This window comes from Homo sapiens, chromosome 8, assembly GCF_000001405.40.
Source record: "Homo sapiens chromosome 8, GRCh38.p14 Primary Assembly".
Taxonomy (NCBI): Eukaryota; Metazoa; Chordata; class Mammalia; order Primates; family Hominidae; genus Homo; species Homo sapiens.
In genome coordinates this window covers 51,138,259-52,087,141 of record NC_000008.11, presented here as the reverse complement: position 1 = coordinate 52,087,141, position 948,883 = coordinate 51,138,259, and the positions used below count along the sequence as shown (strand labels likewise).

Below are 948,883 nucleotides of genomic sequence, written 5' to 3'. Positions count from 1 at the left end.
GGGTTATAAAAAGGAAACAGAGATAAGAACCAGGAGGGTATGAGACTGAAAGAGGGAGGTGCAGACAGAACAAGCTGGGCGGGTTTGCAGATGGGTATAGGAGAGTGACATATTGGCTAACAGGGACAGACTTTGGGTGATGTCCATCTTCTTAAAATAGGATACAATTCTATTTACTCTCAAGGTTGATGTGAGGTAACTTTCATAAAGTGCTAAGCACATTCTCTGGGCAAATGGTAGAAATTTTTCGTCCTCAGTTTTTGTCAAAATGAAGAAAATAATGCATAGATGAGTAGTGGAGAAATGTCATATTCTACTTCTTTAATTAATACATGTTTCTTGTTCCTCCTGCCCTTGTACACTGAGGAAACAGATGTTCTGCATTATTAGGGATCTGAATTCTCCCAGGTAACCACTTCCTCCATCAGTCTCTCCTCACCTTTGTTAATGTCTTGGCTCTGAGTCAGAATCTTAGAGGTAACGTAGGTTCTCTTATCTCTAAAATAATTGATTGTGTAATTAAAAAGTGCTTGGCACATTGGCTGTTAACATTTTATTATTATTAGTGTCATTAGGAACTAAATCTGAGAAGTAAATTTCTGATCTACAACATCTAAAGCAAAAATATATTAATGAAGTTTTACTTAGGTCAGGAGAAACACATGGGCCAAGCAGAGATTTATTGATCTATCTTTTTTTATTGTAATCCAAATATTTTTGTGTATCTTCCTTCTGAAGCATTTTTCCCACAAGTAGTATATTCGTCGAGCTTTGCTACCACAACCTCATTTCTTTGGCAGGTTAGGTGACTTTGCAACAATATATTAAATTAGTAATAAATTAATTATGATGTATAGAGGTGATAAAAATATGTTAATGTGAGTAATATGTAATTTAAATCCCCAATTCAGAATTAGTCAATTAAATTCTTTAGTAAGCCATGTTTATATTATTTCATATTCTGAGTTTCCTTCAAGAATCAAGGTCACATAGTCCGGAGGAAATTGTTCTAGACTTTCTTTCAAATTTAAATACTTTCTGAGAACAAAATACTTCAAAAAATTGTACCCCAAAATACTACACACACACACACACACACACACACACACACACACACACACACACACACACAGAAAGAGAGTCATGATTACATAGATACTGGCATAGAGATCAATAGATGGTTGGGTGGGTGGGTGGATGGATGGATGGATGGACAGATGAATAGAGACATCAAGGTAGAAAGAACATTAAATTAAACTCAGTTGACACATATTCTAGCTTTCTACCTGCCTCTAACCTTGGTTGAGCCATTTATGTCCTCTAGCTCAATGTTCCACAATAATACAATAAGAAGTTGGATTAGATGATCTTTTAGGTATTTTTTCTTCAAAGGACATATTATTAAAATCCTCCTAGTGAAGCAATTTCAACTCCTGCAGTCATTTTGTCACCTCTCTATTGCTCCTTGTATCTCCCTCTGAGTCTCCTTTTTAACACAAGCACTGATAATAGAAGCTAATACTCTTAGAACAAAAGTCATCTGGTCAAGGCTGCAGTTTACAGTGGATGTTAGATCAAAGCAAAATTAAGAAGGTTAGAGTTTGCTTAAAAAACATGTTGGAACAAACAAAAGAAATTCTATGCCCATCAAGAGAATTGTTCGGGAACGAGTAATCTCATTTAATCGAATATTTCCACATTAATATAATTTTCTGTTTGGGGCTGAGTCACATGCAAGCTTATTTATGCATGAACAGATCAAATCAACATCTTTCTTCTAGATTTTACAGCCACTTCCCTAAGAGGACCTAAGGGAAAGGATTCTAGTGATGACAGATTATACTAGAATATCAAATTCACAGTAGAAAAAAATTACAATATGCGTTGAAATTCCTAAAAGGTGGGTACTTTCTAACTTTAGAATGGAGAACCATTAACACATGGTAAATTTCTTCTGATGTATACCATGAGTAAAAAATTTGTTTCGTGACATTATTTGTGGAAAGAAAAAGTAATATTTATGTTTTAATTCAACTATCACAAGCTTGGTTTTGAAATAAATGCTATAACTGGAAACCTTTGGTCAAAATTAATGACGTCCCAAATATTTCAGCTAAACTAAATATTGATTCTTTGAAAACAAACAAGGTGTTCATTATGTAGGAATAAGAGACTGAGGCTAGCCAAAGTTTTCTATCATCCATTTATCCTCTACTTTAAAAAGTATTAAACATTTAGATATGATTTACATTAGCTTCAGCCTTCTACTGGAGTTATCCAAGCCATCTGCTAGGGAGATTTCTTCTTTTTTTTTCAGAGGTTCAAACCAGTTCTGACCCCTACCTTCTTTTGAAGGGCAGATAGAGAGTTTAATGTGTAACCACAGGACAGTTTAAGGTCCCCAGCACCCCATATTACTTTTCCTGGGGTAACAGAGCTGATGAGCCATTGTGCACGGAATCATTCTGTATTTGAGGAAAGTTCAATAGGCTGGTCCCTCTTTTCATTTAATAAGAACGTTAAAAGTGCCACAAGAATTAAAAACAGTCATAGCTTGCTGCCTTCACAGGACTATTTCCATGAGGAAGGGACAGCAATCGTGCCTATAAAGAGTCTCTAGAAATGCTTGGTCATATACATTATACTGATATATATGTGTGTGTGCATGCGTGTATGTGTGTGTGTTTGAGACAAGGTCTTGCTCTGTTACCCAGGCTGGAGTACAGTTTCACAATCATAGCTCACTGCAGCCTCAAACTCCTCCATTCAAGCTATCTTCCCACCTCAGCTTCCTGGGTAGCTGGGACAACAAGCACATGCCAACACACTTGGCTATCTTTTCTTTTCTTTCTTTTCTCCTTTCTTTCTCTTTCTTTCTTTCTTTCCCCTCCCTCCCTTCTTTCCTTCTTTCCTTCCTTCCTTCCTTCATTCTTTCTCTTTCTCTCTCTTTTTCCTTTTTTCTTTTTTTTCTGTAGAGATGGGGTCTCACTATATTGCCCAAGCTGGTTTCAAAATCCTTGGCTCATGATCCTTCTGCCTTGGCCTCCCAAAGCACTGGGATTGCAGGCATGAGCCGCCATGCCCACTACTGGTGTTCTCAGTGGTAGAGATTATGAAGAAGAATTGGGACACATAAGAGAAGCTATTTTTACTCTGGACCAGAGTTTCTCTGCATTTCCCACCTGCAAATCTGTGAGCAGCCACAATTGTCTCTTTGTTGCTGTTGCTTTATCAGTTGGATGGGCAGTTGGAAGTCTCCAGAAGGAAGTTAGGTTTTTCTGTCCAGGATGGAGGCTGGTATAAGACTCTTCAGAGGCTGCACCCTGTCATGCTCCCTCTGCACACTCCAGACTGCCTGTATGGATGTAGCAGGTGCTCATTTAACTCCTTTATTTATGTCCTTGGGAGTGCTGGTGAAGGCACACTGTTGTCCTCCCTCATTAGCCAGCTCCTTGGCAATCCTATTTCAGAAGGGGCAGACACTTTGTGTGTCTTCCCCATCATCCCTCCCTACCAACTTCCCTGGAGACTATCTCAACATGTTCACCTGAGATGCATCATGTGTTAATGCAAAGTAAAGACACCTGTATAATAACATTTTTAAATAATCAAAAAAAAAATAGCAAGGTATCAGTGATGACTGTCCTTCACGGATCTCCGTGACTGAGGTCTATGAAGGAGACAGGAAGGCAATGGTTACAGCTGGGAAAAGACAAAGCCTTAGACTCCGGTGCACTGTTCTCTTTCAACTTCAGATGGTTATCATGGCATTTTAATTACTCTCCTATAATAATTTCCAACTGGGTTCCTGTCCCAGGGTTACTTATCCTCTCACTTTCATTCTCTTTCCCCAGGCATCTCCAGACAATTCATACGCGGGTTTACCAAAGCTTGAGCTAGTCTCAAATTTCCTCGTGAAGCGGGCCCAAGGCTGATAACAGCCATGACTGAAGGTCCCTTCTCCTGCCTTTATTCTTCCTTGCTGGGCCTAATCCTTAGCGCTTCTCAGTTCCTACCTGGTGTGAAATCCAAAAGAGGTTTTCTTCAAGTCGTTCATTAAACTTGGTGTGCTCAGTGCTTAAAGTGGGTGTTTAATTCTTCCTATTTTATGCTCATCTGCATACAACTTTTTAAAAATCAAAAGGTTATACTTTTAAATGTTAATGTATTAGATTTTACATTATTAATTAAAATGAACTATCTTTATTCATCAAATTAGCAATGATGGGGGTTTTGGAAAATAAGCTTTCTACTAGACTGCTGTCAGAAGCATTGATTGCTTCATTTCTGGAGGAAGATTTGGCAATATGTATCAAAAGCCTTAAACATGTTAGTACTGTTGACCTAGCAGTTTTATTTCTAAATATGAGACCTAATAAAACAAATATATGTTCAAAGATGCTCATAGAAGCCTTGTTTATAAGGAATATATAGAAATATGTTGTTAAGCAAGTGGATAGTTTAGTCATTTATGGCACATTTTTACGGTAGAATGCTATATGACCATTGAAAGGTGATGAAGAGTTAGTCTTCCTCAGTATCTGGGGATTGGTTCCAGGACACCTTCTTCCCCACCTCTCACTGTGGGTATCAAAAGCCAACAAAACTCAAGTCCCTGATATATAATGGCGTAGTATTTGCATATAACCTACACACATCCACCTGTATACTTCTGTTGTTATTATTTATTTATTTATTTATTTATTTATTTATTTTTGAGACAGGGTCTCCCTCTGTCACCCAGGCTGGAGTGCAGTGGCGTGATCACAGCTCACTGCAGACTTGACTTCCAGGGCTCAAGCGATTCTCCCACCTCAGCCTCCCCAGTAGGTGGGACCACAGGTGTGCACCACCATGCCCAGCTAATTTTTGTAGTATTAGTAGAGACGGGGTTTCACTGTATTGGCCAGGCTGGTCTCGGACTCCTGAGCTCAGGCAATCTTCCTGCCTTGGCCTTCCAAAGTGCTGGGATTACAGGCATGAGCCACTGCACCCGGCCCTCCTGTATACTTTAAATCATCTTTAGGTTATTTATATTACCTAATACAATATAAATGTTATCTAAATAGTACTTGTACTGTAATGTGTAGGGAATAATGACAAGAAAAACGTTTGTACATGTTCAGTACAGACGCAATTTTTTTTTGAATATTTTCAATCCTCAGTTGAATCTACAGATGTGGAACTCACAAATACGGAAGGCCAAATGCATATGCACTAATACAGAAAAAAGTCTTACATACTTTCAAGAAAAAAAGTAAGCTCCAGAACAATGTAAAATTGTACAAAATATTATCAGTGGTTATCTTGGGTTAATAAAATTATAGTTGAAATATTTTTAAATCTCCTTTTCATGTGAACTTTTAAATTTTATCACCATAAACTTATTATATCTTTCAAGATTAATTTTTTAAATTTTCATGTTGATTCAATTTTTTAAGATATTAACTTAATGTACCTACTTCTTAATAATATTGAGACAAATTATTAGAAAGGCAGATAAACATTTTTGTAAATGAAAAGAGAAGCCAATGAAGGCATGAATAATTGAAATCCACAGGTAGTTTAAAAATTTATCTTTGATCCTCTGTTTTTTACCAAATATGCAAATAAGATATACAGTTACTGAGTTTTGTTTCCGCAATTCCTGTGTTCCCTGAAAATTTTGAGGAAATATGTAATAATGAAAATTGTGGGATAATGGAGAGTGACTAGAGCAGGAAGAATCATATATAACCTGCAAATAATCAACCAGTTATGCATATATAGAGCTATTAATTTGCTCAAGTTTGATTATAAGCCCTTGATAATCACTATCCATATTGATCAAAAGAGATTGAGGGGGCCCAGGAATTCTGTGGGGGCTAATTACCAGAATAAGTTGTTAAGGAGTGAAGTGTAAACACTCATAGTATTTCTTATCAGAGTATTTTCCACATTGCATTTTTCTCATAATTACTGTATCAACCTCCTGTTAGGTTGTAAACTGTTAAGAGAAAGGACACATCTCTTCTCATGATTGTAATTTCTTTTCCCTTCATATGCCTGGTATGGCTACACTGGCAATATATTGCATGTCTTTAATGAATGGATAATGAACTCTTTGTTATTGATGCTCTTCTACCCGTAAAGCATATCTTGAACCTTCAGTTTCCACTGCTCCCTGCAGCCAAGTTGGGCCAGATTCCCTGCCCGCCACACCAGGGGAGACCTTGGGCAGGTTCCCTTCATCCTCTCACTCCCTCCTCCTCAGCCTCAGTGTCCTCATCCAACAGGAGCAATTTTACTTGTCACAGGGAACTGCTGTGAGATCAAGTAGCCACATGAGCACCTTGAAGGCAGCAACAGGGTCTTAACTCCCCTTGAAACCTTATGGACTAACTGCGGACCTCACCCCACTGGCCTCCATAAATGTTAGGTACTTTTCTCCCCTCCCCTTGGCTATGAGGTTCAACCAGAATGCTAGAGAGGCTTATTTGTAACAGAGAAGAGAAAACAAGTTGTTTTACCAGTGCTTAATTCAATTCCACACATTTCTGAGTCTCAGAATGTCTCAAATAGGAGAATTGGTCTGAAAATCTTCCCTCAGTAATTCTCCAAACTACCATTTGGCGCCTGAATAATTATTAACACCAATCTAATAATGGGAGGACAATCTATTTATAGATATTTTCCTGCAAGTGGTTGTGATGGTTTTAGTCCACTTTGTATTATTTGTTTTAAGAGTTTCATCCTTTTATGTCATCAAGCTGTTAAATTTTATAGTTGAAAACTTTCAATTCCAAAAAGGCAAATACTTTGGGACATTCTCCTCCTACCTTTTTTCATTATTCCAAGTGAATCAAAACTTTTCTTCAATAACGAAAAATCATATATTTATCCATAGATTTTGCATATGCTTCTGTTCCCTTATATATTAAGGTTTTCCCTCAATCCTTTTGCACTGTGCTTTTCAGGTAAGGAGCACAAACCCCAAATACAGTTCTTATGTAGAAACTCCTAAACGTGATACCCTACCAGGCTTTCCACTGAAACTCCTAGCAGTGCCTTCCACTCAATTGCTAACACTAAGTCCAAGGAATATCATAAACTCCTCCCCATTACTCATTTCACTTCTCTTCTTGGCTTCTAATTTTGACCACTATGTTCCATTCTATTCTAAGCAGTAAAAATTATCTTTATAGAGCATAAATCAGATCATTTCAACCCAAACTACTACTTAAAACCCTTCAAAATCTTCCCATTGCAGTTTGAAAAAAGTACATAAGTTGTATGATATTTTTTTTGTTTCTTTTTCCCATGGGCTGACTAAATACTATTTCTGTATCCTACCAGACACAGGAGCCAGGCATATAGAGGTCGAAGCATAACCTTTACTTGGGACAACACTGGGGAATGCAGCCTCTGAGTGTGGGCCTGTGAGCTGCTGGCACAGAGGCCTGGGCTAGACAGTGGTATTGCTGGACAACTGTGGGTCCCAGCACAGGAGAGGGCGAGTTCATCCTATGGTGGAGCACGAACCTGACACGTGCCCTCTGCAGGCAGGTGGATCCCCAACAAAGGGAGAACACAGAAGGGTTGCTCTGCCACTCTCCATGTCTCACCATCTGGTGAACTCACTGGTTTCTCTCAGACAGAAAGAAGCCAAGACCCTTCTCCTAATGGAAAGCCCTCTCCAGGGGGACATAGGACTCCTTCAACATTCACCACAGCTACAAGCCCCTCCACCATGGGGGTCCCTGCAGCTACTCCACCCCGCAGGACTCTTTCACTACACCTCAGCCACAATGGCCTCCTCCTAGTCCTCGACTCTGTTAAGTGCTTTTCTGCCTCCTCTCTTTGCATTTGTTCTTTTCTCTGCCTCCAAAGGGCACGTCCCAAGGCTGGATGCTTTTCATCCCTAAGGTCTCAGATCAAATGGCCTGGCCTCAGAAATGGCAAACAGAACACAAAATAAGATGGTAGAATCATGTCTAAATGCATCTGTAACCATTATTACTGGAAGGAGTTTTTTTTAATCCAGCAATATGGCGCCTATGTAAGACAGAAGTAAAGCAAAGAAGCTCAGAACGTTGAAAATAAAGAATTAGAAAAGGGTATGACTGGCAAACAAAAGATAGGGCAGAGATATTAATACCAAACAAAAGAGACTTTGAGGATAAAGCATTAAGACAGATGAAATGAGATGATAGGTAATAATTATAAGGAACAATTAAGCTAATAGATATAAGGAAATTATGAACTTGTATGCACCTTAAAAAGTGGCTCTGTGATTCCTGTTGATATAGCAAAACCTGATGGAATTTTAAGGGAAATTGCCAAAACGATCATCATGGTAGAAGACTTTACCACCAGGCTGTGCCACATTAGCTTTGAGGCCAGGCAGTGAGGCAAGCCTGAAGATGCCTCGCCAAGAGGGAAGACCAGAAGCTCCATAAGAAAATGGGGGCAGAAGAATACACAGAACTGTTGCCTTCGTAAATGGACAGGAGAAAGAGCTCCTAATAAAATGATGGATCTGCCTAAGGAGCTTCTTTCAGCTGCCTATAATAAAACCCTGGAGCAATAAAATAAGATAGAAAAAAGTTTTGTTTTCAAGCAGAATTTAGGGTAAATATAAAGAAAAACCACGACTGTAGGATTCCAACATAAAACTGTTTCTCATCCCATCTCTCATAACAAAAGATTCTCAGAGTGAATTAGTAATTTCCTCAGAATAAAGATCAAATCCAGGGCCTTCTCAGTAAAAGAGTTATCACAGGAACAAAAATATGTGAAACACTTTGTTAAGACTTCAGAAAGACTTAAGACATTATGGAACAATTCAGATAGACAGTGGGGCTTTTAAGAATCTTAATTCATCCCCTATCACTCTGATTTTGAGGTCCAAGTGGAAAGAGATCTGTCTTGAAGATATTTATGGGTACAGCTTTTATTGAATAAAGTGAATTTATAATTTGATACATAGAAAATGTATTAACTTTCTAAAGAAATTATACTATATTGAACTCAAAAGACCAGAGAGAGTTTCAAATGAAAAACGAATTTTAAATTGTGCAAGAAAGGGTTAACTCAGTAGACCCACGTTACTCAAACCCTGCACATTCTGAGGGAAAGTCTGTGTTCAGGACTAGTCTTTTGCTGATTCCTGGGATATGAGCTCTATGACCCTGGAATATGCTGCCTGATGAGTGTTTTGGTATGCCTGAGGTCTTGGGACATGCAGTAACAGTTTGACAATTAGTTTATACTGACAATGTGACTTACAGTGAATGCCTATTTTGCTGAGGGGAAAAGGATTCTGAGTGACTTCCCAACAAAAGCACTGGACACCAAGGTTCGGGGAGCTTCTCTGGTTGTCATACATCCTTGATGAGAGAATTAAGTACCTTCCACAGGAATGGGACACCTGGAAGCTTGCACCAGGTTACTCCTGGAAGTCACACCATTTGCATCTTTCCTTTGCTGATTTTAATCTATATCTTTTCACTGTAATCAACCATAAGTGTGTGAATAAAGCTTCCAAGACCAGTGTGTCTTTCTAGTAAATCATTGGGCCTGAGGTGGTCTTGGGAACCCCAACATACAGACTGTGAAAACCACTCAACTCCAAATAAAAGCCATTTCTCATAGGAAAAAAATTGCTTCTGAGGGTGGAACCAAGGGCCGTGAAGAAACACTCCCAGAGGGCAGAACTGGGACCTAGTCAAGGAATGAAAAATTTATGCCTTGCAGGATTTCAAAATTTCTATGAATCAGTGGCTACTGTGGGCCTTCTGTTTTCACCCTTTGTAAATAGGAATTTCTTTTTGGTTTTCCTGGCACAGCCTTACCTATGTGTGTTAGGGATATGGAAGACAACTTGAATTTTGATTTCATTAGAGAGCCCACTTCTGAAGAGCATCATCTGCACATGGACCTAAATTAGATAAGGAGACCCTGGACCTCAAGCCTGAGCCCTATGTCATAATAGAATGACATCTTTGGAAGGCATTCTAGAGAGTGAATATATAATGTATATGGTAGAAATGTGAATCATTAGGGGTCAGGATTATGGTAATTCATTAAATTAATACCTCCATTTACCCATACTTCTCATTATTCATGCCTATCCTTGAATCTAGGCTGAGCCTGTGACTTAATTTTTAAAATATGTCAGGAAAGATGTTGTGCCCATTCTGACTAATCTTGAGAAGTTCTGTAAGCTTCTACTTTTGCACTCTTGGGAGCCCTGAGCTTTCAAGCAAGAGGTCTGTCTAGGCTGCTGGAAAGATCATTTGAAGAAACCATGTAGTAACACCATGTAAACAGGATACCAGGGGAGGGGGAGAGGGGGAGAGACAGAGAGAGACTCCTGAGACTACAACAGTGAGAACCAAGGAACACAGCCAACAAAGAAATCCAAAAATCCTAGGCATAGGTATATCGTCCCCATTAAGCAGCCCCAACCAGCCCTCAGTTACTGAAGTCAACTTAGCTGAGAAGCCAGAAATGAGTGAAGTGAACATCTTGTACCTTCCAGTCTCAGAAGACATCACTTAGCGTGTGACGAACCATCCTGCTGAGCCTTCTCTGAATGCCTAACCTACAATGATTGTGGTGTTAAGCTACAAAGTTTTAAGTAGTTTGTTTTGCAGCAACAAATATAAAGTTTTAAGTTTGTTTTGCAGCAACAAATATATTCTAGTCAACTTTCTTCTAAGAGTCCACTCACTTTTTGTTTCACCAACCAGTTCTTTCTTCTTGTTCAGAGTTAATTATTAAATATTCATTCATTTAGTGGGTAGAAAGAGTATGGGATACTGAGTCTGAGGACCTGAGTCAGAGTCCAATTCTACCACATTGGCTCTGTGACTGAATCCCTTACCTTTAAGTTTTGTCTTCTCACATAGAAATGGGAATAATATTCCTCACTGCCTCATGATGATGATTAAGTGAAATGACAATAGTGAGATGTCTTTGAAACAACTAAGCTTATTCTTCCTTCCTTTTTCCCCATAACTGAGACTCTAATTTCTAGACATGGGAACTTCCTTCTCCTTGTGTGCCCACTGCAGGACCATGGGTGTGGTGACTGCATGGGGCCGGCTCAGTAGGTGTCTTGGTTACTATAAGATATTAGCTATGCCTGTCATAGAAGGAGAAGCCACAGCCATCCTAGGGACACATTCCATACTTATTTATACAAATATATATATATATATATATATATATATATATATATATATATATATATTTTAAAGTGACTATTTTGATAACCACTGAGATTATAGATCCTTTGAGCAGCTGCTTTTCCACTTGGCATTAGCATGAACTTTAAAATTAAACAAACATTGTTTCCTCGTGAATGAGAAAAAAATAAAATTAGACAAACAGACTTGAAATACTGGCTTTGTTGGTTACTCTGTGTATGATTTTGGATGTGACTTAACTTCTTTAAACTACCTCCTTTTTCCATAAAATGGAAATAGTATACACATCACATTTAGTATTATATTTTTGATGGTTGGATATAATATTTTGATATTTATCAAGTTATTTTTCCATTCTTCTTCAGCTTCGGCCACAATGCCATAAAAACAAAATAGGTCTAATAAAAATAATTATACTTAAGTACTGGCACTAGAATTTATATTTAAAGCTCCATCATAGAGAATTTTTTTGAAAATTTTACATAATTCTACAAAGAATGTACATATTTTCTATTCCATAAATAGACTTTCCATGGTGGTTGTTTTTAACTAATGTTAGAATAAATTTTTATTGTGTGAATTAACCAATAGATGGCCGAACTTCAGAGAAAACTGAGGTTCTGCTGTCTCATTGCAAAATACTATCTGCATAATCCAAAAGATAATTAACAAAGATACAAAAGCTCCAATTCGGAGTCTTTCATGCAAGCTCTGCTTAAATGTTGTGTTGTCCTCTTTCAGTCTAATCATAATTTGCAATTGTGCATAATTTCAATACAAAAATATTCTATTAAACATGAAAATATGATAATGTGATATAGTGCTAAGGGAGAAAATGCTTTGTAAAATACTAAAAAAGATACATAATTCATTTTAAAATAGATGGCTCTTAGCTTATGAAAATATATTTTCCAGGGAAAAATAAGGTTTTTAGGGTGTTATCTGGAAGGAGATGGAGAGGAAAAGAAAGCTGATTTTTGCAGCTTAATAAAATGATAGACTAGGAGAGAGAAATTGGGAATTATCGGAACAAAGAGAAAAGGCGAGGTGAAAAAGACCCCATAAGAGAGAGCTATCTAAGCTACATGCCTCCCTCCTGTTCTTATAACCACATTTGAACTCTCCTGCAAGGTCTGCAGACTCCTGAAGCACCTTGTCCTTTTGAATATTCTTTAATAGCTCCTCTTGGGTCTTGTGACCTCAGGTACTTTAACGGGCTATAAACCTAGGGCTTCGTTCTGATGTCTATTTGCATACTTTTGCAAATGTTCTACTTTTTTTTTTTGCAGAATCTGCCCTCAAATTCAAATCTACAAACAGCAGCTTGAGTAGGTTTTTGTAAATTAAAATAATTTTCAGGCACATTGGGACATTCACAGCCTATGTTCTGCTGGCACTCTTGGCAGGAGCCCAAGAGTAATTGTACACTACATTAATATTAAATACGCCCTTTGAAAATTTTTCCGAAGGTGGTGATGCAATTTCAGTAACTTTTTCTCCCCCTAGGCATTTATAAATACCAAATTGGTTTAGTAAAGAGGCACTATTAGGGGACTTCATCATAAATTCGCCTCTTAAAATAATCCTTCAATGTACTATGTGGAAATCCCCCAAACTGTGGTGTTGAAACAGATGGCACAATTGTGCTATTGAACATCAATGCCATCCATGGACTGTTAATTTCAATTATAAAATGTAAGTCACGGAGGGGTGGATTATGTCACTGGTGATGGTCACAGTATGTTTTCATAAGGTCACACATTTCTTGATGTTAAGTTACAAAGTGGGAGAGAGGTATCTTATGACACTTGTACCCAGACCACACCAGACATATAGAAGCTTAGTTTTTGGACATTCTTGGTTTGCCTCAAGATAGATGTAAAGTCTTTTCAGATAGGTCTCAAGAAGGAGGCTGATGAAACTGCAAATTTCCACCATCTTTCTTCTATTTGAGAGGCTCCTCTGAAGCAAGATGGCAGAATGAAATAATAAAATAATGGCACAATGAAGCCATAAGATAACATTTTGTTTTCTGAACTGAACAAAATAAATATTAACAAAGCTTTAAAATTATTAAAACCATACACTAAGGAAGTGGAATAACCTCATGAGAAAATCTTGAAATCAGTGAGAGAAAAATAAGTGATTATCTAGATGGTGTCCCAAGTAAGATTATAGTTGACGTATCAGAAATTATGGAGTCCAAGAAAATGCAGTATATACAGAATGGGATACTTTTCAGCCTTTAAAAATGAAGAAAATCCTGTCATTTGCAAAAACATGGATGAACCTGGAGAACACTGTGTTAAGTAAAATAACCCAGGCACAGAAAGACAAATACCGTATGATCTCACTTATATGTGGAATTTAAAAAAGGAATTCATGGAAGTACAGAGGAGAATGATGGTTAACTGGGGTCTGGGAAAAGAAAGTGTGTTTGGGGAGATGTTGGTTAAAGGATACAAAACTTTAGCTAGGATGAATCAGTGCAAGAGATCTATTGCACAACATAATGACTATAGTTAATAACAATGTATTTTATTCTTGAAAAATGCTAAGAGAGTAGATTTTAAGTGTTCTCACCATAAAAAGTGAGGTAATGCATGTGTCAGTTAGCTCAATTTACCCATTCCACAATGTATACATACTTTAAAACAACATTTTGTACACCATAAATATATACAATTTGTACTTGTCAGTTAAAAACTAAGTTAAAGAAAAGTAATGAAGGAGGTCAGAAGAAATGGAAAAAAACTATCAATGAAGAATCTTATATTCAGCAAAGTTATTCTATAGAAATGAAGGCAAAATATAGACACCCCTATGCAAACAAACACTAAGAGAATTTGTTGCTAGCGGACTTACCTTATAAGAAATACTAAAGAACTTTATTTAATATGAAAGCAAGTGATAATAATTATAATCCACATGGAAAAAATAAGAGCTAAAAATTAATCATTAAAGGTATTCATGTATTTACAAAAGACAGCATAAATGCGTATTTCTCTCCTTCCTTCTCCTAACTGGTTTAAAAATTAATGATAAAAAACAAAAATACATATAATTTTATTGTTGGACCTATAACATATAAAAATGCAATATATTTGCCAATAGCATTACAAAGGAGGTGAGTTGGAATAAAGCTATACTGGACTATGGAAAGGGCTTCAGATGGCAACTCAAAGCCACAGAGCAAATGAAGAGAACCTGCACTAATTTTAAAAAACAGGGTTAATATAACAAAGACTATAAATATTTACTTGCTTTTCTTTTCTCTCTCAGCTTCTTTAAAACACTTATAAGATTGTATAACATAATCATTTATAACAATATATTGTTGAGGACGGGCATGGTGGCTCATGCCTGTAATCCCAGCACTTTGGGAGGCCGAGGCGGGCGGATCACAAGATCAGGAGGAGTTCAAGGCCAGCCTGGACAACATGGTGAAATCCCGTCTCTACTAAAAGTACAAAAAGTAGCCGGGGGTGGTGGCACATGCCTGTAATCCCAGCAACTTGGGAGGCTGAGGGAGAAGAATCACTTGAACTCGGGAAGAGGAGGTGAACCGAGATTGTACCATTGCACTCCAGCCTGGGTGACAAAGCGAGATTCTGTCTCAAAATAATAAAAAAGTATTGTTGAATTTGTAACATTTATAGATGTAATATGTATAACAATGATGCCACAAAAAGTAAAAAAGAATAGAGCTTCATATAAGTAACATTTGTATATTTCATTGGAATTAAATTAAGACAAATCTGAAACTGATTTTCATAAGTTAAGGTGCATATTGTAAGCCCTAGAGCAACTACTAAGAAAACAACTTAAAAAATGGCAAAACTTTATTGAAGAAATAAAAATAGTACTTTAGAAAATATCCACTAAATGCAAACGAAAGCAAAAAAGGGGTAATAAGGGAACAGAAAAAACATGACACATTAACAAAAACAAAAAAGCAAAATGGCATGTAATCATTTAATGTTATTATTGATAGAGTTGGTTACAAATCCAATATATGGAATTCCAGTTCCATAAATTGGATGTTATAGTTAGATGTAAATCCAACTATAGCAATAATAACATTAAATGTTATCAAATTAAATAACCCAATCAAAAAGCAACTTGTCAGATAAGATTTAAGAAAAACGAGATAGAAATACATGCTGTCAACAGAAGACGTACTTTATATTCAAAGACAAAGAAAAACTAAGGCCGGGCGCGATGGCTCACGCCTGTAATCCCAGCACTTTGGGAGGCCGAGGCAGGCGGATCACGAGGTCAGGAGGTCGAGACCATCCTGGCTAACACGGTGAAACCCCGCCTCTACTAAAAATACAAAAAAAATTAGCCAGGTGCGGTGACAGGCGCCTGTAGTCCCAGCTACTCGGGAGGCTGAGGCAGGAGAATGGCGTGAACCCGGGAGGCAGAGCTTGCAGTGAGCAGAGAGAGCGTCACTGCAGTCCGGCCTGGGCGAAAGAGCGAGACTCTGTCTCAAAAAAAAAAAAAAAAAGAAAAGAAAGAAAGAAAGAAAAACTAAATCAGAAATGAAAGAGAAGACTTTATTTCCAGTCTTGGTAAAAGAAAAAGGATTATAAAGAAATAGTACAAGCAATTCTGTCAATAAATTAGAAAATTTAGGTGAAATGGACAAATTCCTAGAGAACACAAATTACTGAAACAGACTTAAGAAGGAATAGAAAATCTGAATAGGGAGAGTGAAGGAAGAGGGCGGATAGGAGACAGGGCTAACATGCAGCTCCCACTTGGACAGACAGAACATGTGGAGGCTCACACCATGAACTTTTGCTCCAAGAAACGCTGCAGGAACATATCAAGAAAACCAAAAGAATTCACAAATCCTTTAAAAGGAGTGGCCTGTCGCTGTAAATTCCATGAGACAGGTGAAAAACTGTGAGTTCCCAAAGTGTGAGGGGGGAAACCTACCTCTGAAAACACATCCCCACTGGAGAACCTGAAAATCCAGATCCCAGGAGAAGGATTTAACTTTACCTGGAGCTGAAACGGATTTAGGGAGCCATGCAAAACATAAAAGTAGAAGCAGCAGCAGGAAGAGCCTTGTAGGCACTCCCAGTATCCAGCCTGGGCCCAGGGAAGACAACCCTGACTATATCTCACAGGGGCCTTGGGGAAGGCAGCCAGTGGAATTAGGGAGGGGTCACAGGGTGAACGGGGTAAAAGAAGTTTCCAGCTGAATTTTGTAATAATTTTGACTGAGCACAAATTTCCTTGAGCAGAATCTGGGGATTGAATGGGAACTGTTGCAGATATGAGCACAGGAGCCACTGCTGGTATTGTGGGCAGATGAGGAGGGATGAGGCCTGAAAGCTGCACTTGCTTTCTCAGGAACGAAGCTTATGGCCTAGGGCAAGGTCTGAGTCCCATGCACTGGCTGCCTGGTTCTAAACTCGTCACTGCTGGCAGAGCACTGCAGGAGGAAGACCGGCCTCGCCAACTGCATGGGAGCTGAGTGGGGCCAATCACTACTGGCTTTCCCCCATTTCCCTGGCAAGCTAGATGGCACAGCAGAGGCAGCCATAATCCCCTCTGGAACATAACCTCATTGGCCTGAGAACAATCTTTCATCCCCCATAGTGGCTGTGGCAAGCCCTGCCCAAGGAGAGTCTGAGCTCGGACCTGCCTAACCCTGTTCCCACCTGATGGCTTTTCTTTACCCACCCTTGCAGCTGAACATAAAAGACATAAACCCTGGGGAACTTTATGGCCCTGCCCACTGCCTACCCTGGCCTTACTCATCCTGGCCAACTTAGGGCAAGCTTATATCTCCCTTCTACGACTGCAGCTGGTGCTCTCTTGAAAGTGCCACTTCCTGGCTGGAGGCCACCAACTCAGGCCGTTACAGCAAATCATGACAGAATAACTCTACTCCCAAGAAATAGGGTTAACAATAGCTAATTCCAATGCCTGCAACCAGAGGTCCTGAGCCTACCCATGTATCAACTTCACTACTAGAATACCCAGCATCTGAGAAAGCCAGCACACTAAACACATCTACAACCAATGACTGTCACACAGTCTACTTCACTCTCCTGCCACCTCCATCAAAGCAGGTGCTGGTACCCATGGCTGGAAGACCTGAAGACAGATAACATCACAGGACTCTTTGCAGACATTCCCCAGCACCAGCACAGGATAAGGTAGCCCCACTGGGTGGCTAGACCCAGAAGAGCAATAACAATCACTGCAGCTCTCAGGAAGCCCCATCCCTAGGAAAAGGGTGAGAGCACCACATCAAGGGATCACCCCATGGGACAAAAGAATCTGAACAGCAGCTTTTGAGTTCCAGATCTTTCCACTGAAATAGTCTACCAAAATGAGAAGGAACCAGAAAAGTAATTCTGGTAATACAACAAAAGAAGGTTCTATAACACCCCCAAAAAATCACATGAGCTCCCCAGCAATGAATCCAAACCAAGAAGAAACCTCTGAATTGCCAGAAACAATACAGGATATGAATGAAACAATACAGGATATGATATGAATGAAAAATTCTCTAGATAAATAGATAACATGAAAGAAAAAACAACCATAACTTCTTGAAATGAAAGCCACACTTAGAGAAATACAAAATGCACTGGAAAGTCTCATGAATAGAATCAAACAAGTATAATAAAGAAGTTCAGAGCTCAAAGACAAGGTTTTTGAATTAACCCAATCCAACGAAGACAAAGAAAAAAGAATTTTTTAAAAATGAGCAAAGCCTTCAAGAAATTTGGGATTATGTTAAATGGCCAAAACTAAGCATAATTGGTGTTCATGAGGAAGAAGAGAAATCTAAAAGTCTGGAAAACTTACTTGAGGATATAATTGGGGAAAACTTCCCTGTCCTTGCTAGAGATTTGTACATCCAAACACAAGAAGCTCAAAGAACACCTGGGAAATTCATTGCAAAAAGATTGTCACCTAGGCACACAGTTATCAGGTTAACTAAAGTCAAGACAAAGGAAAGAATTTTAGGAGCTGTGAGAGAAAAGTATCAGGTAACCTATAAAGGAAATTAGGGTCTGGGGTTCTATCTTTAGCCTCCTCAAACAAAATAATTGTCAGCTGAGAATTTTATATCCAGCAAAACTAAGCTTCATAAATGAAGGAAAGATAAAGTCTTTTTCAGACAAACAAATGCTGCAGAATTGGCCACTACCAAGCCAGCACTATAAGAAATGCTAAAAGGAGTTCCAAATCTTGAAACAAAACCTCAAAATACACCAAAATAAACCTCCTTAAGGCAAAATTCTCATAGGGTCTATAAAACAATAACAGGATTAAAAAAACACAAGGTATTAAGGCAACAACTAGCATGATGAATAGAATCATACCTCACATCTCAATACCAACACTGAATATAAATGGCCTAAATCCTCCATATAAAAGATACAGAATGGCAGAATGAATTGAAAAGTCCATCAACCAAGTATCTACTATCTTCAAGAGACTCACCTAACACATAAGGACTTACATAAACTTAAGGTAAAGGGGTGGAAAAAGATGTTCCATGTAAATATAAACTAAAAGCAAGCAGGAGTAGCTATTCTTATATCAGACAAAACAAATGTTAATGCAACAACAGTTTAAAAAGACAAAGAGAACATTATATAATGATAAAAGTCTTACTCCAACAGGAAAGTGTCATGATTCTAAATATATAGGGACCTAACACCAGAGCTCCCAAATTTATTAAATAATTACTAGCAGACCTAAGAAATGAGATAGACAGTAGCACAATAATAGTGGGAGACTTCAATACTCCACTGACAGCACTAGACAGGTCATCAAGACAGAAAGTCAACAAAGAAACAATGGACTTAAACTATACCCTAGAACAAATGGACTTATCAGATATTTACAGAACATTCTATCCAACAACATGCATTCTATTCATCAGCACATGGAACATTCCCTAAGATAGACCATATGATAGGCCACAAAACAAGTCTCAATAAATTTAAGAAAATCAAAATTGTATCAAGTACTCTCTCAGACCACAATGGAATAAAACTGGAAATTAACTAGAAAAGGCACTCTCGATACTATATAAATACATGTAAATTAAATAATCTGCTCTTGGATGATATTTGGGTCAACAATGAAATCAAGATAGAAATTTAAAAATTCTTTGAACTGAGTGATAACAATGACACAATTTATCACAACCTCTGGGATATAGCAAAAGCAGTGCTAAGAGGAAAGTTCATAGCATTAAATGCCTACATCAAAAAGTCTGAAAGAGCACAAATAGACAATTGAAGATCACATCTCAAGGAACTAGGGAAACAAGAACAAACCAAACCCAAACCCAGCCGAAGAAAAGAAATAACAAAGCTCAGAGCATAACTAAATTAAATTAAAACAAACAAACAAAAATAATACAAAAGATAAATGAAACAAAAAGCTGGGTTTTTGAAAAGATAAACAAAATTGATATACAATTAGTGAGATTAACCAAGAAAAGAAGAGAGAAGATCCAAATAAGCTCAAGTAGAAGTGAAATAGGAGATATTACAATTGATACCACAGAAATACAAAAGATCATTCAAGGCTACTATGAACACCTTTACACACACAAATGAGAAAATCTAGAGGAGATGAAAAAATTCCTGAAAATATACAACTTTCCTAAATTAAATCAGGAAGAAATATAAACTCCAAACAGACCAGTAACAAGTAGCAAGATAGAAATAGTAATACAAAAATTGCCAAAAAAAAAAAAAGTCCAGAACCAGATGGACTCACAGTTGAATTCTATCAGATATTCAAAGAATTGGTACCAATCTTACTGAAACTATTCCAAAAGATAGAGAAAGAGGAAATCCTCCCTAAAGCATCCTATGAAGCCAGTATCACCATAATACCAAAACCAGGAAAAAACATAACAAAAAAAGAAAACTACAGACCAATATCCCTGGTGAACATAGGTGCAAAAATCCTCAACAAAATACTAGCTAACTGTATCCAAGAAACAGCTAACTGTTTCATACCAGGGATGCAAGGATGGTTTAACATACACAAATCAATAAATGTGATACATCACATAGACAGAATTAAAAAGAAAAAACTTATGATCATCCCAACAAACATAGATAAAGCATTTGACAAAATCCAGTATTCCTTGATGATTAAAACCCTCAGGAAAATCTGCATAGAAGGAACATAACTCAAAGTAATAAAAGCCATCTATGCCACATCCACAGCCAACAGTATATTGAATGGGGAAAAGTTGAAAGCATTCCCCCTGAGAACTGGAACAAGACAAGGACGCCCACTCTCACCACTTCTCTTCAATGTAGTACTGGAAGTCCTAGCCAGAGCAATCAGACAAGAGAAAGAAATAAGGGGCATCCAAATCAGCAAAGAGGAAGTTAAACTATCGCTGTTGCTGATGACCTAGAAAACCTTAATGACTCATCCAAAAAGCTCCTAGATATGCCAAATGAATCCAGCAAAGTTTCAGGATACCAAATCAATATACAAAAGTCAGTAGCACTGCTATACACCAACAACAACCAAGTCAAGAAACAAATCAAGAACTCAATCCCATTTACAACAGCCAGAAAAAATAGTACTTAGGAATAAACCTAACTAAGGAGGTGAAAGATCTCTAAAAGAAAAACTCAAAACACTGCTGAAAGAAATCATAGAAGATAAATGAAACAAAAAATTGACACAAACAAATGGAAACACATCTCCTGCTCATGGATGGGTAGAATCAATATTGTGAAAATGACCATATTGCCAAAAGCAATATAAAGAATCTTGGTGGGACTGTAAACTAGTTCAACCATTGTGGAAGTCAGTGTGGCGATTCCTCAGGGATCTAGAACTAGAAATACCATTTGACCCAGCCATCCCATTACTGGATATATACCCAAAGGACTATAAATCATGCTGCTATAAAGACACATGCACATGTATGCTTATTGTGGCACTATTCACAATAGCAAAGACTTGGAATCAACCCAAATGTCCAACAATGATAGACTGGATTAAGAAAATGTGGCACATATACACCATGGAATACTATGCAGCCATAAAAAATGATGAGTTCATGTCCTTTGTAGGGACATGGATGAAACTGGAAACCATCATTCTCAGCAAACTATCGCAAGGACAAAAAACCGAACACCGCATGTTCTCACTCATAGGTGGGAATTGAACAATGACAACACATGGACACAGGAAGGGGAACATCACACTCCGGGGACTGTTGTGGGGTGGGCGGAGGGGGGAGGGATAGCATTAGGAGATATACCTAATGCTAAAGGATGAGTTAATGGGTGCAGCACACCAACATGGCACATATATACATATGTAACAAACCTGCACATTGTGCACATGTACCCTAAAACTTAAAGTATAATAATAATAAAATTTAAAAAAAAAGAATCAGTGCTATTCCCATCAAAGTACCATCATCATTCTTCACAGAACTAGAAAAAAAATCCTTAAATCCATATGGAACCAAAAAAGAGCCTCCATAGCCAAAGCAAGACTAAGCAAAAAGAACAAATCTGGAGGCATCACATTACCTGACTTCAAACTATACTACAAGGCTAGAGTTACCAAAACAGCATGGTACTGGTATAAAAATAGGCACATAGACAAATGGAACAGAATAGAGAACCAAAATAAAGTCAAATACTTACAGCCAACTGATCCTCAACAAAGCAAACAAAACATAAAGTGAAGAAAAGACACCCTATTCAACATAGTGGTGCTGTGATAATTGGCAAGCCACATGTATAAGATTGAAACTGGATCCTCACCTTTCACCTTATACAAAAACCAACTCAAGATGGATCAAAGACTTAAATCTAAGATCTGAAACCATAAAAATTTTAGAAGATAACATCAGAAAAACTCTGCTAGACATAGGCTTAGGCAAAGAGTTCATGACAAAGAACCCAAAAGCAACTGCAACAAAAACAAAAATAAGTAGATGTGACCTAATTAAACTAAAAAGCTTCTGCATAGCAAAAGAAATAATCAGCAGAGTAAACAAACAACCCACAGTGTAGGAGAAAATATTCACAAATTATGCATCTGACAAAAGACTAATGTCCAGAACCTACAAGAAACTCAAACAAGCCAGCAAAATAAAAAATAAAAAAATAATAATCCCATCAAAAAGTGGGCAAAAAATAGTTCTCAAAAGAAGATATACAAATGGCCAAGAAACATGAAAAAATGCTCAACATCACTAATGATCAGGGAAATACAAATCAAAACCACAATGTGATACCACCTTACTCCAGCAAGAATGGCCATAATTTAAAAATCAAAAGATAACAGATATTGGTATGGATGTGGTAAAAAGGAAGTATTTTTACACTGCAGGTGGGAATGCAAACTAGTACAACTGCTATGGAAAACATTATGGAGAGTCCCTAAAGTAGTAAAAGTACAGCAACCGTTTGAGTCAGCAATCCCACTACAGGTTATCTAAGAGAAAAAGAAGTCATTATATGAAAAAACACGGCATACACATGTTTATAGCAGCACAACTTGCAATTGCAAAAATATGGAACCAGCCTAAATGCCCATTAACCAATGAGTGGATAAACAAAATGTTATATATGTGTGTGTGTGTATATATATATATATAGTAGTATTCCATGGTGTGTGTGTGTGTATATATACATATATACGTATACGTATACACATATTTGTATATATGTATACGTATATATGTATACGTATACATATATATGTGTATACATATGCACACATACACACACACACACCATGGAATACTACTCAGTCATAAAAAGTAACAAAATAATGGCATTCACAGCAACCTGGATGGAGTTGGAGACCATTATTCTAAGTGAAGTAACTCAGGAATGGAAAACCAAACATTGTATGTTCTCACTTGTAAGTGGGGGCTAAAGCTATGAGGACGCAAAGGCATAAGAATTATACAATGAACTTTGGGGACTCGAAGGGAAGGGTGGGAGGGGGTTGAGGGATAAAAGGCTACACATTGGGTACAGTGTACACTGCTCTTGTGATGGGTGCACCAAAATCTCAGAAAGCAGCACTAAAGAACTGATCCATGTGACCAAAAACCACCGGTTCCCCAAAAACTATTGAACTAAAAAATTAATAAATAATAAAACATTTTTTAAAATTAACAAATTAGATGGGCATGGTGGTGCATGTCTATAGTCCCAGCTAGTTGGGAGACTGAGGTGGGAAGACAGCTTGAGCCCAGGAGGTCAAGTCTGTAGTGAGCCATGATTGTGTTACTGCACTACAGCCTGGGCAACAGAGCAAGACCCTGTCTCAAAGCAAACAAACAAACAAAAAATTAAAGTTCAAATAAAATAAAATAAAATAAAATCTGAATAGGCCTATCACAAATAAAGAGATTAAATTAGTAATCAAAAAATTACCCTCCGTGAAACACCTAGGCCAAGATGGTTTCACTAATAAATTCTAAAAATATTAGAGATGAATTAATACCAGTTCTTCATAAACAAATTCCCCTTCATAAAAAGAAGAGAAAACACTTCTCAACTAATTATATGAGACTAGTTATTAACCTGACACCAAAGCCAGCCAAAGATTTTTTAAACTACAAATATATGTTATGAATATACATGCAAAAATTCTCAACAAAATACTAGCAAGCTAAAACTTGAAACATGAAAAAATAAAAATTATACACTATGACCAAATTCGAATTTATACCAGTAATGCGAGGTTTAACATGTAAAAATTAATTGATGTAATATACTATATCAAGTGAATAATAAACAAAAACCACGTTGATCTCAATTAATGCAGAAAAAGCATTTGACAAAATTCAATGCCCTTGCATGAAAAAAACACTTAGCAAACTAAAAATAGAAGGAAATTTCTTTAACCTGACAAAGGAAATTTGTAAAAATCCCATAGCTAACATCATACTCAATATGAAAAACTGGTTACTTTCTCCTAAGGTCATAAATAAAAGAGGAATATCTGTTCCTACCATTTATATTCAGCATTATACTAGAGGATCTAGCCAGGGAAATTTGGCAAGGAAAAGAAATAAAAGGCACCAGATTGGAAGGGAAGACTTAATAGAATTTCTATTCACAGATAATATGACCTTGAAATTTTAAAAATCCAAGCTAATCTATTTTAAAATTATTAGAATGTATTCAGCAAAGTTGCAGGATATAAGACCAATATACAAAAATCAATGGTATTTCTAAATATTGATAACAATCTTTAAATATAATTATGAAAACAACTTTATATATAACATCAAAAAATGCTTAGCTTTAAATTTAGCAAAAGGAGTGTAAAACTTATGCTGCAAAAATTACAACTCCTTAGTAAAAGAAATTAAAGAATATCTAAATAAATGTAAAGCCATCCCATGTTCATACCCCCCAAACCAATCAATATATCCAATGCAATCCACATCAGAATACCAGCTGACCTTTTTGTATAAATTGACAAGTTTATCCTCAAATTCGTATGGAAACTCAAGTGGCTCAGAAGTGCCAAAACAATCTTGAAATAAAAAATTCAAGGACTTAGTATTCTTGACTTCACATCTTACTATAAAGCAACAATAGTCAAGACAAATTAATACTAGCATAAGTATAGACATATGATCAGTGGAATCAAATGGAAATAAACCCATGTATTTATGATCAATTGAGTTTCTACAAGAATGCCAAGACTATTCAATTAAAAAAGAATAATGCATTCAACAAATGGTCCTAGGACAACCAGATACCCACATGCAAAAAAAAAAAAAAGAAAAAGAAAAAATGAATTTGAATTCTTAACTTTATACTATATACAAAAATTAATTCAAAATGGATTAAAGACCTAAACTGAAACCTAAAGCTACAAAACTCTTAGAAGGAAACACAGGAATAAATATTCATGAGATTAAATTTGGCAATGGATTCTTAGATATGACACCAAAAGCACGAGCAAAAAAAGAAAAATAAAAAAATTGGACTTAAAATATAAATGTTTTGTGCATCTAAGGACACTATCAAGAAAGTAAAAAAGACAACCCACAAACTGAAAAAAATTGTAAATCATGTATCTGATAAAGAACTCATATCTAAAATATATAAAGAATACTTACAACACAATAATAAAAAGACAAATAACACACTAAGATACGGCCAAAGGTAAATTAGTACAGTCACTATGGAGAACAGTTGTGAGGCTCCTCGAAATACTAAAAATTGTATGTGTGTACCCAAAACAAAGGAAATTAGTATATCAAAGAGATATCTGCACTCCTATATTTGTTGCATCTCTGTTCACAATAGCTAGGATTTGGAAGCAACCTAAGTGTCCATCAACAGATGAATGGATAAAGAAAATGTGGTACATATACAAATGGAGTACTATTCAGCCATAAAAAAGAATGAGATACAATCATTTGCAACAACATGGATGGAACTGGAGATCATTATGTTAAGTGAAATAAGCCAGGCACAGAAAGACAAACATCACATATTCTCACTTATTTGTGGGATCTAACAATCAAAACAATTGAACTCATGGACATGGAGAGTAGAAGGATGGTTATCAGAGGCTGGGAAGGGTAGTGGGACTGTTGAGAGAAGGTGGGGATGGTGAATGGGTATAAAAAACATAGAATGAATAAGACCTACTGTTTGATAGCATGACAGGGTGACTATAGTCAATAAAAACTTAATTGTATATTTAAAAATAACTAAAAGAGTGTAATTGGATTGTTTATAACACAAAGAATAAATGAAATGCTTGAGGGAATGGATACCTCATTCTCCATGGTATGTTTATTATGCATTGCATGCATATATCAAAACATCTCATGTATCCCATAAATATATACACCTACTATGTACCCACAAAAATTTTTTTAAAAATTTTTAAAGAATGCCATCATGAAAAAATAGAAAAGATATGAGCAAAGGATATAAATAGACATTTCTCCAAAGAAGATATACAAATATCCAAAAAGTGCCTGCATGAGGTAAACACAGGTCAAAAACCGCAGTGAGATTTCATTTACCACCCAAAAGGATGTCTATAATTTTAAAAAATTGAAAATAACAAACATTGGTGGGCATTTGGAGACATTGGAACATTCACACATAGCTGGTGAGACTACAAAATTATTCAACCACTGTGAAAAAGTAGTTTGACATTTCCTCAAAAAGTTAAACACAGGATTTCCAGATTATCCAGGAATTCCACTCCTAGGTATATATCCAAATAATTGAAAACAGGTAATAAAATACATACTTGTAAAGGAACGTTAATACCAGCACCATTCACAAGAGCCAAAATATAAAATCAGCCCAATGTTCACCGACAGATGAATGGATGAACAAATTACACTATATACACACAATGAAATATTATTCAACCATAAAGAGGAATGAAGTACTGATACATGCTGCAATATGGATGAACCTTGAGAACATCAGGCTAAATGAAAGTAGTCTGCCACTAAAGACCACATATTGTGTGATTCCGTTTATGTGAAATAGCCATAGTAGGCAGAAGTAGATTGGCGGTCTCAGACTTTGAGCCATTGCCCATAGACTAGGTGAATCTCCCTAGCTATGCTCAGCGTGCAATAATACACAGCCCTCAACTAAATCCAAAGTGAAGAAGTGCAGGTCTCAGAGAAGGGATGGAATAATAAATCATCGACATGATGTAAAAGTAATGACAGGATGTCAAAAAACAGTTGCCTACTTTAAACATGGGTGGGGAATGGGGAAAGGAAACAATATTTAAAAAATCTAAGAAAGCATAGTAGGAAACCAGGTTGGTTATTTGTTTGAATAATTAGCCGTGCTTGACTGTACTGAACAAAATCATGTCAAAAGAGCATGGGCTTTGGAGACCTAATTCTTATTTCTGGGCATATTCCTCACTCTTCTAGAATCTTGAGCAAGTCACTTAATGTCTCTGTCCCTAGTTGTAAATCTGCAAAATGAAGTTAATGCCATGTACTTTGCAGAAATTGTCAAGGGGATTAAATGAGGTAATTTATTGAAAGAACCTGTATGACACTCAATCAATGATCACTATTTGTCCAGATTCCAGGGCAAAAATCACAAAAACATGTAGGTGAAATGCGAACTTTAGGTTGATTTGTTGTGAGGACAGAGGGAACACAGAAAATAAACAAGCAGGGACATAGGCATGAATGAGACCCACAGATGACTCCTGACATTGCATGAAATAAAAATAACCATGGTCACTTCTAAGATCTTACCCAACACTACTAGGCATGTTATGTCTGATAGTTCATTTAATTCCCCTAGCCATATGAAGTAGACAATATGATTAATCTCATGTTATAAATGAGGAAACCAAGGCTTAAAGTAGTTAAACAACTTGCCCAAAGTCATGCAACTAGGAGTAATAACATTAGCCAACTCTTAATAGTGCTCTCACTCTGTTGCCCAGGCTGGAGTGCAGTGGTGGGAACATGACTCACTGCTGTCTCGACTTCCTGGGCTCAAGTGATCCTCCTGCCTCAGCCTCCCTAGTACCTGGGACGATAGGCATGTGCCACCATGCCTGGCTAATTTTTTTTATTTCTTGCAGAGGTGAGAGTCTCACCATGTTGCCCCGGCTAGTCTCCAACTCCTGGGCTCAAGTGTTCATCCTGCCTCTGCCACCCGAAGTGCTGGGATTACAGGCATGAGCAACCATGCCTGACCTAAAGCACTTTGCATAAGCTCTTATAAGTCTGTATTATCCTCTCCTCTCTAGGATACAGTATGTGAAGATTTAGGTCAATTCCTATAGTGTCGTATTTCCTCAAATCTAAAGTGCATGATTTTTCACATTTTAACACTTCTGCAATTAGTACGTGCTTTACAAATAATATGGTTTTTTTGTTTGTTTGTTTTGTCTTTGAGACAGAGTCTCACTCTGTCACCAGGCTGGAGTGCAGTGGCACGATCTTGGCTTACTGCAACCTCCACCTCCCGGGTTCAAGTGATTCTCCTGCCTCAGCCTCCTGAGTAGCTGGGACTACAGGCATGCACCACCACGCCCGGCTACTTTTTTTATTTTTAGTAGAGACAGGTTTTCACCATGTTGGCCAGGTTTTCACCATGTTGACCAGGATCGTCTCAATCTCTTGACCTCGTGATCCACCCACCTCAGCCTCCCAAAGTGCTGGGATTACAGGTGTGAGCCACCACGCCCGGCCGATAATACGTATTTTTAATGAAATCATACTTTCTTTTTTTCTAAACCATTACTATTAAATCAGTGGTACTTTTGTAAACTTTCTGAATTTGGGCTGTATATCATACCAATGTATTATTCGTAGTTTTTACAATATAATAGTTCCTTGATAATTACTTGTGAAATAACAAATTTTCAATATTTTTGCATAGGTAGGTCAGGGCTTTAAATGTAGAGCTCCTTTACCCAAATGCTTCTTACACTCCTTATTTAATAAGCAGCTACTTTGCTTCCAACATTCTTTTATTTTCAACACTTAAAAAAATAATCTGCCTTCCCCAGTGACTGGTGATGGGTACCTCCTGACAGGGGCTTTTCTGCTTTTCCCACCCCGGTATCAAAGGAATCCTTCTTTTAAATCTCTAACAATCCCACATGAGCTTCCTGAAACACTATGATATTCCCAATCATCAAAAATCCATTTTCATCCCCTACTATGTGCTTTTCAATGCAAGAATCCATCCAAGTATCTTTTTTAAATGATGGCACAAACAGACTAAAAGCCAAGGTACATTATGCCAAAGCTAGTCCTGAGACCTGCGATGCCACAGCCCATGTACCCCTAGGACCCACCCTGCACAGAAGGGTGGAGCCAAGAGTTGTCAGAAGACTCACAAAAGAGGGAAATAAATAAATGCTGGGAACAGATCTTTTTTTCTTCATTTTTCTTATCATGAGATATTTCAGACATATCAAAAAGCACTGAGGCTAATATAACAAACACTCATGTACCATGAATCCAGTTTAAGAAATCAGACAATATGGACACGTTTTTGTCCGCTCATGTTTTAACATTCATTTCACTTTTTCAGTGGCCTTTTTTCTAATTACACAACAAGAAGTCTGAAATAACATGTGAGCAAGAATCAGAATCAGAAGTTCAGCTCACATCCTTTGGCCGAAATGCAGATTGGCTGAAATTTTTTTTCTACAGTTGCTATCAGCTACAATAGGTTTTTATTTTTACTTATTCAAAAGCAAGTAGACAAAACATCACACAAAAAAGACTGCTTTAATATCAATATATACAAAACCTTTTAAAAGTCTCTGACACTTGCAGATGAATGCACATTAAAGAAAGCTTTTAGAGCATCATTGTTAATCGCTTTTAAATTTTTTTAGGCTTTTTGTCATTGATTAGAGGTATTCAGATAATTAATGACGGTAACATCTGGTCGTTTTTATGAATGCATACAACACAAATGTGGACAATAGTCACTTCTTCTTTTTGAAAGTTTTCAGGCTTTTTGAATCAAGAAGTTCCCTGAAAGGATTGACAATGGCACGCAGACACGGATGTGTCAACTAGCGGCAGAGATCATGTTATTTTATAATCCAGGAACTTCCCAACATTCCACCAGGAAGAATGGATTTTGAAGTGTAGCTAGTTCCGATTGCAATCAAGTCTGGGAAGCTAGAATAATCATTCAAGCATATACTTAAAAGTCTTGTAAAATTATCTTTGTTAGAAGCAGTTGCGGAAGTCTGAGCAAGGCAAATTTACATTCCAATTTATGAATACTGGTTGGTTTTATATTGGAAAATATTTCACTAAGACCCTTAAAATCCTGACTTCATTGAATAGTGTTTTGCTTCAATAAGTCAGGTGCTGTCCTCCCAACTGTAAAATGGTTTCATTCCCTAATTTAATGGAATGTATATGTCATGTTTATTTTTAGAAGAATTTGGATTAATCATAGTGTATTTTTTAACTTTGGAATTGACTCAAAATTATAATCTATCTGTTATTATTCTCACAAAACATACCACTTGGTAGGAGATAAGGATTTGAAGATAGAGCTCACACATGTTCTCCTTGCTTTCTTGGAAAAAGGGAGATTGTGGGGCTAAATCAGGGTAAATGCTTCATTCCCTATTGTTCATTCAGACCAAAAGTGAAAAATGAAATGAATGTGTTACTGATTAGTTTTCTAGTATGCCATAACAATGTACCACAAACTGGGTGCCTTAAACAACAGAAATGTATTTTTTCACAATTTTGGAGACAGGAAGTTTAAGATCAAGATGTCATCAAGGTTGGTTTCTTTGAGGCCTCTCTCCTTGCCTCACAGGTGGCTGCCTTTCCCCAGATGTTGCAGGGGTGTCTCTCCATGTATGCACTTGTCTGGCATCTCTGTCTGTGTCCTAATCTCCTCTTTGTATAAAAACACCACCAGTCATATTGGATGAGGGTCCACCCTAATGACCTCAATGTACCTTAACTACCTCTTTAGAGACCCTGTCTCCAAATACAGCCACATTGTTAGGTACTGGGATTAGGATGTCAGCAGGTGGATATGAGGCACATGATTCAGTCCACACAGTTACATAGACGAAAACACTCCAGGAGCCCCAGCTTGAGCTCCAGGTGCTCACCACACTCTGCAAAGCCTGCCCTCTCACCAGCAGGAGCAAGGCTGGGCTCACACACGGTGCCACTTTCTGAAAGAAGCTCTTTGCTTTAATAAAATGAGATGATTTTTATACTCATTTTCAATTCTAATGAAATGTTCACTACTACAGCTGAGTCAAAGAATCTCCTAAGTATCTTCAGAAAGAAAAATAAATTTTTGGACATTCAGCTAAAGAGAAAATGTTCGCCTTAATTTCCTAAGACTAACAAGGTTAGGCTCCCACAGTCCTTCTGCATTTCTGGTGGCTCTGGCATCAGCTAACTACAGAAAAGCTGCTCTGCCCACAGCAAATAGGTCCAGTGATGCCGACAGGAGGAGAAATATTACGTTTCTCAGCTGCAAGTGTGATCAGCAAGGCACTGGGGCCCCTGACATCCAGGCTGTCTGTACTTCCCTCTCCAGGAACAAGCTGAGTCCTGCTCCAGGGGGGTGAGGTGCCAGGTGCCTGCCTTTTGCCCTGACAATGTTTTCTCCAGGAGTGCTCAAACTTAAGCTAAATACTTTCAATACAGGGTACCTTTGTATGCACGTAAGAAACACATTTTGCCATTTTTATTTTTATATACGCAAAATATGGAATTTTACACAGAAAGTATTTTTATAAATCACTTTATATTCTGGGCACCTAACATTTCTAATCGCTATGACTTGAGGACTTATTACCATAAAACCTTCATGGTTTCAGGATGCTTGAGTAATCCTTGGTCTTACAACCTCTGGAGTTCAGGGGTCAATTCTAGGTTCAGTGGAGAAGCCCCAGGACAGGACATTGCTCTTGGGAGCAATGCCCTATGGCCAGGGGAGCTATGAGGGCCATGGGATCCACAGGAGGAAAAAAAACCAAGGAGCCAAGCAGGCGAGGAACCACAGAGCTACTGGAGCTGCCTGGCCTCTGGCTGAAAGGAGAAAGTATTCAGGCTGAGCACCTTCTTGTGAGGCTCATGCTAGATTTCTCCAGCTCATCTGCTCACTTCATATTCACAAGCCTGGGAGGGATATATTAATTCCTCTCCTTCTTTTCTCTTCCCCTCCCTCTTTTCCTCCCTCCCTCCCTTCCTCCCTCCCTCCTTTCCTTCCTTTCTTCCTTCCTTCCTTCCTTCCCTCTTTTCCTTCCTTCCCTCCCTCCCTGCTTCCTTCCTCCCTCCCTTCCTTCCTTCCTTCTTTCCTTCTTTCCTTCTTGAACCTGAGGTTCAGGGCAGTTCCTTTCCTTTTGGCAAACAGGTTCCAAGTACCAAAACCCATGCTCTTTTGGTAGCACATGCCTTCAGTTGTGTGTAGGGGGGAAATGCATGGCCCTGATTGGCCATCAATGTGTGGCAACCTGATATGTGGCATCTTTTGTGAAATGTTTTCTCAATAGCTTCTTGGAGAAAGCTAATCCACAGGAAAGAAACCATGTAGGCTTTTCACATGTTTGAGGATATGATTTCAAACAAGTATGTTATATGAGTTATTTTTATAAGAACTAACGAGGCTCAGAAGACTGGTTTATGTGAAGGAGGTCTCTGAGTGCTTGAGTATTTGTGAGTGACGGAATAGAGGTGCTTCAGACCCGGTCAGCTGAGGACAGTGGGTTTCTTTGGCAATGAGCATGGCTGCTGATCATGGGGCCTCGGTCCCAGCCCTGCCCCTGCCTCCCATTGTGTATGTGGGGTTGGGTAAGTTGTTAACCCAAAGTGCCTCAGCTTTCTTGTCAGTAAAATGAATATAAAACTAGTAGATGCATATATAAACAAACTTTGGTACATCCAGAAAGTGGAATGTTATTCAGAGTTATAAAGACATTAGTTCTCAAGCCATGAAAAGACGTGGAAATCTTAAATGCATATTACTAAGTGAAGGAAGCCAACCTGAAAAGGCTACACAATGTATGATTCCAACTCTATGACATTCTGGAAAAAGGAAGAGTATAGAGACAGTAAAAGAATCACTGGTTGCCCACAGTTAGGGGAGAGGGAGGGATAAAAAAATGAGTATAAACTGAGAACCTATCTCATTAAGGCTGTCATGAAGACTATTGAGTTGCTCTTTGTGAACCACTGGAGCTGGCTGGAGCACAGGCAGTGTGGGGGGCTCTCACTACAGTGCTGCGATGACCTCTGCTATACTAACTGTCTAAAGAAGGTGAGCTGCCACATCCATGAACCCTGCAGAACTCTCCAGTGGGCCAGGGAATAAAGGAAGGCCTTCCTCCTAACCCCACGTGGCTGAGCTAGTCAGAGCCTAGATATTGTTTAAGGCAATGGCTCACAAACTTGAGTGCTATGGGCTGAATGTCTGTGGGCCCCTAACATTCCTATGTTGAAATCCTAACCCCCCGGTGTGATGGTATTTGGAGGTGGGACCTTTGAGAGGTAATTAGGTCATGAGGGTGGAGCCCTCATGAATGAAATTAGTGCCCTTATGAGAGGATTAAAAAGAGACATGAAAGAGATGACCTCTCTTTTTCTCTCTCTGCCAGGTGAAGACATAGTGAGAAGGTAGCTGTCTGCAAAGCAGGAAAACAACCCTTACCAGGAATCCAACTGGCCCCTACTTGGATCTTGGACGGCCCAGCCTTTAGGACTGTGAGGAATAGATTTCTGTTGTTTCAGCCACCTGGTCTATGGAGTTTTTGCTGAAGAAGCCTGAGCTAACGCATTGACTGAGCTTCAGCAGTTTAAACACAGATGCTGGCCCCACACCCAGAGTTACCAATTCAGCAGGTATAAGGTGGGACCCAATAATTTACATTCTAACAAGTTTTCAGGGGATGATGATGGTATTGGCCTGGGAACCACAGACCTAGAGTCACTGGTTTGCTGAAATGCCCGGTTCTTGGTTAAAGCTGTGTATAATGTCAAATCACCCAGGTAACCTTCCCTACATAGTGGGGAGGCAAGAGGATGGATGCTGCCAGCTGACCCAGAACTCCTTGACTGAATATCTTTTTCTGTGAGGTAGACTCTAAGAACATCTGGAAATATATAGGTCTAAAACAATGGAAATAAATAAAGCACTCGGTTTCAGCAAATTGCAAAGGGAGGGATCAAATGTTTCTTTAAAAAGTTAAACTTGTAAAAATTCATCTGATTATTTTAGAAGAGATCAAGGGAATGGCAGAGAAAATAGAATACTAGAGGGATATTACACTACTTTAGAAAATCACATGGCAGAAAGAAGCATCTATGTTGTTATTAAAGAATCACAGGATATCCATTGCCTGAGAAATGCGAAGTGAGGAGAGGAAGGGTGTGGAGGAGGAACACTGGCAGGGCTGATCCTCTACAGAAGCCGCAGGGCTCTGGCTTCCACAGCATCAGTTGTGTTTCTTCATCTGCCAACAGTGACTCTCCAGGGGAGAACTCCTGCAGGGGAGGCAGACAGCACAGTCCCTGCGACTCAACAGCCAGAGGCAGTGGTGGCAGCCACTGCAGCACTGACGAAGCTCAGGAGAAGGCGCAGGAGCTGTGGCATTAATCAGAGCCCTGTCCTCAGCTCAGTCCTGAAAGGTCAGGGCCACCAGAAAAAGGGGGCATTAGAAATAGAGGTTTGATTATGCTGGATGGGAAAGAAATACACCTCAACATATCAAGGGTCTACAGCAAGCCCACTACTGGGTATATACCCAGTGGAAAATAAATCATTCTACCAAAAACACGCATGCATCCGTACATTCATTGCAGCACTATTCACAATAGCAAAGACATGGAATCAAGCTAGGTGCCCATCAATGGTGGACTGAATAAAGAAAATGTGGTATATATACACCATGGAATACTATGCAGCCATAAAAAAGAATGAGATTTTTCTTTTTTATGAAATTCCTTTGCAGGAAAATGGATGCAGCTGGAGATCATTATCCTAAGCAAATTAACACAGGAACAGAAAAACAAATATCCCATGTTCTCATAAGTGGGGGCTAACCATTGGGTACACATGGAAATAAAGATGGCAACAATAGACACTGGGGACTACCAGGGTGGGGAGGGAAGGAAGGGGGCATGGGTTGAAAAACTGCCTATTGGGTACTATGTAACTATGTGATTGGACCAGTAGAAGCCCAAATCTCAGCATCATACAATACACCCGTGAAACAAACCTGCACATGTACACCCTCACTGAATCTAAAATTTTTTTAAAAACTAATTTAATTAAATGCAAAAATAAAAGTTAAAGAAATCTAGGGTCTACAGCTGTGAGCAGTGCAAATGTCTAAATTTTGCAAGAAAATTTTCAAAGCACTGAGGAGAAACAGCCTGCGGAGATGAGCTTTTACCCCAACTATGATGAGCCTGATGAATGAGTCCTGCCATTAAACCCAAGTCTATATAATGGTCTCGTGGCTGACATCAATTTTCTTTCTTCTGTCAGATGTCACCTTGTCTTTCCCCGGTTGGTCTCAGGTTGGTGCCAACCATGTGGTTCTAGATGATATTAACCGCTGGGTTCTTTGCTTGGGTTAACTGTGATACCAACAGTGATTTGCTTATGCATGTGTGTATTTGTGTGTGTGTCTGTGCCCGCGCGCGTGTGTGATGGAGTCTCGCTCTGTCGCCCAGGCTGGAGTGCAGTGGTGCGATCTCGGCTTACTGCAAGCTCCGCCTCCTGGGTTCATGCCGTTCTCCTGCCTCAGCCTCTGGAGTAGCTGGAACTACAGGCGCCCCTGCATCACGCCCGGCTAATTTTTTGTATTTTTAGTAGAGATGGGATTTCACCGTGTTAGCCAGGATGGTCTCGATCTCCTGACCTCATGATCCACCTGCCTTGGCCTCCCAAAATGCTGGGATTACAGGCGTGAGCCACCATACCACGTGTGTATTATATATGTACATGTATACATACATGAGCATATGTATGCATATAAATGTACATACCAAGGGCTGAAGAGTAGAATAGGAAGTGACTGCCAGCCTTGGGACAACAATGTTCTGGAGCAAAATGGGAATAATTAAACTGGTTCAACAGAGCAATGCTGCAGGCAAACCTGAATGTCAGGGCACCCACCTCAAATAAACTGGAGCACAGCTGATGAAGAAAACTGCTCATTTCCTGCATTTGGGGATGAACCACAGCCTGTTTAAGGAAACTAAGTGGCAGGGTGTGGTGGTACATTCCTGTGGCCCCAGCTACTCAGGAGGTTGAGGTGGGAGGATTGCTTGAGCCTAGGAGTTCGAGGCTGCAGTAAGCCATGATTGTGCCACTGTGCTCTGGTCTGGGTTACAGAGCAAGACCCTGTTTCAAAAAAAAAGTAAAAATTGTGGCCAGGTGTGGTGGCTCAAGCCTGTAATCCTAGCACTTTGGGAGGCCAAGGCAGACAGATTGCCTGAGGTCAAAAGTTTGAGACCAGCCTGGCTAACATGGTGAAACCCTGTCTCCACTAAAAATACAAAAATTAGCTGGGCGCGGTGGCAGGCGCCTGTAATTCCAGCTACTTGGGAGGCTGAAGCAGGAGAATCGCTTGAACCAGGGAGACAGAGGTTGCAGTGAGCTACGATCGCACCACTGTACTCCCGCCTGCGTGACAGAGTGAGACTCCATCTCAAAAAATAAATAAATAAAAATAAAAATAGAAAAACAGGCCCTCAGGAATGTTCACATGCCTTGGCTATTACTGTGGGAGGCTCCTGCTAGAGAAGCACACCTGGCCTCTGGCCACCGCCTCTGCCTGACACTTGCTATCCCCAAAGGAGGCGTGGCTTCCCAGTTGTCCCCAGAGAAGATGTGGCTCTTCAGATTGGTCAGTTCCAAGAGGGAACCGCGTCTGTATGCATAGCTGTCCTTTCTTCTGTGGCTAGCTGCTTGTCCTCAGGACCTGCAAGCTATGTTTGTTCTTCAGTCACCCTTCCCCTGCAGGGAGGCCTGTGGCTTGGGAGGTCAAGTCAACACAGATAGCAGGAAGTGGGCCTGGGGTTGCTGCAGAGCCCAGTCGTGTCCAGACCCCTCTGCACTCCCCACCTTAGACTCTTCAGGAATACAGTGAATATGACTTGGACCACCTGTCTGATTTCTGCATCTATTTTTCTGCTGCTCCCAGGCTTGGAGAAGGAACCAAAGTATGCAGGATTATAGCCACTAAAACCTCAATCATGGTAACAAGGGTTTTACTGGATAAGGCTAGGCTGGTTGAGACTTACAAACAGTGGTAGCTCCAGCTCTCTGGTTCCTGCCTGAAATTCTGCCTCTCCAGCTATCCCACCACTCAAATGCCTGGACGTGTGCTCCAGGGAGGCATGACATATGTCCCTTCACAGGATTTTTTAATCTCTGAGAATCAGTTGACAATTATGCTAGGTGGGGAGGTGAGGGAAAATAAATCCACTTCACTGTATACATAATTCTAAACTACAGTTCCAACTTCCTTCTTAATAGCCTCTTTAACTGCTACTAGTAACAATGACAAAGCCAGGCAACGTTAATTCCACTTTCTTTATGAATCTTTCCTTCCTTTTCCCAGTCACAAGTGCTTGTGTCCCTTCTATGAATTCTCAGAGCTCTTAATGCTTCTCTAGTGACATTTTCCATGTTCTGACACAGTGTAGTCATGGCTTATCTGCTACTGGACTCTAATCTGCCTGAGGGCAGGGGCGTCATCCTATTCATTCCTTGTCTTTAGGATGATGCCCTGCAAAGAGTACTTGAAGCAAGTGTGTTCCAGACTTTTACCTCCTGTCAAAGGCATTTAAAGAGCTTAGCGTTACAGCTTTGTACTGTCATCCTGTGGGGATTCATTCTTTACCACCCAGAAATTGTGAATTGCATTTCAGATGAAAGCTTTTGATTAAAACAGGCCTTGCTGGCAGAGGCACCTCATGTCACTGGCTGCAAAGTGGTGCCAGGATGTGAGAATGAGCCAGGTCTCACCCAGCTTTGGGATTTCAATAAACATCAATACTCATATGTTTAAAACTGAAGCAAAATCCCTCAAAAGATCTTAAACTGCATTGAAGTGGGGATGAAAGATACTGCTGATCTTAGAGTTGGCATGGCAAAGAGAACTTTGGAACTCTTTGATCAATGCTGAAATAGGCTATGAGTCTCACAATGGAAAATAATGACATAGGTTATGCAGTCAAGACCTTACTTTTATGGGTGAGGAAACTGAGACCCGGGGAGGATCAATGATGGGATCACAGCTGGTCACCTGTTGAGACCGGTCAGAACACTCACTCCCCTGGCTACAACTGAAGTTGGGCTGTGAGGGGCTAGGGATGTCACAGCGGGGAACTCAGAGTTCATTCAAGTCTGGCTGCTGAAAGCCATTAACAGGTTCTGAGCACAAGATACCATGGTCGGCATTTAGGAAGAACAGTCTGGAGGTCCATGCTAGGGGGAGGAGGGAAAGGCAGAGGACAGGGAGGGTTCTGCAGAGACCTGGGCCAGCAGGAGCCATGTGAGGACGTGATGACAATGCAGCCATACCAGGGGATATTTTGGATGGACCAGCAATGGCAGCATGCCATTGTATAGGAATAATTTCTCGATAAATTGCTTTCCAAATAAATTGTTGATTATTAACCCTTCACATGCTTTGTCACACTTATTTTCCAATGTCTCCTACCAGATGTTCCTTCTGAGAAAGACATAAGGAAATGGTGAAGTCAGAAATTTTGTCCACAGAAAGGAAGATGTATCCCCTTTCATCTGCCTCAGAGAAGGAAACAAAAAGCTATGATGCACAAAATGGAATGCACCCTTACTTTTGAATACCATGCGGCCATTAAAAGCCTGAGGTATCGTGTGTGCAGTGATGTGGCACATGCACGTTGTTCTGTGACTAATACAAGTCAGGGAACCATCATCATGGCATCACCTTAATGATTTCAAAACAAATCAGGCCATACCAGCATATTCATACCCCTGCTTTCATAAGTACACAGCCAAATACCTCATTGCTCAAGAGAGGAAAAGGGAGCATGCCCTCATTAGTCTATATCTATCCCCACTGTTCACATTTTTGCCAACAAGAGCGTATTTATGTAATTTTTTTAATTTTTACTTTAAGTTCTGGGATACATGTGCAGAATGTGCAGGTTTGTTACATAGGTATACGTGTGCCATGGTGGTTTGCTGCACCCATCAACCCATCATCCAGGTTTTAAGCCCCACATGCATTAGGTATTTGTCCTAATGCTCTCCTTCCCCTTGCTCCCCACCCCCTGACAGACCCTGGTGTATGATGTTCCCCTCTCTGTGTCAATGTATTTATGTAATATTTAAAAATACATTTAAAAACAGTTGCTGATGTTTGTATTGCCATCAGAAAAGAAATCTCTACCTGATTTTCTTAGCATGTGGAGAGGAGCAAAAACTAGAATGACAAAGCTTTGAGAGAATGTGGCTCTAAAAAGATGGAGCTGAGCTGGTCCAGAAGCCTGTAACTGGGTAGGTCCTGGGGGTTCCAGGAGGGTGAAGTATGCACCTGTCCCAGGAGCCTTCAGCTGTCAGCATGATGAGGTGGCATGCCATGGCCGGCCAGCTTTTGGAAGGCCACAGACATCCCTGAACCTGTGCTCTGGGGACAGCAATTCTACGTTGTGGGCTATAAGACTTTATTGTATAAGCTACCATAGAGTTTAAGAAAGTGTCTGTGTTTCTGTTTCCCTTCTTGATTTTCTATTATGAAAATCTTTCCTTTTTACTCAGTTGACCTTAGAAGATCAATTAAGATCAGCTTTCCATAGTAAGCAGATTTCTTCAACTCAGAGAGCAGCTAATATGACATTAAAATCTTTTGTCCATTCTCTTTTCTCTTCATTTTTTCTTTTTTTCTTTCTTCTTTTTTTTTCTTTTTTTTTTACTTATCAAGATGATTTGGGAGGCCAAGATGGCCGAATAGGAACAGCTCCGGTCTACATCTCCCAGAGTGAGCGACGCAGAAGACGGGTGATTTCTGCATTTCCAACTGAGGTACCGGGTTCATCTCAATGGGGAGTGCCTGACAGTAGGTGCAGAACGGTGGGTGCAGCGCACCATGCATGAGCCGAAGCAGGGTGAGGCATTGCCTCACCCAGGAAGTGCAAGGGGTCAGGGAATTCCCTTTCCTAGTCAAAGAAAGGGGTGACAGATGGCACCTGGAAAATCAGGTCACTCCCACCCTAATACTACGCTTTTCCAACAGGCTTAAAAAACGGCACACCAGGAGATTATATCCGCACCTGGCTTGGAGGGTCCTATGCCCATGGAGTCTCTCTCATCGCTAACACAGCAGTCCAAGATCAAACTGCAAAGTGGCAGCGAGGCTGGGGGAGGGGCGCCCACCATTGCTGAGTTAGTTGTTTGATTAGATAAACAAAGCAGCCAGAAGCTCAAACTGGGTGGAGCCCACCACAGCTCAAGGAGGCCTGCCTGCCTCTGTAGGCTCCACCTCTGGGGGCAGGGCACAGACAAACAAAAAGACAGCAGTAACCTCTGCAAACTTAAATGTCCCTCTCTGACAGCTTTGAAGAGAGCAGTGGTTCTCCCAGCACACAGCTGGAGATCTGAGAATGGGCAGACTGCCTCCTCAAGTGGGTCCCTGACCCCCGAGTAGCCTAACTGGGAGGCACCCCCCAGTAGGGGCGGACTGACACCTCACACGGCCAGGTACTCCTCTGAGACAAAACTTCCAGAGGAACGATCAGGCAGCAGCATTTGCGGGTCACCAATATACGCTGTTCTGCAGCCACCACTGCTGATACCCAGGCAAATAGGGTCTGGAGTGGACCTCTAGCAAACTCCAACAGACCTGCAGCTGAGGGTCCTGTCTGTTAAAAGGAAAACTAACAAACAGAAAGGACATCCACACCAAAAACCCATCTGTATGTCACCATCATCAAAGACCAAAGGTAGATAAAACCACAAAGATGGGAAAAAAACAGAGCAGAAAAACTGGAAACACTAAATATCAGAGTGCCTCTCCTCCTCAAAAGGAATGCACCTCCTCACCAGCAATGGAACAAAGCTAATGGAGAATGACTTTGACAAGCTGAGAGAAGAAGGCTTCAGACGATCAAACTACTCCGAGCCACATGAGGAAATTCGAACCAATGGCAAAGAAGTTAAAAGCTTTGAAAAAAAATTAGACGAATGGATAACTAGAATAACCAATGCAGAGAAGTCCTTAAAGGACCTGATGGAGCTGAAAACCAAGGCATGAGAGCTACGTGATGAATGCGCAAGACTCAGTAGCTGATTAGATCAACTGGAAGGAAGGGTATCAGTGATGGAAGACGAAATGAATGAAATGAAGCGAGAAGAGAAGTTTAGAGAAAAAGAATAAAAAGAAACGAGCAAAGCCTCCAAGAAATATGGGACTATGTGAAAAGACCGAATCTACATCTGATTGGTGTACCTGAAAGTGACGGGGAGAATGGAACCAAGTTGGAAAACACTCTGCAGGATATTATCCAGGAGAACTTCCCCAATCTAGCAAGGTAGGCCAACATTCAAATTCAGGAAATACAGAGAACGCCACAAAGATACTCCTCCAGAAGAGCAACTCCAAGACACACAATTGTCAGATTCACCAAAGTTGAAACGAAGCAAAAAATGTTAAGGGCAGCCAGAGGGAAAGCTCGGGTTACCCACAAAGGGAAGCCCATCAGACTAACAGCTGATCTCTCGGCAGAAACTCTATATGCCAGAAGAGAGTGGGGACCAATATTCAACATTCTTAAAGGAAATAATTTTCAACCCAGAATTTCGTATCCAGCCAAACTAAGCTTCATAAGTGAAGGAGAAATAAAATACTTTACAGACAAGCAAATGCTGAGAGATTTTGTCACCACCAGGCCTGCCCTACAAGAGCTCCTACAGGAAGCACTAAACATGGAAAGGAATGACCGGTACCAGCCACTGCAAAAACATGCCAAATTGTAAAGACCATTGAGGCTAGGAAGAAACTGCATCAACTAATGAGCAAAATAACCAGCTAACATCATAATGACAGGATCAAATTCACACATAACAATATTAACTTTAAATGTAAATGCTCCAATTAAAAGACATAGACTGGCAAATTGGATAAAGAGTCAAGACCCATCAGTGTGCTGTATTCAGGAGACCCATCTCACGTGCAGAGACACACATAGGCTCAAAATAAAGGGATCGAGGAAGATCTACCAAGCAAATAGGAAACAAAAAAAAGGCAGGCATTGCAATCCTAGTCTCTGATAAAACAGACTTTAAACCAACAAAGATCAAAAGAGACAAAGAAGGCCATTACATAATGGAAAAGGGATCAATTCAACAAGAAGAGCGAACTATCCTAAATATATATGCACCCAATACAGGAGCACCCAGATTCATAAAGCAAGTCCTTAGTGATGTGCAAAGAGATTTAGACTCCCACACAATAATAATGGGAGACTTTAACACCCCACTGTTAACATTAGACAGATCAATGAGACAGAAAGTTAACAAGGATATCCAGGAATTGAACTCAGCTCTGCAACAAGCAGACCTAATAGACATCTACAGAACTTTCCACCCCAAATCAACAGAATATACATTCTTTTCAGCACCACACCACACCTACTCCAAAATTGACCACATAGTTGGAAGTAAAGCACTCCTCAGCAAATGTAAAAGAACAGAAATTATAACAAACTGTCTCTCAGACCACAGTGCAATCAAACTAGAACTCACGATTAAGAAACTCACTCAAAACCGCTCTACTACATGGAAACTGAACAACCTGCTCCTGAATGACTACTGGGTAAATAATGAAATGAAGGCAGAAATAAACATGCTCTTTGAAACCAATGAGAACAAAGACACAACATACCAGAATCTCTGGGACACATTCAAAGCAGTGTGTAGAGGGAAATGTATAGCACTAAATGCCCACAAGAGAAAGCACAAAAGATCTAAAATTGACAACCTAACATCACAATTAAAAGAACTAGAGAAGCAAGAGCAAACACATTCAAAAGATAGCAGAAAGCAAGAAATAACTAAGATCAGAGAAGAACTGAAGGAAATAGAGACACAAAAAACCCTTCAAAAAATTAATGAATCCAGGAGCTGGTTTTTTGAAAAGATCAACAAAATTGATAGACTGCTAGCAAGACTAATAAAGAAGAAAAGAGAGAAGAATCAAATAGATGCAATAAAAAATGATAAAGGAGATATCACCACTGATCCCACAGAAATACAAACTACCATCAGAGAATACTATAAACACCTCTATGCAAATAAACTAGAAAATCTAGAAGAAATAGATAAATTCCTCGACACATACATCCTCCCAAGACTAAACCAGGAAGAAGTTGAATCTCTCAATAGACCAATAACAGGCTCTGAAATTGAGGCAATAATCAATAGCTTACCAACCAAAAAAAGTCCAGGACCAGATGGATTCACAGCCAAATTCTACCAGAGGTACAAAGAGGAGCTGGTACCATTCCTTCTGAAACTATTCCAATCAATAGAAAAAGAGGGAATCCTCCCTAACTCATTTTATGAGGCCAGCATCATCCTGATACCAAAGCCTGGCAGAGACACAACAAAAAAAGAGAATTTTAGACCAATATCCTTGATGAACATCGATGCAAAAATCCTCAATAAAATACTGGCAAACCAAATCCAGCAGCACATCAAAAAGCTTATCCACCATGATCAAGTGGGTTTCATCCCTGGGATGCAAGGCTGCTTCAATATGCGCAAATCAATAAATGTAATCCAGCATATAAACGGAACCAAAGACAAAAACTACATGATTATCTCAATAGATGCAGAAAAGGCCTTTAACAAAATTCAACAACCTTCATGCTAAAAACTCTCAATAAATTAGGTATTGATGGGACGTGTCTCAAAATAATAAGAGCTATCTATGACAAACCCACAGCCAATATCTTACTGAATGGGCAAAAACTGGAAGCATTCCCTTTGAAAACTGGTACAAGACAGGGATGCCCTCTCTCACCACTCCTATTCAACATAGTGTTGGAAGTTCTGGCCAGGGCAATCAGGCAGGAGAAGGAAATAAAGGGTATTCAATTAGGAAAAGAGGAAGTCAAATTGTCCCTGTTTGCAGATGACATGATTGTATGTATAGAAAACCCAATCCTCTCAGCCCAAAATCTCCTCAAGCTGATAAGCAAATTCAGCAAAGTCTCAGGATACAAAATCAATGTACAAAAATCACAAGCAGTCTTATACACCAATAACAGACAAACAGAGAGACAAATCATGAGTGAACTCCCATTCACAATTGTTTCAAAGAGAATAAAATACCTAGGAATCCAACTTACAAGGGATGTGAAGGACCTCTTCAGGGAGAACTGCAAACCACTGCTCAATGAAATAAAAGAGGATACAAACAAATGGAAGAACATTCCATGCTCATGGGTAGGAAGAATCAATATCGTCAAAATGACCATAATGCCCAAGGTAATTTATAGATTCAATGACATCCCCATCAAGCTACCAATGACTTTCTTTACAGAATTGGAAAAAAACTACTTTAAAGTTCATATGGAACCAAAAAATAGCCTGCATCGCCAAGTCAATCCTAAGCCAAAAGAACAAAGCTGGAGGCATCACCCTACCTGACTTCAAACTATACCACAAGGCTACAGTAACCAAAACAGCATGGTACTGGTAACAAAACAGAGACATAGACCAATGGAACAGAACAGAGCCCTCAGAAATAATGCCACATATCTATAACTATCTGATCCTTGACAAACCTGACAGAAACAAGTAATGGGGAAAGGATTCCCTATTTAATAAATGGTGCTGGGAAAACTGGCTCGCCATATGTAGAAAGCTGAAACTGAAACCCTTCCTTACACCTTATACAAAAATTAATTCAAGATGGATTAAAGACTTAAATGTTAGACCTAAAACCATAAAAACCCTAGAAGAAAACCTAGGCAATACCATTCAGGACATAGGCATGGGCAAGGACTTCATGTCTAAAACACAAAAAGCAATAGCAACAAAAGCCAAAATTGACAAATGGGATCTAATTAAACTAAAGAGCTTCTGCACAGCAAAAGAAACTACCATCAGAGTGAACAGGCAACCTACAGAATGGGAGAAAATTTTTGCAATCTACTCATCTGACAAAGGGCTAATATCCACAATCTACAATGAACTCAAACAAATTTACAAGAAAAAAACAAACAACCCGATCAAAAAGTGGGTGAAGGACATGAACAGACACTTCTCAAAAGAAGACATTTATGCAGCCAAAAAACACATGAAAAAATGCTCATCATCACTGGCCATCAGAGAAATGCAAATCAAAACCACAATGAGATACCATCTCACACCAGTTAGAATGGTGATCATTAAAAAGTCAGGAAACAGCAGATGCTGGAGAGGATGTGGAGACATAGGAACACTTTTACACTGTTGGTGGAACTGTAAACTAGTTCAACCACTGTAGAAGTCAGTGTGGCGATTCCTTAGGGATGTAGAACTAGAAATACCATTTGACCCAGCCATCCCATTACCGGGTATATACCCAAAGGATTATAAATCATGCTGCTCTAAAGACACATGTACACGTATGTTTATTGCGGCACTGTTCACAATAGCAAAGACTTGGAACCAACCTAAATGTCCAACAACAATAGACTGGATTAAGAAAATGTGGCACATATACACTATGGAATACTATGCAGCCATAAAAAGTGATGAGTTCATGTCCTTTGTAGGGACATGGATGAAACTGGAAACCATCATTCTCAGCAAACTATCGCAAGGACAAAAAACGGAACACTGCATGTTCTCACTCATAGGTGGGAATTGAACAATGAGAACACATGGACACAGGAAGGGGAACATCACACACCAGGGACTGTTGTGGGGTGGGGGGAGGGGGGAGGGATAGCATTAGGAGATATATCTAATGCTAAATGACGAGTTAATGGGTGCAGCACACCAACATGGCACATGTATACATATGTAACAAACCTGCACGTTGTGCACATGTACCCTAAAACTTAAAGTATAATAATAATAAAATTTTTTAAAAAAAGATCATTTGAGGTTTTCCTGGTCTAATTTATTTTAGTTTTGTTTGGAAAATTACTTTGGCTCCAAAAAAAAGTGATCCATAAGTTAAGTAATTGATTATTTTTAAGATTAATTGAGGATTGCCTAAGCAACTATAATTTTATTACAAATGTATTTTCCTTAAACTACAAAAAAAATCACCGACTTTCTTGAAGCTGGGGGAGCATTATTTATGTAGATTGAAACAAATGCTGAATGTGCTCCCTTTTAAAATGAGAAAATAACCTTCAGCTCCTCTAAAATGTAGAGTTTGGCATTTTACTAAATTTCATAGGGAGAAAATGTAATGAGTCAATAAACCCAATTTGGAGGCTGGTTATTGTCACATAAATTAATTTGCCTGCTAAATGATCATATTCACATCCACCTTTTTCCCCACCATCTGCCTCACAACAAAGTTGGCATTGTACTCCTTTGAGGACGGACTGTAAAAATGTCATTATTTAAAGGCTTATTATCCACCAAGTCATGTTAAATTCCAATTTCCTTGTGCTTGCAGGCTGACCAGGTAAACAACATAGTTTGGAATTTTCAAAAGAATTACATGTACCGGTGGTGTACCTTGAGGTATCTCTGCATTGGGCCTTTGTCCAAAGGCGAGGTGACTCCCATGACCTTGGACTCCTGCTGGCAGGCCACTCCCACTCAGTGCGACGCAGACACGTTTCCATGGCTCAGCTCTGACTTGCCTCTCCAAACACTTGTGATCTGTGAAATCTCTCCTGACTGTCACACTGAGTGATCCTATCCCATTTCTCTGCACAATCAGGCACCTGGCAGGCTTTGCCAAACAGAATGCTGGTTAGAGAGGGGTAAGCGGCTGCCAAATCCCCTCTCCAGCCAAGTCCTAAATGTGACCCCAATGGAATCCAAAGACCAAGATCATCCTGACCATGATCTTACCACAAGCCCTGTTTGACAGGGGAAGGGGAAATGTGTTCAACAGAAAAAACATGATAGCTATAAGAGAATAGCTTAATAGTTAAAGATTTTTAAAAGTCAGAAACTAAATTCAGAGTCACAATTAACAACCTTTAAAAAAAAATGCTATTGACAGGTAGTTTTGTGTGTGTTTTGTTTTTCCTTTTTCGTTTGTTCTCCCCCAGCAGTCTAGATGGCTTTATACACACTGATTCATTCTGCATTGGGTAACTCCTGCCATTTAGCCTCACTATATTAACATGCTATAAGCTTGTTAGATAACTCAGTTTGTTGGAAATATGTGAAGTGTAAATAATGACAATTACTCAAGAAATTATTGATAATTATATAACTTTTTTAAAAGTTACTAGGAATATAGTCCGGCCTCAGATTTTTATAAATATGTATTAATCCAACTGTAAGTTCTGAGGACTTACTCTATGTTAAATATGCAAAGACAAATACAATCTAAAGGGAGAAGTCTGTGCTCATTGAGGCTCCTTGTCTAGACTCTGGAAGGAAAATCAGACAAGTAAAAAATAATCGACTACAGTGTATGAAATAAGCAAGTGTCATATTAGGTCAATTAGAAGGGCAGACTGAGGTCATGGAAGGCTTCCCAGTGACAGGGCCAGGGGTCAGCACAGCCTAGCATGGATGTGACTGGGAAACATGCAAGAAATAGGGACAATTTCTATTCTCAAGGGTTTCAAATGTCATGAAAACGATTTTAGAATTTGTTTAGTTGGAAACCTTTGAAGAATTTTAAGCAGGAGTATCATCCCATTGGGTATGAGTTTTAGAAAATTCCTTTATTCCACCAGCATTGTAGCAAATGTGTTGAGGCGAGGGTGATATTTGAGGTGTGGCAACCAGACTGGAGGCTTTTATGGCTTAATCCAGGCAGGAGATTATGCAGGTGGGAACTGGGCAGTGACAGCGGGAATGAAAAGAAGGTGTGTGTTGAAGATGGGGGTAGGAGCCATCCATAGCAACTGGTGAAAACTACATGAATGGAGAGGGAAGGCAGATGTCACAGATGACTCTCAGATGACTGTAGAGGAAAATTCACCACAACAATAGAGTGAATTTCCATTTCCAATTCAAGTTGTGAAAATTAAAAGCAACGAGAGATATTAATGACCAATTTACTTAAAGGACAGACAGTTAACTTTGCAGATGAGAAGTAATGAGATCATGCTAAACCAACAGCATGGAGGTGAAGCAGAAGGAAAATGACAGAAATGAATCACCAAGTATTGTCTATTGCTCAACCATCTAGAGAAGGATTTGGGGAAAGTAGAACAAAAAGTGTCCAGAGAGAGAGGGAGATGTAGAGCAAGTGGGTTTGTGTTTTAATTTCTCGATTTGGGTTGGAAAGTAATGAAAAGGCAAATAAAACATTGGAACATGCTAAGTATGTCTCTCATGGATGGCAGTGGGAGGGATCTTAAGGTTATTAGGAAAAGAAGATTTTGACAAAAGCACAGAGGTCCAGGGCTACCCACCTGCATGTGAACCACCCAAGCACAGAGAGAGAAGCATTGGGTCTTAGAGGAAGGAAACCCCGAAAGCAGGCGAGGGTGCCAGCCCCCATCTGGAGCCCCAAGTTGTTTTTTCAGAGCTTGCCATGTGCAGTCCCTGAGTCAGTGAAGGGGTCCTGCCTCTGTAAAATATCTGTCACTCTTTGAGTTTCCTCTCCAAGATACTGAAACATCTGGTTCCTCTGAATGTTGGGACTCTAAAGAGGAAATGAGAACATTTTAAACAACGGAAGAATACCAAGGCAAGTTCCAAATGTTGAGAGTTCTAGGCTGACACAAAATTTGTCGGGTTAATTTAAGTTGTAAAAGCTAAATATTGTGGGCTGATTTCTGTCCTTTCAAAATGCATATGTTGAGGTCCTAACCTCCAGTACCTTGTAAGGGACTGTATTTCCAGATAGGGCCTTTAAAGAGGTGATTAAGTTAAAATGAGGTTATTAGGGTGGGCCCTAATCCAGTATGGCGGGTGTCCTTTTAAGAAGAGATTAGGGGGCCGGGCGAGGTGGCTCACGCCTGTAATCCCAGCACTTTGGGAGGCCGAGGCGGGCGGATCACGAGGTCAGGAGATCGAGACCATCCTGGCTAACACGGTGAAACCCCGTCTCTACTAAAAATACAAAAAATTAGCGGAGCATGGTGGCAGGCACATGTAGTCCCAGCTATTCGGAAGGCTGAGGCAGGAGAATGGCGTGAAACCGGGAAGCAGAGCTTGCAGTGAGCCGAGATATCGCCACTGCACTCCAGCCTGGGTAACAGAGAGAGACTCCATCTCAAAAAAAAAAAAAAAAAAAAAGAGATTAGGATACAGAGAGACACAGAGGGAAGCCCATTTGAAGACACAGGAAGATTACATCCTCTACAAGCCGAGGAGAGAGCCCTCAGGAGAACCAACCCTGCTGACACCTTGATCTCAGACTTCCAGCCTCTAGAACAGTGAGACAACAAATTTCTGTTGCTTAAGTCATCCAGTCTGTGCTACTTCGTTATGGTAGCCCTAGCAAACTAATTAACTAAACAAGTCATTCTCCAAGTATTTACCTTGAGATTTACTCATCTGAACTTGGTACGGTTATTCACTCCAAATTAGATAATTTCCACAAAGTCGTTTCAATTACAGTTATGTGTTGCTTAATGATAGCAATACCTTCTGAGAAACGCACTGTTAGGCAATTCCGACACTGCGAACATCATAAAGTACACTTACACAAACCCAGATGGTAGAGCCCACCCCACACCCAGGCTATATGGTACAGCCCATTGCTCCTAGGCGCAAACCTGTACAGCATGGACTGTACTGGATACTGCAGGCAATTGGAACACAACGGTATTTGTGTATCTAAACATATCTAAACCTAGAAAAAGTACAGTAAAAATATAGTATTAGACAGAATAGGACCATCATTACATATGCAGCCCACCATTGACTGAAATGTCGCTATGTGGCTCATGAATATAATACTGCATAGACTCAGCTTGAGGGATTCATTTCAAAAAAATTTAAACATCCGGGCCGGGCGCAGTGGCTCACGCCTGTAATCCCAGCACTTTGGGAGGCCGAGGCGGGAGGATCACGAGGTCAGGAGATCGAGACCATTCTGGCTAACACGGTGAAACCCAGTCTCTACTAAGAAACACAAAAAATTAGGCAGGCGTGGTGGCCGGCGCCTGTCCAACCAGATACTCGGGAGGCTGAGGCGGGAGGCTGAGGCAGGGCAGTGGCGTGAACCCGGGAGACGAAGCTTGCAGTGAGCCGAGATCACCCCACTGCACTCCAGCCTGGGCAAAAGAACGAGACTCAGTCTCAAAAAAAAAATAATAATAATTAAACATCCAATCATGCCTTCACTGTAGTAGGCTTCAAGAGGGTCCCTCGCAAATTTAATACAAAAGAAAGCCTGAAGTTCGTTCTACATTGTGTCTTTATGAAAATAATTTCAACCTTCCAAATATAGCTTGAGTATCTGGGGTACTATTAGAAATGAAAAAGTATTCTAGTAAGCAGAGGAACTACATTTACAAATTGTCATGTTTGTATTTTTTAAAATAACATCTATTGTAAAGGTACTTTGTGAATTAGTTACATGATTTCAGCCTACTTACCTGAACAAATGATTCCATTACTAACTCTAGCACCACATACCAATATTTAAAACTCTATCCTACACTTCATAAAAACATCATTTTTGGTCATTTGTATGTCATAAATGTTAGTGACAAGGGCAAAAATACATCTGAATTAATACCTATCTGGTCTTTATTTTATTTATATGTACTCTAAATTTTCAAGTTTAAAAAAGATTTTTAAAAATCAGCAAACTTTTCCAAAAATTAGCACTAAGTTCTACATTGGCTTCCTTTAAAAGTTTATTCTATTTTAAATGTATTGAAATAAAAGAATTTTTTTCCTCTAGAAAAGAGCTCTCAATGTCAAAACAACTTTTAGGAATGTTGACTCACTTTAAATTTTGGAACAAGTTTAATTATGACTACTTGAGTATAACATAGAAAATAAATTTTATTATTAAGAGCTTTTCTAGATCAAATCTTTTATGGCTCTGTAAGTTGCATGTCTGATTGTGATTTTTGAATTCCTGTAAGATGTATTGTTCTGCCCTTTTTCAGCTTTATTTTTATTTCAATTCATTTTGACTTATGAATTTTTATTCTCTCCTGCTTTTTCTATAGAGTGAAAAACTGCATATCTAACGTGTCCTTGAATATTACACTATTATTCAACAATAATAAAACACAAGTTTACTACAAACATGTTGGTGTGGAATCAGCTCAAGTCTATGAATGTCTGCATTTCCTTTTTCTTCCTGAAAATTGTGACGGATCTGAATGCTAGTCAAGGAAAAAAGCTTGCTATTGGAATAGGATTTGCATTCTTTCAATGAAGATGGAAGAAGTAAAAGCTAGTCAAATTTCAGGGATGTATTTATTGCTGACACACACTCATATACACACACCACACACAGTCACACACACACTACACACATATCACACACACGCCCTCACATATACCCCCCACACACAGAGGTCTTCAGTTTATCAGAAGCATGTTAGAAAGTTTGAAACAAACAGGTATTCATCTCAGGTCAGACGCCAGAAGATCTACAGTATATGCTCATTATTCAGATCTGTATAAACAAATCTGAATTGGTATTTAAATCGGATTCTGTTAACTCACTTTGATAATAGGATTAAATTGCAGAATACTATTTGCTCACCCAGAAGCAAGTACAATTCACCATTCACACTGTTCTAACTTGAAAAATATGTCATGTTTTCAGTACTCCATGGCTCTAAGTATTTCTTAAAGTCTGTGAAAATACCAGGTCTGCTATTCAACATAACAAGCATATTTTAACATATTGATTACATTGAAAAATCCGATGAAGAAGAACAACTTTGATTTTTAAGACTCCAGATATTATTCTGAAAAACTCAAAAAGTCATCACTGATAACCATCCCAATGCAGCATTTCTGTCTCTATCTTCTTATCACCACTTGTGATAAACATAAATATTTTTAATTAAGAAAACATTTTCTTAGCTTGCCCTCACAAAATTACTATGGACTCCTATATAGCAACCCCAGCAGATTTTTAAGGAAATAAACCAGCTGGGAAAGGCACTGTCCACTCTCTTGGCCTTGTCCAAGGAGACTTTTCAGATCAAATCCTGGTAGTTCAAAGGCTGTCATCTTTTACCTTAGGATGAACATATATGCAAAATCTCAAATACATTTTATAAATATGACAGTAGGCCCATGAAGATGAGGTGTCTCTCTCTCTCTCTCTTTTTTTTTTTTTTTTTTTTTTTGAGGTAAGGTCTTGCTCTGTTGCCCGGGCTGGAGTGCAGTGGTGCAATCCTAGATCACTGCAAAATTCTGGGCTCAAATGATCCTCCTGCCTCAGCCTCCCAAGTAGCTGGGACTACATGCACGTGCCCCCATGCTCTGCTATTTTTAATCATTTTTTCTTTTGTAGAGATGGGGTATCACTATGTTGCCCAGGCTGGTCTTGAACCCCTGGCTTCAAGTGATCCTCCCGCATTGGCCTACCATAGTGCTGGGATTACAGGTGTGAGCCACCATGCCTAGCTATTTCTATCTATAACTTCTCTATCTTCAGCCTTACAGTATCTGGTATGTAATGGATATTTAACGAACATTTGCTGAATGGACAAAAAGTCCCTAATACTAATATAATAACTCAATGACAAGAAAAGCTTCAGACAGAAGATGAACATTTCGTATTTATCTCATATTATGCTGAATTCTGCTTTGCAATGATGGGCAAAGCTCAATATATAGTGAACATATTGATTGACATTACCAGAGAGTACTCCTCATTACAGCTGGCAGTACACATTGCTCAGAAGGAGCAAAGAGATCCAGGCACAAAGATAAATGCAAACACATCAGCACAAAAGCCTGGGGATGGTGAAAGCATGCTTGAAGCATGACTTCATGGAGAAGGCACCAGCAGTGCCTGGCTTGTATGGCTGAAGACATGTTCCCAAGCACACCAGAGAATGCTGTGTGGAAGCATAACCCCCAGAACTGGACGTAGAAGAACTCTGGAAATGCACAATACAATTGGGTGCCAACGGGAGCCTGCAGATGGGCAGGGATATTTTGGAGTCAGAAAATCATACCTGTGCCTCCTGACAGCTGGGTCCCCTAAAGCAACTGGATCCTCTAAAAATTGAGCTCGCTTTCTTTCTTTCTGCGTATTGCACTTCTCATAGAACACTCTATTCCTTTCTCTAAAGATTGGCTGTAGGGTTGTTCTTATTGCTCCAGTTCCCTTTCTCTTTGTTGTTTCAGAGTAAAGAATCACATTCTTGTTATATGTTGGCTTTTATTCTACCAAAAGGCAACAAGAAATTTGGATAGTGGCGAGCATGGGACAAGTTTCAAAGGCTCAAGAAACCACCTGAAACTAACCGGCATGAGTCCCTCTGTGAGCTTGATGTTGTTCTAAGCACTAGCTGTGCATTACCATAGCAGAGAAGGACAATCATGATTCACCCTATTTTTAAAGTGAAGACACCAAATTTTACATAATAGTTAGTCCATTACCTGTGTTGTAACGTAGAAGAAAGCAGGCCTTATTTTCACAGCATTTTCTTTGACTTGCTTCTAAAACGTCTAGGGGTTTCTCTCCTATGAAACTATTTCTCCCTTGATTCCTGGAATTCATCAAGTCTACTCTCACAACCCCCTTTTGACATTCTCTGAATGTCTTATGCCCTCTCTGTCTGGAATAAAGGAAAGAGATGGCACTTACTGGGCATTGTACTAGTTGCTTCATATACATTATCTTATTTAGTTCTCACAGAAAACTTAGGAAGTATTTTCCCCAATGCTCTGAAGAAGAAAATGAGACTCAAAGAGATGAAATGATTTCCCGAGTCGTGGAGCTGGCACGTAGCCGTAGGGATTTGATCCCATGCACTTACATCCCTCTGTGCTGCCTGCCTTTCGGGCAAGTAGTGCATGATAAATGACGCTGCTCACAACAAAAGATTAGTGGAGGTGAAGAAGGCAAACAGCTTGTAGATTCAGAAAATGAAGTCAGTTGCACAGGGGCCAAAGTCTAGAAGTCTGGACTGAACAGGAAGAGAAAATAGGGCCCAGGTGTTTACACAGATGTCAGAGTCCCAGTTTCCGCTGGGCACAGAGCAGGAGACTTGCCAGATACGGGGGCTGAGCTAGGCGCATTTCACCTGTGTTGTGCCTGAAGTAAGTCGGCGGGAGCGCATGCCTCGCTTTGCTCTCATACCTGTCTTGCAGGTAATTTCAATGTGCCTCTTGCAGATGCAGCCTTCATCCTTTTTCCCTCAGCCCTGCACTGCCTCCAGGAGCTCCTGAGCCTGGGCAAGGCAACTGAGGGAGGAAGGAGAAGCTATGCTTTTATCCTGTGGCCCGCCCCAGCCTAGCCAGTGAGTCCCTCCACCTAGGCCCCAGCTCTGCTAATGCAGTGGCTGCAAACGACTTTCCTTTGCATTCTGGGCACAGCCCTGGTGGTTTCTTACACTCGGTCCACTCCTTGTATGTAGCCTTTTATTAAATCTTCCTAAAATGATCCTCATTAAAGAGTGGCTTCTTATCGCCACAGGTCCCCTGTCTGGTACACACATATAGTTACAAAACCAGTTCCAGGAATATTTTCATCATAGATTCTTAGGAAAGTATAGAAAATAATGGAAAATATAGAAATAGTATAGGGAAAGTATCAAAAAGAAATTATACTTTTCCTGAAAAGCATAATTTATCATACTTATTATCTAAAATTTATTTAAATACATCTATTAAAATTTTTATATTATGTATTTATTTAAAATTAATGTTTGAACCATTGCAGTGATACATTTCCATGCCATTAAAGTCTCATAGTCCGCCTCTGTCCTGCCCCTTCACCCCTCCTGGGCATCCTCCTCAGAGCCTGCCACATTCAATTCATTTAGCTGTTTCCTCAGCATTGACCTTCCTGTTTCCAGTTTTAGGTAGAAACTGTCTCAAATATGTTTGTTGATTTGTTTAGAGAGATTCTCCTGACACCAATGTGAAGGACAGGGATTTAGGTCCTGGTTGCCCCCACTTTTCTCCAGCCCTAAAACACAGTTCTGTAGAAAAGAGGGTGTGTTCCCTGACACCAAGCACGCAACAGAATAGAATAAGAGGCAGGTTCCAGAGAACAGGCCATGAGACACAGAAAAGAGGGAAGCGGGGCCCAGGTGGACAGCCGTGCAGCACAGCTTGGGAGCACCCAGTGCCAACGGGAGCCTGAGCATGAGGGATTCTAGGGAAGAAGGAAAATGGGACCTGATAAACTGCAGGAGATGTGGGCTCTGCAGAGGACCAGGTCCAAAGGCGTTCAGAGAGCACTGGTGGGAAATTAAAGAATTTATTCTATTGGGAGGAAAATAGAAGCAGATCACAGTTTCCTGATTAATACTGAGTGTAAACACTATTGACAATTTTTTTTTAACTCCAGAGCCAATCAGGGTATATAAACACATTTTCTTTTTTTGATTGTTTGTTTGTTTAATTATACTTTAAGTTTTAGGGTATGTGTGCACAACGTGCAGGTTTGTTACATACGTATACATGTGCTATGTTGGTGTGCTGTACCCATTAACTCGTCATTTAACATTAGGTATATCTCCTAATGCTATCCCTCCCCCCTCCCCCCACCCCACAACAGGCCCCAGTGTGTGATGTTCCCCTTCCTATGTCCACGTGTTCTCATTGTTCAATTCCCAAATATGAATGAGAACATGCGGTGTTTAGTTTTTTGTCCTTGCGATAGTTTGCTGAGAATGATGGTTTCCAATTTCATCCATGTCCTTACAAAGGACATGAACTCATCATTTTTTATGACTGCATAGTATTCCATGGTGTATATGTGCCACATTTTCTTAATCCAGTCTATCAGTGTTGGACATTTGGGTTGGTTCCAAGTCTTTGCTATTGTGAAGAGTGCCACAATAAACATATGTGTGCACGCGTCTTTATAGCAGAATGATTTATAATCCTTTGGGTATATACCCAGTAATGGGATGGCTGGGTCAAATGGTATTTCTAGCTCTAGATCCCTGAGGAATCGCCACACTGACTTCTACAATGGTTGAACTAGTTTACAGTCCCACCAACAGTGTAAAAGTGTTCCTATTTCTCCACATCCTCTCCAGCACCTGCTGTTTCCTGATTTTTTAATGATCGCCATTCTAACTGGTGTGAGATGGTATCTCACTGTGGTTTTGATTTGCGTTTCTCTGATGGCCAGTGATGATGAGCATTTTTTCATGTCTTTTGTCTGCATAAATGTCTTCTTGTGAGAAATGTCTGTTCATATCCTTTGCCCGCTTTTTGATGGGGTTGTTTGTTTTTTTCTTGTAAATTTGTTTGAGTTCATTGTAGATTGTGGATATTAGCCCTTTGTCAGATGAGTAGATTGCAAAAATTTTCTCCCATTCTGTAGGTTGCCTGTTCACTCTGATGGTAGTTTCTTTTGCTATGCAGAAGCTGTTAGTTTAATTAGATCCCATTTGTCAATTTTGGCTTTTGTTGCTATTGCTTTTTGTGTTTTAGACATGAAGTCCTTGCCCATGCCTATGTCCTGAATGGTATTGCCTAGGTTTTCTTCTAGGGTTTTTATGGTTTTAGGTCTAACGTTTAAGTCTTTAATCCATCTTGAATTAATTTTTGTATAAGGTGTAAGGAAGGGATCCAGTTTCAGCTTTCTACATATGGCTAGCCAGTTTTCCCAGCACCATTTATTAAATAGGGAATCCTTTCCCCATTTCTTGTTTTTGTCAGGTTTGTCAAAGATCAGATAGTTGTAGATATGTGGCATTATTTCTGAGGGCTCTGTTCTGTCCCATTGGTCTACATCTCTGTTTTGTTACCAGTACCATGCTGTTTTGGTTACTGTAGCCTTGTAGTATCATTTGAAGTCAGGTAGCGTGATGCCTCCAGCTTTGTTCTTTTGGCTTAGGATTGATTTGGCAACGTGGGCTATTTTTTGGTTCCATATGAACTTTAAAGTAGTTTTTTCCAATTCTGTGAAGAATTGGTAGCTTGATGGGGATGTCATTGAATCTATAAATTACCTTGGGCAGTATGGCCATTTTCACGATATTGATTCCTCCTACCCATGAGCATGGAATGTTCTTCCATTTGTTTGTATCCTCTTTTATTTCGTTGAGCAGTGGTTTGTAGTTCTCCTTGAAGAGGTCCTTCACATCCCTTGAAAGTTGGATTCCTAGGTATTTTATTCTCTTTGAAGCAATTGTGAATGGGGTTCACTCATGATTTGGCTCTCTGTTTGTCTCTTATTGGTGTATAGGAATGCTTGTGATTTTTGCACATTGATTTTGTATCCTGAGACTTTGCTGAAGTTGCTTAGCAGCTTAAGGAGATTTGGGGCTGAGACGATGGGTTTTCTAGATATACAATCATGTCATCTGCAAACAGGGACAGTTTGACTTCCTCTTTTCCTAATTGAATACCCTTTATTTCCTTCTCCTGCCTGATTTGCCCTGGCCAGAACTTCCAACACTATGTTGAATAAGACTGGTGGGAGAGGGCATCCCTGTCTTGTACCAGTTTTCAAAGGGAATGCTTCCAGTTTTTGCCCATTCAGTATGATATTGGCTGTGGGTTTGTCATAGATAGCTCTTATTATTTTGAGATATATCCCATCAATACCTAATTTATTGAGAGTTTTTAGCATGAAGGTTGTTGAATTTTGTTAAAGGCCTTTTCTGCATCTATTGAGATAATCATGTGGTTTTTGTCTTTGGTTCTGTTTATATGCTGGATTACGTTTATTGATTTGCGTATATTGAACCAGCCTTGCATCCCAGGGATGAAGCCCACTTAACCATGGTGGATAAGCTTTTTGATGTGCTGCTGGATTTGGTTTGCCAGTATTTTATTGAGGATTTTTGCATCGATGTTCATCAAGGATATTGGTCTAAAATAATCTTTTTTTTGCTGTGTCTCTGCCAGGCTTTGGTATCAGGATGATGCTGGCCTCATAAAATGAGTTAGGGAGGATTCCCACTTTTTCTATTGATTGGAATAGTTTCGGAAGGAGTGGTACCAGCTCTTCCTTTTACCTCGGGTAGAATTTGTCTGTGAATCCATCTGGTCCTGGACTTTTTTTGATTGATAAGCTATTAATTATTGCCTCAATTTCAGAGCCTGTTATTGGTCTATTGAGAGATTCAACTTCTTCCTGGTTTAGTCTTGGGAGGGTGTATGTGTCAAGGAATTTATCCATTTCTTCTAGATTTTCAATTTTATTTGCATAGAGTTCTTTATAGTATTCTCTGACGGTAGTTTATATTTCTGTGGGTTCGGTGGTGATATCCCCTTTATCATTTTTTATTGCATCTGTTTGATTCTTCTCTCTTTTCTTCTTTATGAGTCTTGCTAGCAGTCTATCAATTTTGTTGATCTTTTCAAAAAACCAGCTCCTGGATTCACTGATTTTTTGAAGGTTTTTTTGTGTCTCTATTTCCTTCAGCTCTGCTCTGATCTTAGTTATTTCTTGACTTCTGCTATCTTTTGAATGTGTTTTCTCTTGCTTCTCTAGTTCTTTTAATTGTGATGTTAGGGTGTCAATTTTAGATCTTTCGTGCTTTCTCTTGTGGACATTTAGTGCTACAAATTTCCCTCTACACACTGCTTTGAATGTGTCCCAGAGATTCTGGTATGTTGTGTCTTTGTTCTCATTGGTTTCAAAGAACATCTTTATTTCTGCCTTCATTTGGTTATGAACCCAGTAGTCATTCAGGAGCAGATTGTTCAGTTTCCATATAGTTGATTGGTTTTGAGTGAGTTTCTTAATCCTGATTTCTAGTTTGATTGCACTGTGGTCTGAGAGACAGTTTGTTATAATTTCTGTTCTTTTACATTTGCTGAGGAGTGCTTTACTTCCAACTATGTGGTCAATTTTGGAATAGGTGTGGTGTGGTGCTGAAAAGAATGTATATTCTGTTGACTTGGGGTGGAGAGTTCTGTAGATGTCTATTAGGTCCGCTTGGTGCAGAGCTGAGTTCAATTCCTGGATATCCTTGTTGATTTCTGTCTCGTTGATCTGTCTAATGTTGACAGAGGGCCTCTCCTCCTCCAAAGGAACGCAGCTCCTCACCAGCAATGGAACAAAGCTGGACAGGGAATGACTTTGACGAGTTGAGAGAAGAAGGCTTCAGACGATCAAACTACTCCAAGCTAAAGGAGGAAGTTTGAACCCATGGCAAAGAAGTTAAAAACCTTGGAAAAAGATTAGATGAATGGCTAACTAGAGTAACCAATGCAGAGAAGTCCTTAAAGGATCTGATGGAGCTGAAAACCACGGCACGAGAACTACATGGCGAATGCACAAGCCTCAATAGCCGATTTGATCAACTGGAAGAAAGGGTATCAGTGATGGAAGATCAAACGAGTGAAACGAAGCGAGAAGAGAAGTTTAGAGAATAAAGAATAAAAAGAAATGAACAAAGCCTCCAAGAAATACGGGACTATGTGAAGAGACCAAATCTACGTCTGATTGGTGTACCTGAAAGTGACGGGGAGAATGGAACCAAGTTGGAAAACACTCTGCAGGATATTATCCAGGAGAACTTCCCCAGTCTAGCAAGACAGGCCAACATTCAAATTCAGGAAATACAGAGAACGCCACAAAGATACTCCTTGAGAAGAGCAACTCCAAGACACATAATTGTCAGATTCACCAAAGTTGATATGAAGGAAAAAATGTTAAGGGCAGCCAGAGAGAAAGGTCGGGTTACCCACAAGGGAAGCCCATCAGACTAACAGGTGATCTCTCTGCAGAAACTCTGCAAGCCAGAAGAGAGTGGAGGCCAATATTCAACATTCTTAAAGAAAAGAATTTTCAACCCAGAATTTCATATCCAGCCAAACTGAGCTTCACAAGTGAAGGAGAAATAAAATCCTTTACAGACAAGCAAATGCTGAGAGATTTTGTCACCACCAGGCCTGCACTAAAAGAGCTCCTGAAGGAAGCACTAAACATGGAAAGGAACAACCAGTACCAGCCACTGCAAAAACATGCCAAATTGTAAAGACCATAGAGGCTAGGAACAGACTGCATCAACTAACGAGCAAAATAACCAGCTAACATCATAATGACAGGATCAAATTCACACATAACAATATTAACCTTAAATGTAAATGGGCTAAATGCTCCAGTTAAAAGGCACAGACTGGAAAATTGGATAAAGAGTCAAGACCCATCAGTGTGCTGTATTCAGGAGACCCATCTCACGTGCAAAGACACACATAAGCTCAAAATGAAGGGATGGAGAAAGATCTACCAAGGAAATAGAAAACAAAAAAAGGCAGGGGTTGCAATCCTAGTCTCTGATAAAACAGACTTTAAACCAACAAAGATCAAAAGAGACAAAGAAGGCCATTACATAATGGTAAAGAGATCAATTCAACAAGAAGAGCTAACTATCCTAAATATATATGCATCCATACATACAGGAGCACTCAGATTCATAAAGCAAGTCATTAAAGACCTACAAAGAGACTTAGACTCCCACGCAATAATAATGGGAGACTTTAACACATTTTCTTTTCTGTACAGTTTTATTCATTAAATCATTTATATTAGCTTGATTTTCTATGTCCCTATCATTAATTCTTCTTAAATTTCCCAGAAACTAGTGTCCTTCAGATTTTTTGTTATTCTTAAAAAAATTTTTTAAATTTATTTTTTCATATAGAGATGGGAGTCTCACTTTGTTGCCCAGACAAACTCCTGGACTCAAGGGATCCTCCCATCTCAGCCTCCCAAAGGGCTGGGATTACAGCTGTGAGCTACCGTGTCTCTCCATGTCCTTCAAATTTAAAAAAACAAACAAAAAAACCCTGCATTTTAAGAAATATTTTCTTCTTTTCCATTTTTTTCTCTTCTTTTAATGAAATTCTTAAAGAGACTTTAAAACTCACAGACTTTTAAAAAAATTATTATCTTTCCTCTCCTGTTTTTCTCTTTATACCTTTTTAATTGCTTCTGGAAGGCTTTCTCCACTCTATCTTCTGAATCTTCAACTGAGTTTTTCTTTCAGTTCTTATATATTTTTCAGAGTTCTTTGTTCTTCCCTTTTACTGCCCTTTTCTTACCTTTCTGATATGTTTTCTTGAATAAAATGTCATCTCTTATTTTTCCAGGGTCTTAAATGTAATTTTTATTGTTTTATTCTAACATATTTATCATTTTTCCCCATTGAGTTCCTTTTTTTTTTTCCTATTTTGGTTCATTCATTCTTTCTCCTTTTCTTCCTTCCTCTCCTTACCTCCTTTTTCTTTTTCTTTTTTTCTTTCTTTCTTAGTTTCTTTCTTCATTGGCTTTCCTCAAATGGCTACTGATTGTTGTCTATTATTTCATAATTAAGAATGAGACACTAGGCCAGGCACAATGGCTCATGCCTATAATCCTAGCCCTTCGGGGGGCTGAGGCAGATGGATCACTTGAAACAAGGAGTTAAAGACCAGCCTGGGCAACATGGGGAGACCCCATCACTACAAATAAATGCAAAAATTAGCCAGGCATAGTGACACATGCTTGTAGTCCCAACTACTCAGGAGGCTCAAGTGGGAGGATTGCTTGAGCCTGGAAGAGTTTGAGGCTATACCAAAATTGTGCCACTGCACTCCAGCCTGTGTGACAGAATAAGACCCTATCACAAAAAAAAAGAAAGAAAGAAAGAAAAAAGAAAACAAAAAACTTTTCTCATGGTTAAATTATTACTTTTCTTTTTCGTTTCATAGAATATTTTGCATTGAACTATTCTTCAAGATAGTGGAGGAAAAACATCCAGATAGGAAGCTGTGCTTAGTCAAAGTGTAGTACTCAATATTTTGGACATATAAGGACTCTGTTGAGCTGTCAGAAAGGAGAGCCAAAAGCTGGCAGTCTTAGTAAATAAAACGTTTGCATTTATATCTGTATTTGTTCATTCTTGAATTGCTATAAAGAAATACCTGAGACTGAGTAATTTATAAGAAAGGAAGTTTAACTGGTTCACAGTTCTTCAGGCCATACAGGAAGCATAGAGGCTTCTGCTCCTTGGAAAGCCTCAGTAAACTTCCAATGATGGTAGAAGGTAAAGGGGAAACATCTTACATGGCAAGAGCAGTAGTAAGCAAGAGAATGGGGAAGGGGAGATGCCACACACTTTAAACAACCAGATCTCAGGAGAACATACTCACTATTTCGAGAACAGTACCAAGTGGATGGTACTAAACCATTCATAAGAAATCCACCCCCATGATCCAGTCACCTCCTACCAGGTCCCACCTTCAACACTGGGGATTGCAATTTGACATGAGATTTGTGTGGAGACACAGATCCAAATCATATCATTCCACCCTGACCCCTCCCAAATCTCATGTCCTTCTCACATTGCCAAATACAATCATGTCTTCCTAATAATCCCCAAAGTCTGAATTCATTCCAGCATTAACTCAAATGCACAAAGTCCAAATCTCATCTCAGACAAGGCTAGTCCCTTCCACCTATGAGCCTACACAATCAAAAGCAAGTTAGTTACACACAAGATACAATGGAGGTACAAACATTGGGTAAATGCTCCCATTCCAAATGGGGAGAAATGCTCAAAACAAAGGGGCCACAGGTCCCATGCAAGTCTGAAACATGACCAAGCAGTCATTAAATCTTAAGACTCCAAAATCTCCTTTGACTTCATATATCACATCCAGAGATGAGCTCCCAAGGCCTTGGGCAGCTCTGCCCCCACAGCTGCTGTCACGTGCTGGTGTTGAGTGCCTGCAGCTTCTCCAAGGACATGGTGCAAGCTGTCAGTGGATCTACCATTGTGGGGTCTGGAGGACAGTGTCCCTCTTCTCACAGCTCCACTAGGCAGTGCCCCAGTGGGGATTATGTGTGGGGGCTCCAACCCCACATTTCCCTTCTACACTGCTCTAGCCGAGGTTCTCCATGAGAGGTCTGCCTCTGCAGCAGACTTCTGCCTGGACATCCAGGCTTTTCCATACATTCTCTGAAATCTAGGTGGAGGCTCCCAAACCTCAATTTTTGTCTTCTGTGCACCCACAGGCCCAACACCATGTGGAAGCTGCCATGGCTTGGGGCTTGCACCCTCTGAAGCAATGGCCCAAGCTGTACCTTGGCCTCTTTTAGCCAGTACTGGAGCTGAGTGGCTAGAACACAGGGCACCAAGTACCAAGGATGCACAGAGAAGTTGGGCCTTAGGCCTGGCCCACGAAACCATTTTTTCTTCCTAGGTCTCTGGGCCTGTGATGAGAGGGGCTGCTGCTAAGATCTCTGACATGCCCTAGAGAATTTTCTCCATTGTCTTGGCTAATAAGATTCGGCTCCTCATTACTTATGCAAATTTCAGCAGCTGGCTTGAATTTCTCCCCAGAAAATGAGTTTTTCTTTTCTACCATATGGTCAAGCTGCAAATTTTCCAAACTTTTATACTTTGTTTCCCTTTTAAACATAAGTTCCAATTTCAAACCATCTCTTTGTGAACACATTTAACTGTACACTTTCAGGAAAATCCAGGTCACTTCTTGAATGCTTTGCCGCTTAGAAATTTCTTCCACCACATACCCTAAATCATCTCTCTCAAGTTCAAAGTTCCATAGATCTCTAGGGAAGGGCAAAATGCCACCAGTCTTTTTGCTAAAGCATAGCAAAAGTGCCTTTGCTCCAGTTTCCAATAAGTTTCTCATCTCCATCTGAGACCACCTCAGTATGGACTTCATTGTCCATGTCACTATGAGCATTTTGGTCAAAACCATTCAATAAGTTCTAGGAAGTTCCAAACTTTCCCACATCTTCCTGTCTTCTTCTGAGCCCTCCAAACTGTTCCAGCCTCTGTCAGTTACCCAGTTCCAAAGTGGCTTCCACATTCTCAGGTATCTTATAGCAATGCCCTACTACCTTGGTACCAATTATCTGCATTAGTCCATTTTAACTTATAAAGAATACCTGAGACTGGGTAATTTAAAAAGAAAAGAGGCTTAGTTGACTCAGAGTTCCACATAGCTGGGAAGGCCTCAGGAAACTTACAATCATGGTGAAAGGCAAAGGGGAAGCAAGACATATCTTATATGGCAGCAGGAGAGAGAGAGAACAGGGGAAACTGACATTTTTAAATCATTAGATATTGTGAGAAATCCCTCACTATCATGAGAACAGCATGGGGGAGACTGCCCCTGTGATCCAGTCACTTCCCACCAGGTCCTTCCTGGATACATGGGGATTACAACTGGAGATGAGATTTGGGTGGAGACACAGAGCCAAACCACATCAGTGCTTGAAACACAGTCAGTACTTTATTCCATCATTTAAGAAAAGTGTGTCAGTTTCCTCCTGTGTGGCTGTCCTGTCCTGGGTTCTGGGGAATCACATCTACCTAAGGACAGAGGCCCTTCTCTCATGGGGCTCACAAGGGGATGGGGGTAGGGGAGGGGGAGGGCAAGCATGTCAGATGGGGCCTGTGAGAGGAATGGAGGAGGGAGGTCAAGGAAGGCCTCTCTCATGAGGTGCACCTCGTCCGAATTCAAAAGAAATAAGAACCAGCCAGGCATAGACCAGGAGAGAAGCAGATGAACTGCAAGCACCAAGGCCTTGAGGTGGGAATGTGCTTGGGATGCTCAGGAACCATGCAGACGCCGCAGTGGCAGAAATGGAGGCCTTGAACGGGAGGCTGGTGGAGAAGCCGTCCCGCAGCAGGCCAGCCCGGGGAGCTGGTAACCACAGTCAGCACTTTGGATTTTACTTCAAGTGAGCACAGGAAGCCTCTGGAAGGTTTTGGTGGACAGAAGAGTGTCATCTTTTTGGGGTCACTCAGGCTACAGATGAATATTAACCTAAAGGAAGGAGGGGACAAAATGGTTATTATAATTATTATTATACTATCACTATGACTGTACTATCATTAATGTTATAGTTATTATGACTAAAATGAAAAATTACATTTGGTGTAGAAATGAGTAGCTGGAATGGAAAGGCCTGAGCCAGTGCTTCTCTACCTAAGTGGACATCAGAATTCCCTGAAGGCCCTGCTCAAACACCTGCTCAAACATCTATTCAACCACTTGCTCAAGCACCTGCTCAGACACCTACTCAAATACTCAAACATGGATTCCTGGGCTCCGCTGTAGGGCTCTGCCTCAGCCTGTCTGGAGTGGAACCAGGAATGCAGGCCTCTAACAAGCTCCAAGAGGATAGCAGTGCTGCTTGTCCCTGTTCACACAGAGCAGCCTCGTCTAAATGACATTGATTCACACATTGTACTTTCTTAATATCAATCATAGAATGCCCTAGTGGAAAAAAAAAAGGCAAGAATGCCTGTTTGGCCAAAAGTAATCATAAGATGGTTGAAATGTGAGTAGTATAAGTAACTATTTGATTGGAGGCAAATAATAACTCCTGATGGATAAACATTGACTTACATTTTGTTAGTGTTTTGCACTTCAGAAAGAATTCATGATCTAATTGAATTCTTACAACTTAGGACAGATTAGATTTATTTGGCAGATAAGGAAAGGGTGTAGAATAGAAAACCAATCTCCTAAAGACACAAAGGTAATAAATGAGGAGCCTGGCCTTGGACCCCAATGCTCCTGTTGACATTAAGTGTGTTTTTCCACTATACATCGCTGCCCCTCAAGAAGGACGATGAGGACTGATGTTACTTTTTTTTTTTTTTTTTTGAGATGGAGTTTCACCCTGTCTCACAGGCTGCAGTGCAGTGGCATGATCTCAGCTCACTGCAATCTCTGCCTCCTGGGTTCAAGAGATTCTCCTGCCTCAGCCTCCCGAGTAGCTGGGATTACAGGCATGCACTACCACATCAGCTAATTTTTTATATTTTTGATAGAGACAGGGTTTTGACATGTTGGCCAAGCTGGTCTTGAATTCTTGACCTCAAGTGATCTGCCTGCCTCGGCCTCCCAAAGTGCTGGGATTGCAGGCGTAAGCCCCTGCAGCCAGCCTGATGTTACATTTTGACATAGAAAAAGGCCAACTGAAATTGTTGATTAGATACCATGATATTCTCCCTCAAAACTCTCTCAAAATATCTAAGTATACACTCTTTACTATGCATACTCATTAAACACAAAACAAAGCAATGGCCATCTGGAGATTGTTGCAAACCAAAGCAAAACAAGGAGCCATCACACCTGCTGGGCATTGTCAGCGTTCAGATATGTGGATTTCACACTTTTGGATAGAGTTGACTACTTCTTTGAAATACTCACTATGAACACAAAAATATCCTCATGGTAATTTTTTTGTAGGAACAGTTCGTGTTATAGGAAATGTTTGTTAAAAGAATAAATGTAAGCTAAATACCTTACGTTACAGAGTGCTTTGTGATTCGAAAAACACTTTCATTCCTTTTTTAAAAAATTTCCTGTCACAGCAAGCCTAGTAAAAAAAGAGTATCTAGTAGTTTTATGATCATCATTTTACAGATGAGAAAGCCGAGCTCTGGAGGGCTGGCAGCCCGCTCCCAGTCACTGGAGCCATCTGTTGTCAGACATTGATCATTCTACAGTAGATTGATTGGGTATAACTACTTGACATTGCATAACATAATGCTGGGATTAAAATATCTTTCCCTGTAAAATAAATTTTCCTGTATGTATTAGTTAGGATTCCCTGGTTATAAGTAACAGGAACCCACCCTTTGTAAGTGAAAAGGGATTTATTGTAAGGACCTCAAGTGGTTCCCAGAATTGAAGGGAAGCTGCAGAACTGGCCTTTGGGCAGACTGGAACGAAGGGCAGCTCTGGAGACCTGGGAAGCAGGAATGAGTAGACACCTTGACATCTGAGTGTGGTGTCCAAGATGGGTAGAGAGCATCTGGTTGGCCTAGATAGGTCACCATTGGTGGCAAGGGACAGGAAAGTACGCCTTGGTTTACAGTGCTGGCAAGACTGAGGCAGTGCAGGGGGTTAAATCCCTAATGCAAAATGAGGGTGCTATGACCAGAAGGAGGAACAAACACGGGGCTGGCAAAATGACATCTGTCCACTCTTCCTGCTTCACAGCCGTGGCTTACTCTTAGTGATGCTGAATGCAAAGTAGCTGAAGCTAATTTGTGCAATTTCCCCATGCACCTTACTCCTAACAAGAGGGAAAAATATGTGAATAAATGTAGAGTTGGGTAAAATCCCAAAGAACTTGAAATTTCCTAGCCAACAGAAATAACTGTTTTACAATTGTTGCTGTTTTCTTCTAGAGAATATAGCTATCAAAGCTGAATAGAACATTAGGAGCTCTGTAATTAATGGCCTGAATTAGGTTTGATTTTGTATTTAACCAAATTTCAAATGATTGAGGACCTGTGAGTTATAAATTCTGAGTTTAAAGGATAGAAGCCAGTTGTTTCATTCTGAAAATAATTTTCTACAAGTAAATCAAGGAAGTAGAATTTGGGTTTCTGGTTTGCCTACCTAATCAGAAGTCAAATTGAAAATACTTTATTATAAGATGACAAGATACAATTTTCTCTCCATGTTAACTATACCTCAAGTCCAGCTAGAGTTGATATTAATAGAGTATATCATATATATTTCAGTTGCATTCTCTGCCAATGCCTATAGTTAATCTCTGCTTACATATGCTATCATTCATTCAATAAATATTTGAGAGTTTACCTCATGCTAGACTCTATGCTAGGTACTGGATACAAAAATAGAAGGAAGAATAGAACCATAAAGATATCATAATCTGGACAGCATGTACGGATAACAAACAATACATCTATTGATTGCTTCATACATAATAGCACCCCAAGATAGACATTATTCTCTTTGCATAGAAAAGGTTGTATCTAAAGTCTTCAGAACTGCAGGTGGCAGTGCTGGAATTTAAATTCTGTGCTCCAAAGCTTGTGTTATTTTAATAAAAGACTTGGCTTTCTCAAAGGAGTTAGATTTGTACCAATTGCATATACTTTGAACAATGCTCTAAGAGTGGACACACAGCAATGGGGCCGCAGAAGAGTGCATGATTCTTTCTTCCTGGAGAGACAGTGACAATTGACTTAGGCCTTGAAGATTATGCCATGTTGTGCCAAGCAAAGAGGGGAAGAAAAGACATTGCATCTAGAAAAAACAATTTGCCAAAAAGAGCACAGAGACATAAAACACACAGTTTTCATGGAAGGACTAATTGCTACGTGGTAGGCTATATGCTGTAATGAGTACCTGAGGATGATGCTGAAAAGACAGGCCAGAGCAGGTTCATGAAGGTCATGAAAGACATCCAAATTAGTTTTGTATTCCTTGCATGCTAGCTTGGTTTTTAAGCAGAACATGGTCAGATTAGTGCTGTATAAGATATAAAGTATCACTGGCTATGTGGAAAATGGGTAGAAAGGGGAGATGCCAGAGTGAAGAGGAGCAGAGTGAGAATAGTACAAAGTCTTATTGAGATGGAAAGTCAAGAACAGATTGGAGATGCTGATTAGGTGGCGTACGTTTGATCAAAAGGGGCCTGAGGAAGGTGAGTGGGTGCTAAAGCCATCCATTCTTGGCCAGTCAGGAATATTGCCTAAGCAAGGAGCAAGTGCATATTCCAATGTTGCTTGCTCGATTTATTCTTGTACTCTCAAAATACTGACTGTGGCTGAATGTGGTCATTTGGCAGGAATTATAAACTGAAACTTTCATTTTCTCAATGTAAAAGATATAGATTATAAGCCTAGGGGCCAGAGAAAGAGAGGAGAGAGAGAGAGAGAGACAGAGAGAGAGAGAGAGGGAAATACATAGATATATATATATATATTAGAATTAGTTTTCTTTTAATTTGGAATATACATGAATACATTCTCAATATTGACAGTGAAAAATAATCAAGTACTAAATTCTATGTATTAGTAACACAATTATAATCAAAACAGTGGTTATCAAAAATAATGCACCTAATTTTACAACTCTGGTTTTTTTAATTCCAGTTTTACAACTTTGGCTTTTTAAATTCTAATTTTCTAAAAACTATGAGATATAATCTTACAGATGTAATTATATCTCATAGTTTTTAGAAAATATATACATTACAGAATGATATGTAGGTATCTAGGTACATATGTTTTTTCTTTTAGAACCATATCTAATTCAGAGAAAATATATTACAACCTAATATCTTACCCAAACTCTTAGGGTAGACATAACTAAGAAAGAGAATACGAAGGGAAGATGGAATTGTTTTCAACTGAGATCTTCCAGGACTGTTTGAGGGTAGAAAAAGAAGATTAAGAACAAAAGAAAGTAGATGCCAAGAATAAAAGGAAAGGGTGGCAAATATAAAAAACATGATTTGAAAAATATTTATTTAGGCATCCTCGCTTTCAGAACTATTTTCAAAGACATTTTTTTCACTTTGTAAAACACACTTTATAAAATTGTTCATAGTCTAGACATCCTAAATCCTAAGTAGCATTTCACAAGGAATGTGTCAATAGCAGAGGGAAAATAGACAACCTAAAATCACAAAGATGTGGTGAAAATATCATAGAAATATTTAAATAGCATCAACAGTGTTTAAATTAGATGGATATATCGCATCCATTTGACATCAAATAGAATCATTCCCTTCCCACTGCCTGTCAACAAAATCACAACATTAAGTCTGTTAATGTCTACGAAAATATCTAAGGCTATTTTTTTCTCATGGAAGTATGCTGACATCTGTGAAATCCAGGTGGTAGGTTCTTGTTACATTTTTCACTGTGTTTTTTGAACATTTTAAATATTTAATAATTAGATATTTAAATGATTGATAGTAAAAAGGAATATTTGTCGGTGCAGAATGATATGAAATTTTAAAGAAAGAAGTTATCTGAAGAGGATCTTCACATTGGTTTGTTCAAGCTTGGCATGACAGGCTCAGAGACGTTCTGTGATCAGGCAGCCTGGCACAAACCACATTTCTCTAAATGCTCATTTAATTCCAGAAAGGAGGACAAGCTTTATTACGCTTTGACACAACCTCTGAGATGTTTTTCTATGTGTTTGCTTGAGTGTGTATCACTGCATGTGCTGACCGATAAGCTTCAACTTTTATGAAAATAAAAGGATGACTAAGCAAAATACAAAGTTCTCCTTTACTTCTACAGTATAATATAATGTGCCTAGTATTTTCCTTCTTTTTTTACTGTTTAAACTAATGTAATTAAGTGCAGTGAAGATGTCAGAGAGACCCAAGTAAAATTTTTACAGATTTTTTTTAATATTCAAAACTTTGGTTGAATTTTTGATAAAAGATAAATAACAACTAATTTTATATTAGTTTATTAAATAAACTAATTAATGGTTTAATTATGAGGTATTATAGTGGAGTGTGCCACTGCACTCCGGCCTGGATAACAAAGCAAGACACTGCCTCAAAAAAAAAAAATCAAGGTTGTTATTTTTCAGGTCGTATTCTGCCATTTTCAGTAAGATATAATGCAAGACGCCTTGACAAAATCTGATCACCAGAAAGGAGTATTTGAAGCCACTTTATGAAAGATTAGTACATAACTTTAAGTCTTCCTAAATATATAAAAGTACCATATTGTAAAATAAATTCTCCACCTAGCATCTCAGGTGGTCCTGCTTAAACACAAGGCGAAAATGGTATTCTTCTGTTCAAATACTGACGTGGCTTCCTGGTTCCTCAGAATAGATGCCAAAGTTCTTGAAAAGATCAACATGCCGCTGACATCCTGGTGCTAGACTGGCTTTCACAGCTAAGCCTGGGTGTTCTATAGTGTTGAACACAAACTGTTTCACAGAACACAAAAATCAGACAAGGTCATTCTGTGGTCTTGACTGATTAAGACAACCATGATTGATCAAGACAACCATGATTGATCAAGACAATTTCCCTTTGTAAGAAATTCAGAGGTCGGGTGTGGTGGCTCACGCCTGTAATCCCAGGCACTCACTTTGGGAGGCAGAAGCGGGTGGATCACGAGGTCAGGAGATCAAGACCATCCTGGCTAACACAGTGAAACCCTGTGTCTACCAAAAATACAAAAAAAATTAACCAGGTGTTGTGGTGAGCAGCTATAGTCCCAGCTACTCAGGAGGCTGAGGCAGGAGAATGGCGTGAACCTGGGAGGTGGAGCTTTCAGTGACCCGAGATCACACCACTGCACTCCAGCCTGGGTGACAGAGCGAGACTCCATCTCAAAAAAAAAAAAAAAAAAAAAGAAAAGAAAAGAAAAGAAAAAGAAATTCAGAAAGTAAGTGACAAGCTCCAAGCTCCTGCAATCCATGAAACCTGACTCACCAAAGCTGGTAGGGAAATTTGAGACACCCACTCACTGGGGTCCCTGTCCCTAGTGCAGTGCCATATAATCAGAAAGAGACCTCTTAGCTCCTGGTTTCTCCCAAGTGGGGAAGGGGTTGTTTCCCATATCCAGCACCCCAAGTTTCCCAAGAGGGCTCCCCAGAATATCGACCACTGTCCTGCTATACTTGAAGTGACTCAGATAGGTCTACCACAGCTTACCATCCTGGAGGGGAGTGGAAACAGCAGCCCGGGCTGGCAACGACCATAGCTCCCCATCCCACTCCCCACAGAGTAGCTGAACAAAATTCATAGCTGCTTGCCTCTTCCTGGAAAGGTAAAGATTTGGTAGAGGCCCCCAGAATCTCTGCCCAGTCTGATTGATGGGGGTCATCTTCTGTATGAGCCCAGTCCATGAAGACCAGCAGAGGTGGCTGCTTTGTCTAACGGGCAGACATCAACACAAAGAGTATAAGAAAAACAAAACACAAATAAAGACAGCAGAGGAGGAAAAGAAATTCTCATCATCTCTAAGTATTAGGGAAATGCAAATCCAAACCACAATTAAGTGTCATCTCATTGACACCTGCCAGGACTGCTATTATCAAAAAACAAAGGACACCTGTTAGCAAGCATGTGGAAACTGCACACCGTGGGTAGGAATGCAAAATGGTGCAGCCACTGTGGAAAACAGTACGGAGGTTCTTCAAAAAATTAAAATGCGAACTACCATATGATCCAACCATCCCACTCCTAGGTATTCAAATGAATTGAAATCAGGATCTTGCAGAGATGTCTGCCCTCCCATACTCATTTGCAGCATTATTCACAACAGCCAAGAAGTGGAAACAATCTAAGTGTTGTTTAATCATCAGTGGATGAATGGATAAAGAAAATGTGGCATATCGGGCACAGTGGTGCATGCCTATAGTTCCAGCTATTCAGGAGGCTGAGGCAGGAGGACTGCTTAAGCCCAGGAGTCCAAGACCAGCCTGGGCAAAATAGCGAGACCGCATCTCTAAAAACAAAAAGGAAAAAAAAAGTACATACATAAACACACGTGTGTGTAATGAAATACTATTCAGCCTTTAAAAAGAAGAAAATTCTGCAATATGACACCATGAAAGACCTTGAGAATGTGATGGTAAGTGAAATAAGCCGGATATTTAAAGCCAAGTACTGCATGATTGCATTTATATGAGGTATCTAAAATAGTCAAATTCATAAAATTAAAGAATGAAATGGTGGTGACTAGGGCTTGGTAATGGGGAAATGCGGAATTATTAATCAACAGACATAAAGTTTCAGTTAAGCAAGGTGAATATGCTGTAGAGATCTGCTGTATAACACTGTACCTAGAGTCAACAATAATGTATTGTACACTTAAAATTCATTAAAAAATAGATCTCATGTTAAGTGTTCTTACCACAATAAAATGAAAAATTCTTGAGAAAACATTTTTCAAACCACAAAATGACCAAACATCTCCCTCTCCTGGCTAGTATAGGTAACTGCTGCTTCTTTATAAATCACAGCTTCAGCCTTGTTTCTCATCTTGTAAGAAAAGATTCAGCCATCCAACTGTAAAATTGCCCCTGCCTCCTGACAGTATTGATTCTTACCAAAGCCCCATTCCCTGAAACCCTCTTTCAAAATCACCTACTCCAAACCCAAATCCTATAATAGTTTCTTTTCAACACTCTCTTCCTGAGACATCCACGGTTTTCCATGGTGTTTGTTTTCTCTTGCTGCAACAAGCACGATCCACCTTCCTCAACCACAGTTGTGTTCCTGAGGGTCTTTGGTAGTTCTCCAATATGATGTAGCTTTTTGCCTTTTGCTATGAGTACAAAAACTGAAAAAAATAGACATAAAAAGAGGCTTTTGTGCTGAGATTTAACTTTTTTCCTAGCAACCAATACACAGCACTGGGTGGTTACCAGGCACCTTCTATCTTAATTAACATGTCTACAAAAATGTAGAGATCTGTCTTTTTTGTTCCAGATGCCTGCTTTGCAGGTATTTGGCTATCTATGGTTGCTTTTTGCTAGTATTCACATATCTATCAAAACACTAGGGTGAGGCTTATTATTACTGGTATAAATGTATTTTTCAAATTTTTCTTACTGATAATTTCAATTTTTGTGTGATTTATTGTTAGGTCTGATTTTTTTTCCTGCCTTATATGTGACTGATAATGAGCTTGGTTTGTTGTTGTTGTTGTTGTTGTTGTTGTTGTTGTTTGGAGACAGAGTCACTCTGTCGCCCAGACCTGGAGTGCAGTGGCGAGATCTCAGCTCACTGCAACCTCTGCCTCCTGGGTTCAGGCAATTCTCCTGCCTTAGCCTCTGGAGCAGCTGGGATTACAGGCACGCACCACCATGCTCAGCTAATTTTTTGTATTTTTAATTTTAATTAAAATTTAATAGAGACGGGGTTTCGCTATGTTGGCCAGGATGGTCTCGAACTCCTGGCCTCAAGTGATCCGCCTGCCTCGGCCTTCCAAAGTGCTGGGATTACAGGTGCGAGCCACTGCACCCGGCCACAAGCTTGTTTTAGGTGTTAGAGTGAGAACTCTACCATTTCTTATTTTTAGCTTGTGTTTTTATTGTTGCCATTATCTTCATGATTTCCTCACATGAATCTGTTTAGTCTCCTGTTCATTTTGTACTGTTGGTTTAATTAGTATCAGATAATGTAATCTGCAAATACATTTAACTAGGCTCAGCCAAACTATTGTAATAAACTATTACAATATGTGGAAAGCAAACAGAGAGAAGGTGATGCTCTTGATCCCAGGTATAGTGGATTCACACTGTTCTCTGGGAAGGCCTGGCAACTGTTCTTGAAAAGTGGCCACACAGGCCTCATTTTGACACAGAGTCAACCCAAACTGAACACTCTTCAAGTTCATTTGCCTTTCTAATACATGAATACATGCAAAAAAGTTCTAGTATTTTCCTCATGCACCCAAATCAAGCAGAATATTGCTTTTCATTATATCTTTAGTGAAGGGCTAATTTTTCTCCTGGACAGATACTTTTGTAAGAATACAATAAAAATAAATTACTAGGAAAGTGATTGTTTTAAACATACAAAATACAAATAAATTTTTGTTATTATGAGATGCATAAAATGTAAAACTACTCTGTTATGTCGTCGCTGCACGTGTTTCTGAATGCTCACTCTGATTTCCATTCTGATCTCATTGCAGGCCAAGAATCTGCCGGCCAGCACCAGCTCTGCACCTCCCTCTCAGGAGCTCGGCCGAGAACCCTAAAGGAGACGACTGGCTCCATGAAGGTAGGAATGGCAGCAATACCATTTCCCCCTGTGTATCCAATACCTGCCATGAAGTCTGGAATGGAGAGTGTCCTCAACAAATATTTGTCCAGCAAATGAATGAATATTAGCAGGAACAATATAAAAGGAGTACCATTCATTCATTTACATTTATTTAGCATTATTATGTATTAGACATTGGTGGAACTATTGGAGATAAAGCATTGAACACAATAGACTAAATCCCTGGTCTCATGTTGCTTGTTGGAATAGAGTATTCATTAACACTAAATGTTTATCCTAAATGTTAAAAATCAGGAATATGTATCAGGTAAATATCTTTAAAAAGTTCATACCCTTTGGTCTTATTAATTTAGGGAAAAAATTCTAAACATATAGAAATATATATATGTTATATAAATATATATACAGAAACATATACTATGTATACAGAAAACAATTTATGCTCAATAGTAAAAAGTCTAAAATCTGCCACCTAAAAATCTGGCAGGCTACAAAGGAATGTTTAAATACACGTTTAAAAGGTCCACTTGGTAAAGTATGATGCAACTGTTAAATTAGATTTCAATCATACTGAAATACTTGTGGATGAAATGGTATGTCTTGGGTTTGCTTCAAACCACTTCAGGAAGGAAGAAGGAAGAGGGTAAGTAAGTGAAGGTTTAGATGCATAGTGGCCTCTAGCCCAAACAGTGAACCTGTGCCTTTGCATTCTGACAGCAAATAACAGCATAGCAGATACTTACATGGTGCCCACCACATGCCTTGCACTGTGCTAAGTGCTGTAGTTATTTAATTTTAATCTCACAAAAGCATGTTGAGGTTGGTACTAATGTTAGCACCAATCTTCCGGGTAGGGAAATGAGGCACAGAGTGATGAAGTAACCAGCCCCAAATCACACACTTGCTGAGTGACAGAGAGAGGCTTCACACTGGGCCCTCGAGTACGTCCTGTAAACTTCCACACACTACAGGTGTAACTACAAAACCCATGCCAATGGATTTCCAGAAGAGACTTCGCTTCACCCCAAAGGTGAATAACAGCCTAATTCCTGTCAAAAGAGTACACAAGAGGAGGCTCTGAAATGACATCTTCATCTGCTTTTACCTTCCCATCAAATGTTTATTTCAAACCTCGCAAGGTCAACTGTTGTTCATGTCTCAAAATACTGGTACCTCCCAAATCCCTGTCGAGCAGTCTCTGCTGGAAAGAAGTGTCTACCAAGTCCTTGCCCTAGGAAAGGAACATAGCCCAGTGTTGATGACAATGAAAGTCTTTTCTCTTTGACGTTTAGCTTCATGGATTGTGACACATCCTTTTTCCATGTGCCACATTCACAGAAACGAAGGCGTCACTGTTAACAGAAGCATGCCATGTTCAAGAGTTTCAGGTGGCTTGGCTTGACCTAAGCATAGTTTATGATGCTTCACAGGTACTGATATGCTATGTGCTCTCATCTCCAGGCTTGTACATATGCTATTCCCTCTGCTAAGACCCTCTTCTCTGTCTTCACCTGGCTAATTGCTAACTCATCATTCAGGTCTCAGCTGAGATGCACTTCTTTTGATTCCCAAGTATCAGTCAAAAACTCCTTTAAATTACTCTGGGCTTTCCCTAACACACCTGGATTGTAGTCGCCTATTTACCTGTATCACCCCCAGGGTGTGTGCTCCAAGAGATCAGGAGCCATGTCAGAAATGTTCACCATTGTAATCTGAGCACTGGCACAGTTACTAGCCTGTAATATCCATCAAAAGACTGGATTAAAAAATGCTATAAGGGTATCTCATTATGAATAGGATCCAGCATATCATTGGTATTCAAATGCTGCTAATAGCACATACACTTTCGCAGCAGCAACGCCCAACAAGATGTTCTTGATGTTACGTAGTTTATTCCATTTATAGACTGGGTAAAAATGAAGTTTGGGAAAACTAAAGGATTTATGAATGAATGTTTGTTAAATGGGAAAGGTTAAAAGATAGCAGGCAAACCAAATTAGGTTGTCTAGCAATACGAGATTATTATGTATTTATACAAATCCATTTTAGGGAAGTATACGTATGTTACCTCAGAGTTACTCTAAGCACAGAGTTCATAGGAGAAAGTGATGGCAAGAGCTCAGATTTTGAGCACCCTTCTATTCATACCACACCAAAGACTTTCCATTTTTTTACAGCCAGTGGCAAAAGGCATTCTGCAGGCACTCAGTGATCAAGGGACAAGGAAGTAACTTCAGCAGATTCATGTTTTTGTGTGAGGAAATATCTGTACAGTGTGCAGGCAAACAAAGGCAGGGAGAACACCTTGGAAGCTCTTACAACAGTCTAGGAGAATTGATAAAGGCTGAATTAGGGCTGTTTCCTAAACTCGAATGATAACCTCGCATTTTTACTGTTTTTATATGTACAGTAAATATTAGTATCATTTTTTTTCTTTTCAGTGACTCGTTGTAAAAGGAAAACTTACATTCTTACTACCACCATAAGTGGCATGACAGTACTACTTGTCATAAACAGAAAGTAGAAAGAAAAAATAAACTCAGGAAAACAAAACCAAGCTCTTGAATCCTACCTCAGCCAGAGGCCAAATTAGAAAGGCTGCTAGGCTGCTAATCTCTCACACCACCAAGCTCCACTCCCTTGCTAGATGTTGGGGTCAGCCCAGTTAAAGAAAATGTTAAGTAATTTCAGGCAAACAGTATAAAAAATGAAAGATATGAAAGAGAAAAGTATACATATATATGGCAGAAATCACGGAAGTCACAGAAATGGCAGAAAAAAAAAGTTATTTTAAATAAATACATGGCAATGGTTAAGAATCTGTAAGACTATGGGCCCCAGATTCTTTGACTCAAACTTGATTTAGATCATAGTTGAAACTAAGAATCCTAAGTTTTTCACTAAGAAAACCTTGACAAATTCGTTTTAACAATACGAAATAGCAGCTTATCCATTACTTTGTGTTTAGAAAGAAAGACAAGAGCTGGGCCAGCAGCCGGAGCCTATAATCCAGGACTGACCATTTGAGGCTGCCAGGAATTTGAGGCTGCAGTGAGCTATGATCCTTCCAAGAAAAATATGAGGAAAATTACATCTCTAGTCACTCTATGTTTGTGTATCTCTTTCCTTCTGTCGGTTTCTTAACAACAACAAAAGACACTTTTCTATACAAATGGAAGGTTCACCTTAGTAATTCCAAGGATTTGTAACCTTAAGATTTTGAAACTATATTTTAAGCATATTGATTGTAGAAAACTGTTTGTTTCCTTAAAGTTCTAGACAATTTTTCTCATAGGAGATTGATTTTAGTCAACTGTCACATCATAGTGAACTACTAAGACCTCATAGATTTTATTACAATTAAGTAGGCTATTATTTATGAACAGGTCTTTTTTTTTTACTAAGTTAGAAACATCTAAAAGTATTCACTTCTCCTTGCACAAGGTACTATTTAAGTAAAATATGTAAGTACTTTTGACAACTTTGCTTTAATACATAATGAAAACAATCCTAGTTTTTCACAAACTAAAAGATAACACAATGGAAAGGAGAATACAATCTCAGTCATCTAAATCTAAAGTAATTCAATCTTGTGTTAGTCAGTTTCCGCTGCTGTAACATAAACTTATTTCTCACACTCCTGGAGGCTGGAAGTCCAAGATCAAGGCACCAGGAGATGCCAGGTCTGGTGAGGGCCTGTTTCCTGGTTCATAGGGGGCTGACTTTTTGCTGTGTCCTTACATGGTGGAGTGGGGAGGCAGCTCTTTGGGGTCTCTTTCACAAGGGTACCAACCCCATTCATGAGGGCTCCACCCTCATGACCCAATCACCTCCAAGGGCCCCAACTCCCAATACCCTCACAGCAGGGATTAGGTTTCAACATATGAATTTTTAGAGAACACAAATATTCAGACCATAGTAAACCCACTTTTCCTTCCTAACAAGTGAGTAAAAGTACACTGCAGGAGGGCCTGGATTTCAGTCAGTTGGAGAAGGGAGAAGTGCGTGCGCCCGTGCCCAGGCGTCCAGCAGAGGGCAGGGCAGCTGCATCTGAGCGCCGCTGGAGGGCAGGGCTGGAACAGGATGTGGCTGAGCCCCGAGCGGGGAAGAGCAGGTGCTGCTCCCCTGCAGAGGGGAAATCTCCTTCCTTACCATAAGCAGATAGGCAGTGCCTGGGGCTGTGCAATTGCAGGGTTTATACTTGCTAGAAAAGAGAACAGAATGTTGCTACAACGATGGAATTGAACCAATTATGGTGAATAGAACTCAAGTCAGTCTGGGGAATTGCTGGAATAATAAGCGAATGGCTAAAGGAGAGCTAAGTCCCTGTCAGTTTACTTGTAAAGAAAACTAAAATGAAGCTCAGCGCTTTCCTTACATGCAGGAAAGATGGGTCCAGGCCATGGCCCTTGCCCCTTAAGTCGTCCTAGGGTGTCCCCTCCACACCCTCCAGCTACGAGGGACTCACAATTCCTTTCCCAAGCTGCCCATGCGCATCCCCAGGGCCCTTTGCTCCTCTTCCTGGGCCTATGCCCCAGAGGCTGGGCTTGGCCCCCATTTGTATCCTTAGTCCGAGGAGGACTGGCCCAGCGGTAGCTTTTGAGAGTCACAGGCTGCAATGGTGCGGGAGGGAGCCGCGGCTAGCGGAAAGCGAGACCACCCGGTCCACCACCGCATCCTAGAGGGGCACTCAGAAAGGCCCAGAGCTGGAACGTCATGCCTGGACTCCCTCACTATTTGGAAAGGTATGAGGCTAGAACAGGCATTTTAAAACAGTTTTTAGCTTGACTTATACCTTCTAATTTGTACTATTGCCCCTTGACCTCACAAAAGTCATGGAAATCGTGACAGAATCTGTCTCGTAGGTTGGGTGTAATAATGAAAGTCTAAAAGGAGTTCAGAGAAGGGAAATATAAATAGTGAAAATGTGCCAGCAGGTCAGACCTACCCGGGAAGCAGGGCGTCTGAGATGAACAGCCCTAAAAGCAGAGCGCGGTCCGGAAACAGATGGAGCAGTTCAGCCTGTGCCACATGCACTTGCTGGCTAAGGCTGCCGGAAAAAAAGTATCAAGGACTGGGGGACTAAGCCAACAGATACTTATTTCTTCATAATTCTGGAGGCTAGAAGGTCAAAACCAAGGTGAGGGCAGGGGAGGTTTCTCTCGAAGCCTGTCTCTATGGCCGGTAAAGAGCATCTCCCCGTGTCCTCACACAGCCTTCCCTGTGTGTGTCTGTGTCCTAATCTCTTCCTCTGATAAGGACACCAGTCATACTGGATTATACTGGATTAGGTCCCACCCATAGGACCTCATCTGAACTTCATCCGTTCTTTGTTTTTCTTTTTTCTTTTTTTCTTTCTTTTTTTTTTTTTTTTTGAGATGGAGTCTCGCTCTGTCGCCCAGGCTGGAGTGCAGTGGTGCGATCTCGGCTCACTACAACCTCCACCTCCCAGGTTCAAGCTATTCTCCTGCCTCAGCCTCTGAGTAGTTGGGATTACAGGCGTGCACCACCACGCCCGGCTAATTTTTGTATTTTTAGTAGAGAGGGGGTTTCGCCATGTTGGCCAGGCTGGTCTCGAACTCCTGACCTCAGGTGATCTGCCTGCCTCGGCCTCCCAAAGTGCTGGGATTACAGGCGTGAGACACCAGCCTTGGCGTCATCAGACCTGGGCTCAAAAACGACTCTGCTTCTTACGAGCTGTACAATTTCAGGTGCTGTGGTGAACATGCACGATACACGTTTCTCATCTGTAACTTCGCTGCCCCGTGCAGTGGCTACTGACCGCAGGTGGTCATTGAGGCTTGAAATGTGGCTCTCCAAACAGAGGATCTATAACTGTAAAATTCACAAAAGATTTGAAGAACTTGGCACAAAAAGGAAGAATGTGAAATATCTCATTAACTATTTTTATGTTGATTACATTAGAAATAACATTTTGGATATATTGGGAAAATACTGAAATTAATTCTACCGGTTTATTTTACTTGTTAATGTGGTTACCTGAAAATGTAATAATACCACATATCCAGCTCACATTTTCTTTCTACTTAAGAGCACTGATCTAGAGCACGAGAGGGATGGCCATCTGTCCTGCGGCAGCCAGAACAGTCTAGAATGATGCCCAGTGCCCTTAAGAAATCACCCAGTTTCACACTTTTACTGGGTTTAAAAAAAAAAAAAAATTAAAGCAGTACTAATAGGTGCATTAAAAGAAGTTGGAATGGGTTTGTGGACCTGCACTCCATACTTCCTGCTCAGTCAGCTACTAGTGTGTGAGACACGTGTGACAACAGAGGCTAACTGAGGTATGCTTGGTTCTGCCAGCACCTGCCTCTCCCTGACCCTGGCCAGAAGCGGTAGTACTCACACCTCCCTTTTACAGACACCTGCAGGCACTTGCAAATTAAAGAAAATTGCGCTCAGAAACTGCTGTATTTACAAATAAGTGTGCATTCTGACAGCTGCAGCTTTTCTGTAGATTGAAACAGCACTGCAGCTGGTGTGGACACAACTGTGAATTATGTCTGCACCACAGCCAAATCCAAGTCTTTTCTATGTCACAGCTTTCTCGACTTAGTAAGATTCCTGTTTTTACCATGCCTCCGACAAAAATGTTTTGTATTATCATCCCCAAACACATTATCTTCTACTTGTCAGAATTTACCCTAGGCTAAGTGCTTCAAAATCTGTAGAGAATTTTCTCAACTAAAAGTTATTATGGTCCATAGACTGAAGTCAGGGGAAAGTACCAGTAATTTCAAGTTTATTAGCTCTAAATGCAACTTTGAAAAAGACTGCAGGCAATTTTATTTTTAAAAACTTAAAATAAAAGCTACATTAAAAAATAATTTCACCCAGGCCTGATGGCTCACACCTGTAATCCCAGCACTTTGGGAGGCCGAGCTTGGCAGATCACTTGAGGTCAGAAGTTCAAGACCAGCCTGGTCAACATGGTGAAACCCTGTCTCTACTAAAAATACAAAAATTAGCTGGCATAGTGGCACGTACTTGTAATCCCAGCTACTCGGAAGGCTGAGACAGGAGAATCGCTTGAACCGGGGAGGTAGAGAGGTTGCAGTGAGCTGAGATCACACCACTGCGCTCCAGCTTGGGCCACAGAGTGAAAAAAAAAGTTTCAGAAAAATACCAGTGCCATAGTGTTTTTTAAATGTCTAAAACATTAATTTAAACATTTGAATATATACCAAGAATAATGATTCTGCTTGTATTATTTTAATGATATCATCAATATAAGGTAGTTTTAAATATTTTAACATACATACATATGTACTATTTTTAGAATTCATATTTGAAGATAGTTGTTAATGTAATAGTTGTTAATGTAAAGTAATGTTATGAGCCCGTCCCTATAATAATACCAATTTGTTGGTTAATCAATTGGTATTTCAAAAATTATAAAATTTTTAGAATTTAGGGGCCCCTTTTCATTCTCAAAAGTGTCCCAGGTTAGGTGGTCTACCATATGGTTACCAAAGCCCAGGGACAATCATGCTGCCTGGACAAACCTCAGGGAGATCATCAACCCTCCAGGGCTGGATGGTGACTCCATGATGACATCATTAGGAACACTTTACATGCACAGCCTTCCGGCTGCATCAGTCCCCTTGTGGCTTCCCAGCCTCCTATGGCTTTTCCCCTCATTTCCACATGCTTCACCTTGAAATGCCTCTACAGTTAGTCTCAAAGTTATTATACCTTATTACTATGTTAAAGTAGTCAATAAGAACTGAATGGTTAGCATACAAAATCTCTCACTCAGTTTGTCTTTTCTGAACAGCAAATCTTCTTTTAGGGACTTCATAATATCATATGGGACCAAGGGAAGTGTCTTTTTCTTTGAAATCATTAAGTGATTTATAATGACAATTTATAATGAAATGACAAAATGTCTAATTTTTATCACCTAGCAACTGTACCTGTCAAGAGAATACTAATTAAATCAGGGCCCTAGTGGTGTAATTGTTAATCATTATCTAACTCACCAATATATGTTTAAGTGTTAAACAAAATACAAAGTTTAATTTGTTAGGTTATAATTATTTTAATTAGACTAATTTACTGTATTAATTATTAAAACATCATCAAATACCTAAGATGGCTTAAAGTGAATGTGTAAATGAAAAAGATGACAATGGTCTCAGAGAGGTTGAAACCAAACTTCTTTTATCATTTTGGGTGAGATTTATGTTTTCTAACAAGTGGTCCTTCCACATTATTTATTTAGACTTTATTGTTTAAAATATAAAATCAAGGCTAGTGAATCAGTAAAAATTTATTCTGCTTTAAACTCTAAAGAACATGGGGATCATGAATTCAGAGAAAAGACGCCAGTTTTCTTTAGCTCCTTTAGGGTTACTTTCTCAGCATGTGCCATGAAGCCACCGTGCACTTCAACAGCAGCTTCTCCCAGAAGAGAGCAGCACCCAGGCCAGCAGAGCGAGCGTGGCCTCAGCCACGTGGGCACAGAGCTTCCCCAACAGTTTGGGACTGGATCAGCAGTAGCCTGAAAAAGCTCCCCATTTCTAGAGATTTCTACAGCTGTATTCTTTCAGAAACTGCAACTATAGGAAGCTTGCTGCCGATAAAGCTCACTGCTGAGATTAAAACAGATTTTAATCAATCTGTGATCTGGATGATGGATTGTTTGAACTTTGAAAAAATTGTCTTGTCCTGCCTTGATGCTCACATAAAGTAACATAGTTTTTTGCTAGTTTATTTAGGTACCATAAACTTTGCCAGTGGAGTTGTTAGAGTGTGCTGAATCAATGAAGTGGTATGAATTGGTATGAATATATTATGTGTTATTATTCATTGCTGCATTATTTTTATGAGATGCACAGGAAGACTGTATCTTAGGCTTGAATCCTGGATCTGCTGCTCACAAACTGCATTACCTAAGGCAATGTATTTAATTTTTCTGGAATTCTGTATCAGGATTATGTTTGGTTATATAAAGGAAAATCCAAAATGGCAGTGACAAATAACATAGACATGTATTTCTATTACATATAAGCTCCACAGTTATCTGCCCTCCTGAGACTTTCCATCTTTCTGCCCTTTCACCCTTAAATCCTGAGTTCAGTGACTTCCATCTTTAAAATTACTTCATGGTCCAGTATGGCACCTGGAGCTCGAGCTACCACTTTCATAGTCCAGAAGGCAGGAAGAATAAAAAGGAGACAGTCAGAAGCCCAGTTAAGTTCCTTCAATAGACTCCCAGAAATCTCAAACAATACATTCACTTACATCTCAGTGAACAGAATGTGGTCACATGACCTCACCTAGCTAAATAAGAGAGGGTAGAGATTTAGGCTTTTAACTAGGTACATTGTCAGTTACAAATATAATCAGAATTATGCTGCTAAAGAAGAAGAAAATGGATGTTGGGCAGCAATCATCTCTAACACTGTATTTATATGTAAAATTGTATAAATAATGCCTACTGAATTGTTTTGAGAATGCAAATAGTATATGTGCAGCACCCAGTTTAGTACCTGACCAATGCCTATAATTATTATATTATATTTTGGAAAGCGACAGTGTCATTTAGTATGTACCACTTCAGGTAGATAGTTTTGATATACTGGGAGTCATTGCTACCATTGAATGTATACAACATTATTGATTTTGTATTCTTCCCCTACATATTTAATCCAAAGTTAATCGTGAGAAAACTATCAGACAAATCCAGAAACTGGGACATTCAATGAAAACCGTGGTCTGGACCTTTCAAAAAGTCTATGTCATAAAAAACAAAGGGAAGATGGGAGGAAGAGAGGGAGGGATGGAGGGAAAGAAAGAAAGGAAAAAAAAGAAAGGGAAAAGAAAAGCTGGTCTAGAGGAGACAGGGCAACCAATTATAAGAAGGGAAACTTTATTGAGTCCTGAATTTTAAAAAACAAAAAGAACTTTGAAGGATTTTCATGAACCATTGGATAACTTTGAATATGGACTGGATATTAAATATTATTGAATAAATACAAAATTTGGGGTAGATGGGAATAATAATGTAAAAGGAGAATAGGAGAGATGTATTTAGGCATAAATATCATGATGTCTGATATTTATTTTGAAATGATTCCAAAAAAGTATCTATTGTATAAATATATATACACATACACATATTTTATATACACATATATAAAATACAACAACATCAGCCACCAGGCAGTCCCTCCTTAGAAGCCAAGGTCCCAGCCCCACAGTGTCTACATCAGCATCAGCCAAAGGGCATCCTAGTCCCAGAGATCTGTGTCTCTGGGGTCCGTGGGTCTCCAAGCTTCTAAATTTCAAATATTCCAACTTCTTGTTCCACCAGCCCTAGGGATAGTATCTGCTTCCTGAGGTTGCTACCTCGGTGATGTCTGGGTTTTTGAGTTGTCTGTCCTTCAATACTTGGTTAGCAATTCTTTGTATTAAATTATCTGCTAAAATAACTTGTGTGGTTCTGTCTCTTGATTTGACTCTAAAGAAAATATAGAAATTTGTGCTGTAAGTGGTCCCAGTAAGTATACCCCAAAAAGGCATGGTTTGGATTGTGACTAGGGCCCAAGCATGGTGCTGACCTCCCTGCTGGGAGGAGGAGCTAGTCCTCCCAGGCCCATAGGAGCATCCTGATTAGGCATAACTAGTTACCTGTGCTTGAGAGTAATTAATGACCACAGGATCAAGTGGCTGCTGCCATTGGCATTTTGCAGGAATGAATTCTACAAAGACCATGATTTGGAATATCTTCCTCTAAGTGCCCTGGATTGCTCACAGAAAGAAAATGACTGGGCAGGACATGGCTGCACACCTGGAGTCCCAACTGCTCCAGAGGCTATGGTGGGTGGATCACTTGAGCCCAGGAGTTTGAGACTAGCCTGGGCAATATAGCAAGACCCCCTCTCAAAGATAAAAATATGGAAAAGAAAAGACGCACAACTCAGGTGTTTAAACCCTCAAAATCACAGAACAAAAAAAGCTTCTACAGAAGCCCTAAAAGTTTATTTTCCTGCTTTTGCTAAATCTGTCATTGGAATAAACACACTCAACAACCGGCAGAATACCCACATTGACCTTCTGACCCTTGGAGCAAGGTCCATTATGATAGGAAAGGCCTAGTGGAAGCCTTTGAAACATTCTCTATCAGGATAAGAAAACCAATGACAACACCTAATAACCCTCTCACAAAATTTCACTTCCCATTACTGAAACTTTGAGTTCTGCTAGTCTAGAGGTTTTGGTTCACATGTCAGAAATTCTTTCACCAGGGGCCTTTTGATAGCCCCATTGAACTGGAAGTAGAGAACACCATTTGGCCTTTTGGAATCCTCATGCTACTGAAGCAATAGGCAAAGAAGGAGGCTACTTCTCTGGTTATTCGATCCTGATTATCAAGAAGAAATTGGGTTTCTCCTACACCATAGGGGCAAAATGGATTAATGTCTGAAAGACAAGGGGCTTTTATGAGTGCTTCTTAGTATATCCATGCGCAGTTTAAAAATTTCCAGGAAAATTGTAGCAACAAAAACAACTACTACAAAAATGCAGAACCACTGATAATTCAAAAACTTTGGCAAAGAAGGTTTGGGTCGTTCTGTCAGGTAAAATATCACAATCAGTTCATTTCCTGTAAGAGGGCAAAGGAAACATACAGTAAGTAGTAGAAAAAGAAAGTCAGAGGACTAGAGCAGCATTAACTCATTTTCTCTTCTCCTTCCCTTTATTTTTTATTCAAAATCTGTGGTGATAGTTAGCATGATAGTTTTCTGCTTAGGTAACAGAATATTCACATAGGTTTGGGACTGAATTTGAATAGGATTAACAGTGTCTAGAAATACAGACTATAACTATTGGGACTTTGTGTGTCCTTGTTTGGAGGAGAGATTGGGAAAGTCGTTGTACTAAGGATAATTGCAGCTAATTAGGAAGATGTAGGGAATTGTTTTGGATATTGTATGAAAATCCAAAAATGTGTGGAAAGGAGTGTGCATTGACTATGTCAATTACCAATGTACTGTCAGCCTTGAACCCATCCTTCTAACTGTGCTAGGATCCTGCAGAGCACATTTATATTCTGGCCACTGGCTCCACGTCAGTTTTCAGCAACCTAAGCATGCAAGAGGGTGACCCACCGGGAGGTTGAAGGAAGAAGAACGGAGACACCACTTCCTGTTTCTTGCCTATCCTGCCTCTGCCTCCTCTTCCTGGCAGCCAGTAATGTTCCCTCACACTGGCTGTGGTAGTTTGTTTCAACAGCATTAGTGGACTTACAGGCCCAGCCTGTTCACGTGCCCTCAGACGGAGGCCTAACTCTGCAGAGGCCCTTCTCCAACTATCTAAGTTCTGTTGATTCAAACCACTTCCCTTTGTTCTCCTCAGCCCAAAAGGTAGTAGCTGCTTTCTGAAGTTGTTGCCACTATGAAAAATTAGTGTCCACCTCACCAGTTGTTCGTATTAGTTAACAGTTGTTACATAGATTCTCTCTCCTAAAGTAATGGTGTGGTTTCTACTTCCTAACAGTCCCCTGACTGATCCAGTGGGCAAAATAACTTTGGACTCTGGGGATCTGAACACAAAACCTGGGTGCATCACTTACTAGCTATATAACTTTGAGTCAATTCATCAATCTAAGCCTTAGTTTTCTCATCTGTAAAAATGAAATAATAGTATTGCCTAGGCTGGGCGTGGTGGCTCACACCTGTAATCCCAGCACTTTGGGAGGCCAAGGCGGGTGGATCACGAGGTCAGGAGATCGAGACAATCCTGGCTAACACGGTGAAACCCCGTCTCTACCAAAAATACAAAAAAGTAGCCGGACGCGGTGGCGGGCGCCTGTAGTCCCAGCTACTCAGGAGGCTAAGGCAGGAGAATGGCGTGAACCCAGGAGGTGGAGCTTGCAGTGAGCGGAGATCGCGCCACTGCACTCCAGCCTGGGCAACAGAGCGAGACTCCGTCTCAAAAAAAAAAAAAAATTGTATTGCCTAAAGCTGTAAGGATTGAGTAATAAAATTCAAGTAGAACAAGGTTATTAATGAAAGTCATAACTCAAATATAAAGAACTAAAACAATGTTTTTGTATTACAGAAGTTAACTTAGGCTGGGAACGGTGGCTCACACCTATAATCCCAGCACTTTGGGAGGCCGAGGCGGGCAGATCACCTGAAGTCAGGAGTTCAAGACAAGCCTGGCCAACATGGCAAAACCCCGTCTCTACTAAAAATACAAAAGTTGTCTGAGCATAGTGGTACACGCCTATTAATTCCAGCTGCTTGGGAGGCTGAGGCAGGAGAATTGCTTGAACCTGGGAGGCAGAGGTTGCAGTGAGCAAGGATTGTGCCACCGCACTCCAGCCTGGGTGATAGAACAAGACTCTGTCTCAAAAAAAAAAAAAGAAGTTAACTTAGCTCTGAAACACACATTTCTACTGATGGTGGAAATAATTTAATCTTGCCTGCCAATGTGATTGCTTCTGTTTAACCCCATCGCTCTCAAGTTAACTCCAGTTACAGTCCCTTCTCAGGGTTTCTCTCCTGTCTTTTTTCCTGGCCTCATTGGCTTTGAGATTCATAGGAAGCCTACCACCAGGTCAACATATTGCATCCTGTCCTCATGGTTTTCTCTGAGGCCTTTCATCCACTGTGTCTCTAGGTGTGTGATTCCAGCCTTGGTCCCTACTTCAGGGTTCATACCACACCAGTCTGTTCTGATGACTCTCAATGTATTGAGTCACCTTCTCCCTCCAGCCACCCCTCCACATGCTTGCACCACCCAACACCCTAAGTCAGACCCTTCCTCAGTCTTTGCTCTGTTCCCAAGGCCTCTGCATCCCACACCCAGAGCTTAGGGAGGTAAAAAAAAAAAGCTTGAGCCCATTGCCTCCCTGCCTCCAGCATCCCAGGGGCATCATCCTTTCACCCTGCTAGAAAGACACAAAAAATGTCCTCGAACGACCTCAAGGCACTGGCTTTGTAGAAAGAATGAGGTGAAAAGAAATGCAAAGGATTTACTTTTCACTACAAATTATTTTGTACACTTTTTGAATTTTCTACCATTCATGTATTTCCCGTGTTTTTTTGTTTGGTTGTTTTTTGTTTTTGAGAGATGGAGTCTCGCTCTGTCACCCAGGCTAGAGTGCAGTCGCGCGATCTCTGCTCACTGCAACCTCCGCCTCCCGGGTTTAAGCAATTCTCCCACCTCAGCCTCCCGAATAGCTGGATTACAGGCATCCACTATCATGCCTGGCTAATTTTTGTATTTTTGTAGAGACAGGGTTCCACCATGTTGGCCAGGCTGGTCTTAAACTGCTGAACTCAGGTGATCTGCCTGCCTCAGCCTCCCAAACTGTTGAGATTATAGGCATGAGCCACCATGCCTGGCCCCATGTTTTATTTTTTAAATGGCACAGAGATTATCTGGGCAGTGGGACTGTGAATAATTTTCTGCCTTCTTGTAATTTTTTCTACTAAAAATGAGTCCATGCTTGACTAACGGAGAGAGGGGTACACTGAAAACTTGCAACAGTGTTTGCAGATTCTAAAAGGTCTTGTGACTTGTCCTGTGACCCCCTTCTACAAGGACTCATTCCAACCACTTGCCCACTTGAGACCAAACGGCCTCAGCACCGTGAAGGAAAGGCACACAATTTGAGAGGAGCAGGGCAATTCTCTGCTCCAGTAATTGTGGATTTTAGTCACACAAAGAATATTGCAGGTTTATGCTAAATGAAGCTTGCTTCCAGTTTATTATATATTATTCTATGAAGCATTATTCATTATTCCACATTTGTGTGAAAGATGATGTCTTTAGTAGGCAAGAAGCAGAACGTGGCTAGGGAGTTTACCAAAAAGAATTGATCCAAAACCATGCTCACTGGTTATTATCCTCATTGGAGCAGGGACAGAAAAAGAACTGGTTATGTATTAGCAAAAATCAAATTGTGATTTAAAGGTATTAATTTAGTTAACCACATGTATGCATGTGATTAAAATGCAATATTGCTGTGATTATAATGCAATCAGCAAATTATTAAACTGCAATCAAAATGTAAACAAGTCCTGTGTGTCTGCCAGAAGTCTCCTCATCTCATTATTTTAACTCAATCTGTAAACTAGTTTATAGTAAATAGACTCTTTCATATTTCTCAGTTGTCACATTTCATTTTTTCTCTTAATTTGAAAACTGAAAAAAAAAATATCAGCGAGATATTGTTAAGGAATGTAATGTATCTTTCCAAATGTTATTTTAAAAGTTATACAAATCAGGGTTTATCCATATTACTATACTAAGTTTGATGTGCTAAAAGAAAAATAATTAATGTAAACACCTTGTTTATATATTTAAAACACAAAGATTAAGCAACATATTAATGACAATAAGCTTAACACTATTTTCACGATTTGTAGATTAGTTTACAAATTAATTTTTAAAAGATAGTAGTATGTGCTGAAGAAGACACTAGCTAAAAACAAAGATAGTTGTATATAAATGTGTTTTGTTCCCGCAATACTAGCACTGAATATGATTGCACTTTTAAAAATATTTTAATGCAGATAATTTTTAGATGTCAAAATTGGAGAAATGGTGTATTTTACTTAAATCCCATGTTAACCAAATCCCTAGTTCTCTATGTTCTGCCCACATTTAAAAAAAAAATACCTTGCTAGGCCGGGCACTGTGGCTCACGCCTGTAATCCCAGCACTTTGGGAGGCCGAGGCAAGCGGATCAAGAGGTCAGGAGATCAAGACCATCCTGGCTAACACAGTGAAACCCTGTCTCTACTAAAAATACAAAAAATTAGCCAGGCATGGTGGCAGACACCTGTAGTCCCAGCTACTCAGGAGGCTGAGGCAGGAGAATGGCATGAACCCGGGAGGCAGAGCTTGCAGTGAGCCAAGATCATGCCACTGCACTCCAGCCTGGGCGACAGAGTGAGACTCCGTCTCAAAAAAAAAAAAAAAAAATTAGCTGGATGTGGTGGCTCATGCCTGTAATCCAAAGTACTTGGGAGGCTGTGGCAGGAGAATCACCTGAACCCAGGTGGTGGAAGTTGCAATGAACCAAGACCGTGCCACTGTACTCCAGCCTGGGCAACAGAGTGACTCCATCTCAAAAAAATATAGATATAGATATAGATATAGATATAGATATAGATATAGAGATAGAGATAGAGATATAGAGATAGAGATATATATAGATATAGATATATAGATATAGATATAGATATCTTGCTGGTTTTCTGATCCTAAATTATACCAGAAGGAAATAAACACTCTCTAAAATATTTCACCCATCCTATCCTAGTACATGCCCTAAACGAAAACGTAAAATATTTTTCATCAATGGTATCCTAATTTCTATTTTAACTTACATTATACTGCCTATTGTTTAATATGAGCTTTTTTTTCCTCTTTTCCAGACTTCTTTGGAGTCCTGTCATCTAAGCTACAATAAAGCTTTGTTCTTCATTGGAAAAATCTTGCTGGAAAATCTGAATCTAGCTGTGGTGTTGTAATATAGGTGGGTTGGGCTGCCTTCAAAAGGTTGAGACACAAAGGGCTATTTCATTTAAGAAAAATAGAGTGTCTTGGAATCATTTCCTTAGACTAGGGTGGGTCCCAGTGGCAATTATGGTGGTGGAGCCTTTGCTTCCAGACAGCCTCGGTGAAAGCAGGCATTGTCTATGCCCATGACTGGAAGAGCTTAGAGGTACCTGAAAATTGGCATGGTTGTTAAATAAATCACAGTGTCTCTTCTCTTTACCTTTGCCTTTAAAATAATAATCCACCATGTTAAAAATGGTAAAGTACAACTTTTCTGATTCCATTCTTTAAGAACTCAGTTATATATAAAATCAATGGAAAAATAACATTATTCTATTTTTTCTTGTCTTTTTTAATACAAAAATTTTCATGAATCTATTTTTCCATGTCTGCCTTTTAATTTATAATATATTCTGTGGTTTACTTATTAATTCTATAATTGTTATATATTTGAGTTGTTAGTAGTTGTTGATATATTGTGCAACTATTTCATACAAATAATGTTGCTCTACCTTAAGAATAAGTAAATAAAATGAATTGTTGGCGCAATCTATAAAACCAAACATTAAAAAAACATATTAAAGAGATAACTCATTGAATTTTAAGAACATATTACATAAAACAATAATAATATGTGTGCCAGGCAATGTTCTAAGTGACTTACATATATTCACTTTTAATCCTTAGAACAGTCTCATAGAAGACTATTCTATGGGACTAAATGGGATAAAAATGGAAACTATTTTTTATCCCATTTTACAGATAAAACTGAAGCACAGAAAAATAAAGCAACTTGTCCAAGGTCACACAGATATTATGCAAAAGAGCTGATATTCTAACTCAGGCTCTCTGGTATCAGAGTACACCCTCTCAACCATTATACTACCTTGCCTCTGTAATGAGTATACAAATTGCGAAAGTTTTTCATACAAAGTGGGTCATTCTTCTTTATCATACAAATTGAATGAAGAGGCCAAGGGTAAAAGTACTCAGGGCACAAAATATTGCTCCAAAAATGTAATTTTCTGCAAGCCTGGCAGCTGAAGCTGCCTGCTGTAACTTGAAAACAGTTTCATCTAATGACTACCGAAACAACCTGTTACAATTCTAAGACTAGTTTTGCCCACTGCCATCGCTCACCAATCAGAACTTGCCAGCTCCTCAGAACCTGCCAGTGAAATTTCTCAAACAGCAATATGCAATATTTCTCCTTCCTATAAAACCTCTAACCTCTTTTTCCTTGGGACTCACTAAAGACCTTCCAGTCTGCGTGTATGCCCTGAACTGTGATTCTTTTCTCCCAAATAAAGCATTTTCATTTTAGGGATTTGTCTCTTTATTTTATTTGACTTTGACAAAATAAAGTGTCAAATAAACGATAAAGATTGGATTAAGATAGTAGACTGAGAACAGAGTCCAATTTCTTTCCAAACACAAATCCCTTAAAAATGACACAACACACAAGAAGAAGGAACTGAGGAAAGAAGGGAGAGAGGCAGAGAGGGAAGAAGGGAAGCACAGAGAGAGGCCGAAAGAAAAGAAGGAAGGATAGAAACAAGAAATCCACAACAGTGGTGGGAAACAGGGAATAGGTATGAATGGAAGAGAACTTTTGAGCAATTCCTGGACAGATTGAGGTGTGTAAAGGAAACCATAGTGCAAGCCACGGGGCAGAAGAAAAGATGAAAAGGTGCACACTACAGGGAACCTTAAGCCCCGAGGCGAGGCCAAGGGATCTGGGCCATGATAATGAGCACCTCCTGTGGAGCAGGTGGACCGGTTGCCCCCAGATCCACCCCCACAACACACACACAGAGACTACGGTAGCAATCAGCAGTGGGTCTCAACAAGTGCTTTCCAGCTGAAACATGCCATCAGAAGAAAGAGAACTACTGTCTCAGGAAGGTTTCTAATGGGGAGTAGATACCTGAGAGAGGGAACGTGTGTCTCAAGAACCTCTGGCCCTTCATGACAAGCATAAAAGAATAAAGAAAGGAACTTTCACCCAGAGTGGAAGTCCACAGCCAAGGTGAAGGCGGCTTTCCTTTGCTACCTTTGGGAACTTCAGTCCATCTGACTGCATCGTGCCCACTGGCCCTAAAGTAAAGCCTGCCGTGCACACAGCCTGCTCCTCTTACGGGTGGCACACGCCTCCACAGATCCTGCATGCATGCAGCTCTCACTCAAGCGAGAGACTTGCTGGAGAGAGAAAGGGACCTGTGATGAATTGCCGAGAAATCCTCATCAGCAATCTGTGGGGGAGGGCGGAGAACCACCAGACAGAGCAATTGATTCTGAAAAGTCTAAAATAATTCAGGAAACAGAAAATATTTTAGAACAAAATTAATTTGCTCTAAAAAAAAAAGCTTTCTTTTTTTAACTTTTTTTTCTTCAAGTTTCATTTTAAGTTCCAGGGTACACTTGCAGCATGTGCAGGATGTGCAGGATGTGCAGGTTTGTTACATACATAAATGTATGCCATGGTGGCTTGCTGCACAGATCAACCCATCACCTAGCTATTAAGCCCAGCATCCATTAGCTATTCTTCCTGATGCTCTCCCTCCCCCGGACCCCCAACAAGTCCCAGTGTCTGTTGTTCCTCCCCATGTGTCCACGTGTTCTCATCGTTCAGCTCCCACTTATAGGTGAGAACATGTGGTGTTTGGTTTTCTGTTCCTGCATTTGTTTGCTGAGAATAAGAGCTTCCAGCTCCATCCATGTCCCTGCAAAGAACAAGATCTTGTTCCTTTTTATGGCTTCATAGTATTCCGTGGTGTATATATACTGCATTTTCTTTATCTAGCCTATCATTGATGGACATTTGGGTTGATTCCATGTCTTTACTATTGTGAATAGTGCTGTAGTGAACATATGTGTGCATGTATCTTTATATTAGAATGATTTATATTCCTTTGGGTATATAGCCATAATGGGATTGCTGGGTCAAATGCTGCTTCTAGATCTTTGAGGAATTGCCACATGGTCTTCCACAATGGTTGAACTAATTTACACTCCCACCGACAGTGTAAAAGCATTACCTTTTCTTTGCAACCTCACCAACATCCGTTGATCCTTGACTTTTTAATAATAGTCATTATGATTAGCATGAGATTGTTTCTAATTGTAGTTTTGATTTGCACTTCTGTAATCATCAGTGATGTTGAGCTTGTTTTCATATGTTTGTTGGCTGCATTTATGTCTTCTTTTGTGAAATACCTGTTCATGTCCTTTCCCCACTTTTTAATGGGGTTGTATTTTTCTTTAAATTTGTTTAAGTTCCTTGTACACTCCAGATATTAGACCCTTGTCAGATGGATAGATGGCAAAAATTTCCTCCCATTCTGTAGATTGTCTGTTCACTCTGATGATAGTTCCTTTTGCTGTGCAGAAGCTCGTTAGTTCAATTAGAGCCCATTTGTCAATTTTTGCTTTTGTCACAATTGCTTTTGGTGTTTTTGTCATGAAATATTTGCCCATGCTTATGTCCTGAATGGTACTGCCGAGATTTTCTTCTAGGGTTTTTATAGTTTTAGGTTTTACATTAAGTCTTTAATCCACCTTGAGTTAAGTCTTTAATCCACCTTGAGTTAATTTTTATATGCGTATTGAAGGGGTCCAGTTTCAATTTCCTGCATATGGATAGCCAGTTCTCCCAGCACCATTTATTAAATAGGAATCCTTTCCCCCATTGTTCGTTTTTTCAGGTCAGGTTTGTCAAAGATCAGATGGTTGTAGATGTGCAGTCTTATTTCTGAGTTCTTTACTCTGTTCCATTGGTCTATGTGTCTTTTTTTGTACCAGTTCCATGCTATTTTGGTTACTGTAGCCTTGTAGTACAGTTTGAAGTTGGGCGGTAAGATGCCTCCCGCTTTGCTAAAAGAACAACTTTGCATAGAAAAAGGAACCAAAACAATAATTTAAAAGGTGATTGTAATTTAGGGTAATGGAATTATTCCATATCTTAATTGTGGTCATGGTTCCACGAGTCTATGCCTTTGTCAAAATTCATAGAACTATACCCTAAGAAGGGTAAATTTTATTCTGTGTAAGTTTCACTTAATAAACATGACTTTTTAAATGGTTTTAAATGCAACTGCAAAAATTTTTTTAAAATTAGAACAGCCATGCTTTAAAAAATAGACACGATTAAAGTAAATTAATAATCTAAAATACAGAGTCAAAAGACAAAGTCAAAACTTCTCCAAGAACATAAAAGAGAAAGACAAAGAGATGGACAATATTAGAAAACATTTTACAAGGCAGGAAAGATAAATCCACAAACTCTAACATGCTTTTAGCAGGAGTTCTAGAAGGATGAAACAAATGAAATAATAGAGGGAAAGAAATCAAGAATAATATTTCCCACACACAAGTCCTTTTTTTTTTTTTTTTTTTTTTGGTCTTGCTCTGTCCCCCAGGCTGCAGTGTAATGGTGGGATTACAGCTCACCACATCCTCACCACATCTTCAACTTCCCAGGTTCAAGTGATCTGCTTGCCTCAACCCCCTAAGTAGCTGAGGCTACAGGTATGCACACCACACTCAGCAAATTTTTTTGAATTTTAGTAGAGATGAGAACTTGCTATGTCACCCAGGCTAGTCTTGAACTCGTGGGCTCAAGCAATCCTCACATCTCAGCCTCCCAAAATGCTGGGGTTACAGGTGTGAGCCACCGCACTGGGCTGAAACATACATCTTTAAATTCAAATTGCTAATTGTATTGATCAATTTTGTGCTGCTATAAAGGAACACCTGAGGCTGGTAATTAATAAAGAGGTTTATTTGGCTCATGGCTCTGCAGGTTGGACAAGGAGCATGGCTTCAGCTTCTGCTTCTGGTGAGGGTTTCAGGAAGCTTCCACCCATGGCAGAAGGAGAAGGGGACCTGGCATGTCACATGGCAAGACAGAGGGGAAGGTGCCACGTTCTTTTAAACAACTAGCTCTCACATGAACTAATAGAGAGAGAATTCACTCCTTGCTGCAGGGACAGGACCAAGCCATTCAAGGGGGAATCTCCCCCCATGACTCAACCACCTTCCATTCAGCCCAACCTCCAATACTGGGCATCAAATTTCAACAAGAAATTTGGAGGGGAAAAACGTCCAAACTAATATCACTAATCAGATACCACTTGGGATAAGTAGTCCCAGACCAACACCTGTGCACATCCTGATAAAATAAAAGAACCCAAAGGACAAATAAAACTGTTAACAGCATTCAGATAGAAGCTGGGGGAATGAGAACCAAATTGGCAGCAGAATCCTTACTGCCCATTAAGTTGCTATTAAGCGATGAACATTATCTTCCAAGTCCTGAGGGAAATGGCAGTTTTCTCCACTGTGAAGATGCTCTTTTTCCCTTTCTGTGCCCCATTTGTTAGAAGCCAGCCTGCAGTCAAGGGGAGGAGAGTCAAGCTCCACCCCTGGAGGGAGAAGTATCAAATTCTGTATGGATCTATATTAAAAGTACCATAGTGAGGAGAAAATATTTTGGAAGCTGTGCAAACATACTGTTTCTCTTTAAAGTTTCATGCTCAGCCTTTTGCTCCTCCTCAAGTATATCTACCATGTCCCTGCTCCCAGGTGCCTGCCTGGGTGCTCTCCCCCAGAAGGGGAGCATGTGCTCGCCCCACTTCTTCCTGCCTGCACTCAGATGCCTCCTTTACAGCCCTGTCTTAACAGCACCTGCCACCCTTAATCCTTTGACCATCTTTCCTTTCTCTTGGTAGCATTAACTGAGCTCACATCACACAATTACCTACTGCTGAAAGCTCACCATCACACCCCGCCTCACTAGGAGCATAAGCTCCAGGAGACAGGGATTTGCCTCTGTCCTTCTCTCTTCTACAGAGGGCCTACAATAGAGCCTGTTTGCTAAATGAAAAATTGAAAATTAGGACTATTTGGAGTCAAATGATCCTAAGATCGTAATTTATACTCATGCTAACTAGTGTTTCTTGTCATTTTAAAGCCTTAGCCTATTATTCAGCCAACGTTGGAGTTCCTACTGCATGTGGTCAGTGGGTGGAGGGAGAAGGGAAAAGATAATGATAAATAAAACCTTGCCTGGACTCTTGTTTATTCTTGTGTATAAATGCACAGGTCTTCACAGTGTTGTAAGTGATGAAGGTGATCATTGGCAAACAGTCTAAATGCTATTGGAACAAAGGAGAAATAACTAGTAAGTCTACCTGCATGAATCAAGAATGATCTCTTGGGTACAGTTGCCAGTTTAGAATGAATTAGCCACTTAGAGAAGAGAGCAGAGGGTATTCTAAACAGAAGAGGAAACCAGTGAACAGTTGTAATCAGTCATGCAGTCTTGAGGACGCAGTGAACAATTGGTGCAATGGGAGCTAGCACCGGCTTACTGCACAACCTTTGCAGTCACGTGTGGCTTGGCTTTCAGAAGCACCCATGGTTGGCTGAATTTTCTGCTGTCGCTGGTTTAAAATTCTTAATAATTTTATCTCTGAACTTGTGCTTTGTCAGTGAGGTACAATGGGACAACGGAGCCTGTGCATGAGCACAGGAGATCAGGTCTGCTCCTTGTAGCCTCATTGATATATAGAGCCCACTGACGCCCCATGACAACAGAATTCCAGTGGACCCGGGCCACACTGGAGTTCAGAGAGATTCAAAGTGAGGACCAGGTGAGTGCCTAAAGTCTATCAGCCAGGCGCAGTGGCTCACGCCTGTAATCCCACACTTTCGGAGGCCGAGGAGGGCAGATTATTCAAGGTCAAGAGTTTGAGACCAGCATGGCCAACACAGTGAAACCCTGTCTCTACTAAATACAGAAAAATTAGCTGGGCATGGTGTCATGTCCCTGTAGTCCCAGCTACCCAGGAGGCTCAGGCAGAAGAATCCCTTGAACTCAGGAGGCACAGGTTGCAGTGAGCCATGATCACGCCACTGCACTCCAGCATGGGTGACAGCAAGACTCTGTCTCAAAAAAATAAAATAAAATAAAAATAAAGTCTATGGCAGACAGCCAAGAGAGGACAGGCTTTCCCTGCAAGCCAGAACTTGCCAGTAGAAGGCAGAAAGTGTGCTAAGAAATACGAACCACCAAGGAGTCCTCTCATACTCATTCCTGCTTACATTCTTCCCTACATTTGCTGAAGATAATGATGGGAAGAAAAGGGAAAAGGGGCAACACAAAGTACTTTTACCTTTCAGTTCTCTCTTACTTGTTGCTAAGCCAAAGGCAGAGAGCATTGGTAGAATGTGCACATATCAAGAACCAAAACAGAAAGTTACTTTGTGCAATGTGTCCTCCAAAAGACCACCAGAATTGCTAAACAGTAGAAAGGAGAGCTTTTTTGGTGCTATGAGTTTGCAAATCAGGAAAAGACAGTTTGTAGCAAGGATCGAAGGTGCTCTCTTTGAAGAGGGAAAGGGCAGCTTGGGTTTTATGCCCTGCAAGTCTGTGTTACATCATAGAGTCCTACGGATTCAGCATGTTGAGGGGGGAAAGCTAGACATACTTATTAGGGGAGCCAAGCACATATGCAATGGGTAAACATGTATGTAACGTACATCCCATGTTTACTTTGGAGTGGGGTTTTAGCATCAAAAAGAGGTGGGACCAGGTGCAGTTGCTCACACCTGTAATCCCAGCACTTTAGGAGGCCAAAGCGGGTGGATCACTTGAGGTCAGGAGTTTGAGGCCAGCGTGACCAATGTGGTGAAACCCTGTCTCTACTAAAAATACAAAAGAATTGCTGGGCATGGTGGCGGGTGCCTGTAAGCCCAGCTACTCGGGAGGCTGAGGCAGGAGAATCACTTGAACCCAAGAGGCAGAGGTTGCAGTGAGCCAAGATCCTGATACTGCACTCCAGCCTGGGTGACAGAGCAAGGCTCCATCTCAAAAACAGACAAACAAACGAGATGGAATTTGGTTCTTTACATCAAAAGGTGAACTACAAGACACAGGGACAGTTTGTGTGCACTTTCTATAAGCTGCTGAAACTAGCTTAAGGTCTGCAGTTGCTTGTCAGAAAAGAGTATTTGTAAGGTCAGTACTCTGTCCAGAGTTGCAGTGATCTGAGTTATAAATCAAAGTTAGGAGGAATGTGATAATTTGTGTAATAGCTCCTATTCTTAGCAAATTTAGCAAGACCGTGGTTTTTCTTGTAGCTGTAGAAATTTAGGGAGTTGCCATGCCAGCTGCCCTGAACCCTGGACCCATAGGTAACTTCCTTAACTTTAGAGTTCATCTTAGTTGATAATGGGGCATCTATTTTGGTCTCTCAGATCACAAGTATTTTCACTATTCTCTTAAAAATGAAATGCATAGACATGTACAAGTATAACTTGTGTAATTTCTGTGATAAGAGTTAAATGCTTTACACCTACATTTAAAAATGGCATTGCACAGTATAAAGATGAATGATAAACTTCATCTAATATTTAAAATTTTAAACCTTCTTTACTTAATACTAAACAACAAAATGAAAACCGAAACAAAAACCAGTTCAGAAATAGATGTTAGATGAAAAGAAAAAAACTTTATATTTTAGTACCTGTAATAACACTTTTTCATGCTTTTTGAACATGAGACCTGTGTTTTCATTTTGCACTGGGCCTTGTCAAGAGATAACCAAGCAGGAGGACACTAGTTCAAGTGGTAAGGACAGCGTTTAACCAGGAATAACTGTTGCAATAGGGAAAAGAGTCCAGAATGAACTGAACTCAACTCAGATTTGTGCAGAGGTGACTTTGTGCTATAAAAGGAGAATGAGGGAGTAGGAAGAGGGCCAGTGGGGGCTCAGTAGAGTCAGAGAAGTGAAAAAATACAAAAATCAGTCAGGGGCTGGTCCAAGTGCCTAGGCCATCCGGGTTTGCTAACTGGTGCTCATGGAAGACAGGGTCTTACCCTCCCACAGAGCCTAGAAGACGAGCAGGTTTTAGCTGGAACACACCGTGAATTGTTTTGGAAGCCTTGAGCTTTTCCAGGCAAAAACTTACCGGGTTTGGAGTCATCATTCCAGGGGCATGGCCTTGAGCTATTAGAAACTATGTGACTGTTTATTCAATCTCTTAGTGCAGAAGGTGAGCAAACTCATCTGTGCTGAGAGTCTACAGTTTTCAAGTTTTCACAGGCAAAGGTTGAGGTTGAGGCCTAGTCAAGAAAAGGGTTCAGAGGAGCCTGACTACAGTTTGGTCAAGAAGCGAGTCGTTGTCAGCCTAGAAAATTATGTAGGCTTTGTGGGGGTGCCTACTGTTCATGACAGAAATGACTGAGGTGTGATAGAAATGAGAAGGGCTTACATTCCAAAATGGAATTTTAATTCTAAATAAACATAATTTTGTAGTACGGACTTTCTCCAAAGGAACCACAGCATATAGTTAGTAAATTCCTTCTAAAAGTGATCCATAAATTTAGTAGAAACCTATCCTCATAGTATCTCAAAAGAATTTAGAAACCATTCCAAACCTTTATGTTAGGTAGGAGAAAACTAGGAACCTGAGAAGTTGACCAGTGGAAATTAAAGGGAAAAATTTGTGTCTGTTGATTTGACATCCAATCAATACAATAAGGTGGGTATTCACTTATCTCTCTTCTTCCTTCCCCTTACACCTAAAATATTTCATTGTCTCTCCCTCCATAAAATAGAAATGGCAGACATAAATCTTAGAATAAACAAAACCTTTACTCATGTATGAGTTTTTACAGATTTTAAGGCATTTTTCATATCAGTGTTTCATCTCATCCTCACACTATTTCAGAGAGTGTGAAGGGCAGACCGTACCATTTCTCTATGAGTTGGAAATTCTTAGGCCCAGAAAAGTGACCCGACCAGTGTCACTCACCAAATGCTGGATTGTCAGGGACAAGATGGTCTTCTGAGAACCAACCCCCATCCCCACCGCCAAATCCTCCTGAGCCCTCCTCTGAGCCTCATGTGAAAGTTCACTCTTGGAAACCTGCTATTCAACTGAGGCTGCTATTTTAAAAAATACCACAGACTTGGTAGGTTAAACAACAAATATTTATTTCTCAAAGTTCTGGAGGCAGGAAAGTCCAAGACCTAGGTGCTGGCCTATTTAGTTGCTGGCTCGGGCTCTCCTTCTGGTTTGCAGATGGCCACCTTCTCACTGTGTCCTCAGTCTCTTATATAAAGAAACTAATCCCATTCATAAGGGCTCCACCATCATGATCTAATTACCTCCCCAAATCCTCACCTCCAAATACTGTCACATTTGGTATTGAGCCAGCTTCAATATATGAATTTTGGAGAGACACAAATATTCCACCTATAGCAAAACCCTAGCAGCACATGAATGTGAGTTAAAAAGTAAGAAGTGTGCTATCCCTGAAGCTGTGTTCACATGCAGTGATAGAGAAAGGACAAACAACATTTGCTTTGGATGCCACCAAATTATAATGCCTTCCAGCTATGCATGTGATATGAAAGGTATCAACCATCTTTGGCTGAATATGTATATATATATATATTTTTTTAATATCTTAAACCTGATTCCTGACAACTTAAAAATAACACTTATTCCTTTCAGTTTCTGTATATTGATTCTTTAAAATATCAATTTAAATATCCTCCATAATATAGAAAATATGTTATTTTAATATTTACTTATATGTTTAAGACCACATATCTTACATAATGTCTGGCTCCAAATTAAGAGGATTTCCTCTAAATTCAGTGGTGGAGAAAATTAGCTTAATAAAAGTGATTTAGGATGAGATGAAAATGTTTTGGTTCTGTATTTCAAGAAAGCAAAGTAATGAGTCTCTAGGATCATTAAACTCTAAATTAAAAATTCCTCTGCTGAAACATTATTATTATTATTAAATAGTGAAAATATATTTAAAGCCAATAATATGCTATGTAAGTTTGGAAAAAACAACTCATTAAGGGAGTGTGAATGTCACTAAAATATTTAATGAGCCTATTCACTACTTAAGATGAGCCAGTTCATGATGAGTGGATGTGTTTGCTGAAATAGAGAAGCAATAGGGAATCTAACTTGTTGAATTTTAGAAATCCCTTGTATTACCTTATGGCTCCTATGGGACATCTTTCATTCATCCATACATTTATTCATTTCACAAAGAATCTGTTAAGAGTCAGATCAATAATATAAGGCATTTGCCACCCATCTGGCAGGAAAGGAAGGCACATGCGGATCCTGACCCTAGTGAGGTCAGTCCGGGCATAGTGCATGCAACCTTAAGTAATTTTGAAATGAGTTGAGCCCTTTCTTAGGTTCTCCCAGGACCAGACTCTGAAAAAAGGAGTAGGTAAGTCAATGATTTGGGAGTTGATTCCAAGAAACTCTACCGGTAGAGGGTGGAGAAATGAAACAGGAAGGGAAAGAAGCCACTAAGGTGTGTGATAACAAGCGGGTTCCCCTTGGGGCTCCTGGAGCTGAGTCTCATGAGGACACCAGATGCTGGCTCAGAAGTCAGGCCTACTGGCCCATAGTGACTGCTGGGGACATCGGGAGGGAAGGCACCAGCCATGCATCCCATGGACTTAAGACATGTTTCTCAAACTCTTTACATGAGCATAGAGACCCTAGGAATACTGCTTGCATTTCCCTCAGTCTTCCTAGAAAAAATAAATAAATAAATAAAATAAGGCTAGTTTTTCTACTTCTACTCCCTTCAGCTTTTAGTCTTGTCCCTTCCACTTCTGGTTTGGAAAAACATGACAGGATGAAAACACTCTTAAATGATCCATTTTGCCGCTAATCTTCTTTAACCCAATAATGGCTGCAGCAGAGGTACTAGGATGGTGTCATGGGAATGCAGCAAGGGAGTGGCAGCCTCTGCTTGGCGAGGAGGGGAAGGCTTCTGAAGAGGTGAGGCTTGAAGGGGTGAGGGGTCTGCAAGGTGCAGAGGCAGGTGCAGCTGGCCCTGGGTGAGGAAAGTATTTGAGGCCCCGGGGTGCACTCAGAAGGGTAAACTGCCCTTTGTGCCTGGAGCACAGGGTACCAGGGATACTAGAAAAGAGGCCTAGAGTTAGATAGGGCCAGATAGCATGCTGGAGGATTAGGGAGGGTGGTTGCCAAAAAGCATGCTTTCCTCTGAACTTGCTAATCATGCTGAATGCAAAGTCCCATAAAACCATATAATAGCAAGCTGGAGAGAAAGGAAGTTGTGGGTGGATAACATGGCTTAATCTTCATTTTCCATAATAGAAAGTAAAAAATCATGAGTAATAAAGACAAATTTTAAATGACAACAAGGACGGGCGTGGTGGCTTACGCCCGTAATCCCAGCACTTTGGGAGGCTAAGGAGGGTGGATCACCTGAGGTCAGGGGTTTGAGACCAGCCTGGCCAACATGGTGAAACCCCATGTCTACCAAAAATACAAAAATTAGCCAGGTGTGGCGGCAGGCACCTGTAATTCTAGCTACTCAGGAGGCTGAGGCAGGAGAATCGCTTGAACCTGGGAGGTGGAGGTTGCAGTGAGCCAAGATCGCACCATTGCACTCCAGCCTGGGCAACAGAGTGAGACTCCATCTCAAAAAAACAAAAAATGACAACAAAATATGATATTTAAAAGTAAGACCATTGGACATTGCTAAATAAGCTAAAAGTGATTGTAACTAGGAGCAAGATTTGGGATAGGGAGGTGAAGACAGGAAATTGATGAAGGACAATTTGACTTTTAAAACTATGTGAACGGCTCACACCTGTAATCCCAGGGCTTTGGGATGCTGAGGTAGGAGGATCACTTGAGGCCCAGGAGTTGGATATCAGCCTAGACAACACACTAAGATCTCATCTCTACTTAAAAAAAAAAAAAGAATTAGTCAAGCAAAGTGGCTCACACCTATAGTATCAGCTACATGGGAGGATGAGCCAGGAGGACTGCTTGAGCCCAGGAATTCGAAGCTGTAGTGAGAACTATATCATGCCACTCCACCACTCCACTCCAGCCTGGGTGACAGAGCGAGATCTGATCTCAAACAAAATAAACAAAAACTACAAATAAGTCAAAGTCATATAAAATATAGAGATAAATCTCTAAATTTAAAACATTTTATTTGGGAAGCAAGAATTGCAACTCGGGGCATACATACAGATGAGATGCTCTTCAGTGTGTCTGAAGAACAAAGAGAAGTTTGGGCATTTTACAAAAAGGAGCAATGTTACATATTGTTTTGAAAGAAAATTTATTGGCACTAGTAAAGTTTTGGCAAGCTGGCAAGCTCTGATTTGTGCATGACTGGTGGAGTTGCAACAAGTTATTTCAGTAGCTATTAGGTAAACCTGGTTTCAGGCTACAGTAGCCAGCTTTAATAGCCAGCTTGCAGTGGATTACAGTTTTGGAGCAATGTTTTGTGCCCTAAGTGCTTTCTCCCCCGGCTCTTGACTCTGTTTCAGTTGAGTGTGACAAGAATGACCCCATCTATATGACCAACTTTCAAATATACAAGCATGTGTGTTACTTCAAATAAAAGTAGAGATAATTACGTTACAACCTCACAGTTGAATACCTAAATTAATGTAGGTCATCAAAAAATGTTATTTACATGATGCTCTGCAAAGTGTGTCCTATTATCACCCATGCTTCCCTCTAAGAGAGCCATTGCATATTCTGACTGATTGGGAAAGCTCTGAAAAGTATTCTTGCTTCCTTGACATTTATTAGAGTTATGGTCAACAAATGATCATAGCTGTTTAGTGTGTTAAAAGTTTGCTTTGGCTGGGCACAGTGGCTCACACCTGTAATCCCAGCACTTTGGGAGGCCGAGCCGGGCGGATCACAAGGTCGGGAGTTCGAGACTAGCCTGACCAACATGGTGAAACCCCGTCTCTACTAAAAACACAAAAATTAGCCAGGTGTGATGGCACACCTGTAGTCCCAGCTACCCAAGAGGCTGAGACAGGAGAATCGCTTGAACCCGGGAGGCGGAGTTTGCAGTGAGCTGAGATTGCGCCACTGCACTCCAGCCTGGGTAACAGAGTGAGACTCCATGTCAAAAAAAAAAAAAAAAGTTTGCTCTGGCTGGGCACAGTGGCTCATACCTGTAATCCCAGCACTTTGGGAGGCCTAGGTGGGTGGATCACCTGAGGTCAGGAGTTCGAGACCAGCCTGGCCAACATGGTGAAACCACATCTCCACTAAAAATACAAAAAATTAGCTAAGCGTGGTGGCAGACACCTGTAATCCCAGCTACTCGGGAGGCTGAGGCAGGAGAATCGCTTGAACCCGGGAGGGCAGAGGTTGCAGGGAGCCGAGATTGCACCGTTGCACTCCAGCCTGGGTGACAGAGCGACACTGTCTCAGAAAAAAAAAAGGTTTGCTCTATTGTCTGCTTAAATAATTTCTATAAACACAGTCACTTTGAAAATCACTAAAGGCTGCATTAGGAGAACAAAATTAACAGTTCATCATTCCCTCCTTAGAACTCAGCAACCCCTTTGAAGTATTGAACTTTTTAATCTAATTGTAATTTGCAAGTTTGAATGCTAAGACCTTAAGGGAGAGAAGCCACTACCAGTGTACGCTTGGTTTTGGGTTTTCACAATGGAAAGAACTAAACATTAAAATGTTTTCTGAGAAAAAATATCAATAGCCAACCACTATTGTGTAAAACTAATTTTCTAATTAATTTTTTTGGCTTTTTTTGCCCATAGGTAAATGTTATTAACTCTTTACCTAGCCCTGCCTCCACTCCCACAACACAAACCTTGACTGTCGGGTGAGAAAAAACAACTGAGAGAGGCATTCTTATTTCTAACAGAAAGACAGAGCATTCTTTACTATTATTATATTAAATTTTTTGTTTCCATAGGTTTTTGGGGAGCAGGTGGTATTTGGTTACATAAGTAAGTTCTTTAGTGTGATTTGTGAGATTTTGGTGCACCGTCACCCGAGCAGTTTACACTGAGACAGAGCATTCTTACGCAGCTCAGCTCCATGGTTTTGTCAAGCACGTCTATGTGCTCATGTGGGTGAGGCTTTCATATAACATGCACATGTGTATGAGGCTTTCCTATAATGACTGGAAAAGGATTGGTGCTTTAAAGTCCTTTTGTAATGTCAAATACAAATAAAATAAATAATTTTCTTAAAAGGTTTCTATCTGTGACAGTGTATCTGTCACTGGACATCAGTCATTTGAAACGCAAAGATATCTGTTCATCTGGACTGTCATGAATAATAAATAATCCGTCAATAATTTGTTACATAGTGTTTATTACCTCAGATTTAGGATAACAATGACAGCCAGTTACCAAGGAGGATAGTTGCCTGAAGCTGGTTTTCTGTGGTGTTGGTGGATTTCTACCTTGTTATCGCCTCTCACCCAATCCGCTGGATAACTTTCGGTGCATATTTTCACAATGGCTGACCACAGTTAGTTAAAGCCACATTCTATGGCCATGAGATACCACAAAGCTAAGTGACCCATATAGAAACTAATGGAGTTTTACATTTCAACATTGACTACATTTGCTCTGTTAGCAAAACACATGAATTGTCTCATCTATGCTACTAGGTAAAAAGAAATAAGAATCATGTTACAAACTCTGGTAGATTAAGAACTTTAAGAACCCTGAGTAATACATTCTTCTGCTACTCTTCATTACTGCCACAAAGAGAAAATGAAAGAATGAACAAAAAGGAAGAGATTAAGTGACATTTTCTTTGCAATAATATTAATTAACAATTTTGGCAAGGAATGGACTTACCAACAACTTCACATAAATATTTGTATTGTAAGAGTTAAGTCTGTAACTCTTTTAGGATTACTGTAACCACCCAATGGGTTCACCTTGTCTGCTGCCTAGACAGAGCCAATTAATTTATCAAGACAAAGGACTTGCAACGGAGAAAAAGTAATTCACCCAGAGCCAGCTGTGTGGGAGACCAGAATTTTACTATTACTCAAATCAGTCTCCCGGAACATTCAGGGATCAGAGTTTTTAAAGAAAATTTGGCGGGTAGGAGCTTGGAAAGTGGGGAGTGCGGCCAGGTTGGAGGTGGAATCTTAGTGAGTTTTTCTTGCTGCTTTCTGTTCTGGGTGGGATGGCAGAACTGGTTGAGCCAGATTACTGGTCTAGATAGTGTCAGCTGATCCACTGAGTGCAGCTATGAGATATTGCATGAGATATTGCAAAATATCTCAAGAACTGATCTTAAGTTTTACAATAGTGATGTTATCACCAGGACCAGTTTGGGAAGGTTCAGACTCTTGGAGCCAGATGCTGAATGACCCCTAAACTGTCATTTCTAATCTTGTAGCTAATTTGTTAGTCCAGCAAAGGTAGACTGGTCCCCAGGCAAGAAGGGAGTCTTTTTGGGAAAGGGCTATTATCAGTTTTGCTTCAGAGTCAAACCATGAACTGAATTTCTTCCCAAAGTTGGTTTGGCCTACCCCCAAGAATGAACAAGGACAGTTTAAAGGTTAGAAGCAAGATGGAGTGGGTTAGGTCTGATTTCTTTCACTGTCATAATCTCCTCAGTTATAATTTTGCAAAGGCAGTTTCACTACTCCTTGGGCAGTGCTTTGAAATCCACTACAAAAATATTTTGGACTGGAAATTTTGTAAGTAAGAGTTACTCTTCACTTAATTTTTTTTGGTGTCAGTTGTCTTATTAAAAAAAATAGACAACTTTTTTGACACAAATGTGATCTAGAAGTATCACAACATGGTCCTATAATGCAAGGTTTATAAGATTAACAAATGACCTTATTTCCTTTAGGACAGGGGTCCCCAACCCCTGGGCCGTGGACTGGTACCGCTCTGTGGCCTGTTAGGAACCGGGCCACACAGCAGGGGGTGAGCGGCGGGCGAGCAACCAAAGCTTTAGTATTTACAACCACTACCCATCACTGGCATTACTGCCTGAGCTCTGCCTCCTGTCAGATCAGCAGTGGCATTGGATTCTCATAGGAATGGCCGGGCACGGTGGCTCACGCCTGTAATCCCAGCACTTTGAAAGGCCAAGGCGAGTGGATCACCTGAGGTCAGGAGTTCAAGACTAGCCTGCTCAACATGGAGAAACCCCGTCTCTACTAAAAATACAAAAAAAAAAGTTAGCTGGCCGTGGTGGCAGGCACCTGTAATCCCAGCTACTTAGGAGGCTGAGGCAGGAGAATCACTGGAACCCGGGAGGTGGAGGTTGCAGTAAGCCGAGATAGAGCCATTGCACTCCAGCCTGGGCAACAAGGGTGAAACTGCATCTCAAAAAAATAAGAAAAATAAAAAATAAATTAAAAAAAAGATTCTTATGGGAACACAAACCACACTATTGTGAACTGTGCATTCAAGGGATCTAGGTTGCATGTTCCTTATGAGAATCTAATGTCTTATGATCTGTCACTGTCTCCCATCACCCCCAGATGGGACCTTGTTGCAGGAAAACAAGCTCAGGGCTCCCACTTATTCTACATTATGATGAGTTGTATAATTATTTAATTATATATTGCAATGTAATAATAATAGAAATAAATTGCACAATTGCACTTGAGTCATCCCAACACCATCCCTCCCACCCTAGTTCATGGCAAAATTGTATTCCACAAAACCAATCCCTTGTGCCAAAAAGATTAGGGACCACTGCTTTAGGCAGTATCCCTAAAATTTGCGGCGTGTGTCACCAGGTGGCAGAGGTATACTGCTTCAAGTAATCTAGTACTGTAGTTTCTTGAGATCCAATTTTAATCAGGAATTTTCCAGAAATATGTAAATCCATATTTACCCCATGGTGCGTATGCTCATTGAAATGGCTAGACATAAGAGGCATGAAGAGCACATAAGGCACTCTTAAGAGCACATGCCTGGAAGGAGGTTTGTGTCTGTCTGTTCCCTGCTGTGCCCGGATCCTATGGATGATCTGACACTAATTAGCTGCTCAACAAACATTTGTGGAGTGGATGGAGAATGAATAGAAGGAGTCTTCCTGAAGTGGGTATAATTTGGTATTCTCAATAATCACAACTTTATCATTCTCAACAATAAATTACTATATTCTATTTACAGAACTTTTGCCTTGGAGTAAAATCTCTCAACAGACTTGTTTTATTCAATGAACATTCAGTCTGACCTGCGTTCCAGAGTCCCTCTGGGGAAATTTAATTGGCCATGTTTGGAATATTTACTCCTTCAAGGGTATCAATGTGGATTAAAGTAAAAATGTTAATTTGTATTTCCAGCAGTCTTCAATATATCAGGGAGAGGAGCAGATAGGAAAGGATAGGAATGGCTCTGCGGCAAGAATAATATTGTTACACTCAATAGGTGTTGAAATGAGCAGTTTCTAGTTTTCTTTGCCAGCATATGCTAAGTACTGACTGCACGTTTCCTTGTTATCCTGTTGCGTAGTCTCACCTTTCTTACCTTTAAAATGAGAACAATATTACCTGCCTCCTAGGGTCATTAGATCAATGAACTGCTACACGTAAACTGTCAAGCACAGTACTTAGCAACTCTCACCCAGCTGTAATCAACATTCTAGACTTGGACTATATAGACAATACACTGTAGGAGTGTCTTAGTCAATTTCAGCGCTGTGACAGAATATCTTAGACTGCATTGATGAATAAACAACAGAAATTGCTCATTGTTCTGGAGCCTGGGAAGTCTGAGATCAAGGCACCAGCAGATTTGGTGTCTGCTTCATAGATGGTGACTTCTTGCTGTGTCCTTACATGGCAGAAGTGGGCAAACTCCTTCTGGCCTCTTTTATGTGGGCACTAATCCCATCCCTGAGGGCTCTGCCCTCAGGACTTAATCACTTCCTCAAAGGCCCCACCTCTTACAACTATCACATTGGAGATTAAATTTCATCATACAACTTCGGGCGGGGAACACAAATACTCAAACCATAGCAGGGATGCTGAATAACTTTGCTCATATGACAATTCTAGTTAAGTGATGGAACTGGACTTTGACCCCAGATCCACCAATTTCAAAACCCATACCTTTTAAACTGTCCTGCAATACTAGCTCTTTTTGGGTTAAGAAAACCTTTGGCCGGGCGCGGTGGCTCGCCCCTATAATACCAGCAGTTTGGGAGGCCCAGGCGGGCGGATCACGAGGTTAGGAGATCGAGACCATCCTGGCTAAGACGGTGAAACCCCTTCTCTACGAAAAATACAAAAAAAAATTAGCCGGGCGTAGTGGCAGGGCGCCTATAGTCCTAGCTACTCGGGAGGCTGAGACGGGAGAATGGCGTGAACCCGGGAGGCGGAGCTTGCAGTGAGCTTAGATGGTTCCACTGCACTCCAGCCTGGGCAACAGAGCGAGACAACGTCCCAAAAAAAAAAAAGAAAGAAAGAAAACCCTTTATGACTTGTTTTCCCCATCAAAATATTACTCTTCCTTCTTCTTTTTACAGTTTCACCTGTTGTGTTCCTTTTGTAAATTTTCTCTGAGCGGTTCTTAACTTTTTTGAGTTTGCATATTCTTTGAATATCTGATAGAAGTCCTACCCCCGCAAAAAATGCCTAGACAAGAAAGTCAATCCCAAAAATCTTGCATAGAATGTGGTCAACAAAAGTCTATTCTAAATCCTGTTTTTCTAAATAGCTTGTGTCTTTAAAAATCACTTTTCAATGTTCAATTGGTACCTCAATAAGAAATATGTCAAACCCAGAACTACTTAATGTCTGTTTCAAATCTTAATTTTAATTTTTTTTTTTTTGAGACAGAGTCTCACTCTGTTGCCCAGGCTGGAGTGCAGTGGCATGATCTTGGCTCACTGCAACCTCCACCTCCTGATGCAAGCGATTCTCCTGCCTCTACCTCCATTTTCAAGTGATTCTCCTGCCTCGGCCTCCCAAGTAGGTGGGATTACAGACATATGCCACAATACCCAGCTAATTTTTTTTGTATTTTTAGTAGAAATGAGGTTTCGCCACATTGGCCAGGCTGGTCTCAAACTCCTGACCTCAAGTGATCCACCCATCTTAGCCTCCCAAAGTGCTGGGATTACAGGCGTGAACCACCATGCCCAGCCTAAATTTTAATTTTTTTAAGAACTCCAGCTTATAGAAAAATTGAAATACATAGCAAAGCAAAATGAGTTAGCAATTTACTTTTTTTCTAGGAATTAAAGATAACTACTACACAAAATTTAGTATGCCTTCTGAAATATAAGTTGAATCATGTTACACATATAATTTTACATACATTTTCAGGTAACATTATGTAAAAACATTTCTCAATTTTATGCATGAAAATAACTGCATTAAACTCCCTCAAATGTGAACATTTTCCAGTTTAAGTTATTTTTCATTTTTTTGACATAAATTTTTGAACATTTGATGTTACTCTTTGAATTAGTCACAGTATGAGATCACTGAATCTAATGTATGCTTTTTTAAAGGCTTGTTGGTACATTCTGACAAACCGTTTTCCTAAATAAAAAATTGCTTTTTATTTTCTGTAGGCAATTCATGCATGTGTAAATATATGCACAATTTTCATATTTACAAATTTCAATTTTTATGATTTTGTTAAATAACACCAGCCTAACAGCTTAAATCTTAGTTTCCATGTATGTGTAAGAAAGAATTTGACCTTGTCCTGAGAGATACTCTCTAAAACCTTGGAATTTTGGAATGATAGGAGCACCTTTTTTTTCATGTTCATCCTCCTGCAGACCAGAGCTAATGGTTCATGTTAGCAAGTCGACTCATGGTAGGTCCATTTGGCCATGTGATATCAGCCCAACCTTTGGTGGGAAGACCGAGTTCAACCACGGGGTAATCAATCAACAGTCAATCATGCCTACAAAATGAAGCCCCAATAAAAACTCTGGACATTGAAGCTAGGGATGCTTTTCTGGTTGGCAATACTGAGCATACTGTCATACGTCAATGCCAAGAGGGTAGCATGTCCTGGCGTCAATAGAAGCTTTGCATTTGGAACCTTTCCATAAATATCCAATATATGATAATATATCAGAATTAACCAGTTCCTACAGATGGACATATATGTACATATATGGTTCTTAGAATAGTTTTGAAACACAATAAAACTATTTATTTGTATTGTGATTTTCAGTTTTCAGTACTTTTACATCGCTTGTGTTATTCACCACTGAAGACACTCCTGAGGCTGACCTACCTCTGGTGGCAATCACTGTCCATTGCTTTTTCTAGAGCTCATTCCTCCTTCTTTGTCTGAATACTCAAAAAGTAGGTCAAATCAATTAGTGCCAGACAACGCTGTGGGATTGTCAACCTTCAACCCTCTCTGAGAATAAGAATAAGCTGAGGAGCTTAAAAATAATATTGCAGAGGCTTGGGTCCCACCCACAGAGATTCCAGTTCAATTTGCCTGAGGTACAGCCTCAGCATCAGTATTTTTAGAGTTCCTTAGGTGATTCTAAAGTACAGTCAGGAGCAAGAGTCAGGGTTCTCATGCATGATAAATTCGAGAATTAAAATCTGAGGCCTTAAGTGAAGTAAAATAAGTTAGCAGCTACTTTTTAAAAATAACCACACCTCATATATTTAAAATAATTACTTAATATTTAATGTAAATGTTTCAGTGATTAGATTAACTAAATAAGGTTTACCTATGTAACCCCTGGCACTTGTATGGAGCAAAGCTGATGTAAAAAGTAAGGCTGGGAGGCGGGGCATGGTGGCTCATGCCTGTAATCCCAGCACTTTTGGAGGCTGAGGTGGGAGGATAACTTGAGGCCAGGAGTTCAAGACTGGCCTGGCCAACATGGTGAAACCTTGTCTCTACTAAAAATACAAAACTTAGCCAGGTACAGTGGCATGCACCTGTAGTCTTAGCTACTTGGGGAGGCTGAGGCAGGAGAATCGCTTGAACCCAGGAAGCGGAGATTGCAGTGAGCTGAGATCACGGCACTGCACTCCGGCCTGGGTGACAGAGTGAGACTCTGTCTCAAAAAAAAAAAAAAAAAAAGAAAGAAAAGAAAAGAAAAGAAGGCTGGGAGAAACACTTCCAAATTGGTGGGATAAGGACCTCTGAAAATCTGTTCCTCCAAAAAGCAACGTGAACACTGTCAACATGGTCAGAATAAACATCTTCACAACTCTGAAAATTAGCCAAAGGCTCACAACAATCTGAGAAATATTTATTCAAGAGCATGGCAGAAACAGTGAGCTTCACGATGTTGTAAACAGCCTCTTCCACCCCTCTGCACCTATCCCCATGGCAGCCTTGAAAGGCAGCAGCCTGGCAGCTGTTCCTGCTATGAAAGTCAGCAGCCACCGGAAGGAGCAGGAAAATGACGGAGCTCCCGGCAAGCCTGATCCCAAGATACAGCTGGGGAAAGCAAGAGCCTGGCCACAAATATTAAAACGAAAATTCAGGGAATGAGATATCAATAGGAGACTTTGAATACGTCCAAGATATCATAGGAAAAATAAAGACCCACACATGTACAAGGCTGTGTACATAACCAGTAAAGACTTGAAAAGTCCCAAATCTCTCACCTGGAGGTGACCTTAAGGCCTTATGCAAACAGGAAGTCAAGGTTAAGGCAGAGTGGCAAACTTCCAGAGCATTGCAGATGTGCCCCACTATGTACTCAGAGCCCCTTGTAAGAGTGGGAGACATTGGCTCAAGGCCTTCAGGGAAGTTTCTGTCTAATCATTAACTGACCCCTAAGCTAATCAGGCACATACTTCAGAGGCTACACAGAACAAAGAATAGAGGCTTTACTTGTAAACTTTAAACAAACAAAGAGCAACATAAACAACAACAGACCCTGGGGATTGAGGGGAAACTGGTTTTAAGAGTTGCCACATTATAATAGTGTTTTCATTAATAGATTTCCTTTTGTAGAGCCATTTTAGGTTTAATAAAAAATTAAGCAGCTAGTGCAGAGTTCACACGGCTCCTCTGTTTCTTTCTTTTTTTTTTTTTTTTTTTCTTTTTTTTTTTGAGAGGGAGCTTCGCTCTGTTGCCCAGGCTGGAATACAATGTTGCGATCTCGGCTCACTGCAACCTCCGCCTCCCAGGTTCAAGCAATTCTCCTGCCTCAGCCTTCTGAGTAACTGGGACTACACCTGCCTGCCACCACACCCGGCTAATTTTTGTATTTTTAGTAGAGACAGGGTTTCACCATGTTGGCCAGGCTGATCTCAAACTCCTGAGCTCAAGTGATCCTCCTGCCTTGGCCTCCCAAAGTGCTGGGATTACAGGTGTGAACCACCACACCAGGCCAGCTCCCCTGTTCTTAACAATGAATTAGTGTGATATATATGTTATAATTGATGTGCCTATACTGATATATTATTATTAACTGAAGTCCATAGTTTACATTAGGGTTCATTCTTTTTTTATTTTTTATTTTATTTATTTTTTTGGTACAGGTCCTCCAGTCATTGCTCAGGCTGGTGTGCAGTGACATAATCATAGCTCACTGCAGCCTCAACCTCCTGGGTTCAAGCAATCCTCCTGCCTCGGCCTCCTGAATAGGTGGGACTACAGGTGTGTACACCACCACACCCAACTAACTTTTTCTTTTTCTTTCTAGGGATCAGGTCTCACTATGTTGCCCAGGCTGGTCTTGAACTCCTGGGCTCAAGCAATCCTCCCACCTCAGCCTCCCAGAAATTACAGGCATGAACCACCACGCCTGGCCCTTTTTTTTTTTTTTTTTTTTGACTCCTGGCAAGCTGGGAAAGGTTCACTCTTTATGTTTTATATTCTATCAGTCTAAAGACATGAATCCACCATTATAGTACCATATAGAATAGTTTTACTGCCCTAAAACTCCACTGTGCTCCACCTATTCATTCCTCATCCCCTCACCGTGAAGCACTGACAACCACTGATCTTTTTACTGCTTCTTTCTCTGCCCCTCCTCCAGCAATTTATTTGTCAACCCTCAAGGGGTCACAGCTCAGGTGGGGTCTGACCACTCTCTACTCCAACAAGGTCAAAATAAGGGTTCTCCCAATACTGAGAAAATGACCACACTGCCCAAAGCAACCTAGAGATTCAATGCAATTCCCATAAAAAATGACAACACTGTTTTTCACAGAATTAGAAAAAACAAACAATCCTAAATTTCATATGGAACCAAAAAAGTGACCAAATAGCCAAAGCAATCATAAGCAAAAAAGAACAAATCTTGAGGCATCACATTACCAGACTTCAAGTTATACTACAAGGCTATAGTGACCAAAACAGCATGGTACTGGTATACAAATAGGCACATAGACCAATGGAACAGAATAGAGAACCCAGAAATAAAGCCAAATACTTACAACCAACTGATCTTTAACAAAGCATGCAGAAACATAAATTGGGTATTTAATAAATGGTGCTGGGATAACTGGCAAGTCATATGTAGAAGAACAAAACTGGATCCTCATCTCTCACTTACAAAAATCAACTCAAAGTGGATCAAAGACTGAAATCGAAGTCCCAAAACCATAAAAATTGTAGAAGATAACATTGGAAAAACTCATAAAGACATCAGCATAGGCAAAGAATTCATGACTTAACACCCCAAAAGCAAATGCAACAAAAACAAAAATAAATAAATAGGATATGATTAAATTAAAAAGCTTCTGCACAACAAAATAAATAATCATCAGAGTAAACAGACAAACCATAGGATGGGAGAAAATATTTGCAAACTATGCATCTGACAAAGAACTAGTATCCAGAAGCTACAAGGAACTCAAACAAGTCGGCAAGAAAAAAGGCAAATAATCCCATCAAAAAAAAGGGAAATAACATGAACAAACATTTCTCAAAAGATACACAATCAGTGCCTCTACGGTGGCAATGTAAAAAAGAAGAAGAAGATATACAAATGGCCAAAAAACATCTGAAAAAAATGCTCAACATCACTAATCATCAGGGAAATGTAAAGTAAAACCACAATTAGATGCCAGCTTACCCCTGGGAGAATGGCCATTAGTAAAAAGTCAAAAAACAATAGATGTTGGTGTGGATGTGGTGTAAAGTGATCGTTTATACACTGCTTGTAGGAATGTAATTAGTACAACTTTATGGAAACAGTATGGAGATTCCTTAAAGAACTAAATGTAGTTCAACCATTTGATCCAGCAATGCCACCTTTGGGTCTCTACACAAAGGAAAAGAAGTCATTATATGAAAAAGATACAGGCACATATATGTTTCTTGCAGCCCAATTCACAATTGCAAAGATATGAAACCAACCTAAGTGCTCATCAACCAATGAGTGAATAAAGAAAATATGGTATATATGCACCATGGAATACCACTCAGCCATAAAAAGGAATGAAATAATGTCTTTTGCAGCAACTTGGATGGAGCTGAAAGTCACTATTCTAAGTGAAGAAACTCAGGAATGGAAAACCAAACACCGTATGTTCTCACTTACAAGTGGGAACTGAGCTATGAATATGCAAAGGCATACAGAGTGATATAATAAACTTTGTAGACTCAGAAGTGGAAGGGGGAAGGAAGGATGCAAGATAAAAAACTACATATTGGGTACATTGTACTCTATTCCAGTGACAGTGCACTAAAGCCTCAGAATTTAGCACTATATAATTCATCCATGTGACCAAAAGCCACTTGTACTCCAAAATACAGGGGGGCACAGGACACGGTGTTCCAGGTGTCCATGTAGCAGTCTGTTCACATGAGGATGCACTTCTCCTTGAAATTGAAATAAATGATAATAATAAAATAAAACAAGGGTTCTCTGCCCAGGACACGAAGATGACCTGGGCACACCAGGGGAGGAACCACCTACCCTCAGGCCTGAAGGAGGTGCCACTGGGCTGCCAGCACTTTAGGAAGGAACCAGACCCAAGCCACACTCACTGGCAGGGGGTAAGGGACAGGGGGCAGGGTGGGGGCCAGGAGCAACACAGTCCCATCTGTCCAGGCACGGTGCCATCCCCATAAGCAATGGGCAGTCAGTGCACACATGTTGGCCCCCACCTCATAATGCACATACATGGAAATAGAAATGGTGTGGGGCGGCCGGAGGGTGGCCCTCCGGCTAGTGTCATGTCTCCTGATCACATGTTGGCTTGTTCTCGCTGAAGCCAGGAGTTGTGGGCACAAGACACGGTGTTCCAGGTGTCCATGTAGCAGTCTATTCACATGAGGATGCACTTCTGCTTGAAATTGTCCTGGGAGGCCCCAACCCACCTTCCCAATGTGCTTCCAGAAGCACCTTTCTGCAGGTGCCATGCAATCTGCACCTTCACTTGCTCCACAACGAGCCCTGGGTCAAGCCTTCTGCTGCTTGAACCCCTGAAATCCAAGCAGAAGCTGCCCTCCATAGCTCTGCAAAGTCAACCAGACTGAGGCTGCCTGCGCCCACCTGATCTTTTTACTGTTTCCATACTTTTGCCTTTCCCAGAATGTTACATGGTTGGGGCCATACAGTATACAGTCTTCTCACACTGGCTTCTTTCACTGAGTAATATGGGTTTAAAGTTCTTCCATGTCTTTTCTTGGCTTAATGGCTCATTTTCTTTTTATTATTGAGTAATATGCCATTATATGGATGTACCATACTTTGTTTATCCATTTACCTAATGAAGGATATATTGTTTGATTCCAGTATTTTGCAATTATGAATATAAACATTTGTGTACAAGTTGTGTGAGTAGACATAAAGCTGTAAACAGTAGACACTGAGGACTCCAATGAGGAGGAAGGAGAGGGGAACAAGGGTTGAAAAACTACCTATTGGGTATTGTGTTCATGATTTGGGTGACAGGTTCAGTAGAAGCCCAAACCTCAGCATTACACAATATATCCATATAAAAATCCACATATATACCCCCTGAATCAAAAATTTTTTAAAAAAATGCCATGGAGGGGGGAGTAAATTATGAACATAAGTTTTAAACTCATTTGGGGAAATAGGAACATAATTGTTGAATTCCATGGTTAGATTACGTTTTGCTTTGTAAGAAACTACCAAACTGTCTGCCAAGGTGGCTGTACCATTTTGCATTCCCACTAGTGAAGAACGAGAGTTCCTGTTGCTCCACATTCTTGCAGTACTTGGTATGGTCAGATGTTTGGATTTTAGCAATTTTAGTATGTGTGTCATAATGTCACTATTGTTTTAATTTGCAATTCTCTAACGGCATATGATGTTGAGTATTGTTTTCTATGCTTATTTGCCATCTGTGTACATTCTTTGATGAGGTTTTCTGTTCAGATTTTTTTTTTGCCTATTTTTAAATTGAGTTGTTTCCTTCTTTATGGTCAAGCTTAAGGGTTCTTTGAGCTGGGCACGCTGGATCACTCCTGTAATCCCAACACTTTGGGAGGCTGAAACAGGTGGACCACTTGAGCCCAGAAATTAAAGACCAGCCTGGGCAACATAGTGAGACTCCATCTCTACAAAAACTACAAAAAAAAATTAGCTGTAGTCCCAGTTACTTGGAAGGATCACTTGAGCCCAGGAGGCAGAGGTTACACTGAACCAAGATTGTGCCACTGCACTCCAGGCTGGGCAACAGAGTGAGAACCTGTCTCAAAAAAAAGGTGGGGGTTTATTTGTATATTTTGGTTAAAAGTTCTTTATCAGATATGTGTTCCATAAACACTGTCACCCACTCTGAAGCTTGTCTTTTCATTCTTTTAACAGTATTTTTCACAAACCTGACATTTTAAATTTTAACGAAACCCAATTTATCAATTTTTTTCCTTCATGGATAGTGCTTTTGCTGTTGCATCTAGTAAGTCATCTCCCACCTAGATTTTCTCTATTATCTTCTAGAAGTTATGAAACTGTAAAGTTTCTATGGTTTACATTTAAATCCATGATCCATTTTGAGTTAATTTTTTGTGAAAGGTCTAAAGTTTGTATATAGATTTATTCATGTATTTTACATGAGACATCTAGTTGTTCCAGTGGTCTTTTTCTGGTTTTGGTATTAAGAAAATGCTACCTCATAGAATGAGTTCAGAAGTCCCTCTATTTCTATTTTCTGGAAGAGAATGTAAAGAATTGCTATTATTTCTCACTTAATTCTTTGGTAGAACTTACCAGTGAAACCATCTGGGCCTGAAGCTATCATTTTGGAAGCTTATTGGTTGTTTATTCAATTCCTATAATAAATAAGACTTAATAATATTACCTATTTTTCCCTGAATGAATTTTGTTAGATTATGCCTTTCAAAAAAATTTGTCCATTTCATCTCGGTTATCAAATTTGTGGCACAGACTTGTTTATAATATTCTTTTATTAGTCTTTTTTTTTTTTTGAGATGGAGTCTCACTCTGGCACCCACGATCTCAGCTCACTGCAGCCTCCACCTCCTAGGTTCAAGCAATTCTCCTGCCTCAGCCTCCCAAGTAGCTGGGACTACAGGTGCACACTGCCACGCCCAGCTAATTTTTTTTTATTATTATTTTTAGTAGAGACAGGGTTTGACCATGTTGGCCACGATGGTCTTGATCTCCTAACCTCACAATCCGCCCACCTTGGCCTCCAAAAGTGCTGGGATTACAGGCGTGAACCACTACACCTGACCCTCTTTTATTATTCTTTTAGTGTCCATGGTAACAGCAGTGATGGCTCCTCTTTCATTTCCTATATTAGAATTTTGTACTCTTTCTTTTTGTCTCTGTTAGCCTGGCTACAGTTTTATCAATTTCATTGATCTTCTCACAGAAACAGCTTTTGGTTTTGTTGATTTTCTCTATTGATTTTCTGCTTTCAATTTCATTGATTTATGCTAATTTTATTTATTTTCTTCTGCCTGCTTTAGGTTTGTATCCTTCCTCTTTCTCCAGTTTCCTATGGTAAAATTACGAATTTTTATCTTTCTTCTTTTTTACTGTATCTATTGAATGCTGTAAATTTCCCTGTAAACATTGTGTTTACTACATCCATAAAATTTTAATAAGCTGGATTATGATTTTATTTAGTTCAAAATACATTTTAATTTCTCTTGTGACTCTCCTTTGACCCATGTGTTATTTAGAATTGCATTATTTGGTCTCCAAATACTTAGAATTTTTCAGTTATATTTCTATTGTTGACTTCTAGTTTAATTCTATTATGATGTAAGAATATATGTTGTGTGATTTGTATTTGTTGAAATTTCTCAAGGTGTTTTATGACTTAGAATATGGTCTATCATCTCCATAGTCTATAGTAAGTGTTCCATGTGAAATTAAAAATAATGTGCATTCTGCTGTTGTTGAATGATGTGCTCTTTAAATGTCAGTCTGATCCAGTTTATTGATAGAAGTCTTCAGTTGAACTATATCTTTGCTGAATTTCTGCCTGCTTAATCTGTCAGTTACAATAGAGAGGTGTTGAAGTTTTCAAATATAATCATAGATTTTTCTATTTTTTCTTGCAGTTCTATTAGTTTTGATCCCATATATCTTGACACTTTGTAGTTAGGCACATACACATTAAAGATGTTATGTCTTCTTGGATAATTGATTCCTTTATCATTATGTAATTATGTCCTTTATTCTGGATAAATATCTACCCCAGCTTTCTTTTGTTTAGTGTTTGCACAACTAAACATCCATCCGTCCTTTTGCTTTTAATCTATCTGTGTCATGATAAAGTGAATTTTATGTAAGCAATATATAATTGAGACTTTTTTTACCCACTCCATCTGTCTCTATTTCTTAACTGGTATATTTAGACCATTCACATTTAAAGTGATCGATATAGTTCAGTTAATATCTACTCTATTTGTTACTGTTTTACATTTCTAGAATTTGTTCTTTTTTTTGGTCATGCCCTCTTTTTCTGCACTATATTTTACGTGTTCACTTTTCAACAAAAATTTTATGACATGTGCAAAGAAACAGGAAAGTATGGCCTGTGCATAGGAAAAAATGCAATTAATAGAAACTTTTTCCAAGGAAGCTCAGATACTGTACTTTATTGCTGATATAGTACTGATATAGCACTTTACTGCTAAAAGACTTTAAATCTGCTATTATAAATACATCAAAGAACTAAAGAATACAATTCCTCAAGAAATAATACATGACAATGTTGCCTTACGAGATGAAGCATACCAAAAAACAGAGAGAAATTGTAGAAATTAACCAAATAGAAATTCTGGAGTTGAGAAGTATAATAATTGAAAGAAAAAATTCACTGAAAAGACTCAGCAGCAGACCTGAATGGCAGAAGACTCATAAAAGTTGAAGATAATCCAAGGAGTTGAAGATAATCAAACTGAGGAAGACAAAGAATAAGAATGAAGAAAATAAAGAGAGCCTCAGAAACCTGTGTAACACCATCAAATATGCCAACATACATGTAACGGAGTTCCTTAGAAAGGGGAGGAAGAAGAAAGGGAGGCAAAAAGAATATTTAGAGAAATAAAGCTGAAATTTATGTTATTATTTTATTATTAAATTTTAGAGAAATCATGTAAAACATTTATCTAGACAACTAAGAAACTCTATAAACCCCAAATAGGATAAATTTAAATAAATTTACATTATAGTCAAACTGCACCATAGTCAAACTGCTAAAAGACAAAGACAAAAATAGAACCTTGAAAGCAGCAAGAGAAAAATGATACATTATATACAAGTGATTCTCAATGAGATTAACAGTTGATTTATCATCCAAAACTACAGAAGCCAGAAGACAGTGGGACGGCATATGTAAAAGTGCTGAAAGAGAACAACCGCCAACCAAAATTTCTGTATGCAGCAAGACTATTCTTCAAAATGTAGAAGAAATTAAGATACTCCCAGAAAAACAAAGGAAAATTTATCACCAGCAGCCCTGCTGTACGAGAAATACTAAAGGAAGCCCTTCAGGCTGAAATGAAGGACATTAGACAGTGATTCAAATCCACATGAAGAAATAAAGAGGGTTGATACAGATAGCCACACAGGCAAATATAAAAGACAATACACATATAACTGTTTTCTTCTCCAATCTGATTTAAAAGAAAATTGCATATAGCAATAATTTTTAAAATGTATTGATGAGCCTGTCATGTATAAGGTAATTTGAATGACAATCATAGCACAAAGGACATGGGGAAGGAAAGAGTGTTATTTTTGTGTGAAGTTTTTGTATACTACCGAAATTAAGATTTTTAAAATTAGGATGCTAGTTGTAATCTCTAGGGCACCACTGAGAAAATAACTCCAAAAAATATAGTAAAAGAAACAAGAAGTAAAATCTAAAGTAGTGAGTAAAATAGATAGTAAGAAGTCAATCAAGAAGTAGAAATTATAGTAAAATGATACAATAGGAAACACCTATCTAACAAACAAGAGAAACCAACAGGATGTAACAGGTGAGGAAATTACATAGCCAAATTCTAGAAGTAAATCTTACCTCACTGGTAATTATGTTAAATGTAAATTGATTAAACATTATAATAAAAAGGGAGAGACTGGCAAAATATGTTTTAAAAAAGAAAAAAATGCTCCAACTGTATGCTGTCTACAAGAGATACACTTGAGGATCAAAGACACAAATTGGTTGAAACTAAATCTAGAAAAAGATCTTGTAAGAGAATAGTAACCAAACTAAAGATGGAGTGGCTATATTAACATTACACAAAATGATCTTTAGACAAAAATTGTTTCTAGAAATAAAGGATATTTTTAATAATTAAAGAATCAATCAGGAAGAAATAATTATAGACAAGAAAGTAATTTAATAAGGAATAGGTAAATTAATATAGACAGAAAGGTTGCCAGAGGCTGGCAGGAGAAAATGGGCATGAAGTTTCTTTTGAGGTATTATAAAATGTCTAAAATTAGAATATACTGTTAATATGCTATGAATAGACTATATCTGTGAATATACTTAAAACTACTAAATTGTACATCTTAAAAGAGTAGATTTTGCAGCATATGAGTTACATCACAATAAAGTTGTTATTTAAAAAAAAGCAAAGACTGCTAGGATGTTGCTATAGTCTTATTATTAACTTTTAGGTAAATAAAGGAGTCTGGGATGGCATATGTCTAATGTTAGCTTCATTGTCCTCAATGATTCCAGTCTTAAACACTTTTGAAGATAAAATTAACTCCATTCACCTTTGGTAAATAATAGCTAATAGCCTAAATGATTGCCACATATTTCAGCTGTTGACTAGGAGTGAGAGAGCAAGACATGGAATACTTATACCTTCTGTAGAGAAAAGCATACTGAACCAGTGATTGAAAGACCAACTGTTTGCCTGGTATTACCTTACAATCTCCCTAAGTCACCTCTGACTGAGCAGTTGATTTTCTTCCCAGTCGTTTACTGGAGAAAAAGGAGGCTGAGGGTCCACTGGGATTCTGAGACACCTCCAGAGCTCACCATTCCTGGTGGGTGTTGCTCATGATTGAGATTGTGTCAACAGCATATTTTCAACTATGTGACAAATAACCAGATGCCAAATACTGCCCTATAAAAGCCACCACCTAAAGGAAGTAACATAGTTGGAAATTACTTAATGCAAATCTACTCTCTTATGTATTTCTAGATTTCTTGAATAAGTAGAAGTATAGAAATCTTAGACATGAATACACACATCTACATAATATGTCATATGCATGGGAGCATTCCTTATTTCTCTCTCCCACTGTCTCCACTGGGTTTAATACCAAAGTTGTTTAGCTATCATGTCATAAACCTGGCAGAGAAGTGAATTTATATTTGGAAAAAGGTCATGTGATAATGCTGTGTTATGGAAATATCTTCTATGTTACAAGAGTCGACTATGTACTAAATCCTATTTTGCAGTTGTAATGATTTAAGGAGCACTATTTTGGTGTCTCTCAGTTGTCCATGAAAATCAAGAATCCAAGTGGCTTCAAGGTTTCTATTAACATTTTATGAACACTAGTCATCCACTAAGATTTCAAATCATAGAGGAACCATTTGATACATTGGAAATAATTCTGTACTCACTAATAATTTTATAATAGAACTTTTTTACATTGTTGCATGTTTATAATCAAAGCAATGGTAAATCAAACTTTGTATACAAACTACTGTGTTTTAGGAAGTAGAATCCCTCACGAGGCAGATTTATCATCATTTAATCTGCAACTTAGCAAAAATTTACTGCAAAGAGCAACATTCCAGATCTAAAGTGTGTTTTTCTCTGGCTTTCATCATGCTCTGCCCAAATGCAACCCTTCATGAGCTCATGCAATCACCCTATCTCATGAGCTTATGCAACCTTCCCTAACTTTCTACTATGCTTTTGTTTCTTCACAGCATTATCCCTGTCTAAAACAAAATTACGATTTTGTTTAGTTTTGTGATCCTTTCCATCTCCACTACCAAACTTTATATGCAGACATTTTCTTGTTCACTAACACTGAAGAGAATGGCACCTGCACACAGTGAGCACACAGAACACTACTTGCTGACTGAATAAATAAAAGTTCACTTTAGGCTGTGAACACAAAAAGTAGTGACCTTTTCCTAGCTCCCCAGCTATAAGGAAATGTGAAAGTAAATGAATCGCAAGTTCTTCACCAGGGAGGAATTTGGTTTGACCTTCTGGCCTCAGGCAAACTTTTGTCCTCCCTCAGGGCTTGCTTGTGGACACCCCTGACTCTAGTCTAGAGGGTCCTGCTTATCAGGTTCAGGTAGTCTGAAACCCAGACACGTGACATGGACCGCAGAAAGTCTCAGATTCTAAGAAAAGACTTAATGCAAGTTGATTTGTTTAAGCTCAGAGAGGAACAGAAACAGACAGAGGTGCAATTGGCAACAGTTAATATTTGGGAAAAAGAGTGATAGCTTCTATCTAAATGCTTGTGTTATTTTAAACCTCTCTCACAATTGCACACTATTTTAATTTCTAGTGGTGAGTGACGCTTGCCTGGTACAATCCCATCTGCTTCCTTCTGCCTTCCAGAGCAGCTGCGTGTTGCTACAGGAAATTACAAACCGAGCTGAATGGTTTCACTTTAACTTCATGACCACAAAACTGAAATGGGCCCTTATTGCTGCCCAGGAATCCTACTGTGTTTCTTTAGTAATATAATGCTGCCATTTCCCCAGGCAACTGTTTCAAACTTTTTTTCTTTTCTAATCTTTTACCCATAGTTGTCGCATTGAGACTAGAAGCCATGAAATTAGGCACCTTTCTATCTTTCACCGCCAATCTGAACACCTAGCGCTGCCTTCCCCAACCCTTTCTCATTCAGTTACAGGAGAAGAAATGTTTTTCCTTGTTACAGGATGTATTATATCCTCTCACCCACCCCCAACATCCCCAGCCACCAAATTCATATGTTGAAATTCTTAACTCCCAGTAACTCAGAATGGGGCTGTATTTGGAGACAGGGTCTTTAAAGATGTAAAGTTAAAATGAGGTCATGAGGGTAGGCTCTACTCCAATGTGACTGGTGTCCTTACAAGAAGAGGAAATGTGGGCACAGACACACACAAAGGGGAGGCGATGTGAGGACCTGGGAGAAGACGCCACCTACAAGTTGAGGGATGAAGCCTGCACAGATGCTTCCCTCGCGGCCCTCAGAAAGAACCAACCCCACCAACGCCTTGATCTTGGACCTTCAGCCTCCAGAACCATGACACAGTTCTTTTTTGTTATCCCTGTTACCCAGTTTGGGTACCTGATTATGACAGCCCCAGCAAAACTAACACACTCCTAATACCCAGGGACAATCTCATTATCTGTAGTTTGGTACATCTCTCTACCTGTCTCCCCCAGACAGCGCCTTCTTCTGTCTACTCTCTCTTGAATCACCAGTCTCTTCCTGTCTCCAAGATTACTCCTTGCCAGTGTGGAAACCATCTCTTGATCCTTTGTCCAGGCACCACCGAAATGTCTTCTGTCTACACATACGCTGACTTGGCCTCCTTGGCTCACCTTTCCTCTGAGGAAATCCAGTCTCGTTCCAGCCTTGATCACACCACCCAGCCTTGCCAAGCTCATTGGCTTCCCTGTCACTCTGTGCAGGGAACTTCTCTGCCTTTATCTTGGGCAACCTTTCAGTAGCATCCAACACAGCTGCCCAGCCCCACTCCAGCAACACTCTCTCCCTCAGCTCCTGGGCTCTACCCTCTCTGGTTATTTCCTCCTACCTGGTTGATCCCCCTTAATCTTCTTTGCCAGCTTTCTTCAGGATTAGACCCTTGGTGCTCTTTTCTCTCTACACATTCCTCATAGGTGGTTTCTTCTTATCTTATGTCTTAAATATCAACTATGTCAGATGCCTCGTAAATTTATCATTTTAGCCCAGAACACTCCTCTGAAGTCCAGACTTACATGTTTGACTGCTTGCTTGACTTTTTTATTTAGATATCTCTGTAAACATTCAAATTGGAATGATTTTTTTCCCCTCTAAGCATACCCTTCTTCCCCAATCTTTCCCACCATCCTCCTAATATCTCAGGTCAAAGTCTAGTGATCTATCTTGATCCCTATCTTTTGTTACCCATTATATCCAACCAATCAGTAAATCCTGTCGATTTTCCCCTTAAAACATATCTGGAATCATCTACCACTCTCTCTCCCATTCACTGGTGTAGGTCACTTCTCATTATAGGGTTTGTAATAATGTCAACAACTTACTAACTGGTCTCCCCCTTACTCAAATCAGTTTTCACACAGAAACCAGAGTAAAATTCATAGTACCTAAACTAAAGCATGTGTTAATTCCCTCCTTCAAATCCTCAAGCAGCTTCTGGTTGTACATAAATTGAAACCCCAGCTCAGCTGGGCGTGGTGGCTCACATCTATAATACCAACACTTTGGGAAGCTGAGGCGGGTGGATCACCTGAGGTCAGGAGTTCCAGACCAGCCTGGCCAACATGGTGAAACCCCGTCTCTACTAAAAATACAAAAATTAGCCTGGCATGGTAGCACATGCCTGTAATCCCAGCTACTCAGGAGGCTGAAGCAGAAGAATCCCTTGAACCTGGGAAGCGAAGGTTGCAATGAGCTGAGATTGCGCCATTGCACTCCAGCCTGGGCGACAGAGCAAGACTCCATCTCACAAAAAAAAAAAAAAAAGAAAAAAGACAAAAAAAACCCCAGCTCACAGAACGCAATGCCAATGCCCACCTGGATGGCCTCTTTCCTGCCCTAGATGGGTTCCTTGGTCCCCTTCAGCACTCCATGGCCACTCTGCATACTGCCAGCTTCTTTGCTTCTGGCAGGGCTGGGTTTATATGTTGCCATCTAAGACAGGACTTCCCTGACTATCCTCCACAGCAGGTTTCCCTCTGTTTCTCTTTCCCAGTGCCCTGATCTCGTTTTTTTCTTCATTGCATGTGTCACCATTTTTATTTTATTCATTTTGTTTATGTCATTGTATTTTTCACCATCTCCTCCACCACACTGTAAGTTACACAGAGGTAGGGACCATGTTTATCCAGTTTATCGTTTTAACTCCAGCACCTGTCACAGAGTCTAGTGAGTAACAGATCAATAAACATTAAGTCACAAAGGGCACATATTATAGAAAATGCACAAACAACTGTACTCTCAGCTCTCAGTTATTCCTAACTACAAAAACAAACAAACAAACAAAAACTATGATTTTAGCCCCTAACCCTTGAAGCTTCAAATCTATAAAATGGTGACTCCAGTCACATCTTCAACACAGGCAGCACATCATTTACTATTTCCTGACTACAAGTGGGAGGTGTCACAGTGTACTAGGGTAAAACAAAGTAGCAGAAAAGGCAAAAATCACCAGATACTATTTTTTCAAGAATAATCAGCACCCTGGCCTGCATAAGATTAATGTTCCCTATAGCAGTATCACACTTTGTATGAAAGAAGAGGCCACTTGGCCCCAAAGGTATTATGTTAATGCCTAATATCATGAAAACATGATTCACTTAGTTCAAAGAGGTAGAGAAATCCTAGGTAAATCAGTTGATTTTCTGTGTGGCATCCTGTCTAATGAGATAAAATTCAAAGGTTAGCTTTACAGTGAAAGCAAATCTTAGATTTCAAGAAACACCTGTGTTAGTCCAGATCTTTTATTTTTTTATTTTATTTTATTTATTTTTGAAATGGAGTCTCAGTCTGTCTCCCAGGCTGGAGTGCAGTAGCGTGATCTCAGCTCACTGCAACCTCTGCCTCCCAGGTTCAAGTGATTCTCCTGCCTCAGCCTCCCAAGTAGCTGGAATTACAGGCATGCACCACCACGCCCAGCTAATTTTTTGTATTTTTAGTAGAGACGGGGTTTCACCATGTTGGCAAGGCTGGTTTTGAACTACTGACCTCAAGTGATCCACCTGCCTCGGCCTCCCAAAATGCTAGGATTACGGCACCAGCCACCATGCCTGGCCTTTTAAATTTATTTTATTTTATTTTATTTTTCGAAGATGAGCCAGACTCAAGGCTTCAGCTTTGAATGTTTATCTGAGAGGTGCACAGCCAGAATGGTGAGGTGAGGAAAAGACAAAGTGAAGCAAAGGAACATGAGACAATACACTGTGTGTTACAATACGCCACAGTCATCTGCAAATTACAGACAGCCTTTCAACCAGCCTATCCTCATGCAGGACTCTGGAGCAGTCCACAGCAGAATGAAAGGAGGGAGAGGTGTATTTGCCCAGCTCCTTCTGAGGTAGGAAGTGGGACTTGACTTTGGAGGCAGGGTTCAGACACAAGAACAGATTGAGAACTAGCCAAAAAAGGGAAAAGGTGAAGGCACTTCTTCTTAAGACACACCCACTGGTGTGCCATGTCAGTTTACCATTGCCATGGCACTCAGAAGTTACTGCCCCTTTCCCTGGCAAAGACCTGATGACCCAGAAATTACCACCCTTTTTCTAGAAATTTCTGCATAATTCTTCCCTTGGTTTGCATACAATTAAAAGTAGGTGTAAATATGCCTGCAGAACTGCCTCTGAGCTGTTACTCTGGGCACATTACCTATGGGGGAGCCCTGCTCTGCAAGGAGCAGTCCCTCTGCTACTGCTGTACACTGTTGCTTCAATAAAAGGTACCGTCTAACACCACTGGTTTGTCCTTGAATTTCTTCCTGGGTGAAGCTAAGAACCCTCCCAGGCTAAGCCCCAATCTGGGGGGATCACCTGTCCCCCATCACTTCTATGTTCCATTTCTCATTGTTCAAAGGTCACTCCTTTGAACAATGTAGGAGTTAGAGGACTAACTCCTACACTTGCGGATTTTGTCATCTGGCCTCACGGTGGCCAGGTGAGAAGCTAACACCCATATCACTTCATGTTCCGTCATCTGTTCTGAAAATGCAGAGGTGACTCAGCATGAGCAAGCCACCAGCTGAGAGACAAAGGAGATAGGGGTCAGGGGAATGCAGCAAGCCCATCTGCAATCTTAAATTGTCTCTCTAATTTCCTTAACTGGAGACAATCCCAGTTAAATTTTAGCACTTCCAGAATAAGTTACCTCCTTCTTTTAGGAAGTTCTAACTTATCTTCAGCCACAGTCTGACTCCCAATGACTGTGTTGTTATTACTACCACTTACAGTGTTTTTACGGAGCACCAGGCAATGGACCGAGCACGCTACAAATGTTATCTCATTTTTTTTTTACAATAACCCTATGAGGTTAGTATGAGTTTCCTTAGAACAAAGATGAAGAAATGAAGCTGAAAGAAATTGACTACCATGTCCAACCTCCCATAACTACTGAGGAGTGAGCTGGCATGTGAGTTTGAGCTGCTGGACTCCAGGTTCAGGCTTAACCACCTTGGTGGACTGACCCCTTCACAACCCATTCATCAGGATTGTTCCTCCCGGTGATACAAAACCTTAATCTCTCATCAAAGTATAATTCTTCAAGTACTAGAGGCTGCTGTCACACCCTAAGCCATGACTCCACTGTCCACTCTTTATTTGTATTTGTCTTGGTCAAGCCACATCAGTCCTATAAAGGTTCTTGGAGATCATCTCTTTATACAGCCATTTCCTAACTTGGAGTGCAAATGAGGAGACTATAAAAAGACCTCCTCCATTCTCCATTTTAATTTGATCTTTCTCCAAGTAACATCACACACACACACACACACACACACACACACACACACACACACTCTTAAATCTTTTCTCACAGCATCTGGTACTAGAATCTGATATGAAGGAATTTATAGCTGCACTCCACAGCTTGTTTTTCACATTTAGGAGTGTTTTTGTTTTCCAGCAGAATTATCAAGTGTTACTATATTAAATGTATTTACAGTGTTTCTATTTTGTTTCCAGAAAATTATAATTTCTCAAGGACTTTGTGAAAATTAATTGCCAAAGCCTGGAAAAAGAAAACTAAGTTGCCGGGCGCGGTGGCTCACGCCTGTAATCCCAGCACTTTGGGAGGCTGAGGCGGGTGGATCATGAGGTCAGGAGATTGAGACCATCCTGGCTAACAAGGTGAAACCCCGTCTCTACTAAAAATACAAAAAATTAGCCGGGCGCAGTGGCAGGCGCCTGTAGTCCCAGCTACTCGGGAGGCTGAGGCAGGAGAATGGCGTGAACCCGGGAAGCGGAGCTTGCAGTGAGCCGAGATTGCGCCACTGCAGTCCGCAGTCTGGCCTGGGTGACAGAGCGAGACTCCGTCTCAAAAAAAAAAAAAAGAAAACTAAGGCCAGGCGTGGTGGCTCATGACTGTAATACCAGCACTTTGGGAGGCTAAAGCAGGTGGATCACCTGGGGTCAGGAGTTCAAGACCAGCCTGACCAACATGGTGAAACCCCATCTCTACTAAAAATACAAAAAAAAAAAAAATTAGCCAGGTGTGGTGGTGCGCACCTGTAATCCCAGCTGCTTGGGAGGCTGAGGAAAGAGAATCGCTTGAACCCGGGAGGCCGAGATTGCAGAGAGGCGAGATCACACCATTGCACTCCAGCCTGGGGGACAGAGCAAAACTCCATCTCAAAAAAAAAAGAAAGAAAGAAAGAAAATTAATGCCAGAATAATATTTGCTACTCTGTAATCTTTATTTCAAAAGTTCTAAATTCTATATGGTCATAATCCTTATCAATCAAATCTCTAATAGTCACAGAATATTAAATCACTCGAAGTAGAGATTACATTTTAGAATAGAGAAGTACAGAGAATAGTTGGGATACAGATTTGTACAAACTTTGCTTTGGATCATAGCTTTGCAACTTTTACTAGCTGAACGATCTTGGGAAAATTACTTCAATTATTTAAGCCTTGTTTCTGGTAAATTAAGGGTAATGGTTTCTATCTTAGAGGATATAAGGAAGCTTGACATAGGATAACAATAGTTTCAGACTCATTTTTTTTTTTTTTTTTTTTTTTGAGACAGAGTCTCACTCTGTTGCCCATGCTGGAGTGCAGTGGTGTGATCTCGGCCCACTGCAACCTCTGCCTCCCGGGTTCAAGTAATTCTTCTGTCTCAGCCTCCTGAGTAGCTGGGATTACAGGTGTGTGCCACCACGCCTGGTGACTCATCTTTAATAGTCAATAAATGGTCTGAGTATTTTTGACAATGGCTATTCTTACCATAAATTCATAATGTGGAAGTAAACAAGCTTTGTAGTCTTCAAGATAACTGATTAATATCTTTGCTTTATCACATTCAACCCTCAAACACTTTCCACCATACTTAGTGGCTCTATGCAGTTTTTTTTTTCAGGCAAATTAATGTCAATATCTCAATATGGCTGCATATTCAAAGATGGGAATACAAGTACAAAGAGAATACCTTGCAATATATTAATATGTTAAAAAATACCCCACGATATATTAATTTTTTAAAAATTCTGAAATGAATACATTTGGGAAACAATGAATATGCTAGTCCCCTTGAAAATCCACATGTTCACTGGAATAATAAAGACTCAGAAAATCCTTAAAGAATCTGTTTAAATTTGTTTTAACCTATGTTTTCTGAAATTATTTGGTCACAATTTTTTTTTTCTTTTTTACAGAACATCTAGTACTAACTTGCTGAACTCTAGTGTTACAGAGAGCATGGTTTGGGAACACTTTATTAGAACATGTAAGATGATACTACTAAGGTACAAATCAGACAACTGCAAGCATGACCACAAGGGAGGAATTCTGGAAGAGTTGAGAATCATTATTTGGTGTGTGTTTCCCTGCTGTTAAGGAGCTCTGAGTTACAGAGTAATTACAAGGCAGTAGCACAGTTGCAGTTATCAAGGAAGTCATTTTCATTCAGATCATTGGTGTGAAGCGAAACAGCACATTTGTATATAAGGCAAAAAAAAAAAGTGTACATTTCTATTGACTCCGGCACTGTGAAAACAATCTGCTAATTTTGGTAGTGCCTATATTAGTATTGCTTTATTTTTACTAATATTGATTTAATTTGTGATTCTGTATTTCAAATACTGCATTCTCTTTTAGAAAGTAAGCAGTCACGCAGGGCAATTTTGTGAGTCTCCTAAAGACAGGTTCTGCTGGCCGGGCTCACGCCTGTAATCCCAGTACTTTGGGAGGCCAAGGCGGGTGGATCATCTGAGGTCAGCAGTTCGAGACCAGTCTGGCCAACATGGCAAAACCCCGTCTCTACTAAAAGTACAAAAATTAGCTGGGCATGATGGCGCAAGCCTGTAATTCCAGCTACTCAGGAGGCTGAGGTGGGAGAATCGCTTGAACCCGAGAAGGGGAGGTTGCAGTGAGCCAAGATTTCACCACTGCACCATTGCCTGGACGACAGAGCAAGACTCTGTCAAAAAAAAAAAGATGGGTTCTGCTTTGAGGCTGAGCAGTGAGGATGCGAGGGCAGGGCCCACACTTGCAGCCACAGACACTCAGCTTCAGCTCTGCTACTCGGCTTTGTTACTTGCAGGCTGTTGCAGCCTTCAGAGATCAGCGTCCTCTGCAAGCCTGGAGCAAGATTACTCAGGCAGCAGCGTTTTCTATGGCGCTAAATTCCATGTACACATAGGTATTGGTATCAACGTTAATGTGGTTAGAAAATGGGGAAGAAAGGTTTACAAATGTGTTTGAGCAAAAAATGTCATGGCCACAAACTTGGTGGGGATTCCTTTCCTCATTGCTGATGTTTGTAAGTGGGGATTGCTGCTCCAATCCCCCAAGGAGAACTCTAACTGAGGAACAAGTTAAGCCTTGGGCACTGCTTTCCACGTATGAATTGATTTCTGTGAGCAGGGAGAAGCCGGCGTTTGACTCTCATCTGCTCCCTGGTATCTACTGGTTATGATGCTTACCTGGACCTCGAGGCCTGGCTCTTTGCTGCCTGCTCTCATGGCTTCCTGCTTATCTCCTCTCCAAGGTGGTTTCATTGGGGAGGCTGGGACTCGTCTGCATGGTGGCAGGAGAAAGGGAGGGAAGCCTGCAGGCTGCGGTGAATAATTTTTGCTCAGAGGAGACATTATTAGAAACCTTATCTACTTGCCCCAAATCTAAGCCACATTCTCTAATCTAGCTCTGCCTCAATAAAGATATCTTTGATATCCTTGCCTCCTCCTCCCTCCCCAACTGTGAGGAGTGTGAATGGCCTTTCAGAGAGAAACCCGACAATCAAGAGCATCACTTATCATAAAAACCAAGTGACAAGGCTATAGAGAATACAGCAATCCATACCAAGGGATGGCAAGGAAGTGGAAAATATGGAAGCCTCACATACACTGGTGGGAATGCAAATGGTGCAGCTGCTTTGGAAAAGAGTTTGACAATTTCTTAAAATGTTAAACATGAACTTACCATACAACACAACAATTTCACTGCTAGGAATCCACCCAAGAAAAGTAAAAGCATATGTCCATACAAAGATATATATGTGAGAGCCAGGTGTGGTGGCTCATGCTCATAATCCCAGCACTCTGGGAGGCTGACACGGGTGGATCACTTGAGGTCAGGCGTTCGAGACCAGCCTGGCCAATATGGCGAAACCTCATCTCTACTAAAAATACAAAAATTAGCCGCGTGTGGTGGTGGCACAAGCCTGTAGTCCCAGCTACTCAGGAGGCTGAGGCAGGAGAATCACCTGAACCCGGGAGACAGAGGTAGCAGTGAGCAGAGATCATGCCACTGCACTCCAGCCTGGACAACAGAGTGAGACTCCGTCTCAAAAAATAAATAAATAAAAATAAATAAATAAATAAATAAAGATACATATGTGAAAGTTAATAGCATCCTTATTCATGATAGACCCAAACTGGAAACAATTTAAATGTGTACCAAGCGGTGAGTGCATTACAAAATGTCGTAGGCTGGGTGCAGTGGCTCACTCCTGTAATCCCAACACTTTGGGAGGACAAGGCAGGAAGGTTGCTTGAATCCAGGAGTTTGAGATCAGCCTAGGCAATGTAGTGAGACCCCATCTCTACAAAGAGGAAAAAAAAATAGCTAGGTGTGGTGGCAAGCCCCTGTAGTTGCAGCTACTCTAGAGGCTGAGGTGGGAGCTTGCGCTTGAGAGGTCAATTCTGCAGTGAGCCGTGATTGTGCCACTGCACTCCAGCATGGACAACAGAGTAAGATACCATCTTAAAAAAAAAAAAAAGAAAAAAAAAGTTGTGTACCCATACAATAGAATACTATCAAGCAACAGAAAGCAATGGACTACTGATAGATGCAAAAATATGGCTGAACTTCAAAAATATTAGGCTACCTGGAAGAAACCAATAAAAAAGCCTACATATTATATGTCACCATTGATATAAAATATTCAGAAAAGGCAAATTCTTGGAGCTGAAAAGCATATCAATGATGGCCAAAGGGTGAGAGTAGGGGTGGGAATTATCTTTTTGGGGAGATGGCAGTGTTCTAAAATTGGATTCTGGTGATAATTGCATAACTCTGTAATATTTACGAAAAATCATTGAATTGTACTTTTGCAGTGAGTGATGATTTTGCATGTCAGTTAAAATCTCAATAAAGGTGTTGAAAATTGACAAAGGCACATGATAGTTTCAAGATTGGGGTGCTTAATGTAATTATTGAAATGTAGGAATTTTATTTGAAAAAAATGTTTTCCACAATATTATAGTTCTTTGGGGGTGATTATTGCCCTCTGCCATATGTTAATAATCATGCTAGAAGGTGTGTACAACTGAAAAATCCGCTGCAGTAAAGACTTTCAGGTGGGCCACTACCCTATCTGAGAAGGCCCAGGTGTACTTGTTACCTTAGGACCTCTTTCAACAGCAATGCTTCTGGAAGGATTTTAAGTGTGGGTAAATATTGTTTAAGATTATCTTAATTTTAAAATTTATTTTAAATTTTATTTTATTTTTAATTTTAATTAAAAATTTTAAAGTTTTTGAGACAAGGTCTCACTCTTTCACCCAGACTAGAGCACAGTGGTGCAATCACAGCTCATGGCAGCCTTAACTGTCTGGGCTCAAGCCATCCTCCCACCTCAGCCTCTTAGTAGCTGGGACTACAGGCACTTGTCATGACAGCTGGCAACTCATTTAATTTTTATGTACAGACAGGGTCTCAATATGTTGTCCATGCTGGTCTCAAACTCCTGGACTCAAGTAATCCCCCTGTCTCTGCCTCCCAAAGTGCTGAGATTACAGGCATGAGCCACTGCATCTGGCCAGGATTCTCTTAATTTTGATAAGATCTTACAATTACTTAATATAGTCTCCATTACAGTGGGTTGTTTCTTGCTTTTCTCAGAGGCTGTATGTAAATTGTCACCTAATTCACATTGCTCTAACACCCCTGCTAATATTGGCTACACGAAATCTAACTGGAAATATTTCCTTAAAATAACAATTTTATATCCTACAATGCCTTCAAGAGTGGTGCATTACATTTTCCATGGCAGGTTTTTGTTTGTAAAACCAAGTAAATGTTTATAAAGCTATACAGATGGTCTGGTTCAGTGAACCATTAATTTATTAAATAATACCCTTAAAGTTTAAGAATCATGCCCAACAAACTTATTTTCTCTGTGAGGCTTACTGGTAGGTTTAGGAACATTAATAATGTCAGAATTATTTTAACATTCTATAGGCTGCAATAGTTAACTATTAATTAAATTAAATTAATTAAATTAAATTCCACAGTGCTATGAGATAAAAGATAGATAGATAGATAGATAGATAGATAGATAGATGATAGATGATAGATAGATAGATAATAGTTTGAATTAGACAGCCAGCACAAAATTTGGAAAGCAGTTATTTAGAGTTCAATGGTTATTTCTCTCATGCTCTGCGGCTGCAAGTTCAGACAGAAACCAGTATTGTAGTTCCTACAAGGAGTATGAAAACGGCCATCAGAATCAAGAGGTAGAACACTGATTTTTTTTATCAGCCGCTGATTATTATAGAACCAAACACCATGAAAAGAAAGATTCCATAATTTTTAAAACTATGTAGAAATGGGAGAGCAACATAGCCAAGTGAATCCTATAGCTCTGTACCTGGAGGAACTAGGAAAGTCTTAAAACTCTATCCCAGATGATCAGAAAAGTGAAAAATTATCCAGCAAGAACTTCCACTGTTAACCAATAATTGAGTTCCATAAAAACTCTGGTGAATTGAGGCAGAACAATGTGACTTTTAGCCGCTTTTTTTCCTATGATATTCCAAAAGATTAAAGACTATTTCCTATGTTGCTCAAGAAAATGACTTTACATACAGAATAACATTACCAGATCCATTTAGGATTTTTTTTATGGGATGTATTTATTTTTCCTCATGGCAAAATAAGGCCCAAGACTTAGAAATCTTCATAGCTGTTTTTTTCTTTCTTTTAAATTTTTAGTTGTGGTAAAATACATCTAACGTAAAATTTTCCATCTTAATCATTTCTAAATGTACAATGCCATAGTGTTAACTATGTTCATATTGTGGTGCAACCAATCTCCAGAGCTCTGTCATCATTTCCAAACTGAAACTCTGGACTCATTTCAACAGCTTCCCATTTTCCCTTCCCCCATCCCCTGGCAACCGCCATTCCAGCAGACACCTTGTATCTCTATGAATTTGACTACTCTGGGTACCTTATGTAAATGGAATCATACAATATTTGTCTTTTTGCTTCTGACTCATTTCACTTATCATACTGTCCTCAAGGTTCACTCATGTTATAGTACATGTCAGACTTTCAGTTTTTTTCAAGGCTGAATAATTTTCCATTGTTATGTATATACCGTATTTTGTTTATCTGTGCATCTGTCAATGGACATTGGATTGTTCCCAACTTCTGGCTACTGTGAATAATGCTATTATGAACACGGGTGTACAAAGGTCTCTTTGAGATACTAATTTGACTTCCTTTGGATATATATGCCCAGAAGTGGGACTGCTGGGTTACATGAGAATTCTATTTTTAATTTTTGGAGAAACTTTCATACCATTTTCCATAGTGGCTGTACCATTTTACCTTCTTGCCAACAGTGCACAAGTGTAACTGAAATAGGTTCATTGCCCCATGCACACAGCAAATAATAAGCTGAGACACCAGGTTGTAGCAAGGAAAGGGGTTTAATCATAGGGTCACTAAATGAGATGAGAAGAAACCTCAAATCTGTCTCCCTGAGGCATTTGGGGGTAGGGGTTTTTAAGAGTGTTGGAATGGGCTGCAATGTGGAGATCACTGATTGGTTGGAAGAGTAGAGGGTGAAGTCATGAGATAGGGAGATGAAGAAGCTGTATTCTCATATTGATCCCATTACTCTGTGGGAGTCTTCAAACTGGCTGCTGGAATTTGGGGTGTGAAAAACATCATAAGTGATCCTTAAACAAAAGCCTTATGATTCTAATGTCAGAGATCTTATCTATAGGAACAATGCAGATGTACATGGTCAGCATCCAGGGCTACATGACTTTTAACAACGAGTAAGTGGGCCCAAGTGCAGACTGATTAGTACTTAATTGGAACTATTTCTGTCCAGAACCCAGCATGCAATTCTTGTCAACACTGTGGGATGGTTTCACAAGGGTTCCAATTTCTCCACATCTTTGCCGACAGTTGCTATTTTCTGTTTTGTTTTACTTTTTTTTTATAGTAGCTACCCTAATGAAAGGAGGTGATTTAATTATGGTTTTAATTTGATTCGTGATACTGAACATTCTTTCGTATTATTGTTGGATTTTGAAGCTAATTTCAAGTTGCAAAAACATCACAAATCCAATTAGGGCAGATTATTTTGTCACTAGATCCCCATTAATCATGCTATTTGTCCAGTAGATTTCCTTTTCTTTGAAAGAATTTTCCAAAAATTATGGCTCAGAACATCTACATATCTGCAACACAGAGACATTTCAAAGTCTTATGCTTTTAACAAGAAACAATGTATTTTAACAAATACATTGAGAATCTCAATATCTATATCCTTTGAAAACAAGAATCTATTACAAATAAGCTTGGCCTAAGAGCTAGAGTTGGGAATGTCCCATTTTCACCCTGGGTTGGTGACTGCATTAGTTTGCTAGGGTTGCCATAACAAAGTAGTACAGATTGGGTGGCCTAAACAAGAAAAATGTATTTTCCAGTAATTCTGGGGGCTGGAAATCCAAGACGAAATGTCATTGGGTTGGTTTCTCTGAGACCTCTCTCCTCGGCCCTCTTCTCTCTGTGTCTTCAAATGATTTCTTCCTCTGTGAGTGTAAGTGGCCAAATTTCCTTTTCTTATAAGGGCATAAGTCAATTTGGATCAGGGTTCACAGTAATGATCTCATTTAACTTTAAGTACCTCTTTAAAACCCTTTCTCCAAACATAGTCCCATTCTGAGGCACAGGTGGTTAGGACTTCAACATATGCATTTCAGAGGACACAAGTGGTTCCAAAACAACAGATGGGGCAGATGAGGATGAGGTGATGGCAGTACTGCTGGTAGGAACCAGCTGAGGCCAGACTCCAATTCTAGCAGGGTAGAAGAGTGCATGACAAGGCGTGTTATAGAAAGTCATGATACACTTACACAGACTGAATCTCACTCCTTGAGGATGTGTTGAATCATGAGAATAGTAACCTTGAAACTGCCTTTGAAAAATTATGACAGTAAGATAAATTGGACATAATTGACTCCATCTTGCTTCTGCCCTCCCAGCTGTCCTTGTCATTCCTGGACGTAGACCAAGCCAACTTTGGCAGGAATCTAGTTTATAGTTTAACCTGAAATAAAGGATGATAATAGTCCCTCCCAAAAATAAACCCCTCCTTGCTCAGGGACTGAAAACCGCCTTTGTAAGATTAATGAAGGGCTACAAGATTAGAGTTGTGGGAAAGGCATGAACTCTGCTAAAATGTAGACATAGTAATCTCTTACTGCCCAGGAGTCATGTGGCCAGGGGTCACAAGCTTTGTGACTTCTCCAATTGCTCCTATAGATAACATCACTATTGTAGAACCTAAGATTGATTTTTTGATACGTTCTTCACACTGGCCCCACCTGGATTCATGATTCAGCTGGTCCTGTGGCCCCACCCAGAGGAAAACTCAGCACATCAGGACTGTTTTCCACACCCCTATGATTTCACCCCCTACCCATCAGCAACACCCATTCCCTAGCTCCCTGCCCACCAAATTGTCCACAAAAATCCTGACCTCCAAGCCTTTGGGGAGACTGATTTGAGTGATAACTCCAGTTTTCCCACGTGGCTGGCCTCACATCAAACTCTTTCTTTACTGCAACGCTGTGGTCTCTGTGGACTGATCTTATCTGTGCAGTGTGCGGAAAGAACCCACCAGTTGATTACAACCTAAGTTCTATTATTGTACCAAAAATAGGGGCTAAAAATGAGTTAATTAGGTTCAATGAAAAATCACAGCAGGCCAGGCATGGTGGCTCACACCTGTAATCCCAGTACTTTGGGGGGCCAGGCGGGCGGATCACTTGAGGTCAGTAGTTTGAGACCAGCCTGGCCAACATGGCAAAACCCTGTCTCTACTAAAAATACAAAAATTAGCCAGGCATGGTGGCACATGCCTATAATCCCAGCTACTCGGAAGGCTGAGGCAGGAGAATTGCTTGAACCCAGGGGGCAGAGGTTGCAATGAGCTGAGATGGCACCACTCTACTCCAGCCTGGGTGACAGAGTGAAACTCTGTATCAAACAAAACAAAACAAAACAAAACAAAACAAAACAAAACAAAAAAAAACACCCAGTAGCGAGTTTGGCATTCCCCTCTGCAGACTTGCTGCTGCTGCTGCTGCTTTTCTCGCGCCATAATTCTTGTCTCTCTCATCAGTCTCTCGACCAGAACAAGATTAGCAGCACGCTCAGTCCTGCACTCTGGAAGTCTTCCTGCCCTTGGAAGCTGCTTCTAAAGACACAGAGGGCCCAGTTTGTAGGGACTTTCAGCTGGATCATATGTGATACAGATGAGTTCTTCCGATCCTAGAGCTCCAACCTGCAGAACAGCCACATCTTCTTTCACAAGCATTCTGGTCTATGATTGGGAAAAAGGAGTCCGCAGCCTCTGTGTGCAGAATGGGGCTCACTGTAGGTAGCAGTGGCAGGTCTAGTAACACTTCTTCTCTGGCTGCTCCAGCACCATGGGAGTTTAGAGCTGGGAAGGAGAAAGCAGCAACACAAGAAAGAAGGTGGTAAGGAAGTGAGAGAAGGTGGGCGCCAGCCAGCTCCCGGGACGTCTCCAGGCCACACAAAGAGCTTCCTCGTCATGCCCTGGACACCATCATCTCTGGGATGCAGCTGCCTCCCCCAGTGGCCACACAGACAGTGCTCTCTGTGGACAGGCCATCCAGGGATGGGACAGTGGCTGGGGGGGTAGGGGGATGTGCTAGGAAAGACCAGCTTCACTAGGAGGCTTTTGTCTGGGTTGGAAATTAGAAAGTGGTCCACAAAATCAAGAGAAAGTGTAATTTCTTGACAAACACATTTTGAGGTATTTTTGCAAGTGACTTTGATCCTCTGGGACATGGAAGTGTTTAATTCCGAGAATCTGTGTTGACCTAAAAAAAAGAGAAACGGAGGCAAAATTAACAGAAATAGTTTATTTGGGCCAAGCTTGAGAACTGCAACCCAAGAGCATTATTCAAGTTGCCCCGAATATACACTCTGAGTAGCAGCAGTTACAAGTAGATTTTTAAAGGCAGAAAAGGGGGATAGGGAGTGGACTCATACGAAGTATTTGTCAGGAATTCACATTGGTTTACAGAAATGACATTAAATAGTGATTGGCTATACCTTGTTAAGCTACTGGGTATGGGTTATAGTGTCCAGTGAGGCATTATTAGGTTAATTGATAGCTACTTGTGGCAAGAGCGAGCAGGTTTTTATTTATTTATTTATTTATTTATTTTTATTTTTCGTAGAGACAGGGTTCTCACTTTGTTGCCCAGGCTGGTCTTGAACTCCTGGTCTCAAGTGATCCTCCTGTCCTGGCCTCCCAAAGTGTTGGGATTACAGGCACGAGCCACTGTGTCCACCCGCAAGCAATTTGAAGACATGAATATGTAGCTCAGTGGGGAAGTAGGACATGATTCCTGTCTCATTATGTCTCTCTGGGCCTGATTGTTTAAAAGGACTCATAGTCCTCAGATAAAAGTTCTTATCTTATCTTTTCTCACCTAGTATCATAGGGAGAGGGGGAATGAGAAGAAGTTTTAAATCTCTGGGCCTGATGGTTTAAAAGGACACATAGTCCTCAGATTTACACTCTGGGCCTGATTGTTTAAAAGGACTCATAGTCTTCAGACAAAAATTCTTATCTTTTTTTTTTTTTTTTTTTTTTGAGATGGAGTCTCACTCTGTTGCCCATGCTGGAGTGCAGTGGCACAATCTCGGCTCACTGCAAACTCCGCCTCCCAGGTTCAAGCGATTCTCCTGCCTCAGCCTCCCGAGTAGCTGGGACTACATGTGCCCGCCACCATGCCCGGCTAATTTTGTGTATTTTTCAGTGGAGACGGGGTTTCACCGTGTTAGCCAGGATGGTCTCCATCTCCTGACCTCATGATCTACCCACCTCAGCCTCCCAAAGTGCTGGGATTACAGGCGTGAGCCACTGCACCCGGCCACAAGTTCTTATCTTTTCTCACTTGGTATTATAGGAAGAAAGGGAATGAGGAGGGTTTCAAAAGCATGTCTATTTAAAAGCATGTCCTTTTAAAACCCCTTCTCATTCCCTCTCTCCCTGTGATACCAGGTGAGATTTAAAGGGACATGCTTGGCCAGGTGCAGTGGCTCATACCTGTAATCCTAGCACTTTGGGAGCCTGAGGTGGGTGGATCACTTGAGGTCAGGAGTTCGGGACCAGCCTGACCAACATGGCAAAACCTGTCTCTACTAAAGATACAAAAATTAGCTGGGCGTGGTGGTGCACGTCTGTAGTCCCAGCTACTTGGGAGGCTGAGGCAGGAGAATCACTTGAACCTGAGAGGCGGAGGTTGCAGTGAGCCAAGATTGCACCACTGCACTCCAGCCTGGGCGACAAAGCGAGATTCTCTCTCAAAAAAAAAAAAAAGACATGCTAATCAGAACCTCAGAACTGTGATCTTATAGTATGCATCACAATTGAGGGAGGGAGCTCTGAAACCCAGACCTGCTTTCAGTGGCATTTCCCCCACTTTAATCTCCAGGATTAGACACTGTCATAGGCTTTGGGCTGTCAATTTCCTTTTCTACTCAAGAGTTCCCTCAGATAACCTGCCTTCTGTCTTATCTTGTCAGGCCTTCACCCTCTCCAAGTTAGAAAGGGGTCTTTACAAGTTAGTAAATAGACTTTACATGTTAAGAGAAGGAAGATTTTTGTTTATAGCGGAGCCTTGACCAAAATCTCCTTTGAAGTAAGATTGAGATACAATGTTTTACCCCATGATGCTGATGCTACATCAAGTCAGCATTTTATTTATCCACTAACTTAACAACCATTGGTTGAGCTCCAAGAATTGCATGCACCACTCTAGATCCTGAATCTACACCAATAAATGAGAGTTCAGCTGCCTCCTTTTGTGCAGTTTATTTTCTTGTGTGGGGACAACAGTCAACTGACAAGTAAGCAAATAAAAAAATAATAATATTATTGAGCTAAAAGGAAGAACCTGAGGCAAAACTAATATAAGAGAGTTTATCTGGGCCAAGCTTGAGGGTTGTGTAATTACCAGATGAATTCTTCCTGCTTGCTGCATAGACAAAACCAATTCACTGAGACCATGCTATTGCAGGAAAGAAAGAGTAATTGACATGAGACTGCCACATGGGAGACAGAGCTATTACTCAAATCAGACACTCCAAGGACTCAGAGGCTAGGGTTTTTATGGACAATTTGGTGGGCAGGGACCTAGGGAATGGGTGGTGCTGATTGGTTGGGGAGGAAATCATAGAGATGTGGAAAATGGTCCTCTGGGTGGGCCCCAGGACCTGATGGGTCATGAGTCATCGTCCGGATACAGTCAGTTTGAAAAACATTTCAAAAAATCAATCTTAGCTTCCACAATCATGATGTTATTTATAAGAGCAATTGGGGAAGTCATGAATCCTGTGCCTTCTGCCACATGACTCTGGAGCAGTAAGAGATTATAGAAACGACACCTACATCTTAGCAGAGTTCAGGCCCCTCTCATAATCTTATTCTTGTGGACTTTCATTAGTTTTACAAATGCAGTTTAGTTTTGTGAAGAGCTATTATCATCTTTGTTTTAAGGTTGAACTAGAAACAAAATCCCTCCCAAAGTTAGCTTGGCCTCTACCTAGGAATTAACCGGGACAGCTAGGTGGTCAGAAGCAAGATGGAGTCAGCCCTGTTAGATTTCTGTCACTGTAGTAATCGTAATCTTTGCAAAGGTGGTTTCAGTTGCAATTCCATAGGTTGGAGTTGCCCTCAACATACATCCAGTTAGCAACAGTTACAAATAGGTTTTTAAAGTAAAAGAAAGAGGCAGTTCCTCAGTTGTTTAGCAAAAAATTACATTAAAATAACATAAGCTATTGATGGACTACATACTGTTCTTTGTATCACAAACTCCTGCAACATGAAGATACTGGGTGAGGCGGCTAGTCAGGAACTAAATGGCTTTAAACCACGGTGGGAGCAGGGTGGAATGACTGCAGGCCCTGCTCCTGTCTCTCTGCACCTGCATACTTCACATAGTGCAGACTGCGCTAAGCTATTTTTCTTTTCTCAACATCAACAATAAGTGCTATGAAGAGTGTCTTAAAGAGGGATATGACATGGATGTTACTCCGCATTGGGTGACTGGGGAAGCACTCTGTGAGGTGAGATTTGCGCAGATCCTGAATGACAGGAGGAAGCCCCAGGTGCAGAGGTCTGCCGGCAGAAACATGCCCGGAGTTTTCAAGGAGCAGAAACAATCAGCCCGTGTGGCTGGGAGGTCATGAGACCTGGTGGGCAGATCTAAGCAGTCCTGTGTGCTGCCTTGTTTTACCTAGGACCTCAAAGATTCGCAGTGAGTGGAGAGGGGACCAGGGACAATACAATTTCAGGAGCAGTAGGGGCCATGAAAGCAGAGAAGGAAGTGCCCAGGCAAGGCGTCCTACGAGGTGAGGCGCTGGTTGTTGGGGCTCAGAAGTTAATACCCCAACAATATGGCACATTGACATGCTGAACTGAAGAAGCCTCAAGGTCTTTCTCCCCGGCCCACCTCCTACCATTTCTCCCAAAGCACAGAAGGAAGTTAACATTTCTTTATCTGCCTAATAGCCAAACCCATTAAGGAGAACAGTTGTTTTAAATTCCCCTCCCTATAAGACCAAGAATGTAACCATGCCTGAACAGACCCACTCACAAGACAACATATAAATTAATCTCTATTCTCTGATCTATTTATTCTTCCTAGTAATCCCCTTAACAGAATTCCTCTTCTCTCCCTCCCACACCCTGTTTTGCCAGGATGGCAGACAAGCTTCTGAACCCCATTAGGAGGTGGGTGAGTACTCTGTGGTTCTCCTTGTGTGCATGTTAATAGATCTATATGCCTTTTCTCCAACATATCTGCCTTTTGCGAGTTCATTTTTTAGTGAATCTTCAGAGGGTGAAGGAGAAGTTTTTTCCTGTGGCCCATATATGGCCAAGCATCATGCCCTGTCAGGCATGCACAGCGCATCTGAGCGACTCGCAGCAATGGCTCAGGATGCCACACTCTGAGGAGATCCTCCGAGTATCCTACCCTGCAACGCTTCAACCCACCACTTCCCTCTGCCTTGGGGAACTTAGAGGTCAACTTATCACCATTTGTAGGCCCTAACCTGAGTTCTGCAATCGTAGAATGGCTTTTGTTGCTGGTTGACTTACATGATTCCTTCTCTTAGTCATTTTCATTTCTAGACAACATTCTCTTCATTATATGGATGGCCTTGCCTTTCCTCTCTCCTCTTCTTCCAGTTTTCTTCACTGAGTGTTATTTATTCCCAATAGACAATGTTGGAGTTTGTCTGAGGGTTATAGAAAGGGAAAAAGTGTCCCTTAAGAACATTCCTAAGGAAAAATATGTCTTCTGATTTCTTGAGCTTAGAATATGTTAAAAGTAGAAGAAAGGATCCTAACTGACGTGAACTTACATCATCAGGGTCAGTTTAGTTTAAAAAATATTGATTTAATTTCTAATTTGTACTAGCACTACATGTACAATGAGTTCGTAACTATAAATGAGGTGAGATTGAAAAAATATATATAGCCAGGCATGGTGGTGCACTCCTGTACTCCTGTATTCCTACCTACTTGAGAGGCTGAGGTGGGAGGATCCCTTGAACCCAGGAGTTCAAGCCTGCAATAAGATACGATAGCAGCATTGCACTCTAGCCTGGATGACAGAGTGAGACTCTGTCTCTAAAAGAAAAAAAAAAAATATATATATATATATACACACACACACATATGTGAGTGTATTTATACACACATATATACACATTAAATATATACAAATATATATATAAAGACGAATGAGTTTGGGGAAACATAATGAGTTTGGTTTTTTTCCAAGAGACAGCTGGATATATGAATCTGGAGCTTAGGGAAGACGTCAAGGGTGGAAATATAGATGTCGATATCCTCTTTAATTTCAGGTAATTATCTTAGGATCAATCTTCCTCTACAAATTAGAAAGGACATATACTCAGAAGCTAGTAGTTATAAGATTTCCACAGATTTCATTCTACTTCTGGCATGCTGCTGCACGCAAGCAACTAGGAACAGCACCAGGTATAAAATGCTTTATTGATCTGAGTGAGTCCAACTCATGACCACTCTTTCTCCACAGTATTTATCACGGTGGTTTTACTGACATCAGTGACTTGTTTTTTTCTAATATTGGCTCCTCCTCCTGTTTCTGTTATCTGTTTTGATTTGGTTTTGCCATCAACGTCTTTGGCTGGAGTCATCTGCAGGATATCTCTTACTATAGGAAGTGGTCAGACAGGTGGGACTGTGGCATTGCATCTCACAATGTGGAGTCTGCATGGAAATGCACAGGTGATGCCCTCTGGGCCTAACCAAAAGCAGAACTTGGTCATTTGTCTCCACCATCATATCCTGAACCTACAACTTGAGACAAGCAGCACAAAATCACAAAGGTCCTGTAAGCACCCAATGGGTTCCTCTTGCCTGCTGCCCAGATGCAGTCAGTTTATCAAGATGAGAATTGCAATAGAGAGTTTAATGCACAGAGAGTTGGATAGGTGAAAGACTGGACTTTACTCAAATCAGTCTGTTTTTTAAGTTATAAAGAACTAGGGTTTTTAAAGGATAATTTGGCAGGCAGGAGACTGAGAAACGAGGAATGCTGATTGATCGGGTTGGGAACGAAATCACAGGGATTCGAAACCATCTTCTTACACTGAGTCAGTTTGTGGGTGGGGGCCACACAACCAGTTGAGCCACTTTACTAGTCTGGGTGGTGCCAGTTGAGCTATCAGAATGCAGGGTTGGAAAAAATACCTCAAACACCAATCTGAGATTTTACAGTAGTGATGTTATCCATAGGAGCAATTGGGGAGGTTGGGAATCTTGGGGTCTTTGGCTCAAGGAGGGTTTGTTTTGTTGTTGTTGTTGTTGTTTTGTTTGTCCTGGAAAGGGCTATTAGTATCTTTGTTTCAAAGTAAAACTATAAGGTGAGTGTGGTGGCTCAGCATTTAGAGAGGCAGAGGAGGATGAATCATTTGAGGTCAGGAGTTTGAGACCAGCCTGGCCAACATAGTGAAACCCCATCTCTACAAAAAATACAAAAATTAGCCGAGCGTGGTGGTACACACCTGTAATCCCAGCTACTTTGGAGGCTGAGGTGGGAGAATCGCTTCAACCCGGGAGCCGGAGGCTGCAGAGAGGCAATATCACACCACTGCACTCCTGCCTGGGCGATAGAGTGAGACTCTCTCAGAAAAAAAAAAATAAAAAGTTAAACTATAAACTAAATTCCTTCCAAAGTTAGTTTGGCCTGTGCCCAGGAATGAATATGGGTAGGCTGGAGGTTAGAGGCAAGCAGATTCTTTACTGTGATAATGTTCTGATGTCAATTTTTTCTCACTGTCATAATTTTGCAAAGGCTGTTTCAGTCCTGCTGATACTAGGAAATATCTTGCCTTTAAGTTCTTTCAAAGAGATGTGACATTTTAAATCTGGTGATTGAAATGGAAAAGTGGAAAACAGAGGAATAAAATTTTAAACTACTCATATAATATACAAAAGTATTGTAATCCCATGGAAATATCTGAAAGTTTTACATTTGACTGATGTATACCATAATAATTGCACGTTAAATAAATAAACAAGCAAGCAAATAAACTTGAACACACAACCCAGATAAAAGCTGCAATGTTTCACATTCCCGCTCAAGGAGAAAATGAAAATGAAAGGTTAGGCTGTTATTTTAGTTGTTTTGGCAGCTCTCAGTGGCCAGAGTAGCCATATGGCATCAGGAGTCACGCAGAATATGGTTTTTCTCACCATTAAAGCATCTACCAGAAGAAAAGATTGAAGATCAAGGGTTGCTCACAGACAGGTGCTAACAGCTACAGGGACCTGTGAATGTGCTCGGACCTCTCATGTATGCAACACTTTGACCAGACTAGCTTCCTGGGCAGAAGCCCTTCTCACAATCTAAAGAAATCCTTTAAGAATAAATAGTGACAGCTTTCCAACACCCATTTAACTCTATGTAGCAAGAGAAGCTGATTGCATAGTTGTCAAGAATCTTAAAGAGAGAAAACTAGCAACACAGGAAGCTGGAGTTCTATTGTTTACTAATGGTGTGCAAACCCTGTGTTCTGAATGAGCTACCCATCAGCAAAACAGGAATAACAAACCGTAGTAATCCACTAACAGTGACCAGCTGTAAGATGAGTCAATACATTCAAAGTGCACCGACGTCTACAAACTTGAATCCAAACATGTCTTATCCTAAATTTACCATCATTTATTTACCATAATATGAAATGTTTAGTGTTGTAAGACAGTATTGGCGGACATTGAAAAGTAATCTAAGCAAGGGGAAATTACACTTCAAATATGGGCATCATAATGTTGAATATTAAATGCTTATTAATTAAAACTGAAAATTATTAGCAATAAAATTTTAATAACTTGTACAATAATACTGAGTAAAATTAATTTGCTAATAAAGTTAGAACACTAAGTGACCTTACATGAAAGAATGTAAAAAAGTTAGTTACAAAATATATTTATGGCACCACATAATATTTTAAATTAAAAAAATGAGTATGGGGAAAGAAAGAAATACAGAAGGTAAACTGAGTAATGACTCTGGATTGAATATGTTCTAAAAGTATAATCTGAACTACTTCAAGTCCTTGTATCCTCTGCAGATTAGATTCTCATGGTAAAGTGGGTTTCTTGGAATAGCCTTTTCAATGCTAAGAAGAAAAACATGAGTCCTAGTCCTATAATCTGTCTAAATAGAATGAAATGAGAGGTTAGAGATGAAAAAAATAAGGTCCAAAGAATCTGAGTGACTTTCTGGAGGTCACAAAGGGAACCATGCTGAGCAGGGACTTGAAAACAAATCTTCAGACAGGTGTCAGGTTAACCTTTGGTGGTGCCACACTTCCTATGATGAACTAAATCATTGCATCTCCTCTCTATTTGGAGAATGCCTGCTTTACAGAGGTAGGTTTCAACCTTCTCTTTAAGATGATAATTGGCTTTTTTTAATGCCCCAAGACAAGATGGGAGCCGCCTACAAGACTGCAAAAAAAGTCCTCACCAGGCACCAAATCCACCAGATTTTCCAGACTCCAGAAGTGTAAGAAAAGGAATTTCTGTTGCTTAAGCCACGTGGTCTACGACATTTTGTTATGGCTGTCCTAGCTAAGACAGCCACTTATAGAATGGGAGAAAATATTTGCAAATTATATATCTGATAAAGGATTAATGTTGAAAATTATATATATTTTAATACCCTAACAACTCAACAACAAAAAACAAAAAATCCAATTCAAAAATGGGCAAAGAATTTCAATAGATATTTTTCCAAAGAAGATATTCAAAAAACCAATGACCATACGAGAAAATGCTCACCATCACTAATCACTAGGGAAATACAAATCAAAACCACATTGAGATATTACTTTACACTCACTAAAAAAAATCTTTTATCAAAAGACTCAATAAAAATAACTAGTGTTGGTGATACCGGAGCTAGAAAGGAAATATTCAGGTAGTTAGTAAGGGTAAGAGAACCCCTGGTAAGGCTTCCCTTTTAACAAAAAGCAGCCCCCAAATCACATCGTTTCTAACAAACAGCAGCCTGAAAAATCAAGCTGCAGACATAAATAAGCAAGCTGGAAGCTTGCATAGGTAAATGCTGGCAGCTGCGCCAATAGAAAAGGGCTACCTGGGTGCCAGACATGTTCAGCGTGGAAGTTCCCACTTCCCTTTTCTTTGTGGCCACATGTGCACTAAAAAGACAGGCAATATGGTGCAGGCCAGATAGATACTCCATTTGCATAATAAAAGATTAGGGTGGGGCTGGGCCCTGGTGGCTCACGCCTGTAATCCCAGCCCTTTGGGAGATCGAGGCGGGCGGATCACTTGAGGTCAGGAGTTCGAGACCAGCCTGGCCAACATGGTGACACCCCATCTCTACTAAAAATACAAAATTAGCCAGGTGTGGTGGCATATGCCTGTAATCCCAGCTACTTAGGAGGCTGAAGCAGGAGAGTTGCTTGAACCCGGAAGACAGAGGTTGCAGTGAGTAGAGATCAGCCAGTTGCACTCCAGCCCAGGCAACAAGAATGAAACTCCGTCTCAAAAAAAAAAAAATTAAATTAAATTAATTAATTAATTAAAATAAATTTTAAAAAGATTAGAGTGGGATGGCCAGCTTCTTTGTGCACTATGCAAATGACACACAGGTCCAACCAATCCCTTGGGCCCTATGTAAATCAGACACGACCTTCTCAAGATTGTCTATAAAAACCCCTGCATTTTACCATGAAACCGGAAGACCCACTTGGGAACCCCTCTCTGCAGGAGAGAGAGATGTTCTCTTTTCTCTTTCACCTATTAAACCTCTGCTCTTAAACTCACTTCATGTGTCTGCATCCTTGATTTCTCTGGTGTGAGAAGATGAATCTTGGGTATTTACCCCAGACAGTTACACCACTTCATTGGCAAGGATGTGGATAAATAGGAACCCTTGTTCGTTGCTGGTAAGAATGTAAAATGGTACAGCTCAGAAAAAAACAGTATGGCAGTTCCCCCCAAAATTAAACATAGAATTGTTACAGGAAGGGGTCCCAATCCAGACCGCAAGAAAGGGTTTTTGGTCTCGTGCAAGAAAGAATTTATGGCGAGTCTGCAGTGCAAAGTGAAAACAAGTTTATTAAGAAAGTAGAGGAATAAAAGAATGGCTACTCCATAGACAGAGCAGTCCTGAGGGCTGCTGGTTGCCCATTTTTATGGTTTATTTCTTGATGATATGCTAAACAAGTGGTGGATTATTCATGCCTCCCCTTTTTAGACCATATAGGGTAACTTCCTGACATTGCCATGGCACCTGTAAAGTACCATGGTGCTGATGGGAGTCTACTAGTGAGGACGACCAGAGGTCACTCTTGTGGCCATCTTGGTTTTGGTGGGTCTTGGCTGGCTCCTTTACTGCAACTGTTTTATCAGCAAGGTCTTTATGACCTGTATTTTGTGCTGACCTCCTATCTCATCCTGTGACTTAGAATGCCTTAACTGTCTGGGAATGCAGCCCAGTAGGTTTCAGCCTCATTTTACCCAGCTCGTATTTAAGATGGAGTTGCTCTGGTTCACACACCTCTGACAGAATTACTAAAGGATCCATAAATTATACTTCTGAGTAAACACCCAAAAGAACTGAAAGCAGCAGGGTCTCAAACACATCTTTATATACCCATGTTCATAACAGTATTATTCACAGTAGCCAAAAGGTGGGAACAACCCAAATGTCCACCAATGGATGAACAGAAAATGTGTTATATACATACAATAAAAAACTGTTCAGCCTTAAGAAGGAATGAAAGTCTGACACATGCTACAACATAGATGAACCGTGAAGACATTACACTAATAAGTAAGACACAAAAGGACAAAGACTGTGTGATTCCACTTTTATGAAGTAACTAGAGTAGTCAAATTTAGAGGGACAGAAAACAATGTCAGTTAGCAAGGGCTGGGGAGAAGGAGGAATGGGGAGTTAATTGTTTAATGGATAAAAAGTTGCAGCACTGATGAAGAATGAAAATGAACTCTTACATAATATCAATTTATTAATAATGAAGGATAAAGATGAGTTCTAAAAATGTTTAACACCCACAATTATTTGAATAGAAGACTGCTTAATTTCTCAAAAACATTCATCTTTAACCTCTAAAACACCTCAGTCATTTCAAAACTGGCTTTCTGCCATATTATTACAGAAGAGGTAAATATCTCTTAGGATGGTTATGTCTAGATAGTTTTTCTGTTACAAAGGTCTCTCTTCTGCTTAAACCAAATCTCTTACAATGAAATTAAATCTCATTTCTCCATTTTTGATGTCTGGTGGATTTGTTGTATTTTATTTATTAAAGATTTCTTTTCCAAAATTAAAAAAAATATGGTAATTAAGCAATCTTTAGGAAAGCAATCACTTTACGCTACATTTCTATATAGCTTCATCTTCTTCACAGGGCAAGTCGCCAAACTGAATTCCTGAGATTGAAGCTTTTCCATCAGGAGCTTTGGTTGGATTGGCATCACAGTGGTTTGGGTAAATCCCCGTGATGTTACTGAAACAACGAGGATCATCTGCTGTGTGCCAACACTCTCACCCTGGTGGGGAGCTGGGTTTATTGGTTAAATTTAATTAAGCATAGGTTTAGATTTCTGTGACCAATCTGTTTATATTCAAGTATAATCAGCCTTCTTGATGTGCTATTTATTTAATCAATAAAGAATTCAGAATTGTAGAGTTATGAAATTTTAAAAATATATTTTTAAGCAGTTTTCCTTTCAGAACACTCAATCACAAAATATATCTAATAGATGCCATTAATCTCATTGTAACTAAAATAAATTTCTACAATGCAGTTTCCTTCTATTCAAATATTTGCATGATCTGGAAGCTAAAATAAATATTTAGTGGGAAGCCAGAGGACAACTGTTTTCTGCTCTTTTGTAGTTCCTTACTTTGCCGTATTTGTATTATGCTAAAATTTACAAAAGAAAAGTATCTCTTATAGGTAGTTATACATTTTGATTCATGAATGACAATATCATAAAGCATTATATATATATATTCAAGATATATGCAGGTTTATTATATGGATATATTGTACAATGGTGAGGTTTGGGTTTCTGGTATGCCTGTTGCTCAAATACTGAATATTGTAGCCATTAGGTGATATTTTAGCCCTCACCTCCCTATTCTCCCAGCTTTTGGAGTCCCCAGTGTTTGTTATTTTCCTCTGTATGTCTGTGTGTACCTAAAAAATATATATTTTAGCAAGGAGATAATTCTAGTTAGTACATGGGCTATCGGCATCTGTTTTTCTTAGTGTAAGTCTTTTTATTTTTTGCTGTCATTTATAATTTGAAAAAATGGCTTAAGAGCATAGACCTAACTGGACACATTTTGTGAAAAATAAGCTTATGGCTTTGATAGGTAGAATGGCATCCTTGCCTCCTGGCTTCAAATTCACACAGCATGCTGCATGGTGTTTGAGAGTTTGCCTGGAGCCTGAGATCTGAATGTGCCGAGACCAGCTCTGTCAGGGAGACCCTAACCCAGTGGCGCTAGAGGAATTAAAGACACACACACAGAAATATAGAGATGTGAAGTGGGAAATCAGGGGTCTCACAGCCTTCAGAGCTGAGAGCCCCAAACAGAGATTTACCCACATATTTATTAACAGCAAACTAGTCATTAGCATTGTTTCTATAGATATTAAATTAACTAAAAGTATCCCTTAAGGGAAACGAAGGGATGGGCCAAATTAATTGCAGCAGGAACACGCCCTTAAGACACAGATCGCTCAGGCTTTTGTTTGTGGCTTAAGACTGCCTTTAAGCGGTTTTCCGCCCTGGGCAGGCCAGGTGTTCCTTGCCCTCATTCCTGTAAACCCACAACCTTCCAGCTTGGGCGTTAGGGCCATTATGGACATGTTACAGTGTTGCAGAGATTTTATTTATGGCCAGTTTTGGGGCCAGTTTATGGCCGGATTTTGGGGGGCTTGCTCCCAACATGGATGAAACTTTCCACATTATGAAGAGACAGACACAGAGGCAGAGACACCAGGAGGGGTCAGGGTTGGCTGAGGGTTGTCACCTCTCAGCCTTGTCATTTTGGATGTCAGCTGTACTGCCTGGTGTTGTATCTTTAAAACAAGCCACAGATATTTTTATAACACTTGGGAAAGTTATATTGGCTAAAGGAGAAAAAAATTACAGAATTAACTGAGGTCTACTACAATTTAGTCATCCCTTCAGCCAGGCTCTAGACAAACCACTGGGGTTAACAGAATGCATAGTCAAGTTAGGGTAGCCCCTACCCATAGCTCTCCAGGGAACTCCAAATCTGTGATCCTGTGGTGCAAGACATCCTAGGCTCACCTGCCCTGAGTGGACCTCATCTCACATCCTCATGCTTCCCCAACCCACTGGTTCTGTGCCCTTCCTCAAACATACTAAGCACACTTCCTCCCCACCCCCAGGACTATTGCACTGCTGTTTCTGTGGCTAAAAGATTTACCCTCAGATAGTCTCACATCATCCAGGTCTCTGCTCAACTACCAGCTCTTCACTCAGACCTCCTGGCAACAGTCCTGTCCTTATCTGGAGACTTCTCATTCTAACACAGGTCATCTCTTGGCCTGCTTCATTTATCTCAATACTACTCACCTTTACTGGATAATCATCAATCTACTTGTTCACAGGTGTATTGTTTGTCCCCTCACTAGAATATAAACTCCATGAGGGCAGGGACTTTGTTTTGTTGATGCTGTGTTTCCATGAATTTATCACAGTGCCTGGAACATAGAGGATAACTGATATTCGTTTGGGGGGAATGAATAAATGAATGAAGATATAATTTCTGTGGGGAGACAGACATGCCATAAATTATTGCATGGAAGCACAGAGTTCAAGTCTTTCTAGGGAGGAGGTAAGAGGAAAGGCTTCTCAGACAAGTGACGTTTGTGAGGGATCTTGAAGATAAAGAGATTGGTGCTAGGCAGAAAAGGAGGAAAAGGCACCCCATTGCAGGAGGAAACCCCAAGTGCACAAAGACATGAAGTTAAAACACTGTTAGGGTCAAAGAAAGGTAGGAGGTTTGGTGAGCATGGGAACATAAAGTGAGGCTGCACTGTAAATGCTTCCTACGCTATGTGTCAGCAAGTGGAGAAACTATGACTGTCACAACGTCAGGCACCATATCCCTCATAGGAAGTCAGGGTCTTGGCATACTCAAGCTGGTTTATTTGAGGAGTATTAACAAGTTATCTGCAAAGGTGGGTCTGAGTTTAAAGATACCAAGAAGGAATAATGTCACCCCCTAGAGAGCCTTTGCCAGCCCTAGGCCTGAAGGAGCAAAGGAAGGAAGATCAGAACCCAGAGAGGACAACTAGAAGAAACACAGAGCACCCTCAGGACCTGGTGCAGAGCAGGCGCCAGGGGAGGTCCCTGCCACAACTTGCCTTCCCCCAGGCCCGTGCCATCTCTTGCTGCCTCCCATTGGTTGAACCAACCTGGAGGCCTAAGATAAGAGGTTTTTGCTGATGCAGTTCCCACCCTTCCTGGACCACAGAGCAGGACAGCAAGAAAATTCTGAGGGACAACAAGAAAATACCCAGCACTGGAGAATTCTCTTTAGTGGGAAGAATGCTTTAGCACCTTGAGATAGATGGTGAGACCCAAAAGTCATGTCCAGGCAGCTGAAAGCATTGCTAAAAGCCTCACATGCAACAGTGAGAGAAGCTTTGTTTTGCCCCAAAGAAGGAGATGAGGGAAGAATGTGGAGAGAGAAGAGAAAAGGGAGGGAGAGAACCACTGTGTCTAGCCTGTACACAGTGTAGCTCCTCCTCAAGAAAGAACCACAGGTGTTCAGTGACTCTGTATACCCCAAAGTAGACACATTGTGTGACCATATCACTGATTTATTTTCTTCTGGAAACTGATCAAGAAACTAGGTTTCCTTGGAACTAGGTTTCCTTGGAACTAGGTTTCCAAGGAATCAAAACAACTTGGTGGTACCCAAGGACAGCCTTTGCACAGAAGTGTGAAGGCAGAACAGGCCCTGAAATCCCTATAACTCTTTCAGGGCTATTGGTCTTCCACAGACTGTAAAGTTGCCAGGGTTTGCTCAGTTTTACATAGATCTTACAGTTCCAAACTATTATGGGTTATTTTTTGTTTATTTATTTATTTATTTTTTGAGACGGAGTTTCACCCTCGTTGCTCAGGCTGGAGTGCAACGGCGTAATCTTGGCTCACTATAACCTCCACCTCCCAGGTTCAAGCAATTCTCCTGCCTCAGCCTCCTCAGTAGCTGGGATTACAGGCATCCGTCACCACACCCAGCTAATTTTTTGTATTTTTAGTAGAGATGGGGTTTCACCATGTTGGCCAGGCTGGTCTCAAACTCCTGACCTCAGGTGATCCACCCACCTTGGCCTCCCAAAGTGCTGGGATTACAGGCGTGAGCCACCATGCCCGGCCGGGTTACTATTATTAAGAAGTTTGGGATTTTTTCTCCAAGTAATAGTCAAGATATAAAGGCCTTAACGTAGAGGGTGGTCACGGTGGTCATGCGAAAGTTGGGCTGGAGTTGGGAGAGACTGAGAACGGAGTGGTCACTTAAGAGGCTAAGGAAATAGCTCAGGCCAAAAAGACAATGCCCTCACCTATGATGAGGCCAGGGAGTTTACTCTTGAATCTTCTTGATGCACTGTTCCAAACTTAAGTCATAAATATCATCCTTAATAAAATCACTCAGAGCCTGTATGATTTCACTTAGCCTTAGTCCTGATGCTGTTTCATTTAACACCTGCCATTTGTTCAATTGCCGCTAATCACTTCCTGTGTGCATTTTCTGAGTTTCTTTCTCTCTATCTGTTTGTTTGTTTGTTTTAAATAGGGTAACAACTTCGCTTTTCTCTCCCTTGCAGTGTGACACTGTAGCTCCTCTACTCCTCACCTTCTGTTGGTTTTGTAAATTAATCATTTTAACCAGGGAATGCTGGTTTCACCTTCCAAGATATAAATCCTTCAAGGTTCTGTTATGTCATATTGGAAGACAGAAGACATTTTTTTTTTAACTAAATGGCATTCTTTTTCTTTAAGAGATAGTGAAGAAAACAAACACTGATTTTTCAGTGGTACGCTCCTTTTTATTTTCAACTAAGACTAGCAGGGTGCTGGGCCATAACATAGTAAACTTGAGCATTTTGAAAAGATCAGAGCTTTTGTAATACCAAAAACATAACCAAAATTCACTGTAGATAACCCCCACTGTCCCACATGCTTATCTAAAAAGGCGTGACTTAAAAGGAATGTCAAGATTTAAAATGCCATTGTCTTTGGTGTAGACAACTTCCTAGAATTCAACAGTTCTATTTCCTGTAATTTTCATCTTGGGGAAAACCATTAATTCTACGAGATGTGATATTTATTTATGGCTCTGTTTTTTAAAAATTGTCGGACATGAGCCATTTTCCAATACTTACATAAGGACAAAGTTACAAATTAAGCCTTGGGTAATATTCACCTGCAAATATTCTCATGTTTATCAACTCAAAAAAAAAAAAAACCCCACACACTTTCATGTACTAAATACATGCTATGGCTAAAAGAATACGTATTTTAATAGCAGGATCCATCTTGAATTTTTCCTTATTTTTGATAAACCTAGTTAAACCATTGTTGGACTTTCTTCCATGGTGTATTGCAGGCACACTAAACAAAATCCCAGGGTACAAAATTACACTCATTGCTTAGATGCTGGGCTCACACCTAGACAAATGGTATGTTTTTAAAAATACATGCACCAGAGTTGCTTGAATCTCTCAATTGCTTTTCAGCAGTTTATAAAACAGTAAAAGAATTAAAGACTCTAATGTGGTTTAATGTCAGGGATTAAATTAGAAATGCTAAATAAAGAAACCTGCTCTTATTCAAAGAACATGCATTTGCATGTAAGATTCCAGCATAACTGTTACTAAGTCTTTTATTTCCATCTCATCTAAAATGACAAAGAATGGAAAAGCTCAGGCAATTTGTCCAATTAAATTATAATATGGGAGAGACATGGTGGCTCATGCCTGTAATTCCATTTTGGGAGGCCAAGGTGGGATGATAGCTTGAGGTCAAGAGTTCGAGACCAGCCTAGGCAACATAGTGAGACCCATCTCTACTAAAAAAAATTTAAAAATTACCCAAGTGTAGTGGCACATGCCTGTAGTCCCAGCTATGCAAGAGGCTTAGGCAAGAGGATTACCTGAACCCGGGAGGTTGAGACTGTAGTAAGCTATGATCATGCCACTATACTCCAGCCTGGGAGACAAAGTCAGACTCTGTCACTAATAAATAAATAAATTAAATAAATAAATACATAAAATTACAATATATATTCAAAAGTTATAAGTTTGATTGAAATTTAATAAGGGTGACTTGTGTTTCTCAAAGTGCAATCCTCAGACTGATGAACAGGAGTGGGACATGACTTCTCCTTCATACATTTTTTATTTTTTTCTTCTCTTCACAAAACCCACACCACTACTTCATGGATGGTATACCCATTAACCCTGAGGCTTCTGTCACACAAAGCAAATAGCCATTCTTCTGTGCTCTCATAATGTTCAACCATTCCTTTTACTTAGAGAATTCCAGAAACTGACCTTAGGAGAGCTAAACATCAAACAAGGTTGCGAGTGTCCTTCCTTGGGAAGAAAAACTGAAAAATTGATTACTGCTTCGCTGCCCCCACCAGACCACCAGGTGGTTCATTACTCAAGAGAACCATCACAACCAGACATGCTGACCTGCATCCCCTACCCTTCACATGCTTTGCCCAGCCCAGCCTGCATACACTAGTCTTGAAATCAATTCCCATGTTTTGTCTAATTAAAAAAAAAAAAAATCCCTAATGGCGTTTCTTTGGGAGCTAGCCAGAGGATCTTTCTCACCGTTGCTGTCTCCCTTGCACTTGAGCATAAGCCCCATAATAAAAGTCTTATCTGGAAAATCTGCTTGGCCATGAGTTAATTTCCATTATATGGGTAGCCAAAGAGCCTGTGGTCTGTAACAAAGCTACCTCTATCAGAATTATCTGAGATGTGTATCAAAAATACCATTTCCTACATGTAGCAAGAAAGCCTTGGCCACTCTTGGATCCCACAGTTTGCGCTCTTGGCTCACTGCCATGTGGCCATGCTTCCTTCACCTCTGCAAAGCCGGCTTTGATAAACTGTCATAAGGAATATCTGGCACTGCTACTCCAGGCTCCAGATAAATGCCAACATGGGAACAGAACAAAAGCATAAGGTGATGATATGGTTTGGATTTGTGTCCACACCCAAATCTCATATTGAATTGTAATCCCCAATATTGGGGGAGGGATCTGGTTGGAGATGAATGGATCATGGGGTCAATTTACCCCCCTGCTGTTCTGGTGATAGTGAGTGAGTTCTCACTAGCTCTGGTTGTTTAAAAGTATGTAGGGCTTCCCCCTTTGCTCTCTCTCTCTCTCTCCTGCTGGCCATGTGAAGATGTCTTTGCTTCCCCTTCACTTTCTGCCATGATTGTAAGCTTCTTGAAGCATCCCCAGCCATGCTTCCTGTACAGCCTATGGAACTGTGAGCCAATTAACCCTCTTTTCTTTATAAATTATCCAGTCTCAGGTAGTTCTTTATAGCGGTGTGAGAATGGACTAATACAGATGTTCTTTTTGTTTTTACACCTTGTTCTAGCACTTCTGTATGCTTAAGATTTTGTTATATTTTTGTCACAAAGTGAAGTTCCCCCCTTAGTACCCCTAAATAAGAAAGGTAGAGTTGCAATTTAATGCTACTAACAGCTATAAAAGAAAGCAGCAGTTTCCCTTGGCCAGGGCAAAGCAGCCACTACAAAACTTGACCATGGTTTCACTTCACAAACTGATAAATGGCACTCCTTATGTGCCAGGCAGTGACCTGAGTGCTTTACAATCAACGTTGACTTATGGAATCTTCTAGATGAGCCTGTGAGGTAGGTACTATTGTTAGCCTCATGATAAATAAGGAAAGAACATTTTTGTAGTCACTTCTCTGTGAGGTTTGAGGCTCAAGTTCTTGGAACTTTGAAACATCAGCCAACAACAAAACACTACCAACAAAAAGTTTGCTCCAGTAGAAGATGTGAAGCAACTGATGCATAAAATATCTTGTTATTTTTAAATGTTACTCTGGGTGAAAAATAAAAAGACTATTAAAAAACTCTTCTGTCAGTGGTCCCTTGGAGCTCTGAAGTAAATTTAAAACATAATGATTGGAAAGGAGCCTCCTTTCACACTTGGAAAAGAAGTCCCCAAAACTCTGGGTGCTGTCTGAGACCTTGCAACTTCAAATTGCTGGGGGTGGAGCCCAGGACACTAGGGTGGAGGCTGTCACTCCCCACACTACTGGGACTTAGAGACTCAGAGCCAGCTCTTGGTCCTCTCTGCAAAGAATACGTAGGAAGTAGTTTAATTTTCAGTAAAAGAAGAAATGTTTTTCAACGTGGTCACCTGCAGAAACTACAGTCCACCTTTATAGTGGTAAAATATAATTACGGTCTTGAGAATTTCCCTAAAAGATTCTGCATGGGTTGAAATTTGGGCTTCAAATCAGCAAAGGGAGGATGGGACACAGCTTCTGTGAAAGTTCCTCTAAGGAGGATGCAGCTTCAAGTGAGTAACCTGTGATACCTTTTCATTCTGGATGGATAGAAGAGCTTATCTGAAAATAAAACCTAAATTTGTGTGGGAGTTTTTTTTAACTCCTTGCAATACCCGGATGGATGGATGGATGGATGGATGCATGGATGGATTGAGACAGTGTCTCCTTCTGTTGCCCAGGCTGGAGTACAGTGGCACAGTCAAGGCTCACTGTAACCTTGACCTCGCAGGCTATGGGGATTTATTGCGAAGCAAGAAGTAAGTAATCAAGAAAGGGGAGTAGGGAGTGCAACTGTACTCGAGAGAGAGTAGCACCCAATGGGGTTTGAGGCTTCTACTTCTTTAACCAAGGAATATTCACACCGATTCCTGGAAAAAGGTGAAGATTCCTTGGAACTGCGGTACCACCTATTTTTACCCCAAATATAGATGTTCCCAAAACTGTCATGGCACTGGTGGGTAATGGATTTAATGTTTTACTGAGCATATAATGAGGTCCTAGGTAAAACCTAGGTCAAATCCAGCACCATGTTGGGTCCAGTTGGTCTCAGTAAGCTTGGTCCACTCCCTGGTTTTCAGGTTTTCTCATCCCCTAGCTCATGCAGCCATTTCAACAGTTTTCTTTGGCTAGCCATGTGAAACTGCTGCCTAGAATTTTCTCCTGTGACCACCCTGTATTATTTCTGTCTCAACCTGAGGAGCTCTTCTGGTAGTCTTCATGTGGCTAAAGCTTAAGTTACAACTAGCTGGGTGTGATGGCTCATGCCTATAATCCCAGCACTTTGGGAGCCTGAGGCAGAAGGATCACTTGAGCCCAGAAGTTTGAGACCAGCCTGGGCAACATGGTGAGACACTGTCTCTATAAACACACACAAAAAAATTATTTTAAAAAAAGAATGAACTGTTAATGCACAGAATAAATCATGGGCTTTGGAATGAGAATTGGGATTAAATCCAAAATTAGGTGACCTTGAGCAACACCTGTAAGTTTCTATTCTGTTTCCCCAACTATAAATGGAAATACGATTATTCATTCTTTCATTCTGTAGGGACTAATGAAAACTTTCCTTTCAACCTCTGAAGGTTCACTGAAAATAAACTGACAAAGGCAGATTGATAGGAGAAATGGCATACCCATTGATTAGTGTGCAGGGAGCAGGAGAAATCACAGAGTGATTGCTGCATCACGCATAAAGTATACAGATGGTTATATACCTTTCTTCTTAGGGGAAAGGACGATGGAAAAGTGTAGATTATTTTAGGGAGTAGTAAATTAGTTTTAGGGGAATTCGATGGGCTTGAAAAACACTCAGTAACCTGGGACAAACTTTGTTTGGGCCCACAGGGCAGACAATGGTTTCTTGCTTCCTGTGATATGAGTTTGAAATAGGCCCAACTGTCTCATAGAAATGATATATATGGGTTTTTGAATAACACAGAAATGGACCCTCCATCTTAATATTTAAAACTTATATTTGTCTTAACTGTGTTCCTTCTTCAGGAAACTGACCCTCAGGCAAGGGACTAAAACTCGTCAGATCACCGCATCCAGACAATGAGATGCCAGACCTCGTATCCATCATAATTGCTTCCTTACTCCTCCCTAATTTCTGTTTTCCCTGCCTTCCCCTCTATATAAATGATAGATGCAGGAGGCAGATAAGGGAGGCTACCTGGAGAATCTCCAATCCATCCCACAAGTGTTCATATCAGATGCTTTTGTGCAGAGGGGGAACATGCCCAGGGCCTTGTCTGGACATGCCCACAATGGACTGGGGGCCTGCCTGCACACTGGGAGTATGGGGTGGAGCCACCAGGGATCAGCACCTTATGCAGTAGGGAGGAGCCTGGACTCCTCAGCTTGTATGTGTGGTGCCCTGATATTCAATCTGTGAGGTGGGAGCCTGCTGTCAGGACCCCCTTTTTATTCACTGAGAGCTTTCTTTTAATAAATTCTGCTCTCCTCACCTTTCAATGTTTCCACATGCCTAATTTTTCCTGGTTATGTAACAAGAACCAGGATGTTAGGTGAACTAAGGAGCAAAAAATCCTGCATCATAAACATCCCAATTTTGGTCAGTTGGAGAGACAGATTTGAGACTGACCTCCTGTTCTCCTCCACTGAGCACCCAATAAAGCCTTCTTCCCTGGCAATACTCATTGAGTCAGTGATTGGCATTCTGTACATGGAGCAGCAAGTCCTAGACAGAATCCCTGGTGTTTCAGTAAAAAGTTCAGTTAATGAAAACTCAGGGAAGAAATCAGAGATAATTGTTTTCTTCTTTGGTAGGTCTGGACTTTGGGCAGACAAGGGAACTTCAGAGAACAACTTTAGCCTGTGTTTTGGGAGAGACAGAGGATTGAGAGACTAGAGAGAGGGGAGAGTCAGAGAGACCTTGAGGCTCCTTCAGTTCAGCATATCAAACTACCATATCTTGGAGTATCAGTTTCTAAGCCCTAACATTTTGTTCAACAAATACTTATTTAAGACTTACTTTATTAGGGTAAAAAGCTAAGCTACTGATGACTAAACTCTGATTTTTTTTTTATCTTGCCCAAATTCCTATCTAAGGTGTCTAGGGAGTCATGCCCTACAAACCATAGATTCTCATCAGACAGGTTTTATTTAACCCTATATATTGTGACTTATTTTCCAAACCTGATTCTGGCATAACTGTAAATTAAAGAAAGTGGAAAGAAACATGAAAAGTGGCTCCACAGTCAAAGACATATTTATTTTGGAGAATAAACCTGAGAGGGGCTTCTGGCCGATTTTGGTCAGGAATGCTATCTCTTACAGACTAAGAGAATTTATTGGTTTTAGGGTGAGAGAGCTTATCACAAGCTTGGAATGTTTCCGTGTAGGGGAGAAGTTTATGGTGGGGTTGGAATGTCTCTGCTCAGAGGGGAGGTTATCTCGGGGCTGACATCTTTCCGGCAGGACGGGGGTTATCTTGGGGCTGACATCTCTCCAGCCGGAGGGGAGGTAATCTCGGGGCTGGCATGTCTCTGGTCGGGGACAGGTTTATCTTATGTTTGGAATGTTTCTGGTGATAAATGTCATTTGTGCTTTATGATCATGCTGACCTTAGCCATTAGGCTGACGCCCTTTGGATTTGGGCAGCTTTTGATCAAGCTGAACTTTAAAATGGTGGTGCTCATCCAAGATGGCGATGCTCCTGTTCTGTCAATAACATTATGAGACAAGGGAGAAAATAAAAATATTTTACCGGCAAAACATGTTTTTTGTCACATTTTGAAATAGCTCTGCAAGCCATCCTTTGTGGGGGAAAATTCGTATCTGTAAAGAATCCCTATTAACACAACTAGACATTTTCCTTCCAGGCCCCTCCAATTCTAAATAGATTAACTGAGAGTCTAGCACTCTTTAAAGGGTCTGAATAGGAAACATTTGTCATCTATTGTTTCTAAGGGGAGCCGCCATGAGACTTCAAAAGAACTTTGGTTTCCACAATCTTCTATCTTTGTAAGGTCAGCCAAGAGAAAGGACAAGAGAGAGAGACCCAAGTTCAGGCAAACCTTTATTCAACCTGCCGGCTGCTCCATTACAGACAGAGGAGGCAGCCCTGAGCTTAAAAAATGAGGGGTTTATACGGGGCAGAGAGACCCTGGGGTTGTTTGCTGGTTAATTCTGCCACAAACCGCCTTATGATGTTTATGATACATGGGGGTGTAGGTAAATTTTGCTTATGCTTCCCACGACCTCCCCCGTGTGGTCTGGATGGTTTGTAATTGGGATTTGCTCATCGCAGCAAGGTCTGATAAGTGGTCTGCTGGCTCCACCACGGTGCCTAAATAAGGGCTTAGAAATGTAAAAAGTCTTAGGGGAAGGGGAGGGGTAGCCCGGAGAAGTTTAGAGGGGGGTTGTTGGCAGTACCAAGAAGCACTTTCAGGGTGATTTGTCCCTAACAATCTTAATCTGAATGTTTGCTTTCTATTGATCCCAGGTCCTTAGACAAAAACTCAATCAACTGTCAACCAGAAATGTTTAAATTTACCTATAGCTTGGAAGCTCCGCCCCCTTCAAGTTGACCTGCCTTTCTGGAACAAACCAATGTATTCCTTAAATGTATTTGATTGATAGATTATGCTTCCCTAAAATTTGTAAAACCAACCTGCACCCCAAACACCTTGGGCACATGTTCTCAGGACCTCCTGAGGGCTGTGTCATGGGCCATGGTCACTCATATTTGGCTCAGAATAAATATCTTTAAATATTTTACAGAGTTTGACTTTTCGTTGACACTACCATTACAAAGCGCCTCAACAATACAAAGACTCAAACAAAAAACCTACTTCTTTTCACATTAACAGTTGCAAGCTGTAAGCTATCTTTTTGGTGGGGCAGCTCTACTTTTGGAAGCGATTCATATTCAGGAACCTCATTCTTTCCCTTAGGGCATTGGTGACATCTGCCTGGCTGAAGCTGGATCACTGGGAGAAAGGGAAGGAGACCCTGGAGAATGCAGACACTGTCGTAAGGCATAAGTCTCCAAGGGCACAGATCACCACTGCTCACATTTCATTCATGAACATTTAGTCATTTGGCCAAGCCACTACGCAGCTTGCTGGGAAACATAGCCTGGTTCTGTACCAGGAAGTAGATAGATAGATTTTGTCCCTTCTAACAATCTTCACTAAGCCACTCCCTACTGGTCACTGTTGGCTTTCAGGATACAGCACTGAGAGAGAAAAAGGAACAAAGTACCTGCTAGCACAGAACTCACATACTAGTGGGGTAAGACTCACAAACACACATATGGCATCACTGCACATAGCTAAAAGAGCTACGATGAAAACAAAAAGGGGACCTGGGATGGAGAGTGACTGGGGCTGGGACAAGAAGGAAAACTTCTCTGAGGAGCTGATGTTTCAGATGAGATAAAGAGAGAATAAAGGATAGTAAAATATAAACTGCATAGTATGTAACAGGTTGTATGTCTACCAGAATTCTAACTATTAAAATTCAGGCAAGCATATACACACACCCTTCTTAGATTATATAAAACCAAAATCAAGTATTTTATCCACTTTTTGTGGAAGAAAGACATTCTTAGAAATCAAATGGAAGCTATTAATAGAAATTGAAATCTGGAGCCATTAGAGGTGCAGAGACTGAGAACTGCTTTAAGCAAGCACTTGAGATTAATGCTATAGTTTCCTCCTAAGGGAGCATAGCATATTGCATTCTGCTGTCAAGATATGTGAAACAATTGTACCCAAGACTAGGTCAAAGGATGTTTGAGTAACAAAGTCCACCTTGTCCACTGACATAGAGTCCTTGCTTGGCCAAACTTTAGTCAGGCTTCTGAATCTTCTGCTAAGGCCCATCTCTGTGCTTTCTTATAAAATCCAGTTTTAGCAAAGTGCACTGCTTAGGTAGTTTAACAAGAAGCTCCTATTCTCAATACTGGATCATCCTCAATATCTTGATCAGGTTCCTCATCCCCACCAGCTGCCAGGTGATGCCTGATCACCCTGCCTGCCTTCAACAAGAATCCTGTAGGTCAGTTTAGCCAGAATTCCCCTTTCCCTTATGCTACCTCTTACTAATTTTCTATTCATTGACCCCAACCCTACTCCTTGGCTATCAACTCCCACTTGCCCATGATGTATTTGGAGTTAAACCCAATCTCTCTCCCCATTGCTATGCAAGACCTTGTTACAATGGTCCCTATACCTATTGAGATCGTCCTGAATACAGTCTTCTTTAACTGTACTTTAACAAGCGTCATTGAATAACTTTTTCTTTTCTTTTTCTTTTTTTTATAGAGACAGAGTCTCTCTCTGTCACCCAGGCTGGAGCGCAGTGGCGCAATCACAGCCCATTGCAGCCTCAAACTCCTGGGTTCAAGTGATCCTCCTGCCTCAGCCTCCTGAGTAGCTGGGACCATAGGTATGTGCCACCATGCCCAGCTAATTTTTAAAAAAATTTTTTGGCAAGACAGGGTTTCACTGTGTGGCCCAGGATGGTCTCTAACTCCTGGGTTCAAGCGATCCTCCAGCCTCAGACTCCCACAGTGTTGGGATTACAGGCATGAGCCACCATGTCCAGACAGAATTTTTTTCTTTAACAAGATTCAGCTACAAGTAAGCAGCAAGCATTTGGTGCAGATACACAGTAGGCAAAAACTGCACAGGGTTGATGGAACTCAAGCAACAAGAAAAGAGGGAAATATACAATAGATAAAGCTAGCTGGCTAAAGTTTTTATCAGTTTTAAATGAAGAAAGAGTGAAAGCTAATCTAAGAATACCATTTAAGCATATTAATATATGTTAGGCATAATTGTTGCATAAAATCATGCTACTTAAACTGCAAACTATGATTCTCATTCCATAGTAAGCTTTATCATTAAATCCTTTGTATTGTCTATATTCATAAAGTCCCAGGTTGAAGAACACTTATAATTTAATTATAATTATAATTTTATTATAAATAATAAAAATGACATCGACCTTGAGCACTTGCATAGATTGGAAGGTGGGCCAGGAAGAAGAGGTAAAGAGAAAGTGTGGAAGTGAATGTCATCCTTTTATAGAGTAGGGACTCACGAGACTGCCTATGCTCAATGGAATAGGAAATTTAGGCTTACGTAGATTTTTTTAAAGACAGAAGATATAGTCAAGGAAATAAAAAATAGGAGAGCAGCAATGAGTGTACTAAGTGAAGAATCTCTGCAACCGTCATTGCAAGAGGATGACAATGTCTGAAAATAAGTATTAAACAGCACTTAACATAATTTTGATTAAAGAAATGAGCACCACAACAAAATTAAAAAGGAATGATTAAAAGTGGGTTTCCCGGGGATAGGTGGGTCAAGGGTGAGGAAGGATGGGGTGAAGGAACTGTTGATTTTGTTACAAGTCCAGCAGCAATATATGATTTATATTAACCAGGACATACATGTTACTTTGTTCTAATTTAAAAATATAAATTTAAAAATTTTAATTGTTAATTTCCAGATATCATTACAAATAAATATGTGAATCAGGTGGAACCTCAGGTGAACTGTAAGCACTGTTGTGATGCTTAGAGTGCTTACAACTGGCAAACGATGATGACAATAGTTATCTCTGTGCTGCCTGTGCCCATGAGGCCTGCATCAGCATCCCCTAAGGCATATGTCACAAACTACAACTCCTGGGCCCAACTCAGAACTAAGACTCTGATTCTAAGAAAGAGAGAATGGTGAGAATTCACATTTTTAACACAAAAAGGCTCAAGTCTTCAAGTTGGAGAGTTAGGAGACTAAAGAGCATTTGAATAATATAGTCTATAAAAGTCTGAGCTCTCAAGGCCACCTCTGTGTGAAATACAATGATACCTCTTAAACCAACAAATGTTTTAAAATATAGCGGATAGAGTTAATGCCTGAATCCATATGCAGTAGAATGAATGTTTGCATCCCCCTAAACTTCCTATGTCACAATCCTACTTCCCAGTGTGATGATATTAGGAGGTGGGGTTTTGGAAGGTGATTAGGTCATCAGGTGGACCTCTCATGAATGAGGTTAGTGCCCTTATAAAAGAGACCCCAGAGAGCTCCTTTGTCCCTTCTACCATATGAGGACAAAATGAGAATCCAGCTCTCTATGAACTAGGAAGTGGGCCCTCACCAGTCGCCAAATCTACCAGTGCCTTGGTTTCAGACTTTGCAGTCTCTAGAACTGTGAGAAATAAATTTCTATTGATTTTAAGCCATGCAGTGTGTGGTATTCTGTCACAGCAGCCTGAACGGACTAAGACACTGTAGCTATTAGGTGTCTGACTGGATCCATAGCTACCAGAGCCCGTGGGTTGGCAGTGAAATGGGAAGCATGGACACTTGGGATGACATGGACAGTGACAGGGAGAAGTGACACATCCCTAATCTGCAAGGCCCAGAGAAGCTACAGCAGTTAAGGTCAAGACAGCAGAACAGAGCATGGCCCCAAGGCTGCAGCAGGTAGACACAGGAGGCACCCATCCCTGCACATTTCCAAGAGAAGGAATGCATTTGGAAATGAGGTAGCACCTCCACTTATTAAACTGGTAGGGTCTGAGACTAAGAACTATTTCTCTTACTGCAGTTATTTTTGTTCATATCTTTTGGTTATCCTTACTGGGGCTGCTGTTGCCTGAGAAAGAAAATGATGTTCCAAACAGAAAGCAAAAGATTGTGAGTGTTTGTTTCTCTTTAGACTAAGACCCAGAAACCATTTTTAATTGATGTACTTTTAGCAAGCACTTACTACACATAGTTTGTGGTTCACTTAACATCTCTTGACTATGGGTCTGACATTATGGTATGAAAGGTGAGTAAGAGAAAGGGTTTGCCCTCAAAGAGTCAATTCAGTTGAGAAGGCAAACAAATATGCAATTATAAAAGTGGTAAAGAGGTTGTATGTTTCTCCCTGGAAGAGTCAGTAAAGGTAGAATACCTTGCATTGAAACCTCAAAGACAGTAACAAATGCATAAGAGGACTCCACGGCAACAAGCTATTTGATATAACTAGAGGTATAGTGGCAATAAATTACAGTGGGGAAGGAGGCAGTGACATCAATGGTTCTTACCTAGGCTCCTCACTAGAGTCAGCCGAGGAAACTTTAAAGAAATAATCAGCGATCAGCAAAAATGGCAGAGTATACAGCTTCAAGCACCCTGTCCTCCACAGAAACAACACACAAATCATGCAGGAACTCTCAGAATTTGCTTTGCCAAAACACAAAAACAACACAAAAAATCAAGCAGAAACTCTCAGAATTAGCTTTGCCAGAAATGTGGGAAACAGAATCAAAGTGAACACTGTAAAGGAAAAGCCAACTTACATATTGCTGAATTCTCTTTACTATTACTTTGTTAAGAATGTCCGCATATTTATTCAAGAAAGATGTTGGTCTGTAGTTTTCTTTTTTTCTGATGTCTTTGGTTTTATTATTAGGGTAACATTTACCTCATAGAATGATTTACAATATGTTTCTTCCTCTTCTAATTTCTGGAAGAGATTATGTATAATTGGTGTTACATCTTTAAACCAATGTTTGGTTTGTATATCTTCTATTGGTTTTGAAGATCTCTGACTGACACAATGAACAAATTAAAACCAAAGTTAACAGAAGAAAAGAAATAATAAAAATTATAGCAACAATAAATGAAATTAGAAAACAAAATAATCAACAAAACCAAAAGTGGGTACTTTGAAAAGATCAACATAATTGACAAAGTTTTTGCATCTTCTTGCTTTTTTTTTTAAAAAAAAAAAATCAGTCTAGTTTAGCTGATATTTTTAAAAAGCAAGAAGACACAAAAACCTAAAATCAGAAATAAAATTGGTGACATTCCAATGAACTTACAGAAATAAAAAAAAGTATGAGATGATACTATGAACACTTGTACCCCAATAAATTAGATAACCTAGGTGAAGTGGACAATTTTCTAGAAATATGCAAATTACTCAAGAAGAAATTGACTCAAGAAGAAATAAAAAATTTTATTAAGCCCATAATAAGTAAAGTGATTGAATCAGTAATGAGAAATCTCCCAACAAAGAAAAGCCAAATAGTAAATAGCTTCATTGTTGAATTCTACCAAATGTTTAAAGAATTAACACCAACACTTCTCAAAGTCTTCCAAAAAAATAGAAGATAAGCAGACAATTCCTAACTTATTTTCTGAGGCTCATATTACACTGATATCAAAGCCAGGCAGGGAGACCACACTACATGAAATAAAACTACCAACAAATACTCCTTATAAATATAAATGTAAAAATCCTCAACAAAAAATTAGCAAACAAAATTCAGCAGCATATTATGAGAATACCTTCAGTTTTATAAAGAACACCTATAAAAACACCCTATAAATAACATATACTCATTTATGAAAGGCTATTAATTCCTCTTAAGATCAGAAACAAGGAAGGATATGCCCTCTAACCATGTGTAATCAAAATAGTGCTAGAAGTTTTAGGCAGCACAAAATGACATGAAAAGGAAATAAAGACATACAGATTGGAAAGAAAGAAATAAATTGTCTCTATTTGCAGATGACATGATAACTGACATAGAAAACCCTAAGAAATATGCTCATATAGACACAAAAAACTTCTAGAAATACTGAGTTTAGCAAGGTGGCAGGATACAGGATCAACATACAAACATCAATTGCATTTCTATATTCTAGCAATAAACATGTGGAAATTGAAATTAAAAATTCAGTACCACTTACAATTACTTAAGAAAGGTGAAATACTCAGATGTAAATCTAATAACATATGTACAGTACTTATATGGTGAAACCTATAAAACACAGACAAAAGAATCAATGATACTATAAACTGGGAGATATTCTGTGGCCATGAATGGGAAAACACAACATAGTATACCAATTCTTTCCAAATTGAGGTACAAATTTAACACAATTTCCAAGCTAAACCATCATATACCCCGTGACCTGCATGTAGACATCCAAATGGCCTGAAGTAACTGAAAATCCACAAAATAAGTGAAAATAGCCTTAACTGATGACATCCCACCATTGTGATTTGTTTCTGCCCCACCCTAAGTGATCAATGTACTTTGTAATCTCCCCCACCCTTAAGTAGGTTCTTTGTAATCTCTCCCACCCTTGAGAAGGTTCTTTGTAATTCTCCCCACCCTTGATAATGTACTTTGTGAGATCCATCCCCTGCCCACAAACATTGCTCCTAACTCCACCCCCTATCCCCAAACCTATAAGAACTAATGATAATCCCACCACCCTTTGCTGACTCTCTTTTCGGACTCAGCCCACCTGCACCCAGGTGAAATAGACAGCCTTGTTTCTCACACAAAGCCTGTTTGGTGGTCTCTTCACATGGATGCACATGACACTGTTAAAATCCTAGACTATTATTTCTGTAGATATAGATCATTCTAAAATTTATATATGGAAAGGCAAAATAATTAGAACAGCTAAAACAATTCTGAGAACAACAAAGTAGACAAAATCTCTATTAATTTTCAAAACTTTTAGCTAGAGTAACAAGGATTGGGTGGCACTGGTGTAGGGACAGATTCATAAATCAATGGAACACAATAAAGAACCCCAAAGTAACTCCACATATGGACTGCCACTGATTATTGACAAAATAATAGAAAACCAGCTAAAATAGCAACAGCTATGTAATAGAGGAAGAATAGTCTTTTCAATAAATGGTCCTGGGGCAAATAGATATTATAGGAAAAAAATGAAATCCAACCTAAACTTCAAATCCTATATAAAACATTAATTTAAAATGAATCATACAGATTTAAATATAAAACTCTAAAACTTTTAGAAGATAATAGAAAACTCCTGGGACTTCAAGTTTGGTGAATTCTTGGACGTGACCCCAAAATATCAATTCATAAAAGATAAAAATGATAAACTGAACTGCATCAAAATTAAAAACTTTTTTAGTCTATGAAAACCCCTGTTAAAAGATAAAAAGACAAGTACAGACACGGAAAAACTATTTGCAAACCACATATTTGACAAAGGATCTAGAACATATAAAGAACTCTTGCTGGGCGTGGTGGCTCATGCCTGCACTTTGGGAGGCTGAGTAGGGAGGACTGCTTGAGCCCAGGAGTTGGAGACCAGCCTGAGCAACATAGTGGGACCTCATCACTACAAAACAACAACAGAAAGTTAGTTGGACATGGGAGCGCATGCCTGTGGTTCCAGCTACTTGGGGAGGTTGAGGTGGGGAATTGCTGGGGCCCAGAAGGTCAAGATAGCAGTGAGCTGTGATTGCACCACTGCACTCCAGACTGGGCTATAGAGTGAGATCCTGTCTCAAAACAAACAAACCAACAAGCAAACAAACACTTTCCAAAAATGTAAATTTGGGAGGTATTAAATATATCAAAAAAGTTCAATTAGAAAATCAGAGAAAGACCCAAAATAACATTTCACTGAAGGGGATATACCAATGGCAACTAAGCACATGAAAAGATATTCAACATCCTTACTTATTAGAATAATTAATGTAAAAAGTAGTGAACTTAAGACTGGTAAAGCTGTGGAGAAGTTAGATCTCTTAGACGTTGCTGGTGAGAATGTCAAATGGTACGGCTATTCTGGAAAATATTTTTTTGCACATCCTTAAAAAACCTAAACATATGCTTACCATAGGACCCAGCAATTGCACTTCTGTGTATTTATCCCAGTGAAAGAAACACTGTCTGCAGAAAAACCTGTACACAAATGTTCATAGCAGCTTTATTTGTTATAGCCCAACATAGAAAAAAAACAGCCTAAGTGCACCTCAATAGGTAAATGGTTCAATTAACTCCGGTACATCCATACCAGGTGTATTAGTTCATTTTCTCAATGCTGTAAAGATACTACCTGAGACTGGGTCATTTATAAATAAAGGAGTTTTAATTGACACACAGTTTTGCAGGGAAGGAAAGGGAAGGAAGGGGGGAGGGGAAGTGGAACAGGAAGGGGAAGGGGAAGGGAATCACCTACCATTTGGTCCCTCCTCGGACACACGGGGATCACAATTTGAGATGAGATTTGGGTGGGGACACAGAGCCATATTCCCATATCATCAGGGATTCCCATATCACAGATTCCCATATCATCACAGATTCCCATATCATCAGGGAATACTGTTTAACAATAAAAGAGGTATTACTGATATATGCAACAGCTTCAATGAATCTAAATGGCAGTATTCTGAGTGAAAAGGAAAAGGCAATCTCAAGAGGTCATATACTGTGATTCTATTTTTAAACCATTCTTACCAAAAAAGAAATATAGAGATGGAAAACAGATTAGTAGTTCCCAAGGGTTAGGGATAGTGGTGGTGAGGAGTGGATATGATTATAAAGGGGTACTAGAAGGGACAGCTTTGTGGTGACAGAAGAGTTCTATCTTGATTATGGTGGCAATTACAGAAATCTACGTATGATAAAATTACAGAAAATTATATACATATTGCACCAATATCAAGTTGTTGGTTTTGATATTGTTCTGTAATTATGTAAGATATAGCTACTGGGAGAAATTGAATGATGGGTACATGGAAATTCTGTACTATCTTTACAACTTCCTGTGAGTATATAATTATTTAAAAATAAAAAGTAAAAGCAGAAAAAAAATTGAAATTTATTCAAATAGGCCAGGCGCGGTGGCTCACGCCTGTAATCCCAGCACTTTGGGAGGCCGAGGTGGGCGGATCACGAGGTCAGGAGATGGAGATCATCCTGGCTAACATGGTGAAACCCCATCTCTACCAAAAATACAAAAAAATTAGCCAGGCATGGTGGCGGGCACCTGTAGTCCCAGCTACTCAGGAGGCTGAGGCAGGAGAATGGCGTGAACCCGGGAGGCAGAGCTTGCAGTGAGCTGAGATTGTGCCACTGCACTCCAGCCTGGTCAACAGAGCAAGACTCCGTCTCAAAAAAAAAAAAAAAAGAAATTTATCAAATAAAAGAATGAGTATGAATTTTAAAGATAATAGAAATATGTTGAAGAAAAAAATTTTTAATAACAAGGAAATCAAAAGCAGTTTCTAAAAGAAAAAAAACAAAAATCTGTGAGAAAGCAAAATGAAAACATGGCATGATTTTAAGAAAATGGTAGGCTATAGGAAACGAATATCAATTTGAATATTTCTTCTAAAATGGTACATTGTTTCTGAAGAAAACAGTATTTACATAGCTCTAGTAATGAGGGAACTGGGCTGGGCACAGTAGTGGCTCACACCTGTAATTCCAACACTTTGGGAGTCCAGGGCAGGATTGCTTGAAGCCAGGAGTTAGAGACCAGCCCGAGCAACATAGTGAGACCCTGTCTCTACAAAATAATAATAATAATAATAATAAATTAGCTAGGTGTGGGGGCTTGTACCTGTAGTTCCAGTTACTCATGGAGGCAGAGGTAGAGGATGATTTGAGTCCAGGAGTTTGAGGGTGCAGTGAGCTATGATCGTGCCACTGCACTCCAGTCTGGGTGACAGAGCAAGATCTCATCTCTACAAAAAAAAAAAAAAAATTAACCTACATAGTAAGATGGCAGAGAGCTATGGCTGCAGAACAGAACATAATCATGATCAACTCTGATATACAAAAGCAAAAACACAGCTTATAAAAGTTGGGAGACGGAAAGACAGAATAGAGGTTGAAGGAGGCTCAAAGCAATACATTTCCATTTTTCTTTTTTTTTTTTTTTTTTTGAGATGGAGTCTTGCTCTGTCTCCCAAGTTGGAGTGCAGTGGAGCGATCTTGGCTCACTTTAACCTCCACCTCCCAGGTTCAAGTGGTTCTCGTGCCTCAGCCTCCTGAGTAGCTGAGGCTACAGGAAAACGCCACCATGCTCAGCTAATTTTTGTATTTTTAGTAGAGGTGGGGTTTCACCATATCGGTCAGGCTGGTCTTGAACTGCTGACCCCATGATCAGCCCACCGCAGCCTCCCAAAGTGCTGGGATTACAGGCATGAGCCACCATGCCTGGTCCATTTCTTCAGTTGCAGAGTAGGGACAATCTATCTTTGTAAATGGAACATGATACGATTTTGAGTTACAATGGTAAATGCCAAAGTTACAAAGGTAAAAAAGAAAAAAAAAACAAACAAAAAAACAAATGCGGATAAAACTGTATGGGGGCATTAAATCTAAATTCTCATAATATCCTAAAGTTGATAAAAATTAATGAACCAAGTTGGTAAATTAAGCAATAATGGCATAATCACCTTATTTAAAGAAGAAGTAATAGAGATATAGAAGTATAGGACTAAAAGCAGAAATAATTAAAACTTGTTGATTCCGGGGAGTGAATGTAAGGGTGGGGTGGATTCAAACAAGGGGCTATTGTATTTCATTTTAAGTCCCATTCTATATGCTTGAGATACTACAATGAAAAAAAAAGATGAATGTTTCCAATTCCTTTGTACAGCTCTATATCCATTTTTGACTGCTAAATATTTAAGCTTTGGAAGTAGGGTAAGCAGACTCCAGTTACCCATCTCTCATAATAAGGAATGTCTGCATGTTGTTGATCCTCTCTGACAGGGGTGAGCCATTGCCTCCTCTGTTTCCCCCAAATAAATACTCAATGATCTCTGACGTAGGCTTAAGTATTTCAAAAATTAAATTAAGTGTATCTAAGCACTGGAGGATCAGGACCTACGATTTTATTTAGCTTTTGTTTTCTTGTTGCATGTAAGGGGCATAAAACTGTACCATGTCAGACAAAAGGATGGTCTTTTATTCTCTGGTTGTAAAACATCTCCAAAATCCTCTAATATTACTCTTGCAATCTAGACCTTTTTTTTTCATGAACAGGCACCACACACTCCACCATTTCATATCCCAGTTTTGTTTATTTGGGAACATTTACTCTTGTGGATAACAGAATACCAGTCACAAGATCCTTCTTCTGTATTACAAATTCTGCCACTTTGTTTCAGAACTGGGTATCAGGATTCCTCCTCTGCCCAGGTTTCTGCTGTCCCCCCAAAAGAAAGACATGTAGCTGGGCATGGTGGTACACATCTGTGGTCCCAGCTACTCAGGAGGCTGAGGCAGGAGGATTGCTTGAGCCCAGGTGTTCAAGGTTGCAGTGGGCTGTGAATGCTCTACTTCACTCCAGCCTGAGCAACAGAGCAAGACCCTGTCTCAAAAAAGAAAAAAAAAAAAAGAAAAGAAAAAGAAAGACTTATAATCTTTCTTTGGATAGAGGAAAAAAGATGGTGGGCTCTTCAACCCCAGGTTGAGTACTCCATAAATATAATACTGTCTGTGGCAAGATTTCTTCAGAATTTCCTTGTCACTATGAATATTAATCTCCTTCTAAGTCCAGCTAGTCTGGTTTTACATGATTAACATGATTAATTAATTATAATTAATCCTGGCTTAAAAGAGGCACTCACCTCTTTAAGTCTGGTTTTCATTACAAAAAGCATTTGCTGGGTAGTATGAGATAAATGGTGCCACCATTCTAAAACAACATCTTTGGCTCCCCATACTTTTCTTAATAGTGAGGTAGAAAATACTGAAATCCTTTGATACAGCAATAAGATTTTGTTATGTTATTTTACTTTACCATACATAGATGGAAAGATTTTATACATGTATTTTCAGGCACTCTCAAGTGCATTTGAAGTTAAGGCCTTTGTCTTATATATGTCCTTGACTTCTTCCTAGCACCAAATACTACCCCAACACTCAATAACTATTTGGTGTAAGAGTTAGCTAGATTATTTTTTCTTTTGCTGCATCATAGCAGATGGCCAGTGACATCTAGTTGGGCAATAGTTTTCACATCTAGTGGGAAATACTTTTCACTGAGGAGTTTTCATATCATAGCTATGTTACAATTTCAAGCATGCTGAATTTCATAACAGAGTAAAAAAGCTTCATATTTTTTACTACTAATATCTTACGCAAGTCTTTCATAAGCCAATAAATGGTTAATTTTTACAAAAGATGCTAATAGACCATTAATGCAAATATATGTATTAGCTTATGGTTTTTATTCCTAGCTATTGTTTTTAATTTTTTTTAATAAAAAAAAAATTTTTTTTGGAGACAGGGTCTCACTCTGTTGCCCAGGCTGAAATGCAGTCATGTGAACATAGCTCACTGTAGCCTTGAACCTCTGGGCTCAAGCAATCATCCTGCCTCCACCTCCTGAGTAGCTGAGACTATATGCGTGTGCCACCACATCCAGCTAATTTTAAATTTTTAGTAGAGATAGGGTCTTGCTATGTTACCTAGGCTAGTCTCAAACTCCTGGCCTCAAGTGATCCTCCTGCCTCAGCCTCCCAATGTGCTGGGATTACAGGTGTGAGCCACCATGCCTGGCCCTGGCTACTGTTCAAGTTCAGGATTATCAAAGAAAAAATGTGCCAGACAAGTTAAACAGGCAAGGTAGACTTTATTCAAGACAACTGTAATAAGGGAGAGAGACTGAACTCAACTCTAGATACCTGGGGATTTATAGCCAGTGGGCAAGGTGAGGTGTTAGTGGATGAAAAATTACTAAGGGGAACTTGATTTATTGTTATGGTGTGAACGTCTGTGTCCTCCCTCCCCACCCAAATTCATTTGTTGAAGCCCTAATTCCCACTGTGGCTATATATGGAGTAAAGAAATAATTAAAATTAAAATTAAAGTTAAAATGAGGTAATAAGAATATGGCCCTGGTTCACTAGGATTAGTGTCCTTATGAGAAGAGACATACTCTCTCTCCCTGCTGGTGCACAGAAAAGAGGCCGTGTGAGAACACAGTGAGGAGGCAACCAACTGAACTCAAAAAGAGAGCTCTCACCAGAAACCATCCATGCTGGCAAACTGTCCTTGGCCTCCAGAACTGTGTAAAGATGTCTGTTGTTTAAGCCACCCAGTCTATGGTATTTTGCCATAAGGCAGCCTGAGCAGACTAATACAAGTACCAAGGGTGTGGGGATTCTCGCAAAATCAGGCCCAGCAGGTCAAACATGAAGCCTAGCCAAGAAGAGGGCTGAGAGTAGTGGGACAAAAGTTTGGTCAGGCAGGGTGCAGTGGCTCACGCCTATAAACCCAATTCTTTGGGAGACTGAGGCAGGAGGATCACTTAAAGCCAGGAGTTTGAGACCAGCCTGGGCAACAAAGTGAGACCCCCTATCTGTATATAAAAAAAAAAAAAATTAGCCAGGTTCAGTGGAGTATGCCCGTAGTCATAGCTACTCAGGAGACTGAGGTGGGAGGACCTCTTGAATCCAGAAGTATGAGGCTGCAGTGAGCTGACTGTACCACCACACTCCAGCCTGGGTGGCAAAGTGAGACCTTGTCCCAAAACACACACACACACACACACACATAAATAAAGTTTGGTCAGTCTTTTCTCTTGTTCAAGGAAAGAACAGACATTTTTCTTTCCTCTAAATAGTAAGTCCATTTCTAAGTTGGCTTCCTTTTGTTAATTAAGGAAAAGCTAAATTATTCTCTTGAGATTTGCAGTAAAGACATTTGTTAGATGGCAAGAGCATTTAATGAAGGGTATTCCTATGAAAATAAAAGAAAAACAAAAATTAATTGTTGGAGCAGACTATGAACCCAGCTGGTGATTCTATACTTCAGGTGTGAAGCACCTGTAGAAGATGGAATAAGGATGGCAGTGGCAATCCAACTGCCACTGCAAACCAGTTTCTGGTTTGCAGTTTGAACACTTTGGTGATGACGCAGACCTCAGGGAGGTTTTCGTGAGATTGTCACGATCATGGTTATTTCCTACAGCAGAGTGTGGCAGAGGCAGGAGTTCCAGTGAACTTCCTGAGTGGCCTCCACAGCAGTAGCTCTGGGCATGAAGGATGCCCTAACATGATCTTTTGTGATGATGAGCACTTGGAAATTTATCCTGCAGGATTTCTGCAGATCTAGGAGAAAAGGCTGGCTACAAGACAACCTAGAGTCCCAATAAGAATCTGGATAGGCAGGTTTTAGTTAAGTCAGGAAGGTAGAAGTAAATCAGAAACATTTGGAGAGTTGTAGCCAGATATTAAAGGAAACTAGAAGAATTGAAAATTTGATAAAGACTGACACTATGTGTGAAAGAGCAGAGTCCAGTACCATTTACAAGTAGGCAACAAAACTATGTAGGGTTACAAAGAGGTGAAAAATAGCTCAAAGTCAATGTACAGGACTAGAATCTGGTAACCCACAAGGGGGTGTTAATAGTTTTCTACTGAAACAAAGAACTTGTCTCTACAGTCAGAAACAGTTAATTTTCCCAAGATATATAATAGACTATTAATGCATGTACATGAATTAACTCACAGTTTTTGGCCGGGGGCAGTGGCTCACACCTGTAATCCCAGCACTCTGGGAGGCCAAGGCGAGTGGATCACCTGAGGTCAGGAGTTTGAGACCAGCCTGGCCAACATGGCGAAACCACGTCTCTACTAAACATACAAAAATTAGCTGGGCGTGGTGGTGGGGTTCTGAAATTCCAGCTACTCAGAAGGCTGAGGTAGGAGAATTGCTTGAACCCAGGAGGCAGAGGTTGCAGTGAGCCAAGATTGCGCCACTGCACTCCAGCTTGAGACTCTGTCCCAAAAATAAATAAATAAATAAATAAAAAACCTTACAGTTTTTTATTCCTGAGTATTATTTAAGTTAGGGGACTATAAAATGCACATATTTGTGAAGTATGCGTTTCTGTTTTACAACTTTTATTTTTTATTATTCCTGTTATCTAAAAGGATCTTGAATCATGTTTTGGATTTTGTTTTCTTCTTTGCTACTGCTCCTCTTGCTTACTGACAAAACTTTAAAAACTCTTATCTTGACCATAAGAACTGTTTTAAGTTAGTATCCTCAAAGACTTATCATTACCAAGATTGTGACTAAGGTAGTGGCAAAGGAACTTATCTGCCCATATAAGAATACATTTTTCGTTATTAAAATAAATAATCTCATTGGTATGTGGCTTCTTGTTTGAATATATAACACCGGGACTTTTCATACTCATATTCTGTTCTTCTTGGAAAATGGGAAAAGTACCTGTCCCCCTGCAGGCAGTGTGAGCCATATGAACGTGGACAGAAGTGATGTGTGCCATTTTCAGGCAGGATCACTTATTTGCTAGCATAAGACACTGCAAGAACTCTCTTTCCATCATAACAATAGAAAGCACATGTCAATATGATGGTGTTAGGAGTACTGAGCCAACTCATGGAGGACAGCTGCCCTGGAATACTGTCTGATATATAAACTTTTGCCATGATAGGCTACTGCAATTTTGTGTCATTTGTTAGAGCAGATAATCTAGCCTATCCAGACTGATACAGTTAAATGAGTTCTGTATTAGCAGTGTCCAGGTTTGGATGATAAATTATATATATCTCTCCATATAATTTATATAGATATACATATATATTATATATATAATATCTCTATATAAGATATACTGATATAATATATATAAATAATTTTAATATATAAATTATATAGACAGCTATATAACTAATTTTTTAATGACAAAAATTATAACTACATAATTTATATAAATATATTATAGATATATAAATTATATCTGTATGTATGATATATATTATATATACATTATAATTTTTATATATAAATTATACGCAGAGAGAGATATATATATATAATTTATCATCCAAACCTGGACACTTCTGAGAGTGACATGGAAAACCATTAGTCATTCCATCAGGATAACAGTCATAAACTGGGACTGACTTGAGCAAACCAGGCTGTGTGGTCGTCTGAAGTACGTGGCAAGCAAAAGTAGAGGTGTTGAGAACCCCTGACCACCAGACAGCTTTCCAAGAATATTTTCTCATGACATGTTGGAATGTCATTAAACAACCACAAGAGATTGTTTAAGTTTTAGATCATAAGGTAATATAGCCTAGTCAAAGAGGATAGCTCAGTTTAGAAAATCTGGTAAGCCAAGTATATTCTAATTATTTAAATTTTTAAAAATAATTAATAAATTATTTTTGACTTTGAGCTCATATTTTTTGAAACAAACGAGAAATTTTTCTTTGAGTTATACTCTCAGGTCTCCTATCTACAGGATGATTAAAATATTCTGGAATCTCACATATAGTCAAATCATTGAGGAGGCTCTGTGGGTCATAAGCCATTGGTTGTGAGAGGCTTGTTGTCCTAGCTGGGATGGACCCTTCAGTTCTGGAAGTTCTGCAGATTCGATTCTACATGTGGGGCATGAGGAAATGAGGCAAAGGTGGAAACCCCAAGTGGAAAACTCCTGCCTATGTGTAGCATGCATCCATTTCCCCTGAGGTTTTGCCACCTGCTATGATGCTGTTTGGTAAACAGATTTTGGCTTGTTTTACTGCTCAATGAATCCATATTCCTCTTTTCCATTTATAGTGTCGGGAGGAAATTAGGGTCATTGCTGTACAAGAAAAGTCTGCTTTTTGCCCTGCCAAAAACTTCATTACATCACCAAGGCAAGGAATCACACAATTGGCTATCTGCTAAAATACATTAGGGGAAAAGAAAAAGGTGTAAAATAAAAATACAGTTGCCCCTCGGTATCCATAGGGGGTTGGTTCCAGGACTTCCCACCCTTGGATACCAACATCTGGATGCTCAAATCCCTGATATAAAATACGGTAGTATTTGCATATAACCTATGCACATCCTCCCATATATGATAAATAATGTCTAGATTACTAATAATATCTAATATAATGTAAATGTTATATGAAGTCTTCCTTTCCTGTTTACCTTGTCTGGTGCTTTTGTTTTCTTTTTCTTTTTTGGGGGGGGGATGGAGTGTCACTCTGTCGCCCAGGCTGGAGTGCAGTGGCGCAATCTTGGCTCACTGCAAGCTCCGCCTCCCAGGTTCACGCCATTCTCCTGCCTCAGTCTCCCGAGTAGCTGGGACTACAGGTGCCCGCCACCACGCCCAGCTAATTTTTTGTATTTTTAGTAGAGACGGGGTTTCACCGTGTTAGCCAGGATGGTCTCGATCTCCTGACCTCGTGATCCGCCTGCCTCGGCCTACCAAAGTGCTGGGATTACAGGTGTGAGCCACCGTGCCCAGTCGTCTGGTGCTTTTTTTCTTTGATATTCCTGAACTTAAACAGTAGCTAGGGGCAGGCACGGTGGCTGACACTAGTAATCCTAGCACTTTGGGAGGCTGAGGCAGGAGGATCACTTGAGGCCAGGAGTTTGAGACCAGCCTGGGCAACATTATGAGACTTCCATCTCTACTAAGAATTTAAAAATTAGCTCCATGATGTGGCACATGCATGTAGTTCCAGCTGCTTAGGAGGCAGAGGCAGGAGGATTGCTTAAACCCAGGAGTTCAAGACTGCAGTGAGCTATGATCACATCACTGCATTCCAGCCTGGGCAACAGAGTGAGACTCTGTCTCCAAAAAATACAACAACAAAAAACGGTAGCTAGGAACAAAAACCATAAGCTAATTCATGCACTGGCATTAATGGTCTATTAACATATATTTTGTGAAAATTAACCATTTCTTGGTTTATTAAAGTCTTGCCTAAGATATAAGTATATAAAAAATATGACTGAAGCTTTTGTCTCTGGTAGGAAATTCAGCATGTATTGTTTAGGGAATAATGATCAAACAAAAGTCTACACATTTAGTACAGATGCAACCATCCATTTTTGGGGGGAATATTTTCCATCTGTGGTTGGTTGACTCTATGGTGTGGAACCCATGGATATGGAAGGCCAACTATATAAACTAATATGTCAGAGATGTATCTCATTTTCCAACCTTTTAATTAGAAACCAAGGGAAGCTAAGAACACAGAAAGTCCTCCTGCCTAAAACAATCTAGCTATAGCTTACTCCTGAGGCCTCAAATTCCTTATAAGTAATAGAACATCATTATTTAATTCCTTTGTAAAAATTGTAGATTGAGTTTTTAAGAACTGTTTAAATAAAAATATTCCTGGAGGGAAATAAAGCTGATTTCATATATTAAGTATCTTGTCATTAACTTTTTTTTTTTTATCACATGGTCTTTCTAACATGGTTCTAGCTGAGTCCTGTGTCCAGCAGGACACATTGCAGATTAGGAGAAGAAAGGTGGGGTCAAAGGACAGCACTGATGGAGAAGGCATGGATGACACCATAGAGGGGGCACCCGCACAGCTGCAGGCAGCCTGAGGGCACTGCTTACTGAGGTTACGGAAAAGAAAGGAGGGAGGATAGCTGCAATACATGCTGCTCATGTTACACACTGGTTTATAGCTAGTCCTGGCAGCAGGGGCAGTGGAAACAGTGTGATCCAACCACCTGTGTTTTTTAGACTACATTTATCACTTAGCCATGACCTTCAAGTTGGGCAACACTGAACACTTTTCCAGGGACTTTGGTGTGGATCACGCTCTGTAAATATCTCCTTGAAGGAACACAGAATTGAAATAACATTTTGAGGTATTTTTGCTGAAAAAAGAGTTCATTATCGAGGTTAGCTTTTGTTTTAGGATTTTTCATTTCAAAGTCTCTGTTCTGCCCTAATAATGAATTTGTTGTCACAGCTCCTATTTTTACTATTATTTTTAGCAAACTATTCTATTTAGTGGAATTAAAAAAAAAAAGATCAGTTGGTTCTAGTCAACTCTTCATAATTGCTCTGTTCATCAACCTAGAGCCAAGAAGAATCCATACATATGAATTATCATTTCAGTGCCTGGACTTACTACTGTGGTTCAGTATCTGACCAAGAAAGACAGGTTTACTGACCAAAGCCTTTTTCATCTTCATTTCAGAATTCAAATGTCATACTTAAAAACACACATACATACATATAATGTGCACACACACACACACATAAACACAGTAACTTCATTTACACTATGAATCACTAAAGCAGACTCTGAAATGGTTTCACCTAACTACAGTAATAGTTATATACAGCATAATTTTTAGTTCTAATACAAGGTACTTGCGTCAGCTACATTTACATAAAAGTGAACACTTAAGTTTTGGCTCCTTGCTGGCTGTTGCATCCAATCTAATGACCACCAAAATCTGGCTGCAGTCTATCTTTCTAGGCTTAGCTCCCATTATCCTTTTTGCATTCTATGTTCTAGCTAAATCAGATTAATCTCTGCTCTTTGAAAACAAATGATCTATGTAAGCGTTATTCTTTTATATTCCATGTTCCTAAAATAGCTATTCTCTTTATCTCCATAATTCAAAAATTCTATTCAAATTTCAAAGCTTGATTCAAATTTGACTTCTGCCATGGAACACTACTATGGAGCAAGAGTATTTTATTTGTACCCTTACTATTATGTCAAGGGTCACTTTCCTCCTTCTATTATTTGAATGTAAGTTTATTAAGACAGAAGCTATATCATATATTATTGCAATATCCTCAGCATCTATCATAGTGTCAGAAAATGTTTATTGAACTTTAATAGATTCTTTAAAAAATATTAAATTTTACATATACATTAAAAAGATGTTTATCCACAGTTTTGATGCACTTAAGTTTACAAGCAGAAGTTTTCCTTTTTCTCCACTCCATGATTCTGTTTTTTAAGAAGCAGAATTTTTAATAAAGGAAAGATATTTATATAGATTAAGCACCATATAAGAGTAATTTTAACTTGTGAGTTAAAGTCACTTTTTGTTTACTGTAGACAATAAATTATAAATGCTTATTTTTCTAAAAGAAATTCATTTTTTGATAACTTATATTTCCTTTTATTGGAAGATTATCCTAGCATTAAAATCTATGTAATTGAGGGATTATATGTGCAATTTAAAATAAAATTATGCTTTCCCAAAGTCATTTAATCCTATTAATTGTCAAGTGAATATTTCAGAAATTACTGACCTTTTTAATACTGAAAATGAAATCTGCCTGTGCAGACTACATCCAATTAGAAACTAACTCCTGGGCTCAAGTAATCCTCCCATCTCAGCTTCTGGAATAGCTGGGACTACAGGCATGCATCACCACACTCAGGTAATTTTTAAATTTTTTGCAGAGATGAGGTCTCACTATGTTGCTCAGGCTGATCTTGAAATCTTGCAACTTCTGAGCTCAAATGATTCTCCCACCTCTGCTTCCTATAGGGCTGGGACTATAGTCGTGAGCCACTGTGCCTGGCCAATGACAATTCTCTTTAAGAGAGAAAATACTTCTGTTTTTGCTTTTTTTTTTTTTGCAGGGGGAGGGGGATGGTGAGGTAGGGGAGGTGATGAATTTAACTGTACTGAAAATGGTACAAGGAAATCAAACTGCAGAAAAAAACAGTTCCACATTTAGTTACATTTTAGTTTTGGGTTTTCCCCAGACATTGCAGGCCAAATTAGAGTTAAGATGAGGAAATCCTTTCAGTCCTCACAGACCAGACTTGGCTTTATAAAACATAATCAAGTCCCACTATACAACCTAGGTGTTAGGAAGCAACTAGAGTTTTCAAGGTAGATCTGGGCAACACGCAGACACCTCCATTTCTGAGGCTGAAGGAAACATGCACCAGTGCTAACTGCCACGCATATGAAAAATGTGAACTCCTAGCACGGTGACAGTAGCTGTATGCTGAATACCATTTAATTTAATAAGCATTTGTTTGTTGAATACCTTATGCATTCAAATAACAGAGCACTTCTGATACAACAATGCTTCAGCCTACACAGTATTCTGAAAGGAGTCCCAAATAGCTCAATTTTACTTTGGGTATTTTCTGCTTAATAATAAAAGTGAAGCAACCTCGTATGAAGAATTAAGTTATTACAGTAAGTGTTATTGCTGTTGCCAGGACCAAACTTACTGTAACAATGTATCAAGAACTCTAGGAATAAACTGTGTGTGGGTTATCTAAATTTATCAAAGTCTAAATAAATCTCTAAATGATTCTAGATGATAATTTAAAATTTAAATTACTCATTCAACAAATGCAGAGTATCAGTGTTGTAGCAGCCACTGTATCAGGCCCTGCAGAGAAATAGTGAGCATACTGGGTATGTGCCCAACTTTCATGATTACAAATTAGTAGGAAGTCACACACAAGAAGTGAATTATAGCCAGACGTGGTGGCTCATGCCTGTAATCCCAACACTTTGGGAGGCCGAGGCGGGTGGATCACTTGAGATCGGAGTTTGAGGCCAGCCTAGCCAACAGGGGAAACCCCATCTCTACTAAAAATACAAAAATTAGCAGGGGGTGGTGGTGCGCTCCTGTGATCCTAGCTACTTGGGAGGCTGAGGCAGAACTGCTTGAAGCCGGGAGGTGGAGGTTGCAGTGAGCAGAGGTTGCCACTGCACTCCAGCCTGGGCAAAAGAGCAAAAGACTCTGTCGCCCCCACCCACAAATGAATTATATGTGTAAGGTATGGAGGCATAATCAGAAATTACGTGAAGGTAGAGATGGGGTGTGCCTACCACAGGAAAATTACAGGTGATAGAGTGCTTTACTTGCTGTTCAACTACTCACCCACAAGACTAGCATTTGGTGTTGTTTATTAAGAAGGTATTTACTAGCAGTCTTATTTAAAAAATGACCTGTGTTTAACTTTCCAGCCGCAGAAGAGAAAAAAGGTCTAGAACCCTGAAAAATTCCCATAGCAGAAGGAAGAAAGTAAAGGAAAATATGCTTTTAAAAAATGGAGAGAAAACAGGGGAAACGGCTGTAAGAGTTGTTTAATGATTTTAGCTATTTTCCTTAGATTACCATTTGTACTTTTTTTGTTTGTTTATGGTAAGATAGTTTTCATGTGCCAAAATTTCTGCTTGGACTAACAGAAAATTCATCCTGTAAGATTGTTATATGATCCCACAACGGTTAGGAGTGCCCTGGGTCCAGGCAGAAATCCAAAGATGGAGCTAATAATGTGACCCGCAGCTCTACTCCAGAATGCAGATGAATAGAGATTTTGAACAGTTCGGAGCTCAATGTCCACTGAATATGCACTCATACTTTAAACCTAAATAAAGTGAAGCCTTTGAGTTAAATGGCAGAGCGCCTCAGCAGCAATTTTGCTCGTTTTCAAGTTCTTATTTCGTGATTTGAAGCTTTTGACCTTGCTAGCATGTTCTTTCTGAACGCTTTTGCAGATGGTTGGTTATGGTGGGGAGTAGTAACCCTAGCATAAAGACGTTCTAATTCTAACTTACCTTAGGTAACCTATAAGGGTAGCTTACGCTCACTCTCATACTTGAAAATCAAAACCGAACAGAATTCACACGATGGAAGCAAATCATGCTACAACCTACTATTAGAGACTGAAGGGAAACGCACAAAGATTAATGAACAACAAAGAACACTTCAAAAAGTACAGTATTTGGAAAAGACATGCCTTTATGTACACTAAAACTAATTTAAAAAATTAAATGCAGTTTGCTAGGAGTCTTACAAGTATTAACAGCATGTTCACTGCTTAGGATCCTTAGTAGCAATATTTTCCCGGCTCGCCTGCCCCTATGCCTCATTTCCTCTTCTTTTTTTTTTTGAGATGGAGTTTCGCTCTTGCCGCCCAGGCCAGGTGCCATCTCAGCACTGCAACCTCCGACTCCCGGGTTCAAGCGATTCTCCTACCTCAGCCTCCCGAGTTGCTGGGACTACAGGCGCACGGCACCACACCCGGCTAATTTTTGTATTTTTAGTAGAGACGGGGTTTCACCATGTAGGCCAGGCTGGTCTCTAAGTCCTGACCTCAGGTGATCCGCCTGTCTCGGCCTCCCAAAGTGCTGGGATGACAGGCGTGAGCCACTCACCCGGCCCTCTTCTCGACTTTCTATCCCTCCTCCTCAACACCCTTTCCTTCTGGAAATGGGCTTTGGGGTGGTTAACCAAGCCCAGGGAAACTTGCGTGGCCCAGCATCTTCCGTCCGCTGCAGGAGGAGCACACGCCCCCGGCCCGGGTCAGCAAGACGCGAGAAAGCGGCCACGCCGGGCGTCCGGGAGCTGAGGCTGGAGGGCGCCTGGCAGGCAGGGCGGGGCCCAGGCGGCGGGAGTGCTTATGACCGGCGCTGGGGGGAACTTCTGGACGTCAAGGGGCCACTATAAAGCGGCACAGTCTTGAGCCTTCGCTCTTCACCTAAGTCAGTGAGCGCCCTTCGCAAAGCCTCTGTGGAGGTAACCATTGGGGGTTCGCCTCCAAATCCAGGAATGCACCTCAAAAATGCTCCTACACCGTAAGACCGTGTCCTTCAATGCAAAGGGGACTGTGCGGCGAGGCACCGACAAGCCGTAGCCCTGAGACCACTGAAAGCCTGCACCCCAGCGCCGGTGCGAGAACGTGGAGATGGCGGTGGGGAGGAGAGGTGGAGGCCATGCTCTCGCGTGATCTCCCCTACCGCCATCGTCTTCTGGCCTGTCAAGGCCTCGCGTTGTTTGGGCTTGGGGGCGGAGCGAGCCCTGAGGGGGGCGGGGCCAGATGGGGGCGTCTCCCGGCCTTGTTGACTTTGGCGTCCGCGGGGAGCTGCCCCTGTGCCCGTGGTTCTCTGCGCATGCCCGGACCCCGGCGGCTCCGGAGTCCGGGAGGCTCTGGCTGCTCCAGTCGCGGGTCCGGGCCCCGCCTCTCCACTCGGCGGTGGCGTCCGTGTTGTTATTGTGGTGGTAGCGGCGTCTGGCTGCTGCGGACCCCGCCGAGTCCTAGCGCCTGGCCTGCGCGCCGCTGCCCGCGCCACAGGTAACGCCGCCGCCAGTGGGGGCTCGGGGTCGTGGGGTGTGCGAGTCCCGCGTGCTAGGGCCGGGCGGGCGACTGGGATGCGCTTGGAGGCCAGAGGGCCAGGGGGACGGCAGCCGAAGAGTCGGGGGCAGGGGGACTTAAGGGCGGGCAGGTCGGGGGCCAGGAAACTGAGGCGCTGCGGGGCAGGTTGGGGGAAGGACGGGCCGGGGGCGGAGGACTTGGGAGGTCGGGGAGTCGAAAGGGGCCCAGCGAAGCCTGGAGGTCGGGAGCCGGGGTCCCTGGGGCCGGGGAGGTCGGGGGCCCGAGGGAGGCCGGGGCGCCGCGTCCTCGGCCCGTCCTCGGCTCGTCCTCGGCTCTGACCTGGGCTTGGGGACCAGAGTCCCGAGGCTGGCGTCTTGAGATGCCCGCGGGCCCCTTAGGGCCGTTTTGGATCCGCCCAGTGACTTCTGTTTTGGTTTTGGAGGCAGAGAATCCAGTCTACGTAGACTCGGGGAAGTCTCGGGGGCTGGGAGGGGACTGAGAGGTTATAGCAGGCGCCAAGGCCTCTTTTTGTGTTTTTGAGCGTCTACTACCGTTCCGGGGAAGTGCAGTGCCCGCGTTTTGCTTGGGGAATTTCAGACACCGGCATGGGGAGGACCCACGGGCAGAACCCGAGGGAGTAATTTTGCAAATCCAAGATTTTTTGGAACTTCTATAATTTTGTTTTCGTGTGTCCTCTTTTTAGAATCGAGAAACCAGAGATATATTTTTAACATTACAAATCAGAAGAATTTGCTACGGAGGAAAAAAGTATGCTTTTAGCAGTGTTTTTCCCCTATTTATTTTTTTAATTACAAAAGTACTGCTTGCTCCTTGAGAAAAACATGAAGCAGCCAAACAATGAGGAAACCTGCCCTCTCTCGCGCCCTTCCCCCCATATTTCTCCTTCTTACTACCCAGGGTAGCCAGTCTCCAAGTGTGGTGGGTAGTTATTCAGGATTTTTTTTTTCTGTGCATTTAATGAGTGTGCTTTAGAAACAAGATTGGGATCATATATAGTACAGTATATCGTTTTATTAGCCAACAATGCATCATGGATATTCCTCCATTTTATTACACACCTCATTATTTTAAAAAACATTATTACTATGTATTAGAGAATCCAATCTACGTAGGCTTGGGGAAGCCTTTTCTTCATTGTTAAACATGGTCGCCAAGTTTTCAATAATCAGTAGCTTTGAAAAGGGCTACAAGCCAATATTTTGAAACAATGTGGCAAAACTTTCAGAATGTCTGCGGCCAGACGACATTACTTTCGTATTAAGCAGATTAATATGTTTACGTATTGCTTAATGGTAGTTTACATGAGGCTAGATGACTCCATAAAACATAAAGTTGCTGAATTAGTTTACTTTTTGGTTTTTTTTATTTCATTTTTTTCTAAGTAAATTTTAATTCCATATGGTCAGTTGAACACTTGTAATTTCTTTAACATGAAGTAGCTAATATGTGAAGGAAAGGTAAGGTAGGAAAGATAGAAAGCTAGTGGCCCTAGCCTGAGACAAGAAAAAAAAAGCAACAGGGATTAAATATTTTGGTAAGTAAGCTATAGGGAGTAAACTGGAAGTGGAGGGGTGATACTACACTGCCTACTATTAAGTAAGACAGAAAGCTAGGAAATTCCCATTGCATACTGTATTTCTGTGTGCAGAAGAGCTGGAGGCTTTGTTGATTTAATCACTAGCTTGTATTTATTAAAAATGTACTGTGTTCATCTTGGTGCTAGCTTCCAGGGAAAGAACAACTGAGGAAGATAATCACGAACAACGTCTGGTTCTAAACATGCATAGCCTGAAATTTTAAGCCAAATTGTGTAGTATTTTATGATTTGGAAACTGTGCTCGAAAGGAATAAAAAAATCCATGACATTTTAGTTATTTTTGGTAATAATATGCTCATATATTTCTCATAACAACATAAATGACATTCTTCTCATTCTATAGAGTAATAAATAGAGGCTTTGAGTAAAAGAACTGCTCAAGATCCCATTGCTTTTTTTTTTTTTTTGTAATAGTGCGTGTTTATATTCAGGAGTGCTTAATCCAAGAACCTGTGTTTTCTGCTCTTGTTTTACCTCCTATGAACGAAAAATTGTTGCCCTTACGGTTTTTTCTGCTTTCTTTGAAATGTTCCTTACAGAATAACTACATGAATGTAATCACATGCATTTAAAATAGTCTAGAGAATATAGTGTGAAACTATAATGGTATTTTTTTAGATGAGGTTTCTGGTGGCATATTACTAAAATTTTAAACTCCTTGATCTTATGCTGTTAACCAAGAAGATGGGGATTTGTGTTACTTTAGACACTGCTGGGTGCCATGGTAAATTGGGATGTTATTGTAAATTGTAGCTCTCACAGCTGCGTATTGCTTACAAACTCGGAAGGATAGTCTCATATCAGTAAACATTTTTATGAACGTAGTTGAACTTTTTTGTAAATTAGTGTGCTGGAAAGAATACCAAGAGGGCCCTAAAAAAGTCTAAAAGGATTAAAATTTACTTATGTAATTATTGGTATTTTAAAATATTTGGTAGTCACTTAAAATGCATAATGACAGACAATAGGGTGTCATAATATGGTTTATTAATCTTTTTTCATTTTCCACTAGATGTGGCAACTACATAGTTGGAAGAAATGTGGCGGCCGGGGGCAGTGGCTCACGCCTGTAATCCTAGCACTTTGGGAGGCTGAGGCAGGTGGATCGCCTGAGGTCAGGAGTTCGAGTCCAGCCTGGCCAACATGGCAAAACCCCGTCTCTACTAAAAATACAAAAATTAGCCGAGCTTGGTGGTGGGCATCTGTAATCCCAGCTACTCGGGAGGCTGAGGCAGGAGAGTCGCTTGAACCTGCGAGTCAGAGGTTGCAGTGAGCCAAGATCGCTCCACTTCACTCCAGCCTGGTCAAAAGAGTGAGACTCTGTCTCAAAAAAAAAAAAAAAAAAAAAAAAAGAAATGGGACAAATACTAACATTAATAAAGTATGGTCAGTTGTAATCTGTATTTGAGAAGAAACCAAAAATACAGGAAAAGCTTTGACATTTTACTGGCAATTGTTAAGGATGATAATTGGATTCATACCTAAATGGCGTATCTGCCATTGATTATCTCTCGGTCAACGTAACATTGGATGTTGGATGTGAGTGGGTTTTATAATTAGGTGACACAGAAATATTTCAGCCCCCTAAAGACGTTTTTAGAATATGGTAAGATTTTTTCAGCTGTTGAAGTGGGGAAGGATTGTGAATCAAACACTATGTGTATGTGTATTCTCAAAAATTAATGAGAGGTATTGCTGATGGGAAGACATAGCATATTTTCCAGTTTAACCTGAAAATCCTTTTTGGAACATTATGCACGGGTAGCCAGAAATAACTCAACTTTATGTCTTGATACAAGACATGCATCAGGTATGATTTCTAGAGCTTAAAATATTCTTGGAGTTTAAAAACTAATTTGCATAAAACACTCTTCTGTGTTTTCTACTGAGCACTCTTCAGTAACTTGCAGGCTCTTAAAAACCTTTAATGATAATCATGTTATCAATTGATGAAGTCAGTTCAGTTTATAATCTAAAGTTATAATGAGCATTGAAAGAGCTGTAGAATGTGAAATGCTGTGAAGGTCTGTCTTGGTGACTTTCACAAACTGGCATCTCCAACTCTCCCTTCTTGGGGCCTTTGTTTGTTTTTCTCTCTCACTTCCTGAAGTATAGATAGATGTTGCCTGTAGGTGTTACCTTAGGTTTAGTTCTTTTCCTTTTTAGAGTTTGTTCTCTTCTTTGGCAATCCCACACAGATCCGTGGTTTCAACTGCTCATTCCCCTCACCCTCTTTGCTCAGGCTTCCACTTGTGTATCATCAGCCTTATTTTCATTCCCAAGCTTCAGATTTGCCAATGTTGTTCTCCCTGATCAACTTAGTAGCTGTCATTTTGTAATCTTGAATCAGTAGATTCAGAATTAAACTTTTTTTGCAAGCCTGATTCTTCTTGCTTGTTTATATTAATGACCTTTGCATTTTCTTAGTCATCTAGACTCAAAATCAAAAGGTCATCCTTGGTTCTTCTCTCTCTCCTTTTCTTAGAATTTTTTTTTTTTTTGTCATCTTACTGCATTGTGGTTCCTGATTTCTTCTATCTTTCTTCAGTTCTTCCAGCAGCCATATACACAGCAAGAGACATTAATCTCTAGGTTTGTCATTCATTGTGAATACTGCTTATTAATTGTCCTAAATGTAGTCCTGATCATGTTCCCTGCCTGATGACAAGCAAACAAAACAAACCCACTTGGGTGTTTATGTCAGTCAGTGTGCTGAATCCTTTGTTCTCATGTGGTCATTATAATTTATATTATCCCCATTCTACAGGTGAAGAAATTGGAACTTCATGATCTTGAAGGAGTTGTTAGTAGGTAGAAGAGCTCTGGGATTTGAATCCCAACCATGTCTTCTTCCAAGTCTGTGTTCTTGACCACTGTGCCTCTGCTGAGTGGCTCCTGATCCACTCTGGAAGAAAGCCCGAGTTCCTCAGTGTTGCCTTTCAAAACTGCATTATTTGACTTCAGTGCCCCTTTCAAAACTTATTTCTTGTTTTAGTTTAAAATATTAAGTTACATTCTTTCTGTCCCAGCAGCTGTTCCAAAAAGAATGTAAACTTCAGTTTTACTTTACTTTTTTGATTTCTTATGCATTTCCATTTCTTGGAATTTTTTTCTTTCTCCCATCTCTGCCTTTAGAAGTCTTCCATGTAAAAGTCTAGTTTATACAGCGTACACCGTATTTCCCTAGAGCCCCCACCTCCCAGTCTGTGTAGTACAGTAGTAAAATCTCCTGCACATTCATACAGCTGTTTAACCTGTGATGATACTTTGTACTCTAAATTTGTTTTGAGTACTCTAACAGTTGTAATTGGATTATATAAGATGCTTGAAGCACAAACTATGTCTTACTGTTCCTTGTGTCTTCCAGTGGGTGCTCAGGAAGTATGGGTAAATAAGTATGAAAATGATCACTGGTAAACTACCCCTTTCATTGGTATTTAAGCAGTATATTTGATTTTAGTTTCTCTCTCTCTGTCACACACACTAGCTTGTTTGAGTTTTTAATTGTGTGTGTCCACAACAGAACTAAATTTCTTGTTGTAGGCTATCATGAATTGTTTTCAGATTATAAGGTAATTATATTGTTTATTTAAGACAAATCAGTTTTGTCTTTCCATGTGCACATATCCTTTCTTGGTACTGTATATAAATTTTTAAAAAAATTAATGATTTAGTATTTGAATTATTTTCCATGCTGTTGAGTCAGACAAGTTTTCTAATGAGCTGCAATATTCTCATAAACTCTCTGATCTTACAGTTTCTTTAAGCTTGCATAGATGTGAAAGATGGAGTACAACTCTGTCTATACTTTAGTATTGTTTTCTTCCTTTTGGTGATATCAGGAAGCTCCAGCTGTACAATCAGCTGAAATGCCCTCACACAGATTATACATAATTCTTACATTGCTGAAGAGTTCATATGAAATTTCAGACTTTTTAAAAATAATCTATCGATGTTAATGGTTATCATGCAGAAGTTACAGTTTTTTCTTATATCTGCCATTGTGCCCTGTATTGTTTATAGTTTATCTAACTAATAAGTAATTAATTCTTGCTTTATAAAGTAAAAATATAATTCTGTTAAGAATTTTGAATGTAGGATATCTTGGTGATGGGAAGAGACGTTTTCTTTTTGGAATGTTAAAATGCATGCTTATAAAGGAATGAGACTGATTCTCAAACTAATCCATTTGTAGTCTACCTGCCCTTAGCTTTATAAAATATTAAAGTAATCATAAATACTTCTTTGAAGATACAAATTGTAAGTGAGCTTAAAATAATTCACTGACTTTAAAAATAGTTAATATATCACATGTTGCAAATTTTAAGTGATACAAAAAATATATAAACTGAAAATGTATCTTCCTCAGCCTCCCATTTTCCCCCCTGGGATGGGAAGTAGTCACTTACCTCTGGAATGATATAATGGAAACTATTTTTTTATTTGTATGTACAATGAAATATAAATAAATTTTCTTTCCACTTACATAAAGATGAGGTACACTGCTGTTTTTTTCACTTGGATTTTCACATAACCATATATCTCTATGAGGAGATAAAGAACCACTTCATTCTTAAAAAAACAATTTCAGCCTCAGAGTATATTATAGATAGCTACAGCTATAGATTGTATTTCAATTATAATTGATTTAACTATATTCCCTACTAATGAGCATTTAGTTTCTAACTATTACAACCGTTGTGACAACACTTTGAAGGAAGAAAAGTAAAAAGTAGGTGGTCTTTTCTTGTAGGGGAAAATAAAGTTTGAAAGCTGAAATGGGCTTTTTGGTTCCTTTTCTGACCTGATGATTAGTGTGTAAGTGAATGGAGAGAACTGTGGGGTTATGTGAAGACATTTGCTAGAAGCCATAGTTGACAATCGAGTTGGAAGAGTTGGGATGGTAGTGGTGATGGGTAGCAGCTGCCATGACCAATGGTCCACTCTGGGCAAGGGTCAGCCCTGCATGTGTTAGCAGTTCAGTGTTTAGAAATGATACGTGGTATCTGGAGTTTGGTGTCTGGATCTATGGCCTATGCTAGTATATTTAACGTAGGAAACCTATGCAGGGGATGAATTTAGATCCCTTTGTGTCATCTAGAAGGAAATGTTGTGGCTTACAATATTGTATGTGGTTATTAATCTTTTTATTGAAAAATTATTGTATATTCAGAAATAAGATTTAAATTACTAAATTAAATGGAGTTAAACAAGCAGGCCCCCATCATCTGTGTCTGCTCCTCATGGTTTGCTGGGGTAATGGTTTTTTAACAGTTTGGTATGAATGCTTTCAGACTTATGTATAAACAGAAACAATATATTCGTGCATATTAAAAATGTCAGTCAGAATTCTGTTGAATAACAAGTACATGGAATGAATGGTAAAAGTCAGAATCTTTAACAAGAGAAGAAGGTGGTGGTGGGATACCAGGTAATTATATAGTGAATGTTCTTTGATTCCTTTAGATCCAAGGGGGCTGTAAATACACACTGTTAATTGTGTAAACTGTACTACCTATTTAGCCTCTGTAGCTAGTTTATCAGGTTATTTCTACAGATCATTTAAGGTTTCTGAAGCTATATATATATATATACATATATATGTATATATATATTTTTTGTTTTTTTTTTTAACTAGTGGCATATAATTTACTGAATAATGATATATTCTCTTTATTTTCCAGGCATTCTATGCTAAATTTGGGATTTGAGTGTTTTTTTGTTTTCTTTTTTTTGAGACAGGGCCTCGCTGTGTCACCCAGCCTGGAGTGCAGTAGTGCGATCTCGGCTCACTGCATCCTCCACCTCCTGACCTCGAGCAATCCAACCTCAACCTCACCAGTAGCTGGGATTACAGGCATGTGCCACGATGCCCGGCTAATTGTTTTTTTCTTTCATTTTTTGTAGAGATAGGTGTCTCAGTATGTTGCCCAGGCTTGTCTCAAAGTCATGGGCTCAAGCCATCCTCCTGCCTTGTCCTCCCAAAGTGGATTAGAGGAGAAAGCTACCTTGCCCGGCCTCATGTCATTTATTTTTAGGGTGGTATGTGTATGCTGCCTAGGTTCATATGGTTTAGATTTATTTTTAACAGTGGTTCATTTGCACTGACCCATTTCTGAGCTCCTGCGATTCTCTTTGGTCAATTATACTTCCCTAGATATTGTGAACATAATAAGTAAAAGCTCATTTATTTGATTTTGCTTTTTTCCCTGTATAACAGCAGTAGAAATTTATTGTGGAAAGACTAGAAAATATGGATAAAGAAAAGGAGAAACAGGTTAACGGGGATGTTATCACCTGAGGCTCGTATGGTTTTTAATTCTGAGGGACCTCTGTGTTAATGAAAACACCACTAGAAATGTCCAGCTTTGTAAGTCCTTCTGCCATGTAATCCTGTGGCAGATGTATTTGGTGATAGAAGTATGGAAAATGTGAGTGCTTGCATTTTCTCTGACCTGGATGCATCTGTGCTAGGAAGTGGTGTTTTAAGTAACCAAGGTTGTGTTAAGGCCTTGACTTAATGTTATTAGGGGATTTCTACATTTATACTGCCAAGCACATGGGTGTTTAGCTGTTGGTTATGGGAGCCACAGGTGTGCTGGTGGATGGATCAGTCGGTGCTTCTCTGTCACTGCTACTGCGTAAGTAGTGCAGAGGTTTTGTTCTGATTATGTATCATTATATCTTTGTAGTCCATATTTAAAATACTGGGCCTTGAGTAGAAGGAACTATTTAGAAATGTCATAGCTCAAAAAGCAAATGCAAAACAGTCTTTGTTTTAGAAGGATGGTTTATCCCTGTTACTCCTGTAAGTCTCGGTATTCTAAATTTTCATGTTTTCATTGTAGTGTCTTGGCGGCTAGAGCGGATTTTAAATTTTCTGGTCAGTCTTCATACTCAACTGGATAAGAACAAATTTTGGAACATGCAAAGGCAGTCACTCTAATTTTAGTTTCAAGGAAAAGCCTAGCAGTGATATATACTGATTTACCAGGCATTGTAAATCCCATTGTGAAAGAATTATTTTAAATACATCTAAACCGTTTTTAATAGGCTTGACTTTTCCCTGTAAATAGAGTAATTTGAACCTTTATTCTTTTATGAACCAGAGAAATTAGAAATAGATGTAGGCATTTCTACAATGATCTATATAAATATCTGTGAATATAACCATTCATGCAGTTGATTTGGCTTTAAAGAAAAGGGAGGTAATCACCATGGACTTAAAGTAGTTTAATTACCTCATTATTTATGACAAAAAGGCTTTATATAAGCTTTTTTTTTTTTTTTTGTTAAGGACTTGTTCAGTTATCACTGTTTAGTTATCACTGGTTTTATTGTATCTAGGCAGCACAATAAAATTAATTCACTTCACACTAATATATATTTTTGTGTGTACACACACACACACACACACACACACACGTATATCCTTACATATGGCCATTTGTGGTGCACAGCTCAGGAGACACTATTAACATAGAATCTAATATAAATGACATTCCCTTTACTGCTTCAGGAAAACTGACACTTTATGTGGGAATAGTGCTTCCTGGCATTGTGTAGTCAGCATGAGACCCTGTTAAATTTGATACTTTCCACATTTTCACATTTTCGTATAACTTTGCATCTTGTCAAAGAGGTAGGAAAGTATTGTTATTCCCATTTTATAGATGCATGAACTAAGACTCAGAATGACTTCAGTTTCCTCAGTCTGCTTTATTTTCTATAAAATGATGATACCAGACTCAGCAATCAACAGTGTTGAGGGACACAGGGTTTGGTGTCAGATAGATCTAGAACTCAACCTCAGTTTTGCCTCCTACTAGCTGTAAAAGCTTAAGGAAGTTATTTAATCCCTTTCCTTCGTTTCCCATCCCTAAAAATAATGCTGTTACATGAAATTTTATGAAGACTTAAATGAGTTAATATACTTAAAACACCTCAAAGCTTTATGCTGTAAGTGCTCAATTAATGATAGTTGCATTAATAATCAGTAATAAAGGTTATATATTATTTTGTGAGTCGTATACTACTTTTCAGAGATTATGAGGTCAGTTAACACTTGATAGAAAGTGACGGACCTAACCTAGAAGCAATATCCGTTTTAAGTAGAGGCCAAACTTGGACTGATAACCTCATGCTCTCTTACCAATATTGTAGGCAGTGAGTGAGGAGTTAACAATAACAACAAAAGGCCTAGGAAAAGCAAGGAGAATGTGTCCTATATAGTCAGGGACAGACTTTGGAGTCACACTAGACCCACCATAGTTGTGTGTAAAATAAAGCAGATTTGAATCATCTAGTCACACAAAAAAGAAACGAGAAGTTACTGCAGTGAGAGAGCAAAGCAGTTCCAGATGGTGGAATGCTTTTACTGTGTGTGTTGGTCTCTGAGGTGCTCGTGACATACCATTATCATACTGTTCCTCATAATGACCCTCAGCCACTAAGAAATGGTTGAGTTATGCGGGATAATTTGCTAAGACTGTAGAACTAATACACTATATAAAGACTTTCATTACTTTGTTTTTAATCTTTGCAACTTAAAGGAGTATTTTTCAGTTACCAGTAACATTAATTTGTTTTACTCGGTGCTAGATAAAAATGACTAAATTTGAATGTGCACATTATTTCATTTGATTCTTAAAACTAAGTAGGTCATAGAAAGGTTAATGGCCAATGGTAAAATAAAGGCTATGAGTTCAGACTTTCATGCATATATTTGATTCTGGGTCTCTTTCTCATTGTTAACCCAAAGCTTATTTATAAAGGTCAGGGCCTGCTTGTTTGTTTTCATACCCTTTAGTGCCTTCTACTGTGGGAGCATTACGAAAATCAGGTCCTGCTCCTAAATGTCTTAATATTTTGTTATCTAGTGTATCTTCCCATTCATTTTTTTGTGATACACAAAAGTCATTTACCTGAAGGGGAATCTATTTTTAAAAGGATGCTCCCTCTTGAGGCCAACCTGGAATCCTCCTGCATTGAATTGACAATTTTGAATCTGCTACTATATCCTGTTGGATGTCAACAGCTAAGGAAAGGTATGGACCATCATATACAGGGTCTTACTCTATTGAACTGAACTTCTGTAAGCACTCAGAATGAATCTATATGGTAGCTTTCTACTACCCTAAAAGTAAGGTCAGGAGTTAGGAATGAACTCTAAACAGTTTTAAACTTGAAGTTTATATTTAGGCACAGTTTCTTCTAATAGAGTAAGATATTAGAAATTATGAAAACTTGGCCGGGCACGGTGGCTCATGCCTGTAATCCCAGCACTTTTGGAGGCCGAGGTGGGCGGATCACGAGGTCAAGAGATTGAGACCATCCTGGCCAACATGGTGAAACTCCGTCTCTACTAAAAATACAAAAAAATTAGCTGAGTGTGGTTGGCACGTGCCTGTAATCCCAGCTACTTGAGAGGCTGAGGCAGGAGAATCGCTTGAACCCGGGAGGCAGAGGTTGCAGTGAGCTGAGATCGTGCCACTGCACTCCAGCCTGGTGACAGAGCAAGACTCTGTCTCAAAAAAAAAAAAAAAGAAATTATGAAAACTTTTTTGTGAAACTGTTCTCAAATATTGGGACTGAGCGTACTCTTTTTTTTTTTTAATTTATTTTAAACGAGGAAAATGATTGCATGGCTTGATAATTACCATACCAAATGATTGATAGTTTTGTTTTTTTGCAGTTTCTAGTTGCTACTTAAAATTGAGTTTCAGGGTGTTCAGTTAGTTTATACATAGTTATTGCTTTAGTTAGAGGATTTTAGACTATCTTAAGAATATAACCTTGCGTTATTTACCTGTAAGAGAAAATAAATTCCAAGTCTGTCAAGTAATAATAAGCATATTTCTTCTGCTGATCCTTTCTGCCATATTGTTTCTTCACCTGTATGCTGGATGAGAAATGGGAGAAGGGATGGATTTGGGCTGCCGGTATACATTTTAAGATGGATTGTATCTGATTCTCTATGGAACAGCATTACCCTGAAGAGTAGGAGTCAAAGTTTGGGTAGTGTGCTAGGCAAATAGTAGCCCCCCAAAGAGGTCCATGTTCTAATCCCTGGAACCTGCGAATATGTGACCTTATATGGCAAAGGGGAATTAAGGTTGCAGATGAATTAAAGTTGCTAATCAGTTTAAGATAGGAAGATTATCCTGGATTATCCCGATAAGCCCAGTGTAATCATAAGGGTCCTTAAAAATGGAAGGAGGAGGCAGAGCGAGAGAACCAGAGAGACAGCAGAAAAGGAATCAGCGTCATGTTTCTTGCTTTGCAGATGGAAGAAAGAAAGGGCCATGAGGCAAGAGAGAAAAAAAAAAAGCAGATGGACACTAGACACTGATGCGAGGGAACAGATTTCTCCTAAAGAACCTTCAGAAAGGAACAGTCTCCCCAACACCTTGATCTTAACCCAGTGAGACTTGTATCATGAAGCCTGTGTCAGACTTCTGACCTCCAGAACTATCAGATAATAAACTTGTGTGGTTTTAAGCCATTAGGTTTATGCTAATTTGCTATGACAGTGATAGAAAACTAATACAGGTAAATATACTGTGGCCATTTGATTCCTTATGGAAATGATTTCTAAACAGCCTCTCCCCAACAAAAGATTAAGATGACATTTATAAAACTGATAAAACTAGTGCAGCTGTGTTTAAATGGGGGTGGCATTGAGTCCTGCCAGGTGAGATTTCTTCCCATTTTTGTAGAATCTTGGGGGCACCTGTGGATTTTTGGAGCTGCTTTCTTTATTGATAAAAGTTGTATACTGGGCAGATGAATCAAAATGGCATATAGGAATCCCATTGAAATTGGGATAACTACAGGTATGATCATCTTGAAGTTCATTGCAGTAATCTAGCAAAAATTGATAGGGGTATTGACAAAAGGGCTTTTCACTAAGGGGAATGGGAGTAATTAAAGAGTAGCTGGTCTGAAAGGTGAGGGGCTATAGTTTTAAATATTCTAAATTTGAAATGATAGAACTTTCCTCCCCAGTGAAATTAATCTAGAAACTTACTGAATGCACTGGAAAATTTCAGCTAAAGAGGATGATGATTTTGAATAAGTCGAACAGGGGAAAGGAAAAATAGCTGTTCTGAAGTCTCTTCGGCAATATGTTGGAGGAAGGGACGAAATTAACAGCTATTTAAATTGCAGAAAAGCAGACAGAAGTTGAGGTCCTTGTGGATTTGCTGCAAGGATTCTTACCAGTTTGGAGGAAAGAGCCTTGTGCTTTAAGAAACTGTACATAGTCTTTGTTCTTAGTAGGAAAGAATATCCTTGTGCATTCACTGTAAGTACACATTTAAAAATGCATTTCCAATGCTCACTAGTTGTTAAAGGAGAAATTATAGTAATGTCATTGGATAACACAAATTACAAAAAATTGCTATCTTTGAAAGTGTTTTTGTTTTTCCAAAACACATATAACCTTCTGACCCAGCACAAACAACGTATGCCCCTGTAGAGACATAAGGCTGTCTATCCGACAGTTACCACTCTTCTGTGGTGTTGAGTGTATTGCATTTTAATACAGTGGCAAAGTATGTGATTTATTTAGTGTCATTTACTGTTGCTTTATTGTAAAATTGTTTTTCTGCAGATAGCTCCTTTGTGAATTTGTATTTTTAGTCTGCCTACCTATGCCTACATGAAATTTAAGGAGTTTTTCAGTGGTTTTATTTTGTCATTTCCCATGTGTGTTAATAATCATGTAAGTTTATAGGAGAGAAGCAAGGGCACCAGAAAGAACATGTGCTTCAGTTAACAAGTTCTTTTCAAGCCGACTGCAGTAGATGAAGCCACTAAGGCATCCTCCTGTCTAAAAGTTTGTATGATATATTGTCCTAGGCAGGAACTTGAAGATGGCAGAATTGGTAACTGCCACCCTCAGTACTCTTAGTCAGGGCTGGCGTCTAACTTCCCCTCTCTGATCATTGTGACAGCTCTCTTAACACAGAAAATGTGGTGACAGGTGTTTAAAATTTTGCCAAGAAGCGAAGATATCCTCCCCGCCCCCCAATACTTAGAAGTTAAAGTTAAAAGGATGAGAGAATGTTTGTGGGATATAGTAATTTAAGTTAAATTGAGGAGGTTGTGGATGCTTTAGCCAAGTATCAGTATCTGTTGTATTTTAGTTAATTTTATTGCTCAACTGCTGTCTTTATTTCGGTGGCTTGTGTGTAGTCTTTCTGGTTTTCAGGATTATATAAATCTGGGTCCAGTCAGGAAAGAGAAATCATGCAGTAATTTGAGCAGAGAATGTTTAGTGTAAAGGATTATTTACTGTAACAGAACCAGTAGGAAGTACAGAGAGTGCTACAGGATATAGAAATAGATGTTAAGAAACAGCCACTACTTACAGAACTACAATTGAGCACCCAAAGAAGAGGCCCATCCCAGGCTGAGAACAGGTCTTGTTGGAGAGGGTACCTCAATGGCTTATTGGATGGCAGAGAAGTTGATGGAATTTGCCAGAAATCTATCCTCTAGGATACCATAGAAAGATGTTCATAGAGAGGCATTTTGCTAGAGGTTGTGTTCTACAAACTGTCCAAAAGAGAGTGCTGGGGAAAGCTGTCTATTGTCCTGCACTGCAGCATCCTCGTGCTGGGGAAGCCTGCCAAGCATTGCACCAGGCCGGGAAACAAAGTCCTTTCCCCTTGCAGTGTTTTCTCCAGTGCTGTCTGCTGAACATTACCTATCAGTTGGGATTGAGACAGTGGGTATTAAAAAGACTATTTCTTTGTGCCTAATCCCTGGTGGGATCAGGGCAGCATATTACTACACTAGGATTTTCTTGAAGAACATACTTGTTACTTTATTCCCTTTTGCCATTCAGAAACTTTTCTTTTAGGTAAAATGATGGTACATTCCTTTTGACTTAGAGGCCAATTCCTGCTTTTGTGTTTGATTGTTCCCAGTCAGCTGATAGTGGCTATTTCCTGCTTGCTTCCGGTATTCTCTCATACTGAAATATAAAAATGGAGCCATAGTCCTGGACCAAATATTTAGGCACTGCTTGTTTTTACCACACTGACTCAGATCAGTGGCTCTGTCTATAGCTTTAAGAGGTACACCTGGTTTATTTTAATAATATAAGGCTTTAACACTGTCTCAATCTCAACTGATAGGTAATGTTCAGCAGACAGCAACACACCCAAAGAAGGCATTTTATCTCAGAAAATGTCACATTTTGTAGCTTTTATTTTAGGATGTATTGAAAAGAAACTCAAGACACGGAGCCACAAATTCTTTCAGTATGCCCTTGAACAAGTAGTTTTGTCTGATGCATGACAGCGAACTAGATAATTTTATGATTTTCTTTATAATTATTTCTGTTGACCTGCTTTCACAAATATCAAAGTGCCTATTTTGTTTGGGTTTATTTGCACGGGAATATTTATGAACTATGTCTTTGTTTTTGTAAATGCAAATGGTTTTAAAGTTCTGGAATGAGGTTTTTAAATGTCAACAACATAATACGACTGATTTTTACTTGGCCTCATTTTGTTGCTTTTGTCACAGTAATTCAACTGCAGAGAATTCAGATGCCAAAAAAAAGCTCTTGTAACCTTATGCTAGCCTAGGTCTGTACATCAAGGGAATGATTTAGAAAATACACATACCTTGGTTGTTTTCAGTTTGACTTTCTGAACACGTTTTAAAAATATCGGGCATTTGTCAACCTTTTTGTACCTCCTTATACTTAATAATATTTATAAAACTGTTTACTCTTTTGTGAGATTTACTGTGGTTTAATATTGCATTAATAATTAAGAAGAAAATCTGTTGAATTTCTTTGCTCTCCCTGTGTTTTTGTGTGTGTCCCTCTATTATTATCTATATATGCATATATATACATTTTACTCTTAATAACAATCTCCCCACTTGCTAGCCTTAGGACACTGAAGTATCAACTCTTTCACCTTTAATGGGAACTGTGGCATCTGTACTACAGTCTTTGCTACTTAATTTAATTCAGGCCATGGAAAATTACAAGTTTAAATACTTTATAATCTGATGATAATACTTTTGGTTTCATAGGTTTTATTCCATCTAGCTATTATATTCCTTGTTGATTTGCTCTCATTTTGAACTCTGAAGCATTTACCTTACTTTTTTTGTCTGTTCTTTTTTTTTGAGACGGAATCTCGCTGTGTCGCCCAGGCTGGAGTCCAGTGGCGCGATCTCAGCTCACTGCAAGCTCTGCCTCCTGGGTTCACGCCATTCTCCCGCCTCAGCTTCCTGAGTAGCTGGGACTACAGGCGCCCACCACCACGCCTGGCTAATTTTTTTTTTTTTTTTGTATTTTTAGTAAAGACGGAGTTTCACCGTGTTAGCAAGCATGGTCTCTATCTCCTGACCTCGTGATCCGCCTGCCTCGGCCTCCCAAAGTGCTGGGATTATAGGTGTGAGCCACTGCGTCCGGCCGTTTTTTATTTCTTTTTTTTTTTTTTTAAGTATGCTATTCATAACTAAATTGTAAGCTTTTAAAGACTTGCGTTTTCTCTCCAATGAAATATAATACCCCAAACAGGCTATGTTAATGTCCAGTGGAGTGTATAATTTGTCAAGTACATAGATATATGTCTTCTGTTCTTTTCATGATCTTAAATAACTGAGAAACTACACTCAGTTACTCATTAGCAGGGATCTTGAATAATATCTTTGTTATAAGGCATTCAACTAAGTGTCAGAAGTAAACAAGTGACTAGCATATAGACCCTTACTTTGAAGAGGCCACAGTCAAGTGGGTGGGAAACAGGATAATCACTTTGTGGAGAGATGATACAGAGATACATAGGCGGGTGTTTGAGAGCTTTTGAAAGAAGGTACAGTTATGAATTGAATGTTCATGTCCCCCTAAAAGTCACGTGTTGAAACCCTGACCGCCCCCTACCCCATGCCCAGTGCAGCTGTACTTGAATACGGGGCTTCCGAGGAAGTAATTAAGATCATAATGGTGAGGCCCTGATCCAATAGCGTCATTTTAAAAAGTGACACCAGAGAGCTCCCTCATGCTTTTTTGTGTGTACAAAGAAGAGGTCATGTGAGAACACAGCAAGATGGTGACCATCGGCAAGCCAGGAAGAGAGGCCTAGAGGCCTTACCAGAAAGTGATTCTGTTGGCACTTTGATCTTGGACTTCTAGCTTGAGAAAATAAATTTGGGTTGTTTAAGGCACCCAGTCTATGGTACTTTGTTATGACGCCTGAAAAGACTAAGGCTTATAAGTGTTTTGGGGTTGGACTTAGAGATTTCTAAGAGGAGGGGGACTCATTAGTGGCATCTGAGTGAACAGGGAGAACTTTCTAGGTAGAGACTTAATGCATATGCAAAAACATGGATGCTTGAAGAAGTTTATTGTGGTTAAGGGAACTTCAGCAAAGGCTGTGGGAGGAGAGATGGCTGGAGGTGCCCCTGAAATAGTATTCAGGGCTCAGATTAGATAATGCACTTTTGAAATCGAAAAAAATGGAGCCCAGATATGAGCAAAGTTCTGTGGCTTTTGACTTACACCGAGGTTTTAAGCCCAGCTCTAAATTTTTTTCTTTGTAAAATGGGTATAATAAAACCTACCTTGAAGGTTTTTTTGAAGAATAATTAAAAGACAATTCTAAAACAGTTGGTTGAATGCCAGGCAACTACTAAGTGTAGTAATTATTAATTAAGTTGGACAAAATCAGATCTGTTGGGCTCCAAATGAAGGTTGAACTTACTACACTCTGCCTGTCTGTAGATGTAAATATAGATGCTATCATATTTGTAATATTCTTGTCTAATGGGATGGGATTAGGATGACAGTCTGGCAAATTGAGGCGTTTTGTCTTATGACCTGTTTTTCTGTGGAGGACGAAGAAGGACCCTTGTGGAGCCTAGTCTTGAGGGGTTGTTGGTTGTAGTAGTGGTAATGAATTTGCTGTGCAGGTGGGAGCCAGAGGTAAATAAACACAAGAGATATTGCTGGGCATTATTGAAAATCCAGTTAAGCTTGAAGAATATAAATGTTTAGTGGCACCACCAACACAGGCACTGGATTTCTTTCTTAAGTAACACTTCACAATATAAAACAGTCCATGGAGAAGAGAGATTATTGGCTTGTTCCATGATCAGAAGTTTGCAAGATGAGTGAAGCAGAAAGTTAGAATGAAGGATTGAGAGTAATGAAGACTCAGTAAGTGAAGCAGTGTTCGTGGGGTTGATTTGGGAAGAAGATGAGAGTAGGTGTTAGCCGGTTGTAGCCCATGGGCCAAACTTGGACTACTGTCTTTTTTTGTGTGGTCTGCAAACTAAGAATGGTGTTTACTTTCAAATGGTTGGAAGACTATTTTATGACATGAAAATGATATGACATTCCAATTTTAGTGTCCAGAAATAAAATTGTATTGGAACAAAGCCATACTCTTTAACTTTTAAGTTGTCTATAGCTACTTTTGCCTTACAACAGTGGTGTTCAGTAGTTGGGACAGAAACTATTGCCTGCAAATCCTAAAATGTTTATTAACTGGCCTTTTCAGAAAAAGTTTGCTGATCCTTGGGGTAGAGTACTAGTGACATTGACTGTAGTGGCAGACAACAAGCAAAGTAGACATAAAATCAGGTCAGAGAAAAAAGTAAGGATTCAGGTTGGACAATTGGGTGATATAAGTCCTCAGTTAAAGGTGTCATAGTTGTTCCTTTGGAGATTGAAAAGGTTGTTCATGTACGTTGAGGATGCCCCTGATTATGGTATGAGTTGGGGAGTAGAGAAGACTACAGTAGAGATGCTAGAGTTCCCAATAAAGGTGGAAGAGTTGATATTTCCTAAGGATAGGAAGTGGGGGATTATTATTAATATGTAAGAAAACATAGTAAGAGATGAAAATACAAAACATGTTTTCCTATACCTTTTTCAATAAGTTTTTTTTAAAAACATCATTATGAATCTTATAGGCCTAAAGTTGTCTTTCTAATTTTGCATTTTAATTGCCACTGAGGTTGGGCATAATTTCATATTTACTGGTGGTTTAGTAATTCTTCTGGCAAATACCTATTGTCTCCTCTGCCCCCCTCCCCTCTTTTTTTTTTCATTAAAAGGAGACAGGATCTTGCTGTGTTGCCCAGGCTGGAGTGCAGTGGTGCTATTGTAGCTCACTGTAACCTCAAACTCCTGGTCCCAAGGGATCCCCCTGCCTCAACCTCCTGAGTAGCTGGGACTTCAGGTACATGCCACCACTTTGCCTGGCTATTTTTTTTTTTAAACTTTTTTTTTTTGGTTAGAGATGATGGTCTCGCTATGTTGCCTAGGTTGATCTCTAACTCCTGGCCTCAAGCAATCCTCCAGCCTTGGCATTCCAAGGTTCTGGGATTATAGGCATGAGCCACTGCACCTGGCCTTTGCCCTTTTATTAAAAAAATTAAAAATGTTTCTTTGTAAATAATTCTTATAAATTTGGCTATCAACCCTTTGCCACATGTTGCAATTTTTTCCCCCAGTTTGGTTTTTGTATTTTGATGTTTTACTGTGTGCTTTGCCAGATAGAATACATCATTTTTATCATTTTTACGTTTTGCCTGTGGCTTTTTAATTTAGAATGTCTTCTCTACCTGAAATGAGATACATAGTTGTCTCACTTTTTTATTGGTTATTTTATTTTGCTTTGGTTGCTCAGAGGCAGGTGTTTTGTGACTGAGCTTTAATTGAGGAGAACCTGTTGACTTGTAAATTGTAAGTACTCAGTTTTCACATAGTTTCATTTTCCTATTAATCTTTGTTTTCCTTGACCTGATTTATATATGAATTCCTATAGCCCACCTCAGATTCTTAAATGATAGTTTGATGGGACAATCATGAACACGAATATACTGACTTTAGTTTTAATTTACCATTTTCTTTAAAGCTTTGTTGATTTGTTATAGTTTGTTCCTATGATTTGGTTTTGGCTCTTATAAGTTTCCTGTTACATTTCCAACTTTATTTTTTTTTAGTCATGCCACTTTTTTCTAACTTAAACTGAGAATAACAATATGACATTCATTCCTAAGGTGATTTTTCTTTTTTTTTTTTCCCCTCAAGTGACAGATCTAGGAGTGAGCTTTAGGACATATATACTGTGAAGGAATTATCTTTGCTGATTGCTCAGTTCTTGCTTTTTTTCTTTTTTCTTTTGAGACACAGGGTCTTGCTCTGTCTCCCAGGCCAGACTACAGTGGCATGACTACGGCCCACTGCAGCCTTGACCTCCCAGGCTCAAGCAATCTTCCCACCTCAGAGTTCCGAGTCGCTGGGATCACAGGTGCACATTACCACACCTGGCTAATATTTTAAATGTTTTATAGAAATAGGGTCTCACTGTTTTGCCAGGGCTGGTCTCGAACTCCTGGGCTCAAGCAGTCCTCACACCTTGACCTCCCAAAGTGCTGGGATTATAGGCATGAGCCTTACTCATAGTTTTAAAAGTCAAATTGTCTTTCATCTGTTTCCTGTCTGCACAAAATAGCCTTCTCTTCCATTAATCTGCATATTCCCTTAGGCTTTATTTGTTTTTGAGACAGGGTTTCACTCTATCATCCAGGCTGGAATATAGTGATGTGATCACAGCTTGCTGCAGCCTTCACCTCTTGGGCTCAAGGGATCATCCTACCTCCATTTCCTGAGTAGCTGGGACTATAGTCACGAGCCACCATGCCTGGCTAATTTTTTAAATTTTTTGTAGAGATGAGGGTCTCACTATGTTGCCCAGGCTGTTCTCAAACTCCTAGGCTCAAACAGTCCTCCTGCCTCAGCCTCCCAAAGTGCTGGGATTACAGGCATGAAGATCTTGCTTGCATTTTAACTCACAATTCATGTAGTTATATAACTTCATTTTGAAATAGTTTCAAACTTAAAGAAAAATTGTGAGAAATAGCACAAGGAACTTCTTCCTGTACACCAGGGGTGTCCAATCTTTTGGCTTCCCCAGGCCACATTGGAAAAAGATTGTCATGGGCCACACGTAAAATACACTAATGCTAAGGATAGCTGATGAGCTAAAAAAAAAAAAAAACCAAAAAAAAAATCTCATAATATTTTAAGAAAGTTTACGAATTTGTGTTTGGCTGCATTCAAAGCCATCCTGGGCTGCATGTGACCCATGGGCTGTGGGTTGGACAAGCTTGCTATACACCGTTTGCTTAGAGTCACAATGGCTTACATTTATGTATCTTTTTATTTTGATAGAATTTCAAGCTTGTAGAAGAACTGGCACAACAGTACAAGGAACTCCAGTATACCCTTTGCTTAGATTCATTAGTTGCTTGCATTTTGATGCATTTGCTTTATTACACACACACAGAGTTTTCTGCACCATTTGGAGTAGTTTGGAGTAGAATTTTTTTTTAACTTTAGTACATATTTTCCAAGAACAAGGATGTTTTCTTAGAGAAGCGCAGTATAGTTATTAAAATCAGGAACTTTAATAATGATACAATGCCATTTATATATAACCTGTATTCATATTCTGCCACTTGTTTTCAATAATGTGTCCTGTAGGTATCTTTTTCCCCCTTAGTTTATGATCTAGTCCAGGAATAATATCACTGATGTGATGAGTGTCCATCTCAGGGCATATATCAGTAGGTGCATTGGTTTGGCCTATGAAAAGTAAAGTAAAGTAAAGGTTCCTCTTCAAAGACTTTCCTCCCCATGTAATTAGGAATAAATAGTAACTTCTCTTAAAAGCAAAATTAATTCAAAGACCTGTACTAACATTCTGAAATATCTGCTAGCCGTAATAAAAAAATTAATGTACTTTATGTTCTTAGCTCCCACAATTTAGCCTAAATATTTGCCCTAGCATGCTTATACTGAATCCAAGCAAACATTGTCATAGCCGTTCCTCTTCTTTATTTAAAAGCGTTTTTACCTTTCTCAGCATCCTGCAAGTTACTTCCTCCTTCCTTTGTTCTCCTCTACCTTTGCCTCTTTTAAAAAGTTCTGAGTTACTATCCAATCAGGACAGATATAAAATGTAAGGTCCTGTTGCAGCCAGTGAAAACCGGACAGAGCAGTAAAGTGACCGCATCAGGTTATAAATGACCCTGTCTCCTTTGTTCGGTGTACTCTCATGGCAAAACTGCCGGCGAGTGTACGCTTTCTACAAAAAGTAAAAAAATGACCTTGCTAAAAAAATTAAATTTATATTCAAATACTAGTTCTTAACGGCACCAAGAAGCAAGCATTTCATACAGGCCCAATGTTGGTGAAGTTAGTTTTGACTACTTCAGATGGCATTCATTGGGTTTCTCCATTGTGAAGTTACTATTTTGTTCCTTTATTAATTGGTAATTTGTGGAGAGATACTTTGAGATTACGCAGATAATCCTGTTCCTCACCAAATTTTCACACACTGGTTTTAGCATCCATTGGTGTTTTTCTAACACCATTATTTCTTCTACATTTATTAGTTGCCATTCTACTGTGAGAGCTTTTCCTTCTCCCCCAACTTATTTGTTCATTCATCATTTAGGTATGGACTCTTTGATTCTCATTTTATTTTATGACTATTATCATCAATCTCTTGTTTAGATTCCCAAAATGTATTCAGTTTGGCCAACAGAGGACTCTTCAAGCTGGCTTCTTTATCTTTGACATCTCATTTTTTGAGGACTTCCATATTTTGTCTTAAGAAGGTGTTTCAGACTCATATTTTCCCTGCCTGAATTTTAGAGTCAGCCATTTTACCAAGGAACCCTAGTTTCTTTTCTTTGGCTAGGAGAACAGTATTTAGAAACCCAGCTCTGGGTGCTAGATTTTCTTATGGTTACTGGTGGGTTTCTTACATCTGCCTGTGTATTCTAGGCCTTCATAAGCAAGGAAAAATATGTATATGTGTGTATTTCTGCAGTTTTCTATTTTTTTTTGTGTGTGTGTTTATGTATATTTTAAAACTCAAACTGTTGACTTCCCACTGACTCCTCCATTTCCATCCATCATCATAGGATATAGTCTAGGCTATACCCAATCTTTCCATGCTTTGTTTTCCCTCAGAAACACCATGAAGCTGCTGAGATCTTGTTGAAAATTGGCACCTAAAATCAAAAGTATTTTATGCGTATTTAGTAACTGTACAAAAATCTCCCGGTTTTATCAACTTGACTAATGTTTCTTGAAATGGTAATATGTTTGTTTATGGAAGGATTAAGTAGTTTCTGTATTAAGTAATAGAAGCGACACCTATTGAGCATGTGGTAGGCATCAGGGACTATTGTAGACAGTTTATATATATTACATCAGTAATGATATAATAGTGATAACACACGCATGCGTGCACGCACATGCACACACACACACACAGACACACACACACACACACACAAACACATTTTTGAGATGGTCTTGCTCTGTTACCCATGTTGGAGTGCAGTGGTGCAGTCATAGCTCACTGCAGCCTTGAACTCCTGGGCACAAGTGATCCTTCTGTCTCGGCCTTCTAAGTAGCTGGGACTGCAGGTATGTGCCACCATGCCTGGCTGATTCTTAAATTTTTTTTGTAAAGATGAGGTCTCTCCATGTTGCCCACGTTGGTCTCAAACTCCAGTTGTCCTCCCTCCTTGGCTTCCCAGAGTGCTGAGATTATAGGCATGAGCCACTGGTCCAAACACCCACACTATATGATCCTTTACTTACGTGTAATTTTTATTTATGTTGAAAAGAGCACTTTCTGTTAGACTATGACTTATAATGAACATACAACTTGATATGAAATTATGATTTGATATACTAATATTCATTCTACAAATGATCCTTCTAAGGAGTAGCAAGTGAATTAAGTAACATTAAATTATATTCCTACTGATATAAATCCTATTGAATTGTGACCAGTAGAATTTTACATTTGTTGAGTGTCGTGACTTACCACCATAACCTGTGTGGATTTAGTCTAGATAATACTTACTAAATTGAATTATATAATATGTGTTTGGAGGTTGAAAATAATTCATGAAGTTTTTCTGTGAAGAGAGTGAATCCCTTAAGAATAAAAATAATAGGAAAACCTGACTTTGTTTTCTATAGTGCTTCACTTTTTGGTATTTTTTTCCTTAAAATGTTCTACAAGCTGTCATAAGTTTCTGTCATATTAGTTACTGTAAGTAACTGGAATATTGAAATAAAGAAATTCTTTTTAAAAGAAGCATTATGTTTACTTAGTTTTAAGAAATACAAGCAAATGAATACATTAGATCTTTTTGGCCTTGTATTCCTGTGTTCTAATATTTGAAGTAGGTTTTCTCTTTTCTGAGAATATATAACTTGCAACTAACTTGTGTCATCTTGAACAAGGCAACTGCTGAGGCTCAATTTCTTAATGAAATGGAGTGATCTGTTCTGCAGTTCTTACCTCATAAGAGAGCTCTTTAAGTTGAGTTTAGCTTCTGGAGTATGGTCCCTGAATCCTCATACTTATTATAGTTCCTGAGGCATAAACAAGTGATCAGTTTTTGTTTATTGAATGGGGAAAACATCACATGAAATCTTTTTGTATAAGACACTTAAAAATTTAAATATCCAAATGCTAGGTAATGCTGTTGAGTAATTTTTTATTGAAAGCATTTTAAAGAGCATTTGAGAGCACTTGTTGAATTTAAAATATGAAGTGTATTTTGAAATACACTGTTAATAAAGGTAATTTTACACTGTTTGGCTGCTATTTACAGTTTGAAGACCAATTAATATGAAATAATTCTTTATGATTTTAAAGGTCTTTAGTTTTATGAATTTATTATAACCAAGTTGAAAGTAATTTTTAAACAGTTTATTGAAAATACAGTAACCATTTAAGAGACTGGTTTTCTGGAGCAAAGACTATCTCTGGGACCTGAAACCATTCTTTGAAATTCTTTCCCTGGTGTGCCTGAGTCTTTCTTAACTTGGTGGTTCCATGTTGAAGGAGTTGTTAAATGCAGCCCCGGGGGCGGGGGATGGGTGGGGTGGTGGGGGAAGTTCTGAACTGTAGTTTAAAAAGCTTTCACAAACATTTTGGTTACTCAGTTTGGATGGTGTTCTTTAAGTGAGTTTTATTGACTCATGGAATCATTGATGACAGATTAATAATTTAAGGTTCAAGTCTGGCATTGCTATAGAGAAATACCTGAGCATTTGGCAGGCCAAGGTGGGCGGATCAGGAGGTGAGGAGATCAAGACCATCTTGGCCAACATGGTGAAACCCCATCTCTACTAAAATACAAAAAATTAGCCAGGCGTGGTGGTGCGTGCTACTTGGGAGGCTGAGGCAGGTGAATTGCTTGAACCCGGGAGGCGGAGCTTGCAGTGAGCTGAGATTGCGCCACTGCACTCCACCCTGGTGACAGAGCAAGAGTCTGTCTCAAAAAAAAAAAGAAAAAGAAAAAGAAAAAAAAAAGAAATACCTGAGCCTGGGTAATTTTTAAAGAAAATAGGCTTGTTTGGCTCATGGTTCTTCAGGCTTTACAGGAAGTGGGGTACTGACATCTGTTTGGCTTCTGGCGAGGCCCCAAGAAGCTTTTACTCATGCTGGAAGGTGACTCGGGAAGAAGCAGGTTACATGGCCAAAGCAGGAGCCAGAGAGCGTAGGGGGAGGTGCTGTATACTTTTAAAATACCGTATCGCAGGAGAACTCACTCCCTATCATGAGGACAGCACCAAGACAGGAGAGATCCACTTCCACGATCCAATCACTGCCTGCAATTGGGGATTACAGTTCAACATGGGATTTGGGATGTGACAATATTAAAACTATATCAGTAACCCTCCAAGCACTTTAGAGCCTATACCATTACTATGATTTGATGATGACAGTATATTTTCAAGAATTGATTAAACTTTCTCTGGTTCATTCAGAAAAGTAGGGATAGAATAATTTGCTCCAGTAAATGAAATTAAACTATAGTATCATTTTTTAAGTGTGCATTTCTCAGGGGTCTCAGACTTTTTTTGTTATGGTTTCTTCTTACAATATTTTTAGTAGTGCATAAGATTTATGAATAAGATTGAAATATCCCTTTATTGTATGGGAAATCCAGAACAAGTAATTTACTCTTTCTCAGTCTGTTTTTATTTTTATGGTGCAGGTAATACTTTGCATCCTGCCTCTATTCCTATGGTACTTAAGAAATTGTATGAAATGATGTTAAAGTGCTTTGAAAACTTATGGATAATACTTTAGCTATTTTGTTTTATATAGCTTTCACTTGTGTTCATCCGTAGATAAAATTAGCATTTTGGACTTTGGAAAGATGCCATTTTATAAGTCCAAAAACTTTGTAGTTAACCTGTGTATGTCTTTGTAAATAAGTAAATATGCTTAGATTTTTTGAAAGTTCTTAAAGGAATCATTGAGATAATTTGAATTAATGACTTTATTTTGCAGGTGAAAAAACCAAAGCCAGAAAAGATAATGACTTAAAATCATATAGTGTGACAAGGCCAGTTTTGCATTCCACAGTACATTAATATATGGAAAGAGTACATTTGATATGAGCTCATGTTTTGGTTTATGGTATATTCATGGAAGGGAACAGATACAGATCATCTGAAGCGATGAGTAGTCCCCAGTTGTGCATTTTTGCTTTGGAATATTCTTATATTCGAATATTGTTCTTTATAAATTCATAGCTTTTCAAATAAAATAAGCCCCACTATGAAATCCTGACCCAGGAGGAGCTGAAAATGTGTGTTGTTTTTTTCAATCATGCTTCCCTGTTGATCTTAGTACACATCCTAAGAACTATTGGCAGTTAATGAACATATTTTTGTTTATAGACTTTTCCTGAGTTAGAGGAGGTGAACAACTTGTTTTAAAGGTTTTTCTAGGCTGCAGTTCCCATAAGGATATATATTTTAAAAAGTGTTAAGGATGGTTAGTGTAGCACTTCTGTTTCTTGAAAAATCCAGATAATACTAAGCAGTAATCCTTAAATCTGAGGCCATTATTCCCTGAGGATTAATTTTGTTAGCTGAAAGATATGTGGATCTTTGCATGTAGAGGGTGTTGGTAATAGGCAGTTGTGTTTAGGGAGATACGTGTGGTAATATAGGTTTGAAAAAGTCTTGTGTTGAGTAAAAGGGAGAGGAGGAAAGGCTTTGGGGATCCATAAAGTCCTATAACTTTCAAAATAATAAAATTTCAGCTAGATGAACCTCATATCTTGTCCTTTAAAGTTTTATATATTACTTTATCACTTCAAATATTATACGCTAAAACTGTCATAGAACTACCATCTACTGTTTCTCTATCTTGGAGTTCACACTGTTTCCAAGCCAAGTGGAATATGAAAATTAAAAGGATGTGGAGGAAGTTGGAAGCTACATCTGTGAATATAGGCATCTTAAAACTCACCATGTATCAAAATGTGTAATGTGGATGTTTCCAAGAGAGCTTCTTTTTAAAAAATTATATGTAGTATTGAATTGGAGGGGTAGGGGAAGAAAGATAGTCAAGAGAATATAGAAGAAAACATATACTTCATGTACTTCGACTTTGCTGTAGCCGTTGGGAGCATTGAAATTTGACAGGACTTTCCAAAGTAGAAAACTATAACTTTCATGTGTTTTTACACTTAGTCAACAGTTGTTTCTTAGATGTTCGCTAAGACCATGCAACTGTGATAAATATATTAAATATAAGATGTTATTTTTCTCTTCAGTGAGTTTATAGTCTGGACAGAAAAGATAGGTGGAACCAAAGAAAACTTTACAAGACAATTTTTGCTAAATTATGTAACAAATGCTCTATTAGAGGAAAAAGTATTAGCCAGGGCAAAAGTTAGCTAGTGAGATGGAATTAAACCAAAGAGTTTTGGTATCTGACTGCTGTCTTAGCCCAGGTAAGCTCATCCTTCCTTCTGAGACTCCCTGTGAGCACGGAAGGGCAGCTACTCTTAATTTAAGCCCTTCAGCACAGTTGATGGCCCAGAGCATGGCAGAAGATAACTGTGTTGTCTTTTCTTCGCTTTAACTTCTCTCTTGCAGTCATCTTATGTGTGAATGTAAGTTTTCTTCCACAGACTTCTGTATGTACTGTCCTTGACTGTTTTTCTTTTAGACACCTCTCACTTCAGGATTTCCATTTCCACTCTCTTTAGTTCCTCTTTAAGGAGGTCAGTAGGCGATAGCTTTGCTAGATTTGAGAAGCAGTGTTTTTTTGTTTCCCCTTTCCAGTCTTCTGTGCTTAAAAATGAAAGTTTAGAATGTGCCCTTTCTGTCACAGAAATGAAAGAAAGTTGGTATTATTGGACCAGCTATATGTTAGAAACTTTATATTCAGTGTACTATTTAATCATCACAAATTTATGATGTAATTATTTTCATTTTATAGATAAAGAAACTGGAGATCCCCCATTAAGTAATTTGCCTGAGGCTGCACGACCAATAAATGACATCAGATGCTCACCCCGGCCCGCCCCCTGCTGCTTCATTCTTCCTTTGAAGCTGAGAGTACTAAAAGGAAAAAGAAAAAATGGGAGATTGTAGGAGACAGCTGAATTGAACATCTTTTCAGCTAAAAGTTAATGAAAAGTTTAGTTTTGAATTATGCGTCAGGAGCCTCTGAGCAAATTGTTCTGTGTCAGAGGGTTTCATAGCTTCACAGACAGGATTTGAGTTGTGTTTCAGTTATTCAAGGTCTGTGAGCTTCTCATATGATCTTGTGACTCTTCATAGAAGTATGGTAAAGAACTAGAGCACAGTGCTAGGTATATAGTAGGCACATAGGAAATTGCTGCTATATGTTATCACTACTTAAACAAAATTTAAGATTTGTATTCATCATTGAATATAGAGTAAAGTAGATGCTCTTTGCAGCTTTTGGCAAGTGAGTAGTGAACCTTAGTTTAGCCATTTATTTTCTTTAATAATTCTTTATTTATATTTCATCATATCTCTTTATCAGCCCCATCACTGAGAAGAATTTTTTCACTGTATAGTTGCCTCTGCACTTAAAGCAGGCTTGGTCCATGAATCCCATGACAAGAGCTTTGAGGACATGAGGAGCATTCTTTGTTCAAACATACTGTGTTTTCCTTTGGATCACTGGTGAGTAAGCTTCCCTCTAGAGCTGGGTGAGCTTAGTCCTCAGTTTTGCAGAGAAAGGAGCAGCAAGGAGCAGTTGACTGCTTCCCTCTGGGTGCTAGGAGGAAAGGAAAGTGAGTCAGCATTCATTTTGTTCTCCTCCCACCTTGCAACATCTGTCTGCCATTGGTCTGCTTCCTACCTCCTTTAACTTGTCAGTGCTTAATCCTCCAGAAGGCATCCTTAAACTGCCTAAGAGACACCATAATATTGTATGGGGCCTTTGACAGTTCTTTCCTAAATAGATTTAAGTCACAATTCTAAATTTTGGAATAATAGCAAGAAACGTTTGGAACACTTTGCAGATAGTTTCAGGTGTGTATATGTGAGTGTACCCTTTATTTTCTCTGCAGCCCTTACCTAACACACAGCAGAGAGAAAAATACCAAGGAATGAAATTGTGTTTTATGAGTAAACATGATGACTTCCTTCTCAAACAGACATAACTCTGTAACTGCTTAAGTTGTTGAACCTTTTATTCTGTTCTTACACTTGATCTTTTTCTATATTTACCTTTTTCGTCTTTCTCTCAAATTCCTTATTTTGGTTTTATTGTTCAGTGCAGGACTTGAACACTCCTAAAATTGTTTCTTCTTTGTGGAAAAGAAAATGGCAGGAGTGAGGCAGTAAAAATTGTGACTGAAGTAACAGAAATGCCAAGGCATGGACAGCAGCCATTACTAGATAACTAAAACTTGATTATATTGAATTATAGATTTGACCAATGCTGAAATAGCATGGAAATTAGAGCTCTGAGGGACCTTAGGAGCTGCAGAATATAGCCTTTTTATTTCACAGGTGAGGAAACGACATTTTGGGGATTTGGCCGGATCAATACAGCAAAGTTATCTGTGGAACCGTGGCTACACCTTGGTCTCTTGACTTGTATTTGACTTTTCCATGATTGAAATGAGATTATCTTAGAAGTAACAAATGGCAGACACTGATGACCTAATGCTACACTGGGTTTTTATTAGTGTTTATTTTACTTTCATAAAAAAAATTGTACATTTCAAGTTAGGATTATTATTGAATTATCACAGTATTCACTACAGACGTCGATTTACGAGCTTCTCAAGTGTACATCAATTATAATCAATTCTAATATTGATTATATTGATTATTCATAGTCTAACATTGGGGGAATTGGTTACATCCTGCTGTATCCATGTGGTAGAATATCATACTTCTGGATTTGGAAAGAATGTCTCATGGTATTAGGAAATGCTTATTAAGTGAAAGTCCTGAACAATATATACAGTATAATACCAGTCATATGTTTAAAAAAACGAAGTATATAGTTCCTTAAAAGTTAATAATGACAGTGGTTCTTTGAATGCTAGCATTATGAAAATTTTAATTTTACTTTATTTTCATGTTTTCTGCAAAGGCACATTATCATCAAATCAGTGAGTATAATAAAAAGGTAATTTATAATTCAGTTTCCACATTCAGCAATAATGTATGTGGTAAGAGCTGTATCTGTGAAACTCTTTGGTGTGGTTTAAGTTATTATTTATGTAATAATCTTCTCTTTCTGTATCTTTATTTTTCTGCCCTAGACTGTCTTATTAAATGTATTTTTATTCCTTAGGAAATTTTCCATATGGCTTTATTATACTTCATCTGTGCTCTCTCTATAACCCCTTTAATTTTACCTTTACTTGCCAATTTTGTTCAAATAATACTTGTAACACAGTTTGTAAAGATACCGCAAACCTTGATGCCAAAGCATAGCAGTCCCTGGCTTCACCTGTTTTCACCCCCAGCCTCACATTCCAGAAGGAACTTAACACATATAGCCATTTTGTAGGGTATTTAATGTACACATTGCTAACTAAGATGCTGCTTTTCCTTTTTATTCATTACTTTTGGACAGATTTACTTTCTGTCATCATAGATAAGGTTTTAGCTCCCATGCCCCTCTTTTCCTCTTCTCTCTCACTCAGTGTGGTTAAACGAGTATTAAAACTAAATAAGGAATTATGTTTATAGTATTTTGACTATGTAAACTGTGTCATTCTCCCACACCCCCCCACACCAAGTAATACAGTTCTCTTTATAGTTTTGGTTTTTCCTTAAAATCCTATTTAATCTTTAGCAAAGAATAATTGTATATTTATGGGGTGCGATGTGATGTTTCAATATATGTTTACAGTGTGGAATGATTAAATCAGGCCAGTTAAAAAATTTGCCTCTCAAAGCTATCATTTTGTATGGTGAAAACATCTACAATTTACAGTTTCAGCAATAATTGTTTCAGCAATCACAGATAACACAGTGCATTGTGATTTATTATAGTCACCATTCTGTAAAGATTACTAAAGCGTATTTCTCCTGTCTAGCAGAAACTTTATGCCCTTTGACCAGCATTTCTCCTTTCCCCCATCTACCCTCCTGCCCCAGCCTCTGGTAATCATCATTCTATGCTCTACTTTTGTAAGTTTAACCATTTTAGGTTCCACATGAGTGAGATCATGTAGTGTTTGTCTTTCCATGCCTGTCTTATGTCTTAGTATGTCTTATGACTTAGTGTAATGTCTTACAGGTTCATACATGTTATTGCAAATGACAGAATTACCCTTCTTTTAAAGGCTGAATAGTAATCCATTTATATATATATAAATGGATTTTATATGTATATAATGTAAGTCTATATTTATCTTTTTCTTCTTTCTCTCAAATTCCTATACACACACACACACACACACACACACACACACACACACACACACCATTTTCTTTACCCATTCCTCTGATGATGGACACCTAGCTTGCTTACATATCTTGGCTATTGTGAATAATGCTGCAGTGAACATGGGAATGCAGATATATCTTTGACATACTAATTTCAATCTTTTTGGATATAGACTCAGAAGTGGGATTACTGACTGGATCATAAGATAATGCTGATTTTAGTTTTCTGATTAGCCATACTGTTTTTCATAAAGCTGTATTAATTTTCATTTCCACCAACAGTTCACAAGGGTTCTCTTTTCTCTACAACCTTGCCAATACTTGTTATCTTTTGTCTTTTTGATGATAGCCATTCTGACAGGTGTAAAGTGATAACTCATTTTGGGTTTTAATTTGCATTTCTGCGATGACCATTTTTTCATATGTGTTGGCTGTTTATATGTCTTCTTTTGATAATTATTAGGTCTTTTGTTTGTTTTTTGATTGGCATATTTGTTTTCTTGCTATTCAGTTGAGTTCATTTTATATTTTGAATCTTAATCCCTTATCAGATGTATGGTTTGCAATCCCTTATCAGATGTATGGGTTGCAATCCTTTATCGGATGTATGGATGTATGGTTTGCAGTTTTTTTGTTTTGTTTTGTTTTTTCAATATATGTTATCACTTCACTTTACTGCTTGTAAACAATTAGTAAAGCTTTACTGTACAGAAGCTTTCTAGTTTGATACAGTCTCATTTGTTCATTTTTGCTTTTGTTGCCTGTGCTTTTGGGATCATATCCAAGAAATCTTTGCCCAGACTAATGTAATGGAGCATTTCCCCTATGTTTTCTTCTAATAGTTACACAGTTTCAGGTCTTATATTTAAATCTTTAATCTGTTTTGAGTTGATTTTTGTATATGTTGTGAGATAAGGATTCAATTTCATTCTTCTGCTTGTGGATATCCAGTTTTCCCAGCAGCACTTATTGAAGAGACTGTGCTTTCTTAATGGTGTGTTCTTGGTATCCTTGTTGAAAATTAATTGACCATAAATATGTGAAGTTTCTTTCTGGTCTCTCCATCTACTTTGATTGGTCATTGTGTCTGTTTTTATGTCAGTACCATGCTGCTTTGATTACTATAGCTTTGTAATAGATTTTGAAGTCAGATAATGTGAGGCCTCTAGTTTTCTTCTTTTTGCCTGTATGATTCCTCACAAATTTTAGGATTGTTTCCTATTTTTGTGAAAAATGTCATTGGAATTTTAATACAGATTATGTTGAATCTGTAAACCACTGTTGGTAGTACAGACATTTTAACTATTATTTCTGTGAGTCCATGAATATGGAATACCTTTCCATTTATTTGTGTTTTCTACATTTTTTTTCAATATTTAATAGTGTTTAGTATACAAATCTTTCACCTCCTGGGTTAAAGTTTACTTTTAGGTATTTTTTTTTTGATGTTGTTGTAAATGGGATTGATTTCTTAATTATTTTTTCAGATCATTTGTTGTTAGTGTAAAGAAATGCTACTGACTTTTATGTGTTGATTTTGTACCCTGCAACTTTACTGATTTGTTTAGCAGTTCTAATAGTTTTTTGGTGGGTCTTTACAATTTTCTGCATATAAGATTATGTTATCAGTTAACATAGGTATTTTCAATTTTTGCTTTCCTATTTAGATGCCCTTTATTTTTTTTTTCTTGTTTAATTGTTCCAGCTAGCATTTTGTTCTGTGTTGAATAGAAGTAGTTAAGAATAGAAATCCTTATTCCTGATCGTGGAAAACCTTTCAACTTTTCATCATTGAGTATGTTTGTTGTGGGATTTTCATAATAGCCTTTATTATGTTGAGGTATCTTCCCTCTGTGTCTAATTTATTGGGAGTTTTTATTATGAAAGGATATTGAATTTTTGTTAACGGCTTTTTCTGCATCTATTGAAATGATCATAGGGTTTTTGTCCTCATTCTGTTAATATGGTACATCCATCACATTATTGATTTGTGTATATTCAACAATCCTTGTATTCCAAGGATCAGTCTCACTTGGTGGTGAGTGATCCTTTCAATGTTCTGTTGAATTTGGTTTGCTAGTATTTTGTTAAGGATTTTTGCAGATATGTTCATCAGGGATATTAGCCTGTTCTTTTCTTTTCTTGTAGTGTCCTTATCTAGCTTCAGTATCAGAGCAATACTGGCCTCGTAAGTGGAGTTTGTAGGTATTCTCTTCACTTGATTTTTTGGAAGGATTTGAGAAGGAATTGGTATTAGTTCTTTAAATGTTTGGCGTAATTCCACCTTGAGGCATCTGGTGCTGAGCTTTTCTTTGATGGGAGATTTCTTAATTATTGATTCAGTCTTCTTGCTTGTTATTGGTTTGTTCAGATTTTCTGTTCCTTCTTGATTCAACTTGGGTAGGTTGTACATTTCCAGGAATTTATTCTAGGTTATCCAATTTGTTGGTGGATAATTGTTCATAGTCTCTTATGACCCTTTGTACTTCTGTGATATCTTCTGAGTTGTGGTATCTCCTCTTTCATTTCTGACTTTATTGTTAGAGCCTTCTTTTTTTCTTAGTTGCTAAAGGTTTTTTGATTTTGTTTATCTTTTTAAAGAACCAACGCTTAGTTTCACTGATCTTTTCTGTTTTCTTTCTGTTTTCTATTTTATCTATTTCTGTTCTGAATCTTATCTCATTCTTTCTGCTAATTGGGGTTTAACTGGTTCTTTTTTCTCTAGTTTCTTGAATTTATTTGAAATCTTTACTCTCTTTTGATACAGGCATTTATTGCTGTAAACTTCCCTTTTAGAACTGCTTTTGATGCATCTCATAAGTTATGGTATGTTATGTTTCCATTTTCATTTGTCTCAAGATATCTTTATTTTCTTTTTAAATTTCTTTGACCAATTGGTTTTTCAGGAGCATATTGTTTATTTCTGTGTGTTTGTGAACGTCCCAAAAGTCCTCCTGTTACTGGTTTCTGGTTTCATTCCATTACGAGTAGAAAAGATATTTGGTATCATTTCAGTCTTAAATTCATAGAGACTTATTTTGTAGACAAACATATAATATATCCTGGGGAATACTCATTTCAGTTGCTGTTGGATAGAATGTTCTATATGTCTTTTAGGTCCATTTGGTCTAAAGCGTTGTTCAAGTCCACTGTTTCTGTCTGGATGATATGTCCATTGTTGAACGTGGAGTTTGAATTCCTCTGCCATTATTGTATTTCAGTCGATCTCATCCTTCAGATCTATTAGTATTTGCTTTATATATTTAGGTGCTCCAATATTGACTGCATATATATTTAAAATTGTTCTGTTCTCTTAAACAGGACATAAAATAATGGCCTTCTTTGCTTCTTTGTCTCTTTTTGCAGTTTTTGACCTAAAGTCTATTTTGTCTGATGGAAGTATAGTCATCCGTGCTCTCTTTTGGTTATCATTTTTCATCACTTTATTCTCAGTCTGTGTGTGTCCTAAGGCTAAAGTGAGTCTTTTTCATAGGCGGCATATTGTTGGGTCTTGCCTTTCTAATCCATTCAGTCATTGTTTTTAAAAATCCATGCAGTCATTTGATTGGATAATTTTTTTTTTTTTTTTTGAGAGGGAATCTCACTGTCGCCCAGACTGGAGTGCAGTGGTGCAAACTCAGCTCACTGCAATCTCTGCCTCCCAAGTTCAAGCAGTTCTCCTGGCTCAGCTTCCCGAGTAGCTGGGACTACAGCTGTGTGCCACCACACCCAGCTAAATTTTTTTTTGTATTTTTAGTAGAGACAGGGTTTCACCATGTTGGCCAAGCTGGTCTTGAGCTCCTGACTTCAAGTGATCTGCCCGCCTCGACCTCCCAAAGTGTTGGGATTACAGGCGTGAGCCACCGCATCTGGCTAATCTTTGTATTTTTAATAGAGACAGGATTTCGCCATGCTGGCCAGGCTGGTCTTGAACTCCTGGCCTCAGGTGATCCACCCACCCACTTTGACTTCCCAAAGTGCTGGCATTACAGGCATGAGCCACTGCACCTGGCCTGGGTTATAGTAATTTTTAATGAGCTACAAATACACTCAGTACAGTGTTTGTCAGTAAATGGTGGTAGTTCTTATTTATTTCATTCTTCTTCTTGCCTTTTTCTCACCAAAAATGTGAGCTATGTGGTAAAGACCATATTTGATTGATTGTTTTGCTATGATAATTTTGAATTGAATGGAATTCAGAAGGACCTAAGGAGGGTCAGATCATTCTTCTTAAGCCCTAGAGCCCACTCAAAGGGAATAATTTTTTAGTAAATTGTGGCATTTACGGTACAGCAATTTGCCAAATATCTTTGTAGTCAGAATTATTCTTATGAAATCCTTAGGCAAATGCCACACTGGATACTGACAGAGACTATCTCCTAGTGTAATATAACCATTTTTTCTTTCACCTTAGGAAGAGATTCACTCTGAGTGCCAGATGTAAAAGTTGACTTGTGCTAAAGGCCATGTTATTAAAAAAAAAAAAAGTATTGAAATGCTACAATTGGACTCAGCAAGTTGAGATGCCACAGCTAAGACCTGTTGAAGGAATAGTGAATTGGCATCTCCTATTGCACTGCATTCTACAAAGTATATTCATTGAGGAGAAGGGTGCTGTAAGCCCTTGTACTTATATATTTTTGAGGACTGAAGGTGCTAGAGCCAGGCAACTTTTTATAAGTGAGTTTGAATGAATTAAATGTGAATTCACAGTATGTCCTCTACTCCAAAAGTTCTTAAGGCAATTGTAGGAAAGGACAAAGTGGACACAGACAAAGACAATATGATAGGCTGTGTTAGGGGAGCTGCCCTCGTGGTGCCAGGGGCCTGAGGACCCTGGGGATACTTGAGACCCTAATTGGTATACTTCTCTATGGTCAGGAGTTGGAGTACAGCCTTGCCAGAGTTAACTGTCATAACTCTTGTTACTGGCCATGGGTATTTCATTTCACACTTTCTCCTCTACTGATTTATTAATTCAGGAATTGATACATTAACTTACTAGCTATAGTTGAATAAAGCTTAAATTGTATATTCAGTATTATGTTTTGAAATTTTTTTAGTTTTCTCAAATTGCACTTACATTTGCATTCTGATGCTGAGTTTAATCTGTTAAAGAAGTTCAGTGTATGTGTGTGTGAGTGTGTGTGTGTGTGTATGTGTATAAAACATGTTCTAGTGCTTGGAATATTGAGGTTATTAATAAAATTTGTGGTTTCTGTCACAACAAGGTTTACTAAACAAAACAATCAGCACACAAGCGCATTAATAAACATGAGTGTGGGGTTTGTTTATTTTGCATTTTATGTTCAGTGTTTCGAGTAATATGTTATTCTGTGTGTTAACATTGTAAATTTATGTAGTGCATTTTTGAATTGTGGTTTTTAAGTTCAGAAATTTAAAATCAACTAATTTTTAAAATTAATCTATACTATACTGTACTATACTATACTATACTGTACTATAAAGAAGCCAGTGTGGCTCAGTGATTAAGAGCATGGAGGTCGGGCACGTGGCTTACGCCTGTTATCCCAGCACTTTGTGCGGCCCGGGCGGATGGATCTCTTGAGCTCAGGAGTTTGAGACTAGTTTGGGCAACATGGTGAAACCCTGTCTCTACAAAAAAATAAAAAAATTAGCTGAGCGTGGTGGCATGCACCTGTAATCCTAGCTGCTTGGGAGGCTGAGGTGGGAGGATTACTTGAGCCCAGGAGGGGATGAGCCAAGATCATACCACTGTACTCCAGCCTGGGTGACAGAGTGAGACCTTATCTTAAAAAAAAAAAAATTAAAAAAAAAACATGGTTTCTGACTCTAAAGACCTAAGACCAAGTCTTGACAGTGTCACTTTGCAGAGCAGCACTGTCCAGTATGGTAGCCACTAGCTACAAGTAGCTATTAAACACTTAAAATACAGGTAGGTTGACTAATGGAATTTTAAATTGTATTTAATTTTTATTAATTTAGATCTAGGTAGCCATGTGTGACTAGTGGCCACCATAATGGGCTTCACGGTACTAGGTGACTTACTTGACTTCTTTGTGTTCCAGTTTTCCCATCTGTACAGATGAGATCATATAAGTTACCTTTTGTGGTTACTATATGAATTAAATAAAATAATATAGTTAAGAAGGAGTTTAACACTATGCTGGAGCAGAATATTTCCATGAGAAATGGTAGTTAATTATAATGACATACATTTAATAAACAAGTTATTTTGCTTTTGAGCATTAATTTAAACCTGTTTATTTTTGTTCTTCCCTTCCAGGATTAATTTATTTTTGGAAATCAAGTGCAATATTGGAAGCCATTTCTACTAATTTTATTTCACTTTTAAATTTATGATTTGATTTGAATACTATCATGGGAGGAGCTGTGAGTGCTGGGGAAGATAATGATGACTTAATTGATAATTTAAAAGAAGCTCAGTATATTCGTACTGAAAGAGTGGAGCAAGCCTTCAGAGCGATTGATCGTGGAGATTACTATTTGGAAGGCTACAGAGACAATGCTTACAAAGACTTAGCCTGGAAGCATGGAAACATCCACTTGTCAGCACCTTGCATTTATTCTGAAGTTATGGAAGCATTGAAACTTCAACCAGGATTGTCTTTTCTTAACCTGGGAAGTGGAACCGGATATTTAAGTACAATGGTGGGCTTAATTTTAGGTAATTTTATTTTTGTAAAATTCTATTTTAAAAAATAAGCCATTTTGTATTATGGTTTATGATTTATAGGAGTTGTAACTTTGTGTACAGTATGTTTGAATGTGTATACACAGTGTAGGTATCTTCCTTACTTAGATGTGAAAACACAAAGTAGTAGTAATCTTTTTTCATTCCGAGTCCTTACCTCAACCTACAGTAGCTCTGGAAACTAACTGTTCTCTGTTAGTCATTGTCTGTACTTAAAGTCAAGCGCTGGTGGGCAGGAAACTCAGGAGTAATATTTAATCTATTTCAGATAGAGTGTTCTGTCTTCTGGCATATAAAGTTTGATGGTTATCTAAGAGCATTGTGCCAGGTTTTTGTTAAGAGAGACAGGAGAATGTGGGATATATAAGATGTGGCACTGTTAGGGTAAAGCAAGAGATTGGAGAAAAATAGAGAAGAAAGAAGTATATGTTCATTAAGCTTTCAGCATATTTAATGAGTGTTTGCTCTGCCAAGCATTGTTCCTGGCATGTGCATATGCCAATGATCAAAAGGGACTAAGATTTCTGCCCTCAAAGAGCTTACTGGGTGTTAAATGCTAGGTATTGTTTAAAGCAGTATGTGTGTATTAACTCATTCAGTGTTCCTAATACTCCTTTGAAGTACAGACAATTATTAATCCTTTTATATGGGCAAGTAAATGAAGGCACTGGGAGGTTAAATAACTTGCCTGAAAGTCACGTATCTAGGAAGTGACAACTGGATAACATGGAATATAGGTGGAAGACACATGGGTGGAGGAAAATCTGCTATAAGACATTATGTTGGATGGAGGATGACCAACCATGAAGTTTACCAAGCCATTTAGTTCAGCTGCCATATTCACTGGCCGCTACTGTGTGGCATACGTTAAAATAGAGCATTATTTAGGGGGGTGGGGTGTGAGAAGACAAAATCAACAGCCTTCATCTAGTCTGATAGGTACTATAGTTGAGGTATATCCCTAAGTTAATAAGGATGAGAATGTGGTGTAAAATTCATTCTAAAGTGATGGGGAATCATTGAAGAATTTTAAATAGAGAATGACATATCCTCTAGTAGGGTGACTCTATGTTCCAGTGTGTTGGGACAGTCCTACTTTATCTCTGTTATCCTAGTGTCAGTATTAATAATGTCCTTTCATTCCTTGAAGTGTCTGAGTTTGGACAATAAATTATGTGGTCACATTATGACTTTTAAGGTATAGTCAGGTCTGAAATTTCCTCCCTACACACTAGCTAATTCCTTACTCTATTAGTCATGGGACCTCCCATCTGTTTCATTTGAGTGTGGGGATGGAAGCCTTTCATTCCGCAACTGGGTTAGTTCTTAATGTATAAGAACTGTTCAAAAGTGATAGGAAATTATTAATTTTCATCGATAAAGAGAAATCTAGAAGCTTACATTTAAATTTGGCGCTCCTCCCTGTCCTGAGACAGGAATTTCTTAACAGGTTGGAACTTCCAGATATCTGTCACTTCTATCACCGGTTTCTTTGAAAAAGGAATCTCTAGGGTTTGAGACAGTCTGCAAAATCTAGAGGTGAGAGTAGGGAGAGTTGCTTCTTTAAAAAAAAAAAGAGGGGGGAATTGCTGTCCTTGAACATTTCTTAACCAGCTCTGGCAACTCTGGGCTGGAGTCCAAGCCTTATACCATGTTTGGCCAGCCTGAAAGTGCCTGTTTATTCTGTCTTACCCTTCTCTAGTATGTGCCAACTGGCTCGTGCTGAGGGAGGTCAATCTAGCCAAACTTGGGATGGGGGAGGTATGCATCATAATTTGCTATCTTGCCAGCAGTGAGGTTGCCTTCTTAGACTCATTACCTTAGTCCCAGGCTCCAAGAGATTAGATGTCTGTGGCCAGATGGCACTGTAGGCAGATGTCAAACTTATTGTATCATGAATGTCTTAATCACGACATGGGCAATGTGGGGAAAGAGACCATTGTGTAAATGATCTACAATGCACTAGATAGTTTCCTCCTGTTACAAAGCTGTAGGGAGTCATGGATCTTTAGTTACATATATGGCAGTGGCTCCTGGATACTATTCCAGGATTTATCTTTGTATGATCCTGCTAAGTTAAGACCAAGATATAGTTGTTCTCGTTTTGATTAGGAATATTCCTTTGGTGAGAAAGATAAAGAAGGAGAAGCAGAAACAACAGTCTGTAAAACTATGATTACAGCTAATAAGTCTTAAATTCACCAGGCTTCTGAGGAAGCTTTATCTTTACCCTGCTCTCTGTTTTTAGTTTGTGTTTTGTGTGTGTTTTATGTCATGGAGGGGAAGGTATACATCCATAAAAATCACTTAGAACTGGATCCAGAGGAGGATGCTCACATGCTCCCTGTGATTATTGAGTATAGTGAATCAAATTTGGCTCCACTGCTTCACAGCCACCTTATTAACAAAAGTTCTTTATTAAAAACAAAAAACTATAACACTATGGCTCAGCCATTTTTCTTTTCCACTCACAAGATAGGGATAACAGGTGCTCCCCCATAAACAGTGGGTCCTATGGGTACTACATATTTAGTAGTAAACTCTGGGGGAGTCCCGGCCAAAGCAGGGAGAGCGGGGTATCTGTGATTTGGTAACACAGCTAAGGAAGATACCCCTTGGGGAATTTCCACTTGACTCCAGAAACACAAATCCAGAAACAAATTCAGTGAGAGTGGGGCATCTGTGATTTGGTAACACAGTTAAAGAAGATACTCCTTGGGGAATTTCCACTTCACTCCAGAAACACAAATCCAGAAACACGAATTCAGTGAGAGTAAGTTAGGTTTTTCTTTTATTATTATTATTATTAATTTATTCATTTATTTTTAGGTAGGGTCTCACTCTCTTGCCTAGGCTGGAGCGTGGTGACACGGTCTTGGCTCACTGCAGCTTCGACCTACTGGGCTCAAGTGATTCTCCCGCCTCAGCTTCCTGAGTAGCTGGTAGTACCAACACGCGTGGTTAATTTTTGTATTGAGTTTTCTTCAGAAAATTTCTTAGGATTAAAGCACACTTTAGGGAATTATTCATAAATTTACTTTTATCGAAGAAAGTGGAGAATAGATCAACTCCTGAGATGTCTCATTGAGACATGTTTTTCAATTTCAAATTGAAGATAATTCATGTCCTGTTTGCTTCTCCTTAAATATTTTCCCTGAACTAAGGGTTTTCGTAAAGATCTAGTACTTAGTTGATTCTCCTCTCAGTACTGTCGTTTCATTCTCAGGGAATTCCTTTGAAAAACAGGATGCAAATAAAGCAGCCTCCCACGTCCTGTATTTTACCTCTGCTTTCCATAACTGAATGGAGTATCAGAACCACGAAGGCAAGTTATTCTGATAAACTCTTTGTGATTCAGGTAGGGATTCTGAATTCTGATCCTTTTTACTTAGGGATTCATTTTCATTTTCTTGTATAAACCATAATATAAAAATTCTAGGTATCTTATAAAACATATAATACACAGATTCATCCCACCTAATGACTTTCTCTTAGTCTCTTGCCTATTTCCCTAGTTAATAGGAGTGACTCTGGGGAGACTGCTAGTGCCATCCAGCACTGTGGATGCCACTACCTTGCTGCTACAACATTCATTCCTAAAGGTGAAATAATTGGTAAGCAGGAAACTTACTGCAGTTGCCATATTGTTTAGAAGCATTAGTTAAGCTATCTGCTGCCATGATGTTTGACCTCTACACTCTCTCTCTTTGTCATGGGACGTTAAATGGTCCTTATTCAGCTAACCTATATTGCCTTTGACCTCAGTGCTCGTGCTTTCTCTCTTTTGCCTGCATGCTTATGCATGTTCTCTCTTGCTCGCTCTGCCTCTAATGAGGTATGATTCACATACCATCAAGTTTACTCATTTAAGAGTACAATTCAGTGATTTTCAATCCAGTTTGAGGATACTGCCAATGTGCTAAAAAGATTATTCCCCATGCCTAGTTGCATCCCCTCCCAGTACTCAGCCAGTCCCTGACAACCAGTTACCTACTTTCTGTCTGTATAGATTTGTCCTTTCTGGACATTTCATATAAATGAAATCATAACAATATATGGTCTTCTGAATCCAGCTTCTTTCACTTAGCATTACATTTTCAGGGTTCATCCATGCTGTAGCATGTCTCAGTACTTTATTCCTTTTTATGGCTGAATGCTGTTTCATTGTATAGATATACACTACGTTTTGTTTATCCATTCACCAGTTAATGGACATTTGAGTTACTAGTTTTTGACCAAATGCATAATGCCATTATGAGCATTTAGGTACAAATCTTTGTGTGGATATACATTTTCATTTCTGTTAGGTAGATTCTTAAAGAGTAGAATTGCTGACCTGTATGGTAAATTTATGTTTTTAAGAGACCAACAAAGTGTTTTCCAGAGTGGCTGCACCATTTTCCATTCCCACCAACATTATATGAGGTTCTAGTTTATTCACATCCTCACTAATACTTGTTACTTCATTTTTTAAAAAGCCGTGTTAGTGGATATAAAGTAGTATTTCATTGTGGTTTTAATTTGCTCTTCCTTAATGACTAATGATAATGGAACAGCTATTCATGTGCTTATGGGCCATTAGTATATTTTTTTGGTGACATGACTAGTCAAATCTTTTCCTGTTTTTTAATTGAGTTGTTGATTGTTGAGTTGTTAGTATTCTTTATATATTTTGGATATAAGTCTTTATCACAAATATAATTTTCAAATGTTTTTTCATGCTCTTTTAAGTGCCTCTTAAAGAATGTTCTTTATTAGCTTACTTTAGGCCAAAAGATTAGGGAGATCCAGGGTGGTCAGTTCCCCCGTCCCTCAACTCTCATTCTTCTTGGTAAGATAAAACACATTCTGGGCCAGGCGCGGTGGCTCAGTCTGTAGTCCGAGCACTTTGGGAGGCCAAGGCGGGTGGATCACAAGGTCAGGAGATTGAGACCATCCTGGCTAACACGGTGAAACCCCATCTCTACTAATAATACACACACATCAAAAAATTAGCCAGGCATGGTGGCAGGCGCCTGTAGTTGCAGCTACTCGGGAGGCTGAGGGCAGGAGAATGGTGTGAACCCGGGAGGCGGAGCTTGCAGTGAGCCATGCCACTGCACTCCAGCCTGGGCGACAGGGCGAGACTCTGTCTCAAAAACAAAACAAAAAACACATTCTGCAGGTATCAAGGTTTCTGTATAAGATATACTCTGTTTTATGCATCAAACAGAACCTGAGTTTTTTCTCTATACTGTGTTACACTTTTTTTTTAAAAGGAATTTTTTGTTTGTTTGTTTGTTTTTGAGACAGAGTCTCACCCTGTTGCCCAGGCTGGAGTGCAGTGACACGATCGCAGCTCACTGCAGCCTGTGCCTCCCAGGTTCAGTTGATTCTCCTGCCTCAGCCTCCTGAGTAGCTAGAACTAAAGGTGCACGTCACCACGCTTGGCTAATTTTTTTTTTTTTTTGGTATTAAAGACGGGGTTTCGCCATGTTGGCCAGGCTGGTTTTGAACTCCTGACCTCAAGTGTTCTGCCCACTTTGGCCTCCCAAAGTGCTGGGATTACAGGTGTGAGCCACCATGCCTTGCTCTGTTTTTTTTTTTTTTTCTTTTTAGGAATTATAAATTATGTTTTTTTTTTGTTTGTTTTTTTTTTTTTTTGAGATGGAGTTTCACTCTTGTTGCCCAGGCTGGAGTGCAATGGCATGATCTCGGCTCACTGCAACCTCCGCCTTCCACGTTCAAGCTATTCTCCTGCCTCAGCCTCCCTAGTAGCTGGGATTACAGGCATGTGCCACCACGCCTGGCTAATTTTGTATTTTTAGTAGAGACAGAATTTCTCCATGTTGGTCAGGCTCGTCTCGAACTCCCGACTTCGGGTGATCCACCCTCCTTGGCCTCCCAAAGTGCTTGGATTACAGGCGTGAGCCACCACGCCTAGCCTTTTTTTTTTTTTTGAGACAAGTCTTGTTCTGTCAGAGCCCAGGCTGGAGTGCAGTGGTGCCATCTCCACTCACTGCAACCTCCGCCTCCCAGGTTCAAGCAATTCTCCTACCTCATCCTCCCAAGTAGCTGGGATTGCAGGCATGTGCCGCCATGCCCAGCTAATTTTTGTATTTTTAGTAGAGACGGGGTTTCACTGTGTTGGGCAAGATGGTCTCGATCTCCTTACCTTGTGATCTGCCCACCTCGGGCTCCCAAAGTGCTGGGATTACAGGCATAAACCACTGCGCCTGGCCCATCCATTCTTGATATGTGATTTATTTGGGGCTCTGTGAGCAAATCTGTTTTGAAAACAACCTTTTATTTTAGGCTAATCACATTTTATGAAATTCATGAAACTCTTAACTATTTGAACTATTATTTCTTAGTCCTAGTTAGGCTTCTGGGCATCTTTTTTCTGCTCTTGTTCTCTGTATGGAGTTGCCACCACTGTTCTATTTCTTAGATTTTTTTTTTCCCCCTCTCACTTACACTGGTTGTGGAGTAGAAGTCGTTACTGACAACCACCTCTTTTATTGCTGCTAACTCTGAAAATCAACATCCAGGTGATTTTGTGTTTATGGATAATATTACTGCTGATTACAGGGTAATAGTAAATAAAATAATAAATATTAGAAGTCAATACAGGTTTTACAGAGTTTTCATAGTAATTTCTTCTGGTTATATTTTTTCACACTATTCTTAGAAGTTAGGAAGAAATTTCTCCAGTGATGTGAAGTGGCTTAGGTGGTTCTCTGAGCATTTTGAGTTTTATCTTTGTGATTAACTGTTTCCCAACCAAGATTGTCTATGTAGCAAATACAGCCAATCCTTACTATTTGCAAATTTTGTCTCTTGAGAATTCACGTACTTACTAATACTTATTTGAACTGCCCAAATCAAAACTCACACTGCTTTTATGATCACTAACAAGCTTGCAGAGAGGAACAAAAAATTTGAGTTTCCTGCTTTGCATCTTCCTAGCTAAGGTGGGATAAAGTGAAGTTCTCTCTGCCTTGTCTCTGTGGTCATACAAAGATGACCAAAGGCATGTCACAAGCTCCCAGTCTGCACTGGGGCCTGTTGATGGCTTGAATCCCAATTCTGGCAACAGTTCGTGGGGTGGCTCAGGCAAGTCACTAACACTTAAGTTTATTTTCTCTTTTGTAAAATAAATAATATAGTCTCTACCAGGATGAGTTCTCAGGATTTAATATTATAATCTATTTAATATATTTATGTATGTACATATCTTCCTAAGGAGCAATAGTTCATCTTTTGCTAATTCAATGTTTGCTGTATGTTTTTTAGAACATAACTATTATACAGTAAATAATGACAATTGACTGCGTGTTACTTTGAGAAAAGTACTAAACCTTTCTGAATTTGTTTCCTTAAGTGTAAAATTTGTGAATCTCTATCTCCCTGTGTAGGAGCTGGCACCTACAGAATTGTCTTTGTTTTTCTATGACAAAGTCTTCCCTAGGCTGAGTTGGATATTGGACTGAATGCGTCAGGTTAGAGCCAGAGGTTGACTGGAGTTGGCAGGGCTGCTTGGTCTGCTGGAGTTCTTGGTCTCGTCTGGAACCTGCCTTCACATTCTCTCTGGGTTTGGCTCTTGCAGGGTCAGTCCATCTACCCTCCTACACCCTTGCCAAAAATTGTTTCCTTGGATTTCACATCTCTGTGTGTTACGTTTATAAATACTTTGTCCTTTTTTGGGAATGAACAACTTTGGCTTTATCCTGTAGTGAAGGGTGAATCTTTCGTCTTTCTTCAAGTAACATCCACATGCAAAGGATTCATAGATTTCTGCCTCCAAGGTCCGGCAGCTGAGCTCTGGACACTCTTGATCTTCCAAGCTGCACTCCAATCTGGGTTCTTAAACATGTGGTGCCTGCATCCTGTTTCTTCTCCAGTGTACAAAAGATTCCAGAAGTGAGGCCTGTCCCCAACAATTCTTTTCCTGCCCTCTTCCACACGTGACAAAAAGTTTAACAAATTCTCTTCTTTCTCCTCTGTTTCCTTTCTTAGTGAAGAGTACTTTTTTCTTCTAAATTACATAATGCAGAAACTTGAGTACCAGTCTCTCCTCTTTAATTTTATTTTCTGGAGTAGGTAACATAATCACAGGGCTGAAAATTCAAAAGTATCAAAAGGCATACTTTGAAATATTTTCCTTCTCTTCCTCTCCTATATTTTACCTCGTTGCCTCCCCACTTTGACGATAACTTTATAGAGCTCTGAGGACACTGTGATTTTTGCAAATACATACCGCTTTATAGGGATGATAGTTGGCTTGGAGTCAGAAGCAAATTTAGGAATAAAAGGAAAATGTTTGTTGAATTTTGACAGATTTCTATCAAGCAGCTAAAATTAATAAGAAATTAATTTTGAATGGAATGTACTTAATAACATTTACTTCTGTGGTATGCATCATTCCCTACCATCAGATAATATAGATTTAACATAATTTTTGGTCAGGCACTATTTTAAAAATCAAGACATGAAAAATATTTTTATGCTTTGTGGATATCATTTGTTTCAGTCTTCGTTGTGAACCTTTTAAATTTGAGACTGTAGCTACATTTGTGTACTTTATCATTCTTTAAAGAAGTATTATGTTAGACCCTGTGCCAGCTGCTGAGGATATGGAAGTGTTCAAGACACATCTCCTACCCTTGAAATTGTGCATGATGCTTCTGAACTAGCAATAAAAGTGTGGTGTTAATCTTATTGGCTGTTCTTCATTTAGTCTAGTAAATATTTATTGAGTATTTATGTGAATCTATCACCATGCTGGTCCCAAGTGTCTTCAAGTACTTCACAAATAGATGTGCAGTGGAATGAAAGAGCTGATGAAAATGTCTTCCAGGGAAAATGATTGCATTAAGAAAAATTTGAGGCTAGGGGTGGTGTCTCATGCCTGTAATCCCAGCACTTTGGGAGGCTGAGGCGGGCGGATCACCTGAGGTCAGGAGTTCGAGACCAGCCTGACCAACATGGAGAAACCCCGTGCCTACTAAAAATACCAGATTAGCCGGGCGTGGTGGCTCATGCCTGTAAGCTACTTGGGAGGCTGAGGCAGGAGAATCACTTGAACCCGGGAGGCGGAGGTTGTGGTGAGCCAAGGTCATGCCATTGCACTCCAGCCTGGGTAATAAGCGCAAAACTCCATCTCAAAAAAAAAAAAAAGAATTTGAGTCAAAATCTGAAGCTGTTTAAATTAGCTTTTGAAACTATTCTGTATTATATATACCTTATTCTCAGCTTATTGAATTTGCTTTGTTAGAAATTTAATCTCTATTTTAATATTCTATTGCGCACATTGAGGTATAGTCATAGGTTGTTCTTGACCTGTTAGTCTTGAATATTAGTACATTGTGTAGAAATATGTAAATGAACTAATCGTGACATCTGTTGTTGATATTTCGACATTTTAGAGATATGGTTTACTTAGGGCCTTGGTTCCATTCTCTGTAACTGTGAAACCAACACTTTGAGATCTTATGTAAACATATTTCTGAGATTCATGTATGATAAAAGAGAGTAGCATTTACATAGCCATTGACTGAGAGGAGCCTGAGGGACTAGAACTTGTTTCTGGCAAATTCCAGGACTTGTTTCATGATGCCTCCCCCAAAACTGGAGAGCAAATAACAAGGTCTGATCTTATTAGCTTCAGAGTGGTCAAGCTAACATGGCAAGACTCAGGACAAATTTGACAGTGTTTGATGTTTTTCCCCATGTGATATAGTTGAATGGGAGAAATAAATTAAATATATCTTAATAAGTGTTCGGAATATATTAGAACAGCTTCTCTTAGTTGTCTAGGTAATAATTACTTAGCCTTTCGCCGATTGCTTTCCTCCTTTTTCCTTTATTCACCTTTGGTCTGTTTTATTTTTGTGCATTATACCACAGGATATTTGTGAAAAGAAAGAGTGAAACCTATTCCTGTCGACTTTTTACCCTTTACTCTCCCTGAATACTTACAAAGTTGCTTATAAATCTTTATAAAGATACCTTATTTTATCTAACTAAAATTAGTAATAAAATATCATTGTAATTTATTGAAAGATCCTTTTATATTTATATTTTGATTCTCATTGACTTTATATTAGTTTCGTAGAAACCTAATGACTGATCCACCTACTCCCCCTTGTGGTGAATATTTAGTTTTAGCCAAAATACTTTTATTGGTAGCTGTTAACTCTTGATGTTACTTTACTATAATGAGAACAGAGATTTGGATAGTCTAAAACAGATTTTAAAAAATAATTCAGATGGGGCTTTATCATAATTAGGAGGGGTGGCTAGTACTGCTCAGCCCCAGTTGCATGTTAGGATTATCTGCAGACCCTGGGTCACGCCCTGAGAGATTCCATTTTATCTGTTTGTGGTAGGACCCAGGCATTTACAGTTTAAATCAAATTAAATTTAATCTACTTTTAAAAATTAAAAATTCCCAGGTTATTCTAGTAGGCAGTCAGGGTTGAGAACCCCTTATGTAGGTTATAATTATGCTTCTATAACTATTTCTGTATATGGGGGGAGAGCACATCATAATTTTTTAACAACAGTTTGTCGATTACATTATAGTGTGCAAAGTTTTACATAATTTAATGCTTTTTCCCAGGGACTACTATTATACAGTGGGAACCGGTCTTACAGTGACTGGTCTTAGATTATACAACAGTTAGGAGGAATTGGGATTGGAAGCCAAGACATCTGACCTTTAATCTACTATCTTTCTCACCACACCAGTATTTTGACCTCAGAGTCCTCAACTGAAATGATGGATCTTGAATTATTTCATCTTCAGAACTTTATGTATTGTGAAGTACTTTTTGCCTGTGGCTATGTTCTGTAAGTTAGCTTTACACAAAATACTAAAGGCACAGTGAACTTCATTCAAATGCAGTGTGGAACTCTCAGGTTTCCTTGGTCTGCCTCAGTCTTCTACTCATCAGCACCACACTGTCAAAATGTTGGACATTACAAGGGGCGAACATAGACATAAATAAAAAATATTGGTATTGCATAGACACTTGATGCCTAAACCTAATAATTATTAACTTTTATGTGCAAGCTTGGGTTCTTGACTAATTGGTAAATGATAAATGAACTAGATTAGATCCAATTATTAGAAAAGCACTCTTAAGAGTGCAATGAATGTGATTTGAAAACTTGAAAGCAGCCTAGATTTTACTATATTTGTTATTGTTATCAATGGGGGTTTGTCAACCTTAAAAATTATTTTTTATGTAAAGATACCTAGGAATTTCTAATAACTGTATTTGTTTTAATAAACTTTGACTTTGCTGTATGTTTCTATGTTCTCTTTAATATTTAGCTATTAAAGGTCAATATTTTCTTTTTTTAAAAAAAAAGTTACAAAAATTAAGCCCTTGTTTCATAGAAACATCTTTACATTGGCGAATACAAAATAACATTGGAATTCAGAGTCAAATTCATGCCTCAGTTGGCCTGTTAATATCATCATCTTTTGGATACCATTTCACTTTTTTCCATTGACAACTTGTACCTATTAGCTATATATTACTTGTTTATTTATTTGAACATTTATGTTTTTTTTAATCTTTCAGTAGCCCATTGTTTTTTAATTGAAAAAGTTATACACGCAAATGGTTAAAACAAATTTTATACAAGAGCATATAATGATAAAAATGTTTCCTTACCACCCTAGATCTCTTAGTCCCCTTTCTCAGAAGCAGCTATGTATGCTTTTTCAGTTTTCTGTTTTATTTTCCTGTTGTTCTATTTAATACAGATACCAAATGTGAGTTGTAATAATCAGCATTGCATTACATTTTTATACACTTAATGCATTCAAGGTGTATATCACATTCTAAATAAATGAGATATTGGTGACATTGCTATTTAAATTCTGCCTTTTATTAATGCATTTTTCTTTTTAATTTACTTTGAACATGTTAGTTACCATTCATATTGTTAAGTAGTGATCATTAAAGATGTGCCTCCATGTCATTGAAAATTAAACAGTTTCATCTATAAAAAATCATAAATGGTGTTTACAATTCAGTATTAATGCATAGCATATTTTGCATGTATATTTATATTGTTTGTCAAATTCTTTACATATTAATGAATTGTCTTTATCTTTCATTATTAAATATCTTGTGTCAAGGTAGTATGAAAAACAAGTTATGTTTAAAAAAATTAAGAAATTTTCTTTAAGCTTATTTGCAAAAGTTGACACTTTGCTTTTAGATAATAAGCAGAAAGCAGGAAAAATAAAACGAAAAAGAGACCAGTGGCGTCTTTAACTGAGAGCCTAGAACTTTGAAATTCAGATTCTTTCTGTTAATAATGCAGTTTGAACTATGGATTAGAAGCCTTGATTACAGATTCTTAACACCTTTGTTATTATATTTATATATTCTGTCTTATAGGAAACATGGAGTGCCAGCAGTATTGACCTTTTTAATTGATCTCGTATCTATGCAGCCCTGGTTTTTCTTTTTTCATAAAAATGTAACTAGATTTTTTTTCTCTCTCTCTCTTCTCTTTTTTTTCTCTTTAAAGACACGGTCTCACTCTGTTGCCCAGCCCGGATTGTAGTGGCAGGAACATAAGAGTCTTATAGGAAACATAAGAGTGCCAGCAATATTAACCTTTTCAATTGAACTCCTATCTATGCAGCCCTGGTTTTTCTTTTTTTATAAACATGTAACCAGATTTTTTTCTTTCTCTTTTTTCTTTCTTTCTTCTTTTAAAACAAACAAAACCACGGTCTCTCTCTGTTGCCCAGCCCAGAGTGCAATGGCAGCAACACAACTAACTCACTGCAGCTTCTACCTCCTGGTCTCAAGCAATCCTCCTGCCTCAGCCTCTCGAGTAGCTGGGATTACAGGCATGCACCACTAAGCCCGGCTACTTTTTTTTTAGTTTATTGTAGAGACGAAGCCTTGCCATGTTGCCCAGGCTGGTCTCGAAGTCCTAGGCTCAAGCAATCCTCCCACCTTGGCCTCCCAAAGTGCTGGGATTATAGGTGTGAGTCACCGTGCCTGGCCCTTGGTTCTTAATGGATAATGAAAATGTAAACATCTCATGTTTTATAGTCAATGGATCACCCTAAAAGGAAGAAAGGGAAATTAGGTTTATGTCATAGGATAGTATTTTTCTTACTATGTACATAATGTTAAGTAAGTGTAGTTTTATTTCATTTTTTTTTCTTTTTTTGAGACAGAGTCTTGCTCTGTCACCCATGCTGGAGTGCAATGGCAAGATCTTGGCTCAGTGCAACCTCCGTCTCCTGAGTTGAAGCAATTCTCAAGCCTCAGCCTCCCAAGAAACTGGGATTACAGGTGTGCACCACCACACCTGACTAATTTTTGTATTTTTAGTAGAGACAGGGTTTTGCCATGTTGGCCAGGATGGTCTCGAACTCCTGGGCTCAAGCCATCTGCCCGCCTTGGCCTCCCAAAGTGCTGGGATTACAGGCATGAGCTACCACATCCTGCCTGTATTTGAATTATTTTAAATGAGGTAAACTATTTGGTTTTTTAAAACATTTTATATGTTGACATCTATGGAAATTCAAATTCTCAGAATATTTACATTTAATATATTGAAAAGTCACTGTGCTTTTCTAAGTTTAATTTTTTGGCTGCTTTATTATTTTGAATATAAAAATTTTAGTTTTACTCAGTTTATCTGGAGTAATAGGAATTACAAGAAGTCATAAATGATTTTGGGCAGACGTTCCAGTTTTCAGTTGAAGGCTAAGAGTTCATAAGGAAGGAAACAAGCAAAAAGTTTGACATTGCTTTAACCAGGACAATTTATAAAATGTAAAAACATTGCAAAGGAAGTTAATTCTGTTGTGGTTTGATGAATCAAGCACCTTTTTATTTATTTTTCCTATTGGAACACATTTTTCAAGTAAAAGCAATGTTTTTATAAAAGTATAGTAGGGGAAGGCATTATCCTTATTGGATTTTGGGTTTAAGATTATATCTGAACATTTTGGTTAAATTTTTATAGTTTGGATATTTCCTAGATGGCAAACCATATTTTACATGTACTGTTTCAACATTCAAACATGACAATTTATGATTGTGATTTTTTGGTTAAAAGTACCTAATGGTCAGTAGAAACAATCCAAATATGCACTGTTGTTTTAGACATTTGGTAGAGGGCACATCCAGTTAAGTATTTCCTAAAGATACTGAAAATAAGACACCTTCCAGGACCAATGTCAAAGTGAAACAAAAATGTTGAGTGGAAAACCTGGTTGGCTGAATTTCAGAAGTTGAAAAGGGACTAACTGTAATTTGTGTGTTATATTCTCATGTGGGTCATGGGGCAGGTTAGTATGTATGTACAGTAGCCTTAGGAGACACTGAGTCCTCGTATTTTCAGGGTGAGGGAAAAGAGCCAGCCCAATAACATCTCTCGGGGCTGGGAAAACTCTCCTCTATTCATTCCCCTTTTCCTGGGAGGTAGTCCGTCCATGGGCATATGCAAAGAGAAAGCCTAAGTGAGAAGTGTAAAAGATGCTGGAGCATGAGAGTCAAGTCCAGCATGCTGCCCAATGGCCACATTCTGCTAGGCACTGGGAGCTCCAAAAGGCATGGAGTGGGGTGGGAATTTAGCCTCTACTGGCTGGGGGTAGCGATGCCCTGAGACATTCATGTAATATCTGTGTTAGCCCATGGTTTTAGGTATTTTGAATTACCAATTTTTTAGCAAATGATAAAATAATAGCAAGTAACTTAAACTTCACTTAGAAATACTATTCTTTTGGCAGTTTTGTCCTGCCAGATAAGCTACTCTCTTGGGAGAACTCTGTAGGTTTCAACCTTATCCCTGGTAGTAGTTTTTGATAGAAAACTCAGGCGAACTTTTTTTTTTCCCCTTTTTTTACATTAAAGCAATGTACGTGGATTTCCATTCAACTTTTAAGTCTGAGGCTAGGAAGTATTTGCATATTTCAAGCCATCTTTAAATACTCCTGTGATGTATAAATGAGCAGAACTTAAAAAAGAGCTCTGTAAGGGCATATTATTAATATTTTTTATAAAAATGCTGCTACGATTGCAGGTCCTTTTGGAATAAATCATGGGATTGAGCTTCATTCAGATGTGGTGGAATATGCCAAGGAAAAACTGGAGAGCTTCATCAAAAATAGTGATAGCTTTGATAAGTAAGTATTCATATCTATAGTTTTGGTTTAAAATCACTTAATAGATACATGCAACATGTCTATTCTTGAACACTATTATTGATCCTGACTGGCTCAATTGAATGCAGCAAAAATCAGTGCACCATAAAATGAGAAAAAGTTAAGATTATTCTGTGGTATAACTTTTACTATATGTAATTCTATAGTAAATTATAAATAATGTGATTTTTTGCTACTACAACTTTATTAGTAATGTTGAATTCATTAAACATTCAGCTATCTTTTCTGGAGATACAGTGTAATAATGCTGTGATTGCAATATTTGTCTGGAACTGGTTTTTTACCTTTTGGATAGTAATTTAGTAGTTCTGTCCTCTTCAGGACATGAGAGGTGGTACCAGTCAGTATACAAAGGACTTTAACATATTCAGCTACTTTGTAATATATCCAGAAGAAATGATCATAGAAATACATTGATATATCTTGTGATAGGATTGTTAATAAGAAATTGGTTTATAAAACCATTGTTTTGAACTCACAATATAACTCCTCTTAGAAGAAACATTGCACGGGCTTTGGTCCTTGGGCTGGCAGGAAAAGTCCATTTGGTGTGTAATCCTAAAATTCTGCATTGCTATAGAGCAAGAGCACTTACGCTGAAATCCATGAGCTCTTTGAAATTGTGTAAAATTTGGAGAGCTTTTACATCTCTCATTTCACTGTGTATCTGATTTTCAAAGAGAAAAAGTGTTAAAAAGGATAGAAAACACAAGCTTAGAACAGTCACTTTAAAGAACAAAGTTTTAGGCAAAAACACTGAGAATTTCAACTCGGCTTGTTGGGAGTTGGCCCTCATTTATATCCAGCCCTTGGCTATGACCATCAACAACTTGAGGGAGGGGGCTACATCAGAACTGAGGGCTTTTCTCTAGAAAGATCTAGATTGAAGGACACCACCAGAGAGAAGAAGCTAAAAAACCTTGTGAATATCTTCAGAGGAATGTTTATTTTCCCCCTCCTGCCTTTGCCCTTCCTCCCCTTCCTGCCTTTGGCCTTCCTCCCCTTCCTCTTGTACTTTTGTTTCATTCCCCTTTGCAATCCCAGTTTGTATTTATCGTCTGGCAAGTGGCATTTGATTGGTTGAAGAACAGAAACCTGATGTAATGGAGCAAAATCCTCAGTACTTAACAGTGAAGGCAAGGTCTTGTGTCTACCTAGGTGTGATTGTAACTGTTAAAAATTGCAGGCAGGCATGGGGCAGTTGGGAAATGCTCAGGTTTTTTTTTACTGTAGTTCAATGAATTTAAGCAAGCCACTTGAATTTTCTGCATTAATTTACTGAGCACCATCCTGTATCTTATTTATGCTTGTCTTTATAAACAACACGTAATGCACATTTTGATTCGTTTTTCAAGGCTTACTGTGTTGGTTCATATCCTAGTTCCAAGAAAAGCACGTTTGGCAGAAATAAAAGTTTTTACTCCAAATTATTTGATAAGAAATTTGGATTCAATTTTAGCATCTTTTTGTGTCTTTATTGTTTCTCTCTGTCTTAAGGATTATAGTGGCATGGTAAGTGCTTAAGATGCAGTCATGAATGTATTTTTATACAATTAGAACTATAGAATTTTGTTCATTTTATTTAATTGCTATTAAGTATTTGTTTTGATCTTGAAACTTCATGTACACAGAAGGGCTTTTTGAGTACATTTGAATTTAGAAAATATAAAAGTATTAGTGAAAGCAAATTTTTAAGGTCTATTTTAAGCTCTGTTATATGTTAGTTATTAATAGATTTCACCTATTAATACATGAAGACACAGATAATTCCATTTTGGGTCATTAATTGAGCAGAACAGACTCAAGGAAGACTCTTGAATCAGTGAAGCAACTCTGTGCAAGTGTCTGTGGAGCTCAAGCTTATTGCTGGCAAGAGGGTATAGTCCTGGGAAACAGGAAAATATGTTGTGATTTGAAGTGTTTCTATGTTGATGTAATTTAAATAATCACAACACAAATAAGTTTGAAGACCACTTATATAAGTATCTCAATTTTTAAAAATTCTCAAATTGTTTTTTTTTTTGTTATTGTAAAATACTCAAATTTCCCTGGCTTATGTTTCTTTAGTTTTATTTTCATTACTGTGTTACCCAGGTTTGTTATTCATAATATGATGAATCGTAAAATACAGTGATATGACTGGTATAAATGTTTCTCTGTAATTTTTAATGGCCTTGTTTTAGTTATTATATGTAGTTGTTTCTAAAGTGTTTGTTACAGCTTATTTTTGAAACAGATTCTTACATTCATGAACTAGTCTTGAAGAAGACAGTTCTGAAAATTTTATTATCCTAATCTTTTCAGTGTACTAAAACATTACTCTTATGTATTGCAGATTATAAAGTAGCTTATATACAAGGAGTAGTAGGTACTAGGGAAATGTTTCATTTTGCATAATGAAACATTTTGCATAATGAGTGGCTGGATTCAATGGTTTTTTTTTTTGTTCCTTTTGTACAGTTTGGTTTCAATGACAAATTATAAAAATGATATTGTTCTTACATGTGTTTTGATTATTTTCAGTTTGTCTTGATGTTTGTGGATAATAGTTAAACTTATTTTCAAGTTTAAAATATTTTACAAACTTGCTATGCAAAGTGGTTTTAAAAATCTCATTTCTAAGCAGTTTTATTTAATTATGTATGGTTCATCAAAATATATGTTAACAAAATATAAGATAACTGAGGAAAATTAATTGCCATTTGTATATTCCTTAGTACCAGATTATCGTTGATTATGTGTAATGGAGAGAGAATAAATAGCTGAAACCTAATATTCTTCCAGTTTTTTTTATGCTGCCGGTTTGGATCTTTTTTAATCAGTCCCCTTTTCAAAAGTATTACCATGTCATGATTTGAATTGCATTTTTAAAGTTTTCTTATATACATATATTTAAGATCATAGTAAACTCCCAAATACAGTAGAGGGGGTAAAATCCATATGCTAATCTGCATTAGAATATATAAAGTTAGATGACCTTTTTAAGAATACAAATATAGGCTGGGTGTGGTGGCTGACACTATAATCATAGCACTTTGGGAGGCCAAGGCGGGCAGATTGCTTGAGTCCAGGAGTTTGAGACCAGTCTGGGCAAAGATGGCAAAACCCTGTCTCTACAAAAAAAAAAAAAATTAGAAAAATTAGCTGGGTATGGTTCCACATACCTGTATTCCCAACTACTTGGGAGGCTGAGGTGGGAGGATGCAGAGGTTGCAGTAAGCCAAGATTGCACTATTGCACTCCAGCCTGAGCAACAGAGTGAGACCCTTTCTCCAAATAAAATACAAACATGTTTTTATGTTGTATAGAGCTTGATTCCTGTGTTTTGAAAGTAGTATTCTTTCTTTAAAAAAAAGTATTGTAAGTACTTTTAAACTTTGTATGTCTTAGTCTTATATCATCAAATGAAATAATGTGGAGAGTACATAGCACTAGATTTACTGTACTGGAGATGGGAGGGAAGGGGGAAGTTTCATGTCTGATGTATTCCGTTGATACATATGGTATTTTAAAATTCACTGAAATTCTCTTATAAAAATGATGTGATTTCAAGGGTCCTCTGAAACATTGGCAAGTTTTTCCCACAAATCCCAGTTAGTAAATCTTTTAGGCTTGCTAAGCTAGATGGTCTCTGTTGCCACCACCTGACTCTGCCTTTGCAGTATAAAACTGGATGCAAATGCCATGAAAATGAACGGGCTTGAGGGTGTTCCAGTAACATTTTATTTACAAAAACACTCTGTTTACGAGCTGTAGTCTGGACTTGGCCTACTGTCTGTAAACAGTTTGCTGACTCCTATTGTACTTTTATACATTCTCTCCTAAACATCCTGTTTTTAGCTAGACAAGTAAAGGCCTTTAGATATCTGGCTTTTGAGAGGAAAGGAGGATATTGGGAAAGTCAAATTATGAGTCAGTATTTGCTCATGTACAGTTAAAAAAATTATCTCCAGCTTTATTAGAAGAGTATGTTAAAGGAGCCTGAAGTATAAACTTTTTACCATGTAAATACTTTCAAAATGAATTATTAGTATAGCATTTATTTATAGCCACACATATGTAATGCATATACATGTATGTATTTGATTTGGCTCCCTGGAATGCATGCTTTGGAGAGGGCCATTTTCTCGTAAAGCATTAATTAGGCCAATAGATCCTATATTCGTCCCCTTTTAGGTGACTTATAGCTGTGACTTTGAAAGTATGACAGTGTCAGTAGCCAAATGAGTATAATGTAGTTTGAATCATTGGAGATTTTCATTCCATATGAATGGAAGACCATTGTCTCTGTATAGTTTGCCATATAAATGAGTCATGATATGAGTAATGAAAACAATAATGAGATGATAAAAAATAATAGCACCTAATATGCATTTGTCTGTTCATTAGTGTTAACCATTCTAAATGTTTTATCCACAGTTCTAGAGACAATATTAATTGGTGTTCACATTTCCCAGATGAGAAAACTGAGGGTTAGAAAAAGAGGCTGTAACCTGAGCCTGGGAGTCTTCTTACTTAGTTCTGTTTGGCTCTTATGATGTAAACGTTGATTTATTCTAATATTTCTTTCCAGCAAGTTACTGCCATCAATGAATTACAGCCTAGCAACTTGTATAGGAAAGTTTCCTAGATAGGAAAGTTGAAGGAGTACTTTTATTTTCATAATTTACTTTTTTCACATTAGAATTAAGGAATGCTGTTAATGCACTTAATTCACTATAGCATTTATATTAAAGAGCATACCTTGTTCATTAATGAGACTTGCCTATGGCATGAATTTTTATTGGGGTCAGGGATGGGTCGGGGAGGCAATTCATTACTCATATTTGGTTGAGGTATAAGTTTTATATGTAGAGTTAGACTTTTGTATTTTAGAAGATTTAGTTGACATGGTCATATCTACTATCCTAATTTTATTTTAAATTATGTGTTCATTTTTCACATATGATTTGCATTTGAAAATTAGATGCTTCTATATTCTGTCATCTTTTATTCACTTCATCTTTATGAGAATTACACTTATTTAAAGGAGTTTTCCTATATATAATTCATTATATATTCAATATTATTCCAAAATATTTCTCAAATATGTGAACATTTTGGTATTCTAATAATGTTTAGAAGTAGTTTTATAACAATTGTTAGAGATTGTAAATATACTTTAAAGTTATGACAGATATGTAAATACATTTTAAAATTATGACAGACATTCAGATGTTGAGACAGAAATCCTTGAAAATAGTTGTCAGGACTATCGGTTATATGTTTTAACCTCTGTTAGAAATGGCATGGGGAAAAATTTCATGGCTTCAAACACATTTTTAGGAGAAGAAATTGTTGAAATACAATTTCAGCAATAAAAGGCTCACCTTTATATGACTTACCTGTCACATTTCCTGTAAACTGTTTGGAGATTGTTTTTGTTACTATGAATTTCTCTGATGCTTTCTTTAATGAACAGTAACTGTATTTACTTGAAACACATTGCTTGGAATAATGCTTGAATTATTCTGAGATGACTTTGATTCATTTGAAATGGAAAACACTTGAAAATGTAAAGGTTTGTTTTTCAAAAAATTGTAATTAAATAGCTTAATTATTGATTGCAAGAGTCCTTGAATGGTATCAGTGTATCTGGAGATCAAGAGTTTAACATTTCCCTTGGTTTTCTTCACAATGGAAAAGTCTGAAGTTTTATTTTGTCTTAATAAAGCAGTCATGGCTCTTAAAACTCAAAATGTGTATTTTGACAAAGTATTTCAAGAAAAAGAAGTTTTTTGATTCATTTGGCAGGTTGTTTTGGATGAGGTGTGAGAACAAGGTAGGATTCTTTTCCACGTCCTTGAAATTTCTCTATTCCACTGGAATAATTGTCTAAAATTTCAATAACAGCATCCTGTGGCACGTGATAAACTAGGTGTGCAAATTGTCAGCCCCACTTCAACAGTGTATTGAAGGGGAATGTTGTTTTTTCTACTCTCAGTCAGCTCCTAGACCTAGACTATCCGTCTAAGAGGGAAGCTACAGGGCAAGGCTAGGTCACCCTGATCTCCTAGCAGCTTATCAAAAGAATTATATGGGCAAGTTGGCAAGGTCCCTGCTGTGAACGAAATCATCTGTCCATCTCAAGATGAAGATATTCCAACATGCACCTATAAAGAAAACCACTGCTAAGGTAAGTGATTAGAATCCTGGTGTTATTTTGGGCAAGTCTTCATGTTCTAAACCGAGATATCTGTGTGCTCTATATTTTTTTCATAAATGATTTTCAGGGTACATTTTATTAAGAGTATGTCAATTACTTTTCCTTATCTGCCTAAGAGAGTCTGAGAATATTCATTGGATTTTCAGGTTTAAATCAATAAATGATTATAAGCTTAGAATGAATGATTTTGTGGTTATTATACACATTTCAGGACTGTTGATTTTTTTTTCCTTCTGTATACATATAACATTTTTGGTAGTGTAATTTAGGAGTGTGGGTCATCTCTATCTTGGAAATTTTGTTTTGAACATTTTTTTTTTCAAAGAATAAAAATGATTGCTACTTTTTATTTTACTTACAAACATAAAATTTTAATGAACTCCTAAATCAAGTATAACAATTAGGGAAGGAACACGCCAACCATTCTTTTACGAGTAATTATAAACACATATTAAGTATCATTTTAGTAGACTTTTTGCCATTTTTTTCCTTCTCAGATTTCATTTATTGTGTCGTTGATATAAAAAGGTAGATTTCAGATTTTCTCTTTCACCATTTTTAACCTATGTGTGTAATTTTATAAATAGTGTAGTATTATTTTGTGATAAACTGAGAACTTTCGTTGAATTTATTGTTCAGTCTTAGAGATTATACAGAAATTGTATTTGTAGTTTAAAATATGTCCTTTACCTCTATAGGTTTATGGAAACTTAGGTAACATACAGTTTTCAGAAGATAGTCAAGGCCTAAGGAGGAAAAATGTTTATTTTTTTCTCTACTTTGGAAGAATCAATAGGAGTTGTAATTTACTGTGTTCGATAACATGGTAGCCACCATCTGTGTCTTGAATCAGTCATCTAGTTATTCACATATATAAATATATATATAAATATCAGTAAACATTTACCTGAATTCTTTTTTTTCTTTGAGACAGGGTCTTGCTGTGTCGCACAGGCTGGAGTGCAGTGGCCATGGTCATAGCTCACCGTAGTTTACAGCTTGTGGGCTCAAGCGATCTTCCCACCTTGGCCTTTGGAGTAGCTGGGACTATAGGCGCGTGCTACCGTGCCTAACTGATTTAAAAAAAAAATTTGTAGAGACAGGGTCTTGCCACATTACCCAGACTGGTCTAGAACTCCTGGGCTCAAGTGATCCTCCTGCCTTGGCCTCCGAAAATGCTGGGATTACAGGAGTGAAGAACCATACCTGGCCTACCTGAAAAATTGTAATCATAGACTTTTGGAAAAAATATTAACTGAAATTTTGGCCACTCTATAACCTGATTGGTATGAATTTGTTTACATGAAATGCTGTATAAAAGTAAGTTATGGGCCGGGTGTGGTGGCTCACGCCTGTAATTCTAGCATTTTGGGAGGCCCAGGCAGGTAGATTGCCGGAGTTCAGGAGTTCAGAACCAGCCTGGGCAACATCTCTACTAGTACAGCCCCATCTCTACTAAAATACAAAAAATTAGCTGATTGTGGTGGTCCACCTCTGTAGTCCCAGCTACTCGGGAGGCTGAGGCACAAGAATTGCTTGAACCCGAGAGGTGGAGGTTGCAGTGAGCTAAGATCGCACCACTGCACTCCAGCCTGGGCAACAAAGCAAGACCCCTTCTCAAAATAAAAATAAATAAATAGATAGATAAGTCATGATATTAGTATCAGAATACAAAACGTCTAAGATTCTTAACAGTGTGCCCAGTCAGAAAAACCTAAGTTCATATTATAAGTACTTTATTGGAAAGTTAATCCATAATCGCTTTACAGATTGAAAAAAAGTGAGAATATGCAGTTTGAGAGCTTTTTTCTTTAACTGATTGTGAAGTTCCATGTATTATGGCTAGAAAAGGTTAAGCCATATTTAAATAATAATCCTTAGGACACTAAAATTGGTAGTGTTACAGTTTTCTTTGTAGTGTGTTTGGCAGATGAGTTCTCTAATATGTTCTAGATTTTTTAGTGCTAACATTTAAAGATATCCTTTTTTGTCCAATTTTATTTATATCTTTCCATTTTTATTTTTAAATTTAGTAATAGTATATCCCTTTTTGAATATTGTCTTAAATTCAAGGAAACTTTCAAATTTGAGTATTCTGGTAAAGGAAATCAATTTAAACATGTTAAAGGAAAGTATGAAGACCCCTTTTGTGTTTGCTAGAAGTGGAGTTGCAATTACTAGAAATTTATTAATTTAGAGATTTGATTTTTCTCTGCAGTTATCCTTTGTATTAATAATTTCCCTTAGATAGAAGTAGTTATACTTGTTCTGCTTTACATTGGAGGGAAAAACATTCATGTTGTTTACTAGAATAATAAGGATGGTTGATTTGAGATCTTCAGAAAGGCCCCCCTGGCCCAAGAAAAACCTGTCATTTAGTTATAGGAGAGTTGATTATTCATTAGAGGTAAGAGTTTGTTTTGTTTTTCCTTTTTTGGCCTGTTGGGAAAAAACTGTATTCTGTAACATGAAGCTCCAGTTATTACAGTAACCAGTTTAACAAAACATAAACCATTGTATTACTACAGAGAAGTACCATAGGTGGCTGGTCACAGTGGCTCATGCCTGGAATCCCAGCATTTTGGGAGGCTGGAGTGGGAGGATCACTTGAGGCCAGGAGTACAAGACAAGCCTGGGCAACACAGCAAGACTCTGTGTCTGTATTTTAAAAATTAAAACAATTAGAAGAAGTACCATAAGCATATGCTTTTTCTGTAACTTTATTTCTAGAAAAGCTTCTCTTCTACTCCTGAGATTTTTAATTTGTCAAATTTGGGTTCATATTCAGCGTTGGTAGGTAGAAAAGTTAAAACATTTATGTTTCTTTTTTTTAATTTAGTTCATTTATTTAATAAATGTATTTTGAGGACTAATAGGTGATGGAGATACAATTAAATTCAGAAGAAATATTCAAAGACAGCAGGAAAATAAATTTTAAAAATGTTTCAAAGGGAAGATTGTGATAAGAAAGTATTAGAAGCAACTCTTTATTAAGTAAAAGGATAGTTATTTAGTATTTTCATTTTAGGTGACTTAAAAAGTATGTATATTTTAATATGCAAATATAAAGAATTAGATATTTTACATTGTTCTAAAAAGTCTCTGAAAACCCATGCGCATTACAGATGATCTAAACTTGAATTAGCCACATTTTAAGGGTTTACTTGTCACAGTGGTTGGTGGCTTTCATCTTGATAGTGCAGCTCTAGATTGTCCTGTCTCATCTTTCAGATCCCAGCTTGCCATTTCTCAGGGAGCCCTTCTCTGATCCCCATGCCTGTCAGTTTCCCTTTAAGAGCATTTATCACAGTTGTAATTTATATTTCAATTAGTAGGATTGTTCGATGTTTGTCTCTTCCATTAGATATAGACACGAGTGTCTCCCATTGTATTCTCAGTCATTGCACAAAGCTAGTGCTCAATAAATAGTATTTGACTGAAGGAAGTGTGCAATTAGTGGTATAAGGTAACTTGCCCAGTGTCACACATTTAATTTTAGAATCACACACTAAATTATTTCTAATTTATTTTGCTGTGATGAACATGTATAAAATACTACTAATTAATGAAAAGTGGTTTTAATTGTAAGTTGTCATTACCTGTAATGGTGATTTCCTTGGCAGTAGTTCTGTAAGCTACCACATATTTTTAACTAGTAGGAAGCTTTTAAAACTGTAAGCATATTTTTTAGTTGATTTAACATGTTTGATAAAGTGGTTTAATAATTCAAAAATTTTTAATTATTTAAATTCCCTAGTCACATTCATCCTGAAAATTATGAGGTTGAAATAAATTATTATAAAATTAAAGCATTTAAAATGAATTTCTGTAAAATTTTTAGATAGACCATACTGAAATAGTCCAACTTATTATTAAAGAATGCTTACTGTGAATTTGATAAGATGATTAAACCATGTGATCTACAGTATCTAATTACTTAAAAGCCAAAAATTATATTTTGGCCATATTTTAAACAATCCGAGATTATGGCATAGTTTTGAATATAAAAGAGAAATTAAATATGATTCTCTAACCTAGGTAAATTCACATTTTGTGTGTGCTGTGCAAGTAGAAAGGATGAGATGCTATTAAAGAATTGAGTAAGATTTCATTGCAAAGCTGATATTTCAACTATATCTTGAAGGGATATCAGGCATTTATTAAGGGTAGAAGGAGAGGGGAAGGATATTTTAAGTTAAGGGAACAGCACATACACAGATACAGGATTTCAAAACACTGTGTGATGGTTCCTGTAAGGAATTAGAAGCAAGTAATTCAGTCTGCCTGCAGAGTAGTACGTTCAGGCTGGGGCAGAGACAGGAAAGGAGTCTAGTAGAAAGACTTGATGGTAGACTCATAAAGATTCCCCCGTAGCACTCCTAGGAGCTTGAACTTATCCTGCGCATTAGAGAGCAGAGGGATGGAAGAGAGCCCTGAAAAATGTGATCAGTGAGGTGACAGTTATAGTAAAAGAAATAATGGGGCATGGACTGCCTTAGCGTGGGGGCATGAAGACAATAGTACAGGGACACCCTTGACCCTTCCCACCCCACCTTTTATACCCTTCCAACAAAAAGACAAGAAATGAAGGGCAGGGCATATATTTTGGTAAATTTTCTTCTTTAGGAAATAGATGTTTATAATGTGTATGTGTTTTAGTGACTCTGAATGGAAACTTATTGTGTAATAAGTCTATTAATTACTAAAGGACAGGGTATATTTTACAGAGTAAAAATGATTGTGATTCAAATCAGTGTTATTTTTAACTGCATGCTAAACCTTTTAATATGAATTATTTCATCCTCAAATAATAGTGTGCTTTTGCTCTATGATCATATTAACTTTATTCAACTTAAAAGTGAAAGGATACGAATTAATTTTAAAAAGATTACCTGTCTTATTAGTGCATTGGGGTTTTAATTACGTTTATATTAGAGCCTGTTTTCAGTTTTATCAAAATTTAAGAAATAAAGTAGAAGTCCAAATAGGATAGTTTGTAAAAGCATAACTCCGTGTACCATGAACCAACACTATTACCAGGAACAAGCAGCCCAGATAAAATACCTTTGAAATCATATCTCTTGTTGCTTAGGGAGATCATCGGGGCCAAAGCAGCAATATGAAAAAAATAGTATTAATTCTGGTCTTTGTCCCATTCAGTGATGTTCCTCAGCCAAAATTTATTAGAAACTCTTCCTAACCTTACTGGTTGCAGGGGTATGTGGTCAGGACACTCGTATCTTTTTTTGATAAAGCTCTCCCACTTTGACCTTCAGCAAAAATGTCAAACTGAGATGAATTCTACACAAACCCTTCTCATTTCTGCTGGCCCCTCACCTTTTTTGGAAAGGACAATGCAAAGTGAAGCCTTTTCTCATTTATTGATCCTTATGATTCTCATTGTTATGTTATTTTGGGGGGTGTCACAATATTGAGGTTGTGATGGACTTTTCATTATATTTACTTCTGAAGACCTAAGTGAGGTTTCAGTGTGGGCAAAAATGTTAATGTTTTGAAAACACATGTCCGTCCTATGTCATTGATAATATAACAATACATTTGATGAGTGCTAAACTTAATAAATATTATATTTAAATAAAGTTTATAATCATTTTATCCTTATAATTAATTTGGGTAACGTCATTATTTCAAAGGACTGGATTATGGTAAATTTTTTAGATCTAATGTTTTGCTTAATTGAATTAAAATGTTTGTTTTTCAATGCAGATTTGAGTTCTGTGAACCTGCATTTGTTGTTGGTAATTGCCTCCAGATAGCTTCTGACAGTCATCAGTATGATCGAATTTATTGTGGAGCTGGAGTGCAGAAAGACCATGAAAACTACATGAAAATATTACTAAAAGTTGGAGGCATATTAGTCATGCCTATAGAGGATCAGGTAACTTCCACTCTCCTTTTCTTTAGTGGCCTAGGAAGCAAGCAAATTTGTTTAAGGTTAAGAAATTTTATTCAGTGAAAGGTATATTGTAACTTTTAAAGAAAAAATTACTTTTCACCAGATTTATCTTATTTGTTTAGAAAAAACTTGAAACATCTTAATTATTTAAACAAAGGAGATAGAGAAAAGATCTCTCTACTATGACTGGAGGTAACTTGGGCTTTCAACTCAGCTCAGCTACTCCCTGTGCCTGGTGTTCAGCAAGCTGCTTCCTCCTTTGTTTTGCTTACCCAGAAGTTGAATGTGATGATCTCTACTAGTTGCTCAGTTTCCCATATTCTTCAGTTCTTTGGACATACTGAAAGGAAATCCTAGCCAGGCATGCTGGCTCACGCCTGTAATCTCAGCGCTTTGGGCGGCTGAGGCAGGCAGATCGCTTGAGCCCAGGAGTTCAAGATCAGTCTGGGCAACATGGCGAAACCCCGTCTCTACAAACAGATACAAAAATTATCCAGGCGTGGTGATGCACCTGTAGTCTCAGCTACTCAGAAGGCTGAGGTGGGAGGATCACTTGAGCCCGGGAGGTTGAGGCTGCAGTGTGCCATGATTGTGCCTCTGTATCCAGCCTGGGTGACAAAGTGAGACCCTGTCTCAGAAAAGAAAATAAATCCTGTTTGTGGTTTGATTTTGAACTACTTAACTTCATTAATAAAACAAGTGAACTAAAAAAATCTTCATTAGTACCGAATAGACTCATTTGAAAATATTCTGCAGCTATTTATGAGCATTATTAAATTTATTTTTTTAGCCTTGGTTTGGAATTATTAGGTATAATGAATAAAATACTAATTTACTCAGAAAATGGGTATACCTTTCAAAAGCAAATTACTTTAAAAAGTTAATAAAAACACATTTAAAAAATATCTCCAATATTCACGTTAACTGAAATCTGAAATGTTTACAATAACCTTGTAGTTGTATAGTAGAGGTAGAGTATCTAAGATGACTGAGACCTAGCATGATAGTTGTGGAGTTTATACATCTTGGGGTTCCCTTAACATCACCATGTGTCATTGGCAGCTCAGTGGATCTCACTATCACCATGTACTGTGCTCTGTAGCAAGTCATTTGTCAGATATTAAAAAGGCAGAGTATATAAATATTCATTTTTAAAAGTTCATGGAAATGTTATTAGAATGCTTCCAGGGCTTAAACTCCCAGTTAAACAATTTGTTTTTTATTTTGTTTTTCTTTAACGATACATTTTCAAATACGTAAAATATGACTTCCTCATCAATATTTTGTTAAACATTTACTCTATACTATTTTACAAACATCAGATGTAATAACGAGCTGCTTTTTGTGATAGAAGTTGAATATACTAATTAAACTTGAACAAGATGTGTATTGAGCTAATATTTTTTTCCCGTGACCAGTGATGGGCATTTGCTGAAATGATAAAACTCCTAGTCTCTTTGTAATTACATTTATTTGTGAAATATCAAGTTGGGGGTCGAATTAGAATCTATATTCCATTAATATCATGGAAGAGCATGAAGTCAACATGTAGTCAAAATATGGTCTTATTACTATAATGCCTTAACCAAATTACTGCACCTGTCTCAGACATGTATTTTGAAAGGCAATGGCATGTATAGATTGTAGTGCTTCTCCTAGACACTGTCAGACCACAGATCTAACATTGCAGACTCACTTGGCCATATTTGAGTATCCCATTTGCGTTAAAACATCTGTATTAACAGCAAATATTTCCATTCCTTTTATATCTTATAGTAAATATTTAAATGGAATTAATTTGGTCACATTTACATTTAAGTGATTGTGTAGCTCTAACTGGCAGTTGTTCCCTTAAAACAAAGTTTTGACTGTAAGGTGACCACATTGTTGGGATTAAGTTGTTCACTTTCTTTCTTTTTTTTCTCTAAATAGTTAACACAGATTATGCGAACTGGACAGAACACTTGGGAAAGTAAAAATATCCTTGCTGTTTCATTTGCTCCACTTGTGCAACCAAGTAAGAATGATAATGGCAAACCAGATTCTGTGGGACTCCGTAAGTAGCTCTTCATATTTTCTGATTGAATTATGACTTATGGTGTTTGGCTTTTATGCTTGGGATTTAAGACTATGTAATTATGAAGAATTAAATACTTATGCAGTAAGATATTTGGTGGATTTATTCAACTTTTTTTTTTTTTTTGGAGACAGTCTTGTTCTGTTGCCCAGGCTCGAGTGCAGTGGTGCCATGTCGGCTCACAGCAACGTCTGCCTCCTGGGTTCAAGCGATTCTTGTGCCTCAGACACCCAAGTAGGTGGGATTACAGGTGTGCACCGCCACGCCTGGCTAATTTTTGTATTTTTAGAAGAGACGCTGTTTCACCATGTTGGCCAGGCTGGCCTCAAACACCTGACCTCGAGTGATCCACCCATCTCAGCCTCCCAAAGTGCTGGGATTATAGGCGTGAGCCACCCGCACTGGGCCTCAATTTTTTTTTTTTTGGTAAAATAAAGCCCTCACCTTGTACCAGACACTGTTAGCTACCTTCATGGAAACATAAGAAGAAGGGGCAGGTCAAACCAAAACCAAATTTATTAATTATAGTTTGTGATGTGGTGGCAAGTTACTGGTTGTGGGAAGGGCATCTACTGTAGGTATGGTGGTAAGGAAGAACTTTCTGCCAAGGCAACATCTAAATTATGACCAGAGTGATATAAAAGAACTTGCCACATCAAGATTTAGTGGCAGCATTTTTTCATACAGAGAGACAATAAATACAAAAGGCTTTAGGCTGAAGAGAACTTTGGTCATTCCCAGATCAGGCATAAGGTCCAGAGTGGTGGAAGCTCATTGGCTGCCTGTGGAGGGTGGATTATCATAGGAAAAAAAGGCAGGCAGGCCAGTCAGGTGGCTTTTCTTACACCCACAGGAGAGTGGATGTTGGTGTGGATAGTGTTGTCTAAAGGCAGAAGAATAGCTGACTCGGGAGTGTGGGTAGAGGGAAAAGAAGAATTCATTTTCCCTTGAGGCTAGCTGAGTGCTGGCATTATTTACTGTTGCCAGGAAGACTGGAAGTGGCATAATTTGGAAATAGGCATAGAAAGGTCTGACATTTTCCTTTCACCGTGTTTGAGTTGTCTGTTACCATACAGACAAATGTCAGGTGGCACGAACCTGCTTCATGAGCAAGTTATAAATGGAGACCCCTCAACATGAACATGGCATTTTAGGCTAGGGTTAGATAGAAATGGATGAGATCATTTAGCGGAGAGTGGAGATAAAGAGGAGATATTGGAGTTGGACCTGAGGTCCACCAATTTAGCGATAAAATGGTGGAAAATGGATTAGCGAAGGAGGGGCCAACAAAGGTGGTGGGGGCAAACTAGGGTCAGGTCCCCAGGGTGTTGAAAACCAAGAAAGAAAAGTTTCAAGGAGGGAGTGATGAACCTAATGGGGCAAATGAGAGCTTGAAATGGAGAGGAGAGGTGGTATTAATTGGTTTGACTTAGATCATAGTTTTTTTAACCATGAGGTAAAATTCTTTACCAAAAAGGAACCTCTTGACTTAGTTTGCCTTTTAAATGAACTTATTGCATAGGAATTTGGGTTTATAGAAAGATACAATTTTTTTTTCAGTGTTCATTCTACTCTCTTTTGAGCTGCATGACTTTGGGACTTTTGGGTGTTTGTGAAAACTATATGGAGTAATATTTGTTTTGTTTTGTTTTTACGATGGAGTCTCATTCTGTCACCCAGGCCGTAATGCAGTGGCACGATCTCGGCTCACTGCAATCTCCACCTCCTGGGCTCAAGCAATTCTCCTGCCTCGGCCTCCTGAGTAGCTGGGATTACAGGCTCCCACCACCATGCTCGGCTAGTTTTTTATATTTAGTAGAGACCGGGTTTCACAACCCTTACATTAGGCAGACCCAACCACCCACCCAGTTTCAGGCACTGGCACCAGCCTGCCACCATGGGAGTCTACCTGTAAATACATGGTGAATAGAGCCTAGTCAATGTGTGTGACTCCCAGACTAAAGTAGGCACATCCCAGAGGAAAAGAGAAAGGAATGACAGCCAAACATGGCCAGCTGCTTTTTACACACCTGAAACATACAAGCCTAGCCGTTCCTCCACCCTTGGGAAGAATGTGTGCGATGATGCAGAGAGGCTTGCATGGCTCTGTGGTGAGTGTTGCTTGCTGAGAGTGTTAGTGGCATAAATGTTTCTTCAGCTTGACCTTGGGAGAGTGCTTTGTAAGCATTTTTCTCTAATGGGAGCCACCATCAAAGGAGATTTGTTGACCACTTTTTACAGATTGGTGAGAGTCATAGATCTGATTCTGTGCTCTTACTGTGATCTCATTTAGAAAGAAATTAAGCAGTCAGTTCTAAAAAATTTTCAACCTTTCGTAATTCAGAAAATGTTAGCAACCAGTTTTTTCAAATATACTTGTTAGTAACGTATACTTTCGCTACTTACAAAAAGGACTTTAATCCATATATAACAATCCATATAAAACAAGAAAATGAAAGGTAAAATAAGAATGATAAAAAACAAAGGATTATCATAAGGGAGACTGGAAACATGAGGTTACTGTGTTGAAATGTTTATTTAAACTTCCTGTCTAGTCAAAAACTGGTATCACTGGGTATTCTCTGGGACACAGAAAAGTACAGGACATCCATTTCTTTCTAGCACCAGAATCAGTGATTATCACTTGGCTGTGTATGCATTATATGATTATTTCCATGAAGTCTACTTTTTAGTAGACTACAGATGCTCCTTGACTTATGGTGGAACTATGGCCAGATAAACCCATTGTAAATCATAAATATTGTGAGTGGAAAATGGATTTAATGCTGGCAACACAGCAGATGGTCCCCAACTTAGGATGGTTCGACCTTACTTTGGTTGCAAAAGTGATACTTGTTTAGTAGAAACCAGAACCCCATCATGAGACATAAGGAGCTCCTCAGCTTGAGGTGGGGTTACATCCTGATAAACACATTGTAAAGTGGAAAAATCCTACATTGAACCATTATAAGTCAGGGACTATCTGTGTACTCTATATATTTATGCTATATTAGTACTATTTATTATAGTAGACTATACTGTAGTTACTGGTCCCTACTTCTTGCAACAATAGTAACAAAACTGTTTTCTCCTTCCTAGTTTTCAAACACTAGAATTATAGTTTATGATAATTTTGTTTAAATTATCCTAACTTGATGGGAAGTAATAAAAGGAAGTAATGAAAAAAATTTTCTGACACAGCTTGGCTTTGACCGTGACCCAACCATAAGTATCATACCTAGGAATGCTTATAGAATCCCTTGTTGATTTCTGTGCAGCAGCTGTTTATCTATTTTACTTTGTAACTGACACTGTTAAAATCTCAGAATTCTATCAGTAGTCATTCCATTTTTTTATCTGATAGTTTTCTTAGTTTATTTTAGAAGCATTTTGGTTATAAATATGGTTTTATAATAACATAATTCATTAATGACAGATAATATGCTGTGAATGCACAACTTGCATTTTGCCTCATTTTAAGAATTTCAACACAAATCTGAGTAGCTGGTAAGACTGCCATTGGTTGGATTGAATGACATTTGTAACTGTGAATGTAAAATAGGAATAAATTCAATAGAATAGGGTAAAATGGAGAGGAGCCTAAATTAAAAAAAATCCATTATACCTCTGAAATATTTACAGACTAAATGATATATCTGTAAATATTTCATCAAAATAATCTGGGGGTGGTGATGGGAAGAGTGATAATTGTTGAAGCTGAGTGCCCAGATATATGGGAGTTATTAAACCATTGACTCTTTTCTGTGTATACAGTCATCCCTCCTTTTTCTTGGGGGTATGTTCCATTACCCTCCAGGGGATGCCTGGGCCTGCAAATAGTACAAAATCCTGTATATATATTATGTGTTTTTATCTGATAACTGAGGCAGCTGCTAAGTTACTAACAGGTGGGTGGTATGTATGGTGAGGAAATGGTAGACAGAGGGGTGATTCACATCCCAGGCAGGATAGCATGCAATTATACTACACTACTCAGAACAGCTCACAATTTAAAACATATGAATTGCTTATTTCTCAATTTTTCCATTTAATATTTTCAGACCTTGGTTGACCATAGAAAGCGGAAACCGTGGAAAGTGAAACTGTGCATAAAGGGAGACTACTGTACTTGAAATTCTACAATAAGGAGAAAAGTCATCAGTAACCAACAGTAACTTATAAAAATAAGTCAGGAATTATGTGAATTTCTAAAAAATAAAAGCTTCATATAGTAATATTCAGAGCATGAAAATAGTTTTGAAAATTGATATTTGCCAAAATTTAATAGGATGTATGGAGAATAAGTTTTTGTGGGTGTGTAGAAGTAAGTTAAAATAGCTTTCTGTTGAGAGGACATTATTCCTTAATTGCAGGAAATTAAAATATGAAAGAACGCGACTCCAAAAATCCCAAAAATAATATATATATAAATTATTTGCCAAATGTATCTTGTAGTAATCAAGTTGCTCATATTAAACAACTTACTAAAGTGGAGTCATAATTTTTCATCTTGATTCACCACTAATTTTATTACATTTAAAAATCCTATTTCTTTCTGTGGTTTTTTTGTTTGGGGTTGAGGAGAAGACATTCTAAAAAGAAAGATGCATTGTTTAAAGTTCAGGGGCATAAGAGACTTCATAAATTTTGGGACTATATCACATTGAGCTATATGAAGTTGCTGTTTTTGAAGGTCATAAAAGACCCCCAAATCATTAGTTTTATATGGTTCAACGTAAATAAAATGCCGTTTTCAATCTTTGTTAACAAAAATGATTTCTGACTCCTAGGCTCCTATACAATCTACATACAGCCTACCTTTTGGGAAACAAATGGAGCCTAATGTGTGTGTTAGAGATAACCTGAACTGTAGTTTTGGAGTAAAAGTTTATTTTATTTTTTATTATATTTTAAGTTCTGGGGTACATGTGCAGAATGTGCAGTTTTGTTACATAGGTATACATGTGCCATGGTGGTTTGCTGCACCCATCAACCCATGACCTACATTAGGTATTTCTCCTAATGCTATCCCTCTCGTCCCCTAGCCCCCCATCCCTTGACAGGCCCTGGTGTGGTGATCTTCCCCTACCTGTGTCCATGTGTTCTCATTGTTCAACTCCCAGTTATGAGTGAGAACATGCAGTGTTTGGTTTTTGGTTCTTGTGATAGTTTGCTGAGAATGATGGTTTCCAGCTTCATCCATGTTCCTGCAAAGGACATGAACTCATCCTTTTTTTATGGCTGCATAGTATTCCATGGTATATATGTGCCACATTTTCTTTATCCAGCATATCATTGATGGACATTTTGGTTGGTTCCAAGTCTTTGCTCTTGTGAATAGTGCTGCAGTAAACATACATGTGCATGTGTCTTTATAGTAGAATGATTTATAATCCTTTGGGTATATACCCAGTAATGGGATTGCTGGGTCAAATGTTATTTCTAGTTCTAGATCCTTGAGGAATCGCCACACTGTCCTCCACAATGGTTGAACAATGGTTGAACTAATTTACACTCCCACCAACAGTGTAAAAGTGTTCCTATTTCTCCTCATCCTCTCGAGCATCTGTTGTTTCCTTTTTAATGATTGCATTCTAATTGGTGTGAAATGGCATTTCATTGTGGTTTTGATTTGCATTTCTTTAACGACCAGTGATGATGAGCATTTTCGTATGCTTGTTGGTTGCATAAATATCTTTTTTTTTTTTTTTTTTTTTTTTTTGAGACGGAGTCTCGCTCTGTCGCCCAGGCCGGACTGCGGACTGCAGTGGCGCAATCTCGGCTCACTGCAAGCTCCGCTTCCTGGGTTCACGCCATTCTCCTGCCTCAGCCTCCCGAGTAGCTGGGACTACAGGCGCCCGCCACCGCGCCCGGCTAATTTTTTGTATTTTTAGTAGAGACGGGGTTTCACCTTGTTAGCCAGGATGGTCTCGATCTCCTGACCTCATGATCCACCCGCCTCGGCCTCCCAAAGTGCTGGGATTACAGGCGTGAGCCACCGCGCCCGGCCATAAATATCTTATTTTGAGAAGTGTCTGTTCATATCCTTTGCCCACTTTTTGATGGGGTTGTTTTTTTCTTGTAAATTTAAGTTCTTTGTAGATTCTGCATGTTAGCCCTTTGTCAGATGGATAGATTGCAGAATTTTTCTCCCATTCTGTAGGTTGTCTGTTCACTCTGATGATAGTTTATTTTGCTGTGCAGAAGCTCTTTAGTTTAATTAGATACAATTTGTCAATTTTGGCTTTTGTTGCCATTGCTTTTGGTGTTTCAGACATGAAGTCTTTGCCCATGCCTGTGTCCTGAATGGTATTGCCTAGGTTTTCTTCTAGGATTTTTATGGTTTTATGTCTTAGATTTAAGTCTTTAATCCATCTTGAGTTGATTTTTGTGTAAGGTGTAAGGAAGGGGTGCAGTTTCAGTTTTCTGCATATGGCTAGCCAGTTTTCCCAACACCATTTATTAAATAGGGAATCTTTTCACCATTGCTTGTTTTTGTCAGGTTTGTCAAAGATAAGATGGTTGTAGATGTGTAGTGTTATTTCTGAGGTCTCTGTTCTCTTCCATTGGTCTGTATATCTGTTTTGGTACCATACCATGCTGCTTTGGTTACTGTAGTCTTGTGGTATAGTTTGAAGTCAGGTAGTGTGATGCCTCCAGCTTTGTTCTTTTTGTTTAAGATTGTCTTGGCTATGCAGGCTCTTTGGGTTCCATATGAAGTTTAAAGTAGTTTTTTCCAGTTCTCTGAAGAAAGTCAGTGGTAGCTTGATGGGGATAGCATTGAATCTATAAATTACTATGGACAGTATGGCCATTTTCATGATATTGATTCTTCCTATCCATGAACATGGAATGTTTTTCCATTTGTTTGTGCCCTCTCTTATTTCCTTGAACAGTGATTTGTTGTTCTCCTTGAAGAGGTCCTTCACATCCCTTGTAAGTTGTATTCCTAGGTATTTTATTCTCTTAGTAGCAATTGCGAATGGGAGTTCACTCATGATTTGGCTTTCTGTTTGTCTGTTATTGATGTATAGGAATGCTAGTGATTTTTGCACGTTGATTTTGTATCTGAGACTTTGCTAAAGTTGCTAATCAGCTTAAGGAGATTTTGGGCTGAGACGATGGGGTTTTCTAAATATACAATCATGTCATCTGCAAACAGAGACAATTTGACTTCCTCTCTTCCTATTTGACTATGCTTTATTTCTTTCTCTTGTCTGATTGCCTTGGCCAGAACTTCCAATACTATGTTGAATAGGAGTGGTGAGAGAGTACATCCTTGTCTTGTGCTGGTTTTCAAAGGGAATGCTTCCAGTTTTTGCCCATTCAGTATGATATTGGCTGTGGGTTTGTCATAAATAGCTCTTATTATTTTGAGATACGTTCCATCGATACCTAGTTTATTGAGATTTTTTAGCATGAAGGGGTGTGGAATTTTGTCAAAGGCCTTTTCTGCATCTGTTGAGATAGTCATATGGTTTTTTGTCATTGGTTCTATTTATGTGATGGATTACGTTTATTGATTTGCATATGTTGAATCATCCTTGCATCCCAGGGATGAAGCAGACTTGATTGTGGTGGATAAGCTTTTAGATGTGCTGCTGGATTCGGTTTGCCAGTATTTTATTGAGGATTTTTGCATCGATGTTCATCAGGGATATTGGCCTGAAATTTTCTTTTTTTGTTGTGTCTCTGCCAGGTTTTGGTATCAGGATGATGCTGGCCTCATAAAATGAGTTAGGGAGGATTCCTTCTTTTTCTATTTAAATTTAAAATAAGTTTTCCTAGCAGTCAGGATTAGTATTGTCTTATCTGTTAAATCCTAATCTCATAACTGGAGGCATTGGAAATGAGACCGTTAAGGAATAGACAATATGGAGGATGTTTAAATAATTAGGACTGAGACTTATCTAAAAGGTTTTGTGTCATTCAAAAGAACTTTTTTTTATTAATTGTTTGAGACAGGGTCTCACTCTATTGCCCAGGCTGGAGTGCAGTGGCATGACCATGGCTCAGTGCAGCCTCGACCTAGCCAGACTCAGATGATCCTCCCATCTCAGCCTACTGACTAGCTGGGAATACAGGCGTGTACCACCATGCCCGGCTAATTTTTCTCTTTTTTGTAGAGACAGGATTTCACCATGTTGCCCAGAGTGGTCTCAAGATCATGGGCTCAAGTGATCCACCTGCTTCAGCCTCTCAAAGTGCTGGGATTACAGGCTTGAGCCATTGTGCCTGGCCCAAAAGAACTTTTAAATGAAGCTCACATGAATGCTACTTTAGGAGTCCTGAGTGTTAGCAGCTACTGAAGTCAAGTCTGAATCTTTTTCCATGCTGGGTCCAGTTGGTCTTGATAAATTTCTGGTATTCCTCTGATGATTTAGGATTGAAAGATACATCGCTGGAATAGCACACAGTGTTGGCAAAGGAAGAACATAATTACAGTATTGGCAAAGGAAGAACATAATTACAGTGTTGACAGAGAATACCAGTAACAGAAAAATTCAAGAGCCAAGATCAGCGGAAAAGACTGATATAGTTTCTATTTCCTAGCTCCTTTATAATTTCTAAAACTTTAGGGTAGATTTATTCTTCACTCTGTCCCTTTACAGAGCCCTCTCAGGCTTAGTTCTGGGTGCTTTCTTCTACTCTTGGTCTTTGCATGTCACGATGGGCTGATGACATGAGATTAGCATCTCCAGCCCCGACCTTGCCCCTGAGCTCCAGAGTCATAATCTTATGGTGGCTTATGGTGGGAAAGGCAGCACACACTCTGCAGTCAAAACCTGCATTCAGTACGTAATCTCCTAGCATTCAGTTATTACTTGTAAAACATTGAAAATGGTGACGAGTATAACATTGTAGTTATTATTATCTCTGAAATCTCCACTTTGGATAAATGATAGACAATTCACATCTAACACAAAGTAAGTACACTTTAAAATTTTCTTCTCAACCTGTTCTCCCCTGTATCTTTGTCATGTCAGTCACTGATATCAGCATCTGCCCAGTTGCTCAGGCCAAAACCTTAGATGTTTTCCTTGATTATTTTTTTTTCCCTCCCTCATCCCCTACAGCCAATCCATTTCCATCCTATCTTCAAAATATATTATACCTGAAATTTGTCCATCTCTCCCATCTATACTGCCACCCTCCGTCAGAGTGTGTTCATATTTCTAGTGGATTACCAAAATATTCCAGCTGATCTCGTGCTCCCAACTTCATCTGCACTAGTCTTCCTTCGGCTCCTTGGACATGCTAAGCTCATTTACCTTTTAGGTTCCCTCTGCCCGCAAGATGTTTACATGGCTGTTATATCATCTAGATCTTAGCTAGGACAGGATCTTCTCAGGGAGACCTTTATGACCACCCAATAGAAAGCAACCAGGGCCAGGCACGGTGGCTCACGCCTGTAATCCCAGCACTTTGGGAGGCCAAGGTGGGCGGATCACGAGGTCAGGAGATTGAGACCATCCTGACTAACATGGTGAAACCCCATCTGTACTAAAAATACAAAAAATTACACTGGTGTGGTGGCACATGCCTGTAGTCCCAGCTACTTGGGAGGCTGAGGCAGGAGAATCGCTTGAACCCGGGAGGTGGAGGTTGCAGTAGCTGAGATCACGCCACTGCACTCCAGCCTGGTGACAGAGTGAAACTCCGTCTCAAAAAAAAAAAAAAACAAAACCAGAACCCCACTTTCTATCATATCATTGGCGTTTTGATTTTTTTCTTGTATTCCTTATTTTTCTTCTTTATAATTGATTTTTGTTTAGCAACTCCTCCCTGATTATGCAAGTTGCATAAGTGCAGGGAGTGCAGACTTGGTAGTCTAAATCATCCAGTGTGTCTGCATGGGTTCTTTAACAGTGCCTGGCAGATATAGGTTAATACTTACTTGATGATGAATGTTAAATAACTTAGTGAACAATTTTGGAAGATGGGCAGAGCAGATGGTTTTTGTGTATTTTTACATGTAGAGGGCCGGGCATGATGGTTTACACCTGTAACCCCAATATTTGGGGAGGCTGAGATGAGAGGATCACATGAGCTCAGGAGTTAAAGAGACCTGCCTAGGCAATATAGTGAGATCCCGTTTCAACAAATAATTTAAAAATTATCCAGGTGTGCTGGCGTGTGCTTATGTCCCAGCTACTTGGGAGGCTGAGGCAGGAGGATCACCTGAGCCTGGGTGGTTGAGGCTCCAGTAGGCCATGATTGTGCCATCACACTTCAGCCTGGGCTGTAGTGAGACCTTGTTTCAAAACAAACAAACAAAAACTTCATAGGGGATGGGATCTCACATCTGTTGTTATGAATAAGTAGTACTTTTCATATGATTTATACATCAAAAAGTATAAAAGATACACAGGATAGTCTCTCTCCTGGTCTTGTCTCCTAATTACTTCACAGTCATGTACCCTGTTTCCAAATTCTTATGCTTCCAGAGAACTTTTATGCATGTAAATGCCAACACACAGACACACACACATGCCCCTGTACATTTTAACTTCAGTGCCATCCATCGGTCCTTGGCATATAATGACTACTCCAAAACCTTTGTTAGATGAAAGGTAGAGTTTTCATATTTTCTGTATTTTCTAAAATATGCTAAGAAACACATTTTGTTCTATGAAAAAAATAAACAATAGATAATGTTTTATTGTTAATATTTTCTTTCTTGCGTTTTATGTTTGTTTTTAGCTCCCTGTGCTGTCAGGAATCTACAGGACTTGGCTCGTATTTACATTCGACGCACACTTAGAAATTTCATAAATGATGAGATGCAGGCCAAGGGGATTCCTCAAAGGGCTCCACCCAAAAGGAAAAGAAAGAGAGTTAAACAGAGAATTAACACTTACGTATTTGTGGGTAATCAGCTTATTCCTCAGCCTCTAGACAGTGAAGAGGATGAAAAAATGGAAGAGGATAACAAAGAAGAGGAGGAAAAAGATCACAATGAAGCAATGAAGCCAGAGGAGCCACCTCAAAATTTACTGAGAGAAAAAATCATGAAGCTGCCCCTCCCTGAATCTTTAAAAGCTTACTTGACATATTTTAGAGACAAATAACTTAGATCAAGAAGAAAAATGCCTACTGATAATTCCTTTAGTCTTGAAAATGTAGCATTTGTTAGGAGTTAAAAGAGAGAATTATTTCTTTCATCAGAGCAAATTATAGTGGAAAAAAAATCACTTGTTTCTGTCAGTAACACAAATGATGTATTCAGTGAATAAAAGAATCCCTTTTATAAAATCTATTTTTCTTTAAATCTTGGAAAAATGTTGTTTTAGCTCAGAGTGATTTCAAAGTGGAATGCAACAGTAGTCAAGACTTGTGTACTATAAATCCTTTTCTGATTCCTTACAGATTTGTAGTGATGAGGTTTAGATTTAATTTTATATATGGTTTAAATAATTGTTAAGCTTATATAACCTGATCTGAATTGCAGTTGTTTGCATTTCCTCTATGAAAACTTCATTTATCTAATAAGGAAGTCAAATGCTTTGTAGACTATTTACCTTACTTTTGTTGCAATCACTGTTGTTGGGTTGCTGTATATATATTCCGGGCAATATATGAGTGCAATAACAATACAAGATATTGAATAATTTAGCTTTAAAAAATCCCACAAATTTTATGAAATTTTACAGCCCTGCTACTTTTGCTTTTGAATCTCTTGCCAAAAGACATGGGTAAAATATCTGCCTCTCTCATAGAGATTTTAAGAGCACAGCAAGTGAATTATTAAAACAAAGTCTATACTTAATACAACTCTTTATATGGACCCTTTACATTTTCAGTATTTAAAAAAATGAGGTTATCTTAACTCTATAGAATTTTAAAAGTATATTTAGAATTGTTTTTTCTGTAGTTCACTGTATAAAGTATTTGGTTTTTTAAAAAAAGCAAAACCATTGTTATGTGTGACTCTTGATAGGACACAGAACGAGTGAATGAGCATGAGTGAGGCCACTTTCTTGGATGGCTGTAAGTAGCAGGGCCAGGGTAGACCTGGTCAGCGGATGCACTTTAGCAGATGGAACTTCTAGTTTATCTGAATATTTATCTTTGACAAGGTAGGGCTGAGCCTACATTTGCTTTTGATCTATCTAGTATAAGAAATATTCACAGAAATTGTATGTAGATACCCTTTGTTTTGAAAATGCTGTTCAGAATCATAGTGTAATCTTTGGGACCTATGCCATGTTCATTTCACTCCTTCCCATATTTTTTGTGTTTCTTTTGGTAAAACTATAATGGTTTTCATTTTTTACTTAATATCACACAGTTAAACTGTCCATATTTGAGCTTTATTTTAGCTTATCAGTGATAAAAAACAGGTAGTAACTGCCATTGTTTGTTTGTTTTCCTAATAAGGCCTGAAAACAGCCATTCCTTGTTAAGAAAGTGTACAATGTAACATATTTGCTAGAGTTACATGGATTATATATTTCTTAAAGGGAAAAATTTGAGAGTATCATGGACTACCACCAGCATTATTATTACAGTAGTTACTCAGATTTGGTTAAGGAAGCCCAAGCAATGTATAGTGAAAGGATTATTATCTCTCTGCTAAGATTCAGATATTGTTTCAGAAATCTCAGCTCCAGTAATTCCACAACATCTAAAAACAAATGTTTGTGATCATGTGTAAGCATGAAATTGTTCCAAGTAAGTGAGGATATTTTAGTTATGTGAAAGACAGTTTCATGGAAGGTATTTGTTTTATACCAGTGGCTGGGATGGTGGAATTGGGGTTATTTCTACAATTATTCTTAGACGATTACTAAACTGTTAAGAAATGCCCCATATCATTTTTGTATCTAGGAAAGAAAAAAATCAGTTTCATACTGTTGTCATCTGTCAGAAATGCTCATTTTATTTTGAATTAAATGTGGCTTTTGAAGTACCTAGTTACCTTGAATTCCTGGTGACCACATGTTTTTATCTGGAAAACCTGGAGAAAGTTATCTGTCCCATCTCCCCTGCTTGTTTTTTTTTTTTTTTTTGGTTGGAGCTGCTGTTTAGATGATGCTTTTACTATGCAGGAGAGAGTTTTTGTTAAGGATATATTTGAAGATTGGCTTTTCCATATTGTCCTTCATTCTTTGACCATGGCAAAGTGTACAGTAGATTTTCATGATCATTGCATATTTCTTGTCATTGAAATGTATCTTTTATGTTTTTAAATGCATTCATTTTACACTTGTGAGTTTATCATTGACTTTAAGAGGTAGAAATGAAAAATGAAAATTAAAGCTAAAGCCTTTTTATCTATTAATGCAGATATATTAGAATAAGAATATTTTGGGTTTGTGTTTATTTTTTAATGAATTTATGTTTACTTGATATGGAAAATTACGCTTTATAGGTGGAAAAGTAGCAAATAAAGATTAAGTAAAAGTAAGTGAAAATGATGGGGAATATAGTATTGGAATTTTATAGCTAGTTAAAACAGTAAGTATCATCTAATTTGGGTGTTTATTTTGCAGATGAGAAAACAGACCTAGAACCGTGGCATGTTTTGCCTGAAACATACAGTGAGTTAGAGACAGGGCCTAAGATAGCTTCTAGCATCAGATCAATCCCAAGAATCCATCAGCAACCTCAGACCAACCCAAGAAGATAATTTAAATCTATACTGCTTATTGGTCAATATATTTGGTTCTAGTATTAATAAAGAAAAATGTTATTAAAATAGCATACATAGTAGTAAAATAAAATACAAAAAGTGTGTTGATTTATAGCTGTTTGAGATGATAAAAGTGAAGCAAAGCCTGTTAAATCATTGGAAGACTTGGAAAATTATTTTAAATAAACAATTACATGTAATTAAGCATTTTTCTCCCATGGCCTGACTTTTATGTTTGTCTTCTTCTTTTTAAATTTAGGCAATCTCAGTACACCTATGGATATGCTCAATTATGGCATACAATTGTCTTTATTTGGACATCTCACTGTCTTTTGACTATTGCCACTTCTGAAGAGTATGGAAGTTTTTTAAAATTTATTTTTATAAAATAGGTAGGGAAATTTATAAAATATTCATGAAATATAAGAAATAATTTAGTGTACATGTAGGTACATGTGTGTGTACCCATTAGGTTCAACTAATAGCTTTACAGTCTCCTGTGTGCCCCTTCCCATCCACATCTTAATCCCTCCCTTCTCAGGAGGAGGGATTTTGTGTTTATCATAATCTGCCTTTTTGTTCTCAATCACCTGCCTGCATCTCTAAACAATGTATTTGGCTTCATATATGCTAGGATCCTACTGTACGCATTCAGCAGCTCTCTTTTTCACATTACCTTTCTGAGATTGCCCCATGTCGTATGTTGTTCTGTTACATTCACACTTCACAGTTTATTCTACTGTTGGTGGACATTTTTTGTTCCCTCGAATAGTTCAGTTGTGAACATTCTTTTATATGTCTTGTGACTACATGTGTGAGAGTCTGCTTAGGGTGTACATCTAGGAGTAGAATTACTGGGTCATAGGAAATCATTTCTATTCACTTTTACCTAGATGGTGCAAATTTGCTTCCCAAAATAGTTTAACAGTATGTTTCTTCTAGCAATGTCTAAATGTCCCAGTTATTCCACATCTTCACCTACACATGACAGACTTTTGCCTGTTTAGTAGTGTGACGTATCTTCTTAGGGGACTTTGTTACTTATAAAGGTTATTTATTAAGGGGGTTTTATCTTCAAGCGTTTCTTGGTTTTAGGATTCCTTTCTGCAAAGTGCTGTTCAAGTCTTCTGTACATTTTTTTATTGGGTAGTTTCTTTTAAAAAACTGTTTTGTGGGATTTCCTTTTGCAGTCTAGATATATTCCACTGTCAATTATATGTGTTGTAAGTATCTTTTCTCAGTTTATGGTTTCTTACTCTGTTTATGATGTTTTTTGATGAATTGACATTTTCAATTTTAATTGTCAGATTCATCTTCCTTCACCCTCAGTCTCAAGGTCATGGAAATATTAACCTATATTTTCTTACAGAAGGTCTGTGATTTTGCCTTTCACATTTAAATCTGCACAATAGCTGGAATTGATGTTTGTGTATGGTGAGAACTAATAGTCCAGTTTCTTTTTTTTACTTTATTGATCAACTGTTTGAGGACCATGTTTTGAAGTTTCTTTTTTCTTCTCTGATCTGCAGTGTTAACTTTATCGTAAGTTTTCATATATTTTTGCTATGTGTCTAGGCTTTCTTTTTTGTTTTATTAGTCAGTTTATATAACCCGTTGCCGACACTACACAATTTTATTTACTGGAGATTTACAATAATTCTTGATCTAGGAAGATAAATCCCTTCACTTTATATGCTAGGAGTTTCTTGAACCTGTAGACTGTAGACTTTAAATTTCAGAATTGGCTTCTCAGATTACATACATGCACACACACACACTCTTCTTTGGGAGTTCCTTGAGAATCACTTTGAATTTATAGATCAGTTTATGCAAGAATTAACATGTTTATGATAGGCAGTCCTCCAGTCCATGAATATGGTACTTCTCTTTTTTTTAGTTAGGACTTATTAAGTATGGTTTGGCTCTAAGATCTAATATCTTTTGTCAGATTTAGTTGCAGATATTTTATATTTTTCAATGATGTTGTAGTTTATTAAAATTGTATTTTATTCCTTTTATTGGTTTTTGTACATTGATTAAATCCAGTACTATCTCTTTTGATTCTTTTAGGTTTTCTGTATAGGAAATCATATATTTGAATAAATTTTAGACAGTTTTATTTTTTTTCTTCTGGGTTTTTTTATTTTACCAGATTTGCCAGCTGTGGCCTCCAGTGTAACTGAATAGTGATGAGCAAGAACAGCCTTATTTCTTTATTTTAATTTTTTAATTTTTCCATAGGTTATTGGGGAACAGGTGGTATTTGGTTACATGAGTAAGTTCTTCAGTGGTGCTTTGTGAGATTTTGGTGCACCCATCACCAGAGCAGTATACACTGCACCCTATTTGTAGTCTTATCCCTCACCCCCCTCCCGTTCTTCCCCCTACATCCCCAAAGTCCATTGTATTCTTATGCCTTTACAACCTCATAGCTTAGTTCCCACATATCAGTGAGAACATAGATGTTATCATGGTATTTGATTTTTCCATTTTTGAGTTACTTCCCTTAGAAGAATAATCTCCAATCTCATCCAGGTCGCTGCAAATGCTATTCATTCATTCCTTTTTATGGCTGAGTAGTATTCCATCATATATATATATATCTCACAGTTTCTTTACCGACTCGTTGATTGATGGGCATTTAGGTTGGTTCCATGATTTCGCAATTATGAATTGTGCTGCTATAAACATGCATGTGCAAGTATCTTTTTTGTATAACGACTACTTTTCCTCTGGGTAAATACCCAGTAGTGGGATTGCTGGATCAAATGGTAGTTCTACTTTTAGTTCTTTAAGGAATCTCCACACTCTTTTCCGTAGTGGTTGTACTAGTTTACGTTCCCACTAGCAGTGTAGAAGCGTTCCCTGATCACCGCATCCATGGCAATGTCTGCTGCTTTTTTATTATGGCCATTCTTGCAGGAGTAAGGTGGTATTGCATTGTGGTTATGATTTACATTTCCCTCATCATTAGTGGTGTTGAGCTTTTTTGTCACGTTTTCATGTTTGTTGGCCATTTGTACAACTTTTTTTTTTTGAGACAGAGTCTCGCTCTGTCGCCCAGGCTGGAGTGCAGTGGCGTGATCTCGGCTCACTGCAAACTCCACCTCCTGGGTTCACGCCATTCTCCTGCCTCAGCCTCCCAAGTAGCTGGGACTACAGGTGCCTGCCACCGCTCCTGGCTAATTTTTTTGTATTTGTACATCTTTTGAGAATTGTCTATTCATGTCCTTAGCCCACTTTTTGATGGGATTGTTTTTTTCTTACTGATTTAAGTTTGTTGGAGATTCTGGATATTAGTCATTTGTTAGACATACAGATTGTGAAGATTTTCTCCCACTCTGTGGGTTGTCTGTTTACTCTGCTGACTGTTCCTTTTGCCATGCAAAAGCTCTTTAGTTTAATTAAGTCCCAGCTATTTATCTTTGTTTTTATTGCATTTGCTTTGGGTTCTTGGTCATGAAATCCTTGCCTATGCCAATATCTAGAAGGGTTTTTCCGATGTTAACTTCTAGAATTTTTATAGTTTCAGGTCTTATATTTAAGTCCTTAATCCATCTTGAGTTGATTTTTGTATAAGATGAGAGATGAGGATCCAGTTTCATTCTCCTGTGTGTGGCTAGCTGATTATCCCAGCACCACTTGCTGAAAAGGGTGTCCTTTCCCCACTTTGTTTTTGTTTGCTTTGTCAAAGATCAGTTGTCTGTAAGTATTTGGGTTTATTTCTCTGAGTTCTCTATTCTATTCCATTGGTTTATGTGCCTATTTTTATACCAGTACCATGCTGTTTTGGTGACTGCAGCCTTATAGTATAGTTTGAAATCAGGTAGTGTGACATCTCCAGATATGTTCTTTTTGCTTAATTAGTCTTGCTTTGGCTATGTGGGCTCTTTTTTGGTTCCATATGAATTTTAGAATTGTTTTTTCTAATTCTGTGAAGAATGATGGTGGAGCCTTATTTCTTATTTTACTGCCTTTGTATGGTCATTTTTAAGTAAATAGCATGGTGTGTTTACAAAGAATGTTCTTCAGATGTTCATTGTAGTGTTCTGTTAATGCTAATTGAGTGAGTTAAAATTGTGTTCAAATTCAGTATAGCCTAAGCAAATTTGTGTGTGTACCCACATCATCTATCAACTGTGGAGAGAGACTTGGCAAAAACTCTCATTTTGATGGTAGAATGTCAGTTTTTTTCTTGTTAATTCTTTTGATTTTTGCTTTATTTCAGTGTGATAATATGTGGATTATGTCCATTTGGTGATTTGAACCTTTAACATCATGTAGGAGCACTCTTTATCTTTAGTAATATTCTTTGCTTCCAAGTCTATTTTGTCTGATACTCATTTAGCAGTTTTCTTTTGGTGAGTAGTCACCTAGTATATCTTTCTATTCTTATTGTCAACCTTTTTTGTATCCTTATGTTTTAGGTGTGTTTCTTATAAACAACATATAGCTGAGTTTCTTAAAAGTTACTCTGGCAGTCTTTGAATTTTACTTGAAGCATTGCATTCTTTTCATTTTCATTGTTACTATAGAGTGATATTTTGTGCTATATATCTATCAAGTTTTTTTCCTCCATTTTTTAGGATTGATTATTGTTTCGTTTTTTGTCCATTATTAGTTTGAAAGTTATATATTTATTTTTTCTGCTCTCAGTGATTACTCTCGACATTTTAATGCACTCACCTAACTTACAAACTTCTAAAGTTAGTTTCTTCCTACTTGATACAAGCCACTTTAGAATACTTCGATAAACTCTGGAGTCATTACCTCAAAATTATATGCTAGTCTATTGTGTTTGAACTATATAATTTTAAGCCCCTGTGGTACACCATAACTATTATTTATCTAACCAATGCTTAGTTTTACTCCCACTTACACTTGTTTTTTGCTCATTATTTCTTCTTCATTTTGGACCATCTCAATTTCCTTTTGCCTAAAGTACATCTTTTCAAATTATTTTAATGAAAGACTGTAGCTAACTCTTATTTTTTTCTGTCTGAAAATGTTTTATTTTGACTTTGTTCTTGAAAAAAAATGTCCATTTGTTATAGAATTTTAAATCAACACTTTAAAACACAAGAATTATGATTTCTTTGCATTCTGGCTTTCATTGTAGCTATTATGTCAACTGACAGCCATTCCTTTGAAGGTCATCTGTCTTTTACTTCTGTGTGCTTTAAAGATTTCATCTTGACATTGTTGATATTCTTGTCTTGGCACTGTTAATTTTCTGTAGTTTGATATAATGTGCCTGGGTATGAATTTCTTTTCATTTATTCTGCCTATTCTTGTAGCTGTGCGGGTTCATCTCTTTCATCAGTTCTAGAAATTCTTGGCTGTGTTTTTTCTTACAAATGTTGTCTCAACTTTATGTTTCTCAGCATTGAAATCTAGATTTCCTTAGATAATATCTTCTTATCACGAATCTTCTCTTTAGTTGCTTTAAATCTGCTGTTAAACCTTTACATTGAGTTTTAATGCTTGTTGTATTTTAGTTTATAGTTCTGTGTTTTCAAGTCTGCCTGTTTGTTTTTATGGTCTTCTACTCTTTATTAATATGTTCAACTCTGTAAACATACTGCCTAATTCTATTCTATGTTGGATTCCAGTATGTGAACGCTCAAAGTGGGCTCATGTTCATAAGGTTTGATTGCTAGCTTTCATAACACTGTTTCTGTTTCTTTTGTATTTTGTGGGTTTTGACTGAGCTTGTATTGTAAACTGTGGGAATTATTAGAGGCCCCAGGTTGTTTTTGCCAAGGAGCACTGCCAACTTATGACCTTTTTAAATGCTCCACCTAAAAGTTTTTTGTGCCATCCAAGTAGAGTGGCCCAAAAATCCATGTGAAGGCTACTTTGGAGATAGCACGCCTCCAGGAAGATTTGTTTGCTGCCTCCCCGTAGCAAGCTTTGAAATAGGTCATTTTACTTGTGTCTTCTGGGTTGTATAGGTAGGTGGGTGGGTGGAAGTGGAGGCAGGGGGCAGAATTATTTCTAGTTCATCCTTAAGATATGGCTGTGGCTTTATACAGGAGATTTTTGAAATAAGACTCTCTCATAAGAAAGGACTTTTCTTTTTCCTGTATCCCTGCTACTCCAATTCCTGCAGTTCTTTTCACAGGTTGAACAGTCTCAAGCTGCATCGGCCTTCATTGTTTACCCACCTTGCTGGCTTCTTATGTTCACTTCATTTTTTGGACTCTTGTATATGTCTTACTGATTTCCTCATTAATAGCACATTGATGCATTTATGCAATTTTAAAGGTATTTTAATAAATTAGCGCATTTAGTCGTTTTCAGCTGGAAAGTTGTCCTAAGTCACTATCCAAAAGGACTTCCTGAGCAGGGCCATGCCTTGCAGTTCTTAGTCCTGTACTGACAGTTGGTAATCAGTAGATTTTTTTTTCATTCAACATAAGTTTAGGTTTCTAAAGTGGAAAGTTTTTTGTATTTTTTTTTCTGTAAAAAAAATGCTTTATGGGCTGCGTGCGGTGGCTCACCCCTGTAATCCCAGCACTTTGGGAGGCCAGAGCGGGTAGATCACAAGGTCAGGAGATCGAGACCATCCTGGTCAACATGGTGAAACCCTGTCTCTACTAAAATACAAAAAATTAACCAGGTGTGGTGACAGGCACCTGTAATCCCAGCTACTCAGGAGGCTGAGGCAGGAGAATCGCTTGAACCTGGAAGGCAGAGGTTGCAGTGAGCCAAGATTGCGCCATTGCACTCTAGCCTGGCAACAGAGTGAGACTCCATCTCAAAAAAAAAAAAAAAAAAAGCTTTATGAATGCTAGATTTTTTTTTATAATTCGAACTGAAAACAAGGCACAAAAACTTGCAGAATTTTTTTCCTTCGACCTAATTATTATACACCCTTAGCTCAATGACTTTTAGAACCGCATGTCTTGCCTTTTTCTCCCTCCTGAACTTACATATTTCTGAGTCCCTACCCTTTTTAAGTCTACTTTATGAATGCAAGATATTTTTATATTTTTGTATTTTATATATTTTATATTATTTATATTTTTTGTATTTTATATTTTGAACTGCAAACAAGGCACAAACCTGCAGGTCTTGTCTATGTCCTCCAAATCACAGGCACTGCCAAGAGCATAGTGATTGTTGGGATTTAAAGGAATAAATTTCGTTTTTTGGCTTTATTGGTATACTTGGACAATAAAAGTCATGTGAACAATGTCAAATGTAAAGTTTAAAATAAATCATTCTTGTTCATGGAGATTAGTTTTGTTTTTTAGATCTTTTTACATTTTAATCTCCCCAAAATCACATATTTAGATATGAACATTTTGCCAAAAGAGGGCAGTATTCGCCTACAGTAGAATGTAAAGGGACTGAAACATTTCTGCAGAGACAAGGATGAACTTATTTTCCTCTTAAGATTGGTCTACTAGTCTGATCATCTGGGATTGACCATGCAAGTTTTAATTTGTTTTCTATTACTTTTATGGATTTAAAACATTTTTGTTTGAAAATGTTAGTCTTTAAAGATAAAGCCAAAAATCTGTTTAAAAATACCTGCTTACAGAATGACCAAAAAGTAGATGTTTTCATATTTATTAAGTTTTCAGACACGTCCTCAACGAGGTGCTGCTCACTTCAGGGAAAGATGGCCAGTTCAAACTGCTGATGAAAAGTCTGCAACCAGCAAGACCACTGCTGCCAGTGTGTCCTGAGGGAGCTTGCATCTGTTTGACTTTACATATACATACTTAGGTTTGTCCATCAGTTGTATCCTCTTGAAGGAGGTATGTGAGTTCATGGTTTTAAGCATATAAATTTAAACGTTAAAAGAAGAAATCAGAAGTAGCCCGTTTGAGTCTTACATGAGTGAAATGTGTTGGGTTTCAGCAGCAGAATATATAGAAGGAAATGAAACAATTTTTATTAAAGAGCATAGTTTGGAATAAAGAAAGAATATGTGCACCTAGATGAACGAATTAGAACTCTGCCTGCCCTTTAGGGTTTGGTAATGTTACCAGATAAAAAAGAAGAAAAGCTGTTCTGCATTGTTTCAATACATTCTTAATCAACTTGGGCTTCAAGAGGACAGCTGGAGGCTAAGAGGTCGGGTTTTTCATCAAATGCGCAGTGGAAGTAATTTTGGAAAAGTTTGTTTGCATTATGCTGCCTAAAACACGGTGTTTTAGAAAGAGGCTTTTGCATTGAAAAGCTTCTCGTCCTCGCCTCTGGGAGTCTAGTGCTTCCTAGAGCTGCTTGTGCCCTCAGCCCTGTAATGTGATATCCCTCCTCCTGGATTGGTCAGAGGGGTGTCCTTTCCCTGGGAGCTGCTTTCCACCACGGCTCCCAAACTTGGCTCAGTCCAGCAGCCACCATCACCACCACTGCGGTTGCTGCTGCAGCTGCAGCTGCTGCTCTCCCTCCGGCTGCTTCTTCGCGTGGCCAGCAGCGAATGGAGCGATGGAGCCCAGACTGTTCTGCTGGACCACTCTCTTTCTCCTGGCCGGGTGGTGCCTGCCAGGGTTGCCCTGCCCCAGCCGGTGCCTTTGCTTTAAGAGCACCGTCCGCTGCATGCACTTGATGCTGGACCACATTCCTCAGGTACCACAGCAGACCACAGTTCTGTAAGTTCACATAAATTCCCCAGAAACCCTCTTCCCCAATGCTTCATTGCTTCTCTGCTAGGACCTGTGTCCTTTTAATTTACGATTCCTAATGCTCTCCCTGCTTGTATACTTAGAAGAGGCTTTTCACTTTTCAAACAATTTCATGGTTCTGCTCTGTTAGACTAGAAAATGTAAGCAATGATGAGTTGACATAAATATATTTGTTTTGGATTCAGTTCTCTTCCAGCATCTTCCAGAACTTAGCATTGAGAATTCTCGTCTTCATTCTTCCTTCAATAATTTTCCTGCATACTTTCTCAATTTATTCCTATTCATCCTCTACTCCCAAGTCTTTGGGCCTCTTAATTGGTCAGCACGTGTCTGCCCCATTTGGAAGGAACTAATTTAACTTTAGAGTGTGGTTTCAATTGATTATGTGCTGACAAATTGTTAGGCTTTGTACTGTGTGTACCTCCTGGGAGGGTGAAGTCCTGAGCCCTCAGCACTTGAAGCACTGTCTGTCTCCAGAACAGACCCTCAAATGGTCCAGTAGAGTTCTTGAATGCTTAAAAGCCTTGTGGAGCAGCCGCTTAGACTAATCGGCATCTAGGAGGCATTACGGGATAGTAGGGCAAACCAGAATTTGGAAGTCAAACAGGTCTGAGTTCAAATCCTATCTTCTCATCTTTAATATTCAGATAATAAACCCAAACATTTAGATTTATTTAGATTAAATTAAGTCATAATTAGATAATTAGAAGGGCAAATCACCACAAAAGAAGAAAAGGATCTGTTTCTAGGGTCTATTTTTAAAGAAAGAAAAAGACGACAAATTCAAAAATTTAAGAAAAAATAAAAGAAGAAAAGGAAAAATGCTGAAAGATGCAGACTAAAGAGGTTTCCTGCTCTATAATAAATATTTTGTGGGTTGTGTCATGTTCATGGAAGACAAAACTGCTTGCAGTGTTTCAAGTCCATTCTTGGGCAGAGGGAAATAGCTTAAAATTCCTGGAATTTTGAGATATAAATGTTTAAGAGGATCATTGCCACACATTTGTCAGTCATAATCGTGAAATGAGGACTTGGTAATAAAAAGTCCAATTTGATGGTATTTACATAGAAAATGACATATTATCCATAGATTTTCATTTCTATAAAGCATTTCATTAATTTTATATGCATGCAGATATCAAAATACGTCTTACTGTAATAACTGAAAGGATTCTTGAACTTGGGAGCACTGCTTATTGCTATGTGGACAGCACAGTTCTGCAAGTGCCTTCAGACTCAGAACCAGCCATTTGTCCTTTTGTAATGACAGTTTTTTGGTAGATAGCAGCAAAGCCTTGGAGAAGGGGCTGCTTGTCTAATGAAGTATCTTGGAGCTACATGAGGTACAACTCGACCTAAATTTTGTTTCCTAGGTGTTTCAAAGAAGAGATTAGCTTGCATTAGACACACACCTCTAAATGTAATGAGCAGAACTGAAGTGATGTTGTCAGTGTTGTCATGCAGAGCCTTCCACTATGTTTAAAAATAAAGCTTAATGGTGGATTCTCAGGCCCTTGGCTAGATTCCTGTCTGGGAGTCTGGTGCCACCACTTACAAAATGTGTTGCCTTGGACAAATTCTTAACTTCTTGGTGTCACAGTTTCCTAATCTGTAAAAATGGAGATGCTAACAGTGTTTGATATGGTTTGGATCTGTGTCCCCACCCAAATCTCATGTTCAATTGTAACTCCCAATGTTGGAGGTGGGGTGCAGTGGGAGGTGATTGGATAGTGGGGGCGGATTCTCATGGTTTAACACCACCTCCCTTGGTGTTGTCATGGCGAGAGTGAGGTATCACAAGATCAGGTTGTTTAAAAGTATATAGCTCTTCTTGCGTCTCTCTTCCTCTTGCTCTGGCCATGTGAAGTTCTCACTCCCCCTTTGCCTTCTGCGATGATTGTAAGTTTCCTGAGGCCTCCCCAGAAGCCAAGCAAAAGTTGCTGTACTTCTTGTACAGCCTGCAGAACCATGAACCAATTAAACCTCTTTTCTTTGTAAATTACCCAGTTTCAGGTATTTCTTTATCACAGTGTGTGAAAACAGACTGATGCACTCTTCACCCTATTGGTTATCTTGAAGATTTAATGAATTAATGCATTTTAAGTACCTAGAAAATTGCTTAGCTCTAGTAAACACTATGGAAGTTTTCACTATTAGTATCATGTTTGCAATTCAGGACAGGAATTACAAACCTAAATATCTCTGGGAACCTGCCAGTAAACAATTTGAGGGAAGTGGGGTAGATGAAAGGCAGACTACTGTGTGATGAATAGCAACTAGCCTGAAGCTTGGAGTGTGTGGGGATGGTAATGAAGGCAGAGGCAGCTCTTGCTAATGGGGCAGCCAGTTACTTAGCTAATTGATGGCCTTTGGGGATTTGGGCCATAGTTTCAAGAAAATATGGAAGCCAAAAGTGACATTCCCTAGCTTTTCAATATTAGCAGCTAATTACATTTTTAGAAATGGAAAGGCAAAAATATACAAGCCCAACCATGCATATTTGTAGGTTGCTTTTTGCCTAGGACCTTCAGTTTGTGACTTCTAGTAGAGAAATGGTATAAAAGCTGAGAAGTATATGTAAAGCCTGTAAAAATTGCTCCTCTACTCCTCTGGGGCTAAAAATCCTTGATGTAGGATTGCATTTTATGTCAGCAATATCATGAAAGATGACAATAACAATTATGGGAAAAAGCCAATTAGTTTTTGAAAACTAAGGCAAATGGAAGCTGAATGAATTTCTCCCCAGCAGCAGAACCAATAGTTTTTGTTAAACCGCCCTTATGTATGTTTATTGTCATTATAACATGGAAATGATGTAAATAATATATTTAGCTCTGCAAATGGCCAACATGCTTAGTAAATGCTTATTAGTAGTAGTGTTAAAATTTCCTTAATTTTTTCCATTTTTACATGTTTTAAAATTTTAGCCTGAATGCAGAAAATATTTTCCTAAATCATAGATAAGAAAACTGTATTATTTTTAAGATTGGTTACAGTTGATCAGGGTTTTAAGTTTAGAAAAATGCAAAACTGTCCCTCCAAATTTTAATTTCATTCTGACTATAAAGATATTGTGTTTCTAAACTAATATCATTTACCAAAAAGCCTGCTGCCATTGAGAAAATCTCACTCTTTGTGCCGTGGATTTTAGTAAAACAAATCTTTCAGAATTAGAATTTGCAAACAAAAAAATGTCCAGTAATGAACACAGCATCTTTAGGGAGCCTGTTCAGTAATCAGAAGCAGTGTATGGTGAGTGTGATTTGACTCCATCCTATTCCAGGGTCATTAGGTTGTACTTTCCTAATTTCCTTAGTTACTGGTTAAGAAATGGACTCAGTGACTGCAAATTGAACATGCTCTAAAAACCACCTTGATTAGAAAAAGTTTTAAGCTTAGGGCTGTTTTAATGATCGAGGATTTTCCTAAAAGTCATAAATACAAAAGTATTTACAATGTGAAATTCTAAACATTTAATTTAAAGACATTTTCTTTATGTGGAAAGCTTTCTTTGCTGTCCAAATAATAGAAAACTTGAGGAACAAGATGGGGGTGGGGAAATGGAAAATGTCTTATGCTCAGTCATGAAAAAGTGTGTCCAGCTGATAAAAAATTTCACCTTGTTCAAGAAGAAAATAGAATTCCTTCAGCTCTTCCAATTTCCATTCATTTTATATATATATAATATATATATCATTTTGTATATATACATAAAATGATGTGTTATGGAATAATAGGGAGTAGCTGCAATCTGAGGCAGCAAACATAATTTTATAATTTAAATTATATATAAAGTTTTATATATAAAATTGTATAATTTAAAATATATATATGTATATATAAAATACAACTTAATAGGGCTTACTTTTACCTTTGTTACAAAATTTTTTGTAGCTTGTTTGTAACCGACATAACTTACTGGCTTTGAATGACCACTTGGCAGTAATGAACAGGCCTGAACTTTTTGGACCTTCCCCCACCTGGCATTGTTGAGGGGAAGCACAGTGGGACCCAGATGAAGTGTGTCAACATTCAAACTTCCCCCAGTGGTTGACTTGTTGGGGAGAGAAATGAAACTGAAAGTGGGCTGTCACTGACCTCCTGACTCAGGCCAGTGTGGTTCTGTGGAGAGGGGCTGGAAGAGGCTGTTCTGGAAGGAAGGGCAGGTGAGTGTGGATGGAGCCCAAGCAGGAGAATGGACATAGGGACAATGTGGAGGTGACAGCTTGAGGAGGTAGAGGAGTAAAGGCCAGCACCACTGGCTGGGGTATAATGTACCCTGGAGACTTGGGAGTCATCCTTCAAGAAACAAATGGACAGACAAATTGTTTTAGAAGGTCAGTGGAGCCAGGATATCCTACAACAGCCTGTACTTAGATGGTATATGCTGATTAAAGTATTAGAACAGTGTTCCCTACACTAAGTGCTGCCTTTCAACCCTACTGTAGATTCTATAAATGAAGTGAAGGGATGTGTTATGGAATAGTAGCTTTGTGGGGAGTAGCCGCAACCTGAGGCAGCAAAGCTGTGGTCCCTGTGCTAGTTGGAGAGCTACTGCACATGGGAAAAGTTGAATGACAGTACAAGTCTGGTGTTAGAAGGACCAATTCTGCTTCTGTATTTATGGAGTAAAAAGGGATGGTGAATGTCCTCGTTTGTCAACTAGATGGGCAACAAAGACAGTGAAATGAGTGAAAAAGAGGAGAAAAAAAATTGAATCATGGAGAGTGTGAAAGCAAAATAAATCTTGGGTCCCCAAAAATCACTAAGCTAAAGGGAAAGGTCAAGCTAGGAACTGCTTAGGGCCAACCTTCCTCCCGTTCTACTCAAAGTCACCCCTCTGCTCACTGAGATATATCTGTATCCGATTGCCTCCTTTGGAGAGGCTAATCAGAAACTCAAAAGAATGTAACCATTTGTTTCTTATCTATGTATGACCTAGAAGCCCCCTCCCCACTTCAAGTTGTCCTCCTTTGCTTCAAGTTGTCCCACCTTCCAGACCAAATCAATATTCATCTTACATAAACTGATTGATGTCTCATGTCTCCCTAAAATGTATAAAACCGAATTGTGCTCTATCATGTCATCAGGACCTCCTGAGGCTGTGTCATGGGAGTGTGTCCTCAACCTTGGCAAAATAAACTTTCTAAATTAACTGAGACCTGTCTTGGATATTTGAGGTTCATACATTGTTGAATTTTGTTGTGTTTTACATGGGCATTCTGGTAGAAGGGGTAGGGGCTCAGAAATATATAAGCTCAGGAGGGAGATAGAGGCAAAACATGCAGTTCTGAAAGTCATTGGGCTAACGGTGTACATTAATTAGGTTGAACAGAAGAAATGAGATTTCCCAGAGGGAAGAATGGGAAAAGGCCACATAGGCTAGAATTCTGGAATGCTCCACGGTCAAGTAAACACAAAGAAGAACAAAAGCCAGGACGGTCACCAGTGGTTGTGTAGGCTGTGTACTGCACAACTCCAAAGTGTGCTGGGAAATGTGCCCCCCTTGCAGCTGTGCAACACTGTGGTCCTGGAGGAAAAGGAGGGAAGAGACAGAGGAACACATCTACCGAAGACTCAGGAGGAGCCCAGAAGACAGTATCGTTTGTTCTTCAAGAGAGAGGATGGGGGCCACATCTGTCAGAGCTCGAGGTGGCAGAGTGCAAATTCCACCTCTAAGAAGTTGGAAGAGAGGGACAGGGTCAAGTGAATTTTGTTGTTTATGTTGGTCTGTTTGTTTTTATGAAGGACAGGGAGAGTTTTTTTGTGTGGTAGGCAAAGGGAATGAGAGTAGTGTGGGAAGAGGAAGGATGTGAGAGCTGAGAAATGGAAAGGTTTTCTACTGGACCTCGCAGTTTCCAAAGAGAGATACTCGCTGAGATATTGATATAAGCAAGTAACTGAGAGCTTCCTGTCTAGATCAACAGTCAGGACACAGACCTCCTTATCTGGGAGGCAGGGAACCCAGCAGGACAGATGGGAGGCCTCCAACCCACAGTGAGCCAAGGCCTCTGGAAGCCTCGTTGCTGCAGCACATGTTCTAACCCAGGTGCAGAATAGGTCTGACATTGATGCTTCTGGCCCCAAAGGGAGAGAGAAACATTAGGACAATTTTGAGGATACCTGGATGTTCAGCTACTACATTATTTTGTAAATGTATTCCTTTGCTTAGACATCTTTCACAAATAATGTTTATAAAGTTTTGTTTTATTCAGTGAAATGTTAACTTTACTCAAGTTGATGTAGGTTTAAGTTATGTAAATGTTTATCAAAAACAAATAGGTACCACTATAACTTAAACATCCTGGTGTGTTCTTTGTTAGCCTGTATATTCCATTCTGCCATGAAGTTCAATAAGCTACTTCACAGGATGCATGAAGGGGTATATCACACAGCCCTTGTTCTTGCTATTATGTAAAATTGGCCATGTCTGACCAAAATTCAAATCACAGACCCTTTTCAAATGCAATATAAAAGCATTCATATGTTCTGCCTTTTGTTTCAGGCAACAGAGTAGCCACAACAAATGACACAGCACAGTTTTATTGTCAAACTCTAGACCAGCGATGTCCAATCTTTTGGCATTCCTGGGCCACACTGGAAGAAGAATTGTCTTGGGCCACACATAAAATACACTAACACTAACAATAGCTGATAACCTGAAAAAAAATTCACAGAAAATCTCATAATGTTTCAAGAAAGTTTACGAATTTGCTTTGGGCCACATTCAAAGCCATCCTGGACCACATGTGACCTGCAGATTGTGGGTTGGACAAGCTTGCTCTAGACAATGAAGTGGAGAAACTCAGAGTTATGTTTAAAATCCATGTTGTTTTGCTGCTCCTTCTGATTAATTTACATAACTTTGTTGGTCTTCTCCAGTGATTCTTCATCGGAGTAGTAAAAACACCAAGAAACATTAACTGTGCAATTCTGACTGTTTTATGCATGCATTTTAAAATTAAAAAAAAAAAAACCTTGAACATGACTCCAGCTAAAAATACTTAAAAAAATTCCTGTCTACTAACTTCTTTAAAAAAAAAATCAGAACTAAAAGCCCTCATTTAACCACAAATGCTACAGAGTGCTAATGGTTACATATGCTATGAGAGACATGCATGATATTTTGTGCAAATGATTTCCAAGAGTAACAACACAGATCTTAAGATTCATGTACTCATGTCGCCTGGAGTGTGAGCCCCAGGAATAAGTAAAAGAGGCACCTGCCTACATGCATGGTTTGAGACAAACCTAGAGGTCCCCCAAAGGTAGATTTCCCAACAGCTTACCAGTTCAACTAATATCCCAATGAAAGATAGACATTTTATCTAACTAAATAGAATGACCTCAGCTTATTAAATTAGTGCCTACCAGTCCAGCCACAATACAATTAGAACATAAGTGGATTGTGTTTATGAAGGTGCAGCAGAAAGTCTAGAGAGGCAGGAACCCAAATGGGCTTTGTGCACACTGTTCTTTATCGGGAACCAGCCCCCAATATTTCAACATAGGTCCTTTCTATTTTCCCTAAGTGTCAGCCAGTCTGAGAAATAAAGAGAAAGAGTGCAAAGAGAGGAATTTTACAGCTGGGCCTCCGGGGGTGACATCACATATCAGTAGGTCCATGATGTCCGCCTGAGCCACAAAACCAGCAGGTTTTTATTAAGGACTTTAAAAGGGGAGGGGGTGTATGAACATGGAGTTGGTCACAAAGATCACAAGCTTTAAAGGGCAATAAAGATCACAAGGCAAAGGGCAAAATTAGAATTACTGATGAAGGTCTATGTTCAGCTGTGCACATACTGTCTTGATAAACATCTTAACAGAAAACAGGGTTCGAGAACAGAGAACTGGTCTGACCTCAAATTTACCAGGGCGGGATCTTTTCCCCACCCTAATAAGCCTGAGGGTACTGCAGGAGACCAGGGCGTATTTCAGTCCTTATCTCAACCACATAGGACAGACACTCCCAGAGCGGCTGTTTATAGACCTCCCCCCAGGAATGCAATTCTTTTCCTAGGGTCTTAATATTTAATATTCCTTGCTAGGAGAAGAATTTAGTGATATTTCTCCTACTTGCACGTCAATTTATAGGCTCTCTGCAAAAAGAAAAATATGGTTCTATTCTGCCCAACCCCGCAGGCAGTCAGACCTTTGGTTGTCTTCCCTTGTTCCCTAAAATCACTGCTATTCTGTTTGTTTCCAAGGTGCACTGATTTCATATTGTTCAAACACCCGTGTTTTACAATCAGATTTCATATTGTCAAACACATGTTCTATAATCAATTTGTACAATAGTGGTCCTGAGGTGATGTACATCCTCAGCTTACAAAGATAACAGGATTAAGAGAGTAAAGTAAGACAGGCATAAGAAATTATAAGAGTATTATTTTGGGGAACTGATAAATGTCCATGAAATCTTCACAATTTATGTTCAGAGATTGCAGTAAAGACAGGCATAAGAAATTATGAAAGTATTAATTTTGGGAACTGATATGTGTCCATATTAAAATGAAATCTTCACAATTTATGTTCCTCTGCCGTGGCTCCAGCTGGTCCCTCCGTTCAGGGTCCCTGACTTCCCACAACAGTTCTTCCTGCCAGGAATGCATCCTTGGCCATTTTCTCCACACTGAGTCTGCCTGTGCTTGTTCTGCAGAAGCAGCTCAGAGCTCACCTTGGGGAAGCCTTTCTTCTCCCTGTTACTCCCAGGCTGCGTGACACACCTTTCCTGTCTTATCTGAATCAGGGAATATACCACGTGGAATTAGCGTTATTAACTTGTCTTTCTGAGAGACTGAGTTCCTTCAGGGCAGAGAACAGAGAAGATAGACAATATAAAATATATTAACATAAAATATTTTACATACCAACATATTTTATGTTGGGATATTAACATAAAATATGTTGCATGCAGGAATGAGCCAATTGGCCCAGTGAAACTTGAGGGGTGCTGAAAATATTGCCCATTTGAAAGTTTGACATGGGGCAGGCCCTCCATTCTAAGAGTGCTGTGGACCACTCTGTGTTTAACAGGGAGTTGCCTGGACTGAAACGATTTTAGTTGTAAGCCTCACTTACTACCTCACCTGTGTTGATGACTACTTTTACAGAAAAGGCTTGTGGTATGTGCCTGTTCAAAGAGGAAAATAGATTCCAAAGACAAAAATTTCTAGGGAAAATCAGCTAAGGGAGAAAAGAGAATTAGAGGCTAAATATTCTGACAAGCAGATATGAGAAATATTTGAGTGCTGATGTGATGGTTAATCCTGTAATGCTGTGAGGGTTGGGCATGGGTAGGGAGAAACTTACAAAGATCTCCATCTCTCTAGTTGGCACCCTTGTTTTAAGCCAGATGTAGGTGCACAGTAAAATGGTTTGTTCTTCATACCTAGATCAGAATGCCTCCTTACCTGGAGCCGTTCCCTTCCTGGCTCACCTTGCCCTGTTATAGAGAGGCTGATTTTGCCATGGTCTATATTTTGGCCAACTCTAAAGACAAGTATAGTTGAAAAGCTGTTGCAGTGTTGAGAATTTATTTTTAAAATGTTCCAAGTTAGCTAAAAGCAGCCACCAAGTAGGGACTATAACTCTGTTTGCATGGGAATCCTAGACAGCTCTCATGGCACCAGCCCAAGACAACAATCAATTATTATATTTTTACACTTCCCAATGTTGGTTATAGTAATAATTATTTTATTTACTTGTACCTCACATTTTCTCAGGAAGATATCTTTTTTTAAAATTTAATTTAATTTTAAGTTCCAGGATACATGTGCAGGACTTGCAGGTTTGTTACATAAGTAAATGTGTGCTATAGTGACTCGCTGCACCTATCAACCCATCACCTAGGTATTAAACTCCACGTGCATTAGCTGTTTATCCTGATGCTCTCCCTCCCTGCCCTGCCCCCACAGGCTCCTGTGTGTGTTTTTCTCCTCCTTGTGTCCATGTGATCTCATTGTTCAGCTCCCACTTATAAGTGAGAAAAAGTGGTGTATGGTGTTCTGTTCCTGTATTAGTTTGCTAAGGATAATGGCTTCCAGCTCCATCCATGTCCCTGCAAAGGAAATTATCTTGTTCCTTTTTATGGCTGCATAGTATTCCATGGTGTATATGTACTACATTTTCTTTATCCAGTCTATCATTGATGGGGATTTGGGTTGATTCCATGTCTTAACTATTGTGAAGATATGTGTGCATGTATCTTTATAATAGAATGATTTATATTCCTTTGGGCATATACCCAGTAATGGGATTGCTGGGTCAAATGGTATTTCTGATTCTAGGTGATTTATATTCCTTTGGGTATATACCCAGTAATGGGATTGCTGGGTCAAATGGTATTTCTGGTTCTAGGTCTTTGAGGAATCACCACACTGTCTTCCACAATGGTTGAACTAATTTACATTCCCACCAACAGTGTAAAAAGGTTCCTGTTTCTCCACAGCCTTGCCAGCATCTGTTGTTTCTTGACTTTTTAATAATCACCACTCTGATTTGCATCAAATGGTATCTTATTGTGGTTTTGATTTGCATTTCTCTAATGATCAGTAATGTGCCTTTTTTCATATGTTTGTTGACTGCATAAATGTCTTCTTTTGAGAAGTGTCTGTTCATGTCCTTTGCCCAGGTTTTAATGGGGTTGTTTTGTTTCTTCCTTGTAAATTTGTTTAAGTTCCTTGCAGATTTTGGATATTAGGCTTTCTCAGATGAATAGATTGCAAAAATTTTTTCCCATTCTGTATGTTGTCTGTTCACTCTGATGATAGTTTCTTTTGCTTTGCAAAAGCTCTATAGTTTAATTAGATTCCGTTAGTCAATTCTTGCTTTTGTTGCAATTGCTTTTGATGTTTTCATCATGAAATCTTTGCCTGTGCCTATGTCCTGAATGGTATTGCCTAGGTTTCCTTCTAGGGTTTTTATGGTTCTGGGTTTTACATTTAAGTCTTTAATCCATCTTGAGTTAATTTTTGTATAAGGTATAATTTTTGTATAATGAGTCCAGTTTCAATTTTCTGCATATGGCTAGCCAGTTTACCCAGCACCTTTTAATAAATAGAGAATCCTTCCCCCATTGCTTGTTTTTGTCAGGTTTGTTGAAGATCAGCTGATTGTAGATGTGTGGTCTTATTTCTGAGATCTCTATTCTGTTCCATTGGTCTATGTGTCTGTTTTTGTATCAGTACCATGCTGTTTTGGTTACTGTAGCCTTGTTGTATTGTTTGACGTCAGGTAGCATGATGCCTCCAGGTTTGTTCTTTTTGCTTAGGATTGTCTTGGCTATACAGGCTCTTTTTTGGTTCCAAATGAATTTTAAAGTAGTTTTTTTTCTAACTCTGTGAAGAATGTCAGTGGTAGTTTAATGGGAATAGCATTGAATCTACAAATTACTTTGGGCAGTATGGCCATTTTCATGATATTAATTCTTCCTATCCATGAACATGGAATGTTTTTCCATTTGTTTGTGTCCTCTCTTATTTCCTAGAGCAGTGGCTTATAGTTCTTTTTGAAGAGGTCATTCACGTACCTTGTAAGTTGTATTCCTAGGTATTTTATTCTCTTTGTAGCAATTGTGAATGGGAGTTTATTCATGATTTGGCTCTCTGCTTGTCTGTTGTTGGTTTATAGGAATGCTTGTGATTTTTGCACATTGACTTTGTATCCTGAGACTTTGCCAAAGGGGCTTATCAGCTTAATAAGCTTTCAGGCTTAAACAATGGGGTTTTCTAGATATCGGATCATGTCATCTGCAAACAGAGACATTTTGACTTCCTCTTTTCCAGTTTGAATACCCTTTATTTCTTTTTCTTGCCTGATTTCCCTGGCCAGAAGGTCCAATACCATGTTGAATAGGAGTGGTGAGAGAGGACATCCTCGTCTTGTGCCAGTTTTCAAGGGGAATGCTTCTAGCTTTTGCCCATTCAGTGTGATATTTGCAGTGGGTTTGTCATAAATGGCTCTTATTATTTTGAGGTATGTTCTATCAATACCAAGTTTATTGAGAGTTTTTAACATGAATCAGTGTTGAATTTTATCAAAGGCCTTTTCTGTGTCTATTGAGATAATCATGTGGTTTTTATCTTTAGTTCTGCTTATGTGATGAATGACATTTACTAATTTGCATATGTTGACCAGCCTTGCATCCTGGGGATGATGCCAACTTGATCATGGTGGATAAGCTTTTAAATGTGCTGCTGGATTTGGTTTGCCAGTATTTTATTGAGGATTTTTGCATTGATACTCATCAAGGATATTGGCCTGAAGTTCTCTTTTTTTGTTGCATCTGTGCCGGGTTTTGGTATCAGGATGATTCTGGCTTCATAAAATGAGTTAGGTAGAAGTCCTTCCTTTTCAATTGTTTGGAATAGTTTCAGAAGAAATGGTACCAGCTCCTCTTTGTACCTCTGGTAGAATTCAGCTGTAAATCCATCTGGTCCTGGGCTTTTTTTTGTTGATAAGCTATGTATTTCTGCCTCAATTTCAGAACTCGTTATTGGTCTATTCAGGGATTTGACTTCTTCCTGGTTTAGTCTTGAAAGGGTGTATGTGTCTAGGAATTTAACCATTTTTTCTAGATTTTCTAGTTTATTTGCATAGAGGTGTTTATAGTATTCTCTGATGGTTGTTTGTATTTCTGTGGGGTCAGTGGTGATAACCCCTTTGTCATTTTTTATTGTGTCTATTTGATTTTTCTCTCTTTTCTTCTTTATTAGTCTAGCTAGTAGTCTATTTTATTAATTTTTTTTTCAAAACACCAGCTCGTGTATTCATTGATTTTTTTGAAGGTTTTTTTTTTTTTGGTTGTTGTTGTTGTGTGTGTCTCTATCTCCTTTCATTTCCACTCTGATCTTGGTTATTCCTTTCATTTCCACTCTGATCTTGGTTATTTTTTGTTTTCTGCTAGCTTTGGAGTTTGTTTTCTCTTAGTTCTCTGGTTCTTTTAATTGTGATGTTAAGGTGTCAATTTGAGATCTTTCTAGTTGTGGGGGTTCATTCAGGCTGGTGGGAAAAATATTAAAGATAGTTATAGTAATAGCCACAAACCTTCTTGGAAGGCCGAGAAATTTGCATAGCTTTAGTAAGGATTATAGCTGAAGGCAACCTGATCCTTACCTTAAGTAAATAGCTTAAAGTGAGTACAAAGGAATGTGGGGAGTTTACCTAATGAGCTTATTTACTCATGTGGTCTTAAGACCAACCTTTGATCATTTGCGGGTGCACGATGTCTCTCTCCAGGGTCGGGGTGACCAGGTTAATTACCCACAGGTGTGTTTAGTCATGACCTTTGTCAATTAATCTTTACTGAATAAATGTAAGTCTCACTGGCAAGTCGGGGCCACGGTTGCAAATAGTGGCCCAGACACTCAGCTGAACTGGCAAAGCAGAGTATCTGTGTGTCAGTGTACTTTATTCATCCATCATTGGGTCAGGGTCTGCAGGACAGACCCCCGCATCTAGCTTTTTGGGCATTTAGTGCTATAAATTTGCCTCTTAACACTGCTTTAGCTGTGTCCCAGAGATTGTGGTACATTGTCTCTGTGTTCCCATTGGCTTTAAAGAACTTCTTGATTTCTGCCTTAATTTCGTTATTTACCCAGGAGTCATTCAGGAGCAGGTTGTTCAATTTACATGTAGTTGTGTGGTTTTGAATGAGTTTCTTTATCTTGAGTTCTAATTTGATTGCACTGTATTCTGAGATACTGTTTGCTATGATTTCAGTTATTTTGCATTTGCTGTGGAGCGTTTTACTTCCAATTATGTGATTGATTTTAGAGTAAGTGCCATGTGGCACCAAGAAGAATGTATATTGTGTTGTTTTCTGGATGGAGAGTTCTGTAGATATCTATCATGTCCACTTGATCCAGAGCTGAGTTCAAGTCCTGAATATCCTAGTTAATTTTCTGTCTTGATGATCTGTCTAATATTGACAGTGTGGTGTTAAAGTCTCCCACTATTATTTTTTGGGAGTCTAAGTCCCTTTGTAGGTCTCTAAGAGCTTTTTTTATGAATCTGGGTGCTCCTGTATTTTGTGCATATACATTTAGGATAGTTATCTCTTCTTGTTGAATTGATCCCTTTACCATTATGTAATGCCCTTCTTTGTCTTTTTGGATCTTGGTTAGTGTAAAGTCTGTTTTGTCAGAAACTAGGATGCTTTTTCCTACTTTCCATTTTCTTAGTAAATTTTCCTCCATCCCTTTATTTGAAGCCTATCTGTGTCTGCACGAGATGAGTCTCTTGAATACAGTACACTGATGGGTCTTGACTTAATTCAGCTTGCCATTCTGTGTCTTTTAATTGGGACAATTAGTCCATTTACATTTAAGATTAATATTATTATGTATGAATTTGATCCTGTCATCATGATGTTGGCTGGTTATTTTGGAGACTTGTTGATGTAGTTGCTTCACAGTGTCATTGGTCTTTGTGCTTCAGTGTGTTTTTGCAGTGGCTGGTAACAGTTTTTCTTTTCCATATTTAGTACTTCCTTCAGGAGCTCTTGCAAGGCAGGCCTGGTGGTGATGAATTCCCTCAGAATTTGCATGTCTGAAAAGGATTTTATTTCTCCTTTGCTTATGAAGCTTAGTTTGGCAGATATGAAATTCTGGGTTGGAAATTCTTTTAAGAATGTTTAATATTGGCCACTAATCTCTTCTGGCTTGTAGGGTTTCTGCTGAGAGGTCTGCAGTTAGTTTGATGGGCTTCCCTTCATAGGGGACCTGGCCTTTCTCTCCAGGTGCCTTTAACATTTTTTCCTTCATTTTGACCTTGGAGAATCTGATGACTGTGTGTCTTGGTGTTGATCTTCTCATGGAGGATCTTACTGGGGTTCTCTGGATTTCCTGAATTTGAATGTTGGCCTGTCTTGTTAGGTTTGGTAAGTTCTCCTGAATGATATCCTGAAGTATGTTTTCCAACTTGGTTCTATTCTCCCCATCTCTTTCAAGTACCCCAATCGGTCATAGGTTCCGTCTTTTCACATAATCCCATAGTTCTCAGAGGTCTTGTTCATTCCTTTTCTTTTCTCTCTAATCTTGTCTGCCTGTCTTGCTTCAGCAAGATAGTCTTCAAGCTCTGAAATTCTTTCTTCTGCTTGGTCTATTCGGTTAATGATACTTGTGGTTGCATTGTGAAATTCTCATGTTGTGTTTTTCAGCTCCATCAGGTCATTTATGCTCCTCTCTAAACTGGTTATTCTGGTCAACAGCTCCTGTAACTTTTTTTTCCATCTTTTGTTGTTGTTGTTGTTGTTGTTGACAGAGTCTTGCTCTGTTGCCCAGGGTAGTGCAGTGGCATGATCTTGGCTCATTGCAGCCTCTGCCTCCCAGATTCAAGTGATTCTCATGCCTTAGCCTCCTGAGTAGCTGGGATTACAGACATGTGTCAGTCACCACGCCCAACTAATTTTTGTATTTTTAGTACAGACGGTGTTTCACTATGTTCGCCAGGCTGGTCTTGAACTCCTGACCTCTAGTGATCTGACCACCTTGGCCTCCCAAAGTGCTGGGATTACAGGCGTGAGTCCTTGTGCCCAGTTCCTATAATGTTTTATCATGGTTCTTAGCTGCTCTACATTGGGTTAGAACATGTTCCTTTAGTTCAGCAAAGTTCATTATTACCCACCTTCTGAAGCCTACTTCTGTTAATTCATCCATCTCAGTCTCTGCTCAGCGCTGTGCCCTTGCTGGAGAGGTGTTGTGATCATTTGGAGGAGAAGTGGTGCTCTGTCTTTTTGAATTACCAGCATTTTTTTGTTGATTCTTTCTCATCTTCATGAGTGATATTATCTGGTTTTGATCTTTGAGGCTGCTGACCTTTGTGGAGTTTTTGTGGGGGCTTTTTTGTTGATGCTGTTGTTGTTATTGTTGCTTTCTGTTTGTTTGCTTGTTTGTTGTTAACAGTCAGACCCCTCTTTCATAGGGCTGCTGTGGTTTCCTGGGGGTCCACTCCAGACCTGGGTCCCTCGTGCAAGTGTCATCAGTGGAGGTTACAGAACAGCAAAGATGGCTGCCGCTCCTTCCCCTGGGCTGTCTGTCCCAGAGGGGCACCAACCTGATGCCGGTGGGAACCCTCCTGTATAAGGTGTCTGGCAACCCCTGTTGTGGGGGGTCTCACCCAATCAGGAGGCATGGGATCTGGGACCTGCTTAACAAAGCACTCTAGCTGCCCCTTGGTGGATAGGGTGTGCTGTGCTGGGGGACATCCCATTTGTCCAGACTGCCTGGTTCTCAGAGCCCTCAGGGGTAAAGACTAAGTCTGCTGATTCATGGAGACCACGGCTGCCTCTCCCTACAGGAGCTCAGTCCCAGGAAGATCAGAGTGCTGTCCCTAAACCCAAGGCTGGAGTTGCGGAAACTCCAGCAGGGAGGCCCCGCCCAGTGAGGAGGGCTGGGTCAAGGTCTGGCCTGAAGAGGCTGTCTGGCCACAATGTACCACAGCCATTATCCTGTGCTGTGGGGAATTCCTCCTGGGTCCAAACCATCCAGTCTCCCCAGCACCAGCAGGGGGAAAAATGGCAGACTGGAGCTGCGGTGATGGCTGCCACCCCTGCCCTGGGAGTTCAGTTGTCTTAGGCAGCAGGCAGCTGCAGTGATGATGAACACCTCTCCTGCCGGGAATTCGGTAGTTTTAGGCAGTCTCCAGCTGAGTGGTTGCTGAGAATCTGCACAGCTCTATGCTTGGGACCCAAGGCCCTGGTGGTGTGGGCTCACGAGGATCCCCCGGTCACATAGATCAGTGGAAAAAGCGTGGTTTCCCAGACAGGGTAGCACTATCACTCATCACATCTCTTGGCTGGGGGTAGGAGCTCCCCTTGCCCTGTGTGGCTCCCAGGAGGGCTGTCACACTACTCTTCTTTTCCTTGCTGTCCGTGGGTCATGCCAACCACCTAGTCAGTCCCAGTGAGAGAACCTCGATACCTCAGTTGTGGTGCAGGATTCACTCGCCATTTTCATTCTTCTCAGTGGGCGCCTCTGACCGCAGCTGTTTTTAGTCAGCCATCTTGGCCCCTCAAGGAAGATTTCAAGTAGCTGATTGCTCTTCTTACTTAAGGCAGAAGGTAAAACTCAATGTTTTCCACCTACTTTTTCTAAATCATTTATTTTCTTTTTTTGTATAATTTCTGATTATATTTTTCTTTTAATATTTCTTTGAATTTTTTGAATGCAAAAGAAGGGTAACAGATTCTGTAAACAGAAAAGAATTTATTTTTTCTAAGTGGGACATCATCAGATTTACAATGTATTGCTAAATCTTACTCACCCGGGCATCTAGGTCCTTGTACTGAGAATAGAGCCTATACAAAAAAATCTAACTTTCAAGAACAGCCCCTATAATGATTAAGCATTGAAGGATTTTATATCCACTATTGAATTTTTCTTTGCCACTATCTGGTAAAGCAGGACAAGTACTAACCTCAACTGTCCAGAGAGAGTGGGAAGCTAACTCTACTAAGGGGGAGCTATATGAACACCTGACTTTTAGGGTTGCATGCACCGGCAGGGTTGATAAGTTATGCAAAACTACTTGTGTACCCTTCCATACTTTTCTCCGTCCAATGAATTTGACCAACGAGATGGAATTAAGGCAGCAGAAAGTCACCTGGATGACATGGTCACAGCTGCGTTGGGTTAACCCAATCCCTGGGTACTCTCTGACTGTTAGAGAATGGCTTTTCATTTCGTGACCTTCAAGCTCTGAGCCGTTGTTTGTTAAGGGTGCCTTCCTGAATGATTGCAGGTCACCTCTGTGTAGTTTGGAAGGCACTGTCACCCACAGTCCTGGCCAATTTGGACTACACAGTTGTGAATATGATCTGAGTCTCACAGAATAAAGCCCATGGAAGTCATGTGACCACATGATCTACCGGTCTTTCTCTGTGTAAGAAGACGTCTCTTAGCAAGCTTAGGCTTTGCCTGCAATGTATTTCTGGCTCACAGATCTAGTTGAGGGGCAAGAGAGCTCAGTATTTAGGACCCTGGATCCCAGAGCCTGACTGCCTGCACTTGAATTTTCCCTTCACAGTTTATGAGCTGTGTGTCTTTGGGCAAGTAGCTTCAATCCTTTGGTGTCAGTCTCCTCGCCTATAATTTTGTGCTTATTTACCATGTACCAGGAACTATTCGAATGTTAGCTGCACCTATTAGTACTAGTATTATTGTATCCATTAAAACCCAGAGGTGAAAATGGTAAATTCTAAAAGATTCTGGATCTCTTTTTAAAAAATAAGGCAGGGTACAAAGAAGTGTATTTACAAAGATTACAAAAATGATCAATTAGTGTCTCTTGAAGCCAAAAAGTTATTTTTGTTGAGGAAGCACTGGAAACACTCACACACACACACACACATATATATATATAAAAGAGTGGCAGCCCTCCTCAACGCTGTAGCAGGAGCAAGGGCTGCTGGCACCCGGGGCTGGGCCCATCCGGACCTCGCCCCCGCTGCCCTCCGCCGCCTCCAGGCCCTTCCCTCGCCCATCAGGGAGGACAGTGTCGCAGAGAGCTGCGACTCCGGCATGGGCCCACGTGTAGCCTAGGGAAGAAAGGGATCCTGGAATCTCTGTGCCTCATAGAAAAAATAATGCTGCCCTTAGTTGCTCCTGGATGCCAGAAGAGAAAATAAGAAAAGGTTTGCAACTCAGGACCTCGTCTTAGAAAACAGAAGGCTTTATCTTAGAAAGGTGGTAGAACCTTCCACCAAAGTATTAGCAAACCAGATAGGAATTTAAAGGCAAAATTTAGAGTAATTTAATGTTTCTTTGAATGTTCATTCTTTGGAGTCTGAGGCCAGCTGTACCTCACTTTGTGGTGGAGGAAATCCCACACTTGCCATTTGAATGCCTGTGTGGTTGACAAAGAATCGTCCTCCTCTTCCTTTTGAATGATATTTCATTTCATTCTCTTTCGAAATGGAGGTTTGTGCAAAAAAAAAAAAATCTATTAATGAAAATTAACATGAAAAAAATTGACTTGTTCCCAGGCCTGTGTCTAATTAATTTTGTTTTCTTTTCCCATACAGTCATACTGTGCTTTTTTCCCCTTTTAAAACATCACATTTAATTATCCTTGAATAACCTCATAGATTTTAATGCATTAGAGACATTTTTAAAAAACAAGCATTGGATTGTTCACTGTAAGTCTTGTTACATCTTAGATTGATGGCTTAAACTTCCAAGACTTGAAAAATAGTGAAAAAAATTTACTAGAAAAATATTTTGCATATATATTTAGGGCAATAATAATAAATACAATAATTCATTTTTTAAAAATGATTGAGTCTAAAGATAAGTAACACAAGTTCCCTTTAATTTCCTAATATTTGTTCTTCCTTCTAAACTCTAAGCTTCTTTGTGTGCTCTTTCCCCTGAAGGATACTCCTTGGGTGGATTTTATCTTCTAAAGATAAGCCTTTTGTCATTCAAGTCTGGTGTATGTTAGGAAAAAACAGACCAAGTGCAAGCAGAGTGCAAAATAGAAGATAATGGCTACAGTTTCTTTTGTGTTATTTATTGTGATGTGATTGTCATTTGCACAGGCATGATGTCATGGAAGGCCACCAGTCAGAATACCTGTTTTCTTCTGGCACTAAGAAGGTGTATGATCTTGGGCAAATCATTTAATCCCCAAGCCTCTGGGTTTTCCTTTTTTTCTCCCTCTATATAATGAAGACTATATCCAAGAGCTGCCCTGGCACTACTGAGTGCCCCTCATTGTTCATCCCTGAAGACTTGTGTCACGCCCGGTCTCACCTTTGTTCACCATCTGTGCTTGTTAATGCTTATCCTTCCTGGAAAAGAGAAAAATTGAATTTTACCTCTTTGGCAGGGCATTCTGAGGACAAATCTTTTCTAGAAATATTCTTATATATATCAATCAAGGATAAATCTCCAACTTGGATTGAACTCACCGTATGAGTAACATAAAAACACAGCAAAAAAAAAAAAAATGGGTACAATGAGGAGAGAAAACTATAGGCCACTCTTTGCAACACTGATGACTACTGAGAACCTGAAATTTGTCTTACAGAATAGGGAAAGTAGGAAAGTATTCAGTGAGGCTGCCCTAAAAAGGATGGGCAGATAGCACTATGTCCAAATAAATGGGGTATTAAAAAAAAGAAAAAGAAAAAGGAAAGGCACTAGTGGTGTGCATTCCCAGGGAGAAATCAGGAATATTAATTCTGTATCCACAGGACAGGGAGTACTGGGGTTCATTTGACTTGGCCCTTGTGGAGTAGTTGGTGCTCTGGAAGGCAGTTAGTGCGGAACTGAAGCATAGGGCACTGAGTCCTAAAGCCTTGGGAACCAGAGCTTGGAACACCTCTACTTGAGATCTGCAATGTGAGAATGAGGTTGTTTTTTCCAGAAAAGCTGAACCAAGGCCAAGAACACATCCCAGCACTGGGACCACGAGCTGTGGGACTGTGAGCACTCAACTTCACAGGTGGTCCTGAGCAGTAGTGAGAAAGGGAACCACTGGTTCGACTAACTCCCTATGGGGCAGGATTTTTGACATGTAGGGGAAAGAGGGAGCCCTGAGAGAGATTCCAGACTCCCTACTACAAAGATGTCTGAAGTCTAAGATTGTGAAGCAGCTTATACTAGTTACACTCCATAGGACTTAAAGTGCAAATACATCTTTATCTATGACATTTCTACTCCTGGTTTTTCATTTCATGTCCAAGCTGGAATGATTACTGTCTCTTCCACTCCAAAGGCTTTCCTTGAACAATTGAGTGGTGGCTTTTGCACCCCCACCACTTTCCCAACAGGGGACTTTCCTTTGGAGAATTCATCCTTGCCCCGTTCTCAGCCACTCATTCTGGGTGACAATGATTTCATTCCTAGCTCCAGAGGAGGAATATCTCCTGGTCCTCAAAATCATTAATGGTCCTCAAAATTATTAGCTAATTTACATACAGTCATTACAAAGATATTGCAGGTTTAGTCCCAGACAACTACAATTAAGCTAATATCGCATAAAAGTGAGTCACACAATTGTTTTTTGGTTTTGCAGGATATATAAAAGTTATGTTTACACTATATTGTAGCCTATTAAATGTGCAATAGCATTATGTCTAAAAAATGAACACAGCTTAATTTGAAAACACTTTATTGCTAAAACATGCTGATGATCATTGGAGCCTTCGCCAAGTTGTAAGCTTTTTTTCTGGTGGAGGGTCTTCCCTCACTGTTGATGGCTGCTGACTGATCAGGATGGTGGTTGCTGAAGGCTGGGGAAGCTGTGGAATTTTCTTAAAATAAGATGAGGAAGTTTCCTGCATTAATGGACTCTTCTTTTCACAAAAGATTTCTTTTTTGCATGTGAGGCTGTCTGATAGCATTTTACCTACAGTAGAACTATTAAAATTGGAGTAAATTCTCTCAATCCTTGCTACTGCCTTATCAACTAAGTTGATGTAATATTCTAAATGCTTTGTTGTCATTTTAAGTGTTCACAGTATCTTCACCAGCAGTTGACTCCATTTTAAGAAACTACTTTCTTTGCTCATCCATAAGAAGCAAGAACTCATTTGTTCAAGTTTGATTATGAGATTGCAGCAATTCAGTCATATCACAGGCTCCACTTCAAATTCTAGTTTTCTTGAGATTCTCTACCACATCTGAAGTTACTTCCTCCACTGAAGTCTTGAACCCCTCTAAGTCATCCCCGAGGGTTAAAATGCACTTCCAACAAACTCTTGTTAATGTTGATATTTTGACTTTCTCTCATGAATCACGAATGTTCTTAATGGCATTTAGAATGGTGAATCTTTTCCAGAAGGTTTTCAGTGTACTTTGTCTAGATCTATCAGAGGATTCACTATCTATGGCAGCTGTAGCCATAAGAAATGTATTTCATAAATAATAAGACTTGAAAGTCAAAATTACTTCTTGATCCAGGCTTGCTGAAGGAATAATGTGTTAGTAGGCATGAAAAACATCATTAATCTCCTTGTACATCTCCATCAGAGCTCTTGGGTGACCAGGTGCATTGTCAATGAGTGGTAATATTTTGAAAAGATTCTTTTTTTTTTTTTTTCTGGGAAGTAGGTTGCAGCAGTAGACTTAAAATATTCAGTAAACTCTGCTGTAAACAGATGTGCTGTCATCCAGGCTTTGTTGTTCCATTTCTAGGGCATAGGCTAAGTAGATTTAGCATCATTCTTAAAGGCTCTAGGATCTTAAGAAGGGTAAATAAAATTTGGTTTCAACTTAAATTCATCAACTGCATTAGCCCCTGATAGGAGAGTTCAGCCTGTCCTTCAAAGTTTTGAAGCCAGTCATTGACTTCTTTCTTGCTACAAAAGTCTTAGATGGCATTGTTTTCCAATAGCAGGCTGTTTCCTTTACATTGAAAATCTGTTGTTTAGTGTGGCCACTTTCATCAGTGATTTTAGCCAGGTCTTCTGGATAACTTGCTGCAGCTTCTAGATCAAAACTTGCTGCTTCACCTTGTACTTTTATGTTATGGAGATGCCTTCTTTCCTTAAACTTCATGAACAGCCTCCGCTAGCTTCAGTGTGTCACAGTTGCTGGCCCTCTTCTTCCCAGGGCACAGAAATGCTCTCAGCACCACATTGAAGAGGTGGGCATGGGGGTGGGGGTGAGGATGGGGGTCGGGGAGTGAGGAAGGGTTGTCATCAGTGATTCAAGAATATTTTTCCACACTTTGGGAGGCCAAGGCAGGCGGATCACTTGAGGTCAGGAGTTCAAGACCAGCCTGGCCAACATGGTGAAATCCTGTCTCCACTAAAAATGCAAAAATTACCTGGGGGTGGTGGCGGGCGCCTGTAGTCCCAGCTACTAGGGAGGCTAAGGCAGGAGAATCGCTGGAGCTCAGGAGGTGGAGGTTGCAGTGAGCTGAGACTGTGCTACTGCACTCCAGCCGGGGCAACAAGAGTGAAACTCCATCTCAAAAAAAAAAATTGTTTTCTTAAAAAAGAAAAAGAATGTTTTTCCTACCTCTTCAGTGCCTCTTTCAGTATATGAAGTTAAAACCAGGTAATGTGAGTGCTCAGCTGATTTTTGGTTCTTACAAAGGTGCTTTTTTCCTGTAGATAGTTGTTTAATTGGTGTCCTTGAAGCGGGGATGGTTGGTGGAGTCTTCTATTCTGCCATCTTGCTTCACCCCTCCTAGCTTCAAACTTTTCTTCTCTAGCCTCCTCATCTCTCTCAGTCTTCACAAAATTGAAGAGAGTGAGGGCTTTGCTCTGGTCTAAGGTACAGAGGCCTATCTTGGCTTTTGACATGCCTTCCTCACTAGTTTAATCATTTCTAGCTTTTGATTTAAAGTGACAGACTTGCCACTCTTCTTTTCCCTTGAACACTTACAGGCTGTGGGAGGGTTATTAGTTGGTCTAATTTCAATACTGTTCTTTCTCAGGGAATTGGGAGGCCCAAGGAGAGGGAGAGAGATGGGGGGAACAGCTGGTTGGAGCAGTCAGAACACACACAACATTTAAGTACACCATTTTGTGTGGCTGTGGTTCGTGGTCCCCCAAACAATTACAATGATAACACCAAAGATCACTGAACACAGACCACTATAACAGATATAATAATAATGAAAACATTTGAAATATTGGGAGAATTACCCAAATATGATACAGAAACACAAAGTGAGCACATGCTGTTGGGAAAATGTCACCAGTAGACTTGCTCCACTCAGGGTTGCCACAGACCTTCAGGTTGTAAGAAACACAGTATCTCTGAAGCACAGTAAAGCAAAGCACCGTAAGACAAAGTCTGCCTGTACATGTATTACTAATGTGCATTGTATGAATCATCGTAATAATAAAATGGCATTTGTTCCTTTGAAATATGCCTTGAATGTGCATGTCCTCAGGCATTATCTAATGAACCATGTTAATCATTTCATTCAAGTTTTTTTTTTTGGCAGGTACAAACAACCAGCATTGTATTTTTGGTAATAAAATCAAAACAGTGGATTCTGGAGTTAGAGTGAGGACAAGTTTTAGAAGAGTGTAAAGGACCACGATCAAGTGCATCCTAGAAACAGCTTGTTCCATCTAAAATGTTTAATTCCACTAAAGATCTTGATGGTAAGCCCAGGAGTTTCACTGAAGACCATTTGCCTAAGAGAAATATATAACCACTGATGCTTAAAATGTGTCTTGGTTGTTTGTTTACAATTTTATGATCATAGAAGCATTGCTTTCTGGGGCATTTACATTATTTCAATAAGCAAAACCTATATATGAATGTATTTTAATTTTAATAGAAATATAATTTTTCCTGCTAAAAAGAGGGGGGTTAAATGAGTGATTTTGTGTTTTCAGTTGCTTTGGGTATTAAAGTATTATTTTTTCTACACATATTATTCTATGCTATGAAATTTATAGCAACATTGTAAAGGGAAGCAAAGCAGAATAATTTTTTTTTTCTAACTGCAGGAAAAATTTCTGTGCCTCCTAATAAGTGCCTCTCTGATGAGCAAGCACACTCTTTACTGTGTGTTCAGGCATTCCTTTGTCTTTTATTACTAGAAGCATGTTGCACTTGTTTCCATGCGACGTTGATCCAATTAGGAGCAATGCTGAGATTGACTATAATGAGAGGAGTACATCAACTCAAATATCTGACTATTATATTTTCTATTTAATGTTTATGAACTGTCTAAAGGCCCTATGGTTACTCTGCTACTTACAAGGATTTCCCATTGCCTTTATGGCAGATATGAAAGAAACATATAAAGTTCATGAGCGAGATTCTGGTATGAGTGTATTATGCTGATTGATCTGCTTAAGAATTCGTAAAAACAATAGAAAAGCATAATTTGTCAAGGAGAAATAATTAGTTTTGACTGATAAAATATGCAGTTTGGTTCCTTGGTAGTTTTACAGGGATCTTTCACACATTAACAAATATAAAAGTGATGTCTTATTGAAATGTCTTTTCAAGAGTTGACAGAGAAAGTAAAATTATTTATCAAATATGTCCACCTCTTGCTAGAAAAAGAGAGGAGAGTCTTGTATAGTTCTTGGTCTCAAAAGACTTTACAGTTTGCTAAACTAAGAGTATGTTGAGCAGAGATTTCTGAGTAGTGTTATGCCATATCTATTCTATCAACATACACCTGCTAGTTCACATGTTTTTCAAATTGATTTTTTTTTGGGGGAAAGAAAATATTTAATCACAGTCTGTGTATCTTTCAGAAGACATGAACAATCATGACTTTGGAATTTTAAGAACTGAACCTCCAAATCTATCTAAAAACATAATTTTAGCCCTATTGACTTGAAATGTTTAGTTCCATTTTACCAATTTCTTTCCAGTGAGACTATTTCTAAGGCTCGCTAAACATATCAACAGTTTTGTGGGGATGCTGTGGTAGGAACTTGGCTATCTGGCTAATACGCCCCTTTCATTCAAAATTCCTGTTACACATGGAATTTCTCCCTGTTGCTTAGAGATCACCTTTCCCCCAAATTTAGATATGTGTATTTCAGCAATGGCTTTCCAGTAGTTTATCCATTGTTTGTTCCATATCAAAGGTAGTAGAGCATTATTTTTATACGGTTTAGTTATAATAATGCATGAGTAGAAAAAAACTGAAATTCAAAGTATCTTGTGTTATCTTTTTGGCTTCCATCTCCTATACTGCTGGGGTGAACTCTGCCAAGTTTTAAAGGGATGTGAACATTCCAGAAGGCCAATCAAAAGCATCTAGCTGGGATAAGTTATTCAATTTCCATTCTGTATTTCTTCCCTAAGGACAACTATTTGGAACCACTTTATTCTCTATTAGTGAAGGCATTACGTGTTATTCGACTCAGCAGCAGAAGGAGGTTTTCTGCAGTGTCCAGTAGTTGCAGGCACTTCGGGCTGTGCATACATCCTGGTGGACATAATAAAGCACTTCACTTGATGGTGTTTGGGTTGTGCACAGCTACGTGATGCCAGCTGGTTTCAAGGCACCAATTGCTTACAACTTAGCAATTTATCCTGTAGCAAAAGAAACTGGAATAATGTGGTCTCCAAGTAAAACGGCACTGATTTTTAACCCATCTTGACACTTTTTACCCAGGAGGAAGCTATTCTCATAATTATGCAATAATACATTTTAACTCAAATTTTATACAATTGTATGCATGTCTGGATATTGCCTATTGCCTAAGCCATTAGCTACTGTGGATGCATGAATGCTGTACACTTTTTGTAAGTCAATTTGCTTTATTAATATTAAAATCGCAGATTGTCATGTTTCTTAAATTGAATACAGAGGGAATGCTCAGTAAGGAAACAGTCTGACATATTCAGGACATTCATAAGCCACTAAAGTGAATTTTCTGCCTATAAGAGAAATTTTATGGGATAAGGTTATGTTAACCCCAGAAGATTGTTGTTAGATAACTTGGCTTCATGATAAGTACCATGACTTGGAGACGTTGGTTGGAAGCCATGCCTCATAGACTGAAATTCTTCCTTGTATTTAGCACGCCATAAAGGAGTGAGAATATGCTAGACAGATTATTCAGTGTAAGTCAATACATATGAGAAGAGATTAAGAAGCATCTGTAAGTATTCTTGTGTGGAACAATTTGTTCAACAAATATTTTATCAGTGACTACTATGTGCCCTGCACTGTAGCAATAATTAGGCAGAAGATGATGAATAAGTTATTTAAGGAGCTGATAGTCTATGGAGAATGAGAGTAAACACCTTCCAAAGGCTGTGATTAGTCCTGCCATAGGAGGGAACTGATAGGAGAAGCATTTATCCTGATATTTAAGGATTCAACACTTCTCTTTCTTGGTGGCTTTGAAACATGGTGGCTGATTCTTTGACCCTCTTTCCCTTGAGCTTGGAGCTAAGCCCTTCTCCTTGAACCTGGAGGTGCTGTGACTGCTTTAATCCACACAATAAGGGGGAAGCCCAAGGCATCTCTGAAGGCCAGGCAACACTGCTCTATTTGCTGGAACACTCACTCCTGGAGCAGTAGGCCCCTTGTAAGAGTCCAGCCCCCGGAGGCTGTGGGTGGGCACTCCTGGCAATGGTCCTGTGAGGTCAGTCTTTCCTTCTTATCATCTGAGCCCCTAGACACCAATGGGCAGAGAACAGCCACCCTACTGTGTTTTGTCCAAATTCCTGACCTACACTGTGGTTAACTGTGTAGCAGCAGGTCATTTGAACACATGTGGTGAGGAGGCCATAGCTAAGGATGAACTGGAAGTCACCATGAGGAGGATGGGGCGGTATTCTGGGCAGGAGCAGCCTTGGCCAAAGCTGGCGGTGAGAGTGCACATGTGCCTGTGTTCCAAGAGGGCTTTTGCTTTTCTTGCTCTGGATTGGATTATGACATCAGAGGATAATATCTGGAAATGGATATTGAATAGCAAGGATCAATGAGTTCGTGAGCTCATGTGAGCAGCAGATATCAGGCACCTCTTGCCAGGCTGGACCACCCTGTTTCTCCCCTGTGGTAACATATTTTCCTTGGCCTTTTCCTGTCTCTGGCAGGGTAGGAGCCCAGGAAACATGTTTTATGTGAATGCAGTTATGCCACTGAAGAGTTTCCACTAAAAGGAAGGTTATGAGTAGAAGAAAGTAAAAATCAGAAAAATTGTAAAGTGAATCAATATCAAGAGACCAAACCCTACAACTGGACGAAGAGCCACGGGAAAACTGAGGTGTTCCCAGAAAGCTGATGTATCTCCATGCATTGTGAAGTCCCAGCTGATGGTGACTTCGCAGCCCAAAGCCATTTGAATCAGCAGCTCTTTTATGATGGCTGCAAGTTTACTCATTCTTTAACACTTGCAAACAACATGGCAGAAAATAGCAAATCAAGGCCACATGCATGCATGTGCGCCAAGCATCTACACAAGGCACACAAAGTCAGAGAAATAAGAGGCTGCATGCTTCCTCTCCGCTTTTTCACTGTAGAAAACATTCGTCACAAAGGAAACAGCCTTCTGATTTATAGAGGTCTCCTTTCCACAATGCATGCCTATAATATAAATATTTTATTTAACCTATGTGCTGTAGACCCCTAAGTTTTTGTGACACCCAAAATTCATGTGTTAAAATCCTAACCCCAATGTGTTAGTATCGGCAGGTCCTCTGGGAAATGATTAGGTCATGAAGATGGAGGTCTCATTAGGTCATAAAGGTGGAACCCTCATGAATGGGGTTGGTGTTCTATGAAAGAGGCCCCAGAGGCCAGGTGCAGTGGTTCACACCTGTAATCCCAGCACCCTGGGAGGCCGAGGCAGGTGGATCACCTGAGGTCAGGAGTTCGAGACCAGCCTGGCCAACATGGCAAGACCCTGTCTCTACTAAAAATACAAAAATTAGCCAGGCATGGTTGTGCACACCTGTAATTCCAGCTACTCGGGAAGCTGAGGCAGGAGAATCCCTTGAACCTGGGAGACGGAGGTTGCAATGAGCTGAGATCGCGCCACAGCACTCCAGCCTGGGTGACAAGAGTGAAACTCCATCTCAAAAAAAAAAAAAAAAAAAAAAGAAAAGAAAAGAAAAAGAAAAAGAAAGAGGCCCCAGAGAGCTCCCTCAGCTATCCATTATTTGAAGACACTGTAAGATGCGTTTATAAGCTACTCAGCGTATGGTAGTAGTTTATTACAGCAGCCCAAACTGACTGAGAAACTCCCCATCCATGAGTTTTAAAGGTTTCTCATTGTAGGATAAACAAGTATGCGCACTGTCTCCTAGAACAGTGTTTCTTGACCTGGGGTTCTTGGAAACCCATATGGGAATTTACATATGTATTTTTGGGTGTCTGAGAATTTTCTTTGAGAAAATATATATTATTTCATTTTGGTGGCATTTTCAGCTATCTACATTAGTGTCCCTCAAACTTTATTGTGCATGCAAATCACTGGGTTATACAGCCTGTTTGGAATCAGCAGGTCCTAGGAGGGCCTGAGGCTCTGCACTTCTTTTTTTTTAAGACAGAGTTTCACTGTATTGCCTGGGCTGAAGTGCAGCAGCGTGATCCTGGCTCACTGCAACCTCTACCTCCTGAATTCAAGTGATTCTCCTGCCTCAGCCTCCTCAGTAGTTTGGGATTACAGACACCTGCCATCACGCCCAGCTAATTTTTGTATTTTTAGCAGATATGGGATTTCCCATGATGGCCAGGCTGGTCTTGAACTACTGACCTCAGGTGATCCACACACCTCAGCCTCCCAAAGTGCTGGGATTACAGGCATGAGCCACCACACCAGGCTGAGGCTCTGCGTTTCTAACAAGCTGTCTGGTGACTACAGTGTGAGTGTGGGAACAGTGCTTTGAAAAGCCAGGCTTGAGATGCCCCCTTACAGCCTGCAAGTGATGTCCCTGCCTGCCTTGTGTTTGTGTGTGATTATATTTGACCTAAGTTGTGCTGCTATCATTGTCACAGCTGAAAAGGGATGAAGACAGCCAACTATTATGTGGCAGCCTTCTGGTTACCAAGAACATGCACAATTGTCAGAGCGGAATCCATGAGATAGAATTTATGGGCACACATACTTGGTGGACCAGAACTGGGAGCTGCGTGCCATCAGCACTCCCTGTCTCTGCTCATCCTTTCTTTCTGCTGCCTGGGCCTAACTTCTCTGGGCACAGGCTTTCTCCAGGTAATGGGCCAGTTCTCAGTGTCAGCCCCATCCCCTCCTCTCTGTGCCCTGCATGACTGTACTGTGCCATCTCCACTGGGCCTGTTTTGATTCCTTTCCTCACTCTTACTGTCAGGGGTTCCCGACATCTGGGATTTTTGTGACAGGTTGTTTGGATTGGATGGCAGTTCTCACTCAGATACCCTGGAAACTCACATAGGTGCCCACAGGGACTTCGCCTCGCCGTCAGATCATGATATGTGTGGCCTTCCCTTGCACACAGCCTTGGCCTAGAGGACACTTGGAAACTGGTTGATGAGGTGCATAGGGGAGGAGGGCATGTTTTAATCACACAGAGCTTGTGTACTGATGGGAAGCTATCAACCTATAAACATAAAATGTTAATATCTATGCATAGTCTCACTACAGTATTATCTTTTCTACTCTACCCCCTTTTCATTAGTGGTCATTTATTTTAACATGTTTCTTTGTTTATGGTTATCAGTGGATATAGTGTTTCATAATCCTATGAGAGCCAGGTCAGGGTGATATCCCTGAAGTGGAAAAAAGTCAAGATCCAGTGAAAAGTCATCAGCAACATAAAAGTTCCTCCTAGATTGTCAGTTTTTAAATCTCAGAACTGTAAATAGCAAAATTCAGTGTGTTCTTTAGAAAGTAAAAGAGCATACTGTTGGAAAGGAAGAATACTCGCAAGAACTGAATCAGAAATAAAATATAGCTTCTGGCAGCAATTGGAATGCCAAAAAGAAGACATAGCAGTTATTTTAAGAATTATCATTATCTTTCATTTAAAAGTGAAAGCGTGGGAGGCTCCAAAGCAGAGAAGAACGAGCTGGATGTTAAGTCTAGCTGACTTGAGCTTGGATCATGGCTCTGCCACTTTCCAGTCCTGTCATTTTGGGCAACATGTGCAGTCTCTTGGAGCCTGTATCTTCTTCTGTAATAATAATAATATCTCACTGGAAAAGTTGTGAGTAGGAAATAAATAATGAGCATCACATCCCTCAAGAGCTCCTGATCCATAGTAACCACTCTATTAGCGAATTATGTCTTAAAAAATGTGTGTGGAGAGGAGTGATGAGGATATTACATAGGTTGAGTTAAGAAACATAGCCTGCCGTGTGGGAGACAGGAAAGAACTTCCCAGTAGTCACCCTCCAAAGTCACCGTCATGAATTTCATAGTAGTGAAAAATCTTTTGTGAAGGAATACAAGGTCTCACTGGTTTTGTTTATTTATTAATTTATTGATTTTTTTTTTGAGACAGATTCTTGCTCTGTCACCCAGGCTGGGGTGCAAGTGGCGCGATCTCGGCTCACTGCAAGCTCCACCTCCTGGGTTCACACCATTCTCCTGCCTCAGCTTCATTTTTAGTAGGGGTTTCATTGTGTTAGCCAGGATGGTCTCGATCTCCTGACCTTGTGATATACTCGCCTCTGCTTTCCAAAGTGCTGGGATCACAGGCGTGAGCCACCACACCCGGCCAATTGATAAGTATTTACTTCAGGTCTTGAGCTTGTGAGCATTTGCTAGTATCTATGGCTTTCATCCCTGGCTCTATATTTCTGTTCCTTTTGTATTTTCCAATACACACCAAAGAATAACTTTTTTGTTGTTGTTGTTTTGTTTTGTTTTTGAGATGGAGTTTTGCTCTTGTCTCCCAGGCTGGAGTGCAGTGCCACAATCTCGTCTCATTGCAACCTCCGCCTCCCGGGTTCATGCGATTCTCCTGCCTCAGCCTCTTGAGTAGCTGGGATTACAGGCGCCCACTACCACGCCTGGCTAATTTTTGTATTTTTAGTAGAGACAGGGTTTCGCCATGTTGGCCAGGGTGGTCTCAGACTCCTGACCTCAGGTGATCTGCCCATCTTGGCCTCCCAAAGTGCTGGGATTACAGGCAATGAGACACCTTGCCTGGCTGACACCAAAGAATAACTTATGACATCCAGTTGACTTCATGAAGGCTGTGTACTTGGTACTGACTAAATTTGTGTTAAAAATTCACTGAACCGAAACTTGAGAACTGAACATAAACTTGGAAAATAAGTGGACCACTTTCTGTGAATGGCTGATTTTGATATTTTATCTGGCAGTTGGTACCCAGTGGCAGCTATGGTTTCACTTTCTTGTTCTGATTTATTTTTGTGCAGTTTATGTTGATTAAGAATTCTTGCATTCCAAGTGTCATCCCAAGCACTTGGTGTGTATTGACACATTTAATTATCGCAGCCATCTTATAAGGTAGATAATAATGTTATTCCTACTTTGGGGATGTGGAAGCAGGCTTAGAGGCATTAAGCGACTTGCCACAGTCACCCTACTGGGTCAATGTTGGAAGATTGGAACTCGTATTCCCACCATGGGAGGAAGCAGTGATATTTAACAGGTTTTAGAGACTATCACCCATTTTGCATATATTAAATGGGCATGTGGCTGTAAGACATCATATAGGAAATGAGTAGCTAAAGCATTTTACTTTGTATACTTGCTTTGCTTTTACTTTAATATGAAAATATTGGAAGTTTGAATCTGGACTTTTGTAAACCCATAGTGACGTATCATAAGTTGCCAGCTGTAAGGTGTAGAGGGGCCATCTGTTGTGGACTGTCTATGTCTACATTTGTTCCTAGGCTAATAAACAGCATTAAAACCAGAACAAAACAGAAGGGAGAGAGTTAAAGAAAAAATTATTTAGGACTATTGTGATACATGTCAAGACCATTGCAGGAGGGGAAAGAGGTGGGGCTCTACTTTAAATACAGTCAGGACAGCTGGGGAATTACACCCAGCAAGCAGAATGAGGGAATCATTGGATGGAAAATGACTTAAGAGGGTACATCAAGGGTGGGAGGAATTCTTGCTAAAAAATACAACTTAACAGTATTCTTGCTACCACTGGACTAGCAGACCAAAAGCAAGGTGCCAGGTCAAGGCCTCATTGAGAAGAGGGGGTTAGAGGAGCCTGTATAAGGTTTAGTCAAGGATAGAGACTTTGTCAGGGTTATTGGGGGAAACCAGCCCCCGATAATTCAATGCTATTTCACGTAGGTTCTTTTCTATTTCTCTAAGTGTCGGCTGGCCTGAGAAATAAATGGAAAGAGTACAAAAGAGGGAAATTTTAAAGCTGGGTGTCCGGGGCAGACATCACATGTCGGCAGGTTCTGTGATGCCCCCCAACCCGCAAAACCAGCAAGTTTTTATTAGTGATTTTCAAAAGGGGAGGGAGTATACGAATAGGGTGTGGGTCACAGAGATCACATGCTTCACAAGGTGATAAAATATCACAAGGCAAATGGAGGCAGGGCGAGATCATAGGACCACAGGACTGGGGCAAAATTAAAATTGCTAATGAAGTTTTGGGCACGCATTGTCATTGATAACATCTTATCAGGAGACAGGGTTTGAGAGCAGACAACCAGTCTGACCAAAATTTATTAGGCGGGAATTTCTTCGTCCTAATAAGCCTGGGAGCGCTACAGGAGACCGGGGCTTATTTCGTTCCTTACACAACTGTAAAAGACAGCCGTTCCTAAAGTGGCCATTTTAGAGACCTCCCCTTGGGAACGCATTCTCTTTCTCAGGGATGTTCCTTGCTGAGAAAAAGAATTCAGCGATATTTCTCCTATTTGCTTTTGAAAGAAGAGAAATATGGCTCTGTTCCACCCTGCTCTCAGGCAGCCAGACCTCATAGTTATCTCCCTTGTTCCCTGAACATCGCTGTTATCCTGTTCTTTTTTCAAGGTGCCCAGCTTTCAAATTGTTTAAACAATTTGTGCAGTTAATGCAATCATCACAGGGTCCTGAGGTGATATTCATCCTCAGCTTATGAAGATGATGGGATTAAGAGATTAAAGTAAAGACAGGTATAGGAAATCACAAGAGTATTGATTGGGGAAGTGATAAATGTCCATGAAATCTTCACAATTTATGTTCAGAGATTGCAGTAAAGGCAGGCATAAGAAATTATAAAAGTATTAATTTGGGGAACTAATAAATGCCCATGAAATCTTCACAATTTATGTTCTTCTGCCATGGCTTCAGCTAGTCCCTCCGTTCAAGGTCCTTGACTTCCCGCAACACAGGGTGACACTGATGAACCCTGTAGAGAATCAGAGAAATGTATTCCATGTGGACTTGAAAATGTTACCCATTGGAATGGCAATATAACGAGCCATTTAAGTTGGTTTTGGTATTTTTGATTAATTTCATGATAAAGTTAATAAATATTAAGACAACTGATTTTCTGCTTATTCTCTACATAGCTTCTTCTCTTTGGGGAATGCAAAATTTCATTAGCTTTGTTTTCACTCTTAAACTACTGAGTCTTCTTATTTTAGTAATCAGATCAGCCTATAAATTTGTAATAATGGCCTTTGTGGGTGGATAGATAGTAATTAATAAGCAACCTACCTAAGTGAATAACAATTGTATAAATATATGTTCAATGTATTTAATGGGAGAACAAAACCCACTACATTATACTTAGGTACATATTTAATTTTAGAAGGAAATAAATCATTCTGTTACCATAGACTTTCAGAAACCTCTTGACTGTGTGAATTCTATGCAGAGTAAAATTTCACAATAACTTTAAAATGTATCATGTATCTGAGGATTGAAAATGTATTATGATATTAAATGTATTTTTCTTGACATTTTATGTAAACTTTATAAAACAACATAGGGGAATTATTTTTTATTTTTATTTTTATTATTGTTTTTGAGATGGAGTCTCCCTTTGTCTCCCAGGCTGGAGTGCAGTGGCGTGATCTCAGCTCACTGCAAGCTCTGCCTCCTGGGTTCACACCATTCTCCTGCCTCAGCCTCCCAAGTTGCTGGGACTACAGGCACCCACCACCATGCCTGGCTAATTTTTTGTATTTTTAGTAGAGACAGGGTTTCACTGTGTTACCCAGGATGGTCTCGATCTCCTGACTTCATGATCCACCCGCCTCAGCCTCCCAAAGTGCTAGGATTACAGGCATGAGCCACTGTGCTCAGCCCCCTAATTTACCTTTTTAAGCCTCTTTTGTGAACTTACATAGTCAGAAGGTTTACATGGTTAAATTAAACACCTACTCAATCTAAAGTTGTTAATATTTTAATCTTCCTAACCATGGACAATTTAGAAAAAGTAACACTGAGCATACTTCTCTGGAAAGCAATAAAGAATAGCCTTTAAAAATGATAGTTAGTAAAAAATATTTTATTAACTAGTGAGTACTATTGGAAGTTACATTCCTTTTAATTTTAGGAGGTGCAACATTATTGCTTTTAAGTGGGGAGAACTGTTTTGATATTCGCCTCAAACAGTAGCAGAAACAGAATGCAAATCACAGTTTAAACAGTCACTTAAAGTTTTGAATATTATAAAATGAAAGAATTCTGTTGTTTCAACTACCATTAAACAGTTAAAATTGCAGAATTTTACTTAAATGACTTTCTTCTAAATTAGACTGAATAAAAACATTCATTTCAAAGTGCTGAAATTACACTTACAATTAGTATTTAATGCTCATTTAAAATTCTATTCTACATATTAACTATCTTTTCATTATCTCAATTTACATGTCCCTAAGATTTTCTGAATCTTAATCCCCATAGCAGTGCTAATGTTTAAGCTAGTATTTCATGAAAGAAAGAAAGGCTACAAATCAGTTTTTTGTACATTACACATAAAGATTCAGTTCAGTGGAATAATCTTGAGGAATTAGTTGTGCAAATGGATTACTGCTGAAAATGGTAAATTGTATATGCTTAATTAAGGAAGGACTTTTCAATGTGAAAGTTTGAAAACATTGTTTCTTAGCAGAATGTTAAACTTAATAAATGTGAATAAAAGTAACTAGCATTGTAAAACTGTAGCAAAGTAATTTGACTTCATTTGACTTCTAAAGAGGAGTCCCAGTACAAAAATAAATCTGGGTTGCCCTTCTTGTTTCCTGAGATGGAAGCTTGGGAACAAATTCTAGAAGGTGGTCGTGGAATTCTAGAAGGTGTTTGGGCTATTGGTCTTCCTTTTTGGTGTCTAGTTCACCCTGAGTCTGTTTCTCTGCACTATGATGTCCCTCCCTGCTCATTAGTAGCATTATGCAGTGAGACTGTCTTACAGCCCCTTCTTCTCCCAGAGGGTCCACAGAAGCCTGTGTCTGTGTCCTGTGGCTGAGTGAAAGAATGGCTGTAATGTGATGCTTCCCACGTCATGCTCTAGAGGCAGAAGCTGTGGCTGGCTCCCTGCCTTACTAGCACTGACCTTGAATATGATTTTTTAAAAAAGAAGCGTGGGCAGGAGGGTAAGAAAACTACTTACCTCCTTGTTTGTCATGAGGATTAAATGATATATGTAAAGGCTAAGCATGGCGTTTGACATAGAGCAAATAGTCAAATGTTAGCTAGTGCTTTTGTTTTCAAATGTGTGGGTTTGCATATATCCATAGTTCATCCTATTATCATCCTGCTATTTCTGACCCTCTTTATTCCAAACTATTTTAGCCCTTTCTCTTCATATTCCAGGCTACATCTATCTTTGAAACTCTAGATCACAGTTGTGTTGCTATAAGTGTTGAAGTAGGTGTGTGTAATTTACCTGGAACCATAGCAGGCACATTAGTGTGCAGTGAATGCCTTGTGTAGTTGTCTTGCTTTTGCCTTTAATGGGGTCAGTGCCCCTCAATTTTCCAAGTTGGACCCTCCAAGACACTCCTGTGGCACTCCCTGTAGTTGGTTCCCTGGTCCTCTTGGTTCTATGGTGACTCTAACTTCATTAACTCTGCCCCTGACCTTTGCAGGACAGACCCATGCTACCTTGTCTCAGCCCCATGTCTTCAGCCTCTTCCTCCTTCCCACCTTCCACACAGACTTCATACAACCCTAGAGACACTGGGTCACCCCAGCCTGAAGGCAAAATAAGATCAGTCCCGAACTTAGGATCCTCAGCCTCCCCCTGCTCTGAACGAATTCCCCCAGAACCTTCCTGGAGTCCTCAGGGCTGACCTGGCCTGGTGGTTCCTGTGTCTCCCTGCTCTGCCCAGCTTGCTGATGACCACAGTAGCTGCTTGAGGTCTGCCTAGACGAGCTTAGGCCACCCTGGCTCCAGGCTCTCCCACCCACCCTCAAAATAGTTTATCAGAATCTTCTTCTGAAAAAATAAATTGGATCCTGAAAGTCCACAAGGTTCTCTGACACCACACGATTTCCCCAGAAAGCACAGGTATCCAGCCAGAAAAGAGAGAGTGGGGCATGCAAGGAGGTGTGACCCATCGGAGCAGCTGTATATGTGTGTGTGTGTGTGTGTGTGTGTGTATATAGAGAGAGAGAGAAAGAGAGAGACAGAGACAGAGAGAGAGAGAGAGAGACCCAGAGCCAGGCAGTGCTGCTGGTTCATCAAAGAGAGTGGGAAACAGGAGGAAGGTGAGACATGGTGTGCGGGGTGAGTAACCTACGAGGTGAGCAGGAGAGGGAGAGACACCAAGGGGTGGTGTGGGCATGGAGGAAGAGGGGGCCACAGTGGACCCTCCCAGCTGCTCCACTGGACCACACCTCCTCACATGACCCACTCTCTCTTTTCTGGCTGGATACTTTTGCTTTCTGGGGAATCGTGTTGTGTCAGAGAACCTCGCAGATATATATCAGTGCCACAGCTGGAGGAGAGGGAGGCAGAGGAACCACGTGTGTGGACCAGTAGCTGAGGTGTGGAATCAAGGGAGCACTTGCCACCCACAGGCAGCACCGCCTGGTCCAGAAACTTCATGCTTAGCTGCTTCCAGGTAGAAGAGCCCTGTCTCTTTCTCTCTGTCTCTCTGTCTCTTTCTGTCTGTCTCTCTTTCTGTTTCTCTGTTTCTCTCTTTTGTCTCTTTTTTATTGTTCTCTGACTTTCCCTGCTTCTGTCTTTCTTTTTCTTTTTCTCTCTGTCTCTGTCTCTATTCTGTGCTCAAGGACTACCCCAAAAGCAAGTGACATACTTGCAGGGTCGTCTTTCCTTACTTGCCCCCAAGGATAGGGGTCTTTGGCATCTGAAGGACTGCTGGTCAGGGAGCAGGGTCAGGAGCCATCCGTGACACACCAAAGGGCACTTTGCGTGTCACCGCGGGCCATGTGAGGATTACAGTGGGTAGACTGTGTCATTATTCATAATTTAAATGTTTATTTTTCCTCTAAATTATAAGCTTCTGGTGTAGATAGTAAAGTGTACTCTTTATAACTCTAATTCAATGTTTGCTGTAAATGAATGGATAAGTGTAATCTTTGTTTGCTGAAGTTTGTCATATAGGACTGCTGTGGATTGGCTTTGTTTGTTTTGAAACGTTCCCTTAACGTTCTCTGTGGTGTTGAGATTTATCAGGAGCACAGAATGTTTCTTGTGTCACTTGGTGAATTTGGCTGGACATATTTTTATTTTGGACATATTTTTGAAAATCAAACTGTAGGTCCATGATTTTAAAACACTCTTCAGTTTTGCTGTTGTTTTTGGCTTCCAGAGACAAGACTGATAGCAGCATGCTTTGGAATGTGTGTCATTGTCTTTAGGATTCCAAGATTCTGCCATCGCTGCTGCTGCCGTCCATGTGTCTGTGATGGCTGGTGGGAACAGCACTTTCCTTTTGTGGGAAGATGGTGTGGTGTGCAGTAGTGGTCACTGTTGGAGAGATGTTTATGTCTTGTACATGAAGAGCTGCTCTCCCTCTGATAGCTGCCTGCCAAGCGGCTCCATCCATCATTGAGAGCGGGCACCACACGGCTCACTGCCCCAAGGTATCCTGAAATATTTCTCCCAACTTTAACATGTTCATTCTCTCCACCTTAATTTGCTATGAAGACATCTATCTCACTGGTGATATAAGAGTGATTTTCCTGGTTTAGAACTATGGTGTACCTGTTTTGACTTTAAATTAGATGAGTAGTTGACATCTCAGATCCTGCCGAAGGCCTGTGCATTCTGATCAAGAGACAGGAGGAGACAGCAGGAGACATGGAAAGGATTATATAAAGACTGTTTCTTCCTGGACTCATGGACCAATGGGGAGAAAAGCTAGTTACATTCTGTAACAAGCAAAAAACCGGAGGAAAAAACTCCTTCAGAGCAGAAGTTTGGACACCTCCGTCCCCATGCTGAGCCCCTCCAGCTAAACCAGTGTTCTTGGAGCCCCGTTTTTGCTTTACTATTAGCTCCATGAAGGCCAAGACTGTCTTTTTCACTTTGATCATAGCTATTCAGTCATAGCTTGTTGAAAGAATGGTGTGTGTGGTTCTGTACAAAACCAGGCTCATTCTGCCTGTTGCACAGTAAGCCAATTGCTGACATGACAAGTTTGCAGTGGAGAAAAGATTTTATTCACAAGGCAGCTAAGTGAGGAGATGGGAGAACAGCTCTCAAATCTGTCTCCTTGGAGATGGTGTTTTAGGGACATTTATGGGATAGAGGAGCAAGGTGGTCTGAAGCATGGGGAAAGGTGATTGGGTATAAGGAAAAATGAGGTAATGAGTGATCTGTGCGAATGTAGTCAAGCGTCATAGCTCTTCATGGGATGCATGTTCACAAAATAGCATTACCATGATCTGAGGGTGGAGATTTTGGCCCTCTGACCTCAAAAAGTCACCCATTGGACATTCACTCAGGTCCAGTTGAAGGGTCAGTGGTCTCAGCTAGCTTGAACTGGACAAGAGCTGACTCCAAGTTCCTGGAAAACACCTTAAGCAAACATTTCCATGGTGACCTATGCATCAGAGATACCGTCTATAAGAAAGATGGTGGGAGTTTAGTTATATATTGTTTAGCTACATGACTTTTAGCTATATGGTTTTTAAAATCAACTAAAAGCAAGTGACTAAGAACAAGCAAGGCAGGTCAAGATTGGTGAGCCTAATCAGATTAGCTTTCAGTTTCAGTTCTAAGGCATGGTGGTTCTAAGTTTCTTTTAGTGTGAAATATCTATGATTACATGTCAAAACATGTATCACAGGAAAAAAGGGCATCATTGAAGAATGACAAATCAGAAACTGGGGCTAATAGTTGTGAAGGCAGCTTCAACTACCAAATATCATGAACCAGAATAAAGTCTACTCAGCCACAAATCCAGAAGTGGAAAACAAGCTAAAGGTTAATCCCATCATGAGTTGGAGTAAGAGTAGAGACAGGTGGCAGGAGCCCAGAGTTGGCAGAGATTTGAATTCTTCAAGCTTTTCCAATATTTGAGCAGCATTTTGGAGTAATGGTAACTACTGGACCAGTTTTATGAGAGTGGATGCAGGGCTGGCTGAGTCTTCATCTGATTCTGGGTCTCAACTACAAATTCTGAGGAGCAGTTAGCATATCTTCCCATATGAACTGCTGGGCACATAGTAAACCATTAATAAATGGTGGAATGACTTTGATATGACTCAAATAGAAAATGTGCAGTTCATTCCACAATTCCTCTGTCAGTGATGCACATTCTTTTTTGAGACGGAGTCTCGCTCTGTTGCCCAGGCTGGAGTGCAGTGGAGCAAACTCAGCTCGCTGCAAGCTCTGCCTCCCGGGTTCACGCCATTCTCCTGCCTCAGCCTCCTGAGTAGCTGGGACTACAGGTGCCAACCACCACTCCCAGCTAATTTTTTTCATTTTTTATTTTTAGTAGAGACGGGGTTTCACTGTGTTAGCCAGGATAGTCTCGATCTCCTGACCTCGTGATCCGCCCACCTTGGCCTCCCAAAGTGCTGGGATTACAGGCGTAAGCCACCATGCCTGGCCAATGTGCATTCTTATTCATTCTGTTTTGGCCTAATTTATAATACATAGAATGGTGGTTGTTGGACATACCACACTTCTGTGTTTTGTAGTTATAATGTGAGTGTGTGTGCACATATCTGCATATAAATGATTCAACCCAGCTTAGAGCTCACAAGTTCCTTTTCCTTTTTTTCTTTAAATTATTCATGGCTTGTTTTGAATGCTGAGAAAGCTGTTCTAGCCCTGTATTAATATAATTATCTGAAAATTTGGAACTTGATTGTTATTGACATCATGAGTTTTCTCATGAGTTATTTTTTCCCAGAAGTTTCACTCATATATAAACTTGAATATAATGAAGTTAACTTCCTATAATTTATTTACCCCTATTATAGCAGAAAGGTCACCAAATTTGACATAAAACTCTGTTCATATAAAGCCTTAATTATCAACTAGCTGTTTACCTTGAACAAGTCAGTTAAATTCTCTTGGCCAGAGGAAACACTTTTGGAATGGCAGAGCAAGGACTTTCAAAAATCCACTTCTCCACAAAAGCAAAAACAAAAAAAAAAAAACACTGATAAAATCTGACAAAATAAATTAAAAATAATCATAAGTCTGGAAATTAACTAAAGGTTTTCAACAGTTGAAGGAACATTTATACAAAGTGACTGAATCTCAGTAAGAATCGTGAGCTTTGTTCACTGCTTTGTGATGTTTTAACTTAGCTGATCCCCTTCATTTTCACCCCAGCTCCGCAGTACTCTTGAAAACCAACAGCTTCACAGCCATGGTAACTCTGAAAATCAGGAGCCTAGAAACCACTAAGAGGAAAGAACAGGTTTGGAGATCCTAAACAAAGAACAATGATTGTCATTATTTGTTCTATCTGGAAACTTTTTGGAAAATTCAGATTCACAAATGTCTTGACTTGACTTGACTCATAATTATCTCTGTAACGTGTTATCCTCAGGGCTTTGGTTGAAAACATCAGCAGCAATTGTTTAATATATCAAAGTTGCCCTGGCAGTGATACAAGTTAGGGCAAACAAGAGGACGGCCAAAAATCTTAAAAGGAAAATCTAGAAAACGAAACACCTGTAGCAGGCTTTTAAAACATGTTTATCTGACATATTCCAGGGGATCTAGAAGACCATGCAAATATGCAGTAAAGATTTGAAAAGAGTATCTGTAGGTGACCTTTGAGGCCCTGCAAAACAGGAAGTGAAGACTAAGGCATAGTAGTAAGCTTTCAGAGTGTTGAAGGCATGCCTCAGGACACATACATATACAGCCCCTGAACAAAGCATGGGAGACTGATTGGTTCAAGGTGTTTAAGGAAATCTCTGTCTAATAATTAGCTAACTAACAATTAGCTAACTGAGTAGAAACTTCAGTGGCCTCGCATGACAAAGAATACAGACTTTACAAAACTCACTCAAGAAAATCACTAATCAAGCAGCAAAAACATGAAAACTAGGAAGGGGTTCAGATTTTAAAAGTTGCCTTATTATATTATGTTAAATGTTCAGTTTTCACAGAGAAAGGAGGAGGGTAGAAGAAAGAGGGGGAGAGACAGAGAGAAAGGCAAAGAGGAACATATATAGGAAAGAGGAAAGTATAGCTCAAGCATAGGAAAAGTAATCAATAGAAACTATCCATAAGAAAACTCAGATGTTGGACTAACTAGATAAAGATTTTAAATCAGCTGTTATAAATATGTTCCAAGAACTAAAGGAAATTATATCTAAAGAATAGAAGGACAGACATAGGAATGATGTCTAACCAAATAGAAAACATCAATAGAGGTATAAATTATTTAAAAAGTGTGAAGAAAAATGAAGAGAATCTAAAAAGCTCCATGGGGTACCATCAAGGGCACCAACATACACATGATCATAGTTCTAAAAGGAGATGAGGGAGAGAAGGGGACGGAAAGAATATTTAAAGAAATAATTCCAGCAAATTCCAAAATTTGATGGAAAACAATTATACACATCAAACAAGTTCAATGAACTCCAAGTAGGATAAACTCAGCGATCCATCCCTAGAAAGACCATAATCAATCTGTTGAAGACATCTTTTTTTTTTAAAAAAAAGATGCATCACAAATAAAGTAATCCTCAATAAAACTAATAGCTGATTTCTCATTATAAACCATGGAGACTTCAGGCAGTGGGATGACATACTCAAAGCGTAGAAAGAAAATGACTGTCAAACAACAATTGCATATCCAGCAAAGTTATCCTCCAAAAGTGAAGGAAAATTAAGACATTCCCAGATAAACAGATATGGAGAGGATTAATCACTAGCAGACCTGCTCTATGAGATATGATAAAGTGAATTTTTTAGGCTGAAATAAAGGACCCTAACTAGTTCTTCAAATACATACAAAGAAAAAGCACTGCAAAGTATACTACATAGGTAAAAGTGTAAATTTATTTTTGCTAGTAACTTGTTTCTTCTGATTTAAAAGAAAACTGGATAAAATAATAATGACAAAATGCTGTTGATGGATTTTAAAAATACAGAGGTGAAATTTGCATGACAATAGTAATATAGAAGAGTGGGAAGGGAACAGAGCTGTAGAGCAAAATTTTTTCTATACTATTAAAACTAAGGTGGTATTAATGCAAACGAGTTGTTTAAAATGTTAACTGTAATCCCTAAGAAAACAGCTCCAAAAATATAGTAAAAGAATAAACAGCTCGGTGGCTCACGCCTGTCATCCCAGCACTTTGGGAGGCCAAGGCAGGTGGATCACGAGGTCAGGAGATTGAGACCAACATGCTGAAATCCCGTCTCTACTAAAAAATACAAAAAATTAGGCGGGCATGGTGGCGGGCGCCTGTAGTGCCAGCTACGTGGGAGGCTGAGGCAGGAGAATGGTGTGAACCCGGGAGGCGGAGCTTGCAGTGAGCTGAAATCGCACCACTGCACTCCAGCCTGGGGGATAGAGTGAGACTCCATCTCAAAAAAAAAAAAGAATAAACAGGGGAATTAAAATGCTACAGTAGAGAATTTTGATTTAACAAAGAAGTAGGCAGTAATGGAGAAATAGAGGAACAAAAAGATATAAATATAGAAAACAAAAAGTAAATGGAAGATGTAAATCCCACCTTATCTTTATTTATAATAATATTAATGAAATATGATACAAATTAATATAATTCCACCTTATTAATAGTTGTGTTAATTAGTAATACAAATGGATTAAACATTTAATTAAAAGGCAGAGATTGGCAGAATGCATTAAAAAGCATGAACCAACTATATTGTATTAATGAGACACACTTTGGCTTCAAAGACACAAATAAGTTGAAAGGAAAAGAATGAAATAGTGTTGTATTAGTCAGTTTTCATGCTGCTGATAAAGACATACCCGAGACTGGGTAATTTATAAACAAAAAGAGATTTAATGGACTCACAGTTCTGCGTGGCTGGGGAGGCCTCATAATCATGTCAGAAGGTGAAAAGCATGTCTTACATGGTGGCAGGCAAAGAGAATGAGATCCAAGCCAAAGGGATTTCACCTTATAAGACCATCAGATCTCATGAGACTTATTAACTACCACGAGAACAGTAAGGGGGAAACCGCCCCCATGGTTCAATTATCTCCCACTGGGTCCCTCCCACAACATGTGGGAATTATGGGAGCTACAATTCAAGATGAGATTTGGGTGAGACACAGCCAAACCATATCAACCGTGCAAGTAGTAACCAACAGAGAACTGTAGTGGCTGTAGTAATATCAGACAACATACAATTGAAGACAAATTTATGCTAGAGACAAAGGAGACTGTTTTAAAATAATGAAATGGTTAGTTCATCAGAAAGACACAATAATTATATATGCACTCAATAACAGAGCCCCAAAACACATGCAACAAAAACAGATTAAACTGAAGACAATTCAACAGTAATAGTTGGAAACTTCAATACTTCAATAATGGATAGAGTAACTAAGCAGAAGATCAAGTAAATAGAAAACTTGAACAACACCATAACGCAGCTAGACCTAACAGACATCTATGTAATGCACCATTCAGCTACAGCAGGGTACACATTTTTCTCAGTGCACATAAAACATGCTCTAGGATAGTTCATATGGTAGCCCATATAACAAGCCTCACTAAATTAAAAAGGACTGAAATAATACAAATGTAAAGTATGATCTCTAACTACCTGGAATAGAATTTGAAATCAATAATAGAAGGTAAATGGGGGAATTAACAATTATGTGGAAATTAAGCAAAACACATCTAAATAAACAATGATTCAGAGAAGAAATATTAATGGAAATTAGAAAATACTTTAAGATGAATGAAAGTAAAAACATAACAACACTTATAGGGTGGAGCTGCAGTCATGGCCAGAGAGATATTTGGAGTTGTAAATGCCCATATTAAAAAAAAAAGACATCAAATAAATAAACTTTCACTTAAAAAAAAAAAACTAGAAAAAGAAAGGCAAACTGAACCCAAAGCAAGCAGAATGAAAGAAATCATAAAGTTCAAAGCTGAAATAAATGAAGTAGAGACTAGAGAAAAATAGACAAAATCAACAAAACCAAAAAAGCTTGCTCTTTAAAAAGGTCAAAAAATTGACAAATCTTTAGCTAGACCAAAAAGGAGATAGAGAAAAGACTCAAATTACTACAAATTACTAGAGTCAGGAATAAAGAGAGGACATTATTTCTGAAATTATAGAAATAAAAGGGATTATAAGGCAATATGATGAACAAATTAGATAATCGAGATGAGATGAACAAATTCCTAGAAAGGCACAAACTACCAAAACAGACTTAAGAAGTATTAGAAAATCTGAGTGGATATATCTATAACAAGTAAAGGGATTAAATTAGTAATTTTAAAAATTCTCATAGCTATATCCCAGGTCCAGGTGACTTCGCTGAAGAATTCTACCATACATTTAAAGGATAATTAACAATTCTTCACAGATTTTTCCAAAAAATTGAAGAGGAGGAAATATGATTTGGCAATAAAAAGTAGTACGTATTAATTCATGCTACAACATGGATAATTTTTTTTGGAGGTCAATATACACAAAGCAATTTTATTTGTATGTACTTGTGGTGAACAATTAGAAAATTTCATTCATAATAGCATAAAAGTATAAAATATTCAGGAATAAATTTTTTTTTTCAGAGCAGGAATGGAAGTTTATTAAAAAGCTTTAGAGCGGGAACGAAAGAAAGGAAAGTACACTTGGAAGAGGCCCAAGTGGGCATCCTGGAGGTCAAGTGCGGCATTTGACCTTTGACTTAGGGTGCTATATGTTGGCATACTTCTGGGGTCCTGCGTCCCTTTTTCCTTGATTCTTCCCTTAGGGTGACCTGCCAGCATGTGCAGTGGCCTACTGACACCTGGGAGGTGAGCATGCACAGTGTGTTTACTGGAGTCTGGCGCTTGCTTGCCTGGGGCTTCGTCCCTTTTCCAGTTGAATGCCCCAGGAAGGTCATACTCCGCCATTTTGGTTCTTTTTTTTTTTTTTAATACTTTAAGTTCTAGGGTACATGTGCACAATGTGCAGGTTTCTTATATATATACATGCACGACAACATGGATGATATTTGAAAACATTTTTGCTAAGTGAAAGAAGCCAGTCACAAAACGCTGCATATTCTATGATATCATTTATATAAATATCTGGAATAGACAAATGACAGAGACAGAAAAGCAGGTTAGTGATTTTCTGGGGCTGGGTATAAGGGATAATGGGGGAATTACTGCTAATGGATATGGAGTTTCTTTATGGGGTGTTGGAAATATTCTAAACTTAGGTGGTGGTGATGGTTGTACAACTATGTCAATATGCTAGAAACCACTGAATTGTACATTTTAAATAGATAAATTTTATGCAAAGTATATCTCAAGAAAGCTGTTATACTTCTTTTTTCCCTTTGGCTTGTTTTCTCATTTGAAAGATGAGAGACTGGGGTTGATTATCTATATAGCTTCTGGTGATGAAAAGAGTCAAACTCTGTAAAATGATTTTAAGTGATTTATTCTGAGCCAAATATGAGTGACGATGGCCCGTGACACAGCCCTCGGGAGGTCCTGAGAACATGTGCCCAAGGTGGTCGGGGTACCTCTTTGTTTCATATATCTTAGGAAGACATGAGACATCAATCAAATACATTTAATAAATACATTGGTTTGGTTCAGAAAGGTGGGACAACTCAAAGTGGGAGCTTTCAGGCTATAGGTAAATTTAAATATTGTCTGGTTGACAATTAGTTGAGTTTGTCTAAAGACCTGGGATCAATAGAAAGGAATGTTCAGGTTAAAGATAAAGGATTGTGGAGACCATGTTTTATTGTGCAGAGGAAGCTCTCAGATAGCAGACTTCAGAGAGAGCAGCAGGTTGTGAACTGTTTCTTATTGGACTTAAAAGCTTGCCTGGCTCTTAGTTGATTATCTCCTGGATCTAGGAAGGAAGGAAGGAATACAAAGGGGGAAGGGGATTCTCTATAGAATGTGGATTTTTCCCACAAGAGACTTTGCAGGATAATTTCAAGGTATGGCAAGGAAATATATTTTGGGGTTAAATATTTTTTCCTTGTCTCATAATGTTATGCCAGAGGCAGATTGAAAAGTAAGTCACAATATGTATCTGGTGAGAATTTATGGTTTGTAGGGCATGACTCCCCAGGCCCCTTAGATAAGAATTTAGGCAAGATAAAAAAAATCAGAGCTCTAGTCCTCATTTCTTCCAGCTCATTTATTCAATGGATGTATGCCTTTGAAGTTATACAGAAATAAATCTTAAAAGCAGAGTCCTATTTACTCATTGTTTTATTCTCAGATATGCTTTACTTTTATTTCCCATGTTCTCTGTTAATCCTACACTCTAAGATTCTGTATCTTCCAGTTGCTCTGCAGAGTATAGAAACATTTCACAGCTTCCAAAAAATGCACACTTATTTAAAAATTAGTGTGTGGGCATGCAATACATTATGAGTGTTAGGTTTAAAAGAGAATTTTAATCTAGCAAGTGAAATGATTTAAATAAGGTGAAATTTTCTGTTATATTTATTTTTTTCACTAAGCATCTTTGGAATACCTTTTCTCAGACAACAAACTTTAGAGGCACTAAAGTAAGTGAAATATTTCAGATAAGGTAAGTACAGTCATCACAGGTGGAAGTACATTTTGAAAAAGAATACCAGAAAACCCTGGTTTAAATTTTAACTCTGACATGAGCAAATCTATTAAGAGCTTTAAATCTTAGCTTTTTGTTGTAAATATACGTTATATATGCATATTATACATGTTTGTATATGCATACATAAATACGGTGAGGCATAGCCTTAATATTTATCAGGGGTAATAATAAAATAATGGCTGACAGTTATTGAGCACTGGATATGAGCTAAGAAATTCATGAATACAGTCTCATTTAATCCTCAAAATAATCCCTTATAGCAGAAATTATTTCTCATCCCGTTTTACAGATGAGTAAAACCAAAGCCATCAGGTTAGCAAGTATCAGGAAGAGAGCTGTTAGCTTCTAGGAAATGTTCTTCATAATACATTCTCAGCAAATGCCATGGGATTTTGGAGAACCCTGCTGTTTGTAAATATCAAGTAATGCCTCTCATTCAGTTCAAGGAGATACTAAACAGTTTAAGTGATTTCAGGCCGGCCGCGGTGGCTCACGCCTGTAATCCTAGCACTTTGGGAGGCCGAGGCGGGCGGATCACGAGGTCAGCAGTTCGAGACCATCCTGGCTAACATGGTGAAACCCCGTCTCTACTAAAAATACAAAAAAAAAAAAAAAAAAAAATTAGCCGGGCGTTGTGGCGGGCGCCTGTCGAACCAGCTACTCCGGAGGCTGAGGCAGGAGAATGGCGTGAACCCGGGAGGCGGAGCTTGCAGTGAGCTGAGATCGCGCCACTGCACTCCAGCCTGGGCGACAGAGCGAGACTCCGTCTCAAAAAAAAAAAAAAAAAAAAAAAAAAAAAAAGTTTAAGTGATTTCCTTCAGGCTAACCATGAACCTGGCTGGGAACAGGGATTTCACCATGAACTAAAGCACACAAGTATTACTGTTATAAAGAGACAAAGGGAATTTCAAAGTTACTTTGGAATCCCAATGTGCACGCATGATTATGACTATGGGCACTCTTTGCTGGTACAAATAGTGGATGTTAAATGCTAAAGTTTTAAAATGCCACCAGTTCATATTATTTTAAAAACTGCTTTATAAATGATGTGCTATTCAAATAGAAGGTGATCTAAATCTCATTGCAATACATACATGGAGTTAGAAAGTTCAAGCACTTCATCAAACAGCAAAATTTGCATTTGAGTAAATGAGTAAGTCAGTGTACATGTTTGTCTCACACTCTGACAAATTTCCAAGGGAGGATTCATTTTATTTCTGTGCTCTGAATATTTATTTAGAACACAATGCTACTCATTGTAATTTCACAATAGCTTTTTTTTTTTTAATTAAGCCTAGTAAACCATACTACTTTGTGAGCTTTACTAACCTCACTAACTCTCTTATTCCTTCCTACTGGTCTAGCATCTTAGACTAAACACCAGCTAGAATGTGGAGTTAGGCAATCAAGTGTGAAACTTAACTTGTACTTGTGTAAGTATTAATATATACTTTTACTCTTTAAACTTGTTAAGAATGAGAGATTTCCAAATTAGTCTTGACAGACAATCAGTTTTTGATGGACTTCCGAGTTTTAACATATGAAAATACATTTTTGTTTATAAAATATAAATTCCAACAAGGGTAGCTTGGGTTCTGAGCTAATTATTAGGGAATTCGAGTTTCTTCCTTTACCTGGAGAAGAGTAGCCTCAGAACTGATAGAGAAGTTAGAGAGGGGCCTTAAGTGGACCCTCAAGAAACAGCACCTGAACTTTTGGGGCGGCTGAGGTCAGCAGGATTTACTGAGGACTGTTAGGTGCCCCGAGGGCATTGCCTTGGCCAATTCATCCTTGTAACAACCCTGTCACCAAGCAAGATATTTCACTGGGCAGGAAATGAAGACCCACGTTAAATTAAATGTTCAGACATCTGTCTAGGAAACTGGAGCAGGTGGGGAACTTGGCTCCTTTGACGTTCAGTCAAGTATAAGAACAATGTAATTTGTGTTCTTCTTGCTTATTGCTATTTAGTTTCTTGCAGCACAGCTCTTAAAGCATGACAAAGGAATGGTCATCTCTGGAAGTATTTTTAAATGGAGAACTAATCCATCAGTCATTCTTGCCTGAGGAGGATTCTCTGCTCTCCTACTCTCTCTCTCCCTCCAGTATTTAGGGCGTGCCTATTTTGTGCTGGTCAGAGTGCTTCATGGCCCTCCCTGTGGCTCTCACACTCAAATCGGGGACATAGATAATCAAGAGAAAATGATTAAATACAGAGTGCAAATTCTGAGACGTCCTATGCAGGAAGCGGAGTGCAGTGAGGGGGCACTGGTGGTGGGGGATGAACTTATTTAGAAACTTCATCAGGGCTGGCCTGCCAGAGAAGGTGGCATTTAAATTGACGCTTTCAGATAGAAGAGGCAGCCAAGCAGAGATGTGAATTCTAAGACAGGAATAAATTTGGACAGAGACTGAAAGAGGGCAGTGAGGTTGGCTAGAGCTTAGTGGCTGTGGGAGAGCATCACAAGACTGAGTAGATGAGGTACCTTCTTCAACCAATGCGGGGGCAAACAAAGAACCCCTGGGAGCCTCTGTACATCAGGTCCAGTACTCAGTGCTGGCACAGAGCACCCTGAAACCCTGACTCCTATTCTCATGGTCCATTCTATTCCAGCCCCAGGAAATGCTTCTCCCCATGTCTTGCTCTTTGTCCTCAAAACAAAAGGTGATACTGAGTTTCCAAATCTGCCAAGATTCATAGGTAGTAGCAGTGGCAACACTGGAGAGAGTCACTGCTTTGTTGCTCAGGGAGGATTAGAGCTGTGGAAATTTGTAGGTAAGAGAAAGCACAAGCACATTAACTGGCTGTATGAGTCCATTTTTACACTTCTGTAGAGACCTGCCTGAGACTGGGTGATTTATAAAGGAAAGAGGTTTAATTGACTCACAGTTCTGCATGACTGGGGAGGCCTCAGAAACTTACAGTCATGGCAGAAGGTGAAGGGAAGGCACCTTCTTCACAAGGTGGCAGGAAGGAGAATGCATCTGGGAGGAACTACCAAACGTTTATAAAACCATCAGATCTCGTGAAAACTCACTATCACAAGAACAGCATAAGGAAAACCACTACCATGATCCAATTATCTCCAGTACGTCTCGCCCTTGACACATGGGGATTATGGGGATTATAATTCAAGATGAGATTTGGGTGGGACACAAAGCTTAACCATATCACTTGTCAAATCCCTTCCCTCAGCTTGAAATAGCATTCTAATTGTTGCAAAGTATTTTTTCCATGTAGTGTTGAACATCTATTTCCTTGCATTTCTTTATGAACCAAATATGGTCGGGAATTACTCATACATTAGCATGGAATTTGTGATACTTGCACATGGTGGCTAAGGAATATTAGACAATTCATCTTATTATTAAATTCACAATATTCTTACATTCATATATATGTATGTTTAGCTATAATACGTGTGAGGTGGTGACTCCACTGGTGACTAGGAAGACCTTGAAAGTTTAATTACAAATAGCTTTACTTTTGTAAAAATATTTAATAAGATGTAATTAAATCTTCATAAGAAAAAGATTTTAGTTGAATTTCAATACATTTAATTTAAAATTTGACATTATTATTTACATTTGCCTTTAATTTTAAGGTAGTTTATATTATTAAAAAAACTTTTCAAAGTACATGAAAAATATGTTCAGTTTTTTATATTTAATTGGTATTTTCATGAGAATATATTCTAATTTTGTAGTCTTTGGATACAATTACATTTTTTAAATTTCTTTAGATCACTTAGAATAAGTTCATGTCAAGATGGGGCTAGAAATAGAAGACAAAAATAGAGCTCAGAAAAGGGGCGGAAGCAGCAGAAAAAAACCAAAGACATTCAGAGGCAATCTGCTTACATTTTTAAATTCCTGAAACAATGAAAGAAAGAGTAGGCTTCTGTCAAGCATGACCCATATAAAATTTGCAAAGAGTACAAAACACATTTTCCAGATTTAGTTACTGATCAAAGTAATAAAAACAAGCCAATTGGACATTGCAGATGATTTAGACTTTTGCTACTGGCCATAACAATGGAGATGAGCAAGAAAATTTTTCTCGTCATATCCCAGGTAATCAGGTCTGATAAACTCCATGAAAGTTTATATTTTTTACTAAGCAAAGGTTGAAATACTGATCAAAATCACAAGAATAAATCACAAAAGTGTTCCCATCTAATTCCCAGCTTAGAAGCAGCAAAGGCAGCTGGGCCAGCTGATAGACAAGGAACGCTGTCCTCCCAGAACCAGCCACGGGTGCAGATGATGGGCACTGCGGAGCCTGCTGTCTTACAGAAGCTGATCCTGGAGGGTGCCTTTCAATCCTCGATGTCAGGAGGTTTTCTTTTAGAAAACAATCTGATTCAGAATAATGACTGCAATTTTTCACTGGATGGAAAACAAGTCTAGAGGAATTGACCCTTATTTTAAGTTCAAAGATAGTATATCCTTGTTACTACTGTTACATGTTTTATAGCCAATCTTCAAGACCACCTCTGGGCAATGAAGTTATTTGTGATGGAAACACTTAGGTTCTTGATTAAGTGAATATTAAAAAAAAATCACTATCAGAGAAAAGTATACCTGATACAATGACTAGAACTGAAAAATTATGAACAAATAGCAAAACAATTAGTACTATTTGACAAAAAGAAGTAATCACCAATATAAAACTTTGGTATGATGTTCTAAACATACGAATATCCACTTTTTAGCCAAACATAATGATGCTTCTTTTGACACTGACTATCCAACATTTCTTGAGAAGAGTGGATAGTTTCTAAGTCTAGAAGACATGATTTTGGAATTTGAAGCTAGAATGTCTGAACATGTAGTACAGATTAAAAAAAAACAAATTAAAACTATCTAGAATGGCAAAATAAAAATGAAATTATCTTTTAATGCATAATGAAGTGAGAGAAAAAATTACAATAAAATAATTTTTAAAGTTTTTTTCTAAATTGAAAGATATTTCATGTGATACATCTAAAGTAACATAGCTGTAAAATATAAGGACATTAGAAAAAGGAAATGGAAATATTTGCATTACTATGAAGCTTCCTGTACAAATAATTCCAAAACTAATGTATATAGATACTATTTTCTCACCATTATATACTGAGATGTCTTAATCATAGGTTTTCTATGAAATATTTCAGCAAAGAAAAATTTGAAAAAATTTATAAGTATTGTGTGGGTTCAGGCATTTCTTTTTCTTTCTCTCTTTCTCTTTCTTTCCTTTTTTTTTTTTTTCTGTGATGGGGTCTCACTGTGTCACCCAGTCTGTAGTGCAATCATGCTATCTGGACTCACTGCAACTTCTGCCTGCTGAGCTGAAGCCATTCTCCCACCTCAGCCTCATGAGTAGCAGAGACTGCCGGCGCACCACCTTGCCCAGCTAATATTTGTATGTTTTGCAGAGATGGTATTTTGCCTTGTTGCCCAGGATGGTCTCGAACTCCTGACCTTAAGTGATCTGCCCACCTTGGCCTCCCAAAGTGCTGGGATGACAGGGGTGAGCCACTGCACCCGGTTGAATTCAGATTTTTTTTAAGAGATGGTGTAATTTATAATACATGTGATACTCATGTATATGATACATTTAAAAAATATTGTAGTTTTATCCTAGGATAATGATAATTTTATTTGCAACCTGTCCTTAGAATTTCTAATTCCATTGAAAGCAATAGCAAAAACCGCAATTACTTTTGCACCAACCTAATATATGGAAAATCTATTTTTTCTGAGTCTAAATATCGCCTAAAAATAATTTTATTGACAGTTGCTGCTGACTTAGCAGAGTGAAATTTCTCTATACTGAAATAAACTACAGTGACTCAAGAAAGATGCCCTAATTTTAGCATTACCCTCAACAGAAGAAAATTACATGGAAAATTTTGACTGTGAACACACAATTAGTGATTTTGTTAATAAAAAGGTAAAAGATAAATTTTATGAAATATATAGATGAACATTTATGAGTTATGTGTGTCTTGATTTTCTTATTCATCTACCATCACAGCACATCATAAGGACATCTCAAAACTGGGTAATAGGCCGAGCATGGCGGCTAATGCCTGAAACCCCAGCACTTTGGGAGGCCGAGGCAGGTGGGTCACCTGAGGTCAGGAGTTTGAGACCAGCCTGCAACATGGCAAAATCCATCTCTACTAAAAATACAAAAATTAGTCGAGTGTGGTGGTGGGCGCCTGTAATCCCAGCTACTCAGGAGGCTGAGGCAGGAGAATTGCTTGAACCCAGGAGGTGGGGATTGCAGTGAGCCAACATAGTGCCCCTGCACTCCAGCCTGGGCGACAACAGCGAGACTCTGTCTCAAAAAAAAAAAAACAAAACATTCTATTCCATCATCATAAATATATGACCATGACTCTACCATTTTAACATTTTATCATTATGAAGGTATGCTTCTCAAGATAGGAGAATAGAACATATTTTATTTACAGTTTAATTTACTAGATTTCACTGTTTAGATGGATGGGGCCCATTTGTCCTTTTGTTCAGACTCTAGAGATGTTAGAGGCCAGCCTGAATGGTGGAACTTTCATCATTCCCTGTGTTCTCTCTTGTATTCTCTAGTAACTTGTGCAGAGTAAGCATTTAATAACTGTTTGCAGTGCAGGGTGCCTAGGCTCACACCTGTAATCCCAGTCTCAGGCAGGAGGATCCCGTGAGGCCAGGAGTTTGAGGCCAGTATAGGCCACCTGGTGAGACCGCATCTCTAAAAAATATTTTTTTTTTAATGCTGAATGAACAAATATTGCCTTCTCCTACTTCTCTAAAAACTACTTGTTAAAAATGACCTGTCAGAAACGACTTGACTTTTGGCCGGGCGCAGTGGTTCATGCCTGTAATCCCAGCACTTTGGGAGGGCAAGATGGGCAGATCATGAGGTCAGGAGATCGAGACCATCCTACCTAACACGGTGAAACCGTATCTCTACTAAAAATACAAAAAATTAGCCGGGCATGGTGGCGGGCGCCTGTAGTCCCAGCTACTAGGGAGGCTGAGGCAGGAGAATGGAATGAACCCAGGAGGCGGAGCTTGCAGTGAGCTGAGATCGCGCCATTGGACTCCAGCCTGGGTGACAGAGCGAGACTCTGCCTCAAAAAAAAAAGAAATGACTTGACTTTCAAGGCCTGGATGAACTAGCTCATTCTCAGGGAAGCCTTTTTTATTACCTTCAGCCAGAAGCCATGGCTTTTCCCCTGCCCTTGGGCAGGCTTCTCATCGGGGCTGCCTCCAGTGGTGGGTTTCTTTTGTGTGCTCTCAGAACCACCCGCAATGGGATCAACAGCCCCTGGGGGCACATAAAACCACACTTCCCAGTGCTCACAGGATTTGGCACCTGGGTATTCATTACATTTTTTTTTCACTGACAATCTACATTTTTAAGAGATTAGTATGAATAAATTCCTATAGTAAAATCCTGTTCCCTCCACATATGTGAAGTAAGAACTGCTTTTATCTTGTTGCATCGGGCTTTGAAAGTCATTTTGTAGCCTTGTATTAAATACACACATAGCAAACACTGTACATTTTCTGAGACTGAGAATAGTTTTGACAAAACTTTCTGTATAAATCCTTGGCGCTTGTTATCAAAATAGCTAAGAGAAAAATGTAGAAATAAGCCTCAGGTCTCCAGTGGCTTGATAATCGAGATACATAATTTCAGGGCCAGAGGCATATTAATCGGTTGAGGTTAAGTGAGACTTTCATCAAATCAGACAAAGGAATGCCCACTGTGTGTAAGGAGCCAAGCTGCAGTCCAGCCAGGCTGTGGGTCAATATCTCTGAGCCTTGCTTATTTAATTGTACATCTGCTTTTGGAACCACCTTTGCCCTGTTTGCTGTAGATGATCAGCTTTCATCTGCTATAATTTCCTCATCAAGGTTTATTTCCCGTTATGTACTTGATTTTTCATTTTCCTTCCTTGTAAAGGAGTATTCCCAATATGACCTCAGCTGAATTTCTCTCTGTTCTTTTTATTCTGCTTGCTTCAGGCAAAAAAACCCAATGAACCTTTTAGTGTGCGATGCACAGATTAAAGTACTTCATTGAGTTCCTGTTTAAGGATGATCATGCGATACTATGGATCAGAATGAACACATAAAAAGATACTCTTCTTTTTTGATTAAAAGGCAATTCCAAATGAAATTATGTCAGTTTATGAGCACTTGAAATACATTCTCATCCTCCAACTGGTAGAAATGAGGGATTATTATAATTCTTGTGGCTCTCTACTCTTTCCTTCAGGACACTCTTTGTTAGGGATTCTGCCTGGTATTCGTCATTCATCTCCTACCTGGGAAATCATGTGACAGTAGCTTAAACAGGGAAATGAGTGATTCATATTCAAAAATACCTCTTTTTTTTGTCTTAAATAGCCAATAGCACATTATAGCTTTGGATAAATTGAAATGGACAATGGAAAGGGGAATTTGATTTCTCCGGAAACTATATTCCCTGTTAAATGTTACGCAATCAAGAGAAATCCATTTGTAGGATAAATCTGTGCTCTGAATAATAATTGTGCTATTCCATATTTACTGTTCCATTGTAAATGGCCAAATATTCACTGATGTGCAGGACGAATGGCACCGGCTGGAGGCAGCCGCATGTTGGCAGTCGCCACGAAGCCTTTCCCCAGGATTCTGGCAGACACCTTGGTCTTGATCTGAGACATCACAGCCACCCCATTTGTAGACATTTGTGCCCATGGGTATGCCCCATGGATGCTCATTCTCTGTGAGCAGACTTTATAATGTGGAAAGTATTCACAAGGAGCTGAGAGGTGACCACCAAATTAACTTCCATCTGCCATCAAAGTCAAGATTTTTCCTTCAATGCCAAACAGATTCCCTAGGGTATAACTTGATGCTTTCTTATATACAAATATCACTAAAGGCATGAACAGTAATTTTAAATAAGATGGGCATTAGGAAAATGAACAATGAGGACAGTACACCTTACTGTGCAGGTGGGGGCATACCCAAACCCACCCCACATCCTTTAGTCAGGAGATTGTAGGTGACAGAGGTTCATGATGCTGGCATACATGATCTGTATTAAATAGCCCTTCTGTGGCAGGCCAGGTCTCACTAACATAGGCCTCCATAGCAACTGTTTCAGCACTGACTGAGTGGTTAAATATTAAAAGCTGAGAGAGCCAGTGCCCTTATACAAAGGCTGGAATGTAACAAAAGCCCACCAAGAGTCTTGCATAGGCCTTTCGTGGGCCTTAAAGCATGAGAAGATAATGAAGGAATTCTTAACAGGACCCATTTAGGATTAAACAAGTTTTATTGGGGGTCTGAAGAAACTCCCCAGGCCTCTGCAAACAAGTTTATTAGGGGTCCAAAAGAGCTCCCCAAACCTCCGTGATTTAACAGGAGACGAGATAAGGGTAATCACCCCAGCACCTGGACCCACTGAATTTAAGTAAATTTACTGAGGCTCCAGAGGAAGGTCTTCAGGACTCAGAGCTTAGTTATAGATTAAAAGAAATTAATCACTTATTTGTTTAGATGAATGCATACTTACAGTTAGACAGAGAGTTTAGAACGTGTATAAGCCCTGGAAAACTTTGTAATTTTGAGTTGGTCTAGCGATAATTTCCAGGCCTTCTCCTTGTAACTGGTGGCAGAAATAAAAACTCTCTTCCTCCCCTGTTCATCTGCATCTTGTTATTGGGCCACAAGAAATAGCAGCCCAACCCTCAGTTTGTTCCGGGAACACTTCTATGCCTGAGTTGAAGTACAGAAGTATTTCTCTTAGCTGATAAAGAGGGGAAATTAGAAGGAAAGTACAATCCTACAAGAATTTACTTTTCTAAACCTTTATTTTCTTTTAGGATTATTGAGGACTGGGTAGAATTATGAGGAAGTCAGAAAGAAAAAGTATTAAAGCACACATCTGTTTCCCACCCCAGCCCCAGCTTCTTATAGTTTGTTCACTGTGGAATCTGGGCATGATCAGATGGCATGCTTGGAGGACTTAGTTTTTAATGAGACCAAATATTCTAATGCAAATTCCCTTTTTTCTGCTGAGACCTTTCGAATCTATGGTGACTTGGGGTCAGACAAAGTCATCTAATATCTGAAGTAATTGTGTGAAATATCAGAGAAAACATGAGCTCCAGCATGGTGTAAAATAAACACGCCAATTCATTTATTCATTTGTCATGGAGAAGTCATGGATTGGAAGTGGTGGTAAAATTTTAGAACAAAATAAAAGATACTTTGATAGGGACAAAGTGTGTAAAAGAATTACTCAAAAATTAAGATTTAATAGTATTTGATCTTAAAAACATGATCTTTAATAGTGATATATGTCAATAGAGTCTCATGTCATTGTAAATTATATTTTATCAGTAATTTTGAGCTTTCAGATAATTAAGATTAGAGCAGATCTGCTTACATATTTAGCCTTGTATGACTGAGCATTTTGTTACCCAGAACATGTTGATATGACCTATGATGAAGTCTTCCAATTTTTCTTGGCAAAATAAGAGCAATGATATTTCTTTTTTGAAAAATCTTTGCAATGTCTGAAAGCACTTTTCCTCTATAAAAATTAAAACTTTTCAAAAAAAAAATAACTGGCATTTTCTCTGGATAGACTTTGTATTTTTTTACCTGCCTCAGCAGAAAATTAAAAACTACCAAAGCATTTGTAACTTTTGTCCCTAGCTAGGGAAGAGTTCTTTGTCTAAACTGTCTGTTTACAACCATCCCCCCTTCTCCATGGGGGATACATGGCAAGGCCCCCAGTGGATGCCCGAAACCGCGGATAGTACTGAACCCTATATGTACTATTTCTTCCTATACGTACATACCTATGATAAAGTTCAATTTATAAACTAGGAACAGTAGATATTAACAATATCTGGCTTGAAGAAAAGGACTTTCAGGTAGGTTTGATAACTGGTAGGGTAGTAAATAAGAGACCATCATCTCCTGCCATCTGGAACTAAAGAAAGATTTACAAAGAGCCCTTGCTTAAAATGTTATCCTGGGTTTACACTGATTGTCAGATAATACAGTCATGCACCACATAATGACGTTTTGGTCAATGATGGACAGTGTATATGACAGTGGTCCCATACGATTATTATGCAGCTGAAAATTTCCTATCACTGTCATAGCTGTCTTACTGCCATAGAGCAATGCATTACGCAGGTGTCTGTGGTGATGTTGGTATAAATGAACCTACTCAGGAAGAACCTCAGACAGGTCCTTCAGAAGGTATCGAGAAGGAGGCATTGTTATCATAGAGATGACAGCTCCATGCGTGCTTTTGCCCCTGAGGACCTTCCAGTGGGATATGATGTGGAGGTGGAAGATAGTGATATTGATGATCCTGACCTTGTGCAGGCCTGGGATAATGTGTGTGTCTGTGTCTTAGTTTTTAACAAAAAAGTTTAAAAAGAAAAAAAAATTTAAAAAGCTTGTAAATAAGGATATAAAAATTTTTTTGTACAGCTGTACAATGTATTTGTGTTTTAAGCTAAGTGTTACACAAGGATAAAAATGTGGAAAAAAATAAAAACTTTCTAAAGTAAAAATGTTACATAAGCTAAGGTTAATTTTTGTTGAAGATAGAAAATTTTAAAAAATAAGTTTAGTGGACCGGGCCTGGTGGCTCACGCCTGTAATCTTAGCACTTTGGGAGGCCGAGGTTGGGAGGATCACAAGGTCAGAAGATCGAGACCATCCTGGCCAACATGGTGAAACCCCGTCTCTACTAAAAATACAAAAATTAGCTGGGCATGGTGGTACGTGCCTGTAATCCCAGCTACTCAGGAGGCTGAGGCAGGAGAATCGCTTGAACCAGGGAGTCGGAGGTTGCAGTGAGCCGAGATCATGCCACTGCACTCCAGCCTGGTAACAGAGTAAGACTCTGCCTCAAAAATAAATAAATAAATAAAATAAGTTTAGTGTAGCTGAAGTGTTCAGTGTTAATGAAGTCTACAGTAGCGTACAGTAATGTCCTAGGCCTTCACATTCACTCACCCCTCAATCACTGACTCACGCTGAGCAACTTCTATCCTGCAAGCTCCATTCAAAGTGAGTGCCCTATGCAGGCGGACCGTTTTTAATCTTTTATGCTGTATTTTTACTGTACCTTTTCTATGTTTAGATATGTTTAGATACACTATACTTACCAATATGTTTCAGTTTCCTACAGTATTCAGTGTGGTGACACACTGCACAGGTGTGAATGGGTATACCATATAGCCTAGGAGCATGGTAGGCTCTACCATCTAGCTTTGTGTAAGGACACTCTATGATGTGTGCACAACATTGAAATCTTCTAAGGACATATTTCTCAGAACATATCCTTGTCGTTAAGTGACCCATGACTCAGTATCTATTTAAATCTTAAACCTTCCGAGAGTGTCGTAGGATGTAGCTTAGAAGATTATTTTTATATAATCATCTGCAGACATTCCTTGAAGTAATTATACCTCCTTGTACTACATAATTAGTATCAATGAATAATTTAGAGCATGTAATTAATACTGATACCAAAATGTTTAAAATTATTTTTAAAAGAATTCATAACTATTCCTTTTAACTTGATTTTTTCAGGTTTTGGCTAAATTTATCCTATCATACTTACACTAGTTACGCCTTCAAATTCATAATGAACTCTAAGGAACTTGAAGGAGACAATAGGTAGTTTTAAATAAATTGAGTTTCTTAAATGAAATGCATTCTGCTTATTTTTAGTGTCCTAATTTTGAAAACAAACACTGCACTCTCCCAGTAGTTTTGCAGGTTGTTTCGGACTGTTGAGTATTTTAAGGCAGGTTGTTTTGGACTGATGAGTGTTTTCCCCAGGAACCAGGGGGAAAGACCCACGGCAGGAGGCTACTAAGGAAGGTAGGGGCTTCTGGACACTTGGGTGGGCCCAGGGGCTCGTGACCTCGTGTTGTTCTTTGTCCAGATCCTCATTTCCTTTTTAATTCTATGGTCACTTGTTCACAGTTTTTTAAAATAACTCCTGCTTCACCCCCATGCCCAAACAAACTTTCCAGCTGTTCTTGCTAATCCAGGACAGTGAACCTTGGCCCAGGCAGTGATGCTGTGCTCCAGCTGGGACCGGGTGTCCTGTCGGAATGCAGTGGCATCCAGGAGCGTGCCACCCCACCTGCCTTTCTGCCCACCCACAATGCAGGGTTTGAGCTGCTCACCGTCTGGAGCAATCCCAGCTCTCCCTCTAAGGGCCCATGTCAATGAACAGAAAGATGATAACTGAGGACAAAACCCTTTCCATCCCCACTTCTGAAAAACGCACTAAAAGAAAGAAATCGAACTTATTCAGTTCACCTTATTCATTTGGAGGCAATCTCAAAAAAGGAGGCAAACGTTAACTTGTTATTTAGAGAATCAATTACTGATGCAAACTGACCATGTGTGTGTAAGTCCCCGGTGTGTCTTATGATTTGTCACTTAGTAGCTTAGCGGCTGCTGTCATATGACTAGGAGGCTTTGAGTTAGAAGCCCTCTGACTGTGTCCTACACTACCAAACTATTCAAATGAGCTTGAGTAAATCACCTTGCTAATCATTCTCAATATATTAACTCATTTACCACTCACACTCAGATACTTATAGAGGTACTGTTATTGCTGCTATGTATACAAGAGGAAACTGCGACCCAGGGAGGATAACTAACCCTTTTCCATCCTGCCAGCTTGTGTGTGAAGGCTGAGATCAGACCCCAAGGCAGGCTGTTCTCTGAGAATGAGCTCTTTCCCTACTCCTGCTATTTTGGAATAAGGTGACTTTTATACACAAACAAATCTTTTATTGCTTCAATGACCAGGTTGAATTCATTAAAACTATGGCCCGGGAATTAACCCAAGTTTGATCCTATTTAGCTAAAAGACAGAGCTACTGTGACACCAGCTAATTGTACTTGAACTCGTGTCAAGGTGTAGCCTGGAAGTGTTTCTGGACAGCTGGAGCATTGCCCTAGCTCTGCCAGTCCCCTTATTTCCTGGTTCAATTGCTATCCAAAACCCAGCTCAAAAAAACGGCATCAACTTGGACCGCTCCTTGGCATTCCAGGGGAAAATGAGTTTCTTCTTAATCCTTGCTTGCATGCCACATTAAACATGCCACATGTTGTTTCTGTCTACATTGTGTTGTGGTTAGTTTGTAATTCTCCACTGTGAGTAAATGAGTAGATTAACTCATACTTCTCCCACCCTTCTACACTTTGAGTTCACTTAGAAATACTGGAGAGCAACTGAGTTCACCTGATGGTGGTGGCAAAGATGGCAAAGAGCAACGTAGAAGAATGAAATAACATTGACAATTAAAAAGAAAAGTGAAGGAGCACAGTGTTTGCCTGCAGCAGTGCATGGTGTGTGTGTCTGTGGTACCCATGTCCAGTGGAGAGGGTGGGCACCAGGAAGGAAGGTTGGATCAGGTCTTTGAGTCTCACAGGGAGAAGCCTGAATTTCATGCTATCGACAAACAAAACTCCATCATGAGTTTTTTTGTTTACAACAAAATATTTTCCATATTAGTCTGTAACTTTTTGTTTTTCTTAAAAATTTTTGATAGCTTTGTTAACTGTAAAAACAGCACATTTGGCTTGGCACAGTGGCTCACGCTTTAATCCCAGAACTTTGGGAGGCTGAGGTGGGAGGGTCCCTTGAGCCCAGGAGTTCAAGACCAGCCTGGCCAACAGGGCGAAACCCTGTCTCTACAAAAAAATACAAAAGTTAACTGGGTGTGGTGGCGTGCACCTGTAGTCCCAGCTACTTGGGAGGCTGAGGTGGGAGAATCACCTGAGCCAGTGAAGTCTAGGCTGCAGTGAACCGTGATCACACCACTGCACTCCAGCCTGGGCCACAGAGTGAGAGTTTGCCTCAAAAAACTAACAAACAACAAAAACATTTTCTTCAACCACAAGAAGCAACAAATAGACATTACTGGAGCTTACAAAGTAGATAATAAAAGTTCACCTATCCACCTCCTTAATACCACAGCCCCGAGATAAACGCTACATGTGTAACAAGCTTTTGAGGGGGACTTATCTGTTGCCCCAGAAATGGTAATCAAGACTCACCAATGCCAAAAATGGATGCTCAGTTTCCCCTCCTTATAAAGAAAGTTAATGATACCCTAATAGGACACAGACAAGACCCTTTTATAATTATCCATTACCTAACACCCTCTGCCTGTTCTAGATGAAGAGAGGACAGGGGAGAAAATCAACTGTTATCAGTGTCCTTTGGGCTTTCAAGGAGTTCCGTGGTTGGTGGCCACTCCCTCTTCTACTAGGGGTGGGACTGTTCTAGGGCAATGTCTTGGAGAGATTGAGAAGTCCTGCAAGAAGAGAAGACTGACACCTGATTCCTCAAATGAATACTTCTTTAATTGCAGGTGCATTTTGGCATTGTCCCTTGAGAAAGAATTCTTGAAGATGAGGGGTTTAACTAAATCTAGAGATGATGGCTACATCTCTGGAGCTTTCTGGAGATGGAAGTCTTGCTAATAGAAAGTCTTGCTAAAGATCTATGGAATTGTGTGTCTTAAAAAATAATGGTAGGGCTGGGCACGGTGGCTCACGCCTGTAATCCCAGCACTTTGGGAGGGTGAGGCAGAAGGATCACCTGAGGTCAGGAATTCAAGACCAGCCTGGTCAACATGGTGAAACCCTCTCTCTACTAAAAGTACAAAAATTAGCTGAGCGTGCTGTAATCCCAGCTACTCGGGAGGCTGAGGCAGGAGAATCACCTGAACCTGCGAGGCAGAGGTTGTAGTGAGCTGAGGTCGCACCACTGCACTCCAGTCTCACCACTGCACTCCAGCGACAGAGTGAGACTACATCTAAAAAAAAAAAAAAAAATGGTAGTGGTGGAGAATTCCTCTCATGTTGCCATGACTCTTGGAAGAGTGTGGAGGTTGACCTCAGGGTGCCTGTGCCTCTGCACCTGAAGGAGTAGGAAGGTTAGAGGACAGGATGGAGGCAAGGTAATGTTCCACCGTCACGGCCTGAAAGGAGACATGACTCTGGGAACAGGGTGGCCATTTGCCTTCTGGTTTAGATCAGGTAGCCTGAAAATGAATAAATCTGCTGCTTTAGTTCATACTTTCTTTTAATTAGCTTTTTATAAGAATATAAATTTGAAAATAATTTTGTATTTTAAAGACTTGCTAGAGAGATGGATAGGATTTTTAAGTGGAAGCAAGGTAGAGAGGCTGGACTAACAGAATCAGGGTTATTTTTGTTGTTATTTGTTTGTTGGATTGACTTTCTTCTATTTGTTTTGTATTATTTTTTCTTTGAGTAGGGTTTGAGGTTTTTTGAAAGCTAGAATCTTAATCTTGACATACCATTGAATTACTGATGAAAGGTCCTTTAAGATTTCATTCTATTGGATAGCAATTATCTAGAGCCGGTTTTATATTTAAGTTATCTTATAGGCACTTGGTATTTTCTCAAAGTAAGCAATAGATGACAAAATAACAAATAAGTGGGTTTCTCAACAATTTGTTGTATCATAAACATCCATCTTAAAATTAACTAACAGTATTATATCAGTAAATGTCATTACCATCCATATTTTAAAATTGATTTCTTTCTTTCTTCCTTCCTTTTCTTCCCTCCCTCCCTTTCTTTCTTTCTTTCTTTCTTTCTTTCTTTCTTTCTTTCTTTCTTTCTTTCTTTCTTTCTTTTTCTTTCTTTCCTTCCTTCCTTCCTTCCTTCTTTCCTTCCTTCTCTTTCTCTTTCCCTTTTCTTTCTCTTTCCTTCTTTCCTTCCTTCCTTTTCTTTCTGTCTGTCCTTCTTTCTCTTTCTTTCTCTCTCTTTCTCTTTTTCTCTCTTTTCTTTCTCTCCTTCCTTCTTTCTCTCTCTTTTCTTTTCTCTTTCTTTCTTTTCTTTTTCTCTTTTCTTTCTTTCTTTCCTTCCTTTTTTTTTTTTTTTTTTTTTGAGATGGAGTCTTGCTCAAGTACCCAGGCTAGAGTGCAGTGGTGCCATCTTGGCTCACTGCAAGCTCCACCTCCCAGGTTCATGCCATTCTCCTGCCTCAGCCTCCTGAGTAGCTGGGACTGCAGGCGCCTGCCACCACGCCCAGCTAATTTTTTTTTTTTTTTGTATTTTTAGTAGAGATGGGGTTTCACCATGTTAGCTAGGATGGTCTCGATCTCCTGACCTCGTGATCTATCCACCTCGGCCTCCCAAAGTGTTGGGGTTACAGGTGTGAGCCACCGTGCCCAGCCTTCCTTTCTTTTTTCTCTTTCTCTCTCTTTTCTTTCTCTCTTTCTCTCTTTCCTTCCTTTCTTCTTTCTTTCTTTCTCTTTCTTTCTTTCTTCCTTCTTTCCTTCCTTCCTTCCTTTCTTTCTCTTTTCTTTCTTTTCCTCTCTTTTCTTTCTTTCTCTTCTTCCCTTCCTTCCTTTCTTTTCTTTTTTCTTTCTCTCTTTCTCACCTTCCTTCCTTCTTTCCTTCCTTCCTCCCTCCCTTCTTCCTTCCTTTCTCTTTCTTCCTTTCTTTCTTTCTTTCTTTCTTTCTTTCCTTCCTTCCTTCCTTCCTTCCTTCCTTCCTTCCTTCCTTCCTTCCTTCCTTCCTTCCTTCCTTCCCTCTTCTTCTTTCTTTCTCTCTCTCTCCTTTCTCTCTCACCTTCCTTCCTTTCTTTTTTCTCTCTCTTTTTTCTTTCTCTCTTTCTCTCCTTCCTTCCTTCCTTCCTTCCTTCCTTCCTTTCTCTCTCAGCAGAGAGAGAGAGAGGTTCCAACATTTATTCCAGATCTTCCCAAATGACCAAGATAAACATCCTCAAACAAAATGAAAGTAGGGGCCGGGCACTGTGGCTCACACCTGTAATTCCAGCATTTTGGGAGGCCAAGGCTGGTGGATTGCTTGAGGTCGGGAGTTTGAGACCAGCCTGACCAAATGGTCAAACCATTTCTCTACTAAAAATACAAAAATTGCCCGGGCATGGTGGCTCATGCCTGTAATCCCAGCACTTTGGGAGGCTGAGGCAGGTGGATTACCTGAGGTCAGGAGTTCAAGACCAGCCTGGCCAACATGGCAAGACCCCAACTCTACTAAAAATACAAAAATTAGCTGGGTGTGGTGGCAGGCACCTCTAATCTCAGCTACTTGGGAGGCTGAGGCATGAGAATCGCTTGAACCCTGGAGGTAGAGGTTGCAGTGAGCCAAGATCGCATCACTGCACTACTGCAGCCTGGGGGACAGAGCAAGACTCTGTCTTTAAAAAAAAAAATTAGCCAGGCACGGTGGCAGGCACTTGTAATCCCAACTACTCAGGAGGCTGAGGCAGGAGAATAGCTTGAACCCGGGAGGCGGAGGTTACAGTGAGCCGAGATCATGCCGCTGCATTCCAGCCTGGATGACAGAGTGAGACCCTGTCTCAAAAAAACAAAAACAAAAGTAGGGATTATTAAAAGTGGAAGTTACCTCCTTCATTCCATCTTGGCTCTCACGTGGATTTCCAGGTAGTGTACTTTTAAAGGCAATTCTTTTGTTTCATTTAATGAGATGGCAAAATAATTTTAATTTCAAATGAAGAGAGAAGATCATTTTGGTGTCCCTTTGCCCTTCTGCAAATTGATAATGTTGCATGAATAGTTTACTGGAACTGAATGACTACCTATTGTTCCACTTATATTTCAGAGTTTATTAAATTTTAGGAAACTTTTGATTAAATTATAGATCACCAACAGGCTCCAATGATTCCAAAGCCTGTGCTCTTTCAGCATGCTGCATTTGATTGTCTTTACAGTATCTGCCAAGTGCTTCGGGCTTGGGTCACATTTCTTCTTATCAGGAAACATTCTCTTTCTATTTTCATGTGACAATCATGAAATGCCTACTGTGGCAAACAAAACAGTCACTGTCCATGAAATTTGTTATAGCTTATTTGTCTGGCTTCACTTCTGCCATCTTGTTCTCTGATATATATACATTTATATGTAAAATTTTTATATTGTTTATATATATAAAATGTTTATATATATAAACATTTTCTTCATTTGTTGATGTTTTGTCCCCCTTTTTGTCTAAATTTAAAAAACTGCTTGAGATAACTGTGGATTCCCATGAAGTTGTAAGAAATAATACAGAGAGATCTTGTATACCAGTCACTCGGTATCCCTTAATGGTAACTAACGTCCTACAAAACTATAGTGCAATATCACAGTGAGGAAATTAACACTGACATAATCCAGGGATATTATTCAGATTTTCTGTTTTTATGTGTACACTGTTCTCCCCCAACCACAGGAGTTTAGTTCTACTCAGCTTTACCACCTGAGTAGATGCGTGTGATCACTGCCACAGTCAAAATAACAGTTTCGTCACAAGGATTGACCCTGCCCCCCTTTTACAGTCCCTGTCATCCCTCCTCATATTTCCTAGCTCCTGGTAACCACTAATCTCTTCTTGTCTCTTTAATAATGTCATTTCAATAGTGCTGCATAGATGGACTCATGCAGTATGTAACATTTTAGATGGGCTTTTCACTCAGTGTCATTCCCTTGAGATCCAGCCAAGTTGTGGCATGCATCAGGAGCTCATTTCTTTCGCTGTTGCTGAGTAATATTCCATGGTATGGATGTAGCACAGGTTGTTTAACCCTTTGATTAAACACTGAAGCATATTTGGTTGTTTCCACATTTTGGGTGTTATGAATAAAAACGCTGTGATCTTTTATGTAAAGGTATTTTTGTGATAATTTGTTTTCATTTCTCTAGTACAAACGCCAAATAGAGTAATTGCTGGGTCAATGGTAAGTACACATTTAGTTTTATGAGAAACTGCCACATTATTTTCCAGAATTGTGATATTTTACATTCCCACCAGCGACGTGTGAGTAATCAGTTCACCCGCATCACTGACATGTGACCTTACTACAATCTTTTATTTTAATTATTCTGATGTCAAAATTATTTGAATAGATTTGTATGGCTCTATTTTGGGGTTCTCTATTTTGTTTCATTGACCTATATGTCTGCTTCTCCTCTAATACCACACTGTCTTGAAACTGTAGCTATGTAGTAATCCTTAACATTTCTTAGATTGATTCTTCTCGGTAAATTCTTCTTTTTCAAATTTTGCGAGTTGTCTTTTTTAGCTGTTTAGATCCTGTGTCTTTCCTTGTAAAACTTAGAATAAACTTGTCTGTCCTTTAAACTAACAAAGATAAAAAAGACAAAGAAGGACATTACATAATGGTAAAGGGGTCAATTCAACAAGAAGAATGAATAATCCTAAATATATATGCACCCAATATAGGAGCACCTAAAATCATTAGACAAGTTCTTAGAGACATACAAAGAGACTTAGACTTCTACACACTAATTGTATAGTATAAACACCTCTACGCAAATAAACTAGCAAATCTAGAAAAAATTGATAAATTACTGGACACATACACCATCCCAAGACTAAACCAGAAAGAAGTCCAATTCCTCAATAGGCCAATAGCAAGTTCTACAATTGAGGCAGTAATAAATAGCCTACCAACCAAAAAACAAACAAACACACAAACAAAAAACCAGGACCAGACAGATTTACAGTTAAATTCTACCAGCGTTTCAAAGAGAAGCTGGTACCATTCCTTCTGAAACTATTCGAAACAGCTGAAAAGGAGGAACTTCTGCCTAACTCATTTTATGAGGCTAGCATCAACCTGATACCAAAACCTGGAGGAGATACAACAAAAGAAGGAAACTTCAGGCCAGTATCTCAGATGAACATTGATGTGAAAATCTTCAGTAAAATACTGGCAAACCAAATCCAGCAGCACGTTAAAAAGCTTACCTACCGTGATCAAGTTAGCTTCATCACCGGGATGCAAGACTGGTTCAACATATGCAAATCAATAAATGTAATTCATCACATATCCATCTGACAAAGGTCTAATATCCATAATCTGCAAGGAATTTAAACAAAATTACAAGAAAAAAAAACAACCCCATTAAAAAGTGGGCAAAGGACGTGAATAGAAAAATTCTCAAAGGAAGACATTTATGCAGCCAACAAACATATGAAAAAAAGCAAATCACTGATCATTAGAGAAATGCAAATCTAAACCGCAATGAGATACCATCTCATGCCAGTCAGAGTGGCGATTATTAAAAAGTCAAGAAGCAACAGATGCTAGTGAGGCTGTAGAGGAATAGGAACTCTTTTACACTATTGGTGGGAATGTAAATTAGTTCAACCATTGTGGAAGACAGCATGCTGCTTTCTTAAGGATCTAAAACCAGAAATGCCATTTGACCCAGCAATATTATTACTGGGTATATACCCAAAGGAATATAAATCATTCTGTTATAAAGATACATGCACACTTATCTTCTTTGCAGCACTATTCACACTAGCAAGGACATGTAATCAATCCAATCACTATAACCAATCACATTAACACAGTAAAGAAAAAATTATATAATCATATCATTTTACTAGAAGAAGAACCTTGTTAAATTTTGATAGGAATTGCATTACACATCAGGATCGATTTGGGACGTAGTAACATCTTTATTATGTTGAGTTATTAAATCCACAAACATTATATGTCTTTCCATTTATTTAGATATTCATTAGTTTCTTTAATCAGCATTTTGTAATTTTAAGAATACAGATCCTATACACATGTTCTAAGTACTTCATTTTCTTTGGTGTGATTGTAAATGGTTTTGTGTTTCAGATTGTGAATTCTACAAGTTCATTGTTAGCATATAGAAATAAAATTGATTTTTTTTTTTTTTTGAGACAGAATCTCGCTCTTTTTCTCAGGCTGGAGTGCAGTGGTGCTATCTTGGCTCATTGCAAGCTCCACCTCCTGGGTTCACGCCATTCTCCTGCCTCAGCCTCCTGAGTAGCTGGGACTACAGGTGCCTGCCACCATGCCCAGCTAATTTTTTATTTTTTTTTAGTAGAAACGGGGCTTCACTGTGTTAGCCAGGATGGTCTCAATCTCCTGACCTTGTGATCCACCCGCCTCGGCCTCCCAAAGTGCTGGGATTACAGGCGTGAGATGAAATTGATTTTTGTGTATTTATCTTATATCCTGCAATCTTGCTGAAATCACCTGTTATTTCTAGGAGATTTTTAGTTGTTTTTAGTATATTCCTTTGTAATCTTTGTGATTTTCTCATGTACAAATTACAACAGTTTTATTTTTTCTTTCCAATTTTTATGCCTATTATTTCTTTTTCTTGCCTTATTGCACTGTCTAGAACTTCTGATACTTATCATGAATAAAAGCGGTGACACTCCTGTTTCTAATCTTAGGGGAAATCATTTTTTTGTTCTTGATCTTAGAAGAAATCTTTCAGTCTTTTACCACTGACCATTGTTTACTGTTGGACTTTTATAGATGCTCTTTATCAGGTTGACTTCTGCTCCATTTGTAGTTTTCTAAGTTTTTTTTTCTTTAATCATGAACAGATGTTGGATTTTGTCAAGTGCTTTTTCTGTGTAAAATGATAAGATTATATATTTTTTTCTTTACTGTGTTTACTGTGATTTGGTTATAGTGGTTGATTTTTTGAATGTTGAATTAGGCCTGTGCACTTGAAATAAATTTCAATTGGTCGTGGGAAATATATAATTCCTTTTATATTTGCTGGGTTTGATTTGATAATGTTTTGCCAATAACTCTTCTGCCTATGTTCATGAGAGATATTGGTGTGTAGTTTTCTTTTTTTTTGTACTATTTTCGACTAATTTTGTTGTCAGAGTAATACTGACATCAATGAGTAAGTGGAGATGTGTTCTCTAGTCTCCTATTTCTTGGAAGAGATTGTGTAATGTAGGTGTTATTCTTTAAAAAGTGTTGTTAGAATTCTCCAGTGAAACCATCTGGGACTGACTATTTCATTTTTGAGAATTTCTAAGTTACAAATTCAATTTATTTAATAGTTACAGGACTACTCAATTTGTTTATTTCATCCCAATTGAGTTTTGGTAGTTTGTGATTTTTTTGTTTAGGAAGTTTTCCTTTTTTTTTTACACTGTCAAGTTTATGAGCGTAAAGTTGTTTGTAGTATTCCCATAGAGTATCTTGTGTGTGTGTGTGTGCGTGTGTTTCCAGTTTAGCTAAGTTGCAATATAAAATTGTAAAGAGGAGGCCCTAGAAAGATTTAATCTGAGGAAGTGACATTTGAGGACAAATTTGAAGAGTAAAGAGGAATTACCAAGTGGGGAGAAAGTGGAATGTTCTTGGCAGAGGGAATGTTAGGTGCAAGAGTCACATACTGGATATGCATACTGGAAGGAGCACAGCACGTTTTGGGAGACAGAAGATGGTGGCTTTGGCTGAAGAGCAAAGGTGAGCTGAGCCTGGAGAGCAGGGCTGGCTATCAGGGGCAGAGTCTCATAAATCACTGTAAATTTCTACTTAAAACAAAACCCTGAAAACAATAGGAAAACACTGACAGATTTTAGGAGGAAGGTCAGTAAGACTTGCTTTTAAAAGCTCACTATATTTGTATTGTGGGTGGGATAAAAGGATGCAGAAAAGCCTGCTAGAAAGCCCTGTGGGGTCCAATTGGTGCACATTACTGACTTTGGTGTGTCTGTCCAATACTCAATGTGAACTCTGCTGCCAGCATCACAGTCCTTTGTTTGTGGTTCCAGTCATCTGCGTGACTAGAGGACAGAGCACATGAGAGATTGGAAAAGAGTGAGACTGAGAGGTGGGGCCCCTGGGTGGGCAGGTGGCCATACCATGTCAATCATTGGGGGCTTCACAAATCGACAGGGACAGGTATTCAGTGAGAGCGAATCTTAATCCCATCTACATATAGAAAGCATGCCAGCAGGAGCAATGAGTATTAATGGGGGCCAGTGAGAAGAGATGGGCAGAAAGGAGTGGTGGGGGGGGTCTGACAGTGAACTTTGCAGAAAGATAACTGCACTGAATGTGAACATCTTTCAGACATCAGCAGGGTGAACTGGAGGAGCAGGCAGGATGGAGAACTGTCTCAGAGGCAGAATGAATAAGTCTTGGCCATGAGTTGGTTATGCAGGTGAGAGGAGCAAAGACCATGAGGTCTTCCTGTCTAGTTGGGAGAGATACTCTTCATCAGGGTAGAAAGAGGAGAAAGGGGAGTGCTTGGCCCTGGCTGGGCCTGGAGCAGGGTGCTCATTCCTTTATTCATTGAAGAAATGCACATTAATGCCTGCTGGGTACCAGGCTGCACCTGAATGATAAGCCTAAGGGATTGAATTAGGTAGTCTTGGTCATTGCCCACATGAAAGTTAAAGTCTCATGCAGTGCTTCTTTTTGGGCATATAAGTTTGTCACATATGAAGTCGCAGAACAAAACAAAATGCAATAAAATCCGATGTCATTCTTACTGAAACTACTGTAAGTGTTTAGAGTAGAGGATACATGATGTTTCCATTAGCAGAAAAACAGAGTTTTATCTTTTATTTGCATTTCTTTTTCAAATGAGAGAAATGTGGTAAGGAGATAGTCATTTTGGTGGCCAAAATCAAGGTGTCTTTGGGCAGCTGGAAATTCAAACTGGAATCTTGAGGATATTGATGAATGAAGAGGTGCCAAATTTGTGGGAATGAAAAAACAATCCAGGGAGTACATTTTGAAAATTAGTTTGAAATTCTTTGTATTATGTGCCAGTTAATTTTTTAGAGTTGTTTTGGTATCTAAAGAACAACCGCTCTTATGGATAAAGAAATTCATTTTAGGTATTAAAAATGTCAACCTTAAAACTTTGTATATAGTTAACACTTGAAGAAGTGGAATTGCTTTCTTTCATTAGTTTTAAGACTCTTGCTTTCCAAAACATTTTCATTAAAATTAAGATTTCAGCAATGAATATTTGTTGAAATAAGGGATGAAGGAAATGATGAACTTATCATTTATTCTTTACAACTGCCCTTATGTACCACAAAGGTCTGTCTACCTAAGGGAAAAAACTGGGGCACAAAATATAATGTATAGAGTTGACCTTAGCCAAAGTGAGGATAGCTGCCAGGGACACACTTTCAGGTTGCCTTGGGGAATGCTTCCTTTGCCTTTGTTACAAGCAGGTTTTTAAAGACAAACAGGAACAAGGAGTGGGCTGATCCAAAGTTGTTTGACAGGCATTCTCATTGGTTTACAGAATAACACTGGTTAGTGATTGGCTGTACCCTGTTGAACCATAAGGTGTATGGCATTTTACAGCTACTTGGAGTCAGTTAGTCTGGAGCCTGCCTAGCAAGTGGCTTTAAGGGGTCATTATTTTAGTTAAAAGGGGAGTGAGATATGTCTGCTGTCACATTTTAAATGCCTCTCTGGGCCTGATAATTTAAAGAGGTTCACATTCCTCACATAAAAAATTTATTTTCTGTCTTAGGTCTATGATAAACATCAACTGGCATAGTGCACATTCACTCTATACAAATGTATATGACAATGCCATATTCTGTGCGACATAAATGTATGTTCCTCTCCTCAGAGCTGTTTCTTGCGAATGATAAATATTTTGAAATCCCCTCTCTTAATTTATTTAGACATAAAAATCACAGGAAAAATGTCAATGATGTTATCTTCTAAATGTCTAACTTTAAAAATTATGGCTCTCTCAAGGGTACAGGCCTCAATTAAAATGTCATTAACAATTCAACTTGGGAGTTTATTAGGTTTACGGTGTGGTGGTAGGCAGGTAGGGAGAAAGATAACATTTTCTGGGAGGAACCCCTAAATCTGTCCAGAAACAGTTATAGAACTTTTATCTCTTTTTAGGCTATTAAGTTGAAGAATTAATTATGATTAAAACAATTTTTAGGCCGGGCGCGGTGGCTCACGCCTGTAATCCCAGCACTTTGGGAGGCCGAGGCGGGCGGATCACGAGGTCAGGAGATCGAGACCATCCCGGCTAAAACGGTGAAACCCCGTCTCTACTAAAAATACAAAAAATTAGCCGGGCGTAGTGGCGGGCGCCTGTAGTCCCAGCTACTTGGGAGGCTGAGGCAGGAGAATGGCGTGAACCCGGGAGGCGGAGCTTGCAGTGAGCCGAGATCCCGCCACTGCACTCCAGCCTGGGCGACAGAGCGAGACTCCGTCTCAAAAAAAAAAAAAAAAAAAAAAAAAAAAAAAAAAAAAACAATTTTTAATTAATTAATTAATTTTATTTATTTATTTTTTTCTGAGACAGTCTTGCTCTCTTGCCCAGGCTGGGGTGCAGCGGCAGGATCTCGACTCACTGCAACCTCTGCCTTCAGGGTTCAAGTGATGCTCCTGCCTCAGCCTCCTGAGTAGCTGGGATTACAGGCACGCACCACCATGCCCAGCTAATTTTTGTCTTTTTTTTTAGTAGATACAGGGTCTCACCATGTTGACCAGGCTGATCTCAAACTCCTGACCTCAAGTGATCCACTCACCTCGACATCCCAAAGTGCTGGGATTACAGGCATGGGCCACTGCACCTGGCCACATTTTTAATTTATTTTTAAATGTACAAAAATTGTATATATTTATGGCATATAACATGATGTTTTAATATATGTTTACATTGTAGAATGACTAAATCAAGCCAATTAACATGCATTATCTCACATACTTATCTTTTTTGTGATGAGAACACTTAAAGTATACTCTCTTAGCAATTTTCAAGAATATATGTTGTTATTAACCATAGTCACCATGTTGTACAATTGATCTCCTGAACTTATTCTTCCTGTTTAACCAAAATTTTATATCCTTTGATCAACATCTCCCCAATCTCTCCAACCCTATTATGTTTATTTCAATTCAATGTTTTAAACCTGAGACTTCCAAGACCTTCACTGTATTTGCCTTTCATGCTCAGATTTCTGCAGTTCTAATTTTGCTATGTAATATTGCTTTGAGTCTCAGCAGCTGCATGCTTGACTTAACACTGTCTTTTAATTTTCCTTGGAGGTTTTAAAGAGCAGAGTAGAAAATATTGTCTTTACTTGATTTATTAGGTGTCAACATAGGAAATACCAGATGGTTTTGTCTGGTATTTCTGCCATGTATTTAGAAAAATACTTGTTTGAAATTGCTAGGCAAAATGCCTATTTTTATTGTCTATGTCTTTTATCTCTCTTGTATTAAGATGTTAAGATTGTCATATAAATATTATGTATTGATGTTGATGAGCTGTGAGTTCCTAAAGAGTTAGAGATTATTCACTCGTCAACTTAGACTCCCGTTTCAGAACCCAACTATCACAACCACATAATTTCCACCATTTTGAAAGGTCAAGTGGGACTTAAATAGACCAATTTATCTAAACCGTATGCCAAAAGGAATTTAGGGTGTTGAAAGAGTATTTTCTAATATGTCCTTTTTTACTTTAATTTCTTTGATTCTTATTCTCAGTGTATAATTTAAAAACTAGTTTGTTTGAATTCACTGTTAATCTCTACTCTTCCCTAACAAACTCTTTTTTGAAAATAAAAAATTTTGGAGCTTTAAGTCCTAAAATAATTATCCAAATAAGAAACGTAAAAAGGTGCTATGCTATTGATCTTTCAAAGCTCCGCATTATACTGATAGTGAGGTTTCATGTAATGACAGGAATTAACAGCCCTTTGCTGATAAGGTGAGAACATCATTCCTCAGCTTGAAAGATACACTCTAAGTCAATGATGTCTAGAGTTAACCATAAAACATCTATTCAAGATGTTTATTAACATAAAATGGAATATTCTTTTGCAGATATGTTACTCAAAATTCAAGCAAACCTTCTCATATCCCTTCTTTTGTTTTTTCCTTTATATGTAATATATATAAAATATATCATATATCATATATATCATATATATATAAATTATATATATATATATATATATTATTTGAGACAGAGTCTTGCTGTGTCACCCAGGCTGGAGTGCAGTGGCATGACCTTGGCTCACCGTAACCTCCACCTCCTGGGTTCAAGTGATTCTCCTGCCTCAGCCACCTGAGCAGCTGGGACTACAGGTGCCCGCCACTATGCCCAGCTAATTTTTGTATTTTTATTAGAGACAGGGTTTCGCCATGTTGGCCAGGCTGGTCTCAAACTCCTGACCTCAAGTGATCTGCCCACCTCAGCCTCCCAAAGTGCTGGGATTACAGGCGTCAGCTACCATACCTGGCCTGTTTTTTCCTTTATTTATATTCCTCCCTCACTTTGTTCTTCCCTCCTTCATGTTTCCTCCTTTTCTGAGAACAAATCACCAAGAAATGGCAAGAATATGCTTAGTTTTATAAGAAACTAAAACATAGGGTGTGCAAATCTTTTACTTTGTTCTACTTTTATAAAACCAAAATCCACCAAGTGAGAACACTTGAGTTACATTTTGGAAGCCCATAGCCTTAAACTGCTTCATAGAAATGAGGGAAGACGGAGGAAAATACGTTACTTATCTGTATTCTTCAGAATGCTAGTGAATATGTTTTACAGTCTCAAGTAAGGTCACTACAGGGTTTTCCTTTTCCTCTTAGATTTACTCTTGGATTTGGTTCTAAAGCAACTGTTTCTAGAAGTCATGCTCATCCACAGATAACTACTGAGCACCTACCATGTGACAGGCACTGTTGCCAGAACAAAGCAGACAAACAGAATTTAGACTCTTACTCAAGGTGACAAATTGCTCTAAAAATGGCCACAGGGCACCTGGGGTTTGTAGTGAACAGAAAAGAACAGATTGTTGAAACCCTCCTGGGATCCCATGTGATATGGTTTGGCTGTGTCCCCACCCAAATCTCATCTTGAATTGTAGCTCCCATAATTCCCACACATCATGGGAGGGACCTAGTGGGAGGTAATTAAATTATGGGGATGGGTCTTTCCCAAGCTGTTCTCATGGTAGTGGACAAGTCTCTTGAGATCTGATGATTTTATAAAGGGGAGTTTCCCTACACACGCTCTCTTGCCTGCTGCCATGTAAGATGTGTCTTTGCTTCTCCTTTGCCTTCTGCCATAATTGTGAGGCCTCCCCAGCTATGTGGAAATGTGAGTCCATTAAACCTCTTTCCTTTATAAATTACCCAGTCTCAGGTATGTCTTTATTAGCAGGGTGAGAACAGACTAATACAGTAAATTGGTACTGGTAGAGTGGGGCGCTGTTGTAAAGGTACCCGAAACTGTGGAAGCGACTTTGGAACTGGGTAACAGGCAGAGATTGGAACAGTTTGAGGGGCTCAGAAGAAGAGAGGAAGATGTAGGAAAGTTTGGAACTTCCTAGAGACTTGTTAAATGGCTTTGACCAAAATGCTGATAGTGATATGGAAAATAAAGTCCAGGCTGATGTGGTCTCAGATGGAGATGAGGAACTTGTTGGGAACTGGAATTAAGGTGACCGTTGCTATGTTTTAGCAAAGAGTCTGGTGGCATTTTGCCCTTGTCCTAGAGATTTGTGGAACTTTGAGCTAGAGAGAGATGATTTAGGGCATCTGGCAGAAGAAATTTCTAAGCAGCAAAGTGCTCTTGGGTCCTGTTAAAAGCATTTGGTTTTATGTATTCACAAAGATATGCTTTGGGATAGGAACTTAAGTTTAAAAGGGAAGTACAACATAAAAGTTTGGAAAATTTGGAGCCTGATGATGTGACACAAAAGAGAAACCCATTTTCTGAGGATAAATTCAAGCTGGCTGCAGAAATTTGCATAAGTAATGAGGAGTCCAGTGTTAATTGCCAAGACAATGGGGAAAATATCTTCAGAACATGTCTGAGGTCTCCACAGCAGCCCCTCCCATCACAGGCCTTGGAGGCCTAGAAGGAAAAAAAATGGTTCCGGGCCCCTTGCTGTGTGCAGTCTCAGGACTTGATGCCCTGTGTCCCAGCCATGGCTAAAAGGGGCCAAAGTAGAGCTCAGGTCATTGCTTCAGAGGGTGCAAGCCCCAAGCTTTGATGGCTTATACATGGTGTTGAGCATGTGAGTCCACAGAAGTTAAGAATTGAGGTTTGGGAACCCCTGCCTAGATTTCAGAGGATGTATGAAAATGCCTGGGTGTCCAGGCATAGGTGTGCTGCAGGGCAGAGCCCTAATGGAGAACCTCTGCTAGGACAGTGCAAAAGGGAATGTGGAATGGGAACCCCCACACAGAGTCCTAGTGGAGCTGTGAGAAGAGGGCCACCGTCCTCCGGACCCCAAAATGGTAGTTCCACGGATAGCTTGCACTATGTGCCTGGAAAAGCTGCAGACACTCAACGCCAGTTCCTGAAAGCAACCAGGAGGGGGCTGTACCCTGCAAAGCCACAGGGGTGGAGCTGCCTAAGACCATGGAAATCCACCTCTTGCATCAGTGTGACCTGGATGTGAGACATGGAGTCAATGGAGATCATTTTGCAGCTTTAAGATTTGACTACACCTTTGGATTTCAGACTTGCATGGGGTCTGTAACACCTTTGTTTTGGCCAATTTCTCCCATTTGGAATGGGTGTATTTATTCAATGCCTGTACCCCCATTGTATCTAGGAAGTAACTAACTTGCTTTTGATTTTACAGGCTCTTAGGTGGAAGGGACTTGTCTTGTCTTTGATGAAACTTTGGATTGTGGACTTTTGTATTAATGCTGACATGAATAAAGACTTTGGGAGACTGTTGGGAAGGCATGATTGGTTTTGAAATGTGAGAACATGAGATTTGGGAGGGGCCAGGGGCAGAATGATGTGGTTGGCTGTGTCCCCACCTAAATCTCATCTTGAATTGTAGCTCTCATAATTTCCACATGTCATGGGAGGGACTCAGTGGGAGGTAATTGAATCATGGGGGTGGGTCTTTCTTGTGCTGTTCTTGTGATAGTGAGTAAGTCTCATGAGATCTGATGGTATCATAAAGGGCAGTTCTGCATATGCTTTCTTGCCTTCCACCATGTAAAACTTGACTTTGCTTCTCTTTCACCTTCTGCCATGAATGTGAGGCCTCCCCAGCCATGTGGAACTGTGAGTCCATTAAACCTCTTTCCTTTAACAATTACCCAGTCTTGGGGTATGTTTTTATTAACAGCATGAGAACAGACTAATATACAATGTCAGTGTTTATTTGTACATAAATGTTTATTGATTGTTTACTTTTCTGCCTTCTTCCGTTAGAGAATTAGAGGGTTAGCCATTAGGGACAGAGATTTCATCTTAATCATCTCTACATCCATGGCATATAGACACATCAATGGTACATAGTAGACAATTGGTAAACTGTTCAGAGATTACTTGGGGGTTTTCTTCCTATCACTCCAAAATAAGGCTTATAGTTTGATGACACCCAGATTATGAAAATATAGCAATGATATATTCATAGAATGAGCTAGACATAAAAATTGGTTTTGAAATCTAAAATGTGTAATGAAGGAAAAAAATTCAGAAAAGGTTATTTGATTATGTTGACACTTTAAAGCAGACTTTATTATTTAGAGCAGTTTAGGTTCATGGCAAAATTGAGTGGACAGTACAGAGAGGGCCCATATGCCATCTTGCTCCTGTAAGCTACCCCCTGTCAATACCCTGAATGAGATGTTACAAGTGATGAACCTACATTGACACATATTTATTACTTAAAGTTCATAGTTATCACTTGGGTTCACTCTTGGTGTACACTCTAGGGGTTTTGACTGACGTGTAATGGCATATATTCACCATTATACTATCATACAGAATAGTTTCCCTGCCCTAAAAGTCCTCTGTGCTCCACCTATCCTTCCCCCTTCTCTTCTAACCATTGGCAAACATTGATCTTTTTATTGTCTTCATAGTTTTGCCTTTTCCTGAATGCCATAGTGTGTCACATAGCACATAGCCTTTTCAGATTGGCTTCTTTCACTTAGTAGTGTGCATTTGAGTTTCCTCCATGTCTTTTTATGGCTTGATAGCTCATTTCTGCTTAATAGTTCCTGGTGTGGATGTACTACAGTTTATCCATTCACCTGATGAAAGACATCTTATTTGCTCCCAAGTCTTGACAATGATGATTAAACCTTCTATAAACATCTGTGTGCAGGTTCTGTGTGAATTAAGATTTCCTCTATTTGAGTAAATGCCAAGGAGCACAGATGCTGGATTATATGGCAAGAGTATGCTTATTTTTGTAAGAAACTGCCAAACTTTCCCAAAGTGGCTCTACTGTTTTGCATTCCCACCAGCAACCAATAAGAGTCTCTGCTGCTCAGCATCCTCACCAGTATTTAGTGTTGTCAGTGTTTTGGATTTTGGCCATTCTAAATGATTGTGTAGTGGTATCTCATTGTTTTAATTTGTAACTTTCTAATGACTATGATATTAAGCGTATTTTCATATGCTTATTTCTCATCTGTATATCTTCTTTGGTGAGGTGTTAGTGGGGCTTTTACCCATTTTTTGTTTTCTTATTGTTGAGTTTTATTTTTAGGTATATTTTGGATAACTATCTTTTATCAGAAATATATTTTGCACATATTTTCTTTCAGTCTGTCACTTGTCTTTTCATTCTCTTGACAGTGTCTTTCACATAGCGTTTTTAATTTTAGTGAAGTCTAGTTTAAGTTATGTGTTACTTAACAATGGGGGTAGGTCCTGAGAAATGCATCATTAGGTGATTCTGTCATTGTGCTCTCAGGCTACAAACCTATACAGCATGTTACTGTACTGAGTACTGTAGGCAACTGGAATACAAGGGTAAGTATTTATGTATCTAAACATATGTAAAATAGAAAAGGTACAGAAAAATACCATATAAAAGGCAAAAACTGGTACACCTATGTAGGGCACATACCATGAATGGAGCTTGCAGGATGGAAGTTGCTCTGGGGGAAGTCAGTGAGTGAGTGGCGAGTAAATGTGAAGGCCTAGGACATTCCTGTACACCACTGTAGACTTTATAAACACTGTAGACTTAGGCTACACTAAATTTATAAAACATTTTTCTGTCTTCAATAATAATTAAACTAAGCCTACTATAAAGTTTTTCATTATAAACTTTAATTTTTTTAACTTTTTTGATTCTTTTATAATAACATTCAGCTTAAAACACAAACACATTTTACAGCTGTACAAACATATTTTCTCTCTTTATCTCCTTATTCTATACATTTTTTATTCTTAAATTTTTAAATTTTTTTTTCATTTAATACTTTTTGTTAAAAATGAAGACACAAACACACACATTCGCCTAGGCCTGCACAGGATCAGGATCATCAATATTACCATCTTCCACCTCCGTATCTTGTCCCAGTAGAACATCTTTGGGGCAGTAGCACCCATAGAGCTGTCATCTCCTATGATAGCAATACCTTCTTCTGGAACACATTTTGAAGGACCTGCCTGAGGCTAATTTACAGTTTACTCTGAAAAAATATATAAGCAGAAGGAGTAACTAAAATAATGATTAAAAGTATAATGAGTATATAAATCAGTCACATAGTCATTTATTATCATTATCAAGTATTATATACTATACATAACTGTATGTGCTAGACTTTTATAACACTGGCAGCACAGTAGGTGTGTTTACATCATCATAACCACAAACATGTGAGTAATGCATTACACAATGACCTTACTTTGGTGATGACATCACTAGACAATAGGAATTTGTCAGTTCCATTGTAATCCTATGGGACCACCAGTGCATATGTGGTCCATCACTGACTGAAACATCGTTATGTGGTGCATGACTGTATTTAATGTGTTAAGCAATAGAATACATATGTGAAATTTAAGAGAACAAAATTTTACTTTTAACTTTTCTTTTTTGTTTACTCTCTTAAAAGGAAAACTTTAGAGAAAATAAATTTAACAGAATCTATTTAAACAAAGAACAATTCATGAACTTGGGAGCAGTCAAAACCGGCAGAGCTCAGAGTGCTCTGCTAGAGTGAGCACTGAGCTTTCAGAGGCTGAACGTGGAAGCAAAGTTAAGACATTTCCTGATTGCCTACCATAGGTGTTTGCCTCATTTAGGCATAGCGTGATTGTAGATCCCTAGTTCCACAGCTAACCTGGTGCTTGACTGTTTGTGGTTGACTGAGTCTAGGTGTTTCTTCCTTTTTTTTCCTTTTTTTAGTCAGTTATAAAAAAATGCCCTCCAAGTCAAGTTTCAGTTTGCTTACATAGTGCTCTGGGTACAGAGGAAACCTTAGGCCAAGGGTCTCCTCTTATTTGCTTTAACAACTCTATATTCTCAAAGTAAATTTTTGGGTTTTGTATTCTTCTAAGTGATCCTGCAACAGTAGACAATTGTAAACACCAGCATTGCCATGAAGAGAAATGTTTTTATAGTATTTTGCATTATTGTTTAACTTCATTCGTTTTTGTTATGTTGGTTATGGCACAGATGTTTATGGACCCCCACTGTGTAGTAGTACTACGGAATCATTTTTATGTGCTTTTACTTTGATTTGAGTGTATGTAATTGTAAAATGATACTATAGATTAAAAGCAAAATTACAAAACAAAATGCCATGCTCTTTAGTACAATCAACATAAGGCATTTAGGGTCAGTGTTTGAAATTCCCATGCAAACTATCTTGTTCCTAGTCTGCACTTATTATAAATACTTGTTTTGTAGCATCTCAGGAACAATTTATTTCTTGAGGCAAAACATTTCTTCCAATTTGTATTATATTGGTGTCATCTTATAAGTACAAATGGAGTAGTTAGACTTTCATTCAAGATATGCTTCACACTCTTGGCCATGGAGGGAGGCCCGCCAAGGACCATGATTGTTCTGTCATTTATGAAGATGATAGAGCCTTTCTTGAACTGGAGGAAAAGGGTTGAAAGTCCTTACTAAAACTGTAAAGTATTGCCTGGGTCTAAGAATCTAGTAGTACTTTGAAACTTTATTCAGGTAGATTATTCCAAAATGGTGATAAATGAAATTAAACTTTTCAGTATAGTAGGTTATTTTTTTCAAATCCTAGATTTTTTTAAATAAGCTTTTAGTGGCTCAATGTAATGAAAATATTGAAAGGAGTCACACCAGATTCATTAGCTTTGTAAGTCACTGCAAGATTTATTTTAGGTGAAGCCTTGTGCTGCTTTAAGTATCATGTAACGTTGAACATTCTAGGAATCTGCTATCTTCTAACCTAGAATGTGAGTTAAAGAATAGTTCAGGTGAACGGCAAAGAATAGTGATGAATAAAAAGGCCTTATAGGCAAGTATGAAGACCTGTCTTCCTCATCTTCTGTGTGTTTGCATAGTCACGTCTATGTTTTTCTGGTCCCAGGCGGTTTCTGTGGGCACAAAGAGACGTAAGACAGGGAGGTAAGGGCAGCCATCATGGGCCTTTCAATGAATTCCATTTCTCTTGGGTTTACCAAGCCAAAGGTGAAGTGGGATGTAAGCAGGCTAGAGGATCCAGAAGTATGAGAGCTGGCATAGAGCCGGCGTGTTCATCCACTAGTTAAGGGACTTTGGGCCCATGGGTGCTGAGAGCTCTTCGCTCTACCTGGGGCGCCAGAGGTAATGGGACTCATTCCTGCTCCCATGGAGCTTGTTTTAGTGGGAGAAATGAACTATTCAAGAACTGATTTGAATAGATTGCAGTTAGAGCTGCAATAGAGATATACACACAGGGCATCAAAAAACGCTGCATTTCTTTCTGTAATGTTTAAGTCTCAGAATCAAGGACAGAATTTCAAGAGATTCAAGATGACATTGGACAAATCCTTTTTATTTTACAGTTAAAGCTGAAGTTCAGAGACTGAAGTGATTTTATCAAGGCTACATCAATAATTAACGACTGAACCAAAACATAGAGGCCAATGTTGTTGAAATGGTCAGTGGTCACACTTAAGCCTAATGAAGCAAAGTTTTTGAAAAATTAGGGCCCATAAAATCAGCTTACACATGTAAGATGACCTGTGTCTTACCTGTGTGTGAATACTTGCCTGTTGACCATTTACTATCTGTCCTTGCAGAACGCAAAACACCTTAAGGTGTCTTACTAAAGAGAACTGGGTTCTATCCCCAATCAAAATGTTCTTTAGTTGTTCCCACTGTCCCAGGACTTATAATTCATGCCTGGGAGTGCTTGGTAACACAGATTTCACAACCAGGCAGCTAATGCAACGAGGAGCTTCAAGGGCCTGAGGTGGGAGATGTTCTTCTCCTTCCATGGTGGAGGCCAGGACAACGCTCCCGGGAAGGAAAGAGAACACTCTGACCCTGAATGTGTTCTTATCATAGAAGCCTTCTATTCTGGAAGTGCTACTTTTATTTTGTAGCTAAAATGATCAAAGAAAATAAAATAAGTGGTGTTAGAAACACGTTTACAAAAATAAATAGAATTTTCAATCAGTTTACTCAGATTTCTTCAAGTACTACTACTAATAAAAACACATCTTTTATTTCTAATGCTCTTATTTCTTGCCAATGGGAAAGACAAAAACACCGACATGCCCACCCACTGTGGCAAATGTTGTATTATTTCTGTGATCGACGGACATGGTGCCATGGGAATGAGGATGGGGCTATTGATTGTCAACAAATATTTATGGAAGATCTGATACTTTCTAGACATTGTGGGTGCAGAAAACCCATAAAATGATCTTGTTCTCAGCACCTTATTACATGGTTGAATAGAAAAGACAGCAAATACCCAGAAATTAGTAATAAACACCCGGAGTTCGAACCTGCAGAGAGCCATAATGGTGCCACTGCACTCCAGCCTGGGTGACAGAGTGAGACCCCATCTCCAAAAAAGAAAAAGAAAAGAAAAAAAAATTAAGTGTCCAAGGACAATAGGTGGAGTCTGTGAGTTAGAGGAGTCTGGCTCCTGGATGAGGGGAGCAATTAGGGGGTAGTTCCTGGAGGAAGAGCTGGGCTGGGGTGAACTGAAACACACGTGAATTTTAGTGATTGCTGAGAAAGGCAATAGAGTTCATGGCACTCACAAGGACAGGGCAGGGGATCCTTAGACGATAAAAAGCATGGACAGGGAGCTGAGAGCTTTCAGACTATTTCAGGTCTCACATGGGCTAAGATGGCTTCTACAGGGCTGGGGCGACCCACACAAAGCCTGTTACTCATCTCTGCCTATGGTAGACTTTGCTAGTAGTGTCCATGGCATTTTATGGACTAAGGAGAACTATGTATGGTGGCACGCAGTGGCCTACTCTCGAAGGGCAGAAACACCCTCCACAGGTAAACACAACTTCAGGTTCTCTTGAGAATGCTCTTCTTCCTGAGATCTGATTTTTCCTTTTTTTTTCTGCGATGTCATGTGGTCATCAGCAGCTAATTTACATAACAGATATGTCTGTTGTCTCAGGCCTTGTTTGGAGACCTGAGACTGCAATGGAGAACCAAACAGATGGGGTCTCTGTTCTCCAGCAGCCCCGGGTGTGCTTCCCAATCTCCTCTGATGACATCTCTTACTCTGCCTGCTCTTAAAAGCAGCTGTTCCTTATAGGCCTGTCCTCTAGGATCCTTTCTCTACATACGCTCCCTTTGTGGCCTCTTCTACTTGGATGCCATCAATTAACAACCTTGCAGAGATTCCCCAAATAGCCATTGTAGCCCCAAACTCTCTCCTGAGCTCTGGCCAACAGTCTCCACCCGTCCTCCCAACCTGCTCCTGTCTTAGATGGGTCACTGCTCTGTGAGTAGCACCCCACCCCCACCCCTGGTCCGGCGATAGCCAAGAGAGGCCTGTTCCGCTCCATGCCTCCCTCTTTCCTTTTCTGCACCTTCCACTCCTATTCAATTCAACCCTCAAACTCCTCCATCTTATTTCCTCTTCTCCACCCCTGCCTTACAGTCGTCTTGTTCAGGTGCAGATCATCTCTCTCCTGGATTATTCCAAGTGGCTCCCACCAGACTCCCTGCTACCAGTTTTACTGTCCGCAATGCAGTCCTCTCATTGTCAACAAAAGTAAACTTTCTATAAAGGCAAGCCTGACCGCGCCCCCTCCCTGCCTAATGTTTTCAGTGGCTGTCGACTGCCCTTAGGAAACAGCCCCACCTCGCTCAGAGGAACTTTGTCGACCTGCTGGTGCTCCCGCAGCCCAGGGCCCACCTTCGGCAGGTGGCTCACTGCTGAATTGCTCCCGCCACATAGGGACCCTGAACTGCTGTCACAGTGGAGCCCTCCCAGGTCTCTGTGACTGAGGAAATGCACACAATGTGTTTCTCTCCTTGATGAACTTCTCTCCATTTGGGCCACAGCAGAGCCTTTCCTAACATTCTGGACTAGGGTAGTTGGGTTGGCTCAGGGCTTGCTTGAGGCTGATATCGCCCGTGCAGGACTGCCTGTCTAGTGTCTCTTTTACCTGATACGGCACGAGTTCTGGGAAGCCAGCATCTGAGTCTGGTTTCACTTTTGATTTTTCCTTTTCTCATCTGTAGCTGCAAGGCATAGATGAATTAGGAATAGTAAATTCGAGTCTGGATTTGAATCCAGGTCCATTTGACTCTCAATTTGTGTTTCCTTTACCACATTCCTGTTTTCTCTAAGTTAACTTCACACTAATTAGAAAAGTAAAGATTTTTTTTTTCTGAATACTATCCAGAAGGGAGACTAATTGTCCTTTATAGATTTTTCCCCCAGATGTTCTGCTTGTAGACTTTGGCTAATATAGCTCTATCTTGTGTCTTTTTCTTTTCTTTTCTTTTTTTATTGTGTGTGGGGCAGGTATATGCTATAGAAATGAATTCTTGAGGCCATTTTGCATCTCCACATACAGCACCTAATCTCAGCTGTTCTACCTGAGACCCCTTGAGTGCCAACCCTAGTGATACAGACTGGAGACAGGGAAATACTGGATAGAAAAAAGAAGTTCCCTGGCAAAGGCCCCACCCCCAAGCTTGGAAACCCATGGCCCTAAATGAGAACAGGCACTCCTATTTTTGCTCCCTAAAATAGAAAAAAAAATACTGCCTTTTGGTCTGCCATGTCCCCATCCTGTACTCATATAAACCCCAAACCCCAGGCTCCATGAGGGGACAAACAGAAGAGCAGAAGAATGGCAGAATAGTGCAACATAAAGAAGAGAAGGAGTGTCTGAATGCTGAGAGGAGTTTGGCTGGGGACAGTTGGAGACAAGATTGGCCACTGGGCAGCCAAACCCCAGGGGAAGATCGTCTTCCCACTCCATCCCCTTTCCAGCTCCCTATCCATCCCTCTGAGAGCCACCTCACCACTCAATAAAAACCCTGCATTCATCCCTGAGTCTGTGTGTGACCTGATTCTTCCTGGATGCTGAACAAGGACCCAGGTACCAAGAGGGCACTGAGTTGGTTAACATGTAAGCCATCTGCGAACTGCAAAGCTAGAAGAGTGCACTGTGACATGTGCCCACTTGGGCTTCAGGAGTCTCAGGCTACCACCCCTGGATGCCGCTGTGGGGTCAGAGCCCAGGAGCTCTGGCCCTGGCTCCTGCACCTGCTCGTCTGTGTGCTCCCCCTCCCATAGGGGTTGGAGTGCGCATAGTGGCCAAATAGATGAGCCACATCCCTGTCGCATGTCCTGCAAGGTGGATCAGGGAACTCTCCCATTTCACTAGTCCCTCTTGCTACCCCTTTTCCTCTCCAACAATTTGAAAGCAACAATCATGAACCAGGGAAAGCTCAGCCGACTGCAGGCACCAGTGTGCATTGGTGAGAAAGCAACTGCTTGCGGAAGGAAGAAGGTGGTCCGTAGAACAGCAGCAGCAGATTAGAAAAAACTACAGCTCTCCTTAAAGAAGTTAGGGGTAAACACTATCTCTGGTACTGAAGAGGTGAATATGTTTACAAACCAATGAACAGCAATCCACTTTAGCAACCCTAAAGGTCAGGTATCTCTGGGAACACTTTCACCATGACAGGCCATGCTGGGACAAAGCTGCTGAAAGAAATGCTACCAGCTGGTTTACCATTGTAAACCAGCTTGGTGCAGACTGACTAGTTTAAGGAGGCTGGCTGGAGCTCCACCAAACTATCTGTAGATGGAAAAGCAGCACTTGCTGCTGGAGAGGATGATGATGATGATAGTGAAGTTCCCGATCTTGTGGAGAATTTTGATGAGGCTTCCAAGAATGAGGCAAAGTGAATTGAGTCAACTTCTTTTTTTTTTTAATTTTATTATTATTATACTTTAAGTTTTAGGGTACATGTGCACAACGTGCAGGTTTGTTACATATGTATACATGTGCCATGTTGGTGTGCTGCACCCATTAACTCGTCATTTATCATTAGGTATAGAATTGAGTCAACTTCTAAAGAAAGTAGAAGTTGAAGAAGTTACTGGGAGCTGCTATTTTATATTATGACTGCTTTTCAAAATTGTTTATGGATCTCATAAAATCTAAATCTATAATATTTTTAAGCCCAAGTCCCTTGGATACTGCAGCTGTTTTTAGTTTTTGTTTATACACAATTCATTCTTTGCAGCTAATTAAGCTGAAAAAACCTGGGAATAAAGTTTGAAACAAAGATGAATAGAGTTCTTTGCCTAATTAAAAACAAAAGAAGTGAGTTCTTGAGTGTGAAGAGTGTTTTAGTTTTCGTGGTCTCTGCTCGTTTTCAGTGCCAGCCTCACTTTCATCCATGCTTGATTCTGGAGTGCTGGTGTGCCCTTTGAAGGTTGTCTGCAGGTTGAAGCTCAACCTGGAGCCAAAGCTCTGAGTCTTGGGGTTCAGCCAGGAGGCTCTGAGACTTGTTCACGGGCTCTGCAGCCTCTGAGACAGTGCTTCAGCTCCGTCCCTGTCACTATCTGGAAGAGCCACGGATATCCTGGGGCCGTGGTGGGACAGCTTTGGGAGGAAAATGAGATTTTCTTTGCATGCGATCGAGCGTCTGTGTCAGCCTGTGGAGTTCCCTCTGTTGTGCCTGGAAGTACTGAACACTTGCTCTTATCTTGCCTTCACCGGCCTAGGCAGGAGCCTGCACAGGGCCAGTGGGGAGCTGGCAGCAAGAGGGAAAAGCGCCGTGACCACTAGCCGACTGTGTGAATATGCTCTTTATTCTGCTGTAAAGGTGATGGTGTTGGTGTCCTAGATGCTTCACCAAAATATCCAGCTAGGAAGTGAGAAATATATCTAATTTTCAAGAGTTTATTAAATTAATCTGATAAACTTGAATTTAGGGATTATTCAAGTGAGACTTCATCTATATGCTGCTCAGAAAATACCCAAAATATTTACAGAATATCAGGATAGCACATTTCTTTTTAAAATTTTGGTTAATAAAAATAAAAATACTATGTATAAATTCTCAAAAAAGAACATACTTATTCACATGTGATTCATATAAATAACACCACAATTATGCCAATAAGTCTGATTTATAAATAGTATCTATTTACAAATAACAGCTGACAGTAAAGTAGGAAGTTGGGAAAATAAACATGAATGAAAACCCTTCCAAAAACATATTCAAAGTGTAATAAAAAATTACTGAGTATTAAACATAGCTTTAAAAAAACAATTCAGACATAAAGGATAATATGTCACATAAGTTGTTTTTTAAGAACAATTTGCTTCTGTATAAAACTTCCCCCAAACTTAGGAAGTCTGATTTTTTTTTTTTTAGGAGGGAATAATATATTTTATTGAAATAAAGAATTAAAATATTTTTATTATAAAAAAGAAAATACTGTATTTTCTTTTATTACTGAGGTTTCTTTGCATCCCTTTAAAATTTGCCCCTCAAATTAATGCCTCACTTACTTCACCCTAGTCCCGGCCCTGCTTCAGGCCTAGCTGAATCCAGAAGTTCAAATGATCACATCATGACTCAGTTCCTTTGGCTCTGCTTGTATTTGGTTTGGCTCTATGTTAGGCAGGTGCTTTCTACATGTGGCTTCTAATACTCACAGTCTTAGATGTAGAGAGGCTGTTTCTCTTCTAAGCGCACCGCTTACTGATCTTTGAAAAAATATTCTGCTTGAATCCATCTGAAACATATGATACTCTGGAAGAATTTTTGAATGATAGGGTACCCTCCAATCCAGGAAGATGTGGAGTTTCTGGATTAATCCTCGTTCCTTTCTTTTTGGAAACTCAATATTTTTTTAAAAAAATCATGTTTATAGTTTTTAAAATTCTCATTAGAAGGTAGAAATAGTTTTTTTTTTTTTTTTAAATTGATCATTCTTGGGTGTTTCTCGCAGAGGGGGATTTGGCAGGGTCATAGGACAATAGTGGAGGGAAAGTCAGCAGATAAACAAGTGAACAAAGGTCTCTGGTTTTCCTAGGCAGGGGACCCTGCGGCCTTCCGCAGTGTTTGTGTCCCTGGGTACTTGAGATTAGGGAGTGGTGATGACTCTTAAAGAGCATGCTGCCTTCAAGCATCTGTTTAACAAAGCACATCTTGCACCGCCCTTAATCCATTTAACCCTGAGTGGACACAGCACATGTTTTAGAGAGCACCAGGTTGGGGGTAAGGTCATAGATCAACAGCATCCCAAGGCAGAAGAATTTTTCTTAGTACAGAACAAAATGGAGTCTCCTATGTCTACTTCTTTCTACACAGACACAGCAACAATCTGATTTCTCTATCTTTTCCCCACATTTACCCCTTTTCTATTCGACAAAACAGCCATCATTCTCAATGAGCTGTTGGGTACACCTTCCAGACCGGGTGGCGGCAGGGCAGAGGGGCTCCTCACTTCCTAGAAGGGGCGGCCGGGCAGAGGCGCCCCTCACCTCCCAGACGGGGTGGCGGCCGGGCGGAGGTGCCCCCCGCCTCCCTCCCGGACGGGGCGGCTGGCCGATCGGGGGCTGCCCCCCGCCTCCCTCCCAGATGGGGTGGCTGGCCGGGTGGGGGCTGCCCCCCGCCTCCCTCCCGGACGGGGCGGCTGGCTGGGCGAGGGAGGAAGTCTGATTTTTAACACAAATGACTAGTTCAGGATCCTGGTGAATTGAAAATATCCACCTTTTAAAGTGTAAAATCAGTGGAGGAGCTCATGCAGATGATCAGCATGAGTGTACCCTAATACACCACAGAGGGGCCAAGAGGCAGTCCTCAGGGGGCATATGAGCTGTCACAGTGGAGACTGTGAAACAAGATACTTCAAGCAGATGTGTCCATCTTTGAGTTTTATAGCACAGGGAATGAGATGTCACAGCATACTTTTCAAAAGAATTCTATGAAAACTATAACTGAAGCAAATGTGACTAGTAAGCAATGAGAAGTGTGCCCCTTTAGGGCAATGTATGAAAATGCAGTTAGAGGCAAACTATGAAGTTCGAGCCACGGTTGGTATTTCTTGGTTCACTTTGGAAGCCTGCTATCTTTTTTGAGAAGAAAACCAAAAAGATGAATGCTGGAAAGTATATGCATGATTGAATTACAGATAACTTCTACTTTTTTTCACCTAACCTCCAGTACAGCCAAAGACATTGGCGCTCCCCATTCCTTGCCACTCACTAAAGGGTGGAGAGCTTCCCTGCTGGGTCCAGTGCTAAAGATGGAATTCCCCCACAATCTCCCAGCTCCTCCCCCTCAGTCCCTGGCCCCCACATGGAAGGTGGTCTCCCTCCTTCCAGACCCCTGAGGCTGCCTGTGGCTGTGGTGTTGGGGTCTGCTTGGGACAATCAATCCCAGGCCTTGCTTTCCTTCCTGTGTACTTGCCCATGCTCCTATTCCTTCCAACCAGGCCTGCCTCCTCAGGCAGCTGTGTCAAAAGCAAGACATTTAAGACAAGTGGTGACTGCTCTCTGCTTTCTCTTGATTAGAGAAGAATTTAGCACAAGTTGTAGTAATTAAAAAAAAAAATCTAGCTCATTTGCTCAAAGGACAACAGTTTAAAAGAAAACATATTCAGCATGACTCTCACTTTGCTTTTAGGTGACAATAAGGTTTTGGAAACCCCCCTTATAATTAGCCAGGGAGTGGCAGCTGACTCTGGTGGTGGCTTGCCCAGCATCCATTCTCGTTCCCTTTTGCCAACAGAATCCTGCAGGGTGACACTGCCTGACCACAAATACTCATCTTCTCTCCCTCTCCTGCTGCTGCAGAGGCCAGAAAGGTTGGGCCAATGAGGCCTATCCTGGCCCCACTCATGGGCACTATTTCCTTTTCCCTGAGCCCCTCCTCTGATTCCAGCTGCCCTGTGGTCTCTGGTCACACACAAGCACTGATTATGCAGGGACAACCTTGTAGCTTGTGCTTCCAGCCCAGGTCATGGCTTTCATTTTCTGCTGTGGGGCTTCTCAGATCCTGCAACATGGGAAGCCCACACTAGAGATGTGGGATGTTAGCATTCGTGGAGCACCTGTGACTGATGGGATGGCAGCAACAGACAGATGTGTCCCCTTTTATCTGCCAGGTCTAAGTTCTGAGAAGCATTTGGAAGACTCTGCAGTTCTTTTGCAAGACATCTATGGTGCTGGCCAACTGGATAATGTGTCCTTAGAATGGTTTTTCCCCCTTTCCAGCTTTCTTCATTCCTCACACCTGCTCCCTGAGATCACATTCCTATGTAAACTCCCTGCAGCTATGTCTTTATCTCAAGCTCTGTTTTCTGGGAAACTATAGTATTATAAGATGTCTGCAAGAGCAGGAATCCAGGGCATCTTTTTAAAAGGAAGAGACAGATAAAATTGGTAAGCCCCTTCTTTCTCATTCCCACTGGTAAAGACAAAAGTCATTTTGTCATGATGAGTGTGAAGGCCACATACTAAGGATAATAAAGCACAAACGTTGTCACTGTTGACACTGCTGAGCAACTACAGCCACCTAGACAACCTCCTCTGGTCTTGTATGGTGCAAATAGTTCATCTGTTTGGGTCTGATTAGGATTTTCTGTTATTTGCAGCCCAAATCATTCCTAACTGATAGAGTAGAAAACAACAACAAAAAAAGAGTTCTTGGATTTACAAATCTTAGGGTAGTGATTAGAATCTTGCCTTTTGAAAAATCTTGCATCTCTTCCCCTTGCTTGCTATGAAGGGCCCGAGGGAGCCTTCTCTGCTCTTCCTGACAATTACAGGAGCTAGGGGTGCAATCGTTTTCCACCTGCCTTTGGGGATGCCTGGTGTAGGTCCAGTGCTGCCAATGTTTTCTTCTTGTTCTTTTACTTTTCCATATTATTATTTACTTTCTGAAATATGAGTTAGATACACAAAAAGTAATATGGAGAAAATCATGGCACACGTTTGGAGCTCTTACACTATTATCCTTATGGATTCTAAAATGTCTTTTATCACTCACAGGGCCTTTTCCTCACTAAAGGTACATTTGGCTTTCATTGATTCAGCCTTGTTTCACAGCAAGAGTGCAGTAGTTTACAAAAACACATAGCATGAAGTGAATTAGTTAACTGCACCTCACTTCAACTAGCTTGACTGAAAGTTAGTCTCATTCCATGGAATCAGCAAGAGGGAAAGGGGAATTTATGTGTTGTGCACTTCAGCATTTGAATATATGATTGTTTTAGGATTTTTGTCTTTTTGAAGGTGTAGCAAGGCTGCCAGAAATGCAATGGCTCCAAGGTACAGCTGTCAAGAAATATCTACCGAAAGGGTATTGCTTCATTAAACATAGATCTTTCCTTTGTTCATTAGGATCTTGCCAGATGGGAATTCAATGTTTTGAAAGCAGGCACCCACATGGAATTTTGTTTCTGACATTGACGAATGACTGAATCTCTCCGTGGAGTTTTGTTATGGGGTGTCAGTGAATGTTAGCTGAGGGTGTGACTGTAACTTTTCATGATACAGAGATCTGTAGGTGTCAAGCCAGTCTATGGTTGAGCAATCATAGTACAGCATCCATATCTATAAATCAAAAGGGTAGAGGCAAACTTTTGAATTTAAATTTGCATATTGTAAGATTCTTCCAAGTGGACTGAATAGCATTTTTTTTTTTAAACTTCTGTTGAACTTTCAGGTAATGTCATTTACTGTGCCTGATGAGAAATACAGGCAGCACAGATAAAACCCTGGGTTGCTGATCAGAAGAACCAATAGCCAAAGCAATGAAGTTACTCCTGCCTTAGGTTACTGTACCTCCTGAGTCAGCTGACACCTGGTACCTCCGCACCATTAACTTGACAAGAAACCCCGCCCTATATTCATAAGGATCTTTGGAGGGTGAATAAATTATTTCTATTGTAGCATTTGCAGACCTCCTCATATGGCAGGTGCTTTGCTACGTGTTGCTCTTTTGTTACGTTCTGCCGCAGGAGGTCAGTGAGGTGCCTGTTTATGGAGTTGGAGAAGCTAAGAATCAGAGAAGTTAACACTTATCTCAGTCACTTAGCTAGTAAATGGCACAATTGACGTTCAAACCTAATGTGTCTGACTCAAAAGACATTTTTTTCATTCTTCTCTACTGCTTAGTGTAGTGATTAAAATCGTGTGTGGTGGAGTCAGTCAGAGTTCAAGTCCCTGCTTCGCTGATGACTAGCCATGTCTTTCTGCAACTAACTCAATCTCTCACCCTCTCTGTTTTGCCATTCAAAATCAGGTGTATCTTATCGTGGTTTTGATTTGCATTTCCCTGATGATCAGTGATGTTGAGCATCTTTTCATATTCTTCTTGGCCCTCTGTATGTCTTCTTTGGCGAAATGTCTATTCAAGTCCTTCACTTATTTTTGAATTGGGTTGTTTGTCTTTTGTTGTTGAGTTGTCAGAGTTTTAAAAAATACTTTGATATTAATCCCTTATCAGATATATACTACATTTAATATTTATCTTTTAAGAAGCAACAGAGGCCTTTTAAAGAGCTGAGGAAAATGGCAAAAAATATTGGCAACTAATGCTGCTCTCATGATATTCCCCATAGTGGAAACTCATGAAGGGTTTTCATTTGGCAACTGTAGAAGTTGGACATGCTCTCTTTATGGCACTTACAATTTATTCTTTGGTAGAAGGAAGAATATTAACAACTCAGTAATGTTTTCTCTGTTTCCTTGAAAAAAGACAATTGCAGCTTTTGAATTTGTAAGTTGAGTAGGAAAATAGAGGATAATACCAAAGCAAAAAGGTGTCTGAATGGAAAGGTATTTCATTTGTCCATTCAGGAGATTTGTTTTACTTTACAAAATGGTGCAATGGAACAAATACCTATGTTACCATTTTCCTTCCCCTCTTGTCATTTATTTTTCCTTTGGACTGTTATCCTCTCCTCTGAACTGTTCTCTGTGTGAAAATGTTATACCTTCTTGATTTTCAAATGCTTTCAGAATAGCAACAGGTAATGGGAGATCAATATTTAACAATCTCCATATTTAAACTTAAGCATTTTCCAGAATATTATAACCCCAAAATCTTTTTTTCCCATTGAGCCATTAAAAAAAGAAAATAAATTAAAAGCACAGAGAGCCTCCCAGAATGACTGAAGTGTCTGTTTGCTCTAGATGTACTTATATGGCCAACAGTATAGTGGTAATAGAATGCTATTCCTCAGTGCTATGAAATGAAGATGGTGGATAATAGCGCAGCAATATTACTAAAACAGAGAAATGATGTCTTGAATTCATTAAAGTGCAATCTAGCCAATGATAAGTCATCCTTCCATGTGGCAAAAGAGAGAATCTGGGTGCACAAAATATGGGCATATTTGTTAAGTCAAAAATATAAGGCCTAGAGGATAACATTCTACATAATGTGGCCAATGTATGCTATAATCATTAGGGATGACTTAATTTTACTTATTACAATATTCTAATCTTAGAAAGGAGTTGAACTCAATGTACTATCCATTTTGAAGAGCTTTAAAAAGCATTTCAGTGTGATAAAAATTACCGGCTCTTGTTATTTTGTAAAATTTTCTTCATTTGAAAACTCCAAAAAACAATTCATGGTTTTATTTATATGGATTTTGCAAACATAAATATGTAGGGAATTAAAGTGATAGGGAGGAAAGGTAAGATTGTGGGTTTTTTTGGTAGATCACTTTTATTACAATAAAACAAGTGACTATTTGCTTGGATCTAACATTATTATCTGTTGGGAATACATTTCAACCCTAATTGAGATTAAAGGCCTGCAACAGTAAATCAGATTTTGCTAATCAGCTCTTCTTATACTACAAACGATTCCTCAAAAAAATGGCAAGCAGTTTATTTCTTCATTGAATTTTTTTTCTACTTTGATTACAAAAGGATAAAGCTTGTTTGACTAACCAAGTCTTTTAGCATATTAATTTACACTTAATGAATTTTTTGTGGTGAAACAATTGGCCCTTAATATACATGGGCCTGTGGTTTTATCTTCAGATTACTTGAGAGAAACCGGCTCAACGAGGTGTGAGGACAACGTTGGCCAGCCTTGCCTATTCAACTGGGGTGGGTGACAGAAGGCTCTGTTTCTGGGTGATGGTTAAAGGTATTTCATTTCATTCTCAAGTGTCCTTGTTTGAATGCCAAGTTATATAATCATTCTACATTTAGCCAGCTGCTGCTTATGATAAGACTGCCTAGGAATTTAAAGTTCCTTTATTTAAAAAAGACAGGCATATCAAACCTGAGATAAGGAATGCCTTGTGGTGCTATCTATTTCAGGTGAAATTTTCTATGTGTTTAGCCTTAGGGCAGCTATGCCTTTGCATAGCAGCAAGCTGATATTATAAATACTTCCTAAAGCACAAGTTTATCTAACATGATTTTCTGAAGATTCAAATGTATGCTTGTTTTAAGTTAATGCTTTTCATATTAAGTCATTTAGAAATAGCCAGACATATTTAAACTCCAAATACTAGTTTAGCAGAATTTTTATTGACTCACATTTTTAGGAGAAAGATAAAAATAATCTTAAAATTAGCTCACGTTAGAGATTTAATTGTGATGAGTACCCTTTCAGCTCAGCCTTCCAGATTTTTTATTTCTATGGTTTATTGTTGCATAATGAGAAGTAATGTTTAGAATGAGTGCTCTGAGACTCTGCAAAATCATGAATAATTGAAAAAAGTCATATTTTTCTTACCCATTAATCATAAGGTATTAGAAGTATTTTCAAAACAGAAGTTTGAAAGGAATATTTTAACAGTTGCCAGGAATTCAATAAACCCAATTATACAGTTTCCTGAGCATTGTGTTTAATCTAGATTTGTCTGTAAAATGTGCCATAGATAGAATGTAGACTTTTTTTCTTATACTATAGAAGCTAAAGTCATTATATTTTCTTATACTGTAATAACTAAGGTTGTCTGTTTACATTAACTTTGATACATGTGATCAGTGTCCAAATACTTATTCAACAAATGTTAATTAAGTTAGTACTATGTCCCAGGCATGATTCTAGGTGCTTGGGATATGAGTGAGTTAAACAGAGAAAACCTACTGCCCTCATTGGGCTTACATTTTAGCAGAGAGAGAAAGAAAATACATTAGAAACACAATAAATAAACATATGCTATAGTATTTCAGATGGTAAGGAATTCTACATAAAAGAAAAAATGAAAGTAGAGTAAAGCCAGTCAGATGTGCCTAATGAAAATTAGCTGAAATCAGCCCAGTAGTACCATAGGTAGTTTTTTTTAGATAAACACAGAAATGGACCCTTTTGGTCTTAAAGGTTGAAACTTACATTTGTTTTATCTGAGTTCCCTCCTCAGGAAATGGCCTTCAGGCCTCTCAAAAAAGAAAAAAAAAATCAAAGAACTGAAACTTACCATGTTACCACACCCAGACAATGACATGCCAGAGGCCTCATTCCTCATAATTGCTTCCTTGTCTCTCTCCTAGTTCCTGGTTTCTTATACATTGTTGCATTTCTTCCCTGCTATTTAAACCCCTAGTTTTAGTCAATCAGGGAGATGGATTTGAGACTGAATTCCCATCTCCTTGGCTGCAGTACCAGAGTAAAACTTCTTCTTTGGCAATACTTGTTGTCTCAGTGATTGGCTTTCTGTGCTGCAAGCAGCAGGACCTAGAACAAACCCCTGGTGTTTCAGTAACAATAAATGCTGGATAAAAAGAAAAATGAGAATAAGGTAAGGACAGTCAGATATGCCTAATGAAAATTAGACAGCTACAAGTATTTTTTGTTGACACATTATAAAATAACTGTATACTGCATATATATACTTTTGGAAACAGTGGTCTAGGCCAGCATTTCCATTTGGAAATTGTAGAATACAAAGTTCCTTAACAAAACAAAGTCACTTAACAAAAGTAAGTTGACAAAAGTAATTGGAGAATAGAATACATGTAGTTTTTAGAACTCATAGCTCTCTGGTTCCCAACCATGTATTATTTCTTTTTCATAATTCTGGAGCTTCATGACAAACTCTCAACTGTATTAGATCTTTGTAATGTTTATAATTTGAAGACAAGCCATATGTATAACTGAAGCAAACAATCACAATACATTGATATGTTCAAGAGATAATTTCGGCTGGGTCCGGTGGCTCATGCCTGTAATCCCAACACTTAGGGAGGCCAAGGCAGGTGGATCACTTGAGGTCAGGAGTTTGAGACCAGCCTGACCAACATGGCAAAACCCTATCTCTACTGAAAATACAAAAATTAGCCAGGCATAGTGGTGTGTGCCTGTAATCCCAGCTACTTGAGAGGTTGAGGCAAGAGAATCCTTTGAATCTGAAAGGTGGTTGCAGTGAGCCAAGATTGCACCATTGCACTCCCGCCTGGGTGACAGAGCAAGACTCTATCTCAAAAATAAAATAAAAAAGATAATTTCAAAGTTTTAATTGCTAGTTTTCTATATTTAATACCATGATATCTGTAAACTGTGACAATTTAACTTCTTCATTTCTGATTTGGATATCTTTTATATATTTCTTTTTCTTACCTGATTTCTCTGGATTTTCAGTTCTACGTTGAACACATATGGTGAGAGTGGGCATTCTTATCTTGTTCTTGATGTTAGAGGAGAAGCTTTTCATTTTTCACCATGGAGTGTGAGGGCTGTGAGCTTGCCATACATGGCCTTTTTTGTGTTGAGGTCATGCCTTCTATATCTAATTTGTTGAGTTTTTATTATAAAAAGATGTTAAAATTTGTCAAATGCTTTTTCTGTATCTATTGGTATGACCATATGGTTTTTGCCCTTTGTGACAACATGGACGAACCTAGAAGACATTATGCTAAATGAAATAAGCCAGGCACAGAAAGACAAATACTTCATGAGCTCACTCCTATGGGGGATCTAAAATGGTCAGACTCATTCATAGTACCAGAGAGCAGAATGGCGGCTACCAAGGCCTAAGGGAGGTGGAGTATGTGAAGAGATTGGTCAAAGGATACAAAGTTTTCATTAGGAGAAATAAGTTCAGGAGATCTATTGTACAACATGGTGACTATAGTTGGTTGCATTGTATTGTATATTTGAAAATTGCTATAAAAGCACATTTTAAATGTCCTCACCCCCCAAAAAATTGATACATATGTGAAGTAATAGATTTGTTAGGTAGCCTGATATAGCTATTCCAGAATATATACATATATCAAAGCATCATGTAGTATACCATAAATATGTATAATTTTTCTTTGTCAGTTAAAATAGATTCTAAAAATTTAAAAAGAGACAATTTCATGTTCACTTGAATGGAAGGAGAAATCTATTTGCTTCTATAAAAGTGATACAATATAAAATCTAGAGCAAGACAGATTTTGTCTGGCTGCCCAGAATCAATTTTTGGTGGAGTCTCAGAGCCTACACTGGGAGTGGTGCAGTTAAAGGGATTAGCAGAGCAGACAAAAGGGAAAGCTGGGAAATAAGGACAGGAAATATTTTTATCTCTTTTTTCAAAGTTTAAATACCTTGATTGGCTCCTCTGGCTAAAAAGGCAATAGATGGTTATTATAAAAATGCTTATGGATAATATAAACATTATAATCAAAGTTGTCAAAACTCCTACTCCTCATTAACATTTAGAGTCTATCATTCTGGACTATTTGTGTGCATAGATATTTGCATATTGACTAAAATTTCACATAGATAATGTGCAAAACTTTGTGAATCAATTTTGTTTAATGATATTCTATGAACAATATTTTTGTTATACTATATTGTGAATATCATGTAAATGATGTTGGTACATACATATATACATATGTAGTTAAGTACATGGATATCCTTTTTACTTTAATGACTACATAAAATCTCACCATGTTCATGTACCATAATTAACTTATCCTTCATTTCTTTGTAGAAATTTAGTAATTTACTGATTATAAACAATACTGTGATGAGTTTGCATTCTTGTGCTCTTGTCTGGTCAGTTTCTTAGAATAAATTCTTAAAAATGGGATTTTGGGGGCCAGGCATGGTGGCTTACGCCTGTAATCCAGCACTTTGGGAGGCGGAGGTGGGTGGATCACGAGGTCAGGAAATTGAGAACATCCTGGCGAACACGGTGAAACCCTGTCTCTACTAAAAATAAAAAAAATTAGCCGGGCGTGGTGGCCGGCACCTGTAGTCCCAGCTACTTGGGAGGCTGAGGCGGGAGAATGGCGTGAACCCGGGAGGCGGAGCTTGCAGTGAGCCAAGATTGCACCATTGCACTCCAGCCTGGGCAACAGAGTGAGACTCCGTCTCAAAAAGAAAAAAAAAAAAGGGATTTGGGGTCAAAAGATGTTCAAAATTTATAATTACATTTTGCAAGTTTGACTTCCAACTGACATTAGTAATGAAATTTACTAATTCTTGCCAATACAATTAATCAAATTTGATCTCTTTAATTTGCATTTATTTGATTACAAATGAGGCTTACCACACTTCTACATTTATCTGCTAATTGACTCACTTCCTCTTCCTCAGCAGGGCTCCTTCTTCATCCCTTAGCAGTCTGCTCGTCTTCTGCTTAAACCCCAAAGGCTGGAATCCCCAAACATGTCATTTCAAATCCTCTTTTTCTCCTATTGCCCCCCTCCCTAATTATCTCATCTGGTCCCACATTTTAAATATTGACATGCTAGTAACTCCCAGATTTATAACTCCAGCTTTGACTTCTCTCCGAATTTCAGTGCCTACCTGAAACTTCAACACTTGAACTAACGTCCTATGGAACACAGGTTTAGCAATTAATTATTTTTCATCAATTTTGTTTGGTATAAATTGAACCTAAGGTCTCCTCTCAGTTCAACGTTTTGGTCTATCATGTTTTTGAGCATTCTTTCCCATAGATTCGGTTCTCTTCTTCAAGGATTCTAATTATTCCTACAAAGGGTCTCCATTATTTTTCTTCCGTATCTATGAGCTCTCTGATTTTTATATCTGTGTTCTTTTCCTTTGAATTTCAGCCTGTACTCCACATTGCTGATGTACTTCACTTCTCTGCAATGGCAATTCTATTCTTTACAATTTCCTACAATTTAAGTTCATAAGGGTTCTGTTTCTTTTACATTATTCTTCTCTCTGTGAACTCTCTTTTTATTTTAGTCTGCTTTCTTAGCTCCATTGTCTTTTCACCTCCATTGTGCAGAGCCTACAGTAGGTGCTTATGGAAGATAAAAAGATAAATGACTACAGACAGTGACTTCCTGGAGCCAGTTGTCTTGTTGACAGGCCAGATCCAGGGCCTCCCCTTCCTGCTCCAGGGTGACTCAGGTGCCCTTCTCTGTCATTCCAGGTGAATCACGATCAATGTGCTCATCATACTCTGACTTACCTGTTTTTCTCTCTTTCAACTTGGAATTTTGAGAGGACAAAAACTTTCTCTTACTCGACATATATTCTCAGGAGCTAGTACAGGAGACTGGCACAAAGTGGGCCTTTTAGAAATATTTATTGATTTAATGAATCAGTGCATGAGTAAATATCAAGAAGATTTTAATTTAGATGTGGTTCTTATGATGCAATTTATTTATTGACCTTTGCTACACAAAAGGTCAAGGACATCTGAATGAATAAAGAAAATATTATATATATATATTTGTATGTGCGTGTGTGCATGTATATATATGTATGCACGCGCACACACACACGTGGACTATTATTCAGCCTTAAAAGAAAAGGAAATCCTACCATTTGTGACAACATAAACTGACCTGAAAGATATTATGTTAAGTGAAATAAGCCAGTCACAGAAGGACAAACACTGCATGATTCCATTCATATGAAGAATCTAAAATAGTCAAATTCACAGAAGCAGAGAATAGAATGGTGGTTGCCAGGGGTTGTGGGGAGGAGGAAATGGGGATTTGTTGCTCAGTAGGTATGACATTTCAATTATTCAAGACAAATAAGTTCTAGAGATGTGTTTTGCAGAACAGTATCTGCGGTTAACAAAACAGAATTGTATACTTTAAAATGTTTTAAGATGATAGATCTCATGTTAAGTGCTCTTACCACAAACAAAACCAAACCAAACCAAACAAAAATGAAACCACACAAAAATACAAGAAAATTTGTGGAGGTGATGAGTATGTTTAGTACTACTTGGCTGTGGTATCATGAGTATAGGCATATGTCCAAACTCATCAAAATATATACATTAAGTGCATTTTAAATATGCAAATATCAACTATGTCTCAATAGAGCTTAAAAATTCCCCTGAAAGATTTAAAAAGGGACTCTATATTTGAAAGCATGCTTGTCTAAATGTGAATTTCCTCACATGATGAACTGCTTGTCATGTGTCTGCCTCTGTTTTTATTAAAGGATTATTTATTCCACTGGACAGAGAGAGAGCGAGCAAAACAAACCACTGAAAATATCAGAGATGCTCAGTTCTACTAGAAGTGAGCATGATCCAAAACAAATTATTAAAATAGCTTATTTCATAAATTTGTTTATGAGAACTGGGTTTAAATTTCAGGCTATCATAAGTAGTAAAACCGTCTATGTAGATTCAGTAATGGTGCAATTCTCTTTTGAATGCTACAGAGAGCAGAACTCATTGGAATCCAAGCATTTTTTTTCTGCTGAAAACCCAGAGACCCCTTCAGTGGGCAGTTATGTGGAGACCCTCCATACCTGAGAATTGAAGCTTCAAAGGTTGACGTCTGTTTGATAGGCTTTTTAAGAAATTCACTGAGTTGGGAAAATTACACTCTTAGCAAAGAGGAGCGTAAGAAACCTCATATTGAAGTTTGATTTGCCAATGGCATTTATTTCAAATGTTTGACAAATCTAAGCTTTTCTGAGGGAATCTTTGAAACTCAAATAGGTAAGATGTTAAAAATTAGTCTCTTTTATTTGTTTTTCTGGCGCTCAGCTTGTAAACTCAACTTTACTATTTCAATCCTGTTACTCCTTCATTTGCATAAGAAAATGATTACCATAAAAATAATTCAAATTATTATGGTAGTTAATGAAAATAAATATAACTATGTTAAAATAAGTAGTTGTTCTCTTCATGCTTTAGCTCTCACAAAATCTACTGTGGAAGCCTTTTCTGATGGCTCCAATTTGCATTGGGTGTTCCTCCTGTGTGAATTCCCTACTTCCTCCCTTGACACCAGTATTTTAACTATGCATTTACTCATTGATCTAAATAGACTGTGAAGTATTGGAGGTAAAGAGTCTTACCAATTTTTTTTTTTTGAGACGGAGTTTCGCTCTCATTATCACCCAGCCTGGAGTGCAGTGGCACGATCTCAGCTCACTGCAACCTCCACCTCTTCTACCTCCCAGGTTCAAGTAATTTTCATGCCTCAGTCTCCCGAGTAACTGGGATTACAGACACCCTCCACCAAGCCCACCTAATATTTGTATTTTTAGTAGAGAAGGGGTTTCACCATGTTGGTCAGGCTGGTCACGAACTCCTGACCTCAGGTGATCTGCCCATCTTGGCCTCCCAAAGTGCTGGGATTATAGGCATGAGCCACTGCACCCCGCCAAGTCTTAGCTATTTTCATCTTCGTGCCTTCTGTCAGTTTTGGAAAATTCTCAGCCATTATCTTTTAAATACTGCTTCTAACTTATTCTTTCCACTTTGTCTGGAAATGCAATTTAAATAAATGTAAATTATGAATATCTTTGTGCATGTAAGAATCTGCACACATGTGCATGCACGCGCGCGCGCGCGCGCGCGCACACACACACACACACACACACACAGTGTTTTCACCAGGAGGGTTTGTCTGAACTATTTGGTCTGTCTTTGCCAGAAGCTGAATGCTGTAGCTGACATTAAAGAAGGAAATCAATTGACTGAGAGAATAAACACGCTCACTCCTTTATTTTAAATGTACTACAAATCTAAGTAAAACAAGGAATTCCTAATCCAGAAAATATTATTTCTTACACACATTATCTCACCGCATTAATTTATCTTGTTTAAGTAATATGCGCTTTCTGATAGAGAAATTATCACCTTCTCTTTCTCCTACTCTTTCTCCTTCTTCTCCCTCAGAGTTAGCCAGTACAAGTACTGTTTAGATGACCATGAGCTTCCCATGAAGCTTATTGTCACTATGAACCATGTTATTGTCCCTGTAGCATTAGTCCTTAATTTAATTTCTTGGATGTTTTATTAGCAATATGCCAGACCAAGTAACCTAAGGAGCTCTTCCAGTACAAGACGTGTAGCAAGAGCTTTCCTTTAATTTTACAGTAGACATGAGAAAAAATGAGGGCTATTCTCAAATGTTAAGGTGAAGAGAGAGCCCGGACATAGAGAAGTGACTGAGTCCTGGGGCAGAGGTCTCCTAGAGGGTGGGTCACTTCCCTGGTGGCCCAGGGCCCCCTTCAGTTATGTGGAGACCCCCCATGCCTGAGAATCAAAGCTTCAGTCAAAGGATGATCCAGCGGGCAGTACAAATTCTTTCTGGTCTCAGTCTTATCACCAAGTGAAAAAACGGAAACCATTTATTTATTTTTTTTCTGAGAAATCCTAACCATAAGCCAGCCCACAGTGTTGGGGCATGAATTCACATTACTTGAATGGCTCCAGTATCCCTGAGAAGAGAATTTAGTATAAAGTGTTTATGTGTAGGTGCTGTTTACTAAGGTCCAATAAAGAAAATGTATATATATTACATACATCAGACTAATGATTAAGATCTAGAATATACACAGTCCTAGAAATCAATAAGAATGAAAAAAGAGTAGAAGGGAAACTACAATACAAAAGGCATTTTATGTAAGTGATCACATTCATGTCCAATAAACCACCAAAAAATGCTTAACCTCATTAGAAATCAGAGGTTGCAAGTTGGTTGCAACAGCAATAAGGTATATTTCACATCCTCCACATTGGCTAAAATTAAAGTTTGAGTACCCCAAGTGTGGTCATCCATGTGGAGCAATGAGAAGTGTTATACACTGCTGATGGGAGTCTGAACTGATACAAACACTCAGGGAAACAATTTGTTCTTAACTAGTAAAGTGGAATATATGCATAACTTAGGGCAGGTAATTTAATTTCCAGGTACATAACTTAGATACATTCTTGCACACAGACACTAGGAAATATGAACAAGACTACTAATGACATCTTTGTAACAGCAAGTAACTCTTAGCAACCCAAATATCTTCGAATAGTTGAATGCACAGACTATGGTATACTCACAAAATGAAATACTATACAGCAGTAAAAAATAAATGAACTGCTACTACACACATCCACATAAATGACTCCTGAAAACATCAGTTAAAAAAGCAATTTGCAAAATATATGCATATGATCCCACATTATATAGTGCTTAAAACATATAAAACTTAAATATATATTGTCTGTGGGTACACATTTATATGGTAAATTGAAAGAAAATCCAGGAAGGGACAAAGAGAAAAGTGTAGGTTAGTGATTGCATCTCTATGGGAGCATGAGACCAGAAAGGGGCACATACATGGGACTTCAATGTTCTTGGTAGTTCTCTATTTTATAGGCAATGCCATGAGTACATGCATATTTGTAGTACGTTGGTTTTGGGATTTGCCAAGTCGGAAAGACTTGTGATAATAGTTTTTTTCCCAACTAAAACACAGATAAAATAAAAATACTAACATAATTTTATACTGCTTTGCTCTGGAAAACATTAGAAGAAATAAAGGCAAACATTCTAAATTAATTGTCCAAGAAAAGATTTTGGCGTGAAAAACTATGCAACTCAAATTTACAAAAGGATTTTTAATCATGCTGCATTTAAATTGCTTATTCTTTAAAATGTATGAACACATTAAATTAAATAGAAAATCCTACAGGGATTGATTATGAGTGGACACAAGAAGTTACTCGCAGGACTAGGCAGTACTTGCTGGCCACAGTTTCTGATAGGGTGGCTCAGCGAGGCTGGGTCTGGATTCTAGTGTTTTTATCAAGCATACCAGATGCAGGTATTCTAGTGACCACATTTTGAGAAGCTTTGGGTTAAAGTTGACATTAATAGTTTGCAAGATGGCAAATAAAAGGTAGAGAAACAAAAACAAAAACAAATCAAATCCTGAGATTGTTGGCAAAGATACGATTGTACTGGTTTATATGAAAAATGCAATAAAATTAACAGACAAATTAATGATCAATTCCCCATAAATAACATGTAATTGTTGGGGAAATATTTTGAAATGTTTTCTTTGGCTGCATTCTGTGCACAGATGTTAATAAGAAATGCCACTATCTTTTTTTTTTTTGGTATGAAAAGAGCCTCAAATTGAAGAATCTGTGCTCTACTGTTAAATTACTCCTGTGTAGAATGAAAAATTTGATTAATGTATTCAATTTAAATTACTTAGATAGCACAGAAAATTAAAAGAAGTTCCCTGAAAACTAAAAGATTAATGGCAAAATGTCATGGGTTCAGCAGCTTTGCACACAGTATACCTGGTACTGTATGCACATTCAACATTAGCTGATTAATAAAGAGTTCAGATAGCATTAGTGAATGTAAAGTGTAGAAAAAGATTGTCACTGAAAAAGATTATTCTGAATATAGAGGAAACGTGATGATAAAAATGAGATAATGAAAAATGTGGAATCTACCCAAGTTTTCAGATTCCAGAATCCCTCTTTGTGGCCAAATAGATTATGTTGAAATAGAAAACAGACCCCGGAAGTTTTCTTTTGTTTCTGCGTTTCAATATATTTCTGGATTGATTGGATACATTTGACAACAACTGATCAAGTGGGGGCCATTGATGTACTTAGACCAAATTCTGATGCTCTAAGTACAGTTCTGGGAACATGATAACAATTCACATTGATTCTTGAAGTCGGTGATGTTATTTAATCTTCCTATCAGTGGAATGCCATAGGTACTGTTATTACATCCATGTGATAGATGGGGAGATTGAGGCACCCCGCTTAAGTACCTTGTCAATGTCCCACAGTTAATAAAAAGCAGGATCGAAATTCACACCCTAATAACTATGCTAGAATCTTTCGAACAGGATTGTTGGAAAAAGGGAGCGTGTTAGTTGATTCTGACCTGCAAGTTCTAGTGAAAACTGCAAGGTTTGTTCGCATGGCTATGTACTTGGATTTAAAATAAGTTTTTCCCTCTACCATATTGCCAGAGTTTATTACTGAAACCTTTACCTCTATTCTCATTCAATTCTTACCCTAAATTTCCCAGGGCTCTGATGTGGAAGAGTCACGTTTCCACTTCAGCTCTCAGTTCCAGCATTCCATCACTTACGGAAGTAGCAGAGTCGATGCCAACTAGCAAACAAGTCATTCTGAAGTCAGTCTAAAAGTCAGTCTTTCTTCATCCAGCTTACTATAGAAGACAAATGGATAAAATAACAGGGTGTGCCTCTGCAATATTTATCAGATACATTATGCAAATTGACCATTCTGTATTTGAAAAATTGGGAAAAAATAAAAACCAGAATAAGTTGTTTCAAAAGTGAGCCTGGATGGAAAACATTTATTTTTCTAGTATTGTAAACATATTTAAATAAGTAATTTTTAATTAATACAGTGTTTTCACTTTCAGTGTTGTAACAAAAAATAAGTTGATTAATGGCTGGGATGGGGCTCAGGCTTCAGGAGTTTAAAAATTCACTTGGGTGAATTTCATGGGCAGTCTGAGCTGAGAACCACTGGCTTCAAGATTTCCCATCCAAGAACCACTGGACTTGGTTCTAAACAAAGAGACTGCATTTCGAAAATGTCTGAAAAATCTTGTCCTTGCTTTTAAATCAAGATATAGTTGAGTATCTCAACTTCCCTTTATTGAAAAGCAATCAGACTGTCAGAGATAAAATTTGTTTTGCAAGAATTAGAAAAATTTATAATGGAAAAGAGAATTCTCACTAATGTAAATCAATTGTTTTGGTAATCGATTTAATTACAGCAATGTGGAATGCAGTGTGAAATATATGACTGCAGAGATGATGCTAATTGCTTTAATTAGCTACCAAGGCTCAAAACCAAGAGGATCACTTAGTATAGGCAAAGTAGAATGGAAGAACAGTTCTGTAATTTTTTGGCCTGAAAGCTAAGCCCTGGAATTTCTAACTCACCCTCCTCTATGGCAAGGAGAAAATGATTATAATTGAATAATGCATTAAATCTGTATTGAAGTGATAGTCACTGCAAATTATTCAAAACAATATCTGAAGACCTATTGAATTGAAAGAGAAGTATATAATGCAGGTTGGGTGAAGGAGGCCAGTGACTCACTGTTTGAAATTCGCCTGCATCCATCAGTTTTTATTTTCACCTGTAATATACATATAATATTATTGAAAAAATATGAAGGCAAAAATGGTAAATGCTAGCAACTGAATTGCTAATAATAATTCATACAATTTATCATCTAATGTAGAAACTGGTATCCTGAATGTACTTGTAATCATACAATTTTGAGAAAAAAAAGACAATGTTCAATGTTAGGAAGCTTTCTATAAGAAACCTGGATAGTATTGTATTAGAATTTCTCTCTGTGTGTATATGTGTGTGTATCTGTGTGTGCATCTCTGTGTCTGTATGTATATGTGTGTATATGAATTTGTGTATGTGTGTATGTGTCTGTATATGTGTGTATATTGTGTATGTATATGAGTATATTGTGTATGTATAGGAGTATATTGTGTATGTATATGAGTGTGTGTATATGTGTATATATTTGTGAGTGTATGTGTATATGTGTGTATGTGTGCATATGTGTGTATATGCATTTGTGTGTATGTGTTTATATGTGTGTATGTGTGTATATGTGTGTGCGTATGAGTATGTATAAGTGTATGTGTATTTATGTGTATATATGTCTATGTGTGTCTGTGTGTATGTGTATGCATGTGTGTGTTTATGTATGTTTATATGTGTGTATACATGTGCATATACTTGTGTGTGTATGTGTGTGCACATGTATTTGTGTCTGTATGTGTGTATATGTGTGTATATGGGTATATATGTAAATGTGTATGTATGTATGTTTGTGTATTTGTGTGTGTCTGTGTATATATGTTATGTTTATATGTGTGTATATATGTATATGTGTGTATGCATGTGTGTGTAGATATATGTGTGTATATATGTATGTGTGTGCATATGGGTGTGCATATGTTTGTGTGTGTGTATTTATATCTCTGTGTGTATGTGTCTATACATGTGCATATACTTGTGGGTGTATGTATGTGTGTGTATATGTGTGTATTTATTTTTGTATGTGTGTATACATGTGTACATGTGTATGTATGTATATATGTGTGTGTGTGTGTGTTTGAGTGTATATGTGTGGGTATGTATATGTGTCTGTATGCATCTGTGTATATGTGTGTGATGGTGTGTGTGTGTGTGTGTGTGTGTGTGTATGCAGGCATACCTTGTTTTATTGCACTTCACTTTATTGCATTTCACAGACGATTGCATTTTTTACAAGTTGAAGGTTTGTCACTACCCTGCCTCCAGCAAGTCTGTTGGCTCTGTTTTCTTAACAGCATGTGCTCACTTCCTGTCTCAGTCTCACAATTTGGTAATTCTCACAATATTTCAAACCTTTTCATTATTATCATATTTGTCATGGTGGTCTGTGGTCAGTGGTCTTTGATGCGGCTATTGTAGTTGTTTTAGGGTGCTACGAACCATGTCCATATAGGATGGTGAACTTAACTGACAAATGTCCTGTGTGTTCTTACTACTTGACCAGCTATTTGTTACCTAATTTGTTTCCCTCTTCTCAGGCCTTCCTATTCCTTAAGACATGATATTGAAATTAGGCCAATTAATAACCCTACAATGGCCCATAAGTGCTCAAGTGAAAGGAAGAGTTGCATGTCTCTCACCTTAAATTAAAAGCTAGAAATGATTATGCTTAGTGAGGAAGGCATGTGGAAAGCTGAGATAGGCTGAAAGCTAGGCCTCTTGTGCCGAACAGCCAAGTTGTGAATGCAAAGGAAAAGTTCTTGAAGGAAACTAAAAGTGCTACTCCAGTGAACACATGAATAAGCGAAACAGCCTTATTGCTAATATGAAGAAAGTTGCAGAAATCTGCATAGAAGAGCAAATCAGCCACAACATTCCCTTAAGCCAAAGCCTAACACAGAGTAAGGCCCACACCCTCTCTCTTCAATTCTATGAAGGCTGGGAGATTTGAGAAAGCTAGAGAAGAAAATTTGAAGCTAGTAGAGATTGGTTCATGAGGTTGAAGAGAAAAAGCCATCTCTATAACATAAAAGTGCAAGTGCTTAGCATCGAGTTATCCAGAAGATCCAGCTAAGATAATTGATGAAGGTGGTTCCAGATTTCTACTGGAAGAAAATACCATCTAGGACTTTCATAGATAGAGAGGAGAAGTCAATGCCTGCCTTCAAATCTTCGAAGGACAGATTGACTCTCTTGTTAGGGGCTAATGCAGTGGTGACTTTAAGTTGAAGCCACATCTCTTTTACCATTCTGAAGATCCTAGAGTCCTCAAGAATTATGTTAAATGTACTCTGCCTGTGCTCTAGAAGTGGAACAACAAAGCCTGGATGACAGCACATTTCTTTACCGCAAGGTTTAGTGAGTATTTAAAGCCCACTGCTGAGACCTACTGCCCAGAAAAAAAGATTCCTTTCAAAATATTACCACTCATTGATAAGCACCTGGTCACCCAAGAGCTCTGATGGAGATGTACAAGGAGATTAATGGTTTCATGCTTGCTAATACAATATTTGCTTTGCAGCATATGGATCAAGGAGTAATTTTGACTTTCAAGTCTTATAATTTCAGAAATACATTTCTTAAGTGTATAGCTGCCATAGACAATGATTCCTCTGAGGGACCTGGGAAAAGTAAATTGAAAGGTTTCTGGAAAGGATTTACCATTTTAGATAATGTTAAGAACAGGCGTGATCCATGAGAGAAGGTATAATAAAAATATCAACATTAACAGGAGTTTGGAAGAAGTCGATTCCAACTTTCATGGATGACTTTGAGGGCTTCAAGACTTCAGTGGAAGAAATAACTGCAGATGTGGTAAAAATAGCAAGAGAACTAAAATTAGAAGTGGAGCCTGAGGATGTGACTAAATTGCTGCAATCTCATGATCAAACATGAATGGATGAGGACTTGCTTCTTATGGATGAGCAAAAAAAGTGGCTTCTTTGAGATGGAATCTGCTGTCAGTGAAGATGCTGTGAACATTGTTGAAATGAAAACAAAGCAATTTAGAATATTACGTCAACTTAGTTGATAAGGCAGTAGCAAAGATTGAGAGAATTTACTCCAATTCTGAAGGAAGTTCTACTGTAGGTAAAATACTATCTGACAGCATTGCATGATACAGAGAAATTCTTCATGAAAGAGTCAATCAATGCACCAAACTTCATTATTGAATTATTTTGAGGAATCGTTACAGCTACCTAAGCTTTCAGCAACTACCACCCTGATCAGTCAGCAGCCATCAACACTGAGGCAAAACTCTCCACCAGCAAAATTTATTGTGAACTTGCTGAGGGCTCAGATGGTCATTAGCACGTTTTAGCAGTAAAGTATGTTTTACTTAAGTACTTTTTAAAGTCACAGTGCTATTGCACACTTAAAAGACCATAGTATAGTCTAAACGTAACATGTTTGTACAGGAAAACCAAAAAATTCATTTAACTCATTTTATTGTGATACTTGCTTTATTGAGTTGGCCTGGAATGGAACCCACAATATCTCCAAACTATGCTGTTATGAGAAAAACTTGGGACTGTAATGTCTCCCTTGAAACTAGGAAGGAGCCAAGAGACCAAAGAATGACTCAGACAAGTTCAGCTTGATGAATAGATGAGTTTATTAAGACTTACAGACAGGGCACTCCTGGATGGTGCAGGGATGCTCTAGGGACCTGCATCACCCCTGTCTCTAAGCTACTTTTAATCTAATTTTCTGGCTCTTTGCTTAATATGTGTGTGTGAAGACACTGTTTTCCTTGGTAGGTTCTCAGATACTCTCCAAGATGTTTGAGCTCTCAGGGACATCTACTCCTTGACTGGGAACTGTGGCCTTGGCTCACTGCCTGGCCTGCAGGGTTCAGGCATTGGACATACATCCTTAAGTAACCCTGTGGGGACCTGTCACACTATATATGCTTGTATTAAATATATGTAAGCCAATAAACCCAGTGAATCTTTTGAAAATAAAAATAATTACCTTTGCTATTTCCTTATTTAGTATATTTCTTCCCCTCACAACCCACCCCCACCCCGCAAAAACAGAGTCTTGCTCTGTCGCCCAGGCTGGAATGCAGTGGCACGATCTTGGCTCACTGCAACCTCTGCCTCCCAGGTTCAAGTGATTCTCCTACCTCAGCCTCCTAAGTAGCTGGAATTACAGGCGCCCGCCACCACGCTCGGCTAAGTTTTGTATTTTTAGTAGACATGGGGTTTCAACATGTTGGCCAGGCTGGTCTCGAACTCCTGACCTCAAGTGATCCTGCCACCTCGGCCTCCCAAAGTGTTGGGATTACAGGTGTGAGCCACTGTGCCTGGCCTATTTCTCCATGTTTAAGTGAAAATCTAAAAAGCTTTCTTCACCTATAACTTTCCTGAGAGATGCATCTATTAGTGTTTATTGGTTTCTGCTTTGAAACAGCAACAATATAATCAGCAAAGGCTGTTGCAGAGTAGAATGTGTGTGTGCACATGTGTGTGGACCTGTGTGTGTGTCAGGACCTGTGTGTGTGTGTGTGTGTGTGTGTGTGTGTGTGAAGACCTATGTGTGGGTGGGTATGTGTGTGGACCTGTGAAGACCTATGTGTGGGTGGGTATGTGTGTGGACCTGTGTGTGGATGTGTGTGAACCTGTGTGTGGATGTGTGTGGACCTGTGTGTGTGGATGTGTGTGGACCTGTGTGTGGATGTGTGTGGATGTGCGTATGCCTGTGAATGGATCTGTGTGTTTCCTGTCGGCACAGAGAAAGTCATGGGCCTTGAGTTGTGTCTAGCGGGGAGCAGGTTCCTACATCCTGCTCTGCCCAGAAGATCCTCCCAGTTGAATCAGTGTTTTAGTCAGCGAGGGCTGCCATAACAAAGACCACAGACTTGGTGGATTAAATGACCAAAATTTATTTCTCACCGTTCTGGAGGCTGGGAGTTTGAGATTAGGGTGCCAGCATAGTGAGAATCTTCTTGGCTTGCAGACGGCCGCCTTCTCTTTGTGTCCTCACATGGCAGAGCAAGAGATCTGGGCCTCTTCCTCTTCTTATAACGGCAATAGTTCCTTGGATCAGGGCTCCACCATTATGACTTCGATTAACCTTAATTACCTCCCTGAAGGCCCTGTCTCTAATGCAGTCAGATGGGGGTTTAGGGCTTCAACATAAGAATTTTAGGGGGACACAATTAAGTCCACAGCAGCCAGGGTCTCTTTGTTGCCTAAGATGAAACCAGTGCTATTTTCATTGCTGTATCAAGTGTACAAGGCCAAGAACTAAAGTAGATCAGGGTGAAATGAAATGCATGACATTTGTTTCAGACAATGTCAGGCCTGAATTTGTACCTTTGTGCAGTATTTTAGGAAATTGGGAGCTGAAATTTTATTCACCTCTAAATGTACTTCTTTGTGTCAGCCCTGTTCTGTTCCCCGAGGAAACTGCAAAAGCTGGTTGTCCAAACCACTAGCCTGTGAAGGATACTCAGTAATAGTCGAGGGAGCATGGAGTTAGAGATCAAATAACCTTCCAATTATCAGAGTCCCCAGGCACTCAGTTCTTGAAGCTTCTCAGCTCTCACATTCACTTGCTTTCAGAGTCATCTTAGCTTTTCTAGCAGAAGAAAGCTCATGTTTTCTTAAAATAACGAACAAGTTGAATCATTTAATGTGCAAGTGAGGGGAACCATACTGCCTCATACAAATGGCTGCCATTTTCACTTGGGGAGGGAACAGTTAATGAGCATGCTGGGGTGCCCTGTGCTATGGATTGTTGTCTCTGAGGTCTCACTCACCCAACGAATTTGTTAAATAATCATTATGACACCAAGACCAAAACATAATGACACCAAACACAAGAAGTATGCGTGCGTGCGTGTGTGCGTGTGTGTGTTGTAGCACTGGAATTTACTGCTCTGATCTGTCTCCCTGATATAATTGGTAATAATAATGATAAGATGGGAACCTAATATGTGCCAATTCTGTGCTAAGTGCTTTAATAGGTGATAACAGTTCATTCTTGCAAAAATCCTCTGCTGAAGGTAAACGTAACCCCTATTAAATGAGAAACTAAGCATGACTACTGATAGGAAATGATAATTCATTTATTTTCACCTTTTCTTTCATTCTTAAGCAAAAAACTATATTGATTAAGTGGGGTAGTGGGAAGTAAAGGGAACTATGATTAAATAAAAGTGCTGTTACAGTCAGAACAAACCACAGAAACACAGCAGGTACAGACAGCAGCACAGGTTCTGCTGACACAGCCTCTGAAGGTATCCAGCCCTTAGCATCCATCCTTTCATTTCTAATAAACATAGTTATGCACATGGCCTCACCTATTGGCCCAGCCTTCAGAGAGGCTCTGAACCCACTCAGATAGAATCACGATGTATGGTTTATTGGTTTCAACTTCTCTGTAGCCAGAAAAAGACAATAGAAGTCTCAGAGCTTAAACATTAACAATATACTTTAAATGCAATGTACCATAAAACATCATAAGATTTGGATGTATGTAGATTTCATAAAATTTTATTCTAGAAAGTACACTCAGATGGTCCTAATGTCTACCTTACAGCTCATTGTCTGTTTGTTTAACTTTAAATAAAGTTAAGTCTAATCTTGCCTTGTTATGTTACAAATGGAAAAGCTGGAGAATAGAGAGGTTAATGCTTTGTTTGAGATCACACAGCTTGCTAATAGAAAAGCCAGGGAAAAACCCCAGATGACTTTGCTTAGAATTCATTGCTCTTGCATGATTGACAATGCCTAGATACTAGAGATTAGTTTGGGAGTCACGTGGTTCTTTTAGTGTCAGACAATATACGAATCAAGATTTAAGGCATCAGCAGCTCTCTTTGATGAAGGGTTACTGTAAATGTGAGAACGTGGGCACCTAAGTTCCTGTTGGTCTATTTAACATATCTGCGAGGCTTGAATGTGAGTGATCCCTCAGTTGTGTCACAGAGTTATTAGTGAAACCCTTTTTTTTTTTGTTTGTTTGAGACGGAGTCTCGCTCTATTGCTCAGGCCGGAGGGCAGTAGCACCATCTTGGCTCAGTGCAACCTCCGCCTCCTGGATTCAAGTGATTCCCCAGCCTCAGCCTTCCAAGTGGCTGGGATTACAAGCACACACACCACCACCCCCAGCTAATTTTTGTATTTTGTTTAGCAGAAACAGGGTTTCACCATTTTGGCAAAGTTGGTCTCCAACTCCTGACCTCAAGTGATCCGCCCACCTCGGCCTCCCATGGTGAAGCATTTTTCCGCAGGATACTAGGCTAACACATGTTGCCTCCCATTGGTGGGTGGAAGGTGATAAGAAGAAAGTGGCTGTTTCCCCAAAAAGAGTGATGCTTTGGAATATTACTTGAAAAACAGAAGTGTGATTTGGTGACTTTGAATATATTATCATCTTCATTAAGATAAAATTGTGGTTTCTAGAGATTTCCTCAAAACAACATATGCTTTGATCACATACCTATCAACAATGAAAGATGTTTTGTGTCATTTATAGTCTATGTATTAAAAGCCTGAATCAAAGAGATAGTAGAGCTGGTTTCAAATTCCTTTTTGTTACTATTATTGTTGTTTTTGAGACAGGGTCTTGCTCTGTCACCCAGGGCGGAGTGCAGTGGCGTGAGCTTGGCTCACTGCAACTTCTGCCTCCCTTGCTCAATTGATCCTTTCACCTCAGCCTCCCAAGTAGCTGGGACCACAGGCGCACACCACCATGCCTGGCTAATTGTATTTTTAGAAGGGAGGGGGTTTTGCCATGTTGCCCAGGCTGGTCTCAAACTCCTGGGCTCAGTGATCTGCTCACTTCCGCCTCCCAGAGTGTTGGGATTACAGGTGTGAGCCATCGTGCCTGGCCATGTTTCAAATTTGAAAGATTGAACAGTTTATGTTGTGCAAGAAACTTAAACTCAGTCTGTGCTCATGTGTAAAATGAGGATAAATAATGTAGAGCATAAACCTAGTGTTTCTCATGAAATAAATACCTTGTATTGCTACTGATCCTAATGTAATGACAGCATACACTGGTAGCAGTGATTTAGAGCTTAGATACAAATCTTCAGTACATTCTTTACCACACTAAGCTTGCTTTGTGTTTTGAACAAATTGGACTGTTTACTCTTTTGTGCTGCCCTCCTGTACTAAAGGGAAAAGATTTTCTTATTGTCTGCAACTTTCATGGTATTTCTTTTTATGTTAGAATTGACTAAACAATTTCAGTTATTTTGAGTGTATTAGGATCACTGAGTAATATTCTTTGGACAGATAGAGGCTCTGATCTCTTTGAAGACATAGATTATGTTTAAGTCTGGAGGATCTGCCTGAAAATAAATTTCAAATTTTCCAGCAAGAATAATGATTGAAGCTATAAAATTGTGACTTCTGATGTGAGCCTAAATATAGATATAATCTGTAAAATGTATTTAACTATTGTATTTTGTGTAATTTTTGTGTTTCAATTTGGAACAGTTGAGACAGGAACTTACGTAACTCTGCTAGGGCATGTTTTCCATGGGGAAGATGAGAACTTTTACTTGTTTGTTAAAGCAAAGAGTATTTTCAGTGGGAGAAGTCACATTTTAGACTGTGGTGTACCACACCTAGTGAGCTATGGTTTAATCATAGTTAAGAAATTAGTCCATTTTGACTTGAAGCCTTAGAATTACGGTGTTGGCATGGGAAGATATGTCCATCTGGAAGCAGCTCCCCTTCCTGACTTCAATGACTTCTTCCTTGATTTTCTCTTGGGTTATTCTCCAGTGAAATTTGGCCCCCACCCATAACCTCTCATTTCTTTGACCTTTTGATTTATTTCTAAATTTTCAAAGACTTGTTTGAGGGGTTTTTGTAAAAAAGGCAAAGAAAATGTGTTATACTTTCATGGACTTTCCTCATGTAAAACTTAATTTTTCTGTTTCCTTTATTCCCCTTGAACTTACTACATTTACCACTCCAAATTCCCATGTGGATACTGACTAAAAAATATTTTAAATGATTTAATATTCAAATAATTTAATATTCAAATAATTTAATAGTTGTCTTTCTCTGGACTTCTTTTTGTGTTTCTTGGAAAGAGATTTTTGAGAACCAATGATAATTAGCAAATCTAATTGGTATTGGATATTGTTTTATGCTCATCAGTCAGATCCTTGTAGTTTTGTAATATAGCACACGTTGACAGAAAGAATTGAATAATAAAAAGTCTCAGACTCTGCTTTTAAGGCTAGTTGTCTTTTACAGGGTGGCCTAGGTAAAGAGGGGATGGAGAGGGATGGCTTATATTACAGACCTTAATCAGGGGCCCTTGCTGCTACTTGCAACAGCACGAGTCTACTTTTGCCTCAGATGCTTATGGTTGTATTGGTTCTACCTATGAACAATTCAAATTTAGGTTATAAATTCAATGGAGACCTGAATTAATAAGAGACTGCTTAGTTAGATCACCTAAGATGGTGGGGATTTGAAATGCAACCTTTGAAACTTCCTCTATGGATGTACAGAATCACACATTTGCCTTCCTCCCTCTGCTGGCCGGGGCTGAGGATAAGTGTTCTGAAAAATAACAAGATATGGTAAAAACGTTCATAAGGTAGTGCTTTTAGAAGTATGCATCATGGAAGAAAGAAAAGAAGGGAAGAAAGAGGGATTGTCTTGGCATTGTTTAGTGGTACTATTAATTAGTTGTGCCTTTGTCTTAATGACTTTTCATGACCTTCCTTAGAAGGTTTTGTTCAACTTTAAACTTTATTTTATATTTAGGTGTTTTTTTTTTCATTTTAAATTAACTTTCTTAAGTCAAACTTACTTGTAAATGTTTGTCTCTAGTTAATAGCCATGTTTTTTAGAAAAACAGTATAACGCCGCATGTCTACAACTATCTGATCTTTGACAAACCTGAAAAAAACAAGCAAAGGGGAAAAGATTCCCTATTTAATAAATGGTGCTGGGAAAACTGGCTAGCCATAGGCAGAAAGCTGAAAGTGGATCCCTTCCTTACACCTTATACAAAAATTAATTCAAGATGGATTAAAGACTTAAATGTTAGACCTAAAACCATAAAAACCCTAGAACAAAACCTAGGCATTACCATTCAGGACATAGGCATGGGCAAGGACTTCATGTCTAAAACACCAAAAGCAATGGCAACAAAAGCCAAAATTGACAAATGGGATCTAATTAAACTAAAGAGCTTCTGCACAGCAAAAGAAACTACCATCAGAGTGAACAGGCAACCTAAAAAATGGGAGAAAACTTTTGCAACCTGCTCATCTGACAAAGGGCTAATATCCAGAATCTACAATGAACTCAAACAAATTTACAAGAAAGAACAAACAACCCCATCAAAAAGTGGGCAAAGGATATGAACAGACACTTCTCAAAAGAAGACATTTATGCAGCCAAAAGACACATGAAAAAATGCTCATCATCACTGGCCATCAGAGAAATGCAAATCAAAACCACAATGAGATACCATCTCACAGCAGTTAGAATGGCGATCATTAAAAAGTCAGGAAACAACAGGTGCTAGAGAGGATGTGGAGAAATAGGAACACTTTTACACTGTGGGTGGGACTGTAAACTAGTTCAACCATTGTGGAAGTCAGTGTGGCGATTCCTCAGGGATCTAGAACTAGAAATACCATTTGACCCAGCCATCCCATTACTGGGTATATACCCAAAGGACTATAAATCATACTGCTATAACGACACATGGACACATATGTTTATTGCGGCAGTATTCACAATAGCAAAGACTTGGAACCAACCCAAATGTCCAACAATGATAGACTGGATTAAGAAAATGTGGCACATATACACCATGGAATACTATGCAGCCATAACAAATGATGAGTTCATGTCCTTTGTAGGGACATGGATGAAATTGGAAATCATCATTCTCAGTAAACTATCGCAAGGACAAAAAACCAAACACCACATGTTCTCACTCACAGATGGAATTGAACAATGAGAACACTTGGACACAGGAAGGGGAACATCACACTCTGGGGACTGTTGTAGGGTGTGGGGAAGGGGGAGGGATAGCATTAGGAGATATACCTAATGCTAAATGACAAGTTAATGGGTGCAGCACACCAACATGGCACATGTATACATATGTAACTAACCTGCACATTGTGCACATGTACCCTAAAACTTAAAGTATAATAATAATAACAACAAAAAAAGAAAAACAGTACTTTTTTCCACATATGAGATTAGCTCATCAGCCATTGACAATCCAAACGCAGTTGTGTTGGTTTGGTCTTTGCACGAAGGAAAATATAAAAAGCTCGGTTTTATTATCAGAGAGGTTAGGAGGACATGACTTTCTTTAGTATTTCTTTACTACTTCACAGAGTCTGATATAGTCTTTATTAGACTTTCTCCACTAGCTGTTTGGCAGGAAATTGAATATGCAGCCTGTGAACCTCGAGGAGACATCCCTGTGGCAGTGAACCTGTGCCGAAGGCTCGTATTTATCAGAGATGTTAAAAGCTAAATCTGTGCTAGTTGAGTGACGGCCCACACTGTGCCTCAGTGGAACGTCATTCTTCTCAGAATGGCTAAATCCTGTTTTCTTAGAACCATGCTCCTCTCTATGTTATTTCCTTATATTACCGGAATCAAAGTTGCTAGGACATAACTTTCCAGAAACTTCCCTGTTGTTTTGGTTTTCTCGTAAATATACTCATGGTCTGTCTTCTCTTCCTTCAGCATAGGGCGCACTGGGGTGGGAAATTAAGGGAGCAGTTACCTTATTAGGGAAAAAAAAAAGAGTCGGATAATAGCCTCTTAATATATCATTACTTGGGGCATCACCCATAAGACTAACTGGTACACATGTGGAAGAGATAACCAACCACTTCCCCAAGCAAAGTAAACTAATGAGTCAAAAGAGGATAGAAAGATTTGCCCTGCGTTGGTTTGATCAATAGAGAGGTTGTGAAATGCAGGTCATAAATATTTAAAGACGTTCTGCAGTAGATTTACATATTAATCCCCAAAATGAAGCAAAAAAAAAAAAAAATCTGGATGTCTGAGATGGCCCATAAGTTGGAGCTGAGTGCAGAGAGCTGAAAGAAATCATGAAGAAGCTGACAGCATGGTTGCTTGGGCAGATGATCCTCCTGCTGCAGAGCAGCTCCCACACTTCAATAGATGCCCAAGAAGACTCTGTGTGGCTTCATCCTTGACCTGTGGCTGGGCTCCAAGAGACTTGTGGGCTGGCAACCTGCTGTTTGAACAGATGGGCCCCATACAGGCAGCCCCAGGAGTGCGCCTGTTGGGTGATTCCCAGCCAGGAGTGTCTGAAAGGCCGATTCCCGATTCCTAATGGCGTGGCAAGGGAGACGTGCTGGGGCCCATCCAGCCAAGAGATGTCTGAACTTCCTCATTTACAGCAATGTAAAGCAAGGCCCTGAAACTTGGTGGGTTACGAGGATTTCTGCTCAAGGATAAAGATGGTGCTGTTCCTGGAGATCTAATCCACCTGGCTTTCTTGCAGTAATAATGAAGTTAGCTTTTGTAGTTAGATTATTCTTTTAAAAAATATGCATGCCCTCCTTTATTTTGGAAACATCTGTTCCCCTCAGGTTGATTTTCTGTCTTCAGATTGGCTAGTGCTTGATTTCTCCTTAAAGAGTAGTGACTGTACAGATATGGTTGTGGCACCATGCCATCAGGATGGGAACTGCAAGCATTAGAGGTTAGGATAGAGGGGCTAATAAAAATTAAATGTTACCATTGGATGTTGTTGCTGTCACCTGTGTCAGAAAACTCAGGATCACCCAAGATTCTGCCCTCTTCCTCCAACTGGCCGCAGTCCACAGGGTCACCAAATTGTGTTTGTTCAACTTTCTTATCATTGAACCCAGACCTGCCTCCATAAATTGTTAATGTGTTGCTTTGACCTCACTTTCTGTTCTGCAGTGTGTTCTGTGTGTGGTTCTTGTAAATTCCTCAGCCAACAGAATGCCCTTTCTAAAACACAAATCAGATTATTTTATTCTTTTTTTAAAAATTCTTAAATGAATACTAGATACTTGAAAGATAAGGTCACAGTCTCTTTGCCTGACTATGAGGCTGACATGCTTCTGACTCCGGTCTTCCTGCACCCATGCCACTGGCTCCCCTCCCCTCACCCAGTGGCATTGCCTCTGGTCATACTGATCTGCCGCAGTGGCTGTGTAGCAAGATTTGTCATATTAAGACATGTAAGGAAAAAATGTTTACTGATCACGATTTTTTCTTGCCAAAGGTAAATGATTTTCTCTTGCTCTAGGAAATCTATATTTTCTTGTAATCTACATTTCCTACTTCACTGAGCAGAAGAATATCATTGAGATCATTGGAATTGTATAGAAATTGAAATGTCAAAATCTGTGCTATTTTAAAAATGGCAACACATTCACAGCTTTCTAATCCTTCATGCTGGAAATATGCTGAGGGCTCTAAAGTGAAGTTATTCAGGCTATATTTGGCACATGGGCCATGGTTCACTCATTACATACAGCTTTGGTGACTGAGGCCTGACTTTCCCTCCACTCCCATGGAATGTCTTTGGCTTCTTCACTAGGACAGCTCCATTCTCATTATCACTCTTGTCATACTTTATTACAATAACTATTTTTAAAAATTATCAGTCTCCTGCATTGGACGATGAGTTCCATGAACACAAGAACTTCAATCTCTGGTGATTACACTTGGCCTGCCACACAGAAAGAACCCAATAAAACTGTTGGGTCAAGTGGAATCAGTCATGTGACTTTTCTAATTCCATTCAGTAGGTCTTTTGTGATCTTCTAATAATAAAATTATTTACATTCTCACATAGAAAACTTAGAAAAGAAGCAACACTCATTTTTACAAATTGGAAGTGGTTATAATTAACACTTTCTGCTAGGTTTACTTCTAGCTATATACCGTATATAATACAGTTGAGATAATGACTATAGACATAATTTTTAAACATTGTATCATCAACATTTTTACCATATCTTGTTATTTTTCATATTTCTAGAAATGCAATTGTTAGACTAAAGCATCTGACATATTGAGACTCCTAAAATATAATGACAAATTTCTTTAGAGAAGGGTGGTTGACAATTTCTGTTTTCATAGCAGGAGTGTTTGGTTTTGCTACATTCTTGCTACCGCTGACTATTTAACCTATATTAAGTAGAAACGTATATATTTTGTTTTGTAGTTACTACTTCCTAAGACTCTTTAATATTATTATTTAAACTTTTACCATGTCATATCACATCTTATCACAAGATGAGAAATTGTATTTGCATTCCTTTGGTTATTAATAAGAATGACAATTTTCTTAAGTCTAAAATTAATTTCTATTTATTTTACTGAAAAATGTCCCTTTATTAATCTTTATCAAAGTTTCTACTGGAGTTTTTGATGTTTTCCTTATTTATTTGTAAAAGGCAAAATAATAAGACTATTAACCCTTTCTAATTTATAATAGTCATTTCTTAGATTGTTTGCCTTTTGCTTTTTATTTTTTATTGTGAGGTATTACATTTTTAAAGTTATACATATCTTTTGAAGTAATCATTTGTCACTTGTTTCATTTTTTATGCCCACAAAATATTTCATCATTCAAATCTTATATTTTTACTATTTGATTTTTTTGAGTTAGATTTAACTTCTTATCTATTTGGAAAAGATTTTGATATTTCAGATGAGTTGAGGATTTAACTTTTTTCCATTAATTCTAGGTTAATTCTCATGCATATAAAGCAACACGATTATAAAAACTACTGTTGTCTCCAGGCATCCTGCTCAATGAGTGCTGCAAATACTGGTCTGGGAGCCTGCTAGTCAAGTAGGACTTATTAAATTAGAGACCTTGCCCCCCCGATTGGGGAACAGGAGGAGAACCACTAGCAATTACTGCTATTTTGCTGATTTCTATTTCATTGTATGAGGCAGTGGGGCAGCAGAGGCTTCCATGCTTCTGTTACTCCAAGTACCGGCTCATGGCCACTATGAATCATTCCAGGCTGGGAAGAAAGCATGGCTGTGGTTTCTTATATTACATTATCTCCAGGGACATGGACATGCCAAGCCATTGCTTTGGGCTGTTATCACATTACCAAGAGAGTTCTAGAGGACTGTTTAAAAACAACTTCATAGTGTACTTGGCTCGAAAGTGAATCTGTTTCCCAGACTGATCTCCTCCTCATCCCATTGGGAAGAAGAACTGAGGACAGAGATTACACATACTTCCCTATGGCTCATTAGAAAGAATGAGAATATTAGTGGCAGAGGATGTTAATCTTTAAGCATTCCATCTCAGAGTGTGGCAAGAGTATTTGAATTTACTCAATGGGAAGAACTTCTGAAATTTGAATATCTAAATCGATGCTAAAATATATCATGTTACTTATTACTTATACTCCTTATGTAATACTCATTAATTCATTAAATATTTGTTGCTGTGGGTACACCTTTAAAAATGTAATGGAAAACGTAACAGATAACACAAAAACATAACAATATGCCAATATTCTTGATAAATAATATAGCAATAAAAGTAAAAAATGGATTCAAGAAGTTGGGAGACAACATGTTCATTAGTGTGTATGAATAAGGGAGATGAGGTTCTGAGACTTCAAGAGGAAGGCAGATTTGATGAGTGCTTTGAAGCCAATTTTGTTTTAAACACCACAATGCCTATGTGTATATGTATGTATGTGTGTATGTAGGTAAACAAAGAAAGGGTTAAAATTGAAGAGGATAGAGAAGAATTCAGAGTGGAGAAAATGATATTAGCCCTGACCCAGAGAATAAGTGACAGCAGAGTTCCCAGAGAGGCTAAGTAGGCAGCGGTGAGACTAGGAGAGCCCAGCTATATGGGGCTAAATTAGTGGTTTTTGGGGAGATGGCTTTACTCGTGAGGGCTTTGCCAAATGTAGGGCTATGATTTTGGTTGCCATAGTAATTGGGGAACATGAACTGGCATTTGAAGAATGAAGGCATGGCCTGTTAGACAACCTGTATTATGTGGGGCAGACCTAATTTGTAAAGAACTTTCCCATGTCCTCAACTTTCAAAATTTCCCAGCAGACATTAATCTAGGTGAAAAACTGTGCATAATGATCTGAGCCCAGAACTCACCTGCATTCTACACGAGGTTTCTAGTAGAGTTGTCAGAGTGTGGTGATACCTATAATCAGAATAGGAAGGGAAGAGAATAAAAGCAGCACAGTGAGACACATTGGTTTGTGCCAATGACAAAAACAAACAGAAATTGTCTGAATTTGTTTTCTATTGCTGAGTAACACTGAGTGCCTGCCTACAATATCCATTTATTAGTTCCCAGTTTGCCAGTCAGCTGTCTGGGCATCCCATGGCTAGGTTCTTGCTCAGGGTCTCCCATAGCTGAGATTGTGTCAGCTTGGACTGCTGTCTCATCTGAGGCTGGGGTTCTTTGCAGGCCACGCAGGCTGTTGGCAAAATTAACTTCCTTGTAGTCATAGGGCTGAGGTCCTGTTTCCTGGCTGTCATCTGGGGACCATTCTTAGCTCTTCGTGACTGCCCACTGCTCTCTTCCATGTGGCTTTCTCCACAAAATGTCCATTTGCTCCTTCAAGACCAGCAAGAGAATGTCTGTTGCTTCCAATCACTGACTTTTCCTCTGACCTCTGGACCCAGATTTAAAGAGCTCATGTAATTAAGTCAGGCCCACCTGAATAAACTCCCATTTATTAAGTCAAAGTCAACTGATTAGTAACCTTAATCATATCTCCAAAATTCCTTTTGCATGTAACAGTATAATCACACAGTGACATCCCATAGGCTCTGCCCACACTGAATGGAAGAGAATTATACAAGCATATGCAGTGTGTAAAATGGAGTTGGGTTCTGGGCTTAGATCATTATGCACAGGTTTTCCACATCGATTAATGTCTGCTGGGAAATTTTGAAAGTTGAGGATATGGGAATCTTGGGGGCTATCCTGGAATTAATGCCTTTTACACTGTCTAGAAGCATCCAGACTACTTTGCGCTGGGACACATGTTCATGGTGACGATGGAATACTTAATCAGACCTGGTAAATCCTAGTCTTAACTTTTGCTTTGGCCTTGACAGTGGATCAGTTGCAAAGAGATTATGTGAGATCTGTGAACTGGACACAATGACTGCTCCTTTCCTGTTAGAAATCATTATAGATACTTTATAAGCATGTGGATGCATGTGCTAGCAGCCATAAAACCAAACGCAGCTTTGATTTACTGCCCTCTAGGTGGGAACACATAGCATAGATATTGGTGTCATATTGTAGTGATTCTGAACTGCTAATTTAAACTGGCCCATTTGTCAAGTGTAATTTTCTTTTATACATTATTTTATTCAATCTGGAGGTTTTGACATGTAAGTGGGTGGGAGGGAAAGGGGCAGAAAATCCATTTTGGAACACTTAAGGTAAGAACAATATATTCGAAGGGGAAGAGGAAAGTGAACCTTGAAATCTGATTGTGCTTTCTGCCTTCCTCCTTGCTACACTGGAGCTGTTTGCCTACACATCAGTCTCGCATGCCTTGGAATCTCTGCCTCTTTTCTTATAGTCCTGCTAAAACTCAGGACAGCCTGAAAGCATGTTCTATCAAGAGGCTTTTTTGTTCAGGGAATTTAGAGGAGCTTAGAGGAGAAGACAAGAAAAAACCACCTCTTAGGGGAGCTTCTTTGGTCCAGGATCTTACTTATGAACAAAATTTTAAGTGTAGAATACCACATTGCTAATTCCAGGGGCAATGTTGTACAGCAGATCTCTGGATCTCTTCCCTCTTGCATAATTGAGACTTTATGTCTGCTTCTTACTAATTCCCCATTCCCCTCTCCCCAATATTAGGTAAAGGATTATTTTCCAAAATATATAAGGAGATTCTATAACTCAGTAGCAAAAAGAAGCAAAAATCTGATTTTTAAAATAGGCTAAAGACTTGAATCATTTCTCCAAAGAAGACATACAAATAGCCAACAGGCAGATGAAAAATCGCTTAATGTCACTAATCATTAGGGAGATGCAAATCAAAGCCACAGTGAGGTATCGCCTCAATTGATACCAAATGAGGTATCAGTTGGGGTGAGGTGATACCTCACTGTGGCTTTGATGTGCATTTCTAATAGGCATATATATATATATATATATATATATATATATATATGAAAGACAATTGGTGTTAGTAAGGATGTGGAGAAATTGGAACCCTTGTACACTGTTGGTAGGAATGCAAAATGGTGCAGCCACCATGGAAAACAGTATGGAGATTCCTCAGAAAATTAAAAATATAACTACCATATGATCCAAAAATTCCACTTCTGAATATTTATCAAAAATGATTGAAATCAGGATCTCGAAGAGATATTAGCGCTCTGGTCGTTCCTTAATTGTAGGATTGGCAGCACCTGGGAACTTGTTAGAACTGGAAATTCCCAGCCTCCCACTCCAGCACTACTACTTCTTCAACCTCTAGGGTGGGGCCCAGCAATCCCTTCTTAACAAGCCCTTCGGGAAATGCTGATAACCTCTGGATTGAGAACCACTGCTTTAGTCAAATCATACAACTTTCTCTCTCTCTCGTATGGTCATATCTGTATCATTTGTTTCTCTACTTTGTCTCTGAGCTTCTTACTGAAAAAGCAATAAACAACATTATACACATTTCTAAGAAAACAGACTATTTGGGTTAACAAAGGCAAGCTTGACTGCAGCTGAAGAGGAGGTAGGTTAGGGGAGAATAAGTGGCATGAGGCTGTCGCAGATGTGCAGCCCAGTCATTCAGCAGCAAACAGATTAAGGACAGAGCTGTGTGTGAACAGAGGGCCCTGAATGCATACGTAGAGCTGCTCATTCTCCAGGCATGTGGACACCGTACCAATTACAAGGGCCCCTCACCCCCTTCAAAGAGTTCCTCAGCACTCGCAGGAGGAGATGAGGCAAAAGACATGCTGTAAGATTCTTGGTGTCATTGCCTATTCTCTTTTGGTTTTTAATATTTGAACAGTGCAATGGTAGACAGTAGCCCACAGTAGCAAACATATCCAGAAAATGCCAACTGTTTTGGCAGTCCTTTCAAATAAAAATTCCCTGGCTGGAATTTTTTTCTATAAAACTCTTTCTGAGCATGTAAGATCATATTTAAAATATTCCATGCAGATCATTTTATGGTCTTTGTAATGTTCAAGATATAATAGCTGTTTTTTTAAACCATAGCATTTATATAACATAATTTGCTAAAATTTTTTTAGCATTGGAATGTAAAAATCACTTTCCTCTTGCAGTTATCTCTGAATGGTATGATTCTACGTACTTTTCTGCTTTATAGCTTTTCATATTTTTAAATATTTTTACAATGAGCGTATACTAGTACATTATGAAATATATCTTAAATATGATCTTAGCCTATCTGCTGTCATTTGTATGATAGATTTATACAGATCTCATAATCAAGAATGTTGAGTGTACTCATGCCCAGTGGAAACATGGTGCCCACTGAGAGGTGGAGTCCCAGTGGGTGCTGTGTGCAGACCATGTGCTACAAATATGGCATCGCACATATGTGGAAAAAAATGCTTCAAAACTGCAGTAAAGCTATGGCTTCAATTTACAAGTTGGATTATTTTGAAAATGCTAGTGTTCTTTTCAATTAATGTCACAACCTCATAACAATATTGTTGTCCGTGGCCATATGCTGGACATTTCCTGAGACAGGGTGGGAGGAGAGGGCAGCAGGGCTTGGGACACATGCCAGGCCCTGGGTGACTCTGCAGCCCTGTTTACCCCCAGATCTGCAGCAGCATGTGGGCTGAGGGCCCCAGGGCCCTTGCCCAGGAAAGCCAGAGGATGCATGTAGACTCCTCTAGGGAACCTCAAGAATGAATACATACCAGGGAGCCAGATACCCATTTTTGATTCTGTGGGACCAGAAGTGGGAGAGAAAGTTCAGAGAGAAATGCACAAACAATTCCGGGATTGGTACTGATAGGCAAGGTGGGGGTGGAGTGTGGAAATAAGAGGTAAAACAACGATGAAGAGCAGTTCTCTTATGGGGACTTCCGTAGGGTGACTGGTGGCGTTAGGGGGCTGGGGTCTTGGGGATGGGAGGGTTTGTGTTTGGCCTATGAAATCTGAAGAAACCTCCTTCTTTCCTTGTTTTCCTGTGTTCTTACAAAGAGTTTGGTCCATTGAATGGGTCAGCTCCATGCATGCTCAGGTCCACTGAAAAAGGTGCACCAGTCCTGTATTGAATCGACAGTCTTAAGATCCCCTTCTGGCTCTGGGGGTGACAGTTAGCTCTCTCTTCTGCACGAAAAACCACATGTGTCTGGACGAAAACCACAACATGTCCCACTGACTTTTCTGGGCAAATCCCAAAACCCTGGTCTTCTAGGGTTCAGTTAGTTCTAGAAATGTGGTGTGAGGGGAAATTCCATACTAAAATAGCACCATCTCCTGCTGATTAACTGAACGTGTTCCACCTCATTAATTCCCTTAATCACATATCTTCACAACAGTCCTATGAGACAGAAACAATTTGACAAGAAAATTGAGGCACAGGGACGCTAAAAACCTGCCCAAGATCACACAGCGAGCGAGCAGTAGTCCTACATGGGAGACTCGCTGTCTGGCCACCCGGCTGCAGGGCACCCATGGTCACTGCTGTGGCCTCGCACCTCCGTGAGATGACAGGAAGGCACCAGAGATTTACTGGCGTTTTTTTCCCCACTCAATAAAAGTAAATTTGTGTTTGCCACTAGGACTTAGTTTCACTGAATAATACCAACAAAACATTGTTTTTGAAAATATGTATATATGTAATCAGTTTTTTTAAACACACATATACAAGATTAAATATATCAAGAAACAATTTTTTTCTCTGTAATACACCTTCATTTATAAAATTGTCACTGGAAGATGCCTGTGCACTATTAGATATAAACTTCATTGTCAAGGCACTCATGAAAACTCTGGAAAATTCAAGAAAGAGCCAAGCAAAGAGTATTACTCCTAGTTTTCTGTGTTTTGAAGACGACAACTCTATTTCACACCTCAAGAGCCTCTTCCCAAGCCACATGCACCCCACATCCAGGCACCACACAGACACCCGGCCTTTGGTGAAACCATTTCTGCCTACGCAGTGACTCTCCATTGTGGATAAGATGAGATCACAGTGCTAGGTCATCAGCATGAGCCTCAAGACTTGGATGCTCCATCATAAATTGGAAGGAAATAATCAGAGCTTATTGTAAATGAAGAGATCAAGTGAATATTTTCAAGCATAAATCAAATATAAGTGATAGGAATAGAAGTAGCCTGTGAACTTTACAGTGTCTCATTCACATACAAGTTTCAGGGAATAACTTAAAATTAAATGAAACAATTCTTTGTAGCTAATGAGCATGTGTCCCAGGAGAGAGTTATGAGTGCACAAACAGGGATAACTTTGGCCCTTTCATGAAGCATCCTGACTCTGGTGAAGTTGTTCTGATGGGATGCTTAGCTTCCTGAAGGCGATGCTTATTCATGAAATGAGCACTTATCAGGCCATTGTTCTGTGCAAGGTAAGGACATTCAACTACCAGGCTTTGAAGTTCTAACAAAGCATGCACAACACTACACCACATGCCAAAATGTCCCTCTGGAAGTCAAAGCATGAAGCCCACATGCAAAGCAAAATGTCTAGTCCCTGACTCCTCAGGAATGACCACATTAAATAAAAAGGATGCATGTAGATCCAAGGATGGGCATAAAGTCATACTACTACTAATAGTAGATATAAATTATTGAGCATGATGTGTCAGTCGCTTAATGTCAGCAATCTCTATATTCTCCACCCCTGATTTAGCAAATCCTACTCCTATTTACAAATGATATGTTAAGTAATTTGTTCAAGGTTGCACAAGACCTATGACTGACCTAGGGTGTTTTAGGTGATCTATATGTATCATAGTATCTCATGGAATCCCTATTTGTAGATGAGAAGACTGGGGCTTAAGGGGTTTATGCAAAGTACCTGATGTCATAATACTATAAGTGCGAGGCCTAGACTTCTGAGCAGGTTTCTCTGTCCAATATGTGTGTACTCTTTCCACTGTAACAGCCCATTTCCCAGGCTTCAAAATAAAGAGGATGCATTGTCTAGCCTAAAACAAATTTTCAACTAAAAGGAAGAAGGAATGCTTATAACTTTAGAATGGGAAAAGTGCCAGTTTTTTCCTCTGCATTACCTCGATCATAGGACTGCATCCACCTGATTTCTTGGGACTATTTGCTTATATGTTTTTTCTGCCAAACCAGATTCTTTGAAACCCTTGTCTTCAAAGATTTGTGTCTCACTCATCATTTCTCCAGAACTTAGAACAACGTCAGGCATGTGGTAGGTATGAAACAAATGCTGATAGATTGAGTTTGGTTTTATGTAGTCAAAACAATCCAGTTAAAATAAGTAGTAATTTTTTTTTATTATACTTTAAGTTTTAGGGTACATGTGCACAATGTGCAGGTTAGTTACATATGTATACATGTGCCATGCTGGTGTGCTGCACCCATTAACTCGTCATCTAGCATTAGGTATATATCCCAATGCTATCCCTCCCCCACCCCGCCACCCCACAACAGTCCCCAGAGTGTGATGTTCCCCTTCCTGTGTCCATGTGTTCTCATTGTTCAATTCCCACCTATGAGTGAGAATATGCGGTGTTTGGTTTTTTGTTCTTGCGATAGTTTACTGAGAATGATGATTTCCAATTTCATCCATGTCCCTACAAAGGACATGAACTCATCATTTTTTATGGCTGCATAGTATTCCATGGTGTATATGTGCCACATTTTCTTAATCCAGTCTATCATTGTTGGACATCTGGGTTGGTTCCAAGTCTTTGCTATTGTGAATAGTGCCGCAATAAAATCATTATCAGATTCCATTTTTTAATGTTAAATTCTACAGAGTACCTTCGGGACACACAAAAATAGGTGTGGACTAAATGTGTAAGTAACCCATTACAACATGACAAGCAGGTGCTATGCTTTAAGCGTTTCAGTGATCTCTACTGAAGAAACAAGTCTGAGAACTGATGATACTAAGGTACCCAAGAATGTAATTCTCCTTCAAGTTTGGTTCTTGAAGATCCACCATATGCCTCCTACTTCTCCTTATACTGAGGAGTGCCAGAGCTGCGTCAGGACAAATGCTTCAAGAATAATGTTTTATGCCACAATGGAGATCCAAAGATATCCTTCTTCATACACGATGTTCTGTGAGCAACATGCCTTCTCTTTACAAGAGGTTTTATGAGAAAATCTTTATGGCCCTTCTTAGTTATGTGATTTTAAGCCCTGCAAACTCTTTATTGTCACTCAGCACATACTCCAGGAACTCATCATAGCCTTTATGAGGAAGGAGGCCCTGTTCCTTCTAGCAGTATTAGCTGGAACCCAGCTATCCTTATGGTTTAGTGCAGCTACCAAATACTTGAGGAGTTAAACTGAAGGTTCTATATTTACTTTCATTATGGAATGATAAATAAATTAGTGTGCTTTTAGAAAAGTTATAAATTATCCAAAGATTTTATTTTGGGAAAAGATTTTATATGAAGTAGTATATGTCTATTTAGAAGAAACCACCATTCTACATTATGTTTTAGGCTATTTCCTAAGTAAAAGCCATTTGTTTTGGAAATGGTGACTTCAAAATAATTGTTATTTACTCATTTATTTTTAACTTTTTAACACCTAAGTCCATTAATTAATACAGGAGCTGTCAGTTCTATTGCATACCGGAAATATAGCACAAAATGATGTTTTATAAGCAAGGCTCTCAGATAACTCTGGATTGAGTCATTTTATGCACTGGAACTGGTCAGTCACTGTATGATCAAGCAAGTCTTTAGGTTTTAACTAGGTTATCACTCTAAATCCTCATCAAACATTTGAAACATTTATCTTCTCCTGAACGGAGTAGACGAATACATTTTTTTCTGTTGCTTTAAGCAGCAGAGAATAATGATTTGGCTGATTATAGGAAACGTATGTAATATATTACACAGATTATCTGTTTGTGTCAAAAAATAATCAGGAGATCATGTGATAATGACCAAGAGGTATGCAGGGTGATGCCAGGCTCTGAACAACAGAAAATTACTCAGCTATTTGGCAACAGAAATGCTTACTAAGTATTTTCCTCCACTTCACCAAAACAAATGGGAAAAGTAATTAGAAACAAAGCAGTAGGCTTTCATCTTCTAAATTAGAGCTTCAAGTAAACAATCCTGTTTGAATCCTGCAGCTACTGCAACTGGAACTGTTTTGGCTTAATGATTCAGTTAAGAGGATAAGCCTCTGTGCTCTCTGGTTCGTTTTTCTTCGTATCTTGACCCATTTCAGGAGCTGATTCCCACCTGGAATGCTACTCTTAGCCCTGAGGTGTTTATTCCTGGGTTGTCTGAAAAAATTTTTGACAGGGTTACTTATTGATCTTCTTCTTTTTCATTAATCAAAGAATGCTTATTACTTGGCCAAGGGATATATGACACTGAGCTTGATAATACATAGTGATGAGAAAAGAATATGAAAATGAACCTGTCCTAATTATTCAAAAAACTAATTGTGATAGAAGAGATGGAGGCATTTGGCAAGAGATACATTATTTCCACACGGTTTGGTAATTCTACACCAGGTAGGAGCAGCTAGACAGTTCTGGCACAGGGGCTGTTGGAGAACAGGATAGGGAGGACTGGTGGTCAAAGATGAGTCCGGCCAGGCATGGTGGCTCACGCCTGTAATCCCAGTATTTTGGGAGGCCAGGGCGGGCAGATCACTTGAGGTCACGAGTTCGAGACCAGCCTGGCCAACATGGTGAAACCCCATCTCTACTAAAAATACAAAAATTAGCCAGGCATGGTGGCATGTGCCTGTAATTCTAGCTACTTGGGAGGCTGAGGCAGGAGAATTGCTTGAACCTGGCAAGCAGAGGTTGTGGTGAGCCGAAATCATGCTACTGCACTCCAGCCTGGGTGACAGAGCAAGATTCCATCTCAAAAAAAAAAAGTGAATACATCCTGGGAGAACCACAGAGAAAATGGACACTCATCAGAGAGCAAATGGCCAGCATAGGTGAAGGCACCAAAGGGTTTAGAAGATGCAAGTGGAGCATTCTTAGGAGGTAAAGATAACAACATCAGTAATAGAGTCAACAACAATCTAAGTAATAAGGCACATTTACTGAGGACTTACCATCTATATCTGTTCTTCCATGTGATTATCTTAACCCTGTTATAAGGAGGAACAAAAGCTTAGAGCTGTTAGTAACTTGCTCCAAACAACACAGATTATTGAATGTTATGCAATGGATGACCAGATAAGAATTGTAAGAGATGTAATGGGTTATGAATCTATATACGTGACTTTTAGAAAGTCTGCTTTCTATATTGACTGAAGTGGAGCTCCGTTGCAGCAGGAAAATCATCGAAGGGTGTCTTTGTCTATCTGTGCTGCTATAACAGATTATGAGTCTGGGCAATTTTTTTTTTTTTTTTTTTGAGACGGAGCCTTGCTGTGTCGCCCAGGCTGGAGTGCAGTGGTGTGATCTCGGCTCACTGCAACCTCTGCCTCCCGGGTTTGAGTGATTCTCCTGCCTCAGCCTCCCGAGTAGCTGGGACTACAGGCACATGTCACTGCACCCAGCTAATTTTTGTATTTTTAGTAGAGACAGGGTTTCACCATATTGGTCAGGCTGGTCTTGAACTCCTGACCTTATGATCCGCCTGCCTCTGCCTCCCAAAGTGCTGGGATTACAGGTGTGAGCCACTGCATCTGGCCAAGCCTGGGCAATTTCTACAGGACAGAAATTTATGTCTCACAGTTCTGGAAGTCTGAGATCAAAGGGCTGGTAGGTTTGGTTGTCTGATGAGGGATGCTGTCTGATTCCAAGGTGGTGCCTTGTTGCTGTGTCTTCTGGAGGGAAGGAATGCTGTATCCTCAGGTTGCAGAAGGTGGAAAGCAAGTGAATCCAATGCTGCAGGAAGCCTCTTTTATAAGGGCCTTAATCTCATCCACAAAAGAGGAGCTTCTGTGGCCTAATCATGTCTTAAAGGCCCCACCTCTTAATACTATCGCATTGGCAACATCTGAATTTTGGAGGGGAGACATTCAGACCTCGAAAAGGGGAGCAACAGTGCTCCAAATGGAGAAATGACTAGGGTTTATAAGAGCAAGTGAGTTCCAAGGGTGTGGAACAGGTGCATTGAAGAAGTAGGAGAGTGCGTAGCAAATGATGGGCCACATAGAATAAATGGCAGGTAATAGCTCAGAGTTAGTTCTCAGTTTCCCAAGGACTCATGGACCATTTCTACTAGAGAAGGCCTTCCAGGTCATCGAATTAAGAAATCTAAGTCCAGGGGAAATAATGTAATTTGTCCACATCTAACAAAGGGTAGCAGAGTGTTAACTAAACACTTTGGAATGAGACAAATCTGGACCTGAAACTGGGCTTGGTTTATGCTTGGGCAAGTTAATATTCAGTTACATTTTATATAAAATAGGAGCGGCATGCCAGTCTAACATGGCAAAGTGTAAGAAGGCTGCACAGCGCCCATGGGGTAGTCACTTTTGCTGCCGTGATGGGTATGGCAGGACCAGGAGCCAAATCTCTGACGCTCAGGTCCATGCTCCTCAGCACAGCAAGCTGCCCCAATAGCCACACCAATGCCACTTGGAATTTCGGAGTAAACACTTTCATCCAGGCTAAACTCATGATATAACCCATTTCAGTGTGCTGCTTTCCCTAGAGAACTTATAACTCAATCATAGTCACTTATGTTAAGTGAACAATACAAAACTCCTGAGTCCAAGGTTATCTGAAGGAAGCAATCTGCAAGAAGTTTCTCTTTCCAAATTCATGACATCTAATTATTTCAGGCATTCTCCTTTATACTTGATTCAAGACAGTCAATTTGCCATTATTTCCTTTACGTTTCAGTTAACGAGTGCTGAGGGGTTCCAGCTCCCAGGGCTATTCAGCTGGAGTCATCGAATCCATCTCAGTACCAGTCAGCCTGAGTTTCATGTGTCACTGAGCAGATTCACAAAGCCTCAATGCAATCTTTTTGTCTTTTTAGGATATGCAATAGAGTGCCTTCTCAGCAATAGTTGGAGGAAGAGAGGCAATGACTTAAATCCTGTTCCTAGTACATAGGAAATAGAAGAAAAATGTATGTAATTCAGAGGCACTGAGTATTAAAGAGATGAAAAGGCATTTCTGAAATTAAATGGTTGAAAACCATCGAAAGCAAGAAAATACATGTAGGGCCCATACACTCAATGCAGCTTCAAGTTTTTAGTCTTATTGTTTTAACCAATGCATTTAAAAATAACTTCTTAAGTTCTTATTTAAGTCTTCAGGGATTTTTATTTTATTTGGCATCTGTGACCTGGTGGCATGCCTTAATTACATATGAAAAAAGTTATGCCCACATGAAAAACCTATAAAAGGCTAAACTTTTAAGTCTAAATTGCTGAAGGCCTGATGTTTTTCTGTTCATCATCTCCATATTTAACTAAACTATGTAGAGAGGCAGGGCTTTTGCATTCTTGGGTTTCTAATCTTGGTTTGCGCAGTTAAGGGATTATAGATTCTTTGCATTAAAAGGATTGAAAAAGTTAAAAACATCTGTTAATTGATTTTTCTTTATGCTATACCAGTTGGGTCATCATTTAGTCTTTATCAAAATGCCCATAGTCAAGGGCATTGCTTGCTTCTCAAGGTCATTCATTTTCCTGATTTAGAAACTTAAAATGTTTATTCAGCTGAAATCTGTCTCTCTACAGCTTCTGATCTTTCTTCTTATCTTTTTGGAGGAAGCCTATAAGTATATTTTTTATTGTAACTCATGTTGTTTGAACTTATAAAAGAAGCATTTGTTCATTGTGTAAAGTTTGGAAAATGTAACAGAGTAAAAAAGAAAATGAAATTCACCTATATTTCTACCCTGCAGCAAGAGTCACTATTATCATTTAGTATCTTTTCTTATAGGTTTTCCTATATGTGCTTATAAACACATTCAGCTGCAAAATTGTAATTGAACTCTGGCTTGATACGCTATTTTCAGAACTACATTTTATGTTGTGAACATTTCCCCACATCATTAAATATTGATGTACCATAATTTATCATTCTCTGTTTGTTGGTCACTTAGTTCAGTTAAACATACATGTGTAAAACTTGGAATTTCTATACTTTCTAATATTTGAAGAATGTGTGTGCGTATTTCCCAAGTGTTTTCAAAATTTAACACCCCTCAGATTTTTTTCAATCGTTTCTCCTCTAATATGATTTATCTGCATTGCACCATCTGAATCTATTTCTCCTGAATTTAATCCTGTTTTCTTGTAACTTTCACCCACAACCAAAGAATTTCACAGCAAATCAGGAATATATTTTCTTAAAATTGGTGAATTTTCTTCTATAGTCTGATAATACAGTATCCTATTTTCTTAGTTCTTTTCATTGACTAATACTGGCTAATACTAGCTTTCCACAGAACTAATTATTTTTAGTTTATAGAACCTCAGGGAATACCTAGTGTGTAGTCCTTAAAGGCACTAATTTATAATATAAATTAAGTCCCACAGTTATTTCTCCTCACCCTAGACTTATATGTTATTTGTATTGGAAAGAACATTTAATTCTTTTATATTTCTTTTATATTTAAAATGTGCCATGATTCCAACAACCACTTAGAGTATGACTGTAATAGGCAACATATGACCTTTCCCCAAGAGCTTCAGGTTATTTGTAATTTTGACATTTCCTTCTCTACTATTCTTCTTTTCATTAATACCATGTTGAGCCAGGCAGAAACGAAGCCATAGGATTCCAGCAGTCTTGTAGAAACCTCCTTCTAATGTGAAATTAATCCATTCATCCTGCAGCTATGGACCAACTTCTGACAACATTTCCACCTGGTCCTTGTGAGATAATTTACTTAAAGCCACTTCTATTATGTTTGCTGCATTAGTCAGTTTCCAAGACTCTGTTAAAGAATGATTTGAAGCCAGGCACGGTGGCTCATGCCTCTAATCCCAGCACTTTGGGAGGCTGAGGCTAGGCAGATCACTTGAGGTCAGGAGTTCGAGACCAGCCTGGCCAACATGGTGAAACCTGTCTGTATTAAAAATACAAAAATTAGCTGAGTGTGGTGGTGTGCACCTGTAATCCCAGCTACTTGGGAGGCTGAGGCACAAGAATCGCTTGAACCTGGGAGGCGAATTTTGTGGTGAGCTGAGATGGCAACACTGCACTCCAGCCTGGGTGACAAAGTGAGACTCTGTCTCAAAAAAATAAGAATGTTTTGACTTGCAATAGTTAATTTATTCTCGGTGAAACCATGCTAATTCTTGGTAATCATTATTTAAAATATGCGCTTATCAACCTTCTTCAAATAACTCAAATTTGTCTAATTCTGAAATGTTTATGACTACTATATACTGGTGAGTGTGAGATAGGGAGGAGACGGAGAGAAAGTGAGTGTGCAGTGTTCTGACACGTGATGAAGTCAGTGAGGATGGAGGTTCAGGGCAATTTGGGATAAAGGAGAGTGGTATGAAGGTCTGTAAGTGATCAAGTGTTTGGCAGAGCCTGCTGGGAGCTGGTCTGGGGCCACAGTCCTGGGGGAGCAGTCTGGAGAGACAGGGGCCTGGGGCTACTGAAGAACAGTTCCACTTAGTTTCTGGTTTTCCTTCCGGTTTACTGTAAGTAAACTCTGAAAATAAAATTAGTAGGTTATTTGAAAAATGATGGTGGTGGTAGAATGTTTAATTTTTTTCTACTCTGGAGAAAACTCAACCCTTTATTTTTTTAAATAGATTTTGTAAAAAGTGAAAAATTATAGAGGTCTCTGTTGCTGTTATTTCTGGAAGATCAGAAAAGGAGAAAACTTCCCAGGTTGAACTGTAGCTTCTAATTCCAAAGGAGGACACTATAAAATTTTTGTTTGGGGAAAATGAATTTCAAGTACCATGCACAACTGCTGTTTTTCTCTGTGCATGAATATGTGTATTTGTGTACCCACGAAAACATTGGTTCTTTCTAGTCACCAGCTTCAATTACAATTGAATGGAATTCTATCTGTCGATCTCTTCCAAATAAGGATATACAGCATAATTCATACTATTTCGAGTCAAGTCTTCCAAATAAGAATATACAGCAAAATTCATACTAGTTCAAGTCAAGTCACACAACAATTGTTTCTTGGCTAACAGAAATGACCTTTACAAAGATTTTGCATATTCTTTGAACCCAATACTTGGTTTAAAGTCTTATTTTTCTTAGTCTTGTTTCATTTTGAAGTTTCTTAAGATGTCTCAATAGAATATTGAGTCATGGCATTCTTCTTTATGCATGGCAATGAAAAGATATCGGTAAGAATTATTAAGCTAATACAGACTAATGGTGATTTTATAATTTTATACATAATTGTTAAATTTGCCAGGAGTGCCACTTAGTACAGAGCCAAATACAGTTCCTGTTTTCCTCACTGGGGGACACATTAGTTTCTAGATGTTAAAGAGAGTTGCCAGTGTCATGCAGTGGGTTAACAAATCTCATAGTAAAATCTAGTGATCTTTCTACTGCATCACATTTTATCAGCAATGAAAAATTTAAAAATGATAAATAAAAAATTGGAGATACAGTCATGTGCCACATAATGATGTTATGGTTAATGATGAGCCACATATGATGGTGGTCCCATAAGATTATAATATCATATTTTTATTATACCTTATCTATGTTTAGATACACAAATAGTTACCATTGTATTACAATTGCCTACAATATTCAGTACAATAATATGCTGTACACGTGTGTAGCCTAGGAACAATAGGGTACACCCTATACACTATATAGTTTGTGTGTGTAGTAGGCTCTACCATGTGTAGGTTTGTGTAAATGCACTCTATGATCTTTGCGCAAGGACAAAATCATCGAACAACATATTTCTATGAACGTATCCCCATCATTAAGTCAGGCATGATTGTATTCTCTTCATGTAATTCTTCCAACTGAAGCAAGAAATCTTTTGTGTGTGTGTGTGTGTGAGACGGAATTTCACTCTTGTTGCTCAGGCTGGAGTGCAAGCATGATCTTGGCTCACTGCAACCTCTGCCTCCTGGGTTCAAGCAATTCTCCTGCCTCAGCTGCCCGAGTAGCTGGGATTACAGGCATGCACCACCACAACCGGCTATATTTTTGTATTTTTAGTAGAGATGGGGTTTCACCATGTTGGCCAGGCTGGTCTAGAACTCTTGACCTCAAGTGATCTGCCCACCTTGGCCTCCCAAAGTACTGAGATTACAGGCATGAGCCACCGTGCTCAGCCTGAAGCAAGAAATGTTCATAATGGTATTACTTCATGGTTCACAATTTGTTGAATTAGTGAACATATGAAAAGATGGAGTATATTTATATTCTTAAGGTATTCATGGAGTTATTTTTTTAAATGTGTGTGAAAAAGTACAATTTTATAAATGGTTAAGAAATCCCATCCATTAGATTAGCGTGTCTTTGTTTTGGATTCCAGCGGTCAGGGAAGCTCAGCTAAATTTAATTCTGCCCAGCATGGACATTTTGCTTTTGATAGTCATTTTCTAATCCTTGGCTAATTAAATCAGGAATTCCATCTAACTTTTGGAGTGTGTGTTGTGTGTATGTGTATGCCCATATATGTGGTAAATTCCTGCCAATCTACAGCCCATATGAAACCCTGAAATTACCCCTCCAAAGTCTGACCAACCAACCATCTCTTAAGAGACTAAAGGATGCTTTAAATTACAAATTGGCTGGGAGGTTGGAAATGTTTCCAAAACCTAAGTAAGCAATTATAATTATTCCATCATTCCAGTCACACAATAAAACTGCTGACTAGAAACTACAATGAATTGTACAGTATTCCTTCACTCATTATAATACATTCTGAAAGTAGGTCATAACAGAAGTTTTTTCTTTTTAGTTACTAGAAGTAAATAATGTGCTCTAATGGAATATCACTTTAATCAAAGTCAGAAGACTTAAAGTCTAGTTCTCTTTTTGATCCTAGTTAATTCCGTGAACTTTCTACATTAAGTTTCCGCATTTAAAAAATCTGAATCAAAATACTTGATTAACAAAATTTCTTTCAGCATAATGTTGAAATAATTGTTTTTAGTTCACCTGAAAGAAAATAAGTTGACATTTTAATGTATTCATTCATTATTATTCATTAATTCATTGATTTATTTATCATAGAATATCTGAGTGACTTCAGTATGCAAGCTACTGTGTTATTTTTAATGATACTTATTTTAATTAATATTTATTTTCTCCAAAGAGCCTACATCCATCCATCCATGCACTTGTCCACCCATCCATCCATCTATCATTTGTCAACAAATGGTTATTGATCAGTTATTATATGCAAGAACATTTAAAAGTTTATGGACCTTCTGACTAGCTAATATTTCTATAAATTTCTGGAATAATTGACAAAAATATGTTAAAGTGTTTACCACACATGTCACCTAAAGGAAGAATAATTTTTTGAAAAGAAGATGATATTGTTTAATATACTATTGGAATTTTTAGTAATATTGATAATGATGCCAGAATTGTGTATGTAAATGGGATATGGAGAATATTCTGTGATATGAATTATGATTGGATCCTCTGAACTGAAATACAGCACCAGCAGTCATATACATTTGTACAGACATGTTGTAGACCCTGCTGAAACCATAGGTTAAGCAAAATCCTTCTCGTAAGAGTGCTTTTCTCCTTTTAGCCTTTTGTCTTATTACCATGGTCCTGTCAGAAATAAGCCTGGTGGCCAGGCATGGTGGCTCACTCTTGTAATCCCAGGACTTTGGGAGGCCGAGGCAGCTGGATCACTTGAGGTCAGGGGTTCGAGACCAGCCTGGCCAGCATGGTGAAACACCATCTCTACTAAAAATATAGAAATTAGCCAGGTGTGGTGGTGCTCGCCTGTAGTTCCAGCTACTCAGGAGGCTGAGGCAGGAGAATTGCTTGAACCCAGGAAGCAGAGGATGCAGTGAGCTGAGATAGCGCCACTGCATGCAGCCTGGGCAACAGAGTGAGACTCTGTCTCAAAAAAAAAAAAAAAAAGAGAGAGCGAGAAGGAAGCCTTGTATTATGGTAAAAACTTGTGGAAGAGGAAGAATAACATTCATCAAAATACCCAGCTGGTCGGCTCTTCTTTTAAGTGGCTACATTGGTGGTAAATTCTGGTGTTGGTACAAGAATTCCTCACCTGTGACATCAGAAATTGTGAGTCCGGTGCCTCCTCACCCGGTGTTCAGCTATGTTGCAGGCGAGTTCAGTGTCAGCTGACATTTCACACAGAATGATTTTCAGGCATGGAATGCAGATGGAAGCAGATTTGTGAAAACTCATTTCTGACCTTTAAAACAAAAGGTTTTTGCCATGGAATGAGCAAATGTGATGTAACCATATACTAGAGGCTAATTCTAAGCATGCCTCTAGTGCAAACAGATTTAGAAAAAGCAACCCCCTCCTTGTGCGTTTTTAGCAAGAAGAACTGAAGCTGTACTTCCAAACAGTTCTGCTGTGAATAGCCCTTAGCTCTTGTGGTCACATTCTTGGCACATTGATTTCTCTGGGTTGCTATCTAGTTCTATAGTGTAGTGAGGTTGTAGATATTTATGTATTTGGCATCCATAGCTCTTTGGATGAGAAGTTATTACTGATCTCACTGTAGGGAAAATTACAGCACAAAAATACTGTTGCAGTAAACCAGCCATGAAAAATATCAAATTGGTGAAGAAAAGAGGGCAACTATTTTTGCGTAAGTAGTAGATAAATACATTTTGTGCAGTTTTCACCACGTGTAAAGTTAGTAGTTTACATCACGTGTAAAACTAACATGGAGGGTTGAGAAAGAAAAGCACACTGTTTTTGGAAAAGGTAGATTTTGTTGGAACTGCAAGGAGTGTAAAACATTCATTAATTCATCTTTTTGTTGAATGAACACAGTGACTTGGGGCCATGCTCTGTGCGGCACAGAAGCTGTGGGCTGTCGGGGCACTTACAGAATAGTAGCCAAGGGAGGGGCTATCACACCCGGGGCATATTCAGGCTTTCTTATCAGATTCAAGGCTTTACGGAAGAGATCATGATTGAGCAGAATTTTTGAAGACAGATGGGTATTTTCTAGGATTGGATGGTGAGAAGGAATTCTAGAAAGAAATTGGGTGGGATGATGATGAGTATGACATGTCCTGCAGTGTGCTAGGGTGGGAAGCACTGGGCTGGGCTCATGCACAGGGTGTCAGAGGCAAGCCTAAGGGAGGGAAACAGAAAATCGGGGTGGGTCTCAGAACACACAGGCAGCTATGGTTAGCCTCTGCTGGTGATGGACAGCCATGCCTGGAAGGATTTTAAACTGGGAGAATTAAAATAAATTGACAGAAAAACCAACATAGTTTGCTTTCCTACAAAAATCCCCCACAGCTGCATGCAAGAGGGGCATATAGAGTGCAGGAGAATGGCCCATCAGGACAGTGATTATGCAGGCATGGGACTTGGGAGGTGCAGAGGACTTGGTAGCTGCATGGATGTGTAGGGTCAGAAAGAATGGGTGGCTCCTAGGACTCTGATTTTGTGTCTGGGCTGAGAATAGAAAAATAGTGAGAAGAGAAGCATTTTTTAAGACTTTGGGTAAAGTTGACAGGTATCTTTGGTACGCCCATTTATTAGAGAGGTCAAATGGGTAGATGAATATCAAGTATGAAGGGCATAGTCAATATCTAAGAGAAAGGGAAAGATTTGGTTTATGTGTATGTATATGGATATATGCATGTATATATGTATATGTATCTCCCTAAGTATAGACACACACTTATGCTTCCTCATGCATATACTTTCTGCTTACTTACTTATATATAGCTGCATGGAAACCAAACAGTGGATGGAATTGCTAAAGGAAGGTCAAGGGAAGAGGGAAGAGGGCTCATACAGAGGCAGGCAGAAGAACATGGTCTGGAAAAAGAGTCTGAGACAGACTGTTCAAAGAGAAAGGGGAAGATCAAGGATAGCTTAAAAAGGAAGGGAGCTAACATGATCAAATGCCACCGAAAGATCAAGTAAAATGATGACTCCAGTTCACTGACTATGCATCAAGAGTTCAGAGGTGACGTAGGCCAGGATGATTTGAACGAAGTGGTAAAGGAGGAGGTTAGCTTGCAGTGGGTTGAAGAAGAAATGCAACAAAATTGCTAAATATTTTTTCAGTTGTTATCATTGGTATCCAAATATCGGTGTAAGAGATAAAGCAAAAATGTTAAATAAGTCACTAAAATTTTGACAGAAAAATATAGTTTCCCAAAAGAACATCGCATAGTTGACAGTTCCAGACTATTGCAGAATACACTGTCTCTGTCAGCTTCCTCACATCATCACAGGAATGAAATGGTTGGTGTATGGAGATCTGATTTTTGTGGTGTACAGTACACATTTCCCAACACTCAGGCAGATCTGCACAGAACTGCAAGTGACAGTGACCAGCTTGGCTATCCTTGTAGAGGAATGTACATTCTGTTAACTGGATTTTTCTTTTCCTTAATTGATTTTGGATTGGAAGGAAAGAATACTTTGAATTTCGCCAATTATGAGCCATAAGTGATTCATTCACTAGCAATATTATTATTGCTATTATTTTGGTCCAATACTCTGTGTCAGTATTTATGCTTTATTTTGCATATAAGGAAGATAGTTAGACATTTCCCTGCTCTTCAAGAGCTCGCAGTTTGCCTGTGTTGGGTGGGAACAGAGACACTGTTAGGAGACAATGACAACATGGTGTTTAAAATGTTATAAAAGCAATATCTGTATTGATATTGGTCATGTCATGACTACAAGCACTTATTAGCCACTATTCTAAATGCTCTAGATAAATCCTCACATTTAGTACTGAGCATCATTATGCTTATTTTATAATGAGGAGTCCTGAGAGTGTGGGCCTGTCCAAGCTGCCAGGCTCAGGGGTGTCCAGGGAGACCCACCGCGGGTTCGCTTTCCTGGCTGAAGCCTGGACTCCCAACCACTGCGCTAACTGCCTCCATTGCAAAGGCCTTAGGGGAGCACAGGGGTTCCCAGAGCACAGTTGTCAGGGAATGTCTCTCTAAGGAAAGGAAGGGTAAATTTGAAATCCACATTCCAGTGTGGCAGCCAGTCCTGGCATTGGCAGCAAGAGGCACCCGAGCAGATGGTGCAGCTGGCAGGGCAGCTGCCACCATCTGTGCGTCTCCTGACCTCCTGTGCGGGTGCTCCCAGGAGATGTGGTGCCCTCGACTTCACCATGGATGTAGGAAGGAGAGAAGAAAGGCAAGGGCATTCCAGGAAGAGGAACCACATGTGCACCTGCATAGAGCTGGAAAACAGTATGACCAGGCTGTGATGAGCAGGTTCAGTGTGCCTGGGAGGGCTGGGGGAGGCCAGGGTGTGGAGATGGGTGACAGCCATGCAGACAGGCTCAGCTTCATCCACAGTGGGACCGCAGGGCACCTGGGAGCGCATCTCACTCCTGCCAAGTCCCAGGTCACTATATAAATGGTCAAGAACCAGGCTGGGAGGATGTGTCTGACTCCCCCAGAGTCAAGCAGCAGCTGAGCAGTAGGAGACAGGAAGGACTATCAAGGTAAATATAATGCCAGATAAAAATACAGCCAAGTCTGATCTCAGCGATACCATCATTTTCTGTCTTCATGCTGTGTTTATTGGCTCACGTGCAAATGGGCTGGTATTGTCTAGTGAGATCCAGTAATGCCAGTCTGTCTTCCCAGGCACACGGGCATTTGGAGGAGCCACATTTAACATGGAGTGTGGGGCACAGAAACAGTGGAAATCATTGCATAATATAACAATGATCCTAAAACTGTGAATTATGTTAATTCATTTGAAAAGTTAAATCTTATTACTTTTAAACTCACTTTCTCCAGAATGACAAAGTTAGCAATTCAAGAGGTTATGCTTTGGTTTTGTGTAAAAATTCACTTAGAGCTTCTTGTTTCCAAGTGAAAGACATTACTTTATATAACATGGTATATGATGACCTCCGAGTTAGACTTTGCAGTTGGAAGCTATTTTCACACGCCAATGAATGTGACCCAATGACGCTGTTCAGATGTAGCCTAGTCCTTCTCCCACTGCAACGTTCAGGACAGATCAAACCCCCTCATTTCTCTCTTTCTCGCTCTTTTTTTTTTTTTTTTTTGAGACAGAGTCTCGCTCTGTTGCCCAAGCTGAAGTGCAGTGGTGCAGTCTCCACTCACTGCAACCTCCGCTTCCCAGGTTCAAGTGATTCTCCTGCCTCAGCCTCCCAAGTAGCTGGGATCATGGGCGTGTGCCACCATGTCTGGCTAATGTTTATATTTTAGTAGAAACGGGGTTTCACTGTGTTGGCCAGGCTGGTCATGAACTCCTGATCTCAAGTGATCTGCCTGTCTCGGGCTTCCCAAAGTGCTGGGATTACAGCACCCACCGTGGCCCCCTCATCTCTCTTGATCAGCTCTCTGACCTGTAAGAGAGGGCTACCTTTTAGTGACACCTGCTGGTAGAACCAGGTATGTAGCAGATGAAGAAATCTGGAAGGGACTTTCTATCCAGGTTTTCTCAGTTTACTCTGGGTTCCCACATACAGGGATACCACCGTCAAAACCGCAATGTTCTCCTTACTTTCAGATGCTTTTAATGATCTGGAGAAGGTGGCCGCATACCCCTGTCAACGCTGACTTGCCTTGAACTGGTTAACACCTTCCATTAACTCGGTCAATGTCAGTTCATTAGAGGAAATAAAGGGTGTTTGTAAGCTGTAACCACATAATCCCTGAAAAAGAAGGGATTTAACGTGGAACACTAATTGCCCTGCCTGAGAAAAGTGGGAACTTGGTTTAGGATAATGAGGGGGAAATTGTACTAACAAGGAAATCAGGAGATGGGTTTTCCGGTGCAGCCTCGGGCCCTTGGTAGTCAGCCAATGGTGGGCCTGCTGGTCCATCACTGGGGTCTCAGCTTCCTCACAACACATTTAAGCGCAGGCAGGGCAATGGAGGCAGTGCCTGCTGTGTCAGCAGATACACTTGAGGGCCATTTCCCGGGTCCACTGGCTTTGCTTTGAGGGGAATCTGATGTTCTGGGTCTTAACTTCTTCAGTTCTAAAATCATCATGTTAACACCTGCCTTGAAACGGTGTGTGGAGCTTCAGCTGGGATGAGTATGTGAGTGCCTTCCTGTTCTCTCCACTTCCCTTTTGGCTTTCTCTTAGGTAAAGCCAAAGGCTGGGCCAATTCATTGGCAAGCCAGATTCATTTAAAAAAGATCAAGTCTTTCAAGTTTATAAAAGTAGTACTGGATGTTTATAAAAACTGGGATGTTGATGAAATGTGCACCCCTTAGTTTTTATGTTTATACATATGTGTGCTCCCTTGCTGCTGACCTATTTTAACTTCCCATGAGTGCCTGACAGCGCTCAACAGTAAGACTCATAAAGTACACTGTTTTTTTGGTATCTGAGGGGGATTGGTCCCTGGAACCCCCAGGATATCAAAATCCGTAGCTGTTCAAATTTCTGATGGAAAATGGTGTAGTATTTGCTTATAAACTATGTACATTCTCCCCCATACTTTCAATAATCTCTAGATTGCTTATAACTAATACAAGGTAAGTGCTGTGCAAATAGTTATGATTCTTTATTTTTTAAAATGTGTATTTTTATTGTTGTATTTTAAAATTATTTTTTATTTATTTTATTTTTTGAGATGGAGTCTCACTCTTTCACCCAGGCTAGAGTGCAGTGGCACAATCTCAGCTCACTCCACCTCCTGGGTTCAAGAGATTCTCCTGCCTCAGCCTCCCAAGTAGCTGGGACTACAGGGGCCTGCCACCATGCCCGGCTAATTTTTGTATTTTCAGTAGAGACTGGGTTTCACCATATTGGCCAGGCTGGTCTCGAACTCTTGACCTTGTGATCTGCCTGCCTCAGCCTCCCAAAGTGCTGGGATTATAGGTATGAGCCACCATGCCCGGCCATATTTTTATTTTTTGTTGCTTCTTCCAAATATTTTTGATCTGCAGTCCATTGAATCTGCAGACCCGAAAATAAGGAAGGCCAATTATAATTGATTTTCTGATCCCAGGGACTTTGTGAACAAGCACTTTAGCAGAGCAAGTCTCAGCTCTCCTTGGTCTAATTCATGAGCTTGAGAGGGAATTAAACTGATTTCTGGAAAATAGTGTAGATGTGGGATGGGAATTTCATTGAGGAGCAAAGTGAAGACGCTAGATAGAAGAACTTTTACAAAGTTGTTTGAGTGTCTTCTTTGAAGCCTTTATAGTATTCCTTTTTATGTATAAGTGCTGCTTTAGCCATTGTTGGAGATCTGTAGATAAGTATCAAACATGTACAAAAAAAAAAAAAAGAAAAGAAAGAAAAAATCACCCCACTGCCACCTGCCCCACACTAACTGCAGACAAGTTTCCCACAGGGAATGCCCTTCCTTTCTGGCTTTCCTCACACTGTGGTCTCCCTACAGATTTTGCCAGACCAACAGCTGCACACCAGGGAGCAGGCGATGTGCGTGTGTATAAGGAGAGGGAGATTTTAAGGAATTGGCTCACACAATTGTGGGGGCTGGCTGCTCTGATATCTTCAGGGCAGCCGGCAGGCTGGGGACCCAGGAAAGAGCTGATGTTGCAGATCAAGTCCAAGGCAGTCTGAGGACAGCTTCCCTCTTCCTCAGCGGACCTGGGGCTTTCCTCTTAAGGCCTTCAACTGACTGGATGAGGCCCAACTACGTTGTGGAGCGTGATCTGCTTTACTCAAAGCCCACTGATTTAAATATTAATAATATTGTAAAAAATACCTTCAGAGCAAAATCTAGACTGGTTTTTGGCCAAAAGCTGAGTTCCATGGGTGCTGTGACCTAGCCAAGTTGATCCCTAAAATTAACCACCACAGCAGGTTAATACTGGGCCAGCAATCAACAGCGGAAGATGGCCTCAAGCTCTGGCAGCTGGGAGGCAGGAAGTGCACTGGAGATTCGAGAAAATTCAGGAGCCTTCCTCAGCTGGGAACATGACTGGGAATCGGGCAAGATGGAGGGTGTCCTCCAGATGCTTGTCTCAAGCCTGGAAAATGTATTTCCAATTTCTACAATGACAGGGCTGTCAAATGAAATGATGAAGACGACTTGTTTTAGAGCAACAGGGAGAGGTGTGGAAAAATCTCCTTGATTCTTCCCCTGACTCCAAGGCCGGGCAGTGCGGCAGTGTCCCGACAGTGTCCCAGCACCGTCCTGAAATGCTGGATGGGGGGCGGTCGCAAAGGGCATCGCCTGAGGGAGGGGTTGTGGCGGGGAGCTGGAGCAGGGCTGATTGGAGTGACTGACGGCCTGGCTACAGGGAGTAGAGTCTGCCCTCACTCTGATGCCAAAAATGGGCTGCAGGGCAGGAGTGCACAGGAGTGCATGTTTCCCAATAAAATAACAGCCCAGCTTTTAGGAATCAGCTTCTCCCTCCTGCCCTTCATGGTAGCTCAGGGAGACAGGAACCTGTTTGCCTTTCTTTCTGCGGTGGCAGGCTTGTGCCATTCCAGTGACTTAATTGCATCCTTACCTTCAATAGGAATGCTTTTGGCCCAGGTACAGATCTGGTTGATCTTTTTCTCAGGAAGACAGGCTTTCTCCCAGAAAGAATATTTCTCGGATTTGAGACAAACAAGTACCACACGCAAACAGAAATCAGTCTGGTAAGACGGCACTCTCTGAATGTTTCAGCTCATTTGTTTTGCTCTCTGAGCATGAGATTCTTAGCTATGATAGCCAAGCATCTACTCACAACAAATCTGGAGACTGTGTTCAACCCAGGGATTACCAGGAGGCCCCACCTCACTGGATGAGCTATGTGGCCTGGGTATCCTCAGGAAGGGGCTCAAGTTCAGACTTGATTTTATGTCTTAACGACATTTTGCATTCAGTCTCAGCTACACATAGTATTTCAAAAGGATCACATTTATCTTACAACTTACACTGGACTGCACCATCTGTACTGCGCACACTATTTAATATCTTAAATTGTGGGCTGGGCGCGGTGGCTCATGCCTGTAATCTCAGCACTTTGGGAGGCCTAGGTGGGCGGATCACCTGAGATCAGGTGTTCCAGACCAGCCTGGCCAACATGGTGAAACCCTGTCTCTACTAAAAGTACAAACATTAGCCCGACATGGTGGTGGGCGCCTGCAATCCCAGCTACTCAGGGGGCTAAGGCAGGAGAATCGCTTGAACTCGGAGGTGGAGGTTGCAGTGAGCTAAGATCTCACCACTGCACTCCAGCCTGGGCGACAAGAGCAAGACTCCTTCTCAAAATAAATAAATAAATAAATAAATAAATAAATAAATAAATAAATAAATACTGCAATTTGTGAATTGGACAGTCATAGATAACTGTATTCTTTATATTAAATTTCTGTTTGTTTATTGTTAATGTAAAATTTGCCCTAAAATCCACTGGGAACTTCTGGATTTTAGACAAGGCCTGGGCTTTTCTATCACTCTGCTAGGTCTTTCTCTGCACATTTCTGCACATCCATGTGGTGTAACTCCATGTAACCCACTGAGAGGAGGCATAATGGGCTGTGAGGTGAGTCTGGTGTGCACTGTTAACTCGGGGACCAACTGACATGACTTGGAGCTATGATAGTTCGCGTGGAGCTAGTTCATGTTGCTCTCTGTCCATCCCTTTTCTTCATCCTCAATCTGCCACGGGGAGTCATTTTCATCTCTTTTTGGCAGCAGGAATTTCTGAATTGAGTTTGAGCTAGAAACTCACATCTTATTAGTTAAAAATGTTGATTCCGAATTGCTTCTGCAGAAGAGCATTAAACATTTCTTCCCCAGCTTCATCAGCTTGTGCTGGGGAGAGTAGAGGAGACAGACAGACACACTTGTCTAACCCTCCCAGCAAATTCCATGTGCCCAACTTTTATCTTGGTACAATGACTAGGATTGCTTCTGAACTGAGTTCCAAAGAACAATGAATGGGATGAAAATTGTGTTATACAAGGGTTGTTATTATCATAAATATTATTTCATCAATATTATTTATATTACAATGGGATGAAGGAGATATAATAACTTAATTTCCACTCTGTGTAAGGAGTAAAAATACAATGCTACATTTTAGGCTAAGGGAAGTTTTATATGAATGACAAATTTTATATAAATGAAATTGCTAGTGACCGATCTTGAGTGAAATATTTAGCATAGGCAAACATTTTTTCAAGTGTACAAGGAGACATGCATGCATATTTATTGCAATATTGTTAGTAAATAATGTTGCAAAAATTTGGAAACAACCAAAATGTCTGTCAGTAAAGGAATCTATAAAGGAACGGTGTGGTCTGTCTGCACTGTGGAGTACTGTGGAGAAGTTAGACAAAAATACCTAGTCCTTTATGTGTAGACAAGGAACAACATAGAAAATATGTAGTGGAAGGGAAAAGGGAAGTTTTAACAACCATATAACATGGGAAATGAATTGTATTTCTGGGTAAATGTACATACTTACACAGTATCATTATCCAAATTTGGTGGCCATTTGAATTTAAATAATCTAATTTTCAGAAATATACTTACCCTACGATAGGTAATACACTGTGCAAGGCCCTGTATGCAATCCTAAAGACCTGGGATTCAAATTAGGAAGGGGTATGTTTTCCTAGAATTTCAGCTTATAATGTACTTACCTATAAAAATTTATGTGCCAGAATGTACTAGCCAAAGAGGATCGAGTGCTAACATATTCATTTTGGTATATTTGAATGTGACTTATTGGAGTTTAAGTCGATCTCGAGAAAATCTTTGGGTGTCCAATCATACTTTTTTTTCTTTTTTTTTCCTTTTCTTTTCTTTTTTTTTTTTTTTTTCTTGAGACAGGGTCTTACTCTGTGGCCCAGGTTGGAGTGCAGTGGTGTGATCACGGCTCATTATAGCTTTTACCTCCTGGGCCCAAGCGATCTTCCCACCTCGACCTCCTGAGTAGCTACAACCACAGGTGTGTACCACCATGCCTGGCTAATTTTTGTATTTTTTGTAGAGATGGGTCTTGTCATGTTGCCCAGGCTGGTCTCGAACTCCTGTGCTCAAGGGTCCTCCTGCCTCAGCCTCCCAAAGTGCTGGGATTACAGGCATGAGCTACTGCACCCAGCCCAGCCCACACTCTGCTTCTCAGGAAGAGAGTGAGTCCCTGAGCATGCCTCACTGGTGAGAATAGGGTGTGGCCAAAGTCAGTGGGCAGAGTCTTACAGTCCACTGAGCCTGGGTACCCTGGAGACCTTTCTATGGCACCAGCTTACAAGCAAGACTGTCTTTATGGCAGAAGAGCTTATGTCTGCTTACTTGTGGAGAAAAACAAGAAGGGAATTCTGATAATAGATACATATAGCACCTTGGCTTTCAAATCAATCCAGTGATAAGTTTAAATCTATAATTTGGTGATGAGTTCAAGCATCTTTTCACATTATTTTCAGTTAAATTACCATTATATTGTATGTAGCTGAAAATAAATTTGCAATGGCATCATTTTGTACAACTGAAAATGTACCTACCCTATAATCTAGCAATCCCAATTCCAAATATTTAGCATAGGCAAACATTTTTCCAAGTGTACAAGGAGACATGCATGCATATTTATTGCAATATTGTTAGTAAATAATGTTGCAAAAATTTGGAAACGACCAAACTGTCTGTCAGTAAAGGAATCTATAAAGGAACGGTGTGGTCTGTCTGCACTGTGGAGTACTGTGGAGAAGTTAGACAAAAATACCTAGTCCTTTATGTGTAGACAAGGAACAACATAGAAAATATGTAGTGGAAGGGAAAAGGGAAGTTTTAACAACCATATAACATTTGATAGCTTTTTTGTAAATTTAAAAGCACAAAATATTTTAAATTTGCCTATATATTAGGTTTATTTTCATATATAGACAGTTGTTGACTTACAATGGTGCAACTTATGATTTTTGACTTTACCGTGTTGTGAAATGGTTACAATTTTGATGTAATGTACATTAGTGAGTAAATTGCATGAGATAGTCAACATTTATTATAAAATAAGGAGTGTGTTAGATAATTTTGCCCCACTGCAGGCTAATGCAAGTGTTCTGAGCGTGTTTAAGGTAGGCTAGGCTAAGCTATGATGTTGGTAGTTCAGTTGTATTAAATGCATTTTTGACTTACAATGTTTTCAACTTACAGTGGATTTATAAGGACATAACCCCGTCATAAGTCAAGGAGTATCTGCATGTGTTTACATTTCATCTTATATTTATCCACATATATAGAAATGTTATGTCTGAAGAGGAGCATCAAATACATGAGTGGTTACATCTGGAGTGGGAGGCAAAGCTAAAATTAAGATGGTGCTTAAAAGATGTTCATTTTATCTACAATGTGTTTTTATATATAATTTGTGTAGTAAACATACACACGTGAAATTATGAGTAGAAGCAACTATATCAAGGTATAAATATTAATAGTAGTTAATTCTGGATGTAGACAGTAAGGATTATTATTTTCTCATTTGTACTTTTCTGAATTTTTCAGAAATTTCAAAGCCGAAAATAAGGAAAATGGTTTATCTTTTTATATTTGCTTCCTTGTTGTATTGGAATCTCATTTTGGGAGAATTATTAGGATTATTGTTTAATGCAAGAGGAGAGCCCTTTCTATAACTGTTAATTTTTAGCTTCTGTTTTTAAGAGAAACCAGTGGTTTCCAGGGTATTCGGGTCTACATAACTTAATGTCTTATATGTTTATAGGGAGGATCTCATATAGCTTACAGTTTCTTTTACTGATATAGTCTAGACATACCAAACAGCAATGGATGGTGTATAAGCAGTGCATTCCATTTAGCAAGGAGGTATAGTCACTGAGTTATTTAATAATTTTAATTGAAAATAATAGCTCCTATAAAATTTTGCTCATTTTGGCAAAGTCTAGAGAAAGATGAAGTGATAGATGATAGATTTTAAGGTACTCTTATAAAGTTTTGTGAGTCAAGTATTCTAAGATAGAACAACTTTTTATGGTGGTGAAGAGTTTTGTTTTGAGAAATTAATTGAGGGGAAGTAAATAGTTTTTGTTTTCATTTTATTCTATTACTGCCATTCTAGCGCCCTATAAAATTTCCCTGATATACTTCTCCTTGGGCCTAACATTTCCAAGCAAATAACTTCATCTTTCTTCTATACTCCTTGCGTTAGAGAGAGAAATTCAGCTCAAATTAGTTTATCAAAATGACAGCATCTGGTGTCAGGGATCTGGAAAGTCAAGGAGTAAATTTGGTCTCAGGCAATCCTGGGTCCAGGGCTTTGTTTCTTTCATTTGCTATTTTGGCCCTATGTGTTTCTGCTGGGCCTTTATTCCTAGGCTGGCGCTTTCTTGAGTGGACAAGATGAGGTAGTGACCCTAGATGTTCATTTTCCTTAGAGCTCTGAACCCCAGAGAGAGAACATGACTTTTATTCAGCAGCCATGTCAATGCTTAAAAACAACTCCAGCTGGCCTGGCTTGGGTCATATGTTCCCCATGGAAGAAACAGTATGCCCGTGGAGATGCTGCCCCCAGTTAACCACCCTGTTCCGGGCAGGAAGAGGCCCCTGCTTGACGTCTTTACCATAATGACATGGAGTGGGGCGCCTCGTTCTCCAACTGAAAGAGGGGCTCTAGGCAGAGCAGTCCCTAAGTCTTCCAAGTGTGCATGGCATTTGTTTGATCCTCTGTTGTATCACAAACACTATGCACCCTAGTCCTGTAATAACTTGCTTGACATCCCCCCACTGAACTATCTGTGCTCAGTAGCAGGGACCCTATCTTGCTTATCTTTGCATCCCTATTACTTAACATGATAGGTGGCACATAGCTGACACGCAATTATTTACATGCTGAATAAAAAAGATGTGGACTCATGAAAGAGAATGTTGGTTGTGGAGTAACGTCTCTCTCAAACTAATTGTTCTGTTGATTTAATACTTTGTAGAAGGCCATTGTATTCCTGTACTGTGAAGAAAAATTAAGTAATTAATAATTTTTGCTAAATTCAAACAGTGGTGTTGAGTTGATATGTGACATCTAATATATCAATTATTTTCCAAACTAAATGTACTCAACTGACATATTGCCATGTATAGAATTTGTTTTACTGGCATACAAATAAAACCTAAAATAAATGGTGTAACTGTCTTTAACACTTTGCAGAGCTCTATAAATAGCCACATTTGTCTGGCATCCTGTGACAAGCATATGGCCCCAGAGATGCAAAATTTGCTATAAACAGTGCACCTCCCTAATGATTAGTGTATGATGTGCACTAGTTCTGTCTTAATTATATTTAGTCCTTTAGTACTGTATGTTTGATCATAAAAGGAGATTTAGCCTTCAAGCTTCTGGAAATAATGGCAGAATGCAGTCAACATATTATAATCGTTCTTCACCTTTTTATGTTCCCAGAGACTTGAGGTTTAACAGAATAAGAGAAATTCCAGGGAGCGCCTTCAAGAAACTCAAGAATTTGAACACACTGTGAGTACTTATTGCTTATCTGTAAGGTTCCTAAAATTATATGCTGGTTGGATGGCAATTTACCGTGAAAGTCATTCTGAGTGTCAAGAACAGCTAGTAGAAGAATGACACCTTGTAGATGTCTTATAACTGGGAAAATTCTGCTGCTTCTTTACACTGCCTATGTTTTTATAACCTTTTGAACATGGAAGAGATTCTTATTTATCCAATTTATTTGTATTCTATTGGTTTAGAAAAGCTTCATGAGAAGAAGAAATAGGGAGAAGGAGGGGTTAAGTAACTTGTCTATGAGTCCCATGGCAAGAAAGCAATAGAAATGAAATTAAAATTCACAACTTTCTAACTGCAAAGCCCATGCTCTACTCAGTATGCTACTAGGCCTTCTTATTTGTGATACTCTAAAACAAAGAATAGCTTTAGAATCATGTAGAGATGCTGTTTTATGATAGTCTTAAATGAAAACATATCATGTAGAGAAAAAAATGACAACTTTATGGCTAAGCACTGATAAATGTTTCCAAGTTTAAAGGCATTTATTTTATTCACTTAACAGTATCTATTATCTATTGTGGGCTACCAGTTGGCTGGTTTTGTATTTGGATCCGAATGCACATGCCCCTGCTATGATACAACTGATGGTCTGACATTGTGGGGCAGTCAGGTAGCCAACACCCAACTGTAATATGTCTGTAATAGAAAAAATTCCTATGTATAGTAAGTGCTATAAGGAGAAGAGACCTATGAGAGATGATGACTGGAGGTTCAATATATAAAATCTTCCTATGCTGCATTTAGATTAATCCACTGAGTGAACACACTGAAAGTTAAGAATCTTCAGTGAGGCTAGACCCATGTGGGCGTGTTTGTCTTCTTGTCATAATATTCTCATGATAGAGTTAGCAATTTTATCAACTTGGCTGAACTCACCATATTCAGGCCAAGCTAGCCCTTCTAACTTTAGAGTTGAGATCATAACTTTACACTTGTGCTTCTCCCATCTGGTTTCTTTCCAGTAACTGATGCCGGAACACACATATTTTTATCACAGTATCTCTGTTTGGGATGATGTAAGAACATAAGAAAGTAAGGACTGCAGGGTTTATTCTTTGTTTTACAATAAAGCAATGATTATCAAAGTGCAATGTACGAAAACATTTCCTGGAGTGCTTGTGGACATGCAAATTCCTAGCCCTCTTCCCCAGGGATCCTAATTTAGGACTTCTCAGGATGGGCCCAAAGATCTGCATTTGATTATTATTATTTTTTTCTTTGAGACAGAGCCTTGCTCTGTCGCCCAGGCTGGAATGCAGTGGCACAATCTCGGCTCACTGCAACCTGTGCCTCCCGGGTTCAAGCAATTCTCCTGCCTCAGCCTCCTGAGTTGCTGGGATTACAGGTGTCTGCCACCATGCCCGGCTAATTTTTGTATTTTTAGTAGAGACAGGGTTTTGCCATGTTGGCCAGGATGGTCTCAATCTCCTGACCTTGTGATCCATCCGCCTCGGCCTCCCAAAAAGTGTTGGGATTACAGGCATGAACCACCACGCCCAGGCTATTGAGTATCTTCTAATGAGTATTTCTGGGTGAAGCCTTTCACCACTGTCTACTGAAACATGTATATGATAGATAATCAAATATTTTATCCATTGATTAAATTGTGAATATGATAAAATGTTATAAAATATTTTCATTAGAGATAGTTGCCATTTAAAAAATTCAAGGAGTGTGACAAACTGATAAAATCTATTGGGGTTTGGCCACTTTTTGGAGTTACAGTACACAATTATTGATGAACACTAATTATTGATGAATAATCCACTTCTTCACTTGGCAGAAACCATGGATAATATTAATTTGTTTCTAAATATTTTTTATTAGAAAACCGTAATAAAATAGTAATTATGTTGTTAATTGCAAGCCTCATTTTATACTAGTTGCTTTATATACATTATCTATATTCCTTTCTTTCATGCTTTGTGGTAGGTGTTACTACGTTCATTTTACAGATGAGGAAATTGAGGTTCATGGCTGTAATGTAATTTACCCAAATTGAGGCAGATAGAAAAGAGCAGAGTCAGGGTTCCACAGAGTTTGATCTGTTAACTGCTGGACTATATGGTTTCTCATGATAGCATTCAGGAAAAGTACTTCCCTGGAATACAGATGGTAGATCATTTAAACAGTAAGTTGTGTGTACATGTGGTTGGTGTGTGTGTGTGTGTGTGTTTGTGTGTGTGTGTGTGTGTGTGAGAGAGAGAGAGAGAGACAGAGAGACAGACAGTAAGAGAGAGAGAGAGAGAGAGAGAGAGATTTCTGTCTAGAAAATGAGTTAAGCAATGAGACACTTACCACTCCTGAGACTTCAGAGGAATTTGTTAGTCCAGTTAAGTGAAGATCCAAAGGTCTTTACTAATTTATTGTAAAAGCAAAAGAAATAAGGACACATTTTTTAAAAAATAAAGTTAAATTTTTCATGAAGAATATTAAAAATTTTGACCATATGGCTCTTATATGAACACAGCATCACAAAATGAAATCAAGCATCTGGTGATTCTATTTCCTTGGGTTGCCTTTATAGTAAATTGCACAGAAACTCCAATGTTTTCTTACAATTTAAAAAAATGCCAACCACATTGCTTCTATATTGTAAAAGAGAGGGTTTTCTCAAAAACAGTTGGCATTTTTGTATTAAACAGAGCTTGCTAAGAGGTTTACTTAATAAAAAATCCGGAAATGTTATGTATTGCTGGAGCCTAAGAGCTAGAGGGTAAGATCAAGGATCTGTTATCAGACCCTGAATTTCACCCGCTGCAGCACAGCCAAGTGGTGCCTGGCAGAGCTCTGTGACTTGCCAGGGTGCCTCTGCCTTCCAGTTTCTGGATGACACTGATAAGAGTAATACATTTGGGAAACAGGCTCAAATTCAATTCTGGACAACACAGTCATGCTTATAAAAAAGATGATTGAGCCCTGGAGGAAGAGCAATGCTAATAAATGCCAAGGACAAAAGGTTAGACTATACCACAAAAATAAAATAAATGCATGCCACTATTTAAATAGCAACAACAGAAATACGAAGATCTGATTCTAGGGCTGATACTCCTCACTCATCTGCCTTCTGGAAGGAAGGCCTAATTGAAAAGCAAGATGAAAAGAACCTTGAGAAGAACGTCAAAAGGGAGGGGTTGGGGGGTATTTCTGGTCCTTCCAATTGTTTTGTGAAGTGTGGCAAGTTATTTAACTCCTTAAACCTTAAGTTTACTAACATTTCCTCTGACGTTTTATTTTGAAAATTTCAAAGCTACCCAAATCTCAAAAGAAGGGCATGATAATTGCTTTGTACATTTTACGTAAAATTCACTAGTTAACATTTTGCCACATTCACGTTTCTCTGTCTCCCCACACTCATCTATGTGTGTTTATTCTAATTTGGCCGAATCGCTTCCAAATTATATACTACGCTTTATTCCTAGGTAAGCTATATAGATACAGGTGCAGTTTGTAGAGTGTTTAACTAAATATCACATATAATTAGTTAATGTATGTATTAATATTATTGTTAAATGGCATTAAATTATATGTTCTATTTATTTCATGCTAGTAGATAAAATGCAATTGATTTTTGTATATTGATATTGTATCCAGTGACCTTACTAAATTAATCCTCACTAATTCTACTCATTTGCTTATATCCTTTGGATTTTTGTAATTACACAATCATGTCCTTTGGAAATAAACAGTTTTCCTTTCCAATCTGTATACAGTCTCAGGGGACAGCACGTGATATTAGCTGTAGCTTTTTTTGTAAAGCTTGTATTGAGAAGATAGTGGCATATGATGAACTAGTGATCGATTTGTGGCAAAACCACTGATAAGAGTTAGGTCATTTTGTCTTTGCTCTTACCAAATTCAAAACTAAATGCATCATTCTCACTTTTGCTGTTCAACAATCAACCTTATCACTAGTGGCTAATAGACTAATTTATCTCCACAAACTTGGCACTGCAGCATAAATTGCACTGAACTTCACCAACATGAGACCAAGTCTTCTGCCTATTGACCTGATCTGATCCTAGAGGTAGTTCTCCTAGGGCAATTTCCACAAGCAACAGGGCCTGAGCACTGAATACAGTGCTAGCTTATTGGAAAATGGTCATGGTAAGGCAATGTAAAAAAGACTCTGGCTGATCTCTTCCTAATAAATTTCTCTTCCTCATTATCCTACAAAACAAAATCACAACATCAGGAGAATAAAACCAAGTTAAGTGGTCTTGTCTATTTTTCAAACTTTTATACTCGATCATGGCAGAAACGTTTTGGGTGGCTATAGGGTGAGTGAGAAGAGTCAGGGCAGATCAAAGGAAACTTCCAATTAGTAAATAGTTGACTTTAAAATCTACTGGAAGACTTATTTTTTTTTAATCTATGCCTGTACATTGTTAAATTTTGAATATTACTCTTAATCTCTTGACTTTGTCTGTATATAATACTATTTTGCTGTATATAATAAAGGAGCATTTAAGATACAGTACTCCTATGGAATCAATTCAAAGGTGACTAACTGGAATTTTTTTTTTTTTTTTTTTTGAGACAAAGTCTCTCTCTGTTGTTGAGGCTGGAGTACGGTAGCAGATCTCAGCTCACTACAACCTCTGCCTCAGGGGTTTAAGTGATTCTCCTGCCTCAGCCTCCCAACTAGCTGGGATTACAGGCATGCACCAGCACACCTAGCCAATTTTTTGTATTTTTAGTAGAGATGAGGTTTTACCATGTTGGCCAGGCTGGTCTCAAACTCCTGACCTCAGGTGATCCACCCACCTCGGCCTCCCAAAGTGCTGAGATTACAGGCATGAGCCACCATGCCTGGCCTGGATTTTCACTGTCCAAAGAATGTTTCATCTGCAAAACAGATCAATAATGAGAATTTTTCTAAAGTCAATAAAATGTTTAATCAAAAATAAAAAGTAAAATAAAAACATAATTAAAAAGAAAGAAATAGCATTAATGTATGCACAATTAGCAATACTAAATATATTACAGACTCCCCCCCAACTAGAAATATAAAATTAAAAATTATAAGGGGATTTTCTCTTTATTGTAAACATGTTATGTGTGAAGTGTTGTGGTAGGTGCTTTACAATGACTAAATATGTGACCTTGAGTAAATTGTTTTACTCCTTGGATCACAGTTTCTTCACCTACAAAGCTAAGAGATTATGTCTTCTAGTATTAAACATTTACCCAATTTCCAAAAGAATAAAAGATTCAGCTCTAGACAAGATTTAAAAGGAAAATTGTTATAATTACAGGTTAAAAAACACAGTACGTTTAATGGGAAAGTTTCAAGTCTCATAACACGTGTGTTATTTGCCGACTTTCCTCTTTCAAGGTGAAAAGGCTGTTTTCAGATTCATGAGAAAATGACAATTAAACCAAGGCTGGGGTCTATGTCGGTGCTGCAACTACTGCCGTTTTTTTCCTCGAGCATGTCTTGTCTGAAGGGCTGAAGACACAGTTACCAGCCAAAGAGGTTTCTCTTTTCTTAAAGCATGTTGTTTGACACGGAAATTTTACTAGCTTTTCTTTAAAAATCCCTTAAAAATTAATGATGAAATGTTTGCACCCATATTAATTGTTTCATCCTCTTATTCATTGTTCTTCACTTGTGTGTCCTGTTAGTAGAAGAAAAAGGAAAGTATATAAATAGGAAATGTATGAGCACTAAATCAAATTTGGAATTTCTACCCATTTGTAATTTTTTATTATGTTGTTTAAATGTGATTTTTGACAAAGTTTTTAAGCATAGTAAAACATTTTAGTAAAAACACATGAAATCATTATAACAGCATAAGTATAAACATAATGATAGCTTTTAGAATCTTCTACCTGGGTGAGAGCTCAAGTTCTGACTTTCATTAGCTGTATGATGTTAGTTTCCATATCTATAAAAGAGGATAATCATAGCGCATATAATTAATGTAATGATTAAACAAAATAATACATGTAAAATATAGTGTAAGGAATGCAAAGAAGTTATATTAATTTTCTAGGGCTGCTTTAAAAAAAATCACCAAAGCCTTGGTGTCTTAAATGGAAAGAAATGGATTCTCTCACAATTCTAGAGACCAGAAGCCTGAAACGAAGGTGTGGGCAGGACTGCCTTCCCTCCAGAGGCTCTGGGAGAGAAACTTCTCCTTGCCTCTTTTAGCATCCAGGCCCTGCTGGCATCCTTTGGTGTTTCTTGCCTTGAGTCCACATCACTCCAATCTCTGCCTCTATCTCTCACTAAGAATTGCTTTCTATTCAGTGTCTGTAGAGTCTCTCTTTTACAGGGATAGTTGTGATTGGATTAAGGGCCCACTCTGAATAATCCCATTTCAAGATCCTTAATTTAATCACATCCCCGAAGATCCCTTTTCCTTATCAGATAAAATTTACAGATTCCAGGAATTACGACCTGATATTTTTGGGTGGCCATTATTCAGCCTACTACAGAAAGGTAAAAGTTTATTATCATTAGTTATGATTGGCGGTGGTAGTAATAGTCGTAATGAGAGTAATTATAGTAGTTGTACTGTAAGAGTGACATATATTTAGACACCCTACTTTTGAGTTGCAAAAAGAAGAATGATGCATGAAAAAGGCTATCCTTTATGTGACTTTGGAAACTAACACCATAAAAGCAAACGTTATATGAAGCCCAAGATGTCATACCATCTAAGAATCAAATATTCAATATTTTACAGTGCTTTTCTTGATATTAAAAAATAGGCAAAAAGTAAAAAGAAAGAAGCTAATATTGTTGAGTCCCTTCTCTGTGTCTAATTATAAATTCTAATAATAAATATTAAAAATAAAGTCAATATTATGGAGACACTATTGTAAGTGTTTTTCATTTACCTGTGATTTAATAAAGCCCATGAAGCACTATCATGATCCTTATATTATAGCTGAGGACACTGATGCACAGAGAAGTCAGTTAACTTTGTCAGTCTTGCAGAAAAATGCAGTGGTAGATCTTTCCTTGACACAGGCGCTCTGGCTACAAAGTTCATGCTCCTAGCCACTCCATAATACTGCCCCTCATATACTACCATCTCTTTGTGATTTGGGGAAATTTTAACTTCTGCATTGTAAAATGATGACTCATATTTTTCTACATAATGCAAATACAGAACCTGCTGTATTTTTCAAAAGGCTTGCACAGTGCTCAGTGGAATTGTTTAGTTTCTCTCTGCCTCGTTTTGGGGAACTCCCAGAACACATAGGTGAAGCTTCAGCAGCACAATTACCATCACTCACCTTCTCTGAGAAGTTCTCTTCACCTTCATTTCCCCCTTGGCCCAACTTCTTGTCATGTGTCGGTATTTTGATACTGGCCAGAAATAGAGAGAAATTTCTGGGGTGGATGCCAGGAAAATTTGGCTTATAAAAACTCTATGTTGCCGTTCTCTGATTGGCACATCCAAGATATTTCTTGGCTCTAAGGCGTGGGCTTTACTAATTGGGTCATGAAGTCTCCTTAGAGACTTCTTATCATTTGCCTTTGCCTCAATTTATGTTACTCAGAATTCACAGACCCTGTATAAGGGATGATACATCCTAGCTTCCAAAAAGAAAGCTCCAAAATGGTGAAAACACCCAAGAGCATACATTTCTCTTAAAAGTACGTTGTATCCTTTTTACAGTATATCTATGTGCTGAAGTACCAGTAGTAATAGACATTTGCACTCCCAGGCCATCGGCTCTCTCTCCACTCCTGCTGCACTGAATAAACCGTCCTGGCCCCTTTCTACAACCACCTGTGCCCTGGATCATTTCCTTTCTCTCCCAGGCAGTGGCAGATTCTTGCGGTTGTCCCCTATCTCTCCTAATCATTGGTTTGTCATTTTCTTTTGTACTTTTCACACAAACATACTGACATTTAATAATTTCTGTAACATGTCTTCCTTTGATCTGACACCTCTTTCCCTCTCTCTTGCTATCTCCCTATTTTCCTGCTCCCCTTAGGAGCAAGGCTCCTAGAAGTGTTGTCATTTCTCATTCTATCTGTGTGCTTTCCTCCCTTCCTCTCTTAAACCTACCCAGGTCAGTCTGGAGCACTACCACGCCACTGAAAGGTAACCGTTGGCTGCCATGGAAGTGCCCCATCTCGTGGGTATTCTTCAGTGCTTGTTTTGCTTGCCCAATCAGCAATATCTGACACAGGGGGTCAACTCCTCCTTTTTGAAATATTTTCCTTAATTGCACTTTGTGTTATCACTTGTATTAGCTGGCTACGGCTATCACAACAAAATGCCACAGACCAGGTGGCTTTAAAAACAGAAGTGTATTTTCTCACAGTCCTGGAGTATGGAAGTCCAAGATCATGGTGCCAGCAGGTCTGGTTTCTCCCGAGGCTTCTCTCCTTGGTGTGTAAATGTCATCTCTCCCTGCATCCTCACTGGCCTTTTCTCTGCACACAGATATCCTGCTGTCTCTTCCTCTCCTTATAAGGACACCAGTGTCACTGGATCAGGGCAGTGTCCTTAAGACTTCACTTAACATTAATTCCTTCTTGAGGGGCCCTACCTGCAAATTTAGTCACGTGAGGGGTTAGGGCATCAACATACCCATTTCGGGGAACACAGTTCATCCCATAACACAGTCCTTTCCTTGGTATCCTCCTAACTCATTGCTTGGCTCTTGTTTTCCTTTCCCTCTGTCTTTCCTCTTCTCAGTCTTTATGCTGCAATGCCTCACAGCTCAGCACGCAGCACTTTCCTTACACTCACCTTCAAGGTGAGCATGTCCAGCACCATGGTTTTCAACACTGGGCCCTCCACATTTATGTTTTCACTATGACTTTGAACTGCGATTTCACGTAACTGTCTGCACAACATCTGAGGCCTGTCAGCATCCCGAGCTCAGTATTTATAAAATCAAACTTTTGATTCATATATTTTACCAAATTTGCTCCTCCTGTAAATTTCTCCATTTCAGGCTGTGTTACTTTTATTCTATCAGGTGGCCTGTAATATTAAAGTCATTCTAATCTCTCTTTACCTCAAACCCTACATCTATCAGCAAATGCACTTCATTCTATCTTTAAATGTACTACAGATCTGATCTGTTCACCACCTCACTGCTATCAGCAGTCACTCTGGCTTCACTGCCTTTCACCTACAGCCAAAGCTAATTAAATGGTCTCCCTGTCTCTTTTTACCAGCTCCTCAAGCAGCCGTGTGATCCTCTAAATAGATGTTATATGATCTCAATCATCTGCTCAACACCATCCGTTGATGGTATGATGGTTAATTTTAAATTAATCAGGGCGCAGGATGCCCAGATATGTGATTAGACATGATTTCTGAGTGTGTCTGAGAGGGTGTTTCTGGAAGAGATAAGCATGAATTGGTGGCCTGAGGACAGCAGATGGCTGTCCCTAGTGTGGGTGGGTGCTATCCTATCCACTGAGGGCCTGCATAGAACAAAAAGTCAGAGGGAGGAGGAATTTGCACTCTGCCTGAATGCTGAGCTGGGACATCCATCTTTTGCCCATGGCTCTCCTGGCTCTCAGACTTCAAAACTGGAATCTGCACCAACAGCCGGCCAGCTCTCAGGCCTTCAGACTGTACCACGGGCTTTCCTGGGTCTTCAGCTTGCAGAGGGCAGATCATGGGACTTCTCGGCTTCCACAACCATGTGAGGCAATTCCTGTGTAAATCTTCTCTTTTATGTCTCCATGTATTTCCTATTGGTTCTGTTTCTCTGGAGAACCCTGACTGATTCAAAAGTCTTCTCTTCCACCTATGGATCCGTGTCCCCGCCATAACCTATGTGGCCGTCTACAATCAGCCTGGGGCCCTTTTCTGACGTGAGCTCCTAGACTCAGCCCCCTTCACGCTGCTGCTGCTACTATAGGCTTTTATTTTTTTAAAAATATAAATATCATCCCGGCGCGGTGACTCACACCTGTAATCCCAGCACTTTGGGAGGCCGAGGCGGGTGGATCATGAGGTCAGGAGATCGAGACCATCCTGGCTAACACGGTGAAACCCCATCTCTACTAAAAATACAAAAATAGCTGGGCGCGGTGGCAGGAGCTTGTAGTCCCAGCTACTTGGGAGGCTGAGGCAGGAGAATGGCGTGAACCTGGGAGGTGGAGCTTGCAATGAGCTGAGATAGTGCCACTGCACTCCAGCCTGGGCGACAGATCGAGACTCCGTCTCAAAACAAAAACAAAAACAAAAACAACCCATATATATATACACACACATATGTGTATATATATACACACACATGTGTATATATATACACATATGTGTGTGTATATATATACATATGTGTGTGTGTGTGTGTGTGTGTGTGTATATATATATATATATGTAAAAATGTGCCTTTGCTACAGGGTTTATATATTTGCCCTGATCTCCACCCAGACTATTAGAGACTGGCATAACTGTCTCCTTCACTTTTAGTTCTCTGATCAAATGTGATCTTTTTAAAATATTATAATTGTTTTATTTTACTTATTTAACTTTATTTATTTATTTATTTTTTTGAGATGGAGTCTCACGCTGTTGCCCAGGCTGGAGTTCAGTGGCATGATCTCGGCTCACTGTAAGCTCTGCCTCCCAGGTTCACGCCATTCTCCTGCCTCAGCCTCCCCAGTAGCTGGAACTACAGGTGCCTGCCACCATGCCCGGCTAATTTTTTGTATTTTTAGTAGAGATGGGGCTTCACCACGTTGGCCAGTGATGATGAGCATTTTTTCACGTGTCTGTTGGCTGCATAATTGTCTTCTTTTGAGAAGTGTCTGTTCATATCCTTCACCCATTTTTTGATGGGGTTGTTTTTTTCTTGTAAATTTGTTTGAGTTCTTTCTAGATTCTGGCTATTAGCCCCTTGTCAGATGAGTAGATTGCAAAAATTTTCTCCCATTCTGTAGGTTGCCTGTTCACTCTGACGGTAGTTTCTTTTGCTGTGCAGAAGCTCTTGAGTTTAATTAGATCCCACTTGTCAATTTTGGCTTTTGTTGCCATTGCTTTTGGTGTTTTAGACGTGAAGTCCTTGCCCATGCCTATGTCCTGAATGGTATTGCCTAGGTTTTGTTCTAGGGTTTTTATGGTTTTAGGTCTAACATTTAAGTCTTTAATCCATCTTGAATTAATTTTTGTATAAGGTGTAAGGAAGGGATCCAGTTTCAGCTTTCTACATATGGCAGGCCAGTTTTCCCAACACCATTTATTAAATAGGGAATCATTTCCCCATTGCTTGTTTTTGTCAGGTTTGTCAAAGATCAGATGGTTGTAGATGTGTGGTATTATTTCTGAGGGCTCTGTTCTGTTCCATTGGTCTATATCTCTGTTTTGGTACCAGTACCATGCTGTCTTGGTTACTGTAGCCTTGTGGTATAGTTTGAAGTCAGGTAGGGTGATGCCTCCAGCTTTGTTCTTTTTGCTTAGGATTGTCTTGGCAATGTGGGCTCTTTTTTGGTTCCATATGAACTTTAAAGTAGTTTTTTCCAATTCTATGAAGAAAGTCATTGGTAGCTTGATGGGGATGGCATTGTATCTATAAATTACCTTGGGCAGTATGGCCATTTTCACAATATTGATTCTTCCTACCCATGAGCATGGAATATTCTTCCATTTGTTTGTGTCCTCTTTTATTTCATTGAGCAGTGTTTTGTAGTTCTCCTTGAAGAGGTCCTTCACATCCCTTGTAAGTTGGATTCCTAGGTATTTTATTCTCTTTGAAGCAATTGTGAATGGGATTTCACTCATGATTTGGCTCTCTGTTTGCCTGTTATTGGTGTATAAGAATGCTTGTGATTTTTGCACGTTGATTTTGTATCCTGAGACTTTGCTGAAGTTGTTTATCAGCTTAAGGAGATTTTGGGCTGAGACAATGGGGTTTTCTAAATATACAGTCATGTCATCTGCAGACAGGGAAAATGTGACTCCCTCTTTTCCTAATTGAATACCCTTTATTTCCTTCTCCTGCCTGATTGCCCTGGCCAGAACTTCCAACGCTATGTTGAATAGGAGTGGTGAGTGAGGGCATCCCTGTCTTGTGCCAGTTTTCAAAGGGAATGCTTCCAGTTTTTGCCCATTCAGTGTGATATTGGCTGTGGGTTTGTCATAAATAACTCTTATTATTTTGAGATATGTCCAATCAATACCTAATTTGTTGACAGTTTTTAGCCTGAAGGGCTGTTGAATTTTGTCAAAGGCCTTATCTGCATCTATTGAGATAATCATGTAGTTTTTGTCTTTGGTTCTGTTTATATGCTGGATTATGTTTATTGATTTGCATTTTTTTATTTTATTTCACTTTATTTTATATTATTATACTTTAAGTTTTAGGGTACATGTGCACAATGTGTGGGTTAGTTACATATGTATACATGTGCCCATGCTGGTGTGCTGCACCCATTAACTCATCATTTAGCATTAGGTATATCTCCTAATGCTATCCCTCCCCCCTCCCTCCACCCCACAACAGTCCCCAGAGTATGATGTTCCCCTTCCTGTGTCCATGTGTTCTCATTGTTCAATTCCCACCTATGAGTGAGAATATGCGGTGTTTGGTTTTTTGTTCTTGTGATAGTTTACTGAGAATGATGGTTTCCAATTTCATCCATGTCCCTACAAAGGACATGAACTCATCCTTTTTTATGGCTGTATAGTATTCCATGGTGTATATGTGCCACATTTTCTTAATCCAGTCTATCATTGTTGGACATTTGGGTTGGTTCCAAGTCTTTGCTATTGTGAATAGAGCTGCAATAAACATACGTGTGCATGTGTCTTTATAGCAGCATGATTTATAGTCCTTTTGGTATATACCCAGTAATGGGATGGCTGGGTCAAATGGTATTTCTAGTTCTAGATCCCTGAGGAATCGCCACACTGACTTCCACAATGGTTGCACTAGTTTACAGTCCCACCAAGAGTGTAAAAGTGTTCCTATTTCTCCACATCCTCTCCAGCACCTGTTGTTTCCTGACTTTTTAATGATTGCCATTCTAACTGGTGTGAGATGGTATCTCATTGTGGTTTTGATTTGCATTTCTCTGATGGCCAGTGATGGTGAGCATTTTTTCATGTGTTTTTTGGCTGCATAAATGTCTTCTTTTGAGAAGTGTCTGTTCATGTCCTTCGCCCACTTTTTGATAGGGTTGTTTGTTTTTTTCTTGTAAATTTGTTTGAGTTCATTGTAGATTCTGGAATATTAGCCCTTTGTCAGATAAGTAGGTTGCAAAAATTTTCTCCCATTTTTTAGGTTGCCTGTTCACTCTGATGGTAGTTTCTTTTGCTGTGCAGAAGCTCTTGAGTTTAATTAGATCCCATTTGTCAATTTTGGCTTTTGTTGCCATTGCCTTTGGTGTTTTAGACATGAAGTCCTTGCCCATGCCTGTGTCCTGAATGGTAATGCCTAGGTTTTGTTCTAGGGTTTTTATGGTTTAGGTCTAACGTTTAAGTCTTTAATCCATCTTGAATTAATTTTTGTATAAGGTGTAAGGAAGGGATCCACTTTCAGCTTTCTACATATGGCTAGCCAGTTTTCCCAGCACCATTTATTAAATAGGGAATCCTTTCCCCATTGCTTGTTTTTCTCAGGTTTGTCAAAGATCAGATGGTTGTAGATATGTGGCGTTATTTCTGAGGGCTCTGTGCTGTTCCATTGATCTATATCTCTGTTTTGGTACCAGTACCATGCTGTTTGGGTTACTGTAGCCTTGTGGTATAGTTTGAAGTCAGGTAGCGTGATGCCTCCAGCTTTGTTCTTTTGGCTTAGGATTGACTTGGCGATGCGGGCTCTTTTTTGGTTCCATATGAACTTTAAAGTAGTTTTTTCCAATTCTGTGAAGAAAGTCATTGGTAGCTTGATGGGGATGGCATTGAATCTATAAATTACCTTGGGCAGTATGGCCATTGTCACAATATTGATTCTTCCTACCCATGAGCATGGAATGTTCTTCCGTTTCTTTGTATCCTCTTTAATTTCACTGAGCAGTGTTTTGTAGTTCTCCTTGAAGAGGTCATTCACGTCCCTTGTAAGGTGGATTCCTAGGTATTTTATTCTCTTTGAAGCAATTGTGAATGGGAGTTCACTCATGATTTGGCTCTCTGTTGGTCTGTTATTGGTGTGTAAGAATGCTTGTGATTTTTGTACATTGATTTTGTATCCTGAGATTTTGCTGAAGTTGCTTATCAGCTTAAGGAGAATTTGGGCTGAGACAATGGGGTTTTCTAGGTATACAATCATGTCATCTGCAAACAGGGACAATTTGACTTCCTCTTTTCCTAATTGAATACCCTTTATTTCCTTCTCCTGCCTAATTGCCCTGGCCAGAACTTCCAACACTATGTTGAATAGGAGTGGTGAGAGACGGCATCCCTGTCTTGTGCCAGTTTTCAAAGGGAATGCTTCCAGTTTTTGCCCATTCAGTGTGATATTGGCTGTGGGTTTGTCATAGATAGCTCTTATTATTTTGAGATATGTCCCATCAATACCTAATTTTTTGAGAGTTTTTAGCATGAAGGGTTGTTGAATTTTGTCAAAGGCCTTATCTGCATCTATTGAGATAATCATGTGGTTTTTGTCTTTGGTTCTGTTTCTATGCTGGATTACATGTATTGATTTGCATATATTGAACCAGCCTTCCATCCCAGGGATGAAGCCCACTTGATCATGGTGGATAAGCTTTTTGATGTGCTGCTGGATTCGGTTTGCCAGTATTTTATTGAGGATTTTTGCGTCAATGTTCATCAAGTATATTGGTCTAAAATTCTCTTTTTTGGTTGCGTCTCTTCCTGGCTTTGGTATCAGGATGATGCTGGCCTCATAAAATGAGTTAGGGAGGATTCCCACTTTTTCTATTGATTGGAATAGTTTCAGAAGGAATGGTACCAGTTCCTCCTTGTACCTCTGGTAGAATTCGGCTGTGAATCCATCTGGTCCTGGACTCTTTTTGGTTGGTAAGCTATTGATTATTGCCACAATTTCAGCTCCTGTTACTGGTCTATTCAGAGATTCAACTTCTTCCTGGTTTAGTCTTGGGAGGGTGTATGTGTCAAGGAATTTATCCATTTCTTCTAGATTTTCTAGTTTATTTGCATAGAGGTGTTTGTAGTATTCTCTGATGGTAATTTGTATTTCTGTGGGATCGGTGGTGATATCCCCTTTATCATTTTTTAATGCGTCTATTTGATTCTTCTCTCTTTTCTTCTTTATTAGTCTTGCTAGTGGTCTATCAATTTTGTTTATCTTTTCAAAAAACCAGCTCCTGGATTCGTTGATGTTTTTGAAGGGTTTTTTGTGTCTGTATCTCCTTCAGTTCTGCTCTGATCTTAGTTATTTCTTGCCTTCTGCTAGCTTTTGAATGTGTTTGCTCGTGCTTTTCTAGTTCTTTTAATTGTGATGTTAGGGTGTCAGTTTTAGATCTTTCTTGCTTTCTCTTGTGGGCATTTAGTGCTATAAATTTCCCTCTACACACTGCTTTAAATGTGTCCCAGAGATTCTGGTATGTTGTGTCTTTGTTCTCCTTGGTTTCAAAGAACATCTTTATTTCTGCCTTCATTTCGTTATGTACCCAGTAGTCATTCAGGAGCAGGTTGTTCAGTCTCCATGTAGTTGAGCGGTTTTGAGCGAGTTTCTTAATCCTGAGTTCTAGTTTGATTGTACTGTCGTCTGAGAGACAGTTTGTTGTAATTTCTGTTCTTTTACATTTGCTGAGGAGTGCTTTACTTCCAACTATGTGTTCAATTTTGGAATAATTGTGATGTGGTGCTGACATGAATGTATATTCTGTTGATTTGGGGTGGAGAGTTCTGTAGATGTCTATTAGGTCTGCTTGGTTCAGAGCTGAGTTCAATTCCTGGATATCCTTTTTAACTTTCTGTCTCGTTGATCTGTCTAATGTTGACAGTGGGGTGTTAAAGTCTCCCATTATTATTGTGTGGGAGTCTAAGTCTCTTTGTAGGTCTCTAAGTACTTGCTTCATGAATCTGGGTGCTCCTGTATTGGGTGCATATATATTTAGGATAGTTAGCTCTTCTTGTTGAATTGATCCCTTTACTGTTATGTAATGGCCTTCTTTGTCTCTTTTGATCTTTGTTGGTTTAAAGTCTGTTTTATCAGAGACTAGGATTGCAACCCCTGCCTTTTTTCGTTTTCTATTTGCTTGGTAGATCTTCCTCCATTCCTTTATTTTGAGCCTATGTGTGTCTCTGCACGTGAGATGGGTCTCCTGAATACAGCACACTGATGGGTCTTGACTCTTTATCCAATTTGCCAGTCTGTGTCTTTTAATTGGAGCATTTAGCCCATTTACATTGAAGGTTAATATTGTTATGTGTGAATTTGATCCTGTCATTATGATGTTAGCTGGTTATTTTGGTCGTTAGTTGATGCAGTTTCTTCCTAGCCTCGATGGTCTTTACAATTTGGCATGTTTTTGCAGTGGCTGGTACCGGTTGTTCCTTTCCATGTTTAGTGCTTCCTTCAGGAGCTCTTTTAGGGCAGGCCTGGTGGTGACAAAATCTCTCAGCATTTGTTTGTCTGTAAAGTATTTTATTTATCCTTCAGTTATGAAGCTAGTTTGGCTGGATATGAAATTCTGGGTTGAAAATTCTTTTCTTTAAGAATGTTGAATATTCGCCGCCAGTCTCTTCTGGCTTGTAGAGTTTCTGCTGACAGATCTGCCGTTAGTCTGATGGGCTTCCCCTTGTGGGTAACCCGACCTTTCTCTCTGGCTGCCCTTAACATTTTTTCCTTCATTTCAACTTTGGTGAATCTGACAATTATATGTCTTGGAGTTGCTCTTCTTGAGGAGTATCTTTGTGGCGTTCTCTGTATTTCCTGAATTTGAATGTTGGCCTGCCTTGCTATGTTGGGGAAGTTCTCCTGGATAATATCCTGAAGAGTGTTTTCTAACTTGGTTCCATTCTCCCTGTCACTTTCAGGTAGACCAATCAGATGTAGATTTGGTCTTTTCACATAGTCCCATATTTCTTGGAGGCTTTGTTCATTTCTTTTTACTCTTTTTTCTCTAAACTTCTCTTTTCACTTCATTTCATTCATTTGGTCTTCCATCACTGATACCCTTTCTTCCGGTTGATAGAATCGGCTACTGAAGCTTGTGCATTCATTATGTAGTTCTTGTGCAATGGTTTTCAGCTCCATCAGGTCATTTAAGGACTTCTCTACACTGTTTATTCTAGTTAGCCATTCGTCTAATCTTTTTTCAAGGTTTTTGGCTTCTTTGCGATGGGTTCGAACTTAGTCCTTTATCTCAGGTAAGTTTGATCGTCTGAAGCCTTCTTCTTTCAACTCGTCAAAGTCATTCTCTGTCCTGCTTTGTTCCATTGCTGGTGAGGAGCTGCGTTCATTTGTAGGGGGAGAGGCACTCTGATTTTTAGACTTTTCAGCTTTTCTGCTCTGTTTTTTTCCCCATCTTTGTGGTTTTATGGTTTTATCTACCTTTGGTCTTTGATGATGGTAACATACAGATGGGGTTTTGGTGTGGATGTCCTTTCTGTTTGTTAGTTTTCCTTCTAATAGTCAGGACCCTCAGCTGCAGGTCTGTTGGAGTTTCCTGGAGGTCCACTCCAGACCCTGTTTGCCTGGGAATTAGCAGTGGAGGCTGCAGAGCAGTGAATGTTGCTGAGCAGCAAATGTTGCTACCTGATCGTTCCTCTGGAAGCTTCATCTCAGAGGGGTACCCAGCCGTGTGAGGTGTCAGTCTGCCCCTACTGGGGGTTACCTCCCAGTTAGGCTACTCTGGGGTCAGGGACCCACTTGAGGAGGCAGTCTGTCCATTCTCAGATCTCACACTCCATGCTGGGAGAACCACTACTCAGGACAGGTTTTCTACTTCTGCAGAAAAAAAAAAAAAGTCATTGGAAATTTTATAAGGATTGTATTACATCTGTGTATCACTTTGGTAGTTGTAATCTCAACATCTTAAGCTTTCCAATTCATAAACATGAAATCCTTTTTCATTTATTTAGGTCTTCCTTATTCTTTTAGCAATGTTTGTAGTTTTTAATGTATAAATGTTTACTTTGATTAAATTTATTTCTAGACATTTTATTCTTTTTGATGATAAGTATAATTGTTTTCTTAATTTTCTTTTCAGATTATTTATTGCTTATGTACAGAACACAGCAGATTTTTGCATGTTGACTTTGTACCTGCAAGTGTGATAAATTGATTTATTATCTATAGTAGTTATTTTCTGAAATCTTTGAGATTTTCTAGATACACATTATGCCATCTGTGAATAGAGATAGTTTTACTTCTTATTTTCCAGTTTGGATGCCTGTATTTCTTTTTATTGCCTAACTGCTCTGGCTAGAACTTCCAATATAGCGTTAAATAGTAGTGATGAAAATAGGCATCTTTGTCATGTTCTTGATCTTAGGGGGAAGGTTTCTTTCACCATTAAGTATAATGTTATCTGGATTTTTAATAAATGTCCTTTATTATGTTCAGAAATTTCCTGCTATTACTTGTTTTTTGAGTATTCTTTGTTGATTATAAAAGGGTGTTGAATTTTGTCAAATACTTTTTACGTATCATTTGATAGGATTGTGTTTTCTCCTCCATCATTCCATTAATGTGGTGCATAACATTGGTTGACTTTCTTATGTTAAACTATCCTTGCATTCTTAGGTTAAATCTACTTGATCCTGGTGAATAATGTTTATGTTATGTTTTTTATTCAATTTTCCAGTATTTTGTTGAACAATTTTTGCATCACTATTACTAAAAGATATTGCTCTGTATTTTCTTCTCTTGTGGTGTCTTGTCTGTGTTTAGTAGCAGGCTAATACTAAACTCATAGAGTGAGTTAAGAAGCGTTCTTTCCTCTTCTATTTTTTTGGAAAATTTTGAGAAGAGGTGGTATTAATTCTTTAAATATTTGATAAAATTTACGAGTGAAACTATCTGGTCTTGAGGTTTTCTTTGTTGTGAGGTTTTTGATTATTGATTCAATCTCTTAAAAAGTACTTCGCCCCCCACTCAGATTTTCTGCTTTTTTTGAGACAGTTTTTGTAATTTGTCTATTTCTAATAATTTCTCTATTTTATTTAGGTTATCTAATTTGTTGGTGTACAATTTTAATAGTACTCTCATATTTTATTTATCTCTTTTAATAAAGTCAGTAGTATTGTCTTCACTTTTTATTTTTCTTGCTTTCATGGTTAGCCTAGCTAAAGTTTTTAAAATTGTATTGATCTTTTCAAAGAACCAACTTTTGGTTTCATTGACTCTATTTATTGTTTTTCTCTTCTCTGTTTCATTTATCTCCACTCTAATCTTAATTTTCTTCCTTCTGGTTGCTTTGCATTTAGCTTGCTTTTCTGTTTCTAACTCCTTCAGATGTAAAGTTAGGTTATCCATTTGAGATCTTCTACTTTTTGAAAATGTAGGCCTTTACAGTTATAAATTTCTCTCTCAGCACTGCTTTCACTGCATCCCGTAAGTTTTGGTATATAGTATTTTTGTTTTCGTTTGTCCTAAGTATTTTTAAATTTCCCTCATGATTTCTTCTCTGACCCACTTGTCATTTAAAGAGTGTGTTGTCATCTGACATCATACTGGATGGGCAAAAGCTGGAAGCATTCCCCTTAAAAACTAGAAGAAGACAGGATACCTACTCTCACCACCCCTATTCAACATAGTACTGAAAGTCCTATTCAGAGAAATCAGACTAGAGAAAGAAATAAAAGACTTCCAAATAGGAAAAGAAGAAGTCAAATTATCTGTCTTCACTGACAATATGATTCTGTACCTACAAAACCCTAAAGATTCCACCAAAAGGCTCCCAGAACTGATAAGTGACTTCAGTAAGGTTTCACAGTACAAAGTCAATGTACAGAAATCAATATCATTTCTATACACTAATAATGTTCAAACCGGGAGCCATATCAAGAGTGCAATCCCATTTTCAATAGCCACAAAAAAATAAAATATGTAGGAATACATCTAACCAAAGAGGTGAAAGAGCTCTATAAGGAAAAGTACAAAACACTGCTGAAAGAAATCATAGATGTCACAAACAAATGGAAAAACAGTCCATGCTCATGGATTGGAAGAATAAACATTATTAAAATGGCCACACTGCCCAAAGAATCTACAGATTCAGCACTGTTCCTATCAAACTACGGATGTCATTTTTCACAGAATTGTAAAAAACTATTCTAAAATTAATACGGAACCAAATGACAGCCAAATAGCCAAAGAAGTCTTAAGCAAAAAGAGCAAAGCCAGAGGCATCACATAACCCAACTTCAAACTATATTATGAGGCTATAGTAACCAAAACAGCATGGTACTGATTCAAAAACAGACATATAAACCAATGGAACAGAATAGAGAACCCAGAAAGAAAGCTTCACACCTACAGCCAACTGATCTTTGAAAAAGCCAACAACAAAAATAAACAATGGGGAAAAGACTCCCTATTCAATAAATGGTGCTGCGATAACTGGCTAGCCATATGCAGAAGAAGGATACTGGATCCCTACATTTCACTGTATAAAAAAATTAGCTCAAATTGCACTAAAGATACAGATATAAGATCACAAACTCTAAAAATCCTAGAAAACCTAGGAAATACCATTCTGGATGCTGGACTTGGGAAATAATTTATGACTAAGTCCTCAAAAGCAATTGCAACAAAAACAAAAATTGACAAGCAGGACCTGATTAAACTATAGAGCTCCTCCATAACAAAAGAAACTATCAACAGAATAAATAGGCTATAGGATAGAAGGAAATATTTACAAACTGTGCATCCAATAACAGTCTAGTATTCAGAATGTATAAGGAACTTAAACAATTAAAGAAGCCAAAAACACATAACCCCATCAAAAAGTGAACAAAGAACATGAACAGACACTTCTCAAAGAAAGACATACAAGCGGCCAACAAACATATGAAAAAATGCTCCACGTCACTAATCATCTGAGAAATGCAAATTGAAACCACAGTAAAACACTATTTCACACCTGTCAGAATGGCTATTCTTCTTCTTCTTTTTAGAGATGGGGTCTTGCTCTGTCACACAGGCTAGAATGCAGTGACATGACCATAGCTCACTGCAGATAATGGCTATTATTAAGAAGTTAAAAAACAACAGATGCTGGTAAGGCTGCAGAGAAAGGAGAACACATATATGCTGTTGGTGGGAATGTAAATTAGTTCAGTCTCTGTGGAAAGCAGGTTGGAGATTTCTCAAAGAACTTAAACTACCATTCGACCCAGCAATCTCATTGCAGGGTATATACCCAAAGGAAAAACAACTGTACTACCAAAAAGACACATGCATTCATATGTTCATTATAGCACTCTCACGATAACAAAGACAGAATCAACCTAGGTGCCTATCAACAGTGGATTGGATACAGAAAATGTGGTACACATACACCATGGACTACTATGCATCCACAAAAGAGAATGAAATCATGTCCTTTGCAGTAACGTGGATGCAGCTGGAGCTCATTATCCTAAGCACATTAATGCAGAAACAGAAAAACCAAATACCATGTGTTCTCACTTGTAAGTGTGAGCTAAACATTGGGTACATATGGACATAAATATGGGAACAAATTGACACGGGGGGTATTAGAATGGTGAGAGAGGGAAGGGTGCAAGGACTGAAAAGCTACATATTGTGTAATGCGATCACTATCTGTATGACAGGATCATTTATACTCCAAAACTCAGCATCACCCAGTATACCCATGTAACAAACCTACACATGTACCCCCTGAATCTAAAATAACAGAAAATCTAAAATTACAGAAAACAAAACAAAACAAAAAACAAAAGGGTATATAGTTTAATTGCCACATATTTATGAATTTTCCAGTTTTACTTCTGTTACTGATTTCTAAATTCATTCTATTTGGTTAGGGAAGATATTTTGTATTATTTCAATCTATTAAAGCTTATTAATACTTTGGACTTACTTATGGTTTGATATGTGGTCCATCTTAAACGTTCCATAAGTACTTGAAAAAATGTTTATTCTATAACTGCATCGTGGTGTAAATATTTTTATTTTTTAAATACTTTATTGATTGATTGATTGATTGAGATAGGGTCTCATTCTGTTGCCCAGGCAGTAATGCAATCATAGTTCACTGCAGCCTTGAACTCTTGGCTCACATGATCCTCCCACCTTAGCCTCCTGAGTAGCTGGGACTACAGGCATGTGCCACCATGCCTGGCTCATTTTTCTTTACATTTTGTAGAGACAAGATTTTGCCATGTTGACCAGGGTAGTCTTGAACTCCTGGGCTCAAGTGATCTGCCTGCCTCAGCTTCCCAAAGTGCTGGGATTACAGGCATGAGCCACCCCACCCTGCCTGTTGTGGTGTAAATAATATAGCCTGTTAGATGTAGTTGATTTACAGTGCTTTTCAAGTCCTCTATATTGTTATTTATCTTCTGTCTACATGTTCTATCCATTATTAAAAGTAGGGTATTGGAGTCTCCAACTATTACTGTAGAACTATCACTTTCTCTCTTCAGTGGTCCTTTTTTCTTCATATAATTTGGGGCCCTGTTGTTTGTTGTTTTGGAGTCATAGCCAAAAAAATTATTTGCATCATGTTTTAAAAGTCATTCTGCTGCTCTCTGCCTTTTGATTGGAGAACTCAATCTATTTATATTAAAAATAATTACTGGTAAGAAAGGACTTACTTCTGTCATTTTCCTGTTTTCTGTATGTTTTATACCTTTCCTGTTCTTCTTCTCCTCCATTACTACCTTCTTTTGCATTTAATTAATTTTTTATTTTACTATTTTGATTCTGATCCCATTTCCTTGAGAAATGAGACACGAGGTAATTGATATCAACTTAGCTTCAATAGCATAAACTCTGCCCTATACAATCTGTACCTCCACTGTTATGTTGTTACTATTACATATTACATCTTTATTATGGTGTGCCTGTGAACATAAATTTATAGCTATTATTTTATGTATTTACATTTTAGATCATATGGGAAATCAAAAGAAGACTTAAACCCTGAAATTTAATAATTGTGTCCTTTATAATTACCTATATAGTTATCTCTACTGGATATTTTCACTTCTCTGTATTGTTTAGAGCTGTTATTTAGTGTCCTTTCATGTCAGCTCAAAAGATTCCCTCTAAAATTTCTTGTAGGATAGGTCCACTAACAATAAAATCTCTTAGCTCTTGTTTATCTGGAAATGTCTTAATATCTTCATTTTTAAAAAGCTTTTATTTTAGGTTGAGGGGTACATGTGCAGCTTTGTAATACAGGTAAATTGCATGTCATGGGGGTTTGGTGTACAGATTATTTCATTACCCAGCTAATGAGCATCATACCCAATAGGTAGTTTCTCAATTTTTTTCCCTCCTCCCATTCCTCACCCTAAGTAGGCTCTGGTGTCTGTTGTTCTCTTCTTTGTGTCCATGTGTTCTCATTGTTTAGCTTCCACTTATAAGTAAGAACATGTGGTATTTGGTTTTCTGTTCCTGCATTAGTTTACTAAGGATAATGTCCTCCAACTCCATCCATATTGCTGTAAAGAACATGATCTCATTCTTTTTAATGGTTGCACGGTATTCCATGGTGTATATATACTACATTTTCTTTATCCAGTTTACCGTTGATGGCCTTTTAAGTTGATTCTGTGTCTTCGTTGTTATGAATAGTGCTGTGATGAACATAAGTATGCATGTGTCTTTATGACAGAACAATTTATATTTCTTTGGGTATATACCCAACAAAGAGGTTGGTAGGTCGAATGGTAATACTGCTTTAAGTTCTTTGAGAAATAGCCACACTGCTTTCCCCAATGGCTGAACTAATTTATGTTCTCACCAGCAGTGTATAAGCATTCCCTTTTCTCTACAACCTTGCCAGCATCTGTTATTTTTGACTCTTAGATAATAACTATTCTGACTGTTATGAGACAGTATCTCATTGTGGGTTTGATTTACATTTCTCTAATGATTAGTGATGTTGAGCATTTTTTCATATGCTTGTTGGCTGTGCGTATGACTTTTTTGAAAAGTGTTTATGTCCCTTGCCTACTTTTTAACGGGGTTGTTTGTGGTTTGCTTGGTGATTTCTTTACATTCCTTATAGATTCTGGATATTAGACCTTTGTTGGATGCATAGTTTGCAAATATTTTCTCCCGTTTTGTAGGCTGTCTGTTTACTCTGTTGATACTTTATTTTGCTGCGTAGAAGCTCTTTAGTTTAATTAGGTCACATTTGTCACTTTTTGTTTGTGTTGCAATTGCTTTTGGCATCTTTGTCATAAAATCTTTGCCAAGGCCTATGTCCAGAATCATATTTTCTAGGTTATCTTACAAGGTTTTTATAGTTTTACATGTTACATTTCAGTGTTCAATCCATCTTGAATTTATTTTTATATATGGTGTAAGGAAGGCATCCAGTTTTAATCTTCTGCATATGGCTAGCCAGTTATCCCAGCATTATTTATTGAATAGGAAGTAATTTCCCACTGCTTGTTTTTGTCAATTTTGTCTAAGATCAATTGATTGTAAGTGTGTGGCATTATTTTTGGACTCTATTCTTTTCCATTGGTCTATGTGTTTGTTTTTGTACCAGTACCATGTTGTTTTGATTACTATAGCCTTGTATTATAGTTTGAAGTTGGATAATGTAATGCCTCCAGTTTTATTCTTTTTGCTTCGGATTGCCTTGGCTATATGGGTTTTTTTTTGGTTCCATATTAATTGTAAAATAGATTTTTCTAATTCTTTGAAAAATGTCATTTGTAGTTTGCTACGAATAGCATTGAATCTGCAAATTGCTTTGGGCAGTATGCCATCTTATTATTCATTTTCGAGGGATACATTTGCTAGATATAAAAGACTTTTGTTGACAGTTTTAAAAATTTTCAGCACTTTAAAATGTCATTCTGTTTCCTTCATGTCTGCATGGTTTCTGATGATAAATCTGCTGTTAATCTTACTGTGGGTCGCTTGTACATGACAAGTTGCTTCTCTCTTAGTGCTTTAAACATGCTCTTGTTTTTGGCTATCAAAATGTGATAATAATTTGTCTCTCTGCGGATCTTTTGCATTTATCTTTCTTGGAACTCACTGAACTTCTTGGATGTTCAGATTCTTATCTTTTATCAAATTTGGAAAGGTTTTGTCTACTATTTCTTGAAGTATTCTTTATTTTCCTTTTTCTCTCTCTCTTTTCTTGGGATTTCTCATTTATGTGTATGTTAACATGCTTGATAGTGTCCCACAGTCTCTTAGGTTCTGTTCATTTTTCTTCATTCTTTTTACTTTCTGCTCCTCAGGCTGGATAATTTCAGTTGACCTATCTTCCAGAGTGCTGATTCTTTCTTTTGCCTTCTCAAATGTGCTGTTGAAACTGTCTAGTGAGTCTTTCATTTGGCTACTGTATTTTTCAGCTACAATATGTCTTTTTATATTTTTAATCTCCACTATGTCTGCTTCCTTTACATACTTTCTATTTCTCTATGGATATTCTCTATTTGTTCATACATTGTTCTCCAGTTTCCTTTATCTCTTTGCCGTGGTTTCTTTTGGCTTTTTTTAAAGCATATTTAAGACAGTTGATTTGAAAGTCTTTGTCTAGTTAGTCCAATGTTTGTGTTTGTTTCATCATGGACAATTTTCATTAGTGCCTTTTGCAAACTGGACAAACTTTCTTGCTTCTTTGCAAGGCTCATAGTTTCTGTTGCAACTTGGATATTTTGAATAGATAATATGGTGACTCTGGAAATCAGTTTTTTTCCCCTCTTCAAGATTTGTTTTTGTTTGCTATGGTCTGTAGCTGTTTGCTGTTAGTGACTTTTCTAAACTACTTTTTTGTAAAGTCTTCTTTTTGTTACATGTAGTCTCTGAAGACTGTTCTTTTTACTTGTGTCCAGCTAGAATTTTGGTAGAGATTTCCCTAATGCCAGGAATCAAAATGAAAAATAAAAACAAGAAAACAGAGGCCGGGTGTGGTGGCTCACGTCTGTAATCCCAGCACTTTGAGAGGCCAAGGTGGGTGGATCACAAGGTCAGGAGATCGAGATCCTCCTGCCTACATGGTGAAACCCCATCTCTACTAAAAATATAAAAATTAGCTGGGTGTGGTGGCATGCATCTATAGTCCCAGATACTCAGGAGGCTGAGGCAGGATAATTGCTTGAACCCAGGAGTTAGAGGTTGCAGTGAGCTGAGACAGCGCCACTGTACTCCAGCCTGGGTGACAGAGTGAGACTCTGTCTCCAAAAAAAAAAAAAAAAAAAAAAAGAAAAGAAAAGAAAACAGAGAGAGATGAAAAAGGAAAGAAAGAAAAGAAAGAAAGAAAGAAATAAAGAAGAAGAGAGAAGCCTCTCCCAAAGCTTGTAGATTGACTTGTGCCTGGGGACTCCTTCAGTGCTTAGCCAGACCATTTACAACTCTGTCTCAGTCTTTACTTTCTGTTTGTGTTAAACCAAGAGATCAGCCAAAAAATGCAAACAGGGTTTTCTTGGGTCTTTTCTGAGCCTGAGTTCAGTCCTGGATATGCTTGTGGCTTTCTAAATTTCCCAGTGTACACAGCAATTTTGAATATCCTAATTTTCCGAAGAAACCCTTTTCTCAACTTTCCTTCTAGGCTTTTGCTGCTCTGTTATTTGCCTACACTATAATCTTGTGCCCACATGTCCCTGAGTTGTTTTTTGGCTTTAGAATGGTTTTGAGGAATGGCTGCTGCTTTTCTTCCCTGAGTGAATTCTAAGTTCAGTGAAATGAAGACAAGCACCTTGTCTCAGTCTTTTAGGTAGGCCCCAGACAGGTTCGAATGGACAAATACTTTGAGAATTCTCTGAGAATGAATCTGCTTTGCTCCTTCCAGAACCAGGGCCCAGGACCCTGGACTGCTGATTTCAAGACTACCTTTGAACCCAGGATGGGGGTGGGGCAAGGGCAAGTAAAAACACCACAAAGCTTTCTTACAATTTATAAGCTGTCTTTTTCTTGATTCAGCCTTTGCTTTGTTGCTGTAAACCTTTGACTTTCCTAGAGTTCTGACGAAGTTGGTTTTGACAGTTACTGCTTGATATTTTAATGTTTCTCTGAGGACCCCTTGGAGCTACCTACTATTTTATGTTTGCTGACCTCACCTCGTCTCATGGTATTTTTTTTATTCTGACATTTTATCTTCTGTTTCTTGCCACTATAATGAAATATAATAAATATATTGTCTAGTAGTGCATAATTGATATTCAATGTGTATTCCTTAACCACATAGACATAATTGCCTAATGAAGGTTAAGATTTTTAAAATTTTCAGTAAATTGGATGATCATATACAAATAATTAAAAATAGCTGACTTCCTATTAAATCTCACCTGTTAATTTTTCCAAGTGTCTTGATTTTATCTTTTGGAGGCCCTGCTCTGAATTTTATCTCTTTAACTTGGTAACCACTAGTGACCTGCTAGTATTCAAATTTATCCAGAATCGCTGGAAGCAAAGTCACAGAGAAATTTAATTGTACTCCTAAAAGTACAGTTGGCTTGCTACTTTACACATGGTTCATGATTAATTTGTTTCAGGAAAATATACCATTTATAATTACCCAAATCAAAAATATCCAGTCAAATAAAGATATATGCTTTGTTGATGTTAAAAAAACTTATTAAATGTGCTCTTGTAAGTTTTTTAATCTCTATTGTGAGAAAATATGGATTCAATATAAGTATGACTGGGCAACCTCAAGAAAGCACAGCTAATGTGAGCAGACATCAAAGGCTGCTCAGTGGACAGGGCCTGGATGACAACAGCTTTGATTCTTTCTGCCATCACTCACCACTTACATTTTTATCACAAAAATTGCCTCTTTGGTTCATCATAACAAACTGGCTTGTATATGAAGTTATATTAATATTTTACTAGGTTTACTGATTTGGGTATTTAAATTAAATATTTGTCAAAATAGAAATTGCCTCTTTGGTTCACATTGACGAGCTGATTGGCTTTTGAAAGAGGTTGTATTTACACTTTTCTGGGTCTACTCTTGAATGGTTGCTGACATAACTAAGTTTACCTGTGCCAGGTGCTGTTAGGTAAAAACCGAGTGCAGCAAGCTTGGGTATTTGTTTGGAGGCTCCAAACAGGGCACATATCTGCTGCCTGGGAAAGCTGTGAGGATAGCAGAGGGAGTAGTTTAGTGTAGAGATAAAAAATTAGAGAAAGAAGGGGCCCTCTGCAAGTCAGCCAAACTGGGAATCTCACCACAATAAGTGACAGCTGTTGCCATTAGAGCACCCTCATTACCAAATGAGGTTTTAGAAGCATGGATTGAGATAGAGAATGGTTTTCTTTTCATAACCAAACTGTAGTTTTTATATCCATACATCAGATAGAATAAAAGCCACTAAGGTTGCACGGTTTATGTAGTTGTATAGATGAGTAGTCAGGTAGACATAGACAGGTAAGTAGGCAGATAGAAAACTATCAGAACAGTGGCAGGTGCATAGCAAGTATTATATGTGTTCATTCTCGTTATTATCTATGATAAAATAATTTTTGTTATTGCCTCCTCATTAATGCAGGTCATTTGATAGTGGTGATTAGCACATTTTTAGCATACCAATAAAATTAGGTTCTAAAATTACATTTTTTGTTGCATCTTTAGATTATTACTTTATGACAGACATTTGTATGTAAAAGAACTTATTTCTGGTATGGTACAATGAAATTCTAATTTGCTCATTATTTTGAGAAGGCTCAAAGACTGTAAGATAGTCGAAGGCAAACTTTAAATCTTCGCTTGGCTGTTAAGTAAGTCTGATTATGAAGAAGAGGAAAGAGAGAAAATGCCAGATCACAGAGTACTAAAAAAATCTGTTTTAAATAAATATTTTAAAGAGAGACAATTATTGGGCATTAGCCAGGAAATCATCATTTCAATGCTGATTTTAATTTCCCTCTATTTTTCAATTGTGTGACTATAACTTTCTACGTTGTTCTTTCCAACTTACCAACTTGATTTTTCCTTTAAGCAATTCCAGTCATGTGCTATCATGTTCTGATCAAAATTTTTACTTTTCTTCCTGCTATCCCTCCAGACCATGGCAAGAAATTTGAACCCTGATATTTTTCACAGTCTGAACAGATTTTTCTCTAAGAGAATGAAATTATCGTGTATTTTATTTTTTATACTGGTTTTCAATTTAAATGAATCTTAAAGAGTCTATGCAGTTGGTTGTAAAATGACTGAATTAGTCAGTGTGATTTGACTTGCTTGGGATTGAGGATTATTCTATTTACTAATATTTGCCTTTATAAATATTTGATGGTGGTGATGTTTAGAAGTCACAGGGGCGCTACGTAATTTGAGAGTAATATTTTAAAATCATACATCGCTTTTTTCTCTATTGAAGAAAGAGTCTTAGCTTGCTTTTGTCTTTAGCATCTTAAGGATGCTAACGAAGTTTCTGATAAAGTCATCATTTTCCCTGGGAGCAGATGTTGGGTGACTTATGCAAGAGCTTATGTGCAGTGACCTTTCACTCTGACTCCAAAGTAAATGCTCTCTCTATTGTGTAGCTACCTTTTCAGGTACCTTCAGTAACTTTTCAGGTTTTCATGGTCTGTATTTTATTATCTTTATATCCCCCAGGATTTAGGAATATGTCTTGAACATGGTAGGTAACTTTTCATAATAACTATAAAAAATTTTAAATTATTTAAAACTCATGATTTAGGTGTTAACTATTTAACATTTAGAATTACGTTATGTAAAATGTAAGTTTTATTAATAAGACATCTGCACAATAATAGATGGGTAATGATGACCATCAAATATACATAATTCCTTTATCTTCACTCATTGATTGCAGATTCATGTTTGATATGACACCTAAGCTCTGGCTTTCAGACTGGGAATCCTGAGACCTTGGCTATGTCACATTCCCTGGGCAGGGTTTGATTTTAATGATGTTGACTCCAGTCTGAAAAAGGAAGGACATATATATTATATATATAATATATAATATATATATCATCAGAAAGACATGTTAAGGTAGAATAGGCTCTAAACACTTTTATTTCTTTATTTTTAATGTTGGTAATTATATTTGTGATTATTTATAGTGAGTTATAGTTTGTTTTAGAAAATATTATTTCTAGTCAACAGAGCTATAACAGACTATGAGAACAAATGTAAATATTTCCTACAGTACAACATAAAATGACTGCAGTAAGAATACTATGATTAGTAGCAATGTGAAAAGGCTACATTCAAAGGTAATAGTACCAAAACAATTTTGGTAATAAGTACTTATCTCATGGTTAAACTAGAAAACAAAACAACACCTGACTTACTGTTGTATTTTCTCCCCACCTTGGGTTGGATGAATTACTCCTGGCAAGGCCTGGTCTGGTGCTGCATAGAGAGGTAAATACCACCGGTCTGTGGTCCTTTGGCTCCCCAGTATCTGGGGTCAGGTGGATCTTCAGAGTCACTTCTGGCTGACTTTATGCTCCGGGGGCAGATAGGATTCTGACAAGGAAGAAGGAGGTATTTTACCTGTGTGGATTTTTTTTTTTTTTTTTTTTTTTTGTAATTTGAGACAGGGTCTTGCCCTGTCACCCAGGCTGGAGTACAGTGGTATGATCACAGCTTGTTTCAGCCTTGACCTCCCAGACTCAAGTGATCCTCCCACCTCAGCTTCCCAAGTAGCTGGGACTACAGGAATACGCCACCACAGCAGGCTACTTTTTTAATTTTTGTAGAGATGGGGTCTCCCTCTGTTGACCAGGCTGGTCTCCAACTCCTGGCCTGAAGTGAGCCTTCCACCTTGGCCTCACAGAGTGCTGGGATTATAAGTGTGAGTCACCCACCATGCCTGGCTTGTGGATTCATCCTGATTGCTAGTTTCACACACTTTAAACAAACTTTATGGCATCCCTTTTTCAAAACAGCAAAAGAATGGAAATAACAGTGTGAGAAAGGGAGGAACACAACAGCTGGGCTGCGCTCTGCACACTCGGTCCTGCCGAGAGCACATGTGGAGCCAGAGGCGTGCCCACGGGTCTGCTGGGTGCTGTGGATGGTCCTCAGTGAAAGATAAAAAGCCCTCCAACACCTTCCCCACAATGGAGGAGGGCAGAGAATGCATAATTACATGCTAATATGATAATGTGCCAAATACACATGCATGCTCATGCACAGGCACACACATGTGCTTCTAGGTGGAGAGTGAAACAGCCTGGAGCAACAGAATAGGGAAGACTTAGCGACACTTACCACCACCTCTTCTAAGTGCTTTGCATACAGAATTCATGTGATCTTTTTAACAGTTCCTTGTGGTACTACTATTACCCACTGGAGAAACTGAGGCACTGCAAGGTTGGGTGAAACAAGGCTACCTTAGGGGTGGTGCCAACATCAGACCTAAACAAGCTGGGGCCCAGAGTGCTGCTCTCTGCCTCTGTTCCCTGCCCTGGGGAATCGCTTTCTCCAGCAGAGGCAGAGGCTTTTTGTCTTAGGGGCTGTAGCCAGAGAGAGGACAATGAAAGAGGCCCTTTGGGTAGTGCGGCTAGAAGATACAGGCTAACAAAAACTGAAAATTGAAATTTTAAACCAGGAAGTATGGAAACCTTTGTACTTCTTATTGAAGTAACAATAGAAGCTTTATACTGAGCAGAGCAGGTTTTGAACAGCTACCTATAAAGGGAAGGCAGCAGTTCCTTTTGTCTTTCCACTTAGATATGAATGTGAATCTGCTAAGCTGCTTAGCACCCCCGTTTGTTCCATGTTGGGGTGAGCTGGGCCCAGCAAGTGTGGCCCAGTGGGCAGGCAGGCAGAATGAGCGCAGGAGCTCCGGCCAGAGTGGGCCCAGGGTAGGTGCCTTCAGAGAACTGAGAGTTGGTTTAGTCTTTATCAATCATTAGAAATAAATTAGTACACTTAACTCCTTTGCAGAAGAAACTGAGCCCAGGTGAGCTATTTGTATTGATCACTTGGTAGGAGCACCAGCTTCCCTTACGTCCTTATCCAGAGCATTTTCTACCACCGCTTGTTCATCTGGTTGTTCGTGGCTATTATGTTATCACGCAGTCACTTTTTATTAGGTTTCTGCTTCTTAAATGTTAATACATCATAATAAAAATGTGTAAGGCATTGTTCTAGGTGATTTCTAATATTAATCCACATTGCTTAATTTATACATTGTTGCATTGCAGATTTTCAGGCATTTATATAACCCCAAACAACAAAGTATTCCTCTGTACTAATTTTCAATGGCAGCATAGCAAATTCCCACAAACACAGTGGCTTAAAGCAGTGCCCATTTATTAGCTCACAGTTCTGTGGGCTCAAAGTCTGGCAGCTTCAACTCTCATCATGGAGTCTGTGGCTGGGCCCTCACCCAGAGGCTCTGGGGAAACACCTACTCCAGGCTCACTCAGGCAGGGTTCAGTTCCTGGAATTGTGGATCTGAGATTCCTGCTTCCTTGCCGGCCAGTGGGTGAGGTTATTCTCAGCTACCAGAGGCCCCTCTTTGGTCCTGACAGGTGGCCCCTGCATCTTGGAAGCCAGCAAAGCCCCACTAAATCCTTTTTATGCTTTGAATCTGACTTCCCCTTCTGCCAGAACTACAGAAAACTCTACTTTTAAAGGGCTCCTGAGATTAAACCAGAACCACCCAGTTAATCAGTCAACTGATTAGTAAACTTAACTACATCTGCAAAATTGCTTTTTTTTTTTTTTTTTTTGAGACAGGGTCTCACTCTGTCACCCATGCTGGCCTGCAATGGCATGATCTTGGGTCACTGCAACTCAACCTCTGCCTCTTGGGCTCAAGTGATCCTGTCACCTCAGCCTCCTGAGTAGCAAAACTACAGGTGCAAGTCACCAGGCCTAGCTAATTTTTGTATTTTTTGTAGAGACAAGGTTTTGCCATATTGCCCAGGCTGGTCTCAAACTCCTGGGCTCAAGTGATCCGCCCACCTCAGCCTCTCAAAGTGTGGGGATTACAGGTGTGAGCCACCACACTCGGCCTGCAAAATTACTTTTATATATGTAAGTTATCATAGTCACAGGCATGATATCTCATTATATTCAAAGTCCCATTCTTGAGGAATAGATCCTGGGGTCTGGCATCTTAGAATCCCGTCTACCATATCCTCCAAAGTCTGAATTTCTGCTGCACTATATAACGCTTTTGCTGTACACACACACACACACACACACACACACACACACACACAGACACACACACACTCATTCTTTTGTAATGTTATTTTATATAAATGCATAATAGTTTTATCAACAATATTTTAATTATACCAACACATAACAGGCAATTATTTTAAGTGCTCTATAGTTTTAGAATACCAACTGTTGTTATCATTCTATTTATATTATACAGAATACATGTTTGTGTATTACTATTTAGCAATCAACCACTATTCTAGAATCTACAGATGGGTAGAAATTTTATGATGTGTAGATATGTGTAATATATCCTTATGCATGAGAGCAGAGAAAATTTGAGAATAATATTTATAAAATCCATTTGAATACAGATATACTTGATATATGCTCCTACCAATTTTTAAAGGGAGGAATTAGCAAGATAGAAAGTAGTTCATCTTTATTTCATAGTATATTAGTAATATTATGAAAAGTGTGACTCATGAATCAATCCATGACTAAGCTCTTAAAGGGCAAACAACATTGGTATTTAGCAATCTAATTCTCATATCTGTAGCAGCTTACAAAAATAACAATATATTGTCCTGAGGAAGTGCACAAAAGGAATTTATTCAGTTGTCAAAAGAAACTATTTTTGTAACAATAAAAGTATTTAAGGCCAGGCATGGTGGCCCACGCCTATAATCCTAGTACTTTGGGAGGCCAAGGCAGGTGGATTGCCTGAGCTCAGGAGTTCAGACCAGCCTGGGCAACACGAGGAAACCTCGTCTCTACTAAAGTACAAAAAAAAATTAGCCGGGCGTGGCAGCGTGCACCTGTAGTCCCAGCTACTTGAGAGGTTGAGACAGGAGAATTGCTTGAACCTGGGAGGCGGAGGTTGCAGTGAGCCGAGATCGTGCCACTGCACTCCAGCCTGGGTGACAGAGCGAGACTCTGTCTCAAAAAAAAAAAAAAGTGATTGAGTTGTAAGAAAGTCTCAGCTGGAAATATGCAAATGCCATGCTCACACAATGAAATTGGCTTTTATAATGCCTGGAATTCTGAGAAAACAGTAATAGGCAAGAAATTACGGGAAAATGTTGGCCATGTGTTAGCTAAAATCACTCTAGGAATAAACTACAGTGTTGTGTACAGCAGATTTGGAAACTTCTTTATTTTCCATCTCACATATTGAGATTTTTTTTGACCTCTTCAGGATTAGAGGCATTCGTGAAACCTTCAAAATATAGAAAATTACTTTGGGATATCTAAAAGATATGGCCATATATTTTATCTGGTCTTTGGCTATTATTCTCAATTCATTGACAAATTTTATCCAAATTTGTCTTTACAACACCTTCATTTTGTTCAAAACTATATTTTCAGGTGTTCTTTTAAAACTAGGTTTTCACAACAAAATTTTTGAGATATGAGGGCAAAATGGTGTGTTGCCTTTCCTTCCCCATCATAAGGGTGATGGCCGATACTCCAGTAACAAAAGACAGGCTAACAATAGAAAAGTAGAACGGATTTATTTAATCAAAGCTTTTTGAGATATGGGAGCCTTCAAAATGAAGGCCTCCAAATATAGAGAAACAGCCCATTTTTATGCCTAGGTTTGATGAAAAATGAGCAGCTGGGTGGAAATCTGATTGGATGAAAAGGGTATCATCTAATGCTAACAGACGGAGTGAGAAAACCCAGTGTATTAGTTTGTTCTTGCACTACTATAAAGAAATACCTGAGACTGGTCAATTTATAAAGAAAAGAGGTTTAATTGGCTCACGGTTCTGTAGGTTGTACAGGAAGCATGTCTGGGAAGCCCTCAGGAAACTTACAATCATGGTGGAAGGCTAAGGGGGAGAAGGCATGCCTTACATGGCTGGAGCAAGAGGAAGAGAAAGCGGGGAGGTGCCACAGACTTTTAAACAACTGGATCTCATGAGCTCTCACTCAGTATCATGAGAGGAGCACCGAAGGGGAAATCCACCCCCGTGATCTAATCACCTCCCACCAGGCCCCACCTCCAACATTGGGAATTAAAATTGGACATAAGATTTGGGTGGGAACACAGACCCAAATCATATTACCTGGCAAGGCCTGTCTGCTCAGATTCTTCTTGGCCTCTTCATGCAGCGTTCCTTTCTCCAGGGTGTGAGGCTAAACCCTTTCTGTAAAGGGGGTCATGTGATCTACCATTAAACAAAATAGGTCAGAGAATTTCTTTATGGCCAGCCCTTACACAGAAAGGCAGGGAAGGCTGGAGAAATATTTTTATGGTTTATTGCTGACTTTAGGGAAAGGGCCTTCTGGTTTCTACATCCACCTTGGGGAAGAAGAATTCTAGTTTCTATGTCCACCTTGGGGAAGAAGAATTCTAGTTATTATGGCTAGACTTGAGGGAGAATGAATGGTGAGAGACAGAAGAGCAGGTCAGAGAGAGACTTTGCTTCTGAGGCTAGTTTGGAGGCTATCACTTTGGGGTATCATTTTCTGAATCCTATGAGAGGTCTGATCTATGTTACAGGTCATACTCTCAGAACTGTGCTTTCAAGTCTAGAAATACTTCTTGAAATATAAAGAAATACTAAAGCATCTGCCTGCGTAAAAGAATGCTGGAGCTCAGGAGATTCACCATTCTTTTAATAAGAACCACCGACATTTTTTGAGTGCTCATGAAGATCCAGACTGGGCACCACTCAGAACAATTGTACAAGGGAAGGAAGGTGTTATTATGTTTCTCATTTTGCAGGCTAGGAGGGTGGACCTGGATCTGGGATTCAAACTTAAGTCTGCATGAGTGCAGAGCACAAAATGTCAGTCACTGTTCCTCACTGCTTCTCTTTAGGAATTATCAGTTCCCACAGGGAGTTTGATTTCAAGTTTATTCTTCTGCAAACCTGCTCCTCCCTGGGAGAGGCCCCAGGCACTGACTTTTATTGCGAGGCCTCCTATCAGGTTCCACACTCTCAGGCTGACTTCACCATGAGCTGAGAAAGGAGAGCTAAAACATGAACCATGCAGCAGGTAGCTGGAGACTACTGCACTTTCTCTTTAAAAGCAGATAAAGTTTACTGGAGGATTATTATAGCATTTCCATGATGCCTGGTTCCCAGTTGCAGCTGCATCCTGATTCTGCCCCTAGTCAATCCATCCAGCAAGTTTTTATTCAGTTTTTTCATTTACTATTAAGTATATTGAAGTCCAAGGAAAAGAACTTTCTCCTGAATGCCAACACCCGCTGATTTCCAGGTTGTAGGCCCTCGCCTTTCAGACTTTGCTTTGTTTGTATTTCCTATTTCTGTCCCATTCTCTGCTCTGGTAATCGCCAGTGTCTTTGCCCTTTAGCTTCAGTCCTGCTGTTGCCATCTGGAGGTCTGGGTGACTGGCAGCTTGTGTGGCGAGGTAGCGCCTGGGGGCCCAGAAGGCCATTTTTGTTGCACAATGACTCACCAGGGAGCTGCAACTTGGCAGTCAGAAAAGAAGCAGCGACTTTCAAAATGGTGGGATTTTCTTCAAAAGGCATTTTATAACCACTTGGAAATCCCCGTATTGGAGCAAGGCTGTCACGGAAGACCCCTCACAGTGTGTGCGTGTGCGCCTGCATGCATGTGTGTTTGTGTGTTTTCCATTACAGGCAGAAGGAAAAAGAAAAGGACAATTGTCAAAACCTCTTTCTTGGCTTTCTCTTCCCTTTCCATTGTCAGTGGGAGAAGTAGCTCTGCTGGGCATCTCTTAAACCAATATGTCATTTGTGTTTTTAAATTACTGTGCTTGTTTCACTTTTTTAATGCAAAATTAATGCATACTTGCTACAGACATTTTGTAAAAGACAAAAAAAATGGAATGTTAGCCATTAAACCTGAAAGAAAGTCCCAACACTCAGAGAGCACCAGCTTACTAATGTTTAGTAGATTTCCATGCAGTATTGACTGAGCCTGAAGTCATTATCTGTTCGAAGTCATATTTCTCTAAGCTTCCCAGCCTCTATGTGGCGCATGTGAAAACTCGATGGAAATCCAGCATTCTTTTTGGCATTTCTGTTTGCAGTGGCAGTGAAACAACCAAGACACTTATAGCATTTAACAGAAAAGCATCATACTTGAAGAATGCAATTCTAATTTGAAGTTAATTCAAACAATTGGCAGAGTGTTTGTATCCTTTATTTGCATTATTTTTTGCTATCTCCTATTAATCTCTGGAAATTGAAATGACCAAATAATATACAGTAACAAATGCTGTCTTTTAATGTCAACTAATTTTAAGAAATGGATCCATTAAAATTATACTGCTTTTAAATTTCATGTGCATTTATTTAATTTATAGAGATTGAGGAAGATTGAGATGCCATTTGGCCAAACTGACAAATTGGCGAATTGTGTTTTTCATTTCTTCCTCTCAAGCTTCGCCAGGACTCCCTGTTAACGGTCTATTCTCCCAATTCTTCTCAAACTCCCTTTTCCTCTTTTAGATATACATGTAAGTACAGTTGGCCCTCTGAATCTGCAGGTTCTGATTCTCAGAGTTCAACCAACCACAGATAGAAATATTTAAAAGAAAACAATAAAAAACAATTAAAATAATACTAATAAAAATACAATATAGAATAACAACTATTTACATAGCATTTACATTATATTATATTATAAGCAATCTAGAGATGATTTAAAGTACAGTCAATCACATCTGTGGGTTTCAAATTTGGATTCAACTGACCTCGGATTGAAAATATTTGGAAAAAAAATCCTACAAAGTTTCAAAAGAAAAAGTTGAATTTCACACCATGTGCCTCATTGAATCCATGGGAATGAAGTGATGTGTAGGCATTATTTTAGGTATTTAAGTAATCTAGAGATGATTTAAAGTATACAGGAGTACTGAAAGTATACACATGTAGGTTATATGCCAATACTACAATCATCTTACATAAGGAACTTGAGCATCCTTGAATTTTGGTGTCAGAGGAAGGTCCTTGAACCAATGCCTCACAGATACCCAGGGACCACTGTACATACACAGATATCTGTATAGCTATGGATACAAATGAGTGTGTGTGTGTGTTTCTGTGTATTTTTCCCTAGAAATACATTCTTCAGTTTAGTTTTTGGCCCAAAGAAAATCTCTTTCGAAGGTAAGTTGTAGGGAGTATGGCATCGTGGCTGATCCCAGAGTGGGCCTTGGTGTTCTCTCTCAGACAAACCTACACACATGGCTGTGTCCTCCCTTCTATCTGTGGCTGCTCTCATATGGATGCTTTAGAAAAGTACCAGAAACCATCTGTGCAGATTTTTCAAATGTAAGATTTCCTGCGTTTTTCAAAATACGAGACTGAAAATGAGCTGTCTGTTGGTCCCTGAATGTGTGCAGACATCTTCAGAGGCACAACCTAATGGCTCCTTAATTGCCCCAGGCTAGTCCATCTCAGGCATGGGCTCCACCCCACCTGCCAGATACTTTTGTATGTCAGTTGGAGTGGATCTTTGTGGTTTAGCATGTGGGGCCATTGCTCTGATAGAGAAAGGCAGTCACTGGGCAGAGCCAGTGGCTGGGTGGTGGAGGGCAGGTGACACTTGCATGGACAGTCTCATAGAGGCACCATGTTCAGGCTGCCGTGGTGATGGCCATTCTCTGCTGCCATGTTAATGCACTGTCATCATGCACTGATGGGCTACAACACTGAGGAGCAAGGAATGTATGCAGAGGGCTGATCTTAACATCATATTGGAAATTCTCATTTGTTAAATTGTATCTTTGACTTATTATGAATTGTAAATGTGTTATTTCAGTGAATTGTCATCATTGGTAAAATCTATCTTAAGGAGATTACCTTATAATGAATGCTTGAAACCTGCCAGTGATTGAAGCTTTGAAATTTCACTCACATTGAATAAATTAACTCTCAAACTAAATTCTTGTTTCTAGGTGCAATCCCTCATATAGATTTATGTAGGACTTTGTGACTCCATTTCCAGCCTTTTCCTCTCTTTTCCCCCCAGACTCTTTAAGTTTGAATTCTCTACTTTAACAATGCTAAAAAAATTAATTTTGCTTTGATTAATTCTGAAATATGTATTTCAAGAGAAAATATGGTGTAGTCTGACATCACAGAAATAAATATTTTTGTGCCCATAATACAGCTGGGCAAAAACCATTTACATAGATAATATTGTCTATTTTCTATTTCATATAATTTTCATAGAGAAACTGATGAAAAAAAAAACAAGTCAGCTTCTTAGGTTGACTGAGAAGTAGAAAAAAATTGTAAGGATTTTTTTTAAATGAGTAAATTCTCATGCATTTAAAAAATGCCAGTAAGAAGGAATAGGTTTGTGAGCTCAGACATGCTATTTTATGTTGTACTGCTAGTGGAAATTTGTGCCATTTACAACATAGAGATTAACTTGCACATTCTGAGTAGAAAACCACTGAGCATGTCTGATTGAAGTCACAGGAAAAGGTATGAAAATCTGCATTTGATTTTCTATGAACATAATATAATATTAAACTTTTTGAAGTTCAACTATAAAATGGAATTCGAAGCACATAATTAATAACCAAAATATCTGTTTTTATTCAAATTAACTGAAAATGAGATAGTTTTTTATTTGCTTATATACTTACTTCTATCATCTTGTACTTTTTAAGTTTCTATCTTGAGATTATTTCTCCTACTAAGAAGTTGAAGTATTTCCAGATCGTGTTGCCCTCTGAGGAGTCTTATATTTACTTCCTTTTTGGAAACATTTAAGTTTTTCTTAAATTCTTGTACTATGTCAGATACAGGCAGATGATCATTATTTTCATAAAACTTGTAGATAATAAAAATGTAAAAAAATCTAAAGTCGATTTTAAAAATCATCTGAGTGAATTTATAAGTTGATCTCTATAATACAGGGTTAAAAGAAAAACTTTAGACAAATTAAATTTAACAGAGTTTAACTGAGGAAGTAACAATTCGTGAATTGGTCATCTCTACTCCCAACCAGAATAGGTTCAGAGTGATTCAGGTGCTGCCACATGGCCAGAGTTTATGGGCGAAAAAGGGAAAATAAGGTATAGTAAATGTAAGTGAGGTAGAGAAACAGCCAGATTGGTTATAGCTTGGAGTTTGCCTTGTTTGAACAGTTGGCCACCTGCAATTGGCTGAGACTCAGCTGCGTGTTACAAGAGTAGGTTACAGTCTGTTTACACATACAGTTAGGTTACAGTTCACTATGTACGAAGAAACCTTTAGGCCAAACTTGAAATATGTAAGGAGACAGCTTTAGGCTAATCTTAATTTAACAACACTAATATGACTGAAATAATCGGTAGAGTAATGGAAGATAAATTATAAGAGAATGACTGGTGCTGACTGATCTGTTGCTCTTAGATTCTTAGATTCTATAATTCTGAAAGTTATTTTTCATATATCATTTCTTTAAAGGAATACATGAAAATAGCTGTTCACTTAGTCAATAGCGTACAAAATATGAAGATGGCACAACCATCAGGTGGGAGGGAGGCTAATGCGACAAGCAGTGCAGAATCACTTCCTGCTGCTTCAGCACACTTTCTTTCAGGCCCAGAAACCTAGGACAGAGAGACTGGGGCACCTAACAGTACATAAATAGAATAATTTGGATGATGGTTAGGTTGAGACAACATCAAAAGATAATAATGGCCTCCTAGTTCCTTGACTTTCACTTAAGCAATGCGTATTCAACCATGCTTGCTCCCTTGATGTAAGGATGAACAAGCAATAGAAGATGTGCCTCGTGGAGTTTGCATTTTAGAGGGTGAGGCTGTCATATAAAAAGTAAATATCATGATTAATCCTATGAAGAAAATGGAGAAAAATAGAGACAACCTGAGGAAGTGGCATTTTAGTTACAATATGTCAACGTCCATGAGAAGCAGTTGCTAAATTATTGTGGACAGCCAAGTTTTTCTCTTATTCGACTTCTTAGTAATTCTGGTAGTAATGATCACTCCATCCTTGAAATCATCTTTTTCTCTGCAAGCTTGTCTTCCCCCTCTGCCGCCCTGCCCCCCCCCCGCCCCCTTAAGCTGTGAGGTTTCCCCGGATCCTCTTTACCTAAAATCTCTGGGTGATCACGTGTACTTTCTTGTCTTCAGATACTGCCTGTACATCAAGTGACGCTCAAATTGATGTCTTTAGGCCTTATCTCAGTCCTGAGATCTGAATCAATGTGTTTACACTTTGCTGCCTGTAAAGCACCTCAAATATATTCTCTCCTAAACTGAACTCATGATCAACCCTGGCTTAACATCTTCACATCCCTCTGGCCATATATATACATATATATATATTTTTTTTGGTGAACAGTGACAGCATCCTCTGGTAATCCAGATCTGAAACCTGAGAATAACCTTTGACATTCACTTATGGCCCCATAGTCAATTGCTTATCAGCTGTGATCAATTTTCCATCGAATCCTTCTGATGCTTCCTCTCCCTATCTGCAGTCTTAGTTTAGGTCCTTGCGGCATCTGCCTTACATCGCAGCAGTAACCTCCCAAGTTAGGCGCCCTGTGTGCTGACAGGAAACAGATGACATACAGATTGGGCATTCTGAAGATAATTTAGTTAAGGGACTCTTACAAAGGTTCAGACATGGTGTAGAAAAACAAGGAAAAATGCAATATCCCATGTGTCTTAGTTTATTCAGGCTGTTATATAACAAAATATCATAGACTGAGTGGCTTATGAATAACAGAAATTTATTTCTCACAATTCTGGAGGCCACAAATCCTGCGTCAGGGCACCAGCATGGCCAGGGGCTGGCGAGGGCTCTTCCAGGAAGCAGGCTGCCAACTTCTCCCTGTGTCCTCCCATGGTGGAATTGGGGAGGGAGCTCTGTGGGGGTCTCTTTTATAAGGGCGCTAATCCCATTAAAGGGAGCTCCTCCCTCATGACCTGATCACCTCTCAAAGGTCCCACTTCCCAATACCATCACCTTAGGAGTTAGGATTTCAACACAGGTATTTGGGGGCAGTGGGGGGCACAAACGTTCAGACCATAGAACCATGCCTGGCAGACTTTACCACCCCTAAAGGGAAAAGGGGAAGAAGCAAACACCAGAGATGCAGAGAGAGTTGCGTGGAGAGAGATACTCAGCATGAACTGTGGGCTTTTCGATGGCGATTGTTAGCCCCCCACAAATCTGTAGGTAGGGATTAAATATCTCAATTTTACTCGCCTTTCTCCTCCTATATCTGCTGCTGCCCATTTCATGAAGCCAGCTGGAGGTCAGAGGACAAAGGAAGCAGGCCCTACAGAACAGGACAGGGTTGCTGGGAAAGAGAGGAGGAGTGGAGGCCGGGAGCAAAACCACCAATGTGCTCTTCAAAACTCCAGCCTCCTTTCCTCTACCTTCCTCTACCTCCCTCCAATTCAAACTAACAAAGGAACTCACTTTTATCCTGTTGCCAGGTCGATATTTGTCAATACCATTATTCCTTTGGTTAAAGGACTCTTGAGTCCCCAGTGCTTTCAAGAGAAGGGGAAGCATAGCAGAGTGACCCAGGTCTTTCCAGATCTGCCTGCATCTGCTCCTCTGGCTTCCTCCCTACCCCATAGCCCGCTCTGAGCTGCCCATCGCTGGTGCCCCGGGCCTTCCCTTCGGCATCCCGGCTGCTCCTGGCCTCGCTCCTCCTACTCCGCAGACAGTTCCCACCCTTCCTCCAAAGTGCCGTGCTCCTTCCTGGGAAAGTCTGGCCTTGCTCCTCTTACTTTGCAGGAAGTTCCCACCTCTCTTCCAGAAAGCCGTGCTCCCTCCTGGGAATCTCTGGACTCACCCCTCCCACTTGGCAGACAATTCCCACCCCTCCTCCAGAGTGCCGTGCTCCCTCCTGGGAAACTTCCTGCTTCTTTCATTCAAACCTTAGTTTGGGTGCATGACCTATCCCATAGTCCTTTTCACACAAAAATTTGTAAGACATTTGTCATTTCTTATTTCTCTGGTTCTTCCCTTGTTAGATTTTTGAGATTGTTGAAGGCAGAAGCTTTGTCACATAACTTTGAAAACAGTCAATTACACAAAAAAGTGTTTAATCACTATATTTAAACATTTATCATAAAATAGTTAAGACTCCTTAAAAGGTCTAAAACAATATAATAAACACTCGTGTAACTACCATCCCACTTAAAAAACTAACCAACAATAAATCCAGTTACATTCTTTTTTCATGATCGAAGTAACTGCTATGCTGAAATTGCTATTTTAAATTTCTAAATACTTATTTCTGTTTCTAATAAGGGTGTCATATATCCCTAAATAAAACATAGTTTTTTCATGTTTAACGTTTTTATTAAATATTACATGGCATGCTAATTAAAATAATAATAATATTTTGCTTGGATATACAAATAAAGCCAAGCAATCTGCCTCAATTACTAATCCCAAACTCAAGGTGATAGGAGAAATTCCAAGATGACCCCCTAATACCCATACAATGACCCTGCCCTGGAATGTGGACGGGGCCTCTGCATATGATGGGCATCACTCATGTCACTCATGTTGCTTAGACTCAGTGTTTGTGATTACTTACACTACTGCAAAGATGGAGAGATTTTTTTCATATTTAGTGAAGGTCTGTTAATTGACTTTGAGTCAATCAAAAGGGAGATCATCTTGTGTGGGCCTGGCCTAACCAGATGGGCTCTTTAAAAGAGGCTGGAAGAAGAAACAGAGTATGCCATGAGATGCCTATGGAGAAATGTGTCCAGCAGCAGCTGAGGGCTGCAGTTCTCCAGCTGCAAAGTCCTGAATTCTGACAACTTGAAAGAGTTTGGAAGAGGACCCTTACTCTAGATGGGAATTCAGCCTGGCCAACAATTTGATTTCAGCCTGGTGAGACGCTTAGCAGAGGATGCAACAGAGCCATGCCTGTACTCCTAAACCAATTGAGATAATAAAGGAGTATTGTTTACAGCAATTGAATTGGCGGTAATTTGTTATATAGCAATAGAAAATTAATAAATATACTCACCCTCCTCCCTAAAATAGTTTCTCTATTAAATTTCTTCCAGGAATATTTTGACATAAAGAGAGGGAAAGGTCTATCTATTAATACTGGTAGTCCTGAAGACTGAATACTAATAGAATTATAATAGCAAATGTATAGTTTTTAATTTCTAATATTTATATACTATTATAAATAAAACCTTCACACTAGTTTATTAAAAATGTGTTCTTTATAGCTCCAGAACTATGGATGGTGCTAATGATGCCTAAGGAACTTGAAACAATGTAATCTAATGTGGACTCCAAGCCCAGTTAGTCCCAAATGGCACAGGCTTCTTGTTGCTTAAAATGGGTGTCTCTTCTCACAAGGACCAACAGGTGTAATTTGTCTTTAGGGTAACCACCTAAAGGAACTTGACCTGTGGACAAATTCTTGTGCTCTCTTTTCTTTGACTTTAATTAAATGTGAATTATTATACCTATTCCTGGTTGCTAGAGCTGCGTGTTGAAAAAAAATGGAAAGATTATTGTATTAATAGAAGGCCAGTAACATGTGACCTTGCAACTTGATCTCCTTCAGCAAATGGTCACAAGCGAGTGAAAAACGGGGCTTTGCAAACATAGACAGTGGGACAGAGAACCCCCTGCTCCCAGAAATTGTCCAGGTGTGATCTGGTTATCTGGTTGTTAGCAGGTGATATCAGAAGCACTTCTCTACGTACATTTAAAATGTTGAGAGCTTCCCCAAATCCTGTGAAGAACGAGTGGAAACAAAAGGCATTTCAAGCAGTAAGCAGCCCTCCAGAATAATTTCTTCTGCTTTCACAACTCTCGCTGCTATTTTCCCTTTAACTCTTCCTGAGATTTCCCATTTCTTCCCATGTTATTCTTGTTCTTGGATTTATCCTTCCACCTGCATTTGTCCATCTATGTGTGTTTCACCTTTGTTTCCTATTTCCTACCAACTCTATTCATCTCTATCACCATGTTGACCCATTTTGGCTTAATTCACTTTAACTACCTGGTTCCCACTTCTGAATTTACCCTGTTAATCACACTACAATCACAGGACATCACCCCTCCCAACATGGAATTATGTGGCCCCAAAGGTCAAGAGCACAGGGGTCAAGGACCCCGGGATAGAGGACACTTCCTGATGTGTCCTCCCAAGGACAATCCCATATTTCCAGGTAGTCCATTACCACCTGCCCCCACTGGAGTCCTCATACTCTATAAATTACCACTTGAATTTTTTCTAGTTTTTTATTCTTATGTACAATATTTTAATCAACTGTGTGATATCAGTTGTTATTACTTTTTCTTTTTTACAGATGGGAAAAGTCAAACTCCAAAATAGTAAGTAATCAAGAAGATTTATTGAGAATTAGAACACATGACCTTGAGTTATTAAATACTGCTCCTTGCAGTGCATTGGAGTCTCTCTTTCAAGGTTGTCATTCATCCTTAGAGAACTGTAAATCCTTAAAGATGCCTTTGTGAGAACAAGGAGTTGCTAACAGTGAAATCTCTAGAATTTTCCACTTAATCCTGATAGAGTTGGGAGAGGACTGGGATAAGTGACTTGAAAGAGCACCTCGTCAATTTGAGTATTTTCATATTCAAGAGTTATACATAAAATTACATTCAGAGAAAACATATGCTTTTCCTTAGGCTTCACTCAATGCAATACTTTCTTTTTTTTTTTTTTTTTTTTTTTGAGACAGAGTCTTGCTCTGTCACCTAGGCTGGAGTGCAGTGGCGCAATCTCGGCTCACTGCAAGCTCCGCCTCCCGGGTTCACGCCATTCTCCTGCCTCAGCCTCCCGAGCAGCTGGGACTACAGGCACCCACCACCACGCCCGGCTAATTTTTTGTATTTTTAGTAAAGACGGGGTTTCACCGTGTTAGCCAGGATGGTCTGGATCTCCTGACCTCGTGATCTGCCCGCCTTGGCCTCCCAAAGTGCTGGGATTACAGGCGTGAGCCACCGCGCCCGGCCTGCAATACTTTCTCTTTACCTTTGTCCTATTAATGCTTTGTGGCTTTGTAATAAAAACGAAACCTGGAAGTCAATGAAAGAGTTGTCCTGAGATGAGCCTGATGACATCATGACTTTGGGCCCCTTTCTTTCTTCCTTCCTTCCTTTCTTTCTTTTTTTTTTTTTTTTTGACGGAGTCTCTCCCTGTCGCTGAGGCTGGAGTGCAGTGGTGCAATCTCGGCTCACTGCAAACTCCGCCTCCCGGGTTCACGCCATTCTCCTGCCTCAGCCTCTACAGTAGCTGGGATTACAGGCACCCGCCACCACGCCTGGCTAATTTTTTGTATTTTTAGTAGAGACGGGGTTTCACCATGTTAGCCAGGATGGTCTTGATCTCCTGACCTCATGATCTGCCCACCTCGGCCTCCCAAAGTGCTGGGATTACAGGCGTGAGCGACCGTGCCCGGCTTGCTTGCTTGCTTGCTTGCTTGCTTGCTTGCTTGCTTGCTTGCTTGCTTGCTTTCTTTCTTTCTTTCTTTCTTTCTTTCTTTCTTTCTTTCTTTCTTTCTTTCTTCCTTCCTTCCTCTCTCTCTTCCTTCCTTCCTTTCTTTCTCTTTATTTCTTTCTTCTTTCTCTCTCTTTCTTTCTTTCCTTCCTTCCTTCCCTCCCTCCCTCCCCACCTTCCTTCCTTCCTTCCTTCCTTCCTTCCTTCCTTCCTTCCTCTCTTCCTTTTTTTTGAGATGGAGTCTCACTCTGTTGCTCAAATTGGAGTGCAGTGGTGCCATCTCAGCTCACTGCAGCCTCTGCTTCCTGGGCTTAAGCAATTCTCTTGCCTCAGCCTCCCAAGTAGGTGGGACTACAGGCATGCACCACCGTGCCTGGCTAATTTTGTATTTTTAGTAGAGATGGGGTTTTGCCATGTTGGCCAGGCTTGTCTCGAACTCCTGACCTCAGGTGATCCACCCACCTCGGCCTCCCAAAGTGCTGGGATTACAGGCATGAGCCACTGTGCCCGGCCCCTCTCTGCTTTCTTACAGTGCCAAGCAGTATTGGTGGGTAGAGGAGGAGTGGGTTCCCAACAATTGCAGTTAGCAGCCCCAGCACTTATTGGCAGTGGGGGTAGAAAATTGGTTAAGGTATGATGACCACAACCAGCCCAAGAGCCAAAAATAACTGGGCTTCGTGCCTCCTTTGTTATGAACATCAGGGATTGAAGGCTCTGGAAGAAAGAAATGAGATCATAGTAATTACTTCTATTAGTGCCAATTAACTCTCAAAAGTGGCATGTGATGTTTGGCAGGTGGAGATCTGTGAGCTGCATATGGACAATCATCTGAAGGGTTTAGGAAAGTGCTTCTAACTGTGTCCCTCCCCATTTCCTATGTCCACTGCTATACAGATCAGTCTGTGGGATCATGGAGCCTGAGAATCAATAAATATTGGTTTCTAAAGTGTTCAGTTAAAGATGTGGATCAAGTAAATTATATTCCACAATATATTTAAGTACATTATTGTATCAGAAAAAAAATCCCAAACACATAAGTTTTACTTTGCATGAAGAGGTGATGGTGATGTGAGTTCTTCCTGGGTTATAGGGCATTTTTAGAGAGGAAAGATTTTGTAGGAGACTGTTGACAGTGAGCAAAAGAACTATGCTGTCCAATATGGTAACCACATGTATGAGCCACAGGTGGGTGCCTGTTGAGCACTTGATATGTAGTTAGTCCAAGTTGCTATGTGTTGTATGTGTGAAAGACATTCAGATTGCAAAGACATGTGAAAATAATAATATAAAATATCTTATTTATAATTTTTATATTGGTTATACATTAGAATGATAATCATTTCAATACATTGAATTAGATAAAGATATATCATAAAAATCAATTTTACCCAGTTGTTTTTACTTTTTTAAAATGTGGCTACTAGAAAATTAGAAATCACATATGTGACTTGCATTTGTGGCTCAGATTATATTTCAGTTGGGCAGCACAGTTCTAGATGTTAAAGGCTAGTTTGAACTTCTTTAAAACTCTGCTTTTAAAAGTTTGGTTAAAGAACTTTATAGTTAGAGTATTATTTCTACTTGTGGCAAATGCATATACCTAAAGGTTAATTGTATTTTGCCTTTTACAATGAGCTATACAAGAACCACAAACAGAAAGTGTCCTATGTTCTGCATTCCCAGGGGAACATGAAGGATCCACTGCTGGCGGGCACAAATAGACCCATTCCCTAAAAATATGCTACGATGAGAGATAAAATCATGTTTCATTAGTTTTGTTATCATAAAAGCCAAAACAGACAAAAAATTCAAAGTTAAATAACTTTTGAGATCTCTTTATGTCTAAAACTCTGTGATACTCCATGGCAATGTCACTTCAGCCTCTCATGGCACGTATATGAGTAATTTAACAACAGGAGATTTTCTTCGTTTGCTGAAAGTTAATCTTATCACAATTCACAATCTCATAGAATCTGGCATCTTTTCTTTTTTTAAAAAGAGATCTGTCTTAGTCTATTTTATGTTGCTATAACAAGATAATATATGAATAAAATAAATTAATTTCTTACAGTTATGGAGGCTGAGAAGTCCGAGTGCATGGCACTAGCATCTCGTGAGGGCTTTCTTGCTGCCTCGTAATGTGATAGGGGGCATTACATGGTGAGAGGGCAAGAGCAAGAGAATCAGACAGCTCATTTTTATAACAAAGCCACTCTGGAGATAATGAACCCACTCCTGTGATAGCAACATTCATTCATTCATGAGGGAGATAACAAACCCACACCTTTGATAGCAACATTAACTCATTCATGAGGGCAGGGCCCTCATTAATCCATTAATTTATTCATGAGAACAGAGGGATTAAGTTTCCAACACATGAACTTTTGGGGGACACATTCAAATCCAACAACATCTAACTATAATTTTTCTTTTATTCTACATTTAGGAAATCAAATGATTCATTATTAAACTCATACATTTAAGAGCCTCATCTTCGATCTTAGATTTTAAAATGTATTTAGCAAATTGATATTAAACATAGCCTTGTGATTTTCTTTTTAATAATGAATATTTATATTAATAATTTTAATAATGACTATATCTGTATGCATTTCATATTTTTGAATTCAGATTCTTTCTTTTTTTCTTTTAAAATTACATAAAGCATATGACCATAACCCACTGGCAACAAATAGTCATATCGCCAAACCTGGAAGAAAGACCAGGAAGCCTTGGAAAATAGTAACCAATCTGACCTCTTTTATATTTCAGCAATTCTTTAAAATTACTTTATCAAATTGATAGTTTCTCATCTTGACTCATTCAAAATTATTTAATCTTGAGACCTATATGTCCATATGAGAGAAAATTATTGCTTTTCACTTAGTATATGTCATTATATCTATCATAAATATGTCCTAGAATAATATTTATATTTTATATGGTACAAGGCAATAATATAAGAAAATACAAAATTACTAGCTGCTGATCGCGGGCAATTTATAAATATTGAGTAATTCTAAAACTTAGAAGATATTTACCAAAATTAACTTGGTATTTCTGAATAGTTTTGTTTCTTTTAGTTTTACTTGGGCAAATGTGTATTTTCTAACTTTTATATAATTGTCATGGATTACTTATGTGATACATGGTAGCATTATAGTTCTACTAAAATGGAAGTCATGTGATGATGTATATTCCTAATACTATACAAACTCTGACGAGATATTTGCTCTGTGTGTCAGAAGATGACACAATAGCAGTTGCATGTGTGTTTGGATGTATATAGAGATGTATTGTGTATCCAGATACAGGATGGTAAAAAGTCTTGAAATTAATAATGTCTGAAAATAACAGAAAGACCTAAAACTGTTTAGAAGCCTAAATTTATGGGCAAATGTTTAAGTATTTTTTTTATTATTATTATACTTTAAGTTTTAGGGTACATGTGCACAACGTGCAGGTTTGTTACATATATATACATGTGCCATGTTGGTGTGCTGCACCCATTAACTCGTCATTTAGCATTGGGTATATCTCCTAATGCTATCCCTCCCCACTCCCTCCACCCCACAACAGTTCCCAGTGTGTGATGTTCCCCTTCCTGTGTCCATGTGTTCTCATTGTTCAATTCCCACCTATGAGTGAGAACATGCAGTGTTTGGTTTTTTGTCCTTGCGATAGTTTGCTGAGAATGATGGTTTCCAGTTTCATCCATGTCCCTACAAAGGACATGAACTCATCATTTTTTATGGCTGCATAGTATTCCATGGTGTACATGTGCCACATTTTCTTAATCCAGTCTATTGTTGTTGGACATTTGGGTTGGTTCCAAGTCTTTGCTATTGTGAATAGTGCCACAATAAACATATGTGTGCATGTGTCTTTATAGCAGCATGATTTATAATCCTTTGGGTATATACCCAGTAATGGGATGGCTGGGTCAAATGGTATTTCTAGTATTAGTAATGGATTTTAGGAATTGAATAATTTAACAAACTAATTTTATTATAATTTTGGAGGAAGGTTTCTTAAAGCAATTATAATATGTTGACAGTATTATGAAAAATGTACTACTTCTTTGGTTTTGGTATAGATCCAAAAAAAAGCCATATCTTTAGTACTGCTTATGATAGTAATTACTTGTGGTAAGAGAAAGCATGAGCACAGTGACACTACTTTGTCACTGCCCTGTTTCCTGATTTAGCAACAGAGTTGCCTGGTAAATATTTTCTTTACAATTTTTTCTCTTCCAACCTGACTAGTCTGAAACTATCATAATTATTAAGGGCAAAACTCTAAAAGAATGTCCATTATCATCATTATTTCAAAGCTAATTTTAAAGACATATTATCTACTATTATTAGGTCTGGGATAGAAATAAATTATAATTATGGAAAAGAGAAAGTAAAAAATCATGGTCATTACAGGATATGCTTATATAGTGCAACCCACATTCACCTTAGAAATGGTTAAAAACAATAAGGAAATATAATAAGGAAGTATAGTAACAACTGATAAGAAAAAATCAATATCCTATATTCAAAAAGTCATCTGTTACAAAATATGATGAAAGAAAATATCCAACTTAGCAAACTGGAAGATATAAGAAGTATCAATAGACTCATTAAGAACTACATAGCACACACAAGGTGACTACTTCAAAAACATACTAAGATTAAAAAGATGGTTTAGATAAGCAGAAAAATGAATGATGTTGTTAGATAGGTAAAGTCGATATGGTAAAATTTGAATATTAGTCAAAATATGCAAAGGAAATTTTTGAAGCTTGACGGATGTTCCTAAAATTTACCCAGAAAAAAATCTTTAAAATTAATCATTAAAATAATAAAAAAGAGGGGTAGAAACTATCCTATATAAAGAGTAAAATATTAAAAAACAATGATATTGGAAATATTTCCATTGCAGTATGTCTAGAAAGGGAACCAGATACATGTTGGAGATTTGCATATAATTACATTAATATTGCATATCACAGGGGAAACTATAAATATATCAATCAATAGTAATGATAATATGTAAATAATTTGGAAAAAATATTAATTCAAGATGATTCAGAGATTAAAGCATTAAAATGAAACTACAAAGCTTAAGAAAAATATTGGGATTTTAATGTAATCTTAGATTCAGGAAAGCCTAAGTATGATACAAAATCCAAAGCCATAAAGAAAAAAAACAATAAATGTTATTATATAAAAATTTAAAACATCTGTATAATAAAAACAATAAAGAAAGCTAAAAGTAGAAATTACATAAACTTTGAAAAAATAATTGTAAAACATAAACAAACGTTTAATTTTTTGCTTACAAAGGGTTTTTAATAAGTTGATAAAGAAAAGATACAAAACAAAGTGAAAATATGAGACAAAGGATTTTTTAAGTTAATGTCCATCAAAAGAAACACATGGTTCTTAACATAAATTTTGAGAATAACTAGATCTTTCTTTCAAATAACATTTGTTTCAAATAACATTTGAATTTTGAAGTCTTAGAATTTGTCACTCCTATATTTAACATGTAAATCTGCTTTTTTTGAGAAATATGCATGAAGAAAAAAGTTACCAAATTCACTTAATAATAAATTTATGTGGACTAAGCAGATAAAAGAATTTCAGAGCTTGAAGACTGGTCTTTTGAATTAACATAATCTGATTTAAAAAAAAGGAAGAAAATGTTTAAATAAGCGAAGTCTTTAAGAAATATGGGATTATGTAAAGCAAAATAACCTATGAATTATTGGTATTCCTGAGAGAGAAGGAGAAAAAGCAAACAACATGGAAAATGTACTTGGAATAATTCAAGAAAACTTCCTTAATCTAGTTGGAGATGTAGACATCTAGATACAAAAAATCTAGAGCACACCTGTGAGATACTACACAAAACAAACATCACCAAGGCGTATAGTCACCAGACTGTCCAAAATCAATGCTCAAGAAAAAAAAAATCACATACAAAGGGAAGCCCATCAGGCTAACGGCCTTGCAAGTGAGGAGAGTTTGGGGGCCTATTTTCATCATTCTTAAAGAAAAGAGATTCCAACCAAGAATTTCATATCCCACCAAAATAAGCTTCATAAATGAAGGAGAAATAAAATCTTTTCCAGACAAGCAAGTGCTAAGGGAACTTGTCACCACTAGACCAGCCTTACATGAGATTCTTAATGAAGTTCTAAACATGGAAACAAAAGAATGATACCTACTACCATAAAACACATTTAAGTGCATAGCCTACAGACCCTACATTAAAAAAAAAACCCACAATAGAAACTACTACAAAGCAAATAGCTAACAACTTTGTAATAGGGTCAAACTCTTACATATGAATATTAACCTTGAATGTACACGTTCTAAATGCCCTACTTTAAAGGCACAGAGTGGCAAGTTGGATAAAAAAAGAAGACCCATCTATTTACTGTCTTCAAGAGATTCAACTCAGACATGATGACACCGATAGGCTCAAAGCAGAGGGTTAGTGAAAAATCTGCCATGCAAATGGAAAAAAAAGCAGGAGTTGCTATTCTTATATCAGATAAAACAGAGATTAAATCAACAACAGTAAAATGAAGACAAAGAAGGGCATTACATAATGACCAAGGGTTCACTTCAACAAGAAGACTTAACTATCCTAAATATATGCACACCCAACAATGGAGCACCCAGACTTATAAAAAAAGTATTTCTGGATCTGCAATGACTTAGACAGCCACACAGTAATATTCATGAACTTCAACACCCCAACGACAACATTGGACAGAGCATCAAGGCAGAAAATTAACAAAACAAAACTATAGACTTAAACACAACCCTTGGCCAGTTAAACCTAATAAACATTACGGAATACTCCATGGATCAACCACAGAATATATATTCTCTCACCTGCACATGGAGCATACTCCAAGATTGACCATATGCTTGGCCATAAAGCAAGTATCAATAAATTTTAAAAGAATCAAAATTATACCAAGATATAACTTTATTATATCTTGATATAAGATATAATATATTTATAAGATATAATTTATATAAGATGTAATTTATTATCTAAACTATATAATTTATATAAGATATAATTAATTATATAAATTATATAATTTATAGAAGATATAATTTATTATATAAATTATATAATTTATATAAGATGTAATTATCTAAACTATATAATTTATATAAGATGTAATTTATTATCTAAACTATATAATTTATATAAGATGTAATTTATTATCTAAACCATATAATTTATATAAGATATAATTTATTATCAAAACTATATAATTTATATAAGATGTAATTTATTATCTAAACTATATAATTTATATAAGATATAATTTATCATCTAAACTATATAATTTATATAAGATGTAATTTATCATATAAATTATATAATTTATATAAGATATAATTTATTATCTAACTATATAATTTATATAAGATATAATTTATTATCTAAACGATATAATTTATATAAGATATAATTTATTATCTAAACGATATAATTTATATAAGATATAATTTATTATCTAAATGATATAATTTATATAAGATATAATTTATTATCTAAACGATATAATTTATATAAGATATAATTTATTATCTAAACCATATAATTTATATAAGATATAATTTATTATCTAAACGATATAATTTATATAAGATATAATTTATTATCTAAACGATATAATTTATACAAGATATAATTTATTATCTAAACGATATAATTTATATAAGATATAATTTATTATCTAAACCATATAATTTATATAAGATATAATTTATTATCTAAACGATATAATTTATATGAGATATAATTTATTATCTAAACGATATAATTTATATGAGATATAATTTATTATCTAAACGATATAATTTATATAAGGTATAATTTATTATCTAAACGATATAATTTATATAAGGTATAATTTATTATCTAAACGATATAATTTATATGATATAATTTATTATCTAAACGATGTCATTTATATAAGGTATAATTTATTATCTAAACGATGTCATTTATATAAGGTATAATTTATTATCTAAACGATGTCATTTATATAAGGTATAATTTATTATCTAAACGATGTCATTTATATAAGGTATAATTTATTATCTAAACGATGTCATTTATATAAGGTATAATTTATTATCTAAACGATGTCATTTATATAAGGTATAATTTATTATCTAAACGATGTCATTTATATAAGGTATAATTTATTATCTAAACGATGTCATTTATATAAGGTATAATTTATTATCTAAACGATATCATTTATATAAGATATAATTTATTATATAAACGATATCATTTATATAAGATATAATTTATTATATAAATGACATCATTTATATAAGATATAATTTATTATATAAATGATATCATTTATATAAGATATAATTTATTATATAAATGATATCATTTATATAAGATAATTTATATAAGATATAATTTATTATATCTTGATATAAGAATAGCAACTCATACCCTTGGGCCACAGTGGAATAAAAATATATATCAATTTCATTTCTCAAAACCTCACCCTTACATGGAAATTAAACAACTTGTTTCTGAATGACTTTTGGGTAAACAATGAATCAGAAATCAAAAAATTATTGGAAATAAATAAAAACAGATACATAACATATCAAAACAAAAGCAATGTTAAGAGGAAAGTTGAGAGCAATAAATGCCTACCTCAAAAAATTAGGAAGATCTCAAATTAACAATCTGATATCACACCTGGAAAAATGAGAAAAACAAGAACAAACTAACCCTAGAACTAGCAGGAGAAAAGAAGTAAATAAAATCAAAGCAGAAATGAATAAAACTGAGACCCAAAATCCATACAAAGAATCAACAAAACCAAAAGTTGGTTGTTCAAAAAGGCAAACAAGATGGATAGACCACTAGCTAGATTAACAAAGAGAAAAAGAGAAGATCCAAATTAGCACAATGAGAAATAACAAAGGAGATATTACAACCAATCCTACAGATATACAAAAGATCCTCAGAGACTGTTATGAACACCTCTATATACACAAACTAGAAAATCTAGAGGAAATTGATAAATTCCTGTAAGCACACATCTCCCAAGATTGAATCAGGAAAAAATTGAAATACTGGATGGGCCAATATCAACTTCCAAAATTGAATCAGTAATAAAAACCTGTCAACCAAAATAAGCCTTGTACCAAATGGATTCACAGCCGAATGCTACCAGATGTACAGAAAAGAGTTGACATGAATTCTGCTCAAACCTATGTTAGAAAATCGAGGAGGCACCTTTCCATAACTCATTCTCTGAAGCCAGCATCACCTAGATACGCACATCTAGCAAAGATACAATAAAAAATGAAACTACAGGCCAATATCCCTGATGAACATAGATATAAAATTCCTCAACAAAATACTAGCAAACTGAATCCAGCAGCACATCAAAAAATTAGTTCACCATGATCACATATGCTTCATTTCTGGGATTCAAGATTGGTTCAGCATATGAAAATCAATAAATGTGAGAATGTGATTCACCACATAAGCAGAATTAAAAAAGAAAAACCATATGATAATCTTAATAAATGCAGAAAGAGCTTTTGATGAAATTCAACGTCCCTTCATAATGAAAACTCTCAAGAAACAAGGCATTAAAGGAATCTACTTCAAAATAATAAGCCATCTATGATAAGCCCACAGCCAACATCATACTGAACAGGCAAAAATTGGAAGCATTCCCTTTGAGAACTGGAATAAGACAAGGAAGCCAACACCCATCATTCCTATTCAAAATACTACTAAAAGTGCTAGCAAAAGCAATCAGGCAAGAAAAAGAAATAAAAGGCATCAAAATAGGAAAAAAAGTCAAACTACCTCTCTTTGTGGACAATATGATTTTATGCCTTAAAATTCTAAAAATTCCACCATAAACCTTCTGGAACTGATAACAAAGTTCAGGATACAAAATAAACATACAAAAAGTAGTAGTAGCATTTTTATACATAAATTACCTTCAAGCTGATAGCCAAATTAAGAGTGCAATCCTAGGCCAGACGCAGTGGCTCATGCCTGTAATCCCAGTACTTTGGGAGGCCAAGGCAGATGGATCACCTGAGGTTGGGAGTTTGAGACCATCCTGACCAACATGGAGAAATCCCTTCTCTGCTAGAAATACAAAATTAGCCAGGCATGGTGGCACATGCCTGTAATCCCAGCTACTCGGGAGGCTGAGGCAGGAGAATTGCTTGAACCCAGGAGGCGGAGGTTGCGGTGAGCTATGATCGCACCATTGTACTCCAGCCTGGGCAACAAGAGTGAAACTCCATCTCAAAAAAAAAAAAGAAAAAAAATGCAATCCTATTTACAGTAGACACATACACACACATAAACACACACACACACACACACAAATACTTAGAGATATATCTAACAAAGGAAGTGAAAGACCTCTACAAGGAAAACAAAACAAAAAAAACTGCTAAAAGAAATCACAGATGACACAAGCAAATGGAAAAATATTCCATGCTCATGGATTGGAAGAATCAATATCCGCTAAAATGGACATTCTGCTCAAAGTGACCTATAGATTCAATGCTATGCCTAGCAAAGTACCAGTGTAGTTTTTCACAGAATTGGAAAAAAACTATTCTAAAATTTATATGAAACCCTAAATACCTCCAAAAACCAAAGCAATCTTAAAAAAAGAACAAAGCCAGAGGCATCACATTACCCAACTTCAAACTATATTAGAAGGCCACAGTAACCAAGACAGCATTGTACTGGTACAAAAACAGACACATAGACCACTGGAACAGAATACAGAGACTTGAAATAGGGCCACACACCTACAATCATTTAATCTTTGATGAAGTCGACATAAACAAGCAATGGGGAAAAACTCCCTATTCAATAAATGGTGCTAGAATAGCTGGCTAGCCATATGTAGAAGAATGAAACTTGACCCCTACCTTTCACTGTGTACAAACATTAACTCAAGATGGATTAAATATTTGAATCTAAGACGTCAGACTCTAAGAATTCTAGAAGAAAACCTACGAAATACCATCTGGGCATGGGCATTGGGAGAACATTTTTGACTACGTCCTCAAAAGCAAATGCAAAGAAAACAAAAATCAACAAGTGGGCCCTAATAAAAATAAAGAGCTTCTGCACAGCAAAATAAACTAAAAACAGAGTAAACAGACAACCTACAGAATGGGAGAAAATATCTACAAACTGTGCATCCGATAAAGGTCTACTATCTAGGATCTTTAAGGAACTTAAACAATTGAACAAGCAAAAAACAAATAACCTCAATAAAAATGGGCAAAGGACATGAACAGAGACATCTGAAAAGAAGGCATACATGTGGCCAACAAATGTATGATAAAATGCTCATCATCACGAATCATCAGATGAAAGCAAATCAAAACCACAATAAGATACTACCTCTATAATAATAGTCAGAATGGCTATTATTAAAAAGTAAAAAACAGCAACAGCTGTGGTTGAGGCTGTGGAGAAAAGGGAATGCTTATACAGTGTTGATGGGAAAGTAAATTAGTTCAGCCACTGTGGAAAGCAGGTTGGAGATTGCTCAAAGAATTTAAAACAGAACTACCAGTTGACCCAGCAATCCTATTACTGGGTATATATCCAAAAGAAAACATATCGTTCTACCAAAAAGACACATATGCTCATATGTTAATCACAGCTCTCTACATAATAGCAAAATCATGGAATCAACACAGGTGTTCATCAGTGGTAGACTGGATAAGGAAAATGTGGTCCATATACACCATGGAATACTATGCAGCCATAAGAAGAATGAAATCATGTTCCTTGCAACAACATGGATGCATCTGGAAGTCATTATCCTAAGTGAATTAATGCATGAACCAAAAAAACAAATACTACAGGTTTTCACTTATAGGTGGGAGCTAAACACTGGATACTCGGACATAATGAGGGCAACAATAGACACTGGGGATTACTAGAGTGGAGAGGAAGGGAGGGTGGCAAGGGCTGGAAAACTATTTGGTACTATTCTCAGTACCGGGGTGATGGGATTATCCATACCCCAAACCTCAGAATCATGCAATATACCGAGGTAACATATCTGCACATGTGCCCCCTGAATCTAAAATAAAAGTTGGTAAAAATAATAAATTTATATTCTTTAAATCAGCCTGATGACTTCCTTTCCTTGCTCATTTTCCTCTTTTTTTTTCCTACAGTTTTGAACTGCAAATGATTTATGCGTTGTTTATGATCACATAAATATTTTTCTGTGGCTGTGACAGATTATCAAGGGTAGCTATAAGTGACTTTTGCCATGAATCTCTTGCTTGGTGACTATGCAAATCACTCCAGAATAATGGTTTATGCTCACTGAAAGTTTCATACTATGTTTACTTTGGTACGCACAGAAATGAAGTTCACAACCCTTTCATGTTAACAGTAGCAGAACCATATTTCTGGAGTATCCAAATGAAAATAAGCATAACCATAACAAGCAGGAACAGACCAACATGATTGCCCCTTACAAAAAATATATTATTTGCATTTAAATGTAGAGATAATGATTCACTTGTGGAGTAAATCTTGGCATTATCCTAGTAGAAATTTTATGTGAGGTGGGAGAGAGTTCTATTTTTCTTTATAAATTTTATTATTTTTATTTTTTATTTTACACTTTGATGAATTGATGACTATGCAAATAGCCTTAATCTTTTCTAGCAGTCATTTATTGGTTTTTAATAAAATATTTCCAACCACACAGTATACATTTCTATACTAGTAAATATGCAAGTGTATATGGGCATACTCTGGGTAAGGCTTTGTGTTTCAGCAAAAAACAGCTAATAAACTGGGCCATTGGTCCATATTGCTGGTTCCTCTTTTACCCCAAAAGTTTGATCATCAGTATATTCAGATATCCTGTTTTCAGAAATTGTTTTATTTTCTCAATAAAAACTGTAACATTTTTACATTTTCTTCTTGAGAGTTTTGCTTGCCTCTTTTTTGTTTTGTTTTGTTCGCTTCTTTTTTGTTTTGTTTTGTTCCTTTGGCATCATGGGCATCATGAGGATATAGGGTACAGCCACAAATTTCCCTATGCTTGTGCTGAGTTTTGATGAAATAATGTTAGGTATTGTTTTACGCCCTGAATTTTAGCAGACCCACTCATACATTTTGAATGCATTTTCTTTCTGAATAATAAAACAACATAACATAAATGACCGTTTCTATAACCACTTAACCAAAACATTACTTGGGTAAGGTTCCAACCATTAAAATTATAATAAAGATATTTTGATGGAAACCATAATGCTTTGAATAAAACTTGACAAGAAATATGTACTTGTGATTGGAAAATACATTCAACTGTGAACCATTTTAATGAGTTGATTTCTTGTCAGCAATAAAAAAATTCTCAAGAAAACAAGTTAAATTGTTTGATCTCATACTTTAGGTTATGCACATCATAATTTCAGTGTAATTTTTTTGAAATCTTATGTTTCATTTTTGTTAAAATTTAAATAACTCTAAAAGAATATGCAGAAACCTAGGCTTCAAGCACATTTAATATACTGAAGAAAGACTAATTATGGTATGTAATATCTTTTCCGTTTCTAATTGTGGCTTTGAAAGATAATTAACACTAATGCCCAAAGACACCTTTTGTATGAAATGAGTCAATTTCTCTCTCCTAGGCACCACCGTTGGAAGATTTAAGAAAATAGTCACTCAAATTGTTTTTTGTGATCTGTGATTAATATGAGGTTGAGACTATATACATGTGTCACATACCACACATACACATGCATCATAGCAGACATGCAAATTACATACACACATGCACATATGTATGTATACACACGTATAGTTTATTCTACATGCATTGGTGCATGTTGTATTTAATAGACTAAGGTGGACAGAATAGTCATTTCTTCAAGTAAATATATTTGCATGGTGGTGGTTTGGGAAACTAACAGAAGTGCATTAATTGATTTTGAACAATAGAATGGGAGAGTGCCTAAACAGCAAATTCTCCCAGGACAAGGTTTGTGTCTGGTATTAATTACACATTAACTAGTTATATTGCTTTCAGCCTGTTTAAAAATTCCTTGAACACATGGTGGACTATAAAGTTGAATGGCTCATTGACTGAAGCTTAGAATTATCCATGAAAATTGACATTATCTCTGTATGGCATCACCTCCAATGCAAGCTGTAGATTGGTTGTTCTGCCTCCCAATGGCCAGGACACCAGGCAGTCACAAATGGTGAGAAATGGCTCTGGTGCCATAGGTGAGGTGTCAGCCACTTCAGATGCTGTTTGGGGAATTTAACAGTGAGGCCTACAGTGAATCAGTTAGGAACAGATGAGCTTGGGGATCTCTAGGCTGCCTGTGAAATTGTGCATAATAACTGAAATAATCACCTGCTCCAGTGGCCAAAACACTTCTGTTTTCCTAATCATTCATACAAAAACCCCACAAAACAAATATTTTGTAATATGCTAAAAGTGAATCCTCCAGCATTGGACTTCGGCAGTAGATTTTTAAAAGCTTTGAGGGTTTTAGACATAGAATATTCAGGAACATGTGTGCCAATCTAATTAGCAGACTTTCCCTCTATATTTAGACATGCCATAATAATTTAAATTTGAAAGAAATTTTAAGTGTTTTTACTAGAAAAAAATTTATAATTTTCATTTGCCAGGGTGCTTTTACTGAAGCTTTCAAGGTTACTGCAAGTTGATTTTTCAGTAACTTGTTTTACGGTTCAAATTCGATTTATTTCTGCCACCTATTATTTTTCTCCCTGGATTTTTTAGAAATCGTTTTTGGACCACTGGATACTACTATAATAAGAGCCTCACTTCCTATGGTGTAATTGACTCTTGGTTTGACAGTTTAACAAATACACAATGAAAGTCTACTGTGTGTCAATATCTGTGATATTTATTTTTCCAAGGAAGATGCTTAAGCCTGAGTGTTCAATACTCTCCATCTGTTTAGGAATATGTTCCTTTGTTACCATGACTATGTTGATAATTTTCTTTTTAGATGGTATGCTTCAGGAGAACAAGAATTTTACCTCTGGGTTGCAGTGTTGTTTTAGGAGTGTTTTAGGGTAATTTAATGAATATAAATTATTTTAAAGTCTTTGTGACAAATTAATGTTTTATATCACTTTTTTGAATAGGGAATTAAAGTATAAATTTCCAAATTTAGTGAACCATGTCAGTAAATATTTTTCTGTTGTGTAAAGCACTATACTTAGCAGAACTATTTTAATGTTTGCAGAGTCTGTTTCTCATTTGGGAATTATTTGTTTGTTTTTGCTTTTTCAGTCTGCTGAACAACAACCACATCAGAAAGATTTCCAGAAATGCTTTTGAAGGACTTGAAAATTTGCTATATCTGTAAGTTATAAGAAAAAACAACAATGCCTTATGGTGTTGTTTGACTATTTTTGCCTTTTTTGTGTGTGTTTACTTTAAATTAAAATAATTCTTTACCTTCGTGAAAAGCAGTTTCAACCTTTATATAAAACTCACATATGAACATGTCTTAAGTGCAATAAATTATTGCTTTCAATAGATTGTGCATCTGAAAATATTCAAATATTTATGCACATTTCTCCTGCCACAAGTTCTAAATTGGAGAAAAATAAAAACAAAACAGTTTTCCAATATTTCACATTCAAATTTAATTACTCAGTAATTTAAAAAAATTCCATACACACAGAAAAGGGTTTTTTTGTTGTTGGCTAAAGGAGCTTTATGCCAACAGAGTATCTATCCAAGACCTTCCAAAGCCAGTGAACACATTACAGTTAGTTAGGAACTTTAATAAACTTGGGTAAGGACCAAATTTCTGAAAAATTAGGTCACAAATATGATCACTGACAATTGTCATGGTTTTTGTGTATTATTGGTAAATGGGAATAAAGATATTTTAAACAACTGCCTGTTTGACTCAGAAACATTGGTGTTTGGTAATTTGAATGTTGGGAGGTCATGATTGGATATGGTTATGTTGGAGGCTGAAGAAACAAACTACAAGGGCTTTTATCTCAGCTAGAGTGAGTGCTACAACTTTCTTTTTAAAAAAATGTTAAGGCAATAATGGGCCGGGCACGGTGGCTCACGCCTGTAATCCCAGCACTTTGGGGAGGCCCAGGCGGGCGGATCACGAGGTCAGGAGATGGAGACCATCCTGGTTAACACAGTGAAACCCCGTCTCTACAAAAATACAAAAAAATTAGCCAGGCATGGTGGTGGGCACCTGTAGTCCCAGCTACTCGGGAGGCTGAGGCAGGAGAATGGCGTGAACCCAGGAGGCGGAGCTTGCAGTGAGCCGAGATGGCGCCACTGCACTCCAGCCTGGCCAACAAAGTGAGACTCTGTCTCAAAAAAAAAAAATGCTAAGGCGATAATGAACATTTTTATACAAATATGTTCATCTGCAGATTAATTAAGCATACTGCTAAAAAGTTAATTATTCTCTTAAAGAGAAGACACCATTCCAATCTTTAGCTCTGACCAAATTTATACAACTGTAGTATCTCCCGAAACCACTGAAATTCCTGTTAAACCCAGGTCAAGAGCCTCAAAGCCTCCTGTGTTCAGCTGAGACACCTCAGCCTAACATAGAGGTCTCCCACAGCTCTGCTAATTACTGAGTCCTAAAGTTTCAGTTTCCTCTTAGTTTAGTCAATTCCATCTGCTCGCCTAACCTTTCATAACAAATCTAACATACCGTCTTAGTCAATTTTCTGCTGATGTAACAGAATACCACAGACTAGGTAATTAATTTTTTTAAAAAAAGTTTATTTGGCTCATCATTCTGGAGGCTGGGAAGTCCAAGATCAAGGGGTTGTATCCTAACATGATGGAAGGACAAATGAGCATACAGACATGGAGAAAAAGGGGGGTTGAAATCCCTCAATCACTAATCCACTCCCATGATAATGGCATTATGGCATTTATAAGGGCAGAGCCCTGATGACCTAATCACTTCTTAATAGTCCCTCCTCTTAATACCATCACAGTGACAATTAAATTTCTATATGAGTTTTAGAGGAAACAAACATTTAAACTGTAGCATTCTGCCTCTTCGCCTCACAAAACTCATGTCCTTCTTATATACAAAAATACATTTATTCCATCTCAGTGGCCCCAAAAATCTTGACTTATTTTAGCACAAACTCAAAAGTCCAAAGCCCAGAATCTCATCTGAATCTGGTATGGGTGAGACTCAAGGTGTGATTCATCCTGAGGCAAATTCCTCTCCAGCTGTAAGCTTGTGAAATAAAAAAAAACAAGATATCTACTTCCAAAATACGACAATGTTGCTGGCATGTGATAGACATTCCCATTACAAAAGGGAGAGATAGGCAAAAAGAAAGGAGCAAGAGGCCCTAAGTTAATCCAAAATCTAATAGGGAAAACAATGTTAAACCTTAGACTTCCACAATAATCATTTACTCCATTTGCCACCTTCTGGACATGGGGAATTTGGGTCTCCAAAGCCTCAGGTGGCCACGACCCCATGTCTTTGCTGGGCTCAGCCATGCTTCAGTTCTCTTGGGTTGGAGTCTCATGCCTATGACCTTCCCAGGCCGGAGTTTCCACTCTGGCTATAGGTGGCCCTGTAGCTCTGGGGTCTCAGTGGCAGCCCCAATCCCACGGATCCACTAGGCTTTGCCCTAGTGAGCACTCTCTGTGGAGGCTCTACCTGTGGCAGGTTTCTGCTTGGGTTCTCAGTTTATTTGGTACATCCTTTGAAATCTAGGTGAAGGGAGCCCTACTCCCACAGCTCTTGTATTCTGTGAGCCTGGAGACTTATACCATGTGGACACTGTCAAGGCTTACTGCATGCACACTGCAGGAACCCACTTAGGCTATAGGTGGGGTTGGCTGAGTCATGCACTGTGCTGGAACACAGGAAGCAGAGACCCAATGTGGCTCTGAGCAGCAAGTCCATGGAAGGTATCTTGAGCCCATTCCCTGAAACTATTCTGTTTTTCTAGAGCTCAGGGCCTGCGATGGGAAGGGGTAGCCTTGAAGGCCTCTGAAATGCCTTTGAAGTCTTTCTCCTGTTCACTTGATGAATAGCACCTGAATCACTATCTGTGATAACCTCTTTAGCAAATGGTCACTTGGGCACACCTGTAGTATTCTCTCTTTTACATGCTTTTTTACTCTTTACATGGCCAGCCTGCAAATTTTCCAAATCTTTCTGTTTTTTACCTTTTAATTATAAATTCCATCTTTAAGTTTTTTCCTCTAGCTTCTCAATGCATGTGGTTAGAAGTAGCCATGCAGCAACCTGAGTGCTCTGCTCTTTAGATATTTCTCGCATGAGACATCTTAGTTAATCACCCTTAAGTTCTTCATTCCATAAAGTCCTAGGACACCAACACAATTCAGCCAAGTTCTTTGCAACTGTGTAACAGGGTGACCTTTAATCCAGCTTCCAATAACTTGTTCTTCATTTCTGTCTGAGACCTCATGAGAATGGCTTTTACTGTCCATATTTCTATCAACATTCTGGCCATGACCGCTTAATATCTAAGACATTCCATACCTTTTCTACAGATTCTTCTTTCTTCTAAGCCCTTAACAGAATCACCTTTAACATTCTGTTCATGGCAATCTAGGGTTTTTCTAGCCTACTCCTCCAGACTCTTCTAGCCTTTACCCATTACCCAGTTCCAAAGCTACTTCTGCGTTGTTTGGTATCTGTTAGAACAACAGATCCACCTCTCAATACCAATTATCTGTCTTAGTTTTCTGCTACTGTGAGAGAACACTACAGACTGGGAAATTTATAAAGAAAAGTTTATTCGACTCATGGTTCTGGAGGCTGGGAGCTCCAAGACTGAGGGGCTGCATCTGGAGAGGGCCTTCTTGCTGTGTCACAACATAGTGGAAGAACAAACAAACACACAAGACAGAGAGAAAAAGGGCCAAACGTCTGTGATAACCAACTTACTCCTGTGATAATGGCATTAACCCATTCATGAGGGAAGAGTCCTCATGACCTAATCACCTCTTAAAGGTCTTATCTCTTATCATAGTTACACTGGAAATTAAATTTCAGTGAATTTTGGATGGAATATTAAAACCATAGCACTTGCCCAGGTGCATGCCATTCTTTATTTCCATATTTTACATATTACTAAGGATCCTTCAAACTTTGGGGGTGTGCAAAGCCTGCTCCTCATTAGTGAAGGAGCTTGACCTTCTCCCTGTGTTTCATCTCAATCCTGCTCTGTAGTTCTCTACTCATGGGCATGTCACGAGTAACTCCCTTAGAGTAAGACAAACAAATTAATAAAACAAAACAAGAACCTTTATGGCTTTTCAAATATCCATTTAGAAGGAATCTCATTACTAGCACTAATATTCAATGAGGAAATAAGTAAAATGACAGTTATTAGCAGGAAATTAATTTTGAATAAGACAGATGTTCAATGTTGCAGAGGCTTGGATCAATTACATACACAAGTGTATTCTCTGCTCTGAGTGAGAACAAAAAATCATTTCACACAACTTCTAATCAATGCTCTGGCCAATTAAAAACACTAGTTATTAAGTGAAAAAAGAGTCTGGGCTCTTGTAAGACATGTTATTTAAAAGGCAAGGATAACAGATGTGTGAAGCAGTACATGGTGAACACATTCATGTACCCACTGCAGTAAATTTTGCCATGTTTTCAATAACATTGCCAAGTAACCATTGCCTTTCAAACCAGGGAATTTTGTAGAGAAAGAGGGTTGTGAGTTAGAAGACCCATTCAATGCATACAGTATCTGCAAGTTCTTATATCTTTTCTTTGCTCTTTATACTTGATCCATTGCTCTTTTATTTCTTCAAATATGGTAAGCATTGCCTTTCTACTCTCTGACCCTGGGCATGTCCTGCTTATTGTTTGTTCCTTGGCTATTTTCCCTTTCTTGTCCCAGCTTTAATGTCATGTCCTCTAGCAATCACCTTAAGCCAACCAGTACTTCTCTTTTTCTCCCTAACATGGTACCCTGTGTATTTCATTTATTGCATATACCACAAAAGTTTATTTTTTCTCATCTATTTGTTAAATTATTTATTTTCTGATTTCCCCACTGGATTCTGTGAGGTCGGGTGGCCATGCTCTCCTTATTTATCACATAGGTCAGCATCTAGAATTAGTATCTAGAACACAGGAACTACTCATTAAATATTTGTTGAATAAATGTATGAACATAAGGTACTCAATAAATGCTTGATATTTGCTTAATTAAGACTCTCAGTTATGTTGAGTTAATCTTAAGAGAGGAATGATAACACTATTAAATGCCTCTGTTGTTTCAACAACATGTGTATTTATCAATTATTTATAGCGTGCATTTTCCCAAAGATTACAAGTATTTATATTACATAAGGTAGTTATAGTGCTTGTATATTCAGGAGGTTAATTTTCATTTGACTATACCACAGAATTGCAGTTTTACCCTGCCAAACACAAAGGATAGCATAGCTTTTCCTCTAAGACACAAGCATTTGTAAACTCATCTGAAATTCTAGTGAGTTTTGATCCAAAATGTATCTCTGATCCCCTTGGGCAAAAATAAATTGAAATGTCTTAAGACAAGTTGTGCTTTCAAATTAAAAAAATACAATTGTTTGAGAATATCTTTGGATATAGTGATTCATTTAATGTTAGCTGAATTTTAGAGCTAAGATTTCTTGAAGATCTAAGAGCAAAATTCTCCTTTTCTTTGGTTTAGCAGACACTTAAACTTTAGCTTCTTTTCTTTGATTTAGCAACCCTTAAGAATAGCATTTGCAATGTTCATTATTTTTAACCATTTGACTTAATCTAATGATAAACTCCAAAAATAAAGTTTATTTATTCAGAAACATCTTGACATCCAAATTATAATGATCTTGTTACTTACGGGCATTGATAATGATATCAAATCACTGTAATACAAAATGTGATAATAGTCATGTTACTTAAGGGCACTGATAATTTCACAAGTTTCAAATTACCCATGGGGCAAAAAACTGATGCATCTCTGTGCATGTTTACGATAAACTAGGCATCAATGCTAGCATTTAAAGAGGAAATTTATTCCATATTCAAATCTGTGATTCTGTTTCTGGCCATGGTTATCATTCTCTAAGTTTAGTATTTTCTCTGAATTATAGCTTCTTCCTACTAGCCCAGCTCTGAGCAGCTTTGTCCTTTTGAACTCCTATTACTAAATGCTGCTCTTTTTGCACAAACTCACCTACTTAGATTATTGGCTGAATGCGTCACTTGCAATTGTATCCTTAGCATTGGCATTTTCCATTTCTCTCCAGTTTCTTTGAATTTATTGGGAGTCTGCCCTATTTCTATTGTATCCTATAGATAAAAAGATTTTTTTTGAAATATTAGGCAAGTAAGTGCCATTGAAGAATGTGACCTTTAATAGTGTAAGCTTGAAGGACACAACTCTCACCAGGTCTGAAATCTCTCACTCACTGGGTTTTAATGACAATCTTAACAAAATGAGTGCAATTTCCTTGTGGTTTCTTGTCCACTCTCTCAGCTTTTGCTGTGAAACAAACCACTGCAGAATTTAGTGGCCTAAAACAATCAAGCATTTCTATCTCTCATGATTGTTCCATGGACTAATGAGTCAGTTCTTTTTGTCTAGGCTGGCTCAGATCTTCTGGTCTAGAATGACTTTTTTCACATAGCTGGCAATTTCTCAGTATTAGCTGGGATCCTTTTCTTTTCCATGTGGCTTCTCTTTCTCTAGCCAGCTAGATTGTGCTTGTTCACACAATGATCTTATCCCTAGCATAGTCAGGGATGAGTGCTTTCCACGCCTTGCTTCTGTCATGTTTGCTAGTGTTCCATTTGGCCAGTTAAGCCACATGACCAAGATGTGATTCAGCACTGGAGAAACAGGCTCCATATTTTGGTGGATGAAGCAGCTTAATCACCTTGCAAAGGGGTATGAATCAGGGATGGGAGGAATTTTTTGCCATTTCTGCACTCTGTCACATTCATATAGGTCTGGGGCTTCCAGGGGTTGAGGTACAGGTTGCAATCACAATCAAGCACATCCTGGGTTAGTATCCAGGATGGATTATGCAGTAGGAACTCAAAGAGAAAAGGGGCCATATCTATCTGGAGAGCCACAAGGGGTGGGTGGCAGGTTGGTCTTGATGGAAGGAGCAAGAAGGTTGTGAGAAAATTCAGCAAATAGTCTGGTATGTTTGTGTTATGGCAAGTATCTTTTAATGAATGGATGGAAGGGCCTGAATGGAGCATGATGAGAAATAAGGCTAGCAAGTTTGACAAGGACCGAATCATGGGGGAAGAGGGTTTGTGTGCCAAGCTTTCTGTCTCCGTGTAGTTAGCTCTTACTTACTTCTACTCACTCCAAACCAGCCTTCATTCCTACCACTCTACTAAAGGTTTTTTGATGAAGGCCACTCATGTTGTTAAACATATGGAACCATTCTGTGTTTAATTATGTTTCATGAGGCTTCATGGTCTCCTCCATTGACTGCTCACCCTCTAATCTCCTTGGTGTTAGTGACATTGCATGTTCCTGGTGTGCCATTTGCTGACCTGCCTGCTCAGACTCCTTCACCCTGAGTTCTTGCCCATGTGCTGTTCTCTTTTCCCACTTTACACCTCCCTGAGGTGGAACATATCTGCTTCCATGGTTTCAGTCATTATGTAGATGCTCCTGGCTCCCAAATCTTTATTTCTAGCCTGGATTGCTTTTATGTTTCCCAATCCATACACATGCAATTTCTAACTCAATATTTCCCTGATATGTCCCACAGGAGCTTCAAACTTAACGTGACTTAAATTTAACTCATTATCTTTCTCCCTTCAAACGCACTCCTTACTTTCCCCTTCAAATGTGCTTATTTTATGAAATGATGACAGACTCATACAGTCATCCAAACTAAATATCTGTGCATCATATTGGCCTTCTCACATTTTCTCTCCTGCTGTGTCTAGTTAGTTGTTAAGTCCTAAAGTTTCTAGGTTAACATTGCTCTATTCCCCTCCAATCTACCCGCATTGTGCTGCCTTACCTTCTATCTTCCATATCCATTACCCTTGCCGGTACAAAACTTTATTTCTTTGTCCAAATCTTTCCCTTTCTAAATCTCTGAAGGGCGACTAGTCATCTTTTCTAAAAAAAAGACTTGATTAGCCCACTCTTCTTAGGGTTCTTCAATGGCTCCCATTGTTTTTGGGATGAAGTAAAATCTCATTAACAGAACATATAAGATTCAACTTTATTTATATCTTCAGCCTTCATGACAATCACCTCCTCAAACTCTGAGTTCTAAAGTTCCTGGTATGTGGCATTTGATATCCTTCTGAATTGCCACCTTCACATACTCTCTTGGCAACTGTATTATGTTGGGATATTGTGTCTTCCTGAAAATACGTCCCGCTGCATGACTCTGATGATCACATAACAGATCACTTATTTTTACCTACTATGTTATTAGAGATGTACATTGTCAGTAATCTGTGCAACAAACCTGTAAGGTTTTATATATGGAATAGATGAACACAGCAATTAATTTTACCAAGAACACAAATATGAAAATACCAGGCCCTTCTAAGAAAAATTGTAGGAACAGAAGCAGAGCAGGCAGTCTGGGGTGGGAGTGAAGAGCAGTGACACCTCTCCTACCCTGCCTGGGAAAGTATTCCCTGCCTTACAGAGTGGGGTGGACTGGTCACTCAGCAGGTTTACCCACTTAGAGAAATAGCTGCATCAAATGATCATAACTCAATGAGAACAAGCATTAGCATCATCTAGCTCTGAATCCGTTTTCATCAAGCATCCTGATTGTCATCTTGTACAGATTTGCCATCAAGGAAAGAATATGCTGACTACCTGAGAAAAATAGCCCAATCTTCAAGGAAGTAACATATCTTATTAATTAATTGATTTATTGATTTTTTTATGACTTTGGATAGGGAAAATTAGTTTCCAAAAGAATAAAATATATTTAGATGCTCTGACTAAATTCATTTTGTAGGCCAAGTTGAGGAACCTCTGGAAGGTCCTCTTTGGGCGACTCATCCAGCCTTCCTATACGTCTATCTTTTCTCTCTGTACTGGCAACTATTTTCTCTTCGTGAAAATTAGGTAGCATTACTTTATAATCTTGACATATAATTACTTTGTCAGCATATTTTGATTAAGAAATTTTAGTTTTCATCCATGTGTTCATCCATCTGTCCATCCATCCAACAGTCTATCTATCTAATATCCATCTATCCATCTATTTATCTATTCATCCATCCAACAATAATGTAATAAACACCTACCATGGAAGTACTATACTAGGCTCTAGTTATGTCGTGGTGAGCAAAAAAGATTTGGCTCTGTCCTCATAAAATCTATGAACTGATATAGTAGAGGAACATTATTCATTTATTTTCTATCTTAATATTTTAATAGTAAGTTACTATGTCCTATGCATTTGGAGTCAAAATGTCCAGAATGAGATTCAGGAATTTTGAGGAGGGAAGAGGAGACATTACAACTAATACCACAGAAATGCAAAAGATAATGAAACTGCTATGAACAACTATACACCCCAAAATTTGATAACCTAGAAGAAAGAGATTTCTAGAAACATGCAACCTTTCAAGATTGATAAGGAAGCTTTTGCTTCCTTTCTCCATATGTGATGCTGGGTCCCCCTTTGCCTTCCACCACGATGGTCAGCTTCCTGTAGCCCTCACCAGAAGCCAAGCAGATGCTGGCGCCATGTTCCTCATACAACCTGCTGAACTGGGAGCCAAAATAAAACTCTCTTCTTTATAAATTACCCAGCCTCAGATATTCCTTTAAAGCGATGCCAATGGACTAACACAATCACCTAAAAAATATTTTGGCACCTTGTTCTTAGTACTTTTCAATTCACTCACAAAATTTACTTTGGTTCCCTGTGAGAAAAATATTTAAATAATTGAATATTATATACTGTGACAACCATATTTTTCAGATTTTAGTGCTAGATGGTATTTCCTTCCCCAGATGAAACACTACATTTATAAAATTCCTTCAATGTAACTATCCTATTCTGCAATTGATTATGTGTAGATCAGCCATCGTTTACCAGGATTTTTTTTTTGAGAGTGAAAGCTGGCACTGCTAACAATTATGCCAGTATAGAGTATAAACCTAGGCCGTCCCAAGCAAGTCAAGCATGTGGTCATTCTAGTTACATAAGACTAATTTCAAAAGACTGCTTTAACATAGGATAACTGTAGTGTCTTACTTTTGAGGAATTTAAAGCATATAATTTTATCATAATTGATGAAGTCATTTAAAAAAACATCATTTTACATTCTATCTGCTCAAATCATAAAATCAAGAGTAAGAGGGAGTAATAAGTGATAAATATCAGTGTTACTAAGCATCAGATAAGGTAATGTAGGATTTCTTATAAAGTATCATAACATTGTCCTTCAAAAGAACTCTATGACCCTGAATATAGACAAGTGTTTTTGTGTGCAACACTTTTTAAATAAAATTTACCTGTCAGAGCCTTTCAAAGTTGTTGCTGTTGCTGAAAAGATCTTTTTCTAGTCATGAGAATAACATACATTTACTGTATATCTTGATCGGCTCAGGATACCATAACAAAATACCATAGACTAGATGGCTCAACCAACAAACCCTGATTTTCTCCCAGTTCTGGAGTCTGGAAGCCTGATATCAGAGTGCTAGCATAGTCAAGTTCTAGTGAGTGCTTTCTTCCTTGCAGACAGCCACCCTCTTTCCTCAGTACATGTGCTTTGTAATAATCCTGTAGGATTAGCATCCCAACCCATGACCTCATTAACTCTATTTTATAAAAGTCCTATCTCCAAATATACTCACATTTGAGGTTAGAGCTTCAACATATGAATTTTGAGGTGATGCAATTCAGTCCATAGCTCCATAGGAAACTTAAAAGTATACTTCTTATATATACACATACATTTAAAAAATTATATCATTTTGTAGCCTGCTTTAAAAAAATCCTAATATATTCCCATGTGTTCCATGTAATTAAATTTTTCTGTGACAGGTAAAAAAAGATTGATGAGGGAGAAATAGAAAATCTGAACAGGCATATGAATAAGCAGATTGCATCAGTAATGAAACATCTCCCATCAAAAGCTGAGGACCTCATGGCTTCACTGCTGAATTCTACCAAACATTTCAAGGACTAATGCCAATCCTTCTCAAAATCTTTTGAAAGATTTAATATTAAGGAATACTTCCAAACTGCTTTTATGAGACCAGAATTGCTCTGAAATCAAAGCCAGGCAAGGATGCTACAAGAAAAGAAAATTGCAAGCCAGTATCCCTGATGAACACAGGTGTTTCAATTTGACTCAAACTCTTTGATACCTAATTTTATGCTTTCATGAATTTCTCACGAAGATAACTTATTTCATTTCTTTTTCTGGTGCATATGTTTTATTTTCTAATTTAATTTTTAATTTTTAAAATTTATTTATTTATTTATTTAGAGACAGGGTCTCACTCTGTCATCTAGGCTGGAGTGCAGTGGTGCGATCTCAGCTCACTGCACTGCAACCTCCGCCTCCCAGGTTCAAGCAATTCTTGTGCCTTAACCTCTTGAGTAGCTGGGATTACAGACACATGCCACCATGCCCAGCTAATTTTTTTGTATTTTTAGTAGAGATAGGGTTTTGCCATGTTGTCCATGCTGGTCTTGAACTCCTGAGCTCAGGCAATCTGCCCGTCTTGGCCTCCCAAGCATATGCTTTTATGAAGCTGTTTGGTAATACAAGGTCAACCTTACAGATGATTGGAATCAGTCATACTGTTACCCTAACCAGAATGATCCAAGGCTACAAGATTTCTTTTCCTCCAGACGTTTTTCTCACTCCTTCCTATTTCCTGATTTTTCTTTGATTTCAGGCTACTCAAGACCAGTTCTCCTAATCAGCCACCTTTCTGCCTGTTGCCTACTCACTAGGGTAAGGTCCATAGTGAGAGAATCCTTTTCAGGTTTGCGAAAAGAGAGGGAGAAATAGACTCAGCACTGTTTTGCATTGTATATTTGCTAATTATGCAAAAAAATATCTATGGAGTTTGCCTTCTATTATGCATCTATTTCATGAACAGCCAGCAGCTCACATCCTTTATGTAACTTTTCTAGATTTCCCCAACCAGAGTTATTTCTCACATGTGAGACGTTATTTCTTTTTCTCTCCCTCTGATTTCAATATTTGAGTTTGTCATATAGCTGTTGTATCCTTCTATTCTACAAAGTGATAAGCTACTTGGTATCAAGGAATTTTTTAGCTACTTTTGTCTTCCAGGCAATGGTATGCAGTCTCTGGTACTTACACATGTTAAATAAATTATTATGTACATCAACTGTATTTTTAATCTGTAGAATGGATGACTTTGGTGGAACATGATATTCAAAAGTCTAATGAACAGATGTGTGGAACAAATTGGTTTTGTATGATAAAATGGATTAAATTAATCTTAGTAGTTCCAGAGAATGGAATTTGGACTTAGATACAGTTACAGGGAAAATGATTTCAGTTAACTTATTCATTCATTTCAATCTACATTCATTCAACAGACATTTTTTAAATAAAATGTTTTATTCTGAGATAATTATAAATTCACATGCCACTGTAAGAAATAATACGCAGAGAGATAACATCTACTATTTATCCAGTTTCTACTGATGATAAATATAGCAAAAATATAATGGAATGTATGACCAGAATACTGGCATTGATACAGTCAAGATAAAGAACATTTCTATCACCCAAGGTCCCTCATGTTGCTCTTTTATAGCTGCATTCGCTTCCCTCTGCCCACACCTTCTTCAAATCCTGGCAACTACCAGTCAATTCTCCATTTCCACAGTTTTATTTAAAAATGTTATTTAAATGGAAACATAAAATATATAACCTTTTGTGATTGCCTTTTTTCTTTTTATTTATTTATTTATTTATTTAATTTTATTATTATTATACTTTAAGTTTTAGTGTACATGTGCACAATGTGCAGGTTTGTTACATATGTATACATGTGCCATGTTGGTGTGCTGCACCCATTAACTCGTCAACTGGAAACCATCATTCTCAGCAAACTATCACAAGGACAAAAAGCCTTTTTTCATCAGCATCATTCTCTGGAGAGTCATCCTGGTTTTTGCGTAATATCAATAGTTTATTACTTTTTATTGCTGAGTAATATTCCATGATATCAATATACCAGTTTGTTTAACCGTTCACCTATTGAAAGACATCTGAGTTATTTCCAGTTTCTGGCTATTAAGAATTAAAATCTTTATGGTGGTGATTAACATTGCTTCACACATAAATAAAAATTTACACAACTATTTTTGGGTGAATTTAAATTTTTTATTCTTTAGAATAAACATCCTGGAGTGTGATTGCTGGGTTACATGGTAATTGGATGTTTGGTTTTAAAGACACTGATAAATTGTTTTCCAGAGGAGCTGTACCATTTTATATTCTCACCAGTATGTGATCCAGTTTCTCTGTACCCCTGCCAACATTTTGCATTGTCACTATTTTTAATTTTAGCCGTTCAGATATGTGTATAGGAATATCTCATTGCAGTTCTAGTTTATACTTCTCTGATGGCTAATGATGTTGAACATCTGTCATGAACATTTACCATCTGTTTATCTTCTATTCATGTCTGCTCATGTCTTTTGCTTAACTTCTAATGAGATTGTGGGGTTTTGTACTGTTAAGTTTGGAGAGTTTATATATTCTGGAGATTAGTCCTTTATCAGATATGTACTTTTCAAATATTTTCTTCCAGTCTGTAACTTACTTTTAGTCTTCTTAACAGGGTCTTTTGAAGAGCAGGTGTTTTCATTTTGATGAAGTTCAATTTATCAAAGTTCTTTTCTATGGGTTACACCTTTGGTGTCAAGTCTCACAGTTCTTTTCCTGCCTATCCATCCAGAAGATTTTCTCCTAACTTTTTTTCTTAAAAGATTTATAGTTTACATATTTACATTTAATTCTGCAACCCACATAGAGTTAGTTTTTGTAAAAGGTGTGAGGCTTAGATCAAGGCTCGTGTTTTTGCCATGAATGTTCAGTTGCATCAGCACCTGTTGTTAAGATGCTTTCTTTCCTCCACTGAATTGCTTCTGCACCTTTGTCAAAAATAAGTTGGCTATATTTTGCAGGTCTATTTCTAGGCTCTCTATTTTATTACATTTACCTATATGCTTACCCCTTTGCCAAATAATCTTGATTACTATAGCTAAATAATACATCCTGAAGCCAGGTAGACAGTTTCCTTCCATTTTATTTTTTTTCAAAATTTTTAGTTAGTCTAGATTCTTTGCCTTTCCATTAAAACATAAAATAATTTTGTCTACATGTACAAAAGTCTTGCTTGAATTTTTATAGATTGTTTTAAATTTGTATGGCAGTTTGGGGCTAAATGACATATTTACTCTATGAAACTTTAAATTCATGAACAAGGTAAGTCTCCATTTATTTAGATCTGTTTAATTTTTTAAAATCAGTGTTTTATAGTTTTAAAATAAACATTATCTAAAGCTTTTGGTAGGTTTATACCTAGGTATTTTGTTTTCAAGTGACTGCAAAGAGTATTGCTTTTTAGTATAATTTCAGTGTTGACATTTTCATTGCCAGAAACTAGTAATGCAATTGATTTTCATATTCCCTTGTATACTGTGACCTTGCTGATCTCACTTTTTAAATTCTAAGATTATTTTGGGGAGTAGATTCTTTGAAATGTTTTACATACATAAGCATATTATCTGTAAACAGGAATATATTTTCTTTCTTTCCTTCTTTCTTTCTCTTTCTTTCTCTCTCTCTCACTCTTTCTTTCTTTCCTTCTTTCTTTCTTTCTTTTTCTTTCTTTCTTTCTCTTTTTCTTTCTTTTCTTTCTTTCCTTTCTTTCTTTCCTTCCTTCCTTCCTTCCTTCCTTCCTTCCTTCCTTCCTTCCTTCCTTCCTCTTTCTTTCTTTCTTTCTTTCTTTCTTTCTTTCTTTCTTTCTTTCTTTCTTTCTTTCTTTCTTTCTTTCTTTCTTTTCTTTCTTTTCTTTCTCTTTCTTTCTTATTTGTATGTTATTTTTCCCAATCTGTTTTCATTGCCTAGATCTTCCAATGGAGTGGTAAGAGCAGACATTCCTGCCTTGCTCCTGACCTTAGAGGGAAGGATTCAGTCTTAAACCATTACTGATAAGATTACCTGTAGGTTTTTTGTCAAACTCTTTACCAAGTGAAGGAAATTTCCCTACAGTTCTATTTTCCTGGAGCTTTGATCATGAATGGGCATAGAATTTAGTCAAAGGTTTTTTCCTTATTTATTGCTGTGACTATATAACTTCTTTTTTAGCCTGATTATATATATATATATATGTAGATAGATAGATTTTATATATATATATAAAATATATGTATTTGTAGTGATTTTTTCATATTGGTACTTGTGTTTTCTCTCTCTTGTTCTTTGTCAGTCTTGCCAGAGGTTTTTCAATTATATTGATCTTTTCAAAGTAATAAATAAAATCCACCCTCTCTATATACATATATACACAAATACATACATATATAAATGCATATATACACACATAAATATGTAGAGAGTGGATTTTATTCATTAATTTTTGAATATTGAACTACTTTTGTATTCCTGAAATACACTTCCCTATATTATGGAGTATAATTCTTAAATATATTGCTCAAATATATTGCTAATATTTTCTTGACAATTTGTGTATCCATATTCATGAGGGTTATTGATATGTTGTTTCCTTTTTTCTTACTATCTCTCAGGTTTTGGTATCGCATTAATACTAACTTTGTAAAGTGAATCGAGAAGTATTCTTTCTCTGTTATTTTTCTGGAAGAGATTGTGTAGATTTGGTATTAAATTTGTCATTAAATGTCTGATAAAATTCCTCAGTGACACAACATGAGCCTGGAGATTTCTTTTTCAAGAATGTTTAAGTTCTGAATTCAATTTTTTAAATAGTTATAGCACTATTCACATTATCTCTTTCACACTGAGTGAACTGATAGTTTGTGCTTTTTGAGGAAGTTGTCCATTTTTTCTAATTTGTCAAATATATATGTGTAGAATTGTTTGTTGTGTTCTGTTAGTATCCTTTTAATGTCTGCAGGATTTGTAGTGATTTTCTCATATTGGTATTTGTGTTTTCTCTCTTTTGTTCTTTGTCAGTCTTGGTAGAGGTTTTTCAATTTTATTAATTTTTTAAAATAATCAGCTTTTTTTTAGTTCTCTGATTTTCTGTTGTTTATCTGTTTTGAATTTCATTAAGTTTTGCTTATTTTTATTATTTTCTTCTTGCTTTGAGTTCATTTTGCTCTTGTATTCTATGTTTCTGAAGTGGTTGTTTTGATTATTAACTCAAAACTTTTGCTCTTTTATAATGTAAGCATGTCATATGATAGATTTTCCTTTCTATACTACCTTATCTATATCCCATTAATTTTTGATGTTGTATTTTCACTTTGATTTAGTCCGATTTTTTTTTAGCTCTTTTCAGATTTTCTGACTCAGGGATTGTTTGTAAGTACGTTGTTTGGTTTCCAAGTGTTTAGATATTCTCCTGTTATCTTTTTGCTATTGGTTTTTTGTGTGTGTTCAGGAAATATACTCTGTATGATTTCAATATTTTAAATTGTTGAGGATTCTTTATAGCTCAGGACATGATCTATCTTGATATGTATTCTCAGGGAACTCAAAAAGGATGTGAATTGAGTTTTTTTGTTTGTTTTTTTTTTTTTTTTGGAGCAGTGTTCTAATAATGTGAGTTAGACTGTGTTGTTTTATGAAGTTATTGAGTTCTTCTATTTCTTGGGTGATTTTCTGTTTAGGTCTTCCATCAATTGTTGAGAAAAGGGTATTAAAATCTTTAACTATAACTATGCATTTATCTGTTTCTCTCGTCAGTTCTATTTTTTGCTTCGCATGTTTTCTAGCTCTGTTTCTTGATGCATACATTTAAGATTTCTATGTCTTCTTGGTGGACTGACCTTTTTAAAATAATTATAAAATATTCTTCCCTAACTTTAGTCATTGTTTTTGTTTGGAAGCCTACTTTATCTGATATTAATAGAACCATTCCTGTTTTCTTTTGATTGATGTTTGCATGACCTAACTTTTTTCATACTTTTACTTTCATATCATTTTACTTGAACTCATTTTTCTTATAGACAGCATACAGCTAGTCATATTTTAAAATCTGTTTTGCCAATCTTTGTCTTTTTCTTTTTGAGAAGGAGTCACTCTGTCGCCCAGACTGGAGTGCAATGGTGTGATCTCTGCTCACTGCAACCTCCACCTTCCAGGTTCGACCAATTCTCCTACCTTAGCCTCCTGAGTAGCTGGGACTACAGGCGTGCACCACACCACCTGGCTAATTTTTGTATTTTTAATAGAGATGGGGTTTCACCATATTGGCCAAGCTGGTCTAGAACTCCTGACCTCAAGTGATCCACTCACTTTGGCCTCCCAATGTGCTGGGATTCAGGGGCAACCTTGTCTTTTAATCAGTGTGTTTAGACTATTTTTATTTAATGTAATTATTGATATATTGGGTTTAAGTTTCACATTTTAATTTTTTTTCTGTTTATTTTCTCCCTTTTCTGTGCTTTCTCTTTTTTCTACCTTCCTGTTGGTTACTTGTACATTTTTTAGAATTTTACTTTGATTTATCTGTTAGTGTTCTTATGTCTTTGTGCAGCTTTTTTAGTGGGTGCTCAGGTATTAAATACATATACATAATTTATCACATTCTCCTCAAGTATCATTCTATTTAAGTATAAAAATCTTTCCTCCTCTTAAGTCCCTTTACCCTCCCTGATTTATAATATAATTGTCTTAACTATTTTCTCTACATACATTGAGAATTACTTCAGAAAATGCTATTATTTTTTATTCAGTTATCAACCATAATTTAGGATGCTGAAGAGAAAAGGTAAAAGGTATTTATCCATGATTTTTACTCTATTATTCTTTCTTCTCGACGCCTCATATTTCCTTCTTGTATTATTTTCTTTCCTCTTAGAGAATTTCATTTAACCATTCCTTCAAAATAGCTCTGCTGTTGACAAATGCTCTTGATTTCCCCTCATCTGAGAATGTCTTGGTTTACCCTTTATTCCTGAAGAGTACTTTAGCTAGATATAGGATTCTGGGTTGACAAATCTTTCCTTTCACCACTGGAAAAATGTACCAATTCCTTTTGCGTCTGTGGTTTCTGATGAGAAATCTGCTGTCATACCTATGATTCTTTGAGCTCTCTTTCCTCTGTCACTGCTTTCGAGATTTTCTTTTTTTTTAGTTTTCTGATATTTGAATATGAAGTATCTTGATTTAGATTTCTTTGAGTTTACCCTGTTTAGGGCTCACTCAGCAACTTGAATCTGTAGATTTATTTCTTTGGCCAAAATTGGAAGTTTTCAGTCATTGTTTCTTTAAAGACTTTTTAGCCTCATCCTTTTTTTCTCCTCTCTTCCTAGGACTGTGTTGAAAAAAAAATACCAGATATTTTGTTATGGTCACACAAGTCCCTGAGACTCGGTGTATATTTTAATGTCTATGTTCTTCTCTCTGTGGTTCAGATTGAGTAATATCTACTGCTCTTCATCAAGTGCACTTATTTTTCTGTTGTCCTCTCCATCCTGCCACTGACCCATACATTGAGTTTTTTTTACTTCAGTAGATAAGTATTTTTCAGTTCTAAAGTTTCTGTTTGGGTGTTTTTTATATTTCCTATTTGTTTTTTAAGGCTGGTTTAAAAAAGTTATTTCCAGCTTGTTTGTGATTGTTTCCTGAGGCATTTTTATGATGTTCTTTAAAAATCTCTATTATATAATCCTAACGTCTCTGTCATCTTGCTGTTGTCATCTGTATTACTTTGCTAGGGCTGCCGTAAGAAAGTCCCGCAGGCTGGGTGGCTTACAATAGAAATGTAATTTTGGTCTCTTCTAAAGCCCCTTTCCTTGGCTGACAGAATGACTGTCTTCTCTCTTTGTCTTTACATAGTCTTTACTCTGTGTCTGTGTCCTAATCTCATTTTCTTCGAAATACTAAAGATGTTAATTTTATAAAATTAGAGCCCATCTATATGACCTTGTTTTACCTTAATTTCTTCTTTAAAGGTCTTATCTTCAAATACAGTCACATTCTGAGGTACTGGGGGTAAAGACTTTGACATTATATTTTTGGGTGGAGAGGAGATCCTGGATCTTATTTGAATTTTCTGTTTTAGCTGACTTCCTCCTACATTGCTGTCAAAGGAAGGAATGCTGCCTCGTTATTGTCAGGTGCAGGTAGGAGTCTAGGTTTCCCATGTGGCTTCCATTGATTCCCACATGGTGGTGAGATTCCTTGTTACTTCTAGTTGGAGTTGGGAGTGCGGGCTCTCCACTGATAATTTCTTTGCCAAGAGGGTATAAATGCTTTATTATTGCTCCCCATATGAACTGCACTGATACCATGTAGTGGGGGTGGCATCATCACTGCTTCATATTAGTTAAAATACTGACTATCCACTTGTTCTCCTCTGACACCTTTCCAGTGGGGAGCAGGAAGGACAGCTCTTTATTGCTGGTTTGGGTGGAGGTCAAGGCTTTCTATGTGGTCTGTACTGATACCAGAGCGGGTTTCATTATTATCACCATTTGGGAATGAAAATTCCAGCTCCTTACTTTACTTCTCTGACAACACAGCTATGGGGGTGTTGGGTGCCTCAATATAGCCTCACAAGTGTGAGGATCTAGGATCCCCAGTTGACTTTTAATGGCATGAGTGGGAGTGCAACCATAGTTTCTTCTGTAGTGTTTGGCTAGAATAGAGTTATTATTTTCTAAAAGTTTTCTGTCTTGCTAGACTTATTTCTTCCCTTATTTGTTTGGACTTTTTGTCATCTGTACTCATTGATATTTTCTAGGCTTTTGCTTGTTCATCTCTAAGTTTGAAATAAATAAGCAAAAAGAAAACCTAGAAAATTACCATTGTGTCATATCTTGGGCCCTGAAGTTCCCGGGAGATTTGCTTTCTACCTTTCAGAGGCCTTTTAGTTTGTCTTATATGTAATGTCCAAGATTTCTAGTTGTATTTAGTGGGATAAATATGATAAAGGCACTTCTGAGCATTTTTACTTTATGCGTGTGTGTGTGTTTTTAAAAAAAGAGAACTAGTTAATAATCACAGCTGTCCAATATGTGATAAAATTTTATTCCTTAAAATGTGTTAAGACATATATTACATAAAATGTGCCATTTTAATCATGTTAATATCATTAAGTACTAAGCAGTATCATAAAGTACATTCACCATATTGTGCAACCATCACCACTATCCATTTCTAGAATTTTTTCATCATCCCAAACAAAAACTATACTTATTAAATAATCCTCTATTCCTCCCACTCTCAGCCCCTTATAGCACCCATTCTACTTTCAGTCTCCATGAATTTTTCTTTTCTAGATACTTCATGAATAATTCAGTATTTTCACCTTCGTTTTGGTTTATTTCATTCAGGGTAATGTTCTTAAGATTCATCCATGTTGCAACAAGTATCAGAATTTCATTTCAAATGCCAAATAATATTCCTTTGTACAGATATACTATATTTTGCTTAAGTGTGGTATATCTGTTCAATGTTATTTCTATATTTTGGCTATTATGAATTATGCTGCTATGAATACTGCTTTGCATGTATCTGTTTGAGTAGCTGCTTTCAATTCTTCTGGTATATCACAGAAGTAGAATTCCAAAATTTATTTTCATGCAATTATTTATGCATTGATTACTTTTATTAATTTACATGCAAGTGCTGCTTAACTTATGATGGGGTTATGTCCTGATAAACCCATTATAAATTTAAAATGTTGTAAGTAGAAAGTGCATTTTTGATCTACACTGTTTTCAATTTACAATGGGTTTATCTGGTTGAAATCCCATTGTAAGTCAAAAGCATACTGACTGCATATGGCTATTGCACTGTCATAAAGGGAAACCATTGTAAATAAGGGATAATCTATAGTCATTCACTTATTCTACACATTTCTTGATCATTGTTTGTTTGCCAAACACCTTACTGATAGTAATTTTTAATATCTTACTTTTGTATACTGTCTTACAAAATATTTCTATAAGTGCCTCATTGAATTTTCAGATTAGTTTTATGATTTCATGTATTAATTCTCTAACTACACAAATAAGCTTAATATTCTGAGCATTCCATAACTGAGTCAAAACTCACATTTCTGTCCTATGATATTGAGCTTAACATGCTTTTGGTTAACAGCCTTGAGATTTTAAAGCAAAGTTTAAATTATCATTTGAGAAGAATGTTCTAAAAATGTGTTTTTTAGTTCAAAACTCCAGAAGCTTTGCCCTTAGAAGGAGTCTTATAGATTATGTATAATCCATTTTCTATAGTTTAAAAATCATTTTAGCTTAAGCCTTATTTTTACAGTTGGGCACAATCTCTCTCAAAATGACATCATCAGTGTAAATACATAGGTTGATGTGTAAATATTTAATGAAACATGTCAACATAAAATTCTTATCAAATTATTTATTTTCCATACATATCTGTTATGTAAATATATTTTTCTGGATTCTGTGAGGATGTTTCTCAGCTGATGACTGTATTCTTGGAGCTCACTGGCAATAATCTAATACCTTATTTCCAAAATGAATAAATGTCGAATCAAAAATGATGATTGAACTTCTTAGCTTTGATTGTTGTAGAACAAACATAAATTTGTTGTTGGAAGACCACACTCTAATCTCAAGTGAAAATATTTTTAGAATGTTTGTACATGTTAATAGATAGAATTTTACTGTCATTGGCTTATCTGACAATTTTTTTTTTCAAAAAAAAAGAACTGATATAAGGGGTGAAAAATTTTTAATTGTCTTTTTCTATTACTGTTTAAGATCTTTGGAAATTAGTGAATTATTACACTCTGAAATAATGCAGAACATAGTTTTAGGATATAGGAGAAACTTCAGTTTGCCCCCAAGTATAGTGAGAATAGAAATGACTTCAGCACAAACTTTGCCTATTTAGCTACTATTGCATATATATCATCTGTTTTAGTTACAATATATATAATAAATTTTGAATGTATTGAATTATGAGTAAGAATTTTGTGTATATTTCTCATTTACCATTTTATACAGTTTATATCTACTTCTTTGACCCTTATGAATTCTAGCTTGAATGCTGGAATTATCAAATGAGCAAAATGTAACATTATAAGTATACACTATTGTTAGTAAACCTACATGAATAGTGGATAAAAGGACAGGGGACAGCTTCCCATGGTAGTATTGTTAAAAATAAAAATGCTTCAGATTTGGTGGGTTTTCATGTTGCTGAAGCCATTATTAGGAAGAATTCATAGACGAAAAGGATGAGGAGGCAATGATAAAAGAAAAATGAAAGTTTCTTTTTTTCTCCTTTATTTCCTTTCCTTTCTTTTTAAAAAGTATAATGTCAGGTTAGATTCTCTTGGTGACAATAGACCAAAACAAACAAATAAAAACACAAACAAACTGCTCAGGTAGATATAAATATCTTAGAAGTAATGCTGACTAAGACGAACCTAATGGCTCAAACAATTTCGCCAAGAGCCTAGTTCATCTGCATCTCTCCGGATGGGTGGGCCTCTCCCAGCTTTAATTCATCCTTAGCTTTACCTAGTGGAACCCACAGCGTCATGTTTTCCCCTCCAGTTAGCAACACTTCTCTGCCAGACTCTTCATACTGCCCCATCCAGGGAAAATGATGGATTTCTTCTGATGCCTCATGAGGAAGAGATTAAACTTTTTTAATATATGAGAATCCCAGCAAATGTCTACTTGTGTCTCACTGCTCATGTCTTTCTCTGAGCCGGTCACTGCAGCCTGAGGCTGGGTGTAAACACTGTAACTAAGAAATGAGGAAGTTGGTGCTGCTAAAGCTGCTCTGCAGCTTCGCAGTGATCCCGGGCAACAAAAGCACTTGCAGAAAATTGTGCCATTTTCTGTAAAACATCTAAATGCATTATTTACTGAGAAAAAATTTTAACTCTTTTTTGGAAAAACTGTCTCAAGCAAGGCACTTTAGAAGATTTTCATGCCCGTGTATCTCTGATGTGTTATTGGTCAGAAACATGGCTTTACAGAATTAAATTAGCTGTCAGTTTTGCTGGAGTACTAATTTGATTTTAGATTTACAGTTTTTTCTTATATAGAATTATCTTCCTTTCAAAATGTTTAAAATATTTGAATGATTTGAAAAAAATATGATGAGTAAATATGATAATAAAAACTATCTCATAATTCAGTAGTGCCAAAAATTTTAAGTTAATGTTACTTTTAGATAGAATTTTCACATCTTGGAAGAAATTCCTAATCCTTTTTGAAGGGATAATATTGAATACTAAATTATGTTGCTTTTAAATAAAGGAAATGTTTATTTGCCTTCCTAGAGCGACATACAATTGTCATGTGTGTTTATCTCTGTATGTTCATCATAACATTTTTGAAAGAACAAAAAGCGTGTGTTTTAGTTATCAGCACCCTAATCTGTTCATATTTGCTCTCCAAATTTTACTTTGAAAATGTGCAAGCATGCAGGAAAGCAAACACCTGTAAAACCACCATTGAATGGAAATTAATTAGAAATTCGCATATTACATATTTGTATGCATTATACATTTTACTGAACCATATGAAAATAAGCTGCAAGTCACCTTTCAGTACTGAAAAATTATTTACCTCAGTTCCTGTTACAGGATACGTCATTTCCACCTTTTAAAAAAATTATAAGGAAAGTTAAAAAGCAAGAAAACATGCAGCCAGAAGAGAGAAAGCTGGCATCAGAACTAGACTCAGATTCGGCAGAGATTTTGGAATGCTCACTCAGGAATTTCAAACAACTATATTAATGTGCCAAAGACTCTAATGGGAAAAGTGGAAAACATGCAAGAATAGGTGGGTAATTTAAGCAGAGAAACAGAAACTCTAGGAAAGAATGAAAAGGAAATTCTAGAAATAAAAACACTGTAGCAGAAATTAAGAATGACTTTGATGGGCCCACCAGTCGACTGGATATGGCTGAGGAAAGAATCAGTGACCTTGGTGATATGTTAATAGAGGCCTCGTAAACTGAAATACAAAGAGAAAAAGGATGGAAAAATGAAACACAATACTCAAGAAAGGCAGGATAATAACAAAAGGTGTAACATACATGTAATGGAAATACCAGATCGGAAGAAAATGTGAAAGGAGAAGAAAAAACATTTGAAGTAATAATGGCTGATAATTTTCCAAAAATAATGACAGATGGGAAACACAGGTCCCAAAAGCTCAGAGAACACAAAGCAGAATAAATACCAAAGAATCTACACCTAGACATAGCATATTCACATTGCAGAAAAACAGACAAAGAATTAAATCTTGAAAGCCAGGGGTAAAAACACCTTACCTGTATAGGAAAAAGGATACAAATTACACTGGACTTCTCAGAAAACATGTAAGCAAAAAGAGCATGAAGTAAAATATTTAAAACATTGAAAGTAAAAACCACCAGTTTAGACTTCTGTATTGATAAAAATCCTTCAAATTGAAGAGGAAACAATGACTTTCTTAGACAAATAAGAATTGAGGAAATTTGTTACTAATAGACCTGCCTTGCAATGAATGTTTAAAAAATCCTTCAAAGAGAAGGGAAATGATGTAGATCTGAAACTCAGACTTATACAAAGGAAGGTGGAGCAATAGAGAAGGAATAAATCAAGGTAAAATATAATCTTTTATTTTTTATTATTTATTGATATAACGGATAAAAATTTGTTCAGAATAAAAATAAATACAATAAATTTGGTAGCTTATGGATAAGTGGAATGACAGGAATAATTGTTAAAAGGGATAGAAAAAAGAAATTGGAAATACAGTCAGCCCTTCATATTTATGAGTTTCACATCCATGGATTCAGCTGATCACAGATTGAAAATATTGGGAAAAAATTGCATCCGTATGAACATATAGGGACTTTTTTCTTGATATTATTCTCTAAACAGTTCAACAACTATTTACATAGGTTTTTATATTGTATTAGGTATTATCAGTAATTTAGAGATAATTTGGGGTATATAGGAGGATGTGCATAGGTTATATGTAAATGTCGCATCGTTTTATATCAGAACTTGAGCATCTACAGATTTTGGTGTCCTCGAGAGGTCCTGAAACCAATCCCTTATGGATACTGAAGGATGACTATACTCTGTTACAAGGTACCAGCACTACCCATGAAATAGTATAATCAATTATAGATAGATTAAAAATAAAGAGATGGAGAAAGTTGCATCATGCTAACACAAATGAAAAGAAAACTAGAATAGCTATATTAATTTCAGATAAAGCAGACTTAAGGACAAAAACAAAAAGTATTGAGGGATAAAGAGAGTATTATGTAATGATAAAGTGATTCATTTTCCAAGATGACACAGCAATCCTTAATGTATGTGCACCTAACAGCAAAATATGTGAGGCAAAAACTGTTAGAGCTGCAAGAAGAAATAGAGGAATCGACTATGATAGTTGAAGGCTTCAACATGCCTCTATCAGCAATTGACAGATCCAGCAGGCAGAAAACTAGTAAGTTGAACTGAACAGCACCATCACTCAACTGGGTCTAATTGAAATTTGTAAAATACTCCACCCAGTGACAACAGAAATACACAGTCTTCTCAAGCTCACATAGAACATTCACCAAGAAGGACCATATTATATGCCATACAACACATCTCATCTAATTAAAAAAATAGAAAGCATACAAAGTATGTTCTCAAACCACAATGGAATTAAACTAGAAATTAATAACTGAAAGATAGCTGGAAAATAACAAAATATTTATAGATTAAACACATTTATAAGTAACATGCTGATCAAAGAAGTCTCAAGGGAAATTTAAAAGTATTTTGAACTGAATAAAAGTAAAAATACAACTCATCAGATTTCGCGGGATGCAGTTAAAGCAGTCCTTAGAGGTATAGTGTTGAATGCATATATTAGAAAAGAAAAAAGATATAAAATCAATAATCTAGACTTCCAATCATAGGAGACAAGAGAAAAAAAAGCAATATAAAATTAAACAAGCAGAAGAAATGGATAATTACAAAATAGAGCAGAAATCAATAAAAGTGAAAATGGGAAACAATACAGAAATTTGACAAAAGTGAAAACTGGTTCTTTGAAAAAATTGTGAAAATTGACAAACTCCCAGCCTGGATAGTGAAGAAAAAAAAAAGAATAAACATAAATTACTAATATCACACATAAAATTGGGCCATCTCTAGTGAACCATAGATGTTAAAAGAATAATAAAAGGGTATTATTAGCAATTTTAAGCCCATAAATTTGGTAACTTAGATAAAATGGACTAATTTCTTGAAAGACACAATGTAACAAACCACACAAGAAGAAAGAGATAATCTAAATAGGCCCATATTTATTAAACAAATTGAATCAATAATTAATAACCTTCTAAAACAGAAAGCACCAGATTCAGATGATTTTACTGGTGAATTCTACCAAACATTTAAAGAAAAAATGACGTTAATTATCTATAATTTGTTCCAGAAAAACAGAAACAGAGGGAATACTTCCTAACTTTAATTATCTGAGGCCAACATTACCCTAATACCAAAACCAGAAAAATATATTACAGGAAATAATAACCACAGACCAATATCTCTCATAAATATAAATGTAAGAATCCTCAACAAAATATTAGCTAATCAAATCTAACATTGTATAAAAGTAATTATACTATCCCAGGTATACAAAGGTGGTTCAACATTTGAAAATCAGATAATGTAATCCATCATATCAACAGGTTAGGGAAGAAAAGTGATATGATTATATCAGAAGATGCATAAAATGCGTTTGGCAACATTGAACACCCATTTGTGATAAAACCTGAGCAAACTAGGAAGCGAGGGTACTCTCTTCACTCAATAAAGAAGATCCAAAAAAAACCCCTATGGCTAATATAATGCTTAATGGTGAGAAACTACAGGTTAAGTATCCTTTATATGAAATGCTTGGGACCAGAAATGCTTTGAATTATGGATTTTTTTTTATTTTGGTGTATTTGCATATACATAATGAGATATCTTAGGGATGGAATTCATATAAACATGAAATTCATTTATGTTTCACAATACATTATATGTATTCACCTGATGCACATAGACTGATAGTAATTTTATAAAATATTTTAATAATTTTTTGCATGAGACAAATTATGTGTACATTGAACCATCAGAAAGCAAAGGTGTCACTGTCTCAGCCATCCATATAGACAATCTGTTGTTATTTGACAGTACTCTCATTCCTGACTTGGAATCTTTTTTTTATACTTATTCACACATAAGTACTTAATAGTAAAAAACGACATATTATTATTACAGTGAAAAAATATAGTGTGCAGAGTACCTAAGCAGGGCAGTGGCATCACCAGATACCTGCATCAGCTGTTGAACAACAGCAATGACAAACAATGGCAGGCTTTCAGCCTCCACCTATTGTGTGGTTTTTCAACTAAAAAGTTACTGTGCACTGTATTTATTTATTTATCTATCTATCTATCTATCTATTTATTTATTTATTTATTTATTTATTTATTTATTTATTTAGGAAAAGATATATTGCAGCTGAAGGGGGCTAGGAGAGCCCTTTTCCTTTGGGGACACTGAATAAGCTGTATGTTGTGTGACTGAGTTTTAGCTACGACCTCCCACAGGAAGTCAGGTATAGAATTTTACCCTTGCATCATGTCCGCACTTAAAAAGTTTTGGATTTTGGAGCATTTCAGATTTCACATTTTTGGATTAGGGATGCTTAACCTGTATTGCTTTCCCACTAGGCTCAGGAACAAGGCCAGGATGTCCCCTCTCTCCATCCCTATTCACCATCGTACTGGAAGCCTTAGCTAATGAAATGTGGAAACAATAGATTGGGAAGGGAGAAGTAAAACTGTCTTTGTTTGCAAATTACATGATTACTTATCAATAAAATCCCAAACAATCAACACAAATCTCTTAGAACTAATAAGTGATTATAACAAGGTTTATAAGATTCAAGGTTAATGTATCAAAGTTAATTGCTTTCCCATATACAAAATTTCACCAATGGTTTTGGCATCATTGATGAGCCTTGCATAAGTATACTTTTATATTGTATTGCAAAATTATGATTTCCTAATTTCATGACTCCCTGTACTAGCTGGTATTCTTCTTAAAAGAAGGAATCTGTTCCCATGCCCCATTATGTTGTGTCTCTGTCATTTTCTCTTCTTCTCCCTTATCTCGGTGGACTCATGAAATGCTAAATGTTAAGTACATATGGACACAAATGTGTCCAAGTAGGCACCAGTGTGCCTACTTGAGGGTGGAGGTTGGGAGGAGAGTGAGCATGGAAAAACTCCCTAATGAGCACTAGGCTTATTATCTGGGTGGCAAAATAATCTGTGAACCAACCGTCTGTGACCTGAAATTTACGTATGTAACAAACCTGCACAGTACCCTCAGAACCGAAAATAAAAGTTGGAAATAAAATAAATTCTACGTATTATAATCAGTTCCATTATCCCTTTTTCTAACCCACAAATAGTCCCAAATTTGGCCAGTGGAAGACTCTTCCAGCTAACTCTTTTGTCCTTTTGACATAATCCCGTTAGACTTTGAGTGCTTTTTGTCAAACATTGTGTCATATACTTTTGTTGCCCCAGAACTTGAAGCAGCTGCGTCTTCAAAGAGTTGAATTTCTTCTAGTGAAAAATAGTAATTGAAAATAAAATCTGAATAGCAAGTGTCCTTTTATACTGGGAGGTAATTAAATGTAGGATCTTTTAGAAAACAAGATTTCAATTTCCTTGACATTTCATGTAGTCAAACATTTTTTCATGACTTTTAGATTTTGTGTATATAGAAATGACTTTCCAACTTTGAATTAACAACTAGATTTATTTCACATTTTAAGTTATTTTGCATTTTTATTTTCACATATATTATTACTTGAAAATCTGCATGGAATTTTTATAGATAATAGAAAGTTACATTGCTCTGTACTGTCTTTTAAATATATTGAGCAGAGCATGATACCACACAGAGACTGAGGTGTGCAACTTTTGCAACTTACTGTGTAGTTCTTCACATGGAAATATGTTTACAATGGGGTGTGTATCAACTGTGAATTTATCAGTCTATGTATTGAGTAGTGCAAAAAATAATTTTTTTGTAAGCCAGTTATTATTTTGGACCTCATTCCACATAATGGCAGAAAACATCTTGGCCCAATTTGGGTAAATTTACCATTTGGGGTAAATAGAGTCCATTCAGAATCTCTGTTACTCATTCTTTTCTCTCTATTCAATCTAAAATACTGTTATGGATTGAATGTTTGTATCCTCCCAAGACTCCTATCTTGAAGCCCTAAGACCCAGTGTGATGGTATTTGGAGGTGGAGCCTTCAGCAGGTAATTGGGTTTAGGTGAGGTCATGAGTGTGGAGCCCCTGTATGGGAGTAGTGTCCTTGAAAGAGGAAGAGACATGGGGGCTTGCTCTCGCTCTCTCTGTGCCATGTAAGGGCACAGTGACAAAGTGGCTATCTGCGAGCCAGGAAGAGAGACTTCAGAAACCAAACAGTGCCAGACCTTGATCTTGGACTTTGCAGCCTCTAGAACTGTTAGCATATAAATTGCTATTGTTCAAGCCATCCAGTCTATGTACTTTTGTTATGGAAGCCTGGGCTAAGATGGCTGCCCAGGCTCCATATGGCTTCATGAGACCTCTTGGTTGTTTTCATGGAGGTATTATGCTTGCTCTCTAGTCTGTGATCATTCTCATTCTGTGAGGTGAAACACAAGTCTAGGTAGTCCTTGAGCACAGTCATGACATCTGGGGCTACTCTATTTCTTTCTTGTCACAGGGTTGCAAGAGCAAACCAACCTCTCCTGTGACAGCTCCATTACAACTGCAACTCCCTCGCAAGTCCATGACTCTTGGTGTCACATCCACCCACTATAAAGCCTGCAAAAACCTTTGTCTCTTCCCCACCCCATTGAAGAGCTCAGTGATTTGTCAGGTTAGTTTTATGCCTTGATACATCTTACAGCCATCTCAGCACCTCTATGGTCCCATGGTAGGTTAGAAACCTATCTGTGATGTCTGTCATCTTCCAGAGCAACCATCAGGAAATGAGGGTACAGACTCTATTCTCACACCTACCAACTATTTTGATTTTTATTACTTTTCCCTTGGAACTAATTCTGTGTTTGATGGGGAGGGTTTAGGCTTTTCATTGCTCCCCTCTATAACACTCCTTGGTCCAAAAGCCCAATAAGTTTTATCTACACTGAGAGGGTGGAGTGAAAAACTTAATACATTAGTTCAGCAAGCATTTCCCCAAAATTTTAGTGTCAAACCTATATAATAGCTATGTGAGACTTAAAAGGAAATAAATGATGTTTGAGTTCTGTGATTTCATTCGTATAAGTTATTATTGGGGCTATAAATTTCACATAATATTTTTTGGAATTAGGGAAAGAATCTTTAGTTATCTAAATAAATTTAATGAAGCATGGAGGGATAAAATAAGTTGGTTAATGTCTTCCAGTTGTTAAGATAAAAAGTAACATAATATTTTATACACTAAATATCATTTTTATAAAAAAAGATAGCACAAAATATAAAATGACACATTTTAAAAGTAATGTTATTATCCAGGGTGAAGAACATGTAGATGAGTTTGATTTATTTCTTTAAAATTATATATTTTATAAAGGGATATAATTTCTTACTCATATAATAAAAATAAATATGAAATAAATATGAAAAAGCAATATATCAATATATAATCATCTTAGAAAATATTGAAATATGAAAAAGAACAATGAAGAAAATAAATTTGTGCAAAACCCCAGGCCTGTTATCACTGTCAATGTTTTGGATGTAGTTTTAATTTTTATGTAGACACAGTTATTTTATATAATTTAGATGATTTTATGTCGGTTTAACATTTTTTAAAAAGTGTAATTGTGGTAAAAAATACAAAACATAAAATGTACCATCTTAAACATTTCTAAATGATTTGGTATTATTCAATATATTCACATTGTGGTGTAATCAATCTCCAGAACCTTTTAATCTTGCAAAACTGAAACTCTATACCCATTAAATAACTCTCCATTTCCATCTCTCTGTAGCCCCTGGCAACCACTATTCTACTTTCTGTCACCACGAGTTTACTACTCTATCTTCCTCATACAAGAGGAATCACATAGTATTTGTCTTCTTGTGACCGGTTTACTTTACTTAGTTTAATGTCCTCAATGTTAATCCATTTTGTAGCATGTGTCAGAATTTCCTTCGTTTTTTTAAAAAAAAATTAATTCAAAATTTTTTTAGTAGAGATAAGATCTTGCTATCTCATCTTTCCAGACTGGTCTTGAACTTCTGGGCTCAAGTGATCCTCCTGCCTTGGCTTCCTGAAATGCTAAGGCTGAATAATATACCATTGTATGTATATACCACATTTTGTTTTTCTATTCACTCTCCAATGGACACTTGGGTTGAATCCACCTCTTGGCTATGTGAGTAGTGCTGGTGTGGAACATGTGTGTGCAGATATCTCTACTTTCAATTCTTTCAGATATATGCCCAGAAGTATATTTGCCTAGGAATTGCTAGATGGTAATTGAATTTTTAATTTTTAAGGACTCTCCATACAGTTTTTCATAGTGGCTGTACCAATTTACATTCCTACCAACAGTGTACAGGATTCTTATTTCTCCACATCCTCACAAATGCTTATTTTGTCTTTTTGAAAGTAGCTATCCTAACATGTGAGGTGATAGCTCATTGTGGTTTTGATTTGCATTTCACTAATGATTAGTGAATTCTTGTTGGTCACTTGTATATTTTCTTTGATGAACTGTCTATTAAAGTCCTTTACCCATTTTTAAATGGTTTTTTTTTTTGGTTGTTGTTGAGTTGTAGAAGGCCTTTGTATATTCTGGATATTAACTCCTTATCAGATATATGATTTGCAAATATTTTCGTCCATTCTGCAGGTTGCCTTTTCACTCTGCTGACTGTATTCTTTGACATACCAAACTTTTAAATCTTGGTGTAGTCCAGTTTACCTATTTTTACTTTTGTTGCCTTTGCTTTTGGTGTCACATTTAAGAAATATTTGCCAAACCCAAGGTCATGGAGCTTTCTCTGTATGTTTCCTTCTAACAGTTTTAGGTCTTCGCTTCATTTTGAGTTAATTTTTGTATATGGTACAAGGTTCCAGTTTTATTCTTTTCCATGTGGAGAGCTAGTTTTCCCAACACTATTTATTGAACAGATTTTCCTTTCCTCATTGTGTATTCTTGGTACTCTTGTAAATAATCATTTGACCATATATGCAAGGGCTTATTTGTGGACTTCCTACTGGTCTGTATATCTGTTTCTATGCCAGTACCATGCTGTTTTGATTACTATACATTTGTTATAAGTTTTGAAATCAGAAAGTGTAAAATCTTCAACTATGTTATTCTTTCTCAAGATTGTTTTAACTGTTCAGGGCCTCTTGAAATGTCACATAGATTTTAGGATGAGATTCCCTATTTCTGCAAAAAAAAATGCCATTGAAATGCTGATAGGGATTGTATTAAATTTTTAGATCACTTTGAGTAGTATTGACATTTTAACGATATTAAATCTTTAAGGCCATGAGTATGGGAAATCTTTCAATTCATTCACATTCTCTTTAATTTCTTACAGTAATGTTTTGTATCTTTCAGTGTAGAAGTCTTTAACCCGCTTGGTTAAGTTTATTCCTAGGTAGCTTATTATTTATAAGCTATTGTAAATGAAATAGTTGAGAAATATCTTTTTGATTTTTTATTTAGATTTTGATCAAAATTTCTATTTCTAGGTTTTGTATTTCTATCAAATTTAGTATCAGATTTGTTTTTCTTAATTTTCCTTTAGTATTTACAGGTAATTTTCCTTACAGTGATTATCTTGGTACACAATAATCTTGATTTTTAAAATCCTGGTCCTAATTTATTTTACTTTGACTTCTTGCTTTCTTCTTTCCTGTTAATACCAATTCTCCACAAGTTACCCCATGCTAGCAAGGTGCTTTCTCCCACTCATTTTCCAAGCCCTTTCTTTCAATTCCTTAGGAGCCAGGGTTCTAATTTCCTCAATCTTAAGTTCTCATCAGGATGGTACTCTCACCCTTTGTTGTTCTACCCCTTCTGCCAGAGTCCCTTCATCTGTAAAAAGTGGGGATTCCCACTTGACTCTGCTGAGGGTGGACTCTAGAGATGCTTTAGTGTTTTCACCACTTACATGTAAACTGAAGTTGCTAATGCTCTCTTTCTCTGGTTTTGTGGTAGATTGTGCTCTGGGTGATGTGTTTTTCTTCTTTCGTTGAACTGTGTGGTTTTCAGAGGTGTGTGGAGAGATTTGAATTTAGCTGAATACCATTATCCTATGGGAAACGGGAAGCTGTGTGACTGGTGTTAATGAAACTGTCCCTATAAACTTCATAAAATTAATCAGGAAAGAAGGTGGCGGGGGGGGGGGGGGTTTGGAAGAAACAAAAATAAGCCAAACTTTCAGCACATCAGCATTCATCATGAGATCAGCTGCTCTCTGACCCCTTCCTCATAGCTGTTTTGTGCCTATTGTCCTAAAATCACATAGACCCATGAAGATTATAGTTCTCCTTAACTGCTCTGTAGATAACAACTTGAGAATTATAAAATGTTAAGTTTTCCATTTGAGATATCCTTTTAGGTCCTGCACACCAATAAGGTCTGAAGGACCTCATGAGGAGCTGACTCACCAAAGAATGCGGTTTCCACATCCAAATAATATCCCCCTTATTCCAGCCAATCAACAACCCCAATTTTCTAACCTCTTTCCCTCTACTAATCCATTAAAAACCCCAGCCCAGAACTCATTGGGGGGAAGAATTTGAGGGTCCTTTCTGTCTCTTTATTTGGCTGCCCGTTGATAATTAAACTCTTTCTCTGCTGCAAACTCTGCTATCTCAGTGTATTGGTCTGTTACTCTTCAGCGAGCATACAAACCTGTTGGTCCTATAACTTGAATATAGGTAGTAACATATCTGGAATTCATACTTTACTGATTTAATCAATTTGTGCAGATCTGATTGCAGAAGTTCTGCTCTTTTCCCCCTACTTTGTGCTTATTTTTCCTGAACCATTTTCTACAATATAACAGTCTAAAGTGAATCTGTGTATCTGAGATAAAATATTATGGGAAACCTTTAGTTTTAAGTTTTGAAACTCCTTCATGAATATTTTATGATTTCATTTTATCTTTATGAAACAACTCCTCATTATTTAAAATTGACGATAATAATAAAAACCAAGTATAGTGTTTGTATGCCTCTCAGTAGAAGTCAACTTCTTTATGCTCAAGACATGACACCCTTGAAGTCATGTGGCTCTCAACATTCTAATAGTCTAAGGGCCTTTACCAGGAGGTAGTTCTGAATCCAGTGGGGTACATTTACAGAATACTTTCACCTGTTCTGTACCTAGTAACAGTAGCTTTCAACCTTGCTGCATATTATTATCTCCTGTGGAGCTATGAAGAATCTCAATGTCTAGTCTGTACCCTGGACCCATCATTAAATTAGAGTTTGTGGAGGCAGGGACCCAGACATTACTATAAGGCTTGGGTAGAACTCAAAATGAGGCCTTACAAATACTACTGACTCACGTACCTACACTATGATTTGCATACATCCACACTTGAGAACCACTAGTGAGTTTTGAGACGACTTCTCAATGCTTCTTATAAACTGTTTGAAGAAACATGGTTCTAGAATATTGTATTTCTTGAATTCTAACACATAGCTATATTTTTGAGATTTGGAGTAAAAGCAAAATCTTCTGAAGTATCAATTAATGCTGAGGAAAAACAATATCTAGTTAGATGTAAATCCACACTGGTCACTGCTACTTTTAGAAACTGACTGGAGTCCTAAACTGGGGGAAAAGAAACTGGTTTGGAACTTTAAAAGCTTAACTAAGCAAATTATAGAAAATCAGTCCCTTCTTTATTTTTAGGCAGAACTGTGATTTTGATGGCCTTTAAGGCAGGACTGCAGATGAGCTGCAACTGAATTATCTAGAAAATATCCTGAGAGAGTCCGATTGAGTAGGTTTGTGGGTGAACTTTAGAATTGGTGTGTTTAACAAACCACCAGGTGATTCTGATGCACTGACAATATGCAAGAGCACATTCCGAAGACACTTGATAGAAGGTTTCAGGAATTCTGATTGTCTCAAACCCTGAGAGGCACAAGTAGAAAAGATCCAGGGCTTCATTTTCATGACATTAACAAAGAGTGTGGAGAAGAAATCACCTTACTAACCTATGGTTGAAGAAAAACGATGGAGAAAGTGCTCATATGTCACATAAATTGTTTTCTTTAAACCCTTTGGTAAAGATTAGTTGTATCATCGTATTTATAAATCCATTTATAGTATTCTTCCCTGCAGATTTTCAACAGCAGCCACAGGAGGATCAAAATTCATCTTATGCATCTCTAAGATGCTTTTATCCCCTTAAGATGAATCCCATGGTGGTATTTGCCAGTTTTATAACTACCAGTTGAATATATTCAGTGTCATAAAATAAATTTTAAAAAATTGTTTATAGTCAAACATATTTTTCTTAGAGAAGTTGTTACTCAGTATATATGACTCCATTAGTCAGAATTTCTCCACAAATACTCTATGTTTCTTAATATTTTGAACCAAGGATCCATTTGAGAATTTGATGAGAGGCTTAGAACTCTTACCAATTGAACACATTTAAGTGAAATAACAGTTTCTATATATTGTTAGAGAATCTATGGACATCCCACAAAGCTCCTAAGGTCCACAGCTTATAGTTTAAAAAGTTTGTATCTAAGACATGTGGTATCTCTACTAATTTATAATTTAATGACATTCTATATATTTTCCAGGTACCTGTATAAGAATGAAATCCATGCACTAGATAAGCAAACATTTAAAGGACTCATATCTTTGGAACATCTGTAAGTAATAGAAACTTTTTTATTAAATCACTCATGGTGACAGTTCAAATAGACAGCTTTTTAAATGCCATTATGTGATAGTTGAACAATTATTTTAAGCTTCTCCATGTGGCTTGAATGATTGAATATCTGTCATCAGTTGGATAAAAATCAGAATGTATGATTGAGTTGGCATAAGGATAGGAAGACAGACAGAACTCAGCTGGAATTCCAGCACTGCATTTATTACTTGTGTGACATTGGGCAACTTACCCTCCGTGAACCTTTGTTTCCAAATCCTGAAATGCACATATTTCCGTGGTGCATGTTAAGGTACTGCATGCAAAGAGCAATAATGTTTATTAAGCAAAAATGTTTATTACTTGACTTAAAATAGGCATTTTATAGAAGGTAATTTATAGCTGTGACTATAATTTATGAAACAAGTTCAAGCTTTTAACTGACATTAGAACTTCCAAAACATGGGATTATACCTCTCATTTTACAGATAATAAAATTAACTTCAATGTTAGTTAACTGATTTGCCCCAAATTATGAGTCTGTATTATAATTATTATTATCATTATTATTATTTTTGAGGCAGAGTCTCTCTCTGTTGCCCAGACTGGAGTGCAGTTGTCCCATCACAGCTCATTCGCCTCCTGGGTTCAAGTGATTCTTGTGCCTCAGCCCCCCAAGTAGCTGGGATTACAGGTATGCCCCATCATGCCCAGCTAATTTATATGTTTTTAGTAGAGACAGGGTTTCACCACATTGGCCAGTCTGGTCTTGAACTTTTGGCCTCAAGAGATCTGCCCGCCTCAGATTCCCAAAGTGCTGAGATTATAGTCATGAGCCTCCATGCCTAGCCCTGTAGCATTATTATTACAACTCAAACTGACCGCTATCTTAGTGTACTTTTTAGCATTTGATACTTTATGAAAACCTCAGATTCACCATCATAATTTCAGTGTGAAATATGAATTCTTCAATATCAAAAGGTCATATTGTTTACTAATACTGCTACTAAACTGCAATTTGATGTTTTATTCATAGATTTCTCTCAATTACAAGTGTTTGAAACACAAATACTAATTAGATAATTAAAAAGATTTTTCCCATTGATGACAACCTATGGGATAGTTCTGAAACTCGGATATGTAGAATGCAGACTGTTTTTAAGTATTGGCAGGATTTCTGTATATCAGAAGCTTTTGATCCTGAAATTTGTTTCCATATTCAATGTGGTTTCTTAGTTTCAAAACATGATTTTATTTCTATAATAAATATGGTTAGAAGAAATCTAAATTTCTTTTTCATAGAAGGCTGAACTGTTAGGTTATAGTATTAAAACACAGTCAACCAATCAAAAAAATTTTTTTAAATTGCCTTTGCTCTACTTTTGTCTCTTATTAATTTCCTTTTACATGACTGCTATGGTTTGAAACTCATGCTGAAATTTAATTGCCATTGTAGCAGCATTAAGAAGTGGGAACTTTAAGGGGTGATTAGACCATGAAAGGTAATGAATAGATTAATGTTGTTATTGTGGAAGTGAGTTTCTTATTGTGGGAGCAAGCTCTTTATCATGGGAGTGGGTTCCTTATAAAAGGACAAACTTGGTTTCTTCTTGCTCTCTCTCTCTTGCCCTCACTTGCCCTTTTGCCATGGGATTATACTGCAGGAAGGCCCTTAAAGGATGCCGGCCCTTCAATCTTGGAATTCCCATCCTCTAGAATTGTGAGCCAACGAATTTCTGTTCATTATGAATTACTCCATCTGTGGTACTCTGTTATAGCAGCATAAAATGACTCAGAAAGAGAATTGGTATCAAAGAGTAGGGTGTTACTGTGACAAACACCTGAATATTTGGAAGTGACTTTGGAACTGGATAATGGGCACAAATGGGAAGAATCTGGAGAACCAGGATAGAAAAAGCTTGTATTGCCATGAACAGATCATTAAGGGCAGTTCTGGCGAGGGCTCAAAAGAAAAGGAGAGCTGTAGGGAAAGTGTAAAACTTCTTAGAGGTTGCTTAAGTAGCTATGATCAGAAAGCTGGTATAAATATGGACAGTAAGGCAATTCTGATGGGGTCTTGGACAGAAATGAGGAACAAGGTAATGGAAACTGGAGTAAAGGCCATTATTTTCTAACGTGGCAAATAACTTGGCTGAATTGTGTCCACACCAGAGGGCTTTATGTAAGGCTGAATTTAAGAGAATGAACTGGGACATCTGGTGGAATAAATTTCTAAGCAAAACGTTGAAGGAGCTGCACAGCTTCTATTAAATGCCTAGAGTAAAATGTAGGAAGAGATGAATGATTTAAAGATGACCTTTATAATTAAAAGGGAAGTGTAACATAAAGATTTAGAAAATTCACAGCCTGGCCAAGTAAAGAACAAAAAAAGTGCAAGGGTGCAGCCAATTGATCCTTTGATAAAGGGATTAGCATAGATAAAATAAGCCAGGTGCCATTCATCAAGACAATGGGAGAATGACACCCAATTCATTTCAGAGATCTTTGAGGCAGCCTCAAGAGAGCAGCTCAGCATGCCTGAAAAAAAATCAGCATTCACTACCCTGCACCACCTTAAGTCTCTGCCCCCCAAATTCCCAAACAGTGCTCCTTGGTCATCTCAGCTGTCACTCAAGTGGGCTTAGGTGTGGATTGTGCCCCTAATTTGAGGAATGCAAGTGGTAAGCCTTGGCAGCAGATTTATGTTTTAGTATGTATTTGTAAACCTCACACGATAAGTCTTTAAACTTATTGGTAAAGAACATCTTTAAAAACATTTTATATGCTTGTTTACAGAATTCACAGAATGGTAAATAGTCCAATTCACTGTAATAAGTCAGCTCACAATACATCTTTGAAGTAACATACTTCGATTCATCTTTTAAATGTGGATGTATAAACTCCTCACATTATGGCTTAGAACACAAGGGCAAGGGACATCTTTAAAGAGCATGTCTTAAACATGTGGTTAAAAAGTTCACTGTGTTAAACAGTTCAATTCATTTTAATAAAGTGCTTCACAATGCATCTTTGAAGTAACATGCCGAGATTTATATTTTCAGTGTGTGTATATATATATATATATATATATATATATATAAAATCCCTCACAATAAGGCAATAAACTAAATGATAAGGAACATCTTTTAAATGTGTATTTGTACATTTGTTGATAGAGTTCATTGTTTGGGAAGCGGTTCAATTCACTGTAATAAAGGAGCTCACAATGCATCTTTGAAGTAACACACTCATTTCATGTTTTCAATGCGCATATATAAACTTCTCACAGCAAGGCATTGAACTAACTGATGAAGAACATCTTTAAAAAGCATATTTTATACACTTACTTACAGAGTCCGTAGTTTGGTATTAATTCTGCAGATGCACAGAATGAGTGGGCTATGGGGTCAAAAATGGTCTCCACCTAGATTTCAAAGGATGTTTTGGACAGCCTGAGGCCCCAGGCAGTGCCTTTTCACAGGAGCAAAGCCATTGCAGACAGTCCATACGAGTACAATGCCTAGTGGAGTAATGGGAGTGGGACTGCCACCAAGATCCCAGAACTATTGAGCTGCCAGTGTGCAATGTCAGCCTGGGAGAGCTTGCAGCACAAGACTTCAACCCACGAGAGCTTTGGGTGTGCTGAGCCATAGGGCTTGGGCTGCTTGAGGCCTTGGGGGCCCAACCCCTACCCCACCTTGTCCAGGAGGCAGGACACAGAGTCAAGGAAGATAATTCGAGAGCCTTAGGATTTAATGTTATTCACCCTGTTGGATTGTGGACTTACTTGGGAACAGTTGCTCCTTTTTTCTTTCCTGTTTTTCCCTTTTGTAATTGGAATGTCTATTCTATGTATGTCCCACATTGCATTTTGGAAGCACATAACTGGTTTTGATTTCACAGGCTCACAGCTGTGGGGAAATTTGCCTCAGGATGAATCATGCCTTGAGTCTCACCCATATCTGATTTATTTAATTTTTTGTCTATCTTTTATTATTGTTACTATTAATTATTTCAATAGTTTTGGGGGGAACACATGGCGTTTGGTTACATGAATAAATTCTTTAGTGGTAATTTTTGAGATTTTGGTGCACCCAACACCTGAGCAGTGTACACTGCACCCAATGTGTAGTCTTTGATCCCTCACCCCCGCTTCCATCCTTACTCCGAATACCTGGAGTCCCTTATATAATTCTAATGCCTTTGCATCCTCATAGCTTAGTTCGCACTTATGAGAACCTACGATATTTGGCTTTCCATTTCTGAGTTACTGCACTTAGAATAATGGTCTCCAGTTCCATCCAGGTTGCTGCAAGTGCCATTATTTCATTCATTTTTATGGCTGAGTAGTATTTCATGGTATATATATATACCACATTTTCGTTTTCCACTTGTTGGTTGATGGGCATTCAAGCTGGTTCCATATTTTTGCAATTGCAAATTGTGCTGCTATAAACATAGTTGTGCATGTGTCTGTTTTATATAATAACTTCTTTTTCTGTGGGTAGATACCCAGTAGTGGGATTGCTGGATCAAATGGTAGTTCTACTTTTAGTTCTTTAAGAATCTCCATACTGTTTTCCATAGTGGTTGTATTAGTGGTTGCCCCACCAGCATTGTAAAAGTGTTCCTTTTTAACCACATCCACACCAACATCTGATATTTTTTGGTTTTTTAATTACATTATGGCCGTTCTTGCAGGAGTAAGGTAGTATCGCATTGTGGTTTTGATTTGCATTTTCCTGATAATGAGTGATGTTGAGCATTTTTTCATATATTTGTTGGCCATTTGTATACCTTCTTTTCAGCATTGTCTATTCATGTCCTTAGCACACTTTTTGATGGGATTACTTGCATTTTTCTGACTGATTTGTTTTAGTTCCCTTATAGATTCTGGATGTTAGTCCTTTGTCAGCTGCATAGTTTGCAAATATTTTCTCCCACTCTGTGGGCTGTCTTTTACTTTGCTGATTGCTTCTTTTGCAGGGCAGAGGCTTTTTAGTTTAATTAAGTCCCATCTATTTATCTTTGTTTTTGTTGCATTTGCTTTTGGGTTCTTGGTCATGAAGTCTTTGCCTAGGCCAATGTCTAGAAGAGTTTTTACAATGTTATCTTCTAGAATTTTTATGGTTTCAGGTCTTAGATTTACATCTTTGACCCTTCTTGAGTTGATTTTTGTATTAGATGAGAAAAGGATCCAGTTTGATTCTTCTGCATGTGGCTTTCCAATTATCCCAACACCATTTGTTAAATAGGGTCTCCTTTCCCCACTTTATGTTTTTATTTGCTTTGCCAAAGATCAGTTGGCTGTAAGTATTTGGCTTTATTTCTGAGTTCTCTATTTCATTCCATTGTTCTACTTGCCTGTTTTTATACCAGTAGTACCATGCCGTTTTGGTATTTATAGCCTTGTAGTATAGTTTATAGTCAGATAATGTGATGCCTCCAGATTTGTTCTTTTTGCTTAGTCTTGCTTTTGTGGGCTCTTTTTTGGTTCCATATGAATTTTAGGATTGTTTTTCATAGTTCTATGAAGGATTATAGTGATATTTTGGTGGAAATTGTATTGAATTTATAGATTGCTTTTGGCAGTATGGTCATTTTCATAATACTGATTCTACCCATCTGTGAACATAGAATGTGTTTCCATTTGTTTGTGTCATCTATGATTTCTTTCAGCAGCATTTTTTAGTTTCTGTTTTAGAGATCTTTTACCTCTTTGGTTAGGTATATTCGTAAGGTTTTTGTTTGTTTGTTTGTTTGTTGTTTTTCAGCTGTTGTAAAAGGGGCTGAGTTCTTGATTTGGTTTTCAGCTTGGTCACTGTTGGTGTATAGCAGTGCTACTGATTTCTGTACATTGATTTTGTATTTTGAAAGTTTACTGAATTCATTTATCAGATCTAAGAGCTCTTTGGATGAGCCTTTAGGGTTTTCTGGTACAATCATATCATTGGTGAACAACGACAGTTTGACTCCTCTTTACTGATTAGGATGCCCTTTCTTTCTTTCTCTTGTCTGATTGCTCTGGCTAGGACTTCCAGTACTATGCTGAATAAAAGTGGTGAAAGTGAGCCTCCTTGTCTTGTTCCAGTTCTCAGGGGTAGTGCTTTCAGTATAATGTTGGCTGTGGATTTGTCATAGATGGCTTTTATTACCTTAGGGTATTTCCCTTCTATGCAAATTTCACTGAGGGTTTTAATCATAAAGGATGCTGAGTTTTGTCAAATGCTTTTCCTACATCTACTGAGATAATAATACGATTTTTTGTTTTAATTCTGTTTATGTGGTGTATCACATTTATTGACTAGTGTATGTTAAACCAACCCTACATCCATGGTATGAAACCCACTTGATCATTGTATATTATCTTTTTGATATGCTGTTGGATTTGGTTAGCTAGGTTTTTGTTGAGGATTTTTGCATCATTTTCATCAGGGACATTGGTCTGTAGTTTTCTTTTTTTGTTACATCATCTCCTCGTTTTGGTATTATGGTAGTGGCTTCATAGACTGATTTACGGAGGATTCCCTCTTTCTTTATCTTTTGGAATAGTTTCAGTAGGATTGGAACCAATTCTTATTTGGATGTCTGATAGAATTCAGCTGTGAATCCATCTGGTCCTGGACTTTTTGTTGTTGTTGTTGGCAATTTTTATTACTGGTTCAATCTCACTACTTGTTATTGGTCTGTTCAGAGTTTCTATTTCTTCCAGGTTTAATCTAGGAGGTTTGTATATTTCCAGGAATGTATTCATCTCCTCTAGGTTTTCTAGTCTATGCACACGAATGTGCTCATAGTAGCCTCAAGTGATATTTTGTATTTCTGTGGTATTGGTTTTAATATCACCCATTTCATTTCTGATTGAGCTTATTTGGATCTTCTCCCTTCTTTTCTTGGTTAATCTCACTAATGGTCTATTGATTTTGTTTATCTTTTCAAAGAACCAGCTTTTTGTTTTTGTGTCTTTTGTATTGTATTGTTTGTTTCCATTTCATTTAGTTCTGCTCTGATCATTGTTATTTCTTTTCTTCTGCTGGTTTTGGGTTTGGCTTGTTTTTGTTTCTCTAGTTCCTTGAGATGTGAGCCTAGATTGTCTGTTTGTGCTCTTTTAGATTTTTTGATTTATGCATTTAATGCTATGAACTTTCCTCTTAGAACTGCTTTTTCTCTATCCCAGAGGTTTTGATAAGTTGTGTCACTATCATCATTCAGTTTGAACAATTTTTCAATTTCCATCTTGATTTAATTTTGACCCAAAGATCATTCAGGGGCAGATTTTTAAATTTCCATGTATTTGTATATTTTTGAGAGTTCCTTTTAGAGTGAATTTCCAATTTTATTCACCTGTGATCTGAGAGAATACTTGATATAATTTCAGTTTTCTTAAATTTCTTGAGACTTGTTTTGTGGCCTGTCATAATGTTCTATCTTGGAGAATGTTCCATGTTCTGATGAAAAAAATATATATGTTCTTCAGTTATTGCGTAGAATGCTCTGTAAATATCTGTTAAGTCCATTTTTCCTAGGGTATAGTTTAAGTCCATTGCTTCTTTGTGGACTTTCCGTCTTGGTGACTGGTCCAGTGCTGTCAGTGGAGTACTGAAGTCCCCATTATGATTGTGTTGCCATCTATCTCATTTCTTAGGTCTAGTAATAATTGTTTTATAAATTTTGGAGCTCCAGTGTTATGTGCATATGTATTTAAAATTGTGATATTTTTCTATTGGGCTAATCCTTTTAGCATTATATAATGTCTCTTTTTGTCTTTTTAAACTGTTATTGCTTTATAGTGTGTTTTGTCTGATGTAAGAATAGCTATTCCTGCTTGCTTTTGGTTTCCATTTGCATGAAATCCCTTTTCCCATCCCTTTGCCTTAAGTTTATGTGAGTCCTTATGTGTTAGGTGGATCTCTTGAAGACAGCAAGACTTGGCTGTTGGATTTTTGTGCATTCTGCCATTCCATATCTTTTAAATGGATCCTTTAGGCCATTTACATTCAATGCTAGTATTGAGATGTGAAGTACTGTCCTATTTATTGTGCTAGTTATTGCCTGAATACCTTGTTTTTTTTCCACTGTGTTATGTTTTATAGGTCCTATGAGATTTGTGCTTTACAGAGGTTCTATTTTGGTGTACTTTGAGGGTTTGTTTCAAGAGTTAGCATTTTTTTGTAGTGCTGGGTTGATAGAGGTGAATTCTCTCAGCATTTGTTTGTCTGAATTATACTTTATCTCTCCTTCATTTATGAAGCTTAGTTTTGCTGGATACATAATTCTTGACTAACAATTATTTTGTTTAAGGAGGCTAAAGATAGAACCTCAATCCTGGCTTGTAAGGTTTCTGCTGAAAAATCTGCTGCTAATCTGATAAGTTTTCCTTTATAGACTACCTGGTACTTTTGCCTCACAACTCTTAAGATTTTTCCCTTCATCTTGAATTTAGATAACATGATAACTATGTGGCTAGGTGATGATCTTTTTGTGTTAAATTTCCTGAGTATTCTTTGAGCCTCTTGTATTTGGATGTCTAGACCTCTAGAAAGTTCAGGGAAGATTTCCTTGATTATTCCCTCAAATAAGTTTTCAAAAGTTTTAGATTTCTCTTCTTCAGGAACACCAATTATTCTAATGTTTGGTTGTTTAACATAATCCAAAATTTCTGGGAGGCTTTGTTCATTTTTAAAATTCTTTTTTCTTTGTCTTTGTCAGGTTGGGTTAATCAAAAGCCTTCTTTTTTTTTTTTTTTGAATTCTGAAGTTGTTTCTTCTACTTGTATGATTTTATTGTTCAAAACTTTCCAGTGTATTTGTATTCTCTAAGTGTGTCTTTCATTTCTAGAAGTTGTGATTGTGTTTTCTTTATGCTATCTATTTCTCTGCAGACTTTTTCATTCATATTCTGTATTTTTAAAAAATATCTTCTTCACCTTTCTCTGATGCTTCCCTGAGTAGCTTAATAATCAACTTTCTGAATTCTTTATCTGGCAATTCAGAGATTTCTTCTTTGTTTGGATCCATTGCTAGAGAGCTAGTGTGAGCTTTTGGGGATGTTGTAGAACGGTGTTTTGTCATACTTTCAGAATTACTTTTCTGGTTCCTTCTCATTTGGGTAGACTGTTTCAGTGGAAAGATCTGGGACTCAAGGGCTGCTGTTCAGATTCTCTTGTCCCATGGGGTGATCCCTTGATGTGGTTTTCTCCCCTTTTCCCTAGGGATAGGGTTTTCTGAGAGCCAGACTTCGGTAACCATTATTGCCCTTCTGGGTCTAGCCACCCAGTAGGGCTACTGGGCTGTAGGCTGGTGCTGGAGAATGTCTGCAAAGAGTCTTGTGATGTGATCTGTCTTTAGGTCTCCCAGCCATGGATACCAGTATCTGCTCTGGTGGAGGTTGTGGGGAAGTGAAGTGGACTCTGTTGGAGTCCATTGTTGGAGTTTTATTTAGTGTGCTGGTTTTCTTGAATGCTGATTATGCTAGTGGTGAAGCTGTCACATGGCCAGAGTCAGGATCTGTGGTTAGCCAGGGTGTTGCAGCTGGTGAAATTTGCTGTTGTTTGCTCCTTCTTTGGAGCAGGGTTGTTCTGTTATGAGTTGAAATAATAGCTTGAGTTGGTGGCCTCCAGCCAGGAGGTGGTACTTTCTAGAGAGTACCAGCTGTGGCAATAGGAGGGGGATATGGGTTTGCCCTACATTGGTCAGGATAGGTACTCAGGTTTCTGAGGTGATGGGCAGGGCCATAGAGCTCCCAAAAGTTTATGTCTTTTGCCTTTGGCTATAAGGGCAGGTAGAGAAAACCATCAGGTGGGGGCAGGATTGGGCAGTACCGAGCTCAGACTCTTCTTTGGTGGGGCTTGCTGCGGGCACTGTGAGGGATTGAGCGGGTGGTTCTTTGGCCAATGGAGTTATGTTCCAAGGGGGATTATGAATGCCTCTGCTGCTTCATTCAGGTTTTCAGAGAACTGGGGGAAGCCAGCAGTGACAGGCCTTACCCTGTTCCCATGGAGTCAGCAAGGCCAGTCTCACTCCTGCTGTGCCCCGCCCATCTGCACTGAGTTTATATCCATGCAGCCTCTGTGCAGGGCTGAGATCTTGCCCCAGGCTACAAGCTTCCTGACTGAGAAAGCAAGTAGGGGTCTCAGGCCTCGCCCCTCCCTGCCTGCCTGCACCATCCGCTGGAGCTTCTGTGCTCATTTCTGCACTTCATGTTCACCCTCCACCCCAGATTTTGTTCAGGAAAGTTCATGCTCAGTTGCAATTATTACCAAGTTCAACTAGGAGCTTCCTTTACCCTGTGGCCCCTCCCCAATTCTGCTAGCTGCCTTCCCTTCCCCAAGGACCTCTGTGAGGTAAGGCTAGGAATGGCTTCCCTGGACTCAAGCTGGTGACCAGGAGTGCCTACAGGGCTCTTTCTGCTGCTTTATCTACTTTTATATTTCACTCAGCTCCCTAAATCCCATCCAAGTACTAACCAGGCTGGATCTTGCTTAGCTTTTGAGATCAAACAAGATCAGGCACTTTCAGGGTGGTATGGCTATAGACTCAGCTCCTTAAATCCATTTCAGGTATAGGTAAGGTTAAATCCTTCCCTTGTGATCTGGATTTTTAGGTTCCCCAGTGGGAATGCATGTTCAGAGGCTGAATTTTCCCCCTCTAACAATTTAGGAACTCACAGTTTTCTGGCTGTCTCACAGCACTTGTAGCAGCAAGCAGCTGCTATAAAGGGTCTGTGAATTCTTTTGGTTTTCCTCATATGTTCCTATAGTGGTTATTGAAGCAAGAGTTCACAATGTAAGTCTTCAGATGCTGTTCTGTCTGTCCAAATGGGAGCTGCATGTTAGTCCTGTCTTCTGTCCATCATCCTCCCTACCCACCCATGTCTGATTTAAATGAGACTTTAGACTTTTCAGTTGATGCTGGAATGAGTTAAGATTTTGAGGCTATAGAGATGAAAATAACATATTTTGTATGTAAGACAGACTAAGTTTGAATGTTTGTTTCCTCTGAATATCAGATTGAAATTTAATTGCCTTGTAGAAATATTAAGAGGTTGGACTTTTAAGAGGTGATTAGACCAAGAAGACCGTGCCCTCATGAATAGATTAATGCCATTACTGTGGGGGTGAGTTCCACATCTTGGGATTGGGTTCCTTATGAAAGGATGTGCTTTTTTCCCTTTTGGCTCTCTCTCACCCTCTCTTTGCCCTTCTGCCATGGGATGACATAAGGCCATGGGATGCCTTTCTGCCATGGGATGACATGGGATTGAGGGGATGATTGGCCTGTCAATCTTGGACTTCCCAGCCTTCAGAGCCATGAGCCAATATGTTTCTATTCATTATAAATTACCCAGTCTGTGATATTTTTTTTAAGAGCAGTACAAAACAAACTAAGACAATGACTACTAAACTATCACTGTGATAAAATGTGTGCCTTCGTCTTTTTAAAAAATAATTTTAAATTGTGTAATGCTTTGGGTAATTTTTACTATATTGCTGAATCATCACATTAACCAATCAAGTATACATTTTTAAATAAAGACAAAATGGAAAGCCCTTATCACTGTGATGTTTTTCATCAAACGTATTTACAGATGGCTTATAAAAATTAGCATATGAAAAAGTTCTAATTCCTATTTAAAATGCACATAATTCTCAGCAGTAAGTGTTTTATATTCTGATAATAATTACTAGTCTTACTAATATTGAGTAATCTTAGTATTTAAAGCCAAGAAAACAGACATTTTTTCTTTCTATTTTAAAACTGATTCCATGCTGTTGTGAATCACTATTCAGAGAGAATTTTTGGTTTCCAAACATGTAATCTATAATCCTTAAAATTTATCATAATTTTAATCATAAACTCTGAAATTCAATTTTATTTCAGTATATCTTGGCAAAACAATGATAGATCTTAAGGTGCCGGAGATGTTTGTTTTTATACTGCCTTTATTTTAATGTTTCTTATTGTACATCATCCATTTTAAATTAAATTTATTTTTGAGGAAGGCAGAGATAAATAATAGATCTTTTCAGAGGTCTTGACAGTAGCACAGTATAGAAATGCCAATCCTGCTACAGATATAAATATTCACAATGAGTATAAAAATACACTTTTTGATTTTCCTGTTGGCTTCATGACATAGCCTTTGACCCTAAAAAGTAGGTTGTGGGGGGTGAGGAAGGGATATTGAAGAAGGATTTGTTAGCCTTATTCTTTTCTTGATTGTTTGCTGATTGAAAATTTGCCAAACTACATTTGCTTCAAGTATAAATGTTCTCTTTATGTTGCATTAGGTTATTTTCTATGTGTTGGCTACATCAGGAGAAATTTGGTAAACACAACAATGTCATAGAATAAACAAAAATGTTACTTTAAGCATCAGTGAGGGCTAGATAGTTCCGAAGAATAACCTGATGTTATATTGATTGTGTCAGTGCAGAAGATAGCATAGGGAGGAGTAATCATCTTGTAAGAATTATAATCATCGAATTTTTATGAAAGAAAATGGATGATAATTTATTATCAGGCCTCACCCCTCCCCACCTACCTGCACCATCTGCTGGAGCTTCTGTGTTCATACCTGCACTTCATGTTCACCCTCCACCCCAGATTTTGTTCAGAAAAGTTCATGCTCAGTTGCATAAAGCATATCATACTTTAAAATGATCAGACTTGAGAGGATATAATGAACTTTTACCAAAGGTAAAGACCTTTTGATTAGGTATTATTTTCTCCTTTTACATACACATCCTGTTAGCTGGATGTTTCTGCTCTACAAATGGCACAGAGGACTCTTTAATCACTCCACTTTTCAGAACAAGAGTAATTGGTATGTTCTTAGAAAGCACTGTTTAATAATGCTGATGTTAATCAATCATCCTGCTTTCAGTTATTCCTCATCTACAATTTCTGCCTTTATTTCACTGATAGAGCTGACATATTTTCATATTTTTATTGATTATCCTTGCCAATAAATTTTTCTTTTTTCTTGCCTCCTTAGTGGGCAGCAAATATCTCTTTTGTAAAAATTGTATCTTCTAGCCATGTTCCTCATATGACCCTTGAACTAGAAGTGTTATAATCCACTTTGACTGGTCATTATTTCTTTCTTTCTTTTTTTTTTTTTTTTTTTTTGATATGGAGTCTCGCTCTGTCACCAGGCTGGAGTGCAATGGCGTGATCTCGACTCACTGTGACCTCCACCTCCCAGATTCAAGTGATTCTTCTCCCTCAGCCTCCCAAGTATCTGGGATTACAGGTGCACACCACCATGCCCGGCAAATTTTTTGTATTTTTAGTAGAGAAGGGGTTTCACCATGTTAGCCAGGATTGTCTCAATCTCCTGACCTTGTGATCCGCCCATAGTCATTGTTTTTTAACTTACATTTCCTCTTCAGTATATAGCCTTATATTTATTACCTCTTCTTTTCTTTACCTGTTTACTTATTTCTAAGTGGGATATTTTACTAGAGTACCTTTTTTAGACAACAGGAAGCTTCTACACCTGTATAAAACTGCTACATATTGCATCATGTATTAAATATAAACTTTTTATCTCATCATCTACTAAATTTATGGAAAGAGGCAGAGTAGTATCACCGGGCATAAAGTCTTGGAAATCAAACAGACCTGAGTTTGAACTGAGTGAAAGTTTGGCACTTAGCTCTTTGATCTTGAGAATTCCACTTTAAAATTCTAAATCTTAGAGTTTCTTGGTATTGTTTATAAAATGAGAATAATTACAGTGATTTGACAGGCTGGCTCTGAAATCTAGAGGTAATGTATGAAACATTTGGTAAGAGCAGATTCTGAAATAATAATACCTATTTTCTTTGTTACCATATTAATTATTTTGTTATTATTATTTCAGCAATTACTTTCTGACAGAGCTAACTTTAAATGGTGTATTTTAAAATACATAATTAACTTTAGCCAGTGATATAACGTATCACTAACTTAATTCTTTTGGCCTTTGTTGATCTGTCTAGTTTATTGTAAAAGAGTGTCTCATTTTCTTTCTTTCTTTTTTTTTTTTGAGATGGAGTCTCGCTTTGTCACCTGGGCTGGAGTGCAATGGTGCAATCTTGGCTTACTGCAACCTCTGCCTTCTGGGTTCAAGTGATTCTCCTGCCTCAGCCTCCTGAGTAGCTGGGATTACAGGCGCCTCCCACCATCCCAGCCTAACTTTTGTATTTTTTAGTAGAGACAGAGTTTCACCATATTGGTCCGGCTGGTCTCAAACTGCTGACCTCATGTGATTCATCTGCTTCGGCCTCCAAAATTGCTGAGATTACAGAAATGAGCCACAGCACCTGGTCGACTTCTCTCTCTCTCTTTTTTTTTTTTTTTATAAGGGCATTAATTCCATCACAAGGACCCTACCCTCGTGATCTAATCTAATTCTATTACCTCTCAAAGGCCCTATCTCCAAATACTATTATATTTGGGGTTAAGATTTCAACATATGAATTGTATGGAACATAAACATTCAGTCCATAATATTCAATAAACTTGCTTTTGTCTATGCTGAGACAAAATTATAAAGTAGGATTGCTTTGGCCCATTTTATCATGGTCTCAGGGTAACCTTGTCTGAGGTTGTGTTCTGTTAGATAATATTTAATAGGAGAATATCATGGACTGCCCTTGAGTGTGAAACCAGTTTTTAAATGTTGAGGATACTCCTTTTTTTCCCCCTTTCTCAAAATAAATTAAAGCCTGAAATTCAGAATAAAACGTAGACTATTGTGGTGGTAAGTGTTCTTTACAAAAGACTTTATTTACTGTAATTTTTTTCCATCATGATGACTAGCAACTTATTAGTACAAAAAGCACCTTTGATATATAATATCTGGGAGAGTTTTCACTGAATTATAAAACAGAGACAAGTTTCTGCTTTTAACCATGATGGAATAGGAGAGACCAGATTAATATTCTGCTTAAAAAAACTCGTAGAAAATGAGAAAACATGAAACGGCAGTGTTGGAGAACTGGAGAGCAGGCTGCAAGGGGCTGTGGTCCATGAGGGAAGGGACACACGGGGTGATCTCTGTGAGTTTTCTCTGGTGTTTTCCAGAGGTGGTTTCCATGCTGAAGTACAGAGAAGGGTTCCCAACCAGAGACCAGCAGGCTTGCTAAGTTGAGGATACAGAGACTGGGGCTCAGGAAGCCTAGTGTGAAAATTAGTGGTGTAGGAGACCAGTGAGCAGGGAGCTACACAGAGAGCCCTAGAGACCTGCAGAGGCTTCCCCTAAAATCTTTGGCCGGACAATGATCTGCACGTGTCGGAGGAAACTACTTGTGGCTAGAAAAGAACCAGTAAAAATTCCTGGGCCAAAAACTTCCCAGAAATCACTCAGGGTGGGGAATACTTTGTGTTACTACCAGCTAGTGTGGAAAGACCTTGCTGCATAGCATTGGATGGAGCCCTCAGAAAGGTGTCACCTTAGTGGAAAGGCTATATGAGCCCTATTATGAAGATCATTCTGGGCTTGCTTTATAAAGCACAAAAGTAAACCTGAAAGGATCAAACCGATCCCAAGAAATGTAACTGTGTGGCAGAAAGTCCAATATTCTTTTTTTTTTTTTTTTTATGGAGTCTCACTCTGTCGCCAGGCCGGAGTGCAGCGGTGCCATCTTGGCTCACTGCAACCTCTGCCTCCCGGGTTCAAGTGATTCTCCTGCCTCAGCCTCCTGAGTAGCTGGGACTATAGGCACATGCCACCACGCCCAGCTAATTTTTGTATTTTTAGTAGAGACGAGATTTCACCATGTTGGTCAGGCTGGTCTCGATCTATTGACCTTGTGATCCACATGCCTTGGTCCCCCAAAGTGCTGGGATTATAGGCATAAGCCACTGCAACCAGCTGAAAGTCCAATATTCTTGAAAAAAAAAATAACAACATCTGCACCCAAGAAACTAAAAATCACAGTTTCCATCATCCAGTCAAAAATTACCAGGCAAGCACATCATACAAGAGTTACAAAATACAAGGTGCCAAAATGTGATACAACTGAAAAAAGAAATAAACAAATTCCACGCTCCTCTTTTAGTAACTGATAGAACAAGTAAACAGAAAGTAAGTATAAAGAAGACCTGAATAACAAAATCAACCAACTTGACCTAACTGATATTAATAGAGCACTACACCCAAAGCCAGAAGAATACACAACTTTTTCAACCACATAAGTATCATTCCCCGAGATAGATTATATTGTGGATTACATAATAAAGCTCAATAAATTTTAAAGGATTTAAGTCATATAAAATATATTTTCCTATCAAAACAGGATTAAACTAGAACACAATAGTAGATGTCATAAAAATTCTCAAATATTTAGACCTATTAAGTAATCAATGTGTCAAAGAAGACATTATAAGGAAAGTTAAATATCTCAAACAGAATAAGAACGAAAACTCAATATTCAGAAATTTTGGGGATATATCTAAAGCGAAAGTAGAAGTTAGATAGAAACTTATAAAATTAAATGGTGATATTTGGAATTAATAAAGACCTAAATCAGTGATGCAATCTTCTACCTTAAGAATCAGGACAAAAAATGGAGAATTGTATTCAAAGTAAGCAAAAGAAAGGAAACAATAGAGATAAGAGTTAAACCATAGAGAGAGAAACCAGAGAGATAACTGGTCCAGACTCAGTGGCTCACACCAGTAACCCCAGCACTTTGGGAGGCTGAGGTGTATGGATCACTTGAGGCCAGGAGTTCGAGACCAGCCTGGCCAACATGGAGAAATCCCATCTCTACTAAAAATACAAAATTTAGATGTCATGGTGGTGTGCACCTGTAGTCCCAGTACTCAGAAGACCTGAGAGGCGGAGGTTGAGATTGAGCCACTGCACTCCAGCCTGATTGACAGAGTGAGACTCTGTCTAAAAAAAAAAAAAGGTAGTAGATAACTGAACAACAATAGAGAGAAGTCAATAGAACAAATTATAGCTGAGAAGAGTAATAATATTGATAGACCTCAAGCTGAACTACCATAAAAAAGGAAGAAGATACATAATATCAAGAAGGGAGGCATCTCATTACAGATAATATGCATATTAAATGGATAAAGAGGAAGCATCCTGAAGAGTTTTATATTAGTAAATTTGACAACTTAATGAAATGAAAATATTTGTGAAAAATACAACTTATAAAGTTAACTCAAGAAGAGAGGATAAACTGCATAACTAAATCTTTTAAAGAAATCATATTTGAAGTTAAAGCTTTTCCAATTAAAAAAACAAAACAAAACAAAACTCTACACCCAAATGTCTTCACTGTTAAATTCTAACAAATATTTAAGAAACAAACAAATTCAATTCTGTACAAATTCTTACAGTGGGATAATTCTCAACTCATTTTATGAGTTAGAATTATTTTATGACACCAAAATCACAGACATAAGAAAAACCTTCAACATAACTATATTTCTCATTAAAATAAAGCAAAATCCCTTAACCAAATATTAGAAAATTGAGTTCAGCAATATAAGAAAAAGATAAAAATATATCATGCATAAGTAAGTTTAATTTTAGGAATGCAAGTTAGTTTATCATTCGAAAAACAAAAATGTAATTTATTATATTAACAGATTAAAAAATAAAAATAATAAAAACATCTCAATATATGCAGAAAAAGCATATGGAAAAATTTAATGTCCATTCATGACAGAAAACCTCTATCAAATTAAGAACAAATGAGAACTTCCTTAACCTGGTAAAAGACATCTAGGAAAGACCCTTGGTGAATTTCATACTCAGTGGTGAAAGACTGAATAACTCTTAAGGTGAAGAACAAGGAAAAGATGTCTGCTTACACGATTTCAACTCAGTATTTTATTGGAGATTCTAATGATTCTAATAAGGAAAGGAAAATAAATGGAAGGAATTCAGATTGGGAAGGAAGAAACAAAAAACATAAAACAAAAAGCAAAGACAAATACATTATTATTATTCACCACATAATTGCATGATTTTCCCCTTATTTTTGTTTAGTGGTTTATAGCAAGTCTTAAAATCAGACAGTAAAGTGTCTCCAACTTTGATTAATTAATTAATTTATTTATTTATTTGAGATAGAGTTTCGCTCTTGTTGCCCAGACTGTAGTGTACTGGCACGATCTCGGCTCATGCAACCTCCGCTTCCCAGATTCAAGTGATTCTCCTGCCTCAGCCTCCTGAGTAGCTGGGATTACAGACGCCCACCACCAGACTCGCCTAATTTTTTGTATTTTTAGTAGAGACGAGGTTTCATCATGTTGGCCAGCCTGGTCTCAAACTCTTGACCTCAGGTGATCCACCCGCCTCAGCCTCCCAAAGTGCTGGGATTACAGGCGTGAGCCACTGCACCCGGCCGATTTATTTTTAAAAATTGTTCACATTCTCAGATGTATTTTAGAATTAGATTGTCTATTTCTAATCATCCCCTCAGTCTGAAAAAAAAAAGCCCTCTGAATTCTGATTGAAACTATATTGAATCTATGGATCAGTTTGTTGGAATTTCTATCACCAAACACACTATAAATGTACAGACAAATGAAACGTGTTATTTTCTGGTAGAATTATACCAGAGCAAAAATTTTAGTTATCTAAATTGTTTGGAAAAATCAAAGTGCATGTTTGGCTGGAAACAGCATCCTGTGTATCTTGGGTAGAATCACTGGTGTCTCTTTCACAGAACCTCAGGGATACGAGGGCTGGAGAGCAGTTTTGGGCATTGCAATTTCACCGTATTCCCTGCACATCAGTAAACGTCTATTTGTAAGTACCTCTCTAGGAATAGCTCTATTCTGCATTATGCAATTCTTTGTAACAAGTTTGAGATACATTTGATGAGAAAATAGTAATACAATATTCTCTATTGTTAAGTTGTGAGAGCATCCTTTTCTGGGGCAGGATTGGCTGCATGTCATGCTAGCTGGAAGTGGTGTGGCTTTTCCGATCTATTCCATTCTGATTCCTCATTGATATTCCTTCTCATGAGTCTAACACTGGTAAAACCTCTTTTTTGGGCACCGCATGAAAAAAATAGGGTTTGAAGACCTTTCCCTCTTCTGTGCAATTCTAGATAAAACCCGTATGATGTAAAGAGCATAACTTACTTTGAAAATGCCCAAGTTTGTTCTTCAATAGGAAGCACATGTTAAAAACAGAGAAGTTCTCTGATATCCTTTGGGGGCTCTTCAAGGTTTCCAAGGAAAAGGCCCAGACACTCACACTGAGAAATAGGTCAGTGGAGGGGGTGGAACTGAACGTCCCTCTTCCCCCCTGTTGCTCTTTGCTTGCTCACAGGTACTTGTGACTGACTGGGATCACAGGGAGTTAGGGGACTCATGTCCAGCTTCAAGCAGTGCAGTTTTTAAAATGGCTAGAGGGGAGAATAAAATTTATAGGTCTGAATATGTTTTGAAGTGACTATGTAAGCAATTGCTGCCAATTTATATGTCTGAGTTTCTGATTAAGTTTCCTTTTCTAAGTCATGTTTTAAGAGGATAGGTGGAGATTAGTGAAAACTTTTGTCTTATCATGGTGCTCAGTAGTGTCCCCAGCCAGAGGGTGTCCAGCCTGCAGCATGTTAGAATCACCTGGGCACTGCCTGCCCACATTCACGGTGAATCAGAATCTCAGGAGGAGGGTGCTGGCATCAGTGGTTTTTTTCAAAGTTCCCCAAGAGACTCTAATGTGTGGTCAGGGTTAGGAATCATTATCTCTACCTTAAAGGTATTACATGTCCTAGAGATACTATCCGAGTCTTATCTGGGATTTATGTTTGCTTTTCTGTCTACAAACCTTGCCTAACAATCATCACCAGTATTTTATAAGCCCCATTATCTAAAGTCTGCCTTTATCTGGCATAAAAGCTGTGCCAGGCACCAGCCAATAAGCACGTTAGGTTTGGGCTTTAAATGGATTTTTATAAACATTGAGTTCAGGTACCTAAGAAATAGAAGTCGTGAAAATGTCATCTTCTTAACTTACTTTTCTGCACCTCAGAGCACGTTTGTTGCAAAAATCACTTTCTCAGACATTCATTTTTTATGTAATTGTGTGAAAACTGTTGGGGACCAGACCTCTTCAGTTCCATTTAGTGTTGCAGCAAATATTCATGTTTGCCAAGCATAAACCTTTGAAAATTGAATGAAATTTGTGATATATTACGAAGAAAGAAGAATCCAAAAGCTTAAAGAATAAATGCATTTAAAAAAAAAAAAAACTGAAAGACTTGGGATATTGAAAAAACTCGGTGCCACCCTGTCCTGGGCACTGTCGTGCCTGTTCCCTGGATGGTGTCATGCTCACTCTCTGGGCCCTCCCCATTCTCTTTTGCTTTTCCCCTCCACGCCTTCATTACCTTTTTCATTTCAGCCTAGGCTCAAGTTTTTCTTACCAAGAAAGCCCATTCTTGAGCCAACATTCCCGTTTAGCTACTGTTCTTTTTCTTCCCTTTGTGTATATAATTAAGCATACATTACACTGTAAGTGATAGAGAACTCAACCTCAACTTGCTTAAGAAAAAAACAAGGCCTCATAGTCTAGATGCAGACTTAGTACAAGGTTTTTTTCTCTCCATTTCCAGTTCCTGTGTCCTTGGTGTCAGCTTTATTCTCAAGCTCTATAACTGTATAAAAAGGTTGCTTCGGCTCTAGCCTCCTCGTTTTATCCCCATTCTTGTTCATTAAGATAGAACTTGGTACTCAAATATCCAGGAAAATTTCAGGTCCCGAGAGGGTGTAGCCCTGAGTGGACTGACTGGGATGGTCAGGTGCCTGTTGCTGGCCCGATCACCATGGCCAGGGGTCCACATGCTCTGGTTGCACTGAACTTAATCACTTGTTCCATCCCCCAAGTCCAGGGCTGGGGTCAGCTTTACACAGATCACAGAAGCTGGAAACGTGGTAAGAACTGTAGTCACAGTAAAAGAGAGCGAATGCAGGGAGGGGGGCAAGAGCAAATCTCCACTATACCTGTCTTGTGAGATTCTATAAGGACTAAGGAATATTCTTTTCTTTTTAAGGAAAATAAGAGAGGAAAGATGGGAGAAAGGAGAAAAAGAAAGAAGAAAAGAGAAGTCCATACCAGTTCTTCTCAAACTTTATTTTTATTTATTTATTTATTTATTTTTTTATTGATCATTCTTGGGTGTTTCTCGCAGAGGGGGATTTGGCAGGGTCATAGGACAATAGTGGAGGGAAGGTCAGCAGATAAACAAGTGAACAAAGGTCTCTGGTTTTCCTAGGCAGAGGACCCTGCGGCCTTCCGCAGTGTTTGTGTCCCTGGGTACTTAAGATTAGGGAGTGGTGATGACTCTTAACGAGCATGCTGCCTTCAAGCATCTGTTTAACAAAGCACATCTTGCACCGCCCTTAATCCATTTAACCCTGAGTGGACACAGCACATGTTTCAGAGAGCACAGGGTTGGGGATAAGGTCACAGATCAACAGGATCCCAAGGCAGAAGAATTTTTCTTAGTACAGAACAAAATGAAAAGTCTCCCATGTCTACTTCTATCCACACAGACCCGGCAACCATCCGATTTCTCAATTTTTTCCCCACCCTTCCCGCCTTTCTATTCCACAAAACCGCCATTGTCATCATGGCCCATCCCCAATGAGCCGCTGGGCACACCTCCCAGACGGGGTCCTGGCCGGGCAGAGAGGCTCCTCACTTCCCAGTAGGGGCGGCCGGGCAGAAGCGCCCCTCACCTCCCGGATGGGGCGGCTGGCCGGGCGGGGGGCTGACCCCCCCACCACCCTCCCGGACGGGGCGGCTGGCCAGGCAGAGGGGCTCCTCACTTCCCAGTAGGGGCGGCCGGGCAGAGGTGCCCCTCACCTCCTGGATAGGGCGGCTGGCCGGGCGGGGGGCTGACCCCCCCACCTCCCTCCCGGACGGGGCGGCTGGCCGGGCAGAGGGGTCCTCACTTCCTAGGGGCGGCCGGGCAGAGGCGCCCCTCACCTCCCGGACGGGGCGGCTGGCCAGGCGGGGGGCTGATCCCCCCACCTCCCTCCCGGACGGGGCGGCTGGCCGGGCGGGGGGCTGACCCCCCCACCTCCCTCCCGGACGGGGCGGCTGGCCGGGCGGGGGGCTGACCCCCCCACCTCCCTCCCGGACGGGGCGGCTGGCCGGGCAGAGGGGTCCTCACTTCCCAGTAGGGGCGGCCGGGCAGAGGCGCCCCTCACCTCCCGGACGGGGCGGCTGGCCAGTGGGGGCTGATCCCCCCACCTCCCTCCTGGACGGGGCGGCTGGCCGGGCGGGCTGACCCCCCCACCTCCCTCCTGGACGGGGCGGCTGGCCGGTGGGGGCTGATCCCCCCACCTCCTCCCGGACTGGGCGGCTGGCCGGGCGGGGGGCTGACCCCCCCACCTCCCTCCCGGACGGGGCGGCTGGCCGGGCAGAGGGGCTCCTCACTTCCCAGTAGGGGCGGCCGGGCAGAGGCGCCCCTCACCTCCCGGACTGGGCGGCTGGCCTGGCGGGGGCTGACCCCCCCCCACCTCCCTCCCGGACGGGGTGGCTGCCGGGCGTAGACGCTCCTCACTTCCCAGACGGGGTGGCTGCCGGACGGAGGGGCTCCTCACTTCTCAGACGGGGCGGTTGCCAGGCGGAGGGTTTCCTTACTTCTCAGACGGGGCGGCCGGGCAGAGACGCTCCTCACCTCCCAGACAGGGTTGTGGCCCAGCAGAGGCGCTCCTCACATCCCAGACAGGGCGGCGGGGCAGAGGTGCTCCCCACATCTCAGACATGGGCGGCCGGGCAGAGACACGCCTCACTTCCTAGATGGGATGGCGGCGGGGAAGAGGCGCTCCTCGCTTCCTAGATGGGATGGCGGCCGGGCAGAGACGCTCCTCACTTTCCAGACTGGGCAGCCAGGCAGAGAGGCTCCTCGTATCCCAGACGATGGGGGGCCAGGCAGAGACGCTCCTCACTTCCCAGACGGGGTGGCGGCTGGGCAGAGGCTGCAATCTTGGCACTTTAGGGGGCCAAGGCAGGCGGCTGGGAGGTGGAGGTTGTAGCGAGCCGAGATCACGCCACTGCACTCCAGCCTGGGCACCATTGAGCACTGAGTGAACGAGACTCCGTCTGCAATCCCGGCACCTCGGGAGGCCGAGGCTGGCGGATCACTCGCGGTTAGGAGCTGGAGACCAGCCCGGCCAACACAGCAAAACCCCGTCTCCACCAAAAAAAAAACGAAAACCAGTCAGGCGTGGCGGCGTCCGCAGGCACTCGGCAGGCTGAGGCAGGAGAATCAGGCAGGGAGGTTGCAGTGAGCCGAGATGGCAGCAGTACCGTCCAGCTTTGGCTCGGCATCAGAGGGAGACCGTGGAGGGAGAGGGAGAGGGAGGGGGAGGGGGAGGGGGAGGGAGAGGTCTTCTCAAACTTTAAACAGTGTATGAGGCTGGGCACAGTGGCTCATGACTGTAATCCCAACATTTTGGGAGGCCGAAGCAGGTGGATCACCTGAGGTCAGGAGTTCAAGACCAGCCTGGCCAACATGGTGAAACCCTGTGTCTACTAAAAATACAAAAATTAGCCAGGCGTGGTGGTGCATGCCTGTGATCCTAGCTACTCTGGAGGCTAAGGCAGGAGAATCACTTGAACCCAGGAGGCAGAGGTTGCAGTGAGCTGAGATTGCGCCACTGTGCTCCAGCCTGGGTGACAGGGCAAGACTCTGCCTCAAAAAATAAAAAAGTAAATAAATATAAATAAATAAACAGCATATGAATACTTGGTGATATTTTTTAAAAGAAGATTCTGATTCAGAAGTTGTAGTATGGGGCCATGTTTCTGCTTCTTGAATCAGCTTCTGGAGTTGCTGCTGTGGCTGTCAGGAGGCCACACTTTTTTTTCTTTTCCTTTTTTTCCTACTTGATTCAATTAGAATTGCATTCAATTTCACATTAAGCCAGAGTTGTGGCTTAATCAAAAAAGCGGTTCATTTATTTAATTCAACAAGATGTTTGGGTATAGGCATTTGGGAGTTAGTATGGTACCTCAATGATTACATCTGAGAACAAAGCTTATTCTATCATTTGTTTTAATATCTTTAGTGAAGGCTGCTCTGCATCCATGTTCCAGGGTAGTGAAAGGAGAAAATAGAAGAGACAGCACCAGAAGACTATGGCTAATATCTCGTTGGGGAGACTTTGTCAAAGAGACCACACTTTGAATTAGCAAGCTGTCTGAAGCCTTTACATTCTGCTTACATCTTTTCAATTGAACCTGCACCAATGACTTACCAAAGGAGAAGTTAAAAACCAAAAAGCAAACAAACAAACAAACAAACAAACTCAGAGATGCTACTCTCAGTTCTACTGAAATAGCAATAATAGTAATAACATCACACACTGGTGTCAGGCATCCTTGTTAGCAGTGTTTTTGTACACATTGTGGCATTAATGCTGTAGTAACTGTGAGGTAACCATTGCTGTCAGAAAGGTTGTAGAAGCAGCAGAGTCTCAGAGAGTTTCACCCACTCACACATTGTTGCACAGTTGGTGAACGGTACTGCCAAATGCAAACTGAAGTCTTTTGCTTTTGAGTTCTGGGTCTTCATGAGAATATCACTATATAATACTGTGAAAAATAACAGGCTTTGCTGTTTTAGCAATCTCTTTTTTTTCTTAATTCTGGCCACTGATTCTCAAGTGGTAAGTATAAAAGTTGTTTCTAGTGTCAGTGCCTCTAATGCGAAGGCTATTACTAAGCCAGCTTAAGAGAAGCATGCCTTGCATTAGTCATACTTACCTGCATTCTGCACCGTAGACAGACCAGACCCGCAACCTCAATTTATAATCTTGATCTACACAAGAAGCCATCACAACGATTTGCAAGCTGTTGTAGCAAAATTTAGTCAAGAGAAGGTATACATTAAACCGTGTTTGGGGAGTGTTCTTGCTTCTTGGGATGTCTGCAACTGAATGTGGATGATGACGGTGGGGGGAGCACTTCACCATTACTTTATGATTGGAGTTTGGCAATGGCCAAATCCTGTTTCTATACTTGAACTTGTGTGTTGTCTACTGTGGTGTGTGATGACAATCCACATCCTTTCTTTGAATGCCTTCCCTCTTCTATCACCTCCAAGACTTTTCAGATTCTCTCCACCATTCCTCACATCTCATCCCTATCTTCTTCACTTGACTTAAGCTCCTTCTTGCCCATAGATCTGTATAAGTTAGGGTTTACATACAACACAGCAGCAAAAAGCCCATCTCACAGTGTCTCATGCTCCATCTCTCTGCTGACCCAACAGAGCTCTGTGTTCATGCCTTACTTGCTATAGAATGCACCTACCTTCTCCCTGGGGACCGGCCTGAGCCCATCTCATTCAGGCCAGCAGCTGAGGGCCTGAGATCTCTGCACCATGCCATTCTCCACAGCTGCTCCAGATGTGGCCCTCAGGGGCTGATGGCTGGCGGACAGGTTATCCACTCCCCGGCTTCAGTATATGCTGTGGGCAGTGGGGCGGAGGGAGGAATAGAACAGGTTTAATAAGAGCCAAGCAAGCAAGCAAAGACTCGTTAGAGAACATGGAGATTTTGAAGGACACAGTCATCACTGGTCTACAATGCATGGCACATCCTGATGGGCAAAATTATAACTCCTTCCACTGGAATCAATTCCTTGGTTAAGCAATTTGGTAGCTCTAGACAGCTTTAGCTGACACACTTTTGGGGGCATTTGTTGGGGAGATTTTTCTGCCTGTAGACCTGGAAGTTTTAGCTGCCCTCTTCCTGTTAGTGTCAGATGAGAGGCTCACAGACTGCTTTAAAGTTTAAAAGTCACAGACAGTAACTTTCCGTATTTGGACTTTCTTGTGTTTACAATTCATTCATTTACTCACTCATTTATTCTTGTGCACATTCAAAATATTTACTGAGCATCTATTTTGTGCTAGGCATTTTCTTTCTAGGCACTGGAAATCAATCAGTGAATAAAAAACAAAGTACTGGCCTCAGGGTTCTTCCTTTTTAGGAAGGAGAGAGAAATAAAGGAACACATTAATATGTGCAGCAGCAGAAAGAGAGTTGTAGCTACTGGGAAATGGTGCAAGGGTGGGATGTGGTGTTAAATAGGGTGTAGGGAAGCCCTCACAGCAGGACTGAGGCCTGGAGGGAGCGAAGGAGCCTCAGGAACAGAGCACTACACGCAGAGTGTGAGCGCAGAGGCCACAGGTCGGAGCTAACTAGGCACTGTGTGTTTAAGGAAAAGCAGGGAGCTGGTTGGGCAGATGTGCTGTACTGGGGTGAGTGGAGAGCCGCAGAGACACCTGAGCAGCAGTGGGCAGTCCGGGTGGTCATGGCAGCAACGTTGGCTCTACTTTGAGCAGGAGAAATATACTGGGGATTTCCAGCTGAGCAATGACAGATCTGATTTATGTTTGAAAGGATCATTCTGGCTGCTTTGATCTATTTAGAAGAGAGAAGGAGGAAGACTAGAGGCCAGGGACCTGGAGGAGCAGCGGAGAACTGTTTCTACTGTGGATTTAGGTTGAAGGTAAGGAAGACAGATGTCATGAACAAATGGATTTATAAGGTGAGCAAAAAGGAGAAGAGAAGAACTTAGAAATCACTCGCTAGATCCCTTTTTGCCGCTAGGTATACTCTCCCTAATCCATCTCATCCATCTTTTGAATTTAAATTGTATCCATACAATGATGACTCTCAAATATTGGTCTCCCAACTAGACCTCTGCCATGAACTCCAGATGCACACACCCAGCTGCCAACCCCACATCTCCCCTTGATCATCTGATAGTCTATCTGCTTTATCTTCAACCTATATCCACAAGAACTCCAAAGCTCTTGGCCTAGATGAGTGCTTCCTCACAGGAGAGTTGAGGAAGTTGCCTCCCTAGGGATCATTTAACAATGCTGATGCATTTTTGGTTGTACAGCTGGGGAAGGGGGATTGCTATAGGCATCTTGTAAGTAGAGGCCAGGGATGCTGCTACACTTCTTACCAAGCATGGGACAGCCCCTCACAAACATCCATAGTGCCTGGCCTAGAAGAAGAGTTTTCGTGTACCAAGATGTGGAAGAATGGAAGGGGTGTGGTTGTGGGGAGAGACTGGGAACTCAGGTTGGACAGGTTAGGCTGCAGGTGGCTATCAGATGTTTAGGGGCAGGTAGCTGGCTGTGTGCATCTGGAGTTCACAGTAGAAGTCTTCTTGGGAGATCAATATTTGGGAGTCATCATTGTGTGGATACAATTTAAATTCAAAGGATGGATGAGATGGGTTAGGGAGAGTGTACCCAGTGGAAGAAAGAGATTTAATGTTTGAATCCCAATTCACCCAGACATCTGGAGATCGAGAGGTAAGAATGAAACAGCAAAAGAGACTTAGAAAAGGCAAATGAAATTACAAGGTCCTAGGGGAGGCTTCCCAGAGCCCAACAAGCAATACTTTTAGGTCTTCAGGAGTAATAACCTGTGGGCAATGCTGTTGATAAGTCAAGTAAGATGATGGTGGAAGCAGCATTTGACTTTGCAAACTAGTTACCCATTACTATTGCTCCAGGTGCAAACATGGAGGCAGAAGCCCAGTTGGATTAGCATCCAGAAAGACAGTGAGTGGGAGAAGGGATAAGAGGGAGTGACGATGGGTAACATATCCAGAGGAAATGAAAATGCCCATAATCCCCAAACTCTGACAAATATTTTTGTGTACTTCTTTTTCATCTTGCTTGTGTATATACAACTGGGATGTGATTGACGTTAAAGTATCTATGTAGTGCTGATGCTGGGCTTTTTAAAAAACCTGACATCGTCCATAATGTTTATAACTGTATAACAATATACAGATTTGTAACTATATTCGTTCCCATAACAAATCACCACAACCATAGCATCTTAAACAATACAAATTAGTTGTTTTACATTTCCATGGGTCAGAATTTCCATGTGGGTCTTGCCTGGCTAAATCTAAGTGTCAGCATGGGTGTGCTCCTTTCTGGATGCTTTAGGGGATAATTCGCTTCCTACTCACTTGCGTTGTGGGCAGAATTCAGTTTCTTGCGGTTGTGGAAGCTGTAAAAACCCAATTTCTAGAGGTTGCTGGCAGTCGTGGGCCTGCAGTCCCATTTCCAGCTTCAAAACCAGCAAGAGTAAAGTGAGTCCCTCCCATGATCTGAGTCTCTGCCCTTTTCCTCTGCCACATCTCCCTGATGGGCTCTTCTGCCCCCTTTTCCACTTTTAAGAACTGGTGTGATTAGATTGGACCTACCCAGATAATCCAAGATAATCTCTCATTTCAAAGCTCTTAATCTTAATCACGTCTGCAAAGTCCCTTTTGTCATGGAATGTAACACAATCAGGTTTGGAGATTAAGGCATTTACATCTTTGAGGGGCTGTCTATAACAACATTAAACATGTAACACAATTTAATGGCTGTATATTTTATTAACTATATGAATGTGCTATAATTCATTTTAAACATTTATAATTCATATAAAACATTTTAAACATTTAAACATTTTAAACATATATTGGGCATCTGCGCATTTTTAAATTTTGCAAATAGCACTATGGTGAACACACTTTTTGTCTTCAGTTTTTGTTATATCCTTAAGTGAAATTATTTGCATCTTTATGACACTAGCTGGTAGAACTTGTTTCTTGATTTTCTGCATCCCTGAGTCACCTTCTCAGCTGCCAGGAGAAGCGGGGTCTGTTGTTTTCAGTCTCATGGTAATTGTATAAATAACTTAAGGATGAGTCAAGTGACCATTTTTATTAATATTTGAATCCTCTCCTGGTTGTAATATTGCAATGGCCCTCTGATTAATTCTGATACCTTTGGTTTCTTCTTTTTCCAAATTATCTTACACACAAACTACTAGATTAGACAGATGAGGAAACTGGGGCACATTGAGGTTAAACTCCTTGGCCAAGCACAAACAGCCAGTAAGTGTTGGAGCCAGGACTGGAACCCAGGAGCTGGGCCCCGGATCCACACTCCTAACCTCCAAGCAAGCTTCCTTTTCTCCATATTTTCCCTGACTGATTCTCTCTTCAAGGCTAAGTACAAGTAACCTCTGTCTCTCCATCATGGATTCCCACTGTTGCACCCTCTGCACAATTTCATGATGGCAACTCTAGCCTTCCTTCACACTCCTGCAGATGGTTCTCTCTCCTACATGTAGGTTATAAGGATTATGAGATCCAGACCTGTGTTGGCAATCACTACCATTACTGCCTGCAGCTCACTTTAAGTATTTACACTTAGAAAAGTCATACCACTTAGACAGCTGTTCTGAGCCCTGGGCCATAACATCTCCTGTGGATAATAATACTCACCTCACAGGGTTGTTGTAGAACAAATCGGATACTTCATATAAAGCAGCTGGAACAGTGTTTGGCAACCATGAAATGCCACAACCTGTTTGCTCTCCTTGTCATTCTGGTGGAGGTCTACAATGAGGAGTGAATATTTACCAGGTGTGGATTGGAATTTGAGGGTAGAAGGCAGGTAAAATGAGCCTATCAAGCAAATGGAAATATGAGGTGGCAGGGAGCAAACGTGCTAAATCATGAAAACACGGCAGGTAGGGAACTGAAACAACATCCTCGCAGGAGGTAGGAAGGGGGTGTGTGAAGGCAAGAACCCATGTAGGTAGGTCCCAGCTCATTGTGGGTCTTCTATGGCAAGCTCAGGTGTCTGGCTGATCAGGAGGACAGACTTTCATTTTGGGAAGATATTCTGGCAACTCTTCAAGAAATAGGCTGCATGCATCCAAACTGAGAGGCAGGAAAATAAAAGCTTTTTAAAAATGAGTCAAATTGAAGACCCTTGCAGTGGGGAAGGGAAAGAGGTATATGAAGAAGGTAGAAGCCACAGAAGCAGATGGCTGAGTGGGAAGGAGGGTGAAGAGAGGCTCATGGTTGACCAGGTGAATGATGGTTATTCCCAGGGCGGAGCACAGAGGGGGCTGGCCGGAGGAAGCATTGCTGTGCCAATGTGAAAGTGCCTGCCGGACACCCAGGTGGAGATGTCTGGTAGGCAGCAGGAGATGCAGGGCTGACCTGGAAGAATAAATGGAAAGTCATCAGGATAGAGAGGTAATGGTGGTCCAGGCACTCTCTGAGGTGACCTGGTCATTATTAGCAACAGCATCTTTAAATTCCCACTCCATGCCAAATGCCCCTCACATCACATCACATGTTAGGAAAGAACATATTCGATCAGAGGGATGTGTTGTGTGCCTGGGAATGCAGAGCTTCAGTGACAGGAAGAACAATTATTTAGTGACAGAAATACAGAGGCAGGAGGAGGTTGGATGGAGAGACGATAAAATAGCTCTCCTTAGCTTTTATACCCCAAATGGAAACTTTCCTTAACTGCTGGACATTTTTTCTCACATCGCTTCTAGATGGCTGTATAACCTCAGCTACCATCTGTCACATAACCTTTAGACACTATTGGCTTCATATGTTGAATATCAACATTGGCACTGACCTCGTAGGCTGTCTCACAAAATGAAATTTAAAAAAAAAAGAAAAAAAAACAGATCAGCTACTTAGTGGTACGGGAAGATTTCTCACTCTGAAACAGAGCTGTTTCTGTTGCTGATATGCTCTGTTATGCCGTCTGTGCCCTGAAGGTGGCACTGTTAACTCGCAATACCTGCCTCGCCAGCCCCATGCCCAGCTGCAGAGACCAAGAATGCGTCCACCTGTCTGTCCTGGATGATCCAGGACTCCTGTGATTGACACACACACATTGGGAACATTCTGAGGACAGATTATAGTAAAATGATGGCATTTCAGTGACATTTTCATTTCGGTGAGGGGGAAAAAACTATACATGCAAAAAATTTCAGATGGAAAAATTTCTGCAGTTTCAGCAGCATTTCCCCCTAACAAGAACCGTATGAGTGAGCATGCCATTTGACACACAGCGCAGTATTCTGGGTTGGGTTTTCCTCTTTCTTATTTGCCACAACTCCGTTCAACCAGTGTTTGTGTCTTTAGGGCAAATATGTGGGAGGGTTCACCATGGAGTTCTGGCCTGCACATTTCCTGGGTGACGAGCTGTCCCCTGGTCCTGCTGTCTGCTTGCCATCATCGCGACCGCTGACCACGGACATGCCCTGGTTCCTTCAGTGCTCAGGGGTTGCTCTGCTAAGAGGACAGACAGGCTGCCAGAATCTTCCCTGAGCCAGGATCACTGGTTTTAGGGTTTTTTATTTTTATTTTTATTTATAGCATCAGACTCACCACACTAGAATGTTTTTTATTTTGTCCAGCATTTTGGACTAGGCTGATGCTTTTAACTGGGACTTGATTTTCCTTCTGTCTCCATGTTAGAACTTTGTTTACCAAAACGGAGGAGGGAAAAGAGATGTTATATTAAGTTGGAGACACGTTTCTGAATGTGTGTGATTACAGATAGAGAGCGAAGCAGACCGAGGGGCAGTGACAAATGTTACACGTGGTAATTACTGGACAGTTGGGTTTTTAGGGTTTGTTAATGCACTTTTCTGTATCGTTTGAATTTTTCTTAACCCATTTATCATTTTAACAGCTTTGTTGAACAGCTATAATTTACATACCATAAAATCTACCCATTTAAAGAATATGTAATCTTCACAAAAATGACAATGCCATTAGAAATCATGAGCGGGTCAGAGGAAAAGTAAATAAGGCTTTGCAGAGCTTTCCTGCACTTTTCCTGTTGTGGGGAAAGTGATGTGTGAAGATTTTAAAGAGATTTTTTTTTTTTAAATAAAGGTGACACATAAACTTAGCTAGCAATTTTTAAAAATGGAGAAGCAGTGTTTGCTTTAAAATTGTTCTTCCTTCCTGTTAGTTCTCAGTCTTCTGGGATGGCGCATCATCAGGAAGAGTTCAACACACCCCTGTTCCAGCAAGGCGAGGGTGTATGAGTCAACAGTTTTAGTGTTTTCTAGGTTGGTTTGGAACTTTTGCATTTCTAACCTTAAGCTTGTTCAAAGATTCCAGAAATCTCAAGATTGCAGTATTGGGTTGGAAAACTCCCAAGAGCAATTTCCTCTGAAATTGTGCTGTTTCTATTTCAGTAGAACAGTGACCACAGAAGAGAATTTGATGATTTCCCATTCTGTAACTAGGCACACACAAAAAGTAAAAGATGCATTTTCCTGACACATTCAAACTGTTCAAAAGATACCTTTTGAAAGATAAGTAAAAAATTAATTGAGAAGTACTTATTTTATAGAAATCTTTTTTTTTAGTTAATGGTGGCATCATAAGAAAAGTTTCACATCTAAAATAAAAACTGAATTTTATACATTTATGTTTTGTGCTTCACTCCATATTAGGTGGAAAGATTTGCCTAAATTTTGAGATTTGTGATGGTATTTCACAAAGCTTAGAAAAAGAGATTTAGGAAGTGGTTTTTGAAAGCTATTATAACTGTTTAAATGTATTGCCCTTTTAGAGAAAAAGGAGGCTACCAAGCCAATTGCCAATGACATGCCAGCCATAAAAATTTATTTCCAAGTTCTACAACATGTTTCTCAGCAAGAACTTTAATTTTAACTTTAATTTAATAAGATCTACTATTTATTGTATACCTATTATGTGCTTTGAAGTTATCTGTTTTCATTACAAGAAAACAGCTTTTCAGAGGATGAAAACAACTAGATGTCATGTTAGGGAGCGTATGTAACAATGTGTCATAACAGGATTGTATTTAAAACTAGGTCATATATCAGGTATGACTCCATCATAATCCCTTGGGTGCCATGAGGAACCGAGGTGGCAAATCCCTGTGGACAAGCCCATCGTATGGGTGGTGCCACACAGGCAGTGGGGTGCCCAGATCCTGCTGCAGAGGCCCCAGTTACATGCTTAAAGCATTTATTAAAGGGATTGATCTTGACACAGTTGAGACATGATTCTAACTTTTTTCCCCATCGGTCTCTTTAAACATCATGGAGATTTTCCTTTTCCAGCCCTGATTTCATCTCTGAAAGATCAGAGAATTCTCTGATTTCTTTCAGGGATTAAAAAAGAAATCTTGCCTGGTCTAGTTCAATTTTGAATCAATTAATATTCTTCTGTCATTGCTCAGGCTCACCCCTGGGCCTGAGGGACCTCCTGTACAAAGGGGAAGATCATGCTTGCCAACCTTAAAGTAAAAGTATGGGAGCCTCCATGATAGCAACTACAAAAGCAGGTGCAGTTTGCAGTAATACTGGGTTCCTGGGATGATGTTAACTTTCATTTTCCTGAAAGCATTTTCATATCATGCTGGAAGGGACATTGGGCATCATCTAGCTGAATTCTTCTGTGTTTTCTTTGTTTTGTTTTTCAGTTGATACACTTAAGAGCTAAATGTTGAAAAAGAACTAGATATTTGAGACAGAACTGAATTTCTCAAAATCACAAGATAAGTTAGTAGCAGAACACAATTAGAATTCAGGTTTTTAGACCACAAGTCAGTGATTTTCCCATATGCCACAGATTGTTGGCTATGTTGATGGGATACACAACTTGCATAGAGAGAAAATTTTATTTTCCAAATGTAGTTTACAGCTGTTATTACCAAAAGCATATTAGTAAATAATAAAAGTGGAAAAATCTTATAGATGTTTAACAACATTATATCATAAGTGAGAATATTTTTATATCTATATCACTTAAAAATCCTACTATCTTAATCGACTTTTCATATACTATTTCTTTAGACACATCATAGATATTTAACTGTGCTCCTCTTACGCTCTGTTTTTCTTAAACCGCAGGATACTTGGCTGGTTTTTTAATGATAGGTTAAAATAGAATATATACAATTTTAAACTATCATTAAAATAGTTATCTTTCTCTTTTGGTGAAGCTTGATTTCATAAAAAGATATCACTGTTGTAGGTAATTCCATCTCTAGGTAAAGAAACTATATCAGTTAATGGTCTTAAGTTTCCCACAAAGATAAAGTATTTTATTAAATGGAAAGAGACTTCTATTACATTCTCTGTTTTTTTTTTGTTTGTTTGTTTTTTGTTTTTGTTTTTGTTTTGAGATGGATTTCACTCTTGTTGCCCAGGCTAGAGTTCAATGGCACGATCTTGGCTCACTGCAACCTCTGCCTCCTGAGTTCAAGCGATTCTCCTGCCTCAGCCTCCCTAGTAGCTGGGATTACAGGCATGCACCACAATGCCCAGGTAATTTTTGTAGTTTTAGTAGAGATGGGGTTTCATCATGTTGGCCAGGCTGGTCTTGACCTCCTGACCTCAGGTGATCCACCCACTTCGGCCCCCCAAAGTGCTGGGATTACAGGCGAGAGCCACCGCCCCGGCCTTACATTCTCTTATAAGGCCAATTACAATAGAAGAAAATGGACATATTATATTTTCAATGGAAAATGAACTTCTCTGGTAGTTTGTTCTAGTTTCCTCTACTCTACTATAAGTTTTTCAATAAGTCCTTTAATGCTGGAGCTCAGCGTGCCAGTCTGCCTGTGGGGCATGGTCATCTTCTCATTTAGACCCATGCTCATTTCATAACTCATTCCACAGACCTGACCCGATGGCAGTTAAAACAGAGAACCCAGAACAAGAGGGACTACAAATACCTTTTTACAGATTTACTAAATAGTTTCTCTTATTTTTGATGATCTTTTTCTGAAAAACATCACTTAGAATATATTATTCCTTCCTATTTGATTCCCATTCCATATAGTCCAGGTTCAATCAACTTGTTAGTTTTAAAGTTTGCACTGTATTTCCTTTTCTCATTAGAATTTTAGAGAACTTAAAAATAAGAAAAATAAAAGATTATTCTCTCAATTTTTTGTATGATGTTCATTCCTTGTTTGTATAGATCCCAGTTTCTGACCTATTGCATTTCTTTCTGCCGGAAGAATTTTCTTAGTTATGTTTATTTTGCCTCAGTTTTTGTTTGTCTGAGAAAGTCTATTTCTCTTTCACCTTTGAAGTCAACTTCACTGGGTGTAGAATTCTAGATTGGCAGTTTTTCCCTTTTAGTATTTTAAATAATTCACTCTGTTTTCTTTCTGCTTGCATGGTTTCTAATGAGAAGTTCAGTGTAATTCTTATCCTTGTTCCTCTGTAGATAAGTTTATCTTTTTTTCTTTTTTCTTTCCTTTTGACTGACTTCAAGGATATCTCTTTGTCTTTGTTTTTCTGCAGTTTGAATATGTCATGCATAGATGCAGTTTTTGGTATTTATCTTGCTTGGTGTTTCTAAGCTCCTCAGAGTTTTAGCTTGATATTTGAATTTTGGAAACTTTTATTTCCTTTATTGCTTCTATAAAAAAGCCATTGTTTATTTCTTTAAATATTTATTCTGCCAGTTTCTGTTTTTAACTAGGTACACATCACAACTTTTGCCATTTTCCCACATTTCTTGGATATCTGTTTATTATTATTATTTTAATTCAGTTCTCTTTGAGTCAACTTTTGTTGACTTTTTTCAAGTTAGCTACTCTTTACTCAACTATGTCAAATATGCTAATGAGGCTGGAGCATTTTTGTTGCTATTGTTTTTGAGTTAAAATATTTTCTTTTTTTTTATAGTTTCCATCTCTCTGAGATTATCTATCTAGTCTTATAAGTCATTTACTTTTTCCAGTAAAGACTTTTTTATTTTTATATTTTTAGAGACAGAGTCTCATTCTGTCACTCAGACTACAGTGCAGTGATGCAATCACAGCACACTGTAGCCTCATACTCCTGGGCTCAAGCGATCTTTCCACCTCATCCTCCCAGGTAGCTGGGACTGCAGGCAGGAATACAATGCCTGGCTAATATTTTAATTTTTTTTTGCAGAAACGGGGTCATGCTATGTGCTCTGTTGCCCGGGCTGGTGTCAAACTCCTGGCGTCTAGCAATCCTCCCAACTCCGCCTCCTCCCACCCAGCCGAAGTGCTGGGATTACAGTCATGAGCCAGGGCACCTGGCCTAGTTATAGTTTTTTTAAATTCCCTGTATGATAAATGTCAACATCTTGGTCATGTTGGGTCTGGTTCTGGTGATTGCTTTGTTTCTTCGGAATGTTTGCGTTTTTATGACTTTTGGTATGCCTCTAAGTTTTTTTTTTGTTCGAGGGCCAGGAGTGTTGAGCAAGGCAGCAGGTGCTGAGGTATGCAGGCTTCAGTGTGAGGATTTGCATTGCTCTGCAGGAGCTGGGCAATGTGAAGTTTGTTGGCTGTGAGGGCAGGAGAGTCTCCCGTTTCTTCTGGTGCACCTTGTTTCGCCTCCCCTTTCGGGTTTGGCCTTTGTGATGCTCCTTAGAGCTTTTCTCACTCTGACCCATAGTTCCTGTTCCTGGAGCTTTATTAGCATAGGTGGGAGGACATGGTGGGTGGCCGTCCTCGGATCTTCCGAGGAGATTTGGGTCCTCTGGGTGCATGGCGGGCCTATGTCTCCAGGGTGTGGCTCTCCCGCGTTTCCGTCCCTCCTCCTGGTGCGGCGTGGAGTGATTGGCCCCAGTCACTTCCCTGCCCCAGTCCCTTCCCCGCAGCCAGGTTCCAGTCCACATATTCAAAGCGCTCGCCCCTTCTAGAGGGATGGTTTCTTTTCTTTCTTTTACTTATTTTTCTGAGGGAAAACAGAAGCTAGAGTTGGGTTGAAGAGGGGCAGATAGGGCGGGATTTCACTATTGCCCTCTGGCCGTGTTCTTCCCAAGGTTGAGACTTTAATTCTGTGAGGGAGCAGGGCCTGGGCAGACAGCACTGTGATAATTCTTTCCCTTTCCCTGCCGCGTGGGAGGGAAGCTCCCACAGATTCCCCGGCATTCTTTCTGTGGGTCTCAGTGAACTCCTTCCTGGAGGAAAAGCCGGCAGATACCCACAACCGCAGTCCACACTTGGACGCCAGCAACTCCTCCAAATTCCCACCTTGTTGTTCCCCCTAGACTGTTGCATCCTGCGGTGTTCCGCTCTAGGTAAGCAAATCTCAGGTGGTTTTTTTCTGCCTGAAGGTGCCTGTCTTTTCAGATTTAGGGATGGCTCACTGCTCTGAGACCTCAGTTCTCTGGTGGGTCCAAAAAAAGTAGTTATTTTCTTTTCGTTGAACTTGTTTTTATTGTAAGGACAGGAATCCTGACTTCCAGTCTCTTGGGATGCCCCAATCTCTCATTATTGTTTACCCCTTGAGAGAATTCACCCTTTCGGCACTTACACAACCATTGCAGTTTTTGTTATTGATGAACTCTCTTGCTTTATTTTTTGATGAACTCAGTCTTGAGATGTGTGTAGCCATTCCAGCTTGAGCCCTTCCATATGATAAGCAATTTATCTTTCCTCCTCTTTCTCCTCTTCCTTGTTTTCTTTTTCTCCATTTTCTTCAGGAAGCTTTGTTTTTTTTTAAGATGGTGTCTCACTCTGTTGCCCAGGCCGGAGTGCAGTGGTGCAAAGTCTGCTCGCTGCAACCTCTACCTCCCAGGTTCAAGCAATTCTCCTGTCTCAGTCTCCCAAGTACCTGGGATTATAGGCGCACACCACCACGCCTGGCTAATTTTTAGTAGAGATGGGGTTTCATCATGTTGGCCAGGCTGGTCTTGAACTTCTGACCTTAGGTGATCTGCCTGCCTCAGCCTCCCAAGTTCTGGGATTACAGGGGTGAGCCACCGCACCCGGCCTTCTTCAGGAAATTCTTGATCACTCTTGTACTTAGATATTATTTATATGTTAGTTTTGTTCTACATATCCAATCTAGATTTTTATCTTACTTTAATTTTTTATCCTACCATCACAGAATTAAAACTACCAATGACAATTTTTACTTGTATTTCTTCTCAAATTCTCAAAATAAGAAAAATCCATCTTATGTCAGTACTTTCACTTTCCTAATGGCCAAATCCATTTCCTATCCCAAAGTTTCCACTACTGTTTTAAAAAATTTCTGACCAAAATCCTGGAGTCCTTGTTTATTTCCTGTCCCTTTTGTCTTTCATATTAGCCTTTAATTATTTCCTTCCTCCCACCCCTTCTTCCTTCACTTGTGCCTCTCTTCATTAGGTGACATCTGCAATTATCACCTCCCAGGTTTTTCTGCTACCATCATTTCTCCTATCGAGCCCATTCTTTGTGTCTCTGTCAGACTCATCCTCAGCCACTTTCTTTCTCATTAATATGTAATTGCTGCATGTCTCCTACAGTGATGAAATCAGATTCTCTCCCTCTCATTCTCAGGGTGCAGTGTAATCTAACCTGTCAGTCACCTCCTCCTTTTTCTGCAGTGCAGTGAATCCTCTAGTGAGGTTAGCATTATTTTCTGCTATGATTTATGCTATTTTCCCATCACTGACCTCATTCTCATGTTCCTGCCTCTGTAAGAGTTTCTCAGGACACAAATCAAGATTACATTAACATCTTACCTGACAACTTCAGTCCATAGTGATCTCTACCAATGAAAACACTCAGCTGTATTCCACAGTTTTGAGCATATTATATGTTCTATGCTTGTATGCATATGTATATATATATATGCATATGTTTTATGCTGTGATTGTTTAATGTGCATAGGTTTGATGTGCATAGAAACACTTGATTCTCCCAAGTATTGTGTGCTCCTTGAGAACAGGGACTCTGGCAGTCTTGGCCCAAGAATCAGTGACATGTGCCCAGATGGAGCTCCAGGAGCTCTTATAGGCCAGTTGGAAATTCAGCATTGGAATCCGTCTGTGGGTTTACAGAAGTCCTCACAGAAGTTCTTATTCAGTAGGTATGAGAGTTAGCCATTTCCTTTTTATTTGTGCTTCAAAAAGATTAACATGTTAAACAAGTCTATGATAAAAACAAAACAAGATACACTGACCCTGACGTTAGGAAGAACACTGTGAAGAAACAGTAGCCTTAAAGAGGTTTGTTAGAGACACAGCCTTGCTATTATATGAAGATAAATTAAGGAACTAACTACACCAAACAGAAGCAATCTGTTAAAGTCAGCATTAATCACACCGAAAAGTACGTTTCATTTGATTTTACACCCAACTATAAAGAAATAGAGTGGAGAACAAAAACAACTCTTTGCCTTTAGCTGTTAATTTAGAAGGGCTAAAAAAATAGTCATTAATATTTTATTGATTAGATGCTGATCTTCACAAACAGGAAGCAACAGTTACAATGTACTAGATTGCAATTAATCTCGGCTCTCCCTCTGAAGCTAGTTGAAAGCTTGTCACCAGTTAGGAAAAAGAACAAGATCATATAAAATTATCCCTTGATAAAACATATAAGAGGCAATTACACATATAATAGTGTTATCACTCATCTTTGATGTGCCATAGAATGCTAGTATGATACATTTTATTTTGCACTGGCATTTTAGAAATAACAAATCTACTGCTCTGGCAAAGAAGCTAGACCAAGTCTTAGAAAGCATGAGCAAGACATAGTCAATTGTGTCTACAATGGATAGGAAAAGGTTCTATTACTATTTTAGCACCCTGAGCATTATTATATATACCATTATTATTGGTTTTAAACTTGAGTACAGTAAAAGCACTTTGCACAGTATACACTAATATTTTCTTCAGAAAGTACTTCAATATATTTTCGTATATTTTGATTATGATATGGCATCTATATTTCATTGCTATAAAACAATGGTTTTCTATTAGAGTTTTGTGTAAGAATCACCTGGAGAATTTCTGAAAAATAACACTGCCTGGGTATCACCCAGCCCAATGAAATCAGAATCTCTCAGGGTGGATACTTGATACAAAATCTAAAAAATCTAGATTTTTTAAAAAAGTTATCCGGGCAAATATAATATTCAATCAGAGCTGAGCATCCGTAGTGAAAGGTTACAATGAATTGAAATAAATCATTACTAGTGTTCTACTTATTTGTTTTATACTTTTCCTGAAAAGAAAGTAAAAGGAAGAATATACAGAACATGCTAAAATGAAATAAAAGGTGGATAATTAGAACTTCTGATAATTGGGGTTAATAATAAATAGGAATTAATAGTGTCAAGCTCTATGGCTTGCTAGCTTCTAATTCTTTTATTTATCAGGCTTTGGTGTTGAAGTAGGACCTCAGAGGCATTTTAACTCTTTTAGGCAGGGAGCATCTATTAAATGCATAATTTATACATCTTAATTGGTCCCTAGTGTCAGGAAACAGTTAAAGGGGCCCTGGCAGCATTTTACTACCAAGGAATGATTTACGATGTAGCCAATGGCAAGAACAGAAAGGACTGTGTGACTTGAGGCAAGTTATATCATTTCTTTGTATGTCTCATCTCATTCTGGCAGATGAGAATAATATAGCACTCTCTAGAAAATGCTAATATTGTAAAACTAATTTCGTCTAGAAATATACTGGGATAGAATGTCGATTTAAAGTAAAATAAAGCGCCATCAACAAACCCTAATTACTTATCATGGTGGATTTTCTGACTATCAATCCTCTTACTTTGAAGGAGAAATACAAATGAAAGTATATTCTTGGAAAGGCTGTAATTTGTGTCTGTCAAAGCCAAGATACTCACAGACGCCCAGGCTTAAATACCAGTTTATCTGCTCTACAGCCCAAGTGAAAATTAACTTCTTTCTAGAGTTGACTTGAATTTGTGTTTCTAATCAAAAGTGGCTGTGCTATATTTTCACAATCAGGGCTCTGCTTTTCACCATGCATATTTTACATAAATTGAATAGAAGAAATATAACATGTTTCTTTGATTTAAATTATAGGATGTTGTTACTCATCTCAGAATGATCTTTGTAAATATTTGTTTTTTAAAGTTACATAATTTTATTTCAACAGAGGCTTTAATAATATCCTTTAAAAGTCAGAAACACAGAAAAAAATCCACCCAAAGCTGAAGCTATATCCTTTCAATTGTTTTATTATTGAAAATATGTCTTCTTATACCTCAGTTATGACTCGAAATTGAAATTTCACCCCCCAGAGGCTTATAAAGTTACTTAGAGGGTTTTAAAAACTACTATATATCTTTATTAATATAAAAACTTGAACCAGACGAGTACTTTAAAATCTTGTAAAACATGAAATTAGGAAAGAGGAAAAAACTAATAGAAATCTGATATCAAAATGATCACAATTATTGTGACAGTCTGTGCTTTGTGCTTTGTATGTCTATATATGAGAATATTTCACTCACACCCATGAAACTTCCAAAAGATTGTTATTTCCACTTGTGACAAGTAAGAACATTAGCTCTCAGGGAGTTCTGATTACTTTCCAGAGATCAGACAAATCAAGCCAAGAGCTTATTCTCTCCCCTGTGGGAGGAGGCTGACAGTCCATCAATCCCGTGAGATGTTCACGAGGGAGGACAAGAGGAAGAGAAAATGAAGGCAAGGAATGTGTTTTCCTCACAGCTCCCAAGGACTTTTGCCATGGACAGGGAAGAGAAACATCTAAAGAAACATCCGCAGTGCGCTTGGGTACATGTTTAGTGGTGTGTGTCAAGAGTGCCTGGAGAACATGGATGCCGGGCACTTTGTTTCCAAGTCAGCTTCCCAGAACTATCAGGTATGTGTTCACAGTGGGTTCCTTCTCCACCTCTCGACAATGCCTCCACCCCTGGAGCCTCACAGCAGCACAGACCAGCTAGGGTGTGACCTGCCCCCTGGAACCCTATCGTCTGTGGATGATCTCCCCCTGCTCTTCCATCTAAGCTCTCTTCCACTGAGCCCCTGAAGAGCCTGCAAGTCCATGACCAGGGTGCTTCCATATCACCCCGATTGTCCCTCACTGTCCTTGCCCCCTTCCCTCCTCAGCAGGCATCCACCTGGGGGCTTCAACACTGAGGTTCTCACGCCCCTGTAAGGTGAGGCTAAGCTCTGGCGAGGACGCAGCCTCCTCCTGGCTTCACGCTGCTGTTTGCATCTAGTGTAACTTTAGGTCTAATTCTCTTTATTCTTTACTATGTATTTCTCTGCTTAAGACAATGTCATGATGCTTCAGACCAAAGTTTCTCCAAGTATGTTTCTCCAATGTGTATGTTATGAAATGGGAATTTTGCACAGAGCAACGATTGTGGGGATGAAAAGGACATTGGCTTGTCTCAAATGCCTCTTTTCTTCAATACTTTGGTTTCTGGAGGTCAGTGTGGGGATGCAACTTTCTCCCATTTCCAGGGCTGTATTTATTATGTCTCTGGGATTTCCATCAAGCCCCAGACGGTCTTGCTCAGTTGCTTGGACTTTGTGGAGTGGCATAGTGGATGTGGGCATGGACATACTTAAGTGGTGTCATTTGCTCAAAGTATTGAACAGGGGGTTCAGGAGCACCAACTGATTTATATTCTGCCTTCCTTTGTCAGTCCTATGTATTGGAAGGCATTTAGATTGTACTATTGGAAGATGCTACCTGAAGGATTGGTGCATTACAGATAATTATATCATAAACATTTGAATTATCAAAACATGTGAATTTTCATAATATAGTATTGAGTCTGCTGCCCCGCGTCTTAAATGTTGCATTTGGAAAGCTTCATCCAGGGATGGTTCCGTATATAGCAACCTGACACTTTCTATTACATCTGAAATTAATGATTTAAAAGGAAAGAAATAAGGATTGCAATTTGGAAATATGTTTGCTGACTGAAACAATATAGTCTTTTTTGCAATTTTATTCATTAACTATTTCATACAACTATCATTATGGTTTTGTCCTAGTATCTTTCCCTTCCCTATTATCCTCTAAATGTTAAAAGCCTACTATTAGTTTATTTCTCATGGCTCCAGCTGAGATAAAAGCCATTTATTCTCAATGCAATGCAAATATGCTCAGGATTTCAAGCATCAACCAACTTCCTCAGTGAGGAATAGAGCTCTGCGTTCTTCTTCAATAACTGTAAGGGGTTCTATTCATGGCAGAATGTCCTCCTCTAATTTGTATATGGCTTACATCCAGAAGTGAAATGTAAAATAAAACCATTGTTATGGAAATAGAGGAGAAACAATATTCATTTATGGTCAGGTTTGGTTAAAGCTGTGTCTAGTTCTCTCTGAGGTATAAATCCCCAGGTGACAATCAACTACGTCTACATCTGGAAACTGGTTTTATGGGTTTAATTGGGAGAGTCTTCCAGGCCAGAATATTTAGAACATTGTAGAATTTTATAGTTGGTTAGACTCTTGTGGAGCAAACTTAAATATAACTTTTTACAGTAGATGCATTTACAAAAGTGAATTTGAGTTTCTAAAGCCAATTTAGAATAAAGGAGGAAGGCATGCATGCATGCCAATACTAATCTATAGTGTGTTGTTCTCTTTCACTATTGTGAGAAAATATATTTATAGAAAATGTTTCAATATTGTGCATCAGTGACCAATGCTAATTTTTCTGTAACTTTCATTATAGCTTCATTCTCTTTCTTATTTAAAAGTTTCTGTTGTTGTAGTAATCAAATGCCATGCTTGTCTGAAGTCACAAAAAGAATGCAGTAAGGTTGCATTGGTGTGCAAGCTGAGGCTTCTTCTGGTCCCTTGCACAGTGTGACTCATCTTCCCCTGCTACTAAGATGTGGGCCCACCACCTTCATGCTCGGGGTGGCCCTGAAGCAACTTTCACAAGGCACAGTGCAGGGCATGTCAGTGCTGACCTCTTGTACTTCCCTTTCCTCACTGCTTCCATCCTCAGAGTGTTTATGCCGAGGCCCTGCCTGCAAGTGCACAGCCTCATCTGGAGAGCAGCACAGCCTCACCTGTGGGCATCAGCCTGCATCATGACTCCTCCACCCCACCCACCACTTGTTCATCTCCCCTCTGCAACCAGGTCTTCAACACTGCTGCTAGCTAGAGTCCTGTTTTGTTTGAACAAATCTTAGCTTCCTGATGGTTATGTACAATTGATTTTGTTTGTATGAAAACTCAAGAGGCAGAGGGAGAGGTGGATCATTCCACAGCATGCAGGCACAGACCCTTCCAGGATGCCTTCCTTGCCTTATAATTGGAACAGAACCTAGGTTGGGCTGCTTGCCCCTGTTGGTGGGAGGAAAAGCAGCTTTATTCAAGAGCCAGCAAATTGAGAAGATGGCAGACTAGTGTCCTAAGTAACCATCTTAAGTCAGTATAGATTTCAGACTCTTTTTTATGTTAAGGGAAGCAGGGTGGGGAGGAGGGAATTGAGATCAAGAGTCACGTGATTGTGACTGCAGCCATCTGGGCACCAGCGAGGGTCAAGAAGGTTGGAAACTTTGTCCTTGGCGAGGTCATAGTGCTTTTGTAAATCTTCAACAAAACATCATTAGTTGTTTACATATGTCCCCTTTAATCCCAGAGTTAGCTTCAAAAACTACATGTGGCTGTTTCTGCATTTTATCTCAGTGCTCTAAAGTTATCCTAGCCTACATGCAGGATTGGGTAAAGACCCCTTAAACAAAAATGGAGTGTGTTATATTCATTCATTTGCTGTTTCCCTGTTACAGAATCAATGCCGCCATCTCCCTTTTTCTATATTACTCTTCCAAAGAGATCTTCACTTTATGGCTGAGAGGGGGACGTATTGGAATATCTCCTCCTTTGTGATCAGGTCCTTCTTCTCTGATTTCTCTCTGTGCTTCTCTCACTTCTTAGAAATCCCACCATCCGTGTCATGTCAGGTCTACTTCTTACCCCTGTCCTCACATCTCAGGAGGCTCAGTCTTTGCTCCTCTTCACACATTTATTTCCTCCCCTGGATCTAACTTTGTTGCTCTCTTTTCTTCATGGCAAGAGTTCTGAAATTTCTACATTATGCTGCCCTTCTCTGAAATACCCTATACTTGTTCCGTTTTCAAAATGTCAGTAGGTGTATAAATTGTGCACACCTGCCCACTTGAGTTTTTTTTTATGGGAATGGTTTCAGAGGGAGCGGTCTGATCTGTCGAGCATTGTTCACGGCCACAGTGCCATAAAATCATGGTGCATGAAGGAGATGTCAGAGCAGGCAGCCATTCCTTTGCTTTTAAAAATTCAACTGAAGTCTTTTAGCCAGTAACTTGGCTGGATGATGGGGGCATTCAGGTTCAGGGCTGACAAGAAATATAGCAGATACAGTATACTGGGGAAGGGGGCTTTACCTTCTCTTTTCTTGTGTTTTTCTCACATTTCTTCTCAAGCCTACTGTACCCATGAGAGGGAGCATTGCACTCTTCATCCTGGGCGTTTATCCCCCTTCTCGGGCACTTCTCCCTAGAAAGGGGGGAGTGCATTTGATTGGTTGGTGATTGATGTTCCTGGATCAGGGTGGCTCTGCGGTGACCTCAGTCATCCTTTTTCTGCCCTGCCTGCCTGAGTCTGGCCTGCAGCCCCCTCCTTGCAACTGGTCAGTGAGTGGCTTTGGAGTACATACTCCAGGCCCTGCATATCTCTGTACATAAGCTTGGGAAGGGGACCCGATGATTTTAATTTGGAAGCAGGAAGTAAGAGTCCCCGTGCTGACCTCAGCACCAACCAAGTTGTCCATTCCAGTGTTTCACAAAGAGGCCTGCACTGGGAGTCACTTCTCCATCAGCAACCAGCCCCTCTATTATTGTATTGCTCTATTGTATGCTGTATTAACTCTGGAGGGAAGGAGGCCAAATACTGCTAGCGCCTGTCTAAAGTTCTAAGCCATAAGGATTTTCTCAACCTCCTCTTCTCTCTAGTTGCCTTGGACTTCTGCTATGTATCAGGAAGGTGCTAGGTGATTTTTACAGATGATCTGCAATCTTCCACTGCCCTGGCATGAAGTATCATCAGCCACAGCATCACAGAATGATTGAGGGGTCAAATAAGAAGATGAGTGCAGGCCTGCATGTGTCCAGTGCTCAAGCTTCTCTTGCCCCATCCTGCCCCTGTAAAAGCCTCTGGAATCCATTTCTGCATTTTCTCTTGGGATTATCTCTGCTTCACATGAGACCCGCTGCCTCATTTCTTCTTTCCTAGACCACGATAGCATCCTCATAGCTAACACATCCCTTGATCTGTTCCATTGTACCACCTTTGACTGAATTGTGACCCTAAATTGCAGCACTGACAACATCAATTTCCTGAGCCTGAAACCCTTTAATTAGTGCTTAAAAAAATACAGACCAGCCCCTACATATCTCAGTGTTCACAGGCAAACACAATAATGTTTTTTCCTGTGTTGGCTAAGCTGGTCACAAACTCCTGACCTCAGATGATCCACCCGCTTTGGCCTCCCGAAGTGCTGAGATTACAGGTGTGAACCATAGTGGCCGGCCCCAGGAATCTTAAATTCCAAAATATCACCCGATGAGCCTCAGGTCTCCTGGGCTTCTTAGGTCATGTCTCAGGCCTGCCCTCATGGGACGGTTTTATCTCATCTAAAATCTATCCATGCCTTCCAGATTTAAGTCCCTCTGCATGTGGCCTATAGTTCCTTTCCCTTGTATGCTTTGTCCTATGCCCCTGCTGTGCTTTAGATTCAAATATGAGCCAACCTCAGTGTCTATTTCTTTATTTCTGCTTTCTACTCCACTGTGTTGGAGGAAACCACAAAATCACAAGGCTGTACTATTTTGAGTCACAACAAACCCATCTCGAATTTCAAGTAGATCCTCAAATAATTCAATTTTTCCAGAAACTCATGTTTGGTAAGAGGAAGTCTTAGCGTGATCTTCTAGAACTAGGTGAGATGAGTTTCTCAGTAAGATCATGCTCTCGATGGGTCAATAAAGGTGAAAACTAAAACTTGACCATGGTCTAGCAATGACAAGGAGCACAATGGAACTCCTTCTCTCGCTGGCTCTGTGGACTCTTCCCAATGTGCCTTTCTTGCCTTAGATCCAATACTCCCCCTACATTTCATAGGTGACTTGGCCTTCTGCCTTTCTAGAACCTTGTGCTAAGGGTCTGTAGAGCATTATCTCTGATCTTGCAGCAGCCCTGCAATATAGATAATATTGTCATTTTTCAGTTTTAATGGGTGTCTTTTGCATGCCAAAACTCTTTAGGATCTGGGCTGTGGCACTAAACAAAACATAAAATCCCTGACCTTGAGGGGCCTGCTAACATTCTAGCAGGGAAGGCAAGCTTTAAAACTAATAAATGAACAAGCATATTGCATAGTATAATGCAAGTTTTTGGCAAATATTTAAATCGGTATATACACACACACACGTATATGTATATATATACATATACGTGTGTGTGTATATATTTGTGTGTGTGTGTGTGTGTGTGTGTGTGTGTGTATATATGTATATATATATGTACACACAGAACCAGGGGAGGGAGGGGTTGAGAAGTGCCAGGACGTGGGAATGTGGTTGTAATTTGAAAAAGGAAGGGTCACAGTTGGGCTCATTGAGTGGGTGGCATTTGAGCAAAGGCTTGGTGGTCAGGGAAGGAGACACATGCATGCCAGGGAGGCACAGCGCAGGCAGAAAGGCAGCCGCTGCTAACACCCTAAGTTAGGAGTGAGCCTGGCATGTGAGAGCAACAGCTTGAATGCTGATGTGGCTGGAGCAGAGAGACAGGCCCAGTTAGCACAGAACTGTGTAGATCAGAGGAACAGATTTGATTTGTATCATTGTGAGCGATGTACATTTTATTCTGAGTGAGCACTGGAGGGTTTTGAAGGACAGTTGGCATGCCTGATCCAACAGGCCTTATAATGGTCACTCTGATTTCTGTGTTTCTTGCATTCTTCTTTATAAAAATGTATTTGACACATAAATGTTGTATATATTTATAATGTACGACATGATGCTTAGATACATGTATACATTGTGAAATGGCCAAGTCAAGCTAATTAACCTATGTCTTACCTCATACACTTATTGTTTTGTGTGTGTGGTGAGAGCATCTAAAATCTACTATCTCAACAAGGATGGCTACGTAGACAATAGGCTATGGCCTGGCAAGGGTGGGGGACCAGTTGGTTGCTTTGCTGTACACTAGGCCAGAAGTGGTGTGGCTTCAGAGTAAGGAGGCAGTAGGGTAGGTTTGGGATGGGTGCAGCATCTGGATCTCTTTTACAACCAACCACTTAGATGTAGGATGTTGGAGAAAGAAAGAAGTAAAAGGAATTACTGAGATTCTTGCCCTAAACAACTAGAAGGAAGTGTGGTCCTCAGCTGAGATGGACATGCTGGGAAGTGGGCATGAAGACTAATCAGGACTGCAGATTTGCACACAACAAGTTTGAGTTGTCTACTAGGCAGCCACATGGGCATGGGGCTGGCAGTAGGGCATGGGTCTCCAATGTAAGGCGGCGGTGAGGGCTGGCTGTGCAATGTGGGTATCTTTGGCACCTGAAAGTGCTCATGTTCCTGGTACTGGATGCTGTTGAGTTTGGCTGGAAAAAGGGAGAAGCCTCAGGACTCAGCCCCAGGCACTCCAGTCCAGGAGGCTGGGGAAAGAGAAGGAAGTAGTGAAGGGCCCTGAGCAGGAGGCCCATTGAGGTGGGAGAAGATCTGGGAGGATGGCATCCTGGAAGCCAGGGAAGAACATGGCAGGGAGAGGGACTAACCGACGCATTCCAATGCTGCTGAAAATCCACTAGGGAAAGGACTAAGAAGTCAGTCCCAGCTTTAGCAGCAATGATCAAAAGGAGCTGAGCTCCTTGTCCTGCATGACATAGCCACAATTCAAAATTCACAGCCTTGTTTTTCTTTTCTACATTTCTCTTACATTTCACAGTTGACTTTGCCTTTTACCTTAAGGGGAAAATTGAGGGCAAAGCTAATAGACCTCTCACTAGCTTTCCTTGTGACAAGAGACGATTGTGAGTTAGTGCCCATTTCCTTTATTCCAGCCTGTTTCACTGGGACACATTCCTGCCTCCTTTTTACAGTAACATCTTCCAATAGCCCTTTTGGTGCCATCGAGTACCATTGGTCCTGTGCAGGGTCTTCCTCACTTTGCTTCTATTAATTCTTTCCCCTTCTTATTTGGCACCCCTTTAATAGTTTTCTATCATTTCATTTTTCTAGGATCCTTTGGAAAAGCTCTTGCAGCCTTCAATTGAGGCTCCACATGGCAGGCATCGTCACCACCACTCCTTCCCGCTCAGAAAATAAAGCAGGCTGTAGCTCAGGTGTTTCTCAACCTGGCACTGTTGACATTTTGGGCTTAGTAATGTTGTGGGGCTGGCCCAGGTCATGTAGGATAGGACGTTGAGCAACACCCTGGTCCCTCCCCACTGGAGGCTAGTAGCACCACCACTTCCAGCTGCGACAACTAAAAGCATCTCCAGACATTGCCAGATATTCCCTGGGAGGATGGAGGGGGACAAAACAAAATCATCCTAAGCTGAAAACCACTGCAAACCATTGCTCTAGCTGGAGTCTCTCTCTAGCTAACTTCCAGTCCTTTGTTTGCATAGCTGCTGGCAATGTTGTAAAATAAAAATTTCACTTAGAAATTTCATTTCTTTGAATCTTGTCATGTGTCCTTATATCTTTAAGGTAAAGTTCAAATCACCTTGTTGAGCACAAAGGAAATGTGTGATTCAGTTCCTGCCCAAGTCCATCTTTGCAGAGTTCTGCAGGCAACCAGTGCTTCTGTCCCGCTCAGCTCCTTACTGTTCTGTGCAAGAGTCCTGCATTTTCATATCTCTGCACTTCACATACATTTGTCTCCCCACTTTCTACACTGTCTTTTCTCTTTTGCATCTAGGTCAGTACTGTTTGTCCACAAAAGTTAGGTAGAGAATCCTTTTCTTTGTATAACCTTTCTTTATCTTTAAATCTAATGTAGATATTTGGATTCTCATGGTATTCCTTGCATCCCATTATTATAATAGGTATTCTACAAGACTGTGGTCATTGATTCCTTGTATTTGACCACTCACCTAATTCCAGTCTCTGAGACGGTCAAGGATCTTGTCTCACACTTCACGGGCACTCAATAAGTACTTATTAATGTTTTAATATACTAAAGGAGCCAGAGGAATGAAGTTACATCTGACACAAGCAGTCACTAAGTCCTTAATGGAAAAAAAAGTACTGTTGATCTTAAATGGGTGAGAAAACACTTTGACTGTTAGACACTATGAAAAAAATCGGAGAGTTTCCAGAGATAATGAATTTGGTTAGAGGGTGCTCAGACTTATGAGGGAGGGGAAAGTCACAGGTTGGCGCTCAATCTTGAAAAGCCTTGAATTCCTGCTAAAGACAGTGAGAAGACATTGATGATCCTTAATAAAGGGGATGGTCTAATCTGCATTTTTCCAGGAAGAACCACCAAATAATTCAACATAGTGTAGATTGGAAAGAAGAGACTGGATTTACATGGAACATTTATAGCTATTAGTTCAGGCAAAAAGAGGTAGAGATTGAACAAAGAGTGAGAAAGATTTTTCATAACTCTCAATCATACTGTATCTAAACTATTGTAGAAACATGACTTTTTCTGTAACTAGTTTTTTTTTTTTTTTTTTTTTTTTTTTTGAGACAGAGTCTCACTCTGTCACCCAGGCTGGAGTGCAGTGGTGCGATCTCGGCTCACTGCAACCTCCGAATCCCTGGTTCAAGCGATTCTCCTGCCTCAGCCTCCCGAGTAGCTGGGATTACAGGCACGCGCCACCATGCCCAGCTAATTTTTGTATTTTTAGTAGAGACGGGGTTTCACCATGTTGGCCAGGATGGTCTCAATCTCCTGATCTCGTGATCCGCCCGCCTTGGCCTCCCAAAGTGCTGGGATTATAGGCGTGAGCCACTGTGCCCAGCCTTTTTCTGTAACTATTCTAATTTAGGATTGAAATAACTTCCCAAAGAGTGAAGCTTGTGCAGTATGATTTTTAACTGGTTTTAACTCTTTAAGAATAAATATAATTCTCTTTATAATGAATTTTGGTAGAATACACTGTTATTGACTTTAGCACAGCATGCAAATGAGATGCTGGAAAGCTTTTCTCTGGAAACTAACAGATTATGATAATTCAGTCAATTTTTCCTTTAAAATCAGTTGAAATAATTTACCGTGCTCTGAAATAAGGATCTTCATTCAGATGTTTAATTAATTCCTGAATAGTATGAATAATTTGTTGGTGTAATAGATAATTCTTGCTTGCTATTGTGCAATGAAGCTAAAGCGTGCCTATTTTAATCTTAGCTGAGATTATTATACAGAAAGTTTGTGTCATCTCAATGCACCCAGCCTGTGGATGTGAGGCAGGACATGGTGGATCTCCAAGCCAGCTGTCAGCAAACTGCTTTTCCTCTGAGCTCTGTTTCATGTGCTAGGATTGTTGACATCTTATATTCAAGATCCCCTGTATTGCAAGCTTCAGATTCAGATGTCCTTAGCTTATGTTACACACATATAGACACATGCAAAATTACATACACAGACACACAGAGACACAGAGACACTCTGGTGTGCAGCCTCCTTCTGCCAACAGTACTCCTTTTTTCTTTACAATCTCATGGATTTTGAGAAAATAAAAAGCAGCCACTTTGTACAAAAAGGTTGAGAACATTGACCGTATATGCTATTTTGATTGTGCAGTTAGATACAGATAAATATAGTGTTTTTCTCCCCATCTCTGCTCTTGCCTTAGATCGGGGTTGCCAAGGTGATCATACGGCACAGAACATTTGTTTTTATGTGGCTCAGTGAGTTCACGCTGAAAGCTAAAGCGATACCAGCGATACCAGCAACTTCTCACACTGAGAATCATTCTCTCTCTATTATTTTTGTTGTCATTCTCTGACCACATGTTCTTGCTCTGCATGTTTTAAAGATCATAGGAAGATTTTTGTCCTCTCTTTGGTGGCCTGATACCTCGGGGTGGTTGTGTAAATAAATATTTACTCAGATACGAGATGTCAAATGTGTTGTCAGTGCTCACAAAAATGTGTGATTCAAACATGTCCCTTTGGAGTGAGATGGATTCTCTTGGAGAAGCCCCAGGAAGACTTTGCTAGATGCCCTCTAGGTTCATTAGTGCTCAAGGATTCTACAAAGTTTTAGGAGATACAATTAAACATACATTATGACAGAGCTTACTAAAGTCAGACTTGTGTAAATGTTTGGGATGGTTCTTCCCCAAGGAAATGTAATGCCATTATAGATTGTTGAGCTGATATTAACTCAGAAAGCTTTTATTAGGATTCATACTCCCATCTTTTGCTTTATACCATAGAACATATGAAAAGTTCAATGTCTTATCCTCACGTTTGCAAAGACAATGCTCATGCAAAAATACTGGCTGGTCATTCATTCTTTCAGTGATCAACTATGTACTGACTATCTATTTGTCAAACTCTGCTAAGAAACTAGGGATGTGAATATTACTTTAAATCCAATATAATTTCTGTCTTCATGGATCTTAGAGTTTCGTTAGGGCAGACAGGCATGGATTACATAATCACTCAAATATTACATTGCAACAGTACAATGCTGGGTGAGCCCATAACAGGGGGATTTGACCAGGAGCTCAGGGAAGGCTTTCCAAGGAAAGAGCACAGTAAGATCTGAAAACAGGTCCAGAATTACCAGGCAAGAAGGGTGGGAAGGTTTACTGGGCTACAAAGACAATCATTCAGAGACTGCTGTAGGCAGGAGTATGGCAGGTATGTGGCTGGGAGGAGGCCAGAGCACTGGGATTGAGGTAGAGCAAGAAGGGGATAAAGGGGATACTGGAAGGGCATTTACAGGCAAGACCAGGCTGGAACTTGGGCTCTGTTGAAAAAATTCTGTCTTTATTTCTATAGAAATTAAAAGCCATTTAAGGGTCTTATATTTCTATTGAGGGTAGACCAGATAGATGTAGGCAGACCAGTTTGTTCTTGTATTTTAGTAACCGAGGGTATAGTTTGCTCTAGTGTGGAAGTAGTGGGTAAGAGGAGAATGGAATACATTCAAGAGATATTTAGGAGGCAAAATAAAAAACGCAGAATTGGGTAAGATACAGGGAGTGAGGGAGACAGAGGGGTCATTGCTAGTTTTCTGAGTTGCGCAAATAGATATACAGCAGTGCCATAAATTGAGACAAGCAAAAATGGAGGACAGCCAGTATGGTGAAGGAGGATTCCTGGGCTGGGTTTCAGACATGTTGGATTTGAGGTTCCTTGAGACATCTAGATGATATTTTAAGAAGACATTGGGTGCATGAATTTAGGTCCTAGAGGTAAATTTGGGTTGGATATGTAATTTGTAGGTCTTCTGCATAGAGATAATAATTGAAGCCATGGATGTTGATGAAATCATCTGGGGAAGCTAAGTATGAATCAACATGACATGACAATGGCAATAATTTCCTGCCTGCTTTAAATAAAGGGATAACTAGTAATTCATTTACATATAAACTTTATGAAGTGACTTAAACAGATTTAAAATCCTCTCAAGTAATCATTCATATTTATCTACCTGCAATAGATATCCAAAAATGGCAGGGTTATCCACAGCCTAGAAAAATAAGATGTAGGAGAGGATAGTCTTGCTCTCTTATCAAGGCACAGAAGGGAGTGGAGATCAAAGCTGACTCCCTCCTTATTTGAATCTGCTAAAGCCATCACATAAATCAAACACATATAACCTAAAACATCCTACTGCTTTAAATTGGCTTAAAGTTTTAAAAAAAATTTTGAAAAAGATTTTGTTAGAAAATTTGTCAAATCATATGGACACAAAACTTAAATATGCTTGCACTATAATCAACAGAACTCTCTGGGTTGTCTTACTTTCCTGCAAGGAACAAAGTCTACTTACATGCATTTTTCTCATTCATTAGTAGTGAATTCCAATACCAGTTGCTTACCCTACTGTGTATTAGATTGAAGTCCAGCAGAAAACATTTGTCCTTCAGGGCATCTCTGGGTGAGTCTAAGATTGCAGTGATTTATTCTAGGGAAGCATGGCTGGAATGGGGAATAGACAGGGCTCTGTGATTAGTGGGCTCTCAGTGGGTGCATTGTGGAAAAGGAGATTATGCATTTCTCATGAATTATGAGCAATTCATAGTAAATATGAATTGCTACCTGTGAAATATTTAAATATTAAATCGATAATTATTAATTACTGTGGATAATAAAACACATAGTAGCTAAGTGATATTGGATAAACTGTTGTATGTTATTCTACCCCTTAGATTGTCTCTTTGCTCTAATTTTAGGTGGCTCAGTATATAAGATGCCCTCCCAAGCGAAAGCTGTCTTTCTACTTCTAGCAATGCAGACACCTGTGCAAACTATGGAGGATGCACATTTGATCAATGATGGCAGGAATACTAGTGCTACTTAAAAATTCTTATGCTAAACTCAAGTTTTCTTTATAATAAATTGTTTCAAAGCATTAAAAAGTTGAAAGGAAAAAAAAAAACACTTCTACTGGGCTTATACATAAGCTAGAATACTCCCTTTGAAAATCTGGGAGTTGTTAGGTTGGCTAAACCACAGACCCGGCTCGTGACTCCTTTCCTGTGACCTGTTAGGTTGTTTTATGACTGGAATGTGATGCTTGCCTCCAGTTAAGAACCCCACAGCTTCACATTTAAAAAGCCACTAATGTAGGCAAACTGAGAACAGGAGTGTAGAGAGCATGGGTTTTGCTGGGTTTGTGGCTTGGATTTACCATTGATTGGCTTTGTGGCTTTGGGCACTTTCCTTCTCCCTGTGGAGTATCTGTTTCCATACCCAAGAAAGGCTCTGCTCCGGGATTCTTGGATCAGGTTTCCATAGCTCATCTCTGGGTGATCTGTGTCAGCTGAGCCTGTGCACGGCCGCCCCCCACTTGCTGCTAGAGAGGCTGGCTGTGTGAAATTGAACAAATTACTTTATCTCTGTACCACATTTTTCCTAAGTAAATAATGGTGTATTTATAGAACCTACCACACAGTGTAGTTGCAAAAATTAAAAATGACTAAATACATGTAAAGCACTTAGGACAATAAATTTTTTTTTGCTGTTGCTCTTATTTACTTTATGCTAAGTTTGATGCCCTCATCAGCACTTATTCCTAGTCTTCATAAAATGTCTATTTGTACTCTACAGGCCTGGGCCTGTCCAGTATACACAGAGATTGGAATCCAACCATGCGATACATTTCACTTGGGAAGAGAAACCTTGTAATGGACCCTCCTTCTAACTCTTTCTTCACTGCAGTCACAGAGACTTCTCTCTCTTCCCTGCTTTCAGCAGCCAGTCTCTGCCTAACACTCCTCCCCCACATCCTCTTTCACTCTCCCAGCCCCTACCTCCTTTTTAATGTGCTAGACCAATGACACAGGTAATGATTTTGTGGGGGACAGTGTGTGAGTGTGTGGGAGTATGTGTGTGTGACTGTGTTAGTGTATGTGAGCATATATGTGAATACATGTGTCAGTGCGTGAAAGTGTGTTAGTGTACATGAGACAGTGTGAGTGTGAGCATGACAGTGTGAGTGTGTGAGATTAGGTGAGTGTGTGTGAGTGTGTAGATGTGTATCTGAGTGTGATGCTGTGTGTTAGTGTATGTGAGAGTGTATGTGAACAAGTGTGAGTGTGCACGAGTGTCCGTGTGTGTGTTAGTGTAAGTGTGGTAGTGCATATGAGTATATGTAAGTGTGTGAGTGTGAGCATGTGTGGGTATGAGGGAGTCTGAGCATGTGAGAGTGTGTTCATGTAGGTGTGTCAGAGTGTGTCAGTGTGAGACAATGTGAGAGTGTGTGTCAGTATGAAAGTATGTGTGAAGCTGAGAGTGTCTGTGTGTGTGAGAGTCTGTTAGTGAGTGTGAGTGTGTGTATAATTCAAGGCAACCAAGGTAAAGTTGTTTCATGCTAACCCAAAGGCAATTATTGCCAGGTCTTATACAATGTCACCACGGTAAAATGTCACCACTTTTAAAATGAACAGAACTCCTGGGAGGAATGCATGGGATACGGGCCAGGATGCTGAATTTCAGAGAGTAGTACAGTGTGGCACTGCTTCTGGATCCAACCTAAGGCAGTCTGAAACAATCATACCTTTCCAGTGACATGGTTTTCATTCTCTTGTGATTATTATACTTTTTCATTAGGTGTCTGAAGTACTCTTACTATAATAATGATTTATAAGAAGGAAGCCTAGGAATGAAGTAAAAGTATTTCTTTTTCTTAAACATTTTTCTTTTCTCCTTTCAAAAATATTTCTAACTGTGATGAAATAAATACATTTTATGGAAACGTGGGTTGTAAAGCTTTCTTTTTACTTGCCTGCCATTACTTCAAGTCAGAGAGCTTCCCATTGACAAAATCAAGTACTATTCACTGTGTCTTCCCACATAAATGTACAATATCCTCTTTTCCAATTTGGTGTGAAAGTTTGTTACTTTTCATGGAAACTTTGTATCTGCAGTGCTTTCTTCAGCAGTTCACTATAGACTGCTATATATCACTGTTGGTTTCACTGAGATTGTTTGAAAAAGCTGTGTTCAGAAGTCAGGTGCAGGGAATACACTTAAATTTTCTAAGAGGAGTGTGCAGCCTTCCCCATGGATCTTTCTGTCTGTTGGGAAGATTTGCTTCACAAAGGTCTGCTCAACTGTCTGCTTTGGAAACATGCTTCTCCATTTCATCACAGGATTTCTGAAGGAAATGCAAGCCTTTCTGTCTTCAGTTGCCCTGCTTTAAGAGAAGCCTTTCTGAAATGGAAGCTTAGGAAATAACTCCTGGATCAGTTGCACAGAGGGGATACCAAGGTCTGAAAAAGTCTAATTCCTAATTCCAAAAGGATTAAAACAAGACACATTACTTCTCATCCATCCCCCAGGGTTAAGATTAATTCATTTCAAGTATGATGATCATATGACATCAAATATGCCATACTTTGACTCCGTCAGACAGGACACTTCTCCCTGTTCTGAAATGTAAATAAGCATGTGGTCACTTGTAATGTATCTTATTATGTTTGTAATCTTAATTATTACCGTAACTTTGCTTACTTTAAACATTTTAATGAATAAAAGAGTAATTTCAACAACCAGTTAGCATCGACTCAAGAGGCTCCCTGGGAAAAGGGGGCAGCATCATGCTCCTTTCTGGGTGGGCTTTGGATTCCCCTTTGGAACATCAGGTTTTTAGACCCGGGACTGTGACGAACAGAAGAGACAAAATATCTCAGAGTTTCTGATTTTTGTATGTGATATATAGTGGTTGGGGCCAGTGAAATTCATAATTTCAGCTGAAGCAATTGCTAATTCTTCAAACATTTTATTTTACTCACCAGCACAAGGAGTAACCAACTTGATTTTTTGCCTTCCAGGTATATTCATTTCAACCAACTAGAAATGCTACAGCCAGAGACCTTTGGAGACCTTCTGAGATTAGAGCGACTGTAAGTGTTGACCCTTTAGATGTCCTTTGCTTCTGCTTTACATTTTCCATTTATACAACCCATCTGACTGCCGTGGAGATCAGGCCACTTTGCTGTAAGCTTTAGAGGCAGAGCCTGTACCTTGGCACTACAAAACAGAGTTAATATAAAGCTTTCTATACTTTAAGATCAATGGAGAAAAGGTGAAATAGCCAATGAAAAACAGGGCAAAAGAGAGGAAGAAGCACTTCACAAATGAGAGAAAGCTATTTAAAAAACTTACATCAGGGGTCAGGCAAGGTGGCTCACACCTGTAATCCCAGTACTTTGGGAGGCCGAGGTGGGCGGATCACCTGAGTTCAGGAGTTCGATACCAGCTTGGCCAAGATAGTGAAACCCTGCCTCTGCTAAAAATACAAAAAAGTAGCTGGACCTGGTGGCACACTCCTGTAATCCCAGCTACTCAGGAGGCTGAGGCATGAGAATCACTTGAGTCCGGGAGGCGTAGGTTGCAGTGAGCCGAGATCGTGCCACTGCACTCCAGCCTGGGTGACAGAGTGAGACTCCATCTCAAAAACAAACAAACAAACATAACCTTACAGCAGAATCTAGTATAGTTGAACATATACATCCCCTAAGATCTAGCAGTTTCACTTTCAGGAACATGCACAGCAGAAATTCACATATGTACGCACCAGAAGATGTGTTCTTGTATTGCAGCAGCATTGTTTCTGGTAGCTCCACACTGAGAACTACTCAAGTCTCCAACAACAAAAGAGTAGAGAAATAAGCTGTTGTATATTCATAAAATATAATACTATACTGCAACACGGATGGATGTCAGAAACATTCTGAGAATAATAATCTAAACGCTGAAACTTGCATAGTTCTATTTTATTCTCAAAAGAAATTTTAAAAGAGGTAGCAGAAATATATGTGGTATTGAGAAGTTGAATGGTGCTTACCTTTAGTAGGAGAGAGGCCATTGGAAATGGCAGGAGGAGCCTCCGTAGGCCTGGCAATGTTTTGTATTCTTGGTTTTTCCTGGGTGGTAATTACACAGCTGTGTTCACTTTCAGGCAAGGCATTGTACTCTACATCACGATGTCTACACTTTTCCAGATGAATGTTGTATTTCAATAAAGGCTTATTAAATAAACAATGACAAACAACAAGGGCACTTGGATATCCTTCTTCTGTTTTGTCTTTTATCAAATGAAGTTACTCTGCTACTTCAGTTTTTCTAATACCTTATATTAATAAATTTATTTATTTATTTAATTTTTTTATTATACTTTAAGTTTTAGGGTACATGTGTACAACATGCAGGTTAGTTACATATGTATACATGTGCCATGTTGGTGTGCTGCACCCATTAAGTCATTATTTAACATTAGGTATATCTCCTAATGCTATCCCTCCCCCCTCCCCCGACCCCACAACAGGCCCCGGTGTGTGATGTTTCCCTTCCTGTGTCCATGTGTTCTCATTGTTCAATTCCCACCTATGAGTGACAACATGCGGTGTTTCGTTTTCTGTCCTTGCGATAGTTTGCTGAGAATGATGGTTTCCAGTTTCATCCATGTCCCTACAAAGGACATGAACTCATCACTTTTTATGGCTGCATAGTATTCCATGGTGTATATGTGCCATATTTTCTTAATCCAGTCTATCATTGTTGGACATTTGGGTTGGTTCCAAGTCTTTGCTATTGTGAATAGTGCCACAATAAACATACATGTGCATGTGTCTTTATAGCAGCATGATTTATAATCCTTTGGGTATATACCCAGTAATGGGATGGCTGGGTCAAATGATATTTCTAGTTCTAGATCCCTGAGGAATCACCACACTGACTTCCACAATGGTTAAACTAGTTTAGAGTCCCACCCACAGTGTAAAAGTGTTCCTGTTTCTCCACATCCTCTCCAGCACCTGTTGTTTCCTGACTTTTTAATGATCGTCATTCTAACTGGTGTGAGATGGTATCTCATTGTGGTTTTGATTTGCATTTCTCTGATGGCCAATGATGATGAGCATTTTTTTAAGTGTCTGTTGGCTGCATAAATGTCTTCTTTTGAGAAGTGTCTGTTCGTGTCCTTCACCCACTTTTTGATGGGGTTGTTTGCTTTTTTCTTGTAAATTTGAGTTCAGTGTAGATTCTGGATATTAGCCCTTTGTCAGATGAGTAGATTGCAAAAATTTTCTCCTAGTCTGTAGGTTGCCTGTTCACTCTGATGGTAGTTTCTTTTGCTGTGCAGAAGCTCTTTAGTTTAATTAGATCCTGTTTGTCAATTTTGGATTTTGTTGCCATTGCTTTTGGTGTTTTAGACATGAAGTCCTTGCCCATGCCTATGTCCTGAATGGTATTGCCTAGGTTTTCTTCTAGGGTTTTTATGTTTTGGGTCTAACATTTAAGTCTTTAATCCATCTCGAGTGAATTTTTGTATAAGGTGTCAGGAAGGGATCCAGTTTCAGCTTTCTACATATGGCTAGCCAGTTTTCCCAGCACCATTTATTAAATAGGGAATCCTTTCCCTATTTCTTGTTTCCATCAGGTTTGTCAAAGATCAGATGGTTGTAGATATGCGGCATTATTTCTGAGGGCTCTGTTCTGTTCCATAGGTCTCTGTCTCTGTTTTGGTGCCAGTACCATGCTGTTTTGGTTACTGTAGCCTTGTAGTATAGTTTGAAGTCAGGTAGGGTGATGCCTCCAGCTTTGTTCTTTTGGCTTAGGATTGACTTGGCAATCCGGGCTCTTTTTTGGTTCTATATGAACTTTAAAGTAGTTTTTTCCAATTCTGTGAAGAAAGTCATTGGTAGCTTGATGGGGATGGCATTGAATCTATAAATTACCTTGGGCAGTTGGCCATTTTCATGACATTGATTCTTCCTACCCATGAGCATGGAATGTTCTTCCATTTGTTTGTATCCTCTTTTATTTCATTGAGCAGTGGTTTGTAGTTCTCCTTGGGGGTCCTTCACGTCCCTTGCAAGTTGGATTCCTAGGTATTTCATTCTCTTTGAAGCAATTGTGAATGGGATTTCACTCATGATTTGGCTCTCTGTTTGTCTGTTATTGGTGTATAAGAATGCTTGTGATTTTTGCACATTGATTTTGTATCCTGTATCTTGAGACTTTGCTGAAGTTGCCTATCAGCTTAAGAAGATTTTGGGCTGAGACGACGGGGTTTTCTAAATATACAATCATGTCATCTGCAAACAGGGACAATTTGACTTCCTCTTTTCCTGATTGAATACCCTTTATTTCCTTCTCCTGCCTAATTGCCCTGGCCAGAACTTCCAGCACTATGTTGAATAGGAGTGGTGAGAGAGGGCATCCCTGTCTTGTGCCCATTTTCAAAGGGAATGCTTCCAGTTTTTGCCCATTCAGTATGATATTGGCTGTAGGTTTGTCATAGATAGTTCTTATTATTTTGAGATACATCTCATCAATACCTAATTTATTGAGAGTTTTTAGCATGAAGGTTGTTGAATTTTGTCAAAGGCCTTTTCTGCATCTATTGAGATAATCATATGGTTTTTGTCATTGGTTCTGTTTATATGCTGGATTACATTTATTGATTTCCATATGTTGAACCAGCCTTGCATCCCAGGGATGAAGCCCACTTGATCATGGTGGATAAGCTTTTTGATGTGCTGCTGGATTCGGTTTGCCAGTATTTTATTGAGGATTTTTGCATCGATGTTCATCAGGGTCATTGGTCTAAAATTCTCTTTTTTTGTTGTGTCTCTGCCAGGCTTTGGTATCAGGATGATGCCAGCCTCATAAAATGAGTTAGAGAGGATTCCCTCTTTTTCTGTTGATTGGAATAGTTTCAGAAGGAATGGTACCAGCTCCTCCTGGTACCTCTGGTAGAATTTGGCTGTGACTCCTTCTGGTCCTGGCCTTTTTTTGGTTGGTAAGCTATTAATTATTGCCTCACTTTCAGAGCCTGTTATTGGTCTATTCAGAGATTCAACTTCTTCCTGGTTTAGTCTTGGGAGGGTGTATGTGTCGAGGAATTTATCCATTTCTTCTAGATTTTCTAGTTTATTTGCATAGAGGTGTTTATAGTATTCTCTGATGGTAGTTTGTGTGTCTGTGGGATCGGTGGTGATATCCCCTTTATCATTTTTTATTGCATCTATTTGATTCTTCTCTCTTTTCTTCTTTATTAGTCTTGCTAGCGGTCTATCAATTTTGTTGATCTTTTCAAAAACCAGCTCCTGGATTCATTGATTTTTTGAAGGGTTTTTTGTGTCTCTATTTCCTTCAATTCTGCTCTGATCTTAGTTATTTCTTGCCTTCTGCTAGCTTTTGAATGTGTTTGCTCTTGCTTTTCTAGTTCTTTTAATTGTGATGTTAGGGTGTCAATTTTAGATCTTTCTTGCTTTCTCTTGTGGGCATTTAGTGCTATAAATTTCCCTCTACACACTGCTTTGAATGTGTCCCAGAGATTCTGGTATGTTGTGTCTTTGTTCTCATTGGTTTCAAAGAACATCTTTATTTCTGCCTTCATTTTGTTATGTACCCAGTAGTCATTCAGGAGCAGGTTGTTCAGTTTCCATGTAGTTGAGTGGTTTTGAGTGAGTTTCTTAATCCTGGGTTCTAGTTTGATTGCACTGTGGTCTGAGAGACAGTTTGTTGTAATTTCTGTTCTTTTCCTTTTGCTGAGGAGTGCTTTACTTCCAACTATGTGGTCAATTTTGGAATAGGTGTGGTGTGGTGCTGAAAAGAATGTATATTCTGTTGATTTGGGGTGGAGAGTTCTGTAGATGTCTATTAGGTCTGCTTGGTGCAGAGCCGAGTTCAATTCCTGGATATCCTTGTTAACTTTCTGTCTCGTTGATCTGTCTAATGTTGACAGTGGGGTGTTAAAGTCTCCCATTATTATTGTGTGGGATTCTAAGTCTCTTTGTAGGTCTCTAAGTACTTGCTTTATGAATCTGGGTGCTCCTGTATTGGGTGCATATATATTTAGGAGAGTTAGCTCTTCTTGTTGAATTGATCCCTTCACCATTATGTAATGGCCTTCTTTGTCTCTTTTGATCTTTGTTGGTTTAAAGTCTGTTTTATCATAGACTAGGATTGCAACCCCTGCCTTTTGTTGTTTTCTATTTGCTTGGTAGATCTTCTTCCATCCCTTTATTTTGAGCCTATGTGTGTCTCTGCACGTGAGATGGGTTTGCTAAATACAGCACACTGATGGGTCTTGACTCTTTATCCAATTTGCCAGTCTGTGTCTTTTAATTGGAGCATTTAGCCCATTTACATTTAAGGTTAATATTGTTATGTGTGAATCTGATCCTGTCATTATGATGTTAGCTGGTTATTTTCTCATTAGTTGGTGCAGTTTCTTCCTAGTCTCGATGGTCTTTACAATTTGGCATGTTTTTGCAGTGGGTGGTGCCGGTTGTTCCTTTCCATGTTTAGTGCTTCCTTCAGGAGCTCTTTTAGGGCAGGCCTGGTGGTGACAAAGTCTCTCAGCATTTGTTTGTCTGTAAAGTATTTTATTTATCCTTCAGTTATGAAGCTTAGTTTGGCTGGATATGAAATTCTGGGTTGAAAATTCTTTTCTTTAAGAATGTTGAATATTGGCCCCCACTCTCTTCTGGCTTGTAGAGTTTCTGCTGAGAGATCCGCTGTTAGTCTGATGGGCTTCCCTTTGTGGGTAACCCGACCTTTCTCTCTGGCTGCCCTTAACATTTTTTCCTTCATTTCAACTTTGGTGAATCTGACAATTATGTGTCTTGGAGTTACTCTTCTTGAGGAGTATCTTTGTGGCGTTCTCTGTATTTCCTGAATTTGAATGTTGGCCTGCCTTGCTAGATTGGGAAGTTCTCCTGGATAATATCCTGCAGACTGTTTTCCAACTTGGTTCCATTCTCCCTGTCACTTTCAGGTACACTAGTCAGATGTAGATTTGGTCTTTTCACACAGTCCCATATTTCTTGGAGGCTTTGTTCATTTCTTTTTATTCTTTTTTCTCTAAACTTCTCTTCTTGCTTCATTTCATTCATTTGATCTTCCATCACTGATACAGTTTCTTCCACATGATCAAATCGGCTACTGAGGCTTGTGCATTCGTCATGTAGTTCTTGTGCCTTGGTTTTCAGCTCCATCAGGTCCTTTAAGGACTTCTCTGCATTGGTTATTCTAGTTAGCCATTCGTCTAATTTTTTTTCAAGGTTTTTAACTTCTTTGCCATGGGTTCGAACTTCCTCCTTTAGCTCGGAGTAGTTTGATCATCTGACACCTTCTCTCAATTCGTCAAAAGTCATTCTCCTTCCAGCTTTGTTCCGTTGCTGGTGAGGAGCTGCCTTCCTTTGGAGGAGGAGAGGCGCTCTGATTTTTAGAGTTTCCAGTTTTTGTGCTCTGTTTTTTTCCCCATCTTTGTGGTTTTATCTACTTTTGGTCTTTGATGATGGTGACGTACAGATGGGGTTTTGGTGTAGATGTCCTTTCTGTTTGTTAGTTTTCCTTCTAACAGTCAGGACCCTCAGCTGCAGGTCTGTTGGAGTTTGCTGGAGGTCCACTCCAGATCCTGTTTGCCTGGGTATCAGCAGCGCAGTCTGCAGAACAGTGGATATTGGTGAGCAGCAAATGTTGCTGCCTGATCGTTCCTCTGGAAGTTTTGTCTCAGAGGAGTACCTGGCCGTGTGAGTTGTCAGTCTGCCCCTACTGGGGGGTGCCTCCCAGTTAGGCTACTCAGGGTTCAGAGACCCACTTGAGGAGGCAGTTTGTCCATTCTCAGGTCTCCAGCTGGGTGCTGGGAGAACCACTACTCTCTTCAAAGCTGTCAGACAGGGACATTTAAGTCTGCAGAGGATTATGCTGCCTTTTGTTTGGCTATGCCCTGCCCCCAGAGGTGGAGTCTACAGAGGCAGGCAGGCCTCCTTACGCTGCGGTGGGCTCCACCCAGTTCGAGCTTCTGGGCTGCTTTGTTTACGTAGTCAAGCCTGGGCAATCGCAGGCGCCCCTCCCCCAGCCTCACTACCTCCTTGCAGTTTGATCTGAGACTGCTGTGCTAGCAATGAGAGAGGCTCCGTGGGCGTAGGACCCTCCGAGCCAGGTGCGGGATACAATCTCCTGGTGTGCCATTTGCTAAGACTATTGGAAAAGCATAGTATTAGGGTGGGAGTGGCCTGATTTTCCAGGTGCCATCTGTCACCCCTTTCTTTGACTAGGAAAGGGAATTCCCTGACCCCTTGAGCTTTCTGGGTGAGGTGATGCCTTGCCCAGCTTTGGCTCATGCTCAGTGTGCTGCACCCACTGTCCTGCACCCACTTTCTGACACTCTCCAGTGAGATGAACCCGGTACCTCAGTTGGAAATGCAGAAATCACCTGTCTTCTGTGTCGCTCATGCTGGGAACTGTAGACTGGAGCTGTTCCTATTTGGCCATCTTGGCTCCACCCCAATAAATTTACTGTATCTAGCTGATGATATGCTATTTCTCTCTGAAAAGAAAGAAAATGCAGAATTACATAGCTAACCTTAAGCAGAAAAATGTTTTCCCTTAAAGAAAATTTGAATTAAAAATTTATGTTTAAAAAAGGATGCCCTTAATTAATATACAAAATAAATTAGTAAAATTAAAGGCTAAGAAGAGCCAGTCAACCACTTTCTTATGCAGTTACTGCAACCTCATTTGCCTATAGAAGTATAGCAGTTGCAAGGCATAAAATCACATGGTTTGCTTTTGTTTGCTTTGTGCTGGAGACATGTGATCATGAATATGAAATGAGGTAGGAAAGTGTGTTATACTACTCCTTTTCTGCTCTAACCTGTGTGAGCAGGGAGCCAGCCCTGTGCAGGACAGCCCTGGTGCAAGACAGATGGATTGTTCAAGATTTAGCATCACAATGGTTAATAACTTCAAAAGACATGGGACTCCAACTTTAATTTGGGGGAAATTTCTTTGTCACATTGTTAACCTTGTGTTCTTGTGGTGTAGCAATAAACCACCAAGCCTTGTATTTTTGTCGTGTAGCCAATAAACCACCAAGATTCAAAGTCCTCACCAACAGCAGCCCTGAAAACTGTGAAGATGGGAAGGGGAGAGTCCTGCTGCCTGGGGAGGTGTGGAAGCCCTGGCAGGCAGGCCCATGGCAGTGGTGGTGGGGTTTGCCTTTATAGAAGGGACTTCTTAGCTTGGGATCCATCAGCGGGCTTGGAAGGCAGGGAATGGACTAACTAAAAAAGTTTTAGCTTCTGGTTTCTTTCCTATTGTCTAAATATATTTGCATCTATTTTAACCTTGTAGTACAGACATGTGATATCAAATCATATCATAAAATAGAGCTCCTGAAAGAAAACTCGAGCCTGGACCCTCTCTCCAGAGGCAGCTTCTTTTAGGTATTTCTCTTTTATATTCTTTGGTTGTTGCCATCATAATTGTCTAGTGTATTAGGGTTCTCTAGAGGGACAGAATTAATAGGATAGATAGATGTATAAAAAAGGGAGTTTATTAAGGGATATTAACTTACATTATCACAGGGTCCCACAATAGACCATTTGCAAGCTGAGGAGTAAGGAAGCCAGTCTAAGTCCCAGACTTGAAGAATTTGGAGTCTGATGTTTGAGGGCAAGAAGAATGCAGCTCAGTAGAAAAATGTAGTCTGGGAGGCTAAGCCAGTCTAGTCTTTTTACGTTCTTCTGCCTGCTTTTTATTCTGGCCACGCCGGCAGCTGATTAGATGGTGCCTACTCAGATTAAGGGTGGGTCTGCCTTTCCCAGTTCACTGACTCAAATGTTAATCTCCTTTGGCAACACCCTCACAAGCACACCAAGGATCAATATTTTGCAGCCTTCAATCCAATCAAATTAACACTCAGTATTAACCATCACAGCTAGGTAATAGATTTTTATTTCATTCATTTTCAACTGTAGGAGATATCAATTTTCACTCTGAAGATGAGGATTTATCTTGCTTATGCTACCCCTGTGTGATACACACACACACACACACACACACACACACACACACTAGAAAGTCAATTACATACTGATGAGTGAACTATTTGTATGTGTATATATGTATATATATGTATATATGTGTATATATATGTATATATATGTATATATATATGTGACTCATAAATAAAGTCCACTAAATATATATATATACATATACATATTTCGTCCATTCATTGGTATGTAATTGACCTTCTAATTCTTGTGGCATTAATTTTGATAGCCTGTCTTCTTTATTTAAAGTTTTGAAACTACTACCCAATCCCATACTTGCATTTTCTTCACCTTTTACATCTTCACTCTGTTAGCTATGTTATTATCTTTATATTACTCAGATATTCAACGTTTTTCCTGCAACTACAATGAAATTTCTTGCTGTTGACCATAAATTACCTTGAACAATTAGAAGTATATATCATTTTAACTAAATTATTGTAGGATCAGGAAACATGCTCAGATTTTATTTCTTTCTCTATGTGTAAATATTATAAATCTGGCCACTTCAAAAATAATTGTCTTAATAAAAGGGCTATTTTCTTGTGTGATTTAAATTATTTAAAATAATGTCATGTCTTTGGTTCATATTTGAACTGTTATTTTCTTACATAATTTTTGCTTTTCCTGGACATTCTAAATGCATTATGTGTCTTTGCAATATCTTCACATTTTTTATACAATCAAATTATATAAACCATGTCATTTCTCTTTTACACCAGAGACCCCTGTCTTCTAATTTGAACTGGCTTTTCATTAGGATTAGTGTCACCTGCCATAAACCTGGGATTTCCCTTCACTAATTGCTTGAGTGAAGTCCATGGTTTCTGGTCTCCATTCTTCCTTTTTCTTGTGTTACTTCTTTGTTCTGCTGGAATACATGTTGAAGAACTTGCTATGAAAAGGCTTAAGGGAGATAGTTTTGATAATCCTTGAATGCCTGAAATTGTATGTATTATTTCCTCATAATTAGTTGATAGGTTGTCTGTTATAAAATTATAAGTTCAAGAAGTTTCCCTTGATCTTTGAAGAATCCATTCTATTTCTTCTAGCCTATTATGATTCTATTTTATAGGAAATCAATTTTATTTTCACAGAGAGGTTTAAAATTTTATGATTATTCTTTATTTTTAAAAATCTTACAGGTCAAATGTAATGGCCTGCACTTTGAGAGGCTGAAGTGGGAGGATTGCTTGAGCCCAGGAGTTCCAGACTAGCCTGGGCAACATAGCAAAACCCAATCTCTACAAAAAATAAAAATAAATTAGCTGAGCATGATGGCAGGCACCTGTAGTCTCAGCTACTTGGGAGGGTGAGGCAGGAGGACTGCTTGAGCCTAGGAGGTTGAGGCTGCAATGAACCATGATTGGGCCACTGTACTCCATCCTGAGTGAAGGGTGAGAACCTGTCTCTAAATAAACATATAGTTAAAATAAAAATAAGATCTTATAAATTTACATCAAGGAATGAGACTTTTCAATTATTGGAGTTTTCAATGTAAAGACAAATCCATCCACAATTTTGAAAGATTCTCTTTAATTATTTATTTGACTATGTTTCCCTTTATTCTTTCTGTCTTCTCTTCTAGAGATACCTTAATTGAATATTAGATCATCTGGATCTCTGTATTTTTTATCTTTTGTTTCATAATATCTGTTATTTCGTCATTTTGATTCCTAACCTGGTATGTTTTACTTACTTTTTAACATTTACTACATAAAAACATTTTTTAATCAGAGTTTAATTCCTAAGAGATCTTTCTTGTTTCCGATTTGTCTTCTATAGAAACTTATCCTTGTTTTACAAGTATGATACATATTGCAGTCTCTGAGTACATGTAATAATTGTAATGCTTTCTTACTCTTTTTCTCTAGTTCTTGGAATTTCCCTGTTTCTTCTGGCATTGTTTTCCTTTTTGAAAATCTTGGCCTTTCTTTTTCATGTTCCTAATTAACCTCCCATGCCTTGTGATTCTTCATTGTCTATTGATATTTGAAATTAATAGCATTTCAATTGGTAGTGTGAGTTTCACCTGCTCTCCTTTAGATAAGTTTATTTTCTTACAAAATTTTCCCTTTGGTGTAAATTTTAGTTTGAACAATTGGATGTAAAATGCAGATTTATCTTCCTAAATTCCAGAATGAGGAAGGCTTTTTCTCTTGAGTTTCAGCTCCACAAAAATTCCGTTACTTTTCTTCTTTCAATTTGTTCAATTTCTTTGGAAAAAATCTCTATTTCTATGTCTGTCTCATCTATCAGTATGTCAATAACATTTTCCTCTTAGCTGTCGGTGTTCTGTATGGATGGTGGCTACTAATTATTGTGTTTCTCCATCCAGGTCTTTGTGAACCCTTGTTTGCAATCTCACTTCTCCCTCCTCTGCCCCTGCCGTAACTGTTTGGGGTCTCTGGGCGACACACAGTCAGATTGCTCCTGCCTCATAGGATTCTCTGGGCTGCAGCTTTCTCTCCTATTTCATCTGTCAACATTTTCTCATGTATTTTATTTTTCCAGAATTTGCTGAATACTCTTATCTGTTGGTGAACTTCCACATTCTGCCCTCTTGAATATGGATATATTTTTTCTTATTAAGCATCCTGGTAATTATTTCAATGGAGATTCAAAAGAGATTGAGGAAGATTTGCATATCTACTTCACTATTTTGGACTAAAATTCTTTTCCCCGGAACTTTGAAATTTGTTTGCTGAAATAATATTTTTTAGTGCTAAAATTATCCTATTAAGGCATTTCTAAATTCAAGCAAATTTACCATGACTTTATCTGCAGACTGCACATAGTCGAGTAATGTGCGTTCAGCAGGAGCAGCACAATGCCTAGAATGGTTCTTTATTGTTATGATTTGACAAAAGCGCCTTTGTGTTACATTCATAAGTACTAACCTCTAACACCTGGATAGGAATGTTCTTTTCAATGAAGTCATGATCTCAATACAATCAAGAAAGTCCTGCATCTTCCTCTTTTCTATTAAAAGAAGGATTGATTTGAAAATCTTCACTTTACCAAGTTAGGTTTTCTCCAAAAGATAAGTCTTATCTTCAAACACAATCAACTTCTTACTACTACGTTACCAAGCAAAAGAATCCAAGCACATTTAGTGGAGCCATGTGGTTTAAAATGTTCAAGTTACTTTAGAGCTTGGTGCTCCGGCAGAAAATTGAATGAGTGCTTTCGTTAAAGTATGTCAAGCATTACAGAATTTGGACTTTTTGGCTAAAAATTTATGGTTGGTATTAAAGAACACAGAGTCGACCAGACTGGACAATGTTTTCTCTATCTGGTATGCACCTCACTAAAGCTGAGGCCATTTCACGAAGTTTTCTCAAGGAGTAGGAGCTGAATATGACTTTAACTCTACTTCTCAAAAGTCTCCTGGATTTTCAAGGGATACATCTTGAAACATTAACCTAAACCTTAGGCAGAAGATTTACTTTCTTAGAACATTTATGAGGAAAATGCTCATTCATGACTTGACTTTTTTAGATAATATGCATGTTTCTGTCACAGGAAGGAGACAAGTCTTTGTATAAACTCTGTATAAACTTTGTATAAAAGTAGATACTGCTCAAATATTATTTTTTTGATCAAGCATCTTTGACAGAAGACAGCAGCAGCAAATAATTATATAAACTTTTCGGCCGGGTGCGGTGGCTCCCTCCTGTAATCCCAGCACTTTGGGAAGCCGGGGCGGGCCGATCACGAGGTCAAGAGATGGAGGCCATTCTGGCCAACATGGTGAAACCCCGTCTCTACAAAAATACAAAAAATTAGCTGGGCGGGGTGGCATGCGCCTGTAGCTACTTGGGAGGCTGAGGCAGGAGAATTGCTTGAACCCAGGAGGCGGAGGTTTCAGTGAGCCAAGATTGTGCCACTGCACTGCAGCCTGGCAAGAGTGAGACTCCGTCTCAAAAAAAAAAAAAAAAAAAAAAAAAAATATATATATATATATATATATATATATATATATATATATATATAAACTTTTTAACATAGGAAGAAGTGCTTTTTAGCTTCTTGTTGGGAGTAAAGCAATCAAAGTCATCTACAAGCAGAAATCAACAAATACATTGCATAACTGTTTTGAAAATTAATTTCAGGAAAGTTGGAAAGAAGAAAGAAAAAAAGGAAACTACAAGCATACATTTTTGCACCCCATGCAAATCAGTACTGCTGGAACAGTACTACTGTTTTAATTTACTGAATACTACTGGGATAGTATTCTAGGAGATAACCAATGACAGTTATTATTATCATAATTTTTCCTTTATACATAAAGGGACTGAGACTTAGATTAATCTGCTTGAAAGCAAGTTGTTATAGAAATATCAAGTAGCAGTAATATCTGATTTGGGAATCATATATCATGTTTGATATAAACTGATGTAAAATATCATTAATTTGGATATTTTGTCACCATTTGTACAAAATTAAAAAAATTCAAGAATGATTTTTCAATATTTACATACCTTGCTTCAAAATCTGTGATGATGGAAATGTTTTACTTTTCTTTTGATTTGTTTTGCCTGTTAAGCAATTAATTCTGGTCTGCTTGGATTGGAAAATAGATAATATCTTTCAATATTCAATCATGGATGCAATTTCCAGCCTCTAAAATACGTTTAAAGAAAGAACAACAGTCTTTCTACTGTGGTTATCTTGCAGAACTGCACCACTTATAAAATAATGAAGAAAGCTTTCATTTTACCTAGCAAAAATAAAGCAGGCATAAATTGTCCTGGTAATTTGGCTTTTCCCGAGGTTTAGTGCAATCTACTATAAGCTGTTTCTCCATCATGAAACTCTGTTCCAGTGTTCCTTAAGATAAGGAAATGGCATATGGCTAGGGCTTGTGGTAGAGAATGAGAATTACTGTGTCATCCATCTGCACACTGTTGAAGAAAAGGTTATTCAACAATACTTGTTAAAGCATGGCAAGAAAGATGTTATTCAAGGGGGACCATGGTGATAGGTATAGGGACCAGTGCAATGGAGTTTTGCACTGAGGGAGAAAGATTGGGCTGAACTCCAAATACGCCATGAGCAAGTGGGAGTTGATAGCCCAGGAGCAGGGTGGAGCCAATGGATGGAAAATTACTCAGAGGAAACATTAGGAGAAAGGCTCAGGCTGACCCTATTTAACAGGATAGGGTGATGATCTTGGTGATGATCAAATATCACCTGGGAAATGATGGGGATGAGGAATTTCAGGTATCAAGGGGTGGGAGGTACTGGTTAAACTTAGCAGCAGGGTTCTTGCTAAAATCGGACAATGTAGAGATGGACATGGAAATCCGAAAGTCAGGACTAGTTGGAAAAGAGCTCAGGAGAACCTGAGTAGAGTTTGGTCAAGAAGAGAGTCTTTGTCAATATCCATCTTCACATCATCATTTCTTTTCTAGCTACTGCTTCTGAGTTGGGTAAATTAGATGGGGCCGGTAAAGATAAGCACAGGGAATCAAAACAGGAAGGATCAGGAAAACTTTTTATCTTCTCAGATGTGCATCAGTGAAATTCAAGTTCCCAAAATAGTAGAAATAGTTTGGCCCCAGCTCACTCCCCCTGACCTTAACACTTAATACAGTTAAAATAAAGCCAAAAACATAAAGCCAAAACACTGATAAGAAAATATGGCCACATGATTTTATTTAATTTTGTGACAGAGATACTAGTCATGAAGTACAGCTCATAAAGTGGCTGGATGTAGCTAATAGTTAAGTTTCAGATATAAATTGATTATTTATGCTCATATCCTTGAGTCTTAAGAAAACTGGTCTCCATCTTTTCTCTATATTGCAGAGACCATCGTGTTTTCTCTCTTCACACATAGGCTCTTTGCCAAATATGTATTCAGTAGTCCTGGTGACTAGACAATCCCTGGCTGGTGCTTTTCTTGGTCATAATTTCTCTGGTCATAATGAGGGGAATGGGTATAGCCAAGGCAGCATGGAGGGAGCCAAAGCAAGTGCAAGACTACTAGGGTGGAGGGAGAGGGAGAGGTACTGAGGCCTGGATCTTCTCCTACTCCCGCCACCTTCCATCACCTGGCATGGGGCATGACCTCATAAGTGCACCTCTCTGTGATCCAGCTCCGGACATGTAGAAATGGCTGGCTGAGCAGTAACCATAGCAGCACCCAACGGGACTCTGGATCAGCAAAACTGTGCTGGCCAGTAAGCGACAGGCAGAGCTTGCACATCTCCATGTGATCCCACATTTGCAGGATTACAACAGTTACTCATGCTACATCTGTAGGCATCTGTTGTCATATATTGTTGTGCCTTTTTTTTTTTTTTCGAGACAGAGTCTTGCTCTGTCACCCAGGCTGAAGTGTAGGGGTGCAATCTCGGCTCACTAAAACCTCTGCCTGCCCAGTTCAAGCAATTCTCATGCCTCAGCCTCTGGAGTAGCTGGGATTACAGGTACCTGCCACCATGCCTGGCTAATTTTTGTATATTTGGTAGACAGGGTTTCACCATGTTGGCCAGGCTGGTCTCGAACTCCTGGCCTCAAGTCATCCGCCCAGCTTGGCCTCCCAAAGTGCTGGGATTACAGGCGTGAGCCACCACGCCTGTATTTTTAAATTTAAAATATTTAAATTTAAAATATTTAGTTCACAAATAAAAATTGTATGCATTCAAGGTGTACAACATGCTGATTTGATATATGTATACATTGCCTGCTGATAATGAATACATTGACTATTTACTTTGATTTCCTCATACTTAAATATTTATTTTTATGTATTTCTCTTTAGCATTTGTAATCTGTAACTAAGTAAACTAAAAAAATCAAAAGTACACAGATGTGAAAAAATACCCATATAGTAGTGGTAGATAGAGATATGTAAATCTTTAAAACAGATGGTTGTATAAATGACACTCTGACTTCTGTTTGCCCTTTCTCACTGAAATATTTCAAAAAAGGTATTGGATTCACAGTTAGGTGAAAGAAAGGTTTTGTTTGTCAAATTCATTATTATTGTATGGTGATTAAAGTTTATCTTTTCTTTTTCAGATTTTTGCATAACAACAAATTATCTAAAATTCCAGCTGGGAGCTTTTCTAATCTGGATTCATTAAAAAGATTGTAAGTGAAAGCAAGTGCATTAACACAAAAACCTTTTATAATTTCCTCCAAAATCCATCCCAAACAATGGTTGGTTGCCTTCTCCTGCTTTTCCTGTGAAAGACATTGCAATTCTAGCATGTTAGGGAGAAAATGGTTTTGTTAACTGCAGAGCGATAGAGAACCCAGATAGTCTTCTGGGCTTTCATGTATTCTCTTAGAAGTGACATTCAAAAGGAGTATTGAAAATAGACGTTTTCCTCGTTTCTCTGTAATATCCTTGCTGGCTAAATCTAAAGGCTCCCAAGACTTCTTTTTCCTTTAACTTTTTCATGAGATAAGAGATGTGAGAAGTTCCAAAGAAAGTCTGACTCCTCGGGCCAGGCTTCAGTTTTCCCTTGTTGTACGGAGTTGTCTTCCTACTCATTTCCTCCTACATTAAGCAAAACAAAACAAAAATCCCCATGCTTGCAAGGTCTGTGTTCTCCACAGCTTCCCTGCTCCCATCCGTGGGCTGATGTCCATCACTTTTTTCCACCTGTGTCTCCACCCTCCTGCATTCCAGCTGTCTCTTCACTCCCATCTGTGTGTAGCCTTCTACACTGTTGATGTCTTTATTTTGTGGTTACCCACCCCCTCCACTAATCCTCAACCCCAAACACAAGTATAAGTTCCAGTTATCAGAAAAAGATAGATGCCTGCTTCCCAGATGTCAGTCAGAGAGCACATAGTGGAAAACTCACACAGGTGTATCCATCATGGGCCTTGGAGGCTGTATTAGTCTGTTCTCCTGCTGCTAATAAAGACGTACCCATGACTGGGTAGCTTATAAAGAAAAGGAGGTTTAATGGACTCACAGTTCCTCATGGCTGGGGAGGCCTCACAATCATGGCAGAAGATGAAGAGAGAGCAAAGGAATGTCTTACATGGTGGCAGGCAAGAGAGCCTGTGCAGGGAACTCCTGTTTATAAAACCATCAGATCTCATGAGACTTATTCACTACCATGAGAACAATATGGGGGAAACTGCCTCTATGATTTAGTCCCCTTGACACATGGGGATTATTACAATTCAAGATGAGATTTGGGTGGGGACACAGCCAAACCATATCATTCCGCCCCTGGCCCCTCCCAAATCTCATATCCTCACATTTGAAAACAAATCATGCCTTCCCAACGGTCCCCCAAAGTCTTAGCTCATTTCAGCATTAACTCAAAAGTCCACAGTCCAAAGTTTCATCTAAGACAAGGCAAGTCCCTTCTGCCTATGAGCCTGTAAAATCAAAAGCAAGTTAGTTACTTCCTAGATACAGTGGGGGTACAGGTGTTGGGTAAATACAGTCATTCCAAATGGCAGAAATTGGCCAGAATGAAGGGGCTACAAGTCCCCTGCAAGTCCAAAATCCAGTGGGGCAGTCAAATCTTAAAGCTCCAAAATGATCTCCTTTGACTCCATGTCTCACGACCAGGTCACATTGATGGAAGAGATGGGCTCCCATGGTCTTGGGCAGCTCTGCTCCTGTGGCTTTGCAGGGCACAGCTTCCCTCCTGGTTTCTTTCATGGGGTGTGTTGAGTGTATGCAGCTTTTCCAGGTGCACAGTACAAGCTATCAGTGAATCTACCATTCCGGGATCTGGAGGACGTTGGCCTTCTTCTCACAGCTCCACTAGGCAGGGAGTACCCCAGTAGGGACTCTGTCTGGGGGCTCCAACCCCACATTTCCCTTCCACACTGCCCTGGCAGAGGTTCTCCATGAGGGCCCCACCCCTGCAGCAAACTTCTGCCTGGACATTCAGGCATTTCTATACATTCTGTAAAATCTAGGTGGAGGTTCCCAAACCTCAATTCTTGACTTCTGTGTACCCACAGGCCCAACACCACATGTAAGCTTCTAAGGCTTTGGACTTGCACCCTCTGAAGCAATGGCCTCAGAAGTATGTTGGCCCCTTTTAGTCATGGCTAGAGCTGAAACAGCTGGGATGCAGGGCACCATGTTCAGAAACTGCATAGATCAGGGGGGCCCTAGGCCCAGTCCATGAAACCATTTTTCCCTCCTAGGCCTCCAGGCCAGTGATGGGAGGAGCTGCTGTGAAGGTCTCTGACATACCCTGGAGACATTTTCCCCATTGTCTTGGTGATTAGCCTTTGGTCCCTCATGACTTTTGCATATTTCTGCAGCCAGCTTGAATTTCTTCCCAGAAAATGGGTTTTTATTTTCTACTGCATCATGAGGCTGCAAATTTCCAAAATTTTTATGCCTCGTCACCTCTTGAATTCTTTGCTAACTAGAAATTTCTTCTACCAGATACCTGAAATCATCTCTCTGAAGTTCAAATTTCCACAGATCTCTAGGGCGGGGCAAAATGCCACCAGTCTCTTTGCATAGGAAGAGTGACCTTCACTCCAGTTCCCAACAAGTTCCTTATCTCCATCTGAGACTCCCTCAGTCTGAATTTTATTGTCCATGTCACTATCAGCATTTTGGTCAAAGCCATTAAACAAGTCTCTCGGAGGTTCCAAGCTTTCCCACATCTGCCTGTCTTCTGAGCCCTCCAAGTCTCTAGGAAGTTCCAAACTTTCAAACATTTTTCTATCTGCTTCTGAGCCCTCTAAACTGTTCCAACATCTGCCTGTTATGCAGTTCCAAAGTCCCTTCCACATTTTTGGGTATCTTTACAGCAGTGCCCCACTCCCAGTACCAATTTATTATATTAGTCTGTTCTTATACTGTTAATAAAGACATACATGAGACTGGGTAATTTATAAAGAAAAAGAGGTTTAATGGACTCACATTTCCACATGGCTAGGGAGGCCTCACAATCATGGCAGAAAATGAAGAAAGAGCAAAGGAATATCTTACATGGCAGCAGGCAAGAGAGCCTGCGCAGGGGAACTCCCATTTATAAAACCATCAGATCTTGTGAGACTTATTCACTACCATGAGAACAGTATGGGGGAAACCACCCCCATGATTCAATTATCTTCAGCTGGCCCCACCCTTGACATGTAGGGATTTTTACAATTCAAGGTGAGATTTGGGTGGGGACACAGCCAAACCATATCAGAGGCTGATATAGTTTGGATGTTCTCCCCTCTAAATCTCATGTGCAATTGTAATCCCTAATGTCAGTCGTGGGGCGTGATGGGAGGTTCATGGGGGCAGATCCTTCCTGGCTGGGTGCTGTCCTCCCAATATTGAGTGTGTTTTCTTGAGATCTGGTCATTATAAAGTGTGGCATCCTCCACCTTTTCTCCTGCTTTCACTATGTGAAGTGCCTGCTTCTGCTCCTCCTTCCGCCATGAGTAAAAGCTTCCTGAGGCCTCCCCCAGAGCTAATGCTGGCACTATGCTTCCTGTACAGTCTACAGAACCATGAGCCAATTAAATCTCTTTTCTTATAAATTACCCTGTCTTAGGTATTTCTTTATGGCAATGCAAGAATGGCCTAATACAGAGGCCACTTTTGTTGTGGTTGCTCTTCTAATATTGTGTTCCTAGACACAGGTCCATGAGCAAAAGAATGTTATGATTAAGTAAAAATCAGAGCCCTGAGGAAAATAAATCCAGGCCCCTATTTGTGCCCAGAAATAATGCTTGTAATCTTTGAGTTTAATCAAGGAGGCATTTCACCCACTCCTAATCCTTTTCTTCAAGTCTTTATTTCCTTCTTTCTTGGTAATTCTCATGTCAGACACACATAATGCTGCTTCCCAGTCTTCTTGGTGTTCTTTGATTGTATCCAAGCCCTCAAAAGTCTTGGATATGGTCATCAACTGACCATATCTATCTGTCTATCTAATCTATCTGTAAAGGGGTACAAGTACAGATTTGTTACATGGATATATAACATAGTGGTGAAGTCTGGGTTTTTAGTGTAACCATCACCTTAATAGTGTGCACTGCACCCATTAGATAATTTCTCATCCCTCACTCCCACCCCACCCTTCCACTTTTTTGAGTGTCCAGTGTCTATTATTTCACTCCCTACGTCCGTGTGCATGCATTATTTAGCTCCCACTTGTAAGCTTGAAAACATGAGACATTTGACTTCCTCTTTCTATTTCACTAAAGATAATGGCTTCCAGTTCCATCCATGATGACTCTGCTTTTTGCCAAAGTTTTCTTACTTGTCAGAACTGGCTGCAACAGCCATTTGGAATAACACATCCATTTATTCTTGTTTTTCAATCCTATGTGGGATATGCAAAATGCCAAGACATTTTGTAACAGGGTCATAGGATGTTCCATTTTGGTGGTGGGAGAAATATTGTGTATTATTTTCTACTTGTCTGTTTTCTCTCCTTTTTTGGATTTGTTACATCAGTTATGGTTAGAGTCACTGTCTTTGTATATTTGCAATTATAATTCCCATGCAGTGTTTCTTGTCTACATAAATTTCTATCTGGGTCATTCTTGCCTTCTGTGACTCAGAGAAAGTCTTGAAGTGCCAAATTCCTTAGTCTTTTCTAATCTCTTTTTATTATTCTTTCATGTTAAATCTTAGTAGCAGCTTTTTTGTTCTAGCCTCCTCTTACATTTACTGAAACAGCATTCACTCAATTGCTGGAACACACATGCAAAAATAACTGCCAATAAAGAGGCTGAGGGAGTTCTCCTTACAGTGATGTGCCAGTATGCACCTTACATGCATGCACTGTGCTTATTCCAAATGTTTTAAGATGATTTTTTTGGTTTGTTATTTTGACAAACTATCTTTATGTTATGAATTTATTTTATGGGAAACTGATATACAGATGATTTGAGCAACCTGCTCAGGGTCCATGAAGTCCCGATGGGTCCAAGACGGGGTGGAAACTGGGCACCTGTTTATTCCAAATCCTCAACTCCTGTCCTATTTTGGCTACAATTTAGATGAGAACAACAGAATACAGGAGAGCAATAGAGGGCTACACCTACTATTAAATGAATTCCACCTTCAACAATAAAGTTTTTCAACTGAGGAGTGTCCATTCACTGATAGCTTGTGAGGGCAGAGAAACCAGCGGGAATTCTGCCCTTGACTCTGGGCGTGGCACTTTGAAGGATCACCCGACACTGGGTTCTCCATCTGTACCATGCCATTTCTAACTCATGACAACTACACTCCTCACAAGTGGACTGTAAAAATCAATAAAATGTTTTTGATTTTGTTTTGTTTAAAAGTGTTTTTGGATCTTTAAGTGAAAGGGATTGTGTAAGTACAAGTGAGGTGTTACTGTTTTCAAATAGAAAAGATTAATTTACCTAGCACCACTTATTTCCTTTGAAATTTTTCATTGAGCAGAGAATATATTCCAAGTGAGTAATTATTTTAGTGCTGTGGTTCTTGACTGCATACCATCAGAGGGCTTTTATTTATTATACTTGGTATGATATTTGATGTAAGAGTACTTTCAAAATGGAGAACAGTAAAATGATAATGATTTTAAACATAGTGTATTCAATATTTAGTATAGTCTAATAAAGATTCATAAGAACCATCTTTCTTATTGATTGACTCTATTGCTCCTTGGTTTTCAATATTCATGGCTCTAAATTACAGGCAAAATTTTGAAAACGTTTTCTCATGATAAATTTGAAAATTATTTATAAAGATTACTCAGATTATCATATAAAAGTATACTTTTACTATACTTTTATACTATACTATACTAAAAGTATACTTTTATTTTCTGAACATAAAAGGAGTTTTTCGACTGGCAAGTGAAAATCTATATCCTTTTGTTGTTTTCTTCATGTTTTGCATCCCCACTATTGATATCTTAAGTTGAAAATAATAATTAGAAAGAAATGAAATCTTGTGCTCAGTTATTACCAAAACACATAAGCATGAGGTTGCGTTAAGGGAAGGTATGACTGAGGGAAGGTGATGAGCAAGCAGTGATGACCTCTGGAAGATGGGGCAATTGCATGGTGAGGCTGCCATGCTCGGGATGCTCCCAGGGGATGTGTATTCACATCCTTGCTTATGTTCAAGTCAGAGGAACGTCATGGTGATGCTGAAGTGAGAACTTACTCCTTTATATTTAGAGGAGTAAGTTCTTGCATGTTCCTTTTTGATAAAATTACGAGAAATTAAACTCAAAATATAAATGTGAACTTCGAACACAATACTGTTGAACTAGATTTGTTTTATAGCCACGTAGCTGGTACAATAAGTCAGTCAGTGACAAGGAACAGCCGAGGCCCACTGAACCAACAGCGCTGTCCTGAACAAGGGCTAGTTGACTTTTATGACTTACACCTCACTCCCGACAAGGCTGACAGAATTCCCTACTTTAGCCATGGCTTTATATTCTCACGTTAGTGTGAAGTCTTGTTGGAAACATTAAGCAAATAATATGTGTATGGTTAACTAACTTTTCAATAAGTGCAAATGTTTTCCCTTTAGCAATTTAAAGCTACTAAACATAGCTATCATTTTCAGGGTAATATAATAAAATTTAGATACAGTTATAAAAATTAGTCTTATGAATTGGGTATCTACAAAACATTTTACAAAACTGTCAGATAATAAAACTTTCTTAATTTATTAAAATGTATACAGTTGTTTTAGGAAGTGTTTTAGTTTCTAAATCCAGAGAATAGCACAATTTCTTTACTTTCAGGTTTGTCTCTTCCAGTAACGTGATATTGATGCAAATTTCCAAATTAATACAATGAAGTGATTTTTTTATTTGCAAATTGGTATCTTTAGATTTAATTTGTGTTTGTGTATTTGTTTTTCCATGTTTGTAAGGACTTTTTGTGCATGAATAATTTTGATTAAAAGTTATTAAATTTATGGCATTTTGTATTCTCCTCCAGTCACATTGGACACTACTTCTTACAATCAGGTATAAGCAATCTAACACCTATCATAAAATATGTTCACATTACCCTTTTATTGCTGGACTTCCTTGCATAGAGTGTGATCCAACTGCCACCATAGACAGACTTGTGAATTCTACTTAGCAAAAGCTCCCTTTTTAACCCATTGGGAGAAATGAAAAAAAGTATTAATCATTTCTGCGCCTTTTTGCCACGCATCTTTTGGCAAGAATGGAGGTATATCATAAATCTCTTTGGTGATCTATTTTATTTCATGAGGAAAAATGTGACAGAAAAATTAGTGAAGTATAGTATAACTTGGCAAAAATGAATAACTTGTGTGCCTATCTTAGGAAACACCATAAAGAAATGAAAAGAGCCATCGCCTTCCTGTTACAGTCTACATGTAGCAATTCCAGAGGGGGACCTTCTAACTGGGACTTTGAGCATTATAAAAAAGGAAAGCTTGGCTTCTGTCCTTTAGAGCAAGTGGAAAACACAGAGAACACATGCCTATCCATATTGATGCCAAGGAGTTTACAAAAGAAAAAAGCCAACTCCTGGGGGAGCTGCGTGGATCACACGTCACATTTATAAGCCTCCTTTGGGCAGCAAAGCTTCTACCACTCTTTTGAGTAATCCAAAAATATTGAAATACCACCACCACATTACAGCTTCCTTGTTCTGTAACACATAAACAAAGCAAACTGGAACACTTCAGTGCTTACAGCTTTTTTGTTTGTTTGTTTTTGCTTTTGGGACAGGGTCACACTCTGTCACCCAGGCTGGAGTGCAGTGGTGCCTTCATAGCTCACTGCAGCCTCCAACTCCTGGGCTCAAGTGATTCTCCCACCTCAGCCTCCCAAGTGGCTGGGACTATAGGTGGGTGCCACCATGCTTGGCTAACTAAAAAATTGTAGACACAGCCATAAAAAAGAATGAAGTAATGAATTAATGCAGGAACAGTAAACCAAACACCATATGTTCTCACTTATAAGTGGGATCTAAATATTGGGTACTCATAGTTATAAAAATGACAACGATAGACACTGGGGACTACTGGTGAGGGAAGGGAGGGAGGGGGGTGAGGGTTGCAAAACTATTGGGTACTATGTTCAGTACTTTGGTGATGAGATCAATAGGACCGCAAACCTCAGCATTATGCAATATACCCAGGTAACAAACTGCATATGTACCCCCTGAATCTAGAATAAAAGTTGAAACTATAAAGAAATTAAAGAAAATTTTTATCTTTGGAGAGGGAGCCTTGCTAGAATGCCCAGGCTGGTCTCAAACTCCTGGCCTCGAGTGATCCTTTTGCCTAGGCCTCCCAAAGCACTTGAATTACAGGCATGAGCTACTGCACCTGGCCATACTTACAGTTTTAATTCTACATTTCTCTGAAACAAATAAGGATTCATTTCACCTCACATTTATTTATAATAGACATAGTGCACATTAAGGGAAAACCACTTTTCCAGTTTTAAAGTGGCTTCTCAAAAACATGGTTAATTTGAAAATGTGTCTACTCTGTGCAAGATATGCAATGAGTTAAGTGATTCTTAAAATCTGTTTATTGGTTAATAGAATCCTGGAGTCAAAAATGTAACAGACAAGGTAAATCAGGGGAAATTAAATATTACCACTCAAAAGATTCATCATAGAAATTAATAGTCCCTTTTAACAGTTGTACTTCTTGCCTGCATGCCTAGGCGTCTGGATTCCAACGCCCTGGTTTGTGACTGTGATCTGATGTGGCTGGGGGAGCTTTTACAAGGCTTTGCCCAACACGGCCACACCCAGGCTGCGGCTACCTGCGAATATCCCAGGAGACTCCATGGGCGTGCAGTTGCTTCAGTAACAGTAGAGGAATTCAATTGCCGTACGTAAATTTCAATGTGTACATAAGATAGAACTGTCTCTCATTTGCTCTCTTTTTGTAAAGGTTTATTATATAATATTGCATTTTAGAAGAACGTGTTATCAGAAAGTGTTTTTAAGGAATGTGGTAAAAGTATGGCCAATTTCCTTTCCATCATCTGCATTTTCATTTAAAGAAGTTTTTATCAACATAAAATTAAGAGCTGAGAGAGTCTTTGAGGAAGATTTAATCTAATTTCCGTAATTTCAGAGGAGAAATATTGAGAAAACTGATTTTCAACAAGGTCACCAGAAGTGGTGTCCAACGTTAAAATCTCCACTTATTCCTTGGTATGACTTAGTGTTAATAATCAGTAATTTAGGGGTTTCAACTTTAAATCAAATAATTGCTAATATTCATTGCTGAGAAAGCCCTCAACAAATTCAGTAATTGATTTTTTAAATGTATAATGGGACCATGAATACGACTAAAATAATGAAAATCAGTTTTACCATCTCTTTGTAAATTTTTAAATAATGGAAACCTTGGATTTAATAAGCATATGGTTATATTCTGACAACCTTACTAAAGCAATAAGCTTTACCTAAATAATTTATTACGGCTGCTTACAATATTATTTGATTTTCATTTAAAGCTTTTCATGTGAATATAAGAATATGTCTCTATGTATCTCTATTCCTATATTTCGGTTTAAATAGAAATAAATGAATACCTTCGTGTGTGTGTGTGCATGTGTGTGATAATTCGTGTCTTGGAGATTCACTCACATGACTGCTGTAATTACAGCAAAAATTTGCTTTCCACTCCCTCGCTGGCAAGCCATTTTTTGAATTTCTCTAAACAAGTAATTAAAAATCATATCAATATAATTAATTTATATTCAAATTGACAAGAAAATTGACTTGGTCTTTACTGCCAAAAAATTCTCAAGCTTGTCCATAGCTCCCATCTTTACTACTAACTTCCAGTTCAAACCACAGTCAAGTTTGGCTGGATTGCTTCACATCTTAACTGATATCCCAGCTTTCATTTTTCTTGCTCCTTTATGTTTGGGAAAATTGTTTAAAAACACATCTTAATACATCATTTCTTCATCTATAATCCTTATACAGGTTCCTACCTTAAAATAAAGCACAAAATTCTTAACATGGTTGATTCTTTTTGTACGGTCCTTGCTGGCTACACTCTGCTCCTCCAGTCACTTACTGTTTTTTTTTTTTTTTTTTAAATTAGACATTAAGTTTTAGGGTATGTGTGCTCAGTGCGCAGGTTAGTTACATATGTATACATGTGCCATGTTGGTGTGCTGCACCCATTAACTCATCATTTAACATTAGGTATATCTCCTAATGCTATCCCTCCAGTCACTTACTCTTTTCTCAGTGTTGTAGCCAACTCAGTGTTCTCCATTCTTGGAAGTTCTTAAGCCTTTCTTCAACCCAAGGACTTTTTACATGCTGTCTTTCCTGCCTACAATATTCTGATTCTACTTCTTTTAATGGTCCTCCTTTTAAATATGAATTACATGGAAAGCCTTCATTCAAACCCCCTTCCCACTGACCTACCTATCCCTCCATACTGAATCAGGTCCCTTTTTATAATCCATCAAAACATCGTTTATTTTCCATCTAAGCATTTGCCGCATATGTTAATATGTATTTGTGTGTGTGTGTGTGTGTGTGTGTGTGTGTGTGTGTTTATTTTCTACTGCTTCAATGAAACTGTAAACCCCTTGGTACAGAGACCTTGTCTATTTTGAACACTGCTTCATCACTAGTCCTAGCGCCTTGTCTGGCACATAACTGACGTTGAATTTTTTTTTAAATTACACAAATGAATAAAATCATTTATCTAAAAAGAATAAAGCCAAGATATTAATTATATGGAGTTTTAATGAAGTAAGCAAGATTACTAAAGATCTACGGAATGTTCTACAGACATAATAGTCATGGTTAATGACAGGAAATTTCAGATAAGGCACTTATAAAAGGAAGAGTTTTATTATTTAGAAAGGTTTAAAGAGAATTAGGTGAAACTATAGAAAACTAAAAGTCCCTTTTGTACATTGTTCTTTATAATTTAAGTTCAATAATACTACCTGATTCATTACAAAATCAATCACTCCATCTTCTTATTGAAATAATTTAAGTGTTTTCATGTTTTACCACTCAATTATTATTGGAAGATGGAATCATTCATTTATATAGATAAGAATTTTGCTCAACCAGTTTTGAGGTCTAGACATATCACTTGTTGTAAATTGTGTAAAGTGGGTGGTTGGGTGCTTAGATAGCTAATTGTCTAGGAAGAGTGCCTGCAAAACTGCAAGCTCAGTTTAAGTACTTGGTTTGAAAAATTGACCCATAAAATCAAACTCCTTCCATAAATATGGTTGTATTGAGCTCCTAGAAATAAAAGCACAGGAAAATTTACTTAATTTACTTCATTGGAGATCCCTTTGTGCAGTGAATTTTTCAAACTTCTAAAGTATAAGTCAAATATATGTCTAATCTCTAACCTGGTACATGTATTACCGGGTAAATGCAGTTCGATGTGTAAAACTTTAATGTAGAAATAAATTTAAATTGCCTATATCTCTTTCTCAGCATCTTGGAAGGCCATAATTTTGTATCTCTGAAAAATACATCAATAATTCTTTTGTTGCAGAGAGCCCCCGAATTACTTTTGAGCCGCAGGATGTGGAGGTACCATCAGGAAATACCGTCTACTTCACCTGCCGGGCGGAAGGAAACCCCAAACCTGAGATTATTTGGATACACAACAAGTAAATACTGAGCATGGACATGGGTTGTGATTCTCCTTCTGATTCCAGCAATCTTTTTAACTCAATTTAACTCCTTTATCTAGAGAAGAAATTACTAAAATTTTCAGAGTTTCTTAAAGATAAAATGCCTTTTAACTTTTATCTGTTGACTTACTCAAGCTATGTTAAGGCCTTTTTCTTAAAACTTACACATTTCCGGCCGGGCGCGGTGGCTCATGCCTGTAATCCCAGCACTTTGGGAGGCCGAGGTGGGCGGATCACACACAAGGTCAGGAGATCGAGACCATCCTGGCTAACACGGTGAAACCCCGTCTCTACTAAAAATACAAAAAATTAGCTGGGCGTGGTGGTGAGCGCCTGTAGTCCCAGCTACTCGGGAGGCTGAGGCAGGAGAATGGCGTGAACCCGGGAGGCGGAGCTTGCAGTGAGCTGAGATCGTGCCACTGCACTCCAGCCTGGGCAACAGAGCAAGACTCCATCTCAAAAAAAAAAAACCAAAAAAAAAAATTATGCATTTCCAGACCTCAGTGATTCTGAAACTGACTAAAATAATTCTGTGTTATTTCTAGAAGGAAATGTTGGGATTAATAACAAACTAGTTTGTTTTAAAGCTGAATATAATTTGATGTAGCCACATCTAAGTTGTTTCAGATTTAAACTGATAGTTCGTATTTGACATTGCAACTTTCCTATGGTAAATCAGTATAGGATTATTTAAGCAAACTGGCAAAAATGACATGCAAAATTATTTAAATGGCTAGTCATTTATTTTATGCCCATGGTACTGTTTGATAAAACATAAAACCAATGAGTCCAAAAACCTGTGAGCATAAAATTAAATAGTAATAACAAATGTTAAAAAAGTTAAATGTGATCACCATTCTAACTGGCGTGAGATGGTATCTCGTTGTAGTTTTGATTTGCTTTTCTCTAATGACCAGTGATGAAGAGCTTTTTTTCATGTTTGTTGGCTGCATAAATGTCTTCTTTTGAGAAGTGTCTGTTCATATCCTTTGCTCACTTTTTGATGCTTTTTTTTTTTTTTTTGTAAATTTGTTTAAGTTCCTTGTAGATTCTGGATATTAGCCCTTTGTCAGACGGATAGATTGCAAAAATCTTCTCCCATTCTGTAGGTTGCCTGTTCACTCTGATGACAGTTTTTTTTTTTGCTGTGCAGAAGCTCTTTAGTTTAACTAGATCCCATTTGTCAATTTTGGCTTTTGTTGCCATTGCTTTTCATGTTTTCGTCATGAAGCCTTTGCCCGTGCCTATGTCCTGAATGGTATTACCTAGCTTTTCTTCTAGGGTTTTTATGGTTTTAGGTCTTACATTGAAGTCTTCAATCCATCTCGAGTTAATTTTTGTATAAGGTGTAAGGAAGGGGTCCAGTTTCAGTTTTCTGAATATGGCTAGCCAGTTTTCCCAATACCATTTATTAAATAGAGAATCCTTTTCCCATTTCTTGTTTTTGTCAGGTTTGTCAAAGATCAGATATTTGTAGATGTATGGCACTATTTCCGAGGCCTCTGTTCTGTTCCATTGGTTTGTATATCTGTTTTAAAACTGAACTGGTAGTTAACATAAAATAGAAACATTAAGTGCACTATATACCTAATACAATTCAACGATAGCACTTGGACAATTATATTATCATTAGTTATGGTAATGATAATTACCATGGTTTTCATGTGTCCCTTCCATTCTTGCACAGACTTTCACTGACTTTCTTTTGTCACGTGTATAATCAACTCTGATTTTTTTTGCTTGTTTGTATAAAACATTCTAAAATATATTATACAACTTTTTTGCTTTTTGTGTGTAATTTGGATTTATAATTGTAGCCAGAAACTCAGCCATGTGTTTTAAATTCTTGTAAAAAGTCTAGTAAGTGTAGGTTAAAAATAGCTTGTATAGAAGGCAATTATGAATACTATTAAATCTGGAAACTAGCCCACGAGAAAGACTTCAATTGATAGAAGTGTTCAATTTATTTCCTTCTTTAGATTGCTCAAGTGCACTTGATAAACAGAAATCGCTGCTTGTAATGTCTTAAAACTGCTTTTTCTGCTTTCTTACAATTTAAATTTTAAAATGGTGTGTTCAAGGTTACAAAGATACTCACTAGTATTTAGAAAGAAACAAGTGAAAAAATCACATTGCCTGTTTTAACTTATGACATAAAAGTTTCAAATATAGTGACTAAAGAAGCTAAGATGTATTTGAAAGGAAAACAAAGAAATCTAAAAAGAAAGAATAGAATAAAGAAAAGTATGGGTAAAAATGTCTGTCAAAATGTTAATCATTTTATACCAAAAAATTAAAGATGAAAGAGAAGAGTTTATGACAAGAAATGTTTAACATGAGTAACTATTAACTTACTGATTATTTACTGTTGAGTATTTTTTATAGAAAGATAATATATATCCTGAAAGTGCATGGAGCATAAAGTGTGGTATAGCAAATTATTTTAAACAAACATCTGTTCAACATGAACCAGGCTAAGAAAAAATACCCCAACTCAGAAGCTACCCATGTTTCCTTTCATTATCATTATCCTTTTCTACTCCCCTGGAGAGGACCTGGATTTAGGGTCCTTAGAGGAGTGGATTAAAAACTGATTAGACACAACCAGAGGTAGAAATGGAGGATTAGAAAGTAGGTATGTGGGAATAACCAGATTTAAGTGTGGTTAAGAGACATCGAGACTACAATGCAAAGGTCTGGTGTCTATCCAGTAGGAGTTCCAGAAAGACAGGTAGGAAAGAATGAGCTAAACGCAACATTTGAAAAGGTAATGATAGAATTATCCAGAAATAAAAAAATCAGAAAATTTCAGAATGAGAATTATATTGCTTCCAAAATAGGATTTAAAAAATAAATCTATACTCTTCACTGTGATCACAACATTGAAAGTCAGAGACAAAATCTTTCATTCCCAAGTAATCTGCAGATTACCTTCAAATGTACAGCAGTTATATTTGCGGTAAACTTTACATCAGACAGACGACAATGAAATATATTTAGAGTGTTAAGGAAAAATAACTGATTTCCTTCAGTTTTACATCCAGGTAAATTATCTGACAAGGTGAAATAAAAACATTTTCAGGCAAAGAATAGAGCTTTATTCAGGAGTATTTGCTGAAAGAGCTTCAAGTGGTTGTGTTTCAGTAAGTAGGAGTTTGATCCAATAAGAAAGATGTGATTTGCAAAAAGCAAAGTTGAACAAAGAAAGTTTTAAACATGTTGATAAATATGAATACACTTAGATTATTAAGGACTGAACAACTTTAAAGTAAGAAAAAAGTAGAACGTTAGACAATATTAATAGAAGAGTTATAAGGAGAGAGAACATAGTTAAATTATTTTACATGCCTCATTTTTGAGGTGAAGAGTGATACTGTGAATTCTGTTAAGTCAAGAGTGCATATTAACAATTAAGATGGAATATTAACAAATAGAAAGATCCTTCCAGACTAGGAGGAGAAAAAAAGTGGATAAAGAAAACTGGATCAATCCACAAAAGGGAAGCAGGGATGGATTAAAAAGGCAGAGAAAAGGCTTGGGAAAGAGAAAATATAAAATAACTCATCAGAAATAAATTTAAATACATTCGTGAAAACAGTAGTCTATTGGAAGACATAATATTGAATTTTAAAATCCAGCTATATGCTATTTATAAGAGGTGTATCTGAAACATTATGACACTGAGAGGTGGAAAGTCGATAGGTAAACAAATATATCAACCAAGTTATACTGATCAAGATAAGGATGATGTAAGACTATTATAGTGTAATCACAAATCATTAGATCATACTTAATGATAAAAGATGTAATTCACCTGAATTTAAAATTCATGAACCTTTATATACCTAACAAAATAGCTGATGAAGAATAAAACAAGATTGAGAGAATTATAAGGATGTATTTACGGAAATCCAATTATAGCAAGAAATTTTAATACTGCTTTCCCAGAACGATTAGGAACAAAAATTAGCAGCAATATCTAAACATAGCTTAAAACACTGATGATATCTACTACATACAAAGCTAAACCTTACTATCTTTTCAAGCAGTTATGGAACACTTATCAAGATTGATCACATGCAAAGATACAAAATCTCAACTCATAGCCAAGAATCAATTTCATAAAAATCCCTTTCTTTTATTACAATTTAAACAAGTTTTAGAAAACAGCCATTTGTCAAGATAATTTTAGAGATTCTTTACGTCTCTCAGTAGAAAAATGAAATGATTACCAGCACTTAATAAGTAGTTTTAGAATAATTGAATAGATTCAAAGATGAGAGAAACCTGCCAGGCTGAAGGAAGAATAATTAAAAGCTCAGAACGAAGGTTAGTTTCAGGAAAGTGTGTAGAGCAAATTTGTGAGAATTAAGGTTTTACCTTGGGGAGAAATAGAAAAAGATTGCATAATAATGGCAAAACTAATGACTTGGGCTTTCAGTTTATAAACTTTGAGACCCATTAGAAGATGTTGAGCAAGACAATGACTTGATGAAAGAGATTTAAAAGCCAACCAGACTTTTCTGTTTCTTTTTCAACTTTTATTGCACATTCTGGAGGTACAAGTGCAGGTTTGTTACAAAGGTATACTACATGATGCTGAGGTTTGGAATATGACAGAACCACTACCCAAGAAGTGAGCATAGTAACAAATAGGTAGTTTTTCAACACTTATGTCCCTCCCTACCTCTCCATCATGTATTCCCCAGTGTCTAATATTCCCATCTTTATGTCCATATGTACCCAATATTTAGTGCCCACTTACAAGTGGGAATATTTGTAGGTCTGTAGACTTACAATATTTAGCTCTCACTTACAATGAGAATATTTGTAAGTTTGTAAAGACAAACAGAATTTGTTTGTTGTCGTTGTTGTTCCTGCATTAGTTCACTTAGCATAATGGCCTTCAACTGCATTCAAGTTGTTGCAAAGGACATGATTCCATTCTTTTTTATGGCTGCACAGTATTCCAAGGTGTGTATGTAGTACATTTTCTTTATCCAGTCCACCATTGATAGGAACCTGTGTTGATTCTATGTTTTTGCTATTGCTAACGGTGCTGTAATTAACATACAGACACATGGGTCTTTTTGGTAGAAGGATTTATTTTTCTTTGGGTATCCAGTAATGGGGTTGCTGTGTTGGATGGTAGCTCAACTTTTACTTCTTTGAGAAATCTTCAAACTGCTCTCTGCAGTGGCTAAACTAATCTACATTTCCAACAGTGTGGAAGCATTAGCTTTTCTCTGCAGCCCCAACAAGACCTGTTATTTTTTGACTTTTTAATGAAAGCCATTCTGGCAGGTGCTAGATGGCATATTACTGTGGTTTTGATTTGCATTTATCTGATGATTTGTGATAATGAACATTTTTTCATAAGTTTGTTGGCTGCCTGTGTGCCTTCCTGTGGGAAGTGTCTGTTCTTGTAGTTCGCCTGCTTATTAATAAGGTTATTTGTGTTTTGTTTGTTGATTTGTTTAAGTTCCTTGTAGATTCAGGATATTAGGCTTTTGTCAGATGTGTAGTTTGTGGATACTTTCTCCCAGACTGTAAGTTGTCTATTTATTCTGTTGATAGTTTATCTTGCTGTGCAGAAGCTCTTTAGTTTAATTAGGTCCCACTTGTCAATTTTTGTTTTCATTGCAATTGCTTTGAGGACTTAGCCATAAATTCTTTGCCAAGACTGATGGTGAGAAGGGTATTTCTTAGGTTTTCTAAAATTTTTACAGTTTGAGGTCTTATATTTAAGTCTTTAATCCATCCTGAGTTGATTTTTGTATATGGTGATATATAGGGGTCTCGTTTCATCTTTCTGCATATGGATAGCCAGTTCTCCCAGCACCATTTATTGAATAGGGAATCCTTTTCCATTGCTTAGTTTTGTTGACTTTGTTGAAGATCAGATGGATGTAGAGGTGCAGTTTTATTTCTGGGTTCTCTATTCTGTTCTGTTTGTCTATGTTTCTGTTTTTGTACTAGCACCATGTTTTGTTTAGTGTAGCCTTGTAGAATAGTTTGATGTTGGATAATGTGATGCTTCCAGCTTTGTTCTTTTTGCTTAGAATTGCTTTGGCTACTCAGGCTCTTTTTCTGTTTCATATGAATTTTAGAATAGGTTTTTTTTTTCTAAATCTGTGAAAAATGACATTGGTGTTTTGATAGGAATAGCATTGAATTTGTAAATTGCCTTGGGCAGTATGGCCATTTGAACAATATTGATTCTTCCAATTTATGAGCATGAAATGCTTTCTTATTTATTGGTGTCATCTGTGGTTTCTTTCAACAATGTTTTGAGTTCTCCTTGCAGCAATATTTCACTTACTTGGTTAGATGTAGTTCTAGATATTTTTTCTTTTTGTGGCTATTGTAAGTGAGATTACATATTTGATGTGGCTCTCAGCTTGAACATTATTGGTGTACAGAAATGCTACTATTTTTTACACATTGATTTTGTATCCTGAAAATTTACTGAAATCCTTTATCAGTTCTAGGAGGCTTTGGTGGAGTGTAGGGTTTTCATGGTATAGAATCATATTATCAGCAAATAGAGATAGTTTGACTTTTCTTCTATTTGGATGTCATTTATTTCCTTCTCTTACCTGATTGCTCTGGCTAGGACTTCCAGTACTATGTTGAATAGGAATGGTGAAAGTGGACATTCTTGTCTTGTTTTGGTTCTCAAGGGGAATGCTTCCAGCTTTTGCCCATTCAGTATGATATTGGCTGTGGGTTTGTAATTGATGGCTTTTATTATTTTGAGGTATGTTGCTTTGACGCCTAGTTTGTTGAGGTTTTTTTTTTATCATGAAGGAATGTTGGATTTTATAGAAAGCTTTCTCCACATCTATTGAGATGATCATATAATTTTTTAAAATTCTGTTTATGTGGTGAATGACATGTATTGATTTGCATATGTTGAAACAACTTTGTATCTCAGGAATAAAGCCTACTTGGTCATGGTAAATCAACTTTCTGATGTACTGCTGGATTCAGTTTGCTAGCATTTTGTTGAGGATTTTGGGATTTATGTTTATCAGGGATACTGGCCCATGGTTTCCTTTTTTGTTGTGTCTCTGCCAGATTTTAGTATCAGGATGATATTCACTTCATAGAATGAGCGAGGGAGGATCCTTCTTCCTTGACTTTTTAGAATAGGTAAAGTAGAATTCGCACAAGCTCTTCTTTGTATGTCAGGTAAAATTTGGCTGTGACTCCATGTAGTCCAAGCCTTTTTTGATTGGTAGGATTTTTATTACAGATTCAATTTCAGAACTCATTATCATTATTATTGTTATTATTATACTTTAAGTTCTGGGATACATGTGCAGAACGTGCAGGTTTGTTACATAAGTATACATGTGCCTTGGTGGTTTCTGCACCCATCAACCTGTCATCTACATTAGGTATTTCTCCTAATGCTATCCCTCCCCTAGCTCCCCACCCCGCGACAGGCCCTGGTGTGTGATGTTACCCTCCCTGTGCCCATGTATCAGAACTCATTATTTATCTATTCAGGGTTTCAGCTTCTTCCTGGTTTAATTTGGGAGGTTGTGTGTTTATGGGAATTGTCCATTTCCTCTTAATAGACTCTCTGGTCTTTTGTATTTCTGTGGGAATTGTTGTAGTATCATCTTTGTCATTTCTGATTGTGCTTATTTGAAACATCTCTCTTTTTTTCTTTGTTAATCTAGCCAATGTTCTAGCAATCCTCTTTATCCTTTCCAATGACCAACTTTTGGTTTCATTGATCTTTTGTATGGATCTTGTGTCTCAGTTTCATGTAGTTCTGCTCTGATTTAGAGATGGGGTCTCACTCTGTCACCCAGGCTAAATTGTAATGGTGCAACCATGGCTTACTGCAGCCTTGACCTCCCGGGCTCAAACAATCATTCCACCTCAGGCTCCTGAGTAGCTGAGACTACAGGCACATGCCAGCACACCCAGCTAATATTTTCATTTTTTGTAGATACAGGGTCTTGCTGCATTGCCTAGGCTGGTCTCAAACTCCTGGGCTTAAAAAGTCCTCCTGCCTCAGCCTCCCAAAGTGCTGGTATTACAGGCATGAGCCACTGTGCCCAGTCAGTTATATTTTTTCTTCTGCTTCACTTTTGGGTTAGTTTATTTTAGGTTTTTTTTTTTTTTAGTTCCTTTAGATTGTTAATTTGAGATCTTTCTTAACTTCATGTAGGCTTTTAGCTTTATAAACTCTCCTCTTAACATTGCTTTTGCTGCATTCTAGAGATTTTGGTATGTTGTGTTTCTATTTTAATGAATTTCAAAGAATTTTTTGATTTGTTTTAATTTTGTTGTTTACCCAAAAGTCATTCAGGATTAAGTTGTTCAATTTCCGTATTTTGAGAGATATTCTTGGTATTCATTTTTTATTTTTATTACACTGTGTCTGAGAGTATGGTTGGTATGATTTTGATGTTTTTGCATTTATTGAGACTTGCTTTATGGCTAAGTACATGGTCATCTTCCATGTACAGATGAGAAGAAAGTATATTCTGTTATTATTGGATAAAGTGTTCTGTAGCTATCTATCAAGTCTGGTTGGTCAAGTGTCAAATTTAATTCAGAATTTCTTTGCCTTCTTGTTGAATTGAACTAATTATCATTATGTAGTGCCCTTATTTGTCCTTTTTTTATAATTGGTGGTTTAAAGTCATTTTATCTTATGTAAGAATAGCAACCTCCTACCCTTTTTTGTTTTCCAATTACATGAGAAATCTTTCTCCATCCTTTTACTTTGAGCCTTTGAGTGTCATTACATGTGAGATGAGTCTGTTGAAGACAGCAAAAGATTGGGTCTTTTTAAAAATCCAACTTGCCACTCTGTGCCTTTTTAATGGACCATTTAGACTATTTACATTCAAGGTTAATATTGATATGTGATGTTTTGATCTTCTTGTTTAGCTTGTTGTTTGGTAGGCTTGACTGTGTAGTTGCTTTATAGGGTCTATCTATGGGGTATGTACTTAAATATGTCTTGGTGATAGTAGGCATCATTCTTTTGTTTCCATGTTTAGAACTCCCTTAAGGTCCTCTTATAAGGCTGTTCTAGTGTTAACTAATTCTCTTAACATTTGCTTGTCTGGGAAGAATTTTATTTATCCTTCACTTATAAAGTTTAGTTTGGCTGGATATGAAATTCTTGGTTGGAATTTCTTTTCTTTAAGTATTTTGAGAAAAGGTCCAAAATCTCTTCTGGCTTGCAAGGTTTCTGCTGAGAAGTCTGCTGTTAGCCCTATGGGGCTCCCTTTGTAAGAAATCTAACCCTTTTAGGTTTTTTTTTCATGTTGACCTCACAGAATCTGATGACTGTGTGTCTTGGGGGCATCTTGTGTAATATCTTGCAGGGATTCTCTGAATTTCTTGAATTTGCATGCTGATGTCTCTAGCAATATTGGGGAAATTTTTGTGGACTATATTCTCAGATATGTTTTCCCAGTTGTTTACTCTTCTTCATTTTCTCTCAGGAATGCCAATGAATTGTAGGTTTGGTCTCCTTATGTAATCCCATATTTCTCAGAGATTTTATTCCTTCTTTTTAATTCTTTTTTCTCTCTTTTTGTCTGACTGGGTTGATTCAAAGAACCAGTTTTTGAGCTCTGAGATTCTTGCCTCAGCTTGGTCTGTTCTGTTGTTAATGCTTCTAACTGTATTATGAAATTCCTGTAGTGATTTTTTCAATTCCAGAAGTTCAATTTGGTTCTTTCTTAAAATGTCTACATTATCTTTCAACTATTGAGTCATTCTATTGGCTTCCTTGGATTAGGTTTCAACTTTCTCCTTATCTCATTGAGCTTCCTTGCCATCCAGATTCTGAATTTTATGTCTGTCATTTCAGCCATTTCAATCTGGTTAGGATCCATTGCTGGGGAGTCAGTACAGTCATTTGGAAGTAATAAGATGCTCTGACTTTTTTAATTGCCTGAGTTTTTGCACTGATTCTTACTCATTTGAGAGGGCTGGTGTTCCTTTATCTCTTTGAAGTTGCTGTCAGTTGTATGGGGCTTTTTGTTTTTATGTTATTTCCCTTGAGGTTTTGACTGTGGTGTATGTTGAATATCATTGAATGACTTTGCTTCTGTGTGCTTTCTAAATATCAAGGCCCTGTGTGGGAACTTAATTTGTGGCTAGATTTTTGCATCGTGTTTCATGGGTGATATGTGCTGAAAGAATTTTTGTTTGGTGGTGTATTTCAGGCTGCAATTGAGTAGATGGTGCTTAAGAGTAAGGGCTGACAGACTCTTCCTCAGCTATGCACTTCTTTTGTATTTCAGCTTGTTCTTATTTGCTACAGTGCTCTAGGGGTGGGGGAGACAGGAAGTGAGAGATATACTTCCTTGCCAAGTCTATTCCTGGGCCTTGGAAGACCCTCCTCCAATCACTGTTGACACACCTACATTTTCTTAGGCCCAAAGGGGCCCTGACAGGCTGTTCTACCCTCACTCTTAGGGGAAACCCGAGCCAAAGGATAGCTTATCACGAGACTTGCAGCTCCCTAGGGGCCCACTGGTCCTCTGTGCTTTGTGATATGTCTATGGGTGGTGTGTTTGTGTAGGAGGTCAATGGCAGAGGACCCCAGGCATGGTGGAGTTGTTTTGGCTATGCAGTTGGTGTAGTGCCCACGGCTTGGGTTTTTTGCCCAGCAGATGGCTGCAGGGACTGCCCAGCCTGTGCTCCTTTGACTAGGTCTCCTGGTGGCTGCCCTCTAGCTTACTCCATCTGCTGGTTTTATCCCAAGCCTTCTGCACCCAGATCGCTGGGCTGTCAGGTGTTTCAGGCCATGGAGCTCCCTCAGGCAGAGGCTGTGGCTAGCAGAAAGGTCACACCCTTCCCATACTAGCCCTGTGGCGGGGAAGCACACCCAGCTCCTGTGCCAGAACACAAATCTGCATTTCACTCTTCTCAGTGTTCTGAGATTGGCAGTTCCTCCTCTGCTCAATCTCTAGTCACAGATCTCAGCTTGATATCCTTCAGCTGTGTGCCTAGACCCTGGGAGGGTGGGATTGGGCCTGTGGTTTTGTCCTTTAGCCCTTTGGGGTCTAGCACTGGCTGTGCTGGGGAGGCTGTAGTGCTCTCAGGCTGCTGGCAAAGCACTCACCCTGGGTAGTGGAGGCTGTGTAGTGTGCATGCTTTTATGGGAGCAGCTGGGTGGGTGCCTTGGGAGGGTCCAGAGACAAGGGAGCATGCAGATCAGATTGGTCCCAGTCCTGTAGGAAAGGCAGCCCTGCTCTATCCCAGCCCAGCAGTCAGCAGGGGCTGGAGTGACTCAGAGCAAGATGGAGAGCCTTGGGGCATGGGCACCTATGGTCACATTTTGCTGGAGTTGCCCCGTGTGTAAAACCTGGGCTCCATGCAGGCTCATGCTCTGCCTCTGCCTTCTCTCCGGCAGATCCTCCACCAATTAAAATGTCTATGGGGGTCGTGGGATCTCTTGCAGCTAGGATCCCAGAGGTCCATTGTGGGGGTGTGGTGCCCTGCAGTTTCCTTCACTCACCTCTTCTTTAGGACCTGATCAGGACTAGGAACGGGTCTTGGCACTTGGCGACTCTGTGCAGGCTTCCCAGCTTCCATCCTATTCAGCCTCAGTGGCTGTGTTTCCCCTCTAGCAACTCTCAGTGTTTTCCCTCAAAAGATCTGTTTAAAGTGTGATGGCTTTTTCAGTATTTTGGCTTCTCTTGGTGGGAGAAGGGCTTCCTGGCTGCATCTAGTTGGCTGTCTTCCACACTTTTCATAATGTTGAGGTTTAGCTATGGAAATTTAGGCCATTCTAAATAAATTCATATTCTAGTAAACATGGTAAATATGATTGACAGTTCCAGTAGATTATAAGCAAACTTTACAACTATACTATAATTTGTGGTTGATGGTGGTTTTGTATATGGAAGATTTTTTTTTTTTTTGAGACAGACAGTCTCACTCTGTTGCCCAGGCTGGAGTTCAGTGGCACAATTATAGTTCACTGCAGGCTTGAACTTCTGAGCTCAAGCAATCCTCCTACCTCAGCCTCCAAGTAGCTGGGACTACAGGCTTATGCCACCATATCTGGCTAATTTTTAGATTTTTTTTGTAGAGACAGGGTCTCACTGTGTTGCCCAGGCTTGTCTCAAGCTCCTGGCCTCAAGCAATCCTCCCACCTCAGCCTCCCATAGTGCTGGCATCACAGGTGTGAGTCACTGTGCGTGACCATAGAAGATAGTTTTAATTTGTGTGGTGATAACTTGTTTGTCAATATTTCTGGTATCTAGCTACAGCACCTAGTTCTTAGAAAGCACTTAACAAATGACTGTTGTAATGAAACACCTTAATAGAAGTTATTTGTATGTCTTCATTAAATCAAATATGTTTATTTGTACATTTTCAAGGAAAAATAGAATATATTCAGATATATTCTACCTCTGCAAACCTTTGTGTTTTTACATATGATTGCTATTTGCATCAAACTGACAATGTGAATGGAATATATTGAAACATGAAGACTTTGATTTTTTGGGAAGGAACATCATGATTCATGAGCAAACAAGTTTTATGAGCATAACGAAGAGGTTATGGACAAAGAGGGAAATTACTAGGAAAAGGAATGATGCATTTTGAATTTATGGGTGTGATGTGCTACTGCCTGTTTTATATCATTTTTAACATAATGAATCCTGGTGAATTCTATTGCATTGTGTAGCCAGATGATAGATAGCACATACACATCTGGTAGCCTTTGAAATTTTGGGCTGCAAAGTTTTGGAACAAAATTCCAGGAACTTAAATCACCTTCTGAAAAATGTGATTTCATCATTTGTCATATTCCTTTGCAAGTAGTCTTATTTGGGTTCAGTGTTAGATAATTTTAGAATTGCATTTAAAATAATTAAATTGCTTAATACTAAATGAGCCCCTTGAATGGGGAACTTTAAGAAAAAATATTATTTCTTGAACTCCTGACCTCAGGCGATCTGCCTGCCTTGGCCTCCCAAAGTGCTGGGATTACAGGCATGAGGCACTGCACCTGGCCTTGAAAAAACATTCTTTCTGATGTTCGTTTCATGCTACTTACACTGAGAAACTTCACGGGTGATATGGATAGGAGCATCCAGTTTCTCCTTTTCTTGCCTTTGTCTTGCATTGCTGGCTTTTCAAAAGCATGCCTGTTTTTTCTGAAACTAATCTGTTCAAAAATGACAACTCGAATTTCTTTTTTGGCTAATTGGTACTTCTTCACATTGGGTTTTTATACCCAATAGCTGAAGAAGATCAGATTGTCTTCATCTTTCCTGCCTTCACTCTGTGATTCCGCTCTAAAACATAAAAGTCAAATATGGCCATTGTCTGTTTCTTTCTTATCTTTCACAACAAAAAATGGTTAGATAAGAATGACAATTTATTCATCTCTTTAACAAACTTTACTGTTTTTACCTATGTGGGAATAGGCTGTTATTCTTTAGTGTGGGTACATTTTGAAATTAGTGGGAAAATGTTTACCTGGCTTTATAAAACAAATACATGAGTTAAAGGGAGAACTATGGAATTCTCCTAATGCACTTTTTCTTTTCTGGGAATGATGTTTTTATGGGTGACAAAACATCGGTGTTTAGAAAATATGTATTGAGTGATGAAGATGGAGGAGAGTAGATTTCCTTTATCTATGCCTAAAACGTTCATTAGTACTAAGTGTACACATGTGAAAATCTATATACCTTCTCATACATAATCATTAAATATTTTTAAAGGAAAAAAATCTTTGCCAGAAAAAAAATCTGTAAACATTTCTAACATATGTTTCTGTGTCAGTAGCTTTGCATTTATTGTTAAAAATAACTCATGCAGGCCCTCCCTTTCTTATGATTATTGATGTGATATGGTGTTGCACATCTGAACCTACTTGCACTCAATGGATTATGCACTTAATTGATAAATGGGACTTTCCTAGTATATCCAAATGGTGCACCTCAGAGAAGGGGGCCTAATATTCAACAACTTGGTAGGTTAGGTTTGTTATTTATTGCTTAGTCATATAATTATACTTGGCTTTGAGCCCGTGCTGGTTTGAATAGGAATATTTTTTTTACACTTTAACAAAATATGAAAGAATACTGAATGACTCATGGAAGGAGGTAAAAGGATTACATATTACCATCTGGTGATTTCTTTTCTGAAAAGTGGGCATTCAAATATATAAAAATGTGCTGAAGTGTCTGTCATATGGGAGCGCTTGCTTCAGTGTCTAAATTCATGCCACTCAGGAAGGCAGAACATCTCAACCTCATTTCCCTCTATCAAATGTTGACTCAGAGCCTTTGTTCAGGGTGTATTCTTGAAATAGGAACAAGATAACTAGGATTTAAAGTGAAATAATTAAAATTATTCAGATAAAATAAATTTAACAAATTTGGTAGACATGAAACATAGCTATATAGTACTATATTCTCAGTCTTGTTAAGAGTTTTAAACATGAATGGGATTAAATAATATACATGTATAACCTATATTTCCAGCCACTCATTGGATTTGGAAGATGATACTCGACTTAATGTGTTTGATGATGGCACACTCATGATCCGAAACACCAGAGAGTCAGACCAAGGTGTCTATCAGTGCATGGCCAGAAATTCCGCTGGGGAAGCCAAGACACAGAGTGCCATGCTCAGATACTCCAGTCTTCCAGGTAAAACTATTATTTTCTAGTTCTATCAATTATCTGCACTGGAAAATGATCTAATATTGCTGCTTTAGAGTATGTAATACTTCAAAGTGAAACTATTCCCATTGACTGTGATTTTTTAAATTTTGTTTTAGAGAAACTTGAATTTTTTTCTCTTGAAGTTTATTTTAATTTCCTGCCTTAGTTCCTTTCTGGTACAGCACATTGTGGTTCCAAGACTTTTCTATTCTCCTTTTGATTCCCCATCCAGCTATCCAGCATCCTTATGCAGAGTGAACCAGTGTTACTTAGGCAGGAATATTACTCTTTTCAAAAATTCATTCAATCATTCATTCATCATGAATTAATCCAACACATATTTATTGAATGCCCACTGAGCTAGCTGTTGAAGATTGCATGGTTATCAACCACGTTCCTTATTCAACTTTCCAGGGGCTTTGCTTTGTCATAATTTCAGTGGCTTATATAAACCAGACATAATGACTGCAACAAATTTTCATTAATAGCATGTTGACATGGTGGAAATACATTGTCTCTCACCTTACTGAGCCCATCATCTATTAGATGATAGCCATAATTCAAGAAATAAGTTTTATGATGTGTAAGGAGAGGGAGAGAAGCATAAAGGACAGTTGTGTGCTGGTAAATGTTTGTAAATTGGCTCTGAGGAGCAGGGAGCCCTGATTTGCAGCATTTGTCAGTATCTGTTCTATAAATAATCTCACCATGGCCAATTCCTAGTTACCGAAATGATATCACTGAATGTGGAGTTGGGAAGAGATGCACAGAAGTTCATCATAATATAGCACTTCTAGCGTGCAGACACAGTAGGCATAATAACCCTGAGACCGAAGATAATAATAAAATGTAGTAAAAAATAGGGATGAATTTGTTAGTTTTGATGCTAATAAAATTTATTTGATTGTAAGTTTATTTAGTTAAAATTTTAAGAATGGCTTTGTGTAGCAGTCAGCTTGCAGAATACTGAAAATTTGACAACTGGCTCTCCAGAGCCGGCTCCAGCCCATCCCAGTGGAGGGGAGCACTTGAAGCAGCAGCCTCGGAGGATTGCATTCATTCAGGTCTTCCCAAGAGCATTGACCTTTAAGTTGAAAGCAACAACAAGTGGGAGAGAGCCAGAGAAGTAGGGTTGAAGCATCATTTCAGGAGAAAAGACAGCATAGGGAAGACAGAGCAAGGCACATTCAAGAGATGGAGATCCTGGAGCATACAGAGGAGAGGCTGGGAATGACACGAGATTTGGTGAGGTATAAAGTGGGGTCAGATCACTCAGGGTATTCATGACGCTACACTGAGATGATTAAAATTAGATTTTTCTTTTAGAAAAATGTCTCTGGTGGCAGTTCAGAGAACAAACAGGAGGGCATGGTAAGATAGGCATGTCAGGATGAGGAAGTCAGCAGCGGCAATTGCCACAGGGCAGAAGAGAGTTGGTGGTGGCATGGATAGGGTAGTGGCAAAGTGAATGGAGGAAATTGCAGTGAATCAAGAGGTTTTCCAGGAAAAAAAGACACTTGAGTTAGCGATTGATTGAATATGATAATTCCTCACATAGTTTCCAAGTAATTTATTTAAAAAAATGTTTGTAGAGACAAGGTCTCACTCTGTCACCCAGGCTGGAGTGCAGTGGCATGATCATAGCTCACTGCAGACTGAAACTCCTGTCCTTAAGTGATCCTCCTGCCTAGGCCTCCCAAAGTGCTGGGATTACACCAAGTAATTTCTGATTGAAACACCACTGTCTCCTTCCAAAGCCTCCTTCCCTTCTGCCTCTAGGTCAAGTCTGACCCTGCACACAGGAGCATTTCTACTTTGAGAACACGACTTCCTCTTGATCCTTTCCTAATGTCCTCAATTCTCTTTTTAAATCTCTTTTGCCTGCCTAAAATGTGGTGTTCCTTATAGCGCTGTCCTCCCCTCCCTTTCTCTAGTCCCCCGTGCCCTAATCACATTTTTTTCCTCTTCCATCTGAGCTCTTCCCAAACCTTCAGCTTTCATACTTCATGTAAAATTTATAGTCTTTATTGCTGAGATCCTTCCTGAGATTTCAATGGACATTGCCAGGACTTTGTTTTTATCTTCACATGTAAATCTTTACATCTGTCAAACACATTTGCCCACACAAACCCACAGCATCCTGTGTTTGCTATCTCTATTGGTATCATTACTCTCCTCCAGTAACCTCTGATTCACCCTCTAGTGCTACTCCTTCTTCCACAATTCTCTAAAAATTTAGTTCCATGCATGCATCAGATTATCTCCTTTTCCAGTTCTACTGCCACTGACTTACCTCGGAACATTTATTTCAATTATTATAATAACTTTCCCTATACTTTCCCTTACCTCTTTTTTTTTTTTTTTTTTGAGACGGAGTCTCGCTCTGTCGCCCAGGCCGGACTGCGGACTGCAGTGGCGCAATCTCGGCTCACTGCAAGCTCCGCTTCCCGGGTTCACGCCATTCTCCTGCCTCAGCCTCCCGAGTAGCTGGGACTACAGGCGCCCGCCACCGCGCCCGGCTAATTTTTCCCTTACCTCTTGCCAGAATGTTCTCCTATCACATTTACACCTAACTCTGAGACAATTCTTTCCGAGGCATGTTGTGGTTTTACAGATGATGTGTTCTGTCCTCTGTTCATGCAGCTAGAGTAGGAGCACACAAGGAGGAGTGTGTTTGTTCATCTCTGTATCTTTCCAACATCCAGTATGTTACTAATATACTTAAGACATTCGATATTGTTAGGAATTAAATTAAACATTTATTGTTGAATTGGATTAATTTAATTTATTTCCACTTTCCAGAATATGTTCATCTCAGGAATGGTTGATCCCCCTTCCCCAAACTTAGAATCAATCATTAGGCATTTTTAACACCTTAGCAAATATTTAATTTTTGCTTGAGATTCCCAGAAAAGAGAAACTCCTATGAATTTGTAAGAGTGGAACTCCTTATATGAAAGTCTAAATTTTCTATTTACATGTATACTTGATGAATCAATTTATAATACGTTTAGCTGAAAGTAACTGAAAGCTTGGCTAGATATGGCTTAAATGCATAGCTTCTATGTGTGTGTGTTTGTGTCTGTGCATATTTTAATTGTATGCCACAAGTAGGACAAGGGTAATCTGTCACAGAGCTGCCACATTACCTATAGTGAGCCAATAATATTCTTCTTTCTGCTTTTTGATCTGCTTTGCACATAGGTTTCTTTATTCCTCATAATTTTCACCTCTTAATCACAAAGTGGCTCCTGTAACCCAAAGGCATTCCTGCCCGAATTCCAGGTAGCAAACAGGAGGAAGAAATGACTACTTAAACTTAGCACTTTTATTTATTCCCAGTGACATGTGCCTAAACTGTGTTTAAAAAAATGTGAGTATTCTTAAGAAGGAATGTTTAAACATTTAACCCCTAAAATAAGGAATATGTATTGTGTAGGTGCTTTGCAGTATCTATAACACATCGTGATATCAAGGCAAGCAATCTTTTTAAAAAAGTATGTACTTACAGCAAATCCACATTTCATTATTTTAGATTTAATTTTCTGGGAATTAAATGTGTATATATATATATGTGTAATATTTTAGTTTAAAGGAATTTTGAAAATGACAATAATCTTAAAACCACAATGCAGAATAAATAAATCTTCCTAACTGCTACTTGCTGGATTTCGTTTTGTTCCCCCTTTACCATCAGCCAAACCAAGCTTTGTAATCCAGCCTCAGGACACAGAGGTTTTAATTGGCACCAGCACAACTTTGGAATGTATGGCCACAGGCCACCCACACCCTCTTATCACTTGGACCAGGGACAATGGATTGGAGCTGGATGGATCCAGGCACGTGGCAACGTCCAGTGGACTTTACTTACAGAACATCACACAACGGGATCATGGTCGATTTACCTGTCATGCCAACAATAGCCACGGCACTGTTCAAGCTGCAGCAAACATAATTGTACAAGGTATGGGAGCAGAAGGTCATGATTGAAATGTTCCTCCTGCCACACTCAGAAAATTATTTTTCAACTTAAATAATGTCATGTACATCAGTGGAGAAATATTTTTATTTGCCAATTATTTTTTGACACAATAAGATTTTCAAAGCTAATCTGTTTCAAGTTAAAAGTTGTTTTTTTTCTTTCCTACTTCAATCTTTATCCAAAGGTCAGACTCAACCATTAGCAACAAAAGAGATGGAGTCATTAATCTGGAAGGAAACTGTCAAGAGATATTTGTGCTTCAGAATATTTCACAGATACAGGAAAGACAGTACAGATATGAAAGTGAAAAGGCTGTGCCCTGTGTTCATAGTCACTTACCAAACTGTCTACTCAACAGAGCTTGAGGACATGCTGAAGGCTCCTACGAGGCCAGACTGCGTAACAACAGCAATAGTAAAACTATTCTGAATCCAGAAATTAATTTATATGCATGGGCATGCAATCGTGTTATAAAGAAGGCACATTCTTCTTTGTACTTTGGTTCTCAGCCTGGGGTGGCCCCTTTCTGGTGTGTGTGCGTGCATGTGTGTGTGTGTGTGTGTGTTTGTGTGTGTGCGTTTGTGTGTGTGTGCATGTGTGCCTGCATGCCATCTTCCTGTAGGGTTAGAGTTTAGTAAACAGCAGAATATAAGTGCTATTGGAGTCATATCAAAGGTCCAGTTTTTTCTAAACTAGTTTTTCATCAGTTGATGAGAGTACGGTAATTTACATGATCCGTTTTAGGGGCTTCCTGATATGTGCATATTTTGATTGAGTTAAGTTTCATTATTTTAAGATTTGCATAGGATGTTATCTACCAAAACACTGAACCGTGTGAAACACAGAACAGAGAAAAAGGGAAGTGGCCAGCCTAGTGCAGTGCCTGGGTTGGGAGGGCTTCAGAACAGTGAGCCCCAGTGGCCCCAAGAGTGATCTTGGCCCCCACAAAGCACAAGGCTTCCTCCAGCCTAGTCTTCCTGCATTCAGAGAATGTTTTCTAAATTGAACTGTTTAGCATCAACTCCTTTAATAGCAATAGATCAATACTTTCTTATTCCTATTTACATGTCTCAGGAAAAAAAATTGTGTTTTTCCCTAGAACTGCTAATATCCCAAAAATACTTTCCTTGCTCTAATAAGAAGGCACAGAAATGAAATATTTTCTTGAGGTCTTTGGTAACTTCTGGGGGAAATTACTTTTAAAGGACCCAAACGTTATTTTTAAACTTTTAATATGTTGAGATTGAAAAATACCTTCAAAGAAACTGTGTTTGGGTTTTGTTTTGCTTACATCATTTTGTGTTCAATGTCTGTTTTTTAGAAACCTAACGCCTGATCACTTTCACACTTTAGTGGTTGCCTGTATTCCACACTGTGCTAGGCTTTTGTTTCTCAGCTTTTTCCATGTACTTCCTTTCTATGCTTCCATCTGCCCATCTGCGTCAGTCATTGCTTAACAGAACTCTGGTAACCTTTACCATCCTGCCTATTTCTTCTACCACAATATGCTAATGATTTCTTGTTGCCAGTGAGTTTGCACTGAAATGGCCATCTGCTTGTCCTTTGTTATTTGTGACCATCTACTTGTGTCACTTTTGGATCTGTGTGCCCAGATTTTTAATTGATTTTGAAACGGTCCATTAATCATTCTATACATTTATTTAAAAGGCTGATTTTATTTGCCTAATCATAGATGAAACATTTTAAGATGTATCCTTTTGTGTCATTTTAACAGGTTTCTATCCATGTTCTTGATCTTTTAATGTCTATTTAAACTGAGATCACAGTTATCCACAGATAAACTTCCTTTTTTAGACTGACTAAAATAAAATAACACAAATAAAATGACACAAAAAAGCTTCAATGAAAGATATGAATCACAGTGTGGACATATAGGTAAAAAGGCCTATGGTCATCAACAGTGTAAGTCAAAATGCTTTGTGTGTGAGGCAGCACCTTAATGAGTAGCCAGAATTTTAGATTTTAATAAAATAGCAAAACACTTCATCTCGGCATGTGCTATTTTAGCACTGGAGGTGGGACTCAGAAGGCCATCATTTTAAATGGAAAGCCCAAAGATGTCAGCTTCATCATTCCTGTCTAATTATTCCACCTTCTCTGCCTGCTTTGGTGATGTTCATAATTTCTTCATCGACCTAGCAAGCTGCTCATTTTAGTGTTAGAAACAAATGTAAATTGACTATTTTCTTAAATGTTTTCTATGCTTTGCTAAGATGTGGATCTTGGGTTCTGTTAAAAGTGAGAACACGTGAAGTTTAACAATTCTTTTCACACAGACTTGGCTAACCGTGAACTTTAATTATTATTAAAGTTATTAAATGTTAATATTTTTAATAATTAAAATAAAATTAAATTTTAATATGTTAATAATTATTAAAGTTATTATTATTCAAAAGTTGAAATCAAATTTCCCAACACTAGAACCAGGACTACATTATTTCTCTTAACTACTACCATCTTTTGTTATATAGCTCTTTTACTGTGTCATGAATCTATTTTTTAATGTAGAAATATTTTTGTTCTTTTTAAGTTGTTCCTAGTAATTTTGGGAGTTAGTGTAATGTTCTGGAAAGAACATCAGGCTGGGGGTTGAGCGGCCCAGATTCTCTACTATCTTTTCTACTTATTAGTTCTGACCGAGAGAAATTCAATCCTACCTCCCAGAGTCTGAATTTTCTCATCTGTGCAGTGAGGAGCCTGAGATTGCTGATTTGTGGGCTGTTTTCCAGCTTGACTTTTCTAGAACTCTATTACAAATAGCTTGCAGGCATTCCTGAGGGTTTCCATGAATTTGTGTGACTTGGAAATTTATTTTATACCATATTTAGTCCAGCACCTTACTTAGAATGGATGAAGACTTTAAAAAACTCTTTAGTACTTGCACACAGTATGAAACTTGCAACAAATACACTTTGCCAAATATTATTTACTTTATCATGTTTCTTGTATTTCCAGATGCAGGTGAAAAGAAGGGGGTAGTAGGAATTGTGCAAAAATCTAACAAGGCAGAGAAATGATTTGTCAAGTTGTTAAAGGCATTTGAACCAGAGTGACTCCATCTTGAATGAGGGCTGGGTAAAATGAGGATGAGACCTGCTGGGCTGGATTCCTAGCAGGTTTAGTATTTTTAGTCACAGGATGAGATAGGAGGTTGGCACAATATACAGGGCACAAAGACCCTGCTGATAAAACATGATGCAGTAAAGGAGCTGGCAAAAACCTGCCAAAAGCAAGATGGCGATGACAGTGACCCCTGGTTGTTCTCACTGCTCATTTTATGCTAATTATAATGCATTAGCATGTTACAAAACACTCCTACCAGCACCAGGACAGTTTACAAATGCCATGGCAATGTCAGGAAGTTGCCTTTTATGGTCTAAAATGGGGAGGAACTCTAAGTGCTGGGAATTGCCCACCGCTTTCCAGAAAACTCGTAAATAATCCACCCCATGTTTAGCACATAATCGAGAAATAACTGTAAGTATACTCAGCCCAGCAGCCTATACTGCTTCTCTGCCTGTGGAGTAGCCATTCTTGATTCCTTTACTTTCCTAATAAACCTGCTTTCACTTTACTGTATGGATTTGCCTCATATTCTTTTTTGCACAAAGTCCAAGAATCCTTTTTTGGGATCTGGATTGGGACACCTTTCCAGTTACAAAGTCATCTGCGAAAGTTCTTTTGATCACTTAGGCGTTACTGGGGATCATTGCGCTCTTCTTAAATGGCCACATTGATTTATTTTTTTATTCAATCAAAGAGTCACGGACAGAATCCCTTTTCAGGAATGGCATATGCAGCTATTAGCTATTTCTTATTTATACAAAAGCAATAATACAAAATCTGAATATTTGGAACTCTGAATTTTGACATAAATATGACTTTTTCAAAAGTATAATTTCAAGTGTTGCAGGAACATTAATCTTAAGGAGCTTATTTTTCTTTCTGAAATCGAAAGATCAACTCGTTTCAAATTTTATTGTGCATGTGAAAGTTTGGAGAAGACGGTTTTGTTAATAGTTTAAAGTACAATTTGTAGCTTTAAATATGTTTATCACATCTACTAAAATGATAACCAATATGATTCAATCATGGGAAACAGCTGCCGTAAGATTTAGAAATGGTTTCTTCTTGTTGGCTACTGCTGTTTTGCTTTGCAGACCAGATGTGTGTATTTCTGGCTTCCTTGCAAACAGGCACAAACATACAGAAGCACCTCCACACTCTTTATAACCTTGTTTATATATAATTGTAAACAAATTCTGATCACATGACATATTTGAAGACATTTTCTTTTTTCTATTGGCACTGAAAATTTGTAAAATAATTTTCAATTTTGATGTATGTTTCATTCTCTTTAGCTCCTCCACAATTTACAGTAACCCCCAAGGATCAAGTGGTGCTGGAAGAACATGCTGTAGAGTGGCTCTGTGAAGCTGACGGCAACCCACCTCCTGTTATTGTCTGGACAAAAACAGGTATTAGAACATCTGCAGGTAATTGTGGGGAAAAATAAGTGCCTTCTTTTGTGGATAGTAAAAAAAAATAGTTTAAATTAATTATCGAAGGTGTATCATGGACATGAAAAAATTACACAGAAAATAATCTTTGATCTAAATATGACATCATCATAATTTTCGTGGTGTTTTGAGTTTTGGCATTTGAGTGTGTGGCCTTCCTGAGATCATCCCCTCTGGGACTCGGTTTCCTGATTTTTAAAATAAAATTACTGGAAAGCGTACAGTTGTTTTGTTTGTTTGTTTGTTTGTTTGTTTGTTTTGAGACAGAGTCTTGTTCTGTCGCCCAGGCTGGAGTGCAGTGGTGCAATCTCGGCTCACTGCAAGCTCCGCCTCCCGGGTTCACGCCATTCTTCTGCCTCAGCCTGTAGCTGGGACTACAGGTGCCCGCCACCACGCCCGGCTACTTTTTCTGTATTTTTAATAGAGACGGGGTTTCACCGTGTTAGCCAGGATGGTCTCAATCTGCTGATCTCGTGATCCGCCCGCCTCGGCCTCCCAAAGTTCTGGGATTGCAGGAGTGAGCCACCGCGCCCGGCCGCAAGTGTAGCAGTTTTAGACATTTCTTTTTTCAGTGGGATAATTTTCTTCTAGTACAAAATGAAATCACAAGTGAAATGAAATCCGAAGTGAAGCTCCAAAAAAGAGCTGCTGTTCCTGAAGTGTGGGTGGTGGGGCGTGGGCCTGGCAGGCAGGATCTAACCCCCTATGCCCCACCAAGGCGCCAGACACTTACAGGGAATCTGGGCACATAACAGAACAGGATTGACGATTGGCTGGATGAGAGCTTGTCTAAGGTTCCTCCGGGCTTGGGAATCCTACTTTCCATATTAGTTCAGGTACGAAATAAAATTCAAAATCTACATTTATGAATTTCTTGTCTTAACATTTTTGCTCTATTCTTTATGAGATTAGTTGATAGGAGGTAGACTTTGGAACCATAAAGCCTTGGCTCACATCTCCACTCCTCCATTTGCTTATCATGTGACCTTGAGCAAACCTGTTAACTGCTGTTTGCCAGAGTCTTTGTTGCTGTGTTGGGGGTGATGACGTTTCCTACATCATAGGGTGGTTGTGGGGTTTGATTTGAATAATTTATACTCTTCAACATTTAGAATAGTTGATGGCACAGTGTGTGTACGCTCAATAGGGTTAGCTATTCCTTTTTCCATCTGTAACAAGACATTCAATAAGATACAAGTTTTCACTGAACTAGTTGAAAATTATAATCTCATTTAATTGTTAATGACCATAAGAGTAAAGTGTTAAGAAGGATTCAGAGGCTCATATAAGCTCAGCAGTGCAAAGTACAATGGCCTCTGGTTGACTGTGTAGATAACAGCATGAATGTCACAAAATCACCATTTTCGATATGCTGCCTCTGCATTTTAAATGTATTTTAATCACGTTATTGTATTCCAAATATTGCATACACATGATAAACAACTGTCACGAAGATATCTGAAAATCAAATTTAAGAATCAGATTGGTTTTGAAATTTGCTTTCTGATTATAGTAAGGCCGAGGGGCACAAACATGAAGATTAAAAATTCATTAGGAGGCTGGGCTGTTCTGGTGACAGATGAGAATTCCTTATGATACAGTGGCAGAGTTTCGGGGACAAGCGGCATGGGGGTGCTGTGTTTCTGGGGTTGCAATCCTAGGGCACAACGCACACAGTACACCCTAGCACCGAGAATTTCCTGAAAGACAGGCCTCACCCTTTAGCCAGGACAGCCAGCAGCTCTGGCTTTCAGTGCTCTGGGCCATGAAGAATACTTTCTTTACCTCTTTTTGCAGGAGGGCAGCTCCCTGTGGAAGGCCAGCATACAGTTCTCTCCTCTGGCACTTTGAGAATTGACCGTGCAGCACAGCACGATCAAGGCCAATATGAATGTCAAGCAGTCAGTTCGTTGGGGGTGAAAAAGGTGTCTGTGCAGCTGACTGTAAAACCCAAAGGTAATATATACTGTGATTCATATTCACATTCTGAAGTGTGCCTTCTGCCTGTGTCTTTAACACACCTGACAGGGATCTTATGACATATATGACTATATATATATATATAGTCATATGATCTAAGAAATGCAAATTTGATATCTTCTTCCAATCAGTCTTTTATATAACTTCAGTTTTTAGAATTCTATTTTCATTCATACTAATTATGATTATGTTTTCCTTAAAAATGCCATTTCAGGTTTTCTTACAAAATTTTTTACAATTACTATGATTAATTAGTCCTACTTGCCTAGACTGTCTTACAAAAGAATGCAGCTTCTCGGCCTGACGTGCTGAATCTCACTCTGACACTGAAGTATGTTTTATGCTGAGTGGTATTAGGAATACAGTGAAGACACTCCCCTTCAGACTCTTCATGTGACAACTGTACTTAGGTTTATCCTACATAATATATATTGTGGAATGAGATTGTGTTATTCATCCATAATTTATTGTCAACTGATATATAAAAAGGGAAAAAAATCAAGATTTGAATTTTTAAAGATAATTCCAATATAAAAATGAAAAATGGTTGTTATTAATTACTGCTGAAATTTTTTCTTAGTTTCTGGCTTATGGTGAAATGATGGAACTTAATTACAAAATGCATAGCACCTAAACTGCGTTTTCAGCACTGCTTTACATTTTGATATAATTTCCTAAGTCTCTCCACAATTTGCTACAATTTGTTCTGACGTATTAGATCTCAATTCAGAGGTAACATATATTGATGAGAGCATAGGAGAAGGAAAAGCAAAGCTCTGCTGCATGCATCAACGTAGGTGTGAGAAGAAGCACTGGGAATGCTGACATGTTCATGATGCCTGAACACAGATGAAGGCCTACACTGAGCTACTGTCTACATATGGTCTGTTAGCAATTACTTTCCCCTTATATTTTAGACATATTAAATGTTTTTTTTAAAAAAGAAGTTGAGGTTCCCTTATATTTTAGACATACTAAATTTTTTTTTTTTTTAAAGGAAGTTGAGGTTCTACGGGGGGGAAAAAGGATTGTAGGGAAGATATGAAAATAGCAACTCAAACGAGTGGGAAGATTTGAAAATACAATTGTGGAAAGGTGTCAGGCTATGACGTGCCCTGGCAAACCTTTCTGTCTAAGAGGAAATACCAAAAGCTTGTCTGCAGAATGTTTCAAACTACTTTTGAATTGGTGTTCAACTAAAATCCAAAAATTAGGTGGTATTTACATTATATCTTTTAAAATGGGACCAATAGTAAGTCCACACATATTATTAAAACCAAATATGAGGTAAGGACACTAAAGAGCCTCATCTTGATTTTTCCCTGTTGCCAAATCCTTTCACTTGACTTGCTCCTGTTGATGCTTTAGATCTCAATCTAGAAGCCACTTCACTTCCCTATGGAGGCTTCGTCGACTCTCTAAGACCACTGTAAGTTGCCCCTGTTGAAATTAGTGTTAGAATACACCATTTAATCTAGGAGTTGACATATGTAGAAGAATTTGATAAATCTACTACATATCCGTAGGTGAGAAAATACCACTAGCAATTGGCATGAATATGGAAGCAAACAAGTGTTTTAGAGAACAAAGAGCCCTAAGTGTGGCACCAGATTTTGTGAATGGTGGCAGGTGAGAGCCATATGGAAGGAGTTAGTTGGGATTGTTGGTTGAGTTGGAACACACCAGATCTAGACTTCAGACTATAGAACTATTGAAAGTCTTGATCAGATCGATTATTCAGAATATTCATTAACCTGGGGCGAGCGTGGTGGTTGCTCACACCTGTAATCCCAACACTTTGAGAGGCTGAGGCTAGTGGATCACCTGAGATCAGGTGTTCGAGACCAGCCTGGCCAACATGGTGAAACCCTGTCTCTACTAAAAATACAAAAATTAGCCAGGCATGGTGGCATGTGCCTGTAGTCCCAGCTACTCGGGAGGCTGAGGTGGGAGGCTGAGGAGGGAGAATCGTTTGAACCTGGGAGGTGGAGGTTTCAGTGAGTCAAGATCATGCCACCGCACTCCAGCCTGGGCAACAAAGCAAGACTCCATGTTGAAAAAAAAAATAGAAAAATAATATTTGTTAACCTAAAGAGGATAGGATAGGTTGGAGTGGAGAAAAATGAAAGTCAGAAACCACGGGAGCTACTACTGTCACCAAGTGACACGTTATGAGATCTATAAACTAGGATCACAGTGGTGGGAATGGAAGAGTGAATTAATTCAAGAAAAAGTATAGCAGGTTGAATCATTTTATCTCTGAGATTATGAGGAATATTTTTCCCCCCAGTACCTGTTCCCAGTAATACTTTGCAGAACCTTCATCTGTTTCCAGCTAAGGAATCAGCTTCCTTAACTATATTTTGGGCATATTGCACATGAATTTCATGTGCTATGACAGTCTTATTCTGCCTAAGGTGTCTTAGTTTTGAATTTCCTTCGGGTATTAGGTGATTTTTTTACTATGAAGAATCAGATACTATTTTATTTAAGGAATGTTCTCTTGAATTAATTCTTTTAATATCACTTCTGTCTCATTATTTGTTTCTTTTTGGGGAACCTCCACATTTTGTGTATGTTGCAGTACTTCTCAAAGTGTGTTCTGTGGTTGCTGGTTGAGGGAGATCCAGAGACCCTTGAGGGGGTTTCCTAGGTTAAAACTTTCTCATAATAGTATCAGTAATTTGCCTCTTCACTGGGTTGAAATTTGCGCTGATGGTGCAAAAGTCATGGTGGGTAAATCTGCTGGAGCCTCAGCCTGAACCAAGACAGAGGGTGCCAAATGGTAGGAGTATATCATTATATCCTTTGTTTGTAGCAGAAAGTAAAAAAGAAAAGTAATTTTACTTGATGCTGTTATTGATGAAACAGGGGGAAATATTACTTTTATTAAATCTTGACCTTTACATACGTATACTTTCAGTAGTTTGTGTGATAAAGGAAATGTCAAAAGAAGCTACCTAAAGTTAAATGATAAGTAAAGTTAAATGATGAGTTACTGGGTGCAGCACACCAACATGGCACATGTATACATTTGTAACTAACCTGCACATTGTGCACATATACCCTAAAACTTAAAGGATAATAAAAAAAAGAAGCTACCAATTGTCAAATTTTGGTATAGCATAAAGGAATGTTTACAGTTATCTGAAAAATCTTTAAAAATACTCCTATACTTTTGAAAACATGTCTTTGTGAGGTAATATTTTATTCATAGACTTCAACCAAAACAACTAATTGTAAGAGATTGAATTTGAAAGCAGTTCTTCTACTACTGAGATTTGTAAAACAATGCTACTCTACTCACTACTTTTTTGTAGAAAATATAATTAATTTTCATAAAAACATGTTATTTAAAAATGCCATGAGTTTATAATTGTAATTTTAAAATGAACACATAAATTTTTAAATTCTCAGTTTTAGTTCCCAATGCAGTAAGCATAGCTACATGTAAGCCATGTAAATAAAAGCTCTTAGTGCTTGTCAATAATTTTTAAAAGTAAAGGGTTCCTGAGGCCAAAATGATTGGGTGCCACTCATCTGTTGATCTTCTTTGCCCAATTTCTAGCTCTCTCTCTTTCTCTTCAATCCCTTTTAGCTCTTTGTTTTCAGAGCATTATGAAAACATAATGAAAAAAGAGCTGGCTTTTTTCGTATCTGTCTTCATATCCCTCATGTGTTTTTGACAGTGTCTTTTCACTCCAGAGATGCTTCTAACCCTTACTTATGCATTTTATTTTTTCCACTAGTATTTTGGATAATTATATGCAAATATTTGTAAGCAATGAATAAAATTAGTAATTTTACAGAAAAATGTAACTAATGAAAATTTATGTCAAAAGAGAGAGAAATCTAAACAGAATGTTACAAGGAGAAAACAAGTTGCCAGAGATCAGAACAGAACAGATACTCAAATTATGACTCTCTGGCATGGCTGTAGAGGTTGTTAATTATTCCACGTGTTAAACCTGTGGAAGAGCTACCTTTACTAAATCATGTGGTCAGGTGCTTTTCCAGGAGGAACTATCATTCCTTTAAATAACATTTCCAATGTTACTTAAATTGCTTAGAGAATTAGAAAATAATTAATGCCATAAGGTATTTTTTAAAAACAAGCATAATCTTGATAATAAAACTCTAAGAATTAATTAAAAATAAAAAAAGCAAAGCCCTTGCGTATCCACACGAAAATACAAAATGAAAATAAATAAATGTAATCATAGATATCAAAGAATCCAGTAGCACATTAAAAACATTAGTGGTATTTATTCCAGAAATTTAAGAACAAAAGAGTAGTAGAAAAGAATATATTTTATTAATTAACATATTTTATATTAATAGATTTAGGAAGAAGAATCATGAGTATTTCCATAGCTACTAAAAAGGCATTTGTTAAACATTCAACATTCATTCTCATCAAAAACTCTTCATAACATAGGTCTGAATAGATATTTCTTTAACATGATAAAATAGGTCTACTGAACTCATTAGCTAGAATCTTGCTTAATCAATAAATGAGATAATATTTTCATAAAGAAAGGAACAGACCAAAGATTTCTACTGTCATCACTGTCATTTAACATAGAGTTGAGTGATAAGTCATCAACATTAGGTAAGATATGCAAGAAAGAATAACCAAGAAAATTCTGAAAAAGAACCAGAATCAAGGAGGGCTAATCATACTAGATACTGAAACACATGATAAACCTACAATAATTAAAATGTACCCAGACAGTATATTAGAAAACAATATGTAACCCACAAATTTGTTCCATTTTATCTGGGAATTAATGTGGGAAGAAGGTATCATTTTCTGTCAGTAAAGAAAGCAACTCAATAATAAAAGAGTTGGGAATAATAACTCAGTAGACATATGGAAGAGTGACCCTGGGTCCATGTCACATGGGTTTTGTTCTGGAGGTGTCCTTCCCAATAAGGGTACAGAAAAAAGGAGAAGAAAAGCCTGCTGACTGGAAGCCAGCAGTGTGGCGACCTCTCCTTCTGTTGCTTTGTGGCCTTATTTGGTCATCAGGGTGCTCTGCGTGGCCAGCCCCCAGGCTTCATGTGTGTATTATTCAGAGGCCATATTGAAGTCCTCCCAGTACTCTATTCCCTGATGTGGGACATCCAGCTCCAGCATTTGGTCTTTCAGCCAATCTTACCTCCTCTTAGAACCAACCCCAGCTAATAGGGTTTCCTCATTCAATGGACAGTCCTACAGGGCATTTATTACTTGAAAGATAGCTTAAGTCACCATTTTCTATGGATACCACTAACCATCACAGTGATCAAGCTGTAATCATCACAGTGATCTATCTGTGTACCAGTACTGAGGGACTTCAGAAAGTTCATGGAGAATGTATATTAGGAAAAAACTGTGCATTGATTTCAATTTTTTTTGCACTAAAATAAATTGGCACTGACTTGTTATAGCATGTCACATTGCCATGCTGCTCTGTCTCTCAGCTCTGCCTTTGCTTTCTAGTTCTCTGCTGCTGTTCACCTCTACCATGTCATCAAGTCCACTGACCAAGCAGACATCTAACTAGGGAAGTAATTGCTAGTCTCCGCTTCTGTGTGACACTTTCAATTTGAAGGGAGGCAACTCTCTTCTCCATATACAAGAAAATGAAGGACCTTGTATTAGTCTGTTCTCCTGCTACCATGAAGAAATACCTGAGACTGGGTAATTTATAAAGAAAAGAGGTTTAATTGGCTCACAGTTCTGTATGGCTGGGGAGGCCTCAGGAAACTTACAATTGTGGCAGAAGACACCTCTTCACACGGTGGCAGGAGAGAGAATGAGTGCCGAGCAGAGGGGGAAGCCCCTTATAAAACCATCAGATCTCGTGAGAACTCAATATTACTAGAACAGTATGGCAGAAACCACCCCCATGATTCAATTATCTCCACCCAGTCCAGCCCTTGACACGTGGGAATTATTACAATTCAAAGTGAGATGTGGGTGGGGACACAGAACCAAACCATATGAAGTCTCTTCCCCTCAGCACTGCACTGCCCAAAAACATGGGTCCCTCTCTCCCACAGTCACCTGGACAGGCTCTGGATCTGCTCAGTAAGCCCCACAGGGGAGAGGCAGTGCAATCCTGCTGGCCCTCTGCACCTCATGGCTGGGACACATCTCACTCTTCTCCCTGTGCCATAGGCCCTAGCAGCAACACTAAGACAGCTGGAAAAGCCCCCTTAATACCCTGCTGTGTTTTCAGGCCCTTCCTGGTCTCAGGTATTTCTCTGTGTCCCAATTCAGACTCAAATGTGTAATTTCCTTCCTAGATAGATACTTTAGCTATTTTTTAATTTTAAAATATATTTTGTAAGCAGAAGGTAAATATTGAATAAATTTGCACCATCAGTAAGTAAGGGTAACATGTGTTGTGAGCTATGTAGAGTGTTGTGGGATAGCTGCAATGTGGGAGAGCTTTCATGGATGGTGTGGACTCATTCATGATGTTTCACTGGTAATATCCCCAAAGGTCACTGCCACATGAATTATTATTATTATTATTATTTTTCAATGGATTTTTTTAAATTTCAGTAGGTTTTGGGGGAATAGGTGGTGTTTGGTTACATGAATAAGTTCTTTAGTGGTGATTTCTGAGATTTTGGTGCACCCATTACCCAAGCAGTGTACATTGTACCCAATGTGTAGTCTTTCATCCCTCACCACCCTCCCATCCTTTCCCCCGAATCCCCAAAGTCCATTGTATCATTATTATCTCTTTTCATCCTCATAGCTTGGCTCCCACTTATGAGTGAGAATGTAAGATATTTGGTTTTCCATTCCTGAGTTACTTCACTTAGAATAATAGTCTTCAATTCCATCCAGGTTGCTGCAAATGCCATTATTTCATTCCCTTTTATGGCTGAGTAGTATTCCATGGTGTGTGTGTGTGTGTGTATATATACATATATATATATGTATATCTGTCTCACAATTTCTTCACCCACTTGTTGATTGATGGGCATTTGGGCTGGTTTCATATTTTTGCAATTGCAAATTGTGCTGTTATAAACCTGCATGTGCAAGTATCTTTTTGGTGCAATGACTTCTTTTCCTCTGGGTAAATATCCAGTAGGGGAATTGTTGGATCAAATGGTAGTTCTAGTTTTAATTCTTTTTTTTTTTTTTTTTTTGAGATGGAGTCTGACTTTGTCACCTAGGCTGGAGTGCAGTGGTGCGATCTTGGCTTACTGCAACCTCTGCCTCCAGGGTTCAAGCAATTCTCCTGCCTCAGCCTCCCAAGTAGCTGGGATTACAGGTGTGTGTTAACATGCCTTGCTAATATTTATATTTTTAGTAGAGACAGTTTTTCGCCCTGTTGGCCAGGCTGGTCTTGAACTCTTGGCCTCAAGTGATCCACCTACCTCAGCCTCCCAAAGTGTTGGGATTACAAGCGTAAGCCACCACACCCAACCTGTACTGTTAATTCTTTAAGGAATCTCCACACTCTTTTCCATAGTGGTTATACTAGTTTACATTCCCACCAGCAGTGTAAAAGTGTTCCCTTTCCACTATATCCATGCCAACATCTATTATTTTTTTATTTTTTTGATTATGGCCATTCTTGCAGGAGTAAGGTGGTATCACATTTTTGCTTTGATTTGCATCTCTCTGATCATTTGTGATATTGAGCATTTTTTCATATGTTTGTTGGCCCTTTGTATATCTTCTTTTGAGAATTGTCTATTCATGTCCTTAGACCACTTTTTGATGGATTGTTTGTTTTTTTCTTGCTGATTTGTTTGATTTCCTTGTAGATTCTGGATATTAGTCCTCACTGGATGCATAGATTGCAAAGATTTTCTTCTATTCTGTGGGTTGTCTGTTTACTCTGCTGATTATTTCTTTTACTATGCAGAAGCTTGTTATTTTAATTAACAACCATTTATTTATCTTTGTTTGTTTTGCATTTGCTTTTGGATTCTTGGTCATGAAGTCCTTGCCCAAGCCAATGTCTAGAAGGGTTTTTCCCGATGTCATCTTCTACAGTTTTTATGCTTTCAGGTCTTAGATTTAAGTCCTTGATCAATCTCGTGTTGATTTTTGTATAAGGTGAAAGATGAGGATCCAGTTTCATTCTTCTCCATGTGGCTTGCCAATTATCCCAGCACCATTTGTTGAATAGGGTATCCTTTCCCCACTTTACGTTTTTGTTTGCCTTGTTGAAGATCAGTGGGCCATAAGTATTTGGCTTAATTTCTGGGTTCTCTATTCTGTTCCATTGGTTTATGTGCCATTTTTTTTTGATGGAGTCTTGCTCTGTTGCCCAGGCTGGAGTGCAGTGGCACAATCTCGGCTCACTGCAAGCTCCATCTCCCAGGTTCACGCCATTCTCCTGCCTCAGCCTCCTGAGTAGCTGGGACTATAGGCACCCGCCACCATGCCTGGCTAATTTTTTGTATTTTTAGTGGAGACAGGGTTTCACCATGTTAGCCAGGATGGTCTCGATCTCCTGACCTCATGATCCGCCTGCTTTGGCCTCCCAAATATGTGCCTATTTTTATAACAGTTCCATGCTTTATTGGTGACTATGACCTTATAGTATAGTTTGAAGTCAGGTAATGAGATGCCTCTAGATTTGCTCTTTTTGCTTAGTCTTGCTTTGGTTATGTGGGCTTTTTTTGCTTCCATATGAATTTTAGAATTGCTTTTTTTAGTTCTGTGAAGAATGATGGTGGTATTTTGATGGGAATTGCATGAATTTTTAGACTGCTTTTGTCAGTATGGTCATTTTCACAATATTGATTCTCCCCATTCATGAGCACAGGATGTGTTTCAATTCATTTGTGTCATCTATGATTTCTTTCAGCAGTGTTTTGAAGTTTTCATTATAGAGCTCTTTCACCTCCTTGATTAGGTATACTTCTAAGTAGTTTATTTTATTTTATTTTTTGCAGCTATTGTAAAAGGAGTTGAGTTCCTGATTTGATTCTCAATTTGGTTGCTCCTGTATATACCAGTGCTACTGATTTGTGTACATTAATTTTGTATTCTGAAACTTTGCTGAATACATTTATCAGTTCTAGGAACTTTTTTGAGGAGCCTTTAGGGTTTTCTAGGTATACAATCATATCATCAGCAAACAGTGAGTTTGATTTCCTCTTTACTCATTTGGATGGCCCTTATTTCTTTCTCTTGTCCAACTGCTCTGTCTAGGACTTCCAGTACTATGTTGAATAGAAGTAGTTCTGAGGGATAGTGCCGTCAACTTTTCTCCATTCAGTATTATGTTGGTTGTGGGTTTATCATAGATGGCTTTTATTACCTTAGGATATTTCCCTTCTATGCAAATTTTGGTGAGGGTTTTAGTCATAAAGAGATGCTGGATTTTGTCAAATGCTTTTTCTGCATCTATTGATATGATCATGTGATTTATGTTTTTAATTCTGTTTATGTGGTGTATCACACTTATTGATTTGCATATGTTAAACCATCTGTGCATCCCTGGTATAAAACCCACTTGATCATGGTGGATTATCATTTTGATATGCTGTTGAATTTGGTTAGCTAGTATTTTGTTAAGGATTTTTGCATCTATATTCATCAGGGATATTGGTCTGTAGTTTTCTTTTTCTGTTATGTCCTTTCCTGGTTTTTGGTATTAGGATGATACTGGCTTCATAGAATGATTTAGGGAAAATTCCCCCGTCTCTGTCTTGTGGAATAGTGTCAATAAGAGTGATACCAATTCTTCTTTGAATGTCTGATAGAATTCAGCTATGAATTCTAGACTTTTTTGTTGACAAATTTTTTATTACTGTGTTAATCTCACTACTTACTGTTGGTCTGTTCAGAGTTTCTATTTCTTCCTGGTTTAATCTAGGAAGGTTGTATATTTCCAGGAATATATCCATCTCCTCTAGGTTTTCTAGTTTGTGCACATGAAGGTTTGCATAGTAGCCTTGAATGATCTTTTGCATTTCTGTGGTATTGGTTGTAATATCTCCTGTTTCATTTCTAATTGAGCTTATTTGGTTCTTTTCTCTTCTTGGTTAATCTTGCTAATGACCTATGAATTTTATTTATCTTTTCAAAGAACCAGCTTTTTTTTCATTTATCTTTTGTAATTTGTTTGCTTCAATTTCATGTAGTTCTGCTCTGGTCTTTGTTATTTCTTTTATTCTGCTGGGTTTATATTTGGTTTGTTCTTCTTTCTCTAGTTCCTTGAGGTGTGACCTTAGATTGTCTGTTTGTGCCCTTTCAGACTTCATGGTGTAGGCATTTAAGGCTATGAACTTCCCTCTTAGCGCTGTGTTTGCTTTATCCCAGAGGTTTTAATAGGTTGGGTATTATTGTTCAGCTCAAACAATCTGAAATTTCCATCTTGATTTCACTGTTGACCCAGTGATCATTCAGGAGCAGATTGTTTAATTTCCATGTATTTGCATGGTTTTGAGGGATCCTTTTGGAGTTGATTTTCAATTTTATTCCACTGTGGTCTGAACAGTGGGATCACATGGAAGAAGGATCTTTGGCTCTTTCTTTCTCAGTTTCTGCACATCTTTCGCTTGCTGATTCTCTCTGTATTTTGCAGGTGTGATGGATCTTATGACATGGCAATGCATTTTTGGTGCCTGGTAGTGAGAATTTTTATATAAAGTTGGTCCTCCAAAACTTCCCTGAATAATGTTTATGAGATTTAAGACAAAACAAGGTCCTATTTCTACAAGAGCAACACCTTCTTCTATGATATAAAACTTCTGAAACCATATCCTATTATCCAAAATGGTGAAAGTCAACACATGGCCCACGAATGGTTGGCTTTTGGGATGATACCACGGTGTACTAAAGATCTGAATTAAGAGTTCTTTTAACAAAGCATAATGTAGTAATTCATCAAAAGCTGGGTCAAGACAAAAGGGGCAAGAACCTTTCAAAAGGTTTCCAGTCATCTGTAGTTCAGCTAGGCTATGACTATTTTGAACAAGGAATTTAGCAGATGGTCCATGAGGTGAATTTGAAAGCTACATAAAGAGATCCTGTTTTTTTCTTAGCTTCAAAGTAGATGCATTTATTACAGTTTTTCATTTCACAGAACTCACTAATCTCAAATTATTTATGCTTACGATCCATTTTAGTATCTGCTTTAGAATGAGGCATCAACATTCTCAAGTCCTGCATAAAATGTCTTGTTCTGAAATTTATTTATTCCTCTGGAAGAAAAGATGAAAATCCATTCCTTGTTTTTTCACTCCCCCTTGCAAACGGGGCCTGGGATCCAGTCTCTATCTTCTTCTTCCACCTCCTCTGCGGTGGTGCCCAGCTTAGCTGGCTGCTCCGCCTCTTTTTCGCTTCTTTCTGGGTTCTTCGCCTGAACTGCCACGCCTCCATGCTGTTTCCTCTTGGTTGCCGCCATCTTGCCTCCACATTAATTATTTGTTCTCATTATCTACATCTTCTATTTGTAAAGAAAATTTTATTTAATCTGAAAAATTCCCCAAATTTATTACTTTTTTTAAAAATTTTAACTTGTTTATTTCAGCCATTCTACCAGGCTGCAACGATACCTTTCCATTCTTGACTGGAGTCCAGTGTAATTATTTTCTCTTCCAAATATGTTGCATCTAAAAAACAAACAAACAAACAAAAACAAGCAAACAAAAAACACTGATGAGGACTTTTTTTTTTTAGTTTTTTGAGACAGAGTCTCGCTCTATCACCCAGGCTGGAGTGCAGTGGCGTGATCGTGGCTCACTGCAACCTTCACTTCCCGGGTTCAAGTGATTCTCCTGCCTCCGCCTCCTGAGTAGCTGGGATTACAAGCATGTGCCACCATGCCTGGCTAATTTTTTTTGTGTTTTTAGTAGAGAAGGAGTTTCACCATGTTAGCCAGGATGGTCTCCGATCTCCTGACCTTGTGATCTGCCCGCCTCGGCCTCCCAAAGTGCTGTGACTACAGGCCTGAGCCATCGCATCCGGCCAATGAAGACTCTTGTGTGTGTTTATGTCCATGTATTTGATGAAATGTGGAAAGGACAGAGCACTTTATCTGGGTGACATTGATATATTAATTGTTATTTCTTGGGTATAGATGTTCAATCATTATATATCCTTAAGAGCTCCTTTCTACCTGTTTTTACTACCTCATCTCTGTAAAGAGGCAATCTATAGAATGCTAAAATCAAGATATATTGTGTCTATGGCAAACTGATCTGTGTTACATTCTGTCATAATTCTGTGACTCAGTTTCCTCATCTAATAAATGCTCATGATTATCATAATTTGGGGGTAATAATATCAATGCCATTAATCTTCAGTAGAGCATACTAGAATTCATAGTGTCTTAATTCTAGTATTTTTAACCTTCTTATTTCCTAGTAGTTCCAAAAAGATTATTAGCAAACATTCTGGAACCATTTGTTACATGGTAGAAAATACATTTAATGTATATTGAGTACAAACCATGTGGTATCACTATTTTACTCACTGGTGACTTAGCAGTAAATACAGCAGAAGAATCTCTGTTCTCTTGGAAAAGATGCTCCTCATCTAAAGGGAAAAAATGAAGTAAATATCGTGTATTCCAGAGAGTGTTAAGTGTGATGAAGAAGCAACAAGGCATAGGGCCAGAAAAATGTACCAGGACATGTCATTTAAAAAGAGAGGTCAGGGGATACCTCTAGAAGGACATGACATTTGAGCAGAGAGCTGAGTGAAGTGACAGTCAGAGAAAAAAGGCAAATCACTTAGAGCATTTAAACTAACAACAGGCTTTATGTCAGTAGCAACAGAAGCCAAAAGACGCTGGAATCGATTCTTCAAAGTGTTTCGACAAAAATAACTGTAAATCTAATATTATATAAGCATCAACTCCTTCATGGATAGGAGCTAAGTAAAGATATTTTCAGAAAATAAAACTGAGAATATAGTATTGTATATCCATCAAAGTGTTCAAGAATGAGGGCTAAAGATTATCTTCTTGAAGAAGGACAAAATCTTAAAAGAGCTGAGATTCAAAAAAAGAAATTCAATAGTGAATAAAAGAACCTGATGAACATATAGATAATATTAAAATATTTTCTATATGCAATAATAATAATTGTAATCATTAAGGTGTGACATTGAATAAAATTATACAATTAAATACTGACTTACAATGGAATATATGTTGGAAAAATGTTTATTGAAGTTAAAGTTTTATAATATTCTTATATATCTGAGATGAGGTGTTGGTTAATAGGTTGGTTAATCTGTTAATTTCAGGCTCGTAAGTATAAATGCCACAGATACTAAGGGTAAATAGTAAAGTATAAAAATACGATTATAAGTTTCAAATTGGAAAAGTGAAAATGATGAATTAGGAAACCAGCAAATTAATTGTTTAAATAAAAGCTAAGAAAGGAGAAGTGGCAGCAAATTTACAGATGAATTCTGTAAATGTTCTAAAAGTCAACCCAGTCTTAAACAAAGTTTTGCAGATAATATAAGAGGAAATACATTACAAATTAACTAATAAAGGAAATTATGGACAAAAAACTTAATCTCTGTACAAAATATTGCCCCACTGACTCCACTGACATTGCTAGATTAATGGAGGACAAATCATTTTAACAGATGCAGGGAAAACATTCGATCAAATTTATTAACTAATTATTAAGAGAAGATCTTAGCAACATAGAAATAAAATATTTTCTACAAAAAAACCCTTTTTTTAGAAATAAAACAATAGAAAATTACATTTTTAAAGATGAAATGTTAGAAATATTTCTATTATTATTATTATTATTATTATTATTATTATTATTATTTGAGATAGAGTCTTACTCTGTCACCCAGGCTGGAGTGCTGTGGTGCGACCTCCGCTCACCGCAATCTCTGCCTCTCAGATTCAAGTGATTCTCCTGGCTCAGCTTCCTCAGTAGCTGGGACTACAGGGGCGCCCTGCCACATCCAGCTAATTTTTGTATTTTAATAGAGACAGGTTTTTACCATGTTGGCCAGGCTGGTCTCAAAGTCCTGGGCTCAAGTGTTCCCCACCCGCCTTGGCCTCCCAAAGTGCTGGGATTACAGGCATGAGCCACTGCGCCTGGCCGAAATATTCCTTTTAAAATTAGGAAGAAGATTGCATGTACTCAATGTTGTAATGGAAGGTCCTAGCCTTTACGGAAAGGCAAGACATAGAAAACAAATGTTATGACTTTAGAAGAAATACGTACAATTTTATTTGTATATAATAGGATTATCCTCAAACACAATCCAAAAACATCTACAAATAAACTATCAGACCTAAGAGTTCAGCAAGATCATTGGATATGACATTAACAAGTAAAAACTGTTTTTCGTTCTACATGCCAGCAACAAAATGCCTAATTTTATTTTAAAAGCAAAGCTCCTTAAAATGACAAGAAAGTATAAGTTAAAAATAAATCTAACAAAAGATGTGCAAGAATTGTGTAGAAGAAAAATAAAATGTCATTGAAAGAAATTGAAGAAGACAGACTTACTATTGTAAAGATGCTAATTCTTCCAACATTGATTTATAGATCAATGCAATTCCAATCAAAACCCTAGAAGAGTTCTTGATGGAAACTGAAAGGATGATTCTGGAAGGCATATGGAATAACAAAAATCCAGAAATAACCTAGATCATCCAAATAGCAAGATGGTATTACTGTATACTGCTCAGGGATAACATATTGTATGGTTGGCTCAAGGATTAACAACTTACCAAAGAGACAAAAAACCCGTATGTATAAGCAGTGTCATTGCTCATGGCTGCAGAAACTATGGCTTCTCAGTAATAGTCCTGGGCAACTCATTATCCACAGGGAGAAGGTGAAATTACATCTTTACATCACCCTACACACCAAAATCAATTCCAGATAAAAAAGTTTTAATATTTAAAACATTTAACTCTTTTTCAATAAGAAGTAAAATCATTATGATAGTATAGAAAGATTTGCAAAACAAATTACAGAAAACTATTAGCCTATCAGAAAAGATGATAATCTTATCTACATTAAAATTTGGATATTCTATTCACAAGTCAGAAATAGAAGATATTTGCAATATATATAACTGGCAAGTGTGTTTTGATATCTGTAATATATAGAGAATTCCCAAATTTAATAAAAAGAATTCAATTAACAAATGGGAAAACACAGTCAATACAGCTTGGGAAAAAGTTAAATCGGTATGCTTGCTGAGAATTAATGTAGATGTCCATGAAATGGTTGGTTTCTGAGCGTGGACCTAAGATGTAGAGTCCATGGTTATTAATGAACTAATTTAGAACTAAGGTGGTGCATTGAGTGAGAAGGTGAGAGGACCAAGAATTGGACCCCCTTGGAATGTAGAGAGAAGAAAAAGCTATGAGCGATATTATAGAGGAATTCCCAGCCTCTGGGTTACACAAAAACCCTGAGGAGACAAGAGTCTTAGCAGCTAAGAAAAAGTTATTCCCAGAAGGAGAGAATCAAATGTGTCAAAAGCCACAAAAAGGTGCATTCAATAAAGACTGGAATTTTGTTTAAGGGCCTGAACAAAGGCAGTTTCATACAGTCAAGGAAATCGAAGCCTTAATGAAGTGGGCTGTGGAATAAAGGGTATAGAAGTGCCATGAGCAGAGAATGTTTTTGTTTTCGAAGAAACCAATAAGTTTCTTGGAAACAAGTGAAGAGGGAAACAGTAAAGAGACAGCAGTGGAGATGGGGCTGGGTCATGCAGAAATAAGTGGAAGGGCCTGTTTTTCCTAGGTATTTTCTAAAGGAAGGAGAGGCTGAAAAGATGGAAGAGCATGAGCATTAAATAATTTAAGATCACTCAGGTGGCAAGATGGGGTGAGATTTGCAACTCTAATGATCCAATTGACCTTTAAGAGAAGAGTTATTTTTTTCAGTTTAGATGAGGATAGGAGGGGAGGTAAGAATGGTTGTATGGATTGAATGATACCTCTGTGGGAGAAGAGTATAGGAGTTGAGGAATTTATAGTCTGATGGCTTCTGTTTTCTTTGTGGAGAAGTCAATATTGTGTAGGAGAAGGGTATTCCAAGAGATGAAGTAGGTGACTTGAAAGAGAAGTAAATGCTTGAAATTCGTTGCTGTTGATGTGAAATAGGATCTGAATTGACAAGGGCAGTTTGTTCCTGACAATCCAGGACATAGAATCACTCTATTTTTACTGCAGATATTTTGTGAGAAGAAATGCAAGAAAATGGTGGAGAGTTGTTGAATGAAATAATAATGGGGTAAAGGAGTTTAGCATTTTGGAAGAAAAGTGGTAAAGGTGACAAAACTTGGGATCTTGAACAAAAGTTCTTTGCAAAGGAATTTGAAGCAGAGACTTTATTCCAGCGAACAGTTTGCAAACTGGAGAGACACAGCCCCTAGTGTAAAACAAAGGTGCGTTCCAGAAAACAAAGAGAGAGTTCAAGTTCTGTAGCAAAAGTTTCCACCCATGTTCCCAATCAGGTCCATTTATGCAAATGAAGGATTCAAACTTGCTGAGTTCTGATTGGTTGGTTCAGGTAAGCTCTGAAGGTCTTGAAGTTAAAAAGGTGTGTGTTTTCAGGGAACTCAGGGCATGTGTGTCACCTCTAGTCAGGAAATGGCTGTTTGGCTCTATTTTAAATTTAAGCCCAGTTAGCCGCTTGGGATTCATCCTGAAGGATTGGATCTTTTAAGCTTCTGTTTATTCACAGGAGCTTGGCTGAAAAGGAAAGGGAATGAGACTAGAAGATTGTTGGTCAACAGGAAAGAAGCAGATCGCCTTCCAAGTCTAGATAAAGTCCAAATGAGGAGATGCAAGGGCATAGTGAGAAGAGCTTTGCTTTAGAGTGTGGTGTTAGATATTTCCAAAATATTATAAGTGATGGCACAGCTTGTGGTAATGAGCAACTGTTGTGTCAGGAGGTGAAAGCAGCTGGCGATAAAGGACATCAGACAAAGGAGGCTATGATGTGAAGAGTGAGACACTGGAGACTTCTTGATTGGATCAGGAGCATCACTGGCACGTAGGCTGACCCTGGTTCTCATGAGATGTCCATTATGCATTGTCAGGCATCAATCAGCCATGGTCTCAGCATTCTGAAATGCATGTGTTAACTTAGAATATACCATGTGATTTAAATACATAAGAAAAATAAGATTCCAACAGAGGAACTGAACCTTTTTATCTTTCTCAGCAATAAATGTTTCATGTTTACTATAATTTTTTTCAGAAATACAGAAACATACAAGAAAGATATGATGAAAGCTCTTATTTCCTTAGTCGAAGATCCAGCCTGGGTGACAGAGTGAGACCATGTCTCATAAAAAAAAAAAAAAAAAAAGAAAGGAAAAAAAGAACACGAGGAAGACAGTTTGGTAGCTTTCCTAAAATGCTACATATTTTACTACCACAGGACTTAGCTTGTGCACTTTTGGACTTTTTTTGCTTTATTTTGTTTTGAGATGGAGTCTCACTCTGTCGCCCAGGCTGGAGTGCAGTGGCTCACCGCAACCTCCACCTCCCCAGTTCAAGCAATTCTCCTGCCTCAGCCTCCCAAGTAGTTGGAATTAAAGGCTCACACCTCCACGCCTGGCTAATTTATTGTATTTTTAGTAGAGACAGGGTTTCACCATGCTGGCCAGGCTAGTTTCAAACTCTTGACCTCAGGTGATCCGTCAACCTCGGCCTCACAAAGTGCTGGGATTATAGGCATGAGCCACTGCACCCGGCCACATGTTTAAATTTTTAAAGAAGTTTCCAAACTCTTTTCCAGAGTGTCTGTACCATCTTACATTCCCACCAACAATGTATGAGTAATTCAGTTTACCTGCATCCTTGCCTGCAATTTGTAATGTCATTATTTTGTATTTTCACCATTTTCATAGGTGTGTAGTAATATCACATTGTGGTTTTAATTTGCATGTCCCTAATGACTTCTGATCTTTAGCACCTTTTCATATGCTGACTTGCCATCTGTATATCCTCTACAGTACAATGTCATGCCTTTTGCCCATTCTCTGAAGTGTTTGGTATTTTACTGTTGAATTTTTGGGTTCTTTATATATTTTAGACACTATTCCTTTCTGCATATGTGGTTTGCAAATATTTTCTCCGTCTATAACTTGCCCTTTGATACTCTCAGCATGGTGTTCACAGCACAGAATTTTTTATTTTGGTGAAATCCTGATTATCATTTTTTTTCTTTAATAGATCAATTTTTTATGCAAAGTCAAAGAACTTTTGGCTTAAATATCAAAGATTTTCTCCTATTTTTTTGAATAATAGTTTTACATTTTATATTTAAGTTTGTTGTCCATTTCGAGTTAATTTTTTATAAAGTATGAGACTTAGGTAAAGGTTTATTTTTCTGCCTATGGTTATCCATTTGCTATTTTACCGTTGGTTGAAAGGCTTCCAGTGAACTGCTTCTGCTCTTTCATTAAAATCAATGGAGCATATTGTATGGGTCTATTACTGGGCTGTCTGCTGTGTCCCATTGATATTTGTGTCTGTGTCTCCCGTATTCCTCAATACCACACAGTCTTGATTACTGCAGCTATATGACCCGTCTTAAAATCAAGTAGATCAGTTGCTCTCACTTTATTCTTTTTTGTCAAAAACATTTAGCTATTCTAGTTCCTTTGCATTTCTGCATAAATTTTAGAATAATCTGATCTATATTTATGAAAAAATCTTGCTGGGATTTAATGAGAATTGTATTAAACCTGTATATCAATTTGTAAAGAAATGACATCTTTACTGTCTTTAGACTTTCAATCCATGCATATATGCTTATTCATTTTTTTAAATCTTTGATTTTGTACTTCAGTATTTTGTAGTTTTTAGTTTATAAGTACTGTAGATGTTTTGTTAAATTTATACCTAATTATTTCATGCTTTTGAGCAATTGTAAATTGTATTTTTTAAAAAGATCTATGTCCATATGTTCGTTGATTGCATATAAAATAAATACTATCTATATATTAATACATTTGTCTTGTATCCAGAGACCTTGGTGAACTCACTTTGGAGTATTTTTGATATATATTGGGATTTTCTACATAGACAATAATTTCATCTGCAAATAGGGACAGTTTTATCTCTTCTTTTCCATTCTGTTTGCTTTCTATGTCCTTTTCCTGCCATGGTGCACAGGCTAGAACTTGCAGCACTGTGTTGAATAAGACTAGAGAGAACAGATATCCCTGCCTTATTTTCTATGTGAAAAGTATTCACTGTGTTTAATTACTCTAGGGCTTTTGTATATGTTCTTTTCCAAGTTGTGGAAGTTCCCCTCTACTTTTATTTTCTTTCTGAGAGGTCTGTAACTCATAATGAGCGTTGAATATAGGCAAACACTTTTTATGTATTGATACTATTATGTGGCTTTTCTTCTTTAGCCATTAATATGATGGATTACATTTATTTATTTTCAAATATTGAACCAGTATTGCATCCTGGGAATAAACCTTACTTGCTCATGGTGTATAAACCTTTTCATATTGATAAATTCTATTTGCTGATATTTTGTTAATGATTTTTGTATATATGTTCATAAGAAGTATTTGACTGTAGTCTTTTTTTTTCTTTGTTTGTAGTTATCTTCTGGTTTTGATATTAGGGTGAGCCTTCCAAAAGGAGTTGGGAAGTATTCCCTCCTCTGTTATTTTACAGAGGAGAGTCTATAAAAATCCTGTTAAATTTTTTAAACACTGGGTCAAATTCTCCAGTAAAATAATTTTAATTCCTTCCTGGGGATTTCTTATTTGGGGAGTTTTAAGGATTAGGAATTCATTTTTTTAATAGTTACAGAGCTATCTCAATTATCTATTTCATATTAGGTGTGTTATGGTAGTTTGTGTTTTTTGAGGAAATGAGATGCTCACTGAAGAGCTGGATCTTTTTATCTTAGCTACAAATAAATTTTGATGTTACCGTATAGTTTTATTTCACGCTTAACAAAAAGTACTGAGAAAGAATAATGAAAGTCCTGTACCCACAGCTCAGCTGAAGAGATGCATGTTAAAAATACAAATGTAGTTAAAGTTTCAGTGCATTCCTTTTGCCTAATACCTGCTCCGGCCTCTGCTGTACTTGCCGCCAGCCTGGGTGTGATGCTTGTTATTCCCCTAGACGTCCAAGTAATTGATTTTTAAAAAACTAGTGTGCTTAACCAATATGGCATTCAGGTTCATACCTTTGACTCAGCTGGCATATGTTGACAAAAATGATATTATTTGACATGATGTTATTTTGGTTTGTTTCCACAGCTCTTGCAGTGTTTACTCAACTTCCTCAGGATACAAGTGTCGAGGTTGGAAAGAATATAAACATTTCATGTCATGCTCAAGGAGAACCACAGCCCATAATTACTTGGAATAAGGTAAGATCTCAACTAAAAGTACAGTAATATTAAAAACACTGACAGATGTATCGACCCACTGAAATGGAGGTAATGATTCTCATATTGATTTTTTACTGTTGCGACTTTTGCTAGCAAATAATACCTTTTACATTGCAGCAGGTTTACTTCCTGTTTCTTCTTTTTTTTTTTTAAGTGACTCTATCTGATTTTGGTTCAGTGTTTTGATAAGGTTTATCCTTTCTAATTTGCCTGGTGATGAACACTTCATAAGCATAACTGAATTCCTCTAAGGAAAATTGGTTTTGACACATATAAATTAAGAGTTTAGTGGCTAATAAGAAACCATTTTAAGTTAATAACTCAGAAGTGGATTAAAAGTAGGTCATTGGCTGAAACAGGAAAGGAATGAAAAGCTTGGTGTTAAACAAGAAAAAGTAGTTCTGAAGTTTCAAAACCTGAATGGCTTTAAAAAAACAATAGCTCCTTATTTATATATCTTACATCTTTTGGAAGCCATATTCTTCCAACATAACTGCTTCTTCTGTTTTAAGTTTTTCATCAAAACAAAATGGTCGGTCTCAGATTTCAGTGTTCTTAAAAATCTACAAATTTGCACACTTGAATGTCAGTTTTTGAAACATTTTGACAAAATATAAAATCTGTGAAAGGTTACAAAACTGTTTTCCAAAACCACTTGGCTTATTTTTATTGCTACCATATATTAACAAGGCCTTCTTTTGTGCTGTAGCAAGTCTCACATGCCAGTCTCTATGAAGAGTAAGTTTAGGTGTCTTTCGGTTCATGTCCTCTCAGTAGTCTGAATTTTTTTGTTTTTTTTTTTTGAGACGGAGTCTCGCTTTGTCGCCCAGGCTGGAGTGCAGTGGCGCGATCTCGGCTCACTACAAGTTCTGCCTCCTGGGTTCACGCCATTGTCCTGCCTCAGCCTCTCCGAGTAGCTGGGACTACAGGCGCCCGCCACCACGCCCGACTAAGTTTTTGTATTTTTAGTAGAGACGGGGTTTCACTGTGGTCTCGATCCCCTGACCTCATGATCCTCCTGCCTCGGCCTCCCAACGTGCTGGGATTACAAGTGTGAGCCACCACGCCCAGCCTAGTCTGAATATTTTTATAACCCCCTTTTAATTTGATATTATATATTAAAATATTTTTATGCTAAAAATAGAAAGTGTGAAAAATATACATTTTGGGCAGTCTCTAAAGCCTTATTCGACACTGTACGACATGCATCATTATGTAATCACATCAGCAGACTATCTCAGCGTCTACTTTGTAAAAGGTAGCTTTTAATCACAAACTGATTGAGTGCTGACTCTATGCCAGACATTTTACACACACTATCACATTTACTCTTCATAACAGTCCTCTTCAGCTCACAAGTTTGGAAAAGGTATGAGTTAGCATACTTTGCTACCAGCGATAGAAACGCCCTACCATAAGCAGATAAGGAATGTGCTGGAAAGCCATCTGATTGCTGAGACTCCAAGCGAATATTTCAGAGCAATACATTTGGTCTGGAGTTCTGGCAATAGGTGAGGAGAAGGGAGCAACTTTGAAAGAAAATTTAGAAGTGGCCCAACCTGAGGCAGAGAAGGTGTGGTTCTGAAGGAAGGACCTACTAGGCCCTGTGACCTGTGCACCTGGTTGCCTCATCCATGCCTTATGTCTGGTCTCTCTCATCCGCCCTCTCACCTGGTGGGGCCCTGCAACTTCTCACTCCCTACTCTGAGTTACCAGCTACCAATCACCTGGACTTGTTTTCAAGCATGGGGTAAAGTCAGCTGTGAGAATCCGAAGACCTGTGAAATGTTATTTTCACTCTAAACGTTCATGGTTACACTCTGGCCTATTGGCCATAGCTGGAGTGTGAGTTCTTTTGAAAAAATATCTCCCATCCTCTGTTTCCTGTGAGTCTTTTGTGGAGAGGCAGGGCAGAGGCACACCATTTTAACTGCAATTTCATAAGGCCATTTCCTTTTACTTTTTAAAATTAAATCCATAATAATGAAAATGTATGTAAGTCTATATTAATTAAAAGTAAATGCACTTTAATAATAGCTCATATAAAATGTAGTTATTTTTATCTTCTTATATTTTTAATTGTGTATATATATATATATAATACACATATCAGTGTAGCTATACAAAACATATGAGTACATACAAGGTAGAAATAGAAGGGAAATTAGAAATACATTAATAAAAATATTTTGATGTTTTTAGATGATGGATTTGTGAGCATACTTCTCCTCGTTAATTTTTATTTTTTTTATTTTAGATATGGGATCTTGCTATGTTGCCCAGGCTACAGTACAGTGGCATGATCATAGTTCATTACAGATTCACACTTCTGGACTCAAGCAACCCTTTTGCTTCAGCCTCCTGAGTAGCTAGAACTACAGGCACACACTACCATGCCTGGCTGACTTTTGTTCTATTTTTTTTTGTAGGGATGGGGTCTTGCTATGTCACCCAGGCTGGTCTTGAACTCCTGAGCTCAAGTGATCCTCCTGCCTCAGCCTTCCAAAGTGCTGGGATTATAGGCATGAGCCACTGTGCCCGACCAAATGTAGTTGTCAGAATTATCTTTAGCAGTAAGCAATATATGAATCAATTGTGTCTATCCATTCATTGGAGTGATAATTTTAAAATTATTATTATGTTAAATAATTACATGATTGAACTTTTGGTTATCATATTTAATAATTAGAGAGAGAGAAAAACCACACTTCCTAGAAACCTCTTTTCCTCTCTTCCTTCTCTCCACTAGATTCATGTATCTCCTCCAGTACTTGACACACAGCAAACGTGCAATAGATATCTGTTGAATAAATGAACCCACATTTTAAAAAGTAAATAAATGATTTTTTAAGGAACCACACTCATTCAGTGGCAACTCTTTTTTGCTCCCTAGGAAGGTGTGCAGATTACTGAGAGTGGTAAATTCCATGTGGATGATGAAGGCACGCTGACTATCTACGACGCAGGGTTCCCTGACCAGGGAAGATATGAATGTGTGGCTCGGAATTCTTTTGGCCTTGCTGTGACCAACATGTTTCTTACAGTCACGGGTAGGTGTCTATAGCTCCATTTACAACATCCAAATAACTGTCTTTGAACAGCTTCTACCCCAATCCTATTTGACTGATCTCACTAATCATGCTCTCTTATACTTTCTTTCTGGTCAAGTGTGTTTATAGTCAAAGCTGTTTTATTCTTTTTAAAATAAAAAAATTTAAATATAAACAATCTTAAAGGATATAAAGTGAAAAATAACAAATTAAAAAAAGAACATAAATAGCAAAGATTTGCAAATATATATCATGTTTTCTTACAAACCAAAAATAATAGAATGCAAGATGTATTTATAGCCAAAATGTGGAGCCGGAGGTGGAAGCATAATATGGAATTCAACATGTACTACATACTCTAGCCTAGTATATTTAATCCCAGTTTAAAATTAGAAATCAATCCATCAAACTCCCAAGTAAACTTTACAACCACTAGAACAAATATCTCAGTGTTTCCAGGCATTTATAATTGGCCAACATAATTGACATAGCTTTTTACATTCTATCACCAATCTGGTTATATAGCTGGAACCCTCTGCAGGTTGATTATATATAATGACTGTTTAAAATACTGTTTACTGTAGTCTTATAAAAAATATATTTTTTCTTTTTTTGATTATTCAGTTCACAAGGGACATGGGAGAGTCCATTTGTAGGCAGACTTGAGTAGACTGTACTGAAACTCAGCTGAGGTTATTTACAAGTGGACACAGGCTGTTAAGATTGCCTGGTGTGTTCTCTACACGGAGAGGCATTGAAGGAAAGCACAGCATGTCTGCATGTGGGAGTTCACATTAGTGTTGCTTTTTTTGCAAATGGGTTCAGGAGTTTTTGCTGTATTGACAATCCACAGTTGAAATAAATGAGTTTAGCTACAAGCATCTGGAGTGCTATTTTGGGCTTTGCTCAGCTTTCAGTTTCCTTAAAAATGAACAAATTTCATAAATATGGTTTCGCAGATTCTTTTTTACCTTTTAGTTTTTCCACGCCTTATGGGTTTATAGAAGAGATTGGGTAACTGTTTCATTACGTACAATAATATTTCATAACACAGGCCTCACTAAAAATAGATTTAGCTTATCAACTCATATTTATAAAGATTTGCCATTTTCCTATCATATGAATACTTTCACATTCTTCCACTTACATATTCTGAAATATCAAACTTCTGAGCATTTATTTTGCCTAGGTCAGTGGTCCCCAACCTTTTTGGCACCAGGAACTGGTTTTGTTGAAGACAATTTTTCCACTGACCGGGGTGGGGAGATGGCTTTGGGATGATTCAAGTGCATTACATTTATTGTGCACTTTATATCTATTATTATTACATTGTAACATATAATGAAATAATTATACAACTCACCATAATGTAGAATCAGTGGGAGCCCTGACCTTGTTTTTCTGCAACTAGATGGTCCCATCTGGGGGTGATGGGAGACAGTGACAGATCATCAGGCATTAGATTCTCATAAGGAGTGCACAACCTAGATCCCTCACATGTGCAGTTCACAATAGGGTTTGTGCTCCTATTAGAATCTAGTGCCCCTGCTGATCTGACAGGAGGTGGAGCTCAGGCAGTAATGCTCGCTTGCCTGCTGCTCGCCTCCTGCTGTGTTACTAACAGGCTGTGACCAGTATTGGGGGTTGGGGACCTCTGTCATAGGATCTTCGAACCTCAGTGAGGAGCACGGATTTATTCTGAAGGCGCTGGGGTTGGGAACCCCTGGTCTAGGTATTTTAAATAAAATGTATCCATATTGTAAAAATGTCTTTTGTAGAATAATATTCTTAAAATTTTAACAATGTAGTTTAGTAACCGGCAAATATTTGTCCTAATAATGTCAGAGGTTGTTTAAAATTGCTTTTTATTTTTTTTGAGACGGAGTCTCACTCTGTTGCCCAGGCTGGAGTGCAGGGGCACAATCTCGGCTCACTGCAACTTCCGACTCTCGGGTTCAAGCAATTCTCCTGCCCCAGCCTCCCGAGTTGCTGGGGTTACAGGTGCCTATCACACGCCAGGCTAATTTTTGTATTTTTAGTAGAGATGTGGTTTCACCATGTAGGCCAGGCCTGTCTTGAACTCCTGACCTCAGGTGATCTGCCCACCTTAGCCTCCCAAAGTGCTGGGATTACAAGCCAGAGCCACTTCGCCTGACCTAAAGTTTCTTAACGTTACAAAATCTTAGTCTCACTCTGCTATTCTCTATGAGTTCATGATTTTCCTGATTTAAAATCTGTGGTAGTTGTGCTTCCTATAAATTTATGGAGTTCACATTTTGCTATTCAACTATTTATGAGACCTGTGGAAAAATGCCCTTGAGATAGTTTGGGAAAAAATTATTACAGAATTTATATTAATATCACCATGTTTTAGAAATGCTAAAAATCTTTACCATTAAACAAACACACATACAAACAAACATCCTCTCTCTCTGTATTGCCCCTCTGTCTTGCTCTTCCACATACACAGAAGCACTGTAATCTCAGTGAAAAAACATTTCAGAATCTCCAACACAAGAATTTCATCTTCTTTAACAGAAATTTAACTAATTGTAATTATACATACATATTAAAAGTAAAACATTCAGGCTGGGTGCAGTGGCTCATGCCTGTAATCCCAGCACTTTGGGAAGCTGAGGCAGGCAGATCACAATGTCAGGAGTTCGAGACCAGCCTGGCCAACATAGTGAAACCCTGTCTCTACTAAAAATACAAAAAATTAACTAGACATGGTGGCGCTTACCTGTAGTCCCAGCTACTTGGGAGGCCGAGGCAAGAGAATCACTTGAACCTGGGAGGTGGATGTTGCAGTGTCAAGATCACACCACTGCACTCCAGCCTGGATGACAGAGTGAGACTTCATCTCAAAAACAAAACAAAAGTAAAACATTCAGTAAAATGTATTAATCACTTTATTTACCAGATTTTAGAATAGTGATAGCATTCAATGATATTCTGTTCTATGGTGTTGAAACAGGCTATAAGGAGATAATAATACAGTAAAATAAATGTTATTCCACAAAGAAAAACTTTTTTGTCTCTGGGACATTTATATGTCAATATGAGGGAAAAGTAATTTATACCAAATAAATTTCATAATGTTAGAAATATTTTTTAATAAAGTAAAAGAAAGATGAAAGAATACAAATTTAAAAGTTTTGGGTAAATTTAAGATCCAAGACAAGGAGTGTGTATGTGTTTATAAAACCCAAATTAGCAGAATAAGGGGAAATATGGCAAACTAAAGTAACATTTGCTGAATGTTTTATGACTGAGACCCTTTCATTCACCAGGTCATTATAACTAAAAGGAAAAGTTCATACCTTACAGGAGGATTTTCCAATCTTGATGCCCCCACTTAGTTATTGTAGAATGTTGTAATTCCATTTGTGGAATAAATGACACAAGTAAGTGATCATGACTTTTGAGTTTCTAATTTACCTTGGGAATTACAGCCATAGAAAGTAATGCACAATAATGAAAAGTACACAACCATCTACGCATTATATAAAATTTACCTTTTACTGACTGATGTTTATAGCAGGGCATCTATGATAGCAAAAGAACAAAAAGATTTCCACAGTTGTAATTTTTTCAGAAAGCTCATTTTCCCTTTAGAGCTAATAGATTTGTAAACAGTTTACATAAATAACCTGTAAGACTGATACAGTATTTCCTGGGAATCTATCCTTTTGTTTAGGATGTTGTCAATGTATTTTATATCAGCAAATATTAATTCTATTTGCCCACTTCTCTCTTTTTTTCTAGATAATATTTTGTATCCAAATGCTACACATTTTATTTAGATAAAATGTTTATATATTTATTGTTTTTAAAAAATATTTAATAATAACTTACTGTAACACTCCCTATATTATATTAACTACAAAGTGCTGGTAAGTGCTGTGAAGTATAGACTCATTTCGTCCTCGTGAAAATGATTCGGTTTGACTGAAGGCACAAAACACATTTATATGAAACATTAGAAGTGTGAGATAGTGAGAAGAAAACCCTGGGTTAAGCCATCAGACTTCACTGATCTCGGCCACTTTGGATAACTTCCTTACCCATAACTGGAATTGATTTTCTTATTTTTTAAAAAGATGGACCTGAACTCTCTCAAGAGTATTTCTTGGCATAGAATTTCTATGTTTCCATGATAGAATTCAAACAATAGTTATGAAAATAGTACAACAGTAATGAGGAAACACTTTATAGCATGTCTGTGATAAAATTCTTACCATTGAGACATTGAACTAATATATGGACAAAGTGAAAAATGCAAAGGTGACCCAGAATTTATTAAATGAAAAACTTGGACCATGTAACATGCATATACTGGTTCAAATTGTATGAAAATAATGCTAGGCAATGTTATCTCCTCTGAAATTCCTAGGTAAGTGTCTAATTGTCTGTGTGGCACCTCATTTTGGTGGACCCACAGTCCTTGCAATTCCTCATGTTAAAAACTGATTTTGAACATATTCGAATCTGAACCCCTGGTCTTTCCCCGAGGACCTTGTCTCCTCCTAGCATGCCTTCATAGCAGAAGCAGGAAGCTGAGCCCTCACGATTTATCTTCCTCCCCAGCTCCCTTACTCCAACTCAAAGCCTCCCTCGTCTTTCCTTCCCTAAAATTGCTTCTTTTCCACTTCTCTTCTTTATGTGACTCCTGTTCTATGGCTCAGCCTTTCATCATTTTGAACGTAGGTTTGGAAATAACTTTCCAAATTATCCTCCCACCCATAATATTTGCTACTTCAACTGTATCCTTAACCCAATAAATTATTATCAAACTAAACTGATTGAAGATTTAAGGCTACGTTAGCTGACTTTAGGTTAGTGGGACCTTTTCTTTGAAGTTAATGAAATAACCTATACTAAACTCATAGGAATATCAGTAGTAAAAATAAACAGTTAACATTTATTGAGCATTTACCATGTGTTCCAAATGCTATACATTAATTAACCTGTTCAGTTCTTGTGAGTTCTAGTTATTTTCCAAAACTCTGTATAAACAATTCACTATTTGAATTATTTGACATTTTAATCCCAATATTTGTCATGGGGTAGACAAACATCAATTTCTAAGCCACTGAAGTTGTTGCAGAGTTATAAGTGGACAATAAAGTATCAAAATATTTTCATTAGTTATATTTATTCAAACATTAATGAAGTGAAATTGGTAACTGAAGAGTTTTAAATTGCTATTTTACTACATTTTAAAATTTACTCTGAATAGGGTATAAATTAGTTTACAAACTAATTAAGAGATACATGACAATCTTTGCTATCTTGCCAAGCTTTTAATTTTGTTTTCTATTTTATTTTTGTCAAACTTTAATAATACAATGAGTGGGGAAATATTTTTGTAAACAACAGCATCTACCTAGTATACATACACGTATGTTTGTATTAGCTTTATGTTAAAGGTAACACATTTCTCATCCATTTTATACATAAAATATACAGTGACCACATACTTCTATCCTGAGATAAATGCTCTCAAAATTTTAACATATACATTTTAATATGTGTAAGTAGCATTTCCAGATTTTTGGTGTTGTAGTGTTTGAATAGTTTAAACATTATAAAGAAAACAAATAAAACGTCTTAATCTAAGCACCATAACCTTAAACAAAGTAGATGGTGCCTTTCCTTTTCCAGTCTCTGAAAAAACAGTGGAGCTCTCCAGGGCAATGAATTGGTTTCCATGTTTAATGATGCAAAGTGATGAGTAAGACAGATTCTCTGCTGTTTAAACAAAATGATTTCATAAAGGCAGTCATTACCATCAGTGTGTATGGTAATGTGGACCTGTCTCTGGTGTCCTGGGACAGCCCTCACATGTGTCAGTTTTAGCATCACTCTTTATAGGGAAAGACTGAGTATGATAAGACCTATTTGGTTACGATAGTTACATTATCTGCTAATTTTCTTCCCCAGGGGGAAAAAGGGGGAGGATAAAAAATACTCAAAACCCAATTGGTAATTGTGAAAAAATCTCAGCCTTTATTGAGGTCTAGGCATTTTTTAGCAAGGGTGACAGAGGAGCACAGCTGTTTTGTTTCTGCATCCCATCTCTAGGTCCAGTCCCCAAGTCACCCAGAGCCAGGCCTTTCATGCAGAGCAGTGAGTGGCCACGTGGCCTAAGCTCCCCCTTTTCTGAAAGGACTCAATATTACCATTGGATTTTACCATCAATAGTAGTGATAGCCTCATAGATGCAGGGATAGGATTGCAAATAGATGTGCATCAATAACTTTAAACATGTTTATTTTGTAAATATACTGAAGCCTTTTTCTCATTTTTATTACCCTGAGACTTAACAAAGAAAAATGATCTAGTTGTCCCTCTACTCCTGTAAAATTTTGCATAAAAAGATGGAGAATATGCTCAGAATTTTCTGATTGTTCTATTCCTTAAGCCATTAACTGAGATGATTTTTGAGACAAATAACTACAACAGTATTGATTAATTCTAATGTGTCCCCAACACATTGGATTTGCTTACATAACACAGTGCTGTTCTAAAGAAATTTATAAAAATATTTTTGCAGTTTGTACCAAATCAAACAAAACAACACTGAAATCAAATGAATAATAAAAGAGTTAGTTTTAGTTTACTCTTAAACCACATAAACTTAAAAAATCATAACTGACATAAAAACGAGAAAGCTTTATTATCAAGAATGTTTTTGTTTGACTATATCACGTATTTAATGTGCTTTTAAGAATCTGAACAACTTTATGTGTTTTCTATTTGTGTAGTTTAGAGCTTAAATATTTCAAAAAATATTTGCATACAATTCCATTTTTAAAATTTTCTTCTCCTTTTCACTTTTACACACTGGTTGACTTCTGATTCATATAAATAAATAGCAAATCATATTGACAGTATAACACAGTATCAATTGATAATCATGTGAGGATACAGATTGCCTATAGGTTTTAAAACACATTAATCGTGAAAGCCACCTTATATGTGCATTGCAACATGCAGTTTTAAAAGAATTTTGCGTATCTTTGCTATCTGATAAACACATCAGCCCTGAGCTCTGTGCTGAGCAAGGCTTTCTCTCTCCATTTAATGGATGAGCTAACAGATGAAGACAAGTGCTGCAAAATCCCTATGCTTGTAAATCTTATACAACTATAACAGCAAAACAATTTTATAAACAGAATAAAAGCAAAAACATCAATCCAATTCACATTCACATATTAAATGATGGTTTCCTGAAATTTATACTTTATATCAACTTCTGTCCACCATTGTGAATAGCCTTTTAAGTTTTGGCATCTCAATAGCACTATGTCCTGTACGGTAACTCAGTCCTAGCACACAATCTTCTTACTTCCAAATCCACGTAGACCTTTGATAACATATTTTGTCCCAGATGCAGTAGCCCAATGACAATACTTGTCACAAACAGAAGCATGTAATTAATGCTGCTTTCTATATTTGAGGTCCAAAAGTGAAGGAGTAAAAGGGACAAAGAAAAAGCTAATATGTTGATTAAATAATCAAGTCATACATGCCAGTGCAGATTGATTTGATTGATTTTAGTTTCTTTATTTCTAAGATAAAAGTAAATTAAGTAGGCTCATTCCTACTGACTTTTTTTGAACACATAAGCAGACTAATGTAGCTATGTTTATAGTATTGTTTTCTTATAATCACAGTAATTATATTGATTGATTCCTCAATTGGTTAACTAATTAATTCATTACCTTTTATGTCCATACTCTGCTTTCATCATCATTGCTATATATGTAACAACTATACTACATCTAAGTATTATATATTTTAATTCGATCATTTTATGGTTATCTCTTTCTAGTTTTCGAATTTTTACCTTAAGCATCTTTTAAGTGTCCATCCATGTATGCCCAGACAATTCTAACTGTTGCATGACATTCCACGTTGAACATCCACCACATTTTCCTTGCACACTGGTATGGTTTAGATTTGTGTCCCTGTCCATATCTCATGTCCAGTTGTAATCCCCAGTGTTGGAGGAGGGGCCTGGTGGGAGGTGATTGGGGTGAGTTTCCCTCTTGCTGTTCTTGTGATAATGAGTGAATTCTCATGAGATCTGGTTGTTTAAAATTGTGTAGCCTCTCTCCCTTTGCTCTCTCTCCTGTTCCAGCCATGTAACATGTGCTTCCTTCCTCTTCATCTACCACTACTGTAAGCTTCCTAAGGCCTCCCCAGTGATCCTTCCTGTACAGCCCGAGGAACTGTAAGCCAATTAAACCTCTTTTCTTTGTAAATTACACAGTCTCAGGTAGTTCTTTATAGCAATGCGAGAACAGACTAATACACCCATACTTCCACTGTTGTACAACCAATTTTCTACAATTCCTACTGCACAAAGTTGCAATAAACATTCTCATACATACCCTTGTGGATTTCAATTATAATTTTTCTGCATATATGCATGGGATTGAAATTACTGGATGAGAGGATGTGTGCATATGCAATATTACAAAGTAACAACTGCCATCTCCCCCCCGCCAAAGAAGGCTCTAAATACAATCCCCAAAATAGGTGTCAATTCCACAGTCCTATCAGTCTGCCTGAGGATTTATAGGAACTCTCACTCCTGTCAAAATTTGGCTTTAATCAGCTTTTTATTTTTTGCTAGAATAAGCATAAAATGGTAGTTCATTGACACTTTTTCATTTCTGAGGTTACAAGTGATTTTGAGCATGTTATATCCTTATTAACTTTTGAGCTTTCCTCTTTTATAACTTGCCTATATATTTGTTTCTTAGTGTATTATAACGTTTCTTTGTATGAAACAGAATATCATTTCTGCCTCAGAGTTTGAGATTGCAAATATTGTCAGCTATTTGTGTCATTTATTAGTTATTTTGTTCATGTTCTTGAAATTGTTAATTTCATCCAATTGAATTAATCAATTTTTGTCTTTTTTTCTTTCAATTATCTTTAGCTAAATCAATCCCATGTATTTTTTGGACTAGGAAAGGCAACATTGGCCATTTAGAGCCTCAATCTTGTGGTCATCATAAAGGCTGCAATGACTTGACAGTGGAGCCACCCTACTTACTCAGAATTGCTGCACATAATCTAGTTTGCCAAGAAGAATTTTCAGTATGGTCCTGAATTTTATTCTTTCCTTACAATATTTCCATACCATTGGTATTTTTTTTCTTAAAATTATTTTATGTTGGTGGTCTTTTTAAGACAATAAAATCTAGGCTATATAGATGGTCATAATATACAGGAATTTTCCTGTAATATCTAGATGGAGAATGCTATATGGGCCCATCTATTGTCAAATATATATGCTTAAATATGTATAGAAACACATATATAGATATATACATATAATATGTATATATCTATCATACTATATTGTGGTAACACCTTGACTTAAGCTTATATTAGTTACTTCATTGGGAGTTCTTTTGGATAATACATACAATACCTTCCTATTACTATTCAAGTTTTTAATCACTTTTACTTCCCCTAAATGACATTATTTTCAAACTCAACATTTAAAGCTATATTGACTTTTGCTTTCAATATTTAGCAGTGCCAAAAAGTTATTGTTTTCATTGCCTGTGTCACATAAAATGTTACTGTACTTTTAGTATCTCAAAAATGAACTAGATACTGTGCTGATTATTTCTCTGATATGAACTGTAAATATTCATTCGTAATTATTTTTATTTAGTATTTGTTCCTTTACTGTTAAACTTCTTAAACCATTATTTGAAGAAGATTCAATAGCCTGGAAATGATCAGCTGTAAGTAAATAGCTTCCTTTGTCTACAGGATTCAACTTTGCAGTATTTTCACATGTTAGAGAGCTATAAAAAAAGCATAAATTAATTTTCCCATAAATCTTATTGAGAGTTCAATTCTTGCCTTAAGAAGCCTCTATGGGATGGGAGAATATTTACTTTGCTTTAATGTTTAACATTAAAGCAAGGTGGCTGAAGAGATAGGTATTTCATACCTTCTCCAAGATGACAAATTGCTGACATACTTGGATCCTGTGTGAATCAGCATTGTTCAAAAGGAAATATTTTACATAGCTTTACTAGATTTTGGAATACTTTAATTCCCTAAATAACATTATTATTGTTAGATGAAGCCTTGCTTCAAGATAATTACCTACCTCTCTGCAATGGGCATTATCATGTAGATATTGTATAACATTTTCATTGTCTTAGAGGTTTTAAATGTAATGGCATTACATTTAAAAATGTAATGCCATTCATATAATATCATGCCTAACTTCAAGGTCTGTTTGATATTTTTAATCATGGAATTGATTTTCAAAGCTATACAGGGTAGACAAGCTGGCGATGACTTTGTTGAATCTTCCATTCTTGATGCTGTACAGAGAGTTGACAGTGCAATTAACTCCACACGAAGACATTTGTTTTCACAGTAAGAATTTATTTTACACAGATTGAAACCTTGTTTTCATTTCTGTTCTACTTAGTTTTTATCATCTCCATAAGTCACATTATAGTGCATATGCAATAGAGTGCTTTCTTTAGTCCTTGTGTATGCATCCCCATCTGGGCTAGCCATCATTATCAGTTCACCCTAAAAAAGGGGAAACTTCTTCCCCATAGAATCTAAATGGCATTAATTTATGCCAAAGGTCCATGCTATACAGGCTGACAATAGACACTAGGCAATGGGCTGGGTTACCTCAGCATCCACCAAACAGTGTCAGATGCAGTGCTCCTGCAATGTGTGAATTGAGAATGATTATCAAGTTGAACACACCTTGGTATAAACTGGGAGCCTACGACAAACATTATGTTTAGGATATTTGGCATTTTACATTATTTTAATTTGAATTGGAATGTTCATGGACTAGTGAAACCTTCCAATCCCATTAACTTCTCTGTGTTTGTAACATCAGGATGCATTAACAAAAAAATGATTGTTGATTTCATCATAATCGGATAAAGTATATATTCAGTATTTGCAGTTAGTGGTCAAAAAGGGACATCGTAAAATCCCAAATTGAGTCTCTTCTGGCTTCCTGCACATCCATAAATAGAATGGCTTTGTGATCATGCATGTGTGTTCTAGAACCACGCAGCCGATTTAGATTTATATTCTCTTCCTGATTCCTCACTTCATTACTTTCTGTCTGGGTGACCTTGAGCAAGTGACTTAACATCTTTGTACCTCAGGCTCCTTGCTCTCTAAAGTTGGGATAACAGTAGGATCTACTTCATGGATGTGCTTGCTAGGAAGAAAAAATAAGATAATATGTAAAAAGTGCTTCAACAGTGCCTGGAGAATAGAAAGTGCTTAACCAAAGTGAACTATTAGCATCATTATTATTATTCTGTGACCTCAAGTAGTTAAGATTCAAGACATAGAGGATGAGATGTGCCTCAGTTGATCAAAGTCTCTAAAACAGTTTGCTTCACATTCTCAGTGCTTTTAAATTTCTTTTTAACATATTTGGTTCAGTTCTACAAATGTGCATAAACTGCTATTATGTGCTGGTCAGTGGGCTTGGTATTTGGGATACAAGATAAATAATAGGTCAACATCTCATCAGCAACCTAGTTCTTTCTTTAGCAGAGGAGACAATATGTCAGCAATTCAAGTACATTTTACTGAGTATATAAGACACATATTTAAGGATACAGGAGTACTAGAGAAGATGGAGTGATAGCTTGTCAGAGCTCTCAGTGAAACTCTACAGGGAGAGTGAGGCCTGAGGAGGATTCTAAAGGCAAGGAGGAATTTCTAGGAGATTACACTCAGGGAAAGAGAAGACACAAAATGCCAAGTCCTGCAGACCGAGAGTATTGCATAGTACTTCAGAAGGTTTACTGAGCCTCCTATAATCCATTCATCAACCGACCCCCCCAGTTTAGAACCCCACCATAGATGTTGTTTCCTAAAACTATTGTTTAAATCATCCATTCATTAAAAATATATATTTTTGAGTTCAGCACTGGGACTAACATTTGGAATAAGTTGTTAGCAAAATAGGAAAAGAACCCACAGCTCCTCTGTAGAGCCTCTATTGTAGTGGTGGAGCTTTCATTCTTCTCGAATGTTTGGGAAATGCCTTTTTAAATGCACAGTATTTGCAAGCTTCATGGACTCTGCTGTTTTGCCTTGTAAAGAATCATGTGTTTTGTCATTTGCAGAAAACCTCACACCTCCAGTGACCTGCTGGCTCAATTTCATTACCCGCGTGACCCACTGATTGTGGAAATGGCAAGAGCAGGGGAGATTTTTGAGCACACGCTGCAGCTGATACGGGAACGTGTGAAGCAGGGGCTCACTGTGGACTTGGAAGGCAAAGGTCAGCCACAAAGCCATTTTATTCTCAGCCTACTGCCCACAGAAAAACTGACCACCACCTTAGCAAAGGACACTGAACTTTTAATCTCCAGAATATCATGGGATTTAGAAATTAATTTACTCACTACTTTTACCAAATAAATGCAGATGTTTCTCATAGGAACTGTAATTCCAAAGTAAGGATGATAAATATATATTCAAACTTGTCTCAACTTTTAAGTTATATGTATAGAGAACAAATCTAGGGAACCTACATTAAGTGAACTTGTGTTTCAAATGTAAAAGATATTATTGTGTCTTATAGAGAAATGCTTTATTACCAGGGGGATATTCTTCCACTTATCCTTTCAATCACCTGAATCATTCAGTGAATTTACTTGAAATTTCTTCTACCACTTATAATATTTATAATACCTCCCCAGTTCTTTTGATTTTTGTTTTTTTGTTGTTGTTGTTTTGTTTTTTGGTATATCCAAGTTCTTGTGTATTTCTTTTTAAAACCAGACATCTAGTTAGTAGATGTCAAATGAGATGATATAGAAAGCTTTCAGATTTTCTAAGTTGTTCTCTTTCAAATGAAATAAGTGAATGTGATTCTTTGCTATATACTATTTGTGCTGTGAGTACAGCATCAATTTCTATTGGCTTACCCTTTCTTTATTCTCCTTTAGGAAATCAACCGAGACGTGGTGCAGAAGGCCTATCTGTGAGCTTGCCTCAGCCCTTAGAGCTCTGTACAATTTCTCTAACTAACTGGCATTTGACTGTCCCTGGTCACCCAGTATGATGGGTTTTCAAAGCTTCCTGAGGCAAAATATCCAGATACCCAAGATTAAGATATCTCAGGATCCAGCCAGGGACTGGCTAACATGGATAAAGTGCAAATGGTCCCATTATTGCTTGCCAGTTTCTGAAGATTAAATAAGGATGGTAACTTTTAGTATGATTAGTGAACAATCTTTGTAGCACTGGGAGAATGCTGGAAGTTTAAGCCCTGTTAAAAGGTAGAGCTCCAAGCATGTCCCTTATTATTTTGCCCGTTTGCCAGGGAATGACAGCTTATAGTAGTTCAGAAAGTTGTTGCTTAATCCCTCCTTGTCAAGTATCATGTGGGTTAATATTCACATGATCCATATTGATATTTCTTTGACCTTGTTCTCTAGAAGCACAAAACTTGAGAGAAAAAATTCTGAAATGAAACAAACAAAAATCAACAAAACAATTCTGGGATGTGGAAGAACAAATCCTTGCCAACATCGTTCTTGTAAAGGCACAGAGTAGAAGTTAGGAGCTGGCTGGCACCTGTTCTCTTTCCATTTTGCTTCTTCTAGCAGCTAGCCATTGTTTACAGGATGAACAGCACAAAAGTAATCCCGGGTCTTCTGGAAACATCTTTTAGTGTCTGGCTGGCATCTGCTCTCCTTCCATTTTGCTCCTTCTAGCAGCTAGCCATTGTTTACAGGATGAACGCTCAAAAGTAATCCCGGGATCTTCTGGAAACATCTTTTAGTGTTATAGAATGATCCCCCCTTTTGTTGTGAGCTAACGAAATGTTTTTGGAAGTAAGAAAGGCCTCTTTTCACTCAGGGCGGGCGGGGTGGGAGGTGGTTCCCGCAGCATCTGGAGTTCCAAGTTGCCCGCGCCCTCCCAGGCCCGCCCTCCTCACGGCTTTCGCCGCTTGCCTTTCAGAATTCCGGTACAATGACTTGGTGTCCCCGCGCTCCCTCAGCCTCATCGCCAATTTATCTGGATGCACAGCTCGCAGGCCTCTGCCAAACTGCTCCAACCGGTGTTTCCATGCGAAGTACCGCGCCCACGACGGCACGTGCAACAACCTGCAGCAGCCCACGTGGGGCGCGGCGCTGACCGCCTTCGCGCGCCTGCTGCAGCCAGCCTACCGGGACGGCATCCGCGCGCCCCGCGGGCTCGGCCTTCCTGTGGGCTCCCGCCAGCCCCTCCCGCCGCCCCGGCTGGTCGCCACAGTGTGGGCGCGCGCGGCGGCCGTCACCCCCGACCACAGCTACACGCGCATGCTCATGCACTGGGGCTGGTTTCTAGAGCACGACTTGGACCACACAGTGCCTGCGCTGAGCACAGCCCGCTTCTCGGATGGGCGGCCGTGCAGCTCCGTCTGCACCAACGACCCTCCTTGTTTCCCCATGAACACCCGGCACGCCGACCCCCGGGGCACCCACGCGCCCTGCATGCTCTTCGCGCGCTCCAGCCCCGCGTGTGCCAGCGGCCGTCCCTCTGCGACGGTGGATTCAGTCTATGCACGAGAGCAGATCAACCAGCAAACAGCCTACATCGATGGCTCCAACGTTTACGGGAGCTCGGAGCGGGAATCCCAGGCTCTCAGAGACCCTTCGGTGCCTCGGGGTCTCCTGAAGACAGGCTTTCCTTGGCCTCCCTCCGGAAAGCCCTTATTGCCCTTTTCTACAGGCCCACCCACCGAGTGCGCGCGACAGGAGCAGGAGAGCCCCTGTTTCCTGGCCGGGGACCACCGGGCCAACGAGCATCTGGCTCTGGCCGCCATGCACACCCTGTGGTTCCGGGAACACAACAGGATGGCCACGGAGCTGTCCGCCCTGAACCCCCACTGGGAGGGAAACACGGTTTACCAGGAAGCCAGGAAGATCGTGGGCGCGGAGCTGCAGCACATCACCTACAGCCACTGGCTGCCTAAGGTCCTGGGGGACCCTGGCACTAGGATGCTGAGGGGTTACCGAGGCTACAACCCCAACGTGAATGCAGGCATCATTAACTCTTTTGCTACTGCAGCCTTTAGATTTGGCCACACATTAATCAATCCTATTCTTTACCGACTGAATGCCACCTTAGGTGAAATTTCCGAAGGCCACCTTCCGTTCCATAAAGCGCTCTTTTCACCGTCCAGAATAATCAAGGAAGGTGGGATAGACCCGGTTCTCCGGGGGCTGTTTGGCGTGGCTGCTAAATGGCGGGCACCCTCCTACCTTCTCAGTCCTGAGCTGACCCAGAGGCTCTTCTCCGCGGCTTATTCTGCGGCCGTGGATTCGGCTGCCACCATCATTCAAAGGGGTAGAGACCACGGGATCCCACCATATGTTGACTTCAGAGTTTTCTGTAATTTGACTTCAGTTAAGAACTTTGAGGATCTTCAAAATGAAATTAAAGATTCAGAGATTAGACAAAAACTGAGAAAGTAAGTATGCAAATGCTGCCTGGATTTAAACATTTCTTAGGAGAGGTAAAAGTGTTAAAGGTCATTTTGTGTGGCTGGAATTTGGTTCCCTGGGGGTGCTGCAGAGCTTTTAGTACTTGTTATTGTTGGAGAGGTTTAATATTAAAGGAAGGATTCACCAGAAACCGAAATCCCCCTTTCTGCTCCTTTTTCTATCCACCTCCTTGGAAATGCAAATATTGCTGCCTCCTATTAACTTGCATTTCAGTTAGGAGAGGTGAGGTAAGCATATCTAGCCCATTCGTGTTCTGCGGTAATCCAAGCAAGGCCCTTTTGTTGATATGAGGCCATACATTCGATATAAATTCATAAAATAAACTGGCCGATCACATAGGCCTTCTTAGGGAGAGAAAAGTAGTGATAATAAAAACAAATTATTTTTTGTGGTAGTTCTAAATTCATGGTCGGAATTTAAGTTAGGGCTTTTTCACTGCATCCTTAATGTCTTTCGGTAAAGTATTACTGTTAACTTTTTCTACATACGGGATTTGAAGTTTCATTAAAACTACAAGTATACATTTCCAGGAATGAGATTCAACTGTTCCTCATGGTCACCAACATTCCTCCTTTAAAAATATTTTTTTAAAAACAGTTTCACAAAGAAGTTTTGTCTGTAGTAGGTTAAATATAGGAGACTAATATTTATTAATATTTTAAGGTATATTTCTGTGAAATATTTCAAAGAAGTTTAAAATTATAAGTTCTATAGCCAATTGTCAAGATTAGGCCTTTCTTTGCAAAACTAAGGCTATAAATACTTCTGTGTCAATAGAATTTGTCACATATGTGGAATCTCAAACTGTGAAAATGTGTAATGTATTTAAAAGAAATCAGAGTACCCTGCAGATTGAATTTGCACATTTCTTTTGGAAAGGACATTGATTTGGATTCACGAAGACCTGGTTTAAATCTCTGTTCTACCACCCAATAGTACCGAGAGCCTGTGAAAAGTAAACAGTTTTCAATCTCAGGATACCTATAAAATGAGAAAGTAGCACCTTCTTCTCAGAATTGTTTAAAGATTAAATTACATAAAATGCATCAGATACTTGGCCCCATTCCTCCTGCATCACAGGCAATCAATAAATGTTAGCCGTAGATGTTTTATTATAACATGATCATTTCAGTTGTCAGGGACATTACGATATTGCACATCTGCTCAGATGTAGCCCTGTGGTAGGCGTGGGAGCCGAGATGACTGAACAGCATCCACCAGGGAAAGCCTGACAGCGTGCGGGGGAGCCGGGGAGCTGCTGTGACCAGTGTGGAAAGGGCTTGGTAGAAGTCGCGATTAAATGCTGTGAGCACACAGAGCTGAGAAATGGAAGGCTCACAGCAAGCCACTGATAAGAGATGTCATTTGATCTGGTCTTAGAAGTTTAAGTGTAAGAGGCTAGATGATGGGGGAACACCAGGTGGCATCTGGGGTGAGGGACTGGAAGCAGGAAGGCATGGGGTTGAGTGTCAGGAGGAGAGAACAAAGAGGTAATAGGGGACGGGTTTTAAAGAGGCTGTGTGCCATGCAAGGGAATCTGATCTTCACTCCGTATTTAACTCTAAAGCAAGAGAGTGACCTGAAGAGAGACTCTTCCCTGACATGGTAACTGGCAGGCATCTGGAAGGTGTATTGCAAGGAGGAGAGACTAGCATAGGAGCCAAGAATCCAACAGCTGCTAGAGTCATCCAGGAGAAGCTCAAAGATGGCACAGATAGGCTTGTGGCCATGTATGCAATCCTATCAGAATTTTAAATGTTTCCTGTGGGTAGATTATCTGGATTGGAAAAAGTTAGGGGTATGACGTCTTGTGCAATTTGAGTCTCACTTCTCAATTGGCAGCTAACTTGTAAATTCACCACAAATTAGAGTACCCGGAATGTTTCTTCTTACAAATTTCCTGTCCCAAATTCCTCCTAAATCATGTGGTTCTAGTGTTAGCTGTGTTAGCCTCCACTGTCGGCCACTGTCCATCCTTACAGTGGCTGATGTGAAGTATGAGTGGCCTTTCAGACGGACAGCAGCTGGGGAGACTTCATTGAGCATTCACTCAGTAGCCTTTCTATTTGTTCCTTTCATGCCTATGGGATATTGGCCCCAAGAGTCTGTGCAGCCTAAACATTGAGTCATTATCCTTGCCTGGGAGAATGTTTGAACTAGTGGAACTCTATGCAGCCTGGTGCTTGGCATCAGCCAGAGGAGGAGAGAGCATTGCTGACTGGCATGGGTGGGTTGCCAGAAGTCAGTAGAAGCCAGATGCTTTTTGCTTAGGCTGTCACAGATGCCTGACTTTCCCCTTTCATTAACGGCAAATTTGTAAAATATGAAACATATACTCATTCAACTATGAGTGCAAAATAAAATGGTTTTTACGGTCAGTTCTCAAATATGTAGATTGCAATTTCTCAGGAGCTGCTGAAGATGATATAGCTTTAAGTAGTTTAATTTACAAAGTATTTCTTTATCTTATTACTTCTTTTCCTTTTTGTATTAATTTACAAGTGTGGTTTTAGGACTTTGTTTTTAAATCACTTCAGTCCACTGGGTGGAGGCCCTTGTCTCTGCCTCTAAGATGTATCTTGAGCCCCGCATCCTCACATGGCCAAGTGGAGGGAAGACAAAAGGAGCAAATGTCGTGTGAAGCCTCTTTTATAATTCATTAATAACTTTAATGAGGACTTCACCCTCATTGAGAGGTGACGGCATGCTGGCAGCCCTCGCAGCAATCCCTCGCTCTGGGCACCTCCTCGGCCTCGGTACCCACTCAGGCCGCTGTTGAGGAGCCCTTCACCCCGCGGTTGCACTGTGGGAGCCCCTTTCTGGGCTGGCCCAGGCGGAAGCCGGCTCCCTCTGCTTGCCAGGAGGTGTGGAAGGAGAGGCGCGGGCGGGCCAGCGCCAGTTCTGGGTGGGCGTGGGCTCAGTGGGCCCCGCACTCCCAGTGGCTGGCCGGGGCTGCCGGCCCCAGGCAGTGAGGGGCTTAGCACCCGGGCCAGCAGCTGCGGAGGGTGCGCTGGGTCCCGGTGCTGAGCTCGAATTCTCCCAGGGCCTCAGCTGCCTCCCTGCGGGGCAGGACTCGGACCTGCAGCCCACCATGCCCGAGCCTCCCCCAACCCTTGCCGTGGGCTCCTGTGCAGCCCGAGCCTCCCTGACGATCACCGTCCCCTGCTCTGGGGCACCCAGTCCCATCGACCGCCCAAGGGCTGAGGAGTGCCGGCGCACTGCGTGGGACTGGTGGGCAGCTCTGCCTGCCACCCTGGTGCAGGATCCACTGGGTGAAGCCAGCTGGGCTCCTGAGTCTAGTGGGGACTTGGAGGACCTTTATGTCTAGCTAAGGGATTGTAGATACACCAATCAGCACTCTGTGTCTAGCTCAAGGTTTGTAAATGCACCAATCAGCACCCTGTGTCTAGCGCAAGGTTTGTGAATGCACCAATTAGCACTCTGTACCTGGCTAATCTGGTGGGGACTTGGAGAACCTTTATGTCTAGCTATGGGATTGTAAACACACCAATCAGCACTCTGTGTCTAGCTCAAGGTTTGTAAATGCACCAATCAGCACTCTGTATGTGGCTAATCTGGTGGGGACTTGGAGAACTTTTATGTCTAGCTAGGGGATTATAAATGCACCAATCAGGACTCTGTGTCTAGCTCAGGGATTGTAAACACACCAATCAGCACCCTGTCAAACCAGACCAATCAGCTCTCTGTAAAATGGACCAATCAGCAGGATGTGGGTGGAGCCAGATAAGGGAATAAAAGCAGGCTGCCTGAGCCAACAGTGGCAATCCACTCCGGTCTCTTTCGACAGTGTGGAAGCTTTGTTCTTTCGCTCTTTGCGATAAATATTGCTGCTGCTTACTCTTTGGGTTCACACTGCCTTTATGAGCTGAAACACTCACCCCAAGGGTATGCAGCTTCATTCCTGAGGCCAGCGAGACCATGAACCCACCAGGAAGAATGAACAAGCCCAGACAGGAGGATCTAGTAACTCCAGACATGTGGCCTTAAGAGCTGTAACACTCACTGCGAAGGTCTGCAATTTCACTCTTGAAGCCAGTGAGACCACGAACCCACCAGAAGGAAGAAACTCTGAACACGTCCGAACATCAGAAGGAACAAACTCCGGACACACCACCTTTAAGACCTGTAACACTCACCGTGAGGGTCCGCAAGTTCATTCTTGAAGTCAGTGAGACCGAGACCTCACCAATTCCGAACACATCATGACCTAATCACCACCTAAGGCCCCGCTTATTAATACCATAACATCGGAGATGAAGCTTCCACATTTGAATTTTGGGTAGACACATTTAGATCATAGCGGTGCGGAAACCCAATCCTAAAGCAGATGGCAGCTGTCTGTGAAAGACCTGGCTGTGAGTGCCAAGAAGGACATTTGAGATACATGAGAAGTAGGGTAAAGACTGGCACCAGGGCCCGTGTGATATGTGTGAGACGTGTAAAGCCATGGGTCTTGCTGCACCAAGGAGTCCAATCCTAGAATTAGCATCGGACTCATCTCACCCCCAAAACATTAAGATGCGCCAGGGAAGCTGACACTTTTTTCTAAGTGGAATTGTACATGGAACACTGCCCCTTAGAGGGGAGGACAGCAGAGGAGTTCCGGGAGAGGTGGGTGGGGGCTGGGTGTGGTTCCTTGGCATCTACTCCTCAGAGTTCACTGCTGTCAGATCCACAGACCACAGCATTTGCCAGAAGGATTTGTGACATGTACAAATATCCTGCCTCCTTCAGTACCAAGAGCTCAGGAAATCTTTTTTTCATTTTTTTCTTGGTCAAAAGTGTTTTATTATTTTTTAAAGAGCTTATTTTATTCCAGGATCATATGAAAATGAATTATTTTCTTTTTATAAGATTATTCTTGCTCTCAAGAATCACACTGTTTCTTTTTTTTTCTTTTTCTTTTTCTTTTTTTTTTTTTTTGGAGAGGGAGTTTGGCTCTATCGCCTAGGCTGAAGTGCAGTGGCGATCTCAGCTTACTGCAAGCTCCACCTCCCGGGTTCACGCCATTCTCCTGCCTCAGCCTCCCCAGTAGCTGGGACTATAGGCGCCGGCCACCTCGCCCGGCTAATTTTGTGTGTGTGTGTGTGTGTGTGTGTGTGTGTGTATTTTTAGTAGAGACGGGGTTTTACCATGTTAGCCAGGATGGTCTCGATCTCCTGACCTCGTGATCCACCCGCCTCAGCCTCCCAAAGTGCTGGGATTACAGGCGTGATTACACCACGCCTGGCCACTCTGTTTCTTTTTATTGTTTCTAAAACATTTAATGAGCAGAAGGTGAAGATCAGTTATTCACTGAATGGTGAACATAAATTTCCAGAGAGGCCATGGGCCATTTTGAAAGCTATTTTTGAATCCTCTTTTGAAAATATAATACTGTGTGTAATTTTTTGTGGATACGGTTACTTTTGGTTTTGAGTAAGTATAAGTTTATTTGTCACTCATAATCACAGGGATGTGTAACTGCCTCGGCTTTATTTATTTATTTATTTTGAGACGGAGTCTTTCTCTGTCACCCACGCTGGAGTGCAGTGGTGCGATCTCGGCTTGCTGCAGCGTCCACCTCCAAGATTCAAGTGATTCTCCTGCCTCAGCCTCCCGAGTAGCTGGGATTACAGGTGCATGCCACCATGCCTGGTTGTATATTTGGTAGAGATTGGGTCTCACCATGTTAGCCAGGCCGGTCTCAAACTCCTGACCACATGTGATCTGCTTCAGCCTCCCAAAGTACTGGGATTACAGATGTGAGCCATCGTGCCCAGCCCTGCCTCCGCTCCTTAAAAGAATAGCTCATATTTCACCAATTAAGTAACTTGTATTCAGTATATGTACCTATTTTATGATAGCTTCACTCTATATTAAAAATAGACAAATTAACAAAAAATTCTTAATTTCTTTCCTCTTTCTACTCTTGGGTTTCAGGAGATCAAACCGCATGATTCCTTCCCAAAAACTTGCATTCTCTGTCTTTGTCTTCCTTTGCCCGAAAAGGTTGCCCCTTTCCTGTGGGCTTGGCTTTTCCTTCTTCTGCATGTTCAGCTGTCATTCCTCTGCTAAATATTTATCAACTTTCATATTCATGTCAGCCTTTAAAGACCTTGCATCGACACCACCCCGTCACCTTTCCTGAGTGTTTAGTAGGCCCAGGAGCAACTTTAATTGCTGTAAAACAGTGATTGTTGACCATTTCATGTAAGACCATTTCCCAAATCTAGTAGAATCTATGAACCTCCTTTTGCAGGAAGATACAGCAAAGAGAGAAAAATAGACCCAAATCTGTGTGTATTTTCAGAAGACTCACAGATTCCTGGGTGCCCCCTATTCCTTCACTGATGTAGTGTCTCTTCCTCGCTGGCATCTCAGACATAGGAAAAGGGTGCTTCTCTCCCATATGCCTTCAAATGGCTGCTCTCTTGGCCAAAAAGCAGCCCCCAGATTTGTGACTACCATGCGCTCTTAGTCAAGGACCAGTCCTTTTCTCCTATCCCATTTGGAGGCAGTGACTTTGTTCTTTACGTCACAGAAGGGTACTGAGCTGCTCAAACATAGCTGGGCCTCTGGAGGACCAGCGTCTTGTCTTCATCTCTAGTCTCTGCTGCTTTCTGTTCAGCGTTTTATTCCCTTCTCCCTCAGATCTCCTATCTCCTTACTTATGCATATGGTGCACTGATGAAGGCTCTCTCCTAGCTCCCAGGTTTACATAGTCTTTTATGGTAAAGCTAGCACAAGGGTTTTGAGTATCACATTTTTTTTCTAAACAATACTTTTATAAGGGTATTGTACAATTAGACCAAGTCCTGTTGTTTGACTCTAAATGCCAGTTTTAGAGCCTTGCTACCCCTGGTCATTTTCATTGCACAGTATTTCTGCTTTTCTAGAGAACATATTAGTTGAATGACAGGTTCCAAGAGTATGTACTCCTTGGTTGCAAATAAATTGTCTAATTTATCTTTGAATCCCCAGAGTTCAGTCCAGGGCCTAGCACAAAGCAGCTGCTCTCTAGATATTTCATTAGGGGAAGTGGGACATGCTTGGGTGAGACTCATTTTAATTTTCCAAGAGGCTTTGATTTGAAAATTATTCTTTGCTTGAACACCTTTGACAAGACAAATTTTCTTAGGTGAAAACTAGATTTTTACACTTATTCCTACCAATTTATTTTTTCATCAACTATTGAGTGGCATCAATGAACTATGATGTATTATAATCTTTTGTACAAAGGAATGAGAAGTTACAACAGAGAACAACACATTTGATTCTTACATGACCTTAACCCCAATTTCAAAAAGTTAAAAATGCACACACTTAACCAATCAAAACTCATTCTGTCAACACTATAGACCTGCAACACAGAAGACACACATGCCTGAGCAAATAAAAAGTGACAAGGCCATATTAAAAATAAGGTGGTCAGTCAATTATCCTCCAAGGTCCATTTCTTAGAAGGCGTGCAGCTCTATTTGTCTAGCAAAAACAGAGTGCAAAATAATTTAACGCCTTAAAGTATGACATTAATTTAACATCAGTTGTGTAGACAGTGGTGAGTCTTAGTAACGCGTTTTAGAAGTTATAAACAGGTTGAGCATCACCAATCCAAAAATTCAAAATTCCTGAAATGCTCAAAAATCAAAAATCCAAAATTTTTTAGTACTATCATGATGCCACAAGTGGAAAATTCCATCCTGAACTCATGTGACCAGTTTCAGTTAAAACAGGTGCACAAAAGCATCCTCAAGGGAAAAAAGACTTCCACAGCCCCCTTCAGCTGCAATATATCTTTTAAGGTGTGTGTGAAACATAAATGAATTTGGTGTTTAGAGTTGGGTTCCATTCCCATGATATCTCATTATGTATGTGCATGTATTCCCAAATCTGAAAAGATTCTAAATCTGAAACATTGCTGATCCCAAGCTGGATAAGGGATACTCACAACCTGTATGTAAATTCTTCACTTTTAGAATCTGCTTTTTATTCCTGCCTTTGAAAATTGTTTAGTACTATGATAGATTATTTTACAATTATAAATATTCAACTGAAGAAATCTTTACCATTATATTATCAAAATCTAACACTTACAGAAATAAAGACATTCAGTTGTTCCTCATTATATGCCATACAAAATCATAGCAAATATTTTATAGAAAACTTTATGCTTTATTTCACTTCTAAATTCTATTTTACCACCAGAGTATACATCTGAATGCAATTTAATGCATTTCGTCTTTAAATCCCCAAAATCTGACTAAACTAAACTAAATTTTCAGTTAACATCATGTATCAAAAGTGGCATGTGGTACAATGCACACATTTTAAGTGTACAATTTGATGCCTTTGAACAATATTCATACCTCTGTAATCATTACCCCAGTGAAGACAAAGAGCATTGTCATCATTCCAGAAGCATAGCTCATGGTCTTTGCAGTCTGTCTTCTCTTCCAGACCCTTCCCAGCAACCACATATTGGATTCCTCTCACTGTACATTCATTTTGTCTCTTCTAGAACTTCACATAAATTGAATCACACCGTATGTATTGTTTTAAGCTTATTTTGCTTGGAATGTTTTTGGAGTTCACCTATATTGTGAAGTGCACCTGTAGATCATATATTTTGTTCATTGTGAGTGGTATTGTTTGTATGAATATACAAATATTTGTTTACTCTTCCATTTGAAGCAGCCATTTGGGTTGTTTCCCGTATTTATCTCTTCTGAATAACTGCGATGAACTCTTACATGCACGTCTTTTTGTGGGCCTATGATTCCATTTTTCTTGAATAAAAAACCTAACAGTATAATTTCTAGGTCACTTAGTAACTCTGTATTTAACTTTATAAGAAACTGCCAAATTGTTACCCAAAGTGGTTGTAATATTATTCACTCCCACTGGCAGTGTAGAAGACTTTATATTTGCTTAATTTTTTTCTCCTGTCTGTTCTTCTGGTTGGAAATATTCTATTGATTTTTCTTGCTAGTTCACAGACTTTCTACTGTCATCTTCAATCTCCTCTTATATATATCAAGTGAAATTTTCATTTTGATTATTGTACTAGTTCTAGAATTTACATTTTTATGATTCTTAATTTTCTTTCTACATTTGTTTAAATGTTAATTCAATAAGAGCATACCTTCTTTAATTTGTTAAATACATGTATAATAGTGGCTTTAATGTCCTTTTCTGATAAATTAAACATCACAGCCATCATTCAGGGGTTCATTACTTTCCTAAGTGTGAATTCCAATTTTGCTTCCTTCTCTGTCTCGTAATTTCTAAATGCATATCAATTACTGTGATTCCGCCTTGCATTTGCATAGGTTTTGCTTTATGCTTCATTTGGGTGGGAATGTAGAAACCCCAGGAATGTTGCCTAAGCTCCGCTGATGTGGGGTGGCTGAACTTCCAAATGCTGTTGGCCATGCTAATCTTGGCAGGGCTTGGTTTTCAGCTCTGTTGAGTAGAGTTTATCCTTATAAGGATAGAAGTTATTCTGTTAAGACTTGGCAAGCTGCTGTCTGGCTGCTCTCTGGGTATTACTGAGGTGTTACAGCCATCACCGTGTTCTGATTCAACTTCCTGCAGCAGTTGCCCTGTGTATACCTCATGCAGTTCCTCTTGCTCAGGTGTCAGCCAGCCATCCCCAGGACTGTGGGGGGCCCCAAGGTAAATGTCTGCCCACTCCCCACCGCAGGTCCCGCCACCTGTTCCCAGCTGCTTCAGCTTTCCGGAACTGGGATGGCAGCCTCGAGTGCAGCTGCACCTTGCTGTGCTGGGATTCTAGTGCCCTGTGCAGTGTGGGCGAGATTTCTCCCGAAGGGAAACTGAGGCCACTGTCATGAGTTTCCCTCTTCTCAGGCTCCCCAGTCTTAGGCTGCTTGTTGTCCAGTGTTTGGAAGCTGTGGGCTCACACATGTTGTCCTCTTTTGTGATTGTTTATAATGGGAAAACTAGTCTCCTTTCCATCACACCATAGCCAGAAACAGAAGCTTACATTCATTCTAAATTATATTTTTCCCCTACAATTTTAGCTCCTGAGCAATTGTTTAAATGAAAGATTTTTACCATAATTAACTATGTGTCTTCACACCGGGGCCTGTTGTGGGGTGGGTGGAGGGGGGAGGGATAGCATTAGGAGATATATGTAATGCTAAAAGACGAGTTAATGGGTGCAGCACACCAACATGGCACATGTATACATATGTAACAAACATGCACGTTGTGCACATGTACCCTAGAACTTAAAGTATAATAATAAAAAAAAAGGCCTCTCCCTACTTAGACCTGAGTGTTCACAGCAGCTCTCTTTATGTCCTCCTGCAATGCATTTCTTCTTTTCTATGGCACCTAATATTGTTACCCCTGCAGAGCTATTTTTTCTTTAGTAATATTGCAGGACTTTGCACTTATTAATATTAAAATACTTACAGTACATTGCAACTATTTATGTGTGCAACCTCCATATTAAAATGTGAACATTCTGGAGGAGTATGGCTTATCTCCTTAAATGTCTAACAATGCCTGATTCTTAGTATTTGTTAAACAAGCAGAAGGATTAATGGATGGATCTCATAAGTTTTGTTGGTTTAGTTTTTTGTTTTTGAGGTATTATATTTCCTGTGGCCTTAGATTAGGGATTTGAACTATGTAAACAATTTGCATTTTTAACATACCTAAATAGCAAACCAGAAATTTAAACAACAGTTCCAAAATCTTTAAAAGTAATAGTATAATTTGGTCATAATTGTAACATGAATATAAACATTAGAACTGATTCAAAACCCATTTCTAGCTAAGGTACTAAAATTGGAATTGTTAGCAGGCATGCTTATATTTTATTTCATAAGTACAAGAATGGTCCGCAGTTGGTAATCACTTTAAGAACAGCAGTAAACTAAAATGTGTTCAACTTTTTATATATCTGCCCAAACCCTTAATAACATATTTTGGTTTTGTATCAGACCTAATGTATATATGGGTTCATTTATGACAGACGTGTGAAGACCACAGTTGAGTGGCTATGGCAGAGACAGCCATCAAAATATTCAAAAATAAAGTATAGCAAATAAGTTTACAGGTTTCAAGTGCAAAGTGACTGTTTAGAGGCTAAAAATATAAGTAAGTCCTTTTTTCCTTCCATGAGGAAAAGCTTGAAAATTGCTTCCAACACAAGATCTTGTAGCAGGGCTGATTGGAAAGAATATCTGGACTACAGTATGAATGGTTTATTTGTTTATTATTATTATTATTACCGTTATTTTTGAGACGGAGTTTCATTCTTGTTGCCCAGGCTGGAATGCAATGGTGCAATCTCAGCTCACCTCAACCTTTGCCTCCCACGTTCAAGCGTTTCTCCTGCCCTCAGCCTCCCGAGTATCTGGGATTACAGGCATGCACCACTATGCCCGGCTAATTTTTGTATTTTTAGTAGAGATGGAGTTTCTCCATGTTGGTCAGGCTGGTCTGGAACTCCCGACCTCAGGTGATCCACCTGCCTTGGCCTCCCAAAGTGCTGGGATTACAGGCATGAGCCACTGCACCCAGCCTGTTTATTTTTAAATCCCAGATTGATGTTTCTGTGCAGCCAGGCATTCTCAGGCCACAGTCATTGCTGAGTCATGTGGAGACACAGGCGCTCTGCACTCTGGTCGGGAAGGCCTCTGGGGACAGTGGGTCTTCCCACGTCCCTGTGCTGCACTACCCCATCCAGCAGCACATATGGTTCCTGCAGCCAGAGGCCTGCAACCAGGTATCTGGCGTTGGCGTGTGGAAAGAGAAAAAACTCAGTTTAGCCATCCATCCAAATCACACATCATACACACATGAATCTGCAGTCAAATTCCCATTCCCCGTCTAGCCCATCCCTTTCTTCTCGCAGGCATAGGTGGACTGCTGAAGCTGCGTTCCCTGCTGTAGCTGTGTTTATTGCCGATCTATAGAACCGATTTATTTCTCAGCCAAGTGCAGCTAAGATCCATTAGTGTCAGTACCTGTAGCAAGAGAGGTGTAAGTAGTCATAAATTAGCTATAATCTTAGATAATCTTCCTTTAGAAAAACAAGAAAGGAGCAGTGGGGAGCTGTGGGATTGTCCTGTGACAGTCCCATTACTCAGTGGAGTTCTGCTGGCAGAGTTGGGGGTGGTGGGCTAACTGCCCTGAGAGTAAATTGGAGTTAAGTATGGGTCTCATTAGGCAGTAATAGATTTTTTAAAGTTTTGGAAAGCTCTTTTATCCTCTGCCAAAACAAAAGCAAGCAAGCAAGAAGGAACATAGCCATTTATTTCCTGTTTTTCTATGTATCTCTTCTCAGTGTCCAGTCTTCTACTGCTTTTTCAGTTCCTCTATAACATTTCGTATCCTCTTTGAAACCAAATTATATCATCTTTTAATCTTTCTAGATCCTCTCTTTCACAGCTTCACCCTTTATTTTTCAATTCAATATATACTTAAAAAATATTGGTTGTTTCTTTTGTCTCATAATTTGAATTCCCTTTTTTCTAATCTCTTTAACTCCCTAAACCATTTTTTAAAAATATTTTCTTTTAGAATGACTTACCTCTTCTCTTGCATTGAATGCATTGATATCTACATTTCACAGACATTTATTAAGTCACTGTTATAAACCAGAATTTGAGGGAGAGGCAGCACAAGTGAATTGAACACCATACCTGCATCGATGATTTCTGGAGGGTGAGTGAGCAGGTGATAGTTCTGAATTGGTTGAGCCCCATCCCAGTCCTCTGAGAGCTCTTTTGTTGAGTGTGTTCACCCAGCATCTGGAATAGTGTCTACAAAGTCAAGGAGGGCCTGATGCTTATATGCACACACACTTTATGCACACTTGTGACTGTGTGAATACCCTGCAGGCCCTCTCTAGGGTCTTGGGAGTGGCCCTTGTGGTTAGGGCTCTGCAGAGTCATCTTCACTTGCTTCCTGGGAACTCTGCCTCTGGGTAGTTACTCAGCAAATACAGACCCATGACACATCCTTTCCCTTCCTTTGAGCAGGTTATATCTCATGGGGTTGCTGAATGTGCTCATCTTTGTGAAATGTGAGGCAGATGTGGGATGACCATTGTACCACATGTCTAGGACAGTCCCTATCTACACTTGGGGTCTTCCAAGGTGAATAAATACACCTTGTATTCCACAATCAAGTGCCTTTGTTGGATCCTGGGCAGAGCAGAGACTTCTAGGCCTATGTGGCCACAGGACCAGCGCTATGTACCCCAGGGCATTTTTGAGAATAAAAGAGGGCACTATGAATGCTAGTTAGAGTGAACATCCTTCAGGTCAAGATGCCACTTTAACACAGGGTTTGGCAAACCACAGCATGCAGGCTGGCCGTTGTTCTTATGAATAGTTTGTTACATAGTCAGACACATTTACTTAACATTCCCTATGTCCCACTACCTGGCAGAGTGGAATAGTTGGAACAAAGATTGTATGGCTTGAAAAGTCCAAGGGTATACTAGCCACCCTTTAAGAATAGTTTGCCGATGCCTACTGTTACAGAATCAAAGCACGATTGAAGAAGGATATTCTTTGATGAGTTTTTCTAATATGTCTCAGGACTTAGGAATGATACTGTTCCTCTTCAGAGTTATAATTTTCTCACCTCAATATGAGACAGTCAAATCAAAAAAGTCCCCAAATGGAAGCCATATTTTTCTTGTTAACCTCTTAGGTTTTATGGATGGGATAGCTTTACTCTAATAGTAATAATATTTCCTTCATATTTGGCTGGCGTTTGTTGCACAAAAAGGAGTGTTTTGTGACATATATCACCTCTCATTCTGTAAGACAATTTATTACATGAAGTGCTATTTTTTAAAATAATTATTCATGCTCCAACATATATAGAATAGTTTGAGGCAAATCTCTTCTGTATATGCCCTGGGCACATTCACACTTTTCATTAACACTTTTGTTATCTCATGAGCTGGTGTTAACTTTCCCAAGGACACGGAGTTGTCAACTGGAGAATGCAGGTTTTAATCTGAATCTATATGATTCCAAAGTTGATGCTTTTAGCCACTATATTATTTCCTGCGACTGCTGTAATGAATTACCATAAAATAGATGCCTTAAAAAAAGACAGATTTAATGTCTTGTACTTCAGAGGTCAGGAGTCGGAAATTGGTCTTGCTGGGCTAAAATCAGGGCTGTGCCCTTTCAGGAGGCTTCATGGGATGATTTGTTTCCCTGTCTTTCCCCCTTCTAGAGGCTGCCCACACTCCTTCGCTGGGGCCCCTTCTTTTCACTCTCCTATTCCCTTTTCCACTTTTAAGAACTCTTGTGATTACATTGGGCCCACCCAGATAATGCACAATGGTCTTCCCCTCTTGATATCCTTTGGTGAATCACATTGGCAAAATCTCTTTTGCCACGTAAGGTGACATATTCACAGGTTCCAAAGATTAGGCCATGGACATCTTTGAAGGGTGGTGCACTGCTATTACGCAACTGCCAATGTTTGTTTTTATTTTCTGTTTTGCTTCAGCTTTAGCATAGAAGGAGACTATGAGAAACAGCATAACCCAGCACTTGGCAATACAGCAATAAAGGCTCTGATGTCAGACCATGGTGTTACACGTGCTCTCTTCATTTCCTTCTCACTGTGGAGCCTTTTGTACTTGTTCTTAGTCTCATACTTCTCATCCCGAATATGACGATCATTGTATGTGTCTCATCAGTTTACTGAGAAGATGAAATAATTTAAAGTATGTCAAGAACTTAGCAGACTGCCTGGATGCTAAGTCTATGCACACATCTGAGTGCCATGTGTAAGTGAATCTGCATTGGTCTCCAATTATGGAAATTTAGGAAATTAAAATTCAGGAAAATTAAAGAAAAAACATTCTCTAAGTAAAGGTGGAAACCTGTCTTTCTATAGGTAGCAATTCTTTCCTTTTCATTTCAGAGCGGCATGACATTCACATAAAATGTATACTTCAGAATGAAAACACAGGAGACTGGCTTTAAATTAAGTAAAATTCATGGTCAGTGACATGTAACTCAGTATTTTCTTTTGCTCAGGAAATATATTTTCAAATGGCTGTAAGTGAGACTACTCCCAATAGTGTACTCTCTAATCTTCTCTTTACATTAAAATTGAGGAATTTTGATATTAATTTTTATGCCAATCAATTTCTCCTAACCTCACAATAGAAATGGCACCACTGTTGCTGTTGAAAATCTGTGCTTTCAAGACAGGTATGCCCTCTCTCACCACTCCTATTCAACATAGTGTTGGAAGTTCTGGCCAGGGCAATTAGGCAGGAGAAGGAAATAAAGGGTATTCAATTAGGAAAAGAGGAAGTCAAATTGTTCCTGTTTGCAGATGACATGATTGTATATCTAGAAAACCCCATTGTCTCAGCCCAAAATATCCTTAAGCTGATAAGCAACTTCAGTGAAGTCTCAGGATACAAAATCAATGTACAAAAATCACAAACATTCTTGTACACCAATAACAGACAAACAGAGAGCCAAATCATGAGTGAACTCCCATTCACAATTGCTTCAAAGAGAATAAAATACCTAGAAATCCAACTTACAAGGGACGTGAAGGACCTCTTCAAGGAGAACTATAAACCACTGCTCAATGAAATAAAAGAGGATACAAAGAAATGGAAGAACATTCCATGCTCATGGATAGGAAGAATCAATATCGTGAAAATGGCCATACTGCTCAAGGTAATTTATAGATTCAACGCCATCCCCATCAAGCTACCAATGACTTTCTTCACAGAAGTGGAAAAAACTATTTTAAAGTTCATATGGAACCAAAAAAGAGCCCACATCACCAAGTCAATCCTAAGCCAAAAGAACAAAGCTGGAGGCATCACACTACCTGACTTCAAACTATACTACAAGGCCACAGTAACCAAAACAGCATGGTACTGGTACCAAAACAGAGATATAGATCAATGGAACAGAACAGAGCCCTTAGAAATAACGTCACATATCTACAACTATCTGATCTTTGACAAGCCTGAGAAAAACAAGCAATGGGGAAAGGATTCCCTATTTCATAAATGGTGCTGGGAAAACTGGCTAGTCATATGTAGAAAGCTGAAAGTGGATCCCTTCCTTACACCTTATACAAAAATTAATTCAAGATGGATTAAAGACTTAAACATTAGACCTAAAACCATAAAAATCCTAGAAGAAAACCTAGGCATTACCATTCAGGACATAGGCATGGGCAAGGACTTCATGTCTAAAACACCAAAAGCAATGGCAACAAAAGCCAAAATTGACAAATGGGATCTAATTAAACTAAAGAGCTTCTGCACAGCAAAAGAAACTACCATCAGAGTGAACAGGCAACATACAAAATGGGAGAAAATTTTCGCAACCTGCTCATCTGACAGAGGGCCAATATCCAGAATCTACAATGAACTCAAATTTACAAGAAAAAAACAAACAACCCCATCAAAAAGTGGGTGAAGGACACGAACAGACACTTCTCAAAAGAAGACATTTATGTAGCCAAAAAACACATGAAAAAATGCTCACCATCACTTGCCATCAGAGAAATGCAAATCAAAACCACAATGAGATACCATCTCACACCAGTTAGAATGACGATCATTAAAAAGTCAGGAAACAACAGGTGCTGGAGAGGATGTGGAGAAATAGGAACACTTTTACACTGTTGGTGGGACTGTAAACTAGTTCAACCATTGTGGAAGTCAGTGTGGCAATTCCTCAGGGATCTAGAACTAGAAATACCATTTGACCCAGCCATCCCATTACTGGGTATATACCCAAAGGACTATAAATCATGCTGCTATAAAGACACACGCACACATATGTTTATTGCGGCACTATTCACAATATCAAAGACTTGGAACCAACCCAAATGTCCAACATAGACTGGATTAAGAAAATGTGGCACATATACACCATGGAATACTATGCAGCCATAACAAATGATGAGTTCATGTCCTTTGTAAGGACATGGATGAAATTGGAAATCATCATTCTCAGTAAACTATCGCAAGGACAAAAAACCAAACACCGCATGTTCTCACTCATAGGTGGGAATTGAACAGTGAGAACACATGGACACAGGAAGGGGAACATCACACTCTGGGGACTGTTGTGGGGTCGGAGGAGGGGGGAGGGATAGCATTAGGACATATACCTAATGCTAAATGACGAGTTAATGGGTGCAGCACACCAGCATGGCACATGTATACATATGTAACTAACCTGCACATTGTGCACATGTACCCTAAAACTTAAAGTATAATAATAATAAAATAAAAAAAAAAGAAAATCTGTGCTTTATGCCATTTAGTGAGGTCGGCTTGTCACCTCATTAAACAAATAGCGATCCTCAGAGAACCTGAATCCACATCACTTCTTGGCTAGAAATGAGGAAAGCAGTCAATGTGCTTTATGTTTTTGTGTGAAGAGAGCCATAACTGTTATCATGCAAATTTATAGAATACCCAGAAAATATTTTAAAGGCTTTATAAATTATAATAAAGATATTTATGAATTAATATTTGTACTTATTTCATCCAGAATTAATATGGAGAAGGCGGAGAATTTCAGAAAATGTGCTGAAAATACTACCTAGGTGCTTTTTTGGGTTCCTAGTAATTAACTTTGTGATCTTAGGCAAATTGCATGATCTATCTGAGTTTCCACTTCCCTGGGCATATTATTCATTGGTTGCCACAGGAAACTTACTGAATGCTTTTAAATGGCTCTAAAATATTCTCCTTTGCAAATACTTATGAGCCTAAGGCAGACAAAAACTAGTTTGAATCAGTTTAGAATGTTTTTAAAGAGTGAATTGAGTCAACATTTACTTTCATTTTGCATAATGCCAGATGTTCTTTGCAACATTTGGATAGTTTGGCCTATATCCTCATTTTCTCATTAACAATGATTGGTACTTCATAACATTTTTTAGCTAGAATGGAATTTTTTTTTGGTGGGGGGGGCATGGCTTCCATAGCCAGTGAAGTCATTAGCTTATTTTGTATTTTTAATTACCTGAAATAATAATTGAAAATGAATTAAAATATATAAACATTTGTGCTATATATAATATTAAAACCTTTTCTTTGTTTTTCTTGCCTGTTCCATTATGGGGAAATGTGACATAAAAGCTACTTTAAACAGAGAATGATGTGTTTTATAAGGCATTTGACTAATAGCCTCTTTTCACTGGCAGTTTGAGAATTTCTTGGCAAATAATAAGTTCAGTAAAATGAGCTTCCTTTTTGCTAAAAAATACATAGAACCATTGAACAAAAAGTAAAACTATAAAGAATGGCTTTAAACATAAAGAAGCTCAAACAAATGGGCAATTCTTATATGTCACAAAGGACAAGGAAACTTAAAAGCCAGGGAGAAATCAGGAATGAATGTGCTTTCTTGGCCCATGATTATCAGTCATAGACATTGCTCTGAGGGATCAGAAGTTGAGGTTTTAGTACCCACACAGGGTAAGGGGATACAGAATCCACCTAGTCAGAGGCCTGAAACAGAGTTCTCTGCAGAAAGCCTGAAATCCTGCCTCATCTCTGCAAGGATGAAGGGAACTAGAAAATGCCTTCCCATCAGGAAAGAGGAAGCAGCAATATGGTTTCTCAAGTAAACATCAGGGACCGAGGCTGAAATGAAACAGGAAAATTTTTGAAATTCGAATCCCAGCCTGTGTTACACAGGAAAAGAATCTGAATTTACTCAAACATCATGGTGCTGGAAAGAAAAGAAGATAAATTAACATGAAAAACAGCCCAGGGGCACATGAAACCCCTGAAATCCTCGCACAAGCACATGTCAAATCACTCTCTAGGCATTCTTTTACGACCTGGTGCATACAGACAATCACGGGAATGACAAACCAAACTCCCAAGAAGTTCTCTCCTTCTCACACATGCAAGTTAAAATTCATTTCAGCAAATATGTAGCTGCAAGATAGTCAGCAATGAGAATAAATGAAAAGCAACAAAACAAAACAAAATTAAAATGGAACTTAGGGAGATTAAAACAATAGGAGAGACTCTGTGCATTTAACATTAAATTAAGTAAGAGAATGAATAGAAACCATGTTAAAAGGAAAAGGTAAAAATACAGGTATTTGAAAAACTGAATTTCAAGACATGATATATATAATTTAAATTAAGATCTCAGTAGCTAGTGAAACAGCATACTAGAAATAGCTGAATTAAAAAAATAGTGAACTGGAAGATAAATCTGAAGAATTCACTCAGTGTGTAGTACAGACAGATGAGAATAATAAATAATAAGGGAGATTTAGAGATAGGGAGAAAAGATTGAAAACATCAAATATTTATAGAAGTTCCAAGAGGTAGAAAACAGGAATGAGAGAGAGAGACCCAGTTTGAAGGGTTAGCAATAGAAGAGTTATAAAATTGAAGAAAGACTTGAGTCCTCACATTTAATGAACAGAACCAGTACCAATGTACTCATCTGCAGAACATCTCACTTAGGAAGTAGAATGTATGTATTTGAAACCTGTATCAGTCTAGATATGCGAGATTATGGTAATCAACAACCAAAAATCTCACAGGATGAGCATAGCAGATATTTTTCACTTACATTAAGTGTCTAACTCAAGTTGGAAAGAATAAATAGAAAAGCGAAAGTTAATAAAGTAAAAAGTTGAAAAAAAGACTGATTAATATATTCCCAAACTGAAAGTTAAGTTACAAAAACATAAAAAAACCAGATTTCTAAGAAGTTACTGTTTGTGTTTTTATAAAGATAGCTTGAAAATAATAGTAATTGAATAATTTTCTATTTGGTCTTCGAATAATAAGAAAGCCAATATCAAAACAGAGCCTACATCAATTTGAAATCATTGAAAAATTACTTTTAATAGTTTCTGAGTTCTAGCTAGACAAAATATTTCAAATTTTAAAGAGCACATTATACAGTATTATGGAATATATAAAAAGATGATAACCTACTTGATTTATTAGCTGAAATTAGCATGCCTCTGGTATAAACCTTAAGAAAGGATCTGTAATGTTAACCCTGAAGTCATTTTTTACAGGGAATAACATTAAAAAATGCTTGTCAGTCAAATCATGAATAGTTTAAGAATAGTGCAACATGATTAAGGAGGAATAATTAATATAAGTCCAGAATATAAAACTGAGTTAGTATCAATATAGGGCATTATATTAGAATATACAGTTATAAAACCCATTCAGTCATCTCAGAGTATACCAAAATGACATTTGGTAAAACTTGAAAACATATTTAAGGTGAAAATAAAAACAACAAAAACATTTTTAGCGGTTTTGAAATAGAAACATCTTTTTACCGTAATATTCATGTATTCATTCAATTAGTAATTACGTTAATTCATAAATATGTATTATATCTACTTTATTCCACCTATTTCCTTAATAAAAGGTATGCAACTGATACTGTAGTGAATGATGAAGCACTCACTGGCTTAGAACCGGCAAAAATCTAGCAATTGTGAGACCAGTCTCCCCTACTGCATCTGTGACAAACACTACTAAACTCTCTCAGGATTTTTTCCTACCGAACATAGAGGCAATCTCTGACTTCTTCTAGACATGGCTCTCATGACAGCCAGCAGTTACTCTACTTGATGGGACCTGGCATACAAAATGAGACCTCCTTATAGCCCCTCACTGGAGCATGCCCACCTGGAAACAAAACATGGCTCTATTACCATAGTTAACATTGCTTTTAAATTTCAGTGCAGCAGGCCCTATTGGGACTTATGAGCTGGAGAAACGAAATGAAGACTGCTCATTTTTATAACTGCATAATTTTCATCAGTTTAGAATGTTGTCTAAAAGGGAGAATTGTAAGAGTGGGTGGTAATTATGAGATCTATGCAGTGGCATGGTTTGTTGTGGACAGTTGAGGAGGTCTTAACTATAGGCTTCCTTTGCTGAATGAAGGATAAGCTTAGTTCATCTCTGACTGTGAAAGAGTAGAACAGTGGGAAATCAGATTTGAGTGGAGAAGCTCTCACATCGTAATGGACTTCATAAGACTGGAAAAAAAGTCAGAGCATCAAGCCAAAATAGTTTTGCAGTTTTGAGGACATAAATGAAATTTATAAATCAAGTGTATACAGTTGATTAAATAGAATAATAGAAATAAAATGCTTGTCACTTGGCTGACATGTAGAAAAGACTCTTTCTTTTTTTTTTTTTCAAGATGAAGTCTTGCTCTGTCATCTGTCACTCAGGCTGGAGTGCAGTGGTGCTATCTTGGCTCACTACAACCTCCACCTCCTGGGTTCAAGCAATTTTTCTGCCTCAGCCTCCCTAGTAGCTGGGACTACAGGTGCGTGCCACCATGCTTGGCTAATTTTTGTATTTTTAGTAGAGACGACGTTTCCATCTATCATCTATTTATCCACTTAACTACCTATATATATATTATCTATTTCTATTATCTCTCTTTATCTCTTATCTATCTATATCATCTCTACCTCTCTTTATCAGTCATCTATCACTTGCTTCTAATTCTCTGTCATCTCTCTGTATCTATCTTTATCTCTTTTTCTATCAGTCATCTATCTATCTTACTACTGCCAGTATCATGACATAGGGGTGTGATTTCTGAAGCTTAGAATAAATCACCTGGCCGGGCACAGTGGCTCACGCCTGTAATCCCAGCACTTTGGGAGGCCGAGGCAGGCGGATCACGAGGTCAGGAGTTCGAGACCAGCCTGGCCGATATGGTGAAACCCCATCTCTACTAAAAATACAAAAATTAGCCGGGCATGGTGGCACGTGCCTGTAGTCCCAGCTACTCCGGAGGCTGAGGCAGAAGAATTGCTTGAACCTGGGAGGCAGAGGTTGTGGTGAGCTGAGATCACGCCACTGCACTCTAGCCTGGGTGACAGAGCAAGAGTCTTATGTCAAAAAAAAAAAAGAATGAATCACCCAACATTTCTGTTAAATGTCTTGAATTCCACCAATGGAGAGCTATTCTTTTATTCGTTATCTGCTTTTATATCAATACCATGGTCTATTAGTCCATTTTCATGCTGCTTGATAAACACATACTGGAGATTGGGTAATTTATAAAGAAAAAGAGGTTTAATGAACTTACAGTTCCACTCGGCTGGGAGGCCTCACAATCATGGTGGAAGGTGAAAGGCATGTCTTACCTGGTGGCAGGCAAGAGAGAATGAGAGCCAAGTGAAAGGAGAAACCCCTTATAAAACCATTAGCTCTTGTGAGACTTACTCAGTACCAGGAGAACAGTATGGGGAAACCACCCTATGATTCAGTTATCTTCCACCAGATCCCCTCCACAACACATGGGAATTATGGGAGCTACAATTCAAGATGAGATTTGGGCAAGGACACAGCCAAACCATATCACATGGTATAAAAACGTAGTTTATGTTTTAAATATCTGTTTATGCCTTCTGACTGGCCTATGCTCTTTAAATCAGGGGCTGTTAATTAGTCGTTTTTTAGTCTAGATTGGTGGCTAGAAAACTCAGGGAATCCTTAGGAATATGTGGATTGAATGGAAAGTTAATCTTTAATTTCTCAATCAGAAATTAAAAGCATGATTTATTACTGTAGATTACTTACCCCAGAATGTATGCTAACTAATCTTATGTAGTGTGTAAACATAACATTTAATGACATTGTCCTACACAGTGGAAAGTGTTTTTTTTTTTTCCTTTTTAGCTATTTTTCTGCTTCTGTGGTTATGATGTAGGGAGTCTCACCTGGAGACTGTGTGTCTTTAACACTTGATGTTTATTTAGTCAATCTTTTAAATAAAAGGGGAATATGTCTCAGGCCCAGGATTTCAAAGGGTTACTGTATGTAACCAGTGGAGAAAGCAAATTTCTCCACTGGAGTTAAAAAATGATATAATTGTTAATAGCTGTCATGCTGTAAGTATTGTTCAAACATGCTATTGTTCAATACATGTGAATTTTTATTGGATATGGACCTGTCTCTTTTCTTATGTGGAAGTCTATCTCAGTCTCAATGACTGCCTGGACTTATCTCTGTCTTATTGTTGATGTCTCTGCCTTCTTTGATTTTATTCTGTTTCTTAATTTTTTCCTTATATTTATATCCCTTCTTTCCTTTTTCCTCTAATCAAAAAACAAAGTATAGATGATTATTTTTATTACTAGACATAATTACAGAGTTCTATATTCTGTACTCTGCTTTTGAAAATTTGATGACTATCACATTTTAGTTCTATGTAAAATCTTATATAAATAGCTTAGATTATTTTCCTCCTTTAAAGTAGTAGTAGAAAGAAAAGTTCCTCCTCCCATAAAAGCAAAAAATGAATAGTATTATATACTTGTTTAAAAACAAAAGTCGCTTGAGTTATTTTTCCCATTTGTTTACTTTTCTGTGCTATTTCTGTTACAGAGATGTTTGTTAACATAGAGCTTTATATATAGTTTTCTAAAATGCATACTTTTTAATTGTAGAAGAATTTATTTTTACAAAAATGTGATGTCCTTAAGATTTTTGAGGAAATTAGATATCTAGAGTCCCGAGATAGCTTTTAATAAAAAGTATTCTGGGAAAATTTTCTTTCAAGTAAAGAAACAATTTTTCTGTCTGGTGTTGTTAATGACAAATTAACCATAAGATTTTTTTTTTTTGTCATTCACCTTTATTTCAGTGCTGGTAACCATAAGATTATTTTGTACCATGTGTCTGATCTGACTAATCATGCTAGTGGGGTAGGATGTTTTCATTGTTTTAATTTCTCTGATGTAAAATGTCATTTACTTCCCTTAAATTGATGCAGTCATCCTGAGGCAGAGGAAATTTTGTTCTGTGTGAGAGTACACAAGGGCATTTTGCCTTTTTTGCCAAAGGACATGTTTCAAATATATTTTTTCTCTAAAAGCTACTAAATGATCATATTTGCTCTGAAAATCCAGATGTCTCTCAGAAAGCTTTTCCACAAGGACACTTTATCACAAAGCACCTTTCCTTTGTGTTTTGGGGAAGGATTTTTATTTGTTTCATTAACACCATACATTGCTGCATATCTATCTTGCACTCTCTCAATCAGGTGAGCATGTATAACCCTGAAAAGATTCCATACAGGACCTCTGCCCTTGTGTCTCTGTGAATGATCCAGCTGAATGAAAGTTGTTATTATTATTATCCTTCCTTCTAAAGCCAACTTTAAGTCAAACTGTCATTATGAAATTAGATATGGCTTGACACTGTGGTCTCTGTGGCAAGAAATAGTTCATTTCAAGGTCTGCAAATCTTTTCTTTCAACTCTCTGTATATCAAAATACCGACAAAAGCACCACTTTTTTTAAAATATAGCTAGACTGTTTACTCTTATTATTCCATGTGTGTTTTTGGTTTGCAATCATGGAAAAGGTTAAAAGGTAAATTTAAACACAGTTAGATGGTACATTAACAAAGCCAGGAGATTTTATGATGGCAGTTTGCAGCCCTGCTTTGGGCGGTACTCTCTCATGTTGTCTGCATTTAGGGGAATTCTGGCCAAAGTTACCAGCGCCCTTTGTATTTGCTGCTGCACACAACAGAAAGGGGCTTGGTGTGTATTGTCATTCTCACTTTCAGGGACAATGCCCTCGGATGCCATCTCAGATTACAGATGTCTTTGCTGTCATAAAACCATGCCGCTTTGTATTGGATTATCATTTTAAGATATGGAACAAATGGTTTGGGGGCGAAAGTTGACAAGTGAAATGACATACCAAAGCTATTAATACAGAAGCTGCTTTATAATCTTACTAATGACCAATTATAACCACAAAAGAAGAGCTACAATGTCTACGATTGAAAAAGTTAAAAAAAATAGAATTGACATTCTCCAGAGTAATGCAGATGAATTAATAAGAAATGTTTTGAGAGCTTATGGATCTCAGACTTCCCTCTAAGGAAAGTGGAGAGGATTTATTTTTCCAAACATAGGCTCTACATGATTAATAAGTTACTTATATAGGATATGCACGAAGACTCCCAACATTTCTTGGAGCTGCTGTGGTGAGCCATGGTAAAGTAATATGGAACAATAAGGATAGGAATAGTTAATGTTTAGCTGAATTATTTAAGACATGAGAAAAAGATCAATGATGAAGAACTGAAATTAACAAAGCCAGGATTATACTCTCTGGGAAAGTTCAATGTTCTAACTTCTAAAACTTCTAAGTACTATTTTTTTCTGGACTCTTATAGTTCATAGACATAAATCTGACCCTATGTAACTTTCTGATTTCCATTATTATTATTTCTCATATTCTGCATAATTTAATTCTAACCATTCAGAGATCAATATATCTTTTTTTTTAACTTATTTTAAAGAAGTAATGCAGGGGTGTATGATAAGTCTCTGTACCTTTCACTCAGTTTTGCTGTGAACCTAAAACTGCTGTACAAAATCAAGCCTATTAAAAAATTAATTGAATGGTCTCTTCAAAGATACATTAAAATTACATTATACTAAAAATAAGCAGGTGTAAGGTTTAGGACAATAGTCTCATTTTTGGCAGGCAAACTGTTTTAAAAATTAGGAGTGAATTTAGCATAAAGTCAATGGAAGGTCATAATTATATTAGTTTTCTAGGCTGTTGTAACAACAGACCACACACTGGGTGGCTTAAGACATCAGAAGTTTATCATCCCACAGTTCTGGAGTCTGGAAGTCTGGAATCAAGGTGTCAGCAGGGCCACGCTTCCTCAGGACCTTGGAGGAGAGAATCCTTTGCTTTTCCTAGTTTCTGGTGGTTTCCCGGCAACCCTTGGTTTCCCTGGCTTGCAGCTGCAGTGCCTCAGTCCCTGCCTCTGCTGTAGGACAGCATTCTCACTCTCGGTCTTTGTTCAAACTGCCCTTTTAAAGATAAGGACACCATGGCCCGGAGCGGTGGCTCACACACGTAATCCCAGCACTTTGGGAGGCCAAGGCGGGCAGATCACAAGGTCAGGAGATCGAGACCATCCTGGGTTAACATGGTGAAACCCCGTCTCTGCACATGTATACATATGTAACAAACCTGCACGTTCTTGCACATGTACCCTAAAACTTAAAGTATAATAATAATAAAAAAATTCACTATTGTTATGAAAGTTAAAGTCAGCAGTAGCCATAATTTAGCAGTTAACCTGTCATTAGTGTTTCTATTTTTCTTATTAAATCATATCTTTTGGGCCTCTGGTCAAAAAAAAAAAATTAGCTGGGCGTGGGGACGGGTGCCTATAGTCCCAGCTACTCGGGAGGCTGAGACAGGAGAATGGCATGAACCCGGGAGGTGGAGCTTTCAGTAGCCGAGATTGCACCACTGCACTCTAGCCTGGGCGACAGAGTGAGACTCTGTCTCAAAAATAAATAAATAAATAAATAAATAAATAAATAAATAAATAAATAAAGACACCAGTCATATTGGATCAGGGTCCACCCTAATGACCTAATCTTAACTTGATCACATCAGCAAAGATCCTACCTCCAAATAGTATTACCATATTAGCAGATACTGGGGGGCAGTACTTCCCCATGTTAATATCTTTTCATGGGAACACAACTCAACTCATAGCAATAATTAAAATTTAGTTCTTACCTAACAAAATATTGTTTACTTATTTTGGAGGTTGGTGTAGCCTTGGACAAAATTTTTTTTTTTACTCATTTTATTGGAAACACAGGATAAGACACAGAACAATAAAGAGAAACAAAATGCTTTGGCAAAAGACTCTAGAAGACCTAAGTGGGAAAGAAGAGTTTCAGAAAAAGTTTTGACATATGCTCTTCAATCAAACCTAGTGTTCCGTTTATAAATGTAATTTGGGTGGTTCCAAAGGCCCATGGAGTCATTTAGGGAATGCAAAAGAAGGAACACTATCTAACTTACTTTCTCAGGCCAGTAACATTTTGATATTAAAATAAACAATAACAGTACGAGGCAAGGAAATTTACAAGACAACATCTCATATAAATGTATATAAAAATTATAAACAAAGCATTGAAAACTCAAGTTGAATGCCATATATACATACATATATAACATGATCATAATAGGTTCGTTTCAGTAATATAATTAGTCCAAGATTTTTAAAGTGTTGATATAATTTAGGACATAAGCCGATTAAAAAGAAAAAGGTGATTATTTCAGTATTGGCAGAAAAAAACATTCCATGTAAAATGCAACATTTCTCTAGAATTTAAGAAAGGCTGTTAGAATTCTAGGAAAAATGAAACATCCTAACTAAATAAAGAACATCTCAAAAATACACTGTAAGCATTAATTGTTAGAAGCATTCCATTTAAAAACATGAATAGACATAAATGGCAGCAACTTCAAAATTGTATTGAAAAGTACAATCAAGACAATAACATAAGAAAAAGATAAAGATCAGAAAGGATAAAACTGCCATATTACTTTTTTTTGCAAATACTCTATGTAGTAAATGGGAATGAATATAAAGAAAAATTGCTCTTCCAAAGAGAAGAAAAGGTAAAGAAGTCTAACAAGTTGTGCATTGTGTTGTAATGATAATTAGAAGACTTACAGATAGTTATTAAAGAGTGGAGACAACGAACATTCTCAGGTGTAGAAAGATTCAGTAATATTGATAGGTCAGTACTTCCCACAAATGATATACTTATTGTAGTGCCAATGAAGAGCTTAGTAGTGCTTCTTTGTGGCATCAACAGCTGATTTTAAAATTAAACTGGTAAAGCTGATGGCCAAGAGGAACATGGTAGGGTGGCTTGATGTTCCAGTTAGCAACCCTTCCTATAAAGCAAACTTGTCCAACCTGCAGCTTGTGGGAGGCACGCAGCCCAGGATGGCTTTGACTGTGGTCCCATACAAATTCATAGACTTTCTTAAAATATTATGAGTTTTTTTGTTATTTTTTTTTTTTTAGCTCGTCAGCTATTCTTAGTGTTAGTGTATTTTATGTGTGGCCCAAGACACTTCTTCTTTTTTCAATGTGGCCCAGGGAAGCCAAGAGATTGGATACCCTGATATAAAGCTTTTAGTAATTAAGACAATAGAATAGAATAGAAAGCCACAAGAAAAAGGGCTCATATATGGAAATATCCTATTTGAAAGAGCTGCAAGAAACATTAGTGAGAAGTGAGGACATATTCAGTAAGTGGTGCGGTACCAAGTGGCTACCCTTGGATTAAAAATGAGTATGGATTCTGATCTCATATCATATATGAAAATCAATTCCAGATAGATATAGGAATTAAATCTGAGAGGCAAAATTTTAACTTCACAAAAAATAAAAGAGAATATCTCTATGGCATTGGGGAAAGAAAGAAATTTTTAGTAAGGTACACAAAATTGTAAAATTGATATAAAAATTGATAAAATGACCTTAAGATTAAGAAAATATTTTCATCAGAATCTAACATAATGAGAATGATTAAAAGCACCACAAATACAAGGAATACATTTTGACATAGATCACAGTATTAGCATTCAGAATATATAGATAATTAACAGTAAGAAAAAAAAACCCAATTAAAAAAGGGTAAAAAGTATAAATACACATTTCAGTAAGAAAAAAACTAAATTTTCAATCAACACGTAGAAGATATTCAATTGTATAATTAATTAGGAAGATCCAGAATCATAATGAAACACCATTTCACACCCCTCAGATTACCAAAAATTTTTTGAAAAAGACATATTTTCAGGTTAGCCCTAGGAAAATAATTGTCCCTTACTTCTAAATCTCTCACCACAGCCTTCTCCAAATCTGTAAGATCAACAAAGAGAACACAAAATAACATGACTCATACCTTCAATTAGTGAGAGACAGAAAATGGCATGAGTTTCAATGGCAAGTTTGAAAATAACAAGTTATCGGAGCTGCCACTGGAACTCCACGTTCACTGGAAGTTTGTGGATTGGGAAAAAGAAGGGAAACTAATTAAAAAAATCTCCATGGACAAAAAAATGGGAAGGACAGAAGAAAAAATGCAGAAAAGGCTGGGGAGTCCTAGCGCTGTGGCAAGAGGAGCCCTTGAACCCAGGAGCTTGAAGCTACAGTGAGCTGTGATTGTGTGTCCAGAATTGGTGGGTTCTTGGTCTCACTGACTTCAAGAATGAAGTCGCAGACCCTCGCCGTGAGTGTTACAGTTCTTAAAGGTGATGTGTCCAGAGTTTGTTCCTTCTGATGTTCGAACATGTTCAGAGTTTCTTCCTTCTGGTGGGTTCATAGTCTTGCTGGCTTCAGGAGTGAAGCTGCAGACCTTCGCAGTGAGTGTTACAGCTCTTAAGGCCGCACGTGTGGAGTTGTTCGTTCCTCCCGTCCTGTCCCAGTGGGATCCTGGTCTTGCTGGCCTCAGCAGTGAAGTTGCAGATCTTCACAGTGAGTGTTACAGCTCATAAAGCCAGTGCACACCCAAAGAGTGAGCAGCAGCAAGATTTATTGCAAAGCGCAAAAGAACAAATCTTCCACAGAGTGGAATGGTACCCCAGAGGATTGCCACTGCTGGCTGGGGCAGCCTGCTTTTTCACCCTTTTCTGGCCCCACCCACATCCTGCTGATTGGTCCATTTTACAGAGAGCTGATTGGTCTGTTTTGACAGGGTGCTGATTGGTGAGTTTACAATCCCTGAGCTAGGCACAAAAGTTCTCCAAGTCCTCACTAGATTAGCTAGACAGAGCAGTGACTGGTGCATTTACAAACCTTGAGCTAGACACAGGGTGCTGATTGGTGCATTTACAAACCTTGAGCTAGACACAGAGTGCTGATTGGTGTATTTACAATCCCTTAGCTAGACATAAAGGTTCTCCAAGTCCCCACCAGATTAGCTAGATACAGAGTGCTGATTGGTGCATTTACAGACCTTGAGCTAGACACAGAGTGCTGATTGGTGTATTTACAATCCCTTAGCTAGACATAAAGGTTCTCCAACGCCCCACCAGATTAGCTAGATACAGAGTGCTGATTAGTGCATTTACAAACCTTGAGCTAGACACAGAGTGCTAATTGGTGTATTTACAATCCCTTAGCTAGACATAAAGGTTCTCCAAGTCCCCACTAGACTCAGGAGCCCAGCTGGCTTCACCCAGTGGATACCGCACGGGGCTGCAGGTGGAGCTGCCTGCCAGTCCCCTGCTCTGCTCCTGCACTCCTCAGCCCTTGGGCAGTTGATGGGACCTGGTGCTGTGGAGCAGGAGCAGGCAGTGGCGCTCCTCCGGGAGGCTGGGGCTGCGCAGGAGCCCGCGGTGTGGGGGAGGCTCAGGCATGGCGGGCTGCAGGTCCTCAGCCCTGCCCCGCAGGGAGGCAGCTGAGGCCCCACGAGAATTCGAGCGCAGCGCTGGCCAGCCAGAACTGCTGGGGGACCCGGTGCACCCTCCGCAGCTGCTGGCCCAGGTGCTAAGCCCCTCACTGCCTGGGACGGGTGGTGCCGGCGAGCTGCTCTCAGTGTGTGCCAGCTGAGCCCACGCCCACCCGGAACTCGCGCTGGCCCGCAAGCACCCTGTGCAGCCCCGGTTCCTGCCTGCACCTCTCCCTCCACACCTCCCTGCAAGCTGAGGGAGCCGGCTCCGGCCTCGTTTAGCTCAGAGAGGGGTTCCCACAGTGCGGCGGCGGGCTGAAAGGCCCCTCAAGCACGGCCAGAGTGGCCTCTGGCCACTGAGGCTGAGGAGGCCGCGACAGCGAGTGAGGGCTGCCAGGGCTGCCAGCACGCTGTCACCTCTCAATTGCACCACTGCAGTCCAGCATGGGCGAGAAAGTGAGACCCTGTCTCTTAAAAAGAAAAAAAAAAATCCCCTAGAAGGAAAAACTCCAGCACCAAGTACTAAGTTGTCAAGTGAAATTCTGGAAACCTGGAAGTTATCAACACCATTTACAAATCTGAGAGTGTCCAGAAATGGCTTTGGCTTTGTGTGTGTGTGTGTGTGTGTGTGTGTGTGTGTGTGTGTAAAGGGTAGAGTGCCACTTCAGATTTGATGGTGACATTAAAGCAGAATGAAATGAAATTAAGGATGCTCTAGCACTTAAAGAGAAACAAGGCTGGGCGCGGTGGCTCACGCCTGTAACCCAGCACTTTGGGAGGCTGAGGAGGGTGGATCAGGAGGTCAGGAGATCGAGACCATCCTGGCTAACACGGTGAAACCCCGTCTCTACTAAAAATACAAAAAATTAGCCGGGCATTGTGGCGGGCGCCTGTAGTCCCAGCTACTCGGGAGGCTGAGGCAGGAGAATGGCGTGAACCCGGGAGGTGGAGCTTGCAGTGAACTGAGATCCTGCCACTGCACTCCAGCCTGGGGGACAGAGTAAGACTCCGTATAAAAAAAAAAAAGAGAGAGAGAGAGAAGAGAAGCAAAACATGTTAACTCTCACTTCTCCCCATCACCACCAGAACAGACATCAAAAAGACTGCACTTCCCTGTAGTGAAAGAAGAGTATGCTACCCAACCAGAAATTCGTTTCGTGAAATGCATAGGAATTAAGAGAGAGAGAGAGATGTATTTCAAATAAAGCTATGTAACAAGAAAACAGAAATGCAAATCAAAACATTTCAGAGGAAAAATCTCTCAGAAAAAGAATTGAAACAGGAGGAAACAATAACACAACATTCAAACCAGAATTAAACAGCACTCAAACATTCAAGCAGGCACTTGGAAATCTAAAAAGTCCATCTATTATCAGAAACCAAGAAGGAGAAAGTGGGGAAGGGCAGCAGTGATGAGAGTTGACTAACAAAATAAAGTAAAATGGAATAAGTTACAATGTGTCGAGGAATAATATGCCTGTCTGTTCCAGGCTGTACAGCTCTCCAGGTGACATTGAGAATTTTGATATGCTTCTTGTGGATGTATGAATTGTACATCCATTTTGGATAGCAGTTTGGCATTGTCTTTTAACATTGAAGATATACATATGGATATCTATCATAGAGTAATTCCGTGTACTCATTATGGGAATATGAATCATACATCAATTTCATATAGCAGTTTGGCATTAACTATTAAAATTGAAGATACTATACTCTGCCCTCAGAATTCTAGCTCTTGCACAACGTAATCTAGAGCAGGGATCTGCAAACCACAGCCAAGTGGCCAAATCTGACCTACTTTTCTAATTTTGTAAATAAAGTTTTATTGGAACACAACTATGTCTGTTTGTTTATATGTTGTCTATGGCTGCTTTTATGCAAAACAGGAGTTGGGTAGTTGCAACAGAACCCACAGTTGTCCCACAAAGCTGAAAATACTGGCTCTCTGGCCCTTTATGGTAAAAATTTGCTGACGCCTAGTCTAGAGAAACTCTTGTGCATATGAAGAAACATGTAGAGAATGTTCATAGTGTAAAAGTTGAAAACCTCACAAGTATTCATCACCAGTGTAACTAAACTAAATTGGAATGGTTTCCAATAATAGACTGTTTACTATACAGCAGAGAAAATGAAGAAAGTACAAATATATGCAACCACACAATTGCATCGCCAAGTAAACTGTTGAGTGAGAAAAAGGAAGTATGAATACTATATTTCCATTTGTGACAAGGTTAAAACATGCAAACTAAACTATTTGTAGTTTAGAGAATCATATGTATGAAACAAAATAAAACAAGGGACAAGTTAAGTTGGTGTCACGTTTATCATTAGAGTAGAGAGAAAAAAACAATCAGAGTGGCTCCTACTGGGAGTGTCAAGCATATGGACATATTTTCTTTCTCTGAGTGGTGAGCCAAGGCTGTTGGCTTATAATCAACATTTGCATTGTGCTTTTTTGTTTGTTTGTTGTTTTTAAAAATTGCTTCAAATCTTAGGTCAAATACTTATTGCCTTTTTATCAAGAGAAAACTTACCTAACACTTTTTATCTTATCATCTCCGCAAATTATGATTTTCTATTGACTTTTTAGCATACCTAGCATATACACTGATGTGGACATTTCTCAATGCTGAATTGTTAATTTTCTATGTATTTCTGAAGGAATTAGCTAGTTGCATTTATACATGACATAACACACACACACTTGCATATATATATATATACAGTTATACTCCATATGTTTAGAGAATAATTATAAAGAATTGCACAGGGGACATTGCATGAGGCTTGGTGTCATATGTCCTTGGTTAGGTTATGACTCTGCCTCCTGCCTATGGGGTGATCCCTGAGGGTTCCTTCATTTGAGTGCTTTCCCCCATGAAATGAGAATACAGTAATCATATCTACTTTTCTTTTTTTGTGTGGATAAAATAATGCTTGGTGGTCATTCACATAAGGAATATTTTCAATTCCACTTTCAGTCTCAGGTGTGCGCTGTCTGCCTGTCTCTGTTCCAGGTTGTACGGCTCTCCAGGTGACATTGACCTCTGGCCCGCCCTTATGGTTGAAGACCTGATTCCTGGTACAAGAGTGGGACCAACACTTATGTGCCTGTTTGTTACCCAGTTTCAGCGGCTAAGAGATGGAGATAGGTGAATGATTATCTGTTATACTTATTAAATATCACAAAAGTTGTTTTTGACCCAAAATGTATATGTTTAACATTGTGATTCATATTTTTATGATTTAATGCATATTGAGTATAATGAATATCAGATAGCATTAGGTGACAGAACTTTTGTAACCACCAATATTATCAGATAACATTTATTTTTGTAAATCTTTGTAAGAAGAGAAGAAACAGAATTTCTCAAAAGGCAATAGAAGTTGGCGATTGAGAGGATGAAGGCTAGATGGACTACGTTGTGCTTAAATCTGAGTCTCACCACTTACAGCTGTTTAACTTTAGACATGTATCACTCAGAACCAGGTTCCTCATCTGTAAAGTGTGAGTAACAATTGTACCTATTCCATAGGACGTCTGCAGCCTTCAATGATGTTGAGAAGGAAGGAACTGGTAGCAGCCTTGAGATTCCCTCCCTTCATTCTCATGGAGGAAGACCTGATGACCCTAGACCAGATCTCCTTGTAAAATTACATTATGAGGGCATTTACGAGTGGAAAGATAACTGGGAACTCTTCTCTAAAATTTCTTGGTTTGTCTAAAATGTTCATTGTAAATAAATTTAATCATGAAATAATGGGAAACAGCAGGCTGGAGAATGTAAGTTAGTCACGTAATCTGTTTACTGTTCCAAGACTAACCAAGAATAAAAACCAAGAAATACAAACCTAAGCAGCCTCTCCTGAGTGGACATGTGCTCTTCTATTGCTTGGAATCAAGTATGTTCCAGGGCATGGTATCTTCTGAATCATTAGTGAAGCTTAGTGTTGAGTAAGATCTAGGAATCTTGTGAATCTGTTTGACAATATAACCTTTTGTATTATTTCAGAGATGATGTATATAAGACTTGAAACAAAGCCCAGAGCTTAGTTTTTAATTAAAGTTACAATAAAAATTATTCTTTACTTTAAATCCCTTCCCTTTACAAATTATAGAGAAAGTAGCAAAGGATTTAATTCCCTTTATTGCACATTGGTAACAATTAATAGTATATTTCATTAATTTTTTAAAATCATTTTTAACACTGAATTTCTTGACTCACATAATTGGGTTAATGTGCTCAATTGGCAATAGTTTAAAAATATATGTAGTCAAAGACTGAAAATAATTGAAAAACCTTCAGTTTGGGGGTTAAGCTGTCTTCCCCATATATATTAGTTTACCAGGCTGTTGTAACAAAGTCCCATAGCTTGGATAGCTTAGACAACAGAAATTTGTTATTCTTACAATTCTGGAGGTTAGATGCTGATCAAGGCATCAGCAGGGTTGATTCCTACTGGGGCGTCTCTTCTGGCTTGTATGTGGCATCTTCTCCCTGTGTCTTCACGTGGTCTTCCCTCTGTTATCTATGTCCACATTTCCTTTTCTTATAAGGACACCAGACATACTGGGTTAGGGCTCACACACGTGATCTATTTTTACCTTAAATACCTATGTAAAGGCCCTGTCTCCAAATAGAGTCACCTTCGAAGGTACTGGGGCATAGGACTTCAACATATACATTTTAGGGGGACACAGCTCAGTCCATAACATCAAGATAGTGGCAAGAAGTCTTTTTGCCTACCATCTTAATTTCCTGCTCTATACTCAGCACAAAAAAGTGCTTGGCATGTGATATTCAAATATTTACTGAATGAATGAACCCAAGGATTGACTTTGCTGAATGTACCCAAAGATTGACTTTAATAGTTCTTTCATTTAAAATTGATTGTATCCTTTCATTTAAAATTGAATGTGCTTATTCTAGTTAGTTGATGGATATAACCAAATAGTATATATTAATTATCAAAAGTGCTATTTTCTTTTTAGGCAAACGTGTTAATGTTACATTGCTCAGACAGTTTCTAAGGTTAGTTCATGGAATTTAAATGCAACAATAGGGCTAGGTGCGGTGGCTCACGCCTGTAATCCCAACAGTTTGGGAGGCCGAGGTGGGCAGATCACTTGAGGCCAGGAGTTCAAGACTAGCCTGGCCAACATGGCGAATCCCCGTCTCTAGTAACGATATAAAAATTAGGCAGGCATGGTGACAGGAGCCTGTAATCCCAGCTACTTGGGAGGCTGAGGCAGGAGAGTTGCGTGAACTCGGGAGGTAGAGGTTGCAGTGAGCTGAGATCATGCCACTGCACTCCAACCTGGGCTACAGAGTGAATGAGACTCCGTCTCAAAAAATAATTAAAAATTAAAAAAAATTTAAAAATGTAATAATGGACTTTTCTTTTTTGGAGGAAAACCTTAGAAAACTTTCCTTTGAATCATTTTGTAGAGCTTGAGTAGAAAGTGATAGTTCAGAAGAATGTGATTTAAGAATGTTGTAAATATTGGAGAGAATTAAAAGGATACTCAGTTGGAGAACAAGCATAATTCTTTCAGTATGCGTCTTTTATGTTGAGCTCTTCTTGGTGCATTGTGGCTGTTTGACATGCAGCTGAGTTCTCAGGCCACAGACCCACGACAATGTTTTTTTTTTGGTTGACTACCAGGTTCTGGTATGAAAACCCTGGAGTATTTACCCCGGCACAACTCACTCAGCTGAAGCAGGCGTCCCTGAGCCGGGTGCTTTGTGACAATGGTGACAGCATTCAGCAAGTGCAGGCTGATGTCTTTGTAAAGGCAGAATACCCACAGGATTACCTGAACTGCAGCGAGATCCCGAAGGTGGACCTGCGAGTGTGGCAAGACTGCTGTGCAGGTCAGTAATAATGCAATGAGCACGATCTGGATTGATGTGCATGTTCTCATGCTTGAATTGTTTTCAGTGGTAAAGATTATGCGATTTAAAGAAAGATACGCAAAAAGCCAACAACACAGAACTTTCCTTTTGGAAATCTGACAGATGATGAAGGGGTGGACACCAGGAAAAAGGCTCCCAACCTGCCCATCCTCTTCCATTCCACACTAACCTTGTTAGAATGGGGACTCTTGCTGGCAAAACTGGCCTCTGCCTTCTTACTGCATTTCAGATTTCTGCACCAAAGATCAAATGCCAATCACTTGGTACTGACTATATCTACTTCTTGGGGTTCATCTAACAAAAGAGAAATGAAAGTTTATAGTGACTTGGCTAACTTAGGCTATCCATTCTTCATAAGATGTTGCAGTAGTGCTCATTGGAAGTACAAGGAAATTTTGATAGAGTCAGGAAAAACTTTCCCTAATGACACAACAGAATTGGTGATATCTACAACATCACCGTTTACGAACCAAACTTTCCCTAAGGTGCTTCTATAAGCATCTGTTTTGTGCTCACAATATCCCTTTAGAAATGTGGATTTCTTTCTCCTTTGATGAAAGTGTGGCTCAAAAATATTAGATGACTTTCTCAAAGTCCAAAGATGAGTAAGTGGTGGAGCCAGGGCCAGAGAAAAGATGTATTGTTTGTTGAAACCTAGAGATGAACTGAGGACTTGATGATTCTGGAGCAGAACATGCTGACGTCTTCACAGGTGAGCAGGTGTCTGTCACATGGAGGATATTTGCAGTTCCTCTGGACGCCAATGACACAAGGGCCACCATAGCCTCATGCTTGCTCCGTGTAGTGGCCATGGGCCTGGGAGTTCTGATGTTCTCTGGGACTGAAATGATCATTCTCAGTACCTAAGTAGTACTAGAGATTTGTTGTCAGGGGAGGAAATTGAAAGCCACTGCTAGAAGTGTGATAGAACACTGGCCGGGTGCGGAGGCTCACGCCTGTAATCCCAGCACTTTGGGAAGCCAAGGTGGGTGGATTGTTTGAGGTCAGGAGTTCAAGACCAGCCTGGCCAACATGGCGAAACCCCATCTCCACTAAAAATACAAAAATTAGCCAGGCGTGATGATGGGTACCTGTAATCGTAGCTACTTGGGAGGCTAAGGCAAGAGAATCGCTTGAACCCTGGAGGCGGAGGTTGCAGTGAGCCCAGATTGTGCCATTGCACTCCAGCCTGGGTGACAGAGCCAGACTCAATGACACCTGAGTCACGGTTGTCTTTTTCACTGTGGTGGTGCTTTATCGGACACAGCAAAAAGGAATGTGGTACCCCGGGGAGGGTGGCATTCTTTCCCTTACCTCAAGTTCTTAGTGATTAGATCCAGGAATAATGAAATAGTCCCCCCTCTTCAGAATGTTGGAGGAGCAGAGAGCAATATACAAACCATATAAATGGCAACTTGTAACACTCCTTTGCTTCTTCTCCAATGTCCCTGGGATGGGACATAGGGCCTGCTGAGCAGAGGGAGAGATAGATGGCATGGCAGGGTGTGGGCTGTGATGACCAGAGCAGTGCCCTGCAAGGAAGCAATGGCTCCGTGTAGAGGCCAGGGCTGCGTGCCCATACTGACACATACCATTTCTAGCTCTTCTCACCTCTGCCCATGTGATATGTGATTCAGGGAAACACCTAGCTCATATAATTGTCCTGAGTCTTTCAAGGTGGTTGTTATTATCCCTGATTTACATATGAGGAAAATAAGGCTCCTGGAAACTAAATCCATTTTCTAAGGTCCCACAGCTGACCTGAAGGCCTCGGCTCTTTCCTCTGTGCGCACCGCCACCTGGTAGCACGTGTAGGGTAGGTGCATGGCACAGAGACAGTGAGCAGGCCCCCACCAAGGGCAGTTCCTCTGCTGCCCTCCCCCCATTGCCATTGTTCCATGTTGAAGACTCGGAGGAGGGCTCCTCTGGTTATTTAAATGGTAATGAATCTGCTGTGGGCAATGTTTGTTATGGAAAATGCAATGCAAGGATGTAACAGACCAGAGGAGGGTTGGGGTCTTGAGTTTGTGCAGCGTTCTTATCAAGATCTGTGGTCCCAATCAATAATAAGAATACTCTTTCTCTGTGAGTGTCTTTAAAAAATGTCTGAAAATTAATAAGCCAGCAGTAAACATCTACTCCTTAACTGGATACAAACATACAGTGTTTTTTTTTTTATGGCACTATAAAAATGCTCAGAAGTCATGTCAGTAGCAAAATTACCTAAAGATATGAATATGCCTGATGTAGTTCCAATCCTAATGTAATGTTTGTAATGAGAACCATTACAAATGGATACATGTGTATTTTTCCGTGTACTTTCTGACTAACAAGCGTGGATTTTTCAGAAAAATTAAAAGACAGTTTAAAATGAGTGGCTTAACAAAAGGTGTTTAGTAACTGCTCCAAAGTGGACCACTTTCTTATGGGATGGGCTTCTTACACTTCCCAATTAACAGAAACATTGCTCTATGTAGATTAGAGGCCTGCTGGAACATTCAGATCTCTGAGGAACTAGTTTCTAGACTGTGGCTCCGTAGTTTCAGGTAGGTTATACATTTTAATGGTCTGAGTTAAGTAAGGCAGTTGAGAAGTGCTGGTATTGACTACATTGAGTCCATCCCTGAGACCTGAAGTTGCGAATTTCCCAAACAGAGAAGGTGTATTAAAGGACCTAGAAACTATGTCACTACTCAGTACACTTGTCTTTGTTGTGTGTTCATTCATGTTGTATTAATAGATTTCTTCCCTCTCCTTTGCTAATCTCACTCTCAGACTAAAATAAGTGATGGTGTTTAAATGATTTATTTATTTATTTTTATTTTTATTTTTTTTGAAACAGAGTTGTGCTCTGTTGCCTAGGCTGGAGTGCAGTGGTGCAATCTCGGCTCACTGCAACTTCTGCCTCCCAGGTTCAAGTGATTCTCCTGCCTCAGCCTCCTGAGTAGCTGTGACTACAGGCCCGCACCACTGCGCCCGGCTAATTTTTGTATTTTTAGTAGAGACAGGGTTTCACCATGTTGGCCAGGCTGGTCTTGAACTCCTGATCTCAAGTGATCTGCCTGCCTCAGCCTCCCAAATTGCTGTGATTACAGGTGTGAACCACCATGCCCAGTGGATTTAATTGTTTTAACTGGCATTATCCTAGAGTAAAATAGAGACCTCCGTTTGGGATGTAAATGGCCACTCCAAGCAGTCCTAGTGGTTCATTTTGTTAGAATGAAATGTATGATTAAATTGACCCTCAGCCCTTTATGTTGTTTTTAAAGAATAATTTTATTTTCAACAGGGCTATTTTTTTTTTCATTTTTTGTTTCCCACGAATAATAGCTTACTGGTTAATACTGATACCAGCATCTTCCAAATTTAACTACATTTTTTTAAAATCCTGGAGAAACTCTTCTCCTAAATTCCTAAACACATTGAAATGGACTCTGAGTCTGTTTAAACAGTGATAATATAAATGCAGTCAAGATTTACATCATTATATCTTGTTATTCTTTGTAGGTAGAAGGCATGAGATCTAAATAATGGAGCTGGGATTTCTGTCACTTAGCTGTAAGGCTATGGGTTTGTATGGGTGATCAAACTGGAAAAAGTTGGGGTGTTAAGGACTTGGTTTGTAGTTTTCGTGTCATTTATTATGTTTGATGAAGAATTTTGTTATCCACCATTTTGTTTTGTTTTGTTTTGTTTTGAGATGGAGTTTTGCTCGTTACCCAGCCTGGAGTGCAATGGCGTGATCTTGGATCTTGGCTCACTGCAACCTCTCCCTCCCGGGTTCAAATGATTCTCCTGCCTCAGCCTCCCAAGTAGCTGGGATTACAGGCCTGCGCCATCAGACCTGGCTAATTTTTGTATTTTTAGTACAGACGTGGTTTCTCCATGTTGATCAGGCTGGTCTCAAACTCCTGACCTCAGGTGATCCACCCGTCTCGGCCTCCCAGAATGCTGGGATTACAGGCATGAGCCACTGCACCCTGTGGCCCTATCCACAGTTTTTAACCCATGAATTTCAGTTTCTCTTCAAACTATTCTAAAACAACATGGTGTTTTTGTTTTTCTTTTTGCCCTTAACTAAATCCATTGTCGTGCATTTTTTTTCATAAATTTCCTCAAGTCATTCTATGTATCTGTTATATAAGTAATTCCTTTAAAATATTGCTTAGTATTTAATGGATAGGATTGTATATACCAAAATTCATGCAGCCATACTTTGCATATCAGGGCTTATATGTCCATAGGCTAGGTTCTTATAGAATTCCCAAAGTAAAGTTGCTGAGGTACAGGATATAGGCTTTTTAATGAAAAAAAGTGTTGTCAGATTTATTTCTAAAAAGATAAACATGACGATTCCACAAACAATTATATTAATACCCACTTTATTTCCCCACCAGCAATTGGTAATATAGCCCTTGGTTTTTTGATAGTGCAGTGAGTAAAAACTTAATTATCTCAAGTTCATTTTAATTTTCATTTCTCTGTTAGTGTGTTTAAACAGCTTTTTCCATGGTTTTTGGTTTTGGGGATTGGCTGTGTGCATTGTGTGTTCATAGTCTTTGTCCTTTAATCAATCTGTATGAGCTCTCTGCAAATGCTGTGTGTTAACAATGGTGAGGGTGAACATCCCAGGCTTGCCACTAAATTGAAATGGTTTCATCATTTACCCAGCAGCAACATGCTTGCTTCCTTTTATATGAATTTTTTTTTTTTTTTTTTTTTTTTTTTTTGAGACAAGAGTCTTGCTCTGTCGCAAGGCTGGAGTGCAGTGGTGTGATCTCGGCTTATTGAAACCTCCACCTCCCAGGTTTAAGCGATTCCCCTGCCTCAGCCTCCAAAGTAGCTGGGACTACAGGTGCCCACCACCACACCCAGCTAATTTTTGTATTTTTAGTAGAGAAGGGGTTTCACCATGTTGACCAGGATGGTCTTGAACTCCTGACCTTGTGATCTGCCTGCCTCGGCCTCCCAAAGTGCTGGGATTACAGGTGTGAGCCACCACACCCGGTTTATTTGAATTTTTTTATGCTTAAGAAGATTTCTTTCAGTCCCTTGGTCCTCTCTGTAACAAAGTAGCTGCTGCATTTCACCTGTGCTGCTCCTTCTCCCTGTGCACTGCCCACTGTCAGGTCCTACTGTACAGAGGGCTTTCTTTAATTTAGTTACTTCATTTACTGTTATTTAGAGCTTCCCTCTTCAAATTAGCCTTATTTATTTTTCCCATTATTTGCATATGCATTATATACATAAATACGTAAAACGTATCTTCTATGTCTGTATACATGTATAGGTGTGTACACATACAGATGTGTACATTGTTAAAAACCTTAGACAAATTAAGTTTAACAGACTTTACTTGACAAAGGGCAGCCTCCTGAGCCAGAGCAGGCTCAGAGAGACTCCAGCACAGCCACGTGGTGGAAGAAGATTTATGGACAGAAAAAGAGAAGCAATGTACGGAAAACAGAAGTGAGGTTCAGGAACAGCCAAATTGGTCACAGCTTGGGCTTTGCCTTATTTGAACCCAATTTGAAGAGTTGGCTGCCTTTGATTGGCCAACTGATTATGAGGCTCAGCTGACACAGGAGTTGATTACAGTCTGTTTGCACTTCAAGTCAGGTTCACTATGTCCAGACATCTTTAGGCCAAACTTAAAATATGTAAGGAGGCAGCTTTGGGCTAAGCTTAATTTAGCAATTTCCCTCTTTTGGTCATCCTCTCAACTTTGGGAGATAGACCAAAACTTTAGGAATTAATGTCACTCTGTCATCATCGTAAATGTCAAGTAATTTTGTGTGTTCATGAGGGTTACAGTAGGGGCAACCTTCTTTTGTTGGAATCTACTGTTCACAGGGGGAGAAAATGGTCACTTTAGGACCTATCTCCTTCCTTAAAGTTTCAGTTTGGTTATGCTGCTTTTAGCATAAGTGCCTCCATTTTGCTTTTGTCTGGTTTGTTGGGGCCTGGTGCAGGAGCTCAGTCCAAAACAATGATCTCCCATAATTTTGTTTAAAAACCTCCTCTCCCTTTTTGGTAAGGTTCTCACTTAGGTGAGCATGTGACCAATACTTAGGGCCTTATCACCACTCTCAGTTACCATCATTTTGGGTTTTCTGTCTCAGCATATCACTCACAGGCTACGATGTTCTCATGATCACATGTTTCTTTGAGTTTTTGTCATTCCAGTTGAAGAAAGGCCATTTGACATTCTACAGATGGCTGCATGCAAACGTTTAAAATTTTTGAGAGAATACAACGCAGCAGGGAGACTACTGTTATGATTATCAGGAGGATAATACCAAGAGCTTGGAGTATGCTCCTTACCTGGGGTCCCATAAACCAAACCAACCAAATAAAATCAAATAGATCAAAGAATGTGCTAGGTAAAGAATCTACTCACTTTAACCAAGCAGTCTATTCATTAATTCCTTACAACTGAATCTCTGTAATACCTGATGTGATGTATTTCTCCATGGGTGACAAGAAGTGCCAACAACTACACAGACACTTCTCTGTTAATCACTAAGTGATCTAGAGCAATTTTATTATTTAGCACAACTTTCAAAGGAGCATTTAAAGTCTGTTGTATAACTGGCTGGGCCTGGTGGCTCAAGCCTGTAATCCCAGCACTTTGGGAGGCCGAGGTGGGCAGATCACTTGAGGCCAGGAATTTGAGGCCAGGCTGGCCAACACAGTAAAACCCCATCTCTACTAAAAGTACAAAAATTAGCTGGGTGTGGTGGGTGCCTGTAATCCCAGCTACTTGGGAGGCTGAGGCAAGAGAATTGTTTGAACCCAGGAGGCAGAGATTTCAGTGAGTCGAGATCATGCCACTGCACTCCAACCTGGGCTACAGAGCGAGACTTCATCTCTAAAATAAAATAAAGAAAAAAAAATAAAGTCTGTTGTATAACATAGCATTTACAGTATTATCTGCTATAAGAGCCTATCATGAGGGATAAATTTCTAATCATTGCTTCATTTACTCCAAACCATGGGAAAAGAAACCTAACAAAAGATGCCCATTTGGAAGAGTGAAGTCTTCCTATTAATTTTCTCCATAACCGATGGCAGCAATGTTCTCTTTAACCTATGATGTAGGTTAAGAGGAGGGTATCCGTGTTCTGTTTCTGACTGATTGTGAGACAACAAATGTACCATGAACATTTCTCACTTACACTGGCCCTTCATCTTCCATCTATCAAAGCATAAAGTTGTCTATGTATATAAGGCTGGCTTCAATATCTTTCACAAAATAAAAGTATACCCCATGAGTCCACACAACCATCTCCTTTTTCACTTTTATTGTTCATAGAAGTATAAGCAAGGAAAAAAAATAGAAAGATAAGAGTCTTATGATAGCAGAGAAGTCTTGATTCTTGATCTGGTGAAAAAGCTACCCACATCAATGGTGTTATCTTCTTCTGGGGAGAAATTTTCCTGGTTAGCTTTAACCTTAAGGTTTCCAGTGGGAATACAGTAAGAGTGTGGAGGGGACCTTCTGAGTTGTGAGGTCATGAACCCAAGGTTCAAGGTCTCAAAGTTTTGCTACAATGTGATGGCAAAGGACAACTCTGATGTTGTTCTCAGAAAATTCAGTCTTCAGGTTCTAGATTGTGCTCAGTCAGATCACCATGTAAAGCTTTCTTTACCTTGTGAAAATACACCTTGACATAGTGCATTAAGGCTTTGCAGCATTTAGTTATGTCAGAGTTTATTAGTGGAAGATACATGAGACTGTGTTATTAGGGGGATAGTCCTTTCAATGACATAATAAAGGTGTCAACTTATGTTTTACACTGGAAGTGGATGTGATTGTCATTAATCTACAATACCTTTTACCAAAACAATTCAGTCAGTTCCTCTAGCTTTGCCCAGTACTATAGTATCTATAATACCTTATTTAACTGTTTTATAACTTGTCCAGTGAAATAAGTATCCTATCTCTGGCTATTTCTCCAGGAATAATCTTTTAGCTACTGTTATAACATCAGCCCTTGTGCATGGGAAAGCTTTTATACAACCAGAAAACATGCACTGAAAATGTCTTCCCCCAGGTACTAAGGGAGGAGACCACCCCTCATATTATCTTATGCCCAATTTCTGCCTCCAAAGAAAGAAGAAGTAAAAACTAAAAGGCAGAAATGAAATCCACAGACATACAGCGCAGCACCACGCCCTGGGCCTGGTAGTTAAAGATGGACCCCTGACCTAATCGGTTATGTTATCTATAAATTACAGACATCGTATGGAAAAGCACTGTGAAAATCCCTGTCCTGTTCTGTTCCATTCTAATTACCGGTGTATGCAGCCCCCAGTCATGTACCCCCTGCTTGCTCAATCAATCACTACCCTCTCACGTGGAACCCCTAGAGTTGTAAGCCCTTAAGAGAGACAGGAATTGCTCACTCAGAGAGCTCGGTTTTTCAGACGTGAGTCTTGCGAAACCTCCCGGCTGAATAAAGCCCTTCCTTCTTTAACTCAGTGTCTGAGGGGTTTTGTCTACGGCTTGTCCTGTTACAGTACCTTCACTAATGTCTTCCCCCAGGTACCTTCCCTAATGTCTTCCCCTATATGCCATTTAGCCACGTGGCACCCAGGAGGACTATGAAGGGCAGTGCTTGTCTAAGTCCTGAATTTCCATGCCTGATGTAGAAGTCAGGACGGAAGACAGCTGTGAGGAGGATGCCTGGAGGATACAACCCTTCCCAGAATAGCCAGGAGGCAAAACTGGGCCAGGGAAGAACGGGTCATGTTGGGCTTGATTCTGGCTGGTAGCTGCTGTTCTAGGAACTGAGAACTTTGCCCCAGGCCTCACTATGGCCATCTGTCCAGATCACTGAATCCAGACTCTCAAAACCAAACCGTAAGCTCACAGTCAAATCAAACAAGTACCTACTTATATTTAACTGACAATTTTGAAACCATATTTTGCCAACAATTTAAAAACTAGTTTTATTTACCAAATTTTATCACATACACTTAACATATATAGTACACATATGAACACAGAAGCAGATCTTCTAGTTTTCATAAAGCTAGCTTATAAATAATTTTTCCTTTCTCTCTTTAGACTATCCCTCTTTCAATCACATGCTTCATTGCCCTAAGCAACTGCCAGCCAGGCAATTCCAAATCTGTACTTCTAAAGGGCCAACTCCCAGGCCAAACAAGAAAATCTGTATTTCAACAGCACAGAGCTAAGACTTTAGACCTAAATATTGTATCATCAGCTCAAACCAAAAAAAAAGTAGTGGAAGTAAAAGTTCAGTTAAGACAAGATAGTCTGAAAAGCACTTTAAAAAAGGTTTGACTTGTTATGTAAATTGAAAACAATGGCAAGAGTTTCTAATGTACATAGGCAGATATCCTTAAAAATGGAGATTTCCTTTATAAATGTAGGTTTTTTTACAAAAAGGTTTAAAGATAGCCAGTTAGATTCCAGAAAGGCATATTTTAGTTCCATGGGTGTTCTTTTTAACTTAGCTACTATTTCTTAGCTAAAATTACTGAGTTCAGCATGGAGCCCATTAAGGAATAGAGCAAAGAAAGCATTTTCCATGACTGGATTCAGCATGGATTGCTGTGAGAAAGAAGCAAGCCTACTTTACCGGAGGTCTTATCTTTTGTAAACACTTTAGGATAGCTTTCTTTTTGCCTTTGGGGCAGAATAATAACTAAACCAAAATGTTAACAGATATTTTCTTATCAATTAGTCACTTAAACTTTTTATTTGCCATTTGTAAAAAGTCTCTTTTAAAAAACAGTAAAGATATTAAAATCTTTTTAGAAGCTTTTGCCTATCAATAGGCATCCCTAGTTAAGACTAATTTAAGAATTCTCATTTTCTTTTTCTTTTCTTTTCTTTTTTTTTTTTTTTTTTTTTTTTTTTTGAGATGGAATCTCACTCTGTTGCCCAGGCTGGTGTGCAGTGGCAAGACCTGCGGTTCAAGTAATTCTCCTGCCTCAGCCTCCCAAGTAGCTGGGACTACAGGTGTCCACTATCACTCCTGCCTAATTTTTGTATTTTTAGTAGAGATGGGGTTTCACCATGTTAGCCAGGCTGGTCTCAAACTCCTGACCTTAAGTAATCCACCTGCCTTGGCCTCTCAAAGTGCTGAGATTACAGGCGTGAGCCACTGCACCTAGCCAGGAATTCTCATTTTCAGATGCACTGCTTAAAGTGTGGTATTATTCATTTGGAACATTGCATTCTAATTTTAAATTACCTTTAGTAAGATTTTACCACTTCTATAAGTGTTTGCTGCTTCCAGAGTCTGATATTTATACATGCAAATGTAGGCATAGCTGGAAGGTGGATTATTCAGTTCTTTAGAAACTAAGGATCTCCTTTTTACCTTACATCTTGGCTTTGGCTATCAGATCTCCTTGATCAACTTAGTCAATGATTTTTTTTCTACCTGAGCAACCAAAAAGAGAAAAGTGCAAGGAAGGGGTAGAACACAAAAATCCCTGTGAATTTGCAAAAGCTGAAATTTATACCTTCTGCAATATTTCCATTTATTATCAGTTTCTGTCTGACTGGGTCAGACATAAGAGGCCTCTAACTGGATCCAAGCCAGTTAATATCAGATCCAACGTGATTCTGCATCCAGTCCAGTTTCTGTTGTGTTTTCTGAACCCAGTTCAGATAAAAAAATTTGCTCAAACTCAGAGAGCTAAAAACAAATCCGTGGAGCTTTGGAATCTGAGAGAGAATACCATGATCCCCAGTTGCTGTGAGAAAGCAGTGGCCACAGTGGGCCTGGCAGGGATCTCACTTGGTCACATGTTGCTTCTGGGCATCGGAGGAAGTTCTACTTCAGGTCCCACTTCTGACACCATCTGTTAAAAGAAAAACCTTATGCAAATTTAACTGAGTAAAGAATGATTTGTGAATTAAGAAGACTCCTGAGCCAGAGTAGGCTCAGAGACTCCAGCACAGCCATGTGGTGGAAGAAGATTTACGGACAGAAAAAGAGAACTGATGTACAGAAAACAGAAGTGAGGTACAGAAACAGCCAGATTGGTTCCAGACCAGCATTTGCATTATTGAACACAGTTTGAAAGAGTTGGCTGCCTTTGATTGGCCAAAACTTAGCGATTGACACAAGAGTAGACTACAGTCTGTTTACACATCCAGTTAGGTTACAGTTCACTATGTCTGGAAAAACATTTAGGCTGAACTTAAAATATGTAAGGAAGTAGCTTTGGTCTAAACCTAATTTAACAACATGCGTATGTATGTGTGTATATAACTGTGTACGTGGATAGGTATGTGTATGCATGAGTGTGTACACATATGGGTGTGTGCATGTGTAGTTGTGTACATATATACATGTGTATGCATAAACATGTACATGTAGATGTATGTATTGTATAGGCATGTATAGCTATGTGCACGTATGATACATGCATGTTTAAGTTATGCATATGTACATGTATAGTCATATGCATGAATAGGTATTGTATGTATAGGCATGTACAGGTGTGTATATGCAGATGTGTGTACATGTGTAAGCATGCACATGTATGGGTGTATGCATGTTTGAGTGTATGCATGCATAGATGTGTACACATATGGGTATGTACATGCATATTTGTATACATGTATGGGTATGTTTATATGTGTACACAAAAGTGTATACGTGAATGGTTGTATACATGCATGTATAGGTATATACGTGTCTGGGATACACATGAGTAAGTGTACACATGTATAGGTGTGTGCATATATATAGGTGGAAAATGCTTGCCTTTACTACTCATTGCTTTTTTTTTTTTTTTTGCTTTTCTCTTTTCCTAAAGTGGCCTATCAAGTAATGCTTTCAAATTGAGTACTTGTGTAAAGTATTCTACAAATGGCATTTTGTACTCAAGTATCTTTTTCCCGCTGAACAGTGAAGAGCATCTTACTTGCATAGGATTCCTGGACTGTGGTCTTTCCCATTCTTTGCCAGTGTTCCTTTCCTGATTTCTAGTTTCTTATATTGCAATTGGATGGATAGGTGCGATAGGTGCCAGTCTGGATTTTTTTTCCCCTGCTTAAATAGGGTTCTCTAATGCTTTTTTAATGGGATTCCGTAAGATCTTTTGTTCAGAATTAGAGCAGAATATGCTTAGATGTAACTTTCCTTATCAATCCAGTGTCAAACTTAGGGAACAATTTCAATTCATAGATTTGCATATTTCTTCAACAAGGGGAAATTTATACATATATTTCCTTATTTACTGTATATATCTGTACGTGTCCTCCAAATATTTTTTTTTCCTTCTGAAACGTTCTTTATTTGAGCATTAGGTCTACCCTCCAAATCTCTTTTCTTTTCCTTCATATTACTCTCTTTTATATTTTTGCTAAATGCTCTGATATATTTTTTGCCCATGACCACTTATATCAAATTCACTAATCAGTCTCAACAGAGATCAACCTCCTTTTAAATTTATCTATTTAACTTCTTAGTTCCAACATCATCTGATCATCTGTTTAAGTTTTATGACATCATTTTCTGCAGCATTGGAAATGCCCTGTTTGTATTATTATTATTTATTATTGTTACTATTTTAAACAGATGTTCTTTTGTCATCTCTGTCTCTTGGGTCATGTTTTCACTGAGAAAGTGGCTCCTCTCTCTGATAACTATTCGGGACCCTTTCATGGACAGTGACTTTTTTTATCTTGGCTCAAGTTGTCAAGTTTATCTCCATGGCAGAAACCTAGCAGAAGGAGACAGGTTCACTGGGCTGGGCTATGACATCAGCCTCCCGTAGGCTAAAGCAGGAAGACAACCCACTTATTCAGTTCATTCTTGGCTTTCTGAGAAGTGGAGACACACTGCACACTCTGAGGGCAGAAGCTCTCGGCCAGAAATCTGAACATGAAGCCCTTTCAGAGGTAAGCTGCTCTGAGTCCTCAGTTGAGCAGGGCTGGGCGTGGTTCCCCCAGGCCTGCAGCCTTTAGGAGGATTGTGTGCTGCATTTTTCCCCAGGGTTCCCCTGTCCTCTCAAGCACACTGTGGCCTCTATATTCCTATGCCACTTGCCCAGGGGAGGCCTGTCCCCTGGGGTTGTGGGGGAGGGGAAGAAGGCCCATCTTTGGGGTGCTCATCTTCAGGGCACCGTGCTCCCAAATCCCTGTGAGCTCATTGTCCGCGTGCTGCAATGAGCGTCCTGTGATGAGGACCTCATGCTGGGGCCAGGCGAGACCATTCCTCTTGTCTTTGGTTGAGGTACATGCTGATCAAGGCCTGAGCTCTTCAGGGAGAGCACAGGCATGTGAGCTTTCCTGTCTGACAGCATTAATCAGCATATTTGGTTTTTCAAGGTCACAGAAGACCCTGTTTAATCATTTTTTTACACACTATTATGGGGGCCAGGAATGTACCGACACAAGGTCTGAGAAAACCAGTTTTGATCTGAAACCAAGGGGTGACCTGGAATTCAGTTCTAAAACACTGATTTCTTTGAAGACGAAAAAGCTCTTAGAAGGATCCTCAGGATTATCGTAAGTAAAAAGCAAAACTGGTACTACCTGTTTACTGTTTCAGCTAGCCCCCTCCTGTCTTTTAGCCTGGGAAGAGAGAAGATGAAATCCCATGGGCTCTGAGCCCACATCATCTGAGAATCTATTTCATTTAAAGATAATTCATTAGGTTTCATTTTTAATCTTATACTAAGATGAAACTTATCATAATAGGTTTCTATTTGGTCATTTTTCTCCTTGTGGAGAAACGTGGGATAATTCTAATTCTCCTTTGGTGTGACATCATGTTTATCCTGTGAAGATGGCTTTCTTTTTTATAATGAATCTTTTCTTCTGCACTAAACAGACACCTTCCATCCCAGACTCCCTAGTTTCTTCATGCTGCATGATTTAGAGTTGCTTCATTATTCTGATTTTACTTATCAGTTTTTCTTTCAGAACATTATAATTCATCAAGGTCTTTATTAAAGTGTGATGCCCAGAAGTAGGCATAGCTTTAAAGGTATGTTGTGGATATTGACAGAATTGTCCAATCTGTTATATTTCTTACCTACTCAAAAACAAACCTACAAGCCCTCCATTAGGAAAAAAATAAAAATCATGTGGTTAATCTCCAAAAAAAGTCAGGGATCCTTTCTTCCCTAGGCATCCTATTTGTTCCACTCTGGTGTTGCCAACTTCTTTCTTTTACCTTGTGGGTTAATTTCTCTGCCCATGTTATTTTGACACATAGATTTATACTCTCTATTGTGTGTGTATACTGACTCTGATTTTGTCAATATGAGCAAGTTGCATCTAAATATGTATGAAAAAATATGTGCAAATGCATCTGAAGAAGCCACATCAGATACTGTCTGCTTAGATGACCTCCTTCAGGGACCACTTCTTGATATTCTCTGTATAATTACTTATCTTTGGGCCACCCAGCATTTTACTGGAAGTCATTCTGGGAATGCTGTGATTTGCACAGGAACTGCCATCAGTAGTACCAGAGAATGTGGAAACATGGCAGAGGCGAGGCAGTCCAGGAGTTCTGTGCTGCTTCTGTGTGTACTCTTGCCTCAGGTAGATGGATGTCTTTGGTACAAGATACATAGGAGAAAACCAGTATACTTATAACTTAGTCCATTAATACAGCACTCTGGAAGGATTAATACTGGTAAGGATAATGAGACTATATTCTGATTCAAATAATGGGATATTCTGGCCAAAGATTATGTTGCTTGTTGTCCATGAGGAGGGGTTTTTGTTTTTCTGGGTACTTGAGAAAATGCTATTCCATTGACAGTGTCCAAATTATGTCAAAACAACTTACAAGTTGACTCAGAGCTTATATAAACAGTAGGGTGGTTTGGGGGATAATTATCAGATGAATCAGCTGCTTGATTGGAGTTTTTGTTCTTTTAGCCAGCAGAAACATAATAATTCAGTGCTGTAGGTAAGGCCTAGGGAATAGTAAGTGCCCACTGAAAATATTAAGAAAAGATAAGGAACCAAGAGAGCTCCGACAGAGGCGTAGCTGGTGAAGTGATAAGCAGCAAGTGTTCAAAATGTTGTTTGATTGGATTTTCTTTTAAGGAAAAGGGAAAAGGGAAACCTCATGAGACAAATGCTAAATTTGTAGTTATCAAAAGATCACAGTAACCAAGATTGATAAATGAATGACTATAACGAGAAAGCCAAGAATCTTATTTTACCAGCATAAAAGATAAAGCAAAAATTTTCAAATTTTCTTTGAGATTTAATATTTTATATCACTTAACATACTTTACAGAACATTTCACATTAAATTACTAGGTTCTTTTCTTTCCTTAGCTATCTTAGGTACGGATTTTCTTTTTTTTTTTTTTATTCTTTTTTTGAGATGGAGTTTCACTCTTATCACCACTGGAGTGCAATGGGGCAATCTCGGCTCACTGCAACCTCCACCTCCCGGGTTCAAGTGATTCTCCTGCCTCAGGCGCCTGAGTAGCTGAGATTACAGGCACCCGCCACCACACCAAGCTAATTTTTGTATTTTTAGTAGAGATGGGGTTTCACCATGTTGGCCAGGCTGGTCTCAAACTCCCAGCCTCAGGTGATCTGCCCTCCTCGGCCTCCCAAGGTGCTGGGATTGCAGGCATGGGCCACCCCACCCAGCCAGTTATAGATTTTTGAAGCTGGAGGTGGCCTAAGAGAGTATTTGACTAAGAAACAAGACCAAAAAAACCAACACTTCATCTTAAGATTAGGAAGCAAAAGTTGGAAAGGTTTAAGTAATTTGCTCTCAGTTATTTATTAGCAGACCTAGGGATAGAGCTCAGACTCCCCATTGCCAAGTCCATTTGTTTTCCTCACCCCACCATGTGACCTCGTCGTTAGTTTTCCTTTCGTTATACTTTCTGTAATTTTCTCCAAATCTCTTTCACCAGTAGTTAACATAGGAACTCTTCTTTAGCTGGGTGGCCTTCTTTTTTAGAATCTTGTCCTAAAAAATTGCAAATGCAACAGTCTTGACATTTTAACATCAAATTAATTTTCAGTATCAGCTAATCAATAGATCAAGAGTCTTTGCATAATACTGTAGGCATTACAGATGCAATTAAATAATATTCACAAGTTCTTGTTACCAATCTACTAATTTCAGCAAACTCTACAATTGACACATTTGTTTGTGTCATAAATCAGTCAAAACTCTACTGATAAAATTGACTTTGCATAGAGCAGAAAGCATTCTCTTCAATATAGAACAGAAAATGATTTACTCTCATTTATTTTAGAAATTAAAAACTTACACCTAAGGCAGGTGGGATGTTTCCTAAGACAAGATAAGTGACGTACTAAGACACTATACCACTCGATTAAATAAAACTTCCTTCAAATAAAACAATTGCACAAAGAGTCAACAGATGTATATTTTCTACTGGGATTTATTGAACCATGTGGTCTTGTAATTTCCAGCTGCATACGTCACATTAAGTTCTGTCTTTAGAGCATCAAGTAATTGTAAATACAGTATATTTTATGTACAAATGTAAATATATTTAGGTTTGCTCATGACTTTCTTTCAAATAAATTGTGCTTATGTTTGTGAACTAATGAAAGTTTAATTTCTTTCATAAGAGACTAATTTTATTACCATCGTATTTCATGACACTGTAGTATTTTCATGCTTAACTTATAAAATGCCTTCGAAGTATTACTAAAGAAGTAAGATTTCTGCAACTCCTATAAAGCTTTAATGAAGCAATTACATTGCAACAGTGATCTCAGGTTTGTCTTTGACAGTTTTTGCTATTTTTAATAGAACACCATAAGGACATCTCCCACTCTCCTTGGGTCTGTTAGTACCTAATATCTTGTGTGAAAAACTTGTTGAAATCAAGGTGAGAACATTACAGTAGGAAAAAGGGCAAATAATAGCCCTGAAATGATACAAAACAGAATGAGTGTTCAGTGATATAGATGATTAATCAAACTCTACTGATGATGTTGACTTTACATAGAGTACAAAGCATTCCCTTGAAAATAACCCTCTCATAAGTTCTAAGGATAAGTTATCTTCCAAATACAGCATTCTGCATTTATTTACAATCTATTCTATCACATAAGAAAGAAAAATTTTTCTATATCAGGATTAGGTAATTCATTAGCAGGGCTTCACCAAGTTGCTTAATTTAAGAAAATGGTTTCTTAATACTAGAACTTTATTTTACCATAAAATAAGTGCCTCTTGGTATTTTCCCATCAGATATGTTCCTCTTAGTATTTTCCCGTTAGATATGTGCCTTTTAGTAAACATGAGAACTGTCTTTAGCTGATGACCTTCCCTTTTAGAATCTTATGCTAATGAATTACAAATGCAACAATCTTGACATTTTAACATCAATTTAAGCTAATTTTTCATATCAGCTAATCAGTAGGATCAAGAGTGTTCGCATAATACTTTAGGCATTGCAGGTGCAATTAAACAACATTCACAAGTCCTTGTTACCAATCTACTTATTTCAGCAAATTTTGTAATTGTCCATTTGTTTGTGCCATAATCAAATAAGTCAAAATTCTACTGATAAAATTGACTTAGCATAAGCATGATGATAAATGATAAAAATTAGAAAATTTAGAAATCCTCATTACATTTGTAATTATTAATATTGTTAAAGTATGACATTGATAATTAATGAAATTTGGTTTCAAATATGTTCCCATAAAAGGCAAAATATTTGGTAAACAGGATATATGCTCTGCAGATCACTAGGGAAAACCAACAATGTGGAGTTTAAAGGAAACATTGAAGAACAAAAATCTTAAAATCCTCATAAGACCCAAATGTGCCTGAAGTTTCAGTGCATTAAGAGAATTACTGAAAGTCGAAGACTGCTTTATCTATCCAAAAAGCAGCTTTTAACTCTATACCATTAACAAGGGCCATACATAAGCAAAATATTGATAATGGTCACATATAAAAGCATACATCAAAGTTAAGTCAGGCACACAGAAACAGGAGTGGCAATAACAATACACAGTTGAATGTAAGTAAGAAAAGCATTCACTGAAACGAAGTTTATTTCAATCTCAATTTTGAAATAGCTTAGCATCCATTCAGCACAGCTTAATAGAATTGTGTCTGAATATTACTAATGAGATCAATTTGTGAAAGATGTCTTTAACTTTGTCCCTATAAGCTAAAATTAACTTTATCTTCAAATATTCATAAAGATTCTCAAATATTGATTATATGCTAGGTCACTAGGAACACTAAAATTCCCAGAAGCAGACTTCATTATCTTTTACCACAGTGCAACTAATCTAAAATAATCAAATTTAAAAGAAAATAGCTACTGAGAATTTTTTAGTCATTAGACCAAATAAATATTTTATCAAGAAGTGTAATATCTAAAAATATTAATTACAACATTATTATCAAAATTTATGGGTAACAGAGGTAAATACAGAAACAAACTTGTAGTTTTATTAAAAATGAAATAATAAAAATAAATTAATAAAACACACAGCTTAAGATGTTAGAGAAAAGACAGCTAAATAAATATGAATGTACTGAGAAAGCCTGAATAAAGATATAAGTGGAATTGATGAATAAATCTAATAGCTGGCTTAAAAAATAAAGGAAGGAGAAGTAATAACTATAAGAAATTATATATTCATCTAATATCTAGTATGTATTATATAGGTATAATATATATATAATACATAGTAATATACACAATAACATAATAATAACATGCTTTTTCCAATAATGACAAAGAGAGAAAAATGAAATTGAAAATTAGAAGAAGATTGTAGCCATTTTCTTTCTTGGAGTCTTGAGACATAGGAATGCTTTTTAGTTGTATACTTCTTTGTACCATTGTACTCAATAGGTAATCTTCAATACTCACTCTCCTCCCACTCTCCTACCTTTCGGAGTCTCCAGCATGTTATTCCACTCTGTCTATCCATGGGTACCCATTGTTAGCTCCCACTCATAAGTGAGAATATGTGCTATTTGCTTTTATGTTTCTGAGTTATTTCACTTAGGATAATGGCCTCAAGTTCCATCCACATTGCTGAAAAAGACATGATTTCACTCTTTTTATGGCTGAGTATTATTCCATTGTATTAGTCCATTTCCACACTGTTATAGAGGTACTACCTGAGATTGGATAATTTACAAATAAAAGAGGGTTTCTGACTCACAGTTTCACATGGCTGGGGAGGCCTCATGAAACTCACTATCATGTTGGAAGGCAAAGGAGAAGAAAGCACCTTCTTCAGAAGGTGGCGGGAGGAAGAGAGAGCAAAGGGGAAGTGTCATACTTTTAAACCATCAGATCTCGTGAGAACCCCCTCACTATCATGAGAACAGCATGGGGGAAACCACCCTCATGGTCCAATCACCTCCCACCAGGTCCCTCCCTGGACATGTGGGGCTTACAATTAGAGATGTGATTTGAATGGGGACACACAGCCAAACCATATTATCCATGGTGTATATATACCACATTTTTTAATCCACCGATGCACTTTTAGGTTGATCTCGTGTTTTTGCTCTTTTGAGTAGAGCTGTGATAAACATATGAGTGCAGGTGCCTTTTTGAAATAATGATTTCTTTTCCTTTTGGTAAATACCCAGTAGTGGGATTGCTGGATCAAATGGTAGTTCTATTTTTAGCTTTTTGCAAAATCTCCATACTACAGTACATTTTTTTTTATGGTGGGAATTATCTTCCTGATTCATGAGAGTAAGTCGAGGGCAGTGTGCAGTGGATGGTTGTTGAGATGACCACACACTAATGTAACCCTGAGGAGTCACGCCCTCATGTCATCCCTTTTCTTCAGTGAGAGCAGAACCTGTGACCTGCTTCTAATCAGCAGAATACAGCAAAGGTGATGAAATGTCCCTCCCATGATGAAGCTACCTCATATTAGACTCTGTCTTACTAGATGGAGGGAGAAAGATTCCCCTGCTGATTGTGAGAAAGCAAACCACTATGTTGTGGAGATAACATTTTTCTGATTTTTATTTATTATGGAGAGGGCCTCATGGAAGGGAACTGTGGGTGGCCTCCAGGTGGCCTTCAGTAACACAACCACGAGGAAGTGAGTTCTGCCAACACAGATTCTGCCCCAGATGACATGAGAATGTAGCCCAACTAACAGATTGGAGCCTCATGAGACTGAGCAAAGGACCTGCTAACCTGTGCCAGGAGTCCTGCATTCTGGCCACGGAAGGTGTGATGTGCTGCGTGTGGTAGTTTGCTTGGGATTCTGTAACAAAGCACCACAAACGAGACAGCAAAATGTGTCTCCCCACTCCAGAGGCTGGGAGTCTAAGATCAAGTGCTGGCAGGGCTGGTTCCAACTGAGGGCTGTGTGGGAGAATGCATTCTATGCCCCTCACCCTACTTTTCATGGTTTGCCAACATCCATTGTTTCTTGGCTTCTGCTGTATCTCTCTGACCTCTACCTTCATGTTCACACAGTATTCTGTGTTCATGGCTGTGTCCAAATTTCTTCTATTTATAAGGGCATTAATCATGTTGAATTAGTGGCCCATCTACTCCAGTGTGGTCTCTTAACGAATTACTCTGCAACAACCCTATTTCCAAATAATGTTATAGTCTGAGTTACTGGGGATTAGAATTTCAACATATGAATTTTGAGGGAATACACAGCAATCCATAAAAATGTGTTTGTATCATTTTAAGCCATTGCATTTGTAGTAACCTGTTAACACTGTGATAGATTCCTAAAGCAATTGTAATAAGAAAGTGAAATACCAGTAAGAGTATGAAGAAATATTAATGGGGTGCTACTGGAACCGTCTCACTTCAAAACAATTGTGGGGATAGTTCAGTATTGATTCTAATTGAGGTGAAACATCATCTAAAGATATGATGTATTAATATACTCAGTTCCTTTATGAGAACTAGAAGCCACTTTGCTATTAATACAGGAGTTATTAAGAAATTATTTTGGGAAGTTAGCGAGGGTAAAAGTTCTCGGTGGAATTTTCCTTTAATAAAAAGCAGCCCCAAATCATTTCTTCTCTAACAAAAAGCAGTCTGAAAGGTCAGGCTGCAAGCATAGATATGCATGTGTAAATACATGTGGCTAAGAGCCAAGTCCATCCAACATGGCGGTTCCTGCTCCCTTTTCCTTGTCACCACGTGTGCGGGTGTCATGGCCGCTGCCAGGTAGAAGCTGCATTTGCGGCTGGGCGCGATGGCTCACACCTGTAATCCCAGCACTTTGGGAGGCCGAGGTGGGCGGATCACCTGAGGTCAGGAGCTCGAGAACAGCTTGGCCAACACAGTGAAACCCCGTCTCTACTAATAATACAAAAATTAGCCGGGTAGTGTGGGCCTGTAATCCCAGCTACTCAGGAGGCTGGGGCAGGAGAATCGCTTGAACCTGGGAGGCGGAGGTTGCAGTTAGCCGAGATCGCATCATTGTACTCTAGCCTGGGCGACAAGAGTGAAACTCCCTCTCAAAAAAAAAAAAAAAAAAAAAAGAAGCTGCATTTGCTAATAAAAGACTAGGGTGGGAGGGCTAGTCTTTTCCTAGGTTATCTAAATGGCATACCTGGTCAGACCAATCCCCTGGGCCCTATGCGAATCAATCACTGCCTCCTCAAGCCTCTGTACAAAATTGATTGCATTCCGTCCCAAACCAGAGACCCTATCTTGGGCGACCAGCTTTCCCAGCATAAGGAAGCTTTTTTTCTTTCTCTTCTTTTTTGTCTATTAAACTTTATGCCTCTAAACCCACTCCTCGTGTGTGTCCGTGTCCTGAATTTTTTCTCGGTAAGAGATAAAGAACCAGGGTATATACCCCAGACAACAGAGATGTTTCATATGCAATATGAATGCATTCATTCTCAAAGTGTCCCTCAAATTTATTGTCAGTTTTGTAAGTTTGCTTTCAGTTATTTGTACTTTTCCCCTTTTTGCAAGCAAATAAGAGGTGTTGAAAGTGTTGAAAATAAAAATCAGATATATTTTTGCCAATTTGAAAAATCAATTTTGACATATTTTTAATCTATGGAATGCAGCATTGGGATACTAGTGTTCCAAAGTTGCATAGTTTTGATCAATTCGTGGAAAGACATAGGATTGCCTGAGCTACTGTAGCTCAATCTCCCAAACTTGACCTTGTTTATTCACCACGGACTGTCAATCCACTCCAATGAACTGCAATATTCAGACATATTCTGAAAGCAACCTGCTGTCTTGAGAATTTTCTAGTTTTATTAAAGCATTTACTAGGCACCTGCCACAAGCATGTGCTGAGGATTAACCGGTAGGTAGGACAAGGCCCTTCTCTTCTGCTCTTCTCAGAGAATGTGAGGAGTAAGACCCAATGTATCCAGAGAGTGCTGAGAGAGTGCAATGAGTTTACATTCGACTTGCTCTTGGCAGTTAAGAAAGGCTTCCTGGAGAAGGCTGACATGACACCTATGGCATTTGTCACTCAAGTGAGACCAAATGAAGTTGGAGCAGGATCATTGGCTGTGGATTGTGCATTAGGGAGAAATGAGACTGGAGAGGCAAGAAGGTGCTGCATAGGGAAGAACCTTGTTTCACCCACTAAGAATCTAGGTCACCATTCACAAAGCAAAGGCAGGAGCAGCGTCAGGGTGGGGGCAACCAAGGCTGCCCTGAATGGGAAGATTCACACACACACACACACCCCCACACACACACCCACCCACCGTTATGCCTCTTGAACACGAGTTATCTGGCTGTATCTTCATCCACATCTGTTGCCGTCTTCAAACACCCTATCTGCTGTAATTCATACCCGCATGTCACACATAGACCAGAAATTTAAGCTGATCTAAATTTAAGTCATTTCATTTTACTTTCCACACTAGACTCATCCATCCATTCATTCAGTTAACAAATAATGACCCTATTATTTGCAAGTTGCATAAGCCAGAAATCTAGGAGTTAACTTTCTTCTGTTTTCCTCATTCTGTGCTGTAGTGTTATGGCTTTTGAGTCTGACTGTCCGGATTTAAACCCTGTCTCTTCTGTTGAAAAGCTGTAGGACTTTGTACAAGATAATATAATCTTTCTGTGCCTCAGGTTAACAATAGGGAAGATAATATTGAGTATAGGTTATTGTAAAGTTTCAAATAAATAACTCATGTAAAGCCTAAGAACAGAGCTTGAAAACATGTATGTATATATACACATGCACATAGATATATATGTATGCATATGTATATATTTATATAAGATAAATATGCATAGGGATAAAATCAAAGCATCTACTATACTAACATTGCATTTAAATGTAAATGTAATGTTGTTTGCTTAAGAGCCAAACATTCAGCAATCAAGAATACTCTGCTTCTTTGGCAGTATCCAGGAATAAATAACGAAGTGAATTAAAAGAAATGATGTCAGAACTACAACATTTTAGCTGTCACATTACAAGAAACCTGCCATGTCACTGCAGTCTGGTGGGTTGTTTCTGTTCAGGTGTACTCATCTGTGTATACCTGCAGTGTTATATACATGATTCTTTGCTTTTTGGGTTTTATTTATATGACCTTGAACAATCTATTGGTGCTTTAAAGTAAATAAATTCTAAAGCTTCATCTTTCTAAAAAATAATGAAAGACCATAGATGATGAGAGTTTATCTGCAGAGCCTTTTCTCTATATTTTTTCCTTTTTATATGAGAATTGAAAAGAAAGATATTTGGCTTAGCCGGAGATGCTGCATTGTAGTGGGGAGAATACTTGCAACCTATTGAAAATCAGGAACCATGCCTTATCCACTTTTATTTTCTCTACAGTGCCTAGCCTAATACCTTAATTCAGTAAGATCTCCATAAATATTTATTGACAAAAGCTGTGTGCTATTCAGAAATAGAAAGACTGAGTTTCATTTTACGATTGAAGTTCACTTTCTTTAGTTGTATTCTTCGTAAATATTTCTATGTATTTTTTTTTTACTCAGAGCTGCAAATATTTATGCGTTATTAATTATCAGTAAAGTACTAAGTCGAGGTAACAGCATAACAGTAGGGGAAAATAAGCACCTGTGGGTCCCTTAGTATAATGTACAGCTTTATCTAGAATGTCTTGACTTCACCGTTATAAAAGTAGCAATAGGTCGGGCGCGGTGGCTCATGACAGTAATCTCAGCACTTTGGGAGGCCGAGGCATGAGCCACTGCACCCGGCCTCCAGAAATTTTTTATCCAATTATGGTAATATACAACAATATGATAATTAACTTGTAAACCTTATAAGAAGGCTTGGATTTTCTTCAGTGAACTGTGTTTGGATTTTATAAATAAAGACGTTTTTAATTGAAAACAAAAGGTAGAAGTAGAAATAAAAAAGAAAACAAGTAACAACCATAACCAGTATTCTAGACAATGTCACTGTGGTAATTTTGGGATGTTTTCATTTTAGTTTATTTCTGGTATGTTTTAATACCAGTGAGTTCATATGTATAAGTTTTACTCTTATTTTGTCTAGCATTATAGCATTTGCAGTTTGTTGTGTTATTTTAAAAATCATCCTAAATTTCATATTCATGTTAGCTTAATAATCTTTCATGTAATATTCCTCTTGAATTTAATTTACATATGATAAGGTGAAGATGTAAGTGGTTTTCACTTTCTCTTCTTTTAAGAATAACTTGCTAGCTGCCCAGAACAAAAGTACTCTCTGCCTATTTTCCAATTTATGCTGCCTAATATAATGTGTTAAATTCGATTGCATGGTAAGATGCTCTCGGGTTGTTATCCTGTTTTATTTTTTCAGGTATTTTCCCACCAATATTAAGAATTTTTATTTTTGAACTTCATATATAGTAGTTTTACTATCTGAGAATGTTGATTCCTACGTCATTCTTTTTCATTTTCAAAATATCTTAGTTTCCAGACCATCTGTTTTCATATGAAATTTTAGAGAGTGTATTAGGCAGTTTTTGCATTGCTATAAAAAATACCCAAGACTGGGTAATTTATAAAGAAAAGCAGTTGAATGGGCTCACAGTTCTGTAGGCCATACTGGAAGCCTGGTGCAAGTTATCTGCTCAGCTTCTAGGGAGGCCTCGGGGAGCTTTCACTCATGGCCAAGGCAAAAGGGAGCAGGAGGCAGGGCACATGACATGAGTGGGAGCAAGAGAGTACGGGAGGTCCCACGCACTTGTAAACGACAGATCTCCAAGAACTCACTCACTATGGCAGGCACAGCACAAAGACGTGAGGGAGCCGCTCCCACATCCAGATACCTCCCACCAGGCTCCACCAACACTGGGAATTACATCTCAACAGCAGGTTTGAGGGGGATATCCGTACTATATCAGAGACCACTTTTTAAAGTTCCATATTTATTTGCAACAAGTTTTTCATGTTATTCTCATATCTTTTTGATTGTGATAAAAACACATAACATAAAACTTACAATTTTAACCACTTGGAGGACACAGTACAGTTGTGCAACAGGGGGTATCTTAAAAAACAAATCCCTAGTGGGTATCAGGTGTGCCTGAGACACTTTGAGGAGTTGCCAAATTTCAAGCATTCCACTCAGGACTGTCCTGCTTCTTTCTTCATTGTGCCAAGTCCTTAGTGAATAAAAGACACCATGCAATCCATGCCCTTACTAAGTAAGATTCAGCATCACTCTGCCTGGGGCTCCTCCAGAGGTTCTGCAGACTGCCTTGCATCCCACTTGCTGCTGCAAAACAGAGATTCAGTGACATGCAAAAGCAGGTATCTGAGACTGTGGTCACCCAGCAAAATGGAACGGACTAAATGAGTCTCTCTCACTCTCGCTCTCTACTCTTTCTTCTTGGTACTCTTGCCCTCTCTGACTGTTAAAGAAATGATCTAGATGAGATCATGACATCGCATCTCACATGATGCTATTGTGGTTACTTCTTTCCCCACAGACTGTAGGAGTAGAGGACAGTTCAGAGCAGTGACGCAAGAGTCTCAAAAGAAACGCTCAGCTCAATACAGCTATCCTGTTGATAAGGATATGGAGTTAAGTCATCTAAGAAGTAGGTATGTATAGAAATATCTCATTTCTTTAGGCAACTTACTATAGATTTGCTTCAAACCTACAATTTGTTTTTATCTTTTTTAATAGAGACCACAGTTAACTTATTTACATATAGGATGAATCACATGAAAAGGAGAAAACACAGAATGAATTCTGTAATGTGTTTGGGTTCCATTTCACTCTGCAATAGCCCAACCAGAGCGTATTTGGCAATGAATTTTTCTCAGTAAAGTGCAGAAAACTAAGTGTATTAGATGCTAGTTTTGATCCCTTAAATGACATTATGAGTTGATATTTTTCAGATTCTTTTTGAAAATATGAAACAGCATATTGTTTGCGAGAAAGGTAATAGTATCTATTTAAGCTAATTCATGTTAAGTTGATTTGAATTCATGAATAATATATGGCAAGCAAGGCTTGATTTGTGACCAAGATGGAATATTTTTGAACTCTTAGAAAATTGAGAAATGTCAGTCTTATTCCTTTGAAATCCCTTAGGACTTCTTTTGTGTAGCTTGTATATTAGCTTGATACAAAGTGTTGCCTTAAAAAGTTTCTCCCTACCATTGACTTGGAAGCTTCTGAAAGCAGAAACACTACCTTGAGCATAGGTATGTCCAGTAGCTCCTTTTCATTGAATAAGGAGTCAGTACATACTTGTGAAATTAAGTTACCAAAATAAACATTGCAATTCACAGCTTCATAGTCCATGCAGGTTCTTTCAAGGAACCATGTATCCTATTTTTGTTGTCCATAGCTGCCTTCTAAGTAGTATAATTTAGTCAAATTCAAAATCCATTTTTGGCATCCATTTCTTCAATTACAGTTGTCAACTTGAACAATATATGGGCCCTGTACTCTAAGTTTTAAAATTGAGGAGAGGAGATAGTGTTGTTGGACAAGAAGTGTGAAGGCTTTAGAGTCAGGCACATGGATTCAAATCCTGTTTCTACTGCTTCATAACTATGCATGTTATATAAAATTTCCAAATCTCCATTTCCTCTGCTGTAAAATGGGCATGTAATACCTACTTTACAGGATTATTGTCTTAACTTGAGGATACATATGTAAAGCACTGAATACTAATATAGTACCTAGCATTTTACAGGCATTCTGTAACACACATTCTGTAATGACACATGCTGTTGTAGTGTTCACTGAATGCCAAACATTCTTTTAAGCATCAAACAAATATTAACTCACTTAACGAAAGTGCTTATATGAGTACTGAAGTGAAATCCAATCATGGAGTGAGTAGTGCAGAGCAAGGGGTGATTAATTCTTATTGGGGCCCTTTGACCGGGTAGACAGAGGAGGGCTCTTGAAGGATAAGCTAAGATTTTGATAGCATTTAGGGGAGTCCAAGTCTGAAAGAACAACATGAGCAAAGGGAAGTGAGGTGTGTTTGGAGAATGGTACAATTCATGTGTCTAAATGAGTTGGTCCCAAATATTCAGGAAGCTGAGGTGGGAGCATCACCTGAAGCCAGGAGTTCAAGACCAGCCTGGGCCACAAAGTGAGACTCCATCTCTAAAAAAGTTTTTTTTTTTTTAATTTAAAAAATTAGCTGGGCATGGTAGCATACACCAGTAGTCCCTGCTACTAGGGAGGCTGAGGCAGGAAAATGTCTTGAGCTAAGGAGTTTGAGGTTCCCATGAATTACGATCACGGCACTATACTCCACCCTGAGTGATAGAACGAGACTGTCTATAGACCTCTATAAAAAACAAACAAAAAACCCAAAATGAATGAATGAATGAGTTGGTGTGTTCAATAACTAGGAATGAAGAACATTCTTCCAGAACATTCTGAAAGAAGGTTGAGGCAAAGAGTGAAGAGCTGTAAATTCCAGGGTGAGGAAATGAAATATATTTTGTGTTCCTGGAGCTAATCCAGGCAAGGTAATTGGAACTCTGATCAGGAGTTGGAGTCCTAGTGAGAACCATTTTTAAATAATTTGAGTGTTGGAAACATTCACTTGGCCCTTTTATTTGGCATTTCATCTGTTTTTCCATTGATTCAGGTGAAGCGTTTTACCAGTGTGTCATCAGAAGTGGGTACCGGACTCAAATATTGGAGGGCAATTTCCCTTGTTTTATAAGATGGTGATGGGGATCAGTCCCTTCCAGTGGTGTCCACAAGCACAGGCATGGATAACAACACCCATTACTACCTTCTGTCCTTTTCTACAGCCACACCCAGGTTTTACCTCAAAGACTCATTTTGCTTGTTTTTGAGATAAAATTAACTTATTACCGAAACACTTAATACTCTGGGTGGCCCATTGAAGCCCAGCTCAGATGTTGCCTCAGCTAAAGATTGGCTAATTTTATTTTTAGCCTCCTGCCAATCTTATCAAACTTTTACTCAAACATACACTTTACAATTATGAGTTCAGTTTATCATTAATCTGACAATAAAAAGGTAAGAAGAGCTCTGATTTGTTTTGTTTTATAACAACACACGCTTTAGTAATCCTTTATAGATTGTTTCTGTTGTGCTTAAATGTACCATAGTTGTTTAGACCAGAGGAGGTCAAATTCCCTCAACCAACATGCACAAAGAATTGCGGTTGTAATTTCACTTCTTGTTTTCTCTGTGTGCCCATTTTACTTGCACTTATCCTCTCTTCTCTATCTTTTCTTTCTTCTGTCTTGGTCACAAATTAAAGCTAGCTTTCAATACAGTATCCAAGAGTCTTTTTTTATAAGCAATATGTTGAGTTTTATGTTTTTGGTAAGAATCCAAAATATAGCAACATTCACAGTGTCTTGGGTTTTTGTGTTTCATTTTTTGCAATAACCTTCCTACCTGGGCTCGTTGCCTCTCTTCTATCCTTCCAAATTGTCTAAAATGTAAACCTGATCATTCTTTAAATCACCCACCACTCTCTATGGATGGAAAATAGACTGTGTACTGGTTAGGAGCAAGGCCCTTTTTTTTTTTTTTTTTTTTGAATCTTAATCAGCATCCCAGCTGTGCAGTTTAACAGCTCTATATACTGTGGACATGTTAACAACTTTCTAAGCTGCAGTATTCTTACCTGAAACACAGGCTAGTTATAGTGTCTTATAGAACTACTAGGCAGTTAAGTGACACAGAGTGCACGCTAGCACTTCGACTCCTGCCTGCGCAGAGCAGGCACTAACTACATGGACCTGACGTGGGATTCTCTTTACACAGCTTCCCAGACTCATTACTGCTCTGCTCCCAGGCAGAGGGCATTGCCTTCTTACTTATTTATGCATTCATGTTTGTTTGAGACTATCGTGGATTTTATTCTTCATATTGTGTGTTTTCAGAGATTTCTAATTTTTTTTCAATCAGAAATCAACAATGCAAAGTAATTTTTGAGATGAAAGAACCATTTTTCCTGATTAATTTAAGTGGTATTTTTTTCTTCTGAACTTCTGCTTAAACAATTTTTTTCTAAAATAACATGTGCTACCTTTACTATGGAAAAAACCTATTTGTAAATGAAATAATAAACTAAAAATATAAATAATTATGTTAAAAGTTTATTCTGATGAATATAGGTCATCCCTCCCCTATTTTTTAATTGAGTACTGATGATTTTTCTCTTATACTTTACTGCATTTTGCAAATCTTCTTAAATAGCATATACTATTTTTTATGGGTAAAACCTTATTTTTTATATATTTTATTTTACTTTATTAATTTTATTTTATTGTGATAAGAACACTTAACATGAGATCATACCTCTTAACACATTTGTCAGTGTACAATACAGTATTGTTCATCTGTCCATTGATGGACACTTATATTGTTTCCATATTGTGCTAATTATGAATAATTTTGCAGGTAACATGGGAGTGCAGACATCTCTTTGATATCCTCATTTCAATTATTTTGGCTGTATACCCAGGCGTGGGATTGCTAGATGAAATGGTAGTTCCATGTTGCTTTTTGAGGAGTCTCCATACTGTTTTCCACAGTGGCTACTCCAACCCACATTTCCACCAACGTTGTATAATCTTCACTAACATTTTTGTTATCTTTTGTTTTTTGGTAATAGTCATCCTAACAGGTGTGAGGTGCTATGTCATTGTAGTTCTAGAGGACATTATGCTAAGTGAAATTAGCCAGTCACAAAAGGAAGATATTGCATGATTCTGTTTATATGAGGTATCTAAAATAGTTGGATTCTTAGTGGCAGAGAATAGAATGGTGGTTGCCAGGGGCTAGGAGGAGGACGAAATGGAGAATTGTTGCTCAATGAGTAAAGAGTTTTACTTATGCAAGACAAATTAGTTCTAGAGATTCGCTGCACAACCTAGTACCCATAGTTAATAAATGGTACTGTATAGTTTCAAATAGATTGAGAAGATACATCTCATATTAAGTATCATCATGAAAATAAACAAACAAAAACCAAAACAAACCACATGCACACGTGAAAAAAAATAAGGAAATTTTTGGAGGTGGTGAATATATTTATATTTAGTACTTTGTAATATCACAGGTATATATGCACATGTCCAAACTCATCAAAATGTATACATTAAATATGTGTGTTTTTGTGTGTATCAGTTGTACATCAGTAAAGCTTAAAATGTAGTATTGTTGCCTATAAATACAAGGTTATACCTCTTATTTGTCTTCCTAATGCAGATGCTATGTGTCTTGCTTCTTTGCCAACTGTTCTGCTTTGAAAGAATGTGAGGAGCCTAACGGCAGCACCCTCACATCCTGCACCCATCTACCTGAGCAGAATGCCTGATGCATGGCCCATACCCACACATATTTGTTAAATTGTGAATACCGTCCTACTCCACAACATCTGGGCTCACCAACATCAGCCACTTCCCCGTGTTCCCACGTGTGGTCTTTTGACTGTTGGTTATATCTTCATACATTCATTCAGGCTTCTTCAGGATTAAATACCTTTGATTAGACACTGAAGATTTACAGAAGAGAGCATTATGAAAGTAAAATGTCCAACCATTTGCATTAATATTATCCCTAACAATACTTGTATATTTAAACTGTTTTAACACAGTACTGTATAGAAGCTAGCATGTGGTCAGTACTGATTCATGGTGCCTCTAGCTCACAGTGCCTCAGAGGACATGGAGTTATCCAGTGACTAAACTACTGCTGTTGGTAACTTTTGTTATTTTTCTTTGTTTCCCTTTTTTAAATTCCCTGATTAATGTAAACTCTATACTATGTCTCTGATTTATGACTTGTTTTACAAGCTCATAGAATGTACTGTTTCTGGCAAGCCATTTTCTTAGTAAACAATGGAAGACATATTTCAAATAGAATAAAGCAGAACAATTTTGAAAGTTATAATGGTTTCTTCACAAGGAACAACTTTTTACAAAATTTGGAAAAACGTAAGAGCACTTGAAATGCAGATATCATACCCAATAAATCAAATCTATCTAAAAATATTTTTAACAATACATGATAATTGTAAATAGAAAGAACTTTCATTTCTATTTCCCAAATTAGTTATTTGCTTCTGTTTTTTGAAAGTTTCAGTAAACTCAAAGAAACATATCTTAAATTCAACCCAAGGTTTCCTTATATCCTTTTATTATCAACAAGACTGAGCTATTTTGCATCAGGTTAAAGGTTAGATTTTTGTCACTCATAGTATCCTTATCTTATTTTAGTTCTTGCCATGAATTTATAATAGAGAAAGCAGCTTCCCTACCTGGCTACTGGATAATATGTTATATTAAATTTGTCACTGCTCTTTCACTGTTTAAAGTGAAATGAAGAATTCGTTAGCAAAAGAAATACTTTAAGGTCTAAATAATATATCAAATATATATGTAATACAACATGAAATTTCCTTTATGTCATAAGAAATACTTTCTTATTATTTTAGATAAATTACATGAACCAGATGTGACACTCTGGATTATCATCTTATCTGCCATTTAATTTTAATTTTGAATTCCACTCATACCATTTTCCTTTTAAGATCACAAAGAACACCAATCACAATGCCTTGTACATGCCAAATGACCAAAGAAGATTTGATGATATTTTAAAATTCTCACACGACTTTTATTTTTCAGCATTTTATTTGCTTCTTGTTATAAATAGGCAACAAGATAAAATATATGTGGGTGAAGATGCTAGAAATGTGACAGTTCTGGCAAAAACAAAGTTCTCCCAAGATTTCAGCACGTTTGCAGCGGAAATTCAGGAAACCATCACAGCACTCAGAGAGCAGGTTTGTTTTCTCTTCAAATAACATGTCCTTATTGTATGCGTTGGAATAACTAAACATAAAAGATTTGTCCAGTAACTCTCCACAATTACAGCACAGTATCAGAATAATAAAAACCTATACAGGGAGTTGTATTGCTTTTTTTTTGTTTTTACTTTTGCTTTTTTAAAGACACAGTCTTGTTCTGTCGGCCGGATGGAATGTAGTAGCACAATTCTGGCTCACTGGAGCCTCCACCTCTTGGGTTCAAGTGATTCTTCTGCCTCAGCCTCCCAAGTAGCTGGGATTACAGGCGTCCGTCACTACACCCAGCTAAGTTTTGTATTTTTAGTAGAGATGGGGTTTGGCCATGTTGGCCAGGCTGGTCTTGAACTCCTGGACTCAAGTGATTTGCCCTCCTTGGCCTCCCAAAGTGCTGGGATTACGGGTGTGAGTCACTGCACCGGCAGGGAGTAGTATTGTAATAAGAAGTGAGTTAGGGAAGGAGGCCTTGGGGAAACACACTACAAACAGGCAGAGAGCTTCATCCTTTCTACCTAACGCTCAGGGCTCTGATGGGCATGAATTTGGTCGGCACTGGCTCTGCTTGCTGCTTCCAACTGCCTCACCAGCACTTTTCTGAATAACTGTGAACTTGATGCCTGCTTCATCTCCACAGATGGAGATAATTTTTAACAGCACGATGTATACTTTTCTTATCAATTTTTCGTGGAGTAGAGTCAAAGAAGCTTCTTAGGAAGTACTGTTTTCTCTGGCTTTCTTTTTCTGACAAAGTTGTGGAAAACAACATTCCCACACCCCGCTATACTTTTGCTTATTTTGCCAGTTGTTCTGGCTCATGCCTTATTTCATTTTTCCAAAAACTTGAGGATGAATCAACAAGAAGGAAAAGACTTGTATTAGAAATTGCGATGTAGATATTTTTATTCAAAAATATATGTCTGATTTCTTTCAAGGCATGGTGCCAAGCTGTCTGCTTCTTAGACAGTAATGTCACTGTGAGGTATATGCTTTTCTTCATAGCATCAAAGCCTTGAAAGCAGAAAACACTGTAGGAGGATGGGCTGAGCCCAGGCTGTGCCATCAGGAAGTTCTGCCCTCACTATTGGCCTGACCCAGTCAATTTATTTAATCATTCAGAACAAGTATCCTCATCTGAACTTCAGGGCTATTGTGAGGATCCAAAGAGATTCTAGAACAGAAGGACTTTGTGAACTACAAGCCCCTTAAAATATGATTGCTTCTTTTGGATGTGAACACGTCTAGTCCCAGGTGGAGCGGTGTGATTACCAGGTGCATATGCTTCCCTGAGAGGCTCACATTGGGAAGCTAAGCTGCCTGCAGCTGTGGTCTGTATCAGTGCCTTCACTTGACCAGAAATAGCCACCATTGAAATCACTTGTCCAATCTGAATCTTTTTTCCCTTTTTTTTTTTTTTTTTTTTGAGATGGAGTCTCGCTCTGTCACCCAGGCTGGAGTGCAATGACATGATCTTGGCTCACTGCAACCTACCTCTGCCTCCCGGGCTCAAGTAATTCTCCTGCCTCAGCCTCCCAAGTAGCTGGGATTACAGGTGTCCACCACTGCACCTGAGTAATTTTTGTATTTTTAGTAGAGATGGGGTTTTGCCATGTTGGCCAGGCTGGTTTCAAACTCCTGACCTCAGGTCATCTGCCCGCTTCGACCTCCCAAAGTGCTGGGACTACAGGTGTGAGCCACTGTGCCTGGCCATCCAATGTGCTTTTTTTTTTTTTGAGATGGAGTCTCGCTCTGTTGCCCAGGCTGGAGTGCAGTGGTGAAATCCCAGCTCGCTGCAACCTCTGCTTCCCAGGTTTAAGCACAGCCTCAGCCTCCCGTGTAGCTGGGGGACTACAGGCGCCCACCACCATGCCCAGCTCATTTTTGTATTTTTAATAGAGATGGGGTTTCACCATGTTGGCCAGGCTGGTCTCAAACTCCTGACCTCAGGTGATCTGCCTGCCAGCCTCCCAAAGTGCTGGGATTACAGGCCTGAGCCACCATGCCCAGCCCAGTCTGAGCCTTATAAAAATCTGAAAGACGTGAGGCATTGCTTCTAGAAGGTTACCCTTAAGATAGATAGCATGCAATGGTTGGGGTGACTGAGAACTCTGGACATCACAGAGTCCGGAAACCCTATTTCATCCTCGTGAGTTAATGTGTATCAGGGAAGAGATGTTGTAACAGCAAAGAAAAGTCCTCAGAGCTGGGCTAGAGAAGGTGGGCCCAAACAATTTAAACATTAACTCATATATCACTCAACAAACTATTTTTTCATAAATTTAATTTATGGATTTACAGACACAGGTAGATTCCATGAGCAACATTTCAGTTCAATTTCCATTTCATTACATATTGGTGGTGATAATTGTGTATTTGATATGTGCTGTAGTGATTAAAAACATCCCAGAGATGTATGTTTTTAAACATACCCCAAGACTGCAGTAGTTGCCCCTTCTAGGTGTTTAGTAGCATTCTTAGTACTTATATCTAAATTTATCAAGATGGAGTGTTTTTGCCTGTTTAATTGTCTGTCTCTTCCATTCCACTGTTAATTTCTTAATAGTTGTGACTATTTCACAGGGGTATCTTCAGAGCCTGATACAAAGTCTGTGTTTAAAAATAGCCAGTTTCTTTGTGTTGGAACATGAAAAGTTAGCTCTAGATCTCTCCATAATCTAAGGTGTGTGACAGGCTGGACACGGTTCAATGAGAGAATTAGAAGGTCCTGTGATCTCTTATAGAGGTCAGAGACTTACTCAAGCTATGACCAGGCTGTAGAGGTGGAAAGAAGTTGCAGCAGTTCCCAGTGCCTCATGTACACTGAGTGACATGTAGCAAATGCCTGACTGATAGGAATTAAACAATAAATAAACATGACATAACACCAGCAATAAGAAATATTGACCAAAGCCAGAAATCAACCCAGATCATCTAAAGGGGATTGAGAAAAATAAAGAACCCAGGATAGATAGCAATGATAAACTGCAGATTTCCTGGGTGACTGTCAGGTGCAACTATAGTAGAGTGGGGAGCACCCAAAGGTAGATGGGGATGACGAAGACAGACTTTTGTGAGGGCCAACGGTCTTTTGAGATGCGACAAGCCCTGAGTATTTGTGAAATTAGCACTTACTACTGATCTGTCACTTACTATACTGAGACATAAATTTTAATGGTCCACATTGAAAGGTAGGTTGTAACAGTGAGCCTGTTAGCTGGAGAAGGAAATTTCTGATTGTTCAGTGTATGCCACTTTGTGGTTTTTCTATTACTCACCATTGTGGATGCAGTAAGTCCTGTGAAAAGGTTGCTTTTTACAAAAACCCTTTGTTTTGTGAAAAATCAGCATAGAGATAAAGGGCATGTATATTTCTGGAAGTGAAATTAGTGAAGAAATAGATTAAACAGAATCTAGAATGTTTAAGAGAATCTATATACCATAATGGGCCTCATCATGGGAGATTACTAATGTTCTTGAGACTCATCCTTTAGATGTGAGGGGATTCCAAACTTCAGCTAAAGATTTCTTACCTTTACTTCCTAACTCTAGGTGACATTACATTTATGGTCTGCAACATAAGGTCTGTCTTGACATTTCACACTGTTGATGTTTTACCTTTGTTAAGTGACTTTTGAATGTCTAGGAATGATGATTTTTGGTCTTGATTTATCACCATGATGGGATCAAGCTAACCAAAGTGGTCTGCAAATTTTCATACATGTTATAGCTCTTGTGTAAGTAGTTGGGCCCAGTAAATTATATTTGCCCTTTTCGTTTGATTCTGATTATTGTGGGAATAACTAGAGCCATAATTACACTCAGAACATTTTATTATTTCTATTTGAGATTGTATCTAGTTTACCTGACTGTGGAGAGGGCATGGATGTGTGTGTGTGTGTGTGTGTGTGTGTGTGTGTGTGTGTAGGGTATATAATGAACAATGAGATGAGATATAAGAATTTACACTTTTAATTATAATAAAAATGTTAATGAGGTCTTCACAGATATTACAAAAATGTGTGCATGCATGTACTCGAGGTACTACAAATAGGAGAGGTTTTAATAAAAGAAGTTAGAGATTCTCACAACTGTTGGAGCAGTGAGAACAAAGGTCATGGAAACAGCTACTGAAAGGAGCTCACCAGGAAGCCATAGCACATCTCAGTCATTTGTACAGGATCCCCAAGCCCAGCCCTCCTTTATGCATCTGCTGACAACTGCACTTAGGATAGTATCGGCGTCTCCTTCCAAATCTTATATCAGTGCCTCTCATTGGTAGACTCTAACCCAAAACCACAAAGGGAAAGAGATCCAGGAAAGATGGTACATGACGCCAGAAAAACACTTTGTGGTCACAAAGACAGAATTCTGTTCTGAATGCCAATTACATAAAACAAATAAACAAACTGATATAAACAGAGATATGGAGATCACTATGTCGGCCACTATAATTTGTTAATCTAAAATTAATTAGGTCTGGAAAAAAATGCATACATTAGAACTGTTCTAGAAAATCCAGCCTCCTCACTTCATTAAACAAGTAAATGTAGATGGTTGAAAGGAAGGAATAAAAGATACTCCAGAGGCTTTCTTAAAATTAGGAGACAGGTAATGTTATTACCAAATAACAATTATAGAAAGTGAAACAGTTAAGATTAAATAGGTTATGACATACGTAAGGAACAGATTGATGTTCAGTGTGGCTGGAGATTAGCTAATCAAAATTGTCAAAACAATGTACAAGGAGCCTGGTGAGGCAGAAAGTTTCTAGATGAGAAGACCTAATAAGCTCATATTAGATTTTCTTCTGGAATCTAAGTATATGAGGAAGGAATAAACATTTTTTCTTCTGGATGGATAGGAATTCCAGGAATTTATCCATCTCTTGTAGGTTTTCTACTTTATATGTGTATAGGTGTTCATAGCAGCCTTGAATGATCTTTTGCATTCCGGTGGTGTCAGTTGTAATATCTCCTGTTTCATTTCTCAGTGAGGTTATTTGGATTCTCTCTCTTCTTTTCTTGGTTAATCTTGCTAATGGTCTATCAATTTTATTTATCTTTTCAAAGAACCAGCTTTTTGTTTCACTTATCTTTTGTACTTTTTTTAGTTTTGATTTTGTTTAGTTCTGCTCTGATCTTGGTAATTTCCTTTCTTCTGCTGGGTTTGGGTTTGGTTTGTTCTTATTTCTCTAGTTCCTTGAGGCATGATCTTAGATTGTCTGTTTGTGCTCTTTCAGACTTTTTGATGTTGACATTTAGGGCTATAAACTTTCCTCTTAGCACCACCTTAGCTGTATCCCAGAGATTTTGATATGTTGTGTCATTATTGTCATTCAGTTTGAAGAATTTTTTAATTTCCATCTTGATTTTGTTTTTGACTCAATGCTCAATCAAGAGCAGGTTATTTAATTTCCATGTATTTCCATGGTTTTGAGGGTTCCTTTTGGAATTGATTTCCAATTTTATTCCACTGTGGTCTGCGAGAATGCTTGATATGATTTCAATTTTCTTAAATTCATTGAGGCTCATTTTATGGCCTATCATATGATCTATCTTGGAGAAAGTTCCATGGGCTGTTGAATAGAATGTGTATTCTATGGTTGTTGAATGGAGTGTTCTGTATATATCTGTTATGTCCATTTGTTACAAGGCATAGTTTAGATCCATTATTTCCTTGTTGATTTTCTGTCTTGATGACCTGTCTAGTGCTGTCAGTAGAGTATTGAAGTCCCCCAGTATTAATGTGTTGCTGTCTATCTCATTTCTTTGGTCTATTAGTAATTGTTTTATAAATTTGGGAGCTCCAGTGTTAGGTGCATATATGTTTAGGATTGTGATATTGTCCTGTTGGACAAGGCCTTTTACTGTTATATAATGTCCCTCTTTGTCTCTTTTAACCACTGATGCTTTAAAGTTTGTTTTGTCTGGGTGTCTATTTTCATAAATGCTTTTTTCCACCCCTTTACTTTAAGTTTATGTGAGTCCTTATGTGTGAGGTGAGTCTCCTGAAGGCAGCAGATAGTTGGTTGGTGAGCTTTTATCCATTCTGCAGTTCCTTATCTTTTAAGTGGAGCATTGAGTACATTTACATTCAATGTTAGTATTGAAATGTGAGGTACTGTTGCATTCATTGTGCTCTTTGTTGCCTGCATACTTTGTTTTTTGCTTTTACTTTTTAACTTATATTTTGTTTTATTGGTCCTGTGTGCCTTATGCTTTAAAGAGATTCTGTTTTGATGTGTTGCCAGGATTTGTTTCAAGATTTCGAGCTCCTTTTGGCAGTTCTTGTAGTGGTGGCTTGGTAATGGTGAATTCAGCATTTGTTTGCCTGAAAATGACTGTATCTTTCCTTCATATATGTTGCTTAGTTTCGCTGTTTACAAAATTCTTGGCTGAAGATTGTTTTGTTTGAGGAGGTTGAAGATAGGGCCTTACTCCCTTCTAGCCTGTAAGGTTTCTGCTGAGAAGTCTGCTGTTAATCTGATAGGTTTTCCTTTACAGGTTACCTGGTGCTTCTGTCTCACAGCTCTTAAGATTCTTTCCTTCATCTTAACTTTGGATAACCTGATGACAATGTGCCTAGGTGAAGATCTTTTTGCAATGAATTCCCCAGGTGTTCTTTGTGCTTCTTGTATTTGCACGTCTAGGTCTCTGGCAAGGCTGGGGAAGTTTTCCTCGATTATTCCCCCAAACATGTTTTCCAAGCTTTTAGAATTGTCTTCTTCCTAAGGAACACCGATTATTCTTAGGTTTGGTCATATAACATAATCCCAGACTTATTGGAGGCTTTGTTCATATTTTCTTATTCTTTTTTCTTTGTCTTTGTTGGATTGGGTTAGTTCAAAGACCTTGTCTTCGAGGCCTGAATTTCTTTCTTCTACTTGTTCAATTTTATTGCTGAGACTTTCCAGAGCATTTCACATTTCTAAAAGTGTGTCCAAAGTTTCCTGAATTTTTTATTGTTTTTTTCTTTAAGCACTCTATTTCATTGAATATTTCTCCTTTCACTTCTTGTATCTTTTTTTTTTTGATACAAGCTCTTGCATTGAGCTTCGCCTTTCTCTGGTCCCTCTCTGATTAGCTTAATAAATAACCTCCTGAATTCTTTTTCTCGTAAGTCAGGGATTTCTTCTTGGTTTGGATCCTTTGCTGGTGAACTAGTGTGATTTTTGGGATCATTGATGAGCCTTGTGTTGTCATATTACCAGGGTTGGTTTTCTGGTTCCTTCTCATTTGAGTGGGCTCTGTCAGAGGGAAGGTCTAGGGCTGAAGGCTGTTGTTCAGATTCTTTTGTCCCACAGGGTGTTCTCTTGATGTAGTACTCACCCCCTTTTCCCATGGTTGTGGCTTCCTGTGAGCTGAACTGCAGTGATTGTTGTCTCTCTTCTGGGTCTAGCCATCCAGCGAGTCTACACAGCTCCTGGCTGGTCCTGGTGGTTTCTGCACAGAAATCTGTGATATGAACTCTCTATGGGTCTCTCAGCCATGGATGCCAGCACCTGTTCTGGTGGAGGTGGCAGAGGGTGAAGTGGATTCCATGACGTTTCTTAGCTTGGGTGGTTTAATGTTCTATTTTTGTGCTGGTTGACCTCCTGCCAGGAGGTGGTGCTCTGCAGAAAGCATCAGCTGTAGTAGTATAGAGAGGGACTGGGCCCTAGAACTACCAAGATTATATGTCCTTTGTTTTCCACTACCAGGGTGGGTAGGGAGGGACCATCAGTTGGGGGCCGGGCTAGGCGTGTGTGAGCTTAGACTCTCCTTGGGCCAGTCTTGCTGCGCTGCTGTGGGGGATGGGGATGAGATTCCCAGGTCACTGGAGTTGTGTACCTAGTACCTAGGAGGATTATGGCTGCCTCTGCTGAGTCATGCAGGTTGTCGAGGAAGTGAGGAAAAGCCGGCAGTCACAGGCCTCATCCAGCTCCCATGCAAACCGAAGGGCCGGTCCCATTCCCACCGTGACACCTGCAACAGCCCCTAGTCTGTTTCCAGGTGGAGGGCAGGCTTGAAAACTTGCCAGAAGCTTTCAGGCTTTCTGCCTCCCAGCTACGAAAGAAAAGGGCTTTAGTTCTTCCCCTGCCTGTGATGTCTGTAAGCCGGATTCACGCCCTCCCCAGAGTTCTGGCTAGGAAGCTTCTGTCCCCACTGAAATTGTTACAAAGTTCAGCTAAGGAAGTCCTTCTCTCCAGTGCGGTTTTATCCCCTGCTCCTCCAGCCTCTCTCCTGATGGATCCCTGCAGTGTCAGGCAGGAAAGGGCTGCTTGGGGATTCAGTGAGCTCCCAGGGCCTCCCTGCTGCCTCCTCCACCCCTGTATTTCACTTGGCTTGGCTCTCTAACTCAACTCAGCTCCAGGTAAAGTCGGGAACATCTCCCACAAACAGACCTTAAGCTTCTCCAGTGGGGGTGTGTGTCCGGGAAAGGAGGGTTTCCTTTTCCCACTTCTGCAGTTGGGGCACTTACAGTATTTGGGGTGTCTCCTGGGTCCTGCAGGAGCAGTCTGCTTCCTGCAGAGGGTCTGTGGATCCTCTCGGGATTGCTGGTTTGTTCTTGCAGTTGATCTGGAGTTAAGTTTCACAATGCAAGCCTCCGCAATGCTGCAGTATCCGGATCTGCAATCTAGTCCTGCCTCCTGTCTGCTATCATCTATCGGAAGTCCTTATCCATTGTATTCTGAAAGCAAATAACTTGTTTGGTTTCTCAGGTTCACAGATTGAGAGGAATTTTCTCTCAGGATCAGTCATACTCTAGTCTTACCCATAATTGGTTTAGATGATATTTTAATGAGATTTGAGGCTTGGAATGGATTAAGACTTTAGGGGCTATTGCAATGGGGTGAATTGATTATTTTGCATGTGAGAAAGACATGAATTTTAGGGGTTCAAAGGGTGTAGTGTTATGGACTAAATTGTGTCTTTTCCTCAAATTTTCATGTTGAGTTCTAATCCCCAGTACCTCATAATGTGAATGTAGTTGATAACCATCTGCAAGCCAAGAGAAAGGCCTGAGAAGAAATCAACCCTGCTGGCACCTTGATTTTGGACTTTCAGCCTCTAGAGCTGTGAGAAAGTAAATTTCTGTTGTTTAGGCTACCCAATCTGTGGTATTTTGTTATGACAGCCCTAGCAAACTAAGATACCGTTTTTGCAGAAATGAAACAGCCTGTCGAAAATTCATATGGAATTATAAGGGATGCTGAATAGCCACATTTTTTTTTTAATATTGCCCTGTAGTTCTTAGATTTTATATTAGTTTTCCATTCTCAGTTTTTTCTTTGCATTTTAGTTTGGGAAGTTACTATTGACATATCTTCAGGTCAACAGATTCTTTCCCCTGCAACCTTGAGTGTGATAGTTAATTTTATGTGTCAAATTCTGGATCATGGGATGCCCAGCTATCTGGTTAAACAGTATTTTTCATGTTTCTGTGAGGGTGTTTCTGAAGAGATTAGCATTTGAATTGGTGGACTAAGAAAAGCAGGTGCCCCTCCCAGTGTAGGGGGGCATCCTTCAATTTGTTCAGGCCTGAATGGAACAAAAAATTGGAGGAAGGTTGAATTAACTGTGCCTGACAGCTTGAGTTGGGACATAAGCCTCTCCTGCCCTCAGCACTCCTGGTTCTCAGGCCTTCAGACTCAGACTAATCTATACCATTTGTCCTCTGGCTCTCCAGCCTTTGAACTGTACCAGTGACATTCCTGGGTCTCCAGCTTGCAGACAGAAGATTGTGGCCCTTCTCAATCTCCATAAACATGGATCCAATTCCTTATAGTAAATCTCTTTATATTCACGTCTTATTGGTTTTATTTCCCTGGAGAATCTTGACTAATACATTACGTCTACTGATGAAGCCATCGAAGGCATTCTTCATTTCTGTTATAGTTTTGATTTCTAACATTTTCTTTTAATTCTTCTTTTGCATTTTTATCTCTCTACTTACATTACCCATGTTTTCCTGAATGTTGCCTACTTTTTCTACTAGGGTCATGAATGTATTAATCATAGTTATTTTTATCCCTGCCAGATAATTTCAACATCTGTGTCTCATGTGGGTCTGCTTCTGATGCTTGTTTTGCCTCTTAAAACTGTGTTTTTTCCCTTCCTTTGGAGCACGCCTTGTAAATTTTGTTTAAAGCCATACATGATGTCTTGGGTAATAGGAACTGTAGTTGATAAGCCTTTGCTTTAGGTTTTTGTATTGAAAAGGCTGACTGTTGTGCTGTGTTTAGTGTTTCCTGTAGCTGTAGATGCCATGGCTTTAAATTCCTCCAGTGTCTTTGTTTTTGTTTTTCCTACTGACTTTGGCCTTTCTTATGTATTCTTCCTCAGAGAGAGTCTGTGTCTTTCAGCTGCTTCAGCAGTAATCACTGTTATTATGCTGGCATCCTGTTGATGTGCTGGTCAGGTGTGGGGATGGGAAATATTTTATCATCCTCTGATGAAACCTCAGCTTTCTAGTGGGCTTATGTTCTGAGGCTATGATTTTCACAAGCATTGCTCCAGTACTGTGGCCTTTTCTCCACCTCCTACTCCTTTCCCTGGCTGGTGTGCAGCTAATTGATTTCACTGAAGGGCTGACCCCTGGTTTTTCTGTTGGCTTTTTCCTGATTAAGTGAGTCAGGAAGCCTGGAGTAGGATGCAGTGAGTTAGAATCCCTTTTCCCAGTTTGTTTTAGGATTTAGTACTGTACCCTGGCAAGTTCCTTTCCCTTGGTATAGAGGCCTTTTTTATGGAGAAGGCTTTGGGTGTTTTTCATGAAGGATATCTTCCCCTCCCGCTGCCAGGGCCAGGAGGGGCTGTTTCTTGGATCTCTTCAATGAGAACCTCTTAAGTTTCCTTAAGGTAAACTTCTTGAATACCTTACCTCACTAAGACAGTAACACCTAGTAGTTTGTCATGCTCACATTTTTTATATTGCCCTGTAGTTCTTAGATTTTCTGTTAGTTTTTCATTCTCAGTTTTCTCTTTGCATTTTAGTTCGGGAAGTTACTATTGACATATCTTCAGGTCAACAGATTCTTTCCCCTGCCACCTTGAGTGTGATAGTTAATTTTATGTGTCAATTTCTGGATCGTGGGATGCCCAGCTATCTGGTTAAACAATATTTCTGGATGTTTCTGTGAGAGTATTTCTGAAGAGATTAGCATTAGAATTGGTGGACTGAGAAAAGCAGGTGCCCTTCCCCAGTGTAGGGGTGCATTCTTCAATTTGTTCAGGGCCTGACTGGAACAAAAAAGTGAAGGAAGCCTCCAGCAACTTCTTAAAATTTACCATTTAAGAGTTTGCATTAGTCAGAGTTCTCCAGAGAACTAGAATTAATAGGAAATGTCTGTCTGTCCATCTGATATGTGTATTAAAAGGCATTGGCTCACACCATTATGGAGGCTGGACAGTCCAAAATCTTGGCCTGACAGGCTGAAGACCCAGGACAGCTGATGGTGCAGATGAAGTGGAAGGCCATCTGCTGGAGAAGTCAGTCTTGCTCTGGGAGGCTGCTATTTGTGTTCTATTCAGGCCTTCACCTTACTGGATGAGGCCCACCCACATTATGGAGGGCAATCTGCTTTACCCAGAATTCACCAGTTTAAATGTTAATCTCATCCAAAAGCACTCCCAAAGCTGACTCATAAAACTAACCATCAGGGTGTTCCCACCAGTATGGCTCAATGCTCAGTCAGTCTGTCCCAGGTAAGCAGATCTTGGTTGCTGCCTCTCTTGTTATCCTCCTGTCTCTTCAGATTTCACCTTAGTGGTTTGCCCTTCAACCTTAGCTCTCTAAGAAATTTATTGATTTTCAGTGTGTCCAATTTTTCTTGTCGTGAGGATGGGAGTGATGATTTACAAGCTTGCCACATGCTGGAACTAATGCTGGAGTTGCTTTATGTTTTACTCATATTTCTGAACACAAAGAGACTTCTTTGCCAATTTAAAAGTCCTGGTATCTTGTAGGAGATGTGGTTCTTCAGGTTTATGGGCCATGCTCTTGCATAAAACATTTGGAGATGCATCTTAAGTACACTGAGCAAAAGTATTGAACTTTACAACATTGAGTCTTGGAGTGCTCTTGACTTTATAGTTCAAGCTTATGTAGTTACAATTCTGCAGTACTTTCCATTACCCTTTTAATTTTGCATACAAAAGGTTTTCAGCAACATGAATTGGTTAATAAGAAAGCTCTTCTAAATTTTCCGTAACTGTTTCCGTACAGCTCCCAGTGAAAAGACACTTACATGATTGTATCAGGGCCATCACTGAAGAAGATAACTTGGTAATTCTTGTTGTTGTGATGAGAGTTTTTTCTTTCACTGGCGTTTTATACAGCGGCTTGGTCTAGATTAAGCCATGAATTAGACAGGTTTTGCTAAGTTATGCTCTAGTAACAACCCAAATCTTGGTTTATGGCAACAAGGAGGATTGTTTTTCACTCACGTTGCTTGCTCTTTGGGGTTCAGCTGTGTCTGTCCTCCACAGTTTTTCAATCTTCCAACCCAGAGGAAGGAGCATCTCTAAATGGAGTATACCTTCCTGTTGCAGAAGGAGATAGGCAATAGAAGTCTCATTAGACAGTACCTCAGAATGTGATGTTTTTTGGCTTGTAGATCTCTGTCTTTTTGTTCACATGGGATTATCCCTGTGTGCCAATCTGTGTTCAGATTTCCTTTGTTTATGAGAGCATCAGTCATATTGAAGTAGGGGCTCACTCTACTCTGACTTTATCATAACTAGTTACATCTGCAATACTCCTATTTCCAAAAAATATCACATTCTGAGGTACAGAGGGTTAGGACCTCAAGATTTGAATTTGGGGAGTGATGCAGCTCAACCCCAAGCAGGAACCATGCAGATAAGGATACTTCTGGAATGCAGAACAATGATGCAATCATTGTCAGTATTATCTACTTTGACACAGCAGCTGCTTTTTGGGGAATGCAGTGAGGCTGAGAAGGCTACACTTTTGATTATATATCCTTAGGAAATCTAAAACTGCAATAGTTTGAATAAATTAAGTAAAAATGTTACATGAAATAGTGTCTAATGAGAATTCTATTTCTGGGAAGGCCGAGTAGATGTATTTTTGCCTCCTGCTTATTTTTCTTTTATTTTTACTTTTTTTCTGAGACTGAGTCTCACTCACCCAGGCTAGAATGCAGTGGTGCAATCTCGGCTCACTGCAACCTCTGCTTTGCAGGTTCAAGCGATTCTTGTGCTTCAGCCTCCTGAGTAGCTCAGATTACAGGTGCCTGCCACCACGCTTGGCTAATTTTTGTATTTTTAGCAGAGATGGGGTTTCACCATGTTGGCCAGGCTGGTCTTGAAATCCTGACCTCAAGTGATCCACCTGCCTCAGCCTCCCAAAGTGCTGGGACTACAGGCATGAGCCACCGCACACAGACGCCTCTTGATTATAGTATAGACAGCTACAACCCCTGGATATCACGTTTAAAACAAACATAAGATGACTCAGAATGGTGAAGAGCAAGAAAGCAGACTGATCAGGGACCTTGGGCTCCAGGAACAATGTGATGCTCTTTCCTGGGTAGTTTTTCCTCACGTAGCTCAGGCTTGAAACTGAAGAAGCCAGCAACCTGAGCACATCAACAGACACAGAAAAAGGCCCAACAAAACCTGAGTCCCTCTAGACAACAGGCCATAAAAGTGGAGGCCTAGCAATACAGGTAACTTCTAGACAATAACCACTCTACCCCAGCCAAACAGCACAGAAGAAACTGTGGCCCCCACCTCCAGCAAGACCAGCAAAGGCCAAGTGAGGAGGTGGCTTTCACTCTCCCCAGGGTATACTGAGGCACCTAAGGACACCTTGAGGCTGCTGTCCGAGAAAGCCAAGTAGGAAACTAGGGGGTCATCATGCCAGATGATTGCATGCAAAAACTTGGGGTCATAAGGGGAGCCTGGGCTTCCGTCCTAACCCAGCAGGAATGAAGCTCCCCTCCCTCTTCACTGGGGTGGTTGCAGAGAAGGCCTAGTGGAGGTTCCAGGTGCTCTCCATTTACCAGGGGGTGATGAGGCTGCCCTGCCCCTCACCATCCTGAGGTGCATGGAGGCCATGTCGGGAGAAGTCACAGAATACTATGCCTCCCATCCAGGAGGGTTATGAGGTGGCCTGACAGGGAGCCAGAACCCCAACTCTACCCAGCAGTAATGAAGAGAACCCCTTTGTGTGTCAACGGAGGCCAAGGAGGGAACCTGGACTTCTATTCCCACATGGCAGTAATGATGTGGGACCCCTCTTCCCATGCCAGAGCAGTTTCAGAGGAAAACACCTAAACCAGAAGGCTTAAGTAAGATCCAAAACCTCCAGGTTTCAATACGAAATTATTCATCATACCAAGAACCAAGAAGATCCCAAATGGAATGAAAACAGGCAATCAACACTGAAGTGATAGAGGTGTTGCAGTTATCTGAAAAAGATTTCAAAGCAGTCATAAGCTGGGTGCAGTGGCTCACACCTGTAATCCTAGCATTTTGGGAGGCTGAGGCGGGTGGATCACAAGGTCAGGAGTTTGAGATCAGTCTGACCAACATGGTGAAACCCCATCTCTACTAAAAATACAAAAATTAGCCGGGTGTGGTGGTGCATGCCTGTAATCCTAGCTACTCAGGAGGCTGAGGCAGGAGGTTGCAGGGAGCCAAGATCACACCACTGCACTCCAGCCTGGGCAACAGAGTGAGACTCTGTCTCAAAATAAACAAACAAATAAATAAATAAAGCAGTCATAAAAAATGCTTCAATGAGCAATTTCAAACACACTGGAAACAAATGAAAAATGGATGAAAATTTTCATCAAAGTAATACAAGACACAAAGGGAAACAAGATGGAGATTTTGGAACTGAAAACTACAATAACAGAAATAAAAAAGATCAGTTGATGGGCTCAAAACGGAATATGGATCAGAGGGGAAAGAATCAGTGAACTGGAAGATAGAAGACTAGCAATTATACATTCTCAACAACAGAGACAGCATAGACAAAAACAAGATGAGCAGAGCCTCAGAAGCCTGTGGGATTATAATAAAACATCCAACATTTGTGTCATTCAGGTCTTGGATAGAAAGAAGAGAGAAGGGAAGGACAATTCCAAAGAAATGCACACCAAGACACATCATAGTCACACTTTTGACAACAAAATAAAAAGGAAAACATTTTGAAAGCAGCAAAAGAGAAACATTACCCTGCCATTTACATGCTGAATGGTGAATGCTTGAATGCTTTCCCCATAAAACTGCAAGGTATTGCAAACAAGGCAAGGATGTCCATTCTCACCACTCTTATTCAACCTAATGCTGGAAGTTCTTGCCAGTGCAATAAGTCAAGAAAATGAAAAGGCCTATAGATTGAAAAGGAAGAAATAAAACTATTTTCAGATGATACAGCTGCCTACATAGAAAATCTCAAGGAATCTACAAAAATACTCCTAAAATGAATACATGAGTTGAGCAAGGTTACAGGATACAACATAAACCCAAGATAAACGTAGAAAAAATTAATGGCATTTCTGTATACTAACAATGAACACATGGGTGATAGGAAAAGGAAAGTTACATCCTTTTATTATCAAGACTTTTTAGTTAAGCCTGGAATAAAAGTGCCACGCACTGTATTTCTTATACTAATGACCCGTACAAGATTCTTTTTTTTTTTATTTTTTTATTTTATTTTATTTTATTTTTTTTGAGATGAAGTTTTGCTCTTGTCACCCAGGCTGGAGTGCAATGGCATGATCTTGGCTCACTGCAACTTCTACCTCTTGGGTTCAAATGATTATCCTGCCTCAGCCTCCCGAGTAGCTGGGATTACAGGCACCCACCACTACGCCCGGCTAATTTTCTTGTATATTTAGTAGAGACAGGGTTTCACCATGTTGACCCGGCTGGTCTTGAACTTCTGACCTCAGGTGATCCCCCTGCCTCAGCCTCCCAAAGTGCTGAGATTATAAGCATGAGCCACCGCACCCAGCCCTGGTACATACAAGATTCTTAAACTATTTATTTCCCTTCTTAGAGCAGGGTGTGGTGGTTTAAGCCTGTAATCCCAGCACTTTGGGAAGCCAAGACAGAGTGATTGCTTGAGCCCAGGAGTTTAGGATCAGCCTGGGTAATATAGCGAGACCCCATCTTTACAAAACAACAGCAACAACAAAAAATTAGCTGGACGTGGTGGCATACACCAGTGGTTCCAGCTACCTGGGAGGCTGAGGAGGGATGATCACTTAAGCCCAGGAGGTTGAGGATACAGTGAGCCATGATGGTGCCACTACACTCCAGCCTGGGTGACAGAGCGAGACTGTCTCAAAAAACAAAACAAAACAAAAAAAGCAAAACTATTTCCCTTAAATAATTTATTAATTTGTTAGCTTATTTAAATTTGAAAAAGCTTTACTGTCCTAAGTGCCTAAAGTTTAGAATAGATATGCATTTTCCCAGTGTTTTTGGACATAAAAGTTTTCTATATGTCCTAGTCTGCTAGGACATATTCATTAATATCTTTAGAGATTTTTTTGTGATTTTCATACTTCAAACCCATGACCCCACTCAAGAATGGATTATTTGGTTCACATCTGGTTATTGTGAAGCCTTGTCATTCAAGCCTGCATTGTAATATTTGTCTTATCATCCTCTCCATTCTCACTGCTCACCTAAAGTCAGGGGTCAAGTCCTGCTAGTTTATTAGTGTATTAGCTGGTACATATCAGGTACTGAATATATCTATTGAGTAATGAATGGGTGGATGCCACTGCCCAAGTGTAGGCACTCATGCTAAATTATCTTCCAAGAACCAACCCTCCTGTCCTACTTCAATACAAAAGCAGTGAAAAGAATTTACAGAATCAAAATTCTTTCACATCAAGACTTTTTGCTTTCTAAATGAAGTCTGAGTTCATCGTGATTTTTTGGGTTCTCCTCTTCTCCTTAAACCCACATCTAGCCAATCTCCTCTACCTGCTACATGGCTCTTTTTGTCTCACTCCCTCCTTCCTCAGTGGAGCCCATATTGGTCTCCATGTTAGTTTCTCACCAGTGATCCTTCATGTTGCCACAGGAGTGATCATTGTGATGTTATTTCCCATTGCCTGGAGACTGCACTTAATTAATTTATGTGACTTTTAAGGGCCTAATTTTCTTTGCTGCCCACTCATCCCACCTCAGTTCCCACTAACATGTTCTCTGTAGATCTCCCCAACAAAGGAGGGGAGAGAAATGTACATTTCTGAAATACTGATCTGTTTCTGGTACCCATGCTTTAACACATATTTTTTTTTTTCCATTTGCCTGAAATGCCTTTTCCCTGCTTGTTCTCCTGAAAGACATGGTCATCTCTCACAGCTCAAATGCTTTTTTCCATATATCATATATTAGTCTGCTCAGGCACCATAGCAGAATACAAGAAAATGGGTAACTTAAAACAGTTTGTTTTTTCACAGTTCTGGAGGCTGAAAGTCCACGATCAAAGTGTCAGCAGGGATGGTTTCTTCCAAGGCCTCACGCCTTGGCTTGCTGATGGCCACCTTCTCCCTGTGTCCTCACATGGCCTTCGCTGTGTGAGCACATCTGGTGTCTCTTCCTCTTTTTTACAAGGACACCAATGTTATTGGGTTAGAGCCCCACTCCCATGACCTAATTTAACCTTAATTACATCCTTCGAGGCCCTATGCCCAAATATAGTCACATTGGGGATTACGGCTTCAACTTATGAATTTTGGGGGAACACAGTTCAGTCCATAATATCAGGCATCCCCTCATTCCCTGAGGCAGAACTGAGTGTGGCTTCTGTGTTAGTTCATTCTCACACTGCTATAAAGAACTACCTGACACTGGGCAATTTATGAAGAAAATAGGTTTAGTTGACTTACAGTTCCATAGGGTTAACAGGAAGCATGACTGGGAGGCCTCAGGAAGCTTACAATCATGGTGGAAGGCAAAGGGGAAGCAAGCACCTTCTTCACATGGCAGCAGGAGAGAGAGAGCAAATGGGGGAGGAACTGCCACACACCTTTAAACCATCAGATCTCATGAGAATTCACTACCCCGAGAACAGCATGGGGGAAATCTGCCCCCAAGATCCAATCACCTCCCACTAGGTCCCTCCCCCAGCATTTGGAATTACAATTCAACATGAGATTGGGTGGGGACACAAAGCCAAACCATATCAACTGCCCTTCTGCTCCCCTTGGGATTCCTAAAGACCGTTATTATCTAAAGGCTTATAGCTGTGGTTTATTGGCCTTTATACCAAATTGTAAAGTTGGAGAGACCCTGGTCTGCTTGCTTTCATCTTTGAAACTTAATAAATATTTGTTAAATAAATATTATTTTATAACAACTTGGGGGACAAAAAATAAATAAAATACTTATTAGTTGAATTTACAAGTGTGCTTATTGAGAAGATTTTCCAAATATGTAATTTCATTCATTTGATTTTAATTCCCCTTCCTTTAGAAATTAACTCTTTCATACTCTAGGTCCATGTTCAATATTTTTTAACACCTACAGAACTGTTTATTTGTTTGGATACTGGATGATTCAAGCTCATTAAGTCCTGGGGGAAAATGAAAAATTATGTAGGCTTTGAAGTTTCTTTTGCCTTCTAGGTGTGTGCTTACAGAATAGAGCATTTCATCAAACCATGTTATTGATTGGCTTTGTTGCTATCCGCTTCAATTTCCACTCTTCTTTCCTTTGCCTCCCCTTTCAGATAAACAAGCTGGAGGCACGCCTGAGGCAGGCAGGGTGTACAGATGTTAGAGGGGTTCCAAGGAAGGCCGAGGAGCGCTGGATGAAAGAAGACTGCACTCACTGCATTTGTGAGGTTTGTGCTGCGAGTTTTCCAGTCCAACTCCCCATTTCACTTCTAGCCAGCCAGTTGAAGCATACTTGAAAAATTCAAAAGGAGAAAAAATATATTTTATGTCAATAGATTCTAGGCATATTTTTAAGATCAAGGTACTGGTGTGAAATTTTGAGGCTTTTGCTTATTAATAAAAGAGTATAGTCACAATCTAATGAGCAGTCGCTAGAGACCACGAGCTTTTTCCATGTTCACTGATGGACGAGGGAACCAAGGCTAAGGAAGTTTATGTCAGTAAGTAAACTGAGCCAACCTGGGACTTGAGTTCATCTCATTATTCTTCAGTCAGGCTCATTATAAATGCTGCCTAAAGGCACTTGGTAAACCTACACAATTCTATGGAAAAATAAAAAAGTGTTATCATGGTGTCTACCAAAACAAAAGAAAATAAAAATGCTCTGTATTCGTTATTTAGTTTGCTTTTTGAACAGAGCTGATTCTTTCCAGCCATGTAGAAATGCATGAACTTCCTCAGCTAATCCTACCATATGGTACAGTAAGGTAGGTAACATTTTATAGGGCAGGCTTGCTGTTCGTGCTGCAAATGTATAGAAAGAAAGAATGAATAGAAACCATGCAAAAATGAGCTCATACTATGAGCATTTTTTATTATATTGAGACAGTCAGCTTATTAGATTATGTATTATAAGAAACATTTATTTGTCTTTTAAGTACTTTGATTATAAGAAACATGGAGGTGATATGTGCATGCTGCCTTTCAGAGTGGCCAGGTCACCTGTGTGGTGGAGATTTGTCCCCCGGCTCCCTGTCCCAGTCCTGAATTGGTGAAAGGAACCTGCTGTCCAGTTTGCAGAGACCGAGGAATGCCAAGTGATTCCCCAGAGAAGCGCTAATAAAAGTTTTGTGCTGTTGAGCCCCAAATGGGAAATTTCTCAGGAAGAGACATTTAGGACTTCAGAACTTTTAACTTGTAGTCACATTGTTGATATGGAAACCACTGACTTAAGCAACTTAGTTCATCTAATCTTACATATACTTACGATCTTTTATTTTTTCATTTTCTAACATACCTTGAAATAATTCAAAACTAAAAGCAATAAAGTGCATATGAAGTGTTTGATCATAAGAAATATTTCTTACTGTAAGCTGTCAGTTTTATATGCCACACCTGGAAATAAAAAGAATATCATGGAATATTTAAAAAATATATGAGTATTGTGGAAAATCTCTAATTTTGGAATTCAGAGAGGTTTCAAGGTTTCATATCTGCAGGAATTTTGAAATAATGAGTTTTGCACTTACAGAAAACATCTGGAAGGGTCTGTGATACATTCGTGACAATGTTGTGATGCTGTTCTCCCCACTGACCCCCCTTTCTCAGATCTACAACCTAGACAATTGTCAGACTTTGCTGGGAAGGCACTTATCTTAACCATCATTAGTCGCTAAGTCCTCGGACATAAGGAAAAAGTCAGTGAAGGAATATCATTATTTTAGGGAGCTTGTTAGTTCTGCATGTGGCTGAAAAATGCAAACTCTCTGAGAGAAAGAGACTTTAAAGTAGAACTGCTCAATATCCACCTTCCTCTTACTTGGCATTATTGCCATTCCTGAGATGTCAAAATTGAAATATAACCAAGCCTGAAATTCAGGAGCAATCTGAATTTACTATAAGCAGACTTGAAAGTGTTTCTGACTTTTACAAAAGGTGTTACTGTGGGGTTCTTCTAATTTGGGCACTTTCTTACAGCATTTGACACAGAACCCCATAGACAAGTGTATTTATACTCAGAATTGAGTATTAAGTAATTTAGGTGATTTTCACTTCATATTAGATCAGAGCCTTTAAAATCTGATATAAAAATATGTACCCATATGTGGGGTTGATAGATCTTTTTAAAGAATACTTTGTGCCAAGACTTTTTTTTTTTTTTTTTGAGACAAGGTCTCACTCTGTCACCCAGGCTGGAGTGCAGTGCAGTGGTGCCTTCACGGCTCACTGCAGCTTCACCTCCTGGGCTCAAGCAATAGTCTCATCTCAGCCTCTTGAGTAGGTGGGACTACAGGTGCACGTCACCATGTCCAACTAATTGTTTTTTTTTTTTTAATTTTGTAGAAATAGGGTTTCACTGTGTTCCCCAGGCAGATCTCAAACTTCTGGCCTCAAGCTGTCCTCCCTCCTCAGCCTCCCAAAGCACTGGAATTACAAGCATAAGCCACCATGACAGCCAAACCCTTTAAGGAAAGATTTCATGTAGTGTCCTGCCAAGAGAGGGCCTCGAAGAGAGAGTGCTACTGTTTTTCAATTACAAAATAAACTTTTAAAAATAGGCATCATTTCCCAATATTTAGAGTCCTTTTGTAAAATGCAGTATTAGTTTTAGAGAAAATATTCTGGTGGCTTTTGTATCATGAATGAGGAAAGATGTTTCTAGAGTTTGTAGTGTATTTCATCGTTTTAAAATGTGTTAATGATTCCCAAGATCCAAATTAATTTTTACTAAAAAGGTTTCAAAGGATAAATCCTAATATGCCATAAAAGTTTCATATTTCATGGCCTTTCAAAATCCAAAATAATTTTTAATTATACTAAGTTTTAAAAGATAAAACCTAACAAATCTCAGATGCTTGACATTTGGTGGCCTTTTAAGGCCCAACATTGTGAAATGCAGCTAAATCTTATGAATGTAAGTGTAATGTGTTTCTCAGAAACAGTCACAGTAAGCTTACCTGCAGATGACAGTAACAAATGACAATTACTGGCCGGGCACGGTGGCTCACACCTGTAATACCAGCACTTTGGGAGTCCGAGGCGGGCAGATCACAAGGTCAGGAGATCGAGACCATCCTGGCTAACATGGTGAAACCCCGTCTCTACTACAAATACAAAAAATTAGCCAGGCGTGGTGGTGTGCGCTGGTAGTCCCAGCTGCTGGGGAGGCTGAGGCAGGAGAATGGCGTGAACCTGGGAGGCGGAGCTTACAGTGAGCTGAGATCACGCCACTGCACTCCAGCCTGGGCGACAGAGCGAGACTCCGTCTCAACAAACAAACAAACAAACAAACAAACAAAAAATGACAATTACGAACGAACTTTTAAGTTTAGTTTTCTCATAATATTCATTTGCCGTTGTTTCATCTTACTGCCATTTAAGCAAGACCTATGTGATTGCTCATTTTATTTTTTACACACTGACCACATGTTAACTTGGATGTCACATGGTTAATATGACTGGCTCATATAACATAAACAAATATTAAAATAACAGAATGAAATTATCATTTAAAATAGAACTGGATTGACTACATGAGGATTTTAAAAACTGTATGTCGATTGACAAGAAAACTTGAAAATTCAGCCAACTTTATAGACATCATTATAATTTAGTCATATAAATTGCTTTTTGCTTTGTATATTTTACTTTACAACACTTATTTGTCTATGTTTTTAATGTTTTTATTCTTGAAAATAATATTGCAAATGGTAAAAATTTCAAGTATTTCCCAAGGATATATATACCCTGCCCTTCATTTCTCCAGTCTAAGTGCAATGATTATTTTTAGTTTTAGGTTGTGTGTGTGTGTGTGTGTGTATGTATATGTGTGTATGTGCCTTTGTGTGTGTGTAGTAGAAATTTCCATTAATCAGATTGTTAAAGAAAGTACCACATCAAAATAAATGAGCTGGGTAAAGGCTACGTAATCTGATAAGACTTACACATGTGAAGTGGTAATGATATCTTGAGAGAAAAGGAACTAAGTCAAGTTAGAAAAGAACCTGGATTTTTAGAAATTTAGAATTGTTTAGAAGTGGAAAGTATCAAGTAATCTGTTTTTTGGAAAAGCATGTGAAAGAAACAACATGACTAGCTGTCAGGGAATGGAATATGTGATTGACAATATGATATTGTTTGCCCACAAAAGAAAGAAAAAATGTATAAAGCTAAAACACATGAACTGGATGTGCCAGTAACTCTGAAGGACAGAGCATGGAGGCAGAGCTGAAGGAGCAGGCTGGAGCCACACAGATCTATGCTGATGAATCTGGAGAACATTCCAATTTGATCATGGTAATGAACCAAGCACAGTAAAGACAAGGAGCCCTAGTGGCCAGTGTTAAATCAAAGCCCAGACACTAGAAGTGCAAAGAGCCTGCAAGACTACGTTTTATGTTTTAAACCCATGCCCCAAATTTCTAATGACATGGAAAACTGAACTAACCAGAATCCTGTTCTGTTTCACATTTCTAAAATGCTGAACAAAATGTGATACAGAACATGAAATATGTAATTCAATATGAGAGAAAAAAACACAGAAAATCTCTGAGTTTTATAACAGAAGGAACCTAAATCAAGAGATATAAAAGGCAAGCCAGGGGCAAAATAAAGTCAGATATAGGGCCCAGTAAAGTTGAGGCTGGTGTTTTAAATTCACACTCGGGATTGGATGGTGCAGCCTGGGGCCAGGACAACACTATGAGCATAAACCAAGTTGCTTCCTTAGGACGTCCTTCCCATGGAGGATACCTGGAAAATCTGATCTCCAGTCCAGGGATGCTGCAGAGAAGGTCCTTTCTATTCCAGCTTGGGATAGAAGAAACTCTTATCTCATGGCCTGTGGAAGTCTGCAACCAAATTGACACTAGCCTTAAAGTTTGGAAATCCCAAGCTAGGAAACGGATGTGAACAGTTGCCCTGTCCCAATAAAGAAATCACAAACCATATGAGGAAATGGCACATCACACAGATTAATCAAGAGTCACAACAAACAGGATTATGAGCACCCCAAGATTTTAAGATAGTAAAAAATTCTGAAGGATACTAAGAGAAGGAATGGAGCTGGTGGAAAATAAGAAACATTTTGAAAAACTGACCCTGTGCTGCACTTTGTATTTTAACAAATTTCAGTGACCAAGTGGTATTTTACATTGTATGTTACTTCATAACAAATACAATCAAAATAGAAAACTAATAATTAACAAAATGATAGCATATACATACACTTTCATAAAAAATACACTTTCATAAAAAAAGAGATTAGAATGGAAATTATAAAATATTTAGACTGAACCCAAAACTAAAAAGTAAAAAAAATATATATATCAAAACTTGTGGAAAGCAGTTATAATTGTGAAGTATAATTGAGTGATGAGCATTAGTTCACTTTGATCATATCTGAATGATTTCTATTTTTAGCCTCTGCAGTTCTCTCTGACCACAGGTAAGCACAGAACACTTGGCACACAGGACTCTGATGCATAGGCCGCGCCACCGTAGGCGTTTGGGGTGGAAGGGAGTAATGGAAAATGTGAGAAATAAGCTTGAATCTTAGAACATTTTGGAAAGAAGGTGACAGTCCTTTAGTCACTGTCTCCCCTCTGCACTAGCAGTGGAGGGTTATAAAAATACCCAGTGGGGAAAAAACACCTAAGTAGAGCCTTCTAGTTGATGACGGCTTAGGAATCACCCGTCTATTGAGATATCACCACTATTGGGAATGACAAGGCATTTGAAATAGTATCTTTAAAAAAAGAGAGCATGAGGCCGGGCACAGTGGCTCACACCTGTAATCCCAACACTTTGGGAGGCCGAGACAGGTGGATCACCCAAGGTCAGGAGTTTGAGACCAGCCTGGCCAACATGGCAAAGTCCCGTCTCTACTAAAATTACAAAAATTAGCCAGGCATGGTGGAGCACACCTGTAATCCCTGCTACTCGGGAGGCTGAGACAAGAGAATCACTTGAACTCAGGAGGCGGAGGTTGCAGTGAGCCGAGATTGTGCCACTGCACTCCAGCCTGAGTGACAGAGTAAGACACCTTCTAAAAAAAAAAAAAAAAACGTGGAGCGCGGTGGCTCAGGCCTATAATCTCAGCACTTTGGGAGGCCGAAGAGGGCAGATCATGAGATCAGGAGATCGAGAACATCCTGGCTAACACGGAGAAACCCCATCTCTACAAAAAAATATAAAAAATTAGCCCAGCATGGTGGCCGGTGCCTCTAGTCCCAGCAACTTGGGAGGCTGAGGCAGGAGAATGGCTTGAACCCAGGAGGTGGAGCTTGCAGTGAGCCGAGATCGTGCCACTGCACTCCAACCCGGGTGACTGAGCGAGACTCCGTCTCAAAAAACAAAAAAAAAAACAAAAAGAGCATAATGTTGGCCAAAATGTATACTGCCTGTTTTATAACCAGTATGTATAGTCACGGCCTTGTGGCATGGGACCGTATGTTAAAAGTCAGTCATATACCTTGAAAGAAAGCAACACTGCTTCTTAAGAGTACTGAATATCATGTTGCCTCAGATGTTAAGCAGCAGAAAATGTAAAGGATGTCCTCCTAAGCTCTCAAAGGATTTGAAGTTTAAATGAAATAGAAGAGTCATGCAAACCAACTTATTTGACTGATACTGTCACAGAAGCAAAGTTTCTTTGGAATATACATACACACAGTGTATGTGTGTATCATGTACATATATGTATTTGTGTATGCATGTGTATATGCTTGTATATATTTGTGTGTGTATATATATAGTCCCAGAGTCTTGTCTGACCTTTCTCCTACCTCCACTCAAACTGCATTTCTTTTCATTTTTTTTAGTTTAATTTTTTTTGAGGCACTGTCACCCAGGCTGGAGTGCAGGGGCATGATCTCGGCTCACAGCAACCTCCATCCCCCAGGTTCAAGTGATTCTCCTGCCTCAGCTTCCCAAGTAGCTGGGATTACAGGCACGCACCAACAAGTCCAGCTAATTTTTGAATTTTTAGTAGAGACGGTGTTTCACCATGTTGGCAGGCTGGTCTCGAACTCTTGACCTCAAATGATCTGCCTGCCTTGGTCTCCCAAAGTGCTGGGATTACAGGCATGAGCCGCTGTCCCTGGTGACCAACTACATATTTTTAATGCATAAATTATACATTTTATATTTTACAAAACTGCAAAAGCAAATCCTAAACATTTGGTTAAGATCCTTCTGCACTCTCCTCCCGTGACAAAATACAGTTATGATTTCTTCACTCCATTAAAATAATCCAGATTAGAAAATCCAGGCATCTGGATCTCCATGAATTCTTTATTTTGTCTTTATTTTTGTAAAGAACACTGTTTACATTAGTTGCTGCAAATAGTTCCAAATCCTTTCATATTTATTATAAATGGGTTTAATTACTGTTATGTGAAAACAGGGCCAGTAAATAAACCAATTCTTAGGAGTAGATTCTTTGGTTTATATATTGTGACTGATGGCATGTTGAAAAATTTAAAGCAGTTTGGGTTGCAAGAATCAGATTTCTCCCCAGTCACTTTTAGTACACGTCTCTTTTAATGGAATCCACTATCTTCTCATTTCCCTCATGTTAAAATCCTTCATTTGGTTTCTGTAAAACTCTGACATTTATGAATTATTTAAATTTTCTTTTGCTCTCATCCATTCTTCTTAAAAACAGTTCATATTTGCATAAGTTAACTAAAATCATTTCTCCTGACAAATATATATCCATGATAGTAGGCTATGGAAAAGATACGAATTATATTTTTATTCAAAGAATTCCCATGGTATGAGTGAGTTTTCTGCAATCTTGAAGAGAAAATTTTATAAATAATGTATTCGTTTATTTAATCACTTCCTATTTGTAAGTGACGAAGGCCACAATAGAGTATTTTGGTCTTCTAAACTGATTTTGTTGGACTAAATGGATGTTAAATTTATTAATTAGACATATAAAATATGTATCTCCTGAAAGTGTTTAATGTATAAACTAACTTTCTTGATTATAGATGAAATATTCATGTGTTCTTCTTGTCACTGCTGGAGATTCCTGTGTGAGCAAAGGGAAGAAATCAGCATGAAATATGAGCCAGTCTTTGTATCACGATGCGGGAATGGCTCTTTTACACAATTACCTTCAGGCAATAAGATAGAATTTTTTTCTTTCTTCCTTTTCTTTTTGCTTTAAAACTGAAATATGTGTGCACTATGAGATCCAAGAATGGTAAAGGATCTTAAGAAGAAGCAATTTACTGAAGCACAGTTGGAAGCCATGTGTCATTACATTAACAGCTAGGAAATTACAGGAGCCAGCACACCACACTGGCTTCAGGGTTGCGGATGGCAGTCCAAAATGGAGTGGCTTGACTTCCAAAAACCTGAGCTGACCTTTAAATATGAAGTCATGTTGACTCGAAGCCCTCGGCAGTGTTCCAAGTAGCAAGATGCTCTATGGGTAGCAGCAACAGTGGTAGTTTCAAAACCAGCTATAATTTTGGGAGGCCACCCACAACACTTTCACCATCTTCAAATATTTTTTGCAAACGCTATGACACTAGAACAACCAGACAAAAAATAAAGACCTCTGTTACAGCCATTTAAATAGTATGATCATGAAATATCTCAATTGCAAAAGCAGAAAAGTGGTCTTGTTGATGTAGGTCTACAAAGAATCTATACAGTTTTAAGTTTCCAAAGACTGGGATTAGGAACGTAAGTGAGCTTGTTTCTTTTTGATAGTATCAACAAACCATCAGATTTGCCCTTACCCTCCCCCAACCCCCACGCCAAAACACATGCAAATCTCAGGCCTACAACAAACACACTAGCACAAAATCCTAAATTACCTGTGGAGTAGAAAGGCCAAGACAGATAATGGGTATGTCTGGGAGTATCACAGAGCTCAGGGGGCTGCCCCTTTTCCAAAGTAGAGACTGGGCATGGACACTGGGCTTTGCATGCTTGACTGTGTACTGAGACTGGAACAGAAATCCAGTCTATACTTGAGGTTAGTTATCAACAAACATTAAAAATAGAAGCAAGCAAGGGGAATCAATATTCAATAACTAAGAACCCAATAATCAGATTGAAAATTTGTAGGGAAAGATAAATACATATAGTATATGTGTTATCTTCTACATCAACATGACACTACTTTTCTGCTTCTGCAATTGAGATATTTGAAAAAATCCAACATTGACTTGTTAAGCCTATTATAGCAGCTATTTTCATTCTCAAAACACATTTTTAATATTCTTTTGTGCAAGGAAAGTTGAGACAGATGTTAAAGTATCCTGGCTGGAGAGCAAAAGCAGCGTCTACTTTGTAATAATATAGTTTAAAGTTCATATCACTTTATTGTATAACATCAAAAACAAAATAGGTTCAAGGCTTCCTGTAGTAGTAAAGCAAAACAAAAATATAACAGTTTTTTAGCTATAATATTAAGCAGCACTAGTATACCATACACACTTGGTAAGGATAAATTTTGTCACAATGTACTCTTTCATGCTTAGGGAGCTGACTGAGAGAAATATATTCACTTTAAAATTAGTCTAAAAACCTGATCAAAAGGCAGAAATTGCCAGGTGTTGTGGTTTATGCCTGTAATCCGAGCACTTTGGGAGGTTGAGGCAGGTGGATCACCTGAGGTCAGGAGTTCGAGACCAGCCTGGCCAACATGGTGAAACCCTGTCTGGGATTACAGGTGTGAGCCATTATGCCCAGCCCAGTTAGCTATATATTTTTAGGATTTTTGCATCTATGTTCATGAGGAATATTGACCTGTAGTTTTATTTTCTTGTAGTATCCTCATAAAGCTTTAATATCAGGATCAAACTGGCCTTGAAAAATGAGTTTGAAAGTGTTGCCTCTTCTTAACTATTTTGGAAAGTTTTGAGAAGACTGATAGTTCTTCTTGAAATGTTTGGTAGAATTCAGCTGGGCTTAAGATACTCTATTTTGTTGTAATTAAATCTTGGTAGGTTGTATGTGTCTAGGAACGTATCCATTCCTTCTAGGTTATCCTATTTGTTGGTATAAAATTGTCCATAGTAGTTTCCTATGATCCTTTGCATTTCTGTGGTATCAGTTTTAATATATCCTCTATCGTTTCTGATTTTATTTATTTGAGGCTTTTTTTCTTAGTCCAGCTGAAGGTTTGCAATTGTGTTTTTTTTTTCAAGAAACCAACTCTTAGTTGATCTTTTCTACTGTTGATCTAGTTTCTATTACTTTTATTTCTGCTCTGTTCTTTAGTATGTCCTTCCTTCCATTAACTTTGTGCTTGGTTTGTTCTTCTTCTTCTAGTTCCTTGAGGTGTAACTTTAGGTTATTTGAAATCTTTCTTTTTTTGATGTGTTTTTTTTTTTGCTATAAACCTCCCTTCTAGAACTGCTGCAAACTCCCCCAAAGAACACAGGAAAAGGGAACACTTTCAAACAAACTCCATGAGGCCAGTATTACTCTAATACCCAAATCAGTCAAATATACTACAATCAAAGACCAATATCTCTTATGAATATAGATCCAAAAATCTTCAATTAATACTAGCAAACAGGACACAGCAACATATATATGATATATGCACAGCCAAGTGAAATTTATCCCAAGACTGAAAAGTTGGTTTTACATCTTAAAGTCAGTTAATATAATACACAATATCAATAGAATAAAGGGCAAAAAACTCACAAAATTATCTTAAATATGTGGAAATTGCATTTGTCAAAATTTAACATCTTTTCACAATGAAAACTCTCAACAAATTAGAAATAGAGGGACATTTTCTCAACTTGAAAATGGCGCTTATGTAAAACCCAAAGCTAATATAATCATTTAATATTGTAAAACAATGTTTTGCCCTTAAGATCAGGAGCAAAACAAGGATGCCCACTCTCAACACTTCAGTTACGTGATGGAAGTTCTAGCCATGCAATAAGGCAAGAAAATGAAAAAAAAAAGCATTCAGTTTGTTCAGTTTGGAAAGGAAGTAAAGTTATTTCTGTTTGAAGAAAACCATGATCTTATATAGAGGAAGTCTTAAGAACCCCACTAACAACTACTAGAAATAATAAACAAGTTCAATAACATTGCAGAAATATGACATCAATATATAAGATTCAATTATACTCCTATAAACTAGTAATAAGCAAAATGAAAAAAATCAAGGAAATGACTCTATTACCATCAAAAAAGAATAAAATACTTTGAGTAAATTTAACAAAAATACTTATGAATAAATTTAACAAAGGAGCTGAAAAATGTTTATGCTAGAAGCAATGAATATTGTTTAGAAAAATTAAAGATGACTTAAATAAATGGAAAGACATTCTATGTCTATGAATTAGAGAATTAATATTGTTAAGATAACAAAACTTTTTAATTTGACCTATGGACACGTGCAGGACATCGCAGGTGGTAAAATACTGCAAAACAGGAAAGAAAATTATGAATGTATTAGAAAACAATGAGTAGACCATTTTGGTAAAAGTAAACATATATATGGAGGAACTTCAGGAGAAAAAGAGAGTCTAAGTTATGAAGAATCTTGAATGTCAATATCAGAAGTTGAAATTTAATTTTTTAAGGCATGAGTATCCCATACAGCTTTTGAACAACCAGGTGAAATCACCTAGTGCTTTAGAAACTTAAGTCTGAAGAACATGTGCAAATTTGGTTAGACGGGAAGTCACCAGAGACAACTAAGTCTAAAATTTAGTCTGAAAGCCCTAGTCATAGTGAACTTAGACTGCTCTCTCTTGGTTTCTGTAGTCTCTACTGTCCAATATGGTAGTCACAAGGCAAAGACATATTCAATTTTAATTAAGTAATATTAACATTTGTGTTCTTCATTTGTGCTGACCATATTTCATATGCTTGATGGCTAAATGTGACTAGTGACTACCATTTTGAACAGCACACTAAAGGGCATTGCTATCATGAAGAAAGTTTCTGTTAGCCAGAACTATTCAGAGGCTTATCCCTTTATCTTATGGACCCAGATTTTATACTTGGGGTAGATTGTGTCAAGACAAGATGGATGAGACACAGAGAACAGATGGTAATGGACCCATTATCAGCTAAATGCACTCTTTCATCTAATGCTCTAATGACAAAGGTGCTAACTGAATTTCTGGCATAAGATGTGAGAATCTGAACTATAAAGAAAAAATTAAAAGTAGTATGTGATTGTAAGAGATATGTGAAAAAATAGAAACTAATTCTTTATAAATCAAGTAACCAGATTAATAGAAAGATTATTTATTTGGTGTTTGAGTTAGAAGTACCTTTTGTTTGTGAGCAGATTTTAGCCTTTGCATTATCTGTTTTCACACTGCTGTAAAGAACTATCTGAAACTGGGTAATTTATGAAGAAAAGAGATTTGACTCACAGTTCCACAGGTTTGACAGGAAGCATGACTTGGGGGTCTCAGGAAAGTTACAATTATGGCAGAAGGCAAAGGGGAAGCAAGGCATGTCTTCTTGTGGCGGCAGCAGAGAGAGAGAGAGAGCGTGAAGCAGGAAGTGCCACACACTTTCAAACAACTAGATCTCATGAAAACCCACTGTCACAAGAATAGCAAGGGGGAAGTCTACCCCCATGATTCAATCGCCTCCCACCAGGCCCCTCCCCAGGACATGTGAGGATTACAATTTGAGATGTGACTTGGGTGGGGACACAGGGCCAAACAATATCAGCCTATTTATAATGTCTTAAAAATAGAAGTGTGAATATAGTGTCTGTCGGCATTCATACAGTGGCAGAGCCAACCTCTTTGATGCACTCTTGCTCTTCCTGCCATGTGTGGTGCCTCAGGTTTTTCATGTAACTGTGAACACCAGGAGACATTTATACTTAAGGCTTTCTGTCCCTTTTGTTGGAAAATCAAAACCTGCACAGAACCTCTTTCCTCCAGTCAATTTCTCTTATATGGGCTAGTACCAAGCTGCTTCAGCACCCATAAAAGCAAAGGAACCTTGGAACATGAGTGATTAAGTTTCATAGTTTCTGTAGTGGGATGGCTACATAGGAGAAAAAGGTTGCAAATGGCTGTTGATCAGAGGACTTTGGTGTCAATCACAACTACATTGATTTCTATATATCAAACTTATATAACAGTTAATGGGTACAAAATATGTATAGTTAAAAAGAATGAATAAGACATACTATTTAAACACAAAATAGGGTGAGTGTAGTCAACAATAACTTAGTTGTACATTTTTAAATAACTAAAAGAGTATAATAAGATTATTTGTACCACAAAGAATAAATGCTTGAGGGGATGGATAACCCATTCTCTATGATGTGATTATTTCACATTGCATTCCTGTATCAAAACACTTTATGTATCCCAGAAATATATACTACTACTATGTACCCACAAAATCTAAAAATAAAACATTTAATTTTAAAAAGGCAAAAAAAAGGTAAAGGAATTATTCCAGATATTGGGCTCTATTATGTATTCCCAGCCAAGAATCAATGAAGTATACAAGTTGAATCAATTATTCTGGCTTTTGAGTATCCCTCTATTATACTGAAACTGTGTCATCTGACAGATGTATATTTCAGATTTTTATTATAGAAAGAATGATACGTTTCAGCTGTCTCAGTTCTGTTTTTCTTCAAGAATGTCAAATGAGCAGATATCACTGTGAACAGGCAGTAAGTTGGAATTGAATGCCAAAAAAGTAGCAATTTATTTTTACATAAAAGTGGATTAATACTATTGAGCTCTACTTTGATGTATTATTCATATCTTGAAGTTATTTATGCTTATATATCTCAAAAAAAGACATGGAAAACCATGGAAAATAACCATTTGACAGAAACACATAATTTATGATATAATCAAAACTACTGACAGTGTATCACAATACTTTCTTAGTGGTTGAGCAGAATGCAATTAAACATTTGTAAAATTAGATCAAAAGCAGATTAGTCCAAAGTACAATTAAAAGGGTAGTTAAAAAACATTAAAACTAGACATAATCTTCTTAATGACAGTAACTACTATATTAGACCCTGGAAATAAATAAATAAACTTTTCATCCTGAGGAACACACTGCTACTTTTTTTTTTCCCTTTGAGATGGAGTTTTGCTCTTGTTGCCCAGGCTGGAGTGCAATGGCGCAATTTCCGCTCACCGCAACCTTTGCCTCCTGGGTTCAAGTGATTCTCCTGCCTCAGTCTCCTGAGTAGCTGTGATTACAGGTATGTGTCACCACACCGTGCTAATTTTGTATTTTTAGTAGAGATGAGGTTACTCCATGTTGGTCAGGCTGGTCTCAAACTCCCGACCTCAGGTGATCCGCCCACCTCGGCCTCCCAAAATGCTGGGATTACAGGCGTGAGCCAACGTGCCCGGTCTCACACTGCTACTTTTAAGCGTTCATGTTTGCTTTCTGGGTGCACCGTGTAACGGGCCTCTAGTTTCACAGTCTGGTTCCCAAGGTGTCTCAATACACTGGGGATACCGACCCACACTGGAGGTTTGGAATGGAATTATGTCAATGGAGATGAGTCCCTAAACACTATCCTGTCAGTATTCCATCCAGTCCTAAAAATTCAGAAGAATCCATAAACCAGAGCTTGTGCATATATGTAGCTCAGAAACAAAGGGGTAGTTTTCCAAGACTCTTTCTTGGACATTCACCCCAAAGGACATCCTGCTTCTTTGCTGGACCTGGATTAGTGAGCGCCAAGCTTCTCAAATAAACTCTTAATGTTTTTGAGCACACATTAAATGCAAAATATGTGACGATGATAGTGGGGAAGATAAAGACATGAATGAAATATAATTATTTTTATTCAATAATTCCCTTTCTAACAGGAAACATAAATGCCTAGAACAATTTTCCAAAAGTGGAGAGGTTATTAGTGACACAATTAAGAATAAAATAATGTGTTATAGAAGCACAAATTATGGTAAGTTTTCAGGTTAGCTAAAAAGATTCAAATTACTTCTCATCTGGGTATATGCACATGCAAACATTCTTCACCTTCAAAGAAAGCATATTTTCATTATGAAATATTTAATAGAACAGTAGAGAGAATGCAATGAATGTATACCCTCATGTGTATATGTGAATGTATTTAATATAATTTCTGGTTCATAGTGTATGCATATATTTCTCAAATATTGCCAAATTACTCTGCAAAGTGGTTGTGCAAATTTAAAATTCCACTAGCTGAATGCTAGAAATTTTATGTCCCCATATGCTTACTTAGGAGTCCTAGCATCGTCAGACTTGCAAAATCTTCTTGCTATATTCTGTCTCATTGTGATTTTAATATTCATTTCTCTTCCAAGAAATACAAAGGACAGTATTTTTGTATGCTTATTTTCCACTAGTATGTCCTATAAGTTTTATGAATTACCTTTCCATATTGTTTGCTTGATTTTCAACTAGGATTCTCATTTAAAAAATATATTGATGCCTGTAATCCCAGCACTTTGGGAGGCCAAGGCGGGCAGATCATGAAGTCAGGAGTTCAAGACCAGCCTGGCCAACATAGTGAAACCCCGTCTCTACTAAAGATACAAAAAATTAGCCGGGCGTGGTGGCACGCGCCTGTAATCCCAGCTACTCGGGAGGCTGAGGCAGGAGAATCGCTTGAACCCGGGAGGCGGAGGTTGCAGTGAGCTAAGATCGCACCATTGCACTCTAGCCCAGGCAACAGTACAAGACTCCAACTGAAAAAAATATATATGTATAATATATATACACATTTATATATTATATATATTATAATAAGTGAAGGAGAAATAAAATACTTCACAGACAAGCAAATGCTGAGACATTTTGTCATCACCAGGCCTGCCCTAAAATGTACATGTATATATAATATATATGTATATATAATACATAATATATAAATGTATATATATTATTTATATATATGAAATCTATATATATATATATATATAGATTTTTAGGAGTTCTTTATGTATCTTCCATTCAAATCCGTTGTCACTGGAGAAAAATTGCAAATGTTTTCTCCAGTCTAGACATGTCTTTCTACCTGTCATAGTATTTTTTGTAATATAGAAGTGTTGGGCTCTGAAATAGTTGACTTTATCAGTTTTTCCTTTATAATTACAATTTTGAGCTTTTTGAAGAAAACTTTTCTAGCCTTGAGTACAAAATATTCTCCAATAATGTTTTCATAAATTATTGAAATTATTTTTCAAAAACAATGTAAAAGTACTTTTCGTTTTTCACACATTAATCTTGGATTTACCTGAAATTTACTTTTTATGTATATCTAATTATAATCTTTCAACAAGTATAAACAGCATTATTCATCAAAGCACTCTTCCACTGCTGCTTCAAGCCTCCTCTGCTACTTATGAAGTTTCCTTGTGTTGTGGGTTTGTTTCTGGGCTGTCTACCCTGTTGCATTGGTCTATCCTGGTGACAGTTCTGCAAGACATTCATCACCATAGCTTTATAGCAGGTCTTGATATCTAGGAGGGCTAATGTAGCCACTCTTTTCTTCAGGAGTGTCTTGACTAGATTTAGACCTTAGCATTTCCATATGAACACTTAAGTCAGTTTTAGAAGTTCCCTAAAAGGAATCCCATTGGGATTTTAGTTGAAATTGCATTGAATTGATAGGTAAATTTAGGCAAATGATATTTTACTGTATTGAGTGTTTTCACGTATGATACACTATGTCTTTCCATTTACTTAAGTCTTTTCTGGTCTTTTTTTCAGTAGTACTGCATTTTCCCTCATCAATGTGCTCCATATCATTTTAGATGAATTCCTATAAATATTAAACTCTTGCAGGTATTATAAAATGTATGCCTTTAAAAATATGCTTTCTGTATGTTTGTTGCTGACATATGGGAGTACAATCAATTTTTATATCGATAATAGAGCTAGAAACTCCTTTGAGTTCTTTAGTCCTATTAATATATTTCTAGATTATCTTGAGTTTTTGGGCAAACTATGGTACTCTAGATGAGTATTCAAATTTTTGTTTCTTCCTTTCTAATCCTATACATTCTATTTTTTCCATAATTTTTTATTACTATATTGACTAGAATCTTCCACTCAATTTTGAGTAGAAGTAATGACAAAGAACATTCCTCTTGGTCTTGAATTTAAGTGGAATGATTTTAGCATTTCACAATTAAATTTGATATTTGCTGTCAAACTTATTAGATTGTCACATCAATACTGTGAGGCAAGTGTGGTCATTTTGCAGTTGAAAAAACTGAGGCTTAGTAACATTAAATGATGTGCGTAAGATCACTCAAAATGGCGAAAATAGGAAGAGAACCCAGAACGAATGACACTGATATGGTTTGGCTGTGTCCCCCCTGAATCTCATTTTTAATTACAACTTCCACAATTCCCAAGTTTCACAAGAGGAACCCGGGGGGAGGTAATTTATTTGTTGGGGTGGGTCTTTCCCATGCTGTTCTCATGATAGTAACTCTCACGAGATCTGATGGTTTTAAAAATGGAGTTTTCCTGCACAAACTCTCTCTCTTTGCCTGCTGCCATCCATGTAAGACGTGACTTGCTCCTCCTTGCCTTCCACCATGATTGTGAGGCTTCTCCAGCCATGTAGAACTGTAAGTCCAATAAACCTCTTTCTTTTGTAAATTGCCCTGTCTTGGATATGTCTTTGTCAGCAGCATGAAAATGGACTAATACAGACCCTAACGCCCTTTCCCTTTCTAAGACATAGTGCTGCCTTGCTAGAAAGCCTCCCTGGGCCAAGTGTTGTTCATGCATGGAATGCAGCAGTGTGTGCACAGTCTAGGTGTGGACTGTCAGCCCAAGCAGGCTCCAGATGAGCTCCACCAGGGACCAAGCACTCCCAGTCAGAGGCACATTTCAGTGCACTGCTGGCTTCAAGGTAAACCCTTTCCCTCAGGTCAGGGGAGCAAGTGCGGCAGTTTCCATGCTGCCAAACATGATGCCACTGTGCACTGGGAAAGGGTTCTCCCTGTGATGTTTCTAATGAATTAGAAAGTCTTCCATCTTTTAAGTGTCATGCTCAGTGCTGGAGCAGGACTTTTAATAAACAAATAAGCCAGCTGGGCAAGGTGGCTCACACCTGTAATCCCAGCACTTTGGGAGGCCGAGGCAGGCAGATCATCTGAGGTCAGGAGTTTGAGACCAGCCTGACCAACATGGTGAAACCCCATCTCTATTAAAAAGGCAAAAAATTGGCCAGGCGTGGTGGCGCACACCTGTAATCCCAGCTACTTGGGAGGCTGAGACGGGATAATCTCTTGAACCCAGGAGGTGGAGGTTTCAGTGAGCCGAGATCACAGCATTGCACTCCAGCCTAGGCAACAAGAGCAAAACTCCATCTCAAAAAAAAAAAAAAAAAAAAAAAGAAAAGAAAAGAAAAGAAAAAGAAAGAAATCAGTCTACTTACTTGGAGCTGCCCCATGCCTGTCATGAGCCCTACCCTCTGGCTGCTGTACTTAGGATTTTTTTGTAAGCCTGAAAGGGAGAGTGAGAAGGCTCGTTAATACTTTTGTAAGCTTTACTGTTTATTTATTTGTGTTGTTTCATTTAACCAAAGGATGCAGATATTGCTTTTTTTCCTTTGTTGCATGAATTTTAAATTCAGCTGTTGAACTCTTTATTAATATATATTTTTATAGACAGCCAGCTTATCTGTATTCATCTCAGCCTCTAATTGGCTGCCCATCTCTCCCCCCTCTGCAAACTCTCATGGATGCTGATAGCATGAAAATCACTAGGTCTGCCAATTCCTACTTTTTCCCTCAGAAACATCGTCTGTATTGTGACACATGCTCAGTCTTCTATAACTTGACATTTCCAAGGTTTTATTTCTATTTCTAGACCAGATAAAATAAGAACAAAAACAGAAGGTTGAACAATGTCGACAATACAGACACAGTTTAATTTCTTTCAGGGCATACAAAACAATACAAACTTTACCTTGAAGAATACTATTAGAATATGATTTTTAAACAAATGAAAAATAAACTATGTAATGAATATAGACAGGTTGAATGAGGCACCTGGGTTTCTGAGATATTGTTTTGAATACAAAGTTGAGTGTTTTTACCAAGCAATTAGTCGAGTTAATATTTTCTATGAAAATCATGTTTGCATTTCATTTACAAAAACCCCATTTTATTATATGAAAATTGGAGTAAGAAATGACAAACCATGTCTGTATAAAAAGTAATTAAGTACAAATTAATAAGCATAAATTCAATAACTAGCAAAGCAAATGTAATGAATGAAATAAAAATAAAGTATAAGTCCCTCAGATTTCTCAAAGAACTTAGAACTACAGAACTACATTCAATTCAGTAATCCCATTACTGGATGTATATCAAAAAGAAAACAAATTGTTCTACCAAAAAAAGACATGCACTCACATGTTCATCACAGCACTATTCACAATAGCAAAGACATGGAATCAACCTAAGTGCCTATCAGTGGTGGACTGGATAAAGAAAATGTGATATATACACACCATGTAATACTATGAAACCATAAAAAAGAATGAAATCATGTTCATTGCAGTAACGTGGATGCAGCTGGAGGTCACTATCTTCAGCAAGTTAATGCAGAAACAGAAACAAAATACTGCATGTTCTCACTTATAAGTGGAAGCTAAACATTGGGTACACATGGATATAACAGGGCAATAATAGACACTGAAAACTACTAGAAGAGTGATATGGTTTGGCTGTGTCCCCACCCAAATTTCATCTTGAATTGTAGTTCACACAATACCCACACATTATGGGAGGGACCCAGTGGGAGGTAATTGAATCATGGGGGAAGTTACCCTCAGTTCACATGAGTGAGTGAGTTCTTACAAGATCTGATGATTTTATGAGGGACATTTCCCCTTTTGCTCAGCACTTCCACCGCATGAAGGACTGCTTTTTTCCCCTTTCACCATTATTATATTAATAAGTTTCCTGAGGCCTCCACAGCCCTGCGGAACGGTGAGTCAATTAAACCTCTTTCCTTTGTAAATTACCCAGGCTTGGGTATGACTTTATTAGCAGTGTGAGCAGAGATTAATACAGTAAGTTGATACCAGGTATTGGGGTGCTGCTGTAAAGACACCTGAAAATGTGGAAGCAACTTTGGAACTGGGTAACAGGCAGAGGTTGGAACAGTTTAGAGGGCTCAGAAGAAGAAAGAAAAATGTGTGAATGTTTGGAGCTTCCTAGAGACTTGTTGAGTAGCTTTGACCAAAATGCTGCTAGTGATATGGACAATAAAGTCCAGGCTGAGGTGGTCTCAGATGGAGATGAGGAACTTGTTAGGAACTGGAGTAAAGGTCATTCTTGCTATGCAGAGACTGGTGGCATTTTGTCCCTGCCCTAGAGATCTTTGGAACTTTAAATTTGAGGGAGATAATTTAGGGTATCTGGCAGAAGAAATTTCTAAGTGCCAAAGGTTTCAAGAAGAACCAGAGCATAAAAGTTTGGAAAATTTGCAGCCTGCCCTGCAATAGAAAAGAAAATCTCATTTTCTGGGGAGAAATTCAAGCCAGCTGCAGAAAATTCACATAAGTAACAAGAAGCCTAATGTTAATCACCAAGACAATGATGAAAATGTCTCCAGGGCATGCCAGAGACCTTCACAGCAGCCCCTCCCATCACAGGCCAGGAAGCCTAGGAGTTAAAAATGGTTTAATGGGCAGTGCCTAAGTCTCCCTGTTGTGTGCAGCCTAGTGTGCAGCCTCAGGACTTGGTGCCCTGCACCCTAGCTGCTCCAACCATGGCTAAAAAGGGCCAAGGTACAGTTCAGGTTGTGGCTTCAGAGGGTGCAAGCTCCAAGACTTGGCAGCTTTCACATGTTGTTGAGCCTGCAATTGCACAGAGGTAAAAAATTGAGGTTTGGAAACCTCTGCCTAGATTTCAGATGATGTATGGAAATGCCTGGATGTCCAGGCAGAAATTTGCTGCAGTCGTGGAGCCCTCATGGAGACCCTCTGCTAGGGCAGGGCAGAGGGGAAATGTGAGGTTGGAGCTCCCACACAGAGTCCCCAATGGGGCACTGCCTAGTGAAGCTGTGAGAAGAGATCCACTGTCCTCCAGATCCCAGAATGGTAGATCCACTGACAGATTGCACCATGTACCTGGAAAACTCATAGATGCTCAATGTCAGCCCATGAAAGCAGCTGGAAGGGGGCCTATACCCTGCAAAGCCACCGAGGCTGCCCAAGGCTGTGGGAGCCCACCTCTTGCATCAGCATGACCTGGATGTGAGACATGGAGTCAAAGGAGATCATTTAGGAACTTTCAGGATTAATGATTGCCCTACTGGATTTCAGACTTATATGGGGCTTGTAGCCCTTTAGTTTTGGCCAATTTCTCCTATTTGGAACAGGCGTATTTACTAAATGCCTTTACTACCATTGTGTCTATGAAATAACTAACTTGTTTTAGATTTCACAGGCTCATAGGCAGAAGGTGAGAGGTGAAGCCAGCTGGACTTCCTAGGTTGAGTGGGGACTTGGAGAACTTTTCTGTCTTACAAGAGGATTATAAAATGCACCAATCAGCACTCTGTAAAAACACAACAATCAGTGCTCTGTAGTTAGCAAGGAGATTGTAAAATGCACCAATCAGTGCTGTGTAGCTAGCAAGAGGATTGTAAAATGCACCAATCAGTGCTCTGTAAAATGCACCAATCAATGTTCTGTAAAACGCACCAATCAGCAGGATCCTAAAAGTAGCCAATCACAGGGAGGATTGAAAAAAGGGCATTCTGACAGGACAGAAATGGAACATGGGAGGGGATAAATAAGGGAATAAAAGCTGGCTACCCCCAGCCAGCATCAGCATCCCACTCTGGTCCCCTTCCACACTGTGGAAGCTTTGTTCTTTTGCTCTTCACAATAAACCTTGCTACTGCTCACTCTTTGGGTCTGTGCCATCTTTAAGAGCTGTAACACTCACTGCAAAGATCCACAGCTTCACTCTTGAAGTCAGCAAGACCACTAACCCACCAGAAGGAACCAAATCCAGACACATCCTGGGGGCTCGTCCAAGGTATTGCCATGCAGTGAGTATCTTTGGACTCCTTTCACTTACTATTCTGTCCCATTTTCCCTTAGAATTTGGGGGCCAAACAACGGGCACCTCTTGGCCGCCGGACTAAAGACACGGGTGTCAGGCTTTCTGGGAAAGGCGCTCTAACAATCCCCGACTCTTCAGAGTTAGGAGTGTTGGTTTGCATGGAACCAGCTTCCACTTTTCCTGTACTTCAGGGCTGAGCCGGGGGTTGACAGAGAGGGAAGCCATTCAGCTTCGGGGTCCCGACAAAAAGTTGGTTGACCCTGCAGCCATGAGCAGAACTCTCAAAGTTACATTGCCCAAGCAAGACTCACCCACCTTTCTTATCTATCCTGACCCTTGCCTCCTGGGTCCTAACACTTGTCAGACAAACTTCCTCCCGCCCCTATTCTCCGAGGCTAGTCCCACTTCTAAAAACCACTTCCTGTTTCTGGTGCTTTTCTAGTTTCTCCTATAAGAATGATTTCTAGTATAAATTTTGGGAATCTGTTCCCTTCCTTAGGCACCTAGGCTCACCAATCAGAAAGATAATTTCTGCCCAAAGCCCCATTGGGGAGGGTACTATCTGGAATTTTAGAATCCCTCCTCAGACTAGCAGGCCTAACAAAGGCTATTCCCAAAGCTAGGATATAGGGAGCCTCAGAAATCATACCCTTTCTATTCATATGATGAGAAGTGAGGACAAAAGGCATCATTCTTCCAACACTGGAGATCCCTTCCCTCCCTCAGGGTATGGCTCTCTGCTCCATTTTGAGGCATATCATCTTTATAGGACAAGGGTAAGGTCCCAATACCAACAGGAGAAAATGCTTAGGACTCTAACAGGTTTTCAAGAATGCATCAGTGGCTGGGCGTGGTGGCTCACGCTTGTAACCCCAGCACTTTGGGAGGCCAAGGTGGGTGGATCTTGAGGTCAGGAGATCGAGACCATCCTGGCTAACATGGTGAAACCCTGTCTCCACTAAAAAAATTAAAAAAATTAGCCAGATATGGTGGTGGGTGCCTGTAGTCCCAGCTACTTGGGAGGTTGAGGCAGGAGAATGGCTTGAATCCAGGAGGTGGAGCATGCAGTAAGCCGAGATCGCACCACTGCACTCCAGCCTGGGCAACAGAGTAAGACTCTGTCAAAAAAAAAAAAAAAAGAATGTATCTGTAAGGACCACTAAATTAGATTTTTTCTTGATCCTCTTTGTGGTCTAAGAGGAAAGGCAAGGGGGCAGGTTTTTGAGAATGAGTTGGTAAAGGCCACTAAATCCGACCTTCCTCAGTCCTCTTTGTGGTCTAGGAGGAAAACTAGTGTTTCTGCTGCTGCTTCGGTGAGCTCAATTATTCCAAACAGCAGGGTCCAGGGACTGTTGTGGGTTCTTGGGCAGGAAAAAAAAAAAAGTGTTTTTTTTTTTTTTTTCAGATGAGAAACACTCAAGCATCAACAGGCTCACCCATGAAATGCATCCTAAGCCATTGGGACCAATTTGACCCTCAAACCCTGAAAAAGAGGCAGCTCATTTTTTTCTGCACTATCGCCTGGCCCCAATATTCTCTCTCTGATGGGGAAAAATGGCCACTTGATGGAAGTATAAATTACAATACTATCCTGCAGCTTGACCTTTTCTGTAAGAGGGAAGACAAATGGAGTGAAATATCTTATGTCAAAGCTTTCTTTTCATTGAAGGATAATCCACAGGTATGCAAAGCTTGCAATCTACATCCCACAGGAGGACCTCTCAGCTTACCTCCATATCCTAGCCTTCCTACAGCTCCCCTTCCTATTAATGATGAGCCTCCTCTAATCTCCCCCACCCAGAAGAAAACAAGCAAAGAAATCTCCGAGGGACCACAAAAATCCCCGGGTTATTGGTTATGTCCCCTTCAAGCTGTAGGGGAAGAGGAATTTGGACGAAGCTGGGTACATGTCGCCTTCTCCCTTTCTGAATTAAAGCAGATCAAAGTAGACCTGGGGAAATTTTCAGATGATCCTGATAGGTATATACCTGTCCTACAAGGTCTAGGGCAAATCCTTGACCTCACTTGGAGAGATATCATGCTATTATTAGATCAAACACTGGCCTTTGATGAAAAGAATGTGGCTTTAGCTGCAGCCTGAGAGTTTGGAGATACCTGGTTCTTAGTCAAGTAGATGATAGAACGATAGCTGAAGAAAGGGTCAAATTCCCTACTGGTCAGTAAGCTGTCCCTAGTATGGATCCCCACTAAGACCTCAACTCAGATCATGGGGACTGGTGTCACAAACATCTGTTCACCTGTGTTCTAGAAGGACTAAGAAGAATTAGGAAAAAGCCCATGAGTTATTCAATGATGTCCACTATAACTCAGGGAAAGGAAGAAAATCCTTTTGCCTTCCTCGAGTGACTACGGGAGGCCTTAAGAAAATATACTCCCCTATCACCCGACTCCCTCGAAAGTCAATTGATCCTCAAATATAACTTAATTACACAATCAGCTGCAGATATCAGGAGAAAGCTCCAAAAACAAGCCTTGGGCCCTGAACAAAATCTGGAGGCATTATTAAAGCTGGCAACCTTGGGGTTCTATAATAGGGACCAAGAAGAACAGGCCAAAAAAGGAAAAGTGACATAAAAGAAACGCTGCAGCCTCAGGCATGGCCCTCAGGCAAACAAACCTTGCTGGTTCAGACAGGACAGAAAATGGAGCAGGCCAATTACCTGGTAGGGCTTGTTATCAGTGTGGTTTGCAAGGACACCTTAAAAAAGATTGTCCAATGAGAAACAAGCTGCCACCTTGCCCATGTCCACTATGCCGAGGCAATTACTGGAAGACATACTGCCCCAGAGGACAAAGGTTCTTTGGGCCAGAAGCTCCCAACCAGATGATCCAACAACAGGACTGAGGGTGCCTGGGCAAGCGACAGCTCATGTCATCACCCTCACTGAGTCCCGGGTAAGTTTAACCATTGAGGGCCAGGAAATTGACTTCCTCCTGGACACTGGTGCAGCCTTCTCAGTGTTAATCTCCTCCCCCAGATGGCTGTGCTCAAGGTCTGTTACCTTACGAGGAATCCTGGAACAGCCTGTAACCAGGTATTTCTCCCACCTCCTCAGTTGTAATTCAGAGACTTTGCTTTTTTCACATGCCTGTCCTGTTATGCCTGAAAGTCCCACACCCTTATTAGGGAGAGACATATTAGCTGAAGCTGGAGATATTATCTACATGAATATGGGGAACAAGTTACCCATTTGTTGTCCTCTGCTTGAGGAGTGAATCAACTCTGAAGTCTGGGCATTGGAAGGATAATTCAGAAGGGCAAAAAATACCCGTCTGGTTCAAATCAAGCTAAAAGACTCCACCACTTTTCCTTATCAAAGGCAATATCCCTTAAGGCCTGAAGCTCATAAAGGATTATGGGATATTTTTAGACATTTAAAAACTCAAGGCTTAGTAAGAAAATGTAGCAGTCCCTGCAACACCCCAATTCTAGGAGTACAAAAACCAAACAGTCAGTGGAGACTAGTGCAAGATCTTAGACTCATCAATGAGACAGTAATTCCTCTATACCCAGTTGTACTTAACCCCTATACCCTTCTCTCTCAAATACCAGAGGAAGCAAAATGGTTCACTGTTCTGGACCTAAAGGATGCCTTCTTTTGCATTCCTCTGCACTCTGGCTCCCAGTTTCTCTTTGCCTTTGAGGATCTCACAGAACACATGTTCCAACTTATATGGACGGTCTTGCCTCAAAGGTTTAAGGATAGTCCTCATCTGTTTGATCACCCACTGGCCCAAGCTCTAGGCCACTTCTCAAGTCCAGGCACTTTGGTCCTTCATTATGTGGATGATTTACTTTTGGCTACCTGTTTGGAAGTCTCATGCCAGCAGGCTAATCTAGATCTTTTGAACTTTCTAGCTAATCAAGGGAACAAGGTTTCTAAACCGAAGACCCAGCTCTGCCTAAAAGAAGTCAAATATGTAGGCCTAATCTTAGCCAGAGGAACTAGGGCCCTCAACAAGGAATGAATACAGCCTATACTGGCTTATCCTCACCCTAAGACATTACAACAGTTGTGGGGGTTCCTTGGAATCACCGGCTTTTGCCGACTGTGGATCCCCGGATATAGCGAGATGGCCAGGCCACTCTGTACTCTAATCAAGGAGACACAGAGGGCAAATACTTATCTAGTAGAATGGGAACCAGAGGCAGAAACAGCCTTCAAAACCTTAAAGCAGGCCCTAGCACAAGCTCCAGCCTTAGCCTTCCCACAGAACAAAACTTCTCTTTATATGCCACAGAGAGAGCACAGATAGCTCTTAGAGTCCTTACTCAGACTTGTGGGATAACCCCACAACCAGTGGCATACCTAAGTAAGGAAATTGATGTAATAACAAAAGGCTGGCCTCACTGTTTACAGTTTGTTGTGGTGGCGGCCATCTTAGTGTCAGAGGCTATCAAAATAATACAAGGAAAGGATCTCACTGTCTGGACTACTCATGATGTAAATGGCATACTAGGTGCCAAAGGAAGTTCATGGCTATCAGATAACTGCCTGCTTAGATACCAGGTGCTACTCCTTGAGGGACCAGTGCTTCAAATACACACATGTGCAGCCCTCAACCCTGCCACTTTTCTCCCAGAGGATGGGGAACCAATCGAGCATGACTGCCAACAAATTGTAGACCAGACTCATGCCGCCCAAGAGGAACTCTTAGAAGTCCCTTTAGCTAACCCTGACCTTAACCTATATATAGATGGAAGTTCATTTGTGGAGAATGCAATACCAAGGGCTGGTTGTGTCATAGTTAGTGATGTAACAGTACTTGAAAATAAGCCTCCTCCCCCAGGGACCAGAGCCCAGTTAGCAGAACTAGTGGCATTTACCTGAGCCTTAGAACTGGGAAAGGGAAAAAGAATAAATGTGTATACAGATAGCAAGTATGCTTATATAATCCTACATGCCCATGCTGCAATAGGGAAAGAAAGGGAGCTCCTAATGTCTGGGGGAACCCCCATTAAATACCACAAGGAAATCATAGAGTTATTGCAACCAATGCAAAAACCCAAGTGGATGGCAGTCTTACACTGCCAAAGCCATCAAAAAGGTGAAGGAGAAATGGCAAAAGGAAACCGCTGGGCAGACGCTGAGGCCAAAATTGCTGCCAGGTGGAACTTCCCGTTAGAAATACCTATGGAAGGACCCTTGATATGGAACAACCCTCTCCAATAGATTAAGCCCCAGTATTCCCTGACCAAAACAGAATGGGGACTTTCACAGGGGCATAGTTTTCTCCTCTAGGGGTGGTTAACAACAGAAGAGGGAAAGGTACTCATACCTGAAGCCAGCCAGTGGAAAATACTTAAGACCCTCCATCAAACTTTTCATATAGGTATTGAGAACACACATCAAATGGCCAAATCCCTATTTACAGGGCCAAATCTCCTCTGGACAATCCGACAAGTAGTCAAAGCCTCTGAGGTGTGCCAAAGGAATAACCCCTTGCTTCATCGTAAGGCCCCTCTGGGGGAACAAAGAATAGATCACTATCCTGGAGAGGACTGGCAGTTAGACTTCACCCATATGCCTTAGTCAAGGGGATTTCAACACTTGTTGGTCTGTGCTGATACCTTTACAAATTGGATAGAAGCCTTCCCCTGCAAGACAGAGAAGGCTCAGGAAGTGGTTAAAGTCCTAATTCATGAAATAATTCCTAGATGTGGGCTTCCCCAAGGCTTACAAAGCTACAATGGTCCGGCTTTTAAAGCCACGGTAAATCAGGGAATTTCCAGGGCGCTAGGGATACAATACCACCTTCACTGCATCTGGAGGCCACAATCCTCAGGGAAGGTCAAGAAGGCAAATGAAACACTCATGAGGCATTTACGGAAGCTAACACAAGAAACTCATCTCCTATGGTCTACTCTCTTGCCCATGGCCTTGTTAAGAATCCGAAATTCTCCTTACAAAATGGGGCTCAGTCCATATGAAATGTTGTATGGACGACCTTTTCTCACCAATGACTTCCTACTTGATCAGGAAACAGCCAACTTGGTCAAATATATAACTTCTTTGGCAAAATATCAACAAAACCTTTAAAACCTACCCAAAGGATGTCACAGAGAAAAGAGAACGGAATTGTTTCAACCAAGAGAACTAGTGTTGGTCAAATCCCTCCCCTCTACCTCCCCATCTATGGATTCTTTGTGGGAAGGACCATACTCAGTAATCCTCTCTACCCCCACTGCAGTGATGGTGGCAGGAGTGGAATCTTGGATTCACCACACCTGAGTTAAACTTTGGACATCCCCTGAGGAACCTGCAGGACTGACAGCTCAGGAGTCCCAAGTTCAGCCAGACCAGACTTGATACACCTGTGAGCCATTGGAGGACTTCCATCTCCTATTTCAGAAGGAAACATCCCAGACTAAAAAGACTCCTACAGCTGATCCTGAGGAAAAACCTTTCCTACGTAAAAAGATAAGTGAAAACCTACATAATCTTTAACACCTCTCCTTTCCCCTTGAATGGAATCCTTTTTCTGTTTCATCGCATTATTAAGCAGTATACTACCATATTCTTTGCAGTAGGACTATATACTGTAGCTTCTGCAGGGACAACAATCCTAATCACGTCAACCTTTTTTCTATCATCCTTCCTGCTGACAGCAATTTACTGCTACCTTTAACTCAGACTGGATAAAATGATCTCATCTTCTAGGGCACCCTCTTTACCCTCCTACTTACTCTTTGCCTATCTATCCCTCCTGCTTCCTTGGACACCCCAGATAGTCACCCCTCCCCTTCCACTAGCTCCTAATTACCTCTACAAAACTCTCAACTTAACCTACTCTCTGTTAAACCAGTCCAACCCTTCTCTGGCAAATGACTGCTGGCTTTGTATCTCTCTATCAGCCACTGCGTGTGTTGCCACCCCTGTTCCTGCAAAAAACCCTGTCTTTACTAACTTAACCTACCACCCTCGTTATGAAGGAAAAGACCCTTTCTGACTTCTAAATATGCAATCATTAGCCAACTTCCCCATCTTTGATAGGACGAAGAATACCCTAATAGGATGCACAATCCAACTTTTACGGTCTTACATTTCCAACTTCACTTATTACATGAGCAATGAAAAGCCCTGTAACCACGAATACTGTCTTAACTTTTCAAGCCCCCTTATGCATCCAACACAACCTTTTATCAGGCCTGCCCCTGGGGCACCTACTATCCCATCAGTGTAATTACACCCTTCAACTTCAAGCCCCAATTTATCATAGTAACTTCTGAATCACCCAAACAGCTCCATTCAGATGGCTTGTCTGCTTCTCAGGGCCTCCAAAAATCATCACCTTCTCCCTGCTTAACAAACAGTCTGGATTTTGTAATGGCAAAAATGCTCCCTGCATGACGATTCACCCCTGGACCCCCTGCAGCAGTGCCCCCACCACTAATGAATGATTTCTCATCCCCTCTTTCAATCACTCCCTTGAATAGTTCCTAGCAGATACAAAACGATTTTTTCTCTAATGGGAAAATAGAACACAGGGAGCCACTCAGTTTGCTCCCAACACTCCTTTCCAGCTGCTCACCGGAGCCACATTGGCAAGTACTCTAGGAGTATGGGAAAATGAAAACAACAAACTCACACACCTTTTTAACCTACACAACCAGTTCTGTTTACACAGCCAAGGCATATTCTTCTTATGTGGAACTTCAACTTATATCTGCCTCCCCACCAACTGGACAGGCACCTGCACCTTAGTCTTCCTGAGTCCCAACATTGACATTGCTCCAGGACATCAGACCCTATCAGTGCTTGTCAAAGCTCAAGTCCATCAGCACAGGGCTGTACAACTAATACCCCTACTTATAGGGTTAGGAATGGCCACTGCTACAGGAGCCGGAATAGCAAGTTTGTCCACTTCACTATCCTACTACCACTCACTCTGAAAGGATTTCTGACAGTTTGCAAGAAATAACAAAATATGTCTTTACAACCCCAAATAGACTCTTTGGCAGCAGTGACTTTCCAAAACCGCAGAGGCCTAGACCTCCTCACTGCTGAGAAGGGAGGACTTTGCATCTTCTTAGGGGAAGAGTTTTGCTTTTACACTAATCAGTCAGGGATAGTACAAGATCCCTCCTGGCATTTACAGGAAAAGGCTTCTGAAATCAGACAATGCCATCTTGCTATTACTCGCCTTTGGACCCTGTACTTTTAACCTCCTTATCAAATATATTTCCTCCAGGAGTGAGGCCATCAAGCTACAGATGGTCTTACAGATGGAACCCCAAATGAGCTCAACTCACAGCTTCTACCGAGGACCCCTGGATCAACCCACTGGCCATTTGACTGGAGGTTGCAGGAAGTCAGAGACCCCAAATGGAGGGACCAGCTGGAGCCATGGCAGAGGAACATAAATTGTGAAGATTTCATTTTAATATGGACATTTATCAATTCCCAAATAATACTTTTATAATTTCTTATGCCTGTCTTTAATCTATTAATCTTGTTATCTTTGTAAGCTGAGAATGTACATCACCTCAGGACCACTATGACATTTGAATTAACTGTACAAATTTATTATAAAACATGTGTGTTTCAACAATATGAAATCAGTGCACCTTGAAAAAGAACAGAGTAACAGTGATTTTTCAGGGAACAAGGGAAGACAACCATAAGGTCTTCTTGCAGAGAGCCTATAAATGGATGTGCAAGTAGGGAGGATATCACTAAATTCTTTTCCTAGCAAGGAATATTAATAATTAATACCCTGGGGAAGGAATGCATTCCTGGGGAGAGGTCTATAAACGGCCACTCTGGGAGTGTCTGTCTTATGTGGTTGAGATAAGGACTGAAATATGCCTTGGTCTCCTGCAGTACCCTCAAGCTTACTAGGATTGGGAAATCACCCTGGTAAACTTGTCGTCAGACTGGTTCTCTGCTCTCAAACCCTGTTTTCTTTTGTTTAAGGTGTTTACCAAGACAATACATGCACAGCTGAACATAGACCCTTATCAGTAGTTCTGAATTTGCCCTTGTCCTGTTTCCTCAGAAGCATGTGATCTTTGTTCTCCTTTTTGCCATTTGAAGCATGTGATCTTGTGAACCTACTTCCTGTTCTTGTACACCCTCCCCTTTTGAAATCCTTAATAAAACTTGCTGGTTTTGTGGCGCAGGTGGTCATCACAGTCCTACCAATATGTGATGTCACCCCTGGAGGCCCAGCTGTAAAATTCTTCTCTTTGTACTCTTTCTGTTTATTTCTCAGCTGGTCGACACTTATGGAAAATAGAAAGAACCTACATTGAAATATTGGGGGCTGGTTCCCCCGATAACTGGCCTAGAGATTTCCCCTCCAGAGAACACTACAACTGCAGGGCCCCTTCTTCACCCCATCCAGCAGGAAGTAGCTAGAGTGGTCATCACCCAATTCCCAGCAGCAGTTGGGGTATCTTGTTTAGAGGGGGTATTGAGATGTGAAGCCAGCTGAACTTCCTGGGTCGAGTGGGGACTTGGAGAACTTTTCTGTCTTACAAGAGGATTGTAAAATGCACAAATCAGCATTCTGTATAAACGCACCAATCAACACTCTGTAAATGCACCAATCAGTGTTCTGTAAAATGCACCAATCAGGCTGGGTTCCTGCCTGTAATCCCAGCACTTTGGGAGGCTGAGGTGGGCAGATCACAAGGTCAAGAGATTGAGACCATCCTGGCTAACATGGTGAAACCCCGTCTCTACTAAAAATGCAAAAAATTAGTTGGGTGTGGTGGTGGGCACCTGTAGTCCCAGCTACTTGGGAGACTGAGGTAGGAGAATGGCATGAACCCGGGAGGCAGAGCTGGCAGTGAGCCAAGACTGTGTCACTACACTCCAGCCTGGGTGACAGAGTGAGACTCTGTCTCAAAAAAAAAAAAAAAATGCACCAATCAGCAGGATTCTAAAAGTAGCCAATCTCAAGGAGGATTGAAAAAAGGGTATTCTGATAGGACAGAAGCAGAACATGGGAGGGGACAAATAAGGGATTAAAAGTTGTCCACCCCCAGCCAGCAGTGGTAACCCACTTGGGTCACCTTCCACACTGTGGAAGCTTTGTTCTTTTGCTGTTCACAATAAACCTTGCTACTGCTCACACTTTGGGTCTGTGCCATCTTTAAGAGCTGTAACACTCACCGTGAAGGTCTGCAGCTTCATTCTTGAAGTCAGAGAGACCATGAACCCACCAGAAGGAACCAACTCCAGACACAAAGGGACTTGCCTTTTCTTAGATGAGACTTTGGACTTAGACTTCTGAGTTAATGCTGGAATGAGTTAAGACTTTGGGGGACCATTTGGTTTTGAAATGTGAGGACATGAGATTTGGAAAGGTCTGGGGCAGAATGATACGGTTTGGCTGTGTCCCCACCAAAACCTTATCTTGAATTGTAGTTCCCATAATCCCCACATGTCATGGGAGGGACTTAGTGAGAGGTAATTGAAACATGGGGTCGGTTACCCTAATGCTGTTCTTGGGATAGTGAGTTCCCACAAGATCTGATGGTTTTTATAAGGGACTTTTACCCCTTTTGCTCAACACTTCTCTGTCCTGCAGCTCTTGAAGATGGACGTGTTTGCTTCCCCTTCTGCCATAATTGTATTAATAAGTTTCCTGAGGCCTCCACAGCCCTGCAGAACTGTGAGTCAATTAAACCTCTTTCCTATATAAATTACCCAGTCTCGGGTATGTCTTTATTAGTAGCATGAGAACAGGCTAATATAAGAGGGGAGAAAGGGAAGGGGGAAAAATGTTGAAAAATTAAGTATTTAGTACTTAATTAAGTATTGAGTACTCAGTATCTGGGTGACAGCATCAATTGTATTCCAATCCTTAATATCACACAATATACTCAGGTAACAAACCTGCACATGTATCCCCTGAATCTAAAATAAAAGCTGAAAATAATTAATTCCTGCTTAAAATAATTTAAAAATACAAAATTTTTACTTAAAGGAAAGTATAATTCTCCAAATACCTCTCCTTGCCCTGACATGAAAACAATGGTGACTCTAAGCTCTGAGGTCCTCTCTGGCATCCATTTAAGGGAGTTGGGTGGATCTCAGAATTGTTGCAGGAAATCAAATTGGTGAATGTGCAAATAGTTTTAAAAATTAACAATATCAAATGTCCACAATTAAAATGTAAAGAAAAACTATAGATGTTGGCATAGATGTGGTGAAAAGGGAACACTTTTACACTGCTGGTGGGAATGTAAATTAGTACAATCACTCTGAAAAACAGTATGCAGACTCATTAAAAATTAAAAGTAGAACTACCATTCAATCCAGCAATCTCACTACTGGGTCTCTACTCAAAGGAAAAGAAGTCATTCTATTAAAAAGACACATGCAAATGCATGTTTATAGCAGCAGAATTTGCAATTGCAAAGATATGGAACCAACCTAAGTGATCATTGACCAACAAATGGATAAAGAAAATGGGGGTCAGGTGCGGTGGTTCACATCTGTAATCTTTGCACTTTGGGAGGCTGAGGCAGGCAGACCACTTGAGGTTGGGAGATTGAGACCAGCCCGACCAATATAGTGAAACCCTTTCTCTACTAAAAATACAAAAATTAGCCAGGCATGGTGGTGGGTGCCTGTAATCCCATCTACTTGGGAGGCTGAGGCAGGAGAATCACTTGAACACGGGAGACGGAGGTTGCAGTGAGCCGAGATGGCACCACTGCACTCCATCCTGGGTGACAGAGTGAGACTTAGTCTCAGAAAAAAAAAAAAAAAAAGGAAAATGTGGTATATATACACCATGGAATACTTCATTCCATAAAAAGGAATGAAATAATATTGTTTGCAGAAACTTAAATATAGTTGGAGGACATTATTCTAACTCAGAAGTAACTGAGAATGAAAAACCAAGTATCACATGTTCTCACTTATAAGTGAGAGCTAAGCTATGAGGACTCAGAAGCATATAGGGGGATGTGATGGACTTTGGGGACTTTGGGGGGTGGTTGGGAGTGGGCTGAGGGATAAAACACTACATATTGTATACAGTGTACACTGCTTGGGTGACAGGTGCATGAAAAATCTTGTAACTCATCACTAAAGAACTCATCCATGTAAACAAAACCACCTGATCTTAAAAACTATTGAAATGCATAGAGACAGAAATATATTATTCCTCTTACTTTACTTACAATTTCTAAGAAGAATTGTCAAACAGCATTTACTTATACAAACTCATGTCAATTAGGTTTATTTCTTTTTTTTTGAGACAGAGTCTTGCTCTGTCACCCAGGCTGGAGTGCAGTGGCTGATCTCGGCTCACTGCAAGCTCCGCCTCCTGGGTTCATGCCATTCTCCTGCCTCAGCCTCCCAAGTAGCTGGGACTACAGGCACCCGCCACCATACCTGGCTAATTTTTTTTGTATTTTTTAGAAGAGACAGGGTTTCACCATGTAAGCCAGGATGGTCTCGATCTCCTGACCTCATGATCCACCCGCCTCGGCCTCCCAAAGTGCTGGGATTACAGGGGTGAGCCACTGCGCCTGGCCAGGTTTATTTCTTAATTGACCGCATTTGGTATCTGACAAAAGAGAGAGAAAGAAATAGTGCTGAAATCTAACTTTAAATGGCCTGCTTACCAACATGCATTGGAAGTAAGGTCACTTCCATATTAGTAATCTTTATTTCATTAAATATTAAAATTACCATATAAGTAATCTTTATTTGACACAAAATTCGATCAAGTCCTCTCCCCTCCACCCCCATTCCTGGAATCCTTTAGCTTCTAGTTGCTTCCATTGTTTGAAAAGGGTTTTTTTGTTTTTAATTTTAGGTCAAAAACACATGTTATATTGAAGTATTTTCTTCTGTTTCTCACTGGATTTGATACTAAAACATATTTACTAAGATAATAAGTGTAATTTTTCTTGTGGTCTCAGAAATTTAATTAAAGTCCCAAAGTTAAGGAGACTAGGTGATAAGTACCCACGTTCAAAGAAAAGGTGCTTGTGCTAGTCAGATTCTCCAGAGAAGCAGAGCACATAGGATGTGTATGTGTATGTGTGTGTGTGTGTGTGTGTATGTGTATACATAATTTGTATATGTATATATGTGTGTGTGTGTATGTATATATGTATATATGTGCATATGTGTATATGTGTATATATAATGTGTATATGTATATATGTGTATGTGTGTTTATATGTGTGTATGTATATGTGTATATATAGTGTTCATATGTATATAGGTGTGTATGTATATATGTGTATATGTATATGTGTATATGTATATATGTGTATGTATATGTGTATATATAATGTATATATGTGTATATATGTGTGTATATATAATGTGTATATGTGTGTGTGTATGTATATGTGTATATATAATGTGTATATGAATATATGTGTGAGTGTATGTACACATACATATAAAGGGATTTACTATAAGGAATTCATCACAGGATTTTGGATGCAGACTAACAAGTCCCAAAATTTGCAGGGTAGTTTGAAAGCTAGTGACCTCACAGAGATAATGGTATAGTTTCAGTTGGAATACAAAGCCTGAGGCCCAGGAGAACTGGCCATGGTGTGGTTCAAGTCTGAAAGTCATCAGGCTGAAGACCCAGGAAGAGACAATGTTTCAGTTCAAGGCAGGAAAAAGCTGGTGTCTCAGTTCGAAGGCAATCAAGCAACAGAAACTCCCTCCAGCCCAGGGGGATGGTTGGCCTTTCTTGTTCTATTCATTTTTTCAACTGATTGGATGAGGCCCGCCCATATCAGAGAGGGCAGTCTGCTTTACTCAGTCAACTGATTTAAATGTTGATCTCATCCAAAAGCACCCTCACAGACACACCTAAAACAATATTTGAACAAATATTTGGGCACTGAGTTGATTAGACACATAAAATTAACCATCACAGTGCTGAATAGAGAACAGATTGAGGGAGTATTAATAACTCACCCCATCCCAGTCTAAATGTCTGAAAAGAATTATCCAAGCTAGAAAAAACTGGCTACCCAGTGTGGATGCAGTTGGCTTTCTCCTTTCATTGGTCTTTCTCCAATGAGCCACATGTAAAACTCTAGGGGTACTGAGGGAGAGGTCAGGGTATGGAGGAAGTAAACACTGAGATCTCCCTTCTCACAGCATGTTTTGGAGCCAGGATGCACAGACTCTTTACTGTTTTCTGCCTGTAGAAATCAGAAAGTAGGAGGTTGGCAGTGCTATCTGCTTTGATTGAAAGAGCAGCTACATGGAGCAGTGCCTTCATTATTTGAAGTGGCAATGGTATGTAAATTTCTCTTGGATATCTTGGACAACTCAGGAGGTAGACAGGTCAGAATCCTTATGGTAAGATCTTTCCAAGAAGGTGCTTTCTGTCAGAATGAGGGAGACACAGCAGGAGCTGAAGGTAAGTCACAGTAGTTCAGTTGGACTATTAGAAAGGGAAATGTCTAAGCTAATAAAAAAGAGGTCCTACAATACAATGGCCTACAGATTTTCTGACATAACTCTTTAGAGGTTGGTGGTGCAGATTGAAGAGGCATCTCTGCTCCACATAATCATTCAGGGATCCAGGATCCTTCCATCTGTTGTTTCGTCATCTCCTAGGACACTGTCCTCCTCTGTGTGGTCAAAGCTGGAATGCGATACCTCTGAGTTCTAGCTGATACTAGCTGAGTTCTATGTGAAAATGGCTTATATCATTTCCATTTCCCATCAGTGAGACCTTAGTCAGGCAGTCACTGAAAGCTACAGTTTATGCTGAGAATTATCTTGCTTAGCTTGGCTTCCATTTGTTCAGTTAATCTCTGTTACTACAGAAAAACTGGCAACAGGTAGTCTCCTTGGCAATTAGTGAATGTTCTGCTTGCATTGGGAAGCACTGAAGACTTTCAAGAATCCATAAGATACTGCATGTGCGTACTGACATTTGGAGATATACTAAATAGGAAGCATGTTGACCATTGTCATATTGACAAGAGAGAACTCTAGTAACAGAATCCATGCCATGCCATGTACTACTTCATGTACGAACCATCTCCTCTAATTGACTCTCCACTGCCCTATTCTTGAATTCATTGAAGAAAAGGAGCCATATAGAAAGAGGAAGACACTGGCACAATCTCTTTTCCCATTGCAGGCCACCCAGCCAAGGATCATGGCTAAGCAGGCAGGTGGGAAGAATTCTTGCATTGCACGTGAGATAGAGCTTCTGCACTAGCCTGCTCAGGACCAACAGAAAAGCTGTGAGATATGCCCTGGACGGGGAAGAGGCTGGAGGTAGAAATGGGTTAGAAGCCATCTGAAGGCAATGAGGGTAAATAAACCAAGCTCTTTCCTATTAGTCTCCCATTTAGCTTAGACCATCAATAAACCTGTTAAAGTGTTTTAAATATCTAGCATTTTCTCCATTTTACTGCCAATATAGACTTAGATACAACTGGTGTGTTGGTGAAGCACTTCATATGTACCCCTCTGAGTAGGGCAAGGATGTTCACTCTGTCAAGAATTCTTTTCTTTCTTTCTTTTTTTTTTTTTTTTTTTGACGGAGTCTTGCTCTGTTGCCCAAGCTGGAAGTGCAGTGGCACGATCTCAGCTCACTGCAAGCTCTGCCTCCCGGGTTCATGCCATTCTCCTGCCTCAGCCTCCCAAGTAGCTGGGACTACAGGCACCCGCCACCAAGTCCGGCTAATTTTTCAAATTTTTTTAGTGGAGACAGGGTTTCACTGTGTTAGCCAGGGTGATCCTGATCTCCTGACTTCATGATCCGCCTGCCTTGGTCTCCCAAAGTGCTGGGATTACAGGCGTGAGCCACCGCGCCCAGCCAAGAATTCTTAATACGCAATATATATGGGTAAACTTATTTAAAATTTCATAATTTTAATGTGTTATCAATTATCTTCTTAGGAATTATGCAATCATTATTTTCCTAAGTGTGTATATATTTATAGAATCTAAATTATTAGAGATGACAGTAATTTATCAAGACAGAAACTTTATTAACACACTCCTGAAATTATGATATTCTTAAATATACAAAGTCATATTCAAATGAAAAACAAAAAAGCCAAAGTTTGTCATTTAATCTTAGCACAATTTTACACTTACTAATGACTGCTGGCATTTTGAGTTATATTCAGTGTAACATTCGTATGTCAAATTATAGACAATATGTTTGTTGGGTAAATTCTCTCATCTCTATTGCAGCTGGAAGAGGAAAAAAACCTTTTGGTGTGATGGATTCTTTAGAAGCCATATTATCTTTATATTTTATTAAGTATTGTTACTGTAATTTTTTAGTTCAAAAAATCATATATATTTATATTGTCTTATAAATCTCTCATTGACTTCTTAAAGTTGTAATTTTAACCACATTTGTCAAAATCTCCTCTTTGAATAAAAATTTTCTATTCTTATTCATTGCATCAATGAGGCTTTATTCAGTATTTCCGACACCTGAAACCTGTCATAGAAATGGCGCAAAAAACAAAAATACTCAAGATGTGACTGAGAATAAATGAAGAAAAAGCACAGGACTTTTTTTTTGTAGGTAGGATGCAAATGGTTAAGGTCTTTGGAAGGGTGATTTTGATAGAGTAAGTGTGAAAGAACACATTTCACGACAAATTGTTGGTAAGGAAATAGTAGCTATGGGTATATAACATTTGTTTCACAATTATAACAATGGAAAAAAGCTCCTCTCAAGTGAGGAGGAGAAATGAGTTAAGCCTTTATTTATTTTTGTTTGCTTTTTTTCTTTTAAGTTTATGTAGAGACCAACAAAAGTTTGGAGACATTGGAGACCCCACGGAGAGAGGAAGAGAGTGAAGATAAGAAATTAGGAGGTGACAGATATCTTGGCAAGGTTGCTGAAATGGCAAACACACAAAAGGAATTCTTAGTTCAGTAGAGGAAAATAAAGAGCTCCCTTTTTGAGCTTCAAATTAAGAATGAGAGAATGCCAGGAGGTATAAAGTTTCTATCAACTTATTAATAATAATCATATTTCCAATATGTTCACAAATCTCCAAAAGAATTAAAAGCTGCCTTTTAGGTAAAGGCTCTGGTGGATTTCTTAGACTTCCCAGCCAGGGAAACTGGTAATTTTCTGAGTCAGGTGAAACCTCCTCCAGGTGGAGGCAGGTGACTACCACTCAGCCCCTACGCAGCAGCTCTTGTCAGTGTCATGCACCCAGGCAGTCCTCTTCAATGCCATAGGATCTGTCGGTGATGGCTCACCTTGGATCTCTTTCAGGAGATCCACAGTTGGCCAGTAGAAAGCACACCCTGTGCCCTGCCATAGGGAGAACGCAACCCCTTCCAGTCATAGCCCTCTCTGTTCACTGTCTGAGCTCCACCTAGAGTCGTCTCCATGTGCGTCTTAAGTCCCTGTGTCCCACACAGGCCATGGGAGAAGTGGTTTTTGAGCCCCTCTCCTGTGACATTTATGCAGAGTGTGTGAGAACAGAACTCCAGCATTTTTTGTTGCCATAGCAGTCCCCCTTTTTATCTGTAACTTCTTACTGAATTCCCAACTTTGCTCTCCCTAGGCAGGAATGGATGGTGGACTAGTGACAGCAAAGCTGGATTCATGTTGTGGCCTGCTTGGCACAGAGCCTGCACCTGGTCAGTCCCTGGACACTCTTCATGGCCAACAGCATCGAGCCCCAGAGAAAGTCCTGACATTTTGTTCTTGTTGAGCAAGAGGCAACCTTCTGAAACATCAGTTTGAGAGACCCAAGTTCTCAATAATAACATATCTTAAGTAGCAAATGTTCTAGTTGATGTTGCCTTATCCTCAGAGTAAGTGTTACAGATAGGCCAGAATATCTTTGCATCCTTGAGAAGATAGCTATAAAAAAGTCTGGGAGTTGATTGTTCTCTGCAGCTAAGGCATCTAGATATTATTAGTGACTCAATTATCATCTACTCTATCTCTTCTCTAAAATGTTTTCAAGTTCAAAAGAAAAAAATATTTTTTTCTTACCGTCAAAGGCAGTTTTGCTCACTTTTCCAAGAGAAGGTATAACAATAAAAGCCAAGTCATTGTTGATCATTTATTTTTTTTTTTTTTGAGACAGTGTTTTGCTCTTGTCACCCAGGCTAGAGTGCAATGGTGCAATCTTTGCTCACTGCAACCTCTGCCTCCCGGGTTCAAGCAAGTCTCCTGACTCAGCTTCCTGAGTAGCTGGGACTACAGGCATATGCCACCACACCTGGAAAATTTTTGTATTTTTAGTAGAGACGGGGTTTCGCCATGTTGGCCAAGCTAGTCTCTAACTCCTGACTTCAGGTGATCCGCCCGCCTTGGCCTCCCAAAGTGCTGGGATTACAGGCATGAGCCACTGTGCTTGGCCTGATCATTTAAAATTCTTAAGATGCTAGAAATTCAGGTATATTTATCAAAAATATTATAATATGAACATTTAAAAAGAGTTCTAAAAACTTTGATAAAGAAACTTAGCAGTAAGTTTAATTTCATTACAAAGTATACAAATAGATAAATTTCAAACATTTTAGGTTTATTTAAAAAATATTGACACTGTCTAAGGGAGAATCAACACCAAAGTGTTGGCTACATTTCAAACACAATTTTAAAAAACATTCTTATATGAAAGTTTACTTAGCATGCTTAACTGTTTCTGAATATTCATCTAGATTCTCTGAAGAACACTAATTTTTAAAAAATCTCTCAATGAAATTAGTGCTGCAGCTCTTGGTCTTTGCAAACTCTAAAAGCCTAGTTAAAAGCATATAAGCCATATGTAAGCTTCACTCTTAATTATTTTGCTTATTATTTTAATGTTTATTGTACAGTCATTAATTTGAAATTTTAGAATTTGGCAGCTGCAACACATGCAGCATTAAGGCTTTTAATAGCACATTCCGTTTTGCTTCTCATGAAAATTGAGAAGTCAGATATTATTATCCGTTTCCTGAAATATATGAGACATACTGTTTATTTGTGCCTAGAGCCAATGAGTAATTTTTAGCATTTTCAAAATTTAATATACTCCAAAATATTCTTAGAAATGTTTAATTAAATTGAATTAGATTTGGCATCTGTTTTTATTGAGCACTATAGAAACCATAACTCGCTAAGGTGGCGTTTAACAAGTCTGTTAATTCTCTTTACTCATGACACTATACATATTTGCAAGTAATAAATGCTTTTTTATTATTCCTTAATTCATTATGTGATAATTTATTGAGTGATTCATATTAAAAATAATTGTAATATAAAAATGATTAAATATGCTCACAAATCGTGATTTATTATACATACATTCAACCATTTACTCTAAGAAGCACCTTCAAATAGTAGGAAATGTGGAAAATCATTCCATTTTTGTAAAGTTGCTTTTCTAAGTATATTTTGGTGAAAAATTTTAAACTTTCATTTGCATTTAGTTTTATGTAATTGATAGAATGATGATGGAATTTATTGGTTTTGTTTAGTGACATAGTAAAAAAGGTTATCATGGGACAGTGGATTCTTTATGGAACTTAGAAGCTAATCAGTCAAGAAAGGAGAGCTGGTATCTACATAAATAATCTGCACAAATATTTTTTCTTAAAATATATATATATATATATTATGTATTTGAATACATATATTCGAGGAAGAGTAAACACGTTTCTATCTGTAAGTTCCAAAATCAGTTTTCCCAGGATCGCGTAGAGTTGGGGTTGGTAAACGTTTTCCATAAAGAGCCAAAAGGTAAGTACTTTCAGCTTTGTGTATCATGCAGCCTTTGTCATAGCGTCTCAACTCTGTCCTAGGGAGGCAGCTGTGTCTGTCGGAGAAAGCGGCCATCCACAATGTGCAAACAAATGGGCCTGGCTGTGTTTCTGTACTTCATTTGCAAAAATGCTCATCTCTCAACCTCCCATGACTGACGTATCTTTGTCTTCTTTTTTCTTTTACCGCAAAACATCTCATATGGCATATTTAGGTTTACCACCTTTTTTTCCTTAAGCCTATTATTACCTGTATTGTGTTCTCACTGCCTTGAAGATAGACAATTTTCAACCCATTCCACACTTGTTCAGTGTTCAGGTTATTGAAACTCTCCTCAGCATCTGGCAAGGTTCACTGCTCTTTCCTCTTTGACCCCTGTCCCTTCTTTTTCTCTGGGTTTTCCACTGCTGGCTCATCCTCCTTTGCCTTCTCAATTTGGGGAGTTGTCCCAGGTCAGTCTTAGCTTTCTCTCTCCTAATGCTTCATTTTATCCTTGGGCAACTCTACATAGTCCTATATCCTTACCTACATCAGAATGGCCCCTCTTCAATATCCATTAGGACTTTAGAAGTAAATTCTTAACTGATTCATCACTACTACCAATAGTACCACCACTAACTACTATCACTGCTACTGTCACTAGGACGACTACTGCCATTACCCCTAATTATCACCTCTGGCACTACTAAGTTATCTCTCATGCTCACATTCCAGAGGGATGACAACCAATTATGCATCTATTTTACAAATGATATATTTCACTTAAGAGAGTTATAGTGACTTAAAAAATATATAGCCAAAATGTGGTCAGGGCAATATTTTAAGTCAGCTAATTCCAGGGATCATATTGACAAGTAAATAATTAAATAAATGGTTCAAATACGTCATGTAACATTAATCTCCACTTGTAAAAATATTCAGAGAAGAAGCTACCTCTCAGTTTGTTAAATTCATAGTAACTGAAGAAGGGACTAATTCACATTTTTGAATTTTATTTTCAGTATTAGATGAGTTATTGTAACCTCTGAGAAGATTATGAATTATCCTAAATTATGAATTATTCAATAACATGTGTCTGTGCATGTGTGTAAAGATTTAGAGAGCAGGAGATACTGATAATACTAGGATATTTAATTAAGAATACTGAGTTGTTTGGAAGAAAAAACAGAAGCTCTTTGGAACATGAACACATGTTGGAAACTGTTATAAAATTGGGGGAAATAAACTTTCAAATAAACTTCCATCACCAAGACAGATATGAGAGATAAAGTAATGAATCAACTGAAGTAATGAACCTAATGAGTGTACTGAAAACAAGAAAGTAGGTTCTTCAGGGTTTTTTTTTATGACAATGAGGTAGAGTTTTACTAATCTATTCTGAATCTCATATTTTTTTCTCTGCCTTGTGACAAACAGTACACCTTTGAGGGGATGAAGGCCAAGCTAACATTTGTATTCATCTTCTAAAGGAATTACACATACACTCTCAGGCTCATTAGCAGCATTGTCTGACATCCTGAGCAACAAGGGCACAGATGCGGAATAACAGGACTGTTAACGAGGTGTACACTTTGCTGGTATAAATGTGAGCAGACAGAGGTATTGCCAAATTCCGCAGCTGTGTTGACATGCATATTTATTGAATGCCCCCTTCGAAATAAAGAGCAGAGTAATCTCCAGGCCAGAGTATCAAAACAACCTTACTTTATATTCTTTGCCTCAGCTCTCTCCGCTAAGAGCACAGCTTGCATGTTAGCTAGCTCTCACTCCAACTGCCAATCAGAAATTTCCAACTGCTAAGTGAGAATCCTACCAACATGTTCCACCATTGCATCAAAGAATATATCCAAAACAAACCAGCATTTTTTGTTTACTTCTTTCTTGAAATTATCATCTTCATTATCCTGATCACTTAAAAACCTGAAAGCTTTTTTATATTCTCTTTCTCACTTTACTAGTTCTCATATGTAATCAATTGCTACGTTCTATAAATTCTATATTTGTGATGCTTCTCAGACTCTTCCCTTCATTTTCTTCCCCACATCTGTGGCTCTATCTCTATACTTTAATTACCTCTCACTAGACTGAAAATAGCCTTTTATCTGGGCCACTCTACTTCCAGGTTTTCTGAAATGTAATCCAGCCGAAACACTTATGATAACTTTTAACTTGTAGCTTCCTTGCTCAAATGCATTCAGTGCATAGCGTGTCCCCACCAATCAAATGACATCCAAACCCCTCAGCATGGCAGTGAAGGGAGGCCATCTGCTACCCTGTCTACATCATGTCACATTGAAAGCAAACTGTCCCCTATGCTCTGAATGGTCCCTGGATATTCCCGATTTTACAGTTTGTGCAAGCTAGTCTTTCTACCAAAATTGATGTGAAGTCTGCTTATCCAAGCTCTTCACAACCTCCAGGACCCAACGCAAAACACAGCAACAACCACAACGAAAACCACAGCAATCTCCACACCAGCATGTTTAGCATGTTTAAGGCACTCACACATTCTGCAGTCCTTAGCTCATTTACCATTAAAAACAATAACATTGTGGGTTCTGTTATATACCTTTTTAATTTTACTAAGGAAAACAATATTGCTGCTTGAAAGTGTTAAGAATTTTGAGGAGCTCTTCCTTTTTAACAGGTTATTTATATGTCCCTTGTAGCACTCATTAAATTCTGTGTGTAGTGTTAATTCTGTGGCTGTGTCATATTCCTTGCTAACTTGCAAGTCCATTGAGAGGAGAAGCAGTCATTATTTTTTTATATTCCTCACAGGATGTAGCTAATTTTTTACACGTGGTATGTGCTTATCACACATTTGAATATGCACATAATAACTCCTACTATAGTGTGTAAAACTGCTCAGCTACTCTTTTCTTTCCTCTGGATTTACACCTGACAACCTCTTGTCTGAACCAAATCTCCAGTCCAAATGTTACATTTTTCTGCCATGTCTTTTCTGATTTCCCCATGCACATTTGGCTCTTCCTATGATCTCCTTTAGAACTTGTATGAGAGTTCATATTCTAGTTATTTGTCTGGTATTTTACTCTGTTATTTCTTCAGATACCTCCAATAACCTAAAGCTCCTTAAAACATTGATCATCTCTACCTGCCTGTGTTTTTTCTCTTCCCTACAATACCTAGTGCATTCTGTAACAATAATAATTGCTAAACAATAATTTTAATTGAAGTGAACTATCTAAAATTCTTTTAGAATAAAAAGCTTAGCTTCCACAATAAGAGACTTCAAAAGAATAAGACAAAGGACAAAGTACTTTATTTTTCACATATATAAGAATTCGCAGTGTGTCCTATACTTCACTGAGCAGCTCCATAGCGTCTTTGTCTTGAAAAATCATTCACAGACATCAACTGACAATGGTTCTTCTCTCTGGATCATGGAACTTTCAAGGTCTTTCTGCTTACTCCAGCCAGCAAGAAGGGAGAAATGGCATGGCAAGGTGCATGCTAAAGACTTTCCAGGACACACCTGTGCTGCATTCACTCACCATCCATTGGTTTTGAACAGTCATGTGGCCACAGCTAGCAGTAAAGGGACTGATAAATGCAGTCTCCATGTGGTCTATATTGTAACCACAAGCTATAATTCTGCTCTTCAGAAAGAAAGAACGTGTGTGTGTGTGTGTGTGTGTGTGTGTGTGTGTGTGTGTGTGTGTACTAGCGGTTTCTGCCAGGTGGCCCCATTTACCTTTCTTCATGCAATAGATAGTCATCCCTTACTCAGTCAAGATAATTAGGGTGGAACCACTAAATCTAGGATTTGTGTGTGATGTACAGTATTTTTCATGAGATTGGGAGGTAGCTCCCTATAACTTTTAAATTAAAGGCAAATTATGACAAAGTGAGACCATGCCTCTTAAAAATACAAAGAAAAATTGCCTTCTCCCCTTCAACCTTCTCCTGCATCCACACACTTGGATACTTCCAGTGGTGAAGCACACTCAAGTTATTTATGATGTGATGTTACCAAAAACACCAGGGCTTCAGCCTAGGCCCTGCTGCTCACCGCACAGAAAGCCAATCACTGAGATGACAAGTATTACCAAGGGAGAAGGCTTTAATCTGGTGCTGCAGCAGGGAAGACGCGAGCTCAGTCTCAAATCCATCTTCCTGACAGACTAAAAGTAGGGGTTTCCATGCAGGGAAGAAATGTAACAATGTGTAAGAAAACAGGAACTAGGGAGGAGTAAGGAAGCAATCATGATGAATGAAGGGTCTGGCATATTATATTGTCTGGATGTGGTGATTTGGTGAGTTTCAGTTCTTTAATAGTATTTTTGAGACCTGAAGGTGGTTTCCTGAGGAAGGAACTCAGATGAAACAAATGTAAGCTTCAAGCTTTAAGACCAGAGGGTCAATTTCTGTTTATCCAAAAAACTATCTATGGGACTGTTGCATCAGTTCCAGTAACCCCCACTAAGAGCAAGAAAGGATGGAAAACACCAAGATGGCATTACTTTATAGCAACTATTAAATCCTGCTGGACAGGATTACAAATATTCTCTGCCCCAGCTATAGCATCTTTTCAGGTTTAGCCTATCCATCTTTCCCTAGTGCTGAAACATGGAAAAATTCCCTTATCTTATTCTCCAGGGCCTCCAACTCAGTCCCTTGGAAGATTATTCATTGACCTTTGTACTTCTGGCCACATTTGCAGTGGACGTTAGAGAGTATTCTTTTTTGAAGACTGTTGCATTTAACAACCTATTCCTGTAGTGGATTGAATAGTGGCTTCCCAAAATAGCTTTATGTCCCAATTCCTGGAATCCCTGAATGTTACCTTATCTGAAAAAGGATTCTGGATATATAACTAAGGATTGTGAGATGAGATAATCCTGTATTACCTGAATGAGCCTTAAAGGCAAAGAAGACTGTCCTTTTCAGAGAAAGAGAAAGAGACCTGGGCACAAGCAGAAAGTGGCAAAGTTGGAGGCAGAAAATGGAGTTAGACAGCCACAAGGTAAGCAATGTATGGAGCTACCAGGAGTCTCAATATACATGGAAGTTTCTCCCTAGAGCCTTCAGAGGTAGCATGGCCTTGCCAACACCTTGATTTTGGACTTCTGGTCTCCAGAAATATGAGAAAATATATTTTTTAAGCCACTCAATCTGTGGTAACTTGTTAAGGCAGGCATACAAAATTAATAGACTGGATAAGTTTGAGAGCATAAATATCAGTTTGAGACTTGAAAACTCACAGACGTTTTCAGTCCAGGCTTGTAGTTTCACAGGTAATGCACCATAACAGATATTTCTGATTCAGCTATTGCTTCCTTCATAGCGGCACCACGCACGGCCCAGGCGATGCTGCCATCACCCTTGCTGAGCTTCCTAAGCCAGCTGGAGTCCTCATGAAGGCCCAGACCTTGTGGCTTACATGCCACCTGCATGCCACGCCTCAGATTGAGTCACACTCCCATTCCTTGGCTTGGCTGAGAAGCCACATCAGAGAGTATGTGACATGCTTTCTGCATACCAACATGCGACGGGGGACACAACCTGGAATGACCCACCATGAGAAACTCTCCACTGACAGGAAACGGGCATGGGAAGGAGTGAAGCCCATGCACCCCCTTCCTCTGTCCCTTCTGTAAACTACTTTGAGATAGGATTACAGCCCTGCCTGAGAAATCCCCCGTGTCTCTGAGGCTCATCATGAAACTTTCATCTCTGTGTGCTTCACTTCCATTTTTTCATTGCATTCACAGCCCTGGGCCTGCATTTTCCAAATAAAGTATCAACACTTGAATCCTGGCCTCAGGCTCTAGGTTCTAGAGGCCCTGACCTAGATGGTAAACTTTTGATCTGTTGCCTCCACCCAATTCCATCAGCCAGTAGCCAAAATCAAAGTGTTCTTCTGAAATTAGTTTGTGCCACTGCTTAGTTTCTTTACTTCCTTGTTCAACTCAAGCATTTCTCTCAATTTAATGACAGATGGCTGGAGGCCATCTGAAGAGCTTGTTCAAGGCCTCCTTCCTGTTCCGTAGGTTTCTGAAACATCTGGCTTTCCATCCACACAGTTCCCAATTTCGGCTCTTTCCTGTTTTCCTTTCATTTCTGTTTGCAGTTTGGCTAATTCATACCTGTGATCCTCTCAGATTCCTCTATTTCACCTGAGGGACATATAATCTTTTGAATTAAGAGTGTATTTTTTCCCTTGTGGAGCTAAAATAGATGATAAAGAATATCACCTACTTGGTAGATGTGTTTAAATTCTGACTTTCTACTGAGTTGCATTACTTGAACAAATTAATAAACTTGTCAAAGTATCATTTTTATTTCTAAACTATGGTCATATATTATATATCCTATATAATTGATGTAAGAATTGAATTGAGAATGGCTATTAAGTATCCAGTAAATTAAGTATCCTGGAAATTAGAGGAATTTAGTGAACTTAAAGTAGTAGTAAATAAATAGTAGTTTTTGTTGTGAAGTCTCAAGGAACATAACAGGTCAAAGAGTTTTCCATATGTTATTAACCACCTGAATGAAGTAGAGTTGGAAATAATTGGTATGTGTAATCCATAAATTTAATCACCAGTAAACATTTTGAGTCACTATCATTTGTTCAATCTCTATCCAAATGAAGTAATTTTTTTCAGCAATTTCAGGGGAATAAATAGTTATATGAAATAAAAATAAAGTATATATTAAGGCAAGAAGAATAAAGGTCGTTGAAAAATAATAGGCCCGGGGCAGTGGCTCATGCCTGTAATCCCAGCTTGTCCGGAATTGGTGGGTTCTTGGTCCGACTGACTTCAAGAATGAAGCTGTGGACCCTCGGGGTGAGTGTTAGAGTTCTTAAAGATGATGTGTCCAGAGTTCGTTCCTTCTGATGTTCGGACATGTTTGGAGTTTCTTCCTTCTGATGGGCTCGTGGTCTCGCTGGCTTCAGGAGTGAAGCTGCAGATCTTGGCGGTTAGTGCTACAGCTCTTAAGGCGTTGTGTCTGGAGTTGTTCTGTTCGTTCCTCCCGTCTTGAGTTGCTCATTCCTCCTGGTGGGTTCATGGTCTCGCTGGCCTCAGGAGTGAAGCTGCAGACCTTCGCGGTGATTGTTACAGCTCATAAAGGCAGTGCGCACCCAAAGAGTGAGCAGCAGCAAGATTTATTGCAAACAGTGAAAGAACAAAGTTTCCACAGCGTGGAAGGGGACCCCAGCGGGTTGCCACTGCTGGCTCAGGCAGCCTGCTTTTATTCCCTTATCTGGCCCCACCCAGTTCCTGCTGATTGGTCCATTTTACAGAGAGCTGATTGGTCTGTTTTACAGAGAGCTGATTGGTCTGGTTTGACAGGGTGCTGATTGGTGCGTTTACAATCCCTGAGCTAGACACAAAAATTCTCCAAGTCCCCACTAGATTAGCTAGACACACAGCACTGACTGGTGCATTTACAAACCTTGAGCTAGACACAGGGTGTGGATTGGTGCATTTACAAAACTTGAGCTAGACACAGAGTGCTGATTGGTGTATCTACAATCCCTTAGCTAGACATAAAGGTCCTCCAAGTCCCCACTAGACTCAGAAGCCCAGCTGGCTTCACCTAGTGGATCCTGCACTGGGGCCGCAGGCATAGCTTCCCACCAGTCGCTGTGCACCCGCACTCCTCAGCTCTTGGGCGGTCGATGGGACCAGGTGCTGTGGAGCAGGGGGCGGCACTCATCTGGCAGGCTCGGGCTGCGCAGGAGCCGACAGCGTCGCGGGAGGCTCGGGTATGATGGGCTGCAGGTCCCGAGCCCTGCCCTGCGGGGAGGCAGCTGAGGCCTGGCGAGAATTAGAGCACAGAACCGGCAGGCCGGCACTGCTGGGGGACCCAGTGCACCCTCTGCAGCTGGTGGCCAGGGTGCTAAGCTCCTCACTTCCCAGGGCCGGCGGCGCAGGCTGGCTGCTCCGAGTGCAGGGCCCACTGAGCCCATGCCCACCCGGAACTTGTTCTGGCCCACAAGTGCTGGGCAGCCCTGGTTCCCGCCTGCGCCTCTCCCTCCACACCTCGCCTCTCCTTCCACACCTCCCTGCAAGCTGAGGGAGCGGCTCTGGCCTTGGCCAGCCCAGAGAGGGCCTCCCACAGTGCAGTGGCAGGCTGAAGGGCTCCTCAAGCGTGACCAGAGTGGGTGCTGAGGCTGAGAGTGAGCGAGTGCTGCCAGGGCTGCCAGCACGCTGTCACCACTCACCAGCACTTTGGGAGGCCGAGATGGGCAGATCATGAGGTCAAGAGACCAAGACCATCCTGGCCAACATGGTGAAACTCCATCTCTACTAAAAACACAAAAATTAGCGGTGAGTGGTGGTGCGCTCCTGTAGTCCCAGCAACTCGGTAGGCTGAGGCAAGAGAATCACTTGAACCAGGGAGGCGGAGGTCGCAGTGAGCCCAGATCACGCCACTGTACTTCCGCCTGGCAACACAGTGAGATTCCATCTCAAAAAAAGAAAAAAAAAAAAGAAAAATAATAAAAGAGTAAAACAGCAAGGTGTCTTTGAAGGAGAAAAGGAATGAAATTTAATAACCATTTTGGCAATAAGATAATAATAGAATAAGAATATAGAAGAATAGGAGTGTATTACTTAAAATTTAATAGTAGAGACATATTATGTGGCATAAAAACAAAATCAGCCAATTCTTGCAAAATACCTTGCTTAAAAAATTTATATTATTTATTTGAGGTCTGAGTCTTAAAATTTACTATAAAGACAGCATTAGACAAAGTAAATTGGGTAGAAATTTAATTCCAAGAGCCCTATTAATCCCTATGCTATGGTTAGTTTACAATTTATTTCAGTTGCCACATTTTTCCTAAGGGCATTTCTGCTCTGGCAGGTGCTGATACTTTTCTGTCTCTCTTCCTGGTAGAGATTGCCTTTGCTTTCTCCTCTCCACCTTCAATTTCATTACAGAACTTTGCACTCTAGCATATATTACATTTATTTTGCTGCAAATATAAAATGTGTCATACGAATAACAGAAATGGAATAATTTTCTTCTATTAGTTACAGTAAAGTTTCATCTTTTGCTATTGTGACTACTTTAGTAAAAAGTAGAAAGAAAAGAAAGATATTTTGTAAACACATCAGCTGATATCCCTCCATTTCTACTTTTTGTAGTAAAAGTTGCATAATCATTAATTAGATATTATAATTTCTGAAGATTAGCTAAAGTTCATACTGGACAACCATAAATCTTTCTCATCTGAATTCTGTTCATATATACAATTGAAATGGACAGATGGAGCCTTGAGCCCTTTGCAACTTATACGAATATAACAAGTTATTATGGTATAATATTTCTCCACACCTGTCTGCTATAAAATACTGTAGTGTTTATAATAACAAAACACCTTTTATCTTCTTCCATTCTCAGTCTAACACAGTGCCTATTTTCTTAGTAGGCATTTCACAAATATGTGTTGACTAGGTTACAAACTGACCAAATAAAAAAGTTTAAAACATTGTGACTTTAAAGTATAAAACATTTAATCTGCAGTTTACAAAATAAGGTTATTGAAGATGGGTTTAACCTATAAGAGTAGCTTAAGGTGCCTGAAATTTGTTTTCTGTATAAGAATATGGAAAGTGTATAAAATGCTTATTTTCCTGAATCTGTTAAGGCATTTTTTTTTAATAGTTGATGAGGATGAAGATGTAGAAAAGTCATTTACTTATGTTTTATTAAAAATCTTAGGAAAAAAGAACTGGTCAGAAATATAAAAATTTTAATCCATATTAAAAGTCAGTTGGTCAGGTTCCACATGACCTCGGATGTTGCTCTTTTCTTAATCACAGGAAAAAAGGTAAACACAATAAAAAATCAGCAACTCTTCTGAGATTCATAAGGGAAGTGAGGTCACAAGGCAAACTACTGCTACCAGCATTGAAGAGATAGACAGGTAGAGAAAAATAATTACAACATGCTAGAGTAGAAACCTCCACAAGAACCTGTGTTGGAGTAGGAGAACCTGAAATGTAATTGAGAATTGCTGGAGTCCAAGTGTGGACAAATCTAAGAATTAAAATCTCCAGGTTTCCACCAAGCTTTTGTGAGTTTTACCTTCAGGAGCTCCACAGTGTTCTCACAGTAAAACCAGAAAAATCCCCTCATACTTCCAGCAGGAGAAAAGGAAAATGAACCGTTTTGAAATATGCTGGGGCACTCTGTTCGTAACAAGTTTTGCCCTCTTAACTTGAGAAATAAGTACTCTAGAAGGCTGTGTCTACCCTGAATGGTGCCAATATATGGTACTGTTTCTCCTATGGCCAGGATTCATGGTTCCGGGAATCAAGGGTTAGAAGTGGAAATGGCACCACTCACCATCACCCCTAGGGACCCACTAGCAAAATTTTGTTTCCTGTTCCCAAGACATTATGTTCTGCTGGCCAAGAGGTCTTAGTTTCAGTGGGAGGAATACTGCCACCAGGAGACACAACAACAATTCCATTAAACTGGAAATTAAGATTGCCACCTGGCCACTTTGGGCTCCTCTTACCTCTAAGTCAACAGGCTAAGAAGGGAGGTACAGTGTTGGCTGTAGTGATTGATCTGAACTAGCAAGATGAAATCAGTCTACTACCCACAATGGAGGTAAGGAAGAATGTGTGAAATACAGGAGATTCCTTAGGGCATCTCTTAGTATTACCATGCACTGTGATTAAGGTCAGTGAGACACTACAACAACCCAATCCAGGCAGGACTACTAATGGCCCAGACTCTTCAGGAATGAAGGTTTGGTTTACCCCACCAGATAAAAAATCCATGACCCACTGAGGTGCTTGCTAAAAGCAAAGGGAATACAGAATGAGTAGTAGAAGAAGGTAGTCATCAATACCAGCTATAACCACATGACCAGCTGCAGAAACAAGGACTGTAATTGTGATGAGTATTTCCTCCTTATTTTGTTAAGAACATGTTTGTGCATGTATACACTTGTAGTAAGAAAATATCTTCATTTTCATTTTTTTCTTTATCATGTGGCATAATGTTTACTGACTTCATATCAGCATTTAAGTGTTTGTTAACTTTATGTAATAGCATTTAGGTTAAGGATTAGTGTGTTTCTGGTTGTATGAAGGATAGCCATATTATGTTAGGCATAATTATGACCTTACTATTGTCTTTATTTGAAGATTATATATGATTTCTGGAGATGTGTATGGATTCAAGTTGACAAGGGGTGGACTTGTGATGGTTAATATTGTCAACTTGATTGAATTGAAGGGTGCAAAATGTTGTTCCTGGGTGTGTCTTTGAGGCTGTTGCCAAAGGAGGTTAACATTTGAGTCAGCGGACTGGGAGAGGCAGACCCACCCTCTACCTGGGTGGGCACCATCTAATCAGCTGCCAGCATGGCTAGAATAAAGCAGGCAGAAGAAGTTGGAAGGAGTAGACATGCTAAGTCTTCCGGCCTTCATCTTTCTCCCGTGCTAGATACTTCCTGCCTTGGAACATCAGACTACAAGTTCTCCAGATTTTAGACTCTTGGACCTACACCAATGATTTGCCAGGGCTCTCCAGCCTTTGGCCACAGATTGAAGGCTGCACTGTCAGCTTCCCTACTTTTGAGGTTTTAAGACTCAGACTGGCTTCCTTGCTCCTCAGGTTGCAGATGGCCAGTTGGGGACTTCACCTTGTGATTGTGCGAGACAATACTCCTTAATAAACCCTCTTTCATATATACATCTATCCTATTAGTTCTGTCCCTCTAGAGAACTCTGACTAATACAGTTAACCAGAGCCAAACCAGCTGGAGTTATGTCAGAGCATAACTTACTGGAGAAAAGGGAAATAACCCAGGTCTAGCCTACTTCAGCCTTGCATGCGGAATAACAGAAAAAGAAGAAGAAAAAATGGAGAAGCACTTGTGAAAGTCACAGCTCAGAAGCAGAGATTTACTGAAAAACAGATACCTAATCATAAGACTATAGAATTATTCCCAGCCCCACACCTTACCACCACATTACTAAAGACCTATTCATTGAAGTTCCTCTTATACAGTACATCTTATCTGACTATCAACAAAAAAGTGCAAGCATACTAAAAGGCATGCGTGCTCTCTCTCCATGTATACACACACACACACACACACACACACACACACACACACACACATTTTGAAGAGACAGATCAAGCACCAGAACCAGACATGGCAGGGATATTGGAATTATCAGACAAGGAATTTAAAACAACTGTGATTAATGTGCTAAGGACTCTGATGTCTAAAGTAGGCAATATACAAGAACAGATGGGCAATTCAAACAGAATGATAGAAATCCAAAGAATGAAACAACAGATGCTAAGGATCAAAACACTGTAAAAGAAATGAAGAATACCTTTGATGGGCTTTTTGGTAGACTGGACACTGCTGAGGGAAAAAAATTTATGACTTTGAGCATGTATCAATGGAAACCCCCAAAACTGAAAAGCAAAGAGAACAAAGAATGAAAAAAAAGAACAAAATATTCAAGAGTTGTGAAACAACTACAAACGATGCAACATACATGTAATGAGAATACCAGAAGGGAAAGAAAGAAAAAAATGAACAGAATAAATATTTGAAACAGTGATGACTGAGGATTCCTCCAAATTAATGTCAAACACCAAACTGAAGATTCAGGAAATTGAGGGAACATAACACAAGATAAATGTCAAAATAACCCTACACTTAGGTGTATCATTTTCAAAGTAAAAAAAGTCAAACATAAATAACAAAACCTGAAAGAGTCCAGAAAAAAACACATATTACTTATAGAGAAGAAAAATATCATAGCTATATCTGACTTTTCCTCAGAAGCCATATAAGCAAGAAAAAAATGAAGTGAAATACTTGAGTGTTAACAGAAAAAAACAACCCTGCCAAGATGATTGTTGTATTACCAATCGATCATCTAAGTTTCCACCTTAGCAAATTAGAAAAGAAAGAACAAATTACATCAAAAATTGGCAATATAAAATAAATGATGAAATAGCAGAAATCAATAAATTGAAAACAGGAAATTAATAAGAATAAGTAATGAAACAAAAAGCTGCTGCTGCACAAAGATTAATAAAATTGACAAGCCTCTAGCTAGGCTAACTAAGAAAACAAGAGAGAGAACATAAAGTACTAATGTCAGAAATGAACAAGGAGACATCAGTACATTAAGTGGACATTAATGGACCTTGAAAAGATAACGAAGGAATACTATGAACAACTCTGTGCTCACAAATTTGATAACAGATGAAATGGACAAATTCCTTGAAAGAAACAATCTGATAAAGCTTACACAAGAAGAAATAGACAATCAGAATAGGCCTATATCTATTAAATAAATTGAATCAATAATTAATAACATTCCAAAACAGGATAAATCTGGCTCAGATGAGTTCACTGGAAAATTCTACCAAGCAATTTAAGAAATAAATTATACCAAATTCTCTACAATCTCTTTATTTGTGATGGAAGCAGTGAAAATACTTTCTAGCTCATTCTATGAAGCTAGAATCACCCTAATACCAAAATCAGATGAAGATATTATGAGAAAGGAAAACTATAGACCAAGATTGCTCATGAACACAGGTGCAAAAACCCAGAATTAGAAAATTGAATTCCACAACTTATAAAAATAATTATACACCATGATAAAAAATGGGATTTATTTGAAGTATGCAAGCTGGTTCAACATTCAGATATCAACTAATGTAATTTATCACATCAATGGGTTAAGAAGAAAAATCAAATGATCTCAACAATAGATGCAGAAAAATAATTTGACAAAATCCAACACTCATTCATGATACAAACTCTCAGTAAATTAGTAATAGAGGTGAACTTACTGAACTTGTTCAAGAACATCTACAGGAAATCTAAGTTAACATCATGCTTAATGTGAGAAATTAGAAACTTTCCCACTAAGATCAGAAACAAAACAAGTATGTCCTCTCACCACTGGTTTTCAACATTGTATTGGAAGTCCTAGCTACTACAATGAGATAAGAAAAGGAAATAAATGATAGACATTTTGGTAAGAAAGAAAACTTTTCATTTGCAGATGACTTGATCATCTGTGCAGAAAAATGGAATGAATCAACAAAGTAGTCCTTGGACTAATAAGCAATTATAGCAAGTTTGCAGGATGCAAGTTTAATAAATAGGAGATAACAACTTTCCTATATTCCATCAATGAACAAGTGGAATTTGAAATAAAAAAACATAATACATTTATATTAACACTTCACCTCAAATTAAATACTTATGTATAAATCTAATGAAACGTACAAAATCTATACAAGGAAACCTCCAAAACACTGATAAAATAAATCAAAGAAGAACTAACAAAACAGATATATTTCATGTTAATGAATAGGAAGACTCAATATTGCCAGTTCTTCTCAATCTATAAAGTAAATGCAATCCCCATAAAAATCTCAGAAAAGTGGTATATGAATACTGACAAACTGATTGTAAAGCTTACATGGAGAGGCAGAAGACCCAGAATTGATGACTTTTTTGAAGAAGGACAAAGTGGGAGGACAAGTATTACCCAATTTTAAGACTTACTATGAAGCTAGAATAGTGAAGACAATATTGTATTGGTGAACAAATAGACAATTAATTAATGGAACAGGATAGAGAGCCCAGAAATAGACCCAGATAAATATAGTCCACTGATCTTTGACAAGGAAGCAAAGGCAAGACGATAAAGCAAAGATTATGTTTTTCCCAAATGGTGCTGGAACAAGTGGACATTCATATGCCAAAAAAAGGAATCTAGACACAGATCTTACACTTTTCACAAAAATTAACTGCAAATGGATAACATACCTAAATGTAAAACACAACACTATCAAACTCCTAGATGATAACATAGAATAAAATCTAGATTACCTTGAGTTTGATGATGACTTTTCAGTTATGACACCAAAGGCACAATCCATGAAGTAATTGATAAGTGGACCCTCATTAAAATTAAATATTTCTACTCTGCAAAAGATACTGTCAAGAGAGTGAAAACACAAGCTGCAGACTGAAAGAAAGCATGTGCAGAAAACATACCTAATAAAGGACAGTTATCCAAAATATAGACAAAACTCTTAAAATGTAACAATAATAAAAGACTCAACTAAAAATAGGCCAAAGACCTTAACAGAAACCTCACCAAAGAAGATATAGAGATGGCAAATAGGGAGAGAAAAAGTGCTCCACATCATATATATGTCATCAGGTAAATGAAAATCAAAACGACAATGAAATACCACTACAAACCCATTAAAATGGGCCAAATTCATAACACCGGCAAGTGCTGGTGAGAATGTGGAGCAGCAGAAATCCTTATTAATGGCTGGAAGGAATACAAAGCAGTACAGACACTTTAGGAGATGGTTTGATGATTTCTTACAAAACTAAACATACTGTCACCATCTGGTCTAGCAACCATGCTCCTTGGTATTTTCCCAAAGGAGTTTAGAACTTATGTCCACACAAAAACCTGCACATGGATATTTGTAGCCTTTTTATTCATAATTGATGAACTTTAAAGCCCCCAAGATGACCCTCAATAGGTAAATGGATAAACAGATACATCCAGACAATGGGATAATATTTAACACTAAAAGGAAACAAGCTCTTAAGCCATGAAGAAATCTTAAAAGCATATTATTAAGTGAAAAAAGCCCATCTGAAAAGGCTGCATACTGTGTGATTCAAACTACATTATATTCTGAAAAAGGCAAAACTATGGAGACAGTAAAAAGATCAGTGGTTGCCAATGATTAGAAGAGACAGATGAATAGGTAGAGAACAGAGGACTTTAAAGGCAGTGAAACAATTCTATATGATAACTACATGTCATTATACATTTACCCAAACCCAGAAAATGTAGAACACCAAGAGTAACCACAATGTAAACTATAGTCTTTTCAGTGATAATGATGTGCCAATATAAGTTCATCAGTTAGAAAAAATGTACCACCTTTGTGGTGATATTGATAATGGGGGAGGCTATGCATGCATGAGGGTAGGAAGTTATGGGATATCCCTGTACCTTCCTCTCAACTTTGCTCCTAACCTAAAATTGTTTTTGTAAAAATAAGTCTAAAAAAGAAACCTTACAATAAAAGTGAAACTTTTAATAATATGTAATATTTCCAAAGTGAGCATCTCATTTTATATTATAGCTGCCCTGCTTATTTATTTAAATAGATGCCTATATAATAGAATTGAATTGTTTTTTTTTCTCAGTTGTACTCACAGCTCTAATTTACTATAGCTGAAGGATATCAAGAAAAATCAGCAAAGGAAAAAGGTGCGTGAAAGTCTCAGGAAATCAGGCACAAGCTTCCAAAAATTCTCTCCCAGTAATTACACAGGACGTGGATGGCAACACGTATGAAATGCTGTCTGCCAGGGAAGTTTATTAGAGACTTACTCCCCAGGGGTTTGAAAAATTATTTTTAACTAACAAACAATAATTACATATATTTTTGAGGGTAGTGTGATGTTTTGATCTATGTATATATTATTAAAAGATAAATCGAGCTAATGAACATATATTTCACCTCCCCAGTTTATCTTTTTCTGTGGCGAAAACATTAAAAATAAATTTTAGCAATTTTGAAATATGCAATACAGTATTATTAACAGTGGTGAACACGGAGTGCAATAGATCACTAAAACTTCTTCCTCCAGTCTAACTGAAACTTTGTACCCTTGGATCAGCATCTTCTCTTTCTCTCTCCTCCCCTTACCACTGTCAGGCTCTGGTAACTACCTTTTTACTCTCTGTTTCTATGGGATCTACTTTGACAGAGTCCATGTATGAGTGAGAACGTGTAGTATTTGCCTTTCTGTGCCTGTCTTTTTTCACATAATGTAATATCCTCCAGTTTCATTCATATTGTCTCAAATGACAGGATTTCCTTCTATATTAAGGATGCATAGTATTCCATTGCCTGTGTGTGTGTGTCTATGTGTGTGTGTATGTATTTTTTAATATATTTTTATATTATAAATATATATACAAAATTAGAGCTGTGAACAACTAACAAAATCCAGATAGTTCAATTCTATTATATAGGCATCTATTTAAATAAATAAACAGGGCAGCTATAATATAAAATGAGATGCTCACTTTGGAAATACTATATACTATTAAAAGTTTCACTTTTATTGTAAGTTTTTTTTTAGACTTATTTTGTAAAAAACAATTTTAAGTTAGGAGCAAAATTGAGTGGAAGGTATAGGAATATCCCATAACTTCCTACCCTGATGCATTCATAGCCTCCCCCATTATCAATACATACATATATATACATATATATATACACGTATATATACATATATATATACACGTATATATACGTATATATACATATATATATATACACGTATATATACGTATATATATATACATACACGTATATATACGTATATATACGTGTATATATATATGTATATATAATCACCCTTTCTTTATCCATTCATCCATTGATGGACACTTAGGTTGCTTCTCTTTCTTGGCTAATGTAAAAAAATGCTGAAATGAATATGGAAGTGCAGATATTCTTTAACATACTAATTAAATCCCTTTGGATATATACCCAGAAGCACTGGATTATATGGCAATTATATTTTAAGCTTTCTGAGAAACCTCTATATTATTTTCCATAGTAGACGTACTAATTTACACTCCCACCAACAGTGTACAAGGATTGCCTTTTCTCCATATTCTCACCAACACGTCATCATTCATCTTTTTGATAATAGCCATTCTAACAGGCAGGATGAGATATCTTGTGGTTTTAACTTCCATTTCTCTAACGATTAAAGAGGTTGAAATTTTTTTAAATAGCTGTTGGCCAATCATTAATCAACATTCAAAAATCTGTAACATATCTATATGGTAAAAATAAACTATTCAATAAAGAAATCCAGAAAACAATCCCATTTATAATTTAGCTGCAGAAAATAAAATATGTTGGAGTAAATTTAGCCAAGAAAGTGAAGTATCTGTATACTGAAAACTATATAATATCATGAAAGAAATTGAAGAAGACACAATTAAATAAAAAGATATCTCATGTTCATAGATTGGAAGAATTAATCTTGTTAAAATATGCATACTACCCAAAATAATCTGCAGATTCAATACAGTTCCTATGAAAATTCTAATGCAATTTTTCACAGAAATATGAAAAACAATCCTAAAATTCATATGAAACCAAAAAAGTCCCAAAATAGCCAAAACAATCTTGGGCAAAAATAACAAAGCTGGAGACATCACACACCTTTATTTAAAATGCAGTGTGAAGCTATTGTAACCCAAAACAGCATTGCACTGACATAAAAAGTAGATACATCAACCAACGGAATAGGATGGAAACCCACAAATAAACCCAACTTTTCTCAGTCAATTGATTTTTGATAAAGGTGTTAAGAACACAATGGTGAAAGGATTGTTTCTTTAATAAATGGTGCTGGGAAAACTGGATATGCACAAGCTGAAGAATTAAATTAGAACTTACCTCACATTGTATTTTAAAAATCAGCTCAAAATGGATAAATGACTTACATGTAAGACTTTCAACTGTAAAGCCACTAGAAGAAAATAGGAGAAATGATCCACAACATTGTTCTGGGCAATGATTTCTTAGATAGGACTCCAAAAGTACAGGCAACGAAAGCAAAAACAAACAAATGGGATTGCATCAAACTAAAAATCTTCCACACAGCAAAGGAAATAACAAAGTGAAGAGACAACCTGTGAGTTGGGAGAAAATATTTGCAAACCATATATCTGATGAGGGACTAATATTAAAATTATATAAGGAACTAAAACAACTCAAAAGCAAGAAAACAAATAACCAAATTAAAAAATGGGCAAAGGATCTGAACAGACATTTCTCAAAGGAAGAGATATAAATAGATCATTTTTTTTTTGAAATAGACAAACCAAAAACGTTTTTGGTTTGCTAATTTATTTTTCTTTCTTCTTATTATCAGTATTGATTTCTACAAGAGTTTATATTTATTTGGGACACACAAAATAGTGTGGACTAGAAGGACTAGATGACTTTCCTCATGTGTGGATGTTGTGATATTATTACACTGCATGTACTTCCTTGATCTGATGGAAAAAAGACACTGCCAGAGAGCAGACCATTTGTTTTTTCTTTCACGGGGAAGACCACCTCCATTATACATGGCTTATTGGAATGCGGTGGAAAAATGCTCTACAAAAATTAAATGTGAATATTTATATTTCTAATAGATGGAATAAAATGAAATTTATTATTTTTCTAAATGAACTATTTCAAAAATAGCAGCTCTTTAGTATCATATTTAGATATTCGTTGGTTAGGTCAGTGAGTGACAAATTAGTCACTGAAAAAAATCACTAAAATTTTGGAGAGGATGAATATCTACTTAGTGTACTGCAGAGAAGTGGACTACCCAATGGAAAAGAGATCTGTAGCATCCTACTTTGAGGCAAATAAAACCAAAACCAAATCAAACTAAATCAAACCAATCACAACAACAAATGGAGTAACTGAAGAATTCTGACATGAGACAGCAATGGCAAGCTATAGAAAACAAACTGAGCACATCAGGAATTTCAAGTGCCACCCAGCAAAACTTTGAGGATCCAAAAGCTTTTTAAAGATTTCACTTAATTAACCAGCAATTCTTAGAGACTGAAAGAAGGCTCAGAGAGAAAATGTCATTCTTCACAAAGTACAAGTAACAACTTGAGTGTTTAGTTTTGTTTTCTGGCTACTGGTTATTCTGTATATAGAATAATGTCACCTAAAATCATTCTTAAATTTGTATATTTCATATTGTGAATATTAACATATTTCTCATTGTTTTGATACATTTGTAATGCAATGCAGATGAAGACTATTACTTTAAAAATTGCAAAAGAGCATTTTGGCTTATTTAAATTACTAAATTATTATTAAGCCAAATATGTAAAGAGTTCTGTCAAAATGAAAGTTCTTAAAGTAAAAATTTCAAAAACAGCCATAATAATAAATTGGCTTCTTGTAAAATACTAACATGTAAAAATGATAGAAACAAGGAAAGCAGATGATTGGTTTGTGGAAATCCATTTTTAAAACAATCCCAGGTAACAAAGTTTAGATTTATGTGCTTGAAGAATATATAATATATTTAATAATTTATCAGATCATTCTTATATTTTTCAATTTTGATATGCTTTCAAAACAACTGAGATTAAGATGAATAAAAGATCAAAATATATTGAGATAAATGCATATATAATAGAATAGATATTTGCATCATTTCAGTTTGAATAGATTGGAACAGTTGGCATTTATCTGAAATTTTTTTAAAACACTAAAATGAGAGAAAATAAATTTTCTAAAAAAAGTTAAGGTTGTAATACAGGATCTAGGACAACAATTGGATGCCTGTGTTTTTCCATGCATCCTTTGCCCCCCAATATCTTTGAGAAACAACACATTACACTTCATTGGTAACTATCCTGTTCTAGGTCTGCCATATAGCTATAGAAAGCGAATTTGAGATAATTAAAATTGTTTAATAAATATCTATTTAACTTCCTTACACATGTGTACACTTAAAGAGGCTTTTACATTAATTATGCATGTGATCATATTAATTCTTTTTAGTGTATTATTTTTCTGCTTGGATCCCCTTCTCATTCTTCTTCCCATTCCCAATACCATTTCCTTTCTCTCTTTAAGTTGTCTTTGTAACAACCTCATGTATATCCTTCAGCATTCTTTTTTTGTAAACATAGAAGTATTTATAAAGTGATTTTTTTTCTTGAACCAGAGTCTCGCTGTGTCACCCGTGCTGCTGCAATCTTGGCTCACTGCAACCTCCACTTCCCAGGTTCAAGCGATTCTCCTGCCTCAGCCTCCTGAGTAGCTGGGACTACAGAGGCCTACCACCAAGCCCGGCTAATTTTTTTGTATTTTAGGTAGAGACGGAGTTTCACCGTGTTGCCCAGGCTGATGTCGAACTCCTGAGCTCAGGCAATCCACCCGCTTCGGCCTCCCAAAGTGCTGGGATTACAGGTGTTGGCCACCACACCCGCCCAATAAAGTGATGTTTTTTTAAAGTTAATGTTGCCATTTTTCTTTTTTAACGACACTTCATTAAACACACTTTCCCACTTTTTGTTTTTCTTCTTCATTCCAAGGATGAGACACTATGGAAATCATTTCAACTCACCGATTCTAATTTATTCTTTTGAATAACTGAATGATGTATCTTGATGTGGATATATCATTGTATCTATAGCAAAGCCCCGAATTATAAAACTTCTATTTGTTCGAAGTCCACAGACTTCAAAATAATATTATTTTTCATATGTTCTTTGTATTTTCATCTTTATTTCTACAGTGTTGATTCTAAGAGGCAACTGAAGGATTTACTTCTATTTTTGTGATCAAGAAACTTACTGACAAATATGCTCTATCTTTGCGGCAGGTGAACAAGGCAGCAGGCAGTTTTCCCTGTAGCTTGTCATCACATCTGACGATTCTTCTACCAGCTCAAGTGTGCTTTACAAAGTTGCCTTAGGAGTGGCTTCCATTCCATCTACCGTGCGTGTAAAAAGAGAACATGAAGAGCTTTCATAATTTTCCATGGCCCAGGTATGCAAGTGGCATACCTTTCAGAATTTATTAGCAAAAATTATTCATCTGTGGCTACATCTACTTACAAAGAAGACTGGAAAATGTAGACTAGTTGTTGTATACTCAGGAAGATCCCATGTTGTCTGTGTGTGTGTGTGTGTAAATATGTATGTGTATAAATTGTGTGTGTGTGTAGGTGTATTTTCCTCAATATAGATTGGAACTCTATGAACCCATTTGATTTTCAGACTTCAATGTTTCTATTACATTGTTTCCATCATGTAAAAAGAATTATTTTTCTGTTAATTATTTGATTACTGTGTCTCCATGATCTTCTATTTCTTTTATCCTGTGTGTGTTTTCGACCCCTAAGACTCCAGGTTATCATACATTAGGTCTTCTGACTCCATCACTCAGTTCCCTGACCTTCCCCTCATGATTTTAACCTCTTAATTTTTGATCTCTGACTTGATATATTTCTTGCTCATTATAGGTCTCAGTGATGACCCAATTCCTTTAATTTAGTTACATTTTTCATAATTTTGTTTGTCAGACAGACTCTAAGATAATATCTAGTAACTTCTCCTCTCTGGTGTTTACTTCCCACACAATCTCCGCCTTTCAATGGGGGCAGGACTGGGACTTATTTCTAATCAATAGAATATGACAGTGTCGATGGATGTTACTCCTCCTGGCTCTGAAGAAGAAAAATGCCACATCAGAGAGGTCCCATGTCAACTGAAGTAGCTCTCAGACAATAGCCAGCAAGAAGCTGGGGCCCTAAATTCTATACCTGGGAGGAAATGAATTTTGCCAACAACCTGGACGTGTTTGGAAATGGCTGCATGTCCAGATGGGAATGCAGCTCGGCTGGTACCTTCATTGCAGCATTGCAGACCCTGAACATAGGACCCAGTACTCCTAACCTGTATTCCTAAACCATGGAAACTGTAGAAAACAAACATCTGCTTTTTAAACTGCAGTGTTGCCATTGTTACAGAGTAGTAGAAAACGATCAGTGCAGTTTGAAGTTTTTTGTTTGTTTCAATGTCTTTTTAAAATTTGTTTCTTTCTCTTTTTTGAAAGAAACTTTACTTGAAAGTTGAGTAATTTATTTTATTTCACTTTACTCCATTTTCAAAATCTAAGTCCGATTGTTCTCATCTTTCGAATGATTTGTGGTAAGTTCTTGTGAATTCAGATTGGCACTCTGCTTCTCTGTTGTCAGCTCCTGTGTACCTAGGCAAGGTGGCTGCAGCATTCTAAATAGCAGAGGTTCAGTGGGGACAAAATGCAAATGGGCTTCCCATTTCTATCCCTGCACTTGAGGTCTAAAAGCAGGTTCTGTTTTGAAGTTCTTGAAGAAAGGCTCTTTGTTTCACTATGGCCTCATTCTTACATTTTGGAAGTCCCAAAAGACATCATCCTTATACTCACTCTTGCTTTCTGGGACTCTGGGGATTCAGAATGGTCAACAGTTTCCTTTTTTCATGGAGTCCCCAGATATCAGCAAAGACAGATCTTCTTAATATCAACCCCTTTCCAATTCCTATTGTTAGGCTCCCACCCGAGTGGATGGACTCTCACACCAGTTATCTCCATCAAAACCCCCAATATAATCCAAAGCATCAAACGCTGTCCCCTCTAAGTCCTGGTATTTATTTGAAGAGGTAGTCCCATGCATTTCACAGTAAAGGGAGATGAGGGCTCAATCAACTGGCTGTGTTTTCAAAATCTTCTTGTAAATATAATCCTCAATATTTTATAGATATACATTTTCTTAATTTCCCAAGTGATACACATTATTATAGAATATATTTAAACAAATAAGCTCAAATAAGATTAAAATTAACTTTTCTCCAATACTTAAATTATTACTGTTAACATATTAATGTATATATTCCATTTTTTACATGTTTGGTTATTTATTATTTCTCATACATTCAGAATTATACTGTGGAAACTTTTATAAAGTTTTTTCATTTACTAGTATATATTATATATTATCACATCAATAAATTTACTCTTGAATCCATTATTTCATTTACTCCATGTAAGAAACTTTATTAAACACATTTCACATTGTTCATGTCATTTTAATATCTCATATTATCATTAACAGCACTACAATAAATATCTGTATAAATCTGACATTATTAGCTGTGTATTTTTTTATTTCAAATAATTGCTAACCACCAATCAGATCGAAGGATGAGAACAATAGCACTTAGATTTTGAAAAAGGAGTAAAGCGAATTAAAATAAGTCACTCAACTTTCAAATAATTGCTAAAGGTGAGATTGCTAGAGTGAAGGTATATATAAAATTTGAAGATGAACAAAAAAATCTGGCATTTGGATTGCAAGAGACAAGGAGAAGAGAACTTGAGACTGGAGAGGTAGGCAGAGGCTATATCGTGATGGATCTAAGAAGTTGGATTTTATTCTAAGTATTATTAACAGCCAGTGGTAGGTTCGAGCAAGAGAACTTCTGCATTTTTGGAAGAGTTTTCTGAATGCTGCATGAAGAATTGCTTATGAATGTGACAAGAAAGTCACCATGGAGACCTGTTTGGAAGGCATTACCAGTAAAAAGTGATAGAATAAAGTGGACACATTCAAGGTGTAATTTCAAAGTAGGATTTTCTGATTGATTGAATGTAGGTTTACTGGAAAGTAAAGAATAAAGGGTAAAGTGTATTGAGTTAGACTGTTCTTGCATTGCTATAAAGAAATACCTGAGACTGGATAATTTATAAAGAAAAGAGGTTTAATTGACTCACGGTTGGAAGCATGATGCTGGCATCTGCTTGGCTTCTGGGGAGGCCTCAAGAAACTGACAATCATGGTGGAAGGTGAAGGAGAGCAGATATGTTACTTGGCTGGAGCAGGAACAAGAGATGGCACACACTTTTAAACTACCAGAACTCATGAGAACTCACTCACTATTTCATGGATGGCACCCAGGGGATGGTGCTAAGCCATTCGTGAGAAATCTGCCCCCATGATCCAATCACCTCCCACCATCCCATCACCAACACTGGGGATTACAATTGAACATGAGATTTGGGTGGGGACAGAGATCCAAACCATATTATGTATGTTTTGGCCTAATTACTCAAACGGTCATTCTGAGTTTGGAAAGACCAAAAAGGAAGGTATTTTTAAGGAGTGGAGTCATCACGATTCAGACATTTCCTTTTGCTCATGTAAATTTTGGTGTGATTGGGCATGTCAATAGAAAACTGAACAAGTAACATAGAACTCTAGGGGAAAGTCCAGAACTAGAGGTACATATTTTGTAGTCATAACAGTGACAGCCATGATACAGCATGACATCACAAATAGAGGGAGTGCAGTTTGAAAAGGAAAAAAAGGCAAAAAACTGAGGTTTAGGGCAATCCAAGATTTAGGTAAGGGGAAAAGGGAGACAGCAAATGAGATTGAGAAAAATGTCTAGTGGGGTCAGCAGAAAAGCAAGGAAGTGCATTCTCTAAGACTAAGTGAAAAACGGCAGTTTCCAGTAGAACAGTCAAGAGTTGAATAGTGATTTGACCATGTCAATCATTGCTAAGGGTTTGAGTAGATGAAGAATAGTAAGATGTTAGGTCATTTGATTGGAAGAAAGGAAGGCTCTCAGAGGCCTTGATGAGAATGATTTTAGTACAGTGATGGTGGGAAAACTCACATTAGAGTGTTTTGTGGGAGATGTAAAAGGGGAGACTGTGATTAGGCACCTCTTTAAAAGAATTTTGCCATTACAATGAGCAGAGAAATGAGGTGGCAAATTTATATGGTTAGGCTTTGTGTTCCCACCAAAATCTCATCTTGAATTGTAATCTCCATGAACCCCACGTGGCTAGGGAGAATCCAGATGGAGGTAATTGAATCATGGGGGTGGTTTGCCTCTTGCTGTTCTTATGATAGTGAATGAGTTCTCACAAGATCTGATGATTTTATTAATATAAGGGGTTCTTCCCTCTTCTTTTGCCATTCTCTCTCTCATCTGCTGCCATGTAAGAAATGCCTCTTCCCCTTACACCATGATTGTAAGTTTCCTGAGGCTTCCCCAGCCCTGCAGAACTGTGAGTCAATTAAACCTCTTTCATTTATAAATTACCCAGTCTTGGGTATGTCTTTACAGCAGTATGAAAATGGGCTAATACACAAATGAAAAAGCTTAAAGTGTTAAGGATATACTTTTTTTTTTTTTTTTTTTTTTTTAAAGATGGAGCCTCACTCTGTTGTCTAGGCTGGAGTGCCGTGGTGCAATCTTGGCTCACTGCAACCTCTGCCTTGGTTAAGGATATACGTTGAATAAATGGAAGCAATTTCATCCAATTTCTTGGATGTGATTATACAGAGGGAAATTTATGATTTAAGAGAAAGAAGAAATAATTTTAGGAGTTAAGCTTTAGGAAGATAAGAGAAGGTAAAATCCGTTCACATGTAGAAGGGTTGTTCTTATGTTGGACAAGATACAGCTTTCACATATTATCAAGAAGATTTGTAGTTAGTTGGATGGTAGAAAAATTGGTAATTTTATTCTTAGAGCTTGTATTTTCTCAGGAAATACAAATGAAGATGATTCACTAAGAGAAAATAATAAACGGGGTGCTGGCAGTTGTAGAAGACAGAAAGGGAGAGAAATAGTTCATTCAGCACAGTGAGTAGCAGGGCTATTGGGAAAGCTTAATAGAATTTTGGGGGTTGAGGGTATGGAAGCTGAAGACCCACTTGAGAAGTGTGGTCATAAATTAAAAGCTAGATCAGAAAGCACAGTTGATATGCTTTATGATAATACTAATTTTTACTTAATACTGCCAATTTCCATAGAGGGGATTTGTGGATTCTATGCTTATTTGCCATAATCAGTGCCATAATCAGTGATGATTTTATTAATATAATGGGTATAATAATTTAAATTAGCATGAGGCATAGAAGTTCAAAAGTTAATCACAATCGGAAAACAGAAAGTAAACGTTCACCAAAACCTTAATGAAGTGAAATTGACAGCTCATTCCAAAAGTTTGCCTTGGTTAAATTCTCACATTATTTGTAACTTACTTTAACATTGGATACCTTTTACAGTTAAATTAACTACTTATTGAACTATGTGTAATGAGTATGAAACCAATATACTATTAATCATCTCTATGTATGATTATTGACGATGAATCTTAATGATCAGACACAGGGACTTTAAGAAGTATGTGAGTGATCATGAATAGCTTCCTGGAATTTATTAAATGTAAGCCGAATTTTAACGGAAAGCAGGATTAGGGAAATGTTTGACTGAAAAGAATTTCAATTGAATTCCTGAAGGATCTTAATGAGTAACTGTATGTAGGTGAAAATTAGCAGATTAGGTGGAGACACAGGGAATGATTTGCATCAGATAAATAGTCTGATACAGTGGAGATAAAGTTTTAGTATCCGAGTTGTAATCTGGACTTTTCTTCTTCTGCCTCGTGTGGACTTGGTTAGTTTCTTCATTTGTGAAATGGAGGAGTGATGGTGAAGAAATTGTTTAAGATTCCTTACATTTGTGGTGAAGTGTTCCATACAAGTGGGCTGAGGACAGAGGATGGCTTACCTTAAATTATTTAAATAATCTCAGGGAGATTTTGCTGTTTTTGTTTTAAGTAGAGTGTTTTGAAAAAAATCAATATTAGTATATCTTTTAAATGTGAATCATCTGAAACTTATGTAATGCTTGTTTGTAAATAAAATTTTCTTCCCTTCTAATTTTTATCTTTCTATTACACCCCCCACCACACAGACACACAGACACACAGACACACACACACACACACACACACACACACACACTGGCTTCTACATTTCATTCTCTTGTAATGACATTGCTGGTATATCATATTATATATTTTGTTCTCCCCTCGTGGCTTGACTGGCATGTCAAATTTAAGGACCAGCTACATTAAGACAAACCAGCTGTCTATTCTGGTGGAAAATAGCAGTTTTCATATTATAAAAACTTGCTAAAACATAAGCAGAAGCAGATGGCTTTTAGTTATAATGTTGTATTATGGAATGGCATGCCTCTCTAACACATGCATAATCAAATGCTAAATGTGTGATGGTTGTTAGGTGAGTATTTGTTGGACAAAGCAAACTTATTCCTGACTTTATTTGCTGCATTTAAGAATCAGCTTTCTTCCTCTGTATTGTTTATAATTATTTAGAAATTGACATTGTTGTATTAGTGAACCATCTCAAAACTGATAGACGTGCTTTTATTAAAACTGGTAGAAGTGAAGTTTTGATCAAGCTGTTGGCATTTAAAAATAATATTTCTTGATTCATTATTTAGTAAAATAGTTATTTCATAATTGACATAATATTTATCACTTTATTATTAAGTATTCTAATATTGTCTTTATTGAAGCATGAGCACATTACTAATGTACCGATTTACGAAAAGTACAAGTGTTTTGTTATATTGTATTTGCTCATTATAGACTCATGTGAACCAAACATAGGTCAGAGCTAATTTCCTAGGCAAGATGTAATGCCTAGAGACCCAGGATACCACACACACTGGCAGTGGATGCATGCAAAATATAAATGACCTACCTGAAGACTTGAAAATTAGGAACTTTTCTTCTTTCTAGATCTCTGTGCTTAGGAAGTACAGTTGGTAGTGTGGCTATTTCTGCAAAATGCTTCCATGTGTCCTTCTCTCTTTAGTAGCTCTGTGCTTTGAGAAGAGATTGATCATTTTTCCTGCTTCATGATAGGCATTGATTATTTTACCCAAATTAGATTACTCCCATCTCCCTTCACACAGTGATTTCTTCAGACAATGTTAGTTGCTCCAATTTTCTTGGCCAAAAGCATTATTTCAGAAATGAGCACTTGGCCAGCTATAAGACAATAAGACACAGTGGTTGTTGTGAGGGCTGACTAGGGAGTCTTGCTTTTGACTCTTAAGAGTGAGCTGGCAGGGCATGGTGGTTCATGCCTGTAATTCCAGCACTTTGGGTGGCCGAAGCGGGCAGATCACTTGAGGTCAGGAGTTCTAGACCAGCCTGTCCAACATGGCAAATCCCTGTCTCTACTAAAATACAAAAATTAGCCAGGGGTGGTCGTGGGCCACTGTAATCCCAGCTACTCATGAGGTTGAAGCCAGAGAACAGCTCGAACCCAGGAAGTGGAGGTTGCGGTGAGCTGAGATCGTGCCACTGCACTCCAGCCTGGATGACAGTGCCAGGCTCTGTCTCAAACAAACAACAAAAAAAGAGTGATCTGCAGAAAGTCGGTTCCCTCTTCCTCTGGGCCTTGAACAGATGTAAAACTTGAAGCATAAAAGCAACACAGAGAGGTGAGAAGACTGAGAGAACTTCAGAGACATTGAGCTGAGTCCTATTTGAACAACTTCTTTTTAAATTAAATTATTTTATTTTATTTTAAGTTCTAGGATACATGTGCAGAATGTGCAGGTTTGTTACATAGATATGCATGTGCCGTAGTGGTTTGCTGCACCTATCAACTGCCATCTAGGTTTTAAGCCCCACATGCATTAGGTATTTGTCCTGATGTTCTCCCTCCCCTTGGCCTGCCCCCCAACAGGCCCTGGTAGGTGATGCTACCCTCCTTGTGTCCATGTGTTCTCGTTGTTCACCTCCCACTTATGAGTGAGAACATGCAGTGTTTGGTTTTCTGTTCCTGTATTAGTTTGCTGAGAATGATAGCTTCCAGCTTCATCCATGTCCCTGCAAAGGACCAGAACTCATTCTTTTTAATGGCTGCATAGTATTCCACAGCATATATGTGCCACATTTTCTTTATCCAGTCTTTCACTGATAGGCATTTGGGTTGGTCCCAAGTCTTTGCTATTGTAAATAGTGCTGCAATAAACATACCTGTGCATGTGTCTTTATAGTAGAATGATTTATAATCCTTTGGGTATATACCCAGTAATAGGATGCTGGGTCAAATGGTATTTGGTCAAATGGTATTTCTGGTTCTAAATCCTTGAGGAATCGCCACACTGTCTTCCACAATGTTTGAAGTAATTTGCACTCCCACCAACAGTGTAAAAGGGTTCCTATTTCTCCAGAGCCTCTCCAACATCTGTTGTTTTCTGACTTTTTAATAATTGCCATTCTGACTGGCATAAGATGGTAGTTCATTGTGGTTTTGATTTGCATTTCTCTAATACCAGTGATGATGAGCTTTTTTTCATATGTTTGTTGGCCGCATAAAGGTCTTCTTTTGAGAAGTGTCTGTTCATATCCTTCACCTACTTTTGGATGGAGTTGTTTGTTTGCTTTGCACTGTTATTTTTAAAGGTTCACATTAATAGATGTTTTTAATCAAATTATGTGGAATCGATGCTTTTCAAGCTTTAGATAAAAACGCTTCCTTCAAGCTTTTTACAAAATGCTGGTTTTGCCCATGAGGTAAGCTTTCCCACAGGCTGCCTCTGCACACTGATGGGTGGGCAGCACTTGACAGCACAGAGCGCAGAGGCTGAGCTTGTCAGGGAGAGTGTTCTACATGTCCACTTCAGACTTGTGAGACATGTCAAAAGACATTACTGTTCTGCATGATCCTTTTGTTGCCTCATTTTTTCTCTCATTAAAATAATATTGACTCTTCACTGGCATTTCTGTTTTACCTAATTTTCATTCAGTTACAGGGAGACAGCATATACATTGCTTTGTTAATTTCCTTGAAATATTTAGAAGACTCATAATTTAGAGTAGGTGTATCAAGATAATTTAATGGATATACTTCATTAAAATTTGAGCCAAATGAACCACATAATGTAACTAGGTGCTTTAGATTCATGCAAAGACAAGTAATATTTTGTAAACAAACAAACCAACAAAAAACTGGAAAAGGGATGGTAAGTCACTATGGCATAGTTGCATTTTTGATAATTGACAGGCAATTAGTAAATGCTTTTCTCTCAAAGTAGGGAGATTGAATATTACAAAAATTTTGAAACTAAAGAGCATTTACATTTATGTTGGGTAATGAGGTATTACACATAATTATTTATAGTGATATTTCATTAACCTGTGCCACTAATGAATATCTCATTATTAATAATATTAAGCACTATAAATCAGTTTTCTGCTAATGTCTACATATCAAACATACACTGTTCAGTAAAATACAGGGCAGAATTGATTGCTCCAGATAACTGCACTTCATATGTAAACTTCTATGACAATTTAATTGGTTATGAGTTATTTACCGCCTTCCTACTAATAAGACAACAAAACAAAACCAAAGCTCAGGTACCAGCTCAGATGCCTCAGTCCGTTTCCTAAGCTTGCTAGTTGACTTCATGAAATACAAAGGCAGATAGTTGCTTAAGCCACTCATCAATGGGCAGAGAGATAACACTTTTCTTTGCATCAGTGAAAACTACCAATGTGATTTAAAAAATGACACCTATCACTCATAGGAAATAAATGCTTGAAAACAGCTGTGAATACAATTCCTTAATAAAAGGTTTGAGTTCATTGCTGGCCTTTCAGATTTCTTTGAGGTATAATAAGTGGGTGTTAACTGAGATGAACACTTATTCTAACCCATTTCTCAATTAACTTGTAACGCAAGTAGTCTCAGAGAATACAATCAAAGGTTTGAAACAGCAAATTCTTGATTGAAGCTGAAATTATTTTTTTGGTAAGAAATGCAAACAAACAAACAAACAAAAAAGCAGGCAATAAAACATAACATGAACATACGCCATCCCTGTCAGCCTTAGTGCAGTTATCTCATTGGAAATTGGAATGAACAACTGAAACATATGCTCCTTAAGCAGATAGGAAAAAATAAGTTTGAAAGGTTGACTTAATTGTGTAGATGATCTTGTCTTTATAATGACTATGAGGGAACATAAGGAATGGAAGTAAGGTTTATTGGGTTGAGAAGAGTGAGAATCACAAGTGAAGAATGCAATTACAAAAATTTATATTTTCCTTCTCCTAAAATGTTTCTTCATTTTTCCCAATTCAATGGTTCTAGGCCCGTGTTTAATCTTAAGCATATCCATGCAAGGTACTATTAGTTCATGAGTGATAACATTCATACCATTAAGTTTGACATCAAATTGCTATCGTTAAACTTCTTAAAGGTACAGTAGAGTAGGTAATACCTTCACCCCAGGTACCGATTTATAGGTAATTGTGAAAATAGTTCCAAAAATAAGCTCTGAATCCTATGGCACCTCCTTAGGGGTGAAGCCAAGGAGAAATAAATGTCCTCAAGGCTGCTACTACTGCAGGCTCTATGGTGTAAATGTATGTTTTCCTTCAAAATGTATATGCTGGAACAAAAACCCCAACATGATAGTATTAAGAGGTGAGGTCTTTGAGGAAGTGATTAAGTCATGAGGGCTCTGTCTTCATGAATAGGATTAAAGCCTCATAAAAGGGTCTTCAGAGAGCTACCACCCCTTTTTCCCCTTTCACCATATGAGGACACAGTGTTTGTTCCCTCTAGAGAACACAGTGACAAGACACCATCTTGGGAGCAGAAAGAGAGAGTCCTTATCAGACAATGAATCTGCCAGCACCTTGATCTTGGACTTCCCAGCCTTCAGACTGTGGACAAATTAATTGCTATTATTTATAAATTTACCAGTTTGAAGTATTTTGTTATTGCAGCACAATTAGACTAATAAAATGTAAATATGACTTCCTGACCTATATAATTTTTCTTCTTTCTGAAGTATTTGCTTTAACATTTCTTGCAAGGCGGGTCTAATAGTAACAAATTCTCTCAATTTTTGTTTATCTCAGAAAATCTGTATTTTTCTTTTACCTTTGAAGGATAATTTTATAGAAAACAGAAATTTAGGTTGGTCACATTTTCTTCTTTCACTGTTTTAAATATTTTGTCATACTCTTTTCTTACTTGCATGGTGTCTGAAGTCAGATATAATCTTATCCTGGCTTCTCTATAGGTAAAGTGTATTTTTGCTTTTGACTTCTTTGAATATTCTCTCATCTTGATTTTCTGCAGTTTGAATCTAATATGACTAGGGGTAGATTTTTATCTTGTCCACACTAAGCCTTCAACACTTTTTAAATTACAGTTAAATTTTCTTACCTCACTACTGGCTCTAGCAGCAGTTTTTGCTCCTTGACTTCTGCTCTGATATATTGTGATACTTTGTATGTGCCTGTCTGTCTCTCCAATTTTTTTTAACTTTTATTTTAGGTTCAAGTGCCCATGTGCAGGTTTGTTATATAGGTAAATTGCATATCATGGGGATTCGGTGTATAGGTTATTTTATCACCAATGTAATTAGCATAGTACCTGATAGGTGTTTTTTGATCCTCACCTTCCTCCATCCTCTGCTCTCAAGAAGACCCTGGTGTGGGTTTTTCCTTCTTTGTGTCTATATGTACTTGATGTTTAGTTCCCACTTACAAGTGAGAACATGCAGTATTTTGTTTTTGTATTCCTGTGTTAGTTTGCTTTGTCTCTCTAATTATGGGAGACAGTGATTGACTTTGTGACTTCAATTATCAGATAGATATAAAAGGAATTGATGATTTTCAATTTGTTCAGTTTCCTTTATCTTCTTGTAGAGATGGAAGTGATAACTTTTGGAGCCCTTAGATGCCAGACTGGAAACTGGAAGTTACCCTAAGCCATTTTTATCTTAACTTCATTTTTATTTCATCTTGTAATCATGAATGATGGATGTACAATTTTATCTAAAAATTTTATTTAAATGAACTCTTCTAAGAGCAACTAGTATGATAATTTTTTCCTCAAACATCTTTTGTCTTATTTTATCTTTTGAAGAAATACATATAGGTAACATTCACCAGGCTGGAATGCAGTGGCGTAGTCTCGGCTCACTGCAACCTCTGCTTCCTGGGTTCAAGCAATTCTCCTGCCTCAGCCTCCCGAGTTGCTAGGACTACAGCCACATGCCACCAAGCCCAGCTAATTTTTGTATTTTTAGTAGGGACGAGGTTTCACCATGTTGGCCAGGATGGTCTTGATCTCTTGACCTTGTATTCCGCCTGCCTCGGCTTCTCAAAGTGCTGGATTACAGGCATGAGCCACGGCACCCAGTTGATGATAAGTATGTTATATTGAATTTGTCTACATGCTGTGTCTTTAGAATGCTGAGCAACTATGCATAACTCAGTCGTCTTTAATCTCCAAAATTTCAAATATTTCTAAGGCAAAATATTCATAGTTCAATACTCAATTCCAAATACTTCCACTTAAATATATATTTAGAGACATAGATATAAAGGCATTGCTATTATTGATTTTTATAATCCACTAGAGTTTAAAACTGAGATTCTAATTAAGTTGGTTGTTGGACTCTAACTCAAGTGTTGGCAAACTAAGACCAGGAAGTCAGATTTAACCCATCACTTGTTTTTATAAATAAAGTTGTATTGTTTCACAAACAAAAATTTATCTACATATTATCTATGGCTGCATTCACATTACAGTAGTAGAGTTGAGTAATTGCCATAGAGCCTGCATGTCCTATAAAACTTAAGACATTTACTCTCTTACCCTTTACAGAAAAAAAGATTACCAACTTACTTGAAGATATAGAGAAGATTTTGAGTTTTTTCAGTGTACATATATTTAATAAGCTAAACACTCTATGGGGTGAATTTGCATTAGTTTTGTGGGTTTTTTTAAAACCTGTATTTGTTATAGGCCATCTATATTTCTATGGCTATAAGGTGGTAATTTAAAAGGAAGAAAATTTGATATTTATATACTTCATTGAAAAATTTACAAATATAGAGTATAGAAATGGCAATTTTTTTTAGTTACTATTCCCTTTTATTAAGTCTTCATTCTGAATTTTAAACTTTTCATGTTGCCTCTGCTACCTCTTCTTGTTACTTATAATTTACTTGTCTCCTAGTCATTTCTATTTCATTCATTTGTGAGTTTAACATCCTGCTTAACATCTCCCCTCCCATTTCCCTATCACTATTCCTTGTGACTTCAACAATTGTAGATAATATTTGCCTTCATTGCATCTCCTCACTGACGACATTTTTACTTAGCAGCACCACCCAGTCCATTTCCGTATTATATCATTAACCTCATCACCAACAACAAAACTGCATCACCACTTCTTTTTCTCATTGTCAGTTGCCCTGTTGTGCTGTCAAACCCTCCCTGGCCAGCCTGGATTTCATGGTACATTGCTATAATTTATCTTTTGCAGACATTCTTGGTTCTCTCACTTCTTTCTCCGGTTAAATTACTTTGACAGAAAATCAAAGATTGCAGGCTTCATCTAGCTCCTATTCTGCCTGAGAACATGACAAGATAGTGCTAAAGAGTCTAACTCAAATTCATGATCACAGAATTCAAATGGATATTTGGAATCTTTCAAATATGACCAAGCAATCTGGTCATATTTTCTTACTATATTTCTTACTCCCTATTTTCTATTTTCTTGTTATAAAAATAAACTGTTCTAGTTCCTACCAAACATCCTACCAAAGATCCACCTCTACTTGAGTACTAGATCTCATCTGGTCTTACTTCTCAAATATTAAATTATTGCCAGTTATCTCTTCTTTCCCCTGCATAAGCGTATCTCTATTTTTACTGTTTTAGTTATATCAGCATAAAATCATGTGTTCTTTTAAAACTAAACTGTCTCCTGACCCCTTGATGCCACATAGGTTTCTAGATATTGTCTCGTCTCTCTACTAGACTAACAAGAATAACAAGATAATGTGTATTTGTTGAAAGAATTTTCTACAGACACTATCATAATTTCCTTACTTCATGTTCTCTTCTCAATTCTCTCTAGTCAGGCTCTGACCTTACTTCTGTGTTGTCAAATCCAATGTTCACTTCTCTGTTTATATCTCACCCAGCTGATTTTCAGTATTTGACACTGTTGACCATACCTCCCATCTTGAACTCTTTTTTCCCTGGGCTTCTAAGAAAACAAAATGCTCAGTATTTCCTTCTATAAAATATTTCACCATCTACTTTCTTTCTTTCTTTTTTTTTTTTCTTCCTGGCTCGTCTTTCTTTTTTTCTCATCTACAAAATATTGCATCACTTGCTCCCAGGCCCTTTGATCTTGTTCTCTCTACCTACTCTTTTTATTATCTCAGCTCTTTCATGGCTTCAAATACACCTATATGTCAATGACTCTAAAATATGTTTCTTAGCCCTGATTTTTCTCCATTACCCCAGACGTATATCAAACGGTGCCTTTGACATCACCATTTGGATGTTAAATTTACATTTCCAACTTAACATGTCCAAAATAGAACTGTCACAACCATGATTCTCAAACTCCAAATTTCAGAGTAATACATCAACAGTAATAATTGATTTTCCCTTCTACCCTCAAAGTCCAGATTCAGTCCCTCAGCAATATGTATTCTAACCCTAAAATATATCCTGAGTTGGACCATTTCTTATCACCTTCATGTTTATTTCCTTGGTTGAGTTCCCAAAAACTGGCACCTGATTAATTGCATTCTTATCTCACTACTTTACAATCTAGCTTCTTAAAATTAGTTGACGCATGGTAATCAGTAGGGTTTTTATTTTTTAATGCACCCATGTGAACCCTTGCTTAACACTATCCAGTGACTTTTTTATTCCATTTATCCTTGCCTAAAATTGTCTGAAAGATCTGACCTGCAGGTATCTGTCCAACCCTTCCCTCCTTAATTTACTATGTTCTGGCCTGCTTGCCTGATTTTGAGACACTTAAATACGTTATGTTCAATCCTAATGCATAGCAGTTCCTTCTATTCAGTCACATTTCTTCCCTGATCTTAAAGTTTCTGCTCATTTTCTATTGGGAAAAGGCTTATCTGACCAACTAATGAAAGAAGTTACTTGGTTACTATTCTGTAATCTTATTTAATTTTCTATGTAAGCCCTAATCAGATGCTGACCCCATGAGAATGTAAGCCTCATGGGAGAATGAATTTTGTGTCTCTTGGTTCTACATCAGTGCCTAGGGCAGTACATGATACTAATGTATGTCAAATGTGAGTTATGTGACAAACTTTTGAGAGATGAAAAAATCTAATGGGATGTAATAAAAATAGCTATATAAATTGTGGTCCTATCACATAGGAGAAAGAGGAACAATATTTTAGAATAGAATTTGGCAGTAAATTAATTAGTTGAATTCAATGAACAGATCAGAAAATTTGGTTGGTAGGTTCTGATTTAAATCAGGTGAATATGTAGGATTATAGTTCTTAGTAAATCATAGAAATTTGTTTTTGTGACTATAGGGGTTCATGGTCTCAATTAGTATATTAAGCAAGAATTGACACCAGCATTCTGATCAAATATCTCTATGGATGATGTAAAAATACTGAAAAGAGAATCCTGATTTTTTTGGAATAATACAATTGGTAGTAGATAAGCACTGAATATGAATTTTAGAATAGTCAGAAATAAATATTCAAAATTTCGAAGCCAATCAAACTCATCATTTGAATATTTTTGTGTTATATTTGTAACAACTATTTATATTTAGCATTGTGGGATTTGTTATGTTTAAAAGAATTTGGTAGACTAGAGACCTAACAGATAAGCCTCATTTTTCTGTTTGAAATGTATAAAGAGATTAATTATGTTTACACTTAATATTAAAAAGTATAAAGGGATTTTCATTAAGATTGTAAGCAACACTGAAATGCTTATGTGAATTCAAAATTTATCAACTTTATGAGCTTAACTCATTAGATTTATAGGACATTTAATAATTGGTAATGTTTTGTTAGACATTTAGGTATTTAAAAAATTTAATATGTTAAATTTATAATGTAATAATATATAAGGGATTTTAGCTAAGATACAAAAATGTTGTAAAGAATTGATAAAATATAGTATATTTATACATAGAGTAATAATATTTAAACATTTGACTAACTAAAATTGTTTTTCTACTTGTACTTCAACAAACTGAATAATAGTTAATAAGAAGTTTAGAAAAGTCTTTACTATGAATAGAAGCCACCCTAGTGAAACTAGAAATACTCCAATTCTCATATTTATTCTCTAACATTTCCATTTCATTTGCTCTTTATAAATAAATCCCTGTAGGGTAGGTGTAACAAGCATTATGGTTCCCATTTTGAGAGAAAAGATAGAAATATAGAAATTCACACTGGTTTCATCAATGAACTCTATGTCATCTGTCCACCTTATGTCCATGTTTTTTTCTATCGGAAAGAATTTGTTTATCCTTTATCTCCTTCCTTCTTTTGGCTGATTTCTGCTGTATTTCTCGAAATACTCCTACCTTGATCCCCCAAAATACAATAGACATGGTTTCCATTTATCCCCCTGGCTTTCTGTACAAACCTCATGACTGTATTTATTGCCCTGTTTGTAGTTATTTAGGTGTTCCTAGACCCTAAGCTCATTGTTGATACGGTGCCTATTGTTTCAGAGTTATGTCTTAAATGTCTTGTATGTCTTTTTAGTGCATGGTAGGTATTAAGTAAACATTGCTGTGATTGAAGGAGTTACATGAATAAAGCCATGCAGCTAGAACAGAACCAATTATTTTTTACTGTAGAGACTCTGCTCCTTCCAAGTTCATCTTTCCTTTTCCCAAATCATTGCTTATATTTTAGAAGTCCTTGAATTAAACATATTATGAAAATAGTCCCTAATGATTGGAATTGAAAAGTTGGATATTAAAATATTGACATATCTTTTGCAATTAAGTAAATCAGGATATTTTCCTGTGAAGTTCAAATTTATTTTCAGTAGGAAATGAGCCAGTCAGCTCAAATAGCTCATTGGGAAATAGAGCTAGAAGACACTATACGTGAGTTGGAAGTCAAAGAATATACATGCGTAAAACACCTGTTCAATCTCTAGACCTGCTGCATACTGCCCAGAATACTCAGCATCCCATCAGCATCCTCTAAACTTCATAGTGGGACATTGATCAGTGCTGTATGTAGAATAAAATCGCCCCCTCTAGTAGCTGACACACCATGGGTGGAGGAGGTGTCTATCCTGTGCAATATACTATACAAAGCAGTTCAGGCTAAGTGACACTAGGTGGGATAAGTAGTGAGAGCTTCAGGAAACCCAAGGGTCCTTTGCAGGCCACAGCAGAGCAGAATGCTCCCCTGGTACATGTGCCTGAATGGTTACTATACCAAGAATAGTGTCTGGCCCATACAAGGAAATATTTGTGAATGAATTAATTAACGTGGAATTAAGTTTCAAACTTTATGAATAAAAGTTATTCATAAAACCCTTAAAAATTTTTTCAAAATTTTTGGATTAATCTAGTCTCCCTCTACCTGCCACCCCGTTGCCAATTAATTCATATGTATTTTAATGGGGACATTTTAAGGCCTTAACCTAAAGCATGATTATTGTGAACTATGAGAGTTGGATGAGTGGCTTGTAGAGGAAAGCTTTCAGAACCATTCACAGCTGGGCACAGGAGCAGCTGCTCACTCTAGTCTGAATAATACACTTTAAAAGAGGCATCAGAGGTCTCCTGGGGGAAGCCTTCGAGCTTCACATTAGCACTTCTCCAATCAGAGGCTAAGTCCATAAGAAAATAATGTAAAGAAGCTTGGAAACACATTTTAGTGTTTATTTTCAATGTTTATTTGTGATTGTCTGCATTTTTGCTACTTTTACCTTTAAATGTATTTGTGCTCAACAAGCAAACACTTGCAAATTCTGAGACTATTTGCAAATGGGAATTTCAAGAAATCCTTCAAGATAATAACACATCTCAGGCAAAATTATCATAAGATCAAATGCAGTTCTTAAGCTATCAAAGTTATTAAAATGAAATGCAAAATCAAGATTAATTTTATCATATTAAATAAACTAATGAATTAATTAAAGCCCTCAAATATACAACAGTTTGAAGGAAAATTCGATTTTTGAAGCTATGTCTTGGGGGATCATTTCTTTTGAGTAGGTCAAAAGATTTAATTATTTTGAATTCACAAATGCTTTTAACAACATTTTGCAACAATAATGGAAAACAAGAATTAATGGCAACATTCACATTGTGCTTGATATTGCTCTCGTAACATGGGGAAATTCATTTGCTGTGTTTTATCTATGGTACTTAGGTTTTCATTACCATTACAAGTGTTTTCTGATGGAGTTAGATCAATGTATTTCCACAAGTACCATTAGCTTCTATAAAAAAAAAAGTGTAGGAGATAATTTACTATCCAGATTCATCAAATCAGGTTAATACATTATTTATGAGAATTCCAGCTAGTTTTTGAAAATAATTGTGAAAATTTCATAATTAATAGCACCCTGTCAAACCCTTTCTATCTCTAAAGCCATGGTGCTTTGAAAAAGATGTCACTTAAATGTGTGGAGAATATTCCAAAGTAGTTTGGAATCTATAACGCAAATTTGAAATTCTTGTAATTCAACTTTACTCAAGAATACCAAGTTAAATACTAACTATCTTATCTATGAAAACTATAAATGAAGAGAAAAGAAAAATTAATACCTTTATTTCTTGGGTGACAAAGACCATATTTTTTACTTCCCATTTTCTGATATCACTTATCTTTGTAGTTTTATCTCATAATTAGAATTTTCCATTTTCCTTCATAATATTCAATATACCCAATATGTTTAATGTGAAACATTGTGCTTATCATGAAGTACTCACGTTATTATTGTGAGTCTTAACTGAGCTAACCAGGTTTCCTACTCATGCTTTTTTCATCACTGACAGCAGGTAGAGGCATTATTATTAATACAGGTATTATTGGGGTAATCTTATGTAATTATCCTATATCGAGTTTTATTCAATCATTACTACATCCTACAGTATAATGTACATTATTTGCAATTATAGTTATTTAAAAAAATAAATGTGGACGACTAATCCTTCTAAACTTTAAATTTTTCAATTTGGCATCATGAATTTACAGTGTATACATTTGGGGATGAGTCATGTTTCTATTGGGTTTACCTTCTCCATGTCAAAGTGTATTTAAGAATGACCGCACCGGCCGGGCACGGTGGCTCACGCCTGTAATCCCAGCACTTTGGGAGGCTGAGGGGGGTGGATCACGAGGTCGGGAGATGGAGAACATCCTGCCTAACACGGTGAAACCCCGTCTCTACTAAAAATACAAAAAATTAGTATTAGGTGGGCGCCTGTAGTCCCAGCTACTCAGGAGGCTGAGGCAGGAGAATGGCGTGAACCCGGGAGGCGTAGTTTGCAGTGAGCCGAGATCGAGCCACTGCACTCCAGCCTGGGCGATAGAGCGAGACTCCGTCTCAAAAAAAAAAAGGATGACCGCACCTCATATGTGGTTGGTAAATATAGTTTTGCTCAGGTGCAGCAAAGAAAAATGACAACAAAGAAAAAAAACAAAACCCAAAGTATGTTTATAGCAGAACTTGGCCATATTTCTAATTGCTCAATTGAATCATTTACCTCCATTCACCACCTTTTTCCTGTTGCTTCTAATTTCAATGTATCATAAACATGGAGAGGTTGTATTTACCTGTTGAAATATCTTTCTATCTTCAGGGGTTCTGCTAAACATGCTAACCAGCCAAGAAGAGTTGGAATTTGTATGATTCTTATCATATGGCCAAAATATAATTAATATAAGTATTTTTGTTTATTTAGATCATCTTGATTAATCATAAAAAAATCATTTAAATCTCCAGATGATCATGTTAGAAATCTGAATACCTGGATTTATATTTTTGGTCGTATGTTTCTGGTTGGTAGAGTTACATGGAGATCAGGGAGCCAGACTCTTCTTAAGCTCTGCTCTTCCTGAGGGGCTGCAGGCATAAATGTAATGAGAGGCAGGGAAAGTGTCCCATCCATTGTGATAACAGGTAAATAACTCAAACTCTCTGGACTGTTATTTCTTTGTGTACGTGTGTGTGTGTGTGTGTGTGTGTGTGTGCGTGTGTGTGTGTTTGGGTGGGGTTGGGGGGAGAGAGAGAGAGACAGAGAACAATTTGGCTTTACATACTTCAATTCTTAAAATTCCTTTCTCTTTATGTCAGTTAAAGGGCTTGGGACAAAGTAGATGGCAGACTTCACTAACTGCATCAGAAATTAAGAGCATTTGCCTTGCAAATATGGAAGTCAATATTTAAAAATTCAGGGCAAAGGCAATGATTGGCAACACTGATTTAAACAGGCAAGTGTACCAAGGCACTGCACATTTTCCCTCATCACTGCCAAATCCCAGGACAATGTACTAAGCCTCCCGGGTCAAGTCATGCTCCTGAGACCTGTTCGTGAGAAAGGCATCTGTTGCTTTTCTAATTTTAGTCAAATTTCTCATATAATGCTCTAATCTCTCAGGCTGTCATTCCTCTCCAGGATTAGGGTGCTCTCCCTGTCCTCACATGAGTGTATTAAAACAATTGATTTGTGGTGAGAAGAAATATATTTAGAAGGGAGAGTAAAATTGTAAAGACGTTAATAAATGGGTAAGTGAGGTAAAAAGAAATTGGGAGAAGTTATAAATCATGTTAAGGATTCTTAAACTAGGGCCAGGGAGAGACAAAAACCTCAAAGCAAAATTTATATTTTGTGATTTGTGTGATGAGCCATTCACCAAATCCAAGCTGTTATGTTTTGTGGAAAACCTACAAATGAGGTCAAGCAATAGGAAGAAAAAACAATAAACATTGATGATATCTTTCTAACAGGATATTTAAGGAAAAAACAAATAATTAGCTCTCTGAGAAAGAGATAAATACATTTTACGGACATCAAAAGAAATGTCAGAGGACTCACTCGCCATTTGTGTTCTAATGGATTTAAAGAGATGTAAGAGATTATTTTCAGGAGCTTAACAACTTAGCAGCATCTGTAGTTATAGTGGTTAAAATGAAAATACCTTTATAATCCACTTATTTGATTATTTCAAGTACAGCTGGATTTTAAAAATGTAATTATTTGTAAACAAGATGCAAGCACACATATAAAACCAAACCACCGTAATTTAGAACAAAGTAAAAAAAAAATTTGTTCATCTAGAATGAGTTGAAATGGGTTGTATTAATCCATTCTTGCACTGCTGTAAAGAAATACCTGAAACTGAGTACTTTATAAAGAAAAGAGGTTTAATTGGCTCATGATTGTGCAGGCTGTACAGGAAGCATAGCAGTTTCTGCTTCTCGGGAAGCCTCAGGAAACTTAGGAAGGGAAACGGGGAGCAAGGAAGGCATCTCACATGGCCAGGAAAAAGAGAGAGGGAGGGTGGAGGTGCTACTCACTTTTAAACAACCAGATCTCATGAGAATTCTATCATGAGACAGTACAAGGGGGATGGTACTAAACCATTAGAAACCGCCCCCATGATCTAATCGCCTCCCACCAGGCAGCACCCCCAACATTGGTGATTACAATTTGACATGAGATTTGGGTGGAGACACAGATCTAAATCATATCATGGGTAAAGTTCACATATCTATCTATCTATCTATCTATCTATCTATCTATCTATCTATCCATCCATCCATCTTACTGCTAAAGAAAATCATTAAAATAGTCGAAAGTTATTAAACTAAAATAAAAGGGGAGATCAAAATCCAGGTCTGTAGAAAGCAAATCAATTGGATCATTTACAATGATTTGGCTCATTCAGGCATTTCTTCAGCAAACATTAAGTGGCCAATCCACACCCTTGGTTAGGCAGTGAGAATTGAATAGTGAAAAGAAAGACAGTTTTGTGCTTGTATCTTATATTCCAGGTGGAGATACTGGCAAAAACTTAGTAAACACTCATGAGCAAACTTTCATTGTGGTAAGTTATAAAGAAGCAAACATAGGGCTGGGACACAAAATATTTGTGGCAGGACATGACTACTAATATCATGCCGTGTCCGATCACAAAACTAAAAACATACCATGTATGTTTGTATTATACATTCATAAGGAAGTTGATTAAAAATAATTCAATTGTCATACAATTCAAAGTAACAGGTAGGCAAATATTTCTAGTAAAAAATTAGTGACATCAAGGCAGAATACCATGGAAGTTAATTAAGGTTATTGAAATCAAATGCCTCATCTCTGTCACAGTGACCTGGTAAAAAGAAAGAAAGAAAGTGCTTCATTCTAGAAACATGTTTCTTCATTGGGATTCACATTTTTAATGAGATGGTAACTATGCTATTACCCAAAATGCTGGATGACTACGCAGCTTAATTATAGAGAAAAGTAACACCTGGATTAACAACTTCCGCTGACATACATAAACATATTTAAAAAGTTTCAGAAGCATACAAAGATGTCCTACCACCACTGGCAAAAAACCAAGAGTCCAAGAGTCAACCATGTTAGCAGAACTTCGAAGCTTCAACCTGGAATCTTTGCTTTAAAATTTTTGATTTGATGGCTCTTTCCTTAAACCATCTATAGCTTATTTATATGTATGTGGCTGTTCATTTGAAATGGATTACATTAGTAATGTTTTAGTCACTTTATCATAATTTTGAGATTTGGAATTCTGAAGACAAGACTATCCCCATGTATTGGAAGTAGTAATAATTGCCCAATTCAGCTTGAAGGCCTGATACTGATAGGAATGTTTGAGATTCAACATTACAGAGGATCTTTCTGTCATCCCCTTTCTGCTACACTTTGGAGTATGCAGACTACCCTAATGACTACTAATATCATGCAGTGTCCAATCACAAAACTAAGAACCATACCGTGTATACTTGTGTAATAAATTCATAAGGAAGTTGATTAAAAATAATTCAATTGTCATAAAATTCAAAGTAACAGGTAGACAAATATTGGTAGTAAAAAATTAGTGACATCAAAGCAGAATACCATGGAAGTTAATTAAGGTTATTGAAATCAAATGTCTTTTTGATTGAAATCAAGTGTTTTTTGTCTAAATTAAGCCTGCACTCTTGTTTCTTGATCCTATTCTCTCCTTTTTCTTTAGAACACTCTTTCCAAATTCCCTTCTTCAGTTGCTCCTTCATCTCTGCCTTTTGCTTCTCAAGTCAAAAAATATCCTCAAGTTTCTGTCATCTTATTAGAAACATACTAACCTAACAAACTAAGCAATTAAACTAATAAAGTTTCATGCTGATTTGATCTTATTTGTGCATCTAGATACTCTCAAACCTTTCCTTGACTTTGGTCTGCAAAATCCTTGAAAACCCTTGTCTTCTATCTCACCTCCAATTTCTATTCGCTCAATTGATACAATGATCATTGATTTTTCTTCTTCCTCAAACATGCTATGCCTAATTTAGGTGGCATTACCACTCAGGAAGTTACCCAGGGTCAGAAACTGGGCACTGTCTTTGTCCACCTCATCTCTACTCCACTCACATATTTGGAATAACAGTGTTCATATATTGGCTCTGCAATTTACCTACTTTTTACCTTGGAAAGCTAGCTTGAATCTTTCTAGTTTTCAGGTTCTCATCAATGTGATGGAGATTGTATCCCCTTACATGTATGTTGCACATGTTAGACAAAAACTTATGGAAGGAAAATGAAATAATACCATTTCTGTAAAAGGCAGTATACTTTATTATCTGAGAGCAGCAGCTTTGAAATCAGAAAGATTCAAGTTTGAACTTAAGGAGGGATTCTTGTTAACGACAGGAATTATTTCTTATTGACACCCAACACATATTTGTTTAATTAGTATATGGCCACAGAGAATGGAAAGAAAAGACAAATCAGTTTCCTAGTTAAGAGGACAAGGGAATATTTTGGGTGTGGAATGTGGGTCAAGAGGTATGTCTCTGACTCTGGACTTTCTGTGAGAAGCAGAGGCTTTGTTTAACTTTCCTTTATTACAACCTTTGAATGTGCTATTAGTCTGATGATGTGGTCACTGAGTGTTTCTTGATTCACTGACTAATGGAATGATTGCTTGGGAACCCTATGGGGAGGCATCCATTTGGAAGCCTCTTCACGGGTAATGAAACCAGAAATACTCTCCTGCCTGCCACAAGAGGTAAGCACACTGGAAACAGCTACAAGGATCCTGCTCATTTTCTTCCTTAGAGCCCCTACATCTTCTTCCCCTTAAATGCCATCCTAATTTCCATTTCCCTTATTTCAAGGAAATAAAGGAGACCATAAAATTAGAATATTGAGGTGGAGCCTCAAATTACTTCACAGCTTTCTTTCTTTTGTGTTGACATACGTTGTTTACTTTATGATATATAAACATTATATGTCCAAAAAAAGCCAAAGCTTAGATAAATTTAGGTAAATTTCTTGCCTTCTGCTATGAAAGACGAAGATCATGTAAAATAAAAGCACAGAGCTTTTTAGGGTACATTGGGATGGATTTCTTTATTTTAAAAAATAGTGACATGTTTGAATTTGAATTTGAGAAAAGAGATTTATTTATGAGAATTATAATTAGCAATACAGTAGCAAAATTTTCTGGTTTCTAGACTTATCATAGTCAAAGGCAATTTCACTCTTTGCGTTCATAAAACACACATATCTACATTTAAAATTGTTTCAATTGGCATAGGGTTTTTGCCTCAATTGTTGGAACCTGAAGTGATTATTTATTGTATGCTTATCATCTGTATTTTATAGTTTTTCCACAACAAATATGAATTAGTTGAGCAATATATTCATTTAAAAAGAAATAGCTCCTAGACTTTAATAATCACCTTCTAGGATCTATAGACCTGAAAACCTTTGGCTGGGAAAAATCTGAACAAAAGAATAAACAAATAACAGCACCACTTACCTTCTAATGCTGGGGGGCCCTCACTAATCTTGTGAGCTCTATGATCCTCCTTCTCATTGACTTCCTCATGAATATGGAGGAAAAAATGCAAGGAAACTTAACATTAACAACTGTGTTTTGTTTGTCTTTTCAGTGTATATGAATAATGTTTTGGCAATAGAAATAATAAGTATTGATATAGGTGATGGTAACAGTCCAACAAAATGTATTTAATAATACATTTATTACCTATTTGTCAATTTTTCTTCTTTCTTTTTATTTTTAAAAACTTTAAAGCTGATCAGCAGCAGTCTGCAATACCACTCTGCCCAGTTGTGTGTAATCCTAATGAAAACTTCTTGTATGTTGTTGGGATCACATTGCTAGTGCCTGTGGAATCTGACAAACCAATCTCATAGATTCTCATACTTTCATGCCTCATATTTTTAAAATATACTTAAATTGCTCTCACATTTTGTCAGCAAATTAGAATGTTTCTAAAATATGTGAGTTTTTAAATTGGTTGTGTAGAGAAAAGATTGAAGGCTAAATGTTTTCTTTCTTTCTTTTTTTTTTTTTTTGAGACAGAGTCTCGCTCTGTCACCCAGGCTAGAGTGCAGTGGTGCGATCTGGGCTCACTGCAAGCTCTGCTCCGGGGTTTACGCCACTCTCCTGCCTCAGCCTCCCCAGTAGCTAGGACTACAGGCGCCCGCCACCATGCCTGGCTAATTTTTTTTTTGTATTTTTAGTATAGACCGGGTTTCACAGTGTTAGCCAGGATGGTCTCGATCTCCTGACTTCGTGATCCGCCTGCCTCACCCTCCCAAAGTGCCGGTGTGTCCGGAATTGCTGGGTTCTTGGTCTCACTGACTTCAAGAATGAAGCCACGGACCCTCGCGGTGAGTGTTACAGTTCTTAAAGGCGGCATGTCTGGAGTTTGTTCCTTCTGATGTTCAGATGTGTTCCGAGTTTCTTCCTTCTGGTGGGGTTCATGGTCTGGCTGGCTCAGGAGTGAAGCTGCCCACCTTCGCGGTGAGTGTTGCAGCTCTTAAGGCGGGGCGTCTGGAGTTGTTCCTTCCTCCCGGTGGGTTCGTGGTCTCGCTGGCTTCAGGAGTGAAGCTGCAGACCTTGGAGGTGAGTGTTACAGCTTATAAAGGCAGTGTGGACCCAAAGAGTGAGCAGCAGCAAGATTTATTGCAAAGAGCGAAAGACTAAAGCTTCCACAGTGTGGAAGGGGACCCGAGCAGGTTGCCACTGCTAGCTAAGGGCAGCCTGCTTTTATTCTCTTATCTGGCCCCACCCACATCCTGCTGATTGGTTCATTTTACAGAGAGCCCAGCGGTCTGTTGTGACAGGGCGCTGACTGGTACGTTTACAATCCCTGAGCTAGACACAAAGGTTCTCCACGTCCCCACTAGATTAGCTAGATACAGTGTGGACACAAAGGTTCTCCAAGTCCCCACCAGAGTAGCTAGATACAGAGTGTCGAATGGTGCATTCACAAACCCTGAGCTAGACACAGGGTGCTGATTTGTGCATTTACAATCCCTGAGCTACACACAAAGGTTCTCCAGGGCCCCACCAGAGTAGCTGGATACAGGGTGTGGATTGGTGCATTCACAAACCCTGAGCTAGACACAGGGTGCTTATTTGTGCATTTACAATCCCTGAGCTACACACAAAGGTTCTCCAGGGCCCCACCAGAGTAGCTGGATACAGGGTGTGGATTGGTGCATTCACAAACCCTGAGCTAGACACAGGGTGCTGAATGGTGTGCTTACAAACCTTGAGCTAGATACAGAGTGCCGATTGGTGTATTTACAATCCCTTAGCTAGACATAAAGGTTCTCCAAGTCCCCACTATACTCAGGAGCCCAGCTGGCTTCACCCAGTGGATCTCGCACCGGGCTGCAGGTGGAGCTGCCTGCCAGTCCCGCGCGGTGTGCCCACACTCCTCAGCCCTTGGGCGGTGGATGGGGACTGGGTGCCATGGAGCAGGGAGCGGCGCTCATCAGGGAGGCTGGGGCTGCCCAGGAGCGCAAGGTTGGGGGAGGCTCAGGCATGGCAGGCTGCATGTCCCGAGCCCTGCCCTGCAGGGAGGTAGCTAAGGCCTGGCGAGAAGTCGAGCACAGCAGCTGCTGGCCCAGGTGCTAAGCCCCTCACTGCCCGGGGCTGCTGGCCGCTCCAAGTGCGGGCCAGCCCAGCCCACGCGCACCCGGAAGTCGCGCTGGTGAGGGAGGGCTGCGAGGGCTGCCAGCATGCTATCACCTCTCACTGGGATTACAGGCGTGAGCCACGGCGCCCGGCCGAAGGCTAAATGTTATCTTAAAGATAATCACTTTTAATTTTATAATAAGGTTTACTGAAGAATGAGCTTGAAATTTAAAAAATTATTTTGATACAAATTTTTTCAGAGACATCTATTTCATTTGTAATGTACTCAGTGATTAAATTGAGTTTATCAATATACCTTCATGCATAACAAAAGCAAAGAAGAAAACATGAGCTGTTATGTGTGTAGTCTACAACGGCTAATCTCAGGATTCAAAAAACAGTAATTACATTCTATAACAAAAATTGTAAGCTGTAGCAAAGCTTAGGAAAGCAATTGTTTAATGCCACATAATAGAATTTCCTTGAAGGTGAAAACATACTACAGTATATTACAGTATAGGTGACTTGGAATTTTGAAAATGTGATACAAGAAACATTTTAGTGATTTTATAAGAAATGCATAGCAAATATGACTATCTTGCTTTGACAGAGTTGTGGGCTGGTACGTATGGTATTTATTTAGAAGTTAATTAAATATCTTAAAATAGTCTCCACACCCCTCCCCCTTAGAAATATGCTCAGAACTTTCTGTCTTAGAGGATTATAATCTGAGATATAAAATATCTCAAATTATCTCAACTATTTCAAATATCAAAAAATAAAATCATTTTAAAATAGTGAATTTTTATACTAAAAATAAGCTGAACGTTGGGTGACATAAGATGTTTTAACCGTATGTGTTCTGAGGAACTGCTGATGCTTGCCTATATCTTCAGTGAAAGAATGAGTATCAAAACATCTCCCCATTGGTGTAAAGAAGCAACAAGATCAAGTTCATCTGCCTCATCTGGGCACTGGGTGGACAAATTTCATCCAGCAGACTCATAATCATATGTCATCAGTCATGAGTTTGAATTTATATTCACTTCATTGTCCTGAAAACTAGAGGCTTATATATAATACAAAATGGTAATGACAGCAAGATAGTGCACTCACGTATCTAGTAAATCTCAAAACATCTCTGGAGTCAGCATCTTAGAGTGGTAGTATGAATCCATAAAGAATGGAGTATTTAATTAATTATACTGGAGCTATTGATTATCTATACGGAAAAAATATATCCTTACCTAAAACATAGAAAGATGTTTTGGTTTAAGAAAAATCAAAGTATGAAAATAAAATATTAACAATTATATAAAATGCACACCAATTTTAAAAACAACCATTATGTCTCCTCCATTAGAACAGAGACTTTAGGAATCTAAAAAAGACTTTACAAACAACAAAAACAGGCATATCAGAAGCTGGGAAAGGATATTTGCAATAAAGTTTCCTACAATTACTATACAAATATTAAAGGAAAATGCCTCAATTAAAATAATAGAAAATGAGTAAATCATATAATGATTTTTTTCTGATTTGTAAATGTAAAATAAATAAGCATTTAAAAACATACTCTATTTTACTAGAAATTAGGAAAATGCAAAGTAACATCACAATGATGTGCAATTTAAAAGCAATTCACTGAAAAAATAAAGTCTGACAATAACAAGTATAGGAAACAGCCTCAAAAACAGGGATGACATAGTGTGTCAGTAGGAGAGTAATTGGTCCATTGCTTCCTAGAAAAATATGCCTTCATCTAAAAAGTTTAAGATAGGCTCATGTCATAACACAAAAATTGTTCTCTTCAATATAAAATTCCCCTTTATGAGTATAAGGAGAAATACACAAATTACTCATGTATAGAAATAAGAATACATAAACATTGTGTATTCATACAATGGAATGCCATGCAAAGGTTAAAAATAATTAATTAGAGCTTTATCTGTATTTTCAAAGTATATAGTGCCTATGATATACAGCAAGTTGCAGAACCATCTAGTTTCAGTGGATCCTGATGATGCCAGTTTCTCAGCTCAAGGCCAAGGCTAGGGGTTCAGTAAACCTCAGGGACTTTCAGATATTCTTCATTTTTTTCAGTTGTATGGAGTTATGGTTTACATACTATAAAGTTCATCTGTTTAAAGTACACAATTCAATGGGGTGTAGTATGTTCAGAGAGTTGTGCAAATATGATCATAGTATAATTTTTGAGTATTTTTATCACTCCAAAAAAAAATATTTGTACCTACTACAACTTCTTCACCATTGTCCTGCCCCACCTCACCTCCAGTCCTTGGCAACCACTCGCAGACTATCTTTCTCTATAGTTGCCTATTTTGGCCTTTTCCTATAAATGTTATCATACAATAAATAGTATTTTTGAGTGGTGTATTTCACGTAGTATTATGTTTTTTAGATAAAACTGTGTTGTGAATTTCTTTCTCTTGTTAAATTTTTATTTTGAAGTAATTATATAACCACAGAAAGTTGGATAGATATTCCAGAAAAGACCTGCATCCTTTACCCGGCTTCCCTCCACATATCTTGCACAATTCTAATACATCATCAAAACAGGAAACTGATATTGGCTCAATGTGTAAATACAACTCTATGTCATTTTATTTCATGCTCATATTTGTGTAACCACCACTGCAGTCTAGATACAGAACTATTTCACCTTCACAAAGATCACCTTTGTGCAACCCATTTAGTCGCAGCCCTCCCCCAACCCCGTTTGCCATTGCTTACCCTGGTGAATCTTTAATCTTTTCTCCAGTCCTATGATTGTGTCATATTAAGAATGTTATATAAGTGGTATCACATAGCATGCAACATTTTGAGATAAACTTTTTTCACTCGGCATAATGCCCTTGAGATCCATACAAGTTGTGTGTATTCATAGTTAATTCTATTGAGTGGTGAGTAGTATTCCATATAAACATAGAAGTATATCTCATCATTCACCTATTGAGAAACATTTTAATTGTTTCCAGTTTGGGGCTATTTTAAATAAAGTTTCTGTGAGATATTATGTACATATTTCTGCATGCACGTAACTTTTTGTTTCTCTGGGATGAATACCCAGTAAGGCGATTGCTGGATTATCTACTAAATGTATGATTACTTATGTTTTCAATTAAGAAACTGAAAAATTATTTTACAGAGTGTCTGTACAATTCTAAATTTCTACCACCAATGATTGAGAACACCAGTTTCTACAAATCCTGGTCAGCATTTTTGTATTGTCAATACTATATATAATATTTTTGCCTTGCTCTTTTAATATGCACAAAGTGACATCTCATCATCGTGTTAATTTGCACTTTGCTAATGACTGGTGATGTTGAACATCTTTTCATTTGCTTATTTGGCAGCAGGTATCCTTGGTGAAATAAATCTTGATGACTTTGTCCATTTTTGGATTAGAGTAGATTGTATTTTTCTGTTGTGTTCTTTATATATTCTAGATACTAGATTTCTGTCAGATAACACGTTTGCAAATATTTTCTCCCAGTCTGTCAATTGTTTTTGCATCTTCTTAACAGGATCTTTTCCAGAGGAAAAGTTATGTATCTTGCTTTTGGGTGTCATGGCTAAGAACTCTTTGCCAAAGATCAGTTGATCATAGATATTCAGGTTAACTTCTCAACTCTTAGTTTTAATACATTTATCCATATGTTTATTCTTATTCCAGCACCATATTGTCTTATTCCAGCACATACCTTTCTTGTAGCTTTTGATAGAGAGAACTGTGACTCCTCCAACTTTTTCGATTTCAACATTGTTTTAACTAATTATTCTGGTTCTTTGACTTCCATGTGCATTTTAGGAAGAGCTTGTTAACTTCTCCAAAAAATCTAGCTGGAATTTTTGATTTCATGGTATATGTATAAAATTTGAGGGAGTATTTTCACTTTAATAATCTTAACTCATTGCTATATGAATAATTTATAACTTAATTTCTTTCAACAATATTTTGTTGTTTTCAGTTTACAAATACTGCACTTATTTTGATAAATGTGTTTCTATGTATTTTATTATCCTTTTGATGCTATTATAAATAAAATCATTTCTTAACTTTATTCATTGCTAATGTATAGAAAGATGATTAATTTTTGTATGTGGAATTTGTATCATTTAATCTCCGTGAACCCATTTATTAGTATTTTAGTAAATTTGGGGGGTTGTAGATATAAAATACTATGTCATCTGTAAATAGACATTGTTTTACTTCTTCCTTTCTAATCTGGACTTCTTTTTTCTAGCTTAACTTTTCTGGCTAGAACGTGTAGTATGCAGTGGAACAGAAGCAGTGAGAGCAAACATCGTTATCCTCTTTCTTATTTTAGAGGGAAAGCATTGTTCTTCTTTATTTATTATGATATTAGCTGTGGGTGTTTCATACATGCCGTGTGTCAGATTGAGGAAGGTCACTTTTACTTCTAGTTTGTCTAGTGTTTCTATTATGAATGGATGTTGGATTTTGTTTGATGGTTTTTCTGGGTCTCTTCAGATTAACTGTGTGGTTTTAGTCCTTTATTCTATCAATATGGCATATTGCATTGATTTATTTTCACATGTTACACCTATCTTTCATTTCTGAGCTACATCCCACTTGTTGAAGGTGTGTAATCTGTTTTGCATGTAGCTGGTTTCAGGTAATTAATAGTTGAGAATTTTCGTGTTTATTTTAATAAAAGGCATTGGTCTGCAGTTTTTCTTGTGATGTCTTTTCCTTGTTCTAATATCAGGGAATTCTAGTTTCACAGAATTAAGTTTGAATGTGTTCTCTATTTTCAACTTTTTGAAAGTTTATGAGGCATTAGCCTTAAGTTTTCTTTAAATGTCTGGTAGAATTCATCAGTGAAGCCATTGGAATTGGACTTTTCTTTGTGGGAAATTTAAAAATGACTAATTCAACCTCTGTGCCTTGTAAATAAGTGAAGAAAAAAAAAGGCCATTTATCATACAGTTATTTTATCTTTTGTCATTATCTACAAAATTACCTTTACTGACGCTATTTTGTGTGTGGGAGTGTGTATAGTTATACTACTGTCTGTTGTCATACTCACATCGAAGAATTTCCTTTATTATGTTTTTAAGGCAGGTGTGTTAGCAACAATTTTCTGTTTTTCTTGTTTTGGAACATCTTTATTTCTTCTTCATTTTTGAATAATATATATACTTGGGAATAAGATTTTTGGTTGACTATCTTTTTGTCTTCAGGATTTTTAATATGCCATCTCAGAACCTCTTGCACCTATTGTTTCTTTCTTTCTTTTTTGGGGGGTGGGGTGGGTGGAGTTTTGCTCTTGTTGCCCAGACTGGAGTGCAATGGCGAGATCTCGGCTCACTGCAACCTCCACCTCCTGGGTTCAAGAGATTATCCTGCCTCAACCTCCCGAGTAGCTGTGATTACAGGCACCAGCCATGACCCCAGCTATTGTTTTTTTTTCTTTTGTATTTTTTAGTAGAGACAGGGTTTCACCATGTTGGCCAGGCTGGTCTCGAACTCCTGACCATCCGCCTCAGCCTCGCAAAGTGCTGGGATTACAGCCCTGAGCCACCGTGCCCGGCCTGAGTTTTTATTCTCTTGCTGCTTTCACAGTTTTCTTTTCATATTTGGCTTTTAACCTTTTGACTATGATGTTTCTTGGTGGGGATGTTTCTGTATTTATCCTACTTAGGGATTGTTTATTTTCATAAATATGTAGAGTATTTGTGTTTTTCGTCAAACTTGCAGTCTCTGCCACTATTTTGTAATGGTATTTTGTTCCTTTCTCTCTCTCTTCTTCCGGTATTCCTATTATGCATATTTTGGCCTGCTTAAGTTGTACCACATTTATCTGTGGTTCTGTTAACTTTTTCTTCATTCTAATCTGTTTTTCTGATCATGAATTAGCTATTAATTTTATCAAGCTTATTTGTTCTTACTTCTGTCAACTCAAATCCACTGATGAGCCCTTCAATAATTTTTTATTATTGTACTTGTCAACTTTAAAATTCCTTTTGATTCTTCTTTATCATTTATATTTATGTGTTGATATTCTCTAGTTGATAAAAACTTGTCATTATACTTTAATTCGTTAGATATGGTCCCTGGTAGTCCTTTGAAAAAATTTATAATAGCTGTTTTGAAGTTTTTGTTCACTAAATCTAAGATCTGAGCTCTGTTTAAGGCAGCTTCTGGCACCTGCTTTTCTCTTTTTCTCTCTATAGCTTACATTTTTCAGGTGTTTTGATTCTTATATTTTTCTTTTCAAGAGTGACACCACTGTTCCATGAGTGGGCATGGGAGTGGAGGAGAGGGTTGATAGCCCCTGGTCTTCCCATCATTCTTTCCTAGTATGAACTTCTGTCATACCAGTTAGCTGTGGCAGGAAAGATATGGGCCCTAGTATTATTTTAACATGTCTGGATAGAGATTCTGCCCTATGTGTGTCAGCTGGGTGAGGGAAGGGAAGCCTAATCCTCTTGCTATGCCTTCTTGGATTAAGACTTCTAAGATTAAGACAGAGAGCTGGGGTATGGAAGATAATAGTTACCAGTGCCATGCTCCTACTTGAGCAAAATACTATTCAGGTTACCACCAGTGGGAAAAGGGAGGCTTCTTTCTTGGTTGTACTGTCAGGGTAGAGACTCCTTACAACATGCATGGGAAGATAGTTGAAGCAGATTGCGGTTCAAATGCTACAGATTCTTGCTGTTCTTACAGAAAGTTAGCAGGTGTTTTTGAATAACTGTTTCTCCATTTGCTACATGCAATCAGATCAATTTTCAGAGACTTTAAGTTAAGTGGATGTTTCTTATATATTTTACCAGTTAACTGGTTGTTTTACTGGGAAAAGAATTGCCAAGCCCCTCACGTAGCCATTCTGGAAATCATTCCATTATGTTTGTCAGCTCATTCCTGTGAAACACTTGGGATAGTCCCAAACATCATGACCATTATAATCACTTGAACCATCCCGGGTTCAAGTGATTCTCCTGCCTCAGCCTCCTGAGTAGCTGGGATTACGGGCACGTGCCACCAAGCCTGGCTAATTTTTGTATTTTTAGTACAGACGGGGTTTCACCATGTTGATGAGGCTGGTCTTGAACTCCTGACCTTGTGATTTGCCTGCCTCCTCCTCCCAAAGTGTTGGGATTATAAAGGTGGGAAGCTTGGGAAGGAGAATGGAGAAATGGCACCAGCTGCGAATGCCCCCTTACTCTAAAAGCATCAAGACCTTCTATACCCTACTGTTATAATTCTGTAAATCCTTTTTTGACCAAAATGATGTCACAGGGTTGTCCTTAACTACAAAACCATAATTATACATGGATGTTTTATTTATTTTTTATCCTTTCTAGTGGAAGTGACCATTGAGAAAAGAGCTGGAAATATGTTTGTTTCGTCAATAAATTATGTTTGAAACAAGCAATTCAGGTATATTAAACATTGCTTTTATACATGTAATTGCAACTTTGATGAAATTGGCACTCCAAAGAAAAATACAAATGTTTATTGCCTCAGAGTAAAATAATGATTGCATAGAAAACTGGATAATATATTAATGGATATGGGTACAAAACTTTTGGGGTCAATTTTGAAGTAAAATAAGTAAATATTTTCTGAATCAGACTGCTAATTCAGCAACAGGTTTCTTTGTTTTTTTGTTTGAGATGGAGTCTCGCTCTGTCACCCAGGCTGGAGTGCCGTGGCGCCATCTCGGCTCACTGCAACCTCCGCCTCCTGGGTTCAGGTGATTCTCCTGCCTCAGCCTCCTGAGTAGCTGGGATTATGGGCACGTGCCACCAAGCCTGGCTAATTTTTGTATTTTTAGTACAGACGGGGTTTCACCATGTTGATGAGGCTGGTCTTGAACTCCTGACCTTGTGATTTGCCTGCCTCCTCCTCCCAAAGTGTTGGGATTACAGGCGTGAGCCACTGCGCCCAGCCACAACAGGTTTTTTTTTTAACTGTAAAGTTTTATTTTGTTTTATGTTATTTTATTTTAATCCAGAAGGTACATGTGCTTTTTTGTTACATGAGTATATAGCGTACTGGTGGGGATTAGGATTCTAGTGTATCCAATATCCAAATAGTGAACCTGTGCTTGTTAGTTTTTCAACTTCCCCCTGCTTTTGGAGTCCCCAATGTCTATTATTTTCTTATTTATGACCATATTTACCCATCGTTTAGCTCCAACTTATAAGTGAGAACATGTAGTATTTGGTTTTCTGAGTTTGTTCACTTAGGATGATGACCTCTAGCTCTACCTCCATTGCTGCAAAGGACATGATTTACTTCGATTTTATATCTGCATACTATTCTATGGTGGATATGTACCACATTTTCTTTATCCAGTCAAACACTGATGGACACTTAGGTTGGTCAGCTTTACTATTGTGAATAGTGTCATGATGAACATGCAAGTGTAGCTGCCCTTTTGATATAACAATTTATTTTCCGTTGGATAAATGCTTAATAGTGGGATTGCTGTGTTGAATGGTAGTTTTGTCTTTAGCTCTTTGAGAAATTTCCATACTATTTTCCATAGAGGTTAAATTAATTTACATTCCCAGCGACAGTATATGTTTCCTTTTCTCCATATCCGCATCAATATCTGTTGTTTTTGGTGTTTTACTAATAGCCTTTATTGATATTATAAAATGATACATCATTGTGGTTTTAATTTTCATTTCTCTGATGATTAGTGATGTTGAACACTTTTTTCATGTGTTTGTTGGTTGTTTGTATTTCTTCTTTTGAGAAGTGTCTGTTCATGTCCTTTGCTCAGCTTTTAGTGAAGTTGTTTGTTTTTTTCTTGTTGAGTTGTTTGTGTTGCTTTTAAGATTCTGGATATTAGTCGTTTGTCAGAGTCATAATTTGCAAATATTTTCTCCCATTCTGTAGGTTGTCTGTTTATTCTGTTAATTATTTCTGTTGTTGTACAGAAGTTTATGTGCAGGTCTTATGTCAAGATGGTCATTAATCCATTTTGACTTAATTTTTGTATATGGTGAGAGATAGAGGTCCAGCTTTGTTCTTCTGCATATGGCTAATTTTCCAAGCACTATTTATTGAATAAGATGTCTTTTCCCCATTGTTTATTTTTGCCAACTTTGTTGAAGATTAGCTGGTTGTAGATATGTGGTATTATATCCAGGTTCTCTATTCTGTTCCGTTGATCTATGTGCCTATTTTTTTGGAACAGGATCACACTGTTTTAGTTACTCTAGCCTTACAGTATAATTTGAAGTCAGGCAGTGTGATGCCCCTAGATTTGTTCTTTTTATTTAGAATTGCTTTGGATCTTTGGGGTCTTTTTAGTTCCATATAAACTTTAGTGTTGTTTTTTCTAATTCTGTGAAAAATGATATTGATAATTTGATAGGGATTGCATTGAATGTATAGATTGTTTTGAGCAGTGTGGCCATTTTAATAATATTGATTCTTCCCTTCCATGAGCATGGGATATTTTGCTATTTGCTTGTGTCATCTATGATTTCTTTCACAAGTGTTTTATAGTTTCTCCTTGTAGAGATCTTTCACCTCTTTGGTTAAATGTATTCCTAGGTATTTTATCTTTCTTGTGACTATTGTAAATAGAATTGGGTTATTTATTTGTTTCTCATCTTGAATGTCATTGGTGTATAGAAATGCTACTGATGTTTGTGCATTGACTTTGTATCATGAAGCCTTATTTAATTTGTTTGTTAAATCTAGGAGGCTTTTGGAGGAGAATCTGGGGTTTTCTAGGTATACATTCATGTAATCACCAAACAAAGACAATTTGACTTCCTCATTGACTTGAATGCTTTTTATTTCTTTCTCTTGCCTGATTGCCCTGGCTAGTACTTCTCGTACTATGTTGAATAGAACTGGTGAGAATGGACATACTTGTCTTGTTCCAGTTCTTAGGGTAAATGCTTTCCACTATTCCCCATTCAGTATAATGTTGACTCTGGGTTTTTCATAGATGGCTTTTATTATTTTGAGGTATGTTCTTTCAATGCCTAGTTTATTGAGAGTTTTTAATTATGAAGTAAAGTCAGATTTTATTGAACACCTTGCCTATGTCTATGTCTATTGAGATGATCTTATGCTTTTTAAGTTCTATTTATGAGATGCACCACATTTATTGACTTGTAAATATTGAACTATTCTTGCATCCCTGGAAGAAAACCAACTTGAAAGTGATGAATTATCTTTTTGATTTGCTATTGGATTCAGCTTGCTAGAGTTTTGTTGAGGACTTTTGCATCTCTGTTCCTCAGGGATATCGGCTTGTAGTTTTCTTTCTTTCTTTCTTTCTTTTTTTTTGGTAGTATGCTTGACTGATTTTTGGTATCAGGGTGATACTGGTTTCATAGAATGAGTTGGGGAAGAATCACTTCTTGATTTTTTGAAATAGTTTCAGTGGGATTGTTACCAGCTCTTATTTATATGTCTGGTAAAATTCAGATCTGGTCTTGGCTTGTTCGTTTCCCCACCTTGGAAGATTTTTTATTACTGATTCAATTTCATTACTCATCGTTAGTCTGTTAAGGGATTCTGTTTCTACCTGGTTCAATCTTGGGGATCTGCTGTATGTTTCAAGGAATTCATCCATCTCCTCTAGGTTTTCTTTTTATTTATTTATTTATTTATTTATTTATTTTTTATTATTATACTTTGAGTTCTAGGGTACTTGTGCACAACGTGCAGGTTTGTTACATATGTATACATGTGCCATGTTGGTGTGCTGCACCCATTAACTTGTCATTTACATTAGGCATGTCTCCTAATACTATCCCTCCCCCCTCCCCCCACCCCACAACAGGCCCCAGTGTGTGATGTCCCCCTTCCTGTGTCCAAGTGTTCTCATTATTCAATCCCCACCTATGAGTGAGAACATGTGATGTTTGGTTTTTTGTCCTTGCAATAGTTTGATCAGAATGATGGTTTGCCAAGTCAATCCTAAGCCAAAAGAACAAAGCTGGAGGCATCACGCTACCTGACTTCAAACTATACTACAAGGCTACAATAACCAAAACAGCATGATACTGGTACCAAAACAGAGATAGAGACCAATGGAACAGAACAGAGCCCTCAGAAATAATACCACACATCCACAACTATCTGATCTTTGACAAACCTAACAAAAACAAGAAATGGGGAAAGGATTCCCTATTTAACAAACGGTGCGGGGAAAACTGGCTAGCCATATGTAGAAAGCTGAAACTGGATCCCTTCCTTACACCTTATACAAAAATTAATTCAAGATGGATTAAAGACTTAAATGTTAGACCTAAAACCATAAAAAGGGAAAAAGAAAAAAACCTAGGCAATACCATTCAGGACATAGGCATGGGCAAGGACTTCATGTCTAAAACACCAAAAGCAATGGCAACAAAAGCCAAAATTGACAAATGGGATCTAATTAAACTAAAGAGCTTCTGCACAGCAAAAGAAACTATCATTAGAGTGAAAAGGCAACCTACAGAATAGGAGAACATTTTTGCAATCTACTCATCTGACAAAGGGCTAATATCCAGAATCTACAAAGAACTCCAATAAATTTACAAGAAAAAACAAACAGTCCCATCCTCTAGGTTTTCTAGTTTGTGTGCTTAGAGCTGATGATCTTTTGTTTTTCTGTAGCATCAGTTTAAATGCCTCTCTTTCTCATTTTTGATTGCACTTATTTGACTCTTCTCTCATTTTTTCTTGGTTAATCTAGCTAGTGGTCTGCCAATTTTGTTTAACCTTTTAAAAAACCAATATTTTGTTTAATTAATTCGTTGTATCATTTTTTTGGTCTCCACGTCATTTAGTTCTATGCTGATCTTTGTATTTCTTTCCTTACCTTTGGGTTGAAATTGTTTTTGTTTTTCTAGTTACTTGAGATTTGATATTAGGTTAATAATTTGAGATCTTTCTATTTTTTTGATGTGGACATTTATTGTTATAAACTTTCCTCTTAGCACTGCCTTTGCCATCTTTCAGAGCTTTTGGTATGTTTTGTCTCTGTTTTTATTCATTTCAAAAATTTTTTTGATTCTATTTTAATTTCATTGTTTACCCAAAAGTCATGCAGGACCAATGTGTTTACCTTCCATGTACTTATGTAGTTTTGAGAGTTCCTCTTAGTTTCAGTTTTACATTTTATTCAGTTGTGGTCCAAGAAGATACTTGATGTGATTTTGATTTTTTGGCATTTATTGATACTTGCTTTATGACTCAGCATATGCTAAATTTTGGATAGTGCTCCATGCAGAGGTGAGAAGAATGTATATTTTGCACTTATTGTATAGAGTGTTATGTAAATGTCTATTAGGTTTTTTTGGTCTATAGTACAGTTTAAATCCAGAGTTTCCCTATAAATTTTCTGTCTCAATGATCTCTCTAGTGATGTCAGTGAGGTGTTGAAGTTGCTCCTCCCCCACCATTTTCCTATTGCTATCCATATGTTTTCTTAGGTCTAGTAGCATTTGTTTTATCAATATGTGTGCTCCATTGTTGGGTGCATATATATTTAGGATACATATATCTTCTTGTATTGAACCTTGCCCTTCTTTGTCTTCTTTTACTGTTTTTGGTTTAAAGTATTTTATCTGGGGCCGGGTGCAGTGTCTCAAGTCTGTAATCCCAGCACTTTGGAAGGCCGAGGCGGGCGGATTGCCTGAGGTCAGGAGTTCGAGACCAGTGTAGCCAACATGGTGAAACTCCGTCTCCAATAAAAATACCAAAAATTAGCCGGGCTGTGGTGGTGTGCGCCTGTAATCTCAGCTACTCAGGAGGCTGAAGCAGGGGAATTGCTTGAACCAGGGAGATGGAGGTTGCAGTGAGTTGAAATCGTGCCACTGCACTCCAGCCTGGGCACAGACTGAGACTCCATCTCAAAAAAAAAGGAAAAGTATTTTTCTGACATGAGATGGCTACTCCTAGTTGCTTTTGTTTTACCTTTGCATGATGTATCTTTTTCCACCCTTTACTTTGAATATGTAGCTGTCTTTAGCCTGAAGTCTGTCTCTTGTAGGGAGCTAAATATTCTTTAGTGGTTATTTGACAACTTACAATGGCTTTCAAGAGCAGATTCTTGATATATCTTCTCTAATCCTGTACATCATTTCTATTTGGCATTGTCTTGGTTAAAAATTATATTTTTTCACATATAATTAATCATTTGGGGGTCTATACTGAATTCAACTAAATAAGATTTTATACAACACTCTTGACCTCTGCAAATCATAATATTTATGTTATATATTTGCATAGCATATGTAATATCTTAGCAGTTTTTAGTACCAAAGTGTCATAGATAGAAGTTATAAGTTATCTGAGAGCATATAGAAAGATAGCTTGCAAGTAATAGATTTGTAGAAATGTAAGGAAGAGAAAATATAACCTTGTTTGTAAGAAAAGTGGATGTTTTCATCAACTTTCCAACTTCTATCATTAGTAGGCTAGAATATAAATCCAACATAGTTGTATTCTGAGGATAAGGAGATAGTCTCAAAGATTCTATGCATCATTTATTTATGCCTGTATCTCTGTACATGGCTGGTTTAAATTTATAAACTGATTTAGCTCCTTGATCTGTACAAGTGTCTGTTTGTCAATCACTTACATCAAAGTAGTTAAGTCATAAATTTATGTACATCTAGATCATCAATCCCCGTATGTCTCATGAGTAGTTGAAGCCATAAATCATTCAGGATGGTCAGTATTTGGCCAAGGGCCTGAGGCTAAATCTGCTAGGCAAGGTGCAGGGAGATAATAACAAAGTAACTAAGTATGCCTGACTTTTTTCAGAATTAGGATTTATCATTGTGCATCACTTAATAATAGGGATATGATCTGACAAATGCATAATTAAACCCCAGATGGTAGAGCCTGCCACACTCCTAGGATTCATGGTAAAACCCATTGCTTCTATGCTACAAAGCTATACAGTATGTTACTCTACTGAATACTGTAGGCAATTGTAACACAATGATAAGTATCTGTGTATCTAAACATAGAAAATGTACAGTAAAAATAAAGTATAAGAGATGAAAGATGTTACCCCAGTATAGGGAACTTATCATGAATGGAGTCTGTAGGACTGGAAGTTGCTCTGGGCCACTGAGTGAGTGGTGACTAAATGTGAAGGCCTAGGACATTACTGTGCATTACTTTATAAAACTGTACATTCAAGCTACACTACACTTAATTTTTAAAAATTTTCTTTTCTTAATAATAAATTAAACGTAGCTTAGCATAACTTTTTTACCTTATAAACTTGTTTTTTTATACTCCTTTACTCTTTTGTAATAATACTTGGCTTAAAACCAAAACATGGTTGGGCGCGGTGGCTCATGCCTGTAATACCAGCACTTTGGGAGGCCGAGGCAGGTGGATCACCTGAGGTCAGGAGTTTGAGACCAGCCTGGCCAACATGGTGAAACCCTGTCTCTACTAAAAATACAAAAATTAGCTGGATGTGGTGGCGGTTGCCTGTAATCCTAGCTACTTGGGAGGCTGAGGCATGAGAATCGCTTACCCGGGAGGTGGAGGTTGCAGTGAGCTGTGATCATGCCACTACACTCCAGCCTAGGCAACAGAGTGATACTATGTCTCAAAAAAAAAAAAAAAAAAAAGAAGAAACCAAAACAAAACACATTGTACAACTGTACAAAACATTTTCTTTCTATCATTTGTCTATATGCTTTTTTCTTTAAAAAAATTTTTTACTTCTTAAAATTTTAATTGCAAACTAAGATACAAACACACACTTTAGGCTAGGCCTACCTGCAGGATCAGGATCATCAATATCACGGTCTTCCAACTCCACATCTTATCCCACTGGAAGGTCTTTAGGGACGGTAACAGTTCCATTATCTTTTTTTTTTTTTTTAGACGGAGTCTCACTCTGTCACCCAGGCTGAAATGCAGTGGCACTGGGTTCACTGCAGCCTCGACTCCCTGGGCTCAAGCAATCTTCCCACCTTAGCTCCCAGAGTAGCTGGGACTACAGGTGTACAGCCACACGCTCAGTTAACTTTTGTATTTTTTGTAAAGATGGGGTTACGCCATGTTGTCCAGGCTAGTCTCAAACTCCTGAGCTAAAGCAATCTGCCCACCTCAGGTTCTCAAAGTGCTGGGATTACAGGTGTGCACCACCAGGCACAGCCCCTTCATTATAACCTTATAAGATGAATGTTCAGTTCATCATTGATCAAAATGATGATCTTATATAAGATCATATAAGATTGCAAAACTCTTATCAAATATTATATAAGATTGTAATAAGTGATTGTATAAGATTGCAAACTCATAAAATTTTTAATAATTAATATAAACTTTACTCTGCAGAAAAAGTTGGTATTTATGTGATATCAGCTTTATCTGCAAAAAATATTTGGATATGTTTGTGGACTTATCCAGAAACAAACAAATAACTAATTTATATTTACAAATGTAAATTTGTCCCCAAATACTATTATAATTAGATCTGTTCACCGCTCTTAGATATAAGAAAATTTTAAAAATCACATGAAGAGTTTTATTTTATACAGAAAAATTTAATAATTAAAAAATAAAAACTAAAATTTTTTATTACATACGAAAAATATCCTTTTTGTTCAAAAGATACATAACTACAATTACATAGAAGGAATATATTTCAAGAAATCTATTGCACAGAAGGTGACTATAATTATGATACATTCTATTTTTAAAAAGATTAAAGAGTGTGAAGTTTGTGTGTTATCAAATCACAAAAATGAATTTGTTTTTTAGCTATATTTAAGCATTCCACAATATGATAGATACTTCAAAAAACCATGTGTACATGATTAAAACATACAAGGCTGTCTTTCAGTTAAAATTAAAAAATTGAAAGAACAAAGATCTATTTTTCTTTAATAGATAATTTAAAATTATTATTTATTCAAACTTGCCAATGTTCTCTCATAAAAGATGAGCAAGTTATGCTCTATTTTGCAATTAACGGTTGGATGTTTAAGAAGATTAATAAAAGATTGTGGCTTCTATGAGATTTTTGAAGACTTTTGCTGTTTTTAGAGGGAATCATATAGAGTTTAGGAATCTTGCATATTTATATCATCTGAACTAAAAAGAGAATATAGTATATAATTAATTCAATTGATCTATGATACAGATGATATCATGTTTAAATATAATTTATATTATATTTTAAAAATTGTTTGTTAAAGCTGTGTACAGCTTTCTGGCCACCACAAAGCCTATATTCTTGGTGCAGCTTGACTTATTTATACCATAGTATTTTTAATAAACAGATAAATCATAGAACTCTAAATTACTGAAGGCTGCAACTTAAAATGATCATGTTCATATTAGAAAAGTATGCCTTCATTTTCTGAAAGAACTTCTAAGACTGAGTGGTATAATCAAATGAGTAAGTACATCTAAATTAGTATGTAAATATCATTGATTCAACTGCAAACCATGTGTGTTGATTGCGCTCAAATGAAATTATTTTGTTCTGTAAATAAGTCCTAACAAACTTCTAGAATTTCTTGTACTTTCATGTGTATGTATATGTGTATATATATGTATATTTATGTGTGTACACACATGCATATATGTTTATGCTGATTATTATTAACAAACCTCAACTGTGTACTATGTAGTGAGCATTCTATAAATAATTAATATTTGTTAATTAATTTAAAACTTAGAATAGCCTTGAGATAGGTCCTAATATTATACTTAATTTGATGGATTAGGAAATTAAGATATAGTGAGGCAATGTGAGTTCAGATCCCATGCTTTTGACTGCTACAGGTGTAAATAATATGAAATTAGCAGTTATAACTATTCTGTTAATATTTTCTTTAAACATTTTCTATAACGATAAATTAAATTTATAGCAAATTTATAGAATATATAAATTTATAAATGTGTGTATATATTAAGATCTATTATAACGTGATAGTAAATGAGGCAATGTGAAATTGAAACAAGGACAGAATCCAGGAATAGAAGTAATTCACCTGCTAATGAAAAAAATGTAATACTGCAATGTAGTGGTAGAAAAAAAATGGTCTTGGAAATAAGTAATTCTTAATCTACTATATTTAAAAATACCTCTTGTCTCTACTTCATGCCTTTTACAATAATCAATTCCACTTTTTTATAGATATAAATATATAGACATATAAATATAAATTATAGATATAAATATAAACAATGAAACCTTTAGAAATATACAGAGAAGAATATTTTTATGACCCTAAAGGAGGTAACATTTCTTAAAGAAGGAAAAAATGCACTAATCACAAAGAAAATATTGCTGAATCACACTTATTTATAAATAAGAACTTCAGATCAACAGACAACATTAATTGAAAAGATAGCCTACAGAGGCATAGAAGATAATTATTTAGATATAGATCTATATCTATGTCAGTATAGATATAGATCCCAAAACACATGAATATTCAGGGTATATAAAGAACTCCAATATATTAACAATAAAGAAAAAGACAATTCTACACAAAGTGGGCAAAAGTTTTGAACAGACATTTCACATAAGAGGATATTCAGATGTACAATAAACACATGAAGCACTATATTTTCCATCTAAGAAATGTGAATTAAAACAACAGTGCAATGTCACAATCATCAATGATGCTAAAAAGAAAACAGTGATCCAAGGTCTGTCAAGAGTATGGAACAACTGAAACTCTCATACACTGCTAACGGGAATATAAATTAGTACAACCATATCAGAAAACTGTTTGGAAGTATCGTCAAAGCTGAGTATATGTACACTTTATGACTCAACAATTCCACTCTTATGTAGATAGTGAACTAAAATAAGGACATATATTCACCAAAAGATATATCAAGGATTATCACTGCAGAGCTATTCATAAGCTTCAAGATTTAAAAAATATATAAAATGCCTTCAACATAAAGTTTATCTGTATATGCAGAAATAATGTATAATCTATCCATGTATATATTTAAGTGTATATAATAAGTGTATTCTCTCAATAGAAATGAAATACTGTACATTGACATGAATGAACAAAGTATGATTACATTCAATAACTTGGATAAACTAATATAATATTGAGAGGGGTTTGTTCTTCAGGTTGGCCCTAAGGGTTCCAGCAATGTTTGATATAGCAGAGTCTGAAGATCCCAGCTTTTTTCCACAGGTTTCCATGGAAAATCATGCATCATACCCAGAGACAGGAAGATCTCAACTTGAATGAGAAAAGATAATCCACAGACGACAATACCAAGATGATATAGATGTTAGAATATTAAAGACTTTCAAACAGCCATTATTAAAATACTTTAAGGAGCAGTTATAAATATGCCTTATACAAATGTAAAAAAATGAAACATCTCAGGAAAGAAACAAAAAAATAGAAGTTTTAGAACTTAAAAATATAATAATTGAAATAAAACTTCCATATATGTGTGTAACAATAGAATGGAGGGGGCATAAAATGAAAAAGTGAACTGAAAGATAGAATAATTGAAATTATTCAATCTGAATAACAGAAAAAGTCGACTAAAAAGCAAGGAATGGAGCCTCAGAAACAGAGAAGTTTGTAATAAAATTTATAACATTCATGTTATCAAACTGTTGAAAGGAGAGAAAAAAGAAAAGCTGGCTGAGAAAGTACTTGAAAAAATAATGGCTGGAACCTTCCCAAATTTGGCAAAAGACGTAAACCTGAGTGACCACTAAACAGGATAAACTTAAATACATTCACAGCAAGACACATCATCTTCAAACTTCTAAAACTAAAAACCAAGAAAAATATTTTCAAAGCGGAGAGAGAGAGACAGGCCTTATTTGTGGGTAAAAAAACAATGAGAATTTCAGCAGAGGAACTTTTAAACATTTGAATGAAGTTCTATATGTTATTATTTTTTCCTTCTATGGATTATGCTTTTCGTGTCAGTTCTAAGAATACTGCCTAGCCATAGATCATGACGGTTAGAGAACTTCCTTCTGCGCTCTTTTAGGTTACACCTATTGGGGACAAGTTCTGTATGTTTTTCACCATCTGAAAAGTCATGACTTCCCCTTTATGCCTGAAGAATATTTGTGCTGGAATCGGATTCTGGGCGAACAGTACTTTCCTTTAAGCATTTGAAAAATATTTTGTCTTTTTCTGGTGGCCTTGGAGATTTCCAAAACATCCCGGGGGATAAGGATGCAGAGGGTGAGAAATGAGAAGAGGTGAAGATAATTTAGGCATTTTACACCTCCCAACTTCTATAACATCCTTCCTTACAGGAGTCAGGAGTTGGTCTGATTTTCATTAATATTATACTGTTATGAATTACCACTTTTCCTGACCTTTTTCCAGCAAGATGTAGTTATTTTATGTTTCAATGTCAAAATATCAACTCTAGTGTCACGGCAAATGTAAAAGATCAAAGTTCAAATCATCATAGCCTACATTCACCTAATATTGTTCTGGAGACTGGACATAAAAATGTGTATTTTCCAAAAGAGGAAAAATTTGTTTCTGCCTGTAATTTTTTTTTTTTTTTTTTTTGAAATGGAGTCTCGCTCTTGTTGCCAGGCTGGAGTGCAGTGGCGTGATCTCGGCTCACTACAACCTCCACCTTCCCGGGTTCAAGTGATTATCCTGCCTCAGCTTCTCCAGTAGCTGGGATTACAGGCACCTGCTACCATGCCCGGCTACTTTTTTTTGGTATTTTTAGTAGAGATGGGGTTTCACCATGTTAGCCAGACTGGTCTCAAACTCCTGACTTCCTGATCTGCCTGCCTTGGCCTACCAAAGTGTTGGAATTACAGGCATGAGCCACCGTGCCCGGACTGTCTGTGAATTTTATTAAATTGTCATAACCTTATAAACCCTTGACAAGTGTGAGTAATTAATCAATAAGTGCTTATAATCTGCAGATTTGAGTGGTTCTTTTTGGGATAACAATCCATAAAATAATTTTGTCAAATATCAGATATATTAAAAATCATCTGGTAAAACTACACTTTAAGATGTTAAATGTGTCTGGATATTCACTAGATTTAGAAGTGAGTCATTTTCACCTGCTGGGACCTGGCAGGGTAGATTGTAACTGGAACTGAACACTCTTAGGGAAGTGTAGCAATTTATGTTACCTCAGCAGGACACGTACCCTCCAGTCACCAAAAAAATTTAGTTTGATCTTAGCAGGAGGAATACATTAACATTTTTTTATTCAAGAGAACAAACTTGTAATTTCAGTGTTTAGTAGAGAAAATGATAAAGAAAAAAATACAATTAGATTAAGAGAACCATGTAAGATCATTGTAAACTATAACCTGCTTTGCAATTTCACATATTGCAGAATTGATTGATAATTAGTTAATTAGCATTGCCTAACTTTTAAAGAATAATACTTCAATAAATCACTTACAGTGGTCTATTGAAATATAACACTATTTTTCTTATCCCACCGTCAAGAAAATGCATTGATTCTCAATGACGATATATGTTTAAAACTATAGAATATTTGGCCAATAAAATAACTGATTATCAAAAGTGAATATGTTGACATTATAAGAACTACTGCATGATTCAGTGAGTTATATATCAAACTCTTTGCTTGTATTAAACAGATCTACCTAAAACGAGTTGGTGTCTGCAATAAGACCCATGGTAAAATGCAGTGAAGATATACAACTATAAATGTGGATTTCTATCAAAAATTCCTATTGGCGTAGGAGCTCCACTAGCTTAGAAGCTGCACTCCCTCACCAAGTCCCTGTAGTAGCTCCATAACCATAGTTTTCAGTGCCCTATAACCTGCCCATTCACAAGTTATCTCATTTAAAAAAGCCGAAAGATAGAAGGGCCACACTGTTTGTGGTAGTGCCTACTTCTTCACAGAGAATGCATTCCAAGACCCCATGTGGATGCCTGAAACCACGGACAGTGCTGAACCCAATTGCCATAATAAGGAACACGTTTCTGCTAATATCTTCCACCCACAAATGTAATGCCTTTTCTAAATTAAGCACCTTTCATGTACTGTGGTTGTAATTTTATGGTGTCAAGTTAAGACAGTTAAACTAGCCTGAACTTCTTTATCCTTCTTCACAATTTCACAGGTAAATTTGTTCTTTCAATAGATGCTAGCAATCACAGCATACCTTTGATTTTCTCTCCTTATAAAGTCGTGAACTTTCAACTTTTCACTTAAAGAAAGCACTTTACATTTTCTCTTTGGTATATCCAAATTGCCATTATTACTACTCTTGCGCTTTGGGGCCATTGTTAAGTAAAATAATGGTGATTCGAACATGAGTACTGTGATATCACCACAATCCATCTGTTAACTGAGATGGCTGCTAATTGATTAACAGGCAGACAGGAGATCCCCACAGAGTGGAGATACTGGAGAAAGGGAAGATTCACATCCTAGTCAGGATGAAGCAGAATGGTGCAAGATTTCATCACACTACTCAGAATGACATGTAATTTAAAACTTAGGAATCTGGGGGGTCATTTTCCACTTAGTATTTTTGGACCATGGTCGACTGGGGTGACTGAAGTTGTGGAAACAAAACTGGGGATAAAGGAAGAATACTGTATTTGTAATTGCCACTACAGGAGCAATGTACCTATCCAGGGTCAGCTTTTCCATAAGCAGCATTGTCTAGTAAAACATGCCATTAGTTTCTATGGAAACGAAAGCAGGAAATCAACCAAAGACCAAATTTTCATGAATAAAGGGAAAGGAAAGTTTTTGTTAAACCTTACACATAGTCTTTTATTCTATTTATGATTTAAATATCAAATTACATTAATATATTTATTAATGTAAAAGCAAACTTGTAATTCTAATATAAATCCCACTTTGTAATAATAGATTACACTTCTTGTTTAATAATAGTTTTGATTTATACTACTTTTGTTATTTTCTTTTGGCCAGTCTGTTGTGAAGAATAATTGGTCATAACATTTGTTTCTTATAATGTCATCGTAAAGCTATTTTTCTTCTATTTTCTAAAAATGTATTATTGATCTCTTTCATAAAACTTTAGCAGAATTGACCAGTAAAGCAATTAGAGCTTTGACATTTTTTCTATAGAATGTTTTGAGTGCAAATGTAATTTCCTTAAGATTAATATGTAATGTTAATTTTATTCTTGCATTTATGTTAATGAATTAATTTTTTCAATATTCTTGTACAACTTATCTAAGTCCTGTAATTTATTGACAGAAGTGATTCAAAACATGTAGGATCTGTACTGAAATTCAATATGTCACTTCTGATATTAGTAATTTGTATTTTGACTCTTTTCTCTTGCTCCAACATTTTAGACTTTTTAAAAATCTGCTAATCTTTTAAAGAATCAATTTATGGTTTTGTTGATTTTCTCCTCTTTTTGTGTGTTCTATTTCATTGATCTCTGCTCTTATTTTTATTATTTTCTTCTCTAACAAAGATATACAAGTGGCCAATAAGCACATGAAAAGAACCTCAACATTATTAATTGTTAGCAAAATACGTAGTAATACCACAATGAAATATCACTTTGCATCCACTAAGGTGGTGACAATCAAAAAATAATAATAGCAAACAAATATAACAAGTGTTGGGAAAGATATAAAGAAATGAAAACCTTTGTACATTGTTAATGGGAATTCAATATGTTGTAGCCACGATGGGAAACACTCTGGAGGTTCCTCACAATTTTAAACATAGAATTACCATATGACCCAGGAATTTCACTCCTCAGTATATACTCAAAAGTAGTAAAAATAGATACTCAAACAAATATTTCCACATAAATACTCATAGCAGCACAATTCACACAGCCAAAAGGTGGGAACAACCCAAATGCTTATCAAGGGACATTTGACATTTGACAAAAGGTGGTATATCCACACAATGGAATATTATTCAGCCTTAAAAAGGAATGAAATCTACTATGTACCACAGTATAGATGAACCTTGAAAGCATTATACTAATATAAATAAGCCAAGCACAAAAAGCGACATAGTGTATGGTTCCATTTATATGAATTAGCCTAATAAATACATTCATTTAACACAAAGGAGATTGGTGGTTTTGGGGAGAAGGCAGTAGGGGATAACTCCTTGATGTGCCTGGGGTTTATTTTGGGACGGTGAACACATCTTGAAACTAGATAAAGGTGATAGTTGTACAACATTGTGAATAAACTAAATGACACTGAATTGTTCACTTTATAAAGATTAATTTCATGTTATTTAAGTCTTATCTCAATTAAAAAAATACCAAAAATCCTCCAAACAAAATACCAAAAAAGATTTCCAATGTGTTAAGAGCTCTAATAAAAAAGTAAGAACATAAAAGACCAGATGCCTAATAGAGATATGGGATTTTTAATTAAAAATCAAAGGTAAATGTTAAGAATAAAAAACACTATAACAAATTAAAAATGCCTTTTGAAGTCATCAGTAGGCAAGGAAGCAAGAGAGCATTGAGTAAAGGATCAGTGAGCATTAATATAAGTTAACAGAAACTTCCTAAAATGAAATTAAAAGGTGAAGTTGGGGGGATGAAAAATAGAACAGAATGTCTATGTACTCTTGAACAATGAAAATGATGTAGTATATGTGTAATTGAGTATCATGAGGAGAATAAAAAGTGAATGGAGCAGAAAGTTGCGAAGTAAGGATGCTGATAACTTTTTAAAATTAATGACAATCGATCACAGATTCAGGAAGGTTATAGAACATCCAGCAAAATAAATACAAAAACAAGAACACCAAAAACCTTTCACCTTAAACATATATTAAAACTCCAGGAAACAGGAAACAAAGATCAACTTCTAAATAGACCCAGAGTTGAGGAAAACACCTTATCTATAGAGGAAGAATAACAGAAACATCAGATTCTTTATGGAAACCACATAAACAAAAGAAAATCTAGTTGAAAAATAGTTATTTCTTTAAAATGTTGAAAGAACAAAAACTACCAACCTAAAATTCTATATCCTGTGAAATTACCTTTCAAAAGTAAAAAGAGATAGTCTTTCTCACACAAAAACAAATAGAATTCATGGCCAACAGACATACTTTGTAAGGTTTATTATTATTTTTTATTCTGGAAGAAGGAACCATTTAGGTCAGAATATTGAATCAACATGAAGAAATGCAGAACAACAGAGAAGTAATGACTTTTGGTAAATTAATATGTTTTATTATTTATAATTCTTAATGATGTAAAAGATAACTATTTATTATAAGTAATAATAGTAATAAAATATCATGCATTTACAGCCTATTAATAAGTTAAATGAAAGACAGCTTTGTCACAAGGGATGTGAGAGTGAAAATTTGGATCCTCCGTTATAAGTTGCCTGAAGTAATATGAAAAATAGTATCATTTTAAAGTGGCCTTGAAGTAGTTAAAAATTTATATTGTAAACTGTAAGAAAAACACTAAAAAAAAAATCAGAGGAAGTAGAAGTGAGGCCAAGCATCAGGACTCATTCCTGGTCTTGAATGGCTTCTAAGGAAGGGGTGAGCGAAATAAATATAGAACAGCTCACTATCTCCACAGATCTCTGGGATCCTAGTCTAGATGACCCCATGATCCCCACGGTCATTTGAGTTGGCAGGAGAAACTGCCCAGAGATTTGGCAAAGACAGAGCTTGAATCTGCACAGAGCCCAGTTGAGTTAGTGGGGGCAAGGATGTGGTGGAACACAGCTATAGGCACCCATCCCCCAACATTCTCCATATTCCCCCAGGTAGCTTTAACTTTGTTATCTGCTGCACCTGGAGAGAACATGGCTGCCTTTCTTCTGGCACAGGGGTGAGTTTCATCTGTGCACCCTCACCCCCTTTCTGCTGGCCCCATCCAGAGTCCCTGCCTGACAACACCAGTTCACAAACATCTTCAGCTGTCTCACTAAAGCACTTTTGCAGTCGCTATGGCCATAGTGCTCTTGCAGGCAACCCCTGTCACCCCACCACAACACTTTTGCTGACAGTCCCCCACCAGAGTGTGTCCCTCCAAGATGCCCCCCACCAATCGCTGCCCTACTGGAATACATTTGGCCATGACTCTGCCACAGCCCCACTGGAGCACCTTCACACACTGCCCCCATGCTGCCTGCCAGTGCACTTTTGCACACAACCCCCATGGAGTGCTGTTGCCAGTGGTCTGGGAGCATCTCAGCCCTGCAGTGCAGCCGGTGCTGCACCTCAAGGGCCAGAGGACAAAGCTAAGGGCCTGATTCCAGCCACCCAGGGTGGAGCATGCAGTCCAGGATTGCTGAGCTGAAACTTGGCCCTCTGAAAGCATCTGGAAATGAAGCCATTCGACTATACACAACTCGTACCACAGTCAAACCCTCAGGGGCAATAAAGAACATAAAAACAAAAAGCCCCATTCAAAGGACAACAACTTCAAAGAATAAAGGGACATCAGACCTGACAGATGCAAAAGAACCAGTGCAAGAACTCTGGCAACTCTTAAAGTTAAGAGTGTCTTCTTACTTGCAAAGGATCACACTAACTCCTCAGCATTGGTTCTTAACTAAATAGAAATGGCTGAAATGTCAGCAATGGAATTCAGAAACTAGATGGCAATCCAGTGTAATGAGATATAAGAGAAGATTGAAACCAAATCTAAGGAAAACAGCAAAACAATCCATGAGTTAAAAGATGACGTAGCTATTTTAAGAAAGAACCAAACTGAATTATTAGAAATAAAAAATTCACTACAGGAATTTCATAAAACAATTGAAAGCATAAACGACAGAATAGACCAAGCTGAGGAAAGCATCTCAGAGCTTGAAAATAGCTCCTTCAAAGCAACGCTGGTAGACAAAAATAAAGAACAAAGAATATTGACAAATGAAGAAAACCTCTGAGAAATATGGGATTATGTACAGAAATATGGGACTGTGTAAACATATGACTCAGTGGCATTTCTAAATGAGAAGGAGAGAGAGCAAGCAAGTTGCAAAATATATTGGAGGAAATAATTCATAAAAATTTCTGCATTTTCAGCAGACAGGTTGACATGCAAATTCAAGAAATGCAGAGAACCCCTGTGAGGTACTGGACAAGGTGACCATCCCCAAGACATAAGAGTAATCAGATTCTTCAAGGTCAACATGAAAAAAAAAATTCTTAAAGGTAGCTAGAGAGAAGGGGAAGGTCACTTACAAAGGGAATCCCATCAAACTAACAGCAGAACTTTCAGCAGAAACCTTACAAGCCAGAAGAGATTGGGGGCCTATTTTCAACATCCTTAAAGAAAAGAAATTCCAACCGAGAATCTCATATTCCATCCACCTGAGCAAAGAAGAAATAAAATCATTTTCAGACAAGAAAATCCTGAGGGAATTTGTTGTCACTAGACCTGCCTTACAAGAGGTCCCAAAGGCAGTGCTAAATATGGAAATGAAAGAATATCTGCCATCACAAAACACACTTAGGTATATAGCCCATTGACACTATAAAGCAATTATACAATCAAGTCTATATAACAATTAGCTAATGATAGGATGACAAGATCAAATCCTCACATATCAATATTGATGATTAATGTAAACAGGCTAAATGCTCCACTTAAAAAGCATAGAGTGGCAAGTTGGATAAAGAAGCAAGACTGAGCTGTCTGCTGTCTTCAGGAGACCCATATCACAAGTAACAATACACATAGGCTTAAAGTAAAGAAATGGAGAAATATTTATCATGCAAACAAAAATTAAAAAAAGCAGGCATCACTATTATTATAACAGATAAAACAGACTTTGACCAACAATGACCATTCAAAAGGATAAAGAAAGGCATCAGATAATGACAAAGTGTTTAATTCAACAAGATGACTTAACAATCCTTAATACATATACATCCAATGTTGGAGCACTCATTTTCACAAAACAAGTTCTTAGAGATCTACAAAATGATTTAGATAACCATACAGGAATAGTGTGATTTGAAATCACACTGACAGTATTGGACAGATCATTGTGGCAGAAGTCCAATAAGGATATTTTGGACTTAAATTCAATACCAATTTGTCCTAATAGATAGCTAAAAAACACTCCACCCAGCAATAACAGAATATACATTCTTCTTATCTGTACACAGCATATACTCAAGATTGACCAAATCCTCCACCATAAAGCAAGTCTCAACAGATTCAAAAAAACTGAAATCATATCAACCACATTCTCAGACCACAGTGCAATAAAAGTAGAAATAAACACCAAGATAATATCTCAAAACCATACGATTACATGCAAGCTAAACAACCTGCTCCTGAATGACTTGGTTAGAAATAATAACGCAGAAATAAAAATAATTATTTGAAATTAACACAAAGAGTGACACAACATAGCAGAATCTTTGGGATATAGCTAAAGTAATGTTAAGAGGAAAAATTTATAGCACTAAACACTTACATCAAGAAGTTAGAAAGAACTCAAATTAATAACAATGCCACACCTAGAAAAATTACAAAAACAAGAGCATACCAACCCTAAAACTAGCAGTAGACAATAAATAATCAAAATCAGGCCTGAATTGAATGAATTTGAGATGCAAAAAATCCATAGAAAAGATCAAAGAAACCCAAAGTTGGTCTTCAATAGAATAAACAAGATGGATTGATAGCTAGATTAATAAAGAAAATCAAAAGATTCAAATATATACAATCCAAAATGACAGAGGTGACATTACAACCACCCCTATAGAACAACTCACCAGGGATGTAAAGATCTCTACAATGAGAATTACCAAACACTGCTGAAAGAAATCAAAGAAGACACATTCAAATGGAAAAACATTCCACGCCCATGGATAGGGAGAATCAGTGTTGTTAAAATGACAATACTGCGCAGGGGAACAGACTCACCGCTATTACTATGAAAATACTTTGTCATTTTTCACAGAATTAGAAAAAAAATTACTCTAAAATTTATATAGAACCAAAAAAGAGTCCAAATCACCAGCACAATACTAGACAAAAATAATAAAGATGAAGACATCACACTATCTGACATAAAACTATACTATAAGTCTATAGTAATCATAATAGTATGGTATTGGTACAAAAACAGACACATAGACCAATGGAACAGAGAAAAGAACCCAGAAATAAAGCAACACGCCTACAATCACCTGATCTTTGACAAAGTTAGCAATAAGAAGCAATGGGGAAAAGAGTCCCTGTTCAATAAATGCTGTTAGGATAGCTGGCTAGCCATATGCAGAGGATTGAAGCTTCCTTTTACCATATACAAATATTAACTCAAGATGGATTAAAAATTTAAATGTGTGATCTAAAACTATAAGAATCTGAGAAGAAAACTTATGAAATATCATTCTGGAAATCGGTCTTGGGAAAGAATTAATGACTAAGTCCTCAAAAGCAATTGCAACAAAACCAAAAATTGACAAGTGCAACCTAATCAAACCAAAGAACTTCTGTACAGCAAAACAATCTCTCAACTGAGTAAACAGAAAACCCACAGAATGAGAGAAAATATTCACAAACTATGCATCCAAAAAAGTTCTAGTATCCACAATCTACAGGGAACTTAATTCAACAAATAAAAACAAACGACCCCATTAAAAGTGTACAAAGGGGCCGGGCGTGGTGGCTCACACCTGTAATCCCCAGCACTTTGGGAGGCTGAGGCAGGCGGGTCATGAGATCAGGAGATTAAGAGTGTCTTAGCCAACATGGTGAACCCCATCTCTACTAAAATACAAAAACTTAGCTGGGCGTGGTGGTGCCTGCCTCTAATCCCAGCTACTTGGGAGGCTGAGGCAGGGGAATCCCTTGAACCTGGGAGGCGGAGGTTGCAGTGAGCTGAGAGCACGCCAATGCACCCCAGCCTGGCAACACAGCAAGACCCTGTCTCAAAAAAAAAAGAAAAAAAAAAAGAAAAGAAGAAAAAGTGTACAAAGGACATGAACAGACATTTTTCCAAAGAAAACATGCATATGGCAAACAGATATATGAAAAAATACTTTTTTTTTTGAGACAGAGTCTCACACTGCACTGTCGCCCAGCTGGAGTGCAATGGCATGATCTCAGCTCACTGCCACCTCCGCCTCCTGGGTTAATGCTATTCCCCTTCCTCAGCCTCCCGAGTAGGTGGGATTACAGGTGCACACTGCCACACCCGGCTAATTTTTTGTATTTTCAGTAGAGACAGGGTTTCACCATGTTGGCCAGACTGGTCTCGAACTCCTCATCTCATGATCCACCTGCCTCAGCCTCCCAAAGTGCTGGGATTACAGGCCATTATTCTAAGTGAGGTAACACCAGAACAGAAAACCAAATACTGCACATTCTCACTTATGAGCGGGAGCTAAACATTGGATACACATAAACCAAAGCTGGAAGAATAGACACTGAGAACTGCTTGAGAGGGGAGAGTGAGAAGGTTGTTGGGTTGAAAAACTACCTATTGGGTAGCATTATTATTACCTGGGTGATGGGATAAATCATACACTAAACCTCAGTGACCTTAAATATACCCATGTTACAAACCTGTCCATTTACCCCGAATCTAAAATAAAAGTTAAGAAATCAAGAAAACATAATAATAAAATAAATATTTAAAAAGGTATAATTGATATCTTGAAAGAGAATATAAAATTGAGTCATAGAAATACTCATATAAATCCACAGTAGGCAGAAAAAGAAGTCTCCAGCAATATATAGAAAGGAGTTACAAATATAGTTAATATTGTTCCAAATATAGGAATAATTGCCTTAAATTTGAATGGTCTAAATATGCCAATGAAAATGCAGAGATTGTCAGTATATATGATACAACAAGACTCACTATGTGTTGTGTACAATGAATCCACTTTTAAAATAAAGACAGGTTAAAAGTAAAGAGATTGAGAAAAATGTGTCTTGCTAACAAAAATCAAAAGAAAGCTTGAGTGGCTATATTAACTAAAGACAAATAAGTCTTTAGAGCAAGGGAAATTATTAGTGAAAAGGAGAGCATTTTACAATCATAAGGGGGCAAATTTTCCAAGAAAACATACAAATCTTAAATGTATAAACACAAAACAATAGATAATCAAAATATGTGAGACAAATATTGATATAACTGAAAGAAGAAGTAGATAAATCCACTATTATGTTTCGAGATGTTGGCATACCTTATCAGTAATGTATAGCTCAAGCAGCCAGAAAAGCAGTAAAGGTATATTTTATTTGAACAGCACTATCAGTCAGTTTGATCTAGTTAACATTTATGGAATGTCACATCCAACAACTGAAGAATGCACCTTCATGTCAAGCTTGCATGAAACATTTATCAAGATAGTCCACAATCTGCATCATAAACACACCTTAAAAATTTTAAAGGAATTAAATTAACACCAATCTTCCTCAAATTTTTCTAAAAAATTGCAGAGGAGAAAATACAGTCAAACTCATTTTATGAGGCCAGCGCTATCCTGATACAAAGCCAGACAAAGAACTATAGGGAAAAACAAAACAAAAACAAAAACGAAAACAAAAAAAATGCAGACCGATTACCCTGTTGAAAACTGATGCAAAAATCTGCAACAAAATACCAGCAGACAGGATACGGCAGCACTTTAAAAGGATTATACACCATAACCAAGTGAGGGTTACTCCTGGAATGCAAAGATAGTTTAGCATATAAAAATCAATCAATGTAATACACCACATTAACAAAATGAAGGAAAACATTTAAACTGAAAACATACTATATATGTCCTTAGGAACAATTTACTTAAACTAGAAAAGACTAACAGAAAGGCACCTAGAAAATCCGAAAATATTTGAAAATTAAACTACTCACATCTAAGTAACATATGGATCAAATAAGAATTTTTAAGAGAAATTTAAAAATGTTTTGAACTAAAGAAAATAAAACACACTTTATAAAAATGGGTGGAAAGCAGCAAAACAGTGCTTAGAGGAACATTTATAGCATTCAAAGTATATTTAAGAGAGAAGAAATATCTAGAATCCTTAATCTTGTTCTTACCTTAAAAATAGAGACAAAAGAACATTTTAAGCTAAAGAAAACATAAGAAAATAACAAAAACTAGAACAGAAATTAATAAAATTTAAGTTAGCAAACAATCCACCTTTGAAAAGTTTAATAGGAGTAATAAATTTCTAGGCAGGTGAAAGAAAGAAAGAGAGAGAATAAAGAAATTACCAATATCAGAAATACAAAAGTGATCAACATTAATATCATCAAGCCCTTTAAGTGAATTAAAAAGTATTTTTTCTCTTATACTTTCATGTAAAAGTTGCGTTTATTTTACATTTTACAGTTAGGTCTATAATCAACTTTGAAATAATTTTGTAAAAAGTCTAAAGTCTTTGTCTAGGTTTTGAATTTTTTTTTAATTTTTTACATAAAGACATTTTAATTTTTCCTCAGCATTTGGTTGAAAGACTACCCTTTCTTCATTGAGTTGAATCCTTTGTCAAAAGTCACTTTACTATATTTCTGTCAGTCTGTTTGTGGTAGCTCTATTCTGTTTCATCCTTCTACATGAACAACAATAAGGAACAAACAACCTAGTTAGAAGTAGTCAAAATCTGGACAGACATTTCACCAAAGAAGTTATACAAATAGGAAATAAACCCGTGAAGAAGTACTCAACATTATTTGTGATTAGGGGATTTCAAATGAAAACCACCTTAAAATAAGATATACACCCATTAGAATGTTTAAAATTCAAAATACTGAAAATACAAATGGCTGGGGGGATGCAGAGCAGCAGAAATTCTTGGTGATTCACAGTGTGAAAGCAAATGGCACAGTCACTTTGGAAGGCTGTTTGGCAGCTTCGTGTAAAGCTAAACATAGTCTTACCATACAATGCAGTAATTACACTCCAATAAACTTATGTCCATATGGAATCCTACATGCTTGTATTTCTAGTAGATGCGTTTATAATTACTCAAAACTACATGCAACCCAGATGTCTTTCAAGAAGTGAATGGATAGACATTGATAGACAAACTGTGGAATATCCATACAATGCAATATTATGGAGTGATTAAAAATGGACTATTTAACCACAAAAAAAACAGACATAAATCTTTTTTTTTTTTTTTTTTTTTTTTTTTTTGAATGGAGTCTCGCTCTGTCACCAGGCTGGAGTGCAGTGGCGCGATCTCGGCTCACTGCAAGCTCCGCCTCCCGGGTTTACGCCATTCTCCTGCCTCAGCCTCCCGAGTAGCTGGGACTACAGGCATCTGCCACCACGCCCTGCTAATTTTTTGTATTTTTAGTAGAGACGGGGTTTCACTGTGTTAGCCAGGATGGTCTCGATCTCCTGACCTCATGATCCGGCCTCCTCGGCCTCCCAAAGTGCTGGGATTACAGGCGTGAGCCACCGCGCCCAGCCCAGACATAAATCTTAAATTCGTAGTGTTTTGTGAAAGAAGCTAGCCTGACTGAAAGCTATATACTGTATTATTTCAATTATATGTCATTCTGTAGACGGAAAAGCTATAAAGACAATAAAAAGCATCAATGATTGCCAGATGTTTGGGGTGAGAAAGGATTGAATAGGTGAAACATAGGGCATTTTATAGGGCATTGGAACTATTACATATGATACTCTAATGGTGGATCCATGTGATTATGCATTTGTCAAAACCCATAGAAAATTACAGAACAAAGATTGCACCTTAATGTATGCAAATTTAGAAAATTATTTAGGAGATTGGGTGACAACAGGATGAGGTATAGAATGTGATAAAATAATCTAATAGTATTAAAAATGTCAGCAAAAACCTTACTGATGGAAGTGGGCAATTAGTTGGTGACCTAAATATCTTTGAAAATCAGTGTGGGATCCGTGCACAAGAAATTAGACAAAAGAAACTGTGCATAAGAATTGCATTCTAGTTGATAAAGTTGTTTCCCATGGGGATATGGGTTAATAACTCTGAAGCCACCATACATGTACACTGGAATTGAACAATTTAGTAAATAGATGGCAGAGGGTGAGAGCCCTGTTTTTAAGTGTTGGAGTAGGAGCTTACAGATAAACCAGGGGAGAAGTTGCGACTGTTCCACGTAGAAATGATCACAGTTGGAGATACCAGTATGAACTCATGTTTACCTTAACATACATAAAATAATATATAGAAATATTTATGCATATGTTTTTATACACAGATATATACACACCTATATATCTGCTTGCCCTGTCAGTTGAAAAGCCCTAGATAAAAAGATATCCCATATCTTGGATTTTAGTACCATTCACTGACAAAAGAAACCAGAACTCCTTAAAGAAATGGCGGACTCTATGGCTGGGACAGGAAATACAAGATCAGCCTTGAGCATCTTGTAGGATCAGAAAATAAGAAAATGTTAAAACACAACACACACACACACACACATGCACACACACACACACACACACACAAAAAAAATGATGGGATATATCAGAAAAGTGTGCTATACATAGTGACTTTCTTTTAAAGATTACATTATAGAAGGAAGAAACGAAACAGTGACTTTACTGTGGAAATAATGGACAAAACCTTCCTCCACCAGATTTTCAAGGTTAGTATCAACAGTGACAAGTCATGCTGATAGTACATACCCTTGATATAATGTGATGAGAATAGAACTTTGCCTCTGTGTTTTTACTCCCCAAACGCATAACCCCAGTCTAATCGGGAGAAAAACAACAGACAATTCTCAATTGATTGATATTCAACAAAATATCTGACAAATAATTTTCTAAATTCTAATGACATTCAAAAGCAAAGTCTGAGAACCTGTCACAACCAAAAGCAACCTAAGGAGACATAACTACAAAGTAAAAGGTAGTATCCTTGATGGGATCCTGGAACAGAAAAAAATAGACAAAAACAGAAAATCTGAATAATTTATAGACTTTCGTTAATAATAATATAGCAATATTTTTTATTAATTGTGACAAACGTACCATACTGATATGAGGTGTTCATAAGGGAAGCTAGGGATTAGGATGCATGGGATTCTCTGCTCTACCTTTGCAATAATTCTATGAATCTAAATCTCTTCTAAAATAAAAATCTTTTTAAAAGGAAAAATCAAAAGGCTTATTTCTCTGATAAAAATATAAATACGTTTATTTCTGATGTTCTGGAATATATTTAACTTTTGTATTTTTCCACAAAGACATACAATTTTAAATTTAATTATGGAGGCAATAGCATGTACCTGTCATTGTAGGTGACCCTCTGTTGTTACTGTCATTGTTTAAAATATGTGTGTATCCCTGAGAGGGGTTGGGGAGCCTTCCCTCAAGTGAGGAGGGGCAGGACATCTCAGTTGCCTCTTTTTCCTTGTTGCTGAGAAGTATCCCAATCTTCCTTCTTCATCTATGGTTTCCATGTTGTTATTTGTATTTGTTTAAAAGAATGACCTCAAATGTATTTGACTGGAAAAGTATAAGAATAAATAAATATCCACATTGTTTATTCTAGTCATTTTACTCTTCTTTGAAATTTTTTATTTTTGAAATTTTTTTCTGAATGCGCAGTTATTTTAAGTTTTTGACATCTTGGAGCATTTGCCATAAAGTTGTCCACAGGGAAAACAAAAAGTAAAAAGCAAAGCATCTTCATGGAGCTTGTCTTGAAAATTTTTTTGTTGTTGTTGTTCAAAAGAATCACACAAGAAAAGAGTGCTTAAGTGTTTAAGTAATTTTTAATTATTTACATAAACCTGGGGTCAAAAATAAAAATTCTGTATTTTTTAAAATGAAGTACAGTGAGCCAAAGTTTCCATGTGTCTGAGTTTAAAGGTTTTCCTCACATAGACTGAGAGCTTTCATGTGTAATTTTCAAAGTTTTAAATAACGATTGTCAATATAAGAGATGTCACAAATCTCTTAAAATGAACCAAAGACAAACCAAACAAAAAATTCTTTCACTTTGTTTAAGGAATAGGTGGCCTTGCAAATTTAGGATTTTCAGGCCCAGCCCCAACAGCATTTTATTGTGCCCCTTTCTAAATATGTTCCATATTTCCTCATCTTAGTGAGCAGAGTGACTACCGAGTGTTGTTCTGAGCTGCAGGTAGCTTGGGTACCCTAGTGGTCACTGTAGCTGTCTGTGTAAACAGTTAGGTACCCAGAGCCAAATGGTGATCACTTTCAACATATTGAGGGAGCTAACAAACTTCAGAAGTCTATACCAATCCCTTCACTTACTGCTAATAACAACCATAGACCATCCTTCTGTAATCTAGATATTAAGCTAGGGCTTAAGACTTTAAATAACATGACAGAGGTAAACCAGTAAGTGGGAGGAGATGGAATATGTCTGACTCCAGAGCCCATGTTCTGTGCAACTGAGCTTGTTGCCTTTAAAAAACTCCCACTTTATTCAGAAAAAGTATTTATTATTAGAAATATACACACATACATGCATGAACATACACACACATACACATAATCATGGTGAAACATTTTAAAAAGTACAAACACCTCTCTCTGACCCTTTCCACAACCAGTCACCAGTTCCTTGCTGTAAAGGGCCAGCACTGCTATTTACTCAAATCTCAAAGTCTTTCTATACATATTCTCTTCAGCTTGCATTTAAAAATGGTATTTAAAAATCTAACCACCTATATATTATTTTTTTCAGCTGACTGATGATGTTCTTTGTAGCATAGTTTTCCCTCTGCACAGGTTTTGACTGGAATTGGTTATTTATTTGGCTGCTGTGTTTCTTGTACTCCATGGCTCTTTCCAGCCCTTGGCGTCCTCAGGCTCACAAGCAGTGCATGGGGGCTTGAATCTATCAGATTCATTATTATTTTGTCGCTATTTACAGTATTTTGAAGATGTCACGTCTGTATTTCCTGAAACTGTAGTCTCATGTGGACTTGTTGTCCTTAGTTATGTTAAGAGTGATTTGTTCTACTTTGTTGGGAGGGAAGGGATTCAGAACTCAGCGATAGCCATTGTTCTCCCTGAATACACTGTTTTTGAGGCTAACAAATTCTTCCCTACAAAGTGAGTTAGTGCTTTATATTCCTATTTCATGCTGATCTCATTCAATTTCTGATGTCCTTGTCATTTGGGCTGAGTCCTACTGATTATTATAGAAACTTTCTCAATGATCTTTTACCAGTTTTCCATTTTCTATTGTATTTACCATATTCATTAATCATGATTTTAAAAATATTCCAGGGACTCAAAATTCCATCTGCTCTAAGTGTAATGTCCTAAGTCACTTATTTTCTGTGCTTGGCTTGACTGATATATTTGACTAACCCTGTTTTTCAGAACCATCTCACTTCCCCATGTACCTCAAAGTTACTTCGGGAGTCATTTGTTTCATGTTGACCTGGGTTGAAAACCATACAACCTTCATCTATTGCAACACAACTTCTTCATGTCAGTTAGCTGCCATTTACTGTGTGCTGGGCCTTGTATCAAAAGCTTCACCTTCAATATCTCACTGAACCCTCACACATCTTAACAATGTAAATGTTAGTGCTGGAAGTTTGGAAATAAGAACCTTGGGGCACAGATTAGACCCAGCTATGATTCCAAAATCCAAGCTCTTAACCACTTAACATTAATGTCTCTTACTTTTTAAGACGTTATTTTATGCTTCCAAATTTATTTGGTGGCACTCTCTTGACCTAATTAATCATAATACTATTTTGCCAGAAAAAAAAACAGAAGACTGAAATAAGAAGCCATACCCTTGACTAAGGATGATTCCAGACCTGCTCTAGAACATATTCGCTCAAAATCTTGAAATGAGATTGGTATTCATTTGTCCTTTCAGATCTCCCTGCTCCCATGTCCACCTTTCTCTGTCCTAGGAGGATGAGCCAAATGTTCAGCATCTGTAGATTATAGGGCCTATGGATTATTACTGGATTTGGGTAAAGGGAGCATGTCAGGAGGAAGCCATTGAGCAAATCAGTGTATAGAACATTACCCACCTGAGAGGACCTCCTCAGGACACCTCTGAGTCAGCTGCCAATGCTATTCATATCACCATCTTTACAGACCAGTTTTGCCTGGTTTTGTACTTCAAACGAATGAAATTACTCAGCATGAAGGTTTTTTGTGATGTAAAATTTATTTATCTTCTCGTTTATGGTAATAATTATTTTTATTTTGTTGCTGTGTCAAATACACTTTTATAAACATGTCTTGCTATATTTATTCATTCTGGTGTTTTCAGACATGTGAATTGTTTTCCTTTTTGGCAATTATGAATTACACTAGTATGGACATTCTTTTGCATATAATTTGTTGGGGATAAGCACTCATTGGCAGGAAGGGAAGGGCTAGGTCATAGTGTGTATGTATGATTCACTCTAGTAGATACTGCCAAATGATTCACCAATGTGGACAAGAAATTTACACTCCCACTCAGCAATGTATGAGAGTGTTTTATTTTTTCTCTCTCCCTCTGTGTGTGTGTGTGTGTGTTTTGTAGCGATAAGGGTCAACTATGTTTTCCAGGCTGGTCTTGAACTTCTGGCCTCAAGCAATCCTCCCAACTTGGCCTCCCAAAGTTCTGAGATTACAGGCATGGGCCACCACACCCAGCCTGTATGGGAGTTTTAATTGCTCCATGTCCATGTTACACTTGCTGTTGTCTCTCATTTTTGTTTTAGATAGTTGAGAATGATTGCAGTAATATTTCATTCTCATTTTAATGTTTAATTTTCTGATAATTAGTTTTCTCCATTTTTCTGGTTGATTTTAGGAGTTCTTTATATATTATGGAAGTAAAACCTCTCTTCAGTATGTATCGAAGCTGTTTCCTCCCAGTCTTCCTTATGTATTCACTAGCTTAAGGAGTGTTGTTAATTTGTTGAGTTCTTTATTTTAATAAGGTCAACCTTTTTATCTTGTGGTTAATGCTTTTTGTGCCCTCTTTAAGAAGTCTTTGCCTATCCCAAGATAGATAAGGTATCCTTCTTCCGTTTAGAGACATGGTAGTTGTATCTTTTACATTAGGTGTATTATGTATTTCTATATTGCCATCAGTCCCTGGAAGGAGCTCCCACAGGCTTATGTTAACGTAGGAGAATTCGTCTTCCTACCACAATAAATTGGCATAGGATGAATTCTTTTGTCCCCATATCCCTGAGGATATTATCCCTCACTATGCAGCTAGAAAGAGAGAATTCCTCTAAGTAAATGAAGAGAAATTGTGTAATTTTATTAACTCAAATTCCCTCGTGTAGTAAGAAGCAGACATGGAAAAGTCTATGATCAATGACTCTCATGCATCCATTAAGAGGATTTCCTCCAATTGTGCTAGCCAAATAGTGGTTAGAAAAGAATGTCACAAAATTTCTAATCACAGAAAGGGTAGACTTTGATTATCCCCTATAATTTATTTTTACCTAGGTTTGTTATGAATTTTAAGATAGGAGAAAGACATTTTCAAATATATATATTTCATACTGATTATTAGATTATTTTCTCTTATCCTTATTTGCAATTTTGGATGCTAACAAAGATTGCAAAAGCAAGTTAGGAGATACTGTTAATTTTCCAAAGAATTGGCTACAATAAATACAACAATCAAACATTCTCCAAGGAATGTAGACAGGCAATTTCCAAAAAAATAGTGATGTGTTCAAACAGATTTTCAAACATTTCTGGTTAGATATTTAGTCATGGGACCCTTTTTGAACATGGAAAGCTGAAAGCATAAACTAAATTATAAAAGTAATAATGAGATTTGCATGTTCTTTTTATTCTTTTCAGGGTCCATCTTTATCAATATAAAACTATGCTCTTTTTTTTCAAATTTCAACTCATTAGAACATCAGCAAAATTAAATGAAGGTGAAAGGCTCAATAAAACAGAAGCAAGTAAATAAATGTTACACAGAGAAAGTCTGCACGCTCTTAAAAAACGAACACTTAAATCACTGAATTTCTCTTCTTTCAGACTCATCAAAGAATTTAAGTTAAAGACACATCATGTAAAAGTATTTTTAAAAGAGACACATCACATCAGCATTTTTACCCTAGCTCTTTTTACTCACTGTTAAAGAGACCCATGTGGTCTACCCCAGTTAATGCATTAATTGCATGTGTCCATTGTGCTTAACAGATGAGAAACGTGTTTGGCAGAAATTACTCTTATTTATAAGTAAGTAAAACAGGGACAAGCAGATTGTGTAGAAAAAATTGCAATTAAAAAGCCAGGTTGAATGATGGATGGTAATTAAGACCACTATATAACCTCTATGGTGAGCTCCAGGAAGGTTCTTGGAAGTTCCTGTTTCCTCACTATTGCTCATCGTGGTAGGCATTTGATCTGAATGAATAAAAATAAAGAGGGGCTAAAAACTCTCACTGCCACTTTGAAATAAGGCTGGATAACAAGGGGAGAAAGGCCTAATGAAACAAAGGACATTTTTTTTTTTTTTTTTCTGAGACAGGGTTTTGCTCTTGTTGCCCAGGCTGGAGTGCAATGGCACGATCTCAGCTCACTGCAACCTCCACCTTCTGGGTTCAAACAATTATCCTGCCTCAGCCTCCCCAAGTAGCTGGGATTACAGGTGCACACCACCACGCCCAGCTAATTTTTGTATTTTTTAGTAGAGGTGGGGTTTCGACATGTTGGCCAGGCTGGTCTTGAACTCCTGACCTCAGGTGATTCACCCGCCTTGGCTTCCCAAAGTGCTGGGATTACAGGTGTGAGCCACTGCGCCTGACTAGACTTTTTTTTAAAAAAAATTATAGTTAGTATTACTTTACTACATTTATTATCTATTTAGCCTACTGCAAAGTCAGCCCTGTTGTATGAGAATAGGGCCATTGTCTGCTTTCTGCACTGTTGAATTTTCAACACTTTGAAAGTCCCTTTCATATATTAATATGAAAGCCCATGAAATGTCAAAGGATAAAAAAACTAAGGATTCTAGTTACTACCTTAAGATGTTCTATCAGCTTGGGACTATAAATTATTGAATAGATAATTGAAGTAAATGAGTATGCATGAAATTGAACTATTCAAGTCAAACCAATTTATTATCTTTAATTAAAAATGACATGAAGCTATACACTGTGAATAGGAAGGATCACCAGGATAGATTGCCTTTGCTGAATTCATCCACCCTACAGTGCACTTTTAATTGCCAATGAGATTAAGAGTTTCTACAAAATGCTAGTTGAAAGCTACCAATTGGAAGTGATTAATTAACATATAAAATTTGTAGCTTAATGTCAGACATGTAGCAGGCATTCCCTAAATATTATTTCCTTTATTCTTGCCTTCTTAAATTGTATTTTGTTTAAAGTAAATTGGAAGCAGAGTAGCTCATTTTTGAAGTTGAAGACTTATTTCAAAAGTAAAGAGGAATTGTGCCTGTATATGCAAATGTAAAACACACAATTTATGAAATCTATAATTATACAATGGAAGCATGCAGATTTAGGAAACCTGCATTTGAATATGCATCACATATTTATTAATTGATTATCCTTGGATAGTTGCTTTTTGCTTAATCATTGTTTCTCCATATGCAAAATATTGAAAATATTACCAACATTATAATGAAGCCAGTGACACAATGCTTTCTGAGTTCCAATTTGACTCATTATTGTTAGGTTAGCCAGGGTGTCAAGTGTTTTAACAGGAACCCACCGAAAAGTGACAAAAAATGAAGTAGACAAACTGCAAGTGGGTGTACAAAAGGAACACAAAAGGGGTAGTCCAAAGACAACGTTCAGGTAAGAACGTATAGCATTAAGCCTGGGAGTAATGACTGACTTGAAACAGAACTATTTCAAGTTTCTAGAAAAGTGCTATGCCTCACATTCTATATTAGAATTATCCAATTTAAATGATAACATTTTGATCAACCAAAATAGCTGTCACTCCCTCTCTAGAAATGTGGCTCATTTGGCAAACATTTCCATAGCTGTTCCTGAAGGTTATGCAGCCCTCAGGGTAAAAAAGAAATCATTCTTTAGGACTATAATGTTCTGAGTAAAATGATGGATGACACATGTGGTCTGTGTGGAGTGGTCCTGGGTATTTTAGATGGTAACTCTGCCAAGAGCATCATCTTTCATAGGAAAGAGATGACATATGCACTGTGTTTTCACATCTAGAGGAAATGTGGCTGCAAAATCCTTCCAAACAAATGTACTCTTGGGATCTAGCAGTTCTACTAAAATGTGTGGAACGGATTATGGTAACATAGATTAATAAAACAAGATATATGGTATGATTTCAATTTTTTAAATTGTTCTTTAAGCCATAGTTTATGCTTCTATAAACCTTTCTCTACAAAAATAAATTTAAATATGACCAATATTGATATTCTAGCTTGCAGATTTGAATAACTGGTCTTTTTGACATTGTTCTTTACGAAACAAAGACAATGTATCATTGTATGTAATATTCTACCATTTAAGGTGGCACAAATGACTAGAAATGACTAATCGTGTCTACACCAAATACTGTCTTTACTTGGTGAACCACCCTGAGAAATTACAGCAATTGCTATATTTTTAAGTTACGTTGTGTTCATGACTAACATAAATACTAAACTGAATACTAAATACCAAAAATAGCCACGTAGGGCCTGTTTCTATCTACTAAGGAGTTAATAACATCATTAGAAGAACCAAATGCAGCAAATCTAAGGGCTCAGTCACAGCACTCCCTTATTCAACATGTCTGTGGAATAATGTTATAATTCAGTGCTGAACAGGATCAGAGGAAGGAAGAACTGTTTGGATTCAGTGATGGGGGAAGGGAAGAGCAGGTAGAAGAGACTGGATTCAGGTAGAGAAGTAGGAGTGGAAATAGGTTTGGAGAAGCTAAAGAAGACACAGAGGAAGAAATACACCTCAGGTATGAAAAGGACAGTACGTAGATTAATTGGTAATGAGGTTTTTGGTAGGAAAGCGAGGAGTACTGAGTTTGGAACAGATACCTGAGTGTTAAAATGTATAGAGAAAAATGTTAAAACTTGGTGTAGTAGTTTGTTTTTTTAGTCTCTAAAAATTGGCAAACAAGGGGATGGCACAGCAAATTAGTGTTTGCTTCTTTGAGAAATATATCAGGGATGGTGGTGAATGAACTGAAGTAAGGAGTGACAAAAATAAGGCAACCTCCTGGAAGACTGTAGCACCCAGACATGCTGGACTCAGACCTGCTTCAGGGAGAACTGCTGCCCTGCTTTGAGGGGTGTCGGTTGGCAGTAGCCAGATGCTAGCTCTGCCCAGCACTCACCTCAGCTCACCTAACAATTTCTGCCCAGCATGCATCCAATAGCTAATGCCTGGAAGCTAGATGCCACATTCATTTCATTTGTTTTAATTACCCAAAATATATAATTCATCATTAAGTCTTATTAGTTTGATCTTCGACATATACCCTGAACCTTTCTGATTTTTCCATTTCCAAATCCTAGACCAAGTCACAATTTTACTTAGACTAATACTATTTAGAATGAAACAAATTAAATTGCTAATTCTTGAATTTTTTTTTTCACCTTCAGGAAAAGCAATGTCAAATGGTTCACACTACTAATACTCTATTAACTAGCCTTGACACTTCCAAATATTGCCTATGTCATGTAAGATTAGGTTCAGTTGTGCAATGCAGAAAACTCATGCCTTCAATATAAAAAGGCTCACTTTTCTCTTGCAAAATAAGCAGTTTTAAGGTAGGTTATAAAAGCCCGGTGTGATGTTTCTACAGTTATCAGGGACCCACGCTCATGTATCCTCTACTCAGCCATCTTCGTTGTGAGGTTGCTATCCTCAAGGTCACTTTAATCCAAGATGGCTACAGAGCTTCTTCCATCATGTCATTATCTCAGGCTGCACAGAGAAGTGGTGGGTAAGACCTCGCCACCCAGCTGAAACAGCTGTCTCTCAGCAGACTTCTCAGAGGTTCCACAAAATCTGGCTTACATCTGATTAGTAAGTAAATAGAGGCTTGCTCCCACAAAGGAGTTTTGGAGATATAGGATCTTAACTAAGTACACATAGGTAATTATAAAGAAGGGAGAAAGAGTACTATGTAGGCAAGCACATGCCCCAAATCTCTTTCTTTCTAGAGTAGCCAGAGTAATTTTTTGTTCATTTTTTAAGCTAAGCTCCATATTTTACTTGGATGTGTTAGTGTTTCCCTATTTGTGTTTTTTCGGCTCCAGGAGCCCTTCCATAATACTGCATTAAGTCACTATATCTCCTTAGGCTGCTCTGGGTTGTGCCAGTTTCTCAAATGTTCTTTGATTTTGATGACCTCAATAGTTTTGAGGAGTATTGGTCAGAGAGATTCAGTAAAATGTCGCTCAGCTTGTGTTTCTCTGGTGGTTTTCTCAAAGTCAGGCTGGGGTTTTGTGTTTTGGGGAGAAGATGACAGAGGTAAGTGCAATTCCAACATGTCACACGTGTCAAGGGCGGTGCTGTCAACGTGACTCATCACTGATGACACTCACCTTGATCATCTGACTGAGGTAGTGTTCCCCAGGTGTCTCCATGTCAAGTTACTTCCTCTCACTTCTTTACTATACTCTTTGTAAACAAGTCGCTAAGGGTAATCCCTATAGTGGTCTAGTTTCTTGACGAGGGAATATCTAGATAATTTGGTATTCTCCTTGGGAGATTTTTCTCTTCTCCATTTACTTATTTATTTAGTCATTTAATTATATTGGTAAGAACTCATTAATATTTATTTTATGCTTTGGGTGATTCTCCAATATGATTTTACTTATTTTCACTTCAATGCTTCCAGCTTGCCATCAAGAGCTCTTTCACTTGGCTCCTGTATCTCTTTCAGTCAACCCTATCATTTTATTTTTTAGCACTTCCTTTCTTTCTGGATCTGCAAAATGTTCTAGTCTCATCTTGTGTGACCTCTCTCCCAGCACTTGAATGAGCCATTTCTCCAAAGAGTTCTTGTTCTTATACTTGGAGAATGGTATCAGAAATCAAGATAAGGGCACTAAATGTGCTTCTGGGATGTTATTGTTTCTAGGCCTTTTTAGTGCACAGAACTATGAAATATATGTATGAATGGATACTAATTGTATCTATTTGCACCTCTGTAACATACACACACACACACACACACATACACACATATATATGTATGTATGCATAGATGTCCATCTGTATTTATATTAAGCTAAGTGGTTCATACTGATGTCGCTGACCTTAATCCAGAACCCTGTGATTTATTTTAGCATTCCCCATTGCTTATCTCTACAAAATGATTTTCTAAATATATAATTCAAAAAAATCCTCCTTTCTACTTATGACCTACAAACCTTCCCACCTTAGGATAAAATATACACTTACAACTTTGAATATAGCAAGGTCTTAAGATACACCAGATGACATAAATTCCTTATTTTCTTAGCAATTAGAGATAATCCATAGGACTAAAAAAATTTTGTAGCTAGTTCTTTCTTCACAAATGTGATGAGACAAGAATCATAAAGGAAACAACATCTTAATTTGTTTGAACTGTTCATTTCACAGTCAAATAAATTTTGTTAATTAATATTTAATAAATTAATGACGATTAACAGCTAATCAATTGTTATGTATGCCATATTGTATTAAAGTAAAAATAAAATTATATTAAATTTAGAATAATATTTCTCAAACTGTTGGCTGCTGTGAATCACTTAATCATGCTTATACCACACATGAAAAAACAAATTTAAGAAAAACTAAAGTTGCAATAATATGCATTCTGTGTACACGTGTATGTTTGCACACTCATATCAGGAAGTTATACTGTTTGCAATTCTTCACAAATGAATTTTTATAAAACTCAATAAGAGAAAGCTTGAGCAATAAGCAAGGTTTAATATTCCATTAGTTTCTATAATTGATCTTTATTTAAGGCAGTCATTTCTAATTCAAAATCATACTCCTAGGAAAAGGAAAGGGGTGTTGGAAGCTTTGTAAAACAGTACTGGAAACGACTTGCCTTTGACAACTTCAGAAACCTTGGAGACATTTTTCATGGTACATGAGTAATAAACATACTGAAAGTCTAAAGTTTTGGCTTTGAAGAAAGCAAGGAAATAATCTCCTATCATCTCTTTGGTTGCATTCATGTCTGGAATAAATTTCATCATGCTTTGTTGTCGAATTTAGACATGGTTTTAAAAGACTTAACAATTGGGTAAAATTCAATTAATTATTCAGTTGTCGAGTTTCTTTCTCCACAGTTTTCTTTCTTAAGAAATGATAATAACTTTTTCTGAACATTGAAAAAAAAAAAACCACCTCGTCAGTGAAGTGAGAGTGTCAGGAAGTTCAGTGAACCAAATAAGCTAAAATATGCATATCTGAAGAATTTTTAAAATCCTGTCTCTCATTTTCATAAATTTAGTGTGTGTCTGTCCCTTGGACACAGAACAAATCTTTGTAAGTGTGGCTTGGCCCTACTGCCCATTCACGACTGAGAGTCCAGCAGTCATGTCGGGAATTGACCGAAGCCATACGCGACCTGGGTCTTTCGACCCTGAAGTCCGCTATCCATCACCAAGGATTGTCTGTGGATATAACAGACAACTCTGCTGGCTGGCATTAAGGCATTTTCTTGCTGTACCTAGAAATGCAGCCTAATTCTGAAATATAATTTCAGTCTCTGCCATGGCTCAAAAAAATGTTCAGTAAATATGAGACACTTTCTGACTTAGTGAAAACCACCGAGGAAGCGTTCTCCCTTAAATGACTACCACATGTGCGCTAAGAGATGCTTCATGTTCTCGCCGGGCACGGTGGCTCACGCCTGTAATCCCAGCACTTTGGGAGGCCGAGGCGGGCAGATCACGAGGTCAGGAGATTGAGACCATCCTGGCTAACATGATGAAATCCCGTCTCTACTAAAAATACAAAAAAATTAGCCGGGCATGGTGGTGGATGCCTTGTAATCCCAGCTATTCAGGAGGCTGAGGCAGAGGATGCTTCATGTTCTCTTTTGACTTCGCTTATGTAAGATTAATCATTCTTCCACTTTTGCGCAACTTCCACAGCATTATAATGACAACTAATTCTGCCAACATTCATTCTGTTTCTGCCTTAATCATAAGATTTTTTAAAATTAACTTTGGTATAATTTGTTAATTTTCTCAGTAAGAGTTTTTGTTTCTTTCTTTTTTGAGAGAAAGGGTCTCACTTGTCTTGCCCTGTCACCTAGGCTGGAGTGCAGTGGCGTGATCATAGCTCACTGTAACCTCAAACTCCTGGGGCTCAAGAAATCCTTCCTCCTCAGCCTCCTTGGCCTCCCAAAGTGCTGGGATTACAGGTGTGGGTCACTGTGCCTAGCTAGTAATAAAGTAACTTGAACAAGTTTTTGCTATTACTAGTATTCCTTTAAATTATATTTCCTTAGTTTAGGTTTTCTGTAAGCCTTCTGGGCAAAAATTAATGTATTACTTTAGAAAACCTAAATTCAATTTTAGATAACCAAAATTTTCAGAAAATGAGAATGATATGTTTGTTAGATTTATGCCATTTTCTAATAAAATTTGTAAAAGATAATATACAGGGAACTAAGGATTTTCAGTATTAGAACGATAATTTTTAGATGATTATGTTTGTTCTTTCTAGCCAATGTCTGCTTTTTCAGAACGTTTGTGCAATCAGAACATTTCAATATTTACTTCTCACTGATATTCCAAATCACATTCCATGATTCATGTTCACCATTTACATTTATATTATCAGTTGTTTATTTTTATACTTTATATGTTAGTATTATCTTCATTAGTAATTGCTATTCTTTGCTTTAATTAATCCTTTTAAGTCAGTGATGCATGTTGATGAATTGCTGGCACAATGAACGATATTTTAATAAGAGAAATACAACAAAAGTAAGCAATGTGAAAATAGGTTGCCCAAGAGGAATGGTACTTAACTAACTTAAGTTAGATATGAACCAATTGAGTTATTAACCATGCTTGTTATTATTATTAGGTACAAAATTAAGGGTGCACCAAAAATCTCATTAATACAAATAAATAGTGCTGAATCCAAAAATTCATGATTAAAAACATATCAACCTTTTACATTAGGATCAGCTTTATTGAATCTTCTTTTTTCCTTGAAATGACCCAAGGTACTGACAGACATCAGAAAATCTCTAAGTAAAACTATCAGTGGGAAATACATGCAAATTGAGGAATGTTTGTAGACAAAATTGCCTCTGCCATTTCTTCTGAAACTGCCAAAGGAGTTATGAACCATTTGATAGACAACTGGGGACATAAAGTATGTTCTAAGAAAATTTATTGAGAAAAGCTAACCCATTCTGTTTGTTTTCTGATTGGAAAGACAAGAACTGTGTGTTGTGTGTATGTGTGTGTGTGTTTATGACAGTCAACTATGTTTATAAAATTTCTTCACTAACTGTAAAGATGTATCTATATACAGTCAGCCATCTATTCATTGGTTTCACATCAACAAATTCAATCAACTATTAATAAAAAATATTAAAAAATTTTAAACCAACAAATTAAAACACAGTATGATAACAATTGACATAGCATTTATATATTAAGTATTATAAATAATCTAAACATGATTTAAAGTATAGGAGAGGATGTATGTAGATTATATGCAAATAGCCACTTTATATAAGGGACTTCAGCATCCGTGGATTTTAGTATCGTTGAGGTCTTGGAACCAATCCCCACTGGATGCCAATGGGTGACTGCATTAGTTATTGCCATTATACTTATTAAAGGATAGTCTGCACTCTATCTTCCATTCCTAAATTTAGAGTTGCTAACATTATATTATTTAAACACCATTATGATTCAACAGACTATTTTATTTGCATTATTATACATAATTATATGAAATAGAGAATTAAACATCTTAGCTGTATTTTAATTCTCTTTTACTTAGACTTCTATGTGAATCCATCCACATAGAGGCAAAACGGGTGATTTTAATGGTGATAATGACCTAGTCCTTGTAACTTTCAAATAGCGTGTCAGTGTTACATATTCTGGTTTGTGATATAGTTTTGGTTGAAATATATTTTAGAATGTTGAAAAATGTGCAGTAATGAATGATACATTTTAAACTTAAGCTCCAGGCATCCTACATCAAAGGCAAAAATTTCTGTCAATAGTATATAAAATGTTTATGATCCCTGAGCAAACGAAATCAGTTAAGAGATTATGTATGCAAAATAGTTAGCATGCCAGGAAAAGATGAAAGAAAATACAACATGGCATAAAAATCCCACGTTATAAAAAGCATGAGGCCAAGCCTCAATCATTCCTTCCATTATGCAAGAGCTCAAGGGCTTGTCTTTATGTGACAAAAGCAAGTGAGCAACTGTCACAGTGACCAATCCACATTTCCCCACCTCTACTTTCACCTCACAGGAGTTCTGGGAGCCCTTTAAACATGGAATGTCTGCTTAGAGGCTTAGATTTTCAAACATGAAATGGGTATGAGGAGCCAACTGCTCCCTAAAGTGAGGCTTCTCAAAAGCAAAAATAGGAGTTGGCCTGAGACTATTAGGTCAGAATATTTAAAGAGTTGACATAGAAAGCAGTAAAAATAACTTCCTTTTAAACTAATTTGTTGTGTTCAGCTTAATGTTTTGAAGACACTTCAATTCAAAAAGTAACTTAAAAAGCAATTAATATCATTGGGCACCTTGGAAAAGATCTCAAGGCAAGAAACACATAATAATGTTAATTGTAAAAAACATAAAGGCATGGGCATATTTTGTATATTAACATTTTGAAAGAGTACCCATTTCAAATCACTGTTATTAGCAAGCAGTCTTAATAATACTGAAATGGGAAAGGTTCGCTTGTCCGCCTCACAGGGCGTGTGATGAGGGGTGACTCGCTTCTTCAGTGCTCCCCTGCTGAAACCTCTAGGGGGTCATACAGACAGGCTGTGGGGACTCCATTCCCATGGCAGTGTCTAGGGGTGAATGTTTACCGCTGAAGCCCCAGTGGGTGTGTGTTACAGGATGCTCTTTTAGTTTTGGTCTTTTAATTTTGCCGTCCATAGGCAGCTTGTGTTGACCAGATCAGTTAGACCCTCTACCTTGTCACAAGGACAGAGGGATTTCTGTATCCGGGGATTCTTGCCTTAGTATACTGGAAGAATCAGATCACCTGCGGGCTTCGGGGATGAGTGCAAAGTTTCGTGGAGTAGAAGTAGCTCTCAGCAGATGGGAGAGCCAGAAAGGAGATGGTTTTAGCCTAGAGTTGGGCTGCTCAGCGACCCGGCTCTCCTCCAAATGCCCCGGTCAAACTCCACCTTGTTCCACTGATCAGTGGCCTGCGGGAGTGCCAGCATCTGTCGGTTTGCTCTTTCGCTGGTGTGCTCCCCTCGATGTCCTCTTGATGTCCGGCCACTTGTCTTCTGCCGATGTGTTCCTCTTGCCGTCCAGCAGCTCTGTCTGCCCGCTAGGGTCTAGGGTTTTTATAGGCCCAGGATGGGGGCATGGTGGGCCAGGGTGGTCTTGGAAAATGCAAAATTTGGGTGCGAAGGCAGAAGTGTCTGTATCCACCTAGGTCCCTAGGGGTACAGCCCTAGCCAGGGACCATGCCCTAGTCTACCCAGAACTTCCCTTCCCCACTTCCATATCATTTAAAGGGACCACACTCTTCCCTTCCCAGCACTCAAGTATCAATATTAATAAATTGAGCTAATTTAAAAGTAGTATTTGCCACTGTGAAAAAAAATATGAAACATTGATTTCTTTGAAAAAAATATCACTACCTTAGCTGTTTAAACATTCTCAGTAAATCAATAGGATGATTGAGTTGGAAGATTTTCTGACTTTTATTTTACTGATTTAATTTCAAAACTCTACTACTCCTGTGAAAGATGACTGGAAAACATTAATGTGGACTGACTTACATCAGGTAGATAGAAAGTAATGGACTTAGAAAGTGTTCTCAGCAGTGCAAAAAGGTATCAATGACCTTGAAGGAGTCATTTATAGATGAAACAAGTCTTAAAAGGAGGCTGTTTAGATGTCACATTTGGGAGATTTGGAAGGGAATGGTGAAGAAATGTGTCCCTAATTAGTAAGACAATGTTATGACAGGAATGAATCACTTTAAAATGAATCACTTTAAATTGTAAAATATATTTAAAATTTAAAATATAAACTATGAATATGTCTCTTGGGGAAGATACAGTACTTGGTGCATCATAAGTGAGTTCTGTTTAAATAGCTACAAGGTGGCTGTTCAGTGAAATGAAACTGAGCTAATGCAGAAGTAATTGATAATCAGTTCAGAATGATTTTTAAGAAGATTCATGAACTTGTTAGAAGAAAATCAAGCTTTGATTTATTATTTTCTACAGCTTAGAGAGAAGATAAGGAGGAAGGGGTCAGGCTTCAGATTACAAGTGACTAATAATAATGATGATAATTGTTAATATTATTATAAAGGTTTTAACTTTTTTAATACCTAAAAGATGCATTTGGTCTCAGTGATTTATTTATATTATTTGCATAACTGTATGCTCACATGCAGTTGTGAGAAATAATACAGAGCCCACACACTTTTTACCCAGTGTCATCCAGTGGTAACACCTTGGTTAGATAAAGTAAGATATTACAATAGGAGAATATTAATATAAACCATTGGCTGTATTCAAATATCATTGGTTTTAAATGTAGTCATGTGTGTGTGTGCATTTAGTTCTTGGCGATTTTATTGTGTGTGAATTTGTAGAGTCACCACTGCAGTCAAGCAAGAGGACAATTCCATCACAAACCTCCCTTGAGCGATCTTTTATAAGCCACAACCTCCCTCTTCACCCATCACTACATTGCCCTAAAAGGCAGGAGCTGAGGCTAAATGAATATAGAGGGTTTATTTGGGCCAAGGTTTGGGACTGCAGCCCGGGACTGCAGCCCAGGGCACAGTTCCAGGTTGCCATGGAGAGTGTTCCAGAGAACAAAGGAGAGGCTCAAGGTTTTAAAGAAAAAAATGATGAATCAGGAAAGGAGGCAATTATGTAAATTGCTCATCAGGAATTGTCATTGGCTTACAAAATAGCATTGGTTAGTGATTGGCTACACGTTGTTGAGCTATAGGGTATATGGCATTTATGGCTACTTGGCGTGAGTTAGTCTAGAGCATAGCAAGTGGCTTCAAGAGATAATTATTTAGCTCAAGGGGGACTGAGACCTGACTGCTGTGACACTATAAATGCATCTCTGGGCTTGTTAATTTAAAGGGGCTCCCCATTCCTCAGATAAAAAGGTTTTTTTTTCTTTCTCACCTAATCCCTAGAAACCACTAATGCCTTCTTCAGGACCATAATCATCTCATTTTAATAATGTTAATTAGATGGAATCTTAAAGTATGTAATCATTTGGAACTGCCTTTTTTCACTCAACAAAATCCCCTGGAGAGCCATCAAGCTGTGTTTATCAATAGTTCCTTCCCTTTTATTGCTACCTGGTATTTCGTGGTATTGATGTACTGCAGTTTCTTTAATCATTCAACTGTTGAAGGACACATCCATGTTTTTTCTGTGGTTTGACTATTACAAATAAAGCTTTTAGAAACATTCACATGCAAAACTTTGTGTGAATATACACTTTTATTTTTCTGGGATAAATGCCCAGGAGTGCAATTGCTGGGTTACATGCCAAGCACATTGTGGGAAAGAGAGTTTCTGGGGTGCCAGTTGAGTTGGTCTCCCCTGTTTGAGACACTCATGGGCAGCCATGGGCAGCCTCTGAGGAGAAAAGTCTCCTTATTGCCTTCATGTCTTTATGCCCTGAGAGCATAACCACTCAGCAGCATTCCACAGGTTGCTCAGGGAAATAACACTCCCTTGAAGCAGTGGAGTATAATCAAACATCTTGGCTCCTCCTGAAACCTGCTCCCACCCGTTTCAGTCCCGATAAGTTAAAGATCTTAAGTAGTTTAGACACACGCCTTTGCTCAAGGAAATTCACAGAAACTGCCACTGCTATACAACTTACTGAATGACTCACAAGTTCTCCTTCACTGATTAATCCTTTTCCTCATCCCTTCCTCCCCTTCCCATCTGCCCTAACAACAAAGAGCTTGTAAACCTATAAATTGGGTGGAGCCCGAGAGATCTGGGCCGTGAGAAAGCCTCCGATGCTCTGGTCCCCTGGACCCGCCTTTTAAAGGCTTATTCTGTCTCTTTCTAACTCCTTTGTCTCCACCAGACTCAGGGTACCCTCTGGGTGGTGTGGGGCTGGTTTCCCCAACACACGTTTAGTTTGTAAGAAATTGACTAACGGGCCGGGCATGGTGGCTCACGCCTGTAATCCCAGCACTTTGGGAGGCTGAGGCGGGTGGATCACCTGAGACCAGCTTGACCAACATGGAGAAACCCTGCCTCAACTAAAAATACAAAATTAGCTGAGTGTGGTGGTGCAGGTCTGTAATCCGAGTGAAGCAGGAGAATTGCTTGAACCTAGGAGATGGAGGTTGTGGTGAGCCAAGATCACACCATCGCACTCCAGCATAGAAAACAAGAGTGAAACTCCTTCAAAAAAGAAAGAAAGAAAAAGAAACTAAAAAACTGTTTTCAGAGAAGCTGTGCTAGCTGACATTCCCGGCAACAATGTATGAGTAATCAGGTTTTCCAGATTCTAGTCAGCATTGTTACTGTCATTTAAAAAAATTAGCTATTGTGATAGGCATGCAGGAATATTTCATTATGGCCTTAATTTGCATTTTCCTAATAGCTAATGATACTGACCATGTTTTAATACACTTAAATGCCAGAGAAATGTCTGCTTATGTCTTTTGTCTATTTTCTAATGGGCTTTTTTTTCTAGCAGTGAGTTTTGGAAGTTCTTTGTATATTTTAGACATGAGTCCTTTGTCAGAAATGTGGTTTAGAAATATTTTCTCCAGGCCTATAGCTTAATGGGTGCTTTTATAGAGTAAAAACAATTAATTTTGATAAGATACAATTTAAATTTTTTTCTTTTATGGCTTGTGCTTTTGATGTCAAGTCTAAGAACTCTTCACCAAGCTAAAGGTCAGATTAGTTTTCTCTTATTTTTTATTTTAAAATTTTATAGTTTGATGCCTTACACTTATGTTCATGATCCATTTTTTAAAATTTTTTTTATATTTTATTTTTGAGACAGAGTCTCTCTCTGTCACCCAGGCTGGAGTGTGGTGGCACAAGCTTGGCTCACTGCAACTCCTGCCTCCTGGGTTCTAGCAATTGTCATGCCTCAGCTTCCTAAGTAACTGGGACTACAGGCACACATCACATTGCCTGGCTAACCTTTATTTTTAGTACAGATGGAGTTTCGCCATGTTGCTCAGGCTTGTCTTGAACTCCTGGCATCAAGTGATCCACCCACCTTGGCCTCCCAAAGTGTTGGAATTATAGGCACAAGCCACTACACCCAGCCGTGATTCATTTTGAGTTAATTAAAAAAAAAATAAACTGTGAGGTATTGTTTTTATTTTGTTTTGTTTGTATAACTTTAAGGGACACAACTACAGTTTTGTTACATGAATATATTGCATAGAAGTCTGGACTTTTAGTGTAACCATCACCCAAACAATGTACATTTTATCCATTAAGTAATTTCTCATCCCTCACCTTCTTCCCAACCTCACTCCCTTCTGAGTCTCCAAGGCCTATCATGCCACTTTCTGTGTCTGTGTGTACAAAGTATTTAGCTCCCACTTATAAGTGAGAGTAAGTATTGGCAATTATTACTGATAGTGGCAGGAGACAGACAAATTCCTAGGCAGACAGGGGCGGGTCCCTGAAGAAACCCAACCTTCAAACCAAAGATAATTTAAAGCCTTAACTGAGCTGCCGGTTCTGGGTAGAGTCCACAACGGGAGTGAGAACTTCCTCAATGTCTTTTACCCAATCAAATGATGCTTTTCCTAGGCCCACCCATGGACCAGTCAGCATTCACTCCCTCATTCTGAGCCTACAAAAGCCCCAGACTCAGCCACACATTGGGCTACTGACTTTTGGGACCCTCTCACACAGAGGGTTACCCACTCTCAGTCCCCTCTCTGCTGAGAAATTTCCTTCTGTTGCTCAAAAAATCTCTTCTCCATCTTGCTCACTCTCTGGTGTCAGCGTACCTCATTCCTCTTGGACGTGGGACAATAACACAGAACCTGCCAAACAGAGGGTGCGAAGGCAGCTGTAACACCATAAACCCTCCCTCCAGTTTGCCAAGCTGCTGGGCACCACACACCCCTATTCACCATGCTACAAGTGGGGAAAATGAACTGTAACATGAATAAACTCTAACATGCCCCCACTCCACCATTCACTGCACTGTGGGTGGTGGGAACAAACATGAGCCATAACACAAATGAGCTGCAACACGCTCCCCACTGCCCTTGTTTGCCATGCTGAGTCCTTGGGGACTCAGACCTTGGGAATCCCCAGGCAAAAGCCACAACACCACTTGGGGCTCTGCAGTTGCTGGCATTTCTGAGTTTTGGGGCATCACTGAGTTCCCCTCATCCAGATGCAGGCGCCCAAGGTGGAAGCAGGCCATGGCATGTCAGACCCAGGCCTTGGTTGAGTGCAGAGCACATGGTGGTTGCAAAATCCAAGCATGAGCCAAGCACAGCCTGTTGGGCTGAGTGGGCAGAGTGAGCCCAGTGGTGAGCCCAGAGCCAAGTGAAACCAAGTCAGAGCCACTGCTGACCATGGAGATTTCTGGCTAGCGAAATGGCACCAAAAGAATCCTGTGTAATTTCCTCAACTGGGTGATCAAAGTCAACTTCAATGATGATGTCATGTTGATAGTATATACCCCTAATATACTGGAAGAAAATGAACTGTATCTCTTTGGTTTTTCTCCTCAAATCCCGAAAGTCCAAGTCTAATGAGAAAAATATAAGGCAAATTCTAGTTGAGGGACATTCTACAAAATAATTAAGCAGTAGTCATCAAAATTATTAGAGTCATAAAAAAATAAGGAAAACCTAAGAACCTGTCACTACCAGAAATGTGGTATCCTGAATTGAATCCTGGAACAGAAAAAATGATATTAGGCAAAAAATTAAAAAAATCTGAATAGAGTTTATATTTCAGTTAGTACAAAGGTTAACTTACTTTATGGTAAATACCTTCCATACACCAGATGAAAAATTACTGATAGATTTACAAAGGAAATTTGACATTAGCATGCAGGATTATAGCATGGTTCCCTAAGAATTTGATCAGTTAAACAAACATAAACAAGAATATAGCCATTCCGAATGTCATAAATGACATGTAATTTTGTGGACATTTTGCAAAGTCAGCATGAAAATGTAGAAACCAGGTTTAGAAAGACAAATACTGCATAATCTCATTTATATGTGGAATCTAAGAAAACTGAACTCTCAGAAGCACTTGAGAGTAGTGGTTGCCAATGCCTACAGGGAGGAGGAAATGGGGAGGTGTTGGTCAAGGAGCACACAGTTGAAGTTACGTAGGATGAATAAATTCTGTAGATCTGGTATACGGCATGGTGACTACAGTTAATAATAATATATTATATTATTGAAATTTGCTAATGGGATAGATGTTAAATACTGTCAGCACACACACATGCATACAAAAGTAACTATGTGAGGTGATTGCTATGAAAATTCATTTGACTGTGGTAATCATTTAACAGTGTGTACATATATCAAAACATAAAGTTGTACACTTTAACTACTTTTGAATTTTGTTTGTTAATTACTTTACCAAGCAATGGGCTCACTGTGTGGTGGGCATAGAAACCAACACCATGACACTAGCTTTTGAGAAAAGAAAAAGCTTTATTGCAAGTCAGCTGGCAAGGAGACAGGAGGCAATGTTCGAATCTGTCTCTCCAAGCTGGGGGTGAGTCAAGCTTTTACAGCGGTCCCAGCTAGTCCCTGGTGATGCCAACAATCTCTGCTGTTCTGCCAGGCTGATGGTGTTCCGAGTTAGGAGGTTAAAGCCCTTTCCATTGCCCATGGCTGGGCAATTTTGGCTCTGTACCACCTGAAACAACTTAAGCAATCATTAGTCAGCTGGAGCTGGTTCCATGGTTACAATTATACCTCAAAAATGCTGGAAAATAAAAAATAAAAAATAAAATTTAGATATATCCAATATTTTTAAGCACACAAGACACATTTTGAATTTTGATTATTTTCTAAGCCCTACATCCAACTCTTACAGATGTCAAAAAAATTAATATACATATGACATTCTCTGACAACAAAAATATTGGATTATAAATGTACAATAAAATATAAACTACAAATTATATATCTAAGTAAAATGTAAAATCCCACCTGTAAATATCTCATTGATAAATGAAAATGTACAAAAAGACATTAAAATTTTGTACTTGTGAAAATATTTTTTGATAGGAATTCATGAGATGTAGCTAAAGCATATTTCAAAAGAAATTCAGACCCTTAAATGCTTATGTTTGTTTAAAAGGATGAAAATTAATGAAACAAATTTCCAACTTAATAATTTAGCAAAAAATCTGTATCTGTATAAGCCCACAATAGAAAAAAATGATACAATACAGGTGAAATCAAATACCGATATAATAAAAATGCACTCAATAGAGTATCAAAGATTTGATTGTTTAAAAATAATAAACAGAAAAGTATATGGTAAGATTTATCAATAAAAATAGAAAGAAAACCAGCTTGCATAAATGCATGCAGTGACAAAGTTATGTATTCAATAGTGCCTAACATATTACTAGGAAAAAAATGTCATGCCAATCAACTTTAAATTTATGTAAAATAATGGGAAAATTTTCCCAGGTAATCACTTACGAACACTGAAATAGAAGGAAATAAGTATTAAGTAAAAGCTAAAAAAAATCAAGACAGTTGAATCAGTAGTTTAAATTTTGCCTACTCAAAGCAACAACATAAATAGTTTTAGAAGTAATTTCTAAAAAAGAAAGGCTACATTAACCAAATTAGGATTAAACTGCAAGTAAAGTGAATATTCTCTAATTTATTTATTTGAAGCCAATATGTGTTAAAGACAAAATAAAAGCAAATAATGCAAAATCCAGAAAAAAAAAAACTGGCCAAACTCACTTATGGCTCTAGATACCACCATTCTAAAAGGAAATTATTAGCAAAATAAACTCTGCAGTTTTATATGAAAATAGAAATCATGTGCAATTAAAATCTCATCAGAATAATTTAACTTTAAAACCTTTATGAATAATTCAATGCAAAACTTATTTTACAAGGAAAATTAGATTGACCATATCAATGAATCCAATAATAAAATTCCTCATGTAAGAAAGATCATAGGAAATTTTGCTTATTTAAGAATTATCCCCTTACATTTTCTTTAAAATCATGTAAGAATATATCTATGATCATTTCTCATCAATATTGTATTGGCAGCCCTTTTCAGCAAGGAAAATTTTTTAAAAAAGATATAATGATTTGACATGGCAAAATCAAAGAGTCATGGTTAACAGATAATTGAAAGGATACATGGAAAATCCTATAGGATCTATGGAGAAATTATTTTTATAAGTAAGATAATTTCCAAGGTGACTAAATTTAAGTTTAGAAAAATCAATTGTATTTCTGAATACCATCATAAAAATGTTCTCACAAAGAGTGAGAATATATAAGTATTAAAAGAGTTAATATTTATGATAACTTTAGAACTAATAGAAATAAGTCTGGGAAAATATTTGTAGTTGCTTTATGTAAAATAATTTGTTGTTCTTTATGTGTTTGTTGGAATACATATGAGAAGACTTTAACTGAGAGGTATACCACATTCTTAAATACAGTCAATAAAAGCACATTGATTCTTTTTAAAAAGTATCTATAAGCAGTTATTCTTTATAAATAATGTTAGCACGTGTTTTCAAATAAAATTTAACAAGCAATGTATACATTTATTTTGGAAAAGTCAGTGGCCAAAAATATCCCCAATTATACTGAAGAAATAGATTGAAGACAAATATTGCTTTACCAGAGAAAATGTATTGGAAAGTTGTGATAATCCCAAAATGCATCCAGGTTATACAATTGTTTTATGTGTTATATAATCGCTGTTATGTGATTCGGGTACACACAGAACAGTGGGGGGAAGAATCAACCAATTATACTCTGATCACTGGTTATTCATATGGATAAACAAAACACTGAAACACTACTCTTTGTTAAGGATGAATTAGAGATATAAATATAAAAGTAAATAATTATGAACTTTAGAAGAAAATACCTGGTGTAATCTTTATTGGCCCAAAGTATGAATATCTATTAAGATAAAGAAACAAAAACTCTAATGGACATGACCAACAAATTATACTACAGTAAGACTGAATTTTAATGGTTCTTAAATGATGATACTAAAATGAAAAAAGCAATTCACAATCACTTTTAGAACTGATAAAACATTTTACATTAATAATTTAGACATTATTACTATTAAGATTATGTAAATGATTTCTACAACAAATAAAGACGGGGAATAACAAAACAGGCAAACAGTAAGAGAGGGCAGTGCACAGGAAGGGAGGTCTAAATTGCAGAAAAATGTAACACATTTCTTAGCAAAATGAAATAAAAATTTGCAGTCAGTGTAGAAAAATAAATCTAATACACAAGAAGTGTGTGTAAATTCTTAGGAAAAATAGAAAATTATACACAGGTGATGAAATATTGCATAGATTCGATATAAAAGGTTTTTACTTGTGTGATTATTAGACATTCTGAAATACCTTCAGTCTGAAGGCTGGCAAAAGCCAGAGCCAGAAAAAACAGGGTTTTTTTTTTTTTTTTCTGCTTTTTTTCCTCCAAAGCCAGAAAAAAAAAAAAAAACAGTTTCTGTTCAAAGGCAGTCAGAAAGGCAGAATTCTCTCTTGCTTGGAAAAAGAGTCAGCTTTTTGTTCTAGTCAGGTCTTCAACTGACTGGACGAGGCTCACCATCATTAGGGAGGCCACTCTGCTTTACTCTGCCTTCTGATTTGAATGTTAATCTCATTTAAAAATGCCTTCAGAGTCACACTCGCAATAATGTTTGACCAAATATCTGAATATCCTTTGACTTGGTCAAGCTGACATATAAAATTAACCATCACAGTTAGTAAAAGTAACACGTAAATTTACTTCCTTTTTCATAATCTGCAATGATTTTATTGGCATAATACATTTCTGTTTCTTATAGATTTGAATGAATTTCACGAGGTGCAGAACAGATGTAACATAAGGAGTGATGTAGAAGTTGCAAAACTAGAGAACATATTTAAAGGCCTAAAAGCCTTTAAATTTGAACATTTTTTTGCCATCCCTTCAAGACAAATAACATATTCCGGCAGTTTGCATCAAGACTACTGATTACATTGTGGAGCTAGGAAAATTAAAACCATCTATTATATTCTCTGTCATTTCTTCTATCTGAAGTTTCTCTGTTTTGATGCTAGTTTATGTGATACATTCAAATTCCTCAATAATATCTTTATTACAGAACTTTTTCTTTATGAGAATAAGTCAACTTATCGGTCCACTTTTTGTTGTAGAAATATGAAGCTGTCTTAATTTTGACATTCAATACTCTGCCAATACAATCAACACTCACTGCAGTGTTTATTTAATGTAATCACTTATTCTTTCACTTTAAATTTTTCTGAGTCAGTATATGTTTATACTTTTTTATCTTACGTATTATGTGTTTTTTAAAACAAATCTGAGATGTATTTTTTTCTAATGTTAGATTTAGCAGTATTAAATGTAATAAATGTTAGCCCTAATTATATTATCTTTCTTTATATTAAAATTGTGTTTTTATAATAAGTATTGATTGTGTCTTCCTCTTGGATTTGCAAATTTATTTTTGTCTTCAGTTCCTCTGGTGATTAATAACTCTAGAAGATATAGCAAAATTGTACTTTAGACTGGCAATTTAACTGCTGCTGTTAAATATAAGAAAGTTTGCGGTTGACTTATTATTTATATGTATGTTATACATAAAGAAAACCATACAAATATAAATGTATATATTGATGAATTATCACAAAGTGAATGTAAGCTTATAAATAACCCCCAGATCTTTATCCTTACTCTCCCCAAATGCAAGTGTTATCCTGACTTCTAAAGATCATATATGTTAGTTGCTAGAGTTAGCATAAGTGGGATTATAGAACATTCACTCTTGCATTTGGCTTCTTTCATTCAACACAATGCTTGTGAAATTTATCCGTGTTATGGCTTATAACAGTGGATTATTTATTTTGATTGCTGTAGCATATATTACTGTGTAAATATATTCCCTAAATTGTAGCTACTGAAAACAGAATTTATTAACTTTAATTTTAATGTGGCATTTTATTAATCTTTTCTTTATGGTTAAAGCCTCTTCTCTTTTGAGACAAGGTCTCGCTCTGTAGCCCAGGCTGGAATGCAGTGGTGCCAACATGGCTTACTGCAGCCTTGATCTCCTGGGCTCAAGCAATCCTCCCATGTCAGCCTCCACAGTAGCAGGGACTATAGATGTATGCAACCACACCTGACTATTTAAGAAAAAATTTTAAATAGAAACAGGGTCTCCCCATGTTACCCAGGCTGGTGTCAAACTCCTGAGTTAAATCCTTTTTAATTTCTGTCAATAACTAGTTCTCCAAACCACATGTATATTCATAATACCCATGACAGTTAATTTTATACGTCAAGTTGACTGGGCCATGGGGTATTGAGATATTTGGTCAAATATTATCCTGGAAGTTTCTATGTGGGTTTTTTGGTAATATTAATATTTAAATCAGTAGACTGAATAAAGCAGATTGCCCTCTCTAATGCAGATGGGACTCAGTCAATCAGACAAAGGCCTGAATAGAACAAAAACCTAATTTCCCCAAAGGCCTTCAAATTGGGACATCACCTTTTCCTATTTCTACAGTAACTTCTGCCTTTGGACTCAAGCTGGGACATTGGCTCTGCAGATTTTGGACTTTCTAGCCTCCATAATCACGTAGACTATTTCCTTGCTATCAATCTTTCTATATCTCCAATTAGTTCTCATTATCTGAAGAACTTTGACTAATATATTACCCATGTTTGAGATGAGAGGTTTTATCATCATGTCTTTTACATTTAGATCTATAGTCTACATGTAGTTGGCTTTTTGTCTCATGTGGAGTAACAAATTACAGGAAGTTATTTCGGCACATTTTTACATGAATTTATGTAAGTTGGTACATTTACATAAATTAATATCATATTCTCATCGTTATAAAAAATTTCTAGAGGGAAGCACTAGGAATTATTAAAAGTGATTATTTCAGTGGAGAAAGACAGATACATCATCAAATGTAGGGGACATGAGTTTTTACTTTATATGGATCAAGCAGAATATACTGTCCTATTTAAGTGTGCTTAAAATCTGTCTCTTGCCAAACAGATCTCTAAAGCCACTGTTTTGTTGGGTACCAGAAAAGACTCAGATGAAAAACGCAACAGAAGGTGTCTCTCGGGAAGCAAACACTGTCTTTGCTCTTTTTAATTTTTGTCCCAAAGATCAAAATTATGAAACATTTCTTCTTGCTGAGAATCATTACATCTCCTCTAAAATGCTACTTGGATGGCCTGGAAAAACAGTGTGATCTTTAGTAGTTACCCTGGGTTTTTTTTTTTTTAATAAGGTGATACAGAAAATACACCCTGTGAATATACCAAGTAATAAAGCCTGGAGGAATTAAGAGGTTTCTATAAGCCTCCTGTGATTTCCAATAGACAAAACTAATTAAATCAAGTCCAGCTCTGGTTCCATTTGCTTATTTTACGGCATGACATGGTATTGAGGGTGTCTTTGGAACAAACCTATAAACACTTACTTTGCCTGATGGACTTTCAAAGTCAATATCTTAATGATTCAAATCATAACAGAAAAGATTTTTGCAATTCGATCTGAGAATAGAAAGGCACTTTAGTGCAATACAAGTTAACACTTCTGTTCCTCGTTCTGTCATGTAGGAAAAAATGGAATCATGCAGTAGCTTAAAATGATGACTGCATCCTTGAGTCTAGATTAATAAAAATCTAAGTTTTCTAAAGAAAGATTTACTACCAATGGAAAAACAAAATAAATAAATAAATGATTTTCACCCAGCCAATACACAGATATTCTGTTATGTTGTTAAAATAATGTAACTGGTCATCGAGTATTGATCTAAAGATGAATTGTGTCAAGACACAGATAAAGGCATTATCTGTATAGAGGAAGATGGTGGTGGTGGTGAAATTTTGAGAACAAAAGATGGATTTCCTGGAGCTCCTGAGGAGTAGGCACTGAGGCACTTGCTAGTGGCTTCAAGACCCTTGTCAATGGGCAACATGCAGAGGTCTGAAATGGGAAAGGAGAAACAGTTGATGGCACTTTGGAGTTCACAGACATATTAGAGAGTACACGTGAAGCACCCCATATGACATATCTGAATTCCAAGAAATAATCAGTTGCAAGCTGATGCAGGGACTTGGAACTCTGTATGGCACGTGAACTGAGATCCAGTGAACTATGTGTAATGGTTGAGAACATGTCCATGTTTGCATCTTCAGGCTGCCAGACTTGACAAAAGTGGGCTTTATATGTTCATATATTATTCTAATGCCAACACAGTCTAAAACTATTTGAAATAAGCTTTAAACATTTGATTATTAGCATAGACATATTAACTTATACAATGTTCTTTCTAGAAAAAATACTTCATATAAACAATAATCTAAAATCCTTCCTTTGTTGATGAAATTTGCCCCTAGTCTAGCACAGAAGAGCATTTTCTTCATCAGAATTTATGATTCTTGTAACCCATTGTTTTATGTGTAAATCTCGACAGAGAACAGCATTTCAAAAATCCCATTATGCTTTATTTGGGAAGTCAGCTATTTGTGTTATAAAATATATGGGGATATACCTCTAGAGAATGGTAAGAGTTTTGAAAGAATTATTCCATGAATAGAAGAATGACATAAATTGGATGATAAAGATTAAGAATTCTGCCAAGTATCATATCTATGACATTGAAAACTAGGTGGTTATTGTTTGTTTTATAATCATATCACTTTCCTTGGAAATTGTGTTAGTACTAAAGCCAACACAAATTATCTTTATGTCTGCTTTGCCTTACAGTATTCAAGACTTAGTCAAAAACTTTCAAAGGTTATTTACCTGCTTTACCACTGATGAAAGAAAGAGAAAGATACTCTACCAAAGGTAGATTTATTAAAGATGGCTTTATATCTCAAAATTTAAAAAAGCTTTATATCTCAAAATTTTAAAAAGATAGCTTTATATCTCAAAACAGAAATTACCAATTTGTACAATATGAATCAATGTTACAATAGAAAAAATTAAAAGTATGTTAAAATATTTTACATCTAGAAATTAATGACTTCAACATTTTAGAGTTACAATCTACTTTCCCTTTACATGACTTTTTCTTACACAAGACATAATTTTTTCGGTTTTGTTAATTTAATGTCAGAAAAAAACAATGCTTACTTGCAACCGTATGCTAATGCCACTTTTCTGGGAACTACTTATTCACTCAATCTTAAGTAATTGTGTATGTGTGTGTGTGTGTGTGTGTGTGTGTGTGTTTAGGTACATAGATCAAAAGAGAGAGACAGAGACATAGAGACTCTTACAGAATAATAATTTGACTTGAAGTTGAGAGGTGTGTGTTCCAGTGCTGGCCATGTTAGTCCACACTTTTAATTTAGATATGTTTGATAAATGTTTCACATGAGGACAGCAATGTTGCAGCTGACAAGAAATAAGTGAGGGTTGTTCTCTAGGGCATCCATGTAGCCCACTGAGCCTAATTTCTCCAGGAGGCATCATGCCGGTGAGGCTGCATGGTCTAGGGACTGGTCCTCAGCTTTAGACGTATAGAAACTGAAAATGGTCAATTCCTCCAAGTGGGTTGGTATCCAGCGTTATTTCTTGATGACAGAATTCACAAGGAGGTAGTGTATGAACCAAATTGCAATTTAAAAATATATGATTCACATGGAAGAAGACAGAAGACAGAAGAAGATTTTGGTGATGTACAAAAAAATTCCTTGGAAGTAAATATACTTGCAAAGGCAAACATATTCAGAAGATGCTTGGTGAGCATGGAGTCAGGGGATGATGAAAGTCTGATGACTTTGCATAAATTAAACCTACCATTTTTCATTTGTTATGTTCTAACATAAATTTCTCAACTTAAAAAATAGATTTATTAATTTGATTATACTTGAACAACTGATAGATTAAAATTGGATTTTCCCTAGAACCATTTTAAATAAAATAGTAAATCTGTGATAATTTCATAATTTTTAAGTATTCCCATATATTTATTACAAAATGACTATGATAATATAACCAATTTTTGTCAGCAGTGTTTATACTTTGGTTTTGACTACAGTAAGAACTTTTCTATTTTTAGTTTTGTTTTGGGAGGATAAAAATGAACACAAAACTTCCTACAGTCTTCTTACATCAAGTCATCACTCAGAATCTAGCAAATTATTAGGTGGCCTGCAGCAAGGTCATAGATTCTTTCTTAAAGCCAAACATTTACTGGCTAAATGATTTTGAGCAAGTTGCTTAAACATTGTGTGTTAGAATACTCTTGCATGAAATCTGGAGATAGAATATTTAATTAGTTCATATGTTGTTTGGGGCATACACACATCATAATAATAGAACAGTGCATTGTAGCTATAATATTATTATCTTTCAAAAGCGACATAAAGATCTTTTAAAATAAATGACAACTTCCAGTTCCAACCAAAAGAGATTCACCCTTCCCTTCTAAACCCCCCTTTTCCAACTACGAACCTGGGGAGCTGCTCAGTGACCTTGCAACTTGAGGAAGCACACTTTTGAGTCCCTGGATTTTCTTATGGCCTCCCATATACTCTGAACAGAGCACCGTAGAACCTCTAACTCAGAGCCACCAACAGCTATCTATATCCATATACCATTTCTATACAGAAAGTCAAATAATATTTTATTTTTTACTAAGTTATTTTACTTATATATATATTATATATTAATAATATATATTATATATTATATATATTAATAATATATATTATATAATTAATAATATATATTATATATATTAATAATATATATTATATATTATATATATTAATAATATATATTATATATTATATATAAATAATATATATTATATATTATATATATTAATAATATATATTATATATTATATATTAATAATATATATTATATATTATATATATTAATAATATATATTTTATATATTATATATATTAATTATATATATAATATATATATATGTATATTTGAGACAGAGTGTTGCTCTGTCACCCAGGCTGGAGTGCAGTGGCACTATCTTGGCTCACGGCAACCTCTGCCTCCCGGGTTCAAGCAATACTCTGCTTCAGCCTCCCGAGTAGCTGGGATTATAGGTGCCCGCCACCATGCCTGTGTAATTTTTGTATTTTTAGTAGAGATGGGGTTTCACTGTCTTGGCCAGGCTGGTCTTGAACTCCCAACCTCGTGATCCACCTGCCTCGGCCTCCCAAAGTGCTAGGAATGCAAGCGTGAGCCACTGCGCCTGGCCTAGTATAATATTTTCAATGCTCAACCACACATATTAGTACTGTGTTCCTTTTTATAAGCAAATAATATTCCATTGTAGAGATAGACCATATTTTGTTTTTGTGTAAATATATACATTGTCAGTTCTTTTGAGTATACCTAGAGTATCCCTAGGAATGGAGTTGCTGGGTCATAGGATAACTATATGCTTAGCATTTTGAGGAACTGCCCACAGGCTCCCTTTTTTGTAATGCCTTTTATCAGGTTAAAAACATTTCCTTCTATTAATTGTCTGCAGATATTTGTATCATGAAAGGCAGTTAATACTTTTTCACACTTTTCCTATATCTATTAAAATAATCAATGATGTTTTTTCTTTTTAATTATTCTCGCCCAAATCAGAATTACCTTTCTTTACTTCTCCAAGTTAGCACCATCAATGCCCATTTTCACTTATTTTCTAAGTTTTTTTTCTTATATTAATTAACACAAAAATACAGTTAGTTTGATGTATACACCTTCTCTTACCAGGTTGGCCCTGAAATAGGATCCTTGAGGCATATTGTGATCTGACACAGATTGAGGCCTAGAGTCTTTCAACATTTTACAGTAATGCTTAAGTAACATTAACACATTTCTGCTCACCAAAACCTTAGGTAAGGTCCTCACAGGGTCCAGGCAGATGAGAAAGGAGTGGATTCCACACCTGGCATGGAAATGCAGTGTGTTTGGTCTAAAAGGCCAAAAAGAGAGGCCTAAAAGCACCTAAATCTCCCCAACATCAATCCTTCACTTGTCAGCGGCTCAGCTTGTCCCACTCTGTCTTAAATTTTATATAGGAAATTTCACATAAGAGACAAAACAACTGTTCACATATACACAGTAATATTTAGGACCTGACTCTGACTGATTTTCTTTCTTTGCCCTGATCCACATACCACCAAAGATTAGAAACTCTTTTGTCAGTTATGGAAAATTGCTCATTCTCTGACCATAATTCAAAGCAAGAAATTAAAATCAGACCTTTTCATATTAAATTGCTAAGTCTTGTAGTGCACATAAAAGTGGCCAGCTCACTCCCCATTTCTAGCATCTCCTATGCCCATCCTAACAGCATGGGTCAATAGTCACACAGTTGAAACCAAGCCTTGTCTTTGACACCTCATTCTAGGTAATAGTTCCCTGCTGGTATTCAGAGCTACCAAATATTTTATAATTTAATGCTAATCCTCACAGGCTTCCAATCAACTAGACCAGATATTAAATTCTGATTTCTAATATCTGTTACTGTATTGGTCAGCTTATTAGTTGTGGACCAAAACATTCTTTCCTTCTAGCTTAAATAGAAAAGGATTTATTAAGTGATGTTAACATAACAAACCTAATAAATATAATAAATTAATATTTATGTATAGAAGTTGAACAGATACTGCATGTAGGTACAAACATTTCATTTAAGCAAGAAAAGTAAAGTACATATTTAAATGGCACAGTATCACTATAGAAGGAAACCCAGATATCAGTACCTCTGTAAGAAAAAATTGTCTTTGACTTATAATAAGTGGAATATTTATTTTCTTACAGCATCTATGTTATAAATGTTTTTGCCGAGAACTTTTATCACAGTTATTCAGGACTCTACTGCTCATTTGGTTGAACAGCCAAGCATTTCAGAAACTGTATAAAGAATGCTTTTTGATAGCATGGCTTACTTAAAGACATCAAATTCAGCAAGCAAATTGGAGTTGCTAAAACTTGGTATTTCTATCAAAGTCATCTTCTCCTTGACTGAAATCAATGAAACTGATGCTGTTTGATATTGTCAGGCAAGCTTGGCATCTTCAACATTAGTACATTTTTTAATTTGTTCTCTTATCTGCTAAGTCAGATCTGTGGGTTATGACCTGGTATCAAATAACTTCTCAGAACATGTTCTTGTAATAGAAGTGAATCAAATAATCACACATGCACAGGAATGCTACTAAAAAGGTAAGAGGGGTGCTTATTGCTTCGTGGTGGTGAGAGAATATCTTTAGCTCTTCACATATAAGATGTCAAAAGGGCCTGATACTTAACATCTAAGCATGTTCCCTCTATGCTAAGAGAAGAGTTCACTCAAAGTATTGTATATCATTTTAAGGCTTAAACACTGTGAAGAGCATAATTATATTTTAAAAAATTTGAAAGAGAGATATAAATGTGGCAAAAAAAGCTTTGGTGAAGGCACTTAAACTACAAATGTCATCACTAAATAGCAAAGAGAGGTGTCAAAATTTGATTTGTGAAACATATGGCATTGTCAGAGAGGAGGTGACAATCCTCCTCATGTTTCTAACTGAGTAATTCAAGAAAATTTGATAAGCTAAGTTGGTTGAAAAAAAAAAGGTGAACATCTGTAAAAGCTCAACATTTTCTGCCGTGAGCTGTCACCTGAACAAGTTCAGATGTTACTGCTGGTGTGTGCAGTATTGCTTCATGTGGGTGAAAAGGTTTCATGCTTTTGCTCCTTGAAACATAAGGCCTCACAGAAACATGTTGTAAACAGGAAAGGGTATCATTGTAGTTGACAGAAAACTGTTGATGATTCCAGCTTGCTAGAAGTTAATCCCAGAATAAACTGCGATCATACCAGGATTGGCTTTATAAGTTTTGACCAATTAGTTCCCCATATATTAGAAATCATTTTACATAGAAAAGTTCTGAATTTTAGATCAATATAAGTTAGTTTTTTATTATGAAATATTTCTCAATCATAATCGTCTTGTTCAAATAATAATAACTACAAGGCTATAAGAACCAAATGTAGTAATGAATATGAGAACACTTTTCAAGTTTTAATCTCTAAGTAAATGCTGCTTAACATTTCTAAATATATGCTTGTTTTCTGTGAATGGGCTTATTTTATTTCTGCTGTTCCAGGATCTTATTGATAAACTTTCAAGGTGTTAATATGAGACACTTATTTATGAAAATAAGCTATGATTTTTCACACATTACATATAATAATAAAGTATATCAATATGCACTGATTACCACATTTTTCAGTCTTTAAGTGGAGTCAACTCACAGCGCATCAGCTATGTTACAACTTATTTACTTTTTCTACACTTAGTCTGAAGGCAGGTTATGACCTTGCAGTGGAAATTTCATTGTATTAATACCAATTTAGATTCTCTTGATGGAAGTGGAAGTTAAAATTCTGCTTGACAGAAAGCTTGAAATTTTTACTGAATCACAAAATATATCTTTAAATTCATTTTCATTCATGTAATCACACAAATCCAGTAAATACTAAAAATTCAAATTTGTCAAGTCATCTAATTTCTCCCACTATTAAGAAATTTGCATCCTTGCTATCATTTTAAGTGGCTTTAGAACCAGATATACTGATGACTTACCTCACCAAATGCAATAGCCAACATTAGCGAGTTGGCTCTAGATGAAAGATATAGTGATGCTATTACTACCCAAAAAAATCAAATTTCTTGAAGAAGATACAGACAAGGAAAGTTTTGTTAATAAGTAGTTGGGGTTTTTCCAACTCTACATAGTTGGGAAAAAAAGTTATTTACTTAAATTGAAGAATTGAAGAACTGTTTTAAATAAATAACATTTTATATTTGCAAATTACTTTTAAAACGTTGTTTATTGCTCTAACTTAAAGATAAGAGTAAAACAAAGAGAAAATTCTTATGTTGACCAAGGCCTCATTTTTTTTCAAATGATATCTCATATTTACATGAGTCTGTATAAGAAGTATATTTATGAAGAGGAACTTGAAACTGTTGAGCATTCACTTTTATGCAAAATGGAAAATAGCCAGAACATTTCATCATATGCTCAGTATGAGAAGGTGACCTAGGCCTGGACAATCTGCACTCTTCTCTGCAGTATTTTTAACTGGAGATGGACAGCTGCCCACTTGTCTGCTTGAATGCTAGAGTGTAAGCGTAAGGCCTGGGCCCTGACAACCAACCTCCCTGCCATGGGGAGAACCAACATGCAGAGAACAGAGCTGAGAATCGGAGGAGGAGAGTGTGGGAGAGAGGGTTACTCCCACCATCACTGTGTGCCCAGTCTGTGAGGCCCTCGCTCCTGCAATACTTCGTCACTGAACCCTCCTCAGGCTGTCCCACCTGTCACAGTCAATAAATAATCTTTCTGCTTAGAAGACCCACTTACATATAATACTGCTCTTAAGAATTCACAGATACCTATGGCATTGGAAAGAAAAGTTAAAAGTTTTAAAATCCACTTATATTATTAGAACAGAAACTGGCAAGAATATAAATGAAATGATACCAAAAAATAGGGGTGGAAAGAGTTTGATATTCTAAAGAACTGAAGCACAACCTTATTTTCTTGGATCTCCGTAGCCTTTTATTTTTACTAACATGATTCCAATAAATATAAAAATATTCATTCTATCAGTTCTCTGCACCTGTATCCTTAAAGAAAGTGGTAGTCAAGTATCTCTAGAGTATTTTTAATGGTGTGCTTTATGGAAGTTCAGGAAATCTCTCCTGTCATTTCTCACTGGCCATCTGCTGAGAACAGGTGTTTCCCACCAGGTAACCTGAGCACCATCACCTCTGTATACCACCATCACCTCTTCCCACTCCTCCCAAAGTGGGAGAAACCTCAAGATGGCAAAAATTGTAGGGTGTCCTGCTGAATATTTGCAAGGAAACTGCTCCTTTTATGTTACAAATTGATGGAGAGGAACCTTAGTGGTGCTCCTTAAATCTCAGTGTCACTCTTAGTTTTATGAAATCGATCTTTCATTTCTATTTACCATCCTCTCAGGCAGGACTGGGGTGAACCCTGGGCACTAAACAAATAGCAATAGTGGACACCCTGCCCCTAACCTCCCTTCCTCTACTAGAAGGAGGCACTCACTGAGTCAAGCTTATTGTTTCTTGTTTGTTTTTCCTTTATTATAACTTCTCTTCCAAAAAGATTTTTGACACCTTTGAAGATAAGTTTAAAGGGGAAGTTTTCCACCTAAGCTTGTCAGGAACTTTGTGTTTTTGTTTGTTTGTTTGTTTGTTTGTTTGTTTTTCTTTTTCTTTCTTTTTTTTTTTATTGATCATTCTTGGGTGTTTCTCGCAGAAGGGGATTTGGCAGGGGCACAGGACAATAGTGGAGGGAAGGTCAGCAGATAAGTGAACAAAGGTCTCTGGTTTTCCTAGGCAGAGGACCCTGCGGCCTTGGCCTTCCGCAGTGTTTGTGTCCCTGGGTACTTGAGATTAGGGAGTGGTGATGACTCTTAACGAGCATGCTGCCTTCAAGCATCTGTTTAACAAAGCACATCTTGCACCACCCTTAATCCATTCAACCCTGAGTGGACACAGCACATGTTTCAGAGAGCACAGGGTTGGGGGTAAGGTCACAGATCAACAGGATCCCAAGGCAGAAGAATTTTTCTTAGTACAGAGCAAAATGAAAAGTCTCCCATGTCTACCTCTTTCTACACAGACATGGCAACCATCCGATTTCTCAATCTTTTCCCCACCTTTCCCCCCTTTCTATTCCACAAAACCGCCATGGTCATCATGGCCCTTCTCAATGAGCTGTTGAGTACACCTCCCAGATGGGGTGGTGGCCGGGCAGAGGGGCTTCTCACTTCCCAGTAGGGGCGGCCAGGCAGAGGCGCCCCTCACCACCCGGACGGGGCGGCTGGCCGGGCGGGGGGCTGACCCCCCCGCCTCCCTCCCGGATGGGGTGGCTGGCCGGGCGGGGGGCTGACCTCCCCGCCTCCCTCCTGGATGGGGCGGCTGGCCTGGCGGGGGGCTGACCCCCCCACCTCCCTCCTGGACGGGGCAGCTGGCCGGGCAGAGGGGCTCCTCACTTCCCAGTAGGGGTGGCCAGGCAGAGGCACCCCTCACCTCCCGGATGGGGCGGCTGGCCGGGTGGGGGGCTGACCCCCCCACATCCTTCCCGGACGGGGCGGCTGGGCGGGAGGGGGGCTGACCCCCCCACCTCCTTCCCGGACGAGGCAGCTGGCCGGGCGGGGGGCTGACCCCCACCTCCCTCCCAGACGGGGTGGCTGCCGGGCGGAGACGCTCCTCACTTCCCAGACAGAGTGGCTGCCGGGCAGAGGGGCTCCTTACTTCTCAGACGGGGCGGTTGCCAGGCAGAGGGTCTCCTCACTTCTCAGATGGGGCGGCCGGGCAGAGACGCTCCTCACATCCCAGACGGGGCAGCAGGGCAGAGGCGCTCCCCACATCTCAGACGATGGGCGGCCTGGCAGAGATGCTCCTCACTTCCTAGATGGGATGGCAGCCGGGCAGAGACGCTCCTCACTTTCCAGACTGGGCAGCCAGGCAGAGAGGCTCCTCACATCCCAGACGATGGGCGGCCAGGCAGAGACACTCCTCACTTCCCAGACGGGGTGGCGGCCGGGCAGAGGCTGCAATCTCGGCACTTTGCGGGGCCAAGGCAGGCAGCTGGGAGGTGGAGGTTGTAGCGAGCCGAGATCACGCCACTGCACTCCAGCCTGGGCACCATTGAGCACTGAGTGAACGCGACTCCGTCTGCCATCCCGGCACCTCGGGAGGCCGAGGTTGGCGGATCACTCGCGGTTAGGAGCTGGAGACCAGCCCGGCCAACACAGCGAAACCCGGTCTCCACCAAAAAAATACGAAAACCAGTCAGGCGTGGTGGCGCGCGCCTGCAATGGCAGGCACTCGGCAGGCTGAGGCAGGAGAATCAGGCAGGGAGGTTGCAGTGAGCCGAGATGGCAGCAGTACAGTCCAGCTTTGGCTCGGCATCAGGGGGAGACCGTGGAAAGAGAGGGAGAGGGAGACCGTGGGGAGAGGGAGACCGTGGGGAGAGGGAGACCGTGGGGAGAGGGAGAGGGAGAGGGAGAGGGAGAGGAGGGAGAGGGAGAGGAGGAGCGTGTTTGTTTTTTTTTTGAGACAGAGTCTTGCTGTGTTGCCCAGGCTGGAGAGCAGCAGCGTGATCTCGGCTCACTGCAAACCTCTGCCTCCCAGGTTCAAGCAATTCTCCTGAACCAGCCTTCCGAGTAGCTGGGACTACAGGCACCCGCCACCACGCTTGGCTAATTTTTTGTATTTTTAGTAGAGACGGGGTTTCACCGTGTTATCCAGGGTGGTCTTGATCTCCTGACCTCGTGATCCACCCACCTTGGCCTCCCAAAGTGCTGGGATTACAGGCGTGAGCCACTGCGCCTGGTCTTGTCAGGAATATTTGAATTTACTTTAGGTTCAGGCTGGGTGGGCCACTATGGATGCATTGATAAAGAAGAGGAAGAAGTGAAAGCACAATAATAAACTATCTGGACATAGACAATCTTTTAATGACATAGACATTTTACTTGATTTTTTCTTAAAGAACTAGAACAATTTCTAAAATAATTATCGTTTATTCTTTATCAGCCACAAAAGTTCCAGTGTCCAATCCAGCTGCAAGCTCTCCTACTAAGTTTTCTAATGGAATAGGATATCATTGTTGATTTCAGCTGAGTTACAACTTCTGGCTTTATAGTTTTCAATCCTGGTATCACTTTAAAAACCACTCTACATAAAAATCAAGAAAAGCTATTACCATAATTTTGTAGAAAAGAATCAAATTTGTTTTTATTTAGACAAGTCACTTCACTTTATATTTCATTTACCTTGAGCTACATGATGTGGCTTTGCAAAGCAAATTAAAGACTAATAGTAAAGTTAAGGCTTCTCTTTGCCAAAAGATATTTCTTAATGTTCTTTTAGAGACAGATTTATTTTTCAGCAGTTAACTTGCATTCTTTGTAATGATATACAAAATATGACTTAAAAAATACTTCTTTAGGCAGTTATAGAATCATTTATGGCTAGCTTTTTTTGGCTCCAGGACACAAAAACAATCCTTATGAGGCTTAACAGCATGTTTTACCTTGGATCTCTGGTCCATTTTTCCTTGAGTCTCCATTGTGAGTGTGATTTGGTTCATGTTCTCCTCATTCCCATGGTTAATGGATATTGTTATATTCTCAGGTACTGACCGTTCAGTTAGTCTCACTTCTGTGTTTATGGACTTCCATTTGTGAGGTAGTTAAAATAATATCCTTGTTTTCCAAAATTACCAGTTGAATCATAGTTGAGCACTGAGGTGAACTAATTTATCGGAGATCCATTCCAATACCTGATTTTTAAAAACCATAGGTTTCCTGACATTTTTTGGTATTTATTATTATTATTTTCTGAGATGGAGTCTTGCTCTGTCTTCCAGGCTGGAGGGCAGTGGCGCGATCTCAGCTCACTGCAAGCTCTGCCTCCCAGGTTCACCCCGTTCTCCTGCCTCAGCCTCCCGAGTAGCTGGGACTACTACTCGCCGGGACTACTACCACGCCCGGCTAGGCTAATTTTTTTGTATTTTGAGTAGAGAGGGGGTTTCACCGTGTTAGCCAGGATGGTTTCGATCTCCTCACCTCGTGATCCACCCACCTCGACCTCCCAAAGCTCTGGGATTACAGGCGTGAGCCGCCTCGCCCGGCTAGTTTTTACTATTATTTTAAAACAAAGATAGTGGTCTAAGAACACAGTCAGCCCTGTTAATGCACCTACAGTCCTGGTGAAAGACTTAACTTTGTGACAGGAGTCAGTAAGTGAGAAAGGTCTGTGATAAATGTGTATCACCCTCTTGATCGAGGCTCTTTTTTTATATTCTTTGTTGCCGAGACACCTAGAGATGCAGAGGTAGCTCTAAATCCCCCAGAACCCTCCTGGGAACTCAAATTAACTGACTCAAGCCAAATAAACAGGAGGACTAAAAATTGGTTTATTGGGCTACACACCAGTGGACTTGGATTGGAGGTTAACTCCCATCAACTAAGCACTAAGTAGAGACTATAGGAACGTTAATTAGGGGCTGCTGAGGTTGGCGTTGTGTACAGCTTGGAAGTGAAAAGGAAGCTACTCTGATTTCCCCTGTGTTGTTCTGCAATCACTCCACAACAGTTATGTCTGGAATAGAATTTGCCTTGTAAGGCTGGTGCTATAGTTATGAGGAAGCATGTCTGTGCAGCATAGGAAAAGAAAAATAGAACAACCTTCAAAATACTTTGTAGCCCTATAGACTTTTGTAGCTCAAAATTTCCCGCTTTTGTAATTTGACTTCAGAGGCAACTAAACTCAATATCAGTGGTTCTATTTTTTTCTGAAATGCTGAACAGGATTTTCATAAAGTTAGAACCAGCAGTTTTGCAGAACAAAACTGGAGATTCATAGAATGTGTGTAATAAATAGAGATAATTTTTAAAATAATTTGTAACTTTTTCTTCATTTTGTATATTGCATAATCAGAACTAAAACAGGATAGAAGGCAGCTTTATACACAATTATTACAGTCATGTTATTTAGTAGCTAATAAGCAGAAACAGTCAATAGAGAATTGTACTATTTCTTAATGAGTTTCAAATCCTCCCCTTCAGTATGGATATAGATCTTTCATGAAATTATTTGAAAAGAAGTAGCTAATTCTTAAAAGTTGGCCACTTGTGAAAATAATAGATTATATTATATTTCCTCTCTTTCCTCGACATAATAGGTGAATCTGTGAGTTAAAAAATATACCCACAACTTATACCCTTCTCTCTCAGGTATAGGTACATAATATCGTGTATCTTTTACAGGGAGCAAAACTGGGTCACCCAATAAGCATACTGAGCACATATGTGCCTAGGAAAACAGCAAAAAGGGAATGTTTACAATTTTTGTTTGTTTGTTCATTTGTTTGTTTTGAGATGGACTCTCGCTCTGTCGCCCAGGCTGGAGTGCACAGTGGTGCGATCTTGGCTCACTGCAACCTCCACCTCCCAGGTTCAAGTGATTCCCCTGCCTCAGTCTCCCGAGTAGCTGAGGCACCTGCCACCACGCCCAGCTAATTTTTGTATTTTTAGCAGAGATGGGGTTTTGCCATGTTGGCCAGGCTGGTCTTGAACTCCTGATTTCAGATGATCTGCCCGCTTTGGTCTCCCAAAGTGCTGGGATTGCAGGCATTAGCCACCACACCCAGCCTAGAACATTTACAATTTGTTAATGCGATATTTTTTCAAAGACAATGTTAATCATTAGGATAAAATAAATAGCATTATTTTAACTTACATATAGAATTGTCAAAATGTTTTCAGTATCTAAAGGTCTTAATCTGCCTCTGCTGGGGAGTTCTGTGACCACTTAGTGGAACTTTCTGTTTCAGACTGCATAGTTACCACTAGGAAACCCTAGCTTCAGCTTCATCTCCAACATTTTCTTTTCTCCTTTTGAAGGGCAGACCTTACTGAGCCCACTCAATTCTATCCACTGGAGTTCATATCCTGCATAACCTCCTCCTCTTGGACATGGGTGTGACCTGTCACTTGCTTCTGGCTAGTAGAATATGGCCAATGTGAAAGAATTAAGGCCTCAAATGAATTAATGTTAAATTAATCAAAAGTGACATGGGCCAGGCTCAGTGGTTTGCGCCTGTAATCCCAGCACTTTGGAGGCTGAGGTGGGAGGATCACTTGAGGCCAGGAGTTCAAGACCAGCCTGAGTAACATGGTGAGACCCAGTCTGTACAAAAAATTTCAAACAATTATCCAGGCATGGTGGTGTGGATCTGTAGTCCCAGACACTTCAGGCTGAGTTGGGAAGATTGCTTGAGCCCAGGATTGTGCCACTGTACTCCAGCCTATGTGACAGAGCAAGACCTTGTCTCAAAAAAAAAAAAAAAAAAAGAGAAAAGAAAAGAAAAAGAGAGATCATCCTGAGTGGGGTTAACCTACTCAGGTAAAGGCTCTTACAAGAGGGATGAGGTCCCTCCTTCAAGTGAGAGACTCTCCTTGCTGGCTTAATGAAGTAATTGGCCATGTTGGAGGAGTCTGTGTGACAAGTGACTGTGGGCAGACAAGTGACTGAAAACCCACTGCCAGCAACAGCCAAGGTCTCAGTCACACACCACAGGAAATGATTTCTGTAAACAATATGAAGGAATGGGTTCTTTCCCACTCCAGCCTCCAGATGAGAATACACCCTGGCAACATGGTGACTGACACCTGTGATACCCTGAGCAGGGAACCCAGTAATACCATGCCTCAACTTTTAACTCCTGCAGAGTGAGAGACAATAAATGTGTGTTGCTTTAAGCCCCTCAGTTTATAGTAATCTATTATGCATCAATAGAAAATTAGCATACTCTTCCTTCTTGTGACCAGCCATAGAGACAATCTGGTTTTTCTTTCCCAATTTGAATAAAATTTTCTAAAATACTTAGAGACCCATTACTTTCTAGCAATTCCTGAAGAAAAGGGTCTCATGTCTGTTGAACTAGGTTAAGGTCCTTCCTCTGCAAATATTCCTTGACTCATTTTGGTAGATTTAATTATTTTCACATTTTTGGTACCACCATCATAATCAATGCAAATCAATAGCCTCCCTCTCTGCTCTTACTGAGTTCACCAATGAACTTATTCTTGTGCCAAATCCAATTAGTACCTTGCACATTTTCCTTGGCCATATGTTACATTTTATTTTAGCTGCAAAATGGAAAATTTTATCAATACACGAATTGCTATTGTCTCAAGAGCAAAGCCATCCATGCTTTGGATTATATAAAAAACTCTCATAACAGTAAAAGGTAATTCTCTACAATCACTAATCTTAAATTTTAGTAGATTTTTTCTTCTATTAAACTTTGTAAGTTCCTTTCAATGTAAGCCTATCCTTTCAAATATATATTTTTAAGACTGATTTGTTATAGTTGCTTTTATTTAGTTTCCCAAGGAAAATAAAACAAGTTCTCCAATTACTCTTCAAGTTATGTGTACACCACAATGAATAAAATCATCATGAACTTGCATGACATTCACAGAAGGTCACTGGGAAATGGAATAAAATCCATGTTACAATCAAGAGGTGAAACAAAGTGGACAGACAGAATCTTACCATGGATTATTATGACAAGAAAAAATATTTTCATAATCAGGGGCAGAATGAGTGTGAGTGTCCTCCTTCATCATCCCAGGCCGTAACTTGGAGTAACTTGTTTAGGCAACTCCACTGAATTCAGTGTGTCATCTGCTGGTTCCAGCATAGTAATTTCTTCTTTTTAAAACTGATCTTATTTAAATGCAAAATAATTTCATACTGTTTATCTGCTCAGATTATCTGAAATTTTCTTATTTATTAAAAGGAAAAAGTCATCTGTCTTACATTAGGACGTTTTATTTATATTGATGTTTCCTTTTGACTCTACATTTTGCATGATATATTGTTAGTTATGGTCTGTAATTTCCACATAACTCTGTAACCTTGTGTAAGGAAATAGATTTTCAGGCTCATTTGCTTTGACAGAACGTGTCATACACAATAAGGCAGATTCTTTTGTCCAAGTTATCTCATGATATAAAAGTTATACAATATTAACACACACTGATGTTGAAAGCTTCTGATTATTTCTTGTTTAAATAAATAAATATTAGAGAGAAAGAAGAAGAAAGGGGAGTGAAAACTGACATTTACTGAAAGCAAAACACGTCAGGCTTTTTTATCTGTCTTACAGAATCCCAATAAATAAGCCACTAAAATAAGTATTGTGGGCCCATTTTGATGTCAGTGAAACTTAAACTCAGATAAACACATTGAGGAATTATGTTTAGAGCATCTTCTATATGAGGGACATTGTGATAGGTACTGCGTATTTCAAAGTCATATAACTAAATAAGAAACTTCATTCTAAGTCTAATTTTTAAAGTCCATTTTTTTCACTATGACAAGTTAGTGAAGTAAAAACAAACAAAAACATGTTTTTTGGCAAAGATGAGGCTTGTTTTTAATTCTCACTCTGTCATTTACAAGATACAGAACCAGAATCAAATAGCTCCGTCTTTCCAAATGTCATTTTCCCTATCTGATTCCTAAAGGAGGTTTCCTGAATTTGATGGCATCTTCCTTGTAGTGCCTCCTTGCAAGGTTTAGAGAGAATGTGGAGAGAGGACCTAGGCCAAGTCTGGGTGCAGCAAACTGAACATTGCTGTTTTTCTTACTGCCTAGCAGCCTAGGACATGATAGATCTTTTTTTTTTTAATTATACTTTAAGTTCTAGGGTACATGTGCACAACGTGCAGGTTTGTTACATATGTATACATGTGCCATGTTGGTGTGCTGCACACATTAACTCGTCATTTACATTAGGTATATCACTTAATGCTATCCCTCTGCTCACCCCACAACAGACCCTGTTGTGTGATGTCCCCCTTCCTTTGTCCAAGTGTTCTCATTGTTCATTTCCCACCTATGAGTGAGAACATGCGATGTTTGGTTTTTTGTCGTTCTGATAGTTTGCTGAGATTGATGATCTGTCACCACTCCTATTCAACATAGTGTTGGAAGTTCTGGCCAGGGCAATTAGGCAGGAGAAATAAATAAAGGGTATTCAATTAGGAAAAGAGGAAGTCAAATTGTCCCCGTTTGCAGATGACATGATTGTATATCTAGAAAACCCTATTGTCTCAGCCCAAAATCTCCTTAAGCTGATAAGCAACTTCAGCAAAGTCTCAGGATACAAAATCAATGTGCAAAAATCACAAGCATTCTTATACACCAATAACAGACAAACAGAGAGCCAAATCATGAGTGAACTCCCATTCACAATTGCTTCAAAGAGAATAAAATACCTAGGAATCCAACTTAGAAGGGATGTGAAGGACCTCTTCAAGGAGAACTACAAACCACTGCTCAACGAAATAAAAGAGGATACAAACAAATGGAAGAACATTCCATGCTCATGGATAGGAAGAATCAATATTGTGAAAATGGCCATACTGCCCAAGGTAATTTATCGATTCAAGGCCATCCCCATCAAGCCACCAATGACTTTCTTCACAGAATTGGAAAAAACTACTTTAAAGTTCATATGGAACCAAAAAAGAGCCCACATAGCCAAGTCAATCCTAAGCCAAAAGAACAAAGTTGGAGGCATCATGCTACCTGACTTCAAACTATACTACAAGGCTACAGTAACCAAAACAGCATGGCACTCGTACCAAAACAGCATGGCACTCGTACCAAAACAGCATGGTACTGGTACCAAAACAGAGATAGAGACAAATAGAACAGAACAGAGCCCTCAGAAATAATACCACACATCTACAACTATCTGATCTTTGACAAACCTGACAAAAAGAAGAAACAGGGAAAGGATTCCCTATTTAACAAATGGTGCTGGGAAAACTGGCTAGCCATATGTAGAAAGTTGAAACTGGATCCCTTCCTTACACCTTATACAAAAATTAATTCAAGATGGATTAAAGACTTAAATGTTAGACCTAAAACCATAAAAACCCTAGAAGAAAACCTAGCCAATACCATTCAGGACATAGGCATGGGCAAGGACTTCATGTCTAAAACACCAAAAGCAATGGCAACAAAAGCCAAAACTGACAAATGGGATCTAATTAAACTAAAGAACTTCTGCACAGCAAAAGAAACCACCATCAGAGTGAACAGGCAACCTACAGAATGGGAGAAAATTTTTGCAATCTACTCATCTGACAAAGGGCTAATATCCAGAATCTACAAAAACTCAAACAAATTTACAAGAAAAAAACAAACAACCCATCAACAAGTGGGCGAAGGATATGAACAGACACTTCTTAAAAGAAGACATTTATGCAGCCAACAGACACATGAAAAAATGCTCATCACTGGCCATCAGAGAAATTCAAATCAAAACCGCAATGAGATATCATCTCACACCAGTTAGAATGGTGATCATTCAAAAGTCAGGAAACAACAGGTACTGGAGAGGATGTGGAGAAATAGGAACACTTTTACACTGTTGGTGGGACTGTAAACTGGTTCAACCGTTGTGGAAGACTGTGGCGATTCCTCAGGGATCTAGAACCAGAAATACCATTTGACCCAGCCCTCCCATTACTGGGTATATACCCAAAGGATTATAAATCATGCCGCTATAAAGACACATGCACACGTATGTTTATTGCGGCACTATTCACAATAGCAAAGACCTGGAACCAACCCAAATGTCCAACAATGATAGACTGGATTAAGAAAATGTGGCACATATACACCATGGAATACTATGCAGCAATAAAAAATGATGCGTTAATGTCCTTTGTAGGGACATGGAGGATGTGATAGATCTAAGCATGCTTACAATTACAACTTCCAAGTACTTACTGAAGACTGTACTAAATGCTACCTTACTGATTCTAAACATGGTGATTAAAATAATATATCTCCTGCTTCATAGAGAAATTATTTGAAGAGTCTTTGAATCTTCAACAGCCTTTCTTGTACAGTAAACAGTAAACAAGCAATACATGGTTGCTATCCTGTACTCATTTTTAAACTTTACCCATTTTCAAGGTGTTCTATACTCCATTAGATAATTTTCACCAACAAATTCATTGGCAATCAAAACTCTACATATTATTCCTCAGGGGTTATAGTTATGGCATGAGGGGGGTTAGAGAAAGGGCTTAGAGACAGGCCTGCACATGCAATGTCCATGTAAAATGCTGCATTTCCTATGTAGCCAGGATCTGTCCTTTTCCAGTGGGCTATGGACTGGACTATTGGATGCTGGAAGGAGAAGTGGTGAGAGGGAAAAACTTGTGCACCATTCCTCCAGCTCCTCCACAGTCTGCTCCATTAGAACTCTCAATGCTTCTGAAGTGCAAGTGCTCTCAATCCAGTCAACAAAAAGGCTTGGGGGAAAGCATACATCAAAATGGGTGAGGGGAGTGCTATAAGGTGAACTCCCATTGCCTTGATTTTGTGAAATACTTTCCAAAGTTCATTTGTAAAATTAGCATTTTGCAAATCTGTAACTAGAGAACCAAATGTAAGTTTGGGAGTTTGTCTAGGGAACCATCAGGACTTTTTCTAACTTGTTAAATTTACAATTGACAAAGAAAATGCATCAGTTTTGGACCACTAGTAAGCTCAAGTTGTGAGGTTTGATGCACTCACCCATAAAGGGCTAGAAATCTCTTACATTCCAGTTTAAAGGGGACAGTGAGCTGCCCTTTAGAAACAGCATCCTGTATGTGCTTGTTGGAGATGCTGAACCATCCAAACAACAGAAAGATGGGCGCCAAGAGCACAGCGCACTATGGTTTATTACAGCAGCTGGTTGTAGGCCACAGACACTCAGGCAACATCATGGTTTTCCATCATGAAAAGCATTAAGAGGCTTATTAGTTCCCTAAAACTGCCATAACAAAGTACCAAAAAACAGATTTTTTTAAAACAACAGAAACTTTTTGTCTCACAATTCTTGAGTTCAGAAGTCTGAAATCAAGGTGTTGGCAGAGCCATGCTCCCTGGGACATCTTAGAGGAAGAATCTTCCTTCCCTGTTCCAGCTTCTGGTAGCCCCAATTGTTTCTTGGCTTTTGGTAGCCTCACTCCAATCTTCACATGGCTTTCTCTTTGTGTGTCTTCACATAATCTTCCCTCTGTGTGTGTCTGTCTCTGTGTCAAAATTTCCTCCTTTTAAAAGTCATATTGAGGCCGGGCGCGGTGGCTCACGCCTGTAATCCCAGCACTTTGGGAGGCCGAGGCGGGCGGATCACGAGGTCAGGAGATCGAGACCACCCCGGCTAAAATGGTGAAACCCCGTCTCTACTAAAAATACAAAAAATTAGCCGGGCGTAGTGGCGGGCGCCTGTAGTCCCAGCTACTTGGGAGGCTGAGGCAGGAGAATGGCGTGAACCCGGGAGGCGGAGCTTGCAGTGAGCCGAGATCCCGCCACTGCACTCCAGCCTGGGCGACAGAGCGAGACTCCGTCTCAAAAAAAAAAAAAAAAAAAAGTCATATTGAACTAGGACCCTCCCACCCTACTTCAAAAAAGATTCTTTTCCAAAGCAAAAGGATGGCTAAAGTGAACAGTCATCCTAAAGCAAAACACATATTTATGTTATTAACTAGTAAACACTATCCTCTCCTCTTTACTAATTTAGATACTTAAGAGATTACAAAGGTGATAACTTTATCTGAAAGTTGCAGTCATACTTCATATGTCAATGAATAGGGCATATCATTAGATGGTTATTAATTTTCATTTAATCCTGATTTCTTTTGTGACTGCTGGGGTGATGCCCATGTTAATTTATCAAGAAGCTTTCTTAGGAGAGTGAGATTTGATCTTTCCTACAAGGAAATAAACTCACTACACCCTTCTATACTGTTTTGCAGATGTATTTATGAGTGAAATGCAGCAGCATTTTCTGTGAAGTTTTAAAGGCGTAGCCATGTCTTGGAACTCTTCTTGGGTAAAAAGGGTGAGTAGTGGCAGAAAACACAAGAGGTGAGAGTCACTTTTAAAGTTTTTGTCATCCCTTAATATTACTGAACATGCCAACGAGGAAGAGAGAGGAACAGCATCCAACCTGAGGGACACTCATGAGAAATTATGCCACAGTATGCTATTCCCTGGCCTCTAAAGGCTCATAGCCACAGATCAAGTAGTCAGGCCCATGGCGGATTTGAGATGATTTTTCAGTTTTCTGTGTTACTCTTCCCATTGGCTTTGCCCCAGAAAGACAAATAAAAACCTTTCTACCAACCCCAATTTATTTTCTCTGAGACCTCTTTAATCATCCTTTATTCACAGTGCCTACAATTTCATCTCAATATGCTTATATAGAGTTTTCATTTGTAATTTAGAACATATATAATTTTCATAATTAAGTAATTATAATTGATTACAAAAGTATCTATTTACATTTTTTAGCCTCTGGTTTTCAATGACTGCAAAATTTGAATTCCTTTCACTCCAGTTGGAACTATATTGGCCTATCTTAAATCATTCTAGTTTCTATTGCAGCCCATGCTAAACTCACCTTAACCATCTGCAATTAATGATACTTCAGTGCAAATTGTTATTCATCTGAATGTGCCTCCTTTAATCTTCTTTGTCTTGTTTTTACTCTTTCCTAAGGATTATATTCCTCTTCTGTAGCTCTTTTTAAATCTTTTGTATTTCAAAGTGCATTAAGGATTAATGCGTGATGTTCTGTTAAGATGCACAATAATCTTTTTGAAAAATTGTACAAAGGTTATAAAAGTCCTTTATTCACTGCTGTGAAGATGGAGATACCAGACTAAATTAGTATCTTAATATGCTTTTTAAAATTCCTAGAAGCAGACATCATGATGCCCATTTGACCAACAATCTTTTCCATAAATTTATGCCTACAATTGAGGAAGCTAACAGAGACAGTGAGATTGTTTTGCCAAAGACAAGTAGAAATATTCAGTGTTTGAGAAGTACTGGATCCCCCTCTTTAGAATCCTGAGAGTCCTCTACTCCCACTTAAGGGACATAACATTAAAATAAAACATTTTAGAGTTAGGTGATCATTGGACACCAATCCAATCATGGAATACAAATGCGCATGCTGCATCGCAGTGTTCAAGTAAGAAATGGTTGTTGAAATGAGCTGGAACAGGTAAACACACACACACACACACACACACATACACACACACACACACACACACAAGATTAGTGACCAAAAAAGGGGAAATTTTTTTTTAAATTTTTAAATGTTTTAATTATTATTATGCTTTAAGTTCTAGGGTACCTGTGCAGAACGTGCAGTTTTGTTACATAGGTATACACGTGCCATGGTGGTTTGCTGCACCCATCGACCCGTCATCTACATTAGGTATTTCTATTAATGCTATCCCTCCCCTAGGCCCCTACCCTCAGACAGGCCCCAGGGTGTGATGTTCCCCTCCCTGTGTCCATGTGAACTCTTGTTTCAACTCCCATTCATGAGTGAGAATATGTGGTATTTGATTTTCTGTTCTTGTGATAGTTTGCTGAGAATGATGGTTTCCAGCTTCATCCATGTCCCTGCAAAAGATATGAACTCATACTTTTTTATGGTTGCATAGCATTCCATGGTGTATATGTGCTACATTTTCTTAATCCAGTCTATCATTGATGGGCTTTTGGGTTTGTTCCAAGTCTTTGCTATTGTGAATAGTGCCACAATAAACATACGTGTGCATGTGTCCTTATAGTAGAATGATTTATAATCCTTTGGGTATATACCCAGTAATGGGATTGCTGGGTCAAATGGTATTTCTAGTTCTAGATCCTTGAGGAATCGCCATACTGTCTTCCACAATGGTTGAACTAGTTTACACTCCCACCAACAATGTAAAAGCGCTCCTATTTCTCCACATCCTCTCCAGCATCTGTTGTTTCCTGACATTTTAATGATCACCATTCTAACTGGTGTGAGATGGTATTTCATTGTGGTTTTGATTTGCATTTCTCTAATGACCAGTGCTGATGAACTTTTTTTCATATGTTTGTTGGCTGCATAAAAGTCTTCTTTTGAGAAGTGTCCGTTCATATCCTTTGCCCACTTTTTGATAGGGTTGTTTGTTTTTCTTGTAAATTTGTTTAAGTTCTTTGTAGACTCTGGATATTAGCCCTTTCTCAGATGGTTAGATTGCCAAAATTTTCTCCCATTCTGTAGGTTGCCTGTTCACTCTGATGGTAGTTTCTTTTGCTGTGCGGAAGCTCTTTAGTTTAATTAGATCCCACTTGTCAGTTTTGGCTTTTGTTGCCATTGCTTTTGGTGTTTTAGTCATGAAGTCTTTGCCCGTGCTTATGTCCTGAATGGTATTGCCCAAGTTTTCTTCTAGGAATTTTATGGTTTTAGGTCTTAAGTTTAAGTCTTTAATTCATCTTGAGTGGCTTTTTGTAAAAGGTGTAAGGAAGGAGGTCCAGTTTCAGTTTTTTGCATATGGCTAGCCAGTTTCCCAACACCATTTATTAAACAGGGAATCTTTTCCCCATTGGTTGTTTGTATCAGATTTTTGAAAGATCAGATGGTTGTAGATGTGTGGTGTTATTTCTGAGGCCTCTGTTCTGTTCCGATGGTCTATATATCTGTTTTGGTACCAGTACCATGCTCTTTTTGTTACTGTAGCCTTGTAGTATAGTTTGAAGTCAGGTAGTGTGATGCCTCCAGCTTTGTTATTTTGGCTTAGGATTGTCTTGGCTCGTTTTTGGTTCCATATGAAGTTTAAAGTAGTTTCTTCCAATTCTGTAGAGAAAGTCACTAGTAGCTTGATGGGGATAGCATTGAATCTACAAATTACTGTGGGCAGTATGGCCATTTTCACAATACTGATTCTTCCTATCCATGAGCATGGAATGTTTTTCCATTTGTTTGTGTCCTCTCTTATTTCCTTCAGCAGTGGTTCGTAGTTCTCCTTGAAGAAGTCTTTCATATCCCTTGTATGTTGTATTCCTAGGTATTTTATTCTCTTAGTAACAATTGTGAATGGGAGTTCACTCATGATTTGGCTCTCTGTTTGTCTGTTATTGCTATATAGGAATGCTTGTCAGCACCTCATCACACTTATTCTAAAATTGACCACATAATTGAAAGTAAAACACTCCTCAGCAAATGCAAAAGAACGGAAATCATAGCAAACAGTCTCTCAGAACACAGTGCAATCAAATTAGAACTCAGGATTAAGAAACTCACTCAAAACTGCACAACTACATGGAAACTGAACCACCTGCTCCTGAATGACTACTGGGTAAATAATAAAATGAAGGCAGAAATGAAGATGTTTTTTGAAACCAATTAGAATGAAGGTAGAACATACCAGAATCTCTGGGACACATTTAAAGCAGTCTGTAGAGGGAAATTTATGGCACTAAATGTCCACAAGAGAAAGCAGGAAAGATCTAAAATTGACACCCTAACATCAAAGTTAAAAGAACTAGAGAAGCAACAGAAAACAAATTCAGAAACTAGTCAAAGACAAGGAATAACTAAAATCAGAGCAGAACTGAAGGAGTTAGAGACACGAAAAACCGTTTAAAAAAATCAATGAATCCAGGAGCTGTTTTTTTTAAAAGATCAACAAAATAGATAGACCACTAGCCAGACTAATAAAGAAGAAAAGAGCGAAGAATCAAATAGACTCAGTATAAAAGATAACAGAGGATATCACCATTGATCCCACAGAAATACAAACTACCATCAGAGAATAATATAAACACTTCTATGTAAATAAACTAGAAAATCTAGAAGAAATGGGTAAATTCCTGGACACATACACCCTCCCAAGTTTAAACCAGGAAGAAGTCGAATCCCTGAATAGACCAATAACAAGTTCTGAAATTGAGGCAGTAATTAATAGCCTACCAATCAAAAAAAGTCCAGGACCAGATGGATTCACAGCCGAATACTACCAGATGTACAAAGAGGATCTGATACCATTATTTCTGAAATTATTCCAAACAATAGAAAAAGAGGGAATCCTCCCTAGTTCATTTTATGATGCCAGCATCAGTCTGATAACAAAACCCGGCAGAGACACAACCAAAAAAGAAAATTTCAGGCCAATAGTCCTGATGAACATCAATGTGAAAATCTTCAATTAACTACTGGCAAACCGAATCCAGCAGCACATCAAAAAGCTTATCCACCATGATCAAGTCGGCTTCATCCATGGGATGGAGGGCTGGTTCAACATACACAAATCAATAAATGTAATCCATCACATAAACAGAACCAATGACCAAAACCACATGATTATCTCAATAGATGCAGAAAAGGCCTTCGACAAAGTTCAACACTCCTTCATGCTAAAAGCTCTCAATAAACTAGGTATCAATGGAACATATCTCAAAATAATAAGAATAAGAGCTATTTATGACAAACCCACAGCCAATATCATACTGAATGGGCAAAAACTGGAAGCATTCCCTTTGAAAACTGGCACGAGACAGGGATGCCCTCTGTCACCACTCCTATTCAACATAGTATTAGAAGCTCTGGCCAGGGCAGTTAGGCAAGAGAAAGAAATAAAGCGTATTCAAATAGGAAGACAGGAAGTAAAATTGTTATTTTTACTTACGTTATTGTGTATTTAGAAAACCCCATCGTCTCAGCCCAAAATCTGCTTAAGCTGATATGCAACTCAGCAAAGTCTCGGAAAAAAATTTATATTGAAAATTTAGACCACTAAGAATATATTCAGAGACACTATTTTAGGAAATAAAAATATAATTGCAAATAAAATATAATGTGCAAATAAAATATAATTAGTTACAAAATTTAAAACTCCCCATTATAGTATTTTAAAATTACTTATTCCAATTATGTTAGAAGAAAACACTCTGATGAGAAACATTTCTTTGGCATGAACAGGCTTGAAAGAACTGGACAGGACAGGTTTTGTCCACCATCTCTGTTTGAATCCCAATTTTAGCTTTTTCTCATGGAAAATTTCAATTTATTAAAGCTTTGCTGCTGTTTATTCAGCTCTTTCTGAAAACTTTAATGGCTTATGAAACAAATTCAATAAACATTTTGTCTAGAACTCTAACTTCTATAATAAGTGTTTTACTCTTTGCTTGCCTTAGTATTCATTTAATACAAAAGATCATTTGTCTTTTTTATTATGTATACATGAATTTCCATATTAGTGACAGTGACCAATACAGGGGTATCAATGACTTTATTTTCTATTGTGTCAGTGAAATATTTAGTTAGCAACTGTGTTTGCTTGCTTGTTTGTTTTACAATTAACTGCTTAATTGGGGAAAGATATTGTATTAGTCTGCTTGAGTTGCCAAAACAGAATACCACAGACTGGGTGGCTTAAACAACAGAAATGTATTTCTCACAGTTCTGGAGGCTGGAAGTCCAGGATCAAGGTGCTAGGGTGTCTGACGAGGCAGACACTTCTTTCTGGCTTGCAGATGGCCACATAATTCCACTACACGTGGTCGTTTCTCTGTTCATGCCTGGAGAGAGAGAGAGAGTGATATCTGGTGTCTTTTCCTCTTCTTAAATGGGCCTTGGATTGAGACCCCACCCTTAGGATCTCATTAACTCTTAATTACATCCTTAAAGTTCTTGTCTCCAATACAGTCCCATTCTGAGGTCCTATTGGTTAGGGTTTCAACATAGGAATCTTAGGGGCACACAATTCAATCTATGTCAGGTATTTATTACATATTGTTCACATTAAAATAATAAATTTTGCTAGAGCAGTAATATCTTACTCTGTTGCCTGCCTGTTCTAGATGAAATAAAAAACTTTTTGTTTGACACCAAATTTGATTTACATTTTAGATATACACAGATAGTTTTTTAGTTATAAATATGTCCCAAAGATTAAATATTATATATTTATGTTTTTTTAATCTGAAATTCATATTAAACTGAGCACCTTGTACTTTTATTGGTAAATTTGGCAAATCTAATGCCTCCACCCCTCCACCTCCAAGATTAAACACTTATTCCCTCGGCCTTTGACAGCTCTCAGCTGATTCGTCTTTGGGGATTTGCCTTTAACTGAACAGAGCCTCCTTGACCAAGGTTATGTCCCCTATATAGAGCATGTGTGCTTACAGTGGATACCTCCATAAAAACATATAGGCCTGGACCCCTTGCACCAATTTAAGTCTGAAAGTCTATCCCAGATGTAGAACTCCCTGAAGGATTTGCTGAGAGCTTTTTTGCAACTAAAATCACAATTTAACAATTTGTCTCTGCCTAATCCCATTTTCTTCACTCCTCTCGAAGTGTTATCCCAAGAATTCTCCCCAGTGAATTTCATGCATACAGACCTCCAGCTCAGAGTCATCTTCCTGGGAACCAGGTGCATTAGCTGTATTACCCAAAAGATCCCCCACTTTGGCGGGATTACCCACTTTTAATAGGACTTAAAGAAGAAAAGGGCTCTGTAAAAGATCCAGACTACTGTGCAGCTAGTCCTATCATTTGGGACACATGTCCTGTTAATCCAACCATATTAGACTCTAATTATTTTATCATCCCTCAAGGCCTCCTGAGCAAGGCCCAAACGCAAAATTATAACATTTACCTTTAGGGTATTGAAGTAAGGTCAAGCCATATGCAGAAGAGAATTATACATTAAAAAAAAAAAACAAAGCAATTTTTGACATGCTACTGGACCTAACAGATATGAAGTGCCTGACCATGGGGCACTAAATAACCTTGTGGCCAAAATTCGCCCATCATGAGCTGAGCTATATCAAAGCCATCAAGTCATAATATCATTTGGGCACAACAGTAATCCATATAAAGACAAAGGAGGTACCTCCTTGATGAGAAATGGGCAGAGTCAGAACAGAGTAAGATGCATTAGCAAGTGTCTCAGGCCCTGTATCTCTCACTGTCCACCAGGACTCTGCCTCTTGGTGTGTGTGTTGCAGGGGTGATGGATAAAGAAATGACCAAGCTTGGTTCACAGATCAATCAGCTTGGTTGTGAACATATGACAAAATAGAAAGTGATGCATTTGAGGCCCACTCAGGAGAGTGCCTTGGAATACAGTGGAGAGTGGAAATTTGCAAGAGTACAGAATAATGTCCACTGCGTGTGGAGAGAGAAGTGGTGTGAGGCAGGGGCATAGGCATACATATGGTTTGCCTCATTGATCAAGGACCCAGAAAAAGAAAGATTGGAAGATTAAGGGCAAGGACCGGGAAAGACCTGATGGATGAGTTACTCAGACTGGGCACAGAGTGTGAGGATGTCCATGATCCTGGGACCACCCCTCAGCAGGTATCTGTGGTAAGGCAGATGCCCTTTTATCAGGTGGAACAGATGAGGATGGAAAGACAACCGAGCTGTGGATGTCACCAAGCTTCTGTTCCCTGCCCTTCCCAGCACTTATGCAATGGATTTACTCATCATTCCAGGCAGGGGTGGAGGCCATGCAGGGGTTCGATAACAGAGACCTCCTCTCACCAAAACAGGTCTGGTTACCACTTTCACTAAGTGCTAACAGCAGAGGCCAGCACAGAGTCCCTGACATATTGCAACTCCCTGGGAATTACAGATGGGGGCAGCCAGCCTCCCAGGGGTAGTAGGAACTACTGGACAAATTCCATCCCATAGGGAACAGTGATGTTTTCATGAGGAAAGAGATGATTTTCAAATATAATTTTTCTTCCTTTGCCCACATGTTCCTGCCAGCATTGTCCTCTGTGGACATTCAGAATTCTTTACTTGCCAAGATGGTATTCCACAAATATTGCTTTTGACTTAAGAATTTGTTTTACAGGGAAAGGAGTGTGGTATGAGACTTGCTACTTGATTTTTTTTTTTTTTTTTTTTGCAAATTCCATTACAAACTGCTGGCTTGATAAATCCGATGTGAATTATGGAACAAACAGTGACAGCATCATCTGAGAGATAGGATGTGACAGTTGCTTGTCTAAGAAATAGACTCTAAGAGGGAGCATAAAGTCTGGTATGCTTCTCATTGAATGTCCTTAGGATTGACATCTGCAGAAAGTGGGGAAGGAAGCATAATTGGATAGGGAAAGAAGACAACCTGCTATTCAGACCTGATAGCCTCAGGAACTCTACATGACACCCTGGAGCTGGAAAGGGCTGAGTTTTTCCACACTGGGCCAAAGGATCCAGAACTTTATAACCCATCTCAGTAAGTCACTGGATATATGATGCATAAAGGAAGGGAATGATCTTAGAGGAGGCAGCTCTTCAGAGCTTAGGCAATCCCTGAAGGGGCAGACCAGTGAAGACTGTTTGCTGCTTACCCTCTCAGCCTTGGGACAACAGTCCCTGAAGGAGACCTTGGTAATGTATCTCCATGTCTATCATCATCTATCCTTCAAATCGAAATAATGACTCACTGGTTGCAGCATTTGCTTTAAACTCAGAACTAATATATGGTGCTGTTTCCCCCCATCTCCAGAATACAAGAGTCCAGGGCCAGGGATGTGGTGGAGGGTTTAATAGTGAGTATCCCTCACAGTTTCAACTTTCAGCCTTTAAGGACTTTCTGATTCTTGTGTCTCCCTTGGATGTTTTTTGGAGACCCTACTTCCCAAGAAAACAAACACTTCCACCAAGAAAGGCTGCACGGAATTGGAAGCTGAGATATGTCTCATGTCTTTAGGTCATTTTGGCCACCATATGCCACTGAAGGGCAAGCAGAGAAGAAGGTGACACTCTTGGCTCAGAAGATTAGTCCCCCTTGCCAAGAAGAAACCATCTGGGCCAAAGGGACTAGATGTAGAAGCTAGTTGTCCCAGCGCACACTGTGGTACCCCTGTGTCCAAAACTAAAGGCCAGCACCTTGACAGAGATGAGACCACTGAGGACTCAGATCCATTAAGATTAAAGACGCAACCGGCCGGGCACGGTGGCTCACGCCTGTAATCCCAGCACTTTGGGAGGACGAGGCGGCCGGATCACGAGGTCAGGAGATCGAGACGATCCTGGCAAACACAGTGAAACCCAGTCTCTACTAAAAATACAAAAAAATTAGCCGGGCGTGGTGGCGGGCGCCTGTAGTCCCAGCCACTCGGGAGGCTGAGGCAGGAGAATGGCATGAACCCAGAGGCAGAGCTTGCAGTGAGCCGAGACCATGCCACTGCACTCCAGCCTGGGTGACAGAGTGAGACTCCGTCTCAAAAAAAAAAAAAAAAAAAAAAAAAAAAAAAAAAAAAGACACAACCTTATTTAGGCAAGGTATAGGCAGAAGAGAAGGGGAACATAAAATGAACGACGGAAGGAGGAAGGTATGCTCATAATCGTGGTCTAGTGTTCATTACAGAGGCCAATCATGGCATTTATGGGTATTTTATCTTAACCGTTTCTTCCTACTTCCCCTTCAGTGTTCTACTGGTGCCTAAATGGAGTCTAACATCCTAATTTAAGTTCTAAAAGGAAGTGTGAAATTTACATCACATAGTGATAAACAACGGCCAATGATACTTTATGACTCCCTTCTACTTAGCATGAGAATTTCTTCACGTGAACAAAAGGCAAGAAAGAATGCCGGGTGGATAGGGTTGAGTTTTGCTGGTTAGTCTCCGCTGGTCTCTCCCAGACACATTCTCTGATCCCGCTGCCCTGCTCTGTGATCTCCAAGGCTCTGCCCAATGCTTGTCGTCATTCAGATCCTTAGCAGCTGGCTTCTAATTGAAAAAGAGTGATGGGATGCTATA

General features: G+C 38.5%; 2 protein-coding genes, 3 long non-coding RNA genes and 2 pseudogenes across 24 annotated transcripts, besides 19 other annotated features; 4 read left to right on the top strand and 3 right to left on the bottom strand.

The window, feature by feature from the left end:
• Nucleotides 39,706-40,205: an enhancer, noted in NCBI's record as "H3K4me1 hESC enhancer chr8:52959497-52959996 (GRCh37/hg19 assembly coordinates)". NCBI's record gives its function as "activates a minimal SCP1, AML or CMV promoter by ChIP-STARR-seq in naive H9 embryonic stem cells {active_cell/tissue: H9 hESC(naive)}" and the evidence as "EXISTENCE:reporter gene assay evidence [ECO:0000049][PMID:30033119]".
• Nucleotides 64,168-113,521, bottom strand: LOC124901944 (uncharacterized). The gene is made up of 2 exons (XR_007060910.1): nucleotides 113,407-113,521; nucleotides 64,168-64,726 (listed from the first exon to the last, which is right to left on the bottom strand). It is a non-coding gene; the product is annotated as an uncharacterized LOC124901944 (long non-coding RNA).
• Nucleotides 78,725-78,784: an enhancer, noted in NCBI's record as "active region_27343". NCBI's record gives its function as "activates an Ori minimal core promoter by ATAC-STARR-seq in GM12878 lymphoblastoid cells {active_cell/tissue: GM12878}" and the evidence as "EXISTENCE:reporter gene assay evidence [ECO:0000049][PMID:35858748]".
• A 23,731-nt stretch (nucleotides 113,522-137,252) lies between the features above and the next one.
• PCMTD1-DT (PCMTD1 divergent transcript) lies at nucleotides 137,253-187,827 on the bottom strand. Of its 4 annotated transcripts, NR_189279.1 has the most exons (4): nucleotides 187,296-187,827; nucleotides 173,962-174,085; nucleotides 145,005-145,144; nucleotides 137,253-140,706 (listed from the first exon to the last, which is right to left on the bottom strand). It is a non-coding gene; the product is annotated as a PCMTD1 divergent transcript (long non-coding RNA). The 4 variants fall into 4 exon arrangements; NR_189277.1 differs by lacking the exon at nucleotides 145,005-145,144; NR_189278.1 differs by lacking the exons at nucleotides 145,005-145,144; nucleotides 173,962-174,085.
• Nucleotides 149,386-149,535: an enhancer, noted in NCBI's record as "active region_27342". NCBI's record gives its function as "activates an Ori minimal core promoter by ATAC-STARR-seq in GM12878 lymphoblastoid cells {active_cell/tissue: GM12878}" and the evidence as "EXISTENCE:reporter gene assay evidence [ECO:0000049][PMID:35858748]".
• Nucleotides 153,861-153,990: a silencer, noted in NCBI's record as "silent region_19187". NCBI's record gives its function as "represses an Ori minimal core promoter by ATAC-STARR-seq in GM12878 lymphoblastoid cells {active_cell/tissue: GM12878}" and the evidence as "EXISTENCE:reporter gene assay evidence [ECO:0000049][PMID:35858748]".
• Nucleotides 160,913-162,112: an enhancer, noted in NCBI's record as "MED14-independent group 3 enhancer chr8:52837590-52838789 (GRCh37/hg19 assembly coordinates)". NCBI's record gives its function as "activates an origin of replication core promoter dependent on BRD2, BRD4, P300/CBP and CDK7 cofactors, and independent of MED14, by STARR-seq in HCT116 cells {active_cell/tissue: HCT116}" and the evidence as "EXISTENCE:reporter gene assay evidence [ECO:0000049][PMID:35650434]".
• Nucleotides 186,990-187,049: an enhancer, noted in NCBI's record as "active region_27341". NCBI's record gives its function as "activates an Ori minimal core promoter by ATAC-STARR-seq in GM12878 lymphoblastoid cells {active_cell/tissue: GM12878}" and the evidence as "EXISTENCE:reporter gene assay evidence [ECO:0000049][PMID:35858748]".
• Nucleotides 187,350-187,409: an enhancer, noted in NCBI's record as "active region_27340". NCBI's record gives its function as "activates an Ori minimal core promoter by ATAC-STARR-seq in GM12878 lymphoblastoid cells {active_cell/tissue: GM12878}" and the evidence as "EXISTENCE:reporter gene assay evidence [ECO:0000049][PMID:35858748]".
• Nucleotides 187,580-187,869: an enhancer, noted in NCBI's record as "active region_27339". NCBI's record gives its function as "activates an Ori minimal core promoter by ATAC-STARR-seq in GM12878 lymphoblastoid cells {active_cell/tissue: GM12878}" and the evidence as "EXISTENCE:reporter gene assay evidence [ECO:0000049][PMID:35858748]".
• Nucleotides 187,910-188,599: a silencer, noted in NCBI's record as "silent region_19186". NCBI's record gives its function as "represses an Ori minimal core promoter by ATAC-STARR-seq in GM12878 lymphoblastoid cells {active_cell/tissue: GM12878}" and the evidence as "EXISTENCE:reporter gene assay evidence [ECO:0000049][PMID:35858748]".
• PCMTD1 (protein-L-isoaspartate (D-aspartate) O-methyltransferase domain containing 1) lies at nucleotides 187,956-269,567 on the top strand. Of its 7 annotated transcripts, XM_047421323.1 has the most exons (7): nucleotides 188,766-218,356; nucleotides 222,395-222,453; nucleotides 225,896-226,297; nucleotides 241,379-241,481; nucleotides 253,453-253,624; nucleotides 255,575-255,698; nucleotides 266,424-269,559. In XM_047421323.1, exons 3-7 carry the CDS (start codon nucleotides 225,991-225,993, stop codon nucleotides 266,789-266,791), a joined length of 1,074 nt encoding a protein of 357 aa, XP_047277279.1. In that variant the 5' UTR covers nucleotides 188,766-218,356; nucleotides 222,395-222,453; nucleotides 225,896-225,990; the 3' UTR covers nucleotides 266,792-269,559. The 7 variants fall into 7 exon arrangements, with proteins under 7 accessions (NP_001273711.1, NP_001273712.1, NP_443169.2 ...); NM_001286783.2 differs by lacking the exons at nucleotides 188,766-218,356; nucleotides 222,395-222,453; nucleotides 225,896-226,297 and adding exons at nucleotides 188,106-188,212; nucleotides 247,504-247,695; NM_052937.4 differs by lacking the exons at nucleotides 188,766-218,356; nucleotides 222,395-222,453 and adding an exon at nucleotides 188,106-188,212.
• Nucleotides 277,280-277,801: an enhancer, noted in NCBI's record as "H3K4me1 hESC enhancer chr8:52721901-52722422 (GRCh37/hg19 assembly coordinates)". NCBI's record gives its function as "activates a minimal SCP1, AML or CMV promoter by ChIP-STARR-seq in naive H9 embryonic stem cells {active_cell/tissue: H9 hESC(naive)}" and the evidence as "EXISTENCE:reporter gene assay evidence [ECO:0000049][PMID:30033119]".
• PXDNL (peroxidasin like) lies at nucleotides 277,697-767,565 on the top strand. Of its 10 annotated transcripts, XM_047421367.1 has the most exons (24): nucleotides 277,697-277,961; nucleotides 301,902-302,064; nucleotides 432,382-432,453; nucleotides 494,444-494,515; nucleotides 530,231-530,302; nucleotides 587,372-587,443; nucleotides 603,428-603,499; nucleotides 612,001-612,170; nucleotides 614,838-614,955; nucleotides 629,475-629,644; nucleotides 633,357-633,623; nucleotides 638,024-638,140; nucleotides 639,980-640,138; nucleotides 660,384-660,496; nucleotides 663,411-663,567; nucleotides 673,884-673,992; nucleotides 675,735-675,892; nucleotides 677,581-679,075; nucleotides 712,411-712,545; nucleotides 715,061-715,269; nucleotides 741,195-741,309; nucleotides 747,389-747,518; nucleotides 766,245-766,358; nucleotides 767,120-767,565. In XM_047421367.1, exons 6-24 carry the CDS (start codon nucleotides 587,397-587,399, stop codon nucleotides 767,249-767,251), a joined length of 3,987 nt encoding a protein of 1,328 aa, XP_047277323.1. In that variant the 5' UTR covers nucleotides 277,697-277,961; nucleotides 301,902-302,064; nucleotides 432,382-432,453; nucleotides 494,444-494,515; nucleotides 530,231-530,302; nucleotides 587,372-587,396; the 3' UTR covers nucleotides 767,252-767,565. The 10 variants fall into 10 exon arrangements, 9 of the variants coding, with proteins under 9 accessions (XP_047277323.1, NP_653252.4, XP_047277320.1 ...); NM_144651.5 differs by lacking the exon at nucleotides 301,902-302,064; XM_047421364.1 differs by lacking the exons at nucleotides 301,902-302,064; nucleotides 494,444-494,515.
• Nucleotides 277,802-278,324: an enhancer, noted in NCBI's record as "H3K4me1 hESC enhancer chr8:52721378-52721900 (GRCh37/hg19 assembly coordinates)". NCBI's record gives its function as "activates a minimal SCP1, AML or CMV promoter by ChIP-STARR-seq in naive H9 embryonic stem cells {active_cell/tissue: H9 hESC(naive)}" and the evidence as "EXISTENCE:reporter gene assay evidence [ECO:0000049][PMID:30033119]".
• Nucleotides 307,161-330,407, top strand: LOC105375833 (uncharacterized). 2 transcript variants are annotated; one of them, XR_928869.3, is made up of 3 exons: nucleotides 307,161-307,602; nucleotides 326,860-326,928; nucleotides 329,683-330,407. It is a non-coding gene; the product is annotated as an uncharacterized LOC105375833 (long non-coding RNA). The 2 variants fall into 2 exon arrangements; XR_928868.3 differs by lacking the exon at nucleotides 307,161-307,602 and adding an exon at nucleotides 315,486-316,353.
• Nucleotides 311,006-311,206: a silencer, noted in NCBI's record as "peak7013 fragment used in MPRA reporter construct". NCBI's record gives its function as "represses an SCP1 promoter by STARR-seq MPRAs in K562 erythroleukemia cells {active_cell/tissue: K562}" and the evidence as "EXISTENCE:reporter gene assay evidence [ECO:0000049][PMID:32103011]".
• BTF3P1 (BTF3 pseudogene 1) lies at nucleotides 364,096-365,886 on the top strand (annotated as a pseudogene).
• Nucleotides 367,456-367,957: an enhancer, noted in NCBI's record as "NANOG hESC enhancer chr8:52631745-52632246 (GRCh37/hg19 assembly coordinates)". NCBI's record gives its function as "activates a minimal SCP1, AML or CMV promoter by ChIP-STARR-seq in primed H9 embryonic stem cells {active_cell/tissue: H9 hESC(primed)}" and the evidence as "EXISTENCE:reporter gene assay evidence [ECO:0000049][PMID:30033119]".
• Nucleotides 552,942-553,477: an enhancer, noted in NCBI's record as "H3K27ac hESC enhancer chr8:52446225-52446760 (GRCh37/hg19 assembly coordinates)". NCBI's record gives its function as "activates a minimal SCP1, AML or CMV promoter by ChIP-STARR-seq in naive H9 embryonic stem cells {active_cell/tissue: H9 hESC(naive)}" and the evidence as "EXISTENCE:reporter gene assay evidence [ECO:0000049][PMID:30033119]".
• BRIX1P1 (BRIX1 pseudogene 1) lies at nucleotides 650,623-651,548 on the bottom strand (annotated as a pseudogene).
• Nucleotides 657,068-657,290: a silencer, noted in NCBI's record as "fragment chr8:52342412-52342634 (GRCh37/hg19 assembly coordinates)". NCBI's record gives its function as "represses an EF-1alpha promoter that drives an FKBP-Casp9 reporter gene in an ReSE screen in K562 erythroleukemia cells {active_cell/tissue: K562}" and the evidence as "EXISTENCE:reporter gene assay evidence [ECO:0000049][PMID:32094911]".
• Nucleotides 691,099-692,298: an enhancer, noted in NCBI's record as "CDK7 strongly-dependent group 2 enhancer chr8:52307404-52308603 (GRCh37/hg19 assembly coordinates)". NCBI's record gives its function as "activates an origin of replication core promoter dependent on BRD2, BRD4, P300/CBP, MED14 and CDK7 cofactors, with strong dependence on CDK7, by STARR-seq in HCT116 cells {active_cell/tissue: HCT116}" and the evidence as "EXISTENCE:reporter gene assay evidence [ECO:0000049][PMID:35650434]".
• Nucleotides 754,858-756,057: an enhancer, noted in NCBI's record as "MED14-independent group 3 enhancer chr8:52243645-52244844 (GRCh37/hg19 assembly coordinates)". NCBI's record gives its function as "activates an origin of replication core promoter dependent on BRD2, BRD4, P300/CBP and CDK7 cofactors, and independent of MED14, by STARR-seq in HCT116 cells {active_cell/tissue: HCT116}" and the evidence as "EXISTENCE:reporter gene assay evidence [ECO:0000049][PMID:35650434]".
• Nucleotides 880,958-881,457: an enhancer, noted in NCBI's record as "H3K4me1 hESC enhancer chr8:52118245-52118744 (GRCh37/hg19 assembly coordinates)". NCBI's record gives its function as "activates a minimal SCP1, AML or CMV promoter by ChIP-STARR-seq in naive H9 embryonic stem cells {active_cell/tissue: H9 hESC(naive)}" and the evidence as "EXISTENCE:reporter gene assay evidence [ECO:0000049][PMID:30033119]".
• Nucleotides 881,458-881,959: an enhancer, noted in NCBI's record as "H3K4me1 hESC enhancer chr8:52117743-52118244 (GRCh37/hg19 assembly coordinates)". NCBI's record gives its function as "activates a minimal SCP1, AML or CMV promoter by ChIP-STARR-seq in naive H9 embryonic stem cells {active_cell/tissue: H9 hESC(naive)}" and the evidence as "EXISTENCE:reporter gene assay evidence [ECO:0000049][PMID:30033119]".

Bases quoted from the DNA above. Each gene is read 5' to 3' on its own strand.
- PCMTD1 (NM_052937.4), top strand. From the start codon at position 225,991: ATGGGAGGAGCTGTGAGTGCTGGGGAAGATAATGATGACTTAATTGAT. The intron at 253,625-255,574 runs GTAACTTCCACT...TTCTCTAAATAG, and splicing joins TCATGCCTATAGAGGATCAG to TTAACACAGATTATGCGAAC. The intron at 255,699-266,423 runs GTAAGTAGCTCT...GTTTGTTTTTAG, and splicing joins ACCAGATTCTGTGGGACTCC to CTCCCTGTGCTGTCAGGAAT.
- PXDNL (NM_144651.5), top strand. From the start codon at position 277,798: ATGGAGCCCAGACTGTTCTGCTGGACCACTCTCTTTCTCCTGGCCGGG. The intron at 673,993-675,734 runs GTAAGAATTTAT...TGTCATTTGCAG, and splicing joins CGAAGACATTTGTTTTCACA to AAAACCTCACACCTCCAGTG. The intron at 679,076-712,410 runs GTAAGTATGCAA...TCTCTGTTCCAG, and splicing joins ATTAGACAAAAACTGAGAAA to GTTGTACGGCTCTCCAGGTG.